Raw genomic sequence first — 1113784 nt, 5'->3', positions numbered from 1 at the left:
AGCTATTTTTTAAAAATTATGTGTCTGTAAATAAAATTTCTAGTAAAAGAGATCTGTAAGAAGTGGCAGTTGACCTCTGGATACAGATGGATGCTGAATCCTAGCTTTCCTGCATACTGTGTGAACTTGTAAGTAACATTTCTGTGGTTGGAACAGTAATGGTACATACCTCATAGCATTGTTATGAAGATGTGATTATGCATTCCCAGTATATGTTGTAGGAAATATATAGAGGGTTACAGAATAGTAGAAAAAGATATGCATAGTCTTGGAACAAAACCTGGAAGGCTGTCAAATGTGGTAGGGCTGGAAAATTAGGTGTTAACCAAATTGGTTTTGGCTGTTTTGGTTTTAAATCACCATATATTGCTTTTATAACTAGAATACTTAAAATTAATTCTTAAGATTGGGCGTTTGAGGCAGTGTTTCATCATTTAACTTCTATAGGAGACAGCCCTATATAAAAGTTGGGAACCAGGAGCCAGAACTGAAGAGCTTGATTTAGGATCAAGACACTACAACTTGAAGCTCCCTTGTAAAGTGGAGGTATACATACAGTGAAGGCCCTGAGATTATCTTGAAACTGACACTGTTGCTGGATTCTTTCCCTACCCCCAGCTGAGCTCCAAAGCTCTTTAAGAGCTTAGCTGCTGTTTACTTCTTGAGACTCCAGTCCTGAGACTGGAGACTGAAAATAAAATAAGTGTCTGCCTTTGAATATTGGCTGGTACTTCAGGTCTGCTTCTGGGTAAGCCACTTAATTCTCATCTGAGTATATTTTCACAGCTTATAAAATGAGAAAAAAGTATCTTTTTAAGGATTACTGTGAAAATTCAAAGATCCAGCTTGTGGAAAAATGACAGAATAGTGGGCTATGTGACTTTCCCTCTCTGAGCCTGTTACCTCACTTTTAAAATGGGGACATTAGTAGCTACCCCATGAGGTTGTTATGATGATTAAATTAGGGAAAACCCCACATTAAGTGTTCAATAAGTGACATTTACTACAGAGCATCTTCCAAGTGCAGGACCACACAACAAATTCAGGCTCCACATGCCAAGAACACCGCCTTTACTCCTAGGAATAGCCAAGGCCATTTCCTTCTCCTAGATGGGAGGTTTCCCAGTGGGCCCCCAAGTCCAGAACTCTACAGAGATGGGTCCAACCATAGGTCTCTGAGGCCTCAGTCTGCACACACTGTTCTTTCAGCTGATGCTCCCACCTTTTGGAAGCCAAAGCTGCCAACTTGGCCTCTTGCAAAACACACATTCCATTCATAAGTGCGTTTGTGCATTTTTCCTCCCACACCCTTCTAGGCAGCCAAGGCAGCTGCTAGAGAAGCAGCTTCTCATTTGGGGGAGAAAAGCAACTCCCAAGGGTTTTTGCACAACTCCTCATTGAAGCTTTGAACATATTACTCCAGTTTTCTGACCTCCTTGCCCATAATGGAATTGTTTAGGTCACTCAGCCATGTTTGTTTTCATTTCCTTTTTTTTTTTTTTCCCCTTTTGTAAATAACCTCTTCCCTATTATAAAGAAAACCAATTAATGGAAACTTTAAAAACCCAGAAACGGTAAAATTGCTTCTAATGCTACCACTCAGGGTCAACCACTGCCACTCTTTCAGTCTTCTTTCATACTTTTTACATCATTCAAAAGCAGCTGTTAATAGCTGCATAATATTCCAACATGCTGTGTGCCATAATTTCTAAAATAGTCCCCTGTTGTTGACAATGAAGTTGCCCCCAACCAATTATATCCTTGCACATACATCTTTGATAAATATTTGTCAAGGAAAAATTTCTAGAAGTGAAATTGGGCTAAAGAGTATGAACGCTAAATGTTGTTCTAACTCCACAGAAGTTTTTACTGTATTAGCTAGCATGGACATGTTCCAAATCTTTGCTAATTTGTTAAGTTAAATGGAAAGTTTTTTTTAATTTCTATTTATTTGAATATCCTGTAGATTGGCATCTATTTTTTTCAGAAGCTTTTTGGCCAACTGTTTTTCCTTAAGGTTTCCTTATGGATTAAGTATAGTGTCCATCTGTTGATTATTGCAAATATGTTTCTAGTTTTTTATTTTAAGGTAGTTTTAGAAGTCTTATGATTTATTCTATTTGCTCTTATACTCAGAAAGTCTTGACTGATCCCAAGATCAATTTAATAGCCACTGGCAAGTATATATGGTTTTGCAGGGTAGGGGTGGGGGGGCTTGTTTTTTAAGTAGGCTCCATGCCCAGCGTGGAGCCCAGCAAGGGGCTTGAACTCACAACTATGCGAACGAGACCTGAGCTGAGATCAAGTGGCATGCTTAACTAAGCAAGCCACCCAGGCACCCCTATTTTTTTTTTAAATAATGTAATTTTTACACTTACACCTTTATTCCTCCTCAAATTCATTTTGGCATATAGCAACTTCTCCCCCAGTATTTAGATTTTTACCTGTTTACCTATCTTTACTTACCCAGTCAAGGAGAATGTGTCCTTTACTATGTAAGTCCATGTATACAAGAGCCTGAGTGTTTTCTTCTGTCTTGTCTTACACTAGGTACCATACCATTTTGTAGCTCTTTATTTTAATATACTAGCAAGTTCGGCAGAACCACCCCAGATAAACACAGGGCCATGGAGAGTCTCCATCGGCATGGATTATAAAACGCTTTGCTCTTGATTGCGCTGCTGCCATATTTCACTAGGACTTTTTCAGCACCCCTAATGCAAGAGAATCAAGGTTGGAACATTACATAGGAAGAACATTAAGCCCAGAAAAGAGTGTCATGGCTTTCGTAAGACAGGGCCTCCTGAAAAAGTCACAACAAAGGAGAGGAAATGGAGAGGTTAGTCTGGCTCTTACCTCTCCTTCCCCAAGACTAACTAGGTCACAACCCAGAGCTAAAATGGGACTTCCAGAGTCAACCCAGCCATGTGCTTTTGGCAACTGGATTTGAGGAAAAAGAAGATGCCAGTACTGAGGTGACTCTGTACTTCTCTGGACCCTCAGGACTACCTTCTTAAACCTTTTTTGCTAGAAAAAGTCCATTCTACATGCAGTTAAGTTCATTTCTGGTGTGAAGACGTTGCTTGCCCCTCACTAATCAGAAATTGGATTTTAGCCATATATAATCTGTACAACACCATATCAACACCTTGAATAGCTCTAGGCTCCATATAAGCACCCAAATCAGTATCTTTAACTTTCTAATTCCCCAAAACTCTATTTGTTAAAGCCCTGGCTGGGCTCAAATCAGAAAGGCCCCAGACCAGAAGACACAAGCCCAAGGGCAACTGGGGAGCAAGTACCTGTTTTGGAGATAGATATTTTAAGTGAGGGAAAAAAAATAAGTTCCCTCCACCCCCACCCCATTTCCTTCCAGCCTCCATCTGATGCTCACCCTGGTAATATGGGAAGAAGAGAAAAGGAAAAAAAAAAAAAATCCAGTTCATTGAGGAAACCTTTTTTAACCTTCTCCCTAGCTAAAGGATGTAGCCATGACTCCCAAGTCCTTTCCAACTGAAAGGAAAAATAAAAGCACATCTAGTCCCACCACTGTACTTACTTATTTTTAGGAGGTACCAACATGAGGCTGGAAATCTTTGGGAAGGTCATTAGGGCCTCCATCAAAGAAGTGAGTAAGATGGCTGGCCAATAGCTTTCCTGAATATAAACAATAACAAGACAGAAAATACAATGAAAGGAAGCTAAGGGTCATAACTGGTCTACCATAATCAGACTTCTAGGATGTAAGAGCCAAATAGAGCCATCAGGGACTATGTTAGTCTAAGCATTCCCGCCCCCCAACTCCACCCCCAATTTGGCACAGAGAGAAATTCAGCCCCCAGGAGGGGCAGTGACCTGAAAGGTCCTGTGTTACCATGCCAACCCCCATCTCTTCCTCTCTGGATTCCTTGCATTACTCACCTGACATCCTTTAGGAAACCTTAAACTTACGTGATTTAGGTGCTTTTTAAAGACTTAAATCCTAACCCTCTGATGGAATTAAGTCTCTTGATTTTATAGATGAGTATAAGGAAACTTGGAATTTCACTAACTTGCCAAAGGTCACACAGCAGTGGCACTTGACAGTTTCAGCTTGTCTCCTTTGCTTTAATCACTGCCAGCCTGATAGATGTAGGAGCCATCCATTAGCACAGTGCTCAAATTCACTTTTTGTTCCTCATGGGAATCCACATCAGTTGCTACCATAAGACTATTTAGGTAGTGGCCCTCTGAGGACTCATTTGCTTTTTGCCTATGAGTATCAGGACCCCAAAGGCCATTAAGCTGGTAAGTGGGAAGTCAACATCCATGTTTGAAGTCTGAGGATCCTGTACCATCTGGATTATTTTCCAAAGCAAAGGAACTGCTATCCAATATCACGTTGGAAGAGGCTCCCGATGGGTAAATCTTGCCCCAGAATAAAGTCACTGGTTTGGTTTTTTGTGGGGGTATTTTTCTCTCTCAGAATTGTCAATAGTCAAGTAAACAAATTTATTAAATCCAACAGCAGGTAACCTTCCAAATAAAAAAAAATCAAAAGAAAAATGTAGACAAAGACAGAACTGTGTGTAACAAGTTAATAAAAATATTCAAGGGGCCATTTGGAGAGTGCAACAGTGCAGAGAATACAAACAAAAGTATTGACCTTTGTCAACAAGTTTGTACATCCTCAAGAAACAGACACACTGGTCACAAACCAAGAGGAATCCACAAAGGTGGAGGGTCACATGAGTAGCAGACTCATCACCTCAGTGGTTAAGGCAGGGTATCTGTAGGACCAACTCATCCAAGTCCCCATTTGCCTATTGTTTCAAGTCCCCCCTCCCCCCGGAAACCTAGAATCATATTCATTAGTGCAACAGGTAAGAACAATTAATTACAGACTCAGGGCTGGGGACCAGAGTCAGAGGGAAGACACTTATCCAGGAATAAAAGGGGGGTGGGGATGGGGAGAGATACAGCATCTGCTGAATGGCTTCCTTTGGCAATATCCAAGAGTATGTCATAGTGAATAGTAAAAAGGGAAGGTGGGTGGTGGAAGAAGGTATCTATGAAAGCAGGCTTAGTTTCCAAGAGGAGTAGGGAGGCCCCAGCACCTGAATCAGAAGCAGAACTTGATGGTTACTCAAAGCTATTTGAATCATCTTGGCTTCTGCAACCACTGCTCAAGCATAACTCTCAATGAGGAAAAACACCTCCAGATCCTCATTAAAACCCAGCCCCCAGTCCAGGTTAAACTGGATGCATGCTATAATTACAGCTAACCATAGAAATAATAAACTCTTTTGAAAAGGGGTAGGTGGGAACCCACTCTAGGATTCAGCAACAGATTATGGAGGAGGAGGATCAATAAGATAGGTCCTCAAATGAGACCCAATTAACACATGTTAATAACTTTTAATAGTCCTTTCAGCTGCTTAAACAAGTTACTGCTAGAGTCCCAGCAAAGGAAGACCTTTGTCAGTTACCAGTATTTTTCAAGTCCCTCCAATGGAAGACCTTTGTCAGTTACCAAGATGTTCAAGTATCACTAAGTAAACATTAAGAGACACAAAAACAGCAAAGCAGGCAGCTAAAACAAAACACACCTAGCAGCAGCTTCTCTCCAGCCTTTGTAATGGTATAATTGGGTCTACTCCTGAGCTTCCCTACACTCAAGACTTCTCTTTTAAATGTGGCAAACCAGTCCTAAATATAGATGTTTTGGTTTTTAAGCTTTTAGACCCAAGTCCTTATCCCAGTAACTTCCCACCGTTGTTCAGTGCAGTTTGGCATAGTACAGCATTTGAGGCCATCACATAAACTATGGAGTTCCACACCCTGCAGGTTCCAGCACTGAAGACTGAATTTTGGCATGAGTCCCTGGGAGAGTAGAACTGTATCAATGATGAACTAAATACTCTGTGGCTTAATCCCTTCTTCCTTTCCAAGAAGGCTAGTTTGTGCCTTCCTTAGGGAAGTTTAATATTGAAAACACTGCCTTGTACATTACATTTCCAGTTGGATTTCTTTGGGCCTCTGGGCGTGGGTTAAATTTGGATCTTTACCCAGCTCTAATTTTTCTTATCAGAAGACTAGTTAGGGGGTCTTGGACCCAACTGGCACAACTTGGACCACAACTGGCACAGATAAGGGAAACTATTGAGGCATCCAGCTAAAGCATAGTAAAGTGTCATTACAGGGGTCGGGTTAATGATACATTCAAATATGGCAGGAATGGGGGAAAAGCATTTCAATGAAGCAACACTTCATCTCATACAGCTTTCTGATCCCTAAAACACCACAAACTCAAAGCCACTTGCCAAAAACCAAGGATTTCCCAATCCATATTGAATTTCTTATAGTCACCTGCAGGTGATTTGCTTATTTTCAAAATGGCATCCACATCCTGCCCCTCTTCACACCACCCTGATGTTACATTGTTAAAGAGCACGCTGGCTTACCTGAGGGGCATGCATCTGGCATCTTCCATACAATTATGGCTCAGTCATTAAACAGCAAACCTATTGCTAGATTAAAAGGAACAGGGACCTTTCATTTCTCGATAGTGTGATTATAAAATCCTACACAAACCCCACCTTCAATCCCTTTGCAAAAAAACTGCTTTTCCTGTGGTCAAGTCAGACACTGGCCCACAGCCACTACAGAAGCTTGGAAATCCTTGCATCAGGAATGCCAACCTGGATAGAACCTGTAAGTCCTTCCCTAACTGCTCCCTCTTCCGGTTTCTCAACTGCATTTCTGTAGCAAACATCATTAAAATATAACCAAAAATAATTTAATGGCTCTTTTTGTGGGGGGTGGGGAGGCTGAACAGTTAACAAAATCCACCCACTCTAGCACACCTCATGCATGGAATGCCACCTTGTAGGCCGGGGAAGGAATCCAGATCCTCCAGAGTCCTCAGGACCCTCAGTGCCAAGCCCTTTTGTGCACTTCTCTCCATATACCCTTGTAATCTAAGAAGAGAGCCTTAACCTGGCTAGACGCAGCCTGCCTTTTCCCTTTTTCAACCTCTACCCAGTCTATAATCAAGAAAAACTGGGGGTTGCAGGACTGGCTAGATGAGAAGGCAGTATAGTATCTTTAAGAATTCAGTCTGGGCACCCTGACTACAGTTGAGCCCACAGAACCTGCTGGGGCCCCTAGAAACTCTATTTATATAAGGAACTTGTGTCAGGCTAGAACAAAGCCAGATATCTGGACTGAGACCCTCTTCAGCTTTCCAGCAGTACTGCTAACTTGCCGTGGCTGATTTTAAGTTTCCCTTCTGCCCTCTAGAAGGGGCAACTGCCAGGTTTAGGATCTTCAAAAAAAAGAAAGAAAAAGAAATCAAACTCCAACCATTTCCTATATCAATGTCAATCTTGGAAAAACATCGACTGCAGAAACTCCCTAAGTAATCGTCTTTGGAAAGATGGGAGCCTAGAGCCATAAGGTTCCTAATAAAGGAATTCAAAATAAGCATCCTGCCCAGGCTGAGAAACATATACCTGGGAGGCAGATGGAAGCAGTTAGGGAAGAAAACTCCAAATGTTTAATAGACAAACTCTCATTACCTCAAGAGTATAAATATTTTATAAGTTTTTTATTTAAAAGATTCCCTTTTCAATCTGTTCCCAAGTGTTGGGAGCTGAACTGTACAAGTTCCTGCCACCCACCCTTCCAGTACAGTTTTTTGAGGACATGTTTTTGTTTTTTTGTTTTTTTTTTTAATGGAAAAATAACAAGAGGCCCCTCTACTGAAACCAGGTAGGACCAGAGTCAGCTCCTGTGTGGCAGTTTGGCCAAAGCTGGCCTTATGGAGCAAGCACGTGGAGGAGTCTGGGGAACCGGGCCTCCCTCTTGTGAGGAAAAGGCTGAGAAAATTCATCCTCTCTTTAGTGAAGATGGTCCAAATTCAGATTCAAAAGCCTCCATTTATGACGTTCCCTGGCACTCTTCTTATGCTTTATGTATTGAAGGCAGCTCCCTCTTTTATGGCCAGTTTTAGCAGGCAAAGAAACAAAGGAATATAGATACATATATGTGTATATATATATTTTATATAGGTAAAATATATACATATCTTATATATGTATATATACATATTTGTGGGTAGGGGAAGGAGAGAAGGGTCATGTAAACCTAAACAGTCATCACATCACCCCAAATGAGCCTGACATTAACAAAGAAGATAATAAATAACTCCTGGGGGTTAAGTGACAACGTGGGTGCAGCAAGAAGGGAAAGGGCACACGTTTAACTATTAAATACACTTCTATATTTGTTTGGCAGAGTTCAGGCCAGTCCCAGGCATCTGCACTTGCCAGACAAGTAAGCTGATGATACTCAAAAAAACTTAAAAAAAAAAAAAAAAATTCAAGCAGAGCTCCATACCACAGTTTTCCTTCAAGTCAGTTGGCCGGCAGGCACAGTTTTCCGACCACCAGGAACAGAAACTTTGGCTCCAAGGCAAATGAAAAAAAAAAAAAAAAGAAAAAAAGTATTTTCACTTACAACATGAAAATACAGAAAATTCATCGAAAAAAGAAAACTATCAAAGTCTACTTCCAGCAAAACTGAGGTAGCACTGCTTTCTCTGCATTCAATGCTTAAGTGGTTCTCAGTACTATGTGTTCTAAAAAAAAACAAAAAACAAAAAAACAAAACAACTGCTCACTTGACTGACAGGTGCAGCATGTTGATGGATAAACTCAACATGAAATGCAATAGGTCAAAGAAGGAATGAGCAAGAAGTGAAGAAAATAAGGGTTTCGGATAAATTAGCTTAAAAGGGGGTTGTCAACCAGACTACAAATGCTCTTGGCTGGCCTCGGCTCTCCAAGAGCTTTAAATCGCCTGGGAATTAATGCAATATGGTTAACAGTTAACACTGCTATTCAATTCTGTGTAAATCTTTTAAAATAATTATTACAACCTAAATTCAACCATGTAAACAGCACTACACACAGTACAGACCTGCCCTGAAAAACAGAATATGCAAAACTGAGATCTGGCACTGTATCATCTTGTAATGTTAATTCAACCTAACCGTCCCATTCCCCCCTCCCTGCTCTACACCCTCCCCCACAAAGAAATCTAATTTGTGCAAGAAATGGCAGGCTTATTCTATCTGAAGGCTTCAAAAAAAAAAAAAAGTACACAACATGTAGCCAGGTTCAAATATTTTGGGGAACCCCCCCCAAAAGAAATAACCAAAATAACCAAAAAGTGAAGAAAGTGCCTAAAACATGATACAGCATTTTAGAGCCCTTTCAGATACAAGGCAGAGAAAGGTGTAAAGTAGAAAATATCTGGATCTTCAGTAATTTCCAGAAAGGTCCAATTCCTCGGTTGGCTGCAGGGCAGCAGGCAGATCCGTGCTGCTGCTGCTGCTCCTGGGACAGAGCCACTAAGTCTGCTCCCCGGGACACAAGCCCTCGGGCCCTGAGCTGAGTGCACCTCTCCCTTCCCCTTCTCTTTTCCTTCGCTCCATTTCCCACTCCACAAAGGTATCGAAGAGACTTGGCCAGGCCTCGTCTTCACTGTAGTTGCTGAGGTCAGGACCAATCACCTGAGTGAAGTTAAGGAACATGTTCCAGGTGTCCCGGGAGATGCCCTTGATCCCCGAGGGGTTCTCAGTTAGGAAGTTTAGCCACTGGTCCAATACTGGAGGATTGTTCTGGGTAAAGACTAGTTTCCACAGGGCAATGGCTATTTCCCGATGCAGTGACCGCTGCCCTTCTTCAGAGTCCAGACCAAACTGAAATGTAAACCGGTAGAGATCCTTAAATTTATCCTCTTGTTTGGCTTCCGTTAAGAGGCTAGGGAACCGTGCACAGATCCCATCAATGCTGTCTGCACTTATTGCTTTGCAGCCATCAAAAAACTCCTTCCTGCAACAGGAAGGAGGGGGCACAATTAATATTTATAAACAATATCATCTGCTGAGAAGCAATATAGCAAAGTAAGAGCATGGCTTTGAGGATGGACGACCTGGCTTTGAATTTCAACTCCTCTACTAATTAGTCCTATTTCTTCATCTGTCAAATGGTAAGAATACCACCTTACTTCACAGGGTTTTGGTGAGGACTTAAAATATGTGTCAACTGCTTCGAACAGTGTCTGGCACACGGTAGGCAGCTGATGGTGTTTGGTTCATTCACTTATCCCGCTGCTCGATGCCCTATCTCCCATTCTGCAACAGAGATTAAGCTGCAGACTCCCCTCCCAGACGGGGAATCTTCCTGCTTTCCTTTTGATTCTCTATGGGTTGTTTGTTTTTGGAATATTTTTGGTGACTGCCAAGAGAGATCTTTGGAGCCAAAGATTCCGGATAAACCTGCCTAACTCTGCCCCAGAGATCAAAGTTCTGTTATTAAAAACCGAAAACTGCGTATGTATTTTTAACATCTACATAACACGTTCAGGTTACAACATGGTCTCTCACTGATGATCATCTCAGAGATGCTGTTTCAGCTGAAGACAGAAGGCATCCGAAATCTGCTGGGCAACCTACCTTGCGGGGCGGGGCTCAAAGTCAATTCTTATTTATAACCCAGTGCTCTGCAAATCACACGTTGGGGTGACCTTGCCACTCCCTCCTCACAAACCACCTCAACAGGGACGCGTGACCACAGCGGTGTGCACAACTACTGCTTGCTCACCAGGGCCAACTGTCCTTGCTGACACAGACACTGGCCGAGGCCCATGCGTGCAGAGCCAGAAGGGGCAAGGGGCTCGGCACCCTGATGGAGGCAGCTCCCCAAAGGCGCTCCCCAGCCCGGCATTCACAGTGCCTGGCACACGAGAGGTGTACAATAAATATCCAGTGGGTGAGGGAGTGAGGGAATGAATAAGCAAAGGGGTGGAAGAAAGATTAAAGGTCCAAAAGGGCAGTGGGGCTGGGCAGCAGTATGTGGCCCCAGGGCATCACATGGGTTACTCCTTAACCTCAGGCAAAGATGGTCCTTGCCTGTTCTTCTAGGGCTGCACCAGCTTTAGAGAAACGGGTCAAAAAAAGAACGCCTTACCCCAAAGCCTAAGAAGCCAACCCAGTTCTCCCCCAGCTGGGCCCCACTGCCCAAGAGTGCACTTGTCCTCCTCGGCTCACCTGGTGACAGGAAGTTTTTGTGACTAACCTGGTGAATTTGCACATGGTAGCGGCCTGGAACTTCCAAGCCAAGAGCAGCACTCGAAATTCCGTGGGGTCAACACATAAGTCATTGCAAAAGCGCTCCATGCCTTCCTCCAAAATTGCATCCTCCCGCTCGTCCTTGTAGCGCCTGAACAATTCTTCCAGCCTCTGCAGGGAAGACTCCTCGGCATTGGACTTGGGCTCCCTCCCAGCATCTCCAGAGGACGTTGGCAACTGGCAGGGCTCGGTGGCAGCCTCTGCCTTCTTGGTCCCATTGACAAGGATATCCCCACCTGGCTTGCCACAGGCTGGTGGCTGTTCCTCACGGTGGCCTGCGCTCCGCCTGCTGTGTGACTTGCTGCCAGGGTCACGGTCTCCGTTCTTGCTGCCCAGGGTTGATGAGGGATTCTTGCACTTGGTGACACACTGGCCCATGGTGCTGATGGCCTGGCCCCTAGAGTGGCCCCCTCTGGATCAGATGCCCTCGCTGCCACTGGCCCATGTGCCTCAACATGCCATCAGCCAGAGGAGCCAGCCAACCTAGAAAAAAATTACAAAGCAGTTACCAAAGGACAGGGAGACGGGCATTCACAAATTCCATTCCCTTCTTCCCCTGCGGGGACTGCAGCCTGGGGCACCACTCTATTTCCGTGAGCCAACCCTGAACCAGGGGAGACGTCCCGAGTTCATCGCCATCCCCCCACCCCGCTGTAAGCTCTATACCTTCACATTGGAAATGCAGGGCTCGGACACATATGGAGAACCAATAAGAAAATTCCTAAAATTCTTAAGGTAACATAGGTTACAAAGAGGTTGATTCATGTGCAGAACGCATCAAGGAAGACTACAGTTTTGCCAGAAATATTCCAGAGGAAATCTGTCTTGCCAACTTGCCATCACATAAGAAAGCTATTTGGTCCTGGGTTAAGCCAGAAGGTGTAAATAAAAAGTTCATCTTCTAGTCTCTCATGTCAAAATCCTCAGATTTTCTTTTTAAGTAGGATGACTAGGGAGAGAAGGTAGCCACATTTAAGACAACTATATGGTTTCACAATGGCCTAAAGATGAGGTAAAGGATTTGTAGAGTCAGGACGACAAGCAGTGTCCCAGCCAAACAGCAAACTAAAATTTGTCTCTGATCTCTTCAGATTCCTTTCTGGGACTCTCCCACAAGGTAGGAGAAATGCCCTTTCTCTACCCTTCCTCTGCCCACCCACAGGAGCCAGACACCAGCCACAGTTCCCGGTCCTCCAGTTTCTTTCTCTCCCCCTACCAGGTCCTCTGGGAGGCTGCATGAAGAGTACAAGCCAAAGCCACAGTAAACAGCAAGGTCCTACAAGGCCTGCAAGCTCAGTCCTCCAAGGGAGTGTCTCCACCTTAAAAGAGGGGCTGATTTATCCAAATGTCTCTAAATGGTAGAATAATTGCTAGATAAAAAAGAGAAATCTGGGGATGCCTGGGTGGCTCAGTTGGTTGGACCACTGCCTTCGGCTCAGGTCATGATCCCGGAGTGCCAGGATCGAGTCCCGCATCGGGCTCCCAGCTCCACAGGGAGTCTGCTTCTCTCTCTGACCTTCTCGTCGTTCATGCTCTCTCACTGTCTCTCTCAAATAAATAAAATATTAAAAAAAAAAGAAAAAAAGAAATCTGCACTGATATATTACAAATTCATCATCGTGGTTTATTTATTACTTATGCTATTTTTTTTTTTTTTTACTTTTTTTTTAACTTATGCTATTTAAAAGTGTTTTTAAAAGAATTGCGAGATATTTCCTAGCCAGGGGTGAGGTGATTTCTCTGCTAACTCTGTCTTCGCAGGACTTTTTTTTTTTTTTTAAGATTTTATTTATTTATCTGACAGACAGAGATCACAATAGGCAGAGAGGCAGGCAGAGAGAGAAGGGGATGCAGGGCTCAATCCCAGAACCTTGGGATCATGACTTGAGCCGAAGGCAGACGCTTAACCCACTGAGCCACCCAGGCGCCCCAGGACTCTTCTTAATTTCAACCACCCCGCGAGAAGATCCAGCTACAACTTAGTAGGAAAAGTCTACCGGCAGTCATAATAGCTGCAGTCACCAAACTCACAATGTTAATTAACTTTAGACCAGAAGTACAGTAGGTAACGGGGACCAAAATCAAGGTCAGTCCCATGCCTCTCCAGCTCCTGGAAGAAGCATTCATGGCCCTTCATGATCCAAATTCAAAGCCTTTAGGAGACAGGCAGTGGGGCAGAGGATGCTTTTTATAGAGGATGGACCTTTCAACTTTACCTAAAGAGCTTTCATTTCCTCCAAATGGTGCCTGGATAAGTTTGGATTATCTTCAAAAGGAATCCTACGGGTAATTTCTGAGTGTAGAAGTTTAAAATGATGACCAAAATCATTCTTATAACTTATTGGAGACTCATCGTTATCAGGGTGTGTCCTATTCTTCACCCTCAAAGAGAATGAATGACAGAGAGACATGCCCATACATGCCCTCTAAAGACTTGCAATTCCACTTAGACTTTAAAAAAAAAAACAAAAAACCCAAACCCAAAAAGAAACACACACAAAAACCACTGAAACCTGAAAGGTTTTTTGGTGTGGAAAGACAGACCCAAGTATGTTTTCTTGAGTCTTTTTATGCTTTAACAGTATAGGGAATAAACCTTAAGCACAACCTATTAAAATTTAAAAGGCAAGGGGTTAATTCTTGGAAGACCAGCATACAAGGAAAGCAACTGTTCGAGCTGAAGTATCTCAAAACAAAAAGGACTGTACCATGTGGAAGGTCTGGTTTCCAGATTTGTGTTTCTAAAGACTACAGTGCTAAAAGAAACAAAAGGCCCAAACTTACACAAACCCCACATGCTCGCAGACTGGCAATTCTAATTCCCAGGCACGCTGACTCACCAGGGTTTGCTGCTGAGCTCCTGCTGAGGGAGGCCCAGGTACCTGGCAGGGTAAGAGGATTTCCTGGCCTCTGTCTGACCCACCTACCCCAGGCCACTTACCTCCACCCCCACAGGACAGATGCTTCATTGTACCAGCTTCCTCCAAATCCTGGCGCCAAGGCCTTCAGGTAGGGACAGAACAGATGGGCCTCCCAAAGAGGCCCTAATCCCATTTACCCAAACGGCCCTCCACATAAGAGCATCTCTGATGACCTGACACAGCAGAACCTGAAGGCTTTTAACATGCCCAGCAGATGAGAAAAAGGAGGGGAAAATCAATTTGAACAGATGATCAATCAGCAAGTACCAGAAGGTCAGATCTCTTTCTTCCATTCTGGTCCCTATCTGTGAAAGGCCCCCACACTGGGTGGGTGAGTGAGGCAAGTGATGATCTCAAGCCAGAAGAAAATATTTTCAGATCTGGTGGTGACTACAGCCCCCTGATTATTCAATGGCCTCCCTTTTGTGTCTACCTCTTTCCCCAGGAAAACAGCTGTGCCCCCAGCGCCTTCCCCAGGCTCAGTCTCACACAAGCCCAGTGTCCCAGGCTGACAGCACTTCAAGTGTTTTAAAGCTGAAAGTCTCCCTGGGCTCGATAGCTGATGGCTAACAGCTAATAATGGCAGTTATCAATTATTGAATACTTGATATCATGTCTGACACTATGCTAATAAGCATTTTATGGACTTAAAACTCATATATCCTCACCACAACCCCATTTAAAGACAGGGAAACTGAGGCACAAAGTAACTCATCCAACATCACACAATGTCTGTCTTGAGAAACACACCTTTAGCACTAGGCTAGATTGCCGAGTCCACCTCCCATCAGAGAACCGAGGAAAAGCCCACCAACATGATCACCAACACGACCAAGGTCCTAAGCTCTGAAGTCACCACAGTGATCCCAGAAGAGCAAGTTTTACCACCAGCCACTGGAAAGAGAACGCACTGTCCATGCCCGGTGTTCAGGAAAGGCATCCTACCCACTGCCCTCTCCCAGAGAGCCCTGCCACCGAGATTCAGGCAGTCATGATGCCCTTGGACTCAGCCTCGCCAAAGATGCCCTCAAGCAGTGCTGTTTTGGTCCATCGGCATGGTTAAAAGCTGTGGCTCGGAAATCAAAGCTCAACTCTGCCAGTGATTATGGCTGACTCTGATCAAAACCTGTATCTGCTCAACCCACAAAATGGTATCTGCCTCAGAGTGTTGAAAGGATTCCATCAGTAGGGGCGCCTGGGTGGCCCAGTCCTTAAGTATCTGCCTTCAGCTCAAGTCCTGGGATCAAGACCCACGTCAGGCTCCCTGCTCCATGGGAAGCCTGTTCTCCCTCTCCCATTCCCCCGGCTTGTGTTCCCTTTCTCACGGTCTTTCTGTCAAAAAACGAAATCTTAACAACAACAACAAAAAAAGACTCCATCAGGAAATGCGGATAAAGGGTACTTGCCACCCAGTGCGCCCGGCCCCCACCAACAATGAGGACAGCCATCGGTCATCATTATTGCCGGCCAAGCTCTCGAACTGCAACACTGATCTTGCTCAAACGCGCCACTGCGCGCCACTGCCCCAAAGCAGGCAGGCTCGGATTCTCCATAGGGTAAGACTTCCTTGTGACTGACGCTGAGTAAAATCAAGCTGGGTATTTGCTTTGCTCTAGGGACACCTTGAACCCAGTAGTTACCCCCTGTCCCTAACCTGGGGCAAGCTTCCAGCTAGTAGTTCCAGACTCCTTTCCCCTTTCTTCTTGGTCCTAGCTCTGTAGATTTGAAAAAGAGAATTTCTAGCTTGAAAATCATTTATACTACTTTAATGGAACTGCCTTTCCAGCTGGTCATCTCAGCTGCCTCTCTGAAGCGGACAGCCTCAGCACCACCTGGGCGCCCCAAAAGCCAAATTTTATCAGCAACAGAGCACCATTATTAAGGAACACCACTCTGCATTTCGTAGTACGTTATAATCACTACACCCAAACGTAGCTCCGCGCAACAGAAAAGAAATGGAGGCACAGCAAGGTCAAGGAGTTATTCACGAAGGGAAAAAACAGGGGCAGAGTAATTAAGAGGAGGAGCTCTTGAAGCAGACAAACCTGGACGAGAATCACGGTGATGCCACCAACATGTGCCTGTCAGCGTTTACTTTAAAACAGGGCAGGTGGACCTCAACGTAAATGAGATAATCCATGTGAGATGCTCTGCCCACAAAAGGACTCACTAAGTGTTAACCTTTATCATAGCTGCTGCTGCTCCTGCCAAGTCGGTGACAGAATCAAGCCTCGTGCTCCTAGAACAGTGTTCTTTCCATTGGCCAGTGCAGCTCTTAGGGGGCAGGGGGCAGCCCCGGTATGCAGGACTCCCCAAGTACCCAAGGCAGTTCCTTGTCTCCCGGTCCTCACAGGGATTCTGCTCTCCTGCTTCCGCTAAGGGGCATAAAAGAGTTCAGTGGAGTCAGGGGCAGGGAGAAAGGAAAGGCAGGAAGAAGAATAAAGAAAACACACATACACACACCCTGGGAAACCTACTTCTAGGCACAAATAGAGAGTTCTGCGGTTTACCTGAAAGATCGATGCCAGTAACTCTGCTCAGTTTATGCTGGATCAGGATCAGCCTCCAGCTTTTCTCCTTCAATCTCGGCTCCAAATGCTTCTGTCCCCCTCCCTCTCGGCACATCAGCCCCAGCCCCAGCCCCTCGCCACCCCGCACCGCGCTGTGCCAGCCCTGGCTGCTACTCTCGGGGATGGGCTTGGCTGTCTGCCTGGCCCCAGGTCTGGAGCTGGCACGGCCGGGCCTGGGGCAATCCCAGAGGCCGTGGTCCCCGTGGATGCTCTGGCTCCAAAGAAGGATCTGGAGCTGATCTATCTCGCGGGCGGTTCCATGAGCGAGAGGCAGACAAGTTCCTGGGTCTCCTGGGCTTATTGTCTACTGCTGAGACAGGTTATGGAAGAGAAGGACCACGAAGGGCTACACCACACAAGGACCCAGGGTGACTGGAGACAGGAAAAGGAGAGAGGGGTGTGAACTGGTGTCATGGAAAGAAAGGTGGAGGTGCTGGGGGAGGAGAAGTCATACGTCCGGAACATGGGGCGGCTTGCTTCCCATGCATCGTCGCCTTCAACCTCACAACCACCTAGCCTGTCAGACCTTTTGCAGATGAGGAAACCAAATTTTCTTAGCTACTAAGCAGGCTCACTAGGAGATAAAACCAGCCTGTCAGACTCCAAAGTCTGCCCTGTGGGAAAGTTTCAGAGAAGTGGCTTTTGTTTGGTCTTTAAATGACTGGAAACACCAAATGGAAAGGAAAGGGTCAAAGGGCCAATCTGGTTGGTCCTGCGGGAAGCTGATTTAAAACATTCAGTAAGAGCAGTATCTTTTAGATTACACCTATGTACGGAGGGGATTCACGTTAACTGTCACACTTAACCCACTACAACCAACCACATGAGGAGGATACTATGTGAGCTTTTTATAGAGAGAACTGAAGAGAGGATAAGGAATTTGGCCTGAAGTCCCACAGCCAGTCTACAAAGGGAAAGTTCTGGATTCACATCCAGGCCATTTGATTCTAACCCCCCCCCCCCCATTCTTCCTTGCTGGCATCACTACTATTCTCTGCTATGACGTGTCCCAAAGACACACACTTCTCCCAAGAGATAATGATGGCCCAAGATGAAAAGGTACACCAGCAACACTTAAACGTACCAGAGATACAGAATCAACTCCCAGGTTTGGTTCTGGTCTGGCACCTCTATGCAGTGTGGGCCCTCGAAAAAGTCACTTAACCTCTCCAAGTCTGTGTGACCCCAACATTAAAGTGAGGGGTCTAGACGAGTCCTTCCGACTTTAATGTTCTGAGACTCCCTTCACTTTTTTGCATCCAACAAGGCTAAAGTCCTAAATGTGCAAGCCTTCTAAAGACTGGCACGTTGCCTGCTCAGGGAACGACTCTCATACGTCTTGCCCAAGCCTATCAGACCCGAGAGAAAATGAGACCAGAAGTCCAAAAGGAGGAGAGAGAAAGCAGGGGCTACTCTTGTCTGAACAAGGGGTGAAAGATTACACTGTTTTTGCAGGCCTGCCTCTCCTTAATCATCCTAGTTTGATCTCTGCAGGGTCAGCAAGAGGCCCTGGCACATGGAAAACAGACCAGAGCGAGCCGGCTCACTACTGCCGCTGGTCAGATCAGGAAGCCGGCTCAGGAATGTGCCCTGGCCGCTGATGGGGAGCCTGTCACCCAAGGAGCAACCTCATGAAATGAGGAGCTAAGAAACAGGAAGCCAACACTGGCACCAAACATCAGTGTCAGCAAGGCACTTGTGATCTACTTGGAGACTTCCTGGAGAGAAGGGACCCATCTCATTCACCCAGCCCATTGTGCTCCCATCTCGTGTCTACTCAGAATCAAAAAACCACTGGCATATACTGGTGTTTCTGCAGAAAGGCAATAAGAAACCACTTTCCAACTTTCATCTGAACAGTCTGCAGAGCTAGCCGGGTGCATGTTTTTATTTACTATATATGCCAGACACCCAAAGGCCAGAGAACATGAGCACATGAATTCATCAGATGGCTTTTCTCCAGCTGCCAGGGGTTAATGCGCCGTCCTGACAGAGGCCACCCCACCTGGAAGTCTCAAAGCAAGACCACAAGAGCCCCCTGAGCCCACCTGGCAGCTAGAGATGCTGAATGGCCTGAGAAAAAGATAGGGAATGAGTAGTGGCCGTTTGTAAACTACTTCCTAGAAAGTAAAGTTACAGAAGTAACAAAGAGGTAAGACTGAGAGAGTACTCGAAATGTTGAGTCGCCTGCTGTCACTTGGAACTTGAGACTTACAAGATCACCTTTGGAGATTAGGTCTCTTACCCAGAGCTGCTTGGGAGGAAAAGCCGTTCCCTCTGCCAAAGCAAACGAGACCCGTCTGCTGCTATTTTCATGCTTTTCAAAGACTTTTTGTCCTAAAATGTACTACAGAAGCAAGCTCAGGAAGCAGTTCCAGTTCGGGTTGGGTAGGAACACATGACTTTCTACATCAACAAATCTCAAAAGCGCAAAAGAAAAGAAAAGAGGGATGCAGGGGCAGCAGGGGTGGGGTGGGGGATAACTTTTTTTTGAGAATTTTTTTTTTTTTTTTTACAAAAATAAACCAACAGGTTTTATTTCTGTAAAATAATCTTAGGTCACATGGCTAAGACCAGCCTTCTTTCCACAGAGTAATTTTCTTTTCTTTTTAAAGTGTTCTTACTTTTCCTCACCTTGCACACTTCAAATAGACCAGAGCAAGAATATATCTCTAGTTGGAGGACTGAGGCCAATGTGGGCTGGCTAGAACCAATACTACTTGCCAAATCCAACCAAGCCAACACACGCAGGTACTTTATAGTTTCCAAATACCAAATAATGAGGCATTTTTGGTCTCTGAGCTCCAGAAATGAGCTATGTTTAATCCCACATGACTCAAAATAACCAGTATCATTTTACTGACCCACACTTGGAATCTTTTTCTTTTTTTTTGCTGTCACTACTGACCAGGACAGGTCAGGCTACCCACTTGTGTGCAAAGCAGACATCATTAAGGGGCACCGGACTACTCTTTTTGTTTCTGCTCGAGCTTTTTCAATTTTCTTCCTTAGGAGGCTTAGGAGCTGAGGGCTGTCCTGGATCTGTGCTCCGCGGTACCAGAATAAAAAGGGCAAGCAAGCCTGCTGCATTCTTCATCTCTGCTTTTATGCTTACTGCTTGTCCTCTTTCTTTAACCCCACTGAGCCACCCAAGCGCCCCTTGCTTGTCCTCTTTCTTAAGAGACAGCTGCCTTAGGCCCTGCTGAAGGTAAACCATGGATGAGGTACTGATTGCTGGCTTCCAGTTGGCATACGGGTACCAGCCCCCTAGAGGCTTACCTGACTGCAGAGGATTAGTCAGTCCTCAAACACCCAATTACCACATCAACTGTTCACTTTTCAATTTCCTTCTGAGCAATTCAGAACTCAGTAGTCACAAAGTGACTGAAAAATAGTTTAACTGGAGATAAGCTTTGGTTTTTTGCCCTTAAGTAAAAGAAAGGCAAGAAAGGAAACTGAAATGAGTAGAGAGATGAGGAAGGAACCCAATACAAAGATGATAAATGACTGCATCCAAATGTCTTAAAGGGGCACCAGAATCACCACAAATGTTTAGATGTGGTTTCTAGAGACATACTTCCTCTAAGAAGGCCTCAGGTTCATCATGTGGTAACTAATCAATCTCTTAAATGTTTGCTAATTCTTTAAAAAAAAAAAATGGAAGAAAGAAAAGAAAAGAAATCCAAATCCATTAAGGCCACATTTATCAGGTTTTTCCTAGAGGCCCATGATGGAAACTAACTGCTAATGCACAGTAGAAGGGAAGAGGGAGAAAAGAGCTGTATAATAAAAGAGTATCTGTTTTCAACCACATCAGTAAACTGATCAGAGAAGTGAGGCCACTAAGTCTTTCTCTCCTGCCGCCAAATTCGGAAGTATTACATAGTTACTCTGTAAAGATTAGAAAACACAGAGAAACATAAAAAGGCCCCCAGTATCCCACTTCTTACAATTAATATTGCAGTATATCCCTCTTAGCCTTTCATAGGAGCACATATGGATTGCACATGTAAAATACATGCATGTCCACATTATGTGTTTGGAACTTTCAAACAAAAGTGGGGTCATATCGTACAATCTATTTTGCAATCTTTCCACTGAACATTTTTTTAATATAAATCTTTTCCTCTCATAAAATGCTTTTAAAGAGCAGCAATTCTGGGGCACCTGGGTGGCTCAGTCAGTTAAGAGTCTGCCTCCAGCTCAGGTCATGATCTCAGGGTCCTGGGATCGGGCTCCCTGCTTAGCAGGGAGCCTGCTTCTCCCTCTCCCTCTGCCTGCCACTCACCAGGCTTGTGCTCCCTCAGTCAAATAAATAAATAAAATCTTTAAAAAAATTTTTTAATATTCAGATAAATCTTCCACTGAATATAGGTACCATACTATATCTGGTCAATTTAGTCTCTTATTGTTGGACATTTAGCTTGCTTCCAGTAGTTCACTATTATAAACATTACTCTGATAAAACAGCACGCACTTAAAACTCAGCACACTTATAATTCTTTCCTGAGAATAAAACCCTCTAAGTGGAACCAACAGATCAAAGAATAGGCAAAAAATTCTATATGTGTGTGTGTGTGTATATATATATATATATATATATATACTCCAATCTGAATTCCAAAGAAGTAACATCAACTTGCACAACGTACTAGGAGTGTATATTTCTCCCAACATCATCTTGTGGTATTTGCCAACTAATTCAACTTCTTGCAAAAAATCCTTACCAAAAGCACATTAAGACATTGTGTTTAAGGGAAAATACCAAACCACCTAAAGAGAAACAGGTGGAAAAAAAGATCACTGGCTTCACTGTAAATCACATCACAAAGGCTGACAAGAGCCAATGATTCTGGCTTCAAGGATTCCAAGTCAGTGTTGTTACATAAAAGGGGTGGGGGGAGAAAAAGATTAGTCATAGGACACCTTTTAATTATATTTAAATTTCCCAATTATTCTTTCAAAAGAAAATCAACCTGTCCCCACCCCCATCAGAAAGCAGTAGTAGTAGCAGAAGCAGCCACCGCCGCTACCATCACCCATCTTAAGGCCTCACAGATTTAGCATCAGGGGTAGAAGGATCTGGCCCATGGAACAGGCAGAACCTGAAGAATCACAACCATATAGGGTGTGAGAGCCTCATTCAAAACGGAACTGCGGGATCCCTGGAAGTGGTTAACAGGCTGTATTTTAGCCTGTAGAGTTATTATATGGGCTTTCTAACTTCAGACTGGAGCAAATGGTATTACTGCATGCAACAAGACTCGTCTGCTTCCTCCGCCCCCAGGCTCTCCCTCAGGTGATTAGCCAGTTTTTACAGAAGTTCCTTTTCCTGAACTCCTGGCCACATAGCTGGGTGGGGCTCAAAATGGACTACGTGACTCCGGCCCACCTGAGTCTCACATGCCCTTGGCTTCGATGACTGGGTTAGGGACATGCAGGTGACCTCAGCAGAGAAGAGTAATTCTTAGCACTGAAAGTAAAGGAAGCTAGAGCTGCTATAGTCATCCCGCCAAAGAAAATAGCTAATGCCTATCCAAGAGTCACTGTGAGGATTCAATGGCCCCTTATCATTCATAAAGGTCTCACTTCAAATGTATGTAGAACCCAAGAATGAAATCACTGCCAAGAGACAAAGATAAAATGAATTCTGAAGGTATTATCTGCATCCAGAATCCAACTGTACTACCTAAAGTCAGACCAAAGCCTGAACTCCAGTTATGGGAGTCAATGAATTCCTCTTCTGCATAAACCAGATGTCAGATTTTCAGTCATGAAAGGTAGAATCCCCACTAACACACTGCTATGTCACTCAGATCTCTTCTACTCACAGAGCAAAGAAATGATGCCTAGGCTGTCTGATTCATCATCCAGGACCAATTTACTAAGCCACAATTTCACTCCTTAGCTGAACACTGGATCAATATTCCCAAACTCGAGTACACTGTAACATTCTATTGTACCGCGCAGACCACCAGGATGCCGTTTAAAAGCTATTATGACTAACGAGAGTAAGAACCTTTCCAACTGCAATTTTTACAAACTTCAGCCTCCTTCAGACAGGCCACAGGGCACTTTCAGCTACTTCCTTCTGTTGTGTACGCACTCTGTCATCTTCACGTTTCTAAGGAGGAACCTCCTCCCAGCACTCAGACACCACGTGAAAAGCTGTAAAGCAAAACTCCTGGAAGTCTTTCTCTGTGCGATAACAACATGATCAATCTTCCAGCTGAAACAGGTATTTGATCTAAACCACATCCTATGAAACTGAAAGGCCAGACCTGACCAGAATCTGGCTACCCTCTTGGTTTCAATTGCTACTGCTGAAACAATTTCGCTCTGGTTTCAAGCACTGAAGAGCCTATTTAGAAAGTACTCAGGTTTTCAAAACTGTAACAGGAAATGCTTGTGTTTGTGTGCCTTTATTGGAAATAAATTCCCTGCAGGGTGAAACCTGAGGCCTCAAGGTTTGGGCTTTACTTTTTTTATTTCAAGCAGTTACTTATTTCACCAACAGGCACTCATATGGCATGAGGCCAAAGGGCTCATTAACACATGTAAAGATAGGCAGATAATTAAATCAAAACAGAACTCTGTACCTGATGGCTGGCAACAAGGACCCAGAGGCTTGGCAAAGACAGACATCTGATGATTCCAGCCCCATTCCTGCCCACTTCCCGCCCACACTGACCTGCCAAAACTGCTGCCATCAGACGGCCATTCCAATGCTGTCTATCGAAACTCTGCCCTAGGGCGCCTGGGTGGCTCAGGTTGTTGGATGTCTGCCTTCAGCTTGGGTCATGATCCCGGGGTTCTAGGATCGAGTCCCACATCGGGCTCCCAGTTCAGCATGTAGCCTGCTTCTCCCTGCTCCTGTCCTCTCTCTCCAATAAATAAATTAAATCTTTAAAAAAACAAAACTCTGCCCTAACAGCTAGGCCCTATTTTCATAAAACCAATTATGAGAAAATCCTAAAATTAAGCAGCAGCACCATAAGCACCTTGGGTCATCAATATCTTTGAAAATCTACGGATAGCTTTGGATGCAGAATAAACTCTGCATACCTGCACACACTCATACACTCAAATTCTGCATTCAATGCCTGGGGTCGATGATATTACATGTTAACTCTTCTGAAATGCATCAGGGTTTTACCTACACCGCAACCCACATTCATTCCCCTCGCTCATAACCCAGCTGAAGACACGGCAGCTCCTGCAGCTGCCCCAGGATCGTCTCACCTCTCCTGAGCAGGGCAGGATGGGCTCGGCACGCAGATGACTGCGTGTGGACAGCTTGGCTCTATGTGCTCCCCTGCGCATACTTCATCACCTGTGCCTCAGTTTCCTCACCTGAAAACTGGGAAAATCAAAGGGTCACAGTGAAGAATAAATGGCCCCTTCACATCACATGGGTCTAAGTTAGAAGGCTGAGAGGCGCCCCGGCCTACAAACCTAAAGTACATCTCACTCGGGTCCAGCACACTATTTCATTTCTTCCCAGCACATTTCACTTTCTGGAATTCTTGTTAACTTCCTTACTGTCTGCTCCCACTCTTAGAAGGAAAGTACCACAGGAGCTGGGATTTTATCTTATTCACCCCCTTTGTCCTGTGCACCTAGCCACCTCACATCACATAAGCAAGTGTTGGATACATAAATGTTGAGTGAATAATAATCACTGTTATTTATTGAGTACTTGTGTACAAGGCACTAGTCTGCGCCCCTGAAATGTATTCACTCATGACTGAATAAATAATAAGTCCAACCTACTTAGTGCTGTCTCTAGCACGAGTTAGTACTCAATAACCGAGAGCCATTTATACCAATTTTAATGATGATGTCACCAAATACTCAACAGTAAAGGGGGTTGAGCCCTAAGGATGTAGAACTTAACTTCACCTTTCCAGAGCGGCTTCCTAAGGTCCAGCTTCCCCTGGACTCCTCTCCTCCCAGCCCTCCTCTAACTTCAGAGAGAAGGGAAAGTAGGAATTGTGTCCTTGTTCCACTTACTCTCTACGTCATCGGTTCTCAGAAAATGTCATACAAACACAGCTTCTCAGCCAGCATACACGACTCCATCTCTCTGCATATGCCACAAGCTAATTTTCACCTCAAACCTGACAAGAGCCAAAGTTAAAGGTGAAATGGGAACACGTTCATCCTGTCGTGCCTCTTTCTGATGTGCACCCCAGTCCCTTGGAAAAATTTCACAGTCATGACGGTATCACTCCAGCCTCTCCTCAGCACGGGAGAAAGTCCAGAGAGTCCGTGCAAGCCGTGGCCACACAGCACTCTAGGCCGCTCCTAGGGTTTTGCCGATCAGGTGAACTCCAATGAAACGCCTCCTAGTGCTGACCCAAAATGCCTCTGCTCTACCTCAATCAATCACACAGTTAAGGTGTTTGGAGACGCAAGGGCAAAACCCAGCAGTTTCTTCTGAATACTGCATATTCTGAATCCAGCATATTTCTGAATACTGCATACCCGAAAGACTCACAGCCAGTATCATATTTCTATTCCACTGTTATATTTTCTAAAATTTAGTCGATGACAGAGTGGCTTTTAACCAAGGGCTGAAGCACAGACCTCATCAAAGATAATATGAGACATGGACCAGAGCCCTCCAACTCGTTGGAACCGCAGGGGGACGGTGGACTATGTTTTATATGACAGGAAGAAAAGGGCAAGAACTAAAGTCCTAGGCAGGGCCTTCAAAGCCAGATGCACTTGCCAAGAAAGCAAAGGGCAGCTTCCACCTCCGCCGGCTGGCAGGCAGACCCACACATTCTGCTTAACCATGTGAAACAGCTAGCTTTTGCTCTCCCCGCCCCCGGGCCCAGTTATGATATTTGGGTAGCAACACTGGCGACTTTTCTAGGAGAGTGTTTTATAAAAATAGAGCTTCCAATTTTAGGTCTAGAATTGAAAAGAAAAATAGCCAGAATTAGAAATTTGTTTTAACACAATACATTGAAAATTACAAGTTTAAGGGCTGGTTGCTGAGGACGGGGATCACACCACCACGTGATTTCTCAGTGAGTCATAAAAAGTAGTACAGGCTTAACAGTGGACATCCACCAGTACTAAGAGTTAAGGAGCCCACTTGAGTCAGATGACCGAAAGCCAACCTGACACCCCTGCGTTTGTTTCAGCTGTGGCAGGACTGACACAAATGAACTGCAGCAGCAATTTATAAGACAGAAACGTTAATGAACGTTTTCTGAGCCTTGTCAAAGAGGAAATGTTTGAAACCCCGAATATGACTCATTTTTCAAAAGTTCAATCAATTTAACAAGAAAAAAAAAGAGCTCTAAATACTAATAAATCAAAACTGAAACATTTCTGGATTTCTAATACCCATTCTTGATTAACATACCTTTGTGTCAAAGCAAAAACCAAGTGCAGCCATGTAACAGCAAGTTGCCACCCTTTCAGTTATAAGAACCGCTCTGGCGGAACTAGATGAGAGCAACGAGAATTAATCTTCAGGCCTAGATGGATACTGTCTTGGTAATAAGACAATAAAGACCTCCCTAAAGGGCTTCTGGGTGCCATAAATTATATAACAAATCCACTTCTGCCAGGCAGCCAGGATTAACTCCTATTCACCCAGAGCACTACTCTTACTCAGTATCACCAACTGGCTTATCGAAATGAAACAGTCATTATCCACAACTGCCCTTCGAAGGCACAGCACGTCTCTCACTGCTCATCAGTCTGCTGACACCAGCTACTCATCCCAGGAGAAGCCAACCTAAGAATTTTTTTTTTTTTTTTTAGATTTTATTTATTTCCAGAGAGGCTGGGGGAAGCAGGCTCCCCACTGAGCAGAGAACCTAATGCGGGGCTCAATCCCAGGACCCTGAGATCATGACCTGAGCTGAAGGCAGAGGCTTAACCCACTGAGACACCCAGGCGCCTCCCAACCTAAGAATCTTGAAGACAACTTTGATACTTGTTTTTAACAGGCCAAAACATTTTTTAAAAACCAGAAGTCAGGGGAGCCTGGGTGGCTCAGTGGGTTAAGTGTCTGCCTTCGGCTCCAGTCGTGATCCCGGGGTCCTGGGATGGAGCCCCATGGTGGCTCCCTGCTCAGCAGGGGCATCTGCTTCTCCCTCTCTCTCTGCTCCCCATGCCGCCCCCCAGCTGTTCACTCACCCTCTCAAATTAAAAAAAAAAAAAAAAAATCTTAAAAATAAATAAGTAAAAATAAAAACCAAAAGTATTTCATTGATTTCTCCCCAGTGAATTCTTCTGACTGAATTTTTAAAGAATTGTCTATTATGACACCTTATCATAACAGACAATTTGTTACTCCTAATATGCATTATATATTTTTTACGCCTCAGGAACATGAACATTCATGGCTCCCAAACAGGTGGTCAAAAATAACAAGTCCATGGGGTGCCTGGGTGGCTCAGTGGGTTAAAGCCTCTGCCTTCGGCTCAGGTCATGATCCCAGGGTCCTGGGATCCAGCCCCGCATTGGGTTCTCTGCTCAGCAGGGAGCCTGCTTCCTCCTCTCTCTCTGCCTGCCTCTCTCTGCCAACTTGTGATCTCTCTCTCTCTGTCAAATAAATAAATGAAACCTTTAAAAATAAATAAAAATAAATAACAAGTCCACAGAAGAGAAAGGACTCTATTATTTCAGTGACCGCATCTTATATTAGGAGTTCCAAGAAGGCAGGGAATGCGTACGGTAACGTGGAAAGGGCTAACTGACAAACCTGACAAGCATCTGACAAACATCTTCTAAAGAAGCAAATGTAGGGATGCCTGGGCAGCTCAATCGGCTAAGTGTCCAACTCTTGATTTCAACTCTTGATTTCAGCTCAGGTCAGATCTCAGGGTCCTGAGATTATCCCACTTTGGGCTCGAGTTCAGCGGGGAGTCTGATGGAGATTTCTCCCTCTCCTTCAGCCTCTCCCCCTGCATTCTCTCTCTCTCAAAGAAATATATCTTTTAAAAAGGAATCTAATGTAAAATAAGCACCTACTATGTACCAAGTGCACTGCACAAATCTACCTACATGCTCGGTATGAGCCACTTTTACACAATAATGTCCACAAATGCTTACATAAGTTTTGCAATGTAATATCCATCAATTTCAAAACATTTTTACACATATGCACTAACCCAACAAACACACCCTATGATGTAAGTATTATCATCACCTGAGAAAACTAAGGCACAGAAAGTACCAGTAACTTGCCTAAGGATGAACAGCTAGCAAGTGACAAAGCTAAAATTCTAACCCATGTTTCTACTCCTTCTCGTAATTAAAGATACTGCTTTTCATATCCACTCTTTTAAAAATATGAAAATTTAGGGGCGCCTGGGTGGCTCAGTGGGTTAAAGCCGCTGCCTTCGGCTCAGGTCATGATCCCAAGGTTCTGGGATCGAGCCCCGCATCGGGCTCTCTGCTCTGCGGACAGCCTGCCTCCTCCTCTCTCTCTCTGCCTGCCTCTCTGCCTACTTGTGATCTCTGTCTGTCAAATAAATAAATAAAATCTTTAAAAAAAAAAAATGAAAATTTAAACTGCCTCTTTCAAAAAAACATATTAAGTAGAGTAGTTCTTTCAGGAGCCTGGCCAGGCATGCAACTCTTGAGCTCGGGGTTGTAAATTCAAATCCCACCCATGCTGGGTGTAGAGATTACTTAAAAATCAAATCTTTAAAAAAAATTTAAGATTTTATTTATTTAAGACAGAGAGCAAGCAAGCAACCATAAGTGGGGTGGGGCAGGCAGAGGGACGGGGCGTTGGGAGAGGGAGAAGTAGACTCCCCACAGAGCAGGAAGCTAGACATGGGGCTCAATCCCAGGACCTGAATGGAAGGCAGATGCTTAACCGTCTAAGAGTTCCACCACCCAGGTGCCCCTCAAATTTTTTTTAAATAAAACATGAGTAGTTTTTTGTTTGGTATGTATAAGGCTTTATATAGCCCAGTGTCTTCCAAACTTTAAGCACAGCCTTCATTGAGAAGTAACACTTCACTTCCCGACCAAAGACACATATGTAAATACAGGTATAACTCAAAAGTTTCAGGAAGCAGCATTTACCCTCATTTCTAAGATTCACTCTAATTTATGCTATTTCTTTCCTTTAGTTTGGTTTTTAATTGTTGTTTATAACCCACTAATTAGATACGACCCATAATAAGAAAATCTCGATCAAGATCAAACTTAAAGGTTCCTTCCAACAGCCCTACTGTGCCAGACACAATACCAGGTGTTACAGAGTCATGACAGCAGTTAATCCCCACATCTACCCTCTGAGGCTGGTACTACTGTTACACTGATGAAGAAATAATCTCAGAAAAAAAACACCTCACTCAAATCCCTACACTGTGGCACAAAGAAGCTCACCAAACAGTCCATCTGCTCCCCCAATTTCCCAGCCTCTTTTCAGTGTGGTGGGGAAATGTATCTATTTCTGGCCAATGAGCTGTAGGCAGATTGTTTCTTCTCATTTCTAAGCCTAAGCACAGAACTGGCACGTGACATCCCAGCCATCTTTCCCCCTGCCACAGTGACCAAGACAACACACAACAGTGGCATCTTGATCAGCCTGGGTCTCTGAGTGACTGTATGGAACAGGGCACCCTTCAGGCCACTGACCCGTGTGGGACATGCAAGCAATCAAGTTTTATCAGACTAAGCCAGACTTTGTAAATTCTTACTCCTGAGTATCTGCCCGTCTTCAGTAATCCTACAGTTCAAGCCCCTGACATCTTCACTGCAGCACGTTCACAAATAGCTTCCCTACTTCTGGGACTGCTCCCTTCAACATCTTTCACACTGTTGCTGACACGATCTTACACACACACACACACACACACCCACCCATGTGAGTATGCCATGTCCCTACTCAAAATTATTAGTTCCCCTTCACCTACGAAAGAATACAAACTCAGCAAGGCATACAAAGAAAGCCCTTCGAAGTTTGTCATTCTCCCCATCCCCTTCACTCTACATCCCCCAGGCATACTGAAACACCTGCCGTTCCCCAAAGCGCCACAGCTTCTCACGCTTCCGTAGTTCTACACATACTGTTACCTCCACTTGGGATGCCATCTCACTCTCTAGTCTGTGTCTTTCAAGGCCAGCTGAGATTTTACCTCCCACAGGACTCCTCTCCTGACTCCTTCAAGCTGACCTAGAATCTCTCTGCCCCACTCCCCACATCTTCATTTACAGCACTGGTATTTTTGGGCGCTGATTTTACCACAGTTTCTAATTGTTCTGATATCTGTTCTCTACCACATTGTAAGGTCCTTAAGAACAAGATCCACAAAAGGCACTCAAATGTATTGGCATGAATAGCTGGCAACCCATAAACACATTTTTCCTGAAACACTGTGTATCCAACCCTAGGGTCAGTCCTTAAGAAAAATTCAGACTACACACACTTCACTTTGAATACAATGGTGAAAGCATCAAATCTGGAGGCCAAATTATCCTAGGTTACAAGACTAGTTTTGGGTTTCAGAAGTTCCCTATGAATGATCCACATTCTGCCTGGGAAAGCTGGTCCCCTGCTCAAATACAACTAATTTGAAAACTACATAGGCTGGTTCCTCTTAGAAAATATCTTGTATCTGTTTGGAATTCAAGAGTCTATTAAAAGCGTGTTTTTAAAAGTTTTGTTCTGTTAAGCTGCTACTGTAATCAAAAGCTCTTTTGCTTAACCAGGCTGAGTCACAAGCACTAAATGTTGGAGACCTGCAGAACTTGGGTGTTGAGTGAGTCAACTTAAGCACTGTATGCAAATAGTAAAGCTACAAATCAGAAAGAGGAGGAACTCTGGCTAAACTACTTAGAGGGAAGGAAAACTGTATCCTTCCAAATGGGGAAAAGGCAACTGGAAAGATTTTTTACCTGTTGCATAGCATTATTCTGGTTCTTTGACTAGGGAGGTTTAAAGTTAAGAGTTAAAGTCTTTGATTGCATATTTGTATTTTTTTACTTGCAGTTACCATGAAAGTTCAAGTTTCCTACAAGATTTAAAATGTTAGTTTATGGGGCGCCTGGGTGGCTCAGTGGGTTAAGCCTCTGCCTTCGGCTCAGGTCATGGTCTCAGGGTCCTGGGATCGAGCTCGGCATCGGGGTCTCTGCTCAGCAGGGAGCCTGCTTCCCCCTTTCTCTCTGCCTGCCTCTCTGCCTACTTGTGATCTCTCTGTATCAAATAAATAAATAAAATCTTTAAAAAAAAAATGTTAGTTTACCATGAGAAGACCACAGTGGTCTTACTCCAGTAAGTGCTGGAAACATGGAAGAATGGCTTGAAAAGGTTTTGAACTCTACCATTATGTTTGTACATCTTTCATTCTGACTCTAAATTACATTTTATCTTTTTAAATGTGTGGTCTTGAATGCTTACACTTCTTTAGAGATTATCCTACCACGGAGATAATTATTTGCCTGACTGAGAAAGAATAGTCTTTCATGGGGCTCTCATCTTTAAAGCCCCAAAGACTCAGCTGCCACAAGAAATCTTAACCAAGACTCAATTGATCCAATGGCAATTTTCCAAGATGAGAAGGAAATAAACAACCCCACTCTAGCTTTGCAAACCCTAGTCTAGAGACCAAGGGCAAATGTCACAAGCCCCCTCCAGCCCCGTTCACAATTTCCCCAGACTCATCAGCAGTTATCTATAAATAATGACTAAACTCTGCACCAAGGGAAATGGACTCCGGAAGATGTCTACTCTGAGTAAGGCAGTCTTGTGAATCTGCACAAAGGATGCATGTCATACATGTCATGAAACAGATTTTAGTGGGAAAAGAGATTTTTTAATACTGCAAAATATAGGCCTGAGTAAAGGCTTCTGCCCTTTCCCAACATGCCAAATACCACAAGTCACCACTTCTCTCAGGAGACAAGACAGTATGAATGACAAAATCAAAACTTACAAAGTATGAGGGCTTGTGGCTTGGAACATTAGATTTCACCTCAGCTGGGAAACATCTGAGAGCTTCTCATTATGAAATCAAGTAGAAACTCTGTATTAAATAAATGAAGGAGGAAAAATAATCTTGGGCTATATTGTTACCACCATTTTGCTCTATTTTAACCTCATCTTGACTAGGTAACACATGGCACAGAAAGATAACAGACATGGAACCATATTTATAACAATTTTTAAAAACTGTAATTTGAAACATTAAACAATTTATTATATGGAGCCATACCAGACACATGGGTCTTTACGCTAAAGTAATTACAGAACAAAATCACTTGCAGAATACAGGCCAACAACCAAAGTATATAATGAAAGATGACAGTGTGAAGATACACAGAAAATGTCAAGGGAACACAGGTAATTAAAGTTAAAAAAAAAAAAAAAACCTCAAGTAACCAAAGACTACATCTGAAAGCAACTTTCTTGGCTCCTCTTACACAATCGAGACTTCAGTTTTATTCTGGGGCTTTACTTAAAAAGAAAGCATCTCCTACAAAAGTTTTGTTTCATTTTTACCACTGCTCATTTAACTTCTCAAGACCCCCACTATACTGAGTTAGAGCAATATGACAGAAAGTGAAAGGAAATTTTGTTTTATTATTTTTTTAAAAGATTTTATTTGTCAGAGAGAGAGAAGGAGCGCACATGCACAAACAGGGGGAGCTGCAGGCAGAAGCAGGCCCCTTTGAGCAAGGATCCCAATGCAGGACTCCTGGATCCCAGGACTCTGGGATCATGACCTGAGCTAAAGGCAGACACTTAACCAACTGGGCCACCCAGGCATCCCATGAAATGAAATTTAAATAGTTTTCCTCAGTGTTTAACTTCACTTTAGGGCACGTGTCACACTGTAGCTTTGAAAAAGTTACCAACTGAAAGTAACATATAAGACATTAAGATATGGCAGAGCCCCTTCCAGAACCCAGAATATATGCACTGACGTGCATTCAAGAAAGAGGGTTGGCCAAAAAAGAGAGAGAATGGATTGGCAATCGCAGGTCAATAGAACAGAATCCTAGCTGCTTCCATGGGGAGTCCCAAACCTAAGAGTGAAAGGGACAAAAGATCAATCCAGGTAACAGGAAAACTGCTTGGGGTGAAAGAGGAAGCAATACAACCTATTTTTCATTCTTTAAAAAAAGCCATCACTACTAATACCTACAATATTTTAAATTCTACACCACTTACTTATGGGTATCTTCACCATGAATGCAGAAATAGAAAGTTGTCAAGTTGCTTGAATGAGGCAAGTCTTTAAATCCACCCATATTTGGACCTGCTCTACTGTCCATCACCACAGGACTTCATGCAGGTGTAGTACTGCAGAATTACTTGACCTCAGAAATTCCAAATTTCAGCCTTTTCTAGACAACCTTTATGATCTTCCATATACATTTACCATTCCAACTATTGTCCCCCCAATATTTTTCTTAAAAGCTTCAAAAAAAAAAAAGAGACCCCTGGGTGGTTCAGTAATTAGGCATCTGCCTTCGGCTCAGGTCATGATCCCAGGATCCTGGGATCAAGCCCCGCATCAGGCTCCCTGCTCAGCGGGGAAGCCTGTTTCTCTCTCTCCCACTCCCCCTGCTTGTATTCCCTCTCTCGCTCACTCTCTGTCAAATAAATAAAATCTTAAAAAAAAAAAAAAATCATATCCACTTTAACATCATCCTAAGCAACACTATCCATGAAGATAAAGGTCTGACATGCTAGTTATGTTTTCATTAATACACATTAAAATACAGAACTAGTAAACAAATACTCATCCATGTACCACTGAAAATCATATGTACCATCAACAGTACAAAAAAACTACTCCTGAATACTCATTTCAGCAGCAGATACAGTAAAAATGTAACCAATGCCACACTTTGAGAAACAGTGATTTTTTTTTTTTTTTTTTTTTTATTCATTTGACAGAGAGAGAGCACAAGCAGGGGGAGCAGCAGGCAGGAGAGGGAGAAGCAGGCTCCCCGCTGAGCAGGGAGACCGATGTGGGGCTCGATCCCAGGACCCCAGGATCACGACCTGAGCCGAAGGCAGATGCTTAACCGACTGAGCCACCCAGGCGCCCCGAGAAACAGTGATTTAGTCTCAAATCCTATGCCACAGTTAAGGAAACAGACTCAAAGAGGGGCTGTAATTTCTCCAAAGACACACAGTAACTGATGGCAGAGGCCTAACTAGGATCTAAACTTAGTCCAGTGGTGGTCCCACCAGAGTACAAGCTCCAGACGGGTGAGTGACAGGAAGAATTAGAGACTGACCTCGGTGAAGTTCACCAACAAGTGAACCTCAAGCAGCCGGTAAGCTCTTTACCAGTATACCTGGGCTTTGCATGGTCCCTAAGAAGCACACACACAACATTGTACTTGCCAGCTGACTCTCACAGGTTTTCTGCACCAGCTAAAATAAATTTGCGGTTTCCTTCCCAAAGTCTCATGTAGTTTTGCCCAACTCAACGAACCTCAAGGTCTACTGTTAAGATAAAAAGTCTCCTGGATCAGTTTCCCATTTTTTGGTTCAACAGTACCTATGCTACAGAGCCCTGGTCCCCACTGCTCGCGCATGCTCTATAGAGTTTCAGGAAAATTTTCCATCTCTTGATTTTAGGCCAGCTCTGGAAACAGGCTGGAAGTTTCCATCACAGAGTCACTCCTATACTTCCCAGATACCCAGAGCAGGTTTTACTTTCAAGTGATAGATAACCTATGTCTTCTGTGTGCCCAGCAATGTTTCACACGCAGCCTCACACATCCCCCTATAAAAGTAAAATGACAAGAGATCCTGGCTCCTCGGGAGTTGCCAACCCAGGTGAGCTTAGCTCTGTATGCATGTAGCTAATAACAGCTCATGTTCTTAGATGTTCATATATATGCCAGGCACTGTGCCATATCCTTCAGATGGACTGTCTTAATGAATCCTCACAACTATTTACCATGATTATCCCCCCTTTATATATGAAGAAGATAAAAACGAGACTTACAGATGTTAAGTAGTTCATCCCAGATCAAATTGTAAGTAGGTGGTAAAGTTCAGACTCAAACCCAGACCGACTAGGCTGATGTTCTTAACCAGTGCACTATCTTTTTAAAGCCACACTGAAAGGAAACATGAATTCTGTATATTTTTTATCTTATAAAGTGAGTTCATTTCTTACCCTAGGGAAATCTAGAGCTAGAGCACCTGTGAAGTATTCAAGAAACAGTAACACATTCTGGGAATGCCATTTCATACTGACTGAGGGACGAATCTGTTCTTTTGTAATCTGAAGCTATTCAGTTTGCATTTTAACCAAAAACTCCATCAAAGTAACAGTAAATGCATACTGTTACTTATCACCTAAATCAATTTTAGGTAGGTTTATTCCATTACTACTTATGCAATACAAAGCTGGAGTACTAATGTGTTAATTAAGAAATACATTTGAAAAAAATAGATAGATACACATATTTGGTCTTTGCCCCCAGTTTGTGCCAGCTCCTAAAACTCCTGGTATATCCTTACTGAAAGACGTGTCCCTTGTTATTCATAAGGATCCCCTGCTGGACCACACTGGGGTTTATGCTAATGAGGTGACTCAGGGAAGCCCCTCAGATAGCTTCAAGACCGAGGCTGGCCACACCAGAAAGACCAGGCACTTGCTTAGAAGGTTGGAACTTTTAGTCCCATCTCCAGACCACCAAAGAGGGAAGAAGAGGGCGGCTGGAGCTCAAACAGCAGGCCAATGATTGGATCAATTACACCTACCTAAAGGGGCCTCAACGGAAACTAAAACCAGGCTAGGGGAGCTCCACGGCTGGTGAACACAGTGATGTGCTGGAAGCCTGGCATGCCCAGAGGGGACAAGGAAGCTGTGCCAATTCATATCTCATCCCATGCATCTCTTCCAATTGGCTGTTCCTGAGTTGTATCTTTTATAATCAAACTATAATCCTAAATACACCTTCCCCAGTTCTGTGAATCATATGTTTTGGTAATTACTGAACTTGGGAGAGGGCGATTGCGAGGAACCCCGGATTTACAGTCTGCCAGGCAGAAGTGCAGGTACCCTGAGGCTACCTGATACTTGTGGCTGGTATCAAGGAGAATCTTATGAGAGTGAGTCATTAACTTGGGGGTATGCACTAACTCCAGGCAGTTTGTATCAGAACTGAATTGCTGGACACTCAGGTGGTGTCAGTTGTTGCTGGAACAACGTAATTAATAACCTCAGAAAAAGAGGCCCACATTAAAACCAATTAAACTGGTAGCTCAGAAGCCACTTCCCTGCTTGATCTAATCATTACATCTACAGCTGTCACCAATTCGGAGCACTGCTTGCCATTTTCAGCGCGAATCGGAAATCTGGCTCTATGGACAGATCCACAAGTATCTGGTAGAATAAAATTTTTTTTAAGAGAAAAGACTTACGAACTAATCTGATCAGCTAAAGAAAACATGGAGTGTTGTAGAAATGTAAAGTAAAAAATGATTACTCTTTAATAATTTTAGTTGTGATTTATTCCACATTTATCATAGTCTCCATGAGAGAACCAGGAATTACTTCAATAGTTTCCATGTAAAACTGTTCCCTTTGGATAGTAGATATTGTTAAATGACAATGACCATCACCCAGTATTTGCTTCATTATGTACTTTTACCCAAATTCTAATGTGCCCAGGGACATCACATTCCCTCTTGTTTACCAGCTTCTGATTCATCAAAAGAGACAGAGATCTCAAAAAACTTAGGCCAGCACTCTGCAAGCAATCTTTAAGACCAATCTGGTCAAACCAGACACTGCATCCCTGCATGCACCCCTCCCCATCAGAAATACACTTTCCAGTAATGGGAAAGAACACTTGTGGTCACAGCCCTGGTTGAGGCCACTGGATTACGGGACTCCACAGGCTCCCTGTCCCCCTCTCTTTGTGAACGGTGTTCCCTGGAGTTGGGCAATCTATGGACCTGCTCCTTCCCTACCCACTCTTCCCCCAGCATGTGCCATTGTTACCATTTTCTACCTTTTCCCAGCTGGACCACCGGTGGGGGCATTTCTCTTTACCCTATACACCAGCCCATAATAACCCCCACTCCCGCTGTCCTACACATCCTCCTCCCCTACAACTCAACCTACCTATCTAAATGCCTTTAGAAGTTTTTAGACTTTTACATAAACTGTTGGGAAACCCCAAGCGAACTTCTCCTTACCATAGATAGGCATCAGCTGTAAACCAACTGTTTTGAGTAAATGACTGAATCAGTGACTCGTTATTACAAAGAAAAACTAATTTACTAGGAGTAAAAGAACCATGGAAACATTCTTAAAAATGGACACAGAGCATTCAATCACTTCTTGCTCTTGAATTCCACTCACTTAGAAGAAAGAAAATGTCACTGAAACAGAAAAATGTCTCCTATGAGGGCCTGGGACTTCCAGCCTGTTCATGACCCTAACACACAGAACCTGCTCTACTAGAGTGCCAGCACCCTCCCTGCAGTGGTACTGCCAACCTTCTTCTGTTTGAAGAGCAGCTGCTAGCGGGGGCGCCTGGGTGGCTCAGTCGGTTAAGAGTTCAACTCTTGGTTTCAGCTCGGGTCATGATCTCATGGGTCCTGAGAATGAGCCAGTGTGCTCAGTGGGGAGTTTCTTGAAGATTCTCTCCCTCTGCCCCTCTTCCCAATTGTGCACACACACATGTATGTGTTTTCTCTCTCAAGTAAATAAATTTTTTTCAAAGCTTTCATTTATTTATTTGACAGAGGGAATAGCGAGAGAGGGAACAAAAGCAGGGGGAGGAGGAGAGTGAGAAGCAGGCTTCACACCAAGCAGGGAGCCCGATGTGGGGCTCGATCCCAGAACCTTGGGATCATGACCTGAGCTGAAGGCAGAAGCTTAACTAACTGAGCCACCCAGGCATCCCAGGATCCAATTCTGGACTGCAGCTCAGGTCATGATCTCAGGGTCATGAACTTGAGCCCCGAGTCTGGCTCTGCATTCAGCAGGGAGTCCAACAGAGACTCTCTGTCTCTCCCTCCCCTTCCCCCAATCCCTCTCTAAAAAATAAATAAATGAAGAGCAGCCACTAGGTAATCATCAAGCAGATATAAATGAAAGTAGATTTAAATGAAAACAAATTTGCTTTACCAAAAAAAATAAAATAAAAGGAGGGGAGAATATAGCCATTATAGTTTTTTCCTGGAGCTATTCTAAAACTGCTATGTCAATGGATATACCCAGGTTTCCCTGTTCAAATTCCAGGGCAGGTCACAGGGTAAAGGAAGTAATCTGTTCAGCATTTTGCATAGGTATTCTCTGTAGCATGTCTGCTAACTTATCTTTAAAAATTAGAGTGATAAAGCCCCAACTCCTATTTGAAAGAACTAGCATCACTTTCAGAAACAGTCTGAGGATATAAGGCCAGCTATTTACTAGTGCCATTACTCATTTATAACCTCGTTTCGCATATGCTTCAAAGGTGGTTATAAGAGTCCTCTCTAAAAGAGCAGCAGTCTGTGACAAAATGTTTGAGAAAAGAACCACAGATATATAAAAAACCAAACAGGGGCGCCTGGGTGGCTCAGTGGGTTAAGCCTCTGCCTTCCACTCATGTCATGATCTCAGGGTCCTGGGATCGAGTGCCCCATCGGGCTCTCTGCTCAGCGGGAAGCCTGCCCCTCCCCCCCGACCCCCCCATCTCTGCCTACTTGTGATCTCTCTCTGTCAAATAAATAAATAAAATCTTTAAAAAATAAAAGATCAAACAACAAGGATTCAAATCAAACCCAAAGTGCCTACAAGGACATGTATGAGGCAGTGTAAATGCGAAAACAAAATTAGTACACGGAAGACCTGATTCTAGTCCTACAGTTGCCAGTACTTGTCTCTGTAACTTTAAGCAACTTTTATTATAACCTTTCTAGATTTCCATTTCCATACTAAATCACTGCTTTTCAACCTGTTTTCAACCTCAGAACATTTTGTTTGATTGAAATCTTCTGGGGAAGCCCAATATAATAGAATATATATATATATATATATATTTTTTTTTTTTTTGACAGAGAGAGAGATCACAAGTAGGCAGAGAAGCAGGCAGAGAGAGAGGAGGAAGCAGGCTCTCTGCTCCCTGCGGAGCAGAGAGCCCGATGCAGGGCTCGATCCCAGGACTCCGGGATCATGACCTGAGCCGAAGGCAGCGGCCCAATCCACTGAGCCACCCAGGCGCCCCTAGAATATATATTTTTATAAGATTTTATTTATTTGACAGACAGATCACAAGTAGGCAAAGAGGCAGGCAGAGAGAGAGAGGAGGAAGCAGGCTCCCTGCTGAGCAGAGAGCCTGATGCAGGTCTCCATCCCAGGACCCTGAGATCATGACCCAAGTCAAAGGCAGAGGCTTTAACCCACTGAGCCACCCAGGCACCCTAATATAACAGAATATTAGAGTTAACTTTCAGAGTGAAGAATAGTGGGGTGAAATGGGCAGAAGACAGCAAAATCCCCGCATCCCACCACAATGTATTCCAGCAATGACCTGCAAGAGGGTTCCATGTAACCCAGTGTGAAAAAACAGCACACCAGATGTTCTAAGGTTCTTTGAGGGTCTTTCTCCTGCTTCTTCCTAAACTGAAGGAAGAGAAATGAGCTGCATCCAATTCAGTAAATGCGAGGACTTGAGTGTTTTTCAGAATCAGAATTACCATCACACACCAACACACCTTAAGTAGCCACAGCAGAGTCCAAACCCTTCATTAACCAACAAGAGCTAAAACTTACAACCAAACTCTAATCCTGATAGGATGGAAGCAATCTATTAATAAAATAGTAAAATAAGGGGCAAGTCTTTCTTGCATACTCTCTCCTGGAATGACAGGCAGAGAATAGGACAGTGGCTACAAAAGACGCTAAACACTCTCCATAAAACGAGAAGTCCTGCAAGGGTTGCTATCCAAGATTCTGTGTCAGTCATCGTATCTGGTTTGGATTTACAGGCCTCAGTGACAGAATTATTTCCGGCCCCTAGATCCTCAGGCTGAGCCTGAGGCAGGGCAGAACAGGAACACGGATGATGTTTCCTAAAGCTCTGTAATCCAAACCTCCAAGCTGCAATTTAGCCCCAAACCCAAAAACACAGCACAGCTCACAGGTCTGTCCGGAACAAAGCCACGCCCTCATCATTAACATAATGCCTACCTTTCCACACACTCAGATTGGTACCAGGGCACTGGCCACAGGTGGCTTATTTTACCACAAGGGCTAATCACCACCTCAAGAAGTGGCGAACCGTAAGAGACTATGGACTCTGAAAAGCAACCTGAGGGTTTTGAAGGGGCGGGGGTGGGAGGTTGGGGGAACCAGGTGATGGGTAATAGGGAGGGCACGTATTGCATGGAGCACTGGGTGTTGTGCAAAAACAATGAATACTGTTACACTGAAAAAAAATAAATTAAAAAAAAAAAAGAAGTGACTTACTGGGTTTCTCTATTCTGATGTATGGTATTTAAAAAAAAGTTTCATTCATGCACATCTTAAAGAAGATTCTTTGGAACTCTCCCCCTCCCTTTTTTTTTTTTTTCCTTCCGGCATATCACGACTTCAAAGAATTAGAGTTTGAGCCACTTCCAACCTTCTCTCTCATCATTTTGCTAAATTAATATGTTGAGTTCTAGTTTGTAATCACTCATTAATTAAATGGTCAGGTGCTATGGTAATCTTGTTTCCCCCAAAAAGAAACAGGACCCTCCAAAACCTAGAAAAACAGACACCAGAACCAGAGAAACTAGATTTGAATTGAAAGACACGAACCAGGGGCACCTGGGTGGCTCAGTGGATTAAGCCGCTGCCTTCGGCTCAGGTCATGATCTCAGGGTTCTGGGATCGAGCCCCGCATCGGGCTCTCTGCTCTGCGGGGAGCCTGTTTCCTCCTCTCTCTCTGCCTACTTGTGATCTCTCTCTCTCTGTCAAATGAATAAATAAAATCTTTAAAAAAAAAAAAAAGAAGAAAGACACGAACCCAAATAACCTGGTCCATAAAAAAACAAAACAACAACAACACACACACACACCCTGGTCCATTGTGCAAAGAGCTTCAGAACATGTGCAACATTTAGGGAGAATTGGTCCTGGTGCACTGGTATCAACATCTGTAAACAGACACAAAGAGGTAATTGTAAGTTATCCAGAGCTGGGGAAATAGGAGTTACCAAGTAATTACCATTGTTTCAATCTGAGTTACCACATCTTCACCTCAAAACAACTGGCAGCTGCTGTACAATTAACTCTCCTTACTGCAGAGCAGACATCAAAACAGTAGCCATATCAGATTAATTTTAAGTCACCTAATGCAATACAGAACACCACAACTTCAAGAGTAAGGTGGCACCAACTGGCTCCCTAGCTTGCCCGTCTTTCAGAGGAGTGTCCCAAACCCCCAAAGTTTAAGAAAGAAATCAACTGGTACTCTATACTAAACGGCTAGCTCAGCTCCAAGACTCCAAATTCATTTAGATTTATGGATTTTTTTCCCCCAAACGCAATCAGCAGCCAACGAAGGAGTCAATGGCTTCTCCCTGTGTTCAAGTCCCCTCCTACCCAACCACCCCCTATCAGAAATTAGAAAGAAGCCACCAGTCTCCAAACTGGCTGATGACATTTCAGCCTACAAGATATTTTCATACTTTTATTATAATAAACCACTGAAATGAAGATGAATAGTGGACACCTTACTAACCCATTGGCTAGAGCATTTGAAGTCCGGCGTTAGCATATGAAGTCCAAAATTGTTTAACCTAGACCAAAGCCCAGTATATATATGTTATATACATTTCACTATCAGTTCTCCATTCCTTTGTGTTACTCTGCAGTATGGAGAGTGGAGTCTATTGTTTGCCTGGTCCTAGCTTTTCACTTTCATCACTAGCTTGCTAACTAAAAGACTTTCCATTTGTATTCAAGTTGGAATTCGGTAATTCAGTACCACGCTGTATCCCACTCCCGTTCATTACGCTCAGGATTGCCCAGCGAGCTCTATTCAAATTAGTTCTCACAATCCATCTACCAATGCTAGTAAAAGTATCAGAACTTAAAACAGGTGATAGTCCTCAATTTCTGATTTTTCTCCAAACACTTAAAGTTTTATTTTGCATTTCTAAAAGGTTTTTATGTATTTATTTGACAGAGCGAGATACAGTGAGAAAGGGAACACAAGCAGGGGGAGTGGGAGAGGGAGAAGCAGGCTCCCCACTGAGCAGAGAGCCAGCCCCATCCCAGGACCCCAGGATCATGACCTGAGTAGAAGGCAGACGCTTAACAACTGAGCCACCCAGGTGCCCCTTATTTAGCATTTCTAATACGGACTTTACTACAAATAGCCCAAGCAACATTTAAGTCTCAACCACATGGCTCAAAGGGCCAATTCACTCAAAGAACACACTAGTCACTGTTGTGGGGTTCAGAAGAAAAAAAAACAGTGTATTCTTTCTGTTTCGGCCCACTGTGACATAGCAAAAGAGGGCCAAATCAAGGAGGAGTCCTGATTGGGCTTTTCAAGTGGACAATCTGGTCAAGGTGAGGCTGAAAAGCAGCTGACTACTGGAGATGAATAGCCCCAACAGAAGGCAAAAGTAGGTTACATCCCCTGGTTACATGCCAGCCCAAAGATGCAGACATAGTGGGATTGAGCCCACAATGGTCATTTATCTAATGTAATCCACTGAGTTAACTTTTAGCACCAACCTATACCTCAGCTGACTGTTATTAGTCACCAGGCAGACCAGACAAGAATGGAAATATTGCAACATAAAACCTCCCTACAAAAAACAACCTGAAACTTATATCCTGATGGACATCTCTGTAGACCAACAGGGGTATGTTTTATCATTTGCACAATCTTCAACCCTCAATTCATAAACGGCTAGAAACTAAGAAGAATTCATATATTAGAACATATGCAGGATGCTTGTTATGCAATTTTAAAGAGCAGCTTCTAAGACAAAATTCTGTAAGGAAAAGTGTGCTCTCAGTTGAACATTCCGTTGAATTCTGAACACAGCTTGACATTTATCTGCCAGAAAAGGCCCAGGTGACCACAGCTGCTTTGCCTCCTCTCCCACATTCAGCACGATGACTTTTTTTTTTTAAATTGCAGTAGTCCAACAGTACCTGCAAAATAATAAGTGATAATACTCTAGGAAAAGAAAGAATTGATCAAAAAGGAGCATCGCTTTCTATTTCCTTCTTCTTACTCTTACTTTGCCTACCTATTCTGAGCCCGGCCTCCACCTTTCTGACCTAGACTTTTTCATTTCCTCTTTGCTCACTAGGCTCTGGCTGTTTCTGCCTCCCCTTTCCCGTTCTCCTTCACCTCCCTACACCCACCCTCTCTACCCCACCCCTTTCTTCCCAAACCCTAGAACTAGCCAAAGTCACCCCTCTCAGTTTCTGCACTAGCTAGTCCCTGAATCTGGAAGGCTCCTCCTCTATACCTGCATGTCTGGCTTCTTTTTATTTAAAGCTCAACTTAAGTGTTACCTCCTCAAAAAGGGCTTCCTTGACTGCATCCCAACCAGACATTTCCTGTCACATCACTCTTACTTCAGCATTTACCAAAATCTGATTTATATGCTTATTTCTTCTGTCCCCACATACTCGGGTGTAAGCTCTATGAGAGCTCAGACCTTATGCTTGCATGCAATTTCGTCCACCCAGAGCCCAAAATAATGGCTAGCACTTATTAGCTGGTCAATAATGCTTGTTGCATGAATGAATTTTGGACTTTTTATTCAATGATTCCAAATCAATTAAGGTGAGAGCAGTAGTCATTCTTCTCTTTTGTTACAGTTCTGTGAAACATCTAAACATGCTGTTACTTGCACAATCAAATCATTAAATATTGTTTTATCAGGCCTGAAAGCCCTGCTGAGTAGGATGGGATCCATTATAATTCTTCTAGCAACACACATAAACTCAGTTATAGAGGGCCAGGATTTATGGACACGCTCTAATCAAAGGATCCCTAAAATTCAGGCACTATCTCTTAAAGTTCTTCAGAAAACACAGTTCCACATTCAACAGATGACTTCCAAAGAAAACATCAATACCAAAATAGGAATCATTACATTTCACTCTAAAATTCCTACAACAAGCTAAAAGAGCACTACTTGATTTTTTTTAAACCGACAGAGTATCAGTAAAGAGATCTTTCTAATCATTCTCTGCTTTCTTCAAATAATTTTTCCGTTATTGGTTTATATTCTTTTTAAAATCAGATCACATTTTCTCATTTAAGTCCATCTATACACAAACAATCAGCTAAATAGACAGAAATCAGCACAAGCCAAATGTGTCACTGAAGACTTGTGTGCCCCACACACAAATAGAGAAAGAGATAAAAGAGCTATTGTCCAATTGCAGAAACAAAAAAGTAATATGGGGTTTTCTGTTCTCTGAAGTGCATCATGAAGTGTGGGTGGAGAGAAACACAGAAATCCAGAATTAGCCTAACATCAAATCATTTTGGAAAGAGTTGACAACATGTAAATTCCTCACACATAAAGTATTTAGAACAAGAGACTTTGATTCCTGGGCTATGATGCCATTAAGGAATCCCTGCAAGGGCTTTGGAATTCCAGTATTCATAGGAGAAAAAGTTCATCTTAATTTGGAGCTACCAAGCATTGAGAGGTGCTCCCAATGTGACACAGCCTGTAACTGAAGTATTACAAAGCTTGCAGTAAGATCTGGGAAAGAGGCTGAACACCAAATTCAAAAGAGGTAACCAAGGTACCAAGTGCCATAAAGGGAAAAACAAAAACAAAAAAACACCATGATTACCACCTAGCCATGGAGAACTGAGGTGGAAACAAGGGGTGTATATGGGGGAAGGTAAGGGGTGAAGGAGAATGGAAAAAAAAAATACATTTGTCACCCCGTCCCACTTCCTATACAGGATACAGGCAAAGCTTCCAGCCCCATTACCTCAGGCACAGATGGTTATCGTTTATAGCCAAGGTGCATAGAAAGGCCTTCAGGTTTGAGCCCCTTAATTCCAAGGCTGTTAATGATTAAAGAGAAAGATGGGGGTGGGGAGGAAAATGAGGGAGGAGGGCGCTGGAGATTCACCCACCACCTCCCGCTTGGACTCCTACCTCACAGCGCTTACCCGGGCCAGAGGACCAGAGCCTGCGACCCTCGCCAGAGCAGCTCCAGCCCCTAGATCCCCAGGCCTGGGGTGAGGGGTGCTGGCGGTAAGGAGCCAGGGACAGTAGGTAAGTTTTCTTGAGCCCTGAGGCTGACACGCCACAGGCTCCCCTCACAGCCTCTTCTTCCAAAGGCACCAGTCCAGACAAGGAGCTGATTTCCACTCCTCCCCTTCCACCCCCTTTGCTCGAAGGTACCCAACCCCCGCCCCTTCATCTCTCAATGCTCCCCGCTTTTCCTTAACCCCCCCCCCCAAACTCACAGCTGCTCCAGAGGTTCCTCCAGTCAAACCCTTTCTGGAAACGACGGCGGCCCGGCGGGTCCAAACCACCTACCATCCCCGCTCGCGTTTCCAGGCTCCCTACCCGCGCCGCCGCCGCCTCTTCTTCCACCAGTGCCGCCGCCTCCTCTTCATCTGCGGCCCACCGGCGGCGGCCGCCCCCAAGCCCCGCCCCCTCCATCGCCTCCTGCATCATCACTTCCGGTAACCCCGCAGGCCGCCCGCTCCAGGAGGGAGAATAGAAGAGGGGCGGGGAGGAACGGGTGGAAGATTGCGTCATGACGTACGCAAAGACGTACGAAGCCGTAGCCAAGTAAGGGCAAAGACCTAGGGACGCTGAGGGAGGGCTAGGAGGAGCTGGACTGGACCATTTTTTTTTTTTTTTTTTGGCTGGAGTAACGGGGAAGGATAACGAAAAGGGTAAAGGGAAACTACGGAAAGGATGAAGTTGGCTATAATGTTGCGTATACGGCGGAAGGTGGGTTAGAGTTTCAGAGAAACTCGAGACTACCTCTGACCTGAAACTAATGCTCCCACAGAGATCCTCCCGGTGGTTTAGTCCGGCCTGGCCTACCGGACCTGCCCGACCATCCTCGGCCGCAGCTCAGCGAAGCTCCCGGCACCGCCTCCTCCTGGCCCGCGGTAGGCTGCGGCACTTCTGTGGGTGGGGGAAGGCGGGACTGACGCAGAGTGAGTGTAGGGGATGGAGGCGCCGACTCCTGGCGCGGGAGACTGGGGGAAGGGGTTGGCTCCCCAGGGCAGGGATGGGGTGGGGGCGGGGGTGAGACGTTGCTGGGCGACGTGCTTGTGTGACCCCAGCCTCGCGAGGGCGGCTCGGTGTCATCGCCACCTGCCGAGGGAAAGTGGCCTGAGGGCCAGGAAGCGGAGGCCTGTTGTGGCGACGCTGAGATGCCGGTTGGGTCCATCTGAGACTTCTGAGTCCTTTGGATCCCTGAATATAAATGGGAGGTTAGTAAGGGCAGTTCCGGGAGCGAGAGGCGTCAGGCCGAGGAAAGGTGACTCAAACGAGGCCCGGTGGAGGCTACAGAGACTTTCTAGGATAGTGTGAACCTGCTTTTTATTTCCTCGGTCCACAAACAAGAACAAGACGGAGGCTTTGCTCCGTGTCTTTTTATTCGAGTCCAGAAGAAAATGTAAATGTAAATCAGTAAGGATATGATTTCAGCAAAGTGAGATATTAGCAGGTGCCACATGCCCCTGAAAACCGTAATACCGGGTGGAGGGGTAGAAGATGGAGGGAGGGTCAGTAACTCGGGTAAGGCTTTTCAGACAAGGCCAGTTTTCACAGAGGTGCGAGAAAAGGGAGAAGGTAGGGAATGGACTTTCTAGGTGGAGAAAAGAACCAACGGGAAGGGTTCTGAGGAAGGAAACGGTGGGAAAGCCAGGTGGCTGGACCTGAAAGAACAAGGGCCAGAGTGGTCTGTGATGGAGAAATGGCAGGGCCTGGTCAAGCATAGCATTTTAGCCCAAGGTAAGGATTTGGCTGTTACGTTACCTGAGGGTTTTGAGAAGGGGAGTCACCTGATTTACAATTTAAAAAAATCCCTTGCCTGCTAGTTAGAGAAGGGTAACCATTGGCAAACCTCTTAGGAGGCTGCTGCAGTAGGCCAAGGGAGAGATGGGTAGTGGCAGTGGAAATGCAAATAATTAAATTCATAATGCATTTTGAAAGTATTGCTTGCAAGACTTGCTGCCGATTGGATGTGAACTGTATGGGAAGAGGAGGAACCAAGGATGACGCCTAAGGGAGAACAGTTTGGGAGGGAATATCCTACATTCTCTTTGAAACATACTAGATTTGCTAAGTCTATTAACCATCCAGGTGAATTTGTCGAGAAGTTAGATATACAAGTCAGGGGGGAAAGCCCTAGAGAAAATAAATAGAGGGGTTTTAGAGGCTACCCAGAGAAGAGAAGCCAGCAGAGACCCTGATACAGATAAGGCCTCAGAGATAAAAGAAGGCTCCCTTAATATCCCACAATAAGGAGACTCACTCTCATAATCACTGAGACTCATCCACCCAGTAGCCAGCTTCTGCTCATTCTCTAAGCCCTGGCTCAAATCCCTTCCTTGCCTTCCACTCCAGCTGTCAGTGCTTTTGAACTTATGGGCAGGTGATTTGTGTCCATTATAGCAAGCCTGACTTTACTTGTTAATTGTTTGTATGTCTGACTCCCCATGGACTAGTTCTTCTTTGTGTCCTGCTGGCTCCTAATAACAGAGCTTTGCCCATAGGGCCAACTATATGGTTATAGCTGGGTAGGGACACTGTTCACTAGTCATGGACTTCAACAGTTCTGGCAAAGGGGCTTTTGTCCCACTGCTGCTGCCACTGCCAATACAATGCAGATATGGTTAATCTCATAAAATCTAGAAAAGAGATCAGGAGAAGTTTCAAAAGGTCTGGGTTTCAGTCTTGTATCTACTACTGACCAGCAGTGATATTGGATAAGGTCTTTTTCTTTGAGCTGGAGGGGTTGCCATAATTAGAGATTAGAGATATTGCATGCAAACATATTGTTCATTCCACAAAATGATTTAAATTTAAATTCTTTTTAAAATTTACTTACAACATTTAAAAATTGGACATCAAAATTCACATTTTCAGCTTCATTTGAAAAATGAGACAATCTGGCAACACTAGCCTGAGGTTTCTACACTGCAACAGTCAACTAGAACCAGTAAGCTTCTCCTCTTCACCCTCTTTATTACCTTCCTCCTCTTCAACTATCTGCCTGACCTGTGGGCATCTGATTGGCAATTCTTGGCTAGGGATGTGCTGTTCCTAAAGAGCCATTAGCTACATGTAGCTATTTATTTATTTTTTTACATGTAGCTATTTAAATAAAAATTTAAATGCCAGTTCCTTCCTCAGTTGTAGTAACCATATTTCAAGTGCTTAGTAGCCACATGTGGCCAGTGGCTAGTTACCCTGTTGAACAGCGCAGTTATAGAATATTTCCGTCATTGAAATACATTCTGTTGGCCAGCGCTGGACTGGAGGAGCTTCAGGATACTCCAGGTGCCAGGTGTTGGACATATATAAGGATGGGCAGTCATTGCTCCTATTCTCAAGGAATTTTATCTAGTAAGGAGCTCTGTTGCCTCTGCCGATGAGAAAAGTTGCTTGGTAGTTGAAGGGTACTTAGAAACTCTTCTGAGGGCAGGGACCCCCAACTCAAGCAAGGTGAGGTTATTCATCAGATGGCTGGATCAAGGCTCAGATGCTAGAAAGCTCCAGCTGTATCTAATGTTCTAACCAAAACTCTTTTGTCAGTTTCCTAATCCATTTCCCCAGGAAATTATCACAAAGGAGGGATTTAAATGTTAATTTAAACCTAAGTGTTTCTTGTTCTGGACTTCCCCAGTTCCTATGAAGGGGTGAAATCCTGGGTAGTTATGAATGAATGACTGGGGTTGATTTTTAGCATTGACCTAGTTTTCATCTATTTCCAGCACACACACACCCCCACACATGTCTAACACCTCCTCCTACTTCTGGTAACTGGTTCTCACTACCTCTGACTGACCCTTCCTTTGTCTTTGTCTCTTAAAATATGCTGATAAGGAAATACTTGCATTTCTTTTGAATTGGGGGTCCAAAGTTTTGTTTCCATTTAGAATTTCTGTCTCTGAGGGGGGAAAAGAGCTTATCTCTCTTGGTTACAAAAGCCTGTTGGAGTTCCCCTTACAAGTATAATCTTGCATGTGCTCCTATGCTGGTATATTTAGAATGAGCATACTTGCCTCCTATGATCTTGTTTGGGATAATTTAGAAGTCTTTCAGACATCAGTATTTTGGGTTTTTCCTTGTGTTCTGGAGATTTCCCATATTACAGGACCTAACCTAATTTCCTTTCCTTTAAGTAAAATGAAACCACAATCCACCTTCTCCCTGCCTCCTATCTCTGACACACCATATTGTCACTTTCTGTGTAGAAGGATGCTGTTTCAGAGAATAGCTGTGGTATGATTAAGTACACCACACAAGCATATCCTGAGATTTGCAAGACAATGTGTGGCTTTACACTTCCCTTTTTGGATTCTAGTAACCAAAAACTGAGCCCAGGACAGGAAACAAGTCCATTGGGTGTGTCTGTGACTGTCTGTCTGTTAATGAAGAGGAGAGAGGATACAGGGGAAAGATGTGTGGGGCACAGATTATGTTGAAGGTTATTCGATTTGGGTGAGGATGGTACTGTATAGGGTATGGGTGTACACCAGGAAGTAGGATACATAACAGATGTAGGAGAAAAACACACCAAAGGATAAGCAGGAGTAAGAGATAAAGAAAAAAAAATAGGAAGGGAAGTCTGGGCATGCTTTCGATGTTGGCACCTGCATTATATTTCCAGTAAGAAGTACGTGCTGTGGTCTGAAGATAAGCGGTGCCTCTGACAGGGTTATTTACTCATACTGAAGAACAATAGCCCTTTACTGTACAGGGATTATTAATGATCAGAGGGAAACAGCTTTAGGAAAATCCATTACTATCACAAAGCAATAAATTCACCAACAGGCCTCGTGCTTCTTTGCCCTCCTCTGCAGACAAAGCTTAGCATGGATAAGAGGCCTCATGATTTCTTCTTTAATTCCTCCTATTCAGGTAATATTTGCCTTTGTTAGCTCCCAATGCTAAGTGATTACATGGATTATCTCATGAATAATCCTTATCGCCACTCTTTGAAGAGGGTTCTGTTGTTACCCTTTTTCATTTTTTAAGAAACTGAGGCTCAGGAAGACTTGACCAATGTAGTCAGAATTCAAACCCAGGTTTGAACATTCCAGAACCCATTTGCTCATTAGTTGCATGGTATCTTCTGTTCCTTGCATATGTGGAAAAACTCTGCCTAAAACCAAGACAGACATTCTCTACTCTGCTTTCTGGGGCAAGAAAAACTGGTTTGGCATTATGAGAGCATTTCAGTTCCCTAGAGGTTTTCCAAATTTCAGAAGCTTTAAATTACAATTTAAGTTATTTTTAATAATAAGGTGATCGTTTGGGTGCAATGGATCTATTCCCCAGAAGAATTTTTTTTCTAAGAAAAAAATGTGTCAGAACCACATTTTTTCTGTATGTTTGGTTCTAAGCTTCATGGAAACACAGTAAATCATTGCAGTCCAGTGCACCAACCATTACTGGCTTTTAAAGAATTTAACTGTGTATCTTAGATGGAACTGAGAAGGCCTCCTCCCCAAATAATAGTCTTAAGTTCCTTATCCTGACCCCCACAGCACCACTCTTAAAAACATCTTTGTGTGGGTTACTTTGTATTTTTAAATAGTGGTCCAAATTACCGCCACGTATAAGAATGAGTGTTACTGGTGACTATTCTGTGTGTGTAAATTTATTCTTCTAATAAGTGTATTTCAAGCTCCAACTTTGTACCAGGCCTATGAGTGTGATGAATGAGGTACAGTCCTAACCTTCTAATTTATCCTTCCCCAAAACACACACAGTGGAGGAAGAAAGGTAAGCCAAACAGAAATTTAGGATAGAATAGGATGAGCAGTATGACACAAGTGCTGGAGGTGCCTGCCCATTTCAGCATGAAGGAGGCACCCTGCAAAAACTAGGGGAAGTTCAAGGATAAGAATCAGCAGCTAGGCAAAGAAAGAATATTTCAGTCCTGTGAATTTGGACCTTCATTTGACAAAGACAGGGGGTGTCAGATCTAAGGAGATGGGACAGCAAGGAGAGGGTCAGGCCAGCATGGGTGCCCAGTGAACACCTGAGACAGTGATTTCATTCAGGTGTTTCACTATCTCTACCACCCCCAGCCACCCAGCCAATCATAAAGTAGTTGGGAGAGAAATTTAACTATATTACATTCATTATGAGGGGGGAAAAAAAATTCCACCTTGGAGCAGATACTGAAAGAATGGAAGGAGTCTTTCCTTCACCCTGGGCTTGAAAAGCAGTTAATTCCCATTGCCTTTTCTGTGCCTTGTTTATGCTGTAACACTTTTTCTTAAGTAGAAGGCAAAGCCTCATGAGAGTCCAACACTGGGAATTTTGACATTCCTGAGACCAGAGTCATACTTCTATAAATTTCATCTGGAGAAGGAATTTTCATCTCTGCTCTTCAACTCCTCAGTGTTGATGCTGTGATGGTCTTTCCAAAGGTGGGGAAAAGGGTGAAGTGGGTAAATTCCCTAATACTAGCATATCTTCGCACAAGCCTCCTGTAACACTAAATCTGGACATGCCACGTGCCTACATGTGCTGTGTAGAGTGGGTTCTTGGAGCATACGCAGACCTTTTACTATTTCCACTTACCATAGAGTAGAAGGGTGAGTGGGTGGTGTGTTTTGTTTTGTATTAGATTGATTATTTCCCCATTACTCCAAAATAAAAATGGGAAAGCTCTTGGTCAGAGAAATAATCATGTAGCTTTATTGGCTCTTAATCCCAATTCTCCTGTCAATTAGATGGCATTAGGCAAGACTTTTTTTTTTTACCATATGCAAGATACAATTTGAAATCCAGCACATTTTAAAAGATGTAAATTAGACCATAGTACTCCAGCTTGCTTAAAATCTGCCAGTGTCTTCCTTTTGTTTTTACACTACAAACCAAACTCTTCCAGGACCTACCCTCCCCACCTGTGCTGGATTCTGCTCACCTGTGGCCTCACCTAGACCAGACAGGTTCTGGCTACACTGATGTTTACCATCTCATAGCCTTTGTTGATTCCCACAAATCTTGCCGAAGCACCTTTCCCTCAACCCTTCCCTTTAATAGGCTCCTTCATGTTATTCAGGACTCAAATGCCACTAACTACCCAAAATAAAATAACCCTGCCCCTGTTCATTTGTTCATCATATTACTGTTTCATTCCTAGAGGGCCCATATCACCACCAGAAATTGTCTTTTTCTTGTATCTTGTCTTCTCTGCCACTAGAATGTAAGCTTCAGGAGGGAAGGGACCATAGCTGCTTGATTGTAAGATTGTTTATCCCTAGGATCTCCTGTGCCTAGTCCCAGTGGGTACTGATGGATGGATGCTTGGGAGGGCCCAGTCAGGCCTGCGGAGTGGGAGCACTATAATGAGCCCTGGTGCCTCTTCTATGACGTTAGCTCCCTGTGGAGTGTCAGGGAACCAAAGAACAGTGCAGTCCCGCCAAGTGCACAGCTTCCTTCAAAGGAGCTGATGTGCAACATAATTATCAAGGAAGGGCAGTTGCCTGGGAGGAAGAAGGGCTGAGCCCGCCAGGCACTCCCTGGCCCCACTCTTAACAGCTGATGTGACCCTGGACTAGTTACTTACCTCTCTGCATCAGGTTCCTCCTTTATAAAGGAGATAATGGTAGTTATCTGCCTTAAAGAACTGTGATGATTTCAGGAGTTAACATATGTTAAGCACCTAGCAAAGCCTCTTGGCACAGAGTAAGTACAAAGCAAAATGTGTTATTATTATCACTATTCTAATGAGCAAAACAGGCCAAGCCCTCCAGGAATTCAGAGGCTAGAGAAGAAGACACAGTGAAATTGCAAAATAGTAATGGTTGGCTGTGATAATAGCAGAGAAAAAGGTTCCCCCAGAAAAGCTTGAGAGCCAGTAGGTGTCTACTAAGGGCAGTGGGGTGGCTAGCAGAAAATAGGCATTTTACTGGGATGGCTCAGCCAGAATAAACACCAAGGCAGGGCAGCCCGGTGCCTTAGAGCAATAGCTTTAAAACTTCTGTTTTTCAGCCTTTGTATCTCAATTTGTAGTATTAATTACTCATATTTTAAACCAGCTTTAAAAACTTTTGTAATATATTTATTTAAAGGAAGCTCTATATTGCTCTGTCAAGATCACTTTAAATTATGGGTTTGATAGACTATAGAATACATTAAAAGAATTACTATAGGAAGATACTTGTACATCCAAAAAAAATAAAATCACCTTCCTAACCAATCTTTGGGACACCTGCTGTAGGGGTAACATCTCATAACTGACCAGAAGCCAAAAACATGCTCGCAGCAACATCTGTCAGTCTTTGCTTAGTGGCACAGGCTGCAGTTGGCAGATGCTTGGTAGTGAATTTTATCTTGGTACTGTGTTTATATGGAGGGTGATTTTAAGAAAAGACCAGTTTTCAGTCCCATTTCCTCCCAGGGACCCTGCATATCTCTTACCTTTCCTCATTCTGGGGTTCTGCTGTTAAGAAAGTAAAATGAAACAGTTTGATGAAATGTTAATCTCATAATAAAAGTTACAAGACTTTAAGAATTCTTTAATAGTTGACTTCTTGGGGCACGTAGGTGATTCAGTTGGTTAAGTGTCTGACTTGGGCTTAGGTCATGATCTTCGGGTCATGGGATCGAGCCCAGTGTCAGTCTCCCCATTCAGCAGAGATCCTGCTTGTCTCTCCCCCTACCCCTTCTCCTGCTTGTTCTCTCTCTCTTTTTAACTCAAATGAATAAATGAAATCTTAAAAAAAAAAAAAAAAAATTCACGAATGGCCTCTTGAGACTGTGGGTCAGTTGTGGTCCTCTAGGGGTGCCTGGGTGGCTCAGTCAGTGAGGCATGTGACTCTCGATGTAGGAGTTGTGAGTTCAAACCCCAGATTGGATATAGAGATTACTTAAAAATAAAATCTTTAAAAAAAAAAAAAAGGGTGGTCCTCTAGACAGTTTGATATTCTTCATGTTGCCTGTGGGAAAATCCCAGCAGACCTCATTGCATCAGATCAACCCTTGAGACTAGTGAAAAAAAGGGGCTGCCTCAGCTTTGCGCCAGTAGTGAGAGATCATTGATAGTTTCAAAAGAATAAATGTTGATTTCAAGCCATTAAATCTATTGGAAGGAAAACTCAGGGAAAAGGCACTTTCTCTGAACAGTTTGGTTCCTAGGAACAATGACAAAAATATAAACCAAAGGAAAAAGAGCTTAAAGAAAAATTTTTTATATGGTCAGTTTTGTTTCCAGAATCCCAAGCTTTCTGTATCATGAGATATTTTCATTTATTCTGCAATGTTTGTTGAATATCAATTATACACCTGGCTAGGTACTCAGAATTGAGCAGTAAATAGGATGGACATGGTTACTGTCCCCATAAACATGAGGATCAATAGGGGGAAGACAGACACTTAACAAACCATTATTACTTAAATGATTAGTGCTACAAACAAGAAATTCAAGGATCCACAGGAAGGTTCAACAGAGACCTGATCCAATGCATGGGGAGAGGGGAGGATTTTCTGAGACATCCATGTTTGGGGAACTGAAGGATGAGTAGGGATTGGTCAGGTAAAAGGAAGGAGGAGGTCAGGAGAGAGCTTTCTAGAAAGGGGGAACAACATGGTTATATACCTGTAAAGTAAGAAGAACATGATTTCCTCAAAGAACTGAAAGAAATCCAATAAGAAAATAACAAAAGAGGCATTTTTCTGTCTTTTCTCTGAAGACTTGAAGTGTAACTAAGCTAGGCTTGCTAATAGTACACAAATGGGGAAGACAGCTTTAGACCCTTGTCTCTGGACATCTTTGGGACTTGGGTTTTCTGGGTCACCTGATGTTGGAGAAGGAGACTTTCCTTATCTCCCTTTCAGGACTAGTTTTCAGAACACTTAAAACATTAAAGTGTTTTGAAAATAGTCCTATTAAGTACCAATTGTTAGTACTACTTGTTACCTTGAGTACTCTAATTGCAGGGCTTGTATATCTGATTATGGTGTATGATCAGTTACAGTTTGAAGCTGTGGTTCTTTGGAGTCGTGGAAGGAAAGGCTTTGGAGACAGTTGCTGCTATTTTAATATGCCCGACCTCCTTCACTTTCAAGTGTCATGCAGTCAAGGAAGTTTCATCTGTTAATGACAGGGAAGTGAAGCAATCATTAATAGAAGTTACAGAATCCCTGCTCCTCACAGGAACTGACTCACGTATTTTCATATGAAACCATGGAGTTTTAGGGAGAACCAGAAACTCAGAAACCTTTTTCCTTACCAGGAAAAGTCATCATCTCATCATCTCCTGGGTTTTTATTACGATTAGCCACAAAGCATGATGTTCTCTCTCGGTTTTTACAAATTTCTTCTAAGCATTTTTTTGGGAGGCATCATGGACGTCAGAATTGGTATTAATTGTAATTTTCACTTTAAACTTTTGAATTGGGTGAAGTAGTGCTTTCAAGCTTTTCAGCAAATGGTTAAGCTGTGATTCATTCTGCGTTGCTCAAGAAGATCACCAGGGTCAGAAAGGGCAATCATATTAGTAATTCTTATAAGGTAAATTCCTTGCAGGTACTTAGAATTTCTGTCTAGATAAATATACCTCTTTCCAGCTTCCATCTGCATTATTCAGCTGCCTAAATTCTCATTAAGCTCAGGACCATCCTAAAGCATACAATCTCCACATGTTACCCCTCCCCCTTGGGTCAGAAATGGATCCTGTTCCAAAGGGCTTACTTCCTGATTCTGATGAGCCTGTTTGAGGAAAGCCCAGTACTCATAATGAGGTGTCCCAGTGCCTGGCCCTTCTGCTCACTTACCAGATCTGTCCTTGTCTTCCCAGCCTACCCATTTGTTAAAGGCAGTACAGTATTCATTCTCTAAAATCTGACTAATCAGGATCTTCTAGTAGTGGGATTTTTTTTTTTTTTCCGTCTTCTTCTAGATGTAGAAGTAAATTGTAAAACAGGCTGAAGTTTTTGCATGAGTAAAAAGGAGAAAAGACAAGTATACTGGGATATCTTCATAACAGTGGACTGAATTACAGTGTTGAGAATATATGACCTAGAGGTACATGTAACAACCTAGATGAACATGGGCAAAAAAAAAGCAAGTTGCAGAAGAACGTAATACCTTAGAGAGAGAGTTGACCCTTGAACAACATGGGTTTGAACTACGCAGGTCTTACCTATAAACAGATTTCTTTTGATAAATACAGAACACTGTAAATGTATTTTCTCTTTCTTGTGATTTTTTTTTCTTTTCTTTTTTTCTTTTTAAGATTTTATTTACTTATTTATTTAACAGAGAGAGACACAGCGAGAGAGGGAACACAAGCAGAGAGAGAGAGGAGAAGCAGGCTTCCCACCACGCGGAGAGCCCGATGCAGGGGTCGTGATACAGAAACATAAGGCGAAGGCATACACTAAACGACTGAGTGACCCAGGTGCCCCTCTTCCTCATGATTTTCTTAATAACGTTTTCCTTTCTCTATTTTACTACATTATTATAAGAATATAGCATATATATACATATACATACATATGTGTTCATTAACTGCTTAGGTATTCCTAAGGCTTCATGTCAACAGTAAGCTATCAGTAAAGCTTTTGGGGAGTCACAAGTCAATCACAGATTTTTGACTGCATGGAGGTCAGTGCTCCTAAGTCCCATCTTGTTCAAGGGTCAATGGTATAAGAGTTGTAAACTTGCTAAGCAATACTGTATAATGTTAAATGTAAAGCTATGTGTGAGAAGATAAATAACAAGTTCAGGATAGTGGTTCATTCTAGGAGAGGGGAAGGGAAATTTGACTAGAAGGGGTATATACAAGTATATATGTAATGTATTCTTTAAGATCCACTGTGAATATATGGCTGTTAGTTGTTCTCTATATCTTTTTGCATATCTGAAATACTTCATAATAAAAATAAAGCTGACAAATTTAATTTTTTTTTCAGGAATTATTCTTTAAAAATGCAATTAGCATTGGGGGATATACTTAGTTCGGAACTCACTTAGCCAAGTCTTCTGAAGTTAAAACTAATGTCAGGGTAAAAACCTGAACAGGCCACAAGCTCTTCAGTCACCAGAAAAGATTTTCAGTTGTACTTACTGTATGGTTCTTATGTGAACAAGGAAGCAGACCAGCAATTTTGAGAGAGATTTTCAATAAGGTTACGATGAACTAAAAGAGAGATTACAACCTGGCAGCCTCTGGGTAGAATAGAGCCTGTAGACCCATTTTATTTGGGCTTCATGGTATGCAAACTTTCAAAAAGAATGAAATAATGGCTTTTTTTTGAGATTTCATATTCTAAAAATGTGAATTGCTACCTATTGTTAAAGTATCAGGAAATCTGGTATTCCTAGGCCCTCATTTCTTTTCTTTTCTTTTTTTTTTTAAGATTTTATTTATTATTTTAGAGGGTGGGGGGAGAGGGAGAGAGAGAATCCCAAGCAAACTCCACACTGAGTTTAGAGCCTGACACAGGGCTCGAACCCACAACCCTTAGATCATGACCCAAGCGGAATCAAGATTCAGATGCCCAACCAACTGAGCCAATTAACATCCTCTCCATTCGGCCACTGTCCCCACCCAACCAGATTCCCTCATTAGGCCCTAGAGGTGCTTGAGTTTTCAACCCCTGCATGAAAGTCAAGTTACTTAACTAGAAAATTTAATTTTTTGAAATGTGCCTTTTCCAGGTCCTCTAGTGAATGCTGTAGTTTTACAAAAATACACACAAAAAACATCATACCTAATATAGTCTGGTAAAGAATTTACTGCTTTAAGGTATAGCACATTTGAATTTTGGTTTACCATGTTTGTACAAATGGCAGTCATGGCATGTATTTCATGTATATACAAGGGATGATATCTAAGGACAGCTGAGAGATCGCTGGTATTCCTACAGCACTGTTCTGGCAATGCTACCAAACAGATCTGTTGAGAAAGAGCAATTATTTCAAGACTAATTAAAGGGCTTGATTAAAAAAAGGTACATCTGCCTAGCTGCCTACTGTCAAATTGAATTTTCATGCAAATTTACCCTCTTCTATTTTGGTGGGTCTGAGGATGACAACAGCAACACGACAAGAAGTTCTTGGCCTCTACCGCAGAATTTTCAGGCTTGCGAGGAAATGGCAGGCGGCATCAGGGCAGATGGAAGACACCATTAAAGAAAAACAGTACATATTAAATGAAGCCAGAACACTGTTCCAGAAAAACAAAAATGTAAGTAGGCCCCAACTGGAGATCGTAAGGAGGAGGGCAGTTTCTTGGGATGTTTTTTTCTTTTTCATCTGAAAATTGAGGGACTGAGCAGTACAGGTCACAGTGGCCGTGTCTGGGGCCAGAAGGGTGCAGAGGCACAGCCCAGCTAGCTTGCTCAACCACTGGGAAGCAGAGCCCAGCCTGGATGTCTCTCTCCATTTGTTTCAGGTCTCAGTCCAGCCCGTAAGTGGCTCAGCGTCCTCGGAAGACCCCACAAGCCAGGTGACACAAGCCAGGCCAGTGAGGGTGTTCGGGGGAGGAGCGGTTCCTTGCCCACTGTGCCTCTTACCACCCCCTCCCACAGGAGGTGTGCAGTTAAACTTTTTTTTTTTTTTTTTTTTTTTTCTTTCAGTTCATAAACTATTCAAGGCCTCCAAATATAAACCCATTCAGAGGGAAGAGAATAGGATTAAGACACAGGGTTCCCTTCATAACTTCACTTTGAACTCGAGCCTCTTTGGCTAGCAGACTGAGTTTGCCCTTTGGGACCACAGAATTGGGTAAGATAGTGCCTCCATTAGCTACTTTAATGGAACTGCCCACCCAGACACCAGGGAGCCAAAGACCATCTGTAAGAGGCTTGATTTGACCCATCCCAACAAACTATAAAGCATTAGCTGTTAGCGCCTTACGAAGACTGCCTGGCACTGAGCTTGGAAAGAGACTTTCAGCTTCTGCCTTTTCTTGCCTCCTTCTTATTGATCTCCCAGTCAGTGCTGTCACTGTTCCCCTCATGAAACCTCCTGATAATCTACTCTCTTTTCCCTCTCTGATCCCCATTTCTCCATCCTTTTTGGCCCTGTCTTCTCCACACACCCTCGGGCCAGCTGTAAGGATCTCCTGAAGGTCAGCCCTCTGCGCTGAGGCCCAGGGATCATGCAGCCACTTTCTGGTTCCAGCTCCCATATCCGAATACCCAACCTCAGCCTCTCACCAGCCACCTGAAGGAGCTCACGACAGGCCTGCTGACCCAAAGCAGAACTCCTCCTTCCGCAAGGACACCTCCCCCTTCCGGTTTGTCTATTTCTGCTCTAGCTGCTGTGGCCACTCTGCAACTGTTTGCTCTCATTCTTTCAGTGAGCAAGTACTGGAGTGCCCATCCTGTGCCAAACGCTGACTAGACATGGAGGATATAAAATGAGCAAAACCAAGACAGGATCCCTCAAAGATGTTTCAGAGTTAGATGGCAAGCAGTGTAAAATTGCAGTTGGGGTAAGCGCTACAAAAGAAACCCTCCCACCCTACAGTACCTTCTCCTTCTCAGAAGCCCTGAGGCCTCCCTGCTTCCTAAAACCAACCTCCTTATGAAGTGTCTCTGCCTTTCTGACCTCCAGCTTCTCCGACTTTTTGTGCCACATACCAGAGTGTATTGAAAATGTCTGTTCTGTGTTTTTTTATGAGCTTATGGGTACATTTAATGAACTTACTAGTATATTTATACGTCAATCTAAGTACATAAGTGGGAGCCATGAGCTCAGAAACTTTCTATTGAAAGTAGTAGATATGGGGCGCCTGGGTGGCTCAGTGGGTTAAGCCTCTGCCTTCCACTCAGGTCATGATCCCAGGGTCCTGGGATCCAGCCCCGCATCGGGCTCTCTGCTCAGCAGGGAGCCTGCTTCTTCCTCTCTCTCTCTCTCTCTCTCTCTCTCTGCCTACTTGTGATCTCTGTCAAATAAATAAATAAAACCTTTAAAAAAAAAGAAAGGAGTAGATAATGAAAAAGTTGGGAGACCACTAATCTGCGCCTACACCTGAGGAGCTGGTCATCCTCTTCTTGTTTCATTTCTGTTGCTGTGGTCTCCTCAACCAGATTGTTGGTTCCTTGAACACACAGTGTCTTATACTTTCTTGTATATCCCGTGGGACCTGCCTTGTGGTTGTCACTAAATTCTTGAGCATTTACAAATACTTTGGCTTGACTTACCTTCTCTAGGAAGTCTTCCTCAACTTCTCTACCTTCACTCAGCCCCCAGCAGAAATCTGTTCTGAATTCCTATGTAGTCGTTTACAGTAGTCACCCTGTTGATTACATGCTTCTGTGCCTTTCCTGGAGCTTCATGCATCAGAGTTGCTCTGCCCAGGTAGTAACCTTGATAGTTTAAGGCAGGGACCATGGCCTCCATGTCTAGCCCAGTGCTGGAGATACCATAGCAGGATGGGCCCAGTAAACCTTTTCAGGCTGACTCATGTGAGCACTGCTCAAGACCCTTGGGTTTTCAGTTACGGCACTAATCAGTCCTTCCTTTGCCTCTGCTTGAACTGGCCCGGTGTGGTGTGAGCCACAGGGAAGTGTATGTGCCGGTGATGCTACATGAGTGAGATTATTTTGTCGTGCCTGGGAAGGAGATATATGGGTTTTTAATTTTAAGATATGTACTTGTTTTGCCATGTATTAGAAAGAAAATAGAATATCAGGTAATATTACAGATACTATGCTTAGGAGGCAGTACCTTTATTTATTTTTGAGACAGTGCATTTAAAGAGAAAGTTTAATATTAGTATAAATGGTGTGTGGATATAGCAGAGTCGTGAAGGCAGACTCTGAACGACTGAATCTGGAGAACCCTAACCCCGACTTGTTCAGAAGGACAGCTGGAGTCCCAGGATCTCTCAGCCCCCATAACCATACATATCTTTTTTTTTTTTTTAAAGATTTTTTTTTTTTTTTTTTTTTTTTTTTTTTGACAGAGAGCACAAGTAGGCAGAGAGGCAGTCAGAGAGAGAGAGAGGGAAGCAGGCTCCCTGCCGAGCAGAGAGCCCGATGCGGGACTCGATCCCAGGACCCTGAGATCATGACCTGAGCCGAAGGCAGCGGCTTAAACCACTGAGCCACCCAGGCGCCCCAACCATACATATCTTTATCAGGAGCTTCTTTCTCCCAAGTTCCTTATGCAGACATAAGTAGTTTCTGGGAACTTCACTTGCTGTAAGAGTTTAATAATAATCCAAAGGTATCTCGTTAATTACTCTGAATCCTAATGGGCAAATAGGAACATGGAAATCTGTTCCCAATGTGGACATTAGAGCAACAGATTCTGAGAAGCACAGAGGTCAGAGAGCTGAGCCTCTGCCCCAAGGGACCCAGCCGTAGTTCTGTGCATTACAGTTCCTAGAACTCTTCTCTGCTCCAGAAGGTACCATAAGACAGGCACGCCTTGGAATTTCCAAGCCTTGCTGGCATAGTCGTCACTGGGTTGTCATCTGGGACTGGTGCAATCCCAGGTCTGCTTTGAGGCCCACTTGCAAACTCTTGGCAGAGCCACGTGTCAGGCCATTTTCCATCCTTGGAATGAAAGAGTTTCTGTCCTTCTACCTGGCATTCTCTTTTTCAGAATGAACTTATAATTCCTTTACTTGAAACTGGACTACCATGATTTGACTATTTGGGAATTTAAAAAGCCATTTCTTCCCCTTACCAGTGAGCAAGGCAGTTTACAGTTCAAAAGAAGATGTGGATCTTTCTCCGATATCTTACTTATGCAGTTTCTAGACAGCACTTGCTGCCACAATTGGATTAATGTTTGATCAACATGGGGAGCATGTGAAGAATCCTCATTCAGTGTTGGTGGGAATATAAGCTGGTACAATCTCTTAGAGAGTCTACTTTGTATCTAGAGGGGATATCTAAGAATTTAAAATGCATGAACAAATACCCTTTGACCCAGCATTCTCGAGGAATTTATCTTTTAGATATATTTGCATGTAAGCCAAAAACAATTTGAGGGATCCATAACAGAATTATTTATAATGGCAAAAGACTGGAAATAACCTAAATGTCCATCAGGAAAAGATTGATTAAATTATAACAACAGCCTTATGTTGGAATTTTTGTGCAGCTATTAAAAAGAATGAGCAGCTGTGTACATCAGAAGGAGCTTCACGTTGTTAGGGGAAAAGGCAAGGTTCAAAACAAAGTGAGCTATCATTTGTATAAGGGGAAAAAACTAAATAAGTACATATTTGCTTTTATCTACATAGAATATCCCTGGAAGGACAAACAAATAATGCCAATAATTGTTGTCCTTGAGAAGGGGAACTATGACAAAGGTAAAAGGGAGACTTCGTTTTTATATTATATCCTTCTGTATTATTTGAATAATGTTTTACTGTGTGCTGGTATTACCTCTTGCGATAACTTTTTAAATGTTTACTCCGCAGTAAATATTATATTAAATTGCTTTTGATTTTTCAGATTCTCAACATTTCATTTACTGGCTGGTGAACTGAGCAAGTTGAAGATGTACCCCTGTACATGAGGAACCTTAGAAAGATGCTAAGAGCCTCACCCATTTTTCTCTTTTAATAGCTCACAGACACAGACCAGATTAAACAGTGCATAGATGAATGCACAGCCAGGATTGAAATTGGACTGCATTACCAGATTCCTTATCCAAGGCCAGTAAGTGTGACTTCAGTTAAGTTGTGGTGGGTACTTATCCTCACCAACCCAGTTATTTCCAAGAATGTGTACCAAGAGGGCTCGTGTTTACCGAGAAGTCCAGAGCTTCTGTGGGAGGCATGTTGGAAGTAAGCTATCCTTGCATGCCGCCAACCCATCACAACAAACTAAAATGTCAGTGAATGCCGGATTTCTCCTACTCGTACAACTTTCCCACATTAGAAGGGAAAGCCAGCTTATATTTATATAGCTTTCTCTTTTTGACTTTCATCTTTTTTATGGAAATATTTTTCTTTTTCTTTTAATGAAAGACAGGTTTGTTGTTAGCATTTTTAAAGAGGAGTACATGAGGGGGGAAGTGAAAATGGTCCAAAATTCTTACCCTGTGGAAGTTACCACTGTAACTGTTAGGTTGGGGCATATGAAATTGCCAGTGTTCTACTCTTGACCTACAAAAACAGTAATTTTATACTGTACTAGCTCAACCTAATAGTTGGGCAACATATCCTTTTTCTTTTTTCTATATTCGTGTACATACATTTTCTCAACATACATGGAATCCTGGGCATACTGTTTGCTGCTTGTTTATTTTACTTCATCTGTTCTGGCCATCTCTGCCTCCCATCTTTTTAAGTGGTTGTCGCTGTATCCTGTTACAAGAATGTGCCATAATTTACCCAGCAGCCATTTAGTAGGCATTTAGATGGGTCCCAGTTTCCCGCTGTGCACAGGACAGCTTTGTACACAAACTGTTTTTCTCGCCTTCTTTGGATTCTCATCTCACCATGTGATGTGGTCATTTTCCCTCCATGCAGGCGATATGACAAAGAAGGGCACAAGCTGTGGAATCAGATCTGGGTTCAAATCCCGATTCTACCAGTTCATGTATATTTAAGCTTCAGCAAGTTATTTAACTTCTGAGCCTCCATTTCTCATCTATAGATACTATCTAATTCCTTGAGATTATTGTAAGGATTAATGTATAAGGATCTTAAGGATTTGTGAGTCAGTGTAGATTTAGAGCTTAGCAAAGAGCACAGGACCTAGTAAATCCTCAGTGGATATAAGCTACTGTAATGATTATAATTCTTAATATTATCATTATTCTTATTCTCCTTATTCAGATTCATCTGCCTCCAATGGGCCTTACCCCACTACGAGGCCGGGGACTTCGAAGCCAGGAAAAACTGAGGAAACTTTCCAAACCAGTATATCTCAAGTCTCATGATGAGATTTCTTAACCCTGAAGAAAATTTGTTTCTCAGAAAGATGAGCCAACTGGGTCTTGAATGTAAACCAGATGACAAAACCCTTCTGTTTGATTAGAGGCAAAAATTAAAGTATCTTCTTAAAAACTTCCAAAATATTGGTATTCACTCCATGATCTGTACTCACACATCCTTACAGTTCATCAGGGTCTCATTGCCTAGATGGATGACACTAACCCTAGAGGTTACACCCTCACTGAAGCTCAATTGGAAACAAGACTAAGGCCTATAGAAGGAAGACAAGGAGGACAAAGCTTTTTCGTGGAAATGTCATTAACCAGCCATGGCTGCTGATATGAAGAAACTGGCCAGTTGCTGGAAGTTCTCATACCTACTATAAAACTGTACACCACCTTCAGAATATTTTTAGGCTTTCCCCCCCAAAGTTTTCACTTAAAAAACGGCTTGCTTGAACGTGTGTTTCTTTGTATATTTTTTTTGTTATCTTTTGACCTTCCCAATGTCCAGATAAATTCCCCTTTAAAAGTGCATCATTGGGGGGGGGGGGCATCTGGGTGGCTCAGTGGGTTAAAGCCTCTGCCTTCAGCTCAGGTCATGATCCCAGGGTCCTGTGATCGAGCCCTGCACCATCCTCTTTTTCTGCCTGCCTTTCTGCCTACTTGGGATCTCTGTCTGTCAAATAAAGTCTTTTAAAAAAAAAAAAAAAGTATATCATTAGGGACACCTGGATGGCTGAGTCAGATAAGCTTCTGCCTCCTGATTTCAGCTCAGGTCCTGATCCCAAATTCTTGGGATCAAGCCCTGTGTTGGGCTTCATTGCTCAGCAGGGAATCTGCTTGAGGATTCTCTCTCCCTTCTCCCACTCCCCCTGTTCGTGCTTTCTCTTTTAAAAAAGGTGCATCATTGGATTTTTTTTTCATGGAACGTTTACATGAGACCCATCCCTGCACCCAACATACACATACCCAAAAGTATTTGTGTTAGATAAATGCATATGTTTACATTACCTTATAGCCTATGAGCACTTAGGATGCACTTAGGATCTGAAAGACTCACGTGAAACCCATACTGCATTCATTATAAGAATTTTATCTTAACATAATTAGTACAAGGGCCAAGCTGGCTTTCAAATTATGTCTAAACAGAAACGGCACAAAGAGAAATCAAAATACAAAGGATTTATACCCCTGCATGTGTGGAGTCCCATGGCAAGTCACGTGTACCTCATCATCATTCCTTCTGACCTCCAAAGAGGATGAGCATCACCGATAAACACAAATCTGTATCAGTTTTGGTCTTTCTCTATTCTTTCCCAAAATGGCTTTGTGACCCTCAGAAGCAGGAGATAACTTCCTGCCCATACGTAGATGTAGGATTCCCTACACAGATCCTCTCATTCAAAGTAAACGTTATGGGGTGACTGGGTGGCTCAGTTGTTTAGTGTCTGCCTTTAGCTCAGGTCACGATCCCATGATCCCAGGGTCCTGAGATCAAGCCCTACACTGAGCCAGGCATTGAGCCCCGCATCCAGCTCCCCGCTCAGTGGAAAGCCTGCTTCTCCCTCTTTCACTCCCCCTGCTTCTGTTCCCTCTCATTGTCTCTCTCTGTCCAACATATTAAATCTTTAAAAAAAGGGGCGCCTGGGTGGCTCAGTGGATTAAGCCACTGCCTTCGGCTCAGGTCGTGATCTCGGGGTCCTGGGATCGAGCCCCACATCGGGCTCTCTGCCCCGCAGGGAGCCTGCTTCCTCCTCTCTCTCTGCCTGCCTCTCTGCCTACTTGTGATCTCTCTCTCTGTCAAATAAATAAATAAAATCTTAAAAAAAAAAAATCTTTAAAAAAAAATTATATTTCAATCCCCAAACCTGCTCCTGTGAGCAGAAGCATACACTTTTCATGCTGAGAGTAAGTACTGCAGAGTTCGTCAATGACCTGGAGAACAAATACATCACTGTAGCAACAGCATGTGCATATTGAACACAATTGCAGCTACGGGGCTTTGGTGAAGAGAGACAAGAGAAATTTAAATGTGCCTGCAGATATGTTGGCCATTGAGGGAGCACAAACCCTAGCCTTACTTGACTTGGGAGATACCAATCTGCTATTTTTTTTTTTTTTAAGATTTTATTTATTTGACAGACAGAGATCACAAGCAGGCAGAGAGGCAGGCAGAGAGAGACGGGGAAGCAGGCTCCCTGCTGAGCAGAGAGCCAATGATGCAGAGATCCCAGGACCCTAGGATCATGACCTGAGCTGAAGGCAGAGGCTTTAACCCACTCAGCAACCCAGGTGTCCCCCAATCTGCTATTCTGTTAGTCACTTTCCTTCTATCTGGTCTCACTGTGGAAGAGGCATCTCCCTGCTCAGAGGTGGTTCTAGTGTTTAAGCATTTTCTCATGCAACACAGAGCCTGTGAAATCAAGTACTTCATCTGACAGTCAACCATTGAAACAGTGATCTGTTCTTGCATTGGAGAAAAAACTGGTTCTGCTAGACCCAAGTGAGGCATGGGTTGCCTGTCTCCTTCCTGGTCCCTTTCTAAGTAACTCAAAGTGATTTCTGACAGTGCAACTTTTGTCTTTAACGCTGCTGAATCTGCAGAAACCACCCTTCCCAGCCTCTTTCAAAATGGAAGTTCATCTAATTGCTAGCTAGCCTCCATAGTATCTTTTGTGTGCCAGGAACCTTACCTAAATGTTCATTTTATATGCCTAGTCTCCTTTGCAAAAATGTATACCCTCATACACAGAAACACAACTGTCAATTTACTACCCAAACTTCCATATAAGTTATGTCTATAATAGCGTTCCCTCTTCCCCCCCCCCCCACCCCCCCAGGCCCTCCATTTTCTCTCAAAGACTATAAGATTTCCATCTTTGGTCTTTTAAAGGCAGAACCTATCTCCTCTATGTCCCCTCTTTCAGTGAAATTTTCTTCCAACACCAACAAGGACTGAAAACTATTTACCCAACAGCTAGATTTTTAAAGAGCAAGGACTAGCTTGGTGACAATGTTCGTCTGATGTTATCTGCTGAACTATTTATAGGCAGGACCTGCTGCTTCTCACTAAGCTGATTTCTGGCCATCTCTGCCCCAGGACTCCAGCCTCTAACTCACCAGGATTTCTGAAGAACATACTGCTCTTTCCCAGGGGGGAGACATTAATTACCACATTTGCCCCAGAAGAAAATGACCTCAAATTTAGGGCACTCTTTCTTCGCAAAGTGGAAGAAATTTTTTAAATTACCAAAATTTAATCCATCGTACAGAAACATTCTGTCCCTTGACCCCTGAGGAATGAAACAGCCAGTCTCTGCTTCCCTCAGCTTTTTGTTGCTGAAGCCGGGGATTAGATAATTAAAATTCAATTGTTTTCTCAGCAACCCCCTCATTGCCTTAAAGCTTACAATATGACTTAACCTAACCATTCCAAGATTCAGGCATTTGGGATCCTGACCATCTTTCCATCTCACATGACTAACAATCTTACTTGGAATGATAATGGCAGTTTCAGCTCTCTGTTCATTCTGATTCTCCTTCCCCCACTGCGGGGAGCGAAGGGGGGTGGGGAACCATCTTTCTCAACAACAACAACAACAAAAACTATTAAGCTACCTGCCATGAGCTGTAAGAGACTGCTCCTCTTCGCTGTTTCTTTATTGCCTCCTGGCCAGATCTGGAGAACTGCCCCTTCGTACTTAATCTCTAGGATCGCTGAGATAATTTGCTGATCTCAGAATTCAGGGTTCTTAATCAGAATTTGATCAATTCCATGTTTCCATGCAAAGGTTTCTGGAAAAGGTTGGTTTGGTTCTCAGAAGCTTCCCACGTTCAGGAAAAATCAAAGACCTTGAGGACATTTCTTCTAGTGAAGAGGCAGAGAAACCAGCAGATGCATTAGGCTCTCGAACAGCCTTATGTCCTTGCTCAACAACGACTGACCAGTGGAATGCCATGAAGGAAGTCACTTAGAGCCAAAGAGCTAAGTGAAGGAATTAGCTGAGGAGTAAATATATCAACAATGTGATTTTCGTATCCCCCAGGATTCTAACTGGCCCTAGGGGAAAACAGTGATAAACTGGAAATTCTTTGGACATGGCTCTGGCAGCTACGCATTTAAGATTCTACATCATAACACAGACAAGTTGTTGGCAGGGAGGCAGCCGGTGGCAGTGAAAAATGCATGGGTTCTAGAGCCAGACAGCCCTTGCCTCAAATCCTCGCTCTGCAATGTGAAAGAGCTGGGTGATCTTAGGCAAGTTACATAATCTCCCTGAACCTCCAGAGAGAGAGAGAGAGAGAGAGACTGTCGTACCTACCACAGGAACAAACGCCTAAAGGCCCAGGCACAACCCATGGCACACAGTAGGCCTGCAACAAATACTGGTTCTCTCATGTCTCCTTTCTTCCTGAAATTTCCACGCATCTGTTGCAGGCTAATAGAGAAGTATTTGCGTCCCAGTTCTACCACCGATGAACTGTGGAAACTTGAGCTCCTTATTTTTCTAAGCCTCCGTTTCTGCATCTCTAAAATGGACATAATAATACCCTACCACATAAGATTGTTGTGAGAAGTGATTTTCAAATATGTCAAAACCTTAAAAAACGAAAGTAGCTCAGTACTCTTTCAACCTGAGGGACCCTGATGTTAGTGCATAGAAACAGAGTTGGAAAGAAGCAATTAAAAGTTCAGTGGTAGAGCAAAAGCAGCAAGAGAAAACCACAGAGGAGCTTAACCAAATGGCTAAAGGTCTAGGTTGAAGAAAGAGTCCCACTGTCAGTGTTCGAACCGCTACTTCAGTAGCTATCTGATTTGGGAGATCTTACCTCCTCTGTGTCATTGTTTCTACAGCCATAAAATGAGGATGATGATAATAACCTACTTTATAGGGGTGCTCTGAAATACTGGCTCACAGCAGGTGTCTATTAACATAACTGCTACCATCATCATCATACCCTGTGCCTCTTAGGAAAGGAAAGTTAGGTTGTGGTCAAGAATGAAATGCCTTTTATTTTCTGCATTGAGACAGATGCCGTTAATTATCCAGCTGGCACAGAGAGGCTACCCCTCGGTTTATCCAGTGCTTCTGGGGCCTGTCTGTTGGTAGTTCAATGGACAGGACGTAGTTGGTGGAGTGGCCCGTGGTGGACAGGATGCCTCTTCGGGCACTTGTTTTGTAGACTGGACACAGGTAAATGTTCTGATGCAGAAACATCGCACTTTCCCCGGGTTTCAGCCAAATAATGGGCAATGGGTCATAGAGGATCTTGGGGAAAGACTCCCCAATCTGCTTTGTTTTCCTGTCCCAGCGGGCACCTTCCAAGAAGAGGCCTTTTATGTAGGCCCCATCTTCTGGGTTACTCTCCATGACCGTTTCTTGGGTGGTTACCTGGAAAAGAGGAAGCTGTAAGTTCTATTACCTGCCATTTCCCTAGAGTGGGGCAGCATTAAGAGATGAGAAAATCTGCTGCAATGTCTGCCTTTCCCAATATGCCTTTCCCAGGACCCTGGGACTTCTGTGATAATACTCCTGCCTTCGCACATGGACCAGGTCTGATTCCTAGTCAGCACAGTGGGCATAGGGAATGTATTAAAGTAGGAGTCGGGTAATGTGAGGGGTTAGACTCACATGCATGCTCATAAAACAGTCCTCTGGTGGGGAGAAATAATGCCTGGATTTGTAGTTTTTGTTAATGTCTATGGTGTAGGTAGTCAGTTTCAGGCTATGAACTATGTAATAAGGAGCTACAACTCTGGTGAGTTGATATGGGCCAGTTCCAGCATACCATTGTTTAGGTTCCAAGGTGGTAAAGTCAAATTTCTTCAGTTAAGCACAGAAAATGGTCTAAGTGCAAGAAGATGAGGAGTGGTGTGGATTATAGTGAACCAGAGATCACAAGCTCCATTTAAATTCATTCAAATTGTAAACTTTTTTTTTTTTTTTACTGTGAATAGGATATTTTTCTTATTTTTACTTCTAAGTACTTACTGCCAGAATAGGAAAAGGTTACTGATTTTTGTATATTTAACCAGGATCCTATTACCTATCAGTATTCTGACAGGTGTGTTTTTAGAGTCTTTAGGATTTCTAGATATGCAATTATTTCAACATCAAAAAAGATGGTTTTATCTTTTTTTCTCAAGTGTTTACCCCAGTTATTTCATTACTTCATTGCATTAATTTCAGATTCACATTGTCTTCAAAGACCATCAGTTTCATTCATAAACTAGATTAAGACCTGGGCAACCAGTCTGCAACCTCTCAACAGATGATCTTACTCTTTTCTCTCCATGTATGGGCAGAGTGATATTTGATTACTGGACATTCCTTTGACTTCACTCCTAGCAAAGGACTACCCAAGACCAAATGAAGAGTCCTTCCAAAGGAAGAGTCCATCATGGTGAATAAACAGTAGGGGAGGGTGTTTTAATTTTTCTTGGTACAACGATGGCAGTTTTCCTCTGGAAAGATTCCTTACATATCTATATACAGAGACAAAGCCTTGGGAATCCTCTGGCTCTGTCAGGAATAACTTGGGAGCTATTTTAAGTTGTGCTAAATACTTGTACCATCTCAGAAACATTTGGGCCTTAACCCATCCAAATGTTTGGACTCCTTAAGAAACAGGCAACACGGCTTTCCCTGGTTGGTCCCATGAGCTGGCCTAACCCAAAGCACTTCTACCTCAAATTCAAATCCGATGTGGTCAATGGGGATGGTGTATTTCCGGGCATAATTCTGAGAGACACCCGTCAAAAAAGACTGTGTGAAGTAGAATCCAGAGATCCAAAAGACCACAGGGGGCCCATGGTCAATCCATTCCTGGAGAGCCACAGAAATAAAAATTCAAAATCAACAACACATAAAGATAGTTCAAAGGCAGATAATGTAAGTGAATCCCATTAAGAAAAATGGTTTTTCTCATTTTTCTTAAAACAGGCAGCCCTCTAAGTTTAGCTGATATTTTCCCACTTGTGAAATGAAGGTACAAAGATACATGTTTCCACTTTAAGGAAAGCATAGGTACAGGCTGGTGTCAGGAATATAATAGAGACTGGCAGGAACTGTAGCAGTGGAAACTAGGTGCCTTGCCTAAACTGAGCAACAGCCACCCATCTCATCATACTTGCCATTCAGGAATGTAGGCCCATTGTTTCAGGTCTTCCCTTTTTTAGTAGGACAAATATCTGGAGTTTTATGTGTAATTCTTCAATGTTTACATGCCAGCGCAAAAAATTTAAATTACCAGGCAGCCAAACCAAATATATCTACTAGTTGAATCTGACCCACGAGCCACCAGTTTGTGACATATATTCTAGTTCCTACTCTTGTCTCTATAGGCTACAATCTTTCCCAAGATTCCGAAAAATCTCCCCCTGCCCCCTCTCCCCACTGCAATGCTGGGAAGATTGTCCCTAGTAGGTGCTCGGTCCATTTCAGAATGTCCCCTCCACCTGAATGAGCATGCCAGGTGCCCAGTGACCCTGATTCCCAGGTACCTGGAAGAAGGCCAGGCGGGCCAGCAGGTCAGCCACATAGCCCCCCAGTGGCTTTAGTGATGGGTAGGACTTGGCCATCCACATGGCTGGCACTTTACCCACGATCATGCTACTGAAGACATCCTCCAGCTCTGAGGACATCAGGACCTGTCCTTTGATGGCTCGGCCAAGATTAATGAGGCTTCTGCGAACCACTTTGGTCAGCCTGCAAGAACAAAGGAGCTCCTCAGCCAGGCTCTCCAGTTTTATGCTACCCAAGTACGCTGATTCCAGGTTTCCTTTCACTTTCCTCCACTCTTTCAAATGTCCTACAAGCGATATACACTCATGATAGATAAATTATAAAGATGAGAAAAAAATTAAATCATCCAGTATCTCATTACCTAAAGATAACTTAGATATTTATTTTCCCATATTTTTCTATATTTAAATGTTCATTTTTTTTGTATCTGTTTTTCTCTCTTCGCATATAGGGAGCATCTTCTCAACTCAATAGAGAACTAAATCATCTTTTATCATGACTGCAAGTTATTTCATTTTATTGAATTATTTCCCTATTGCTAGAACATGTTAGTTCTAGGTTTGTTGTCACTGTAAACAACATTGTTGGGATCATCCATCCATATCAATCCTTGTGGAAACTTTTAATGATTTTCCTAGTAACAGTAGAATTTCTGGGTCAAAAGGTAATACAATTGGGGTGCTGGGTGGCACAGTAGGTTAAGTGTCTGACTCTTGGTTTCAGCTCAGGTCATGATCTCAGGGTCAAGAGATCAAGACCCATGTTGGGCTTTGCACTGGGCATGCAGTCTGCAGTCTCTCTCCCTCTGTCCCTCTACTCCATGCTTTCTCCTTCTATTTCTCTCTCTCTCTCTGAAATAAATAAATTAAAATTTTTTAAGGTAATACAGTTTTAAAGGGTTTGTTCCATATTGTCAAAGTTGTTCTTTTTATGGATTATGAGGTCCATGCCTGAGAAAAGGCAGCTGAAGGGCATCCTGAGAAATGCCAAGATTGCCTGTCTCTCTCTCTCTCTGGCCTCTCTGTTATGAGACCTAGCCAAGCCCAGAGGGAAGGCACCTGAGAGTGCCAAAGAACATGCCACCAGAGAGAACTTGTCACCTCCAAAGACTTTTGGAATGCCTGCCAAATGGATACAAGAATGCTCAAATACAAGAAAGAGATTCCTAGATGTGTAGTCACTAAATATTCATATTAAGAGGAATTTAAGGGTCAGACCTTTGGTGCATGTGCTTTGCTGAGGAGTCAAGGGGGAAAGTGATTATCTGAGGCACGACACTGCAGACCTGTAGCTATTACACCTAACGACCTACTTGCAAGAGATTTTTCTGTTTTTTAACTATGAACTCTGCTAGTTTCAAGGTTTTCATACCCAAGGAGGGAACATTTGCCCCAGAAGACACATTAATGGTTCCCCTGAACTGGAAACTGAACTGTCATCTAATCATCTCGGGCTTCTCATATCACTCAGTGAACAGGTCAAAAAAAAGTACGGGGGGAATGTAAGAGTGTTACTCAATGTGATTAATCCTGACCATCTTTGGAAAATAAGATTGCTGTTACCCTGTTCTCTTCTATTGCAATGACCAGTGGGAAAGGCTAATGAAGACCCCTGCAACTACCAAGAAAGAGCTCCAGTGACCTTAGAAGAGGGAAGCCATGAGGCTTAGTATCTGGATGAATGACAACTCTCCTCCCATCATGCCAAGGTATCTGACTCACAGCAGTGCTGATACATCCTAACTCACAGCCTGTACTTTGCTTGGTTCCCCCATATGGCTAGCTGTCTGTTGACTCTAGAGAGTAATCCTAAGACTGGGAAGACAAGGAATTTTTATTTTTTTAAATTTTTTTATTTTTTAAAGATTTTATTTTATTTATTTGACAGAGAGAGAGATCACAAGTAGGCAGAGAGGTAGGCAGAGAGAGAGGAGGAAGCAGGCTCCTTGCGGAGCAGAGAGCCCGACGCGGGGCTCGATCCCAGGACCCTGAGATCATGACCTGAGCCGAAGGCAGCGGCTTAATCCACTGAGCCACCCAGGCGCCCCGACAAGGAATTTTTAAATTATTTTTTATTTTTTTTTTAAGATTTTATTTATTTATTTGACAGAGAGAGATCACAAGTAGGCAGAGAGGCAGGCAGAGAGAGTGAGAGGGAAGCAGGCTCCCTTCAGAGCAGAGAGCCGGACATGGGACTCGATCCCAGGACCCTGAAATCATGACCCGAGCCGAAGGCAGCAGCTTAAACCACTGAGCCACCCAGGCGCCCCCCGACAAGGAATTTTTATATAACGTTCTTAGAGTTCTCTAGTCCTTCAGAGTCAGGGCTGTCCCTAAAACTGAGCAATGACCAAAGAGGCAAAAGAGAGACAGTTAACAGATGAAGAACTGGGAGCAGTAGGAACGTTGGACTTGAAGGCAGAAGTGATGAGTTTTCTCATTTGGCACAGATGGTCTTTGAGAATCCCTTCAGTTTTATTTAGAAGTCAAATCAAGATATCTATTGGGCTCTATGCTATATACAGTAACTGGAGAAGTGAGGAGGGCTCGAGACCCTTAGTCCCATGGCCAGCCATAACAACCCTTCCCTAACTCTGTGGTTGGGGTAATGGGATAAACTTCTCTCCACCACTTTCTCTGTTCATACTGATTTCACATATTGGCTAAGTACATGGGCTCTGGGATCAGACAGCCTGGGTTCAAAATCAGTTCTGTCACTGAATGACTATGTGACCTTATACTTAACCCTTCTAGGTCTCAGTTTTCTCATCTGTCAGATGGTGGCAGAGGGATTGCCAACTGTGCATATTTCAAAAGACTATTATATGGTTTGAATGCAAACACATGCATGGTGCTTGGAGCCATACTTGGCACTAAGGGCTTAAGAAAAGTGGTTCTAACAGTTACTTTTACTATTAGCCTGCTTGGTATTGGTTTTAACCTGATTTTGCAGGTGTCATATGAATGGATGAGTGAGAATGAATAGAAAAAATGATTTCACAGTAGGTAAACACATGCTGGGATGGTCCTACTTATAGCCCTCCCTATGGGAGGGGCAAACACAGCACAGCAGCCCTTATCAAGTGTACACATCTGTTACTGCCCATTAGATCATACCCTACACTCCAACTCCCAGGATTCAAGTTCTCAGGATCCAAGTAAGACCATCTGGCCCACCTGTTGAATCTGATGAGCTCCTGCCTCAGGACGGTGTTCATGGATTCCTCATAGACCACAGGATACAACTTCGCAACCACTTCCAGGTCAAAGTCATTGGGAAGCTTGGAGAGTATGTCCTGGGCCAGCTCTTCAATCACTTCCTTAAAGCACAGACGGTAGAGAGGTGAATGAGAAACAAGGCCTGTACATTGTGGTTTTGTCTGGGTAAACCTGAACCAATGGGCACTGGTCTTTTTAATCATAGTCTGTATGATCTTCCTGGGAACTTTCCCACAGAAGCCAACTCTGCCTGGCGGAAAGGAGGGCCCTTACCTCTCTACTGGTCTTTGGGAAGGTATCACCTCTTGGCCCAGAAAGCAAAAGAGCAGAGCCATGAGAGCCCTCTTTTCACACCTGAAGCAAGGGCCTGAGGGCTAGGCGGGGATTCCTGCTCTGTCAGGTAGCCTCAGGGCAGAACTGAACCCTGCCAGCTCCTGTCTTTAAGGTCAGCCCTAGGAGAGCATCTCCCACAGCTCCCTCAGCCATTGTCTCAGAACCAGTTCACAGTACAGATGGGATGCTTGCTCAGTGCCAGTGACAGGACAGGACACCTGGGAAGGTAGTAGGCCATTCCTCAGGACTGAGCAAAAATAGTCCAGGGCAATGGAGTTGGCCAAGTGGAGAGGGGACAGGCCTAGAACAAGAAGGAGTAGGACCAGGCTGTGAGAGAGGCAGAGACCTCAGCCATCCGGTGGATCTGAGAGGCTTGGGACATGCACTTCCTTCCCTCTCCTCTCTCCTATGAGGGGAATTTCCATCCCTAAACTGAGACCAAGCAGGCTGCTTTATCTTCCTACCTGTTAGCACTTATGGCACGATGAGCCAAAGCAGAAACCCACAGGTGAGAGGGCTTGAACATGGGTTAGCTCAGAAGGTGGAGAAGGGAAGGAAAGGATAGGAAAGAAGAGGGTGTGGCGGGGTCAGGAGATGGTGGTCCTGGGTCTGGCTCTGCCTGAGTTATGCACGCTATGAAGCAGGTCTCTTCCTTTCACTGGGTTCATTTCACCCTCTTCTGTAGACTGAAGATGAGGGACCAGGTCTCCACTTCAAAAAGTGTGCACTAACTGCAAAAGGCACCCAAAATGACTGATTCTAGGTGTTTCTAGGACATGGAGCAAATCATGTTGAATCACATGATGAGAAAGTCACTCTCTTTCCAAGTTTCAGCCACATTTCACTTTTCATTCTTCTCAAGGACAAAGTCTCAGACCAGTGCTAATTAAATGCTCTGTAACACTGGCCGAGCTTCCCCTTTCCACAAGGAGCCAGCGGGGCCTCAGCAACATCATCTGCAAGGAATCTAGTAACTTTCATTAGCTTTCATTTTCTTCTTTGTGGCTGTCGTGACTTTATGGAAATGACACTGGGTTTCCATTTATGGCACTGATGAGCAGTTTTAAATGAAATGTTTTTCAGCAAATGAGATTTAGTTTTAAATATTACATATATGGAGTATAGATGATATATGGGTATAGCAACGAACCATGAGGGGTATCCGGAAACACTGGTGTTCTTCCAGCTCTGTATCTGAGGACTCTTAGCAGGAAGACTCAAGAACCCATGTCCTCACTCAGGGATCTGCCAGACCTCCCCTCTTCTGCTTCCCTGGTCATCAGCCATAATCCTGTGTGACCACCAGGTGGAAAAACTGCCTGGAGAACAGCATTATGTCTCCTGCCCCACACCTGGTTACCTGAGGGGACTTGCCACTCCCTCCTGACTGCCTAGGGAGGGTCAGCAACACCCCTTGAAACAGCTGGTTGGTTTCCTGGTTGTCCTTGGTGATGTCAGCGTTCTCATGGAGACCAAAGACTTCTGGGTGGGCTGTGATGGGTAGGTTCCTGAGATAGTCGATATACGACTGGAAAGGAAATCTTCAATTGACACAAACCCAGGTTCCCTGGGGTCCCACAGATCACTCAGGGATGGGCTGGACCTAACCCAAGCAAATCACACTGGGTTGGTAGCACGGGTCACACCTTCCCACCACCCCACACACCAACCACCCTCTACACACACACACATGGTAAACACCAAGCTCTTCCTCATACAATTTTCTGGGGTGTGAAAATGAAGGTAGAGGTCTGAGTATCTCCCTTCCCACCCCTAGCTTCTCCTTGTTTCCTCCTCATAGTTCTGGCTTTGCATTCAGACAGAACTGGATTCGGATCCTAGCTCTATTGCGAACCTATTGTGTAAACTTGACCCCCCAGTTTCCTTATTTGTAAATGGGAAGATAAGCGAGGTTACAGAGGAAGGGGCCTTGGCGTATACAAGGTGTTCAGTAAAAGAAAGCCCTTTTCAATCTCTTACAGATTCCATTCTATTCTTCCTGTTCTTATTCTTCCTTCCAGTTTTTCTGTCCTTCTCCTCTGACTACCTTTTGAACCTTTGTTTTCAAGTACCAATTCCCAGCCTATTTACTGCTTAAACCCTCATCTTAGCCATCCTTCCCCTTAAACCCCCAAGATGGACCCCACATTCTGAAAAGACCTTATCCATCAAATGCCCAGTTTCCATTAAACAGTAATAATGTCTCTCTTAGAGGCTTTTTGGAATATTAAAAATAGCTTATGGACCTAAGTCAGAAAGCCCAAGGCTACCTCTGGGCCCTCCTTGCTTACACTGCAGCCCCTAGGCACATGGGGATTGCCGAGCCCCTCACCTGGTAGGGGCCATGAGGAGGGACATAGTAAATGTCCCCAGGAGCGAGACAGTAATGATCCTCTTCAATTTCCTTACAGTAGAACGTGGACAGAAGGGACAGCAGGAGACGCCTGTCTTTGTCATCAGTCACTCTGCCTCCGTAATTACATTCCCCTGGGGACAACCAACAGGAAGATGATGAGCCCAGGGAAGGTCATAATGAACTTGGTCATTAACCTAAAACAGGATTCTTCCAGCCAAGGAGCTCTGCTGAGAAACAGGGTTGCTGAAACCAATGCTCACCTTGGGATGACACCAGGTCTTTTTGTTATTATGTTTGCTACAAAAATAGTACGTATTAACCATATGAAATATCAGGAAGCAGAAATAAACCGAGAGAAAAACAACACAATCACCAATAATTCCACCAGAGGTAACTACGAATGTTTAGGTCTCTTCTTCATGTGTCCGTGTATGTGTGTATACGCACGTGAAAGGCATTACAGAAAGGTGGTTCAGGGCAAGCACTCTGGCACGAGACAGTCCTGGGTTCCAATTCCAGCAATTTCTCATCCATCAAGAAGCAGAGATAATTGCAGTATCCATTATACAAGGTTGTGGTTAATAAAGCTTATAAAACATTTAGTACAATGCTTAGCACACAGAAAGCATTCAATTTATTATAGCTATTACAAATACATATATATATTAGAAAATTGAGATTATCCCATACATCCTGCTTTGGGATACTCCACCCCATTCATTAATATCATTTGCTGAGACTCAGGTTTCTACACTCAGATTTCTACAAAAAGAATTGGGTAATTCTTTGGAAGCCACATCAAATCCTTCTCAGTAACCCCATGACACATTTTCTAGCTGGTCCAGATTCCACAGTATATGGGTGCCACCTGGCATTTCGTAGTTATGGACAACACGCTAGTCTGCAGGGAGGAAACACATCTGTATATATAGTGTGGTGACAGCGGGCTCATTTCCAATTCCAACCATTCCAGGAAGACGCAGGTCTACAGACAGGAAACAGGAAGTAGGCCCAAGTTTGGGGCGAGACGCCTCTTGGTTTTGGAAGGGTCTAAATGTCTGGGAGGAGGACCTGGGTAGTTGATTAGGGGAGAAGTAAAGGTCTAAAGGGAAGTTCATACTTCTTGAGTCATTTGAGCCCTGACAGAAGCTATTTTTTTTTTTTAAGATTTTATTTATTTGACAGACAGAGATCACAGGTAGGCAGAGAGGCAGGCAGAGAGAAAGGAAGGGAAGCAGGCTCCCCGCTGAGCAGAGAGCCCGATGTGGGGCTTGATGCGGGGTTCGATCCCAGGACCCTGGGACCACGACTGGAGCTGAAGGCAGAGTCTTTAACTCACTGAGCCACCCAGGCGCCCCCTGACAGAAGCTATTTTACCTGTGGACTTTTCCAAGCCTTTAGCAAAGCTCAGTTTGAATATTACAGCTTGTCCTGGCTATAAACAAATTTTTAACTCACTGAGCCACCCAGGCGCCCCTATAAACAAGTTTTTGATAGCACTATATTAGATATAATAATCAAAATATGACATTAAATAGACAGTGGTTTTTCCCTCACTGAAGTCAGTGCGGCAGAGCTGAGGGCTCCCAAGAGGGAACCCAACTGAAGGTTAATCTCAGGCACAGAGTCATGGGGCACTTCCTTATCAGTGAAATTTCCTGCAGGCCTTGGGTTTTATGTTTGTTTAGGAAGGTGCATTTCTTGGGGCCTCTGGGTGGCTCAGTTGGATGGGTGTCTGCCTTCAGCTCGGGTCATGATCTCAGGGACCTGGGATCAAGCCCCACGTTGGGCTCCCTGCTCAGCAGGAAGCCTGCTTCTCCCTCTCCCTCTGCCTGTGCACACCCCCCCCCCCCCGCCCCTGCCTGCTTGTGCTTTCTCTATCCCTCTGTCAAATGAATAAATAAAATCTTAAAAAAAAAAAAAAAAAAGGAAGGCGCATTTCTTTGTAGCTACTTATGTGTTTATTCTAGTAACAAGAACGTAAGTTCCCACAGGCACCAGGATGTGTTTTATCTTTTCTAAGGTCTCTAGTCTCCCTGCTCAAGGGCTGGGGGTATCAGATTAAGAATGTATTGACTTTGGGCCTTCTCATTTGATAACCACTAACCAAAAGACGAGATCTGTCTCTTTGAGCACTGTCAGAACAGAGTTGTAATGATCACCTGTATCTGTTTTTTTTTTCTTCTCTACCGCACATATAGGTGGCAGGGTCCCTTGCAGGGGGCAGGGTGTGGGAGACGAGTTCGTGTGCATTTGATTCCTGGCATGAGCTCTTCAGTGCTATCCCTGTGGCCGTGACCACACACGTGTGTCCTGACACATAGCATCAAGAGTCAGCGGAGCTTTGCCCGCTGTGCCCCTGAGAGATAATAGCAATGAGCACAGACCCTTGCCGATTCACACTGGACATGCAAAGAGGGTGAGAAAAGGACCTTTGAAGCCTTACACCCTTGAGATGTGGGGACTGTTGATTATCTTAGCCTAACTAGTCCATCCTGACTGGTACAGGGTGGAAGTGAATATGCTCAAGCCGGCTGACACGGTGGGGGCGGGTCGTCTTACAGCTGCTGACAGTCCCATACCAAGACCTTACCCCAGGGCAAGGACATATTCTTTCTGCTTTCTGAAGAAGAGCCTTGGCATGTGACTCTGAATGGCCTGAAATGATAGGAATATGACTCAGTTCTTTAGAGAATTTCTAATAGTCACTGCCTTTATGCTGTGTGTGTCACTTGGGGTTTTGTTCAGAAGACAGTGTGCTGAGGTAAGGTCTGTGTGACCTTTTACAACTGAACTTGATGATTACCGTGAAGCAAGATTTCTCAGTCCTAGCACTGTGAACATGATGCCCTGGTAGTTCTGTGTGTGTGTGTCGGGTGGGGGGGCTGTTCCATGCTTTATAGGACACTGATGCATGGTTAGCAGCTCCCTTGGCCTCTACCCTGTGGTCCCCTATTTAGTGGCGACAGCTCCAGATGTCGCCAAATGTCCCCTTGGGGGGAAACACTGCCCTTGGTTGAGAACCACTGCCCTCAGGCCTCAGTCTCATCAGGTATAAAACGCGGTAGCTAAAGTGAGGCTCAGAAGTTGCTATGGAGACTAGGTGTGACGACTGCGTATACAGAGCGCTTGGGTATGACTGGAGAAAGGATCCAGCCAAACTCCTGAACATACGGAGCTGAGGAAGGAACTCGTGTGTAATCTTGAAAATGCCCAGGGTTTCCTGCTGAGATGCATTTTGACCTCTGGCCTGGGATTCCACTCACTTCGCCCACCTATAGTTTATCTCCTATCTCTGGGGTTGTGTGATCTGTTCCTTGAAGGAAGCAACCAAGTCTTACACATTTACATTCTTCCATATTATGCACTAGTCTATACTGGGTGACTAATAAAAGGTCACGGATAGACTGTTTTTGTTTTGTTTTTAAAGGTTTTATTTATTTATTTGACACAGAGAGAGATCACAAGTAGGCAGAGAGGCAGGCAGAGAGAGAGGGGGAAGCAGGCTCCCTGCTGAGCAGAGAGCCTGATGCGGGGCTCGATCCCAGGACCCTGAGATCATGACCTGAGCCAAAGGCAGAGGCCTAACCCCTAATCCGAGCCCCTCGGATAGACTGTTTTAATACAAAAGAGCAAGTGCCCTTTTCACCGGAGGGAACCTCTGTTGGGAGTGCTCTCTTTCTTCCTGCTCACTGCCTACCCTACTATATTCTGCCCCTTATGAACTCATTCATCCCTCAAAACTCATCCTTTATGCCTTCAGGAAGTTCTCCATGATCATCCCCTACCCCCTCCCTGAGATTTAATCATTGTGCTACTTTTCTACTTTATAAATATTTCTCTTGTTGAACTTATCACTGTATTGTCTTTTATTTCTTTTTAAAAGCACTTTTTAGTATATGTGCTGCCGAAGCGAGCACTAAAAGCACTTTTTAGAAAAGATTTTATCTATTTACTTGAGAGAGAGAGACAGAGAGAGCCCAAGCGCAGGGAGGGGCAGAAGGAGGGGGAGAAACAGACTCCCTGCTAAGCAGAGAGCCTGATGTGGGGCTCGATTCCAGGACCCCAAGATCATGACCTGAGCCGGAAGCAGAGAGACACCCAACTGACGGAGCCACTCAGGTACCCTGTCATTTATTTCTTTATATATATTTTTTACTTTGCAGATTGTGAGCCACTTGAAGGTAGGAATTGTATCTTAGTTTTTTACAACATCTGGCATGGTGACCAGCATTAGTAAGAGCTCCATGTTTGTTAACTGAATGAATGAGTGAGTAAATAAATGGATAGAGATGGGATCAGAAGAGCAGAAGGGTGGAGTACGATACTGGAGATTTGTCATTGCAAAGCCTCCTCCCATAAGTACCTGTCAGGTAAGTTAGAGCCTCAAACGGCACCTCCTTGTAGTCATTCAGAAACATCTGGATCTGCCGCATACTGATCCTCAGGTCAGACTCGTTGAACTCATAAGGAATATTCCAACCTGCACAAAACACAGAAGAATCGGAGGCTTCAGTGCCGAGAGCTCATAATTTCCATTCCGACATCGAGACGTACAGTTAAGCATCATTACAGATCAGGAGCCTCTTTCAGCCCCGTGAAGATCAAGCACCGGGCGAACTATTAGCCCTGACATCTACTGCCAACGTGGGAGCCATACTGTCTGAGAAAATGTCCATTCTAAAATCAATTTCCTTATGGATCTCCCCATTTGTTAAGGTAGATGTTAATATCGTGGGATTTGTGGAATGAGAATTACTCTCCCTGGCTGGAATACTGTGGTAATGCACAGAAGTCCAAAAATAACACGAAAGCATAGCCAGACAGCAGTATCTATGATTAGGCAACAGAACGAAGTCAGCTTTGAGAATTCCCCTCATTGTGCTCATGGGAAAATGGGATGGCCGGCCTTGAAGAAACTACCGCTTGTATTTTCAAGGGTATAGTGATAAATGTCCAGTGGGTCTCAGAAAGGGGACAAATGCATGAACCAGCTGGGCATGGTGGGAGACAGCAGGGTACAGTCAGATCGGTGCCCAACAGAGACCTTTAATTTCCTCCCAAACATTTACATTCAAATAAAGAAATGTAGCAAAATAATAAAATTCGTGGTCTGGCACAGAAAGCACAACTGGCCAGTTGGTTGCAAGCCAAACCATTACATGGATTTTTGGAACTCTGATGTAGGTGGGAGAACAGTGGTGGGAGAACATGATGTATGAAACGCAGATGCAGGGGGAGTGTCCCCCCCCTCCCTGCAACTGCCTCATCCCTGCACCCCTCAGTGGAAAGGTCAGGATGGTAGAAGGAAAGAAGATGCTCAGAGAGAGTCACCAAGAGGACAGTCTGCCTCCTTATCTAACCCAAAACAACAGCTGAAAATACATTTCAAGGCTATTGAACAAAATCAGAGGCAGCCCAACCTTAAAACCATGTAGATGTCAAATCTGCATTTGGCAGTTTGATGTTCTGCTCTAACAGGGTTGTTAAGTTAATATAAAGTATTAAATTAAGTTAGGCCATGGAGAGGTTACATTAATAATGAAATTTATTTTTATTTTTTCAAGAGGAAGCACAAACGTCCCGGCTGTATTTCTTTCATTCTTAACGCACATGTCTAGAGAACTACTTACAATGTCATAAGTTAGCAGCAGACAACTCCCTGGAAAGTGGCTATCGTGCCTAAGATAGGCAAATGCCCATCAAAGGGAAAGGCCTCCAGTCTTCTCAACAACATATTACTTTGGTAGTTAGGAGACCTCTGATTTTGGAGCATCAGATCTTTCCCTGACATTGATAGTGACCTGGTTGTAGGGACTGCTGGATTTATCAAATAAAAGTATAGGACAGTCCATGAAATTTTAATTTCAGATAAACAAATCATGCTTAGTCTAAGTATGTCCCAAATAGTCTGTGGAATGTACTTATATGGCATTTTACTGGCAATCCTGAGTATGAACTTGAACACGCAGCTACATCTGTGTGTGATCTGCATCCCAGCAGCCCAGGGGCACTGTCACCTCTTACCCAGGGGTCCATAGTTTCTCCTCTCTTGGACAATGGCATGGAAGAAACAAAGGCCGAACAACAGCTTTTGCCACATGACTGCCTTTGTGCAGCTTTGGAAGAACACGGGGTCCGAGATGGGGTCATTGAGGTAGGAGCGCAAAAGGTTGGCCCGGAGCCCTTTGGGGGGTTCGTTGGTCATTTTGATCCCACTTTGGAGGATGCTGACTGGAAATTTCTCCGTTGGATAGCTGGTTAACCAGAGTCTGCAAGAAAAACAGACCTAAGCAGGTAGAGCAATACAAGAAGTTATACTGAAAAACAGTAACAAAAACAACAGCCCCCGTGTATTAAGCATTACTAGATGTCAGACCCCACGCTAAAAATTTAATATATGTCCTTCCTTCACTTCAATCCTCACAGTCACCCTGTGGGAAGGGATTAGCTATCCCCTTGTACCACTGAAGAAATGGAGGCACGCGGAGTTCATGTGGGTTTTTCAAGGACAAAATACCTAGAAGCAACTGACATGGGATGCGACTCCAAAGGCCCTCTCTTAAATGCCATGCCACATTCCCCCTTTGCTAGACTACCTAAGCATCTATGATGGCCAGATACTATCCCTGGAACCCCAGGAGTGGCCAGGGAGGGAGGAAAGAGGCCATAAACATATGGCCTGAGGTCTTACATCAGGAGGCAGTTAAGTGGTGATACCAGGCAAATCAATGCAATGTTAAAGCATAGTTTTGAAGTAGTTGCCAACTTGTGAAAATCGAGGGTTATTTTTTTTTATTCTAGATTTCCACATTCCCTTGAAAATATTAGAAAATCTGATCACAAGGGGCCTGCCTTCCTGTATGACATCAGTCGCTTGGTATTAGGCTTCTGGGTGCCTGGGTGGCTCAGTGGGTTAAAGCCTCTGCCTTCGGCTCAGGTCATGATCTCAGGGTCCTGGGATCGAGTCCCGCATTGAGCTCTCTGCTCGGCGGGGAGCCTGCTTCCTCCTCTCTCTCTCTCTCTGCCTGCCTCTCTGCCTACTTGTGATCTCTCTCTGTCAAATAAATAAATAAAATCTTTAAAGGGCATAGGCTTCTAGTTCACCGCCATCCCCACATCTCTCCATTGATGTCTGAGAGCAAGGATGACAGCCCGTGATGATTGCTAGAGTACTGTGGGAACTGCAAGACTTCTTGTGCCTGTCCTCTCCACTCAGTTATATTCCTGCCTCCCATAGGCACCTGAGGTAAGAACTTTTGAGTTAGGACTGTAATACAGAAGAACTTAATACCAACATGAATAATTTTTGTTCATTGAGTGTGTCATTGATGGTAGTTAGTCAACTCATCATCCTGAACCAGGTAGAATTCCTGAAATTGATGGATTGCCCTCAAAATCTTCCATGAATTTTATATGAGCCTTTCATGAATCCAATAAGCTATGGCCTAATCTGGCTTTGTAAATAACACCAAACACCTTCCTGTGTTCGGGCAGACATGACTAAAATGAAAATTACTAGCAAGCTTTGTGGCCTAGAACAGGAGTTAGGAAACTTTTCCTATAAAAGATCAAAGAGTAAATACTGTAGGCTCTGCAGGCCATGTGGTCTCGGTCATAATGACTTGTACTGTGAAAGCAGTCACAGACAGTATATGAATGAGCACAGCTGTGTTTCAATAAAACTTTATTTGTGGACACTGAAATTTGAACTTCATTCAATTTTCATGTGTCATGAAATATTATTCTTGTTTTGATTTTTTCTTCCACCATCTAAAAACATAGAAAACTCTACTTAGTTACAAGATACACAAGAACAGGTAGCAGGCTGTATTTGGTCCACAAGCCATTGTTTGCTGACCCTTGGCCTGGAATAAGAGAACATTTGAGTTGGAAAGGGCTTTGAAGTCTGGTTTACCTCATCCTTCTGTATATGCAAAAACCAAGGCCCAGTGTTGCTGGGATTAAAGCTCAGAAAAAAACAAGTAGCTGTTTCCAATATTGATTAAAATTCTACAGAGCCCAAGAAATATAGGATAGAGCAGCCTGGACAATGGTGCCCACATTCCAGGTTAAAAAAAAAAACATATATTTAAAAAATCATATTTGCTGACATTGAATCTACCTTCCCAGACATATCTCATAATACATCTCCCAAAAATGTCTCACAGCATATACCCCAGAGTCACAGAATAACATCTCAGTGTTTCCTTCATACACATATTTGCTTTTACAGATCCTGTCCCTTCTGCCTACAGTGTCCTTCCTAGTAAACTCCTATTCATCTTTCAATACCCCAGGCAACTGTCAGGCCTCCAGGCATTCCCCAACTTTCCCTTCCCTTTTCTGTGCTCCATGGTTCTTGTGCAAACAAGTCCGGTAGGTAGTGTATGGCGTCAACATCTCTCATCTGTGGTCTGTCTTCCGCTAGACTAAAAGCTTCTTAAAAGGAGAACTGTGTTCACCTTCGCATGCCCAGCCACCAGCATGACGTCTGCAGCTCAAGAAACAGGCTGTGGGGCCTGGCAGGGAGGACACCTCACCTGAATCTGATGTTGGTGCTTTCAGGAACAATCACCTCCTCACAGATCTTCTCCAGCATGGGCATCCAGCTCGTGGCCAGGTGGCAGTTCTGTAATACCACCCAGGTCCCATCTTTGATGGCAGTGTTGATCATTTTGGCAGCAATGGAGCCTTGGCCTTGGCCAAGGGAGATGGTCTGTGTTCTTGTACCTCCCATGTCAAGATCATCAGCAAACTTCAGTAGGCCTGCGACCAGGAAGAAAAGGGGGCTTTTGAAAAAGGGCAGGCCAACTAAGACCATATTAACAACAACAATGCAGAAGAAAGGGTTTGTATCAAAATTCTGGACATGGAGGGGTGCCTGGGTGGCTCAGTGGGTTAAAGCCTCTGCCTTCAGCTCAGGTCATGGTCCCAGGGTCCTGGGATCAAGCCCCACATCGGGCTCTCTGTTCAGCAGGGAGCCTGCTTCCTCCTCTCTCTCTGCCTGCCTCTCTGCCTACTTGCGATCTCTGTCTGTCAAATAAATAAATAAAATCTTAAAAAAAAAATTCTGGACATGGAAAAAAACTAACTGGCTCCTGTTGACTAAAAAAAAAAAAAGCCTCTCTATGTGGAAGTTTTGGACTTTGGGTAAGAGGCTAAATGAAGCTACTGTTGATTCCTCTTTTGTTCTGAATACATAGACAGTCTTGATTTAAAAAAAAAAAAATTACACATATCGGAAAAAAATTCAGAGTCTGAAAGAAAGAGAAATTCCCAGGTGCCAAAAATGAAGAGGGAACTCAAAACTAGAGAGGTGAGCACACAACCAAAGAACTAGAAACTGGGTTGTTACTAATGTATTTTACTAGAAAAATAGGTGTTTTTAGAGTGAAATTTTAAGTAAGTCTCTTTCACTTCTCTCTTCTTCAGAAGCAGCCAATGTTACTAGCTCTTTGTGAATCCTTCCAGAGATATTTTATACATTTAAATGAATGCATATATATGATTATACTTATGAGAATTGTAGAAAACTACATTTGCTTCTCTCATTTAGATCTTTTCTGCATCAATACAGGCATACCTCAGAGATACTGAGGGTTTGGTTCCAAACCACCACAATAAAGTCAATATTGTAATAAAGCGAACAAGTGATTTTTTTTAGATTCCCAGTGCATTTAAAAGTTATGTATATGATATAGGTTATCCATTAAGGGTGCAATAGCATTATGTCTAAAAAACAATGCATTTTACCTTAACTTTATAATATTTTATTGCTAAAATATGCTAACCATCATGTAGCTTTCAGTAAGCTGTGATCACTGATCACACATCACCATGACAAATAGAGTAATAAAGAAAAAGTTTGAAATATGGTCAAGAATGACCCAAAGGTGACCCAGAAACATGAAGTGAGCAAATGTTGTTTGGAAAATGGCAACGATATTTTTTCTGCCACGCTGGAGCCTGGGGAGTCTGCTAGGAACAGGACTCCCAAATCGACAAATGCATCTGGAAGGCTGTGGTCCAAGACCATTTTTCTTTGGAACCTGTGAGAGCAGACGGCTCTTCTTAAAATTGGAGGTTTTTATGCTCAACATGAAACTGAATTCTGTCTAGGCAAGAGACGTGCTTATGTGTATGAAGCAAAGAACAACATAGTGACTCCTGGTGGCAAACCGAACAAAAATAATGTGAGGAAAAGTAACCCGTGCTCATGGAAACAGTGGTATGGCTTGTGTCAAAATCCAAAGCAACTTTCCTGTTAAGCAACTGGCCACAGCATTGGGTGATGCTATACCCCTTAAGGATTTAAACTGGCTGAAAAGTCGATAAAGATGTAGATTTGTTATCTTATTCTTTTTGTAAAGATTTTATTTATTTATTTGATACAGAGAGAAAGTGCACAAACAGGGAGAGTAGCGGGCAGAGGAAGAAGGAGACTACTCCCTGTGCAAGAAGCATGTGGGGCTTGATCGCAGGACCCTGGGATCATGACCTAAGGCAGATGCTTAACCAACTGAGCCACATCGGTGTTCCAGTTTGCTCTCTTAAGGAAAAAAGAAAAAGAAAAAAAAAAAAAAGAAGGGTGCCTGGGTGGCTTAGTCAGTTAAGTCCTAAGTTAAGTTAAGTCAGTTAAGTCCTAAGGTCCTAGGACCTCAGAATGTGGCTGTATTTGGAGATGGGTTTTGAAAGAGATAATTAAGTTAAAATGAGGTCATTATGCCAGGTCCTAATCCAAAAAGACTGGTGTCCTTAGAAGAGACTGGGACATAGATACACCACTCACAGAGAGAAAACCTTAATATAAAGATGCAGGGAGAAGCAGGCCACAGACAAGCCAACGAAAGAGGTCTCAGAAGAAACTAGCCCTACCAACACCTTGATTTGAGATTTTTAGTCTCCAGAATTTGGAGAAAATAAATTTCTCTTGCTTAAACCACTGAGTCTGTGGTAGTTGTTATAGCAGTCCTAGCAGAGCAATATAATCTCCGTAAAAGACCATGAAAGAAACACAGCTAACAAAATCATTAAAGAAGGACCACAAAGCATAATAAAATTCAGAGTTCTGTGGGAAAAAAGATACACGGATTTGGAATAAAACAAATAAAACTTCTGGAAATGGAAAGCACTGTCACTGAAGATAAAAACTTAAAGCACTTAGTGAAATAAGTCAATCGGAGAAAGACAACTATCATATGATCTCCCTGATATGAGGACGTGGAGATGCAACATGGGGGGTTAGGGGTATAGGAGAAGAATAAATGAAACAAGATGGGATTGGGAGGGAGACAAACCATAAGTGACTCTTAATTTCACAAAACAAACTGAGGGTTGCTGGGGGGAGGGGGGTTGGGAGAGGGGGAGGGGGGTTATGGACATTGGGGAGGGTATGTGCTATGGTGAATGCTGTGAAGTCTGTAAACCTGGCGATTCACAGACCTGTACCCCTGGGGATAAAAATACATTATATGTTCATAAAAAAATAAGAAATAAATAAAAAATTTAAAAAAAAAATACCCTTAAAGCACTGATGAAAAGAATAGGGTAGGCACAGCCAGAAAGAGAATTAGTAAACAGTAAGTTCTGCAATCAATGATCCATCCATTAGGACCCAGACAGTGGTTTCCAAATGCTACGGCCTCTGCGGAAAGAGTCCTTTGAGAAATGCTTATGCAAACTCAGCCTGGCATACGTAGTAATTCTATAAAACAAGGAAGCTATAAAAAAAACTACTGAGATTATGTGAGAACTTTAGGCGTGAAGGAGCCCCCACAGGCTGGGGACTAAATGACTTGAGAATCAGGAAGCTTGATAAATAATAAAACACCGCCATGTTTGAAACACCCACTACGTCAAAATCTATGCGCTCATGGGGTGCCTGGGTGGCTCAATCAGTTGAGCGTCTAACTCTTGATTTCGCCTTGGGTCATGATCTCAGGGCTGTCTGGCTCTGACCTTAGCAGAGTCTGTTTCTCTCCCTCTGCCCCTTTCCATACCGTGTCTCTCTCTCTCTCTCTCTCAAATAAATAAATTTCTTTTTTTTTTTTTTAAATTTTTTTTTAAGATTTTATTTATTTATTTGACAGAGAGAGATCATAAGTAGGCGGAGAGGCAGGCAGAGAGAGTGAGAGGAAAGCAGGCTCCCTGCTGAGCAGAGAGCCCGATGTGGGACTCGATCCCAGGACCCTGAGATCATGACCTGAGCCGAAGGCAGCGGCTTAAACCACTGAGCCACCCAGGCGCCCCTCAAATAAATAAATTTCTTAAAAAAAAAAAATCTCTACGTTCACAATGATGCAAAGAAAATCTTAACAGCTTAAGTAACTTTATTTATTTATTTATTTGTCAGAGAGAGAGAGAACACAAGTAGACAGAGTGGCAGGCAGAGGCAGAGAGAAAAGCAGGTTCTCCACTGAGGAAGGAGCCCGATGTGGGACTCGATCCTAGGACTCCGGGATCATGACCCGAGCTGAAAGCAGTGGCTTAACCGACTGAGCCACCCAGGCATCCCCAGCTTAAGTAACTTTGCAGGTTACCAGGGCACCAATTCACTAACCCGAAAGCTGAGAAATCAAGGGAATGAACTAAACGTCTATTCTGCTGGTCCTTTTTGAACTATAGTCCGAGTAAACCAAAGAGTTGACAAAGGAAAATTCTTTTTAGTAGGAGAGTTCCAGCTAATAAATGTGGAAGGAGTGATAGAATTAAAATACCGTTTTTCAGCCCCTAATGAAATAAGGGATCTGGGGAATGATTTTGTTAAGGCCGCTAAAAATCATCAGGTCAGTTGTTTCCAAAACATACTGGAATCACACGGGAAGCTTATAATGCACAATGCCTGGGCCTCATTCACAAAGATTTTAATTTAATTGGTTGCGGGCATGGCCTGCACCTGGAGCTTTTTTTTAAAGCCCTCCCAGGTGAGCAGCCAAGATTAAGAACCATCATCACATTAAGTGTGAGCCCGATGGGAAGCCTTATGAGGGAAGTGCAATGGGGAGGCAGATCACACTGACAATGCCTGAGTCCCCTGATCAATCTCAATCAGGAAAGAAAAGACAACCAGACAGGTGCTTCCTAGTGTGACACACTGTGACGGACACAGTAGCCACGAGGTCTCCTGGGAAGTTATCCAAGCTGAATCTGATCAGGCCTCTAGCACAGACAGACAGGAATATGCAACATAAGGCTTTGGAGGTAACCGGCTTGTCAACATTTTACAGAACATACCCTGACCTTTCTTTCATTTGTCTTCTTTACCTTGCCTGGTTTCCCTCATTTCTCTTGTTTAAATCTGTCATGTGAGGGACATGGGAAAAAACAAAGCTACTAGAGAGGGGCCATGAATTGATCTTTGACAACAGCATGGTGGTATGGGAAAGGGGAGAGGGTGACAGTTCATTTCAGCTCGCTCCTCTGCCTTCCCCTGTGGGGCAGGGGTGCTGACCCAGGGGTATCTGTGTCAGGACAGGTGTCAAACTCCCCAGCTTCCACAGGAGAATGGCAAGATTTGTCATTTGCATTTCTGGTCCTCTTTCTTCATTTAGCAAGAGACAGAGCTAAAGCTTTGAGACCCAACAGAACAGAAAACGAATTTATTCCTGTCAACAGCTCATACCTATTCATATGCAATAATTGGTTTCTGGAAATATATGCAAACGGGTAATAATGGTTACTTCTGGAAGGAAAATGTACCTTTCACTCTACACAGTGGTTTCTCAACCTCGCACTACTAACACCTGGGGCCATTTGGGGATAATCCTTTGTTCTGGGGGACTGTCCTGTGCGGGAGACGGTTAGCAGCATCCCAGCTTCAATCTACCAGACTGTAGGAGCACCCCCTAGTTGTGACAAAAAAAATGCTTCCCCACTTTGCCAAATGTCCCTTGAGGGGAGAAAATAGCACCGGTTGAGCCACTGGTCTATACTTTTCTGCATTGCTTTTTTTTTCCTCTAAACTATACAAAGTTAGGCACAGTATTAATTATCCAAAAGAATTTACTTTAAAAATCAAAAGAAAAGCCTAGGGGTGCCTGGGTGGCTCAGTGGGTTAAAGCCTCTGCCTTCAGCTCAGGTCATGATCTCAGGGTCCTGGGATCGAGCCCCACATCGGGCTCTCTGCTCAGCAGGGAGCCTGCCTTCTCCCCCTCTCTCTGTCTGCCTCTCTGCCTACTTGTGATTTCTGTCTGTCAAATACATAAATAAAATTAAAAAAAAAAAATAAAAAGAAAAGCCTAACTGGGAGAAGCAATAGTTAGAGAAAATGATTTAAGACAAAGATGAAAAACTCACACCCAGGAGGCTTAAAACTAGCCCCGGTCTGGTCCTCACAATTTTTAGGCAAAAATTTGAATGAGTTATCAAGACGTAAAAATGGGTGATTTCCATATTTCTGATTTCTCTTGAAAAAATCAGATGATCTGGCCATCCTGAGCTCACATTATCAGCACAATGCTTGGGAGCTGAGCAGCTGCTGTTTCCTTTGGGGGTGGGGGGGTGGAGAAATCTTCAGTGGCTTCTTCTAGCCCCACAGGAGCCTGTTAATGGTCTGGCTTTCAAAGCATCTGAGTTTGAGATTCCTGCTATGAGGGACATGTTACTGTTACCTGACCATGCATTCTGGGCCATTTATGTTCTTTATACAACATTCTGCTCTTACCTGCCATTGGGTCTGCACCCGGAGACAACACGAAGATCAATGGTACACAACAACTGGAATCGCTGTAGGACCCCTGGAGATCAAATGTTGGGGACTCGATGTACACGTCACCCATGTGTTCGGCAATGAACTCCCGAATGGCTGGAATGATTTTGTCAGGCCGCAAACATCGTAGGATCACCATCCTCTCCAATCCCTTAAGGAACTTCCAGTTTCCAGGGAAATTCTCCTCGTGGGGCAAAGTGGAGTCATAGATGAGCCTCCACGCCTCAGGGTTTTGTTCTAAATGTTCCTTCAGGCCCTTCATTCTTGGCAGCGCCGAGGCACGAACCACTTCCGCCCATGCCTTCTCAGAAAGCCATTCAGGAGCTGGGTTGGGGAAGGGGTTGTCCAGGGCGACCCCTCCAGTTAGAAGGAAATACCAAACCTCCTCATTAATTTGCTTTTTCTCTTTCATGAGGCCGATGGTCAGGAGGAGGGAAAAAAGGAGCTTGTCCTTCTCAAACAGAGAGCGGCAGACGTTGTTGTAGATGCTGAGGGTAAAATGTCCAATGATGTACTCAATGCGAAGGTCCAGTTCCTCGCTCTTACTGCTGTCTGCCAGGGAATGCACATAGAGGTTTATAAACCAGGTCAGGGAGTACTGGTACATGGGCTCGATGTTGGCCAGGTCGGAGATACAGAAGAAGATGGCGGCAGAGTGGACAGCCACTGGCTTGTAGCCCATCCGAGTCTCATCGATCTGTGTTTCCGTTACTGAAGCAATTTCTTGTTTCTCAGAGATCTCTTCAGACAGCAGTTTGGAGGAGGACAAAATTTTGATGGCAGTCTCGTCCTCGAGGATGTTGCCCTCAGACAGGGAGAGGACCTCTAAGATCTTATCTTCGATTTCTTTTAGCTGCTTCTTGTTCTTGGCACTTTCCACAATCAACTCATTCTTCTTCTCTTCCAGTTCTGGCTTCTCCTTGGCGGCCACGATGCCAAGGAGCTGATCTTGGAGGCCTAGGGGTGTGATCATGAAGTTGAGGAGGCAGACTTTCATGGCAACTTCAGGGAGGTAATGTGGGTTCCTCAAACGGGTTGTGATGTATAACTTAAAATCTCTGGAGTATTCGATGATGTTTTCACCCAGCCTCATGTACTCAACCCCTTGCTGCCTGAACGTGGACTTGAGCAAGATGGGTTCAATAAAGGCATCCAGCTCCTCTCCAACATTTTCTAGTAGGACGGGGGTGCCAAGCTGCAGAGCATTTTCCAGCGTCCTCACATAGGTAGCGTCTGAGAATTTGATGATGGACAGCTTATTTGTCTTCTCCATGTTCTTGATCCACTTATTGGCCTGTCCCTGAGGGTCAATCATTAAGGCCCAGCGTCTGGAATTGGACACAATGATGCCATTGTCGATGGAGAAAGAGTCAACGGGCAGCCCAGCGATGTGCCAGGCACGGATTTTTACAGGATCTCCTAACGTGTTGCTGAGACTGAAGTCACTGGAGCTGGGGATGACCTTTTCTTTACACTGGGCCAACCACTGCTTCTGGCACCGTGCCCGAAAATCCACAGTAAAGGCCCCAAGGTAAGCCACAGTCCCTGAGGATAACAGCACGTCTCCTGTCAGATCAATATACCGGATCTCCAGCCGCCGGGCGGTTTCTGTCCATCTGTCCTTCTCTCCGCCAAGACCACTGATCAGCTTTTCCGCCCTGATCAGCTTTTGGGAGCAGATTTCAATGTTTTCCTCCAGCGTCTTTTTCTTGGTATTCATGTCTTCGAAGTCATCGTTCAGGGCCTGGAGGCGGTCTTCCACCAGCTTCAGTTCTGCTCGCTTCTGGTTCAGTTTCTTCATCTGTGTGCCTAGCTTCCCCTCGGCCTCCCTCAGCCGCTCCCGTTTGGGAGCCACCACTTTGGCCACACGATCGTACACCTCCATGGCCCTCACCCATTTGCATAGACCTTCACAGGCAGATGACACATTTTTAATGACAGCTGGCTGGAAATCTGGGTGATCGATGAATCTTTCCCGGATCCGCTTCATGATCACTGGGGAGATGTTGTCTTTGTCATATGTCTTAAGACTCTCCAAGAATTTCAGATCTCCAAGAATCTTTCTTGAAACTCCCCAGTAGTCTTCTATCATTTTACCTGTTTGGAACAAGAAATGGAGATTGGACTACTAAGACCTTCTGGCCGAGACTTGAAGACTTGCAATGGTTACTCCTATTTGGGGGAAAAATCCAAAGTCCTGACAAGAAGTTTTGGGCAGGGGAATACTCTGTATGATACCATAATGATGGATACATGTCATTATATATCTGCCCAAACCCATGGAATGTGCAATACCAAGGGTGAACTCTAATATACACTATAGACTCAGGATGACAATGTGTCAGTGTAGGTTCATCAACCTTTACAAATGTTCCACTGTGGTACCGTAACAGGAGATGCTATGCATTTGTGTGGGTTAGGGGTATATGAGAAATCTCTGTACCCAGAAGGGTACTCAATTTTGCTGTGACCTTAAAATTGCTCAAAAATATAAAATCTAAATAAAACAAATATAAAAAATATAAATATAATATAAATATAAGATCTAAATAAAATAAAAGAAAGAAAAATCTAAGCTTCTCACAGTGGTCCAGGAGGCCCACTGAAGTCATCTACCTCATCTCTGCCTTGCTTCTTAGGCTTCAGTCAGGAAGAAACTTCCTTTAATTCCTCATTGATCTTAAGTGCTTCCCTAATGAGAGCCCATCACCTAGCCTGTAAATGGCATCTAGATGGTTCCTAACTAGACTTTTCTGGGGTGCCTGGATGGCTCAGTTGGTCTAGCCTCTGACTCTTCGTTTTAGCTCAGGTCATGATCTCATAGGCTATCAGATGGAGCCTTGAGTGGGGCTCCACACTCAGCAGGGAGCAGGGAGCCTGCTTGGGATTTTCTCTCCATCTGGCCCTCCCACTCTTTCTCTCTAATAAATAATTAAGTCTTTAAAAAAGATAAAAATCAATAATAATAAGAAAATAAATTATTAAGTCTTTAAAAAAGATAAAAATCACCTCCACTGAGAGGTTTCCCTAGATTTCGATCATTAAGCTGGGCCACTCTACCCCTCTCCCAGCATTTTCTTTCATCTCAGCTGCTAGAATGTCCATTTCCTTGACCGTGTTTATGCAACCTGTTTATGCAACCTTTTTTGGTTTCGTTTTTGTCAGCCTCTCCCTTAAAACTGTAAGCTTCTGCTCTGTTTACTACAATCTGGCACAGGCCTGATGCTGTTATCAATAAATATGTATTGAATGACTCTTGCCCCTTGTTCTAGTCATAGAGAAGGCAAAGGAGCTGTGAGTTTGTGTTTTGAATATTCCTTTTCAAGTCTGGGAGGTGGATTGGATGGGACTCAAGCAGTCCCCCCTGAGTGAGGCAGTCTCAAGAGAAAGAGAAAGGGTGGGGAAGCAGCATGTAGGCTTGAAACTATAAAGGCTGTCCTTGCCCTACCCAGGAACAAAGCAGGGCCCTTATTCTCCCCAGCACCCATCCTGCTGACTAATGATTGAGTGAGCCTCAATCCCATCCTGGGGCTGTACCCATTTCGTTCACATGCTGGAAATGAGTTGGAAGTCCTTTTGGCTCACAGCACTGTAAACACTTGCCAATCTCAGGCTTATTAAAAAAATTTATACTTGAGAAATCATATTAAGTACAATGGGTCAGATGTGTCCTGTTTCTAATGCAAGCACAGTAACCAAACAAATATTTCCATGAAGGTTTTGTCTGCATTCAGGAAAAGGATCTGTTTCATTTACAATCAAGGTACCCAAAATGAATTCAATTGCTCTTTTGTTCCATCTTCATGTCCTGGCTAAAATTCTGCAGGATCAATGAAGAATAGGCACCATTTGCTTCAACTTTAAAATAAGAAAGGTGAGGGGCGCCTGGGTGGCTCAGTGGTTTGGGCCACTGCCTTCGGCTCAGGTCGTGATCTCAGGGTCCTGGGATCGAGTCTCGCATTGGGCTCTCTGCTTGGCAGGGAGCCTGCTTCCCTCTCTCTCTCTCTGCCTGCCTCTCTGCCTACTTGTGATCTCTCTCTGTCAAATAAATAAATAAAATCTTAAAAAAAAAAAAAAAGAAAGGTGAATGGTGGGCCCTTTGCAGATCATCAATGATCCAAGAAGAGGATGACCTTTTGTGACCTTGGCCATGTTTTGTGTATCTTAGCCGTTCTCCACCCTGGCGGTCCCTTAGATCATTTGGGAGCTTAAGAAAAAATACAGCTCAGGTTATACCCATTGACCAATGGAGTAAGAGTTTCTGGAAGTGGAGGCAAGGGCTTCAGCATTCTTTACATGCCCTGGGCGATTCTAGGGTGCAGCCAGGTGGAGAGGTCCTGGGCTGGCTTATCCTTACTGAGCCGCTTCCCTAAACGGTTCTCCTATGAAGTCCACTTCCTGCTTGTCTGCTCCTGATCACCTCTGCATCTTCTTCTTGTGGTTTTTGGCCTGACACCAATTAGGGAAGAGGAAATGCTAGTCAATGGGAAGCAGAAGCCAGAGGTTTCCGAATGAGAGATCAGGGATTTCCAAGCATTTCAGAAGAAACGGGGGAAGAGCAGAACTGTTCCCAGGACAGGAACATTTAAAAGGCAGGGACTACTACTGAGGCTGGTTTTTAAAGTCCTTGTTCAGGTCTAAGACACTACTATTAATAATACAAAGTCCTAGATCTCATTCTCGTTTTAAGGAGAACGAATACTCTATTTATTAATGCTACTAGGTTCAATTATAGGGGGAGTGTTCCTCCCTGTCCTAATCCTTTCTCCCTATTTCTGATTCCTTGTCTCCCCTCCACCTCAATTTCTACCTCTGCCTCCCTTTGCCCCTGTCTCCCTGCCTCTAAGTCTCCATTTCCAGCTCTTCTGGTCCCTTGGCCTTCCTTCCTCCTGACCTCTTGCTCAGTTCATTATCTGTGTATCCGTCCAGCTGTCTGTCTCTTTCCCTCTCTCTGTAGCTCTTTCTCTCTCCTTCTTCGGTTATCTGTCAGCTTCTCTCTCTCTCTCTCTCTCTCTCTCTGTTTATCTTTCTCTACTAGCTGTTTTTGTTTCTTTCCTCTGCAACCATTCACTCCTCTGCCAGCCCTTTCATACCCATGACCTTCCTTTTTAAAAAAAAAAAAAAAATTATTTATTTGAGAAAGAGCAGCAGAGGTAGAGAAAGAAGCAGACTCTCCCGCTAAGCAGGGAGCCCGATGCGGGACTTGATCCCAAGACCCTGAGATCATGACCTGGGCCAAAGGCAGCTGCTCAATCGGCTGAGCCACCCAGATGCCCTCCACGACCTTCATTTTTGTACTGATTTGCTGTGACTAAGCTCAGCGTCACCTAAAGATGACTGCCCCCCAACCCTGGAACCCCACCCCAGTGACTGAGAGGAGTGAGGAACGTGAAGGCATAGGAGAGAGCTGTGCACCTCCTGGCAACTCTCTGGTTTCCTCGGAGTCTCCAGACCCTGCCCATTGGGGGGTGTGAGAGAGGCTGCAAGTACCCCTCCTGCGAGGGAAGAGCAGCCTGTTAAGGCCACCGGGTGGGGCGGAGGTGGGTGTGTGTGGGCGGGGGCAAAGGGGGTTACCGCTGCCGCTGGAGTCGGGCTTCCTCTCTGGTTTCAGCCCTTTCATGACACAGATGCTTTCCATGACCAGCTTGACGGGGCCGGGCGGGTTCTGCATGGACTTCACCAGTGAGATGTCTGCTGGGTTCAGGGTGTCCAGTGCAGCCAGTGCGGCCTCGAGTGCCGGCATGGCCTCTGCCAGATCCCCCTCACATTCATCCTGCGGGCAGCAAGGGGGTAGAGGGTTGAGTGCCTGGTGCCCAGTGCACCCAACACTCACTTCATAGAGGAAGCTGGAGGAGGCTCTTCCTCCCCTCGCTGTCCTCCCGGCACTGCGCCCCCTGCTGGAGTTCAGCACAGGAGGTGGGCTCTAAGGGCTGAGTGGCAGCAGGGAGGCGTGCACAGACTTTTGGGGCTGTGGTTTTGATGCCTTGAACATTTGAGAATTCACCTGATTTGTGATCTTAAAAAAAAAAAAAATCAAGTTTGGGTTTTAAGCAAATTCCCAAGAGATACATGCAGTGGGTAACTTCAAACCTGCTGGTCAAAATGGGTGGAGAAATGGAAAAGGATGAAGCCCAGGGGTTGAATGACAGCTGGGGAGGGGGTTAGGGCAAGTTCGGGGGAGAAATAAGGCATGGGTGTGGGGGTGGGAGAGGGTCAAGGATGCAGTGAGGGTTGGAATGTATTGTAGCTCAGAGATGAAGCAGGGGTAGAGTCAGGGATAAAGTGAAGCTTGGAGACAGGGTGGAGTTTAAGGCAAGAGTTCAAGGATGAGGAATGGGAACAGAGATTAAATCTGGGTAGTGAGCTCTGGGAAAAGGAGATGGTGCATGTTTTGTCCATTATTCATTCAGAGACAAAATTAATACAATGGAAAATTATTCAGCCATAAAGAGGAATGAAGTATTGATTCATGTGACCACAAGGAAAACATGCTAAGGGAAAGAAGCCAGACACAAAACGCCACCTGCTATATGACTCCATGTACATGAAATGTGCAGAAAAGGAAAACCCATAGAAGCAGAAAGTGAGTTAGTGGTTGCCAAGCGGTGTGGAGGTGGAGCAATGAGGAGTGACTACTCATAGATCTAAGTTTTGGTGGGGTGACAAAAATCATCTAGCATTAGCGGTGATAGGCGTACACCTCTGTGACTGTACCAAACACCTCTGAAATCCAACTTACAAAGGTGATGGTATGTGAATTATATCTTAGTGTTTATTTATTTAAGATATATTTATTTTAGAGAGAGAGGGAAAGAGAGAGAGAGCAGTAGGGAGGGGCAGAGGAGAGGGCAAGAGAATCTCCAGCAGACACCCCACTGAGCGAGGAGCCTGAGGTAGGGCTTGATCCCACGATCCTGAGATCACGACCCCAGCCGAAAGCAAGAATCAGATGCTTAACCGACTGAGTCATCCAGGCACCCCTCAATGTCTTTTAAATTTATTTTTATTTTTTATTTATTTTATTATTATTTTTTTAAATATTTTACTTATTAGACAGAGAGAAATCACAACTAGGCAGAGAGGCAGGCAGAGAGAGAGGAGGAAGCAGGCTCCCTGCGGAGCAGAGAGCCCGATATGGGGCTCGATCCCAGGACCCTGGGACCATGACCTGAGCTGAAGGCAGAGGCTTTAACCCACTGAGCCACCCAGGTGCCCCTATTTTTATTTTTTAAAGATTTTATTTATTTATTTTACAGAGATTACAAGTAGGCAGAGAGGCAGGCAGAGAGAGAGGAGGAAGCAGTCTCCCTGCTGAGCAGAGAGCCTGATGTGGGGCTTGATCCCAGGACCCTGGGATCATGACCTGAGCCGAAGGTAGAGGCTTTAACCCACTGAGCCACCCAGGCGCCACCCCCATGTTTTTTTTTTTTTTTAAAGAAAGTTTAACATTATAGGATTTTTGAACTGGAAGGGACCTTATAGATTATTTAGTAGCCAAATTACCAAATTAAAAAAAAAAAAACAAAATAAAACAAACAAAACACAAGGTCTCAGGAGGCAAAATGACTTAACTCAGGTCACAAAGCTCGTCATAGGTCCCTAGCTCCCACTCCGTGAATTCTCCGTCAGTCACCCAGCCCAACGAGTGGTCACACTCCCATGACTGAAGCAAAGTGTCACAAGGGAACAAGGATTCTTAGACAAAGCAACATGTACCGAAGTCCATATCCCACAGGTTTACAGTAGGGAAGCAAAATAAAGGTAGGTGGCCCTTCCTACATCTGTGTGTACACACGTGTGCCTGGGTGTACACATGTGTACATCATGGATTCTTTATTTCAGGTTTTCTGGTTTTTTTCGGTATTTTAAAGATTTTATTTATTTGTCAGAGAGAGAGAGAGCACAAGGAGGTCACAGCAGGCAGAGGGAGAAGCAGACTCCCCGCTGAGCAAGGAGCCTGATGTGGGACTTGATCCCAGGACACTAAGATCACGACCTGAGCTGAAGGCAGACGCTTAACTGACTGAGCCACCCAGGTGTCCCAGATTTTCTGTTTTTTAAATACACTTGCAGCAATGTTTTGTTTGGATTTATCCCTTTTCTTTCTTTCTTTCTTTTTTTTTAAAAGATATTTATTTATTTATTTGACAGAGAGAGCACAAGCAGGGGGAGTGGTAGGCAGAGGGAGAAGATGAAGCAGGTTCCCCACTGAGCAGGGAGCCCTGGGGTCACGACCTGAGCCTAAGGCAGATGCTTAACCGACTGAGCCACCCAGGGGGTCCCTTGGTTTTATTATATTAAAACACCAGCCCTGCCCCCATGACCCCTGTCATATGTTCCCAATATTAAAATGGAACGCTCTGCCTCAGGTGGTAGAAATGGCTCAGTTCCAGGGGCAACCTGGTTTGCTCCCTCTTCAGTCCTAGGATTGGTGCCAGAGGGCAAGGCAACAGGAAAAGAAGTTACCAAGCTTCCAAAAGCAGCTGTTTCTCACAGCAGCTTCAGATAGATTTTGGTGGCAGAGGCGGCCACAGGTGTTGGCTCAGCCGCAGCTGTGGCTTGGTGGATTTCAGTGGTCCCAGGTACCCACAAGTGCTATCGATAGTTCCATGTTCCTTTCCTACAATGTTGCAGACAACTAGTGGCCCACACATGCTGCTTGTCCTCCAGTGGCCTAGGAGCTCTGCTCTCTTTCTGAAGGAGCACAGCCTGGCTCCCGGCAAGTTTCCTTGTCAAGTGCCTTGAAAAGTCTCTAATTATAATATTATGGGAACAGTGATTTTCAACCCTGCCTCTGCTGCAGAGTCACTGAGGAACATTTAGGGCATCCTCGTGGTCAGACCCCACACCCAGAAATTCTGATTCATGCAGTTTGGGTGAGGTCTGGGCACCCACATATTTCAAACTCCAAAGGTGGTTCTGACACACAGCACTGTTGAGAAACTCCAGCTTAGACACTCAAAACACTGAAAATAGGGCAGGAAGGGATAGACTTCCGTGCCCAGTAGGAGAATGGCTATGTGATGAGAGAAACACTTACTTGATATGGTCATTAAAATGATTATACGACATTTTGGAAAAACATTTGTGATGGGATGTTAAAGAAATACAAAAGCGTGATGCAAATTCCCCTGCTATTATGGTTGCGGTCACATGAAGTTACTCATGTGTATAGACAGGGGCTGGAAGGAAACTTGGGAGATTGAAAAGGTGTTAAATCAGAGTTCTTAAATATTCTTTCATATGTGTTATTAGTGTCATCATTTGTTTCTATGATAAAAAGCATTTTGATTAAAAATGACCCCTGGGGCACGTGAGTGGCTCAGTTGGTTAAGCATCTGACTCTTCGTTTCAACTCAGGTCATGATCTCAGGGTCATGTCAGGCTCCATGCTCAGTGAGGAGTCTGCTTAGGATTCTCTCTCTCCCTGTCCCTCTGCCCCCTCCCCCTCGCTCCCATCTCTCTCCCTCTCTAAAAAAAAAAAAAAAAAAAAAGACCCCTGTTGCTTAGCAATGCAAGAAGCATCAGGGCCTTTTGAAAGGTAGAAAGCACAGTGCCCTCTGATGAAACACAAAAAGTCAACTCTGCAGTGATTCTGGCTTCAGTCATTATCCTCATTAGGGGGAAAAGAAAGGATTCATTAGCTTAAAAAGAAATGAGCTCTCTAAGCAAACTGCTGTACTTGGAAAGCAAGTGCTGGGGGCCTTTTTCTCTGCCAGTCTCCTCCCTGTCTCTGGACGGATCCCGCAAGCCTGGCTGAGCCTCTCTGCTGCGGGAGTCACCACACTGGAGGCTCTCCGAGGATGTCTCATTTCTAGGGGTGGGAGGAGATTGGAGAAAATTATAGTCCTTGTGTGGAGAAGGACTGTAGCTCTGAGAGGTACAGGGAGGGGTTCTGGTCCTCAGGGAAACTCAGAGCAAGCACAGCTTCTTTTTCCTCCCTGGATGCATCTCGTGACTCACCTCCAGGATGTCACCCCTGACACTCAGGGATGAGATGGCAAAACCTTGGACCTCACCCTTGACACCGAAACCCAAGGCGGCATTCACTGCCCAGGAATGGGTGTGGTGGGTCATCTCCATGTCACCTCCAGAGTCCCTCCTGTTCCAGCCAGTCCCTGTTTGCCCCTGCCATTGTGCAGCAGAATCCTGCAGAGCTGATGGTTCCCACACGTGGCAAGAGGCTGCCCTTTTTCAAATGGGCAAGTCCACTTGGTCCAAGGTGAAGAATGACAGTTTTAGAGAATAAATGTGTGCCACTAAACTCTGTGTGTTGGATATACACTTAAAAATTTACATGTTTTTCTCTTGGTATCCCCATTTTATAGATGAGAAAACAGTTTTGAAAGGGGCAGAGCAAATATTGAGCCCCAATTCTAGTATAAAACCATGGAAGAATTGCAAATTCATGCATCTCTTGGGGCCAAGCCTGTGATCTGAGTGTGGGAAGTAGACTGGGTGAGGCTTTGTTGAACTGGAACCTCCATGGGGCAACGTCTAGTCAAAGCTGCTGATGGCTGCAACCCAGGAATGCAGGCCCAGTGCTGCCAGAATGCTTGATTTTCTTCCTAAGAAAAACTGAACATTTAGAATTTTTACTTGAAATCTCTTGATTTTTTTTTTTTTTTTACAAGTGGAGGATTATTTCAGATTTAAAAAAAATACTGTGTGTGTTACAGTGTAAATAGGCACTCCCTCTCTGCAAGTTTGCCACTTCTGGAATAAGAGTCAAATGCAAGGGCTTCAGACTCTGAGAACTCTGGGGCTGAACCCAAACTCCGTCACTCGGTAGCCTCATGACCTTGGAGAAGTCATTACAGTTCTTGTACCATGATTTCCTTATCTGTAAGCTGGGAATGACACCATGTGCTTTGCATGGCTGTTGGAATGATAAAAGGCAGCGTAAATCAAGGACAAGAGAATAGTCTCCATGAGGGAAGGAATTGTGTCTGTCTTGCTCCACTGCCTAGGAAGGGGCCAGCACGCAGCAAGTATTCAATAAATATTTGTTAAATGAAGGATTACAAGAAACCGGGATGGTGCTGATAAGTAGTAGCTATTACTATCATCTTGGCATGGTAAAACACCCCCCTGGATTCTGGTCCCCAGTGGTCAACCTTTTTTTTTTTTTTTTAAAGATTTTATTTATTCATTTGAGACAGAGATCACAAGTAGGCAGAGAGGCAGGCAGAGAGAGGAGGAAGCAGGCTCCTTGCTGAGCAGAGAGCCCGATGCAAGGCTCAATCCCAAGACCCAGGGATCATGACCTGAGTCAAAGGCAGAGGCTTTAACCCACTGAGCCACCCAGGTGCCCAGTCAACATCTTTTATGGTTCCATTGGGCTCCTGGCTGTGCCCCTGGGATGACAGGTGAGCACACATCTCTCTTCTCCAGGGCATTCACTGTGTGACTCTGAGACCTGGGAGGTATTAGAGGCCAGGTCTCAGGACTCACTGGAGAAAAAAGCCAGTCTGGAAAGCCTGCCCTTTTCAAGAAAGTGCCCCATGACTTATTTATCCTAGAAGCCAGACACAAGCAACTTCTCATTCAAGCTTTTCTTTTGAAGAATGGTCAAGGAAGATTTTCTAACTGCTGAGTAGGGACAAGTATCTTGAGCTAAGTGCCAATAGCCTTGGATTCTAAACCCACTGTGGAGCTGTGCAACTCTGAAAAGCTGCTTCGCTATGAAACTTCAGTGTGACTGATACTGTGATTCCTAAGTTCAAGGCAGTCATGATAGTCAAATGGAACTGTGCATCTGAAAGTGCTGAGAAATACACAATATCACATGAATTTCACATGAATAGATTTTCTTCTAATACCAGAATGTTGATGAAGCCCTTCCCAGGGCTATTCTTTGATACACGAATCACCTTCAAGTAGGGTCTTCTAGGTTCAACATTCTGTCATTTGACAATGATTGATTCCACACCTGTAACATGCCAGGTACATCTGAGCAAACACATGTTGGAGGTGAAGGAGACAGGCAGAAAACAGCCAGTGCAAGGGCCCTGGGGTGGGAGAGTGCCTTTGTATTTCTCTGAGGAAGAGTTAGGAGGCTAGTGTGGCCAGAGCAGAGTGAATGAGGAGAAAGTAATGAGATGAAGTTAGATCATGTTTGGTCTTGTAGGCCTTGGCTCTGAGTGAGATGGAGAATATTTGGAAAACAATCATTCTTCCTGGGGAGAGCCACATGTCACAGAGATCTTCTTCATCACTTACTAGCTACATGATACTTGGAAAGTCATCTATCTTTTTTTTTTTTTTTAAAGATTTTATTTATTTATTTGACAGAGAGAGAGATCACAAGTAGGCAGAGAGGCAGGCAGAGAGAGAGGAGGAAGCAGGCTCCTGGTGGAGCAGAGAGCCCAATGCGGGGCTCGATCCCAGGACCCTGAGATCATGACCTGAGCCGAAGGCAGCGGCTTAATCCACTGAGCCACCCAGGCGCCCCAAGTCATCTATCTTTTTGAAGTCTCACTCTTCTCTGCTGCAGGATGGGCCTGACCATACACACCCTGCAGGGCTGTGTTAGGCTCTAATGAGAGAATGGATAAGCCTGAAAAATGCTGCTTCCCTCCCATTTCCTCTTGGCTTTTTATACCTTGATTCCTTGAGCAATGGCAGCGGCAGCATTGGCTTCTTTTTCATCTGCCTGCACCAGAAGTTTCTTGGCATCAGCTTCTCTCGTTTCCTCCTCAATTTTCACCATCATCTTGGCTGTCTCCTCGGATGTCTGGATGAGTTGAGGCTGGAGAGCAGTCAGTTGTACTTGCATTACTGCTACCTAGGATAGGGGTGGGGGGTAGGGGAGTCAGTTATGTCAATGCCGAGAGTGGCACGGTTGGCAGGAGTTGAAACAATTCTCCAAACTGTCATATAGGCAGAAAGTACTAATGATTTTACCATGGTACTGGGTATGCATTTGTTGGCTGGAACTTTCCTCTTTGATCTTTCAGTGCTTAGTTGCTGAGTTCATACTAGGTGTTGTAAATTATCAAGCATGGGGCTAGACACTAGACAGAGAGTGGTAAACTTAAACTTTTTTTTAAAGGTACAGTTTGCTCTGTGCTCTTGAGCCAATACTAAATTTTAGTACTGGGGGCAGGGAGAGATAGAATAAAAGTAAGTTAGGGGAAAAAACTTACTTCTTTTTTTAGTCAGCGAAGAAAACATATACGTCTGAGATACTCGGAATAAGAGGAACTTTCAAGGCCACTTTCCCCAATAGTCTGATGCCCTCTAATGCATTCCTGCTAAGTGGTTTTCCAACCTGTGTTTGAACACCTCTAATGGTGGAGAGTTCATTACCTCTCAGGAGAATTGTGCCATTTTTTTGGACCAACAGCCCTGATTCTACCTTCTAAAGGCAGCTCAGATGCATATTTGAGAAGGGTTTCCTAATCTTGCAACCACTGTCTCCAGCAAGCATTTGAGAGAGGCCCAGCATGCTGGTATGGTTAGGAACACAGGTTCTGGAATTATGCAGAGCTGAGTTTCAGTTTTGGCCTGACCACTTGCACTGCCTAATCATGAGGCTGCATGTACGGTCTCGTCAAATCTTCTGGCCTCTCTGCATCATGTTTTCTTTGTGTGGAACACAGCCCCTTTATACAGAAGACAAAACTGAGGCCCAAGGGGTGAGATAGCACATTCAGGGTTCATCCATGATGAAGAAAATACCAAAATCTTAAAGGAAGACAGAATCTCTTAGGGCTGGGTTGAGGCTGACGCAAGCAAGGTGAGATCTGCAAGTCTAGGAGTAGATGTTGTCTTTACACAGTGACCTCATCGCACCCACCTAATCCTGGACCCCTCTGTCCCCATTCTGTTGCAGCAGTGCTCACCTGTGAAGATGCAAACTCCAGCTTCTGCAGACCTGTCAGGTAACGGTTCCTCATCATATCAACCTCATGCCTCTTGGTATTGAGGAGGGTCTTAAAGGTTAGGATCAATTCGAGGTAGGAGGTGGGGGTGACGTAGTTGTGTCTGCAAAGTGTGTTGTAATAATCAAGTGACAGGTTCTTCACACTCTCCTGGAAATATTTGCACATGGAGATGACCCTACCGAGGACAAGAGGTTGGTGAGGCAGGCGCTGTGTTCTCCAGATAGACCTAGCACAGCTGTGGCTATTCATGTGAGGATCTGAGAAGGTACACATTGACTATGGCCTGATAGAGCCCCAAATCCTCAAAGACAGGTCAATAGAGCTGTGAGAAGTTTTGGAGATGTATATATTCTTACTAGAATGATTTTCAAGGGAGTAATTCCTATTTCTGATCACTTTGGTGAATCACCAGGGCTTAAGCAGGAACTCTTCATCTTTGGCAGTCTGATGAATGATGTTTTAAAATGCATAAAACAAAATACACTGGATTACAAAAGGAACCAATTATGTTGAAATTATTTTCAAAATATTTTAAAAACCAAATTTGTTAGATGCCAGGGATCAGCAAACTTTTTCTGGAAAGGGCCAAATAGTAAAATCAATGGTCCGCATGGGTGAATAATGGTAACTACTGAAGTCTGCTGTTGTGTGGGGGGAAAAATGGCATGGCTGCATTCCAATAATACTTTATTTATAAAAACAGGCTGTGAATTGGACTTGGCCAGTAGATCATGCTTTGCTGACCTCTACATTGAATGATAAGACTGGGCAGCAGATCTAAAACCTGCCACAGGGGCGCCTGGGTGGCTCAGTGTGTTAAGCCGCTACCTTTGGCTCAGGTCATGATCTCAGGGTCCTGGGATCGAGTCCCGCATCAGGCTCTCTGCTCAGCAGGGAGCCTGCTTCCCTCTCTCTCTCTCTGCCTGCCTCTCTGCCTACTTGTGATCTCTCTCTGTCAAATAAATAAATAAAATCTTAAAAAAAAAATAAAACCCGCCACAACTTTGAAGGAAACGATATACTGACATATCTATAATGACTGGGTGAATTATTAAAAAACACACACAATTGTGAGTCCTGTTGGTAACAAGTCCTGCTACTCCTACTGGGATTTACTGTCTACATTCATTATTGAAAGAATTTCAATATACCAGTTAGATGTCCATGAAAATAAACATATAATTTTTCTCCATTCACATTAACTGATCCTCTGAATTCTGTTCATGAGCCTATGGACCCAAGTTAAGGGACTTCTGGCTGAGAGCATAAAGTGCAACGTTCTTAAAATGGAATTTATAGCCATCAATATTCTGACCTTTACGTACTTCTTCATTTTCCATTCATTCATTTAATAAACAGTAACTGAATTACTATGTCCAGGCACCTGCTAAACACTAAATATATAGAGTCAGACAAAGCGGATAACATGACCATTGGCTTCATGGGGCACCCAGGAAGGTCAACATTCCCATATTTGCCGTTACTCTAGTTAAAATTAAGTGCACTTTGTGGGCTGTTTTTGTATATCTGTACTTTACATATAAAAGACTAAGTTTTTTTTTCACCCTCATAATAACCAATTTTCAACTCCTTGACAGTGATGTCACCCCTACTGAGAAGGTATGCTCTGTAACTATTGAAATAGCTATATTATTAGAGCTAGGTTCTCATAGTTATGATAACAGTGCATCTCCAGAACAATTCTGAACAATGAAATTTCATTCTTTTTCAGCAAAGGTGTTTAAGTATCTAACTAAATGTGATTTTCTATGCAGAAATTGAGAAATCTTAAAACAATAATAACAACACAGCCAACATCTGGATTTTCATTCTGGAATATTTGGTTAGGGTACTAAAATGCACTAATGCTTACTCTATCCGAATATTGTCATCCAGCTCCACATCTTCCAGAAATTTGTTGGCTACCAACTCCAGGGCATCCGTGGGCCAGGACTGGAACCAATCAATTGTACAGCAATTGATCAGTGAAGGGAACATCCGCAGCCGGTTCCGGAAGGCGTCCCCAACTGGGCTCATGGCTAATGAAAAACAGACTTGGTTAGTTTCCTTCCTCCAAGGCAAGGAGCCAGGCAGTTCTTTCCAAGGATTCTGGTGGGTAAGGGGTTGGTTTCCTGTAGCTACTCCAGTGGTGTAAATGGGAGTAGTTATGATGAATGCCTGGGAAGCACAGGGGAATCATAGGGTATTTTCACTGAACTTCATGATGGGAATTCAGAATATTATAGTAACCTTCTGACTGGTCTCCCAAGCCCATTGTTCTCCTTTCCAGATATTTTACATCACTTAGCCAGCATTGTTTGTGCCCTTTGATCTTCTTGTTCTATTTGTGTTGACTCAGACATAAGGGAGCCATGGATGCCCCATACATAGTTACTTATGGAAACTGAGTGGGGGCCATCAGCTTGTTTCTGACCCCATCTCCATCCGAGCACAAATTCTGGCTAAATTCCATACATTTTTTATTTAGGCTCAATGTAGTAGGAGGAAGCATGATACACAGGTGGAAATATGAGGAGGTCACTGTGGCTGAAGAACAGAGAGAGAAGGGGAAGCTTGGTTTGAGAGGAGAGTGGAGAGAATAAAGAGGTAAGTATGCAAGGTAGTCTTATAAAACCATAGATTAAGAATTTTAGCATTTATCCTGAAAGAAGGTATATTAAGTGTGTGTATTATGTTTGTGTGTGTGTGTGTGTGTGTGTGTGTACACAGTGATCAAATTTGCAATACATGCAAAAAAAAAAAAAAACCCATGAGTCAGTGGAACAAAAAGGTTTGGAATGGACAAGAGGAGACATAGAGAGAATAGTTAGAAGTTTGCAGAGGTGAGGCTGGGCAAGGTGATGGTAATTTAGCTAATGCAAAGGGGGTGGGGATGGAGATAAACAGGTGGTTGTAAGAAAAAAGGAGGAGGTAAAAATTGACACAACATGGTAACATGAGAGAAAAGTATTAAATACAGCCCCTAGGTTTTTTGGATAGATTGAGGTTGTCATTCAGAGTGAAGAACTTCAGATGTGAGCCACAAGGATAATGCACTAAAAGGAAGGGGAAGGTTCAGAGGAGAATTTAGAGAATTGAGAAGAATATGTGGGGAGGGGCTAGGTGGGTGATAGGTATTAAGGAAGGCACTTGTGATGAGCACTGGGTGTTGTTCTACTTCAGAAACCAATATTGCACTGTATGTTAACTAAGTAAAATTTAAATTAAAAAAAAAAAAAAAGGAGGGGCGCCTGGGTGACTCATTCAGTCATCCAACTCTTTTTTTTTTTAAGATTTTATTTATTTATTTGACAGACAGAGATCATAAGTAGGCAGAGAGGCAGGCAGAGGGTGAGGAGGAAGCAGGCTCCCTACTGAGCAGAGAGCCCAATGTGGGGCCCCATCCCAGGACCCTGAGATCATGACCTGAGCTGAAGGCAGAAGCTTTAACCCACTGAGCCACCCAGGTGCCCCAGTCGTCCAACTCTTGATTTTAGCTCAGGTCATGATCTCAGGGTCAGGAGATTGAGCCTTGTATTGGGCACAATGTTCAGTGCAGAGTCTGCTTGAGATTCTCTCTCTCCTTCTCTCTCTGCCTGTTCTCCTACTCTTTCCCCCTCTCCCTCTCTGTCTCTGAAATGGATAAATAAATCTTAAAAAAAAAAAAAAACTGAGACAAGAGGAACAATTTTCAAATAGTGGTTTAGGGCGCCTGGGTGTCTCAGTTGGCTAAGCGAATGCTTTTGGCTTGGGTCATGATCCTTGAGTACCAGGATCGAGTCCCACATCTGGCTCCCTGCTTGACATGGAGTCTACTTCTCCCACTGACCTCTCTTCTCATGCTCTCTCTCTCTCATTCTCTCTCAAATAATACATAAATGGAATCTTTAAAAAATAATAATAAAATAAAATAGTGGTTTAGGAGAAGGTCATTTTCCACAGGAATTTAGGCACAAACCCCTGGGTGGTTGCCATGGCTAAATTAACCTTTGGACTACTGTAAGAGGACTGAGTTTAGGGCACTCCAGAGAAAAGGGGCAAACTGAGTTTGCTTCTTCTTACCAAGGACAATGTGAAGGTTCTTCTTCACCCTGTCAATAAAGAAGTTATACATAGAAAGAGGAGTGACTTCGATCTTCTCGCCTTCTGTCCTGGCTGCCATTTGCATTTTCTCTACAAGGTCAGCCTTCTCATCAGCCGGGAAGATATTGGGCACATCCCCTGTGTTCAGCAGCATGTTGATGTCCTCGATAAATGATTCATCCTTGATTTGGTTATCAGCAAAGAGGAACACGGTACTCTTGTTGGCTACTCCAACCTGCAGCATGATCTTCTTCAGATCCTCCCGCCAGTCGTGATTTGAGTAGTTCTTGGTGATCTCAATCTGGTATAGCTCATATGAGTTCATGAATGTAGACAGTTTGCTGGCACTCTGTCTCCCGCTGCCCCCGATGCCCACAAGGAGCAAGTGGCCTTTGTCCTGCTTCAGGACCCTGCAGATCCTGGAGATGTGCTCAATGGCAAACCTGAACATGACCAAGGACATGGGGGCCTTGCTGATGTTGTTGAACTCTTCCAGGTAGTACTCCATGACCACTGTGAGCTGTTTCAGGTCAGTGATCTCATCATAGATTTTGCGGTCACTTTGTGGCTTGAAGAAATCTCCAAAGAAGAGGCTACGGATATTATCGTCAACAATCTTTCCAGTGGGTGACAGGTGAATGAGGACCTGTGGGAAAGATAAATCTCAGCCAGGCATTCCACCAGTGGTCCAATCAAAATGGCAGGTATAGAGGGAGGGAACAAGAGATATGCTTGTTTCCTCTTGAACATATTCTCCAAAGTGAGGGTTCATCAATAATTTTTAATAACATTATATTGGGATCTGATGGGTATAAAGACTATGATAAAAGGGCATTAGAGAAAAAAGCATGAAAGTGAGAGTTGATTTGTTTGTCATATTGTTAAAATGTTGGTGGTCAAACTGTGAGATCCCAGTGGATCATCCAAAAGGATAGGCACCAATTTTTTTATGTGCTTGCTCCTTCACCAAAAAAAGGTACAGGTGCTACCCTTGGTCCCCACTCTGTGGCTAGAGTAGGAATATTCTAGATGCTTTCTCTTCCTGATATTAGAACTTGGTAGTGCTTCTGCACTTAGCCTCTGGATGCAACATGAAACACCTGCAATTTTTCTGTGGAGAAATCACATCTTCTTAAAAATAGAGGTACCAAAAAAAAAAAAAATAGAGGTACAACTAGATGATGTAAATGCATAGGCTTAAAACTACTTTTCTTACATCAAAATGGGAAAGAGAAAATATTTACAAATGGGAAACCATGACACTCTTCTACTTGGGCTTTACCAGGGCCTCAAACCGTAAAAATTTCACAGTTCATTTCTCAACTCACAAATTAATTAACCTTAAAATTGTATTTCAAGCTAATTATGAACAATTACATCAGATCATAAACCACTTTGAATGGATACAAATGTATATCATATCAGGGAAGTGAAACAAAGTTGCGCCAAGTTTAATATCAAATCAAGTGACTAGATGACTCAATCCCATTTCCTGAGATTCAGAAAGCAGAGCTATGAGTCTCCACTAGGAAGCAAACTTGAAATCTGAGACTAACATAGTCAAGTATTTGGGACCATTTCTTAGGCCAAATGCTCCTAGGGTCTGGCTTACCTTCTCCATAGTCTGCTTGAAGCAATTGGATGTGGTTTCCTTTACCATGTTGAAGAAGACCTGTCTGTCCTCATGGTCAATCAGACGGTCATAGAATACCCGATAAACCTCATGGATCCACAGCCGGATAAATTTTTCCACATCCTGAAAATCCAGGGTTAATTATTTGTATGAATGGAAGGTGGTAGTTCTCTTTCTAAATCCTGGGGTTGACTGAGCTATATTAAAGAAGATAATGTTTATAAAATACTTAGCACAAGGCCTAGCAGAAATAAATGCTTAATAAAAGTTAGCTATTACTATAATGCTGTTTATTCCATGCAGCCCAGGATACTGCTGAGTGAACTTGATAACAGAAATGATAGTGTCTGACCTGCAGGTGAGTGTGCGGACAGAGCAGTACCCCTTGGATAACTCGTGAAAAGTCCCGTAAGTTAAAGATGTAATGAGACTTGGAGGGGGTTGGCAAGAAGTTCTCCACTGCAGCTTTATAAATTGTCATAGTAGCTTGTACCAGCATCTTTCCATACCTTGGGAGGAAGGGAAAGGCAGATTCATCAAGGAGGAGCCAGAAGTAAGGACAGGGGCCAATATTGTGGAAGACACAGAAACCTCTTACCTTAAGAACATCACGTCAAATCCTTTCCCAAAGTGCCAGTCAGCAATTGAACTGAAAATCTTGGTTAAAATGTCATCCTCAAAGGCGTTGATGGAAAGAATATTTAGGTGGCGAGTGAATCGTCCTGAAAAACACACACACTCACACATACCCTCCTGGGCCTTGGGATCCTGGGATATGAAAGAGTAAGTTTTCCTCTGCCTTATTGTTCTAGAGCTGTGATATCCAATATGGCAGCCTCTAACCACGGATGGCTATTTAATATATTTTTAAAAGATTTTATTTATTTATTTGGCAGACTGAGATCACAAGTAGGCAGAGAGGCAGGCAGAGAGAGAGGAAGGGAAGCAGGCTCCCTGCTGAGCAGAGAGCCCCATGCGGTGCTCGATCCCAGGACCCTGGGACCATGACCCGAGCCAAAGGCAGAGACCCACTGAGCCACCCAGGCACCCCTAAACCTAATTAATATTAAATTAAAAAATAATTTCCTCAGTTTTATTAGCCACATTTCAAGTGCACAAGAGTAACATGTGGCTAGTGCCTGGCTTTTGTATCGCATAAAGCAAATGCAGAACATCTCCGTGATTGCAGAAATCCTATTAACAGCACTAAACTAGTGCTCAAGATTGTTTTTATTTTATTTTATTTTATTTTTTAAAAGATTTTATTTATTTATTTGACAGAGAGAGATCACAGGTAGGCAGAGAGGCAGGCAGAGAGAGTGAGAGGGAAGCAGGCTCCCTTCAGAGCAGAGAGCCGGACATGGGACTCGATCCCAGGACCCTGAGATCATGACCTGAGCTGAAGGCAGCGGCTTAAACCACTGAGCCACCCAGGCGCCCCTCAAGATTGTTTTTAAAAGTGAAGGTAATATGTGATCATTATGAAATAGTCAATTCAGAAATATTTTTATAGAAAGTGAGTGTCATCTTTGACTTACCCCCACATACCAAATCCATTCTTCCCCCAATTAACCACTATTAATTTGGTATCCTTACATATCTACCTATATCTGTATTTACCTATCTGTCTAATATTAGATATCTATATATTTATATTTATATATTTATGTATCAGCTTTACTGAGATATAATTCACACACTATATGATCCACTGATTTAAAGTACACAATTCAATCATTTTTTAATATTTTAGTTGTGAAACCAACATCATGATCAATTTTAGAATATTTTAATCACCTTAGAAAGAAATCTTGTACCCATTAGCAGTCACTTTCCATTTCGCTGGAGCCCTTGGCAACAGACAACCTATTTTCTATTTCTATAAATTTGTCTGCACATCTGTTTTTAAAACGCATTTTATTACATAAAATAAAATGCAGATACTGAAAACCAGACAAAAACAAATATAAAGTTTAGTGAATCATCATAAGGTCTGCACCCTTATGTCTACCATCCAAGTCAAAAAATAAAGCTTCGCCAACCCTTCATAGATGTCCCTCTGTATATTCCATCCCAATCATAGCTTTCTCTCTGTCTCTCTCCAAAGGTTACTATTATCCTGACTTTTAGAATAATTTGCTGTCTTGCGTTTCTTTATGTTTTTATCTCCCAAGTGTTCATTCCTACATGCCAGAGTTTAATGCTCCCAACTAAAAAAAAAAAACTTGATACGTCTTTTAAGTCTCTTTTAATCTATAGGTTCACCTTCCATCCCTTTCTTTCATCTTTTGTCTGATGAGTATCTGGGCTGTTTGATCAGTAGAGTTTCCACAGTTAGGATTTTGTCATTGCATACTCATGGTACAGTTAATTCTGTTCCTCTGTCCTCATATGTATTTCATAGTAATTTGCAGCTGGATCTAGAGATTTGATCAGATTCAGATTCCATTGAGGGCCAGGTGGTAGATGATAGTATATTCTTTCATTAGAGACATAATGATATCTCTCCTTTTGTGACGTTGGTAGCTATGGATGCTCAATGGCTAGATCCACTAATTCACTCATTAGTGTAAATTGGTGATATTCTGATTCTATCATCTCTTTTCCTATATTAGTTGTAATATTTTATAGTTCAATCCTCTAGGATTTGCTTATACCATGGTACATTTTGTATAAGAAAATCAGGATAAATATTTGATTCTTTCCATTTATTGATCAGTTTTCAAGACAATAAATGGGTTCCCTACCATTCTCTGAAAATGAACAACTATCATTGTTATAACAGATGAATGGATTTAAGTATATTTTGATAAATTCCAATCCGTTAAAATTGCAATCATTGTTGAAGCTCAAATTTTCCCATCTTTGGCCAGTGAGGGCCTCCTTATGTTGCCAACTGAGTTCTGTTGACATGACTGTTAAACCTTTAAAAGCTTTCTCATTATCTGGTATATCAAGAAGTTACAAGCTCATTTTGTATATTTTCTGTCCTAGAGATGCAATCGGCCATTTCTCAACAAGCTGTGGTTCCTTTTAGTAGGAAATTGGATTTCAAAACAATCTGGGTGCTAGGCATGTTCAGTGTTAATGAGTTGTTTATTATTTCCCAGACCTAGTACCTCATGAGTTACTGCTGATATTTCTAATTTAGGAAATACAGGGCTTTCACTTAATTTAATCTATATTACATCTTGATCTCTTTCCTTCCATACTGAGACTCCCTGTTCTCAAGGACACAAAGGTCAATGGAAATAGAAAATTTCACAATAACTTGTTTGTATAATCCTACTTTACACAAAGATCTTAGAATAAGAATATAGTACCACTACCAATTATGAGAACTGAAAACAATTTAAAAGTTTTTGTACTTGCTCTCCTAACCTCCCCTCCATTTTCAACTGTTCTGTATCTACACGACTGGGTCTCATAGCCTTTACATATTGTAATCTCTCCCAGGTAGTCTTAGTTCAACAAATAACCATATATTTAATGTTTACTACCAGTTGTTCTATTTCTTTTTTTCAAATAAATTTTGAATATTGAAATACTTTATTTTAAATTAACATATAATGTATTATTTGCCCCAGGGGTACAGGTCTTTGCATCATTAGGCTTACACATTTCACAATACTCACTATAGCACGTCCCTTCCAATGTCCATAACCCAGCCACCCTATCCCTACCCCCACATTCCCCAGCAACCTCAGCTTGCTTCATGAGATTAAGAGTCTCTTATGGTTTGTCTCCCTCCCGATCCCATCTTATTTCATTTTTTCCCTCCCAACCCCCTACGGCCTTCCACCCTGCCTCTTAAATTCCTCATATCAGAGAGATCATATAATTGTCTTTCTTTGATTGACTTATTTCACTCAGCATAATACCTCTAGTTCCATCCACATCATTGCAAATGGCAAGATTTTTGTTTTTTTGATGGGCTGCATAGTGAAATACTTCATTCTTAAAAATTTTTTTCATTATGTTCAGTTAGCCAACATATAGTACTTCTTAAGTTTTTGTTGTAGTGTTCAATGATTCATTAGTTGCGTATAAAACTTATTTCTTTACAGTAATTTTGATCATGTGAAACCCATTTTCTAGTATGTTCCCAAGAAAGGGTTTGTAGACATAAATCTGACTTCTTGCATTCTGATAACAGTTTTCCTTTTATATCTGAAAGTCAGCTTTCCTGGCTATAAAATCCTTGATTCTCATTTCATTTCCTTCTGGCATAAAGCATTGTGGTTGAACAGTTTTAAGATGATCTAATTTTATTTCTCTTAAAAGTCATGTAGTCTTTTGTGCCTAGATGCCCGAAAGACTTTTTCCTTTCCTTTAATGTCCAGTAATTTTACTAGTACATGTCTTGGTAGTGATCATTTTTGAGTCTCTTATTCTTAGGTACACAATGTACCAAATAAGATTATCCTGTTCATTTTCCTTATGAAAAATTTTATAGGTAAGAAAGCTAAATGTCAGAGGGGAGAGTGAGGTCAAGGAATCTTAAGCCTAGAAATGGTATCTAGAATCTTTTTTTAAAAAAAGATTAATTATTTATTTGACAGAAAGAGAGTGCGAGAGAAGGAACACAAGCAGGGGGAATGGGAGAGGGAGAAGCAGGGAGCCCGACGCGGGGCTCGATCCCAGGACGCTGAGATCATGACCTGAGCCAAAGGCAGATGCCCAACGACTGAGCCACCCAGGCACCCCAGTATTAAGGTTTTTAAGCAAGGATATATCTCATAATTAAAATACAGATCCTACAAGAATCCAGTTGCACCTGAAGCAAATGTATTCCTGAACTGTTATAGATGATAAGGGGACTCTTATTATTATTATTATTATTTTGTTTAGGCCACTTTGGATTAGTTGTTCTATCTTTGGCAATCTGAAGAACTGTAAAAAAAACACAACACGTGAATCCATCACCCCACCAAACTTTCCTTTTCATATGGAGAGTTCTTCCAGGGCTTAGCGAAATACTCTCACACTCTCTTTTCAAGTCCATTTCACACAGCTTTCAACATGAAGTCTTCAAATTCCACTCCCTGGAGCTAGCCCAAACCCTTCCAGCTACAGCCCAAATATACTTTTCTCCACCTTCCATCAGGACAGAGTGCCCTGTACCAACCCTCCATCCATGAAGGTGGTCTGGCTCTGCTGGATGATAAAGAGGAAACAACTTTCTCTTTCACATACCAGTGATGTCGTTCCTTCCACCCCCAGGGGGCCCCATGGCTGTCACAAGCAGCACATCCACGATGTCCAGCCTGCTTGTGTCCTTCTTGTCAAACCAGTAACCATGGTCAATCCATTGTCTCAAGAGCTCAATGGGGGGCTGGGCCCCATACACCTCTTTGGCTGGCATGTTGAGGTCATCTGGGGAAAGAAGACATGGCCACATATTTTAAGTCTTTGGGATCCCTTGTTCTCATAGGAGGCAATAGATAACTATTCCCTCCTGGGAGAGTCTGTGCCTACTTGTCCCATTCCCACTCTAGTCAGAGCTCAGCCAGTGGACATTCTGACCATATGAGGAGAGGGTTTCCTAGGTTCTGCATTCTCCTGCCTCATTGAGATCTCTGCCCACTGTGACTTGAAGGATGCATGGATTGGCATCAACAAACAGGTATTTAATTTTTTTATCATTCCATCGACCACAGTATATTGATTCTGTACTATGTGCTAGACATTTTGTTAATTTTGGGGGGATAGGATGGTGAGGAAGACAGTCATAATCCCAACCAACAGGGTATATAATTTGATCATCAAGTAAAAATTGAACCCCAATGGGAGAAATGTTTTGAGCTAGGGTTTTTGAGGAGCAAAATGAGAATGGCAAGGATAGGGACTTTCTCAATGGCAGAGTCTGATTTCCCCCAGTAGCATATTGTGAACAGGTCACTGCACATAGAAGACACTCAATAGATGGAAGCTCTCTAGATTTTTCTCTAGTGAACACTGACTGAATGCCAAGTTTGTGTCAGATAAAATTTCAGGAGTTTTATACATATTATCTCATCTAATCCAAATAATGACTTTATAAGGAAGGTAGTATTACCTTTACATTAGAGGTGAGGAACTAAGGGTCATGGAAGTTAAATCATAATATGCCTAGGGTTAGAAAGTGAGATTTGAACCTAGATCTGTTTGGATGCAAAGATTAAATTGTTTCTGAAAATACCATAGATATAGGAAGGGAGAACAGTTTGGAGGAAAGGGAAAAGGGAAGAAAAGGGAAAACAAAATAAAATTGGATCTCAGCCTTTAAGAAGCTAATGTTAGTGGGCAAGGATATAAATACACATAATACACTATCAATACATGAATTTTAAGGAAAGGACATGAGATAACTCAGAACAGTAGGGCATTATTTTTACTAAATGACAAACTATGAGTTAGCAGTAAGACAGTGGAAAATATGTGTTTGTCATAAAAAAACCTGGGTTTGGGTAATGGCTCCAGAATTTTCTAGGTGTTTGACAGAGAATTTAACCTTCTGGAGCCTCAATTAGCTGATTGATAAAATGGTAATGATGGTTAATAACCTCACAGGGATATTAGGCTCAAATGAAATAAATGAGGAACAGGGTGCCTGGGTAGCTCAGTCGTTAAGCATCTGCCTTCAGCTCAGGTCATGATCCCAGGGTCCTGGGATCGAGCCCCACATTGGGCTCTCTGCTCTGCAGGAAGCCTGCTTCCCCCCTTCCACTCCTCCTGCTTGTGTTCCCTCTCTCGCTGTGTCTCTCTCTGTCAAATGAATAAATAAAATCTTAAAAAAAAAAAAAAAAGGAAAAGAAATAAATGAGGAAGTACTTTGTAAACAGGTAAAATCCTGGGGAAACTCAATGTGCTTATTTCACAAATAATTATTTATCAATTATTAAGTTTCTTCATTTACTGGTAACCTTTATTTGACACAAAATGGAACAAGGGGTTTATCACAAGTGAGTGTTGTTTTTGGAGATGCAAGAGGTTCCTTCTGGAACTAATTCGTACTACAAGGTAACCTTCCCTGATCCAAAGGCTCATCGTCACCTCAGGAGAAACTGGGAGCCTGACTGAGGCAAAAAGACCTGGACTATGTCTTACTTACTGAAAATGTGACATATAGTACTTGATCAACAAATACATGGTAATGAAAGAATGGAAAGACAAAATTAAAGATGAGAGAAAGGGAGGGAAGTGGGGAAGGGGAAAGTGTGGGAGGAAGAAAGGAAGGGAAGGAGGATGGAGAAGAAAAGGAGAGGGAAGGGATACTAAATTACATTAACCAGAAATACATTATCCCTTAGAGAAGAAGGACTGTATGGGGGGAGATTCTGGTTTGCTGCAGCATAGAAGAATCTGGTTATGTTCATATTCAGGCTAATGACTTACCCACAAATACCACTGCTTTCTTCCCTAGGGGAGGCCCAAACAGGCCTTTCCGCCGTCGATCCAGCTTGGACATGATGATATCCTGAGTCTGACTGGCTGAGGTTCGGGCAGAAAAATTGACGAAGTTGGGCAGGTAGGTGCTTTTGGGAAGGTGGAGAAGGAAATTGTTGGTAATGGCTGATTTGCCAGTGCCTGTGGGCCCCACGAACAGCACTGGAATTTCATGGTCCACGTAGGTTTTCAAGAAGAAGGACTGTCTGGCTGTCTCCATTGTGGAGATGATGAGTTCTGAGACCTGTACCACAAAGACATTGGACAGTCTTGTTACTGGCCTAGGGAGGCTGCATCTTGGCATTCAGCTCCATCCCTTACTAACTTTATGATTTTGAGTGAGTATTTAACCTCCCCAGGGGCTTCCGTTTCTTCATCTGTGATACAGGATAATAATGGCACTCAGGTCACTGAGCTGTTTTGAGGATTAAATGAGATCACGCATGTCAAGATGGGCATTATTGGCTCTGTTTTGTAGATGAGGAAACTGAGATCTATAGTTTTCTGCAATTTGCCCAAGTAATATAGCGAGTAAGTGGAAATGCAGGAACTTGAATTCCAGCTTGTCTGATTCCAAAGTCTATATTCTTAACCACAAAACTACCATAGCATAGACACCAATTTCACGAAGGACCGGTCTAAAGCTATCGCCCTCTGAGATCATTGCTCTGAATCAACTCGTCTGCCTCACCCCAGGCAAGGTCCACTTCTCATATGTCATCCTACTTCCTGGCTTGGGAGGGTGGGATGTCATCCTCAGCCCCCATTCCCTGCACTTATTCTTGATCTGCTTTTTCCAACACTGAGATGCTTGGTTCTAGGAGCCATCCCCATTTAAACTTGTTTTCCAATATGGGGATTACGACACTTTTCCTTTATTCAGACCCCAGACAGAATCTAAGGGCTTGGTCTTGGGCTCCTGGAATCCCTATTACTCTGAGTGGAATACTTTACCTTAATTTGGCTCCTCTGAATCTGAACCCTGTCATCAACCATTTGGCGACATTTGGTTCCTCCATGGAAACAGAGGAAGGGAATGGAAGATGTCTATCATATGCTGACATCTCCTTTATATGTCTAGGCTGGAAGGGGCCAGCATGGAACCACTGTTTGCACAAGTCCAGAAAGCATCATTCACACTGTGGTTTATGTAAATGATGCCCTAAAGCAAAGCTAGACCGTAACGTCCATGGTGCCAACTTAGTTTGTGCAACATGGTGGCTCTGTGTATACTGGTAGAAAAAGGCTGGGCTTCTTTTGATAAGTAATTTGCTCAAAGGAAAAGTAACAGACAGAGCAGGAATTGATGTGTAGATGAAGAGAATAGGTGTTGAGCTATGAAGGTTTTCCCTATATTATCCTCGGCAGTTTTACCAGTAATCCTATGAGGCTGGAGAATTATTGGCTCACTTGTCCAAAGCCATGTAGCTGGTAAGGGGATCTGAGTGCAGGATCAGGCACAAGATGCTAAACTTTAAACTACCAAGATGGAGTGTTTTTTTTTTTAAGATTTTATTTATTTATTTGACAGACAGAGATCACAAGTAGGCAGAGCAGCAGGCAGAGAGAGAGGAGGAAGCAGGCTCCCCACTGAGCAGAGAGCCTGACGTGGGGCTCGATCTCAGGACCCTGGGATCATGACCTGAGCCAAAGGCAGAGGCTTTAACCCACTGAGCCACCCAGGCGCCTCCCCAAGATGGAGTTTAAAGCAAATTGGGTTTCAGAGATTTTTATTTTCAGAGACGAGAACACTTGTTTGACAAGGAGAAAATTTTCAGCAGATCTTAAAACCTTCTCTTCATTGAACTCTCTTATTTGCATGAATTCAGCACGATTTCAAACCTCTGGGGTTCAGGTGACAAAGCTCCTTAAGGAGAATTAAAGTTTTGGACCTCTGTGCTTGGGGCTTCTGCACAACACTCAGCCCCCAGAGTGGGTCCTGGATTCAGCACACATCCACCTCTGCTCATCACACCATCTTCAGGAGCAGCTGTGGTCCTGCCAGCTGTCTGACATGATTGTCAATATCCCCACTTTTTCATTCACTCTCCGTCACTCCATTTGGGGCCTGAATGGTCTCCAATCACCCCCAGAAAAAGAAAGTATGTCCACGAGATGCTACGCAGAGGCAAATTTTCCACAGGGAAATGAGCAGGAGTTGTAGCTGACTCATCTACTAACCAGAGAACCCATTAATTGGACCTGTTTCTCTAAGAATTCTCATCAAGGAAACCTTCTCTGGGAATTTTGAAGAAAACGATCTGTTTTGGCTGAGATGTCTGAGAGGTAAGACCAGTGACCACCTGGCATTGACTGCTGACCACACGACAATGCTCATCATCAGAAGAGCAACCAACACGGACCCAGCACATAATGCATGCCATGTGTTCACGTAGAATGCCTTCAATTCTCGCAAACACCCTTCAAGTATTTTTTCTGCTACTGTGTCATTGAGTAAACTGAGGCAGAGAGTGTGAAGGTTGAGTAAGGAATCTGAGGCTCTCTAATTCTAAAGTCCATGCTTTTGAAGGCTGATCCAGCTCAAGTTTGAAACTTTTTCTAAAGAAAGTTCTTATAGGGGCACCTGGGTGGCTCAGTGGGATAAAGCCTCTGCCTTCAGCTCAGGTCATGATCCCAGGGTCCTGGGATCAAGCCCTGCATCAGGCTTTCTGCTCAGCAGGGAGCCTGCTTCCTCCTCTCTCTGCCTGCCTCTCTGCCTACTTGTGATCTCTGTCTGTCCAATAAATAAATAAAATTAAAAAAAGAGAAAGTTCTTATAAATGCTAATAGAGAACTGACATCAATTATTCCACCTTGGAGAAAATTTAGGCAATTTTAGAAACCAAAGCTCCATGGCAACCACCCCCCCTTTTTTTTACCTTTGCATTAGGTGGGATACGTTCCTCCTCTTTGGTAATATAGTCTGTCCATGTGTACCAATGTCCATTACCTTGCTTGAGGAAATAAAAATCATAGATGCTTCCTGGATTAAAAAGACACAGAGCAGGTCATTAGCACGCCAAGGGTTTACATTTCGTACTTCAAGTATTTTGCCACCTCAGCTAGAGGCATCTGAAAATGTGTAACTACCAATACTGACAGAGCTGTGGTGGAACTTACACATTAATGATAACTGTATAAACTGGAAAAATCGCTTTTAAAGAGTAGTAACTTTATTGTATATAACATGATGGGTACTAATTGCACAAATAATTATTTTAATAAGGTAAAACAGGAATTGAGAAGAACAATAAAAGAAGGCAATAAATCAACTCTCACACCCCAAAATAACTTAAAAAAAAAGATTTTTATTTATTTGACAGAGAGAGAGGGATCACAAGTAGGCAGAGAGGCAGGCAGAGAGAGAGAGGGGGAAGCAGGCTCCCTGCTGAGCAGAGAGCCTGGTGAGGGGCTCGATCCCAGGACCCTGAGATGATGACCTGAACCGAAGGCAGAGGCTTAACCCACTAAGCCACTCAGGTACCCCCCCCAAATAACTTTTGATGGCACTCCTTCTGGCTTTCTTTTTTTTTTTTTCCCCATTTTATTTATTTTTTCAGCGTAACAGTATTCATTCTTTTTGCACAACACCCAGTGCTCCATGCAACACGTGCCCTCCCCATTATCCACCACCTGTTCCCCCAACCTCCCACCCCTGACCCTTCAAAACCCTCAGGTTGTTTTTCAGAGTCCATAGTCTCTTATGGTTTGCCTCCCCTTCCAAATTTTTTTTTTTTAATAAACATATAATGTATTTTTATCCCCAGGGGTACAGGTCTGTGAATCGCCAGGTTTACACACTTCACAGCACTCACAATAGCACTTACCCTCCCCAATGTCCATAGCCCCCTCCCCCTCTCCCAATCCCACCTCCCCCCAGCAACCCCCAGTTTGTTTTGTGAGATTAAGAGTCATTTATGGTTTGTCTCCCTCCCAATCCCATCTTGTTTCATTTATTCTTTTTTTTTAATTTAAAGATTTATTTATTTATTTGACAGAGAGAAAGAGAGAGATCATAAGTTGGCAGAGAGGCAGGCAAAGAGAGAAGGGGAAGCAGGCTCCCTGCTGAGCAGAGAGCCTGATGCGGGGCTTGATCCCAGGACCTTGAGATCATGACCTGAGCTGAAGGCAGAGGCTTGACCCACTGAGCCCCCAGGCGCCCCTCTGGCTTTCTTTTTAGGCACACAAACACATTGAACATGGAAGGACAGATGGAAGTAAGGCTTTGGTAAGGATAGGATCACATATATTATATACTTACATATCACATATCAAAATTATTATATATGATATATATATATTATACTATTAAAAAATAAAGATGTTAAATTTCATTACATTTAACTCTAGCAGAAGAAAAGGAGAGTAAAAACTGAAGTAAAACCGAAGGACCTATCGAACTTCAGATAAATCATGATTTACTACAAGAGATATTAGTTCCCAAAAGATGCTCTTTGAAAAAAAAATTGCAGTATGATTGACATATAATAGTTTCAGATGTACAACATAATGATTTGATATTTGTATATTCTGTGAAATGATCACCACAGTAAGTCTCACTAACATTCGTCTCCACATACACTTACAATTTTTTTTTCTTGTGATGAGAACTTTTAAGATCTATTTTCTTAGCAAGACACTTAAAAAAATCTTTATTCAACTTTTAACCATCACCAACAGGCATTAACAAACTTCTTTTTTTTTTTTTTTTAAGAAAAATAATCTTTGGGGCCCCTGGGTGGCTCAGTGGGTTAGGTGTCTCACTCTTGATTTTGTCTCAGGTCATGATCTTAGGGTCTTGAGATTAAGCCCCACGTCAGGCTCTGCGCTGAGCGTGGAGAATGCTTAGGATTCTTGCTCTCCCTCTGCCCCTCCCCCTACTTGTGTTTGCGTGTGTGCATGCTCTTTCTCTCTCTCAGAAAAAAAAAAAAATTTCCACACCCAACATGGAGCTTGAACTCATGACCCCAGGATTGAGAGTTGCATGCTCTACTAACTGAGCAGACCAGGAGCCGCAAGATGCTTCTTCTTTTTTTTTTTTTTACATTTTTTTTTTTATTTGTTTATTTACAGCATAACAGTGTTCATTGTTTTGGCATCACACCCAGTGCTCCATGCAGTACGTGCCCTCCCTATTACCCACCACCTGGTTCCTCAACCTCCCACCACCCCCCCACCCCCCTGCCGCCCCTTCATAACCCTCTGGTTGTTTTTCAGAGTCCATAGTCTCTCATGGTTCATCTCGCCTTCCAGTTTCCCTCAACTCCCTCTTCTCTCCATCTCCCCATGTCCTCCATGTTATTTGTTATGCTCCACAAATAAGTGAGACCATATGATACTTGACTCTCTCTGCTTGACTTATTTCGCTCAGCATAATTTCTTCCAGTCCCGTCCATGTTGCTACAAAAGTTGGGTATTCGTCCTTTCTGATGGAGGCATAATACTCCATTGTGTATATGGACCACATCTTCCTTATCCATTCATCCGTTGAAGGGCATCTTGGTTCTTTCCACAGTTTAGCAACCGTAGCCATTGCTGCAATAAACATTGGGGTACAAATGGCCCTTCTTTTCACTACATCTGTATCTTTGGGGTAAATACCCAGCAGTACAATTGCAGGGTCGTAGGGAAGCTCTATTTTTAATTTCTTCAGGAATCTCCACACTGTTCTCCAAAGTGGCTGCACTAACTTGCATTCCCACCAACAGTGTAAGAGGGTTCCCCTTTCTCCACATCCTCTCCAACACACGTTGTTTCCTGTCTTGCTAATTTTGGCCATTCTAACTGGTGTTAGGTGGTATCTCAATGTGGTTTTAATTTGAATCTCCCTGATGGCTAGTGATGATGAACATTTTTTCATGTGTCTGATAGCCATTTGTATGTCTTCGTTGGAGAAGTGTCTGTTCATATCTTCTGCCCATTTTTTGATATGATTATCTGTTTTGTGTGTGTTGAGTTTGAGAAGTTCTTTATAGATCCTGGATATCAACCTTTTGTCTGTACTGTCATTTGCAAATATCTTCTCCCATTCCGTGGGTTGCCTCTTTGTTTTGTTGACTGTTTCCTTTGCTGTGCAGAAGCTTTTGATCTTGATGAAGTCCCAAAAGTTCATTTTTGCTTTTGTTTCCTTGGTCTTTGGAGACATATCTTGAAAGAAGTTGCTGTGGCTGATATCGAAGAGGTTACTGCCTATGTTCTCCTCTAGGATTCTGATAGATTCCTGTCTCACGTTGAGGTCTTTTATCCATTTCGAGTTTATCTTTGTGTACGGTGTAAGAGAATGGTCGAGTTTCATTCTTCTACATATCGCTGTCCAGTTTTCCCAGCACCATTTATTGAAGAGACTGTCTTTTTTCCATTCAATATTTTTTCCTGTTTTGTCGAAGATTATTTGACCATAGAGTTGAGGGTCCATATCTGGGCTCTCCACTCTGTTCCACTGGTCTATGTGTCTGTTTTTATGCCAGTACCACGCTGTCTTGGTGATCACAGCTTTGTAGTAAAGCTTGAAATCGGGTAACGTGATGCCGCCAGTTTTGTTTTTGTTTTTCAACATTTCCTTAGCAATTCGGGGTCTCTTCTGGCTCCATACAAATTTTAGGATTATTTGCTCCAGCTCTTTGAAAAGTATCGGTGGAATTTTGATCGGAATGGCATTAAAAGTATAGATTGCTCTAGGCAGTATAGACATTTTAACAATGTTTATTCTTCCAATCCAAGAGCATGGAACAGTCTTCCATCTTTTTGTGTCTTCTTCAATTTCTTTCATGAGTGTTCTGTAGTTCCTCGAGTACAGGTCCTTTACTTCTTTGGTTAGGTTTATGCCCAGGTATCTTATGGTTCTTGGTGCTATAGTAAATGGAATCGATTCTCTAATTTCCCTTTCTGTATTTTCATTGTTCGTGTATAAGAAAGCCACTGATTTCTGTACATTGACTTTGTATCCTGCCACGTTACTGAATTGCTGTATGAGTTCTAGTAGTTTGGGGGTGGAGTCTTTGGGGTTTTCCATATAAAGAATCATGTCATCTGTGAAGAGAGAGAGTTTGACTTCTTCCTTGCCAATTTGGATACCTTTTATTTCTCTTTGTTGTCTGATTGCCGTTGCTAGAACTTCTAATACTATGTTGAACAAGAGTGGTGAGAGTGGGCATCCTTGTCGTGTTCCTGATCTCAACGGGAAGGCTGCAAGCTTTTTCCCATTGAGGATGATATTTGCTGTGGGTCTTTCATAGATAGATTTTATGAAGTTCAGGAATGTTCCCTCTATCCCTATACTTTGAAGCGTTTTCATCAGGAACGGATGCTGGATTTTGTCAAATGCTTTTTCTGCATCAATTGAGAGGACCATGTGGTTCTTCTCTCTTCTCTTATTGATGTGTTCTATCACACTGATTGATTTGCAAATGTTGAACCAACCTTGCAACCCAGGGATGAATCCCACCTGGTCATGGTGGATAATCTTTTTAATGTGCTGCTGGATCCTGTTTGCTAGGATCTTGTTGAGAATCTTTGCATCCATATTCATCACTGATATTGGTCTGAAATTCTCCTTTTTGGTAGGGTCTTTGCCTGGTTTGGGGATCGCAAGATGCTTCTTAATTAAAGAATAACTTTAAGTGTAATAGGATTAAAGTTATTATGCTTTTAAAAAATCATTTAGGCCAACTCTATGATTATATATTAACTTTTTTTTTAAGGATTTTATTTATTTATTTGACATAGAGAGATCACAAGTAGGCAGAGAGAGAGAGAGAGAGAAGCAGGCTCCCTGCCAAGCAGAGAGCCCGATGCGGGACTCGATCCCAGGACCCTGAGATCATGACCTGAGCCAAAGGCAGCGGCTTAACCCACTGAGCCACCCAGGCGCCCCATATATTAACTTTTTATCATGCAAAAAATTTACTTTAAAGACACGAAAGTGAGAATAGTATAATAAACTGCCATGTACCCATTATCTGGCTTCAATAATAGCATTTTGCTATTCTTGTCTCATCCGTGTTCCTACCACCAACCACCACCATATTCATTTACCTCCCTCCCTCTCCCTCTCTCACTTCCTCTCCCCCTCCCTTTCCTTTTCTTTTTTCTTTGTCTGAAGTATTTTGAAGCAAATCCTGATATTACATTTCATTTGTAAATTCGAGTGACTCAACATTAGATCAATTTCATTGATTCGGTTATAAGTTATGAGGTGATTAAGTCATTCTTCCTTCCATCTCCCCTCCTCTGGTGCCTTTTGTTGTGGAGGAGAACCATAATTCTCCCATTCCTTATTCTGAGGTCAATATTTCAATAGAGTCAATGCAGAAATTTATGGCTTCTACCACAGACCATTCAACAGTTCTTCATTTTGAATGATTGGTTAGCTGGCTGATTTCTTTTCTTTTCTTTTTTTTTTTTTTCCCAAGAAGGGACCGAGAGGTGCTTCATTCTCTAAGTTCTTGCAAGTTCGGTAATATCAGTCAGCTGATTTTGTTTTTGAACAGTGACTTGGCTGAGAGTGAATTCTCATTTCACATTTTCTTTTCCTCCAACTTTTGACTGTTCTCTTGTGTCTCCCTGTGCATGAAGTTGCTGTGTGGAAGTGTGAGATCCATCCTTCCCCCTTCACTGACTCTGTTTCTTTACCTAGATGTGTGATGCAATCTCTTTTATCTGTAAGCCCAATCGTTTAATCAGCCTATGTTTTTGGTCAATTATTTTGTATCAGTTTTTCTTGAAACAAGGCATGCTCATAATTTGTTAAAGCAGATGTTCATTTTAGGAACAATTTCTCATTTATATTTTTGTATATATTGTCTATTCTATTTACTGGGTTACCTACTTAGGGAATTAGCATTGTTTGGCCTCCATATCAATCATATTATTTATAATCACTTTAATGTATTTGGATTTTCTTCTATAGTAAGTGTAGTACTCTCAATCCTTCCCTGTAAGCCATTTATGAGATGTCTACACTTTATTCCTTGCTATTCCTAATGTATTTATTAGATCATTAATGGTATTGCTTCATTGTCAATTTGTTCCTTTGGTTTTTCTTTATTTTAAATTTATTTTTATTTAAATGCAATTACCATATAGTGTATTAACAGTCTCAGAGGTAGAGTTCAGTAATTCCCCAGTTGTATACAACATCCACTACTCATTACATCACATGCCCTCCTTAATGCCATCATCCATTACCCCATCTCTCCACCTCCCATCCCCCTTCAGGAACCCTGTTTATTTCCTATACTTAAGAGTTTCTTGGGGTGCCTGGGTGACTCAGTGGGTTAAAGCCTCTGCCTTCGGCTCAGGTCACGATCCCAGGACCCTGGGATCAAGCCCTGCGTCGGGATCTCTGCTCAGTGGGGAGCCTGCTTCTCTTCCTCTCTGTCTGCCTCTGCCTGCCTCTCTGCCTACTTGTGATCTCTGTCTGTCAAATAAATAGATAAAATCTTAAAAAAAAAAAAAGAGTTTCTTATGGTTTGTCTCCCTCTCTGATTTTGTCTTTTTTCTTCCCTCCCTCATTGCTGTTTTGTTTCTTAAATTCCACATGAGTGAAATCATATAATTGTCTTTCTCTGCTTGACTTATTTCACTTGACATTATACCCTCTAGTTCTATCCACATCATTACAAATGGTAAGATTTCTTTCTTCTTCTTCTTTTTTTTTTTAGAGAAAGAGGGAGTGTGTGTAACCTAGTGGGGGTGGTGAGAGGGAGGGGCAGAGGGAAAGAAACAGATCGAATCCCAAGCAGGCTCCACACCTAGCATGGAGCCCAATGTGGGGCTCAATCTCATGACCCTGAAATCATGACCTGAGCTGAAATCAAGGGTTGGACACTTAACTGACTCAGCCACCCAGGTGCACCTGTTTCTTTGGTTTTTAATCCCTCTTTTCCTCTAATTCTGTTTTATCACCTCATCTAGAAACTTTGAAAAAACAGTTTTATTGAGATTAAAAGTCACTCATATCAATGATTTACTAAAAAATATATGTATATGTGGTGTACTAATATGCATAGTTGTGCAGCCATTACTATAACCAATTTTAAGATATTTCATTATATGGAAAACATACCCTATATCTTTAGCTGTTATCCCTTATCTCCCCTTCCAATCCCAGCACTAGGCAACCACTGATCTACAGTCTCTATAGATTTGTCTATTCTGGAAATTTCATGTAAATGAAATCATACAATATATGTTAGTTTGTGACCACCTTCTTTTACTCCATGTTCAATCTATCAATCTACCTATCTATATGTTTTTTTAATTTTTTTACTTTATTATTTTTCTAATTGATTAACACATTCACTTATTTTAGGAAGTAGAGTTGAAAGTATCTGTGTGACCAATATTAGGGGCCTCAGCAAATACAAAGCCCCAATATTTACTTACACTGTCTCAATGTCAAACCCGCCTTTTTTTTTTTTTTTTAAGAGTAGACTCCATTCCCAGTGTGGAACCCAGTGTGAGACTTGAACTCACAACCCTGAGAGCAAGACCTGAGCTGAGATCAAGAGTCAGACACTTAACCGATTGAGCCACCCAGGCATCCCTCATAATGATATTTTTAAGGTTCATTCTTAAAATGTTATAGCATGTATTATTATTACTTCACTTCTTTTTATTGTTACAGAATATTCCATTGTATGGATATACTCTATTTTATTCATTCATTCATCTGTTGATGGAAATTTGGATTGTACTTTTTGGCCATTATGAATAATGCTGCTATGAACATTCATGTACAAGTTTTTGTGTGGACAAATGTTTTTGTTTCTCTTGGGCATATACCTAGGAGTGGAACTGCTGGGTCATACAGTAGCTCTGTTTAAGTTTTGAGGAATTATCAAATATTGTTTTCCAACACTGCCATACTATTTACATTTCCCTTACATATGTCAGAGCTCCAATTTTCCCATGTTCTCACCAACACTTGTTGTCTTCCATGTTTTTTTATTATTCTCAGCCTAGCTGTGAAGTGGTATCTGTGTTATTGATTTGCATTTCCCAATGACATTTCCCAGTGACGCAGGGGCTTCATATCCAAGGGTTTCTCTTAGACATTGTTTGCATCAACAGGCACCACTGTAATCCACTTCTCTCCACAGTGGTGATGACCAGTGAGAACTCTCAAGATTTTGTTAACTCACTACCATTCCTCCCAACATCGCTCTTAGGACAGCGTGGTGTAGTGGGTTCTGGGTCGGGGAATGCAGCATACCAGATCTTATGTTTCTCTTCTTGTCCACCACTTTTCAATGTTTAGAGAATCAGGATGTTTATAGAATCAATCATTTTCCCTAGCTATTGCAGGGAAATGCTTAGGCTTAATTGTGTTGTTGTTGATTTTGTTTATTTCATTAGGCATTAAAGGAGGGAGCTCTATTATCCTACATCACTCTGCGGCTTTACCTAGAAGTTAATCTGGCATAACACTTTTAGAAAGCAATCTGGCATTATGCTTACAGAGCTACAAAAATGTTCTGTAGTCTAAGTCAGAAATCCTACTTCTGGGAATTTATCATAAGGAAATAATTCACAATGAAAATAATCTCTATACATGAGTATGCAGCACCATCTGTGATAGCAAAAAATTTGGAAATAATTTACATGTCTCACATTAGGAGACCAGTCAAAATTATGTCTTATGAGATGAATGGATTATTTTGCAAAAAACAAGTATTAACATAAAAAATGCTTTTAAGAAACAATGACAGATCAGGGCACCTGGTGGCTCAGTCAGTTAAGCATCTGCCTTCAGCTCAGGTCATGATCTCAGGGTCCTGAGATGGAGCCCCACTTTGGGCTTCCTGCTCCTTCTCCCTCTCCCTCTGTGCCCCCCTTCCCTGGACTAGTGGTCTCTTCCTCTCTCTCAAACAAAGACAACCTTAAAAACAAAAGAATGACAGATGAAAATAGAATAAAAATATGCCATTATGGTAACTAGAGAGCTGAAATCAGGTGGGCAAGACAGAGAAAATCTTTTGAAAACTGAAACACTTGTGACAGGGTAATATGGACAAAGATACTTTTTGGTCATTTTTACTTAATGGAATTGATTTTTTTTTTTTTTTTTTTTTTTTTTTTAGAATTAAAAAAGGAGACTCTAAAACATGAATCAGAAAAGCATTTGTCTCCCTTCCTTGGCTGATAGGATTTAGCTAGAGCTAGTTTGTGGCTTGATACAGGAACATTAAGGCCAAAGAGAAAAAGTTCAACTGAGTAAAATTAGATTTACTAGCTATGTGACCTTGGCTAAGGTTACCATTTGTATACCTATAATATGGGCCTGATTTCAGATCAAGCTCAGAAAATCACTGTAGAGGGTAATGAGATACACATGTCAAACATACAGCATAGATGGGCACAGATAGGCACTGAGACGATTTAGCTCTAGGTCTCTGGTTCACTCTGCACTGTGATTTTAGCCCAAACTGTGGTGCAGTTATGAGGGCAGAAAGGAGAGAAGAGTAGTAATAGTAGAAATCCAGGTAATTCTATTCCCTCTGACCATGCCCTATTTCACTATGTGTTCCTCTGTGGCACTTGAGAGAATAAGGTAAATTTTCAACAATGAAGTAAGTTTTCAAAGGGCACACAGTAAATGGGCGAATAAAGGGATAGTTAGCACTTTTTTGGACAAATAAATCCCTGGGTTGACAAACAAGGATCCCTGTCAGATTACGTGAACCCAACCTTGAGAGACTCCTCAAAGGCCTGTTTGCTTTCCTTCATATATGCTCCCCCATGTAGTTCCACCAGCATTTGTCTCAGAAGTCCATTTATCCCACATCTCCAGAGCATGAAAAACCTAGAACACAATGTCCTGTAAGGTCAGGGGAGGCCTCCCTGGAGCTCTTACCAGGAGAATTTTAACTTGTGTCCTTGAGGAAAGGCTATAAAGGCATTGTAAGCTTTTTAAGGTGGTAATAAAGAAAGTATACTCAGAGTCAGACATAAGAGATCTCTTACTCCATGATTTCATACATATGAAATACCTGAAGAAAATAAATATACAGAGAGCAGGTGAGTGGTTGTCTGAGGCTAAAAATGGGAACAAGGATGAATTGAAAATGGGCCTGAAGGATTTTACCAGGGTGATGAAAATGTTCTGAAATTGGATTATGGTGACAGTTGCACAACTATGCAAATTTACTAAAAAACCACTGATTTGTACACTTACATGGGATAATTTTATGGTATGTAAATTATACCTCAATAAAGTTGTTATATATAGAAAAGGCATACTTAGTACTTGAAACATGTCTTTTGATTCAAATGGGTTCTGGCTAGGAGCTTTGAAATTTCAAACTAAAATACTTATTAAGGCACAAGAGAAAGAAGTGGAATGATGTTACTGGGGGGGAAAAAAACCTGGAAAAAAAAATCCAAGCAGAATTTACAGCTGGAATGGGAAATCTTACCCCAAAAGATTGCATGAGAAAAGGCAACAGAGGCCACTGAGATGCAGAGTCAGGTTACGACCCACACAGAAAACTGGGTAGCTGTTCCGTTGCCCTGCCAGGTATTAATTTGGGAGGACTGTCTCATTTTCTCCTCACCAGGCCATCTTTCTCTAGCTGTAATGGGCAGCAGGGTCCCAGTCCATAATGAGTAAGGAGGAGTCAGGCAGAGCACCTTAGATTCAGTGAGATATGGCCTTCCAGAGTAAAGAGTCACAGATGGCCCTCTGTTGAGGAACTTTCCTTTTCTAGAATGTTCACAGATGAAACAAATAGAAAAGGCTGCCTCCAACAGATGGCATTAGTTGATCATGTGTGGACATTGGATGTTGGCCATTCGATTGTTCCTTACTCTAGAGCAGAGTTTATAGTATCTGGGGTTGTTTTAAAAGTGTTATAAGGGGGCACCTGGGTCGTGCAGTTGGTTAAGCATCTGACTCTTGGTTTTGGCTCAGGGTCATGAAATGGAGCCCTGTGTTGGTTTCCACGCTCAGAAGGGAGTCTGCTTAAGACTCTCTCTCCCTCTCCATACCCCACCCCTGTGCTCACGCATGCTCTCTCTCCCTTTCTCCCTAAAATAAATGAATAAATCTCTCTAAAAAATAAAAGTGCTATATGAATATTATTTACCCTGATCATGTCCAAAAGCAGTGAGAATTTGGAAAACTAGCAGAAAGAGAGATGTATGTTTACCATGTTGAAAAATGAAGCTTAACTTTCTGTGGAAAATTTGCACTGATCACTTGCAAGGTGTCACTGCAGTCTTATGAATGGCCTTTTCAGGACCAAACTTGCTTAATTTTAAGTAAAGTAGTTGCTGCAAAAGAAGGTATATGAAGAAGCCAATTTGTAGTACATGTGGAAATTACTGTTTTTCTTCTATCGGTTGAGTAGGATGTGGAGTGAGGAACAAGGCCATAACAGCAGACAGATATTACAGGGCAAAGTTACCTAGAAACTGAGTGGGACCTGGACACATCACCAGCCCCCTAGCTGCAGAAGGAAAGGAAAGATGTTGTCACAAAATGGGCCAAGAATTGGCCACAAGTTTACTTTGTGAACCATCTTTATGGACACAAAGCACGAACAGATTGATCTGGAAGGATGATAAAAGTATAAAATAACTGTGAAAAAAATACTGCAATGTAAAGGAATATAATATGGAGATTATACCTGAAGAGTATACCTCTGAACCTTGCTTAATGTAAGACTCAAAACCAAATTTCAGGAAACTGTTTGGAGTCCTAAATAACAAAAAGACACCATTTTAAAAAATTAAACAGCAAAAAAAAAAAAAAAAAAAAAAAAAAGCTATAAGGAGGCTAAGATAAAAATGCAAGATGAGATTTAAAAAAAGGAAGATGGGGGGAGGAGTCAAGATGGCGGAGAAGTAGCAGCCTGAGACTACATCAGGTAGCAGGAGATCAGCTCGATAGCTTATCTAAACATTGCAAACACCCACAAATCCAACAGGAGAGCGAAGAGAAGAAGAACAGCAACTCTAGAAACAGAAAATCAACCACTTTCTGAAAGGTAGGACTGGCGGAGAAGTGAATCTAAAACGACGGGAAGATAGACTGCGGGGGGAGGGGCCGGCTCCCGGCAAGTGGCGGAGCAACGGAGCACAAAATTAGGACTTTTAAAAGTCTGTTCCACTGAGGGACATTGCTCCAGAGGCTAAACCAGGGTGAAGCCCACGCAGGGTCAGCGTGGCCCCAGGCCCCGCAGGGTCACAGAAGGATCGGGGGTGTCAGAGTGTCGGAGAGCTCGCAGGTATTAGAACGGAGAAGCCGGCTGCAGAGACAGAGCCGAGGACTGAACTCTCAGCTCGGGGTTACCTTGAACTGGTCGCGGGCTGGGTGAGCTCGGAGCGCGGCTGGAGGCTGGGGATACGGGAGTGATTGGGTGCTGTCCTCTGGGGGCGCACTGAGGAGTGGGGCCCCAGGCTCTCGGCTCCTCCGGGCCGGAGACTGGGAGGCCGCCATTTTCATTCCCGTCCTCCGGAACTCTACGGAAAGTGTTCAGGGAACAGAAGCTCCCAAAAGCGAACCCGAGCCGATTACTTAGTCCGGCCGCCGGTAAGGGCGGTGCAATCCCGCCTCGGGCAAAGACACTTGAGAGTCACTACAACAGGCCCCTCCCCCAGAAGATCAACAAAACATCCAGCCAGGACGAAGTTCATCTATCAAGGAGAAAGCAGATTCAATTCCTAAGACAGCAGAGCAATTCCAGAGGAGGAGAAAGCAAAGCACGGAACTCATGGCTTTCTCCCCATGATTCTTCAGTCTTGCGGCTACTTCAATTTTTTTTTATTTTTTCAATTTTTTTTTCTTTTTTCAATTTTTTTTTCTTTTTTCTTTTTTCTTCTTCTGCTAAATTTTTTAAAACTTTTACCTTTTCTTTTTTAACGTTTTTTGACTAGTTCATCTAAATATATATATTTTTTCATTTGTTTTATTTTTTAAATTTTTTTCTTTTCTTTTTTTTTTTTTTTTTCAGAACCTGTTTTTTATCCCCTTTCTCCCCCCCACAATTTGGGGTCTCTTCTGATTTGGTTACAGCGCATTTTTCCGGGGTCTTTGCCACCCTTTTAGTAGTTTATTTGCTCCTTCATATCCTCTTATCTGGACAAAATGACAAGGCGGAAAAAATCACCACAAACAAAAGAACAAGAGACAGTACCGAAGGCTAGGGACCTAATCAACACAGACATGGGTAATATGTCAGATCAAGAGTTCAGAATGACGATTCTGAACATTCTAGCCGGGCTTGAAAAAGGCATGGAAGATATTAGAGAAACCCTCTCTGGAGATATTAAAGCCCTTTCTGGAGAAATTAAAGAACTAAAATCTAACCAAGTTGAAATCAAAAAAGCTATTAATGAGGTGCAATCAAAAATGGAGGCTCTCACTGCTAGGATAAATGAGGCAGAAGAAAGAATTAGTGATATAGAAGACCAAATAACAGAGAATAAGGAAGCCGAGCAAAAGAGGGACAAACAGCTACTGGACCATGAGGGGAGAATTCGAGAGATAAGTGACACCATAAGACGAAACAACATTAGAATAATTGGGATTCCAGAAGAAGAAGAAACAGAGAGGGGAGCAGAAGGTCTATTGGAGAGAATCATTGGAGAGAATTTCCCTAATATGGCAAAGGGAACAAGCATCAAAATCCAGGAGATGCAGAGAACCCCCCTCAAAGTCAACAAGAATAGGTCCACACCCCGTCACCTAATAGTAAAATTTACAAGTCTTAGTGACAAAGAGAAAATCCTGAAAGCAGCCCGAGAAAAGAAGTCTGTAACATACAATGGTCAAAATATTAGATTGGCGGCAGACTTATCCACAGAGACCTGGCAGGCCAGAAAGAGCTGGCATGATATATTCAGAGCACTCAACGAGAAAAACATGCAGCCAAGAATACTCTATCCAGCTAGGCTATCTTTGAAAATAGAAGGAGAGATCAAAAGCTTCGAGGACAAACAAAAACTGAAAGAATTTGCAAACACCAAACCAGCTCTACAGGAAATATTGAAAGGGGTCCTCTAAGCAAAGAGAGAGCCTAAAAGTAGTAGATCAGAAAGGTACAGAGACAATATACAGTAACAGTCACCTTACAGGCTAATAATGGCACTAAATTCATATCTCTCAATAGTTACCCTGAATGTTAATGGGCTAAATGCCCCAATCAAAAGACACAGGGTATCAGAATGGATAAAAAAACAAAACCCATCAGTATGTTGCCTACAAGAAACTCATTTTAGACGCGAAGACACCTCCAGATTTAAAGTGAGAGGGTGGAAAACAATTTACCATGCTAATGGGCATCAGAAGAAAGCTGGGGTGGCAATCCTTATATCAGATCAATTAGATTTTAAGCCAAAGACTATAATAAGAGATGAGGAAGGACACTATATCCTACGGAAAGGGTCTGTCCAACAAGAAGATCTAACAATTTTAAATATCTATGCCCCTAATGTGGGAGCAGCCAACTATATCAACCAATTAATAACAAAATCAAAGAAACACATCAATAATAATACAATAATAGTAGGGGACTTGAACACTCCCCTCACTGAAATGGACAGATCATCCAAGCCAAAGATCAACAAGGAAATAAAGGCCTTAAATGACACACTGGACCAGATGGACATCACAGATATATTCAGAACATTTCATCCCAAAGCAACAGAATACACATTCTTCTCTAGTGCACATGGAACCTTCTCCAGAATAGATCACATCCTGGGTCACAAATCAGGTCTCAACCGGTATCAAAAGATTAGGATTATTCCCTGCATATTTTCAGACCACAATGCTCTGAAGCTAGAACTCAATCACAAGAGGAAAGCTGGAAAGAACCCAAATACATGGAGACTAAACAGCATCCTTCTAAAGAATGAATGGGTTAACCAGGAAATTAAAGAAGAATTGAAAAAATTCATGGAAACAAATGATAATGAAAACACAACAGTTCAAAATCTGTGGGACACAGCAAAGGCAGTCCTGAGAGGAAAATATATAGCGGTACAAGCCTTTCTCAAGAAACAAGAAAGGTCTCAAGTACACAACCTAACCCTACGCGTAAAGGAGCTAGAGAAAGAACAAGAAAGAAACCCTAAACCCAGCAGGAGAAGAGAAATCATAAAGATCAGAGCAGAAATCAATGAAATAGAAACCAAAAAAACAATAGAAAAAATCAATGAAACTAGGAGCTGGTTCTTTGAAAGAATCAATAGGATTGATAAACCCCTGGCCAGACTCATCAAAAAGAAAAGAGAAAGGACCCAAATCAATAAAATCATGAATGAAAGAGGAGAGATCACAACTAACACCAAAGAAATACAGACAATTATAAGAACATACTATGAGCAACTCTACGCCAACAAATTGGACAATCTGGAAGAAATGGATGCATTCCTAGAGACATATAAACTACCACAATTGAACCAGGAAGAAATAGAAAACCTGAACAGGCCCATAACCAGTAAGGAGATTGAAACAGTCATCAAAAATCTCCAAACAAACAAAAGCCCAGGGCCAGACGGCTTCCCAGGGGAATTCTACCAAACATTTAAAGAAGAACTCATTCCTATTCTCCTGAAACTGTTCCAAAAAATAGAAATGGAAGGAAAACTTCCAAACTCATTCTATGAGGCCAGCATCACCTTGATCCCCAAACCAGACAAGGATCCCACCAAAAAAGAGAACTACAGACCAATATCCTTGATGAACACAGACGCAAAAATTCTCGCCAAAATACTAGCCAATAGGATTCAACAGTACATTAAAAGGATTATTCACCACGATCAAGTGGGATTTATTCCAGGGCTGCAGGGTTGGTTCAACATCCGCAAATCAATCAATGTGATAGAACACATTAATAAAAGAAAGAACAAGAACCATATGATACTCTCAATAGATGCTGAAAAAGCATTTGACAAAGTACAGCATCCCTTCCTGATCAAAACTCTTCAAAGTGTAGGGATAGAGGGCACATACCTCAATATTATCAAAGCCATCTATGAAAAACCCACCGCAAATATCATTCTCAATGGAGAAAAACTGAAAGCTTTTCCGTTAAGGTCAGGAACACGGCAGGGATGTCCATTATCACCACTGCTATTCAACATAGTATTAGAAGTCCTAGCCTCAGCAATCAGACAACAAAAAGAAATTAAAGGCATCCAAATTGGTAAAGAAGAAGTCAAACTATCACTCTTCGCAGATGATATGATACTATATGTGGAAAACCCAAAAGACTCCACTCCAAAACTGCTAGAACTTGTACAGGAATTCAGTAAAGTGTCAGGATATAAAATCAATGCACAGAAATCAGTTGCATTTCTGTACACCAACAACAAGACTGAAGAAAGAGAAATTAAGGAGTCAATCCCATTTACAATTGTACCCAAAACTATAAGATACCTAGGAATAAACCTAACCAAAGAGACTAAGAATCTATACACAGAAAATTATAAAGTACTCATGAAAGAAATTGAGGAAGACACCAAAAAATGGAAAAATGTTCCATGCTCCTGGATTGGAAGAATAAATATTGTGAAAATGTCTATGCTACCTAAAGCAATCTACACATTTAATGCAATCCCTATCAAAATACCATCCATTTTTTTCAAAGAAATGGAACAAATAATCCTAAAATTTATATGTAACCAGAAAAGACCTGGAATAGCCAAAGGAATATTGAAGAACAAAGCCAAAGTTGGTGGCATCACAATTCCGGACTTCAAGCTCTATTACAAAGCTGTCATCATCAAGACAGCATGGTACTGGCACAAAAACAGACACATAGATCAGTGGAACAGAATAGAGAGCCCAGAAATCGACCCTCAACTCTATGGTCAACTAATCTTCGACAAAGCAGGAAAGAATGTCCAATGGAAAAAAGACAGCCTCTTCAATAAATGGTGCTGGGAAAATTGGACAGCCACATGCAGAAAAATGAAATTGGACCACTTCCTTACACCACACACGAAAATAGACTCCAAATGGATGAAGGACCTCAATGTGAGAAAGGAATCCATCAAAATCCTTGAGGAGAATGCAGGCAGCAACCTCTTCGACCTCAGCCGCAGCAACATCTTCCTAGGAACAACGGCAAAGGCAAGGGAAACAAGGGCAAAAATGAACTATTGGGATTTCATCAAGATCAAAAGCTTTTGCACAGCAAAGGAAACAGTTAACAAAACCAAAAGACAACTGACAGAATGGGAGAAGATATTTGCAAACGACATATCAGATAAAGGGCTAGTATCCAAAATCTATAAGGAACTTAGCAAACTCAACACCCAAAGAACAAACAATCCAATCAAGAAATGGGCAGAGGACATGAACAGACATTTCTGCAAAGAAGACATCCAGATGGCCAACAGACACATGAAAAAGTGCTCCACGTCCCTCGGCATCAGGGAAATACAAATCAAAACCACAATGAGATATCACCTCACACCAGTCAGAATGGCTAAAATTAACAAGTCAGGAAATGACAGATGCTGGAGAGGATGTGGAGAAAGGGGAACCCTCCTCCACTGTTGGTGGGAATGCAAGCTGGTGCAACCACTCTGGAAAACAGCATGGAGGTTCCTCAAAATGTTGAAAATAGAACTACCCTATGACCCAGCAATTGCACTACTGGGTATTTACCCTAAAGATACAAACATAGTGATCCGAAGGGGCACGTGTACCCGAATGTTTATAGCAGCAATGTCTACAATAGCCAGACTATGGAAAGAACCTAGATGTCCATCAACAGATGAATGGATAAAGAAGAAGTGGTATATATACACAATGGAATACTATGCAGCCATCAAAAGAAATGAAATCTTGCCATTTGCGACGACGTGGATGGAACTAGAGCGTATCATGCTTAGTGAAATAAGTCAATCGGAGAAAGACAACTATCATATGATCTCCCTGATATGAGGACATGGAGAAGCAACATGGGGGGGTAGGGGGATAGGAGAAGAATAAATGAAACAAGATGGGATTGGGAGGGAGACAAACCATAAATGACTCTTAATCTCACAAAACAAACTGGGGGTTGCTGGGGGGAAGTGGGATTGGGAGAGGGGGAGCGGGCTATGGACATTGGGGAGGGGAGGTGAACCATAAGAGACTATGGACTCTGAAAAACAACCTGAGGGTTTTGAAGGGTCAGGGGTGGGAGGTTGGGGCAACCTGAGGGTTTTGAAGGGTCAAGGGTGGGAGGTAGGGGGAACAGGTGGTGGGTAATGGGGAGGGCACGTTTTGCATGGAGCACTGGGTGTTGTGCAAAAAGAATGAATACTGTTACGCTGAAAAAAATAAATAAAATGGAAAAAAAAAAAAAGGAAGATGGATGAACTAATAGAGATGAGAATGGTGATGACAATGATGAGAAGACAGCAACAGAAATCGCTAATATTTAACTTTCTATATGTCATGCTTTTATTCTAATGTATCTACATGTGTTAACTCGTTTAGTTTTTAAAGTTTATTTTATTCATTTATTTGAGAGATAGAGAGAGAGTGAGCATGAATGGGGGAAGGACAGAGGGAGAGGATCTCAAAAACAGATTCTACACTGAGTGTGGAGCCCCATGTGGGGTTCAATCTCAACCCCAAGATCATGACTGAGTCAAAAACCAGAGTTGGATGCCTAACCAGTTGAGCCATCCAGGTGCCCCATGAACTCACTTAATTTGCACAAGAACACCATGACTGCATACCATTATTATTGTTCCCATTTTATAATTGAGGAAATTGAGAGGGGACAGGTAACTCCTTAAGGCTGACTAGTAAGTATTGGAGGCAGGATTCAAGCCCTGACAACATGACTTGCTTTTGTTACACTAAGAAAGAACAACAAGGAAACAAGAGAAAACAACAACAGTACTAAAATCATTCAAGGCAGTAAAAGCATAACCGAAGTTGTGGGTGACACTAAAATGAAAAAAAAAAATCTATCTTAAAAAGACAAAAACACATAAATAAGAAAAGAGATTGTATATATGGAACCCAGACAATAAAGCTTTCCCTCGATGACAATGACAAAAAGGACTCATCACAATCCAGGGAAAACAAACAAAAGGGAACCTACATTTAAAGTCTGTTTAAAAAACAAAACAAAACCCTACAACAGAGCATTAAAAAAAAAAGAACACAAACCGATCAGAACATAGGAAAACAAACAGCTGCTATATATATAAAATTCAATCTCACTTATAATTAAAAAGAAGAAATTAAAATTAGAGACTATTTGCATACTACAAATGTGAACAGAACACCAAAATACATAAGGCAAACTGATATGATGGCAAAAATTAATAGAAAAATCGAATATTACAGTTAGAGACTTCAATCTCCCTCTATCTGTAATGGACAGATGGCAGGCAGAAAATGAATGAGGATATAGTTAAACTGAACAGCACCATCACCATCAACTGGACTTCACTGACATTTATAGATTACTTCAACAACAGCAGAATACATTTTTCTCAAGCTCACATGAACAGTCTCCAAGAGAGACCACATTCTGGGCCATAAAACACACTTTAAAAAATTTAAAGAGTAGAAATCATGCAATAGGATGCCTGGGTGGTTTAGTCGGTTAAGCGTCTACCTTTGGCTCAGGTCATGAGCCCAGGGTCCTGGAATCGAGTCCCACATTCAGCTCCCTGCTAAGTGGGGAGTCTGCTTCTCCCTCTATCCCTTCCCCTATTTGTGAAAACACTCTTTCACACCCTCTCTCTCTCAAATAAATAAAATCTTAAAAAAAAAAAAAAAGAAATCATGCAGTATATACTTTCAAACACAATGCAATTAAACTAGGAATCAGGGGCCCCTGGGTGTCTAGTGGGTTAAGCCTCTGCCTTCGGTTCAGGTCATGATCTCAGGGTCCTGGAATCGAGCCCCGCATCAGGCTTTCTGCTCGGGGGGAGTCTGCTTCACCCCTCCCGCCGCCTCTCTGCCTACTTATGATCTCTCTCTTTCTGTGTCAAATAAATAAATAAAATCTTTAAAAATAAAACTAGGAATCAGTAACAAAAAGATAGCTCGAAGATCCTCAAGTACTTTAAGATTAAACAACAAACTTCTAAATAATACATGAATCAAAGAAAAGTCTCAGGAGAAATTTTCATATATTTGAAATAAATGAAAATGAAAACACAACTTTCCAACATCTGTGGGATACAGTCAAAGATGTGCTTAAAGAGAAATTTATAGCATTGAATGCATATGTCGGGAAATAAGAAAGTTCTAAAATCAATAATCTAAACTTCCATCTTATGAAACTAGAAAACAAAGAACAAATTAAATCAAAATAAGTAGAAGAAAATAAATAATAAAAATTAGAGCAGAAATAAAGGAAATTGAAAACAGAAGATCAACAGATTAAAAATCAACCAAACCAAAAGCTGTTTCTTTGAAAAGATTAACAAAATTGACAAACTTCCAGCCAGGCCAACCAAGAAAAAAGAGAGAAGACACAAATTACTAATATCAGAAACAAAAGAGGAACCATCAGGACTGACACCAGGGACATTATGAAGAAAATAAAGGCATATTAGGAATAACTCTATGACCACAAATTTGATAACTTAGATGAAATAAAACAATTCTTCAAAAGACATGATCTGGGGGCGCCTGGGTGACACAGTGGGTTAAAGCCTCTGCCTTCGGCTCAGGTCATGATCCCAAGGGTCCTGGGATCGAGCCCCACATCGGGCTCTCTGCTTGGCAGAGAGGCTGCTTCCTCCTGTTTCTTTGCCTGCTTCTCTGCCTACTTGTGATGTGATCTCTGTCAAATAAATAAATAAAATCTTAAGAGTCTCATGCTCTACCGACTGAGCTAGCTGGGCGCTAATAAAATCTTAAAAAAAAAAAGACATGATCTGTCAAAACTCATATAAATAGAAGTAGATAATTTGGATAGAATGGTCTCTATTTAAGAAATTGAATCAATAATTAATACTCTTTTTTTTAAGATTATTTATTTATTTATTTGACAGAGAGAGATCACAAATAGACAGAGAGGCAGGCAGAGAGAGAGGAGGAAGCAGGCTCCCTGCTGAGCAGAGAGCCCGATGCGGGGCTCGATCCCAGGACCCTGAGATCATGACCTGAGCCGAAGGCAGCGGCTCAACCCACTGAGCCACCCAGGTGCCCCAATAATTAATAATCTTCCAAAAGAGAAAGCATCAGACCCAGATGATGAATTCTACTAAGCATTTAAGGAAAAAAAATTATACTAGTTACCTACAATCTTCTCCACAAAATAAAAGCATATTTACTTTATGAGGTCAGCATAACCTTGATTCCGAAACCAAAAGAAAGGAAGACTATAGTCTCTCTCCTCAAAACAGATGCAAAAATCCTTAACAAAATACTGGCAAATAAAATCCAACAATATATTTAAAAAAAAAACAACTACACACCACAACCAAGCAGGATTTATTCTAGGTATGTAAGGCACAAAATCAATGAACATAATCCATTACAGAAATAGGCTAAAGAAGAAAAATCACAAGACCATATCAATAGATTCAGAAAAAAACATTTGAAAAAAAGCCAACACCCATTCATGACAAAAACTCTCAGTGAACTAGGAATAGAGGGGAACTTCCTGAACCTGATAAAGAAGATCAGCTAACACCTCCAGCTACATCACACTTAGTGGCGGGAACTAGATACTCAGGAGCTAGATAAGGATGCCCCCTCTCATCACTCCTATGCAATATCATACAGCAAGTCCCCTCTTAAGCAATTAGAGTTTTTTTAAAAGGCAATAAAAAGATTGGGAAGGAAGAAATAAAACTGTGTGTGCTGATGGTATGATTATCCATTCAGGAAATCCCAACAGAATCAACCAAACACGACTACTGGAACTTGAAAGTGATTATAGCAAAACTGTAGGATATAAGGCTAATATACAAAAGTCAAGTGCATTCCTAGATAGCAGAAAAGAAAAATAGGCATTTGAATTTAAAACCATGATACCATTTACATTAGCACCAAAAATATGAAATACTTGGTATAAATCTAATAAAAATGTACAAGAGCTATATGAGGAAAACTATAAAATGCTGATGAAGGAAATCAAACAAGATCTACATAAATGGAGATAGAATCCATGCTCATGAATAAGGTGACTCAAAATTGTTCAGATGCTACCCTTTTTCAATTTGATCTATAGCTTCAACGCAATCCCAATAAAAATCCCAGCCAGTTATTCTGTAGATGCTGACAAACTGATTCTATAGTTTAAAAAAATATATATTTTATTTATTTATTTGACAGAAAGATATAGTGGGAGAGAGAACACAAGCAGGGGGAGTGGGAGAGGGAGAGCAGGAAGCCTCTGGGCTTGATCCCAGGGCCCTGGGATCATGACCTGAGCCGAAGGCAGATGCTTAATGACTGAGCCACCCAGGCGCCCTGAATTCTGAAGTTTCTATGGAAAGGTAAAATATCTAGAATAGTCACTTACACTATCTAATTTCAAGACTTAGTGGGAAGCTATAGTAACTAAGACAATAATGGCATTGGTAAAAGAATAGACAGATCAGTAGAACAGACCAGAGAATCCAGAAATATTTTCACACAAATATAGTCAAGTGATTTTTGACAAAGGAGCAAAGACAATTCAATTGAGAATAGTCTTTTCAAAAACTAGCCCTGGAACAAGTAAACATCTATAGACAAGCAAATAAAAAGAACCTAGACACAGATCTTACACCTTTCACAAAAATTAATTTGAAATGGATAGATGTATTTATTATTTTTTTTGTATTTATTATTTTTAAAGAAGATTTTATTTATTTATTTGACAGAGATAGAGCACAAGCAGGGGGAGTGGTAGGCAGAAGGAGAAGCAGGCTCCCCACTAAGCAGAGAGCCTGTTTGTGGGGCTCGATTCCAGGACCCTGAGATCATGACCCAAGCCAAAGGCAGACGCTTGACTGACTGAGCCAGCCAAGAACCCCTGGGTATTGGATTTAAATGCAAAACACAAAACTAAAATACTTCTAGAAGATAACATATGAAAAAGTCTAGGTGACTTTGGGTTTGGTGCTGACTTTCCAGATACAATACAAAAAGCATGACCCATCAAAGAAAAAATTGGTGACTTCATTAAAATTAAAAACTTATGTTCTATGGAAGATATTGTTAAGAGAATGAAAAGACAAGCCATAGTGTGGGAGAAAATATCTATAAAATATGTATCTGATAAAGGACTTACATCCAAAATATACAAAGAACACAATTTGACAATAAGAAAACAATCTAATTTAAAAAGGAGAGAAAGATATGAATAACAACTCCCCAAAGAAGATATACAGGTGGGAAATAAGAATATGAAAAGATGCCCATGGGGCACTGGCTGGCTCACTCAGTGGAATGTGCAACTCTTGATCTCGGGATTATAAATTTGAGGCCTACATTTGGTATAGGGATTATGTTGGTATAGGGATTACGTTAAAATAAAAAATATTAAAAAAAAATATGCTCAGCACTGTATGTCTTTAGGGAGTTGCAAATTAAGACAAGATACCACTACACACCTATTAAAATGGCTAAACTCCAAAACCGATAACACTAAATGCTAACGCAGATGTAGATGAAGAACAACAGAAACTTCCATTCTTTGCTTGTAAGGATGCGAAATGGCACAATCACTTTGGTATACATATTTGACAGTTTCTTACAAAGCTAAACACAGGCTCACCACATGATGCAGTAATCATGCTCCTAGGTATGTACCAGATGAAGTGAAAAGTTATACCCATATAAAAAACCTTTACATGAGTGTTTATACCAGCTGTATTTAAATTTCCCCAAATTGGAATAAGAAAAAGATGACCTTTAATAGATGAATGGATAAATAGCTATACAATGGATTATTATTCAGTGAAATAAGTTATCAAGGCACACAAAGATGTAAAAGGTCTTGGGGCGCCTGGGTGGCTCAGTGGGTTAAAGCCTCTGCCTTCAGCTCAGGTCATGATCTCAGGGTCCTGGGATCGAGCCCCACATCAGGCTCTCTGCTCCGCGGGGAGCCTGCTTCCTCCTCTCTCTCTGCCTGCCTCTCTGTCTAGTTGTGATTTCTCTCTGTCAAATTAAAAAAAAAAAAAAAAAAAAAGGGAAATGATCCCTTCTTAAAAAAAAAAAAGATGTAAAAGGTCTTAAATGCATATGCCTAAGCTAATCTGAAAAGACGACACACTCTATGATTCCAACTAGGTCACATCCTGAAAAGGGTGAAACTATACAGAGAGGAAATCCATCAGTGGTTGCCAGGAGTTAAGGGGGAGGAGAGATGACAGGTGGAGCTAAAGGATTTCTAGGGCAATGTTAAACTCTTCTGTCTGATACTGTCACGGTGAATAGATGATAATATTTGTCAAAACCCTTAAAAGTATACAACACAAAGAGCGAAAATGTAAAATATGGACTTTAGTTAAATAATAATTTATCAATATTGGTTCACCAATTTTAAGAAGTGTACCACACTAATGTGAGATGTTAATTACAGGGAAACTGGAAGGGAGGGGTGGTTTGGGAAAGGGGGATGTGGGAACTCTGTACTTTATGCTTATTTTTTTCTACAAACCTAAAACTGTTCTAAAACTAAAGTCTATTAAAATATTTTTTTTACAAAAAGAAGAAAGCTAAAATGAAATAGCATTTTCACATTTCAAATTGCCCAAGATTTTAAAAAATGGTAACACTCAGGCACAGGGGAAATTTAGCAATCAAATCTTAAAATTTTATTGATCCTTGATTCAGCTATTTTATTTTATTTTATTTAAGATTTTATTTATTTATTTGACAGACAGAGATTTCAAGTAGGCGGAGAGGCAGGCAGAGAGAGAGAGGAGGAAGCAGGCCCCCTGCCGAGCAGAGAACCCGATGCGGGGCTCGATCCCAGGACCCCGGGATCATGACCTGAGCCGAAGGCAGAGGGTTTAACCCACTGAGCCACCCAGGCGCCCCTCAGCTATTTTATTTCTAAGAAATTATCCTAAGAAAATAATCATGGGTTAAGCAAGTAGGTAGCCATCAGAACACTGTTCATCACAGTGTTGTTAATGATTGCAAAAACGAGAAAATAATGAAAACAAGAGAACAATCTCATGTTTGAGAAAATAAATCTAAAGGTACATATATGTCTAAACAGGAAATGTCTAAAAGGGAAATGTCTAAGAGGATAGTTATCAAAATGTTAATAGCGGTTGTCTTTTTTAAAACATATCTTTTTTATTATATGATCTATTCATTGTTTCTAAAAAAATCAAGGGGCACCTGGGTGGCTCAGTGGGTTAAAGTCTCTGCCTTCGGCTTGGGTCACCATCCTGGGGTCCTGGGATCGAGCCCCGCATTGGGCTCTCTGCTTAGCGGGAAGCCTGCTTCCTCCTCTCTCTCTGCCTTCCTCTCTGCCTACTTGTGATTTCTGTCTGTCAAATAAATGAATAAAATCTTAAAAAAAATCAAGAATGCACTTCACACTTAGGGTAGCTGTTATAAGAAGCAAAACAAAACAATACATGAGAATGTGGAGAGATCGGAATTCTTATGCATTGCTGGTGGAAATGTAAAATGGTACAACCACTATGAAAAACACTGTGGCAATTCCTCACAAACTTAAATACAGAATTACCAAATGATCCCTAAATTCCACTTTTGAGCATATAGCCAAAAGAAATGAAAGCAAGAGACTTGAACAAATATTTGTAATGTTTATAGCAGCATTATTCACAATAGCCAAAAGGTGAGAGCAACTCCAGTGTCCATCGACAGATGAACAGAGAAACAAAACGTGGTATATACACACAATGGACTATTATTCAGCCTTAAGAAGGAAGGAAATTCTGACAGGTTACAGCATGGATGAACTCTGAAGATATTACAAAGTGAAATAAACTTGTCAAAGAAGGCCGATACTATATGACTCTACTTACGTGAGGTAACTAGAGTAGTCAAATTTATAGAGACTGAAAGTAGAATAGTTGTTGCCAGGGGGATAGAGGAAGGGGAAAATGCGGAGATGGTGTTCACTGAAAATGAAGTTTTAGTCTGTGAAGATGAAGCAAGTTCTGGAGATTGATGGTGGTGATAATTGTACAACAGTGTATAACATCGCTGAACTGTACACTTAAAAATCGTTGAAATGGTTATTTTTTTCTAAGATTTTATTTGGTTATTTGACACAGAGTTAGAGAGAGAGCACGAGTAAGCAGAGCGGCAGGCAGTGGGAGAGGGAGAAGCAGGCTCCCCGCTGAGCAGAGAGCCTGATGTGGGGCTGGATCCCAGACCCCTCGGATCATGACCTGAGCCAAAGGCAGCTGCTTAACCGACTGAGCCACCCAGGCGCCTCTAAAGTGGTAAATGTTTATGTAATGCATATCTTAGCACAATAAAAAATAATCTTCTAAACCAAAGAACAAGTAAAAGACAAAGGAAAAAGTGGAGGACGAAGAGTAAAAGACAAAAGAAAGAAAAAAGGGGGCACCTGGGTGGAACAGACAGTTGCGCGTCTGACTCCTGGTGTCAGCTCAGGTCATGATCTCAGAGTTATGAGACCGAGCCCTGCTCTGGCTCCATGCTCAGTGCAGTCTGCTTGGGTTTCTTTCTCCCCCTCCCTCTGTGCCACCACCCGGCCCCTGCGCTCTCTCTCAAAAAAGAAAATAAATAAATCTTTTAAAAAAGAAAGAAAAAAAGAATGAATGTACTAGTATCTAAATAAAGGTCCAGGGCCTCTATGCAGTTTATCTGACAGATGACTATATCACATGAAGTTGTCACTTATGCTGAAGAAAGACTGTGTAGAGGACGGTGACACCTACTTATTCACTCATGTATTATGATTATTATGTAAAGTTTTAAAAACAAACACTGAAAACATCATACAGAAAACATTTGTATACGCTCTCCTAGATTTTACCATTAGTTTTCACTTGTTTTTGTTTTGTTTTGTTTTAGTTTTCACTTGTTTTATCATATACCTGTTTACCCTCTACCCACCAATTAAGCCATCTTATTTTTAGGGACAGATTTCAAAGTAAATTGTATACATCTATGCACTTCCTCATAAACTTGAGCATTTATATAATTTACTGTTCAATATTTGTTTACATTTTTTCTTGATATAAAATTTACAATGTAATGCACAAATCTTAAGTGTATATTCACTGAATTTTGACAAATGCAAATATCTAGTGTAAAACAAATATCTCTCCATATATCACTCCAGAAGTTATTTCATGGCCCTTTACATACTATCTAATAATCAAAAAAGTCAAGCTATTTGGAAAGCATTTACAGTATGATGCCCTTTTTAGTACAGAAATATAGAATAAACTGGAAGAAAAAATATTAAAAGTGATTGTTTCCGGGTAATTGGATTATCATTGGTTTTTATTTTCTGTAATTTCTTTCTCTGTATTTTCTATATTATAATGGTGATAAGAAAAAAAAAACAAAGCTATTTAAAAGAAAAAATCTTTTGATCTTTTAGTAAATGATGGCACACATAGAATATTTAGTCATTAAAGTGATCATTTTGAAGATAAGGTATATGGCAAAAATGGAAACATTTCAATATGATATTAGGTTACAATGACAAAATTATAACAGATATTAATGTCATAATCACCATGATATGGTGAAGGTAAACACATAGAACAGGACTAGAAGGGAATAAGAAAAAACATAAATAAACTATATTTCTCATTCTGTCTCCTGGGGCCTGTTTGAGTGATGGAATTATGGGTAATTTTTGAAAAAAAGTTTTTTTCAACTTTTCTGAATGAAAATAATAGTTAAAACATCCCATAAGTGGGCCACCTGGGTGGCTCAGTGGGTTAAACCTCTGCCTTCGGCTCAGGTCATGATCTCAGGGTCCTGGGATTGAGCCCCGCATCCGGCTCTCTGCTCAGCGGGAAGCCTGCTTCCCACTTCTCTCTCTGCTTGCCTCTCTGCCTACTTGTGATCTCTATCAAATAAATAAATAAAATCTTAAAAAAAAAAATCCCATAAGACCCTGACTTCAGGATCACCCATCTCTTATATATGTGGGCAGCTCTGAAGACCTGAACCCTATCAGACAAACTATAAAATCTCCCCCTGCCTTTGTGACGCCCTTACTGGGGCCAAATGTTTTGGTTGGATTTAGAACCATATGATCCAAATTATTAGAGCAAGACAAAACAAATAGGTACTGTTACCTCTTTCTGGAAATATGTTGTTTTTGGTGAGTTTGACGCTTTTGGGCCTTGGATTGTTATCATCCATACCCATGATCAGGTTCCGGAAAAACAGATCAAATTTCTTTCTGCTGTCCGCATTGATGGTGCCTGCCACGGTCCACACCAAGGCAAAGAGGAATAGACCTTGCAGCCAGAGAAAGATCTGTTGACTTGTCAGGCCTTCATGTAATTCTCTTTCCTCCTCATCTATTTTCTTGATTTCATCTAAAAGCAAGAAACAGGAACCTCAGGAGAAGCTGCATATATCTGCTTATATACAGATCTAAACAATGCAAACTGGGTGGTCTTTTCTGCCTAGGGCTCTGGGGAGGGGACTGAGGGTGGCCGAGTGGCCATCACCTGCCAGATCATTTATCCACATATATTATTTCTTAGTTTTTAATAGTTTTCTTTTTTTTTTTCTATTTTTTAAGTAGGCTCCATGCCCAGTCTGGAGCCCAATTTAGGGCTTTAATTCATGACCCTGAGATCAAAACCTGAGCTGAAATCAAGAGTCAGACACTTAGTCAACCAAGCCACCCAGGTGTCCCTTTTCTTATTTTTATTTTTTATGTATTTTATATTTAAACATATTTTAATATATTTTGTATATTTGTATATATATTATAATGTTTTTGTAATTGTGAAAGGACATGGGAACCACTCTGAAGGGGCTCTCAAATGGCTGAAGACATTTGAGGAGCAAAATAATTACAGAATTGGATTATAACCAATAGAATAAAATAAACATCCATGAGCCCATACTTTAATCAGTAAATAACTGAATTAGCAAATAGGGAAGAACAGTCTTTCTTACAGAAGAATTCTAATTAGTGAATGTAAAAGGAATACACATGGAAATGGAAAATTAACATTAGGCAAATGCCACTGTTCTAACTATGGTAGGCAAGGCCCACCGATGGATGTTAAAATCAGTGGGTGAAAATTTGAGGAGAAATAGGATATTTGCATGGTTTTAAATTAGCTTCCCCAAAATACTTATTAATTATGAGGGAAAATCAGAACATTACAGTGGAGAAATGTGGCTCTGGCCAAAGCTAAATTGGACAAAGAGCCTTTACTAGTCAGAAAATCTATCTTCATGTACCCCCTAAACATGCACTGAGAAGGCATCACCACTTTTGTGCTATTCTTACTAAATATGCATAACCCTAATCTAATTATGAGAAAACATGAGGTAAATTTAAATTGAGAGACATGCTATAAAATAACTGGCATCCAGCTGGTTTGGTCCGTGGAGCATGCGATCTTGATCTCAGGGTCATGAGGCCCCTTTGGGGTAGAGTCAAAAAAAAAAAAAAAAGAGAGAGAGAAGAAAAGAAAAGACAAGGAAAGTCTGAAGAACTGTCACAGATTAGAAGAGATGAACAAGATGCAACAATTAAAAAAAAAAAATGTGACCCCCTGGAACAGAAAAAGGACATTTGAGGAAAAATTGGTGAAATTCAAATAAAGTCTGTGGTATAGTTAATAGTATATATTATCAATGTTAATTTTCTTATTCTGATCATCGTGCCTTGGTTATATAAGATGTTAACGTTAAAGAAGGCTACGTGAAGAGCTATGTGACTCAATATAGTCTTTTAGCAATTTTTTTTGCAAGGCTAAAAATGTATTTATTATTCCTTATCTCAAGGCCTTATTGATTATAATTACCATGCTCTTGCACTTTAGCACTGACAGAGTAAAAGTTAGGGCTCTGAAATTAGGTATGTGTGCATTCAAACCCAGTCCCCAGTATTTAGTAGTTGTGTGTCTTTCAGCACACCTGATAAGGACTCATGGCTATATATTTGGGAAGGCAAGAGATTAGGTCACTCAGTGTTGGGGACAATGAGTCCATATTTCATGAGATGCCTTCTTTCCTGGAGGAGAAACAGAGCTTGAGAAAATACTCAAAATTTACAACTAATGATGCAAATATATGGCACCGTATAAAGTTGGTGTGCTTTTGAAAAAATTGCCTGTAATTCCTGTAATTTTAACTTCAGAAAATCACATAATATTTAGCCAAAGAAAATCTCCATTCTACTGTTCACCATGTTGTATTTTTTATCTGCCCCTGTAATGCTTTTGGAAGAAATGAGCTGAGAAAATGTCCATGTAACAGGAATTGCAGGAAGATCCATCTTGAATTTGAATTATGTGCCATCTTGAGAAAGAAATGGCATCCAATAAAAAGTTCTCCAAATTGACACATCTTTGGTCATTTTCTACAGAATTCAACAAAATTTGATTTATATGAGATCATTACAGAGAACTTCTCTAGGTCCATTAAACAAATGGTTCCATGATTTATTGTACTTCTTATGTCCAAAAAAAGGGTCCCTAGTTTAGTATACTGATATCATCTGTTCTTTTAAGAATGTAACCATGTTACACTGTTTTTTGTCAGTTTTCTTTAGCGTGGGAAAATTCGCAGTCTCCTTTTTTGGGGGGATCTTTTTTTGCTCAGACACATTCACATGTATCCTCTAAATTCATTTCCCTCCAGGATATTCTAGTTAGGTAAAGAGGGACAGAAACTGTTATTCCCTTTGTGTGGATGAGGAACCTAACATGAGAAAGGATGGAGTAAAGTGCGTAAAAATACCCAGTAACTCAATCCAAGATTAAGGGTAAAGCCAAAACCCATGGACTCTTTCCACTAAGCTTTGCTATCTAAACTCCAAATGCTTGCTTGTTCTAGACAAAAATTCTGGTCTCATTGTGACTCATGGAGGAGGGGGGAATAGAAGAGATGGGAACAGAAGAAATATCCCGCACCTACCCACCTTCATTTGGCTTAAGAATTGTAGGTAGCACGTACCAAACAGGGAGGAATACAGTCTCATCATTGAGAAGACAAGGTGGATGGGAGATGTTTGGACCACAAATTTACACTGAAGGTGAATAAATTCCAGGCAGGGCTGGACAAGCCACATGAACATGTCATTGACCTGAAGGTAGAAATGAAATTTGAAGAGATGTGATTAAAAAAAAAAATGAGTTTAAGACTAAGGGCTGGGTACACCTCTGGAAGGCTGGAGATGCTGGTACGGTTGCTGGTTATTTTTGACTGTCGGTATATCGGGGAAAAAACAAGGGGCACCGAGGCCTCTGACTCTAGCTTCCTACTTAATGGACTGTGCAGCCCACAGCCAGGCCCATCCCTTCCATTTCACTGCCCAGAGCTGGATATTCAGGGAGGCTTGGAGCTACTGTGGGTCAGCTACAAGATGCACAAAAAATTTTAGGGCCCAGACTGAGTATCTGACTTGCTTGTACAAAAATCCTTAGGAATTCTAAAAGATTTTCAAATGACTGTTGTGCATTTTTGAGGCTGGACTCCTGTATAAAGTGGCCACAGGAAGGGTAGAGCTAAGTTCAGGGATCATTTTCAGTAATTCTCTGTATGTACTTACTTGGGGGTATAATGATTCTTATCTCTGCTCCCTACCCCAGTTACTCTTTTTAGAAAAAAATTCCTTCTTTCTCCTCTTGAGGTTTTTTTTTTTTTTTCATTTTTGTTATACCATATTTGTGGCTGTCACTGAAAATTTATCTTAAGTCATTTTTTTGGAAATAGACAGGTCATCACTAAATAAATACATGAATAGATGTGTATCTATGTGGATGTATATCTGTATTATAAATAGACACATTAATGTGTACAAAAATACACGTGTACATGGATACGGTATATGCATCCAGCCAACAAATATTTATTGAGCATCTGCTAACTGCAGTGTTGTAGGTGCTGAGGATAAACAATTGACAAGATAGATAAGGTCCCTACCCTTGTGGAGATTACTGAGGGGCCAGGGAGACAAATAACTAAACAAGCAAGGAAATAAATAAAATACTTACAAGTCATGTCAAGTACTAGCAGGCAACAAAGGTTTTACAATGGGGAATAACAGGAAGGGTTTAATATGGGAAGTCAGGGAAGGCTTCTTAGAGGAGGAGGCCTTTATGTTGAGACCTGGATGATGAAGGTGAATCATCCCTCACACGGTAAAATAGGAAACATTTTCAGGAAGAGTAAGAAAAGGTGCAAAAGCCTTGAGGTGATGAAACCTGGGGTCTTCCAGGAATGGAACAAAACACAAGGGCTGCAGGGGAATGAGCTGAGGAAGAAGGTAGGAGATGAGGTTGGGAAGGTGAGCAGGGCCAGATTCCAGCCTCAGATGCCCTGATAAGAAGTTAGACTTTAAGGGGCACCTGGGTGGCACAGGTGGGTGGCGTCTGGCTCTTCATTTTGGTTAGGGTTATGATCTTGGCATTGTGGGATGAACCACTCCGTCAGGCTCTGTGCTCAGCAGGGAGTCTGCTTTTTTTTCTTTCTCTCCCTCTGCTCTTTTGAGAGAGAGAGAGAGAGAGCGAGCGAGCAAGCGCATGAGTTGGGGGGAGGAGAAAAGAGGGAGATTCAGACTGTCCACTGACCAAGGAGCCCGACACAGGGCTCCATCCCAGGACCCTGGGATCATGGCCTGAGCTGAAGGCAGATGCGTAATTGACTGAGCCACCCAGGAGTCCCTCAAATAAAATATTTTTTTAAAAAGTTAGACTTTGAGCTAAGGACACTGAGGAGTCCCTGAAGGGTTCCCGTGCAGGTGCATAGATGTCTCTGGATGTGCATATAACTGTATGTGATTATACTCATTGTATATGCATATAAATGGGACAGGAACAGGGCCTTCCTACATAGCTCACCAGAATGTTTCTGCAGTGGGAAGAGAACCCAACTCAACCTTTCTTGGCTTCTTCAATGGGAAACCTTCCTAGAGAACTTTCCTAACCCAGGGAGGACAAGAGGCACCAAAAGCCTGAGTTCTCCCTTCCTGCTTCCCTAGTCTGAGACTGTGCTCAGGTACTCATCTAACCTGAATGTTCACCCCTCCTTTAGGAAGGGAAGAAGGAGATAGACACTCTTAGTAGTTGTAAGACAACTTTTCTAAACTGGTCCCAGCTCCACAGCAATGGGAGATATGGAGTTGAGGTCACTAGATGGGGAGTGGCAGTACAGAGCAGAAGACAGCTCTTTCTAATCTGGCCTACCTCTAGAGCAACTTCTAGAGACATTTCAACGGGGCAACGGGGAAAGGTGTGATATTCCACCCAACATGTAGAATGTTTCTTGAGCATCAGAATTCTCCACTGGGGAGACAGAGAGTGATGGGGAAGGTAGAAGGAGAAATTGATCATACTATCCCATTCCTGCCACAGGGAGAAGAAAGGTGGAAAAATGTCAGGCAGCCAGGAAGGACGATAACTAGAGACAGGCAGGGAATTCCCTGCCCCTTCTTGCATCCTGGAATTAGGAAGGTGAAGATGTACCTAGAAGGCCTTAGTAATGAGGAGTATGGAGACAGAGAGGGAAGGGAAGGAGAGGAACACGATGGTCTCACCAATTCCTTGTGCTCCTCAGTGAGGCTAGCAGGCAGGGTGTCCATGTATGAGTCCTTCAAGGGCTTCCAGCCTAGTTGATGGGGCTCCATGTAGATCATCCCACACCTGGCAGGCACAAAGAAAGGACCAGCTTGGTCCACACCCGAGTTCCCAAGCACACAGGGGTGAGGTAAATGCAGGCAGTCCTGATAAGGTAAGGAGCTGGAGTTTGGGTTGGGGCACAAAACCTCACCAGTTCCAGTCTAAAGGGAAGGTGCCCAGATTTTGTCAGGAAAGAATGGAGACCAGTGATAACAGCTGGGGCTTGGGAGTTAGAGAGACCTGGGTTTAAATCCCAGCCCTAGATTCTACTATCTGAGCACCCTTGGGCAAGGTTTCTTTACTGTCTCTGAAAGTCTACGTCCTTGTCATAAATCAAGAAATATAAAAAACACATAGTTCAGGGTACCTGGGTGGCTCAGTCATTAGGCATCTGCCTTTGGCTGAGGTCATGATCCCAGGGTCCTGGGATCAAGTCCTACATTAGGCTCTTTGCTCAGTGGGGAGCCTGCTTCTCCCACTCCTACTCCCCCGCTTGTGTTCCCTCTCTCTCTCTCTGTCAAATAAATAAAATCTTTAAAAACAGAACAAAAAAAAATGTACAGTTCATAAGGCTATTGTAGTGGTTACAAAAGAAAATGCCAATAAATAATTCAGCACCATTTCTAGGACAGAGAAAACTCTTAATCCATAGAAATTATTAACATTATCATTAGCATACTGATGTTTTACGTGGTACATTTTTCCCCCCATTCTGTTACATCTAGGTGTTCTCTTGTTTGTTACTAATATGGCTGCTATTCGTTGAGCACCTACTGCATGCCAAGCACTATGCTAGGTCCTAATGGCCTTTATCTCTCAATATTCTTCTTAATGGTCAGGTTTTTAGATATGAGGAGTGTGTGGCTCAGAGAAGCTGAGGGACTTGGAAGAGGTAACATAGCTAGATATTGGCAATGGCCAGAGTGGGAGTCCAAGTTGGTCTAACTTGCCAATGCTCTTTCTACTCCTTGACATTGCTTTTTGGAATGTGGACTAATTTTTACTTTTTTTATGAACTTCAGGTGCACAGGATTAGATTAATGACCATCCTTGGCATACCATCATCAGCCCATGTATGGCCTTTCTTAGCTAACTGTTTTCAATAATATAGTGAGTGCCCATAAACTCACCTCCCAGACAGAAGCTAGGATCTTGACAATAACCTTCATCTAACCCTGATGGTCTCCCTTATCCTATACCCCTGTGGCTTTCTCCACAGGGGAAACAGTTATCCTGGATAACAGCGTTATCTTGGATCTGATGGTTACCTGTCTCTTGATTTCTTTCTTTCTTACATAGTTTTATAACATTTCTATTGTTCCTAAGATGTATATACATTTATTTTCGTTGTTTTTAGAGGTTTAAAGGGAGACACTATGTTGTAATGTAATATTGTGGGCTTACTTAATATATAATATTGCTGAGATTTTATACTTAATAATTTAATAAGATTTATCCATAGAATTCCATGTCGGTATGACTCATTTATTTTGAGTGATATATAAATATTACAATTTGCTACAAAACACTCATTCAAAGGGGTATATGCACCCCTATGTTTATTGCAGCATTATTTACAATAGCCATATCATGGAAGCAACCTATAGATAAATGGATAAAGAATGTGATATATTCATACAATGGAATATTACTCTGCCATGAAAAGAATGAAATCCTGCCATTTGCAACAACATGGACGGAGCTAGAGAATATTACATTCAGTGAACTAAGTCAGTCAGAGAAAGACAAAGACAATATGATTTCACTCATATGTGGAATTTAAGAAACAAATGAGCAAAGGAAAAAAGAAAATGCAAGAGAGAGGCAAATCAAGAAACAGACTCTTAACTATAGAGAACAAAGTGATGGTTACCAGAGGGGAGGTGAGGGACAGGTAAGACAGGTGATGGGGATTAGAGAGTATGCTTACTGTGATGAAAATAAAATAGAATAAAATAAAATATAAAAAAAACACAATTTGTGACTGTATTACACATGAATTCACTCCTGTTAATGGGCATTTGGGTTGTTTCCCAGTGTTTGTGATTGTTAACTATGCCAGTCGGAAAATTCTCATATAGGAATTTTGTTGTAGGTGGGCAAAAATTGCTTAGAAGTAGAATCACTGGTCATGAGGCATGTGAAGTTTCAATCTTAGGAAATAATGTTCGATTCCTTTCTGAAGTGCTTGCCTGATTTTAGACTCCTACCAGCACTGTGGACTGCCGACTGGTTTTAGGATAAATTGTAGGGACAACAAATATTGTAGGTGATCTGCTAGGGCTTAATCACATTTGTGGGTTTTTTGGGTCAGTGAGGCCACATGTTCCCTCAGGGTGCCAGGGCAAGACCGACTAACCTGCTCACAGTGGCTGGAGAGGCCTGCTCCAAGTCCGCTGGCTCAAAGATCAGACTCATCTTGGGGCTCATCTGGATAATCTCTCCACTCATTAAACACAGCTGAAAGTGCAAAGCAGAGGTGGGGAGGTCAGGCAAAGTGGTTAAATTCCATCCCCAAGTGAAAGGCCTCAGTGCAGAGAGAGATGGTTCAAATTCATTCAACAAATATTTCTTGAGCACTATGCGTCAGGGGCAGGTGCGGGGAATAAAGCAGACAAAAATCCCCGTGCTCTTGGGATTTACATTCTGCTGGGAGGAAACAGATGACAGATGATAAACAAAACATACAGCATATAAAATGATGAAAGTGCTTTGGAGACAAATTAAATAGAAGAGGAGGCTGGAGAATGCTCAGCCAGGGCTGGGTGAGTTGTGATTTTAAATAGTGGGGGTTGGCAGGCACTTGGATGGTTGAGTCAGCTCGGTGTCTGGTTCTCTCTCTCTTTCTCTTTTTTAAGATTTTATTTATTTGAGAGAGAGAGATAGCAAGAGAGAGCATGAGTGGGAAGGAAAGAGAGTAGTAGAACCACTGAGCAGGGAGCTCAATGTGGGGCTTGATCCCAGGACCCTGGGATCATGACCTGAGCCTGCTAAGCCACCCAGATGACCTAAGCATCTGGTTCTTGACTTCAGCTCAGGTCATGATCTCCACGCTGGGCAAGTAGCCTGCTTGGGATTCTCTCTTTCCCTCTGCACCTCGCATACCTTCTCAAACATGCATGCTCTCTCTCTCTCTCTCGCTCAAAAAAAAAAAAAAAAAAAAAAAAAAAAAGAACAAAACAAAAAAACCACAAAATTAAAAATAAATAAATGGGGAGGTCAGAGAGTCACTGAGTGGCAGCCTTAAATGGAAGATCAGGGTTATCAGACCATGGCAAATCTCATGGTTCTTACTCAGTTTTTCACATAGAACTTAACTGCACTCCTTCTTCCTGTCTTATTTGCTTGTTTCCCATGAGAGACACCTTCTGGAATCCGTCATGGGCTAATGCAGGCCTAGAAGGACAAAAACACCTCCACAAATCCTTTCTGGAATGGAAAGAAAGGCCACCAGAAATCCTAGTGTTTAGTAGGTATGTCCCGATAGAAAGTAGTGCAGGGGCGCCTGGGTGGCTCAGCGGGTTAAAGCCTCTGCCTTCGGCTCAGGTCATGATCCCAGGGTCCTGGGATCGAGCCCCGCATCGGGCTCTCTGCTTGGCTGGGAGCCTGCTTACTCCTCTCTCTCTCTCTGCCTGCCTCTCTGCCTACTTGTAATCTCTATCTGTCAAAAAAAAATAAATCTGAAAGTAGTGCAAATACATGGGGCAGCCTCAGTGTGTGTACAAAGTTAGTGGTACTGCTTCCCATTTGACAACATGGGTTCTAGTGAGATGGTTAAGACATAGGATTGCTTGAAGCTTTAGTCTTCCAGGGGCAAAGAGAAAACGTCATCATTCCCTGCTGCTGCCCAAAGATGTGCTTAAAAATTCCCTTGTACATTACCTGGCCTACATAAAACACACCTGGAAACAGCCACTACACGTGCCTCCGGGAAGGTCATAGCTCTTATGGGGCTGATACCATCATCAGGGTCCACTGAATATCAAGAAAATTAAAAGACACCCATATCTCTGATAGTGGTTTGATTTATACCCAGGAAGAGAAGAGTCATCAGGAAATTCACAGATCATGACTCTTTATACTTATCTCAAGACCAAGTACGTTTGTACAATTAGTTTATATAACACAGCCTGTATCATGTATTAAAACCTTTGTATTTCTGTGTTATGTAATCAAAATCACGCATGTGCTATAATTAGTGTGTGTATGTAATTTGGATAATTAGGCCTTCCATTGTTGAGCATGACTCACTCATAGTCCTGTGAAATTTTAATGCAGTAGGAAAGTATATTTTGATTTGATAATCATGTATATTCAGTGTAGAAACTCTTCCTTAAAATGGTGACAAATTTTATTTTATTTTAGCCTACAGTAAGATAATGCTTGTTCTATGCCAGGTGCCATTGGAAGCAGCTTACGAATATTAACTTATCTCATCTTCCTGATTAGCACTATGATGTAGACACCATTGTCCCCATTTTACAGATGATGGACCTTACTCAGTTTCTCTTACTCTACTCTTACTCAGTTTTTCACATAGAACTTAACTGTGCACCTTCTCTCTGTTTTATTTGCTTGTTTCCCATGAGAGACTCCTTCTGGAATCCGTCATGGACTAGTGCAGGCCTAGAAGAACAAAGACATCTCCACAAATCCTTCTGGAATGGAAGGAAAGGCCATCAGAAGTCCTAGTGTTTAGTAGGTATGTCCCTACAGAAGGTGGTGCAAATACATGGGGCACGTAGCTTGTCTGGGTTCATTCAGCTGGCAAGTGGCAGTGTAGGGGTTGAAACCAGGCTGTCTGGTTCGGGGTCCAAGCTCTTTAGGCACCATACTTATGGTGGCAGAGTGTTTTTTCCAATGACTACTGCAGTGATAACTCCCATCGTGTGTGTGCTTGCCCCACTCCCTCAAGACGTGGAGCCTCTCTCCCCACTCCCTTGAATCTGGGCAGCCCCTGTGACTTCTCCGGCTCATGGAATTGAGAAAAAGTGAGGATATGCTAGTTCCAAGCACAGCTCTCGATTTCCTGCAAGCTGTCACTTCCTGGCTTTTGGAAAAGTTAACCACCATGTAAGAAGTGGACTATTCCAAGATCACTAAGTGAGACACCCAAGCCAACCGGAAAGGCCTAGAAGATGAGATACTATCTGAAGAGAAAGAGACAGAGAGAGATATGCCAATGAGGAATGAGCCTTCAGGCACCGAGGGAGGAAGCCCCCTTAGGTGTGGATCCTCCAGCCATGGCTGCCCTCACTGATACCACAATGATTAGATGAGCCCAGCTAAGCCCTTCCAACGTTTATAATCCACAATATCATCAACAAAGTAAATGGTTGTCTCAAGTCTCTAAGGATGCAGCAATGGATAACCAACATTTATCAGGCACTATGTATGTGCTACTTGGTTAATTGCCAATATCCCTGTTTTATTACTACCTTTTTACAAATGAGGAAATTGAGGTTCAGAGAAGTTATGTGACTTGCCCAATAAACAGCTCAATTCTACAGCAAGTGGTCCAATAAGATGCCAATACCAAGTCTTTTAACCGTGATGCAAACTTATCCCTAAACACACATAGCTTACCCACTACAAGTACAAATGGAAGCATAACTCATAAGCTGTTACTTTCTTGTGGGGCATTTATTCTTTGTTTTATAAATGTATGGATTATATAGTTTTGGTTAATTACTCACTTGAATAAGAGGATTTATACCTTACCTATGTAAAATTGATAGGAGATTCAGTAGTACCTTTTTATTGTCATCCAGAACTGTATTCATATTTTCGATCCAAACAGCATCTACTGGCCCGTCAAATATAATCCACTTGCGTTCATCAGATACTGAAGACGCTTGCTCCCGGAAAGTATTGGCGAGGATACCGTCTGTCCATTCATGGCTCACTTGGTCAAAGCACCCATAGAGCTGCCCCATGGTGATGGCCTTGGGGTTGATGATCTCGTACTCTACAGCAAATTCGTCCATCTGTTTGGCTGGGCAAGAAAGTCCAATATGAATTACAAAGGCTCTGTTGAGACCAGAACATTAAATAAGAGATAATGTTACCTTGAAGACCAACTAACCTTCATGAATATGCCCTCCAAGGAGAGTCCTTATAAAATTCGTACTCAGTCCTTGTAAAGATTACGATGTCTGGGTGGGCAATGACTTAAATTATTAGGTTCTTTTGCCCATTAGTTTCTCACCATATTTTCTTCTGAGTCTCGTTTCAAACAGGGCAAAGGTGCTGGTCAGATCCAAAGAAATCTGCCTGAGCCTAAATGAACTCAAGCAGTAAGGGAGAGAGGTCCATGCTATCAGGTGTCTTTATGTACCTGGTTCTCACAGCTACCCTAAGAAATTTGGCTTTGACTTGTGATGGGAAAAAAGCTGACATTTAAAAGATTCTGGAAACAGAAGAAGAAGAAACAGAGAGGGGAGCAGAAGGTCTATTGGAGAGAATCATTGGAGAGAATTTCCCTAATATGGCAAAGGGAACAAGCATCAAAATCCAGGAGATGCAGAGAACCCCCCTCAAAGTCAACAAGAATAGGTCCACACCCCGTCACCTAATAGTAAAATTTACAAGTCTTAGTGACAAAGAGAAAATCCTGAAAGCAGCCCGAGAAAAGAAGTCTGTAACATACAATGGTAAAAATATTAGATTGGCGGCAGACTTATCCACAGAGACCTGGCAGGCCAGAAAGAGCTGGCATGATATATTCAGAGCACTCAACGAGAAAAACATGCAGCCAAGAATACTCTATCCAGCTAGGCTATCATTGAAAATAGAAGGAGAGATAAAAAGCTTCCAGGACAAACAAAAACTGAAAGAATTTGCAAACACCAAACCAGCTCTACAGGAAATATTGAAAGGGGTCCTCTAAGCAAAGAGAGAGCCTAAAAGTAGTAGATCAGAAAGGTACAGAGACAATATACAGTAACAGTCACCTTACAGGCTAATAATGGCACTAAATTCATATCTCTCAATAGTTACCCTGAATGTTAATGGGCTAAATGCCCCAATCAAAAGACACAGGGTATCAGAATGGATAAAAAAACAAAACCCATCAGTATGTTGCCTACAAGAAACTCATTTTAGACGCGAAGACACCTCCAGATTTAAAGTGAGGGGGTGGAAAACAATTTACCATGCTAATGGGCATCAGAAGAAAGCTGGAGTGGCAATCCTTATATCAGATCAATTAGATTTTAAGCCAAAGACTATAATAAGAGATGAGGAAGGACACTATATCCTACTCAAAGGGTCTGTCCAACAAGAAGATCTAACCATTTTAAATATCTATGCCCCTAACGTGGGAGCAGCCAACTATATCAACCAATTAATAACAAAATCAAAGAAACACATCAATAATAATACAATAATAGTAGGGGACTTGAACACTCCCCTCACTGAAATGGACAGATCATCCAAGCAAAAGATCAACAAGGAAATAAAGGCCTTAAATGACACACTGGACCAGATGGACATCACAGATATATTCAGAACATTTCATCCCAAAGCAACAGAATACACATTCTTCTCTAGTGCACATGGAACCTTCTCCAGAATAGATCACATCCTGGGTCACAAATCAGGTCTCAACCGGTATCAAAAGATTAGGATCATTCCCTGCATATTTTCAGACCACAATGCTCTGAAGCTAGAACTCAATCACAAGAGGAAAGCTGGAAAGAACCCAAATACATGGAGACTAAACAGCATCCTTCTAAAGAATGAATGGGTCAACCAGGAAATTAAAGAAGAACTGAAAAAATTCATGGAAACAAATGATAATGAAAACACAACAGTTCAAAATCTGTGGGACACAACAAAGGCAGTCCTGAGAGGAAAATATATAGCGGTACAAGCCTTTCTCAAGAAACAAGAAAGGTCTCAAGTACACAACCTAACCCTACACGTAAAGGAGCTGGAGAAAGAACAAGAAAGAAACCCTAAACCCAGCAGGAGAAGAGAAATCATAAAGATCAGAGCAGAAATCAATGAAATAGAAACCAAAAAAACAATAGAAAAAATCAATGAAACTAGGAGCTGGTTCTTTGAAAGAATCAATAAGATTGATAAACCCCTGGCCAGACTCATCAAAAAGAAAAGAGAAAGGACCCAAATCAATAAAATCATGAATGAAAGAGGAGAGATCACAACTAACACCAAAGAAATACAGACAATTATAAGAACATACTATGAGCAACTTTACGCCAACAAATTGGACAATCTGGAAGAAATGGATGCATTCCTAGAGACATATAAACTACCACAACTGAACCAGGAAGAAATAGAAAACCTGAACAGGCCCATAACCAGTAAGGAGATTGAAACAGTCATCAAAAATCTCCAAACAAACAAAAGCCCAGGGCCAGACGGCTTCCCAGGGGAATTCTACCAAACATTTAAAGAAGAACTCATTCCTATTCTCCTGAAACTGTTCCAAAAAATAGAAATGGAAGGAAAACTTCCAAACTCATTTTATGAGGCCAGCATCACCTTGATCCCAAAACCAGACAAGGATCCCACCAAAAAAGAGAACTACAGACCAATATCCTTGATGAACACAGACGCAAAAATTCTCGCCAAAATACTAGCCAATAGGATTCAACAGTACATTAAAAGGATTATTCACCACGATCAAGTGGGATTTATTCCAGGGCTGCAGGGTTGGTTCAACATCCGCAAATCAATCAATGTGATAGAACACATTAATAAAAGAAAGAACAAGAACCATATGATACTCTCCATAGATGCTGAAAAAGCATTTGACAAAGTACAGCATCCCTTCCTGATCAAAACTCTTCAAAGTGTGGGGATAGAGGGCACATACCTCAATATTATCAAAGCCATCTATGAAAAACCCACCGCAAATATCATTCTCAATGGAGAAAAACTGAAAGCTTTTCCGTTAAGGTCAGGAACACGGCAGGGATGTCCATTATCACCACTGCTATTCAACATAGTACTAGAAGTCCTAGCCTCAGCAATCAGACAACAAAAAGAAATTAAAGGCATCCAAATTGGTAAAGAAGAAGTCAAACTATCACTCTTCGCAGATGATATGATACTATATGTGGAAAACCCAAAAGACTCCACTCCAAAACTGCTAGAACTTGTTCAGGAATTCAGTAAAGTGTCAGGATATAAAATCAATGCACAGAAATCAGTTGCATTTCTGTACACCAACAACAAGACAGAAGAAAGAGAAATTAAGGAGTCAATCCCATTTACAATTGCACCCAAAACTATAAGATACCTAGGAATAAACCTAACCAAAGAGACTAAGAATCTATACACAGAAAATTATAAAGTACTCATGAAAGAAATTGAGGAAGACACAAAAAAATGGAAAAATGTTCCATGCTCCTGGATTGGAAGAATAAATATTGTGAAAATGTCTATGCTACCTAAAGCAATCTACACATTTAATGCAATCCCTATCAAAATACCATCCATTTTTTTCAAAGAAATGGAACAAATAATCCTAAAATTTATATGGAACCAGAAAAGACCTCGAATAGCCAAAGGAATATTGAAGAACAAAGCCAAAGTTGGTGGCATTACAATTCCGGACTTCAAGCTCTATTACAAAGCTGTCATCATCAAGACAGCATGGTACTGGCACAAAAACAGACACATAGATCAGTGGAACAGAATAGAGAGCCCAGAAATCGACCCTCAACTCTATGGTCAACTAATCTTCGACAAAGCAGGAAAGAATGTCCAATGGAAAAAAGACAGCCTCTTCAATAAATGGTGCTGGGAAAATTGGACAGCCACATGCAGAAAAATGAAATTGGACCACTTCCTTACACCACACACGAAAATAGACTCCAAATGGATGAAGGACCTCAATGTGAGAAAGGAATCTATCCAAATCCTTGAGGAGAATGCAGGCAGCAACCTCTTCGACCTCAGCCGTAGCAACATCTTCCTAGGAACAACGGCAAAGGCAAGGGAAGCAAGGGCAAAAATGAACTGTTGGGATTTCATCAAGATCAAAAGCTTTTGCACAGCAAAGGAAACAGTTAACAAAACCAAAAGACAACTGACAGAATGGGAGAAGATATTTGCAAACGACATATCAGATAAAGGGCTAGTATCCAAAATCTATAAGGAACTTAGCAAACTCAACACCCAAAGAACAAACAATCCAATCAAGAAATGGGCAGAGGACATGAACAGACATTTCTGCAAAGAAGACATCCAGATGGCCAACAGACACATGAAAAAGTGCTCCACGTCCCTCGGCATCAGGGAAATACAAATCAAAACCACAATGAGATATCACCTCACACCAGTCAGAATGGCTAAAATTAACAAGTCAGGAAATGACAGATGCTGGAGAGGATGTGGAGAAAGGGGAACCCTCCTCCACTGTTGGTGGGAATGCAAGCTGGTGCAACCACTCTGGAAAACAGCATGGAGGTTCCTCAAAATGTTGAAAATAGAACTACCCTATGACCCAGCAATTGCACTACTGGGTATTTACCCTAAAGATACAAACATAGTGATCCGAAGGGGCACGTGTACCCGAATGTTTATAGCAGCAATGTCTACAATAGCCAGACTATGGAAAGAACCTAGATGTCCATCAACAGATGAATGGATAAAGAAGATGTGGTATATATACACAATGGAATACTATGCAGCCATCAAAAGAAATGAAATCTTGCCATTTGCGACGACGTGGATGGAACTAGAGCGTATCATGCTTAGTGAAATAAGTCAATCGGAGAAAGACAACTATCATATGATCTCCCTGATATGAGGACATGGAGAAGCAACATGGGGGGGTAGGAGATAGGAGAAGAATAAATGAAACAAGATGGGATTGGGAGGGAGACAAACCATAAATGACTCTTAATCTCACAAAACAAACTGGGGGTTGCTGCGGGGAGGTGGGATTGGGGGAGGGGGAGCGGGCTATGGACATTGGGGAGGGGAAGCGAACCATAAGAGACTATGGACTCTGAAAAACAACCTGAGGGTTTTGAAGGGTCAGGGGTGGGAGGATGGGGCAACCTGAGGGTTTTGAAGGGTCAGGGGTGGGAGGTTGGGGGAACAGGTGGTGGGTAATGGAGAGGGCACGTTTTGCATGGAGCACTGGGTGTTGTGCAAAAAGAATGAATAGTTACGCTGAAAAAAATAAAATGAGGAAAAAAAAAAAATTGACATTACAGAATGGACAGGGTATGTACTGAGCCTCCAGTACTTAATGCCACAGACTACCATGGCAAATGAGGTCCTTGTATCTTTACTTCAGTAAGCCCTAGATCAGTGCCCAACAATAAAAATATGGTAAGCCACTGACGTAATTTTAAATTTTCAAGTAACCACATTTTTTAAAAAGGTAAAACTATTTTAATAATATATTTTACTTAATCTAACATAACCAAACATTACCATTTCAACATGTATTCAATGTTTTTCTAAAACCGAGTATTCAAAATCTGGTGTATATTTAACATATATAGTACATCTTGATTTGGATGCTGAATTCCTCTTGAAAATACTTGATCATAAAATTAGCATTGAAAAAGTAAAGTCACATACTCAAGTTCTCTAATCGTGGATTGGAATATCAATTTTAAAGTTTAAATTAAAATTAATTTAAATTAAACTAAATCCAATTCCTCACTCGTATCACCACATCTCAAGTGGTCTTTAGCCAAATGAGGCTACCGGGTTATGGGAGCTACTATTGCACAGCTCTGGTTATGGGAGCATGATGGTGCCGGGATGTTACACACATGTTCGCCAGAAGTTCTGGTCCATACGCTGGCCCTCCTATGTCCCCAGGAGCCCAAGGAAAGGAGCTGTGTAGCTGAGTCCGAATAAGGCTCACTCCAGTGTGGGCAGGCTGAGAAAGTCTGGCTCTCCTGAGTCTAAATAGATGTCTTAGAAGACCCATGGAGGACCTCATTAGGTGACAAGTGCAAGGCCGGCTCTCAGATGCAAACTCAACTGAGGACATGAGAGCCAGAATCTTAACCTAAAGCTTCCCAAAGCAAGGTTATCCCCATCAAGAGAAAAAATCTAAGCATTCTGGACTCTACACCTCTAGAGCTATTTCCAACTTTGGTTGTAAAACAGTCTCCCAAAGAACATTTTGAAGTTATGCCATCTCTTAAATATGTATATTAACGGGATTAGCAAATTACACTCTATGTCATTTCCTAATACATTTCCAGTTGATTCTGTAGATAGTACATACCTAAACGTCCCAGTGTAATGGTTTGTGCAAATCATAGCAGATGAACACCTATCTGAAAAGATATTGTTATCACTTCTGGGGAGGGAGGTGTGGGTGAAGAGATTAATAAAATTTCAGTTTTTTAAAGAAAGAAAAAAAAAAAAAAGATTCTGGAAAATACTGGTTACTTCTCCTCCATCTGAAGGACTGAAGTATAGCCCTGAAACCTCTTCCTTAGCTGTTCAGCAGTTGACCCCTGAGACATTCACACCATTGTTATCCACAACTGTATTCATATTTTTGATCCAACACAGGCTGACATGAGGCACAGGCTGATAGGTAGCAATCTGGTGCGTGTGATAACAGACCCGAAAATAACCAGACTTTTTAGTGATCCTTTAAAGTAAGGAGAAGTTGGAGTGCCTGAGCCATGAACTAAAGAAAGAACCATTTCTGCAGAATCCCAAGGCAAAACCAATGGGGTAGCCTCTTTTCTCTGTTTAGTTTCCTAAACTGGGTTCAAATGACCAGAATATTAAGTTTGAAATGCCCTAATTAGTTACTAGGGCCAAGTTAGTCTCCAAAACAAAAAACTGCAAAAATTCAACAGTAAATCAACAAATATTAGTAGAAAAAACATGTTAAGATGAAGTACTAGAAGGGAATGTGGAAAGAGAAGGCATTGCTTTTCAAAACCACAGGCTTGTGGGGCACCTGGCTGGCACAGTTGGTTGAGCGTCTGAGCATCTTGGTTTCAACTCAGGTCCTGATCTCAAGGTCTTGAGATCAAGCCCCGCATTAGGCTCAGCACTGAGTCTGCTTGGGGTTCTCTCTCTCTCTGTCTCCTTTCCACTCCCTCTTCCTCTCTCTCAAATAAATAAATAAATAAATCTAAAGAACAAACAAAACAAACAAACAAACAAACAAACACCACAGGCTTGCTTTTTATAAAAGAAAAAACCCCCAAACTGTTTCTCTGGCAATACACGTAGCTTCCATTTGTTGAGCAGGAACTATGCTAGGTTATTTTCCCACATAATCTCATTTAATTCTCACAATGATCCCATTTCACAGATGAGAAAACAGAGGCTAAGAGAGGTTTAGTTATTTGTCCAAGTTCTGGGTCTGATTCGAAAATCTGAGGTTTTATCTTCTACATTAAATGGAAGGAGGGAAGGAAGGGGAGCAGAGGGAGAGAGAGAAGGAAGGGAAGGAGGGAGAAAGGAGGGAAAGAAGGAAGGAAGAGGAGGGAAGGAGGGACAAAAAAGGGAAAGGGAAGGGAAGGAAAGAGAAGGGAAGAAGAGATGAAAAGAAAAAAGAGAAAAAAGAAACCATGCAATGTTGGCTTTCAGAATAATCTGTTCAGGACAGTGGCAGGAGTTTCTCATAGGAAAGCCTTTGGAGAAGCCACTATTCAGCATTTGAGAAATTGAAGAAAATTCCTCCACTTAATGATATGCACATAAAATCCCTGTTAGAAGCTCCCCCACCCCCCACCTTTATTTTCTGCCTGCAGACATCCGTATGCCAGGTTCTATTTCTGGCTCCGACGTCACAATCCAGGGATGGCAGGACTAACGGTCCGGCATTATCTCCACGGAGCCAGACAACGTACTGGGGACTCCTGTGTTCCTGGGAAGCCAGGGATGTGAGATTTACCTTCATATAAATCATCCAAAGCTGCAGCCAGCACCTTATAAGCACAGGTCTTGCCACCCATGGGGTCTCCAACAATCATAAAGCCATGTCTTACCAGCATCATCTCATAGATCTGAGAGAAGACATCATTTTAAGCAGTTAATCCTTGCAAACCTCCCAGAACTGCAAGCTAGTCAGAAGTCAATGATGAATGAGGGACCAAAAGGGGATTCCCACAGTCATTTCTACGTCTGATGGTCTATAGTTTAAATATCTTTTGGATAGGGGCACCTGGATGGGTCGGTTGGTTAAGTGTCTGACTCCTGTTTTTTGGCTCAGGTCAGGATTTCAGGGTCGTGAGCTTGAGCCCCGAGTCTGACCCTGTGCTAGGCTTGGAGACTGCCCAAGATTCTCTCCCTCTGCTCCTCCCCCCTCACTTGCAGGTGCTCTCTCTCAAATAAATAAATAAGTAAATGAATAAGCAAATATCTTTTGGATAAATAAGTGTATGTGTATGTTTCATATTATTTAAGAAATGGGAACTCGTATTTGCTCTGTACCTTCCAATGTGCTAAGTAAGCATCAAGTGACTTACCAAATTATTTCATTTAATCCACTCAGGTATCATTAACCACCTTCTGGGGGTGGGAATACTGAGCCCGAGAGAGGTTAAGTAACTTGTCTGTGCTCCTCAGTGGCGGAGCCAGGATTTGGACACATGGCTGTCTGACTTTACTGCCTCTAATTTTTTCATTAGGCCATTTCTATTTGCTTTTAAAGGGGGAAAGGAAATAGTAGTCATTTTAGCAAATTGCACTTAAATTGGAAACTTCCTTTTTTGACGCCTAAATGCAGTTCTGACTCGATTAGAACTCTCAGCAGATAAAAGGTATTTTCTAAGCTAGGACCCATGCTATCAAATATAAATGATCCTCCCTGTTATCGGTTCCGGGGTGGTCATGCAACTTTACCAGCACAGTTCAAAGCTAATCTTGAGACCTATGCTGAAGCTATTTGGAGAGCAATGCTCTTCTTCCTTCTGGGCTTGAACCTGGGACAATCAAAGACTGAGGCTACTGGGAACCCAACCAAGAATGAAGTTGTAAATCAGAGAGCCCTGAAATGAAGAGAAAGGTTCTCACATCCCGCTGTGTCTAAGGTCAACTTACACCTGGGTTTTCAAGTTAGGTAAGTGAATAGATTCCCTTCTGTTGACTAAGGTGATTTGAGTTGGGTTTGTATCACTGGAAACTGATAAAGTCCTGACTAGTTCAAGACCAATGCCTCAAAAGGTTTTGTTTCATACCCAAATTTATAAAAAAAGAATCCCAAGGGAGACGGTCAGAGGAAAAACAGTGAATTTCAACTTCAGCTCCTGGAAGTGAGATCTGAAGGCACCTCCCACTCTAACCAGGCATCTCTGATTGCCATCATTGAATTCAATCTATCACAATTCCAATTCCTGATTTCTGTGTATAGTCAAACAGGTGCATCCCTATAGGGATGCAGGGAACAAACCTGGATAATTTTCCCAATAAACCAAGGTACTGGTTGGAGCTTCATCTTTTTGATGTTCTCATTCAGCACTTCCATAAAAACTTCATAGTCTGGCTTTGGGAGAACAACTCCAGGAAACAAGTCTGATATAATCCCCTGTTAATAAGAATTTGAGAGAAGGAGGAAAGGATGAATTGTCAGAGGTATGACCTCAACATTTTCTGAAAATGAGATTTACAGATGGCAGAAATCTCTGTAAAATTCCAAACCTCATTTTTTTATGCCAAAACTCATCCGCAATTACAAAGTCCAACACTATCTGTAAGACATGATTTCCATCCCAGATAAATTTACAAGGTGGCAAAGATTTAATAAGTCTGTATTATCTACCAATTAATGTACTAGGAATAAATAAGATAGTCATGATTTCTGTATTTATGGAGCTCCCAGCCTGATTAGGAAGAGAGGCATTAAGATAATTACAAAAGAAAACTACATTTGGTTAAAACAAAAACTTACCCAAACCCAACAGCAGATGTTATTCTATCAGTGATCATTTTTAGTAAAATCAGAAACTAGACAGGGATAATGCTATCACTATGATCAAACATTTGGGAGAGGGTATCTGTTGGTGGCGTTGCTGGCTGGAGATGGAGAGGGTGCCAGAGACACAGTTCATCTTCAGAAAATGAGTCTCAGGACTTGGTCGAGGTTCCAAAACCCTCACCTGAAACAGAGGGACATCTTGAGCCAAGAACTTGGCCAGGTTGACATCAAGCAAAGCCCGAAGCAACAGGACACTCTCATCCTCTTCAGGATACTTGAGCTTCAGGTTGCCAGCAGCAGTGAGCACAGACTTGACTGCCCTCATGCCGTAGTCATAGTGATGCTGTGAAGACAGCTGCTCTGAGCACAGGCGGTAGGTCGCGACAATCTTCTGGGCAAGACTAGGAGGGCAGAGACACCACTGCAGACCACCAGAGAGCACCAGCTTTTGGCCTGCAGACATTCCCAACATCCATGTGCCCTGTCCCTTCAGGAGTGAGGGGGTATAGCTCAGTGGTAGAGCATTTGACTGCAGGAGTTAGGCTTGCTCATGGACTTGATGCAGAAGCCCTATCATCTGAAGTCCTTTTAAGAGTTACCATGATGATGACCCAGCAATTGCACTACTGGGTATTTACCCTAAAGATACAAACATAGTGATCCGAAGGGGCACGTGTACCCGAATGTTTATAGCAGCAATGTCTACAATAGCCAGACTATGGAAAGAACCTAGATGTCCATCAACAGATGAATGGATCAAGAAGATGTGGTATATATACACAATGGAATACTATGCAGCCATCAAAAGAAATGAAATCTTGCCATTTGTGACGACGTGGATGGAACTAGAGCGTATCATGCTTAGTGAAATAAGTCAATCGGAGAAAGACAACTATCATATGATCTCCCTGATATGAGGACATGGAGAAGCAACATGGGGGGGTAGGGGGATAGGAGAAGACTAAATGAAACAAGATGGGATTGGGAGGGAGACAAACCATAAATGACTCTTAATCTCACAAAACAAACTGGGGGTTGCTGGGGGGAAGTGGGATTGGGAGAGGGGGAGCGGGCTATGGACATTGGGGAGGGGAGGCGAACCATAAGAGACTATGGACTCTGAAAAACAACCTGAGGGTTTTGAAGGGTCAGGGGTGGGAGGTTGGGGCAACCTGAGGGTTTTGAAGGGTCAGGGGTGGGAGGTTGGGGGAACAGGTGGTGGGTAATGGGGAGGGCACGTTTTGCATGGAGCACTGGGTGTTGTGCAAAAAAGAATGAATACTGTTATGCTGAAAAAATAAATAAAATGAAAAAAAAAAAAAAAAGAGTTACCATGATGAGCTAAGGAAGCATTCTGACTCTTTCAAGGTTAGGAGGAAAAGAGCAAGCACACACATATATGTATAAAATCTACTGTAGAAGAAATTATGTGTGTAATACTTCTCTGAGTATATGAATGTGAATGTACAAGTACACACATACACACGCATACATTTTGGAAGAAACATCAAACTACTAACAATGTTCATCCCCAGAGTGTGGGACTCACGGTCACTGAGTAGAAACTCCCTTTATTCACTTCTGTGACATGACATTTTTTCCCCATGTTCATGCTTTACTTTTGAAGTCAGTAAATGTTATGATGATAACAATGTTAATTCCAAATTATATTAAAATTTTCCTTTTCAATCTTGGAATAATTTCATGTTTTAAAGTCTTGCTTTAAGCCGTGTGTGTGTGTGTGTGTGTGCGTGTGTGTGTGTGCATGTAGCAGCGCTGGGATAGAAAGGCCAATTTCTTTAAGAGAAGTCCAAGTATACATAAAGAGAGAGGAGGACCTTTCTTGGGAATCTGGGCTATTTCTTGGCCAGGACTGGGGTCAGAACAAAAGCCAGGACTATGTACTTTCAGATCAACTAGGGAATGGAAGTCCATTTCTCAAGTTTCTCTCTTTTCTTCCATTGGGCAACCTACCTTGAATCCAACACACAGAAGGCACTCTTTCAGAGCCTTTAATCTCCTGGAAAGCCAATGTAACATACCTTCTAGAGTCCAGAAACCCCATGGAGTAGAGGGAGATTTCCCCAATGAGGGCATAATCTGGCACCATCATGGCTACTGTCCGGAATAAGGCCTAGAAAAGAAACAGCGATTGAGAACCTGAACACATTCAGCGAGCAATGGGGGGTGGTATGTCTACAGATGCAAAGAGAAGCAGCATGGTTGTTCAGGCCACTCCAGTAAAATGAAGGAAGGGAAAGTGGGAGGAGAAGCCAATGCAGAGGGTCTACCTTTGTTTGACAGATCCATTGTTCAGCCAACTTCCCTATGGATGCTGGCTAGGTACTTATCATCACACTGGGTCCCTCAATGGTTATGTGGAAGGCCCTAGGCACTGGTATTCTAACAACACCTATGCCAAAGGAACATCCTCCAACCATCAGATCCTTCCTGCATTCAACAGGGACATGGGAAGTCAGTTAGGAATGCAGGACCAATATGTATCAGAAGAATCTTGAAGTCAGACAGATCTTGGTTCGCATCATGACTCTGCTACCTAGTGGCTGTGGGCTAGTAATGTAATCCCTCCAGTTATTTCATCTCAAATGGGCCAGCAACCGTACCATTCTCATGAGAACAAATGATATCATATAAGTGAAGTGTTTAGAAGAGTGTGTGGCAAACAGTGAGAGATCAATAAACATCAGCTATTGATATTACCTTAGATCTTAGAGGAGAAGTCAAGCAGTTAGTTAGAGGTACAGCCAGGGCTAGAACCCAGGCTCCCTGACACCAACCCCTGGTGCTTTCTGCTATACCACACTATCTCAAGAAATCTACTTAGGCAGACCTAACAGGCTTGTTGGCTCGGAGGGCTGTGTGTGTGTAGGGGGGAGTGAGTCACAACAGTTGAGTGATAAAAAGAAGAACTGTGGGTCCAAATTCTATGTTGGTACTGGCCTATGCTGGCCTAGAGGGGAGGAGCCATTCCTAAGATTCCCCTGACCCTTTTCCATCTGGAGGGTGGAAAGAAAGTGGATGCATTTCTGTCAGGTTAAGTACTAATGTGGGTTTGTCTACGTCTCTCTTGTGTCTTTGGCTCAATGGGATGGAGCAATGACTTAGAAGAAAATCCATAAAGAAGCAGGCCTGGAAGTCTGTCTCTGGTACCTCTTTTCGTGCAGTGGGGTTGCTAGGGTCTCTTCCCATAGGAGGAGATCAAGCCATCTTGTACTTTGGGGTTTTTCCTCCCATGAGAGCAGCAGGCTAAGGTCATCACAGCCTACTCCCTTGAACATGGCCTTGGTGACTCTCTCTTTTCCCTTTAGAGGTGCCGTCCTTCTCCACTAGCAGCAGGACCAAGGGCTATTGCAATGCTATAACTCGGGCCAGCTAAGCAGTAGGTACTGGAGACATCCATGCTTCCTTATCATCTCTGCAGCTGGTTGGAACAGCCTGCTTTGGTATGGACACCACCTCGGCTTAACTGCAGTAATAAAGGGGAGCTCTATGTGGTTCAGCCTAGGGTTTATTTATTTATTTATTTTTGTTTATTTGTTTAAGATTTTATTCATTTTATTCATTTAGGGTGCCTGGGTGGCTCAGTGGGTTAGGCCTCTGCCTTAGGTTCAGTCATGATCTTAGGGTCCTGGGATTGGGCCCCGCATCGGGCCCTCTGCTCAGCGGGGAGACTGCTTCCCCCTCTCTCTCTCTGCCTGCCTCTCTGCCTACTTGTGATCTCTCTCTCTGTCAAATAAATGAATAAAATCTTTAAGAAAAATATTTTATTCATTTATTTGACAGAGAGAGACAGACAGCACAAGTGGGGAGAGGGGCAGAAGGAGAGGAAGAAGCAGACTCCCCAGTGAGCAGCGAGCCTGACACAGGGTTTGATCCCAGGACCCTGAGATCAAGACCTAAGCCACCCAAGTGCCCCCGGTTCAGCCCAGGTTTCCTAGAGCTCTCTGTGTCTAACTTTGATGCTGTCTTATAATTAGATGCTTTTGTTTGTGGCCTACAGGGACTTTTTCTTTTTTTTTGCATTGAGCCAGGATCACAAAATCAGATGTAGAAATCCAAATTGCTGGTTTTTCCTGGAAAATGATAAGACCTGACAATTCCTGCTGGCAACAGTAGGCTGGGGCTAAGGAGGGCTGCTGCTCTAGAATGGGGCATTTGTCAGAGTCCCTACCATGCCCAGCTGGTTCCTCTCATTTATATTAGCTGTCTGACCCCCCTAGACGAATTGGTGACCCTTATTCCAGTGTCCATTGTTTCCTAATTGCCATGGTTCATCCTGTATATATATACACCCCTCCCCATGACACCTTGTTGGGGGTGTAGTTGTGTTCGGGGGCCTATCTTACCACCATTGTTGCTCCACGACTACTTCTCACGGACAAAAAATGCCACCCACTGTTTGCCTTCTCCGTGAGATCCCTGGTTACTTCCAGAGGTTTCTACACCCTAAAGCACACACAGAGTTTATACATGCTGACGGTTACCTTGAGGTTATCTGGAAGCTCAGCCCTGCCAGCATAGCCGGGGTTCATGGTGATGAAGACAGCACAGGTTGGGTTGAGAGAGAGCTCGGTGCCTTCAAAGATGAATGTCTTCAGCTTCCGGATGATGGCCTGTTGAATGCTGAGGATCTGCTGAGCCACCACAGACAGCACTTCTACCTGGGGTGAGAGTGGCGGGCTGACGCAAGCTCCTGCTGTGACAGTCACCACCCCACGCTGCCCAAGGCCCCCGCACTTGGCAACGACAAAACTCATCTGAGAACCAGACCTTCGCATCAAAATGAGGAGAATGATTTGGGGTTTTGGTAAAGAAAAAGAAAATTGGTGTGTGTGTGTGTGTGTGTGTGTGTGTGTTACTACTTTCCCTAGTATTTTATCTTTGTTCTAGCACCCAGCATAATGTTTGACCCATCGTATGGATTCAAATAGTGTCGATTGGTTCTAATTCCATGTTTACATTTCCTGACCTAAATTCCCCACCCAACTAGAATTAATCACTCCTTCCCTTTTATGATGGCTCCTTTATACCACAACTATAGACTTCTATCATTTTCTATTGGTTTTGCTTAACTTTTATTCGCCTTTGCTAAATTGTATCACTCTTTTCTTACTTAGCTTTGTGTCCTGAACAACTGCGGAGTATCTGACATATATTAGCTGCTCAGTAAATTTTTGAATGAGTGTGTGAATGACTACAATGAGGATGTATATGTACTTCGTCTTCCCGGGACTGTTTTTGTTTAGCTCGTTGAATACTTACTCTGTGCAGGGGTCTTAGAGGACACATAAGGCCCTGTCACTGAGGAGCTGTGAGCCCAGAAAAAGGCCACTGCATGTCCAAACCCTGTTCTGCAGGCCAGTTGCTGCATTACCTCAATCCTGTTGAACTCATCAAAACAGGCCCATGCTCCAGCCTGGGCCAGCCCCTTGAAGAACTTCCCCATGGCTTTGTAATCCAGACCATCTGAGCAGTTGAAGACCACGCACTAGAGAGAGGGAAGATGTGGGCCCCATTAGGGATGGGGTCTCTCCTATCTGAATTACTCTGCACATGAAATACAGGAAGGCCTCCTTTCTTCCCGTTCCACTGCAGGAGCTGGGGCCCCACTTTACCTCTCCCCCTAAACCATATTGAACTTCACACCAACTCTCCTGGACAGGAGTCCATAGGGGAATGGGAAGAGAGTTTTAAGAATAGACTGCATTTCCCTACCTGCTTGGCTAAAGCTTTGGCCAGATCTTTGGTGGTTTCTGTCTTGCCTGTACCAGCTGGTCCCTCTGGAGCTCCCCCAAGGTTCAGCTTCAAAGCCCCCATCAGTGTCCTAAGGGGAAAAAAATAAGAATTTGGTGTCCAGTGGGGTGCCTGGGTGGCTCAGCTGGTTAAGTTAATGACTTGATTTCAGCTCAGGTCATGATCTCAAGGTTGTGAGATCAAGCCCTACATTGGGTTCTATGCTCGATGTGGAGCCTGCTTAAGATTCTCCCCTCCTTCTATACCTCTCCTGACTCTCTTTTCTCTTAAAAAAAAAAAAAAAAAAAGAATTTGGTACCCAAGTTCTAAGACACAGGAAAGAAATGAACTTTTGCTTTATTTTGTTCTGACTCATACAAATAGCTTTCATTTTCTTCTGATTATATGACGAACACATCATTGTTGAAAAAAAAAAAATCTGTTTTACTCAGCACTGTAACCCCAGAGCCTGGTGTGTGGACACCCATAAACACTTGTTTGAATGAATGACTGAATGGGTAAATGAATACATACATAAATGAATCAAATAAGAGTTATAAGTCTTCATAAACTCCAGATTTGAAAGATCACCAGTGCTAATGGAGTGGTGGAAATAAATATATTTCTCTCATTGGATTATGAACTCTTGAGTTCAGGACCTGTATTTCATTCATTTTGGTAAGAGTAGGGCAAAAATAAATGTTAGAAATTAATGATGTGTTCTTCACTTGTGGCTCTACAGCCCTTGTATGAGCCTCTATGGTGTCAGTGAGCACATCATCTTATACTCATCCAACTGCGTCTCTGTTCCCTAATCCCATTAGGTTGAGGGTTTCTTGATGGCATGCATGGTGCACAGAGTGTTTAAGAAATGGCTATTGAATAACAGGTGAAATAAATGCATGAACGAAGACCAAAAATCACAGGACGCAGAAAATAAGTGATTGAGGGCTTTGAATGAAAAGAATTCTCAAGAATTATCTTTATGATTACAAAAAATTCCACTTCAGGGAATATACAAAAATCAAAGAAAGTCCAAGTATCACAAACTTGACACATTCACAGAGGTCAGATTTCTAATGGTATGAGTATGAAGAAAAGTATAAAGCATTTTGCTCGGCATGGAATGACTACGTCTCACCAACAGACTGGCTGGCTGAGCTTGGAGACTCCTTGCCAGAGTCCTTCATCTGGCCCCTTTTCTATCTTTCCTCCATGCGATCTCCAGGCACCATCTTGATTCCTGCCATCAGAGAGCTTTCTATTTAAGTACTGTGGTATTTTTAAGGACAGGCATCAACATTCTGCTTGTTGGTTTGGCCACATTAATTTGCATTAGGACTCCTACTGGGTTCTCATTTCTGGCCTAAGGCCTAATTTCCATGCCCATCTGTGGGACCATGGTAACTAAGGGCAAAATTCTAAAATCTGAGAATATGAAATGTAGATGTAAAAGTCACAAACTCAAGATGCCCCACACCTTCTTCCCCAGAAGCTTTTCCTTCTGGAATTGTTATTCACCCTTTGCTTGGGGGGGTAGGAGGAGGGCAGAGGTTACCTGTAGCAGCGGTCTGTGAGGGGTGTAATCACCAGCCGGGGGGAGTTCCCCAGGTACTCATAGCCATACAAGGCTTCTGTGGTGATCATCTGCACCTGCACGTCCTTTGAATCCCAGTAGTAACGCAGCTGGGAGATCCACTGGAAATCGTTCAGGTCACAGATGTTATTCTCAGATAACTTGGCCACCACATCACGAGCTGTTGGGACAGACGCAGACATGGAAACACACAAATGCAGAGCTGTCAGAATCCTCCTTTGCCCACAGACTGCTCGGAGGAGGTCTGAGGACATCATCCAGGCCAGCAATCACTCTCCAAACAGTTTCAGACTCAACCAGCCTCCCTGCCTACCCCTAACCTGCACATAGCAATTTCTTTCAGAGGCTGGTCTTTGCTTCACCCGAGAAGCCAGGCAGAGAATCTGCTGTGTTGTCTGCGAGCAGTACAGCAGAAGCATCGAAAATGCATACTCTGAAATCAGACTGCTGGGATCCTAATTCTGAATCTGCCATTAACTAGTTACGGGACTTTGGGCAAGTTGCTCAACCTATTGAGCTGCATAATCTGTAAGATGGGAATAACACGGTACCCACATTATAGGGTTATTATAAAAGTTATCAGGAGGATTAACTGTACATACAATTAACCCTCAAACAACACGGAGGTTAGGTGTGCCCACCCATGGTACAGGAAAAAAATCTGCTTTGAACTTTGACTCCCCTCACACTTAATTACTAATAGCTTACTGTTGACTAGAATCCTTACGGGTAATAGCCAATTAACACATCTTTTTTAAGTCATATGTATTATATACTGTGTTCTTACAATAAAGGAAGCTAGAGAAAATATTTAAGAAAATCACAAGGAAGAGAAAATACATTTACAGTATTGTATTTATCAAAAGAAATTCCCATGTAAGTGGACCTGTGCGGTTCAAACCCATGTTGTTCAAGGATCAACTGTATACACACACATATATATACCTACACGTACATATATATGTACATATGCAAATATCTACACATCTACACGTATATAGATAGATGAAAGGAAGAAAAGAAAGATTATATAAATATTAGATACTGTCATCATTCCCAAATTCTTGGGGGACTGACCCTGAGAGCTTCGCAATATGTAGTTACCCCAAATGCTGTCATACCTCCAGTATGACATTTTTGGCCATGTTCTAGGCTTCTAGGATATCTAGGAGAAAACAATCAGCTTGGCCTGATGCAGTTGGCAAGGGAAAGGGTCTCATGAACCTATGGTTAGATATAGTCTTTCCATCTGGGGGCCTGAGAAACCAGATGGGAGATATACTTCTGGGTTTCCTTCTTTCTCTCACAGGATTATGAGCCTAATTTAATCTTCTCACAGTGATGGGAGGCCTTGATGTTGAAGAGTGCACAAAGATTTCTAAGAATCATTAGCAATTTTTAAGGGAACTCTTAGGTGAGAGCTATTGAGATCTCAGAAATAGGACAGTAGGAGCGGCTGGGTGGCTCAGTTGGTTAAGCCTCTAACTCTTGATCTCAGCTCAGGTCTTGATCTCAGAGTCGTGAGTTCAAGCCCCATGCTGAGCACAAAACCTACTTAAAAAAAAAAAAGTAGGACAGCAGCTCTAATTTAGTATCTCAGAAATAAAACTTTGTAAAGGGATGTTTCTGCAAGTCTACTGCCTGTCTGCGAAGAGAAGTCTTTATGACAGTGAAATCCAAAACCCTCCAGAGAAGAGTCCTTTGAGATTACACCAACAGCTCTTCCATCCTTCCTGAGGAATTTAATTCCCCTCCAGGTTCTTGAGGGAAATCACAGAGTGGTAGCAGGAGTAGGGGTCTCCAGGAGGGACCCAAGATGAAGGCAAGTCTCAAGGAACTGACTTGGGGATGCCTGCATGATGCAGTGTGTATGTGCGTGTGCACGTGTGTGAATGCAACCAGCCTGGGCAGTGACCACACCTGCACTTCCAGCCAAATGAAGATCACATTTTTCTTTCTTTCTCCCTGATTTCATGCTAGTCTATCCAAGAGAAATTAGATTGAAATGAGCATCAACCTTAAGGAGAATAAGATGCCACGAAATGCCAGGAGGAAGCTGGGTGTATGTTTCCAGGCAACCAGCTAGTCCAGCCCTAGTTTCCTTGGTGGTGATGGAGTGAGGGTGAGGGGGTGGTTTGTTTTATATAAAGACCCCAGTTCTTCCTCCTCCTCCCCTTCTTCTTCTTTTTTTTTTTTTAAAGGAAAGTGCTGGAAGGCATTCTCTCTCTCTCCTGCTGATTCCCTGCATACACTGCCCATTTCCAGTCTCTTGGGTTTGGAATCATAGAATTACAATTAAATCAATTACATCAAACTATAAAACAACCTCTGCTGCTTAGTAGCTGCTGTATGCCTCTGGATAAGTTATTCACCTCAGCCTCAGGTTCTTAATTTGAGAAGTGTGTATAAAAATGAGATCATGTGTGGGGCACCTGGGTGGCTCAGTGGGTTAAAGCTTCTGCCTTCGGGTCAGGTCATGATCCCAGGGTTCTGAGATCGAGCCCCACATCGGGCTCTCTGCTCAGCCAGGAGCCTGCTTCCCTTCCTCTCTCTCTGCCTGCCTCTCTGCCTACTTGTGATCTCTCTGTCACATAAATAAATAAATAAAATCTTAAAAAAAAAAAGTGAGATCTTGTGTTGTCAAGCACTTAGCACAGAGCCTGGCACCTGGTGAGTATTCAAAAATATTAGCCATGCTCCCTGCTTAGGGGGAAGCCTGCTTCTCTCTCTCCTACTCCCCCTGTTTGTGTTCTCTCTGTTGCTGTGTCTCTCTCTGTCAAATAAATAAATAAACTCTTTTAAAAAATGCTAAAGCAAAAATATTAGCCATGGTCAGCCTCAAGAAATCATTCTAAGATGGTGAATCTCAGAAATGGCTTTGGCTGCCATTGTCTCTGTGAGAGCCCTGCTTGGAGGTTTCCTGGAAACATCGGTGGGGATGGGAGGGGAAAACACACTGGAGAGTCACAGAAGCTCTGGCTTCTCTCCTTACCTCCTCACCTCACTCTCAGTTGGAGAAGCCCCTCCCTAATGGCAAAGGGGACCCTGAATCACTCCAGCCAGGGGAATGGAGAACGGCAAGCTTGGCTGCTATTCTTAGACAGTCAGCAACGCCAGGGAAGCCTCCTTGCTCACCGTGGACATCGATGACCGTGAGGGCCCCGAGGGTGAGTCGAGCCCCACTGCTCAGCTTCCCTCGGACCAGCTGGACAATCTCCGCAATCTGATCGTTGCTCTTTTTCAGAAAATCCTGGCAGGGGCATAGGAGGGGACAACTGGTTAAATTGGGGAATGGCACCCTCTACCACCCCATGGCCCAGGCCTTCCCTCCGGGTGCCTTTCCCTTACCCCTTCATTAATCTCTAGACGCACTGCAAATGCATTATGCTAATTGAAAGAAGCCAAATTTCAAAGGCCAGATACCTTGATTTTATTGTTATGATATCGTGGAAAAGATGAAACTGCAGGAGCAGACAGCAGATTGGTAATTGCCAGAGGCATGGAGCAGGGGAAGGAGTTACCCCAAGGGGCTTGAGGGCATTTTGGGGGGACATGGAACAGTTCTATATCTTGATTGGGATGGTGGTTACACAAAAGGATGTGTTTGTTCAAACTCAGAACTGTACACTAGAAAGGGTAACTTTTACTGTATAGAAATTATGCAATAAATATGAATTAATAAAAAAACCTGAAATTTTTCAGATTAAAGGAGACACAGGGAATGTGAAAACTAAGTGTATGTAAACGATAGTCCTGGAATGGATCCTGGACCACACAAAAAAGACATCAGTGGGGCAAATGGCTAAATTTAGATTAGCCAATTTAAAAGGTCTATGGATTAGATAAAAATGTATCTTGCATCAATGTTGGCTTCCTGATTTAGATAACTGTAATGTGGTTATTTAAGATGTTGATGTTGGGGGATTCTGGATGAAGGGTGCACGAGAATTCTTTGCATTATTTTTGCAACATTATTTGTAAGGCTGGCATTACTTCAAAATAAAGAGTTAAAACACAGAAATAGAGGTGCCTGGGTGGCTCAGTGGATTAAAGCCTCTGCCTTCAGCTCAGGTCATGATCCCAGGGTCCTGGGATCGAGCCCCACATCGGGTCCTCTGCTCCATGGGGAGCCTGCTTTCTCCTCTCTCTCTGCCTGCCTCTCTGCCTGCTTGGGATCTCTGTCTGTCAAGTGAATGAATGGAATCTTAAAAAAACAAAACAAAACAAAAACCCACAGAAATAATTGTAAAAAAGGAAAAAAAAAAAGGAGACCAACTTCATAGGTTCATAGCTCACCTTCCCCACTTCCTAGCTAGGCAGGTCCAGGCAAAAGATATTAACCCTCTGAGTTTCAGTTTCCTGGTCTATCGAGTCTAGATAATTACAACTACCTCTTGAAGCTGTTTTGAAGATTAAATGAGATGGTGAAGCACTTGGCACAATGTGAATAAAGTACGCAGTAAATACTGATGGTTGTTGTTATTAATAAAGTACCTGACATGCAGCAAAAAACAAACAACCTTTTCAGTGCTTTCCCACTGCCCTTGCTGTGGGTCTGGAAAACCCCTGGTGATAGGGCTGCTTCGCACATCTTTCTGAACCACACCCATGCCACAACTATACTGGACCCAAGTGCCTTCAGTTGCTGGAATGTACTATATTTTTCATCTTCAGACTTTTGCACATTCTGGTCTCTCTCTCTGGAACACTCCTTCTCCTGTTCTTTGCTTGGCTAATTCCTATTTATGTTTTATGTCTCTTCTTAGACACCATTTATCTGGGAAATTGTCTCTACTTCTAATGCTTCTCTTATTTCTCTCCTTCCTCCCCATGCTTCCTGGATCCCTGTACTTTCCTTATCACAGTTCTAGCAAAGAGACTTTTTATCTCCCCCAGTAGACTGTAAACCCATGAGGACAGACACCATGTCTCTCTCAACTCTAAATCCCTTTGCCTAGTAGCATCATTCCAGCATGGAGCAGATGTCAAACAAATATTTGTTAAATGAACAATAGATGGATGAATGGATGGATGGATGGATGGATGGATGGCGATCCCATACCAATACCTGCTTCCTTTAGGTATTGGTATGGGATGAGCCATTTTATTCAGCATCCATATCCATCAGGGCAGGGGTGTATGATGGGAAGAAGTCTCCCCTTTTTATAGGTAGGAAAACTGGGGCACAGAGATGCAGTCACAAAAATCAGAATTTTTTAGTGTTTCAAAAATTTGAAACGAAATACATGAAAGCAGTTTGCAAGTGTCAAGTGCAATATGTTTGTAGGAATTATCAACATGGAATGTGTATAAATTTGAACCTTGGTCAAACGCTCATGTTCTAATTTTAAGGTATAAAGTGAAATACAGTAAAGTGAAATATTTTCTGGTCCACAGCCAGTCATCTATGGGGAGAAAGAACAGAAGGTCTGATAAGATCATCATGGGAAATGATACCATGGTGAAAAGTTTGGGAATGAAGTTACCATTCATTTCTCCAGTAAATATTTATTAAGCACTGACTATGTGCTCAGCATTGCAATAACCCCAGGAGATATAATAGTGAGCCAAACAAACATGGACTCTGCCCTGGGGGGTTCATAGCCTGGGCTCTAGTACTGACTAACTTGCCAGCATCTCATTTAACTCCCCCACAATACAATACTATGACATTGTAATACAACGTGGTGTACTGCAGCACATTATGTAGTCAAGGAGACTGAGACTCAGGTTAAGGAACTTGCCCACGGTCACACAGCTAACAAAGGAAAGTATCAGGATTTGAACCCAAGTCCATCCAGGTCTTGAACTCTCAAACACTGGTTTCAATGGCAAGAGTTAACTGGAAATATACAGGCCTGGATCTGAGAACAAGTAGGACTTGAGCACTCTCGGTCTCAAGGGAACATGGAAGGAAGAGCTGTAGGTGGGTTTGTGGTCAGTTGCAGGTGGCAGAAAGTGGGTAATGGTGGAGGAGGAGGGGAAACAGGACCAGGTGATCTTTTGGCCCAGGAAGAAGACCAGAGGTCTCTGTTGGTGGAAATTCTACTAAGTTGACCCCTGGAAGCAAAGACTGATAAAAACTTAAAATACTGCAGCCTAGAATTTCTGCCTGGGAAGGACCAGGAGGGGTACTACACCAGAGAACTCTGCGGGTCATTCCCAATGCCAGATTCTCCATCCCACTGTCCCCATGAAAACCTTAACTTCTCTATGCCATGATTGGATGCTGTGATTTTTTATTGTTGTTTAAAAAACATGGCTACTTTAATTATATGTCATTCAGATCCTCATCAAGCTCGACTCTCCTCCACTAGCTTCATGACATGCTCACTTACTGGTAGGGTCTTTTCCACCAGGGCTTGGGACACCTCCTTGGTCCAAAAGATGGAAGAGACACAGATAACCACTTGGCCAGGCCACTGCAAGACCCACTGATTACGACGTACCTGGGAAAGTGCAGGGAGTGATGTGGTATAGTCAGTTCATCCTGTGGGACCAAAACCCACTTCTGAAAAACATTCCCCACCGCCATATCCCCTCAACAAACACACAACCCTCCCCTATTCTCGGAAGCTACTAGACTTGACATCTTTGGGATTACTGATTTATGTCTTCCTCCCTGAATTTTTTGAAAAAAAAAAAAAAAAATCATCAACAATCTCATCAACTTTTTTTTTTCTTTTTTCCTTAAGCTCCCAATCCAAAGATTTTACATAGTTATCATCAAGGTGTTGTTCACAGAGAGTTTCATAACTACCCTTTCTGAAGGCTACACAATGTTGCAGTGTTGGCCAGTTTTCTTGGCCTTGCCCAGAACCCCAACCCCCCAAACTTGTTTTTAAACTATAGATGCGGCAAACTACACAGAGGGCTGGATGTGGCCTTGCATTTGTTTTTGTAAATAAGGGTGTACTGTAACACAGCCACACCCATTCTTTACCGATCATCCACAGCTGCCTCTGCACTACCAAGGCCAAGATAAATAGTATGTGTAGCCCACAGAGCTGAAGACATGATAATAACATTTGCTTTACAGAAAACGTTTGCCGACTCTTGCTCTGGATGCAATGGCATGAAGTTCTTCCACACAGGTCACCATTTTTCTTTTATTGACATTTAAATTAAATTTTAAATGTAAATTAAATTTTAATTTTAATTTTAAAAAATTTTAAATTGAAATTTAAAAATTCGTAATTTTTATTTAAAATAAATCATAGGACAAAGGACTGGTCTTTTGTTTATAATGCAAATACTTCTAAGAGGGACAGCAGGGTCAGTACCCTGTACTTTACTAGGAAGGTGTTAACTGAATATTCTTCCATTTGATGGAAGTGGTCGTGGGGATGGGGCCCTGAAAAGGGAGAAGAAAAGGCACCCAAAGTCAAGGAGCACAAAGACCTGGTCTGCTTACATTTAACCTTGCTAGGAGCTGGCAGAATTGTGATCACCAACCTTGGTCAGACCTGTTTCCCCTAACACTTGGGGAATTTAATGAATTGTACTGTTCGTGGCACGTGTACTATAAACGAAAAGCCTAGAGGGAGAAACGCTTAATTGGAAGGTGCTCTAAAAAGACCTCCTGCCATCATTTCATTTCACAGAAGGGACTTGCAGCTAGCAACCAGAGGATTCTGGCTAACCATCTTGTCTTGTGCCCCCTGCTTCTAATTGTAAACGTTTCACCAGAAATATGTGCATCACCCCAGGATTCAGAAGGAAAGAAGAGAGAGGCACAGCGGGGTCATGGAATGGTCGGGTGTTACCCAGCAGGATCCGGGTGGGTTTTAGTAGAAGGCAGAGGGGTACTTAGAATTGATCCATTTAATCTTCTCCCCAGTGTTGTTGTTGCTGTACTAACACCCTGGCACCCATACCCCAATTTTCATTTACCTGGACATATGCTTCAATCCCAAGTCTAATAACCTCCTGCATACTGGCAATCATCATTATCTCCACCTGCTGGAGCCACTTCTCCACCATGCCCTATAGGGGTGAGACAAAGCAGCCACAAGTTAGCCAAGCTTGGAGGGAGGGATCATGGACAGACCCAGCTCTCTCTCTGGAGGAAGGCTGGAGGGAGGTCAAAGGTCTGAGACCCCCTCAAGCCAATATTCTTTCATTATGCATTTTATATTTATTTACTTATGTCTATTTTTTTATTCTGAGAAGTATGTGTGTTGTAAAAGGAAAAATAGGGAATACTTAACATGCATTTCATGTCATTCTCTGAAACACAACTTCTTAGGAAGCAAATGATACATCTATGTTTCAGTTCATAAAATAAATTGCTCATTTGAATGAACAGTCCTAATTCTTGCCTTATTCTAGTGGTTTCCAAACTTTGCTGTGCACTGGAATCATTTTGAGATTCTTAAAAAATATGGACACCTGACTTCCGTTCCTAGGCATTCATGCAACCTGGGCATTTGGATTTTTTTTTTTTTAAAGCTCTACAGATAATTCAGATGTGCAGCAAATAATTCAGTTTTAGAATTTCAGGTCACTGTAGCTCTTAACTTCAGGCACCTGTTAGCTAGCTGGAGTCTATATGGTAACGTGACTCCTGGTTATTACAACTTAGATGTGTGGCCGGCAAAATTGCCAGACGAAGTAAAGCCAAGAGTGCTTGTCTATTTCTACTCCACAGTGCTGTCATGTTCAGCAGGAGTGGGAGAAATTTACATTTTACTCATTATATAAGGACACTTTATAAAAACCTGAGTAAAATAGCATTGATTCCATAACTTTTTAAAAAAAGATTTTATTTATTTATTTGACAGAGAGAGAGAGCACAAGTAGACAGAGCAGCAGGCAGAGGGAGAGGGAGAAGCAAGCTCTCCACTGAGCAGGGAGCCCAGTGCAGGGCTCAATCCCAGGACTGTGGGATCATGACCTGAACTGAGGCAGCTGTTTAACCAGCTGAGCCACCCAGGCACTCCAATTCCATAATGTTTTATTGACCTTTAAAAAACAAGTACCCCATGTAAGCCTGATGATTCACAGACCTGTACCCCTGGGGAAAATAATATGTTAATAAAAATAATTAAAAAAAAAAAAAACAAAACACCTACCCCAGCAAGCTGACCAGATCACTTTTTTTTTTTTTTTTTTTGGAGAGAGAGAGACAGAGGCAGACACACATAAGCAGTGGTGGTGGGGGGTGCAGAACAGAGGGAGAGGGAGAGAGAGAATCTTAAGCAGGCTCTATGCTTAGCACAGAACTGACACATGGCTCGATCTCATGACTCTGAGATAATGATCTGAGCCAAAATCAAGAGTTTGACACTTATCCAACTGAGCCACCCAGTTGCCCCTGAAAGCAGATCGATTTTAACTGGACTGTGCTCATGGAGATCTGAACAGCATCTGCTGTTGGGTCTGATGCCAACTATCGCCTCCACATCAGGTTTGGTTGAAATCCTCCCATAAATTTAGTGGGTTGCATGGACTGCAGTATAACCCCCATTGTGGAGATAAGCAAACCGAGACTCAGAAAGATTATGCAATTTCCCAGAGTCACCCAGTCAGTAAGCTGTGAAACCCAGGTGTTCCACACCCAGGCAGTATGGAACTTGAGTCCAAACAAGGGCTTAAACAATCAAGATGCTCTCTGCCTTTCTCTGTATTGCTCTGCCGGGGAGAAAAGAATGAAAATGAGTAAGAGGAGAGTTACTTTGGCTTGAGCTGGGTAGATTTTCTGTTTGAATGGAACAGTTTCTTTTTCTGAGCTGATCATTCCCACAATCGCCAGATTGCTTGCAAATTCTAGCCTGGCAATTCCTTCAAAGCACTTCTTCAAATGTGGTTGCACGCGGAGGGGGTCCTTCGTCTCTGACAAGATCTCCAGCAGCTCATCGTTTGACAGGAAGAAGAACCTATTTCAAAGCAAAGGAAGGTGGCAACTGGAGTCTCTTTTGAGAACTTCTTTTCCCAATGAGGTTATATTCTCTAAAGGGAGAGGAGACCCCAGGAACACCAGCCATGTTCTAGAGTCTTTTTTAAAAAGGCACATTCTTGGGGCGCCTGGGTGGCTCAGTGGGTTAAGGCCTCTGCCTTCGGCTCAGGTCATGATCCCAGGGTCTTGGGATCGAGCCCCGCGTTGTGCTCCCTGCTCAGCGGGGAGCCTGTTTCCTCCTCTCTCTCTGCCTGCCTCTCTGCCTACTTGTGATCTCTGTCTGTCAAATAAATAAAAATAAAAATCTTTAAAAAAAAAAAAAAAAGGCACATTCTTTTTCACCATTTTTCATCTGGGGCATAGAGCGTGGACACAGTTTTGACTCAGAGCAAGAGAAAGTAACAAGCTGGTATATATGAATTCAATATGATTCGGGCGTAGGATACTACCTTTTGGAACAGTGGTTCTGAACTTTGTCTGTACTTTAGAATCACCTGTGAAGCTTATTTAAAAAATTCCAATGCCAAGGTTGCACTGCCCAGAGTTTCTAATATAATTGATTTGGGGTTGGGTCTGGGGATTGACAGATTGATTGATTGATTTGAAAGATTTTATTTATTTATTTGACAGAGACAGACACAGTGAGAGAGGGAACAGAAGCAGGGAGAGTGGGAGAGGGAAGAGCAGGCTTCCTGATGAGCAGGGAGCCCAATGTGGTGCTCGATCCCAGGACCCTGAGCCGAAGGCAGATGCTCAACCACTGAGCCACACAGGCACCTATGGGGATTTATATTTTTAAAATCCCAGGTGATTCTAATATACAGTCAGTACTGAGAAGGAGAGAGAAGACCTCCTTATCTTTCCTTATCTCAAAGTATGATATGTCACAGGTGTGAAATAAGAAGTATGCTATTAATGAACCTATCTGATGTGTACAACAAAGGCAAAAGGAATGTAGGTAGAATTAAATTTCCTTACATTTTATAGCCCACTGACAAATACTTGAGACAGGCAGAGTGTGACATTCCTCCAGGAACTCACAACTGTCTTAATGTTAATGCTTTGCTAAAGGCAAAAAGCAACCTTTGCTTGACAATAGCCAGACCTCCAGGATCCTGTAAGTCTTAACACATGACAATCCTTTTGGAAACTTGCTTTGTCTCTACCCCACCCCCCCAAATTTACAAGAATACAATCAATTGCTCCTCATAATCCTAGGGCAGCTCTTTCTGCCCATGGGTCCTGTCTCTGTGCTTTAATAAAACCACCTTTTTGCACTGAAAACATCTCAAGAATTCTTTCTTGACTGTTTGCTCCTGGACCCCACAACACATCACATCACTATACATGCAGAGGCTCTGACCATGTATTAAGTTAGAAATGATAAGCTCATTCTCTTGCTCAGCTCCTTCAAGCTGCAACCACAAACCATTAGGAAATACTAAAGGTATAAACCTTTACTGTAACCACCAAGCTGAAAGTCCCATAATGGAGGGACCACGCAATTACGGTCTTTACTGATTATGGTGGATTATAAAAATGGCCACAATATTTATGACTCCTCTCTACAAGAAGTAGAGTCTGTTTTCACATGTCTCATACTTGGCCTGGCTCTTTGTCCTGCTTTGGCTGTAGTAAATTGTAGTAAGCATAATAGACCGTAGTAAACATAAACTCATGTAAGTTCCAAGCCTAGATCTAGCTGGCCTTGGGAATCCCACTACCACCACTATGTGAATAAACCCAGGCTAGCTTTCTGGCCCAACCATCCTGTTTGCCCCAGCCAAAAGGAAGCCAACCACTAGACCAGCGACTGAAGCCATCAGCTACCAGCTGGCAAAAGTCATATGAATGAGCCTCATGAGACCTTTGGAACCATCCAGCTGAGATCAAAGGAACCACCTGGCTAGACCAGAAGAACCATCCAGCTGAGCCCAGCCTTATTTGCAAACCCACAGAATTGTGAGCTAAATAAATAGTTGCTGTTTCAAGCTTCTATGTTTTGGGGAGGTTTGTTACACAGCAAAGCAAACTAATGCATTATAGCTGCAGTGTTGAGCAGGTAGGAGGAGCTCAATAATTGTTTGTTGACTGACTAACTTACCAATAGTTAATGATATCCATTTCTCCCACTGCCAAGTAAAATTCAAACAGGTGGTCTCTATGGATTTATCATGTGTGATAAAGCATATGGCTCAATGGCCATAAGAGTCATTATTAAAAAAACTCATATACCCAACATAATATCGTTATTTAGCACTCTGCATTTTCAAGATAAAATTAATTTCAAATATGTGAAATTATTCAATAACATTTTCCAAAGTGTTTTCTCAGAGTGCTTGACTTTATTCTGTAAAAATGCATAAACACACATTAAGAGTGTCTTAATTAAATTAAGAGTATCTTGTCTCTACAAGAGAGTGTGTGTGTATGTGTGTGTGGTGTAACATAGGGAGCAATGAGGCTTAGAGATGTCAGATAACTCCGTATTTTGTATAGACTGCCTGGATTGAATTCTGGCTTGTCCATTTACCAGTCTTATGTTTTCTGGCAAGTTACTATTTCCTTGTTTGTAAAAGGGAGATAATAATAATGTTTTTAACCTCAGAGGATTCTTGTGAGTTTAAATAAGTTAATGCAGGTAAGGCACTTAGGGCAGTGTCCGGACATACGGGAAATGCTGTGACGGTGTTGGCTATTGCTCATATTTTTTTTTTTTTGCTCATATTTTTATAAGGAATAACACTAGTAGGAATAGGACTAAAAGCCCAAATCTCAAGGGTTTCCTCTTCCTAAGTTTTGTGCTTCCAAACTGAAGTTCCTTCCACTATTTGTGCTGTATTCATGTGATCCAATCCTGAAGACATTAGCCATATATGGCTAGCTACATCACAAAATTAATATCAAATGAATAAAAAATTCACTTCCCCAGGCACACCAGGACATTTCTGAATCCTACACAAATCACTTTTTAAAAATTTGTGGTGGGGGCGCCTGGGTGGCTCAGTGGGTTAAAGCCTCTGCCTTCGGCTCAGGTCATGATCTCAGGGTCCTGGAATCGAGCCCCGCATTGAGCTCTCTGCTCAGTGGGGAGCCTGCTTCCTCCTCTCTCTCTGTCTCCTTGTGATCTCTGTCTGTCAAATAAATAAATAAAATCTTTAAAAAATAAATAAATAAAAATTTGTGGTGGAAAGCAAGAAACTAACTTTGTCTCCAAATAAGGGAACACTGAAATTTCCTTTTCTTAAAAGCACATTGGGATCAAACCTATATCCAAATGACATGGAGTGACCATCCATGGTGGGCTAGACATGGACAGATTATCAGGAGCGAGGACCCTCTTTTCTGGAACAAGCCCTCTAAAATGACTTTGACTTTTATGTAGAAGAACACTGGTTCTTGTGGAGAAAAAAGAGTCAAATATTTATAAGCATACCTACCAGAAACTACAACATTTGATGGAAAAGAAATTCAACTGACATTTCTTAAACAGTTTAGAAAGCCAAATGCTTTACATGCATTATTTCACTGATCTACATAAATATATGAGTAAGAGCCATTACTGTATTTCTATTTTACAGTGGAGAACCAAAGGCTCAGAAAGATTTGCTAGGATCTCTATTAATGAGTGCAAGAACTGGGACTCAAACCAAAGTCTGTTTAACTCCAAAGTCTAGGCTCTTAATAATGACTACTGTATCCCTTCAGTTGGGTATTGAACCACGATGGTTGGCCACGATGTGGACTTGGCCCCTACTGGTGTCCATTCAACTTCATTCTAAGTAATGACCATGAAGACATGCCCTCCCCCTGAGAGTGGTCTTGTGGAGAATGGAGAACCAGGAAAGACTATGAAATAGGTTGGTAGAAGCCAACTCTCAAGATGAAAAAAATGTAATTCTACCTATAAATGGGTCAAAAAGGCAACTCTGAACAAAAGAAAAGTACCAAATACCTGGGAAAAAACAGTCTCTTCTTCTCCAAGTAATCATTCAGCCCCTTCTGGATGTCCTCCAACAGAAGGTTGGCTTCTTGAAGCTTCTCAGCCATCCTTGGCTGGTCTGCTGCGACCAGAACCCTGTTATCTTTCACCTAGGTTCCATCAGAAAAAAGTGAGAATCACCATGGGGGTCCCAAATTCTGAGACTGATCATTGCAATGAGTGTACAACCAGTCCAACAAATACTGACTTCCCGGCCCAGCTAACTTAGCCTCCTGACCACGCAAGGGTGAAATGCTCATACAACACGATTCTATTCCTTTGGACGCGTTTGGCTCCTCCTTCTACAAAAAACCTTCCATTTTGTGCAACTCCTCGGAGTGACCTTTTATTTGTTAGATGCGATGCTGCCTGATTTAGGAATTGTTTAATAAAGTCAATTTGCTCCTTAAAGTTTAAAATCAACCAATTTGATCTTTAATAACTAAGATCAGTTGAATTTGTGTTACTTAATATTTGCAACCAAAAAAATCTGAATACAGAGCTGGAAGAAGCAGGATATCATGAATCCTGGCTCCACTTGCTGGGCAATATAAATGCCTACTAGAGCGGATAAATTTTCTTGAAATATGTTCTCTACAAGGGAGCCCCAATGGAGCACATTTGGCTTCAAAAAGGAAAAAGATATCATCTCTTAATAGACACTCCTGATTGCCTCGTATACCCAGTGAACTCACCCATCAAGGCTTGTTTCCAATGTTGCTCCCCTTTGGAGGACTTCCTTGACACTGCCAGGCAACGAAACCACTCTCCTGCGTTCTAAAAGCTGTTTGTATATATACTCCTACAATAGTTCTCCTATTTACCTAAGACTCTCTCCTCACAAGAGAGTGACTAGGCAGAAATCATATTCTAGTCATCTTCAAGTATTTTGACTGTTAATTCAATGCCGAGTACCAAGTAAACATTTGTTAAATAAGTAACTGAATATGGAGGAGAATTTGAGTTCTAAAATGACCCTCAATCTATAAAAGTTTTATTGCATTATCCTGTGACAAAAGTCTCCTACCTTGTTAGGAATGAGAGCTAAATTATACAGACTGCTAACAGTTGCCTTTAGGGAGGTAGGCTTTCAAAAGGTCTCCATTCTCTGTATTACATATTTTTATGTTCAAATGTTTAGTAACAATAAGTTTCAAAATCAGAAAAAAAATGTATAAAAATATTGAATTTGGAAAAAATCTAGTTTACTTATAAATTTCAAGGGATATGGTTATGATGCACAATGGGGAACATCTGTATGAGATCCCACATTCCTGATGGTGCGATGTGCTAGGAAGTTAAAAACTTACCGCTTGGGACATGAGTGATTTCCAGTAACTATCAACGATGGAAAATTTCCTGCCCTCTTCTGGCATCTGGGCTATGATGTCCTCTGAACTGAAGATCGGTTCCAGGTAGAGCCAGGTGGCTTGGCATTTCAACCAGGCATCCAAAATTTCCTGCACACGAACCAGCTTTTCTTCCCACTTCTGTGAATTTAGCATTTCATATCTGAATCATTAATCTGCCACTCTGCAACACAGGCCCACTGACTGAACAAATTGGATGGATTCATTCATTCATTTGCTCATTCACTTGTTTAGCAAATACTTGTTGAGTATTTGCCCCCTATGTTCTGGTCATTGTTCTAGGCATCGTGGATTCAGCAAAGAAAGTAACCAACAAGCATCCTTGGCCTCAAGTAGTTCTTTTTCTAGTGGAATAATAACAATAATAACAGCCATAATACTTCCTCTGTGACCAGAGATGGTCTGAGTGCTTTATGTAAGTGAAACCAATTAATCCAACAGATTTATGAGGAGATATTATTACAAAACTCATTTTACAGATGCAGAAATGGGCATACAACTTGTCCAAGAACCAAGGAACTTGTCCAAGGCCATATAACAAGGGGCGAAGCCAGAATTTGAACCCAGGCAGTCTGGTTCCAGAGTCTGTGCCCTTAGCTTATGCCATTTCTATAAACAGTGAGCAGAGGAGGCCAAACCTGTACCCTTGTGTAGTTTACATTCTAGATTACTCTAGCCCCTAAAATACTTTCCAAATGTATTTTTATTCAGTGCATTAAAATCATCTCCTCTTCTCTTTTGGCAGACTGTTGCAAAGACACAGTGTGCCATATGCTTACTTGGATGGTTATGGCTTTCAGTCTTGTGTTATTTATTTTTTCCGATCAGGAAAGACTGAGCTTCTTTGTTAAATGAACTTAAAAATCTTCTCCCTCCTCCAACAAACCCAGAGCTAATAATGAGACATCACAAACCCTCCACCTCATTTCCTCTTACCCGGCATTCTGCTTCTATTGGTTTGATGAATGGGGAGCCACACATGGTCTGGGTCTTTATCACGTGATCATCAAGTAATAACTGAATGTCATCAACTGCACACAAGATGCTTGTATCCTGCAAAAGAAGATTTCCTGAGCTGTCAAAACCACAAGACCCCCCCAATTTTCATGCTGATCTCCAAAGGCCCCACAGCTCTGCTGTCCACCCAAGTAGGGCAGAAATCTGTCTCACAAAGGATGGAATTTCTATTTTCTTCCTTCAAAGTGTGCGTGTGGTTGTCTTTTTTTTTTTTTTTTAAAGATTTTTATTTATTTTGACAGAGAGAGATCACAAGTAGGCAGAGAGGCAGGCAGAGAGAGTGAGAGGGAAGCAGGCTCCCTGCAGGCCAGAGAGCCCGATGTGGGACTCAATCCCAGGACCCTGAGATCATGACCTGAGCCGAAGGCAGTGGCTTAAACCACTGAGCCACCCAGGCGCCCTCTTTTTTTCTTGTTTTTTTTTTTTTTTTTTTAAGATTTATGAGACAGAGAGAGAGAGAGAGAGAGAGAGCACACAAGTAGGGGTAGGGGTAGAAGGAGAGGGAGAAACAGGATTCCCAATGAACAGAGAGCCCTATATGGGGCTGGATCCCAGGACCCCAGGATCACAGACCTGAGGCAGACACTTAATAATTGACTAAGCCACCCAGACACCCTTCCTGGAAAGTGTTCTTAAAGACATTTATTCTCAACCTCTTTTGCAGAAATCAAACATGATCCCAGCCCGTACCTGTAACTATTATCTGTTGGGGATCGGCAGGGCGGGGGGAAGGGGTGGGGGAGAGCATGTTATTCTATCTTCTCTATGTTCCTACTTCCCTGGCCCCTTGCTTTGCTGGCAAGCTGATCCTCAGATGGGTTCATCTGCTAATCTCAATGGTTGGCCCTTGACCTGTGGTTCCCAAACTGTGTGCTGAGAGGCTGCTGGGCACTGCAGCCAGCTCAGAAATTTCATTCAAAAATGAAATACAAATTTTTTTCTTTCAATTTATATGTATTTTTTAAAAGCAGTTGTGGATAGGATACAACTACTTACTAGAGTTGTTTGAACCTAATTACTTCATAAACAAAGCTGTTAGGAATTTCTTTTGGCCCAGGGAGGGGAACTATGAAAAAAGTACTAAGACACAAAAGGCACCACAAACAGAAAAAAGTTTGGGAACCTCTGCCTATACTCTAGGGGTTTTTGTTATTGTTTTTTAAAGATTTTATTTATTTATTTATTTGACAGACAGAGATCACAAGTGGGCAGAGGGGCAAGCAGAAAGAGGGCAGGGTAGGGGTTGGGGAAGCTCAGCAGAGAGCCTGACGCGGGGCTCGATCCCAGGACCCTGGGATCATGACCTGAACCGAAGGCAGAGGCTTTAACCCATTGAGCCACCCAGGCACCCCTATACTCCAAGTTTTTACTAGTAGTGCAGGTTACTATGCCGTGAAGTTCAGCTCCTATGAATGGCACTCTTTTTCCTGGGCCACCTTGGTGAGCCAAGCTGAGAGGAGTCTGCCCCTCTTCTGGCAGGTCTGGCCTTTCTGGCTCTGATTTCACTTCCTTGAAGCCTACATCTGGATGGCTAAATTGGGGCTAGGATATATTCTCTCATCTACCTTCTACTAGTAGCTCTGCACTGGAAGGTGTGTCTAGCGTTTAATAAAATGATACTGTGACTCCCTTTGCCTGTCGAGCCTTGTCTATTAGCTGCATCACTCAAAAACTCTTAAGATGGGACCAGTGTAACTGAGCTGTTCCCAGGTTCCCCAGCTTAACCCTTCAACCCAGCCCAACAGCCTCCAGCCATATCTAATCCCATCAGAGGGTAGAGCACCAAGCTGCTGACGCCCTCCCGGGCCTGGTCTTGCTGAGAGAGGCCCCGGTTCTTTACCCTTGCATTGGCTCAGCTACAGTTCTTATCCACACGAGATGGAGGCAACGTGACCATTCGAAGTAAAGCAGTGGAGATGTCACAAAAAGCTAACATGCAGCCTGGGGGACAGGGAGATTCTCAACCCACACTGCAAGTTAGAAAAAACAGGGCAGCCTGAAAAGAAATATATTTTGAGATGCTCTAAGGATGCTCCTGAAGGGCAGCGGTGGGTAAGCCCTCCCTGAGGTGCTAATTCAGCAGTCTCGTTCAGTTCCTTTGCACTGAGAAAGCTTGTTGCTCTGAATCAAAAGGCCTTTCTCATTTACAAAATGCAGCCTTCCTGTGGGGCCTGGGAGGAAGAATGACTGGCACATGAAGGCAGATGGGAGGAAACAATCTAATGCACAGGATAGTGATTACAGACAACAAGACCGCATTAAAAACTCCAAAGTTGCTAAGAGACTGATCTTAATTGTTCCCACCACAAAAAAGAAATGATAATTATGTGACATCACAGAGCTGTTCGCTAACACTAGGGTGGTGATCATATCGCAATACATAAATGTATTAAATCAACACTTGTACACCTTCAACTTATACAATGTTGCATGTCAATTATAGCTCAATAAAAATAAATTTTAAAAAAAGATGTTAGGGATCCTTCCTTCCTGAGCTCTGTTGCAATTCTGAATGACTACTCTCAGGAAGCTATAATAAACGGGCTGCTGCCAGGGGGTTGGGTGGTGGGACCAACACTCACAGTGTCTCTGTACTTCACGAAGTTGAATGTCATGTTAACCCAGTCTGACTTCATTTTCTCCAAGTTTTTCTCCAGGGAGTATTCCTTACTGGCGGCTGCACCAATGGGCTCCAGTCTAAAGAGAACACAGCAACAGCAACGTCAACGGGAGAAGGGCAGTGAAAACACGGCAAAGGAGGAATTGCGGTTCACCCTGAAGACAAATTTAAAAGGCCCTTAATTTTACAAAAATGTTTACTATCCAACTCGAAGATGCACCAGCTAGCTCCGATGTTTTGCAGGGTTTCTTACCCTCAACACTAGCAGCCTGTGGGCTATATTATGGGCTGAATGGTACCCCCCAAAATCATGTGTTTAAGTCCTAAACCCCAGTATCCTAGAATGTGAGGTTCCCTATTTGAGATAGCGTCTTTAATGAGGTAGTTCAGTTACTGAGTAACGTATAGCGTTGTTGATCACTATATTGTACACCTGAAACTACTATAACACTGTGTTAACTCTAACGGAAAATTGTTTTATTTCTAAAATTCATTTAAATTCAATTAGCCAACATATAGTACATCGTTCATTTCAGAAGGAGTGTTTGACCAGGTGGTGGGTAATAGGGAGGGCACGTGTTGCATGGAGCACTGGGTGTTGTGCAAAAACAATGAATACTGTTACGCTGAAAAAATAAATAAATAAATTATAAACTGTTAAAAAAAAAAAGGAGCGTTTGAAGATTTATCAGTTGCGTATAACACCCAGTACTCATCACACTGAAATTAAAATTTTAAAAAAGAGGTAGTTCAGTTAAAATGAGGTCATTAGGGTGGCTCCTGATCCAATATGACATGTGTCCTTACAAGAAGGGGAGATTAAGATAGACACACGCAGAGGGAAGACCATGCAAGGATACAGGGAAAAAGTGGCCTTTTGCAAACCAAAAAGAGAGGCCTCAGAAGAAAACAATTCTGCCAACGCCTTGAACTTCCAGTCTTCAGAACTAGCCGAAAATAAGTTTCTGTTGTTTAAGCCACACAGCCTACGGCATTTGTTATAGCAGCCCTAGCAAAGCAATCTAGGGTGGGAGAGGGGGCAGTCCTATACATTGCAGGACGTTTAGCAGCATCCCTGGGCTCTACTCAAAGGTGACTCCAGTAGCAGACTCCCCTGTTCCCCCCTCTTCTCAGTTGCGGCAGCCAAAAATGTCTCCAAATATTGTCAAATGTCTCCTAGTTGGGGGTGAGGGGAGGTGTCCCCAGTTGAAAACTACTCCTTCAAAGCCATTAAAACAAGACCTCCTTTTCCCCCATTTGCATTTACTCCTTACTCCAGAATTATTATTCTGACTTCCTATCTGAATCTTAGAACTTCTGTTAACCTACCTGATGGCTTTGCTCTACTTCTTGTTCCTACTTATTTTTTTTTCTTACATAATCTCTACACCCAATGTGGGGCTTGAACTCACAACCCCAAGATCAAGTCGCGTGCTCTACCAAATGAGCCACACACTTACCCCTGTCCCCACCTTTTTAAAAACCACTGCTATTTTCCTGATATGCTGGGTCCACATCTATAGCCTTTCTGTTCCACGGAAAGAGGGAAGACAAGTTTCTTTCTTCGTGCTTCCACCTGGGGAGATGGGTCCTAAACTCAGGTGTGACCTGGGAATTGGGAAGAACCCAGAAGCCAAGTCCTTGGAAGGAGAAGGAGGGGTTATTCTCTCTGCCTTAGTACTTGTCTTTCATTGCAAGCTGACTGCAGAAGCAACAATCTGGTCTTTCCAGGAAACCGAAGCCCAGATGAAGCAAGTGCTGTGCCCAGAGCCACACATGCAGCTGGGGAATGCCAGAACCAGGTCTAGACACCAGTTCCTCCGGCTTCTAATCTAGTGTTTCTTCCTCCTCCACAATGTATCTTTCCCCCTCTCCTTGTCAGAAGGAGCAAGAGAATTATTCACATGTGGTCAACCAAATAGGACCAGCTGAACAGAGCTGAAAACCCTTGTGCAGCCTCATTCAGGACAGGGGAGGAGGCACATTCCAAAGCATGACTAATCAAGACCTCAGCAGCAGGGTCAGCATCCTAAATGTGGCCTTCTTGGGAGATGACCACAATGAGTGTGCATGTAGGAAATAATTAATAGAAGCAGGTGCCAACCCAGGTGGGTGTGAGACAAGGAGGCTGGCTGCGTGGCCTTGACCAAGTCACTTGACAGTCCTTGGGTCCCCCCATCGGCATACACCCGGGATTGTTGGTATAATTATTAAGTAAAATGTTTGCAACATGCTTTAGGACTTATGATTTTGCAAATAATTGCATAGGGGAAGGATTAATGGGTTTGGGAGTCCTCGGAGCCCATCAAGAGTTTATCTTACGCAAAAGGGCTAAAGAAGCTGGTGAACTCTGTACCACATGTGATAACACTGCATTACCTGTGGGATGGGGTATAGAGGGACGTCCCAGCTCCCTCCCAGGTAGTGGCTGAGAACTTCGATGTTAACTCAGTTCAGGTTACACGCCTTGTCTCCTAAGCCCCACCAAAACTCTAATCACCAGCTACCAGTCTTTTTCCTACTTTACCAAATGAGGAGACTGAGATACAGAGAGGTAAAGGACTTGGCCAAGGTTTTACCACGTTTGGGTTTGTCATAGTGAGCCCACTGGCATGGAAAGCGGCACAGTTACTGTGTGTTCACTTGGTTTTTTGGTCTCCTTAGACGGGTTTGTTCTTTAGGTGGTACAATATGGCTCTGGAGTCAGCCAGTCTGGGGTTAGGTCTTGGTTCTTTCAGTTACTACTATGACCTCTGGCTAGTTACCTAACAACTCGGATCAACTTATTTCCTCATTTGTAAAACAGGGATAATAATAGTAGCTACAACCTTAGGTTCGAGTGATGGAGAAGTTGGTTAATGTTTATTAAATTCTTGGTCCAGCGTAAATATTCAATAGCTGGTATCTCTTAGAAACATCTTCAAGGGGGAAAACGTGGCCTTTTAATGAAATAACTCACACTTGGTAGAAAGGCATGTGTCTCCAGGTTGCTCCTCAAAGACAGCCTGTGATGGTGGTGGGGGGTGGTGTGGAGAGCATCAGAGCATTCAGGTGGCAGAGAGATTTGGGGGCCTGGGAGCACATTAGATTAGACCCATCATCCCCATGGGAATGGAGAGGGGGAGATGGCATGCAGAATCACCTAGAGCAGTGCTGCCCATTTGAGATAAAAGGTGAGTACCCCACTTTAAAGTTTCCAAGAGCCATAATTTTAAAAAGTAAAGAGAGGGGCACCTGGGTGGCTCAGTGGGTTAAAGCCTCTGCCTTCCGCTCAGGTCATGATCCCAGGGTCCTGGGATCGAGCCCCGCATCTGGCTCTCTGCTCAGCGGGGAGCCTGCTTCTCCCTCTCTCTCTGCCTGCCTCTCTGCCTACTTGTGATCTCTGTCTGTCCAATAAATAAATAAAGTCTTTAAAAAAAAAGTAAAGAGAAACGGGGGAAATTAATTTTAATAAATTAACTCGGTATATCCAAAATATTACCATTTCAACATGTGATCAATATTAAAACTTATTATTTTGCTTTTTTCCTTAATTAGCCTTTGAAATAACTGCCAGCACCTCTAATTCAGAATAGTTTCATTTCAAGGGCTCAGAACGATATGTGGCTGGTGGCTCCCACACTGGAAGGTGCTGACCGGAAACACTGGTTAAAACACAGATCGCAGGGTCCACGCCCAGAATTTCTCATTCAGTAGACTGGGATGGGGCCTGAGGATGTGCATTTCTAACACGTTCCCAGGGGATGCTGATGCAGCTGGTCTGGGGACATGCCCGGAGAAGCAAGTGTGTCGAGTTAGACCTGAACCCCACTGTCTAACAGGGATTCTAGTCAACGTAATACAGCACCTCCCATCTTCTGCCCTGAAAGAGGTGCAGACAAATCATCAGAGTCCTCAGAATATCTGCTCCTGAAAATAGCAATTCAAATAGCACCAATTCTTGCAAACAGACTCCAGGGGCATTCGGAGAAAAGGAGAAAGCAAGTGAAGAATTCTATCACTTGACTGTGTTTTTCAGACTCCTAAGGGCTCAGAGAGCCACTCCTGTTTGTTTAAAAGAGGAAACTGAAGCCCATGAAGGTGGAATGGTTTTACTTGAAGTCACTTAGACCTGGGCTTGGAGCTCAGTTTCCAAGAACTTTTTTTTTTTTTTCTCCCTTTGAAATAAAATCTGACTCAATTTTCTAGTCACAATCTGTCATCCACTCGGCAACTGAAAGTGAGTTTCACCAGGAACTTAAGTCACCCTGAACCAGAAGGAGAAAAACAGCCCAGTAGGAGGCCAGTCATATCTTGTGGGGATTCAGATACTTGGACTGAAAAACTTCCTGAAGGGGGGAGGGGGAGTCTTACTTGTCAACGAATTTGCCGAACCCGTATTCCAGCATATTTGAGAGGCAAGTTGTTTCTGTGGGCTTTATTTCATAGCCGACAATCTCACTGATCTGCAGAAAAGAGAGGAAAACAAATGCGTTTTGTCCAAGGTAGTAGCGCTGGCCAGTAGATTTTCCATGACGAGAGACGTGTTCTACTCCCCGCGGTGCCTTATAGTAGCTGCCAGTCACATTTGGCCATTGAGCCCTGGAAATGTGGCCAGTGTGACTGAGGAACTGATTTTTAATTTTTATTTAGTTTTACCTACCTTAAATTTAAACAGCTGTACAGAGCTAGTAGCTATTGAATTGGATGGTGTAGGTCTAAAAAAAGTGGGAGGCAGTCTAGGGCCCACACTGAATTCTATCTGGCTTACTGGGGATCACTGCCTATCAACACTTGCCTAGTGCCAACTTGTGAGTACCCAGAGGGGTGAAACTGGATCCTGGTTTTTGTGCTCCCAGAGCCTAGTGCAAAGCCTGGTCTATGACAAAAGCTACAGTAGGTGTTTGCTGAGTAAAAGGAGAAAGTTATGAGCACATGGGACAGGCAGACCCCTCAGTTCTACAATCTGAGGATGCTGGGAGGGAAGAAGAAACCCCCTCTGCCCAAATATCTTCCTTTCTACCTCAGCATGCTAACTTGCTGGAATGGTTAGCACTCATGCCCATTCCCATGGTGTAAATACTACCCCAATCATGTCTTTTAAGTGAAAATATCCCTGAGAAGGTCTCAAATGAAGTCTCGTAACGGCTTTGAACACTTTTCTCAAGGACTGAGCAATCTGGGAGGATGAGGGTTCCATGTGCTCGAGAGGAGTAGGAGGACCTGAAGGATAATGAGCCTCTAGGAGAAACCTCACCTGCTGCCCTATTTTGTCTCTGTCCAGTCCCAGGAGGATTACAGGATGTCAGAGGGGGAAGGAATATGAGAGCTGGGGCCTGTTGTGTTTTATTTAGCCATGTGTCCCTGAGGCCTGGCATTTAATAAGAATCAGTAAGTGTTTATGGAGTGAAAAGATGCGTGAACCAGCTAATTCAAATGGCTTATCAATTGGGTCCTGAGGACACTTGGAGGACCACCAAGATAATAGAAATCATAGAAGTAATTAACATTTATTGAGGGCTTACTAGGAAGTAGGCAGTGTTTTAAGACCTTTATGCACTTATTTCATTCCCCCAATATGATGAAGAAGATACAAATGTATTATTATTCCTATTTACATGTAAGGACATGGAGACAAAATAAGTATCTTGTCCAGCTAATAAATGGCAGAATTGTGACTTGGACCCAGTTCTGCCTAAAAAGCTCTTCTCTATCACATCTAGTGAGTGTCTCAGGTCGTCTCTGTACAGCTGTGAAAGTTATACACTGCATAACTCTAAAAAGTACAATTCACAGTGTAGTTCATAAAAACCGCTTTTCCCCGAGTTGCGGAGTGCACAACCTGCACAACTGTTCCTGGTGACCCTGGACTTTGATTTACTCTCTAATACTTGAAAGTGCTCTCTCTAGGATTAAATGACATAACTATGTGAAGCACTTGGCATAATACTTGGCCCATAGGAAAGACTCAGAGATTAGTAGTTTTTTAAAAATTCCTTTTGTTAATTACAGAGACTAACAAAGCATCTGTTCTTCTAATTCTAAAAGCCTACAGCTGCCCTGTCCAATAGGGAGCCATCAGCTTCTTGTGGCTATTGAGAACTTGAAATGTGATTAGTCCAAACTGAGATGTGCTCTAAGTGTAAAAGCATACCACATTTCAAGGACTTAGTAGGAAATATGTGGGAGAACACATTTTTATATTGATTACCTATTGAATATTTTGAATATGTTTGGTTAAATAAAATATATTTATAAAATTTGTGCCTTTTTTTTTTAATATGGCTACAAGAAACTCTAAAATTAGACATACAGCTCGTATCATTTCCATTGGGCAGCACTGTCCTAGAGAACCAGCTTTGGTACACATCAGTGTGGTTTCCTCTTAAGGTCAAATGTCACCCTGTTCATCTTGTTTTAAACCACAGTAACGACCGCTTTGCTGATATTTGTGCCCTAACCCAAGGGACTAGCCCTTCCTGCTTAAGTTCTGGGAAATGATCAGAAACCACAGCACAGCCGCCCCACACCCCATGTCCCCAGAAGATCCATCCTGTAGCCTTAAGAACTAGAGGTGGTTTAACCTTCACAGTCCCCTGCCACAGCCAGAATCAGTGCATATAGATCTCCTGCGTTAGGCATCAGGGCAGAGAATGGCTCCCCCAGGTTGGTGGCTATCAATGGGGTGGTGTGTGGTTTGACCTACAGTGCAGGCAGGAAGGGCTCTGTGTGTATTTGGTGATCTGTCTCCTTTCTGAGCTCACTTTTAATTGTTCAGGCCCCTGGGTTTCCACTTTAGGGGCTCATTACTCAGGATCCCCCACCTGGGTCGAATACTCTGCTCTTATCTACAGTTTACTAATCCCTTTAACCTGATATCTCTTGCCCCATTTCCCCCAGGCAAACAGACCTAGATTGCAATTCCCTCTCTCACCACTTACTAGTCTTGTGACAATTTACTTTCTCTCTCTAAGCCTCAGTTTTCTTAAGATCTGTGAAATCAGACGATAGTCCCTGCTTCAGAGGGCTGTTGGGACGATAAAATGAGGGAATCCACACAAAGTATATAACGCAGAACCTAGTTCATTGTTGGTGTTCAATATGTTTGAGCTATTACTGTTACGCTTTTTAATTCCCGAGTTTTTCCAATCTGTCCATCTAAGTGATCTGCAAATGAGAATTGTGAATGTCTAGGAATGGTTGGGATTTTTAACGTGCCCCCATGTGAAAAGAGCATCATTACAGGGAAAGCACCAGGCTGAGGAGTTTCCTGGGATGGTTGTTTAAATGTGCCACTGACGAGGGCACTTTCTGTAGTGTCATCTCATGGAGAGAACCCACCATTACCAAAGGCAACTTGTCTATCCAATCTCCCCAGCCCTCCAAATGGGTCAAAGTTCTATTTGGGCTAGGTCCATGGGGAGAGGCACCCTAGGAGCACCTTTAAGTGGGAGCACTTCTGCTGGGGCAAGAAAAGACCAGAAGTCTGCTCAGATGAACCCTCCCTTGCCCTCCTTTATACCCTTTGCTTAGGTGTTGCATTTCAAGACTTTCTGGGAAATTACAAGCAGTTCCTTTTAACAGAAAACTTCAGGATCTCTCACGTATCAAGATCTCTGTATTCTCAGAGAGATCAAAAGGCTCCCAGCTCAGACTTCATTCTCTGAAAGGTAATGGGTGCGCTGTCAGATTGGGTCCTTCCAGACACCCGACCTCAGTCATGTGCATGGCTCCCAGAGAGGAATTCCAGGCCAAATCATAGAGAAAACTGCCTACAGAAAGCCAGTCTCATCTCCACCTCCACACAGAGCAACTCCTCAGTAGAGGACGTTTCAAGGCCATGGCTAGCCCTTGAACGTGGTGACTATTTTAGAAACACAGCGAGTTTTCTTTTTTCTGCTTAGTGTTCACACCGCACTTATCACCCTCACACTTGGTTGCTTATAAAAGTCCCAACTATTTTTAGGGAGAATATTTATTATTCTCATTTATAGACTCAAAGGACTGAAAGAAGAGTGAAATGTTATTTCTGAACATAGCCTGTTGGACAGTGAGGCTCTACAGTAGAGTCAGCCCAAGCAGAAACCATCCGGCACTGTCAGGAGGCCACCAGAAAAGGTGTGGCTCTCTCTTTTGTCTGTCTTAGGTCAAAGGACAAATCAAGGTCCTTCCCACTGTAATTCAGTGCCCTCGTCACCCTTTAGGACCCTGAGCAGCCATTTGCTGAGGAAGGCAGATAAGGAAAGACTTTGTGGTCACTGGCTGGAGCATACTTAACCATCAGCAACAGGGGTCCCCAAAGAAAAGGGTCGGTGGACCTGTTCATGTGAAGAGGCAGGCATTTCTGCCTGGTCCCTTCCTCTTCCCATTACTGCCCCTTTAGCCTCAAGTAGATTCTCCCCTTCAGAAAGGAGAAGCTTGACCCAGTATTGGTTCCTGCCTTCCAAAGGGCTACCAGGACTAGGTATAGGTTGGGGATGGATTGGGCTGGGTAGGGGTGACAGGGACCTGCTGCCAGTGCCGTTCCTTCATTCCTGGATTGCAGGAGATGCTGAGGATAGGGATGTGCTGCTTGAATTTATCAATCTTGACTTTCACATTCTCGGCTAACCGTCTGGGTGCGGGTACATCAGCTAGGGTCTTGGTCAATTTATATATCGTTCTCCACATATTCCCTATTTCCTCTGAGATCTCCTCAGCATTCAGCAAGAAGAGGGGTCCTGAAATAGAAAACATGGGTTGAGGGAAGGGTCAGACCCATCAAGTGGAGGTTAGTCCTGTGTACTTTTAAGCCCCCAAAGTTAGAATGGTGTCTATGGTATGGATATTGGAACAGGCACAGGCTTTGGAGTTGGGTCTGGATCTGAAACCTCTCCTTAGTTGATAAAATCCTAGGGGTGTTTCCCCGAACTTTTCTTTTCTTTCTTTTTTTTTTTTTAAAGATTTTATTTATTTACCTGACAGACAGAAATCACAAGCAGGCAGAGAGGCAGGCAGAGAGAGAGGAAGGGAAGCAGGCTCCCTGCTAAGCAGAGAGCCCGATGCGGGGCTCGCTGGGATCATGACCTGAGCCGAAGGCAGTGGCTTAACCCACTGAGCCACCCAGGCGCCTCCCCGAACTTTCTAAGCCTCAACAGTGTCACCTATGACACAGGGGTGATAATGGACAGCCTGGCAGGTGATCGTGAGCATTAAGTGAGCTAAGTGGCAAACACAATGCCTGGCACGTATTGCAAGTGCAGTTAGGGAATCGACTATTAGCAGTGGTTACAGATGCTATAGCAGTGGTTACAGATGCTATTATAGAAGCAGTAAAGATGCTCCACAAATCCTGTGAAATATTGACGAGCGGGGGGGGGGTGGAGGAGTTCTTTGTACAGCTCTGGCAATTTTTCTGTAAGCTTGAAATTCTCTTAAGATAATTTTTAAAAAACCATGACCCCTTATTTAAAAAAAGTACTCTAAAATATTAATTTCCTTTTCCTCCTTTTCTTCATAGGGATCTATTTTGATCTAGTCAAAATCCTTCCATAATGCTGCTTTCTTCTCCTTGGGCATTTCAAATCGGCATTAACTCTTGCATCATGATGTTGCAAATTGATTCAGAAACACTTTTCTTTCATGGCTACCGAGACTAAATAAAGCCTGTTAATTTCACATGCTTCATCAGCCTGCCATTTTTAAGGTGAGTATTCAAAAATTAAAATTTTTTGAAAAGAAATAAAGAAATGTAAGTAGTGTCTGGGCAATATATAAAAATAATAATACATCATGTCCAATTTGGGTTTTTCATGGGACTGCAAGGCTGGCTTAATATTTGATAAAATCAAACAATGGAATAAACTATATTAACAGTCTAAAAAAAAGAAAACAATATGACAATATCAATTGATGCGGAAAAAGCACTGGACACAATTCAGTATCCATTCCTGATAAAAACCTCTAAACCGGCTAAGTATATAAAGGAGATTAGTCAACTTGATAAAGGGCATCTATGAAAAGCCTGTATTAATTACCATTATACCTTTGTATACTGGAAATATGCACAGCCTTTTACACATCAATCATACCACAAACCAAACCCAAATAAAACAAATCCCTAATAGTTAATGGTGAAAGATGGAATACTTTTCCCCTAAGATCAGGAACAGGGCAAAGATTTTCACTCTCATAACTCCTAATCAACATCATACTTAAAGTCCTAGACAGTGCGATGAGGCAAGAGAAAGAAATTGGAGGCATACAGACTGGAAAAGAAGAAATAAAATATCTTAGTTTTCTGGATGTCCTGACTGTTTATATAGATGATCCAAGAAATCTAAAGAATAGCAATAATGTGGCACCTGAGCCTCGGACTCTTGATTTCTGCTCAGGACATGACCTTGAGGTCATGGGATTGAGCCCCGTGTTGGGCTCTGCTCTCAGCAGGGAGTTTGCTTGAGGATTCTCTCTCCCTCTCTCTGCTCATCCCTGCTCTCACATGTGCATGCTCTCTATCTCAAATAAATATTTTTAAAAAGCAAAGGACAGTAATAACAAAATCTTTGCAAGGGAACGAACACATTGTAACAGAAATGAGAAGACATCTGAAGGCTCCATTAGTAGACTGGACACAGCTGAGGAAAGAATCTTTGAGCTTGAGGATATATTTTCAGAAACTTCCAAAATTAAAGCAAAAATAAGATAGGGAAAAAATGGAAGAGAATGACTAAGAACTATGGGATAACTACAAAATATGCAACACACAAGTAATGGAAATACCAGAAGGAGAATAAAGAGAAAGAACAAAGAAAATATCTGAAGCAATGACTGAGAATTTCCTGCACATTAACGTCAGATACCAAACCACAGATCCAGGATAAATGCCAAAAACCATATCTAAACATACTATATTCAAACTGTAGGAAATCAAAGTTAAAGAAGAAAACTTGAAAAAAGCCAGAGGGAGGGGGGAAAAGCACCATAACTTTAGAAGAGCAAAGATAAGCCATTACATCCCCCTTCTCCTCAGAAACCACACAAACAAGAAGAGAGCGGGGGCACCTGGGTGGTCTGCCTTCAGCTCAGGTCATGATCCCAGGGTCCTGAGATCCAGCCCCATGTTGGGCTCCCTGCACAGTGGGGAGCCTGCTTCTCCCTCTCCCATTCCCTCTGCTCGTGTTCCCTCTCCCACTCTCTCTCTCTGTCAAATAGATAAGTAAAATCTTAAAAAAAAAAAAAAAGACAGTGGAATGAAATTAAAGTATTGGGAGAAAAAATCCACTGACCTTAAAATTCTCTATCCTGAGAAATTATCCTTCTAAAGTGAAGGAGCAAGAAATACTTTCTCAGACAAACAAACTGAGGGAATTTGTTGCCAGGGGACCTACCTTGAAGAAATGTTAAAAGAAGTTCTTGAAAGAAGGAAAAGGATTTGTCAGAAACTCAGACTTAGGTAAGGAAAGGAACAGCATTAGAGATACTTTAATTTTTCTTATCCTTAGCTGATCTAACAGTGACAGTTTGTTCAAAATAATAATAGCAACAATATATTTGATGATTACAGTTTATATACAGATGAAATAAATACCAGAAATGACACAACAGATGGAAGGGAGGAATTAGGGATGCTTTACTATTACAAGACATTTTTGAAATAAAGTTGTATATAAACCTTAAATAGAGTCCAGCAATCTACTCCTGGGCATCTACCCGAGAGGAATGAAAACTTAATGTCAACATGAAAACTTATGCATGAATGTTTACAGCCACTGTATTCATGACAGCCTAAAACTGGAGATAGCCCAAATATCCACCAATGGGGCATTGGGTAAAAAAACTGGTATAGCCATACAATGGAATACTATCCAGCATAAAAGGGAAGGACCGATGGTTATAACCAATAACTGGGATGGATTTCTAAGTAGTATGCTGTGTGAAGCAAGCACTGTCAAAAAGTTATACACTGTATCATTCCATTTGTATAACAATCTCAAAAAGAGGAAACCATTGTAACAATGAAGAGCCCAACAATGCCAGGCATTCTGGCTGGGGGTAGAGTGTGACTACAAAGTGGGCAGTACAAGGAATTTTACTGAAGTGATGAAACTTCTGCTTTCTGCTTGTGGTGAATCTATATATGTGTTAACATTTATAGAACTGTATGCCAAAAATGTCCTTTCTGCTGTGTATGTATTTAAAATGAAAAAATTAAATGCAAAACAATTTTTAATACAATATCGCTTTCTAATAAAAAGACTTGGTAAACTACAAAATATTTCCCTAATGCCATAAAAATTTTGTATCTCAAACCAAAAAAAGGTTTGTTTTAGCATGTACATGCATGTACATTTAGCATTTGTAAAAGCATGTTTAAAGGAGACACTCTGCAAGAGCTCCCATTAAAATAAAGAGTAAGACGAGGGTGTCCATTAGTACCACTGTTTATTTTGGAAGAGCTAGTCAACACAGAACAGTGAATTTAAAAAGGGGTATACGAATAAATAAATAAGGTCAAATAATATAATTGCATAGATATGGCTGATTACTTGGGAAAATTAAGAGCGCTAGTGAAGAGGGCACGTATTGCATGGAGTAGTGCTGGGTGTGTTGCATAAGCAATGAATCTTGGAACACTGAAAAAATAAAATTAAATTAAAAAAAGAAATAATACAAAAAAAGGCATTAGTTAAAATGAAAAATTTTTAAAAGAAAATTTAAATATCAAATCAGCAAAAAAAAATCAATAAAAATAAATCGGCAAAAACCGTTTTCAAAGCTATTACTCCCAGGTTTGTTAAGGGTGTGAAGAATGGGTACTCTTAGGTACTGCTAGAAGGGCAATAAATTAAAACATAACTTTTCTAGAAGATAGTTAACAACAACAAAAAGTTTTTAAAACCCTAATTAATTTCATCCTGTGATCTTTGATTTAGCCATTTTCAGGAATTTACCCTAAGAAAATGATCATAATTGTACCCATTTCACTGGTGACAAAGATGTTCACCACAGTTGTGCTTATTATAACACTGAAGTGGTGGAAAAAAAACTTCAGGCTCAGCTTTACAGGTCTCAAGAGTTGGTCCTCTGCTCATATACACTCTCTCCAGGAGACATCATTCCTGGCTTTTTTTTTTTTTTTTAAGATTTTATTTATTTATTTGACAGAGAGAGATCACAAGTAGGCAGAGAGGAGGAAGCAGGCTCCCTGCTGAACAGAGAGCCCGATGTGGGACTCGATCCCAGGACCCTGGCATCATGACCTGAGCCGAAGGCAGAGGCTTAAACCACTGAGCCACCCAGGCGCCCCCATTCCTGGCTTTTAATTGTAATCTACACTCAATTATTCCCCAATATAAGTTTCCCCCCAAACATATAACTTAACTTCAGGCCAATATACTCAGTTGCTAATTAAAATTCCCATTTGGGTATTTGCAGACACCTTGAACTTGGTATATTCAAGCTGATGGGTCTTTTTTTCCTAGCAAATTTGTCACTTCTCTTATTCAGTGATGGCAATATCCACCAAATTACCTGGGCCAATAATCTGAAAGTCAGGAAGGTTCTTCCTTCTCCCTCCCGGACACCTGCCCCATATCAGATCAGTTATTAAGTCCTGTTGACTCTACCCCTCCCTCCCCCTGCCCTGCTGCCTCCAACCTCCCCTTCTTTCTAGCCTCCAGGATCTAGAGGGAAAAGGAGTAGTTTACAGATAGGTGTCTCTGGCACTCTGGCCCTTCTTGGAGCATCACAGTGATGGAAATGCTATCTTATTGCTCCCCCCTCTCTACAATCCATGGTCCTGGGGGGCTTCCTCTTCTGTTATACCCTGGCAACAGGTCTGGCTCTTCAATCCCCACTTTCCATCATTATCACATCAGAAAAATTTGACTGTGTGGCTGCATTAAACCATACCTTAAGAATATGATTTTAAAAATCTAGCTTAAATCTGAAGTCTAAACCCTATTCTAGAACTGGCTGGGTTGGACCTATTGCTCCAGCAGCCACCATATCCCAGTAGACTGAGCCCCAGCATACCGTACCGTTCATCCACTCCTCTGACTTGATGCTAAACTCGTATGTCGTCAGCCACAGCTGCTCATAAGGCACTTTGTTGCTGATCAAGGCTTGCAGGAGAGGGAAGGTACTCTTCTCCTTTTCCAACAGTTCTTCCTCCTTATTGATCAACTGCGGGGCCAAAGGGATGCTGTTTACTGGGTGGGTGGTTTTCTGAACCCTAGAAGCCCCCATGGAAAAATCCTCCGTGCTTTGAAAACCAAGTTGAGGAAGATGTTCATTCATTTGGAGAGCGAGAGAGGAAAGCAAGACATGGACTCAAGTCAGAAGGTCCCTCTGCTACCTCTGAGGGCTGTGACCACTAAGATCTAGCAGGATGAAGCTCCAGGATAATTTTCGACTTGCTCCATCATCTTTAATCCTCCTCTACCATATCCATATCCCCATTTTTGCAAGTTTCATATATGTACTTTAGCTGTTTACATGATGCTGTCCCTTCTTATGTTGACTTGCCTCAAAGATAAGAACTTTAATGGTTAAAGAACTTACTAGTTGACCTTCAGGGCAATTTACTCAGCTTCTCCAAGCCTTAGTTCTCTTATTGTAAACAGGGATAAAAGGGGACAATAATAGTACCTACCCCAAAGGTGTGTTAGGTGTATTTAGGGATATATCACACAAGAGGCCCTTTGTACATTGCTGAGCACATAATAAATACTCAGTGTATGTGAGCAATTATTCTATTGTCATTTCTTCTTTGCGTACCCAATGACTAACAAAAAAGCTGGTATAATGTAGGGTTGTAGGAAAACGTAGTTGAAAGCACCAATGAAAGAACTGGTCAATTCACCCATCAACACCATCCACCTGACAGGTGATGTTAGGAAAACAGAAAATCAAGAAGCAGAATCAACAGGGCAGGACAGTCTCCAACCCCAGACCCCAAGACCCCAAACCTCAAATTCCATCAGGGCTTGATCCAGGTTCTTTGAAAGCTCGCTAAGCTTTTCAACATTGTTCTTCATTTCTTCTGTGCTCATCACTTCACGTTTCCTAAACCCATCCAGTTCCTTGTTGTAGTTTTCAAGTCTCACCTCAAATTCTGAGCACCTAAAAGCAAAGGACAGACCAATCACATTTGGACTTTCCACTTTTGATATTCAAAATATCAGCAATTGCTCACCCATATTCAAGCCTGGGGAGAATCGGATCTTTTGATCTTCTATATATCGTATAGACAAATATAATACTACTTAAAATCCAACTTCTCAGAGATGTCTGCTGTGACCTATTGATGATTAAACATTTCCACATATTTACCTGTATGGGTAAATTTATATGTTTGTGTATATATGAAATCTATACAATACTTATCCTATACAAAATGTATATATATACATGTTATTCAGTCATCCATTAGATATTTATTATTAAGGGCTTGATACATTCCAAGGATTGGTCTAGGCATGAGGGATAAATTTATGATATTCGTTATCAAGCTCTCTATCCTCATGGAGCTTGTATTTTAGTGTGGGGAGACCTAGATAAGAAACACATGGATTAATGGATGAGTAGGTGTGGATGGATGGATGGATGAATTTATACATAGATAAAGATAAAATGGGATATTCCTGATAAGCATAAAGACTCTGAAGAAACTAAAACAGGGCAGAGGGCCTCATGGAAGGAAATAGAGGGCTTCTTTAGCTAGAATGATCAGGAAGAAATTTTAGCAACAAAGCAAGTCGTACAGTTACTTCTCCCTTTTTCTAACAGAGTAGAATATATTGCATAGTGTTAAGTTGTAATTGCTAAGCAAACAGTAGTTTCTAAAGTACTTTCATGTCCATAATGTATACATATGTATATATTTCATACAACAGTACAGTCATTAGTAAATAGTAGGCACTCAGGTTGAGTAAATGAGTTGTATTTGTGGGACTACCTGGATTCTAAGGGAGGATAATTTAGGGATTTAAAAATGGTAGATTGGTCAGAATTCTGGCATGAAATGGAATTCACTCCCATGTTCAAAGAGAGAGGCTTTAATGAAGAGACTACCTACACAGGTAAGATATGCATAGCCTCAGAAGGAAGCTATCATGACCCCTAGGGCCAAGAGAACAGTGGGAACTGAAACCATGGAGAAGCAAGAATTGTCATCCAGAAGGGATGAAGCTCCTACCAGAGTGCCAGGGCCAAACAGGGATGGAGAGGGGAAAAGGTGATCACTGCCCAAACTCCTGAGGGCTCTCCCCTGGGGGAACCCTGCCTGGATCCAACAGTCAAGGGAGCCAGTGGCTGGGGGTGTCAGTCAACCAGGCACTGTGTAGACAGAGGAGGAAGAGGTGCAAGAAGGAATTGGGTGGGGTGTGGTGGGGGACAGCAAATGGAAAATAGTGTTGAAGCCAAAAATGAATGTGGGCTTGTAAAATGGGTCAAGTTTCTTAGAGAGGGAATGGGGTTGGTTTCACAGAAGATCAATGAATAAATGAATACTTCTCAGCCCCCCTCACACGCCATTCTCAGGATTAATGCAAAAATGATGGATGTGAGGTTTAAATGTTCACCAAAGAGAAGGCTTTGGGTTATTCTTGGAGTTCCTCCTGTGCTGAATGAATCTGCTGTGGAGAGCCTAGGAACAAGATGGGCTATCAGTGGGGCACCTGGGTGGCTCAGTGGGTTAAAGCCTCTGCCTTTGGCTCAGGTCATGATCCCAGGGTCCTGGGATCGAGCCCTGCATGGGACTCTCTGCTCAGCAGGGAGCCTGCTTCCTTTCCTCTCTCTCTGCCTGCCTCTCTGCCTACTTGTGATCTCTGTCAAATAAATAAATAAAATCTTAAAAAAAAAAAGATGGGCCATCAGTGAGAGTCACCCCTCCAAGAGGGGATGGCCAGTGCCCTTCTCCTCTCATCATAAGTGCCAGTTCTCATTTCTCCCAGGGCCTCTCCTCACTCCTCTGAACTTTAACAGTACTTACGGCCTCTAAGCAGTCTTGCAGCACTGTTCCAAAAGTATGCTTGCAAGGTTGTGGTTTAGAAGTGAAGCATTTTTTTTTCTCCTCAAAGGAGGAAGGAAGTAGACAGATTTTGAATGCCTACCGTGTGCTGGGTACCACTCAGGCATAATCTCAGGTCATCTCCTTTCATCCTTCTGCACAATGATAACCTCTTACATAATGAGATGATTTGAGATGGGCTCTGTTATCCCATTTTCTGGATGAGGACACCGAAGCTCAAAAAGATGAAGAAAAACTTGTTCCTGTTCATCTAACGTACAGATCGGTTCCATGGTGGGGGCTCTTCATAAGGGGACATGGGGTAAATGGGAATGTTGTACTTTCTTAATTTTCCTGTAAATTTTTTTTTAAGATTTTTTAATTTATTGATTTGACAGACAGAGATCACAAGTAGGCATAGAGGCAGGCAGAGAAAGAGGGGGAAACAGGCTCCCTGCCGAGCAGAGAGCCCCAGGCGGGGCTCGATCCCAGGACCCCTGGACCATGACCCTAGCTGAAGGCAGCGGCTTTAACCCACTGAGCCACCCAGGCGCCCCTAATTTTCCTTTAAATTTAAAACTGTTCCAAGAAATGAAGTCTATTAATTAAAAAACACCAGTAGCATCTATTTGGCCTAAAGTTCTGGGTAGAGAGAGAGAAGAAGGCTGCTGGAAGAAAAAAAATTTGTGTGCACGCAATTGTGTACACACACACACACACACACATTTTTGTTGTTGTTACTGTTTTTTCTGGATGGCAGACCTAGGCCATATTCTGAAGGCGGTGAATAGAGGGTTTTCTCCTTCAGCCCAAACTCCAGTTCTGGGTAGAAATCCTGCTTTTATCCATCCTAGCTTTTATCTACTTTTTTCCTTTCTTGTGAGTATTTGCTGGGATTATAGGACCTAAAGCTGGGAGGGGCTGGGGAGGGGGGGAGTGTCTCATGTGTGAAGGGGACAGTAATGGGAATGACTCCATAGTCATAAACCGAGTGTCACAAGCTGGAACGGCCATGCGTGCATGTGTGTCTTCCCCACCCACATGGTACTTGGCCCTCTTCACTTGAACATTGTTTCATTTTTCAGTAGATCTGTATTTTCTCTGCCACTGGACTGAAATCTTTATTTAGCAGCCAAACACACTTACATGTCCAGAATACAGCACAGCACATAGTACACGTCCATAATAAATACTGGTTGTATTGACAAATAATGGATGAATCAATGATACGGCCACATGAGCACTGAACAAAACCAGCTGCCAAACGGGCCATTTCTCAGCCTCCTACCACGCCTCTATTAGCCCCATCTTGCTGTCTCCCAGATCTGCGGTCTGCAGTGTAAGGCTGACGATTTTGCTATTATTATTGCGAGGCCATTCTTCTGTGCCACTATTTTTGTCTTTTTCTCCCCGCACCGCCAAATTCCAATTGTTCGAGGCAGAGAGGGAAGGCACTGGCAGGGTCGCTATAGCGAAGCAGGCTTAAAGAGAGCATCTCTCAGTGGGAAACAAAAGGAAATTCCCTCTCCACCAGTTGTCTTCAGCCTTCACCCACGCCCTGCCGTGGGGGCTCTGAGCAGAACCAGGAACCTGCAGCGTGTTGTCAAGCTGGGTATCGTTTCTGAAACAACCTCACACTCTCTCTGTACCTTTCAATGAGGTCCATCTCGGCCTGATCCCTCTTGTTAAGGAGCAAGTTTCGGCTGTTTTCAAAGATATCTTCAATCTGGTCTGGCCAGAGGAACAGAGTGCTGTTCAATCTGATATCCTCTTCTGCAAAACACATACAGTCTGCTCCAGAACACTGCTCACCACAGGTCAGCATGCGGGGAATTAATTCGGCAGAACGAGAGGTTAACGGAAGTGGGTGAGGGGGTGGCAATGAAATATGGGGCCATTATGGATTAATGATAGCCAACGTTTACTGAGCACTTCCCAAGTGCCAGGCTAGAAGGGCAAGAGTATTAGCAACCTTGTTTTTACAGAAGGGAAAACAAAATTGAGCCAGATAGTCAAGCCAAGTAGTCACCACTAGAAGGCAGCAGAAACAATTTCAGACCCAGCCTAACCAATGCCAAATGTTCTAACCACTATACTTCACTGCTTTCCCAGGCTGGGTCTGAGCAGGGTAGCCTTGGGCTCAAGTTCCGGTTCTCCTCTTTAAAAACTGTCACCTCTTCTGAGTCCCAGTCTCCCTTTTGGTTAAATGTCAGTAATAAAATCAGTGCCAGAGGCCCCACACATCCTAAGGCTCTGGTCAGCTGAAATGTCCTAGGTTCCCCCTGTACCCTTGCGAACTTAGGAAGCAGAGGTCCAGTGTGTGTTCACAAGGTCAAGGGCACAAGCTCATGAATGTGCAGTTTAGGGCACTGTTTTCCACTCCCAGTCTCTATCTCTCCCTCACATCACCCTTGCCCCCAAACACCATGAACACCAGGTAATTCACAGATATTTTGAGATGGAAGAAGGATCTGAAAATTTAGCTTGTGGATAGTGTCTCAGTTTTTCCTTCAGAACCTGATCCCTACAAAACTCTACCAGTAAGCCTTACAGGGCTCTGGCCATTTCTTTCCTTTTAAGATATGCAGGAGCATGAAGGGAAGTGCCCTGGCCTCTCCTCAAAGGCAGGACTGTATTAAGATTATAGATGAATGAAATCTATCCATTTATAAAAGGACTCTGCATTTGGAAGTGAATTTTTCAGAAACACCAGCCACAAGATATCAAGAGAGGCATTTAAGAACTCATCAAATCCCTAGATACTTCTCGTGGTCTAACAATAAGATCCCCCTGGCTTGATTAGAATTCCTGTGGATAAGAGCATGGAATTAGTGCCTCTAACATTCCGGGGATGCTTGAAAAGCAGCTCTCCCAATATTGACATTTAAGTGGTAGGACTGCTAACTCCCCTTCCTAACTGCTTATCTCAAAACATAAAGATATACCTATACGTTCACATATACATCTTTAGGGTGTTGGACTTACGGGGCAAGTCTGCATAGTCCATCAGAAACGCCAACCGTTCGATTGCATCTCTAAGTTGCCTCCTGAGTTTGAACACAGTGACATCACTGGATTTCTTTAAGAATTCAATGAGGGATACCAGCTCCTCCGTGTTGGCAGGAATCTCACTGACTTTGTCTGCGATGGTGTTGTACTGATTACAAATGCTACAGAGAGAGAAACAGTCACTATCACCATTATCCTCTAAAACCACTTTCTTATAAGATCCATTACGCTAAACAGGCATGATTCTTATTTGGAGACGAGAAAAATGGTTTCCAACTTTTCTCTACCTGCAAATCTGTGATGGGTAATATTCACACGCACGCCACTCTTCAAGCAAAAAAAAAAAAGTAATAAAAGAAATAATATCTCATGGGTTTACTATGTGCCATGCCCCATTCTAATCACTGGATATAGATTAGCTCATGAAATCTCCACATCAATTCTAAGGTGTAGGGACTATCGTAACCAACATTTTAGGATGGAAGAAAGTGAGGCTGAGTCACTTTATCCAAAGCAACCTGGTGTGGAGGAGTCAGAGACAAGATGTGAACTTGGTACAATCGATTCCAAAGCTGGTTCTCTTAACAAATGTACCATGGGTAGAATCCAGATTTAGACCACAACACTATGAACACCACCACCACCACCAACAGCGATTCCTTGACTTTTATGCTGAAGTAGAGCACTAAGTTAATTGGTAATCACTACTCTTCAAAGTATGTCAGCAAACTTATCCTGGTGTGCTGGACGTAGTTCCTGGATGGCAAAGAGAAACTGACATTCAGCCACGGGGACCACTAAATCAAACTGCCCACTTCCCAAACAGAAGACTATGAGAAAAGGATGCTACTCTAAGTATAATTCAAACATGCTTCTAATTTATGCAAAAACCAATGAGGAGGGATGCCTGGGGGGCTCAGTTGGTTAAGCACCTGCCTTCAGCTTGGGTCATGATCCCAGGGTCCCTGCCAAGCAGGGAATCTGCTTTTCCTCCCCTTCTGTAGCTCCCCCTATTTATGCTCTGTCTCCCACACTCTCTCAAATAAATAAATAAAATCTTAAAAAATGATGATTTTCATCCGTGTTTTAATTGTAGTTAGGAACAAATGATCTGCAATACATCTATTCCTAACAGAGTGGCCCTCAAGAAATGTCAGCGATAGCTACCACAGTTTTTTTTTTTCTTCATTTATTTTTTCAGCGTAACAGTATTCATTCTTTTTGCACAACACCCAGTGCTCCATGCAAAACGTGCCCTCCCCATTACCCACCACCTGTTCCCCCAGCCTCCCACCCCTGACCCTTCAAAACCCTCAGGTTGTTTTTCAGAGTCCATAGTCTCTTATGGTTCGCCTCTCCTCCCCAATGTCCATAGCCCGCTCCCCCTCTCCCAATCCCACCTCCTCCCAGCAACCCCCAGTTTGTTTTGTGAGATTAAGAGTCATTTATGGTTTGTCTCCCTCCCAATCCCATCTTGTTTCATTTATTCTTCTCCTATCCCCCTACCCCCCCATGTTGCTTCTCCATGTCCTCATATCAGGGAGATCATATGATAGTTGTCTTTCTCCGATTGACTTATTTCACTAAGCATGATACGCTCTAGTTCCATCCACGTCGTCGCAAATGGCAAGATTTCATTTCTTTTGATGGCTGCATAGTATTCCATTGTGTATATATACCACATCTTCTTGATCCATTCATCTGTTGATGGACATCTAGGTTCTTTCCATAGTCTGGCTATTGTAGACATTGCTGCTATAAACATTCGGGTACACGTGCCCCTTCGGATCACTATGTTTGTATCTTTAGGGTAAATACCCAGTAGTGCAATTGCTGGGTCATAGGGTCGTTCTATTTTCAACATTTTGAGGAACCTCCATGCTGTTTTCCAGAGTGGTTGCACCAGCTTGCATTCCCACCAACAGTGGAGGAGGGTTCCCCTTTCTCCACATCCTCTCCAGCATCTGTCATTTCCTGACTTGTTAATTTTAGCCATTCTGACTGGTGTGAGGTGATATCTCATTGTGGTTTTGATTTGTATTTCCCTGATGCCGAGTGACGAGCTACCACAGTTTTTGTTATGAGCCAATGATCAGTACATGTTCACATTCATACATTATAGATAAAAAATACGTCAAAAACTAATGATGTACTGTATGGTGACTAATATAATTAAAAAAACCCAACTTCTCTCAGTATTTTCAGTCCCCAATATTCCTTTTTTTTTTTTTTAAAAGATTTTATTTACTTATTTGACAGACAGAGATCACAAGTAGGCAGAGAGGCGGGCTGAGCAGATAGCCCAACGCGGGGCTCGATCCCAGGACCCTGGGATCCTCACCTGAGCCGAAGGTGGAGGCTTTAACCCACTGAGCCATTCAGGTACCCCTATTTTTTTTTTAAATTTAATTATAAGTGACACTCTATATTCCTTCTTAATGTAAGGAGACGCCCCCATAGTGAAGCTAATTGTATGTATCGAACTGAAGAAAAAAATAATTAAACCATCTTTGCAGATGCTTCCAGGATTTTAGAAATGAATTTTTATGCAACTTAGAAACTTTCTGCAGAGAAACATTATCTACTGCTCTACTACATGGTATTCTCCACTTCAGACCTAGAAGACATGTCCAGGCTCCTTTGTATTTTTAGCTGGATATCTTACTTGTCACCTTGGGCTGCCATAACAAAATATCACAGACTGGGTGGCCTAAACAACAGGAAATTATTTTCTCACAGTTCTGGAGGTGGGGAAGTCCAAGGTCAAGGTACTGACTGATTTGGTTCCCCGTGAGGGCTTTCTTTCTTCCTTGCAGACAGCTGCCTTCTCACTGTGACCTCATGCGGTGGAGAGAGAAACAGCTCTGGTGTCTTTTCCTCTTCTTATTAGGGCACTAGCCCTATTAGATTAGGGATCCATCCTTGTGACCTCATTTAACCTCATCATCTCCTCATAGACCTTGGCTTCAAATGTAGTCACGCACTGGGCACTAGAGTTTTGCTATAGACTGAATGCATGTGCACCTCCAAATTTTTAATGTTAAAACCTAATCCTCAATGTAATGGTGTTTGGTGGTGGCCTCTGGGAGGTAAGTAGCTCATGAGAGATTCCCCTCATAAAGGGGTGTAGAGCTTTCATAAGAGAGACCCCTCACTCATTTTTCCATGTGAGGACACAGTGAGAAGAAGGCCACGTACATAGAACCAGGAAGCAGGCTCTCAATAGATACGAAATCTGCTGGAGACGTTGTCTTGGACTTCATAGCCTCCAGAACTAAGAGACATGAATGAATGAATGAATGTTTTGTTGAGAGAAAGGATTTCTGTTGTTTATAAGCCATTCAGCCTAAGGTAGTCTGTTGTAGTATCCCAAGACAGAATTCAGCACATGAATTTGGAGGAGGGGACAGTTCAGTCCATGGCAGTATGGTCACATGATTGAGTTGCAGTCAGTATGGAATGGGAAGCAGGGATGAGTATCACTTTTAGGGGCAGCACATAAAACTGTCCTTGCATATCCCTTCACACTCTTTCCTCCTTCCAACTGTCTAGCATGTCAGCACTTAGAATGACCCTGAAAGCTACATGTTAAAGATGTAAAGTCACCATCTGCTTGAATTTCTGGGTGTACCATAGTAGGTCACCCCCACCAATCTGGAGCTATCCTCAGAACAAAAAACTTCTAGTATTCAGTCATGACATCTTCAATCTATTTGTTACAGCATCTAGTCTAGTCTAATACAGGAAGGTCCTCTCAGTCTGACAGACTCTTACCTGATGAGAATCTATCCTTCTTCCCTTTTGTATGAGAATTCAGAGGATAAATATTGTGTGGCTACTAGTTATCAGCTTCTTGCAAAGGCCCAGAAGGGTGGTAGCAAACCACTACCTATTAAACTCTCCAAAAAGTCCTTGGTATGGATCATTGATATTATTCATCTGACCAACATAACACTTTACCAATATCCAGGAATAAGGTGAGGACAGAAAACATTGCTTTCTACATAGACAGATGATGTTATTTAATCTAAAAGGCCAGAGGTCCCACAAGCACAGGGCTATTCTCTGGTGTAGGAGATAACATAAGGGAGACCAATTAATCCTGCATCAGTCTGTGGTTTCTATCTGTTGTCATTATTTGGATAAGAGCTCTCACACTGAAGGAAACAAGCAGCTGGACCACAGGATAACTTTATTTATCTCTAGGCTGGTCCTTGAATTTTTCATCAGTATTTCAGGTCTCTGCTTTAGCAGTTTTAAACCAATGTACTTGCAGTGGGTATGAATGGCATACCCACTTTCCTACCAGTGCACTCCAAAGTGACCTCCCTGCCTTTATGCGCAGAGCACCCCCATTCTAGGGTGCACCTAGTCACTGGCAACAGGAAGGCACCCCTCTCCCAGCAATGGCAGGACAATGAAGTGGCAAGGACAGGGTTTGGGATGAGAAGACTCAAATTCAAACCCACTTACTTGGGTAAGTAAGGTTTTCTTCCTGGGCCTCATTTTTTCCTCCATTCAGTAAGGGATCTTACTTGTATCTGTCTTACCTACTCTTGGGGTTGTTGAGAGAGTCCGGTGAGTCAGAGTCACTATTTTTAAGGCAGAAAGAAAGAATCTTAGCCACCACCTTGGGGTTTCTGCATCCTTAGAAATCCTTGGGTTCACAAGGAGAATTTTATTTTCACTTACATCTAAAAGGCCTAATTACACACTTTTTTTTTATTTTGTTTTCTTTAATCGTGTAATTTGATAATGCATTTTGATTTTTATACATTCTTTTTTAAAATTTTTTATTTATTTTTTCCAGTGGCATATGAATTTATTGTAGTGTCCTCATAGTTTTTTTAAAATTTTTTATTTTTTTATAAACATATAATGTATTTTTATCCCCAGGGGTACAGGTCTGTGAATCGCCAGGTTTACACACTTCACAGCACTCACCATAGCACATACCCTCCCCAATGTCCATAACCCCCCTCCCCCTCTCCCAACCCCACCTCCCCCCAGCAACCCCCAGTTTGTTTTGTGAGATTAAAAGTCACTTATGGTTTGTCTCCCTCCCAATCCCATCTTCTTTCATTTATTCTTCTCCTACCCCCCAACCCCCCATGTTGCATCTCAACTTCCTCATATCAGGGAGATCATATGATAGTTGTCTTTCTCCGATTGACTTATTTCACTAAGCATGATACCCTCTAGTTCCAACCACATCGTTGCAAATGGCAAGATTTCATTTCTTTTGATGGCTGCATAGTATTCCATTGAATTACACACTTATTTTGATGAGGATGGATACACTGACCAGCCAAAGTACCATGCTGTCTTGATTTAACATGAACAAATGGATTACTGCTTACAAAATAAATTTTCTTTGATGCTCAAACTTCCCAAAGAAAGCATCCGACTAGTTTGAAGTATTTCTACTGTCCTGGTCCCAAACCTTTATTCTATAGGTAAAGACACTGAAGATCTAGTAGGTAGATCCAGAGGACACACAACTAATATACAGAAGGTCTTAGATTCAAAACCAATACTTCTGACTCCTAAACCAGCAATCTTACCATTTCATCCCTCTGTGAGAAAGCTGAGCGTGGGGAGTGTGGTGATTGACAGCACAGACTTTGGGGTCAAAACAAACTAGGTGAAGTCCTGTATGTGCTACTTGCTAACCTCTGGGGAGTCTCAGTTCCTTCATCAACATCATAGACAGACCAGTGAACAACCTTTTAGGGTTGTTCTAAAGACTTGATTAGATCTATACTGTTCAGAATGCTTACACAGTGCCTGGACTATAACATGGGCTGGAAAAATGGTAGCTTACTATTATCCCAAATTTGCTCATGAGTTTCTGAAATGTATTTTGTAAACTTAAGGTGCTACAGAATGTTAAAATTCTCTCCCCCGCCCCATGTAATAAGAATAATACAACATATAACACTGTTGGTAGTGGTGGTGTTTACTAAATCATCTTAGTCTATAGCTAAAAGCATTCTGAAGAAGAGAGCTAGAAAGACGTGGATTAATCATTTTGTAAGTTTCAAATAGTTCAGCATGGTGTCTGGTTCAGTGCTGCCCAAAAGACCCACGTCGGCCTGGTGTCACACAGGCCAGGAATTTTTGAGGCAACTGGAAAGAGAGAAATCATTTTCCCCTCTGGATGGGAACCTGAGAGGATATAAGCCTGGAGCGTCCGGGCCCACAGACGGGACAGCGCCTGTTAGAAATGAAAACTGAGTAGAGGGAGAGACGCTGCATCCTACCTGCAGGTTTGAGGGCCTAAAGCTAGCAATTCCCGAACTTTTCAATATGTGAGTTCCAAATTCCCTTTTTCATTTTAGCCAGTCTATCTGAGCTTCTATCCCTTAGAAACCAAAACATCTTGACAAATACATAGTCACCAGTGAAACGCAGCTACCGCAGAGAGCTTAAGGCTGATCGACAGAATCCTCAGACCTACAGCGCAGACGCCTGCACAGGAGTGATTCCAGGGGGAGCCAGTAAGCAGCCTCTATCTCTGGATATATGCTAGAAGGCTGGGGACAGGGCCTCTGACCTCAGAGAGCAAAGCCCATGGGGCAGCATATCCCTGAAGATGCCTCCAAGAAAGCCACGGCTGAGGGATCAGAGACTGACAGCTGCAGGAGGCCTCCCACCCTCCTGTTCCAAGCCCCATGTTCACCTTCTAGCCTGAACTTGAATTCCCCGCCACCCTCACTCTGGGGCAAAGATAACTTGAGCCAGAAGTTCTGTCTGGTCATGGCCAGGAGGTGCAAGTTCTGGCCACATTTTCATTCTCCTGTTCACGCCCCATGTTGTTGCTGTCTCTCTGTCCACAATCACAGTACCTGGTATTCATGTTCCGGTTTACGTCCACTTGGAATTGGATCAGACGGTCTTTAAGATTTTGGGCTCGCTCACAGAGGTCATAATTTAGGCTCATGGTGTCAAGGCAGAACATGGCCAAAGGCACGGTGATGTGCATGGATGCAATTTCGTTTCTCCGCCTTTTTATGCTACGGATCCTCTGTAGAAAGGAGCACAGTTGGGAGCTTGATTTGCCTTTAGCCTCTGTGCACCTGACCCCACCCCCCTACTACCAGCCAACCTCGTCCAACGCCGAGCACAATATATACACTAACAAATACACTGACTATGTCTTGGATTGTCTGCAGCACGTGTCGCCAAGATATAAAATATCAAATGATATGTCCTACCATCACAAAATCCTCAATTTCATGGTTTTCTTTCAGGAACGCAGTGATGTTTTGTTCTGCCATGTTATCCAATAAGTCATCGTACTTTTTGTAGACATTTAAGTATCTTCCATAATCGAAGAGCATAGCATCAGACATGCAAATACGGGTCACCAAGTCAGATTAGAAGAGTGGCAAATGAAGACATAAGATCATAAGAATTAGCCCAAGCCGGGAAAGGGAAACAGAATGTGGCGAAAAGTGTAGTGAACAGGGAATTCAGACCGTTGGCTTCAAATTTCAATTTTGCCACTTCCTAGGTGCATGTACTTAGACGAGATATTTCTCTTTTCCAAAGATCAGTGTCTTTAGTTTTAAGTGGAAATGATAACACCTCGTAGGATTGTTTTAAGGCTTACCTATTATAATGTGCATATAAAGCATCTAGTACAATGCCTGATATACAGTGAATATGCAATAAACATTGGTTCCTATCTCTTCTTCCAGATCTAAAATTCTATGTCTAAATTTTAAGATGAAAATTTGGAACTAAGGAACCTAAAATCTATTGGATAAAATTAAGTTCTCCTCTCTTAAAAGATCACGCAAAAATGGCTGCACAGATTTCTCTCAAATTGAAGGCTGTATTCGGGATGCTGTGACTTTAAATTTGAATTAGGGGCACCTCGCTGGCTCGGACAGTGGATCATGTGACTCTCGATCTTGCAGTCATGAGTTCAAGCCCCACGCCGGGTGTGGAGCCTACTTAAAATAATAAAAATAATAAGAAATAAAATAAAATAATAGTGAAATAAAATAAAGATGAAAATGGAGTAAGCAGAATTAGTTTTGTGGGGCCCAGGAGGTGGCCAATACTTCAGAGATTCTAAAGCTGAGATATAATATGAGGACTAGTCAGTCCAAAAAAACAAAAAAACAAACTGTGGGTTAGACTCCAAGAACAGGGAAAAGGTTTCAGACAGATGTCCCCAAATCAAATTCATAAGGACAGAGATTCCAAATTGAGTCTATGATTTTCAGACCAGAAGTATTCTTAACTGGGGGTGATCTGACCACTCAGGGGACATTTGGCCACGTCTGGGGATGGTTTTGATTGTCATGACCACAGGAGGATCCTACTGGCATCTAATAGGTGTAGGTCAGGGATTCGGCTAAACATCCTACCATGCACAAACAGCTCCTCACAGTTCAAAGTTTTCTGGTCTAAAATGTTGACAGAGCCGCAGTCAAGAGCCATGTATCCTGGTTTGCCTGGGAGAGCCCAGATTTACACTTGTTGTCCCACAGCCATTGTTAATAAAGCCCTCTTCACTCTCCAAGTGTCTCCTTTTGGAAGCTGTATTATACAAGCCCCTAAACTAGGGACTGCTCGGGGCACCTGGGTGGCTCAGTGGGTTAAAGCCTCTGCCTTTCGCTCAGGTCATGATCCCAGGGTCCTGGGATCGAGCCCCGCATCGGGCTCTCTGCTTGGCAGGGAGCCTGCTTCCTCCTCCTCTCTCTCTCTGCCTGCCTCTCTCCCTACTTGTGATCTCTACCTGTCAAATAAATAAATAAAATCTTTTTTTTAAGATTTTATTTATTAATTTTGACAGAGAGAGATCACAAGTAGGCAGAGAGGCAGGCAGAGAGAGTGAGAGGGAAGCAGGCTCCCTTCAGTGCAGAGAGCCCAACGTGGGACTCGATCCCAGGACCCTGAGATCATGACCTGAGCCGAAGGCAGCGGCCTAAACCACTGAGCCACCCAGGCGCCCAATAAATAAAATCTTTAAAAAAAAAAAAAAACACTGTCAGTGGAAGTATAAATTGGTACAATTTAAAAAAAAAACAAACGAACTAGGGACTGCTCACATGAGCAACTGTGAGACATTCTACAGTACCATGATTAAAGAGCATTCAGATAACTTGTCCTCAATCTCCTTCCTTTAATTCCGAAATCCAAAAAGCTCTGAAAACAGAAAGCTGCTTCAAAATTTTATTGGATGGCAATAAATAAAAAATTTAAAAAAATTTTATTGGATGGCAAAAGCTGGCCTAAACCAATGTGAGGATACTTGGGGGAATATTCATATTTTTCACTATAGAAACATCGACACATTTCATTAAGGGATGCTTCCTGAGATCCTGCTGAAGCTGCATCATTGTATATGATATAATCATTATGTTACTTTTCTAAAATCCAGAAATTTCTAAAGGCCAAAACCTGTCTGGCCTCATAGCTTTCAGATAATGGAAGTGGACCTGTAAATTGAATTTGAATTCTGGCTCTCCTATTTATTTGCAGTGTAATATTGGGAAAGCTTCCTCATCTGTAAAATGGGGATAAGCCGTAATACCGTTGTAAGCATTGGCTATTATTACTATGCATGTGTTTCTGATGTGTGGGAATAGTGACCATGTATTTGATGACAAGCAAACCAATATGAAAACAGCTAAGTTACAACTGAACCAACTTACTTGTGGGGGCCAACTTGATTTTTCTGATATACCTCAAAGGTTTGATCCACAAAATCAGAAACTAGTTTTTCTTCAGCGTTCACAGTTCCAAGAATCAACTTATAGCCTTTCAGCTCCGGGAACAGGATAGATTCCACCTAAAGAACAGAAACCTCCTCTGATGTCACAGGACATCCACGAGACGCAAGAAGGGAATGGCACCAAAATGTAAAACCTTTTGCAGCAGACACATTTTCAGGGACACCAGATACATTTTTCACTCTTTTTCCTCTTGGATAATGCCAGAACCATCCTCTATCTACTTTCTTCTCCCTGGTTTTGGGTTACTCATCTTTTCCTCATCCTTTCAAGTCTCCGGTCCATGGAGAATCACCCTGGGCCTCCAGATAGGATGTTAGGTTTCCCTGCTTAAGTTTCACATTCTGAACTTTTCCCACTCAGCACAATCATAATTAAAATAATGTATAATGAGCTGCTCTGGGTTTGTCATGGGATTAAATACCATGAAGGCCTGGATCCTATCTGACTTTGTCAGTATTGTGAAAGGTTCGACATGTGCTTGCCACGTAGTAAGTGCTCAATAAACACTGTGTGACTGAATGAATATTACAGCAATGCTCCCCGTCCTCTGCCCACATCAGCTTTTCCTAATGAAAACTACTAGAGACATGAGTTCTAATTCTGATTCTGCCACTAACTAACCATGCGACCTTAGTTAAGCTACTTCTCCTCTTGGAACTTGCATTTTCTCATTTGAGGAAAAGGAGAGATACTAGATGCTTCTCTCAGCTCAGGGGGAAAAAAATCCATGGCTTTATGGTCATGAAGCTAGAACAGTATCTTTTCTGATAACTCAAGTTCTCTAACTTCTTCATGGCATGTGTGTGTCCCTGAGAAATGTTCTCACTTGCATGACTCATGAAGATGGCCAAGTCCCTGCTAGGGAGCCAGTGCCCTCCCTGCTAAGAAAGCTAACAGTGATTGGTCCCCAAAAAGACTGTCAGAGAGCTCTACTTGGTGACAGCCATTATATACAACAGATAGGAACGCACTGATTCAGAAAGGGGGAAAGGCTAGTGCAAATAGTCTGTGTTCCCTCTTTGGACGATCCAAAGGTTTTTAAGCCAGTGGAGGAACAACTTCTTGGCTGTGGCCATACTGAAGACAGCAGTTAAAAGCAAAGGGAGGGAGGATCTGGCATTGGTCAAGCATACAGATGAAATGGTTTAGGGACACACGACTGGCACACCCAGGCCGTGTAAGAGATTACATGCGGCCAGCACAAGGGATTGTTTCTTGGGAAGAAGTCTTCAGTTGAAAGAGGAAGTAACACATTTTATTGCCCTTTAACCTGGGCAGTCTGTAAAACTAAGCTGAGATCAGTGGTGTCTTTTCCAGATAATCATGGTTACCATCTGTTGATCTCCCCGACTCTGGTCCCTGACTTCCTGGTCTCGTGGTCACCCTCAGAGCTTACGCCTACACACCTGTCCAAGTTTGGGATTTCCCTGGCACTTGGAGTGGGAAAATTCTCCCATCAAGAGAGACACTGGCCCAAGCAGACCCTTTCCATAGTAATGTGTGTGTTTGTGTGTGTGTGTGAGTGTGTATTTATGAGTATGAAAGTAATACGTTAACATGGTTGCTAATGTGGATTTAAATTTTTTTAAAAGATTTTATTTATTTATTGGACAAAGAGAGCAGAAGAGGGCACAAGCAGGGGGAGCAGCAAATCGAGAGGGAAAAGCAGGCTTTCTACTGAGCAGGGAGACCCATGCAGGATTCAATCCCTGGGCCCTGGGAATATGAGCTGAGCTGAAGACAGATGTTTAACTGACTGAGCCACCCAGGCGCCCCTGATTTAAATTTTCCTTATTGCATTTTTAGTTTTAGAAAACCCTTCCTTATTTCACCCCACCTCATTTTATTTATGCCTCTCATTCCCCTCTTCATTTCAATCAGTATTATAGCATTTATGTCTCTCTCTTTTTTTTTGCTAAGACAACAATTTTCTAATATTTACTTTGGTTTCCTTTAGTAACCTTCGCATAAATAGGCTTCTCTTCTGCACTTTGAAACTGTTATTTTCAAAACCTCATGCTAACATTTTTTCCAACTTTCAAAATTTATGTTTAGGGGGGCACCTGCCTGGCACATTGGTGGAGCATGGGACTCCTGAGCTCAGGATTGAGTTCGAGCACCACACTGGGCACGGAGATCACTTAAAAATAAAATCTTAAAAAAAAATAAAATAAATAAAGGGGTGCCTGGGTGGCTCAGTTGGTTAAGCATCTGACTTCAGCTCTGGTCATGATCTCAGGGCCCTGTGTTGATGCCTGCATCATGCTCCCTGCTCAGCATGATGTCTGCTTCTCCCTTTCCGTCTCCCTCTGCCCTTACTCCCACTTGTGCTCTCTCCCTCACTCTCTCAAGTAAATAAATAAAATCTTAAAAAATTAATTAAATAAAACAAAATTTACATTTAACCATAAAAAAGGCAAGTCTGGCAAGGGTTGGGGATAATTGTCTACCTGTTGTTGTTCTTAGATCTTTTTATTAGATATTCAACCTGAGGGGCTATTATTTTAAAGTTACAATACCCAGTTCAGAGATAAAATAGTGTGAGGGGTTTGAGGCAGGAGGCAGTGCTGTGGGCATTCTAGATGGAGAATGCTGAACCTGGGATGCTTTTCCTCACAGCCTGATAAAGTCCCATTGGCATTCACCTGGGTCTAGTTTTCAACCCCGGTACACACTTTGACCTGTGACTGTATCTTCTTGCCATGACAATCCACTAAATCTACTACCATCCTTGCTGTGTGTTTGCTGGAGCAGCCACATGAGCCCTGGGCTCTACTAGCCCAGCTGCTCGCAAGCACTGCTAATCAACAGCAGTGAAAGAGAACTTGAGTGGTATGTACTTAATCTGTCCCCAAGCCCCACACTTAAACTTCCAAATTACATGGTCCTCTCTTTCGTTTCCTTCCGAGGAATATGGATGGGTAGGAGAGTTGCCCACTGTTTCTTCCCCCTCCACACACCCAGTTTTCTTGTTAACCAGGCTTGATTGGGCTTGAGACCCCAAATTTAGAGTTATCTGGTGAAATAACTGGAGCATTTGGCATTATGTGTTACCGTATAGCCCCCAACTCTAATCTTGAGCTCTTAGAATCCCCTAAGTACAATGACCGCAAAGAAAAGAGTACTTAAGAGCATCTGAGCATCACACCTAATTCCTGCGGAGGGAGGGTAGGAGAGGAGAGAGAGAGAAAAACACTCCCCAGTTTCCTTCCCCATGTGCGGCTAGACACTGGTCTTGCCACATCAACCACACAGAGGGAAACAGAAGACAGATCACAAAAGAGTCACACTCATGTGGGTGATCCTGCCCAGCTCTAAAAGTCTGCTAAGTGTCTGGAACATGATTAGCAATGCCACCCTGGGAAGGAAACTGGAAGGGGCTTGAACCAGGAAGGGAAGCTTCAATCTTTCCCTTTGATGCCTTTAGTGGTTAAACAAACAAAGAGACAAACACACACATGGAACGTCAAGAACTAAATTAGATATCGTTTAATGAAGGTTCTTGGTGGGTTCATGGCATTGTTCCATTGTGAATCAACCCAAGTTGGATATGACTTGGGACATATCCGCTCCTATGAAGCTGGATCATGGTGGGCTGGACAGGGGTGGTGGGGGGACTCTACTTGCTCACAAAGTAACTCTTAATGCTCTTATCAAAAGCGCAATTCTTGGCACACCTCGGTGACTCAGTTGGTTAAGTGTTTGACTCTTGATTTTGGCTAAGGTCATGATCTCAGGGTCCTGGGATCAAGCCCCATGTCAGACTCCAAGCCAGTGGTGAGTCAATTTGAGATTTTTCTCCCTCTCCCTCTGCCCTCTGCTTGTGTGCACAAGCGTTCTCTCTCTCAACAAATAAATCTTAAAAAAAAAAATAAAAGTAGGAGTGCCTGGGTGGCTCAGTTGTTTAAGCATCTGCCTTTAGCTCAGGTCATGATTTCAGGGTCCTGAAATCGAATCCCATGTTGGGCTCCCTGCTCAGCAAGGAGTCTGCTTTTCCCTCTGCACCTCTCCCTGTCATGTACTCACTATCTCTCTCTCAAATAAATAAAATCTTTAAAGAAATAAAATAAAAAAATAAAAGCACAATTCTCAAATATGTGGACATTTCTTTATGGCCCAAATCTTTATAGGGTTTGAGTTCTTAGAATCTTTAGAAACCAAAGAGGGGCATACTCCCTTTTACTTTGGTATTTATCTCCCAAAGTAAAACTCCCCTAACTGAATACCTTGTACAAATAGCCATTTAAAATTTATTTTATTCAATAAGTAAATAAAAGCATAAACAAATGATTACATTGATACTCTACCTTGGGGATCTCCCTAGAGTTCTTAATAATTTCCAAGAAAGAGTTGTGTATTAATTCCCAGCAGTCATCAAAAGATGGATTAAAGACGATAATGGGATCACTGACTTCAAGTTTAATCATGATTAGCTGAGGCATAAAGAACTCCATCTCTTGGTAGGGCTCCTCAAAATCATTTCCAGCCTTTAGGAGACATAAGATATGGCGGCTGTCACAAGGTAAGGCCTTCCAGAATCAAAGGAGTGAATTTTACACATTCACAGTACAAAACAAACACCAGAAAAGGAAATGCAGAGTCTCACACACTATTCATGTTCAAATAAGGGCTAAGTAAGGCATAGCCCACCCTGAGCTCACCTACTGCCCTTTCCCAAAGCTTTTATTTGGAGTGCTTACTTTGCTTCGAAATTCCTGCATTAGTATTTCCAAATCCTTCCTATCCTTCAAAATTCAGCTCAAAATCCCCTCCTTGAGGAAGCCTCCCTGTTCTTCAGCAAGATACAATCTCTTCCACTTCTTAACTTCTAAATTTCCACTTCCTTCGTGTGACTTTCTCTTTCTCTCTTGCAGATATATATATATATATATATGTACATCTTATCTTCTCTCTCTCTCTCTCTATACGTACATCTTATCTTCTCTACTCTAACCTTGAGGGCAGGATCCGTGTCTGAACCCTGTACTTCCTCCAAAATATCTGAGGCAGCATTCAGCCCATAGTTGGTGCTCAATAAAAATGTGTTGACAGAATCCGAAAGTATAAATAGTTATCTGAATGCCTCAAATGGAGCTTGCTAATGAGTGAATAGTCTATTTTACATACGCAAAATGTCTGCCTTCCTACAACAGAAATATTGGCAGAGAGATATCTAGAATTCCCTATCAGGCTATTAATATAAGTTACCTCTCATAAACCACGCTGCCTAAAGAAATTGTTCATAGTGCAGCTTTCAAAGTACTTGTCTAAGTCAATGGTGTTAGACATTCCCAGATCTGTTTAAGGATGATGATAAACATTTGTTGAATAGCTATCATGCACCAAATACCCACAAATCTCCCCTTCTTTCAGACATACAAAGATTTTACTTTTCCCTTTGTGTGGAATTTTAGAGTAGGATTTGTTCCCACATCTGACTCTCTTCTGCTTAGCAAAGTAGATGATTACAGTGACATCTATAGATGGCTTCTTGTCAGAGAGCTAACATCGCAGTTTAAATTCAGCAGCATTGGCGTCTACATTTTTTTTGAGCAAAAGGTCATCTTGACTTCATTTGGAAAAATACTTAGAATTTAACCTGTTGTAACCAGGCAATTTTATATTTTTATTGCTCTTTTTTTAAGGTAAAATGTGTATGCGGTATGAAATCCAAATGAATCTTCCTTAATCCTGAGGCTATCTAAGTTTAGGGGATGCTATGATGTTTTGAAAATCAGGACACGGTGCTTTTAGCTTTTATTTTGACTTCACTGAAGCAGTTTCATGAAGAAAGTTACTAATTAGGTCAGCAAAGCCTTTTGTTATCAGAGATGCCCCTTTCAAAGATCAAAGAACAAAAAGTCAACATCTGCAACAATACACATAACACTCCCTAAATATCAAGCCAAAGATTTATAATAAAACTTTTTCACTCCTTCCTTTAACAGAGAGGATCAAAAAGTGACCTGTTTCCCTCCTATAAGGGGTATGAATTCCATTCTACTCAAACTTTCCTTAAATATTTTTAACAATTTCTCCACTTCTGGAGAACTTGGCCAATTTAGTAGTAATTATCTCAGGAAAGATTCTGTAATTCACAGAAATCATTTTCATGAGCTGATAATGACCCGATGTGTGTGGCAATCAAGAAATTTTTTACTTTTTGTCCTTGCCTCAAGCTGAGAACCTACGTGATGGAATTCTGATTGTCTCAGTTGTTTCCCCACAAAAGGGCCTACTGCTGATCCCCTACATACCTTGTGTATCATGAAAAAGGAGACCAGGTCCTCGAGAGACTTAATGACCAAGTCCCTCAGCTGGAGGGACATGAAGGAAGCAACAGAAGCAAAATATTCCTCAATGTTATGAGAGGAGTCATAGTCACTTTTGGGAGCAAAATGGACCCACTGCTCCTTCTGTGAGATGAAAAGTTGGGCACAGGTTGGAATCCATCTGTAAAGACAGGAGGGCACCCAAGTTACAAGCTCTTCTGAGCTCGGAGAAGTCGGATCAGACAGTCCCCACTCTCTGTGACTGGGCAGATGGCTCACTTCCTAACTAACCACCTTTCCAAATCGGTATTTTCATATCCCTGGCCACCTAACCTGCCAACATCCCTTTCCAGAGAAGACAGTAGTAAGATCTGAATTGAGAGACTGCTCTTCCAGTGGTAATACCCAAATACACAAGCGATGCTGGTGGTGTGTCCTGCTCTAAGAGTCTCTAATTTCTTCACTATAATCAGAGATTGTGGTGAAGGGGCATAAGGAACTGGAATGTTCCGTCCAACTTCTCTCTCCGGCAACTGCCTGGCCTCTGTTCAGATTTTATAGCGGGAAAGAGAGAAAGAGGAGAAAAAGAAGAAAACCTAAGAAGAGAAACTTCTTCTTTCTGAGCTCCTGCTCAGAAGTTGGGACTAGAAATAAGAAAAGCAAAAGAAGAAATGGATACCTCCTTGTTCTTTCTTCCTACCTCCCCCAGTTTCTAATTCCCAGTGGGAACCATTGGCCTTTTCATCCTATCCCATCTTCTCTCTGATTGCTAGAAAAGTACTCCTCTAATAACCAGAAAAGTCCTAGGAACAGCCATAGTTGTAAAGACAGTAACTAGGATATTTATCAAGCAACTACTATGTGCCAACGGTTGCATATACATTGTCTCTGATAATAAAAACCCTGCGGTAGGTATTACTGCCATCATTTTGCATAAGGTGATTTCTCTGGCTCTGGACACAGTCTTTCATGCATTTGCAAAAGAAAAAGGAATCGTCACCTCCCTAACGGCCAAACTTTGCAGTTGTTTATCTGGGCCACCTGAACACATGTCATTCAAATGCACTGTTGCGTAACCTAGCAAGGCCTAATGGACTTCAGAGGAAGGGAAGAGAAGTGGTACCCCCAGCAAAGAAGAGTGATGAGAATTTCAGAAAGGCAGAGGGAGACCAGGAGCGAGGGTTGAAGAAGAGTGGACACGGGGAGGCACAAAGACCGGTAAGGAACTAGTTTTCTCTCCAGAGTTTATGATACTGTGATGCGGTCCCATTCTGGGGCCAGATACTGACTTGTTGAGAAGAATTTGACGCGCTTCCATGCAGTGTTTCTGGATCACATCCTGATATTCATGAGGCTGCAGAGGCAGTTTCCCTGCCAGTAATTCTGCTGTTCGAACAAACCTGAGGTCTCTAAATCTGCCAAAAGAGAGGGAGAAACGTCCTGGACTGAGAAGACACTTAAAAATGAATTCCGTAGGTTAAGTTCAAAGGGCATATATCTTTACTTTTTTTCAAGGAGAGTAAAACTAATTATAACTGAAAATTTCTGAGAGCCTGAGGAGGGAGGAGAAAGTCCAGAGGAACCTTGCAAAGGGTACATAGATGAGCCAACTCAGCTGGTGTTTGCTGAGCCTTCCTGTGTGTTCTGCTCTGGGTAACCCATCTGGGGAGTGGGGTTTTGGAACCAACGTGGAATTTGCCTGTCTGGGAACTGGAATATCAAATGGACTAATCAACGTTCTTTAGCAGCAAGGACAGAGAAGACAGGTCAAGAGAAGCAACACCTTTGGGTGCCTGGGTGGCTCAGTGGGTTAAGCCTCTGCCTTCCGCTCAGGTCATTATCTCAGGGTCCTGGGATCGAGTCCCACATCGGGCTCTCTGCTCAGCAGGGAGCCTGCTTCCCTTCCCCTCTCTCCCTGCCTGCCTCTCTGCCTACTTGTGATCTCTGTCAAATAAATAAATAAAGTCTTAAAAAAAAAGAGAGAGAAGCAACATCTTCATGATCAAGGGGGTTCCTCTAATCCTCAGTGTGATCCCAGGTGAGCTACTCAAGCAACTTGGAAGACTGCTTTGGTCTAAACAAACACAAAACCTTCTATAGACCTACCCTTGCTTGGCAGGCTCACCAAGACACACACATTATCCCATGGCACAGTGCCTTACACAGTGCGGGCACACAATATGTATCTGTGGAATGAACACATGAAACTCCCTGCACCTTCTCTTATAAGGCTCTTCTCCTATTTCTTTCAGATCAACGGATGTGCTGTCCTTTACCATCTTCCCAGAGGCATCTTTCAGTTCAGAGAGCCACATATCTCTTCCTGACATCTATTCCATCCATTTATAAATCACTCTTTTATTTTTTTTTATTTTTTATTTTTTTTAAGATTTTATTTATTTATTTGATAGCGAGAGAGGGAGATCACAAGTAGGCAGAGAGGCAGGCAGAGAGAGAGAGAGAGGGAAGCAGGCTCCCTGCCGAGCAGAGAGCCCGATGTGGGACTCGATCCCAGGACCCTGAGATCATGACCTGAGCCGAAGGCAGTGGCTTAACCCACTGAGCCACCCAGGCACCCATAAATCACTCTTTTAAATCATCACTGTCTTTCACTTCCCTAGTTAGATCGTTGTTCACTTCCTCAGCTCATCTCATTTCTTGCTTCTCATTTTCGTCATCCACTGGAATGACCTCTTGGGCACTTTTCCTCATCCTTCCTAAATCCCACAGCCTATATTTCTATCCCTTCTTGGTGGAGGTGGTGAACTTGGTCCCCATCTTGTCTGGCCAGCCACAAAGCATTGTTAGGGAAGGAAGGAGAGAAGCCGAGACCTCCCTCACCACACATTTGATATCCAAAGCAAGTGTGGCCCTTGTTACCATGTAGTAATTATGTTCTTCATCTTGAATTCAATCCTTAACAAACGTCCTGCAGTGGCTCTTCAGACCACAACTCTCATTCTGGCCCCTAAGCCCCTTACCTTTCACTGGTCACTAGGTGACTTCTTAGAATTTTTAAAATTAAATCATGCAGGTCACAAAGAAAAGTTGTCTGTATCATTTCCTTAACAAATCTTTCTCGTTGTTTTTTGTTGTTCAACTGACAAAAATCTTCTAAATGGTTTTGGCTCACTTTTGCTTTTGTTGCCTGTATAATCTTTAGGGAACCCCTAAAAGCAAGTGTTAAGGATCCTTTCTTCTCAGAAGCTATAGATTCAATAATTTGCCATCTTTACTACATGATCAAATTAAATGCATCTGCACATCTCCTTGGCAGTGAGTATCTGGCAAATTTTACCATCCCTGAGACTCATCTTTTTTTGTTAATTTCCAGGTTATTTTTTGAGGTCATAAACATGCTTATAGTTAAAGCAGTACCTTCATTTATTGAACAACTACTATATGCCAAAACTGTTCTAAGCAACTCATCAAACAAAACCCATGAGGTGTGTATTATTATTATTTCCATTTTACATATAAATAAATGGTGGCTTAGAGAGATTAGCTTCCCCAAAATCACACCATCTGTTATTGATGAAGCAAGAACCAGAACCTATGCAGTGTAGCCCATTCTATAAATTATTACCGTATACACTTCTGCCTCATTAGAAAGTGATTTTTTTTTTCCCAGTGTCCTGACCGGCACCTCCAATGACTTAGAAAACAGAATTCAGTCCAAAGAAGGGAATGCGCTTATTTCTTACCATTGGTGGGCTCCATGCCAGCTTGACCTCCCCCTCAGTTGTCTTTGGAAAGATAGGTACAACTAAGAATGTGATAAACAAGTGAGTTCTCCAAGTAACAGGTCTCCCTTAAGACTAAACACATTCGAAGCTACAGAGACTCCCCAAAATAAAATATCTGAGTTACTGATAAGGTCAATCAAAATTAAGTAAGCATATTTGCCTCCAGTTTTTCTAATAAAAACTCAGATGGTGGCAACTCATCATGTCATCAGCCTGACCTTTCACTGAACTCTGGTGGCCTCATTCTCCCACCAGGATTTACAACTTCCTTAACGGACTCCCTCTCCCCCATGACAGTCTTACTCTGCAGCTGATGAATGGATAAACTAAACATGGGGCAGCCATGCAGTGGGGTAATATTCGGCTGTAGAATGGAACGAAATACTGATACATCGTTCAATGTCAGATGAACCTTGAAAACATGCACTAAGTAAAAAGCAGCCAGACACGAAAGGTCACATATTGTGTGATTCCATTTATATGAAGTGTCTGGAATAGGTTAAATCTGTAGAGACAGAAAACAGATGAATGTTTGCCAGGGGCTGAGTGGAAGGAAGAAGGGGTGGGAATGGGGGACTGCTAATGGATCCTGCATTTCTTTCTGGGATGAGGAAAATATTTTTGAAGGACAGAGTGGTCAGAGTTGGACAAATATGGCAGTGCACTAAAAACAATGGTGCTGTGCACTTCAGAAGGGCAAATTTTATGGTGCATGGATTATATCTCAATTTAGAAAAAAGTGAAGGAGGGAAAAAAGTGGCTCCTATATTCTCTGAACTCCTTCACTTGCTGTGGCCAATTTAGTCATTGATGAACATAACCAAGACCCCTGCTTGCCATTCCTGGGCTGGCACTGAGTTATCTAAGGAATACGACCCAATCCTCCATATGTCTTGGAGGGTAGAGGGAGTCAGACTAGCACACACACAATTGTAATTCAGGGCAATACATGTCCTCATGGAGGTAATGGCTCATTCACATTGAATGGGTACTTACAGTTTGCTGGGCACTGTTCTAGGTACTTTGAATGTATTAAGTTTTTTATTCCTCCTACCAACCCTATGAAGCAGGAACTCTTATTATCCCAAATTTAGGGGTAAGGAAAGCAAGACACAGAGAGGTGATGTAACACTCCAATGTTACCTAGGAAGCAGCCGGGTTAAGATCTCGGCTCAAGCGGGCTGGCTCCAAGACTGAGCTCTTCACCAGTACAGGCCAGGGCTTAGCGACAGGGTCGGGGTGTCACGGGAGCACAAAGGAGGGTCACTTCACTGCGTGGAGAGCTGTCACTTAGAGTTTCCATGCACTTTGGGTCTAGGATTTTCGTCATTTCGCTTCAAGGGGACGGCTACTCCCACTGTGCCTAGTATAAGATACTGTCTTTTGTGGGCAAACAAGAAGGGAAAGAAAAGGGAGGGGAGGAATGTCTTACTCTTTAAACCACAGTTCTTTCAGGCTGAGCATCATGGGGTTCACCGTGTGCAGGTGCTCCTCATTCCACTTCTTGGCGTTCCTGTAGACGTGGTGCCAGGGCACAGGGGCCCGGATCACTCTTTGAGGAAACATGCGGGGAATGTTCTCGATGAAGAGTCTTTTTCTCTCTGTTGGGTCCATGAGGATGTAATCAACTACAGAACCAACAGAGCAAACCACTTTGTTAATAAGTAGGGACCTTGAACACCCCATGCTCTAAGCTGCAGCTTGGAATGTAAATGAGCCCCTGACCATTTACACTGATGATGTCCATTATGTTGATAATCCCTTGGGCATAACCAAATTGGGGAAGTGCCCCTCTGTTGGTTTGTTTTCTTTTTGAAGATGTTTCACGGGGAAGGAGGAGTGTAACTTCACAGTCCGAGGCTTAGAAACCGGGGGTTGAGCTCTATTTGGATATCTAGCATCAGGTATGACAATGAACTAGTATTTGCTGATGCCTCATTAATCATTAATTGACTTCTCACACCTAAGCAGTCACACAAAAAATTCAACGCAGCAACAAAAAAAAAAAAAAAAAAAAAAAAAAAAAAAAAAAATTCAACGCAACAGATGGCACCAGATACTTAGAAATGGAAATTTAGGGGTGCCTGGGTGGCACAGTCCAGTTAAACACCCGACTCTTGGTTTCAGCTCAGGTCTGACCCCAGGTGGTGAGATCAAGCCCTGTGTTGGGCTCTGTGCTCAGCAGGAAGTCTGCTCAGGGGGTTTCTCTCTCCTTCTTCCTCTGCCCCTCCCTCCTACATTCACGATCACTCTCTCTCCCCCTCCCTCTCTAAAATGAATAACCTTAAAAAAAAAAAAAAGGAAATTTAGAGACCAGCTATTTCACACACTAAGGAAAGAGAGATGGGAAAAGCTTCACAGAGGGAGGGACATTTGAGCTGGACTGGGAAGAATGAGTAGGAATTTGGAGACAGGATAAGAAGGGAAGAAACAGCATGTAATGAAGTACAGTTCTAGGACTTCTGTAAAACATGCTCAAGGTGCCGGGAGTACTTGGGGGCAGAAATATCAGACGAAAGCGGTAGAGTTCAAGGTGATGAGATTGCAGAAGTAGGTTGAAGCTGGAATTTGAAGGACTCTCCATGTTTATCCTTACGAGTTTGGTTCAATCCTAGTGTAGACAAGAGGCCATTGCATTGACAGCATTAGGAAGTTAATTAGGAAATTTAAAATAACTAGGCTTCCTGCTATAGACAGCTGCTGTCCAGATAAAATAGGGAGGCGAGGAACTCATACGATCACCACTCGCCTTTAATATGTTTCTCACATTCCTCACCATCATTAAATATTTCCCAGTGACCTCCTGTGTGTACAAGATGTGGCCCAAAGGATGAAGGGAAGCTAGGCTCAGTAACATGTCCTTCACCATCAGAGAACTGACAGTCTAATAAGGGAGCCAAGACCCGCAAGAAATGAAAAGACAATGCCAGTGTTACATCATAGAAGAGAAATAATGGCCCAGGAGATAATTCCAAAGCGGGGTGAGTTGAAAGCAGAGACAGGAAGTCCTGTGCATGCAGAGGATGGAGGGACCCTTGAGGGCTGCCGAGAGAGAAAAGTACTTAAGAGGCAGGTCTTGAGCTAGATTTTAAAACTTGAGTAGCTCCTTGTTATTCCTAGTGCTGCCCGAGGGTGAGCACTATCCACAGCTTCTGGGAGCTTGTTAGAAACGCAGGCTCTCAGGCCCTACCCCAGATCTGTCTCACTACAATGGTAAGATCCCCAAGTTATGCGAATGCACATCAAAGGGCAGGAAGTGCTGGTGTGGATGTGGGGGAAAGCATCTGAAGGAAAAGGATGTTTTTGGCATTTTCAGAGGAACCAGGGTGGACTGATGGTGAAAGAAAGACGGTGTCCTCCGCGAAGGAGCACCTTGCCCCATTTACCCCCAGCCTTACCAATGCTTTTCATGAGGCTACTGTAGTAGTCATTTTCCTTCTCCTTCACTAGGCTGATCATCAGGGGTTCCAGCGAGGGGCTTGTCAGCAGTGGGTTAGGAATCAGCTTTGAAATCTGATGCATCACTTCATCCTCCTCAGGGGCAATCATGTCTTTTCGGATGCCATTGGTCACATAGTAATAGTACCTCTTCCATAAACAAAGCAACAGCAAGACAATGACTGTGATTGGTTAACGGTGCCCACCTGCCCACACCTGTCAGCCTCCAAGGGGCCCGTTCACACAGCACCCATCCCCACCCTTCACTCGCTGCAGTTGGACTTTCTGGGCCCATCGCCACACACTCATTGCAGTGTGATGGTGGGCAAGTTTTTCCTTGACTCTGGAGGATTCAACCAGAGCCAGAGATTTCGATGGGGTATAAGGACGGACTTGCCAAATGCTATCCAGATAGGAACAGTGGAATGAGTACTAGGCCAGGACTGAGGGAACCTGTCTGGTGAACTTTAAGAAGATGATTAACAAGCTCTTAAATGGACCCAGTGATTCACCCTCTTCAACAACAACAGTACCCTACAAAGTACTTTGATTCTGTGGCTTAAAGCTGCCAGTGAAGGAAAACTCCCCAAAGTCCAAGTGAGACTTACGGTACTTCTAATCTGACTGTGGGTTTCTGAGTTTAGAAAAGCAACACAAATGCACAAGCTGAACAGAAATGGCCGGTGTGACCTGGTGACTTCAGGAAGTTTTGTTTATTTAGGGCACTAAGCTGCCAGATGGCTGAGGCCCTCTAGAAACCAACACTTTGAGACGGATGAGAAGCACAAAATGTAGGAAATTAGGTCTGACCTTTAGTGACTACTGTCTGTGGTCAGAGGAGGCTGAGTTCACCTTGCTCCGATCTTAAATGGAAGCTCCTTAGAGAGAAGAAACTTCCAAACTTCCCTCATTGTAGGAACCGTGTGGGGTGCGAAGAGAGGCTCTTATTAAAATGCAGATCCATGGGACCCCCTTAATCAGTTCGGGATTTTTCAACAAGCACCCCAGGTGATTCTGATCTTCAGGCAAGTGCGAGAAATGCTGTCACAGAGACTTTACGGTCAGCCAGAGCTGATCTAAGTTCTAGTTATGCGTCTCATAGACTGTGTAGCCTTGGTCAAGTTGCTTAATCAGACCTCACCCCAACTGCCACACCTGGACAACAGGAATCGTCATAGTACCCAGGTCTCGCATGGGGTCAAGCATCTAGAGGGTTTTGTGTGGAATCTTGCCAGTAGCACATACTCAGTCGCTATGATTTTTATTATAAATTGGTTTATTACACATACTATAAACTCATAAGGTATTGGCTCTAAAGTTTTGTTCCTCTTCTTTTAAAATAGGTTAGGAACTCAAAAGTCTATCTAGAACCAAGCAGGTAGTTAATTGTTGAAAGTTGGCTGGACATAAGAAAATAATACAGAATACTAGAGACGTGCATAAACTGGAAAATGTACTTTTCATCTAAAGGAAGTAGCTACTTCTCAGCTTCAAATATCTTAATTTTTTCCCAAGAGGTTAGAAATCCAGCTTATGTGAGATTCCCCTCATTTTCAAAACACATCTATAGGCCAAATTCAGCCTGTGGTAGAATTGCCATATAAAATATAGGATGAAGTGAGCCATACTTACACATTTAGTACTTTGGTATAATTTAAAAAAATTATTCATTGTGTATGTAAAATTCCAATTTAACTAGGTGCCCTGTTTTTTGTTTTGTTTTTCAAAATCTGGCAACCCTAGCTTATGAGCACCTTTTTGCAACTTAATTTCTAAGAGACCCAAAGATTTCTAAGACTTACTCAAATCACACACACACACACACACACACACACACACACACACCCCTGTTATTCAGTAGTCTGTTATGGGGTCTGGACTTTGGTCTTTTTAAAACATTCCCTGGGTGATTCTGCTGTTCTCCCCAAATTTTGAATCACTGAGATGCCAAGAATCATACTCAGCAAACTGAGAGAAAGGAAGCAACAAAAACGTACCTCTAAGTCTGATTCAGATGGCTGGGTTTCTTTACTTTTTATTTCCATTTCCCGCTGTAATATCACACTAATCTGTTCTTCTGGACTCATTGGCCTGCTTCCTGGAAGGGTTGAAGACATCACCACCTCCTTCTTTGTGGGTGATGAGTCTGAGATACTGAAGGCCAGCTTGGTCCTGAAAAGTAGACACAGCTCGGCCCTTACTTCTCTGCTCTGCATTGGGTCTACTGTCTCCAAGCTGTGAAGAGTTGTGCTGCAGTGGAAGCCCTTCTCCTCTGTGTCATCTACTAGCATGGGTCCTTCAATGACCACCTCTAACCATGGAACACCCATAGGGATGCTAGCATTGGTTTTACTTGTTGGTTAATTTAGTTTTATTCAGAGCCTTAAAGAATTGGGTTAAGAGGACTATGAGGGAAAAAAAAAGAGTTACCTGGAATCTGAGAATGCTTTGAAATCAAGATACAGAGCGGGGTTTCAATGAGACTACAGGCTTCTGTAGTTCATCTTGGTGTCCTGCAAAGCCCAACACCCACAGGGACACTTACCTGGTGGAATCCTCTTTGCCTCTAGGGGAGAACTTTCTTTTCTTTTTGTTGGGTTCTGAAGAGTAGTTAGTTGCTAGAACAGTGGAGAAGAAACACATCAGGGATGGCTAGTAGCCTTGGGCCAACCTTTGCCCATAGGGACGGGACACTCAGGACAGTCCCAGAGCATACTAAGGGGAGTAGACTTGGCGCAGTGGGATTAGGCCAGATATGGGCTACCTGGCCCCACATGTACCACTAAACACCTGTGTCACTCTGAAGAAGTAATTTCAACATTCCAGGCCTCAGCTTCCCCCAGTGTGAAATGGGGACGCACATAACTTCCATTCATTTATGCAACTGACAAGTATTAAGAACTGCCTACTTGGGGTGCCTACTTGGCTCAGTGGGTTAACGCCTCTGCCTTTGGCTCAGGTCATAATCCTAGGGTCCTGGGATGAAGACCCGCATTGGGCTCTCTGCTCAGCAGGGAGCCTGCTTCCCCTTCTGTCTCCTCTGACTCTCTGCCTACTTGTGATCTGTCAGATAAACAAATAAAAATCTTAAAAAAAAAAAAAGAGAACTGTCTACTTGATTCACTCACTAATCCTATATGCCCTGTTTTCTAAACATTGGAAATTACTCCTTAATGTTTTTCTTTAAATAGGTGCGGACTTTCAAACTTAGTATATTTGTTTTAAAGGAAATACCGTATGATTATTACAAATAAAAAAACCCACTATCATTTGCAATAAATACAAGGTAACTACAAACAAATTTGGTAAGTGATATAAAACTATATTAGTAAACTTTAACTAGATACTGTCACTTGCTTAAGTCTCTAGCCTAAAAAAATTAACAAGTAACATAGAAATGTTAAAGACAGTATTAAATCAACATTTTGACAGAATCAGAGAGAACTGAAGACCCCTAATCTAGATGTATTCTGAGTTCATACTTTGAGCTCCTCAACTGACTCCAAATACAATAATAGACTCTTTAAAAATTAAAAAAAATTACAATATTCAACAAGATGCTTCCTATGTGAACCAGAAACGCACAGAGAATGAAGTAAAAGTTATAAACTTGGCTTCTGTGTCCAAGAGCAGGGAGGAGTTTAGGTATTTGATACTTGGGGGAGTCAGAGAATCCCAAAACACTCCATGATGTAGGAGACTGGCGCTAGGCTCACAGCATAAAGCCAGGACTGAAGCAAGACTGCCCTACCCACGAAGACACAGCAACACTGTCATACAGATAAAGCACAGAGATACTCAATTCATATGACAGCCAGAGATAGCAAGAAAGCCAGATAATAATTGGGCCGAGCCTCACAAGCTCAGGGACCGCATCTACATGATCCAAATATCACCTTACCATGGGAGTCCTAAACCACCCATACAAGGTCTGATACTAATTTGAGGTCCTAAGTGGACAGATGAAGGCAAAAGAATTAAAAAAAAAATCAGATTAAGAAGGATGTGTCAAAAGGGTACACATTGATTACAATTATAAGTGAAAACGAGCAAAACTAATCTACGGTGACAAAAACCAGAAAGCGGTTATGTTGCACCGGGATGGTATTGGGTAGGAGAGAGAACTCATTGGCAGTGAGCACAAGAGAACTTTCTCTAGTGAAGGAAATGCCCCATATCCTGTTTGGGTGGTGGCTATATGGTATAAACAATTGTCAATACTGCTGAACTGGACATCTAAGATCTATGCATCTTTTTTTTTTTTTTTTTTTTTAAGATTTATTTATTTGACAGATAGAGATTACAAGTAGGCAGAGAGGCAGGCAGAGAGAGAGAGAGGAGGAAGCAGGCTCCCAGCCAAGCAGAGAGCCCGATGCGGGGCTCGATCCCAGGACCCTGGGATCATGACCTGAGCTGAAGGCAGAGGCTTTAACCCGCTGAGCCACCCAGGCGCCCCTAAGATCTATGCATCTTATTGTATGTGAATCATACCTCAATAAAAACAATGGGGGGGATCATGTAGCAAGAATGGAAAAAAACCTTTCAACACAAGCCAGCAAACTAAAATCCCAGAAAAAACCCTGATACTAAGAAAGATAGCTAATAAACTCAACAATCAAGGGATAGATGCACAAAGTGAAAATAATACAGCATTATAAACATTGCTCCAAAATAAATGTTTAAGATCCTCCCAGGAATTGAAAGAGCTATGCCCATAAGAATAAAATGAGAAATTGGCAGGGATGACACTATTGAGCAGAACCAATTAGAAAATCTGAAAATGTAAAGATACTGTCATGAAAAAAAAAAAAAAAAAGACATTGACTAGACATGATAAATTCAAGGCTCAACAGAGTTGAAGAGCAAATTACTGAATTAGAAGATACATCTGGGGGCTCCTGGGTGTCTCAGTCCTTAAGTGTCTGTCTTCAGCTCAGGTCATGATCCCAGAGTCCTGGGATCAAGCCCCACATCAGGCTCCTTGCTCCGTGGAAAGCCTGCTTCTCCTTCTCCCACTACCCCTGCTTGTGTTCCCTTTCTCATTGTGTCTCTCTCTGTTAAATACATAAGTAAAATCTTAAAAAAAAAAAAAAAAAAAAAAGATGCATCTGAGGAACTCACCCAGACACAGAAGAGAGAAAAAAGAAAAATATGAAAATAAGTTTGAGACAGAGGGCAGATGAAGTCTCCAATATGCGTGCAGTAAGAATTACTGAAAAATAAGTAGATTGAAGTGTACCTAGTAGTATTAAATAAATTAATAAAGTACCATGGTAAGTAGCTTCCAAGATGGCCCCCAAGGATTCCCCACCTCCTGGTATCAAGTCATTGCGTATGTAGGCTAGACCTACAGACTCACGTCTAACAAACAGAATACAGCCAAAGTAGTAAGATGTCATTTCCAAAATTAATACGTTCCCAAAAGACTGTGGTTTCTGTCTTTTTGGCTCCCTTCTCTCTCTTGTTCTCTCCCTTGTTCCCTCTGAGGGAAGCCAGAAGCCATGTTGTGAGCTGCCCTCATGGAAAGGCTCATGTGGAGGAAACCGATGTCTATGGCCAACAGCCAACAAGAACCTGTGGACCTGGGGTGCCTGGGTGGCTCAGTGGGTTAAAGCCTCTGCCTTCGGCTCGGGTCATGATCCCAGGGTCCTGGGATCGAGCCCCACATGGGGCTTTCTGCTCTGCGGGGAGCCTGCTTCCTCCTTTCTCTCTGCATGCCTCTCTGCCTACTTGTGATTTCTCTCTGTCAAATAAATAAAATATTAAAAAAAAAAAAAAAAGAACCTGTGGACCTGAGTGAGCATGGAAGAGGATCCTTCCCTGGGTGCCGTTAGATGACTGTGGTTCTGGCTGATACCTTGACTGCATGCTTGTGAGAGACTCTGGGCCAGAACCATTTAGTTAAGCCATGCCCAGGTTCTTGTCTCATAGAAACTGTGGGATAATAAATACTGGTTGTTTTAAACCATTAAGTCTTCGGGGTAATTTGTTATGCAGCAATCAAGAACACAAGTGTTTGGTGTGTGGTAAATGTAAGGGACATGGCATATGGTAAACGTAATCTTAGCTGTTACAATCATTCTCGTTTCCCCAACTGAGAGTCTATGAGGTTATCCAAGGTTAGCTGCAGCAAGCAAAGGAAGCAGAAGTAGAACCCAGGACTAAAAATCCCACCCAACACCCCATTCTGAGCTGGTATGGCACATTGCTACACATACCTAATGGCAGCCCCTGAACATTCTTTTCCCTAGGGACATTGATGGTGACCGGCTGGTAGACCTTCAGCAGGTCCTTCAACTTCAGGTCCTGGGCCGTCAAAGAATAGTTGTTGGCAATGGAGTCGCTGGGTCCGCGGAAGTGGTGCTGCTCTTTGAAGGGTGCAGCCAGGGTCCACGATGTGCGTTGCATCAAGGGGGGATAAAAGCTGTGCGACATGACGGTCTACAAGGGAAGATATGCAGAGTATGACGCAGGTAAGCACACCTCTTGGAGAAGCTTAAGCTTCACTCACATGGAGACTTAGGGAGACCCTTGTGCCTTATGAGGTTTCTACCTTCTACAAACTCAGGCAAATGTTTCCTGGATGGTCACCAATCATGCTTCTCTGTCTACTGTGAGCATGATTTCTTTCTTTTTCTTTTTTTTTTTTTTACTGGATCATAGAGTAGCTTTATTTTTTATTTTATTTTTAAAATTTTTTAAATTAAAAAAAATTTTTTTAATTTTTAATTTTTTTAATTTTTTAATTTATTTTCAGTGTAACAGTATTCATTGTTTTTGCACCACACCCAGTGCTCCATGCAACACGTGCCCTCCCTAATACCCACCACCTTGTTCCCCCAACCTCCCACCCCCGCCCCTTCAAGACCCTCAGGTTGTTTTTCAGAGTCCATAGTCTCTCATGGTTCACCACCCCTTCCAATTTCCCTCAACTTCCTTCTCCTCTCCATCTCCCCTTGTCCTCCATGTTATTTGTTATGCTCCCCAAATAAGTGAAACCATATGATAATTGACTCTCTCTGCTTGACTTATTTCGCTCAGCATAATCTCTTCCAGTCCTGTCCATGTTGCTACAAAAGTTGGGTATTCATCCTTTCTGATGGAGGCATAATACTCCATCATGCATATGGACCACATCTTCCTTATCCATTCGTCCGCTGAAGGGCATCTTGATTCTTTCCACAGTTTGGCGACCGTGGCCATTGCTGCTATAAACATTGGGGTACAGATGGCCCTTCTTTTCACTACATCTGTATCTTTGGGGTAAAAACCCAGTAGTGTTAGCATGATTTCTTTTTTTTTTTAAATTTATTTATTTAAGCATGATTTCTGATGTCAAGGATAACAGCTGGCTTTCGATAAACTGTATATTTGTGAGTCAGGTAATTTACTTCTGTTGTCTTTATTCTTTACAGACATGGCTATAAGGTAGAAATAATGGAAGATGCAGAAGTTCAGAAAGGTTCAACAGCACAGAGAAGGGAGAAGGCTGGATCTTAACTCACTTTTGTGCTACAGGATAGCTTTTTTCTCCCACAGAGCTGGAGTCTTTTCTGGCAGCAGAGGTGACCAAAGAGCCATTGATCCCACTTGTCAAATCTGACTGCTTATCCCTCACTGCACACCCCCTCCCGCCCCACCCAGTAACAGTAGAAGACCAGTAGCCAGGTGAACATACCTGATAGAGTTCAGATGGTTCCTCTCCAGCAGAAGCAGGCAGAGGGGGCAGCTCTGGCTGCATCTGGGAGTGGCTCATATGATGTATCGAGTCACTCTTGGTGATCTGTGGGAAATGGGAACAAAGCCACTCTTTAGGAATTAGGAAAGATTCCCAAACCTCTAGGTCTGGCATGGAGTAAAGAGATCCCCAAAAAAGGGGTTAGAGAGAGTTTTGTTCACTAAACGCCCTTCTCACCCCCATCCATCCATTCATCCATCCATCCATGGTATAGGTTTCATTTTTAAATTAGCAACCTGTCTCTCCTCTAGTGTGTTTTCCTTGGGCACCTCTCTATGAGCAAATTAACATATATTTTTCCCCAGGAAGACCCTTAGTTACCCAATCTTTTGTCGTGATTCAAGGGGCTAACTTTAAAAAATGGACTCTTGCATTTCACAAATATACAATTCCAAATAGAAATTTGCTTATGCAGGGGCATTGTGAGTGTAACATACACGTGAGCAACTCTCTGCGCTTCCTGCAAAAAGATAAAAAAATATCACTTAAATGGTATGGGTATCTGAATCCAACAATCCCTTCAGTGAATACGCACTTAGGGTTGACCCTCAGGTAGGGGTGAACTTGTGGCTCCCATGGCCACTCTCAGTTCCCAAGCACCTCTCCTGAGCAGAGCTGAAAGCGAATGCAGTGTTGAGCGATTCTGTGTGTGTTTCTGTCCTAGGACCCAGACCCTACATGCACGACCACTACTTATGTGGGGCTGCAATGGAGAAAGTGAAATGTGTCCCAACATAGAGGAAAACTGCAGGGCTGGGCTTAATCTAAAGATGGTTTAGGGGATTTTCAAGGGCACTTTGGACTCTCCATGATTTTTCATCTTAGGCAATGACTTTGGACTGAACTCTGTAAGATGAGACATTACTGGATTGATTTGATTTACTTGAGTCAGCAAATTATGTCATGCAGGGTAACTGGCAGGGGGTAGCAGACAGGGGATATATGAAGCAGATGTCAGCCACCCTCATGCCCTAACCAACTGCTCACTGATGACTCAACCTCAGAAAATATTAGCAATAATAACAACACTATCATTATTCTGAATTATTTCCTTCTAGGCAACCTAGAACCCTATGAGTTTTTTTATACCCATGTTCAACCTGAAAAAAACTAAAGCTCAGAGAATATAGGTAACACATCCTAGCCACACAGAGGTGCTTTTAAATATACATGACTCTATCCCAACACATTGGAAATGGTAAGTATCACTAACAGGACAAGTTATTTTAGGAAGATGTTAAAATGAAACGAAAACATGCAAACCCATAAACACAGATACGCAGCAAGCCTGAGATCTTTAAAAACATAGAACAGGCCCACTGGTCTGATGGCCTAATCCAGTTATTCTCAAAAATGGTGGCACACCAGACTCACCAACAGAACTTCATTAAAAATCAGGTTGCATGGGATTCAATTTAAACAGGATGAGTTTGAAACCTACAGACCTTGTTTGAAGCTTAGAGAGTTCACTTTGTTGATTTAAATAACTATATCTCTCTCTCTGCTCTTGACCTCAATTTCGAGGACCTAAGAATTATCTCCAAGATGATTTTCTCTACTGAAATCAGTATCAGAGGGTGCCTGGTGGCCAGTGTGTTGAGTATTGGACTCTTGGTTTTGGCTCAGGTCATGATTTCATGGATGGTGAGATCGAACCTTGTGTCACGCTCTGTGCTCAGTGGGGAGTTGACTTGAAGAGTCTCTCCCTCTGCCACTCCCTCCCACTCGTGTGCATGCACGTGTGTGCATGTTCTCTCTCGCAAACAAAATGAATCTTAAAATTAATATCAGATCTGCACCAATCAGTTGAACAAAATGAGAAAACTCTGACATCAGCCTGAAAGGAACCTGGTCATGCAAAGCGGGTACCACACCATCTGGGGCAGATTCTGACAACACACTTCTAGTACCATGAAGTTGTTCATAATTTCCTTCAGGACCCCAGATATACAACATATACTGATTGATAAGTTACAGCTGCCTGTTTTTTGCCTTTTTTTTTAAAAAGATTTTATTTATTTATTTGACAGAGAGAGATCACAAGTAGGCAGAGAGGCAGGCAGAGAGAGTGAGAGGGAAGCAGGCTCCCTGCCGAGCAGAGAGCCCGATGCGGGACTCGATCCCAGGACCCCGATATCATGACCTGAGCCGAAGGCAGCGGCTTAAACCACTGAGCCACCCAGGCACCCCTGTTTTTTGCCTTTGCAAGCAAGGTTTTGTGGTCCGTGGAAATCTTTCCCCTTAGCCTAGCTTTTAAATCTGTTTCAAATGTCTTCATTAAACGAATAACAAGCAAACACTAAAAGTTTCAGACTTCTTGAGTAAGTGACCAGCAACAGTGGTAACGAGTCACTAACCCCCAAACCCTGACCTTTTGCAGTCGAGGAGGATGTTAATATTACTTAGGAGGTGCCTTGACCTTCACGCTTCTGCTCGTGGTAGGAGTAAACATGACATCAACCCTGACATCAGCTGGGAAGTTACTCTTCCTACCAAGAAGTAGAACACAGCCCTAAGTGGACATAACTGGCTCTTCTCCAATTTCAGTCCATGTTATACAATAGGCTGATCTCAGCCCCTGGCTACAGTGAAGGAGATGTAACACAGGTCTGGCCAATCAGGGCACTCCATCCTCCTAGACACAATGATTGCCCAGGGACAGGTATGTGACCTAAGCTGGGCTGATCAGAGTCTTTCCTGATACTTTCACCAGACCTACTGAGAAAGAGGCACTCTCAACACCCATCTTTGCCTGATGCGGGAATAAAGCTCTCCTTAAAATAAAGCCAGCCTAGAAGGAAGCATTAACAACCAGAAGGTGAAAGATGGACTCCCAGTGACGTCAGCTGACTCCGGGATCCAATTTGGACTTCTCAGTTACTTGAGCCCAGAGAGTCCCTTTGGGGTTTGAGCCAGATTGAATTATATTTGTGCTCCTCCATACCGAGAGATGGTCACCCAAGGGGCAGACACAGAAGCAGCTGAATCATCATACAAAGAGATAAACCATGCTTTGGAGAAGAAAGAAAGCAAAACATTTTGCAAGAAAGCCAACGTTAAGAATTTTATAGGAGTAATAGAGCAGAACCTCGGAAGCAGAACCTCTGACTGAAGAACAAATTAAGTTTGAGCTAGTTTATAAGCACAGGCTAAGACTCATACACACAGAGTCATAACTACTCCGAGAGTAGAAAACATCTCAGTGCATGGGGCAGGAAAACCTATACACACAGCATCAGCAGATCTGGAAATCAATTCCGGAACAGAACAAAGATACTTTTCTTTTTTTTTTCCCTTAAGATTATTTATTTATTTATTTGACAGACAGAGATCACAAGTAGGCAGAGGCAGGCAGAGAGAGAGGGGGAAGCAGGCTTCCTGATGAGCAGAGAGCCCCAAGCAGGGCTCAATCCCAGGGATCATGACCTGAGCCGAAGGCAGAGGCTTTAACCCACTGAGCCACCCAGGCGCCCCAAAGATACTTTTCTTGATTGACCATACCTGGCTAAGAACTCTCTGTGGCATCTTCAAGGGGAAAGAGATAGTGATTTTTGTAAGAACTACCCAGTACGCAAAATGGTTTGTTAAAAATGTTAATGCTTAAGTGTTTTCTCTGGTAAACTGTAGGGAGTTTTCATGTCAGGGAGTAGATTCAGCCATTACCAACAAATCCACTTTAATTTCATAAAGTTCCAATTTAAAATGCTCCTTTGGGTATGTTAGTGTATGGCAACCTAGTGGATCTTGGCTTTTTTTTTTTAATCTTTAAATTTTAATTATTTATTTATTTTTAAAAGATTTTATTTATGTATTTGATAGACAGAGATTACAAGTAGTCAGAGAGGCAGGCAGGGAGAGAGGAGGAAGCAGGCTCCCTGCTGAGCAGAGAGTCCAATGTGGGGCTCGATCCCAGGACCCTGAGACCATGACCTGAGCGGAAGGCAGAGGCTTTAACCCACTGAGCCACCCAGGCGCCCCAGGATCTTGGCTTTTAAACTCAAGATTCAGACACCTAGATCAGGAGGAACTTTTACTTTCAGATGGCTGATATCTGACTACACATGTCCTTTGCACATTCTTCTTGGGGGCCATTCCCAAATGCTCACCTGAAGACCTGCTATAAGAGGAACACTCAATTCTTAGTTAAAAATACAGATTTGGGGACCCCACTGCAACCCTTCTGGATCAGAACCTTCGGAAGTGAGGCTAAGTCTCTGTTTTCAAGAGGCTGTCTAGGATATTCTAACGTACACCCAGTGTTGGGAAGTATTGGATGGAACAGATCATCTAATGGCCTTGGAAGGGAAGGGAAAGGAACAAGAGGTGTCTGTTCCTAAAATTTTCACAGAAAAACCTGAGGATGTTCAAAAACCTAATTCAGCAAAGAGCATATTTCAAAGGACACACATAAAAATGTAGCAAACACATTTGCTCAGTCCAGGGGATCTGACATGGCAATTAGTAATTAGTCTATCATTGAAACATCCCCTTCCCGCCCACCCTCCAATTTCCTACATGTTGAAAATACAGGTTAAAAAAAAAAGAAATACACCCTAAAATTTACACCTACCTTCTGAGATGAGCAACCCATGTCACTCGTGTTGTCCATTCTAACTGGACCTATTACAATATGAATAAAGAGCTCTCAGTTTCTTGGGGGACGATCCTCTCCTACCAGTGGCTCTGAAATTCACACTTCCTTATAGCATAATGGGGATGACACAAAAGATGGAATTTTCTAAATGTTCTGAAAGCTCTGTTCACAGGGCTGCCTCTCTGAGGTCATAAAACTTTGGTCCCCCCTGGGGAGCTCCCTGGTAGAAGAAGAAAGGGAAGCGACAGAATGAAGGGACAGCACTGAGGATCTGCTGGGCTTTTCTGCTATGGTTCCCGCACCTCCTGGTCTGGGCAGTCTTCCCTTCCACTGAGCAGCTCCTCTCTTGGAACTTTCCCAGGAACACACCGAGTTTGCTGTAGAAAAACTGAAGCAGGGTTACATATTAATACAGAGAAGAGGGAGGAAAAACCCTACCAAACAATACTCTGGCAGCCTGAGCTCTTCTCTCTCCTCTTCTTTGGGCTGTTTTAACACTGGAGGTGCTTGCTGACACCCAGGCTCTGGGGCTGTAACCAGGCTTTAGCGTCTGTTGCTAAGGAAGGAGGGGCCTCAGCTGTGCCCAGATACAAGACGCTTGACTCAGCTGGTGTCTTCCTTTGCTGGAGGCCTGGCTGGGCAGCAGAAATTGTTGATGACAGAAGGGAGGATGGGAGGGTGTTCAGCAATGATCGAGGCATGTGGAGGTGAGGGGCAATAAAAGACTGTGGCTTTGGTGAAGTCTCAAGGCAAACAGTGTGGTGGTTAAAGTCTTGGGCTGGGCACAGCTAGGTTCAGATTCCGCTCTTCCCATTAATTAGCTAAGCGGCTTGAGCAAGTTGTTAATCTCTCTGAAGTGTCCTTTTTAAACAGAAAATGGCAACCATGTGAGTACCCACCTCATAGGGTAGGTTTAAAGGTTAAGGAGATAATGTCTGTAAAACAATTTGCACATAGCAGGGGGATGACCAGCTTGTCCCAGTTTGCCTGGGATTTTGTTTTTGTTTTTTTTTAAAGGTTTTATTTATTTATTTGATAGACAGATCACAAGTAGACAGAGAGGCAGGTAGAGAGAGAGGAGGAAGCAGGCTCCCTGCCAAGCAGAGAGCCTGACACGGGGCTCGATCCCAGGACCCCGAGATCATGACCTGAGCTGAAGGCAGAGGCTTAACCCACTGAGCCACCCAGGCACCCCAATTTTCTGGGTTTTAACAGTGTAAGTCCTGCATCGTGGGAAACCACTCAATCCTAGGCAAAGGGAGATGGTTTGGTCATCTGATACAGGACGCACTCTGTAGATGTTGAGGCTAATATAATCCTTATTATAAATGCAGAAAAACACACACCTTTGCACAGATGTGTACTTACAGGTTACAATATTAGGGACTGCCCAAACATTCAAAACGCGTGTTCCTTGGTTGCATTCCAAGTTCTCTCAAAACCAGTTTAGACTTACCATATGCCATACATGCATATCTGTTATTTCATTCAATTTTCCTCCCAACTCCATGTTGTTCCTATTTTGTGGATGAGAAAATAAAAATCGAGCAAGATACAGAACATTCCCCAGTTGATGCGAGTCCTAAGAAACACCCATCCAAGTCGAAGCCTGTTCTCACGACCCCAGTCCAGTGCTCTTTCCACAAAGGACCTGCCCAGAACACAAACATTTCTGAGATCCTACCATGAGCACTGCACAGCACCAAGTACTTCCCTTGCTCCTTTTTCTTACTTCTTCCTCAAAGTTGGGCACTCCATACTTTCAAAATAACTCTGTGCTTGCTCATCTCTTGTATTTGTACTCTCTATCATCAGGCAAATAGGTAGAGGCGGGCTTTTAGGTACAGGCTTGAGCAATGGAATGTAGGCGGGGCCCACAGCGACACCCTCGCTGTATACAGACAGGCCCATCAGATGACCCAAAATATCCATAGGCTCTAACTAAACAATGGGCTACTTACAACCAGGCACAGTTACCAAAGAGGGGAGAATTCTGTCTGTCTCCACACCTCCCTCACCTTCCCCCTTTAAAAACAGCCCCCGCCCGGGGCACCTGGGTGGCTCAGTGGGTTAAGCCTCTGCCTTCAGCTCAGGTCATGATCCCGGGGTCCTGGGATCGAGTCCCACATCGGGCTCTCTGCTCGGCAGGGAGCCTGCTTGCTCCTCTCTCTCTCTCTCTCTCTCTCTGCTTGCCTCTCTGCCTACTTGTGATCTCTGTCACATAAATAAAATCTTAAAAAACAAAACAACAAAACCCCCCCAAAAAACAGCCCCCACCCACTGGCTCCTTGTAGACAGCCTCTCCTCTGCCATCCCTGTCCCACCTACCCATCCCTTGCAGTGTATTCAATAAACAGCTATCTCCTTTGCTTCAGGTGAATTCTTTCAATGATTGTGCCAACAGCTTCCACCTGATCCTCACCCCATATCTGGGGGCCCCTATCCAATCAGACACCATAATATATACAGTTTCAAATAGTATCTGGAATAAATGAATTAGTGACAGGGTTTGAAACTTTTTTTTTTTTCCTGATGAAACTTTGGTTTAGACAGAAATGGGGTTATAACCAGGCCTCCTATAATGGGGCATGAACCCAATATCCCACCAAAACCAGCAGCTGTAACTCAACACAGGGAATTAGTAGAAAGGGACTGGTAGGACGCTAATGAGCCTCATGACCCTGTGGGTGAGTAGGAGACATGTCTGCATCTGAAAGTCAGTGTACTTGAAGTCTACCTGTGTTCAAAAATACAAAAACAATGATTATGACTTTCATGTATTTGAGCTACATGTATCTGCTGGCACTGTGCTAAGCACTTAATGAGCATCGTCTTTCCAAACCTACCCAATAACCCAGAAAATAAATAAAATTATTATCCCAAGTTTTATAGCTGAAGAAACTGAAGCACAGAGAGGTTAAGTAACCGGCCCATAGTCACTTAGCTAGGTCGGTGGCAAAGTTGGGATTTGAACCCGACTATGGAATCTGCTCCCCAGCTTTAACCAAAAACATACATATGGTCTGAAGAAAGGTAGAAAATAAATAAAATAGCTACTAAGGAGAATGAAAATGCCATGTCCCCCCACTCCAAACCCTGCGTACCTGATCTGCACCAGAATTGTCTGACTTAACTTTCTGTGTAATGATTCCCTAGAGGGATGCAGGCTTCAAGTTCCTCAATCCCTCAATTCCAAGTATACAGGGTTGTTAGATAAAACACCAGACACCCAGTAAAATTAGAATTTCAGGTAAACAACAATTTTTTAGTGTGAGTATTCAATATTTGGGACATACCTACATTTGAAAAGTTATCTTCACTTTGAATTGGGTGTCCTGGATTTTTATTTGCTAAATCTGGCAATTTGGAGAGAAGAAGTCAGCTAGAGTCTGGGTTGTCCCCATCCCTGTGATATTAACAGATTAGGGTCTCAATGTGTTGCTGGGAAATTTTCATACATTTCTTACTCAGAGCCCAGTGCTCCTGGCAGGTCTCTCCTAAGACCTGAAATGGTTGCTTAGCCAGAGTAAGTAACCTTTGAAAAGTATAGAAGAGGCTGCATATAGCTTCATTTTATTGACCCATCAATGGTTGCCATGAGCCATGTCCTGATGATATGGAGAAAGCTAAGATCCCAGCCATCAGGGACCCCATAATATGGTGGAAAAGGCAGCCAACATAAAAGAAAAAAAGCAAAACCTGGCTGTCCCTGCAATGACAGAGGTGCGCAGTGTTGAGGGGGAGGGAGGGGTGGATAGAGGATTCACAAAGACACCTCTAGATGGCACCCTTGAACAAAAATACCCGGGAAGGCCCCAGTTCACCTTTCTGAAGCAAAGCCCACCAGGTAAGAACAGTGGTAATATTTTGTTCTAAAGGGGAAAAAAAAAACCCACAACATTTTCTTAGGTGGGGTACCCATTATACTGCAGAACAAAATGCATGAAGCCACACAGGACTGTCTGAAACTTAAGAATCTAGGGGCAGGGGCACCTGGGTGGCTCAGTGGGTTAAAGCCTCTGCCTTCGGCTCAGGTCATAATCCCAGGGTCCTGGGATCAAGCCCCACATCGGGCTCTCTGCTCCACGGGAAGCCTGCTTTCTCCTCTCCTTCTGCCTGCTTGTGATCTCTGTCCGTCAAATAAATAAATAAAATCTTAAAAAAAAAAAAAAGAATCTAGGGGCATTAATCCGTCCATATCCTATCCTCACCATTAGCTCTTTTAGTGGCTGTTGTAGAATTAGGATCTCTTAGCTTCTTTTTATTATTATTGTCCTCAAGCTTATTCCTTTATCCACCAGCCTGTTTATTTCTAGAGATATTAGTTGGTAGAAGACTTCACCATTGAATCTTTTTCAGTCCTTCCTATGCTCCAGGTAGGTACTAAGTTCTTTACAGCTATTTTTGCATCCATCCTCTCTAAAACCCTGTGACTGTTTCCCAGGCTGCCATAGTTCACAGAGGAAAGGGAGGTCCACAGAGGTCCCTGGATGAAAAATGCCTGAGAACTATGCAGTAGCAGGCCAATGCTCAGGCAATGCTCAGGTCTGTCATTTTACAGATGAAACCCTGGACCAGAGAGGTGACATATTCAAGGTCACACAGTATCAGTCAGCCCTGAGATCAGGGCCCAGGACTGTTGGAACCTCCCTTCCCCAGCCCACAGTCTATACCAGTGTTTTTTTTTGTTTTGTTGTGTGTGTGTGTGTGTGTGTGTGTGTGTGTGTTTTAGGTTTATTTATTCACGAGAGAGACGGGAAGAGGCAGGGGGAGAGGAAGAAGCAGATAAGCAGACCCCCCCAAACCCCCTGCCCCACCCCCCCCCACCCCCCCCCCACCCCCCCCCCCGCCACAGCCCTCACTGAGCAGGATGCCAGAAGCCAGGCTCAATCCCAGAACCCTGGGATCACTACCAGAGCCAAAGGCAGATACTTAACCAACTGGGGCACGTAGGCGCCCCTATGGCAGTGGTTCTTAATAGGAAGATTGTGTCCTCACAGGACATTTGGCAATGTTTGGGGCCATTTTTGGTTGTCACAACTGGGAGGAAGGGGATGACTCCTGGCATCTAGTGGGTCGAGGCCAGGGACGCTGCTAAACTTTCTACAAAACACAGAGCAGCCCCTTCAATACAAAATTTCCCAGCCCCAAATGTCAATAGCGCTGCCATTGAGAAACTCTGCTCTTTGGGACGGATATGGGGCCAGGGAACATGTGTCGGGCTCTGACGTGGAGCTGAGGGACTTGGATTTAGACTTTTTCAATTATTAAAATGCCAGAGGAAATAACCTAACCCATCTCTAAGGATCTCGCTGGTTCACGTTATCTGTTTGAGAAGTAATGGCTAAAACCTGCCGGTCAAGGCCATACCTCATCCTTGGGTGTCCTGGGCTCCAGGAATGCTTCCAAAACAGGTGGCTCAGGTGTAGGTATTTAGGCAAGGGAAGCCCTGAATCGCTGCGCAAACCCGTGCTCCGAGGCCAGTCCACCTGTCTCGGCGGTGGCCCGGGCACTCTCACTTCAAGCCAGGAGTGTAGGATGGGCCTCAATTTCCTCATCTGTAAACTATTCAGGGCCTGTCAGGGTGGCTTCAAAACGCCGAGGAGGAGAGCTCACTTTGCGGAGCGTGCAGCCGGAGGCCTCGGTGCGCCTTTGCCAGCTCCCCGCAGCGTGGACGGGGAAAGCCGAATCCTGCGCGCGGGTAGGAGACGCCGGGAGCCGAGGGGCGGAGGAAGAGGCGGGGAGTGGGCGGGGGAAGGCGGCAGCCTGGGCGGGGCAGGAAACAGGCTCCGGCTCCCGCCATTGCCCACGAGAGTTCCTTCCTTTTCTTCTTCCTCCTCGTCCCCCCACTCCCGCCTCCCTCCTCTCCGCCTGCAGACCCCGGTCAGCGCGGCCGACTGGACCGGTGAGAGCTCGCCGCTTAGATGCTAGGGTACGGCATGCCCGGGCTGGCTAGACCGCCCCTCGCGTGGAGGGGCAAATGGAGGGGCGCCGGGGCGTGGGTTGAGCGAGCAATGGATGTCCTGAGCTGTGGCCCTCAGCTCGCAGTTTAAAGGGAAGTCTTACCCCTTGGAGTCCCCAATACGGGCTAGGAGCGCACGCCCACAGACGCTCACACACTCCACTAGATTTGGTAAAAGGGTTGCCAGCCCTATTCCATCCCCGAGACCCTGCCCCTTCTTGGAAAACCTGGAGGAGGAATCTTCAAACCGTCTCCCCAGGATTAATGAAAATAGATACCCTCTTTCCCACAGGACCCTCTTCTCTACCGAGGGGCACCCCCTTCTCCGGTCACTGCAAAGAGGGTGCTCCAAGTAACAAAGGTTGACTCTTCTCTCCAAATTAATGACTCCATTCCCGCGTGAACGCCTCTTTCTCAGCCTCCGTGCACTCTCGTGCGGACCCTCTCTCCACAGCCTCCTTTCCTCTTCACCTCTGCCCATGGATACCTGGAAGCTGGGCGTCTGGAGGCTCCCCCTCGCGTCTTCGAAGGCCGAGAGACTGGAAGCAAATGGGGAAGGAGGGGCCTGGGTAGGCCCGAGGCGCCCAGCATTCCTTTCCCCCAACAGGAGGTGCACCCCCTCTCCCTTCCAGCTGGAACGCTCCTGGTGGACGTTAGTTAGCCCCGGGAGGGGCGGGATGGCCAGTGATCTATGGAGTCAGCCTGGAGGGAGCAGAGAAGGCGGGGAACTTGAGGGTTGCCGCCTTGCCTCCAGAGACTTCTCAGTTCCTGGAGAGACCCGTCTGTAGAGTGAGTGACAAAGGGCTCTGGGGTTGGTAGCCAGGTGGTTGCATTTGACGGCTGTGGCCTTGGCATTCTACCTAGATTTGTCCCATCAGACTCTCCAAACCGGTCTGGGTGGCCCTTGGGTTCCCTAGGCCTCTGGAGACCTGTAAGGGGAGCTGGGCTTGTATCTGCTTGCAGCAGAGATGAGATTAGGGGAGCTATGTCCTGGGAACATCCCAAATCCAAGATTTGTGCCAGTTGTAGCTTCAAAGACAATATGGCTATGGCGGGGTTAGTCCTTTCCTGACCAAAGGGTCTTGTTTGACAAACAGGGTTGTAGCAGAGGCTCTCTAGTTGGGGTAATGAAAATGCACTTTAATCTGCATTCTAGACCTTACAGGTGTTAATAAAGTAACTCCTCCCCCTTAACTCACATAATTGTCATGTTGTATAGTCAACATGGTAAACAGATGTCAGCATCACTCAGTTAAATTTTGGCCACTGTGATAGGATCTTTGAGGCTTTTTTACTATCAGTAGTCAGGAGATCCTTTGTAAGGAAGAGACAGTGTCCGGCCCTACAGCTTTTCTGGGAAATAGAAAATAAGAACAAGGGGCACCTGGGTGGTTCAGTGGGTTAAAGCCTCTGACTTCAGCTCAGGTCATGATCCCAGGGTCCGGGGATCGAGCCCTCATCGTGCTCTCTGCTCCGCAGAGAGCCTGTTTCCTCCTCTCTCTCTGCCTGCCTCTCTGCCTACTTGTGATCTCTGTCAAATAAATAAATAAAATCTTAAATAAAGAAAATAAGAACAAATAATTGTTTATATGAAAATCTAACAAGGGTTAGAAAAACAGATACCTTACTGAACAAATTGGTTTTATAATTGCATGAACTTAGGACAGTCCTGGAAATTAAAGGCTGTTGAGTCACAGAGTATGTGTGGCTTGGTCTGCCCTTGAGACACCCCACCCATTAAGAGGCGACTTACAAGTAAATAGAGAATGATTTATGTGGTTGGAAACCAACCTGTACACTGTGGGTAGTAAATAAAGAAATTGGCCACCATCACTGTTTAAGAAAGGCTTTCTGGAGAAAAGGCAATGGGACTTGAAATAGTGTATTCAGCTTTCTACTATATTCTTTGCAGCAGTTTGTCAGGCTAAAAAATAAACATAAGTCCCCAGAGATAGTACCCTTAACATTTTGGTATTAAATCTATATCCTTCTAGGTCTTTTTACTATGGAATATAAACATAAAATATACATGTTCCTGTAACCATATGGGATATCTTATAATTTTTTTCATTTACCTTGTATGTATGTTCATGTCACTAACTAGATGACCACATTATCATTTTAACAACTATGCTGTACTCCATCTTATGAATTTATTATTATTTAACCAATTTCTTGCTAATGGACAGCATCTTTCCAGTGTTTTACTATTTATTTTATACCATACATAGAATTGCACTGCACATCCTTTTTGTATGTTTTGTTATCCCTTTTTGATTATTCCCTTCAGGTTCCTGGAAAGTAAGTTGTTGGGTGAAGGCGTGTGCACTTAGAAATTCTGATAGAATTTGCCACACCACCTTCCTCCTGCACACCCACCATCAATGTGTGAGGATAATGGAAGCTTTTGTTGACCTAGCTGGGTGAATACTACTAACGGTTCAAGATCCTTTTTGTTTCACCAGTGACAGCAAGAGACTGGGTGACATGAGTGATTCGACTGCGCCCTGCCCTGGACAGTTTACCGGTAGAAGAATTAATCCCTAAAGGGACTGGAGTGGATTTCAGGATGGCAAAAGAGGAGCCTCTGAGTACCTCGAAGGACTTGAAGGAGCTGCAGAAGAAGCTATCTTTGTTGATAGAGTCCATCCAGAATAACTCAAAGGTCAGTGTCCGATTAGGCTCTGTAATGGAAAAGTCCCCAAATAACAGCAGCTTAAAGACCCATAGAAGGTTATTTTTCTCTGAAGTAGGAGAAATTTGGAGGTAGGTCAGGAATCTTTGTAATTCACCACCCTGCCCTGGTGTCTAAATTGTGATCTTCAAACTCATTGTCCAAGATGGCTGCTAAAGCATCAGCCATTGTATTCACATTCCAGGCAATAAGGATGGAGGAGAGAAGAGGAGAAAGACTTAAAAGCCACCTCTAATTTAAGATGACTTCCTGCAAGTCACACACACAGCATTTCCAATTATATCTCATAGACTAAAATTTTGTTGTGTGTCTGTCCTCGCATTAAATGCGGTTCTTTAGCTGGTTACAGAGGGTGGGTCTCAGTCTGTGCCACAGATACCAGCCTTGTTTTCTTTTGTTTTGTTGTTAATCTTCCCCTGTTAGCCTGAGACGGAGGGGGCTAAAGCCTACTTTAAAATTTGAGTCCAGTTTTCCACTAGAAACCCAGCATCCAATAGAAGTACATTACGAGCCACATCTGTAATTTAAAATTTTCTTGTAGCCCCATTTAAAATGTAAAAAGCAGATGAAATTAATTTTAATAATGTATTTTATTTAGCCTAATAGATCTAAATATCATTTCAATATGTAATCCTAAAAAATGTTTAATGAAAAAAGTTACTGAGTTGTTCTTTATTCCTTTTTTGTAGTAAGTCTTCAAAATTCCAGTGAGTATTTCACACTTAACAGTATATTTCCATTTGAATTAGCCACTTTTCAGGTGTTCAGTAGCCATTCAGTGACAGTGGGGCTTAAGGTAGTATATTCTGCTTTCTTGAATTTTACCTTTCTTCTATGTGTCATTCAGCATTTCATCAAGGAAAACAGCTCTCAGAGATAATACTAACAGTTTCTTGTATTTCCCTCTAGATGTTTTTTTCCTGTACGGAATACCCATAAAATATATATGTGTATGTAACAAGATGAACTGGTTTGTGATCTGTTTTTTGTATCAGATAGCACGGTTCCGTTCGGGTCTATTTGAAGAGACAGGACTTTGCAGTCTAGAGCAATATACTCCATGGAAATCTTTCCTGGACTCATCCCAAAATGCCTCTGGCCCTCTTTGTGGAGTCAGCAAGCTATTTTTAAATTGGCCAAGCAGCTTTCTAGTCAGCAGGCTGAGACTCTGGTTACTAAAAGTTAGCTTAGTAGGAACGGTCCTCCTGCTCATCTCCTTGTGCATTTGGTTCTCATTAGATGTGTTAGTTATGTTCTCTGAGGTCACCGCAAACAGCAGATTAGCAACTGCTGAACAATTTCTCCTAGGGGAGCCACAGGATTAGGTTCTGGCAAATTTCTGGTCATAGCATTTTCATCAGCTGATAAACATATAAACTGTTGCATGTATATTTCTGTTTAAAGACAACTTATTTAGTATATGTTGTTGATTTATCAACATTAAACTCCTGGCCAATAGCACTCTAGCTCTTGCCTGAACGGAAGCTTACTAACACACATATTTTCTCTTAAGGCAGATCACACCCTTCTTACGGTGAAGAGCATTAGACAGTACTTCTGCCATTTTAAATGGTGAAATTACTAACAAAAAACGTAAGATGTGAGAAGAAGTAGTACTAATATACCTTGGAAAGGACAGTTGTTTAAAGAGCTGAAATAAGAGCACTGCCTAGGGGCACCTGGGTGGCTCAGTGGGTTAAAGCCTCTGTCTTCAGCTCACATCGTGATCCCAGAGTCCTGGGATTGAGCCCCATGTTGGGCTCTCTGCTCGGCAGGGAGCCTGCTTCCCCATCTCTCTCTCTCTCTCTGCCTCTATGTCTACTTGTGATCTCTCTGTCAAATAAATAAATAAAATCTTAAAAAAAAAACAAAAAACACTGCCTAGTTTGACCTTAGCTGGGAACATGTGTGTCAGGTGACTTAAGTTTTCCCATGCTCTGTAAAAGCTCTTGAAAGCACCACAGATACTGATTTTGGGGCTTCATATAAATTTTGGTTAGTAGGTGAATTTGCAAATATAGAATCTGCAAGTAATAGGGATTGATGGTAAATTGATTAACCCTGATTGAGGAGTACTATATGCCAAGCACTGTGTTAGGCATTTGGCACATTTTATTTAATATTTATATCCACATTCTGAAGTAGACATTTCAAAAGCATGTGAACTCCGGCTTCTTGGCATTTCTTTACTTTGTCGTCATAGATTCTCAATTGTGGTCATTGGAACAGATTTGGGCTGGATAACTTCCAGGCCAGCTGACTCCCAGAGTGATGGAACAGATTATCATCTGGCTAAGCCCTGATGTTCTTTGGATAGTCCTAAGGCAGAGCAGTTTCTTTTAAAATTTGTTATTGTGTTAATCGTATTAATATGAGTTGTATTAACTCAGTAGAGTAATATTGAGGAAAAGGGAAAGCAAATCACCTGTAAACCCATCAGTAACAAATCCATTGGTGGTGATTACTATTATTATTAGGCACCTTCAGTATGTAACTTTCATATGTAGTGGTTGTAATTATGACAGATGTAGTCCGATATTTTTATTTTTGCTTGGTATTGCATATTGGTGTTTTTCCATATTGAATCTTAGGTCCTTAGAACAGTTGCTTGGTAATAGAACCTTCCATCAGATTGACCTAACCATAATTTACATAAACATCCCATTGTTTCCACGATATTTAGATGATTTCTTTCCCCCAGATAATTTTTAACCTTTCCTCAGAGTTAACAGGCCCTCATAATTCCAGAAAAGACCAGATGGACTTCCACTTCCAAACACTTCCATGAAGTGTTTGTGAACCAGCTCCAGAATTTATTCTAGGAAGCCTCTGGAATGTCAAGTCTTCATTGACATAGGCTGAGAGAGTCAGAAACCTGCTTGAAATTGCTTAAGCAGATGAATACTGAGAACTGCTGAGACTTTGGAGAAATGGGAGGCTATCTTAGAAGCCAAGGGCTGGAAGTGAATCAGGGTCTGGCAGGTCACCAGGGTAAGATTTACTCTCAACACCCTCTCTTGGGCCATGTTTCTTCTGGTTGTAACTTTCCTTATGCATCATCTTCATTCTCCTCCCTCTACAGCTTGGTTTTCTTGCTCTTCCATTCACATGAGCCATTGTGACTGCCCAGGCTGGCACCTGCAATTCCCTTTGTCTCCCTCAGCTCCCAGCTGAAGCCCTTGAAGGGGCTTACTCTGGCAATGCCTCATTCTTAGATCAAGAAACTCATCGCTTAGTTGTGAGGATAATCTCAGAAGCTGTTTGAGAAGGCTGTAGCACAGAGCTTGGCACACAATGGTGCTCATCTGTCCCAGCCTGGCATTCCTGAGTTCTTCAGCACAGTAACATGCCTGTAACATCCAGGTTGGATGACCTGTGTCTGCTTCCAGAATAGGGATGGAGAATTGCGTTTCATGTTACTGTGTAATAAGCTATCTTCCTTTCTGTCCTTCCATTGTATCCCTCCCTGTTGCCATGAGAATAAGAAGTTAATTGCTATGTTCTGGTTCCCTGGATTTAAATAATTTTTCTCATCACCTGCTTCTGGGCATTGAAGGGAAAAATAAATGAGGCAATACATTGAAAGAACTTGAAACAGTGCTTGGCCCCTGAGTGTTTAATGAATGTTCTGGTTAAGATCAAGTGACTGTTCTCTATTATTAGATGTGACTTCCCTTCTATGTCCTTCCCTTCTATGACAGACTGACCTGAGCAGGGCCCTCCTTCCTGAGGGAGACAGTTTCTATGATTAACTGCATCTTAAGTGCATCTCTCTGCATATCTGAATGACTTTCTATTTTTCAGTTGTAGGGCCCAGACTCAGAAGAGGCTAAGAGAAAAATGGATTTCTTAGGGTCTGGAAGAACAGTTCTGCTTTTCTCCTTTTGGATCCCCGTGCCTAACCCTCCCCAAATCCTATTGATTTTTCTTTTGTCATTACACTTTCATATTGCCATCAGCCTAGATTTCGCCATCAGTATGTCTTCCTGACTTTCTGCAAATCTTCTTAATTGCCTTTTGCATATGATGGCCATGTTTATATTTCTTAAATTAGTCCTCTGATTATATCGTAATCCTCAAATGCCAAGAGTTTGCTGCTTGTTTTTGTCTAGATAAAGGCTAAAGCTTTAGTTAAAATTTAAAAGTTTAAACTTTAGTGCCTTACAGGAAACAATATGCAACCAGTATAGGGAAATTTTAAAATTTGCTAGTAGTCATTAAAAAGCATGAAAAGAAAGAAAAAAAATTAAATTTAGCACTATATTTTATATAACCCAGTATATCCAGAACAATATAATTTCAACCTGTAATACAAAAAGTTAATGATGAGATAGTTTACCTTTTTAAAATATGCTTAGCACAAGTCTCAGTTGAGATACTAAATTTCCATTGATTGAAAATACTTGCTCTCTATTCAGATTTCATAAAATTTACTTTTGAAAAATCTATTTGAAACATTCCTAACTTACTTGAAATGCAATTAAAAATATTCCAGTGACTGAAGCATCCGTCAGTTTTTAAATATAAATTCAGTTGAAAATCAAGTTCATCAGTCACAGTAGCTACACCTCAGGTGTGCAGGGGACACATGTGGCTGCTGTGCTGAGGTGTCTGCGTGTAAACTCACAAGCCTGGCCTTTGAGCGTTCCAGCCTCATCTGCTCCCCACCGTGGTTACTGGGTGTCTTGATTATAACGGATCAGAGAGAACCGTTCAGTCTATCATAGGATGCCTGGGTGGTTTTACTAAGAATATGTGTGGACTAGAGCCGGAAAGCAATCAAGACTTAAGACAGCTCTAGGGACCAGCTTCCCTGCCCTGTACCCTCCCCCGCCCTTCTTCAGCTGCCTTAACAGGAGTTCTCACTGGGTTCTAATGATCTGAGCCAGGCATCCCTAGTATAGCCCCTCTGGCTAGAGAAGCTGAATAGCCAAGTCTGCTAGCTTTTATCGGGTAGGAGTAGCTAGAGGCAGTACAGCCAGCGGACGTCATGCCTTGCCTTTTGTTTATGGCCGGACTGGAAGTGGAATTTGTCATGCCTGGAGATTCTTGTAAGGAGGCAATAGTGAAGCCCCAAGACCGATGGCAGTGGCTTCTTGGAGCGACAGCCTTTTTTAGTTAAGCAGCACGAGCCCTGCACTTTGATCACCATCAACTTGAACCATAATACCCCCTTCCAGCTGGCCCCCAGATTCCCAGCACTGGAGTCGCTAAGAGGCATAACTGTTTTGGATAGTGATACCTGTGATCACTGTAGCTTGAATTTCCTCTTCATCTCAGCTGCAGCCCTCTAAAGCCTTAAGGAACGAGACCTGGGAAGTTTGTGATGGGGAAAAGTTCTGGAATGATGGAACCTTTTAAGAGAACAGGAACTAACATGTCTGTAGTCAGGAGAGAGACAGAATGGGCCTTAAGAAGAGGAGGGGAGCCCATTCTTGTGGATTTTCTGGAGTCAGCTCTGCATTAAAGCAGCCCTCCTCCCACTGAGCCAGATCCAGAAACTCTTGCCTGGTGAAGGAAGACAGCGTGTTCATTACATAAGCTTGCAGTAATCAGGCTGTGGCCCGACTGCGGTATCCATGTTGACGACGTGAAAGCATTTTTTTCCTAACCAGGTGGCAGCCCTTACCAGCATTTGACATTTAGAGTGAAGAGATTCAGCTTTGAATGCCCAGATTTTGCCACTTGGATACTGTGTGACTCTAGGCAAGTCCCATTGCTTCTCAGACTTTCATGTGTGTACAGGTCACCTGGGGATCTCATTAAAAACCAGTACGTGATGTGGCAGGTCTGGGGCAGGGCTTGAGATGTTGCACTTCTAACAAGCTCCCTGGTGATGCCAAGTAGCTAGGACTTAACCTCTCTGTGCCTCAGTGGCCTTGACTCTGAAAGCCCAGCCGTGGAATAGGAGATCAACTGTGTGTACATGACACCCATGCACACTCATGCTGAGGGTCTCTTGAGGGGGTGTGTGAAGTGGTAGAGCCATGACCAGGTCTTTCCTCTTTTCACAAGACTTGAGGTTGGGTGGGACCCTCAAACTTGGCTACCTGTCTACAGCTGCCTTAAGCTGTTGCCGGGGTGACTCATGTCTTAGGAGACTTGTTAGCATTGACTTGTTACTGATGAGCCATCCAACTTCACAGCCTCCGGCTCGACTTCCCGCAGCTCAGGTGGGGTGCCTGGGGTTCAGACATGACATTCAGTCCTGGCTCTTTCTCCCCTGCCCGCAGGTGATTGCCTTGATGAAGTCTCCAGTGGGTCAGTACCTGGACAGGCATCCTTTCATGGCCCTCACCGTGCTGGTGTTTGTGGCTATGTCAGCCATTCCTGTTGGGTTCTTCCTGCTCATCGTGGTGCTTACCTCCCTGGCTGCTTTTGTGGGAGTCATTTTACTGGAAGGTATATTCCTGTTCATCTGTTCACTGCCTCGGAAAATGTTTCAGCTGGGAGCACAGTATTTATTGGGTACCTGCCACTCGTATCAAATGTTCCTGTTCTTGAAAAGATCAACAGTGGCCAAGGCAGATTGTCAGTAGTTACAAGATGGACTTCGGTGTCCGGATTAGAATCCAACCTTCCCCAGTGGGATTTTGGACAATTTATTTACCCTCTCTGAACCTCCAACGCCTCATATATAAAATGAAGAAATAATAATACTGTCTCAAAGTGTTGTGCTAGGGATTGAAGCTTAGAGTCCTATGAAATATTTAGCAGAGCCCGTGGCATAGAGTGACTTGTGCACGAATGGTAACAGAGTCCAATTATTCCACACCTTGGTATTGAACACCCATTGCATGCCAGGTGTCTTGCTAGGCACTAATGTTCCCCCTTCTCCACCCTTCCTCCTGAGGTCATGCTGCCAACTTTCACCTTCTCCCTTTGTTGCTAAGGTAAAATTCTGAGAAGGCAGATCTGATTGGCTCAGATTGCCTTTTCGTATCAGATCCAAATCACAAGACGCTGGCTATAGAGCTGGTTGCCATTGGGTCATTGGTTTCCCAGAGCCAAGAGCACCCAGAGTTGTTTCCTGCTCAGGGGACCATAGATAAGGCAGTTTGCTGCTGAAGGAGAAGGTGGGCATCATCGACGGATGAGTTAAATATAGCCTGGCAGAGTAGCTGTTGAGGAAATAGTCATGGATGAGTGAATGGGTGGAGGAGTGCACGAGTACTGTGGCAAAAGTAGATTTAGAAGAAGGGAACCACTTCTGGTCCCGTCATGCAAAGCTCTACAGAGGACAGGATTTAAAGGCATGTGACAACTTTTGTTTCTTTTGGGGAAGGAAAGACTTACTGAACTGGAGGGACAGCACATCACATACAAAGCCTTTAGAACAGTAGTCTAGAACCTGAGTGTGCGTAAGTCTTACTTGTTTTTTGAAAATGCAGACTTCCAGATGTCATCCAGAGATGGTTATTTAGTAGTTCTGGAGTGGGGTCCAGAAATCAGAATTTTTCACCGGCCTTCCTGAGGCATCTGATTCTGATACACTGGTTGTTGGCCCCACTTTGAAAAACATGGATCCAGGATTTCGTCAATCTTTGTAAAAAAAAAAAAAAAAAAAAAGGGGGCAGCACATCCATCTATAGTCTCTGACTTCCTTCCTTTGCAGGGTCTGTCCCTGAAATTATATCACTGTAGCCATGAGATGGGAGTTCTAAGCTGTTTGACCCCTCCCAAAGCAAGGACAAGGACATTTGCCTTGCAGTGATGCCCACTCGGGTGGTTAGATGACCTCCTTTTTTTTTTTTTTTTTAAAGATTTTATTTATTTACTTGACAGAGCGATCACAAGTAGGCAGAGAAGCAGGCAGAGAGAGAGGGGGCAGCAGGCTCCCTGCTGAGCAGAGAGCCTGATGTGGGGCTCGATCCCAGGACCCTGAGATCATGACCTGAGCCAAAGGCAGAGGCTTAACCCACTGAGCCACCCAGGCAAATTGGGATTTTTAGGAGAAATATCACTTAAAAAAAAATTGCGAGTTAACTGTCATAAACATAGTGGCCTGGGGTCTGGCAGCTTTGTTCGTTTTAGCTGACTTCTTCTAACTACGCTCTCCTCTAGGACTGGTCATCTCTGTGGGCGGCCTCTTACTGCTTTGTGTCCTCTGTGGCTTGAGCTTCGTATCACTCGCCATGTCGGGGACAATCATAGTGTCCTACGTCGTGGTCTCCAGCCTTTTCAACTACTGGTTTCCTCCCAGGTAAATACATGTTAATGCTGTGATTTAATCTTCACCTTTTAGGGGATTTTCACAAATACCACCCTGATCCTAGCTGGATGTCTAGAAGTAAAATTGTGAGAGGCCAGTGTTCTATATAGTTCCCTGTGCACATCAAACATCAAATGAGAATTGACAATGGAGTTTCCAACAAAACGCTGTCATCATTCACCACACACAATTACTCATTTTGTTGTCGTGGCAATGCTATGAAGTAATTGTCACTGATCCCTTTTAAAAGATGCCATTAAATTTACAAAACTTCAAAATAAGGCTTTTTTTTTGCGGGGGGCTACAAGAATAATGAGGCATTATTCCACTCACCATGCACATACCTCAGGATGATACAGGGGCCGTGAAGCTGCTATTGCCAATGTCCATCTTCATCCTCTTTGCTCTTCATAATGTGAGTGTCTCACCACACTTGTGGTGGCGGTTGGATGGTATGGATCTTATTCCTACATTATGGCCCCTCATGCCAGCTACACCTCATCTGGAGCCTCCGCTGAAGGAATAGTGATCTCTTTTAATGCTGGAGGGAAAACCAGCTGTGTTGGAATTACCGTATGACAGTATGTTTGTCTGTAATGGGCTGCCCTCCTAAGGGATTTTCAGAGATGATTTTTTTAATGCTTGATTTTTTATCCTTTTTGTTGGATTTAGAATCTAAGTCTCAAGTAGGATGTAACTCCATTGTGCTTCCTTTAAGCTCTTGCTTAATTGAGGACAGTGGCTAATACCCATCAAGTACTTGCTCTGTGCCAGGGACTCTGTTATGCACTTTCCAGGCCTTATCAGCTCACGGAATCCTCACAACCACCCTGTGAGGGGGGTACTAACTCCATCCTATGGTGAGGAAAATGAAGCCAAGTCCCAAAGCAAAGTGTGGCAGGTCAGTTGACTCCAAAGCCTCTTAACCAAGATTCCAAGTGACTGCAAAACAGGCATCAGCAGACAATTTCTGTAAGGGGCTAGAGGATAAATATTCTAGGCTTTATGGGCCATGTGGTCCATATTGCAGCTCTTCAACTCTGCTGCTGCAGCCAAAAATCAACAGAGACAATAAGAAAACAAGTGAGCATGACTGTGTTCGAATAAAACTTTATTTACAAAAACAGGCAGCCAGCTGCATTTGGCCCAAGGAATTTGCCAACCCTTGCTCTAAAAGAACCAATATCCTGAATTTTGCTTTTCTGTAGAGTAGCCCTTGAACTTCTTACCAAAATGTTATCCTGTGGTTACTTAGGTTAGAAAATAAAATGTGAGGTGGGTATAATTTAAAAATAGCTCAGATACTGTTACGCTGAAAAAAAAAATTAATTAATTAAAATTTAAAAAAAAAATAGCTCAGGGCTGGTTGTCAGAGGATTGCCTGGTTGATATCCCTGGAGTTACATCCAACTTCTTAAAAATTGTTTTGATCACTATCAGTCTTAAAGGAGTTAGAAGAAGAAATATGGGCTTGGGGCGCCTGGGTGGCTCAGTGGGTTAAGCCTCTGCTTTCAGCTCAGGTCATGATCTCAGGGTACTGGGATCGAGCCCCACATGGGGCTCTCTGCTCAGCAGGGAGCCTGCTTCCCCCTCTCTCTCTACTTGCCTCTCTATCTACTTGTGATCTCTCTATATATACCAAATAAATAAAATCTTTAAAAAAAAAAAAAAAAAAAAAAAAAAAAGAAATATGGGCTTAAATTTGGCTTATCAAAGCTGATGCTTCTGAGCCAAAATCTCTCCCTGCCTCTGAACCCTGTTCTGCTGTACCACAGGAGTAACAAAATCTGCATACCACCTGTTTGTCAACGAAGAGGTGAAAAAGATTTCCAAGATTTGTCCTTGATCTTATACTCCCCTCCTCCTCCTCCCAACCAAGGCACCTGGACCCATTGTTTTCACCAGGGCAGTGGTTCTCAAGCATTTTGTTCTCTGGACACATTTTGCTTCTTAAAATTACTGAGTCTTCTCAAGGTTTTGTTCATGTGGTTTTAAACGTATCAGTAATTACTGTAGTAGAAACTAACAACAAATTTGAAAAATACATATTTAAAAAGGGACAGTATTACCTGTTGATAGAAAAACATCTTTATGAAGAGTAACTAGGGGCGCCTGGGTGGCTCAGTCAGTTAAGTGGCTGCTTTCGGCTCAGGTCATGTCCCAGGGTCCTGGGATGGAGACCTGCATCGGGCTCCCTGCTCAGTGGAGAGCCTGCTTCTCCCTCCCCCTCTGCTTGCCACTCTGCCTACTTGTGCTGCGTCTCTCTCTGTCAAATAAATAAATAAAATCTTTAAAAGGAAAAAAAAAAGAAAAAGAACTCTATTTTCCAATACAAAATGAAATGAGTGAGTGGCATTGTTTTACATTTCACAAATATCTTTTTTTTTTTTTTTTTTTTTTTAAAGATTTTATTCCTTTAGTTGAGAGAGAGAGAGAAAGAGTACACATAAGCCTGGGTGCTGGAGGGACAGAGGGAGAGGGAGAAGCTGATTCCCCATTGAGCAGGGATCCTGACTCAGGTCTCAATTCCAGGGCCCTGGGGTCATGACCCGAGCTGAAGGCAGACACTTAACCGAGTGAGCCCCTCAGGCACTCCTATATTTCACAAATATCTTTAATGTCTGCCTTAGCAGATGTCAGCTGGGCTTTGAGGACCTAGCCTTACAAGGGTATGGGTGACAAAGGGCAGAAAAGCTTTTTCAGATAACTATGGATGTTCTTCTCTAATAGTACACCAGAACTCAGTAAGTTGAAGTTTCTTTAAGGTTAATTGAAATGTGACCTTTTTGTACTTTGTTGTTTTAATGTATCCTGGTCTGTCTTGTACTTTTTTTAGATCTTTTACCGTACATGTTTTTGTAACTTCATGCACTGCTCATTTGCAATACCCAAATTAGAATAGGGGGAAGGAGCCAGAATCCCTACCCCTAACCCAGTCACTTTAGCCTCTTATGCCCTCAGTTTCCTCATCTCTAAAATAGGTGTAGCCTTAAATCTGGTGTGGTTGCAAGAAGCAGATAAGCCAACAAAGCAAATAAACCAACAAAGAATGTCATATGTTCAGCGTTGTGCACTCTGCACAGTAAAGCTCTTGAAAGAGGCGCTAGAGCTAACCATTTCTTCTTGTTACCAAACAGACCTCTGACACAACAAAACTCCAGTGGCGACTGTCAGCTGGCTATGAAGTCCGCAGACTTAAAGGGGCTCTACCAGGAATGAACGGCCCAGCGGAGCCAGAGCTTTTCCCAAGCACCTCTCGAAGGCTGTGGATCATACTCAGCCCTTGGGATTATGAGTCAGAAGGGGGTTAGGTGGTCAAGCAATACTCGGCAGTGTCCTCTAGCTTTTTCATATATTCATAGGATCCCACGGGGGCCAGTTTGGGGCTCTTGTTGCTCTTGCAGGAGTCCTGTGGTTCTGTTCCTGGGCCCACCTTCCCAGGAGAATTAGCAGAGACCCGCAGTAGCTCGGCACTTTCTGGCCTGTGCCCCGCCCTCCCTTGTATGCAGACTTGACCTTGGCCCAGGCCTGAGACTCTACAGCCTGGCAGCTCCATCCCAAAGACTCAGATCTTGTGGCTGAGGGCCCAGTTTGGGGCAACTGTGGATTTTTTTTTCTTTTTCTTCTTTCTTTCTTTCTTTCTTTCAGAAATGAGAGATGCTGTTTATATCTCAACTTATTTGAAACCAGGTGGGGACAGAGCAAGCTCTTCTGCCTTATTAGCATTTTATCAGAAAAACCAGCAACATTTGGCAATAATGGCTCCTCAGACAAAGCTGGAAAAGTTAACTATATGGCCAAGGCACTTTTGAAAAAATCTAAAGATATGTTGAGTACTGTTAAGTGCTGTTACTCTTTAAAATACTTGCACTTGATATGTTTGTATTGTCTTGAAGAATGTGGCTTGTTAAGCCATTTCTGTAAAAAATCCTATGAAAATGCTTAAGGACTAAACAAGCTTTTAAAGTCCTGTGGGATTTCTCCTTCAGTGGTCTGCTGTGGCATTTTATTAAATATTTATTTGGATGAGCTTTTTTTCTTTACTCTTTCACCCCCTAGACATCAGATCGCCTTATTACTTCTCGTTGATTTCATGACAAATCCCAGGTAACAGGGCTCATGCACCCAAAGTAGCATTAATGGCCGGGCGGGGGCAAGAAGGGGAGTTCATTTCATTCCACTGAGAAGCCAGGGGGTAGATTTTCAGGCACTGCTGGATCCAGGGGCTCAAGCGGCATCTTGAGGCATCTCTCTCCCGTCATCTGTCAGCACTGCTTTTCTGGTGTGAGCTGCTTTTCCACTTAGGCCATGCACACGTGGAGGTCCCAGCAGCTCTGACCGTACGTCGGCCTCACGGTTACCGCTCCACACCTGCACCAGTGGGGAAGCTGCTCTTGTCCAACAGCACCGGCTGACCATCAGGGTTTGGCCCTGATTGGACAGACTTGGGTCATGTGAGCAATCCTGAACCAGTCACAGGGGTCAGGAGGGTAAACTATGGTGATGGGGCGGGGCGGGGCCATAGGTTCAAGCCGGAACCATGGGTGGTTTACCTAAGCCCCACTGGTTTCACATGGGGTAGGGTGCATACCTCCAAAGGAATATGAGACGGAGAGGAAGTATTTGGTGGGCAGACAAAATATAAAGCCTGCTACTTGTGAGAGTAGGACACAAAAGCCTTAATCTGGAAACTTCTGAATCCCATGACAGCCACGCCTGTCCCTTAAAGGTGGCTTTCCTTCTTAGCGGGAAAAGAAGTGCCTCTTCCTGCCAGCATGTGGAGTACTAGTAATGGGTGTTTATTACATTTTTCTTTTCTTCATGCAATTGTCTGCTCGCATCTGTCTAGTGCTATCTACCCAGCTGGGTAGTAATGAAAAATGAAAAGGTCCCTGGCCTCCAGAAGTTTGCTTTCTAACACAAGAGTCGCTTAACAAGTGTATTAACTGTTTCTGTATAACAGTTTCCCACAAACTATAGACTTAAAAGAAGATATGTTATCTCACATTTTTAGTGTGTTAGTAGTCCTGGCTCAGCCAGGTCCTTTGCAAAACTTACAAGCACACTGTTGCCAGGGCTGGGTTCTCATCTGAGGCTCAAATGGGGAAGGATCCACATCCAAGCCCACATGGTCATTGGCAGCATCCTGTTCTTTGCAGGCTTTATGGGACCTCACACATGGCAGCTTGCATCTTTGAAGCCACCGAGAGAGAGAGTCTCTTAGCAAGGCAGCCATTACATTCTTATGTAGCATAAGCACATATGTGTTATCACATATATCTTGTCACTTTCACCATATTCCATGGGTTAGAAGCAATCGTGGGTCCCAACCACACTCGAGAAGGGAATCACACAAAGGCATGTGTACCGGAGGTCAGGATCATGGACTCTACCCTAGGGGCTACCTGCTGCAACCAGTAAACAAAATAGATTGTGACAAGCATATCAGGAGAAAGTAAAAGGGTGACATAGAGCCAGGGGAAGCCACTTTCATCAGAGCAAGCAAGGATTTCTTCTCTGAACCAAAGAATGAGAAGTTAGGGCCAGCCAAGAGCTGGGGGTGGGTGTTCCCAGCACAGGGATGCAAAGGCCCAAAGACTGGAAAAGAAAAGATGTCAGTGTGGCTGGACCTGGTGAGCAAAGGGTAGATGAAAGAGGGACAGAAGCCCATCATTCAGGGGCCCTTAGAGTAAGAAATTTACTCCAAAGAGCAAAGGGAAGACAATGCACTTTAAAGGGACATAATCAGACTTGGATTTTTAAAGATAGCTCCATGGCCAATGGATGGGGAGATGAAGGCCAGTTACGTGTGTAGGGGATGGTTATGGTGCCACACAAGGATGGAGGTATGGAGACCTTGCTCATTTGGAGAGCCGGCAGCATTTGGTGATTGGTTGCATGTGGGTGATGAAGGAAGGCGGGACATAGGATGGCACCTAAATTTTTAAACTTGAGCCAATGGGTAGATGGGGACGCTATTTTCTGAGATGAGGCTGGGTGAATATTCAAAATCTCCTTTGCTCATATTAAGTCAGGTAGGCCTTTTTAACACTTCTAGGGTGTGTGAAGTAGACAGTTGGCTTAGGGTGTAAGTCTGGGCAGGGGATCTAAGATTTGGAAGTGTTTTTAGTGCCGAGAGCTTTACACAGCCATCTTAAGGAATGCTGTCCCAGAAGTAGCCAAAAGATCGTTCTAAAACATATTTCTGATTACAGAATCAGAATTACTTGCTTCAAACTCTGCAAAGTACAAGGTGCTTTCCCTTTCCCACTGTACTTGGGTAAGACCCATCACAAGCTGCCTCTACTGGCTTCTCATTTTTTATATCCCATCAGCCTCTGGATTTTAGAGGTGAAACTAAGGTTTAGAGCAGAACTGACTAATTCTGCCAGAAAATGTGGCATCTAAATCATGGCTTTGCATTTCAGGCTTTCCATCACATTGGCTAGAGCTCAAGGCCTTTTCTGATCAAACAAAGTAAAATAATGTACAAAACCCAGCAGAACGCCTGCCCCAGAATAGGGCCATAAAGCATAGTTGTCAAAACGCACAGTGCACCATCATTTAAAACTGACTGGAACAGAAATGTGTGAAAGGCTTATTGTCAGCCAGGCTTGGAGGAATTTTAGGACTCCCCGATTATTCAAAAGGTGCCTGCCTTCTAGGCATAGTTCAATGTGTGGCTCATTTGGAAAGGTAATTTATCCTTACAGCGTGAGAACCATGACTTTATACAGCCAGAATGTTAATTTATCAGTTTGTCCAGGTGTCTGTTTTTTTTTCTTCTTTTTAAAGATTTTATTTATTTGACAGTACAAGCAGGGGGAGCAGCAGAGAGAGGAAGAGGCAGGCTCCCGCTGAGCAGAGAGGGCGATGCGGGGCTTGATCCCAGGACCCTGAGATCACAACCTGAGCTGAGTGCGATGCCCAAGGACTGAGCCACCCAGGCGCCCCCAGGTGTCTGTTTTTGCCACTTGTCGGGCGCTATCTTAAACCCTCTACAAATCAATACACATTTTCTGTCAGTCCTCACTACCACCCATCTTAGAGATGAAAATGCTGACAGAATGAGCCATTAAGTTGTCAAGGGCACAAGGAAACAAGTGGGATGCAAGCCCAGTTTACCTGACTGCAAAACCGACCCTTGTCCTCAGCATGTGGTTCAATGTCAACTCCTCCACCTGCCTTTGAGGCCTTCTGAGATTTGGACTCATGCCCTAATATATGCTGTCTCTGACAGCGTCCATAACCTTTGCTGCTGTGTCAAATGACTCCGGGGATCGCTGGTTTCATTAAATGCAATGGGAATGGTTGGCGCCCCCTAGCGTTGTCCCCAAAGAGGTACCATTTCAGCTAGCTCTGGGTGTGGCTTCTGTTTGTTCTGCATAGACCAGAGGATTTAGGGGTGTCTGGCTGGCTCATTCAGTAGAGCATGTGACTCTGGATTTGGGGCTTGTGAGTTCGAGCCCCACATTGGGTGTAGAGATTACTAAAAAAAAAAAAAATAAAAAATAAAATAACAATAATAATAATAAAATGTTAAAAAAAAAAAAAAAGGGAACAGGAGATTCAGCCCAGAAGTTGCAACACTGTGGCAAAGGCATGATCAGGTGTGAGTTGTCACAAGTTTGAGTACTTTCATGTAGGTTTTGCTGTGCTTCCTTGAGCAGGAGAGAAAAGGTGGAGCTAGAGAGAGGGTAGAATTTGAGAATAACCTGCTTTCCCTTACCTATGCCATGGTACTGCCCAAAACATGTACATGCATGCATACGTGTATGGTGAGTGATTCAATAGGCGTGCACACGCATGCGTGCGCGTGCACACACACACGTCTGGAGTGATTGGTAAGAGTTGTGACAATTATGAATTAATGAAGTGCTTTCTTTGCCTTCCTGGGAAAGGTGTGGGGATTACATACAAATCCGGTGGGCCTCTTGGCTGTGTCATTATGGTGGATCGTATCCATCATGTGTGGCCGAAAAGTTGAAAACCAGCGATGCTGGAGCATCCCTCGTCCAAACCTCCCATCTCCAAAGATTTCCACCTTCCACAACCCAGCCCCAGGTTCATATCTCTGTGAAGTCATGTCTTGCTATGTGCACTCTCTTTATACTTACAGCCCTCGTGGAACAGGCCTGGTGAGCAAGTGACAGCTTCTCTATGCATTGACTTTCTCGGTCTGTAAAGAGAACGCCGTCTGACTGGAGTCTTTGGGAAACTGAGGCAGGTGGTCTCTAGATTATAAAAGTGCTACAACACCATCAAACAATTATACCCTTGCTCAACTGACGTGTCTCTGGTTTGCTGCTGTTCTCTTGCATTTGCCCTTCCTCCCTCCTTCCCTACCTGCCCCCCTCCACCAGTGCTCTGGGGATGGAAACAAGGCCTGCATATTCACTTTGGATAGCCTAGAACCTTATACATAGAAACCCCTGGACAACATTTTCCATTGACTAGAAAATACTGAGAGGTGTGAATCTAGAGCCTATATCCCTGGACATTTGACAGCCTGTGGAGGCATTTTTGATTGTCATGACTGTGTGTGTTTGAGAAAAGGGCTGCTCCTGGCATCCTGGTGGGGGATGAGGCCTGGGATGCTGTTAACCAGCCTACAATGCACATGACAGCCCCTTACAGAAAGAATTATTTGGGCACAAACGTCAGTGCCAGGGTTGAGAAATCCTGATGGAGACAAGAATTAAGAACATTAGGCTTCACCATAGCAGAGCTCGTCAGGGATGAGGCTGGAATCGGCCAGGCCTGTACCAGATCTGCCAGTTACAGTAATGGTATCAGGAAAACATCTTCACATTTGTGAGAGGTCTCAGGTTTCCAAAGACCTTTCATACCCATTCCCATTTTTGACCTTTCACAACAGTTTTGCAAGTTCCCTATGTTCCATCTTCCTGCCGTTACTCCTCAACTGGCGGAAGACAAAACTGGGCCAACAGGTAAATAATTTGCCAAATGTCTCAGAGCTGGCTAGTGACTATGCCACGAGAACAGCATCATTGGCTGCCAGCTCAGGCTTGGTTTGCTCCCCTCTCCCTGCTTTTCTGTTAAAGCAGAAATGACAAGGATGAGACATAGGGAAGGTGGACTACTTGGCAGTTGGGAATTAGAGAGCCGTCTAGGTTGGAGAGGACAGTGGTGTCGTTTGGCTTCCCATGGCTTGGGAGGAGACTCAAGGCCCCATACACATGCGCTAGGAGACCTTATGCCCCAACTTTGGTGCTGGAGCTTCAAGCCCCATCTGAAACTCTTAAAAACAAACAAACAAACAAAAAACCAGCAGGTGGGAATGGAACAGAAATGTTTCCCGAAGTCGGTGCTTACTTGTTAAGCCAGAAGAGGGAGCTCACATCTAGCAATCTGAAGCTGGTTCTACAGCGAACAGCCCTGAGAGCGGAAAGAGACTTTGCAGTAGTGTGTCTTAGGCGTTAATGTGCATCTGTACAAGGGGTCCTGCTAAAAGGCAGGACATAAGTGTGTAGGTCTGAGTTTCTGCCAGCTCCCAGGGAAAGACTTCCACAGACCACGCCTTGGGTAGCAAGGCCATAGAAGCCCTCGTCAGTCCTCCTCCTGAAGAGGGCACACCTGAAGCCAGAGAGGGGCCATGGCTCTACCTGTGGCCACTGTAAGTCTGCAGCACCTGGGCTGGGACCCAGGTTTCCTCCATCTGGGGCTTGCTTCACAGCATCTTCCCTGCTCCTCTGACCCTAACAGAATGAAGTGGGGAGGATCCATCCCTAGGTATGGAAGCAAAGAGACCATATTGTCTGCTTTGAATTCTTAACCTCAAAAATACACTGCCAGTTACTTTACCAGCAAAAGAGGTGTTTATTTGGGAATCAAAGAGAATCAAAATCTGGGGCAAACAAACTGCGGCAAAACTGTAGGCAAGTCCAGGGAATAAAGGAGAGGCACACCCATTCATTCATTCATTCATTTATTTGAAAGTGTGAGAGCACACGAGTGGGAGGGGCAGAGGGAGAGAGAGAATCTCAAGCGGACTCCACACTCATCAGTGGAGCCTGACGCAGGGTTTGATCTCACCACCCTGAGATCATGACCTGAGCCAAAACCAAGAATCAGACAACTAACCGACTGCACCACCCAGGTGCCCCAAGGCTCACTTTTATAAGGAGAGAAGGGGGGAGTTGGGAATACCGTTATGAACTGAGAGTCCGTTAGAGAAAACTGGGAGTCGAAAGTATAGTGGCTTCTCATTGGCTGTTGCCTAGAGGGTGGGGGTGAGGAATGAGGAAAGCAGCTCTTCCTCTGGCTGGAGTAGAAGAGTGGTATCTATGTTCACAGTCAAGTCAATCTCTTCCTGTTGGGTCTGCAATTGATTCGGAGTCTGTCAAAACTTCCTGGTTCCATTTAGTGGGGTTTCCCTTTACTAATTTTCCCAGAATCAAGCTTCTTTGTACTATATTTTTGGTCAAATCACTTCCCTCCCATAACAACCACTGGGAATCCAAAGATGAACAGAATAAGACTCTGGTTTCTCTTACGCCTTGGGGGAGCCAAAGCAAAGTAAATTTGTTAACAGAAGGTGTTCTTATTTGTGGTTTATATAAATTTGGGCATTAATCCAAAGGAAACGTTACATGTAACTTGGTGTGTTCTTATAGATGCAAATTGTAGCCATACCTGATCTCCTAGAAGTAATGCTGCTTTAATCCTGAATCATTTTGAATGCTTTTACCTGCAAGAAACAAACTACATCCCTTAAAAAGATAGGAATCCTTAGATCTCTCTAAACATGAAAGATTGTTAAAGAACAAAATTTCAACTGAGTAAACTTGAAGAAAATTGGTTTTATGAAGTGAGTCATGAATCCCACCTAGCATGTAGAGGGGAGCTCTGAGGAGTTGTAGAAAATGGAAGGTTTCTATAGGAAGGAGGGTGGGGCAAAGAAGTTATTAGCTAAAGAAAAGATTGCTTTAGGCAAGGGCACTTTCCCTTAGGGGGAAGGGCTGGGAGTCTTACACAGATGACTCATCTTCCTTTGGGGAATAGAGGGCCCCTGTGACAGATTACCTCATTAGTGCTGACTAGAAAAGTCCTGACTGACCAGTTAAGACTTCATTTCTGGAGAAGGTTAAAACTGTGTGTATGGGCATTACCCCACCAAGCAATTCTCTGGTGCCATTTGGGTGTCCTACAATTCAACTCACTTCTGTCACTACCTACCTGGAGATAGCATTAGATACCACAGGTTAAGGGCTCAGTCCTACAAGAGTGTCCTTACCCACCCTCCCCCACTTCAGATGCCAGTCACAAGTCCAGGTACCTGTGGTCCTCATGGTCTGGCTATAGATGGGAGGTTCTGATAACACCCTGTTGGGTTTGATTGATTTGCTAGAGTGTCCCACAGAACTTAGAAAAACAGTGTACTTACTAGATTACTGGTTTATTATTAAAGGATGTAATACAGGAACAGCCAGATGGAAGAGATGCATAGGGATGGAGAAAGGACAAGGAACTTCCATGTCCTCTCTGAAAACACCATTCTCCCCAAATCTCCACATGTTCTCCAACCTGGAAGCTCTCTAACCCTCTGCTTTGGGTTTTTTGTTTGTTTGTTTGTTTTGTTTTTTTTTTTATTTGACAGAGAGAAATCACAACTAGGCAGAGAGGCAGGCAGAGAGAGAGGAGGAAGCAGGCTCCCCGCCGAGCAGAGAGCCCGATGCGGGGCTCGATCCCAGGACCCCGGGATCATGACCCGAGCCGAAGGCAGAGGCCTTAACCCACTGAGCCACCCAGGCACCCCTGCTTTGGGGTTTTAATGGAAGCTTCATTATATAGGCATGATCAACTGGCCAAGTCCCAGAAATCAAGGAGGTGAGACTGAAAGTTTCTACCCTCTGTTCAAGATTGGTTTCCCTGGCAACCAGCCCCCTTCTCTAAGTTATTTAGGGGCTTTCCCAAAGTCATCTATTAATGTAACAAAAGGCTCCTTAATTGCTCTCAACACTTAAGAAATTCCAAGTGTTTTAGGAGCTCTGTGCTACAGGGGGACAAAGACCAAATATATATTTCTTACTATAAATCACAATATCACAGGAAAAGAAAGGGGGAAGGAAACCTTTTCAGATTAAGCAGCCTACACCACACTATTAGTCGCAGTTCACTCATGAGTTTATTCACAAAGCAAAGTTCCTTGGGTGTTGTGTGATCAAAGGTCAGGGTCAAGGAGAGGTTAGGCAGAATTCTAACCTCTGGCAGGGAAATCTACTCTCAAGAGAGGAAGTGGTACTTAGGCTACCCAAAAACCCAGCCTACACACACAGGAGTCCATTAACTCATCAGGGGGAAGCTGCTATGACCAAGACTACAGATATGCCAGGCACTGTATGTTCTACCTTCTGCTGATCCCCTGTCCTCCAGCAGTGAGGTAGCTTCCCACTCCATGCACCACCACCTTCAAGCCAGAAGCAATGTAACCCCATGGATTTTCTGCTTATTGGCCCAGTAGTGACCACTGTAGAAGGTAATTCTAATTCTGGTACCTCAGTGGGTTACGACTTCAATTCCCATCTCAGGATGGACTTGTGTTCTCAGCAACTCTTCAATTCCAACAGGATGTACTATGGTTTAGAAATGAAGCTGGTTGCAAGTTGAATCTGTCAAGCCCTTGAAACAACAAATTGCTCCCATGTTCTTAGTCCCTGTGTAGGAGCAACAGTGTGAGTTTGTAACATGTTGTCTGTGACGAAGTTTGCTGGCTTCTGCCTTTGTCTAACACAGCGATTCTTACCCAGGGGTGTATGTCAGAATCACTGGAGGAGCTTGTATTAGTTTCTTCTTGCTGCTGTAACAAATTATCACAAGGTTAGTGGCTTAAAAATAACCAATTTATTCTGGAGGTCAGAGGTTTGAAATCAGTTTCCCTGGGCTAGAGTCCAGGTACCAGTGACGCTGTTTCCTTCTAGAGGCTCTAGAGGATAGTCCTTTTCCTGAACTCCTTTAGTTCAGTGTCCATCTGTGGTCCTCAGCTGGTAGCCCCTCCCTTGTTGTCATGGTGCATCACTCCAGTCCCCGCCTCCATCATCACGTTACCTTTCCTGTCGTGAGATCTCACCCTGTCTCCCTCTTATAGGGATCCCTGTGATTGCAGTTAGGGCCTCGCTGGGTGATCCAGAGAATTTCCCTATCCAGGATCCTTAAGTTAATCATGTACAGAAAGTCCCTTTCCCCATGGAAGAGAACATTTACAGGTTTCTGAGATTAGGACGTAGATATTTTGGGGCCATTATTTGGCCTCAGAGCCTAAACATGCTTAGACCCCTCTCTTTAAAGATTCTAGTTTAGTAGGTAGGGCCAGGACATGTATATTTTTCAAAATATGTGCCTGATTAAGAATCTCTCACCTAGCACATAGCTTTATCCAACCCTCAGTTGCTTATAATTTTATCGGTGAGGTTTTATTTAGATGACTCCAGAGCTGACTGGGCAGCTCAGACACCAAGACTTTGACAACTGACTATCTCATTGAACCCTCACATGCTTTCAGAGTAGGTTTTGTTTTTAAGACTGTCTAATCTCTGCACTCAACATGGGTCTCAGACCAACAACCCCAAGATCAAGAGTCACATGTCTTACTGACTGAGCCATCTGCGTGCCCCCAAAGTAAGTTTTTTGTTTTGTTTTTACCAAAACAGGTTTTATTCTCATTTTAATGATGTGGAAATAGGCTCAGAGATTGTTCCACCTGCCTAAGGTCACACAGCAAGAGCGACCTAGATCCAGAACCCAAACACAGCTCTTATTCTAGAACCTGACAAATTTCATGAAACTGCCTAAGTCAGCAGATCGGGGCAGGGAAGGAAAGTTCAGCATGACAGGGGCCTTCCCAAGGCATGCAGGTCCATTTCCAGCCCCTATAACCTCTAGTGTTCAAACTGTTGGGTAGAGTGTTAGAATCCACATACCCCTCATCTACCTCCTGAGACCTGTGTTACAACTATGGCTCATCCCTACTGCATAAGCAAGATTGCAAACACGAGTTTGGTGAGGGAGCAGACTCTCGGGATTTGAGCTTCCTCTCTCCCCACAGCTCAAGGCTGCCTCTCCCACGTACAGTAGGAGGATGTGAACCTTTGGAAGTTGAGAGCATAACTTGAGTCAGTCACTTATTGTACTTGTTCCTGGCTTCCATGGCAACAAGTGTTCATCCCAGCAGCTGCTCCACAGTTGGCTTAGCTTTTCTCCCAAGTTCTGCCCCAGAATTTGTGGCAAACATCAGAACCAAGCCCTGCTATGGGGACAGGCTGGAGGCCAGATCACCGTGATCCAGACTTGTGACCATACACAAACAGACCAACCTGGAGAAGAGAGGCTCCAGGTCCTTCATCAAGATCATATATCTCAGACAAGCTACCCTAGGGCCTATGTGGCTCTTCTGTAAAATGTGTGCATTTCTAGCAAAGTGATGGCTTTAGGGACTCATTAGCGTTTGTATTTATCACCTATTGCTGTTGTAACAAATTCATATAAACTTAGCATCTTGAAATACAGGTTATTTCACAACTCTGGAATTTAGAAGTCCAAAATGGGGCAGTGGAACTGTGTTCCTTGAGGCTCTAGTGAAGACCCATTTCCTTGCTATCCCCAGCTAATATTGGCTCCCCACATTCCATGGATTGTGGCCTCCATCACTCTGATTTCTGTTTCCATTGGGACATCTTCTGACTCTGATCCTTCTGCCCTTTTAATAAGGACCCTTGTGATTGGGTCTTTTGGATAATATCCCAATGTCAGGACTCTTAGGCACATCTGCAAAGTCCATTTGGAACCATGTAAAGAGAATATTCAGATTCTGGGGAATAGGAGGTGGACCTGTTGGGGTGGTCATTACTTAGCCTATCACTAGGGATCAGGAAGCCCCTTAAATGGCCAAATTTAAATGCCATTTTAAGAAGTACAACATATGCAGGTTTTCTGGTTCTAATGTGGAACACTGTGCCTTGTCAGTCACAGAAAAGCTTGACTCCAAGACCATTTATCATGATCAGATTAAGGCTTTATTCCCTTCTAAAGCAATATCCCAAGAATGGCTTTGATGACTAACTTGAACTTTTGACTCTTAGAACTCTAGAAAGACCAGAGCTTTCACACGATGTGAGTAGTTTCCTTCCCCACACCATGGCTGAGTTCTACTGTATAAATGTAATCAAATAATTTAGAATGAAAAGGTGTATTGGAAGAGGAGGCAGAATGTATACCAAAGAGCTACAGTATAGGGCGTCTGGGTGGCTCAGTGGGTTGGGCCTCTGCCTTGGGCTCCAGTCATGATCTCAGGGTCCTGGGATCGAGCCCCGTATCTGGCTCTCTGCTCAGCGGGGAGCCTGCTACCCCTCCCCCTCTGCCTCTCTGCCTACTTGTGATCTCTGTCAAATAAATAAAATCTTAAAAAAGAGGGGCGCCTGGGTGGCTCAGTGGGTTAAGCCGCTGCCTTCGGCTCAGGTCATGATCTCAGGGTCCTGGAATCGAGTCCCGCATTGGGCTCTCTGCTCAGCAGCGAGCCTGCTTCCCTCTCTCTCTCGCTGCCTGCCTCTCTGTCTACTTGTGATCTCTGTCAAATAAATAAATAAAATCTTTAAAAAAAAAATCTTAAAAAAGAAAAAGAGCTACAGTATATCTAATATTCTTCAAATTTTAAAAAGCGAGACTATGACTACTCCCAAAAACGTTCCCAACACCCTGACAACTTTGTTTTTACCTCCTAGCCCCATACAGATATTTTGAGGTTTTTTTCCTAGCCAAAGCTCTCGTGCAATCTACGCTTTTTCTAGGTGAAGGATTCAGGCGAGTTCATTTCTGTGTTATCTTGAAGATAGTCTGTTAAGAGCTACAGTGTAAAGCAAACACTAGTCCTTTTGATATAATTGCAGTGTAGAAGCTGGGGGACCCTGAGGGGGAAAAAACACAGAAGGAAGGAATAATCGAGTGTAGCAGTGGGAAAGCCACTCTGCAGGCTCTGCTAAGGGGCTGGTGTACAGCTGTGGAGTCTTAATGAGACTAGGAATGTTGTAACTGCACCTAAGAAAACCAGAACCTTTATTCATTCCCATTCCCCCAGGGAGATTGCGGGTCTCCAATTGCGTGATGAATACAGGGAACAACGTAACTGAAAACCTTTAAGTTCGCAGGCAAAGTTTCTTTCAAAGAGTAATTTGAGCTAGGAAATATGGAAGCAGAACACTAGATTAATTCCTTGGGAACACCTCCTTACCCTGCCCTTCGAGGGAAGGGAAATCGTGCCCGTGACTAAGGGTGAGCTTTCATCTCCACATCTTGCATATGTGAATGGAGGGGGTGAAAGATGAGTCGCCTGAAGGCAGCCCCAGAGGGGGGCTGTAGCTGAGACCCACTGCTGGTTCAGTTTTCTGGCACTGCCTGCCCGTTTGGGGAGTGGAGGTCAGAGAAAGCTGAATGACAGGAAACAATTAAGTCCTGAATTTCCTTATTCTCATCTACACAGCCAAAGCCCATTAGGATTTTGGAGAGGTTCTACATGCCCTCTGTGAGTGTGACCCCAAGAAGCCATCCTTGAACTCCATGTAAGTTTAATGAGGTAAGAGCAAGCAGCCTGCTTCAACCACTTTATTTGAAAATCCTTAGTGATTTAACATCATGATTCTTTTCTTGCGGAGGTAGCTAATGAGGCCTAGAGTTGCCGCCAGGCCTGCTAAGGCAGCCACAACCACCACGGTCTTAAAAGCAACATATCCGGCAGCCTTGGGCCGTTTCGAGTCCACAGCGTCTGGGAAGGAAGGAGACATTCAAGTCTTCAGATCATTTAAAATCAAAAGGCCTAAGTTAAAGTCTCAGGCTGCCCAGAGAAGTGATATGAAGCCTCACAGGGCTCATTTGGGAAGCTCACAACAAGGTATATAGTCTTACTCTTGGAGCCAACCTCCTCCTTTCTCTGCTCTGCTCCCACGGCTGTTCCCAACTCCTCCTTGCTTCTTTTCCTTCTACAATCGGATGAGCTGACACCCGGAAAAGAACCTTACCGTTTCAGTCTTTTTACCATTATGGCACTAATAGAAATGATCCCAAGTGCATGATTTCTTGCAGGTTGTTGGGGATTTAAGGCCACTTACTTTCAAATTATGGGCCTGTAATTAAGACCACCTGGGATCAAGATATGAGATATTAACAGGAACACAATCTAGTACAGAATGAAGTTTGGCAGGCGTAAGTCACATGCCTTCTGACTTAATAGTTCACTTCTAGAAAGATATCCCAGGGGTGCCTGAGTGTTTCAGTCGGTTAAGTGTCTGACTCTTGCTTTTGGCTCAGGTTGTGATCTCAGGGTCTTGAGTTAGAGCCCCAGGATGGGCTCTGGGCTCAGCTGAAATCTGCTTGACATTCTCTCCCCCTCTCCCTGCCCCTCCAGTTTGTGTTCTAAAATTAATATTTAAAAAAAAAAAGCTATCCTGAATTTGTGTAGTAGGCAAAGATTTAAGAGGAGGATTCTACTGGGGCATTAGTAACAAAATTGGAAATAACATGGACACCCATGAATGAAGAGGACTGTGGCTAAGACAGAGCCGTGTGGATGGAATCCTATATAGCTATTAGCAGTGAGGTAGTTCTCTGTGCAGATTAAATGGTTCAAAACAAGTAAAAAAAAATACAGCAGGTAGGTAGAATATATAATATGATGTTTCCACTTGCATTAAAAGATTTATTTTTTTTTAAGGGGGGTTTTTGGAAGAGTACACAAGAAACTTAGAGTTATGGCTAGGAAGAGAGACTTATTCTTTTATTACTTAGGATTACCATAGGCATGTATTAGTTGTGCGTGGTTAAACTTAACAAAGCCAAGAACTTGAGTCCAGGAAGTGCCCTAGGCTTTAAATCCATACCTCTGATTGAAGAGCCATCTGACAATAGGAGGATGGGTCCCGGGAGACTTACTATCATTTTCTCTTCTTCAGTGGTACCTGTGGCTGGGGACAGATCATTGGCGTTAGTATCTGACCTTGGGAACAGTGACCAATAGAGAGAGAGGTGTGTTGATGAACTTAGACAACATCTCTGCCGAGTTCCCTGCTCTAGGTAGGTTTTGCCCACCTTTGCAGGAGAGGGCATATATTTTACTGTAAAAACAGAATAAACTCTCCAGGAATATCCCCAAGAAGATTAAGTTTCCAGTCTACCCAGACTCCGCAAGAGTAACTTTTCAGAGTCACCTGTGCAAAAGATCAGGCTCCAGTCCATGTGCAAAACCAGACTTGCTCATAGTCTGATCCAGAACTTGCCATCTCAGCCTTATCCTATGGGCAAGGAGTCAGTCCTCCCTGGGGTTTCTTGGAACAAGAAACCTGAGAACATTTCTTAGAACTGATAAAGAGTCCCAATAGAGCCCTCTCCACCTTTTTTTTCATTTTATGGGAATTGTACACTCATTGGTACCCACCAGCAGCCCAAGATCACGAGTTGTAGGCTCTACTGACTGAGGCAATCAGGCTCCCCACAGCCCTCATTCTTAAGGTTTCCAGTTCTGAGAAGATAAGGCTTGCTTTGAGGACTCATGGTAACAAAGACTTCAAGTTTTTACCTCGCCTGTGCCTGAATGACCCAGGGCAAGTCACAGAACACAGAGGGGAGTCTGGAGAGAGTTGATTGCAGATTAACGCGCTGCAGTGGAAGTAGACCTGGAGATAGAAGAGTCCAGTGGAACCGATGCACTCACATTCAGTCTGTCCCAGGAGACTCAATTGCTTACCAGGCTAGAGAGCACTTGGGCCTCGGATACAAAGGCAAAGGTCTTCACATCAAACCTCTGATAGTGATTAGGATAGGTCACAGATGAACCAACTGGATGGAAGGTGGTCCTGTGGTTGTCCAGACTGTATTCACAGCTGGGAGGCACACACCAGGGAAGTACATCAGCAGCGTTATTCCCTCTCCCCCACACCCCAAGTTCGACTCAACATTTGCTCAAATTCAGCCACGTGTATTCTAACACCTTGTGAACTGTTCTACCTTCTACCTGTGCCTTTTATTTAATATACTTTCTGATGTGGTCTACCCAACAGTCATGAGTTGTACATACTAGTTCTATCTTTCTAACATAGTAATACAATTTAAGTACTGATTAGTTGGCCAGGTAAATCTATCAGGAGCCTAAAGTTTTATATGTAGTTTTTACATTGGCTTAATTCTTCCTATGAATCTGAGTGTCTAATCTGTCCCAGGCAGTTAAACTGGTTACTAATGAACACAGATAAAAATCAGGGCCTTTGTGACTGTGCTCTTCTGAAATGCAGGAGGGTTTTATCTCCTCTTCAGTGTTACTTTTTTTTTTTTTAAAGATTTTATTGATTCATTTGACAGACAGAGATCACAAGCAGGCAGAGAGGTAGGCAGAGAAAGAGGAAGGGAAGCAGGCTCCCCGCCGAGCAGAGAGCCCGATGCGGGGCTCGATCCCAGGACCCTGAGATCATGACCCGAGCTGAAGGCAGAGGCTTTAACCCATTGAGCTACCCAGGCGCCCCAAAGATTTTTTTTAAGTAATCACTACCCCCAACATGGGGCTCGAACTCACAACCTAGAGATTAAGAGTCTCATGCTTTATTGACTGAGCCAGGCAGGCTCATTCAACTTTCATTAACTGAGCTACCTCATGGGTGGAGAATACCTACCCATCCATGATAATATTCCACTGGGGAAGTGAGGCTGGGTCCACAGTGGGTGTTGCCCAGCAATCATCTAAGACCAGCTTGATATTGGGGTCCGCCCTATTAAGGACTCTTAGTTCCAGGTAAATTGGTTGGCGGAGGTATCTCACCACAGGGTACTCCTTGTCCCCATAAGGTCGAAGGTAAGATTGGTCTGAAATGGAATAGGAACATCTTCACTACACAAGTTGTTGATGGTTGCAGGAGGAGCTAAAGCATCACTACTATTCCATTAGTCTGGCAGCATCAGAAAGTTCAGGTTGGGGCAGAGTTCTCTGAAAGTATTTAAGCAGGGTTTCTTAGGTTGTGATGGCTCACCTGGGTACGTTTGCATGCTCAAGGCAAGTGGACCTGGCCTCGCGGAGGCCACTGGAGGAGGAAGGCTTTGGACATCAGTGTTTATTAGCAGGTCATCTCTGCTGTAATGGCACCTCACAGTCATTCTGTAATGAATGTGGGGAGGGGCAAAGTGGTAAGAAGAATTTTAGAAGACTGCTTTAACCTAACATGGAGCTTAAGAAGTAGCCATTTCATCACACCTGAATTCACTATCTCTGGAAATTGTGCGTGGAGGGAGATCCGCCCAGAGAGCATGTATTTCATTTTCATAGATGACTTTGTCGTCCTTGAACTTAAAATTAGAGGAAGGTTAGAAGTGGGTGACTAGTGATCTTACAGTCCAGTCTTAACACCTCGAGGTCTGCTGGTACTCACCTTATGTCTTGTTCCGCATCTGCTCAGGGGGATGTGGAACACTGTCAGCCCTTGAGATGGAACCTTGAAAGTAGGTCGGCAGGTTGAGTCCCCCACCCTGAGGGTATCCAAGTTTAGAGCTGGTTTTGTTTGGTGGCTGTAGACCTTGACATCCATAAACCCATCCTGGTTACACAGGTCACCTATAACTAGATGGTGTTAAGGGTTTAAAGAAACATGTCTGCCATATTAATGGTCATCTACCAACCTTCAAGTGCGGATGAAGAGAACTGTGAGAAAACTCTAAGGGGCTAAAGTGAGTTGAGGGTCAGATTATGGCTTCAAGTGTAATGTCTTGTGTCATTATGTACCTTCTTTCAAGTCTCACAAATCGTGAGTGGTTGGAGGAAGAGAATGGGTGGGGGGTGGTTAGTTGATATAGGAACTAATTTTTCCCATTGGCCTGATGGGATATGGTAAATAAGTAAGCACAGGGCTAGAGCCAGTACTGAACAAAACCACCTATTCCACATCCTTAAGCAATTTGTAGGCATTTGGGTGATGTCCTTTAAACTTTAGTAGTCCTTCTAATTATAGGTTGGAATCAATCTTATTTAGATGATGGGCTCAGGCTCCTAATGCAGAATATATCCAGGCTGCTTAAACATGGATCCATTATAGTGAGATCTACCCGTATGTATATTTTGGAGATATTATCTTCTTAGGGCTCTGTTATGGCAGCTACACTGAGGTTTCTGATCTGGTCAGTTTCCTCACAATGTAAGCAATACAGAGTCTGAAACGCTGTATGTTTTCCCCTATACACAAGAGCTGAGGGAGAAGAGATTTCTTACCTACAGAAACCGGTGACTCACAGACACACTCAGGATAAACCACCATCGATACAGTCTCAAGTTTAAAGGTGAACGTCAGCTTGAGTGAAGCTAAGTAGAACTGATGGGGCAGGCATTTTTCAGAGGACTGAAAGGAGACAAGAATGTCGATGAGCAGCTGCGGCCATGGGGCCCAGCAAAGCCCACAGTGAGGCAGGAAGGAAGTACATTGAATACCTGTAGGGCACCCTCCAGAATTAATCGGGTTTCCCTTTAAACCAGAACAAGAGAGAGCCTATCACTTCTCCAGATCAGGATGCTTTCCTAGGCAGGAAATTTATTGCTTTAAACTCATGCCCTGAAATACCCAGCTCTGCATGCTCTTTGTACTAGATACTGAAGCCTGAATTAACAGATCAGATTCCAAAGAGCCGAGTACTCTGCCAAGCCAGGTCTGAGTAAAAAGGACTCTGCAAATGTTGTCAGATGTTACTGCAAACCACCCATACCCCGACACAAGATTACTCTCTGCTCTCCCTGGCAACTGCATCTGCTAAGAATGGCCTCAGTGAGAACAATTGAGGACAGTTTTGTTTGGATCAAGCCACCCTATTAAAAATAGGGCGTAAGAGGGTTATCATTAGCAACTTAAAAGCAGTGCAATGAATGGAGGGGGAAAAAAACCATACACAAGAAAACTTCCATTGCAGTGGTTCAAAGAGGCAGAGTGTTTGAGAGTGAATTTCAGTTATTTAAAAATTCACTTAGGCAAAGTGATCAAATGAGGCCTTCCAGAATTTAAATCCATTATATGGACAATTAAGAAATTATGGTCAGGGCTCCTGGGTGGCTCAGTGGGTTAAGCCTCTGCCTTCAGCTCAGGCATGATCTCAGGGTCCTGGGATCAAGCCCCACGTTGGGCTCTCTGCTCAGCAAGGAGCCTACTTCCCCCCCTCTTTCTCTCCCTGCCTCTCTGCCTACTTGTGATCTCTGTCAAATAAAATCTTAAAAAAAAAAAAAAGAATTTATGGTCAAGCCATCAACTGTATCCTCAAGACTGTGCTTCAAGCTAGGCTTCCATAAAGCTCAGTGGTTCATGCTTGGAACATACTTTGATTTTGAGTAGGGTTTTGCTGAAGTACAATCTCAAGCCCTTGGATTCTTCCTTATGGATCCCATGGTCATGCAGCTGGCTTAGAGCTAAGCTCCTGTTTTCAAAGCTCACAGATGTCAACTTCCAAGGAAACTCTGGTATGGTGACCATCACATGTGTGGCATTACAGTTCACGAGATCTAGAAGGAATGGCCGACACGATGTCTGTGATCAGCTTTAAGGCCCCAGAACAGTGTATCCCACAACTGGAGTTGCCCTTTCCTAGGGCCTTACCTGATATACAAAGCACTCGTGTTGTTAAGATGAGCTTCTGCCCAGTAGATTCTTGTATCAGCTTCAGAGGTGCTGTGTAGAGGTGCCTGTTACCTTGCTGAGGGTGGGGTTTGGGGTAGAAACAGTTTTAAAGACATCTGTTTACTTGAATATCTAACCGATGCTGGAAGAATCGTCAGAGCAAACATATGCTTAAGTATTGGCACTATTTTGGCCCGAGTAGAGTTTAAGCATTTTGTCTAAGGACTGTTCATCAGGTGTTCTAGTTTTAAAATCTTGTATTTCGTAACATCTGGCCAGTTAGTGTTGTCTACTGATAGGACCTATAGGCAGATGTGAGCAAAAGCTGGTTTTATGGTAACACCATTCAGAGAAAGTGTTTGCAGGACTCCACGTGCACATTGATAATCAATGACTAACAGGACTGTTCTTGTTAAGATGGCAGACGCGTAAGTGCTTTCTTAGGTGCCAAGACCTGTTCCAAGTACTTTGGCACATTAACTCCTTAACTTCATGTCTTGATTGCTGGCCCCCAAAGCACCAATTCCTACAGTAGAACCCTATTGTAGGAAAATGATAAAACAGAACACCTTAATTCATAGAAGAATTTAGTAGCACCTCCTATCACATGATAGAGTCAGTTATTCATCTCTTGGAAGAACGATCTGTTCTGTTCACCCTTGCATCTTTAGTTTTCAGTGCAGGGCTTCGCACATTAAGATACCCGTTAAATCAGTTGTATTCTCAGTTCATGTGAACACATGGTTGAGAGGACCCTTGGACTTAGAAATACTGGTCTGTGCTTGGGTGGTGGTACAAGGAGATTCACACCTACCACATAGTTAGTCACTCCGGTGGCATTGAATGACATTTGGATGCTCAGCTTTTGTTTCTCAAAGAAGATACTATATCCTCGGGTCATGGCCTCATGCAAAGTCAGAGTTTGGACTTTTGCACCGTCACCAACCTCTATGATCCATCTCATCAGAGTCTCGGGATCCTAAAGACACAAGTTTCATTTAGAGGGCTGGTGCTCACCTTAACCCCAAGACTGTCTATTTAATGTTTTATTTCATTTTTTATTTTTTAAGGTTTTATTTGTCAGAGAGAGAGAGAGAGAACAAGTATGCACACAAGCAGCAGGAACCGCAGGCAGAGAGAAGCAGGCTCCCCGCTGAGCAAGGAGCCTGATGCGGGACTCAATCCCAGGACCCTGCCATCATGATCTGAGCGAAAGGCAGACACTTAACCGACTGAGCCATCCAGGTGTCCTATACTTAATATTTTAAAATCAGGATTCAAGTTAGGTTACTTTCACTATAAAAGTAAAGTTACTTAGGTAATTTTAAAAGTTACTTTCATACCGAATTTTCATCAGCCATGCCCGGCATAACATTGAAGGTAAACTGGAAAAAAAGAAACCATGATGTGAGGTCTTGATTTAGAGGAGCAAGTTTCTGAAATCACGCTACCTGACAGCATGTTGCAGATGCCCAGAGCAACTGCTATGTAGTTCTTACACCAAGAGGCCTGATAGTGGGTATAGTAAGAAAAGGCACAGGCCCACTCATGAAAACTAGCTGTCCTCTTAGGTATCATTTCATCTCTGAGCTTCTGATCGGAAGCTCCCTTCCAGTTTTAAGTTACGACAGTGGATTCTTAGGTGCACATTTTTTACCTTCATGCATAGGAATCAAGAATTAGGTCAAACCACACAGTTCTATCATTGTTCTAACAAAACATGATTGTATTTTAGTTGTCCATTATCAATATTTGTTAGGTTAGACTATAAACTTCCTAAATAGGTGATTGGAATATTGTGCTTTTTAACTATATCCTATCATCTGGCATAGAACCTATTCCCCTTGATCAATGATTATTAACGTGACTGCAGCTACCAATGGAATCTCTTCTACTACCAGGTATGATGGGCTGAGGACTGTATATACCCTCCCAATTCTTATCGCCACCTTCTGAGATATTATTGCCCCCTCTTTTGGACCTGGAATCAAAGGCTCAGTGTGGTTAAGAAATCAATCCAAAGCCACCCAACAAATTAGTTGAATACAGGATTGTAAGCCTGGTCCTGTTCCTAACCCCAGCTCCGTGTAGACCAGCACATTTCCCCCGCAGTAGCCATGAGAAGCAGTCACCCTGCTTCACTCACAGACATAGAATCCTTTGCGCAGATAGTGGATCCGGCATGCTCCTGGGTTTCTTCTGCTTGCGCAACTGGACATCTAATGTGATATATGAAAGTCGTAGATGGTAAAGCAGTAGTGTTGTCCAGGAGGCCGATGGCAATCAGGTGTTGGCCATGCTGTGTGTAAATGGCACGGTAAGAAGAGTAAGTGCTGGAACCTCCATGGGAAAGCCAAATCGGTGATACCATTGGACCCAGCTGAGTGGCCCAATTCTTGAGGTTGCCAGTACCACAGGTTCTGGGAGGTACCTCATTCCTCTATCAACAGACTCTACAACTACCCCTTTTAGATATCCCAGGAAGAGGCCAGTCTTGGCAGCACATAGCTCCTTGAGCTTCAGGGATTGGAGTCCTATTTTTGAATTCTTGACATTTACCTTTGTCTGAATATCATGGTTCTGGCTAATTTGGAGTCTCTACCCAAGTCATTCTCACATGTATTGAGCACCTACATAGCAGCCATTGCTCTGGGTGCTGGACAGAGCCAACTTTGGTGTTTCCTCTTTAAGGAAGTCATAGTTTCAAGTAAGGGAGAGCCACACTTTTTCTATAAAATATCAGTAAATATTTTAGGCTTCATAGGCCACATATGATTTCTAGCATGTACTTTAAGTCCTTAAAAACCTAACCATTCTTAGCTCAAGTACCATTACACCCATGCACACGTGCATACCATGAGCTAAATGTGGCCATCCCCAGGTTTTGGTTTGCAAACCCTTGATCTACAGGAAAGCAACTCTAAGCTCCCAAGTTGCTAAGGGCTAGTTCAGAAAGGGAAAAAATTACTGAAGATCCTCACCGTATAATTAGATGAAGTGGTCAGTTAAATACGCAGATTTCTACCATGTACCTCAGACCTAGGTCATCAACTAAAGGAACTAAGTCTATACTTTCCCAATTCCCCAAGGGAGTCTTTGCACGCAAGCTTGAGAACTGCTTGATGGGTTTCTTTTACTGCTCCCAATACCCCTGATTAGGCAATACCGTTGCTTGGCAATGGAGAAAACCCTATTGCTCAGCTGCTGTTTGCCTTCCCACACCTGTTTTTATAGCATAGCAGTTCTGTTTGCCAGCACCAAAATAGCCTTCCCTTTCCCATGGAGGTTACAGATCAAAATAGCTCCTTTTGAGCGTTTGTTCTTTCTTGTTGCTGTGCCAAGTTCTTCATCTGCATCTTATCATTCATCTTTAGATACCCTTTGGAGAGGGCACCATGAGCAAGCAAAGAAAGATTAGCTCACTTGCTAGAGATCACAACTAGATAGTGGCAAAGCCAGGACTCACACCAAGGCTCCAACTTCAGGGTTTCTCAACCTCAGCATTATTGGCATTTCAGGCCTGAAATCCCTGTTAGAGGGGGCCCCGTGTGCATTGTGGGCTATTTAGCTGCAACCTCAACCTGTACAGACAGCCCCCCCACTCTAGTTGTGGCAGCCAATAAGGTCTTCAGAATGTCTTCAATCACTGCCAAATATCCCCTGGGCAGACAAAACAGAAAGCAAAAATAAAACAATACAAAACAAAAAACAAACAAACAAAAAACCAACCAACCAATGTCCCAATGCTTAGGGACATTAAGCACCCCTGGTTGAGAATAAAAGCTCTACTCTCAAGCCTATACCCTTAATTAGTAGGGTTACTAGTAGTAACTACTAGGTTACTACTTCCCAAATCACTCTTCAAAGCTATTACTTACCACTCTCTTGGTACAGGTCTTGAATGGGACATTCAGGGTGAGCTTTTCTGAGTCCAGGGTGGAAATGCAGTTCCATGATTTAAAACTAATGGGATCTACAGAAGCCAGAGCAAAGAGCCAAAAAGTACATTTCAGTGGCAAAGTAAACCAAAGCTACATAGCCAGTCCTGCCAATCCATTTCTAAGTTATTTCAAACCACTTCACGTTTTATTGTCCCATCTGGGTGATAGGATCCAAGCTTTGAGAGATGCTGTGATTTGCAACTAAAAAATTCCCAGGGGATTCTGAGATAAGACAAGTTTCTGGGGAAAGAAAAGGTCTTCCACTCTTGGTGGTATCATGCAAATCAGAGATCCCTAGGGCATTGTGGTAATTGGATGCCAGTTGCTCCTGAGGGTGTATTCTGTTCACCTGAAAACTGGGGCTAGCCTTCAGCCCAGGCTTTCCTACTAAGACTAAGAATATACACATTACCTACCCACCACAGATGCATGCCATTTTTCAGCGCCCAGATTGCTTGGAAATTCCACTACCATTCTATTTTCATTGCAAATGACAGTACCTGAAGAGAAAAGGAAACAACTGGAGTATATCTGAGCTGTAGGAGACAGGATTCCTCCAGAAGTATATGGAGGACCTCTTCTCCAATAGGCATCAAGGAAGGGTACCATTTTTGTGAGGCAAAGATTGACCCCCCAGCCCCACCCTCAAGGAGCTCACAGATTGGTGCAAAAGATGTACTTACTGTGCAAGATACTAACTATAAGAAAGATATCAAATGCCTGGGGCTTTCTGGAGTTCTAGCTTAGGTTTAACCATGCATACAGAGACCAGGCTAGAACCTTGACAGCAGAGCTGATGGAGGTGGGGATGGTAGGTCTGTGAAGAACTGGAGAAGAGGGACGCCTGGGTGGCTCAGTTGGTTAAGCAGCTGCCTTCGGCTCAGGTCATGATCCCAGCATCCTGGGATCGAGTCCCACATTGGTTTCCTTGCTCCGCGGGGAGCCTGCTTCTCCCTCTGCCACTCTGTCTGCCTGTGCTCGCTCTTTCTCTCTCTCTCTCTCTCTCTCTGTCAAATAAATAAAATCTTAAAAAAAAAAAATACCCTAATAGAGCACCTGGTTGGCTTGGTCGGAAGAGCATGTGAGACTCTTGATCTTGGGGTGGGAAGTTCGAGCCCCACATTGAGTGTAGAGATTACTTAAGTAAACTTCAAGTAAAATGCCCCATGTAAGCCAAAGGACACTTCTTAAAGGCTAAATTCTTTTTTAGCCTTTTTTTAAAGGCTAAATTCTACGTATAATCTGCTACTCTACATCCTCTCGCTCAGGTGAAAGTTTGAAAAGCTCTTATGAGTGGAACAACTTCAATTTTGTCTGTTATGCTGATGCTTTCCTTAAGTACAAGTTTGGGTTTGAAAATGACTCCTGAAGATGGGCACTTAGCATTGTGTTTCACTGTCCTTTGGATAGATACCATAAATCTTGAGGCAATGAGGAAGTAGAAAGAAGTATGGGTGTTTTGCAAGATCTTTTGTTTAGCTAGTATAGCAAGCCATAGGAGAGCAATGGAAAAATCTATTGACCTGATCAATGTAAGAAAGGGGGTCAGTCGAGATTGTCTGAGCCATATTCAGGTTTCCTAGCTATCTAGTTGCAACCTGTTTTAGAGATGCTAGGAACATTTCCCCTCACCCAACAGGCATACCTGGGAAGACAGGATCTCCCAACTGAAAAGCACCTGTTGAGTTCACTGAAGTCACAAGGATGAAGAATAAAGAAAGTGACCTGTAGGTGTGAAAGGAGGATTGGAGAGGATTAAGGAGGAATGAATTTCAACAGATAAGGCCATCTTGTCCCCTCTCTCTACTCTCAGGATTACTCACCTCCAATCTGCTCTAAACCAGCTTGAGGGGCTCCCACATGCTCCCTTCTGTCTACACGCCATGACCAAATGTATCATCAAATCAGCCAGGTAGGTGGGTGGGCGCCTCCTTTTTTTTTTTTATAGCAGAAAACAGGATGTGACCCTGCCCTCTCCCATTGGAGGCACCTGAGTCTTCTCCAGCCCTCCCAGCTGAGAGGGAGGGATTTGGAACAGGAGAGCCTTTCTGGAAGGCCTGAAAGAAGCATCGTTCTGCCCTTTCTGACACTTGCATTTCCTTTATTCTACCAGGTGCTCTGCCGGCAGCCATGAAACCAGAGCTCCCTGAAATTGGCTCCAGGTGAATGAATTGGTGGTTTTCTCCATAACACTGGGAAAAATTAGTTTCTTTGGGCAAAATATTTACGACTCCAATGTAGAGTGAAAGAAGGAGGTGGGTTTTATTGAGGAATAATCTCTTGTTCATATCACCTTTCCTTTAAGTAATACCCCTAGTCTCCTGGCTATTGGAGATATTACCCTGGTAACTAAACTTTACAGAAAATGGATGATATAAAGGGGTGCCTGGGTGGCTCAGGTCATGATCTCGGGGTCCTGGGATTGAGCCCTGCATGGGGCTCTCTGCTCAGCAGGGAGCCTGTTTCCGCCTTCCCCACCGCCTCCCTCTCTGCCTACTTGTGATCTCTGTCTGTCAAATAAATAAATAAAATCTTTAAAAAGAAAAAAAAGAAAATGGATGATATATTATTTACCTCAAGTATAAAAGTTAAAATCTACTGCAAAAAAATACAGGCAATTATAGAAGGTTACAGAGAAAAGGAAAAAGTCAACTGTAATCTCACCACTGCTAAGATTTCGGTATGTAAATTTATGGACTTTTTTTTTTTTAAAGATTTTATTTATTTATTTATTTATTTGACAGACAGAGATCACAAGGAGGCAGAGAGGCAGGCAGAGAGAGAGGGGAAGCAGGCTCCCTGCTGAGCAGAGAGCCCGACGTGGGACTCGATCCCAGGACCCTGAGATCATGACCTGAGCTGAAGGCAGAGGCTTAACCCACTGAGCCACCCAGGCACCCTGGACTTTTTATACAAACACCATACACACTTAAAACCAACAACCTGGGATCAAAGTTTAAGTTACATTTCATAACCAGCTTTTACTATTTTACATGTGGTGGACATTTTCTATATCAAACATAAAGATTGCCATTACCATTTTTAATGATGCATCATGTTCAATATCTAGATAAATCAGTGTTTAACTGTTCCTAATGATGGACATTAAAAAGCTTCCAATTTTCCAATTCATCCAGGATGAATTCCTAGAGGTAGAAATTCTGGGTCAAAGAGAGTAGTGATCTAAATAAGAGTGTCATCTTGTACCAGTGGGGAGTTTACACATGGGGAAACTGAGGCAAAGCAACTTGCCCCAGCCTGTTGACAACTGAGTGTCAGAGCCTTGTTGAGAACTCAGATTTTCTAAGGCCCAATCAACATATCTTTTCAGCATCTCTCACTACAATTTGAGACAGCTAGATGTCTGCAACCCTTGTTCTATTAATAGGTGATTAATGTACAAATTCTGTGCAAGTTGTGGGGTCACATTTGCAATTATTGATTTATGTGTTGTCTTTGTGGTGTAACTTTAGGAGTAATCTCCACTCCCCATTACGGGTGTCTGAAATGCAATTGTAGGTTAGAGTAGTAGCTCCCCAACCTCCTTGATCAAAACATCACATGCATTTCTCATTAACAGCACAGATTCCTGGGTCTCACCCAAAAGCTGTGGAATCAGGCTTCAGGGGAGCATCCAGAGCGGATGGATGTATTGTTTAACAAGAACCCCAGGTGAGTCTTAAGATCAAGGAAATTTGGCAAATACCTGGAGGGAGGGAGGCAAGAAAATGAGTGGTGGCTAGCAGTTAACTTCTTTATGGGAATTAACACATTCTGTTGTAAGGAATTGGGGAGCCGGAGCAAAAGCCAAGATAAGCAAGTTTCTGGGAGTAGGCATGGTGAAAGGATTTGGATTCCGAGCAGAGGCACAATAGCAACAGTTAATCCTTTCCTCTGAAGTGTATTTTCTGGAAAGTGACACCTGTTTTGCAAATGTGAAGGTATTCTACCATGATGGTTAAGACTATGATAGGAAGGCAGTAGAGGACGGAGCGTGGAGGAACGATTCCAAGAGACTGGTCAGAAGGTGGTCAGAGAGCCAATAGGCTAATGTGTTGCTCTACCTTCTGAGACCCCACTCGCCAGGCTCCTTTCCCCCCTTCCTCGATGCTGTGCTTTCTCTCTAGAGTGTTAGGTCTTGCCTTAGGAAGGGCAGCTCTGGTCTCAGCCCCAAACTCAGGGTCCTGGGAGATAAAAGGGCAGCACAAAAGCCCTAAGCAGGGGGCATGGAGAGAAGGCGGATCCCTGTGGGCGCTGGAGAAGGTGATGAGCCCACTAGAGACTTCTTTCATTAGCACACTTCGCTAATCACTACAAGGCATTCCCTCTCCTCTCTGAATGGGTCTCTCCTGGAGTGTCTTGAGGTGACTTACCGCTTGCTAATCGCCAGGCATTTCTTTTTTTTTTTTTTTTAAAGATTTTATTTATTTATTTGACAGAGAGAGAGATCACAACTAGACAGAGAGGCAGGCAGAGAGAGAGGAGGAAGCAGGCTCCCTGCGGAGCAGACAGCCCGATGCGGGGCTCGATCCCAGGACCCTGAGATCATGACCTGAGCCGAAGGCAGCGGCTTAATCCACTGAGCCACCCAGGCACCCCTCGCCAGGCATTTCTTAAAGGGAATTTTAGGTGGTTATGCATAGGACCAAGGCAGTGTTGTTGCCCCATTTGGGCAGGTGCCCTCCTTACTTCTGAAAACCAGTTCTTATAAACAACAGTTCAAAATTCCTTTTTTAAAAAAGATTATTTATTTATTTATCTGACAGACAGAGATCACAAGTAGGCAGAGAGGCAGGCAGAGAGAGAGGAAGGGAAGCAGGCTCCCTGCATGCGGGGCTCGATCCCAGGACCCCGGGATCATGACCCGAGCTGAAGGCAGAGGCTTTAACCCACTGAGCCACCCAGGCGCCCCAACAGTTTAAAATTCTTAAATTCCAAGCTTGTTGTCTTATTTTCTACAATATGAACATATTAATAGAAGACAACCTAAATGTTATCATCAGGAGATGGTTAGATGAACCATCTTCAAATACTAAGATGGATCTGTGGATTCACGTGATCTGTGGAGGCTGATATTGAAGATGTCCACAATGAAATTGGAGCTTGGAGGTGTATAATTGTTTTCATATTTTACTTTAAAAAAAAAGAAAGACACTGGGGTGCTTGGGTGGCTCAGTGGTTTAAGCCTCTACCTTCGGCTCAGGTCATGATCTCAGGGTCCTGGGATTGAGCCCCGTATCCTGCTCTTTGCTCAGTGGGGAGCCTGTTTCTCCCTCTCTCTCTGCCTGCCTCTCTGACTACTTGTGACCTCTCTCTGTCAAATAAATAAATAAAATATAAAAAAAAAAGAAAGAAACTGTGTGTGTGTCTATACATTTATGTGTCTGTGCGTGGGTATATAAATGTGCATTTGCACTGAAAAGCCAGGAAGGCATTTCCGGAGAGCTGACCGTGTTACCCAGGGAAGGAGACCATGCAGGTCTTCAGGTGGTCCAGTCCAGTCCAGCTATGCTCGCCATTTACAACTATTGTCGGTTCTGATTGGTTTGTGCTCTCATTCTACTACTGGTTATAAATGTATGTACTGTATCATCCGTAGGAATAGGGAGGTGGGAAACTCCTGTTTTCTGACTTTATTTTTTTCTGTATTGATTGAATTGTCTTGTGATAAAATAACAATTAAAATAAACTTTAGGGGCGCCTGGTTGGCTCAGTCATTAAGTGTCTGCCTTTTGCTCAGGTCAGGATCCCAGCATCCTGGGATTGGCCTGGCCTCGGGCTCCCTGCTCAGTGGGAAGCCTGCTTCTCCCTCTCCCACTCCCTCTGCTTGTGTTCCCTCTCTCACTGTGTCTCTCTCTGTCAAATAAATAAATAAAATCTTAAAAAAAAAAAGACCCCAATATTAAAAAAAATAACTTTAAAGTGATAACAGCAGTAACAGTAAATCGGAGTTGTATTTAAGTGAACATTGTAAGCTATAGAATCAAAGGCTCATGGGTTCCAACTTCCTGAAATAAAGGTATAACACCCGAGTGAGTGGATTTGGTTCATGAGGGTTCCAAAGTCCATATCCCTATTGTAAAATGAAGAAATGATGCCCAAGAGGTTTAGTAACTTGCTCAAGATCATATGGAAAATTAGCAGCAGAGCTCCAGTGATAAACTAGGTCTCATTGTCCATTCCCAAGCTCTAATTCATTATGATTTTTCTCTCTCTTTCTCCCTCTGTGTGTGTGCGTGTCTGTGCATGTATGAGGGGGTGTTTTAAAACTCAGTTGCAGTTAGCTTTAGAAGTACAAGATGGCATTAATTAGAATTTAGCAGTATAAGATAAATAAGAAGCCTAGAAACTTCTACCAGCTATGCTAATAGCACTTAAAATAGCTTTCAAATGTCAGATATGAATTTAACTTGGGAAAATAAGTTAGACTATGTCAATGAGAATGTTCATGAACATCATATGGTAGTTCCTTTAACACTGTAACTACATTGTTAATGTCATTTTCCCCTTTGGCTCTTTAGAGAGATCCAAGTTGAATAAGCTTCCTGATAATCATGGGCTCAGAAAGAACTAGGACAAAGGCATATGGAGTTTCAGTGACCTGTAAATATAAGGATAGGGAAGCTTAGGGAAAAGGATGACAGAGATGGCTCAGAAGCTCTAAATAAAAACCCACTTATATACAAGTATTAACACGAATTGCTCCATAGGTAGCTAGGACAGTGGTTACCACAGGAATAGAGTAATGGTTTCCTTGGCAATGCAGTTTATTCCTTTTAGTTGATAGAATATATGTTAAATATTAAAGTTCTGAAGCTGGTGCAGAGATCTGTTGTAAAAGTCACAATCTTCCACCTCTTTCTATACTTCTGTCCCTTATAATATGCTTTGAGGTCAGCTTATTCCCTGTGCCCTTCCTTCCTCCCTTGAATCTGGCTGGTTTGACCAACAGAATGTGGTAGAAATGGCAATATGCCAGTTCTGAGCCTCGCTCGTTGGAGGTCTTTTTATTTAGAGGTAGAACCTCTAATTTAACTTAAAATGAGATCATTAGAGTGGGCCATAATGCAGTATGACTGCTGTCCTTAACAGAAGAGGAAATTTGGGCGCAGACATACACCAAGGGAAGACAATGTGAAGACACAAGGAGAAGATGGCCATCTATAAGCCAAGGACAGAGGCCCAGAACAGTCCCTCACAGCCCTTAGGAGGAGCCAACCCTGCTGACACTTTGATTTCAGATTTCTAACTTCCAGAACTATGAGAAAAAAATTCTGTTGGCTAAGCCACCAAGTTTGAGGGACTTTATTGTGGTAGCCCTAGAAGACAAATACATATTCTCAGATTGAGATACAACTGTGTGTGACTATAAAATATGTTCCCGTTTTACTGTAATATCATAAGGGATAGGACCAAAAAAACCAAGTCCTAGTTGTTGTTGCTTAGGAAAAAATGCAGAGAAGTTTTGAGAAAATGCAGTAATTAGGGGCACCTGAGTGGCTCAGTGGGTTAAACATTTTATTTCTGCTTAGGTCATGGTCTCAGGGTCCTGGGATCTGAGCCCCGTATCCGGCTCTCTGCTCGGCAGGGAGCCTGCTTCCCCCTCTCTCTGCCTGTCTCTCTGCCTACTTGTGATTTCTCTCTGTCAAATAAATAAATAAAATCTTTAAAAAAAGAAAATGCTGTAATTATACATCTATGATTGACCTAAAGAAGGGGGAGAGAGTTCCTACTTTTCTAGTAGTAGTACTTCTGCTTCTATTTCCAGTAGGATGACTACTAATTTACGTTCATTGAGTAATGACTACACACCACACACTGTGTGAAGTATTTTACAAAGACTAATTCTATCTAGTTACTTGCAACAGCCCTGTAAATAATATTACTTGCAATAACTCTGTGGAGTTTTCTCTTCATTTTACTGGCAAGGAAATGAAACTCAGAAGTAATCTATCCAAATGAATGGCAGAATCTAATTTCTGGTTTAGTGTCTGTCAGTCTCTGACCTAAGAATCTGTGTTCTTAACTGTTACTGTGTTAGAACTTTGTTTCAACACAATGCATATTGTTCACATTTGCCTGGTTTCCAGTCCAACTATCAGCTTTGAGAGAATTGAATGGTTTTGATAGTATTTAATGATCTGCTAAACATACCTCCCTTGTGGTAAATTCTGCCATCTTGAAACAAAATGGCAGTGAATATCGGTTTCCCAGGTTTCCCAGTGATCATTGTTCTTGCATTTTTGTTTTTTTAAGAACTTAAGCTTTGGGTAAGGATTCATGTCATATGAGTTTATTGACTGAAGTCCTCAATTCACAGAGCCACTAATTAAGGAGAAAGGGGAAAAGGCAAAAGAAAAAGGAAATTTGTCTAGCTAATAAAGCCAGCTGATTGAAGTGTAGAATTTAAATTCATAGTCCCTGCTTAGACTATCCAGTGTTCACATTTTAAAGAATTTGTTTTTGGAAACCTTTCTAAAACTCTCCACTGTTACAATGTAATGCCATCTGGGATTTAGCATTTATAAAATGTGCAGTTAAGAGATGCCAAGAGATTCCTCATGCAAACCAGATGGTACAATAACAGCTCTGTCTGTTTTTCTGGCAGAGAAATGGGGCTTTGAATGGCTTGAAACTTATGTGAATAAATTAAGCCCAATCAATACTTCAGGGACATTACAATTTCAATAGTCGACTTACCCACCTAAATATTTTCATAAATGTTTTCATTTGGAGAAGAAAAAAAACAAAAGGGCAGACAATGGTTCCTCTGATTGCCTCATGTTTGTATTTAACAATGTTTCTAAGAAAAATACCACCAATGACCTTGAACGTGGGAAAGAATGTTTCTCCGTATTTTAAGAGTGGTATATGTGTTTAAATAAGAAGCAAGGTTTTTCAGGCTCTTTTGAATAGGAAAAATCCACATCAGATAGGTTGAAGAGTTTTATTGCTATACTGAGGAGAAAAAAATTACATGTATAAGTGACATTTTCTGGATAATGGACTTGGAAATGTCTTTAGCTCAACAGGTAGGTTTCTCACAAACCCAAGTTCAGCACATAAAGCCGTGTATTAATGATGCCTTTTATGACCTTGCTTAATTCCTTTAAGTTTTCTGTGTAACAACAGGGCTTTTGTAATCCTTTTAAATTATTTTCACTTTCTGTTTTTCTTTTATTTTCATTAGAATTCATAATAAGATGTTCATTAGATGAAGTAATCTTGTTAAAAGCAAACATTTTGCTTAGATATTTTCTTTTTCCTTATTAGGTGAAAATGTGTCTCCCTACCATACAAGTGAATTTCCTCTGTAATTAGGCATGAATAGCTTTGGAGAACAAATACGGGCTGCTTTTGAAAACCAGATCTCTTGAGGTTTAGGGGGCAATCTCATTAATAAAAATATGTGTTTCTGGATTGCACAAGCCATTGAATTTCTTTCCCAATTAGCAGTGAATGGTTTTTCAGAACAAAGGAGAAGTTTGGTTTCCACTTTGTTGGCATTGGTTTGCCTTGGTGTAGACTGGAGCTGCCAACTACTACTAATTTTTGTTCCCTTCCATCTCTCTCCCTGGGCAAAGAAACACACGGGACTCTGTTTTATAGATAAGACAGAATCCCAGGTAAATTCTCCATCCAAGGGCTACTTCCTTTCAGCCAGGATTGGACTCCAGGGTAGATGGGACAAATGCTTACAACACTCAGCTGTCGTGTAGCTGGGTGGCTGCAGGAGAGGTCAGAAAATGATAAACACAGCAGTAAAGAGTGGACAATGCCTTTGCTTTTTGCATGGAGGAGGAGACCCTTAGTGAGAGACTCTCTTCAAGTGCTTCCCCTGGGGGCCCAATTAACCCTTTTTTTCTGGGTCATTGGCAAAAAAAAGTATTTGGGTCTATGCGCCTCTCAAAAGTGAAATAGTTAAATGCTTAATAGTTAAATGTCAGGTAATAGTGAAGTGAAATAGTTAAAAGTGAAATAGTTAAATGCTTAATAGTTAAATGTCAGGTAATAAGTGAGTTTTTGAGAAAATGAAGGAGGAAAGGAAGCCTACTCCCTTTGAACCTAAGTGGCCGCCAGAGGAACATAGAAGTCCCTAGCTGGATGTTTTTCTAAAGTTATACTAATATGGCAGAATATAGGCAGGTGGGGGAAGGGCAGGTTTTTGTTACAATAGAAGTTTATGAAGGTCTTGCCTTGCTCGGTAATGGAACAATTGGGAGAGGGTCATGGACATTTAAGTCTGACCCTTAAAGTCTCTCCACAGTGTATACGGCAGATATTTTTCTCTGAGCTCCAAAGAGCCCAACAGCATACTGTTGTAACAGTTTCAACTACTTATTTCCGCAAGGCCAATTACCATCAAAATATAAAGTCACAAGCCGCAGTTGCCCCTCAATTACCCAGACCCCTCATGGGCAGTTAGGGTTATATGCAAATCTGTCTTATTTTCATTAATTTCTGCCCTCACCATCTCCTACCAATTTTTTTCCTTTGTACTTTGAGAAGTACAGTAGAAAATAAGAAAAAAAGACCAATTACTAAGTTTTAGTTCCCTGTTCCCTTAGCCACAATCACATGGCTTCTTCCCATTTGTAAAACCATACTTTACAGTTTGTAAGAAATTTTATCTCATTTCACTTTCACTACTATAAGCTTAGATGATGATATCATCAGGAGCAATATTCCCTGACTTTAATATTTTTAATATATTTAATATTTTAATATTTTTTCTTCACAAAAAAATGGAGATTCAAGTAGATGCTGTAATTTCTTCTAGATCATATGGACCTCAGGTCTTCTAGGTCTAAGTTCAACCCCCTTTGAAGAAGTTTTTCCAAGCAGATGCCAAAGGATGCCAGGATATTTACCATTAAAAAAAAAAAACAAAACAAAACTCAGATGTCTTACCGTTTCACAGGAGAGTTTAGGTCCAAGTCATAAATATTGCTGGAGTTGAGAAACTCTTCCTTCTCCTCCATTTTCAACACTTCTTCTCATCTGATGTTTACAGAGGCCTGTACTGGTTCTATTAAGGGGACAACTTTTATAAAAATTTTCTGTTTGCTTGAAAAGAACATGTATTTTCTAAAGAGTATAGATTTCTACATAGGATTGTTAAATCAAGCTTTTTATTTCTATATTTATTTATTTTTTAAATCAAGCTTTTTAACTGTGTTCAGATCTTTTGTATTTTTACTGATCTTAGTCTGATATATAATGTTAAGATGGTATGTTAAAATCTACTGTGATTGTGGATTTGTTCTTTCTCTTCCAATTCTATTAATTTTTTTTTTCTATTTTGGGACTATGTTATCATCTACATACAAGTTTAGGACTATCCTATTTTCTTGATGAATTTTTCCTTTCATCATTACATATTATCTGTCTTTATCCCTAGCAATATTTTTTGGCTTAAACTGTATTTTGTCTGATGTAAATATAGCTATACCATTTTTTGGGTCAGTATTTCCTTTTTATTAAGATTTGACTTATTTATTGAGAAAGAGAGAGAGAGTGCACGTGCATGTGTGTGGCAGGGAAAGGCAGAGGGAGAGAGAGAATTTCAAGCAGACTCCATGTGGGGTGCAGAGTCCAAAGCAGGGCTCTGTCTCACCATCCTGAAATCATGACCTGAGAGGAAATAAAGAGTTGAATGCTTAATCAACTGAGCCACTGAGGTGCCCCTGTCAGCATTTTCTTGATGAAACTTTTCCATTTTTTGTTTTCAATTTTTCTGCAATTTTATATTTTAGCTCTATTAAAAATAAGATATAGCTGGGTCTTCTGACTGATGAACTTGATCCATTTATATATTTTTTAAAGATTTTATTTATTTATTTGACAGAGAGAGATCACAAGCAGGGAGAGAGGCAAGCAGAGAGAAAGAGAGAGAGAGGAGGAAGCAGGCTCCCTGCCTAGCAGAGAGCCCGATGCGGGGCTTGATCCCAGGACCCTGAGATCATGACCTGAGCCGAAGGCATAGGCTTAACCCACTGAGCCAACCAGGCGCCCCTACATTTATTTTTATTACAGATAGATTTGAACAATTTTTTGGTTTCATATTATGCTCTTTATTTATACTAATTTTTCCATTGTTTCTTCCTTTCTTTAGGGTGGAAGTTTAAATTATTGATTTGAGATATTTCTCCTTTTCTGAACCAGTCATAAAGTTGCTGATTTCTTCCCCAAGCTCTGTTTTACGTGCATCCTATAAATTTTGAGATGTTGTGTTCTCATTTTTGTTCAGTTTAAAATAAATCTGGTAAAGAATTTTTGTCCAAAATATATAAGGAACTCTGGGCCACCTGAGTAGCTGAGTTGCTTAAGTGTCTGCCTTCAGCTCAGGTCATGATCCCAGGGTCCTGTGATGGAGCTCTACATCCAGCTCCCTGCTCAGTGGAGAGCCTGCTTCTCCCTCTCCCTTGGCCTGTCCACCCCACTCCCTTCTGCTGCTTGTGTACTCTCTCTTTCTGAAGTAAATAAATAAATAAATAATCTTATTTCAGAAATAATCTTTCTGAAATAAATAAATAATCTCTTTCTGAAATAAATAAATAAATAAATAAATAATCTTTAGAGAACTCTTGTAACTCAATAATATGATAATATCCCAATGAGAAAAATGGGCAAAGAATTTAAATATAAGATGTAAGAATGGCTAGTAAGCACAGTGACAATAAGCTCAACATCATTAATCAGTAGGAAATGCAAGTTAAAACCAGAGTGATACCACTTCACACCCACTAAGGATAGCCATAAACAAAATGAAAATAGAGGCTGCAAGGATACGGAGAAATTTTCACCATCCATTGCTGGTGGGACTGTAAAACAGTCTGGTCACTTTGGAAAACAATTTGGCAATTTCTGAAAAAGTTAAATATAAATTGCCATATAACCCAGCCATTCCACACTTTGGTACAAACATGACAGACAAAATGAGGCATAAAATTATATGTCTACACAGACACGTGTTTGAATGCTCATAGCAGCGTTATTCATAAAACCAAAAAGAGGAAACAATCTAAATGTCCATCAGCTACTGGTTGAATAATGAAAATTTGGTATATTGGTATAATAGACTATTACTCAGCAATAAAAAGGAAGTATTGTTACATGCTAAAAAATGAATGAACCTCAAAAAATTATGTGAAGCTTAAAAAACCTCTGGACAGAAAGACCATATATTTTATGATTTCATTTATATGAAACGCCCGTATAAAGCAAATCTATAGAGACAGAACACAGATTAGTGGTTTCCTGAGGTTAGGCATGGGAATGGGGACGGACTACAGATGAACATGAGGAATATTTTAAGGGTGATAGATATGTTCTAAAATTTGATTATAGTGATCCTTGCACCACTGTAAATTTGCTAACAATCTTTGAATTATACACTTAAAGCAGGTGAATTTCATAGTATATAAATTATACCTCAATAAAAGAGTTTCAAAAAATAGACCCTCCCCTGAGAACTAGACTAGTTCTGAATTGTTTGGGAATTATTTTGTACATTCTGTGCCTAGATGACCAATATTACATTCAAGACTTGCTAATGGACATAAATTAAATGTGACTCACAGCACTAAAGATGAACCCAGCAGGCCTCAACACTCAATGTCCTAGCTATGCCAGAAAGGAAAGGTCCAAGGTCGGGGCCATGAACCTTTCTGGCTGCCTTCCATGGGGGGAGGCTGGAATGAGCTTTGTCCTAGGGTGATGCTCTACCTTGTCACTGATTAACCAGCTTCGTAGGAAGGCTGCTTCACTGACAACCTGCTCTGCCTGGTGAGTGATATCTGGCCAGGCTTTGGCGAGCAGAAAAAATGTCCACTCGCTACCACCAAGCGGCTAGTGATAGCTACCTGGAACTTCTGAAAGAGGCAACTAAGAGAGATCTGAATCTTTCAGATGAAGATGGCATGACTCCCACACTCCTGGCAGCCTACCATGGGAATCTGGAAGCCCTAGAAATAATCTGCAGCCGAGGGTGAGTTCAGCCTAGTAGTTTTGATTGGAGACGGTACTTCTGGTAGGATTTTTGCAGACAACAGCAAGAGACAGGGAAGTCAATGAAAATACTTTGTCCTTGACAGACTGTGTAAATAATTGGCTTTTTAGAGAAAGGGAGAAAACTGCCTGGAGGTGCTCCTTTCACACTAACAACTGGCACCATGGGGATGGCTTATCCCTTATGAGCCAAACACAGAATGATTCTGAGCCCTTAGGCTTTGTTTTCTGCCTTGGGGACAGGACATATATTTTAATTCTGTGCTTTTAAAAATCTTTTCCGTGAAATATAAACAGCTGACTCTTTAAAAATGAATCACTGTTCTACTTGACTTGAAGATGTCAAACTTGATTGGAACAAATGGTGTGTTTTTTATTTTTTATTTATTTATTTTTTGTCTGTGGTATTATGATCCCACAGCCTTTTATTAATATTCAGTCCTAACTCAAGCCCATGATTCTTAGATGAAGTAGTTGGCTTTACAAGCTATTAAAGGGAACCTCAGCCTGTCCAAACTTTACTAGCTATTAGATACATACTCATGACCACACATCACCCTCCAAATTTCTAATGCCAGAATTAGCTAGCTCTTTTCTCCTGCTTGTTACCAGAGGGGCTAGGCAGTGTTGGCAACTGCAACCCAACAGGAGTAAAGAAAGGAAAAAAAGAAAATGTTAATAAAGGCGCTAAGTGAGTTAATTTCAATTTCGTACATATTGATTTATATATATCTGCAATGTACCGGCCATTTTATTGGCCACTGGAGATGCCGGGATGAACAAGAGAGACACCATTCCCCTCCTCATGGTCATCAGATTTAAGAGAGGAAGACAGAAATTAAGTAAGTCATGTTTGATATAGGTTACAAAGGGCGGGGGGCAGCACTAAATCAGTAACACAGGCATCTATCCCAATCCAAGGAGTGTGGATAGGCTTTCCAGAGCTTTGAAGCTGGGACCTGAACGGTGAGAAGAAGCTGGCCAGAAGATGGAAGGAAGAATGTTTCCCGCAAATGAGAACGCTGTGCATTCGAGACACTGAAGCTGAGCATGGCTGGGTGTGGCTTTTACCGGGGGAGGCCAGGTTTTAAGGAGGAAGACCAAATCACAAGAGCCTTGGAAACTCTGTTGGAGAGTTAGTTGAACTTTGTCCCAAAGACACAAGAAGCCATTGTCAGGTTTACTCAGGGTGGCTGACGTGGTAGTTTGTGTTTACAAAACTTGCTTGGGCACCTGTATAGCAGGCATAGAAAATGTTCCAGGGCATTTTAGTGGTTGAGATGAGAGACAAACTGGATGAGAGCAGTGGCCATGAGGATGAGGAAACAGAGATGGATTTGAGTGGCAGTTTGGATGCCGAATCAATTACGGTTGACTGTTGTGGTAGGTGGAGAAAGAGGAAGGTGAGGTCCCATGTTCTGTTGTGTTAAGTTTCCCCGAGGTACACAGGTTGAAAAAAATGTCTTGTCCAGGTTTTCTTAGGTTCCCATACTGACCATAGCTTAGGAGCTGTGTGAGATGAGTTTGCCAATTAGATTTAAGGGGCTTAAAAAGGGAAATAAATTACAAATTGAATTTAGATGTTGATCAGTCATTGGTCATTGACAGTGGCTCACGTGGTAACCATTAATATCCAATATCTGGCTTTGTTAAAAATTGTTTCTTTCTTTTCAAAATTTAAAGATGAAAAGCAGTAATTACATATGTTATCTTACACTTGGAAGATGGCCCCAATTAACAAAATTTCACTTTGCCACAAAGTGTACATGAATTTTTTTTAGTTTTGTTTCTTTTTCTAATGGAAGCAAGTGATATACCTCCCTGATTTTTTTTCCCCAAGATTTTATTTATTTATTTTACAGAGAGAGAGAGAGAGAGTGTGAGCAGGCACAAGGAGGGGGAGCCCAAGGAGGAGAAGCAGGCTCCCTGCTGAGCAAGGGGGCCTATGCAGTTCTCAATCCCAGGGCCCCTGGATCATGACCTGAGCAGAAGTCAGATGTTTAATTAACTGAGCCACCTAAGTGCCCCTTCCTCCCCGATTCTTAGTGGAACACACACTTATTGCAAAATTTTGCATTGTTATTAGAAAGACATATTTAGGGGCGCATGGGTGGCTCAGCTGGTTAAGTGGCTGCCTTCAGCTCATGTCACGATCCCAGGATCCTGGGGCTGAGCCCTGCATCGGACTCCCTGCTCAGTGGAGAGCCTGTTTCTCCCTTTCCCTGCCACTCTGCCTACTTGGTCTTTCTCTCTCTCTCTGTCTCTGTCAAATAAATAAATAAAATCTTAAAAAGAAAGAAAGAAAGAAAGACATTTAATAAAATAAAAATCAAACCAATTTTCACAGTCATTAACATTTGGGCATATATTCTTCCAGACTTTTTCCTTTGTGAACATCTACACACAAGCACATTTTCGCCCCTTATAAAAGGCAATCATGTTATACAAACTATTCTAAAGCCTGATTCTAATTATTTAAGAATAGATTATGGACCATTTGAACTTTTTTTTTTTTCCCGTTTGTAACTTTAAAGGAGAAATCTACTCCACTGTTTTTTAACGACTACATGGTATTCTGTTTTATGGTTTCATCATAATTTATTGAATCAGTTGCTTGTTCATGACATTTAAATTTGAATCCCGTCTTTTAACATATAAATAAGTTGAAATGGACATCCTTGCTTATTCATCTTTGTACAAAGGTCTAATATTTCCTTAGAATAAACTCTTAAAGGCAGAATTGTTGATTCAAGAGAGTGCTATGTTTTAAAAGCTTTTGGCACATATTGTACCAGGAAATTTGAACCACTTTATAATTCCTCCATCAATGTTTATTTGCCAATACTCTTGCCAAAACTGAGTATTACTATTCTTTTTAATCCTTGCTTATCTGATGGGCAGGAAAATGGTAGTACATTTGTTTTCATTTACATTTCTTTGATTATTAGTAAGTCCAAATATTCTTTATGTAGAAAAACCTTTTTGAAAGACTGATATTTTTTTCTGAGAACAGCTTCACACACACACACACACACACACACAAATCAAATTAACTCCAAAAGAAAGAATTGAAAAGGACCAGATGCTCAGAGTAAGTTAATATAAGCCAATTGCCTATTTAGTGACAATATCATTCTAGCTTTAGAAACTAGTGGGACTAGCCTGAAGGGAAACTCCTGAATTATCTTTCCAACAGTTTCATCTATAAATTTGAAATTTTGCATTTGAAATTTTCTTAAAATGAGACCCATCTTTGGGTCATCTCAAGGTTTTCTTCATGTTCTTCTTCTCCTTTTGAAAGGTTCATTTAAGTTCTCTTGAGAAAGGAAAATTCCACTTTACTTGTCTCAAAGCATGTAGATTTAACCTAAATTTCTTAATACACCTAACATCCCCACCATAGCTCATTCCGCTCAGTAATTTCTTTTTTAAGTTATCCAATTCAATAATAATTTCAGCAAATTTAGCCAGTATGTTTTTGTTTAGGTTTATAGTACCATCTTGGGTGTTTTTAACAATCCTTCTTTGATGTCTAGGGTACTTGAGGAGTCTTTTGGATATGGGTGCTTGGTTAAAATAAATAAAAAGAAAAAATATACCTTTGGGGGTGAGGCACTACGTGCCCCGCTAAGGTACACATTTGTGCTAAGGCTGGAAGAGCTTTCCTTTGATCCCAAACAAATCAGGAGTACTGACCAGACCTCTTGGAAGTGACTGCCCAACAGAACTGTCTTATTTAATATTTGCTTTCCTTAGATTAAATTTCATTTTCTTACCTTCCTCTTTGCCTGGATTTCTCTTGCCCCCATCTCCATGCACTCTGGTCACGCTTGAAACGTCCTCCTGGTCCCCCAGATAAGCCATGTTTAACATCACCCATATGGGCATCTGTTCATGCTGTTCTCTGCTCAGAAGGAAGTTGCCAACGGCCAGCTTATGGGCTGGATCTAGTCCACAAATGTGTTTTATTTGGACTTCACAGTATTTTTCTTTTACATTTGAGCCAACATTTCAAAAGAAAAAAAAAAATCCCGCATGAAATTCCTGACTTCTGGCTCTGTTTGGAAAATGGAAGGTCTGGCCATATCGTGTCCACTGGGATTCAAGGTGGCAGTCAGATGGTTCTGAACGACAGCTCTCCTTTTGCATTGGAGCTTGCACTCAGCTATGACTTTTCAGAAAGAAGAAACCCGGCTCCATTCAGCTACCTGCTTGGTTTCTTTGGGTTGAGTCTGAGACTTCTGCTGGGAGATCCCACACAAAGGACAAAAAGACACAGGTGTGGCCCTCCGAGGTCTATTATCTAATTAGGGAGATTGGCATGTAAATGTTGGACAAATTAAGTAAGATTTCAAGTGTTAAAAAGTTGCAGACGCTATTACGGTGCTATTACAGAAATTCATCAGATGGGTGGGAGGAAAAAATAAATATATGAAATTAGGGATTATGAGTTTAGAGACAAGGGAAATTATAATAAAGTTTATTGGAGATTAACTAGGTACCAAGCATGTGTCTAATGCTTTATGTTAACTTTTTCACATAACAACTCCATGAAAATTATCCTCATCCTCATCCAGAGGAGGACACCGAGTCCTATAAAAGTTCAGCTTGAGGCCTTGTAGCTGGGCAGGGAGAACCGAGGTGTGTTAAGGTAAGACTCTATTGTGCTGGAGACCATTCGACTTCAAGACAGGCCTGATCCCAAGTGTGTTGCCTGCATCATACCAGACCAATGAGTTAGGCACTCAGAGCCTTATTTTATCCCTCTGATAACTATCCTGGTCTTTGTCCAAGAAGGAGATGGTGACAGTTTTGGCTGGGATGGCACTGAATGTATAGATGCTCATAACTGAAGACGGGGAGGAGATCAGGGGTTCCCAAGAGGAGTTATAAATCTGATCCATTAAATTACTGGACACCGGTTGGGCTGCATTAACCAGTAGGACTCTTTTCAATCTGCAGTGAGCCTATATATCACCTTGGGATCTTGGGAAACTTCAGATCCTGATTCAGGAAGTCTGGGCAGGGGTCCAAGATTCTGATTTTGTAGAAAACTAGCAGCCGCCGCCGGCACTCTTACTAATGCAGCGACCAAACTTTGAGTAGCACGGAATAGTGGAAGCGCCCCAGAGCGTTGAGGTGGCTGTCATTAAGGGCACAGATCATCTCTCCTCTTTCCACATCCTACTCACCAAGAATGTCAAGAGGCCTTCTCAGGCCCTCTTTCCTGACCTCCCACAGGGCCAGCCTGGGGAAAGTTTAGTGAGGTCCTGATTTGGGGGTCTAGTCCAGGGTGGGGGAAGGTGACCTTTAGTCCCTGTATCATTAGAGTTCTCAGCAGAGATTTGGGCTTAAAGCCAGAGCCATAGTAACTGTAAGTTACTACTATACTTTTTGTTGTGTCTGTTTGTTAACTTACCATCTCATAGGAGGGGTGCAGTTGTAGCCTGGGGCAAGATTCCATTAGGCATTCATTCATCTCACATGTGTTTACTGAGCATTGACCAAGTGCCTGTTTCTGTGCTGGCATGGGGTTTCTGGCCATCTAACAGTGCCCCTAATTCCACCCCAAATTGTTACAGAACTATTCACATAGGGGACACTGTAATTACAGGGAAGTAAGTTGGGGAATCAATGGAAATGTTCTACCCTTTATATGAATACTGGTTATAGTAGACATGCTTAGCTACCAAATATTCATTCCCCTCTTTTTTGCTGGTGGGATCCCAGTTTTGTTCAGTTATTTGTTTTCCTACATGTGACTCTGGTAAGGTAACACTGTTAGAGTGAAAACCTGCTCTTACCAGCTCATGAGAGATGATTCTAAGTTTTCAGAAGTCTGAGAGTCTGTTAAAGAGTCATTACTAAAAATAAAGTATTTAAACTTAAAATTTAACAAACTGTATTTTTAAATACTCAAAACTTAACACTTCCTAATTATTTGAGTACATTTTACTATTATCTATACTCTTAAGATTTTGCATATCTAGGGGCGCCTGGGTGGCTCAGTGGGTTAAGGCGCTGCCTTCGGCTCAGGTCATGATGTCAGGGTCCTGGGATCGAGACCCGCATTGGGCTCTCTGCTCGGCGGCGAGCCTGCTTCCCTCTCTCTCTCTCTGCCTGCCTCTCTGCCTACTTGTGGTCTCTTTCTGTCAAATAAATAAATAAATAAAATCTTTAAAAAAAAAAAGATTTTGTGGGGCGCCTGGGTGGCTCAGTGGTTTAAGCCTCTGCCTTCGGCTCAGGTCATGATCTCAGGGTCCTGGGATCGAGCCCCGCATCAGGCTCTCTGCTCAGTGAGGAGCCTGTTTCTCCCTCTCGCTCTGCCTGCCTCTCTGCCTACTTGTGACCTCTCTCTCTCTGTCAAATAAATAAATAAATATTAAAAAAAAAGATTTTGCATATCTATTATATCTATATGTATGGTGGGATTAATTTATAAAGGTGTGGTACTATACATCTCTTCCCAACTCCATGTCCAGTAATATAACATTAATAGCTTGGATTTTTTTTCGCATTTTTAAAAAATTTCTTTTCAGCGTAACAGAATTCATTGTTTTTGCACCAAGTAGCTTGGATTTTGCCATGGTGGGTGTATTTACAACCAAAAATTGGCACATGCTATAAATCAGAGCTTTGATCTCCCCCCGTAACAGGTTGTTAAACATTTACCAGCACACCGCTGGATAATCTTATCCCTAACTGCGGGGGAAGATTTTAATCAACTTAAGTTAAAAATGGTAGCTCTTTTTCTCTTCCTAGAGAAGAGAAATGGCATGTGACCCAATTGTGGACAAGACATGAAAGTTGCTTTTTTGGGAGAGTTCTTGGAAAGCTTTCCCTGCTTCTAAAAAGGGGATGAAAGGTAGAGATGAGCTCTTTCTGTTTCTGGTCCTATGATGCCTAGATGTGACATAGCTGGACTTTCAGAATGCTAAGGCAGGATTAACATTTTTATTATTTATTTTTATTACCATTACTATTTCTATTTTTTTTTTTTTGGACCTCACATTCTAAGAAAAAACATTTTTTGTATGTATTTTTCATATTTTCTCTTCTAGAGGGGACCCCAATAAATGCGACATCTGGGGAAATACTCCTCTGCATGTTGCAGCCTCCAATGGTCATACCCACTGTGTTTCATTCCTGGTCAACTTTGGTGCCAACATCTTTGCCCTGGACAACAACTTACAGTCTCCCCTGGATGCTGCTGCCAGCAGAGAACAAAATGAATGTGTTGCTCTCCTGGATAAGGCTGCCACTGCCCAGAATATCATGAACCCCAAGAAAGTTATCAGACTGAAGGAGCAAGCTCAGAAGAATGCTAGGAGGCAGATCAAAGAATGCGAGAAGCTCCAAGAGAAGCATGAAAGTAAGATGGCTCGAAACTACAGCAAGGAGGAATCTGGGACTCTTTCCTCCTCCATGTCCTCTGTTTCAAATGCTTCTGCTCATGGTACATTTGGGTCCCTGTCTAAGGGCATTAAAGACACCTTCAAGATAAAGTTCAAGAAGAACAAAGACACAGCAGAGCAGGTAGGAAAGGAGAGCAGACGTGAGCAGAGGAATGTGATGGAAGTGTTCAGAGAAGAGGAAGAAGACAGATTCTCAGGGGATTTCCAAGGCAAGCTCCAGTTCTCAGAAGAGGAGGGCAGTTGTGTGCAACACGAATCCATTCTCAACCGTCCAGGTCTAGGAAATATTGTTTTTAGAAGGAACAAACTATCAAGTGCCGAAGACATCTCAGACAGCAAGAGGGAGTTAGGGTTTAAAATGAGCAGCGAATTGCTGCAGAGACGAGGAGCAGCAGAGGCTGACGAAGCCGAGGCTGGTAGAGAGGAAGAGGACAACAGCCATGAAGACGATCTGCCTTGGGATGAGGATGAAGTGGAATGGGAGGAAGATGTGGTTGATGCTACTCCTCTGGAAGTATTTTTGCAGTCCCATCATCTGGAAGAATTCCTTCCCATTTTCATGAGAGAGCAGATTGATCTAGAAGCTCTGTTGCTTTGCTCTGATGAGGACCTTCAGAGTATACAAATGCAGCTTGGTCCCAGGAAGAAAGTTCTTAGTGCCATAAACAGAAGGAAGCAGGTGCTACAACAGCCTGGGCAACTGGTCGACACCAGCCTCTGATGGAATGTTGGGTCCACAGGGTGAGCCTGCAGCGATGGGGTGATGCTGTGGCCCACTGGAAACACTCAGGCAACACTCCCTCTGCCCAATGCCAGACCACTGGGATTGGTTTCTAGGTTTTCAGAGATACCCTCCTAAATAAAGAAGCCCAAACTGTACTCTGAGAAATACTCTATACCTGTGTACTCTGACCACCAGTGAGCAACTCAGGGAGACCTGGGAATAAGAAAAGGGTGTTTCTCTTCAATTGTCTTTTGATATTTTTGTGTATAGAAATTGTTAAATGGATGACAGAGAAGAGAGAAACTTTCTTTACTTTTCCAACTCTGGACTTAAAAAGTATAATCTCTCATCACTCAAGTGTGGTGCATACTTTCTAATCCTCATAGCCTGGGGACTTCCAACTCCAGTTCTGTTCCTCGCTCTATGACTTTGTCTGTTGGTGGAGACTTGACTTCCTCCACTGGCCTGAGGCTTCACGCCCAACTTGAATGTGTCTAACCCATCAACAGATGTTTGCATGTTTACAAGTAATGGACAAGGGTCTGTAATACTCCTTCCTGGGAACAGAGACAGAGTGGCATGTAGGGAGAGTGAAGAATGAAATAGAATACCAGGTACCTTTTATATAATATGAATTGTATCTCCCCTAAACTCGTATGTTGAAACCTTAAGCCCCAACATAGCTGTATTTGGAGGTAGGACATTTAAAGAGGTGATTAAGGCTAAATGATGTCACCAGGATCATCAGGGACACAAATGGATGGTGTCCTTGTAAGAGGAAGAGACACTGGGGATGCCCATGCACAGAGAAAAGGTCATGTGAGGACACAGCAAGAAGACAGCCCCCTACAAGCCAAAGAGAGAGGCTTCAGGAAAAATCAAACTTTCCAACACCTTGATCTTGCACTTCTAGCCTTCAGAGATGTAAGAAAATAAATTTCTGTTGTTTAAGCCACCCAGTCTGTGGTATTTTGTTACGGCAGTCTTAGCAGTCTAACACAGTGCTGAGGCAAGAGGATAAGAGTGGAGAGAGAAGAAGGATAGTGAAAAAAAAAAAAGTCTGACCTCTTTGATAATTTTCCTGAAGGTAAGTGGCTTCTGAGATTTCAAAAAAGGGGGGGGGGGAGAATCTAGGTCCTTGGAGGAGCAGGCTGATGATAAAAGGAAATTTTACATTTTCATGCTCGTTATGTGCTTATCTTTTATTTACTGTTGTCTGTCACCGTTACCACGTCTGAATACATGTAAATTCTACAATATAAATTGTCAGCATATGGCTGCCGACATTTCTGAATGGCAATCCCAAATTCAAATTGAAGCCCAGCTGAATAGCTCAGTTTCCCTGGATTTTTATAGCCAGGACTTACATCAAGTGGAATTTACCATTGAGGGTGTGTGTAATATAGAAACAGCTGTTCATCTTCAGCATGGTTTCTCTCGCACATCTGTTTGGGCTGCTTCAAGAGGCACCATGGAGAGGATAAGCTTAAGGAGGATACAGATGTTTACATCTGATGGACAATTGGCTCATTCTTCCTCCATGGATTGATTCGGACAGATTGGCAGTCATGGAATAAATATGTTGCCCTAGGGAATGATTATGTTTACAAATACCATATTTTGTCAGTCTGGAACAAACAGAGGTTGCGTTTGTTTTCAAAAAATGTGCACAAAAATGGTTGCCGTATAGAAGACACCCAGAAAAAGTTCGTTGTGTCTGAGCCTGCCAGTATCGTACCTCATTATTTTAGATGCCAGGATCCTCTCTCTGTGTATTCCCCAGAATCTGCCTAATGAGATCTTGGTTCCTAGGATACAGGAGAAGTAGAAGCCACCAGAGGAGTGTTGTTGTTAACAAAAAAGGTGCTTTCTAGTGGTGCTTTGTACAACATTGTCAGAAGTAAAAGTAATATAGAAAGCCTGGTGATGTATTCTAGCAAATGAGAGGCAGCATGAGGTCGTACAAAGAATTTTGAGCTGGAAACCAACATTGCTGTGCGGAGGATAGAATATCACATTATGGAAATGGAAAGATACCTCTTTGGGAGAATGAGAAAAGTCAGGCCAGTGGAAATGTTACCGGATCTTAGATTTTTAAAGGATTTAATTCTAAGTGCTTCGTGGGAGTTCCTCGTTTCTATTTGGAATTTTCCATGCTGTCCTACTGGAGGGGCAGCATTTGGCTCAGAAAATACAGGAAGGGGAAGGTTTATTTGTCCAGTAGAACTGGAGCTCTGACCGCGACCACCCCCTTGGCCTTCATGTCAATTTTGTGCTGAGAGAAAGGGATATGTATTTGAAGGACATGTGGATTGTAAAACATCACCTAAAAATTCCATCAAAAATTCCTGGATTAAAAAGAAGGACCCAAACATAATCCCTTTATGTTATCACAATGAATAATCATAAACCTCTGTGAGGCCAGAATGGGTGGTCAGAGTGGTAATTTTTTTTTTTTCAGCTGCTGAATTTTATTTTCATGAAGGTAACTCAGCTTGTAGGCTCCATTGGCTTCTCTACCATTCCCCCAAACATCTTCTGTTGCTTCATCTAAAGGGTAATTGCCATATCGGCAATAATCGCAAAAATTGTCTCAAAATATATGAGTGAAACAGTGAGAATTACTGCTGTAGCTCCAATACGTGCCAGGTTCCCTAACTGCTCATGCCAACTCAGTGAGGAGTGGTAGCATCTTCCTACTGTTGCTGGCCCTGCCAGTCTTCACCATCCCTTCCTGCTTCCTGTAACTCTCCCCTCTCCTTTCTCAACAGTCCCTCCATTAAAATCTCTCCAGTCACCCCTTTTGAGTGTGGCAATAATTTCCTGCTGGGACCCTGACTGTGTGTTTCTGCAACACTGAGGCATGGTACTGTAATTGTCTTTTTACAGCTCTTTTTTCCTGGACTGTGTGCTTTTGGAGATGAGGACTGTTTTTTTGTTTATGTTTTTGTTTGTGTTTTTATTAACATATACTTGACATACAATATTCCATTAGTTTCAGGTGTCAACATAGTAATTTGACAATTACATACGGTATGAAATGTGCAACCATGATAAATGTAGTCACCCTCTGTCACTGTACAATGTTATCACAATATTATTGACTATGGTTCCTGTGCTGTAGTTTTCCTCTCCATGACTTATTTTTATAACTAGAAGTTTGTACGTCTTAATTACCTTCGTGAGGACTGTTTCTTTTCTGTTGAAGCTTGGTGGCCTAGAATAGAGTTATTGTAGGGGTTCTTTTTTTTTTTTAAAGATTTTATTTATTTATTTGACAGACAGAGATCACAAGTAGGCAGAGAGGCAGAGAGAGAGAGAGGAGGAAGCAGGCTCCCCGCTGAGCAGCGAGCCCGATGCGGGGCTCGATCCCAGGACTCTGGGATCATGACCTGAGCCAAAGGCAGAGGCTTTAACCCACTGAGCCACCCAGGTGCCCCTATTGTAGGGGTTCTTAAAGAAAGAACAAAAGAAGATCTCTATGAATTAAGGCACTTTTTAAAAATTTTAATTTCAGTATAGTTAATGTACAGTGTTATATTAGTTTCAGATACACGATATAGTGATTAAACAATTCTACACAGTACTCAGTGCTCTTCGGGATACGTGTATTTCTTAATCCCCTTCACCCATCCTCTGGCTCTCCTCCCTTCCAGTAACCATCAGTTTGTTTTCTGCAGTTAAGGGTCTGGTTTTTTTGGTTTCTTTCTTTCTTTTTTTTTTAGTTTTGTTCGGTTGTTTCTTAAATTCCACATGTGAGTGAAGTCCTATGGTATTTGTCTTTCTCTGACTGCCTTATTTCACTTAGCATTATATCTTCTAGATCCACCCATGTTGCTGCAAATGGCAAGATTTCATTCTTTTTTATGGTTGAGTGATATTCCATTAAATACACACGCACACACACTTTATCCATTCATCTATCGATGGATACTTGTACTGTTTCCATAATTTGGCTATACTAAATAATGCTGCAATAAACACAGGGGTGCATCTATCTTTTTTGAACTATGGGTTTTTTTTTTAAAAGATTTTATTTATTTGACAGACAGAGATCACAAGTAGGCGGAGAGGCAGGCAGAGAGAGAGAGAGGAGGAAGCAGGCTCCCTGGTGAGCAGAGAGCCCTATGCAGGGCTCGATCCCAGGACCCTGAGATCATGACCCAAGCCAAAGACAGAGGCTTTAACCCACTGAGCCACCCAGGCACCCCTGAATTATGTTTTCATTTTCTTTAAGTCAATACCCAATAATGGAATTACTGGATCATATGGCTGTTCTATTTTTAAGCTTTTTCTATTTTTAGTTCTTTGAGGAACCTCCATACTCTTTCCACAGTGGCTGCACAAATTTGCATTCCCACCAACAGCACATAATAATTCCTTTTTCTCTATATCCTTGCCAGCACTTGTTGCTTCTTGTGGTTTTGATTCTAGCCATTCTGACAGGTGCAAGGTGATAGCTCATTGTGGTTTTGATTTGCATGTCCCTGATGATGAGTGATGTGGAGCATTGTTTCATGTGTCTTTTGGCCATCTGGATGTCATCTTGGGAGAAATGTCTGTTCATGTCTTCTGCCCATTTTTTAAACTGGATTGTTTGTTTTTCTGGTGTTGAGTTATATATATTTTTTATACATTTTGGATACTAACCCTTTATTATATATGTCATTTGCAAATAACTTCTCCCATTCAGTAAGTTGTCTTTTAGTTTTGTTGGTGGTTTCCTTTGCTGTGCAGAAGATTTTTATTTTTATGTGGTCCCAATAGTTTATTCTTGCTTTTGTTTCCCTTGCCTAGGAGACATATCTAGAAACAAGTTGCTATGGCCAATGTCAGAGAAATTACTGTAATTGAGGCAATTTTAATAATCCCATTACCATACACCCTTCTCTACACACCTTTTAGTGTTGTGACCATTAAGGTCCCCAGAAAGGCTTCACAGTCACTTGGGATGTGCAGAAGCAGATCAAATGGACATTTTATTGCTGTGCAAAGGCCCCCATTCAGACAGTCTGGCAACCATGATAAACTAGGGGTTAGGTCACCTAGAATAAGAAAAAAGGACCTATTAGGAAGGGTTTGGGTAGAAAAACAAAGCGAAAGAAAATGCTTTTGTTTGCTGCTGACTTATCTGATAACCAGCCTAGGAATGGGGGTGGATTTGGATGGGGTCTTTGGCAGGCCAAAGGTCACACAACTCTGCTAGTGATTCAGGGGAGCTAGGGAAAGCACACCTTAGTTTTCCTATCTGTAAGTTGGGAAGGTTGGACTAGATGATTCTTAATGACCCTCTCAACTGATACTTCGGTGGACATCTATAGATTTGCCTATCCAATACCCATTTCTCCCTCTTTTTGCTAAGAGACCACTTTCCTTCTATTAGTTCATGTGGTCAGGTGGGCTGAGTCTATTCTGGACTTCAAGGGGGAGCGTGTGACCCAGGCCTGGATAATAGGGACATCAGATTCCCCTGGATGATGTTTTTTTTTAAGATATTTATTTATTAATTTGACAGACAGAGATCACAAGTAGGCAGAGAGGCAGGCAGAGAGAGGAGGAAGCAGGCTCCCTGCCGAGCAGAGAGCCCAATGCGGGACTCGATCCCAGGCCCTGGGATCATGACCTGAGCCGAAAGCAGAGGCTTTAACCCACTGAGCCACCCAGGCGCCCCATCTCCTGGATGATATTTCTTTGGGATAGGCAAATGGCACTGGCCTGGGCCAGAGTGATCCATCTCATTTAGCTAAAATGTTGGGCACAGAAATGGGCACATGACCTACAGGGTCCCTTGAGTCTCAGTTCTGGGATAATCTCCATTTCTGCTAGGGTTGCTAAAGAGGATAGCCCGGGGGAAAACGTACTTAGTAATGGAACCAACACTGAAGAAAACAGAGCTGCGGGATGGGGAGAGCAAAACTGGGTCCTGTGGACACTTGGAGACCTGGATACAGCTGTAGCTTATGACCTGTTACATGCATTCTGCTTAAATACTAGAGCCAATACATTCCACTCCTCTTTCATTCATTCTGCCTAAGGTACTTTGCGTTGTGGTCGCTACCACTTGTGACCAAAGGAGTCTTGACCAATATAGAAGCTCCACTGTTTCTTGAGGTTTAAATTATAAAAAGCCAGAAATGAAAGTCTACATAATGTATGATTCCATTTATGTGAAATGTCCAGAGGAGGCAAGTCCATAAAGATAGAAAGTAGACCAGTGGTTGGCAGGGGCTGGGAAAAAGGGACAAAGGGGAGCGACTGCTATTGAGTACCAGGGTTCTTTTTGGGAGTGCTGAAATGTTCTGGAATTAGAGAGTCTTGATGGTTGCTCCCTGTAAACATGCTAAAAAGCACTGAATTGTGTACTTCACACTGGTACAAGAATTGTATGCTAATTTAAAAAATAGAAATAAATTTAATTATAGTCATTGAAACTCCCCCAGGGAGTGAATGGAAGCAGATGCTCCCCTCACTTTCTTTGCCATGAAACCCAGAAATGACCAAAGCAAGAACAGCAGAATTGGAAATGCTTTATTTCAAGGAATTACAAAATGCAGTGAAATATAGGGGAAAGGGAGTATTACTACCAACAGGTGTAACAGAAGAAATGGCCACCTAGTTTTGCTACACACACAAATGGGGATCTCGTTATTTAAGGTAAAGATATGATAAGCTCAAAACTATAGCTCACTAGGCATGGGGCTCCTTCATTTGATCTCGAAATCGCAAGACAGCTGGTAACAACATCCCTTGAGCCGCAGCTTCTACCTCAATGGAAAGTTCCTTTGTTTTATTTACCAGATGACCAGGAATCATACACTAGCTTGGCTGCAACCATGTCTTCCACCGCCATTCCTGGAACGGACAGAAATATTGTCAGAACAACTTTTCCTGGCACAGCCCAGGCCATGTGACTGGCAGTTTCCCAATACATTATCCGTGCTACTAATGCCCGTCGGGGGAAACATGGACTGATACCCAGAGGTGAGCTTAGGCTTGGGAGGTCTGTGAGGGGATGGGGGGTTGGGGGAGGGGGAGGGGGTCAGGGAAAAGATGCTAAGTGAGCAGTGTCCACTGAACACATTTTAAGGATCCTTCAAAGTTGAGTTCAGGGGCCAGAAAACTTTCTGTAAGGGTACAGATGGTACGTGTGGGCTTTGCAGGCCCTATGATGTCTTGGAATTAAGTCTGCCATTGTACTGCAGAAAGAGTCCTACAGGAGAGGTAAACAAATGAGCCTGGCCATGTTCCAGTAACATTCTCTTTATGGACACTGAAGTTTGAATTTCATATAATTTTCATCTGTCATAAAATAGTCTTCCTTTATTTATTTTTTTTCCCCAGTCATTTCATTAGAAACCCTTCCTAGTTTAAAGGCAGGATAAAAACAGGTGATGGGCTTGGTATGGCCCCCAGGCTATCGTTTGTGGACCCTTGGTCTAGTCCAATCCCTGCATCCTTCAGCAACCCCACTTGTCTTGCTATTTTGGATATGTAACTTCACCTCAAGTGGGTGTATGTTCTCAAAGGACAGGGGCTGATTTTTATTAATTTTCATAGCCACCCCTGCCCCCAGTACAGATTCTAATACATAACAGGTGTTTAATATGCACCTGCTAGATGAAAAGATGTGCCAATAAATCAATCCCCAAAGCAAGAAAACAAGCATTGCTCAAAAAGGGTAGAGCAGGGGCACCTGGGTGGCTCAGTGGGTTAAAGTCTCTGCCTTGGGCTCAGGTCATGATCCCAGGGTCCTGGGATCGAGCCCCGCATCGGGCTCTCTGCTCAGCAGGGAGCCTGCTTCCTCCTCTCTCTCTGCCTGCCTCTCTGCCTACTTGTGATCTGTCAAATAAATAAATAAAATCTTAAAAAAAAAAAGGGGTAGATAGAGCAGACTTCTGTAGTATTGTCTCTTGAAGGAGTTGCTGACTTCTGCTTTGAACTCTGGAACTTTCTTTCACAACTGGATCAGTCTAATGTCTTTGAACCAGGCACTAGGTAAGGTTTATACTGCCTTTGCCTATCTCTCTGTGCATGAAAAGCCGGCAAGGCATGGATGCTGACTGACTGGCATGAACGTTAGGTGGCCAGAGCACTCTTAATGTTCTGCCAAGCATTAAAGCTTTGGGTGCTTGATACTAGGAAATAGGGGAGATCTTGAGAGACGGCAGATGGCATCCCTGAGGGGCTCAGGGCAGCAACTACTTATCAACCAATTTGGGAGTCTTCCAGTATTTTCCGTGTATCAGCTAACTATCAGCTCTGTTACTATGTGTGTCCATTTCCTTAGCTCTGGTGGGGTGGAGTTGCTGCGCTGAGGGGCAGACCAGCCAACTGGGAGCCTGCCCTTGGTTGGGCTTCTGCCTGCACAACTCTGGTGGTAACAAGGCTCCCCATGGAAGCCCTTCTCCAGTCTGCAAGCAGGAAGGTAGGAGGGGAAGGGAAAAAAGGGGTCTCAGGTTATACTTCCAGTGTGAGTCTCTTCCGGTGGGTCTCCCTGCGATTTCTCTTAAGGTCCCTGTCTTGTAACAACTTTATCTCCCACCCCCACCTCTGATGGATACCTTCTTCTGACTTTCATCTATTTTATTATTATTTTTTTGGTTTTATTTAAATTTAAGGTAGTTAACACCCAGTGTATTATAAACTTCAGGAGTAGAGTTTAGTGATTCGTCAGTTGTGTATAACACCCTGTGTTCATTACCTCTCATGTCCTCCTTATGGCCCATCATACCTCTCATGGCCCATCACCCAGTTACCCCATCTCCCCATCCCCTGCCCCTCCAGCAACCCTCAGTTTGTTTCTTATGATTAAGAGTCTCATGGTTTGTCTCCCTCTCTGTTTTTAATTATTTATTTAATTAATTAATTAAATCTGTATTTAATTATTTGATTCTTCTGACTTTCATTTAGATCTAAGTCTAAATGATTTACTGCTGACACTTGCTGTGTGCAAATCGTTGTACATACCCATCACGGAATTCTCATAAACACTAGAGGTAACAAGCAGTGACGAAACCGTGGCTCAGACAGGTGAGGTGAGGTCCCTTGCCCAAGGACGCATGTCCAGGGAGTGGCAGAAAAGGGAAGCCAGCCCAGGACCACCCAGTTTCAGAGTTCACGGGCTTACCTGCTATTCTAAGACATGTAAATAATTGACCCAAGTGACGGATTTTATAACTCAGCTGTGGAGTCAGGTAACTCATTCCGCTTTCCACCAGTGCGCAAATCTGCCTTGTGCTCTGGTTGGATATATGCCCTGGGAGCTAGAGTCCTTACCCAAAGACTTGAACACCGTGGTCTTGTCACAGAGTGCTGGCTTCACTCCCTTCACCACTTCTCCCAGCTCAGCAAAGATCTCAGCCTAGGAAACAAACACACACTGACCTATAGGCCATGGAGCCAACGTCCATTCCAGCCACATTCTGAAGGAGGACAGGGAGGGCAGCCACCACTGGGTAAGGGAGAAACTTGACAAAAAGACCATATGTAAACTGTCTTTCCCCATTAAAAAAATAAGCATGTATCATAAATAAGGATATGTGTGCTTATTTTAAAAAATAATAAATATATATTTAATATTAAAAAATAAATATAAATGTATACATTTAAATAATATATTTAAATATTTAAATATATTAAAATAATAAATATATAAATATATACTTAATATATATGAATAACATTTCAATATATTTAAGTATATATTTTTAAATATATATATAAATATGCTATTTGCGTAGCATCTATCTTTGCGATGAATGTAGAGATTTAAGTTTGTGGCTGGGGGAATGTCTGGCCAAGACAGTGTGTCCGTGAGGAAATCAGCATGTTCTTATCTGAACACTCATTTCGGCAGCCCTCGTCTTACTCCTATGCTCTGTTTACAAAAGAATGAGGCCAGAAAGTGGCCAATCCCAGTCCTGTGTTGTTGGCCACACTGGGAAGGTTTCCGGGCACTTATCTCCCAATCTTACCGCCTTATAGGACAATTCAGTCTGACGTAAAAAAATCCGTCAAGCTGCTCTCTCCAGACAAAGGGGACAGGAAAACACATGTCAACACCATAATTGCCACATTACCCCAGAAGGGGATTAGAAAGGGTTGAGAGATGTTTTAGGAGCTGCCAATTCCCCCCCCTCCCCAACCCCCAAAAGAGGTGGGGGTGACTGAGGTTTGGAGCAGTCCAAATGGAAGGGGAGGTTAATGGCATCCCGGGATCCCTCTGAGGCCTGCCGGACAGCAGCCCCCCAGGAGGAGGGGCTCACCCCCGACAAGAGGACATCTCCGGACTCTTTCAGGGCAGCCTCATGGGAGTCCACGTAAAGCACAGCCTGTTTCATCAGCTCATCATCCAGCTCTCTCCAGTCTGGTCTGCTGGCTCCGATGGCTAAGAGATAGCAAAACAGACCGTGAGCCCATAAACAGTGGCAAAGAACACTACACGTGTCAAAGAACAGAAGAAGGGTGGGGGGAAAGGAGGTGACCCAGGACACATGGGAACATTCAGATTTGGGGTGCCGCCTTTCCCAATGCCAACCCCTCCCAATCAGCAAGAATGAACACTCATCAGTAAAAACGCCTGTCTTTTTTTTTTTTCTTTCTTTCTTTCATTTCATATTATGATCTTTCTTAAAAGATTTTGAAGCAACTTAGCATTCATTTATTGGTTGCCTCCTAGCCGTGGGATGTTTCACACATATTATTTATAGTCCTCACAAGTACGCTTCGTGTCTGATTCTCACTTAAAAGATGCACACACAGAAGTTCAAAGAAGTGAAGGTGCCTGCCATGGTTCTGTCTCTGATAAGTGCACCTAACGACTCAGAGGGAGCCGTGCATTCCACGCCTCTTCCGTTTATCCGGGGCAGCGACTTCTGGACAAAAACCCTGAAACAGAGACATCACCCGCCGCTTATTCACACCCCACGCTCCTCCGTCTTCTGCCGATCTGCTTCCTCCTGAATCATTCTCATTCCTCACCTCTAACCATCTCTCTCTTAACTATGACGAAAGAGCCCAGCACCAGGGTCACGGAGAAGCCCCGATAAAGAGGAAACTGGCTCCATCCTGACCCTGAGATTTCACGTCTTTTGCAGAGAGCCCAGGAGTTTAATGATGAATCCAAGGAATCATGCCTCCTGGCACATAAGACAATGCAGAGGCCACCACCAAATGCCCGCGGGGCTGGTCAGAGGGGCCACACTGGACATGGTGGGGACCTAAGTTCACAGAAGAAAGCCGGCCCGTGTAAAGAGGGCAAGCATCTTTCAGCTTAAGCTAATTGAGGCCATGTGAGAAAGCAGGGCTGCCATTAGTCTCCCCTTCCTCCTTTTTTCCCCTTTTTTCTTAAAAGAGAAGCAGGAAATCTATTTGCATGTGTTATTTCTTGATTTTTAGACCATGCTATGGTCCAAACAAAACACATCTGCTGGCTGGAACCAGCCCATGGCCAACTAGTCTTTGGAAACCACTACAAAGCCTCACGCCAACATATTATGTGTCTTCTCACACTGCGTCCAGTTTTCCCTACTGGCTCCCACTCCTGCTGTGGTCCCTCCCTCTAATTTTCAACGAGAGTGGTGTAAAAATGTCCTTGAAGGTCATTTGTGTGAGGAGTTCTACAGAACAAAAGCACGAACCAAATGAAGCTTGTAAATAAATCATAAGCCGGTGGGAAAAACCCTGGTTTCTCAAGCCATCCCTTCTCATGGCACTTGCGCCTACCCCCAACCCTCCCCTGCCCCAATTCTTCTGAGCAGGGCGAGTTCTCAAAGGGCTGTGTGAGGCCACTTGGGCAGATGGAGGTGGGCCAGGCAGCAAAGGGAGGGGCCTGACTTAGACTGGACCCTGGCCTTGCTTCAGTGAAGCTAGAATGGGTGAGGGTCAGACCCCGGCGCGGGGAGGGGGGCAGTGGTGTGGGGACAGGATGAGCGAAATGCAGACGAGGGTGGAATTGGGCTTATCTCTTAGCCAAGCTGCAAAATAAGTAAAATCTGTTGCTGGTGTTTCCCTGTCAACCGCACTAGTAACATACTCTTCTGAAGTATATCTGATGCCTCTGTAAACACACAAACCAATTTTGTCTTTAGGCTGGGGACGCAGAAGAGATGCCTTGACTCACAACTGAGGCAGCCCTTCCTGGAGATTCACAGCGTGAGAGAGATTCCCTGTTGCTGGCACTGAAAATGGGGCATCCACATTACAGGGAACGTGGGCGGCCTCTAGAAGCTGAGATTCGCCCCCAAGAAACCAGCACTCTTGTCCTACCTGAGCTTGGAACAGGGGTCTGGCCTCTAGATAAGACCGAAGCTTGGACAACACCTTGATTTCCCCCTTGCATGAGCAGAGGACCCAGCTGACCCCTGCCCAGCCTTCTGAAACCACAGAAACTGCAAGGTAATAAGTACATGCTGTTTTAGGCTGGGGGAAAAAAAATCAATTCCATCTTGCTGAAGATTCAGCTCTTGTCCATATCACCAAGAATGGGTTTCTCGTGATTTCCGATGACCTTCCAGAAAAGGGGCTACTGTCCATAAAGCCAGGATTCACCCATCTCTTGTCTACTTATTCCCTGAAGCCACATTCTAACACCAGTCCCACACGGTGTGAGACCTTCACTTCACTTTGGTCCATTCCTCAGACGTGCCACACTTCTGTCTACTCCACAGAAATTAATCTTTAGCTGGAACCATCTATTTGTTTCATCTGTTTGTTTCATCTGTTTGTTATCTATTCCCCCTCCCTAGAATGCAAGCGCCGGGAAGGGAGTGACCTTGAGTGTGGCTTATTCTGGCCTGCCCAGCATCTAGAACAGTGCCTGGCACACGGTAGGAACTCAACACACATTAGGGATAGAATGCGTAATCTTGGCTCCTGCCTGCTCGTCCACCAGTGCATATAGAAATCTCAGCTTCTGGGGTGTCTGGGTGGCTCAGTCTGCTAGGCGTGTGCCTTCGGCTCAGGTCATGATCTCAGGGTCCTGGGATCGAGCCCCGCATCAGGCTCTCTGCTCGGCAGGGAGCCTGCTTCCTTTCCTCTCTCTCTGCCTGCCTCTCTGTCTACTCGTGATCTCTCTCTGTCAAAATAAATAAATAAAATCTTAAAAAAAAAAAAAAAGAAATCTCAGCTTCTGAGTTCACACCATGTGCTTGTCTCTAAAACAGAAAACCAATTACATGTTTAAATCCCTAGTATTTGCCTCCCTATGCACAGACTCCCGTCTTCTTACTGCAAGATAATATAGAACGTAATTTAAGAGCTTGGGCTCTGAGGGTAGATCGCCCCAGTTCAAATCCCAGCTCCACAACTAAGAACCTCTGACTTGGGGCAAGTTATTTAATCTCTCCATGCCTTGGTTTACCCACCTATAAAGTGAGGGTCGTGATAATAACAGCTCCTACTTCAGAAGATTATTGCAAGGACTGAATGATAGAATACAAATAAAGAATTTAGAAAAGCACCTACAATAATAAGTGTCCAATGAGCCCAGTTCTTGCTAGGACCTCCAGAGCCATTTGAGAAACTTCAGAAGCCCCAGGAACTCTTATGTTTGGAGTCCCACCCATTCCAGCACACATGCTAGTGAGCAACCACAAGTCACAAGGAATGTCTTTTGTCTGTAGTAAAAGAAACTTTTTGGGGGCGGGCGGGGGTAATTCTAAGTATTGTTAAGAAAGAATGACTCTTGTGGCTTTTGTGATTTAAATTTCATTACATTCATGAACTTAGCGGTGCCTGACCACCTGCCATAATGTTACCTTTTATAGAACTTTAATTAAATTTGTTATAAGTTTCAGGCCTGTGACTTTTGTTTCGTATTTTTGAGTGAATATTGTTTTTCGGGGCTCACATGTTTCTGAAGACCTTAAAAGGCTTGGTCATTCTGAACGAGTAAGAGAGCTCTGCAAATGCAGGGACACTCTGGCCACCATCTACCCATGCTCACGGAGCCATTCTACTTACCATTGATGTGAGCCCCGGGCTTCACCCATTCACCAAACAAAATGGGCTCTGTTGCCATGGTGACTGTGATGATCACATCCGCTCCTGTCACAGCCTCCTGGACCGATGAACAGACCTCGACCTCTCCTTGAACCGTGTCTGCAAACTTCTCTGCATTTTCTTTGGTGCGGTTCCATATCCTCACCTTCGTTGGGGGGTAACAAGAGGGACACCGGTGTCATGATTGTTTGGCTGTTTAAGTTTCATCCAGCCCAGGAGTACCAAGGGAAAGATGAGCCTCTCTAGGGTAAGGGCTTTGGTTATTTAAATCATCTCCTATGGAGAAAGAACATTTGATCAAGGGCACAGCATTGATTGCAGCAGACACCTGACCAAATATTTGAAAATGACCTTTCTCTACTCCTTTCTTCTTGCAAGAAGCAGGGACAGTCTTTCAATTCTAGCCAGGGATACCCAGCCTCTGTAGCTTAATAGCTAATACATAACCTAATAATTAGCGGAGCAAATTCTGGAGCTAGGAAGGCTTGGAATCAATCCTCACTCTGTCCCATACTGCTCACTCCTGAAATGACTCAACCTCATGCAGCCTAAGTTTTCAGGTCTACAAAACGCACATGATAACTGGGCATGGTCAGCATCCAATTCCCACCTTGTGTTTGAGACTGTAAAGGAGTCAGAGCAGATGTGGGCTTCTAGGACAGCACCGTGTGTGGAATAACTTGATCTCTGAAGGGAATGTAGGGGGGTTGAAAACAAGAAGGGTTTGAGCAGTGAGGAGTGCAGGGGATGAAAATGTCAGGAGTAGTGGCTAGTTACAGTCCTGGCAGATGCTGGTAGGAGCTGGGTCATTCGCCTCACCAGGTGGTGGGGACTTGCCGGCTTGTTTAGCGGACTTCCAAGCGAGGAGTGGGGGTTGTCAACCCTCAACAGAAAACAAGGCCTAAAGAATTCCCCACCCCAGAAAAAAAAAAAAAAAAAGAATCCCCCATAAGGAAAGGCAAGAAATACAGAAGTAAATGTTATGCCTAAGTTCATCAACCAAGGTAAAAAAGAATACAGTATACCCTATCAAAGAAGAATGGTTACCCATAGCATACCTTGTGATAAAAAATGATGCAATGCAATTGGATATAAAAAATGGGTAACCTACAAAGTGATGATGTTAGCACATTTCATGAAAAGACAGGATTTACAACTGGGTATATCTAACGTGATGGACGCTACTTTATGAAAAATAAAGAGAGGATTTGAAAGTGGTAACTGCTTATCTTTGAAAACAAATAAAAGGCATTTTTCTTTGTTCTTCCTTACAGTCGATATTTGCCAAAGCAGGGGTATTATTTTTATCATTAAAAAGTCATATTTTGGGGCATCTGGGTGGCTCAGTGGGTTAAAGCCTCTGCCTTCGGCTCAAGTCATGATTTCAGGTCCTGGGATCGAGCCCCGCATCGGGCTCTCTGCTCAGCAGGGAGCCTGCTTCCACCTCTCTCTGCCTGCCTCTCTGCCTACTTGTGATCTCTCTCTGTCAAATAAATAAATAAAATCTTAAAAAAAAAGTCATATTTTAAGAAATGCCTGGGTGGCTCAATCCATTGAGTGGCCGACTCTTGATTTCAGCTCAGGTCATGATCTCAGGGTTGTGGGATCAAGCCCTGCCTAGGGAATCCTTGCTCAGTGGGGAGTCTGCTTGCTTGATTCGCTCTCTCCCTTTGTCCCTCCCTCTCCCATGTTTTTTCTCTCTCTCTCTATCAAATGAGTAGATAAGTCATTTTTTAAAATGTCGTATTGGGGCACCTGGGTGGCTCAATCTGTTAAGCATCTGCCTTTGGCTCAGGTCCTGATTCCAGGATTCTGGGATGGAGTCCTGCTTGGGGAGTCCTTGCTCAGTGGAGTGTCTGCTTCTCCCTCTTCATCTGCCCCTCCTCCTATCTGTGCTCACTCGCTTTCTCAAATAAATAAAATCTTAAGAAATAAAAAAAATTTTTAAATGCCATATTTTAAATCTGCCCTACCCCTCTCACACATGTGCAAAAAATAAAAGCATAAAATGTTCCCATAAGAAGTGGGAGGCATGACTGGGACAAAGGCAGACCAGCACTGGGACTATGGAGGCAGGGTGCTGTGGTCTCTTGCCCTCCAGGCCTCGTTCCCAGTTTGTGTGTCCATACCCATGAATACCTAAAAACTCCCAGAGTCTCCTTAGAGAAGCACAGAGAGGGACAGAAAGGAAAACTGAATGTATACAATGGATATAACACAATCTTTTAACCAGGTGGGCTTGCTGCGTCCTCTGGCATATCCTAGGAATGGGAAACTGGAGACAGGTGATTCAGGTCTCTTTGCCTCCAACGGGACTTCTGGGCAAGTCATTAAAAGAAATCAGACGCTTGACCTACTCCAGAATAGCCCAGGTCGCAGTGAAGGAGTAGAGAGAAAGGCCCCAACTGCTCCCTCCCCTCTTCTCCCTCAAGCTTCCTGGACTTACCTCCTTAAAGGAGAACTGCTCTGTGAAGACCTCGTAGTGGCTGTAGGCCTGGACTCCAGCCCCAAGGATGCACAGCACTTCACTGCTTGGTGGTTTCAAAAACTATGGGAGAGAAACAAAGTGAAGGTCAAGGGAGAAACAGCAGCCAGAGGAAGAACAGATACAGTTTGAACATCAGGTGCCTTCTGCCCTATCATCTTCCCCCTCACTAGCTCTTGGGCAATGAAGGAGATGGCATTTTGTGTGTCAGTTTCCCCTCTGTGGAGTGTGGAGAGGAGGAAGGAGCCTTCACTGAGCACCCAGTATACACCAATGCTTTATCCTCCTGACCTCATTTAGTCCAGCCAAGGACCCCATGAGCTAGGCACTCCTACTTTTATCTTCCTCTTCCAGATAAAGAAATCGGGGTGTGGAGAGGTTAAGGAACTTGCTCAGAGTCCTACAACTATGAAATGGCACCCTGAGGCTCCAAAACCACATCTTTGATTCTCCAAAACCCACATTTGTTCTCCTGGGCTGCCCTGTCTTGGGGACATGGGAAGCCACGCCCACTTCTCAGAGCCCCGAGTTACTTCGAAGAGCTACCTAGAATCCACGACTCAGCCTCCAGGTAGAGCCAGCCCTGTGGCACATGCTCTGGATGTATGTGTGTCCGTGTTTGGGAGGGGGTTTAGGATACCTCCCACCAAGTGTCACCTCTGCAGTGAAGTCATTCTGACCTCCCTGGGAGAAGTTACCACTTCACAATGCTTATTTGTTTACAGAGTCATTTTCTTGTCCTGGTCCGTGAGCCCATGAGGACAGAAACGGTCTTACGTGCACAGATTTAGCACATACCTACAACTATGCATAAGAAATCAAGTGAGGTTTGGGGCGCCTGGGTGGCTCAGTGGGTTAAGCCGCTGCCTTCCGCTCAGGTCATGATCTCAGGGTCCTGGGATCGAGTCCCGCATCGGGCTCTCTGCTCAGCAGCGAGCCTGCTTCCCTCTCTCTCTCTCTCTGCCTGCCTCTCTGTCTACTTGTGATCTCTCTCTGTCAAATAAATAAATAAATAAAATTAAAAAAAAAAAAGAAATCAAGTGAGGTTGTTAAACCTCAGCACTACTGACATTTAGGCTGGACAATTCCCCGCTGGCTGGGGTGGGGGGCTGGGTTGTCCCATGCTTTACAGGTTGTTCAGCAGCTTCCCTGACTATGCATTAGATGCAGTATCCCCTACCTCCCTTAGTTGTGACAACCAAAAATGTCTCCCACCCCTCAATGTCCTTGGGGCCAGAGGCAAAATCATTTTGTGTTGAGAACTACTGGCATAGAGGATATCACTTGCTCCTCAAACCATCCATATTAAGCAAGACCCTCTTTCGCCGTTTCTCCATCTCATGTAGTAAAATTTTAGTTCCTTGGGCCTGCTCTTTCTTACAACGTTAATTATAGCATTTCTGGAATGTAATCTTAAAAGCGAAAGGCTCTTGAATTATTAATTACTAGCAAAACGGAGTCTCAGAAATACGAGCAGATGTTCATCTCTCCTATATCTGCAGAAGGGGAGATACCATTTTGTGCCACAAAATAGCGTTCAAAGTATCTGATTTGAAATGTTTTTAGAATTACAATATCCACAGAACCCCTCAATCTTATGCTCTTATGCAACGAGGAGAATTAGCTGATTTTTCCTTAACTAAATCAATCATTTTTTCTGTTCTCAGTTAATATGAATCTATTCTAAGAAGTATGCGTGGGTTTCAGAAATTGTTGTAGTGTCCTGTAAAAAAAAAAACTTCTGAAACTAAATCTTTAATTCTGATTGTTGTCTTGATAATTTGTTGCCTTGGTAATAATGTTACAATTGACATCCCTTTCCCTAAATAGTATAACTTTTGTAAGATTTATTTAAAAAAAAAAAGAAGAGAACTAGTGGCACTTCATTCTTTTACCATAGCATGCAGATTAATAAAAAACACATATATGAATCTGGTAGGTTTCTTATGGTAGAGTTTGAAAGTGTGTGTTTCATCGGCATCTGCTAATGAATAGTATTGTGTCCGTCTAGCCTTGCCATCTCTCCAGCCCCGACCTAAGACAGGCTCCCCTGCACTTCCTTTCCTTCAGCCATACCAGCTTCTTTGCAGACTTCCAAGCACATGTGCTTGCATCAACCACAGGGCCTTTGCACAGATTTTCCTCTTCATGGAATACTTTTCTTTCTGTCCCTTAGGAGTAATTCCTACTGAACTTCAAATTTCTGTTCAGATATCCTTTATACAGGAAAAGCCTTCCCAAATTTGACAGACCCTCTGTTATACCCTCTCACAGCATTTCTTCTCTTGCATTCAATGTATTTGTCAGGGTTGTGATTTTACATTTGTTGGTATGATCTTTGGGTTAATATCTGTTTCCCCAAATGGACTCTGTGTTCCATGATGGCAGGTACTGTTTAGCTCACCATTCTATGCTCTATGCTGAGCACTGGGCCTGGACCCTGGTGGGTACTCAAATATTTGTTGAATAGATGCATGCCAGGGATAAACCCTGATATATACTGTCATTTTGAGAAAGCATGTCAGAGTACTCAACTCAGGTTACATGCAACCCACATGCAAAGAATTTACAGTGACTGTCAGGTCCGAAAACTTCCCATACATCTCATCCTCCTCCCGAAAGCCCTAAATGAAAGAGAAGTAGAAAAGAAAACATTCTCTGTTCCAGGGCAAAAAGTATAATAGACCCTTTGTTCCTTATTGAAATAACCCATCTGTACCCCTGGGCATAAAGCTGTGACATTTCAGCCTAAGTTCTGAGCATCAACTCGATGATTCTCAACTCTTGTGGGAGTGCAGATTTTTATCAGTGCAAAAAAGCACAGCGTAACTGGATGCTGCAAGAGTCTGGTTTCCACAGGGCGCCTGGGTGGCTCAGTTGGTTAAGCATCTGCCTCCGGTTCAGGTTATGATCCTGGAGTCCTGGGATTGAGCCCCATGCTGGGCTCCCTGTTCAGTAGGGAGCCTGCTTCCCCCATTGCTCCTTACCTCGTTCATGCTCTCTCTCTCTCAATTATATAAAAAAACTTACAAAAAAAGAAAAAAAGTCTGGTTTCCAAAGCTGGTTGATCATCAGAATTAACCTGAGACTATTGAAAAAAATAACTATTTTCTTGGGCCCCACTCTTAGTGATTTCAGATCTGTGGTTTGGGGAATCTGATTTTTTTTTTTTTTAAGATTTTATTTATTTATTTGACACAGAGAGGTCACAAGTAGGCAGAGAGGCAGGCGGGGGTGGGGGTTGGGGGGGATAAGCAGACTCCCTGCTGAGCAGAGAGCCCGATGCGGGGCTCGATCCCAGGACCCTGAGATCACGACCTGAGCGAAAGGCAGAGGCTTAGCCCACTACGCCACCCAGGCTCCCGGGGATCTGAATTTTTAAAAATATTCCCCAGGTGATGCTGCTGCATAGTTTGGGATGAAAACCGCAGACCTGGGCCAAGAAGACAAGGTGGCCTCAGAAGACCCCGCAGCTACGCGGCATCAGGAAGCCCTAGCCTCCATCTCCTCCCACATCAAATGAGGCCAATAATATCTTCTCCGCTTTCCTCACAGAAACCCAAAGATATGTCAAGACAGTGGGTTGGAAATTATTTTGACAAGACCTTCACACACAAATGTAAGGCAGTATTGTACCAGTGAACACACATGTGTTCCTCAAGGAGTCCCTTGATCATTTCGGTCTGAGTTGGGTCTGGAGATAATTCAAAAAACCAGTTCATCCAAGCTGTGTCCTGTAGCCTGCCCCCTTCCTCCACGGTTACCAGATTAATCCTCACATTCTTCCCTCCCCATCCTGCGTTGAAAAAATCTTAACCATCTCACGATCTGAACACCTGGTGTCTGCTGCTCCCCACATCCCACACTTCCTTTATGCTCAGGCGTCACAAACTAGCGTCAGCAGACCTTGTATTTCTCCATTTCATGTGAAGACACCCGGTTTTCCAAGGCTCCTCTTCTTAACCCTAACCTAACCTCTAAAAATACTGTTTTTCTTGTAGGATGATCTGACACTGCTTGGGAACATCATTGCTTTCCCTTCTGCCTGGAGAGTGTCCCCCTCCCCTCTTCACTCACTTGCTACCTTCAGTCTCTACTCAAATGTCACCTTCTGGGGGAGGGGGGTGAGGTCCTCCCTGGATAATTTGGGAAGTCACCACTCCCAATTGAGAATATTCTCAATTCTGCTTTATTTTGTCCAGCACACTGTTTTCTGCTGGAAGTAGGTTTTTTTTTTTTTAAAGCAATTCCTAGTATATTATATTATACTATATATATAATATAGTATAGTATATAATATAGTATATTATTAAACTCAAAAGGGATTTGTTGTTCGCTAATTATTTTCTTGGCAAATCGAACTTTTCACCTTGTTTATTGTCTAACCAACTGTGTCTCTTCTGCACATTGCCATATCCCTGATGTTTAGAACAGTGCCCGAGACATGGTAGGATCTCCGACAGTACTAGCTAAATGAATACATGAGTCTGCTCAGATCTCTCCAGCTCCCCTCGGCTTCGTGGCTTTGGCCTGTGGGGCAACCACACTGATTCACCAGGAGCAGTGTGGGATGGGGGCCACAAAGCAGTCTTGGGAGCCATAAAAGTCAAATATTAAATTCTTGCTCTGCCACTTAGTAGCTGTGCAATCTTGGGCAACTCACCTAACCTCTCTGAACCACATTCACTAAACCTGGCAAATGAAGATAATCATATCGACTTTGCAAGGTTGATGTGAAGATTGGGAATAATGTATGTAGAGTGCCTAGAATCCAGCAGTGCTCATTAAATGGTAGCTAATAATTTTGTGAATCACTGTGTGCACCTGATGTCCCATACTTGGCATTTGGAGTTCCAGCTATGTCCAGAGGAAAACCAAAATAAGTCCCTCACATCTCCCTTAGGCTTTCAAGCTGGAGACACCCAATCTGACTCTCCAGCAAACCTTAACAGTACAGTCTGGCACTAGTCTTACCTTGGTGGCAATGGCAGAAACTGCAGCTGTTCTCTTTGCAGTTATGATGTTTCCATCCATGACCTTGGAGGAAAGGAGAGACAGTGAGCCAGGGGCACTCCTCACCAGAACTTAAAGCAGAGAGAAGCAGCTCAAAATGAGCAGCCCTAGGAAGCATCATACTATCCTACAGAGAAGCACAGGCTTGCTATCAGATCTGGATCAAATTCTTCCACTTAATGAGAAATGCAACTTTGAAGAAATATCTTACTCGCTAAGGACTGTTTTCCTCACCTGCAAAAACAAAGAAATAATGCCAACCATTCAGAGGATTTTTATGAGGCTTAAAAGCAGTCGCAGAAATGTGAGCATCTCATACATGATGAGCCTTCAAGAATTGCCCATTTTCTTTTCTTGCCCTGGGTTTCTCAAAGCATCAAGTGAAGAAGGAATTTGAGGAATTAGAGTAAGTCACCTGACCTCTGTTCAAGGGCCATGAAATTCTGTCTCAGGGACTCTCCACTCCTGCCACACATGTGGGGAGCTTTGTGAAGTTACAGAGGCCCAGACACATTAACTACTCTGTATCTCTAAGGGAGGGACACAGACTTTCTTGTTTTCAAAAGCTCCCCAGGTGATTCTGAATAATCACCATCCTTGCACTATCCTCCTGTTTTTAAGTTAGCCATCTTGGTTGAAATTTACCAGGTAGTACCAGTGTTCTCGTATTTACAGACAAGGAAGTGAACCACTTACTACTGAGCAGATTCAGGAAGGATCTAAGGTTTTGTCATTTCATTAAAAGCCTGAGGTGGTTCCACTTTGCTAGGGAACCACCACTGGCAGGTAGTATGAATGTCATCTCCTTTGAATGAGTGTAGGTTGGGAAGAGCTAGTCTTTCCAGAGGAGTAATGTACAGCCAGGTTCCTGTACTCAGGGAGCCTGAAATTCAGGGGAGGAGGATTTAAGATCCAGAGGAGGTTTGGGCGGAATAAAGGAGATTGTTCCTGCTAACAACTCAACTGCCTGGTCTCAGAGCCAGCTTGCAGGGTAGAGGGCACAGAGCACATGAGTACAGAGTACAAGTCCCATCATCATACAGGTCTAGCAACGATTCCCTGGGCCTTTCACAAACCAGCTGTGTGACCTCAAGCACAGTGGCTCAACTACTTTGAGCCTCAGGGACTCCAACAGAAATTGTGGTGGGGGGCGGGGGATGTAAATTAAAAACTCCCGGGCCTGGGAATGCAAGCTGATGCAACCACTCTGGAAAATAGCATGGAGGTTCCTCAAAATGTTGAATATAGAACTACCCTATGACCCAGCAATTGCACTACTGGGTATTTACCCCAAAGATACGAACGTAGTGATCCGAAGGGGCACGTGCTCCCGAATGTTTATAGCAGCAATGTCTACAATAGCCAAACTATGGAAAGAAACTAGATGTCCATCAACAGATGAATGGATAAAGAAGATGTGGTATATATACACAATGGAATACTATGCAGCCATCAAAAGAAATGAAATCTTGCCATTTGCGACAACGTGGATGGAACTAGAGGGTATCGTGCTTAGTGAAATAAGTCAATAGGAGAAAGACAACTATCATATGATCTCCCTGATATGAGGATGTGGAGATGCAATATGGGGGTTAGGCGGATAGGAGAAGAATAAATGAAACAAGATGGGATTGGGAGTGAGACAAACTATAAGAGACTCTTAATCTCACAAAACAAACTGGGGGTTGCTGGGGAGAGGTGGGGTTGGGGGAGGGGGCGGGGGGTGATGGACATTGGGGAGGGTATGTGCTATGGTGAGTGCTGTGAAGTGTGTAAACCTGGCGATTCACAGACCTGTACCCCTGGGGATAAAAATACATTATATGTTTATAGAAAAAATAAGAAATAAAAAAAAATTACTAAGATGGTAAAAACAAAACAAAACAAAACTCCCGGGCCTCCTGGGTGGCTCAGATGGCTAAGCGTCTGCCTTTGGCTCAGGTCATGATCTCAGGGTCCTGTAATCGAGCCCTGCATTGAGCTCTCTGCTCAGCAGGAAGCCTGCTTCCCCCTCTGTCAGCCTGCCTCTGCCTACTTGTGATTTCTCTCTGTCAAATAAATAAATAGAATCTTTCAAAAAAAAAAAAAAAACTCCACATATTAAGTCACTGGGAGAAGGCATCTTGTGACAGCGCTCCATTTAATAAGGAATATATCATTAACAGGTACCTGGGTGGCTCAGTGGGTTAAGCCTCTGCCTTCGGCTCAGGTCATGGTGTCAGGGTCCTGGGATCGAACCCTGCATTGGGCTCTCTGCTCAGCAGGGAGCCTGCTTCCCCCTCTCTCTCTGCCTGCCTCTCTGCCTACTTGTGATCTGTCTCTCAGCCAAATAAATAAATAAAATCTTTATTTTATTTTTATTTATTTATTTATTATTTTTATTTATTTTTAATAAAACCCCCTCCCATTGAGGAATATTGTCATAACTGAGATCAATTTCTCTTCCTTAGCACATGGTTAAGCTCTCAGTAAATGGCAGTTAGAAAGGCAGGAGACACAGTCTCCAGAGGATATGGACCATGGACTTACACTGAATAGGTCTGAAGTATAGTTATGTAAACCTGGGTAAGATGGGCATCGTTGCTCTATGACTCAGTTTCCTCATCTGTAAAATGGGGGCAAATACTACTACTTACCTCAGAGTGGTTCTAAGTATTGAGGGAATTAATACAGGTAAAGCGTTCAAAACCATGCCTAGCCAATACAAAGTGCTCAGTAAAAGGCCTACTGCTCTATTTTGATGCTGTCATGAAATGTTAAAACAGGCTACTGTGTATCTCTCAGGAAAGACTCCCCAGGATTTAGGACACTGGTTTTCTTCCACATTACAGAGGTTCACTAAATAAATGTTTCCTTGGCTACTCAGTACGATCAAACTGTATATTGGAGTAACTTGTATAGGACAAGAGCTTCTACAGGAATGAGGAGATTGTTACTTCCACACTGTCTGTCACGCACTTGAAGCAACAGTGGGCTCTGGTGCTGGGCTATATGCACCTTCAGGCAGGCCTAGAAACAGACACACGGTCACAGGTAATCTTCACCGTGGCTAGTATCCAGAGACATCATCATCGCTCAGACAGGGGCATGTGTGGTCACGATCAAAACTCCCCACAGCTCACTCAGAGAACTAATTTCGGAGGCTAGCACTGGGCCCAGGCGCCCTACCTCACCCCAGGGCAGGGAGTTTGCTCACCGCCAGAAGGGAGCCATTGCTGGGCTCAAAGAGCAGCACCGTGGCCTGGTGGGAGGGGACCGTGGAGGAGGTGCTGTGGCCCTCGTAGAAGGTGACCAGCTTGGTGGTCAGGGCATCCTCTGCAGCACTGTAGGCGGGCATGACCCCCAGGAAACTACAAAGAGAGAGGGAGTGAGTAGCTTCAATCCCTTTTTACCAAGACTGGGGTGTCCTATCAAGTCCCCATATACCTTCCTTTGTCATTCCTCAGTCACTGCCCTACTGTCCTCCGTTGCCCCCATTCCTCTGTCCTGCCTTTAGGCAGTACACAGAGTACATTCAACAGTACAGAGCCATCTGGATGAGAAAAACCATTCCAGTTCCGCCACTAACTACCTATGTCACCTTGGGTAAGTCACGTCACCTCTCTGAGTCTCAATTGTCCCCATCAGTAAAATATTATCAGTACCTACCTATATGGATAATGTGTTGAAATTAACAAGATAAATCCCTGTAAAGCGACCACTTGACCGGTGGCTAGCGCCAATATTGGGTGGCAGCTGTTACCAGCAATGATTAGGCAAGCCCTCTCTTTCTTTCTCCCGCTGCTCCCTTAGCATGCCTCCCGTTCCACCTTTCCAGTTTCTCCAGCCCCTAGGCCCCGCCTTCCTCACTCACCCCCTGTGCTTGGCCACCGGCACCACGGTGCGCACCGGCTGCATAACTCCTCCGTCGGGGCCGCTGGAGAAGTTGGCCAGAGCCGCCTCCAGCGGCGGGATGAGGAGGCTGGAGCTGCGGAGGTGCTTTTGCACCTCGTCTGCGCTCAAGAACGCTGGTGCCCGGCTCATCTTGCCACCGACCTCCTAATTTCAGCTAGGGCAAAGCGCTCGGTGCTCCCAGGGGCTGCGCCCTATATGAGCGCACCGCGCGGTGGTGCCGCCTACTGGTCACCGCCCAGCTTCAGGGGCGGAGCAATGCTGGTCTCCGCCCACGTCCCCCCGGCCCCCCCCAACCCGCGCCGGCCTCGGTTGGTTGAGCTGGGTCCCCTCCAGCTACGGATTCCCCAGGATCGCAGTTCAGGCGGTGGGTTGGTAGTTAGTATTCTTGGGTCCGCTTTCACAATTCCTGTGATTAGCTGTAGTCACGTTACTTGCAAAGGGCTTAGGCACCCCCCCCCCCACCCCTCCACCTCCACCCCCACCAGTCGTCCCCTCCGGGAAAGAGGAGGCAGGGGAGATGGAGGGCAAAAGGTGGTGAGGCTCTCTTTTTCTTAAATTATTATCTGCTGCTAGGAGATCTTAGATCAAAGGAGATGGTTATTTAAAAAAAAATCATTTCTTTTCAGTTTTTAGCTTGCTGTGTATTTGAGGCTCTGAGAGGTGAAGGGCTTTGTCCAAGGTCACCCAAGATATCAGTAGGGATTAGATCAGTTGGGATCTGTCAGTCTCCAGAACTCTACTCCTAACGGTTAAGCTACACTGGCAGAAGGAGAGAAAGGGGGCACTTCAGGCTAGGGGAAGCCCATGGGTGGAAGGAATATTGTCTAGTCTTTGGAAACAGTGTCTTGCCAGACAGAACTGGGTTGGAACAGGGTGTGTGTATTGGGGTGGGAGCTGATGTCTGGGGAGCACCAGAAGATGAAACTAGGAAAGCTTCTTGTAATCAGGAGGCTAAGAAGTGTGATTCTTTGAAAAGAGATAACACACTCCCAAAAGCCGACAGTTTAAAAAGATGATTCTTGCACCAATGTGTGGGATGAGGTAGAGGACCAAAAGTGTATTCTGGGAGACAGATCGGGAGGTTGGAGTGCTTGTGTTGTCACTCCTCTACTATTTGGGTTGGGAGCTGTGTAGGGCATTTTTCAGGAAATGGTCACATTGCAATAAAAGACAGTGTGTGGGGGAAGTCTCAAAATATTTACCAAAGAAATAAATTGTATATCATATACTTAGCACAGGTCTTGGCACAATAAATTATATGTCATATACTTAGCACAGGTCTTGGAATTACAGAAACGTTTATGGCCATTACTTGTGCTGTTATTATGTCATATTCATTGGGTTTAAAAAATATAGAAGCATAGCGGTGCCTGGGTGGCTCAGCCTGTTAAGCATCTGCCTTCAGCTCAGGTCATGATCCCGGGGCCCTAGGATGAAGCCGCACATCGGGATCTATGCTGAGTGGGGAGCCTGCTTCTGCCTCTCCCTCTGTGTGCTGCTCCCCCTGCTTGTGCTCTCTCACACTCTCTCAAATGCATAAATTTTTCAGTATATGTGCTGCCGAAGCGAGCAAATACATAAATTTTTAAAAAATATATAGAGGTATAAAGAAAATAAAGAGTTCGGCCTGTTATTCTTGAGGGGAAAAGAAGCAAAACCAAATACTCACTAACTCAAATCATCTTCCTTACAAAGCTTTGGGTATCATCACCCAGGTCCTCAGTAAAGTAGCACTGGGAAAATTGGTCATGATTGAACTAATTCTGTTGTGGCCAGTGACACAGAGTAGTTACTAGTCCCAGTGCTCCAGAAACTTTTTTTTTCTTTTCTTTTTAAAGATTTTATTTATTTATTTGAGAGAGTGCAAGAGAGAGAGAACACACAAGCAGAGGCTGAGCTCCCATTGAGCAAGGAGCCAGTGTGGGGTTCCATCCCAGGACCATGACCTGAGCCAAATGTAGGTGCTTAACCAACTGAGACACCCAAGTGTTCCAACTTCCTATGAAATATATAGGTATAAAAGAATTTCACTCATGTCCTATTAGAGCTATATTCCTCTGGTGTTTAAATTCTACTAGGGGGGCGCCTGGGTGGCTCAGTGGGTTAAGCCTCTGCCTTCAGCTCAGGTCATGGTCTCAGGGTCCTGGGATCGAGCCCCGCATGGGGCTCTCTGCTCAGCAGGGAGCCTACTTCCTCCTGTCTCTCTGCCTCTCTGCCTACTTGTGATCTCTCTCTCTGTCAAATAAATAAATAAAATCTTTTAAAAAAATAAATTTACTAGGTTGTGTGTTTTAGTAAAACACTTTAAATAACTATTTGTATCCCTTGTTTCACGAATTAAGCAATATTCGACTATTTGTAACCCTTGAAAGTTTGGAGCTGGAAGAACTGTTAGAAAATATTTCCTGAGCCGAAGGCAGACACTTAACAGACTGAGCCACCCAGGCACCCCTCCAGAACCTTTTCAAAATGAAAGTAATGCAATATCTCTGGCTGGGATCAGGAGTTGTACCACCTGGCAGGTAGAAGGGAATTTTTAGGTGACCACATATACCAGAAGTCCAACCGCCAAGTTCTGTGGAGTCTCTAACACCTCATGATGTCTCTTTTATAATTTACTTAATATATTTTGTTAAAAATTAAAATACCTTCTTTAGCTTTAGTAGGAGCAAAATTAGCACACGATTTAATGCGCTGTTTTAATCATCAAAATAAATGCATAACTATTTAAAAGACAGGGTCTGGGAATTATCTAAAATCATCTTCCTTACGTGGCTTTGGGTAAGGTCACACAGGTCCTTGGTAAAATTTTAGTTGTCAAACATGAAGTTCTTGTTTGATCACCTTTGGAAGAAGTCCTCATAAAAGTGTAGGGCAGCCTTCTTCCTCCTACGCAGACTGCTGGTAGCAGCAGTGGTTTTAGGGAGGCTGGTTGGCTCTGAATTCCAGGTGCCAGCACAAGTTTGATGTCCAATTATAGAGCATGATTCAGAATCTTCATTAGAAACTGGTTTTGCAGGTAGGGACTGAAAGTAGACCATCCAATCGTACAACAAACACCCCCTTGCCCCAAATATTCCAGAGAGAGGGTCACTGAAGTACCGGTGTCCTATCACTTGGCTGAGATTGTTGGGGATACAACATGCTTTTGGGTGACATAGAAATAAACACCCTTTTATGCCTACTTTAGAAAGAGCTTTCATCTGAAATGGCCGCTACACGTTTTATATACATTTTGGGATTTATAAAAGTAATTACTATCGACCCTTGAACAACATGGTGGTTAGGAGTACCAATATAAACCCTCAAAAGTCTGCACATATCTTTTGACTCCCAAAAGCATAACTACTGTTGACCGGAAGCCTTACCGATAACATAACATACCGATGAATATATAATTTGTATTTTGTATTATATACTGTATTCTTCAGCTAGAGGAAAGGAAATGTTAGTAAGAAAATCATAAGGAAGAGAAAATACACTTACAATACTGGACTGTATTTATTAAAAGAATCTGAAGTGGACTTGGGTACTTAAAACGTGTATTGCTTAAGCACCAACTACATAATGTTTTCCTAGTTTAACTCATTGAGGTGATGCATTGTAACGGATGTCCTCATATCCCAATTTGTTTCCAAGTTTTTATTGGCATTTTAATGCTTTTTCTGGTGAAATCTCCACCAAATCACTCGCAGGTAGAGGGTTAGGAGCTTTTTGATTAGTGATTCCCAAGAAAGGGCTCTGAGGTTAGCTAGTGTGGATTTGGATCCTGCTTCTAACACTTGTGCATTCTGCAGGTACAAGACACTTCACCACCTTGACCCTGTTTCTTTAACTGTAAAATCAGATAATATTAATAATATTGGAACCAAGAATTGCCATGAGGCATAAATGAAATAATTTTGTTGTGTTTGCAGGTTGGTGTCTTATTAACAAGTATTATATTAGTATTATTTGGTGTTATTGATTTTTTTACTTTATTATTATTAAAATGATTATTCTTAGTAATAATGACTTATTAGAATGAATATTAATAAACTTGCTAGTAATGTAGGGGCTGGTAAATAGGTCACAGGTGTAACTCCCCCTTCCCTATCCTTCCCTGAGGCTTTGTCTTGGGACAGGGCAAACCTGCTTCTGGAATTCCGGAAGTTCCCCGCTATCCCCTTCGACCTCCTGCCCCCGCAACCCTGCTCCTTGCACTTTAGATTTTCTGCCACTAGGATACTGAAGGTGACAGCAGGGCAGAGCTGTCACTAGGATGAGGAGAACACAGTTGCTAAGGTAATCACTTTCAGCGCTAAATTAAAGGGACATATTGAGAACTCAAAATACACAGTACTGAAGATTTTTAAAAAACTGTTTTAAGGGATGCCTGGGAGGCTCAGCTGGTTAAGCGTCTGCCTTCCGCTGGGGTCATGATCCTGAGGTCTAGGTATCCAGTCCCGCAGTGGGTGCCTTGTTGGGCTGGGAGTCGTCTTCTCCCTCTCTGCCTGCTTCTTCCCTGCTTGTACACGCTCTCTCGGGCACACACTCTCTCGCTGGCAAATAAATAATTAAAAAAAAAAAAACCTAAATGATGCAATGTTGAAAAAAATTAAAACACCAAAAAAATGCATGACGAACACAATATTAAAATTTTAAATAAAAACAGGATCAGGATTCCTGATTTTTCCCTTTTGCTTTAGCCTCCCATGCAGCACTTCATGGCACTTTTTAAAAAAATATTTTTAAAAGATTTTATTTATTTATTTGACAGACAGATCACAAGTAGGCAGAGAGGTAGGCAGAAAGAGAGGGAGAAGCAGGCTCCCCGCTGAGCAGAGGGCCGGATGTGGGGCTCGATCCCAGGACCCTGGGATCATGACCTGAGCCGAAGGCGGAGGCTTTTAACCCACTGAGCCACCCGGGTGCACCTTTCATGGCACTTTTATATTTAATTTTTTTATTTGGAAATTAAAAATTAATTAAAAAAATTATCTCCAATACTGAGTTGGCGTCCCCTTCTGTCGGCAGCCAAGGCGAGCATCTTACGACTTTCCTAATCTCTGCAGAGAGTTGTCAAACTGCGGGGTGGGCGGGAAGGAGGAAGCAGTGCAAGAGTGATGGGAAATCCGGAGGCGGGGTTGGCCTTCTGCGGGTTGGATGGGTGGTCAGAAGGGACAGGCCCAGGACTCAGGCTCTTGGGCACGTGGGCGCAGGCGCGGCGTGGAGCGCAGACGGCGCGCTCTGTGTGCTTCCGCCGGCGCGTGCGCTAGCGCACCTTTGAGAGGTCGCAAGACACCGAGGCGATAACCTGCTGTGGGGAGGTTGCAGAAGGCGTTGGGTGGTGGTGTCTGAGGACCAAGCGCTCACACTTGAGCAGCAGAGGTGCACTGGAAGGCGCAGGGGGGGCCTGTTTCGAGGCTTGTGTGGTGAGTGTTGGAATCTCTCCGCCCCGGTGCATCCCAGTCCTGGCTTGTCCTCCCCAAGTGCTCGGGCTGAGGCAGAGGGTGCTCCCCGAACTCCCCCATAAGCCAACCCTGCTGTCCACACTAGCACCCCCAAATCCGTACCTCCACACTCCCCCAAAACAAATACAAACACCAAAACCCACTGGAGACTTAGGGTTGAACTTTAACGGTTTTAATTTTTTTTTTTTTTTAAGATTTTACTTATTTATTTGACAGAGAGAGACAGATCACAGGTAGGCAGGGAGGCAGACAGAGAGAGGAGGAAGCAGGCTCTCCGAGGAGCAGAGAGCCAGATGTGGGGCTCGATCCTAGGACCCTGGGATCATGACCTGAGCCAAAGGCAGAGACTTTAACCCACTGAGCCACCCAGGCGCCCCTAACGGTTTTAATTTTTTATGTTGGTTGTAGCTTAGTGGTTAGAAGGTTTTGGCGAACAACAGGGTGGCTCAGTCGGTTGAGCCGCTTAGTCTTGGTTTCCTCCTGGTTGTGGTCTGGGGGTTGTGAGATTGAGCCCCCCTGGGGCTCCAACCTTAGCGAGGAGTCAGCTTGGGATTCTCTCTCTCCCTTGGCCCTGCCCCCGCTGTGTGTGCAGGCGCATTCTCTATCTCTAAAAGAAAGCAATCTTTTCTTAAAAGATTTATTTATTTGAGAGGGAGCGAGAGAGAGGGAGAGAGAAACTTGGGAATATTTCCTGTTGAGCGCCATCTCAGGATCCTGAGATCATGACCTGAGGGGAAGCCAAAAGTCCAAAGCTTAGCGGATTGTGCCTCCTGAGGGTCCCATAAATACATAAATGTGTAAAAAAAAAAAAAAAAAAAAAAAATAGCATAAGGTTTTGGGAGGTGCCCCAGCTTTGGTTTTAATTTGAATTTAGGGAAATGAGTTGACCTTTGCAAATCTCAGCTATAATGTAGGAATATCCTCTTAGCCATCTCATGGGGTTTTTCTTTTTTTACACTGAGGAAAAAAATGATTTCTACCATTTTATTTTATTTTACTTTTTATTAATTTTTCATCTCTACCGTTTAATGTATTAGAACTCCGTGGTTTTGTTACATTCACAGGGTTGTGCCACCATTACCACTACCTAATTCCAGAACATTTTTGTTTGGTTTTGTTTTATTTAGAGCATTTTTTATCATCCTTAAAATAAATCCTGTACTCACTGAACAGTCACTTGCTATTATTGCCTCTTATCTCCACTCCCTGGCTACCACTGATCTATCTCTGTGGATTTGCCAATTCTGGGTATTTCACATAAATAGAATCATAAAATATGTTGCCTTTTGTGTTTGGCTTCTTTTACTTAGCATAATAGTTTCAAGGCACTTGAGTGTTGTTACATACTTCATTCTTCTTTTGGATATACCACACTTGTTTATCATTTCATCAGTTGATTAACTTATGGGTTTCTACTTTTTGACTATCACCAGTAATGCTGCTATGAACTTTAGTATACATGTTTTTGCATGGGCATGTTTTCTGTTCCGTTGGGTATATACCTAGGAGTGGAATTGCAGGGTCATAGGTAACTATATGCTTAACTTTTTCAGGAACTGCCAGACTTTTTTACAGCAGCTATACCATTTTACATTCCTACCAGCTGTGTTTTAGGGTTCCAGTTTTCCAAGTTATTGCCAACAGTTGTTTTTTGCCATTAAAAAAAGTTATTGTTTTGTTTTCTATTATAACCATTCTAGTGCGTAAGTGGTATCTCACTATAATTTCGATTTGTATTTCCCTAATGACTAGTGATGTTGAGCATCTTTTTATGTTCTTCTTGTCCATTTGTGTAATTTCTTTGGAGAAATGTCTTTTTAGATCCTTTGCTCATTAATGAATTGGTTTGTCATTTTGTTGTTGAGTTGTAAGAATGGTTTTTATATATTCAGTATATGAAACCCTTACCAGATATATAATTTGAAAATATTTTATTCCATTCATGAGTTGTTTTTTTGTGTCCTTCAATACTCAAAAGGTTTTGATTTTGATGAAGCCAAACTTACCTACATTTTTATTTGGTGTCCTAAGAATGCATTGCTACATCGAGGTTATGAAGATTTACTCCAGTATTTTCTTCTAAGAGTTTATTGTTTTAGCTCTTACTTTTGGCTATTTGATCCATTTTGAATTAGTGTTTGTATGTGGTACAGGCAAGGGTTCAATTTTATCCTTTTGCAAGTTGCTTAAGCACTATTTGTTTGAAAGACTGTTATTTCCATATTGAGTGAACTTGGCCCCCTTACTGAAAATCAGTTTATTTTCAGTATATAAATAATTTATGTTTATTTATAGACTCCTAATTCTGTTCCCTTGATTTATGTATCTGTGTGCTTATGTAAGTACCATACTGTTTTGATTATTGTCCCTTTGTAGGAACTATTGAAATCAGTAAGTGTGAGACCTCAAACCTTGTTCTTCTTCAGGATTCTTTTGGCTATTCAGGATTCCTTGACATTCCATATAAGTTTTGAATTAGTGTGTTCATGTCTGAAAAAAGGCAGCTGGGGATTGATTGGTTCTAAAGATCAATTTGAGGAGTGCTGCCATCTCAAAATATTAAATCTTTAGTCCATGAACATGGGATGTCTTTTCATTTATTTAGATGTTCTTTAATTTCTTATTTTTTCCAGTTTTAGTGAGATATAATTGATAAATGAAATTATAGTGTATTTAAAGTGTGTGACATGATGATTTGGTGTACATAAACCCTGAAAGAATTCCCTCATTCAAGTTGATTAACACATCAGTCACCTCACATAGTTTTCCCTTTGTGTGAGAGACAACACTTAAGATCTACTGTTATAGCAAACTTCAATTGTATAATACAGTATTATCAAATATAGTCATATTATACATTAGATCCTCAGAATTTGTTCATCGTATAACTGAAAGTTTGTACCCTTTTACCAGTCTCTCCCTACTTCCCTCCACTTCTCAGCCCTTGGCAGCCTGGAGATTACATAGAATCTATAGATGACTTGAGGTAATATGGACATTTTAACAATAAGGAACTCAGGATAACTTTTCTGTTCATTTGTATATTCAATTTCTTTCATCAGTGTCATAGTTTTCAGTGAGTGTATCTTTCATTTCCTTATTTTAAATTTATTTCTAAGTATTTTATTATTTTTGATGCTATTGTGACTAGGGTGGTTTTCTCTCTCTTTGTTGAACTTCTCATTTTTTTTTTTTTTAAGATTTTATTTATTTGACAGATGAGATCACAAATAGGTAGAGAGGCAGGCAGATAGAGAGAGAGGGGAAAGCAGGTTTCCTGCTGAGCAGAGAGCCCAATGTGGGGCTCGATCCCAGGATCCTGGGACCATGACCTGAGCCGAAGGCAGAGGCTTTTACCCACTGAGCCATCCAGGTGCCCCATCATTTTGTTATTTTTAAAAAATTTTGTTCTTATATTGTTTTTCTAATTCATTATATTGTTTATCTGTTTTCTCTGGAAATCTTTGAGCATCTTTGGAACATTTATTTTGAATTCTTCCTTGGGCAATTGAGTTATCTCTGCTTGATAAAAAGTAAACTGAAAGTTTACTTTTTTTCTGTGGTGGTGTCATGTTTCTCCTATTCTTTTTGATTCTAGTAGCCTTGCATTTGTATCTGCGTATTGGAAGAGGCAGTCACCTTTTCCAGACCTTATGGGTCAACTTTGGTAGTGAAAGACCTTCACTTGGTGGGAATATGCTGGAGTGTGTTGTGACACCTGGTCTAGTGATACAGTATTCCAGGTGCATATGGATGCTCTGGGTCTAGGGGAACAGGATGTCTTTTTGGGGATCCACAGCATTGGGGGTCAACACTGCTGGAGTCCACAGCATTGACAACAGTGTAGCCTTTGGTGAGCACCAAGAGGGGTTCACTTTTACTGCAGAGACTGCTAGGGTCCTCAGAGACAATTCCAGATCTGAGGCTATGGTCCAGGACAGGCAGTGGTGGTGGCTGGAGCACATAGTGTATACATTCTTAGCTCTGGCGGCCAGCTGCTGTACCCATGTAGTGGCAGGGGATGGTTGCAGACAGACACACAGTGGTGGGAACCAGAGCCAACTAAGGATACACTGACAGCTCTGGGTGCCCTGAGTGTTGGCATGCCCTCTGTGGCTAGGATCTCATGTCAAGTACTTACTACAGTAGAGGCTGGGGACATAAGTCTGGCTATCTGGGTGCAGATGTACAGCTAGTGGGGCTAGCTTCAGGTAAGCACAGTGGTGCAGGCCAGTGACAGGAGACAAAGCTGGACCTGGGCCCACAAGAAGCTCTGGATGCCCTGGCTGTCAGTGTGCACTATTATGGCTGCAGTCTCCACAGCATTGGAGGCCAGTGTTAAGAGTCAGGCTAGGGATTTGCAGGTGCATAGCTGGAGGGGCTAGCTGCAGATCAACCCAGTAGTGCTGGCCAGTGCCTAGAGATAGGGCCAAATCTGGGCCCACAAGCAGCCTTAGGGGCTTTGGCTGTTGTGTACATTTTGTGGCTGTAGACTATGGGCCACAGGTAGGCACACTTCAGTAGAGTCTGGTGATGGGAAATCAGGCTGGTAGCAGGCAGGTGCACAGCTGGAGGGGCTAGCCTCAAGTGTATGGGGGTGGAGGTCAGTCACAGAGTGCCAGATTGGCATTTTGTACTTGTGCAGCTACCGAAGCCTGGGGCGGCTGCCAGTGTGGATCCTGGGATTTGGTGGGGATAGGGAGCCTGGGAGGGATGCAAGTATCTGGTGTTTACAAGTCCAAATACATGTGGGATGAAAACTAGTGAAATCTGGAGGCTATCTGCAGTTGGTTATGCTGCCCAATGTTTTCTTCAGTGGTGAAAATTCCTTTGCAGAACAGGTACTGAGAACCAGGGTCACTCCCACTACTTGGCTGGTACTGGTAGCCCCTGCCTTTCTTCCTTGTTACTAGCCATCTCTCTATATATCAGCTTTGCTGGTCTCTGGGTGGGGTGAATCATATTCAGGTACTTTGTGTGGTGCACCAAGACTGCAAAAGCCTGTTGCTCAACTTGATCTCCCTTTCCGTAGATGGGAACTCTTTCTAGGTGGGGTACTTCCTCTTGGTACTGAGAAGTGCCAGCCTGGGGGACTAGGATGATGCAGACCAAATGAATCTGTTCTGTCTACTCTTTTTCTGTGATTATTCTCCAGGTTTTGTTCCATTGTGTTCTTGAAGTTTCTTTCATGGACTCAGGGGCAATCCCAGAGCTATTTTTGTTTGTGGAGAGCTGCCTAAATGTTGATATTTGTGAAGGAATGGAGAGGCTGGGGTTTCCTACTTTGCCATCTTGGTGTTGTCGTTCCCTTTTTCCCCTTTTTTTCTAAATGTAGGCATTCGTTACTATCAACTTACTTCTTAGAACTGCTTTTGTTAGCATCCTATAAGTTTTGGTGTGTTGTGTTTCCATTTTAATTTGTTCCAAGATTTTTTTTTTTTTTAAATGTAGGCTCCACACCTGGTTGTGGAGCCCAAAGAGGGACTTGGACTCATGACCCTGAGATCAATACCTGAGCTAAAATCAAGAGTCAGATGCTTAACTGACTGAGCTGCCTAGGTGCCCCTCAAAATTATTTTTTATTTCCCTTTTGATTTCTTCTTTGACTCATTGATATTTCAGGAGCATGTTGTTTAATTTCCACATATTTTAAAATTTCCACTGAATTTTCCAGTTTTCCACTTGTTATGGGTTTCTAGTTTTATACCATGTATTGCTGGAAATGATGCTTGATGTGATTTCAGTGTTCGTACACTTGTTAAGATTTCTTGTGTGGTGTAACATATTATCTCTCCCTGAAAATGCTCTGTGTGTGCTTGAGAAGAGTGTACATTCTTTTTATTTTATTTTATTTTATTTTATTTTATTTATTTTTTAAGATTTTATTTATTTATTTGACAGAGATCACAAGTAGGCAGAGAGGCAGGCAGAGAGAGAGAGAGGGAAGCAGGCTCTCTGTTGAGCACAGAGCCCGATGTGGGGCTTGATCCCAGGACCCTGGGATCATGACCTGAGCGGAAGGCAGAGGCTTTAACCCACTGAGCCACCCAGGTGCCCCTCTTTTTATTTTATTTTTTTAAGCAGGCTCCACACCCAGAATGAAGCCCAGCATGGGGCTGGAACTCAAAACCCTGAGATCAAGACCTGAGCTGAGATAAGAATTGGATGCTTAACTGACAGAGCTACTCAGGCGCCCCTGAGAAGAATGTATATTCTGCTGCTGTTTGGTGTAATATTCTGCGTATGCCCATTAGGTCTGTCTGGTCTAGTGTATAGTTTAAGTCCCATGTTTGTTGGATTTTCTGTCTAGATGATAAATCCCTTGTTAGAAACAGCATATTGAAGTCCCTTCTATTATTATTGTATGCTGACTATTTCTCCCTTCACTTCTTCTAATATTTGCTTTATACATTTAGGTGCTCTGATGTTTGGTGCATAAATATTTACAATTGTTATATCCTCTTAATTCACCCCTTTATTATTATGCAATGACCTTATTTGTCTCTTGCTATAATCCTAGGGCTTAAATTCTACTTTGTTTGCTGTAACTATAGCTACCCCTGCCTTCTTGTGGTCTCCATCTGCATGGAATGTATTTTTTCTTTTTTTAATTTAATTTAATTTATTTATATGATAGACAGAGACCACAAGTGGTCAGAGGCAGACAGAGAGAGAGGAAGGGAAGCAGGCTCTCTGCCAAGCAGAGAGCCCGATGCAGGTCTTGATCCCAGGACCCTGAGATCATGACCTGAGCCGAAGGCAGAGGCTTTAACCCACTAAGCCACCCAGGTGCCCCCATGGAATGTGTTTTTTCTATCACTTTAGTTTGAGCCTATGTGTCTCCTTAAAGCTGAAGTGAGTCTTTTTATCCATTCAGCTACTCTGTGTCTTTTGATTAGAGAATTTAGTACATTTACATTTTAAAATAATTATTGATAAGTGTGGATTTACTCTTGTCATCTTAATAATTTTTTTCCTCTTTTATATTCCTTTGCTCCTTTCTCCCTCTCTTCCTTTATGATTTAATAATTTTCTGTAGTGGTGTGCTTTGATTCCTTTTTTTTTTGGTAAAGATTTTCTTTATTTCTTTGACAGAGATTATCAGTAGGCAGAGAGACAGGCAGAGAGAGAGGAGGAAGCAGGCTCCCCACTAAGCAGAGAGCCTGATGCGGGGCTCGATCCCAGTACCCTGGGATCATGACCCGAGCTGAAGGCAGAGGCTTTAACTGGATGAGCCACCCAGGCACCCCTGATTCCTTTCTTTTTACCTTTTTTGTATCTACTCTAGTTTTTTGTTTTTTCATTAACATGAATCTTACATAAACCATCTTATAACAGTCTAAGCTGGTGACAACTGAGATTTGAATGCACACAAAAGCTCTATTTTTGTGCTATACCTTTCACATTTTGTAATTTTGATGTGTATTGGTATCAGTTTCCATTTTCTTATATTGCGTATCCATTAACAAAATTATTGTGATTGTAGTTCATTTTTAATACTTTTGTGTTTTAACCATTATCCTTGAGTTATAAATGATTTAGACATAACCATTACAATATTAACAATTCAGTATATGCTCTTTATCATGTTCAGGAAGTTCCTTTATATTCCTAGTTCATTTTTTAAAAAAAGATTTTATTTATTTATTTGACAGAGATAGAGATCACAAGTAGGCAGAGAGGCCAGCAGACAGAGAGGGGAAAGCAGGCTCCCCGCGGAGCAGAGAGCCCAATGCGGGGCTCGATCCCAGGACCCCGAGATCATGACCTGAACTGAAGGCAGAGGCTTTAACCCACTGAGCCACCCAGGCGCCCCTTCCTAGTTCATTTTGTCATGAAAGGATGTTGGGTTTTGGCATATGCTTTTTCTGTATCATTTGAGATCCTGTCTGTTTTTTCCTTCATCCTATTAATATGTTGCATTACATTGATTTTTGCATGAAAATCAGCCTTGTATTCTTGAGATAAATCCCACTTGATATCCTTTGAAATTCTATTAGATTCAGTTAGTGTTTTGGTGAGGTTTTTATTTTATCTGTGAGGAATATTGGTCTGTAGTTTTCCTTTCTTGTGATGTCTTTTGCTGACATTGTGTAATGTTGGCCTCATAGAATGAATTAGGAAGAGTTTTCCTTGTGTTTTGGTAGAATTTGAGAAGGTGGGTAAAATAAAAAAATGTATATTGATCTTTATCTCTAGTTCCCGGCACAGAGGTCCCCAAATCCTCAGAATTTCTTGGGCATTAGGAGTATCTTTTGTTCTTCAAAACTATCCCCTTTTGACCATACCTGAGTTTATGCTAATGAGGTGACTCTTTGCAGGCCCTTGCCAACTTTGAAATGGGGTCTAGTCACAGAGGAATCAACTATGTGATTAAAGGGTCAGAAACCCCCAGGAAGGTCGGAGGCGTGGAGAGTAAGTTCACCAATGGACATTGCTCCAGTCAATTATTACTTATTGGTCAATAAAACTCTTGAACAATGAGATTTGGGGAATTGAGTTGATGAAGACATCAATGTGGTGTTGTGTGGCATGCTGGGGAAGGCATGGAAGTACTGTACTTCCAACCTCTTGCCCTATGTACTTCTTTTTTAAAAATTTTTTGTTTTATTTATTTGACAGAGAGAAATCACAACTAGGCAGAGAGGCAGGCAGAGAGAGATGAGGAAGCAGGCTCCCTGTGGAGCAGAGAGCCCGATGTGGAGCTCGATCCCAGGACCCCGGGATCATGACCTGAGCGGAAGGCAGAAGCTTTAACCCACTGAGCCACCCAGGCACCCCTTGCCCTATGTACTTCTTTATCTGGCTATTCATTTGCAATGAACTACACTTTTTTTTTCATTTATTTTTATTTAAAAAATAAATTTTATTTAAAAAAAATTTAATTTTCTTTTTAAAAATTTAATTTCTTTTCAGTGTAACAGAATTCATTGTTCAGGCACCACACCCAGTGCTCCATGCAGTATGTGCCCTCCATAATACCCACCACCAGGCTCCCCCAATTCATTTAATTTAATTTAATTTAATTCAGTTAACATATAAAGTATTATTAGTTTCAGAGGTAGAGGTCATTGATTCATCAGTCTTATATAATACCCAGTGCTCATTGTATCACTTGCCCTCCTTAATGTCCATCTCCCAGTTAACCCATCCCTCCAACCCTTCCTCTCCAACAACCCTTAGTTTTTCCCCTATGTTGAAAGTTTCATGGTTTGTCTCCCTCTCTGATTTCACCTGATTTTTTTTTCCTCTCTTCCCCTGTGCTCCTTTATTTTGTTTCTTAAATTCCCATATAAGTGAGATCATATGATAATTATCTTTTTCTGATTGACTTATTTTGCTTAGCATAATACCCCTAGTTTTATCCATCTCCTTGCAAGTGGTAAGATTTCATTGTTTTGATGGCTGAGTAATATTCCATAGTGTGTGTGTGTGTGTGTGTGTGTGTGTGTGTGTGTGTGTGTATCCATACTACATCTTCTTTATCCATTCATCTGCTGATAGACATCTGGGCTTTTACATAGTTCGGCTGTTGTGGACATTGATGCATGAACACTGGGGTGAAGGTGCCCCTTTGGATCACTGCATTTGTATCTTTGGGGTAAATACCCAGTAGTGCAATTGCTGGGTCATAGGGTAGCTCTATTTTCAACTTTTTGAAAAACCTCTATACTGACCAGTTTTAATTCCCACCAACTATGTAAGAGGGTTCCCCTTTCTCTGCATCCTTGTCAACATCTGTCATTTCCTGACTTGTTAATTTTAGCCATTCTGATTGGTATGAGGTGGTATCTCATTATAGTTTTGATTTGTATTTCCCTGATGCTGAGTGATGTTGAACACTTTTTCATGTGTCTGTTTGCTGTTTGTGTGTCTTTGGAGAAATGTGTGTTCATGTCTTCTGCCCATTTCTTGATAGGATTATTTCTTTGGGTGTTGAGTTTGATAAGTTCTTTATAGATTTTGGATACTAACCCTTTACTTGATACATTTGCAAATATCTTCTCCCATTCTGTCCATTGTCTTTTGGTTTGTTTTTTCCTTTGCTGTGCAAAATTTTTTTAACTTGATAAAATCTCAATAGGTTATTTTTCATTTGTTTCCCTTGCATTTGGAGATGTGTATAGGAAGAAGTTGCTGTGGCTGAGGTCAGAGAGGTTGCTGCCTGTGTTCTCTTAGAAGTCTGATGGAGTCCTCTCTCACATTAAGGTCTTTTATCCATTTTGAATCTATTTTTGTGTATGGTGAAAGGAAATGGTCCAGTTTCCTTGTGCATGTGGCTGTCCAATTTTCCCAGCACCATTTATTGAAGAGACTGTCGTTTTTCCATTGGATATTCTTTTTTTTTTTTTAACATTTTATTTATTTACTTGAGAGAGAGAGAGAAAGTATGAGAAGGGGGAAGGTCAGAGGGAGAAGCAGACTCCCCACTGAATAGGGAGCCTGATGCGGCACTCAATCCCAGGACTCCAGGATCATGACCTGAGCTGAAAGCAGTTGCTTAACCAACTGAGCCACCCAGGCGCCCTCCATTGGATATTCTTTTCTGCTTTGTCAAAGATTGACTGTGGAGCTGAGGGTCTATTTCTGGGCTCTCTATTCTGTTCCATTGATCTATGTGTCTGGTTTTGTGTCAGTACTATATTGTCTTGATGATTACAGCTTTGTAATAGAGCTTGAAGTCTGGAATTGTGATGTCACTAGTTTGGTTTTATTTTTCAATATTCCTTATTTATTTATTTATTTGACAGAGAGATGACAAGTAGGCACAGAGGCAGGCAGAGTGAGAGGGGTGAAGCAGGCTCGCTGCCAAGCAGAGAGCCCAATGCGGGACTCGATCCCAGAACTCCGGGATCATGACCTGAGCCAAAGGCAGAGGCTTTAAACCACTGAGCCACCCAGGCGCCCCTATTTTTTTTCTTGCATGACTGCTAAGGCTAGGACTTTTAGTAGTATTCTGAACAACAGTGGTGATACTAGACATCTGTGCTATGTTCGTGACCTTAGGGGAAAAAGCTCTCAGTTTTTCTCCATTGACAGTGATATTTGCTCTGGGTTTTTTTTTATATATGGCTTTTATGATACTGAGGTATGTTCCTTATCTCCCTACACTGCAGAGAGTTTTAATCAAGAAAGGGTATTGTACTTTATTAAATGTTTTTTCTGCATCTATTCAGAGGATCATATGGTTGTTTTCCTTTCTATTATCAGTGCAGTGTATCACATTGTAGTGTATCACATTTGAAGATGTTGAACCACCCGGGCAGCCCAGGAATAAATCCCAGTTGGTTGTGCTAAATAATCCTTTTAATGTACTGTTGGATCCTATTAGCTAATATCTTGTTGAGGATTTTGGATCCATGTTCATCACGGATATTGGTCTGTAATTCTCCTTTTTGGTGCGGTCTTTGGTTTTGGAATCAAGGTAATGCTGGTCTCATAGAAAGAGTTTGGGAGTTTTCCTTCCATTTTTATTTTTTTTTGGAAACAGCTTCAGAAGAGTTGTTATTAATTCTTAAAGTGTTTTGTAGAATTCTACTGGGAAGCCATCTAGCCCTGGACTCTTGCTTGTTGGAGATTTTTAAAAAAGATATTTATTTATCAGAGAGAGAAAGCGAGCACACGTGGGGAAAGTGGGAGAAGGAGAAGCAGGGCTTGATCCCAGGACCCTGGGAACATGACCTGAGCCAAAGGCAGATGCTGCACTGACTAAGCCACCCAGGTGCCCTTGTTGGGAGATTTTTAATTACTGCTTCAATTTCTTTGCTCGTTATGGGTCTGTTCAGATTTTCTGTTTCTTCCTGTTTCAGTTTTGGTAGTTTATAGGTCTCTAGTATTGCATCAATTTCTTCTTAAATTGCCCAATTTGTTGGCATATAGTTGCTCATGATACGTTCCTAAAATTGTATTTCTTCTGTGTTGGTTGTGATTTCTCCTCTTTCATTCATTATTTTATTTATTTGGGTGCTTTCTCTTTTGTTTTTTAAGTCTGGCCAGAGGTTTATCAATCTTACTAATTCTTTCAAAGAACCAGGTCCTTTTTTTTTTTTTTTTTAATTTGTTCTACTGTTCTTCTGGTGTCTGTTTCATTGATTATTTTCTCTAATCTTTATTGATTCTTTTCTCCTGCTGGGTTTAGGCTTTATTTGCTGTTTTTTTCTCCAGCTCCATTAGGTGTAAGGTTAGGTTATGTATTTGAGACCTTTCTTGTTTCTTGAGAGAGGCCTGTATTGCTATATACTTCCCTCCTAATACCTGCTTTGCTGCATCACAAATGTTCTGAACTGCCCTGTTTCCATTTTCATTTGTTTTCATGATCTTTAAAAATTCTTGTCTAATTTCCTGGTTGAGGCATTCATTCTTTAGTTGGATGCTCCTTAGCCTTCATGTGTTTGACTTCTTTCTAAATTTCGTCTTGTGATTGAGTTCCAGTTTCATAGCATTGTTGTCCAAAAATACGCAGGGAATGATCCCAGTCTTTTGGTACCAGTTGAAAACAGATTTGTGACCCAGTACGTGATCTATTCTGAAGAATGTTCTTTGTGCAGTAGAGATGAATATGTATTCTATTGCTTTAGGATGGAATGCTCTGAATATATCTGTGAAGTCCATCTGGTCCAGTGTGCCACTCAAAGCCCTTGTTTCTTGTTGACCTTCTGCTTGGATGATCTGTCCAGTGCTGTGAGTGGGGTGATAAAGTCTCCTACTATTATTATATTATTATCAATGTATTTCTTTAATTTTGTTATTATTTGTTTTATATATTTGGCTGCTCCCATTTTAGGGGCATAAATATTTACAATTGTTAGATCTTCTTGTTGGACAGACCCTTTGATTATGATACAGTATCCTTCCTCATCTCTTATTACAGCCTTTGGTTTAAAATCTAATTTGTCTGATATAGGAATTGCCACCCCAGCTTTCTTTTGATGTCCATTAGCATGATAAATCATTTTCTACCCCTCACTTTAAATCTAGAGGTGTCTTTGCATCTAAAATGAGTCTCCTGCAGACAGCATATTGATGATTCTTGCTTTTTTATCCAATCAGATACCCTTTGTCTTTTGATTGAGGCATTTTGTCCATTTACATTCAGAGTACCTATTGAAAGATGTGAATTTAGTGCCATTTTATTGCCTGTAAAGACCCTCTTTATATTGTCCCTGATCCTTTTTGGCCTGTGTTACTTTTGGGCTCTCTCTTTGCTTAAAGGATCCTTTTTAATATTTCTTGCAGGGCTGGTTTAATGATCACAAATTTTATTTTCTGTTTGTCCTGGAATCTTTTAATCTCTCTTTCTATTTTGAAATACATCCTAGCTGGATAAAGTATTCCTGCCTGCATAGTTTTCTCATATAGCACCCTGAGTATATCATGCTAATGCTTTCTGGCCTGCCAGGTCTCTGTGGATAATCTGCTGCCAATCTAATGTTTCTACCCTTGTAGGTTGTGGATCTTGTCCTAAGCTGATTTCAGGATTTTTTCTTTGTCTCTGAGATTTGCAACTCTCACTATTCTATGTCAGGATGTTGACCTATTTTTATTGATTTTGAGGGGGATTCTCTGTGACTCCTGGACTTGAATGCCCCTTTCCTTCCCCAGATTAGGAAAGCTCTCTGGTATAATTTGCTCCAGTGTACCTTCTTCCTCTCTCTTTTTCTTTCCTCTTCTTCTGAGATCCCAATTATTCTAATATGGTTTTGCTTTATGGTATAACTTATCTCTCATATTCTCCCCTTGTGTTCCAGTAGTTGTTTATCTCTTTTTTTCAGCTTCTTTATTCTTCATCATTTTGTCTTCTTAGCACTAATTCTCTCTTCTGCCTCATTTATCCTAATAGAGCCTCCACTTTTTTATTACATCTCATTAATAGCCATTTTGATTTTGACCTGATTACATTTTAGTTATTTTATTTCTCCAGAAAGGGATTCTCTAGTGTCTTCTCTGCTTTTTTTAATTTTTAAAAAATTTTTTTTCCAGTGTTCCAAAATTCATTGTTTATGCACCATACCCAGTACTCCATGCAATACGGCCACAGCAACTTCTTTCAAGACATATCTCCAAAGGCAAAGGAAACAAAAGCGGAATGAACTTTTGGGACTTCTTCAAGATCAGAAGCTTCTGCACAGAAAAGGAAACAGTCAACAGAACAAAGAGGCAACCCACAGAATAGGAGACGATACTTGCCAATGACACTACAGAGGGCTAATATCCAAGATCTATAAAGAACTCAAATTCAACACACACAAAACAGATAATCATGTCAAAAATGGGCAGAAGACATGAACAGACACTTCTCCAATGAAGACATACAAATGACTATCAGACACATAAAAAATGTTCATCATCATTAGCCATCAGGGATATTCAAATCAAAACCACATTGAAATACCATCTTCTCTGCTTTTTTTTAAAGCCCAGCTTATATCTTCGTAATCATTATTCTGAACTCTAGTTCTGACATCTTACTTATCTCCCTACTTATTAGGTCCCTGGCAGTTAGTACTGCCTATTGTTCTCTTTTTTGAGGTGAGATTTTCTGTCTTGTTATTTTGAGCAGAGAAGAACAGATGAATGAGAGAACACAATACTAAAATGGCAACAAATACCCCAGAGAAATAGACACTAAACAAATCAGAAGAGACCTGAAATGGAAATAAATAAATAAATAAAGAGAGAGAGAGAGAGAGAGGGAGAATATCATCATATGGGTGAACCGAACAGAGCAATAAACTGGATCCTGTTTGTATTTTGGTGTGTTAGAAAATTAGATCCCAAAATTATAAAGAAAGAAAAGCTTAGATATGTACAAAAATAGAATTATATACAATGAAAGGATAGAATGTAGCCATAAAAATGAAAATTAGAAGAGATGCCTGGGTAGCTCAGTCATTTAGGCATCTGCCTTCAGCTCAGGTCATAATCCCACGGTTCTGGGATCCAGTCCTACATCAGGCCCCTGGCTGAGTGGGGAGCCTGCTTCTCCCTCTGCCTGCTGCTCTCCCTGTTTGTGATCTCTCTCTCTGACAAATACATAAAATCTTAAAAAACAAGAAATTTAAAAGACAATAAAGAAAAAAAGGAAGGGATAGAACAGACAGGTATACAGAACAGAGAAATACACTATTTCCTGAGTGTATTTTGGTTGGTTTGTTAGAAGAAACTCATCTCAAAGTTGTAAAAAAAGAAGAACATATATGTACAAAAATAAAATAAAATACATAGAAAAGATAGAATGTAACTTTAAAGATGAAAATTAAAAAATAACAACAACAAAAAAAGGCGAAGAATGAAAAAATGATCAGATAGGTGAAGAGAACAAAGCCATATACTAGATTATGGGTATATTTTGGTCTCTTTGTTAGAAGAATCTGCATCCTAAAATTGTAAGGAAAGAAAAACTCACATGCATACAAAAATAAAATTAAATTCAATGAAAGGATAGAAGGTATGTATAAAAATGAAAATTTAAAAATTTAAAGAGTTGATAAAATAAGAAATTGGTTGAAAAAAGAAAAAAATGAAAATAGACTAAAGAATCATGGGGGAAAAACATGAATTCTATATACTATTTTCTCAGAGCACTGGAAGTTAGCTGGAGTCTATGATGGGTAAACCTTGTCTTAGCTGGATGTTCTTACTGATGTTTGGAGGGCAGGACCTGTTGCACTGAATCCCAGGTGTCTTTGGGTGGGTTCATATTGCACTGCCCTTGCCAGGGGGCCAGGCTAAGGAAGTGACTCTGGAATGTTCTATGTGGCTTTTTTTCTGTGAAGGCTTTCTGCGCCATTCTAGAGAAGAATGAAAATGGTGACCTACCAATATCAAGCCCCCGATCTGAGAGTTTGGGGCCATTCTCAGTGCACCCTCAGGGGAAAGTATTCAATCACTCCTCTCTCCCTGGTCTCTGGCTATACTCCGTGCTCACCCAGACTGTCACTGAGCATTTGTCTCAGGCACATGACCCCGTTTCAAGTCTTCAAACCCCACAGACTCCTCCACTGTGCCCTCACTTGGCTCCTCCCAGGGAAGGAATGGGGTTCTCACGGGGATTCTGCCTCTTACTGGGCACCAGCTCTGAGAGAAGTCAGCTAACTGTGCTTTGGTTTATGGTATATGGCAACCTGGAGCTGAGATCCTACTCCTGGGCTTGCTAATTGTAACCAGCTTCCCCCATCTGATGCCTAGGAGCTCTGCCACACTCAGGAACCCCTGGTCTTTCTGTGACCCTGAGGGTCCTGACACCACACTGTCCCACCTACGGTTCTGCCCTGCTTCACCACTTTGAGCAACTTTCAGGCAGGGATGTCTGTAACCAGAGCAGACTTTTAACTAAAAGTTCTGATTTTGTGCTCCACTGATTTATCACTTTCTGGTGCTGGTGCTAGCTTACAGAGGCTCCCTCCCCCTGTGGTTTATCTTCCGATTATCACCTCAGGTTCATATCTCTGCACCTTCTGTGTTGCAGAAAGTGGTCACTTTTCTGTTTGTAGAGTTGTAGCTATTTTCATCAATCTCTGATTGAGTTCACGGATGTTCACAATGATTTAATAGCTATGTAGCTGAATTCCTGGGACTAAACAAAACTGAGGTCTGGTACTCCTCTGCCATCTTGGACTATCTTCTCAGTGAACTATAATTTTAAGTATAGCATATTCCTGCATTCTGTGAGTCATTCTAGTAAATCACTGAACTTGAAGAAGATTGTGGAAAACCCTGTGATTGTAGTTAGCCTATATGAGGACCCTGTTTGAGGCTAGTATCTAAAGTACAGGCAGGCAGTCTTGTCAGACTGGGCCCTTAACCTGTGGCTTTGTGCTAACTCTGGGTAATTTAGTGTCAGAACTGAACTGAATTATAGAACACCCATTTGGGGTGTGACTGAATTGGGTAACTGGTGGTTTGAAAACACAAATAGAAGGACTGGGATAAATCAGTTTTTAGATATTTGGTAGAATTCACCATTGAAGTCATCTGATCCTGGCCTTTTCTTTGCTGGCAGATTTTTTTTAAAAAAGATTTTATTTATTTGAGAGAGAGAGAATGAGAGCGAGCATGAGAGGAGGATGATCAGAGGGAGAAGCAGACCCCCTGCTGAGCAAGGAGCCCGATGCGGGACTCGATCCCGGGACTCCAGGATCATGACCTGAGTGGAAGGGCAGTTGCTCAACCAACTGAGCCACTCAGGGGCCCTGCTGGCAGATTTTTGATTACTGATTCAGTCTTTTATTATAAGTCTGTTCATATTTTCTACTTGGGTTGAATTGGTAGTTTTTGTGTTTCGAGGAATTTGTCATTTTATCTAGGTTATCAAATTTATCTATAATTGTTCATAGTATTCTTTTATCATCCTTTCTATTTCTGTAAATTGGTAGTAATATTCTTTCCTTCCTTATTTTAGTAATTTGAGACTTTTTTTCTTATTTTGGTCAGTCAAAAGGAAGGTTTGTTCCTTCTGTAATTCCTGTTTTTATCTGGACTTTAATATTTATAATTTCCTGCCTTTTGTATCTGTGGTTTTATTTTGTTCTTCTTCTTCTAGTTCCTTACATTGAAAGGCTAGGTTATTGATTTGAAATCATTATCAGTTTGAAATGTGGGAGTTAAACTGCTTTCACTGCATCACATAAGTTTTAATATGTTTTATCTTGGTTTTCATTCATCTCAAAGTATTTTCTAATTTCCTTGTGATTTCTTCTTTGACCCATTTGTTGTTTAATAGTGTGTTGTTTATTTTCCACTTATTTCTGAATTTTCCAGATTTCCTTCTTTTACTGATTTCAAATTTCATTTTAGTGTGGTCGTGTTCATGGAAGATTGGAAGATACTTTGTATGATTTCAGCCTTTTAAAATTTATTCATACTTGTTTTTTAGAGAGAGGCAGGGGAGGAACAGAGTGAGAGAGAGAGAGAGAATCTTAAGCACACTCCATGCTCAGTGCAGAGCCGGATACAGGGCTTTATCTTATGACCCTAATATCATGACGTGAGCTGAGATCAAGATCAGTTGCTTAACTGGCTGAGCCACCCAGGCTCCCCTGTTCAGAGTTGTTTTGTGGCCTAATGGTCTGTTCTGGAAAGTGTTCCTTGTGAACTTGAGAACAGTATGTATTCTGTTATTACTGGGTAGATTTTTCTGTATATGTTAATTCCAGATGTTTGTGCTGTTGTTCATGACATTCATTTCATTACTGATTTCTGCCTTGTTGTTCTGTTTGTTATTGAAAGTGGGGCATTGAAGTCTCCAATGATTATTTTTGAGTTCTCTATTTCTCACTTAATTCAGTGCAGTCAGTTTTTGCTTGATATGTTTGGTGGCTCTGTTATTAGGTTCTTTTTTTTTTTTTAAGATTTTGTTTATTTATTTGACAGACAGATCACAAGCAGGCAGAGAGGCAGGCAGAGAGAGAGAGGGGGAAGCAGGCTCCCCACTGAGCAGAGAGCCCGATGTGGGGCTTGATCCCAGGATGCTGGGATCATGACCTGAGCTGAAGGCAGAGGCTTTAACCCACTGAGCCACCCAGGCACCCCTGTTATTAGGTTCTTAAATGCTTCTAATTTTATATTTTGATGAGATGACCTTTTAATTTGCATATAATACACTTCTTTGTCTCTTAACAATTTTTTTCTTAAAGTATGTTTTGTCTTTTAGTAGTACAGTCATTCCTTCTCTTCTTTTGCTTACTGTTTTCATGGAATATCTTTTCCTTTCCTTTAACTTTCAACTAATGTTTGTCTTTGGATCTAAAATGGGTCTTTTTTTTTTTTTTTGCTTTTTTTTTTTTAATTTTATAAAATGGGTCTTTTGTAGACATGCTTTTATATCCATTCTGCCAATCTCTACCTTTTACTTACTTATTTTTACTTAATTTTATCTCTTTAATGTAAATAAAATTTCATTTACCAAGAACTTGAAACTTGCCCTAGATAGGCCAGGAAAATGCTTCCCTGAATAATACAATCTCTGACTTTTAAATGAAGAATTCAGTTCACTTACATTTGATGTAATTAATGATGAGGTAAGATTTCAGACATTTTTCTCTGGTTTCTTTATGCCTTATTTCATTTTTGTTAGTGACTCCATTACTGTCATTTTTGTAACATTTTGATTCCTTTTTTGTTTCTTCTACAATATATATTTTAGTAGTTTTTCTAGTGGTTGTCCTATTGATTATATTTAGCATCTTTGTTTATAATAATCTAGATGAATTAATACTCACTTAATTTTAGTAGTATACAAGAATTTTGCTCCTATTTACCTCTGCTTCCCCCTTTATTTTATTATTGTCACAAATTGTATCTTTTTACATTGTTTGCCAAATAAATATGAACTTACATATTTTTATGCAGTTGTCTTTTAAATCATATGAGAAAAATGAGTGTAAGAGAACATTAATACTGGCTTTATATTTACATTGTAATCCTTGCTGGTTCTTTATTTCTCCATGTGAGTTTAATTTAGTGTCTAGTGTCTTTTCTATTGCATTTTATCTATTACAGTTTTGTATAATGTTTTAGTTGTACTAGAGATTACAAAATATAATCTTGTAGTCTATTTAAAGATTTTATTTATTTATTTGATAGAGATTTCAAGTAGTCAGAGAGACAGGCAGGCAGAGAGGAGGAAGCAGGCTCCCTGCTGAGCAGAGAGCTGAGTGGGGCTTGATCCCAGGACCCTGAGACCATGACCTGAGCTGAAGGCAGAGGCTTTAACTCACTGAGCCACCCAGGCACCCCCTGTAGTCTATTTAGAATCAATATTTTATCAGTTAAATTGGAGTGTAGTTTTATGACCATATTGGTACTCTTACTACTTTTCCCCCTTCATACTGCATTTGTCTTACATTTTCATTTATTGAACTCTTCATCAACTAAGTATATTCTTTATTTTCAACAATCAAATTATTCTAAAGACTCAGGAAGAGAAGAATAACCTGTTTTGATTTGTCCAGGTGTTTACCACTTCTTTTCATTTCCTCTTTCTTCATTTCTTATGTTCCATGTTTCCTTCTATTTTCATTTCTCTTCTCTCTGAAGAGCTTCCTTTTATTATGGATCAGACCAGCTGTCAGTGGAGGCAATTAGTTTTCCTTCATTTGTGAATGTCTTTATTTCAAACCTGCATTTCTGAAGAATTTCTTTGCTAAATATCCAATTATACCTTTTCTCTGCTTTTTAAAAACTTTGGCCACTTCCTTCTGGCTTTACTGATGCCAGGCTGTTTTTCAGATCTTTGTCTCTTTATAGGCAATGTGTTGTTTTCCTTTGACTTTTTTTCAAGAGTTTTTTTTTAATTTGTCTTAAGTGTTTATCATTTTTATTATGATTTGTCTAGACATATCTTGTTTTGGGTTTGCACAGCTTTTTATATCTACAGGCTTGTGTCTTTTGCCACATTTGGGAGTTTGCAACCATTATTTAAATATCTTTTCAAGATGACACTCTTTCTTCTGTCTTCTGAGACTCTGATGTATTGTATGTTAGACTTTATTAATGTTGTTCCACATAATCCTGAGGCTCTGTTCATTTTTTCAATCTCCTCCTCCCCTGTTTTGTTCATACTGGATAATTTCTGTTGCTCTTTTTTCAAGTTCATGGACTCTTTCCTCTGTCATCTTCATTCTGCTATTGAGTCTGTCCAGTGACTGTTTTATTTTGGTTACTTTCAGTTCTAAAATTATCCTTTCATTTTTCCTTATGTTTCTATGTTTTATAATACGTTTCTTTGCTGATAATTTATACTTTAAATTATGTTTCAAGACTGTAATTGTTCTCTTGAGCATTATAACAGTCGTTGCTTTAAAGACTTTTTTTCAGGTAGTTCCAACATCTCTGCCATGTCATCATTGCTATCTGTTGATTTTCTTTTCCTGTGCAACCTGAGACTTGTGGTTTCTTGCATGCTGAATAATTTTGGATTACATTCTGGACGTATGTGTATTAAACTATGAGACTCTGAGTTCTGTTTTTAAATCCTATGGGGAATTGACCTGGCTTTAGGGTTGCCAGATTTAGCAAATAAAATATAGGACACACAAATAAATAAATAAATAAATAAAATATAGGACACCCAGTTAAATATGAATTTCAGATAAAGTATGGATATTTTAGTATAAGTATGTGCCCCCAATATATTTGTTATTTATATGAAATCCAAATTTAACTGAACATCCTGTATTTTATTTGGCAGCCCTACTTGGTTAGGTTTAAGCCACAAGTTCCATCCCATCTCTGTGGACTGTGGTTGCAATGTCAATTCAGTTTTTTTTTTAATTTGTAATTTTTTATTTGAGAAATTGGCAGTCACTTCAGGCACAGGAACAATATAAGTACCATTTTTTAAGGACATGTTAAATCATCATCTTATTTATTTATTTGTTTTTGAAGTATAGTTGACACACAGTGTTAACGTTAGTTTCAGGTGTAAAACATAGTGATTCAGCAACGTTTTATATTATACTATGCTCACTATAAGCGTAGCCATCACCTGTCAGTATACAATACTATTAAAATACCATTGACTGTGTTCCCTATGTTGTACCTTTCATCCCTGTGAGTTATTCATTCCATAACTGGAAACACTCCCCCTCACCCACTTTTGCCCATTTCCCCATCCTTCTCCCCTCTGGGAAGCACCGCTTTGTTCTCCCTTTTTATAGGCCCGTTTCTGCTTTGTTTGTTTGTTGTTTGTTTTTTTTTTTTTCAATTCCACATACAAGTGTGAAGTCACATGGTATTTGTCTTTCTCTGTCTGACACATCTTACTTAGCGTAATTTCCCCTAGGTCCATCCATGTTAATCACTGTCAGTTCAGTTTTTTAAAACTGTGCTGTTCTATCTGGATTTTCCTGGGCCTTAGTCTTACAGCTCACTCACCAAAGTGATTAGTGTGCTAACTGGGATGAGATCAATTTATGTTCAGGCCAAGGCTGAGCTCCTCCTATTCCTCTCTCTCTCCTGTACCTTTAGGTTCTCTGAGGCAGTATTCATCTTGGTCTTCTGGCTAGAAACTGCCTTTACCATGAATGTTTGCCACCAAAAATTCAGAAGCACTTGAGGTGCTTCTCCTTGTTGCAGTCCCTGATACTCTTTCTGGTTCACTCACTGAAAGCATGTGACACCTTTTAGTACTAATGCAATACACACCACATCCTTCTGCCCCTTTAGTATGTCTTGAAGTCCAGTTCTGGTTTTGAAAGCCCTATGAGACTGTTAAAAGTGGTACATTTATGAAGGCAGTTCTGGCACATGGTGCAATATGGATAAACTTTGAAGACATTTTATGCTAAGTGAAATAAGCGAGTCACAAAAGGACAAATACTGTCTCAATGAAGTAATTCCACCTATATGAGGTACCCAAAGGAGTCAAATTCATAGGTACAGAAAGAGGAATGGTGGTTGCCAGTGACCAGGGGGAGGAAGGAATAGAGAGTGATTGTTTAGTGGCCAAGGAGTTTTAGTTTGGGAAGATGAAGAAATTTCTGGGGATAGATAATGGTGATGGTTGCACAACAACGTGAATGTGATTGGTGTCATTGAACTGTACAATTAAGCATGGTTAAAGTGGCAGACGTACGTTCTGTATATTTTATCACAGTTTTTAAAAAGGGCATAGTAACAAATCACTCCAGGGGAATACGTTATAAGGTAAGTACTGTGATTTTTCTGATTTTACAGATGATAAGCAGCTATAGGTTATTTTGCTCAAAATTTTACAGCTTGTGAGAGAGTTAGACTTTGAACTCAAATAGCCCAACTTTAGATCAATTACTGTACTATTCACACCATGAGGAAAGGATCACAATTGTTTTGAATATACTTAATGCCTAGCATAGATATGGCACAGAATAGATATTAAATAGGAAGATTTCAGAATTATAATTTGTAGGAATTTATCTCAGAGCCAATCAGAATAATAATTGACATTCCAAATTTACATCTTTCTTTGTGAATGTGGGGCTGCAACCTATTATATTTTGAATCTCTGTCATCTAATATTTTCATACATATTAGAAGACCATTAGATGTGAATATAATGAACTAATATAAAAATAGGAGCAGACAAGTACTTATTTCAAGATTGATGAAAAAAGAGTAAAGCAATGAAGTAATCCTTTCAGTTGATTAAATTTAACATTTTTGCCAGGTGATGTAAGTTGTTGAAATGTTTACTTCCCGTTGAAACTCCATTCTTTGTGATAAAATGGACTTGTTGTGGCTCAACCAATTTGCAGTCCTCCTCTGGAAAAATTTCGTTTTAAAGGTAAGTGGAGGTGTCTGCAGGAAATGATTGTAAAGGCTAATGAACCTGAAGGGGGAACTTTAAATAGTTTTTTCACTTCGTTTTAGTTTATGGGGCTTTTTTTGGTCCTTTTTGTTCCATGGCTTAATGTAGCAATTCTAATTCTGAAGAGTACTCATAGGATATTTCAATAGAATAGATAGTGAAAATTGGAAAAGGGTGAAAAAGGCTAGAAAGCCATTCATATTGTAGAACGGAGCTGAACAATATGTTTAAATTGTATACACATATAGCACAAGAGTATAGAATCACACATATATACACGTATATAGACTCTTAATTATCACAATCCTTTTGTTTCTTTTGCAGAAAAGGAAGATACTTTCTTTAGTTGTGGAAATCTGCATGACAGTCTTCTTCTCTCTATTGATTTTGCTTTATTGCAGCAATATAAAGAAGACGTTTCAGAATGTCACGGTTTTCCGTCCTATGTTTTTGATGTCCCCGCCTGATTTCATCTTTAATGGGAACTTTGAATATGAATTAGCTTATGTGCCTTCTAAAAGTGATGTGGTAAAAAATATTATTGAGATGGTGAAAAACACATTAAATATCAATTTCACAATTTCACAGTAGAAATTGTGATGTCTAAAATATTTTTTGTGGGAATGCCTGGGTGGCTTAGTTGGTCAAGCATCTGCTTTTGGGTCAGGTCATGATCCCAGGGTCCTGGGATGGAACCCTGCATCTGGCTCCCTGCTCTTCTGGGAGCCTGCTTTTCCCTTTCCCTTTCTTTGCTACCCACCCCCCCCCCCCCAGCTTATGTGCTCTCTCTCTTTCTCTCTCTGTCAAATAAATAAAAATCTTAAAAAAATTTTTTTGGTAGCATAATTATTAGCTTGCTTTTGAAGAGACATACTTTAGTGAGCATAAACTTGTGCATTAATCTCCTGAATATAATAATATGAGCTCTGTCACATAGTATCAGACATATTCTTGTCATAGTCATAAACAAAATATATTTAAAATTAGATGATGGAATTATGTAATTGTAAATCTCTGTCTCTGACTGCATTCTTAAACTAGGGTCAGCACTTAGTAGTGTGCCAAAGAGACACAAAACGTCAGGATGACTTGAGTAGTTTCTTCTTGAATGCATGCATAAACTCTACCTTGAGATTGTTAATTTTACACATTTTAATGAAAATATTACTTAAGTGTGATATATGAATGCATTTGAAAAGAGTAAAACAGTGTAGAATTGTACCGGAACAATCCTCATTGCCTTACAGTCGCCTCCCTCTGCACCTGTTTCTCTTCTCTGTCTCCAGTGTTAAAAACACTGTCAGAATTTTGGTAAGCATCTCTCCCATCTTGTCTCATGATTTTACATGTGTGTGTGAGTTTATTCTGTTACATACTCACACAATTATGTATTTTTTCATTTTAAGGGCAGGGCTTTGAGATGGGAAGGATAGAAACTGTATATTTACTTTGCTATCTTAAAAACCATCTTTAAGGGGCGCCTGGGTGGCTCAGTGGATTAAGCCGCTGCCTTCGGCTCAGGTCATGATCTCAGGGTCCTGGGATCGAGCCCCGCATCAGGGTCTCTGCTCCGTGGGGAGCCTGCTTCCTCCTCTCTCTCTGCCTGCCTCTCTGCCTACTTGTGATCTCTCTCTGTCAAATAAATAAATAAAATCTTAAAAAAAAAACAAAAACCATCTTTAAAAAATAAAGCTTTACATTGTATAACTTAATGCAAAAGTCCCATGGATTTTAAAATTAGAGATGAATCTCCAAAGAACATTAATGCTTGTGATGGGTTTAAAGTTACCTTTTTAACTATCCATTTATGTGAAGGTAGGGAATAGAGAACAGGCTACTGTGCTCTTATGGAAAAGTCTAAGAGTTATTGTTACTCTGTCATAAAGCCTTCATGAGAAAGTGTGTCTGAAGAATGGAGTAGAAGTCGATGCGTTGAAAGTCTGTGGCTGCATTTGTTAATTAATGTCTAAGAGAGTAAAGTGCTAATTTAAAGGGAAGGAAGCTGAGAAATTTTCCTCCTCTTGATTAGGCCAGACACCTTGTTCTAATTTCTGTTGAACCATTTCTAGCACAATAGCTCAGTAGATATGAGAGGATATGTGTAAAAGTCTTCATTTGGAAAACTTACTCAGATTATATATTCAGATTATAATCCACTCTGAAGAATTATAACTTCTTTTTTTTAAATTAACATATAATGTATTATTAGCCCCAGGGTTATAGGTCTGTGAATTGCCAGGTTTACACACTTCACAGCACTCACCATAGCACATAACCTCCCCAGTGTCCATAACCCCACCACCCTCTCCCTACCCACCTCCCTCTGGCAACCCTTGCTTTGTTTGAGATTAAGAGTCTCTTATGGTTTGTCTCCCTCCCGATCCCATCTTGTTTCATTTATTCTTTTCCTACACCCCAAATCTCACCCCCCCATTGCATCTCCACTTTCTCATATCAGGGAGATCATATGACAGTTGTCTTTCTCTGATTGACTTATTTTGCTAAGCACAATACCCTCTAGATCCATCCATGTCATCGCAAATGGCAAGATCTCATTTCTTTTGATAGCTGCATAGTTTTCCATTGTATATATATACCACCTCTTCTTTATCCATTCGTCTGTTGATGGACATCTAGGTTCTTTCCATAGTTTGGCTGTTGTGGACATTGCTGCTATAAACATTCAGGTGCACGTGCCCCTTCGGATCTCTACGTTTGTATCTTTAGGGTAAATACCCAGAGTGCAATTGCTGGGTCATAGGATAGCTCTGTTTTCAACGTTTTGAGGAACCTCCATGCTGTTTTCCAGAGTGGTTGCACCAGCTTGCATTCCCACCAACAGTGTAGGAGGGTTCCCCTTTCTCCGCATCCTCGCCAGCATCTGTCATTTCCTGACTTGTTAATTTTAGCCATTCTGACTGGTGTGAGGTGGTATCTCATTGTGGTTTTGCTTTGTATTTCCCTGATGCCAAGTGATGTGGAGCACTTTTTCATGTGTCTGTTGGCCCTCTGGATGCCTTTGCAGAAATGTCTGTTCATGTCCTCTGCCCATTTCTTGATTGGATTATTTGTTCTTTGGGTGTTGAGTTTGCTAAGCTCTTTATAGATTTTGGATACTAGCCCTTTATCTGATATGTCATTTGCAAATATCTTCTGCCACTCTGTCAGTTGTCTTTTGGTTTTGTTGACTGTTTCCTTTGCTGTGCAAAAGCTTTTGATCTTGTTGAAGTCCCAATAGTTCATTTTTGTCCTTGCTTCGCTTGCCTTTGGCTATATTCCTAGGAAGAAGTTGCTGCGGCTGATGTCGAAGAGGTTGCTGCCTGTGTTCTCCTCAAGGATTTTGATGGATTCCTTTCTCACATTGAGGTCCTTTATCCATTTTGAGTCTGTTTTCATGTGTGGTGTAAGGAAATGGTCCAATTTCATTTTTCTGCATGTGACTGTCCAATTTTCCCAACACCATTAGTTGAAGAGGCTGTCTTTTTTCCATTGGACATTCTTTCCTGCTTTGTCGAAGATTAGTTGACCATAGAGTCGAAGGTCTATTTCTGGGCTCTCTATTCTGTTCCATTGATCTGTGTGTCTGTTTTTGTGCTAGTACCATACTGTCTTGATGATGACAGCTTTGTAATAGAGCTTAAAGTCTGGAATTATAATGCCACCAACTTTGGCTTTCTTTTTCAGTATTCCTTTGGCTATTTGAGGTCTTTTCTTGTTCCATATAAATTTTAGGATTATTTGTTCCATTTCTTTGAAAAAAATGGATGGGATTTTGATAAGGATTGCATTAAATGTGTAGATTGCTTTAGGTAGCATAGACATTTTCACAATATTTATTCTTCCAATTCCTGAGCATGGAACATTTTTCCATTTCTTCGTGTCTTTCTCAGTTTCTTTCATGAGTACTTTATAGTTTTCTGAGTATAGATTCTTTGCCTCTTTGGTTAGGTTTATTCCTAGGGATCTTATGGTTTTGGGTGCACTTGTAAATGGAATTGACTCCTTAATTTCTCTTTCTTATGTCTTGTTCTTGGTGTAAAGAAATGCAACTGATTTCTGTGCATTGATTCTATATCTTGATACTTTACTGAATTCCTGTACAAATCTAGCAGAATTGGAGTGGAGTCTTTTGGGTTTTCCACGTATAGTATCATATCATCTGCAAAGAGTGATAGTTTGACTACTTCTTTGCCGATTTGGATGCATTTAATTTCTTTTTCTCGTCTGATTGCTGAGGCTAGGACTTCTAGTACTGTGTTGAATAGCAGTGGTGATAGTGGACATCATCCCTACCATGTTCCTGACCTTAGCAGAAAAGCTCTCAGTTTTTGTCCATTGAGAATAATATTCATGGTGGGTTTTTCATAGATGGCTTTGATAATATTGAGGTATGTGCCCTCTATCCCTACACTTTGAAGAGTTTTGATCAGGAAGGGATTCTGTACTTTGTCAAATGCTTTTTCAGCATCTATTGAGAGTATCATATGGTTCTTGTTCTTTCTTTTATTAATGTATTGTATCACCTTGATTGATTTGAGGATGTTGAATCAACCTTGCAGCCCTGGAATAAATCGCACTTGGTCGTGGTGAATAATCCTTTTAATGTACTATTGGATCCTTTTGGCTAGTATTTTGGTGAGAACGTTCACATCTGTGTTCATCAAGGATATTGGTCTGTAATTCTCTCTTTTTTTTTAAATTTATTTATTTATTTTTATTTGCTTATTTACAGCATAACAGTGTTCATTGTTTTGGCATCACACCCAGTGCTCCATGCAGTACGTGCCCTCCCTATTACCCACCACCTGGTTCCTCAACCTCCCACCCCCACCCCCTCCTGCCGCCCCTTCATAACCCTCTGGTTGTTTTTCAGAGTCCATAGTCTCTTATGGTTCATCTCCCCTTCCAGTTTCCCTCAACTCCCTCTCCTCTCCATCTCCCCATGTCCTCCATGTTATTTGTTATGCTCCACAAATAAGTGAGACCATATGATACTTGACTCTCTCTGCTTGACTTATTTCGCTCAGCATAATTTCTTCCAGTCCCGTCCATGTTGCTACAAAAGTTGGGTATTCATCCTTTCTGATGGAGGCATAATACTCCATTGTGTATATGGACCACATCTTCCTTATCCATTCATCCGTTGAAGGGCATTTTGGTTCTTTCCACAGTTTGGCGACTGTAGCCATTGCTGCAATAAACATTGGGGTACAAATGGCCCTTCTTTTCACTACATCTGTATCTTTGGGGTAAATACCCAGCAGTGCAATTGCAGGGTCATAGGGAAGCTCTATTTTTAATTTCTTCAGGAATCTCCACACTGTTCTCCAAAGTGGCTGCACTAACTTGCATTCCCACCAACAGTGGAAGAGGGTTCCCCTTTCTCCACATCCTCTCCAGCACACGTTGTTTCCTGTCTTGCTAATTTTGGCCATTCTAACTGGTGTCAGGTGGTATCTCAATGTGGTTTTAATTTGAATCTCCCTGATGGCTAGTGATGATGAACATTTTTTCATGTGTCTGATAGCCATTTGTATGTCTTCGTTGGAGAAGTGTCTGTTCATATCTTCTGCCCATTTTTTGATATGATTATCTGTTTTGTGTGTGTTGAGTTTGAGAAGTTCTTTGTAGATCCTGGATATCAACCTTTTGTCTGTACTGTCATTTACAAATATCTTCTCCCATTCCGTGGGTTGCCTCTTTGTTTTGTTGACTATTTCCTTTGCTGTGCAGAAGCTTTTGATCTTGATGAAGTCCCAAAAGTTCATTTTTGCTTTTGTTTCCTAGGCCTTTGGAGACATATCTTGAAAGAAGTTGCTGTGGCTGATATCGAAGAGGTTACTGCCTATGTTCTCCTCTAGGATTCTGATAGATTCCTGTCTCATGTTGAGGTCTTTTATCCATTTCGAGTTTATCTTTGTGAACGGTGTAAGAGAATGGTCGAGTTTCATTCTTCTACATATCGCTGTCCAGTTTTCCCAGCACCATTTATTGAAGAGACTGTCTTTTTTCCATTGAATATTTTTTCCTGTTTTGTCGAAGATTATTTGACCATAGAGTTGAGGGTCCATATCTGGGCTCTCTACTCTGTTCCACTGGTCTATGTGTCTGTTTTTATGCCAGTACCACGCTGTCTTGGTGATCACAGCTTTGTAGTAAAGCTTGAAATCGGGTAACGTGATGCCGCCAGTTTTGTTTTTGTTTTTCAACATTTCCTTAGCAATTCGGGGTCTCTTCTGGCTCCATACAAATTTTAGGATTATTTGCTCCAGCTCTTTGAAAAATATCGGTGGAATTTTGATCGGAATGGCATTAAAAGTATAGATTGCTCTAGGCAGTATAGACATTTTAACAATGTTTATTCTTCCAATCCAAGAGCATGGAACAGTCTTCCATCTTTTTCTGTCTTCTTCAGTTTTTTTCATGAGTGTTCTGTAGTTCCTCGAGTACAGGTCCTTTACTTCTTTGGTTAGGTTTATGCCCAGGTATCTTATGGTTCTTGGGCTATAGTAAATGGAATCGATTCTCTAATTTCCCTTTCTGTATTTTCATTGTTCGTGTATAAGAAAGCCACTGATTGCTGTACATTGACTTTGTATCCTGCCACGTTACTGAATTGCTGTATGAGTTCTAGTAGTTTGGGGGTGGAGTCTTTGGGGTTTTCCATATAAAGAATCATGTCATCTGCGAAGAGAGAGAGTTTGACTTCTTCCTTGCCAATTTGGATACCTTTTATTTCTCTTTGTTGTCTGATTGCCGTTGCTAGAACTTCTAATACTATGTTGAACAAGAGTGGTGAGAGTGGGCATCCTTGTCGTGTTCCTGATCTCAGCAGGAAGGCTGCAAGCTTTTTCCCATTGAAGATGATATTTGCTCTGGGTCTTTCATAGATAGATTTTATGAAGTTCAGGAATGTTCCCTCTATCCCTATACTTTGAAGCGTTTTCATCAGGAACGGATGCTGGATTTTGTCAAATGCTTTTTCTGCATCAATTGAGAGGACCATGTGGTTCTTCTCTCTTCTCTTATTGATGTGTTCTATCACACTGATTGATTTGCGAATGTTGAACCAACCTTGCAACCCAGGGATGAATCCCACCTGGTCATGGTGGATAATCTTTTGAATGTGCTGCTGGATCCTGTTTGCTAGGATCTTGTTGAGAATCTTTGCATCCATATTCATCAGTGATATTGGTCTGAAATTGTCCTTTTTGGTAGGGTCTTTGCCTGGTTTGGGGATCAGGGTAATGCTGGCTTCATCAAAAGAGTCTGGAAGTTTTTCTTCTGCTTCAATTTTTTGGAACAGCTTCAGGAGAATTGGTGTTATTTCTTCTTTGAAAGTTTGGTAGAATTCCCCAGGGAATCCGCAGGTCCTGGGCTGTTGTTTTTTGGGAGGTTTTTGATCACTGCTTCAATCTCATTACTAGATATCGGTCTATTCAGGTTGTCAATTTCTTCCTGGTTCAATTTTGTGAGTTTGTAGCTTTCCAGGAATGCATCCATTTCATCTAGGTTGCTTAGCTTATTGGCATATAACTGTTGGTAATAGTTTCTGATGATTGTTTCTATTTCCTTGGTGTTAGTTGGGATCTCTCCCTTTTCATTCATAATTTTATTAATTTGGGCTTTCTCTCTTTTCTTTTGGATTAGTGTGGCCAATGGTTTATCGATCTTATTGATTCTCTCAAAAAACCAGCTTCTAGTTTCATTGATACGTTCTACTGTATCTCTCGTTTCTACCTCATTGATCTCTGCTCTAATCTTGATTATTTCCCTTCTTGCATGTGGAGTTGGTTTGATTTGTTGTTGATTCTCCAGTTCTTTAAGGTGTAGAGACAGCTGGTGTATTCTGGATTTTTCAATGTTTTTGAGGGAGGCTTGGATGGCTATGTATTTCCCCCTTAGAACCGCCTTTGCTGTATCCCATAGATTTTGGACTGAGGTGTCTTCATTCTCATTGGTTTCCATGAATTGTTTAAGTTCATCTTTGATCTCCTGGTTGATCCAAGCATTCTTAAGCAAGGTGGTCTTTAGCTTCCAGGTGTTTGAGTTCCTTCTGAACTTTTCCTTGTGATTGAGCTCCAGTTTCAAAGCATTGTGATCGGAGAATATGCAGGGAATAATGTCAGTCTTTTGGTATCGGTTGAGTCCTGCTTTGTGACCCAGTATGTGGTCTATTCTGGAGAAGGTTCCATGTGCACTTGAGAAGAATGAGTATTCTGTTGTTTTAGGGTGGAATGTTCTGTATATGTCTATGAGGTCCATCTGGTCCAATGTTTCATTCAATGCTCTTATTTCTTTATTAATTTTCTGCTTCGATGATCTGTCTATTTTTGAGAGAGGCGTATTAAGATCTCCTACTATTATTGTATTCATATCAATATGGCTCTTTATCTTGATTAATAGTTTTCTTACGTAATTGGGTGCTCCCATATTGGGGGCATAGATATTCACAATTGTTAGATCGTCTTGGCGGATAGTACCTTTAAGAATTATGTAGTGTCCTTCTGTATCTCTGACTACAGTCCTTAGTTTAAAATCTAATTTATCTGATATGAGAATTGCTACTCCGGCCTTCTTTTGAGGCCCATTGGCATGAAAGATGCTTCTCCATCCCTTCACTTTCAGTCTTGGTGTATCCTTAGGTTCAAAATGGGTCTCTTGTAGACAACATATGGATGGGTCCTGTCGTTTTATCCAATCTGCAACCCTGTGTCGTTTTATGGGCGCATTTAGGCCATTCACATTGAGAGTGATTATTGAGAGATAGGTTTTTATTGACATCGTGTTGCCTTTGAAGTCTTTCTGTCAATAGATTGTTTCTATATTTCTGTTCAATGATATTCTTAGGATTTTTTCTCTTTTATAGGACCCCCCTTAATATTTCCTGCAGTGTCGGCTTGGTGGTTGCATAGTCTTTTAAGCCTTGCTGGTCTTGGAAACTCTTTATCTCTCCATCCATTTTAAATGTCAGTCTTGCTGGATAGAGTATTCTTGGTTGCATGTTCTTCTCATTTAGTACTCTGAATATATTTTGCCAGCCCTTCCTGGCTTTCCAGGTCTCTGTGGAAAGGTCTGACGTTATTCTAATGGGCTTTCCTCTGTATGTAAGAAGCTTCTTTGTCCTAGCTGCTTTTAAGAGGGTCTCTCTTGAAACATAATTCCTCATTCTAACTATATGGTGTCGTGAGGACTTTCGAGAATTTAAAATCTTGGGAGGAGATCTCTCTGCCTCTAGTACATGAACGTTGTTTCCATTCGTGAGATTGGGAAAATTTTCATAGACAACTTCTTCCACTATATCTTCTAGACTTCTTTCTTTTTCCTCCCCTTCAGGGATTCCAATAATTCTGACGTTGGAACGTTTCATGGCATCGTTTATTTCCCTGATTCTGTTTTCGTGGCTTCTGAGCTGTTTGTTCCAGGCTTCCTCCTGATCCTTTCTCTCTATCTGTTTGTCCTCCAGATCACTAATTCAGTTACCCTAGCTTTTAGAGAATTTAGATTAGATTGGAACTCATTGAGAGCATTTTGAACATCATCCCTGGTGGCTTTCAGTTCTGCCCTAACATTGTGAACATCATCCCTGGTGGCTTTCAGTTCTGCCCTAATCAATTCTGTTTGGTCATCCATGGCTTTCTCCAACCTAGCTATTGCCTGGATAATTGTTAGTCTGAATTCCTTTTCTGACATATTGTCTATGTCGATAGCCATTAGCTCTGTTGCAGAAGGCCCATCCTCTGTATTTTTCTTCTGTTGGGTATTCCTCCTCCTAGTCATTTTGGTAAGAGATGACTAAACAGATGCAGCTGGACTTATCGATTGTGGTGCAGTCAAGGTGCACCCTGGAACGCTTCTGTGCAATCAGGATTCCCCACCCAAATGAGAGAAAAAAGAAAAGAAAAAGAAATAGAGAAGAAGAAAGAAAAAAAAAGGGGAAAGAAAAAAGGAAGAAAAAAAAAGAGAGAGAGAGATAGGAAAAAAAGGGAAGATACAAGAGAAGGCTCAACCCAAATGGGCCACAAGGTAAGATTTGTGGAGTATACAAACAAAAACAGACAGACAAAAAGAGTGATAAAAGTATATGACAAGAGAAAAAAATATGTATATATAAGCAAAAAAAAGGGAAAAACCTCCTCAGAAAGAACCCCAAGTATAAGATTTATATATTGTCAGGACAGACACAAATTCACAGAAACACTGACAGAAGGAAAAATTGGGAGAATGGTTATAGATTCTCAGTGTGGGTGAGGAAGGTTATTTTGATTCTTCCTGAAGGTATCTTGATGTTTTTGTTAAGGGACTCAACTTTCCTAAGTTACAGGGGGATTAGAAACTGGTTTGCCTATAGGGGTAGCATTGATTGGGGAAAGGGGATTACCTTGAAGTTTAACTCTATATGTATAGTAGAAAATAAAAATTAAAAAAAGAATAAACTAGACTAAACTAAGTTAAAATTAAAAAAGAATTAAAAAAAATAGAAAAAAGAAAAACACGGGTGTATGTATCAAAAATTTCAGGTTAGAAGGTTATTAAAGAATTTGATGTACTGGACATCTCAGTGTGATGGTAAATAGGTTAAAAATTATGTGTATGTATAAAAAAAAAAGAACCAGAATATTGGCAACGAGTTAAAAATAAAAGTTGTATTTATGAAGTAGTGGTCGTTGTTCTCTTGTAGTCTTTTTTTTTTTTTTTCTTCCTTCCTGGTTGGTTTTCTGGGGGAGGGACCTGCCACGTGGGTTTTCAGACAATGATGTTCCCTGAGTTAGGTCCTCCAGCTCCCCTCAAGGGGGTGAGCTCTTTTTTTTTTTCAGGAAACTGTTTTGTTTTTTTTTTTTTTTAGCCTTTTGTTCTCTGGGGGTTTTTATGTTCTTTCATCTGCTTTCTCTCGCCTTGACAGCTTTTGATGGTTTTTGGAGGTTTAGAGGAGAGCAAACAGCACCCCAACCTCCCTCTCAAAGAGATGCCTCAGACTGTTTTGCAAAAGCTGCTGGCAGAGTTGGTTCTGAGTCACTGTCCCTGGGGATGCAGGAGCTCCTCGTTGTGCCCAAAACCAGGGCAGCGGTGGCTGTCTAGGCAGCTCCAGACCGCCAGAGAGGTTCCGAGCAGAGATCGCGCACTGAGATTTTCCCGCTGTCCCGGGCTGGGAATGTCTGTTTTTTCCGGCTGCCAGAGCTCCAGGCTAACGCCTATGAGCACCTATCCCAAGGGAGGGTGTGGGACGCGCGCGTTTCAGGATTGCCGTCAGGCCAGGCTCCCAGCCCCTCACCGGAGCCAGACCCCACTCGTTCTCGGGCGCGCTGGCCTTCAGGTGCACTGGCCGCTCAGGGACGGAGACCTGATTTCTCCGCCGCACTCTCTCTGGCTCCACACCAGGGGAGGCTGTCCTGGGTCCGGGGACTTAGGTCCCTGACCCTAACCGCCCAGGTTCCCACTATTACCCCCCCCCCCCACTGCGATCCTTTGCTGTTTGTTTTTTGAGTGCTTTCAACCAGACTCCAAGTTAATGCTGGTCCCCAGACGCAGAGCACTCTCGTGTTGGGGTGTTACTTTCCAATCGGTCACCTCTGGTGGCTCCCTCCCCCTTTTGTTTATCTTCCGATATCAGTCCGATGCTCCCAGTCTGCTTTACCTGCCACTGGCGTCTTCTGCTCCAGTAGAGATCCAGACGTGTATAATTCTGATCTCAGGCTGATTTCATGGGTGGTCGGAGTTCTTTGGTAGGTAATCAGCTCACTTTGGGGTACAGGTTGAAATGGTGCCTCCTCCTACTTCCCCGCCATCTTGACCCCTCTGTAATTCTCTTTTTGATGGGATCCTTGTCTGGCTTTGGGATCAAGGTAATGCTGGACTCATAAAATGAGTTTGGAAGTTTTCCTTCCATTTCTATTTTTTGGAACAGTTTCAGGAGAATAGGAATTAATTCTTCTTTAAATGTTTGGTAGAATTCCCCTGGGAAGCTGTCTGGCCCCGGGCATTTGTTTGTTTGGAGATTTTTGATGACTGCTTCAATCTCCTTACTGGTTAATGGTCTGTTCAGGTTTTGTATTTCTTCCTGATTCAATTGTGGTAGTTTATATATCTCTAGGAATGTATCCATTTCTTCCAGATTGTTAAATTTGCTGGCATAGAGTTTCTCATAATATCTTCTTATAATTGTTTGTATTTCTTTGGTGTTGGTTGTGATCTCTCCTCTTTCATTCATGATTTTATTTATTTGGGTCCTTTCTCTTTTCTTTTTGGTAAGTCTGGTCGGGGGTTTATCAATCTTATTAACTCTTTCAAAGAACCAGCTTCTAGTTTCTTTGATTTGTTCTATTGTTTTTTTCATTTCTATTTCATTGATTTCTGCTCTGATCTTTATTATTTCTCTTCTCCTGCTGGGTTTAGGCTTTCTTTCTTATTCTTTCTCCAGCTCCTTTAGGTGTAGTGTTAGGTTGTGTATTTGAGACCTTTTTTGTTTCTTGAGAAAGTCTTGTATCGCTTTTCATTATCATTTGTTTCCATGAATTTTTTTCGATTCTTCTTTAATTTTATGGTTGACCCATTCATTCTTTAGAAGGATGCTGTTTAGTTTCCATATATTTGGATTCTTTCCAAATTTTCTCTTGTGATTGAGTTCTAGCTTCAGAGCATTGTGGTCTGAAAATATGCAGGGAATGTTCCCAATACTGGCTGAGACCTGATTTATGACCCAGGATGTGATCTGGAGAATGTTCCATGTGCACTAGAGAAGAATGTGTATTCTGTTGCTTTGGGATGGAATGTTCTATATATATCTGTGATGTCCATCTGGTCCAGTGTGTCTTTTAAGACCTTTATTTCCTTGTTGATCTTTTGCTTGGATGATCTGTCCATTTCAGTGAGGGGAGTGTTCAAGTCCCCTACTATTACTGTATTATTGTTGATGTGTTTCTTTGATTTTGTTATTAATTGGTTTATGTAGTTGGATGTTCCCATGTTAGGGGCATAGATATTTAAAATTCTTATATCTTCTTGTTGGACAGACCCTTTGAGTATGATATAATGTCCTTCCTCATCTCTTATTATAGTCTTTAGCTTAAAGTCTAATTGATCTAAGGATTGCCACCCCAGCTTTCTTCTGATGTCCATTAGCATGGTAAATTGTTTTCCACCCCCTTACTTTAAATCTGGAGGAGTCTTTGGGTCTAAAATGAGTTTCTTGTAGACAGCATATTGATGGGTGTTTTTTTTTTTTTTTTAATCCATTCTGATACCCTGTGTCTTGATTGGGGCATTTAGCCCATTTACATTCAGCGTAACTATTGAGAGATATGAAGTTAGTGCCATTATATTACCTGTAAGGTGACTGTTACTGTATATTGTCTCTATTCTTTTCTGATCTACTACTTTTAGGCTCTCTGCTTAGAAGACCCCTTTCAATATTTTCTATAGAGCTGGTTTGGTGTTTGCAAATTCTTTTAGTTTTTGTTTGTCTTGGAAGCTTTTTATCTCTCCTTCTATTTTCAATGATAGCCTAGCTGGATATAGTATTCTTGGCTGCATGTTTTTCTCGTTTAGTGCTCTGAATATATCATGCCAGTTCTTTCTGGCCTGCCAGGTCTCTGGGGATAAGTCTATTGCCAGTCTAATATTTTTACCATTATATGTTACAAACTTCTTGTCGTGGGCTGCTTTTAGGATTTTCTCTTTGTTGCTAAGACTTGTAAATTTTACTATTAGGTGACAGGGTGTGGACCTATTCTTACTGATTTTGAGGGGTGTTCTCTGTGCCTCCTTGTTTTTGATGCTTGTTCCCTTTGCCATATTAGGGAAATTCTCTCTAATAATTCTTTCCAATATACCTTCTGCTCCCCTCTCTCTTTCTTCTTCTTCTGGAATCCCAGTTATTCTAATGTTGTTTTGTCTTATGGTATCACTTATCTCTCGAATTCTCCTTTCATGGCCCGGTAGTTGTTTGTCTCTCTTTTGCTCAGCTTCTTTATTCTCTGTTATTTTGTCTTCTATATCACTAATTCTCTCTTCTGCCTCACTTATCCTAACAGTAAGAGGCTCCATTTTTGATTGCAGCTCATTAATAGCTTTTTTTATTTCAATTTGGTTAGATTTTAGTTCCTTTATTTCTCCAGAAAGGGCTTTTATTTCTCCAGACAGGGTTTGTCTAATATCTTCCATGCCTTTTTCGAGCCCGGCTAGCACCTTGAGAATTGTCGTTCTGAACTCTAGATCTGACATTATTACCAATGTCCGTATTGATTAGGTCCCTGGTCTTTGGTACTGCCTCTTGTTCTTTTTTTTTTTTTTTTTTTTTTTTTTGTGGTGAGTTTTTCCGCCTTGTCATTTTATCCAGATAAGAATATATGTAGGAGTGAATAAAATACTAAAAGGGTGGCAAAGACCCCAGTAAAATGTGCTTTAACCAAATCAGAGGAGACCCCAAATTGTGGGGGGAAAAAAGGGGGTAAAAAGAAGTTCAGAAGCTGTTCTAAAAAATTGAAGCAGAAGAAAAACTTCCAGACTCTTTTGATGAAGCCAGCATTACCCTGATCCCCAAACCAGGCAAAGACCCTACCAAAAAGGACAATTTCAGACCAATATCACTGATGAATATGGATGCAAAGATTCTCAACAAGATCCTAGCAAACAGGATCCAGCAGCACATTCAAAAGATTATCCACCATGACCAGGTGGGATTCATCCCTGGGTTGCAAGGTTGGTTCAACATTCGCAAATCAATCAGTGTGATAGAACACATCAACAAGAGAAGAGAGAAGAACCACATGGTCCTCTCAATTGATGCAGAAAAAGCATTTGACAAAATCCAGCATCCGTTCCTGATGAAAACGCTTCAAAGTATAGGGATAGAGGGAACATTCCTGAACTTCATAAAATCTATCTATGAAAGACCCACAGCAAATATCATCTTCAATGGGAAAAAGCTTGCAGCCTTCCCGCTGAGATCAGGAACACGACAAGGATGCCCACTCTCACCACTCTTGTTCAACATAGTATTAGAAGTTCTAGCAACGGCAATCAGACAACAAAGAGTAATAAAAGGTATCCAAATTGGCAAGGAAGAAGTCAAACTCTCTCTCTTCGCAGATGACATGATTCTTTATATGGAGAACCCCAAAGACTCCACCCCCAAACTACTAGAACTCATACAGCAATTCAGTAACGTGGCAGGATACAAAGTCAATGTACAGCAATCAGTGGCTTTCTTATACACCAACAATGAAAATACAGAAAGGGAAATTAGAGAATCGATTCCATTTACTATAGCCCAAGAACCATAAGATACCTGGGCATAAACCTAACCAAAGAAGTAAAGGACCTGTACTCGAGGAACTACAGAACACTCATGAAAGAAATTGAAGAAGACACAAAAAGATGGAAGACCGTTTCATGCTCTTGGATTGGAAGAATAAACATTGTTAAAATGTCTATACTGCCTAGAGCAATCTATACTTTTAATGCCATTCCGATCAAAATTCCACCGATATTTTTCAAAGAGCTGGAGCAAATAATCCTAAAATTTGTATGGAATCAGAAGAGACCCTGAATTGCTAAGGAAATGTTGAAAAACAAAAACAAAACTGGCGGCATCACGTTACCCGATTTCAAGCTTTACTACAAAGCTGTGATCACCAAGACAGCATGGTACTGGCATAAAAACAGTCACATAGACCAGTGGAACAGAGTGGAGAGCCCAGATATGGATCCTCAACTCTATGGTCAAATAATCTTCTACAAAACAGGAAAAAATATACAATGGAAAAAAGACAGTCTCTTCAGTAAATGGTGCTGGGAAAACTGGACAGCGATATGTAGAAGAATGAAACTCAACCATTCTCTTACACCGTGCACAAAGATAAACTCAAAATGGATAAAAGACCTCAACGTGAGACAGGAATCTATCAGAATCCTAGAGGAGAACATAGGCAGTAACCTCTTTGATATCAGCCACAGCAACTTCTTTCAAGATATGTCTCCAAAGGCCAAGGAAACAAAAGCAAAAATGAACTTTTGGGACTTCATCAAGATCAAAAGCTTCTGCACAGCAAAGGAAACAGTCAACAAAACAAAGAGGCAACCCACGGAATGGGAGAAGATATTTGCAAATGACAGTACACACAAAAGGTTGATATCCAGGATCTATAAAGAACTTCTCAAACTCAACACACACAAAACAGATAATCATATCAAAAAATGGGCAGAAGATATGAACAGACACTTCTCCAACGAAGACATACAAATGGCTATCAGACACATGAAAAAATGTTCATCATCACTAGCCATCAGGGAGATTCAAATTAAAACCACATTGAGATACCACCTGACACCAGTTAGAATGGCCAAAATTAGCAAGACAGGAAACAACGTGTGTTGGAGAGGTTGTGGAGAAAGGGGAACCCTCTTCCACTGTTGGTGGGAATGCAAGTTAGTGCAGCCACTTTGGAGAACAGTGTGGAGATTCCTGAAGAAATTAAAAATAGAGCTTCCCTATGACCCTGCAATTGCACTGCTGGGTATTTACCCCAAAGATACAGATGTAGTGAAAAGAAGGGCCATCTGTACCCCAATGTTTATTGCAGCAATGGCTACGGTCGCCAAACTGTGGAAAGAACCAAGATGCCCTTCAATGGATGAATGGATAAGGAAGATGTGGTCCATATACACAATGGAGTATTATGCCTCCATCAGAAAGGATGAATACCCAACTTTTGTAGCAACATGGACGGGACTGGAAGAGATTATGCTGAGCGAAATAAGTCAAGCAGAGAGAGTCAAGTTTCATATGGTCTCACTTATTTGTGGAGCATAACAAATAACATGGAGGACATGGGGAGATGGAGAGGAGAGGGAGTTGAGGGAAACTGGAAGGGGAGATGAACCATGAGAGACTATGGACTCTGGAAAACAACCAGAGGGTTTTGAAGGGGCGGGTGGGGGGGGGTGGGAGGTTGAGGAACCAGGAGGTGGGTAATAGGGAGGGCACGTACTGCATGGAGCACTGGGTGTGATGCCAAAACAATGAACACTGTGGAAATAAACAAATAAAAAAAATAAAATTAAAAACACACACACACACAAAAAGATAATCACTAACTTCTAAAACCCTATGTCAGGGGCACCTGGGTAGCTCAGTGGGTTAAGCCGCTGCCTTCGGCTCAGGTCATGATCTCAGGGTCTTGGGATCGAGTCCCGCATAGGGCTCTCTGCTCAACAGGGGGCCTGCTTCCCTCTCTCTCTCTGCCTACCTCTCTGCCTACTTCTCTGCCTACTTGTGATCTCTTTCTGTCAAGTAAATAAATAAAATCTTAAAAAAAAATAAAACCCTATGTCAGTGTTACCTGGTTTTAAACTTAGCTATCCTTTTGTGGTCTGTGTAGTTATAACTCAGCCATTTTCTTTGCTGTGTACTATTACATTTAATGAATATATCACAATTTATCACTCTTCTGTGGATGGATGCATGGTTGTTCAAGTATTGGGCTATTACAGTAAGCTACTGTGAATATTTTAGAGCACATGTGCACATTTTTTTGTTGGGTTTATACCTGGGATTGAGGTTGATGTTTTCAACCCTGTTAAATAAGGCCAAATGTTTTGCCAAAATGTTTTTGCCAGTTTGTTCTCTTAATCAGTATTGTATGGGAGTTAACTCTTGGTCTGTATGTATGCCAACACTTGGTGGTGTTAGTCTTTTTAAAGTTAACCATTCTGGAAGGCATATATTGATATCTCATTGTGGTTTTATTTTATTTTAATATTATATATTTATACATTTATTTATTAAATTTAAGTTCAGATAGCCAAGGTACAGTATAATCATTGTTGTTTTAATTTGATTCTCCTCATTAACTGATGTTGTTGAACATCTTTGCATATACGTATTGGCCACACAGATATCCTCTTGTGAAATATCAGTTCAGAAGTCTTTTCCCCATTTTTCTTTGGGGTTGTGTGTCATTCTTCATCTATTTACAAGCATTCTTTATATATTTTGAATACTAGTTTTTAGTGTGATGTTTATATTGCAAGTATTAACTCCCAGTCTCTAGCTTGTCTTAATGGTGTCTTTGGATTTATAAAAGTTACTAATTTTAATGTAATAAAGTCTTTAACCTTATGATTAGTGCTTTCTGTGTCCAGCGTATGCTGGCTGAGTTCTCCCCAGGTCTTTAGATACTCTTCTTTTCTAATCTTCGTATTTCAGCTTCTAAATTTCCCTCTAGTCATAACTTTAGTTGCAACCTACAAATTTAAGTATAGTGTTTTCTTTATCATATGGTTCAAAGAGTTTCTAATTTTCATTTCGGATTTTTTTCTTTGACCCATAAGATAATTAGAAAAGCATTTAAAAATTTTCAAACATATTAGGAGCCAGTGTTTGAGGTAAACTTTTTGAAATCTTAATGACATTAGCTTTGTGGGCTACTCTGTAGCCAATTTTAGCAAATGTTCCCCATGCACGTGTGCACTAAAACAGTGTGTACTGTGTGTTCCATGGGTGCAGTTTCTCTGCACCTTATAAGTAGTCATGTTGTTCATGTTTTTTTGAGAGAGAGAGAGGAGGTTGGGAGGGACAGAGGAAGAAGGTGACTGAGAATGTTAAGCAGGCCCTAAGCCCATTGCGGAGCCCGATGCAGGGCTGGATCTCACAACCCAGAGATCATGACTTGAAACAAAATCAAGAGCCAGACACTTCACCAACTGAACCACCCAAGCACCCCTGTATTGTTCATATCTTTTTAAAACTTTTTATTATCTTTTTTTTTTAAAGTAATCTCTACACCCCGTGTAGGGATTACTTAAACCCCCAGTGGGGGTTGAACTCACAACCCTGAGGTCAAGAGTCACATCATGCTCTACTGACTTGATCAGACAGGCTTCCTTGTTGTTCATATGTGTTTTTTTTTAAAGATTTTATTTATTTATCTGAGAGAGAGAGAGCATGCACATGTGTCAGGGAGAGGGACAAGTAGATTCCCTGCTATGCAGGGAGCCTGATGCAGGGCTTGATCCTAGCACACCTAGATCGTTACCTGAACTGAATGCAGATGCTTAACTGAGCCACCCAGGTGCCCCTGTTTATATCTTTAACATGGATTTTTATGTTAGTATATCAGTTATGGGGAGAAGTATGTTGAAGGTCTCCCTCTATTTTTATTGATTATTGAGTTGTTGGTGTTCATGATCGATTGTTATTAGAGCACTTTTTTATGATAGCTGCTTTAAAGTCATTATTAGACAATTCTAATATCTGTGTCATCTTGATTTGGCATTTGAGGATTTTCTTTTTGTTTTTAGAGTTTAGATTTTCCTTATCTTGGTTTGTTGAGTAATTTGGGGTTGTATCTTGAATATTTTGAATATTGTGTTATAAATCCCTTGATCATTTTGAAAATTTTCCATTTCAGTTTCTAGCTATCTCTTCGTGTTTAGAATACACATTTTTGCAAATGGCAAAATCCCATTCTTTTTCATGGCCAATTAATATTTCATTATATATATGCTACATCTTGCTGATCCATCTGTTGATAGGCAGTTGGGTTGCTTACATATCTTGGCTACTATAAATAATGCTACAGTAGACATAGGGATGCGTATATCTTTTGGAATTAGTGGTTTCATTTTCCTTTGGGTAAATACGCAATAGTGGAATTAGTAGATCATATGGTAATTCTATTTTTGATTTTCTGAGGAACCTCTACACTGGTTTCCACAGTAGCTACACCCGTTTGCATTCCCACCAACAGTGTGAGAGGGTTCCTTTTTCTTTATATCCTCACCAATGCTTATTTCTTGTCTTTCTGATTCTAGCCATTCTGGCAGATATAAGGTATTATCTCATTGTGATTTTGATTTGCATTTCCTGAGGATTAGTAATGTTGAACATATTTTTATGTCTTGATTATCTGTATGTCTTCTTTGGAAAAATGTCTATTCAGGCCTCTCTCCATTTTTTTAAAATTTTTTTTAAAGATTTATTTATATGACAGAGAGAAATCACAAGAGAGGCAGGCAGAGAGAGAGGAAGGGAAGCAGGCTCTCTGCTGAGCAGAGAGCCCGACGTGGGACTCGATCCCAGGACCCCGAGATCATGACCTGAGCTGAAGGCAGCGGCTTAACCCACTGAGCCACCAATGGATTCCCTGGCCTCTCTCCATTTTTTAAGTAAATTATTTGTTTTTTTGGTGTTGAGTTGTGTAAGTTCTTAATATATTTTGGGATGATAACCCCTTACTGGATATATCATTTATAAATACCTTCTCCCATTCAGTAGCTTGTCTTATTTTTGTTGATTGTTTCCTTTAATGTGCAGAAGCTTTTTATTCTGATGTAGTCCCAATAGTTTATTTTTGTTTTTGTTTCTAGATATATCTAGAAGAATGTCACTATGACTGATGTCAAAGAAGTTACTGACTGTCTTCTCCTCTGGGATTTTAATGGTTTCCTGTCTTATATGTAGGTCTTTAATCCATTTTGAATCTTTGTCTGTGGTATAAGAAGATGGTCCAGTTTCATTCTTTTGCATGTTGCTGTCCGATTTCCCTAGCACCATTTGTTGAAAAGACTATTTCCATTATATGTTCTTCCTTTTTTGTAGAAGATTAATTGACCATATAGTTGTGATTGATTTCTGGATTTTCTGTTCCATTCTGTTGCTCACTGTGTCTGTTTTTGTGCCAGTACCGTACTGTTTCAGTCACTACAGCTTTGTAGTATAACTTGAAATCTGGAATTGTGATACCTCTAGTTTTTTCTTTTCAAGACTACTTTGGTTATTCAGGGTCTTTTGTGGTTTCATATAAATTCTAGGATTGTTCTAGTTCTGTGAAAAATGCTGGTGGTATTTTGATGGGGATTCCATTAAATTTGTAGATTGCTCTGGAAGTGTAGACATTTTAACAATATATGATCTTCTAATCTGTGAGCATGGAATTTCTTTCCATTTGTGTCATCTTTAGTTTCTTTCATTGGTATTTTATAGTTTCAGAGTATGGGTCTGTCAGTTCTTCAGTTAAGTTTATTACTAGGGTTTGTTTTTTTCTCCACATCCTTACCAACACCTGTTGTTTATTATGTTTTTGATTTTAGCCATTCTGATAAGTGTGAGGTGATACCTCATTTGAGTTGCATTTCCCTGATGATAAGTGATGATGAGCATCTTTTCATGTGTCGTGGCTATTTGTATGTCTTCTTTGGAGAAATGTCTGTTCATGTCTTCTGCCCATTTTTTAATCCGATTTTTTGGCTTTTGGGTGTTGAATTTTATAAGTTCTTTCTATATTTTGCATACTATGCTGAATTATGGTTCATGAAGCTCACTTCTAAAACTCCACTTCTAAAATAATCTTGCCCATTATGTTACTTGGATTTTAGTTTTGTAGATGAGGACATTGAGGCACAGAGAGGTCAAAGAGTTTGCTCAAGGTTATATTGCTGGTAAGTGGCAGGAAGAATGAGGATTCAAACTGGGGTATCAGTCTCAGATTTATTGTACCAGGGAAAATTAGCCTCAGAAATGTACAGAGACAGCATGGTGGAAGGGGAGGAGCACAGAACTGGGAGCTCGTTGTGTGCAACTTTGTAGAAGCAACTCACCCTCTTTGAGTCTGGCTTTATGATCTGTAAAATTAGGAGGATTTATGTAAATTAGGGAATGGCAAACTTTACCTGTAAACAAAACCAGATAACACATATTTTAGGCCTTGCAGCCCTTATTACAGCTATCAGCTCTATTGTAGGATGAATGCAGCTCCAGTACAGAAATGAGTGAGCATGGCTTTATGCCAATAAAACTTTAGTTATAAAAGTATGAGGGAGCCTGGATTTAGGCCACAGGCTGTAGTTTGCCTGTCCCTGCTTTAATCTGTAATTGAATTAAAGCTTATATACCTTCCTTTAATATTTCTGGAGGTAGAACATAATAAAAAGAAAGGTGGTCTTATTTTTTGTGTTTAAATTTTTAATTAAGTATTTCTTGTGTTAGAACCACAGTTGGTAAGTTATCAGGGAGAAGATCTGGACTCTGAATTCTGAGTTGGAATTGTAGCCCTGCTGCTCATTAGATGGATGGTTTTGGTCAGATCACTTGACTATTCTGAGACTTGATTTCTCTATAAAATGAGGGTAATAATACTTAGCTTATGTTAAGTTTTTGTGGGAAGTAAGCCAGTTAATATTTATGAATGCATTTTGAAAACTCTGAATTGTTTCTCATGACATTTGATTTGTGTTTACTCTCCTACAGGAGTACCAGCTCATGATAGGACTCAGTAATGCTGTGCTCTGGGTTTCCTATTTTGTCTCATTCTTTCTGATGTTTTTAATTATCATCTGTGTACTGTGCGTGATTTTCTTTGTCAAGGCAAGTAGGTATTTGAATGCAGTATGCTGCATCGAAAGCTCAAGAGGGATAAAATAACTGGGGATGGGCTGAGTGGGTTTTAGGTTACAAAAGAATATATACATTTTTCTTTGAGTCCCCTTGGGAATTCAGAAGCTGCTCAGTTTTATCAGCACACAAAACCACAGACCTAGATGGGCAACCCTTCCCCAAGAAAAGAGTTATTTAGTTAACTTTGCATCTCCCTGAGCAGTGACCTGTTTCACTAGGGCTACTGAAGTGGTAAGGGTATTTTCTTTGGCCTCCCTTGTCTCCCTATGACACCTCTTACAGCAGGACTGAACTGGCATCCCGGTTGTTTTGTTAGATTGCACCTGATGTAGTCATCCAGTACAGTGACCCGTCTCTTGTCTTCGTCTTTTTCCTGCGCTTTGTCATCACCTCTATATCCTTCGGCTTTCTGATTTCCACATTCTTTGATACAGGTGAGTCGAAGACACCCCCCGCCCCCCTTGACAGATTCTCAGCATTTCGGTTGACAAAAGAGGATTTCGTTTGGGAGCTCCTTCCAGACTTCAGCGCCACCTCATATCCAGCCTCTGCTTATTACACTTTTTTTTTAAAGATTTTAATTTTTTTAATTTTTTTATTTGTCAGAGAGAGAGAGAGAGAGAGAGGGAGAGAGGGATCACAGGCAGACAGAGTGGCAGGCAGAGTCAGAGGAAGAAGCAGGCTCCCCGCTGAGCAAGGAGCCCGATGTGGGACTCGATCCCAGGACACTGGGATCATGCCCTGAGCCGAAGGCAGCTGCTTAACCCACTGAGCCACCCAGGCGTCCCTGCTTATTACACTTTAACAAAAAAGACAGATATCATATGCATGTAAAATGATTTGAGAGGAAGGACAAAGATCAGGAAAATCAATACAGCAGAGGATGCCCATAAGAAGAGGATAAAAACCAACATAAGATTACATGTAACAGTAGGGTGTCAACTAAAATAGGGTCCTGTGGAAATATTCATTCACTCACCTGCTCTTTTAAGTCTTTGGATCACTCTTCACATGCCAGGAACCATGTCGAGTATGCAAAGTGCTCCCGAGAATCGACTTCCTGCGCTTCGTGTTCTCACACATGAGAGGGATGTGTAACTGGATAAATTCAGACTGGGCTAAGTTAGGGAATTTGTACAATTACTTCTCCAGTGGTCGTTTTCTGTTACCACTTACTAAAAAAAATAAATATGTCTTCTTTTTCAGACAACAAATATTCACCATTTTCATTTTTATATCTTTCATATATGCTGAATAATTAGAGTATTACTTTCAGTCATTTAAGGTATAAGTACTATAAAACAAATTGCTTTATGGTAAAATTTATATTTCATAGGTATTTTTATTGTTTTCAGCAATAACAGTGCTACCAGTTGGTGCATTCTTACAAAATAGAGAGTCATACCTACCACCTATCATGATGTACAGTAAAACTATGAGTGCAGAGAATCATTATGTCAAAGTTAGGCTGAAGGTGACTTCCTGAAGAGCAGATTAAAGTGGACAAATGCCAAGGAACAACTCATTGGCCAAAACAACTATGATACTGATTAAATAGTTTTAAAATCCCTTCTGTTTATAAAATCCACAATTTAGGTGGAAGGTGATTGAAAACCAAAGATAGCTTTTGTGTTGGGATTTTCTGTTGAGCACCAGAGATTTTGGTGTTTTCTTCTGACAGCAATTCAGGAGCTAAGGTAAGTCCGGAGAACCTGCCAAAAGTGGACTATGTCAGAGGACTCCTCAAATAAAGGTAAAACCTCAAAGAGCCGCTCTTCCTGTGCAGGTGAATGAGAAACAGAGGTGCCACACAGACTGCAAATTCTTGCCTTGCTTAAATTCACCAAGGTCTTAAGATTGTGGTTTATGTGAGGAGGGCATCAGTGAATGCAGTCAGCAGATAAAAATTCCAAGTTTTAATAGCAGAAGATTAGTGAGTTATATAAAGTTTTATATTTTGGAAGTTACAGAAGTGCCTCTTTATGCCTCTTGCAATCTCCTAATATACCTGAAGTTTTTTGGTTGTTTGTTTTTTGTGATTCCAGTTTTATTTGGCTTTTTGACTAAATGAAACTGCATGTACTATGTAGGGAATGATCTATATGTGAAGTGGTATCATTCTGTTATTTTTCTACTGATGCTTTTCCATATGTGTGTTTTTATTATAAGTCCTTTAAGTTTTTTCATGGCATGAAATAGATAACAAATGCAAGAGTGTATATACAGTGTACCTAATAATAAAATGAACACCCAGGTGCTCACCCAAGTACTGAACATACCATACTGAAAAATTGCTAGTATCTAAGGAAAACTTTAGGTGCTCCTTTCTAATAATAACCACCATTCTGACTGACTTTTCTTTACAGCTTTTCCACTTATATGTCTATCACTAGCTAATGTATTGCTAGTTTTATAGTGAAATTATGCCATATGATTTGGATACAACATGGTGTTATGATTTAAGTGTTATCTACATAGTTGTGATTTCATTTTTACTGCTGTATAGTGTTCTCTTGTACAGTTATCAGTTTTATACTTCATAGGTATTTGGATTATTTCTAGTTAGTTTTTGTTATTAACAATATTGATGTGAACATTCTTGTATATGTCAGCTGGTAGAGACGTACAAGATTTTTTCTGGGGCACGTAATTAGGAGTGAAATTTCTTACTCAGGTAGGGTATGTGAGCATGTTACCTTATTAGATTATAGAAAAACTGTTTCCAAAGAGGTTGTACAATTTCAAATTCCTCCTAGCAGTGGGTAAGAATCTTTATTGTTTCTAGCTTTTAAAATTTGTATCATATTTTGAGGTATGAAGGCATCTCGTTGATGCCAATCATATTTTTAGGTTAATAAGAACCATGTGTGTTTTTCTCTATAAAATGCCTGTTTACATCTTTTGACCACATATTTTTATAGCTTTATAAATGTATAATATACATACCATAAAATTCACCCATTGGTAAATTTTTCAAGTTATGCATCCATCACCAAATCTCATTTTAGAAATTTTCCATCACTCCTGAAATTTCCTTTGAGCTAATTTTTGGTCAGTCCTCATTTTTATCTCTCTGGTACAAGGCAACAAGTCAACTGCTTTCTCTCTACATAAATCTGGGTTATCTTGCCATTTGGTATATATGGATGAAGTGTGGAGTCTTCTAAAACATTTAGTTTCTTTTACTTACAATGATTTTGAAATCCATTCATGCTTTGGCATGTATCAGTATTTCCTTTCTGTTAATTGTTGAATAATATTTTCATTATATGGACATACAACATTTTGTTTATACATTCCAGGGTTAAAGGACATTTTAATTGTTCACAGTATTTTTGGCCATTATGAATAACACTGCTATGGATATTTACATACAAGTCTTTGTGTGGACATGTGGAGAAGTTTTCACTTCTCCAGAAAATGGAATTGTTGGATTGTGAGATAAATTTATATTTAACTTTTAGAGAACATCCTCAAATTTTTCCAGTGTGGCTGCATAATTTTATATGTATCCCCATCAGTCATTTAGGTGTGGGGCTCTAGGACCCCTAGGTTGGGGGTTTGATAATAATCCAATAAGGATTTAAGGTGATTGAAAAGGATCTGTTTCTGTTACACCTGTACTTCAGATGGAGCTCTTCAGTGCACTCAGTAAAAGTTTGAGGTATTAATTATGGCTTCTTTTCTTTAGTATGTCTTAATTTCTGTACGCCTTTGACACTGTCAGAAACTCTGCTCAGTCCCTCAGACTCTTTTTTTTAAATTATTATTTTATGTCAGTCACCATACTGTACATTATCAGTTTTTGATGTAGTGTTCCATGATTCATTGTTTGCATGTAACACCCAGTGCTCCATGCAATTCAGGGCCTCCTTAATACCCATCACCCGGTTCAGATAGGCAGTAACCTCTTTGACATCAGCCACAGCAGCTTCTTTCAAGACACACCTCCAAAGACAAGGGAAACAGAAGCAAAAATGAGCTTTTGGGACTTCATTTTGGGACTCTTCTGTGCACAGCAAAGGAAATCTTCAATAAGACAAAGAGGCAACCCACAGGATGGGAGAAGATATTTATAAATGACACTATAGACAAAGGGCTGATATCCAAGATCTGTAAAGAACTTCTCAAACTCAACACCCAAAAACTAAATAATCTAGTTAAAAAAATGGGCAGAAGACATGAGCAGACTCTTCTCCAAAGTCCCTCAGACTCTAAGCCATAGTTTAGATTTTACAAATGCTTCAAGGTGGAAATTAGCACCAAATTTTAGACTGATCGCTCTTGAGTTCTTGTCTTTTACCTTGATTTTGGCCATATAAATTGTCCTTGCTTGGTAGCTTTCTGTCACTCAACATATTTAAAAAGTAATACTTTAACAAGTCAGTCAATCAACAAACAAACGAACGAACATAAAAAAAATTGTCTAGATTTTTCTGTTGTCATTGCAAGAGTTGGTCTGAAATAATGCGTCCCCGTAATACAGAGCATCCTAATCCAGATGCTTCTCTGTTACACTTTCTTCTGTCTTCTTAATGTACTGTTTTACAAAGTATTATGAATAAGTATTCAAAGTAGCATAAATAAGACTGGAAAAATATCTAAAACCACTGTCACCTTTTTCAGTTTTCATCTTCCAAAACTCCAAGATAGATGGAAATAGTGTAGGTGTATTCATACGATGTAATTAGTGGTAGTGTACATCTCGAGATTGTTAGGCTGAGTAGTTGTGAATAAAAATGAAAAAGAATGTTTCTATAAACATAAGGATAAATCCTTTTTTAGATGAGTAAATAACCACAATCATAGCATTAGAAGGACGATAAATTCCAGAAAAGTTTATTCCTTGTATCATTCATTCATTTGAGCAAAAATATTTACTGAGCACCTGTCTATGTTCAGCACTGTTCTAGATGCTTATGAGAGAGTGGTGACCAAGACTGTTTCCCTTCTTTTGTAGGGTCTACATTTTAGAGCTCTTTTAGAATAAGATGAGATTTCTGCATTAAGCTTTTGTAGTTTACTTGAACTGACTCTATATTTTCCTTCTTTCTTTTCAGCTACTTTGGCTGTTTCTGTTGGAGGTTTCCTCTATTTTCTCACCTTCTTTCCATACGTATTCGTGCAAACCATGTATACACAAATGGCCCTCACTGAGAAGCTGGCTTTCTGTCTCCTTTCAAACGTTGCAGTAGCTTTGGGGGTTAATACTATAAGCCAGATGGAAATGAAGCGTGAGTCTTTCCTTTATAAAATTAACTTTGATGATTTGATTCCCAGGAAGAAAAGGCATGTTGTCTGGGTTTGCCAGTAGAATGGATGGGACAGTGGTTGAGAGAGGATTGTAATGTTTCTTAAATATTTTTTCTGGATTGTAACTTTTTTATCATAAAAATGATATCTCTGTACTATATGTATGCATGCACCATATATATGTATACCTATGTACAAGAACATGTATATGCAAATGTGTATTTATGTATGTATTTCCATGTCTTTATATCAGTGGGCTCATCTTGGCGGGCAGTTTTGCCACCTAGGGGATATTGAGAATTCTGGAGATAGATTTGGTGTTTGATTATCATGTCTAGTGAAGGATTGCTACTGATATCTAGTGTGTAGAAGCCAGGGATGCTCTAAATGTCCTACAAAGTATAGGATATTCCCTGAAACAGAAATATACAGGCTCAAATGTCAGTAGTGCCAAGGATGAGACATCCAGCTAATATCCATATTTTAACATCTGTGGGTTCACACTGTTGGATCTAATTCCTATCTAATATCAAGAGTTCTTCCTAGTTTTTCACTATCCCATATATATATATATATATATATATATATATATATATATATATACTTCCCTGTCCAACCATGAGAAATGTTGCCTGCTACCATTATCAGTATAATTACACATTTGTTCAGTTTTGCCCTACTCTGGAAATAGTGAACCACTCATCCATACCACTGTAAACAACAAACATATCAAGTATGGTAATTGTTTGTGATTCTACATTTCTCCTTCAGAATCTCCAGATTCTCTCCAGAATCTTTAGGATTTTCTATACATAAGCTTAAGTCATCTGTGAGTAAGAGTAGTTTTAGTTCCTCCTACCTAATTTGCCTTATCTATTTATTTGGCTTAACTTTTATGGATGTAACTTCACATATGTATAGTGTTGAATAGAAGTGGGAGAGTGAACATGTTTATCTTGTTCCTGATCTTTGGAAGAAAGCTTTCTGTCTTTTACCTTTTTTTTTCTTTTAAAGATTTTTATTTATTTATCTGACAGAGAGAGCTCACAAGTAGGCAGAGAGGTAGGTAGAGAGAGGTGGAAGCAGGCTCCCTGCTAAGCAGAGAGCCCGATGCAGGGCTGGATCCCAGGACCTTGAGATCATGACCTGATCCAAAGGCAGAGGCTTAACCCACTGAGCCACCAAGGTGTCCTGTCTTTTACCTTTTATTATTTAGTTGTGGGTTTTTCATAGGTGACCTTTATCCAATTAAGAAAATGCTTTCTCTTTCCATTTTTAAATGTTTTTTTTTTTTAAAGATTTTATTTATTTATTTGACAGCAAAGATCACAAGTAGGCAGAGAGGCAGGCAGAGAGAGAGAGGAGGAAGCAGGCTGTCTGCAGAGCAGAGAGCCCGATGCGGGGCTCGATCCTAGAACCCTGGGATCATGACTGAGCTGAAGGCAGAGGCTTTAACCCACTGAGCCACCCAGGCGCCCCTCCATTTTTAAATGTTTTATTATTGTTTTTATTATGAAAGAGTATTGATACTGTCAGATATTCTTTCTGCATCAATACGAATGAGCATGTAACTTTTTTCCCTCCTTTTTTTCCAGCTTTACTGAGGTACGACTCATAAAAAATGTATATACTTAGGTTTTCATTGCGATTTTTTAAAGGTGTACAATAATACATGATGATTTAATATATAATATATAGACTGAAATGACGATCAGAATAAAGTTAACACATCTGTTACTTTAGATACTATTTGTGTGTGTGGGTGTGTGTGGGTGTGTGTGTGTGGTAACAACATTTAAGATGGATTTCTTAGCAAATTTCAAGTATACAAAAATTATTATTAACTATAATTACCATATTGTACATCAGATCCACAGAATTTATTCATCTTATAACTGAAAACTTAAACCCTTTGACCAACATCTCACAATTTTACCCAACCCACAGTCCCAGGAAATCATTCTTTTGCTCTCTGGTTCCATGAACTTTTTAAATAAAATATATAAATGAGATCATACATTATTTGTCTTTCTGTGTCTGGCCAATTTCACTTAGTATAATGTATTCCAAATTCATTCATGTTGTTGCAAATGGAATTTCCTTCCTTTTTATAGTCAAATAATATTCCTCTGTGTGTGTGTGTGTGTGTGTGTGTGTACATGTATGTATATATACACATAGTTGACCCTTGAACAATATGGGGGTTAGGGCACTGACTGCCCATACAGTTGAAAATCTGTATATAACTTCTGACTCCCTAAAAACGTACCTACTAATAGTCTAGTGTTGGCTGGAAGTCTTACCAATAATGTAAGCAGTCGCTTAATTCATATTTTCTATGTTATATGTATTATATACTATATTCTTTTAATAAAGTAAGCTGAAAAAAGAAAATGTTATTAAGAAGATCATGAGGAAGGCAAAATACATTTACAGTATTGTACATACATATTTTTCAAGATTTTTATTTATCTGAGAGAGAGCACAAGCATGAGAAGGGGCAGAGCGGGGAGAGAGAGGGAGAGAGAATCTCTCAAGCAGACTATGCACTGAGTGTGGAGCCCAACATGGGGCTCGGTCTCACAGCCTTGAGATCATGACTTCAGCCTAAACCAAGAGTCAGACACTTAACTGACTGAGCCACCCAGGCACCCCTTACATTTATTTATTGGAAAAAAAAGTGTATAAATAGACCCACAGTTCAAACCCATGTTGTTCATGGGTCAAATGTGAATATATCACATACTTTCTTGGATAATGGAATGGGTATTTTCTTTTTCCTTTCATCTGTTGATGGATACTTAGAATGTTTCCATACCTCGGCTGCTGGAATAATGGTGAAGTGAATTTGGGGGTACAGCTATCTTCAAGATCCTGTTTTCATTTCTCTTTTTTTTCTGTTTTCATTTCTTTTGGGTATATACCTAGGAGAGGGATTGCTGAATCATATGTTCTAAATTTTTGAGGAACTTCTACTGCTTTCTGTAGTGGCTGTACCAGTTTACAGTCCCATTAACAGTGCATCTGGGTCAAGAAAAGAAATGTAGGAGAGGGACATTATTTTAACACAAACAGTAAAAGGGACTAAAATGGAAAGTTTGTCTACATTAGAATTCAGTTCATATATCCTGACATAATTAAATCACATAAGTAGGAACGAATAGTTTTATATACATTTCCATTATTTCCCTGGGGGTTCATTCTAAATGCAAGTGTACATAGTGTAAGAATGTATAGAGGCTGCTTCTCTGGTGTCATTGCCTAGTAAAAAAGTAATAGTACCCACCAACAAAATAGTCTAAAAGCTGCATCCAAAATTAACATTAAAGAGGTTCTCAGGGAAATCATTATGTAGTATGTTTGTTTTGTCTTTGACTATGTGTTTAACTATCACATTCAAAAGGAGTTCAAATACAATACAAAAATTAAAAAAAAAAAAACAGAAAAACTCAGACTACCCTACAACACACAGATACAACAAAGTATACAGGGTCAGAGATTCCATAAAGTGTTTAAAGATGCATTTACTTATATTCTATTTTTAGTACCAAAAGTGTTTTGAGTGTCCATTTTTTAGAATATGTATTTTAATCTATATATGGAGTATAGTAGTAACAAATCCTGTATTAAGTTCAATTCAAATTGGATTTTGCAAGTTAGTAACTTAAGTGCTTTGACAAAGTTATAGAAAGTAAATTTTCTTGTTTTCTATTTTCATACAGTATATAATTTTTTGGTGTTTATACCTTTTAAAAGTTAAAGTCAACCAAATATTAAGCAATACGTACCCTAAAAGTTTAGGTGGTAGTTTGTATTTTAAAAGAAGCAATTTCCTTATGATTTGCCTCAAGTAAGTAGCATTAATAATAAAAACTGAGAAAAGCACATTGAAAATACTGATTTAATTTGGCAGCCAATGGTTATTCTTTGGAGACTAATGAAGGTAGACATGACCCATCAAGATGAAGTGGGCTCTTTTAAATACTCAGTAGTCTACATAAAATTTTAAAAAATATTTTTAAAGAAACATCTGTAGCTACTAACAAGGCAATGCCATGTTTATAATAACTTGAAGCAAAACAAATGCTCATAGGGAAAAAAGCTGTGGTTTAATATTATCTAAATACGCATTTAGTTAATAGCCCAGTAACATTTTTCCTTTCAGTGCAATACTCTTTCTGTATAAGGCAGTTCCTGGAAGCCAGCCAGTTTAGATAATGAAGGAGTTAAGTTAGGGAGTAATTGCTTGCAGGTTTGTTTTTTTTTTCAAGATTTTATTTATTTGTCCGCAAGAGAGAGAGAGCGCACAAGCAGGGAGAGCTGCAGGCAGAGGGAGAAGCAGGCCCCCTGCTGAGCAGGGAGCCTACGTCTAGGGCTCAATCCCAGGACCCTGGGATCATGACCTGAGCCAAAGGCAGACGCTTAGCAACTGAGCCACCCAGGTGCACCTACTTGCGGTTTAAATAGCAACTTTTTGCTTTCCACTCAGTGTGCTAATAGTGCCTAACAAAAAAAGCAATTCTTAAAAGGTACCATTTCTGATTTCTTCATTGTATGTAATCTTTGTATATGAAGCATGGGAAACTACAAAATTAGCAAATGTCTTGAGATCCTTATGTACATGATACATTATCCCTAATTTCAAATTCATGTATTTGTGTAGCACTCAACCTTTACAAAGAAAAGCAGCTCCAGGGGGCGCCTGGGTGGCTCAGTGGGTTAAAGCCTCTGCCTTCGGCTCAGGTCATGATCTCAGGGTCCTGGGATCGAGCCCCGCATCGAGCTCTCTGCTCCGCAGGGAGCCTGCTTCCTCCTCTCTCTCTGCCTGCCTCTCTGCCTACTTGTGATCTCTCTCTCTGTCAAATAAATAGATAAAATTAAAAAAAAAAAAAGCAGCTCCAAAGATAGCCTTATACACAAGGAAACTGATCCTTTTTCACTTTGTACCCACCTCACACCCTGATTTTAATTGTCTTGGTCATGGACCTTTCCACGAAGAGATTTTTATATTTCAGTCCCATAGTTGGTTATCAGGAAACCCTCCATTCCTCTCTTGAAGGAGTTAGGTTCTATTGATGTTGGTGTATCTCCTCTAATATTTTCACAGTTTCAGGAAGTATGTCCTCTGGTTCTCTGTCTTCACCTTCATTTAAAGCTGCTGCCACTTATGGGTTTGTGGAGCAAGAATTGGAAGTTTCTTTAATTTGGGTGTACTTGATCCAAGTTGGATGAATACGGATAATTCTTTCTTTGTCATCTGACCCCACACCCAAACTTGGAAGTCTGCAGCTTCTCATTCAGCTGGTCACCTCTCAGCATTGTGACTGGAACGTTCCCCTGTTACTCCATAGGCTGCAGTTAGATGTGGCTTCTTTTACTTCTCTCTCTTACCTTCCTGTCCATCATTGCCGCTGCCCCATCCTCTCCTGCAGCTTTTACACCAAGGACTCTGGCATTTCTTTTTTATTCTTTCTTAGAATTTCCATCTCTCTGCACACATTATCCATCTGGCCTTGCATGTTGTATATTTCTTCCGTTAAAGCACTTACCATGGGGCGCCTGGGTGGCTCATGCGTTAAGCATCTGCCTTCAGCTCAGGTCATGATCTCAGAGTCTTAGGATGGAGCCCCACATCAGGCTCTCTGCTTGACAGGAAGCCTGCTTCTCCCTCTCCCACTCCCCCTGCTTGTATTCCCTCTCTCGCTGTATCTCTCCCTATCAAATAAACAAATAAAATCTTTTAAAAAAAATAAAGCACTTACCATGTTAATCACAGTTTTTAAAAATTCGTGGTCTGATAATCCTAACATCTTTGTTATATCAAAGTCTAATTCAGATGCTTGTTCACTCTCTTCATACTGTGTTCTTTGCCCTTCAGTATGCCTGATAATTTTTTGTTGTAAGATGGATAAGAGGGGCATCTGGGTACTCAGTCAGCTACGTGTCCGACTCTTGATTGCAGCTCAGGTCATGATCTTGGGATCCTGAGACTGAGACCCCCCCTCAGGCTCTGTGCTTAGCAGGGAGTCTGCTTGGGATTCTTTCTCTCCCTCTCCCCCTCCCACTTTTGTTTTCTCTCTCTCTCTCTCAAATTAAATAAATCAAATCAAATCTTAACATAAAAATTAATGAAAGTAAAGTGAATGTCTTATAAGCAGTAAAAAAAAAAAAAAGTGGCTATGGAGTACTGGGTAAAAGGAACCACACAGTAAATAGGTCTTTAGTGATGTAGAGGTAAGGTGTGTAGCCCTATGACTCGGCCTCAGTCACTTGGTAAGTTTGTACCCTTGGACTGTGAACTCCATAAGTGCTTCTCAGTGTTTTTCCCTGCTTAGATGGGGCAGGATGGCTCGAGGGGACTAGAGTTAGGTATTTCCCTTCCCCCTAGGTGAGTTAGGCTCTGGTTAGATAGTTCCTTATGAAGAAAGGCCTGATTAGGAATGAAATGCACAAGCACATTTCCAAATGGCTCTTTCCCTCTCCCTCTTAGGAACATGAGGGGATTTTTCTCTGATATTCACTGTAAGGAACTGGCAGGGCTCCCAGAGGGAAAACTCGCAAAAGCCTCAATGACTTGATTTCCTGAAATATTTAATCCTCAGGCTTGTTTACCCTGGGCTTTGGCAATTCATCAGTTATAGTTTAGGTTTTCCTACCCCAGTTCTTGTTCCCTTGGAGGTTTTGCTCCAAGTTTGTTTCATTAAATTCTCTGTGCCTGCCTGTCTCTCCAATTTTGGGGGCAGTGGTTTGCCCTGTGACCTCATGTCTCTAATAGATCTAAGAAGAATTTCAGTTCACCTTTTTACTTCTTGTTAGGATGGAGTGGTGATTCCTGCATTCCTTACAGGCCAGACTTGAAACTAGAAGCCAAACCTTGTTTTTATATTTATGAATGTATTTCCAAATGTATATATCTTGCTGGTTATTTCGGTGGAGATTCACATGAGAGAGAATGGAGGAATAGGGCCGCCATCACAACTATTAGGTTTGTTTATGGCTTTAACGCTTACTTTATGGACTTTTTGTGACTATTTTTGCTTCAGTCACTACTAACTTTTAGTTGAGTTTGGCTGTAGAAAGAGGCAAATTTTTTCATTACTTACTTTAATTATCCTCTTGGACAGCCTGAATTTCAAAGTATCAGTGAATATAAATAGACAGTACCTGTCTCCAGAGAATACCAGTACTTTCTTATTGTTTAATAATGAAGTAGCTGGATAAGTTTGTTCTAGTCACAGTTGGGCACCTCAAGTAACTGTCTGCTCTTATGTTTCAGAATATGGTGTCCAGTGGGATAACATCCTGTCACCAGTGAGCCCAGATGATGATCTCAGTTTTGTTCATATTATGGGAATGCTTTTATTTGATGCTTCCTTATTTGGCCTTATGGCCTGGTATATGGATGCTGTCTTTCCAGGGAGGTATGGTGTGCCCAAGCCATGGTATTTCTTTGTGCAGGTAAGTTCTAATGATTCTATCATTGAGAGAAACCCCAGTTCTTATGTATTTAGTTCGTTAAACAGTGAACGTTATTACCTTAAACACCCTCTCTGTGGTTCTCCAGTCTTATGATACTAATATAGTTTTTATTCTTTCTGAACTAAAGCCATTACAAGGGGCACCTGGGTGGCTCAGTGGTTTAAGGGGCTGCCTTCGGCTCAGGTCATGATCTCAGGGTCCTGGGATCGAGTTCCACATCGGGCTCTCTGCTTGGTGGGGAGCCTGCTTCCCTCTCACTCTCTCTGCCTGCCTCTCTGCCTACTTGTGATCTCTCTCTGTCAAATAAATAAATAAAATCTTTTTTAAAAAAGCCATTACAGGTTAACTTTGTGACATGTATAGTAGAATCAAATAGCTTTCTACAGGAAAAAAAAATCACCTGTCTGAATGAATATGTGGTGGTCCCCTTAGATCCTAGTGAGGAAGAAATGAATTGTGTCTCATATCTGGTTTATCAGCACCTGCTTTTTTCTACTATTAGCCTAAATTACTTAGAATCAAAGCCACAGCAAAGTAGGAAGCATCTCTATCTTTGTCTGTTTTCAGTCTACTTCTTTATTGTTCTGTGGTTCAAAGTGAGTGGTTCCCAAACTCTTTAGTTTCAGAAATCCTTTGTACTCCTAAAAATTATTGAACACCGCAAAGAGCTGTGATTAATATGGGTTTTATCTATCAATATTAACCATATTTAGAAATTAAAGGAAATTTTAAAAATATTTGTCAACTTGTTTAAATATATTACTAATAAACCCATTGCATGTTGAGGTCAGCATTTGGGGGATAAATAGCTTTTTTTCAAAATTTAAAAATATTTCAAGAGTGGCCTGTTTCATAATTTTTTTCAAATATTTTTTATATTTACTTAATAAAATAACTAGATTCTCATTGGAGAGTTTATTTCTGCATTTAATCTTTTGCATTATTTTTTTTGCTTAAAATATGTGGAGAAAATACAGCCTCGTGCAGATACGTAGTTGAAAAATGAGGAGTATATCAGTAGCCTTTTAAACAAATTTGGGTATTTGGTGTTCACAACTAATGATAATTTTCTAGCAGGTAGTTGAAGATTGGAATCTGAAAACACATTAACAAGCATTTCTTATTCTGTTTCATAGTAATATTCATTGGTTTATCTTGTGATCTGATGGATCTTTAACCATGCATAAATTTGTAACATCATATTTTGGTTATTTGAAAAATATTGGTTCACCAGTACAAATCTTCCAAGTAATGACACATTTCATCATACATTATCAAAGCATCATCTGTTAATATCAACATGATGTTGTTATGATAGTTTTTAAGAATTGTAAATTTGACCAAGCTCCCTGCCCGGTCGTGACTGGAGTGGGGGTGGGGAGGAGGCTTTGCACAAGTCAGGATGGGCCCATTTCACAGCCGGTAAACAGATACCTAGAGAGGGTAAATGATGTCCCCAAGCTCATCGGCTGGCAGGGGTCACTGTGCAAGTTTGCCCATCTCCTGATGCCAAGGCTGGCTGCCTTCCACGGCAGCCACCAGCCTGGGACCGCTCTGGTCCTGGTCCCCGTGCTTCAAGCCTGGGAAAGCACCGCACTCCCTCTCCTTCCTTTCCGGCCCCATGGGCTGCTGTCTTGCAGCTGTGCAGGGTGGGCCTGCCCGCCCGGGCTGATTCAACACAGCTGCCCCACCAGCATCCCCGGGGCTGGCCGAGAATCTGTTCCAGCAACACGTGTGGTTTCTCACTGAACTTTCTCACTGACAGAGTGAAAGTCTCTCTAGCTGGGGGGTCGGGATTTGAGGCCGATCAGCAGGTGACGCGCTGGGGCCGGTTCCTGCCTCCGGGTGTGGAGGTTCTGCTTCGCGGCTTCTCATCGAGACCCAAGCGAGCCGAGATGGTCCTGGCAGGGCAAGCCCTCCCACCGTTCCATCTTTCCCTTGCGGAGACAGAGACCACTTAAAAACAAACAAAACCAGAACCAAATCTTTCTTCCATCATCCAAGGATAGCATGCTCGCTGTTGACCTTCGAAAGAGATGGGTACAGAGGAAGAAGCAGGAACAATTGCCCGACCCAGCTGTGTGCACTCTGGCATCATCTGGGCACTTTCCCTGCTGATTTCTGCAGGTTTTATGCGTAGCCCATCCCCCATACCACTAGTCTGCTCATGTAGGGGCGGGGGCAGTGGGGAGGAGTGCAGGGAAGCACCAGGGGTTGGGAGGGACAGGGGGCAAGAGGAAATGTGGGCGAGAGCCTTTATTAGGGTTTCTGTGGAGGCGTGGGAGAGGCAGGTCAAACAGGCTGAGGTTTGGCTAACTTGAATAATTTCAGGGCTCTGGGGCATAGAGGTGTCCCATGTTGTCTGATACCTGGCCCTGGGCACTTAGGGCACGCAGTGGCCCAGAATGAGAGCTGGATGACGAGGTGGGACAGGGGTGGGCCCTGGACTGGCTGCTTTGCATTGGGAAGGCGGGAGCATTGGGTGACTTATTTACTATCTTCGGAAATCGGCTGGCCCTGGGAAGAGCAGTCCTTCCAGGGTCAGCAAGGCTCCAGATGTCAAAACATCAGAAAACAAAAAACAAAAGACACAGTTAATTCAGGACAGAAGCCGCCTGGAGACAGGGACGCTGCTCCCCAGTACAGTGCTGGCCCCGTTGGGCTCCCTGCCCCCTTTCTCCTGGAGCTCTCTTACAGCTGTAAGCAAAGTAGAAGGGCCAACCTGCACCCTTCTGGTCTGCCCTCCAATGGTAGGGCCTTTGGGCCCTTCCCACCCACAGCCCGCAGAGCCCTGAGTGCAAAGGGCTCTTCTGTGTGTTCCCAGCTTGCAGTCTCAGGACACAGATGGAAATCCATGAGCACACGGACAAAGTGAAGGTCGATAACCCCTCCTCCAGGCCCTTGTCAGTGGCTATGCACAGGTCTTTGCCCTCAGTTCCCTCCCAGGGATGCTTGTCAGAGCTCAATGTACCCACGAGGTCACCAGACTCTCGGCGACGAAAGTGATGCCAACACTGCACACCCCACAAGTTCCCTCCCAGGACCGTCACGGCTGTGGGGCTCGCGCTGCGTGATGCCAGATTCAGAAGTGTGCTTTTTTTACATAACCTCATATCAGAAACACTACCTATGTTGATAAGAATGCTTCATAAAATCAGTTACTTATTTGCAAAAAAAAAAAAAAAGAATTGTAAATTTGCCACACAACAGTAGATATCAGTTTTTCAAAATTCTAGTTTTCACTTGAAAGTTCCAGTTCTATCATTAGCAGCAAGTATTGTCAGTTCTTTTCTTTTAAGTAATATTTCTCCATTAATTTTCTTTTTTTGTGTGGGTAAAGCGATAGAAGTTTAAGTGAAGCTACAGTAAAAGCTCTTTTTTTTTTTTTTTAAAGATTTTATTTATTTATTTGACAGACAGAGATCACAAGTAGATAGAGAGGCAGGCAGAGAGAGAGAGAGAGAGGGAGGGAAGCAGGCTCCCTGCTGAGCAGAGAGCCCGATGCGGGACTCGATCCCAGGACCCTGAGATCATGACCTGAGCCGAAGGCAGCGGCTTAACCCACTGAGCCACCCAGGCGCCCCAGTAGTAAAAGCTCTTAAGAGTGAGAGAGATCCTGACAGGATTGACAACAAGGGCCTTTACAGTTGGTCTTTTATAGAAAGCTAACCAGGGAACTTAAATCCTTTCAACACCTTCAATGGCTGCCTTTCTTTTTAGGGTCTTCATTAATTTTCAAGAAACTATCTGCTAGATATCCAAGTCTAAAGAACCATAATTTTTGTGTCTGTCATTCTTTCAGAAAAGAGTGGTTTCCATGAAAAAAGTGGCTAGTTCACAACTCAAATGACACAAGTAATTTTTCTCAGAGCTTCCATTATATTTTCATTTGCTATAGAAATGCTTTATTCATATTTCCCATTTCATCACACAGAATATTTAAAATATCATATTCAAGGAATGAAACTTAATAACTAATTTTTACTTTTTCATAAAAGACACAAGTGAAATAAATTGATTGATTTATTACTGTGTCTGGTGGTGAAGAAGATGGTGATTGCTTAGTACAGTTTTATGCTACTAATTTGATTAGCATTAAAGCACCAGGCATTTTACGCGACATTGCTTTTATACCACCAATGAAGATATCAATGCAATAGAAAGATGAATAATGTATCTTTAAAAGTATTTTTTTAAAAGATTTTATTTATTTATTTGACAGACAGAAATCATAAGTAGGCAGAGAGGCAGGCAGAGAGAGAGGAGGAAGCAGGCTCCCTGTGGATCAGAAAGCCTGATGTGGAGTTCGATCCCAGGACCCTGGGATCATGACCCACGCCGAAGGCTGAGGCTTTAACCCACTGAGCCACCCAGGCGCTCCTAAAAGTATTTTTGTGAAAAAGAATTTTGAACTCACAGACTCATGAAAATGTGTTAGGAATCTCCAGGTATCTATCTGTATATTGCATATCCAAATAAAGACACTTGACTTAAAGTGATAGAATGCTTTTCACTGAGCCATTTTTTAATAGATTTTATTTTGTTTTTCTTCTTGGACAGTGAGCTTTTATTTTTTTTTATTTTATTTTTTTAAAGATTTTATTTATCTGTTTGACAGACAGAGATCACAAGCAGGCAGAGAGGCAGTCAGAGAGAGAGAGGGGAAGCAGGCTCCCCGCTGAGCAGGGAGCCCGATGTGGGGCTCGATCCCAGGACCCTGAGATCATGACCTGAGCTGAAGGCAGAGGCTTAACCCACTGAGCCACCCAGGCACCCCGACAGTGAGCTTTTAAATAACAGGTTTTGTGCTTATTGTGTAGAAGTTCACATTCTAGGTAGTTTGCTTTCAATTTTGTTTCAATGTATGTGGTTCAAGCCATCTTGAAACCAAAGTGAAATGAGCCAAAGTGTTAAGAGTATTTCATTTTTCACTGACATCCTGATGACTATGGTTTTGGTCTTTTCTTAGAAATCTTACTGGTTTGGTAAAGCTTTAAGCATTAAGTATAAAGAAGATAAACAAATTTTTGACACAATTAGAAGTGATTATTTTGAAGAAGTGCCTGTTGATTTGGTGCCTGGTATTAGGATCCAACATCTATACAAGGTACTGTTTTCTAAGTCTCTTTTCCCCAATGCATGGAAAGTTAGTTTATGGTGTATAGTAGATGTTTTCACTGGCCATGGCCCTACCGCCACCTCACCATAAGATGTTAATGAAAGTTGTATTCAGCACATTAATTATTTGACAAAATAAAAATGAAAGATGTGCAAATAAAGTAAAAATCCATGTATTTTTCATTTCTTCAGAATGGAATCCAGCTTTGTATTATGATAATGGTGTCTTTTACAGTATTCCCACAATAATAGCTAATGTCTATCTGGGACTATGGTGATTTGATATGTAAATATTAATTTATGTTTACAGTTATAGTTTTACTTGTTCTACCAGTTATGCATTAGACTATTTGGCTGAATTCTCTTTTGTCCAAACTTTTGGTGAGGAGGTGTTCCTGGATATATTAGTTTATTTTGATCAATTAAGTGCCCCTATGTAGGCCTTTGTTGCTATAAACTTTGCTCTTAGTACAGCTTTTTATTATATTCATATGAGCAATTACATGCAAAAAATGAAATAGAGGAATCTGGAAGAAATGGAGGCATCCTAGAAACATATAAACTACCAGACTGAACAGGAAGAAATAGACAACCTGAACAGACCCATAACTAACAAAGAAACGGAATCAATAATCAAAAATCTCCAAACAAAAGTCCAGGGCCAGATAGTCTCCCTGTGAAATTCTACAAAACATTTAAAGAATTAGTACATGTTCTTCTGAAGCTGTTTCAAAAAAATAGAAATGGAAGGAATATTTCCAAACACTTTTTTTAAACAACTTTTTAAAAAGATTTTATTGATTTATTTGACAGAGATTACAAGTAGAGAGAGAGGCAGAGAGAGAGGGAAGGGAAGCAGTCTCCCTGCTGAGCAGAGAGCCTGATGCGGGGCTCGATCCCAGGACCCTGGGATCATGACGTGAGCCGAAGGCAGAGGCTTTAACCCACTGAGCCACCCAGGTGCCCCCCAAACACTTTTTATAAGGCCAGAATTACCTTGATCCCAAAACTGGACATAGACCCTACCAAAAAGTAGAATTACAGACCAATATTCTGGATGCAAATTTTCTCAACAAGGTACTAGCTAATAGGATCCAATGGGCAACATTCAAAGGATTATTCATCATGACAAAGGGGGATTTATTCCTGGGCTGCAAGTCTGATTCAACATCCACAAATCAATCAATATGGTACACCACATTAATAAAAGAAAGGGTAAGAACCATATGGTCCTATCAATAGACGCAGAAAAAGCATTTGACAAAATACAGCATCCTTTCTTGATAAAAACTTTCTGCAGTGTAGGGATAGATGGTACATACCTCAGTACCATAAAAACTATATGTGAAAACTCCACAGTGAATATCATCCTCAATGGAGAAAAACTGAGAGCTTTTCCCCTAAGGTCAGGAACATGACAAGGATGTCCACTCTCACCACTGTTGTTCAACATAGTACAGGAAGTCCTAGCCTCAGCAATCAGACGACAAAGAGAAATGAAAGGCATCCAAATTGACAAGAAGTCAGACTCACTCTTTGTAGACAACATGATACTTCGTGTAGAAAACCTAAAAGATTCCACCCCAAAATTGCTAGAACTGATACAGGAATTCAGCAGAGCCACAGGATATAAATCGATGCACAGCAGTTAGCTGCATTTCTATTCACTAACAATGAGGCAGAAGAAAGAGAAATCAAGGAATTGATCCCATTTACATTTGCACAAAAACCAGTAAGATGCCTAGGAATAAACCTAACCAAACAGGTAAAAGATCTGTACTCTAAAAACTGGAGAAGATTTTATTTACTTCTTTAACAAAGAGAGAGAGAGAGAGAGTCAGAGAGAGAGAGAGAGCATAAGCAAGGCAAGTGGCAGGCAGAAGGAGAGGGACAAGCAGACTCCCTGCTGAGCAGGGAGCCTGATGTGGGGCTCAATCCAGGACCTTGGGATCATGACTTGAGCCAAAGACAAACGCTTAACAACTGAGCCACCAGGCACCCCTGGAGAACACTTATGAAAGAAATTGAGGAAGACACAAAAAATGGAAAAGCATTCCATGCTCATAGATTTAAAGAACACATGTTAAAATATCTGTGCTACCCAAAGCAATCTACAAATTCAGTGCAATCCCTATCAAAATACCATCAGCGTTTTTTTCATAGCACTAGAACAAACAGTCCTAAAATTTGTATGGAACTGGAAAGACCCCGAATAGCCAAAGCAATCCTGAAAAAGAAAAGCAAAGCTGAAGGTATGAAATTCTGGACTTCAAGCTGTATTGCAAAGCTGTAACCATCAAGAGAGTATGTAATAGCACAAAAACAGATACATAGATCAATGGAACAGAACAGAGAGCTCAGAAATGGACCTTCAGCTCTATGGCCAACTAATCTTCAACAAAGCAGGAAATGCTATCCAATGGAAAGAAAGCAGTCTTTTCAACAAGTGGTGTTGGGAAAATGGGACACATGCAGAAGAATGAAACTGGAGCACTTCCTACACCATACAAAAGAATAAACTCAAAAAACCTAAATATGAGACAGGAATCCATCAAAATTCTAGAAGAGAATACAGGAAGCAACCTCCTCTCCCTCACCCCAATGACTTTTCATTGGACCTTCCCCTTTTACCAGGAGAACACTTTTCCACTCCTCCTCCTGGCCTGCATTGGCTTGGAGTCTCTGCTGGACCCAGGTGGTGGTGGCTGCCCACAGTCTCTGTCTGCTCTCAGAGGTGATTAGTCTGGGGAATGCATAAAAGCACTCAGAATACTACCTATGCCCAGTATCATACACTCCCACTCCCCTTCCATTTCCCTCCCTCTCCCACTCCTTCCTGCCTGCTGGACACATCTCCAAAGGCAAGGGAAACAAAAGCAAAATGAACTGAACATAATAAAATTTTTTTAAAAATTTACCCCAAAGATACAGATGTAGTGACCAGAAGGGCCATCTGTACTCCAATGTTCATAGCAGCAATGGCCCCAGTTGCCAGACTGTGGAAAGAGCCAAGATGCCCTTCAGCAGATGAATGGATTAAGAAGATATGGTCCATACATACGATAGTGTTTTATGCCTCCATCAGAAAGGATGAATACCCAACTTTTGTGTCAACATAAACAGGACTGGAGGAGATTATGCCGAGTGAAATAAGACAAACAGAGAGAGTCAATTATCATATGGTTTCACTTAACTTGTGGAGCATAAGGAATAACACAGAGGACACTGGGTGAAGGAGAGGAGAAGTGCGTTGGGGGAAATCGGAGGGGGAGATGAAGCATGAGAGACTGTGGACTCTGAGAAACAATCTGAGGGTTTTGGAGGGGAGGAGGGTGAGGGTTGGGAAGGCCTGGTGGTGGGTATTAAGCAGGGCACATATTGCATGGAGCACTGAGTGTGGTGCATAAACATTGAATCTTGGAACACTGAAAGAATAAAAAAAAATTAAAAATAGAGACTTTAAAAAATGAACTATTAGGACTTCATCAGGGTAAAAAGCTTTTGCACAGCCAAGGAAACAGTTAACTAAAAGGCAAAATACATGTGGGGTGTGTGTGTGTGTGTGTGTGTATACACACACAGACACAGACACACACACACACACTGGAATTTTACTCAGCCATGTAAAAGAATGAAATCTTGCCTTTTGCAATGTCTTGGATGAAACTAGAGGGTATTACACTAAGTGAAGTAAGTCAGAGAAAGACAAATACCATATGATGTCATTCATATGTGGAATTTAGGAAACAAAGCAGGTAAACAGAGAGGAAAGGAAGGAAAAATAAAATAGGATGAAAATTGAGAGAGAGGCAAACCAGAAGAGATGCTGAACTCTAGGAAACAAACTGAGGGCTGCTGGAGGGACATGGGTGGGGGGATGGAATAACGGGATAGGGCACTGGATGTAACGAGCAATAGGTGTTACATGCAACAGATGAATCCCTAAATTATACCTCTGAACCTAATCAGGAAAGCTTTATGACTTCAAGGAGCTTTACTTGACTATCTTATACAAAGTAGCACCATCTACCAATGTTACTACAATAGGTAATCATTTACAGGTTTTTGATTTCCATGTGTTTCTTCTACTGGAATTTTTCTGTCGTGAGAGCAGGAGCTATTTTGGTCTTGTTCATTAATGTATTCGTAGTACCTTACACAATGTATGCCACAAAGTATAGGCCCACAATAAATATTTGTTGACCGAAGGGATTGATTAGCAGTGATGTGTTTTAGTAGACGAGGCAGAATGAAGTGTGTAAGGTAAGTCAGTCTCAGGTTTCTGTCTTCGCATCTGCGTGGGTTGTGGTAAGGAATGTGGCATGAGGAATACATTTTCAGGTATGCTAATGAGTCGTGTTTGGAGTACCTCAAGGAAAGTATAATGTGTGTCCACCATGCCGTTCTGGAACTTAGCAGGAAGACCTAGACAAGCAGACTGTGGTGTTATCGGCCTCAAGACAGTAGCTGGACTGACGTGGGACTGGATGAGATGAGGAGTTTTGTAGACTTTTACTTTTAAGGTCTCTGCATATATTGCCTTTAAATATTGTTTATTTTTCACAGTTTTGTCTGTTTTATGCTTTGGCTTTTTCTCCTTTTGAGATTAATGTTCTGTCATTTGTTCCTTTCTGGATAGTTGATAGACATGCCTGCCCTTTATAAGCAATAATAATAAACATAAAGCTAGTACTTTTTAAAAATTTTCACAGGAATTCACAGTGGAGAAGGATACCATCGTAGCAGTAAAAAACTTATCTTTCAATGTATATGAGGGTCAAATCACAGTTCTTCTGGGACCTAATGGAGCAGGAAAGATTCTTACAGGTAAGTTTTTACGGTCACCCTGATCACAGATACCATACATCAAACTCTGAAGCTTCTGTGTACCCTCTTGACATTGACATCATTGTTATTTAAGTTATATGCACAGTTGTTGATTAATTCACACTCTTCTTAAAGTGCAGAACATTTGTTACAAAGTTTAAAAATCAGTATTTGTTTTTGCATCTCACATGCCTTTTCTTCATAATATATTGTTCCCATTGGTGGATGCAAACACCCTTTAACTTTCAATTCTTATTCATTCTTTCCTTTTCTTTTTTCTTACTTTCCCTTTTATTCCCCTGTCCTCTTTGTAGGAAAATCATTCTAATTCAATTTACATAGTTTTCATTGTAAAATATGTGATATATATTCTTATGAATGGATTATTATATATATTAAAAATTTTTCAATCAAATAAACTAAAAGGCAACCTACAGAATGAGAGAAGATATTTGCAAATGACATTACAGATAAAGGGCTGGTATCCAAGATCTATAAAGAACTTCTCAAACTCAACACCCAAAAAACAAATAATCCAGTCAAAAATGGGCAGAAGACATGAACAGACATTTCTCCAGAGAAGACATAAAAGTGGCCAATAGACACATGAAAAAATGCTCCACATCACTAGTCATCAGGGAAATATAAATCAAAACCACAATGAGATACCACCTTATACCAGTTAGAATGGCAAACAAAACCGGAAACAACAAATATTGGCAAGGATATGGAGAAAGGGGAACACTCTTATGCTGTTGGTGGGAATCCAAGCTGGTGCAGCTATTCTGGAAAACAGTATGGATCTTCCTCAAAAAGTTAAAAATAGAGCCACCCTACAACCCTAGCAGTAATGTCCACAATAGCCAAACTGGGGAAGGAGCCAAGATGTCCTTCAATGGATGAATGGATAAAGAAGAAGTGGTACATATATGTACATTGCAATATTATTCAGCCACCAGAAAGGATGAATATCTAGCATTTACATTGACATGGATGGAACTAGAGGATATTATGCTGAGTGAAATAAGTCAGTCAGAGAAAGACAATTATCATACGGTTTCACTCATATGTGAACATAAAGAATAGTGCAGAGGACAATAGGGATGGGGGAAACTGAATGGAATCAGAGAGGGAGACCAACCATATGAGACTCTTGATTCTGAGAAACTAACGGTTGCAGAAAGGGATATAGGTGAGGGGACAGGGTAATTGGGTTATAGCGTTAAGGAGGGTACATGATGTGATGAACACTGGGTGTTATACTGAACTGATGAATCATTGAAAGTTATCTTAAAAACCAATGATGTACTGTACCTTGGTTAATTGAATTTTAAAAATTTCAAACATTGATCCAAGATGAAAAATTTTGCACCCTTACCTACCACCTAGATTCTACTATTTTAGTATTTTGCCACACTTGTCACATGTCTATTGATCCCAATTTTAGGCATCTCAAAATTAATTTTAGATGTTAGTATGCTTCTTACTAAATAATTTTATAATATCATTAACTATAATTTTCTTTTGGTGTAAAACTTTATTATGATGAAACACTTAAATTTTAAGTTGTTTTGTTTTGTTTTGTTTTGTTTTGCTGAATTTTGACATGTGCATACATCTCTGTAATCCAGTTGCCTGTTAAGCTGAAGAAATTCACTACTATCCCAGAAGAGTCTCACTTTTCTCAAGTGATCCACTTGTAATTCATAGCAACTGATACATTGCAGATGAGGCAATGATTTCATTCATCTCATCACTGTATACTAATAAGCCAGGTGTTTGGGTTTTTTAAAAAGGAGTTAAGGTTTATTTATTTATTTATTTATTTTGTCAAATTTTATTTAAATTCCACTTAACCTATAGTGTAATACTAGATTCAAGAGTAGAGTTCAGTGATTCCTTACTTACATATAACACCCAGTGCTCATCACAGAAAATGACCTCCTAATACCCATCACCCATTTAGCATATCCTCAGCCTATCTCCCCTCCAGCAGCCCTCAGTTCATTCTGTGTAGTTAAAGAGTCTCTTAGGGTAGGCTTCCCTCTCTTTTGTTTCCCTTCCCCTATTTTCATCAGTTTTATTTCTTAAATTCCACATAAGTGAAAGCATATACTTGTCTTTCTCTGACTTATTTTACTTAGCAAGATACACACTAGCTCCATCCTGGTCATTACAAATGGCATTCTTTTTGGTGACTGAGTAATATTCTATTGTATATATATGCCACATCATCTATACCCATTCTTCAGTTGATTGCCATTTGGGCTCTTTCCATAGTTTGGCTATTGTTGATAATGCTGCTATAAACATCAGGGTACATGTACTCCTTTAAATAAGTATTTTTGTATCCTTTGGATAAATACCTAGCAAGCAATTGCTGGGTTGTAAGGTAGTTCTATTTTTAACTTTTTTGAGGCACCACTATACTGTTTTCCAGAGTGGCTGCATCAGTTTGCATTCCCACCAACAGTGTAAAAGGGTTCCCCTTTGTCCACATCCTCACCAAAATCAGTTGTTTCTTGTGTTGTTTATTTTAGCCATTTAGACATGTGAGGTGGTATCTCATCGTAGTTTTGATTTGCATTTCCCTGATGCTCAGGTGATGTTGAACATCTTTTCATAGTCTGTTAGCCATCTGGGTGTCCTCTTTGGAAAAGTGTCTATTCATGTCTTCTTCCCATTTCCTAACTGGTTTATTTGTTTTTTGGGTGTTGAATTTGGTAAGTTCTATATAGATTTTGGGTAGTAACCTTTTATCAGATATGTCATTGCAAGTATCTTTTCCCATTCCAAAGGTTGCCTTTTAGTTTTTGTTGGTTATTTCCTTCACTGTGCAGAAGCTTTTTATCCTAATGAAGTTCCAGTAGTTCATTTTTGCTTTTGTTTCCCTTATCTCTGGAGATGTCTCTAGTAAGTTGCTATGGCTAATGTCATAGAGGTTGCTGCCTTTGTTCCTCTAGGATTTTAATGTTTCCTGTCTCACATTTAGGTCTTTCATCCATTTTGAGTTTATTTTTGTGTATGGAGTAAGAAAGTGGTCCAGTTTCATTCTTCTGCATGTTGCTGTCCAGTTTTCCCCACCCCATTTGTTAGACTGTCTTTCTTTCCATTGGTTATCTTTTCCTGCATTGCCAACGATTAGTTGACCATACAGTTGTGAGTTCATTTCTGGGTTCTCTATTCTGTTCCACTGATCTATGTGTCTGTTTTTGTGCCAGTATCATACTGTCTTGATGACTACAGCATTTTAATATAGCTTGAAGTCCAAAATTTGATGCCTCCAGCTTTGCTTTTCTTTTTCAAGATTGCTTTGGCTATTCTGGTCTTTTGTGATTCCATACAAATTTTAGGATTGTTTATTCTAGCTCTGTGAGAAATGCTTATTGTCTTTTGATAGGGACTGCATTAAATATGTAGATTGCTTTGGGTGGTATAGGCATTTCAACAATGGGTAGTCTTTCAATCCATTAGCATGGAATATTATTCCATTTCTTTGTGTCCTCTTTCACAGTACAGATCTTTTCCCTGTTTGGTTAGGTTTATTCTTAGGTATCTTAATTTTTCTGTTGCAGTTGTAAATGGGATTGATTGCTTGATTTCTCCTTCTTCCGCTTCATTATTCAGGTATAGAAATGCAACAGATTTCTGTATGTTGATTTTGTATTGTACGACTTTCCTGAATTCCTGTATCAGTTCTAGCAACTTTTTGGTGTAATATTTTTGTTTTTCTACATAGAGTATCATGGCATCCACAAATAGAGAAAGTTTGACTTCTTCTTTACCAATTTGGATTCCTTTTATTTCTTTCTGTTGTCTGATTGCTGAAGCTAGTACTTCTAGTACTTTGTTAAATAACAGTGGTGAGGACGGACATCCTTATCTTATTCCTGACCACAGAGGAAAAGCTCTGTTTTTCCCCACTGAGGATAATATTTGTTGTGGGTCTTTCATCTATGCCCTTTATGATGTTGAGGTATGTTTCCTCTATTTCTACTTTATTTAAGGTTTTTATCAAGAATGGGTGCTATACTTTGTCAAATGCTTTCTCTGCATCTATTGAGAGGACCATATGGTTCTTATCCTTTCTTTTATTAATGTGTAATATCACTTGATTGATTTGCAAATACTGAACCATGCTTGCGGCTCGGAATAAATCCCACTTGATCATGGTGAATGATTCTTTTAGTGAACTGTTGGATTTGATTTTCTAGTATCTTGTTGAGAATTTTTGCATCTGGGACATTGGCCTGTAATTCTCCTCTTTACTGGGGTCTTTGTCTAGTTTTGGAATCAAGGTAATGCTGACCTCATAAAAAGAGTTTGGAAGTTTTCCTTCCATTCCTGTTTTTGGGAACAGTTTGAGAAGATTAGCTGTTAATTCTTCCTTAAATGTTTGGTAGAACTTCCCAGGAAGCCATCTAGCCCTGGACTTGTTTGCTGGGAGATTTTTTTTAAGTTTATTTTTAACCCAATGTGGGCCTTAAACTCACCACACTGAAAGAAAAGCTGCATGCTCTACTAACTGAGCCAGGCAGGCTTCCCTGTTGGGAGATTTTTGATTATTGATTCAGTTTCTTTGCTGGTTATGGGTCTGTTAAATTTTTCTATTTCTTCCTGTTTCAGTGTTCATAGTTTATATGTTTCTAGGATTGTATCTATTTCTTCCTGGTTGTATGGTTTGTTGGCGTATAATTTTTTTATCATATTCTCTTATGATTGTATTTCTATGGTGTTGCTTGTGATCTCTCTATCATTTGTGATTTTATTCATTTGGGACCTTTCTCTTTTCTTTTTGATAAGTCTGACTAGGGTTTTGTCAGTGTTACTAATTCTTCCAAAGAACCAGCTCCAAGTTTCATTGATCTGTTCTACTGGGCTTTTTTTGTTTGTTTTTGTTTTTGTTTTAAAGATTTCATTTATTTATTTGATGGAGAGAGAGAGAGAGAGAGCAAGTACAAGCAGGGGGAGCAGCAAAGGGGGAGGGAGAAGCAGGCTCTCTGCTGAGCAGTGAGTCCAATGTGGGGCTCAATCCCAGGACCCTGGTTCATGATCTGAGCCAAAGGCAGACACTTAACCTACTAAGCCTCTCAGGTGCCCCTTATTTTTGTTTCTATATCATTTATTTCTGCTCTAATCTTTATTATTTCCCTTCTTCTGCTGGATTTAGGCTTTATTTTTCTAGTCCCTTTGGATGTAAAGTTAGGTTCTGTATTTGAGATTTTTGCTACTTGAGATAGGCCTGTATTGCAATATGCTTCCCTCTTAGGACTGTTTTTGCTGCATCCCAAAGGTTTGAAGTGTCATTTTTTCTTTTTCATTTGTTTCCTTTTATTTTGTTTCTTCTTTAATTTTCTGGCTAACCCATTGTTTAGTAGGATGTTCTTTAAAGTGAACTGTTCTAAATACATCTGTTAAGTCCATCTGGTCCAATATGTCATTCAAAGCCATTGTTTCCTTATTCATTTTCTGTGTAGATGATCTGTCCATTGCTGAAAGTGGGGTGCTAAAATCCCCTGCCTTTACTGTGTTATTATCAGTAAGTTTCTTTATGTTTGTTTTTAAATGATGTGTGCTCAAAAGTTGGGGGCATAGATATTTACAGTTGTTAGATGTTCTTGTTGCCTAGACTCCTTTATTAAAATGTAGTGCCCCTCTTCATGTCTTATTATAGTCTTTGGTTTAAAACCTAGTGTGTCTGATATAAATATAGCTACCCCAGCTTTCTTTTAATATCCATTACCATAATAAATGGTTCTTTATCCCCTCACTTTGTTTTTTTTAAAATATTTTATTTTTGAGAGAAAGAGGAAGAGCATGAGTTGGTGGGGGGCAGAAGAAGAGGGATAAGCAGGCTCCCCACTGATCAGGGAGCTGAATGCAGGTCTCAGTCCCAGGACTCTGGGATCATGACCCAAACAAAGGCATTCACTTAAATGATTGAGCCTTCCAGGTGGCCCTCTGTCCCCTCACTTTCAATCAGCATGTGTATTTAGGTCTAAAATGATTATCTTGTAGCCAGCATATTGGTGGGTCTTGTTATTTTATTCATTCTGATACCCTATGTCTTTTGATTGGGACATTTAGTCCATTTACATTCAATGTGATTATTGATATATATGAATTTAATGTCATTGTATTACTGTGATGCCGTTATTTCTGGAGATTTTTCTGTTCCTTTCTAGTCTTTGTCACTTTTGGTCCTTCTTTTCAACTCACAAGTCCCCTTTAATATTTCTTGCAGAGCTGGTTTATGATCATCTACTCCTTTAGTTATTGTTTGGGTACCCCTTTATCTCTCCTTTTATCTTGAATGACAGCCTTGCTGGATAAAATATTCTTGGCTCCATATTTTTCCCATTCAGCATGTTGGATATATCAGGCTGCTTTCTTCTGGCTTGCCAAGTTTCTGTGGACAGATCAGCTTCTAACTTTATTTGTCTTCCCTTGTAAGTTAAAGATTTTTTTTTCCCTTGCGACTTTTAGGACTTTTTCCCCCTTATTTGTTTTTTTACAAATTTTACCACAATGTGTCTTCATGTCGGCTTATTTTTGTTGATTTTGATTGGAGTTCTCTGTGCCTCCTGGATTTGGATATTTCTTGCCCCAGATTGGGGAAGTTTTCAGTTTTATTTATTTATTTATTTATTTATTATTTATTTATTTGACAGACAGAGATCACAAGCAGGGAGAGAGGCAGGCAGAGAGAGAGAGAGGAGGAAGCAGGCTCTCTGCTTGGCAGGGCTCGATCCCAGGACCCTGGGATCATGACCTGAGCAAAAGGCAGAGGCTTTAACCCACTGAGCCACCCGGGTGCCCCGGGAAGTTTTCAGTTTTAATGTGCTTTTCCCCCCTCTCTTTTCTTCAGGGACTCTTGTGATATGAATGTTATTACACTTTACAGAATTGCTGAATTCCCTAAGTATATATTCACGACCCAGTATTTTTCTTTCCCTCTTCTTTTCAGAATCATTATATTCCATAATTTTATCTTCTTTTTTTTTAAGATTTTATTTATTTATTTGACAGACACAGATCACAGGTAGGCAGGGAGGCCGGCAGAGAGAGAGGAAGGGAAGCAGGCTCCCCACTGAGCAGAGAGCCTGATGTGGGGCTCAATCCCAGAACCCTGGGATCATGACCTGAGACAAAGAGGCCCCAACCCACTGAGCCACCCAGGCACTCTCATAATTTTATCTTCTTATCACTTATTCATTCCTCTGCTTCTTGCATTCTTGTGGTCATTACATCCAGTTGGTTTTAAATTTCAGTTATAGCAGTTTTTATTTTGGGCTGACTAGTTTTAGGTCTTTTATCTCTGCCATAATGGACTGCCTAGGTCTTCTGTGCTTTTCTTAGGCCCAGCTAGTATCCTTATGCTTGTTTTTATATTCTTGATCAGGCATATTACTCCTGTCTATTTTGATTATATCCCTGGCTGTGACATTTTCTTTTTCTTTATTTTGGGATGAGTTCCTTCACCTTGGCATTTTGTCTAGGTCTCCGTCTTCTTCTGTATGTTAGGTAAGCCTATTGTATTTTCTGCTCCTGAGAGTAATGGTTCTGAGATGTCATATATTGTCTAGGGCCTGAGGGTCACATATTGTCTAAGATGCTTCAGGAAGTGTTTCTGGTGTATGTTGTGTGGACTCTACTGCTGTGTTTTGTCTGTGTTAACTGTTCATAGCCTCAGTCATCTTACCCCACTTTATTGTATCAGAGAGTACCTCTATAATTTTCTTGAAATGGATGTGTTAGTGACATTGTGTCAAAATATTGTTACTGTTCCTCTTTCAGACACCATGCATTGAAGTGTGGTAACTCTTTTTATTGTGCATGCTTCTCACATACCTCTAGACAAAATAATGGCAGAAGTCAGATATACAAAGTTAGAGGTATTCCAACCCAGTCCCTGCCCCATCTTATGTTAGTACCGTTAATAATGATACTTTGTTAAAAACGAAAAATCTGGGACAAATGTTAAATGGGTTAGAAGACCTAACAACAAGAGTAAAGGAGGACATTCAATTACCCTAAATGTAATGGACAATCGTGAATACCTTTTTTCTTTTCAGAGTGTTTTAAAAAATTTTTAGATTATTATTTATTTTTTTAGAACATTGTGGGGGAGGGGCAGAGGGAGAAAGAGAATCTCAACGAATTACATGCTGGGTGCAGAGCCCCACAAAGGGCTTAGCCTCACAATCCCGAGATCATGACCTGGGCTGAAATCAAGAGTTGGATGTTTAATTGACATAGCCACCCAGGTCCCCCTCAGAGTGTACTTTTTAAAGTGGAATTATTTTTTTTCAGATCTATTTTATTTATTTTAGAGAGAGAGCATGTGTTGGGAGGAAGAGAGAAACACAAGCAGACTCCATGCTGAGCAGGAAGCCTAGCACAGGGCTCGATCCCATGACCCTGAGATCAGATCTGAGCCAAAACCAAGAGTCCAGCACTCAACCACTTTAAACGCCCCTTAAAGTGGAATTATTGAGCCCTTCAACGGATGGATGGATAAGGAAGATGTGTCCATATACATGATGGAGTATTATGCCTCCATCAGAAAGGATGAATACCCAACTTTTGTAGCAACATGGATGGGACTGGAAGAGATTATGCTGAGTGAAATAAGTCAAGCAGAGAGAGTCAAGTATCATATGGTTTCACTTATTTGTGGAGCATAACAAATAACATGGAGGACATGGGGAGATGGAGAGGAGAGGGAGTTGAGGGAAATTGGAAGGGGAGATGAACCATGAGAGACTATGGACTCTGAAAAATAACCTGAGGGTTTTGAAGGGGCGGGGGGTGGGAGGTTGGGGAACTAGGTGGGTAATAGGGACGGCACATATTGCATGGAGCACTGGGTGTGGTGCAAAAACAATGAATACTGTTACGCTGAAAAGAAATTTTAAAAAGGTGAAAAAAATATTAAAAAAAATATAAAAAATAAATAAATAGTGGAATTATTGAGTTGTGGAACTTAAGGAGTTTTCTAACTATATTTAGTATATTATCAACTGTTTCACCAGAAAACTGGCCCAGTTGCCATCTATGCATAAATGTTATACAAATATTTTTAGACTATTACATGTGATTATGTTTTATCTTCCAACAAAATTTTAACTTCTAGAGGGTAAGGGGTCTACGTTCTGAATTTTTCATTAAAAAAAAATCAACCACAGTTTCATAATGCCATGCTCAGATCATAATGTGGCTCACATATGTTGTCAAATGGCAGACAGCAGTACTAGAATATTGGAACAGCAAATTCTTCAAAGCATTTTATATTATTCAAATAATATTATTTTATACTTATTGAAAATTAGAATATATAGGTAAGCAAAAAATAAAGGAAAAATTATTTCTTTCCCCGTCACCATGGCATTTATATTTACCAGACTGTTTCTTCTGTAGAAGACTCTGATAACTTTTTTTAGTAATCCTTAAGTAGACTGAAGTTTAGGTGCTAATGAACAGTTGTCAGGTTCTCTCACAGAAGCTAAGCTTCTGTGATGTCTTCTGCTTAATTCCAGGTTTGATTCTTCCTTCAAGTGGAAAGGTGTATATTAGTGGATATGATATCTCAAAAGACATGGTTCACGTCAGGAATGACTTGGGCTTTTGCCCCCAGAATGACATATTGTTTTCAGAATTGACAGTATCAGAACATCTCTATTTCTACTGTGTGGTGAGTCAGAGTGATGTTCTTTTCCTCCACTCTTCATATGCTTCAGGCAGTGTGACCAAGGATCAACATCCTTACCATAATATAGTGGAAGGTTTTTTGGCATTGTTCTTTTACCATAAAGGAAAGCAAAAGGAAAAAGAATTGTCTTATATATAGATAACTGTGTAAGAGAAGTTCTGATATAAGAATTTTTTGAAGAATAAAGTTGGATTTTAATGTCATTCCGATCAAAATTCCACTGGTATTTTTCAAAGAGCTGGAGCAAATAATCCTAAAATTTGTATGGAATCAGAGGAGACCCCGAATTGCTAAGGAAATGTTGAAAAACAAAAACAAAACTGGCGGCATCACGTTACCCCGATTTCAAGCTTTACTACAAAGCTGTGATCACCAAGACAGCGTGGTACTGGCATAAAAACAGACACATAGACCAGTGGAACAGAGTGGAGAGCCCAGATATGGACCCTCAACTCTATGGTGAAATAATCTTCGACAAAACAGGAAAAAATATTCAATGGAAAAAAGACAGTCTCTTCAATAAATGGTGCTGGGAAAACTGGACAGCGATATGTAGAAGAATGAAACTCGACCATTCTCTTACACCGTACACAAAGATAAACTCGAAATGGATAAAAGACCTCAACGTGAGACAGGAATCTATCAGAATCCTAGAGGAGAACATAGGCAGCAACCTCTTCGATATCAGCCACAGCAACTTCTTTCAAGATATGTCTCCAAAGGCCAAGGAAACAAAAGCAAAAATGAACTTTTGGGACTTCATCAAGATCAAAAGCTTCTGCACAGCAAAGGAAACAGTCAACAAAACAAAGAGGCAACCCACGGAATGGGAGAAGATATTTGCAAATGACAGTACACACAAAAGGTTGATATCCAGGATCTATAAAGAACTTCTCAAACTCAACACACACAAAACAGATAATCATATCAAAAAATGGGCAGAAGATATGAACAGACACTTCTCCAACGAAGACATACAAATGGCTATCAGACACATGAAAAAATGTTCACCATCACTAGCCATCAGGGAGATTCAAATTAAAACAACATTGAGATACCACCTGACACCAGTTAGAACGGCCAAAATTAGCAAGACAGGAAACAACATGTGTTGGAGAGGATGTGGAGAAAGGGGAACCCTCTTACACTGTTGGTGGGAATGCAAGTTAGTGCAGCCACTTTGGAGAACAGTGTGGAGATTCCTGAAGAAATTAAGAATAGAGCTTCCCTATGACCCTGCAATTGCACTGCTGGGTATTTACCCCAAAGATACAGATGTAGTGAAAAGAAGGGCCATCTGTACCCCAATGTTTATTGCAGCAATGGCCACGGTCGCCAAACTGTGGAAAGAACCAAGATGCCCTTCAATGGATGAATGGATAAAGAAGATGTGGTCCATATACACAATGGAGTATTATGCCTCCATCAGAAAGGATGAATACCCAACTTTTGTAGCAACATGGACGGGACTGGAAGAAATTATGCTGAGCGAAATAAGTCAAGCAGAGAGGGTCAAGTATCATATGGTCTCACTTATTTGTGGAGCATAACAAATAACATGGAGGACATGGGGAGATGGAGAGGAGAGGGAGTTGAGGGAAATTGGAAGGGGAGATGAACTATGAGAGACTATGGACTCTGAAAAACAACCAGAGGGTTTTGAAGGGGTGGTGGGGTGGGAGGTTGAGGAACCAGGTGGTGGGTAATAGGGAGGGCAAGTACTGCATGGAGCACTGGGTGTGATGCCAAAACAATGAACACTGTTATGCTGTAAATAAACAAATAAAAAAAAAATTATGTTCAGTTAGCCAAAAATAAATAAATAAATAAATAAATAAATAAAAAAAACATATAGGAGGCTATCTGAAGAAAAATTGACAAAAGTACTGAACACATAGTCATCATTATATTCATTATGTTGTATTTTGTTTACTCTGTCTATATTTGAAATTTCATGTTATGAATTGTGTAATAAAAATGATTACTGAAAAAAAAAAGAATAAAGTTGGAAGTACCTTGTAATCTCTGGCCCTATCTTTCTAGATAAAAGGAGTACCTCCAGAGATACGTGCCACAGAAGTTAATAATGTGCTGACTTCTTTTGATCTGCTGGAAAAGCATGATGCACTTGCACAGTCACTGAGTGGAGGAATGAAGCGCAAACTATCATTATAGCACTTATAGGAGGCTCCAAGGTAAAGAATGGTTAACTTGAGTCCCTGCTCCACCTTATAAATGAAACTCACCTGACACAAACCTAAAAGCTGATATGAATCTAACTTTCTGAAAGGAACTTCTGAAATGATAATCAGAGGGGGTTCCTATTATTGACCTGGTGGTGTAATGTGATTATGGGTTTTGAGATTACTATTAATTTTGCAGAGTTCTTAATATAATGTAGTTTAAGTTATGTATCTTAAGTATGTGCCCCACAAATAGTAAGTTATCCCATAAGGGACACAGCAGCGATCATGAATTGTTCTTCTGGTCTTCAGGTGGTGATACTTGATGAGCCAACATCTGGCATGGACCCAGTTTCGAGAAGATTCACCTGCAGTGTCCTTCAGCAGTATAGATATGAACGTACCATCTTACTGACCACCCATCACATGGATGAAGCTGATGTCCTGGGTGACGGTATAGCCATCATGGTCAACGGATCCCTTCAGTGTTGTGGCTCTTCAATTTTCCTGAAAAGAACATATGGTCCTCTCTCTGATCATTGTTTTGATGCTAATGGCTTAATAATATATTCTAACATGATTATTACAATTTTTTGTCGCTCTACACAGGTCTTCAAGAGCTTCCTGTGTCCTATTATGTTAGAACTAAACTATTTAAATCAACTCTTTGTAATTTAGACAGTTCCTATCTAGTTGATTACTTCCCATTATTACTTAACAAGTGTATTCTTTTTTTTTTAATTTATTTATTTATTTTTATTTGCTTATTTACAGCATAACAGTGTTCATTGTTTTGGCATCACACCCAGTGCTCCATGCAGTACGTGCCCTCCCTATTACCCACCACCTGGTTCCTCAACGTCCCACCCCACCACCACCACCCCCCCCCCCCGCCGCCCCTTCAAAACCCTCTGGTTGTTTTTCAGAGTCCATAGTCTCTCATGGTTCATCTCCCCTTCCAGTTTCCCTCAACTCCCTCTCTCTCCTCTCCATCTCCCCATGTCCTCCATGTTATTTGTTATGCTCCACAAATAAGTGAGACCATATGATACTTGACTCTCTCTGCTTGACTTATTTCGCTCAGCATAATTTCTTCCAGTCCCGTCCATGTTGCTACAAAAGTTGGGTATTCGTCCTTTCTGATGGAGGCATAATACTCCATTGTGTATATGGACCACATCTTCCTTATCCATTCATCCATTGAAGGGCATCTTGGTTCTTTCCACATTTTGGCGACCGTGGCCATTGCTGCAATAAACATTGGGGTACAGATGGCCCTTCTTTTCACTACATCTGTATCTTTGGGGTAAATACCCAGCAGTGCAATTGCAGGGTCATAGGGAAGCTCTATTCTTAATTTCTTCAGGAATCTCCACACTGTTCTCCAAAGTGGCTGCACTAACTTGCATTCCCACCAACAGTGTAAGAGGGTTCCCCTTTCTCCACATCCTCTCCAGCACACGTTGTTTCCTGTCTTGCTAATTTTGGCCATTCTAACTGGTGTCAGGTGGTATCTCAATGTTGTTTTAATTTGAATCTCCCTGATGGCTAGTGATGATGAACATTTTTTCATGTGTCTGATAGCCATTTGTATGTCTTCGTTGGAGAAGTGTCTGTTCATATCTTCTGCCCATTTTTGATATGATTATCTGTTTTGTGTATGTTGAGTTTGAGAAGTTCTTTATAGATCCTGGATATCAACCTTTTGTGTGTGCTGTCATTTGCAAATATCTTCTCCCATTCCGTGGGTTGCCTCTTTGTTTTGTTGACTGTTTCCTTTGCTGTGCAGAAGCTTTTGATCTTGATGAAGTCCCAAAAGTTCATTTTTGCTTTTGTTTCCTTGGCCTTTGGAGACATATCTTGAAAGAAGTTGCTGTGGCTGATATCGAAGAAGTTACTGCCTATGTTCTCCTCTAGGATTCTGATAGATTCCTGTCTCACGTTGAGGTCTTTTATCCATTTCGAGTTTATCTTTGTGTACGGTGTAAGAGAATGGTCGAGTTTCATTCTTCTACATATCGCTGTCCAGTTTTCCCAGCACCATTTATTGAAGAGACTGTCTTTTTTCCATTGAATATTTTTTCCTGTTTTGTCGAAGATTATTTCACCATAGAGTTGAGGGTCCATATCTGGGCTCTCCACTCTGTTCCACTGGTCTATGTGTCTGTTTTTATGCCAGTACCACGCTGTCTTGGTGATCACAGCTTTGTAGTAAAGCTTGAAATCGGGTAACGTGATGCCGCCAGTTTTGTTTTTGTTTTTCAACATTTCCTTAGCAATTCGGGGTCTCTTCTGACTCCATACAAATTTTAGGATTATTTGCTCCAGCTCTTTGAAAAATATCGGTGGAATTTTGATCGGAATGGCATTAAAAGTATAGATTGCTCTAGGCAGTATAGACATTTTAACAATGTTTATTCTTCCAATCCAAGAGCATGGAACAGTCTTCCATCTTTTTGTGTCTTCTTCAATTTCTTTCATGAGTGTTCTGTAGTTCCTCAAGTACGGTCCTTTACTTCTTTGGTTAAGTTTATGCCCAGGTATCTTATGGTTCTTGGTGCTATAGTAAATGGAATCGATTCTCTAATTTCCCTTTCTGTATTTTCATTTAACAAGTGTATTCTAACTTGGAAAATATTCTTTTTTGACCCCACAAAGGTCATGTTTATTTCTTTCATATAGCTTCTTCTGATGTGTTAATTTGTTGCAGGGGTAAAGTAATACTTCTGAGGGATTTGGTACATAGATTCACAGCTTGGAGAGGAAAAAATCAGTGACTAGATATTTCTTACCCTTTCCAATCAAATCAATATCAAACTCCCAGTGTAATGAGTTAAATACTTTCAAGTTTATTTTCATGAATATTCCCGAGATGTGGCAGTTGATCAATAAGAATTTACTGAACAGAAAATGACTGAACAATGGAATAAAATTGTCTTGACTTTGATAAATATACAGTCTGGTTAGTCAGTGAAACTAGTAAAATTAAAATGAACAATATAAAAACCTATATAACTTGTTCTGAAATTACATGGCTCAAAGCAGTGAGTGCTTCAAAATTGGGAGGAAACAAATTAATGAGAATAGTTAAACATGGTGTTCCATTAATCATAAATTCAGTATTTGAATTCATTCATCCAACTCACATATATTATAGGTAAGTTATTATATTCATATTTACACACATTATCTCATCTAATCTTTATGAAATCACCATTTTTATGAAGCAGAACACTGGAGCTTTTATTAGGTAATGTATTCAAACCATGTGAGTAAGTGGACCTGTGGGTCCCTCTGGCACCAAGACCCATGCTTTGTACTCTCATATGCTACCACTTCCCCGTGAAAGAGGATGTTGGGTTTAAATAGTCAATTTGGTGAATGTCAGAAAGAGAGGGACTCATATTGTTGAATGCTTTTGTACTAACAGACAAGGATATAGAAATTGATGTCCCCATAGTAGGTTAGTTATAGACACAAAACTGTTACTCAAGTATATTGATTATCCATAGAATGTCTTTAGTTGCAGGCTTTATAAAGGCAATGGAGAAAAGAACATGATTTTTAAGGAAGTTGGATAAGTAAATGAAAGCAAGTGACTATATTACCCCTAGAACAATGAGTAAGTCAGCCTGGATCTTAAGGTTTTTTTGGGAGGATCAATAAGAAATTAAGTGTGATGGTCAGGGATAGAAAACAGAAGGACATTGAAAAAAACAAGAGTGGTTTTCATTAGATGTACACATGTATATATAAGAAGTTAGAAATAGTGACTTCAAATCTCCATTCTAGGATTTAACAGTAAGCCACCTTAATGTGATGAATGATAAAATAGTAACAGCAACAAGACCAGAAAGATGAATATGTGTGTATACCTGTACACACACGTGTGCACAAACATGCACATGAACATGAGCGTGTGTATAAAATCCTGAATGTATCAGGCAGACTTGGTGTTAGAAGTCCATATAGCCTGTTTTCATATGACAAAGTGAAGACTTCCTAGTACAGTAAGGTAAAATTTTACAGTTTTGTTCATTAACGTGAATGACATGTGTCTGAAACTTTGACATGTGTCTGAAAAGTGGTGAGTAAGCACTAAGTATTTATAGAATGATGGAAGGAAGAAAAGCCAAATAAAAAAGATATATAACAATAAAACTTCGACAAGTTTAAATTGTGGTCAGAGTAAAAAACCTATATACCCAAAGGTTAAAAAGTCAGGGACTGACTAAGAGGAATGGGTTGAAGGTAATTTGAAATCCATTTCCTCTTTAAAAGTGATAGTTTTAACAGGCAAGAGCCTGTTTTTTTTTGGGGGGGGGGGGATGTTTAATTTGGAAGGTTACCTTTTTTAAATTTTGATTTTTAAATGGTTGTTTTCAGGTGTGGGATACCACATAATTATGGTGAAGGAACCTCATTGTAATGTTGAAGAAATTATTGAAGTGATCGATCAACATATACCTGAGGCCAGATTGGAGAGCAATGTTGCAGCTGAATTATCATTTATCTTACCCAAACAGTACACACACAGGTACGAATCCAGAAAATCTCAGATAAGTGATTTTGGGTTACTAGAAATAACTCTTGCTTTTCCCGATTTTCTTGGGCTTGGCAAGCAGATTATTTCTCATTGCCACTTGACAAGTAATAGTCAATTTACTTTCCAGGGCACCCAATGAGAGAGCCTGTTACTAGTTTCCGGCTTCAGTGGGCCTTGAAGCCCCAGAAATTTCAGCACAGTGAGCTCTGTTGGGGCAGGGTATGAATTGTCAGCCTCTACATTCTGTCCTGATGGGGAGTTTTTCAAGTTATATATGCTGTGAAGGCTGTGAAAATAGTAGTATAGCTATTGGAATCAGATGTAAAGATAGTGTTGTCTTCGGGGTAGAAAAGCTAGTCCTTTCTCTGCTATACAAAGAGGGTTCCAACGAATGACTTTTTTTTTTTTTTAAGATTTTATTTATTATTTTTTGTCAGAGAGAGAGAGAGCGAGAGCTAGCACAGGCAGACAGAGTGGCAGGCAGAGACAGACAGAGAAGCAGACTCCCTGCCGAGCACGGAGCCTGATGTGGGACTCGATCCGAGGACGCTGGGATCATGACCTGAGCCGAAGGCAGCTGCTTAACCAACTGAGCCACTAAGGCGTCCCCCAACGAATGACTTTTTAATCTTGGTCAGCTTTTGGAATGATACTGGCAGGTTTGTCTGCAGATACTCATTCCTTAGCAGACATTGCAAGATAAGAAGCTTCCAACTTTAGATCTAATTTTGGCTATAACTTTCCATTACAGTGTCTTGCAGATAGAGTGGCTATGTATATACATGCATATACACTGTACAGTGCTGTTAGACCTTTTGGTTCTGGCTTCATGTTAGGGTCTTACAGTGTGAATGATGGTGCACAGCTCTACATCAGGAGTTTCATATGGAAATTGGGACTGTGCCATTGCCAAAGCCAGGCAAACAACCAAAGACAGAAACTAAGGGAAGAGGAAACTTATCATAAACTTCCAGGACCAGGCCAACTTCATCTTCTTGCAAGATGTAATTACTAGCTTCATATTCCTTTAAAGCAAGCTTGTTGGCATTCTCAAAAGAAAAGTGAGGGGGAACTTCTTCAACTGGATAAGGAGTATCTACAAAAAGCCTGTAGCTAACACATCATGCTCAATGGCGAGAAACTTGAAGCTTTCCCATTAATAGCAGGAACAAAGCAAGGAAGTCCTCTCTCACCACAGCTCTCAACATCGTGCTGAAAGTCCTAGATAATGTAATAAGAAAAGACAAGGGAATGTATGTAGATTGGGAAAGAAGAAATAAAACTGCCTTTGTTTACAGATGACATGATCATCTTATACAAAATGTCTGAAAGAATTGACCAAAAAACCTCCCCAAACTTCTGGAATTAATAAGTGATTAAAGCAAAGATTCAGTACAGAAAGTTAATATGCAAAAGTAAGTCACTTTCCTATATATATTAGCAATGAATAAGTGTAATTTGAAATTTTAAACACACTAATAAATTTAGCACCTCCAAAAATGAAATGCTTAGGTATAAGTCTAGCAAACATATGCAAGTTCTATATGAGGAAAACTATCAAACTTGGATGAATGAAATAAAAAAACTAAAAAACAAGATATTTTATGTTTATGTATAGAGAGACAATATTGTCAGATGTGTTTTTCCCAACTCGCTCTATAATTCAGTGCAGTCCTTTTTTTTTTTTTTTTTTTAAGTATGCTCCATGCCCAGCGTGGAGCTCAAACTCACAACCCTAAAATCAAATTCTGAGCTGAGATCAAGAGTCAGACCCTCAACTGACTGAGCCACACAGACACTCCTTGATTCAATGCAATCTTAATCAAAATCTCAATAAATTATTTGATATCAACAAATTGATTCTAAAGTTTATGGAGAGGTAAAAGGCAGGCAACACAGTATTGAAGGAGAACAGCTGGAGGACTGACACTAACCAGTTTCAAGACTTGTTATAAATCTGCCATAATCATGACAGCATGATATTAGTGAAAGAATAGAAAAGTAGATCAGTGGAACAGAAGCAACATGTCCAGAAATAGACCAACATCCGTATAGGCAACTGATCTTTGTCAAATAAGCAAAGGCAATGCAGTGGAAAAAAGACAGTCTCTTCAACAAATGGTACTAGAACCACTGGACATCCATATGCAAAAAAATTAATAAGACACATATCTTATACCCTTCACAAAAGTAACTCAAAATGGATCGTAGGTCTAAATGTAAAATGAAAACCTATAAAACTGCTAGAAGTTGGGGCGCCTGAGTGTCTCAGTTGGTTAAACCACTGCCTTCGGCTCAGGTCATGATCCTGGAGTCCCAGGATCAAGTCCCACATTGGGCTCTCAGCTCCACAGGGAGTCTGCTTCTCCCTCTGACCTTCTCCCCTCTCATGCTCTCTCTCTCTCTCTCTCTCTCTCTCTCTCTCAAATAGATAAAATAAAAACTGCTGGAGATCTAGTAGAAAACCTAGATGCCCTTTGGTATGGCAATGAGTTTTTAGATACAACACCAGCAGCATGATCTCTGAAAGAAATCATTGAAAAGCTGGGCTTTATTAAAATGAAAAATTGCTCTGTGATGGGCAATATCCAGAGAATTAGGAATCAAGCCACAGATTGGGAGAAGTATTTGTAGAAGACACATGTGATAAAGGACTGTTATCCAAAATATTCAAAGAACTCTTAGAACACATTAATAAGATGACATACAACTCAATTTAAAAATGGGCACGTATTGCATGGAGCACTGGGTGTAGTGCAAAAACAATGAATACTGTTATGCTGAAAAGAAATTAAAAAAAAGGGCCAAAAACTTTTTAAAAGACTTACTTAATTGTTTTAGAGAGAGAGAAAAAGAGTATGTGAGGGGGAAGGGCAGAGGCAGAGGTAGACAGAGAAACCCGAGCCAACTATGCACTGAGTGCAGAGCCCAACATGGGGCTCAGTCTCATGACCCATGAGATAACAACTTGAGCCAAAACCAAAAGTCTGATGCTTAACTGACTGAGCCACTCATGCACTCCTAAAAATGAGCCAAAGACTTTAACAGACACCTCACCAAAGAAGACATCTGAATGTCAGATAAACATACGAAAAGATGCTTACCTCGTATCAGGTAAATACAAATTAAAACAATAATTAGATACCACCACACACTGATTAGGATGACTGAAATCTGGAGCACTGACAGCACCAAATACTGACGAGGCTGTGGATTCGACAAGGACTCTCATTCATTGCTTCGCAGAATGTAAAATGGCACAACCACTTTGGAAGACAATTTAGTGGTTTCCTACAAAACTAAACATGCTTTTGCCATTTGATTCAGCAATCACATGCCTTGGTGTATATCCAAAGTAGTTAAAAACTTACATACACACAAAAACCTACACATAGATACTTATAGCAACTTTATTCATAATTGCCAATACTTGGGAAGCAAGCAAGATGTCCTCAGTAAGTGAATGGATGAACTGTGGTTCATCCTGACAATGAAATATTACTCAGCATTTCACAGAAATGAGGTATCAAACTGTGAGGAGACATGGGGACCTTAAATGCATATTATTAAGTGGAAGAAGCCAATCTGAAAAGGCTACACACCAGATGATTTCAACTCTCAACATTCTGGAAAAGGTAAACCTGTGGAGACAATGAAAAGATCAGTGGTTGCCAAGGGTGTAGGTGGATGAGATAAGTAGGCACAGATATTTAGGGCAGTGAAAATACTCTGTAATAATACTCTGTAATGTACAAACTTTTGAATATATAGCACAAAGAGTAAACCTTTGAATAAACTGTGGATATTAGGTGAGTATGATAGTCAAAGAAAGCTCATTTTTGGTGAAAAAAAAATGTGACATTCTGGTGAGTGATAGTGGTAGTGGGGGTGGCTATGTTTGTTGGAGCAGGGTTATATAGGAAATCTCTGTACCTTTCTTTCAATTTTATTGTAAACCTAAAACTATTTTAAAAATAAAGTATTAAAAAAGACTCAAGAAAAAATAAAAATCTGATTAGATCTCTAGCAAGTAGAGATTGAATTAGGAATCAGAATCTTTCATAGTGAAAAGACAAGGGTCAGGTGGCTTCAGTGGTGAGTTCTACCAGATGTTTAAGCAAAGATGAATACAGTCTTTTGCAAACTTCATAATAGAAGAGGGAACTAGTTCCATTTTATGAGGCCAGTATAACCATATAATAAAACTAGAAAAATAAAACTATAGAAAATCACTTCTAGAATATTGAGGCAAAAACAAAACAAAAACAAAAACAATTCAACCCAAACACAAAATACTAGCAAAACCAATCCACAGGCATTTAAAAAGGATTATATACTTCGACCTAGTCAGATTTGTCTCAGGAGTACAAGGTTGGTACACATGCAAAAATTATCAATGTAAAATACCATATTAATAGAATAAAGAACAAACTTTAGAAAAATTACATGATTATCTCAAAAAATGAAGTACCTTTGACACAATCCATAGCCATTCATGATTAAAAAAAAAAAAAACCCTCAACAAATTAGGAATAGAAAGCAAGTTTCTCAGCTTGTTAACAGGCATCTGTGAAAAACCCACAACTAGCATCATATTTAGTGGTGAAAGGATAAAAGCTTTCCCTGTAAGATAAAGAACAAACTGAGACATCTTTTGCTATTTGTATTAAACCTTGTCCCAGCAGGCAACTAGAGAAGAAAGATAAGTAAAAGGAATCCAAATCAGAAAGAGGAATGAAACTATCTATATTCATAGATAACATGTTCTTATATAGGGAAAATTATAAAGAACCAACTTTAAAAATGTATTAGGACTAATAAACTATCTCAGTGAAGTTGCAAGGTATAATATTAAAATATTATTTATATTCTCTATATACTAGCAGTGAGCAGTCCAAAAATGAAATTAAGAAAATAATTCCATGTACAGTACCATAGAAACAATAAAATAGCAAAAATTTAACAAAAGAACTGTGTGACATACAACTTTTTGAAAACTATAAAAAAATCTTTGAAAGAAGTTAAAGAAGACCCAAGGAAATGGAATGACGTCCTGTATTCATGGATTGATACTAAGATGGCAGGATTCCCTACATAATCAACATGATGCCTATAAAAAATTCCAACTGTTTCAAGATACAATCTAGGATTCTAACTGTATTTAGTTATCATGTTTCCTTATTCTTCTACATTCTTTGACAGTTGTTCTTTCTTTTTTTTCATGACCTTGGCATTTTTTTTAACATCTTAATTTTATTTTATTTTTTTCAGTGTTCCAAGATACATTGTTTATGCACCACACCCAGTGCTCCATGCAATACGTGCCCTCCTTAATACCCACCACCAGGCTCACCCATCCCCCACCCAAAACCCTCTGTTTCTCAGAGTCCACAGTCTCTCATTCATGGTTCATCTCCCCCTTCTGTTTCCCCGATTCACTTTTCCTTTCCTTCTCCTAATGTCCTCCATGTTGTTCTTATGCTCCATAAGTGAAACCATATGATAATTGACTTTCTCTGCTTGACTTAATGAACCACTGTTAATTTCTTATTTTAGTAGGTGAACTATGTTAATATTAGAGAAATCTGGATGAAGGGTTTACAGGAATTTTCCTTAATATCTTCACAACTCTTTCGTAAAATTACTCCAAAATAAAAAGTCTTAAAAAAATAAAAAATTCCAACTGCCCTTTTTTTTTTTTTGCAGAAATTGACAGACTGATCCTAAAATTAATATGGAATGGAAGGGTTGCTAAATAACCAAACAATCTTGACAAAGAGGAAAGTTTGAGGATTCATATTTGCTGATTTCAAAACTTACTATGAAATGATAGAAATCAAAATATGTGGTACTAGAATAAGGATAGACATGCACAGAAATGAAGTAAATCAGAATTCAAGATAAAAGCTTTACATAAAATTGATTTTCTCAAGCATCCAGAAACAGTTCAGTTGGGGAAATAACAGTCTTTTTAGCAAACGATGCTGGAACATTATTATTATATTTACATGGAAAAGAATAAAGCTGGATCCTTACTCTCACACCATAGACAAAAAATTAGGTTGGGGTGCCTGGGTGTCTCAGTGGGTTAAAGCCTCTGCCTTCGGCTCAGGTCATGATCCCAGGGTCCAGGGATCGAACCCCACATCGGGCTCTCTGCTCTGCAGGGAGCCTGCTTCCTCCCCCCACCCCCCACCTGCCTCTCTGCCTACTTGTGATCTCTGTCTGTCAAATAAATAAATAAAATCTTGTAAAAAATGTCAAATGGAGCAAAGGCCTAATACAAGAATGGAGCTTTTAGGAAAAATATACAGGCATAAATCTTAGTGACCTTGGATTAGGCAATTTTTCTTAGATATGACGTGAAAAAATATAAGCAACCAAGAAATAGAAATAGATTAATTGACTTCATGAAAAATTAAAATGTTTCACCTACAAGTACACTATCAAGAAAGATGCAGCCCAAATAATGGGGAAAAATTGTAAATCACATATATCTGATAAATGACTAGTACACAGAATATGTAAAATATCTTCTCACCTTGCTCTTAAAAGACAAGTCATTTAATTTAGAAATGGGCAAAGAATTTGAATAGATGTTTTTAAAAAAATATAAATGACCAAGATACGTGAGATGATGCTCAATATCATTAGTATTAAAAAAGCAGAAAATAATAACCACAGTGAGATACTGCTGCACATCCAGTAGGATGGGATAATATTTTCTTAAAGAAAATACAAGTTTGAGTTTTGATATGGAGAAGTCAGAACGTTTATACATTGCTGGTAAGCATGTAGAATAGTGTAGCCACTTTGGAAAAGTATTTATGAATTCCTCAAAAAGATTGAGTTACCATTTGATCCAGCAATTCCACATCTCGGTATATACCCGGAAGTTTTGGAAATTTATGTCCACAAAAAAGTTTTTAGTAGCATTATTAGTAATAGTGAAAAAGTAGAAGTTACCCAAATGTCTATTGATTCATGTATGGATAAACAAAATATGGTATATCCATATAATGGAATAAAAAATATTAAAGGAATGAAATGTTATACATGCAACAACTTGGATGAACTTTGAAGTCATTAAGACAAGTGAAGACACAAAAGGCCACATACTGTATAATTCCATTTATATGACATATTCAGAATAGGCAAATCCAAATAGGATTTTTATATGCAATTTTTTTCTTTTCATGATTGCTTGATGTAGACTCACAGTGTTCTTTTTAATCTTAACTGAGATCATGAATCAGAAAATTTCCAAATTTTTAAAATTTATATGGTTCTATATTGTGGAAGGGATACAGGAATGAATAGTAACCATTACTCTGGATGAAGAGAAGAAAGTTGATATGCCTGACATCATATTATTCATTTATTTGTTTATTGTATTGTCTTTTTTTTTTAAGATTTTTTTTTTACTTTTTTAAATTTTTTTTATTTTTTCAGCATAACAGTATTCATTGTTTTTGCACAACACCCAGTGCTCCATGCAAAACGTGCCCTCCCTATTACCCACCACCTGTTCCCCCAGCCTCCCACCCCTGACCCTTCAAAACCCTCAGGTTGTTTTTCAGAGTCCATAGTCTCTTATGGTTCGCCTCCCCTTCCAATTTTTTTTTTTTATATAAACATATAATGTATTTTTATCCCCAGGGGTACAGGTCTGTGAATTGCCAGGTTTACACACTTCACAGCACTCACGATAGCACATACCCTCCCCAATGTCCATAACCCCCTCCCCCTCTCCCAACCCCACCTCCCCCCAGCAACCCCCAGTTTGTTTTGTGAGATTAAGAGTCATTTATGGTTTGTCTCCCTCCCAATCCCATCTTGTTTCATTTATTCTTCTCCTATCGCACTAACCCCCCATGTTGCTTCTCCATGTCCTCATATCAGGGAGATCATATGATAGTTGTCTTTCTCTGATTGACTTATTTCACTAAGCATGGTGCCCTCTAGTTCCATCCACGTCGTCGCAAATGGCAAGATTTCATTTCTTTTGATGGCTGCATAGTATTCCATTGTGTATATATACCACATCTTCTTTATCCATTCATGTGTTGATGGACATCTAGGTTCTTTCCATAGTTTGGCTATTGTAGACATTGCTGCTATAAACATTCGGGTACACGTGCCCCTTCGGATCACTATGTTTGTATCTTTAGGGTAAATACCCAGTAGTGCAATTGCTGGGTCATAGGGTAGTTCTATTTTCAACATTTTGAGGAACCTCCATGCTGTTTTCCAGAGTGGTTGGACCAGCTTGCATTCCCACCAACAGTGGAGGAGGGTTCCCCTTTCTCCGCATCCTCGCCAACATCTGTCATTTCCTGACTTGTTAATTTTAGCCATTCTGACTGGTGTGAGATGGTATCTCATTGTGGTTTTGATTTATTATTTATTTGACAGACAGAGATCACAAGTAGGCAGAGAAGCAGAGAGAGAGGAGGAAGCAGGCTCACTGCCGAGCAGAGAGCCAGATGCGGGACTCCATCCCAGGACCCTGAGATCATGACCTGAGCCGAAGGCAGAGGCTTTACCCACTGAGCCACCCAGGCGCCCCTGTTTATTGTATTGTCTTACACTAAAATGTTATATTAGGGACTTAGTGTTGTTCACTTCTGTGTCTCTTGGACCCAGAACATTTTGTAGCATGTATTTGGCACTACATAAATATTTGATGGAGGGGTAAAATAATCATTAATGAGTCAAAATTATAAAAATTATTTAGGGAAGGGCAAGGTGCTCTTATATTGGAAACATGAGGAAAAGTGAGCGACATGTAAACCAATATTCAAATGATGAATAAAATTTAGGTAGGAGAGGAGGTAGGTTAGAAACAATTTTTGGGAAAAAAATCAGATATAAAGAAGGACAAGTCGGTGTCGGAGCCGCTGCTCCGGATCCAGTCTCATGCGCCGCTGACGCCCGCCCTCCCGACGTGCACTCCCGATTCCTTTTGCTTCTAAGTCCAAAATGGCAACTCTCAAAGATCAGCTGATTCAGAATCTTCTTAAGGAAGAACATGTCCCCCAAAATAAGATTACAGGTGTTGGGGTTGGTGCTGTTGGCATGGCTTGCGCCATCAGTATCTTAATGAAGGACTTGGCAGATGAACTTGCTCTTGTTGATGTCATGGAAGACAAACTGAAGGGAGAGATGATGGATCTCCAGCATGGAAGCCTTTTCTTAGAACACCAAAAATTGTCTCTGGCAAAGACTATAATGTGACTGCAAACTCCAAGCTGGTTATTATCACAGCTGGTGCATGTCAGCAAGAGGGAGAAAGCCTTCTTAATTTGGTCCAGCATAACGTGAACATCTTTAAGTTCATCATTCCCAGTGCCATCAAATACAGCCCAAACTGCAAGTTGCTTGTTGTTTCCAATCCAGTGGATATCTTGACCTCTGTGGCTTGGAAGATAAGTGGCTTTCCCAAAAACCGTGTCATTGGAAGTGGTTGCAATCTGGATTCAGCCCGGTTCCGGTACCTGATGGGAGAAAGGCTGGGAGTTCACCCGTTAAGCTGTCACGGGTGGATCCTCGGGGAGCATGGAGATTCCAGTGTGCCTGTATGGAGTGGAGTAAACATTGCTGGTGTCTCTCTGAAGAATCTGCACCCTGACTTAGGCACTGATGCAGATAAGGAACAGTGGAAAGAGGTTCACAAACAGGTGGTTGACAGTGCTTATGAGGTAATCAAACTGAAAGGCTACACTTCCTGGGCCATTGGACTGTCTGTGGCAGATTTGGCAGAAAGTATAATGAAGAATCTTAGGCAGGTGCATCCAATTTCCACCATGATTAAGGGTCTCTATGGAATAAAAGATGATGTCTTCCTTAGTGTTCCTTGCGTCTTGGGACAGAATGGAATTTCAGATGTTGTGAAGGTGACCCTTGACTCCTGAGGAGGAGGCCCGTTTGAAGAAGAGTGCAGATACACTCTGGGGGATCCAAAAGGAGCTGCAGTTTTAAAGTTTTCTAATGTATCACTTCACTGTCTAGACTACGACAGGGTTTTAGTTGGAGGTTGTGTACTTTGTCCTTATTATCTGATCTGTTACTCAAATAATATCAAAATGGCCTAAGGAAAAAACATCAGTTTCCTAAAGTTCTAAATAGGAATGGTTCAGCAAAGCCTGCAGCTATACCCTAATGCTGGGTGATACCTGCCTTTGTAGTCCTAAATGGGTTCATCTCAGAGGCACCACTGCTGATATTGCGTATGCTGCAGATGCTCTTCCAACCAGATGTGTATTTCCTGTGTGTTCTATGACTTCTGGTTCCTTCACCCAACACCCAACATGCGTAGTCCATCTTTTCCAGTCAGCCACATCCTGGGCTCCAACATATAAATTCATTATTGCATGTATTGTGCATAACTGTTCCAAAGGATCTTACTTCGCGTACCATGTATGTCAGAATATATTGTACATTGCCATATAATGTAAAAAGACCATGCAACCAACTAAGTGTCATACCAACTAAAATACCAAATAAAATTTGAACAGTGACTTTTTTTTTGAAAAAAAAAAAAAAAAAAAAAAAAGGACAAGTCACATTTGAGAGCCTAGACAAAGGCCAGGATGGCTGGAGCATGGAAGGAAAAGTGCACAGACATGACTGTTGTTGAATTGGAATCTTTTTCTGTCCCTTCATTTTAATTTTTTGGCACTCAATTTCTTTTCCTTCCTTCCTCCCCGCCCCCTTCCTTCCTTTTTTTCTTTTGTTTCTTCTCTTCTCTCTTTTCTCTCTCCCTCTCTTTCTTTTTTCCTTCCTTCCTTCCTTCCTTTTTCCACTGCTGAAGAAAATTAATTAGGAAAAAGAAATATTAATTTGAAAATAATCTGTTTTGGTGGTAACTTCTACTCTTCTTCTTCTTATTCTAGGTTTAAAGATGTGCTTACTGATCTGGAAAACAGACAGAAAGAGCTGGGCATTAGTAGCTTTGGTGTCTCAATTACTACCATGGAAGAAGTTTTCCTTAGGTGAGTAATGATGCTTGGAGGGACAGGAGAGAGGAAGAAGCTCTTCCTCTATAATTGGATTTCATTTTGAAATCAAACCCCATAGCTGGAGTCATTGAAGAAATAGTCTTAGATTGTTAGGTTTGGTAATCTTCTATGAATGCCAACAGACCATTGTATGCCCCTTGCTCCTCTGATGGGCTGAGGCTCTTATGAGGCATGGGACTAGGGTGAGAATAGCGATTCATTGAGCTGGAGAGAGAGGATCTTCCCTGCAAATCATGAGGGTGTGGAACCGCAGAAAATAACTAAACCCAGGTACTAAATACCCAGGGTAGTGTAGTATCGGGTGGGAAAGTTATTTATGAAAATTTTGGGTTTGTATTTGGGTGCTTGTGCCTTTCGTGAGCGGGGGATTAGGACTGTCCTAGAGCAAAGAGAATTTATGGGTCACAGCGAAAGTCCAGTATCTAAATTAGAGATCGTAGTGAGGATGACTTTAAAATCTTTAATCTAGTCATGTCTCTGTAACCTACTTAAATTGTCCATGGTTTATGGTCCGAGATTACTTTGCACTGTGTGAAAGCTCGAAGAGAAGGTGCCCAGGGATTTCAGGATGCTGCTAAGAGAAGGCCAACTGGTTAGCAGTAAAAAGATCTCACAAAAAGTCTTTTCTGGACTTTCCTAGACTTCAGTCTCTCAGGCTTAGAAACAGTCTTTTTTTTTTTTTTAAGATTTTATTTATTTATTTGACAGACAGAGATTACAAGTAGGCAGAGAGGCAGACAGAGAGAGAGGAGGAAGCAGGCTCCCCACCAAGCAGAGAGGCTGATGTGGAGCTTGATCCCAGGACCCTGAGATCTTGACCTGAGCCGAAGGCAGAGCCTTTAACCCACTGAGCCACCCAGGCACCCCTAGAAACAGTCTTCACAGCCTCACTGCTTCATGGAGTAGTGACTAAGGGATGTATTTTGCAATACAGGCCTACCTCAAGAAGTAAGAAAAATCTCAAATACATAACCTAACTTACACCTAAAAGAGCTAGAAAAGGAATAATAAATAAAGCCTAAAACCAGAAGAAAAAAGATAGAGGAGAAATAAATGATATATAAACAACAACAAAAATACCAGTAGAACAGATCAATAAAACTAAGAGCTAGTTCTTTGAAAGAATTGGTTTTAAATTGATAAACCCCCATCCAGACTTACCAAAAAGAGAAAGAACCCAAATAAATAAAAACATGAATGAAGGAGGAGAGATCAAAACCAATATCACAAGTACATTAAAAGGATTATTCACCACGATCAAGTGGGATTTATTCCAGGGCTGCAGGGTTGGTTCAACATCCGCAAATCAATCAATGTGATAGAACACATTAATAAAAGAAAGAACAAGAACCATATGATACTCTCAATAGATGCTGAAAAAGCATTTGACAAAGTACAGCATCCCTTCCTGATCAAAACTCTTCAAAGTGTAGGGATAGAGGGCACATACCTCAATATTATCAAAGCCATCTATGAAAAACCCACCGCAAATATCATTCTCAATGGAGAAAAACTGAAAGCTTTTCCATTAAGGTCAGGAACACGGCAGGGATGTCCATTATCACCACTGCTATTCAACATAGTATTAGAAGTCCTAGCCTCAGCAATCAAAACCAATATCACAGAAGTACAATTATAAGAGAATATTATGAAAAACTGTATGTCAACAAATGGGGCAATCTGGAAGAAATGGATAAATTCCTAGAAACCTGCGAATGACCAAAACTGAAACAGGAAGAAATAGAAAATTTGAATAGACCCATAAACGGAAAGAAATTGAATTGCTAATAAAAAATCTCCTAACAAACCAAAGTCCAGGGCCAGATGATTTCCCAGGGGAATTCTACCAGACATTTAAAGAAGAGTTAATATCTCTTCTTCTCAAACTGTTCCAGAAAATAGAAATAGAAGGAAAACTTCCAAACTCACTATGAGACCAGCATCTTTGATTCCAAAACCAGACAGACTCTACTTAAAAGGAGAATTATAGGACAGTGTCCCTGATGAGCATGGATGTAAAAATTATCAACAAGATACTAGCAAATCTAATTTAACAGTATGTTAAAAGAATTATTAATCTTAATCAGGTGGGATTTATTTCTGGGCTGTAGGGGTGGTTCAGTATTCACAAATAAATCAACGTGATAAACCACATTAATAAAAGAAAGGATAAGAACCATATGATCCTCTCAATAGATGCAGTAAAAGCATTTGACAAAGTACAGTATTCATTCTTGATAAAAACCCTCAACAATATAGTGATAGATGGAACATACCTCAACATCATAAAGGCCATATATGAAAGGCTCACAACTGATATCATCCTCACTGGGGAAAAGCTGAAGATGGTCAGGAACAAGACAGGGATGTCCACTCTCACCATTACTGTTTCACATAGTACTAGAAATCCTCGTGACCTTAGCATTCAGACAACAAAAAGGAAATAAAAGGCATCCATACCAGCAAGGAAGAAGTCAAAGTTTAATTATTCACTGATGACATGATACTGTCTTTAGAAAACCTGAAAGTCTCCACCAAAATGACTCCACTGGTAAACAAATTAAGCAAAGTTGCATTTCTATACCAATAATGAAGCAGCAGAAAGAGGAGTCAAGGATTCAGTCCCATTTAAAATTGCACCAAAACACAAGATGCCTGGCTGACTTTGTCAGTGGAGCGTGTGACTCCTTTTTTTTTTTAATTTTTCAATTTTTAAAAAATTTTTATTTATTTATTTGACAGAGAGAGAGATCACAAGTAGGCAGAGAGAGAGGAGGAAGCAGGCTCCCTGCTGAGCAGAGAGCCCAATGCAGGGCTTGATCCCAAGACCCTGGGATCATGACCTGAGCCAAAGGCAGAGGCTTTAACCCACTGAGCCACCCAGGTGCCCCAGCATGTGACTCCTGATCTCAGAGTTTTGAGTTTGAGCCCCATGTTGAATATAGAAATTGCTTAAAAACAAAAGCAAACAAAACCAAAAAACAGTGGTACCAAAACCCTAAGATACCTAGTAATAAACCTAACCAAAGAGATGAAAGAACTGTGCTCTGAATGCTCTAGAACACATATGAAAGAAATTGAAGAGGACACAAAGAAATAGAAAATGGAGGTTTCCATGTTCTTGGATTAGAATAAGAAATAATGTTAAAATGTCTATACTACCCAAAGCAATCTACACATTTAATGTAATCCCTATCAAAATAACAGCAGCATTTTTCACAGAGGTAGAACAATTAATCCTAAGGGGTGCTTCAGTGGCTCACTCAGTTAAGTGTCCAGCTCTTGATTTCTGCTCAGGTCATGATATCGGGGTCCTGGGATTGAGACCCGTGTCAGCCTCTCTGCTCAGCAAACCAGGGAGTCTTCTTGAGGATTCTTTTCCTCTCCCCCTCTCCACCAATTTACATGTGTGCTCTCTCTCTCCCTCTACCTCTCTCTCAAATAAATAAGTCTTCAACAATCCTAAAATTTGTATGGAACCACAAAAGACCCTGCCTGAATAGCCAAAGCAATCTTGAAAAAGAAAAGCAAAGCTGGAGATATCACAATTCCGAATTTCAAGCTATATTACAAAGCTGTAATCATGAGAACAATATGATACTGACATAAAAACTGACACACAGATCAATGGAACAAAATTCGAAAACCCAGAAGAGGCGTACAACTATATGGTCAATTAATCTTTGACAGAGCAGGAAAGAATATCCAATGGAGAAATCACAGTCTTTTCAATATCTGGGGTTGGGAAAATGAGACAGCAATATAGAAGAATGAAGCCGGGCCACTTTCTTACACATACACAAAAATAAATGCAAAATGGATGAGAGACCTTAGTGTGAGACAGCGCCTCCTCTCAGTAGGAGAACAGAAGCAGCAACCTCTTTGACCTTGGCTGCAGCAACTTCTTACTAGACACATCACTGGAGGCAAGGAAGACAAAAGCAAAAATGAACTATTGGCACTTCATCAAGATAAAAAACTTCTGTCCAGGGCACCTGGGTGGCTCAGTTGGTTAAGTAACTGCCTTCAGCTCAGGTCATGATCCCAGAGTCCTGGGATCGAGTCCCGCATCAGGCTCCAGGCTCCATGGGGAGTCTGCTTCTCCCTTTGACCTTCTCCCCTCTCATGCTCTCTGTCTCACTCTCTCTTACTCAAATAAATAGATAAGATCTTAAAAAAAAAAAAAAAAAGCCAACGAAAACCTCTGTCCAGCAAAGGAAGCAATCAACAAAACTAAAAGTCAGCCTATGTAATGGGAGAAGATACTTGCAAATGACATATCTGATAAAGGGTTGGTATGAAAAATCTATAAAGAACTTATCAATCTCAACACCCAAAAAACCAGATAATTCAATTAAGAAATGAGCAGAAGATATTGTTGTAGGATTGCAGGGTTCTTGTCTCATTGAGTTGCAGAATGAATCTCTGGACACAAAAGGGTGAAATGAAGTGTAAGTTTTTTAAGTGAAGGTGAGAGCAGAAAGGAAAGAAAAAGCTCATTGGAGTGAGAGAAGACCTATGAGTTGCCACTGAGTGTTTTAGGACTGGTCTTTTATTGAAAGTTAACCAGAAAGCTGTGGTCTTGAGATTCTTATGCCATCTTGGTTTCAGCAAGGACTATTGATGACATCTTTAATGACTTACTTCTTTGAGGTAAATTTTTAATAATAATAATAATAATAATAGAATAGCTTTAATAGAATAGCTTTATATTTTCAGAAAAGTAGCAAAGATAATGCAGAAATCCTGTATGCCCCTCGTGCAGTTTCCCAGTCGTTAATATCCTTCACTACCACAGTACATTGGTCATGACTAAGAAACCAACATTGGCATATTGCTATTAATTAAACCTACATTTCATTCACATTTCACTAGTTTTTCCACTAATGTCCACTAAAGTCCATTTTCTGCTCCAGGATCCCATCCAGCATATGTTATATTTAGTCATTTCTCTTTAGTCTCAACTGGTTTGTGAGAGTTTCTTATACCTTTCTTGTTTTCATAACCTTGGTCATTCAGATCAGGTGTTTTGTATAATGTTCCTCAATTTGGGTTTGTCTTACATTTTTCTCATGGTTAGAATGGGGTTATGGCTTTTTGGGAAGAATATTGCAAAGATGAAGTGCCCTCTTCCTCTTATCATATGGGGGGGTACATGATAGTAACATGACATATCACTGTGATGGAACTACTACTTTGATCACCTGGCCAAGGTAGTATTACATGAGTCCATACTGATATAAGTAGGGGACCGAATGAATAAATGGAGAAGAGAGAGAAATCTTCCTTGTAGAATTCCAAATAATGTTATAGCTACTGTTACTTCCAGGAGGTGTATGTATTCAGTCCCTTCTCCCCTTGAGTATTGAGTATGATCTGTGTCTGATGACATGCTTCTAAAGAACACAGTACAAAATGGGGAGAAAAGGTAATTTTACAGTGGAGAAATCATATTTTAATATTATTATATATACATTTTTGCATCCATAAACATGTATAAACATGTTTTATGAGCTTAATGTTTTATATAAATGATGTATTTAACATCCCTGAAAAGTGCTTTTTTTCCTCTAAAAGATTAGACATTTTTATCTCTCCATGTTGACATTTGTATAAAGAGAAATTTCATTCATTCCCTCCAATTGATATATATATATATTATTACATAAGTATCATATTTTTTTATTACATCGTATTATTTACTCCAGTATTTTGCTATTACAAACTTTAGTGAATATCTTTGTATCTGTCTTCTGGGCAAATATGTGAGATTTCTCTAGAGTGTATATCTAATAGTGGAATTTCTAAATTGTGGAAGGTGGGTATTTTCAACTCGCTGGATGTTGCTATACATTCACCAATGCATTAGAACTGGCTCACTATATAATTGGCAGGATTTGAGAGTTCTTTCCTTTTCATCAGCACAATACTGGATATGCATTGACAAAGTTATTTTGCCCATCCTAAGTCCTTTTTATTGAGTCAGAAATTTTAGAATCAGCTGATCAGTTGTTACAAAAACTTCTGGCATGCTGGTTTATCTGGCTGGAATTGATCTGATTAGAAACCATAGATCAATTTGGGGAGAATTTATATCTTTAAAATATTGAGTCTTCTAACTTAACTCATATAGTATATCTGCATTTATTTTAATCTTCTTTAATTTTTCTCAGTAATGCTTTACTGTGTAGATTTTATACATCTTTTGTCAGATTCATCCCAAAGTATTTTTCATTTTTAGATGCTATTGAAGATGGAATTTTTTAAAATTTCAATTTCAGTTTGCTCATTACCAGTATATAGAAAATATTTTACTTTTGGATGTTTCATTTTCTTACCCTGCTGCAATGGGTAGGCCTCTAGTAAAGTCTTGAATGGAAGTAGTTAAGAATATCCCTTTCTGAACTCAGAGAAAAAACATTTAGTTTTTCATAAGTAAGTGTGATGTAAGCTGTAGGTTTCTTATAGCCCTTTATAAGTTTGAGAAAGATCTCTTCCATTCCTATATTAATGAGAGTTTTTATCAGGAATAAATGTGGGATTTTGTCAAATTTTTTTCCATATCTAATGAGATGATTAAGTGCCTTTTCTTTTTTAGTTTCATAAAATGGTAAATTTTATGAATTTTTGAATGTTAAAACATTAAATAAACTCTTGTATTATTGTAACAAACCCTTTTAGTTATGATATATCATTAATTTTATTATCATATTGTTAAATTTGATTTAAAATTTTGTTCAGAATTTTTGCACTTATGTTCATGAGATACTGGTTTGTGGGTTTTTTTTTTAACATTGAGTTAGCTTTCTTTCTTCTTCTTTCTGTTTGTATTTAAATTCTATTTAGTTTTTATTTAAATTCTAATTAGTTGAGGTACCTGGTGGCTCAGTCAATTAAGTGTCTGCTCTGAACTTGGGGATGTAAGATTGATTCCAGTGTCAGGTTTTAGGATTCTCTCTCTCCACCTCTTCCTCTGCCCCTCCCCCATACTATTCACACACTCTCTCTCTAAAAGAAAAATCTAGTTACTTAACATGTAGTGTAATATAGGTTTCAGGAGTAGAATTTAGTGGTTCATCACTTACATATAACACCCAGTGCTCATGATAAGAGGGTTCTTCTTTCTCTGCATCCCCATCAGCATCTGTTTTTTCCCGTGTTGTTCATTTTAGCCATTCTGACTGGTGTGAGGTGGTATTTTATAGTGGTTTTGATTTGTATTTCCCTGATGCTGAATGATGTTGAGCATTTTTTCATGTTTCTGTTGGCCATTTTTTGTCTTCTTTGCAGAAATGTCTTTTCATGTCTTCTGTCCATTTCCTTTTTTCCCCCCTAAGATTTTATTTATTTATTTGAGAGAGAGAGAGTGAGAGAGATCATGAGAGGAGAAAAGGTCAGAGGGAGAAGCAGACTCCCCATAGACCAGGGAGCCTGATGGCAGGACTTGATCTCGAGACTCCAGGATCATGACCTGAACCGAAGGCAGTCTCCCAAACAACTGAGCCATCCAGGCACCCTCTTCTGTCCATTTCTTGATGGAATTTTTTTCCGGGGGGGGGGGAGGGGGATGTTAAATTTGTTAAGTTCTTTGTTGGTTTTGGATACTAGCCCTTTATCTGATAAGTCATTTGCAAATATCTTCTCCCATTCCATAGGTTGCCCTTTAGTTTTGTTGACTGTTTCCTGACCTATGCAAAAGCTGTTTATCCTGGTGAAGTCCCAGTAGTTCATTTTTGCTTTTGTTTCCCTTGTCTCTGGAGATGCGTTTAGCAAGTAGTTAATGCGTCTGAGGTCAGAGATGTTGCTGCCTGTGTTCTCTAGGATTCTGATGGATTCCTGTCTCACATTTAGGTCTTTCATCCACTTTGAGTTTATTTTTGTATACGGTGTAAGAAAGTGGTCCACTTTCATTCTTTTGCATGTCGCTGTCCAACACCTAGAATGAATGTAAATAATTTTAGAAGCAAGTTGCGTAACAGTGTATTATAGCATGATCCAAATTTTGTGTTTTGTATGTGTGTATACATACATTCATGCCTGTGCATATGTGGATGTAGAATAGTCATTTGTGTCTGCCTGAGTCGTAAGATCTTGAGTATTTTTTTTTCCTTTGGCTTATTGTAATTTTTACTTAATTGTAACTTTTCTCATTTGACTATGTCTTATAAAATTAATAAAAACCTAATAAAGGAGTTAGAGGAAAAAGGCAAGGTAAAAACTGTACTCATCTTCAGTAGTATCTATCACTGTTGTATCATAGTGACCAGACATAGCATGAATACTACCTTGAATTTAAAACATTATTGTCAGACCAAATCACTATCTGATGTGCTTTTTTTGTGGTCCTGGTCAAAGAAAGGTATTAAAAAGTCTTGCTGGTTCACTGGTTTAGAGTGAAAAATTTATCTCCTCAGATTATGAGATTTCGTCACAGGTTTCAGAATGCCCGTGGATGGACCTCGGATCTCCCATTATAGTATGATTTTTATTATTCCATTTATCATTTTCTCCCATATATTAAAATTAAATAACAATGTCTGTTTCTCCCATAGAGTTGTGAACTCTTGGAGGATAACTGAACTCTGTGGTCATTTGCTCCTAAACCATTACAGATGTTTAGATTGCCTGGAGCAGAACGTTGAGAAAACAAATCTGTTAAACTGGCATACACTTAGAACCATTATAGAAATAAAAGTCTGCTAGAATTAATATCATTCTTTAAAATAAATGTACTAGCTCTCTCTTCTAAAAAAAAGATACTGTCTTATACCTTTAACTTAATTAAGTTCAGTTTATTTTATCCAATATTAATGTTAACATTACATAACTGTGCTTGTTTTTTTAAAAATTTTTGCCATCAACCATGAGAATCTTGCAATGAAATGACTGTTATGGTTAAAATGAATGTTTGCTTGTGTTTAGGGTCAGTAGGGAGGATGATGAAGCTTTCCAGACCCCATCCCTAAAGGAGAAAAACAGAGGAGAAGACATGAACCAGAATATGAATGCTTCCGGAAGTTTTGAGAGATCATACTCTCCTACTGCAAGTGAACACTCTAATATTAGGTTTAATACTGGGGTGAGCATCTTTACTAAGAATGTAATACTAGTGGTATACGTTTGGATGGGATAAAAAGATAAATTTTATTTTAATGTTTGAATTCAAAGGAGACTTCAGAGTTCTTAGCCAGGGAAGGCCAAGTAAGGAAGAGTCTGTAAAACAATCCAATTAATTTTCTAATTCAAAAGTTAAAATATGATAGTTAAAAATCAGATTTTACTCTCAGCATTATTTCTTTTTTTTAAATTTAATTTTATTTTTTTCAGTGTTCCAAGATTCATTGTTTATGCACCACACCCAGTGCTCCATGCAATACGTGCCCTCCTTAATACCCACCACCAGGCTCACACATCCCCCCACCCTCCCCTCAACCAAAACCCTCAGTTTGTTTCTGAGTCCACAGCCTCTCATGGTTCATCTTCCCCTCCGATTTCCCCCAATTCTCTTTTCCTTTCCTTCACCTAATGTCCTCCATGTTATTCCTTATGCTCCTTATTTCTGAGTCACTTATCTCGGTTTTTAAAATCGTTTGTTCATTCAGAGTTGAAAAGGGCCTTAACAAAAGTTATCACTATTTACACATATAAAAGCCATTTAAATTTTTTTTAAATTCTATTAGCCAGCATATAGTATATGCTTAGTTTCATATGTAGTGTTCAATAATTTATCAATTGTGTATAGGAACCAGTGTATGAAAGCCACTTAAATTTATGCCTTGCAATGTATTGGCACTTCCTAATAGACTGTTCCCCAACCATTTCCTCATTAGTATGGGAAAATTCATTGGATTGCAAATAATTTCTCTCGTTGTTCTCCTGATCGTCTTTTCCCTACAGTTTCCCTAATGAAGATTAGGGATTCTGAGATGATCAGCATTTCTCAGAGTTGCCCATAAGCATGCCTTCACTGAGGGACTTATGAGCTAGTTGTGAAGCAGAATGGGTATTGTACAACCATAGTGCAGAATTTTGAGCCAATTGAAACTGGAATTCCTATTCTATCGTTTCCTGTCTCTTTGACTTTGACCAAAATAGTTAACACATTTGTGTTTCAATTTCATTCTCCGTGAGACTGTTTTAATGAGTTAATACTAGTAAAATTTGAGTTTCATGATGTTTGGCATGAATCAGTTACAAAATGTGATTTTTCTTGTCTCCTTGCTTGCTCATTTCTTCTGCTGTATCACTCTTCCCTATTTCCCTCTCTTATGAAGATGCAGATGAAGGAAGATTTGCAGACTCGTCTAGAAAAGTTGATTCTTACATTCATATATTCTTTCACTCTAGAAGTATATTTAATAAGCCATCTTATAAAAGTCAGAAAGCACATTCTACTTCAAAGACAATGTGTGAAAAAAATTTTCCTTCTAAACTTTACCTTATTTTTGGCCAGCGACAATAACCAAATGCTGATATTTTTTCATTCAGATGATATTGATTGATTGATTAGGGATTTTTTTCTTCATGATGAATTGTGGGGTGTCCAAAATGTTGGGAAATACAGGGTGAGCATATTGTTAAACCTTGGTTACGTATTCCAAGTAATACGCTCTCTATGCTTTTCTTTACTATTCAGACTACCTTTTCAGGGTTTGTCTCTATATTTAAAGCAACAGTTTCGGGGCACCTGGGTGGCTCAGTGGGTTAAAGCCTCTGCTTACAGCTCAGGTCATGATCCCAGGGTGCTGGGATCATGCCCCACATTGGGCTCTCCGCTCAGCGGGGGGCCTGCTTCCTCCTCTCTCTCTGCCTGCCTCTCTGCCTACCTCAAATACATAAATAAAGTCTTTAAAAAAAAAAAAGCAACAGTTTCTTGTTGTTAACCTGAAAAAATATATAATCAACTATAGCTGGTCCGAAAAGCTTGAAAAAATAAAGAAAATAGTATATTTAGGTACATTTTTCAAAATAGCAATTAGATATTTGTTTTAAATTTAGATGTTGAAGAAAAAGGGCTGAACACATTATTGCAGATTATTGTTTAAAAATCTTATTTTTAATATTATTTAATATTTAATAATAATATTTAATATTATTAAAATATTGCACATTATTGTTTAAAAATAAATTCATTTTCTGTTTCCTGACTATCCACTATCACATGAATTAAAACCTAACAATAGAAACTTTTACATATGCACATTATGGGAATGCTTTACTTATCAAATAGAGATAGGATTGAAGAATCATGATTTAATATTGATGAAGACTGATGTCATGTTGTTCTGCTCAGAGAGGCTACGACTATGTTAGTGATAAAAATCATCCTTTTGAGTTTTCCAGTGTAATTTGATTAGAAGCTAAGCCTCAACATACTACCCAAGAAGGAGTTTTTGCTTGTTACCTGTGTCCTAACCATGGCTGTGTTCTATTGAAGGATATATTTCTAGAATGTGTACATCTTCTACCATAAGATTCAGAAAATTAATGTCAATGAGTTTCATTAAGGTTCGTAACCATTGTAATGCCATCTTTCTCTCCTCTCGTCAGTGGTCTCTTCACTGCCAGCAGTTCTACGCCATGTTCATAAAGAGGGCTATGTTCTCTTGGCACAACTGGAGTTTGCTGTTGATGCAGATACTGGGACTTCTGGGCGTTGTTTATTTTCTCATGAAAGGAATGGAGATTTCAAGAAATAAAATTGAACCTGCCAGGGAAATGGATTTGGAACAATATGGTCAAACCACTGTGCTATTCTCAGATGATAACCATTCTGATTTTTCTCAGAATTTAACAAAAATTCTTGATATCATGCTAAAGGCTAAGAAACAAAAACTTCAGGAAGTGAAAGGTAAGGCTCTTTCAGAGGGAAGAAGACTGCTGATAGATGAAAACCTGCTTGTATCACACCCAAAGAGAGGCCCTAACTGGAATATCATTGTTCTGTTCTTTCTTGAGACTCACCAATCTCACAAAGGCAGCCCAATCAGAGACAAGGATCATCCTTAAGGAGACTAGCCACAAAAGTTAATTATTAATGGAGGCACTTTGACCATGGGTCATCTGACAGCTATTAGCTACACTTTCTTGGGAATGAATTGAAGTACTAAAATATTTTGTTTTGTAGAATTTAGGACAAAATCTCACATAAAACCAGGCTCACAATGTGGTACTAAGTCCCAAAAGGCTTCGCACAAGTCTCTAGATTAGCTATATTTTAAAACAGGTTAGGCTGAAGACTTTATGGGCAGGCTTACTTATTTGGAAGGCAGTAATAATAATAATTGATTCCATGTACTGAATACTGCCTTTGGCAAGAACTTTTCTAAATATTTCGGTTATCTCAATTTCTATAACAAACATACTTGCTTGAGGCTTAGAGATGTTAACTAAGTTGCCCCAAATAATGTATCTAGTATGTATTATAGGAGGGACTAGATTTTAGGACTGCCTGGTGGGAGTCTGCAATATTAACCCACTCACTACACTAAATCACACCTGTAAGGAGAAAATATCGTCTTTCAAGGCTGATCATTTCCTTACAGGTGTTTGCATTTCCTTCAGCTACTGCCTTGTTGACTATTGGTTTAGGTTAGCATAGAGCCTGTGCAATTTGGCAGGATTTTTCTCTTTTATCCTTTAGGTTCCATTGTCGGAGATGAAAATACTTTCCAAAATGTTGGTTATTACTTCTATCATTATCCTGATTTTACAACATGCACATTATAGGTTGGGTGGCATAAAAGCTGTCATAAATCACATATCCCTTTTCTTCCTCCATGACAGGAGTTCTAGATGAACACTTATTGTCAAAAATCACATAGTTTAGCAGAGAAGAGGGGAGAGAAAAGGGAGAAATTCATTACCGTAATGCATAATGTGGTCCCTTTTCTACTATATTATGTTGTTTTTACAAAAATAGAGACTGTACCTCACAGATATATCAGTAGTAATGTTTCAAATGGCAAGATTGCATTCCTTTTTCATGCTGAGTAATATGCATGTGTGTATCTAACATATACATGTATATATGTGTGTGTATATATCTACTCTTCATCTGCTCGTCTGTCACCGGACACTTAGGTTGCTTCCATAATTTGGCTATTGTAAATAACTTTGCAGTAAACAGAGGGGATTCAAATTAGTGTTTTTGTTTTCCTTGGATCAGTACCCAGTAGTGGAATCACTGGATCATATGGTATTTCTATTTTCAATGTTTTGGGGAACCTCCATACCGTTTTCCACAGTGGCTGTACCAGTTTGTATTCCCACCAACAGTGCACAAGGGTTATCTGTTCTCTACATCCTCATCAAAATCATCCTGACTCTATTAATAGAATAGAGTTCTTGGGTTGGATGGTCAAGATATGTCAGAGCTGTTGTGAGACACTGGAAATAGAAAAAGTATCAGGCAAGTGAAATTATTGGGTCCTCCCTCTCCATACTGCATATTAAGTGATCTCTACTGCATGCTGAGCCTGTGGTCGTTTTTTGTTTTCTCATTCCAGGTGACTTACAGACATACTTGCAGGACAGTCAAGAATGCATTTACTCGTGCATTATCACAATTTCCTTTAGGGATCAAAAGACAGTTACCCTTTGGTTCAACAACATGGCATACCATTCACCACCATTATCCCTGGCAGTATTAGACAATCTTATTTTTATGGCACTTTCCGGCCCTGATGCTTCAATTACGGTCTGTAACAAACCTCAGCCTCAAAATACTGTTTCTAAACAACTTGAGGGAAGGTATGTATGCTTTTTTATTGAGATTGCGCTTGGTATTTAAATATAGCCCTATTTCCCTATCTGAACACATTCTTAATAAAAAGCTAATTTTAAAAGTTAATAAAGTAATAATAAAATACAATTTATAATAAATTAAAAGTTATTTTTAGAAACTAATATTTTCCACTTCATTATCTTACCAATGTGTCCTCTTTATTCATTCCTTTGTAGAAAAATACCAGGACAGCAGGTAGCCTTGAACTTGTTTTTTTGGTATGAGTATTTTTGTCAGTGGCTTTTGTCTTCTGACAGTGACTGAGAGAATCAATAAGGCAAAGCACATCCAGTTTGTGAGTGGGGTCTCTGCTATTAATTTCTGGCTCTCTGCTCTGCTGTGGGACTTCATGATCTACTTCATTGCCTGCTGCTTACTCTTGGTGAGTGTTAAAGTCCTTGTGGGGCTTAGTTTCTGGTACATCCCAGAAAATTCTACTCAGCTAATATTAATTATCCTAATAAATATTAATATCTAAATCTCTCAAGAAAGAAAGAAATACTTTGTCACATTATATCAGGAAATGCATTGTGGAATATGTCCCAGTGAAAATCTTTTCCTTTACATTCTTCTTTTAAAACAAAATGTTCTCGTTTGAAGAAACAACAGCCTTTTAAGATACCTTCCAGACATGCTTGCTCTCGAATATGTATTGGCCCCACAACTGCTACAAATATGGAAGGATTCGACCTGTTATACACCACCAGTCCCATATTAAACAAAGACAAATATTTTTATCAATACCTTTCTCCTCCCTCTAGTCATCTGATTGCACTGCAAGAATAGTAGTGGAATCACTGCATCACATGGTATAAGGACCTATTTAGCCAGAGCACTTCTATCAGTTAAACGATAACTTTGTTGTCTAAAACTTAAACTGTCTCTTCCTCCCTTCCCCCAGGGGACTTAACTTAAAAACAAGTCCTGGAAACCCGCCCCAGGTAACAAAGCCCAAATACAAGGGTGGGTCAGGCCAGATGGAGACATCTGATCAGTGGGGGGGATGCATACCGTCTCCCTAGCTACCAAGGAGTATGGGCCCCACCCTTTGGGCACCTTTTGGGCGCCAATTCTGACCAAGGTGATAGGCTGGTTCAAATGTCCACTATAGGGTAAATCGTAATTCAGTTGGTCACTTACGTGTGATCTAGCATGACTGCACCTTTCTCTGTGTGTTACAATTTCATTGGCCACCTGTGCGTGGCCAGGTCCAACCACATGGCCTTTGCCCTTAAAAGCTAGTCTGTGGAACAGAGAGAGGTCGCCCTCTCTTGTAAGAGGTGCGGCCCCGAACGTTCGGTCTGATTCTTGATGCTTGGCGTGGAATAAAGCTTTGCCTGACCTTCGCTTTATATGTCGTCTCACTCCTTTAATCATGGACCCATTATTGGGGGACCTAGCAATGGTATTTTTTTTCAGCATTTTGGGGAACCTCATACTGTTTTCCACAGTGGCTGCACCAGTTTGCATTCCCACCAGTAGTGCACAAGAGTTATCTGTTCTCCACATCCTCATCAGTAGCTATTTTGACATGTACGAGGTAGTATCTCATTGTGGTTGATTTGTATTTCCTGGTGGACTATATTTTCTCAGTGAAATTAAGCTAAAAGGTGTGAGGTTTGTGTGGATTATTAATAGAACTGAATTAGTTCTTGAGTTGAATGGTTAAAATGTTTGACTTTGTGCCATGGACCATTCAAATTTTATGCATGTGTTCGAGCATTTGAACATTGAATAGATAATGAAGAATTATTGAAGCTCTTATTTTTTAAAAGATTTTATTTATTTTTTTGACCGAGAGAGACTGCGAGAGAGGGAACACAAGCAGGGGGAGTTGGAGAGGGAAAACAGGCTTTCCGGGGAGCAGGGAGCCCCATGTGGGGCTTAATCCCAGGCCACTGGGATCATGACCTGAGCCAAAGGCAGATGCAGAGCCACCCCTGAAGAGTTTCAGGCACCCCTGAAGCTCTTATTATTGAAAGTAAAGTCAGGAGGATGTTTGTGGTCTGTTTATACTTGTCACTTTCCTCATCTTTTCTACAAATGGCATCTCCAGAGCCATCCTTCTATGAGGAAGGCCAGTGAGATACTGCTGTGAAAGTTAAAGCAAATCCAATTGTTTTAAATGAGATGTAGGTCATATAACACCCACTGCTCATGACAACACGTGCCGTCCTTAATACCCATTTCGTTTGGTGTGCTTCCTCCTTGCCTCTGTGAACGAATCATTAAACCCTACATCAGAAACTCGAATGATGTACTATAGAGTGGCTAACTGAACATAGTAAAAAAAAAAAGAATTAAAAGGATAAAATAAATTAAAAAATAAATGAGATGTGGTGCTCGGAGGCCAGTTTCACTCGCTCCCATGCCATTAGAAAACAGGATCATTGTTCATGGTGCTCTAGGGTTGGAAGCTTTTAACTTTTGGTTCTGAGGAGGAGTAAAGCTCCTGTGCAAACTAGAACAGATTTTAAAAAGATTAGAGGCTGGAAGTGGTGGGGAGAGCACTTTATGAATACAGAGAGCTTTTATTTAAAATTTTTAAGGAGACACATGATATGAGCACTGGTGTTACACTGAACTGATGAATCATTGAACATTATATCAAAAACCAGTGATGTACTATACCTTGGCTAATTGGATTGAAATAAAAATAAATAAATAAAAGTAAAATATATATAAAAATTTTTTAAAGACTTTATTTACTTGAGAGAGAGAGAGAGAGAACAAGTGAGAGAGAGACCACCAGTAGGGAAGAGGGGGTAAGGGAGAGGGAAAAGCAAACTCTCTGCTGAGCAGGGGGCCTGACCTGGGGCTCAATCCCAGCATCCCAGGACCATGACCTGAGCCAAAGGCAGATGCTTAAGTGACTGAGCCACCAAGGAACTCCAAACATGCACATTCGATTAATTACTGTCAGTGCAAGTTACGGCTTTTACCGCTTTCCTGAGAGTGCTAAGACCTTACAGCCTTGTCATTCCAATGATGCCCTCCAATTTTTTGATTATGAAAAGTCATTTTAATTTTACATATTTATCATACAAAGTCTGCTGTTATTTTTGTTACAATAAATATTGACTCATAAGTTTTTCCATTGCTTTTGTTTCTTCTCTGAAGTTTTATCTGGGATCATTTGTCTCTTCCTAAAGAACTTCCTATGATATTTCTTTTAGGAAAGTGTGAACTTCCAAGACAAAACATCTTGTAGATTTTGTTTGGAAATAATTTCATTTTTCTTATCCTTTGAAGAATATTTTGCTGGGTTTCCCCCCTGCTCTTTAGTGATGCTTTCCCTTGTCATGGCTTGCTTCATCGTTTTTCAACAAGGAGTCAGCTGTCAGACTTCTTACATTTCCTTGGAAAGTAATGTCTTTTTTGCGCTGTTTTCTTTTACTATTCTTCCTTTGAGGTAGGTTTAGCATTCTTACTGTATTGTGCTTAGCTTTCTTTGCGTTTATCCTGCTGGGTGTATTCAAAGCTTCCTGAGTCTAAAGGTTGGTGTCTGTTATCAGTTTTGTAAATTTCCTGGTAATTCTCTTACTTTGCCTCATCTTCCTTCTCTTTTTGTTCTCTGTTTGCACGTGTATTGTTTCTTTTCACTGTATCATGGATGTCTCAAGCACTGTTCTCTTTATTTCCCTTTTTTTCTTCTCTACTTTGTATTTCTTGGTGTATTTTCTATTGACTTCTTTTCCAATTTATCAATCCTACCTTCTGCCTCCAACTACTCAACTGTTAAACCTATCTAATGAGTTCTTAATTTCAGATTTGTGTTCCTCAGATATAAAACTTCCAGTTAATTCTTTTCTTTTTTTTAAAAAAGATTTTATTTATTTGACAGATATCACAAGTAGGCAGAGAGGCAGGCGGGGGGGGGGGGACCAGTTAATTATTTTCAAAAATTTAAATTATCTTGTGATATTCTTCATCTATAAACCTATGCTCTCTGCCTTTTTATTTTCTTAGACATAGTCAACATAGTTCTTTTAATGTTCTTATGAGTAACTTCATATCTGGATCATATTCAGTGTATAATTCTTTAGCAGTAAGAATAGGACAGTTAAAGAAATAGAAAAAAAAGAGAAAGAGGTTAAAACTGGTGTATCATAAAAGAAGATATCCAAGTGGCCTATAAACATATGGAAAAGCATCAATTGCATTAATTATTGAGAAAATACTTAGCAAAAACATAATGATAAATGTTTTCCACAAGATAGCATAGGAGGAAGTCCCAAGTCCTTTCTCCCCTGTGGAGGAAAAAAGAAAACAAGTGAAATTCAACCAAGTTTATAGGAACTCTAGAAAACAGTCACAGGTCTGTGCCCCAAACAAGAAAATGTCACATTCAAAATGACAGGAATTTCATAGCATATTTATGGGCTCTTGACTCAGCCTGTCCCTAGTGTAGCACAGTCTTGGTCTGGAGGATATAGCCGTCCAGTTGCCAGCTGTCCCCTGAAGTGGAAGAAATAGAACAGACCTTCCTTATTTTCAACATTTTGGCCTGTCCAGAGGCTGCAAGAAGGGCTGCTCTCTTTCTTGTCTAAGATTTTAGGTATGGAAAAGCAATAGTAGATACTGGTTGTGAACCTGCAGGGGTACCACATACCTGAAGATGCCTGGAAGAAAAAATGATGAGTTGAAACACAAAATAGACTGCCTAAGGCTTCAGGGAGAGCCCAGTGTAAGGCCCTGGGAAATTAAGACATTCAAAGCAGCTCTATGTGTAAGGGAGGGAATCAAGAAACAATACGTAGGCCAGGATAGTGCACATGCACACAAAGACCTGAGAATACTTTAATCTTGGTGGTATAGGAATGATCCCTAGTCTCAGAACTGCCCTGACTGTCAGTACAAGGATTGGAAGAGGTGGCTGATATTTTAAATACCCAAGTTTATACAGCAACATCATATGGCTACAAATAAATAAGAAAATATGGTCTATTCAAGGGAAGAAAATGAAAAATTAAATGACAGCAACCATCCCTGAAGTACAAACAGGGGAGCTGCTAGACAAAGACTTAAAACTACTGTCTTAAATAAGTGGAGGAAGTTAATTACCACTGAACGTACCCCACAAGAAATGCTAAAGGATTCCTTCAGGTTGCAATGAAAGAATGCTGGACAGTAATTCAAATAATGTAAAGGTCTCCAGTAAAGGAAATACAAAACTAGTTGTCTTAGTCAGCTCTGACCACTCTAACAAAATAGATATGGTGGGTTACATAGCACAAATTTATTTTCTCACAGTTCCAGAGGCTAAGAAATCCAAGACCAAGGGGCATTTGATTTGGTTTTCCAATGAGGGCTCTCTTTCTGGTTTGCAGATGACTCTCTTCTCAGTGTCACCCATGGCTGAGAGAGGAGAGGAAGAGAGAGAGCAAGAGGGCGAGGGCGAGGGCAAGCCTGCTTTCACCTTTCTCATTATAAGGACACTATCCCATCACAGGGCCCCACCCTCAGGACCTCATCTTAACCTGATTACAGCCTAAAGGCCACACCTCCAGATTCCAGCAGAGTGGAGATTAGGGCTCAAAAATACTAAGTTTCCAGCATTGAAGATAAAGGAAGCTGCCTTGAGCTGAGTGATACAAACAGCCTCTGGAAGCTTCAAAAGGCAAAAAATGGAATTTGTCCTAGAACCTCCAGAAGGAATACAGTCGCGTGGACTTTTTTTATCTTAGTCTAGTGAGAACCATTCCAAAACTATAAGATAACTTTGTGTTGTTTTAGCCACTAATTTGTGAATTTGGTACAACAGCATTAGAAAACAAATACAGAGGCTAATATATACCTATCAGAATAGCTAAAATCTAGAAAGCTAAAATGCCAAATATGGATAAGAATTTAATGCAGTGGAGGGGGCAGTTATGACTGATGGGAACATAAATTGGTCCTGTTACTTTGGTAAACAATTTGGCATTTTCTTCTAAAACTTTGAAGATATATATATATACACACACATATATATATATACACACACACATATACATATGCACACATACAATATGTATATATGGTATATATATATAAAACTTTTAGATATATATATCTAAACTTTATATATATTCTAAAACTTTGAAGATATATATATGATATATATATGATCTCCAATGCCTATGTATGTGCAGCAAGAGACATGTACAAAAAGGTTTTTAAGAATGCTATTCATAATAATAAACAACAAACATGGCAAACAAGTATTTATCAAATATAACAGATGAATAAAAGTGATAGAATAATACCCTAGAATACTAAAGAGCAATGAAAATGAACTGCCACACTAGGCAACAGTGGGGATGAATTTCACAAATACAATGTTAGCAAAAGGAGCCGGGTAGGAAGAAGCACATACTATATAGTTCCATGTATAGTTGAAAAATAGAAGTAGTATTTAGGGATGTTTTTGTTAAAACTGTAAAGAAAAGAAGGAAAGTAGTTATCGTAGAGTTAAGGATAGTGTTGACCTTCACAGGGGAGGGAGATGTTGTGCCTTGAGTTGCATTTGTGTCTTTGGTAATTTTCACAGCAGTGTTTGTTTTGTAATATTTGAGTGATCTGTTCATCTGTATTTTGTACAATTTTGAATGTGTGACATTTCAAAATAAAATTTTCACTTGATAATTATTTTTAGAGACTGTCTACAAAAGTTTTTTTTAAGACCCAAGATAAAATAAATTACAATGCTCATTCTGGCTATTTATATGCCTGATTTAAAAGATAATTCCATGAGGCACCTGGGCGGTTCAGTCAGTTAAGTGTCTGGGTTCAGCCCAGGTCGTTGTCCCAGGGTCCTGGGATCAAGCCCCATATGGGGCTCCCCACTCAGCAGAGAGTCTGCTTCTCCCTCCCTTTCCCCCTGCTTATACTATCTCTCTTTCTCTCTCTCTCAAATAAATAAATAAAATCTGTAAAAAAATAATAAAATATTCAACTGAATATCTTATTGATATTTTTGTTTATAGACTAATTTGGGGAAATAGCTGCTTTCTTACAATGTTGAGTCTTCCTACCTAAAAATGTACATTTTATAATTAGTGAAATCCCTAAACATCATAAATCTATCAACAAAAAAAATACCTAGATCATTCAAAATTCTAAGTAAGTATTTACATTCACTGCATTTCTCTTGAGACTGAAAGTCTGTGATGACAGAAGCAAAGTAGCCATGCCCATAATTCCCAAATATTTTCATCTATGCTATGTTTGTTTACTTATTTTTGATGCTTTTTCTACTACCACTGAGAACCTGCTTTCAATCACTGGTAGCTATTCTCAACTTAATCCTACCATCCACTTCTCAAGTTTCTTGCTACATAAACATTTAATAGCTCAAAATAAATGATTCTGGAATATTTGGAGAAACCACAGGTTTGACAACTTATAAGATGTCGATTTCTGGAGATTTATTTTCTGTAACAACTCTTTAGATTCTCTGTTCCCCTTCTTAGATTCCCTCTACTTTTGAGTTTCCCTGTGTGCTTCTCAACTGAGTGGCTGACATGGGGAAAGGAGGAGTTGGAAAGCAGTAGAGTCAACAGGCAGAATCTAAAAATGAAGAGCCATGAAAGGCAGGTCCTTAGCATTACAGTCTACATCTGCCAGAATGTAAATCTAAAAAAAAAAAAAAAAAAAAGTTTTTTCTCCTAGGTGATCTCATTTCTGGAAATACTGAGAATTTGGTTTACTTGGGGTTAGAGGAAGGAAAAGAAAGAATATACTTTGATCTTGCTCAAGGAGAACAAAATGAAGCTTTCAAGTAGATGAAAACAAGTAGAATGGCAATTAGAGGAGATGGGTTCACTTGAGGGAGAAGCAGAAGAACCTCAACAGCCAGGCTCACAGACAAAATTGTCTGGTTAATAAAATACTTAGTGTTCTAACAAAGGAAGATGTCGCGGCTGGCGCGACAAATCAAATCGACCAGGAAACGTGAAGGTAAGAGGATGGTGAAAAGAAGTTAAAGAGACAAAGAGATGGGGGCAGGAGGAACACTGAGGAGGACGTCCAACAGTGCCCAGTTTATTCAGGCCAGCGAGGCATTATATAGCCAACAGAAATAATTACAAAGAAGTGTCCATCATTAGCTAATTACAAAAGAATTTGTTACATATGCATGAAACCCTCCAGACTTCCCCATTAACTTCTTCTCAAGGTCTAAATGCAGATCTTCCAAGGCCAGTGGTCTTTGTCTTCAGATAATAATTACAAAGAAGTAACAACAAACCCGAGAGTGTTCTTTGAGCTGTGTTGGAACAGCGAGGACCAGTTAAGAATTTATGACCCCACCCAATTTGCTCTCATCTAACTAGTAAACCTGTGGGAAGTCACGTAGGCCCAGCGCACAACACAGAGCACAGACCCTTTCTCAGTGCAACTCAACTTTTCCATCCTAATAAGCCTTTTGTTAGGCTATTCGGACTTTAAAGGAGACACAAGTCAGGGCCTGGTTTAGTCCTCGTCTCAAGCCTTATCGTGGCCTCCCACAGGAAGACTTTTCCCCTTTTCTAAGTTATTAGACTGAATTCTTAGTCATTGCATAGTTTTCTCCACTTCAACTTTACTTGTGTACTCTCTGTCTCAGGTGGTATTCCTGTTATCTGGATTGGATGAACTGACCAAGAATTACCACTTTCTGGACACACTGATCATCTTCATGCTGTTTGGCTGGTCTGTCATTCCCTTCACGTACCTGATAAGTTTCCTTTTTTCTAGTCATACCAGTGCCTGCATCAAGCTTGTGATATTAAACTACTGTGCAGGAGTCTTCGGCATAGTACTGGAGGTAGTAATCACTACAATGTCAGGTAAGGACATCACACCAGTTCCCCCATAAATAAAGAAATTCGGTCTTGAAGATAAGAAAAATACAAAGTTAATTTGTTCTGGATTTCTGGGAAAACTTACACTGCCTGTAAGTTAATAATCTTTTGTTAAGTGTCACAGATGTTATAAGCATTCTGTTGGGGGCAATGCAAGACAAATTAAGACACCGCATTTTCACTAACCCAGTCCTTCAGTCCATTGGCCCAGGCTCAGTACAATATTTATTATTTCCTTTTCCTCCTTTGACTTTAAGACTATGGAGAGATTGATTGGCCTGGCAATGATGGCAAAGAGAAGTTTCTTAGAGCACAAATGCTGCCACTACTTTATTAAGTGACCCTGTGAACATTAATTAGATCTGTTTTAAGTAATTCAGCCATACTCGATCTTGCAAAGACTGAGAGGAAGGGGCTTCTAACCCATTTACTGACCTTGGGCCTTGCCCTCCCACAAAAGAATTCCCTGAGATAGTTGGAAACCTATTTTAATACTCCTCGCACACCTCTTCAATGAGCAATATTAAGCCACATGAAGAAGAACTGATCTCTGAATAATAGACTAAGAAACACGTAGAAGTATTTATACTGTGGTGCTCATTTACCGAGTTAGTCATATTGCTGTCAATTAGTTTCTGTGTTAGTTTTCTATTGCTGCAGTAGCAGGTCACTGCAAGCTTAGTAAATTACACAAATGTATCATCCTACAGCTCTGTAGATGAGAAGAGGGCACATTGGGCTAAAATCAAGTTGGCTGGGCTGCAAGGCAGCATCTCTCTCAGAGGTCTTTTTATTTTTATTTATTTTTATTATGTTCAGTTAGCCACCATATAGTACATCATTAGTTTTTGATACAGTGATTAGTTTTTGATATAGTGATTTGATATATCAAATATATAGATTTGATATAGTAATTTGATCAGTGATTCATTAGTTGCATATAACATCCAGTACTCATCACAACACGTGCTCTTCTTAATACCCATCACCCTGCTACTCCACCCCCAGACCCCCTCCCTTCTGTAACCCTCAGTTTATTTCCCAGAGTCTATAGTCCTTCATGGTTTGTCTCCCTTTCTGATCACCCGCCTTCAGTTTTCCCTCCCTTCCCCAATGGTCCTCTGTGCTATTCTTTATGTTCCACATATTAGTGAAACCGTGTGATGATTATCTTTCTCTGCTTATTTCACTTAGCATAATCCCCTCCACTTCCATCCATATCGATGTGGATGGTGGGTTCTCAACCTTTCTGATGGTTGAGTAATACTCCATTGTATATATGAACCACATCTTTATCCATTCATCTGTTGAAAGGCATCTCAGCTCTTTCCACAGTTTGGCTATTGTGAACATTGCTGCTATGAACAGTGGGGTGCATGTGCTCCTTCTTTCACTACATCTGTATCTTTGGCGTAAATACCTAGTAGTGCAATTTCTGGGTTGTAGGCTAGCTCTATTTTTAACGTCTTGAGGAACCTCCATACTCTTTACCAAAGTAAAGCTTGCATTCCTACCAACAGTGTAAGAGTGTTCCCCTTTAACTACAACCTTGCCAACGTTTGTTTCCTGCCTTGTTAATTTGTGCCATTCTAACTGGTGTAAGGTGGTATATCTCAGTGTGGTTTTTTTTTTTTTTTTCTCATTTTATTTATTTTTTCAGCGTAACAGTATTCATTCTTTTTGCACAACACCCAGTGCTCCATGCAAAACGTGCCCTCCCCATTACCCACCACCTGTTCCCCCAACCTCCCACCCCTGACCCTTCAAAACCCTCAGGTTGCCCCAACCTCCCACCCCTGACCCTTCAAAACCCTCAGGTTGTTTTTCAGAGTCCATAGTCTCTTATGGTTCGCTTCCCCTCCCCAATGTCCATAGCCCGCTCCCCCTCCCCCAATCCCACCTCCCCGCAGCAACCCCCAGTTTGTTTTGTGAGATTAAGAGTCATTTATGGTTTGTCTCCCTCCCAATCCCATCTTGTTTCATTTATTCTTCTCCTATCTCCTACCCCGCCATGTTGCTTCTCCATGTCCTCATATCAGGGAGATCATATGATAGTTGTCTTTCTCCGATTGACTTATTTCACTAAGCATGATACGCTCTAGTTCCATCCACGTCGTCGCAAATGGCAAGATTTCATTTCTTTTGATGGCTGCATAGTATTCCATTGTGTATATATACCACATCTTCTTTATCCATTCATCTGTTGATGGACATCTAGGTTCTTTCCATAGTCTGGCTATTGTAGACATTGCTGCTATAAACATTCGGGTACACGTGCCCCTTCGGATCACTATGTTTGTATCTTTAGGGTAAATACCCAGTAGTGCAATTGCTGGGTCATAGGGTAGTTCTATTTTCAACATTTTGAGGAACCTCCATGCTGTTTTCCAGAGTGGTTGCACCAGCTTGCATTCCCACCAACAGTGGAGGAGGGTTCCCCTTTCTCCACATCCTCGCCAGCATCTGTCATTTCCTGACTTGTTCATTTTAGCCATTCTGACTGGTGTGAGGTGATATCTCATTGTGGTTTTGATTTGTATTTCCCTGATGCCGAGTGACGTGGAGCACTTTTTCATGTGTCTGTTGGCCATCTGGATGTCTTCTTTGCAGAAATGTCTGTTCATGTCCTCTGCCCATTTCTTGATTGGATTGTTTGTTCTTTGGGTGTTGAGTTTGCTAAGTTCCTTATAGATTTTGGATACTAGCCCTTTATCTGATATGTTGTTTGCAAATATCTTCTCCCATTCTGTCAGCTGTCTTTTGGTTTTGTTAACTGTTTCCTTTGCTGTGCAAAAGCTTTTGATCTTGATGAAATCCCAACAGTTCATTTTTGCCCTTGCTTCCCTTGCCGTTGCCGTTGTTCCTAGGAAGATGTTGCTACGGCTGAGGTCGAAGAGGTTGCTGCCTGCATTCTCCTCAAGGATTTTGATGGATTCCTTTCTCACATTGAGGTCCTTCATCCATTTGGAGTCTATTTTCGTGTGTGGTGTAAGGAAGTGGTCCAATTTCATTTTTCTGCATGTGGCTGTCCAATTTTCCCAGCACCATTTATTGAAGAGGCTGTCTTTTTTCCATTGGACATTCTTTCCTGCTTTGTCGAAGATTAGTTGACCATAGAGTTGAGGGTCGATTTCTGGGCTCTCTATTCTGTTCCACTGATCTATGTGTCTGTTTTTGTGCCAGTACCATGCTGTCTTGATGATGACAGCTTTGTAATAGAGCTTGAAGTCCGGAATTGTAATGCCACCAACTTTGGCTTTGTTCTTCAATATTCCTTTGGCTATTCGAGGTCTTTTCTGGTTCCATATAAATTTTAGGATTATTTGTTCCATTTCTTTGAAAAAAATGGATGGTATTTTGATAGGGATTGCATTAAATGTGTAGATTGCTTTAGGTAGCATAGACATTTTCACAATATTTATTCTTCCAATCCAGGAGCATGGAACATTTTTCCATTTTTTGGTGTCTTCCTCAATTTCTTTCATGAGTACTTTATAATTTTCTGTGTATAGATTCTTAGTCTCTTTGGTTAGGTTTATTCCTAGGTATCTTATAGTTTTGGGTACAATTGTAAATGGGATTGACTCCTTAATTTCTCTTTCTTCCGTCTTGTTGTTGGTGTACAGAAATGCAACTGATTTCTGTGCATTGATTTTATATCCTGACACTTTACTGAATTCCTGTACAAGTTCTAGCAGTTTTGGAGTGGAGTCTTTTGGGTTTTCCACATATAGTATCATATCATCTGCGAAGAGTGATAGTTTGACTTCTTCTTTACCGATTTGGATGCCTTTAATTTCTTTTTGTTGTCTGATTGCTGAGGCTAGGACTTCTAGTACTATGTTGAATAGCAGTGGTGATAATGGACATCCCTGCCGTGTTCCTGACCTTAACGGAAAAGCTTTCAGTTTTTCTCCATTGAGAATGATATTTGCGGTGGGTTTTTCATAGATGGCTTTGATAATATTGAGGTATGTGCCCTCTATCCCCACACTTTGAAGAGTTTTGATCAGGAAGGGATGCTGTACTTTGTCAAATGCTTTTTCAGCATCTATGGAGAGTATCATATGGTTCTTGTTCTTTCTTTTATTAATGTGTTCTATCACATTGATTGATTTGCGGATGTTGAACCAACCCTGCAGCCCTGGAATAAATCCCACTTGATCGTGGTGAATAATCCTTTTAATGTACTGTTGGATCCTATTGGCTAGTATTTTGGCGAGAATTTTTGCGTCTGTGTTCATCAAGGATATTGGTCTGTAGTTCTCTTTTTTGGTGGGATCCTTGTCTGGTTTTGGGATCAAGGTGATGCTGGCCTCATAAAATGAGTTTGGAAGTTTTCCTTCCATTTCTATTTTTTGGAACAATTTCAGGAGAATAGGAATGAGTTCTTCTTTAAATGTTTGGTAGAATTCCCCTGGGAAGCCGTCTGGCCCTGGGCTTTTGTTTGTTTGGAGATTTTTGATGACTGTTTCAATCTCCTTACTGGTTATGGGCCTGTTCAGGTTTTCTATTTCTTCCTGGTTCAGTTGTGGTAGTTTATATGTCTCTAGGAATGCATCCATTTCTTCCAGATTGTCCAATTTGTTGGCGTAAAGTTGCTCATAGTATGTTCTTATAATTGTCTGTATTTCTTTGGTGTTAGTTGTGATCTCTCCTCTTTCATTCATGATTTTATTGATTTGGGTCCTTTCTCTTTTCTTTTTGATGAGTCTGGCCAGGGGTTTATCAATCTTATTGATTCTTTCAAAGAACCAGCTCCTAGTTTCATTGATTTTTTCTATTGTTTTTTTTGGTTTCTATTTCATTGATTTCTGCTCTGATCTTTATGATTTCTCTTCTCCTGCTGGGTTTAGGGTTTCTTTCTTGTTCTTTCTCCAGCTCCTTTACGCATAGGGTTAGGTTGTGTACTTGAGACCTTTCTTGTTTCTTGAGAAAGGCTTGTACCGCTATATATTTTCCTCTCAGGACTGCCTTTGCTGTGTCCCACAGATTTTGAACTGTTGTGTTTTCATTATCATTTGTTTCCATGAATTTTTTCAATTCTTCTTTAATTTCCTGGTTAACCCATTCATTCTTTAGAAGGATGCTGTTTAGTCTCCATGTATTTGGGTTCTTTCCAGCTTTCCTCTTGTGATTGAGTTCTAGCTTCAGAGCATTGTGGTCTGAAAATATGCAGGGAATGATCCTAATCTTTTGATACCGGTTGAGACCTGATTTGTGACCCAGGATGTGATCTATTCTGGAGAAGGTTCCATGTGCACTAGAGAAGAATGTGTATTCTGTTGCTTTGGGATGAAATGTTCTGAATATATCTGTGATGTCCATCTGGTCCAGTGTCTCAGTGTGGTTTTGATTTGAATTTCCCTGATGACTAATGATGATGAACACTTTTTCATGTGTCTGTTAGCCATTTGTATGCCTTCTTCTTTTTTTTTAAGATTTTATTTATTTATTTGACCAAGAAATACACAGCAGTGAGAGAGGGAACACAGGCAGGGGGAGTGGGAGAGAGAGAAACAGGCTTCCTGCTGAGCAGGGAACCCGGCATGGGGCTCAATTCCAGGAATCCAGATCATGGATCTGGATCTGGATCAGATCAGATCATGACCTGAGCTGGAGGCAGGTGCTTAAGGACTGAGCCACCCAGGCACCCCACTTCTTTCTTTTTTTTTTAAATTTTTTTTCAGTGTTCCAAGATTCATTGTTTATGTACCATACCCAGTGCTCCATGCAATACATGCCCTCCTTAAAACCCACTACCAGTCTTCTTTGGAGAAGTGTCTGTTCATGTCTTCTGCCCATTTTTTTACTTCATTATCTGTTTGGGGAGTGTTGAATTTGAGAAGTTCTTTATAGATCTTGGATATCAGCCCTTTGTCTATAGTGTCATTTGCAAATATATTCTCCCATTCTGTGTGTTGCCAACATTCCCTTTCAAATCAATGTTACACCTAAGGCCCTAGTCAATGTAGTAATAGGTGAGAATAAAGAATGTGAGATTAGAAAAGAAACTGAACTCATTATTCAGAGATGATAAAATCAGGAAACTATTATCAAAAATATGGAGAATATAGAGAGAGGCAAACCAAAACAGCAGATAGTAATTCTCCTTTTCTCTAAATTGTACAGAGAGAGTTAATTTTTGGTCATTACACACAAAATGGCCACACTGTCTATGATTGTATCCAGTTTGGTTGATTGGTATTCTACTCCTGTTGGTTTGTACACATGCTGATCTGGAAGGTAAGTATTTTTAAACATTATTCATGCATTTACAACCATTTTTTCCTCAGTTTTTGTATCCCTCCACACTCCATTCATATGGTATCCTTCAACAGTTTGTCAGCTAAAGAATCATATTACTTAAAAAAATTTTTTTTTAAATTTTTTATTAATTGCATAAATTGATTTTTGTTTTTGTTATATGACAAAACTGAATCAAACCAGTTATATTAGCATATTACTTTTCTTTATGTAGGTAGATCTTCCTCTATTCCTTAGAAGTAAGAGGATATTTATAGGGGCGCGTGGGTGGCTCAGTCGGTTAAGCTTCAGCTCAGGTCATGATCCCAAGGTCTTGGGATCAAGCCCCACATCAGCCCCCCTATTCAGCAGAAAGCCTGCTTCTCCGTTTACATCTGCCGCTCCCGCTGCTTGTTCTCTCTCTTTCTGTCAAATACATAAATAGATTTTTTTTTTAAAGAAGAAAAGAGAATATTTGTATTCTATGGAGAGAGGCTAAATACTTTATAGCATTAGCTCCTTGTTATTTTTGGCATCTATTCAGGTGGCCAGTCAGTGTCCAAAATTCTTTCTGGATACTAGATTATTTGCATATATGGCCATTGTTACCCTCTTTGAGGTAGGCTTGGTATGACTTTACCACTTAGAAAATTTATATCTTAGGAACTTCACTCATTCTCTGTCCTCCTTGGTTGACCATCTCACTTTTATCAAAGTGTCTTACAAAGATGTTTTTTGCCCAGGCATATCATCTTATATTTATTACCAGCAGTCTGAGCTCAGTCTTGAAGTCCTACAATGACCTTCATTAACTTAACTTGTAATTGTGTTTCCTATTCCTTCATATATAGTCTTCAACTATTATACACATTAAGTTAATATTTAAAGAAACCTCAGTGAGCTTTAAACTTGGTTCTCTGAAGATGTATCTCCTTTCAGCTGATAAAATATTTATCTCCTTCCTACTGTTGTCATATGCTGACTTTCCTACCACAACTTTGTTTCTTTATTCATCCATGATAAGTAAAACAAGATAAGATAAGGTAAGAAAAATGAGAAATCAGTATGCATTTCCTATTCACATCAGGTGATAGAAGACAGGTTATATGGATATCAACTTTGCCGAGGATTTTCCTCATAATTATCAACATAAACTATGCTACAAAACATATACTTAGTGGCAAGAAGTGAGAGTTTTGTGAGGATAATAATATAGCTTTGTAATTTTCTCCATCTAATTCATCGGGGAGATTTTGTTTTCCTGGGGCAATTCATTTTGTATAAAGCATGCTAATGTTATCTTTTTAATCACAAAGGACCTGATTCTAAAAGCCTTCTACTTGATTCCTTGATGGTGTTACCCATACATAACTTTGGGATGAGCATCAGTAAATATTTTGAAAACCAAAATACAAGGCTGCTGTGTTCCTCAAAAGGGGTTCCTGCCTTCATAAATTGTAGTAAAGCAAGTGAGTATCTGGGACTTGTCAGACACCACTGGCCTATTACTTATTTGATATACATAGCTCTACCTTTATTATTTTGAATCTTCACAATGACCATCAAATTATTTGTTGTTATATTCACTTTGAGGAAACTAAAGTTTATATAAAATTGAGTAACTTACTCTGTCACACAATTTGTACAAGTTAGAGCTAAGATTCAAAACTTTAGCATAATGCATTTTCTCATGGGATAGAATCTCCATGGATGAATGGATAAAGAAAATATACATAATTACGCATATATGCATATATTATATACACACATATACACACACATACACACACACTCACACACACACATATATATAAATGAATTTAGAGCCTTGTAATTATTACCTTTTTCTCATAAGCAATTAAAAAATTGTCAGCTGTTTAGCACTTCCAACTTAGTTTAAATGTTAGTATTCCCTTATAGGTAAGAGTGTTTGTATATGTAGCATATTCCAGGTGATTCTACTGTCACTGCTCCACATTTTCAGACCCACCATCTGAAGTAGTTTCAAAGGAAATGTATTTTGGGACAAGGAAAGCCTCTGTTGCTACCCACTACTCTGATTAGTGTGAACAGGCATTCACCCAAAGGTTCTGGCTATATAGTACCATATTGGTAACGGATGCCTAGAACTATAGCGAGACAAAATTCATGGAATTAAAGGATCTTGAAGATATTTTACATGACTTATAAAGTCATCAAACATACCATTAAATATAGTATTTTGTGCTTATTTGATAATCATTCATTTTGATTCTGTAGTACTTCTAGTTTGTTGACTTCTTAGACTTTTTTTTTTTTAAAGATTTATTTATTTAACAGACAGAGATTACAAGTAGGCAGAGAGGCAGGCAGACAGAGAGAGGAGGAAGCAGGCTCCCTGCTGAGCAGAGAACCCGATGTGGGGCTCCATCCCAGGACCCTGGGATCATGACCCGAGCTGAAGGCAGAGGCTTTAACCCACTGAGCCACCCAGGCGCCCCTTCTTAGACTTTTCTTATTGAAATAATTTTTTTAAATAAACCTATATCTTTTTCTATGTCATTGACATCAGTAACTCAGATGAATGTATATGGTTTGGAAAGAGATGCAATAGGAAAATTTGTAATTGCGATGGCTGTTTTGGGATTTATTTTCTTCGTCTTGATTTTCCTTATGGAGACCACCTCATGGAAAGTGAAAACCTTTGTGTTTCGCTATATTTTCTTTGGTATCTACAAGAAATTTAATAAGGTAAGTACCTGGCTATGGATCTTAGGGATATCTCTAAGACCAAAAACATGTCTCCACACATGCCGAATTCCATTATTGAATATAGAAATGTAAATCAGTCTATGTTGATTGAAATCCATGTTAACCAAAGATCTTCATCGTAATTTGAACTTTGTGGTTTCTAAACATTCTGAGCTTTGCCAGTCAAAATATGGTATTTTTTATAGTTTTATTATGATAGAAAGCTTTCCTTTGAACATCTCTTATCAGAGGGCCATTTCCTCCCAAAGTGCTCATGCACCCTAATTTGGTCCCTAGCTATTTAACAAACTCCCAGGTGGTATTGATTCTGCCAGCCTACAGAATGCACATTTGATAGTAAGGCTCTATAGCAGTTGCTCTCAAAATCTGGCATTTACCAGATTCTCCTGGAAGTCTTCTTAAAATACAAGTTGCTGGTCTCTGCCCCATGAGTTGCTGATTTTGTGGACCTTAGGTAGGGCCTGAACTTGCATATGTAATACATTTTCAAGTAGTGCTTCTGCAACTCCTTCATGCTTTGAGAACCACTGTCTGACGTGTTTTCAGAAGAAAGAATATTTTGAGGCAAAAGGAACCTCTCTGTTATCAAAATAGATGAAATTGCATGACTGTCCCATAAGCTTAGACTTCAGTCCAAAGTCTTACTATGCCAATGTGGTCTTTCTTCACATTTCCCAGTACAGGTCTGACTCCATAGGTAATCAAGACACAATGTACATGAGTAAGGTATGAATGATAGCACTAATGGAGGCATAAAAGGCAGGGAGTATCCCAGAATTGCCTCCAGAAGTGGGGAAGATGCTGAGCAAAGGCTCAGCTCTGGTGTCATCAGTAGAGCCAGCGCCTGGTGTCCAGATCTTATGAGTGTCTCCTATTCAGCTGAGCCATTAATCTGCAAGATTACATAGGGAATTTCTCAGTGGGTAGGAAAAACCCAGGAACTGAAGGGTTCGGTCAAGTGAACACGCGAAAAGCTTGTTAGCACCAGCAAAGTCCAACACCCAAGGCTGAGGTCATACATTCCAAAGATATGCCTCAGGTACCTACTATGTACCTGGTATCATACTAGATGTTGGACAGGTCTCAGATTCCTGGGAGAGGTCCAGGAGGAACAAACAGATTCCCAGACTTGGAAGAGAGGGTAAAGGAGACCTTCATAGAGATGCAAAAGAAAGGGTTTCAAGACAGGGACCAAATCAGAGTTCAGACAAATATAATCCAAAAAATAAGTGCTCTAATAAACAGAAACTCAAAATACTGTAAATGCATCTAGGTGTCACAAAACCAAGCTTTGGGCATTGGGTGACACTTGAGAAAGTGAGTCCAAGGCATAGAGGTCAACTTATGAACAGACAAGGAGCTGGAAAACAGTCAAGGAGCTATTATTATGTCTGGAGCCAAGGTGTTGGAAGGCAGGGCAGGATGACTGCAACAAATAATACATTATATGTCCAAAAAAAAAAAAAAAAAAGGTGATGTGTCTGAGCTGGGAAACTGCCTCCAAAGTGCCATGCTAAGGATCTTGAACTTCATTCTGAGGGCAGTCAAGTTGTGGGAATGAGGAATTTAATGGCAAAATTATATGGACTTGGGATTTTCTTTGAGGGAAAGTTTGTAATAAGAGTTTCAAATTATATAACATTGGAGTGTGCAGGTTTTCTATTCTTTTCTCATTTTGCACTTTTCAAGGAATGTGCCAGGGTCATCTAAATCATCAAATGTATTGACAACAGTCTGTTCACAGTGTTCTTCTGTTTTGTTCTTAATATCTGTTAGTAGTTTGTGGTTTTTCTGCTCCCCCAACCTTAATTACTTTTGGTAGGTATTTAACCAATTAATCTCTCCAAAGAACCAACTTTTGAATTTTTTACTTCTCTGTTATATGTTTTGTTTTCTATTTTATTGATTTATTTTCTTACCTTTATTTTTCTGTCTTGCTGTCTTGTGAGGCCATAATAACTTAGAGAATAATAGCTATAAATAATGCTACAAAACAGAAAAATTACAGATGAGTTATGCTTATGGACACAGGTGCAAAAATCCTTCACAAAAATGTTAGTTTGAATTCATTACCTGGTAAGGTTTATTACAGGAATGCAAGCATAGTGTAACACTTTATTTTTTCTTAATTTTTAATTTAAATTCAATTTAACAATGTAACACTTTAAGTCACCATACTAATAAAACATAATTCACTATATTAATAAGAAAAATCAAAAAAAACAATCACAATCCTGAGAGATTCAGAAAAAAGATTTGATAAAATTATATATATATATATATTTAAAGATTTTTATTTATTTGACAGACAGAGATCACAAGTAGGCAGAGAGGCAGGCAGAGAGAGAGAGAGGGGAGGAAGCAGGCTCCCCGCTGAGCAGAGAGCCCAATGCGGGGTTCGATTCCAGGACCCTGAGATCATGACCTGAGCCGAAGCCAGAGGCTTTAACCCACTGAGCCACCCAGGTGCCCCAAAATTATATTTCTTTTTTTTTTCCTAAAGATTCTATTTATTTATTTGACAGACAGAGATCTCAAGTAGGCAGAGAGGCAGGCAGAGAGAGAGGAGGAAGCAGGCTCCCCACTAAGTGAAGAGCCCAACGCGGGGCTCGATCCCAGGACCCTGATATCATGACCCGAGCCAAAGGCAGAGGCTTAACCCACTGAGCCACCCAGGCGCCCCCAAAATTATATTTCTTATGAAATTCTTTAGCAAACCAAAACCAGAAAGGAACTTCCTTAATATGGCAAAAAGTAACCACACAAAAAAATCTACATCAAATAATATGATTATTTTTTTAAGATTTCATTTATTTACGTGACAGAGAGAGAGCACAAGCAGGAGGAGTGGCAGGCAGGGGGAGAGGGAGAAGCAGGCTCTGCACTGAGCAGGGAGCCCACTGCAGAGCTTGATCCCAGGACCCTAGAATCATGACCCAAGTTGAACAATGTTAGATGAGTTTCAAGTGTCAACATAGTAGTTCACAAGTTTATATGTTATGCTATGCTTACCACAAGTGTAGCTACCATCTGTCACCATACAACACTACTGCAATACCATTAACTTATTCCCTATGCTATACCTTTTATTCCCATTTTTAAATTCCATTTTTATCCAATTTATTATAGGTATTAATGCAATAGGGCAAGAAAAAATGATAGGCATAAAATTGTAAAAATTTAAAAATTCATTATTTACAAATGACAGCATTGTGTACATAAAGGAATGAAGTGTTAAAATTAATATTGCTAAATGCAAAGTCTGTATTGAAAAATCAGTTATGTATCCATATATAAGCCCCAAACAAGTGAAATGTAAAATGTTGTTATTCAAATAACATAAAAAGAAAAAATATCTAGGAAAAAGTCTAACAGAATTTATACAAGACCTTTATATGGAAAAGTACAAAACAGTATTGAGAGATTGAAGAAGACCTATAAGTGAAGGAATACCATGTACTTGATTTGGAAAACCCAGTATTGGGAAAATGATAGTTTTTTCCCAAATTGATCTAAAGATTCAAAACAATTCCAATCAAAATACTAGTGGGTATTTTTGTGTGTGCATGTTTGTGTGTGGAAAAATGATCAGCTGATTCTAAAGTTTGCATGGAAATGCAAAATGCCAAGCATAGCCAAGGAAGTGTCGAAGGAGAAAAAAAGTGGTGCACTAATACTACCATATATAAGTATTTTTTATAAACTATAGTCTAAAACAGACAAATAAAACAATGTATTAGAAAAATAATTTTCCTTAAGGCGTGGTTATTTGTAGTAGCTTGGAATTTTTCTTTTTTAGAAATGCAAGTTCTTGGGGGCACCTGGGTGGCTCAGTGGGTTAAAGCCTCTGCCTTCAGCTCATGATCTCAGGGTCCTGGGATCGGGCCCTGTGTTGGGTTCTCTGCTCAGCAGGGAGCCTGCTTCCCCCCCCCCCCCTCTCTGCTTGCCTCTCTGCCTACTTGTGATCTCTGTCTGTCAAATAAAAAAAAAAAAAAGGGGAAATGCAAGTTCTTGGGCCCCACCCCAGACCTACTAAAATCAGAAGATTTTGGTTTTATTTTATGCTTTATAAGCCATCCAGCTGATTCTGACGCATGCTAAAATTCAAGAACAAATGGAATAGAATGTCTAGAAATAGATGCACAAATATGTGGTCACCTGATATATGACAACGTTGACACATAATGCAGTGGAGAAAGGATATTCTTTTCAATTAATGGTGCTGATCCAGTTGGTTATCCACATTGAGAATAATGAAGTTGACTCCTGTCTTACTCCATACAAATCATTTGTAACTTACAACTTTTCTGTAGATCTAAATGTGAAAGGTAAAATAATAAACTTTTAGAACAAAAACATAGCAAATACCTTCATGATAGTGAGGGCATCATTATCAAAAGACATCAAGTGAATGAAAAGGCAAGTCACCAACTGGAAAAAGATTTTTGCATTGTTAATAAGAAAAAGACAGAAAGCCCAATTTAAAGGTGGGCAAAAGACTTGGGACACTGACTTTACAGAAAAGAATATCCAAATATGCAATAAATATATGTAAAAATTCACAACATTAGTAGTCATCAGTAAATGCTAATTAAAGCCACTAAAGGACACCACAGCATACTCATAAAAATAGTAAGTGCTGAGGTTGCAGAATGACTAGAAATCTCAAACACTGGTGTTGGGAATATAAACTGATAACTCTTTAGAAAACTGTCTGGCATTACCTTCTAAAGTATTGTCTTCATATGTTTATGAAAATTAGCCCATAATGAGACCCAGATGCTCCCCTTCTAGGTATAAATCCAACGGAAATGCACACTCACGTTCACCAAAAGACATTTACAAGAATGTTCACACAGCATTATTCATATAGACCCCCTTTAAAAAAGAGAAAGAAGCAGACCATATGTTTGTCAGTCGTATAATGGGCATTAGGGGAAAGAAGGGAAAACTGAAGTGAGGGAGAAATCAGAGGGGGACATGAGCAATGAGTTATTATGGACTCTGGGAAACAATCTGAGGGTTTCAGAGGGGAGACAAGTTGGAGGGGGATGGATTAGCCTCATGATGGTTATTAAGGAGGGCGTGTGTTGTAATGAGCCCTGGGTGTTACACACAAAAATGAATCATGGGATGCTACATCAAAAACTAATGATGTACTGTATGATGACTAACATAACATAACAAAAGAAATGTCTGTTCTCACAATAGAATATAGCAATGAGAAGAATCAGGCTGTAACTAATATGGAACAGCATGGAATAATAACACAACTATAATATTGCCCCCAAAGAAGCCAGACACAGAAAAGTTACAGAAAGTAGAATTCTGTTAAGAGAAAGAGACAGTCAGACCAAGAAACAGACTCTTAACTGTAGAGAACAAACTGACAGTCACCAGAGGGGAGGTTGGTGGGTGGAATGGGTGAAATAGGTGAAGGGGATTAAGAGTACACATCACGCGGGGCGCCTGGGTGGCTCAGTGGGTTAAGCTGCTGCCTTCGGCTCAGGTCATGATCTCAGGGTCCTGGGATCGAACCCCGCATCTGGCTCTCTGCTCAGCAGCAAGCCTGCTTCCCTCTCTCTCTCTCTCTGCCTGCCTCTCTGTCTACTTGTGATCTCTCTCTGTCAAATAAATAAATAAAATCTTTAAAAAAAAAAAAAGAGTACACATCACGGGTGCCTGGTTGGCTCAGTGGGTTAAAGCCTCTGCCTTCAGCTGGGGTCATGATCTCAGGGTCCTGGGATCGAGCCCCCATTGGGCTCTCTGGTCAGCAGGGAGTCTGCTTCCTCCTCTCTCTGCCTGCCTCTCTGCCTACCAGTGATCCCTGTCTGCCAAATAAATAAATAAAATCTTAAAAAAAAAAAGGAGTACACATCACAATGAACATGAGTCATATGTAGAATTGTCGAATCACTATATTGTACACCAAAACTAATTTAAAACTGTGTGTTTACTGGAATTAAACTTAATTTAAAAATTAAAAAATAAAGTAGAATTCCATTCATATAAATTTCAAAAACAGACAAAACTAATATATAATATTTGGAGTTACAAGTCAGGGTTCCAGTTACTGTTGAGGTAATGCTCTGTTTTCTTTATCAGGGGTGGTTACATAAATATGTTCACCTTGTGAAAAATCATTAAGATGTGGATTTATGATTTATGCACTTGTCTGGATAAGTTGTGCTTTTAAAAGTTTAGACTAAAAGTGGCATTAAAATTATTCAGCATATTTTGCACTAAACTACAATAAAATCTGTAGTTCCTAGAATTGAACCAATGTTAATTTCTTTATTTTGATCAGTGTACCGTGACTATGTAAGGTGTTAACATTAGAAGGCTAAAATGCATACTGGAATTATCCTGTGTTTATAATTGTCTATAAATCAAAATTTTTTCAAAACAGGAAGTTAAAAATTAAAGTAGAGTAATGGACAAATCTCAGATTATTCTTTCATACTCTTTCTACCATGTGGAATGCCCTGCCCTTTTTTCTCCCTTCCCATTATAAGTCTCCTAATTAACTCCTATTTATTTTTTTAAATTCAGTTTATTTACCTTGTGAAATGGTCCTTGGATTCCACTCTTCCTCTCAGAAAAGAAAGAGTTAATCTTCCCTATTCTTAGTTCTATTGATATCTTATAAAATAAATGTAATTAACAAATAGATTTGGTTATAATTTATAGTGTGTGTTGTGGTTCCAGTTTTTTTTCAAGATTTTATTTATTTATTTGAGAGAGTGAGAGAGAGAGAACATAAAAAAAGAGAGGTCAGCAGGAGAAGCAGACTCCCTGGTGAGCAGAAAGCCCGATGTGGGACTCGATCCCAGGACTCCAGGATCACGACCTGAACCGAAGGCAGTCACTTAACCAACTGAGCCACCCAGGAGCCCATGGTTCCAGTTTTTTTTTTTTTTCATTTTATTTATTTTTTCAGTGTAACAGTATTCATTCTTTTTGCACAACACCCAGTGCTCCATGCAAAACGTGCCCTCCCCATTACCCATCACTTGTTCCCCCAACCTCCCACCCCTGACCCTTCAAAACCCTCAGGTTGCCCCAACCTCCCACCCCTGACCCTTCAAAACTCTCAGGTTGTTTTTCAGAGTCCATAGTCTCTTATGGTTCGCCTCCCCTCCCCAATGTCCATAGCCCGCTCCCCCTCTCCCAATCCCACCTCCCTCCAGCAACCCCCAGTTTGTTTTGTGACATTAAGAGTCATTTATGGTTTGTCTCCCTCCCAATCCCATCTTGTTTCATTTACTCTTCTCCTATCCCCCTACCCCCCCATGTTGCTTCTCCATGTCCTCATATCAGGGAGATCATATGATAGTTGTCTTTCTCCGATTGACTTATTTCACTAAGCATGATACGCTCTAGTTCCATCCACATCGTCGCAAATGGCATGATTTCATTTCTTTTGATGGCTGCATAGTATTCCATTGTGTATATATACCACATCTTCTTGATCCATTCATCTGTTGATGGACATCTAGGTTCTTTCCATAGTCTGGCTATTGTAGACATTGCTGCTATAAACATTCGGGTACACGTGCCCCTTCGGATCACTATGTTTGTATCTTTAGGGTAAATACCCAGTAGTGCAATTGCTGGGTCATAGGGTAGTTCTATTTTCAACATTTTGAGGAACCTCCATGCTGTTTTCCAGAGTGGTTGCACCAGCTTGCATTCCCACCAACAGTGGAGGAGGGTTCCCCTTTCTCCACATCCTCGCCAGCATCTGTCATTTCCTGACTTGTTCATTTTAGCCATTCTGACTGGTGTGAGGTGATATCTCATTGTGGTTTTGATTTGTATTTCCCTGATGCCAAGTGACGTGGAGCACTTTTTCATGTGTCTGTTGGCCATCTGGATGTCTTCTTTGCAGAAATGTCTGTTCATGTTCTCTGCCCATTTCTTGATCGGATTGTTTGTTCTTTGGGTGTTGAGTTTGCTAAGTTCCTTATAGATTTTGGATACTAGCCCTTTATCTGATATGTCGTTTGCAAATATCTTCTCCCATTCTGTCAGTTGTCTTTTGGTTTTGTTAACGGTTTCCTTTGCTGTGCAAAAGCTTTTGATCTTGATGAAATCCCAACAGTTCATTTTTGCCCTTGCTTCCCTTGCCTTTGCCGTTGTTCCTAGGAAGATGTTGCTACGGCTGAGGTCGAAGAGGTTGCTGCCTGCATTCTCCTCAAGGATTTTGATGGATTCCTTTCTCACATTGAGGTCCTTCATCCATTTGGAGTCTATTTTCATGTGTGGTGTAAGGAAGTGGTCCAATTTCATTTTTCTGCATGTGGCTGTCCAATTTTCCCAGCACCATTTATTGAAGAGGCTGTCTTTTTTCCATTGGACATTCTTTCCTGCTTTGTCGAAGATTAGTTGACCATAGAGTTGAGGGTCGATTTCTGGGCTCTCTATTCTGTTCCACTGATCTATGTGTCTGTTTTTGTGCCAGTACCATGCTGTCTTGATGATGACAGCTTTGTAATAGAGCTTGAAGTCCGGAATTGTGATGCCACCAACTTTGGCTTTGTTCTTCAATATTCCTTTGGCTATTCGAGGTCTTTTCTGGTTCCATATAAATTTTAGGATTATTTGTTCCATTTCTTTGAAAAAAATGGAGGGTATTTTGATAGGGATTGCATTAAATGTGTAGATTGCTTTAGGTAGCATAGACATTTTCACAATATTTATTCTTCCAATCCAGGAGCATGGAACATTTTTCCATTTTTTTGTGTCTACCTCAATTTCTTTCATGAGTACTTTATAATTTTCTGTGTATAGATTCTTAGTCTCTTTGGTTAGGTTTATTCCTAGGTATCTTATAGTTTTGGGTGCAATTGTAAATGGGATTGACTCCTTAATTTCTCTTTCTTCAGTCTTGTTGTTGGTGTACAGAAATGCAACTGATTTCTGTGCATTGATTTTATATCCTGACACTTTACTGAATTCCTGTACAAGTTCTAGCAGTTTTGGAGTGGAGTCTTTTGGGTTTTCCACATATAGTATCATATCATCTGCGAAGAGTGATAGTTTGACTTCTTCTTTACCGATTTGGATGCCTTTAATTTCTTTTTGTTGTCTGATTGCTGAGGCTAGGACTTCTAGTACTATGTTGAATAGCAGTGGTGATAATGGACATCCCTGCCGTGTTCCTGACCTTAACGGAAAAGCTTTCAGTTTTTCTCCATTGAGAATGATATTTGCGGTGGGTTTTTCATAGATGGCTTTGATAATATTGAGGTATGTGCCCTCTATCCCCACACTTTGAAGAGTTTTGATCAGGAAGGGATGCTGTACTTTGTCAAATGCTTTTTCAGCATCTATGGAGAGTATCATATGGTTCTTGTTCTTTCTTTTATTAATGTGTTCTATCACATTGATTGATTTGCGGATGTTGAACCAACCCTGCAGCCCTGGAATAAATCCCACTTGATCGTGGTGAATGATCCTTTTAATGTACTGTTGAATCCTATTGGCTAGTATTTTGGCGAGAATTTTTGCGTCTGTCTTCATCAAGGATATTGGTCTGTAGTTCTCTTTTTTGGTGGGATCCTTGTCTGGTTTTGGGATCAAGGTGATGCTGGCCTCATAGAATGAGTTTGGAAGTTTTCCTTCCATTTCTATTTTTTGGAACAGTTTCAGGAGAATAGGAATGAGTTCTTCTTTAAATGTTTGGTAGAATTCCCCTGGGAAGCCGTCTGGCCCTGGGCTTTTGTTTGTTTGGAGATTTTTGATGACTGTTTCAATCTCCTTACTGGTTATGGGCCTGTTCAGGTTTTCTATTTCTTCCTGGTTCAGTTGTGGTAGTTTATATGTCTCTAGGAATGCATCCATTTCTTCCAGATTGTCCAATTTGTTGGCGTAGAGTTGCTCATAGTATGTTCTTATAATTGTCTGTATTTCTTTGGTGTTAGTTGTGATCTCTCCTCTTTCATTCATGATTTTATTGATTTGGGTCCTTTCTTTTTTCTTTTTGATGAGTCTGGCCAGGGGTTTATCAATCTTATTGATTCTTTCAAAGAACCAGCTCCTAGTTTCATTGATTTTTTTCTATTGTTTTTTTGGTTTCTATTTCATTGATTTCTGCTCTGATCTTTATGATTTCTCTTCTCCTGCTGGGTTTAGGGTTTCTTTCTTGTTCTTTCTCCAGCTCCTTTACGTGTAGGGTTAGGTTGTGTACTTGAGACCTTTCTTGTTCCTTGAGAAAGGCTTGTACCACTATATATTTTCCTCTCAGGACTGCCTTTGCTGTGTCCCACAGATTTTGAACTGTTGTGTTTTCATTATCATTTGTTTCCATGAATTTTTTCAATTCTTCTTTAATTTCCTGGTTAACCCATTCATTCTTTAGAAGGATGCTGTTTAGTCTCCATGTATTTGGGTTCTTTCCAGCTTTCCTCTTGTGATTGAGTTCTAGCTTCAGAGCATTGTGGTCTGAAAATATGCAGGGAATAATCCTAATCTTTTGATACCGGTTGAGACCTGATTTGTGACCCAGGATGTGATCTATTCTGGAGAAGGTTCCATGTGCACTAGAGAAGAATGTGTATTCTGTTGCTTTGGGATGAAATGTTCTGAATAGATCTGTGATGTCCATCTGGTCCAGTGTGTCATTTAAGGCCTTTATTTCCTTGTTGATCTTTTGCTTGGATGATCTGTCCATTTCAGTGAGGGGAGTGTTAAAGTCCCCTACTATTATTGTATTATTATTGATGTGTTTCTTTGATTTTGTTATTAATTGGTTGATATAGTTGGCTGCTCCCATGTTAGGGGCATAGATATTTAAAATTGTTAGATCTTCTTGTTGGACAGACCCTTTGAGTAGGATATAGTGTCCTTCCTCATCTCTTATTATAGTCTTTGGCTTAAAATCTAATTGATCTGATATAAGGATTGCCACCCCAGCTTTCTTCTGATGCCCATTAGCATGGTAAATTGTTTTCCACCCCCTCACTTTAAATCTGGAGGTGTCTTCGCGTCTAAAATGAGTTTCTTGTAGGCAACATACTGATGGGTTTTGTTTTTTTATCCATTCTGATACCCTGTGTCTTTTGATTGGGGCATTTAGCCCATTAACATTCAGGGTAACTATTGAGAGATATGAATTTAGTGCCATTATTAGTCTGTAAGGTGACTGTTACTGTATATTGTCTCTGTACCTTTCTGATCTACTACTTTTAGGCTCTCTCTTTGCTTAGAGGACCCCTTTCAATATTTCCTGTAGAGCTGGTTTGGTGTTTGCAAATTCTTTCAGTTTTTGTTTGTCCTGGAAGCTTTTGATCTCTCCTTCTATTTTCAATGATAGCCTAGCTGGATAGAGTATTCTTGGCTGCATGTTTTTCTCGTTGAGTGCTCTGAATATATCATGCCAGCTCTTTCTGGCCTGCCAGGTCTCTGTGGATAAGTCTGCCGCCAATCTAATATTTTGACCATTGTATGTTACAGACTTCTTTTCTCGGGCTGCTTTCAGGATTTTCTCTTTGTCACTAAGACTTGTAAATTTTACTATTAGGTGACGGGGTGTGGACCTATTCTTGTTGACTTTGAGGGGGGTTCTCTGCATCTCCTGGATTTTGATGCTTGTTCCCTTTGCCATATTAGGGAAATTCTCTCCAATGATTCTCTCCAATAGACCTTCTGCTCCCCTCTCTGTTTCTTCTTCTTCTGGAATCCCAATTATTCTAATGTTGTTTCGTCTTATGGTGTCACTTATCTCTCGAATTCTCCCCTCATGGTCCAGTAGCTGTTTGTCCCTCTTTTGCTCGGCTTCCTTATTCTCTGTCATTTGGTCTTCTATATCACTAATTCTTTCTTCTGCCTCATTTATCCTAGCAGTGAGAGCCTCCATTTTTGATTGCACCTCATTAATAGCTTTTTTGATTTCAACTTGGTTAGATTTTAGTTCTTTAATTTCTCCAGAAAGGGCTTTAATATCTCCAGAGAGGGTTTCTCTAATATCTTCCATGCCTTTTTCGAGCCCGGCTAGAATGTTCAGAATCGTCATTCTGAACTCTTGATCTGACATATTACCCATGTCTGTGTTGATTAGGTCCCTAGCCTTCGGTACTGTCTCTTGTTCTTTTGTTTGTGGTGATTTTTTCCGCCTTGTCATTTTGTCCAGATAAGAGAATATGAAGGAGCAAATAAACTACTAAAAGGGTGGCAAAGACCCCGGAAAAATGCGCTGTAACCAAATCAGAAGAGACCCCAAATTGTGGGGGGGAGAAAGGGGATAAAAACAGCTTCTGAAAAAAAAAGAAAAAAAAAAAAAGAAAGAAAAAAATTTAAAAAATAAAACAAATAAAAAATATAAAAAAGAAAGAAAAAATATATATATTTAGATGAACTAGTCAAAAAATGTTAAAAAAGAAAAGGGTAAAAGTTTAAAAAAAAATTTAGCAGAAGAAGAAAAAAGAAAAAAGAAAAAAAATTGAAAAAAGAAAAAAAAATTGAAGTAGCTGCAAGACTAAAGAATCATGGGGAGAAAGCCATGAGTTCCGTGCTTTGCTTTCTCCTCCTCTGGAATTGCTCTGCTGTCTTAGGAATTGAATCTGCTTTCTCCTTGATAGATGAACTTCGTCCTGGCTGGATATTTTGTTGATCTTCTGGGGGAGGGGCCTGTTGTAGTGACTCTCAAGTGTCTTTGCCCGAGGCGGGATTGCACCGCCCTTACCGGTGGCCGGACTAAGTAATCGGCTCGGGTTCGCTTTTGGGAGCTTCTGTTCCCTGAACGCTTTCCGTAGAGTTCCGGAGGACGGGAATGAAAATGGCGGCCTCCCAGTCTCCGGCCCGGAGGAGCCAAGAGCCTGGGGCCCCACTCCTCAGTGCGCCCCCAGAGGACAGCACCCAATCACTCCCGTATCCCCAGCCTCTAGCCGCGCTCCGAGCTCACCCAGCCCGCGACCAGTTCAAGGTAACCCCGAGCTGAGAGTTTAGTCCTCGGCTCTGTCTCTCCAGCCAGCTTCTCCGTTCTAATACCTGCGAGCTCTCCGACACTCCGACACCCCCGATCCTTCTGTGACCCTGCGGGGCCTGGGGCCACGCTGGCCCCGCGTGGGCTTCACCCCGGTTTAGCCCCTGGAGCAATGTCCCTCAGTGGAACAGACTTTTAAAAGTCCTGATTTTGTGCTCCGTTCCTCCGCTGCTTGCCGGGGTCTATCTTCCCGTCGTTTTAGATTCACTTCTCCGCCAGTCCTACCTTTCAGAAAGTGGTTGATTTTCTGTTTCTAGAGTTGCTGTTCTTCTTCTCTTCGCTCTCCCGTTGGATTTGTAGGTGTTTGCAATGTTTAGATAAGCTATCGAGCTGATCTCCTGCTACCTGATGTAGTCTCAGGCTGCTACTTCTCCGCCATCTTGACTCCTCCCCCATCGTTCCAGTTTTTGATGAAGTGTCCGTTTTGATAGGAACAAGCTACTTGCTCATGGGTAGGAGTATAGTTTTTAAACTTCGGAAATAGGGGATAGGTTTATATATGACAGTGTGACAGGTGTGTAGGAAGTTTTTTGGGAATGATTTGAAATTTCTGTTCTGACATCTTTGAGATTAATCCCCAGTTAAGCCTTCCTGAAGCCAACCAGTTATCTAGACCTGATGTCTAAGAGGTCTCCATTTCTGTGATGCTGTTTTTGAAAATATAGGAAATAGTGTCCACAGAATTATCTGGGGAATCTGAAGATGATGATGTGCAATATGAGAGAAACAGAATCCTGGAGCAACCTCAGGAATCTCTGAATTTCACAGTACTTATTAAGGAACTCACAAAGGTAATATTGTTCAATGGCCAATTTATGATTTCATTCCTATTAAAGATCATGTCATTAGCATCAAGGGCTCACTGTGGTCTTCTGAATCTGTGTGTATTAGTCCAACAGAGTAGGAGAGTTTTTGTGAAGTTGTCTAGGTCCATACTGGTCCATAGGGGTCTGATGTATTTTTTTTAATTTAACCTGTAAATATCCTTTGCTATATTGTGTTTTCTGTATTTTTTAAGATATATTTTACATGTCCAGCTGTTTTGGCTGTCAGAAATATCTCCCTTGGAATCCAAAAGAAGGAATGCTTTGGATTGCTTGGATTAAATGGAACTGGAAAAACTACTACCTTCTCAATATTGACTGGAGAAGAGACTGCTACCTCTGGGCATGTGTTTATTAAGAACTTAAGTATCACCAAAAATCTTCTAGAGGTAAGACACAATTACTATCTGAGATGTGAGTAGAATGATTACTTGGGGGAGAGATAAGAGGAAAGTAGTGGAAAGTGATAGGTAGGAATCATGGCAGGTATTGATATTGATACTGTTGACTCAGCCAGTGGATTTCAAAGGGAGAAATACATTTTTGAGGGAAATAATAGGATAATAAGAGCAGCCTGACTCTGAGAACCTAAGACAAGAGTGTCTTTACTGTTCTTTGAACCTACTGGAGAATGAGATGGTGAAATAGGAGGCTCTTAATTTTCCCTCATTCCATGGATACACTGAATAAATAGTTACACAGAGATCATTTCCTTCTGTGAGAAATCCAGAAATGAATTGGGAGATTCTTACACATCACAAATTTGAGGAAATACTCACATAAAAAAGGATAGGATAAGCTGGAACACATTCTCTCTGTAAACCCCACCTACAACACAGTGTCTTACATTCAGGAGGGAATCCCCAATTCCCAGCTTCTGCCTGAGGACTGAAAAGTTTAAACCATACATGTAGCTTCTCAGTTTTTATGGCTTCCACCCAAGGGACTGGTCCCCAAATTTTCTAGCTCTGGGTCTGACAGGATGGCTCACAACAAAGCAAGTAGGCCAACATACTCAGCTCCCAGTTTCTTGCCAGGAGGGGCTAGACTACATATCTAACATCCCAACAAAAGTTGAACTTCAAATTAATCTGCATCTGGGAACTAATGGGGCAAGCAATTAGTACTCTTCCAGGAACCTGAATGAGCTTGTGGGCACTTCCTCTGCTTGATGGGATTTGAGGCACCCTAATCTCCCAGGGCCACTAACATAAGCAATGGTTTTGACAAGCACAACATTTTAAGAGGTTTGGAGAACCTCTGGCCAGATGATTTCTTCTCCTATGTGAGGCCAACTTATCTAGGCAGGGAGAGTTGGCTTTTTTATTTAATTAATTTATTTAATGCAATATAGAGAGGAAAAATGAAGAGACAGTGAAATATAAACAAAAGAGCAAGGTAAATATCCAGAAAAGACCATAATGAGATAGGTGATTTATCTGCGGGAGAGTTCAAAGCAATGATTTTAAGTACGCTAATCAAGTTCAGGAGACCAAAGCATGATCTAAATGAGAATTTCAACAAAGAGAAGCATAAAAGTATCAAAAATCATATATCTTAAGAATCTAACAACTAAACTGAAAAATTCAATAGAGGAATTCAGCACTGGACTACATCAAACATAAGAAAGGGTAAGATTTCAAAGATAAGTCAGTGGAAATCCTCTGATCAGAGAAAAAGGAAAAGAAATGAAAAAAGTGAAGATAGCATAAGAAACATAAGGGACACTATCAGGAGGACCAATGATATGCATTATGGAAGCTTAAGAAGGAAAAAAGAGATAGGAGTAGAAAGCTTATTCAAAATAAGAAAGATAAAAACTGCAAAACTGGGGAAGGACATAGGCATCAGATCTAGAAGACCAAAGCATTAAAAGAAAAATGTACATCCAAAGAAACCCACACTGAGACACATAATCGAATTATGAAAAGTTAAAGACAAAGAATTTTGCAAATGGCAAGAGGAAAGTGACTTGTTACATACAATAGAACCCACATTAATGTTCAGAAAATTGTTCAGCAGAAACAGGCTAGAAGTGAGTGGGATGATATAGTCAAACAAACAAACAAACAAACAAAAAACAAAAAAAAACCCCAAAGTGCTGAAAGACAAAAATTGCCAACAAAGAGTACTATACCCAGCAAATGTGTACTTCAATATAGGGGAGATAAAGACTTTCTCAGACAAATGAAAGCTGAGGAAGTTTAATACCACTAGAACACTCTTACAAAAACAAAACAAAACAACAACAACAAAACAAAAACAAGACAAAACAAAAAAACTAAATGGAGTTCTTCAAGTTAAAAGGAAGGACAAAAAACAATACGAGAGCCTAACAAAATATGAAGCTCATTGATAAAGATCAAAACCAGAAATGTTTTACTATATTGGCGGTGGGTAAATTGCTTTTAATTATACTGTAAATGTTAAAAAAATATTTAGGGGCACCTGGCAGCTTAGTTGTTAGGTGTCTGCCTTTGGCTCAGGTTGTGATCCCACGATCCTAGGATGGAGCCCGACATTGGTCTCCCTGCTCAGCAGGAAGCCTGTTTTTCTCTCTCCCCACTCCCCCTGCTTTTGTTCATGCTCTTTCTGTGTCTTTCTCTGTCAAATAAATAAAATCTTAGAAAATTAGAAAAGAAAAAAGTATTTAAACAGCTATAACTAAGTTATGTTAATGGATATATAATACAAGATAGGTAGATATAAATTGTGACATAAATAGCATATAATGTGGAGGAAAAAGAGAAAAGCAGAGAATTTAAGTTGTTAAAAAGAGCTTAAAAGAGACTGTTATAAAACATTTTGTGTAAGCCCCTTGGTAACCACAAAGAAAATATCTAAGAAGCTACATTAAAGAAAAGGAAAAGGAATTAACACCTGTCAGTCAGTCAGTCAATCAAAAAGCAACAACGACAAACAAAGGAATACAGCAAGAGAGAAAAAGAGGGACAGAAGAACTATAAGACAAACAAAAAACGGTTAACAAAATGGCAGTGACAAATCCTTCTCTATCAGTAAGTCTCAACAGACTAAACTCCCCCACCCCCACCAAAAAAAAACGAGGCTGAATGGATAAGATTCAACTGTGATCTTATTAATTCTTTCAAAGAACCAGCTTCTAGTTTCACTTATGGTTCTGCTGTTTTTCTGGCTTCTATTCCATTGATTTCTGCTCTAATCTTTATTATTTCTCCTCTCCTGCTTGGCTTAGGCTTTATTTGCTGTTCTTTTTCTAGGTCCTTTAGGTATAAGTTTACCTTGTGCATTTTTACTTTGTTGATAGTGTTTTTTTGATGCACAACATTTTAAAATTTTCATGAAGTCCAATCTTTTCTTTGCCTTTGGTGTCTTATTTAAGAAATCATTGCCAAATCCAATGTTGTGAAGCATTGGACCTTGCCTTCCCCCTCCCCCCCTTAGTCTTTTTAGTTAGAGGTTTGTCAATTTTTTGATCTTTTCAAAGAACCAACTTTTGGTTTCACTGATGTTCTTGATTGTTTTTCTCTTTTCTGTTTCATTTATTTCTGCTGTGCTCTATTACTTCCTGCTTTCTGCTAGCTTTGTGTTTAGTTTCTTCTTTTTATGTTTCCTTGAGTTGTAAACTTAGATTGTGGATTTGAGATGTTATTTTTAGCGTAAGTGTTTAAAGCTACAATTTGGCTCTTAAGCAGTGCTTTCACTGAGCCATAGAAGTTTTGGTACATTCTGCTTTCATTTTCATTCATCTCTACATTTTTTTTCTAACATTCTTTGTGATTTCTTCTTTGATCCCTTGTTTAAAAGGGTGTTCAATTTCTACAAATTTATGAATTTTCTAGTTTTATTTTGTAATTCATTTTTAACTTCTTCACATTGTAGTTAAAAAGTATTTGGGGGACGCCTGGGTGGCTCAGTTGGTTAAGCGGCTGCCTTCGGCTCAGATCATGATCCCAGCGTCCTGGGATCGAGTCCCACATCCGGCTCTGTGCTCCGCAGGGAGCCTGCTTCTCTCTCTGTCTCTGCCTGCCACTCTGTCTGCCTGTGCTCGCTCTTGCTCTCTCTCTCTCTCTGACAAATAAATAAATAAATAAAATCTTAAAAAAAAAGTATTTGGTATGCTATCTGTCTTTTTTAATCCATAGAGACAATTTGTGGCCTAACATATGTCCCATTCTGGAAAATATCACATGTACATGTAACTACATTAAAAACTAATGATGCACTATATATTGGCTAGCTAAACATAGTAGAAAATTAAATTTAAAAAGGAAAGAATGTATATGCTGTTGTTGTTGGGTAGAGTGTTCTCTGTGTTTCCTAATCTATTTGGTTGGTTGTATTTTCACGCCTCAATTTACTTATCTTCTGTCTGGTTTTCTATTAGTTACTAAGAGTGGGTATTGAGGTATCAAACTGTTATTGTACAACTATTTCTCCCTTGAATTCTATCAATTTTCTGCACCATATATTTTATGATATGTTATTAAATGCATAGATATTTATAACTCTTATATTTTTTGCTGCATTGAAATTTTTATTAATATTTCATGTCCTTTTTTTCATATTTTTAAGCCTATTTAGTCTGATATTAGTATAGCTAGCCTACCATTTTGGTTACTATTTGCATAGGATAACTTTTTCCATCCTTTTACTTTCAATGTATTTGTATCCTTGGATCTAAAGTTAGTATCTTGTAGAGAGCCCATAGTTGGATCATGTGTATTTTTTTTAAGAGCAAAAGAGTGAGTGGAGGGAGGAGACAGGGAAAGAGAATGAGAGAATCTTAAGCATTCTCAAGGCTCCATGCCCAGTGTGGAGCCCAATGTGGGGCTCAGTCCCACAACCCTGAGATCATGACCTGAGTAATCTTAGCACTTTGAATATTTTGGCCTACTGCTTTCTTCTTCTTCTTTTTCAAGATTTTATTTATTTATTTATTTACTTGAGGGCAAGAGAGAGCATGAGCAGGGAAGGGCAGAGGGAGAGGGAGAAGCAGACTCCCTGCTGAGCAGGGAACCCGATGCCAAAGGCATCATCAAAGGACCTGAGCCAAAGGCAGACACTTAACCAACTGATCCACCCAGGGCCCACTGCTTTCTGACCTACAAGTTTTCTAATGAGAAATCTTATTGAGGATCTCATGTCTCTTCTTTACGAGTCTCTCTTTGGTTTTGGAAAGTTTGATTTTAATGCATCTTTTTTTTTTTAAAGATTTTATTTATTTGACAGAGAGAAATAACAAGAGAAGCAGGCAGAGAGAGAGGAAGGGAAGCAGGCTCTCCAGTAAGCAGAGAGCCTGATGTAGGACTCATTCCCAGGACCCTGAGATCATGACCTGAGCCGAAGGCAGCGGCTTAACCCACTGAGCCACCCAGGCGCCCATGATTTTAATGCATCTTGATGTGGGTCTCAGAGTTCATCTCGACTGGAGTTCATTGGGCTTCTTGATTATTCATATGCATGCCTTTCACTGAATTTGAGAAGTTTTTAGTCATCATTTCTTCAACTATTCTTTCTATCTCTTTATCACTCTTCTTTTGAGGCCCTAACAACGCATGTTCATCTATTTGATAGTGTTGCACAGGTTTTGTAGGCTTCATCCACTTTTCTTCAATCTTTTTTCTTTCTGTTTGATGGGCTCAGTGATTTCCATTATCCTATCTTTTTGTCTCTTCCTTCTTTCTTCTGCCTACTCAAAATTGCCTTTGTACCCCTCCAGTGAATTTTTCACTTCAGTTATTAAATTTAATAGTTCTAGGACTTCTTTTAGTTTCTCTTTAGATTTTCTACCTCTTTACTGATAATTTCCATTATGTTTACACATTGTTTGCTTGACTTTCTCCATGTCTTCCTTTAGTTCCTTGATCATCTTTAAGAAAGTAGTTTTAAAGTATTTGTGTAACAGATCTATCATCAGGTCTTACTCAGGGACAGTGTCTATTGACTTATTTTCTTCCTTCAAATGGGCTCTACTTTCCTGTTTGTAAAAGAAGCAGCAATAAGCAGTTAGAACCCAGAGGCCCAATATTTGGAGGACAGGATCCCTTTAGGCCAGCTGGCTCCCCCAGCTCTTTGCAAGCTGCTCCAGGAACACATGCACAGATGCTACCATAGTGCTAGGAATAAAGGATGGTAAGTGCTAGTGTGCCAAAAGCTGGAATTGATTAAAATTAACCCCAGTTTGTGGTCTAAATCTTCTTTTGGAATTCCAAAGCTTTCAATATACTCCAGAGTTCCAAAATAGTTCTATCAGTCAGATTCTGCCAGTGTAATACAGTCTAGATGGGGAGATAAATTGGAGCTTCCTACTTTGCCATCTTTCTAGAATCTGCTGAATCTGTGTTTTTTTTAATGTTATGAGTTAACTTCTAAATTATTTTTTTACATTTAAAATATTTTTTATATGTTTACTTAGTCAACATACGGTTTTTGATATAGTGTTCAACAATTCATCAGTTGTGTATAATGCCCAGTGCTCATCACAACACATGCCCTCCTCAGTACCTGTCACCCAGTTACTCCATCCTTCCAGCCCCTCCATTCTGTAACCCTCAGTTTATTTCCCAGTGTTCAGAGTCTCTCATGGTTTGTCTCTCTCTCTGATTTATTCCCATTTAGTTTTCCCCCTCTTCCCCTATGGTCCTCTGCACTATTCCTTATGCTCCACATATGAAAGAAACCATATGATAATAGTCTTTCTCTGTTTGATTTATTTCACTTTGCCTAATACCCTCAAGTTCCATCCATGTCAATGCAAATGGTAGTATTCATCCTTTCTGATGGCTGAGTAATATCCCATTGTATTTATGAACCACATCTTCTTTATCCATTCATCCACTGAAGAACATCTCAGCATCTTCCACAGTTTGGCTATTGTGGACATTGCTGCTATGAACATTGGGGTGCATATGCCCCTTTTCACTACATCTGCATCTTTGGGGCAAATACCTAGTAGTGCAATTGCTGGGTCATAAGGTAGCTTTATTTTTAACATCTTGTGGAAATACTGTTTTCCAGAGTGGCTGTATGAGCTTGCATTCCTACCAACAGTGTAAGAGGGTTCTGCTTTCTCCAAATCCTTGCCAGTACTTGTTGCTTCCTGTTTTGTTAATTTTTGCCATTCTAACTGATGATAAGGTGGTATCTCATTGTAAGCTTTACCCTTAAGGTCAGGAACACGGGGATGCCCACTCTCACCATTATTGTTCAACATAGTACTAGAAGTCCTAGCCTGAGCAATCAGACAACAAAAAGAAATAAAAGACATTCAAATTGTCATAGAGGAAGTCAAAATCTCTCTCTTCGCAGATGACATGATACTTTATGTGGAAAACCAAAAAGACTCCATCCCCAAGTTTCTAGAACTCATACAGCAATTCAGCAACATGGCAGGATACAAAATCAATGCACAGAAATCAGTTGAATTTCTATACACTAAAAATGTAATTCAAGAAAGATAAATTAAGGAATCAATTTCATTTACAATAGCACCAAAAACCATAAGATACCTAGAAATAAACCTAACCAAAGAGGTAAATGATCTATACTCTAGGAACTACAGAACACTTATGAAGGAAATGGAGGAAGACACAAAGTGATTCCGTGCTCACGGATTGGAAGAATAAACATTGTGAAAATGTCTATGCTACCCAGAGCAATCTATGCTTTCAGGGCAATCCTTATGAAAATACCATGACATTTTTCACAGAGTTGAAACAATTCTAAAATTTGTATGGAACCAGAAAAGTCCCCCAAATCACCAGGGGAATACTGAAAAAGAAAACCAAAGCTGGGGGCATCACAATGCCTGACTTCAAGTTATATTATAAAGCTGTGAGCATCAAGACAATATAGTTCTGGCACAAAAACAGACCTATAGGCCAATGGAACAGAATAGAGAGCCCAGAAATGGACCCTCAATTCTATGGTCAACTAATCTTCAACAAACTAGGAGAAAACATCCAATGGAAAAAAGACAGTCTCTTAAATAACTGGTGCTGGAAAAATTGGACAGCCACATGCAGAAGAATGAAACTTGACCATTCTCTTACACCATACACAAAGATAAACTCAAAATGGATGAAAGACCTCAATGTGAGACAGGAATCCATCAAAATCCTAGATGAGAACATAGGCAGTAACCTCTTTGACATCGGCCACAGTGACAAGACAAGACATGTCTCCAAAGGCAAGGGAACAAGAAGCAAAAATGAACTTTTGGGACTTCATCAAGATAAAAAACCTTCTTCACAGCAAAGGAAGCAGTAAACAAAACGAAGAGACAATGCATGGAATGGGAGAAGAAATTTGCAAATGACATTTCAGATAAAGGACTGGTATCCAGGATCTATAAAGAGCTTACCAAACTCCACACCTAAAAAACAAATAATTCAGTCAAAAATGGACAGAAGATATGAACAGACCTTTCCCCAAAAAAGACATATGAATAGCTAACAGACACATGAAAAAATGTTCAACATCACCAGTCATCAGGGAATCACAAATGAATTATTTATTTAATTAATAAGCTTTCATTGCTTAAAGTGGCCTGCTCACTGCATCAAAATATTTTTTGTTCAAAATATTGCAAGATGTATTGAGTTCTAACACCTGAATTGAGTATAGTCTTAGAAATTTGTTTTTTTTTTAAGATTTTATTTATTTATTTGACAGATCATAAGTAGGCAGAGAGACAGGCAGAGAGAGGAGGAAGCAGGCTCCCTGCTGAGCAGAGAGCCCAATGTGGGGTGTGATCCCAGGACCCTGAGATCATGAACCGAGCGGAAAGCAGAGGCTTTAACCCACTGAGCCACCCAGGCGCCCCCCCCCCAGAAATTTGTTTTAAAACTTGTAAATTATAGAGGTTTTTAAAATATTCACTGTTTTTATTACTGATTTTAACTAAAGTTTTAGTCAGATATTTTGTCTAAATATTATAAAATTTTTTATAATACAGTAAGTCTTCCTTTACCATCAATATATGGCTGAAATAAGAGCTGGGATCTTAGTTCTATTCACCTACATTTTAAACGATGGTTATAAAGTCATATAGCACATAAAAGAGCTGCAGAAGACCCTGTTATTGCCCAACTATCTACTGACACTATCAAAAAGTAGGATGTCATTGATCTGAACCTAGATATGATTGTTGAACATCTCCTTCTAGACAGTCTTCAGTTATGATATCCTAGCATCCCTTGAGACTAAACCAATGAAGACTTATAAGAGAAAATAAGGTACCATTATTCAAAAATTTCCACCCAGTTATTAACATTGTACATCACACTGGTTGTTTAGATCTCTTACTTTTTAGGGTCATCAGAATTTCCTCTAGAAAAGTTGAGCCAATGGTAGAGTAACCTCTTTCTAGCTCATTCTGCTTCTCCAGGTGAATATACTTATGTAAATAGATGTACTGTTAATTTAAGATTATTTTCCACTTATTTCATAGATTGATTATGGCATATATATGGAGATAACATCATGGTAGAAAAATCCATAGTTTTGCACACTTGTGTTCCAATATATGACAGTAACCTCCAGATGGAATGATTCTATAATCACTGGAGGAGAAATTCTTTGGAAAAACTCTGTGAGTTCTAACCTTTTTAGAGGCATGAGCTGGAGAACTACAGGTCTTCTATATTATCTGTATTCACTATATGCTCAGTAAGATAGTTGAATTGTGTCCATGGTTATTCTCTTATTTCAGGTAAGGTCAAAAATTGGCTATTGTCCACAGTTTGATACTTTGCTGGATTACATGACTGCCCGGGAAATTATGGTCATGTATGCCAGGTTGTGGGGGGTTCCTGAGACCCAGATTACACAATATGTGAATAAATTGTTGCAGTCACTGAATCTGGAACTCTATGCTGACATGTTTATTTACACTTACAGGTGAGATATTACACTGGTGCTCTCGTTGCAGCTAATATTGATGAGTCTCCTGTGTTTCTGCTCTTTGGAATGGGTGCCGACTGTTTAACCAGAGTTCCACTGACAGACAGAGGCAACTCTGAAGCAATCTCATGCACTGCCAGGGTTTAGATGCCTGCAGTAAAGCAGACCTCAACAGCATCGTATCTTCCCTTTGTAGAGATGGAACTCAAAATATTGGTGCTATTAGAATTGTAGCCATTGAATTACAAAAGAGCCCATTTTTCTACCTCTATAGTTCTGTGTCTTTCAAATAAGGAAAATGTAAGGTTCTTTGTATTAGGCTGGCCACTATGTAGTTTATGTATCTAGGAATCCCAAGGAATCTCAAGAATAAGATTATAAATTGCCCTGATAACCTGACTAAAATTGATGTTGTAAACAAAAGTCACCTTTCTATGTTTCAAATGAAAATGACTTGATTTATACAGGTGGTTTTGGGTCTGGTACCTTGGTTGAGCTGCATGTAATCAGCATTTTTAGTACCACTGCTTGTTCCCTGACTCAGCATTTTGGAAACAGGCCAATTGTTTTCTGTTAATGTGTTAAATAGATGTTTGATGTATTAAATTACTATAACGTAATTTAATCTCTGCTTCTGCTTTCTTGACCATGAAGTGGAGGGAACAAACGTAGACTGAGTAATGCCATTGCCCTAATGGGAAAGCCCTCAGTCATCTTCCTGGATGAGCCATCAACCGGCATGGACCCAGTGGCCCGGCGCCTGCTCTGGAACACAGTAACAAGGGCACGTAAAAGTGGCAAAATCATCATCATTACCTCTCACAGGTGTGGTTTATGGGGAGACTTGATTAAGTATTGGAAATGTTTTCATGGCTATGGGAGGGCATTATCTGGGGATTGTAATATTGGACAGTAAATGTGCCTAAGTATGAGCTCCTACTGAATCCTAGAGAAAGGAATGATTAAGAATTCTCACTGAGAGAAGAGGGCAGAAAGTTTATGATCTGTTCCACTAGAGAATTTGGTTTTCAACTACTTTGCACTTGAAAGTGTCTCCACTTTCCATGATGATGATGGGCAAATGCAACTTCCCATTTTAAAGAGTTACAAAATACTGGAAAGTTGAACTACAAAATATCTTCCAATGGGAGTTGGAAATTTCAGCCTTACATCATTCTGGTGTCTTGTTTTGCTAGCATGGAAGAATGTGATGCCCTCTGTACCAGGCTGGCCATCATGGTGAAGGGAAAATTCATGTGCCTGTAGCCCTCAGCACTTCAAGAACAAGTTTGGCAATGTTTACATTCTGAAGGTTAAGTTCAAGATTGATACAGATGAGAATGCATTAGAGGATTTTAAAACCTACATTGCAACAATTTTCCCAGGTAAATTAGGTTGGTTTGGCTAACTTTGTTAGAGATGTGTTAAATCACATTAGTTGTTTTCACCACCCTGGTGGCATCTCCAATAACTATTTCTTGTGAGATAGTGATACTTATTGATCTTCCATATTGATACCGTTTTTATTTTTAAAAAACTATTTTTAGAGAGAGAGGGTGCACAAACCAGGATGGAGAGGATGGAGAAAGAACATCTTAAGCAGGCACCCATGTTGGGTGTGGAGCCCAATGTGGACCTCGATCTCACAACCTGAGATCATAACCTGAGCCAAAATTATGAGTTGGATGCCTAACCAACTGATCCACCCATGTACCATTGGAGATCCTTTTTAATGTTTGTTCTTATAAAATTCTTTTTTTTAAGATTTTATTTATTTATTTGACAGAGAGAGATCACAAGTAGACAGAGAGGCAGGCAGAGAGAGAGGGAAGCAGGCTCGCTGCTGAGCAGAGAGCCCGATGTGGGACTCGATCCCAGGACCCTGAGACCATGACCTGAGCCGAAGGCAGCGGCTTAACCCGCTGAGCCACCCAGGCACCCATGTTCTTATAAAATTCTTGTGCCTGGTTGTGATAAGAAGTTTTCTCAGAAAAAAACCCACAAACCAATACAGTTGACCCTTGAACAACATGGGTTTGAATGCATGGATCAACTTATACAGGGATTTTTTTTTTTTTAGGTAAGTATGTTACTGTAAATGTATTTTCCTTATAGTTTTCTTAATAGCATTTTCTTTTCTTTTACTGTATTGTAATAATACAGCATATAATACATATGACATACACAACATATGTTAACTGACCATCAGTAAGGCTTCTGGTCAACAGTAGGCTATCAGTAGTTTTGGGGGAGTTGAAAGATGTACACTAATCCCTGTATTGCTCCAATGTCAATAGTATTCACCAACCTTTTATATATTAACTAGTAGGGCAGTTGTAGATTAGGACTGTCTGTATGATTTATATATCTAAAGTCATATGTTTGAGCATAATTCTCAATTATTTCCCCATATAGTCTGTATAAGTCTGCTAGGGATGCTATAATAAAATACCACAGACAAGGAGGCTTAAACAACAGAAATTAATTTTTTCACAGTTCCCTGGATAGAAGTCCAATATCAAGGTTTCAAAAGTCTGGTTTTCCCTGAGACCTCTCTCTTTGGCTTGTTAATGGCTGCCTTCTTGCTGTGTCTTCCCACAGTCTTATCTCTGTGTGCACATCCCTGATGTCTTTTCCTCCTCTTGTAGGGACACCAGTTATAGTGGACTGAGGCGCTATCCTTAAAACCACATTTAGTGTTAACTACTTCCTTAAAGGCCTTTTGTCCAAACACAATCACATTTGGGATTAGGATATGAATTTGGGGGGATACAATTCAGTCCATAATATCATCCATCAAAACTTTAAAGGTTTTTGGGCTGGCCTGGGTGGCTCAGTGGGTTAAGCCTCTGCCTTTGGCTCAGGTCATGATCTCAGGGTCCTGGGATCGAGCCACACACTGGGCTCCCTGTTCAGCGGGGAGTCTTCTTTCCTCTCTCCCTCTGCTCCCCCCCACTTTGCACACTCTCTTGCACATGCTCTCTCTCTTTCAAATAAACAACTAAAATCTTCAAATAAATTAATAAAGTAAACATTTCAGAAATAACCAAGTACCAGGAAAAAAAAGTATAGGACTTGTAAGGGAAATGGGACTGGAATGGAGAAAAAGAGGAAAACATCACACAAAAAGATAAACAAACTTTTGAGAGAAAGCAAGAAAGAAAGAAGGGAATGTTAATACAACACAACCATAAAAGTAGTCTATAATGAAAAAAGTCACAGAATAGAATAACTACTAAATATTATCAAGAAAATTTCCTAAAATAAAAGAAGACCACTGAAAAGGCAATCAGACACCCACCCAAAAAACTGACTGCAAATTATTGCTGCCAGTGAATATTCTAATATAATTATTGCACTCTAATAATAAAGTAAGGGGGGACCTTTGGATCTGCAGACAAAAAGACAAGTAATATATAAAGGAAATAAAATCAGATTGAGCCCAGACTTTATAACAACAGAGTTTGATGCTAGGAGAGTGTGTAAGATATTTAAGATACTCTGTGAAAGAAAAATGCAAGCAAAGTTTTTTCCTGCAACCAAAATGACTTTGAAGATTAAAAGTCACAGTCATGGGGCACCTGGGTGGCTCAGTGGATTAAGCCGCTGCCTTCGGCTCAGGTCATGATCTCAGGGTCCTGGGATCGAGCCCCGCATCGGGCTCTGCTCCGCGGGGAGCCTGCTTCCTCCTCTCTCTCTGCCTGTCTCTCTGCCTACTTGTGATCTCTGTCTGTCAAATAAATAAATAAAATCTTAAAAAAAAAAAAGTCACAGTCATGAACACATAAGAACCAGGGAATATTATTCCCATCAGCCCTTTCTGAGGAAAATACAAACTAAAGTTACATATCGACTAAGGAATGATTAGAGAAGATTCTGCATAAGAACTAATACACATTGAGGGCGCCTGGGTGGCTCAGTGGGTTAAAGCCTCTGCCTTCGGCTCAGGTCATGGTCCTGGGATCGAGCCCCACATCGGGCTCTCCGCTCCGCGGGGAGCCTGCTTTCTCTTCTCTCTCTGCCTGTCTCTCTGCCTAGTTGTGATTTCTCTCTGTCAAATAAATAAAATATTTGAAAAAAAAAAAACTAATACACATTGAAAAAATGTAACTGTAGAACTTGGACTAAATGAAGGGTATTTGTGTGATAAAATATCACATAATTGATATATATTTTAGAAATGTATATGTATATATACAATTTATATTGTATATTGTATATATGTAATACATATATGTTATATATGTATTATTGTATATATTATATATATATACATGGAGGATGAGTATAGCCTCCAGTCCTGCCCAATGGTGAAGTCTGGCCAGAAAACCCAGGAAGCCAATATATTATATATATACATATGCATATATGTATATGTATTATATATAGTATATATTGTATATATATGATTGTATTATATATAATACAATTATCAAAACCAGGAAGAAGGCAAAGAATATATGGGAAGTTAAATATTATTGAATATATACTAGGTATTAGCTGTGAATGATAAAATATTGCTTGAAATTGCATGTTTTTGAAGGAACTAAGAGATTACTAGCACAGAGAATGTTGTTCATAAATGGAAACAAAAGACAGTATTTCTTTTTTTTTTTTGCATTTTAAAAAAGATTTTATTTATTTATTTACTTGACAGAGAGAGACACAGTGAGAGAGGGGACACAAGCAGGGGGAGTAGGAGAGGGAGAAGGAGAGTCCCCGCTGAGCAAGGATCCTGATGTGGGACTCGATCCCAGGATCCTAGGATCATGACCCGAGCTGAAGGCAGACACCCAACAACTGAGCCACCCAGGTGCCCCCAAAAGACAGTACTTCAAAAAGATGGGATTATGGACACTAGTATAAAGATATTAATATGAAGTTATTCATTAGAACAAAAATATAAACCTTGTATATTGCAAATATAACAGGAAGCAGAACCAACTACCTTACTGAGAGTGTGTTCATTTGTGTATGTACATAGATCTGTGCCTTTCCATTTCCATGTAAATAAGGAACAATGTAGGGGAACTGCTACAGAACATATTGGTACTATTAATCAATCAATCAATAAAAAGGCTTAACTCCAAAAAAAAAAAGAAAAAAAAACTTTTTCAGTTTGCCTAACAAGCAAATTCCAACTCTCTGCTGTATATAAAAAAACACTACTAAAGCAAACTGAATAAGAGATATTAAAAGAAAAGAACGGTTTTCATGATTTTATGCTAGCTCCAATATACAACTTTTAACAATATATTAAAATTTTAGCAAAATCTTACTATCTGGTGTCCATCAATGCTTGCCTTCTATAAGCAAATACTTTCATCTTGTTTCTTCCTGCAGGTACCTATCTCTCCCCACATATTTTGTTAGTTGTTTGTCCAGTGTTTGCCTAATCACAGAACTGATAAGTTAAAGAAAAGACATTGCTTTGCAATTTGCCCAAACTTCCCTTTTTCTGTGTAGGAGTGACACCCTTTCCCACTTTTCACACCTCTGAGGTGAAACCAAAGTTGGTACAACCAATTATAAAAAAGAGCAATGCCCCCAAATTCCACCTGTAGGTATATCTTAGATACTTGCATCTACCCGTCCTATGAGAAAAGTAAAATTTAATATTTAAATCAGTGATATTCACAATATTCAGGCTCTAGAAGCACCCCATATGTCTATCAGCATGGAAAATAAATGAATGGAGGGGCGCCTGGGTGGCTCAGTGGGTTAAAGCCTCTGCCTTCGGCTCAGGTCATGATCTCAGGGTCCTGGGATCGAGCCCCACATCGGGCTCTCCGCTTCAGTGGGGAGCCTGCTTCCTCCTCTCTCTCTGCCTGCCTCTCTGCCTGCTTGTGATCTCTGTCTGTCAAATAAATAAATAAAATCTTTTAAAAAAATAAATAAATGACTGGAAATAAATTATGAATTATCATATACCAAATTACTGTACAGAAAGGAAAAATGAGTGAGTCATAACTATATGAAACAGCATGAATGAAACTTATAATATTGAGTGATGTCATCAAGATGACAAGATAGGTCATTCTTGACTTCAGTCCCAGTTACAAGAAGAACAACTAGGAATTATCCATAGGTGAGATACCACTGTGAAAATCCCAAAACCTGGGAATGAGGCTAAAGCAGCCTCCTGGACAGCAGAGACTGAGAAGGACCACATTAGAAGGGTAAGAGGAGCAGCTACATTGTGACCTCATCACTCTTTGCCCCAGGCCGGCACATTGAGAATGCCCTCCCAGGCCTATCATTTCTCCAGTGGGAAAAAGAGAGCCAAAGGTGAACATCAGGTTCTCCAGTATTCCTGTACACTTTCTTGGAGGCCCACTTGGGTCTCCCCTTACAGAGATCACTGAGGAGATTTACCACTGAGCATCGCACTGGAACAGAGAAGGTGGTACTTAAAGCAACCAGCACTCAGATCGTGGCAGAGCACACTGTTAATTGTACTGGCGTGGGAGCAGAGTTCCCAGTCAGTGGCTCTGCTCATCTGCAGAGCTGATCTGGTGTGTGTCTGGCCTGGGAGCTGGAGGGTACTTCTGCCTGATTTGGGTCCCCAGTCAACAATCTGTGCCAGGTGTGGAGCCCATTCTACAGCCTTGCTGCCCAGGGAAGCAAATGCAAATTACTGACCAACTGCTGAGTATAGGCTCCAGTCCTGCCCAATGGTGAAGTCTGGCCAGAGAACCCAGGAAGCCAACGAGGCCACCCTACAGCTGTATTTTTATCATTATCTTGTCAGAGATTCCAGCTGATAGTTCTGCCCAGTTGTGGAGCTGAGCCATTGGCCCTATCTGACCAGTGAACTCAGTGGGCAGCCTGCCTTATATGGGTCCCCAGCCAACAAGCTGTACCAGCTATGAAGCATTTTCTACAGCCCTACCTGGAGAGAGAAGCAAATTTGCAGCCACACTCAACCACTGAGTATAGCCTATGACCGACCTGATCAGGAAGCTTGGACTGGGAACCAAACAAGCAGTCCTGTCCTACTGTTAAGTATAGTCTCTGGCCCCACATAACCAGGGAGCATGCACAGTGATCTTGGACAGCCTTGGAACCTAGCCTGTGGTACTGCTCACAAGCAGATCCTAGATTGTGACCTTGCCCAATTGCTGAACAAAGCCTATGGAGCCCAGCCGTGACCCCACATAGTCATGGAACATACCTGGTGGCCCTATCTGAAGACAGAACCCAGACAGTGACTCTGCCCAACTGTGGAACACAGTCTCTAGCTCCATGTAACCATGGGGTACAGCTGGAGCCCCACCCCCAAAAGTAGCCCAGCCTGTGAGCTTACCCAACAATGAAACACAGCTAGCAGCTTACTAGATCGTAAGGGCCAGCCAGTCATCCTGCCCCTGGTTTGAGACACAGTGATAGCCCCTGCATAATTTTAGAGCACAACCTAGGCCTTATCTGACTCTTAGGACTTTCTGTGGCTCCACTGGAACACAGAGACCAGACGGTAACACCATCCCATTGGGGAGCACAGGCCAAGGCCTCCCCCAAACAAAAGCAATGGTGCTTAGCCCCTAGCCCTACTCCAATTTGGAGTCCAAACACCTACTGGCACCACCCTGGTAAGGAACACAGCCTGTACTTCATCTGCGCAGAAGTGGTTACAGAACCCAGGTAATGCTTGAATGCAAGCTCAGCTGGTAGGATAATCAAACCACAGAACACAGATAGCCACCCCTTTTCTCCCCCCACCTCAGAGCATTGGATCCACCCAAACCAAGACCCTGATAACAAGCATTGCCTGCCCATGGAAGTTACCACATAAATAGTCCAATACCTCAAGCTGATGGGGGAAGGTCTGTCCCTGCTGAAGTGAACCTATAAAGTCTAGGAGACTACTTACTCAAATGTGCAGGACCACAGAGAATCAGGTAAACCAAATACCACCAAAAGAAACTAATAGATCTCCAATAACTGACCCTAAAGCGAGATCTATGAACTATCTGACAAAGAATTTAGAATACTGCATTTAAGGAGGTTTAGCAAACTACAAGAACACCCAGACAACTAAATAAAATTATTTGTACAATCCATGAACAAAATGTGCTTGTGATGGGTATGCAGACAGTGAGTGCATGGAGTGGGTGACCGCCTAAGATAAATGTTCCTCCTATGTCAAGCATTTACTCCCTGGATGAGTCCATTGAGCTGCAACAAGAATCCAGCAGTTTCCAGCCCAGAAACCTTAAAATCATCCAGTTTTCCAGAGACTCCTTTGCATTTCAACTAGTCTTATCCAGGGAGGCATGTGCTTATTAACTATCTAGCCAGGCACTCTGAAGTCCCACAATCTTCAAGCGCAGTGTGAAAGTAGTGAGCCCAAAGGACTCAGCGAATACCTATGTGTGTGTGTTCTTTGCTCCCAGGGCCATTGGACAGGAGGGCACTTTTGGACCCATGTTCTGACACCAGAACTGTTAGAAGATAAACTGGTGCATATTACAATTTTCAAGAGTTTATTAGAGCATATATCAATTTTAATTGGGCAGCACCACGCTAAAGGTGATGAGGAGGACTCCACAACCACGAGCTAAGGGAGAGGTTTACATAGAAAAGACATGTGGGTAAGGAAGGGAATATTTGGTTTGCTATAGCTTAAGCAGTTGTCTAATTTACAAAAATTTAGTTGGCTCTTTGTAGCTGTCTGTTCTTGAGTTTTGTTTTCTGAGATTCAAGTGCATTTTACTCTGGTTTAGGTTTTGATTTGCTTACAGGCTACCAAGATACTGGACCCCCCTCAGCCTCCTGACTTCTTTAATTACTTTAACATATATTTTAAAACAATTATAACCCCAATTAATTGAACTGGTAATAATTTAAAAATGTGCAGTGATAAGTATGAAATGGATAGCCCCCCCTTCCCTCTCTCATTCCACCAGTGGATTCTTATTCACCTGTGAAAGAAATAAGAACACACAACCTGACATCTGGGGATTTATATGTGTGATTTCTTCTTTCACAGGGTGTGTGAAGAGTAGTAAACCTTGCCCTGCTCTACTCCCCAGCAAACACACTCTACATGTATATGTACACAACCAGAATGAAAATCCTGGCAGTTCATAGTCTCAAAACTTGATTTATAGTAACAAGAGCATTTTAGAAGACTCAAGTTTTTTACATTGTGCATATGAGCTAATAATTTTTTTTATGACTGAAGCCTGCTAAAAGAAGTAACCATGCCGTGTATACTAAAGAGGCAGGCTTTTGGATAACGTCCCTCTTTTATTTGCCACGTTTATTCATCCCCTTGTGTATAATTAAGATGATGTTGCAATATTTTAAAACTTTAAAATGAAATCTGTAAGATTATTCATCTATCTTTCCTAGGTAGTGAATTAAAACAGGAGAATCAAGGGATTCTTAACTACTACATTCCCAGAGAGGACAATGGCTGGGGAAAGGTGATTGTAGCAACCACGCTCTTCTAATGTTACTTGTTAAGAAAACACTAATGATGGGAAGTGTTTGGGACTGTCACACAGAATGGGAGCCTAATTTTGTAGAAGGAGCAGAGACTATAAGTTACTTTTCAATGGTTCCTAGAGTTTAATTGCTTCAAATTTCCACCTCCAAATCACAGTTTTTGTCCCCCTCAAGAAAATGGGAACAGAGAACTGCTTCCTCGCAGATTCTCAATGATCTGTCATTTTCTCATCTCCCCTGTCTGTGCCTTTTGAAATCAAACAATAACTTGGTAGGAGTTGGAGGAAGTGGTGGAGAGGCTCACCTGGGTTGGGAGCTGGAAGGGATGGCTACAATGGTAACTGTACTTTTTTATTGCTGTCATTGCTAAAGGTGTTTGGTATTTTGGAGGAAGTTAAAGAGAAATTCAGTTTAGAAGACTATTCCATCAGTCAGATAACGCTGGAACAAGTCTTCCTGAGCTTTGCTAACCCAGAGAACAAAGGAGGTGACTGAAACAAAAAGGTGCAATGAAATTCACTTTTAACTAATAATACTATGTCTTCCTTAGTACTCTACTATACTTGGATACATAGAGGGGCATTTCTGTGTGTATATCATTTCTGTGTGTATATCTTATTTATTTATGTAATAAAGAGTCCCCCAAAGGAGACCATATGTTAATTCTTTGTAGATTTACAGGGATGGCATGTACAAATCTAAAGACACTTGGTAAAATTCCTGTTTTCAATGCCAGGAACATGTAAGAGCAGCATTTATCAGGGTGGGGAAAAGGATTTGTTCCTGAGTATTTTGAATGTTTGAACAGAAACATCCAGAAATGATCAGGCTGTCAGATGGGATAGCCTGAAGAGCAAAAGCTTTATGTTTTAGCAGCTGAATTATATGTAAGAGGATCGTAAGGCCTGGGGGACAAATTATCTTTCCCATGGGTTTCGATGTGCGTGAACACACACACACACACACACATACACACACACCAATTTTAAAACAAAAAGTGTGAAAATCAATGTCAACGTTTATGCAGATAAGTTGACTATTTCCAAAATTCAAAACAAGATTCTACATTTGTCTATATTTATAAGAGAATCTTTGCACCAATAATATTTAGACTCCAAGAAAGGAAGAAAAAACATTCTTTAAAAATAGTATGTTTACTTTTCTACTCTTGCCCAATTCTCTGATTAAGAATGAATGGAGAAATAAGGTATGGAGGGAGACAGAGTTCTTGTGATTCTTGTCTGGGTACATGGAGCCCTCCATAAAAACACATGAGAAATCTAATCACGGGGCGCCTGGGTGGCTCAGCGGGTTAAAGCCTCTGCCTTCAGCTCGGGTCATGATCCCAGGGTCCTGGGATCGAGCCCCACTTCGGGCTCTCTGCTTGGCTGGGAGCCTGCTTCCTCCTCTCTCTCTCTCTGCCTGCCTCTCTGCCTACTTGCCTACTTGTAATCTCTATCTGTCAAATAAATAAATCTTTAAAAAAAAAAAAAAAGAAATCTAATCACTGCTCTAGGTTCATGTGCAGATAAACAGACAAGGAGAATGATCCTCCTGAAATTTCAAGATGGAAAGAGTCACTGAAGCTGTTCTATTTTGGGGTGGTTTGGGGTGATGGTTTTTATATCCTCAATTGGATATTGTAATGAAGTGATATCCAGTTTTTAGCTGTTGTATAACTTTCTGTGGGTTCCAACCAATATTACCCATAGATCTCTGCCACGTGATTACAGTGACTGCGAAATTTATTTCCCAGGTGGCCATCTCTAAAAAAGGAGAGGAAAGTCATTTTATTAATTTAAATTTATTTTATTGATTTTATTTATTTGCAGCTCATCATCAGTAGGCTTTATTAATGATCCTTTAAAAAATTCCTTCAGTCAGGTAGTCTTTTTCACTGTCCGTTTCTCACCCAACCTCTTATCTTCCAGCAAGAAACAACAACCAAAAAATGTGTACATTTCTCTACTAAGCACTTTACATACATTGCATCATTTAATCCTACTACAAACCTCTGGGTTAGGTAGTGCTGCCATTATCCTCACAGTACATGGAGGCTCAGAGGGGTAAAGGGATTTACCCAGGATCACCCAGCAAGCAAGCAGATATATCTGTCAATATCCCCATTAGGAGCCAGGAAACAACACAGCAATTTGAACAGGGAAAGTTAAAGGAATTTATTAACTATAACAGGGAGTTAACCATAAGAAAGTACAGAGAAGGCTCAAGAATACACTATGGCAGAGAGAAAATAGCAAGGAAGAAACAAACTTGGAAGAAGACTCCTCCCCAAGGCTGAGATTCAGATCTTTTTGGAGAAGGTCAAGTTGGGAAATTCCTTGGCCTTGGGTCAAGGCTTTTCCACACCTGCTGAGCAAGCAGAAAGTGCCTCCATGGGGTACAGGCTGCCTAGGCCAGAAACAGGGAACTGGCTGGACCTAGCAAGCAGGGAAGTTTTATGTGGTTGTTGACCGGCTGGTAGTAGGAAGGGGCACCTGCGAGAGTCACTGAGTATCCACTGTTAATGAGGGTGGCCTGTAGGAGGAATGCTGCGAAATGTCCTCCATACCTGCTGCGGACAGCAGCAAGGTGATAACAAGGAGAATCAGAGAAAACACCGGAACCTGCAACAGCAGCCCTTGGTCCTGCAGGGTCCCTGGAGCACCCGCTCCTGACAAAGCTTAACCTGATCGTTCAAGAGCCCAGCTCCATTTAGCGCTGCGAGGCCGGAACCAGATACCTGGTCTAGTAGGGAAGAGATTTGCCCTGAGTTCAGAACCTGGGCTTCCAACCATCAAGCTACAGTGGAGATGCCTGTTGGCGGGGAGGATGCGCCAAGAGAAGCTGCCACCAACGCCTTGGAGCACATGAGAAAGGTGGGGGGCTGAGGCCACGGGCAAAGGCGGCGCGTGCCATCCGGGCGAGGTGAGTGGCGGCGCGCCTTAGATCGGGTCGCTCCTCCTTTGGGCTTTGAGGGGTCCCGGGAGCAGGGTTGTGGGCCCCTGTGCCTGCACCTCCGCAAGTCTTCTCCCACTTCCTGCCACCGGCTACTGACCCTCTGAGGGTGACCATGACACCTGAGGGAGAGGGGAGCCAGCGACAGAGGGAAGCATGGTCGGGTCGTCCAGTGGTGTGCAGAGGCGAAGCGCCTGGGAGCAAGCGAAAGGGCCCGACGTAGGGCCCTCATGGGCCTGGGGCAGCGTGTGAAGTAAGACTTTAGTGAGGTTCACGGTCCGAGGGGTCCCGGGGAGGGTCCGGTGCGCAGGTGGGAGACCGAGACGCCGGCTGGAAAGGCGGTGAAGCCTGAGTGCGCGAGGGCTGCAGGGAGTCGGGGGCGGGGGTGGGGACTGGGCAAGTGCGCGCATGCGCGAGGAAGGCGGCGGGAAGCGCTCAAGCAGCCGGTGCCTGGGCAGTTGGGGTTGGCGTTTCGAGGAGGCTCGGCGCGGTGACGCGAGTCCCTTTGAGGTGGAGGTGGAGGTGTGGCCTTGGCGGTTTCGAGGCCTGAGCGGTGAGTGTGGGATCTCCCTACCCCTCTATCTTCTCCCCAGATTCCCCCGGGGAGGCGGAAGGTGCTCCCCGGACTGCCCTGAAGGCCGATGGAGCGCAGAGCCCGAAAGTGTGAAAAGCACACAACACCCCAAACCCCCAAATACACGAGAACCCTCCACAACCCTCTCGACTCCCCTCCAAAATGATACCCAATTCCCCTTGTGTGTAATATACGTAGTATTACCTATACCTCACTGTCGAATGTCAGGGGCCGCCACACACAGTGTCGACCCTCCACCCTGTTTTGTTGTGTCCCTCCCTGGACCTCACTCCCATCCTTTCCCTCTCCAGGTCCCCCTGCACTGGAGAGTACATCCAGGGCTTCCGGGGGGGGGGGGAAGTATCCTCCCCCTCTAAAACCAAAAACAAGCACAGGAAGTGAAAGCCACTTCTCTGGACCCCGAAACACACAGAGAAGCTAAGCAGAGCAAAGTAAACAAAGTTTGTATTTTGGCTGTGCCAAGTATTTGAAAGCCAGGGCTCTGGAGGCACATATTGTGGGTCTAGGCCTGGGGAGTCCAGAATTTATTTGCTGTGTGACTGTCCAGTCAGCTGGAGCTACCGAGTACTGTAGGCTGGGTGACTTGAACACAACCAATGTACTTCTGACAGTTCTGGAAACTGGGAAGTCTCTGATCAAAGCTCCATGCAGATTCAGTGTGTGGTGAGAGCCTGTTTACTGTTTCAGACAGGCATCTTCTCACTGTGTCGGTCACATGGCCCAGGGAGCAAAGGAGCTCTCAGGCGTGTGTCATAAGGGCACTGATCCCATTCATCAGGGCTCCATCCTCCTGACCTAATCACAAGCCACGTGTCCCTGATGGTGATACCATCACACTGGGGTTAGGATTTCAACCTACCAATTTGGGGAGAAGAGGAAGACACAGACATTCAGATTCTAGCAATGACCTAATAACGTTAATTAGTATCATCGTCTAAAAGAAACTGGATACCACTTGTACCCATCTCTGAGGGTGATTTGAATATTTCAACTGACAGAACCTAGTAAATGTTCCATAAGTAGAGGAAGGGTATGGGAGTTAAGTGCTGCAGGATGCTCGAGTGTCTCCATTCTCCTCTGCCAAAGCAGAAATTGCACTGAACTAAGTTAAACAGCCAAGGAAGACTTTGTGCAAATCTCTAGGAACTGGGAAGAGAGGTCAGAACTCAGTCTGAGGTCATTTCTGCTGAAACAAAGGATGGGAAGGTGTCTGAGGGCTGAATGAGACAGTGGGAATGTGCTGGAGGACTGTAAAGGGGAGGTTGACCAGTAGAACATACTGAGTAACTTCCTGAAGTTTGTTCCTGTGGTTCTCTGTGATTAGGCCATGTGTGTTTTCTATTGGTGCCTGTTAGAGGTGGATGGAGGGATGGGTTAAATAGGTGATGGGGATTAAGGAGTGCAATCGTTGTGATGTGCACTGGGTGTTGTATACAATTGTTGAATCACTATATTGTACAGCTGAAACTAATATTACACTATATGTTAACTAACTGGAATTTAAATTAAAACTTAAAAATTATAAAAATGGAATTACCATAATGATCCAGTAATTCAACTACTGGGTATTTATCCAAAGAAAATGAAAACATTAATTTGAAAAGATATATGCACCCATGCAGCATTATTTACCATAGCCAACCAAACATAGTCCAAGTGTCCATTGATAGGTGAAAGGATAAAGAAGATGTGAGATATATATATGATGGAATATTATATCTTATATATATAAATATATGATGGAATATTACTCAGCCATAGAAAAGAATTAAAATCTGTCCATCTGCAGTGACATGGATAGAGCTAAATAGTATAATGCTAAGTGTAGTCAGTCAGAGAAAGACAAATACCAGATGATTCACTCATATGTGTAATTTAAGAAACAAAACAAATGAATAAAGAAAGAAAGAGATAAACCAGAAAAGACTCTTGACTATAGAGAACAAACTGGTGGTTACCAGAGGGGAGGTGGGTGGGGAGAAAGGTGAAAAAGATAACAGGGGTTAAGAGCACACTTATAACGAGCACTGAGTAATGTAAACAATTGCTGAATCACTATATTGTACACCTGAAACTAAAATAACACTATGTTAATTGAACTGGAATTTAAAAAATAAGTAACAATTTAGAAAAACTGCTGAGGCTTTCCAAAGTGTTTGTATCATTTTCGTACTCCCACCAGTAATTTATGAGGCTTTTTGCTTTGCATCACCTCAAAAATTATGTGTTGTCAATCATTTTAGTGTGTATGTTGAGGTATCTCATTTTGGTTTTATTTGTACTTCACTGATGACTTAAGATGTTGAGAAGTTTTTCCTGTGCTTTTTTGTTAATATTTTACTTCTTTAAGAGCAGTTTTAGGTTCCCAGCAAAATTGAGGAAAGGTGTAGTTGTTTCCTGCATACTGACAACCCATGTGCATGGGTTGCTTCTCTCATACCACTCCCTCACAGGGTGTAATGTTTGTTAAAATTGATGACTCTTACACTTACCTACACATCGCTATCATTCAAAGTCCATGCTTTACATTAGGGTTCAGTTTTGCTGTTACACATTCTGTGGGTTTGGACAAATATCTAATGACGTGTATCCACTGGTGTAGTGTCTATATAAAATAATTTCACTGCCCTAAAAATTCCCTGGGCTCCATCTATTCATTCCTGTTCCCTCTACCCCCCAAGGCCTAGGAACCACTGATCTTTGTGTACTGTGTCCATAGTGTTGCTTTCCTTGAATGTCGTATTGTTGGAATCATAGAATGTAGCCTTTCTAGATTGGCTTCCTTCATTTAGCATTAAGCATTTAAGGTTTTTCCATGTCTTTTCATGGCTTGATGCCTCATTTCTTTTTAGCACTGAATAATATTTTGTTGTCTGGGTATACTATAGTATATTTATCCATTCATCTTCTGAAAGATATCTTGGTTGCTTATAAGTTTTGGAAATTATGAGTAAAGCTTCTATAAGCATCCCTGTGAAAGTTTTTATATGGACATATGTTTTTCAACTACTTTGTGTAAATAAGGACTGTAATTGCTGGACTGTATGGTAAGAGTATGTTGATTTTTGTAGAAAACTGCCCAATTCTTTTCCATTCAAAAGTGGTTACATATTAAAAAAAAAAAGTGGTTACATATTTTGCATTCCCACCAGCAATGAATGAGAGTTTCTTTTGCTCTATATACTTGTCACATTTGGCATCATTAGTGTTATGGATTTTAGTTCTGACAGACGTGTAGTGGTATCTCTTTGTTATTTTAATTTGCATATACTGAATGATATATGTTATAGAACATTTTTTCATATGCTTATTTGTCATCTGTATGCCTTCTATGGTGAGCTGTACATTAAAGACTTTGGTCTATTTTAAAATCAGTTTTCTGTGCTACTTGGCAATATATACATCTTCCCCTCTCCAGATTTAATATATAATTGGCATAAAACATTGTATAAGTTTAAGGTGTACAGTCTGATGATTTGACATATGTTTATATTGTAAATGATTACCACAATAAACTTAGTTAACACATACATCACCTCACATAGTTAGTTTTTTGTGTGTGTTGTGAGAACCGTTAGATTTATTCTCTTAGCAACTTTCAAATATGTAATACAACATTAAGAACCATAGTCACTGTGCTGTACCATACATCCCCAGAATTTACTCATAACTGGAAGTTTTTACTTTTTGACTGTTTTCACCTTTTCACTCACTCCCATCCCTTGTCTAAGCACTCACCAATCTAAATTCTACTTCACTTTTTCATATTTTGCATATAAGTGAGATCATAGAGTATTTGTACTTCTGTCTTTTATTTATTTTACTTACTGTAATGCCCTTGAGTGCATATTTTTGATATTGTTATTGTATTTCCTTTTTATGGCTGAATAATATTCCATTGCATATACATACCGTACTCTCTCTCTCTCTCTCTCTTTCTCTTCTTTTTTTTTTTTTTTGAAGATAGAGTGTTCTTATTTTTATGTATCATATTTTCTTTATCCATTCATCTGTTGATGGACACTTAGGTTGTTTCCATGGCTTTTGGAATCTTGCTGCTATGAGCATGCCAGTATAGATGTGTTTCTGAGATAGTGATTCCATTTCCTTTGGATAAATACCCAAAAGTGATATTGTAGTGTCATAAGGCAGATCTGTTTTTAATTATTTGATAAATTGCCAGACTGTGTTCCATAGTGGCTGAACCAGTTTGCCTCCTTGTATGGATGGGCTCATAGGATAGGCTCCATGGCCTGTAGGCCTCATTGGCTTTGGATCCAAATCAGAACTGTTCACTGGGCTCTCCAGCCAGATGGGGCCACCTGCTAAGGTCAGCCTGGTTCTGGGGTTTTCATAGTGCTGTCTTGACTATGGATAGTTACTAGCTGGTCTTTTTGGAGGACGAATGATGTTGGGAATGACTTAGGTCACTGTCTTGACGCTCTCTCATATATATTATTTTATTTAAATGTCTTTCTTAAAGTCGTTCCAATTTTTAAAGTTTAGGTTGTCATATTTTTTAAAGATTTTTTTTAAAAATTTATTTATTTGACACAGAGAGAGCACAAGTAGGCAGAGAGGCAGGCAGAGAGAGGTGGGAAGCAGGTTCCCTGCGGAGCAGAGAGCTGGATGCGGGGCTCTATCCCAGGACTCTGAGATCGTGATCTGAGCCGAAGGCAGAGGTTTAACCCACTGAGCCACCCAGGCACCCCGTGTTGTCATATTTTTATTTATATTTTTATTATTGGCTTGTAGCAATGCTTTATATATTCTATATATTCTGGATATAAGTCTTTTATTAGATAAATGTGTTAGAAAGATTTTCTCCCCTTCGTTGGCTTTCCTTATTTTCACAATGGTATTTTTTGATGAGCAGATATTTAATTTAATTTAATTTAAATTTTGATGAAGCCCTCTTTTACAGCTTGTAATTTTTTCATTCACTTTAGGAAATTTCTGTGTGTCCAAGGCCCCAGAGATATTCTCCTATCTGTTTTCTTATATTTTATAGTTTAGCTTTTATGCTTAGGTCTAGGAGCCCTTCTTCCTTCACACTTTGAGATCCTAATCTAATGTCCTTTTGTGGAATTTCTAAACCTTCTATGTTTTTTGCCTTGAAAATGGTAAGTGTTGTTATTTTAAATTTTAGTACAGATAACTCCACCCCAGATGTAAGGAGTGCCAGATATTATATGCAGAAAAATTGTTTGGAGGAATAGCTAACTCTATAGGATATTTTTTTCCCCAGAAAGGTTTTATTTTCTTATACCAGGCACCTGTAGGCCTTTGTAATATGGGATACCTTCATCTGGTATCAAAGATTGAAATTTGAAATTGCCCTGCAGTTCCTGGGAAAGCCAGTCTCCTTCACTAATATCATTATTTATAAGGTGAGGTCCTAAAATAATGTCTCCCCTTCCAGGCCCTGAATTTTATCTCTCTCCCTGGTAGCTGCAAGAACTTAAGTCAAGTTTTCAAGATCACACAGATATTAGTAGAGCTGGGAATCAACCTAAACAGTCCAACTTCAGCTCCTGGGTTATTAATAGCCTGCTATGCCACCATACCATGAAGGAAGGGTTTTATTTGTTATGTTTCCCATTATATACCTTCACTTAGCATGTCACTTAATATTCAGCAAATATTCGTGAAGTATAAGAATGACTCTGTTCCCATTAGTAATGTTATTAATGGAGATACTTTCAATCTTGGTAATTGTTGAGTGGCATTTGGGGATTGTAGCTGTGATGTGATTTTACATACCATTTTTAAAAAGATTTTTATTTATTTATTTGACAGAGAGAGATCACAAGCAGGCAGAGAGGCAGGCAGAGAGAGAGGAAGGGAAGCAGGCTCCATGCTGAGCAGAGAGCCAGACAATGCTCAGGGCTCGATCTCAGGACCCCAGGATCAGGACCCTGCTCGGGGCTCCATCTCGGGACCCCGGGATCATGACCCGAGCTGAAGGCAGAGGCCTTAACCCACTAAGCCACCCAGGCGCCCCTGCATACCATTTTGTCTTTTTGCTGATGGTGATGATTTTTTTGTATTATGTCTTAATTAGTGTTTTGGTAATAATTGGGAAAAGTACTGGTCAAATTTACCTGGAAACTTGCATCAATAACTTACTGCACTTTGTTTTGTGCTTGAAGTTTTATAAATATTAGAAACTCAGAAGATACTGAGTAAGGATGTAGGGCTAAAAAGCTTCTCAAATATTTCAAATGTTTATTGTTTCTTTTTGTCATCCTTTAAGCTTGACTAGAAAGTGAAGCAATTCGAATTTAAGTAATTTATTTGTCTAAAATTTATATTTTGTTATGTAATCTCAATTTCTTTTTTGTAAAATCTTTACTCCCTCCATAGAGTTGAAGAATGGATTTTTTATGGTTTTACAAATTTATGGCTCTTCTGTGGAAGAATTTTATTTTAAAGGTAAGTTGAGCTATCTATAGGATTTTTGCAATATCTAAGAGACCATAATGGGAAAATTATTACAACCTGGTCACTGCATTTCAGTTTATATTGTTGTATTTTTGTCAGTTCTATGGCTGGGGGTATTTCTTCCAAATACAAAGAGTCCTCACAGAGTGAAATAATAGCAGAATGACACGTAGAAAGGAGAGGAAAAAATGGTCCAGGAAATTACTGCTATTATAGAGTAAAGCTGTTCTTTTTTTGCCAGCTATGTATCTTCTTTTAAGAAGTGTCTGTTAGTATAAAACAATTAGGCATTCGCAGAGGTAATGAACTCATAGGACTTTAACATAATCTTTTTTTTTTTCCATTTCCTAGAGACGGCAATTGGTGGCATTAATTGTGGAATTCATTCTAACATTGCTATTTGCTAGCACACTTTTGTTAACACGCAAGTCGTTGGTTATAAAGAAGTCTGGGCCTTTCAACTACTCTCTTCAGCCTGTTGATGAGTTGCCTGCATTACTTGAAATGGCCATCACTTTTCCTGGTCAATGGGAACTGGCTTTTGTGCCTTCCAAAAGTGTTGTGGTGAAGAACATCATTGAACTGGTGAAAAGGGATTTACACTATAATTTCTCGGGTTAGAAATTAAAGTTTTTTGAAAAAAATATATTATTTTGTATTTTAAATTGGGTTTCAGTGAAGACACATGTATAATCTTTTAACTGGACATTAATCTCCCAAGTAAAACATTGTAGGATATATCCTTATAACCAGATAGTAACCTCCGAGATATAATATTATACATTTTATTATACTTGAGAGTGAAATTCATATAAAATATTTTCTTCTAGAGCCCAAAACACATAGTAATATTTAAAAATTAGATAGTCAATTTATATTATTTTTAGGTTACTGTCCGATTCTGTGATACTGTCTTCCTTGTATTTTGTGATACTGTTTCTCGTGCATCTTAAGCCTGGTAATTATGACCCCAGGGCTCTATATGATGGTGTGCCAAAGGAACGCACAACATAAGCATGAGCCCTCTTTCTAGATGCACTCCCAGTGGTCAGTTATTTCAAACATTGTTCATGTAAAAATGTTACAGAAGACGTATATGAATGCATTAGAGAAGACTCAGGCTATGTACAATGATCTTAAAAGCCCCCAAGTGAGCTTACCCTCACATTCTCAGTTTTTCTCCTCTTTCTCCCAAGGAGAAGTACAGTCAGAAGTTTGGTGAGCATCTCTCTGGTGCCTCTTCCTTTAAACACACACATGTATTCAGTAGTATATTTTTTCAATTTTTTGTTGTCTGTCAAGGATTTCAGGGTCCTTGAGAGTAGATGCCATCTGATCACATAACTTACTAAAAAAAAAAAACAACAAAAAACAGTGAAGTAGAAGAGTGCAAATATGGATGATTTTTTAAGTATATAACACAAATTTCCCAGTAAATGTAGTGCTGGAGGCCACTTTGGGTTACCCAGAATATTTCGTAATTTCCATCTGATTTCTTCTTTGATGTGTTGGAGTCTTAAAAATGTATTACTTTACTTCAAAATATTTGGAATTTGTTATCTTTCTATTTTTAAAAAATTTCTATTTTAGGGCGCCTGGGTAGCTCAGTGGGTTAAGCCGCTGCTTTCGGCTCAGGTCATGATCTCGGGGTCCTGGGATCGAGTCCCACATCGGGCTCTCTGCTCAGCAGGGAGCCTGCTTCCCTCTCTCTCTCTCTCTCTGCCTGCCTCTCTATCTACTTGTGATCTCTCTCTGTCAAATAAATAAATAAAATCTTTAAAAAAAATTTCTATTTTAATTTCCTTGAATAAATATATTATAGGATTTCAGTTTGAAATTTTGAGAATTTTTTATGCCCACATTAAGGTATATTTTGAAAAATGTACCATGTACATTTGTAAAGACTGTGTATCCTGTCGGTTTTGCTTATAGTGTTATATAAATGCCACCCAGGTAAAGTTGTCAAGTTGGTGAATCATAGTGCTTTTCAAATATGTATTCTTACTATTTTTGTCTGCTTATTCTCTCAGTTATTGAGAGAAATACTAGCATTTCTAGCTAGGTGTTGTTAGCATTAAATAGGTTATGTGTGTTTGTATGTGTGTGTATGTTAAAATTTCTTTTTGCTTACATGTTTTGAAACTTAGGTCATGTGAATTGTTGAATTGTTTTTTAAAGTATTTCTCTGTTCTGGAATTTCCATTTGTCCTGTTTTTAATAGATTTCAGGTCTCTGGAGAAACGTTCTAGCTTTATTAACCCTACTAACCACAGTTACTTTAAAGTCACTACCAGAAAGTTCTGGTATCTAGATTACTTGTGTATATTTTTTTCCCTTCAATCATTGAGTTCTGTTTTATAGCATATTTTGTATATTTTTATTGAATGGCAGGTGTCGTGAATTAAAAATATTAGAGGCTCTTGAGGGTACTTGTTTATCCAGAGAGAGTTTTATTCTGGATGATTGCAAACTGACAGAGCATCTTGATTCCATCGAAGTCTGGTTTTGGGCTTTATAAGGAGTGCTCTATTTCACTTTTGTCTTTACTTGTGCAACTTATCCCTTGTCCTAGGGCATGGCTCTTCCAGGGTGTTAGCTAGAAGCCGGAATATTTATGAAGGCTCCTCTTCCTTTGTGGGGCTTGAACTCTACTGTCTGGTTCATCCACATTGCCTACCTACTGTTATTTTCTTGGTTTCGTGATCTGAATTTAGGCAGCTTCAGTGGGGGGTTGACTGGTGACTTCAGGGGAATTTACAAGCTGATTTTTCACTTCTTTGCTATTTTCTTGGCAGTTTCAACTCTCACCTTTTTTCTTCAGCCCAGTAAGTCTGCAGCTTTCTGCAAATGCTTTCAGGGAAAATACCAGGGTGAATATGGTACTTGTGCATCTCCCTTTTTCAAGCTATGTAAGTCCATAATTATTCATTGCAGCATTATTTACAAGATAGAGGAGCAACCAAAGTGTCTACCAACAGATGGATACATAGAGAAAATGTGATTATTCAGCTACAGAAAAGAAGGAAATCCTGTCATTTGTAACAGTATGTCTGTTTGGAGGATTTTATGCTAAATGAAAGCTGGACACAGACAAATACTATATTATCTCACTTATTTTGTGTTACCTAAAAATGTTGAGCTCACAGAAACAGAGTAGAATCATGGTTTCAGAAGAAAAGAATCATGGTTGCGTTGGAGTTGAGGGTAGGTGGAGAAAATGAGGAGATGTTGGTCGAATTTTATGAACTTCCAGTTATAAAGTTAAATAAGTCCTGGCAATCTAATGTACATGGTGACTATAGTTAACAGTATTGTACAGTGGATATGAAATTTATTCAGAGAGCAGATCTTGCAGTTCTCACAAAAAAAGATAACTATGTAAGGCAATAGGTGTGTTAATTAACCTGGTTTTGGTAATTATTTCACAATGTATGCAGATATTGAAACATCACACTGTTTATCTTAAATTCATGTTATACAACCTATGTATGTACAATTTCAATTTATCAGTGATACCTCAATAACTGGCCAGAAAATTTTGAAAATAAAATAAGTGGTAACTGTGTGGTCATGGATATATTAATGAGCTTGATTTTGGCAGTTATTTCTCAGTGTATACATCATCATCATCATCATGTTTTGCACCTTAAATACACAATTTTTTGTGTGTCATGTGTTTTAATAAAGCTGGGGGAAAAATAAAGCCACCCGGGTAATAAATGAAAATAAATAAGAAATTTCCCTCTAGTTCTGTTCTAGATTTCTGAGAAATCTAGGCAAAGACACGTCTTAGCCTCATAAAGTACTCAAAACTCACTCTCCCTCCCTTTATCTCTCATACTTCTGCTTAAGCAGGTAATACCTTTCTTGAAGCTCAGTTAAATTAATGAAAACAGACCAGTGGATCCCTCCTCAGTCCCTCGTCAACCATGGCCAGCCAGTTACAAAGAACTGTGGCTATTCCCACAACATTCAGTGGTTCAGGCAAAGAGATTGAGAGGTTTCCTGGGACCTAAAGGATGCGCGGGTGAGATGGATGAATTAGGCTTCGATGCGGAAGTAGAGGCTATGTGCCCCCAAGTGTGCCTGACTGCCTGCTTGTACACACTTCACTTTGTTGACAGTGTACTTTCGATATTAGATTCTATTTCCAGCTGTGTTCCTATGTTTTGTTTAACTTAGTGAACTTTATTTTTCCAGTTTTAATCATTTGAATTCTCTGAGGACTTTGTTTCATCTTGCTTCTGGTCACCTTGTGTAGGTGCAAATCTGATTCTGGTCCCTGAGACCTTACTCATACCTTTGGGATTTATAGCGCAGCTGTGCTCACCCTGAGAAAAGTGCAGCATACTTGGCATTTCCCAACTATACAAAAAATAATGATTATGACACATAATAACCTCAAGTATTAAAGTTGTGAAGTTTCATTCTTCAACTTCTGAGTATTTTTCAACAGGTATTATAGATTGCCATCTTCTAAGACTTTGAATAGATTGCATGGATCAATTTTGTAATTTCCTTCCAAGGTGGAAATTTCAAAACACATTGGAAATATCCCTCTTCCTTACCTTATTTCACTGTGCAGTTATTATAGTGATTAGTTATATTTTAAACTTACGATAAAACTTTTAAAACTCTTTTTTTAAAGATTTTATTTATTTATTTGAGGGAGAGTGAGAGCATAAGTGAGAAGAGGGGCAGAGGGAGAGGGAGAAGCAGATTCCCCGCTTAGCAGGGAGTCCAATGTGGGGCTCTATCCCAGGACCCTGCGACCCTGACCTGAGCTGAAGACAGATGCTTAACCGACTAAGCCACCCAGGCACCCAAAATTTGTAAAACTCTTAAAATTTTTTATGCATTCCTAATGTCCATTAGTTTGTTATGCCAATGATTGAGCAGCAGTATTTTGAAATTTATATTTTGATAGTTTTTCATCCATGTAAAGCATTTTCCCATTTTATAGATAGAAAGGGCAGTCAGAGAGTTTGCCTTTATGTGGGCAACTCATGCATTTGATTCTTTTCTCTTTACAGTTCAAGGGTTTTCTTCAGAAAGAGATTTTGAAAAGTATGTTAAGCAAGAGAATAACTCTAAAAAAGTGTTGGTTGCTATCATTTTTGACCATGAATTCCAAAATAGCAACGATCCCCTGCCATTTAAGGTAAGAAGTTTTTAATGTAGGAACATCTTAAGTGTACTTTGCATTTCTGAGGCTTAATGAAGGCGTAATTATTTCATTTATTAAGTGGGGAGACTGCAACTTACCCACAATCATATTGCTTGTACATAGTAGAGTAGAGATTTAAATCCATATCTAATTTTTGTGTCGATGCCTTTATTTAGCCACAGCTTTATGTAGATGGGGGAAGAATTGAATTCACCACATACTAGGTTTTCTCCTTATAAATCATAATCCTGGGAGACATTGACCTTTACCACTGTATCTAATATGGCTGCTGTCTCCAACTCTGTGCGTGATGGTGAAGTACATGCACATTTCCCAGGTCAAAAGACCTGAGGTGCTAAAGCAGATGCATCTTCACCAGGATGGAACACAACATGAAAATGTACCTCTTTCTTTTGACTGAATCTCATCATTTTTCTCCAAAATCTAAATCTGGAACACAGTATTAAGGCTTAGCCAAGCAGAATCAGAATTAGGACATGGGCAGACTCTGAGATTCTGATAGCAACTTTCAAGAAGAGAGATGAGGACTGTGCTTTGAACTTGGCGTCCCTGGTGTTGAGGGAAATAACCAGGTTATGGTAGAGATGTATGCACATTCTACATTTAAGATACAGATGGTTGTCAATGGAATGAAAAAGTAAAGAAAATCTCTGGGTCATAAGTATAGTTGTAGGTATCTTCTGTTCTGTTCCATCATTCTCTCATTCCTTTCATGTTTATAAAATTCCCTCAAGTCACTGATTCAGTGTAAGTGATGCTGTTGTAGGCTCATCAGTGTATATACATAGAGTGCGGTCAAAATGTTTTTGGTACAGCTCAAACCTCACCTTGTACGATCTCCCGACTGTTCCGGCCACTTAGCTGATTCATACCTTTAACATTGCTACTGTGACTCGCTCTGCAGTAGCTCTCCCAACCACACCCACCCCTTTCCTCCTTCATCTTCCCATAAATGCCCTGTACATATTACTATCACTGAATTTGCTATCATGTAAATATATATATATATATATATATATATATAGTCTCAACTAGAATTTGAGCTCCTTGAGGAATAGGTGCTTTATCTTAATCCTTGAACACACAGTAAGTGCCTAAAGCTTTTGTCTTGGTAACTTGAGTGTATTAATATTTACCTAGGTTTATGATATCTGCCTGCCCTTTCTGGTGTTACTGATTTCTCTGGTCTCACCCCTGACTTTAGGCAACTGCTGGACCATTTGCTGTCTTGTAAAGCTACTTAGATCCATCATGATCTACCTTGAAGTTTAGTTCTCTAGAATTAGTATTATCTTTTCATTTAATAATGAAATCATGCAGTATTTCACTTTTATACTTTCACATATCTCATCTGTCTTCATGTGGGATTCTTTCTTAGGTTATAATCACTTTTAGGAAAGGAAGAGATTTTCCTGTTGGAACACTTGGCTGCCATAATGGGAAGAGAAATTAGCAATACCTTTTGGTATGTTTCATTTCAGTATGCATGCCACCTGTCTATTTTGGGAAAGAGACATTGGCAATGGTGTGCAATGTTTGCTTACCACAAACCCCCACTAGCCACACGACAAGTCTGCTCCATTGGCTGATGTTCAGAATCTGCTTAGTGCTCGACACTCTGCCTCAGAATCATACATGTGCAATTTTTCTTTAACTTCCTTTTGTTTCTCATTCTCACTTAATTATTTTTTCACTTACAGATATTGGTTCTTTTTGCTCCTTACAGGTAAAATATTTTCTGCGTTTCAGTAGTTTTCAGAGGAACAAGTATGTGACTTTTTTCAGAACTGACGGCTGGGAAACAGGTGTTCTCTTTCCACCTTTTCCTTCTTTGGGACCCAGAAGTCAAAGTAATTCAAATGGGGGACAGCCTGGTGAGTCTATCTTTAGTTATACTTATTTTAATATCCAAGTAATATAATAAGAATCATCACTTGTTTATACCTTAATTTCTTCAAGCTTGTGATAGAAATTTGTTAATTTTTAACTTTCTATATTGCTGGTGATTTCTTTATTTAAAATTTTCTGTGTCCAAAAGCTTGTGTAAATTTTCTGTACATTGGAACAATGTATTTTTATCCAGGTTCCACTCAACTCAACTAAACTCTTGGAATTTAAATGGTCAGCTCCTCCCTTTAGGTGTATGACAAAGGAGGGGACTAGCATCTTTAAGAAAACAGAACAAACAATTATATACTTTAGTGTCCACTGTTCATTTCACCACAATTTCTGGCACAAGATCCAAAATTATAGGATATGCAAACAAGCAGGAAAATGTTACATAAAATTAAAAGAAAAAAAGAGTCAATATAAGTAAGTGGACAGATAAGCTAGATACTGGAATTGGCAGACAAAGAGTTTAAAATAATTTTGAGTATTGTGATGTCATGTTGTTATTAGCAAATATTCTCTGATACAATGTGACGAAGAGGGCACTTTACCTCTGTAAAACTTGTAACTCTGTTAGTGAAAAAAGATCATGCAAATACAAAATACAGAACGTACTCCAAAATACATGCCCAGTATTCTTGAAAACTCTCAAGGTCGTGAAAAACAAGAAAGGATAATTAAGTTTCATAGATCAGAGGAGACTGTGGAGACGTGACAACTAAATCCAATGTAGTATCCCAGGTGGGAATAGGAAAAAAATGACTCTAGGGGAAGACTGGTGAAACCCAAACAAAGTTTGTATAAACTGGAAATTGTTTTGTGTCAATACTAATTTCTTAGTACCATGTACCATGGTAATATAAGATGTCATATTTGGGAAGCTGGGTGCAGGGTATAAGTAATATTTTTCAGTCTTTTTTTCATTATTGCCCTTGTAGGGAAGCCTTTTGGACATTTTTTCCCTAAGTGTGTCCTCTCATGAAATTTTAATACTGCAGATATACTACAGATCTGTTTCATGTGGCTTTAGGCTCTATAACTCTGTTGAGAATGCATGGTATTTAGGACCCTCTGTATTACTTTTGCATATTTTCTGTAAGACTACATTTTTTTCCAAAATAAAAAGTGTATTTAAAAAACTCTCCAAGCCAAAGTAGCAATAAAAGTAGAAATGCTGAAAATTTCTGAATCTAAGTACATGTGTAAAAAATTTGTATCTTCCTGGTATTGAACATTTCTCCTCTAATAAGGAACAAAATAAAGATGTTTGCTCTCATCAATTCCTTTCAGCATATTACTGGGAATCCTAGCTTGTATCAGAAAAAGGCAGTGAAATAAAAGGTATAGATTTTGGAAAGGAAGGAGTGAAATTATCTTTATGTGAAGTTGACAAAATCATTTTATGTAGGTGATTGTGAGGAGATCCACAAAAAAGTACTACATAAAATGTATTAATTTAGCAATATAATTTAATAATTTAGAATACATATAATTTATACAATATAATTTATAATACATATAATGTATTAATTTACAAGATGTACTATACAATAATAAGTTATAAATCTATACCCAAAACAGCAAAATATTTCTGAGAGAAAATTTTAAACACCTAAACAAGTGATGATATATCTAAATCTCATTGGTTGGGTTACTCAAAATTGTTAGGATGCAGCTTTTCCCTGAATTGAGCTGTACTAGCAATATAGTGAAAGTCAGAATCCCAGCAGTCTTTTTGGAAAAGATGGCAGGCCTAATCTAAAATTTATATGGAAATACAAAGGATCTAGATTAGTTTTTTTAAAAATCTTGAAAAGGAATGTCAGTGTCAAAGAACATTCAGGACTTATTATAAATCTACATAATTAAGACATTGCCATATAGGTGTAATGATGAACAAATACAAATGAAAAGAATGAGGTGTCTGGAAATAGACTCGTATACATATATACATATATACATAAAATAGTTTGATTTTTTTTTTCATGAAGGCACCAGTATAATTCACAAGGAAAACGAAATCTTTTGAACAGATTGTGATGGAATAACATGGTATGTGGATGGAAAGGATGAATCTTGATCACTAACCCATATCTACACCTTAGTTAAATAACATGATGATCATAAACATAAATATAAAAACTGAAATCATAAACTTCCATAACAAAATTTATGAGAGTATCTTCATGAATTTGGGGCCAGCAGTGACTCATTAAGACAGAAAAGGTATTACTATAAAAGAAAAAATTGACAGATTAAACTTCATTAAAATTAAGTATTTCAGCCTATGTGAAGGACTCTATTAAAAGAGTAAGGTGGGACCCAGAAGGGAGAAAATGTGACACAGATTCACATTCAAAATCTATAAGGAAGTTATGTTGATGAACAGAAAATTCAGTTTTTAGATGTCTTAGCATTGCCAAATTTTAATAAAAGTTTTTAAGTGTTTGCTCATTTTTATGCTAAACTTATGTAACGGTAAGTAGCTATTTGCATATTGCCACATATCCAAGGACCACACTGAGTATCTCTGTTTTTTTTTTTTTAAGATTTTATTTATTTGACAGACAGAGATCACAAGTAGGCAGAGAGGCAGGCAGAGAGAGAGTGGGAGGCAGAGACAGAGGGGGAGGCAGGCCTCATGCTGAGCAGAAAGCCCAATGCTGGGCTCGATCCCAAGACCCTGGAATCATGACCTGAGCCCAAGGCAGAGGCTTTAACCCACTGAGCCACCCAAGCGCCCCTGAGTAGCTCTGTTTTAGTGGACATCAGCTCATGTAACTCACTCAGTATGAACTTCACTTAATTTTTCAAATATCAAGGGTACCAAATTAAAGTCTTCTCCTATGGTATAGTTTATTCAGTTCTCATCCAGTTTATTGAAATTGCAGAAAGCAGCTCTGTAATTTCGCACAATATTTTCCTTTCTGGGTAGCTGGGAATTAGGATCCTTTTAAAAAGAATCTAGAAAACCCACAAATGAGCAAAAAAAAGCGGAATCAGACCTACAAATACAGAGAACAAGCTGATGATTGCCAAAGGGAGGGACAGGCAAAGTGGGTGAAGGGGAATGGGCAATACAAGCTTCCAGTTAAGGAATAAACAAGTCATGGGAATAAATGGCAAAACACAAGGAATATAGTCAATTGTATTGTAATAGCATTGTATGGTGACAGATGTTATCCACAGTTGTGGTGAGCACAGCGTAATATATACACATATTGAATCACGACATTGTACACCTGAAACTAATGTAACATTGTGTATCAAACATACTCAAGTAGATAAAAATTTAAATAATAAAAAATATTTAATATTTAATATTTAAAATATTATTAGTTATGGGGAAACTATAATAGCTGTGAAATTTAGACTATTTTAATAAGAGCCTCTTTACGATAATTAACTTTGTTGTTTCTGACATACTTTAGTTACATTTCCCTTTGTTCATTTCAGCTATTTCTGGTTCTGTTGTACTTAGCAATCCTTGTTTTGTCATTTAGGGTACATCACTGAAGGGTTTCTGGCAATGCAGCATGCCGTGGATCAGGCCATCATGAAATATTATAACCACACAGCTACACAAAAGCTATTCCAAGATGTCACCGTCTTTGTTCAAAGATTTCCATATCCAGAATATTCTCATGATTACTTCTTTACCTTTTTTGGTATTTTCATCCCTTTAGTAATCTTATTTATCTTCTCTATGAATTATCTTACCCTCATCCAGTCTATCGTGTGGGAAAAGGAAAAGCGATTGAAGGTAACTCTGCTTTTCTTGTGGTAAATAGAGCTTCTGGAGAGAAAGCTGGATCTGTAGCATAAATTGGAGGCTGGATTATTTCTACCCACTCAGCTCTGGTAGATGGTCATGTTTCAGTAGCAGCCAGAAAGTGAACACTGATTTCTCTTGGCAATTTTCTAGAATTTTGTTTTTATTGGAGTTCTTTGGTTTTATTTCTAGAAGACTATTTCACAAGATTATTGCAAATAGAATTTAAATGCCAAATGCTCTAAAATATCTCTGGAATAGCTGGGTTGCAACTGGGTAATCAACTGGACTAATGGAATTGTCTTGATGAATTTAGATACAAGTAAATTTCAAGATTCTGTAATTCTATGATTAGTTTTCCTGAGTTTTTTTTTTTTTTTTCTAAATGACCTCTTATTGTCCCCTTCAGAATTTGTATGTCTTAGTAGAGACCATGTTGTGTTATGGCCAGAATCTTTGCAGTTCAAAATACAGTCATTTAACTGATGATTAATTTATAATTAATATATGATTATTAGCATATATAATTATAAGTAATATATTATTATTACATATTTAACACCTATGATATACAATACTATTATAGTATAAATAGGGAGAGATGATTTATATAATTATATATAATTGATTTATTGCCTAATTTGTTTAAGGAACTCTGATAAATCATAGATTTGAATCCTATCTCTATTATTTTTTGACTCTGACATGTCATGTAACTTTTCCAGCCTTTTTTCTCAGGTATAAATTGAATATAATAATAACAACTAATTTGGAGGGCTGTCATAATAGTAAGCTAGATATTGTGTAAGAAATTATCACCATCAAAGCAGCTGGGCCTGATGTTGTGAGATGGAAAGGAGGAAACAGCAGCTGAGTGTTTTGTACATCGTCAGATACCTAGTGAGTGTTCAACAGCCGTTAGATGTGGCTGTTAACATCAGTCATCTCTCCATTTCACTTGTCCTCCTTGTGTAGTCTTAAATCATGTCATTTTTCTCTCTTTCCTCTCTTAATGGCTGCACCCTTCACAGGTCAGCCTCACATTGTTTCTCACCATCACCTCTTCTCACTCTGGGCCCTTTTCACACATCTCCTCACCCTTCAGCTTTCCTCTGAATCTACATTGTACATTGTTGCCAGGGTTATTGTCCTATAACACAGATGGCTATAAATAGATTTTAAAGTTGTATTTATCTTTGTTCTCTCCTGAATAAATTCCACTTAAGCATATACATTTTCTAATATTTGGCCTCTGCCTACTCCTTGTTTTGTTGTTATTGTTTACAAATGTAATTTAAATGCCAAATGCTGTCAAACATCTCTGGAATAAGGAGAACTACAGAGAAATAATCTACTGGATTTGTGGAGCTGTGTTAGATACAAATCAATTCCAAGATTCTATGATTCTGTGATTGAAGAAGGAATTTTTTATGGAAGTATTGTTGACACACAGTGTTACATTAGTTTCATCTGTACAGCATTGGACACATTTGCACATTATGCTATGCTTAGGACAGGTGTAACTACCATCTGTCAACATGAAACACTATTACAATACCTCTGACTATATTCCCTATGCTGTACCTCTCGTCCCTATTACTTATTCATTTGATAACCGGAAGCTGGTACCTCCCACTCCCCTTCACTGATTTTGCCCATCCCCCCCCCCCACTCTCCTCTCTGGCAACCATCAGTTCTCTGTATTTATAGAGATGTCTTTGTTTTTGTTGATTTGTTTGTAGTCCATCTATAGATGAATGAATAAAGAAGATGTTGCATATAGCTACAATGGAATATTACTCAGCCATAAAAACGAGATCTCATCATTTGTGACAGCATGGATGTCATTACTTTTTGGTGCCATGTTCAGTGATTCATTAGTTGCATGTTTTTAACTTCTTGAGGAACCTCCATACTGTTTTCCAAAGTGACTCTACCAGCTTGCATTCCCACCAACAGTATAAAAGGTTCTCCTTTCTCCATATCCTTGCCAGTAGTTGTTTCCTGGACTGTTAATTTTGTCCATTCTAACTGGTGTAACGTGATACCTCATTATGGTTTTGAATTGCACTTCCCTGACAGCAAGTGATGTGGAGCATTTTTTCCCATGGGTCAGTTAGCCACATTTCTGTGTCTTCTTTGGAGAAGTGTCTGTTCATGTCTTCTGCCCATTTTTTGACTGGGTTATTTGCTTTTTGAGTGTTGAGTTTGAGAAGTTCTTTATAGATCTTGGATATTAGCCCTTTATCTGTACTGTTGTTTGCAAATATCTTCTCCCATTCCATAGGTTGCCTTTTATTTTTATTGACTGTTTCCTTTGCTCTGCAGAAGCTTTTCATCTTGATGAAGTCCCAAAAGTTCATTTTTTTTGTTTTGGTTCCCTGGCCTCTAAAGATGTGTCTTGGAAGAAGTTGCTGTGGCCAAGGTTGAAGAGGTTACTGCCTATGTTCTCCTCTAGGATTTTGATGGATTCCTGTCTCACATTGAGGTCTTTCATCCATTTTGAGTTTATCTTTGTATATAGTGTAAGAGAATGATGCAGTTTCATTCTTCTGCATGTGGCTGTCCTGTTTTCCCAGCATCATATATTGACGAGACTGTCTTTTCCATTGGATATTCTTTCCTGGTTTGTCAAAGATCAGTTGACCATAGAGTTGAGGGTCAATTTCTGGAGTCTCTATTCTGTTTTATTGGTCTGTGTGTCTGTTTTTGTGCCAGAACCATACTGTCTTGATAATTACAGCTTTGTAATTGAGCTTGAAGTCCAGAATTGTGATGCCTCCAGCTTTGGTTTTCTTTTTCACCATTCCCCTAGCAATTCAGGGTCTTTTCTGGTTCCATAAAAATTTTAGAATTGTTTATTCCAACTCTATGAAAAATATAGATGTTATTTTGATAGGGATTACACTGAATGTATAGATTGCTCTGGGCAGCATAGACATTTTTTTTTATTTCTTTTCAGCACAACGGTGTTCATTGTTTTTGCACCACACCCAGTGTCCATGCAACACGTGCCCTCACTAATACCCACCACCTGGCTCCTCCTACCTCCCACCCTGCCCCTTCAAAACCCTCAGGTTGTTTTTCAGAGTCCATAGTCTCTCATGGTTCACCTCCCCTTCCAGTTTCCCTTAACTCCCTTCTCCTCTCCATCTCCCCATGTCCTCCATGTTATTTGTTATGCTCCACAAATAAGTGAAACCATACAGCATAGATATTTTAACAATGTTTATTCAGCAACATGACAGGATACAAAATTAATGAACAGAAATCAGTCCCATTTCTATACCTTAAATAGTGTGTCTGAAGAAAGAGAAATTAAGGTGCTGATCCCATTTACAATTGCATAAAAACCATAAGATACGTAGGAATAAACCTAATGAAAGAGGTAAAGGATCTGTACTCTAGAAACTACAGAACACTTACATTTCATTTTTAAAATATTTTCATCGAAGTATAACATACGTACACACAGAAAAGTACACAAATCAGAAGTATCTATATTTTAACCCATTAAGGCTACTGTAACAAAAATATCATAAACTATATAACTTGTAAGCAATAGAAACATATTTGCCTCAGTTCTGCGGCCTGGAAAGTCCAAGAGCAAGGCGCCAGTAGATTCAGAATGTCTGATGAGAAACTGCTCTGCGGTTTGTAGATGGCACCTCATCGATCACTGTCTTCCCATGTAACAGAAGAAATGTGAGCTCTCTGGGGTCTCCTTTATAATTCATGAGGATTCATGAGGGCTCAGTCCTCATCACTAATTATCTCTCAGGGGCCCCACCTTAACATGCTGTCACACAGGGGACTAGGTTTTCAACTTAGGAATTTTGAGGAGATATTAGCATTCAAACTTTCATGAAGAAAGTATACCCATTTTATCGTGACCCCCGTAAGAAATAAAATACTGCTAACACTCTAGAAGTCTTCTTGTGAACGCCTCCAAACATTTTCCCCAAAGTACACACTAACCTGATTTCTAATATTATGAGTTAGTTTTGTCTGCCTTGACCTTGATAAATGGAATCGTGCAGTGTATTACATGTGTCTGTGATTCTTTCAGCTAAATATGTAGCTGTAGTTCATTTATATTCATTGAGATATATGAGTTTTAAGAGTCCATAGTATGACTATCACAATTTATCTATTTTCCTTTAGGGTTTGGAGTTAGGATTTTATAAGTAATTCTTCTATGAATATTTTACACATTTTTTTTTGGTGCATGTTAGATTATGCATATTTAACTTCAGCATATAGTGCTAAAGTTTGCCAGTAAAATTTTGCCGATTTTCACATCTGTTAGCAACATATGAAAATTCTGTTTGCTCTACATTTCACCAAAATTTTTTTCTAATTTTTTCTAATTTTTAAAAATTTTATGGGACTGTATTGGCCTCAAAAATGTAGAGATCTTTCACTTTTCATTGTTTTAATTATAAAAGTCTTTCACCTCCTTGGTTGAGTTTATTCCTAAATATTTTACTCTTTTTAAAGATTTTATTTTTTTATTTGAGAGAGAGAGAGAGACCACCAGCAGGGTAAAGAGCAGGGTAAAGAGCAGAGGGATTGGCAGACTCCCTGCTAAGCAGGGAGCCCCATTTGGAACTCGATCCTGAGGACTTGATCCTGGGACTCCTGGATCATGATATGAGTTGAAGGCAGGCACTTAACTGATTGAGCCACTGAGGCACCCCATATTTTTTTAAAAGATTATTTATTTATTTAACAGAGACACAGCAAGAGAGGGATCACAAGCAGGGGGATTGGGAAAGGGAGAAGCAGGCTTCCCCCTGAGCAGGGAGCCCAATGTGGACTCAATCCAAGGACCCCGGGATCATGAACTTAGCCAAAGGCAGACGCTTAACCACCGAGCCACCCAGGCGCCCCAGCACCCCATATTTTACTCATTTTGATGTTCTTGTAAATAGAATTTTTTCTTAATTTCCATTTTAGATTGCTTATTGGTAGTATATAGAAGTTCAACTGATCTTTGTTGACTTTGTATTCTACTTGGAGGAGTCATTTTTTAAATTTTTAAAAAGATTCCACTCTTTTTAAGTGTGGAATCTGGTTTACATGTAACATTGTCTCATCTACTTTGATACCTTATATATATATATTTTTCTAAATTGTCCTTCTCCCATTGTGTATTTTTTACTTCTTTGTCATAAATTAATTGGCCATATATGTGTGAGTTTATCTCTGTGCTCTCTACTCTGTTGCATTGCTCAATGTTTTAATGTCTGTCTTAATGTCTGTTTTAATGACAGTACTGTACTTTTTTGATTACTATAGATTTGTAATATAGTTTGAAATCAGGAATGAAATGTTCCAGCTTTTCTCTTCTTTCGGAAGATTGCTTTGCCTGTTTAGGGTATTTTGTGTTTCCTTATAAATTTTAAGATTGTTAGGGGCACCTGGGTGGCTCAGTGGGTTAAGCCTCGGCCTTTGGCTTAACTCATGATCTCAGGGTCCTAGGATTGAGCCCTGCATCAGGCGCTCTGCTCAGCGGGGAGCCTGCTTCCTCCTCTCTCTCTGCCTGCTTCTCTCCCTATTTGTGATCCCTCTCTCTCTTTCAAATAAAAAAAAAAAATTTTAGGATTGTTCTACTTCTGTGAAAAATGACATTGGAATGTTGATGGGGATTGGATCGAATCTGTCCATTGTTTTGGGTAGTATGGACATTTTACCAATATTTTCCCAATCCACAAGCATGGTATACCTGTTTATTTGTTCGTGTTGTTTTCAGTTTCTTTCTTCAATATCTTAGAGTTTTCAGTGTATAGGTCTTTCACTTCCTTGGTTAAATTTATTCCCAGGTATCTTATTCTTTTTGCTGCATTTGTAAATGGATTTTTAAAAAATTTCTCTTTCTAATATTTCTTTATTAGTGAATAGAACTGCAAAAGATTTTTGTATTTTGGTTTTGTATCCTCCCAACTTTACTGAAATTGTTGATTAATTCTACAAACTTTTTTGGTGAAATTGGTACGATTTCCTATCATGTCATAAGCAAGTAATTCTGTTTTGCCTCCGTTATTTCTTTCTTGCCCAATTGCCCAAACTAGAACCTACAAAAGTATATTGAATTAATGGGTTATTAATGGTGTGTCTTTCCTACAGTTAGGTTTCCTTTAATTGCTCTCAACAGTGTTTCAGTTTTCAGAGTAGAAGTTTTACACTTTTTTAAAAAGATTTATTTATTTATTTTGGAGAGAACAGTGGGAGGGGCAAGAGTACAAAGAGATCCTGAAGCAGATTCCCCACTGGGCAAGGAGCTGGATGTGGGACTCAGTCCCAGGCTCCAATATCATGACCTGAGCTGAAACCAAGAGTTGGCCACCCAAAAGACCGAGCTGCTCAGGCACCCCAGAAATCTTTCTTCTTTTGTTAAATGTAATTTTGTCATTTTCATTGGTTATGAAAACTTGCTAAGTAAGTCTGGCTGTAGCATTGATTGCTAGGAACCATTTTTCCCTATTTCTGTCCCCTGTGCATAATAAAGTGGACCTTTGCCAATTTTTAAGAACTTTGGAAAGTATGCAAATTCCAATGATCTTCACATTCATTCATTTGTACCTTCAGCAAACATTTATTAAACTCTTTGTATGGGCCAGGCAGATATGGATAGGCATAGTCTCTGCCCTCTACACTAGAAGAGCTTAAAGTTACAAAATTTAATATTGGTACATCAGTGAAAGTCAATAGAAATATTTTAAATGACCTGTGAAGGCTCATACCACTCATTTGAATCTTCTTATTGGTTTTCTACACTATATGCTTAGTTGAACTTTTTTATGTTCTTTTGTTAACACTTGAAATAACAATTCTTTGAAGAATATAGTTCATAAAGATTATTTCTAAAACTGAATTTCCCCCTTACTTTTTTTCATGGTTTTAGTGTTTGCTTCTATCTTTTATAATTTAATTAAAATATATTTACATTATTTAATACCTTCTAGAAGAGGGCATGATAAAAAGAAAGGGGATATTAATCTAAACAGTTTATAATCTTATTTAAGAGTTTTTCGTACCTGAGCAATATCAGATAAATTTTTGGTGAGATCATCTGTAGGCTTATAAGCTTCATAGCATTGCCACACACTAGCTGAGTGACTTTAATCAAGTCATTAATCTCCTCCTCTATAAATTGGGCATGATAATATTTCTTATTTAACCAATTTTGATTATGGCAGAAAGAAATCAGATAATCTTTGTGAATACATTTTGTATAATTATATTGTTTTACATGATGTTTGATTTGTGTGAACTCTCCCACAGGAGTATCTGCTCATGATAGGACTCAGTAATTGGATGCTCTGGGCTGCCTATTTCTTCACATTCCTCTCTTTGTATTCAGTTATCATCCTTTTGATGTGCATTATTTTCTTTGCCAAGGCAAATGTCTATTTCACTGTAGTATGATATAGCTAAACTTCAAGAGGAAAAACAAGCAATGTGGTGTGGGCCTAATGGATTCAGGTTGTCAGGAAGTGAACATGTGCCTATTGTTGACACCACTCTGGAAATTCAGAAGCTGTCTAGTCTCTCGGCGTACTAAACTTAATAAACATACTAAGTCTAGATGTGTGGGCCTTTTGTAGTTAATGAATTGTTTACTCATCTCCCTGAGGTTTGTCATTAGTTCCACTAGGACCATTAAAATGTTTAAAGATGTTTCATTTCTCTTCTTTCGTTTTGCTGTGATGCCATATAGAGTATGACTCAACTGGCTTCCTGATTGTTTTGTTAGATAGAACCTGTGCCAGTCATCCAGCACAGTGACCCATCTCTTGTCTTCGTCTTTTTGCTGTGTTTTGCCATCGCCACAATATTCTTCAGCTTCATGGTTAGCACGTTCTTCAACAAAGGTGAGACTGAAACTCCTGGAAAAGCTAATTAGTGAGACAAGGGGGATTATATTTAGAAGCTTCTGAGACCTTCATTTGCTTTCTTATGGAGCCTCTGTTTACATTCTAACTAAACAGATAAGTATTGTAAGCACATGGAGTGATAAAAGGGAGCAGTGAAAATTAATCTAGTATGTATGCATGTGAAAAAGGATGAAAAACAAAATAACGTCATATATGAGTATTCTTTTTAACCTTTACCTGCCGCTTTTCATATGGTATCGATTTAACCATCCAGCAGGAGTGGTAATGATAGGGATGGCTTCTGTATATTCTATTGGAGGGAATAAAGTCTGTCAGTAGCTGATGATGATCTGGAGTATGTAAAGAGAAAGAAAACAAAAAAAAAAAAAATTGCTTGCCTGAAAGAAAGGACCCGTGTACTTCATTAATAGATCATCATTGTGTGTTTGCTGTGTATTTGAAATACAGTGTATGTCCCATACAGCTGACATTGACCTCATGGATGTGCATATCATCTGCCCAAAAAATTATTTGATGACATGCAGAAAGCAATGAAAATGTACGAATCATAGTATATACAGGAAAAAAGGATTAAAATATTCCAACTTCATGTAAGATTGAGATAAACCTAATAAGTCTCCCTATAAAGGTTAGTTTTTAAACATTTTTGAAAGACTAGAAGATTGGAATGGGTTAGGGTTAGGGTTGTACAGGCACAGTATCTAATAAACAAAGGCAATTGAAAGTGAAGGCTCTCATGACAATAGCAGTCAGGACTTTTATTTTTAATTCTATTTCATTTTATTTTTCTCTGTACATTATCATGAGTATTGATAGTTAATGGGCACATGACCGCATGTACAACCTATAAGCAGCCCAGACAGATACAACCAACCAACCCTGGAGGTAAAGAAAAGTGTTGTGTCAATGTAAGGCAGAATGTGATATACCAAAGAGAAAAATGAGATAGTTAGAAAGCAGATACTCTCATTTTCTGTTTCTGGAATTATGACAGACTCGATATTTAGAGCATTTTTATATGTGTCTTTAGTTTATATGTGTTAGACTTTAACTATGGTACATGCGTAGAAAAGGAATTGCTAGGTCATAAGGTTTGTAAATGTCCAACTTGACTACCTGTATCTGACACTTCCAAAGTGGTTCTGTGCATTTACAGTCCCACTGGAAGAAGATGAGAATTCCAATTATTCCATATTATTGCATCCTTATTACATCAAAATTTATTACATCAAACTTTTATTTGTGCCATACTGGAGATATGAAATGCTATCTTACGGCAATTCAAACCTGCATTGTCTCACTTACTGATGAAGCTGTGTTTGTAATATTAATATGGGTCATGTATTTCCTTTTCTCTAAAATCTGTGCATTCATATCTGTTATGATTATTGATTCGCAGGAGTTTATATATATATTCCTGCTACGTAGTTGCAAATGTGTAGCAAAACTTATCCCAGTTTGCAGCTTTCAGCTTGTGTGTGTGTGTGTGTGTGTGTTTTAATAGTTACTAATTTTAATACAACCAAACATTTCCTTTACTGATCTTTTCCTTCATAGTTTGTGATATTAAATATTTCAGTGAAAAAATTCTCTACTCCAACTTCATAAAATTATCTTCCTGTGTTCTTTTGTGTGTGATACGATGTAGCAAATTGACTGTTCTCCCAAGTGCTTAGGCAGTTGTCCCAGCAACATGTGATAAACAGTTTACCTTTTCCTCACTACTCTGCAATACCTACTCTGCTGTATATCAAATTCCCACTTGTGTGCATTTCTTTGGAGGTGATCCTTTCACTGAAAGAGAAATTAAGAAAATGACCCTGTTTACACTTGCCCAGAAATAATAAAATGCGTAGGGATGAATTTAACCACAAGGGTGAAGGACCTATATTCTGTAAACTATAAAACATTGATGAAAGAAATTAAAGAGGATATTTGCAAATGACACTATAGACAAAGGGCTGATATCTAAGATCTATAAAGAACTTCTCAAGTCCAACACCCAAAAAACAGATAATCAAGTAAAAAAATGGGCAGAAGACATGAGCAGACACTTCTCCAAAGAAGACATACAAATTGCTAACAGACACATGGAAAGTGTTCGTTATTATTAGCCATCAGGGAAATTCATATCAAAACCACACTGAGATACCACCTTACACCAGTTAGAATGGCAAAAATCGCAAGGCAAGAAACAACAAATGTTGGAGAAGTTGTGGAGAAAGGGGAGTACTCTTACACTGTTGGTAGGAATGCAAATTGGTGCACCCACTTTGGAAAACATTGTGGAGGTTCCTCAAAAAATTAAAAACAGAGCTACCCTGTGACCCAGCAATTGCACTACTGGGTATTTACCCCAAAGATAGAGATGTAGTGAACAGAAGGGACATATGCACCCCAGTATGCCGCAATGTCAACATAAGCAGCAGTGTCCACAATAGCCAAACTCTGGAAAGAGCCAAGATGCCCTTCAACAGATGAGTGAATAAAGAAGATGTGGTCCATATACACAATGGTATATTTCTCAGCCATCAGAAAGGATGAATACCCAACTTTTGCATCAACATGGATGGGACTGGAGAAGATTACGCTAAGTGAAATAAGTCAAGCAGAGAAATTAAATTATATGATTTCACTTATTTGTGGAACATAATGAATAGCATGAAGGACATTAGGAGAAGGAAGGGAGAGATGAAGGGGGAAATCAAAGTGGGAGATGAACCATGAGAGACTGTGGACTCTAGGAAACAAACAGAGGGTATTTAGAAGGTGGGGGAATGAGTGAGCCTGATGGGTATTAAAGGAGGGCATGGATTGCATGGAGCACTGGGTGTTATATGCAAACAATGAATCATGGAACACTACATCAAAAACTAATGATGTACTGTGTGGTGACTAACAACACAAATAATTTTTTTAAAAAAGAAAAAGAGGGAACAAAGAAATGGAAAACATTCCATGCTCATGGATTGGAAGAACAAATATTGTTAAAATGTCTATGTGACCCAAGGCAATCTACAGATTTAATGCAATCCCTGTTAATATACCAACAGCACATTCACAGAACTAGAACACAAAACCCTGAACCACAAAAGACCCAGAATAGCTGAAGAAGTCTTGTAAAAGAAAAGCAAAGTGAAGGTATCACAATTCCAGACCTCAAGTATATTGCAAAACTATAATAATCAAAACAGTATAGTACTGGCACAAAACTGGACATGTAGATCAATGGAACAGAATAGAAAACCCAGGAATAAACCCACCATTATATGGTAAATAACAAAGGAGGAAAGAATATCCACTGTGAAAAAGTCCCTTGAACAATGATGCTCGGAAAACTGGACAATTACATGCAAAAGAATGAAACTGGACCACTTTCTTATACTATACACAAAATAAACTTAAAATGAATTAAAGGTGTCTGGTCTCTAAGTGTGATGCCTGAAACCATAAAAATCCTAGAAGAGACCACGGACAATAATTTCTTTGACATCAGCCAAAGCAACATATTTTTTGATCTGTCTCCTGAGATAAGGGAAGTAAAAGCAAAAATATTTAACTATTGGGAACACATCAAAATAAAACCTGCACAGTTAAGGAAATAAAGGCAACCTTCAGAATGGGAGAAGATACTTAAAAATGATATACCCGATAAAGAGTTAGTTAATATCCAAAATCTATAAAAAAAAAACTGATATACAACTTAACACCTAAAACACAGATAATCAAATTAAGGAATGGACAGAAGGCATGAAGATACATTTCTTCAGAGGAGACATCCAGATGGCCAGCGGACATGAAAAATGCCCAACATCGCTGACCATCAGGGAAGTGCAAATCGTAACTACAGTGAGATACCACCTCACACCTGTCAATGGTTAAAATCAAAAGCAAAAATATCGAGTGTTCGTGAAGATGTGGAGAAAAAGTTGGTGCTTTTGGTGAGAATGAAACTGGTGTAGCCACTGTGGATAACAATATGGAGGTTCCTCAAAAAATTAAAAATAGAACTACCCTATGATCCAGTAATTCCCCTACTGGTATTTCCCCCCCAAAATACAAAAACACTTAATTCAAAGGGACAAATCCACCCCCATGTTATAGCATTATTAACAATAGCCAAATTATGGAAAAATCCCAAGTGTCCATCAATAGATGAATGGATAAAGAAGAGGTGGTTTATATAGACCATGGAATATGATTCAGCCATAGAAAAGAATGAACTCTGGCCATTTGCAACAACGTGGATGGAGCTAGAGAGAATAATGCTAAGTGAAATAAGTTACTCAAAGACAAATACCATATGATTTTACTCACATGTGGAGTTTAAGACACAAAAAATAGAAAATAGAAAGAGGTAAACCAAAAACAGGCTCTTAACTATAGGGAACTAACTGAAGGTTATCAGAGAGGAGGTGGTTGGGGGATGGATACAATAGGTGAATGGAATTAAGAATACAATTATCATGATGAGCACTGAGTAATGTATAGAATTGTTGAATCAGTGTATGGTAAACCTGAAACTAATGTTAATTATACTGGAATTAAACATTAAAACCTTTTTTTTTTTTAAAGATTTTATTTATTTATTTGACAGAGAGAGATCACAGGTAGATAGAGAGGCAGGCAGAGAGAGAGAGAGGTAAGCAGGCTCCCTGCTGAGCAGAGAGCCCGATGCGGGACTCGATCCCAGGACCTGAGATCATGACCTGAGCCGAAGGCAGCGGCCTAACCCACTGAGCCACCCAGGCGCCCCTAAACATTAAAACCTTAAAGAAATGTTGCTGTATTCAGTTTGCTAGATTTTGTTGATCACTTGCATTTGTAACTCATGAATTTTATTTTCTTTTGATGTCTTTCTCTGACTTTATTACTTGCGTTATTCTGACCTCATAGAATGAGTTATGAAGCATTCCTTGCTCTATATATTTTGGAAAGTCCGAGAGGGATTGGTGTTCATCGTTCTCTAAATTTCCATATAACTTACCAGTGAAACCATTGGGTACTTTGCTTAAAAAAAAAAAAAAAAAGACTTCATTTATTTATTTGAGAGGGAGAGCAAGCATGAGTCGGGGGAGAGGGGCAGAGGAAGAGGGAGAAGCAGCTCCCCACTGAGCAGGGATCTTGACACAGGGCTTTATCCCAGGATCCCAAGATCATGACTCAAGCCAAAGACAGAAGTTTGAGGGCCTGAGCCACCCAGTCATCCCTGGTACTTCACTTTTTTTAATTGGAAAGGTTTTGGGAAGTAATACAATATATTTGCTTGTTAGAGGTTCATTCAGATTTTCTGTATCTACTTGAGTTAGTATTGATAGGTTCTGCATTTCAAAGATTTTGTCCATTGCATCTAGGGTATGTAATTTGTTGGTTATTAATATTTATTATCATTACTTTCAAGTCAGTATGAAAATCCATTGAGTTGTTTGTCTTTTTTTATTTAAATTTTGTTGGTTAATGTATAGTGAAATCTTGGTTGCTGGAGTAGACGTCAGTGATTCATCACAAACAACAGTCGGTGGTCATCACAAGTGCCTGCTTTTTTTTTTTTTTTTAAGATTTTATTTATTTATTTGACAGAGAGAGGCAGAGAGGCAAGCAGAGAGAGAGAGAGGAGAGGAAGCAGGCTCCCCGCTGAGCAGAGAGCCCGATGCTGGGCTCAATCCTAGGACCCTGGGATCATGACCCAAGCCAAAGGCAGGACTTTAACCCACTAGCCTCCCAGGTGCCCCACAAGTGCCCTCTTTAATACCCATCACCCATCTAGCCTATCCTCCACCCACCTGCCTCCATCAATGCTCAGTTTGTTCTCTATCAGTAAGAGTTCCTTATGGCTCGTTTCCCTCCCTCTCACCTTTTTAAAATTTTTTCTTTTCCTGCATTCCACATGTTCGCCTGTTTTCCATCCTAAATTCCACAAATGCGTGAGTTCAAATGGTATTTCTCTTTCTCTGATGACTTACTTCATTTAACATAATACACTGTAGCTCCATCCATATCATTGCAAATGGCAAGAATACATTCTTTTTGATGGCTGAGTTATATGCATGATGTGGCTATCATGGACATTGCTGCTATAAGCAGTGTGCTCTTTTGAATCACTGTTTATATCCTTTGGATAAATACCTAAGAGTGTAATTGCTGGGTCATGGGGTATTTATATTTTTAACTTTTGTGAGGAACCTCCATACTGTTTCCTGAGTGACTGCACCAGCTTGCATTCCCACCAACAATGTAAGAGGGCTCCCCTTCTCCACATCCTCATCAACATCTGTTGTTTCCTGAGTTGCTCATTTTAGTCATTTGACAGGGGTGAGATGGTATCTCATTGTGGTTTTGATTTGTATTTCCATGATGGCCATGAGCATTTTTTCATGTCTTAGCCATCTGTATGTCTTCCTTGCAGAAATGTCTGTTGAAATCTTATGCCCATTTGTAAACTGGAGTTTTTGGTTTTGGGGTGTTGAGTTTAATAAGTTCTTCATAGATTTTGGAAAATAGCTCTTTATCTGACATTTCATTTGTAAAAATCTTTTCCCATTCTCTAGGTTGCCTTTTAGTTTTGTTGATTGTTTCCTTTGCCGTGCAAAGCTTTTTATCCTGATGAAGTCCCAACAGTTCATTTTTGCTTTTGTTTCCCTTGCCTTTGGTGATGTATCTAGCAAGAAGTTGCTGTGGCCAAGGTCGAAGAGGTTTCAGCCTGTGTTCTTCTCTAGGACTGTGATGGATTCCTGTCTCACATTTAGGTCTTTTATCCATTTGAATTTATTTTGTGTAAGGTGCAAGAAAGTGGCTTAGCTTCATTCCAAGGATGTACACCACTGTAGTGGACTTCTGCAAGTTCCAATTCTGTGCTCTGCTGGTTGTAATACTTTGGGGTAGCCTCCTTAAACAGGCTTCCTCCCCTCTGCAGCTATATCACACTGGGTTCAAGTCTCAGAACCTTCTACCTTCCAAATGGTGGTTGCTTTTCTACGTGTAGACTTGCAGCATGTGTTTTCTCAGATCTCGCATTGATTTCTTAGGTGTTCAGAATGATCTGGTAAATATCTAGTTGTATTTGAGGGATGAGAAAAACTTAGGGTCCCTCTATACCGCCACCATCTTAACTTTTCCTCCTCTCTAGCAGATTAATTGAGCCCAAGGAGGAGGTCCTTGGAAACTCTGATCTTTAGTCAGCTGAAGCAAAGTTAATAACCTGGGCTTGTGACTGGCATCTGAAGTTTGGGTGAGGGAAATAGCCAGGTAGGGCTGAATCCTTAAACTGTGGAATCTGGTGCTGTCTTGGAAAAAATAGTGTCAAAATTGAGTTGAACGTTATGAGAAATTTAAAAGTTTCCAGTCAACTATATACTCTAAGAAGTTGTTGGACCTCAATTTTAAAGTGGCTATGTAGGGGTATCGTCCCCACACCATCAAGCAAGTGTCCAGGACATTAGCTTGATGGTGTGGGGACAATCCCCCTACAGAGCCACTTTAAAATTGAGGTCCAACTACAACTTCTTAGAGTATAAAGTTGACTGGAAACTTTTAAATTATATAGGTATATAATTTATCATTTATAAATGATAAATTATAATTTATTCATTTACTGTTCTAAGAATTTTATCTGCACTAAGGATGTAGAATTATATTTAGAATTTTTATTTGCATTTATTGAAATGCTAAAATTATCTTTTTTTCTTAACAATGTACATTATATAAGCTGATTTTTAAGTATACCAATCTCATACTCTTGGAATTTAAATTCGCCAGGATATGTTTTCCTTTTTATTCCTGCTGGATTAATTTTGCTACTTTTTGGTTTAAGGTTTTTACCTTAAATGACCTTACTGTCATTGTTGATTTTGTTATCAAGTTATGGTAGTTTTTTTTTTTTTAAGATTTTATTTATTTATTTGACAGACAGAGATCACAGGTAGGCAGAGAGGCAGGCAGAGAGAGAGGGGAAGCAGGCTCCCTGCTGAGCAGAGAGCCCGATGTGGGACTCGATCCCAGGACCCTGAGATCATGACCTGAGCTGAAGGCAGAGGCTTTAACCCACTGAGCCACCCAGGCGCCCCAAGTTATGGTAGTTTTATAAAAGTATTTGGGAAGGTTGTCCTCTATTTCTGTATCTCTGTCTCTTTCAGAATTTCAACGGAGTGGTCTGGTTATTCTTTGAATATCTGCTACAAGTTGCTGAAAAAGCATTGGGAAAGATTTAAATTATTGATTCAATTTCTTTTTTTTTTTTTTTCTTAAAGATTTTATTTATTTACTTGACAGAGATCACAAGTAGGCAGAGAGGCAGGCAGAGAGAGGAAGGGAAGCAGGCTCCCTGCTGAGCAGAGAACTGATGCAGGGCTCGATCCCAGGACCCTGGGATCATGACCTAAGCCGAAGGCAGAGGCTTTAACCCACTGAGCCACCCAGGCGACCCTATTGATTCAATTTTTTTTATGACCTTAGGACATTCAGGTTTTCTAGTTCTTTCAGTTTTGGTAAGTTGTATTTTCTTTAACTTACATTTTTAGTTTTGAAATTTATTGGTGCAGTATCACTATTTTAATATCTTTTTATGTTCTTAGTGTCTTTACTAATGTCTGTCATGAGATATGCTTTTTTACTTCTTATACTAGTAATTTGTGCCTTTTCTTTTTTTTTTTTTTGATCAGTTTCACAACAGGTTTGGTTGCAGTATTAGTCTCTACAGAGAATCCACTTTTGGCTTTGCTGATCCTCTTACCATTCCATAAATTTTGTATTTATTGCCATTTTTTAAAACTTGTGATAGTGAATGTTTGTCTTATGTCTTTTAATAAATGAATTTAAGGCTAGTTGTTTCCCTTTTAGTACTAGTTTGACTGCATGACACAAATTTTGGTAAATAAGCTTTTCCCTATTGTTACAATGTTTTATAATTGTCCTTATAATTTTCTTTAATTGAGAATTATTCAAAGATGGGTGTCTTAAATTGCTCAATATAAGGGATTTTTTTGGATATCTTCCAAATTGGTTGTTGATTGCCAATTTAATGTAATTCCTTTGAAATTTGTTAAGATTTACTTTATAACCTTGTCAATTCCAGTTTTTAAAAAATCAGTATGTTTGAAAAAGATGTATATTTCGAGGTTGTTTGGGATAGTTGACATGTATTTTCATTAGATCTAGTTTGTTAATTCTGATAAAGATGGTTAAAATCTCTACTATGATTGTACATTTGTATATTAATTCTGTTATTTTTTGCATTGTATATTTTGATGCTATTTTATCAGGTGTGTCTGATATATTTGTTAGCTCTTATTTGTCCCCTTTCATTCTCTTTATAATTTTAATTTTAAAAAAGAATACACATTGATGAGTATGTAAAGTGTTCTAGTGAATATGGTATATAGAGTGAGGTAGAGAGGGAAAGGAAGAATCATTCCTAATAGTGGAATAATACATTGTACTTTATAATACACCATTTTTGCTTAGATGCTGAATTTTAACTCCTGATGATGTTAATTGGTTTATTAAGAGGAATTTTCTTTTTAGTGTTTTATCAGAGTCACATTTTTGGAACTCTTCATATTCTAAACCATATCTGCTTTTTTGAGACCCAATTTTGTATTTCTGTTTATTCAAGTGTCCTTCTTTTCCCTCAGTATCATGACATAGAATGAATCTCATAGTATCTGGAAATACAATCTAGATATTTTCTGATTATGTCAATAATAGTATTTACATTTATATTTTTTATGCTGAATAATAAATATGTAAATTTTCCACTAAGAACTATAATATTCATGGTTACTCTATTACATAATAATAAACTCCAGAAAAATATATTACTGAAATGTTTAATTTCAGGCTTTTATTCATTCAGAAAATACTTTCAAGCACCTCCTAAGTGCCACGCATTTTATAATCGTGAGCAAATGGTGAACAAAAGAAATTTCTATTCTCATTGTGCTTCTTCTATTACACTCTTCCAGTAAGACAAAGATATTTGTAGTTTAGATTCCTGCATGTAGCTTTAATTGACCTTATAATTTCCTTCTTATTTCCAGCACATTTTGCTGTTTCTGTTGGAGGTTTCATTTATTTTGCTACTTACTTTCCATTTGCTACAGTCTCTACAAACTTTGCACAAATGACATTCACCCAGAAGCTGGCTTCCTGTCTCAGCTCAAATATTGCAATGGCACTGGGAACTAAATTCCTAGTCAAGGCAGAAATGGAAAGTGAGTATTTACCTTCTAAATAGGATGATATTCTCATAAGATATTCAGAATTTTAAAATTTATTAATGTTGTTAAACTGTCCTTCAAAAAGTGATATTACTTCATACCACCACATGAGTGCTTCCACATTCTCTCCATAAATTTGCTCAAGTCTGTTTGTATCTTTCCCTACTCACTTGGAGCTCCTGGCTGCTGTTTAGTGCTAGGACAGGAAGCAAAACAGGTTTGCTTTTAGTCTTCCTTTTTTCATCGGGGCAATATCTACATAAAAATTCTTCTAGTCTTCTCTCCTGTAGATAGCATTTATCCCTGCTTTTCAATGATTATGGTTTTCTAAAATTATATTTCCCAGTGAACATTTACTTCATGAGGAGGGGTGGAGAGGAAGGAGTCCGTTTCTTAACCCATAGGTTTGCTTATTTTTCTTAATGTTTATATTCCTGACTTAGTATATTTTATTTTTGTTTCATTCATCTGATTGTTTTCTGGCACACTAGGAAGCCTCTTACACGATTACTTGCTCAGATACCCTAAATTCTAATGGTATAAGAAAGTAACTTGACTATAATAGGAATCTCTGTAGAATATCAATACCTTTTCCTTCACTCTTTAATTATGATGCAGTTGAATAACTGTTTTAGTGTGAGTTGGCACCTAAATTAAATGTCAACTGTTTTCTCTTAGAAATTGGAATTAAATGGAGTAACATCTTCTCATCACCCAAAATAGAGAACTTTGACTTTACCCATGTACTGGGGATGTTTTTATTTGATGCTTTCTTATATGGCCTTGTGGCCTGGTATATAGAAGCAGTCTTTCCAGGGGAGTATGGTGTGCCCAAGCCATGGAACTTTTTCTTGCTGGTGAGTTCTAATGCTTCTGTTGCTGACAGAGGTCACTCCTTAGGAACAAGTATTGTAATTTCTATAAAAGCCACCATGAGCTAATTTTGCACTGTCTGTAATTGATCCAATAGTTTTGGTGCAAGAATAATTTTAATGACTCTGGCCACTCATTGGCCTTTCCTAATACACTTTAAAGCACCCAGTATGTATAACTATAAATAATGTGTAGATCATGGCACATAACTCCAAACTTTAAAAATTCTGAGTATTCCATCACAGTTGCAGACAAGTAGCTCATAAACGATTTGGGCATAAAGAAATTAATATAGTATGGGTCTTTGGGTAGTAAAAGCAGAGGTTTAGTTATGCCCCCTGTCTGGGCACTCACCACCTGTTTCATATCCTTGTTTAGTACAGATGTCTTAGAGTCTGACCCATGCATGGGAATCATGTATATCTTGCCTTCCATTCGCAGTCTTTTCCCTTCTTGTATTGGCTTATGTATTGGTAAGAGAAGATATGACAAGGAGTGATATAATTGTTTTTGTTATGACCTCATTTTAGAGCAATTTTCATTTGTCCCTCCTGGACAGTTATGATTTTAATAGCATAGTCTGCTTTTATGCCTTGGGGGTTCAGATTAAGCCAATTAGCTCCAAAATTTAACCCCAAGAAATTTTCATCAGTCCATCTCAGTACAAAAGGTAACAGACTGAAGTATTTTCTGTTGCGTTATTTTTCAAAAACATTTGCAGTGGTTTCACTTTTATTCCCCCCTTTTCAGCGCTCTCACTGGTTTGGAGAAACACCTGAGGAGAAAAAGGAAACAAGGCAATTTTATGAAACAAATGAAAGCAAGTATTTTGAAGCAGAGCCTACTGATTTGGTGGCAGGTATCCAAATCGAACATTTGTGCAAGGTATTGTGTCAAAAATTTTTTCTTCCTGATGGAACTGAAATTTAGTTTATAGTTCATTGTAAATGATTATTACCAAAAATACCAGGAAAACGATCACATGCTAATAGAAAGTCATGGCCTTTCTTTTAAGAAAGATCAAAATAAATTTTTTTCAGTATGTAATAAAAAGTCACATCTTTCTCCTTCCTCCAGAACAGATTCAGGTTTTCTATAAACTAAATGGTGTCTTCCACAAGTGCTTTCCTTCTAAAAAGTAAAGTCTATCAGAGATGAATTAATTTCTGTTCACAAATGTTTTACATCTGTTATGTAATCTCCCTCTGTCAAGGAATTCATCAAGGGGGGACTTTTGAATCTCTTAATTTATCTTCATCAACTGTAGGCATGCAGGGTGTAAGTAACCTAAGCATTGGCTGGTGTTGCCTCTCACCTAAGCTTCATTTGAGCTCCTAACCCCACAGCCTTGGGAAACCCAGAGCCTCCCTGCCAATACAGCTGATTTTGAAGATGAGAATATAACCATCAACAAAACAAAACAGCCTATAGAATGGGAGAAGATATTTGCAAATGATATAATCTGTTAAGGGGTTAATATTCCAAAATATTTAAAAAACTCATACCAGCCAACACCAAAAAAAGAAACAATCTGATTTAAAAATGGCAGAGGACCTGAATAGACATTTTTCCAAAGCAGATGACCAACAGACACATGAAGAGATGCTCAACATCACTCATTAGGGAAATGCAAATCAAAACCACAAGGAGATTTTACCTCACACTGGTAAGAATGGCTAAAATAAAAAACACAAGAAACAACAGTGTTGGCAAGGATGTGGAGAAAAAGGAACCCTCTTGTACTGTTGGTGGGAATGTAAATTGGTCCAGCCACTGTGGAAAACAGGATGGAGGTTCCTCAAAAAACTAAAAGTAGAGGGCGCCTGGGTGGCTCAGTGGGTTAAAGCCTCTGCCTTGGGCTCAGGTCATGATCCCAGGGTCCTGGGATCGAGGCCCGCATCAGGCTCTCTGCTCAGCAGGGAGCCTGCTTCCCCCCTCTCTCTATCTGCCTCTCTGCCTACTTTTGATTTCTGTCTGACAAAAAAATAAAAATAAAATCTTTAAAAAAAAAACAAAACTAAAAGTAGAATTACCGTATGATCCAATAATTCCACTCTTGGGCATTTACCCAGGGAAAATGAACACACTAAGATATGTGTACCTCAGTGTTTATTGCAACGTTATTTACTGTGGCTAAAACATGGAAGCAACCTAAGTGCCCACCAGTAGATGAATGGATAAGGAAAATGTGTTATATATGCACAATGGAATATTACACAGTCATCAGAAAGCATGAGATTGTGCCGTTTAACACAATATGGGTGGACCTAGAATATATTATGCTATATGAAATAAGTCAAATTGAGAAATACAAATATGTCTCATATTTCACAATATGTCACTCATAAGTGGAGGCTAAAAAGTGAATAAACAAAAAGCAGAACCAGAACTATAAATACAGAGAACAAATTGATGGTTCTAGAGGGCAGGGAGATGGGAGTTTGGGAAAAATAGATGAAGAGGAAAGAAAGATACTGGCCTCCAGTTGTGGCGTGAGTAAGTCAGGGGAATAAAAAGCAGAGCATAAGGAATATAGTCAATGATTTCATAATACTGATGTAATGGAACAGATGGTAGCTATAATTGTGGTGAATACAGCATAATGTATAAACTTGTAAAATCACTAATTTGTAGCCCTGAAACTAATGTAACGTTGTGTGTCAACTATAATCAAAATTTAAAATATTGAGTAAAACCTTTCTTTCAGATGGAGGAATAGCTAAGGTTGTACCTCAGAATGTCGTTTAATCAAACATTAGGGACAATAGTGACTTAGGGCATTATTTGCAGGAACATCAACAGAAGCCAAACATAAAGGATTATCTCAAATATATTTGTGGGAGTGGCTTTTATAGCTTGCATGAGCAAAATTTAAATAAAATTGTGTTACAAGAAATACCCCTAGCTTCTTTAAAAGAACTGATATAGTAAAAAATGAATAGAGGCCTTTGAACTACCAAACTCCTACAAATAGAAAGCAGGCTAGAAAAAACAGCTGAAATCATGGGATGCTTTTCATGGTGAAGGAAGGATGATTGAGAAGTCAGAGTCAAGAACAGAAAGTGGAGGGGTGCCTGGGTGGCTCAGTGGGTTAAAGCCTCTGCTTTCGGCTCAGGTCATGATCCCAGGGTCCTGGGATCAAGCCCCGCATCGGGCTCTCTGCTCAGCGGGGAGCTTGCTTCCTCCTCTCTCTCTGGCTGCCTCTCTGCCTACTTGTGATCTCTGTCTGTCAAATAAATAAATAAAATCTTAAAAAAAAAAAAAAAGAATAGAAAGTGGAGTCAAGTACCTTGGAGAATTATTCTCTGGTCTTGGGTCCTAATCTAAGAACTGCTGATAATGCCAAATAGTAGATTTCAGAATTTCATTTGACTGCTTTATTCTTCTTACCTTCCACTTACTTTACTGAGAGTATGTGTAGTGGTTAAGTTATGCATATCCCACTAGTTTGTGTTGGGTTTGTGGGGAGAGTGGAAGATGGTAGATTTCAAGTCCCTTTTGATCACGTGTCTTCCATTATAGAGTAATTGTGCTCTAAGAAGTAATCTCTAGAAACTAGACCACAAGAGGCTCATCAAAACCTGGACCTGATTTAGATGGCAGGACCCTGGACTTTGAGCTGATGCTGTAAATGGTTGAGACATTTGTAGCACTGAGAGCCAGTGAAGGTGTTTTAATGTGAGAACAAAATGAGTCATTGGGCAGGGGATGGACTGTGGTTGCTGGAAGCTTTCATGATGGCCCCCAGGGATCCTCAGTGATATTCACATTTCTGTGCAGGCCCCTTCTGCAGTGACTAGACTGATCTTGTAACCTGTATAATACTCTGCGAGTGAAGTATGGGACTTCCAAGACTGGTTCATACAAGTCATTATGGCCTTTGCCTTAGTTGTGAATTGCTTGCTCTGGAAATAGCACCGTGTCATTCAAGTTGGTCATATGGACAAGAACTGAATCTTCCCCAGACAATCAGTATGAACTTGAGTCGGCCTAGAAGTGGATATCCTGGTCTCGATCAAGTCTTCAGATGACTTTAGCCCAGGTTGTCACTTGACTGCAACCTTAGAAAGACCCTGGACCAGTTTCACCCAATTAATCTACTACATGACCATGCTTTTGCAGGTGCGCCCAATCGGAGCAATAAGGAAAATACTAGTGAGAGGAACACCAGCATCACTGATAAAGGTTGGCAGTAGGAGATACCTTAACAGACATGGACTCGCTAGTAGAAGTAGAGGTAATGTGAGTCCAATATAATAGAGGGTAGGTGGCCACACAGGCAGGAACAATTTTTCTAATAAATTGTCAAGTATGGAGTGGCAGTCTGGGACACCTGGTCCACAAATGAAGGTTAACAGAGCACAGTTCTCTTGAGGCAACACAGCAGGATAGTTAGTGAGGACATTGCCCAATCTGTACTACCAGGAGAAATAAAAGTTGTATCATCAGGAGCTAAGACAGCACCTGATATATAAATTCATGGTCTCCTCCACAGTTTCCAATTTGCAGAACTCACACTCATTGACAAAAGGAAGGTCTGGTTTGGCTAGGTAGAAGTGTTCTGCAACACCACAGCAAATGTACATGATGATTACCCAAGTCGGACAAAGGGACTTCTAGCAATTTACTTGGGTAACTATACTTGGAGATCCAAAGTACCATCACTATCCTATTGTTAGAGCAAGTCTATGTGCAGGCTAGGTAATAAATGTAATCTTAGCTGTTGATGACTTACAGTAGATACACTGGGACTACAGTACCATCTAGTGGACATTTCTATAGTTGCCAAATGTATAATTAGAAATTTAGGCATCAATTCCATTCACAGTAGCAACAAACCCCATAAGATACCTAGGAATAAACCTAACTAAAGAAGTAAAGGATCTGTACTCTAGAAACTACAGAACACTTATGAAAGAAATTGAGAAAGACACAAAGAGATGGAAAAATATTCCATGCTCATGGATTGGAAGAATAAACATTGTTAAAATGTCTGTGCTGCCCAGAGCAATCTGTACTTTCAACGCCACCCTGATGAAAATACCATTGGCATTTTTCAAAGAGCTGGAACAAAAAATCCTAAAATTTGTGTGGAACAGAAAATACCCCCAAAATGCCAAGGGAGTGATAGTGAAAAAGAAAAACAAAGCTGGGGGCATCATGTTGCCTGATTTCAAGCTGCATTACAAAGCTGCGATCACCAAGACAGCATGGTATTGGCACAAAGATGGAAACGTAGACCAATGGAACAAAATAGAGACTCCAGAAATGGGACCTCAACTCTATGGTCAGCTAATCTTTGACAAATCAGGAAAAATATTCATTGGATAAAAGACAGTCTTTTCAACAAATGGTCCTGGAAAAATTGGACAGCTGCATAGAAGAATGAATCTGGACCATTTTCTTACACCATACACAAAGATAAACTCAAAATGGATGAAAGACCTCAATGTGAGACAGGAATCCATCAAAATCCTAGAGGAGAACGTAGGTAGTAACCTCTTTGACCTTGGACACAGCAACTTCTTTGAAGACATGTCTTCAAAGACAAGGCGATCAAAAGCAAAAATTAACTTTGGGACTTCAACAAGACAAAAAACTTTTGAACACCAAAGGAAACTGTCAACAAAACAAAGAGGCAACCCACAGAATGGGAGAAGATATTTGCAAATGACACTACAGACAAAGGGCTGATATCCAAGATCTATAAAGAACTTCCCAAACTCAACACTCAAAAAACAAATAATCAAGTCAAAAAATGGACAGAAGACCTGAACAGACACTTCTCCAAAGAAGACATACAAATTGTTAAGAGACACATGAAAAAATGTCCAACATCACTAGCCATCAGGGAAATACAAATCAAAACCACAATGATGCATCACCTTATGTCAGTGAGAATGGCAAAAATTAACAAAACAGGAAACAAAAAATGTTGGCAAGGATGTGGAGAAAGGGGAACCCTCTTACACTGTTGGTGGGAATGCAAGTTGGTACAGCCACTCTGGAAAACAGTATGGAGGTTCCGCAATATGTTAAGAATAGAGCTACCCTATGACCCAGCAATTGCACTACTAGGTATTTACCCCAAAGATACAGACATAGTAAAAAAAGAAGGGCCATATGTACCCCCAATATTCATAGCAGCAGTGTCCACAATAACCAAACTATGGAAGGAGCTGAGATGCCCTTCAACAGACAAATAGATAAAGAAGATGTGGTCCATATATACAATGGGATATTACTCAGCCATCAGAAAGGATGAATACCCAACTTTTGCATCAACATGGATGGAACTGGAGGGGATTATGCTAAGTGAAACAAGTCAAGGAGAGAAAGACAATTATATGGTTTCTCTTTCACGTGGAACATAAGGAATAGCACAGAAGACATTAGGAGAAGGAAGGGGAAAATGAAGGGGGGAGTCAGAGAGGGAGAGGAGCCATGAGAGACTATGGACTTTGGGAAACAAACTGAGGGTTTCATAGGGGGAAGGGGGTAGGGAGATGGGTTAGCCCAGTGATGGATATTAAGGAGGGCACGTTTTGCATGGAGCACTGAGTGTTATACACAAAGGATGAATCATGGAACACTATATCAAAAACTAATTATGTTACTATATGGTGGCTAACAAAATTTTAAAAAATGAAAAGAAAAAAAAAAGCAATGACATACTTGATGGTTGGTGTAAACCCTTATCTTGATTCATTGGCCTCTGCGGAAGGGCTCTTCTATTCGAAAAGTCAGGTGAAATCCTTTGAAACTGCCTACCCCCACTGGTCAAGATGGTAAATCAAAGGCAATATCACATTCTTGGGAAAGTGGCAGAGATGAAAGTGGCATGAGTAGTAATTCCCCTTAACCCTATTTACCTTTCCCCTCTGGTCCTTGCAGACCTGCAGAATGACAGTGGATCTATCCCAGGTTCAAAAAAATAGCTCAACTGTTGGCAGTTTTTGTGTCAGATGTGGTAATTTTCACTTATGGCAGATTAATACAGCCTCAGAATGTGGTATAGGGCCACTGATTTGGCAAGTTTGTTTTTCCTGTACCATCAAAATGGGAATCAGAGATCTTTGTATTCATTTGAATGGACAGTAACAGTATATATTTATTTGTCCAGGGTTATAGGCTCTTGAGATCTCTGTCCTAATATAATCTGAAGGGAGCTGGATTAGCTATACGTTTTACAGAGTATCACTGTGGCCCACTATATAGATAATTAGATAATTATCTATAATTATGTAGATAATACAGATAATTGGATAATTGCCAAGAAATGGCAAGTTTGTTGGAGGCCTTGGTCAGACATGTATTCTGAGGAGGGAACAAGTAAAGCCTATGAAGATTCAGGGACTCACTACATTAGTAAAAATTTTAGGAGTTAGTGATCTCATATCTGCCAGTAATTCTTCCCAAAGTAAAGGATAATCTAGTGCATTTTATACCTCCCACTGTAAAAGAGGAAAATGGTGCCTACTGGCTACTTCAGGTTTTGAAGCCAATATGGTCTGTACCTGATAATACTGTTTTTACCTCTATAGTAAATGACACAAAAATACCTGCCAACTTTGAGTGGAGTCTGCAGCAGAAAAGGACACTGCAACAGGTCCAGGAGGTAGTAGAAGCACTCCTGCTGCTTAGTCATCCCAATTCAGCAGACTTTATATCTGTGGGTGTCACACTGGGAAAGTATATCATGTTGATTTTTTTTTTTTTTTATATCATGTTGATTTTATGGTAAACCTCAATGGGAGAGTAACAGTGCAGACGTCGAGGGTTCTGGATCAAGGCCACGCCATCATCAATTGAAGCAGAGAGTTATATTTTTCAAAAAACAGTCCTGACATGCTGTTGAGCCTTGGTAGACACGAAGCAACTGATCATGGGATACCAAGTATCCAGATAGTTGAAAAACTAGGTAGAGATAATTGAAATAGAAAATTCAAACCTTTGAGATTGAAAGGAGCTTCATTTGTTGAGGAACACAGATGAGATTAAAGTTGGAGTGAAGAAAACAAAGAGAAAGAATGACATGAAATGAATTTGGTGATATAGTCACAATATAAACCATGCAGGGGGCTGTGAAGGCCATGATAAAGCTCGGATTCCATTTTGTTTTAATATTAGAAACTAATTGTTGACCTTTATTATTTTTTCTCCCAAGTTTTTATTTAAATTCCAGTGTAACATTAAGTTTCATGTGTAGAATTTAGTGATTCATCACTTAACATACAACACCCAGTGCTCATCACAACAAGTGCCCTCCTTAATATCCACCACCCATTTACCCCATCCCCCCCACCTACCTCCCCTCCTGTGACGGTGTTTGTTCTCTGTAGTTAAGAGGCTTTTCTTATTTGCCTCCCCCCCCCACCCCGTATTCATTTGTTTCTTAAATTGCACATACGAGCAAAATCATATCTTATTTGTCTTTCTCTGACCACTTTGCTTAGCATTACACTCTCTAGCTCCATCCACATCATTGCCTCACACCAGTCAGAATGGCTAAAAGTAACACAGAAAATAACAGGTGTTGGCAAGGATGTGGAGAAAGGGGAGTTCTTGTTGGTAGGAATACAAATGGGTGCAGCTACTCTGGAGAACAATATAAAGGTTCCTCAGAAAGTTAAAAATAGAACTACCCTATGATCCACCAAAGATGAGATATTTACCTATAAGAATACAAAATTACTAATTTGGAGGGATATGTGTACCGCAATGTTTATAGCCAAACCATGGAAGGAGCCCAAATGTACATCAGCCAATACTGGCCTTTATTAAGTAAAGAAACATGATCTAATTTTTCTGTGAGAACACTCTGGCTGCTGTGAGGATTATGAGTGGAAGAAAGAAGACAAATCAGGGGCTTTTATAATAGCTTGGGTAAGATGTGGTGGCAGTGTGGACTGGTCTCATGGAGATAGAAGTATAGGAATTCAGAATATATCTGGGGTTAGAGCTGAAAAGTTTTACTCTCTGGATGTAAAATTGAAGAAAAAGGAGTAAACTAAAGTAGTTGGTTTTGTGCCTTGAGCAATGGATGGTTGGTGGAGCAATTTATGGATATTGGAGATATTGGGGGAGAATTTGAGGTTTTTCATTAGTTGGTTTTAAAGGGAAACTTTAAGAAATTAAGAGCTTCATAAAGTTTTTGTAAAACTTTACACATTCATTTAATTAGAGATTTCAAATAAGCGCTTCATGAACCTGGTAGCTTTGGTCTAAGGAAAAGAAAGGATGAGGACACCTATGGAGAAAACATTTATTGGCATTTGGGGTAAAAGAGAAATAGCTATTTTTGTTACACAAGATGTTTTGCTTTATTCACCATCAATGGGTTATATTGGAAGGAATATATGTTTAAAGTCTGAATGAAATAGACTTGAGTCCCAACTTTTTGATTTATATATTGTGTTTCTTAAAGTATTTTTACTTCATTTGCATTACAAGTTTAACCAAATTTAACTTAATCTTTTTATTAGTTACATAGTACCTTTGTCTCCTCCAGATAAGCAAATACTTATATATCCTCTCTTCTTAAAGGTATCTATTTTTTCTCAAATTCAGGGCTAATTGGTTGCCTGAAAACATCACTAATCTGATGAGTTCAAGAAAATTTATGATTTTTAGATTATTTAAACAAGTTTCTTATTTTCTAGAGTGAGAGTCATGCTCCTTCCATATTTTTGCATCTTTTAAAGGAGAATTTTATTTATTTATTTGTTTGTTTGATTTTGACAGAGTGTGAACAGGAGAGGGAGAGAGAATCTGAAGCAGACTCTGTGCCCAATGCACAGGGCTTGATCTCATGACCAGGAGATCATGACCTGAGGTGAAACCAAGAGTTGAATGCTTAACCACTCAAGCCACTAGGCACCCCTCCATATTTTTGCATCTTAAGCAGGAACACTGCTAAACTCACATAAGAAATCTGAGATGCCTATAAAACATCTATGGTTTAGATGTTCCATCCAGGTTTTTATTGGCAATTCTCCAAACCAGGACAAATGTATGGACTGGAGAATATTACAGCATTATCAGCTTTAGGATGTTAATTGAATCAAGGCATGAATAGATGTTACTGATGGAATATTTATAGATTTACTATGAAATTTTATAGTTCATGTTATGCCTTCAGATATTTTTTCCAGTCACATTTTCAGCCTTCTTAATTTTGGGGATTTTTTTTCCTCATGAGATTGATTATGTGGTATGGTTTCTTGTATAGATAGTTGATATGAGTGCTTGTCCTTCTAAAGTAATAGTGATAAAGTCAATATTTGTGGGTTTTCCTCAACAGGAATTCCGAATGCAAAATACTACTAAGATAGCTATAAAAGACTTGTCTTTGAATTTATATGTGGGACAGATCACTGTTCTTCTAGGACACAATGGGGCAGGAAAATCCACTATCCTATCTATTCTCTCAGGTAAGTGTATAAATCTGTCCAGAGTATCCTCACATAGACACTGTAGATCAAGCCTACAAGACTTGTGTGTATTCTTTTGATATTTACAATTTAGCCAGTTCAGTGATGCATAAAATTGTTCAGTAATCTTTCTTTTTAAATTTTAAATAATCTCATGTGAAAGATAGCAGATAACAGGTTTTGCAAAGATTTTACAAAGTGACCATTATAAATTTGCTCAAAGAACTAAAGGAACCCGTGATTAAAGAAGTAATGGAATGTATGAAAACAGTATGAAATAGAAAGTATCAATGAAAGGATAGAAATTATTAAAAAAAAAAACAGGTGGGGATTCTGGAGTTTGAAAAGTACAATAACCAAAGTGAAAAATTCATTAAAGGGACTCAACAGTAGATGAATTGTCACAAGAGAACACCAGTGAACTTGAAGATAGATTGATAGAGATTATAAATTGTGAATAAAACGAAGGAAGAAGAATGAAGGAAAGTTAACAGTTTGATAGGAATTTTTGATACCTTTAAATGTACCAGCATACGTGTACTGGGATATAAGAGAGGAGAAAGAGAACAAAGCCAAAAAGGTAATGGCTGAAAGCATTAATTTACACATTCAAGAAGCTCCACTACTTCCAATAGGATAAATGTGAAGAGATCTTCACCCATAAATATTACAGTAAAAATTAAGGAGAAAAATCTTGAATGCAGGAAGCCAAAAATAGTCACATTCAGATGCACCCCAACAAGACCAGAAGCTGACTTCTAATTAGAAACAATGGAGGCCAGAAGGCAAAGGGATGTTATTTAATAAAAAGTTAAAAATTTGAAATCATCAGTTACTAATAATGAAATTGAATCAGTAATGAAAAAACTCCCAATGATCAAAAGTCCAGGAACAGAGAGATGTCTTGGCAGGTGAATTTTATTAAACATTTAAAAGATTTAATGTTCATCCTTCTCAAGGTATTCCAAAAAATTAAGAGGAAGGAAAACTTCCAAATTCATTCTGCAAGGTCAGCATTATCCTGATACCAAATCAAGCACCCTACATAAAACTACAGGTCAGTATTTCTGATGAACATATATGTAAATCTCCTCAAGAAAATGCAAACCAAATTAACAGTAGATTAACAGGATTCATCATGATCATGTTGGATTTATGCCACAGATGCAAAGGTGATTCAATCAATGTGGTAATCACATGAACAAGAGGAAGGATAAAACCATATGATCATCTCAGTAGATGCAGAAAAAAAGCATTTGATAAAATGCAACATCCATTCTTGATTCAAAACTCTCAAAGTAAGTTTGGAGGGAACTCCAAAAGTATGTTTGGAGGGAATATATTTCAATATAATTAAGGCCATCTGTGATAAACCTACAGCTAAAATCATACTCAGTGGTGAAAAACTGAAATCTTTTCTTCTGAGATCAATAGCAAGACAAACATGTCTGCCCCTACCACTTTTCTTCAGCATAATAGTGGATGTCATAGTGACAGCAATCAGACAAGAAAAAGAAATAAAAGGCATTAAATTGGTAAGACTTAATACTGTAACTATTAGCAGATGACATAATATATGTAGAAAACCCTAAAGACACCACCAAAAAACTATTAGAACTAATAAATGAATTCCATAAGTTGCAGAACACAAAATTAATATGCAGGGGTAGTTTGGGAAGATGGCAGAGTAGGAGGACCCTGAGCTCACCCTATACCGTGTTTACAACTAGATATCATCCATATGCAAGTAAAGAAAATTGCAAGTGTTCCAAAGATTAGCAGAACAAACTCTACAACTAAATATAGACAAGAAACTGCATCTGAAAGATTAGGAAGATCAGAAAGGCAGAGGGAGGCTGCCTGCAAGAGGGAGGGAGTTGTACACAGAAAGGGCAATAAATGGATCTTTGCTTCAGGGAGCTCACATGGGGAAGACTGATCCCCATGGCTTTTAAAACCAGAAGCGCTGAATTCTGTGAATGTGTATAACCATTGGAACTTAGATCCTGAGGTTTAGAGCCTGAGGTTTTAAAAGTCAGCTGATTCAGCATGGGCAAGCAGGGAGGGCTAATGATACCTTGGTCCCTCCCTTGAAGAGACAGCAGTCTACACAGAGAGGCGACATAAAAACAGCAGTTTCCAGTGCCAGGGGCTAATGGGAGAAGGATCTGTTCATACTGATCTCAGAGCATGTTGCAACTTCTCCAAAACTGAGGGAGCTGGCAGGCACCATTTCCCCCTTTCTCACTCCTACCCCCAATCCTCTGGTCCCAGCATAAACACAGGGTTATCCGCAGGCAGCAGGACTGCACATTCACTTGCTACCTAACCTGCTAGTAATACATAATACCCATGAGTTCTCCTGAAGACTCACCCACTTTAAGCCTGCTAGCCTCAGTCCTGGGCTCAGAACAAATTTTGTTAAAGCCACAACTGCACCCTGTCCTGCCATTAAACACCTGCTGTGCTGCACTCAACCAGCCTTGTGCACCAAAACCAGTCTCTGGCCCCAGCCACTTCAGCACTTTGGGGGATCCAGCATAAGACCAGTGGCCCAGAGCAAGTTTGTTAACACTGCCACCACACTCTCAAGTTCCCCAGCAGGTATACCCCTTCAGAGCTGTCCTGTCTGGGGGTGCTTGGGTGACTGCCTTCAGCTCAGGTCATGATCCCAGGACTGTCTGGGTTAAATGTCTGCCTTCAGCTCAGGTCATGATCCCAGGACTCTGGGCTCCTTGCTCAGTGGGAGTCTGCTTCTCCCTCTCTCTCTGTCCTACTCATTTTCTCTCTCCCTCAATAAATAAATAATAAACAAAATCTTTTTAAAAAGAAAAAAAAATGCTGGCCTGTCTAGATCCTACTAATATCACAGAGAACAATCATGCCCACAAAATTTGGAGAGTCACTGTAGATGACTTCACTGAAAGGAAAAGTGACTCAGACACAACAGTAGGGTATAAACAACACACATTTCTGAAGTGCCAAGTTTTGGTGAACGGGGGGTGCTGCACCGCAGAGCACTCCAGGACCTCTTCTTCATAAAGTCACTACTTTCAAGAGGAGAAGACATAGCTGACTTTGCTAATACACAGACAAACAAAGTGAGGAGACAGAGAAATTTATTCCAAATGTGAAAACAGGAAAGGCCACAGCCAGAGATCTAAGCAAAACAGATAGAAGTGACATGCCTGATAGAGAATTAAAGTAATGATCATAAGGATACTCACTGGAATTGAGAAAAGAGTGGAAGATGTGAATGAGACCCTTAACACAGGAGTAAGGAACAACATAACAGAGACAAAGGGCTCAATAAACAAAATGAGCTATATGCCTGATGGAATGAACTGCAAGATGGGAAAAGCAGAAGAGCGAATTAGTGACCTAGAAGGCAGACTAGAGGAAAGTAATCAAGCTGAACAAAAGAGGGAACAAAGAATTGTGCAAAATTAGAATAGACTTAGGGAACTCTGATTCTATCCAATGCAATAACATTCATATTATATGAATCCCAGAAGAAGAGAGAGAGAAGGGGGCAAATAAATTATTTGAAGAAACAATAGCTAAAAACATCCCTATCTGGGGAAGGAAACCTATCCAGATCCGGGAGGCACAGAGAACCCCCATCAAAATCAGCAGAAGCAGATCCACAATAAGATGTATTGTAATTAAACTGGCAAATATAGTAATAAAGAAAAAAATTTAAAGCAGCAAGACAAAAGGAAACTGTAACCTACAAGGGGAAACCCATAAGACTAGCAGAAGATTTTTCAGCAGAAATTTTGCAAACCAGAAGAGTGGAATAATGTATTAAAAGTGCTGACTGGGAAAAATCTGTAGCCAAGAATACTTCTATCCAGCAAGGCTATCATTCAGAATAGAAGAAATAAAGAGACTCTCAGACACACAAAAAAAACTAAAGGAGTTCATGACCACTAAACCAACCCTGCAAGAAATATTAAAAGGGACTTTAAAGAGTGGAAAGGAAGGACCGAAAATGACAATGTAAAGGTAGGAAACACAAAAGCAATAAAAATGAATATTTCTATTAAAAAATTAGTCAAGGAACTCAGAAAATAAAATAATATAGAAATAACAACATATACCTAAAACATGAGGAGGAGAAGAAAAGAGAATGAGTTCAAATCTGGACAGTCATCGGGGCGCCTGGGTGGCTCAGTGGATTAAGGCCTCTGCCTTCAGCTCAGGTCATGATTCCAGGGTCCTGGGATCGAGCCCCGCAACGGGCTCTCTGCTCAGCAGGGAGCCTGCTTCCTCCTCTCTCTCTGCCTGCCTCTCTGCCTAGTTGTGATTTCTCTCTGTCAAATAAATAAAATATTAAAAAAAAAACAACAAAAAAACAAATCTGGACAGTCATCAACTTAATATAAATTGCTATATGCAGAGTGGTTATATACAAACCTAGTGGTCACCATTTATCAAAACCCACTAATGTGCAGAGAATAAAGAGAAAGAAATCTATATGTGTATCACTGAAAAAGTCAGCAAAACATGAGAGAAAACCTGAATGGGAGAATATATTTGCAAATGATAGGTCCAGTAAGGGGTTAATATCCAGAATGTGTAAAGAACTCATAAAACTCAACACCAAAAATAAACAAAACAAAAAGGACACAATCTGATTAAAAAATGAGCAGAGGACCTGAGTACATATTTTTCCAAAGACATATAGATGGCCAATAGACATATGAAAAGATGCTCAAGGGAAGCCTGGGTGGCTATCAGTTAAGCATCCATCTTTGGCTCAGATCATGATCCCAGGGTCCTGGGATTGAGCCCCATGTTGGGTTCCCTGCTCAGCAGGGAGTCTACTTCTCCCTCTGAGGGGGAGGGAGGGAGAAGCAGACTCTCTGCTCTCACTCAAATAAATTTTTTAAAAATCTCTTTCTTAAAAAGATGCTAAACATCAGTCATCATTAGGTAAATGCAAATCAAAACCACAGTGAAATATCACTTCACACCAGTCAGAATGGTTAGTGTCAAAAGGACAAGAAATAACAAGTGTTGGGGTGAATGTGGAGGAAAGAGAATTCTCATGCACTCTTCGTGGGAATGTAAATTGGTTAAGCCACTGTGGAAAATAGCATGAAATTTCCTCAAAAAGTTAAAAACAGAAATACGATATGATCCAGTAACTTCACTACTGAGAATTTACCCAAAGAAAATGAAAATAGTAATTCAAAAAGATGCATGTACCCCTACATTTACTGCAACATTTTTACAACTAAGAAATAGAAGCAACCCAAGTATCCATCAACACATGAATGGATAAGGAAGATGTGATATAAGTATATATAGTGCACATATATGTAATATGTATATGATGTGGTATATGTATGTTTGTGGTGTATATAATGTGGTGTGTGTGTGTGTTGTCATTTGCAACATGGATGTAACTAGAGGATATTGTGCTAAGTGAAATAAGTCAGACAGAGAAAGGCAAATACATTACAGTATCACTCATAAGTAGACTTGAAGAGACAAAAACAAAGTGGTGGTTGCCAGAGAGAAGGTAAGTAAGGAGATGGGCAAAATCAGTGATGGGGAATAACAGGTAAAAACTTCCAGTTACAAAAAAAAAATTTTTTTAATTTTGAAAGAAAACACTTTTTTAAATTTTCAAATTTTGAAAGAAAAAACTGTCAACTGAGAGACTAATATCTGGGTATCAGAAATTAATATGAAAAAACACATGCCCAGATAAATAAACCTGATAGACTTCATTCCTAACAGACCTGCTTTAAAGTACTTTGGGTGGCACCTAGGTGGTTCAGTCATTAAGTGTCTGCCTTCAGCTCAGGTCCTGATCCCAGGGTCCTGGGATTGAGCCCCGTATCAGGGTCCCTGCTCAGCAAGAAGCCCACTTCTCTCTCTCCCACTCCTCCTGCTTGTATTCCCTCTCTTGCTATCTCTTGCTCTGTCAAATAAATCAATAAAATCTTTTTTTTTTTAAGTGAAGTAAGTCAAATGGAGAGAGTCAGTTATCATATGGTTTTGTTTATTTGTGGAGCATAAGGAATAACATGGAGGACATTGGGAGATGGAGAGGAGAAGGGAGTTGGGGAAAATTGGAGTGGGAGATGAGCCATGAGAGACTGTGGACTCTGAGGAACTAACTGAGGGTTTTGGAGGGGAGGTGGGGGGAAGTTGGGTGAGCCTTGTGGTGGGTATTGTGGAGGGCACGTATTGCATGAAGCACTGGGTGTGGTGCTTACACAGTGAACTCTGGAACACTGAAAAGAAATTAAAAAAATAAAACTAAAGTATTACAGGCAACAAATTAATATTTAAGTTACTATTTTATTAGAAAAAAAAGTTCTTTGGTCTAAAAGCAGTAAACTGAGATGGAAATCTGACTATATGTACACACACATGCAAACACACACACATAAAACACAGCTGACATCAATAAAGTTAATTATGTAATTATTAAAAGACAGTAAGTCAATACATATTTTCCTTTAATTTCAAAAGAAATTCTATAAAAATATTTATATTATTATAATGTTGGGCCTGTAATTCAGAAAAGTAATAAATTAGACAGTAATAGCATGAAGGAGGTGGATGGGAGCCAAGTTGTAATAGAGCAAGGAAGGGATACTAGATGGGAACACAAATCCAAAGGAACAAATGAAGAGAACCAAAAATGCAAAATAAGAAGTAAGTTTAACAAACTATAATTACATGCTTACTCTCCTTTATCCACTTCTGTAATAGGCATAAAATCCTATAACTATTAATTATGACAGTGTATTGTTGGAATGGTAACACATGTAGATGAAATGTGTATAATAGCAGCACAAAAATAGAGAAGAGGGAGCAGCTCTCTAGAATTAAGTTAACATAAATCTGAAGTCGATTCTGATAAATATGTCTAGTAAGCCTCAGAACAACTACTAAGAGAATAATTCAAAAATATATATAGTGGAAAAAATCATTAAAGGAATTTAAATGTTACTAGAAAATAATTGATGCAAAATAAAGCAATAAAAAAGAAATAGAGTAACAAAAATGACACGAGACATCAAAAATGAAAAAGCAAAATGGCTGACTTACACCCAGCTATATCGATAATAATATTGTTAGTAGATTATGCAATCCATAGAAAAGGCTGATTATCAGATGTATTAAAATAAAATCCAGCTCTCTGCTTTGTACAAGAGACACATTTTAGATTCAAAGATACAAATACTTTGAAAGTAAAAGGATGTAAAGAATACATAAAATGCAACCAAAGTAAATCTCCAGTGCTATGCAAATATCAGACTCTGAAACAAAGTGTTAGTAGAAATAGAGAAGGATATTTTGTAATGATAAAGGGGTCAATTTACCATGAAGTTGTAACATTTATAAATATATATGCACCTAAGAACAAAGTTCCAGAATAAGTGAAGCAAAAACTGCCAGAATTTAAGGCAGAAAAAGACAAATGGAAGAGTAATAATTGTAGATTTCAGTATCCCACTTTTAATAAAAGATAGCAAGTAGGCACCATATCAACACATAGATGACTTGAAAAATATTATGTACAAAATAGATTTTATAAATATCTATACACATTTCATCTAACAACAGCAAAATCTATGTTGTTCTCAACCACATGTAGAATATTCTCTATAGTAGACTGAGGCCACCAAAAAGCCTGAATAAATTTAAAAGATTGAAATCACACAACGTGTAGTCACTGATTACATTGGAGTAAAATTATAAATTTACAACAGAAAGAAATGAGAAATTCACATATTTGTGGAAATTAAACAACATACTTCTAAATACTAATGGTGAAAGAAGAAATTACAAAGAAAATGAAGAAATATTTGACATGAATGAAAATGACATAACACCCAAAACTAATGAGATGCAGCTAAAGCAGTGCTTAGAGGGAAATTAATAGCTCTAAATTCCTACATTAAGAAGTTCTCAGTTAAACAATCTGTCCACCTTAAGAGACTTAAAAAAGAATTGCCATCTAAATCCAAATCAAGAAGAAAGAAGGAAATAGACGGCCCCGCGGCACCCCGTTCTTCCCCTCCGCCGCGCTCTCCCTTCGGCTCTGGACGCGCTCTCCGATGGATCCCGTCGTTCCGCAACTCTCCGTCCGACTCAGGACGCGCCCGCACCGCTCTCGGTGCCGCGATCCGGGAGGCCAGGACGCACGAAGCCCACTCTGGCGCTCACACTCGAGTGTGCATGTGACATGGTGGCACTTGGTACACCAAGTGTTAGGGTGAGAAGCTGTTGTACTGATCTCACGCGACCCGAGAGAAATCGTCGTCCGCACCCCCCGCGGCGCGGGGCACGTCGTGGGCGCCCGATAAACGATCCTGGGGTCTCTGTGAGAGAGACACACCGAGACCTCGTTACACCCACCCCCCTGGCTTTCTCGTCAGGAAGCAGCGGTCTGAAGAGGTCACGTTCCTGGGTGGAGTGTCCCAGCAGGGGACACTTCTCTTCTCTTCTACCCGCACTCATTGGAAGCAAATGTTCCTTTATGCCAACAAGGTTCCTCACACCGCTCCTCCAGCCCGCTGGGTCAGCTCCCACTGGCAGGATTCTCTCTGGAGCTGCTGAGAAACTGCCTTCGGGACTGGGGGTTGATAAAGACAGAGCTGGCCTCTCCCTGGGACCAGGCTGTGAAGCTGGCGGGCCTCGTCCTAGCGAATCAGTAGCCGCCTCCGAGGCACTGGCGTGGCCCAGCTATTGTTTGGCTTCAGGACAATAGACCCTGCCTGACTGAGATCCTGTCGGGTTTGCCACTAACTTTCGTGCAGTTTTTCTGTCTCTGGACTTTGACTTACCTGTAAAAGAGTAATTTCCTAGTTACATACTTACCTTTCCTGACTTTTGCAGGACCCAAATTGGTTCTATCGTCTATAGAAATATGTATAAAGTATAAAACCCTACACAGAGGCCCGATGCCACTAGGCCATCAACTTTTTCAAGAATCCGGGCCATCGCTTTATTTTCTAGAATACCTACTGGAGGTTTACCAAAGGCTTGTGGGATTCCGGTATTCTAGTTCCAGATCTGTCACTGGTCGTGAGTGAGAAAACCCACTTGCCTTGGGCACGTTTCCTCTACAGAGTGAAAGACTTCCTCCAGATTGGCATTTCATGACCAAGGGTATTTCAAGGACGGAAAGAATGAAGCACATCTGGGGTCCGATTTTCATTAAGAAAAAAGAGAAAAGACCGAACGGGTGGGGGAGGGGGGAGAATGAAAGACTTCTGCATTTAAAAAATACATGGCTGCATTATTAAATTTTGACAAGATAAAAAAAAAAAAAGAAGGAAATAGTGGAATTAATGAAACCAAAAGTTAGTTCTTTGGAAAGATCAATTAAAGTGACAGACCTTCAGCTATACTGACCAGGAAAAAAAAAAATGAAAAAGCAAAAAACAGAGAAGATTCAAATCACTAAAATCAGAAAAAAACTAAAATCACTAAACTACAGAAATAAGTCAAAGGGGGCTGATCAGCTAAACAGTCTCATTTTGGTGTATCTAAAATTAGATTGCATCGTTAAAAATGAAAACTTCTGGAATAAACATGATGATGGAGGGAAATGCTGCACAACAGGGATAATTTGAGACATGTTGGATGGATATTTCTGAACATATTTATCCTCTTGGTCATGTTTTCCTTTTTTATAATGAAGTATAATTGACATACAATGTTATATTAGTTTCAGGTGTACAACAGAGGGATTTCACAATTCTATACAATACTCGATGCTTACCTCAATAAGTGTAAAGTAGGATTAATGAATTACTGGGTTTAAAATGATATTCTTCTTTAAACTTCACCAATAATTATGAGAGCTATGGATAAAAATTATACAAATATTTTTAAACTATTTTAGGTTATTATGTGTTATCTCCCTTGACTAGAATTTAAATTCTTCAAGGATAACAAGAATATCCTCTTCAAGAATAACAAGGATAATTATCTGAGTTTTCAAGTTTTAATTAAAAGAGTTTACCATAGTGTAGGTCAATGTATGATCCTTTCACAATTACACAATTCATAAATGTCAAGTAGCCGAGGGCAATGCTGTTAAGTTCTAATATAACAAACTCTATTGTTTTTATAGACCTGAGTGACTTGTACTCATTTATATTCATTGACTATTAGAACATGAAGTTAATAAAATAAAAATAAAAATTAAATATTTTTAATCTCATCACCTCAAATAAAATTGGTATTTTATGGAATTTTCTTCTGAGAGATATTGTTAATTCTAATAAATAATCCATATATAGATTTCAAATTTAAGTTTTTAATGAAAAGTTTGTTGTCATGTTCCCTCATAAAAGCTAAGGTATTATTATGTCTTCTGCTTGATCCCTAGGTCTCTATCCTGCTACCAGTGGAGACGCCTATATTAATGGATATGACATCTCACATCAGATGGTACAGATCAGGAAAAGCCTGGGCTTGTGTCCTCAACAAAACTTGTTGTTTAATTACTTGACAGTGTCAGAACACCTTTATTTCTATTGTGTGGTAAGCCAATAAAGATATGTTCCTTTTTCCCCACTCTACTAATGTACTTTAGGTAGATTACCAACTATCAATATCCTTATTTTTAGAAATTTCAAAAACTGATTTTTGATGAATTCTCCTTTAAATGTAAAGACAGGCTAAGGAAAGAAGACACTACAGAAATAATATAAGAAAAGGCTTGTATAAAGTTTTTCTAAGGAAAAAGCTGGACACCATGTAAATTCTGGCTTCTCTTTGTAGGTAAAAGGAATACCTCGAAAGACATGTCTTCTGGAAATTGATCATATGCTGGCTGCTTTTAACCTTCTAGATAAGCGTAATGAATTTTCACGTTCACTGAGTGGAGCAATGAAGCGCAGACTCTCCATGATCATAGCACTTCTAGGGGGCTCCAAGGTGAAAAAAAAAATGGGGGGCGGGTACTAAGAATGGATCCCCACTGAAGCTAGTCTAAAAAATTTAGCCAACAAAAATCTGAGAGCTGATAAAGATCTGACACTCTAAAAGGAACCTTACAAATTAAATCCCATGTAGAATTCACATTATCAAATTATTGTAATAAATTTGTCACAGGTTTGGAATTATTCTAGAATTCCTAATTCAGTTATAGTCTAAACTGTTAGCTCAATTGAACAAGTGACTGAAAAGCAAAACCAGAGTAACCCCCATAAGTGGTAAGATCTTTGTGACAGTAGTACATAATGCTTAATTGTTATGAAATTGTTCTTCTGGTCTTCAGGTGGTGATACTTGATGAGCCAACCTCTGGCATGGACCCAGCCTCAAGGAGGGCCACCTGGGATGTCCTTCAGCAGTATAAACAGGATCGTACCATCTTATTGACCACCCACTACATGGATGAAGCTGACTTCCTGGGTGATCGAATAGCCATCATGGTCAAGGGATCCCTGCGGTGCTGTGGCTCTTCGGTTTTCCTGAAAAAAATATATGGTCTCTTTTCCTTTGATTATTTTTTGGGTATTGCTATCTCAATATTCTTCTAACATATTCTTCATGGATATTGATATCTTAGTCATATTATTTTAATATAATTTCCATAATTTTTTGTCTGTCTCCCCAAAACTTCTCTATGATTTCCTCTGTCTTTTTATGGGCTCAACTATGAGCCCTTTGAAGTAATAATCATAGTTTATTTATCTTTAATATGGAAGTATAATTGACTTGCAGTGTCCTATTATTTTCAGGTGTACCTCATAGTGATTCAGTATTTTATACATTTCAAAGTGATTCTCATGATAAGTCTAGTTATAATCTGTAACCATACAAAGTTATTACAATATTATTGACTGTATTTCCCATGCTGTATATTATATCTGCATCGCTTATTTATTTTGTATCCAGGAATTTACTCCTCTTAATCCCCTTTACTTATTTGCGTGGCCTCCAACCCCTTCTGTTTCTGGTAACTGACAGTTTGTTCCCTGTATCTTTGAGTCTGTTTTGTCTCTGTGGGTTTTTTTTTTTTTTTAGATTCTACATGTAAGTGAAATTGTTTGGTATTTGTCTTTGTCTGATTTATTTCACTTAGCATGATACCATCTAGGTCTAGCCATGTTGTTACAAATGGAAGGATTTCATTTTTTATGGCTATATAATATTCCATTGTGTATATTTACCACATCTCCTTGGTTTGTTCATCAGTGGTGGACACTTAGGTTGCTTCCATAACTCAGCTCTAGTAAATAATGCTGCAATAAACATAGGGGTGCACATATCTTTTTGAATTGGCATGTTTGTGTTCTTTGAGTAAATACCCAGTAGTGGAATTACTGGATCGTATAGTAGTTCTAATTTTAATTTTTTGAGGAATCTTCACAATGTTTTCCACAGTGGTTCCATCAGTTTCCATTTCTGCCAACAGTCCAGAGGGTTCTTTTTTCTCCGCATCCTCACCATCACCTTTTATTTCTTGTATTACAGTTTTTGCCATTCTTTTTTTCATTATTATGTTCAGTTAGCCATAGTATAGTACATCATTAGTTTTTAACGCAATGTTTAATGATTCATTAGTTACGTATAACACCCAGTGCTCATCACAACACATGCCTTCCTTAATACCCATCACCCTGTTACCCCTTCCCCTGACCCCCTCCCCTCTGAAACTCTGTTTGTTTCCCATGGGCATAGTCTCTCATGGTTCATCTCTCTGATTTCTCCTCCTTCAGATTTCCCTCCCTTCCCCTATGCTCCTCTGTGCTATTGCTTATGTTCCACATATGAGTGAAACCATATGATAATTGTCTTTCTCTGCTTGACTTACTTCATTTAGCATAATCCTCTCTAGTTCCATCCATGTTGATGCAAATGGTGAATATTCATCCTTTCTGATGGCTGAATTGTATGTGTGTACTGGAAAGGAACCAGTCAACAAAACTAAGAGGCAAAGGTGCTGGTGGCTCAGGAGTTAAGTGTCTGCCTTTGGCTCAGGTCATGATCCCAGGGTCCTGGGATGGAACCCCATATCAGGCTCCCTGCTCAGTGGAAAGCCTGCTTCTCCCTCTCCCACTCCCCCTGCTTGTCTTCCCTCTCTCACTGTGTCTCTCTCTAATAAATAAATAAAAATCTTAAAAACAACAACAACTAAGAGGAAGCCCACAGAATGGGAGAAGATATTTGCAAAGGACATTATAGATAAAAGACTGGTATCCTTGATCAAAAAAGGGCTTCTCAAACTCAACACCAAAAAACAATCCAGTCAAAATATGGGCAAAAGACATGAACAGACATTTCTCCAGAGAAGACATACAAATGGCTAGCAGACACTTGAAAATGTGTTCAACATTACTAGTCATCAGGGAAATACAAATGAAGACCACAATGAGATACCACCTTACACCAGTTAGAATGGCCAAAATTAACAAGACAGGGAATAACAAATGTTGGCAAGGATATGGAAAGAGGGAAACCCTCTTACACTGTTAGTGGAAATGCAAGCTGGTACAGCCACTCTGGAAAACAATATGGAGCTTCCTCAAGAAGTTAGAAATAGAGCCACCCTATGACCCAGCAATTGCACTTCTAGGTGTCTACCCCAAAGATACAGATATAGTGAAAAGAAGGTAAACATACACTCTAATGTTCATAGCAGCAATGTCAACTATAGTCAAACTGGAAGGAGCCAAGATGCCCTTCAACAAATGAATGGGTAAAGAAGATATGGTTTTAGCCATTCTGACAGGTGTGAAGTGATACCTCCTTGTGGTTCTGATGTGTAATTCCCTGATGATGAGTGATGTTGAGCACAATTTCATGTATCAATTAGCCTTCTATATGTCCTTGGAGAAGTATCTGTTCATGTCTTCTGCCCATTTTTAAATTGGATTATTTGGTCTTTGGTGTTGAGTTGTGTAATTTCTTTGTATATTGTGGATATTAGCCCTTTGTTTGATATCATTTACAAATACCTTCTCCCACTCACAGTGCTGTCTTCTTGTTTCGTTAACAATTTCCTTCCCTGTGCAAAAACTAGGTTTGATGTAGTCTCAATAGTTTAATTTTGCTTTTGTTTTCCTTGCCAGAGGAGACCCAACTGGAAAAATGTTTCTATAGTCAATATCAAAGAGATTACATCCTGTGTTTTCACCTAGGAATTTTTGGTTTGCAAGCATTTTCTTTTATTCTGTAGGTTGCCTTCCATTTTGTTGTTTCCTTTGTCATTCAGAATCTTTTTATTTTTTTAATTTTTAAAAAAGATTTTATTGATCTATTTTAGAGATTGAGAGAGAGAGAGAGAGTGACTGGAGGGAGTGCAGAGGGAGGGAATCTTCAAGCATACTCTCCACTGAGCACAGAGCCTGACTCAGGGCTCAGTCCCACAACCATGAGATCCTGACCTGAGCCAAAGCCAAGAATTGGATACCAAACTGACTGAGCCACCCAGGCACCCCCATAATCTTTTTAGTTTGTTGTGGACACACTTGTCTATTTTTTTTTTTCTTTGCTGTGCTTTTGGTTTCATATCCAAAAAACATCATTGCCAGGACAGATGTCGAGAAGATTTTACACAGTGTTTTCTTGTAGGAGTAGATCTTACTTTTTTCACTTGGAACCTTCTCCAGAATAGATCACATCCTGGGTCACAAATCAGGTCTCAACCGGTATCAAAAGATTAGGATTATTCCCTGCATATTTTCAGACCACAATGCTCTGAAGCTAGAACTCAATCACAAGAGGAAAGCTGGAAAGAACCCAAATACATGGAGACTAAACAGCATCCTTCTAAAGAATGAATGGGTCAACCAGGAAATTAAAGAAGAATTGAAAAAATTCATGGAAACAAATGATAATGAAAACACAACAGTTCAAAATCTGTGGGACACAGCAAAGGCAGTCCTGAGAGGAAAATATATAGCGGTACAAGCCTTTCTCAAGAAACAAGAAAGGTCTCAAGTACACAACCTAACCCTACGCGTAAAGGAGCTGGAGAAAGAACAAGAAAGAAACCCTAAACCCAGCAGGAGAAGAGAAATCATAAAGATCAGAGCAGAAATCAATGAAATAGAAACCAAAAAAACAATAGAAAAAATCAATGAAACTAGGAGCTGGTTCTTTGAAAGAATCAATAGGATTGATAAACCCCTGGCCAGACTCATCAAAAAGAAAAGAGAAAGGACCCAAATCAATAAAATCATGAATGAAAGAGGAGAGATCACAACTAACACCAAAGAATCACTATATTTATTCTTTTGTTCTGTCTTTTGATTGGAGAGTTTAATCTGTTTATATTTAATACAGATTTTGATAGGGAAGTACTACTTTGTTAATTGTGTTCTGTTTGTCTTATAATTCTTCTTATAATGCTGTCTTCATTTCTTTTTTACTGATTTTTTTGTATTGATAGGCTTTGATTTCTTTGTTTTGTGTAATTTCTAGACATATTTTCTTTGGTTATCATGGGACTAACGTAAATATAACTTCATATTATAAGCTGATAACTTAAACTCCATTGCATACAAAAAACTCTTCTCTTTATTTCCCTCACATTTTAGTTATTGATGGCACACATATATATTTGTATTGTGTAATTATGTATTGCATATCTTATTTTTAGTTAACATGTTTTAGTAATAATATTTACTTTTAGTTATAGTTTTTTAATACTTTTAACTTTTATAGTAGGATTAAAAGTAGCTTACCCACCATCATTACAATATACATTATTCTATATTTGTATATTTACCATTATTTGTGAGATTTATGCTTTCATATAAATTTGTATTACTGGTTTGCATCCTTTTTTTTTATTAAGCTTTTCTTTTTAATTTTTTTAATTTGTTTATTTACAGCATAACAGTGTTCATTGTTTTGGCATCACACCCAGTGCTCCATGCAGTACGTGCCCTCCCTATTACCCACCACCTGGTTCCTCAACCTCCCACCCCCCCCCCCCGCCCCTTCAAAACCCTCTGGTTGTTTTTCAGAGTCCATAGTCTCTCATGGTTCATCTCCCCTTCCAGTTTCCCTCAACTCCCTCTCCTCTCCATCTCCCCATATCCTCCATGTTATTTGTTATGCTCCAAAATAAGTGAGACCATATGATACTTGACTCTCTCTGCTTGACTTATTTCGCTCAGCACAATTTCTTCCAGTCCCGTCCATGTTGCTACAAAAGTTGGGTATTCATCCTTTCTGATGGAGGCATAATACTCCATCGTGTATATGGACCACATCTTCTTTATCCATTCATCCGTTGAAGGGCATCTTGGTTCTTTCCACAGTTTGGCGACCGTGGCCATTGCTGCAATAAACATTGGGGTACAGATGGCCCTTCTTTTCACTACATCTGTATCTTTGGGGTAAATACCCAGCAGTGCAATTGCAGGGTCATAGGGAAGCTCTATTCTTAATTTCTTCAGGAGTCTCCACACTGTTCTCCAAAGTGGCTGCACTAACTTGCATTCCCACCAACAGTGTAAGAGGGTTCCCCTTTCTCCACATCCTCTCCAACACACGTTGTTTCCTGTCTTGCTAATTTTGGCCATTCTAACTGGTGTCAGGTGGTATCTCAATGTGGTTTTAATTTGAATCTCCCTGATGGCTAGTGATGATGAGCATTTTTTCATGTGTCTGATAGCCATTTGTATGTCTTCGTTGGAGAAGTGTCTGTTCATATCTTCTGCCCATTTTTTGATATGATTATCTGTTTTGTGTGTGTTGAGTTTGAGAAGTTCTTTATAGATCCTGGATATCAACCTTTTGTGTGTACTGTCATTTGCAAATATCTTCTCCCATTCCGTGGGTTGCCTTTTTGTTTTGTTGACTGTTTCCTTTGCTGTGCAGAAGCTTTTGATCTTGAGGAAGTCCCAAAAGTTCATTTTTGCTTTTGTTTCCTTGGCCTTTGGAGACATATCTTGAAAGATGTTGCTGTGGCTGATATTGAAGAGGTTACTGCCTATGTTCTCCTCTAGGATTCTGAGAGATTCCTGTCTCACGTTGAGGTCTTTTATCCATTTCGAGTTTATCTTTGTGTACGGTGTAAGAGAATGGTCGAGTTTCATTCTTCTACATATCGCTGTCCAGTTTTCCCAGCACCATTTATTGAAGAGACTGTCTTTTTTCCATTGAATATTTTTTCCTGTTTTGTCGAAGATTATTTGACCATAGAGTTGAGGGTCCATATCTGGGCTCTCCACTCTGTTCCACTGGTCTATGTGTCTGTTTTTATGCCAGTACCACACTGTCTTGGTGATCACAGCTTTGTAGTAAAGCTTGAAATCGGGTAACGTGATGCCTCCAGTTTTGTTTTTGTTTTTCAACATTTCCTTAGCAATTCGGGGTCTCTTCTGATTCCATACAAATTTTAGGATTATTTGCTCCAGCTCTTTGAAAAATATCAGTGGAATTTTGATCGGAATGGCATTAAAAGTATAGATTGCTCTAGGCAGTATAGACATTTTAACAATGTTTATTCTTCCAATCCAAGAGCATGGAACAGTCTTCCATCTTTTTGTGTCTTCTTCAATTTCTTTCATGAGTGTTCTGTAGTTCCTCGAGTACAGGTCCTTTACCTCTTTGGTTAGGTTTATTCCCAGGTATCTTATGGTTCTTGGTGCTATAGTAAATGGAATCGATTCTCTAATTTCCCTTTCTGTATTTTCATTGTTAGTGTATAAGAAAGCCACTGATTTCTGTACATTGACTTTGTATCCTGCCACGTTACTGAATTGCTGTATGAGTTCTAGTAGTTTGGGGGTGGAGTCTTTGGGGTTTTCCATATAAAGAATCATGTCATCTGCGAAGAGAGAGAGTTTGACTTCTTCCTTGCCAATTTGGATACATTTTATTTCTCTTTGTTGTCTGATTGCCGTTGCTAGAACTTCTAATACTATGTTGAACAAGAGTGGTGAGAGTGGGCATCCTTGTCGTGTTCCTGATCTCAACGGGAAGGCTGCAAGCTTTTACCCATTGAGGATGATATTTGCTGTGGGTCTTTCATAGACAGATTTTATGAAGTTCAGGAATGTTCCCTCTATCCCTATACTTTGAAGCGTTTTCATCAGGAACGGATGCTGGATTTTGTCAAATGCTTTTTCTGCATCAATTGAGAGGACCATGTTGTTCTTCTCTCTTCTCTTATTGATGTGTTCTATCACACTGATTGATTTGCGAATGTTGAACCAACCTTGCAACCCAGGGATGAATCCCACCTGGTCATGGTGGATAATCTTTTTAATGTGCTGCTGGATCCTGTTTGCTAGGATCTTGTTGAGAATCTTAGCATCCATATTCATCAGTGATATTGGTCTGAAATTGTCCTTTTTGGTAGGGTCTTTGCCTGGTTTGGGGATCAGGGTAATGCTGGCTTCATAAAAAGAGTCTGGAAGTTTTCCTTCTGCTTCAATTTTTTGGAACAGCTTCAGGAGAATTGGTGTTATTTCTTCTTTGAAAGTTTGGTAGAATTCCCCAGGGAATCCGTCAGGTCCTGGGCTCTTGTTTTTGGGGAGGTTTTTGATCACTGCTTCAATCTCATTACTAGATATCGGTCTATTCAGGTTGTCAATTTCTTCCTGGTTCAATTTTGGGAGTTTGTAGCTTTCCAGGAATGCATCCATTTCATCTAGGTTGCTTAGCTTATTGGCATATAACTGTTGGTAATAATTTCTGATGATTGTTTCTATTTCCTTGGTGTTAGTTGTGATCTCTCCCTTTTCATTCGTAATTTTATTAATTTGGGCTTTCTCTCTTTTCTTTTGGATTAGTGTGGCCAATGGTTTATCGATCTTATTCTTTCAAAAAACCAGCTTCTAGTTTCATTGATACGTTCTACTGTATCTCTCGTTTCTACCTCATTGATCTCTGCTCTAATCTTGATTATTTCCCTTCTTGCATGTGGAGTTGGTTTGATTTGTTGTTGATTCTCCAGTTCTTTAAGGTGTAGAGACAGCTGGTGTATTCTGGATTTTTCAATGTTTTTGAGGGAGGCTTGGATGGCTATGTATTTCCCCCTTAGTACCGCCTTTGCTTCCTTTTTTTTTTTTTTTTTTTAAGAATACTTTCCAATTTGAGGATTTGAAGAACTCCCTTTGGCATTTCTTATAATGTAGATCTAGTGGTAATGAATTCTCTCAGCTTTTGTGTATCTAGGAAAGTCTTTCTCCTTCATTTTTGAAAGATAGTTTTGCCATATAGAGTACTCTTGGTTGGTATTTTTTCTTTCAGCACTTTAAATATATCTCGTTATTCCTGCTAGCCTTCAAGATTTCTGCTGAAAAATCAGCTGTCTAATGAGCAGTCCCTTGTATATAACAACTTGCTTTTCCCTTGCTGCTTTTAAAATCTTCTCTTTGTCTTTGACTTTTTACTATTTGATTTATAATGTGTCTTATTGTAGATATCTTTGGATTCATCTTGTTTAGATCCTTTGCATTTGTGACTCTGAATCCCCATTTCGTTTCCTTGGTTGGGAAGTTTTCAGCCATTATTTCTTTGAATAAACATTCTAGCTCCTCCTCTTCCTCCTTCCTCTCTCTCTCCCTCTCTCCATTAATGGGACTCCCATATTGTATATATTGCTCTGCTTAGTGATACCCCAAGTCTCTTGGGCTTTATTTATTCTTTTTCATTTTTTTTCTTTTTGTTCCTCTGAGAACAGTTTCCAGTGACTTGACTTTGAGGTCAGGGTTATCCTTTGAGGTTATCTTTTTGTCCACTTTATGTAGTCCACTTTTGAACCCTTATAATGAATTTTTCATTTTAGTTATTATATTCTTCAGCTCTATGACTTCTTTTTGGTACTTCTTAAACTTACTGTTTCTTTGTTGAAATTCTCGCTTTGTTCATGTGTTGGTATCCTGACCTTGGTGAGCATCTTTATAATGTTATTTTAAACTCTGTCAGGTAAATTATTTAGATCTCCATTTAATAGAGTCATATTCTGGAGATAATATTTTTCCTTTGTTTGGAAAACATTTCTATTTCTTCTTCTCTATTTTTTCCATCACATTTAGGGCTCTATTTTCTAGTTTCCTTTCATGTTTTTTTAATGATTAAATTTGTGACTATAATAATAGTGGGACAGAAGTAATTGATATTTATCCCCAGAAAATGGTATACCCTGGTCTGATAGGCCACTATTATGGAAGACTTAGTCACTATAATCTATATTTGAGCAAATACTGGGATTTATTACACCTTTGTATAGATTCTCTCCATCACTGTCTTCAAATGTTTTAGTAATAGGATCAGGATTTTACTCTTAGCAGAGGTTGGGATCTGTACATGAATGAGATCATGGAGATCTCTTTAAGCTATAGTCCAGTTCCCAGCTTTTTGTATCTAACAAATGCTCTTTGATTTCCATTTCTGCACTATTTTCTTCACCTTAAAGGTTTTCTGTCTACCCTGCTTCCCTCTCTCTAACCTTCAAAGGGCCATTGCAATGAAGGGCTGATGTACCACAGAAGAGTTTCTCTCAGCTCTTTTTCTGCCCTGAGCTGTCAGAATACCATTGCAATGTTTTCCACAAAGTTCTGGAGTGCCCCGGAGACATTTTTTTCTACTTCTTGCCCTTTCTTCCAGCTTTTTAAGACAAGTATAGTGTATCTGGTGGAGGTGGAGAATACTTTGGAAAGATTTCTCAGATATCTGATGGAAGGGACTTTTATCTGATTAATTTACTGCCTTACTTATAATAGGCACCAAATAGATATCTGTTTAATGAATATTAACCTTGTCTTCTCAGATCTCAATGTCAATAGAATAAAAGGCCATATAACAGAGATTTTTTTCCATCTCTGTTCTATCAGTCCCTAAGAAAATTAATGAAATTATGAAAGAAGTACTAATTAGACTTTTTAGACTTAAAGTCATATGATTAACATGCCTTATCTTCTTTTAGCTCACCCAAAACATGGAAAGCCAACTATAGTCTCCCAAGAATATTGGAAATACAAAATTGTTTCATTTGTTCTTCTAAGTGGATTTTCTCAGGTGTGGGATACCACATTGTCATGGTGAAGGAAGCTCAGTGTAATGTTGAAGAAATCTCCAAATTGCTTCAGCATTATATACCAACAGCCACTTTGGAGAAGAATGTTAATAAAGAAGTATCTTTTATTCTACCCAAAGAGTACGCCCACAGGTATGAGTCCAGAGCATGCAAAATGATTAATGTTTAGACAACCAGATATCATTATTGCTTTCCCAGGCCTCTTCAGGCTTAATAAATAGAGTTTATTTAACAAGCCAAAACTCCAGTCATTGCTGTCACTTGCACTGAAAAGAAGGATGCCACATTTGGCTATAGATTACTGGTTTTAATTGGTTATTACTGATCGTATGTTTTGGTGGAGTCAAAATTGTTGAGTGAAGTGAACAGAAATATAAATGAGATGAAAATGATTTAGTGGTTGCTCTTGAAGCCAAGGTGACGGGAACTCAGTGTAAAAAGGCAGTTTGATTGCACTCACTAGCCCAGTTTTTCATCAAAGGTAGTCACAAAGAATATACCTAATATAACCATCCTGATAAAGGGAAATGAAAACTAAGTATACTCATCAGTGACTTTGAGAGTATAATATTTTTCTCTTTTTTTAATATATAAGTAGGTAGTTATAGTATTTCCTCAAGCCAGTTGTCCTATTCCAGAAGAATATGAAGAGTTTTAATGCTCTCTTTTCTAGGAAAAGGAGGAATGTGTCAAAAGTAGGAAAAAAAGGAAAAGGAACTGCATCATGTCAACATTGTTTATTTAGTAAATCTGAAAGTTCTTGAGAAGCAGCAGCATAGAATAGTGTGATCAAGCAGCAGAATGGAACCAAGACTCTATCCATAAGCTGGAATGAGTGAATTAAATATCATGGAGAATTAGAAATAAAATTCTAGATATGTATCTTCAGCGATACATGGTGGTTGACTCATTCAGAAAAGTTGGGAACCAAATGGGTATTTTGGCCCATTGTGATAGTTGTGATCCATGTGAAGCTGCAGAGTCTCTCTGAAGGAGACATAAAGTTAAAGCACTTGCTTAAACTTATCACACTATCTGCCTATCCTCATTCATATGGACAAAAATGACATTCTCAAAGAATGTCTAAAACAGGAAATGAAAGTATTCTGAAGCAGATGATGTCTTTTATCATCATAGTTATAGTATCTTCTTCATATTTTATCATATCTTCATATTTGAAAGCAGAAGATCTTTATCGTCTATTCTTACTAATCATTGGGGCTTAAGAGAACAGGAAAAGGAAGAAGATCCAAGAGGTGAACTATTAATTTTAGATTACTGGGCCATATAATGATGCACTGACTCCAGAATAAACTTGGAAGTCATGAAATGAGGGAAGAATGTGTTTTTCTAACAGGGAGATGTTTTATTTAAAAAAAAACAAACAGTTTTTTAAAAAGTCAGCTCCACATCCAGCATGGACCCCAACACAGGATTTGAACTCACAACCCTGAGATCAAGACCTGAGCTAAGATCAAGAGCTGGACACTTAATTGACTGAGCCAACCAGGTACCCCTAATAGGGAGATATTTTAAACTAAGAAATGGAAAAAAAAATTTAAAGAAGAAGAAATAGCTATGAATCTATTTTTTTCAGAATATAATATAAAAAAATATGAAATGATGGTTGAATTCTTGGTGATCTTCATTCCAGCTAAGATTTTTATAACTGATAGTAATTGAACAGTAACTTTTTTTAAGATATTATTCTAGTATGGAGTTACTTACAAATCTAAATAAATAATAAGGAAGAGAATAAGCATTTTAGTTGCATATACCTGTATTCTGATACATTGAATACTGAAGAAAATGGACTTAAAACATGTGAAGGGCTGTCATGTGGGTAGATTATACCTGTTCTATATAATTAATGGTGTAAGTTTAGAACTAATGTGCAAAACTAAATAGAATTAAGTGGAAAATAATATGTTTGATTATGGAGGAAATTTTGATCTTCCAAAAGAGGGAATTTTGAATTCCTCCAACATTGAGAGTGTGCATACATAGTTTACATGGTCCTCTCTGAGAATATATTTGATGGTTTTTGAAGCCTAGAGGTTTTTGGAAAAGATCATCTTATAAATGTGAAGTACTGTAAATTCTTCCCAGGGAAACTATTCTTTAAACATCTTGATATCTCTACGCTGCCTCTGGCTCAAATTCCATGGTTTTTCTTGACTATTGAATCACTTGATTCTGTCTATGCCTCCCATTTCTGCTGCACCTTCTCCATTGTCTATGCGAGTGACTTTTTTCTCCTGTTAATCTGAATAATCTTTTTAAAAACTTACTGAATAATAAGAACCATAGCATTTATATGTGTGTGATAAGTTAATTCATGTGAGCTAGCTAGTGTTATTAGCATATAGAGTCTCTTGGTAGTTTATTAGAAGACCAAAATTATGTGTTTTCAAGAACTAGTGTGAGAAACAATGCACGAGAGCAGTTTACTTGTTTCTGTATTAATTACCGACGTGAAGAATGAGCTACATTGTCCCCACAGCTGAAGGGAAATCAGTGCAGAATAATGTGAAAATCTTCTGATTTGGTACTAACTTTTATTCCTCCCCTTCTCACTTTTCCTTCCCCTTATTATTTTTTTTTCTATTCATATTCTAGCTTTGAAGCTCTATTTACTGATCTGGAAAAGAAACGATATGACTTAGGCATTGCTAGCTTTGGTGCCTCTATTACTACCATGGAAGAAGTCTTTTTTAGGTGAGCAAGGATGCATAGGGAAAATAAAAACCATTGGGGAGGAAGAACCACATCTTGGTCCCTTTTTTAAACTCACCAAACTCAGAGTCACACAGTAGAAATTTAAGAGGTGTGGAGAGGTAAGAGAACTGACATGATTTTTTTTATGGTAATAACCCTGGAAAAAAACACCACTATCATTTTTTTTTTAAAAGAACAGATATTTTGGTTTACCCGAAGTATGAATTAGACGTTAATCTTTAACTTGAATCAGTTCAACGTAATTAAACATTCAATAGCTTTGCCCTAGTTTTCTTAGCCTTACTATGGTCTGCCAGCAATCCTGTGACTGGTGTTTGGGAACCACTCCTTTACCAGAGTTCCCCTGTGGCCTCCATATAATGCCCCTGCCAAGTCAGTAAGCAAACCCAGGAGCCTTCTGAGTTGAATGTTGTTAACTCACATTCTCCAAACAAGATATTATGAGGGTAGAGTTGAAATTAAATGATTTGTGCTATTTTTTTTTTTTTAATGTAGAGTCAGTAATCTGGAAGATTCACAAACAGGTATCCAAGCTACCCAAACTCCACCTCCCTCTGTGATGAGTGAAGTCTCAATTAAGAACCAGAATTGGAGTATGCCAAGCAATTTTTCTACCACAAATGAAATCCCTGCTATTGTGTTTAATACTGGGGTAAGGGCCTTTGCTAAGAAACCTGACGTATATTTACTTGATTAGGGCACAGGAAGTACATTTTTGTTTACTATTTGAACAAAGGTTCTGTGGAGTTTTTAATCACTGCACCCTACCAGACAGGGAGCACTCTGTACCATAACCTAATTAATTTCCCAATGCAGAAGGAATGAAGTCTAGGCAAAAATTTCAGTTCTCACTCTCACCATTGCTATTCCTCAGTTTTTCTTTATGTCTTAGAATTCTTTTTTTTTTTTTTTTTCCCCAAATTGCTAACCCCAAAATTTGGTAGTTCACTGAAGCTGGAGTGAACTGGAAAGAGCATGATTTTTGGTAATCAAACATGCCCAATATTATAAGTTTTTGCAGTGGGAATTGATAATACATAAGGGATCTTTCCCTAATGAGTGCAGTCCTCTGCACGGGAAGTCCCTATGAGTTGCCCAGCATTTCTTTCCTTCTCCTTCTAATTAGCTCTTCATCCTATAAAGAAGCCTGGTTTTCTCTAGTGTTAGGAGTCTGGGGGAAATCATCCTGTTGCGATTTCAGGTGTGTTATATGAAAAGGCAGACCTTAAACACTATTTAAATACCTTGCAACAGAGGTCAGCAAACTTAACATAAGGGAATAATAGATATGTAAAGTGGGGGTGGCCACGTGGTCTCTCTTGCAATCGCTCTATTCTGTCCTTGTAGCACAAAAACAACCATAGATGACACAGAAATGAATGGGTATAGCTGTGTTCCAGGAAAACTTGATTTACATAAACAGGTCGTAGTTTGTTAACCCCTGCCATATAAGGAAAAGACTGATCATACTCTTATGTAATATCATACTGTGCTTAGATTCTATTCTCAGTTTTATTTAGATAAATTTTATATGTCTTGTACATAAAATTCCAGAGTGTTCATTCATCTTAATGAATTTGATCATGAATGATCTGTTTGGGTCCATGAATTTTGTAATATTATGTTTCTTTCTTCCTTCTTTAGTATTCCCTCTATCACCAGCAGTTCTGTGCCCTGTTCATAAAAAGGGCGATGTTCAGTTGACGGAACTGGAAACTGATTTTGCTACAGATCCTGGCACTTCTAGGTTCCTTTACTTTTCTCTCAAAGGCTGATAAGTTTTTACATAATAATTATGAAAAGCCCAGACAAATGGATTTGGATCAATATGGTCGAACAATTGTGCCTTTTTCTGTTTCTGGTAATTCTAATTTGACCCTGATTTTCCTAAAACATCTTGGGAGTATGCTAGAGTCTCACAAACACATGCTTAAGGAAGTACAAGGTAAGACTCAAGAGGTAAAAAAGACTGCTGCTCTTAGATGAAGATCTGGTTGTATGATTTGCAAAGAAGGTAAAATGTATATTGGTTACAGTATAAATACTTAATGTGATAGCTCCTCTGAATACATTTATTTTTAAGATAGTAATAATAAAAATTTACATTTACTGAGCATTTGTTTTTGGCAAGAACCCATCTAAGTATTCTACCTGTATATCATTTAATCTGAGCAATCACCCCGATTTAGTAGGTATTTTTATTACAGGCATCAGTTAAATGAGGAGCACTGACATTTAAGGAAGCTCAGAAGTTTGCACCAAATCAGACATGTAGTAAATACAGAGACTTGAATTTAACCTGTCCTACCTGATGTCTGCAAATCACTCACTGCATGACATTACCTCTCTGATCATAAAGTCTATTCTCTTTCAAGTCATCATTTCCTCCTAGATTATATATATATATATATATATATATATATTTTTTTTTTTTTTTTTTTTTTTTACTTTTTTTTTAAACTGCCACCTGATGAACAGTGTTCTTCTGAGTTAGCAAACAGCCTGTATTACTGGCAAACCTGTGTGGTTCTTTTTTCCCTCTCATTAAGGTTCTGTTGTGAAAATATATTTTAGAAATTATTGTTCCTTATAATACTGATTCTACAACCTACAAGTAATAGATTGGCTGACTACAAGTAATTGTCCCTATTATTCCTCCACTATAAATAGTACATAAGCATTTGTTAACCAGGGTCACACAAAAGGACAGAGGATAAAGGATAAAATCATTACTTTTTAAAAATTACAGTATACTACTTATTTTAAAAAGTGAAGTGACTAACTGAATATGTTTGTTATATTGATAATGAGACTAAATGCAATAGAATAATACAGTAGCACACTGATATCCATTTTCAATTGTTATTGTTTCATTCATTAGCTAGAAATTATCTAGACACAGGGAGATAATACTTAGGCGTAACTAATCTCACTTTGTTTTAAGAAACTTACATGTACTTTTCTTTTTTTTTTAAGATTTTATTTATTTATTTGACAGAGATCACAAGTAGGCAGAGAGGCAGACAGAGAGAGAGAGAGAGAGAGAGAGAGAAGCAGGCTCCCTGCGGGTCAGTGAGCCCGATGTGGGGCTCAATCCCAGGACCCTGGGATCATGACCTGAGCTGAAGGCAGACACTTAAAGACTGAACCTCCCAGGCACCCCTTAGCTGAGTATTTTCTTTTTCTTTATTTTTTATTTTTTACTAACATATAATGTATTATTTGTTTCAGGCATACAGGTCTGTGATTCATCAGTCTTAAACAATTCACAGCAATCACCATAGTACATACCCTCCCCAATGTCCATCACCCAGCCACCCCATCCCTCCCATCCCCCTCCATTCCAGGAACCCTCAGTTTGAGATTAAGAGTCTCTCTCTCTTTTTTTTAAGATTTTATTTATTTATTTGAGAGTGAGAGAGAGCATGAGAAGGTAGAAGGTCAGAGGGAGAAGCAGACTCCCCATGGAGCTGGGAGCCCGACGCTGGACTTGATCCTGGGACTCTGGGATTATGACCTGAGTTTAAGGCAGTCACTTAACCAACTGAGCCACCCAGGCACCCTAAGAGTCTCTTATGGTTTGTCTCCCTCTCTTGTTTCATTTTTCCCTCTCTTCCCTATGATCCTCTGTCTTATTTCTCAAACTTCTCATGTCAGTGAGATCATATGATAATTGTCTTTCTCTGATTGACTTATTTCGTTTAGCATAATACCCTCTAGTTTTATCAACGCCATTGCAAATGGCCAGATTTTGGGGGGTTTTTTGATGGCTGCATAATATTTCAATATATAGATAGATAGATATTGATATATATATATATTATATATAATATATATAATAGATCTATTATATATATCTATATATATATTATATATATATAAGATCTTATATATAAGATCTATTATATATCTATATTATATATATTAAATATATCTATTATATATATAATAGATATAATACATCTATATACAATAGATCTTATATAAAATCTATATAATAGATCTTATATATAATAGATATATATAAAATATATATAATAGATATATTATATCTAGATAAATTAATATCTAGATAATAGATCTATATAATAGATTTTATATAATAATATATATAATAGATCTTATATATAATATATGTATTAAATATACCTATTATATATATTAAATCTATCATATATAATATATATAATAGATATATCTAGATATGATATATCTATCTAGATATCTATATATATATGTAGATTCTAGATAGATATTGATATATATCGATATCTACCTATCTATAAACACACACACACACACACACACACATACATACATACATACCACATTTTCTTTATCCATTCATCTGTTGATGGACATCTGGGCTCTTTCCATATTTTGGCTATTGTGAACATTGCTGCTATGAACATTAGGGTGCACATGCCCCATCAGGTCATACATTTGTATCTTTAGGATAAATACCCAGTAGTGCGATTGCTGGGTCGTAGGGTAGCTCTATTTTCAACTATTTGAGGAACCTCCGTACTGTTTTCTACAGAGTGGCTACACCAGCTTCCATTCCCACCAATAGTGTAGGAGGGTTCCCCTTTCTCTGTGTCCTTGCCAATACCTATCTTTTCCTGACCTGTTAATTTTACCCATTCTGAATTGTGTGAGGTGGTATCTCACTAGCTGAGTATTTTCTAATTAACCTGTCCACCAGTTTCCTGTCTACTCTTTATTTTTGTCCAACCTGCCATTTCTTAATCATAATTGATTAAGATAATTGATTATATTTTTCAATTCTAACATCAATATTTGGTATTTTCTATGGACTCCAGTTCTCTGGTAAGTATTCTGTCTCTTATATCTACTTTATATGTCGATCTATTTCTATTATTTGTGCTTTTTCTTCGTTCTGTTTTTTGGTATACGTAGTAATTTTTTAATTGAATGCCAGATATATGTATGAAAATTATGTAGACACTACTTGAGATTATCTTCTCCAGAGGAAGTTTAATTTAACTCCTAAAAGGCACTGAGTTTAAGGGAAGATCTAAATCCAATCAGGGATTCAAGTGCTTTGAGACTGGGTTGAAATTTTTATATGAACTGACCTATATCTTACTCACTCTGATAGTATATCCCTTTAGGAGCCCCCACTGAAATCTTGAGGATTTACCAGTGCATTCCATCACTTATAAATCTAAAATGCCTTAAAGAAAAAGAGGGTTTGGAATGTTTGGCTCAATTGGGTGCATTTCAGTCCTTCTCGGGGCTTATCCCCCAAATGATCAACATTTGCTTTTTTAGATATCTAATACTTTCAAAGAGGTGATTTCTTATTTATTCAATCCAGCTTTTTTAAATTTTCATGGTTTTATTTTCTGCTTTAAGCAATAAGATCTATAAGTGGAAATACTTACGGATGTTTTTAAGATAGATTAGGGGAGCCTGGGTGGTTCAGTCAGTTAAGCATCTACCTTTGGCTCAGGTCATGATCCCAGGGTCCTAGGCAGGGAGCCTGCTTCTCCCTCTCCTCCCCATTCATGCTCTCTCCCTCATAGGTAAACAAAATCTTTAAAAACAAAAGATAGATAAGTTAAGAAAATCTATACCATGTTGCCTGTGTTTTCTCAGTGAAGTAGCAATCTAGGTCATAGGCTAGGAAGTAAGAGAGCTTGGAATTTAATGATAAAATGTTTGCAGGGAATAACAAATGTTTGGGAAATAATCATAAGAAACTTGAAAGGGATGAGAATGAAGTAAAATTATTTGTTCCTTTTCCCAACATACATTGTAGATAATTTCTTCATGGGTAACCTGACCAGTGTTATTTCCTCATCCTAGGTGACCTACTGAAATACTTAATGGAAAATGAAGATTGTATTCACTTGTGCATTGTCGCATTTTCCATTGAGGTGAAGACAAATAAAATAATTCTTACTGGTCTTTTCAACTATCAGGCATATCATTCACCATCTCTGACCCTGGCAATATTAGACAATATTCTCCTCATGACAATTGCTGGCTCTAATGCTTCCATAACGGTCTTCAATAAACCTCAGCCACACTTTAAGGATAAAAAACAAAGTGGAACGTAAGTTATTCTTTTTATTAAAATTTGGTATTTCTTTTTTCTTTTTGTGTTTTTCTGTCTGATTTATTTCATTTAAGCATAATGCCCTTGAGGTCCATTTCTGTTGTTGCAAATGATAAGATCTCATTTTTAAGGCTAAATAATATTTCATTGTGTGTGTGTGTGTGTGTGTGTATCTCACATATTTTTTTTCCTTTTTTTCCTTTTTTATTTCTTTTCAGTGTTCCAAAATTCACCATTCCAGAATTCACCAGTATGCACCACACCCAGTGCTCCATGCAATACGTGCCCTCCTTAATACCCACCACCAGGCTCACCCAACCCCCACCCCTCTCCCCTCCAAAACCCTCAGTTTTTTCTCAGTGTCCACAGTCTCTCATGGTTCATCTTCCCCTCCAGTTTTCCCTAAATCCCTTCTCCTCTCCATCTCCCCATGTCCTCCGTGTCATTCCTTATGCTCCACAAGTAAGTGAAACCATATGATAATTGACTCTCTATACTTGACTTATTTTACTCAGCATAATCTCTTCCAGTCCCACCCATGTTAGTACAAAAGTTGGGTATTCATCCTTTCTGATGGAGGCTAATACTCCATAGTTTATGTGGACCATATCTTCTTTACTTATTAAAGATTTATTTATTTATTTGAGAGAGAGAGAGCAAGAGCAGAAGCAAGGGGAAGGGTCAAGGGAGAGGGAGAAGCAGACTCCCCACCTCAAGGCTAGATCCCAAGACCCCAGGATCATGACCTAAGCTGAAGGCAAATGCTTAACCAATTGAGCCACCCAGGTACCCCTAAAATTTGATATTTCAAATGTATCTCTCCTATCTTGCATGATTACATTTACATGATTAAAAATAGCTATTGGTAGAAATTTATGTTTTCTGCTGTATTGATTTCCTGATATATCTACTTTTTTTCCTTCTGTAGATTATCGGATGGAGTCCAGGTGGCCTTATATATACATTTTGGCATGGCTCTTTTAAGCAGTGGCTTTTCTCTCCTGACAGTGACTGAACGAGTGACTAAAGCAAAGCACATCCAACTTTTGGGTGGGGTTTCTGTCCCTGTGTACTGGCTTTCTGCTCTACTGTGGGATTTCATCATCTTCTTCATTACCTGCTGCTTACTACTTGTAAGTGTTAGATACAGTTTGTTGAGGGTTCATTTTCCTTCTGTACCCCCAGAAAATTCCCATTTTCTAAATATGTAACTCAAAATTGGGAAATAGGGCCTTCAAAGAGGTGATAAAGTTAAAATGAAGTAGCTAGGGTATGCCCTAATCCATTCTGACTGGTATGCTTTTTAAGAAGAAGATATTTGAACATACAAAAAGACACAAGGAGTGTGCATGCACATAGTAAAGACCATGTGGGGACACAGCCAAAAGGTGGACATTTGCAAGCCAAGGAAAGAAGCCTTAGAAAAACCAAGCCTAAGAGCAGATGGTGGGGTAGGAGGATGCTAGGCTCATCTACTCCCAAGAACAGAACTGGATAACTATCAAATAATTCTAAATACTCCAGAAATCAAACTGAAGACTGACAGAACAAACTCCACAACTAAAGGGAGAGAAGAGTCACATCATAGAAGGTAGGAAGTGTGGAGACTGGTTTAGGGGAGAAATAGATCACTGATGCTATGAAGGGGAGGGAGCTGTGGTCACAGAGAAGAGTGAGAGAGAGTAGAGCATAAGGCAATGCACAAGGCAAACATTTTCCTAAAGCCACGGCTGGGAAAATGAGAGGGTACGATTTTGGTGAGTTCTTGCAACCATCAAGGCTTAAAGCCTGGATTTTTAGAAGTCAACATGTTTGGCTAAGATAGAGCCATGAAAGCACTATGCTGCTCCTGAAACATAGAAACAATGATCTGAAAAAACACCTGGGGGTGTGGGGGGAGATTATTTGCTCTTCTCAGAGTGCTTCCCTGAGAGGCAACTTTCACAGAAATACCTCCCTGAGAGACAAAGGAACTGGCTGGTACTATTTGACCCCGCTGCCCCTCATCATAAATACACAACCACCTTCAGGAAGCAGCGCAGCACCTACACAAGCAAGCTGCCTAACTTGCTTACAATAAGTCCCAGTGCTGTGATGAGACTGTCCTGCCCAGTCAAGCATGTATCAGTCCCAGTGCAGTGGACACTTTCCCCAGAAGATGAGCAGAAATCCCTGACCACACCACATCTCTCAACCAGAGTGCTGCTGGGCTTCTGTTCTAGTGGAAGTCATATCAGTTCTCATATAATAAGCAGACTAACGCACACCTAGCTAAAACTATCCACATTCTGGCCAAGGACCAAATACTACCAACTGAAGACAGAGTTTCTGCAGATGACTGGTCTGAAGGATAGAGCAAGCAAAACACAATAGCAGAGCACACACAGCACACACCAGAGACTTTGAAGCACCAGGTTCTGGATACTACATGACCTCTTCTTAAAGCCATTTACTTTCAGGAGCAGGACACATATCTGGGTTTTCTAACACAAGAAGGCATGACTTGGACAAAATGCCAAGATAGAGGAATTTATCCCAAATGAAAGAACAAGATAAGAGATCGCAGCCAGATAGCTAAATGAAACTGTTTTAAGTAGCATGCCTGATAGAGAATAGTCTCTTCAATAAATGGTGTTGGGAAAACTGGACAGCCACATGCAGAAGAATGAAACTGAACCATTTCCTTACACCACACACAAAAATAGACTAAAAATGGATGAAAGACCTCAATGTGAGACAGGAATCCATCAAAATCCTAGAGGAAAACACACACAGCAACCTCTGTGACCTGGCCACAGCAACTTCTTGCTAGACACATTTCCAAAGGCAAGAGATAAAAGGCAAAAATGAACTATTGGACCTTCATCAAGATAAAGGATTTTGCACAGCAAAGGAAACAGTCGACAAAACCAAGACAACTGACAGAATGAGAGAAAATATTTGCTAAAGACATATCAGATAAAGGGTTAGTATCCAAAATCTATAAATAACTTATCAAACTCAATGCCCAAAAACCAAATAGTCCTATTACGAAATGGGCAGAGACATGAACAGACCTTTCTGTAAAGAAGACATCCAGATGGCCAACAGACACACGAAAAAGTGCTCCACATCACTCGGCATCAGGGAAATACAAATCAAAACCACAATGAGATACCACCTCACACCAGTCAGAATGGCTAAAATTAATAAATCAGGAAACAAAGGATGTTGGCAAGGATGTAGAGAAAGGGGAACCCTCCTACGTTGTTGGTGGGAATGCAAGCTGGTGCAACCACTCTGGAAAACAGTATGGAGGTTCCTTAAAAAGTTGAAAGTAGAGCTACCCTACAACTCAGTAATTGCACTGCTGGGTATTTACCCCAAAGATGCAAATGTAGTAATCCAAAGGGGCACTTGCACCCCAATGTTCATAGCAGCAATGTCCACAATAGCCAAATTATGGAAATAGTCCAGATGCCCATCGATAGATGAAGAGATAAAGAAGATGTAAGAGATATATAGGATGGAATATTATGCAGCCATCAAAAAGACAAATCTTGCCATTTGCAACAATGTGGCTAGAACTAGAGGGTATTATGCTAAGTGAAATAAGTCAATCAAAGAAATATAATTATCATACGATCTCACTGATATGTGGAATTTAAGAAACAAAACAGAGGACCATAGGGGAAGAGAGGAAAAAAATCAAATAAGACAAAACAAGAAAGAGATGAGCCATAAGAAACTCTTAATCTCAGGAAACAAACTGAGGGTTGCTGGGTGGGAGAAGGAAGAGGGGATGGGGTAATTGGGCTATGGACATTGGGGAGAGCATGTGTTATAATGAGCACTCGGTATTATATAAGACTAATGAATCACAGACCAGTACCCTTAAAACAAATAATATATTATATATTAATTAATTGAATTTAAATTAAATAAATAAATAATTTTTAAAAATGCAGGCCTGTGCTATGATTGCATGTTATTAAATGACATATCTGTGTAAACTGAAAATATTGTAATATATATTGTGAATATGCATCTATCCATTAGATAAAGAATCCATGCATGTGAAGTTTTTATTATTTTTTATTAAAAGATTCTATTTATTTGAGAGATTGAGAGAGAGAGAGCACAAGCAGAGAAACAGACAGAGAGAGAGAGATAAGCAGGCTCTCTGCTGAGCAGGGAGCCTGATGTAGATCCCTATCACAGGGCCCCAAGATCATGACCTGAGCTGAAGGCAGACACTTAACCAACTGATCCACCCAGGTGCTCCTGTGTGAAAATGTTTTAAAAGTTGAATAGCAGGACAAAGAGTTTGTGTTTTAAATAAATTGTGACCACTAAAAAAAAAAATTAAAAAAAAATTAAAAACAATTACTAATACCATAAAAAATAAAACATAATCATAAGGATACTCACTGGGCTTGTGAAAAGAATGGAAGACGTCAGGAATACCCTTACCACAGAAATAATAAAAAAGAGTTAAAAATGAACCCATCAGAAATGAAGAATGCAATAACTGAGATTAGAAACAGGTTCCATGTAATGAATAGTAAGCTGGAAGAAGCAGAAGAATGAATTAGTGATATAGAATGGAATAATTATATATAATTATAGAATAATGGAAAATAATGAAGCTGTACAAAAGAGAGGGAAAAAAAGAATTATGGAACATGAAAATAGACTTAGGTAACTCAGTGACTCCATCAAACATTATAACACCTGTTTTAAGAGTCCCAGAAGACAAACAACTTCTTGGGGGAGTCAAGATGGCGGGGAAGTAGGAGGAGGCACCATTTCAACCTGTACCCTAAAATGAGCTGATTACCTACCAAAGAACTCCGACCACCCATGAAATCAGCCTGAGATCAGAATTATACACGTCTGGATCTCTACAGGAGCAGAAGATGCCAGTGGCAGATAAAGCAGACTGAGAGCGGCGGACTGATATCGGAAGATAAACAAAAGGGGGAGGGAGCCACCAGAGGTGACCAATTGGAAAGTAATACCCCAACACGAGAGTGCTCTGCGTCTGGGGACCAGCATTAACTTGGAGTCTGGTTGAAAGCACTCAAAAAACAAAGAGCAAAGGATTGCGGAGGGTAATAGTGGGAACCTGGGCAGTTAGGGTCAGGGACCTAAGTCCCCCGACCCAGGACAGCCTCCCCTGGCGCGGAGCCAGAGAGAGTGCGGCGGAGAAATCAGGTCTCTGTCCCTGAGCCGCCAGTGCACCTGAACGCCAGCGCGCCCGAGAACGAGTGGGGTCTGGCTCCCATGAGGGGCTGGGAGCCTGGCCAGATGGCAATCCTGAAACGTGCGTGTCCCACACCCTCCCTTGGGATACGTGCTCATAGGCGCTAGCCTGGAGCTCTGGCATCTGGAAAAACCAGACATTCCCAGCCCGGGACAGCGGGAAAATCTCAGTGTGTGATCTCTGCTCGGAACCTCTCTGGCGGTCTGGAGCTGCCTAGACAGCCACCGCTGCCCTGGTTTTGGGTACAACGAGGAGCTCCTGCATCACCAGGGACAGTAACTCAGAACCCACTCAGCCAGCAGCTTTTCCAAAACATTCTGGGGCGTCTCTCTGAGAGGGAGGTCGGGGTGCAGTTTGCTCTCCTCTAAATCTCCAAAAACCATCAAAAGCTGTCAAGGCGAGAGAAAGCAGATGAAAGAACATAAAAACCCCCAGAGAACAAAAGGCTGAAAAAAACAGTTTCCTCAGAGCTGACCCCCTTGAGGGGAGCGGGAGGACCTAACTCAGGGAACATCATTGTCTGAAAACCCACGTGGCAGGCCCCTCCCCCAGAAAACCAACCAGGAAGGAAGAAAAAAAAAAAAAAAAGACTGCAAGAGAACAACCACCACTACTTCATAAATACAACTTTTATTTTTAACTCTTTACCAATATTCTGGTTCTTTTTTTTTATACATACAGATAATTTTTTAACCTATTTACCACCACACTGAGATGTCCAGTACATCAAATTCTTTAATAACCTTCTAACCTGAACTTTTTGATACATACACCCTTGTTTTTCTTTTGCTTTTCTATTTTTTAATTCTTTTTTAATTTTAACTTAGTTTAGTCTAGTTTATTCTTTTTTAATTTTTATTTTCTACTATACATATAAAGTTAAACTTCAAGGTAATCCCCTTTCCCCAATCAATGCTACCCCTATAGGCAAACCAGTTTCTAATCCCCCTATAACTTAGGAAAGTTGAGCCCCTTAATAAAAACATCAAGATACCTTCAGGAAGAATCAAAATAACCTTCCTCACCCACACTGAGAATTTGTAACCACTCTCCCAATTTTTCCTTCTGTCAGTGTTTCTGTGAATTTGTGTTTGTCCTGATAATATATAAATCTTATACTTGGGGTTCTTTCTGATGAGGTTCTTCCCTTTTTTTTTGCTTATATATATACATATTTTTTTCTCTTTTCATATACTTTTATCAGTCTTTTTATTTGTCTGTTTTTGTTTGTATACTTCATAAATCTTACCTTGTGGCCCATTTGGGCTGAGCCTTCTCTTTTATCTTCCCTTTTTTTCCTCTCTCTCTCTCTCTCTCTCTCTCTCTCTCTCTCTTTTTTCTTTCTCCTTTTTCTTTCCCCCTTTTTTTTCTTTCTTCTTCTCTATTTCTTTTTCTTTTCTTTTTTCTCTCATTTGGGTGGGGAATCCTGATTGCACAGAAGCGTTCCAGGGTGCACATTGACTGCACCACAATCGATAAGTCCAGCTGCATCTGTTCAGTCATCTCTTTCCAAAATGACTAGGAGGAGGAATACCCAACAGAAGAAAAATACAGAGGATGGGCCTTCTGCAACAGAGCTAATGGCTATCGACATAGACAATATGTCAGAAAAGGAATTCAGACTAACAATTATCCAGGCAATAGCTAGGTTGGAGAAAGCCATGGATGACCAAACAGAATTGATTAGGGCAGAACTGAAAGCCACCAGGGATGATGTTCACAATGTTAGGGCAGAACTGAAAGCCACCAGGGATGATGTTCAAAATGCTCTCAATGAGTTCCAATCTAATCTAAATTCTCTAAAAGCTAGGGTAACTGAATTAGTGATCTGGAGGACAAACAGATAGAGAGAAAGGATCAGGAGGAAGCCTGGAACAAACAGCTCAGAAGCCACGAAAACAGAATCAGGGAAATAAACGATGCCATGAAACGTTCCAACGTCAGAATTATTGGAATCCCTGAAGGGGAGGAAAAAGAAAGAAGTCTAGAAGATATAGTGGAAGAAGTTGTCTATGAAAATTTTCCCAATCTCACGAATGGAAACAACGTTCATGTACTAGAGGCAGAGAGATCTCCTCCCAAGATTTTAAATTCTCGAAAGTCCTCACGACACCATATAGTTAGAATGAGGAATTATGTTTCAAGAGAGACCCTCTTAAAAGCAGCTAGGACAAAAAAGCTCCTTACGTACAGAGGAAAGCCCATTAGAATAACGTCAGACCTTTCCACAGAGACCTGGCAAGCCAGGAAGGGCTGGCAAAATATATTCAGAGTACTAAATGAGAAGAAAATGCAACCAAGAATACTCTATCCAGCAAGACTGACATTTAAAATGGATGGAGAGATAAAGAGTTTCCAAGACCGGCAAGGCTTAAAAGACTATGCAACCACCAAGCCGACACTGCAGGAAATATTAAGGGGGGTCCTATAAAAGAGAAAAAATCCTAAGAATATCATTGAACAGAAATATAGAAACAATCTACAGACAGAAAGACTTCAAAGGCAACACGATGTCAATAAAAACCTATCTCTAATAATCACTCTCAATGTGAATGGCCTAAATGCACCCATAAAACGACACGGGGTTGCAGATTGGATAAAACGACAGGACCCATCCATATGTTGTCTACAAGAGACCCATTTTGAACCTAAGGATACACCCAGACTGAAAGTGAAGGGATGGAGAAACATCTTTCATGCCAATGGGCCTCAAAAGAAGGCCGGGGTAGCGATTCTCATATCAGATAAATTAGATTTTAAACTAAAGACTGTAGTCAGAGATACAGAAGGACACTACATAATTCTTAAAGGGACTATCCGCCAAGATGATCTAACAATTGTGAATATCTATGCCCCCAATATGGGAGCACCCAATTACATAAGAAAACTATTAATCAAGATAAGGAGTCATATTGATATGAATACAATAATAGTAGGAGATCTTAATACGCCTCTCTCAGAAATAGACAGATCATCGAAGCAGAAAATTAATAAAGAAATAAGAGCATTGAATGAAACATTGGACCAGATGGACCTCATCGACATATACGGAACATTCCACCCTAAAACAACAGAATACTCATTCTTCTCAAGTGCACATGGAACCTTCTCCAGAATAGACCACATACTGGGTCACAAAAAATTGGACTCAACCAATACCAAAAGACTGACATTATTCCCTGCATATTCTCAGATCACAATGCTTTGAAACTGGAACTCAATCACAAGGAAAAGTTCAGAAGGAACTCAAACACCTGGAAGCTAAAGACCACCCCGCTTAAGAATGCTTGGATCAACCAGGAGATCAAAGATGAACTTAAACAATTCATGGAAACCAATGAGAATGAAGACACTTCGGTCCAAAACCTATGGGATACAGCAAAGGCGGTTCTAAGGGGGAAATACATAGCCATCCAAGCCTCCCTCAAAAACATTGAAAAATCCAGAATACACCAGCTGTCTCTACACCTTAAAGAACTGGAGAATCAACAACAAATCAAACCAACTCCACATGCAAGAAGGGAAATAATCAAGATTAGAGCAGAGATCAATGAGGTAGAAACGAGAGATACAGTAGAACGTATCAATGAAACTAGAAGCTGGTTTTTTGAAAGAATAAGATCGATAAACCATTGGCCACACTAATCCAAAAGAAAAGAGAGAAAGCCCAAATTAATAAAATTATGAATGAAAAGGGAGAGATCACAACTAACACCAAGGAAATAGAAACAATCATCAGAAATTATTACCAACAGTTATATGCCAATAAGCTAAGCAACCTAGATGAAATGGATGCATTCCTGGAAAGCTACAAACTCCCAAAATTGAACCAGGAAGAAATTGACAACCTGAATAGACCGATATCTAGTAATGAGATTGAAGCAGTGATCAAAAACCTCCCCAAAAACAAGAGCCCAGGACCTGACGGATTCCCTGGGGAATTCTACCAAACTTTCAAAGAAGAAATAACACCAATTCTCCTGAAGCTGTTCCAAAAAATTGAAGCAGAAGGAAAACTTCCAGACTCTTTTTATGAAGCCAGCATTACCCTGATCCCCAAACCAGGCAAAGACCCTACCAAAAAGGACAATTTCAGACCAATATCACTGATGAATATGGATGCAAAGATTCTCAACAAGATCCTAGCAAACAGGATCCAGCAGCACATTAAAAAGATTATCCACCATGACCAGGTGGGATTCATCCCTGGGTTGCAAGGTTGGTTCAACATTCGCAAATCAATCAGTGTGATAGAACACATCAATAAGAGAAGAGAGAAGAACCACCTGGTCCTCTCAATTGATGCAGAAAAAGCATTTGACAAAATCCAGCATCCGTTCCTGATGAAAATGCTTTAAAGTATAGGGATAGAGGGAACATTCCTGAACTTCATAAAATCTATCTATGAAAGACCCACAGCAAATATCATCCTCAATGGGAAAAAGCTTGCAGCCTTCCCGTTGAGATCAGGAACACGACAAGGATGCCCACTCTCACCACTCTTGTTCAACATAGTATTAGAAGTTCTAGCAACGGCAATCAGACAACAAAGAGGAATAAAAGGTATCCAAATTGTCAAGGAAGAAGTCAAACTCTCTCTCTTCGCAGATGACATGATTCTTTATATGGAAAACCCCAAAGACTCCACCCCCAAACTACTAGAACTCATACAGCAATTCAGTAACGTGGCAGGATACAAAGTCAATGTACAGAAATCAGTGGCTTTCTTATACACTAACAATGAAAATACAGAAAGGGAAATTAGAGAATCGATTCCATTTACTATAGCACCAAGAACCATAAGATACCTGGGAATAAACCTAACCAAAGAAGTAAAGGACCTGTACTCGAGGAACTACAGAACACTCATGAAAGAAATTGAAGAAGACACAAAAAGATGGAAGACTGTTCCATGCTCTTGGATTGGAAGAATAAACATTGTTAAAATGTCTATACTGCCTAGAGCAATCTATACTTTTAATGCCATTCCGATCAAAATTCCACTGATATTTTTCAAAGAGCTGGAGCAAATAATCCTAAAATTTGTATGGAATCAGAAGAGACCCCGAATTACTAAGGAAATGTTGAAAAACAAAAACAAAACTGGAGGCATCACGTTACCCCGATTTCAAGCTTTACTACAAAGCTATGATCACCAAGACAGCGTGGTGCTGGCATAAAAACAGACACATAGACCAGTGGAACAGAGTGGAGAGCCCAGATATGGACCCTCAACTCTATGGTGAAATAATCTTCGACAAAACAGGAAAAAATATTCAATGGAAAAAAGACAGTCTCTTCAATAAATGGTGCTGGGAAGACTGGACAGCGATATGTAGAAGAATGAAGCTTGACCATTCTCTTACACCGTACACAAAGATAAACTCAAAATGGATAAAAGACCTCAACGTGAGACAGGAATCTATCAGAATCCTAGAGGAGAACATAGGTAGTAACCTCTTCGATATCAGCCAAAGCAACTTCTTTCAAGATATGTCTCCAAAGGCCAGGGAAACAAAAGCGAAAATGAACTTTTGGGACTTCATCAAGATTAAAAGTTTCTGCACAGCAAAGGAAACAGTCAACAAAACAAAAAGGCAACCCACGGAATGGGAGAAGATATTTGCAAATGACAGGACAGACAAAAGGTTGATATCCAGGATCTATAAAGAACTTCTCAAACTCAACACACACAAAACAGATAATCATATCCAAAAATGGGCAGAAGATATGAACAGACACTTCTCCAATGAAGACATACAAATGGCTATCAGACACATGAAAAAATGTTCATCATCACTAGCCATCAGGGAGATTCAAATTAAAACCACATTGAGATACCACCTGACACCAGTTAGAATGGCCAAAATTAGCAAGACAGGAAACAACGTGTGTTGGAGAGGATGTGGAGAAAGGGGAACCCTCTTACACTGTTGGTGAGAATGCAAGTTAGTGCAGCCACTTTGGAGAACAGTGTGGAGACTCCTGAAGAAATTAAGAATAGAGCTTCCTTATGACCCTGCAATTGCACTGCTGGGTATTTACCCCAAAGATACAGATGTAGTGAAAAGAAGGGCCATCTGTACCCCAATGTTTATTGCAGCAATGGCCACGGTCGCCAAACTGTGGAAAGAACCAAAATGCCCTTCAACGGATGAATGGATAAGGAAGATGCGGTCCATATACACGATGGAGTATTATGCCTCCATCAGAAAGGATGAATACCCAACTTTTGTAGCAACATGGACGGGACTGGAAGAAATTATGCTGAGTGAAATAAGTCAAGCAGAGAGAGTCAAGTATCATATGGTCTCACTTATTTGTGGAGCATAACAAATAACATGGAGGACATGGGGAGATGGAGAGGAGAGGGAGTTGAGGGAAACTGGAAGGGGAGATGAACCATGAGAGACTATGGACTCTGAAAAACAACCAGAGGGTTTTGAAGGGGCCGCGGGGGTGGGGGGGATGGGTGGGAGGTTGAGGAACCAGGTGGTGGGTGATAGGGAGGGCACGTACTGCATGGAGCACTGGGTGTGATGCCAAAACAATGAACACTGTTATGCTGTAAATAAACAAATAAACGAATGAAAAAAAAAAAAAGAGTCCCAGAAGAAGAAGAGAGAGAAAAGGGGGCAGTAAATTTATGTGAGGAAATAATAGCTGAAATTTTCCCTTACCCAGGGAAGGAAACAGACAGCCAAATCCAGGAGGCACAGAGAACTCCCATGAAGATCAACAAAAGCAGGCCAATAAGATGTTTTGTAATTAAATTTTGAAAATAAAGTGATAAGAAAAAAATCTCAAAAATGCAAGACAAAAGAAGTCCTTAACATACAAGGGAAAACCCACAAGGTTAGCAGATCAGATCATGGCAAGCCAGAAGGAAGTGGCATAATAAATTCAACATCCTGAATGGGAAGAATCTGCAGCCAAGAATAGTCTGTCCAGCAAGACTATCATTCAGAATAGAAGAAAACATAGTTCCCCAGACAAGCAAAAACTAAAGAAGTTTGTGACCACTAAATCAGCTCTATAAGAAATATTAAAGAGGATTCTTTGAATGGAAAGAAAAGACCAAAAAATGACAAAGGCAAGAAAGGACCAGAAAAAATCTCCAAAAACAACCAAACAAATAATAAAATAGCAGTAAATATGTATCCATCAATAATTAAGCCCCAGAGTTTCTTGGGTGGATATGACGGGAGTGGGGAGTAGGGTAGGGAGTAGGAGACTTGGTTCAAAAGTATGATAGGTAGGGTATAACCAGAGATTAAAAAAATCTTTAGCAAAATAGACTCTCTAGAATAATTATCTTTCTGGGAAAGGTGAGAGTTAGCCTTACTGGGGGAAAGTATACTGATTTGTTAATTCAAAAACCATTCTGGGTAGGAAAAAAATAAAGGGAATTATGGTGCTTCTGCTCATTGGACTATCCTCTGGTGAAGTACAGTTAGAAGTATCTTACTTCATGCTCCTACTTTGAAGTATTTTTTTAGAGGTTAAATTTGATTTAACCTCTGATTTAAATTTGATTTTGTAGAGGTTAAAATTGATTTAATTGACAAATACTTCCATGCTAAATAGCAACAAGACTTGCTATCTCCTCTATAAACATTCTGGCTTGCATTATTTTTGACTTGCTCTTCACCTTGCCTTTATCTCTATTCACTCTGTGTTTCAGGGAGCATTCACATTCTGCCAATTGGATATTTACATCACAGATTACCATTTTCTGGACACAATCTTCATGCTATATGGCTGGTCTGCCATTCCCCTTACATACCTGCTGAGCTTCTTGTTTACTAGAAGTACTTCTGCCTACATCAAACTTGTCCTATTCAACTACCTTTCAGGCATTTTCAGTCTCCTCATAGATGTCACACTTCAATTCGGTAAGGGTAAGGGCTTCACAAAGTTTCTCTTTACACAGAAGGCAGCAGTAAATAAAAAGTAGAAAGGGACTAAAGACATTAGTAGACAATTAAGTTCTAGGTTTTGGGAAAATCCTGTACTTAATGTAAGTCCATAAAATTATTTCTGAGTGCCTATAATATCCTGGGTGCTGTGTTAGAGCTGGGATCCTCATCCTGAACTGATGGGGCTGAATGTGACCTACAAGTCCTTCAACAAGTTTACTCTAATAACTCCATCTCCTTTACCACATAACTTCACCACCTCCAGTAACACCATCACATGACTTAAGGAATCTGTTTTGCAACAGATATGGGAAATTTTAGGAACATTTGTCCTGAGACTCATTTGCCAGCAAAAGAGAGCAAAGATAAAAAAGGAGATTTTTTTTTTATTTTATTTTTTTTAGTGGTCTTAATTCCAGAAATCAGGTACCTCCTGAGAATCAGGAATTCTTTTTTTTTATTATTAATTTTTTTTATTTATTTTCTTCAGCGTAACAGTGTTCATTGTTTTTGCACAACACCCAATGCTCCATGCAATACGTGCCCTCCCTATTACCCACCACCTGATTCCCCCAACCTCCCACCCCCGCCCCTTCAAAACCCTCAGGTTGTTTTTCAGAGTCCATAGTCTCTTATGGTTCGCCTCCCCTTCCAATTTCCCTCAACTTCCTTCTCCTCTCCATAGGAGCTTTCTTTTTAAAAGAGCCGGTCTCAGAAAGAATAAATTCTGTCTCAACTATATGAGGCCGTTATCTTTAAAGGTGTTCCACCTTGATGATATGGCAGTTTGTAGTGAGGTGAAGAGAGGGAAGGGTGGAGGGAAATCTTGAGTTTTTGGCAGAGGCTGACAGTTTTGTTTTTTGGAAGAAAAGGTTTTATGGTGTGGTTTTTCTTCCCTAATTCAAAGAAAAGGCACAAGTTTGTGAACGCCCTAACAAGATTTTCCAGGAAGAAAATCTCTATATGCACCTGACATACATATAATTATTTAAGCCCATTTTTTCCTACCTTCCAGGAATGGTTTCTACAGTATTCTTGAATTTGTATTTCCTCCTTTTCCTTCTTTAATTTTAGATTTGGGAAGATCATCACATTGTTGTAAATGGAGTTGGTGATTCCCCCTCTAATGTGCCTTTCAATAGGCCTCAGCACTTTTTCACATTTGTTGTCACTCCACAAACACTGGCTCCTGTCTTGTTCCCTTGGCCCTTCACTGGTCGCAAAAGAATAGCTTGTAATTTCCTTTGAGAATGAATATTTCCCATGCATAAGACTTAAGCTTATGCATAGCTGATGGAAAAACTTGTTAACAGATATGACTTAGCACTCGTTCTCACAAAAGGGTACCCAAATTATGGAAAGCAGATGTTTGTATATTGTTGCACACTTGTCAAAAGAGTGCTACTTCATGACGTGAGGAAGACTCACTTGAAAGCATTTGAGTCTGTGGGCCCTAATCTAAAAGGAAATGATCACTTAAGGGGCTAAAGAGAAATAGTTGTTTCAGAGTAAGACTAGGAATAAATTACTGTTTTAGAAAGTTTTGAAAGAGTTTTTTAGGAGGACTATGTTGCAAAGAGTAATGCAAAGTAGGATGAGAACAAAATGGAAGCCAGTAGATTTGGCAATTAGGAGACTTCCATTTTAAGCAGCAGAACAAATGCTATGATACTGTGCCAAAAATAATGAACTGAGAAGAAAGTATGGAATTGGCAGAGGTCAACAATAAAATGAAAACAAGGGTCCCTGGAAGTAAGCAAGCATCAAAGATAGCTTTGATTTGTGGTTATTGACAGTATCTGTTGACCTTAATTTTCCATTTTAAAAGTCGTGTGGAACTTAGAAGTCAGAATAAAGAGCATAAAGGTATAACAAAGATTTAATATCTTCAAATTAGAAGTCCAAAGGGCTATGTCCTCATTATAAGGATGAACAAAACTAATACCGCAATAGGACACAGAAAGGAAATTTGTAAAGATTGATTTGGCACTGAAATGAAGAATAATAATTTACCTTTGAAAATTTTTTTTTTCTCCTTTGGAATTTTTAAATACATGCAATTATTCATACTGGCTTGTGTCTTGAAATCAGAGAACAAATGTAAGCTGAAAAACATAACCTGATAATTTATTTTAAATAATCTCAGTTGGTTGTGCCCTCAGGTGAATGGCAAAGGGACACATAATTCCTTGACTTCAAAGTATTCCCATAGTTATATTTGCTGGAGAACTTAAGATCGAATAAAGGAACGAAGGAAGGAAAAGAGGAAAAAACCAAGGTCTGAAGAGCAAGTGTTAGTAGAAACCACAAATTGTAGAATCAGAATCAGACCTGCAAAATTAAGATTTGGGATTTTTAGAATGATATAAAATATGTATGCCTAAAATATTTAAATTATAACAGAGTCTTAGGAATATGAGCAAATAATAGAATATAAATAATAGAGCATATAACAAATAATAGAACATGTATCATATATGTTATATATACATACAATATAAATATATGTTTAAATTATTAATATGTGTAATATGTGTGCTTAATAAATTGTAAAAGAGTGTCTCAGGAATATATGTATATAGTATATATATAACATATATCATGGAATACATAATAAATAATAGAAATATATACATTTATGCATATGTTATATATGTACATGTATGTTATATATATGCATTATATATATATATATATATATACACACATACACACACACACACATATATATATATACACACACACATAGAGAACAAGTAGATTTGGAAAAGATCCAAAAAGAATCCTGAGAAATGTTAAGATTTAATAATAATTTAAATTAAGAACTCAATGGATAGAAGTGACACCGTATAGATGGGTATTCTTTTTTTATCCATTCCGTCACCCTGTGTCTTTTGATTGGAGCATTTAGCCCATTTACATTGAAAGGAATTACTGAAAGATATGTATTCATTGCTATTTTATTACTTGCTTTGTGGTTGTTTCTGAAGTCTTCCCCTGATCTTTTCTTGTCTTTCATGTTTTGTTTATTTTCTTTAGGGATATATTTAGAGTTCTTTTCTTCATTCTTTACAGATTTATTTGTGGTTTTTGACTTGTGGTTACCATTAGGTTTGTATATGACATGTCCTGCATATAGCAGTCTATATTAAGTTGATGGTCACTTAAGTTTGAACCCATTCTTTTCTCCTCTCCATGTTTTAGGTGTATATGTTATATTTTATATTTTTTGTGAAATTAAATCCAATTAAAATTTAGTTCCACAGCTACAATGGGCACATTTCAAGTGCTCAGTAGCCTGTTGTGTGTATTGGTACAGCTATAGAGTATTCCATATTCATAAAAAGATAGTGCTGGTTTGTATTGTGCCATTTTTGGTATCTTTAATTGGCTAATATCCTGGATTTTTCAATCTGGGTCAATTACTTGACACTGGACAGAATCACCATGGGTTGGACACTTAAGTTTTGCTGTTGGCCATCTCTCTTTGTCCAAAGTGTCTTATATGAAATTTCTGTTTAGAGTAGATTTTATCTTCTTTGTAAAAAACTGAATTCATGATCAGGATTCCATAATGTCAATTCATAAATTAAGCATGTTCATATTGTCAGGAATTTAGTCTCTAATAATTGTTCATATTAAATAGATTCTTGAACAATAATCACATGATCTCCCTGATAGGAAGGAGAGGCAACATGGGGGGCTTGGGGGTTAGGAAAGGAATAAATGAAACAAGATGGGATTGGGAGGAAGACAAGCCATAAGAGACTCTTAGTCTCGCAAAACAAACTGAGGGTTGTCAGGGAGGAGGGGGAAAAGGGAGAGGTTGGTTGGGTTATGGACGTTGGGGAAGGTATGTGCTATGGTGAGTGCTGTGAAGTGTAAACCTGGTGATTCACAGACCTGTACTCCTGGGGCTAATAATACATTATATGTTAATAAAAAAATTAAAAAAAATACGTTCTTGAGACAGACAGTAATTATCTATCAGCTGGTTTCTTGAAGATTTTTCTACTCTCAAACACGTCATAATTTCCCTAATTGCTCCCTACTATTGAATTATAGACTATATCTCCAACTTCTATTTTATTCCCTTACTTGGTCAATTAGGATTAGAAATATAAAAAATAGTAGTGGTTTCCTATCCATATCAGGTGTCAGGAAGTCTTATCACATGGACACCCACTTCACCAAAGAGACTTTTCAGAACTCTGCGATATCAACACAAAATGTGTCACTGGGTGTCAGTTGAAACAACTTATTGGGAAGTAATTAGTGTTCTTCAAATATAATAATCGTTTTTTTTAATTCCCTGAGCTTGCTCTGACCATCCTTGGTGGATTTGTTGTCCTGGAGAAACTTAATTTCCTATAATGAAATATAATCTTTTCATCTTTTTTAGAAGTTCAACATAAGATGTCAAAAACCACCAGAGCCTTCATACTTAATTCATTACTGTTCTTTCCCAATTACAACCTTGCGAAGTGTATCAGTGACTATTTTACTTTTCACCAGATAAAGAAATGGTGCTCTGGAAATAAACCTCCTATCTACCTTAATTGTAGTAAAGAAAGTAAGTATTATTAACCTTAAACATAAAATTGCCAGTAATTTTTCTAGCAAAAATGGTTTAACTGGAGAATGGCACAGAATTGCAATACAGGACAAGCAAGTTAGAGCAAATCATAGGCAAGTCTCACAAGCATCGTTTTAGAGAGAAACATTCAGGAGGAGGGAGGAAGCTTGGAGAGACGTTTGGGGGGGAAAAAAAGTCCATTGCAGAGAAGCAAGAGTTTAGGGTGATGACTTTCTAGTTGGCTGAGTTGCAGGAGTAGTCAAGTTCTCATAGGAGATACAGTGTACATTTTTGTTGTTGTTGTTGGGGCCTGTCATGGATGATTCTTTCCTATTGAAGAGTCTTCTTTTGGATCTATAATTGATAATTCTTGTCATTAACAAGTGGTAGGTGTGAGAATTCCCCCTGCTGGCCTCCTGACTCCACTTTAGAGAAGCTTCCTTTTATTAATCTTCACAGTATTCTTGGCATCCCTAAGCCTAAGAAATTAGTCTCAGGCTTAACACATGAGACATGTGGGGAATCAGACCTTATTTCAAAGGAGAGAGTCAGGACACACATTCAATACATAGATCATTTTGCAAGACTAGGGGGGAACCTTTGGAAATATAATAAAACCTCAAAAGCAAAGCCAAGGTAAGTTTAAAGTAGTCATCAGATATAAAAATAAGAGCTACTAATAATCAACCGTCTAGTAACTACATACATTATTTTAAATTTTCACAACTTCAAGTTTTTATACTCATTTCGAGGAAGAGGACTATGTGCCCAATGCCACTCAGCTTTTATGGTCCAGAGCTGGGATTCACTGTTTATGTTCCCTCATTGCATAATGCATTTCATCTTTGGAAAAGAACCTCCAGCGGAAGAATTTGTATTGTATTTACTTTTCCTATTTTCCACCACCTTCACCCACACTTACCTGCCCACAACTTACTTGAAGGAATGGATGAAATCCATTCTCCAGTGTTTAATATAGTATCTGCATGTAGAGGAATTCAGCTGTTTTTTGTTTTTGGTTTTTTTTTTTTATTGTTGTTATTGTCATTTTAGACAAATAGGTAAAGTTCAGGATGTGGTAACTTGGGTGATAAAGAGATGTACAGTAAAGAAAAAAAAAACAAAGAAAAGTAAGAGAAAGGCAAACAGTACTGCAGAGTTTTTGAAAAGGGTAAACATTCATGTTAACTTTAGAAATCCTGATGGTGGTGCTGTATCATTTAGTAGGTAATTTTGAAAATACCTTACTTTGGTGAGAGTGGGCAGAAGGAATACTTAGTAAGCCAGATCTTACCTAGAACTGTAGTCAATGACCTCAGAGGGAAGCTCAGTGTTCAGAACTATAAGTTGTATAATAATAAATTTTACGGGATGAAGTGAGGTAGAAAGAAATGGAAGAGAGACATTTCAGGTAAAATATAGTGACATGGAAAGTTAGGTATTATTGAGTCTCCATAGGAGCAGGGAATATTTTGCACAATGTAGAAGTGTTCCAGTTTCTCTGTATCCTCTCCAACAATTGTTATTTTCCATTTTTTAAAAAATTATATAGCCTTTCTAATAGGTATGAAGTTGTATCACAGTATTGTTTCAATTTGCATCTCTCTAATGTTACCAGTGATGTTGAGCATCTTTTTGTTACCTGTATCCATTCATGTATTTTTTTCATAGAAATTCAAGTATATAGTTTTCTTATAACAGAAATTCTATGTCTTTTATTCAACTTTCTTCTCAAAGCTCAAGAAATATCACCAAAGGTCATTTTTACCTTTTAAAGCAAAGTGTTATCTTTTATATGAGAATTTGTGCTTTAAGACTTTCTTCTAATTATTTAAGATTTCACATGTCTGAAAGGATTTGGGGCATATTTTTTATGGCATCCAATAATAATAAGGATATCAGTAAATATATTAATATTTATATGCTTACTTGATTATTATATATTATACTCATGAAATTAACCTTCAAAATTCATTGTCAAAAAGATGTTTGGGTAGTAGGATAACCACTTTTCACACTCCAAATAGTTTACTTGTCCCAATTTAGCCTAATACTTCATTCCATCTTTTATTTCTTCCTTATTGTTTTTTAGTCCTTATTTATGGTGTATTAATATCGCTCTCTTTCAATCCACCTCCCCCCCCCCACCATTCTCAGGAACTGCAAAGAACATTTATTCTTTGGAAGAGAAAATGATTGGAAAGTACATGATTATAATGAGTATCACAGGCTTTATTTGCCTTCTCTTCATTTTCTTTTTGGACACTACTTTGTGGAAGCTAAGAACATTTTTCAATCAATATATTTACTTTGGTATCTATAAGACATTCAGGAAGGTGAGTAATTAGGCACGAGCCTTAACTCCAAGCAGAATCTTTTTTAAAAAATGGGGGGTGGGGGAGGATGCCTGGGTGGCTCAGTTGGTTAAGCCTCTGCCTTTGGCTCAGGTCATGATCTCAGAGTCCTGGTTCAAGCCCCACATAGGGCTTCCTGCTAGTGGAGAGTCTGTTTCTCCCTCTCCCTTTGCCTCTCCCTGGCTTGTGCTCACGTTCTGTCTTGCTCACTGTCTCTCAAATAAATAAATCTTAAAAAAAAAAAAAAGAATAACTCCAAGCAACTGGAACATTAGACCTAAAAATCATGTATAACTATACATGACTATCTCAGTTACTGGTAAAAGAAAAATGTGTGTTCACAGAAATATATTCTCTCCCTTTTTTAAGACTTATTTATTTGTTTGAGAAAGATTGTGTGTGAGTTGGGGATGTGGGGGCAGAGAGAGAATCCTGAAGCACACTCCCTGCTGAGCTCAGAACGTGGAGCCCAGCAGGGGGCTGGCTTTGTCCTTGAGTCTGAGATCATGACCTGAGCTGAAACCAAGAGTGGTTGCTTAACTGACTGAGCCACCCTGGTGCCCCAAAAACATATTTTCTTAAATAAAATCCACTGAGGTTTAGCTTACCTACAGTAAACTGCATTTGTTTTTATTGATTATTTCAAAGAACCAAATTTTGTGTTTACTAATTTTCTTTATTTTTGACTGTTTTCCCTTTCATTGATACTTTTGGGCTTTATTTAAATTTTTTTCTTCCTGCTGCTTGCTTTTGGGTTACTTCCTTCCTACCTTCTTTATGAGAAGACTGAAACTACAGGTCTTTCTTCTGTAATAACATAAACATTTAAAGCAAAACATTTCCCTGCAAGCAGTCCTCTAACTCTATCCTGGAAAAAAAAAATTGATTACTTCTATTTTCATTATCATTCAAATGTTTAAGTATTTTTAAATTTAAATTTTTTATTTTTTTTATAAACATATAATGTATTTTTAGCCCCAGGGGTACAGATCTGTGAATTGCCAGGTTTACACACTTCACAGCACTCACCATAGCACATACCCTCCCCAGTGTCCATCATTGAGCCACCTTATCCCTAACCCCCCACCTCAGCAACCCTCAGTTTGTTTTGTGAGATGAAGAGTCTCATGGTTTGTCTCCCTCCTGATCCCATCTTGTTTCATTGATTCCATCCCTACTCACCATGCTGCCTCTCAAATTCCTAATATCAGAGAGATCATATGATAGTTGTCTTTCTCTGACTTATTTTGCTTAGCGTAATACCCTCTAGTTCCATCCAGTCGTTGCAAATAGCATGATTTCATTTCTTTTGATGGCTGCATAGTATCCCATTGTATATATATACCACCTCTTCTTTATCCATTCATCCGTTGATAGACATCTAGGTTCTTTTCATAGTTTGGCTATTATGGATATTGCTGCTATAAACATTCAGCTGCACGTGCCCCTTCGAATCACTACATTAGTATCTTTAGGGTAAATACCCAGTAGTTCAATGGCTGGGTCATTAGGGTAGCTCTAGTTGCAACTTTTTGAGGAACCTCCATACTGTTTTCCAGCGTGGTTGCACCAGCTTGCATTCCCACCAACAACGTAGGAGGGTTCCCCTTTCTCTGCATCCTCGCCAGCATCTGTCATTTCCTGACTTGTTAATTTTAGCCATTCTGACTGGTGTGAGGTGGTATCTCATTGTGGTTTTGATTTGTATTTCCCTGATGCCGAGTGATGTGGAGCAATTTTTCATGTGTCTGTTGGCCATCTGGATGTCTTCTTTGCAGAAAGTCTGTTCATGTCCTCTGCCCATTTCTTGATTGGTTTATTTGTTCTTTGGGTATTGAGTTTGCTAAGTTCCTTATAGATTTTGGATACTAGCCCTTTATCTGATATGTCGCTTGCAAATATCTTCTCCCATTCTGTCAGTTTTCTTTTGGTTTTGTTAACTGTTTCCTTTGCTGTGCAAAAACTTTTGATCTTGATGAAGTCCCAATAGTTCATTTTTGCCCTTGCATCCCTTGCCTTTGGCAATGTTCCTAGCAAGAAGTTGCTGTGGCTGAGGTCAAAGAGGTTGCTGCCTGTGTTCTCCTCAAGGATTTTGATGGATTCCTTTCTCACGTTAGGTCCTTCATCCATTTTGAGTCTATTTTCATGTGGGGTGTAAGGAAATGGTCCAATTTCATTTTTCTTCATGTGGCTGTCCAATTTTCCCAGCACCATTTGTTGAAGAAGCTGTCTTTTTTCCATTGGACATTCTTTCCTGCTTTGTCAAAGATTAGTTGACCATAGAGTTGAGGGTCCATTTCTGGGCTCTCTATTCTGTTCCATTGATCTATGTGTCTGTTTTGTACCACACTGTCTTGATGATGGCCGCTTTGTAATAGAGCTTGAAGTCCGGAATTGTGATGCCACCAACTTCGGCTTTCTTTTTCAATATTCCTTTGGCTATTCAAGGTCTTTTTTGATTCTATATAAATTTTAGGATTATTTGTTCCATTTCTTTGAAAAAAATGCATGGGATTTTGATAGGGATTGCATCAAATGTACAGATTGCTTTAGGTAGCATAGGCATTTTCACAATATTTGTTCTTCCAATCCCTGAGCATGGAACATTTTTCCATTTCTTTGAGTCTTCCTCAATTTCTTTCATGAGTACTTTATAGTTTTCTGAGTATAGATTCTTTGCCTCTTTGGTTAGGTTTATTCCTAGGTATCTTATGGTTTTGGGTGCAATTGTAAATGGAATTGACTCCTTAATTTCTCTTTCTTATGTCTTGTTGTTGGTGTAAAGAAATGCAACTGATTTCTGTCCATTGATTTTTATATCCTGACACTTTACTGAATTCCTGTAAAAATTCTAGCAGAGTTGGAGTGGAGTCTTTTGGGTTTTCCACGTATAGTATCAAATCATCTGCAAAGAGTGATAGTTTGACTTCTTCTTTGCCGATTTGGATGCATTTAATTTCTTTTTGCTGTCTGACTGCTGAGGCTAGGACTTCTAGTACTGTGTTGAATAGCAGTGGAGATAATGGACATCCCTGCTGTGTTCCTGAACTTAGCAGAAAAGCTTTCAGTTTTTCTCCATTGACAATGATATTTGTGGTGGGTTTTTCATATATTTCTTTGATAATATTGAGGTATGTGCCCTCTATCCCTACATTTTGAAGAGTTTTGATCAGGAAGGGATGCTGTACTTTGTCAAATGCTTTTTCAGCATCTATTGGTAGTATCATATGGTTCTTGTTCTTTCTTTTATTAATGTATCACATTGATTGATTTGCGGATGTTGAACCAAACTTGCAGCCCTGGAATAAATCCCACTTGGTCGTGGTGAATAACCCTTTTAATGTATTGTTGGGTCCTATTGGCTAGTATTTTGGTGAGAATTTTTGCATCTGTGTTCATCAAGGATATTGGTCTCTAATTTTCTTTTTTGATGGGATCCTTGTCTGGTTTTGGGATCAAGGTGATGCTGTCCTCATAAAATGAGTTTGGAAGTTTTCCTTCCATTTCTATTTTTTTGGAACAGTTTCAGGAGAATAGGAATTAAATCTTCTTTAAATGTTTGGTAGAATTCTCCTGTGAAACTGTCTGGCTTTGGGCTTTTGTTTGTTTGGAGACAAATGTTTAAGTATTTTTAAAATTTCCTGTATGATTTCTTTTTTTGATTTATGGATTGCTTAAAAGTTAAATTTTCAAAATATTTGGGAAGTTTCTAGATATATTAATTATTACCGATTTCTAGTTTAATTCCTTCATGGTCAAAAAACACACTCTATAGTCAATCCTTTTAAATTAATTGGTGATTACTGTATGGCTCAGCATGTGATCAATCTTGGTGATATGCTATATGCATGTGAAATAAATGTGTCTTTTGTATTTGTTAGCTATAATGTTCTATAAATATCAATTAGGTTATGATGGTTGATAAGATTGCTTACATCACCTAGTTTCTAACTGATATTTTTGTTAGATTTATCTTTCAATTGCTGGGAAAAGAGTGTAAAATCTCCAATCCTAGTTATAGGTTTGTTTATTTTTCCCTTTAGTTCTGTCATTTTTTTTAAGATTTATTTATTTATTTATTTAGCAGAGAGAGAAATCATAAGTGGGCAGGGGCAGGCAGAGAGAGAGGGAGAAGCAGGCTCCCCGCTAAGCAAGGAGCCGGACATGGCACTGAGATCATGACCCAAGCCGAAGGCAGAGGCTTTAACCCACTGAGCCACCCAGGCACCCCAGTTCTGTCATTTTAAAAAATATGTATTTGAATCTCTATCATTAAGCCAATAAACATTTATTATTGTATGTCTTTCTGATTAATTGAATTATGGAGTATCACTGGTAATGACATACATACATCTCTGATAATATTCTTTGTCTTAAAGTCTATTTCCTGTGACATTAATGGGCACCTTCACTCTTGTACAGTTTCTCATGGTATGTCATTTTACATATTTATTTTCTTTTTTTTAAACATCTTCATTTTATTTTTTTCCCAGTGTTCCAAGATTCATTGTTTATGCACCACACCCAGTGCCCCATGCAATACATGCCCTCTTTAATACACACCACCAGGCTCACTCATCCCCCAACTTCCCTCACCCCTGTAGCCCTCAGTTTGTTTCTCAGAATCTACAGTCTCTCCTCTTTTGTGTCTCCCTCCAATTTACCCCAGTTCACTTTTCCTTTCCTTCTCCCAGTGTTCTCCATTTTATTCCTTATGTTCTACAAGTAAGTGAAACCATATGATAATTTACTTTCTCTGCTTGACTTATTTCACTCAACATAATCTCCTCCAGTCTCATCTACGTTGATACAAAAGTTGGGTATTGGAGTGCCTGCGTGGCTTATTGGGTTTAAAGCCTCTGCCTTCAGCTCAGGTCATGATCCTAGGGTCCTGGGATCATGCCCCAAATTGGGCTCTCTGCTCAGCAGGGAGCCTGCTTCCTCTGTCCCCCCACTCCCTCTCCTCTCTGCCTACTTGTGCTCTCTGTCTGTCAAATAAACAAAATCTTAAAAAAAAAAGTTGGGTATTCATCCTTTCTGATGGCTCTATAATATTCCATTGTATATGTGCACCACATCTTCTTTATCCATTTGTCTGTTGAAGGGCATCTCGGGTCTTCCCAGAGTTTGGTGATTGTAGTCATTGCTGCTATGAACATTGGGGGTACATATGGGCCTTCTTTTTACTAGATCTGTATCTTTGGGGTAAATACCCAGTAGTGCAATTGCAGGGCCATAGGCTAGCTCTATTTTTAATTTTTTGAGGAATCTCCAAACTGTTTTCCAAAGTGCCTGCACCAACTTGCATTCCCACCAACAGTGTAAGAGGGTTGCCCTTTCTCCACATCCTCTCCAACACTTGTTGTTTCCTGTCCTGCTGATTTTTTGCCATTCTAACTGGTATAAGGTGATGTATCTCAATGTGGGTTTTCTTTTTTAAAGATTTTATTTATTTATTTGACAGAGATCACAAGTAGGCAGAGAGGCAGGCAGAGAGAGAGGAAGGGAAGCAGGCTCCCTGCTGAGCAAAGAGCCTGATGTGGGGCTTGATTCCAGGACCCTGGGATCACGACCTGAGTTGAAGGCAGAGGCTTCAACACACTGAGCCACCCAGGCACCCCTCAGTGTGGTTTTGATTTGAATTTCCCTGACTGCTAGTGATGATGAACATTTTTTCATTTGTCTGTTAGCCATTTGTATGTCTTCTTTGGAGAAGTGTCTGTTCATGTCTTCTGCCCATTTTTTGACATGATTATCTGTATTTTGCACATTGAGTTTGAGGAGTTCTTTATAGATCTTGGATATCAGCCTCTTATCTGTAGTGTCATTTGTGAATATCTTTTTTTACAAAAGATTTATTTATTTATTTATTTGACAGAGGTCACAAGTAGGCAGAGAAGCAGGCAGAGAGAGAGGAGGAAGCAGGTCCCCATGGAGCAGAGAGCCCGATTCGGGGCTCGATCCCAGGATGCTGGGATCATGACTTGAACTGAAGGCAGAGGCTTTAACCCACTGAGCCCCCCGGGTGCCCCTGAATATCTTCTTACATACATTTATTTTCAAAATTCTATGTCTTTTTTTTTTTTAAGATTTTACTTATTTATTTGACAGACGGAGATCACAAGTAGGCAGAGAAGCAGGCAGAGAAAGAGGAGGAAGCGGCTCCGTGCTGAGCAGAACCCCAATGTGGGGCTCAATCCCAGGACCTTGGGAACATGACCTGAGCTGAAGGCAGAGGCTTTAACCTACTGAGCCACCCAGGCACCCCTCAAATTCCATGTCTTTACATTTAAACTGGCTCACTGTAAACAGCATGTAATTGGGTCCTAACTTTTTATTCATTCTGACTTTCAAATTTGAGCATTTGGTCCTTTATTGATAAATTTGTATTTGTCAAATAATAAATAACAAATATGTTATTTGTCTTCTATTTGTCCCTTCAGTCTTTTGTTTCACTCTTTTCACATTTCTACCTTAACTTGGGTTAATTGAATATGTTGGAATTCCATTTTAATTTTTCGGTCTTTTGTTTCACTCTTTTCACATTTCTGCCTTAACTTGGGTTAATTGAATATGTTGGAATTCCATTTTAATTTTTTGGTTCACTCTAGCAATACTTATCTTTAATATTTAATATTTATCTTTAGTGGTCAATGCAGGCTTTACAAAATATATAGTTAATTTTCAAGTGTTTTTAGAGTTAATATTGTAAAATGTAAGTATGAAACCATAAATGTCCAATTCTATCCCTTGTTTTTTTTTTTTTAATGCTGCAGTTGGTGTATGTCTTACATCTATACATGTCATTGTTATTAACCATGAAAAATAATATATTATGTATTTCAAGGTAGCCAATAGGAAAATGAGTTTGTATTTATGTAGATACTTAGTGTTTCTGGTGCTATTCATTCTTTCCTGAATATATGAGTATCCCTCTGCTATTGTTTTCCTTTAGACTGAAAACTTACTTAAGGACTTATTTTAATATGACAAAAAGAATATAAAATATTTCAATGTGTTAAAATGACAATGTTTTGGACATATTTGTTTAAACAAAATGTGTTTCCTACCTTTATGCTGTCATTTTCAGTCTTTTCTTTCCTCTCTTTAAAGTCCCCTTTAATATTTCTTGCAGGGATGATTTAGCAGGCATGAGCTGCTTTAGTTTTTGATGTGTCTGGGAATCTCTTTACCTCTCCTTCTATTTTGAATGATAGCCTTGCTGGATAGAAGCATTCTTGGCTGCAGATTTTCCCAGTCAGCACTTTGAATATATCTTGCCACTTTCTTTTGGCTTGCAAAGTTTCTGCTTAAAAATCTCATGCTATCCTTGTGGGTTTTCCCTCACAAGTTATGATTTCCTTTTATCTTCCTGACTAATTTTTTTTCTTTTCACTATATTTTGCCTATTTAATTATAGCATGTCTTGATGTGGGTCTGCTTCTCTGTGCCTCCTGCATCTGAATATCTGTTTCCTTCCCCAGATAGGGATGTTTTTAGCTATTATTTCTTCAAATAAATTTTCTGCCCCCTTTCCTCTCTTTTTCTTCTGGAACTGCTATATGAATGTTACTACATTTGATGGAGTCACTGAGTTTCCCTAAGTCTATTTTCATTTTGCATTAATCTTTTACCTCTCTTTGGTTCAGTTTGGTTGCTTTCTGTTACTCTGTCTTTTAGGTCATTAATTCATTCCTCTGCTTCTTCTATCCTGTCTTTCATTCCATCAAGCATACTTCTCATTTTGTTTATTGAGGCCTTTATCTATGTTATGTTATTTCTTATCTCTGTGTTAAGGATCTCACTCATATTTTTTCATCCTTTCCTTAAGTCCTATGAGTATCCTTATGATCACTGCTTTAAATTCTGTATCAGGCATGTTACTTAAGTCTGTTTCTTTTAGATCTCTGGCTATGGCCTTGTCCTATTCTTCCATTTGGGATAAGTTTCTCAGTCAGCTCTTTCTTCTGCTCTTAAAAGTGGTGACTCTAGGAAGAAGAGGCCCTGTACTGCCATGCAGTGCAGTGTCCTGCTCAACAGGAGCTGACACTTTAGGAGGGTATTCTTTGTGTGTTGCTTATGCCCTGCTGTTGTCTCTGAGTCATTTCAGTGCAGCCATCTGCACTCACTGCCTGTTGTAGGCTATGCTCACTCTCTGTGGTATTTATTAGTGGGATCCAAGCAGGGCCAGGACCTGACACTTTAGGAGGGTATTCTTTGTATGTTGCTTATGCCCTGCCATTGTCTCTGAGTCATTTCATTCATGAGAGTGAGGCAGTGGTGTTAGCAAAATTTTAACTGGGCTACTCGTCCCATACCAGATTCCCTGAAGCACTGCAGCAGCTGAGGGTTGTAGGCCATGGCGGCAGGGGGGTTGAGGCTGAGCCAGCAATGACTGGACACATCTGGGTCTAGTGCATGAAGGTGGCTCTGGGAGCATGGCTCAGTCCCAAGTTGGATGTGTGCAGTGCACTGCCACAACTGTGTACCAGACAGTTGTGTAGGAGCACACATGCCAAAAAAATTTGCCTTGAGCCCAGCGCCAAGGCTAACAGGCTCCAAGTAAGTGAGTCCTCTGGAGAAATCATGGGCTTAGTGCAGTACTAGCCCATTAGTTAGCAAATGTTTGTTCAACACCACCTCCTGCAAGCAGCTTTGTTTATGCTGGGGGTTGGGGGAGGAAAGTGGAATGTGCCAGCTCCCTTGTTTTCAGAGAAGTCCTCCAACACCCTCTGAAATCAGTATGTACAGATCTGTCTCTTGTTTGTCCCTGGTGTTGTGTAAACTGCTGTTTTTCTTTCTTTTTTTTTTAAGATTTTATTTATTTATTTGACAGACAGAGATCACAAGTAGGCAGAGAGGCAGGCAGAGAGAGAGAGGGAGAAGCAGGCTCCCTGCAGAGCAGAGAGCCTGATGTGGGGCTCGATCCCAGGACCCTGGGATCATGACCTGAGCCGAAGGCAGAGGCTTTAACCCACTGAGCCACTCAGGCGTCCCTAAACTGCTATTTTTATATTGCTTCTCCATGCAGACTGCTGTCTCTTTAAGGGCAGCAAACCAGCTATCACTTGCCCTCCTGGCTTATACAGTGCTGAGATTTTTAAAGTTTTAGGCTTCAAGTCCCACCAGTTTTTAAAACTCATGGCATTCAGTCCCTCTCGCTTTTAAAGCCAGATATTAGGGGGATTAGTCTTCCCTGTTTAAGCTCCCTGGTGAAAGGGTCTTTTTCTCTGCCCTTTCTATGGAAAAAAAAAAAAAAAAAAAAGGAGGGAGCTCCTTCCCTCCTGTGGACAGCCTCCCTCTACCTTTCTGACATTCCTAACCTTTCAGATGCAGCTTCTTCTCTATATTTAGCTATGTAGTTTGTTCTGTCAGTCTTCAGGTTGTTCTCTTGTTTATTTACTTGGATGTGAATCATATCTAGTTATAAACATGAGATGAGGAAAGCTCAGAGTCCTCCTACCCCAGATTCTTCCCAAGCTCTGTCCTATATCACTTCTTTATCCATTAATCATCTGTTAATGGATACTTGGGCTGTTTCCATAATTTGGCTATTGTAATAATGCTGCTATAAACATAGGGGTGCATGTATCCCTTTGAATTAGTGTTTTTGCATTTTGGGGTTGTAATACCAAGTCGTAAAATTGCTGGATATAGTGTAGTTCTATTTTTAACTTTTTAGGAATCTCCATACTGATTTCCAGAGTGGCCGCACCAGTTTCCATTCTTACCAACAGTGCATCAAGATTCATTTTTCTCCACACCCTCACCAACACTCATTGTTTCTTGTGTTGTTGGTTTTAGCCATCCTGACAGGTGTGAGGTGATATCTCATTGTAGTTTTGATTTGCATTTCCCTGATGATGAGTGATGTTGAGCATCTTTTCATATGTCTGTTGGCCATCTGGCTGTCTCCTTTCAAAAAATGTCTGTTCACGTCTTCTGCTCATTTTGGATTGGATTATTTGGGTTCTGGGTGTTGAGTTGTGTGAGTTCTTCATATATTTTGGATTCTACCCTTTATTGAATATGTGATTTGCAAATATCTTCTCCCATTTCACAGGTTGCATTTTAGTTTTGTTGATTGTTTCTTTCACTGTACAGAAGTTTTTTTATTTTGATTTAGTCCCAAGAGTTAAATATTTTCACTTTTATTTCCCTTGTCTCAGGAGATATATCTTGGAAAACTTCGTTGTGGCCAGTGTCAAAGAAATTATTGCCTATGTTCTCTTCTAGGAATTTTATGGTTTCAGGTCTCACAATTAGATCTGTAATCCATTTTATATTTATTTTTGTGTATGGTATAAGAAAATGGTCCCGTTTCATTCTTTTGCATGTTTTCTCTAAAGTTTTCCCTACATCATTTGTTGATCTTTCCTCCTTTGTTAAAGATTCACTGACCATATAACTGTGGCTTTATTTCTGGGTTTTCTATTATGTTCTATTGATCTATGTTTCTGTTTTTGTTCCAATACCATATTGTTTTTATTAGTGCAGCTTTGTAATACAACTTGAGGTCTGGGATTGTGATATCCAGTCTTGTTTCATTTCATTTTCTTTTTCTTTTTTTTTTAAGATTTTATTTCTCTCTCTCTCTCTCTCTCTCTCTCTCACACACACACACACACACACACACACACACACACACACACAAACACACAGAGAACACAAGCAGGGGGAGTGCAAGAAGGAGAAGCAGGCTCTCCACCAAGCAGGGAACCTGATGCGGGGCTCAATCCCAGGACCCCAGGATCATGACCTTGAGTCAAAGGCAGACTTAATGACTGAGCCACCCAGGCGCCCCTGATTTCATTTTCAAGATTGTTTTGACTATTCAAGATCTTTGTGGTTCCATACAAATATTGGGATTTTTTGTTCTAGTTCTCTGAAAAAATCTGTTCATAATTTGATAGGGATTGCATTAAAAAATGTGTAGATTGCTTGGGTACAATAGACAGTTTAACAATATTTGTTCTTCTAATTAATGAGCATGGAATGTCTTTCCATTTTTTTTGTGCCATCTTTAATTTTTTCACCAACGTTTTATAGTTTCCATAGTACAGATCTCCCATGATTCAATTCTTTTGTTTTAAAGATTTTATTTATTTATTTGTCAGAGAGAGAGAGCACAAACAAGGGGAGTGGCAGGCAGAGAGAGAAGAAGGCTCCCTGCTGAGCAAAGAGACTGATGTGGGACTTGATCCCAGGACCTGAGCCAAAGGCAGATATTTAACTGATATAGCCATCCAGGCATCCCCATGATTCAATTCTTATAATATTTATAATTCTTAGAGTTGCAGTTAAATACCATAGGTGTTTTTTTCCCCAATATATGTTTACCAATAAATATTATATTTTAGGGGCATCTGGATGGATCAGTTGCTTAAGTGTATAACTCTAGATTTTGGCTCAGATCATGGTCTCAGATCATAGTGCCCTACATCGGCCTCTGCAGATTTTGAGAGTCTCAGTAATCTTTCATCTCCTCATATCTTCAGAACTTATTTTTTTCTTGTTTGGATGGCAATATGTTGGGTTTTTTTTCCTCTTTTGCCTGTAAGTTTTTGTAACTTTACCAACATATGTCATATTGTGTATTTCAGTATCCTTTTTCTTGGGACAGAATTTCTTTAAATTCAAAGTTCATCATCTAAGTTTTACCATCTCTGAATTTTCACAAATATTTATGGGTGCAAAACCATTACAATCTCATCATACTCGAAATATAGAATATTTCCATCATATCAGAAATTGTCCTTTGCAAGGAGCTCTTAGGTTTACCCCTTTAGTATTCTTCTGAGGTTCAGAACATCCATAGTAATGGCCCATTATTTATTCTTCATACTGGTAATTTATTTTTTTTATTGATCAGTTATACTAGAGGTTATTGAATTTTGTAGATATTTTAAATAACCTACTTTTGTTTTCATTGATTTTTCTTCCATTATTTGTTTCCAATATCATTGAGTTCACTCTTGTCATTATAATGTCTTTCTCTTTATGGATTTACTTGTATTATTTGACTTTTATTTCTAGTTTCTTCTGGTAGAAGTTTGGACCACTGAGACTTTATTCTTTTTTTTTTAATTTTATTCTTTTTAATGTAAATATTTAATGATATAAATCTCTCTAATCACTTCTTTAGGTACATCTCATAAGTTTTGAAATATCATGTTTTCATTCTCTTCAAAACATATTCTAATATCTTTTGTGATTCCTTTTTTAATGCATGAATTATTTATGAAGTGTTTAATTTCTAAATATTTCAAAATTTTATAGGTATTGTTCTGTTGATTTCTTTTTTTTTTTTTTTTTTAATTTCTGGAGTACATTTTCTTCTGTCTCCATAAATTTATGAAGAGTTGTTTCATGGCTCAAAATATGTGTACTGGAAAGAATGCATATCTGCACTTATTGGATTCAGTGTTCTTTAACTGTTAACTAGATAAAGTTGTTTAATAATGTTCAATTTTTCTATATTCTTATTTTTTCCTCAACACTTTATACCAATTTTCAAGAGATTAAAGACTCTAAGTATGACAGTGAATTTGCCTATTTCTCCTCCTTTATTTATTTGTTTACTTACTTGCTTACTTATTTTTATTTTTTTGTTTTGGCCTTATCTGTTTATAATCTAAAATATTAGGCGCACATGCACTTAGGATTTTTATATCCTCTTGATGAATTGACCATCAGTCATTATGTAATTACTTTTTGAAAAATCTCTGGTGATATTCCTTGTTCTATAATATATTCCGTCTGATGTTACTCTGCCAATTTTTTCACGTATACATTTTGCATGATGTATCTTTTTTATCATTTGACCTTTAACCAGTATTATTATTATTATATATGAAACGAGTTTCTTTTTTTTAAGATTTTATTTATTTATTTGACAGACAGAGATCACAAGTAGGCAGAGAGGAAGGCACAGAGAGAGAGGAGGAAGCAGGCTCCCTGCTGAGCAGAGAGCCTAATGTGGGGCTCGATCCCAGGATCCTGGGATCATGACCTCAGGCGAAGGCAGAGGCTTTAACCCACTGAGCCACCCAGGCACCCCTGAAATGAGTTTCTTATAGATAGCATAATTTACTTTGTTTTTTTTATTCAATCTGATAATCTCTACATTTTAATAGAATTTAGACTATTTTTTTTAGCTTCAAAATTGAAAAAAGTTTAATGATAGCAAATGTGAATTTAGACTATTTTGAATGTAACTTTTTATATGGTTGGGTTTAAGTTTATCATTTTGCTTTTTATTTTCTTTCACATCTATATTTTATTTTTTTTCTTTTCATGTCTTCTTTTGGATTAGCAGTATCTTGTGATTCATTTGCATCTCCATTACTAATTGATTAGCTGAGCCTCTTGGTTATAACAATATAAATTCTTCCAATCCATGTGCATAGGATATCTTTTCCTTTGTGTCTGTTTTAATTTCTTTAATTGTCTTATAGTTCTCAGTTCACAAGAATTTCACCTCCATGGTTAAATTTATTCTTAGGTATTTTATTCTTTCTAATGTAGTTGTAAATGGGATTGTTTTCATAATTTCCCTTTCTGATAGATCATTATTAGTGTATAGAAATGCAACAAATTTTTGTACATTGATTTTGTAAACTGCAACTTTACTGAATTCATTAGTTCTCCTTCTTATGATTTTATATCCTTTTGAACTTCTCTTTTTTTCATATTTTTTTCCTAATTTCATTAAATTATCTATTTGTATTCTCTTATAGCTCACTGAACTTTTTAAAAAGATTTATTTTGAATTATTTTTCAGGTAGTTTTAAAATCTGTATTTCTTTGGGATAAGTTACATGAAATTCCCTGTGTTCCTTTAGTGGTGTCATGTTTCATGTTCAAAATTTTTTTGTTGTTTCTTGATTTTTGTGTGTGTTCCTTGTAGCCTCATATATACATCTGTGCATTTGTAAGAACAGTCACCTCTTCCGGACTTTATAGACTGGGAAAAGACCAGTCTATAAAGGTGGGAAAAGACCTTTACCTTCATATGAATGTGAGGGCACCAGATGGGTGGAGTCTGGTATCTCTGGCTCTGGTTTCAAGGGGGTACAGCAGCATCTCTGACTCAAGGTGTTGGGGTGAACAGTGGAATAAACTCTGGATTGTTCCATCAGCTGAGTTTAGCATTATTAAAGACTGCAAGTGTTTTGGCAGTGACAACTTTAGTGTCTCTAGTAGCAATGAGGGCTGCTGGTGTACCTCATGACAGTGGCTACTGGGATCCTCTTGCCCTACTTTTCTCTCAAGAAGAGATATTGTGAACAAAGAGATTCTTCTTGGTACCAAGCTGTGCTAAGCTGAGGAATGGGTTGATGTGGGTAAAATGCATCCTCTGGTTTTTTATATGGTCATCCCTGGAGTTTCTACTCCATCAGGTTGCTGCATCCTCTTTAACTGTACTCCAGAACTCTCCCAGGGTTATTTTCTCTGTGGATATTTGTTAAATCATTGATATGGAGGGTGGCAGCAAGCACCAGGGTCTCCTAATCCCCCAGCAAGCTGATATCACTCTCCATTGGTTTTTGTAAAAAGTCAGGTGCTACTCCTATTGGGAATCTCTTATAAGTGATAAGTGTTTATCTCTTGCTTATTTCAAATATAGGGAAAAGTGTCCAAGGAACTATCTGGAGAATCTGATGATGAAGACATACAAAATGAAAGACAGAGAATCCTGGGGCAGCCTCCGGGGTTACTGGATTCCCCAGTGATTATTAAGGAACTCACAAAGGTAATATAATTCACTGGCCAATATATGCTGGCTTCAGTTATCCCCAAGAGCATGGCATCAGTGTCCAGGGCACACTATGGTTTTTGTTTTTGTTTTTAAAGAATATATGTGTACTTCCCCAGTATAATAGAAGAGTTCTTGTGAAACTATCTGAAGTCATGGTCCATAGGGATCTGAGGTATTTATTTGTTTGATCTTCAAATACTCTTTACTGCATTGTGTTTTCTGGATTTTTTTAGATATATTTTAAGTATCCAGTCATTCTGGCTGTGAAAAATATTTCTGTTACAATCCAAAGAGGAGAGTGCTTTGCATTGCTTGGATTCAATGGAGCTGGAAAAACTGCTACCTTCAAAATTTTGACTGGAGAAGAGATGGTTACCTCTGGGGATGTGTTCATTGAGCACTTTAGCATCACTAAAAGTCTACCAAAGGTAAGACACTATTACAATCTAAGATATGAGAAGCTTGGGGCATCTGGGTGGCTCAGTCATTAAGCATCTGTCTTCGGCTCAGGTCCTGATCCCAGGATTCTGGGATCAAGCCCCTCATCTGGCTCCCTGCTCAGCGGTAGCCTGCTTCTGCCTCTCCTGCTCCCCTGCTTGTGTTCCTTCTCTCTCTGTCTCTGTCTCTCTTTCTCCGTCAAATAAATAAATAAATAAATAAATAAATAAAAAAAATCTTAAAGAAAAAAAAAGATTTGAGAAACTTGATGTCTTGGGAGTACAGGTAACAGGCAGACACTGAAGATAATAGATGGCAATCATGGTAGACATTGATACTGACAGTATTAGTCGACTCAGTAGATTCTGGAGAGAGAAAAAAATTTTTGAGGAGAGAGAGGCAACAAGGATAGAATCTAAGACAAGATTATCTTTCGTGTTCTTTGAAACTGCTAGAGTAAAAGGCAAGTTCTCTCAACAATACATCTAACATATGCCAGACAAGATGCTGTAGAGGGAAAGACAGGGTAGAAGATGCAGTTCACTTATAAATGCAGTTTACTTGTAACTGTGGTCTTCGTGCACTTTAGAGCTCTGGAACAGGATGAACTTTCAGAATGGTCCCAAATCAAGGCAAGGTAGCTTTCTTTTATATCTCTGAATCAGCCAGCCATTGGGTGCACATGCTGCTTGGGAGAGAGTGCATAACCTTGGGGAAAGCTAAATGGGAAGAAAAATTCAAGATGAAGAAACTGGTAAATGGTGTCAGATTTCAGGAAATCTCCAGCAATGTAAGACTGAATAGAGTGTATTAGATTTAGCAATCAGAACTTCAGTGATGCAGTTAGCAAGAACTATTGTACTATGGTCAGTTGAGTGGTAGTAATGGGATCCTAAATGGTGTATTTCTTTCCTCTTTAGCTCATCATTATGACATCAGGAAGATGGGGTTGTGGGATCCTGCATGCTCTAGGGTAAACAGTATTCTAGTAACAGAGGTAAAGCTAAGAATTTGGGTTATACTTTGAACAAAGTTAGCTTTGAAACTGAAGGAAACATTAGAATTCACCCAAAGTTGTGAGAATGAGACAGGAGATATTTTATACATTAAACAACTTGACCACATTTATACTATAAGGGGAAAAAATGAAATAGAGGAAGAAATGATGTATGATGAAAGGAGGTGAATGGATTCTTCCAGATGGTTCTTGGGGTTTTCTTTGGGTAAATACACAGTAGTGAAATTTCCAGATTGTATGATATTTCTATTTTTAATTTTTTTGAGGAACTGCCTTCTGGGAATTTTGGATTCTCTGATCCCAAGGATCATGTCTGATGAGATGCAGGGAATAATCTTAATCTTTTACTATTGGTTGAGACCTGATTTGTGACCCAGTATGTGATCTGTTCTGGAGAAAGTTCCATTTGCACTTGAGAAGAATGATCAGTCTGGTGTTTCAGGATGGAATGTTCTATATATATCTACAAAGTCCATCTGGTCATAAATGCGTCATTCAAAGCTCTTGTTTCTTTATTGAGCTTCTGCTTAGATTATCTATCTCTTGCTATAAGTGGAATGTTGAAGTCTCCTACTATTAATTATTATTATCAATAGGATTCTTTATTTTGGTTAATAGTTGGCTTATGTAGTTGGCTGCTCCCATGTTTGGGGTGTAGATATTTACAATTGTTAGATTTTCTTGTTGGATAGACACTTTAAGTATGACATAGTGTCTCTCTACATCTCTTACTACAGTCTTTGGCTTAAAATCTAATTTGTCTGAGATGAAAATCACAACCATAGCTTTCTTTTTTTTCTTTTTTTTTTCATTTTATTTATTTTTTCAGTGTAACAGTATTCATTCTTTTTGCACAACACCCAGTGCTCCATGCAAAATGTGCCCTCCCCATTACCCACCACCTGTTCCCCCAACCTCCCACCCCTGACCCGCCAAAACCCTCAGGTTGTTTTTCAGAGTCCATAGTCTCTTATGGTTCGCCTCCCCTCCCCAATGTCCATAGCCCGCTCCCCCTCTCCCAATCCCACCTCCCCCCAGCAACCCCCAGTTTGTTTTGTGAGATTAAGAGTCATTTATGGTTTGTCTCCCTCCCAATCCCATCTTGTTTCATTTACTCTTCTCCTATCCCCCTACCCCCCCATGTTGCTTCTCCATGTCCTCATATCAGGGAGATCATATGATAGTTGTCTTTCTCCGATTGACTTATTTCACTAAGCATGATACGCTCTAGTTCCATCCACGTCGTCGCAAATGGCATGATTTCATTTCTTTTGATAGCTGCATAGTATTCCATTGTGTATATATACCACATCTTCTTGATCCATTCATCTGTTGATGGACATCTAGGTTCTTTCCATAGTCTGGCTATTGTAGACATTGCTGCTATAAACATTCGGGTACACGTGCCCCTTCAGATCACTATGTTTGTATCTTTAGGGTAAATACCCAGTAGTGCAATTGCTGGGTCATAGGGTAGTTCTATTTTCAACATTTTGAGGAACCTCCATGCTGTTTTCCAGAGTGGTTGCACCAGCTTGCATTCCCACAAACAGTGGAGGAGGGTGCCCCTTTCTCCACATCCTCGCCAGCATCTGTCATTTCCTGACTTGTTAATTTTAGCCATTCTGACTGGTGTGAGGTGATATCTCATTGTGGTTTTGATTTGTATTTCCCTGATGCCGAGTGACGTGGAGCACTTTTTCATGTGTCTGTTGGCCATCTGGATGTCTTCTTTGCAGAAATGTCTGTTCATGTCCTCTGCCCATTTCTTGATTGGATTGTTTGTTCTTTGGGTGTTGAGTTTGCTAAGTTCCTTATAGATTTTGGATACTAGCCCTTTATCTGATATGTCGTTTGCAAATATCTTCTCCCATTCTGTCAGTTGTCTTTTGGTTTTGTTAACTGTTTCCTTTGCTGTGCAAAAGCTTTTGATCTTGATGAAATCCCAATAGTTCATTTTTGCCCTTGCTTCCCTTGCCTTTGCCGTGGTGCCTAGGAAGATGTTGCTACGGCTGAGGTCGAAGAGGTTGCTGCCTGCATTCTCCTCAAGGATTTTGATGGATTCCTTTCTCACATTGAGGTCCTTCATCCATTTGGAGTCTATTTTCGTGTGTGGTGTAAGGAAGTGGTCCAATTTCATTTTTCTGCATGTGGCTGTCCAATTTTCCCAGCACCATTTATTGAAGAGGCTGTCTTTTTTCCATTGGACATTCTTTCCTGCTTTGTCGAAGATGAGTTGACCATAGAGTTGAGGGTCGATTTCTGGGCTCTCTATTCTGTTCCACTGATCTATGTGTCTGTTTTTGTGCCAGTACCATGCTGTCTTGATGATGACAGCTTTGTAATAGAGCTTGAAGTCCGGAATTGTGATGCCACCAACTTTGGCTTTGTTCTTCAATATTCCTTTGGCTATTCGAGGTCTTTTCTGGTTCCATATAAATTTTAGGATTATTTGTTCCATTTCTTTGAAAAAAATGGATGGTATTTTGATAGGGATTGCATTAAATGTGTAGATTGCTTTAGGTAGCATAGACATTTTCACAATATTTATTCTTCCAATCCAGGAGCATGGAACATTTTTCCATTTTTTTGTGTCTTCCTCAATTTCTTTCATGAGTACTTTATAATTTTCTGTGTATAGATTCTTAGTCTCTTTGGTTAGGTTTATTCCTAGGTATCTTATAGTTTTGGGTACAATTATAAATGGGATTGACTCCTTAATTTCTCTTTCTTCCGTCTTGTTGTTGGTGTACAGAAATGCAACTGATTTCTGTGCATTGATTTTATATCCTGACACTTTACTGAATTCCTGGACAAGTTCTAGCAGTTTTGGAGTGGAGTCTTTTGGGTTTTCCACATATAGTATCATATCATCTGCGAAGAGTGATAGTTTGACTTCTTCTTTACCGATTTGGATGCCTTTAATTTCTTTTTGTTGTCTGATTGCTGAGGCTAGGACTTCTAGTACTATGTTGAATAGCAGTGGTGATAATGGACATCCCTGCCGTGTTCCTGACCTTAACGGAAAAGCTTTCAGGTTTTCTCCATTGAGAATGATATTTGCGGTGGGTTTTTCATAGATGGCTTTGATAATATTGAGGTATGTGCCCTCTATCCCCACACTTTGAAGAGTTTTGATCAGGAAGGGATGCTGTACTTTGTCAAATGCTTTTTCAGCATCTATTGAGAGTATCATATGGTTCTTGTTCTTTCTTTTATTAATGTGTTCTATCACATTGATTGATTTGCGGATGTTGAACCAACCCTGCAGCCCTGGAATAAATCCCACTTGATCGTGGTGAATAATCCTTTTAATGTACTGTTGAATCCTATTGGCTAGTATTTTGGCGAGAATTTTTGCGTCTGTGTTCATCAAGGATATTGGTCTGTAGTTCTCTTTTTTGGTGGGATCCTTGTCTGGTTTTGGGATCAAGGTGATGCTGGCCTCATAAAATGAGTTTGGAAGTTTTCCTTCCGTTTCTATTTTTTGGAACAGTTTCAAGAGAATAGGAATTAGTTCTTCTTTAAATGTTTGGTAGAATTCCCCTGGGAAGCCGTCTGGCCCTGGGCTTTTGTTTGTTTGGAGATTTTTGATGACTGTTTCAATCTCCTTACTGGTTATGGGCCTGTTCAGGTTTTCTATTTCTTCCTGGTTCAGTTGTGGTAATTTATATGTCTCTAGGAATGCATCCATTTCTTCCAGATTGTCCAATTTGTTGGCGTAGAGTTGCTCATAGTATGTTCTTATAATTCTCCGTATTTCTTTGGTGTTAGTTGTGATCTCTCCTCTTTCATTCATGATTTTATTGATTTGGGTCCTTTCTCTTTTCTTTTTGATGAGTCTGGCCAGGGGTTTATCAATCTTATTGATTCTTTCAAAGAACCAGCTCCTAGTTTCATTGATTTTTTCTATTGTTTTTTTTTTGGTTTCTATTTCATTGATTTCTGCTCTGATCTTTATGATTTCTCTTCTCCTTCTGGGTTTAGGGTTTCTTTCTTGTTCTTTCTCCAGCTCCTTTAGGTGTAGGGTTAGGTTGTGTACTTGAGACCTTTCTTGTTTCTTGAGAAAGGCTTGTACTGCTATATATTTTCCTCTCAGGACTGCCTTTGCTGTGTCCCACAGATTTTGAACTGTTGTGTTTTCATTATCATTTGTTTCCATGAATTTTTTCAATTCTTCTTTAATTTCCTGGTTAACCCATTCATTCTTTAGAAGGATGCTGTTTAGTCTCCATGTATTTGGGTTCTTTCCAGCTTTCCTCTTGTGATTGAGTTCTAGCTTCAGAGCATTGTGGTCTGAAAATATGCAGGGAATAATCCTAATCTTTTGATACCGGTTGAGACCTGATTTGTGACCCAGGATGTGATCTATTCTGGAGAAGGTTCCATGTGCACTAGAGAAGAATGTGTATTCTGTTGCTTTGGGATGAAATGTTCTGGATAGATCTGTGATGTCCGTCTGGTCCAGTGTGTCATTTAAGGCCTTTATTTCCTTGTTGATCTTTTGCTTGGATGATCTGTCCATTTCAGTGAGGGGAGTGTTAAAGTCCCCTACTATTATTGTATTATTATTGATGTGTTTCTTTGATTTTGTTATTAATTGGTTTATATAGTTGGCTGCTCCCACGTTAGGGGCATAGATATTTAAAATTGTTAGATCTTCTTGTTGGACAGACCCTTTGAGTAGGATATAGTGTCCTTCCTCATCTCTTATTATAGTCTTTGGCTGAAAATCTAATTGATCTGATATAAGGATTGCCACCCCAGCTTTCTTCTGATGCCCATTAGCATGGTAAATTGTTTTCCACCCCCTCACTTTAAATCTGGAGGTGTCTTCGCGTCTAAAATGAGTTTCTTGTAGGCAACATACTGATGGGTTTTGTTTTTTTATCCATTCTGATACCCTGTGTCTTTTGATTGGGGCATTTAGCCCATTAACATTCAGGGTAACTATTGAGAGATATGAATTTAGTGCCATTATTAGTCTGTAAGGTGACTGTTACTGTATATTGTCTCTGTACCTTTCTGATCTACTACTTTTAGGCTCTCTCTTTGCTTAGAGGACCCCTTTCAATATTTCCTGTAGAGCTGGTTTGGTGTTTGCAAATTCTTTCAGTTTTTGTTTGTCCTGGAAGCTTTTGATCTCTCCTTCTATTTTCAATGATAGCCTAGCTGGATAGAGTATTCTTGGCTGCATGTTTTTCTCGTTGAGTGCTCTGAATATATCATGCCAGCTCTTTCTGGCCTGCCAGGTCTCTGTGGATAAGTCTGCCGCCAATCTAATATTTTGACCATTGTATGTTACAGACTTCTTTTCTCGGGCTGCTTTCAGGATTTTCTCTTTGTCACTAAGACTTGTAAATTTTACTATTAGGTGATGGGGTGTGGACCTGTTCTTGTTGACTTTGAGGGGGGTTCTCTGCATCTCCTGGATTTTGATGCTTGTTCCCTTTGCCATATTAGGGAAATTCTCTCCAATGATTCTCTCCAATAGACCTTCTGCTCCCCTCTCTGTTTCTTCTTCTTCTGGAATCCCAATTATTCTAATGTTGTTTCGTCTTATGGTGTCACTTATCTCTCGAATTCTCCCCTCATGGTCCAGTAGCTGTTTGTCCCTCTTTTGCTCGGCTTCCTTATTCTCTGTCATTTGGTCTTCTATATCACTAATTCTTTCTTCTGCCTCATTTATCCTAGCAGTGAGAGCCTCCATTTTTGATTGCACCTCATTAATAGCTTTTTTGATTTCAACTTGGTTAGATTTTAGTTCTTTAATTTCTCCAGAAAGGGCTTTAATATCTCCAGAGAGGGTTTCTCTAATATCTTCCATGCCTTTTTCGAGCCCGGCTAGAATGTTCAGAATCGTCATTCTGAACTCTTGATCTGACATATTACCCATGTCTGTGTTGATTAGGTCCCTAGCCTTCGGTACTGTCTCTTGTTCTTTTGTTTGTGGTGATTTTTTCCGCCTTGTCATTTTGTCCAGATAAGAGAATATGAAGGAGCAAATAAACTACTAAAAGGGTGGCAAAGACCCCGGAAAAATGCGCTGTAACCAAATCAGAAGAGACCCCAAATTGTGGGGGGGAGAAAGGGGATAAAAACAGCTTCTGAAAAAAAAAGAAAAAAAAAAGAAAGAAAGAAAAAAATTTTAAAAATAAAACAAATAAAAAATATAAAAAAGAAAGAAAAAATATATATATTTAGATGAACTAGTCAAAAAATGTTAAAAAAGAAAAGGGTAAAAGTTTAAAAAAAATTTAGCAGAAGAAGAAAAAAGAAAAAGGAAAAAAGAATTGAAAAAAGAAAAAAAAATTGAAGTAGCCGCAAGACTAAAGAATCATGGGGAGAAAGCCATGAGTTCCGTGCTTTGCTTTCTCCTCCTCTGGAATTGCTCTGCTGTCTTAGGAATTGAATCTGCTTTCTCCTTGATAGATGAACTTCGTCCTGGCTGGATATTTTGTTGATCTTCTGGGGGAGGGGCCTGTTGTAGTGACTCTCAAGTGTCTTTGCCCGAGGCGGGATTGCACCGCCCTTACCGGCGGCCGGACTAAGTAATCGGCTCGGGTTCGCTTTTGGGAGCTTCTGTTCCCTGAACGCTTTCCGTAGAGTTCCGGAGGACGGGAATGAAAATGGCGGCCTCCCAGTCTCCGGCCCGGAGGAGCCAAGAGCCTGGGGCCCCACTCCTCAGTGCGCCCCCAGAGGACAGCACCCAATCACTCCCGTATCCCCAGCCTCCAGCCGCGCTCCGAGCTCACCCAGCCCGTGACCAGTTCAAGGTAACCCCGAGCTGAGAGTTTAGTCCTCGGCTCTGTCTCTCCAGCCAGCTTCTCCGTTCTAATACCTGCGAGCTCTCCGACACTCCGACACCCCCGATCATTCCGTGACCCTGCGGGGCCTGGGGCCACGCTGGCTCCGCGTGGGCTTCACCCCGGTTTAGCCCCTGGAGCAATGTCCCTCAGTGGAACAGACTTTTAAAAGTCCTGATTTTGTGCTCCGTTCCTCCGCCGCTTGCCGGGAGCCAGCCCCTCCCCCCGCGGTCTATCTTCCCGTCGTTTTAGATTCACTTCTCCGCCAGTCCTACCTTTCAGAAAGTGGTTGATTTTCTGTTTCTAGAGTTGCTGTTCTTCTTCTCTTCGCTCTCCCGTTGGATTTGTAGGTGTTTGCAATGTTTAGATAAGCTATCGAGCTGATCTCCTGCTACCTGATGTAGTCTCAGGCTGCTACTTCTCCGCCATCTTGACTCCTCCCCTAGCTTTCTTTTGAGGTCTGTTAGCATGAGAAATGATTTTCCATCTCCTTTCTTTCAATCTGGAGGTGTCTTTAGGTTCAGAGTGAGTCTTTTAGACAGCATATGGATGGGTGCTGCTTTCTTATCCAACTTGAAACCTGTGCTGTTTGATGGGAGTATTCAACCTGTTCATGTTGAGAGTAACTATTGAAAGCTATGAATGAAAGGGGAGAAATCACAATGAATAGCAAGGAAATAGAGGCAATTATTATCAGCAGCTAGATGCCAACTTATTACCAGTAGCTATATGCCAACAAAATAGGCAACCTGGAAGAAATGGGTGCATTCCTGGACACATATAAACTACCGAGACTTAAACAGGAAAAAAAAAAGACAATATGAGCAGACCATAGCCAGCAAGGAAATTGAAACAGTAAAGAAAAAGCTCCCAACAAACCAGAGTCCATGGCCAGATGGCTTCTCAGAGGAATCCTACCAAATGTTTAAAGAAGAAATCATAGCTATTCTACTAAAGCTGTTTCAAAAAATAGAAATGGGAAGGAAAATGTCCAGACTTATTCTATGAGACCATAATTACCTTGATCCCAAAACCAGATAAAGACCCCATCCAAAAGGAGAATTACAGACCAATATCCCTGATAACATGGATGCCAAAATACTCAACAAGGTCCTAGCCAATAGGATCCAACAGTAAATTAAAAGAATTATTCACCACCACCAAGTTGAGTTTATTCCTGGAATGCAATGGTGGCTCAACATTTGGGAATCAATCAATGTGATAGATCATATTAACAAAAGAGACAAGAGCCATATAATTCTCTCAATTGATGAAGAAAAAGCATTTTGACAAAATACAGTATTCTTTCCTGATTAAAACCCTTCAAAACACAGAGATTGAGGGGACATACCTCAAGGTAATAAAATCCATCTATGTAAAGCCCACAGCTAATATTATTCTCAATAGGGAAAATCTGAGTTTCTCCCTTAAGGCAAGGAGCATGAGAGGGATGCCCACTCTCAACACTTTTGTTCAACATAGTACTAGAAGTCTTAGCCTCAGCAATCAGGAAATAAAAAGCATTCAAATTGGCAAAGAAATCAAACTCTCTCTTCACAGATTACATGAGTTATGTGGAAAACCCAAAAGACTCCACCTCCAAATTAATAGAACTTATACAACAATTCAGCAAATGTGTCAGAATAAAAAATCAATGCACAGAAATCAGCTGCATTTCTATACACTAACAATGTGACTGAAGAAAGAGAAATGAGGGAATCAATTCCATTTATAATAGGACCAAAAACCATAAGATACCTAGGGATAAATCTAATAAATCTAAAAAAACCTCCAGAATAAACCAAAGAGGTAAGGGATCTATACACTAGAAATGAAAGAACACTTATAAAAGAAATTGAGGAGGATGGAAAGAGATGGATAAACATTCCATGCTCATGGATTGGAAGAATAAACATTTGTAAAAATGTCTATGCTGCCCAGAACAATCTATAAATTCAGTGCAATCCTTATCAAAATATCATTGACATTTTTCACAGAGCTGGAACAAACAATCCTAAAATTTGTATGGAACCAGAAAAGATACCAAATCACCAGGGGAATGTTGAAAAAGAAAACCAAAGCTGGGAGCATCACAATCCCTGACTTCAAGCTATATTACAAAGCTAGGATTATTGAGATAGCATGGTACTAGCACAAAAACAGGCACATAGATCAATGAAGCAGAATAGAGAGCCCATAAATGGACTCTCTCAACTCTATGGTCAACTCGTCTTTACAAAGCAGGAATGAATATCCAATTAAAAAAGACAGTCTCTTCAATAAATGGCACTGGGAAAATTGGACAGCCACATATAGAAGAAAGAAACTGGACCACTTTCTTATGCCATACACAAAGATAAACTCAAAATGGTTGAAAGACCTAAATGTGAGACAGGAATCCATCAAAATCCTTCAGGAGAACATAGGCAGTAACCTCTTCAACATTGACCACAGTGACCCAACTTCTTTCAAGACATGTCTACAAAGGCAAGGGAAACAAAAGCAAAAATGAACTTTGGGGACTTAAGATAAAAGGCTTTTGCACAGCAAAGGAAACAGTCAACAAAACTAAGAGGAAACCCACAGAATGGGAGAAAATATTTGCAATAATCATACAGTTAAAGGGCCATTATCTAAGATCAAAGAACGTCTCAAACTCAACTTCCCCAAAACAAAAAATCCAGTCAAGAAATGGGCAGAAGATATGAATAGACACTTCTCCAAGGAAGACATACAAATGACTAATAGACACATGCAAAAATGTTCAACATCATTCTAGCCATCAGGGCTAAAATCAAAACCACAATGAGATACCACCTTACACCAGTTAGAATGGCAAAAATTAACAAATCAGGAAACAACAAATGTTAGAAAGGATGTGGAGAAAGGTGAACCCTCTTACACTGTTGGTGGGCATGCAAACTGGTACAGACACTCTGGAAAACAGTATGGAGGTTCCTCAGGATGTTCAAAATAGAGCTACCCTACAACCCAGCAATTGCACTACTGGGTATTTACCTCAAAGATGTAGATGTAGTGAAAAGAAGGGGCACATGCACCCCATTGTTCATAGCAGCAATGCTCACAATAGTGAACAACAGCCTAACCTGTAGAAGGAGCCAAGATGTCCTTCAACAGATGAATGGATAAAGAAGATATAGTCCATATATACAATGAAATATTACTCAGCCATCAGAAAGGATGAATACCCACCATTTTCATTGATATGGATGGAAATGGAGGGGATTATGCTAAGTGAAATAAGTCAAGCAGAGAAAGACAGTTATATTACCATATTATCATATGGTTTCACTCATATGTGGAACATAAAGAATAGTGCAAAGGACCACAGGGGAAAGGAGGGAAAAGTGAATGAGAAGAAATCAGAGAAGGAGACAAGCCATGAGAGACTATGGACTGCAGGAAACAAACTGAGGGTTACATAAAGGAGGAGGGTGGGGAGTGGAGTAACAAGGTGATGGGTATTAAGGAGGGCATGTGTGGTGATGAGCACTGGATGTTATATGCCACTAATGAAATATTGAACACCACATCAAAAATGAACAATATATGTTAGCTAATTGAACATAATTTTTAAAATAAACATTAAAAAATTAAAAAAGAAAACAAATGAAAAATGAACAAAGAAAAACAGAAAGAGACTCTAGATACAAAGAACAAACTGAGGGTTTCCAAGAGAGGAGGGGATAAGGGGATAGACAAAATAGGTGAAGGGGATTAAGGGGGTTATTTTATAACTTCCAGTTAAAAAGTAAGTCAGTCATGGAGATAATAAACACAGTATAGGGGATAAAGTCAATAATATTACAATAACATTGTTTAGTGACAAATGGTAACTATACTTATCATGGTGAGCACTGCATACTGTATAAAATTGAATTACTATGTTGTACACCTGAAACTAATATAATATTGCATGCCAACTGTACTTCCATAATAAAATTTAAAGAAAATAAGTAAAAGTATAGTATTGAAGTCTCCAACTCATATTTTTCAGCTGTTTATTTTTCCCTTCAAATCTATTATTCTTTTCTTCATATAATCTGGAGCTCTGATGTTTGGTGCATATATATGTATAACTATTATATCTTCATGGTAAATTGATCCTTTCATCAATATATAATACTGTATTTGTCCTATTATAAGAACATACTATGAGCAACTCTACGCCAACAAATTGGACAATCTGGAAGGAATGGATGCATTCCTAGAGACATATAAACTACCACAACTGAACCAGGAAGAAATAGAAAACCTGAACAGGCCCATAACCAGTAAGGATATTGAAACAGTCATCAAAAACCTCCAAACAAACAAAAGCCCAGGGCCAGACGGCTTCCCAGGGGAATTCTACCAAACATTTAAAGAAGAACTAATTCCTATTCTCTTGAAACAGTTCCAAAAAATAGAAAACTTCCAAACTCATTTTATGAGGCCAGCATCACCTTGATCCCAAAACCAGACAAGGACCCCACCAAAAAAGAGAACTACAGACCAATATCCTTGATGAACACAGACGCAAAAATTCTCGCCAAAATACTAGCCAATAGGATTCAACAGTACATTAAAAGGATTATTCACCACGATCAAGTGGGATTTATTCCAGGGCTGCAGGGTTGGTTCAACATCCGCAAATCAATCAATGTGATAGAACACATTAATAAAAGAAAGAACAAGAACCATATGATACTCTCAATAGATGCTGAAAAAGCATTTGACAAAGTACAGCATCCCTTCCTGATCAAAACTCTTCAAAGTGTGGGGATAGAGGGCACATACCTCAATATTATCAAAGCCATCTATGAAAAACCCACCGCAAATATCATTCTCAATGGAGAAAACCTGAAAGCTTTTCCGTTAAGGTCAGGAACACGGCAGGGATGTCCATTATCACCACTGCTATTCAACATAGTACTAGAAGTCCTAGCCTCAGCAATCAGACAACAAAAAGAAATTAAAGGCATCCAAATCGGTAAAGAAGAAGTCAAACTATCACTCTTCGCAGATGATATGATACTATATGTGGAAAACCCAAAAGACTCCACTCCAAAACTGCTAGAACTTGTCCAGGAATTCAGTAAAGTGTCAGGATATAAAATCAATGCACAGAAATCAGTTGCATTTCTGTACACCAACAACAAGACGGAAGAAAGAGAAATTAAGGAGTCAATCCCATTTACAATTGTACCCAAAACTATAAGATACCTAGGAATAAACCTAACCAAAGAGACTAAGAATCTATACACAGAAAATTATAAAGTACTCATGAAAGAAATTGAGGAAGACACAAAAAAATGGAAAAATGTTCCATGCTCCTGGATTGGAAGAATAAATATTGTGAAAATGTCTATGCTACCTAAAGCAATCTACACATTTAATGCAATCCCTATCAAAATACCATCCATTTTTTTCAAAGAAATGGAACAAATAATCCTAAAATTTATATGGAACCAGAAAAGACCTCGAATAGCCAAAGGAATATTGAAGAACAAAGCCAAAGTTGGTGGCATCACAATTCCGGACTTCAAGCTCTATTACAAAGCTGTCATCATCAAGACAGCATGGTACTGGCACAAAAACAGACACATAGATCAGTGGAACAGAATAGAGAGCCCAGAAATCGACCCTCAACTCTATGGTCAACTCATCTTCGACAAAGCAGGAAAGAATGTCCAATGGAAAAAAGACAGCCTCTTCAATAAATGGTGCTGGGAAAATTGGACAGCCACATGCAGAAAAATGAAATTGGACCACTTCCTTACACCACACACGAAAATAGACTCCAAATGGATGAAGGACCTCAATGTGAGAAAGGAATCCATCAAAATCCTTGAGGAGAATGCAGGCAGCAACCTCTTCGACCTCAGCCGTAGCAACATCTTCCTAGGCACCACGGCAAAGGCAAGGGAAGCAAGGGCAAAAATGAACTATTGGGATTTCATCAAGATCAAAAGCTTTTGCACAGCAAAGGAAACAGTTAACAAAACCAAAAGACAACTGACAGAATGGGAGAAGATATTTGCAAACGACATATCAGATAAAGGGCTAGTATCCAAAATCTATAAGGAACTTAGCAAACTCAACACCCAAAGAACAAACAATCCAATCAAGAAATGGGCAGAGGACATGAACAGACATTTCTGCAAAGAAGACATCCAGATGGCCAACAGACACATGAAAAAGTGCTCCACGTCACTCGGCATCAGGGAAATACAAATCAAAACCACAATGAGATATCACCTCACACCAGTCAGAATGGCTAAAATTAACAAGTCAGGAAATGACAGATGCTGGCGAGGATGTGGAGAAAGGGGCACCCTCCTCCACTGTTTGTGGGAATGCAAGCTGGTGCAACCACTCTGGAAAACAGCATGGAGGTTCCTCAAAATGTTGAAAATAGAACTACCCTATGACCCAGCAATTGCACTACTGGGTATTTACCCTAAAGATACAAACATAGTGATCCGAAGGGGCACGTGTACCCGAATGTTTATAGCAGCAATGTCTACAATAGCCAGACTATGGAAAGAACCTAGATGTCCATCAACAGATGAATGGATCAAGAAGATGTGGTATATATACACAATGGAATACTATGCAGCCATCAAAAGAAATGAAATCTTGCCATTTGCGACGACGTGGATGGAACTAGAGCGTATCATGCTTAGTGAAATAATTCAATCGGAGAAAGACAACTATCATATGATCTCCCTGATATGAGGACATGGAGAAGCAACATGGGGGGGTAGGGGGATAGGAGAAGAATAAATGAAACAAGATGGGATTGGGAGGGAGACAAACCATAAATGACTCTTAATGTCACAAAACAAACTGGGGGTTGCTGGGGGGAGGTGGGATTGGGAGAGGGGGAGCGGGCTATGGACATTGGGGAGGGGAGGCAAACCAAAAGAGACTATGGACTCTGAAAAACAACCTGAGGGTTTTGAAGGGTCAGGGGTGGGAGGTTGGGGCAACCTGAGGGTTTTGAAGGGTCAGGGGTGGGAGGTTGGGGGAACAGGTGGTGGGTAATGGGGAGGGCACGTTTTGCATGGAGCACTGGGTGTTGTGCAAAAAGAATGAATACTGTTATGCTGAAAAAATAAATAAAATGGAAAAAATATATATATATAATACTGTATTTGTCCTTGTCATAGTTAGTGGCCTTATCTATTTTGTCTAATAGTTGTTGAGACCCATCTCTTTGGGACATTATTACATGATATTTTTTCATGTCCTTTAACTCTCATCCTGTTTGTGTCCTTAAACATAAGTCAGTCTGACTAGATAGCAGACATTTGGATCACATTTGCTTTTTTAATTCATTTTGCCAATCTATGCATTTTGATTGGGGAATTAAATCCATTTACATTTAAAGTAATTACTGACAGAGGGACATCTGGGTGACTTAGTTGGTTAAGTGTCTGCCTTTTGCTCAGGTCATGATCCTGGGTCCTGGGATCAAACCCTGCTTAGGCTCCCCTCTCACCAGGGAGTCTGCTTCTCCCTTTCCTGCAGCTCCTCCCCACTGCTCATGCTCTTTCTCTCAAATAAATACATAACATCTTTTTAAAAATAAAGGAATCACTAATAGAGAAGAACTTACTTTCGCCATTTCTTGTTTTAATGTATCTCTTGTGTTTTTTAGCCCTAATTTCCTCCATTACTGCCTTACATTGTGTTTAGCTGATTTTTTTTGTAGTTGGGTGTTTTGATACACTTATTTCCTTTTGTGTATATTATACAGTTATTTTCCTTGTGATTACCATTAGGATTTCATTTAACATATTAAAGTTGTAACTATCTCTTTTGAATTGATATCAACTAAAATTCAATCACACACAAAACTCTACTTCTCTACACCTCTGTTCCCATGTCCACACTTTGTCATTGTTGTCACAAAATACATCTTTATACTTTGTGTACCATTAAATGTTACTTTATGCATTTGCCTTTCAAATACTGTATAAAATAGTTGAATCATAAGTGAAAATTGTAATAATTCTGATTTTAAATGTGCCAATCTATTAGCTTTACCAGAGATCTTTATCTCTTCATACAGCTTTAATTTACTGTCTAGTGTCCTTTAATTTCAGTGTAAAGCATGGTTTTTAGTGTTTATTGTAGGGTAAATCTGATGGTAATAAACTCCCTCATCTTTTATTTATTGGGGAATTTCTTATTTTCTCCCTATTTTTGAAGGACAGTTTTGTTGGTATAGAATTCTTGGCTGATTCTTTTTCTCACTTTAAATATATCATTCCACTCTCTACTTTCTAGCCTCAAAAGATTCTACTGAGAGACTCTTGGGAGGCTTAGTCAGTTAAGAATCCATCTCTTGATTTTGGCTAAGATCATGATCTCAGGGTCCTGGGATAGAGCCCTGGATTGGGGTCCAAGCTCAGTGGAGAGCCTGCTTGAGGATTTTCTCTCTCCCTCTTTCTCTGCCCCTCCCACTGCTCGTGCTCTCTCTCTCAAATAAATAAATAAATCTTTTTAAAATTAAATGAAAATTAAATTATAGATGAATTGAGGAATTAGCTTATCTTTGTGTAAAAATCCTAGAACTTTAAGTGGGATTTTAGAAGATTGACATAGTGAACATAATACATCTTTCCACGTGCTGGATCTCATCAAATGTCTCAGAATAATGGTTTTAAACTGGGGTTTTACACTAAATTTTAGGGATTTTACACTAAAAAGACAATTTAGCTTGTTTGGTTATAAGATCATGAAACAATAGTACTGTGTGTAATTTACTTCTACATATTATGTTTTAACATTAATTTAAGTGATTTTATATTTTATTATATGCTGATTGTCTATTGAGTGCAACTGATTTTTTAAAAGATTTATTTTAATTTTTTATTATTTTTTATTATGTTATGTTAGTCACCATACAGTACATCGTTAGTTTTTGATGTAGTGTTCCAAGATTCACTATTTACATATAATACCCAGTGCTCCATGCAATATGTGCCCTCCTTAATACCCATCACCAGGCCAACAGAGTGCAAGGGGAGGGGCAGAGAAAGAGGGAGAAAAGCTCACTCTCCACACTGAGCACAGAACCCAACAAGGGACTGGATCTCAGGACCCTGAAGTCATGACCTGAGCTGAAATCAAGAACCTGATGCTTAACCAGCTGAGCTACCCAGGCACCCTGAGTGTGACTGATTTTTAAATATTGAAGTTGTATTCAATAAAATTACTAAACTCTCTTAATTCTAATATTTGTCTATAAATTATATTGGAATGTTTACTTTTGGGGGGGAATGTTTACTTTTAAATCATGACAGCTGCAAATAAAAATATTTTCCTTTCCAATCTAACGCTTTTTTTCTAGCCATGGCTAGAACCTCTCCTCAGCACAGAATAGAAATGGCAATTGCAGATTCTCAATCTAAAACTCACAGGCAAACTTTCTTATTCATGTTTTGTTTTTCATCTGTAAATGCCTCCTATTTATCCTCATTGGCAAAAGATATATTCACTGTGTATAGAATTTGAGGTTTGCCATTATTTTTCTTTAGCAAATTGACCTATTTTTTCCCTATCCTCTAGTTCCCATCACTACTTTTGAGAAATTAGCTCAGTCTGATATTCCTTTATAATCTTTCTTTTCTCTGTAGCTTTTATATTTTATCTTTGTTTTACATAAGCTTCAATATGAAATATTTAGATATGAATCTAAAATTTTGTCCTGTTGGAATGTGTTGAATTCTTCAATTTATCGATTGGTGTCTTTAATTGGTTCTGCAACATTTTCACTTAACAATTTCTTCAAATATTTCTCCTGTTCCTTTCTCTCCTTCTGCAACTTTGGTTATCCACATATTTCCAATCTATCTTTCACTTTCACACATCCCCATTTTAAACTTTTCTGCTGCATCCTAGCTGCTTTCTTATTACCTAATCTCCAGGTTAAGTTAATTTCTTCCATTGTCATTAAATTGCTGTCAAATGCATTCACGAAGTTTGTAGCCTGCTTTATTTATGTACTTTATTTATTTATTTATTTTTAGTTTTTAGATGTTATATGTGGTTCATTTCCAAAATATCCAAGTGACTTTATACTTTTCTTCCTCATAAAGATTTTAAAAATTTTATTAAGCTATTAAGTTTTTTATTTTAATTCCAATATGATTAGCAACAGTATAATATTAATTTCAGGTGGACAGTATAGTGATTCAACAATTCCATACATTTTTCGGTGCTCATCATGATAACTATATTTTTCATCACCATCACCTATTTCACCCACTGCCCACCACCTCCCCTATGATAACCATCAATTTGCCCTCTATAATTAAGAGTCTGTTTCTTGGGTTGTCGCTCCCTCATTTCCCTTTTGTTTGTTTCCTTAAGTTCTGCATATAGAATGAAATCATGTCATATTTTTCTTTCTCTGACATTTCACTTAGCTTGATACTCTCTAGATCCATCCATGTGGTTGCAAATGGCAAGTTTTCATTCTTTTTTATGCCAAGTAATATTCCATTGTATATCTATGTATATACCGCTTCTTCTTTATCCATTCATCAGTCAATGGATATTTGGTCTACCTCCATATTTTGGCTATTATAAATAATGCTACAATAAACACTGGGGTGCATTTATCCATCTGAATTGTGGTTTTTCTGTCTTTGGGGTAAATTTCCAATTGTGGAATTACTAGACCTTAGGGTAGTTCTATTTTTAATTTTTTGAGGAAATTCTGTACTGTTTTCCACAGTGGCTGTTCCAGTTTTCATTCTCACCAACAGTGCAGGAGGGTTTTCCTCTCTCCTCACCCTCAGCAACACCTGTTGTTTCTTGTGTGGCTGATTTTAACCATTCTGACATGTGTGAGATGTCAGTATAGTTTTGATTTGCATTTTCCTGTTGATGAGTGATGTTAAGCATCTTTTCATGTGTTTGTTGGCCATCTGGATGTCTTCTTTAGAGAAATTTCTGCTCATGTCTTCTGCCCATTTTTTAATTGGATCATTAAATTAATTTAATTAATTTATTATATAATTAGTTATATAATTATAAATAACAAATATAATAAATTAATTAATTAAAATATAATGAATTAAATATAAATTAATTAAATATAATAAAATAATTAAATATAATTAATTAAATATAATAAATAGATAAATTATATTATTTATAATTAGATTATAAATAAAATAATAAATTAAAGAAATATAATAAATTAATAAAATAAATAAATTAAATTGGGTGTTGAGTTCTTTAAGTTCTTTACATATTTTGTATACTAACCCTTTACTGTATATGTCATTTCCAAATATCTTCTTCCATTCAGTAGGTTGTCTTTTTTTTTTTTATATTGTTTCCTTCACTGTGCAGAAGCTTTCTATTTTAATATGGTCCCAATTATTTATTTTTGTTTTTATTTCCCTTGTCTCGGTAGACATATCTAGAAAAATATTTCTATGGCCAAAGCAGAGAAATTACTACCTATGTTCTCTTTGAGAATTTTATGGTTTCAGATCTCACATTTAGGTCTTTAATCCATTTTGAGTTTATTTGTGTGTGTGGTAAAAGAAAGTAGTCCAGTTTCATTCTTTTGTGGAAGAGACTAGAGACTGTTTTTGTCACATTGCATATTTTTGTCTCTTTTGTCAAAGATTAATTGACCATATAATCATGGGTTTCTTTCTGGGTTTTCTATTCTGTTCCATTTATCTGTGTGTCTGTTTTTGTGCCAGTACCATACTGTTTTGATTACTACAGCCTTGTAGTACAAATTGAAATCTGGAATTGTGATACTTCCAGCTTCATTTTTTTTCATGAATATATTTTAAAGTTTTAAACATTTATTTAAACATAATAAGCACAATCATTTGCACATCTGATCTGATAATTCCAACATCTGAAATCATTTCAAATATGTATCTCATGAGTATTGTTTCTACCCATGGCATTCATGGTATGTTTTTCTTTGTTAATTGAGTTATGGTTGTATGCAGCTCATTTACTTTCAAAAATTATATGGGAGGATAATTTTAAAACTTTAAAATAGAAAGAAAGCGTTTCTTTTATGACCCAGCAATCGCACTACTGGGTATTTGCCCCCAAAGATACAGATGTAGTGAAAAGAAGGAGCACATGCACCCCAGTGTTCATAGCAGCAATGTCCACAATAGCCAAACTGTGGAAAGAGCAGAGATGCCCTTCAACCAATGAATTGATAAAGATGCGGCCCATATATACGATGGAATATTACTCAGCCATCAGAAAGCCTGAATACCCAACTTTTGCTTCAACATGGATAGGACTGGAGGAGATTATGCTAAGTGAAATAAGTCAACCAAATTATCATATGGTTTCACCTATTTGTGGAACATAAGGAATAGCATGGAAGACATTAGGAGAAGGAAAGGAAAATGAAAGGGAGGAAATCAGACAGGGAGACAAACCATGAGAGACTATGGACTCCAGGAAACAAACTGAGCGTTTTAGAGATGAAGGGGGACTGGGGATGGATTAGCTCAGTGATGGGTATTAAGGAGGGGATGTATTGCATGGAGCACTGGGTGTTTTACACAAACAATGAATCATGGAACACCATGTCAAAAACTAATGCTGTACTGTATGGTGACTAATGTAACATAATTTTTTAAAAAATGGGTTTGTTTTGATTCTCCGAAGAGATTAGGGGTGTGAACAATCTGGGATTACTATAAATTAGTAAAATCTTAGAGGAATAGTATGAATTTTAAGTATTTAGAATTATTTTAACTATTTTTAATTTTAATTAATTTTGATAAAATGATATTATTTATCTTTTGTCTATGTGAATCTGAATGCAAATCCATAAAAGGATTAGTTATTGGCAAAACAATAGTCATTGCATTCTCCTTTTGTGGAAGTGGGGAAGGTCTTCGCTTCTGGTTCAGCCTTACTATGAAACAAGATCTACACAGGGCTGTGCAGGTTGTGCAGTGCAAAAAACTTCAGTGATGGCCATGTCCTTTAGAGTTTCTTATTAATGAGGGGAGAATCTTGTATTCTAATACTCCTCCAAATTCAGTGGGCTCTGGGATTTTAACTTTTTCATTGCTAAGGTCTTTAAAAATCAATTGAGGAAGCTGTTATTCCAACTTAATACAATAGGTCCAATAGCCATCGTTGTGTACACTTAAAGAATAAAAATTCTTGGTAGGACTCTTAGAGACATGGTCTGGAGGACTGTGGTCTTCTATCTTATCCAGGGATGACCAGTGGGATAGATAACTTGGGTCCTTATTAAAGCAATTCTTATAATCAGGTGAAGTCAAGAGTTGGCTATTGTCCTCAATATGATGCATTGCTGGAATACATGACTGGTCGGGAAATAATGATCATGTGTGCCAGATTATGGGGAGTCTCTGAGCCCCAGATTCAGCTCTATGTGAATAGATGGTTGCGTTCAATGCAACTGGAAGCCCATGCTGACAAGCTTATCAGAACCTACAGGTGAGTCATTTCATTATGATGATCTTTGTGTTGCTGCCATTAATGTTGACATGCTTCCCTATATTTCTGATGCTTGAAATAAATGAACACAGTTTCACCTAGGTCCCTCTGTCACACAATTATCTAATGGTAAAACTATCTCACAAGTTGCTAGGTTTCAGATAATAGTAATAAGACATATCAGTGTAGTTCCATGTATTTCCTTTGCAGAGATGACACTAAAAATCCTTGTTCTATTTGAACTGTAGCCTCTAAATCTCAAGAGGGATTATATTATTCTTCCTAGTGTGCATATGGTTCTTTGTCTCCCAAGAAAGTAGGAATATAGGCCCTTTGAATTATGGTAGATTTTTATACTTGGAAAATCTGGTACCCTAGGCACAGGTGAATAAATGCCACTGATAGTGTACCTAAAATCAGTTACAGAAGAGTCACTCATCTACATTTCAAATGAAAATTAATTGATATATACCCCTGTCCTGGGCTGGCTAACTTATTGAAGTATAACTAATTAGCATTGTGGAATTCCATATTACATGTTTGTTGATATGTTTATGCTCTTTCCTATAAGTAACTAATTTATATAACCTCTCTTTCCCCTCTTCTCCTATGACCATAAAGTGGAGGAACCAAACGTAGGCTGAGTACTGCTATTGCCCTAATGGGAAAGACCTCAGTCATTTTGCTGGATGAGCCCACAACGGGCATGGACCCTGTAGCCCGACGCCTGCTCTGGAATGCTGTGACATGGACACGTGAAAGTGGCAAAGCCATCATTCTAACTTCCCATAGGTGTGGCTCATTTGGAGGCTTGAATGAGAGTTGGCAAGTATTGTAGTGGCTATAAGTGGGAATTATTTGATGCTAGGAATATTGACAATAAATTTGCTTAGGTATGTGATTTCCTCCTTAATGTTAATGAATGGAATGGCCAAAAATCCTCACTGAGTTAAAGAATTAAGAATGGGGAGATAGCAGGAAGTTCAGGAGATGTGTTTGGGGATATGTACCCTACTACTAATTGTTTAAAAAATTTCACTTTTCAACTATGATCTTTATGATGAGCAAATTCCATTTCACACTGAAAAGAGAGTCATAAAATCCTGGCTCTGTTTGAACTACAGAATGTTCTCCAAAACAGAATTTTTTATGCTATTATGTTTTGCTAGATTGGAGGAATGTGATGCCTTCTGTACCAGGCTGGCCATAATGGTGCAGGGAAAGTTTCTGTGCCTGGGTAGCCCTCAACACCTCAAAAACAAGTTTGGCAACATTTACATCCTGAAGGTCAAGGTCAAGATTGATGCACAAAAGGGTAAACTGGATGGTTTAAAGTATTTCATCACACTGACATTCCCAGGTAAATTAAGTTGAACTAACTTTTATATAGACGTTTTAAAGCATGGGTTTTTCTGTTTCACCCTCCATATGTTTTATGTCTTTAATAACTGTTTCTTATGGTTTATTGATATTTATTGATCTTCCATACTTAATTCCTTCTGGGAATCCTTCTGATAGTTTCTTAGCATAATAAGACATATGTTTCCCACACATACAAAAGTTCTCACTCAGCTCTTTTATCATTTTAATAAGACAGCTTTGGATTCAAGCTGTTAATATAAATTATATCACTAAAGTCATATTTTTTAGTACAATTCTCAATTATTTTCACATATTACCCATGCAAAGTTTTAAGGCTTTTCTCCTCTACCTATGCATGTATCCCCAGTCTTTTGGTATCTCGGGCAGGATGTGGTATAGAAATGCAAACGAGAACCACTAAGCTCTTCCCTTCTCTCAAAACTAGTTCTGCTTTTGCTGCTAAATTCAACAAGCACCTCTCTGCCTACATGGTATAATATCAGAGATAGCAACTATTTTTTTTTCTGTCCTTTACCTCTCTTTCCAAACATAAAGCAGAAACATGGCAACGATTTGAATAATGCTGGTTTTTCATCTTACTTTCCACTTTGTTAGGCTGAGCAAAATATCACAGAAGTTCCTATTGTATGTCAGGTTGAGGAGTTGTAAGTTTATCTTCCAAGCAATGGAAAATAACATGATTGATTGCACAGAGGGAATAGAGATCACAAAACAAATAAGAAATGAATGGAAGAGCAGATGTGAAAAACAGATGTATGGGAAAATGATTACACCAGTGTTGGTCATAGTGATGGTGAGGTCCTATGACAACCTGCAGATGGATGTGTCCATTAAGAAGTTCGGTACTCACTTAATGCATTCATTCAGCATGTATTTTTGAGTACTGATTCTATCAAACTTCTATCTCATGTGATGTCTAAATTACCACAAAAAGAAGCTGTGACCAAAAAAACCTCACTTATTGTGTGCTGTCCTAGCTCTGCTTGAAGGAAGGACACTAAACTCTGACCCAAGACCTTGAGGATGTGGACACAAGAGGTTTAATGAGAATGTGGGTTTGAGACACATTCTCAACTGTAAGGTGGCTATTGCCCCGTTCTTCCTTACATCATCCTGGAGCAAATACCTATTCAAATAAGACAGAATCAAAAAGAAACCTGGCATGGAACCTACACGTAAATGTTGATTTTTAAAAAGAAGAAATAAATATTATAAGCAAAAGTCATCTAGAATGTATACTTTAAAGAGGATTTGCCACAATAACAGGTATTTAGAACAAATTATTCTACATAATCCCAAGGAAATTTAAATGGTGTGAGTTCTTTTTTAAAATGCAAAGATGATTCTATTTCTACAACATGGAAGATTATATATTCTGAAAAGTACTGTTGGTAAAACAAAACTAAAAGTTGATCAAAATTAAAACAAATACATTTTTAATACAATAATTGGCTTACCAAAAAAAAGAGAACAAATTTTAACCTGCAAACAGGAAGGAATAAAAAAAAGAAGAAACAAAAGAAAGGAAATAGTGAGCACTTAGAAAATGCTAATTGTGGAAGCAAATGCCATTGTAGCACTGGGATCACTCTGGATCCTTTTCAGTTGAGAAGCTCATGCTGAGACTGTCATGTAAAGGGGGACCCTCAAGTGGGCGGTCAGGGGCATCCTATGATTCCAAGCAGGAGCAAGCAGAGATCCTCTCTGGAGGAAAGGATCTGAAATTTAAGCTTTGAGTGTGGGGAGAAACAGAGGAGGCAGGTATGAGAGAGTGCCAGAGGAAGATCTATACTGGGAGGCTTTGTTACTTTATACATCCCAGAAGACTCTCAGAAGGAACCGGACTGGACTAAAGCTAAGAAAGATATTCTGTCCCACCTCACCTTCTACATAGGAAACTCCTTCTAAAGCTTTAAGAAAATTAATCTCATTTAAAGATAAATGACTGAATAGATCATAATTGAATCCCACAGAAAAATATCATAAATAAAAGAGGATAAAAGAAAATACCTACAGACATTGAAAGAACAGCAGAGCTATAAGGCCACAAAGCAGATGAAACTATTATCTAACATTACAACATGAGCCTAAAGAATTAAGAAGGGAATGAATGGTATATAAGAAAATCCCAAATTCCAATTGAAAAGATAAAGAGATTAGATGGCTAGCCAACAGGGTGATATGCAGACATTGAAGAGGGTATTTAAGTTAAACATTTCAGAAATACTTTTCAAGAGCAAATAAGCCACATAGAAAGCACAAGGGAAATGGAGATTGGAAAGGAGAAAAACAGAAAACCACTGAACAGAAACACAGGTGAGGTTTCAAAATGAAGTAAGCAAGAGGCAAGGCAAGGACAGTCCAACACAACTATGAAATTAGTCCAAAAGGGGAAAAGCAAAGCCATTATAGAACACATACTAAAAAAACCCAAAAAAACAACAAAAAAAACCCAAAAACTATCATTCAAGAAAATTTCCTAAGATGAGACAAAACTGTTTACTGAAAAGACAACCTGAAAAATTGACCCAATATCAACAACACCAAGGAATTTTCCAATCTAACTGTTGTATTTTAATAAAAAACTGGAATGACCTTTGGATCCCAGATTTAAGAAAACAAGGGGAAGAAGGAAAATTTATAAGGGAAAGAGAATTAGATTGATTTTGGGCTTTGTGACTAGACCTTTTATGCCAAGAAAAATGTAAGCCATAGTTTTCATATAGCCAAAATGATGTTCAAGAATAAAATTCAAAAAGAGTTATAAACAGGTATTCAGAGGATATCACTTCTGATGGCTCTGCCTGAAGACTATGCAGACAAAAATTTCATGTCAGCTGAGGAATGGCTAGAGAGGTGTCTGCATAGGAACTATTGGTGAGCCCTGAATGTTTACGCCAGTATCTTAAAAAGAAGGGATAATTTAACTTTAGAATGAAGTTAACCATTAGAACAAAATAAATACTTTACTCTATCACAAGAATAACAGTAAGAAAAAGAACCAGCCACAAAGTGAAACACATACACACACAGTCATATTTTGTATATTTACATTTGGATTTATATTTATGCATTTACCCGGTATATATGCATATATAACTTTACAAATTATATAGGAAGACTATAACTAAATATATTGTTCCTTTCAATATACGTAAATAGACTTAACTCCTGCATTAAATGAGAAAAAAAATGTCAGCTTGGCTCACAGGCAAAATTCAGTTCTCTGGTAAGAAGTAAGCACTACTAAAAAACACAAAGAGGTTAAAATTTTAAAAATGGGTTTCATAATTCTCTTGCTATCCCATACTTGATGTTCAGCAATTTATTACATTTTTTATTTCAGCTTATGTTATCTGGTTGTGTCTGCCTTGTACCAGCAAATGCTATGGTCCTGATCTTCTCTGTTGATGCCCGTCTCTACCCAGATATGGGTTAGTTGTTTGCCCTGAGTTTGCCCTGTCAGGAAACTGAGGGGTTCAAGAATTGCAATAATTTGCAACTTGTCCAGCTTTCTTGTACTAACAGTGGGAGTGATAGTCTTTCCAAGTCACTGCATCTGACAGGTGAAACCGGACCAATTTTTTAAAAAGCAATGGCCCAATGATTCTACCTACAGCTATATTTTAGACACTTGAATCCACTTATAAAAAGAGATAAGTAAAATATATTTAAGTCGGTAACATTCACAAAGTCAGCAGTAGCCTATGTCTATCAGTAGCCTAATGGAAAATAAATTGCCGAATATTCATATGCCAGTACTATTTAGAGAAGAAAATGAATTATAGCTATACGCAACCGCATGAATGAATCTCACAAACACTGAATGAAAGAAGAAGAAAAGAAAATATACTAGATGTTCCATTCACATAAAGGTCAAAGGTGGGAAAACTCTACCTCAGTTTTTAGAGGTATATGCATGGTAAAACACCTTTGAAAAAGAAATGTCCACAATAACAATGAAGGTATTGGTAATTTTTTTATAGGGAATAGAGGCTGAGAAGTGGGACAAGGGTGTGTCTGGGTTACTATTACTTGGCCTAAATAGGGTGAATTCATGAGGGTTTGTTTTGAATAATTCATTACACTCCATGTTTCAAATTTTTCACACACAAAAAAGAGCTTTATGGCATCACGGAGGCAATACATGCATTAACATTCACATTAAGAAAATCCACTCACCCTTATGAACATGTATTTTTTACTTTAAAACATGTTGACCCCAGTATCCAATTTGCAACAACCTACAAATTGTGCACTGATAAGTGTAAACACATTTATTTGTTTCAATTAGAAGTGGTTACCACTCTCTTCCCTTTTGCTCCACCAGTGGGTTCTTATTCCCAGTGAACAAAACCAGAACTCACAGCCTGACTTTGGTGACTTACATGTATGATTTCCTCTTTCACAGGGCATGTAATAATGAAAAAGCAAGGAGGCCTTGTCCTGCTCTCCTCCCCACCAAGTACACCGCACATGGATACGTAGCCACACAACCAGAGTGAAAATCCGGCCGGCTCATATTCTCAGCACTATGTTCAGGAATAAAGTCTTTGTAATGTTAGAATTTTAGAAGGCTCAGAGTTTTTACATAGGGTATCAGAGCTGACAATTTTATTGTGCTGGAAAGCCTGCACTCAATAATTGCTATGAATGCCACATAATAAGACTATTTCACCAGGAATAAATCCAAAAGGAATTAACCATGCCATATATATCAAAGAGAGCAGGTTATTTGACCATGTTCCTTTTTGTATTAACAATGTCTATTCATCCCTCTATTGTTAATAATTAAGTTGATGTAGCAATATTTTGGAAATTTAAAATGATATCTGCAAAGATTATTCATCTATCCTGTCTTTCATTTCTTAGATAGTATATTAAAGCAGGAGCATCAAGGGATCCTTACCTACTATATTCCCAGCAAGAACAATAGCTGGGGAAAGGTAATGTAGAAACCATGACCTTCAAACATTACGTACTAAGAAAGCACCAATGGTGGGGGGGGGGGGCGGGTATTTGATATCCAGGTATGTGTAATGGGAGCCTGACCTTGTATGAGGAGCAGAAAAGTAACCTAAAGTATGTTATTTTCCAAAAGTCCCTAGAGTTTAATTGATTTGTTCCTTAAATCCCATTGTTAGTCTATGTCCATCAAGAGAACAGGGATAGAACTGCTTCCTTGGAGATTCTCAACTGTGTTTTCTACATTTTCTTATCTCCCCCTTTCGTCCTCCAACATTAACTTGACAGGACTTGGAGGAAGTGCAAGAGAGGCTTATCTAGGTTGGGCACTGGAAGGGAGGACTATAACGGTAACTGCGCTTTTTTATTGCTGTTGTTACTAAAGGTGTTTGGTATTTTGGAGGATGCTAAAGAGCAATTCAATTTAGAAGACTATTCCATCAGTCAGATAACACTGGAACAAATCTTCCTGGCTTTTGCTAGCCCAGAAAACACAGAAGGTGATTATAAACAAAAGGTACCATGAGATTCACTCCCAACCAGTGACACATGTCTTTCTCAGACTACTCTGTCTACACATGGACACACAGAGGGGCATCACTATGTGTGGGCATTTCTTGGTATAAGTATATTTACATAATAAAGAGCCCCCCCTAAAGAAGAACATATGTCACTCTTTTGTAGATTTACATGAGTGGCCTATGCATGCAGCATGTGCAAATCTAAAGACATTTGTCGAAATTCCTGTTCGTTTTCCTAGAAATATAAAAGAGCGCCATTAATCAGGGTAGGGAAAGGACCTATTCCTCAGCATTCTGCAGTCAAATGCTCTACCACTGAGCTATACCCCCTATTCCTCAGCATTCTGAATGTTTAAACAGAAACATCCAGAAATGGCGGTGCTGTCAAATGGAACAGGTTGAAGAGCATGAGGATTATGTGTCAGTACTCGAGTTATGGCTAAGAGGAGCATTAAGCCTGTATCCCATCATCTTTTCCATGAATACACACATAATTTTATACCAAAAAGGATCTAATTAAAATCAATATCAGAGTTTAAGGGGTAGGGTAAGTTGGGTTGTTATTTCCAAAACTCAAACCAAGAGTCTTCATTTGTAAGGGAATCTTTGTACCAAGACATTTAGAGTCCCAAGAACAGAAAGTAAAACAGTTCTTTAAAAATAGTGTGTTTTCTTTCCTATTCTCATCCCACTTCTGATGAAGAGGGAAAGAAGAAATGAAGTGGAGAAGGAGACAGAGAGCTCTTCCTCAAATCTTGTTTGAGCACATGGATTCCCCCATAAGCCACATGAGAAATCTAATCACTCTCAAGATTCATGGGCAGATGAGTAGGGATGACTGTTGTCCAGTTGCAAGACAGAAGGAGTCCATGAAGCTACTCTATTTTGAGATGGTTTGTTTAAGGTTTCTGTATTCTCATTTGGATTTTGTGAGTAATAAAATGATACCCAGAAGCTATTCTGTGTTTTATTGTTTTTAGGTATAACTGTTTAGGTATAACTCCCATACATGCCATATATTACCAGTGATTTCAGTAATTGCAAAATTTGTTTACAAGGCTTGCCACCTTTAAAAGGGGAGAGGGAACTCATTTGATTAAGTTATTACTTGTATCTAGTCTCACAGGTGGAATCATTAATGACTCTTTTTAATATTCCTTTAATGTGGTACTCTCTTTCACTGTCCCTCCCTATCTTCCAATCCACCTCTTATCTCCCAGCAAGAAACAAACAAAAAATTGTAGGCCAGTTCCTCTACTAAGCACTTTGCATGCATTGCACCATTTAATCCTACTACAAAGCTCTGAAGTAAGTAGTGCAGCTATTATTATCCTCATTGTACATGGGAGACACAGAGGGGTGACAGGTCACCCAGCAAGCAAGCAGGAATATCCCTATGTAGCCATTAAGAGCCTGGAAACCACACAGCAATTTGAACAGGGAGTTCCCTTTCTCTATACCTCCTTATAGCTACTTCAGAGGTTTGTAGTAGGATTAAATGATGCAGTGCTTCCAACGTGCTTAAGAGTTCCAAGAACGCTAATGAATACGGCGGGGCGCCTGGATTGCTCAGTGGTCATGGCCCCAGGGTCCTGGGATTGAGCCCCACATCAGGCTCTCTGCTCAGCGAGAAGCCTGCTTCCTCTTCTCTCTTCCTGCTTGTGATCTCTGTCCATCAAATAAATAAAATATTAAAAAAAAAAAAGAATACACTACGGCTGAGGGAAAATACCCAAGGAAGAAACAAACTTGGAAGAAGACTCTTTCCTAAGGCTGGGATGCAGACCTTTTTTTTTTTATTATTTGTTTATTTACAGCATAACAGTGTTCATTGTTTTGGCATCACACCCAGTGCTCCATGCAGTACGTGCCCTCCCTATTACCCACCACCTGGTTCCTCAACCTCCCACCCCCCCCACCCCTTCAAAACCCTCTGGTTGTTTTTCAGAGTCCATAGTCTCTCATGGTTCATCTCCCCTTCCAGTTTCCCTCAACTCCCTCTCCTCTCCATCTCCCCATGTCCTCCATGTTCTTTGTTATGCTCCACAAATAAGTGAGACCGTATGATACTTGACTCTCTCTGCTTGGCTTATTTCACTCAGCATAATTTCTTCCAGTCCCGTCCATGTTGCTACAAAAGTTGGGTATTCATCCTTTCTGATGGAGGCGTAATACTCCATTGTGTATATGTACCACATCTTCCTTATCCATTCATCCATTGAAGGGCATCTTGGCTCTTTCCACAGTTTGGCGACCGTGGCCATCGCTGCAATAAACATTGGGGTACAGATGGCCCTTTTCACTACATCTGTATCTTTGGGGTAAATACCCAGCAGTGCAATTGCAGGGTCATAGGGAAGCTCTATTCTTAATTTCTTCAGGAATCTCCACCCTGTTCTCCAAAGTGGCTGCACTAACGTGCATTCCCACCAACAGTGTAAGAGGGTTCCCTTTTCTCCACATCCTCTCCAACACATGTTGTTTCCTGTCTTGCTGATTTTGGCCATTCTAACTGGTGTCAGGTGGTATCTCAATGTGGTTTTAATTTGAATCTCCCTGATGGCTAGTGATGATGAACATTTTTTCATGTGTCGGATGCAGACCTTCTTAGAGAAGGTGAAGTTGGTGGGAAGTTCCTTGGCCTTGGGTCAAGGCTTTTCCACACCTTCTGAGCAAGCAGGAAGTGTCCCTGTGGGGGTACAGGCTGCCTAGGCCAGCCAAGAGGGAACTGGCTGGACCTAGCAAGCAGGAACCTTTCTGTGGTTGTTGACCGGCTGGTAGTAGGAAGGGGCACCTGCGAGAGTCACTGAGTATCCACTGTTAATGAGGGTGGGCCTGTAGGTGAATGCTGCGAAATGTCCTCCACATCTGCTGCGGACAGTAGCAAGGTGATAGCAAGAAGAATCAGGGAAAACACCTGAACCTGCAACAATAGCCCTTGGTCCTGCAGGGTCCCTCCAGCACCCGCTCCTGACAAAGCTTAACCTGATCGTTCAAGAGCCCAGCTCCATTTAGCGCTGCGAGGCCGGAACCAGATACCTGGTCTAGTAGGGAAGAGATTTGCCCTGAGTTCAGAACCTGGGCTTCCAACCATCAAGCTACAGTGGAGATGCCTGTTGGCGGGGAGGATGCGCCAAGAGAAGCTGCCACCAACGCCTTGGAGCACATGAGAAAGGTGGGGGGCTGAGGCTCACTGAGTGGCAGGTAAGTCAGGGCAGGGCGCGCAGAGGACGCAGTGGTGGGGGGGGGGGGTCTCCACTTGCTGAGCGCCCACGGGCAAAGGCGGCGCGTGCCATCCGAGCGAGGTGAGTGGCGGCGCATCTTAGATCGGGTCGCTCCGCGTCTGGGCTTTGAGGGGCCCCGGGAGCGGGGTTGCGGGCCTCTGTGCCTGCACCTCCGCAAGTTTTCAGTTGACGCCCACAACCTTGGAGGGCGGCGGCCACTGAATCTCCTGCCACTGGCTACTGGGTGACCGTGACACATGAGGGAGAGGGGAGCCAGCGACAAAGGGAAGCATGGTCGGGTCGTCCAGTGGTGTGCAGAGGCGAAGCGCCTGGGAGCAAGCGAAAGGGCCTGACGTAGGGCCCTCATGGGCCTGGGGCCTGGGGCAGCGTGTGAAGTAAGAGTTTAGTGAGGCCTCACGCTCTGAGGGGTCCCAGGGAGGGTCTGGTGCGCAGGTGGGAGACCCAGACGCCAGCTGGAAAGGCGGTGAAGCCTGAGTGCACGAGGGCTGCAGGGAGTCAGGGGCGGGGGTGGGGACTGGGCAAGTGCGCGCATGCGCGAGGAAGGCGGCGGGACGCGCTCAAGCAGCCGGTGGCGGGGCGGTTGGGTTAAGCGTTGTGAGGAGGCGACGCGAGTCCTACGGAGGTGGAGGTGCGGCCTTGTTGGTTTCGAGGCCTGAGCGGTGAGTGTGGGACCTCCCTACCCCTCTGTATGCTCCCCACATTCCCCCGGGGAGGCGGAAGGTGCTCCCCGGACTGCCCTGAAGGCCGATGGAGCGCAAAGCCCGAAAGTGTGAAAAGCACACAACACCCCAAACCCACAAATACACGGGAACCCTCCACAACCCTCTCGACTCCCCTCCAAAATGATACCCAATTCCCCTTGTGTGTAATATACCTAGTATTACCTATACCTCACTGTCGAATGTCAGGGGCCGCCACACACAGTGTCGACCCTCCACCCTGTTTTGTTGTGTCCCTCCCTGGACCTCACTCCCATCCTTTCCCTCTCCAGGTCCCCCTGCACTGGAGAGTACATCCAGGGCTTCCGGGGGGGGGGGGGGGCGGGGAAGTATCCTCCCCCTCTAAAACCAAAAACAAGCACAGGAAGTGAAAGCCACTTCTCTGGACCCCGAAACACACAGAGAAGCTAAGCAGAGCAAAGTAAACAAAGTTTGTATTTTGGCTGTGCCAAGTATTTGAAAGCCAGGGCTCTGGAGGGTCTAGGCCTGGGGAGTCCAGAATTTATTTGCTGTGTGACTGTCCAGTCAGCTGGAGCTACCGAGTACTGTAGGCTGGGTGACTTGAACACAACCAATGTACTTCTGACAGTTCTGGAAACTGGGAAGTCTCTGATCAAAGCTCCATGCAGATTCAGTGTGTGGTGAGAGCCTGTTTACTGTTTCAGACAGGCATCTTCTCACTGTGTCGGTCACATGGCCCAGGGAGCAAAGGAGCTCTCAGGCGTGTGTCATAAGGGCACTGATCCCATTCATCAGGGCTCCATCCTCCTGACCTAATCACAAGCCACGTGTCCCTGATGGTGATACCATCACACTGGGGTTAGGATTTCAACCTACCAATTTGGGGAGAAGAGGAAGGCACAGACATTCAGATTCTAGCAATGACCTAATAACGTTAATTAGTATCATCGTCTAAAAGAAACTGGATACCACTTGTACCCATCTCTGAGGGTGATTTGAATATTTCAACTGACAGAACCTAGTAAATGTTCCATAAGTAGAGGAAGGGTATGGAAGTTAAGTGCTGCAGGAAGCTCGAGTGTCTTAGTTCTCCTCTGTCAAAGTGGAAATTGCGCTCAACTAAGGTTGACCAGTAGAACACATTGAGTAACTTCTTGAAGTTTGTTCCTGTGGTTCTCTGTGATTAGGCCACGTGTGTTTTCTATTGGTGCCTGTTAGAAGCTAGCTCTACACTCCTACAGAGACTGGAATGGGGTGCTATCTTCCGTGAGGATTACATTTCAAAGGATGACTCCCGGGTCCTTCAGAGAGAGAGTTTGGGGTGGTGAAACAGGTAAGAAGCTTGTAAAAAGAGTTACATATATTTTAGACAGACAAAGGATGAATAATTAAAGGTTTTCTAAAGCAGATACCCAGAGAAAAGGGTGATCAGGACCTACAGCCAGGGAGAGTCGTATATATGGTATTAGTCCCGCTCAGAGGAACATCCAAGCCATCTTGGTCACCTCATTTTATGCAAAGTAGGCAGAAGATTTAAAAGGAAAGATACTTTTGTTTTAGCAGAATTAAGAAAACTGCTGTGTTTCATTCAGAACAGCTCAATGCTTTTCAAAAAAGAAAATGAAGTATAGTGAGTATATGTCTCATTCTAAGAATTTAGGACTATAAGGAATATAACGGCTTAATTTTCAGTAACTCCATTTAATTGTTTTTTTAGAGACCACACATCAGTAGGTTGCCTTAAAACTTTTTAGACACACCAGCTTCATGTGCCTTCAACTTCCTCCTCCTTTCCTTCCCACCCCAGGGTTGCATTCAAGTTTGGGGTGGACAGGAGTGGGCGTGCATTTAGTATTTACGGCCAGATTATTATAGATGAACTGGTTCCTAGCCTGGCTCTTGTGGAGTCAGACCTCCTCTGCCTGAAGATTCCCCCAGATCTGTCCCCGGGGTAGTGAAGAAGGTGGGATGACAGGATATTAAGAAGCTTTGCTTTTCCTCTTTGTGCATAATTTCAAATCATTTGTATTACCCTAGAAAGGTTAACTGGAAAGAACTAGATTTTGTCCTTTTAGGCTTAGGTGTTCCTCTCTCTCTTTGAGACCAGAAAAAAAAATTTTTTTGAATGGGGGATGGGACACTAAAATTGTATGAAGTTGGAAACTTACAGTTAATATTTCAAAATATTACCCAGTATAAGAGTAAGAGAAAGAAGTTCTTGGGTCAGTCAGTACATCAGGTAGTTCTTCACAGATTTATAACCCCCAACATCTGAATAAACGACTAGAAAAATGGTACATGTGCATTGTAGAGAATTCAAGTCTTACAGACATAACAAATTGTAGAATGTGTTAATCTATATTTCACTCTTGAGAGACAAATACTCTCAACAAATTAGAATGTATTCTGCCATTCTTCTTCTCTCTACATAAACTAACATATATATGTATAACTTTACAAAAAAGTATATCAAATAGAATGTTTTTCATCTTTTCCCCCTTCACAATATATTATCCTCCCATGAAAATACAGTTTTTGGTTTTTTTTTGAAAATACAGTTTTTATCCTCCTCTTTGAAACAGATGAATAGGATTTTACTGAAGGGATTGCCATTATTTATGTAATCATTCTGTCTGTGTACATTTTATCTTACTAATTCCAGTGTTCTGGTGAATGATGACCTTTCTGTATGAATCTTTGTTTTGCTGTGGTTTTGCTTTAAACGCCTTTATTGTTAATGTAGCAGACACCTACTTAGTGTCTTTTATCTATCACTGAGGGGTAATATTTACCCTTATGTGAAGCCCTACGTTCTAAAGAAAATTCAAGAATGGCATAATTGCACCATTAGAAGACTGTATGAATTATAAATTGATGTTATGCCATTATCATGTAAACAAAACACCTGCATTGCCGTTTTGAATAAGGTTAGTCTTGTATTAATTGAGGTGTTCAGGATTGCAGTCTTTAAATAAATAATGGGCAATGCACTAGGCTTCATGTTGTTTGGGACCCAAAGGAAAATGACACTATCCCCACTATAAGGCTGTCAAAGGTGTCTTGTCACAATCTTAATGTTAAAGATTGTTTTTTAGCCTCTGTGCTTAGTATATAGGAGCTATAATGATATTAAAATTTTTTTCACTTGAAGTATAATTTAAATAATATGGAATGCCCAGGTTTTGAGTGACAGTTTGATCAGTTTTGAAAAATGTATACCTCTGTGAAGACACAGACCATTTGTATCACAACAGAGAATATCCTCCTGCCCCTTTGTTTTCCCACCACCACTCACCCTGGACACCCTAACCCTTGATAGGATTTTGCCTTTTCCGGGTATTCCATATGAATGCAGTCATGTGGGATGTACATTTTGTGCCTGGCTTTTTCTTCTTATACCCTTTCTCACATCCTCCCATACCTAGAGTACTGCTCTGTTTATGTCTCTGTAATTTTGTATGACTTGTATATATATTTTAAATAGGAGATCTTTATCAGATACATGTATTGTGAATATTTTCTTTTTCTGGCTTGCCTTTTGGTTTTCTTAGTGTCTTTTGAAGAGTATAAGTTTTTTTGTATTACTTACATCCAGTTTATTTTTCTTTTGTGTCCTAAGTCAGAAATCTTCACATACCAGATTTTGAGGATTTTCTCCTGTTTTCTTTTGAAAGCTTTAATTTTTAGGCTTTTAATATAGATCTGTGATATTTTTAGGGTTCATTTTTGTGTGTGGTATGAGGTAAGATCAGTGCTCATTTTTTTTTCCATACATATACCCAGTTGTCCTAGCACCATTTTTTGAAGTCTTTTCTTTACCTGTTGAATTTCCTTGGTAATTTGTAGAAAATAATTGACCACAGTTATGTGGATCATAATATATGATTGTATTTCTGGACCCTAACCTGTGTTGTTGATCTGTTTCTGTCTCTCCACCAATACCACACTATTTTTTTTCTATTTTTTGGTGCTTATTTCCCCCTTCCATTTAGAGAGATTAGCCCTTTGCCTATTAGTTGCTAGTTTTCTCAGTTTGTCATTTGTTTCTTTAATTTACTTATGTTAACCGCACAAAACGTACTTTTAAAACATGTTATTTTATGGAACTTGTATTGCTAGTGGATTTTAATTCATGGAGTCTTTTCCCACTCCCACATTTTATCTGTTTCCAGATGACTATTCATTTATTCCAGCAACATTTTTTAAAAAATACATCTTTTACCCAGTGAATTCAATGTTACCTACAACATATCCTGAATTTCTGTATGAACTTTGGTTTATTTCCAGACTTTGTATTTGGTTCCATTTCTCTGGCTTACAATTAGTGTACTAGTAACACTTTTTCTTTTTTTTTTTTTTTTAAACTAGGCTCCACAGGAGCCCAGTGCAGGGCTTAAACTCAGGACCTTGAGATCAAGACCTGTGCTGAGATCAAGCATCAGATGCTTAACCACCTGAGCTACCCAGTTACCCCTACCACCCATTTTTTTAAAAGATTTATTTATTTATTTATTTGACAGAGAGAGAAATCACAAGTAGGCAGAAGTAGGCAGAGAGACAGGCAGATAGAGAGGGAGAAGCAGGCTCCCTGCTGAGCAGAGAGCCTGATGTGGGGCTCAATCCCAGGACCCTGGGATCATGACCTGAGCCGAAGGCAGAGGCTTAACCTACTGAGCCACCCAGGCGTCCCAGCTACCACCCATTTTTTAAAAATTTTATTTTTTTATAAACATATAATGTATTTTTAACCCCAGGGGTACAGGTCTGTGAATCACCAGGTTTACACACTTCACAGCACTCACCATAGCACATACCCTCCCCAATATCCATAACCCCACCTCCCTCTCCCGACCCCCCTTCCCCCAGCAACCCTTAGTTTGTTTTGTGAGATTGAGTCACTTATGGTTTGTCTCCCTCCCAATCCCATCTTGTTTCATTGATTATTTTCCTACACCCCAAACCCCTCATGTTGCATCTCCACTTCCTCATATCAGGGAGATCATATGATAGTTGTCTTTCTCCGATTGACTTATTTCACTAAGCATGATACCCTCTAGTTCCATCCACGTTGTCGCAAATGGCAAGATTTCATTTCTTTTGATGGCTGCATAGTATTCCATTGTGTATATATACCACATCTTCTTTATCCATTCATCTGTTGATGGACATCTAGGTTCTTTCCATAGTTTGGCTATTGTGGACATTGCTGCTATAAACATTCAGGAGCATGTGCCCCTTTGGATCACTACATTTGTATCTTTAGGGTAAATATCCAGTAGTGCAATTGCTGGGTCGTAAGGTAGTTCTATTTTCAACGTTTTAAGGAACCTCCATGCTGTTTTCCAGAGTGGTTGCACCAGCTTGCATTCCCACCAACAGTGTAGGAAGGTTCCCCTTTCTCCGCATCCTCGCCAGCATCTGTCATTTCCTGACTTGTTAATTTTAGCCATTCTGACTGCTACCACCCATAGAGACTTTATAGTATGTTTTAGCATCTGGTAGAGCTAAAGTTCACCTCATTAATCTTATTTTTCAGTATTTTCCTAGCTGTTCTTTATTACCTTTCCAAATAACTTTAGAATGAAAGGATACTTACTGGTTATTATTTTCATTGGGGTAACATTAAATAGATGTGGACTTTGGAGAAAAATGACATATTTATGATTTTGGATCATCCTATTGAAAAAAAAGGAATATTTTTCTAACTGTTCAAATCTATTTCTGAGTTTTACAAGAGAGGTTTATTTATTTTTAAAGATTTTATTTATTTATTTGAGAGAGAGAGACAGAACAGAGCATAGAGGGAGAGTGAGAGGGAGCAGCAGACTCCCCACTGGACAGACTGACTGACGTGGGGCTCAGTCCCAGGACCCAGAGATTGTGTCCTGAGCTGAAGGCAGATGCTTCACTGAATAAGTCACCCAGGCACCCCTATAAGAGGCCTTTAAAGTTTTCTTCATATAAACCTTGCACATTTTTTATTACATTTATTTCTAAGTATTTTGTCTTTTTGTTGCCATTATAAACTGGAGTAGTCTCTTTATGTCTTGTAATGAGTTTTTTGTTTATAAGTTCTGTATATATGAAAGTTACTGGTTTTTATGTTATATATGTCACTATAAGTAAGTAAAGTTTTATATCCTATGAAAATTCAAAAGATTGATTTTTTTTTTAATTTAAGTTTTAGTTAACATGCAATGCAATATTGGTCTCAGGAGTAGAATTCAGTGAATCATCACTTATATACAACACCCAGTGGTCATCACAAGTGTACTCTTTAATACCCATCACCCTTCTAGCCCATTCCCACCTACCTCCCTCCATCAACCCTCAGTTTATTCTCTATCTTTAAGAGTCTCTTATGGTTTATTTCCCTCCCCCCCCACTGTCTACTTCCCATATGTTCATCTGTTTTCTTTCTCTGACTGACTTATTTCACTTAGCATAATACTTTGGAGTTCTATCCACGTCATTACAAATGGGAAGATTTCATTCTTTTTGATGACTGAATAATATTCCATTGTATATTTATACCATATCTTCTTTATCCATTCATCAGTTGATGGACATGTGAACTCTCTCCATCACTTGGCTATTGTTGATAATGCTGCTATAAAGATCAGGGTGCATGTAGACCTTCAAATCTTTATGTTTCTGTCCTTAAAAAGATTGAATTTTTTGTTTTTCACATTGGTTTTCTTGGGTCAAGCAATTATATCTGCAGGTAGAGGGAGTTTTACTCTTGTTTTGTCTGATTTCATTGTCTAAAATCCTTAATACGTCGTTAACCTGTAGTGGGAATAGTAGCCATCATTATTTTTTCTAAAGTGGGGTGTATATATATTTTACTATATTAGGACGTATTCATGAATTCCAATTCGTTTTTAAGTGGTTTTAATCAGGAATAGAAGTTAAATTTTGTCAGAGGCCTTTTTAAGAAGGTAATTATAAGACTTTTCCATGTGAGATATATTAACATGGTGAGTTCCAGGATAGATTTTCTAATAGTGAACCATCTTTTTTTTCCTGGAATAAATGCCACTTGCTTATAGTGTAATTTTTTTAATACTTGGATTATATTTTGTAGTATTTAGAATATCTCATTGATATGTAAGTAGAATTATGTTGTTTCTTTGGGGGGAGTTAGGTTTGCTTCCTAAAAATAATTTGATTGTTTCACTTCTGTGCTCTTGAAAGCTTAAGTAGTGTTGGAATTATCTGATTATCGAAGGTTTGACAGAATTTCCCTATGCTTTGATGGAGCATTTCTTAGATCATCTTTCTGTTTCTTCAGTGAAAATTCATCTGTTTTATATCTCCATGAGGATAAATTTTGGTATAAAAATTGAGGTTCCAGATGACTGTATAAGCTTCTTTCTGTGAGATATCATCGAGCTCTGGCAAGGACAAAGGAGGGCACAAGAATGGTGGTCTCCCCGCTTACATTCCGTAGGGCCACGTGCTTAGCCTCTAAGTGTGTGAAACCTTATGTCTGTCCCTCAGATTGAAACTATAGACTAAGTAAATAGGCCTATTTCAGGAAAACTGAACTTGTTTTGCAGTCTCCTGTCAATGCAGTGCCCTGGCATTGGTGGTCTGCCAAGAATTATCTTTCCACTTGTTACAGCCCCGTGGATTTAGGTTTTTTTTGTATTACAAGTATTTATATTGGTGTATTCATGGATATTTTCCTTATTGCATGTACATATGTGTTTTATTTGGCTAAATATATCATTGTGAAACCATTCACACCATCATTCTGTGAAAGAATTAGGATTCAGCCCTCATACCTTCAGGCACATAACTATTTGGAGAAATGGAACCACATCTTATATTTTAAATGTATTAGAAGTTCATTAGACATCAAGTAAACAAATACAAAAATGGAAACACGATGATTTTATTTCCAATATGTAATTTTTCCTGCTATCAATATTTGAGGCTGATTAAGAAGAAAATTAGGAGAAAGAAGTAATTCTGTTATTTGCTTGATGTTCACGTTATTAGGTGACTTAATATTATAAAACCTTTCCTCTACCCCTGGAGGTGAATTGTAGAGAATGGATTTGTTGACATTCAACCAATTTGCAGTGCTCCTCTGGAAAAATTTTACCTTAAAGGTGGGTAAAGGCATCTGTGTAAAATGTTCATAAATGGCCATTTGTTGCAGTTCAGGGTTGTGTGTGTATGTGTGTATACATACTTTTGAAAAAATCAGTTCCAGAGCTCTAAGGTAGCTCTTCCAAATGTATAAAACTGAGTTAATCAGTAGAATAGTATGGCCTATAAGAAAGTTGGGAACAGGGGGCGCCTGGGTGGCTCAGTGGGTTAAGCCTCTGCCTTTGGCTCAGGTCATGATCTCAGGGTCCTGGGATTGAGCCCTGCATTGGTTGTGGTGGGCGGGGGGGGGGGGGGTCGTCTCTGCTCAGCGGGGAGCCTGCTTCCCTCTCCCCCTCTGCCTGCCTCCCTGCCTACTTTTCATTTCTCTGTCAAATAAATAAAATCTTTATTTAAAAAAAAAAAAGAAAGTTGGGAGGGATGGAGGTGAAGGTGGAACGAGACAGTCTGGGAAGTACTTGGCTGTTCCAGAGTAAAATTGTCAGGCATTTAATATCATAAACTATTCATTTGCATTGAATGTGTGTCCTTAAATTAATTAACACCATCTTCTTGTTTCTCTTCTAGAGGAGGCAGTTCTTTACTTTAACGTTGGAAGTCTTAACAGCACTGGTGTTCCCAGTGATGATTTTGGTATTCCGTACACACATTGCTATAAAAGTTGTTGGACCTTATAGTTATCCTCCTCAGCCCATCAATTCTTTGCCTTCTTTCCTCAAAAATCCTGAAGAGTGGGAATTGACTTATGTGCCTTCTAATATTGATGTGATACAGGAGATCATTGAGAATGTAAAGAGGAATCTGAACACCAGTATAAAAGGTTAGAAATTAAGGTTTTCTGTAGCACTTACAAAATAAATTGTTTTTCAGTGGAGATAAAGCAGTGTTTTTTAAAAGAATAAAAGTAAAGGAGTCACAATTTTAAATTTTAATTTCCTAATTTTGAATTCCCAGTTTTTAAACTTGCAGTGTAACTCTAAAGACAATGTGGTATTGGTGGAGGGATAGACACATAGATAAATGAAACAATACAGGCATACCACAGGTTCAGTTTCAGACCACTGCAGTAAATCTAGTCAAATGCATTTTTCATTTCCCAGTGCATATAAAAGTTATGTTTACACCATACTGTAGTCTGTTAAGTATGCTGTCACATTAGGTCTAAAAAAGCAACTCATACCTGAACTTAAAAATACTTTATTACTAAAAAATACTATCATCTGAGGTTTCATCAAGTCATAATCACTGATCACATATCACCATACAAATATAATAATGATGAAAAAGTTTGAAATATTGCAAAAATTACCAAAATGTGACATATAGATGAAATGAGTTAACGCTGTTGGAAAATGGTATCACTAGACCTGCTTGACTCAGGGTTGCCACAGACCTTCAATTTTTAAAAAACACAGTATCTGCAAAGTGCAATAAAACAAGTTATACCTGTGGAGAATACAGAGGTAGAACTATACAAATATGCCAAAATACTGTTTACAATAGTGGAAGGATAGGTTTTTCAACAAATAGTGCTAAACAATTGGACATCAGTAGCCAAAACAATGAAACCTCACATCAAAATGGATCACAGGTCTAAAAGAATCTACATCACAGATCTAAAAAAAATACATCTGACTTCAGCTCAGGTCATGGTCTCAGGGTCTTGGGATCGAGCCCCATGTCAGGCCCTCTGCTTAGCCGGGACTCTGCTTCTCCCTCTCCCTCTGCCTGCTGCACTGCCTGCTTTTGCTCTCTCTATCTCTCCGTCAAATAAATATATAAAATCTTTAAAAAAATAAAAATAAAAAAAGTAAAATGATAAAAAATTTCGGAGAGAACAGAAAATCTTTGTGACTTCATAAAGAGTTAGTTGAAGGATTCTTAGACACCATTCATGAAAGAAAAAAATGAAAAATTTTAAAATTTTAAAAAAATTTTAAAAAAATAATATATAATATTATTATTTGCTCTTGGGGTTAAAATATGCATGCATAATTTTTCACAATCAACTTAGAACATTTTACTACTTTCTTTTCATATCTACACAAGTGAAAAGTATACCATAAAGTGTTGTGATTTATGAACGTATTTTAAAGAACTTAAGAAAACTGTTTACCCAGATATTTACCATAGCTCTTGTTTGTAACCTCATTTTTTTTATTATGTTCAGTTAGCTACCATATAGTACATTGTTAGTTTTTGATGTAGTGTTCAGTGATTCATCAGTTGCATATAACACCCAGTGCTCATTACAGCATGTGCCCTCCTTAATATCCATTACCAGCGACCTCATCCTTCAACCCCCTCCCCTCTGAAACCTTCAGTTTGTTTCCCGGAGTTCATACTCTCTCATGGTTTGTCTCCCTCTCTGATTTCCCCCCTTCAGTTTTCCCTCCCTTCACCTATAGTCTTCAGTGCTATTCCTTATGTTCCACATATGAGTGAAACCATATGTTAACTGTCTTTCTCTGCTTGACTTATTTTACTTACCATAATCCTCTCCATTTCCTTCCATATTGGTGCAAATGGCTGGTATTCATCCTTTCTGATGGCTGAGTAATATTCCATAGTATATATGGACCATATCTTCTTCATCCATTCATCTGTTGAAGGACATCTTGGCTCCTTCCACTGTTTGGCTATTGTGGACATTGCTGCTATGAACATTGGGGTGCATATGCCCCTTCTTTTCACTACATCTGCATCTTTGAGGTAAATACCCAGTAGTGCAATTGCTAGGTCATAGGGTAGCTCTATTTTGAACATCCTGAAGAACCTCCATACTGTTTTCCAGAGTGCCTATACCAGCTTGCATTTCCACCAACAGTGTAAGAGTGTTCACCTTTCTCCACGTCTTTGCCAACACTTGTTTCCTGTCTTATTAATTTTTGCCATTCTAACTGGTGTAAGGCGGTATCTCAATGTGGTTTTGATTTGAATTACCCTGATGGTTAGTGATGTTGAACACTTTTTAATTTTTTTTTTCTGTTAGCCATTTGTATGTCTTCTTCTTCTTCTTCTTCTTCTGCCCATTTTTTGACTGGATTATTTCTTTTTTATGGGTGTTGAGTTTGAGAAGTTCTTTATAGATCTTGGATACTGGCCCTTTGTCTGTAGTGTCATTTGCAAATATCTTCTCCCATTCTGTGGGTTGCCTCTTAGTTTTGTTGACTGTTTCCTTTGCTGTGCAGAAGCTTTTTATATTGATGAAGTCAATATACAAGTTCATTTTCGGGGCACCTGTGTGGCTCAGTCATTAAGTGTCTACCTGTGGCTCAGGTCATGATCCCAGAGTCCTGGGATCGAGCCCCACATTGGGCTTCCTGCTCCGTGGGAAGCCTGCTTCTCCCTCTCCCATTCCCCCTGCTTGTGTTCCCTCTCTGACTGTCTCTTTCTTTGTCAAAAAATAAAAACTTTTTAAAAAACGTTCATTTTTGCTTTTGTTTCCTTTGCCTTTGGAGACCCATCATAAAAGAAGTTGCTGTGGCCAATTTCAAAGAGGTTACTGCCTATGTTCTCCTCTAAAATTTTGATGGATTCCTGTCTCACAGTGAGGTCTTTCCTCCATTTAGTTTATCCTTATGTATGGTGTAAGAGAATGGTCTAGTTTCATTCTTCTGTATGAGCTGTCCAGTTTTCCCACATGATTTATTGAAGAGACTGTCTTTTTTCCATTGGATATTTTTTCCTGATTTGTCAAAAGATTAGTTGACCATAGAGTTGAGGGTCCATTTCTTGAGGCTCTATTCTGTTCCATTGATCTATGTGTCTGTTTTTGTGCCACTACCATGCTGTCTTGATGATCAGAGCTTTGTAACATGGCATAAAATCAGACAAAGTGATGCCCCCAGCTTTGTTTTTGAATTTCCAAGTTCCAGGTTTCCTCTTCTATCATTTTCCCTCTTTCTGAAGAACTTTAGCAATTTTTTAGAAAAGGTCTACTGAAAATGAATTCCCTTTGTTTTCCTTCATGTAAGAATGTCTTTAATTCATCTTCATTCCTAAAGATTATTTCATTTGGTATAAAATTTGGGGTTGACAGTCCTCTTGACATATTTTAAAAATATTTTTCACCATGTCCTCATATCAGGGAGATCATATGATAGTTGTCTTTCTCCGATTGACTTATTTCACTAAGCATGATACGCTCTAGTTCCATCCACGTCGTCGCAAATGGCAAGATTTCATTTCTTTTGATGGCTGCATAGTATTCCATTGTGTATATATACCACATCTTCTTTATCCATTCATCTGTTGATGGACATCTAGGTTCTTTCCATAGTTTGGCTATTGTAGACATTGCTGCTATAAACATTCGGGTACACGTGCCCCTTCGGATCACTATGTTTGTATAAGAGACTATGGACTCTGAAAAACAACCTGAGGGTTTTGAAGGGTCACGGGTGGGAGATTGGGGGAACAGGTGGTGGGTAATAGGGAGGGCACGTTTTGCATGGAGCACTGGGTGTTGTGCAAAAACAATGAATACTGTTACGCTGAAAAAAATAAATGAAATGGAAAAAAAAATATTTTTCAGTTTCTTCTGACCTCATTGGTTTTTGAAAAGAATCTTGTTTTGAAAAGAATCCTTGTTTTCTTGTAGGTGATGTATCATTTCTCTCTGGCTGCTTTCAAGATATTTTCTGTCCTTATTTGTCAAAACTATGATTATGATATGTCTAAGTATGGATTCTTTTGGTTTATTCTGTTAGGGGTTTACTGAGCATTTTGAATCTATAAGTTTCTGTCTTTCACCAAATTTGGAGAGTTTTCAACAATTATTTCTGAAAGTCATATTGTCCCATAAATAAATCTGGAATTTAAATAAAAACTTTTTTAAAAGGATATAGAAAAAGAATTAAAAACATGGATGCATTAAAACATAAAAATCTAGTCATCAAAAGAAAATCTTATCACCACAAAAAAACTGAAAGGAAAGCCACAAACTGGAGAAATATACCTAGATTCACATTACCCAACCCCACCACCTTTTGGTTCACATTACCCACAATCCACCACCTTTTGGTAGGTAGGTACAGAGACTTGAATTCAGGGAGACAGAGCTGTGGATACAGTGGTGAGGAAGGAGCTGGCTTACAGAGCGAAATGCAAAATCAGAGGTTTTAGAGGTCTGCTACTGTGGGGGATGTGAACTTACTACAATGCTTACTACAAAACTTACTACAATGCTACAGTAATTAAAACAGTGTGGCACAGGCATAAGAACAGGAATAGACCAATGATATAAAATTGAGAGTCTAGAAGTCCACATATTTATGGCCAATTTCTGAAAATGGTGCAAAGTACTACTAAAGATACAAGTGTAGTGATCCAAAGGGGCACATGCACCTGAATGTTTATGGCAGCAATGTCCACAATAATCAAACTATGGAAAGAACCTAAATGTTCCTCAAAAGATGAATGGGTAAAGAAGATGTGAAAATACATGTGTGTGTGTGTGTGTGTGTGTGTGTGTGTGTGTGTGTATTTAAGAATCTGTTTGAGTTTTTTCCCATTTTTTCCCCTCTCTTGTTCCGATTAGGTGATGTCTACTGATCTGTCTTCACTGACTCCTTCCTCTGTTATCTCTGTACAGCTGTTGAGCCATCAAATGTGTTATTTTTTTCAAAAGCACAGTTTGAAGTGATCTCTGCCTCCTGATTTATCTTGTTTTGAGACAGATTTTATGGGTCCCTGGCTGGCTCAGTTGGTAGAGCCTGACTCTTGCTTTCAGGGTTGTGAGTTCAAGCAAGCCCCACATTGGGTGTGGAGCCTGCTTTAAAAAAAAAAAAAAGAAAAGAAAAGAAACCGCTAAACAGCTTTTTGAGATCTAAAACACATACCATATATTCACCCATTTAAAGCATACAATTCAGTGGCTTTTGATATATGCACAGAGTTATGTATCCACTACCACAATCAATTATAGGGCATTTTTGTCACCAAAAATAAACTCTGGAACCTTCAGTCATATTATAAATTATAATTTTCCATCCCAACAGGATTAGGAAAACACTAATCTAAATCTACTTTCAGTCTCTATAGATTTGCCTACCTTTTATGTAAATGGTTTATATATAAAATTTTTATTTAAATTCTATATACATGGAAGTTGTTGTCTTTTGTGACTGGTTTTTTCCACTTATCATAATGTTTTCAAGGTTCATCTATGTTGTAGTTTGTATCAATACTTCATTACTTTTCATTGTCAGGTGGTAGCCCATTGAATGGATATACTGCATTTACTTTGTATATCCTTCATCAGTTGATGGACATTTGGGTTGTTTCCACCTTTTCTTTTGCCTGTTATAAATTGTACTGCTATGAACATTCATCTCTAAGTTTTATATAGACATATGTTTTCATTTCTTTTGGTTATATACATAAGAGTGGAATGAATATGCCCTGTAGTAACGATGTTTAACTTTTTGAGGGGATACCAAAAGTTCTTATCTAAAATTATCTAAAATTGTTTTACTATTTTATACTCTGATCAGCAGTATATGAAGGTTCCAGTTTTTCCATGTTCTCACCAGCAGTTGATCATGAGTCTTTTTAATTATAACTATCTCAGTGGATTTGAATTGGTATTTCATCGTAATTTTGATTTGCATTTCACTTATGACAAATGGCTTGTCTTTATATATATTTTATAGTGATTTTTATTTAAAATTAAAGTAAAAATTGTTTTGAACCCAGTATCCATTAAGTAGTTATGATACCAATATTTGAAAAACAGTGTTTTAAAGTTTATAGTATTAGGATAAGATTTTATCCATGTATTCCCCCTCAGGAGGATATTCCCATTATAATGAACATAATCTTTTCTACAGTTCGAGGGTTTGCTTCAGAAATGGAGCTTGAGAACTACATTAAGCATGACTATGGATCTCATAAAGTACTGGCTGCCATCATTTTTGACTCTCACTTCAGAAGCAGCAGTGACCCTCTGCCACTTCAGGTGAGAATATTATATTAGAGTTTTCTAATACATAGTTTTCTAGTAGTTGTACTTCCAGTTTCTAGGATGACTTTGCTATTACTAACCCAATTTTATGGATGAAGCAACCAATCTCCCCAATATCAAACTATGATAGAACAAGAATGTGAATCCAGATCTGAGTAACTAATTTCTGTGCTGTTAATTGTTGGACTATGATAGGAACTATACACAGAAGGCCTTAGACTCATGGGAAACATTGACTACTCAGGCATTGCTTCTGGTTATATGAAGAGTGATGAAACAAGCTACAGAGCAGATGCATTTTCACTAACAAGGAATGTTAGTGAAAGCATGTAAAAGACAAAAAAATTCTTTTTCTTTGAATGAAACTCATAACTTAAGTCCTTTCATAAATGAACAGAAAAAAGTCTAAGGCTCAGCCACATTGATTCAGAACTAGGATATCCATAAGCACTGAGAAAAGATCTGATTATAGCATAGCCTGTGGAAAGGAGAAAGAAATACAGTGCCTTGAACTTGGTGTCTGCTTATCAGATCTTGTTAGGCATTCTGTCCTGGTGGTGATAGAAATAAATTATCAATCTATAATTTCTAGACATGGAGCCAAGTTCTATGTTTATAATGCAGATGCATGTTAGTAGAAGGTAAAATTAATAAAACTTCTGGAGGGAGACAAACCATAAATGACTCTTAATCTCACAAAACAAACTGGGGGTTGCTGGGGGGAGGTGGGATTGGGAGAGGGGGAGCGGGCTATGGACATTGGGGAGGGGAGGCGAACCATGAGAGACTATGGACTCTGAAAAACAACCTGAGGGTTTTGAAGGGTCAGGGGTGGGAGGTTGGGGCAACCTGAGGGTTTTGAAGGGTCAGGGGTGGGAGGTTGGGGGAACAGGTGGTGGGTAATGGGGAGGGCACGTTTTGCATGGAGCACTGGGTGTTGTGCAAAAAGAATGAATACTGTTATGCTGAAAAAATAAATAAAATGGAAAAAAAAATAAAAAAAAATAAAACTTCTGGTAAGACAATGTATATTCTTTCTGTATGTCCCATCCTTCCCTGACTCCATGCTTCCGTACCAACTTCCTTCCATTTACTAAGTCAGAATTATCCATATGCTGTCTGCAGAAACTTGGCAGGCTAGAAAAGAGTAGAAGGAAATATTCAACATACTGAGTGGGGGAAAGTCTGCAGCCAGGAATACTTTATCTATCAAGGCAGTCATTCAAAACAGAAGGAGAAAGAAAGAGGTTATCAAAACCTGAAGGAGTTCATGACCACTAACCCAGCCCTGTAAGAAATTTTAAGGGGGATTCTTTGAGTAAAGAAGAAAAAAGAACAAAAGCAACAAAGACTAGAAAGGACCAGAGAACATCACAAGAAACACCAACTCTACAGGTTAACGCAATGGTACTTGCATATCTTTCACTAATTGTAGTACATTTGTATCTTTCACTAATTGCTGTGAATGTAGATGGACTAAATGATCCAATTAAAAGGCATAGGGTATCCAAATGGATTTTAAACAAGATCCATCTATATGCTGTGTACAAGAGACTCATTTTAGACCTAAAGACATCTCCATATTGAAAATGAGAAGACAGAGAACCATCTCTCACGCTAATGGATGTCACAAGAAAACAATAGCCATACTTACTTCAGAAAAACTAGGTTTTAAACCAAAGATGTAAGAAGACATAAAGAAGGGATTTATATTATAATTAAGGGGTCTTTTCATCAGGAAGATCTACCTATTGTAAATATGCCCCCAGCTTGGGAGCTTCCAAATATATAAGTTAATTAATAAACATAAGGAAACTCATTGATAATACAATAATTGTAGGAGACTTTAACACCCCACTCACAGCAATGGACAGATCATTGAAGTTCAACAAGAAAACAGTGGCTTTGAATGGCAGATGGACTTAACAGATATACTCTGAACATTTCATCCTAAAGCAGTAGAATACACTTCTTTTCAAGTGCACATGGAACATTCTCCAGAATAGATCATATACTGGGTCACAATTCAGCCCTCAACTTGTACAAAAAGATGAACCCCACAGCACTATGAAACTGGAAGTGAGCCACAGGAAAAATTTGGAAAGACCACATATACATGGAGACTAAAGAATGAATGGGTTACCCAGGAAATTAAAGAAGAATTTAAAAAAATATATGGAAGCAAATGAAAATGAAAACAATTCCAAACCTTTGGAATGTAGCAAAGGCAGTCCTAAGAAGGTAGTATATTGCAATACAGGTCTACCTCAAGAAGCAAGAAAAGTCTGAAATACACAACCTAACCTTACATCTAAAAGAGCTAGAAAAGGAATAGCAATAAAGCCTAATGACAGCAGAAGGGAAATAGCAAAGATTAGAGCAGAAATAAATGATACAGAAACAACAATAAAACAGAACAGATTAATGAAACTAATTAGCTTCTGCTTTGAAAGAATTAATAAAATTGATAAACGCCCAGCAAGACTTAACAAGAACAAAAGAGATGGGGTGCTTGGGCGGCTCAGTCAGTTAAGTGTCTGCCTTCAGCTCAAGTAATGAATCCAGGGTCCTAGGATCGAGTCCCGTGTCAGGCTCTCTGCTCAGCAGGAAGCCTACTTCTTCCTCTCCCTCTGCCTGCCACTCTCTCTGCTTGTGCTTTCTCTCAAGTAAATAAATAAAATTTTTTTAAAAAGAGAGAGGACCCAAATAGACAAAATCATGTATGAAAGAGATCACAACCAAACCCAGAGAAATACAAAGAATTATCAGAGAATACCATGCAAAATGATATGCTAAGAAACTGGGTAGTCTGAAAGAAATGGATAAATTCCTGGAAACCTACAAACTACCAAAACTGAGACAGGGAGAAATAGAAAGTTTGAACAGATGTATAATCAGCAAAAAAAAAAATTGAATCAGTAATCAGAAATCTAAAAAAACCAAAGTCCAAAGCCAGATAGGTTCCCAGGGAAATTCTACCAGACATTTAAAGAAGAGTTAATATCTGTTTTCCTCAAAACAGTTCCAAAAAATAGAAATGGAAGGAAAACTTGCAAACTCATTTTACAAAGCCACCATTACCTTGATTCCAAAATCAAAGACCGTACGAAAAAGAAAAATTACAGGGCAATATCCCCGATAAACATGGATGCCAACATTCTCACCAAGATACGAGCCAATAGCATCCAACAGTACATTAAAAGAATTATTCACCGGGGCACCTGGGTGGCTCAGAGGGTTAAAGCCTCTGCCTTCAGCTCAGGTCATGATCCCAGGGTCCTGGGATCGAGCCCCACATCGGGCTCTCTGCTCAGTGGGGAGCCTGCTTCCTCCTCGATCTCTGCCTGCCTCTCTGCCTACTGTGATCTCTCTGTGTCAAATAAATGGATAAAATCTTTAAAAAAAAAAAAAGAATTATTCACCACGATCAAGTGGGATTTATTCCTGGATTCCAGGGATGGTTCAGTATTTGCAAGTCAATGAACATGATACACCACATTAATGAAAGAATAAAAACCATATGATTCTCAATAGATGCAGAAAAAGCATTTACCTTTTCAGGTTTTCTAGTATGATATATGATTTCGATCTTCTGACTATAGCTTAAACAAATGTATAGCTGTCTGTTGTGTACAGGTTCAACCTTTTGTGCCATCTCCTTTGAGCAAGTAGGTTGATTCCCAGATATTTATACCACAAATAATGTTACAACAAACTTGTTCATGTTTCCTTTATATTGTTGGAGGTTTACAAGTCTGTTCCTGGAAGTAGGATTGCTGAATCAAACCATAAATGCATGTGTAGTTTTATTAAAAATACCATATTCTCCATTATAGTTGTGTCATTTTGCCTCCCACAACCAATGTATTTAAGTTCCTGTTTGTCTACAGCTTCACTGACAGAGCTTGTGATGGGTAAGACATAGCTCTGTAATTTTAATTTGTATTTATTTCATTGTATGACATTGAGAAGCTGTTCATATGTTTATGGGCCATTTGTGTGTGTCTTTTTGTGAACTACCTATATTTTGAAAGGACTTTAGATATTCTTATGATCAGAAGACTTGTGCTTTCAGTCACTGTCATTTCGAAGTGTTCAGAATCACTGACATCAGATGAGTCTCATCTTTCAAACCATGTGTTTTCCCATTTGGACTTAACTTTTCTTTATTTTTAATATGTGCATTTCAGTTTTATATGGTTTTAAGCATGATTTGTTTCCTATTGCTACTTCTAGGTAAAATATCATCTGCGTTTTGTTAGGATACAGAGATCTTTGATGTGGCCAGACAGGCTGGGCTGGAAGACATCCTTACTCTTTCCTGTTCATCCCTCTGTAGGACCCAGGAACGCAGATTATGATGATGGAGGAAGTCCTGGTGCGCAAATCGTTAAACATCCTTATTTCATTATCTCAGTTGCATGTTTACCTACAAATATGGTTATATGTATGTTTTATACATGTATATACCCACTGTATATATGTTCTTAACTTGTAATTTTTAAATTTAATTTATATTTTATCAAAACTACTTTCAATCCTATACATTAGTTGTGGTTTAGTGTTTTGCTTTCCAAATACAAATACCTTCATTTATTTTTTTTTATTTTTTTTAAAGATTTTATTTATTTATTTGACAGAGAGAAATCACAACAAGGCAGAGAGGCAGGCAGAGAGAGAGAGAGAGAGGGAAGCAGGCTCCCTGCTGAGCAGAGAGCCCGATGCGGGACTCGATCCCAGGACCCTGAGATCATGACCTGAGCCGAAGGCAGTGGCTTAACCCACTGAGCCACCCAGGCGCCCCAATACCTTCATTTATTGACATCGCTTGCCTATTCATGTCTATATATAATTTTACTGATTTGATCTAAAAGTTTTAAAATTGTGGTAATTTTTAAAAAGATTTTATTTATTTATTTGACAGACAGAGATCACAAGTAGGCAGAGAGGCAGACAGAGAGGGGGAGGGAAGCAGGCTCCCTGCTGAGCGGAAAGCCTGATGTGGGGCTTGATCCCAGGACCCTGGGATCATGACCGGAGCCAAAGGCAGAGGCTTTAACCCACTGAGCCGCCCAGGTGCTGCAAAATTGTGGTAATTTTTTTTCTTGGTTTTTTTTTTTTTTTTGGAGCCAGGTGGTGGGTATTAAGGAGGGCACGTATTGCGTGGAGCACTGGGTGTGGTGCAAAAACAATGAATTCTGTTATGCTGAAAAGAAAAAAAAATTGTGGTAATTTTTAATTCAGATTTTTATTTTGAAAATTATCTTACATGAAAAACCCTTGATGTAGAATTTTGGATTTACTATCTTGAGATTTTTATCTTTAGCAAGTATTTACAGAAGAAAAAAGCTGTGCACATTCTAGCACAAGGAACAAAAGTTGGAAACAACTTAAAATCAGTAAAAGAATAGATGAGCCTATTAGACAGTCATTAAAAATAATCCTTACAGAGTCTATTCTAAGATTGAATTTAAGTTTAAGGATTAAACTGAGTCAATGCATACATGTATTTAAATAGTTAGTTGGAGATGGGTGGGGATTATTTCAGGCAGTGGAAATAAAATCATGAACACATACAGGACGGGATGCCACATTTGGGGAACTGCATGGCCTTTGTTTTCTTCCTTTCTTTATTAGCTAGAATAGATGGTGCATGTAAGGCTGTTAGAAATGAGGTTAAGGGGCCCCTGGGTAGATCAGTGGGTTAAAGCCTCTGCCTTTGGCTCAGGTGATGATCCCAGGGTCCTGGCATCGAGCCCCACATCATGCTCTCTGCTCGGCAGGAAGCCTGCTTCCCTCTCTCTCTCTCTGCCTTCCTCTCTGCCTACTTGTGATCTCTGTCTTTAAATAAATAAAATTAAAAAAAAAAAAAGAAATGAAGTTAAGAGGCAAAAAGGTCATTAAAGACCTGGCGTGTAAGTGAAGGAATATGAAATTTCTCCTGGAAGTTATGAGAGACACATGTTATAGCAATATTCAGCTTTAATAGGAAAAATGATTTATTATGGTAGTGGATGCATATTTCCAAGTGATAACACTCATAGTTTATCTTTGGTTTTTGTTGTGCTGTTGCTGAACAAATAGCACTGTGGCCTGTGTTTCACAATTTATGTAATAATTATATAAATGATCAAGATATTTCAGAGAATGACTTTTCTCAGATGTTGGGATTTTATTTTGTTACTTCACTTCTCAACTTCAAGTAGCACAATACTTGAGAACAAACGATATATATCCTTAGATTTCCGTAATACCATGCTGTTTGGGGCCCGGGGAATGTTAGAGAAGGAAGGACGAAGGACTGAATGCTAGGTAAACAAAGGAGGACAAAGGTACAAAGACTAAGAAAGATTGTCAGGGAAATGAGTAGAAAATTAAGATAATCTATTACATGAATCAAGGGAGGAGTGTAAAACTGTGCTTAAATTTTCAGTTATATTACCACAAATGAACTTTTGTGATATTTTAAAGCTAAAACAAAAATCCCTCCACACAACACAGTTTCAAATAATGTAACACACATTTTGTTTAGATATCTATTTAAAGATTTATATTTATTTGGGAGTTCCATGTTTTCAGATATATTATTGGTTCCAAATTTTGAAAGTATGTTTTTCCAACTTTTGATTTTTATCTATGCTGTCCTTTATTGAAATAACAGAAATCTTTAATTCGATGTAATTTATCATATTTTGGCCACATGGTCTTTTTCTGAGCTTTTGTTCAAGAAGTCCATCCCTATTTCAAAAATATTCTTCTACTATTTCCTCTTTATGGTTTTTCCTTCTGTAATTTGGTTTTTAATCCATGAGGAAGTAGGTCATGTTTGTATGTAGTTGGGCTAGGGATTCAGTATTGTTTTTTACCACGAGAGGAAAACAGTTTTCCCAAAACTGTTTAAAATAATGTCCTAAAATTCTCTTTTTTTCTATTAGTCTATTCTTTTTTAAAATTTTTTACTATTATTACTATTATTATTATTTGAGAGAGAGAGACAGCAACGGAAATAGCGAGAGAGAGCACAAGCAGGGAGGAGAGGGAGAAGCAGACTCCGCACTGAGCAGGGAGCCCAACATGGAGCACAATCCCAGAAACCTGGGATGGCCACCTGAGCTGAAGGCAGACGCTTAACCAACTGAGCTACCCAGGTGCCCCTAGTCTTTCTACTCTTAAACTAATATAGTATTACTATTAGAGTGGTTTTGTGTACTGAATCTTAATATCAACTGAGACTCCAAAAAAACCCTCCGAATATGGAACTAGCAGATAAGAACTTGTTGTAAGGTGGCTATTATAACTATTCTCAGTCATCAAATTAAAATGTATACAATGAAAGAAGTGGTAAGTCTCAGCAGAGAATTAGAAACCATAAAAAAAGAATAAAACAAAGTCTAGAATTGGAAAATATAGGACAGATTTAATAATGAAGATAACAGAAGAAAGAATAAATGAACTTGGAACAATAAAATGTATTCAGTTTGAAAAACAAAAAAATTGACTTTCATTGAAATGTGGGACAATACCAAAAGTTCTAACATATGTGTAATTAGAGTCCCTGGTGGGTAAAAGAAGAGAGCAGAAAAACGTTTGTGTAGAAAAATGGCTTTAATAGTGGTAAATGTGTAACAAACTGAGGGTTGCTGGGGGGTATGGGTCTAGGGATATGGTGGCTGGATTATGGACACTGGGGAGGGTATGTGCTATGGTGAGTGCTGTGAAATGTGTAAGCCTGATGATTCACAGATCTGTAACCCTGGGGCAAATAATACATTATATGTTAATTTTTAAAAAGTGTCTTAAATGTGATTAAAGATAGTAACCATAAAGTGGCTGGAGCAGGTATACACATATCTGATAAAACAGATTTCAAGACAAAGGATCAATTTGTCAGGAAGATATAACAATTATAAATATGTATATATCTAATAACAGCTTCAAAATACATGAAGCAAAAATTGACAGGATTAAAGGGAGAATTGGGCAATACCACAGTTGTCAATGGAGATATTACTATCCTTCTCTAAATAGTTGACAGAACATCTAAACAAAAAAAAATTGTAAAGAAGTAGATGATATGAAGAATGTTCTCAGTTTCCCTGAATTGAATGACATTTACAGAGCAATTACTCAACAGTGGTAGAATACACATTCTTTTTAAGTGCACATGGCATTTTTACCAGAATAATTCTTATATTGAGTTGTAAAATAAATCTCATTGAAATTAACAAGACTGAAATCATATAGAGTTTCTGATTTCAAGACTGAAATCATATAGAGTTTCTGACAAGTCACAAAGAAATCAGAAAATATTTTAAATTGAATAATAAGAAAACCTGACACGTTAAGATATGGGAGCAAAACTGGAGGATTATAGCTAAAGCCATGCTTAGAAGCTTATAGTTTTAAATGTTCATATTAGAAAAATGGAAAAGTGCAAAATTAATGATCAGAGTTCCAATTTTAGAAAATGGATAAAAACAAATTAAACCCTAAGTTGTCTTTTAGTTGTATGGTTGTTTTTTAGTTGTATGGTTAATGTGGACCAATTTTTCTTGAGGGCCATTCTGCATTACTCTGTAGAATTTATCTGTGATTCTTAGCCTCATTTCTGTATTACTTCATCTCTCTAATATTTAATTAAATCTGCCTTCTTTTTAGAATATAGACTACATTAGCAAGCCTTCCACTGTTATTAAGTATATTTAATTTGGGGAAGATGTGAATCAGATTCAGCTAAAGGTGTATCCCTTATTTCTGTGTCAAAACAATGATATGTTTTCAGGGTAATTATGTGCATTTAGCCTTGACACACAAGTAAATTTGTGTTCTGTAGGTGACAAACTATGACTTACTTGAATTGCCATGTTATTTATGTGTCTGATCAATTCCTTAGTCTGTTTTATTTGACATTGCATTGTTTTCTCTTGCAGGGTACATCAGAGAAGGGTTCTTGGCTGTACAGCATGCCTTAGATAAGGCCATCATGCTGTATCATGAAAGCAGTGCTAGCCAGAAACTGTTTGATAATATCAGTATCTTTATACAGAGATTTCCACACCCAGCTTATTCTCATGATGGATTAATTTGGATTACTAGTTCCTTCCTCCCTTTGATGTTCATCCTGATGTTCTCTCCAACTGTACTTTCCATCATGCGATCCATTGTCTGGGAAAGGGAAAAAAGATTGAAGGTAATCTCAATTTCTTTGTTTCAAGTTCTTATTAAATTCCATTTATTTAAATTTATTTAAATTCCAGTTAGTTAACATATAATGTAGAATTTAGAGATTCATCACTTATATACAACACCTGGGGCCCATCACAAGTGCCCTCTTTAATCCCCATTACCTATTTAAACCATCCCACCACCCACCTCCCCTCCAGCAGCCTCAGTTTGTTTTGCATAGTTAAGAGTCTGTTCTATGGTTTGTCTCTCTCGTTTTTCACCCCAATGTTCATCTGTTTCTGTAAAAATGTTTTTAGGCACGTGGGGCTCTTTTGTGTGGAGAGTTGGATTATTTCTATATATTTGTCATTAGTGGGTAGTTGTTACATCCCAGTAGCAGGAAACGTAAAATAAGAAAAGTGAGTACTGATGCCATTTGTCAGTTTTTCAAGCTGGCAGAATTTCAGAGAGAAACTTGTCTCTTGGGAGCAATGGGAAGAGAAAACCTGAAGGCATGCAGGGGGACAAAAAGGGTCACTGGAGGAATTTAAAGCCTTTAATAATGAGAGTATCAGTGAACAGCTCCTGGCTAAATTAACATAAAACCCCACATCTTAGGCCTTTTTCTTGATATCTGTTACCCTAGATAATGTCTGGGTGTCAACAAAAAAAATTATTAGGCACACCAAAAATTAAGAAAAAAACATAGAGGCAAAGAGGCAAATCAGTTATCAGAATCAGACACAGATAAAACACAAATGTTGGAAATACCAGACAAGGAATTTTAAATTACTATAATTAATAATTTAAAGGCTCTAAGGGAAAGGTAGATGTGTCCAGGATCCTCAAGACAGCCCCTAATTTCTGAAATTCTCTAGAAGGACTAGTAGAACTTGGCATATAGTTAATGCTCACAGCTAGGCTTTATTATAGTGGTATAGTAAGTAAATAAACATAGCTGGCTTAGAAGAGGATATGACACAGGAAAAGCCTGGAGGAATTCACCTGCAGGCTTCTTTAGTTAACCCCACAAGAGGTCACACAGAGCACACTCTTGCCTCAGCAATGAAAATCCAGCAGTACTTTTGTGAAGAAAATCCAGTGGTGTGTTTGTGTGTTTGTGTCCAGGGGAGTCCATTGGAGATTTAGCACCCAAGGTTTTGATGGGGACTTGTCATGTAGACACCCTTTGCCTAGCATTTACCAAAATTCCACACTCCTAGAAAGCAGGTATTCAGCATAAACCATAGTGTTTATACCAACAGTTTTGGCACAGTCACCTACCCTTATCATTTAAGGAAAGTTTTGTATCAGTATAGGGAGCAGTTTACCAACCAAGTTTCCATATACCAGCCAAGGGCCACCTTGTAAATATGCCTTTCTTTTTTTTTTTTCAAATTAATTTATTTTTTATTTAAATTCAATTAACATATAGTATATTATTAGTTTCAGAGATAGAGTTTAGTGATTCATCATTTGTATATAATACCCAGTGCCCATTACATACCTTTCTACGAATAGTAGTCTTGGGCCTCCTTGTTAACTCTTTTCTACACAATAGGTAACATGCAAGATCATATAGGTAATGTTATCAGACAGAGCAAAACTATATGGAGTCAAATAGAATTTCTAAACATAAAAAACATGCTAACAAAAATGAAGAACACTTTTGATGGGCTTATCACTAGACTTGAGGAAAGAATCATAGAATTGAATATGACAGTTGAAATTACACAAACTGAAATGCAAAGACAAAATTGTAAAATATAAAACATAAATGTAAAAAGTAAAAACCCAGAATAAAGCACTTAAAAAGTATAGGACAATATAAATGGTATAACATATACATAATTTAAATCCCCAAAAAGGAGATAAGAGAATAGAGTCAAAGAAATAACAGCAGAGAATTTTCCAAAATTAATGATAGACATTAAATCACAGGTCTAAGAAGCTCAGAGAACACACAGCAGGAAAAACAACATGCACTCACAAATACACACACAGATGTACACACACACACACACACAGAGCATATTCAAACTGTTGAAAATTAAAGACCAAAAGGAAAATCTTGAAAACAACTAGAATGGGGATAAAGACATGTTCCCTAAAAGAAACAAGCATAAGTATAGTCAACTGGATTAAAAAAAAAAAAGACACATTTTTCTTATACTCCAGGAAGTAGAGTATAATAGAATAGAGAGCTTAATATTTCAAAGTTTTAACTTTAGATGTTTTACCTTTTGTTCCATTACAAGGTGTGGTAATGAAGAAAGATCTCTGAAATCAGGAGAAGTATATTTTAATGCCAGCACTGCCCTAATTGACTCTACATAATTTTGAACAGCACACTTTCTGAGACTTGACTTTTCTTATTCATAACATGGAGATATTAACCATTCACATAGTTTTTTATGGAAATTTAAATAAAAAAATATATGTAAGTGGTATGAATTGCTGATACATTTAATATTTGATTTGTGTTGACTTTCCTACAGGAGTACCAGCTTATAATTGGACTTAAGAACTGGATCATCTGGGCTGCCTATTTCTTCACATTCTTCTTTTTTTATATCATTATTATTTCTATGATATGTATTTTATTCTCTGCCAAGGCAAGTGTGTAATTTCATGCTACCCAGTAAAAATACCATGAGTCACATATGTAATACTCGTTTTTTAGTAGCCAGTAGAAATTTGTAAAACCATAAAGAACGGGTGAAATTATGTTAATGCTATTTTAAATTTAACCTAATATGCACAAAATATTTGAATATGCAACCAATTTAAAAATGAAGGGATTTTTTTACACTTTTTTTACATTTTTTAATTTATTTATTTATTTGAAAGAGTGAGAGATTTATTTATTTGAGAGAGAGAGCAAGAGAGAGCATGAGTATGGTGCGGGGGTGGGGGGGGCACGGGGGAAAACAGACTCCCCACTGAACAGGGAGCCTGACACAGGGCTGTTATCCCAGGATCCCAGGATCATGACCTGAGCTGAAGGCAGATTCTTAACCAACTGAGCCACCCAGGCACCCCTACATTTTTTTGTACTGTCTTCCTTCTTCAGGGTATGTTTTATATTTACAGCACATCTGAATTCATATGCTATATTTTCATCAGAAATACTTGACCCGGGGGTGCCTGGGTGGCTCAGTCTGTTGAATGTCTGCCATCGGCTCAGGTCACTATCCCTGGGTCCTGGGATTGAGCCCTACCTCGGGCTCCCTGCTCCGCGGAGAGTCTACTTTTCCCTCTCTCTTTACCTGCTGCTCTGCTACTCGTGCTCTCTCCATCAAATAAGTAAATAAAATCCTTAAAAAAATAAAAGTCTTCTTTAAAAAAAAAAAGAAATACTTGATCTGTATTAGACACTGCCTTAATTTTTCAATTTAAATCAAGATAACTAAAATTAAATGAAAATAAAAATCTAGTTCCTCAGTCACACTAGCTACATTTCAAGTGCTCAATAGCTACATGTGTTTAATGACTTCTGTGTTAGCCATCTTAGTTTTTCCTGATTATAGCCTGCCCCTACTACCCTTTGGGAGGCAAAAGGTAATTATATGGTGAACTGGTTGGTCTTGGGTGCTGGGAGGATGAAATACAGATTTTATTTCTGCTGTGGAAACTTAGAGGCTGCTATATCTCTGAGAAAAACATAAACCCTTCTGTAAGAAATAAGTTACTTAGTTAACTTTCATTTCATTGAGTTTCAGTCACTGAGCAGTAATCTACCACATTAGCACTATCATTTTCTCCCTCTTTTCTTATGTTTACGTGACAGTAATTTATGGTGTACCTTACCTGATGTCATAATTGGTTTTTTGTAGATTTTCAGTGAGCCAATCTTTCGCTTCAGTGACGGTAGTTTCATCTTTGTCTTTCTTATGTGTTACGCCATTGCTTCAATATTCTTTGCCTTTATGGTTAGCACGTTCTTCAATAAAGGTAAGTCTAAGACTCATTCTATAACAGATTTGGGGGGTATTTGTTTACTAAATTCCACTGTAATTAATGTATAGTGTTATATTAGTTTCAGGTATATAATACAGTGATTCAATAATTATGTACATTACTCAGTGCAAATTACATTAAGTGTGCCCTTAATTCCCTTCACCTGTTTCATCCATCCCTTCAAATTTAAAAATAAAACTACTCTATGATTGGGCACCTGGGTGGCTCAGTGGGTTAAAGCCTCTTCCTTTGGCTCAGGTCATGATCCCAGGGTCCTAGGATTGAGCCCCACATTGGGCTCTCTGCTCAGCAGGGAGTCTGTTTCCCCCTCTCTCTCTGCCTACTTGTGATATCTGTCTGTCAAATAAATAAAATCTTTAAAAAATTAAAAAACTATGATTCAGTAATCACACTACTAGGTATCTATCCTAAAATACAAAAACACTAATAAAAAGGGATACATGCACCCCTATGTTTATAACAGCATTATTTATAATAGCCAAGATGTGGAAGCAGCCCAGGTATCCATCAATTGATGAACGAATAAAGAAGATGTGATGTATATATATAATAGAATATTATTCAGCCATAAAAAATGAAGTCTTGCCATTTGCAATAACATGGATGGAGCTAGAAAGTATAATGCTAAGCAAAATAAGTGAGTCAGAGAAAGACATATGCTATATGATTTCACTCATGTGTGAATTTAAGAAACAAAACAAATGACCAAAGGGAGAAAAAGAGAGAGATAAACTAAGAAACAGACTCTTGATTGTGGAGAACAGACTGATGGTTACCAAAGGGGACATGAATGGGGGATGGGGAAAATAGGGGGTTGGGATTAAGGAATACATATATCATGATGGAAAAAAATAAATAATAGATAAATAAAAATGTATAAATAAATAAGTGAAATATCTGCATTGGTGTATTCATTATTCACAATAGCCAAACCACAAAAGCAACCTAAATTGTCCTTCAGTGGGTGAATGGCTAAAAAAAATGTGGTATATACATTCAAAGGGATATTTTTCTGCCTTACAAACAAAGAAAATTCTGCCATTTGTAAAAATACCCTAGAAGACATTAGGTTGTGAACAAGCAAGACACAGAAAATAAGACATGATGCCTCTTATATAAGAAATGTAAAGTAGGGACGCCTGGGTGGCTCAGTGGGTTAAGCCTCTGCCTTTGGCTCATGTCATGATCTCAGGGTCCTGGGATCAAGCCCCACATCGGGTTCTCTGCTCAGCAGGGAGCCTGCTTCCCCTCCCACCCCAACCCTGCCTGCTGCTCTGCCTACTTGTGATCTCTCTCTCTCTCTCTCTCTGTCAATAAATAAAATCTCAAAAAAAAAATTTTAAGTAGTCATACTTCATACACAGTATAGAATGGTGGTTGCCTGGGAGTTGGGGGAAAAGGAAGCAGGGAGGTATTGGTGAAAGGGTACAGAGTTTCATTATGCAAGATGAAGAAGTATCTTAGAGATCTAATAAACAACATAGTGCCTATAAGTAACAATACTGTACTGTACACTTAAAAAACTTGCTAAGAGGTACATTTTATGTTAAGTATTCATATCACCAAAAAGATAATAAGTAAACAGGGCAGAAGGAAACTTTGGGAGGTGATAGATATGTTTATAGCATAGATTACGATGTATTCACAAGTATTCACAGATATATACCTACCTCCAGACTCATCAAGTTGTTTACATTAAGTATGTACAGCTATTTATATGTCTGTTATACCTCAATAAAGTGATTTATAGGAAGAAAGACAGTTGATATCATTGTAATTTGAGTGTTTTTTTGTGTTTGCCTTATTAACTTTATTTTTTTGTTTCAAGTTTTTATTTAAATTCTAGTTAGTTAACATATAGTGTAATACTGGTTTCAGAAGTAGAATTTGGCAATTCATCACTTACATATACCAGCCCTTGCTCATCACAACATGTGCCCCACTTAATACACATCATCCATTTAGCCCATCCACAACCCACCTCCCTCCATCAACCCTTAGTGTGTTCGCTATAGTTAAGAGTCTCTTATGGTTTGCCTTTCTCTTTTTCTTTCCCCCTTCTCCTGTGTTTATCTGTTTTGTTTCTTAATTCCACATATGAGTGAAGTCATATGGTGTTTGTCTTCCTCTGACATTTCATTTACTAGTTCCATCCACATCATGGCATAGGGCAGGATTTCATTCTTTTTGATGGCTGGGTAATATTCCACTGTGGGGTGTGTGTGTGTGTGTGTGTGTGTGTGTGTGTGTGTGTTGTACTACATCTTCTTTATCAGTAAGTAGACCTTTGCACTCTTTCCATAGTTTGGCTATCATTGATAATGCTGCTATGAACATTGGGGTTCATGTACCCCTCTGAATATATAATTTTTATATCCTTTGGGTAAATACTGAGTAGTACAACTGCTGGGTTGTAGGATAGCTCTATTTTTAATTTTTTGAAGAACCTCCACTTGTCTGGAGTGGCTACACCAGTTTTCATTCCCACCAACAGTGTAGGAGTGTTCCTCTTTCTCTATATCCTTGCCAACATCTGTTGTTTCTTGTGCCGTTAATTTTAGCCATTCTGATAGGTCTGAGCTGGTTTCTCATCATGGTTTTGATTTGTATTTCCCTGATCCTGAGTGATGCTGAGCATCTTTTCATGTATCTGTAAGCCATCTGGATGTCATCTTTGGAAAAATGTCTATTTGTGTCTTCTGCCCATTTCTTAACTGGATTATTTGTTTTTCAGGTGTTGAATTTGATAAGTTCTTTATAGATTTTAGATACTAACTCTTTATCAGATATGTTGTTTGCACATATCTTTTCCCATTCCATAGGTTGCCTTTTAGTTTTGTTTCTTCAAATGCAAAAGTCCTAAGAGTTCATTTTAGCTTTTGTTTCCTTTGTCTCCAACAATGTGTCTAGCAAGAAGTTGATATGGCCTGAGTCAAAGAGGTTGCTGCCTGTGTTCTCCTCTAGGATTTCAATGGTTTCCTGTATCACACTGAGGTCTTTGATCCATTCTGAATTTATTTTTGTATATGATTTGAGAAAGTGGTCCAGTTTCATTCTTCTGCATGTGGCTGTCCAGTTTGCCCAATGTCATTTGTTGAAGAGAGTGTCTTTTTTCCATTGGATATTCCTTCCTGCTATGTCAAAGATTAGTTGACCATGATTTGGGTGTTTTTACTTTCTTTAATGTTGATTTTATGTCATCTCAATGGTAATCTTAACAAGAATTCTTTTTCGAGTCTATAGGATCCAGTGTTTATGGACATAATCGTATCCAACTCTCAGTAGTTAGCAATTTATTCAGCTATTCTTTTTTTTAAGATTTTATTTATTTATCTGACAGAGAGAGAGATCACAAGTAGGCAGAGAGGCAGGCAGAGAGAGAGGAGGAAGCAGGGCCCCTGCTGAGCAGAGAGTCCGATGTGGGGCTCGATCCCAGGACCCTGGGATCATGACCCGAACTGAACGCAGAGGCTTTAACCCACTGAGCCACCCAGGCACCCCTATTCAGCTATTCTTTATTTGGGGCATCATGATTGAGATTGGAAGCATATGTTTAAAACTTCATACAGAGTTTTTTATTCTACCCAGTACTTAAGACTCTGGAAACTCTAGCAGTTATTAATAATTATTAATACTGATGGTGTGCATTTATAATTTCTCAAGCCCAGTGCTCATGAATAAATCTTCATTTAAATGACTATAAATATCCTGTACACAAACTATTAATTCATTTATTTAACGCATATTTAGGGAGCACGTACTGTGAGCCTGACGGTGATACAAGGATGAAAAAGAAAGACAAATACTCCTCCCTCATAAAGCTTACATTCTTTTCCCTATAATGTAGTAAAAAAAAATCATTATTTTGCATATTGCTTTAGAGTGACCTTATAATTTTCTTATTTTCAGTCCATTTGGCTGCTTCTGCTGGAAGTCTCCTGTATTTTGCCAGTTTCTTTCCATTTAATACCATTATTCAATTCTACGGACAGATGACCCTTACCAAGAAGGTGGCTGCCTGTCTCAGCTCAAATGTTGCATTGGCACTGGGGATTAGTCGTCTGCTCAAGTTGGAAGTAAGACGTATGTGTTTGCCCTGCAAATTTTTCCTTTGCTGTTTGATTCCTTGAAAGGTGGAATTGAGGCAACATAGGTGGGACAGTGGGTAAGGAAGTAAGAAAATCTTATACAAATTATTTATCCCTAGATTTGTTTACTTATTGTAAAAACAGTTACTTGAACTAAAAAAAAAAAAAAAATCAGAGTTGTGAAAAATTAGAAGTTCCCCATTAGTCCACAATAAGCCTCCAGTTATACTCTCAAATAAAGTAGTTTTAAACCTATTCTGCTACTTGCTTTATTTAACTTAATAATCTGTTAGACCTCTTCTCACATAGAGAAATACTAACTTTTTACACAGTTGTTTAATAGTCCATCCATTGTGACAAGGTACTATAATTGATTAGTTCTCCAGCAATGTATATTTAAGTGGCTTCCAATTTTTTGCTATTAGCATAACAATACACATATATTTGCTCAAACAGTATGCATACTATGAAAAATACTATCTTATAAGATATTCATAGCTCAGCTTTGATTGCTATTGCTGTTGTAATAACTCAGTAAGCGCAGAGTAGATACTTCTGCCGGTTTGAGCTAAGAACCTAATTTTACTTATTTTCCATATGAAAATCAAGCTATTACTATCATTTATTGGATAATTTTTTGATCTCTACTGGTTTCAAATTCCACCTTTGTTTTATGTCAAGTTTCCACATATGCATGTATCTTTCTGGTGATTTTTTCCATTCTTTTGATCTCTTTTATTCTACTTTTGTGTCAGTACTACAATGATTTTCTCATAGCTTTATAACAAGTCTTAATATATTACTCTTATCCCCAGACCTTGTTTTTTATTCTTGTCACTTTGAGGATCACCTTATCAAAATCTATGAAAACTCTTACCGGGATTTAGTGGGAATTTCATTACATTTATTCATTAATGAAGATGATTAAGGACTTAATTTTTTCACCTGTGAACAAAATCCTACTCCCAATGAACAACCAGCCAGAAAAATATACATATGATTTCTGTATGGATACTTGCATTTTTCTTTCTTTATACCTGAAACATTAAAATTTCACTGGTATTTATCTAGATGTGGGATTTTCATTGGCTTAGTCTGCAACAGGCTGTATACTTTTTGGTTTTCTGATTAGTTTTTATTAAGATTTTTACTTATTTATTTGAGAGAGAGAGAGAAAGAGAGTGAGAACATGAGAGGGGAGAAGGTCAGAGGGAGAAGCAGACTCCCCATAGAGCTGGGAGCCCGATGTGGGACTTGATACAGGACTCCAGGATTATGACCTGAGCCGAAGGCAGGCACTTAACCAACTGAGCCACCCAGGCACCCACTTTTTGGTTTTCTAATTGAATTATTTTTTATTGGGTTAGTTTATTTTATTTAGTTATTGTTTTCTATATTTTCTCTTTCACGAACTCCTATTGTGTTCTGGCTGGGAGGATTTCTCAAGGTACAGCAGACTTCCTAAAATTGCATTCTACCTTTGTTGTTGTTGTTTCTAATTTGCTGTTCACTCTCTCTCAAAATGGCTTTCATCTTGATAATTTTTAACTCTACTAAATACTTTTTTTTTTTAAGATTTTTATTTATTTATTTGTCAGAGAGAGAGAGAGAGCGAGAGCGAGCACAGGCAGACAGAGTGGCAGGCAGAGACAGAGAGAGAAGCAGGCTCCCCGCAGAGCACAGAGCCGGATGTGGGACTCGATCCCAGGACACTGGGATCATGACCTGAGCCGAAGGCAGCCACTTAACCAACTGAGCCACCCAGGCGTCCCTACTAAATACTTTTTCTTAAACTATTACTTTTTTATAGCTTTTCAAATACACAGTGCTAATGAATATTCTGATGGCGTTGATCTATAGGAAAGGGAGGCTAAAGCTGAAGAAAGGACATGTTTCACTGACCATATTCATGAAATGTCTTTGAATTAGGAGTTCACTGCAAGCCCCCATGCTTTTTCAGTTATGCTACACTTTGTCCAAAAATAGAAGAAATAGAACAAAGGATAACTTTTTAAATGACTTTCTTTTTCTCTTCTATCAGAACTTTATTTATTAATTGATTTAGAGAGAGTTGTATGTGCCATGTGTGTGAGTGGGGGAGAAAGAGCAGAGGGAGAGGGAAAGAGAGAATCAAGCAAGCTCCACACCCCTATGGAGCCCAGTGCAGGGCTGGATCTTACGACCCTGACATGACCTGAGCCAAAATCAAGAGCTGGACACTTAACCAACTGAGCTACCCAGGTGCCCCAGAACTATATTTAAGCAAAACCTCTTTTTTCTTCTGCTTTGTAGTCAGCATCCATTTCTAGTGCTGTTGAATATTTTTCCAGATTTGTGTACCCTGATGGTAGTTTAAATGTGAATGTAGTATGAAGGGATAGAAAAATAGGATCTAATAGACTTGCTCTTTTCTTGCCATTTTTGTTATTATTGTTTCATTCATTGACTTTGTCTCAGTCATTCCTATTTATTTTTGTAGATTGTAAATCGAGGTCAGAAGAACCCAATATTATTACATACTCTATCATTTTCTTAGAAGACTTAAATAATAAGGGTATTAACATATAGATAATTCACAGCAACAGGATTTAGAGTATCAACTTTTTTCTTTGCTGTTTCACAGAGCTGTCATCCATTATATCTCCTTTTTATTTCAGAAATTGGTATTAGATGGAATAATATTTGGACACCAGTCAACCTTGAGGATAATCTCATGTTTGGCTATATTTTGTTAATGCTTTTACTTGACGCTTTCTTGTATGGCCTTGTGACCTGGTATATAGAAACTGTCTTTCCAGGGCAGTATGGCGTGCCCCAACCATGGTACTTTTTTCTTATGGTGAGTACTAATGCTGTTGTTGTTATAAAAAGTCATAGTCCTTTTGAGCCCATTTCTTTTAACATATATAGGCAAATCAGAAGGTCAGATGCAGAATAATTTTCCTGTGCATGCCAGCCATATGAAAATGCTAGCTATTTCTTGATCTCTTAAAACCTTCCACATATGCAAATGCATATCTGTGGATAAGACACTGAAACCCCATACATTTAAAAATTGTGAGTAATAGAACTCTTCTTCAGCTACATGGTACATAGTAAATTAGATTGAAGGATAAAGAAACCTGAAAGTCTGCAGAATATTTTCCCAGCTAAATAACATGCAATGATTTCTTAGATCCTAGTAAGTAGAGGATTGGGTATTTCCTGTATCTCTGTCCTTACCACCTGTTTACTTTCAAGGAGTAGACCAGTTTACTTAGAGTGGAAGAGTTTCTGCATCTTGCCCTCCACGTTATTCCTGAATAATATACAGTACAAAGAAAGTATTCTGAGTGTGATAAAATGCATTGGCTGTGATTTCATTGTTGAATAATTCCGTTTTCTCTCTTCTTCCTGAACACTAACATTTCAAAACAATTTTTACTTCTAATCCTAGAGATATAAATCATACACAATTTTGCTGCAAAGTTCAATCCCTTGAAGTATGCAATAGCCACAAAGTAACCGAGCCAGTGTTTTTTCAAGTTCTTAGAGTACTTCATTTCTTTTTTCACATTAAAATTTTTAATTCCAATGAAATTCATGTTAAAATTAATAAAATTAACCATTTTGAAGTGGAATAAAACAGTGGAAGTTACAATGTACTTGCACATATCTAGTTCCAAAATATTTATCACCGCCCCCCAAAAATAAAGCCTTATACCCATTAAGAAGTCACATCCCATTTTTCCCTATCCCAAAGCCCCTAGGAGCCACGAATCAGCTTTCTTTTTCTATGGACTTACTATTCTGGATGTCTTGTATAAATAAAATATAATATGTGACTATTCAGCTTCTTTCACTTAACATAATGTTTTTGAAGTTTATCCATGAATATGTATCAGCACTTCATTCTTTCTGATTACTGAATAACATTCCATTGTAAGTATATAGGACAATTCCTTTATCAACCTGTAGTTAGAAATGTAGGACATCGTTTGGCTGTTTGAATCGTGCTGCTAGGAATATTTATCTATAAATATTTGCTTGTGTACCTGTTTCAGTTCTTTTGGGAATATACCTTGGAGTAGAATTGCTAGTACTTAGGATAATTCTGTTTCGTGTTTTCAGTAATCACTAAACTGTTTTCTGCAGTGACTGCACCATTTGTACATTCCCACAAGAAACGTACCAGGGTTCCAATTTCTCCACAGCCTCAAAACACTTTTTTATTCTTTTTCCTTTATTATGGCCATCCTTGTGAGTATAAAATGGTCTCATGGTTTTGATATGCATTTCCCTAATGATTAATCATGTTGAGATATTTTCATGGGCTTGCTTCTTGGCCATTGGATATGTTACTTACAGAAATGTCTATTCAAACTCTGTGACGTTTTTTAATATATATTCTGGACAGTAGAGCCTTCTCAGATACATGATTTACAAATACTTTATTCCATACTCTGGGCTATCTTTTCATTCTCTTTGTAGTACTCTTTCATGCACAATAATTTTTTAATTTTGATTAAAACCAATAAAAAATTGTTGGTTGTGAATTTTGTGTCATATCTAATCCAAAGTCATCAAAATTTATACCTGTGTTCTTCTAAGAATTTGATGGTTTTAAAAAAAGAATTTTATGGTTTTATCTGTTAAATTTAGATTACTGATCAAGTTTGAGTTAATTTTCATATAGTATGAGATAGGGATTCAGCTTCATTGTTTTGGCTGTGGATATCCTTTTGTCCCAATACTATTCTTTGAAAAGATTGTTTTTCCCCATTGAATGGTCTTAGCACCCTTGTTGCAAATAAATTGACCATAAATGTATGGTTTCATTCTTGCATACTTAAATTTATTGCATTGACCTATATACATCTATTTTATGTCAATTCCACACTGTTTCATTACTATAGTTTTATAGTAAGTTTTAAAATCTGAAAATGTCATCCAGCTTTTTCTCTTCTTTTTCAAGATTGTTTTGGCTATTAGAAGGTCCTGGAGTCCATAAGAACTTGAGATCAGTTTCTCTATATCTGTAAAAGTAACCATTAGAATGTTTATAGGAATTACAGTGAATCTGTTGATTGCTTTAAGTAGTAGTGCTGTATTAAAAATGCTATCTCTCACAGGGTTTGAAATTTATTTGGAAGGATCAGAAAGAGGGGAAATGAGACAGGAAAGGAAAGCAGCCAGGAAAGAACATGTCAGCACTGTGGGCCCCTGGAGACCTATGATGCAAAGAACTCTGGGAATCAGTGCAAAGCACACAGTGATGATCTCAGAATCATCCCCCCTCCACACCACCAGAAAAATATTGCCTTTCAGTCTATGAACTAACTTCCTTTTTTAGCTTTCTATTTATATTGTCTTTAAATTCTTTCATTGAGGTGTTATAGTTTCAGTATATGAGTCGTTCACCTCTCTAACTTTGTTCCCAAGTATTTTACTCTTTTGGATGCTATCATAAATAGAATTGTTAGAACAGGATTTTCTTTTCGTATTGTTCATAGTTCGCAACTGATGTATACATGTTGATCTTGTATCTTGCCTCTTTGCTGAATTGTTTATTAGCTCTAATAGTATATATAGGAGAGGATTCTTTAGGCACATCAGTATGTAGAATCACATTATCTTCAAATATAGACAGTTTTACTTCTTTCTTTCCAGTTTGGATATCTCTTATTTCTGTGAATAGCAAGGATGAAATCAGGTATCCTTGTCTTATTCCTGATTTTAGAGGAAAAGCTTAAGTCTTTCACTATTGAAGACTAAGCTGTGGGTTTTTCATAAGTTCCCTGATGAATTTCAAGAAACTGTTCCTTATATTCTAAGTGTTTTTTATCATGAAACACTTTGTCAGAGGCTTTATTTGTATCAGTTGAAATGATCATGTTCCATTTGTTCTATTAGTGTGATATATTTCATTGATTGGTTTTTGTATGTTAAACCAGTCTGAATTCCTAGGATAAATCCTACTTTGCCATGATGAATATTCCTTTTGATATGCTATTAGATTTAGTTTACAAGTATTTTTTGAAGATTTTAAAATCTGTATTGGTAAGGGATATTGGTCTGTAGTTTATTTTCCTTGTGATGTCTGTCTGACTTTGGAGTTTGCTTTTCAAGTAATACTGAGCTCACAGAATGAGTTAGAAAATGTTCCTTTCTCTTACATTTTTGAAAGGCTTAGAGAACAATTTTTGTTAACTCTTGTTTAAATGCTTGGTACCAGTAATGATATCTGGTCCTGGACTTTTCTTTGTAGGCACATTTTGATTACTAACTCAGTCACTTTTTTATTCATTATAGATCTGTTCAGATGAAATGCTTCATTTCTGAAAGTTCATCCTAGTAATTACATTTTGGCTTTCTTTGTAGCACTCCTACTGGTTTGGTGAACCAAAGATTAGAAGGAAAGAAGAAGAGATGAAAAACTGTGGGGAAACTCCAAACCAGTATTTTGAGCCTGAACCTACTACTTTGGTGGCAGGTATCCAGATCAAACATTTGCACAAGGTATTTATTTCAAAGGTCTCTTTTTCCTGCAAAGACTGAAAGCCATATACTATGCCCTGGATTTGTAACTGGCCATTTCTAGAAAATAATATGCTTAATAATGAATGGGTCATAATCAGTATAATTGTAATTTAAGAGATCCATAGAATGCATAGATATATCTTTACAATATAGTATTTACTTCATCATGCTTTTAATCTCCTCTGATGGGCTTGGCAACAAGTGATATTTCAATTTTGTAATAAATTCTGTGAAGAAAATAAGCTAGGTACCATAGTCACATCTGAGTGTAAGTGCGGAGGATGACACTAAATGTAGTTAAAGGGAAATCTCTCTGAGGAGATGACCTTTGAGCTGAGATCTGAAGAATGAGTAGAGCTAATTTTTTTGAAAAGCTAAGTAAGAAAAGAATAATACCCACAGTCAGCAAATAGCAAATTCAATGAACTGAGGTGAGAAATATCTCCATGTATTTGAGGAGCAAAAAGAAGTCAGTATATTTGGAGGCAAAAGAATGATAGTAAATAGCTTCATTGGAAAGCCATTGATTGGTGATCACTAGAGGAATATGATACACGTGTTTTAAAGATCATTTTGGCTACAGTATGGAAAACGGTGTTGAAGGGTGGGGAGTTGAAAAGGAGAAGAATGGGGAAAAGAAGACTGGATGCTACTTTTTATAAGAAATAAGAATTGGATAAGGGTTGTGGAAGTGTATATGAAGACAAATGGACAGATCCAAGAGATTGCCAACAGAACTGAGAATACTGGGGGGTGGGAGGACACTGAAGGAAGAGGAGTAAACTAGAATAATTCCTAGAATGAGAAACTAGACTAGCATGTTAAAAACAGCAAGCATTTACCAAATTGTAGTAGATTTTCTTAAAAAAATGTTTCTTATCTGGCCCTGGGCTCTTGTTTGTTGGGAGATATTTGATTACTGCTTCAATCTCTTTACTGGTTATGTGTCTTTTCAGGTTTTCAGTTTCTTTCTGGTTCTCTTTTGGTAGTTTATATGTCTCTAGGAATGCATCCATTTCTTCCAGATTGTCAAATTTGCTGGCGTAAAGTTGCTCAAAATATGTTCTTATAATTGTTTGTATTTCTTTGGTGTTGGTTGTGATCTCTTCTCTTTTCATTCATGATTTTATTTATTTTGGTCCTTTCTCTTTTCTTTTTGATAAGTCTGGCCAGGGGTTTATCAATCTTATTAATTCTTTCAAAGAACCAGCTCCTGTTCTTTTGGTTTCTATTTCCTTACTCTGATCTTTATTATTTCTCTTCTCCTGCTGGATTTGGGCTTTCTTTGTGTTCTTCCTCCAGCTCTTTAGGTGTAGGGTTAGGTTGTGTACTTGAGACCTTTCTTGTTTCTTGAGAAAGGCTGTATCTCTATATATTTTCCTCTCAGGACCACCTTTGCTCTGTCACACATAATTTTAACAGTTGTTTTTCATTTTCATTTGTTTCCAGGAATTTTTTTTCAATTCTTCTTTAATTTCCTGGTTGGACCATTCATGCTTTAGTAGGATGCTCTTTAGCCTCCATGTATTTGAGTTCTTTCCAACTTTCCTCTTGTGATTGAGTTCTAGTTTCAGAACATTGTGGTCTGAAAATATGCAGGGAATGATCCCAAACTTTTGATATAGGTTGAGACCTGATCTGTGACCCAGGATGTGATCTATTCTGGAGAATGTTCCATGTGCACTAGGGAAGACTGTGTATTCTGTTGCTTTGGGATGGAATGTTCTGAATATATCTGTGATGTCCATCTGGTCCAGTGTGTCTTTTAAGGCCTTTATTTCCTTGTTGATCTTTTGCTTGGATGATCTGTCCATTTCAGTGAGGGGGGTGTTAAAGTCCCCTACTATTATTGTACTATTGTTGATGTGTTTCTTTGATTTTGTTTTTAATTGGTTTATATAGTTGGCTGCTCCCACGTTAGGGGCATAGATATTTAAAATGGTTGGATCTTCTTGTTGGACAGACCCTTTGAGTATGATATAGTGTCCTTCCCCATCTCTTATTATAGTCTTTGGCTTAAGATCTAATTTGTCTGATATAAGGATTGCCACCTCAGCTTTCCTTTGATGTCCATTAGCATGGTAAGTTGTTTTCCACCCCCTCACTTTAAATCTGGAGGTGTCTTTGGATCTAAAATGAGTTTCTTATAGACTGCATATTGATGGGTTTTATTTTTCTATCCATTCTGATACCTTGTGTCTTTTGATTGGGGCACTTAGCCCATTTATATTCCAGGTAACTATTGAAAGATACAGATTTAGTGCCATTGTATTGTCTGTAAATGACTTACTGTATATTGTCTCTGTTCCTTTCTGGTCTACTACTTTTAGGCTCTCTCTTTGCTTAGAGGACCCCTTTCAATATTTCCTGTAGGGCTGCTTTAGTGTTTGCAAATCCTTTTAATTTTTGTTTGTCCTGGAAGCTTTTTATCTCTCCTTCTATTTCAGTGATAACCTAGCTGGATATAGTTCTTGTCTGCATGTCTTTCTCATTTAGTGCTCTGAATATATCATGCCAAGTCATTTCTGGCCTGCCAGGTCTCTGTGGATAAGTCTGCTGCCAATCTAATATTTCTACCATTGTATGTTACAGACTTCTTATACTGAGCTTCTTTCAGGATTTTCCCTTTGTCACTGAGACTTGTAAGTTTTACTTTTAGATGACAAGGTATAGACCTATTTTTATTGGTTTTGAGGGGGCTCTCTGTACCTCCTGGATTTTGATGTTTGTTCCCTTTGCCGTATTAGGGAAATTCTTTACTATAATTCACTCCAATATACCTTCTTCCCCCTCACTCTTTCTTCTTCTTCTGAAATCCCAATTATTCTAATGTTGTTTCATCTTATGGTATCACTTATCTCTCAAATTCTCCCCTCATGGTCCAGTAGTTGTTTGTCTCTCCTTTGCTCAGCTTCTTTATTCTCCATCATTTGGTCTTCTATATCACTAATTCTCTCTTCTGCCTTTTTTATCCCAGCAGTAAGAGCCTCCATTTTTTATTCCACTTCATTAATAGCTTTTTCAGTTTCAACTTGGTTAGATTTTAGTTCTTTTATTTCGCCAGAAAGGGATTTTTTTATTCAGAAAGGTATTCTCTAATATCTTCCATGCCTTTTTCGAGCCCAGCTAGCACCTTGAGAAACATCATTCTAAACTCTAGTTCTGACATATTACCAATGTCCATATTGGTCTGTAGGGACCAAGGTCCCTAGCGGTTGGTACTGCCTCTTGTTTTTATTTTTGTGGTGAGTTTTTCCACCTTGTCATTTTATCCAGATTAGAATATATGAATGACCCCTGGGGCTAATATGTTATATGTTTATAAAAGAATTATTTAAAGAAACCAATAATAATTAAAAATGGGAAAAAAAGAATATATGAATGAGAGAATAAAATACTAAAAGGGTTCCAAAGACCCCAGAAAAATGTATGTTAACCAAATCAGAAGAGACCCAAGACTGGGGGGAGAAGAAAGGGGGGGAAAAAGAAATTAAATATATATATATATATATATATATGTGTGTGTGTGTGTGTGTGTGTGCCACATATATATATGACTGGTGAATAGAACAGAGCCACCCACTTGACTTTGGGTGTATTTTGGTCTCTTAGAAGAAGCTACCTCCCAAAATTTTAAAGAAAGAAAAAAAAAATATATATATATATATTTATGTGTGTGTATGTATATACATATACACATACACGCACACAAATAAGGGTAAATACATTGAAGGGATGGAATATGACTATAAAGATGAAAATTTTAAAAAGATACATATAATGTATTTACCCTTATTTGTGTGTGTGTGTGTGTGTATACACATATATATACACACACACAAAAATAAGGGTAAATACATTGAAGGGAAGGAATATGACTATAAAGGTGAAAAATTTTTAAAAAATTCTAAAAAAGGAATTGATAAGGTAAATTGGTAAAGGAAAAAAAAAGAGGAGCGCATGTGCTCAGGCTGAAGACCAGAACAAAATTCTGTGCTTAATTTAGGGTATATTTTGATCTATTAGAAGAATTTGTATCCCAAAACTTTTTAGAAAATACCTATATGTATACAAAAAATAAGGTTTAATACAATGAAAGGATAAAATAGGACTATAACAATGAAAGTTTAAAAAGACTTTTTTTAAAGAAAGGTATTGTTAAGATAAACTAGTTAAAAAACATTAAAAGAGGAAAGAGGAAAGTTAAAAAAAAATGGAATAAGAAAAATAAAATAAAAAAAATTTAACTTTGCAAGACTAAAGGATCATGGGGGAAAAGCCATGAATTATTTGCATTGCTTTCCCCTTAGCTCTGAAGTTCTGCTGTTCTCCTAGATTGGTGGGTTTGGTCTTGGCTGAATTTTCTTGATAATCTTCTGGGGGGAGGGGCCTGTTGCAGTGATTCTCAAATGTCTTTGCCCCAGGCAGAATTGCACCACCCTTGCCAGGGGCCAGGCTAAGTAATCTGCTTGGGTTTGGTCTCAGGAGCTTTTGTTCCCTGAATGCTTTCCATAAAGCTCTGGAGGACAGGAATGAAAATGGTGGCCTTCTAATCTCCAGTCTGGAAGAGCTGAGAGCTCAGGGTCCCACTCCTCAGTGTGTCCTCAGAGATAAGCCATCAATCACTCCTGTCTCCCTGGTCTCCGGCCACACTCTGTGCTCACCCAGCCTGTAACCGAGTGTTTCTATCTCTGGTGCACAGCCCTGTTTAGAATCTCCAAACCCAGGAGATTCCTGCCACGCTGCTCCTCCCAGAGGAGGAAGGTGAGTCTCCCTGGATTTGTCACTTGTGGGGTCCCTCCTTGAAGAGCAGTGGCCCGACTGTGCCTTGGATCATGGCTTAATGTAACCCCGATCTGAAAGCTCACTCCTCATCTCTGTCTCTGTAGTCGGCTTCCCCACTCTGATACCTGGGAGTTCTGCCACACTCAGATATTCCCGATCTTTCTGTGACCCCGCGGGACCTGAGACCACACTCTCCACGAGGGTTCCACCCCCAATTACCGTCTAGAGTGATGTCTCTCAGTGGAGCAGACTTCTAAATTTTCTGATTTTGTGCTGCGCTGCTCTACTGCTTGCTGGGAACCAGCCCCGCCCCACCGTGGTCTATCTTTCCGTTGCTTTGGATTCACTTCTCCGCACGTCCTACCTTCCGGAAAGTGGTCGATTTTCTGTTCCTAGAATTGCTGCTCTTCTCTTCTATCTCCTGTTGAGTTTGTAGGTGTTCAGAATGGTTTGATAACTATGTAGCTGAACTCCTGAGACATGATGTCGTATCAGTCGGCTACTCCTCCACCATCTTCCCTCTCTCTTTATCTTTTTTCTTTTGCAGCATCTAACCTGCATTTGTAAATATCATCAATTATATTTTCATTTTAGAAATTACAGTTTTTATCACTATAAGTTATGTTTCTTTTTAGTTTTTATCTTCTTTTCTTCTTAACTTAAATTCAGTTAGCCAACAAATAATACATTAGTAGTTTTCTTGTAAAGTTCAATAATATATTAGTTGCATATAACACCCAGTGCTCATCACTTCACATGACCTCCTTACTGCCCATCAACCAGTTACCCCATCCCCCCACTCACCTCCCTTTCCACAACTATCAATTTGTTTCCTGGAGTCAAGAGTCTCATATGGTTTGTCTCCCTCCCTGATTTCTTCCCAATCAGTTTTTTCTCCTTGTCCCTGCAATACTCCTCACTATTCCTTATATTATGCATATGAGTGAAACCATATGATATTGTCTTCCTCTGCTTGACTTATTTCACTTAGCATAATCTCCTGTAGTTCCATCCATATCATTGTAAATGGTAGGTATTCATCCTTTCTGATGGCTGACTAATACTCCATTCTATATATGAACCACATCTTCTTAATCCATTCATCTGTTGAAGGACATCTCAGCTCCTTCCATAGTTTGGCTATTGTGGACATTGCCGCTATGAACATTGGGGTGCATGTGCCCCTTCTTTCACTACATCTGTATTTTTGGGGTAAATACCCAGTAGTGCAATTCCTGAGTCATAGGGTAGCTCTATTTTGAACATCCTGAGGAAACTCCATACTGTTTTCCAGAGTGGCTATACCAGCTTGCATTTCCACCAACAGTGTAAGAGGGGTCACCTTTCTCTACAACCTTTCCAACATTTGTTGTTTCCTGACTTGTTAATTTTTGCCATTCTAACTGGGGTAAGGTGGTATCTCATTGTGGTTTTGATATATATTTTCCTGATGACAAGTAATATGGAGCATTTTTTTCATGTTTTTTCATTTTTTTCATGTTGGCTGTTTGTATGTATTCTTAGAAATGTCTGTTCATGTCTTCTACCCATTCTTTGACTGGATTTTTTGTTTTTCAGATGTTGAGTTTGAGAAGTTCTTTATAGATCTTGGATACCAGTCCTTTATCTGTCCTGTCATTTGTAAATATCTTCTCCCATTCCATAGGTTACCTTTTAGTTTTGTTGACTATGTCCTTTGCTGTGCAGAACTTTTTATCTTGATAAGGTCCAAATAGTTCAGTTTTGCTTTTGTTTCCTTTGCCTTTAGAGATGTGTATTGCAAGAAATTGCTGTGGCTGATGTTGATGAGGTGGCTGCCTGTGTTCTTCTCTAGAATTTTGATGGATTCCTTCCCCATACTGAAGTCTTTCATCCATTTTGAGTTTATCTCTGTATACGATGTAAGAAAGTAGTTCAGTTTCATTCTTCTCTTTGTGGCTGTCCAATTTTTCCAGCCCCACTTATTGAAGAGACTATCTTTTTTCCATTGGATATTCATTCCTGCTTTGTTGAAAATTATTTGAGAGTCCATATCTGGGCTCTCTGTTCTGTTCCATTGATCTATGTGCCTGTTTTGTGCCAGTACCATGCTGTCTTATTGATAACAGCTTTGCAATATAGGATGAAGTCAGGCAATATAGGATGAAGTGATGCTCCCAGTTTTGGTTTTCTTTTTCAACATTCCCCTGGTTATTCGGTATCTTTTCTGGTTCCATATAAATTTTAGGATTGTTTGTCCCAGGTCTGTGAAAAATGCCAATGGAATTTTGATAGGAATTGTACTGAATGTGTAGATTGCTCTGGGCACTATAGACATTTTCACAATGTAATTTTTCCAGTCCATGAGCATGGAGTGCGTTTCCATCTTTTTGTGTCTTCCTCAATTTCTTTCATAAGTGTTCTATAGTTTCTAGAGTATATATCCTTTACTTCTTTGGTTAGGTTTATTCCTAGGTATCTCTTATGAATTTTGCTGCAATTGTAAATGGGATTGATTCCTTCACTTCTGTTTCTTCAATCACATTGTTAGTGTACAGAAATTCTTCTGAAACTGTTACAAAAAGTAGAAATGGAGGGAATACTTCCAATTTCATTCTATGAGGCCAGCATTACCTTGATCCCAAAACCAGAGAAAATCCCCTCTCAAAGGAGAATTACAGACCAATATCCCTGATGAACATGGATGCAAAAATATATTCTTACAATTTCTATGCTTAACATATCTTTTAATAGATAATAAGACTCCATAAATAAGAGGGGGGAAGTCCTATAACAAATTTTTATTTAGGGGAGTAAAAAAGTGGTAGAAAGTTTATAATAATTGCTTCCTAGATTCCTACTTTTTCTAGAAGCCAAAGTCTATTAAAGTTGTAATTAGTTATGGAGCATGAGGAATAACATGGAGGACATTGGGAGATGGAGAGATGTGAGATGGGTGAAATCTGAGGGGGAGTCAAACCATGAGAGACTGTGGACTCTGAGAAACAAACTGAGGGTTTTGGAGGGGAGGAGGGTTGGGGGATGGGTGAACCTGGTGGTGGGTATTGTGGGGGCACATATTGCATGGAGCACTGGGTGTGGTGCATAAACAATGAATTTTGGAACACTGAAAAGAAATAAAATGGAAAAAAAAAGAAATGCAGCTGATTTTTGTGTATCAATTTTTTATCTTGCCATGTTGTTGAAGTGGAGTCTTTAGGATTTTCCAAATGAAGTATCATGCCATCTTCAAAGAGTGAGAGTTTAACTTTTTCTTTGCCAGTTTGCTTTTTATCTCTTCATTGTCTGATTGCTGAGGCTAGGACTTCTAGTATTGTGTTGAACAGCAGTGGTGAGAGTGGGCATCCCTGTCATGTTCCTGACCTTAGGGAAAATCTCTCAGTTGTTCCCCATTGAGAATGATATTCGCTGTGGGCTATTCATGGATGGCTTTTATGATATTAATGTATGTTCCCTCTATCCCTATATTTTGAAGAATTTTAATCAAGAAAGGATGCTGTATTTTGTCAAATGCTTTTTCTACATCAATTGAGAGGATCATATGGTTCTTGTCCTTTCTTTTATTAATGTGGTGTATCATATGGATTGATTTGAAAATGTGAAACTACCCTGGCATCGCAGGAATAATCCCACCTGGTCATGGTGAATAATCTTTTTAATATAGTGTTGGATCCTATTGGTTAGTATCTTAGTGAGAATTTTGGCATCCATGTTTATCAGGAATATTGCTCTATAATTCTCCTTTCTGACAGGGTCTTTGTCTGGTTTTGGTATCAAGGTAATGCTGGCCTCATAGAGTTTGAAAGTGTTCCTTCCATTTCTATTTTTTGAAACAGCTTCAGAAATTAATAAATGTATTAATTCTGCTTAGAATCTCAAGAATTTCTGGGCATGCTCTTGTGAATCACCAAACTTCTGGCTGAAATCAGGGCATCAGTGGCAACTTTTATGAAGTTTCCTAGGTCTTACTACAATTGAGTAAGCCTGTAATTACTATATTACACTCTTCCAACAGAGACTATAGAAAGGCCTCCATTTTTCTTACCAGATCACACCTATTTTGCCTAATATACAAATTCAGTGACCTACAAATGTTGTTCATTGTTCACCTTATCTTTTTTCACAAGTTTGATAGGATAATGTTGCTTTTTTTTACTTCTTTGTTGAAGTATAGTTGACTCATAGTGTTGCATTAGCTTCAGGTGGACAACATAGTTATTTGACTAGTCTGTATGTTATGTTGCACTCACCACCAGCAAGCTACCACCTGTCACCCTACAATGCTACTATAGTATCATTGACCATATCCTCTGTACTATACCTTTCATGCCCATGACTTGCAAAACTGGAAACCTGTACCTCCTACCTTCACCTGTTTTATAATGTTGTTTCTTCTAAGGGTAGAGTATATGAGTGTTTTGTCTTTCATAACTGATAGTGATAGATAACAATTTATTCTTTCTTTTATCTCACAGGAATTTGGTAACAAAGTAGTAGTAAACAACATGTCTTTGAATTTATATAAGGGGCAAATCACTATTCTTCTAGGACAAAATGGGGCAGGAAAAACCACAGTTTTGTCTCTTCTCATAGGTATGTATTTATTTCTGTTTAGAGCAGAAGTCAGGTTCTTTCTAAGGCTTCAAACCAATCAGCACCTTGTGGTATTGAGTATGTTGTTATTTCAGTGTTGCAGTTTTTATTACACTTTAATTATTTACAACCAAGATGCCCTTGGTAATGTAATAAATTGATTCATTTATTCAATGAAAATATTTATATGCCTATCCTTTTCATAGGAATTGGTAATACAGTGGGTAATACAGTGATGATTACAGGGTTGTTACCCTCAATTTTGTACACTGGTGGAGATACAGGAAAGAAACTTGAAACTAACATGATAAGTGTAAAAGGAGATGTTATATGTGGGATGCTGTTAACCTAATGGAATGCAACATAACCTGTCTCGGGGGGGGGGTGAGAAAAAGGGAAGTGTCATCATATCTGAGAGAAATAGGATATCTAAAGGTCCATGAATGGAACCAAAGAATATTATAGACATAAGCAAAGACTAGGAGACTTGAAAGCACGGAACTGACTAGATCAGAGATATAATTTGAATAATAGAAAAAGATAAAGCTAGAGGAATAATCAAGAGGTCAAATCATGCAAGGTTTGAGGGAAGCCATGCTATGAAGAGTAGAATTTATGCTGACCGCAATAAGAAGCCATGGGAGAATATTTTATATAGGTTTATATGTTAGACGCACTGCATTCACCAGAAAGGAAGAATGGATAAGGAGTACTATGGACATTAGAATCATGAATCCCATGTTGTGTGTGAGGTTAGCATAAGTTCTAGAGGCTGGAACAGGGCTGAGCCTAGTAGTTGAAATATAATAACCACTCCTTTGAAACCAAAATGATGCCAAAACTAGCTCAGGAAGGGCAGACACTACCTGCATTCTCTGCTATTTTATATATTTGAACTGATTTCCTCTAGGTCTCTGTTTAACCTCTTCTTAACAACATGACTACCTAGGTAGTATCACAAGGTATGATTTGAATTGTCATTAACTTCATGATAATATATGCATTATATATAGTTGATATGCTTTACATGTTATCTTGGAACACACTCCATGTTCTACACGTAATGACAGAACGCATATAATGCACTTTTCCATCTGTATATGCTCATGCCCTTTCTCTCAATGGGAGTGCCTGAACCATCTGTCCACCTATTGAAATCCTATTCATACACCGAGAGTGAGCTCAGAAGCAACCATTAGGAGAAAATTCTCAGAGATGGTAGCTCCAAGTTCTGGTCCCTTCATAGACAAGATACATATAAACAGGCACAAAATGTCAGAACCAGTTTTGCCAGAACTCGGGAAAGAAGAAAAGACTTACAGCAATTAAACAAGACTAAATGAAGATAGAGGTAACTTAGAAGCAGGAGGTGAGAGTCATATCAGAAATATGGTGAACTTGTAAGCTCCAGACCCTCCTCCCCATAGAGACACTAAGTTAGCAACAATATGCAGACAAACATACCTTTTTAAAAACTCCAGAAACAAGTTTGGATGCAGCAGTATGCAAATGTATGCATGTCCGATACCAAAAAGGACAGGAACTTTATGGCATTTTTCTCACCCCAACCCCTCTCCCAGCATGGCATGGCACAATGAGGAGGAAATGTGCCAATTCCAAGCTCCTTCCTTGGGACAGAAAGAAAAGACTAGAACTTATATCCAATTTTCTGGCTTGTCTAGGGACTGCCCAAGGGACTGGTTTCTGCTTTGCCTAATGGAGAATTAATAGGAGTGGCAATGTGTTATGGATGACAGTTTGGAAGTCACAGAAAAACACAGGCAAATGCTGCAGCACTTTGAAGTATTTTAAGGCATCAGAAACATGCAATTCCCCACTCAGATGCCAAGGAAGCAACAGAATATAGGCAGAGAACTACAAAAGAAACACAATCTCCAAGCTGCTTAAGGAAATTAAGATAGTTTGGAGCAGCCATATATAGCAGAATGAAAACATATGCAAAACCCCAAAGACCCATCCCCAGAAAATATTTTAAGGTCCCAAAACCTCTACCTGGGATGATGGGTGAAGGACTTCCCATGCATGAAGCTAGTCCATAAATACTGTGAGAGATGTCTGTTTTTAAATGTTTAAATCTCAATGAAACATAGGGCATACAAAACACACACACACACACACACACACACACACACACACACGGAAACCTGCCCCAAAGTAACAAAATAAAGCACTAGAACATGACCCTTAAGAAAGACGGATCTCTGAGTTACCTGACAAAAAGTCATTTTAAGATATTCAGTGATCTAAAAGAGAACACAGACAACAAAATGAAATGAGAAAAATTATGCATGAATAAAATACTAACAGTGGTAGAAGTAATTTTTTAAAAACCCACACAAATCCTGAATATGGAAAATGTCAGAACTAATTTGAAAATTGTTATTAGAGGGTTTCAACAGCAGAGTTGAAAAGGTAGGAAAATGAATTAGCGAACTTGAAGATAGGCTATTTGCAATTATTAAGTCAGAGGAGTGAAAGAAAAAAGAATGAAGAAAAGTGAAGAGAGCCTAAATGACTTATGAGATACCAAGTGAGACACTGTATGCATTTGAAAGTCCCAGAAAATAAGCAAGAGAAAGGGACAGAGTATTTATTTGAAAAAATAATGTCTGAAAACTTACCAAATCTGAGGGGGAAAAATGGACATACAAATTCAAGAAAGTCAGCAAATTACAAGTAGAGTAACTGTGAAAGAAACCCATAAATGAGACACAATATAATCACACTAAAAATTCAAAGAATGAAAATCCTGAAAGAAGCAAGAGAAAAGTGACTCTTCAATTGCAGTTGATGCTCTTCAAGACTCAGGATTTGTCAGTGAAATCTTGAAGGCCAGAAAGTAGTAGGATATTACATTCAAAGTGCTAAAAGAAAAAACAACTACAACCAAGAAAACTATATCTGTCAAAACTTTGAAAAGTGAAGGGAAAATTCAGATTTTCCTAATTCAGCAGAAGTTGAAAGAATGAATTACCACGAGACATCTTCTATAAGAACCAATGAAAGGAGTCATTCAAGTTGAAATTCAGGACACTAGATAGGTACAAAGCCATATAAAAATATAAATTTCTCTAATAAAGGTAAATATGTGAGCAAATATAGAAACATGTTATTGAAATTTGGGTGCATAAATTCACTTTTAACTCATGGAACTTAAAAACATAAAAATAATTATAAATCTATGTTAATGAGTACACAGTATATAAAGGTGTAATTTGTGACATCAGAAAATAAAGTGGAAGGACAAGGCTATGAATAAAGTTACTGTCAATTTAAAATTGATCATTATCATTTTAAGATATCTGCATTAATCCCTATGGTAGTCACAAAGAAGATCTATAGAATATACACAAAGGAAGGCAGGCAGTAAAAGCAGTAGTGAGAAGCAAAATGCTACAGACAGAAAGTAATTAATAAAATGGCAATAGTAAGTCCTTCCCTGACAATAATTACTTTTGAAATAAATGGATTAAATTACCCAATCAGGGGTACCTGGGTGGCTCAGTTGGTTAAGTGCCTGCCTTCAGCTCAGATCGTGATTCAAGAGTCCTGGGATCTAGCCCTTTATCGGATTCACTGCTCAGTGGGGAGCCTGCTTCTTCCTCTCCCTCTTTACCTCTCCCTGCTTGTGCTCTCTCGCACTCTCTCTCTCAAATAAATAAAATCTTTAACAATAAATGAATAAATAAATAAATAACCCAATCAAAGGAGATAGATTGACTAAATAGATTTTTTTTAAGGATGCAGATACATGCTGTCTGCAAGAGAATCACTTGAAATCAAAGGACACACATAATCAAGTAAATAGATTAAAAAATATGCAAATGATAATCAGAGTAGGGTGATGATACCAAATCAAACACTCAATGGGAAAATATAACAATTATAAATATATATTTATCAAACATCAGAGTTCTTTCTTTCTTTCTTTCTTTCTTTCTTTCTTTCTTTCTTTCTTTCTTTATTCAACAGAGAGAGATAGCACAAGTAGGCAGAGCAACAGGCAGAGGGAGAGGGAGAAGCAGGCTCTCTGCTGAACAGGGAGCCCAATGCAGGGCTTGATCCCAGGACCCTGGGATCATGACCCAAACCGAACGCAGAGGCTTTAACCCACTGAGCCACCCAGGCATCCCAAGGATTTACTTTATATCTATATCTGAGCTGAAGGCAGACACTTAACCGACAGAGCCACTCAGGCACCCAAACATCAGAGTTCTTTAAAAAATGAAACAAATATTGGAGAAATAAAGAGAGAAGAAGTAGTACAATAATAGTAGGAAACTTTAATACTCCCCTTCAATGATATATAGAATTTGACAAAAGCTCTGTAAGAAAATAGAGATCTTTAACAACAGTTGGACCCAGCAGACATGTACTAAACACTTGACCCAACAACAGCAGAATATACATTATTCACAATAAGACATGGTACATTCTCCAGGAGAGATCACATGTTTGTTTACAAAACAAATCTTAACTAATTTTAAAATAATTAAATTATACAAAGTATCTTTTCCAGTCACAATAGAAACTATAAATCAATTAAGAGAAGGATAATTGGAAGACCCACAAATATGTGGAAATTAAACAACACACCCTTAACCAATGGGTCAAAAGTGGAATCACAAAATAGAAGATATCTTGAGAAAATTTAAAATGAAAACACAACATAAAAAACTTACAGGATGCATCAAAAGCAGTGCAAAAATGGAATTCTAGCATTGTGAACACTTATGTCAAAAAAAGAGGAAAAATCTGATATTAATAACCTAACTGCACACGTTAAAGAACTAGAAAAAGAATAGCAAACTAAAACTAAAGACAGTAGAAGGAAGAATAGAGTAGAAATCACTGTGGCGATAAAATAGAGAATGGGAAGATAAAAGGAAAAAATAAAACTTAAGAACTGGTTTTTGAGGGGCGCCTGGGTAACTCAGTCACTAAGCATGACTTCAGCTCACATCATGATCCCAGGGTCCTGGGATTGAGCCCTGCACTGGGTCTCCCTGCTTGGTGTGGGAAGCCTGCTTCTCCCTCTCCCACTCCCCCTGCTTGTGTTCCCTCTCTCGATGTGTCTCTCTCTGTTAAACAAATAAATAAAATCTTTTAAAAAAGAAAAAGACTTGGTTTTTAAAAAAAAAACACAAAATTGAAAAAATTCAAATAATTAAAATAAAAATGAGATGTGGGATATAAAAGCCTATGCCACAGTAATAAAATGGATCATAAGAAAACACTGTGAACAACTATATATTAGAAAACTTCATAACCTAGAAGAAATTGATAAATTCCTAGAAACATGCAACCCAGCAAGACTGAATCATAAGGAAATAGAAAATTTGAACACACCTATAACTACTAAGAGAATTGAACAGTAATGAAAAACCTCTCAAAAGAAAAGCTTAGGACCAGATGATTTCATTGGAGAATTCTACCAAACATTTAAAGAAAAATTAGTGCCAGTCCTCTTCAAATTCTTTGAAAAGATTAAGGAGGAGGTACACTTATTACATCATTCTATAAGGCCTATTATTACCCTTATACCAAAGTCAGACTAGGACACTACAAGATAAAAAAACTATGGGCCAATATCCCTGATCAACATAGATAGACAACTCAAAACAAAACAAAACTACAAAGCTAAATTCAACAATATATTAAATGGGTCATATACCATGACCAAGTGAGATGAATTCCTGGAATGTAAGGATGGCTTGACATGCAAAATCAATGTAATACGTCATGAATAGAATCAAGGACAAAAACCACATGATCATATCAATGATGCAGAAATTGATTTTTTGAATGTTGATTTTGTATATAGCAACTTAACTGAATCATGCATCACAGAGCACGTGTGTGTGGACTTAAGCTTTTATACAGGTAAGATCACATCATCTGCAAACAGATAATTTTACTTCTTTTTTTCCAGCTTGGATACCTTTTATTTCTCCCCTAATTGCTTTGGCTATGCCCTCCAGTACTAGAAGTGGGACAGGAAGTGTGACAGGAAGTGGTCCAGAAAGTGGAACAGGAAGAACCCTTACTTTGTTTCCAGTTACGGGAAAAGCTTTTAGTTTTCACCATAAAGAATTATGTTAGCTGTGGGCTTTTCATATATGGTCTTTTTATGTTGAGGAAATTTGCTTCTATTTCTAGTCCGTTGAGGAAAATGTCTTATACATTATCAGGAAAGAGAGTTCAATTTTGCCACATGTTTTCTTTGTGTCTGTTGAGATGATCATGTGATTTTAAAAAAATCATTCTGTTAATATGGTGTATCACATCAATTGATTCTTGAATATTGAGTCATCCTTACATCTCATGGGTAAATCCCACTTGGACATGGTATATGATACTTTTAATGTGTTGTTCAATTCAGTTTACTTGTATTTTGTTGAGGACTTTCGAATCCATTTTCATCCGAGTTATTTGCCTTATAGTGTCTTTGTCTGGCTTTGGTGTTAGGGTAATGCTGGCCTCACAAATGAGTTTGGAAGTATTCCCTCATTTTCAGTTTTTGGAAGAGTTTGAGAAGGGCTGGCACTAATTCTTCTCTAAAAGTTTGGTAAAGGGGTGCATGGGTGGCTCAGTCATTGCCTGCCTTTGGCTCAGGTCATGATCCTAGGGCCCTGGGATCGAGCCCTACATTGGGCTCCCTGCAATGTCTTTCCTAATTTTGAGTCTTCTGACTTTTTTTTAGTCTAGTTTAGGTTTGTCAATTATGTTTATCTTTTCAAAAACCAACCTTACTTTCAGTGATTTCTTTCATTATTTTTCTAGTCTCCATTTTGGTTATTTTTGGGTAATCTTTTTTATTTCCTTCCCTCTGCGAACTTTGGAATTATTTTTCTAGTTTTTTGAGGTGTAAAGTTAGGATGTGTATTTTTTACCTTTTTTTTATAATGGACACTTATCAGTATTAACTTCTTTTTTATGCTGTTTTTGCTGTATTCCATAGGTTTTAATATTTTGTATTTTCATTTTTATTTGTCTCAAAATATTTTCTAACTTTCCTTCCCCCCTCCTTTTTTGAACAATTTGTTTTCCAGGAATGTTATGTTCAATTTCCACATTTATGAATTTTTACATTTTTATTCTTTTGCTTCCTGGTTCATCCCATTGTGGTTTGAAAAGATACTCGGTATATGACTTGAGTCTTAAATTTGTTATTTACGACTTAAAATTGTGTATGATACTTTGTGACTTAACATATATATCCTGGAGAATGTTTTATGTGCATTTGAAAAGATGTATATTTTCTGCTGTTAGATAGAACGCTTATTAGGTCCATTTGGTCTCTAGTGTTGTTCACTTCTGTTTCATCATTGATCATCTGTCTAGATGTTTTATCCATTATTGAAAGTGTGATATTGAAGTCTCCATGTAATATAATATTGCTGCTATGTATTCTTCCCTGTAGTTCTGCCAATGTTTACCTACTATATGTTGGTGCTCTAATGTTGGACACATATATTTATAATTGTTATATCTTTCTGTAACTTTAATTATTTGTTATGTGATATATCTGTTACATAATACTATTCTTTCTTTCATGACATATTTTACTTAAAGTCTATTTTGCCTAATAGAAGTATAGCCACCCCTGCTCTCTTTGGTTACCGTTTACATTGAATATCTTTTTTCATGCCTTCCCTTTCTGCCTATATATGTCCTTAAATCTAAAGTTCCTTGAAGAATAACAAGTGATGGTGAGGATTTGGAGAAAGGGGAGACCTCTTACACTGTTGGTGGGAATGCAAGCTGGTACAGCCACTCTAGTAAACAGTATGGAGGTTCCTCAGGTCATTAAAAATAGAGCTACCCTATGGCAGAGAATTGCACTATGACTACTTTGGAATATTTAACCCAAAGATACAGATGTAGTGAGAAGAAGGGGCACTGGTATCCCAATGTTCATAACAGCAATGCCCACAATAGCCAAACTGTGGAAGGAGCTGAGATGTCCTCCAACAGATGAATGGATAAAGAAGATATGGTGTATATATACAGTGGAATATTACTTAGACATCAGGATGAATATCTACCATTTACATTGACATGGATGGAACTAGAGGGGATTATGCTAAGTGAAATAAGTCAATCAGAGAAAGAAAATTATATTTCACTGGTGTGGAACATAAGGAATAATGCAGAGGATGAAAGGGGTGGGGGAGGGGAAACTGGGAAGAAATTAGAGAGGGAGATAAACCATATGAGACTCTTGACTCCAGGAAGAAAACTGAAGGTTGTGGAAAGGGAGGTATATGGAGGGGTGACATAGCTGGGTGATGGGCGTTAAAGAGGGCATGTGGTATGATGAGCACTGGGTGACATACTCAACTAATGAACATTATATCAAAAACTAATGATGTACTACTATACCTTGGCTAATTGAATTTAAATAAAATAAAAAGTAAAGGTCCTTGTAGAGAGCATATAGTTAGGTATTGTTAGTATATCCATTTTGGCCACTCTATATCTTTTTAGGTCTTTTCATTTAAACTTAAAGTAGTTATTGATAAGGAAAGGCTCACCATTGCCATTTTTAAAATTGTCTTTCCTACAGTTCTTTTGTCCTCTACTTTTTTCTTTCATAAATATATATATATCTTATATGACATACTTTGATTTGTTTCTCTTTGTGTTTTGTGTTTATTCTGTAGGTATTTCCTTTATGGTTACCTTGGAACTTACATAAAATATTTTATAGTTATAATATTCTATTTATTTTTTATAATATTCTATTTAAATTAATAACAACTGACCTTCAATCACAAACAGAACTCAATTTTATTTCTTCCACATGAACATGCTTTATGTTAATGTCACAATTTACATCTTTTTATGTTGTATGTTGATGAACATTTTTATGTGTATAGTATTTTAATACTTTTGTCTTTTAACTTTTATACAAAAAATGAGTGATTTACTCACCACTATTTTACATGTATTATACTCACCATAGCATTATAGTGTTCTGTATTTGTCTACATTATTTACCTTTACAATGAGTTTTATGCTTTAATATGCTTTCATATTACCATTTAGCATCCTTATGTTTCATCCTGAAGAACTCTTAACATTTCTTGTAATGGAGGTTTCCTAGTAACGAACTCTCAACTTTTGTTTGCCTGGCAGTCTTAATTGCTCCTTCATTTTTGAAAGACAGTTTTGCTAGGTAATAATGATTCCATTCTCTACATCACTCAGGGCTTATCACAGTAAGTGTAGTCCTTCTTTAATCTTAATTCCATGGTAGTTAACATACAATGCTATATTAGTTTTAGCTGTACAATATAGTGATTCAACAGTCCCATATATTACTCAGTGCTCATCAAGGTCTTCATCTTTTTCTTGATTAACTATTGTGTTGCTGTAAGCCTTTGAATACTTTTCTGAGTTTAGCCTTTTCTGGTAGTTTTTGCCCTTTTTTTTCTTTCTATAGAAAAACAGGTGCTTTTTTACTTCCCTGATCTTCCACTATCATTGTCATTTAAAACACCTTAAAATGTAAGAATTTGAGTAATGATATAAGGAAGGAACCTAATGAAAGTAAAATTCTAAATTTTTCACATCTTTTCAATAAGTCTTTCTTAATTGTTTATAAAATATTAATGTTATTACTATGTAACATGATAGTTTGTGTTCAGTTTTTAAAGAACATAATTTTATATTGAAATTTCCTTGGGGCACCTGGGTGGCTCAGTGGGTTAAGCCTCTGTCTTCAGCTCAGGTCATGATCCCAGGGTCCTGGGATTGAGCCCCACATCCGCTCTCTGCCCAGCAGGGAACCTGCTTCCCTCTCTCTCTCTGCCTGCCTCTCTGCCTGCTTATGATCTCTGTCAAATAAATAAATAAAAAATCTTTTAAAAAAAAATTTCCTTATGTGACATAGTCTGTATATATGTTATTTCCAAGGCCACATTGTATTTTTAGTAGTAACATAGTATTCTTTTTAATAGCCATATAGTAGTCTTTTAAATTAATATGTGGTCGTTAACTTGTCATTTTCTTTTCTTTTTTTTTTAATTGTTTTTTAGTATTTACCATCAATGCTAGATAAGTAGCCTTGTTGAGATGTTTTTGAAAGACTTTTCTACTTTGGAATGTATTTTAAAAAATTTTTTTAGATTTTACTTATTTATTTGCCAGAGATCACAAGTAGGCAGAGAGGCAGGCAGAGAGAGAGAAGGGGAAGTAGGCTCCCTGCTGAGCAGAGAGCCCGATGTGGGGCTCCATCCCAGGACACTGGCATCATGACCTGAGCTAAAGGTAGTGGCCTACCCAACCAAGCCACCCAGGAGTTCTAAGAAAGGGGAAGGGGAAGCAGGTTCCCTGCAGAACAGAGAGCCCGATGTGGGACTCCATCCCAGGACTACAGGATCACAATCCGAGCCGAAGGCAAAGGCTTTAACCCATTGAGCCACCCAGTGCCCCTGGAATATATTTTTAAATATAATTTTCAAAAATATATTTTAAGACTATAAATATTTTAATCACCTCAATAGATGCAGAAAAGCATTTGACAAAATTCTACATCCACTTATAATAAAGACGCTAAACAAACTGGGCATAGAGGGAACATACTTAACATACATAACAAAGGCCATATATGACAAGCCTGCAGCTAACATCATATTCAATAGTAAAAAGCTAAAAGCTTTTCCTCTAAAATCAGGAATAATACAAGGATGCCCACTCTTGCCGTTTTATTTAACACAATTATCAATTAGGCAAGAAAAAGAAATAAAAAGCATCAAAATCAAAAAGAAAAAAATACAGATGACATAATATTATATATAAAAAACTATAAAGATTCCACTAAAAAACTTTTGTAACTATCAATTCAGTAAAGTTGCAGAACGTAAAGTGTGTCTACAAAAATCCATTGTGTTTCTATACACAAATAAACTATCAGAAAGAGATGCGCCTGGGTGGCTCAGTTGGTTAAGCCTCTGACTCTTGATTTCAGTTCAGGTCATGATCTCAGGGTTGTGATATCAAGCCCTGCATTTGGCTTGTACTGAGCATTGAGCCTTTTGGGGATTCTCTTTCCCTCTCCCTCTGCCCCTCCCTCCCTGCTTGTGCTCTCTCTCTCTCAAAAATAAAAGAAAGAAAAAAAGAAAGAACGAAAAAAAGAAAGAGGGAAACACCATATATAATTACATCAAAAAGAATAAAATACCTAGGAGCAAAATTAACCAAGGGGGGTGAAGCACCTGTACACTGAAAACTATAAGACATGAAAAGGAGTGAATAAGACATAAATAAGTGGAAGATATTCCATTAATAACGATTAATATTGTTAAACTGCCCATACTACCCAAAACAATCTACAAGTTCAGTGCAAGTCCCATCAAAATTCTAATGGCATTTTTCACAGAAATAGAACAGACAATCCTAAAATTTGTATGGAACTGCCATAGTCCCTAAATAGTCAAAACAATCTAGAGAAGGTGTAAGCATCAAGCTTCCTTATTTCAAACTATGTTACAAAGCTAGTCATCAAAATAGTATGGTATTGACATAAAAACAGACACAGAACAGTGGAACAGTATAGAGAGCCTAAAAATAAATGCATGTATATATGATCAGTTAATTTACAATAAAGGAGCCAAGGAGCCAAGAATACAATGGAGAAAGACAATCCTGTCAATAAATGGTGTTGGGAGAACTATCACTCTCTTATACCGTATACTAAAATCAACTCAAAATGGGTTACATTAACATGTAAGACTTGAAACCACAAAACTCCTGGATGAAAATACAGGCATACAGTAAGCTCTTTGACCTCAATCTTGGAGATGATTTTGGGAATTTGACACCAAAAACAAGGCAACAAAAGACAATGATAAATAGGTGTGGGGCTACATCAAACTAAAAAGCTTCACAGCAAAGAAAAAATAAAATGAAAAGTAGCCCACTGAATGGGAGAAAATATTTGCAAAATGTCTGATAAGGTGTTACTATCCAAAATATATAAAGAATTCATGTGACTCATAGCAAAAATAAAATCCAACTTAAAAAATGGACAAAGGATTTGAATAGACATTTTTCAAGAGCAGACAGCTAGATGGCTAACAAGTACATGAAAAGAGGCTCAACATCACTTACCATGTGGGAAATATAAATCAGAACCACAATGAGATACCACCTCACACTTGTTAGAATGACTGTTTTCAAAATGCCAAGAAATAACAAGTGTTGAGGAGGATGTGGAGAAGAGGGAACCCTTGTGCACTGTTTGTGGAAATGTTAATTGGTGCAGCCACTATGGAGAACATTATGAAGTTTCCTCAAAAAATTAAACATAGGGGAGCCTGGGTGACTCAGTGGGTTAAAGCCTCTGCCTTCAGCTCAGGTCATGATCCCAGGGTCCTGGGATCGAGCCCCGCATTGGGCTCTCTGCTCAGCAGGGAGCCTGCTTCCTCCTCTCTCTCTCTCTGCCTGCCTCTCTGCCTACTTGTAATTTCTGTCTGTCAAATAAATCAATACAATCTTTAAAAAAAATTAAACATAAAACTACCATATGATTCAGCAGTTCCATTTCTGGGTATTTACTTGAAGGAAATGAAAACACAAAGAGATATCTACTCCCATGTTTGTTTGTGGCATTATTTATAATAACCAAGGTATGGAAGCAACCTAAGTGTCCTTCAGTGGATGAATGGATTTAAAAAAATGTGGAGTTGATCTTCCTACCGACCTGGATTTTTTGCCTTGGGATTATCATATGAATGCAAAATTTCTGTCTTTTTAAAACTTCTTTGTGGCCTCTTTGATAATAGCAGTTTAGCCTTTATCCTAACTCAGTGTCCTCAAAGTCTGGTCCTTTGACTAGCAGCATCATTAATATCACCTGGGAATGTGTTAAAAATGCAAGTTCTCATCGACTAATGGATAGATAAGATGTCTATATATCCAATGGATTATTAGTCAGCCATAAGAATGAACTCTTGTTTGTGACAACATGGATGGACCTTAAGTGCATTATGCTAAGTGAAATAAGTTGGAGAAAGACAAATACTGTATAGTCTCACTTATATGTAGAATTTACAAAGAAAAAAAAAAAACAAATTCACAGATATAAAGAACAGATTGGTGGTTGCCAGAGTCAATAGATGGGGACTGGGCTAAATGAGTGAAGGTGATCAAAAGGTACAAATTTCCAGTTATAAGATAAATAAGTTAAGGGATATAACGTACAGCATGAGGACTATAGTTAATTTTACTGTTTCATATATTTGAAAGTTGCTAAGAGAGTAAATCATAAAAGTCTTCATCACAAGAAAAATATATTTATGTGTGTGATATGCTAACTAGACATTGTATGATCATTTTGTGGTATATGCAAATATCAAATCATGTTGTACACTGGAAACTAATATGTTTTATGTCAACTCTATTTCGTTTTAAAAAGAATATATATTTTTAAACAAGGTAAATGATTTATAGGATTTAAATGGTCTTATAGTTTTTTTTTTTACATGTTATCAAATTGTTGCCCACAAAATTGTTGCCCACGAATCTGGACGGTTTGTTATTAGTATTTAAATTTCTTGAAGACAAAAGTTAAATAATCCTAATCTTATATTTTTCTTTTTCTTAGATGTATTTACTTATCATAGAGAGAGTGAGATTACAGATGCAGGGGGAGGGGTAGAAGGAGACAAGGCAAGAAGACTCCCTGCTGAGTGAGGAGCTCAATATGGGGTCTAAGCTCAGGACCGCAGAATCATGACCTGAGCCAAAATCAAGAATTAGAGACTCAACTGACTGAGCCACCCAGGAGCCTCAATATTATGTCATAACATCTACACAGTACCTATTCTGATCCACAAATACTGTAACAGTCTAATTGTAATGTGAATGTATTAGAATATAGCAAATTATTTGTTTTTATTATCAATATAATCCATATCTATTGTAGAAAATTTGTATACAAAAGCAGAAAAGAAAAAAAAAGATAGCTTATCCCAATATCTAGATGTAATTATTGATATTTTCCTAAACTATTCTGTAGGAGATAGTGCTAATTTTTTTGAGTAATCCACAAGCAGGCTGAATTTAAGATACTAATTTATAATATCTTATAATTCTCTCTCACCAATGCTCAGCTTCTTTTATGTCTTCTGCTTAATCATAGGTTGTTACCCTCCAACTAGAGGAAAAGTTTATATTCATGGATTTGACATCTCAAAGAACATAATTGAGATTCGAAAAAACTTGGGCTTCTGTCCACAACATGACATGTTGTTTAATGACTTGACACTCTCAGAACACCTTTTTTTCTACTCTGTGGTGAGTCAGAAATGTTTTAAAACTATACAGTATATTTACTTTTTTTTTTATATATATAGACATGTGAAGTTTAACATTCAGCTAGCACCACAGAATATTTTCATTACTCCAAAACACTCCCTCATGCTATTCCTACACTTGATCTTAGCCAAAAGGCCAAGAAGCGATTCCCTCATGCTATTCCTTTGTAGTCATCCCTATCCCATCTTGGTAATCACTGGTCTATCCTAATCACTAATGTCTTGTCTTATAGAGAATACCATATAAATGGAATCATATGGTATGTAACCTTAAGAGATTAGCTCCTTAATAAGCATATTGCCTTCAAGATCCATCCATACTTTTATGATCAGTAGTACATTTCTTTTAATTGTTGGGTAGTATTTCATATTTAGATGTAATGCGGTACACCAATTAAAGGACATTTGGGTTGTTTACATTTTGAGTATGAATAAAGCTGCTCTGAATTTCATGTGAAGTTTTTTGTGTGTAAACATAATTTTTCATTTCTCTCGGAATGAGATTACTGGATCATATTATAAGTGTTTATAGTTTCGGTATAGTCACTGGGGTGACTGAACCATTTTGCACCCCCACCAGCAATGCAGGAAGATTTCAATTGCTCCGTATCCTTCCCAGAATTTGGTATTGTAATACTTTTTAACATGTTTTTTTGAAAGGGAGAGAGAGCGCAAGCAGGGATGGGAACAGAAGGAGAGGGAGAGAGAGACTCTCAAGCAGACTCCACACTCAGTGAAGAGCTCGACATAGGGTTCAATTTCATGACCCTGAGGTCATGATCTAATCTGAAATCAAGAGTCAGATGTTTAACCAGCTGAGCCAGAGAGGCACCCCTTTACATCTTAACATTTTAACCATTCTAGTAAATGTATAGATGTATATCCTCCTGGTTTTAATTTGCATTTCATGAATGGCTAATTGTGTTGATTATCTTTCACATGATTATTTCCCATTTATACCCTCTTTGATGAAAGACCCTTTGTACACTTTTAAAATCTGGGTTTGTTTTGTTACTAAATTTTTTATAGTTCTATATGTCCTTTGTTGGATAATGTGCTTTGCAAATACTTTCCCTATTTCTGTAGTTTGTCTTTTCATTTTCTTGGATATGCTTTTTACAGAGCAAAGGTTTTTAATACTGAAATCCAATTTATCACATTTTTATCACATTTTTCTCAAAGGATCCTGCCTTTGCTGTCTTTTCTAGAACTCTGTTCCTAACCCCAAGACACGAAAATTTATTCTGTATTTTCTTCTAATTTTTTTTTATTTTTATGATACACTTAGATCTATGGTCCATTTGTGGGTTAGTCTTTGAACTTAGATCTACATTTTACACCTTTAAGCATTGTCTTACATATAGATGATCAATTGTTCTAAAACCATTTTTCAAAAATACTGTTCTTTCATCTTTGACTTGCTTTTTGCGTTGTCAAAGATCAAATGGTCATATTTCTCTGGACTTATCAACTCTCTTTTAATGTGCTCTTGATCCACAGTGCCCTGATTTGTATAGCTTTATGGTAATTCTTAATATGGGATAATGCTATTCATCCAACTATATTCTTTTTCAAAAGTGTTTTAGCTATTATAGCTGTTTGACCCTTCCAGATAATTTGTGTATTATCTCTTTTGTGTCTACAACAGTTGTGCTGTGAGTTTGGTATTAGATTAAACCTGTATATCACTTCGGAGAAAGTTAATGTTGTTACCATGTTGTGATTTCAAATCCTTGATCATGGTATTTCTCTCTGTTAATTTAAGTCTTTGCTATCATTACCATTTTTAGTTTTCAGTATACATATATATATATATACACTATATATATATATATATATCATATATATATATATCCTTTATATTGTTTCATTATTTGTATTTTTATATTTTTTTCATTATTTTTTCATTATTTGGAGACTTAAAAAGTTTTCTGATTTCCGGTTGTTCATTGCTTGTACATAGAAAAATGATAGATAATTGTATGTTAACCTATTATTCTTTGACCTTACTAAGCTCACTTAATGGGTTTAGGAGGGTTTTTTTTGTAGATTCCTTGGTTTTGTGCATAGATGATCATATTATTGGAGAATGGGGATAGTTTCTTAGTGCCAGTATGTTTACCTTTTATTCCTTTCTTTTTTTTTTTTTTTTTTTTTTGCATGACACACTGGCTAGGAACAGCATAATATGTGGGCATCCTTGACTTGTTTCTGATCTCAAGGGATAGCATTCTGGTTTTGACCATTAAATTTTTTTCTGCAGATACCCTTTATCACTGTGAGAAAGTTCCTTTCCTTATTTTTATAATTTGATTTTAATTCTAATATAGTTAACATACAGTGTTATATTAGTTTCAGGAGTACAACATAGTGATTCAACAATTCTCTGTATTAGGGTAGTGCTCATCACACTAAGTGTACTCTTAATTTCCTTCACCTGTTTCAGCCACCCCTGTTCTAGTTATCATCCATTTATTCTCTGTAGTTATTTAAGAGTCTGTTTTTTGGTTTGTCTCTTTTTTCCTTTAGTCATTTGTTTCATTTCTTAAATTCCATATATGAGTGAAATAATTTGATATTTGTCTTCCTCTGACTGACTTATTTCTCTTGACATCCATCCATGGTTTTGCAAATGGCAAGATTCCATTCCTTTTTATTGCTGAGTAATATTCCTGTGTGTATCACATCTTCTTTATGTGATTCAATGTTATTTAATGCCCTATTCGTGTAGCTTCTAAAATGATCTGCATTCTCTTTCTAATGTAAGCATTTATTGCCATGATTTTTCCCCCTAAGCACTCCTTTGTTGTACCCCACAAATTTTGATACAATTTTTTATATTTTCATTTTTATTCAGTTCAAAATATTTCCTACATTCATTGAGATTATTCTGTGACTCATCATTTGCAAGTACAATCTTTAATGTGTAAGTGATGGGAAATTGTCCTACTTTCTTTCTGTTATGCTTAGTTTAATTCTATTTTGGTCAGAGATCATATTTTGTGTAATTATAAGTGTTTTGAAATTGCTAGGGTTTTATGACTGAGGATATGGTCTGTCTTGCTTACTATTTCATATGTGCTTGAGAAGAATAGGTTTTCTGCTGTTTGGTTGGAATTTTCTGTAAACATCAGTTTGATTTCTTGTTCTTGTTTCATTCTTCTGTATATTTGCTGATTTCTGTCTGGTAATTCTGTTACTTAGGAGTATTTCTGAAATATCCTATTATAGTCATGTATTTTTCTATTATTCATTTTCATTCTATTCATTTTTGTTTCCTGTGTTTTAAGTTCTGTTGTTAGATATATACACATTTAGGGTTATTATGTCTTATTCTCTTATGAACATGCCATGTCCCTCTTTTGTCTCTTGTAATTTTTTTTGTTCTGAAATCAACTTTATCTGATATTAGGATAACCATTCCAGCTTTCTTCTGATTTGTGCTTTTTTTCAATTAAGTTCAATTAGCCAACATATAGTACATTAATGGTTTTTGATGTTGTGTTCAGTGATTCATTAGTTGCATATAATACCCAGTGTTTTGTGTTTTCGTGGTGTATCTTCTTTAAACATGTCACCTTAAACTAACCTATATAATTAAATTTTAAGTGAGCTCATTGTAGACACTGTATAAAAAAGTCATGTTTTGGGCGCCTGGGTGGCTCAGTGGGTTAAGCCGCTGCCTTCGGCTCAGGTCATGATCTCAGGGTCCTGGGATCAAGTCCCACATCAGGCTCTCTGCTCGGCAGGGAGCCTGCTTCCTCTTCTCTCTCTGCCTGCCTCTCTGCCTGCTTGTGATCTCTCTCTGTCAAATAAATAAATAAAATCTTTTAAAAAAAAGTCATGTTTTCTATACAATCTGAAAATTTCTTTTAATTGATGTGTTTAGATAATTTAGTTTTAATGTAACTAGTAAACTTATATTTAAATCTATCCTTTTATTATTCTCACTTTTTTTCTCTGTTTGCCCTTTCCAGTTTTTGGGTTATTGGTTATTTTTTTAGTATTCCATTTCAGTTTGTCAATTGTGATTTTTACTATATCTCATATATACTTCCAGTGATTGCTCTAGACATTGCAAAATACAGCCTTAGCTTTTCACAGTTATTTAGAATCAATATTTTCTGACTTTATTTGGAATGTAGAAACCTTACCAATTACTTGTAGGTTCTTTATCCTCTGCTGTATATGCTATAGTTGTCATATATTACATGTAAAAATACTGAAAACATCAGAAAACACTATAAAAATACTATATTTTTCATTTAAAACTATCTAGTATGTTTAAAGAACCGTAAGAGAATAACAGTTACTACATTTACTGTTTCTTTACCATTCATAATGTTTTGGGTTTTCTATATTGTTTCTCTTCTGTTTGAAAAATATTCTTTATCAGTTCTTTTAGGCCAGTGCTCTTGGTTAGTTTCTCTTAGCTTTCTGTCACTTGAAAGTACCTTTAATTTACTACCATTTCTCCAGAATATTTTTGCTTGACATAGAAATCTGGGTTAACAGTTCTTTTCCTTCAGCAGTTAAAATTGTTACTCCACTGCTTCCTGGATACCATGGTTTCTGATGAAACCTACAAAGTCATCTGAATTGTTTCTCCTATAAAAAATTTGTTTTTTTTCTCTGGGGGCTCTCAACAATTTTTTTAGGATTTGTTTGGTGCAGATTGCTTTGAGTGTATCTGAATGGAGCTTTAGTCAGCTTCTTCAATCTGTAGGATTGAGTCTTATTCCAAACCTCAGAAATTTTCAGTCATTATTTCTTCAAATATTATTTCAGTCTTATATTCTTTCTTCTCTCCTTCTGGAACTTCAGTGACGTGAATGTTTGACATTTTGTTATTGTCCCAAAAGTCCCTTGGGCATTGGTTTTTTTTTTAAGTTTTTATTTAAATTCCAGTTAGTTAACATACAATGTCACAATGGTTTCAGGTGTACAATTTAGTGATTCAACACTTACTCATAACTGTTCATTTTTTAAATCATTTATCTCTCTGTTGTTCAGATTGGATAATTTTTATTGAACCACCTTCAAGTTCATTTACCCTTTATAATTTCTATTCTACTACTGTTGAGTATATCTAATGATCTTTTTGTTTGGGTCACTGGATTTTTTTGTTTTAAGATTTCCATTAATTTTTTTCTTTATTTTGATGATACTTTCTACTTTAATTCCAGCATCTGGAATTAAACATTGATCCTAACATTGATCCATCCTAACATTGATCCTAACATTGATCCATCCTAACATTGATATCTGTTGATAGTCTTTTCCTAAGTGAATTGAGATTTTTATGATTCTTTGTATGCCAAGTAATTTTTGTTTTTATCCTGGATGTTTTTAAAAGTAACTTATGAGACTGCATCTTGTTTATATGTTATCTGTGGGCTATGGTTTTAGTGTCAGCTTTGAAGTCTTAGCAGTGATGATCCAGTTTCTCCTATGTTAGTTCACATCTGGGTAGGGGTTTACTTGTTAGCATAATTTTAAAGTTTAGTATGCTAATGAGGAGTAGATCTGGGTATGTAAATGATGGGGTAAACACATGTGTTCATAAACAACTTTATGGTAATACTTTCCTGCTCCTCTCTCCTGTTTCCTAACCAGTATTTCCTGGTTACTGAAGATTCCTTTCTCAGTCCTCCAGCCAGAAATTGTACACTTCATGATTGTGCCATATCCAAGTGGCTGGAAAACAGAGAAGGTGATAAAAAGCAACTGGGTCTGACCCTGTCCTGTTGGAGCCAGGTTCTACTTAACTGAGAAGTTTCCTCTACCTTGGCATTTTAGCTTTTACAGGATTCCCTTTCCTTTCTACTCTTGCCACCATCCCTGCCACAAGATTCCTAAGGGGTTGGGACACAAAAGGACAGGAAAAAAAAAAAAAGAAAGAAAGAAATTGGCCCATCCACACTCTCTCAGAGCTTTAAGGGTGTTTTCTTTTGCATTCCTCAAGCCAGAACTACAGAGTTTCTCCTTAATCTCAATTCTATCTGCACTATCAGGGTTTGGATACTTTGTGTTCAGGCTAAGAGGATACACGGGGTGAAAAATGATAAACCCAATGCTGGCTCAGTGATACTTCAAAATATTGTGTTCTTTCTGATGCAACTGCTGATGTTTACTTTTTATTGTTCTCCAGGTTTAATAATTGAGTTCAGTTGGAAATGAAACCAGGGGTAAGGGGTGGGAGATGGTTTACTCCATCATACCTAGAAAATAAAGATGTTTCTTTTCTCCTTTTCTGAGCTTCAGGTGTCTATAAATCTGAAAATAAATTCTTTTTTTAGTAATTCTCCTTTAGACTCAAAGAGAGGCAATGGGAAAAAGACACTATGTATCTGTGAGAAAAGAGATCATATAAAATGCTTTAAGGGTGTAGTTGCAAGAAACTTCATTTATCTACATAGATATACAAAGACAGTTATTATCTAAAAACATTCCAAGGATAAAGTTGGATGCACTATGTAAATTCTGCCTCCTCTTTTTAGGTAAAAAGAATATATCAAAACATGTATTGTATGGAAATTGACCATATGCTGTCTACTTTTAACCTGCTAGAAAAGCGTGATACATTTTCAAAGTCACTGAGTGGAGGAATGAAGCGCAAACTCGCCATCATCATAGCACTCATAGGGGGCTCCCAGGTATTAAGGAAAAGAGGATGAAAAGGGGGAGTGAGGAGGCAGGAACCATGGGTTCCTGCCAACTGTTCTAGAAAACTCAGCTGACGAAAACCCTGAGAGTTGGTATGAATCTTAAAGAAATGCTGCCAATGATAATTATAAGGAATTTGCATTCAATTCTCATAATATGATTTGGGACTATCTTTTTTCTGGGTTTTTTATCACTATGTACAGTCTAGATTCTTAGCTTAAATAATAGCAATTATCTCACAAGTAGCCTAGTATCAATTATCAATGGTCAAGGAATTCTTCTGGTTTTTAGGTAGTGATACTTGATGAACCATCATGTGGCTTGGACCCAGTCTCAAGGAGAGCCACCCGGGATCTCCTTCAACAGTATAAACAGGATCGTACGATCTTGGTGGCCACCAACCACATGGATGAAGCTGATCTCCTGGGTGACCGAATTGCCATCATGGTCAAGGGGACACTGCAGTGCTGTGGCTCTTCTGTCTTCCTGAAACAAATATATGGTTCTCTCTCCCTTTGCTCATTCTTGGGATATTGATGCCTTAGTAATATTCTGCTAACATGATTTTAATTATATGTTGTCTACATAGCCAAAATTTCAGTGGCTCCCTCTGTCCTACTAATTAAATCTCAGCAGTTCTAACAGGTTTTTAAGGCCATTTGCAACTTGGATATTCCTTATATATATTTATCATTTGTTCTCCAACATGTACATTCAGACTCACAAAATACCTTTGTCAACCTACAAAGGCCATGCTTATTTCTCCCATTTTGCACTTACAATTTTCTTTTTCTGTAGAATACAGTTGTATCCAAATAGATTTACATTGTTGAATAATTAATTGGTTGATGAGGAAAGGAAATAGAGCAATCAGTCATGTCTGATCCTAATTTCTCATTTGCCAAACAAGTATTAAATCCCCACTGTGATGAGATAATGAGATAACTCTAAAGTATGATAATTGACAGTAAAGATTAGTACAGAATGAAAGCACCATACACCATTCAACTATAGAATAAAATAGTTGTTGACTTTAATTAAAGTAGAGGACTTTTTTAGGAGATAAAACTGATACATCAGTGAATTATTGATGACTAAAATTACAATAGTGGGAATTCAAAATTTGAGGGTATAAACATAAATGTAGATAATAAGAATGAATTGGTTCATCATTCACTTATTCCATATTTGAATTCATTCAACTCACATTATTTACTCTATGCTAGTTTTTGTGTTAATGACTTTATATGTCATATGTAATATTCAAAACAACCACCTCATTTTATAGAATATAAAACTGGGCCCTAGATAAATTTTAAAAAATTATCTAAAGTCATATTTATATGCCCATTTAGGTATTCAAAATTTATGATCACCTTATGGGTGGGAGTTTGTGCAGTTGACTTATAATCCAAAATTATATTCATCTGAATTGGGTGTACCTAAGTTATGAGCCACATCATTTAAACAGTTATGCTTTTGATAAAGAAGTCATTTATAATTTCTAACAGCATTCACTTATGTTACTAATTATTGATAAGATAGTACATAATGCATAAGTAGGTATTTTAAAAGGTCTAATACTTTGGAATATTCCAATCCCTTCTTACATGCTAAACTTTAAATATACTTAAATTGACTTCTTACATCCTAATCAAAAGCCTAGGATTTTTGTTTGCTTCCTTGATGGCATAAGACATTAAATGTTGGTGTTAGCATTCAACTCTCACTAGCCACCTCACTTCTCTCCAAAAGGAGGCATTTTCTATTCAGTTTCAAGAGCATGAGACAATTGTGTCATGATTCCTGAGAAATGAAAAACAATTCACCTATCAATTTGTAAGTAAAGCAAAAGTAGTTTTTAGTTCCAATAGCTAATAAATAATGGATAAATCACTTTATTCTCAGGGTGTAGTTGCCTCTTTGTAAAATGTAATAATGTCTTCCATTCAATAAGCCAAGTAAATAAACCAGACTATCTGATAAGATATATATATATATATATATATATATATATATATACTTAAAAACCTAATATTCACTTTTTTAATCTTAAGAGGAAACAAATGCAAATAGAATGACCATTTAAAAGCATATATTTAAAAATAATGATGGTTTTCTCTACTTCCAGAAACAATTTCTCTGTATAGGGGAAACACTAAGTGTAACAGTTCCTTGATGTCTTTAAAGTCACTAGTCAAAAATCCTATTCTCAGGTCTCTTTCAACACTTGCTATATCCCTTTTCTGATTTATTTTTTCTAACACAGCATATATTTTAACTTATTCCTCTTTATCATTATCTGCCTCCTTTGACTAGAAAGTAGCTCTTAAGAAGACAGAATTTTAATATGCTTTGTTTGCTGCTCTATCCCTCGAGCCCAGTTAATGCTTGATATGCACTGAACAACCAGTAATAATAAATAAATATTTATCAAAATTACATTTCAAGAGTAATAGGTAGCCAGATTATAGGGGACTTTCTTCATACATACATACATACTTTTTTATACATACATACATACTTTTTCATACATCTACTATTTCAATAATAACTAAGTTATTATTGTACACTAAGAAAATTATAAAGGGAGTTGATGTTTATACAATATCTTGGTTCTTGGAGTAGCATTTGAAAGTTTTAGGTGTGAGCTTTCCTTGAGTCATAAAAAAGTATCTCATGACATTCCATGTCTTCTTTGTGGACCTAGGTAACTTGAACCATGAAGAGCCAGGTTTGGAATTACAAGGAGATTAAAAAGAATGAAAATGCTTCATGTGGTCTTTAAATGATTTCTCTCAGGTGCTGGATATCGCATAGTCATGGAGAAGGAATCACATTGTGATGTTGAAAAGATCTCAGAAATAATTCACTCTCATATTCCAGAAGCCACTGTGGAAAACTTTACTGGAGCTGAACTATCAGTTATCCTACCCAAAGAATATACACAGAGGTAAAGAGTCAAAGTTTTATATGGATGATTTGGGTGACCAGAAATCATTTTTAATTTTCTATGTTTAGCAAATTTAGTGAGTAATATTTTGCCAATAATCCAGATGTCCAATTACAGCTGTCTGTTGCTGACTAGATTTGAAAATTTTGTAGCTGAAGACTTCTCTCATTGAACAAAAGGATTTCTTCATAAGTTTAAGTTCACACAAGGCTTATTTGATTTTTTAAGTGTTTATTTAAATTCCAGTTAGTTAACATACAGGGTAGTATTAGTTTCAGGTATATAATATACTGATTCAACACTTACACCTGGTCCTTATCACAAGTGTACTCCTTAAACTCCATCACCTATTTAACCTATCACTCTAACAACATCCCCTCTGGTAGCCATCAGTTTACTTTCTATAGTTAAGAGTCCGTTTCTTGATTTACCTCCTTTTCTTTTTTTTTTTCTTTGCTTATTATTCATTTGTTTCTTCTTTTAAATTCCACATATGCAAGGAATACAAAACATTGACTTCAAGGGATACATCCTCCCCTCCATGTTTATAGCAGCACTATCAACAATAGCCAATTATGGAAACATAATCCACTGACAGATGAATGGATAAAGATGTGGTAAGAGGAGTTAAGATGGCAGAGGAGGAGTGGGACCCTAAGTTTGTCCCATCTTTCAAACACAACTAGATAGTTACATAATTCTGGACACCTGAGAAACCAATTAGAGATCTGAGAAAACAAATGTTGCAAGTCTACAAGTAGAAAAGCAACCATCCTTTGGAAGGTAGAAGTTGCAGAGACTTGAATCCAGTGTGATGTAGCTGAGAATATGGTGCAGGGAAGAAAGCCTTCCTAATGAGGCTACCTCAAAGTTTTACAAGCAGCAGAGTGCAGAATTGGAGCTTTTAGAAGTTTGCTACAGTAAGGGATGTGCATGGCTTAAAGGAGCTCAGGTAGTGAAGCAGGGTGGAATCCCAGGTGTGACGATGTAGTCTGAGGTTCCCTGGGGTAACAAGAAGAACAGATGGTGCCTGAGTGCCACAGACTTACCAGGCATAAGAACATGAAAGCCAACTGAGAACAGTGAGTCTAGGTGCCATCCTTCTGCTCTGTGTTGCCGTAAACTGTGAACTGCTGTGCATTTCTGTGACTGCTTTCCTGAGATGGGTCCAGCAAAAGGCAGAAGCATGGCAAGACCCTCCCCAGGATGAAGAGAATGAAGAATGCAGGTCCACACGGGGGAGTCCTTAAAGTTTAGAGTTTTGAAACTTGCATGCCTGAGATAAAACCCCTCAGTCACAGGCCAGGTGAACAGAGAGTTCTGATGGAAACTGGGGAGATAAGAATGATTGCTTTTCTGTGAAGGCTCACTGAAGAGTTACGGGTGGGGGTGTGTGAATTTTCAGCTCCATATTCACCATTTTTCTTTCTTTCTTCTTTTGGGATCTAGTTTATTGTTACAAACAGACCAAAACACACGCAGTATCCAGTTTGGGTTTTTTTTTTTCTTTTTCTTTATTCTTTTCTAGGCAGAATGACAAGATGAAAAAATTTGCCCTAAAAGTAAGAACAGGGGATGCCTGGGTGGCTCAGTTGGTTAAGCTGCTGCCTTCGGCTCAGGTCATGATCCCAGGGTCCTGCGCCTCTCTCTGCCTCTGCCTGCTGCTCTACCTGCTTGTGTTCTCTCTCTCTCTCTCTCTGACAAATAAATAAATAAATCTTTAGAAAATAATAATAAAAGTAAGAACAGAGAGTAGTACAGCCAGGGATTTAATCAATATAGATATAAATAAGATGTCTGAACTAGAATTTAATGTGATTATGAAGATACTAGCTGAGTTGAAAAAAGCATAGAAGACACTAGGGAATCACTTACTATAGAGATAAAAGAACTAATATCTAGTCAGGCCAAAATTAAAAATGCTATTACCAAGAAGCAGTTCCAAGTGGAGACCATAAAAACAAGATGAACAAATCAGAAGAGTGAATCAGTGATCTAGAAGACAAAATTATGGAAAATAAGGAAGCTGAAAAGAAGAGGGAAAGAAAACTATTAGATTGTGAAGGTAGATTTAAAGAACTTGGCAATTCCATGAAGTGAATATCCATATTGTAGATGAAGAGTAGGAAAGGGGGCTGAAGGTTTATTTACCCAAGTTATAGCTGAGAATGTCTCTAATCTGGGGAAGGAAACAGGAATTCAACTCCAAGAGGCACAAAGAACTCCCCTTAAAATCAACAAAAATACATCAACACTTTGACATACTATAGTGAAAGTTGCAAATTACAAAGATAAAGATAAAATCCTGAAAGCAGTTTGGACAAGAGGTCCTTAACATACAATGGTAGACACATAAGGCTGGCAGCAGGCCTGTTCACAGAGACCTGGCAGGCCAGAAAGGACTGGTATGATATTATCAATGTACTAAATGGGGGAAATATGCACCCAAGAATACTTTAGCCCAGCAAGCCTGTCATTCAGAATAGAAGGAGAGAGAAAGGAATGTTGGAAAAGAAGACCAAAGCTGGAGGCATCACAATTCTAGACTTCAAGCTGTATTACAGAACACCAATCATCGAGACGGTATGGTACTGACACAAAACAGACACATAGATCAATGAAACGGAGAACTCAGAAATAGACCCTCAACTCTCTGGTCAACTAATCTTTGACAAAAAGTAAAGAAAACCCAATGGAAAAAAGACAGTCTCTTCAACAAATGGACAAGTTGGAAAAATTGGACAGCCACACACAGAAGAATGAAACTGGACGACTTTCTTAACACCAGACACAAAAATAAATTCAAAATGGAAATCAAAATCCTAGAGGAGAACACAGGCGGCTACTTCTTTGACCTCAGCTGCAGCAACTTCTTGCATGACACATCTGTGAAGGCAGGGGAAACAAAAGCAAAAATGAACTATTGGGACCTCATGAGGATAAAAACCTTCTACATAGCAAAGGAAACAGTCAACAAAACTAAAAGGCAACCTATGGAATGGGAGAAGATACTCACAAATGAAATAGTACATAAAGGGCTAGTGTCCAAGCTCTATAAAGAACTTGACAAACTCAACATCCAAAAAACCAAATAATCCAGTCAAGAAATGGGCAGAAGATATGAACAAACATTTCTCCATTGAAGACATCCAGATTGTTAACAGACACATGAAGAAAATGCTCATGAAAAAAACGTATGCCCCAGTTATTGTACTACTAGGTATTTATCCAAAGGATAGAAACATAGTGATTCAAAGGGGTATCTGCTCCCCAAAGTTTATAACAGCAATGTCCACAATAGTCAAAATATGAAAAGAGCCCCGGTGTCCACTGACTGATGAATGGATAAAGAAGAGGTGAAGAGGTGGTTGTGTGTGTGTGTGTGTGTGTGTGTGTGTGTGTGTGTGTGTGTTTGTGCATAATGGAATACTGCTTAGCCATAAAAAGAAGGCAATCTTGCCATTTCCAATGAGGTGGATGGAACTAGAGGTTATTATGCTAAGCAAAATAAGTCAGAGAAAAAAAATACTGTATCATTTCACTCACTTGTGAATTTTAAGATACAAAACAGATGAACATAGGAGGGAAACAAAAGAGGGGCAAACCAAGAAACACACTCTTAACTACAGAGAACAAACTGAGGGTTACTGGAGGAGAAGTGGGCAGGAGAATGGGTTAAATCGGTGATGGGTATTAAGGAGTGCACTTGTGATGAATGCTGAGTGTGTATGTAAGTGATAAATCACTAAATCCTGCACATTAAACTAATATTATACCATATGTTAACTAATTGGAATGTAAATAAAAATTTGAAGAATGAACAAAATTTATTGATTAATGAAAAAAAGATTTTATTTCTGTGGTGTTGATTATTTCTCCTCTCTCATTTGTGATTTTATTTATTTGAGTCCCTTCTTTTTTCTTTTTGTTAAGTCTGGCGAGAGTTTTATCAATTTTATTAATTTTTTCATAGAACCAGGAATGGTTTCATCGATCTGTTATTTTTAGCTTCTCTATCATTTATTTCTGCTCTAAGCTTTATTATTTCCCTTCTGCTGTCTTTAGGCTTGGTTTGTTTTTTTCTTTCTCTAACTCCTTTAGGTGTAAAGTTAGGTCATTTATTTGAGATTGTTCTTGTTTCTTGACGTAAACTAGTATTGCTGTATACTTCCCACTTAGCACCGCTTTTGATGCACCCCAAAGGTTTTGGACCATCATGTTTTCATTTTCATGTAATTTTATTTCTTATTTTATTTCGTGGTTGACCCATTCATTGTTTAGTAGCATGTTGTTTAAACTCTATGTATTTGTGCCCTGTCCAGACTATTTTTTTCTTTTCTTTGACTTCCAGTTTCATAGTGTTGTGGTGGAAAATATGCATGGTATGATTTTATCTTTTTGTATTTGTTGAGGCCTGTTTTGTGACCTAATATGTGACTTATTCTGGAGAATGTTTCTTGTGCACTTGAAAAGAATGTGTATTCTGTTTTAGGATAGAATGTTCTGAATATATCTGTTAAGTCTGTCTAGGTCATTCAAAGCTGTTGTTTCCTTGTTTATTTTCTGTTTAGATAATATGGCAATTCATGTATTTGGGGTGTTAAAGTCCTCTATTGTTAATGTATCATTTTTAATTAGTTCCTTTATATTTATTATTAATCATTATATATTTCTCTGCTCCCATGTTGGATACATAAATATTTACAATTATTATATCTTCTTTAGGGATTATCCCCTTTATGATTATATAGTGTGCTTCTTTGTCTCTTGTTATGGTCTTTGTTTTAAAGTCAAGTTATCTGATATAAGTATCATTTTTTAAAATTTTTTATTAGCATATAATGTATAATTAGCCCCAGGGGTACAGGTCTGTGAATCGCCAGGTTTACACACTTCATAGCACTCACCATAACACATACCTTCCCCAGTGTCCATAACCCAACCACCCTCTCCCTATCTACCCACCCCAGCAACCCTCAGTTTCTTTTGTGAGATTAAGAGTCTCTTATGGTTTGTCTCCCTCCCGATCTCATCCTGTTTCAGTTATTCTTTTCTTACCCCCCAAACCTCCACATTGCCTCTCAAACTTCCTCATATCAGGGAGCTCATATGATAGTTGTCTTTCTCTAATTGACTTATTTGACTAAGCATAACACCCTCTAGTTCCATCCACTTGTGGCAAATGGCAAGATTTCATTTCTTTTGATGGCTGCATAGTATTCCATTGTGTATATATACCACCTCTTTATCCATTCATCTGTTGATGGACATCTAGGTTCTTTCCATAGTTTGGCTATTGTGGACATTGCTGCTATAAATATTCGGCTACATGTGCCCCTTCAGATCACTACATTTGTATCTTTAGGGTAAATACCCAGTAGTGCAATTGCTGGGTCATAGGGTAGTTCTATTTTCAACATTTTGAGGAACCTCCATGCTGTTTTCCAGAGTGGTTGCACCAGCTTGCATTGCCACCAATAGTGTAGGAGGGTTCCGCTTTCTCCGCATCCTCACCAGCATCTGTCATTTCCTGACTTGTTAATTTTAGCCATTTTGACTGGTGTGAGGTGGTATCTCATTGTGGTTTTGATTTGTACTTCCCTGATGCCGAGTGATGTGGAGCAATTTTTCATGTGTCTGTTGGCCATCTGGATATCTTCTTTGCAGAAATGTCTGTTCATGTCCTCTGCCCATTTCTTGATTGGATTATTTGTTCTTTGGGTATTGAGTTTGATAAGTTCTTTATAGATTTTGGATACTAGCCCTTTATCTGATATGTCGTTTGCAAATATCTTCTCCCATTCTATCAGTTGTCTTTTGGTTTTGTTAATTGTTTCCTTTGCTGTGCAAAAGCTTTTGATCTTGATGAAGTCCCAGTGGTTGATTTTTGCCCTGCTTCCCTTGCCTTGGGTGGTGTTTCTAGGAAGAAGTTGCTGCAGCTGAGGTCAAAGAGGTTGCTGTCTGTGTTCTCCTCAAGGATTTGTATTGATCCCTTTCTCTCAATGAGGTCTTTCATCCATTTGGAGTCTATTTTTGTGTGTGATGTAAGGAAATGGTCTAGTTTCATTTTTTCTGCATGTGGCTGTCCAATTTTCCCAACACCATTTGTTGAAGAGGCTGTCTTTTTTCCATTGGGCATTCTTTCCTGCTTTGTCAAAGGTTAGCTGACATAGAGTTAATGGTCCATTTCTGGGCTCTCTATTCTGTTCCATTGATCTATGTGTCTGTTTTTGAGCCAGTACCATACTGCCTACATGATTATAGTTTTGTAATAGAGCTTGAAGTCTGGAATTGTGATACCACCAACTTTGGCTTTCCTTTTCAACATTCTTCTGGCTATTGGGTCTTTTCTGATTCCATATAAATTTTAGAATTATTTGTTCTATTTCTTTGAAAAAAAAAGGATGATATTTTGATAGGGATTACATTAAATGTGTAGATTGCTTTAGGTAGCACAGACATTTTCACAATATTTGTTCTTTTAATCCATGAGCATGGAACATTTTTCTATTTCTTTGTGTCTTCCTCAATTTCTTTCATGAGTACTTTATAGTTTTCTGAGTATAGATTCTTTGCCTCTTTGGTTAGGTTGATTCCTAGGTATCTTATGGTTTTGGATACAGTTGTAAATGGGATTGACTCCTTAATTTCTCTTTTTTCTGTCTTGCTGTTGGTATAGAAATGCAACTGATTTCTGTGCATTGATTTTATATCCTGACACTTTACTGAATTCCTGTATGAGTTCTAGCAGTTTTGGATGGAGTCTTTTGGGCTTTCCATGTAAAGTATCATATCAGTGGCAAAGATTGAGAGTTTGACTTCTTTGCCAATTCAGATGCCTTTTATTTCTTTTTGTTGTCTGATTGCTGAAGCTAGGACTTCTAGTACTATGTTGGATAGGAGTGGTGACAGTAGACAGCCCTGCCGTGTTCCTGACCTTAGGGTTAAAAGCACTCAGTTTTTCCCCACCTGCCGTGTTCCTGACCTTAGGGTTAAAAGCGCTCAGTTTTTCCCCATTGAGAATGATATTCGCTGTGGGTTTTTCGTAGATGGCTTTGATGATATTGAGGGATCTACCCTTTATGCCTGCATTGTGAAGAGTTTTGATCAGGAAGTGATGCTGTGCTTTGTCAAATGCTTTTTCAGCATCTATTGAGAGTAACATATGGTTCTTGTTCTTTCTTTTATTAATGTATTGTATCATGTTGATTGATTTGGGAATGTTGAACCAACCTTGCAGCCCCAGAATAAATCCCACTTGGTTGTTGTAAATAATACTTTTAATGACTTGTTGGATCCTATTGGCTAGGATTTTGGTGAGAATTTTTGCATCCATCTTCATCAGGAATATTGGTCTGTAATTCTCCTTTTTGATGGGGTCTTTGTCAGGTTTGGGGATGAAGGTAATGCTGGCCTCATAAAGTGACTTCAAAGGTTTTCCTTCCATTTCTATTTTTTGGAAATAGTTTCGGGAGAGTAGGTATTAATTCTTCTTTAAATGTTTGGTAGAATTCCCCTGGGAATCCTTCTAGCCCTGGGCTCTTGTTTGTTGGGAGATCATTGATGACTGCTTCAATCTCCTGACTGTTTATGGGTCTTTTCAGGTTTTCTGTTTCTTCCTGTTTCAGTTCTGGTACTTTATGTGTCTCTAGGAATGCATCCATTTCTTCCCAGATTGTCAAATTTGCTGGCATATAGTTGCTCAAAATATGTTCTTATAATTGTTTGTATTTCTTTGGTGTTGTGATCTCTCCTCTTTCATTCATGATTTTATTTATTTGGGTCCTTTCTCTTTTCTTTTTGATAAGTCTGGTCAGGGGTTTATCAGTCTTATTCATTCTTTCAAAGAACCAGCTCCACCCTTCATTGATTGTTCTACTGTTCTTTTGGTTTCTATTTCATTGATTTCTGCTCTGATCTTTATTATTTCTCCTCTACTGATGAGTTAGTCTTTCTTTGCTGTTCTTCCTCCAGCTCCTTTACATGAAGGGTTAGGTTGTGTACTTTAGACCTTTCTTGTTTCTTGAGAAAGGCTGTATAACTATATATTTTCTTCTCAGGACCACCTTTGCTCTGTCGCACATAATTTTAACAGTTGTGTTTTCATTTTCATTTGTTTCCAGGAACTTTTTCAATTCTTCTTTAATTTTCTGGTTGGACCATTCATTCTTTAGTAGGATGCTCTTTAGCCTCCATGTATTTGAGTTCTTTCCAACTTTTCTCCTGTGATTGAGTTCTAGTTTCAGAGCATTGTGGTCTGAAAATATGCAGGGAATAATCTCAAACTTTTGATACTGGTTGAGACCTGATCTGTGATCCAGGATGTGATCTATTCTGAAGAATGTTCCGTGTGCACTAGGGAAGACTGTGTTGCTTTGGGATGGAATGTTCTGAATATATCTGTGATGTCCATCTGGTCCAGTGTGTCTTTTAAGGCCTTTATTTCCTTGTTGATCTTTTGCTTGGATGATCTGTCCATTTCAGTGAGGGGGGTGTTAAAGTCCCCTACTATTATTGTACTATTGTTGATGTGTTTCTTTGATTTTGTTATTAATTGGATTATATAGTTGGCTACTCCCATGTTAGGGGCATAGATATTTAAAATGGTTGGATCTTCTTGTTGGACAGACCCTTTGAGTATGATATAATGTCCTTCCCCATCTCTTATTATAGTCTTTGGCTTAAGATCTAATTTGTCTAATATAAGGATTGCCACCTCAGCTTTCCTTTGATGTCCATTAGCATGGTAAGTTGTTTTCTGCCCCCTCACTTTAAATCTGGAGGTGTCTTTGGGTCTAAAATGAATTTCTTGTAGACTGCATATTGATGGGTTTTGTTTTTTTTTTATCCATTCTGATACCTTGTATCTTTTGATTGAGACATTTAGCCCGTTTACATTCAGGGTAACTATTGAAAAATAAGAATTTAGTGCCATTGAAAAAGATGGAAGACTGTTCCATACTCTTGGATTGGAAGAATAAACATTGTTAAAATGTCTATACTGCCTAGAGCAATCTATACTTTTAATGCCATTCCAATCAAAATTCCACCGGTATTTTTCAAAGAGCTGGAGCAAATAATCCTAAAATATTTATGGAATCAGAAGAGACCCCGAATTGCTAAGGAAATGTTGAAAAACAAAAACAAAACTGGCGGCATCACGTTACCCGATTTCAAGCTTTACTACAAAGCTGTGATCACCAAGACAGCGTGGTACTGGCATAAAAACAGACACATTGACCAGTGGAACAGAGTAGAGAGCCTAGATATGGACCCTCAACTCTATGGTCATATAATCTTTGACAAAACAGGAAAAAATATACAATGGAAAAAAGACAGTCTCTTCAATAAATGGTGCTGGGAAGACTGGACAGCGATATGTAGAAGAATGAAACTCGACCATTCTCTTACACCATACACAAGGATAAACTCGAAATGGATAAAAGACTTCAACGTGAGACAGGAATCCATCAGAATCCTAGAGGAGAACATAGGCAGTAACCTCTTCGATATCAGCCAGAGCAACTTCTTTCAAGATATGTCTCCAAAGGCCAGGGAAACAAAAGCGAAAATGAACTTTTGGGACTTCATCAAGATCAAAAGCTTCTGCACAGCAAAGGAAACAGTCAACAAAACAAAGAGGCAACCCACGGAATGGGAGAAGATATTTGCAAATGACAGGACACACAAAAGGTTGATATCCAGGATCTATAAAGAACTCCTCAAACTCAACACACACAAAACAGATAATCATAACCAAAAAAGGGCAGAAGATATGAACAGACACTTCTCCAATGAAGACATACAAATGGCTATCAGACACATGAAAAAATGTTCATTATCACTAGCCATCAGGGAGATTCAAATTAAAACCACATTGAGATACCATCTGACACCAGTTAGAACAGCCAAAATTAGCAATACAGGAAACAACTTGTGTTGGAGAGGATGTGGAGAAAGGGGAACCCTCTTCCACTGTTGGTGGGAATGCAAGTTGGTGCAGCCACAGTGGAAAACAGTGTGGAGATTCCTGAAGAAATTAAGAATAGAGCTTCCCTATGACCCTGCAATTGCACTGCTGGGTATTTACCACAAAGATACAGATGTAGTGAAAAGAAGGGCCATCTGTACCCCAATGTTTATTGCAGCAATGGCCACGGTCGCCAAACTGTGGAAAGAACCAAGATGCCCTTTAATGGATGAATGGATAAGGAAGATGTGGTACATATACACAATGGAGTATTATGCCTCCATCAGAAAGGATGAATACCCAACTTTTGTAGCAACATGGACGGGACTGGAAGAGATTATGCTGAGTGAAATAAGTCAAGCAGAGAGAGTCAAGTATCATATGGTCTCACTTATTTGTGGAGCATAACAAAGAACACGGTGGACATGGGGAGATGGACAGCAGAGGGAGTTGAGGGAAACTGGAAGGGGAGATGAACCATGAGAGACTATGGACTCTGAAAAACAACCAGAGGGTTTTGAAGGGGCAGGGGTGGGTGGGTGGGAGGTTGAGGAACCAGGTGGTGGGTAATAGGGAGGGCACGTACTGCATGGAGCCCTGGGTGTGGTGCAAAAACAATGAACACTGTTACGCTGAAAATAAACAAATTAAAAAAAAAAAAGGATTTAGTGCCATTGAATTGCCTATAAGGTTACTTACTGTTTATTGTCCCTGTTCCTTTCTGATCTACTACTTTTAGACTCTGTGTTTGTTTAGAGGACCCCTTTCAATATTTTCTGTAGAGCTGGTTTGATGTTTGCAAATTCTTTTAATTTTTGTTTGACCTGGAAGATTTTTATCTCTCCTTCTATTTTCAGTGATAGCCTAGCTGGATACAGTATTCTTGTATCCAGGTAGGATACAAGAATATCCTTGTATCTTGTCCTTTATGGCCTGCTAGGTCTCTTTAGATAGGTCTGCTTCCAATCTAATATTTCTAGAGTTGTATGTTACAGACCTCTTGTCCTGACCTGTTTTCAGGATTTTTCTCTTTGTTACTGAGACATGTAAGTTTTACTATTAGATGACAAGGTGTGGACCTATTTTTATTGCTTTTGAGGGGGTTTCTCTGTGCCTCCTGGATTTTAATCCTTTTTCCTTTTGCCAAATTAGGGAAATTCTCTGCCATAATTTGCTCCAATTTACCTTCTGCCCCTCTCTTCTTCTTCTCCTCCTCCTCCTCCTCTTCCTCCTCCTCTTCCTCCTCCTTCTTCTTCTTCTTGGATCCCAATTATTCTAATATTGTTTTGGCTTATGGTATCATTTATCTCTTGAATTGTCCCTTTCATAGTCCAGAAGTTGTTTGTCTCTCTTTTGCTCAGTTTCTTTATATCACTATTTATATCAGTAATTCTCTCTTCTGCCTCATTTTTGAGTAAGAGAAGTAGCAGACTCCATTTTTTATTGCACCTCAGTAATAGCTTTTTTTATTTCAACTTGGTTAGACTTTAGTTCTTTTATTTCTCCAGAAAGGGATTTTATTTCTCCAGAAAGGGATTCTCTAATATCTTCCATACTTTTTTCAAGCCCAGCTAGCACCTTGAGAATCATCATTCTGAACTCTAGTTCTGACATATTACTAATGTCTGTAATGATTAGGTCCCTAGCCATTGGTACTGCCTCTTGTTCTTTTTTTGTGTTGAGCTTTTCTGCCTCATCATTTTATCCAGATAAGAACAGATGAATGAGGGAACAACATACTAAAAAGGTAGCAATGACTCCATAAAAATATACAGTAACCAAATCAGAAGAGACCCAAAACCAAGGGGAGAAGAAAGTGGAAAAAAAGGAAAAATTATATATGTGTATGTATATCTATCTATCTATAGATAGATAGATATAGATATATAGCCTAATATATATCTATATAGATATATATTAGACTGGTGAATAGAACAAGTGGCTGACTCTTGATTTCAGCTCAGGTAATGATCACAGGGTCCCAGGGTGAGCTCTGTGTAGGGCTCCCAGCTTAGCAGGGAGTCTGCTTATTTCCCTCTCCCTCTGCCTCCTACCCCCCTGCTCACTCCTCTTTCTCTCTCTCTCCCTCTCAAATAAATGAATAAATCTTTTTTTTAAAAAAGGTTAAACATAGACTTACCATATAATTCAGCAATTCCACTTCTACGTATATACCAACAAAAATTGAAAGTAAGAACTTGAACATGGGTTTGCACACCATTGCTCATAACAGCATTATTCATAAAATCCAAAGGATAAAAAATACCCAAATGTCCCACAAATAAATGGATAAGCCATATGTTGTGTTATCCATACAATGATTATTATTCAGCCTTATAAAGGAATGAATTCTTATACATTCTACAAGCAATTTGAATTAGAAAGAATTATGCTAAGTGAAATAAGTCAGACACAAAAGGATTCCATTTTATAGGATGCACTTACAGTAGGAAAACTCAAATTGACAGAAAGTAAAAGTGAAGCTTAAGGAAGGAATAGAAAATTACTGTTTAATGGGTACAGAATTTTAGTTTAGGATCTTAGGATAGATCGTTCTGGAAATGGATGGTGGTGATGGTTGTGAATGTGTTTAATGCTGCTTGAATTGATGAAATAATATATGTAATGTTTCTTATATTTTTCACAATAAAAACTTTTACGAGAACAATAGGGAAGAATACATTTGGAAATCAAAGTATTAACTAAAAGTGTTCATATATTTTAAAAATTCAATTTACTAGAATATAAAATGAACAACAGCAGAAAAGAAAATATATCTAGACTGGTGCTAGTTCCTTCTTCTCTTCTTCCTCTCTTTTCAGGTTTGAAGCTCTGATTAATGACCTGGAAAAAAAACAAAAAGAGCTGGGCATTGCCAACTTTGGTGCTTCAATCACTACCATGGAAGAAGTCTTCAATAAGTGAGTTATAATTACCTTTAAAAAACAACAACAACAAATTTCACCCCTAAAATGTCAGTTGGAGAGCAAACTCCACACTCTCTGTATTGGAATGAAATAATCACAGTTATGGATTTTTTTCAACTATGTTACTATTTTGTGTTAATGCATTTTTATATATTCAGCTGAGAGTATGTAAAGATTCTGGGCTTGGGCCTTGATACATGTGTCTTTGTGGTAGATGTTTAAGAGTTAATCAAGAAAAAGAATATCTATGTTGTCAAAGGAGAAGTACTAGTTCAACTTGAAATCTATACTAGAAATTACTTAAAAGTTTTAACCTAACCATGTTTTCATAATTTTGTTTAATTGATGCATGATTTGTTTGGTTTCTTGCAGTGTAAAAAAAAGTTCAAAATGAATATGTCAAGGGAGTTCAGACTGTCACTAGGCAAAATAGGCTGACTGTCTTTCAAAAGATTTCACAAAATGTCCTTTTTCTGGTAAGCTCTATGACAGAGCTATGTCTAAACTTCATTCTCTCAGACTCAGTGTTTTAATATTGTCAGTGTCTCAGAATTGACTTGGTATAATTTATTCACATGATTTGTTTCCAAAAAACTTTTATAAATTAAAATGCCACTTGATTTATGATAAATAAGTTATAATAAGCATAATTTATAATAAGAAATTGCCTCTTGGCTATTCAAGCAAATGTTCTTTTGTTTATTCTAGGCAAGCTACATAGGGAGAAAAGTTATAGTGAGAAACTTCCTTTGTGAATGCAGCTAGAACAAACTCTTTAAGGACAGAGACCAAGTCTGTTTTGTTCGCTGACAATACTTGGTGCTACAAACAGTGTCACAAAATAGATACTCAAAAAAGTTCTCAGATGAATGAATGAATCAATCAATACTATTTAAAGCCATTAACTGCACAATAGGTGCTTTACCTGCCACTGGGAACTACAGTTTAGAACCATAGGCCAACACCATGGTATCTGGGTTGTCTTTCTATTTAGGGCCTCTAACCATTTTTTTTTCTTTCAAATCTTTATTTAAATTTTAATTAACATATAGTGCAATATTGGTTTCTGGAATAATTCAGTGGTTCATGACTTACATAGAACACGCAGTGCTTATAACAAGTGCCCTCTTTAAAACCCACACCCTTCTACCCTATCCCCCACCCACCTCCCTCTATCAGCCCTCAGTTTGTTCTCTATCCTTAAGAGTATTTTATTGTTTATTTCCCTGCCTCTTTTCCTTTATTTTTGTGTGTGGTGTAAGAAAGTGATCCAGTTTCATTTTTCTGCATGTGACTGTCCAGTTTTCCCATTACCATTTGTTGAAGAGACTTTCTTTTTTCAATTGGATGTTCTTTCCTGCTTTGTCAAAGATTGGTTGACCATATAGTCATATGGGCCCATTTATGACTTTTCTATTCTATTCCATTGGTCTATATGTCTGTTTTTGTGCCAGTATCATACTGTGTTGATGACTACAGTTTTAAAATATAGCTTGAATTCTGGAATCATGATGCCTCCAATTTTGTTTTTCTTTTTCACAATCACTTTAACTCTTTGGGCTCTTTTCTGTTTCCATACAAATTTTAGGATGGGTTGTTCTAGCTCTGTGAGACATGCTGGTGGTATTTTAATAGAGATTGCATTAAATGTGTATATTGCTTTGGGTAGTATAGATGTTTTAACAGTGTTTGATCCTCTAATCCATGAGTATGGAACGCTTTTCCATTTCTTTGGGTCCTCTTCAATTTCTTTCACAAGTGTTGCATAGTTTTCAGAGTACAGATCTTTTACTTCTTTTGTTAGGCTTATTACTAAGTATCTTATTCATTTTGGTGCAGTTGTAAACAGGATTTTCTTGTTTTCTTTTATCCTGCTTCATTATTGGTGTATAGAAATGCAACAGATTTCCATTTGTTGACTTTATACCCTGGGACTTTATTGAATTTGTGTATTAGTTCTAGTAATTTTTTGGTGGGGTCTTTTAGGTTTTCTACATAGAGTATCATGACACTAGCTGTAGGTCTTTCATATATGGCCTTTGTGATGTTGAGGTACATTCTTTCTATCCCTACTTTGTTGAGGGTTTTTATCAAGAATGGATACTGTATTTTGTCAAATGCTTTTTCTGCATCTTTTGAGATGATCATCTGATTCTTATCCTTTCTTGTATTAATGTGTTGTAACAGGTCGATTGAATTGTGAATATTGAACCAGCCCTGCTACAAATCTGATTCATCTTCCCTTATAGGCCAAGGACTTTTTTCCCCCATTCTGCTTTCAGAATTCTTTCCTTATCTGTATATTTGTGAATTTGACTATGATATGCCTTGGTGATGGCCATATTTTGTTGAATTTAATGGGAGTTCTCTGTATTTCTTGGATTTTGAGGTCTGTGTCCGTCCCCAGATTAGGGAAGTTTTCAGCTATAATTTTCTCAAATTAACCTTCTCCCCCTTTTTCTCACTTTTCATCTTCTGGGACACCTATGATGTGACTGTTATTCCGTTTTAATAAATCTCTGAGTTCCTGAAGTCTATCTTCATGATCCATTACCTTTGTTTCTCTCTTCTTTTAAACTTCATTTTCTCATAGTTATATCTCCTATAATACTGATTCATTCCTCTGATTCATCCATCCTTGTTTTTATGGCATCCATTTGGGTTTGTATTTTTAATTTAGGCTTGACTGGATTTTAGCTCCTTTATCTCTGTAGTAAAGGATTCTCTGGTGTCTTCTATGCTTTTGAAAGTCCACCTAGTATCCTTATAATTGTTGTTTTAAAATCTATTTCAAACATCTTACTTATATCTATATTGATTAAATCTCTGGCCATCACATCTTCCTGGTCTTTCTTTAGGGGTGAATTCCTCCATCTTGTCATTTTGGAGGTCAGAAAGAAAGAAAGAAAAGAAAAAAAATTTTTTTTCCCATTTTATTTATTTTTTCAGCGTAACAGTATTCATTCTTTTTGCACAACACCCAGTGCTCCATGCAAAACGTGCCCTCCCCATTACCCACCACCTGTTCCCCCAACCTCCCACCCCTGACCCTTCAAAACCCTCAGGTTGCCCCAACCTCCCACCCCTGACCCTTCAAAACCCTCAGGTTGTTTTTCAGAGTCCATAGTCTCTTATGGTTCGCCTCGCCTCCCCAATGTCCATAGCCCGCTCCCCCTCTCCCAATCCCACCTCCCCCCAGCAACCCCCAGTTTGTTTTGTGAGATTAAGAGTCATTTATGGTTTGTCTCCCTCCCAATCCCATCTTGTTTCATTTATTCTTCTCCTATCCCCCTACCCCCCCATGTTGCTTCTCCATGTCCTCATATCAGGGAGATCATATGATAGTTGTCTTTCTCCGATTGACTTATTTCACTAAGCATGATACGCTCTAGCTCCATCCACGTCGTCGCAAATGGCAAGATTTCATTTCTTTTGATGGCTGCATAGTATTCCATTGTGTATATATACCACATCTTCTTTATCCATTCATCTGTTGATGGACATCTAGGTTCTTTCCATAGTCTGGCTATTGTAGACATTGCTGCTATAAACATTCGGGTACACGTGCCCCTTCGGATCACTATGTTTGTATCTTTGGGGTAAATACCCAGTAGTGCAATTGCTGGGTCATAGGGTAGTTCTATTTTCAACATTTTGAGGAACCTCCATGCTGTTTTCCAGAGTGGTTGCACCAGCTTGCATTCCCACCAACAGTGGAGGAGGGTTCCCCTTTCTCCACATCCTCTCCAGCATCTGTCATTTCCTGACTTGTTCATTTTAGCCATTCTGACTGGTGTGAGGTGATATCTCATTGTGGTTTTGATTTGTATTTCCCTGATGCCGAGTGACGTGGAGCACTTTTTCATGTGTCTGTTGGCCATCTGGATGTCTTCTTTGCAGAAATGTCTGTTCATGTCCTCTGCCCATTTCTTGATTGGATTGTTTGTTCTTTGGGTGTTGAGTTTGCTAAGTTCCTTATAGATTTTGGATACTAGCCCTTTATCTGATATGTCGTTTGCAAATATCTTCTCCCATTCTGTCAGTTGTCTTTTGGTTTTGTTAACTGTTTCCTTTGCTGTGCAAAAGCTTTTGATCTTGATGAAATCCCAATAGTTCATTTTTGCCCTTGCTTCCCTTGCCTTTGCCGTTGTTCCTAGGAAGATGTTGCTACAGCTGAGGTCGAAGAGGTTGCTGCCTGCATTCTCCTCAAGGATTTTGATGGATTCCTTTCTCACATTGAGGTCCTTCATCCATTTGGAGTCTATTTTCGTGTGTGGTGTAAGGAAGTGGTCCAATTTCATTTTTCTGCATGTGGCTGTCCAATTTTCCCAGCACCATTTATTGAAGAGGCTGTCTTTTTTCCATTGGACATTCTTTCCTGCTTTGTCAAAGATTAGTTGACCATAGAGTTGAGGGTCGATTTCTGGGCTCTCTATTCTGTTCCACTGATCTATGTGTCTGTTTTTGTGCCAGTACCATGCTGTCTGGATGATGACAGCTTTGTAATAGAGCTTGAAGTCCGGAATTGTGATGCCACCAACTTTGGCTTTGTTCTTCAATATTCCTTTGGCTATTCGTGCCTTTCTCAAGGAACAAGAAAGGTCTCAAGTACACAACCTAACCCTACGCATAAAGGAGCTGGAGAAAGAACAAGAAGTAAACCCTAAACCCAGCAGGAGAAGAGAAATCATAAAGATCAGAGCAGAAATCAATGAAATAGAAACCAAAAAAACAATAGAAAAAAATCAATGAAACTAGGAGCTGGTTCTTTGAAAGAATCAATAAGATTGATAAACCCCTGGCCAGACTCATCAAAAAGAAAAGAGAAAGGACCCAAATCAATAAAATCATGAATGAAAGAGGAGAGATCACAACTAACACCAAAGAAATACAGACAATTATAAGAACATACTATGAGCAACTCTACGCCAACAAATTGGACAATCTGGAAGAAATGGATGCATTCCTAGAGACATATAAACTACCACAACTGAACCAGGAAGAAATAGAAAACCTGAACAGGCCCATAACCAGTAAGGAGATTGGAACAGTCATCAAAAATCTCCAAACAAACAAAAGCCCTGGGCCAGACGGCTTCCCAGGGGAATTCTACCAAACATTTAAAGAAGAACTAATTCCTATTCTCCTGAAACTGTTCCAAAAAATAGAAACGGAAGGAAAACTTCCAAACTCATTTTATGAGGCCAGCATCACCTTGATCCCCAAACCAGACAAGGATCCCACCAAAAAAGAGAACTACAGACCAATATCCTTGATGAACACAGACGCAAAAATTCTCGCCAAAATACTAGCCAATAGGATTCAACAGTACATTAAAAGGATTATTCACCACGATCAAGTGGGATTTATTCCAGGGCTGCAGGGTTGGTTCAACATCCGCAAATCAATCAATGTGATAGAACACATTAATAAAAGAAAGAACAAGAACCATATGATACTCTCAATAGATGCTGAAAAAGCATTTGACAAAGTACAGCATCCCTTCCTGATCAAAACTCTTCAAAGTGTAGGGATAGAGGGCACATACCTCAATATTATCAAAGCCATCTATGAAAAACCCACCGCAAATACCATTCTCAATGGAGAAAAACTGAAAGCTTTTCCGTTAAGGTCAGGAACACGGCAGGGATGTCCATTATCACCACTGCTATTCAACATAGTACTAGAAGTCCTAGCCTCAGCAATCAGACAACAAAAAGAAATTAAAGGCATCCAAATTGGTAAAGAAGAAGTCAAACTATCACTCTTCGCAGATGATATGATACTATATGTGGAAAACCCAAAAGACTCCACTCCAAAACTGCTAGAACTTGTACAGGAATTCAGTAAAGTGTCAGGATATAAAATCAATGCACAGAAATCAGTTGCATTTCTGTACACCAACAACACGACTGAAGAAAGAGAAATTAAGGAGTCAATCCCATTTACAATTGTACCCAAAACTATAAGATACCTAGGAATAAACCTAACCAAAGAGACATTCTTAAGAATCTATACACAGAAAATTATAAAGTACTCATGAAAGAAATTGAGGAAGACACCAAAAAATGGAAAAATGTTCCATGCTCCTGGATTGGAAGAATAAATATTGTGAAAATGTCTATGCTACCTAAAGCAATCTACACATTTAATGCAATCCCTATCAAAATACCATCCATTTTTTTCAAAGAAATGGAACAAATAATCCTAAAATTTATATGGAACCAGAAAAGACCTAGAAAAAATTTTTTAATTAAAAAAATAAAAGAAGCTAGGTATGTTTTGGTCTGCTTGTTGAGACAATCTTGAGAAAAAAAAAAGAAAGAAAAAATAAAAATTAAAAAAATAAAAGGATACAATAAAACAAAATTTAAAAATTGTTCTTTCTGTATCCAAACAAAATAAAACAGAAAATAAACAAAAACCCAAAAGAAGCTAGATCCTGTTTCCCACAAAACTGAAGCTTTGTCACATTCTATAATCAATAGTGTTGGCGCATAGAGAGGTTTGTGCTAGTCTTCTGGGTGAGAGGTCTGCTGCTCCAATTCTTTGGTGAGTTTGTCCTAGTGGAGATGCAACACGAGGGCTCAGCCGGGTGCGGCTTGGTATAGCAGCTCCATTGTCCACTTGGTGGCGCTGTTTAGCAAACTGAGGTTGATCATTGCTGGTGGAAGAGGTCATAAAATGGCTTCTCCCCCCAAAATAAATAAATAGATGGATAATAGATAGATAGATAGATAGATAGATGATAGATAAATGTCTTCGCCCAGATTTCTTGTCTCCCCAGTGGGAAATTCTGCTCACAACTCTTCAGGAAGCCCTCAGAGATGTGCAAAGAGTCACCCTTCCTGTGTCAGATCCCTGCCTTCACCCTGTCCATGACTGAGCTGTCCTCCTGCCAAGTGGTACCGTACTCCTGTGTTTTATCTCAGGGACTTTCTGTTTCAAAACCCCACACTTCAGAAACCCCCTCAACAAGGACAGTGCTGATCCTTGCAGGGAGGGCCTCCCTCCGGTACTGGCTTGTCCCAGAAAATAGTCTGGTAAATTTTAACACACAGTCAGGTTTTGCTACCTTCAGCTGGTGTCTTGTTCCTTTACTGATGAATCCCGCAGCTCAGTGGCGCCCACAGGAGACGTTGCCCATGCAGAGGCCATATCAGCTCTACCAAATGCACTCCAACCAGGGGAATCGCTTCTCCCTGTGCAACTCAGAGGATCCTCAGACCCGGCTGGGGCTCCACCCTCCTTTCCTGCAGGAGGACCACCAGGCACAATCCTGGCTATGGCGCTGACCTCCCAAGCTTCAGACTCCGTGCTGTGCTGTTTTTAAAAACTGGTGGTATTGAAGCCCTCTCCTTTTTCCCATTCACTGGTTTTGGGGAACACTTTTCTTGTGCAGTCTCCTGTGTGTTTTCAGTCTTGTCTTTTCTTTTTTCTTTTTTCCTTCACTCTTTCTCTCTCTCATTCTCTCCTGCTACTACCTCCCTTATCAGGGCTCCCTCCCCTGTGCAGCGCCCATGGTTCTTTTCTCCCATGAATCAATTCTTCACAGTTCCTATCTCCCGCCAGTTGTTTTTACTGTTTACAGAGGTGCAGCTTTGTTTTCTGAGACTTCCAATCGATTTCTTGGATGTCCCCCAACCTCCCACCCCTGACCCTTCAAAACCCTCAGGTTGTTTTTCAGAGTCCATAGTCTCTTATGGTTCGCCTCCCCTCCCCAATGGGATGTTCAGAATAATATAATATTTATCTAGCTATGTTCAAGGGAGGAGGCAAGCTTTGGGTCCCCCTCTCCTCCACCATCTTAACCCTGGGCCCTCCTCATTTTTAATAGGATTACTTTGTTTCCTTGGTGTTGATTTGTTTAAGTTCTTTATATATTTTGGGTATTAAACCCTTATCAGACAAAACATTTGCAATTATCTTCTCCTATTCAGTAGGTTGCCTTTTTGTTTTATTGATTGTTTCCTTTGCTGTACAGAGGTTTTTATTTTGGTTTGTCCCAATAGTTTATTTTTGCTTTTTTTCCCTTGACAGAGGAGACATATCTAGAAAAATGTTCCTAAGACTGATGTCACAGAGATTACTGCCTACATTTTCTTCTAGCAGTTTTACAGTTTCAGGTCTTACATTTAGGTCTTTAGTGCATTTTGAGTTTATTTTTGTTTATGGTGTGAGAAAGTGGTCCAGTTTCATTCTTTTCCATGTAGCTGTCTAGTTTTCCCAGCACCATTGTTCAAGAGACTGTCTTTTCCCCATTGTATATTCTTGCTTCCTTTGTCATAGATGAATTGACCATATGAGAGTGGGTTTATTTCTAAGCTTTCTATTCAGTTCTGTTCTATTCCATTGACCTACATATCTGTTTTTGTGCCAGTACTGTACTGTCTTGATTACTCCAGCTTTTTGGTATATCATGAAATCTAGGATTGTGATACCTCCAACTTTGTTCTTCTTTCTCAAGATTGCTTTTGCTATCTGGGGTCTCTTGTGGTTCCATACAAATTTTAGGATTATTTGTCCTAGTTTTGTGGAAAATGTCATTGGTATTTTGGCAGGGATTTCATTGAAACTGTAGGTTGCTTTGATTAGTATTGACATTTTAATAATATTAATTCTTCCAGTCTGTGAGCATGGAATACCTTTCCATTTGTTTGCATCCTCCTTAATTTTTTTCTTTTATTTTTTTATTATGTTCAATTAACCAACATAGAGTACATCTTTGGTTTTTGATGTAGTGTTTTATATCTTTCAGAGTACAGGTCTTTCACCTCCTTGGCTAAGTTTATTTCTAAGTATTTTATTACTTTGGGTGGAATCATAAATGGGATTGTTTTCTTAATTTCTCTTTCTGCTACCTCATTATTAGTGTAAGGGATATATATAGATCTGTAACATACAGATTTCTGTATATTTTGTATCCTCGGACTTTACTGAATTCATTTATCAGTTCTGATTGTTTTTTGGTGGAGTCTTTAGGGTTTGCTATATATAGTGTTAGGTTATCTGCAAATAACCTAACTCCCTAAAATAAGTTTAAGACTTCCTTACCAATTTGGATGCCTTTTATTTTATTTATTTTTTTTGTTCTCTGACTGATGCAGCTAGAACTGCCAGTCCTATGTTGAATAAAAGTGTGAGAATGAACTTCCTTGTCTTGTTCTTGATCTTAAAGGAAAAGCTGTCCATTTTTCACTGTTGATTATAATGTTAGCTTTGAGTTTTTCATAAATGGCCTTTATGATGTTGAGCTATGTTCCCTCTAAACCCACTTTGTTGAGAGTTTTTGTCATGAAATCATGTTGTATTTTTTCAAATGCTTTTTTCTGCATCTATTGACATGGTCATGTGGTTTTTATTCTCTCTGTTATTGATGTAATGTGTCACATTGATTTGCAAATATTGAACCACACTTGCATCTCTGGAAAAAAATCTTTCTTGATTGTGAAGAATGATTTTTCAATTGCATTGTTGTATTTGGTTTTCTAATATTTTGTTGAGGGTTTTTTCACCTATGTTCATCAGAGATACTGGGCTATACTTTTCTTTTTTTGTAGTGTCTTTCTCTGATGCTGGTATCAGGGTAATGTTGGCCTCATAAAATGAATTGGGGAGTTTTCTGTTCTCTTCTGTTTTTTTGGAATAACTTGAAAAGAATAGGTGTTAACCCGTCTTTAAATGTAAGGCATAATTCACCTGAAAGCCATCTTTTGCTTACTAAGGGTTTTTTGATAACTTACTCAACTTCATTACTAGTAATCTCTCAGTTCAAATGTTTATTTCTTCCTGATTCAGCTTTAGAAGATTATGTTTTTAGGAATTTATCTAGATATTCTTCTAGGTTGTCCTGTTTGTTGGCATACAGTTTTCAAGGTATTCTCATATGCTTTGTATTTGTATGATGTCAGTTGTTAATCTTCTTCCTTTGTTTCTGATTTCATTCATTTGAATGGTGCTCTCTTTTTATCTTGATGAGTCTAGGTAAAGGTTTATCACTTTTCAAAGAATCAGCTTCTGATTTCATTAATCTTTGCCATTTCTTTGAGTCTCTATTTCATTTATTTCTGCTCTAATATTATTTTTTTCTACTAGCTTTGCACTTCAATCTTATTTTTGTAGCTTTCTTAGATACAATGTTAGGTTGTTTATTTGAGATTTTCTTCTTTCTTGAGGTAGACGTGTAATGCTATACACTTCCTTCTTAGAACTGCTTTTGCTGTGTCCCAAAGATTTTGGACTGTTGTGTATTCATTTTTTTTGTCTCCATGTATGTTTAAATTTTCCATTTGATTTCCTGGTTGGCCCATTCATCATTTAGTAGCATGTTGCTTACCCTCCTTTTATTTGTGTTCTTTCCAGATTTTTTCTTGTGATTGATTTCTAACTTCATGCCATTTTGATCAAAGAGGATGCTTGATACGATTTCAGTTTCTTAACTTTATCAGGACTTGATTTATGGCCTAATATGTGATCTGTTCTGGATAATGTTCCATGTGCTTTTAAAAAGAATGTGTATTCCATTGTTTGGGGATGGAATATTCTATATATATCTGTTAGGTCCATCTGATCTAATGTGTCATTCAAAGCTACTATTTCCTTGTTGCTTTTCTGCCTAGATGATCTATCTACCCATTGATGTGAATGGGATATTAAAGTTCCCTAGAATTATTGTATTACTGTCCATTTCTCACTTTATGTCTATCAATAATTGCTTTATATATTTAGATGCTTCTATAATGGGTATATAAATATTTTTAGTCATGATAGACATTTATTTAAAGTAATATATTTGCAGCTCAAATAGTTCCAAATTGTATGTGTCAGGTTTATCCAACTTAATTTTTTTTAACTTTATTTTTTTTCAGTGTTCCAAGATTCATTGTTTATACATCACACCCAGTGCTTCATGCAATACGTGCCCTCCTTAATACCCACCACCAGGCTCACCCAACCCCCACCCTCTTCCCCTCCAAAACCCTCAGTTTGTTTCTCAGAGTCCTCTTGGTTTGTCTCCCCCTATGATTTGCCCAACTCACTTCTCCTCCCCTTCTCCCAATGTCCTCCATGTTATTCCTTATGCTCCACAAGTAAGTGAAACCATATGATAATAGACTCTCTCCACTTGACTTATTTCACTCAGCATAATCTCCTCCAGTCCTGTCCATGTTGATGCAAAAGTTGGGTACTCATCCTTTCTGATGGAAGCATAATATTCCGTTGTATATATGGACCATATCTTCTTTATCCATTCGTCTATTGAAGGGCGTATTGGCTCTTTCTGCAGTTTGGTGACAGTGGTCATTGCTGCTATGAACACTGGGGTACAGATGGCCCTTCTTTTCACTGTATCTGTATCTTTGGGGTAAATACCCAGTAGTGCAATTGCAGGGTTATAGGGTAGCTCTATTTTTAATTTCTTAAGGAATCTCCACACTGTTTTCCACTGTGGCTGCACCAACTTGCATTCCCACCAACAGTGTAATAGGTAGGTCCCCTTTCTCCACATCCTCTCCAACACTTGTTGTTTCCTGTCTTGTTAATTTTGGCCATTCTAACTGGTATAAGGTGGTATCTTGATGTGGTTTTGATTTGAATCTCTCTGATGGCTGATAGGTTTATCCAACTTATTAAATATATTTGAGGACAGCTGCAACCACAGATTTCAACTCCATGATTATTTCTTTGCCCATTCTTCTCTCTCTTTTCTTTCCCAAATAACTCTTTCAGATATGGATCAAGGTAGACTTTGTCTTCCTCATATTTTCTCCAGTGCTCTTTAGGCAAGATACTCTGCTTCATGGTCAGGTCCAGTACTCTCTTAATGTGAAACATCCTGTCATTATAAAGTTCCCAGGAAGCCTTATTAAGGCGTCTTTCATATCTTCATTCTTGTATATTGTATCATCTCACATCGAGACCTGTTTATTGAACCCTGCAGCATTGTAATACCATTTTTTAATATCCTCCAGCCACTGGCTTGATGCTACTATAACAGGACTGCTCACCATTTTGACCTGAAACTGCCAGGTGCATAGATATTTACAACTGTTATATTCTCTTGTTAGATGCTTCCCTTTATCATTATGTAGTCCTCTTTATCTTTTGCTACAGCCTATTTCAAAATCAATGATGTCTGATATAAGTACTACCATTCTGGCTTATTTTTTCTTCCACTTGCATGTTATGTTTTTCTAGCCCTTCACTTTCAGTCTGTATATGTCTTTAGGTCTGAAGTGAGTCTCTTGTAGGCAGCATATAGATCTATTCAGTCACCCTTTGTCTTTTTATTGGAGTATTTTCTCCATTTAATTTAAAGTAACTATTGATACGTATGTATTTATTGCCATTTTATTCATTTTTTTGGTTGCTTTTGTACTTCTCTTCTTCTTTCTTCTTGTTCTTTTCCCTTATGGTTTCTTGGCTTTGTTTAGCCTTATGTTTGGATTTCACTCTCTTTATTTTTTTGTATATCTATTATAGGTCTTTTATTTGTAGTTATCATTGCTGTTACATTCATATATAACATCTTATGTGTGTAGAAGTCTATATTAATTTGATGGTTGGATAAGTTTGAACACATTCAAAAAGCACTAAATTTTTATCCCTCCCTATGTCTTTATGTATGCAATGTGCATATTTTACATTGTTATATTTTGTGTATCCCTTGGACTGATTTTTGTAGACATAATTGGTTACTACTTTTGCGTTTTAAACTCCATACTGGCTTTATAAGTGATTGATCTACTACCTTTATTGTATATTTGATTTTTCCTGTGAATTTTTTTCTTTTTGTAATTTTCTTCTAGTTATGGCCTTTTCTTTCCACTTAAGGAATTCCCTTTAACATTTCTCTTGTAAGGTTTATTTAGTGGTGATGAACTCTTTTAACTTTTTTTTTTTTTTTAACAGCATAACAGTGTTCATTGTTTTGGCATCACACCCAGTGCTCCATGCAGTACGTGCCCTCCCTATTACCCACCACCTGGTTCCTCAACCTCCCACCCCCCCGCCCCTTCAAAACCCTCTGGTTGTTTTTCAGAGTCCATAGTCTCTCATGGTTCATCTCCCCTTCCAGTTTCCCTCAACTCCCTCTCCTCTCCATCTCCCCATGTCCTCCATGTTCTTTGTTATGCTCCACAAATAAGTGAGACCATATGATACTTGACTCTCTCTGCTTGACTTATTTCGCTCAGCATAATCTCTTCCAGTCCCGTCCATGTTGTTACAAAAGTTGGGTATTCATCCTTTCTGATGGAGGCATACTACTCCATTGTGTATATGGACCACATCTTCCTTATCCATTCATCCGTTGAAGGGCATCTTGGTTCTTTCCACAGTTTGGCGACCGTGGCCATTGCTGCAATAAACATTGGGGTACAGATGGCCCTTCTTTTCATTACATCTGTATCTTTTAACTTTTGCTTACTTTTTATCTCTCCTTTTATTCTGAATGATAACCTTGCCAGGTAGAGTATTCTGGGTTGCAGGGTTTTTTCCTTTCAATGCTTTGAATATATCATGCCCCTCCCTTCTGGCCTGCAAGTTTCTGCTAAAAAATCTGCTGATAGCCTTATGGGGTATTTCTTGTATGTAACTGTTTTCATTTTTCTTACTGCTTTTTTTTTTTTTAGAGAGATTTTATTTACTTATTTGACAGCCAGAGATCACAAGTAGGCAGAGAGGCCGGGCGGGGGTTGGGGGGGAAGCAGGCTCCCCGCGGAGCAGAGAGCCCGACTCAGGGCTTGATCCCAGGACCTTGAGATCATGACCTGAGCTGAAGGCAAAGGCCCAACCCACTGAGCCACCCAGGTGCCCCTTTCTTGCCTCTTTTAAAATTCTCTTTATTATGACTTTTTGTCATTTTAATTATGTTGTGTCCTGGTATAGGCCTGCTTGGGTTAATCTTGTTAGGGGATATCTGAACTTCCTCGATCCAGCTGTTTGTCTGCTCCCTTCCTTAGGGAAGTTTTTAGCTATTATTTCTTCAATATCTTTTCTGCCTTCTCGCTCTCTTTTTCTTCTGATATGGTATGAATGTAATTGTGTTTGATGATGTCACCAGAGTCCCCTTAACTTAAACTCATTTTTTTTCTTTAATTTATATATTTTTTCAGCGTAACAGTATTCATTGTTTTTGCACAACACCCAGTGCTCCATGCAAAACGTGCCCTCCCTATTACCCACCACCTGTCCCCCAACCTCCCACCCCTGACCCTTCAAAACCCTCAGGTTGTTTTTCAGAGTCTATAGTCTTTTATGGTTCACCTCCCCTTCCAATTTTTTTTAAAATTCATTTCTTATTTTATGTTTTTCTTTTAGCTGTTTGGCATGGTTGGTCTCCAGGACCCTATCTTTCATCTCACTGATTCATTTTTCTGCATCTTCTAATCTGCTGTTGATTTCCTTTAGTGTATTTTTTATTTCAGTTATGGAATTCTTCATCTCTAACAAGTTCTTTTTTATATGTCTTTCTCTCTGTTGAATTTTTCACTGAGTTCAACTCTTTTCTCAAGTCTGGTGAGTACTTTTATAACCATTACTTTGAATTCTTTATCAGGCATATTGCTTATCTCAGTTTCATTTAGCTCTTTTGCTGTGATTTCATCTTGTTCTTTCATTTGGGACACATTCCTCTGTCTCCTCATTTTGTTTAACTCTCTGTACTTGTTTCTATTAGGGAGATCAGCTACATCTCCTATTTTCGAAAGAACTGGCCTTGTGTAAAAAAGTCTTGTGGTGCCCTGTAGTTCGATGCTTACTGGTATCCAGAACCAGGCACTCCACCTAGGTCTTCTGTTTGGGTGGCAAGTAACCTTCTGCTATAGCTGAGCCACCTTTGCCTTCAGCCCATTTGGTTGAAATGAACTGCTTCACCTGTTTTTTTGCACACTGGGCAGAGTTTGTTCTCTATGCTTTTGAGGGGCTTGTTTGAGGCCACAGTGGGCCCTTAGGTGGGCTGGTTCAGCAGTTAATCTACTTGTCTGCAGTTAGTTTCCCTATCACAGTTTTGGGCACACCAAATGGCAAGATTTCTCCCCATGTGACCAACAAAGTCTTCCATTGTTGGTTAGCCAGAAGTCAGACTAGACATCTATGATTAGTCTTTGGCATACCAAATGGCAGGGCTTTCTTCCTGCATGGCCATCTAAAAAGCTCTGCTGCTGGAACTTGAGGTGTACTGTACATGGGGTTATCTCCCCCACCTCCAGAAGAGGAGTCACTTTATAGTGGTGCCATTCCCTGTTGGGGCTTCTTGTAGACTGTGGTGGGGCAAGAGCTGCTCTTTGGAGAGACATCTGCTGAAGTGAATGGGTTGGACAGGGTACATCAACAAGGAATGCTGGAAAGGCATGTATGGTGTTAGCAAGATAAATGAAGAGGGTTGTCTGGCTCTCAAAATTGTCCAGGTATACAGGCGACAGAGGGAAGAAAAATGTTGCCCACCAAGGCTTTTGTTCTTAAAGAAATCTCTTGAAGATGCTCCCACTTTCCGGGCAAGTTCTGAGATCAGCAAATAAATCTCTTTCATGTACATCTGAGACACGTTTCAATCTGCAGCTTCTGTGCTGTGTCCTAGACTGAGTTATTTACTATGCTGGCTCTTTAGGTTAGGGACTCAGTTTCCTTTTGCCCTCCTATTCTCCCAGAGTTAAATTACCTGGCCTTAAGCCCCACCAATTTTCAAAGCTCCTAAAGTTAAACCCCACTTGTTTTCAAAGCCAGATTTTATAGGATCCCCAGTGCCTTAGGTGCCTGATGGGGGATCTGATCCTCTCACTTTTCCAGGTTTCTCGTGTCCCTCCTATTTGTGTTTAGTCTCTCCAGGGGTTTGCTTCCCAACAGTGTCTCCACCCCCTCTTAACCTCTTCAATGTGGCCTCCTCTCTATGATTAACTGTGGTGAAGCCCAATTTTAACCAAGTCATTTCTTTATCATTACTGAATTTTACAATATTTCTATATATCCTTGATATTAATCCCTTATAAGATACATGATAGGCAAAAATTTTCTCTCTGTTGAATTTTTACTGTTTATGTTGTCTTTTTAAATATATTATTGTAGTTTAACTGACATGTAACATTATGTTAGTTTCAGGTGTATACCATAACAATTCGACAATTCTGTATACTACTCAGTGCTAACCACAATAAGTGTAGTCCTCATCTGTCACCATAAAATGTTATTACAATATTACTTACTATATTCTTTATGATGTTCTTTTCATCTCCATGACTTGTTTATTTTATCACTGGAACTTTGTACATCTTAATCCCCTTCATTTATTTTATCCCCCCACACACCACATTCCTTCTCACAACCACTAGAGGTTCTCTGTATTTAAGAGGCATGGTTTTTTTGTTTGTTCATTTGTTTAGTCTTTTAGATCCCACAAATAAGTGAAATCATATGATATTTATCTTTCTCTGACTTACTTAGTGTTATACTCTCTAGACCAAACCATGTTGTTGCAACTGCAAGACCTCATCCTTTAATTATGGGTAATATTCTTGTGTGTATGTGCAAGTATCAATCTTATTTATCCTCTCTCAGTGAACACTTGGGTTACTCCCATATCTTGGCTTTTGTAAATAATGCTGCAGATATTTTATATATATATGTGTGTGTGTGTGTGTGTATCTCCCTATAACATAGGGTTATATATACATTTTTGAATTATTGTCTCTCTACTAAATACTCAATAGTGGAATTGCTGGATCATATGGTAGTTCCATCTTTAATTTTTTGAGAAACCTCCATACGGTTTTCCACACTGGCTGCACCAGCTTGCATCCCCCCCCCCCCCAAAAAAAAAAAAACAGTGCACAAGCGTTCCTTTTCATCCCCACTCTTATCAACACTTGTTGTTTCTTGTCTTTTTTATTTTAGCCATTCTCACAGGCATAAGGTGATATCTCCTTGTGGTTTTGATTTGCATGTCTTTGATGAGTGATGTTGAGCATCTTCTCATGTGTTTATTGGCCATCTGTACGTCTTCTTTGAAGCAACATCTATTCATGTCATCTGTTTATTCTTTTAATTATGTTGAATTAGCCACCAAATACAACATTTGTTTTTGATGTAGTGCTCAATGACTCAATAGTTGCATATAACACCCAGTGCTCATCACAAGATGTTCCCTCCTTAATACCCATCCTCAGCTACCCCATCCCCTATCCACCTCCTTTTCCACAAACCGTCAGTTTGCTTCCCAGAGTCCATAGTCTCTCATGGTTCATCTCCCTATCTGATTTCCCCCATTTCAGGTTTCCTTCCTTCCTTCCCTATGGTCTATCGTGCTATTCTTTTTTTTTTTAAGATTTTATTTATTTATTTGACAGAGAGAGATCACAAGTAGACAGAGAGGCAGGCAGTGAGAGAGAGAGGGAAGCAGGCTCGCCGCTGAGCAGAGAGCCCGATGCGGGACTAGATCCCAGGACCCTGAGACCACAACCCAAGCCGAAGGCAGCGGCTTAACCCACTGAGCCACCCAAGCGCCCCTATTGTGCTATTCTTTATGTTCCACATATGACTGAAACCATAGAATAATTATCTTTCTCCACTTGACTTATTTCACTTAGCCTAATCCCCTCTAGTTCCATCCATGTCGATCCAAATGCTGGGTATTCATCCTTTCTGATGGCTGAATAATTTTCCATTGTATATATGTACCACATCTCAGAGAGATAGAGAGCACAAGTAGGCAGAGTGGCAGGGAGAGGGAGAGGGAGAAGCAGGCTCTCCACTGAGCAGGGAGCCCAATATGATCATGACCTGATCCAAAGGCAGCTGCGTAGCCAACTGAGGCACCCAGGCACTGATCTGACTAAGTCACCCATTCATCTGTTGAAGAACATCTCAGTCTCTTCCACAGTTTGGCTATTGTGGACATTGCTGCTATGAACATTTGTATGCATCTGCCCCCTTTTTTCACTACATCCATATCTTAATACCTAGTAGTACAATTGCTGGGTTGTAGGACAGTTCTATTTTTAACTTTTTGAGGAACCTCCATACTGTTCTCCAAAGTGCTGTACTAGTTTGCATTCCCACCAATAGTGTAAGAGCGTTCCCCTTTCTCCACATCCTTGCCAGCAGTTGTTGTTTCCTGCTTTGCTAATTGTTGCCATTCTAACTGCTATAAGGTGATATCTCAATGTGGTTTTGATTTAAATTTCCCTTATAGCTAATGGTGAATATTTTTTCATGTGTCTGTTGGCCAATTGTTATGTCTTCTTTGGAGAAGTGTCTGTTCATGTCTTCTTCCCATTTTCTGACTGGATTGTTTTTTTGGGTGTTGAGTTTGAGAAGTTCTTTATAAATATTGGATACCAGCCTTTTATCTGTAATGTCATTTGCAAATATCTTCTCCCATTCTGTGGGTTGCCTCTTACTTTCGTTGATTGTTTCCTTTGCTATGCAAAAGCTTTGTATCTTCACAAAGTCCAAATAATTCATTTTTTGCTTTTTTTTCCCCCTTGCCTTTGGAGATGGGTCTTGAAAGAAGTTGCTGTGGCTGGTGTGAAAGTGGTTACTGTCTATGTTTTCCTCTAGGATTTTGTTGGATTCCTGTCTCACATTAAGGTCTTTCGTTCATTTAGAGTTTGTGTATGATGTAAGAGAATGCTACAACTTCTTTCTTTTGAATGTAGCTGTCCAATTTTCCCAGCACCACTTATTGAAGAGACTGTCTTTTTTTTTCCATTGGATATTCTTTCCTTATTTGTCAAAAGTTAGTTGACCATAGAGCTGAGGGTCCTTTCTGGGCTCTCTATTCTGGTCCATTGATCTATGTGTCTGTTTTTGTGCCAATACCATGTTATTTTGATTATCACAGCTTTGTAATAAGCTTGAAGTCAGGGATTGTGATGCCCCAGTTTTGGTTTTCTTTTACATTCCCTTGGCAATTTGGAGTCTTTTCTTGTTCCCTACAAATTTTAGGATTGTTTGTTCCAGCTCTGTGAAAAATGTCAATGGTATTTTGATAGGGATGGCATTGAAAGTATAGGTTGCTCTAGGCAGCATAGACTTTTTCACAATGTTTATTCTTCCAATTCATGAGAATGGAATGTTTTTCCATCTTTTTGTATCTTCCTCAATTTCTTTCATAAGTGTTTTGTAGTTTCTAGAGTATAGATCCTTTACCTTTTTGGTTTGGTTTATTCCTAGGTATCTTATAGGTTTTGGTGCTATTATAAATGGAGTTGATTCCTTAATGTCCCTTTCTATAGTTATATTGTTAGTGTACAGAAAAGGAACTGATTTATGTGCATTGATTTTTCTATCCTGCCACTTTGCTAAATTGCTGTATGAGTTCTAGTAATTTGGGGATGGAGCCTTTTGGGTTTTCCACATAAAGTATTGTGTCATCTCTGAAGAGAGTTTGTCTTCTTCTTTGCCAATTTGAATGTGTTTTATTTCTTTTTGTTGTCTGATTACTGAGATCAGGACTTCTAGTACTATATTGAACAATAGTGGTGAGAGTAGGCATCCGTGTTGTGCTCCCGATATTAAGATGATATTCACTGTGGGCTTTTCATAGATAGTTTTTATATTGAGGAATGTTCCCTCTATCCCTATACTCTGAAGATTTTTAATCAGAAAAGGATGCTGTGTTTTGTCAAATGCTTTTTCTGCATTAATTGAGAGAATCATATAGTTCTTTTCTTTTATTACTGTGTTCTATCACATTGATTGATTTATAAAAGTTGAACTACCCTTGCATCCCAGGAATTATACCCTGGGATTCCATACCTGGTCCTGATGGATAATCCTTTTAATGTACTGTTATATCCTATTGGCTAACATCTTGTTGAGTATTTTGGCATCCATGTTCATCAGGGATATTGGTCTATAATTCTCCTTTTTGATGGGGTCTTTGCCTGGTTTTTGGATCAAGGTAATCCTGGTCTCATAGAAAGAGTTTGGAGGTTTTCCTTCTGTTCCTATTTTTTGAAATAGCTTCAGAAGAATAGGTATGATTTCTTCTTTAAATGTTTGGTAGAATTATCCTAGGAAGCCATCTGGCCTTGGACTTTTGTTTTTTGGGAGGTTTTTGATTATTGCTTCAATTTTGTTACAGGTTATTTGTCTGTTCAGATTGTCTGTTTCTTCCAGTTCCAGTCTCAGTAGTTTATAAGTTTCCAGGAAGGCATCCACTTCTTCCAGGTTGCTTAATTTATTGGCATATAGTTGCTGTTAATAATTTCTAATGATTGTTTCAATTTCTTTGGTGTTAGTCTTGATCTCTCCCTTTTCATTCATGATTTTATTAATTTGGGTCCTTTCTCCTTTCTTTTGGATAAGTCCAGCCAGAGACTTGTTGATCTTATTAATACTTTCAGAGAACCAGCTTATAGTTTTGTGGATCTGCTCTACTATTTTTCTGGTTTCTATTTCACTGATCTCTACTCTAATCTTTATTATTTCTCTTCTCCTGCTTGGTTTAGGTTGTATTTCCTGCTCTTTCGCCAGTTCCTTTAGGTGTAAGGTTAGCTTGTGCATTTGGGATTTTTCTACTATTTTGAGAGAGGCTTGGATGGTTATGTATTTTCCCCATACAGCTGCCTTTGCAGTATCCCATAGGTTTTGGACTGATGTGTTTTCATTCTCATTGATTTCCATGAATTGTTTAAGTTCTTTAATTTTCTGGTTGATCCAATCATTCTTTAGCAGGATGGTCTTTAACTTCCAAGTGTTTCAATTCCTTCCAAATTTTTTCTTGTGATTATGTGTCAGTTTCAAAGCATTGTTGTCTGATGACATGCAGGAAATAATCTTAATCTTTTTTAATATCGGTTGAGACCCAGTTTGTGGTCTGTTCTGAAAAAAGTTCCTTATGCACGTGAGAAGAATGAGTATTCTGTTTTTTTAGAGTGGAATGTTCTGTATACATCTATGAAGCCCATCTGGTCCAATGTGCCATTCAAAACTCTTGTTTCTTTGTTGTTCTTCCGCTTAGTTGATCTTTCCATTACTGAGAGTGGAGTGTTGAGATCTCCTGCTATTAATGTGTTATTATCAATATGATTCTTAATTTTGGTTAGCAGTTGGCTTATGTAGTTGTCTGCTCCCATGTTGGGGGCATAGATATTTACAACTGTTAGATTTTTTTTGTTGGATAGACCCTTTAAATATGATATAGTGTCCCTCTACATCTCTTACTACAGTCTTTGGTTTAAAATTTGTCTGAGATGAGAATTGCTACCCCACCTTTCTTTTCAGGTCCGTTAGCATGATAAATGGTTCTCCAGCCCCTTGCTTTCAATCTGGAGGTGTCTTCAGGTTCAAAATGAGTCTCTTGTAGACCGCAAAAGGATGGGTCCTATCAATCTGCAACCCTGTGCCATTTCATGGGAGAATTTAGACTGTTCACATTGAGGGTAACTCTTGAAAGATATGAATTTAGTGCCACCATATTTATTGCCTGTGAATTCCCTGTTCTATAGATTGTCTCTGTAAATTTCTGGACCAGTGTTACTCTTGGCATCTTTCTTCTTTATAGAATCCCCCTTAAAAATTCTTGCAGGCCTGGGGCGACTGGGTGGCTCAGGGTTAAATATTCTGTCTTTGGCTTGGATCATGATCCCAGGGTCCTGGGATCAAGCCCTGCATCGGGCTCTCTGCTCCAGGGAGCCTGCTTCCTCCTCTCTCTCTGCCTGCCTCTCTGCCTACTTGTGATCTCTGTCTGTCAAATAAATAAATATTTTTTAAAAATTCTTGCAGGCCTGACTTGGTGGACACATGTTCTTTCAGTTTCTGCTGGTCCTAGAAACTCTGTCTCTCCATCCATTCTGAATGACAGCTTTGCTGGATACAGTATCCTTGACTGCATGTTCATCTCATTTAATACCCTGAATATGTCTTGCCAGCCCTTTCTGGCTTGCCAGTTCTCTATGGATGGGCGTGACATATTCTGGTGTTCCTCCCTACATATTTAAGAAACATTTTCCCCTTAGCTGCTCTCAGGATGGCTTCTTTGGCTCTAAGATTTGCAAGTTTTACTATTACATGCCACGGCGTTGGTTTGTTCTTACTAATCTTAGGAGGGGTCCTGTCTGCCTCTAGGACATGAATGCTTGTTTCCTTTCCCAGACTAGAGAAGTTCTCAGTTATGATTTGCTCAAATATGCCTTCTAGTACTCTCTTTGTCTCCACCCCCTCAAGGATCCTAATAATTGTGATGTTGGAACATTTCATGGCATCATTGATCTCTCTCAGTCTGATCTCATGGGCTTCTAGCTGTTTATCCCATCCCTATCAGCCTCAGCTTCCTTCCTTTCTGTCATCTTATCTTCTAGATCACTGATTCATTCTACTGCCTCATTTACCCTGACTGTTAAGGTATCCAGTTTAGATACTGATGAGTATCTAAAGTACTATCTAAAGTACTGATGAGTATCTAGATGAGTTGACCAATATCATTCATAGCATTTTTAATTTCAGCCTGGTTAGATCTCATTTCTGCCCTCAGAGATTGCCACTGATGGTTTTTTCAAGCCTAGCTATTGACTTCATAATTGCTACCCTGAAGTCTGTCTCTGACATCTTGCTTATCTTCATATCCATTAGGTCTGTGGCAGAGGCCATTGTCTCTGGTTCTTTTCTTTGTTGGGAGTTCCTCCTCCTAGTCATTCTGTTGAGGGATGGTTGAGGGAATGAACTAAGTTCAAATATCAACCATAGCCCAAGCAAGTTGTACCCTAGGAAAATCCATACTGGTCCACCACTGAAAAGATAAAGCCAAAATGAAACACAAGAATAATATTTATAAAATTATTTTTAATTAGAAAAAAAACAAAAATTTTTTAAAAAGAGGAGGTGTATTTCAGAAAGGATGAATACACAACCTTTGTAGCAACATGGACAAGACTGGAAGAGATTATGCTGAGTGAAATAAGTCAAGCAGAGAGAGTCAAGTATCATATGGTTTCACTTATTTGTGGAGCATAACAAATAACACAGAGGACATGGGGAGATGGAGAGGAGAAGGGAGTTGAGGGAAATTGGAGGGGGAGATGAACCATGAGAGACTATGGGCTCTGAAAAACAACCTGAGGGTTTTGAAGGGGCAGGGGTGAGAGGTTGAGGGAGCCAGGTGGTGGGTATTATGGAGGGCACACATTGCATGGAGAACTGGGTGTGGTGCAAAAACAATGAATTCTGTTATGCTGGAAAGAAATTAAAAAAAAAAACTAAAAAAAAAAAAAAAGGAGGGGGTGTGAGGGGAAGAGTGGGCTATAATCTCAGTGTGGACAAAGTAGGGTGTTTCATTTGTTCCTGAATATATTTTGTTCTGTTTGTTAGAGGACACTTCTTCCCAAAATTATAGGGAAAGTAAAACTTGTATGTATATAAAGGTAATATTGAATAGAGAAAAAAGGACTATATTGAAGCATATATCTATAAAAAAGTTATGAAAAAGTACAAGTTAAAAAGCTATTATGAAATATGATATATTAAACATCTAGTTGAAATGAGAAAAAGGTAAAAAGTAAAAACATAGAAGAAACATAAGGGAAAAAAGAAAAAGAGAGTTGTATCTGAAAAATAAATAAGCCCTGAAACAATGACTGGAATTCAATATACTATTGTCCCCTGATGTTGGGATTTCACAGTTTTATGGGGACCCTAGGGTTGTTGTCCTCTTATTCTTCCAGTGTGTCTTCTAGGGGAGGGGCCTGCCACACTGTTTCTCAGGCAACCCTGCCCAAGCTTGGGCAGGGTTGCCCTGCCCCCTGTTAGAGGGCTGGGCTCCATGGAAACTGGTTTTTTGAGCTTTTGTTCTCTGGTGGCTTTTCTTGCCTCTTCTGAGGGTCAAAGCAAAAATGGCTGCACCCAGACCCCTGTCCCAGAGCAGAGAAATTGCAGTCCATTTTCTTCACTAAACCCTCCAGAACATAGTCTCTGTTTCTGTATGCACCTCTGAAAACCACAGCCACCCCTGGTGCTACCCATAGCAACTCTCTCAGGAATCAACCCAGGGACTGGTGTGTGTCCCTGCCCTTGGTACTTTAAAAACCACAAGTGGCCCCATGCTCATGGGGGCTTGCATGTGTGCACCCACAGGTCCTGGATTCTGTCTAGGGCACTGCTCTACTTTCCCTGCCACTACTGCTCTGCAAATTTTTGCCTCCTCCTGGCACAAGACACTTTTGCCCTCTGGTTTTATATCACTTTTCAAGTGCCAACTTATGGAGACTCCCTCCCCCTTCTGTTTTTCTTCCACTATCTCCCCACAGATTCATGACTCCGCCTTTCCTACCTTAAGACAGGTAGTGTTTTTCTGTTTGTAGAGATCCAGATATATAGTCTTACATTTCAGGCTGATTTCTTGGGTATTCAGAGTGGTTTAGTAGATATCCAGCTAAATTCAAGGGATCAGTTGAAACAAGGTTCCCTACTCCTCTGCTATCTTGCCTCTTCTCTCATCTGTTTATTTTTTTTAAGATTTTATTTATTTATTTGGAAGAGAGAGAGAGATCACGAGTAGGCAGAGAGGTAGGCAGAGAGGCAGGCAGAGAGAAGAGGGGAAGCAGGCTCCCTGCTGAGCAGAGAGCCCGATGTGGGACTCAGTCTTAGGACCTTGAGATCATGACTTGAGCCAAAGGTAGAGGCTTAACCCACTGAACCACCCAGGTTCCCCTCATCTGTTTGTTTTTTAATCTCTGTGTGTGTGCGTGCGTGTGTGCATATTGAGTTTTGTAAGTTCTTTATGTATTTTCCATATTAAAGACTTAATAAATTTGTCATTTGCAATTATCTTTTCCCATTCACTAGGTTGCCTTTTTGTTGTGTTGATGGCTTCCTTTGCTGTGCAGAAGCTTTTTATTTTTTTTTAGTACCAACAATTTATTTTTGGTTTTGTTTTCCTGGCCTCAGGAGATATATCCACAATTATGTTCTAAGGCCAATGTCCAAGTGATGACTGCCTGTTTTATTTTATGGTTTCAGGTCTCAAATTTAGGTCTTTAATCAATTTTGAGTTTATTTTTGTGTATGGTATAAGAAAGTGGTCCAGTTGCGTTCTTTGTATGTAGCTATCTGGTTTTCCCGACACCATTTATTGAAAAGACAGAATATATTGTATATTCTTGTCTCCTTTATTGAAGGTTAATTAACCAGATAAGTGTGTGTTTATTTCTGGGCCCTCTGGAGGACATTAGGCTAAGTGAAATAAGCCAGACAGAGAAAGATGAAAACTGCATAATCTTACTTCTATATGGAGTCTTAAAAAAGTTGAACAAAGAATAGAGTGGTGGTTACTAGGTGCAAGGAGGAGGGAAAGTGAGAAAAGTTCGTCAAAGGATACAAACTTTCAGTTATGAGTTTTGGAGTTTTGGAGACCTACTGGTCACCACAGTACTGCATGGTGACTATATTTAATAATACATTGTAAATTTGAAATTTAATAAAAGAGTAAATCTCGAGTGTTCCTACCACAAAAAAAGTTAGTATGTGCAATGATGGATATGTTAATTTGCTTGATTATGGTAATCATTTTATAATATATACATAGCGAAGTATCGTGTTCTATACCTTAAGCATATAATTTTTATTTCTCAATCATACTTCAAAAACCTGGGGTAAAATCTGGAAAGTAAGAAGATAAAAAAGAAAACAAATGGATTAAGCATAATCCATTTGCCACTTTTAAGAGAGTGTATGTTTGGGGGATAGGAGAAGAATAAATGAAACAAGATGGGATTGGGAGGGAGACAAACCATAAATGACTTTTAATCTCACAAAACAAACTGGGGGTTGCTGGGGGGAGGTGGGGTTGGGAGAGGGGGGGGTTATGGACATTGGGGAGGGTATGTGCTATCGTGAGTGCTGTGAAGTGTGTAAACCTGGCGATTCATAGACCTGTACCCCTGGGGATAAAAATACATTATATGTTTATAAAAAAAAAATTGGAAGGGGAGGCGAACCATAAGAGACTATGGACTCTGAAAAACAACCTGAGGGTTTTGAAAGGTCGGGGGTAGGAGGTTGTGGGAACCAGGTGGTGGGTAATAGGGAGGGCACGTATTGCATGGAGCACTGGGTGTTGTGCAAAAACAATGAATACTGTTATGCTGAAAAAAAATAAATAAATTAGAAGTAAAAAAAAAAAGAGTGTATGTTTGTCCCTTTTTATAATATGTGGAAAATATCAGTATTATCTCTAGGTCATAGGAATATTTTGCCTTGCACTTATTATATTCTCTAATGTTTTCCTAATGGAAATTTATTACCAATAAATAAAATGTAAAAAGAAAACTTAAAGATGAAAGAAAAAATATTTGATTATATTTTAAAAGTACAGTAGTCCTCAGACTTTTAGTATCAAACTAAAAACATGCTACAAGAATATCTTAAAGCAGGTTTTTAATATGTATTTAATGCACTTTTTTTTAAAAATTTGTTTATTTACAGCATAACAGTGTTCATTGTTTTGGCATCACACCCAGTGCTCCATGCAGTACGTGCCCTCCCTATTACCCACCACCTGGTTTCTCAACCTCCCACCCCCCACCCCTTCAAAACCCTCAGGTTGTTTTTCAGAGTCCATAGTCTCTCATGGTTCACCTCCCCTTCCAGTTTCCCTCAACTCCCTCTCCTCTCCATCTCCCCATGTCCTCCATGTTATTTGTTATGCTCCACAAATAAATGAGACCATATGATACTTGACTCTCTCTGCTTGACTTATTTCGCTCAGCATAATCTCTTCCAGTCCCGTCCATGTTGCTACAAAAGTTGGGTGTTCATCCTTTCTGATGGAGGCATAATACTCCATTGTGTATATGTACCACATCTTCCTTATCCATTCATCCGTTGAAGGGCATCTTGGTTCTTTCCACAGAATGCACTTTTTTTAAGGTATAGAAGTCTTATTGATCTGCTCATTGCTTTTCGTTGTTATAGTTCAGAATTTGTTGATGTTCTTTTTCATACAAATGCTAACAGGGAGGTATTAAAAAGATTTTGATAATTCTGTGGTTTAGAAAAACACACCTGGGCACCTGAGCCTTCAACTCAGGTCATGATCCCAGGGTCCTGGGATTGAGTCACACATTGGGCTCCTTGCCTGCTTCTCCTTCTGCCCCTTCTCCTGCTCATGTGTGCACTCTCTCTTTCTCTCTCTCTCACACACACACAGACACACAAACACAGACACACACAGACACCCACAAATAAATAAAAATCTTTTTTAAAAAGGAAAAGAAAAAATACACCTTTCAAATCATATATTTTCTACTAACGGTTTTACTACTTGACCAAGGTAGTTAATCTTTCCTGTCTCTCAATATACTGTGATATGTTTTTCTTCCATTTTTTTCTTAGAATTTTTCTCCTTAGATTATAATTATTCCTTTATAGCTCTTCACCTCTTTGAAGTATCCATACACAAAGAGCCAGTTTTAGACATAGGCAGTAGTAGGAAATGTAAGGACTTAAAAAAACAACAACAACCAACCCTGCTATTATATAAACGTCTCTGTTATTTCACAAAACAAAGAACATTTTAACCCCAAAGGAAAGTTATTATCTTTGAATAGAGGTAAGTTTTAAATTAAATTCAGCTTATGAAATATACAATATTGTAATTGCTTTTCTCATGTTGTCTCAGAATGATATAAACTTTGCTGTGGAATTTCAGCAGTCCTCTAGTTTATTGGTTTATCATACTGCCTCTATACAATACACCTTACAATCAATGAGAAAGATCAAGAAGTCTTCCAAATTTGGGACCTTGTTTGACTTGCCCTAAATAAAATAGATTGAGACTATAGTCAAAATGAAATGTTTTGTGCTTTTTGTTGTCTATGTGTGTTTGTAGGGTCAATAACCTGGCAGGTTCCCATGTGGATATTCAGGATACCCATGCTACTTCCTTAAAGGGCCAAAAAATAAGACAAGACATGAAGTGGAATATGCATATGTCCAGATATCATGAGAGAGCTGTTTTTTCTAGATTGAATGAAATTGCTACTATTAAATTTAATACTGGGGTGAGCAAATTCACTAAGAATGTAAACCTAGTATGTTTGGCTTGGGTATAATATGTGTAATTTTTAAAATATTTGAACTTAAAAGATATTTGGAGTTTAGACATGGAAGATCAAGCCAGATAGAGACCAGTGTGTGTTACAGCCCCCAATAATTTTCTGATGCAGGAGAAATGAGTTCTGGATAAAGATCACAGATGCTACTTTCACCATTAATTCTCAGAATCACTTTGAAAAGTTCTCTTTTATTTCCCCTTTAAAGATTTTATTTATTTATTTGACAGAGATCAAAAAGGGGCAGAGAAGCAAAACAAATAGAGAGAAGGGGAAGCAGGCTCCCTGCTGAGCAGAGAGCCTGGTTCGGGGCTCAGTCCCAGGACTCTGAGATCATGACCTGAGCCAAAGGCAGACATTTAACCCACTGAGCCACCCAGGCACCCCTCAATTACTTTCTTATAAATTTCCCCTTTGTTCAGTTCTAAGACAAGACCCAAAATTATGACTGTTACAATCAGAAGATATTGGTTGACCGGACTAAGGGCATTTTCTCATGATCAACCATAGTTTGTATATCAAATCTTAACAAACTATAGTAGTTACATACAAATTTCATGGGGATATTTGCCTTTATTTTTTTTTAAGATTTTATTTATTTATTTGACAAAGATCACAAGTAGGCAGAGAAGCAGGCAGAGAGAGAGGGGGGAAGCAGGCTCCCTGCCAAGCAGAGAGCCCGATGTGGGGCTCGATCTCAGGACCCTGAGATCAACCTGAGCTGAAGGCAGAGGCTTTAACCACTGAGCCACCCAGGCGCCCCGGGGATATTTGCCTTTAAAACTGACAAATAGATTATTGTTTAATATCAAATAAAAGAAATACAATTTTGTTTTTTTGATCAGAAAGACTACAAGTATATTAATGAATAAAATAAACTTGATAAGATTTTCAATGTAGTTAGATCAGAAACTAGATATGAATCCTTTCCCTTAATACTTTACACAAATAAAATTTTATACCATGTTATTTATTTTTTTGGGTTAAAGGATATATTTGTATTATATGTGTGTATCTAGTGTGATAAAAATTTGGAGCATTTATATTAATGGGTTTCGCTATGAATTTCCTACTTGGGTCACTACCCATTGTAATGATATGTTTCTCTCCTCTTTTTAGTTTTCACTTTACTGCCAGCAATTTTATTCCATGTTTATAAAGAGAGCACTGTTCACTTGGCGCAATTGGAAGCTGATGTTGCTACAGATATTAGTAATTTTGGTTTTCACTACATATCTCTTAAGAACTGCATATTCGCATTATGACCTTCCCACGAGAGAACTGGACTTGAGTCAATATGGTCAAACAATTGTGCCTTACTCAGTTTCAGGGAATTCTGATTTGGCTCTGAATTTCATAAATAATCTTAAGATTTTTCTAAAGCGTAGCAATCAAGAACTTTGGGAAGTGCAAGGTAAGACCCATAGGGGAAAAAAAAGAGACTGCTGCTATATGAAGACCCATTTGTATTACTTGCAAAGAAGGAACTTAACTATGCTATTTAGCTACCCATTTCTTTCTTTTCCTACTAATTACCAGTATCTTAGAGGCAGCTAAATCAGAAGCAAGAAACAAAAAAGTACACTTCAAGACAACTGGCCACAAAAGTTAATAACTAATGGAGACATTTGGCTCTAGGTTGTCTTTCAGCTAATTGCATCATCTTTCAGAGGATGAGTTAAAGAGCCACAACATTGTGAGAAATTTGCACACAATTTTTTTTTGGTATTTTTTGGTATTATTTATTTATTTATTTTCAGCGTAACAGTACTCATTGTTTTTGCACCACACCCAGTGCTCCATGCAATACGTGCCCTCTCTATTACCTTCCACCTGGTTCCCCAACCTCCCACCTCCCACCCCTTCAAAACCCTCAGATTCTTTTTCAGAGTCCATAGTCTCTGATGGTTCATCTCCCCTTCCAATTTCCCTCAACTCCTTTCTCCTCTCCATCTCCCCATGTCCTCCATGTTCTTTGTTATGCTCCACAAATAAGTGAAACCATATGATACTTGACTCTCTCTGCTTGACTTATTTCGCTCAGCATAATCTCTTCCAGTCCCGTCCATGTTGCTACAAAAGTTGGGTATTCATCCTTTCTGATGGAGGCATAATACTCCATCGTGTATATGGACCACATCTTCCTTATCCATTCGTCTGTTGAAGGGCATCTTGGTTCTTTCCACAGTTTGGCGACAGTGGCCATCGCTGCTATAAACATTGGGGTACAGATGGCTCTTTTTTTCACTACATCTGTATCTTTGGGGTAAATACCTAGCAGTAGCACACAATTTTTATTCTGATCAAGATACAAAAATGTTTCTCTAGGCTCTCAAAGTGAAATGATTCCATGATCTGAAGTTTGCCCTTCTGTCTACTATGTTCATTTTTGAAAGGCAAAGGGCAGAATACTTAATAGATTGTCTCCTCAGAACTAATTTTTAGAGAGTAGTATAAATAGTTATATTTAATTTGTTCAATGCTTAGCTTTGGTAAAAACCATACTAAACACCTTCTCTGCATTATCTTTCTTAGTGATAAAAGCAACCCTTTTATGTAGCTTATTTGTATCTATTCCTTTGTAGAAAATTACTCAAAAACCTAGTGAATGGAAATTTTGAATCTTTTGGTATGATGGAATGAACTCCTTCTCTCACAAAAGCAACAAAGATAACTTCAAAAACGGTTTTATAAATCAGCTAATTAAGAACACTGGAAATTAACCAAAACACAGAACAAACTAAAGTGTGTCTATTCTAAAAACAGTTAACAAAACCAAAAGACAACTGACAGAATGGGAGAAGATATTTGCAAACGACATATCAGATAAAGGGCTAGTATCCAAAATCTATAAGGAACTTAGCAAACTCAACACCCAAAGAACAAACAATCCAATCAAGAAATGGGCAGAGGACATGAACAGACATTTCTGCAAAGAAGACATCCAGATGGCCAACAGACACATGAAAAAGTGCTCCACGTCACTTGGCATCAGGGAAATACAAATCAAAACCACAATGAGATATCACCTCACACCAGTCAGAATGGCTAAAATTAACAAGTCAGGAAATGACAGATGCTGGAGAGGATGTGGAGAAAGGGGAACCCTCCTCCACTGTTGGTGGGAATGCAAGCTGGTGCAACCACTCTGGAAAACAGCATGGAGTTTCCTCAAAATGTTGAAAATAGAACTACCCTATGACCCAGCAATTGCACTACTGGGTATTTACCCCAAAGATACAAACATAGTGATCCGAAGGGGCACGTGTACCCGAATGTTTATAGCAGCAATGTCTACAATAGCCAGACTATGGAAAGAACCTAGATGTCCATCAACAGATGAATGGATAAAGAAGATGTGGTATATATACACAATGGAATACTATGCAGCCATCAAAAGAAATGAAATCTTGCCATTTGCGACGACGTGGATGGAGCTAGAGCGTATCATGCTTAGTGAAATAAGTCAATCGGAGAAAGACAACTATCATATGATCTCCCTGATATGAGGACATGGAGAAGCAACATGGGGGGGTAGGGGGATAGGAGAAGAATAAATGAAACAAGATGGGATTGGGAGGGAGACAAACCATAAATGACTCTTAATCTCACAAAACAAACTGGGGGTTGCTGGGGGGAGGTGGGATTGGGAGAGGGGGAGCGGGCTATGGACATTGGGGAGGCGAGGCGAACCATAAGAGACTATGGACTCTGAAAAACAACCTGAGGGTTTTGAAGGGTCAGGGGTGGGAGGTTGGGGCAACCTGAGGGTTTTGAAGGGTCAGGGGTGGGAGGTTGGGGGAACAGGTGGTGGGTAATGGGGAGGGCACGTTTTGCATGGAGCACTGGGTGTTGTGCAAAAAGAATGAATACTGTTACGCTGAAAAAATAAATAAAATGGAAAAAAAATAAAAAAATAAAAACAAAAAACAAACAAAAAACAACCACAAGAACAACAACAAAACTACCAAACCTCTTTAAAAAGAGTAAGGTCTGTGGCATTTTAACTTAGAACTATTTCTATCACTCTCCTTCCTCAACTCAATGAAGTGGTAGCCACGAAAAGCCTTGAAGTTGATTGAAAGAGCTGATCTGTTTAGAGCGGTGTTAAAAGCCCCATCTCTAGAGCACTGTCAGTAATTTAACTAAAATAAGAAGTCCTGAAAAAAAAACTTCATTCCCAGGGAATTGTTCCTATTGGATTTGAATCAGGGCTCAGCTTTTTGGGAAAAAGCCCTATCCACAGAGCATTAATAAAAACAGTAACAGTCTGCTGGTAACATCATCACAGTTGACTAAGGCTGATTTTAGTTGAGCAACAAGAGCCTGGCCAAAAATTAACTTTGAAGGAATCCCTGGAGAGCTAGAGAACCAAAATGAACTTTTAAAAGTTCTGATATTCCTGAGGATATAGAAGGCTCAGAATGGTAGTGTGTATGACCAGAAATGACCTAGGAAAGAAGAGTCCAGTCAGAAAACTCTAATTTGATGTTGAGACCTGGTCAAGCAAGAAGTAAAAGTTGAGGCTGACTTGTAAACTGTCTTAAATTTGAAGTGTGCCTTTATACACAGATCCCTTTGGCAAACAATGGAGGACTTACTGGTTCTAGGCATTAAAAGAAATCTTTTAATTGATTACTAAATTAAACTGACCCAAGATGACTTCTAGGAACTTGTTTTAAAAAAAAAAAAAAGCCAGAATTTTTAAAGTCTGTCAGAGAAGTGAGTGACTGCACACTATACGGTACAGAATCGATAGAATTAGTCCACAAAAGTTACTAACCAAATGAGCAGCAACAAGTTAAAAAAAATAAAAGGCAATAACAGCAAACAAGAGATGGGAGTCATCAGAGTTTTTACATCAGAGTTGTTACACTACTTGTCTTAAATGTCCAGTTTCCACAACAATAATAACAGAGAAAGGAAAGAACTATGGGCTGAATTGTGTTCCTTCAAAATTCATAAATTGAAGTCCTACCCCCAGTATCTCAGAATGTGACTATATTTGGATATAGTTTCTTTAAAGAAGTAATCAAGTATAAGACTTACTGAGGGTAGGCCCTAATCCAGTATGATTGGTATCCTTATAACAGATGCAGATTAGGAACGGACATGCATACTCAGAAGAAAGACCATGTGAAGACACAGTGAAAAGAGGCCTTCAGACGAAACCAACCCTGCCAACACCTTGACTTGGACTTCTAGCCTCTAGAACTGAGGGCAAATAAATTTCTGTTATTTAAGCCACTCATTATGTGGTACTTTCTTATGGAAGTCCCAGAAAACTAATACACAAAGAAACAACCATATGACCCATGGTGGGGAAGGGTGCTAAAGCCACTAGCTTTCCTTGAGGGAGGCCAGGTGTTGAATTTAATAGACAAAGACTTTAAATCAGCTACTACAAATATTTTCAAAATACTAAAGGAAATATGTTTAAAGAATTAAAGAAAAGTATAGTCACTATATCTCCACAAAGAGAATATTTATAAATAATTTTTTAAAAAATAGTAGTTGAAAAGCATGACTGAGAGAAAAAAAAAAGTGGAGGAAAGATGGCAGAGTATGAGTACCCCATCCCACATTTTCAGCTAGACATTGTCCACAACCAAGTCAACGAACCAAGGAGCAATCCAAAGACTGACAGAACAAACTGCACAAGTAAATATAAAGAAGCTGCAACTGAAGGGTTAGAAAGATCGGAAAGGCAGAGGGAGGCTGCCTGCAACAGAAAGGGAGCTATATGGGCAGAGAAGTCAGAGAACCTCACAGCAGGGAGCTCACATGGGGAAGACTCCTCCCATAACATTGGGCTTTAAAAGCCAGAGGGGCTGAATTCCATAAGTTTATGAAAACAGTGGTCCTTGGAGTGGTACTTTAAAAGTCTGTTGACTAAGCACTGGGTGAGCTAGAAGGTTGAGTCATACCTTGGTCACCACCCTTAAAGAGATAGCAACCTGCATGAAGGGGCAACATAAAAATGTCAGTTTACATGGCATTTAATACTGATTTTGGAGTGTTGGAGAACTTAAAAAATGAAGGAACTGACAGGCACTGTTTTCTCCCCTGCCCTCCAGCATGAACACAGAGCCACCTGAAAGCATCAGGGGGCTGCAAAGACACTTGCTACCCTACCTGCTAGCAGTGCATCATACCCTGAGTTCTCCTGAAGACTAGTCTACTCCAAGCTTCCTAGCCTAAGCCCTGAGCTCAAGGTAAATTTTGTTAAAACCATACATGCACTCCAACCAGCTGCTGAGTACACAGCTGATGCAGCGTGCCATACACATCTGTAACAGTGCCCAGCCATGTGCCTCCAGCCACAGGCACATGCCACATACTTACAACTGCCAGAACTTGCCAGGTCCAGTCTTGCCCAACCTCAGCCCCAGCAGCCCTGGTATGCAGCCTCCAGCTGCCCTAGTGCTTCAGGAGATCCAGCATAGAACTAGTGGCCCAGCACTAATTTTCCTAATGCCATCTCTTTGCTCCCAAATTCCCCAGCTGGCATACCCCCTCAGAGCTGACCTCCTTGAAGCCCACTAACACCACAGAGAATAAGCACAGCCCATAGCAGGTAGAGAGTCCATGCTGATGACTGCACTGAAAGGAAAAGTGACTCAAACACAACAGTAGGGTGTAAGCAAAACACATAGATACATTTTTAAAGCGCTAGTTTCTGGTGAACAGAAGACACTGCACTGCAAGCCACTCCAGGACCTCTTCTTCATAAAGTGACTGATTTCAAGAGCAGAAGACACAGCTGACTTTCTTAACACAAAGAAAGAGACACAGATAGGCAGACAAAAGGAAGAGACAGAGAAATGTATCCCAAATGAAAGAATAGGACAAAGCCATAACCATAGATATAAATAAAACAGATATAAGTATCATGCCTCATAGAGAATTTAAAGCAATGATCATAAGGATACTCACTGGACTTGAGAAAAGACTGGAATAAAAAAATAATGAAATCTCGGGGCACCTGGGTGGCTCAGGGGGTTAAAGCCTCTGCCTTCAGCTCAGGTCATGATCTCAGGGTCCTGGGATTGGGCCCCACATCAGGCTCCCTGCTCAGTGGGGAGCCTACTTCCCCCCTCTTTCTTTCTGCCTGCCTCTCTGCCTACTTGTGATCTCTGTCTGTCAAATAAATAAAATCTTTAAAAAAAATAATGAAATCTTGACATTTGCAACAACATGGATGAAGCTAGTGTATAATGCTAAGTCAAATAAGTCAGAGAAAGAGAAATACCATGTGATTTCACTCATATATGGAATTTAAGAAAACGAATGAACTTAGGGGGAAAAAGGAAAACCAAGAAACAGACTCTTTTTTAAAAATTCAGTTTAATTAACGTATAGTGTATTAATAGTTTCAGAGATAGAGTTTAGTGGTTCATTGGTTTCATATAACACCCAGTGCTTATTCCATCAAGTGCCCTCCTTAATGTCCATCACCTAATTACCCTATACCTCTTCCCTCCTCCTCTCCAGCAATCCTGTTTGTTTCCTATAGTTAAGAATCTCTTATAGTTTGTCCCACTCTCTGTTTTCTTCTTATTTTCCCTTCCCCTGTGTTCATCCATTTTGTTTCTTAAGTTCCACATATGAGTGAAATCACACATGAGTGATATTTCTCTGACTGACTTATTTCACTTAGCATAACACTCTCTAGTTCCATCCACATTGCTGTAAATGGCAAGTTTTCATTCTTTTTAATGGCTGGGTAATAGTCCACATCTTCTTTATCCATTATCTGTCAGTGGACTTCTGGGATCTCAGGAGGCAGACTCTTTTTAACTGCAGAAAACAAAACTGGTGGTTACCAGAAGGGATGTGGGTAGGTGTATGGGTTAAATAAGTGGTGAAAATAGAGTGCTCTTGTTGTGATGAGCACCATCACATGTTGTATGGAAGTGCTAAATCACTGTACACCTAAAACTAGTATTACACTGTATGTTAACTAGCAGCAATTTAAATAAAAACTTTAAAAATTCAAATAACCCTTGTATGACCTTGAACTTACAGGGCAATCATCTGTTCAGTGAGAGAAATCTTTAGCTGTAAACTTCTCAGATTTAGTCAGGAATTGACACCAGTCACTGGACAAGGATTGTTGGCAAAATACTACTCATTAAACTTCCTAAACATAGAAAATTAAAAGATTTCTGATCACCTAAAGCACTAAACCCCAGCTGTAGCCAAGAAGTTTCAAGAGGCAGAGAAACACTGGAAGAAGTAAATCAGTTGGCCTATATAAACACTGACCTCGTTTTGGAGAAGAACAAAGACAATGTATATTTTCAGAAAAAAAGAGCATCCAAACCATGCAAGGTTTATTACAAAAGTAATGAGATAGCATCCACAGAATGCAAAATTCTGTAACAACCACACAGAAAGTGTACAGATGGGAGCTCAAGGTCTAGGAGAAATACATCCAGCTAGAACAAACCTCACCAAGTATTATACTTTGAAAGCAGCTGACCTAGAAGTTTTCATGAGGGATAACATACAAACCAACGATGTCTAACAGAAGGCTCCAGATCTGTTAAAGTAGCAGGTGGTTATCAATGCCATATGATGGTCCAGTTTAATTGACATGATAGCCTTGAGTCTTTGAAGTGAAAGAACATAGTTGAAGTGTAACAAATAACCCAGTCATGGTACATCTTTTTTTTTTTTTTTTTAGATTTTATTTATTTGACAGAGATCACAGGCAGGCAGAGAGGCAAGCAGAGAGAGAGGGGGATGCAGGCTCCCCGCTGAGCAGGGAGCCCAATGCGGGGCTCGATCCTAGGACCCTGAAATCATGACCTGAGCCGAAGGCAGAGGCTTTAACCCACTGAGCCACCCAGGCGCCCCCATATGGTACATCTTAAAAGCAGAATTCTCCTAGGCACTCAGTGAACACGTAAAAGGTTCCTGTCTTAACTGAGAAAATTGAAAACCTGATGATGGTTTGTTTAGCTCCCTTTTCTTTCCCCTCTTATGGAAAGAGGAACTGGGACTGTGATGAGCAGAATGGAGCAAAAAAGAAGAGAAGATGAAAAAGAGAAAAAACTTAAATGCATATATGTATACATACTCAGCCATGAACCATTCAGAGATGTGTGCTCACATTCTTTGTGCAACCACTGTTTTCATAGCCCTCTCAGGGCAGGCTTATTCTATCCACTGCTGACATATGTTCCATGTTTCCTCCCTATAATGTTCAATTGCTATCTCAACTGCTCTCTCCATAGTTCATTATTTTAACTTTTGGACAGCAAACATGTTTGGAAAGGAGGGATGTTTGGCTTTTTTTATTTGTGGAGCATAACAAATAACATGGAGGACATGGGGAGATGGAGAGGAGAAGGGAGCTGAGGGAAATTGGAAGGGGAGGTGAACCATGAGAGACTGTGGACTCTGAAAAACAACCTGAGGGTTTTGAAGGGGCAGGGTGGGAGGTAGGAGGAGCCAGGTGGTGGGTATTAGGGAGAGCACGTATTGCATGGAGCACTGGGTATGGTGCAAAAACAATGAATACTGTTATGCTGAAAAGAAATTTTTAAAAAATATATATAAAAAAGAAATATATAGCTTTCAACAAAAAAGAAAGAAAGAATTCTCAGCCAAGAATATTATACCAAGCACATTTCTCCCTCAAAATGAATATGGACATTCCCAGATAAACAAAGACCAGGTGAATTCATCACCATTAGATCTTCCTTATAAGAAATACTAAAGGGATTTCTTCATACTGAAACAGAAGGACACTAGACAGTAACTTCAACCTATACAAAGAAATAAGAGCTCTGGCAAAGATAGTTACATAAGTAAATATGAAAGAAGTATAAACATATATATTAACTCCTTTTTTCTAATTTATTTAAAAGACAATTACGTAAAATCGTTATAAAACTGTTAATGGGCTTATAATGTATAAAAGTATAACATGATAATAGCACAAAGGGGGGAAGAGGGAAGGGAAATATGTGGAGCAAATTTTTTGTACACTATCAGAAGTACATTGGTGTCTATCTGAGCTAGTTAAATTGGGATTTATTTTGTAATCCCCAGAACAACCACTGGGAAAATAAACTTTAAAAAAACAGTAAAACAACAACAAAGGAACTTAACTGGTACAGTACAAAATATGTTTGACATTAAATAGCAGTAGTAGGGAAATAACAAAAAAGAGGTATAAGATACGTAGCAATACTTTGGCTAATTGAACATAATTAAAAGAAAAAAGTGCAAAGGAAAGAAAGAAAATAGCAAAATGGCAGATATAAATCCTAGCATACAGTAATTACATTTAATGTAAATGGAGCAAACACTCCAATAAAAAGGCAGAACTTTTCAAACTGGAATTTTTAAAATCCAGCTTAGGTAAAATGGACACAATCCTATGGGGGAAAACACAAATCACCACAACTCATAATAGCACTAAAAATAATAAGACTGGAGGCTCCTGGGTGGCTCAGTTGGTGAAGCATCTACCTTCAGCTTTGGCCATGATCCCAGGGTCCTGTGATGAGGCCCCTTGTCAGGCCTGCTTCTCCTTCTCCCTCTGCCTCTCCTGCTCCCTTTGCCCCTCCGTCCCCACTCATTCTCTCTTTGTCTCTCAATCTCAAATAAATTAATAAATTCTTTTTTTTTAAAGAATAAGACTGAATATTATTAGGATAGCAATATTCTTTACAATAAATTTTAACAGACTTTTGTCTTAAAAATCGTCAGAATTCGGGATGCCTGGTGGCTCAGTTGATTAAGCATCTGCCTTCAGCTCAGGTCATGATCCCAGCGTCCCGGGATGGAGTCCCACATCGGGCTCCTTGCTCGGCAGGGAGCCTGATTCTCCCTCTGCCTCAGCGTGCCACTCTGTCTGCCTGTGCTCGCTCTCGCTCAGTTCTCTCTCTGACAAATAAATAAAATCTTTAAAAAAAAAATAGCCAGAATTCAACTTTGTGACTTACACATAAAATATACAAAAAGTACCACAATTTGTGGTTAAGGCAATGAAAAGACAGAAAAAAATTAGAATTACTCTCTCCAAAGTGATAAACTATAGATTCAGTGCAATTTTTTCTTTTTAATTATTTTTATTAACGTATAATGTATTATTTGCCCCAGGGGCATAGGTCTGTGAGTCATCAGGTTTACACATTTCATAGCACTCACCATAGCACATACCCTCCCCAATGTCCATAACCTTACCCCTCCACCCCTCCTTACACCCCCCCCACCCCTCAGCAACCTTCAGTTTGTTTTGTGAGATTAAGATCCTCTTATGGTTTGTCTCCCTTTAATCAAAATACCAAAAGACTTTTTGCAGAAATGGCAAGCCAATTCTAAAATGTGTATGAAAATGCAAATGACGTAGAGTAACCAAAATAACTTCGAGAAAAGAATAAGCCATGTTTGTTTTATTTTTTCCCTGTACAAACAAATTTATTAAACTAATTGGTAGTACTGTAACTATAAAGTCAAGATGCATTTTTAATTCAAAATTAGATTCACTTTAATCGTAAACAATGTCTCCAGCAAAATACATATGTCTTAGTTACATTTTGAACATAAGTCATCATAAACCTCTCCCTGAAATAGTGTTTCCAGGTTTTTAGAATTAGTAAACACTCTTTAGAAGAGGTTTAGAGTAACAAAAATGTTGAACGGACAATACAGAAAGTTTCCATATCCCAACCCTCCAGTTTCCCCTATTAATAACAAATGACATGAGTCTAGTGCATTTCTTTTTTTTTTAAGTGCATTTCTTTAAATGAATGAAACAACATTGATACTTTTATTAACTGAAAGTCCACAGTTTACATTAAAATTCTTTTTGTGCTTTGACATTCTTTGAGTATTGACAAACGCATAATGTCATACATCCCCATGTCTTTTGTAGACAAGAACTAGACATTCTTAGTAACTTACTGTTTTTTCAAGTTATAGTCTATGTGGTGAGATTATTATACAGATTAGTGATGGAGTGGAATTCTTGAGGAGAAACAAAGATTTGAAATAACCATTGTGGGAAGCTGGAAAGGGAAGAGATACAAGGAAAAATATTTTTTTCCTCTCCAACTTAAGTAGTAGGTGATTTATTACATATTGACTTACTGATCAATTTCTTCCTTTATCCTAGGTAAGGTAACAAAACATATAATGGAAAACAAAGAGTTTCGTGACTTCTCCATTATTGCACTTTCCATTGAGGTTGAAAAAAACAAAATGATACTTACTATTTTGTTCAATAATGAGGCATACCATTCAGCTGCAACATCATTGGCAGTGTTGGACAACGTTCTTTTTATGTCACTTTCTGGCCTCAATGCTTCCATCAGCGCCTCCAACAAGCCTCAACCTCTCCCACTTTATGGTCATATAATAATGTATGTATGATTTTCCTTTTACTGTAATTGATCCTTAATATATCCCTTGCTATCTGGTCATATGCATTTTAAAATAGATATTAGATCCTCATTTTCTACTTATATTTCATAATTTCTTTCATCCTCTGTAGACCTACAAATGGATTACAAATAGTAATATGTTTGGCTTTTGGCATGGCTGTTGTGGTTGGTAACTTTGGCCTTCAGACAGTGACAGAGAGAACCACTAGAGCAAAACACATCCAGTTTGTGAGTGGGGTATCTGTACTTACTTATTGGCTCTCTGCTTTTCTGTGGGATCTCATCTGCTTCTGCATTCTCTGCTGCTTACTACTGGTGAGTGTTACTGATGTTGGATGAAGGCTTATTGTCCTATGTCAACCTAGGAAATTCCTATCAATAATTTGTATCCTAAAATAAAATTGTAAAGAAATTTGAAACTACTTTGGCTTATTATGCCAGAGAATATATTGTGGAAACCTCATTATGGAAATGTTCTCCTTCATATTTTTTAAACTGGAGAAAACATATTTCTTTGAAAAGTCTCTCTTGAATTATCTTCCCATGTAACTGTTCAGCATGTCCCAGCCTTGTCCCAAAACCCAAGCTGGCTGGGTCTGCAAAACAGAGCTAGTTTTTACTTAGAGATCCAATTTTAGATCCTGAGGATATGCTATAAAGAGCAAGCAAGGATGGTATAACATCTTTTAATGTAATGATTTTGCTCATTGGTGAACTTTCCAAGTTCTTCTGTTTTGATGCATATTTGAGGGTGAGGGAGAGAGAAAGCTATATAGTTTCAAGGGGTGAACACATGAATAAAAGAGGTAAATTTCTGGAGTACCTGGGTAGCCCCATCAGTTAAGCATCTGCCTTCAGCTCAGATCATGATCTCTGAGTCTTGGGAAGGAGCCCTGACTCCAGCTCCCTGCTCAGTGGGGAACCTGCTTCTCCCTCTCCCTCTGCCCCTCCACACCCCCACTCTTGCGCATGTGTACTCTCTCTCCTATAAATCGTCTTTTTTAAAAAACAGATAAAGTTTCTTTATGTAAAAGAGGTACTGGGAAGAAATAGTTTACTTCAGGCTCATAAGCTAAGGTTTTTCTTTTTTAAATGGGTTAAGTGATTGAAGTCATGAATAGTTCTATCTTCTAATGAAGGCAGGGCTTGCTGTTTTTTCTAGGTTTTCTGGCTTGACTTATTGCACACTGTCCTTCACCTTGCACTTACCTCTGCCCTCTGTGTCTCAGGGAGTGTTCAAATACTGCGGATTGGATGCATTTGTTGAAAATTACAACTTTCTGGACACAATGATGATCTTTATGCTGTATGGTTGGTCTGTTGTACCTCTCATGTATCTTGGAAGCTTCCTGTTTTCTAGTAGTACTGCTGCCTACATCAAGCTCACCCTCTTTAACTACTTTTCAACTATTTTCAGTATCAGCATTTATGTCATAAGACAACAATATGGTAAGGATTTCACAAAATTTTCCCTTTCTTCAAGAAATACATTAAATAAATCAGGATGAAAGAGCTTGAGGATAAAAATATTAAGTGCTAAACACTTACTTTCCAAGAATCTAAAAATGTGTGATTTTGGAAATTTGGGTATGTGAGAGAGAGAGTTTGAATGAAAGAATGAGGGAGAGAAGAAATGGGGAAGAGAAATGAAGAAAGAAAAAGAGATAATTTAAGTCTTTAAGGGATCTGGACTCAATATCACTCTAGCCTCATGAAAGAATGAGAAGAGAAAGAGGTTGCGAGTATGCTGATCCCATCCACCCCTACCTCCACTTAGAACATGGTTCTTCAGTTTTTATCATCATTAGTACTTTGGAGCAAGGTGTGGAGATGAGAGTGGAAGGTTTTCTGGTATGACTCTTCCCTAATTTAATGAAGCACAAAATCTTGACCCTCCTAAGGAGAATTTTCTTCAGAAAGAAATAATAAATTATGCAACAAATGAGTCATCATTAAATCAGTTTATTCCTTTCAGGCATGAGAGGAATTTCCCATATTCCTTCTCTGATTATGAATTTTTTTAATTTATTTATCTGATTATGAAATTTAAAGAAAGTCAGATTCCACTGGTGATTATCAGAAATGGGATTTGTTTGTTTTTAGAAGATTCTATTTTTAATTTCTTGTAAACAGGAATTTTGAACTGTATTCATCCATTCAACCCTGCCTTAAGTGGCAGAACCCCACCAAAAGAGGCTTCCAGACTCATTCCCTAATTTTATGCCTTGGCCTTCCACAAAATGAAATTTAGTGAATGAACCAGAAATAGCTTTCTTATTCTTTTGCACAGCTCTCCAAAGAGTAGTAGTATTCCATATGGGGAAGACTTGAGCTCATTCTCTGAAATAGTACTACTGTCAATCACTTTTATACTACCTATAGATTCTACCAGTAGTCTGTCCTATTAAAGGATCTTTTACCCATTGTGTCTTGCATGTATTTCATTTCTAAATATTTCCTCTACTAGTAAATTAAACTTTGGACTCTCGCACCAAGATCAACTTGAAATTTTCCCTGACACCAGGTGGAACTGAAGGCTATTTCTCCTAGCAGGTTGTCCACTCACCTTCCCTTCCACAAACCCTCAATTTGTTTTCCAGAGTTGAGAGTCTCTCATGGCTTGTCTCCCTCTCTGATTTCTTCCCATTCAGTTTTTCCTCCCTTTCCATTTGTTTCTCTACCCAATTTCTTATATTCCACATATAAGTAAAACCACATGATAATTGTCATTTTCTGATTGACTTATTTCATTTAGCACAATATCCTCCAGTTCCATCCATGTCGAAGTAAATGGTAGGAATCCATCCTTTCTGATGGCTGAGTAATATTCCTTTGTATATATATAAGCCACATCTTCTTTATCCATTCATCCGTTGAAGGACATCTTGGCTCTTTCCACAGGTTGTCTATTGTGGACATTGCTGCTATGAACATTAGGATGCAGGTACCCCTTCATTTCACTACATTTGTATCTATGGGATAAATACCCAGGAGTACAATTGGTAGGTCATAAACTCTATTTTTAACTTCTAGAGGAACCTCCATGCAGTTCTCTAGAGTGGCTGTACTAGATTACATTCCCCCTTTTGCCACATCCTTACCAACATTTGTTGTTCTCTGTGTTGTTAATTTTAGCCATTCTAACTGGTGTAAGGTGGTATCTCATTGTGGATTTGATTTGTATTTCCCTGATGACAAGTGATGTGGAGCATTTTTCATGTGTCTCTTGGCCATTTGTATGTCTTTGGAAAAATGTCTGTTCATATCTTTTTTTTTTAAATAAATTATTTATTTTCAGCGTAACAGTACTCATTGTTTTTGCACCACACCCAGTGCTCCATGCAATACGTGCCCTCTCTATTACCCTCCACCTGGTTCCCCAACTTCCCACCCCCCGCCCCTTCAAAACCTTCAGGTTGTTTTTCAGAGTCCACAGTCTCTCATGGTTCATCTCCCCTTCCAATTTCCCACAACTCCCTTCTCCTCTCCATCTCCCTATGTCCTCCATGTTTTTTGTAATGCTCCACAAATAAGTGAAACCATATGATACTTGACTCTCTTTGCTTGACTTATTTCGCTCAGCATAATCTCTTCCAGTCCCGTCCATGTGTCTGTTCATATCTTCTGCCTATTCCTTGACTGGATTATTTGTTTTTTGGGCGTTGAGTTTGAGAAGTTCTTTATAGATTTTGGATACAAGCCCTTTATCTGCAATGTCATTTGCAAATATCTTGTCCCATTCGTGGGTTACCTTTTAGCTTTGTTCACTGTTTCCTTGTTGTGCAGAAGTTTTTATCTTGATGAGGTCCAAATAGTTCAGTTTTGGCTTTGTTTCATTTGTCTTTGGAGGTGAGTCTTGAAAGAAGTTGCTGCAGCCAAGTTAGAAGACATTGCTGCCTGTGTCTTCCTCTAGGATTTTGATAGATTCCTGTCTCACACTGAGGTCTTTCATTCATTTAGAGTTTATCTCTGTTTATGGTGTAAGAAAGTAGTCCAGCTTCATTCTTCTGTATATAGCTGTCTAATTTCCCCCAGCACCATTTATTGAAGAGGCTGTCTTTTTTCCATAGGATATTATTCCCTGCTTTGTCAAAGATTAGTTGATCATAGAGTTGAGGGTCCATTTCTGGGCTCTCTGTTCTGTTTCATTGAATTATGTGTCTTTTTGTGCCTATACGAGGCTATCTTGATGATCACAACTTTGTAATAAGCTTGAAGTCAGGGATTGTGATGCCCCCAGTTTTGGTTTTCTTTTCAACATTCCCTTGTCAATTCAGGGTCTTTTTCTGTTTCCCTACAAATTTTAGGATTGTTTGTTCCAGCTCTGTGAAAAATGTCAATGGTATTTTGATAGGGATGGCATTGAAAGTGTATGTTGCTCTAGGAAGCATAGACTTTTTCACAATGTTTATTCTTCCAATTCATGAGCATGGAATGTTTTTCCATCTTTTTGTGTCTTCCTCGATTTCTTTCATAAATGTTCTGTAGTTTTTAGAGTGTAGATCCTTTACCTCTGGTTAGGTTTATTCCTAGGTATCCTATGGACTTTGGTGCTATTATAAATGGAGTTGATTCCTTAATTTCCCTTTCTAAGTTACATTGTTAGTGTATAGAAATGCAGCTGATTTCTGTGCATAGATTTTGTATCCTGCCACCTTGCTGAGTTGCTGTTTGAGTTCTACCAAATTTTTCGTGGTGTTTTTTGGGTTTTCCACATGGAGTATCATGTCATCTGTGAAGAATGAATTTTACTTCCTCTTTGCCAATCTGAATGCCTTTTATTTCTTTTTGTCGTCTTGTTGCTGAAGCTAGGATTTCTAATACTATGTTGAACAGCAGTGGTGAGAGTGGGCATCCCTGTCATGTTCCTGACCTTAAGAAAAAAGCTCTCAGTTTTTTCCCATTGAGAATGATATTCACTGTGGGCTTTTCATACAGTTTTTATGATATTGAGATATGTTCCCTCTAGCTCTAGACTTTGAAGAGTTTTAATCAAGAAAGGATGGTGTATTTTGTCAAATGCTTTTTCTGCATCAGTTGAGAAGATCATATGGTTCTTGTCTTTTCTTTTATTAATGTGCTCCAGCATGTTGATTGATTTGCAAATGTTGCACCACCTTTGCATCCCAGGAATAAATGCCACTTGGTCATGGTGAATAATCTTTTTATTCTTTTTCTTAAAAAAATAATCCTTATAATGTAGTGTCAGATCCTATTGGCTCTTATCTTGGTGAGAATTTTGGCGTCCATGTTCATCAGGGTTATTGGTCTGTAATTCTCCTTTTGGATGGGATCTTTGTCTGGTTTGGGATCAAGGTAATTCTGGCCTCATAGAGTTTGGAAGTTTTCTATTTTGTTGAATAGAAAATCCATTTCTATTTTTTGAAACAACTTCAGTAGAATACGTATTATTTTTTCTTTAAATGGTAGAATTTCCCTGGGAAGCAATCTGGCACTGGACTCTTATTTTTTGGGAGGTTTTTGATTACTGATTCAATTTCTTTGCTGGTTATTGGTCTGTTCAGATTCTCTATTTCTTCCAGTTTCAGTTGGCAGTTTATAAATTTCTAGAAATGCATCCATTTCTTCCAGATTGCCTAATTTTTTGGCATATAGTTGCTCATAATATGTTCTTAAAATTGTTGGCATTTCTTTGATGTTGGTCGTGATCCCTCCCCTTTCATTCATGATTTTATTGAGTCCTTTCTCTTTTCTTTTGGATAAATTTGGCTACAGGTTTATTGATCTTATTAATTTTTTGAAAGAACCAGCTTCTAGTTTTGTTTATCTATTCTGTCCTTCTGGTTTCTATTTCATTGATTTCTGCTCTAAACTTTATTATTTCTCTTCTCCTGTTTGGTTTAGGTCTTATTTGTTGTGCTTTCTCCAGCTCCTTTAGGTGTAAAGTTAGCTTGTGTATTTGGGATTTTTCTAATTTTTTGAGAGGCTTGTATAGCAATGTATTTCCCTCTTAGGACCGCCTTTGCTGTATCCAAAAGGTTTTGAACAGATGTCTTTTCATTCTCATTAGTTTCCATGAATTTTTAAAATTCTTCTTTAATTTCCTGGTTGACCCATTCATTCTTTAGTATGATGCTCTTTAGCCTTTATGTATTTGAATTCTTTCCAAATTTCCTCTTGTGATTGAGCTCCAGTTTCAAAGAATTGTGGTCTGAAAATATTCAGGTAATAATCCCATTCTTTTGGTATCAGTTAAAACCTGATTTGTGATCCAGTACGTGATCTATCCTGGAGAAAGTTCCATGTGCACCCAAAAAGAATGAATATTCTGTTGTTTTAGGATGGAATGTTTGTATATATCTGTGAAATCCATCTGGGTCGTGTGTCATTCAAAGCGCTTGTTTCTTTGTTGATCTGCTTAGAAGACCTGTCAGTTGCTCTGAGTGTGATAATGAAGTCCCCTACTATTAATGTATTATTATCAATGTGTTTCTTTACTTTGATTATTAATTGGTTTATATAGTTGGCTGCTCCCATGTTGAGGGCACAAATATTTACAATTGTTAGATCTTCTTGTTGGGTAGAACCTTTAAGTATGATATGGTGTCTCTCTTCATCTATTATTACAGTCTTTGGTTTAAAATCTAATTTGTCTGATATAAGGATTTTTAACCAGTCTTTCTTTTGAGGTCCATTAGTGTGGTAAATGGTTCTCTACCCCCTCACTTTCAGTCTGGAGATGTCTTTAGGTCTAAAATGAGTCTCTTGCAGAGAGAATATTGGTGAGTCTTGCTTTTTTATCCAACCTGATACCATGAGTCTTTTGGTTGGAGCATTTAGTCCATTCATGTTCAGAGTAACTATTGAAAGATAGGAATTTAGTGTCATTGTATTGCTTGTAAAGCCCTTGTTTATGTAGACTGTTTCTGTTTCTTTCTGGTCTGTTACTCTTGGGCTCTCTCTTCACTTACAGGATTCCCCCTTAATATTTTTTGCAAGGCTGGTTTGGTGGTCATATATTCATTCAGTTTCTGTCTGTCCTGGAAGCTCTTTATCTCTTCTTCCATTCTGAATTACACCCTTGCTGGATAAAGTATTCTTGGCTGCATTTTCTTCTCATTTAGTACCCTGAATATATATCATGCCAGCCCTTTCTGCCCTTCCAGGTTTCTGTGGATAGGTCTCATGTTAGTCTGATGTTCTTCCCTCTGTAAGTAAGGAGACTCATGTCTTGAGATGTTCTCAAGATTCTCTTTTTCTCTAAAATTTGGAAGCTTCACTATTATATGTCAGGGTGTTGATCTATTTTTATTGACTTTGAGAGGGGTCTTCTCTACTTCTTGGACATGAATGCCTGTTTCCTTCCCAAGATTAGGGAAGTCCTCAACTATGATTTGCTCAAATATAACTTCTGGCCCCCCCTCTCTCTCTCCCACCTCAGGTACCCCAATAATTCTGCCATTGGTATATTTCATTAATTTCTCAAAGCCTTTGTTCATGGGCTATTAGTTGCTTTTCTCTTTTCCTCAACTTCCTTCTTTTCCATCAGCCTGTCTTCCAGATGACTTACTGTCTCTTCTGCCTCATTCACTCTAGCTGTTACATCATCCAATTTAGACTGCATCTCAGTTACAGCATTTTTAACTTTGGCTTGATATCATTTCTGCACTAAGAGATTCTCTGTCTTTTATGCTTTTTCAAGCCCAGCTGTTAACTTTATAATTGTTAATCCTGCATTCCATCTGGACATTTTACTTATATCCATAAGATCTGTGGCAGAGAACATTACCTCTGGTTCTTTCTTTTGTTTTGAATTCATCCTTTCAGTCATTTTGCCCAGAGAAGAATGGGTTAGCAAGTGAGCGGAATCAAAAATATCAACAGTGACCCAAGCAAAATACACACTAGACAAATCCAAAGTGGTTGGAATCCAAAACAGAAAAGCAAATGAAACAAAAAAGAAAGAGAAAAAAGATGGGGAGAAGAGAGAATATAATCTCACAGGGTAGACGAAGCAAGGTGATCCACTTGTTCCCGGGTGAATTTTTGTCTCTATGTTAGAAGACACTAAATCCCAAAATTGCAAAGAAAGCAAAACTTTATATATATATATATACACAAAGATAAAATGGAATAGAGTGAAAAAAGGCCAAAAATGAAGTATATGTCTATAAAATGTAGATGTAAAAAACAAAAGTTGAAAAGCTACTTAAAAACAAAGAGTTGATAAGAAACTAGTCAAAATGGGAAAAAAGAAAATAAAGGAAATGTAAAATTTTAGACTGAAAGTTTCAATAAATGAATGGTGAGAAAAATTCCTCGGGTTCTATATACTATTTTTCCCTAGCGTTGGAGTTTTACAGTCTTCTGGGATCTATAAAGCAGTTGTGTACCTGTTCTTTCCATTGGTCTTGGGGGAGGGGCCCACTATGCTCCTTCTCAGGTGTCTTTGCCTGGGTGGGGTGGCACCCTCTGTGTGGCTTTTGTTCCATGAAGGCTTTCTGCACCTCTTTAGAGGAGTAGAATAAAAATGGCTATGCCCCAATCTTCAGCCCTAGAGCCAAAAGATCATGACCCCCCCCCCACTTGAGTAAACCCTCTGGAACAAACAGTCCCCACTTTTATGTGTTCCATACTCCACAGACTCCTGTGGTGTGTGCCCACAGCAGTCCTCTTGCAGGGGAGTCCAAGGGACCCACGTTATTGCCCTTTGTGTGCCCTGGGGCTGAGAGCAGTTGCAGGCTCGTTGGCATACCTGTTCCGCCACTCCCAGGGGATGGCTGAGTGTCACCCTACTGTCCTTTCCTGGGCCACTTCCCTGAGAGCTGTTGCATGGTCATGGATGCACCCATTTGCACCCTTCCCCATGAGATGGCAGATGGTCTGCACATTCCAGTCCTTTTCAGGGTGCTCAGGTAGAAAGCAGTCACCCGATATGTCTGGCTTGTGGTATATGGTGACCAAAACTGAGAGCCCCTCCTGGGCTCACCATAACCAGTCTCCCAGTTCCACTGCTTGAGCACTCTATTGGCTCAGGCTCCCCTGTTAGTTCTGTCACTCCCGGAATCCTGAGACCACATGGACCTACCTAAAATTCTGCCCTTTTCATCTCCTGAGCCCCCTTCAGGCAGGGATGTCTCTCACTAGAGCAGATTTCTAAGGGTTCTGATTTTGCCCATTGGGGCTGTATCACTTTCTGGTAGCCAACTAAGGAGGCTCCCTCCCCCCTCCATTTATCTTGCAATATCTCCCCTCAGATTCATGTATCTGCACCTCCTACCTTGCAAAAAGCAAACACATTTCTACTCGTAGAGTTCCAGATATATTTTCATATATCTCAGGCTGAATTCATGGATATTCAGAATGGTTTCATAATTATCCTGCTAAGATGAAATGAGGTCCCCTACACTTCTACCATCTTGCATCCTCCTAAAAATAAAATCTTTAAAAAAAATAAAATTTGTCTGCAAGAGATACTGAGTTTAAAAATCAATTCCATTCCCATAGTTGAAAAAAAAATATCTGATTACCATTCTATCCTTGTCGTTTGTTGTGGTAGTGTTTCCTGTCTTCTTTCTAATAGTCAAGTTCTCCCACCAGTCTTCTCCTTTCTAGGATCCCATTATTCCCACTGATATCAAGGAAAGCAAATTCCATTGCAACATATGTTACCATCATCTTACCTTACAGAAGACAATCAACACAGAGCTCTTCAATAATATTTATTTTTACTTTTTACTGAAGTATAGCTTGCATAAAGTACAGAGACCATAAATGCACAGCTTGAAATTTTTTCACAAAGTGGGCATAGTAGTGAAACATCCCTCTTCCCAACCAGCACTTCCCATGAGTCTAGACCAACCAGAAGCCAGGAAGCAAAGAAGTCCCTTAATTTAGTTTACACAGATAATCTTCCCAGGACAGAAAATGTAATGGAGAAGGGTAGAGTACTGGTTTGAAGGGACAAACAGAAGAAATGTGACACAGATACTATTGGATTTGGCAATGAGAAATTCAGTGTAGACTTCTATGTTCAGAAGGATGAAGGAATGAAAATTGTGAATTGCCCTCACACTTAAACCACAATATACATTGGATTAAAAATTGTTGGGTTTTTTTTTTTAAGATTTTTTTTTTTTGACGACAGAGAGAGAGAGAGAGATCACAAGTAAGCAGAGAGGCAGGCAGAGAGAGGGGGGGAAGCAGGCTCCCTGCTGATCAGAGAGCCTGATGCGGGGCTCGATCCCAGGACCCTGAGACCGTGACCTGAGCCGAAGGCAGAGGCTTAAGACACTGAGCCACCCAGGTGCCCTGGGGTTTGGTTTTTGTTTTTGTTTTTGTTTTTTGGCAAGCATTTCTATTTTTTTGTTTCAGTTGTAGAATTTAGTGATTCATCACTTTCATACAAAACCCAGTGCCCTCCTTAATACCCATCACCCATTTAGCCCATACTCCCTGCCCATCTCCCCTCCAGCAACCCTCAGTGTGTTCTATATAGTTAAGAGTCTGTTTTATGGTTTGCTTCTCTCTTTTCCCTCCATGTTCATCTGTTTCATTTCTTAAATTCCACACAAGTAAAATCACATGGTATTTATCTTTCTCTGACTATTCACTTAGCATAATACTCTGTAGCTCCATCCAAGTTGTTGCAAATTTCATTCTTTTTTATGGTAATATTCCATATTACCACATACATGTATATGGAATATCACATTTTCTTTATCCATCCATCAGCTGATGAATGTTTGCACTCTTCCCATAATTTGGCTATTGTTGATAATGCCCCTATAAACACTGGGGTATAAAAATTGTTTAAATGTTTCAAATACCTTTGGAGACATATCTTGAAAGAAGTTGCTCTGGCTGATATCGAAGAGGTTACTGCCTATGTTCTCTAGGATTCTGATGGATTCCTGTCTCATGTTGAGGTCTTTTATCCATTTCAAGTTTATCTTTGTGTACAGTGTAAGAGAATGGTCGAGTTTCATTCTTCTACATATAGCTGTCCAGTTTCCCAGCACCATTTATTGAAGAGACTGTCTTTTTTCCACTGTATATTTTTTCCTGCTTTGTCGAAGATTATTTGACCATAGAGTTGAGGGTCCATATCTGGGCTCTCTACTCTGTTCCACTGGTCTATGTGTCTGTTTTTATGCCAGTACCATGCCGTCTTGCTGATCATAGCTTTGTAGTAAAGCTTAAAATCAGGTAACGTGATGCCCCCAGTTTTGTTTTTCTTTTTCAACATTTCCTTAGCAATTCGGGGTGTCTTCTGATTCCATACAAATTTTAGGATTATTTGCTCCAGCTCTTTGAAGAATACCGGTGGGATTTTGATCGGAATGGCATTACAAGTATAGATTGCTCTAGGCAGTATAGACATTTTAACAATGTTTATTCTACCAATCCAAGAGCATGGAATGGTCTTCCATCTTTTTGTGTCTTCTTCAATTTCACTCATGAGTGTTCTGTAGTTCCTCGAGTACAGATCCTTTACCTCTTTGGTTAGGTTTATTCCCAGGTATCTTATGGTTCTTGGTGCTATAGTAAATGGAATCAATTCTCTAATTTCCCTTTCTGTATTTTCATTGTTACTGTGTAAGAAAACAACTGATTTCTATACATTGACTTTGTATCCTGGCACATTACTGAATTGCTGTATGAGTTCTAGTAGTTTGGGGGTGGAGTCTTTTGGGTTTTCCATGTATCATGTAATCTGTGAAGAGAAACAGTTTGACTTCTTCATTGTCAATTTGGATACTGTTTATTTCTCTTTGTTGTCTGATTGCTGTTGCTAGGACTTCTAATACTATGTTGAACAAGAGTGGTGAGAGTGGGCATCCTTGTCGTGTTCCTGATCTCAAGGGAAGGCTGCAAGCTTTTTCCCATTGAGGATGATATTTGCTGTGGGTCTTTCATAGATAGATTTTATGAAGTTCAGGAATGTTCCCTCTATTCCTATACTTTGAAGCGTTTTAGTCAGGAATGGATGCTGGATTTTGTCAAATGCTTTTTCTGCATCAATCGAGAGGACCATGTGGTTCTTTTCTTTTCTTCTATTGATTTGTTCTATCACATTGATTGATTTGCGAATGTTGAACTATCCTTGTAGCCCAGGGATGAATCCCACCTGGTCATGGTGGATAATCTTTTTAATGTGCTGCTGGATCCTATTTGCTAGGATCTTGTTGAGAATCTTAGCATCCATATTCATCAGTGATATTGGTCTGAAATTCTCTTTTTTGGTGGGGTCTTTGCCTGGTTTGGGGATCAGGGTAATGCTGGATTCATAAAAAGAGTCTGGAAGTTTTCCTTCTGTTTCAATTTTTTGGAACAGCTTCAGGAGAATTGGTGTTATTTCTTCTTTGAAAGTTTGGTAGAATTCCCCAGGGAATCCGTCAGGTCCTGGGCTCTTGTGTTTTGGGAGGTTTTTGATCACTGCTTCAATCTCGTTACTAGATACCAGTCTATTCAGGTTGTCAATTTCTTCCTGGTTCAATTTTGGGAGTTTATAGTTTTCCAGGAATACATCCATTTCATCAAGGTTGCTTAACTTATTGGCATATAACTGTTGATAATAATTTCTGATGATTGTTTCTATTTCCTTGTGTTAGTTGTGATCTCTCCCTTTTCATTCATAATTTTATTAATCTGAGCCTTCTCTCTTTTGGATTAGTGTGGCCAATGGTTTATTGATCTTATTGATTCTTTTAAATACCTCACTCATCTAGCAAGAAATTTTAGAATGCAGAAGCCAAAAATAAAGTGGGATTCAGAATCCCATCCTTTTCTGTTTTGTAACCTGGATGGAGAACACAGAAGAGTAGAAAGACTTAGAGCCAAGAGATGGGGATTTTAATAGCAGACCCACACATAAAGAGGGAAGAAAACAGATCCTAGTTCCCTAGCATTAGCAAAAGCCTCCTCTTGAACTCTGTAACTGACAAATCCAAGCCACAAGCTATCAAGGTGAACAAGTTTAGTGACTTACTAACTAATGTTTTCTCAAGGATAATGTGTTAGATTGGTAATTCTCTGGCTTACAAAATGAATGGTTTAGTCATCTTGGGGAAGTAATAGGAAGTTCTTTATTATAATTAAAAAGCTAATCTATCATTTTTTAAATCATAGGTCTTGAGTTTCCTCACTATGCCACAACCCTCATAGATAGTATCTTAGTGATGCTTCCTAGTTACAACTTTGCAATGTGTATCAGCAAATTCTTTGATGACTATGAGATGAAAAATCTGTGTGCCAGGCAAATTCCAAGTATACTTGCAAAGTGCAATAAAATGTGTGAGTATCTCAGGATCCATGGGTCCTTAAAAGAAATCTATTCCTTTCCAGGTTTTCACATTTACCATTATTGTGGAAGATAAACCTGTCCTTACTCCAATGAAGATAGGCTTGCTGTTTTGAGTGCCTTTCTGTACCAAAGTTTTTCTGTACCAAAATTATTTTCATAGACTGTGGGGATAAAGAGAAGCCTCAAAATAAAATCTAAGATAAATTTCATCAAGTCACCACCAGATTTAGAATGAGTTACTCCTAGTAACTCACATACTATGTGAAAATAGCTTTATATACATTGTTTTAAGCTCTCAGAACACCCTACAAGTTAGCCATTATTATCTCAGTTTTATAAATGAGGAAACTGAACTTGTTACTAAACTGAACATTAAATGAGTTCTCTGGGCCATTTACCTGTGTCACACAGGTAAAGAAAGGTAAATTCACAGCCATATCAAAATCAGGAAAAAATACATTCTACTAAATTATCTAATTTCATATTTTAAATTGATTTTTAAAATTGAGAAATAGCAAGCATATTTACTCTGAATGTGCGTGTATATGTGTGTGTGTGTGATTCATTCTTAAACCAAATAATTTATATGTTGCCACAGAAAGAAAAATGTACTCATATTTGCCTAAATAAGAAATATCAAATGGATTATATTTTCAGGGTACCTGGGTGGCTCAGTCAGTTAAGCATCTGCTTTTGGCTCAGGTCATGGTCCTAGGGTCCTGGGATTGAGCACCACATTGGGCTCCCTGCTCAGCGAGGAATCTGCTTCTCCCTCTTTCCCCTGGTCATGCTCTTTTTCTCTCTCTCTCTCAAATAAAAAAATAAAATCTTAAAAAAAAACCCAAATGGATTATATTTTTTTATAATCTCTGAATAAGAAAAACTATATCACATTTTAGTTTATATCATATTTTGACCATAAATTCCTCTCTCTGATTTTTAAGAATAACTCTGTTCAGTTATTATTTATGTACCAGTCACTAGTTTTAATTAATTTATTTTACTTATTATTTTTAAGAATCTTATAAAGCTGTACAACCATTACCACAAACCAATGTCAGAATATTTCCATATCTGAAAAAAATCCCTCAGGCCTGTTTACAGTTAATTTTCATTACCACATACAGTCCAGATATCCTCTGCCTCTATAGGTTTAATATTTCTGGATATTTCATATAAATAGAATCAGTTGCATTTATAAGTACAAGTGCATGTATCCCTTTGAATCAGTATTTTTGTATCCTTGGTTAAATACCTAGTAGTGCAATTGCATTCTATGTAAACTAAATTTAAATGTAAAGAAAAACTTGGGAGGAAAATCATTCACCACAATCAAATGGGATGTATTCCTGGTTTGCAAGGGTGGTTCAATATTTGTAAATCAATCAACATGATACACCATGTTAATAAAAGAAAGGATAAGAATGTTATGATCATTTCCCTGAATGCAGAAAAAGCATCTTACAAAATACAACATTGATTCCTGATAAAAACCCTTAACAAAGTAGGATTACAGGGAACATAGCTCAACATAATAAAGGCTATATATGGAAAACCCACACCTAATATCCTCAATAGGGAAAAACTGAGAACTTTTCCTCTATGGTCAGGAAGAAGACAAGGATTCCACTCTTTTTTTTCTTCCAAGATTTTATTTCAAGTTAGTTAACATATATAGTGTTAGTTTCAGGAGTAGAATTTAGTGATTCATCACTTACATATAACACCCAGTGCTCATCACAACACATGCCTTCCTTAATGACCATCATTTAGTTCATGCTTCCACCCACCTTCCCTCCAGCAACTCTGTTTGTTCTGTAATTAAGAGTCTCTTATTGTTTGCCTTCCTCTCTGTTTTTCTTTTTTTATTTTTCTTTCCCTTCCCTTATATTCATGTTTTGTTTCTTACATTCCACATATAAGTTGAACCATGTGGTGTTTTTCTTTGTCTGGCTTATTTCATTTAGCCTAATACACTCTAGTTCCGTGCATGTTATTGCAAATGACAAGCTTTCATTCTTTATGATAGCTGAGTAATATTCCATTCTATAGATAGACCACATCTTCGTGTGTGTGTGTGTTTAAGAGACTCACTGTAGATTTATTTATTGTGTTATGTTAGTCACCACACAATACATCATTAGTTTTTGATGTAGTGTTCCAAGATTCATTTTTTTTTTTTAAGATTTTATTTATTTGACAGACAGAAATGACAAGTAGGCAGAGAGGCAGGCAGAGAGAGAGGAGGAAGCAGGCTCCCTGCTGAGTAGAGAGCCCAATGCGGGACTTGATCCCAGGACCCTGAGATCATGACCTGAGCTGAAGGCAGCAGCTTAACCCACTGAGCCACTCAGGCACGCCCAAGATTCATTTTTAACGTATAACACCCAGTGCTTCATGCAATACGTGATAAATGGGATTGAGATATACCACATCTTCTGTATCCATTCATCAGTTGGATATTTAAGCTCTTTCCATAGTTTGACTATTGTTGATAGTGCTGCTATAAACATTTGATTGCATGTGCCCCTTTGCATCCGTTTTTTGTAAAGGATGTCCACTCTTAGTCAACATAGTACTGGAAGTCCTAGCCACACCAATCAGACAACAAATAGAAATAAAAGGCATCCAAATTGGCAAGGAAGAAGTAACGTTTTCACTATTTGCAGATGACATGAGATTGTACTCTAAAAGACCACTGAAAAACTACATGAATTCAGAAAAGTTGTGGGATACAAAATCAGTGTACAGAAACATTTTGCATATATAGACCAATAACGAAGCAATGGAAAGAGAAATTAAGGAATCAATTCCATTTATAATTGCACAAGAAACAATAAGATGCCTAGGAATAAACCTAATCAAAGAGGTGAAAGGCTTGTACTCTGAAATCTATAAAACACTGATGAAAGAAATTGAAGATGACAGAAAGAAATGGGAAGACATTCCATATTCAAGGACTAGAAGAACAAATACTGTTTAAATGTCCATACTACCCAAAGCAATATCCATATTTAACACAACCCCTATCAAAATACCACCAGCACTTTTCACAAAACTAGAACAAATAATCCTAAAATATGTATGGAGCCACAAAAGTTCCCAAATAGCCAAAACAACCTTGACATTGTTTTCTTAATTTTATTTTCTGCTACTCACTGCTCATATATGGAAATCCAAATGATTTTTTGTATGTACTTAAAATACTATGACTTTTTGGTCTTATATCCTGTGCAATGAATTGACTCGTTTATTAGTTTTAATAGTTTCTTGTTGATTCCTTAAGATTTTTCCCATATGGAGGGTTATGTTGTTTGTGAATACCCTTACTTCTTCCTTCCAAAATTAAGGAAGGAATAATCTTTTTTTTTTTCAGCGTAACAGTATTCATTGTTTTTGCACCACACCCAGTGCTCCACGCAATACGTGCCCTCCCCACCTCCCTACCCACCACCTGGTTCCCCAACCTCCCACCCTCCGCCCCCTCAAAACCCTCAGGTTGTTTTTCAGAGTCCATAGTCTCATGGTTCATCTCCCCTTCCAATTTCCCTCAACTCCCTTCTCCTCTCCATCTCCCCATGTCCTCCATTTTCTTTGTTATGCTCCACAAATAAGTGAAACCATATGATACTTGACTCTCTCTGCTTGACTTATTTCACTCAGCATAATCTCTTTCAGTCCTGTCCATGTTGCTACAAAAGTTGGGTATTCATCCAGGAAGGAATAATCTTTTATTTTTTCTTTCTTTTTTTTTTTATTATTTATGTTAGTTAGCATACAGTACGTCATTAGTTTTTGATGCAGTGTTCTATGATTCATTATTTGCATATAGTGCTCATTACAACCTGTGTCCTCCTTAATACCCATCGCCATTCTACCCTAACTCCCTCCCCTCTGAAACCCTCAGATTTTTTCCCAGAGTCCATAGCCTCTCATGGTTCATGTCCCCCTCTGATTTCCACCCCTTCAGTTTTCCTATTCTTGCCCTAATGTCCTCTGTGCTATTCCTCATGTTCTGCATGAGTGAAACCCTATAATTGTCTTTCTCTGCTTGACTTATTTCACTTACCTTAATCCCCTCCAGTTCCACCCATATCTATGTAAATGGTGGGTATTCATCCTTTCTGATGGCTGAGCAGTATTCCATTGTATATTTGTACCCATCTTCTTTATCCATTCATCTGCTGAAAGGCATCTTGGCTCCTTCCATGTTTGGCTATTGTGGACATTGCTGCTATGAACATTGGGATGCATGTGCCCCTTCTTTTCACTACATCTGTATCTATGGGGTAAATACCCAGTAGTGCAATTGCTGGGTCATAGGGTAGCTCTATTTTTAAATTTCTGAGGAACCTCTATACTGTTTTCCAAAGTGGCTGTACCAACCTGCACTCCCACCAACAGTGTAAGGGGGGTTCCCCTTTTTCTACATCCTCTCCAACATTTGTTGTTTCCTGTTTTGTTAACTTTTGCCATTCTAACTGGTGCAAAGTGGTATCTTATTGTGGTTTTGATTTGAATTTCCCTGATGGCTAATGATGGTGAACATTTTTTCATTTGTCTGTTAGTCATTTGTATGTTTTCTTTGGAGAAGTGTCTGTTCATGTTGTCTGCCCATTTTTTGGCTGGATTATTTGGTTTTCGGGTGTTGAGTTTGAGAAGTGCTTCATAGATATTGGATACCAGCCTATTTGAAAATATCTTCTCCCATTCTGTGGGTTGCCTCTTAATTTTGTTGACTGTTTCCTTTGATGTGCAGAAGCTTTTTACCTTGATGAGGTCCCAAAAGATCATTTTTGCTTTTGTTTTCCTTGCCTTTGGAGACAGGTCTTGAGAGAAGTTGCTTGCCTGATGTTGAAGACATGTTCTCCTCTAGGATTTTGTTGGATTCCTGTCTCACACTGAGGTCTTTCACCCAGTTTGAGTTTATCTTTGTGTATGGTGTAAGAGAATGGTCCAACTTCATTCTTCTGTATATAACTGTCTAATTTTCCCAGCACCATTTACTGAAGAGACTCTCTTTTTCCATTGGATATTTTTTCCTGATTTGCTGAAAATTAGTTGACCATGGAGTTGAGGGCCCATTTCTGGAGACTCTATTCTGTTCCATTGAACTATGTGTCTGTTTTTTTTGCTAATACCATGCTGTCTTGGTGATCACAGCTTTATAATATAGCATGAAATCAGGCAACATGATGTCCCCAGGTTGGTTTCTCTTTTTCAACATTTCCTTGGACATTCAGGGTCTTTTCTATATTTTATTTTACTGACTAGAACTTCCAGTACAGTGTTGAATAGATGTGATGGAAATAAACATCCTCGCCTTGTTCCCAGTCTTAAGAGAAAAGCAATCCAGTCATTCATCATTAAGTATGATTTTTAGCTGGAGGTTTTTCATAGATTCTCTTTATAAGTTTGAGAAGATCCATTCTATTCCTAGTTTATTAAGAGTTTTTGCCTTCAGTGAGATCAAGTGCTTTTTCTGTGTCTTTGAGATCATATGGGGGTTTGGTGCTTTATTCTTTTAATATAATGTCTTAAGTTAATTGATTTTTCTGATGTTAAACCATATTGTTTAGGAGGACTCTGATGTTAATTTTATTTTATTTCCTTTTGCAGATAGCCTCTGAAAACTTCTATCTTCAGAAAATCATTATCTTTGATGTTGTGAAATTGTATCATGAACTGTCCAGACATCAATTTTCCCCCTTAATTTTGTTTAGCATTTGATGGCAATTTCAACCCAAAGGCTCTAGTCCTCATTAAGTGCTAGGAGACAATCTATAATCTCATTTATCACGTTTCCTCCATCCCTTCTGTTTTCTCTTTCTTGAACTCTTACTATTGCTGTACCTTGTATTCTAATACTGAGGAAGACAGGTCTCTGGTTTCACAAGGCTTTTAGTGTAAGGGTTGCGACAGGTGGGAAAAAATTAAAAGGTTAGTAAATAAAAGCAGTGGTTACATGTAGAAATAAAACAACAAGAGGGATAAATGAGGTAATTGGATAGAGTGACACAGGCACCTGGGTGGCTCTGTCAGTTAAGTATCTGCCTTCAGCTCAGGTCATAATCCCCAGGATCCTGGGATTGAGCCCTGTGTCAAGCTCCCTGCTCAGTGGGGAGCCTGCCTCTCCATCTACCTCTTCTCTTTCCCCTGCTGTCTCCCTTCTTCACATTCACTCTCTCTCCCAAAAATATAAAATCTTTCTTAAAAAGTAATTTAGGCTACTCCAGATAGAACATTTACAGAGGACATCTCTGCAGAGTAGTATTGGATCTGATGACTAAAAGAATGAGATTGAACTAGCCAGTGAAGAGCTGGAGGAATGATATTCCAGACTGATGAAAGAGAAAGAACAAATGCTTCAAATTAGGGAAAGACCATATGTGTTTAAAGAACAGAATGGAGGCTTGTATGGCTGGTATAAGGTAGAAATAAAGCTGTACAACACCTTTATTAAATACCCTAAATACTGTTTCACAAGACCATAACAGAAGTGTTTCATTTAGAGCTTCTCTGGGATTTTGTCTCTTAGAACCCAGCTTTTTTTCTTCTGTGGTTTATGCATGACTACCCACTGAGACATCGTTCCCTCTTACAAAAAGTCAATAAAATTTCAAGTTATCTGTTTCCCATTATTTCCCCCAGTTCTATTCTCCATGTTTTTATAGATTTATACATTTTTGTATATCTTTAATGACAGTTGAAAGATTTTAGGGAAGGAAAAAAGCAAATATGTGTGCTCAACTGACCATTTGAATGTGGGAAATCTGAAATTTTTCAGGTAACATAGGAATTATTTGATTTTTGATATGGCTAAGCTTATGAAGCTGTCTAAATTTGTCATATTTTTCCTGGGAGAGTTTTACCAACTTCTTCAGTTATTGGTCTATTTTTTCTATTGTTCAATTCACATGAGTATGGCAACTTATTAACAAAAATTATTGAGGGGCGCCTGGGTGGCTCAGCGGGTTAAAGCCTCTGCCTTTGGCTCAGGTCATGATCTCAGGGTCCTGGGATCGAGCCCCGCATCGGGCTCTCTGCTCAGCGGGGAGCCTGCTTCCTCCTCTCTCTCTGCCTGCCTCTCTGCATACTTGTGATCTCTGTCTGTCAAATAAATAAATCTTAAAAAAAACTATTGATTCTGAACTCATGACTAGTGACCAATTAATCTCTGACAAAGCAGGAAAGAATATCCAATGGGACAAAGACTTTTCAACAAATGGTGTTAGGAAAACTGGACAGCAACATGCAAAAGAATGAAACCTGGCCACTTTCTTACACCAGATACAAAGATAAACCCAAAATGGACTAAAGACCAAAATGTGAGACTTGAAATCATAAAAATCTGATGAGAGAATACAGGCAGTAATCTCTTTGACACCAGCCATAGCAGCCTCCTTCTAGATATGTCTCCTAAGGCAAGGGAAACAAAAGCAAAAATAAACTATTAGGACTTCATTAAAGTAAAAAGCTTCTGCACAGGGGTGCTTGGGTGGCTATATCTGTTAAGCATCCAACTTTTGATCTCAACTCAGATCCTGATCTCAGGGTCATAAGTTCAAGCACTTGATTTAAGCCTACTTTAAAAAAAAGAAAAAGAAAACTTCTGCACAGTGAAGGAAACAATCAATAAAACTAAAAGGCAAACTACGGAGTGGGAGAAGATATTTGCAAATGACAAACCAGATAAAGGGTTAGTATTTTAAATACACAAAGAACTTATAAAACTCAACACCTGAAAAAAGAATGACCCAATTAAAAATGCACAGAAAACATGAATAGACGTTTTTCCAAAGAGGACATCTAGAGGGCCAACAGATATGAAAAGATACTCGATATCACTAATTATCAGGGAAATGCAAATCAAAACCATAGTAAGCTATCACCTCACACCTATCAGAATGGCTAAAATCAACCACACAATCAACAAGTGTTGGTGAGGATGTGGAGATAGGGGAACCCTCTTGCACTGTTGGTGGGAATCCAAACTGCTGAAACCACTCTCAAGAACAGTATAGAGGTTCCTCAAAAAATTAAATAGACCTACCCTATGATCCAGCAATGGCATTACTAGTTATTTACCCAAAGAATACAAAAATACTGATTTGATGGGATACATGCGCCTCAGTATTTATAGCAGCATTATCTACAATAGCCAAACTATGTAAAGAGCCCAAATGTCCATTGAGTGATGAATGGATAAGGAAGATATGGTGTATATATATATATATGGCTGAGTTATATATATGAAACTTCGCCATTTGCAGTGACATGGATGGAGCTAAATAGTAGTATGCTAAGCAAAATAAGTCAGCCAGAGAAAGGCAAATGCCACAGGATTTCATAAATACGTGGAATTTAAGAAACAAAACAAAAGAGCATGGGGGCAGGGACAAGAGAGGCAGAGACAAACCAAGAAACAGAGTATTAACTATAAAGAACAAAGTGATGGTTACCAGAGGGAAGGTGATGGAGGAACGGGTAATGTAGGTGAGGGAGATTAAGAAGTGCAGTTGTGATAAGCACCAGGTGTTGTATGGAAGTGTTGAATCACTATATTGTAGACCTGAAACTAATATTATACTGTATGATAACTAACTGGAATTTTTAAAAATCTATATTTTCTTTTTCAAATGTTGCTATAAAATATGAGTTTTGAAAAAAAATTATTCTGATTTCCAGTCACTGACATAAAATTGAATATAGTTATTTTATTCTCTTCTGTACGTCCTTTCTACTTTCCCCTTGCTAATATAGTATACTTGGGGGGAGGGGTTCCCATATATTTTATTACTTCCTCACCAAGGGCTAATATAAATATACATCATTTTCAGGAATCAGCCTTCATTTTTATTCTCCCTTTTCAACTCTTTTTAATTTCCATTTTGTTGATTGCAACATTTTAAATTTTCTTGTCCTCTTTCAAATTTCTAAGAAAATATTTACCTCTCCTTCTTTTTAGAATAAAGTCTTAACAAAGGTATATATCAAATTAGGTTCTTTATATGTAATTTAATATTATAGTTTAAATTTAAGTTTTTAAAAATTTCTATGTTGTTCATTTCAGATATTCTTTGTATAATTTGCTTCTGCCCTTGATTTACTTAGTGTTACTGCATATGGTCACAGTATTTGGCAATTATACTATAAAACTATATCACAAAATGAAAAAATAACCCAGAAAATGGGAGAAAATGTTTGCAAACCATATATCACATAACAGGTTAATATTCAAAATAGATAAGGAATGCAGTCAACTTAATAACAAAAATGATCCAGTTTAAAAATGGGCATAGAACCATAGGGGAAGGGAGGGAAAACTGAATGGGAAAAAATCAGAGAGGAAAACAAACCATGAAAGACTCTGGACTCCGGGAAACAAACTGAGAGCTGCAGAAGGGAGGGGTGGGGGATGGGGTGACTGGGTAATGGGTATTAAGGAAGGCATATATTGTGATGAGCACTGGATGTTGTGCACAACTAATGAATCTTTGTACACTACATGGAAAACTAATGATGTACTAGTATATGTTGGTTAATTGAACATAATTGAAAAAAATTTTTTAAATGGGCAGAAGAACTAAATAGACATCTTTGTAAAAAGGACATCAAAATGGCCAACAGGCACATGAGTATATACTCAATATCAATAGTCATCAACAAAATGCAAATCAAAATCACAATGAGCTATCACTTCCTATTAGATATCTATACTTATTAGAATACCTATCTAGATATCTAATACCTATTGAATGGCTGATATCAAGAAGACAGTAGATGGTAGGTGCTGACAAGGATGTGGTGAAAAGGGAACTTTTATCCAATTTTGGTGGAAATTTAAAATACCCCAACCACTATGGAAAACAATATGCAGTTTCCTCGAAAAGCTAGAAATAGATCTATCTACCACATGATCCAGCAATTCCTATTCGGTGGGTGCCCAAAGGAAATGAAAACAGGCTTTTGACAAGATATATCCACTGCCATGCATATATCACAGCATTATTCATAATAGCCAAGATACGGAAATAACCCAAATGCCCAGCAGTGGATGAATGGGTAGAAAAACAATATGGTACGTAAACACAATGGAATGTTATTCAGTCATGGAAACAGAAGATGCTCTTCCATTTGAGACAACATGGGTGAAACAAGCAAATTATGCTAAACAAGATTAGTCAGACTGAAAGAAGTATTGTATGGTATCACTTATATCTAGAATCTAAGAAACTTAAACCTGTAAAAAACAGGATAAAATTTTGGTTAACTGGGAGTGGAGGACAGTTGTTAAGAGTGATGATGTTTAAAGTTACAAACTTATAATGAGTACTAAATAAGCCATAGAGCTCTAATGCACAATATAATATAGATAATAATATTGTACTATAATTATGTAATGTAATCAATATTACTACATTGGCAATCACATTCCAATACATAAATTTTTTGAAGTAGCATGCTATAACGCCTTAAACTTACACAATGTTAAATGTCAAATATATTCAATAAGAAATGCATAGTAGGACATCACTCCTTACCCACATGGATGGCCATAATCAAAAAATGAAAAATATCACAATATTTATTCTTCCAATCCAGGAGCATGGAACATTTTTCCATTTTTTTGTGTCTTCCTCAATTTCTTTCATGAGTACTTTATAATTTTCTGTGTATAGATTCTTAGTCTCTTTGGTTAGGTTTATTCCTAGGTATCTTATAGTTTTGGGTACAATTGTGAATGGGATTGACTCCTTAATTTCTCTTTCTTCAGTCTTGTTGTTGGTGTACAGAAATGCAACTGATTTCTGTGCATTGATTTTATATCCTGACACTTTACTGAATTCCTGTACAAGTTCTAGCAGTTTTGGAGTGGAGTCTTTTGGGTTTTCCACATATAGTATCATATCATCTGCGAAGAGTGATAGTTTGACTTCTTCTTTACCAATTTGGATGCCTTTAATTTCTTTTTGTTGTCTGATTGCTGAGGCTAGGACTTCTAATACTATGTTGAATAGCAGTGGTGATAATGGACATCCCTGCCGTGTTCCTGACCTTAATGGAAAAGCTTTCAGTTTTTCTCCATTGAGAATGATATTTGCGGTGGGTTTTTCATAGATGGCTTTGATAATATTGAGGTATGTGCCCTCTATCCCTACACTTTGAAGAGTTTTGATCAGGAAGGGATGCTGTACTTTGTCAAATGCTTTTTCAGCATCTATTGAGAGTATCATATGGTTCTTGTTCTTTCTTTTATTAATGTGTTCTATCACATTGATTGATTTGCGGATGTTGAACCAACCCTGCAGCCCTGGAATAAATCCCACTTGATCGTGGTGAATAATCCTTTTAATGTACTGTTGAATCCTATTGGCTAGTATTTTGGCGAGAATTTTTGCGTCTGTGTTCATCAAGGATATTGGTCTGTAGTTCTCTTTTTTGGTGGGATCCTTGTCTGGTTTTGGGATCAAGGTGATGCTGGCCTCATAGAATGAGTTTGGAAGTTTTCCTTCCATTTCTATTTTTTGGAACAGTTTCAGGAGAATAGGAATGAGTTCTTCTTTAAATGTTTGGTAGAATTCCCCTGGGAAGCCATCTGGCCCTGGGCTTTTGCTACCTAAAGCAATCTACACATTTAATGCAATCCCTATCAAAATACCATCCATTTTTTTCAAAGAAATGGAACAAATAATCCTAAAATTTATATGGAACCAGAAAAGACCTCGAATAGCCAAAGGAATATTGAAGAACAAAGCCAAAGTTGGTGGCATCACAATTCCGGACTTCAAGCTCTATTACAAAGCTGTCATCATCAAGACAGCATGGTACTGGCACAAAAACAGACACATAGATCAGTGGAACAGAATAGAGAGCCCAGAAATCGACCCTCAACTCTATGGCCAACTCATCTTCGACAAAGCAGGAAAGAATGTCCAATGGAAAAAAGACAACCTCTTCAATAAATGGTGCTGGGAAAATTGGACAGCCACATGCAGAAAAATGAAATTGGACCACTTCCTTACACCACACACGAAAATAGACTCCAAATGGATGAAGGACCTCAATGTGAGAAAGGAATCCATCAAAATCCTTGAGGAGAATGCAGGCAGCAACCTCTTCGACCTCAGCCGCAGCAACATCTTCCTAGGAACAACGGCAAAGGCAAGGGAAGCAAGGGCAAAAATGAACTATTGGGATTTCATCAAGATCAAAAGCTTTTGCACAGCAAAGGAAACAGTTAACAAAACCAAAAGACAGCTGACAGAATGGGAGAAGATATTTGCAAACGACATATCAGATAAAGGGCTAGTATCCAAAATCTATAAGGAACTTAGCAAACTCAACACCCAAAGAACAAACAATCCAATCAAGAAATGGGCAGAGGACATGAACAGACATTTCTGCAAAGAAGACATCCAGATGGCCAACAGACACATGAAAAAGTGCTCCACGTCACTCGGCATCAGGGAAATACAAATCAAAACCACAATGAGATATCACCTCACAACCAGTCAGAATGGCTAAAATTAACAAGTCAGGAAATGACAGATGCTGGAGAGGATGTGGAGAAAGGGGAACCCTCCTCCACTGTTGGTGGGAATGCAAGCTGGTGCAACCACTCTGGAAAACAGCATGGAGGTTCCTCAAAATGTTGAAAATAGAACTACCCTATGACCCAGCAATTGCACTACTGGGTATTTACCCTAAAGATACAAACATAGTGATCCGAAGGGGCACGTGTACCCGAATGTTTATAGCAGCAATGTCTACAATAGCCAGACTATGGAAAGAACCTAGATGTCCATCAACAGATGAATGGATCAAGAAGATGTGGTATATATACACAATGGAATACTATGCAGCCATCAAAAGAAATGAAATCTTGCCATTTGCGACGACGTGGATGGAACTAGAGCGTATCATGCTTAGTGAAATAAGTCAATCGGAGAAAGACAACTATCATATGATCTCCCTGATATGAGGACATGGAGAAGCAACATGGGGGGGTAGGGGGATAGGAGAAGAATAAATGAAACAAGATGGGATTGGGAGGGAGACAAACCATAAATGACTCTTAATCTCACAAAACAAACTGGGGGTTGCTGGGGGGAGGTGGGATTGGGAGAGGGGGAGCGGGCTATGGACATTGGGGAGGGGAGGCGAACCATAAGAGACTATGGACTCTGAAAAACAACCTGAGGGTTTTGAAGGGTCAGGGGTGGGAGGTTGGGGGAACAGGTGGTGGGTAATGGGGAGGGCACGTTTTGCATGGAGCACTGGGTGTTGTGCAAAAAGAATGAATACTGTTATGCTGAAAAAATAAATAAAATGGAAAAAAAAATGAAAAATATCAAAGGTTTGGTGAGAATGTGGAGAAATTCTTACTCTCATATATTGCTGGTATGAATGTAAAATGTTGCAACTGCTGTTGAAAACAGTTTGGTGGTCCCTCAGAAAGTTAAACATAGAATTACCATATGACCCAACAATTCCACCCCTGAATATATATCCAAAAGAACTGAAAAGAAGTATTTAAACAAGAACTTCTACACAAATACTCAGAGCAGCATTATTCATAATGGTTTTTTCCCAGAAAAATTGGAAGCAATCCAGATGTCCATGCTCTGATAACAAAATGTGGTATATCCATACAATGGAGTAATACTCAACAATAAAGAGAAATGAATTACAGGCAGGTGTTCAACATGGGTGAGCCTTCAAAATATTATGCTAAGTGAAAAGAGCCAGATACAAAAGGCCACTTACTCTATGATTCCATTTATATTTAATGTTCAAAATAGGTAAATCCATAGAGACAGATTAGTGGTTACCAGTGGTTAGGGGGAGAGGGTTAATAATGACTGTTTCATAGATAATGGGTTTTCTTTTGGGGTAATGAAAATGTTATGGATCTAGGTAGTGGTAATTGCTACACAACATTGTGAATATATTAAGTGCCATTGAATTATACACTTTAAAAAGGTAAGTTTTATGTGTATTTTGTTACAATAAAACAAATTGCATTTCTGCATATTGGCAAATCAGAAAACACAATTCTGATAAAAAGAGTAATTTATCTCACATCTCAGAGATGTCTGCTCTTTGAACATGTAGAATTTAGCTGTTTATATTAGCTAATTTTCTCTGTAGTAAGGCCAAAAACTATAAGCTATTGTCCATTTACATTTCAACTATTTGTTGTTTTCTTCCTTATGATTATTGCCATCATATTCTTTTTTTACTTAAAATTTTTACCTATTTATAGAATAAAGGTTTTTCTCACCTTAAAGGACTTTAATTGTTTGGCATGACCTAGATATGCCACAAATGCCTTTATGTTGTTTGCTTTCTTTAATTACTAAGCATTGTTTTCATGGAGGCTCGACCTTTAAAATTCATTGAGTATGTGGGTATGTTGTCCTCGTAAAAACTAGAGGGAAAAAAATCATTGGCAGAAGAACTTTTATAAAAACCATAAACATTAAGAAAGATAAATTAATAAAATATTAAGATAATTATTTCCCATATTCTATACTTCCTTAAATCTAATTTAACATTCATTTGACCCTATATTTCTTAACTTAGGTGGCATCACCTTAGATTTTGTATCAGTTTTTAAAGTAAGGCTATTTGTCTTTTATCATCCTCAGCTACTGAGAAGAGTGTCTATAATTTTGGAACACATGGGATTGCAAGGTATTTGACTGCATTGGCTGTCTTGGGCTTATTTTATCTCCTTTTGCTTTTGTGTGTGGAGACTACATCCTGGAGCCTGCAAAACTTTATCTCTCATAAAATTTTATCTAATGTCCACAACCTATTCACAAAAGGCATGAAGGTGAGTAACTAACATAGACTTTAGATACAATTCAAAGAAAGCTCATTATTAGGCCAAAATGTATGTATCTACATATGTACAAATGTATGTACAAACATAAAAACATACAAATGTATGTATCTACATATTCTTACCTCTATTACTTGATAATGAAAATATCACACAGTTATGTCAAGATCTAACTGGAACTAATTTGAATTATAAGCCTCATTTTAGTTGGTTGACTATGATAGAAAGCACTGCCTTGTACACTCACTGTCTTTGAGATGTATTTGGTTATAATTATGGAAATGATTTTTTAAAAGCTATGTAGTGGTGGGTATTAAGGATAGCATGTTTTGGGATGAGCACTGGGTGTTATAGGCAGCTAATGAATTGCTGAACACTACAACAAAAACTTAGGTTGTATGATATGATGGCTAACTGAAATATATATATATATATATATGTTCTCTCTCTAAAATAAGTAAATAAAATTTAAAAGACTCTCTCTCTCTGCCCCTCCCCTCTTTGCACACACACACTCTCTGAAAAAAATATTTCATTTTCATTTCACTTCATCTCTTCTCCCACTCCATGGTCTGCCTTTTAGTTTTGCTGATTGTTTCCTTCACTGTGCAGAAGTTTTTATTTTTTTTTCCATTTTATTTATTTTTTCAGCGTAACAGTATTCATTCTTTTTGCACAACACCCAGTGCTCCATGCAAAACGTGCCCTCCCCATTACCCACCACCTGTTCCCCCAACCTCCCACCCCTGACCCTTCAAAACCCTCAGGTTGTTTTTCAGAGTCCATAGTCTCTTATGGTTCGCCTCCCCTCCCCAATGTCCATAGCCCGCTCCCCCTCTCCCAATCCCACCTCCCCCCAGCAACCCCCACAAACAAAAGAACAAGAGACAGTACCGAAGGCTAGGGACCTAATCAACACAGACATTGGTACTATGTCAGATCAAGAGTTCAGAATGACGATTCTGAACATTCTAGCCGGGCTCGAAAAAGGCATGGAAGATATTAGAGAAACCCTTTCTGGAGATATTAAAGCCCTTTCTGGAGAAATTAAAGAACTAAAATCTAACCAAGTTGAAATCAAAAAAGCTATTAATGAGGTGCAATCAAAAATGGAGGCTCTCACTGCTAGGATAAATGAGGCAGAAGAAAGAATTAGTGATATAGAAGACCAAATGACAGAGAATAAGGAAGCCGAGCAAAAGAGGGAAGTTTTTATTTTGATGAAGTTCTTTTTTTTTTATTTTGATGAAGTTCTAATAGTTTATCTTTGCTTTTGTTTCCCTTGCCTCAGGAAACATATCTAGAAGGAAGTTACTACGGCCAATGTCAAAGAGGTTACTCCCTGTATTCTCCCCTAGGATTTTTTTTTTCATTTTTTTAAAATTTATTTATTTTTTCAGCGTAACAGTATTCATTGTTTTTGCACAACACCCAGTGCTCCATGCAAAACGTGCCCTCCCTATTACCCACCACCTGTTCCCCCAACCTCCCACCTCTGACCCTTCAAAGCCCTCAGGTTGTTTTTCAGAGTCCGTAGTCTCTTATGGTTCGCCTCCCCTTCCAATTTTTTTTTTATAAACATATATTGTATTTTTATCCCAAGGGGTACAGGTCTGTGAATCGCCAGGTTTACACACTTCAAAACTGCTAGAACTTGTACAGGAATTCAGTAAAGTGTCAGGATATAAAATCAATGCACAGAAATCAGTTGCATTTCGTACACCAACAACAAGACAGAAGAAAGAGAAATTAAGGAGTCAATCCCATTTACAATTGCACCCAAAACTATAAGATACCTAGGAATAAACCGAACCAAAGAGGCTAAGAATCTATATGCAGAAAACTATAAAGTACTCATGAAAGAAATTGAGGAAGACACAAAGAAATGGAAAAATGTTCCATGCTCCTGGATTGGAAGAATAAATATTGTGAAAATGTCCATGCTACCTAAAGCAATCTACACATTTAATGCAATCCCTATCAAAATACCATCCATTTTTTTCAAAGAAATGAAACAAATAATGCTCAAATTTATATGGAACCAGAAAAGACCTCGAATAGCCAAAGGAATATTGAAGAACAAAGCCAAAGTTGGTGGCATCACAATTCCAGACTTCAAGCTCTATTACAAAGCTGTCATCATCAAGACAGCATGGTACTGGCACAAAAACAGACACATAGATCAATGGAACAGAATAGAGAGCCCAGAAATAGACCCTCAACTCTATGGTCAACTCATCTTTGACAAAGCAGGAAAGAATGTCCAATGGAAAAAAGACAGCCTCTTCAATAAATGGTGCTGGGAAAATTGGACAGCCACATGCAGAAAAATGAAATTGGACCACTTCCTTACACCACACACGAAAATAGACTCCAAATGGATGAAGGACCTCAATGTGAGAAAGGAATCCATCAAAATCCTTGAGGAGAATGCAGGCAGCAACCTCTTCGACCTCAGCCGCAGCAACATCTTCCTAGGAACAACGGCAAAGGCAAGGGAAGCAAGGGCAAAAATGAACTATTGGGATTTCATCAAGATCAAAAGCTTTTGCACAGCAAAGGAAACAGTTAACAAAACCAAAAGACAGCTGACAGAATGGGAGAAGATATTTGCAAACGACATATCAGATAAAGGGCTAGTATCCAAAATCTATAAGGAACTTAGCAAACTCAACACCCAAAGAACAAACAATCCAATCAAGAAATGGGCAGAGGACATGAACAGACATTTCTGCAAAGAAGACATCCAGATGGCCAACAGACACATGAAAAAGTGCTCCACGTCACTCGGCATCAGGGAAATACAAATCAAAACCACAATGAGATATCACCTCACACCAGTCAGAATGGCTAAAATTAACAAGTCAGGAAACGACAGATGCTGGCGAGGATGCGGAGAAAGGGGAACCCTCCTCCACTGTTGGTGGGAATGCAAGCTGGTGCAACCGCTCTGGAAAACAGCATGGAGGTTCCTCAAAATGTTGAAAATAGAACTACCCTACGACCCAGCAATTGCACTACTGGGTATTTACCCTAAAGATACAAACATAGTGATCCGAAGGGGCACGTGTACCCGAATATTTATAGCAGCAATGTCTACAATAGCCAAGCTATGGAAAGAACCTAGTTGTCCATCAACAGATGAATGGATAAAGAGAATGCACTGATTAATGTGTATATCAGAGAGTCAAGAAATATGGGGAAAATAGCACACATTAGAACAATGGAATTGTGAGACTATTGCTAATCTCTTTGGTTTAGGAAATAAAAGGCCAGGAGTTACTAGTAGGAGACTGAAAGCCTCCTTTCTCACTTTCACTGTGAAAGTGAAAGGGCTTCCTTGATCACATATAATGGACCCCTTATTTCCTTCAGTGGAAGTGCAAAGTGAGTACTGGGATCAATGTTCAATTTTCAGATTTGATGAGCTCCAGGAACAACGAACTCTCAATCAAGGCAGATCTGTTATGCCGAGATCACAACTCTTGTTAGAAAGGAAGGGGACCCTGATATTTGGAATAGGGACATCTGAGTTAATGACCCAAAAATCTTAAATTCCCAGATTTCCCTAAACAATCTGAGTCTAAAGAAGTGACACACTCCTCTCTGTTAAGAATTCATATTCCCTTTTCAGGCAAAGAAAATTTGGAGTTCTCCCCTGCAAAACAGCATGTTCTCATTCACAGCTTTCATAATCTACCAAATACTCCCTCACTAATCAGTAGAACACAAAGACAGAAAATCAGTGAAGAACTGTAAGACACTATCTACCAAATAAATCTAATTGGCATTTATAGAACATAGCCCATAATAAGAGTAGTACATATGGAACCATCAACCAAAATACATCAGTCACAATTTTAAAATAATAGAAATGCAGTGTTTTCTGATCATCATTAAATTTGACTATAAATGAATAACAGACATATAATGGGAAAACCTCTATAAACATTGGGAAATTAAGCAACATACATTTCTGGAACCCATTCATCAAAGAGGAAATTGTAGAGGAAATTAGGAAATATTTTGAACTGAATGAAAATGAAAATACAACATACCAAAATTTGTGGGATGTGATTAAAGCAGTGTTTTAATAGAAATTTAAAGTATTTTTTAAAGATATTATTTATTGATTTGACAAATATTACAAGTAGGTAGAGAGGCAGGCAGAGAGAGAGAGGGAAGCAGGCTCCCTGCTGAGCAGAGAGCTCTATGCGGGGCTTGATTCCTGGACCCTGAAATCATGACCTGAGCCAAAGGCAGAGGTTTAACCCACCTAGCCACCCAGGTGCCCCTAGAAATTTATTAAGTATTAAATGCTTATATTATTCATGAAAAAATGTCCCATTTTATTTTATTTTTTCTTCCCTTCTCCTATGTTCATCTATTTTGTTTCTGAAATTCCACATACAAGGGAAATAATAAGGTATTTGTCTTCTTGACTGACTTGTTTCACTTAGTATAATACCCTCTAGTTCCATTCACATCGTTGCAAATGGCAAGATTTCATGTTTTTTGATGGCTGCATAGTATTCCATTACATATATCATATTTTCTTTATATATATGTATATATATAAAGAACGCTACCACCAGCAGTGGGAGCCTACATCACATTTTGATGGCTGCGTAGTATTCTATTATATATATATATATATATATAAAACACTGCCATCAGCAGTGGGAGCTCATATATATATATATATATATATATATATATATATATATATATCTTTATATATAAAGATAGATATAATACATGTGATATATCTGCTGATGGATATCTGGGCTTCTTCCATATTTTGACTATTATGAACATTGCTGGTATAAACATTGGGGTGCAGGTGTCCCTTCAAATCATTGTATCCTCTGGATAAATACCTAGTAGTGCAATAGTGGGGTCATAGGGTAGCTCTATTTTTAAGTTTTTGAGGAACCTCCATACTCTCTTCAAGAGTGGCTGCAACAGTTTGCATTCCCCCAAACAGTGTAAGAAGGTTCCACTTTCTCCACATCCTCGTCAATATCTGTTGTTTCCTGGGTAGTTAATTTTAGCCATTCTGAAAGAGAGTTAACCCGTAAGAGATGCTGAATTCTAAGAAATAGATTGAGGATGGCTGAAGGGGAGGTGGTTGGAGAGAAGGGATAATTGGGTGATGGGCATTAAGGAGGGCACTTGATGAAATGAGCACTGGGTGTTACATGCACAGGTAACACAGGTGTTACATGTAGCACCCAGTTACACACTGGGTGTTACAGTACATATTTGTTACTGACAACTAACTGAATTCTACCTCTGAAACTAAAAAGAAAAAAAAAGTCCCAGGTTAATAATTGAAACTTCCACCTCAATAAATTAGAAAAAGAAGCAAAATATACTTAGAGCAGGAAGAAGTAAATAAAAATAAAAGAAATAAAACTGAAAACAGAAGAGTAATTGAGAAAAACTAATGAATGCAACCAAAAACTAATTTTTAAAAATGATTATAATTGATAAATTTATAGCCAGAGCAATCATGAAATAGAAACATATTATCAGTATGAGGACAAATGAAAGGATTTCACTATGGATACCACAGAAATTAAAATCCAGCCTATGTCATAAATTTGTTACCTTAGATAAAATAGAACAATTCCTAGAAAGACCCAACCTTATCAAAACTCACTCAAGAATAAAGAAACTAAATAGTTTTACTTCAATTAAAGACATTATATGCATGGTATAAAACCTTCAAAAAAGAAAATGAAAATTTCAAGAAAATGCTAATTTCACTTACAAATTCTATCAAAAAAAATTAAAGAAATAGCATCAATTCTACATTCTTTCCTCCAGAAAGAAGAAGTGAGAACATTTTCCAACTCATTTTATGAAACCATCATTACTCTAATACCAAAATGGAGAAATTAGGAAAAACCAATATCCCTCAAGAACACAGACACATAAATTCTCAACAAAATATTCACAATCTATAAGGAACTTAGCAAACTCAACACCCAAAGAACAAACAATCCAATCAAGAAATGGGCAGAGGACATGAACAGACATTTCTGCAAAGAAGACATCCAGATGGCCAACAGACACATGAAAAAGTGCTCCACGTCACTTGGCATCAGGGAAATACAAATCAAAACCACAATGAGATACCACCTCACACCAGTCAGAATGGCTAAAATTAACAAGTCAGGAAACGACAGATGCTGGCGAGGATGCGGAGAAAGGGGAACCCTCCTCCACTGTTGGTGGGAATGCAAGCTGGTGCAACCACTCTGGAAAACAGCATGGAGGTTCCTCAAAATGTTGAAAATAGAACTACCCTATGACCCAGCAATTGCACTACTGGGTATTTACCCTAAAGATACAAACATACAAACATAGTGATCCGAAGGGGCATGTGTACCCGAATGTTTATAGCAGCAATGTCTACAATAGCCAGACTATGGAAAGAACCTAGATGTCCATCAACAGATGAATGGATAAAGAAGATGTGGTATATATACACAATGGAATACTATGCAGCCATCAAAAGAAATGAAATCTTGCCATTTGCAACGACGTGGATGGAGCTAGAGGGCATCATGCTTAGTGAAATAAGTCAATCGGAGAAAGACAACTATCATATGATCTCCTTGATATGAGGACATGGAGAAGCAACATGGGGGGTTAGTGCGATAGGAGAAGAATAAATGAAACAAGATGGGATTGGGAGGGAGACAAACCATAAATGACTCTTAATCTCACAAAACAAACTGGGGGTTGCGGGGGGGAGGTGGGGTTGGGAGAAGGGGAGTGGGGTTATGGACATTGGGGAGGGTATGTGCTATCGTGAGTGCTGTGAAGTGTGTAAACCTGGCGATTCACAGACCTGTACCCCTGGGGATAAAAATACATTATATGTTTATAAAAAAAAAATTGGAAGGGGAGGTGAACCATAAGAGACTATGGACTTTGAAAAACAACCTGAGGGTTTTGAAGGGTCAGGGGTGGGAGGTTGGGAGAACAGGTGGTGGGTAATAGGGAGGGCACGTTTTGCATGGAGCACTGGGTGTTGTGCAAAAACAATGAATACTGTTATGCTGAAAAATAAATAAATAAATAAATAAATAAATAAATAAATAAATAAATAAATAAAAATATTCACAATAGAACCCAAGAATATATGGAAGGAAGAATAAACTGTGAACAAATGGGGTTGATTCCATGAATGTAAAGCTAGCTTAATATTTGAAAATGAATATTAGCCACAAGGTTGATAGTCTCAAGAAGAAAAACCACGTGTTCATACCAATTATTGCACAAAAAGTATTTGACAACATTCAACATCCATCTGTGATTTTTCAGAAAACTGCTAACCAAGGAAAGAAAGGAAACATTTCAACCTGATAAGTGGGGTCCACTCAGATAGTCTACAGCAAACATGATGATGAAAGAGTGAGTGTTCCCCCCCGCCAAGATCAAAAGCAAAGCAAGGATGTTCATTTTTACTGCTCCTATACATCCAGTTTTTAGACTGGAAAAGAAAAAAAAAAAACATTTAAAGCAGCTCTCTAGTCACTCTTCTGACTAGCATGTTTACTGAGCTAAATATATTCTCCTGCTCCATTCTTCCTTAATGGAGTACCATCAAATGAGCACTTGAGCAAAAATAGACAATTCAACAACAACAACAACAAAGTTGTGCTCAAATACTACAAACTACTATTCACCAAACATGCTCTGTTGGTTCATTGCTACTTCTCTCTCACAGCTCCCATTGCTGATGGCAGCGTTCTTTCTTCCCCACCCCATCTTCACTCCTTCAATGAATCCCTACTTATTCAAGCTCTGACCTCACCTATAGAGGGTATTTCCTTATAAAAAATTCATTATTTTTTAAAAATTGGATCTCATGGTGTCTTCAACATATTTTATTTGTAACAAATCACACTAAACAACATTAGTACCAGTGTGGCTTTTGTTTTCCATGAAGTACCCATGTTATTGGCAAGAACATACTACTTACTCACAGCTCTAGAAACACTTGGTCTTGAAATCTAAGCAAGTCAAGAATAAACTTAGTGCATGAGAGTTCAGGAAATTGGTAAGAATGTTCTTGGAAATCAAACAAACATTTTCTGACATCTCTGATATTACTTCCTTGGGCCAGCATTCAGAAGGTCTTTCGTTTAAACCAGATACTTAAAGTGTATTCTTATCTGTGATTTTTGTCTTAAAAATATAGGCTGTAGTGTCCTGTCAAGTGGTCAAGGACTATGAGGATGAAGACGTAAAAAATGAAGAAAACAGAGCCCTGACACTGCCTCCCGAGTTAAAGAATATCCCACTGGTTTTGAAAGAACTTACAAAGGTAATGTCATTCAATAATCAACATTGTCCTGAACTGTAGCCCACCATCCCTGGCAAGTATTTATTGGTAGTACTACTAATCTATTAGTAGAGTACTACTAATCTAATCTACTAATCTCTTAGTTCTATGGGATCTGTATATGTCTGGTAAAATAGAAGGCTGAGAGTGGAAGAGTGAAACTGTCACAGGTACCAGTCTATAGGGATTTGAGGTTATGGTTGTAGTTGGCCCATAATCAGTGCTCCAGTACACTATGGATTTTTTCCCTTATTTTCTCAGGTTTATTATAAGTGTCCAGTTGTAAAGGCTGTAAGAAATATCTCCCTTGTAGTCCAGAAATCCGAGTCCTTTGGATTACTTGGATTAAGTGGAGCTGGGAAAACCACTACCTTCAAAATATTGACTGGAGAGGAGACCACAACATCTGGAGCTGTGTTGATTGATGGCTTTAACATTACCAAAAATATCAGAAAGGTATTTCTGTTACTAATCACTGAGTTGGTACCCTAAAGGAGGAGGCAACTGGGCAAGTAGGTGGGAGACATGAAAGGGAACTTAGAAGTGCGTATATATATACATATATATATGTGTCTGTGTGTGTATGTGTGTGTGTGTGTATACTCTTTTCTCAAAAGTAACAGAATCCAGGGACAGCAATAGTCATGATAACATATTGAGTTTGGGGAAAGGCAAATATTCTTTCTGTTTGAGACAAAGTATGAGTATCTTTAACAGGCCAAATTAGAAACAGGAAGAGCAGTTGTTTCACTTAAACTACTATGACACAATTAAGATTTTGGTATGAAAAAATTATTAGAAAAAGTAATTGCGGAAGATGTTAAAGAATTCAAATTGACAGGGTTTGGTCTCCATTTGGATGTGGGTTGTAAGGAAAACAAATTATCTTAAGCTGTGGCCCAGATTTCTATCATGATCCAGTGAATAGGTAAAAGTTCCACTTACCAATATAGTAAACACAGGAACTGAGTGTGTTTGAAAGAGGATATGTTGAGTATAAGATACCTATGACACATCCAAATGAGAGAACAACCAACAGGCAGTTGGAATCTATGAACTGATATAGAGATATAAATTCAGGATTCATCAAAGTACAAGTGAAATTTGAAATGGATAGATAAGATAATCTATTGGGAGTATGTATAATAATGAGAAGAGAGGGGATGAATCCTGAGGACTAACAACATTTCTAAGATAGAGAATAACTGAAGAAAATATTGGGTGGGATTAGTGAAATAGGAGGAAAATCTGGATAAAGTTTTATTGCACAATCTGCATGAAAAGAAGATGTCAAGAAGGAAATAAAACAGAAATGTCAGGCAGGTAGACCTGAATAGTATATACTGGACATCATTGAAACATGAAGCTGTGCGTTGACACACAGGTGAGGATGGGGAAATACTGAATGTGGACAAAACATAAAAGAAAGGCAGCTGTCAGAAGAGGAAAAAGAGTGACACCCAGAGTTTTAGAAAATGACAAAGCATCTTAATTTCTAATAACTAGTAACTAAAGCATGTTTATATAAATGGGGGGAAAGCACTAAGAAGTTTAAAATATATAGCAACAGGAGCTCTCTGAGAAAAGAAGGTTTTCCTTCAAATGAACCATAAATCAAAACAATATAAAAAGGTATACAAATAAGTTTAATTCCCTTTCCTACCCACCTTTCTTTCATCCCTTCCCACAGAAAAAGATAACCACTTTTATCACACTACACACACTTTATGCATATTCAATAAAATATAATCTATTTTCTGTTTCATTACACAAAATGTATCATATTACACACAATCTTATGGATCTTGCCAAAATGCTTTCCATTTATGGTTATACAAATTTGTACTACACAAGCAATTTTTGCAAATGCCTATTTCTCTAAACCAACCACGACGGAGTATATGATCAACTCTTGGGGATTTTTGCCAGTCTGGTAGATTTTTTTCAAATGGCACTTTGGGGGCGCCTGGGTGGCTCAGTGGGTTGGGCCGCTGCCTTCAGCTCAGGTCATGATCTCGGGATCCTGGGATCGAGTCCCACGTCGGGCTCTCCGCTCAGCGGAGAGCCTGCTTCCCTTCCTCTCTCTCTGCCTGCCTCTCTTGTGATTTCTCTCTGTCAAATAAATAAATAAAATCTTTAAAAAAAAAAAAAACAAAAAAACAAAAAAAAAAAAACAAATGGCACTTTGGTGTAGCTTTAATTTTCTCTTATTATAAGTGAGGTTGCATAACTTTTTAAAGAAAAATTTTATATAATAAAGGTGTACAACATGATGGTATATATATATATATATATATATATATATATATATATATATATAGTTACTTTAGGCAAACTAATCAACACATCTTCTCTTTATTGAAGAGACTGCCTTTTTTCCATTGGGTGTTTTTTCCTGCTTTGTCAAAGATTTGTTGACCAGAGAATTGAGGGTCCATTTCTGGGTTCTCTATTCTGTTCCGTTGATTTGTTTGTTTGTTTGTTTGTTTTTTAAGATTTTTATTTATTTATTTGACACACAGAGAAAGATCACAAGTAGGCGGAGAGGCAGGCGGAGGGGGCAGGCTCCCCACTGAGTAGAGAGCCCAATGTGGGGCTCAATCCCAGGACCCTGAGATCATGAACTGAGCTGAAGGAGGAGGCTTAACCTACTGAGTCACCCAGGCAACCCCTGTATGTTTGTTTTTGTGCCAGTACCATACTGTCTTGATGATCACAGCTATGTAATGCAGCTTGAAGTCCAGAATTGTAATGCCTCCAGCTTTGGTTTTCTTTTTCAACATTCCTTTGGCTATTCAGGGTTTTTTCTGCTTCCATATAATTATATTAGGATTGTTCGTTACAGCTCTGTGAAAAATGTTGATGGTATTGATAGGAATTGCATTGAATGTGTAGATTGCTTTGGGTAGCATAGACATTTTAACAATATTTGTTCTTCCAGCCCATGTGCATGGAACATTTTTCCTTTTCTTTGTGTCTTCCTCAATTTCTTTCATAAGTGTTCTATAGTTTTCAGAGTACAGATCCTTTACTTCTTTGAATTTATTCCTAGGTATCTTATAGATTTTGGTACAATTATAAATAATATCAGTTTCTTAATTTCTCTTTCTTCAGTGATATTGTTAGTGTATAGAAATGCAACTGATTTCTGTGCATTGTTTTTATATCCTGCTACATTGCTGAATTCCTGTATGAGATCCAGCAATTTTTGAGCAGAGTATCATGCCATCTTTGAAGAATGACAGTTTGCCTTCTTTGCCAATTTGGATGCCTTTTCTTTCTTTCTGTTCTCTGGTTGCTGACGATAGGACTTCTAGTGCTATGTTGAACAGTGGTGGTGAGAGTGGACATCCCTGTCACCTCCCTGACCTTAGGGGAAAATCCTCAGAGGCAAGAGCAAACTTCGGCTCAGCTTGTTGGCCAGTATTCCTAGAGTGTAAGACACTGACATCAGCCAGGTGTTCAGTGGCAGCAATGGCGTGAGCTATCAGCAGGAACATCTCAGGTTCTCTTCAGATTTATGATATAGATGCTATCACTTTTCTTTTTTTTTTTTTTTTTTTTTTTTCTCATTTTATTTATTTTTTCAGCGTAACAGTATTCATTCTTTTTGCACAACACCCAGTGCTCCATGCAAAACGTGCCCTCCCCATTACCCACCACCTGTTCCCCCAACCTCCCACCCCTGACCTCATATCACTTTTCTTTTGTAGATGTTCCACTCCATTTGGAAATCAAGGTTGGTGCTGCACCCTCTTTCTTCATTTGAAGGACATCAAGGGCTCCAAGAATTATGAAATTTTTCCTTTAAATTATGACCATATCTCCTCTTTGGCTTGCATAGAAAGGCTAGCCATTATTTTCTTGAGTAAACTTTCTGTCCTTTTTCTCTCTTTTTGTTTTCTCAGACTCCCATAGTGCAAATATTGGTGCACTTCGTTGTATCCCATAAATCCTTTAAATTATCATTCCTCTTTTTTTTAAAGATTTTATTTATTTATTTGAGAGAGAGAGAGAGGTACAATGAGAGAGAGCATGAGTGAGGAGAAGGTGAGAGAGAGAAGCAGACTCCCTGTGGAGTTGGGAGCCCGATGCGGGACCAGGACTCGATCCCAAGACTCCAGGATCATGACCTGAGCCGAAGACAGTTGCTTAACTGACTGAGCCACCCAGGCGCCCTATCATTCCTCTTTTTCATTCCTTTTTTTTTTTCCTCTGGATGATTTCACCTGGCTTGTCCTTGAGTTCACTGATCCTTTCTTGCATTTCATTTGGTCTGATGTTGATCTCTGTAATTGAATTTTCAGTTCAATTATTGGATTCTTCACCTCTGTGATTTATGTTTCATACTTTTTAATATTTTCTCTGTTGAAATTCTCACTTTTTTCATGAACTGCTCTCCTCACCTCAGTAAGCATCTTTATGACCATTATTTTGAATTCTTTGTCAGGTAAATCATTTCTCTGCATCCCATTAGAGTCAGTTTCCAGAGATTTATCTTGTTCTTTGTTTGTTCTTTTATTTCATGTTCTTCATTTTCCTTGGTTCTTTGAAGTGTTTTCTATGCATTACATTAAAACAGCTATCTCTCCTAGTCTTAACAGACTGAACTTATAGAAGCTAGTAGGCGATAACCCTTGCCAATCAGCCCATCTAAAGATATGGGTGCCTCTCCAAACTTTGTGCTTGTCTAAACTACCGTGTTTGTTCTTAGTGGGCCCTGAGAGATTAGGTTATACCAAGTTTCATCAGTGCTCTGAAGGCAGAGGAGAAGTGCACACACCTGTTCAGGCTCTTGGCGTACTACAAAGTGCCTGCCCCATCAGCTCCTAGATGCAAGATAATTAGAATCCTAACTTGCAGGCAGCAGCTGGGAAAGTTGGAATGTTAGATACACAGTCTAGCCCCTTTTAGGAAGAAACTAGTAAGTGGGTGCTTTTGTCTGCTCACTGTCCCTAGCCAAGGGAAGAGCTGCTGGGAGTGCTGTGTGCCTATTTAAAGCCTCTCTTTGTTCTCTGTGGTCCTGGGGGACTAACAAATGCTGAAGACCATCAGCTCCCAGAGTTACGTGATTTAGAAGCCAGTCCCACAGGTGACAGCTGTAAAAGTTGGGGTGCTGAAATAAATTACAGTTGTTCCTAAGGCATTATGTTTCAGGAGTTTACATTACTGAATTTCTATACAGTTATTTTTTTAGGAGCTTACATCAATATTCAGAAATGAGATCAGACTTTTATATCCAGTAAAAAATACCTTTTAAAAGTAAACAGGGGCACCTGGGTGGCTCAGATGTTAAGTGTCTGCCTTTGGTTCAGGTCAGAGCCCCATGTCTGGCTCCCTGCTCAGCAGGAAGCCTGCTTCTCCCTCTCCCACTTATCCTCTTGTGTTCTCTCTCTCTCTCTGTCAAATAAATAAATGAAATGTTTTTTAAAATTTTTTTTAAAAAGTAAAGGTAGTTTTGGGGCACCTGGTTGGCTCAGTCAGTTGGGTGTCCAACTCTTTCACCTCAGGTCATGATCTTGAGTCATGAGCTTGAGCCCCACATCAGGCTCTGCACCAGGCATGAAGCCCACTTAGGATTCTCTTTCTTTCCCTCTCATAAAATAAAAATAAAAACTAAATTCACACATACATAAAAATAAACATAAATAAATAAGTAAATTCACATATATAAGTGATGATTTTCAGAATGAAAGAATTCAGTGTTACAGTTAAAGGGTAAAGATTGACATTTGGATAAAAATAAACAAAATTTAAACTATATCCTCCTTATAATGGGCATATTTTAAAACAAAGTTTGAAAGTAAATGGAGAGAAAAAGATATTCTGTGCTTATACTAATCAAAAGAGCAGGGATAGCTGTACTAATATTAGGTAAAACTTTATAGTAGAAATCATTACTAGTATTAGAAAAGTATAAATACATAATTTTTATCAAAAAGCCAGTTAAAAATTTTAAGTGTCTAAAAATATGGTCTCAAAATACATAAACATAAAAAGGAGGACTTTGAGGAGAAACAAACATTCATTGTCATGGTAGCTAATTTTATTTTTTTTGTTTTATTTTTCTGTTCTTCTGTGTTTTTTTTATTTTTTATTTTTATTTATTTTTTATTTTTTATAAACATATAATGCATTTTTATCCCCAGGGATACAGGTCTGTGAATCTCCAGGTTTACATACTTCACAGCACTCACCATAGCACATACCCTCCCCAATGTCTATAACCCCACTCCCCTTCTCCCAAACCCCCTCCCCCCAGCAACCCTCAGTTTGTTTTGTGAGATTAAGAGTCACTTATGGTTTGTCTCCCTCCCAATCCCATCTTGTTTCATTTATTTTTCTCCTATCCCCGTAACCCCCCATGTTGCATCTCCACTTCTTCATATCAGGGAGATCATATGATAGTTGTCTTTCTCCGATTGACTTATTTCACTAAGCATGATACCCTCAAGTTCCATCCATGTCGTCGCAAATGGCAAGATTTCATTTTGTGATGGCTGCATAGTATTCCATTGTATATATATACCACTTCTTTTTTATCCATTCATCTGTTGATGGACATCTAGGTTCTTTCCATAGTTTAGCTATTGTAGACATTGCTGCTATAAACATTCGGGTGCTTGTGCCCCTTCGGATCACTATGTTTGTATCTTTAGGGTAAATACCCAGTAGTGCAATTGCTGGGTCATAGGGTAGTTCTATTTTCAACATTTTGAGGAACCTCCATGCTGTTTTCCAGAGTGGTTGCACCAGCTTGCATTCCCACCAACAGTGGAGGAGGGTTCCCCTTTCTCCGCATCCTCGCCAGCATCTGTCGTTTCCTGACTTGTTAATTTTAGCCATTCTGAATGGTGTGAGGTGGTATCTCATTGTGGTTTTGATTTGTATTTCCCTGATGCCAAGTGATGTGGAGCACTTTTTCATGTGTCTGTTGGCCCTCTGGATGTCTTCTTTGCAGAAATGTCTGTTCATGTCCTCTGCCCATTTCTTGATTGGATTATTTGTTCTTTGGGTGTTGAGTTTGCTAAGTTCCTTATAGATTTTGGACACTAGCCCTTTATCTGATATGTCGTTTGCAAATATCTTCTCTCATTCTGTCAGTTGTCTTTTGGTTTTGTTAACTGTTTCCTTTGCTGTGCAAAAGCTTTTGATCTTGATGAAGTCCCAATAGTTCACTTTTGCCCTTGCTTCCCTTGCCTTTGGCGATGTTCCTAGGAAGATGTTGCTGCGGCTGAGGTCAAAAAGGTTGCTGCCTGCGTTCTCCTCAGGGATTTTGATGGATTCCTTTCTCACATTGAGATCCTTCATCCATTTGGAGTCTATTTTCATGTGTGGTGTAAGGAAGTGGTCCAATTTCATTTTTCTGCATGTGGCTGTCCAATTTTCCCAGCACCATTTATTGAAGAGGTTGTCTTTTTTCCATTGGACATTCTTTCCTGCTTTGTCGAAGATTAGTTGACCATAGAGTTGAGGGTCTATTTCTGGGCTCTCTATTCTGTTCCATTGATCTATGTGTCTGTTTTTGTGCCAGTACCATGCTGTCTTGATGATGACAGCTTTGTAATAGAGCTTGAAGTCCAGAATTGTGATGCCGCCAACTTTGGCTTTCTTTCTTTTTCAATATTCCTTTGGCTATTCGAGGTCTTTTCTGGTTCCATATAAATTTTAGGATTATTTGTTCCATTTCTTTGAAAAAAATGGATGGTATTTTGATAGGGATTGCATTAAATGTGTAGATTACTGTAGGTAGCATAGACATTTTCACAATATTTATTCTTCCAATCCAGGAGCATGGAACATTTTTCCATTTTTTGGTGTCTTCCTCAATTTCTTTCATGAGTACTTTATAGTTTTCTGCATATAGATTCTTAGCCTCTTTGGTTCGGTTTATTCCTAGGTATCTTATAGTTTTGGGAGAAATTATAAATGGGATTGACTCCTTAATTTCTCTTTCTTTGGTCTTGTTGTTGGTGTAGAGAAATGCAACTGAACCTGCAAGTTCTAGCAGGTTTGGAATGGAGTCTTTTGGGATTTCCACATATAGTATCATATCACCTGTGAAGAGTGATAGTTTGACTTCTTCTTTGCTGATTTGGATGCCTTTAATTTCCTTTTGTTGTCTGATTGCTGAGGCTAGGACTTCTAGTACTATGTTGAATAGCAGTGGTGATAATGGACATCCCTGCCGTGTTCCTGACCTTAGCGGAAAAGCTTTCAGTTTTTCTCCATTGACAATGATATTTGCAGTGGGTATAGATGGCTTTGATAATATTGAGGTATGTGTCCTCTGTCCCTACACTTTGAAGAGTTTTGATCAGGAAGGGATGTTGTACTTTGTCAAATGCTTTTTCAGCGTCTATTGAGAGTATCATATGGTTCTTGTTCTTTCTTTTATTAATGTATCACATTGATTGATTTGTGGATGTTGAACCAAACTTGCAGCCCTGGAATAAATCCCACTTGGTCTTGGTGAATAATCCTTTTAAGGTACTGTTGAATCCTATTGGCTAGTATTTTGGTGAGAATTTTTGCACCTGTGTTCATCAAGGATATTGGTCTGTAGTTCTCTTTTTTGGTGGGATCCTTGTCTGGTTTTGGGAACAAGGTGATGTTGGCCTTATAAAATGAGTTTGGAAGTTTTCCTTCCATTCCTATTTTTTGGAACAGTTTCAGGAGAATAGGAATTAAATCTTCTTTAAATGTTTGGTAGAATTCCCCTGGGAAGCCGTCTGGCCCTGGGCTTTTGTTTGTTTGGAGATTTTTGATGACTGTTTCAATCTCCTTACTGGTTATGGGCCTGCTCAGGTTTTCTATTTCTTCCTGGTTCAGTTGTGGTAGTTTATATGTCTCTAGGAATGCATCCATTTCTTCCAGATTGTCCAATTTGTTGGCGTAGAGTTGCTCATAGTATGTTCTTATAATTGTCGGTATTTCTTTGGTGTTAGTTGTGATCTCTCCTTTTTCATTCATGATTTTATTTATTTATGTCCTTTCTCTTTTCTTTTTGATAAGTCTGGCCAGGGGCTTATCAATCTTATTAATTCTTTCAAAGAACCAGCTCCTAGTTTCATTGATTTTTTTCTATTGTTTTTTTGGTTTCTATTTCATTGATTTCTGCTCTGATCTTATGATTTCTCTTCTCCTGCTTGGTTTAGGGTCTCTTTCTTGAACGCATCCATTTCTTCCAGATTGTCAAATTTGTTAGCGTAGAGTTGCTCGTAGTATGTTCTTATAATTGTCTGTATTTCTTTGGTGTTAGTTGTGATCTCTCCTCTTTCATTCATGATTTTGTTTATTTGTGTCCTTTCTCTTTTCTTTTTGATAAGTCTGGCCAGGGGCTTATCAATCTTATTAATTCTTTCAAAGAACCAGCTCCTAGTTTCATTGATTTTTTCTATTGTTTTTTTGGTTTCTATTTCATTGATTTCTACTCTGATCTTATGATTTCTCTTCTCCTGCTGGGTTTAGGGTCTCTTTCTTGTACTTTCTCCAGCTCCTTTAGGTGTAGGGTTAGGTTGTGTACTTGAGAACTGTCTTGTTTCTTGAGAAAGGCTTGTACCGCTATATATTTTCCTCTCAGGACTGCCTTCGCTGTGTCCCACAGATTTTGAACCGTTGTGTTTTCATTATCATTTGTTTCCATGAATTTTTTCAATTCAATTCTGGTTGACCCATTCATTCTTTAGAAGGATGCTGTTTAGTCTCCATGTATTTCCAAATTTCCTCTTGTGATTGAGTTCTAGCTTCAGAGCATGGTGGTCTGAAAATATGCAGGGAATGATCCCAAACTTTTGATACCGGTTGAGACCTGATTTAGGACCCAGGATGTGATCTATTCTGGAGAATGTTCCATGTGCACTAGAGAAGAATATGTATTCTGTTGCTTTGGGATGAAATGTTCTGAATAGATCTGTGATGTCCATCTGGTCCAGTGTGTCATTTAAGGCCTTTATTTCCTTGTTGATATTTTGCTTGGATGATCTGTCCATTTCAGTGAGGGGAGTGTTAAAGTCCCCTACTATTATTGTATTATTATTGATGTGTTTCTTTGATTTTATTAATTGGTTGATCTAGTTGGCTGCTCCCACATTAGGGGCATAGATATTTAAAATTGTTAGATCTTCTTGTTGGACAGACCCTTTGAGTAGGATATAGTGTCCTTCCTCATCTCTTATTATAGTCTTTGGCTTAAAATCTAATTGATCTGATATAAGGATTGCCACCCCAGCTTTCTTCTGATGCCCATTAGCATGGTAAATTGTTTTCCACCCCCTCACTTTAAATCTGGAGGTGTCTTCAGGTCTAAAATGAGTTTCTTGTAGGCAACACATAGATGGGTTTTGTTTTTTTATCCATTCTGATACCCTGTGTCTTTTGACTGGGGCATTTAGCCCATTAACATTCAGGGTAACTATTGAGAGATATGAATTTAGTGCCATTGTATTGCCTGTAAGGTGACTGATACTGTATGTTGTCTCTGTTCCTTTCTGGTCTACTGCTTTTAGGCTCTCTCTTTGCTTAGAGGACCCCTTTCAATATTTCCTGTAGAGCTGGTTTGGTGTTTGCAAATTCTTTCAGTTTTTGTTTGTCCTGGAGGCTTTTTATCTCTCCTTCTATTTTCAATGATAGCCTAGCTGGATAGAGTATTCTTGGCTGCATGTTTTTCTCGTTTAGTGCTCTGAATATATCATGCCAGCTCTTTCTGGCCTGCAAGGTCTCTGTGGATAAGTCTGCTGCCAATCTAATATTTTTACCATTGTATGTTACAGACTTCTTTTCCCAGGCTGCTTTCAGGATTTTCTCTTTGTCACTAAGACTTATAAATTTTACTATTAGGTGACGAGGTGTGGACCTATTCTTGTTGATTTTGAGGGGGGTTTTCTGCACTTTCTGGATTTTGATGCTTGTTCCCTTTGCCATATTAGGGAAATTCTCTCCAATAATTCTCTCCAATATGCCTTCTGCTCCCCTCTCTGTTTCTTCTTCTTCTGGAATCCCAATTATTCTAATGTTGTTTCATCTTATGATGTCACTTATCTCTCGAATTCTCCCCTCATGGTCCAGTAGCTGTTTGTCCCTCTTTTGCTCAGCTTCTTTATTCTCTGTCATTTGGTCTTCTATATCACTAATTCTTTCTTCTGCCTCATTGATCCTAGCAGTGAGAGCCTCCATTTTTTATTACACCTCATTAATAGCTTTTTTGATTTCAACTTGGTTAGATTTTAGTTCTTTTATTTCTCCAGAAAGGGCTTTTATATCTCCAGAGAGGGTTTCTCTAATATCTTCCATGCCTTTTTCAAGCCCAGCTAGAACCTTGAGAATCGTCATTCTGAACTCTAGATCTGACATATTACCAATGTCTGTATTGATTAGGTCCCTAGCCTTTGGTACTGCCTCTTGTTCTTTTCTTTGTGGTGAATTTTTCTGCCTTGTCATTTTGTCCAGATAAGAGTATATGAAGGAGCAAGTGAAATACTAAAAGGGTGGCAAAGACCCCAGAAAAATGTGCTTTAACCAAATCAGAAGAGACCCCAAATCGTGGGGGGGAGAGAGGGGATAAAAAGATGTTCAGAAAAAAAAAGAAAAAATTTTAAAAAGAAAACAAAGAAAAAATATAAAAAAGAAAGAAAAAATATATATAATATTAGATAAACTAGTTTGAAAACGTTAAAAAAGAAAAGAGTAAAAGTTTAAAAATTTAGCAGAAGAAGAAAAAAAAAATTGAAAAAAAAATTAAATAAGCCACAAGTCTAAAGAATCATGGGGACAAAGTCATGAGTTCTGTGCTTTGCTTTCTCCTCCTCTGGAATTCCACGGCTGTCTTTGGTATTGAACCTGCTTTCCTTGGTAGGTGAACTTTGTCATGGCTGGATTTTTTGTTGATCTTCTTGGGGAGGGGCCTGTTGTAGTGACTCTCAAGTGTCTTTGCCCAAGGCGGAATTGCACCACCCTTACCAGGGGCCGGACTAAGTAATCCACTTGGGTTCATGTTAGGGAGCTTTTGTTCCCTGAACACTTTCCATAGAGTTCCAGAGGATGGGAATGAAAATGGCGGCCTCCCAGTCTCCGTCCCAGAGGAGCCAAGAGCCCTGGGCCCCACGCCTCAGTGCGCCCCCAGAGAACAGTGCCCAATCACTCGTGCATCCCCGGCCTCCAGCCATGCTCCAAGCTCACCCAGCCTATGACCGGTTCAAGGTAACCCCGAGCTGAGAGCTCACTCCTGGCCTCTGTCTCTGTAGCTGGCTTCCCCGTTCTAATACCTGCAACTCTGCGACACTCCGACACCCCTGATCCTTCTGTGACCCTGCGGGACCTGGGGCCACACTGACCCGGCATGGGCTTCACCCCGGTTTAGCCTCTGGAGCAATGTCCCTCAGTGGAACAGACTTTTAAAAGTCCTGATTTTGCACTCCGTTGCTCTGCCGCTTGCTGGGAGCCGGCCCCTCCCCCCGTGGTCTATCTTCCCATCGTTTTGGATTCACTTCTGCGCAAGTCCTACCTTTCAGAAAGTGGTTGATTTTCTGTTTCTAGAATTGCTGTTCTTCTTCTCTTCGATCTCCTGTTGGATTTGTAGGTGTTTGCAATGTTTAGATAAGCTATCTAGCTGATCTCCTGCTACCTGATGCAGTCTCAGCTTGCTACTTCTCTGCCATCTTGACTCCTCCCTCCATGGTAACTAATTTTAACATACATCTCTCTCATTGTGATAGAAAAATGACATTAAAAATCATTAACACTATATAATATCTGAATAAAACAATTAGACTAAATCTAAAGAAATAGATAAAGCATTGTACTCAAAAATGAAAGAATGATACTATTTTTTCATATACACAGGAATATTTATTTAGAAGAACTTATCATATGTTGGATTAAGGCAAGTCAATAAATTCCAAAGATATAAAAAGATATACAAATAGATATTTATAAAAAATACCATCAGAACAATACAAACCTTTGTAAATATCAGAAGAAAAAAAAGGAAATAACCCCCAGTCATATCAATAAATATAAATAGATCTAAACCACGCATTGTTAAAAAAAAAAAGACTTTAAAATTGCATTTCCAAGTAAAAGCCAAATCCATGTTAACCTGAAGACACTCCTTATGCAATGATTCAGAAATGTTGAAAATAAAATGGAAAGAGTATGAAAATAGGAGTCTCAGCCTTAGTATAAAGAAGGTGGAATTCAAACTTAAGAGCATCAAAAGTTACCAAAAAGGGCATTAATACTAAAATGTAACATTTATAATGGAGATAGAAAAGTTATGAATATTTTTGTACCAAATGATAGGCAACCTCTGTAAGGCAGAAATTATAGGAGATATGAGAAAAAAAATCTAATACATGAGATGTTTGACTTTCTTCTTTTAGTCCAAGATAGATTATGTCAGTAAAGAATAGATACAAGGAATATGTAAGTGATAAAGTCAATTTTGTAAGCATGGTCAATATCTGTCTAATTCTATATCCCTCAAAAATACTTCATTAATGAATATGACCATTTTTGCATACATTTTAAAAATACATATATATTCTTCAATTGTAACTGAATTAAACAAGAAAAAACAAAATCAGAATATGAAAACTCCCTTTCTGAAAAATTTTTTAAAGATTATTTTTTTCTTTGTAATTAATCTCTATACCCAACATGGGTCTTAAATGCACAACCCTGAGATCAAGAGTCACACACTCCATCAACTAAGCCAGCCGGGTCCCCTTTTCCCCTTTTGAAATTTAAAAAATCATTTTAGGTGATTCTTGCTTTTACTCAAGAATTACAAAAATTTCTAGAAAATAATGAAAATATTATATATCAGAAACTATGAGATGCAATAAACAACTACAAGGAGAGTAATGTATATACACATTATGCACTCATTTCAAGAAAAAAGAAAAAAGAAGGGGTGTCTGTGTGTGTCAGTCAGCTAAGCATCTGCCTTTGGCTCAGGTCATGATCTCAGCATCCTGAGATAGAGCCCTGAGTCAGGCTTCCTGTTCATCAAGGAGCCTGCTTCTCCTTCTCTGTCTTCCTGCCACTCCCCCACCTTGTGCTCTCTCTCTATCACATAAATAAATAAAATATTTAAAAAAAAGAAAGATGAAGAAAAAGAAATAACTGAAACACATGACTCACTGAAAAATGAGTGGAAGGAAAACATAAAAATGTACACAAGTACATAAATTAATAATTAAAAATATAAAGTCAGCTAATAACAATTAAGTCAAGACACTAGAACTTTGTAAAAATAAAGAAATGGGTAAACCTGCACCCCCAAAAGGAGATGTAAATACATTTAAAGAAATGATAAGTTAATGCTGCTATAAACATTGGAGTCCATGTATCCCTTTGAAATAGTATTTTTGTATTCTTTTTGTAAATACCTAGTAGTGCAATTGCTGGATCATATTTTTACCTTTTTGAGGAACTTCCATACTGTTTACCAGAGTGGCTGCAACTGTTTGTATTCCCACTGGCAGTGCAAGAGGGTTCCCCTTTCTCCACATCTTTGCCAATACCTGTGGTTTCCTCTGCTGTTGATTTTAGCCATTCAGACAGGTGTGACATGATATCTCATTGTGATTTTGATTTGTATTTCTCTGATGATCAGGGATGTCATAGTAACATTATCTACAATAACCAAATTATGGAAACAGCTCAAGTGTCCATCAAATGGTGAATAGCTAAAGATGTAGGTTATCAACTTTTATATCAACATGGACAGGACTAGAGGAGATTATGCTGAGTAAAATGAGTCAAGCAGAGAGAGTCAATTATTATATGGTTTCACTTACTTGTGGAGCATAAGGAATAACATGGAAGTCATTGGGAGAAGGAAAGGAAAAGTGAGTTGGGGGAAATCGGAGGGGGAGATGAACCATGAGGGACTGTGGACTCTGAGAAACAAACTGAGGTTTTTGGAGGGGAGAGGGTGGGGGTTTGGGTGAGCCTGGTGGTGGGTATTAAGGAGGGCATGTACTGCATAAGAGCAGTGGGTGTGGTGCATAAACAGTGAATTTTGAAACACACATACACACAAAAATTAAAAAAAGAAGATGTGGGGGGGGTGTGTGTGTGTAATGGAATATTACTCAGACATAAAAATGAAATACATTTACAACATTTGCAACAACATGGGTGGAGCTAGAGAGTATTGTACTAAGCAAAAAGTCAATCAGAGAAAGACAAATACTGTATGATTGCATTTGTATGAGGAATTTAAGAAACAAAATAAATGAACAAAGAGGGAAAAAAGAGAGACACAAACCAAGAGACAGATTCTTACCTATAGAGAACAAATTGATGGTTACCAGAAGAGAGGTGGGTGGGGGAATGGCTGATGGGGATTAAGGAGTGTGCTTGTGATGAGCACTGGGTATTGTATGGAAGTGCTGAATCACTATATTGTACACTTGAAACTAATATTACACTGTATGTTAACTAACTGGAATTTAAATAAAAACTTCTTTAAAAAGAAATAAGAGATACAACATACCAAAAAAAAAAAAAAAAAGAAGAAGAAAGAAACACAAAGTACTTGAATTCCATGGAAATAAAACTTAAAATTTTTTAAAGATTTTATTTAATTTTTTATTTGAGAGAGAGAGAGAGCACATGGAGGAGCAGAGGGAGAGGGACAAACAGACTCCACAATGAACATAGTGCCTGGTGTGGGGCTTGCCCTCATGATCCTCAGATCATGTCCCAAGCCAAAACCAAGAGTCAGACGCTCAACCAATTGAGCCACCCAGGTGCACCAATAAAATTTAAATTTTTAAAGGAACTCAAAACTTTCTAACTACAAACAAATTATTAAAACTGATGTCAGAAGAAATAGAAAATAGAAAATTTAAACTTTCACAATTTTTATAAAAATAAACTTGTCAAAGATTTACTCTTCAATGAGATAAGATGAAGTCCCAGATGGCTTCACAGGGGCTCTTCCATAAGCTTTTTTTTTTTTCCATTTTATTTATTTTTTCAGCATAACAGTATTCATTCTTTTTGCACAACACCCAGTGCTCCATGCAAAACGTGCCCTCCCCATTACCCACCACCTGTTCCCCCAACCTCCCACCCCTGACCCTTCAAAACTCTCAGGTTGCCCCAACCTCCCACCCCTGACCCTTCAAAACCCTCAGGTTGCTTTTCAGAGTCCATAGTCTCTTATGGTTCGCCTCCCCTCCCCAATGTCCATAGCCCGCTCCCCCTCTCCCAATCCCACCTCCCCCCAGCAACCCCCAGTTTGTTTTGTGAGATTAAGAGTCATTTATGGTTTGTCTCCCTCCCAATCCCATCTTGTTTCATTTATTCTTCTCCTATCCCCCTACCCCCCCATGTTGCTTCTCCATGTCCTCATATCAGGGAGATCATATGATAGTTGTCTTTCTCCGATTGACTTATTTCACTAAGCATGATACCCTCAAGTTCCATCCACGTCGTCGCAAATGGCATGATTTCATTTCTTTTGATGGCTGCATAGTATTCCATTGTGTATATATACCACATCTTCTTTATCCATTCATCTGTTGATGGACATCTAGGTTCTTTCCATAGTTTGGCTATTGTAGACATTGCTGCTATAAACATTCGGATACACGTGCCCCTTCGGATCACTATGTTAGTATCTTTAGGGTAAATACCCAGTAGTGCAACTGCTGGGTCACAGGGTAGTTCTATTTTCAACATTTTGAGGAACCTCCATGCTGTTTTCCAGACTGGTTGCACCAGCTTGCATTCCCACCAACAGTGGAGGAGGGTTCCCCTTTCTCCGCATCCTCGCCAGCATCTGTCATTTCCTGACTTGTTAATTTTAGCCATTCTGACTGGTGTGAGGTGATATCTCATTGTGGTTTTGATTTGTATTTCCCTGATGCCGAGTGACGTGGAGCACTTTTTCATGTGTCTGTTGGCCATCTGGATGTCTTCTTTGCAGAAATGTCTGTTCATGTCCTCTGCCCATTTCTTGATTGGATTGTTTGTTCTTTGGGTGTTGAGTTTGCTAAGTTCCTTACAGATTTTGGATACTAGCCCTTTATCTGATATGTCGTTTGCAAATATCTTCTCCCATTCTGTCAGTTGTCTTTTGGTTTTGTTAACTGTTTCCCTTGCTGTGCAAAAGCTTTTGATCTTGATGAAATCCCAACAGTTCATTTTTGCCCTTGCTTCCCTTGCCTTTGGCGATGTTCCTAGGAAGATGTTGCTACGGCTGAGGTCGAAGAGGTTGCTGCCTGCATTCTCCTCAAGGATTTTGATGGATTCCTTTCTCACATTGAGGTCCTTCATCCATTTGGAGTCTATTTTCGTGTGTGGTGTAAGGAAGTGGTCCAATTTCATTTTTCTGCATGTGGCTGTCCAATTTTCCCAGCACCATTTATTGAAGAGGCTGTCTTTTTTCCATTGGACATTCTTTCCTGCTTTGTCGAAGATTAGTTGACCATAGAGTTGAGGGTCGATTTCTGGGCTCTCTATTCTGTTCCACTGATCTATGTGTCTGTTTTTGTGCCAGTACCATGCTGTCTTGATGATGACAGCTTTGTAATAGAGCTTGAAGTCCGGAATTGTGATGCCACCAACTTTGGCTTTCTTTTTCAATATTCCTTTGGCTATTCGAGGTCTTTTCTGGTTCCATATAAATTTTAGGATTATTTGTTCCATTTCTTTGAAAAAAATGGATGGTATTTTGATAGGGATTGCATTAAATGTGTAGATTGCTTTAGGTAGCATGGACATTTTCACAATATTTATTCTTCCAATCCAGGAGCATGGAACATTTTTCCATTTTTTGGTGTCTTCCTCAATTTCTTTCATGAGTACTTTATAATTTTCTGTGTATAGATTCTTAGTCTCTTTGGTTAGGTTTATTCCTAGGTATCTTATAGTTTTGGGTACAATTGTAAATGGGATTGACTCCTTAATTTCTCTTTCTTCCGTCTTGTTGTTGGTGTACAGAAATGCAACTGATTTCTGTGCATTGATTTTATATCCTGACACTTTACTGAATTCCTGTACAAGTTCTAGCAGTTTTGGAGTGGAGTCTTTTGGGTTTTCCACATATAGTATCATATCATCTGCGAAGAGTGATAGTTTGACTTCTTCTTTACCAATTTGGATGCCTTTAATTTCTTTTTGTTGTCTGATTGCTGAGGCTAGGACTTCTAGTACTATGTTGAATAGCAGTGGTGATAATGGACATCCCTGCCGTGTTCCTGACCTTAACGGAAAAGCTTTCAGTTTTTCTCCATTGAGAATGATATTTGCGGTGGGTTTTTCATAGATGGCTTTGATAATATTGAGGTATGTGCCCTCTATCCCCACACTTTGAAGAGTTTTGATCAGGAAGGGATGCTGTATTTTGTCAAATGCTTTTTCAGCGTCTATTGAGAGTATCATATGGTTCTTGTTCTTTCTTTTATTAATGTGTTCTATCACATACATTGATTTGTGGATGTTGAACCAACCCTGCAGCCCTGGAATAAATCCCACTTGATCGTGGTGAATAATCCTTTTAATGTACTGTTGAATCCTATTGGCTAGTATTTTGGCAAGAATTTTTGCGTCTGTGTTCATCAAGGATATTGGTCTGTACTTCTCTTTTTTGGTGGGATCCTTGTCTGGTTTTGGGATCAAGGTGATGCTGGCCTCATAAAATGAGTTTGGAAGTTTTCCTTCCATTTCTATTTTTTGGAACAGTTTCAGGAGAATAGGAATTAGTTCTTCTTTAAATGTTTGGTAGAATTCCCCTGGGAAGCCGTCTGGCCCTGGGTTTTTGTTTGTTTGGAGGTTTTTGATGACTGTTTCAATCTCCTTACTGGTTATGGGCCTGTTCAGGTTTTCTATTTCTTCCTGGTTCAGTTGTGGTAGTTTATATGTCTGTAGGAATGCATCCATTTCTTCCAGATTGTCCAATTTGTTGGCGTAGAGTTGCTCATAGTATGTTCTTATAATTGTCGGTATTTCTTTGGTGTTAGTTGTGATCTCTCCTCTTTCATTCATGATTTTATTGATTTGGGTCCTTTCTCTTTTCTTTTTGATGAGTCTGGCCAGGGGTTTATCAATCTTATTGATTCTTTCAAAGAACCAGCTCCTAGTTTCATTGATTTTTTCTATTGTTTTTTTTTTTGGTTTCTATTTCATTGATTTCTGCTCTGATCTTTATGATTTCTCTTCTCCTGCTGGGTTTAGGGTTTCTTTCTTGTTCTTTCTCCAGCTCCTTTACGCATAGGGTTAGGTTGTGTACTTGAGACCTTTCTTGTTTCTTGAGAAAGGCTTGTACCGCTATATATTTTCCTCTCAGGACTGCCTTTGCTGTGTCCCACAGATTTTGAACTGTTGTGTTTTCATTATCATTTGTTTCCATGAATTTTTTCAATTCTTCTTTAATTTCCTGGTTAACCCATTCATTCTTTAGAAGGATGCTGTTTAGTCTCCATGTATTTGGGTTCTTTCCAGCTTTCCTCTTGTGATTGAGTTCTAGCTTCAGAGCATTGTGGTCTGAAAATATGCAGGGAATAATCCTAATCTTTTGATACCGGTTGAGACCTGATTTGTGACCCAGGATGTGATCTATTCTGGAGAAGGTTCCATGTGCACTAGAGAAGAATGTGTATTCTGTTGCTTTGGGATGAAATGTTCTGAATATATCTGTGATGTCCATCTGGTCCAGTGTGTCATTTAAGGCCTTTATTTCCTTGTTGATCTTTTGCTTGGATGATCTGTCCATTTCAGTGAGGGGAGTGTTAAAGTCCCCTACTATTATTGTATTATTATTGATGTGTTTCTTTGATTTTGTTATTAATTGGTTGATCTAGTTGGCTGCTCCCACGTTAGGGGCATAGATATTTAAAATTGTTAGATCTTCTTGTTGGACAGACCCTTTGAGTAGGATATAGTGTCCTTCCTCATCTCTTATTATAGTCTTTGGCTTAAAATCTAATTGATCTGGGGCGCCTGGGTGGCTCAGTGGGTTAAGCCGCTGCCTTCAGCTCAGGTCATGATCTCAGGATCCTGGGATCGAGTCCCGCATCGGGCTCTCTGCTCAGCGGAGAGCCTGCTTCCCTTCCTCTCTCTCTGCCTGCCTCTCTTGTGATTTCTCTCTGTCAAATAAATAAATAAAATCTTTAAAAAAAACTCTATAAAAAAAATCTAATTGATCTGATATAAGGATTGCCACCCCAGCTTTCTTCTGATGCCCATTAGCATGGTAAATTGTTTTCCACCCCCTCACTTTAAATCTGGAGGTGTCTTCAGGTCTAAAATGAGTTTCTTGTAGGCAACATACTGATGGGTTTTGTTTTTTTATCCATTCTGATACCCTGTGTCTTTTGATTGGGGCATTTAGCCCATTAACATTCAGGGTAACTATTGAGAGATATGAATTTAGTGCCATTATTAGCCTGTAAGGTGACTGTTACTGTATATTGTCTCTGTACCTTTCTGATCTACTACTTTTAGGCTCTCTCTTTGCTTAGAGGACCCCTTTCAATATTTCCTGTAGAGCTGGTTTGGTGTTTGCAAATCCTTTCAGTTTTTGTTTGTCCTGGAAGCTTTTTATCTCTCCTTCTATTTTCAATGATAGCCTAGCTGGATAGAGTATTCTTGGCTGCATGTTTTTCTAGTTTAGTGCTCTGAATATATCATGCCAGCTCTTTCTGGCCTGCCAGGTCTCTGTAGGTAAGTCTGCCGCCAATCTAATATTTTTACCATTGTATGTTACAGAGTTCTTTTCTCGGGCTGCTTTCAGGATTTTCTCTTTGTCACTAAGACTTGTAAATTTTACTATTAGGTGACGGGGTGTGGACCTATTCTTGTTGACTTTGAGGGGGGTTCTCTGCATCTCCTGGATTTTAATGCTTGTTCCCTTTGCCATATTAGGGAAATTCTCTCCAGTGATTCTCTCCAATATGCCTTCTGCTCCCCTCTCTGTTTCTTCTTCTTCTGGAATCCCAATTATTCTAATGTTGTTTCATCTTATGGTGTCACTTATCTCTCGAATTCTCCCCTCATGGTCCAGTAGCTGTTTGTCCCTCTTTTGCTCGGCTTCCTTATTCTCTGTCATTTGGTCTTCTATATCACTAATTCTTTCTTCTGCCTCATTTATCCTAGCAGTGAGAGCCTCCATTTTTGATTGCACCTCATTAATAGCTTTTTTGATTTCAACTTGGTTAGATTTTAGTTCTTTAATTTCTCCAGAAAGGGCTTTAATATCTCCAGAGAGGGTTTCTCTAATATCTTCCATGCCTTTTTCAAGCCCGGCTAGAATGTTCAGAATCGTCATTCTGAACTCTTGATCTGACATATTACCAATGTCTGTGTTGATTAGGTCCCTAGCCTTCGGTACTGTCTCTTGTTCTTTTGTTTGTGGTGATTTTTTTCCGCCTTGTCATTTTGTCCAGATAAGAGGATATGAAGGAGCAAATAAACTACTAAAAGGGTGGCAAAGACCCCAGAAAAATGCGCTGTAACCAAATCAGAAGAGACCCCAAATTGTGGGGGGGGAGAAAGGGGATAAAAACAGGTTCTGAAAAAAAAAAAAGAAAGAAAAAAATTTAAAAAATAAAACAAATAAAAAAATATAAAAAAGAAAGAAAAAATATATATATGTAGATGAACTAGTCAAAAAACGTTAAAAAAGAAAAGGGTAAAAGTTTTAAAAAATTTAGCAGAAGAAGAAAAAAGAAAAAAGAAAAAAAAATTGAAAAAAGAAAAAAAAATTGAAAAAAGAAAAAAAAATTGAAGTAGCCGCAAGACTAAAGAATCATGGGGAGAAAGCCATGAGTTCCGTGCTTTGCTTTCTCCTCCTCTGGAATTGCTCTGCTGTCTTAGGCATTGAACCTGCTTTCTCCTTGATAGATGAACTTCGTCCTGGCTGGTTATTTTATTGATCTTCTGGGGGAGGGGCTTGTTGTAGTGACTCTCAAGTGTCTTTGCCCGAGGCGGGATTGCACCGCCCTTACCGGCGGCCGGACTAAGTAATCGGCTCGGGTTCGCTTTTGGGAGCTTCTGTTCCCTGAACGCTTTCCGTAGAGTTCCGGAGGATGGGAATGAAAATGGCGGCCTCCCAGTCTCCGGCCCGGAGGAGCCGAGAGCCTGGGGCCCCACTCCTCAGTGCGCCCCCAGAGGACAGCACCCAATCACTCCCGTATCCCCAGCTTCTAGCCGCGCTCCGAGCTCACCCAGCCCGCGACCAGTTCAAGGTAACCCTGAGCTGAGAGTTCAGTCCTCGGCTCTGTCTCTGCAGCTGGCTTCTCCGTTCTAATACCTGCGAGCTCTGCGACACTCCGACACCCCCGATCCTTCTGTGACCCTGCGGGACCTGGGGCCACGCTGACCCCGCGTGGGCTTTACCCTGGTTTAGCCTCTGGAGCAATGTCCCTCAGTGGAACAGACTTTTAAAAGTCCTGATTTTGTGCTCCGTTCCTCCGCCGCTTGCCGGGAGCCGGCCCCTCCCCCCGCGGTCTATCTTCCCGTCGTTTTAGATTCACTTCTCCGCCAGTCCTACCTTTCAGAAAGTGGTTGATTTTCTGTTTCTAGAGTTGCTGTTCTTCTTCTCTTCACTCTCCCGTTGGATTTGTAGGTGTTTGCAATGTTTAGATAAGCTATCAAGCTGATCTCCTGCTACCTGATGTAGTCTCAGGCTGCTACTTCTCCGCCATCTTGACTCCTCCCCCCTTCCATAAGCTTTTTAAAGAGCAGAAAAGAACAATGGTATTTAAATGTTCAGACCCTAGAAAAATTAAAACTTAACAATATAAAATAAAAATGTACTTAAAAATGAAGTTTACATATAAGTGAAATCATTTTGTGTCTTTCTCTGTCTGACTAATTTCATGTAGCATAATGCCCTTAAGGTCCATCCATGTTGTCACAAATGTCAGGACTTCCATATTTTTATGGCTGAATAGTATTTCATTGTATAGATATACCATATTTTCCTTATCCATTCACCCATCATTAGATTCAGGTTTCCATGTCTTGGCTATTGTAAATAATGCTGCAATGAATAGCAGGTACTTTTTTTTAGTTAGTGTGGATAACTTTTTGAGTTAGTGTTTGTGTTTCCTCCAGGTATGGAATTAATGAAGCATATGGTAGTTCTATGTTTAATCTTTAGAGGAAACTCCAAACTGTTTTCCTGCACCAGCAGTGCAGAGATTTCCCTTTTCTCCACATCCTCACCAACATTTGTTATCTCTTGTCTTTTTGGTAATGGCCAATCTAACAGGTGTGAGGTGATATGTCATTATGGTTTCCATTTGTATTTCACTGATTATTAGTGATACTAAGCACCTTTTCATGTACCTTTTGGTCATCTGGATGTCTTCTTTGGGAAGAAATATCTGTTCAGATCCACTTTTTAAAGATTTTATTTATTTGAGAGAGAATGAGAAAGAGAAAAAGCATGAGAGGGGGGAGATCAGAGGGAGAACCAGACTCTCTGCCAAGCAGGGAGCCCAATGTGGGGCTCTATGCTGAGACTCCAGGATCATGATCTGAGCTGAAGGCAGTTGCTTAACCAACTGAGCCATCTAGGTGCCCCCATATCCATTTTTCAATCAGATTGTTTGCTTTTGAGTTGTATAAGTTTTTTTTTATGTATTTTGGATATTAACCCCTTATCAGAGATATCATTTGCAAATATTCTTTCCCTTTCAGTAGGTTACCCTTTCATTTTATTCATGGTTTCCATTGCAGTGCAGAAGCTTTTTAGTTTGATGTTATATGATTGTTTATTTTTGTATTTTTATGTATATAAAGACATGTATTATATATATCATATAATTCTTATCTATGAGTGTTGGCCTAGTAGAAGTTGCTTGACCATTACTAGAAATAAAATCCTATACATTACGTTAATAGATTTAATAGAAGAGTTCTTTCCAAATGATATTTATTTTTTTTATTTTTTTAAATTTCTTTTCAGCATAACAGTATTCATTGTTTTTGTACCAAACCCAGTGCTCCATGCAATACGTGCCCTCCCTATTACCTACCACCTGGTTCCCCCAACCTCCCACCCCCCGCTCCTTCAAAACCCTCAGGTTGTTTTTCAGAGTCCATAGTCTCTCATGGTTCATCTCCCCTTCCAATTTCCCTCAACTCCCTAATGATATTTAAATAGGCAACTTCCTCTAACAAAATTCTGTCTTGGGTACCTAGCAGTGCACAGTGAATATATGTTGAAAATTCCAGTTAGAGATGTTAGTATTCCATCTTACTGGGTTCCAACCAGAAATGTAATAATCCTTGTTGGGAGCTATTTTGGGGGGATCAAACCTTTTTAGCAACTTGGGCTAGAAAACCGGGTTTTCTATCTCATCCTTATAACTATATACTCAATTAAATAGTTGACTTGGGTCTATTCTTATGATTACTCTCTTGATTCAGATTAGGTCAAGGATTGGCTACTGTCCTCAAAATGACCCCATTCTCAACCACATGACAGGTCAGGAAATGCTGATGATGTATGCCAGGCTGCGAGGGGTCCCTGAACCAGACATTTGCAAGTATGTGGAAACCTTTTTGTATGCAATGCACCTGGAAACAAATGCTGATGAGTTTGTCCACATATACAGGTCAGACATAGTGCTGTTGCAATTAAGCTGCCTACTTGTGTTTCTACTGTTTAGAATGAATACCTGCAAACTCAATCTGGTCCATCTGTCACACAGGGGCAATGGCTGTGAAATAGCCCAAGGTCCTGTCAGGGTTCAGAGGTCAGGAATAAGGCAGATCCCACCTATATGAATTTAACCTTTTGCAGACTTGAGCTGTAGACTTCACATTTTATTTTTAAAAAGTACCTTCATCCTTATCTCTGTATTGTTTTTTCTTTCCCTAAAACAAAAATATTTTACCAATAATGATGCTGAAATAAATTACCCAGAAAAGTCATTTCAATGAAAATGAATTGATACATACATTTGGACTTGGGCCCGCTGCTTTGTGAGTCATATCAAATCAGCATTATGTATATACATGAGCTAATTCCTATGAATTAATGACATGTGTACCCTTATCTTCTTTCTCCTCTACTTTCTCCTTTGACAATAAAGTGAAGGAAACAGACGTAGACTGAACACTGCTATTGCCCTAATGGGAAAATCCTCAGTTGTCTTCCTGGATGAGCCATCTACTGGCTTAGATCCAGCATCCAGGTGCCTGCTATGGGACACAATTACATGGATGTGTAAAAGAGGCAAATCTATTGTTGTAACTTCCCACAGGTATGACACATTGGGAAGCTTGGTTGAGAGTTAGAAGAGTATAGGAGGGAATTAGGTGGAGCCAGAAATAAAGGCAGTGAATTCTTAAGTATATGAGCTACATAGGAGGGATTGTGGATAGAGGCTGATTCTTCGCTGATGCCAGAAATCCTCAGTTGAATTCAGTAATCCAGAAATTGACAGGATAAGAAGTTAAGGAACTGTTCCTATTGTTATTTAGGAATCGACTGCTTTGAATCTTAAGATTTCCTCTTCCCAAATATGGTCTTAGTGGTGATTATCTGCATTACTGAGCTTTCCTATAGCAACTGTTACTTTGTAATCCTAGCTCTGTTTTGAGATATGGAATTTGCCTGCTGAAAGGCAATCTCTTCAACCATATTTCCTTTGTCTCCCTAGCATGGAAGAATGTGAGGCCCTCTGTACCAGACTAGCCATCATGGTAAAGGGGAGGTTCAAGTGCCTGGGCAGCCCTCAGCACTTAAAGAACAAGTTTGGTAATGCATACACTCTAACAGCAAAGATTAAGTTTGAAAACAATGAAGATAAACTAGAGAAGTTCAAAGAATTCATGAGAGCAACTTTCCCAGGTAATGTAGGCAGGACCTCTTTGTGATGACTGTGTTAAGTTTTTACATTGTTCTGCTTCATATCTTCAATAATTAACCTTTCCTGCAAGTTATTTTTACTGAGCTTTTTAGTGTATGTTTGTGTGTATGTGTGTGTATAATTGGAATAATTTCTCTATATTATCCATGATCTCTTAGCACGTACTTTCTCAAAACAGTAGAGGCTCTCACCAGTCTATTATGGGAATCAACCAGAGAGACAAACCTCTTCATATGTATTCATCTAGAATTAAGTTATTGAGATTGTCTGTTTTTTACCCTTGATAACTTTTTTAAAGATTTTATTTATTTATTTATTTATTTATTTGAGGGAGAGAGGACAAGAGAGAGAGAGCGCAAGCAGTGGGGCATGGTAGAGGGAGAGGAAGAAGCAGACTCCCAGTTGAACAGGGGGCCTAATGCAGGACTAGATCCTAAGACCCTGGAATGGTGACCTGAGCCAAAGGCAAATGTTTAACCAGCTGAGCCACCCAGGTGCCCTCCCTTGATAATTCATGGTTTCCTCTTGACCATGTATCTTCTGCCTTTCCTTGGTCCCTAAGACAAGCAATGCTTATGAAATGCAAACTAGGAAAATAAACTTCCTTTACTCCTTTCAAGGAGATAATCTAGATGTGTAACACATAAAAATCAATCATTCTGCTTTTGTGGCTAAACTCAGTAAGTGCTTCTCTGTGCTCATGGTACAGAGTCATTGACAGCCAACTCTATTTACTTCTATTCCCACTACTTTCATCATTAAGCAGTGACATGGTAAACCTTTTAAGAATTTTTATTTCCTTAGTCTCCAGCTTGAGTGATCACTCTGTCAACAATGTCAGGATACAAGATTAAAAACATGGAGGCTACAATGATGAAAAAGCAGTAAATGGTATTGTATTGCACTAAGGAAGTCACAGTAATAAAAGAAAGGAGTATATGATAGGAAATGGATATGATAGGATACACAAGCGTGCATGCTCAATTAAGGGGAAAACCACTATATGGGAAAGATCATTAATTCAGTATTAACTATATTAACTATACCTAGATATCCAGATAAATATGTCTGTTGGGCAGTTGAATATTCATTTAGTCATTCATTCATATGATAAAGATTTATGGAGTGCTTACTGCCTGCAGTGCTCAAGTTATGGAATTAACTACACAGTATCATATATGCTCTTTCAAATGTATATTTCTTTCTTTTCTCCTTTTCTGGATAATCTTTAGGTATGTTATTCAGAATAGGGGAAAAGAAAGAAAATAGTGGCTCTTTCTATAGCATGGCAGATTGTACTCTCAAAAAGATTCTTCTATTACATACTGGAAACATAAAGTAGAATTGCATTTTAATTATTTGCTTAGACTGATAAGGAAAATGAGAAAATTCAAAAAACCAAAACAGAACAGAAAAAAAAATCAAGCTGAAACTTGATAGTAAAAATTTAAAAATTCAAAAGCTGATTTGTCTGAAGCAAATTCCAATACCAGTACTGAGATAGCAGGTGAAACTTTGGCCTCATGGCAATGTTGGACAGATTAACCTAAGATTCCCATAGTAAGCAAGGACCTTCAAAAATGAACAGATGCTCTGGTTTCAAGCCCAGCATGTAAGAAATTTGGAAATTGCTACTCTGTCCTAACAACTAAAAAGCTGAACAAACTGTTTCCTTTGCTGTGCAGAAGCTTTTGATCTTGATGAAGTCCCAAAAATTCATTTTCGCTTTTGTTTCCTTTGCCTTTGGAGACATATCTTGAAAGAAGTTGCTGTGGCTGATATCGAAGAGGTTACTACCTATGTTCTCCTCTAGGATTCTGATGGATTCCTGTCTCACATTGAGGTCTTTTATCCATTTCGAGTTTATCTTTGTGTACAGTGTAAGAGAATGGTCGAGTTTCATTCTTCTACATATAGCTGTCCAGTGTTCCCAGCACCATTTATTGAAGAGACTGTCTTTTTTCCACTGTATATTTTTTCCTGTTTTGTTGAAGATTATTTGACCATAGAGTTGAGCGTCCATACCTGGGCTCTTTACTCTGTTCCACTGGTCTATGTGTCTGTTTTTATGCCAGTACCATGCTGTCTTTGTGATCACAACTTTGTAGTAAAGCTTTGAAATCAAGTAACGTGATGCCCCCAGTTTTGTTTTTGTTTTTCAACATTTCCTTAGCAATTCAGGGTCTCTTCTGATTCCATACAAATTTTAGGATTATTTGCTCCAGCTCTTTGAAAAATACCGGTGGAATTTTGATCGGAATGGCATTACAAGTATAGATTGCTCTAGGCAGTATAGACATTTTAACAATGTTTATTCTTCCAATCCAAGAGCATGCAAGATCAAAAGCTTCTGCACAGCAAAGGAAACAGTCAGCAAAACAAAGAGGCAACCCATGGAATGGGAGAAGATATTTGCAAATGACAGTACAGACAAAAGGTTGATATCTGGGATATATAAAGAACTCCTCAAACTCAACATACACAAAACAGATAATCATAACCAAAAAAGGGCAGAAGATATGAACAGACACTTCTCCAATGAAGACATACAAATGGCTATCAGACACATGAAAAAATGTTCATCATCACTAGCCATCAGGGAGATTCAAATTAAAACCACACTGAGATACCATCTTACACCAGTTAGAACAGCCAAAATTAGCAAGACAGGAAACAACATGTGTTGGAGAGGATGTGGAGAAAGGGGAACCCTCTTATGCTGTTGGTGGGAATGCAAGTTGGTGCAGCCACTTTGGAGAACAGTGTGGAGATTCCTGAAGAAATTAAGAATAGAGCTTCCCTATGACCCTGCAATTGCACTGCTGGGTATTTACCCCAAAGATACAGATGTAGTGAAAAGAAGAGCCATCTGTACCCCAATGTTCATAGCAGCAATGGCCATGGTCGCCAAACTGTGGAAAGAACCAAGATGCCCTTCAACGGATGAATGGATAAGGAAGATGTGGTCCATATACACTATGGAGTATTATGCCTCCATCAGAAAGGATGAATACCCAACTTTTGTAGCAACATGGACTGGACTGGAAGAGATTATGCTGAGCGAAATAAGTCAAGCAGAGAGAGACAAGTATCATATGGTTTCACTTATTTGTGGAGCATAACAAAGAACATGGAGGACATGGGGAGATGGAGAGGAGAAGGGAGTTGAGGGAAATTGGAAGGGGAGATGAACCATGAGAGACTATGGACTCTGGAAAACAACCTGAGGATTTTGAGGGGGCGGGGGGTGAGAGGTTGGGGGAACCAGGTGGTGGGTAATAGGGAGGGCACATATTGCATGGAGCACATGGTGCAAAAACAATGAATACTGTCACACTGAAAAGAAATTTTTTTCCCATTTTATTTATTTTTTCAGTGTAACAGTATTCATTCTTTTTGCACAACACCCAGTGCTCCGTGCAAAGGAATTTTAAAAAAATAATGTGATCATTAAAAAAAAATACTGAACAAACTGAAAAATCAACAAACTCTTCTAGACTCTAAAAGAGAAATGATGAAACAGGGCAAACCACTGCAGCCAAGATTGGAAAGACAGGCAAATACAGGAAGTCCTGGTTTACCAAAGCAGAGACTTAAAAGAAGAAAGCACATTGATAACCAGGGCCAGGGTAAGAAACCCTGAACTTAACTGAATTGCTAGGTGTGCTGTGTGGCTAATTCTGAGAGGTAACAATGCCAGGGAAGGCAAACATGGGTATTTCTACAACCAGATTGCCACAGTAAATATCAGACAAAAAAACCCTGCATATTTCCCACAGGGAGAAGGGAAGAGGAATCATTTTGAAATATACCAGACAGCTCTTTGTAACAAGGCCTGTTCTCAGGAGGAAACTAGTTAAACTAAACCAAACTGAATAGAGTATAACCAGAGCCTGATCTTGAAGAAGGGTGATACCCAATTCTAGCTATCTTTTTCCACGTTAGGGAGGAGGAACAAAAAAAGAGAGAAACTTGTGAACTTTATAATCCAGAGGCATAGGCTCAGTAAAAGTGTGAGAGTTACATAGGCTTCTCCCCAGCACCACACCACCAGATTACTAATGGCCTAATTACAGCCGTTCGTTTTTCCCAAGAAGTCTGGCTATCAGGAAAAAATTACAAAGCATGCAAAAAGCAAAAAACACAATTTGAAGAGACAGAACAAACATTAGACCAGACATGGCAAGGATGTTGGAATTATCAGACCAGTAACTGAAAACAACTATGATTAACATGCTCAAGGCTATAATGAATACAGTAGATAGCAAATAAGAACAGATGGGCAATATAAGCAGATTGAGGGAAATCCTATCTAAGAACAAAAAGTAATGCTTGAGATAAAAAAAACTATTATAGAAATGAAGAATACATTTTATGGACTTATTATTAGACTGGACTTGGCTGAGGAAAGAATCTCTGAGCTAGAGGACATATCAATAGAATCACAAAAAACCAAAAAGCAAAGAAAACAAAGACAAAAAAAAAACAGAATATGCAGACTGTAGGACAACTACAAAATGTGTAATGTATGTATGTATAATGGGAATACAGAAGAAAAAAAGAGAAAGGAACAGAAGAAATATTTGAAACCATAATGACTGAGATCTCCCCCAAATTAATGTCAACACCAAACCACAGATCAAGGAAGTTCAGAGAACATCAACAGGATAAAAGTAAAACAAACAAACAAAAAACCACACCCAGGCATATAATTTTTCAAATACCAAAAATCATAGAAAAAGAAAAAATCTTGAAAGAAACCAGAGGAAAAATACACCTCATCTTCAAGGAACAAAGATAACAGTCACATCCAACTCCTCAAAAACCATGAAAGTAGGGGTGCCTGGGTGCTCAGTTAGTTAAGCATGTACATTTGGCTCAGGTCCTGATCTCAGGGTTGTGGGATTGAGCCCCATGTCAGGCTCTCTGCTCAGTGGGAAGTCTGCTTCTCCCTCTCCCTCTTCCCCTCCCCCATTCATGCTGGCTCTCTCTCTCTCTCTCTGAAATAAATAAATAAAATTAAAAAAATAATAATAACATGCAAGTAAAGAGTGAAGTGAAATATTTAAAGTGCTGAGAGAATAAAACTACCAACATAGAATTCTGTACCTAGAGAAATTACCCTTCATTGTGAAGGAGAAATAAAGACTTTGCCAGGTAAGAAAAGAAAAAAATTGAGGGAATGTTTTGCCAGTAGATGTGCCTTGCAAGGTATGTTAAAAGCAGTTCTTTAGGGAGAAGGGAAATGATGCAGGTCAGAAAACTCATATCTATGTAAACAAAGGAAGAGTATCAGAGAAGGAATAAGTAAAGATAAAAATGAAAACTTTTATTTTTTTCTTATTCTCAACTGACCTAAAAGATAAAAATTTGTTCAAAGTAATAAGAGAGTGATGTAATCAAAATGACCAAATATGAGTTTTCTACTATCTTCTCTACAAAGAACACCCACATGCATAAAGCCCCTTTGTGGAAGTTGGAGAGTCCAGTAGAGAAATTCTAGCACATCAGTAAGCAGAAATTCCAAGATTGTTCATTTTGATGAGGGGAAGAGAAACAATTTCACTTTACCAGTGTCACCCTGACCACAATGTGACACAGCTCAGTGCCAAGAGAAACCTTCTTTACCTTCAGTTCCTCCCATGAAGTAAAGTAAGAATGAATGAGTAAACACTTGGCTTCCCAAGTTGTGAGGGACACTGGCAAAGAGATACACTTTTGTCTTGCTCCAACCAGAATACTGAGATGCACTGCATGACTGGAGCAAGGACAATCTGGGAGAACAGCAGCAGCCAAGACTCTCAGAAGTCATTGAAGAGAGGCAGATCCTACAAATCACTTTGAAGACCCCATCAAAAAGTCTGCCCATGAGCAGCTGTTAACACCTTGACTACAATTCCCACAAATGGTCCACAAACACCAGTTATGCTTCATGCAAGTCACCCACATGAATATCCTGTGGCTGGCTTCCTATGTGCAACCCCAAGGGTGTCAAGAGTGAGACTTTGCAAATGACTGGTGTGCACACAGAGGGAGCTGGTCCAAATCTATGGGATTGGAAGAAGGTACACAAATTTAAGCATTCAGCATCATGCTATGGAAAACAAAGAATATACTCTTATCACCTAGACTAGCATAGCAGAATTGACAGGATTGTCTTAAAAATTCACTTCCAAGAGGGAACAAGTAGACTTCCCACTGAGCAGGGAGCCCAACACAGGGCTCGATCCAAGGACCCCAAGATCATGACCTAAGCTGAAAGCAGATTCTTAACCAACTGAGCCACCCAGGCACCCCTCAGCATTATCTTAACACCAAAACAGGGCAGGAGTGCCTGGGTGGCTCAGTTGGTTAAGCATCCATCTTTTGATCTCAGCTGAGGTCTTGATCTTGGGGTCAAAATTTCAAGCCCAGCTTTGGGCTCCATACTGGGAAGCCTACTAAAAAAGAAGAAGGAGGAGGAGAAGGAGAAGAAGAAAGAAAGAAAAGGAAAAAAAAAACCAGACATACCACAATCATCCAGTGTGATTTATCCCATGGTTACAAGGCTGATTCAGCATTCGAAACAGATCTAATAAAATCCAACACATCAATAGGCTAAAGAAGAAAAATTCCATGACTCTATCAATAAATGTAGAAAAAGCATTTGACAAACTTCAACACCTACTTACGGTTTTTTAAATTTGCAGTATACTAGTAACAGATAGGAATATGCTTAATGAGATAATGAATGTCTACGAAAACCTATAGCTACCAACATAGTTAAATGTGAGAAACTTGAAGCTTTCCTACTAGAGCCAGGAATAAGGCAAGGATGCCCCATCTAACCACTGCTCTTCAACACTGTACTTGAGAACTCGGCTAAAGACAAGAAAAGGAATAAAAGACATACAGATTAAGAAGGAAGGAATGTGTTTTTTTTTTCCCATTGATGACAAGATTGACACATTAGAAAATCTGAAAGATGGGGGCGCCTCGGTGGCTCAATGGGTTAAAGCCTCTGCCTTTGGCTCAGGTCATGATCCCAGGGTCCTGGGATCAAGTCCCGCATTGGGCTATCTGCTCAGCGGGGAGCCTGCTTTCCTTCTCTCTCTCTCTCTCTCTGCCTCTCTGCCTACTTGTGATCTCTGTCAAATAAATAAAATCTTAAAAAAGAAAGAAAATCTGAAAGATGGACCAAAACCTCTGGGAATTAATAAGTGGTTAAAGCAAGGCTGTAGGATACAAGCTTAATATACAAAAGTCAATGACTTTCCTGCATACAATCAATGAACAAGTAGAGTTATAATTTGAAAAAACAGTGCCATATACATTAGCACCCCCCCAAAATGGTATACATAGGTATAAATCTAACAAAATATATAGAAGATCCACATGAGAAATACTACAGAACTGTGATGAAGGAAGTTGAAGAAGAACCAAATAAAGGTAGAGATATTCCATGGTCATGGATAGGATAAGTATCTTTGTGGCTATCAATAAACTGATTCTAAAGTTTATATGGAGAAGCAAAAGTTCCAAAATAGTCAATATGATCGAAAAAGAAGAAGTTGTAGGACTGACAGTACCTGACTTCAATACGTAATTAAGGTACTACAATCAAGGCAAAAGTCACACTCTTGTTTCTGCAGTGAATAGGTCAGCCCTATTCACTAGGAAGAGGACTAGACAGTTTGGTGAAAACTAGGAGGTAGGGATCATTTGGGGGCCATTTAGAAGGCTGGATACCATACCATATATCCACCAACAACAGAGGTGTAGTCATACACTGACAACTCTATAGTAATGAACACAAATGAAGGACAGTTATACACAGCAACACTGATGAATCTTAAAAATATAATGATTGAGAGAAGCCAGATACGAATAATACAGACTGTGTTATTGCACTCGTGTGAAGTACAAAAAAGGCAAAATCAAATTATAGTATTTATGTTTCCATACTTAGCTAAAGCTAATAAAACCATAAAGAACAGGAAAATAAATGCTTACATAGAGAAGAAGTGAGTCACTAGTGGCACATAGCTGACTTCTGGGTTGCTGAGTTTCAGTCACGTTTGTTAGCTTTATTATAATTCACTGAGGTGTACATTTATGTTCCATACGTATTACATAGTTTATATGTTTGATGTATTTCCCAATTTGAAAAGTTTTTTGAAATATTACTTCATGTAATTTATTTAGGGACTCATGACAAGATAAAATCAGTATTATTGATATGTACATTTAAAAATATATTAATTTCAATTAATTCCATTTGCAATAATGTCCAGTTGTGTGATAATACATAAAAGTGCATCCTATTAGTTAGGAATGGCTACAGTATTACTACCAGATTTTCAAAATCCTATTTCTCCAGTGACTGCCTTCACATTTATGTTTTATTATTATGATTTTTAAAATGTTTACAGTATTATTACCAGATTTTCAAAAATCCCATTTCTCCAGTGAATGCCTTCACATTTATGTTTTATTATTATGATTTTTAAAATTTCCTTTAGGATGAAGACTGCCTAGTCATTAGAATATTATAGAGATCCTAAACATACACACACACACACATGTGCACACACATACCCATATACACACACACCTGGAGAAAGAAACCACACCCAAATTTTATGAGCAGTTTCAGGACAATGGAACATTAGGATTCATGTAAGTCAGGTTTGGCAAAGTAAGTGTATGAGCCTGCTGTGATTATCTGACCCTCTGTAATTTTTATAAACTATAGATATTAAGACCATACTTTACATGGATGTAAATCTATTGAAATATTTAACAAAGTGGCAATATACTAAAAAAGAATGGGCTTTGGGATTATATTGTCTTTTATGTTAACATATATTCTCTCTTCCATTGGTGTGGACATTTGGGATGGTATTTATTTAGGAATTTTGGAAAACTCTTATCACATATGGGGCCCCTTCTGTTACTTTCCTTTCTTAGGTAACATCAAACACCAGGAGCATCAAGGGATTATTAGCTACTATATTCCCAAAGAGGAAATCTGCTGGGGAAAGGTGATTGTAGAAATCATACTCTTCTAACATTATGTGTAACAGGACTGATAGAAGGAGGCATTGCGATTCAAACATAAGGAATGGGAGCCTGACATTGGCAGAAGAGAACATTTGTTGCTTTTCAAAAGCACCTATAGTTTGAGATTTCTGACCCTAAATTCTATTATTCTATACCATCAAAAGAATGAAAATGGAAAACTGCCTCCTCTCTATTTTTCAGCCCTCTTTTCCTTCTACTTTCTAGCTTCCCCCTTCTGTGTCTTTTTGTCCCTAAGCATATGCCTGGCAGGAATTGGGGAACGATGGGGTGGGGGGAAAGGGTCACTGGAGATATTACAATAGTAATACCATCTTTTTCTTTCTTCCCCTGTTGAAGGTGTTTAATATTTTGGAGGAAGCCAAAGTGCTATTCAATCTAGAAGACTATTCTGTCAGTCAAATAACACTGGAGCAAGTCTTCCTGACCATTGCTAATATTGATAAAACGGAAAATATTTGAGAAATAAAAGTGCTATGAGATTCAGTTCCAACCAGTGACCATTATGTCTTGTCTAGATTGTTGCATGCAAGTAGATACAGAGGGAAAAATTTGTAATCTTTGGAGATTAAGATAATGACCTGTTGTAAAGAACTGAACTGTAAAGGGTCTGAGATTTTACCCTAAGTGAAAGTTACCGCTTTGGCGTGCCACAGTTTCACAAATACTGGCAGAAGACATTGGAATCTTGGGTCAAAGACACAGGAATTTGAAATCAATGAGAGATAGGCTTTGTTTACACATGGAAGATATGACATCATTGAGATTTCTGTTTTCCATGATTTGATTCATGCAAACAATGCAATCCCAGTCAAACTCCTAGCCATCTTTTTCCTCTTTTTTAGAAAAAATGAACAAGTCGATTTCAAAATGTATATGGAAATGTGAATGTCCTAGAATAACCAAAAAAATCTTCAAAAGAACACAGTTGAAGAACCCACACTGATTATTCCTGCTCAATATTAAGACTTATAGTAAAACCATGGTAATCAAAGTCTTTGGCTTAAAGATAGATCAGTGAAACAGAATCAAGAGTCCAAAAATAGACCAATCACAACAGGTACTGTCAATTGATTTTTGCCCAGAGTGTCAAGTCAGTCCAGTGGGGAAAAGGAAGTCATTTTATTTTGTTTTTTTAAAGATTTATTTATTTATTGGAGAGAAAGTGAGAGATCATGAGCAGGGTGGAAGGGGAGAGGGAGAAGCAGACTCCCTGCTGAGCAGGATGCCCGATGTGGGGCTGGATCCCAAGACCCAGGGATCATGACCTGAGCTGAGGACCATGCCCAACAGAGTGAACAAGCCAGGTGACCCAGGGGAGTCTTTGTAGTGAATAATTCTGGGCGAATTGGATATTGAAGTGGAAACAAAACAGACCTTGACCCCTACCTCATTCTTTACACACACACATAAATTTGGGAAGGATCATGACCCTAAATATAAAAGACTTAACCAACTTCTGTCAGTCATCCTTTCTCTTTCATTCTGTTCAGTTACATCTGAGGGCGTTTTCATCAGCACAAAATCAAAAAATAAAATTCTAAGCAATAGGAAAAACACTGACCAACTGAAAGTGTTACTTTTCCTTTTTCAGTCTTATATTTGATGGTGTCTTAGAATGAAATATGGCATATGGGTAGTGTAAAAAAATTTTAAAATAGAAAGAAATTAAAACACACACACACACACACTTAAGAGACCCCAGAAATCTGAGGTTTCTCCTGTTTCTCTGCTGTTCTTCAGCCTCCCTGCCTACCTTCTACTACTGGAACATTCCAAGATGCTTCCTGCCCAGAACATTTCTATCTGCTACTCGTCCTGTCCGGAGAGCCTTTTGCACAGCTTTCTCCAATTCTGTGGGAGTCCACGCAGCCCTCCCCTTTTCAGAGAGGCCTTCCCTTTGACCTTGTCTGATGAAGGTCCTTCATCCCCCATGCTGTTGTCCTTCATCTGGCATAAGCTCTTACTTTGTCTCTGTCTCTTCCCAGGTTCCCCACTGTATCCCCAATGTCTAGTACTTTGCAGACACTCAACAAGTATTGTTTGTCTGGATCAATAGTGTGAGGCTGAGGGCGAATATAGAAGCTGCTCCTTGTCATGCAGGAGAGGGCAGTAGGAAGTCCAGGGAGGAGCTAGAGGAAGGCAGCTTGGTCAGCTTTTCAGCAGGTAGAGCTGCTCAGCGGTGGAGCGAGTGCTTTCTTTGTAGGGCGTGCTCAGGCGGTGGCTTGGTGTTGTTGAAGGGTTCTTGCCCTGGGTGTCAGAGTTGACCAGGTCGTTTGGAAGGCCCCTTCCAACCAGACAGCCATGCTTGAGAACTATTCTGTCTGGTTCTTTCTCAACTGCAGATATGGCTCTTACCACTAGAGGGCACTAGATGATGCCTTTGAGGACAGTGCTCTTCAAACCACCAACAGTGAGAACACAATTTTCTCTTTAAATTATTGAAATACAGTTTGATCTATACAATGTTATGTCAGTTTCAGGTGTGCAGCATTACTGACTTGACACGTCTGTACATTATTCAGCACTCACCACGATTATGTGTATTCACTGTCTGTCACAGTACATTATTATGATATTGTTGATGATATTCCTGAGGTACTTTTCATTTTTGTGAGTTATTTATATAAGCAGAAGTATGTACCTCTTAATCCCCATCACCAGTTTCGCTACACCCTCTCCCCCGCTACCCTCTGGCAATCACCATTCTGTGTTAAGTCTATTTGGTTTTGTTGGTTTGGAGAACAAACTTCCCAAAAACAATCTTTAACTCTTACAGTATGTAATGTATGCTGATATTTTCTGTTTAACTCTTGTCATCAGCATTTTCTAAGCTGGGGATTTGCAGACTATTACATTGATTTTGTGAACATGTATGGGTCACAATTCATTGTTTGAAAAGCACTGTTTTAGATAACGGAGTGTGTTCACCCTTGTAAAACTCTGTGGGCCAGTTTTCCTTGACAGTCTGGGCTTGCAGGTAATTGTGTCCCTTAGTGCGTACTTAGTGTGTTTCTGTGCTGAGTTGCTGCCTTGAGTAGACGAAGGTGTTTGCTTCCTTACGGGTGCCTGCTGAGGTGGGCACATGGCCGTCTGTGGAAAACTGGTGGGGACATGTACGGGATTAGCACAGACCATAGTCACGGCAGCAGTAAGACTTGTCAGTGGATATGAAGAGAACATATGTTATCTATCTGAGATGGATATCTGAGAACTTAGAACCTAGCTGGGTGAAACACACACACACACACACACACACACACACACACACACACACACAGTCGCATGTGTCCTACCCCTTTCAGCTTACTGATCAGGCAAATGGAAATGAGGTAACGTACTCAGGATAGCACTTAGGATGTTTCATGGTGTAAGTAACAGAAGACCAACTCCATTTGATTAATTTATTACTTTTTTATAAGATTTATTTGAGTGAGAAAGAGTAGTAGGTGGAAGGGCAGAGGGAGAGAGAATCCTGAAGCAGACTCCCCACTGAAGATGAAGTCTCGTGCTGGGCTGGATGCCAGAACTCGGAGATCGTGACCTGAGCCAAAACCAAGAGCTGGCTGTGCAACCCCATTTGGTTTAAATGGTAAAGATGTTTATTAATTCCCAAGATACCCATTGAAGGACAAGGGCCAAAATGGCTTCACATGGCCTTAAGGATCCAGGCTCCTTCCACTACTTCTTGTTTTCCTAAGGCTGGTTCCTTACAGTTGGCAGAAGACCTCCACTGGTAAGCTGGGCTTTAGCTCCTGGTTTAGAACACTAAACCTTTGCTTCCTTGTAATATAGACCGGTTAGAGTTTAGGCTACCATTGCATTTTCCAGGTTGTGTAGACCAGAGTTCAGGCTACTGCAGCATTTTCTAGGTTGTAACTGTTGTGTTTATCAGTTCTTGGTTTTCCCACTATGGCCTGCCTGAGGGATGTGGAAAGACTGATACCTAATACAGAGCCGGGGGAAAGGCTTAGGTAGTCATTCATGAGTTTTAGGAAACAGTCTCTGATCTCCCTTCCTGTAGACACAGAACTTGTGGCCGAGCAGAGTTGTCTGACTGGCTCTTGCCAGTGAGTTTGCTGAGGGAATAAATGGTGGCAGGTCTTGTAGGTAAGGTATGAGGTGAGGTGCTGTGCTCTGTAGGGTCCTTGGTAGGAAGTTAGGCACATGAGCAAAGAGAGAGAAGAAATGGTCACTGGGGAAGTGAGGGTGGTGATGAGAGGCTGTGTATGTGAGCACCAAGACGGATGGATGAGTCTCCTGACATTTGTCATGGAACATGAAACTTGCCTCTGTTGGCTGTTGGAGGTAGCTGATTGTCCTCCTTGACCTGGTTCCTGAGAACTGGGCCAGAACCTACTGACCTTGCCTCACCTGCCTCCTTTCTTCCCTTTTAGGTCTGCAGTAAGCCTTGGCTACTGGCTTGACCCTTCCATCCAGCATTTTATAAGACTGTCTAAGGAGAGGAAGGCCCCCAGAATTAACAGAAGCAAGTGACTCCCTCCCTCCCAACTTCCCCTCATCAGACCAGAGGCCCGAGGTTTTAGGGATTCCTTCTTCAAAAGAGAGTGTTCACTCTCTCCAGTGGCATATGAAAGTGCTCATTTCCCAACATCCTCAACAACACAGGAAACTTTTCATTGTGGTTAATCTGAAAAATGGTATCTTACAGTAAATTTATTTTATTTTATTCCTCTTATTTTGGGGCTGAAGTTAAGGATCATTTTATATGTTTAAGAGCCATTTCTAGTATCTTTTACTGTGAACTGTCCAAGTAAGGAATCACCTTTTTTGCCTTATTAAAGTGATAGTAACACTATTAGGCTCTGCAAGCCCTTTCCATCAAGGCAGTGAAAGGATTTGAGAGGGGAGGGTGACTCATTCCCAATCAGATTGAGAAATTAGCCAAATGATCCCAGTCCTTGGGCATGCAGGGAATCCTGGCCCTAAACATGGAGCTTGTGGATAGATTCTGAAAGAAATGCAAAGAAAGTTTAAAGTGGTGGTCCCTGACAGTAAGGACATGGACTTTACTTTGAGCTGAAGATGAACCCAGGTTTTAGGAAGATGGGGCCAGGCCTGCCTAAGAGGCCTGAAGCTTCCCTCCTGGGCCCCTGAGGCAGCTTTCCTAACCAGAGGCAGGGACCCACCTTGGAGCCCTGGGGAGCTGGGTGCCCCCAGGCAGCATGTCAGCGGCCTGCCTTCCTTCTTTCTCTGCTTGGGCTGGCATGTCCAGGCTGAAGCACACTGTAGAGTGCTGCCCAAATAGGGTGTGGTGAGCATCTTTAAAGTTTTTGTCTCAATATCCAGTCTGTTGTGGATGGTATTCTATAACATACAATAAAAATGAATTCCTAGAAACATAAAATGCAAGATAACCTGTAAAGTACAAGCTCAAATTATTTTTTAGGAGAATCAATACACATAGAACTCCTGTATCACATTGCAGTACCTTTCTAAATGCTACTCAAATTTTGTTATGCTTTAAGCAACAGGACTTTAGAACACAGATTTTATCTTCCTTTCCCGCTCTTTATTTCCCATCTCCTTTATGCAAGCTCCCCACCCTGGAGCTGAAAAAGTCCATTTGGGGGGCAATTTTGCTCATGCCTTCCTCTCCCACAGTTGGTCTGTGAGGTCAATTTATAAGCATAGAGGCATTTACCCACACAGGATGGAGATGAAAGGAACATTGTAAGGAATATGGCTTTATTTTATTTCATTTCATTTCATTTTGCTTGGCCATTTATCTGCCCCATATTCTGACCGCAAAATATTATTTCATCATGATCTCGCATTTTGAGGTTTAGCTGAGTTCTAAGTAGTTTGTACCTGGCCACAAAAAAAGCATGTTTCATAGAGGAACATTAAGATCTGATGTTTTGATGTAAAACACTTGTCTTTCCTAAGTATAATCATGGGACATTTTATTTTAATTTTGAAAGATTTTATTTCTTTATTTATTGGAAAGGGAGAGCATGAGTGGAAGGACCAGAGGGAGAGGGAAAAGCAGGCTCTCAGCTGAGCAGGGAGCCCGATGCGGGGCTTAATCCCAGGACCCTGAGATCCTGACCTGAGCCAAAGGCAGACGCTTACATGACTGAGCCACCCAGGTGCCACAAGGAACATTTTATTTCTACTTTAATTCCACCATTAAATTATTAAACAGATTGTACCTACTTTGGTTCCAGCAGCTTTAAGTTCAAAAAAAGAGAGAGAGAATGTGAAAGTCCTGATTTCTCCCATAAGTCCTATAAATCACTGACCCCAAAGAAGAGCAGCAGAATTCTCATTTGCTCTTCTCCTGGGGCGGGCTCTGCAGGGATGCTTTCCGACCTCACTTAGGGATACCTTGTCTCTGTGTCTCTCTCTCTTAGGATATTTTGCTCGAGTCCATGGTGTCAGTCAGCTGATAAAGGCATTTCTACAGAAGACATTGTCAAATTCTAAATCTTGGAACTGGGATGGAGACCACCTTCTGGAGATTAAAGGTAAATGAACATTCGCCCTCTTCTTTCCCCAATTGTTTCATTTGTGAAGGTGCCTGCCTGGTTCAAAATGTTAAAAATAATCTCAGAGGGAATACCGTGACTAAATGTCTCACACCCCTGTCCCCAGCTGATTGCGCCTGCTGCCGCCATCAGCCACATACTTCATGTCACCAGGGCCCTGGTGAAGGATGGGTGCCTGGCTTCTCCTACTTTTCTGTTACAAACAGGGCTTCTGATTAAAAAAAAAAAAAAAAAAAAAAAAAAAAAACACAAAACAAAACAAAACAAAAGGGGGGAGGAGTCAAGATGGCGGAGAAGTAGCAGCCTGAGACTACATCAGGTAACAGGAGATCAGCTCGATAGCTTATCTAAACATTGCAAACACCTACAAATCCAACGGGAGAGCGAAGAGAAGAAGAACAGCAACTCTAGAAACAGAAAATCAACCACTTTCTGAAAGGTAGGACTGGCGGAGAAGTGAATCTAAAACGACGGGAAGATAGACCGCGGGGGGAGGGGCCGGCTCCCGGCAAGCGGCGGAGGAACGGAGCACAAAATCAGGACTTTTAAAAGTCTGTTCCACTGAGGGACATTGCTCCAGGGGCTAAACCGGGGTGAAGCCCACGCGGGGCCAGCGTGGCCCCAGGCCCCGCAAGGTCACAGAAGGATCGGGGGTGTCAGAGTGTCGGAGAGCTCGCAGGTATTAGAACGGAGAAACCGGCTGCAAAGACAGAGCCGAGGACTGAACTCTCAGCTCGGGGTTACCTTGAACTGGTCGCGGGCTGGGTGAGCTCGGAGCGCGGCTAGAGGCTGGGGATACGGGAGTGATTGGGTGCTGTCCCCTGGGGGCGCACTGAGGAGTGGGGCCCCAGGCTCTCGGCTCCTCCGGGCCGGAGACTGGGAGGCCGCCATTTTCATTCCCGTCCTCCGGAACTCTACGGAAAGCGTTCAGGGAACAGAAGCTCCCAAAAGCGAACCCGAGCCGATTACTTAGTCCGGCCGCCGGTAAGGGCGGTGCAATCCCGCCTCGGGCAAAGACACTTGAGAGTCACTACAACAGGCCCCTCCCCCAGAAGATCAACAAAATATCCAGCCAGGACGAAGTTCATCTATCAAGGAGAAAGCAGATTCAATTCCTAAGACAGCAGAGCAATTCCAGAGGAGGAGAAAGCAAAGCACGGAACTCATGGCTTTCTCCCCATGATTCTTTAGTCTTGCGGCTACTTCAATTTTTTTTTCTTTTTTCAATTTTTTATTTTTTTTTTCTTTTTTCAATTTTTTTTCTTTTTTCTTTTTTCTTCTTCTGCTAAATTTTTTTAAAAACTTTTACCCTTTTCTTTTTTAACGTTTTTTGACTAGTTCATAAATATATATACTTTTTCTTTCTTTTTTATATTTTTTTATTTGTTTTATTTTTTAAATTTTTTTCTTTTTTTTTTCTTTTTTTTTCAGAACCTGTTTTTTATCCCCTTCCCCCCCCCCCCACAATTTGGGGTCTCTTCTGATTTGGTTACAGTGCATTTTTCCGGGGTCTTTGCCACCCTATTAGTAGTTTATTTGCTCCTTCATATTCTCTTATCTGGACAAAATGACAAGGCGGAAAAAATCACCACAAACAAAAGAACAAGAGACAGTACCGAAGGCTAGGGACCTAATCAACACAGACATTGGCACTATGTCAGATCAAGAGTTCAGAATGACGATTCTGAACATTCTAGCCGGGCTCGAAAAAGGCATGGAAGATATTAGAGAAACCCTCTCTGGAGATATTAAAGCCCTTTCTAGAGAAATTAAAGAACTAAAGTCTAACCAAGTTGAAATCAAAAAAGCTATTAATGAGGTGCAATCAAAAATGGAGGCTCTCACTGCTAGGATCAATGAGGCAGAAGAAAGAATTAGTGATATAGAAGACCAAATGACAGAGAATAAGGAAGCCGAGCAAAAGAGGGACAAACAGCTACTGGACCATGAGGGGAGAATTCGAGAGATAAGTGACACCATAAGACGAAACAACATTAGAATAATTGGGATTCCAGAAGAAGAAGAAACAGAGAGGGGAGCAGAGGGTCTATTGGAGAGAATCATTGGAGAGAATTTCCCTAATATGGCAAAGGGAACAAGCATTAAAATCCAGGAGATGCAGAGAACCCCCCTCAAAGTCAACAAGAATAGGTCCACACCCCGTCACCTAATAGTAAAATTTACAAGTCTTAGTGACAAAGAGAAAATCCTGAAAGCAGCCCGAGAAAAGAAATCAGTAACATACAATGGTAAAAATATTAGATTGGCGGCAGACTTATCCACAGAGACCTGGCAGGCCAGAAAGAGCTGGCATGATATATTCAGAGCACTAAACGAGAAAAACATGCAGCCAAGAATACTCTATCCAGCTAGGCTATCATTGAAAATAGAAGGAGAGATAAAAAGCTTCCAGGACAAACAAAAACTGAAAGAATTTGCAAACACCAAACCAGCTCTCCAGGAAATATTGAAAGGGGTCCTCTAAGCAAAGAGAGAGCCTAAAAGTAGTAGATCAGAAAGGTACAGAGACAATATACAGTAACAGTCACCTTACAGGCTACTAATGGCACTAAATTCATATCTCTCAATAGTTACCCTGAATGTTAATGGGCTAAATGCCCCAATCAAAAGACACAGGGTATCAGAATGGATAAAAAAACAAAACCCATCAGTATGTTGCCTACAAGAAACTCATTTTAGACGCGAAGACACCTCCAGATTTAAAGTGAGGGGGTGGAAAACAATTTACCATGCTAATGGGCATCAGAAGAAAGCTGGGGTGGCAATCCTTATATCAGATCAATTAGATTTCAAGCCAAAGACTATAATAAGAGATGAGGAAGGACACTATATCCTACTCAAAGGGTCTGTCCAACAAGAAGATCTAACAATTTTAAATATCTATGCCCCTAACGTGGGAGCAGCCAATAATATCAACCAATTAATAACAAAATCAAAGAAACACATCAATAATAATACAATAATAGTAGGGGACTTTAACACTCCCCTCACTGAAATGGACAGATCATCCAAGCCAAAGATCAACAAGGAAATAAAGGCCTTAAATGACACACTGGACCAGATGGACATCACAGATATATTCAGAACATTTCATCCCAAAGCAGCAGAATACACATTCCTCTCTAGTGCACATGGAACCTTCTCCAGAATAGATCACATCCTGGGTCACAAATCAGGTCTCAACCGGTATCAAAAGATTAGGATTATTCCCTGCATATTTTCAGACCACAAAGCTCTGAAGCTAGAACTCAGTCACAACAGGAAAGCTGGAAAGAACCCAAATACATGGAGACTAAACAGCATCCTTCTAAAGAATGAATGGGTTAACCAGGAAATTAAAGAAGAATTGAAAAAATTCATGGAAACAAATGATAATGAAAACACAACAGTTCAAAATCTGTGGGACACAGCAAAGGCAGTCCTGAGAGGAAAATATATAGCGGTACAAGCCTTTCTCAAGAAACAAGAAAGGTCTCAAGTACACAACCTAACCCTACGCGTAAAGGAGCTGGAGAAAGAACAAGAAAGAAACCCTAAACCCAGCAGGAGAAGAGAAATCATAAAGATCAGAGCAGAAATCAATGAAATAGAAACCAAAAAAACAATAGAAAAAATCAATGAAACTAGGAGCTGGTTCTTTGAAAGAATCAATAGGATTGATAAACCCCTGGCCAGACTCATCAAAAAGAAAAGAGAAAGGACCCAAATCAATAAAATCATGAATGAAAGAGGAGAGATCACAACTAACACCAAAGAAATACAGACAATTATAAGAACATACTATGAGCAACTCTACGCCAACAAATTGGACAATCTGGAAGAAATGGATGCATTCCTAGAGACATATAAACTACCACAACTGAACCAGGAAGAAATAGAAAACCTGAACAGGCCCATAACCAGTAAGGAGATTGAAACAGTCATCAAAAATCTCCAAACAAACAAAAGCCCAGGGCCAGACGGCTTCCCAGGGGAATTCTACCAAACATTTAAAGAAGAACTCATTCCTATTCTCCAAAAACTGTTCCAAAAAATAGAAATGGAAGGAAAACTTCCAAACTCATTCTATAAGGCCAGCATCACCTTGATCCCAAAACCAGACAAGGATCCCACCAAAAAAGAGAACTACAGACCAATATCCTTGATGAACACAGACGCAAAAATTCTCGCCAAAATACTAGCCAATAGGATTCAACAGTACATTAAAAGGATTATTCACCACGATCAAGTGGGATTTATTCCAGGGCTGCAGGGTTGGTTCAACATCCGCAAATCAATCAATGTGATAGAACACATTAATAAAAGAAAGAACAAGAACCATATGATACTCTCAATAGATGCTGAAAAAGCATTTGACAAAGTACAGCATCCCTTCCTGATCAAAACTCTTCAAAGTGTGGGGATAGAGGGCACATACCTCAATATTATCAAAGCCATCTATGAAAAACCCACCGCAAATATCATTCTCAATGGAGAAAAACTGAAAGCTTTTCCATTAAGGTCAGGAACACGGCAGGGATGTCCATTATCACCACTGCTATTCAACATAGTATTAGAAGTCCTAGCCTCAGCAATCAGACAACAAAAAGAAATTAAAGGCATCCAAATTGGTAAAGAAGAAGTCAAACTATCACTCTTCGCAGATGATATGATACTATATGTGGAAAACCCAAAAGACTCCACTCCAAAACTGCTAGAACTTGTACAGGAATTCAGTAAAGTGTCAGGATATAAAATCAATGCACAGAAATCAGTTGCATTTCTGTACACCAACAACAAGACTGAAGAAAGAGAAATTAAGGAGTCAATCCCATTCACAATTGTACCCAAAACTATAAGATACCTAGGAATAAACCTAACCAAAGAGACTAAGAATCTATACACAGAAAATTATAAAGTACTCATGAAAGAAATTGAGGAAGACACAAAAAAATGGAAAAATGTTCCATGCTCCTGGATTGGAAGAATAAATATTGTGAAAATGTCTATGCTACCTAAAGCAATCTACACATTTAATGCAATCCCTATCAAAATACCATCCATTTTTTTCAAAGAAATGGAACAAATAATCCTCAAATTTATATGGAACCAGAAAAGACCTCGAATAGCCAAAGGAATGTTGAAGAACAAAGCCAAAGTTGGTGGCATCACAATTCCGGACTTCAAGCTCTATTACAAAGCTGTCATCATCAAGACAGCATGGTACTGGCACAAAAACAGACACATAGACCAGTGGAACAGAATAGAGAGCCCAGAAATTGACCCTCAACTCTATGGTCAACTAATCTTCGACAAAGCAGGAAAGAATGTCCAATGGAAAAAAGACAGCCTCTTCAATAAATGGTGCTGGGAAAATTGGACAGCCACATGCAGAAAAATGAAATTGGACCACTTCCTTACACCACACACGAAAATAGACTCCAAATGGATGAAGGACCTCAATGTGAGAAAGGAATCCATCAAAATCCTTGAGGAGAACGCAGACAGCAACCTCTTCGACCTCAGCCGCAGCAACATCTTCCTAGGAACAACGGCAAAGGCAAGGGAAGCAAGGGCAAAAATGAACTATTGGGATTTCATCAAGATCAAAAGCTTTTGCACAGCAAAGGAAACAGTTAACAAAACCAAAAGACAGCTGACAGAATGGGAGAAGATATTTGCAAACGACATATCAGATAAAGGGCTAGTATCCAAAATCTGTAAGGAACTTAGCAAACTCAACACCCAAAGAACAAACAATCCAATCAAGAAATGGGCAGAGGACATGAACAGACATTTCTGCAAAGAAGACATCCAGATGGCCAACAGACACATGAAAAAGTGCTCCACGTCACTCGGCATCAGGGAAATACAAATCAAAACCACAATGAGATATCACCTCACACCAGTCAGAATGGCTAAAATTAACAAGTCAGGAAATGACAGATGCTGGAGAGGATGTGGAGAAAGGGGAACCCTCCTCCACTGTTGGTGGGAATGCAAGCTGGTGCAACCACTCTGGAAAACAGCATGGAGGTTCCTCAAAATGTTGAAAATAGAACTACCCTATGACCCAGCAATTGCACTACTGGGTATTTACCCTAAAGATACAAACATAGTGATCCGAAGGGGCACGTGTACCCGAATGTTTATAGCAGCAATGTCTACAATAGCCAGACTATGGAAAGAACCTAGATGTCCATCAACAGATGAATGGATAAAGAAGATGTGGTATATATACACAATGGAATACTATGCAGCCATCAAAAGAAATGAAATCTTGCCATTTGCGACGACGTGGATGGAACTAGAGCGTATCATGCTTAGTGAAATAAGTCAATCGGAGAAAGACAACTATCATATGATCTCCCTGATATGAGGACATGGAGAAGCAACATGGGGGGGGGGGGGGTAGAGGGATAGGAGAAGAATAAATGAAACAAGATGGGATTGGGAGGGAGACAAACCATAAATGACTCTTAATCTCACAAAACAAACTGGGGGTTGCTGGGGGGAGGTGGGATTGGGAGAGGGGGAGCGGGCTATGGACATTGGGGAGGGGAGGCGAACCATAAGAGACTATGGACTCTGAAAAACAACCTGAGGGTTTTGAAGGGTCAGGGGTGGGAGGTTGGGGGAACAGGTGGTGGGTGATGGGGGGGGCACGTTTTGCATGGAGCACTGGGTGTTGTGCAAAAAGAATGAATACTGTTACGCTGAAAAAATTAATAAAAAGGGAAAAAAAAAAAAACCCTTGTAGACATGTCCTCTGCATGTGTGGAAGACACTGCCAGTGGGATTGTGAGCCCCAGAGCCCCGTGTCTGCCGTATTGATGATCACAAAGATTTTATTGTCATCGTGATAGTGTCTACCGTACAGTTTAGAGATGTGCAAGGCTGGATGATAGTGATATGACACAAAGGCTGTTTGTAGCTACTCCCTGATTTGATTCCTCAACTGCTCTTTTAACAGGTATAACGACTCTCAAGGGAAACAAGGCAAGTCCAGTTAGTGGCAGAACCAGGACTGAATAGACTGCAGGTCCTACAAATCCAGGTTGCTTCCCTGTTCTCTGTATAGAGCCTTGTGCTTGCTCAGCGGGGTCATTGTGGTCCATCAGTCAGTGGTGTGTCTGTACCTCAGTGACCATGGTGTGGTGGAAGGAGCTGGAGCAGAATGCAGGGGCAGAACGTGTGCACGTGAGCAGAAGCCACTGGAGAAATGCCTCCTCGCGGCCCCACACCCTTTCGAATTGGTTCCGGGGTTTGTGTTGTCCTTCGTATCATGTAGTTGGGTTGATAAGGAATAAATCTGACATTTTAATTTCTGGTCCAGGTACACCGAGACTTAGGTACCCCTTCCAAGAAAAGGTAATAGCACAGGGTAGGAAAGATTTAGAGGAGGTATTTTGGATTGGTCCAAAGGGTTGTTTTGTTTTTTTTTTTAAATCTAGTCTCCTTGGGAAAAAAAAAAAAAAAAAAAAGAATGCCTGTTTGGACTTTGGAGCCCAGGCTGAAAGGGCCAATTTTCACCTACCCACCTGTCTTTGTAAATAAAGTTTTATTGCAACACAGCCACTCCCATTTACTTAAGTCCATTTACTTAAGTCTCTGTGGCTGCTTTACCTGCACAACGGGGGAGTTGAGTAGTTTGAGGAGCAGCTGTCTGGCCTGCAGAGGATAAAATACTTTCTGGTCATTTGCAACAAGTTTGCTAATCCCTGAATTGAGAGATCTGTGCTTCTAGACAGTGTGGAGCAAATTTTGTCTGCCAGTCTCATGGTCTCATGCACCTTCCACCCGGGATGGTCCCCCGGCTGCACCAGCAGAGGCTTAGCAGCGGGTCACAGGCTTTCTGCTTCCACCACAGTGGAAGCTCATTCTGTATGATCTCAGGCCCAAGACTATGGGGACAGGCTCCCACCTTCTGGCAGCGAGCAGCAGTAGGGCCCAGGAAAGCCAGTACCATCACAGATAAAGAATCATGGGGTAGTGAAACCTTGGTTTCTCTGTGTCTCCCAACTTCTATTTCCACACAACCCAAGGATCAAGGGTGCAAGGGATGGGTATCACCTTGGGCAGCCTGTGCTGCGGTCAGCCCTGTGGGATCCCCTTTGAATCCGAGGGCTGTCCTTCCTCACAGCTGTCCCTGGCTGCTGTCCGGGAGCAAGGCCTCATCCTGCGTATCCTCCACACCTCCTGTGACATGCCAGCTCCTGATGAATAGAGTGTCAGATGGGCTTAGGGATCCCAGAATCAAAAGTGGAAGTGTCACATGCCACAGCCGTTTTGCTCCATTGCCAAAGCCCAGAAAGTAGATGTCTGTTCCTTAGAGGCTCCAGGTGTGCCTCTGGATAGCTTCCCCTCCACAGTGACTCCTCATTAAAAATTCTTCTGAGGGCCAAGTATCTGATGCATGGGAAAACTCCTTTTTTTTTAAAGATATATTTATTTATTTATTTATTTATTTATTTGAGAGAGAGGGAGGGAGAATGAGCAAGGAGGGGCAGAGGCAAAAGGAAACAGAGAATCCAGAAGCAGACTCCCCACCGAGCATTGAACCCAACTGAAGACTCAATCCCATGACCCTGAGATCGTGACCTGAACCAAAATCAAGAGTTGGCCGCTCACTCGACTGAGCCACCCAGACACCCCAAGGGAAAGCTCCTTACAATAAAATAAGAAGTCCAACACAAGGTATAGGAGTGTATGCTGTCCTTCATTTGCTTTCAATCATTATCATTGTCTTAGAATTTTAGACTCTCCTTAACCTTTCTCCTTAACCTGGGAGTAACATTCTGGAAGGGTGTTGTGGGGTATCCTAGCAGAAGTTATGTCCTCATCTGCTCTAAACATTCTTAGTTAGTTAAATTCTTAGTTAACCTAAAACTTTTCAGCGTTTCCTTCAAAGATGTCTAATTCTCAACATCTGGAAGAAGTTTTTTAGTATGAGGCTATTTTACTATATCCTATAAAAACCAGGTTTTCACCATTTCCAAATAGAAGATTCTGTTACAGTAAATATGCTTTTTAGTTGCCGCCTGGCATCTGAGATTGTGTATCTGCAGAGGAGGATCCGGCTTGGTGAGCTCGCAACACTCTGCTCACCTCTAAGCCTTTTGAACCCAGGGAAACCTCTTCCAGAATGTTCCATCATTTTCAGTCTGTGTCTGACAGAATAGTTCAAGGGACTTCTTAATAATTGCTGTCAGGAGCCATGCCCAGAGAGGATGGCCTTTGTGGTTGGTGGACACAGATGACACAGGAACCGTCAGACAACCAGACAGGCCTCTGTGCAACCACAGTGCCATACTCCTGCTCCTAGTGAAGAAACTCCCCCAGAAAATAATATCTCCCCCATCCTTTTTTTCCCTCCTATGAATTGTAAGTAGATCCTCTGTAGGCCTTGCCATTTCCTGGCCTAGATGTTTTCTCCACACTGTAGCTGTCACAGTTCTCTGCATATTGGGTGAATACTTGGGTCAGGATGATTACCAATAATGAAAGAACCAACACTTCGCATTAGCTTTGATCCATCAGTGCAGGAATGTATGAAGTAGAAAGTAAACACGCTCCATCATCTCTCCCCCCACCAAGAGAAGCAGCGTTCAGGGTGTTTTCTCCTGTGGATGAAGAGCACACCTAGAGATGAATAAATATCACACATGAGAAAACACACAGAAAGAGAATCCAGTGCCTGGCATGTAGAGGGTTCCATAAATTTTTGTTGAGAGACCATCTATACACATTGAATGAATACGTAGGTTGTAGTTCAGTATATATCTGTTGAATGAGTGAATCTGTATTTCTCAAAATGAGTAAACTCAGGTGTCCTTTTAATAACGTGAATCATTTATACATCCTGCTTTGTAGCTAGCTCGCTCTTTCTGCAACCTAGTGACCAGTGACTATCTTTGTGTCGTCATATATAGGTCTGCCTCATTTTTGATGGCTTTCTAGTTCTCCTCAGCGTGCAAATTCCATTTTCCTTAATGTACTCAGTACCGATCGTCCTTTAGACAGCTGCGTGTTTTATGGTGTTCTCTTAAGCGGTGCCGTAGAAAGCACAGGTGCACGTGGGTATGTGCAGGAATTGCTGGCTCAAGGCATTGTCCCTGGTGAATTCTAATAGCTACTGCCAGATCGTTCTTTGAGACCCTCTTTACTGATTTGTATTTTCATGAGAGTAGATGAGGGTTCACTTTCCGTACACCCTAACGCTGGCTGTTATCATTTAAAAAATTCTGCCAAACTGCCAAGCCTATTAATTTCCAAGACCGGCAAGGCTTAAAAGACTATGAAACCACCAAGCCGACACTGCAGGAAATATTAAGGGGGGTCCTATAAAAGAGAAAAAATCCTAAGAATATCATTGAACAGAAATATAGAAACAATCTACAGACAGAAAGACTTCAAAGGCAACACGATGTCAATAAAAACCTATCTCTAATAATCACTCTCAATGTGAATGGCCTAAATGCACCCATAAAACGACACAGGGTTGCAGATTGGATAAAACGACAGGACCCATCCATATGTTGTCTACAAGAGACCCATTTTGAACCTAAGGATACACCCAGACTGAAAGTGAAGGGATGGAGAAACATCTTTCATGCCAATGGGCCTCAAAAGAAGGCCGGGGTAGCGATTCTCATATCAGATAAATTAGATTTTAAACTAAAGACTGTAGTCAGAGATACAGAAGGACACTACATAATTCTTAAAGGGACTATCCGCCAAGATGATCTAACAATTGTGAATATCTATGCCCCCAATATGGGAGCACCCAATTACATAAGAAAACTATTAATCAAGATAAAGAGTCATATTGATATGAATACAATAATAGTAGGAGATCTTAATACGCCTCTCTCAGAAATAGACAGATCATCGAAGCAGAAAATCAATAAAGAAATAAGAGCATTGAATGAAACATTGGACCAGATGGACCTCATCGACATATACAGAACATTCCACCCTAAAACAACAGAATACTCATTCTTCTCAAGTGCACATGGAACCTTCTCCAGAATAGACCACATACTGCGTCACAAAGCAGGACTCAACCGATACCAAAAGACTGACATTATTCCCTGCATATTCTCCGATCACAATGCTTTGAAACTGGAACTCAATCACAAGGAAAAGTTCCGAAGGAACTCAAACACCTGGAAGCTAAAGACCACCTTGCTTAAGAATGCTTGGATCAACCAGGAGATCAAAGATGAACTTAAACAATTCATGGAGACCAATGAGAATGAAGACACTTCGGTCCAAAACCTATGGGATACAGCAAAGGCGGTCCTAAGGGGGAAATACAAAGCCATCCAAGCCTCCCTCAAAAAAATTGAAAAATCCAGAATACACCAGCTGTCTCTACACCTTAAAGAACTGGAGAATCAACAACAAATCAAACCAACTCCACATGCAAGAAGGGAAATAATCAAGATTAGAGCAGAGATCAATGAGGTAGAAACGAGAGATACAGTAGAACGTATCAATGAAACTATTAATTTAAAACTTTTTAAAGAACCTTGTGCTAATGAGCTGGAGTATCCTTCCTTCCTTTTACTGGCCTGCTGGATTTCTTTGTAAATGTCCATCGGAAATGTTGCAGTTTCATTTTCTTTTCAGTTTCTGGGAATCCTTTAGATCATAAAGATATATTCTTTGATCAAAGTCCCTCATCAGCCTGTTTAGGGAGGATTTTTTCTTCACGTTTTCTTGCTTGCTTTTGAACTGTGTGTTTGTATCTTCTTTAGGCACATTTTCTGGTCCTGCCCCTTAGAGTTTCTGATTTTGCCATCATAGTGCCCGGAGCTCATGACCAAGAAAGAATTCTTGAGCTGTCTCTGGTGCTGCAAAAAGGTGATTTTATTATAAAACGGGGACAGAACCTATAGGCAAAAAGGGCTGCCATGGGGTTATGAGGGGTGGCCTATTATATACTTCCAAGTCTGAGGGGGTTGGGGATAGTGTAAGTCTCCAGGGAATTCTGGAAGGAAGGTTTCCAGGACCATGAGGGGCTAGCTGTAGTTGACACAAGGTCATTTATTACGGTCTAATTAATAAAGCCTTAGTCATGAGACCCTTCAGGCCTAGATCTGTGGGCCTTATGCTTGAGGGATGATTGCAAACATGTATCTTGGAGGTTAGAGATAAAGGAAATTTCCAAATAAGTTTTATATGTTAAAGTAGGCTTCCAAGATCCTGGGAGGGGGATTTGGGCTAGGATTGCCTTTGCCCTTCGCAGGGTGTCAACACAGAGACAGTTGAGTCCCTAGAGGAATGTCCCTTGCCTGTTTCAAGGAGTTGTCAATGGGCTGCAGGTAGTAAGGACATTTCAAAATTGCTCTTCAGCCTTCATTTCCACATCACATTTCACCTCAGTGAGGAAAATACTGTTGCGTGAAAAGCACAGGCAGCGGGAGTTTGTGTAGTGTGATACCACTTCGGGGGAAAGTCGAGGGCCAGGTGTGTTTTCTGTGGGCAGGCATAAGGGCAGGCAGGTGGGAGCATGCACTCGGGGCCCATCTGGGATAGCCACCAAGGCAGGGGGAGAAGGGGAAGAGCCCCAGCTGTGGTGTGGGAAGTCGTGGGGATGAGCTGCTGGGACCAGGACCAGTGGCCAGAGCCGCTCTACTGAAGGGCCCTGGTCTCAGCCTTCAGTAGATTCTGTAGGCCTCCCTCAGGCAGGAGTCCTGGGACACTTGGCAGGGTAGTCCACTATGCTGGACGCTTTTCCACAGCGGACCAGGTCAGTTTTATGACCCGTAGGGATGTTCTCCTGGGTTGGTGGCCGGGGCTCTGGCCTAGGCCATTCCCTGGGCGGAGTGGATGGCAGTGAGACTTCCTTCAGGGGCCACACCTTCAGTTTCTCCGGAGATGTGCTGGACTTTGCTGATGTCATCTGGGTACAGCAAAAATCAACAGCCTCTCCAACTGCGATCCTAACACTGAGGGCGGAAGTGACACAGTGGAAGAACTTGTCCCAGTCTGCATCGCAGGGACTGAAGAGCTCAGACTCAGCTGCAGTCTGGAAACTGAAGAACACTGTCAGGGACAGAACAGCATTGGGTGAGGGAGATGGACGACCACATCAGCTTGGAGTGGCGGTATTACAGAATATCCCTCGGAGCTTCCCCAGGAAAAGCGTTTGGATGTTGGGAGCATAACCGCCACACCCTTCATAGCTCGGTAGTCGCCTCGACCTCTGCTGGCATCGAGCAATAAAGAAACACAGTCGGAGGTCAGCACCAGAGTCCCCATTGACTCTATCCAGTTTTCATTTTCTCATACTTGGGCTCACCCTGCCAGGGCGATCTGGTAAGAACTAGATTTACCCTTCACTTGACAATCTTTATGGAGTTTCTACCAACGCTAGGCACCACAGCAGGCGCTGGAGAAAGATGACAAGGGCTCTCTTAAGGCCTTTCGTTAACTGGAGAACAAGAACAAGTAAATATTATTGCTTGTAAATAGGCCACTGCATCATAGAAAACTGGGTGCTATGTGGACTTATGAAAGTTCCCCAGATTGGGGCCCTCCAGTCTCTGTTGGAGCATCAGTAGCATCAGCGAAGGCCTTTTAGAGGCAGAGACCTTTGCCTGGAGAGCTGAAGAATGAGTAGGCGGCAGCTACAGGGCTTGTGTGGTGAAAGGAGCTCCGGAGAATTCCAGGGAGAGGTGAGCAGGTAGGAATCCTCAGCCCGCTCTGGAATCTAAAAGCAGGGCATCTATGGCTGAAATGGAAGTGTGAAGAGAGAAGCTGTTGCAGAGGAAGCTGGGCCAAGGAGAGCCTGACCAGCTTGGGAGCTTGAAAGGGCTCAGAATGGGTGTGCCTGGGTAGCTCAGTTGGTTCAGCATTTGCCTCCGCTCTGGTCATGATCCCAGGGAACTGGGAGAAGGGCCCCAGGTCAAGCTGCCTGCTCGGTGGGAAGCCTACTTCCTCCTCTCCCACTGCTTGTGTTCTCGCTCTGTCAAATAAATAAAGAGAATAAATAATAGCCTCAGAACTTTGTGCCAAAAGAGCAAACACCCCTTTCCTGATACAGTGTATAAACAGGCCAGAATGACAATGTGACAAATCTGTCTTGACCCTCACCGAATATGGATTTCATAAGACATGTTACTAAGACTCCCAAGGAATTATCTTAGAATTCATTTACAGATTCTCCATTAAAACATTAGCCCCCACACCGGATGAGGGAGCAGAAGGCTAGTTGAGGTCAGGGCAGAAGCTGACACCCTGCACTCACCCTCCCCCACGCCTTGGTGTGGCCTGTGTGACCTTCCTCCAGGAAACTCCCAACCATCTTCATGTCCATTCCTTGCTGGAAGATAAAACCACCTCATTTGACCATGGCAAGGTCTCCAGTATCTTGTAGGTCCTCTTTAGCAAAGGAACGTGCTTTTGAAACCCTTCCCTTTCCTTTCCTTACCTCCCCCACCTTCCAAGTGTGTATCTGTTGCCCCCCACAACCCTGATGCAGCTCTTTCTGCCCACGGATCCTGTCCCCATGCTTTAACAAAACCACCGTTTTGCACCAAAGAGGTCTCAAGAATTCTTTCTCAGTCATCGGCTCTGGACCTCACCCCAACAAATGTCACCTACCTTCCAAAACTCTGTGACTACACCCCTGTCTACCTGCCGCTTGGCATTACTTCTATCATTTCCTACAAATGACAGAAAAGTAGGCACCGCTAGGCTTTAGGGGACAGGCATCAACTCTGGAAACAGGATCAATGCACACCAAGATCATAGGGTAGGGTAGCAACCAAATTAAACAATAAAACAAAGCGAGTAAGCAAAAAGTTCTGGGGGAGGGACCCCAAACCCTCAGTAGCAAGTTTCGAAAACGCGAGGGGAAGGAAAAGCATTTTGGGACAAACACACCAGAAGAACTGTCACATGTGCTTTGGCCAAACCACACTCCCCCTTTGACCCAGGTGTTGGGGGGGGGGGAAGCTGTGGAAAACTCACACTTTGGTGTCTTATCCCAGAACAAAGTCAGTAGGTCCGGTACAGTCAACAGTCCTTAAAGACCTTGAAAGCTGTGCCCCGGATAACGTGACCGTCACCTTCAGGAAGTCTCAAAACCACCCGTCATTCCAACAGCCAGATAGTCTACAAACCCCGGTCTCTGATGACATTTCATGATGGATAATGTTTCCTGTCAGGCATTAAAGCAGAGCCAAAGAAACCTGGAGAAAGATCTGCTCCCAAACCCAAAGGGAGAAAGGCTTTTTAAAAAGCTCTTAAAAAAATAAAAGTTGGGGCACCTGGGTGGCTCAGTGGGTTAAGGCCTCTGCCTTCGCCTCAGGTCGTGATCCCAGGGTCCTGGGATGGAGCCCCACATCAGGTTCTCCGCTCCGCGGGGAGCCTGCGTTCTCCTCTCTCTCTGCCTGCCTCTCTGCCTACTTGTGATCTCTCTCAAAAAAAATAAATAAAATCTTAAAAAAATAAAAAAAAAAAAGTCAGCTAAGGCGTTTCCACCAATCTTTCCTCCCAGTTGCCCATTTCTCCATGTCAAGAACTTGGCCAGTTCGGTCCACAGGGCCCCGGTTTGGAGGCAGCAGCGCCTCTACAGTCCCTCCATGGACACCAGGAACTCCGGAGGCGAATCCTGTGGACTCTGCTGGTCCCTTAATTATTTCCTGCCCTCAGGCACGTGGAGGCAGAGGGTCTGCAGAGGTGGGGCGCCCCCTGAAAGGCAGAGAACACAGCCTCCAGAACCCAGCGACAACCAGGTCTCCAGCACATCCGTGACCGGAGTTTTCACCCAGGGCAAACCCCGGGGGAGGGCAGGGGAAGGCTCAGGTGCAGTCCCCCCAGGGCGATGCTGGGCAGGGCCAGGACAGAGGGCGGTGGGGACCCGCGCAAGGGGCATCTCTCACCAAGCAGCTCCTCTGGGACTGTTGCGGCACCCCGAGCTGGGCTCCAGTCTGTGGCAAGGTGCAGTCCCAGGCCAGAATCCCCGGTGCCTGATTTCTGTTGGTGGCAGGGGACGGGAGCACACCACCAAGGGAGCAGCCAGCCCTCCTGTTCCCGCCCCGGCCCCCAACCTGCGCAATCACAGTGGACCCAAATCGGCACATTCGCCTGCCCAGGGTCTGGTTGGCTGCCTGCTTCATGCGGTAGAATTGCTGGTGGCAGCAGCTGGCAGGGCTCCAGCAGGGCAGCTGTGGGGACGGTTCCTAACCATAACCGGGGGACTAGCGCCAGGCCGGGACCTTGGGGTAGACTCGGGCCTCTGCCGACCCACACCTGGGCCACTCTGTGCAGATCAGAGGACCCGAGGAACAGGCACCTCCACCGGCCTGCGCAACCGCCTGCCTGGTCTAGCAGCACCGCCACAGGAGGCCACAGAGGCGAGCACAGGTGGTGGCCAGTGAAATGCCAAACCAAGGCGCGGGCCCAGGTGTCTCTGCAGGACTGATGCGGCAAGGAGGGATGGGGCACTCTGGAGCCTCTGGAGGCTGGAAATACCTGAAGTCTCCATGAGGGCCGTTCTCTGCGCCGGTGTAGACATCTGTGAAATGCACTTTGGAGCCTCTCTCTTAACTGGATGGATACGTGTGACTGTGTACACTTCACCTCACTGAAAAATACTATTGCGTGGAAAGCGCACACCACAGGATTTTGTGTACTGTGATCCCACTTAGGGGGAAGTCGAGGGAGAGGTGAATTTTCTGGGGACAGGCACCTGGGGACAGTCAGGCAGGAGCATGCTCTAGGGGCCCACCCAGGATAGCCACCAAAGCAGGGGAAGGAGGGCAAGGGGCCCAGGCCTGGCATAGAAGTCCTGGGGATGAGTAGCGTGGACCAGGATCAGTGGCCAGAGGGCCTTGGCTGTTTGGAGCTACCTGGCCAGCAGTGGCGCAGGGGAGCACGGGAGTGCACATAGCGGGGGGGGGGGGGGGGGGGGCGGTGTGGAGGGGCACACAGGTGTTGCCTGGAAATGCCTGTTGGCTTTTGATTCTTAACCTCTGGCAGGCAGGGGTTCTGGGACAGTTGGCAGGGTAGTCTGACTAGGCTGGACGCTTTACCATCGTGGACCAGGGCACTTGTATGACCATCAGATGTCCTCCTGGGCTGGTGGCCTGGGCTCTGGCCTAGGCCATTCCCGAGGGGCCGTGGACAGCTCGAGATCTCTTTGACCAGAGACAAATATCTCCCATATTAACAGACACAGGCTGGGGAAAGGGACTTGCCCTGGGGACACCATGGATTTGGTGGATGTCATCTCATCCCAGATACAGGTCAATAGACTCCTTCAAAACACTGGAGGCTTAACTGACTCATTGGAAGAAGTTGTGGCCATGTTCCATCCAGGGACCAAATACCATCGACCCAGAAACAGTGCGGAAACTGAAGAGCCACATCAGAGACCTAGAGCAGTGGCGGATGCGGGAGATGGACGGACATCAGCTGGAAGTGGTGGTGTTGCAAAACATACACCAGCAGAAGCTAGCAGACCTCACTGACCGGCACCGCAAACAACTAATGGACTATCAATGATGGATGGAAGACTTGAAAAACCAAGACTCTGCTGGGAATGTGAAAGATGACTTACTTCAGGAAAGGGAAACTGAGCTCAGAAGGTTGAAGCAACAACTTAACACAAATGCAGCAGGTGAATGACAGTTTGAACAACATTGCTTCGGATATCCGAGCAGAAAAGCAAAAGTTGGTCCTCGAGCTCCAAGATGCAAGACATCAACTGGAGGAATCTGTTCTGCACAATAACGAGGATTCTCCAGAAAACAATATTGCTGTGAGGGCTTTAAAATAGAGAAAGGGTGGTTAGTGGTAAAATTGTGTTGGGCAAAATTGTGTTTGGAAGAGACAGACAAGTCTGGGCAAAGTCTCAAAGAATCGTCACCTGTAGAGCATGCGCATTTCATTCAACTCGGTCAAGAGAAAGACCTGGAAATACTACATCTCCAAAAGAGGATCGAGCAGATGGACGCCGGCCATCAAGAAATGAAGGAACTGCTGTCCTTTGCTTTGGAGGAGCAGAAGCAATTGACACAATGCATCAGAGAGCAAGACGTGTACATTAAAGGGCTTAGAGAAAGTCCAGAGCTTCAGGAGGAATTTGGTAAGTCTACTGGAACCTTAAGAAGCAATGACATTTTACAGCCATCCGTGGAGAACAAAGATATGCATCTCCCATCCATGACAGATGAACAACCTCATGTGGAGGGAGACCTGGAGCGCCTAACACAACAGAGTGGTGCTGTCCCTCTGGTTGACCCTAAAATCCTAGAGGAGATGGTAGAACTAGAAGGTGAGGTCTTTCAGCTCAACAAGTTGAAAGACGATCTCAAGGAGGAAATAAAAGAACAACAGAAGATCATTCACAACCAGCAGCAGGGGAAGAGAGCACTGCTTCAGTCCTTACAGGAGCAGAAGGAGAAAGTGGACCATCTTCAACACTGGCAGGAGGAGATGAACACTGAACATGCTCAGCTCCTTGCAGTGAAGACGAGGTGATTTGGAATTTGCAAGTCCCATTAGAAGAGCTGAAAGCCCAGCTGCCTGACAAAAGTCCACAAATTCCAAGAGAACCCTGTGAGGATGAGGAAGAGTGAGCAAGCCAGCCTCTTCCCAGAGAGAACAGAAGTGAAGAGCATGATCCATCTAAAGCCGAAATTCGAAGATTAGTCCAAGGAATCAAAGAACAGGAACTGGAGATGAAGCTTCTCACTGAACAGAACATCCGACTGACTGAGCAGGTGGATCGGCTCTCCAAAGAGGAGATTAGGAAACTCATTCAGATTGTCCAGCAAAAGGATTTGGAGATTCAGGGTCTTTCCAGCAGAATCTCTGCGTCTTCTCACAGCCAGAATGGGCACATGAAACTACTTCAGCGCCAATTTTGAGAGTGTGCTTTGAAAAGCAAACAGGTGTTGGTCATCCTAAATGAGAAGAAGGAGGTAGAGGTAGAGAAAAGGAAGGTAGAGGGAGAAGCAGACTGTCTCCTTGCCCAGCAGGGAGCTTGACATGGGGCTCTATCCCAGAATCCCGGGATCAATATCTGAGCTGAAGTCAGATGACTTAACCATGTGAGCCAGCCTTGTAAATTTTGGATTTACAATTGGGTCAAATTTTGAACCTATGTTGAATTAGTCGGGGGTGGGGGGGTCTGCCTCCTGTATTCAGATTTCTCTCTTCCACTCCTCCTTTCCTTGGGTTTGTGTCTTCCTGGATATGCATGTGGTGTGGCGGAGTGCCTTTTTACCCTGTTCCTCTTCCTCATTTTTTTCTTCCAGAGAGTCTCAAATCAACATCATCAGCCTTGGAGTTTCTGTCATGGCAATGATTGTATGGTTTCAAGTCTCCTGGCGTAAGTCAAGGTGTGAATTGATCCCCTCACTGTGCCATGGGGGTCCCCCATATATTTCCTCCTCAACCCTGAGGATCAGGATCTTGTGCCAAACAGGTTTAGGCAATTGAGTGGTCAGTGGAAGAGCACAGGACCCACAGCCTAGTCGTTGATGAAACAAAACCATCTTCTGCTACATCCCTACCTTCTCTCAATGTGGACTGTTTCCCCTGCCCCCTTTCCCACTCTACAGATTCCCTCAGGATAGATTTTCATTTCTAATCACATAAAGTCATGTGGTTTTGTTTTTTTTTTTAAGATTTTATTTATTTATTTATTTGACAGCAAGAGATCACAAGTAGGCAGAGAGGCAAGCAGAGAGAGAGGAAGGGAAGCAGGCTCCCCACAGAGCAGAGATCCTGATGTGGGGCTTGATCCCATGACCCTGGGATCATGACCTGAGCTGAAGGCAGAGGCTTTAACCCACTGAGCCACCCAGGCACCCCGATGCCACTTGTTTTAATCACCTTCTCCTCAGGTCCCTGATGAGAGAGAGATTTCTGCTCCAGACTTGTGGGGATCCCCTGACACCTGACACATGTGATTGACAAGAGTTTAATAGTCACATATACTCACACTTCAGGGGAGGAGGATACTACACACTGTGAAGGGCTGCACAGAGATTGCACTTGGGAGCAGAAAGAACAAGCAGGGCCTTGGAAGGCAATACTTGGTTGAAACAAGAGGGTGTGGCAAGTCCTGGTTCCCATGGGAGGGTACGAGTGACTTGCTTGAAGAATTCAGTGGGCTTCTAGGGAACTGAACGCTGCTCCCCAAAAGCCAGTAGGCATTATATCTAGTCCCTGTGATGAGAAGGGTGTTTGGTTAAGAGATCTTCCCCATGAGGGAAGTGGGAAAGAAGAACATGCATTATGCCATTTGAATCCCTCTTTGATTTTCCAGGTGTCAGGACAGCCCTTACTACGGAATCTTAATTTCAGGCCTTATGCCACAAGAGGGTATGACAAAGTAATTCTTCTGAGAACCAATAATGGAATTTCACAGCGAAACAGTATACAGAATAAACATGTAAATGTAAGTTGTATTGCTATACGTAGCAATGAATATGTGGGCTCCACAATCAAACATATATTCCCAATTACTGGTACAAAGAAACTATTTTGGGATAAATCTAATAGTGCAGGGCGCCTGGGTGGCTCAGTGGTTTAAGCTGCTGCCTTCAGCTCAGGTCATGATCTCAGGGTTCTGGGATCGAGTCCCACATCGGGCTCTCTGCTCAGCGGGGAGCCTGCTTCCCTCTCACTCTCTGCTTGCCTCTCTGCCTACTTATGATCTCTCTCTGTCAAATAAATAAATAAAATCTTTTTTAAAAAAATCTAATAGTGCATATCCAGGAGCTGCATGCTGAAAGCTATTTAGCACTGATAAAGGAAATCAAAGATATAAATAAATGGAGAGATACACCATATTCGTGATTTGGAAGACTAAGCATCGTCATGATGTCAATTCTCCCCATATTGACAGAGAGATTTAATGCCATTCCTATCAAAATCCTGTCAGCTTTGTTTTTGTAGAGATGAGAAAAATATTCTAAAATGTATGTAGAAAGACAAAGGAATTAGAGCAGTTTCAAAAAGAATTTTGAAAATAATACTAATGGGGGAACATAGTCTACAGAGTTTCTGAACTTAGTAGTAGTTATAATAAGGAAGACTGTGTGGTATTTGCAGGAGAGACACATAGAACAGAACAAAGAACCCAGAAATAGTCCCCACAAATATGCCCAACTGCATTTTGAAAAGGGTGCTAAAGCAATTCCATGGGAGAAAGCTGGGTTTTGTACTGACTACAACCATCTAAAGCTTGTGATGAACTCAGAGAGGCCAAACTCAGAAAACAGCAGCAGCAGAGAAGGAGGACGGTGGTGGGACTGAGGGCCTACCAGGTGGGAATGCAAAAGGAGAGAGTGTGTGCGCCCAGGGTTGTGTGGGCAGGGCCCAAAGAGCTGTCCAATGATGCTTTCCAAAGGCCGAGGGAGCGGGGAAACTGTCCAATCAGCGTGTGGGCACAGGCGCCAATGAGCGGGAAGTTTGTTAGTGGGCAGGTCACTGAGACGCCTCAGCTGAGTGGGGGAGGAGCTGACTCCCATTTTGCAGCCATCTGTGAGACTTGTTTCTTGCCTGGCATCTCCAGATCCTGCTTCCTTGCCTGGGTAGATGCAACACCTCAGAATCTCCAGGCCCATGGCCACGGGCTTGAGGATGTCCTTTTCACCTCTTGTACTTCCTCCTCAAGGTCGACGCAGAGGACAAGGGAGTGAACAGCCCTTGGGAAGATGCTTCTCTTTGCAGAGGTATCTGTGGGGCATGGTGTCAGGGCCTTGTGTCCCTGGGGGGCTGGGGCCTCGCTGGGAGGCGAGCCTGTGTCTCAGGAATACACTGGTTTGCCAAAAGGTCGCTGTCAGCTCGTGCGCCCCTTGTTTCACACCTGTGAAGAGCCTGGAGTGGGGCTTCATTATGGAGCTGCTAATTATCTCACCTGTGCTGTGCATCAGGCCTGGGGTTAGCGGGAGTGGGAATGCAGCCTGAAGCAGGCAGATGGGGTTTCAGCCTTTTGGGGGCTCAAGTCCAGCTAGAAGACTGACGTGAAGGGAGTCAGTGTAGTGTTAATGGGGGAGAAGTTCTCTTCAATAGTTACATTCCACTAAGGGTTGTCAGGATCCCCATTGTGCACCTGAGATCAGGCCATTCTGGGGTGTGTGTGTGTGTGTGTGTGTGTGTGTGTGTGTAGGGGGAATGACCTTCCTTTTGGGTGGGTGGTGGGTATTTGATAATTGGAATACATGATAAATAGGACTGACAGGATGTGTGAGGTACTCACCCCCTGGTTGGAAAAGACAGGAAGGAAATGGCCCATGAAATTCATTACTGTTTTGCATTGAGTGTTGAGAAATACAGGGTGCATTAGTTTGTTTCAATTAGCAATAATCGCGCCTCGGATAAACCTCATTGGCTACGATACTGCCACTGCGCAAAGCTATGGGTGCATTAGAGTTTGTAATCTACTGAGTAATGTGTAAGCTGAGACTAGAAGGCTAAGAAATCAAGGCAGATGTGGGAAGGTGTTCAGTTAGAGCAGGGAAGGAGTGTGAACTGTTAAAGGAATTGAGAAAATGTCCTTGAAACTCGGGCCTTGTGGGGACTGTAGGGTGGGGAAAACCAAGGTTTGGGGTGAAGACTTGGACTTTTTGTAGGGTCTTGGAAACTAATCATAGTGATTTAAAACATGGGGTCCAGACCCAAGCAGATCCTAGCTCTGCCTCTTATGAGCCGTGTTGCTAAACCATTGTATGTCTCAGTTTCCTGCTGTTGGAAATGGGGATGATGATAATCCCACTTCATAGATGATTGTAAAGATGAAATGATATTTAACATTAATAAAACACTTAGAGCCATGTCTGACATGTAGTAGGTTTCAGTGGTGGTTGGTTCAAGAAATAAATAGGGGCATCTGGGTGGCTCAGTGGGTTAAAGCTCTGCCTTTGGCTCAGGTCATGATCCCAGGGTCCTGATACCGAGCCCCGCATCGGGTTCTCTGCTCAGCAGGAGCCTGCTTCCCCCGCTTCTCTGCCTGCCTCTCCACCTACTTGTGATCTCTGTCAGGTAAATAAATAAAATCTTTTTAAAAAGTTAAAAAAAGAAATACATATATACATAAGTTTTGAAGACCTGGAGGCAGTCTGTGGTGACATTTGTGAACTTAAATGGATTCCACTGAACTTCATTTCTTCTGCAGCTTTCAGGTGCTGTTGACCACATGTGTCACACTGTTAAATTAGAAACAATTTTTCTCAAGAGGGGGAGTCAAGATGGAGGAGAAGTAGGAGGAGGCGCCATCTCAACCTGTACCCTAAAGTGAGCTGATTACCTACCAAAGAACTCTGATCACCCATGAAATCAGCCTGAGATCAGAATTATACACGTCTGGATCTCTACGGGAGCAGAAGACGCCAGTGGGCAGGTAAAGCGGAGTGGGAAGGTCGGACTGATATCAGAAGATAAACAAAATGGGGAGGGAGCCACCAGAGGCGACCAATTGGAAAGTAATACCCCAATACAAGAGTGCCCTGCGTCTGGGGACCAGCATTAACTTGGAGTCTGGTTGAAAGCACTCAAAAAAAGAGCAAAGGAGGGCGCCTGGGTGGCTCAGTGGGTTAAAGCCTCTGCCTTCGGCTCAGGTCATGATCCCAGGGTCCTGGGATTGAGCCCCACATCGGGCTCTCTGCTCTGCGGGGAGCCTGCTTCCTCCTCTCTCTCCCTCTCTCTGCCTACTTGTGATCTCTGTCTGTCAAATAAATAAATAAATTCTTTAAAAAAAAAAAAAAGAGCAAAGGATCGTGGGTGGAAATTGTGGGAATCGGGGAGGTTAGGGACAGGGGCTTAAGTCCCCGGACCCAGGACAGCCTCCCCTGTCGCTGAGCCAGAGAGGGTGCAGCAGAGAAACCAGGTCTTGGTCCCTGAGCTGCCAGCGCGCCCGAGAACGTGTGGGGTCCAGCTCCTGTGAGGGGCTGGGAGCCTCGCCAGACAGCGTTCCTGAGACGCGTGTGCCCCACACCCTCCCTGAGAGAGGTGCAGGCAGGCATTAGCCTGGCGCTCTTAGACCCCCACCAAGGGGTCAGAGCCTGAGACGCATGTGCCCCACACCCTCCCCTGGGAAAGGTGCTCACAGGTGCTAGCCAGGAGCTCTGGGACCCGGAAAAACCAGGCACTCCCAGTCCAGGCCAGTGGGAAAATCTCAGTGTGTGATCGCTGCTTGGAACCTCTCTGGTGGTCTGGAGCTGCCCAGACAGCCGCCGCTGCCGTGGTTTTGGGTACAAGGAGGAGCTCCTGCAACCCCAGGGACCGTGACTCAGAACCTACTCTGCCAGCAGCTCTGCAGAACATTCTGAGGCTTCTCTCTGAGAGGGACGTCGGGGTGCAGTTTGCTCTCCTTTAAACCTCCAAAAGCCAACAAAAGCTGTCAAGGCAAGAGAAAACAGCTGAACAAACATAAAAACCTCCAGAGAACAAAAGCCTGAAAAAACGGTTTCCTCAGAGCCCACCCCCTTGAGGGGGGCAGGAGGAATTAACTCAGGGAACATCATTGACTGAAAACCCACATGTCAGGCCCCTCCCCAAGAAAACCAACCAGGAAGGAAGGAGGAAAAAAAAAGATGACAAGAGAACAACCACCACTACTTCATAAATACAACTTTTATTTTTAACTCATTACCACTATTCTGGTTCATTTTATATATACATATAGATATTTTTTTAACCTATTTACCATCACAGTGAGATATCCCGTACATTAAATTCCTTAATAACCTTCTAACCTGAACTTTTTGATACATACACCTGTGTTTTTCTTTTGCTTTTTTAAATTTTAGTTTAATTTAGTCTAGTTCTTTTTAATTTTTATTTTCTAATACACATATAGAGTTAAACTTCAAGGTAATCCCCTTTCCCCAATCAATGCTATCCCTATAGGTAAACCAATTTTTAATCCTCCTTTATCTTAGGAAAGTTGAGTCCTTTAACAAAGACATCAAGATACATCCAGGAAGAATCAAAATAACCTTCCTCACCCACACTGAGAATTTATAACCACTCTCCCATCTTTTCCTTCCACCAGTGTTTCTGTGTATTTGTGTTTGTCCTGATAGTATATAAATCTTATACTTGGGGTTCTTTTTGACGAGGTTCTTCCTTTTTCTGCTTTTATATATATACTTTTTTTCTCTTGTCATATACTTTTATCAGCCTTTTTGTTTGTCTGTTTTTGTTTATATGCTTCATAAACCTTACCTTGGGGCCCATTTGGGCTGAGCCTTCTCTTTTATCTTCCCTTTTTTTCCTGTTTCTCTCTCTCTCTCTCTCTCTCTTTTTTCTTTTCTTTTTTCTCTCTTTTGGGTGGGGAATCCTGATTGCGCAGAAGCGTTCCAGGGTGCACCTTGACTGCACCACAGTCGATACATCCAACTGCATCTGTTCAGTCATCTCTTACCAAAATGGCTAGGAGGAGGAATGCCCAACAGAAGAAAAATACAGAGGATGGACCTTCTGCAACAGAGCTAATGGCTATCAACATAGACAATATGTCAGAAAAGGAATTCAGGCTAACAATTATCCAGGCAATAGCTAGGTTGGAGAAAGCCATGGATGACCAGAATTGATTAGGGCAGAACTGAAAGCCACCAGGGATGATGTTCAAAATGCTCTCAATGAATTCCAATCTAATCTAAATTCTCTAAAAGCTAGGGTAATTGAGACAGAAGATAGAATTAGCGATCTGGAGGACAAACAGAGAGAAAGGATCAGGAGGAAGGCTGGAACAAACAGTTCAGAAGCCACAAAAACAGAATTAGGGAAATAAATGATGCCATGAAACATTCCAACGTCAGAATTATTGGAATCCCTGAAGGGGAGGAAAAAGAAAGAAGTCTAGAAGATATAGTGGAACAAGTTGTCTATGAAAATTTTCCCAATCTCACATATGGAAACAGCGTTCATGTACTAGAGGCAGAATGGTCCCTCCCCCCCCCCCCCCCCCGCCCAAGATTTTAGAATCTCGAAAGTCCTTGCGACACCTGATAGTTAGAATAAAGAATTACAATTGTAGGCAGACCCTCTTGAAAGCAGCTAGGACAAAGAAGCTCCTTAAATACAGAGGAAAGCCCATTAGCATAATGTCAGACCAGTCCACAGAGACCTGGCAAGCCAGGAAGGGCTGGCAAAATATATTCAGAGTACTAAATGAGAAGAATATGCAGCCAAGAATACTTTATCCAGCAAGACTGACATTCAAAATGGATGGAGAGATAAAGAGTTTCCAAGACCAGCAAGGCTTAAAAGACTATGCAACCACCAAGCCGACACTGCAGGAAATATTAAGGGGGGGTTCTATAAAAGAGAAAAAATCCTAAGAAAATCATTGAACAGAAATATAGAGACAATCTACAGACAGAAAGACTTCAAAGGTAACACGATGTCAATAAAAACGTATCTATCAATAATCACTCTCAATGTGAATGGCCTAAATGCACCCATAAAACGACACAGGGTTGCAGATTGGATAAAATGATAGGACCCATCCATATGTTGTCTACAAGAGACCCATTTTGAACCTAAGGATACACTCAGATTGAAAGTGAAGGGATGGAGAAGCATCTTTCATGCCAATGGGCCTCAAAAGAAGGCCAGGGTAGCGATTCTCATATCAGATAAATTAGATTTTAAACTAAAGACTGTTGTCAGAGATACAGAAGGACACTACATAATTCTTAAAGGGACTATCCACCAAGATGATCTAACAATTGTAAATATCTACGCCCCTAATATGGGAGCAGCCAATTCCATAAGAAAACTATTAATCAAGATAAAGAGTCATATTGATATGAATATATTAATAGTAGGAGATCTTAACACACCTCTCCCAGTAATAGACAGATCATCGAAGCAGAAAATCAATAAAGAAATAAGAGCATTGAATGAAACATTGGACCAGATGGACCTCATAGACATATACGGAACATTCCACCCTAAAACAACAGAATACTCATTCTTCTCAAGTGCACATGGAACCTTCTCCAGAATAGACCACATACTGCGTCACAAAGCAGGACTCAACCGATACCAAAAGACTGACATTATTCCCTGCATATTCTCCGATCACAATGCTTTGAAACTGGAGCTCAATCACAAGGAAAAGTTCAGAAGGAACTCAAACACCTGGAAGCTAAAGACCACCTTGCTTAAGAATGCTTGGATCAACCAGCAGATCAAAGATGAACTTAAACAATTCATGGAGACCAATGAGAATGAAGACACTTCGGTCCAAAACCTATGGGATACAGCAAAGCGGTTCTAAGGGGGAAATACATAGCCATCCAAGCCTCCCTCAAAAAGAATTGAAAAATCCAGAATACACCAGCTGTCTCTTCACCTTAAAGAACTGGAGAATCAACAACAAATCAAACCAACTCCACACGCAAGAAGGGAAATAATCAAGATTAGAGCAGAGATCAATGAGGCAGAAACCAGAGATATAGTAGAACGTGTCAATGAAACTAGAAGCTGGTTTTTTGAAAGAATCAATAAGATCCATAAACCATTGGCCACACTAATCCAAAAGAAAAGAGACAAAGCCCAAATTAATAAAATTACGAATGAAAAGGGAGAGATCACAACTAACACCAAGGAAATAGAAACAATCATCAGAAATTATTACCAACAGTTATATGCCAATAAGCTGAGCAACCTAGATGAAATGGATGCATTCCTGGAAAACTGCAAACTCCCAAATTTGAACCAGGAAGAAATTGACAACCTGATTAGACCGATATCTAGTAACAAGATTGAAGCAGTGATCAAAAACCTCCCAAAAAACAAGAGCCTAGGACCTAACGGATTCCCTGGGGAATTCTACCAAACTTTCAAAGAAGAAATAACACCAATTCTCCTGAAGCTGTTTCAAAAAATTGAAGCAGAAGGAAGACTTCCAGACTCTTTTTATGAATCCAGCATTACCCTGATCCCCAAACCAGGCAAATACCCTACCAAAAAGGACAATTTCAGACCAATATCACTGATGAATATGGATGCTAAGATTCTCAACAAGATCCTAGCAAACAGGATCCAGCAGCACATTAAAAAGATTATCCACCATGACCAGGTGGGATTCATCCCTGGGTTACAAGGATGGTTCAACATTCGCAAATCAATCAATGTGATAGAACAAATCAATAAGAGAAGAGAGAAGAACCACATGGTCCTCTCAATTGACGCAGAAAAAGCATTTGACAAAATCCAGCATCCGTTCCTGATTAAAATTCTTCAAAGTATAGGGATAGAGGGAATATTCCCGAACTTCATAAAATCTATCTATGAAAGACCCACAGCAAATATCACCCTCAATGGGAAAAAGCTCACAGTCTTCCCGTTGAGATCAGGAACACGACAAGGATGCCCACTCTCACCACTCTTGTTCAACATAGTATTAGAAGTCCTAGCAACAGCAATCAGACAAGAAAGAGAAATAAAAGGTATCCAAATTGGCAATGAAGAAGTCAAACTCTCTCTCTTCACAGATGACATGATTCTTTATATGGAAAACCCCAAAGACTCCACCCCCGAACTACTAGAACTCATATAGCAATTCAGTAATGCAGCAGGATACAAAGTCAATGTTTTGCTTTCTGTAGGCATTTCATGTCTATCATGAGACTTACTTCCAGCCAGTTTGGTTTTTTTTTTGTTGTTGTTTTTATTTTTTAAACAGGCTCCATACCCACCATGGAGCCCAATATAGAGCCCAAATCAAGGTCTGAACTCACAATCCTGAGTTCAAGACCTGAGCTGAGATCAAAAGTCAGATGATTCGGGGCACCTGGGTGGCTCAGTGGATTAAGCCGCTGCCTTCGGCTCAGGTCATGATCTCAGGGTCTTGGGATCGAGCCCCGCATCGGGTTCTCTGCTCCGCGGTGAGCCTGCTTCCTCCTCTCTCTCTGTCTGCCTCTCTACCTACTTGTGATCTCTCTCTCTGTCAAATAAATAAATAAAAATCTTTAAAAAAAAAAAAGTCAGATGATTCATCAACTGAGCCACCCAGTCACATAACCACTTTATGTCTTAGATGCTACTGTAAAATATTTTAAATTTTAATTATCCTATCCATGTACATTTATCATGCATCTGTCTGACAAAGAATTCCTATCGAGAATACATAATAAACTCTAATATGTCAAAATCAAAACCAACATTAACAACAACAATGGGCAAAAGACAAATAGACAGTCCCCAAAAGATGTAGTAATGCCCACTAAACACACGAAAAGGTGCCTAACTCAGATCATTCATCACCAGGAAAATGCAATGTGAAACCATAATGAGATGCTATTTCACCCTCGCTGACAACAGAATGTTAACGAGGATGCTGAGTAACTGGAGTGTCACTATATTGCTGGTGGGAAGTGTAAACTGATCAACCACTTTGGAAACTAGGCTAGCACTTCAATATATCCCCACCCTGTGACTAAGCAATCCCACTAACAATTTCAAGAGAAATTGAAGACTTCTGTAAGAATGTTTATTGTAGCCTATTTACAATGACCAAAAACTCAGATACAACGAAATGTCTAATCATCAGATGAACAGATGAACAAATCGTGGTATATGCACACTACATACAAAGGAGAAAACTAATTTACACAGACAAAGACTCTTTCCTTGACCAAACCCTAGCCAGACTGCTCTGGGCCCTCTTCTCAAACCTGGCTTATCATATACCAACTCGAAAAAACATTAACATAGTTTCTAACAGCTCCAGTTCCCAATCCTGCAATACCAGTCCCCCTTAGTACCTGCCTGAGCAAACTCAAGGCATCTACTATTTGTTCAATCGACACTGAAAAGTTGGGCCCCAGTGAGCAAATACAGGTCATTTCATATAGACAAATACCTATTCTACTTTTTGTCATCTGTTCCTCCCCTGACTTTACTCATCCCTGGCCTTAATTCTTCATTCTCTCTTCAAAATGTCCTCTATCAAATCAAGGTGGAGTTTCATTCATGTGGGACTTTTTTCCTGATTCCAACAGTTATTACTGATTAAAGTCTGTCCTCTCCACTTTAACCAGCATCAGGGTTTGTTTACCTTTGGAAGTGCATACAACATGGATAAATCTCAAAGAACGCGCTGAGTGAAAGAAGACAAAGGAATTAAATATGACAAGATTCCATTCACACGTTGTTCAAGACTGGGCAAATCTAACCTACCAAAGATCCTGAAATCAGAAAATGACCAGCTGTGGTAAGGAGACTAACTACAAAGAGATAAGAAGGCAACTTCTGGAGCTTCAGATACACTTATGTCTTGTGTTTGGGGCTGGGACACAGATACACAGTTGACCCTTCAACAACACAGTGGTTAGGGGTACCCATTCCCGTGTAATCAAAAATCTGCATGTAAATTTCATCTCCCCCAAAATTTTACTACTGCTTGCCTACTGTTGACCAGAAGCACTACTGGTAATAGAAACAGTTGATTAAAGGTATTTTGTATGCCATATGTATTATACATTTTATACTTTCACTAAAGTATGCTACAGAAAATCATGAAGAAAATACATTTGCATTACTGTGCTATATTTATCCCAAAAATCCACATACAAGTGGACTCATGCAATTCAAACCCATGTTGTTCAAGAGCCAACTGTGTACATTTCTTAATGCTCATCCAGCTGAACACTGAAGACTGAGCATTTTCTTTTATAAATTATCTCCTCTCCCCTGCTCACCCACCTCCAGTCTCTTTCTTCCTCTCCCCTTCTGTCTCTTAGGAATACCTGGGGAAATCCCTGTTTTCTTTTTTTTCTCTTTTAGGAACTCTCGGTGCCCAGCATGGAATGCAGCATGGGGCTTGAACTCACAACCCTGAGATTGAGACCCAAGCTGAGATCAAGACTCACATGCTCAACCCAACTAAGTTACCCAGGCACCCCTACCTGGGAAAATTCTAAAGAAAAACAAAAACAAAAAATGATGAGAGATGTGCCTGACCCTCCAAGTTCCCCTTTCAACATCCACCTGTCCCTTCTTCCTTAGTAAGAGGACCCCAATTTTATTCAAGGTATCAATCTGCCCTGTGAGAAATTCTCCCCTCCCACACATTCCTGCAGCTAGGAGTAGGGCCACATGCCCAGTTTTGGCCAATGACATGTAGGTTGAAGTCTACACAATACAGCTTCCTGAAAATCTATTGCTCTCACAGACTTAGACATGTGCGTTTTGTCAGTGTCTCTTTTTTCTCTTCCTTCCTGGAATCCAGCTGCTCAAATGAACTAAGTAAGTGGTGCTATTCCCTGGCACAAACCTATTCTTACTCTGAGAAGCAAGCTATGGGACCTCTCAATCAATTCACAACTAAGTTTCATCACAAGTCAAAATGTATAGGCATCAAAATGAAAAAAAACAAGTCCAACTGGAAGTGAGGAAGGATATACACATGGCTGTGTTAAAGCATATATAAGAATTTGGTATCTAAGTTATGTTTCAAATCCAAGGGGGATACAGACCATTGCTAGATGGTGTAGGGACAAAAAGGGCTACTTCATACCATACAAAATAATAAGGTTAGATAAATGGTCTAACCAATAGAAGCCAAAACCACAAAAGTCTAAAATAAAATGTAGTACTGGCTGAAAAGCGTCCTTTAAAGCATCGTCTCAAAGCCATGAAGTCAGACTGCCAAATTTGGCACCATAAAGATACAGAATGAAATGTATCATGAAATGTATGGTACAAGCTAAACTCAAAGACAAAAGTTTGGGACAAAAAACTACAAGTACAGAAGCCAAGGACTACCACTCTACATATAAAAATTCTTACAAATCAAAATCAAAATCAAAATAAAGGCACCTGAGTAGCTCGGCCTTTGGCTCAGGTCATGATCCCAGGGTCCTGGGATCCAGCCTTGTTTCAGGGTCTCTGCTCTGGAGGGGGCTTGCTTCTCCCTCTCCCTCTGCCTGTCACCCTGCCTACTTGTGTGCTGGCTCTCTCTCTGCTCCCCTTGCTTATGTTCGCACACACTCTCTCTGTCAAATAAACGAACAAAAACTCAAGAAAAAAATCCAAAAATAAAAAAATCAATAACAAAAACATAAAAAAACAAAGAGAAAATCCAGTGGGAAAATGCTAAGGAGAGAGGGCTCATATAAAAAACTATCAGTGACAGTGACCAACTAAAAATTCTCAGTCTTCCTACTGATTATAAAAATATAAACTTAAGGGGTACCTGGGTGACTCAATAGGTTGAGCATCTGACTCTTGATTTTGGCTCAGGTCATGGTCTCAGGGTTGTGGGATCCGGCCCCACTCAAGCTTTGTGCTCAGTGGGAAATGTGCTGCAGATTCTCTCTCTCCCTCTCCTTTTGCCCCTTTCCCATTCTCTCTCTCTCTCTTAATACAAAGAAATCTTTTTCTACTTCCCAGCTCACAATTTAAGAGACTAAGATTATTCTGTGATAGCATCTCATTTACCACAGGTGAGAACAGAAATTGATGTAACCTCTTTTGAGGACCATTATGCAGACGCTTCTCCCCTGAAATCCATCTCATTGAAAAATTCAAACACACATGCAAAAATGTTTAACACAGCCCTAAGAGCCACCCAAATGATGAACAGAAGTGTTGTCACATGAAGTACAACCACACTATGGAATACCATTCGGCCAATTAAAAAAAAAAAAAGAGGCAATAAATTATATGCCCAATTTATTCAAATTAGATTACCGAGCGGGGGAAATGTATTCACTTTTGTCATTGAAAACGTTAATCCTGAAGGGGCACCTTGCTGGCTAGCTGGAAGAGCTGGTGATTCTGATCTGGGAGCTATGAATTCAGGCCCATGTTAGGTAGAGATTCCCTAATAACAAAATCTTTAAAAAAAATAACTTTAAAGGAAAAGTAATTAGTATTCTAGATCTGAGGCCAGTGTTTTCCATACATATTTTCCAAATTTAATTTCTTACCTTTTGGAAAAAATGGGCGGGGGCAGTGGCAAAAATCCAGAAAAGCCATGATTTATTCGACTTTCTTGATGAGCAAGTCTGGCAGCTAATTGACCCTGACCAGAATATCCTCATTCTAGAGTGACCTGTCTTCTCTGGGGAGGGAAAGCAGCCGCCCCCACCTTCAGAATGTGTCACGTCAAAATCTCAACCCTGCTCTCCGGGCTGAGCTGTGTAGATGCCAACACCGTGCTGGGAAGGAAGGCCTAGGCCTCCGGAAAATGCCGCCTGTGCCAAGACGTGATCCTGTGACCCACTTGCACGTCAACAGTGACACTTTTCAATGCAGGTGACAGCAGATTAATTTTTTCACAATGGAATTTCAGTCTTAACAGCCTTTAGCCTGGTTTCTAAAACACACAGACTACTCAAAACCAGTGAAATCGAACATGGTAGTTTTGAGACCTCATCAGGAAATAGAGCCTTGAGCATCTACATTCAGTTCCTTGTCACTCTGCTGGCTGAGAAATACTTGCTAGGAGTCTACATGGCATGGGACACTGAGACATATGTGGTCCCTCTCAGCACCATTATTCTCATGGTGCAGGGGGAAGGACAAACATTAAATGAGACTCTGCATTGAGACAGGACTGACTGCCATGAAGGACATGCACAGAGAAGAGATAGTAGGCTGGACCGTGTCTGCAGGTGTCAGGGGCCTCTAGAGGGAGCCGCATCTGACATGAGACGGCAGAGCCAGAGGCTGGGCACCTTCCTGACTCATGGCATCACCCACATCCGATCTGTCAGCACATCCCATCAGCTCCTCCTTCAACATGTACCCAGACTCGGGTCGATTAACAGCACTTCCACCCCTACCACCCTGATACAAGCCGACAGTATCTCTTGTCTTGGAATATTCTAGTAGCCTCCAAACTGATCTGACTGATTTCACCTTCGCTGTTCTCAACAGAGAAGCTGAAGTGATCCATTAAAATCCAACTCAGGGCACCTCATTCTTCACTTCAAAATCCGCCCCCACCCACCCCTGCCTGACCTCCAGTGGCTCCCACCCTAGGTCCCTAAGACCCCATCTGCTACTATCCCCCTTCTCCCTCACTCTGCCCTTGTCATTCTTGGGACAAGTCAGCCCAGCTCTCTCCACAGAGACCTTCCTACTCCCCCTTCACTCTACCAGGGACACGGTTCCCACAGACATGCACAGGGCTCACTCCCTCACCTCCTACAAGGCTTTCTCCACCTTTGTCCTCCGGGGGGACATCCCAGCTCAGATGACAGCCTCTTCCAACCCTTCTACAGCATCCAGCACCCCCTGACATGCCAGATTCCTTGACTCTGTTTTCTGGCTGCTTCTCTCCCTGGAAGAAAGGCTCACTAACTCTTCCACCCTGGTCTGTTTGGGTCATGTCTGGAACTACGTGAGAACCGTGCCTCCGGCAATTGAGTGGCCATTCAATAGAGATTGTGGAGTCACTGCATTCATCTGAGGAGAGATGACAGCTCATGAGGTGAGGGGGGATTAAGGAGAAAGTGTCTTGGGCAGAGGGCGCGGCCAAGCTGCCCCAAGGCCAGTGGGCACAGAGCACATTGGAAGGACTGACTGGATCCTGTAGTGCAGCAAAGGTGATCAGGAAGCAGGACTGGAGGAGGAAGATGAACCAGGTGTGCAGACACTGAAGGAACACTTGGGTCCATCTCCAACAGCTACGGGAAGCCAGGAAACTGGGGCACCTGGATGGCTCAGTCATTAAGCATCTGCCTTCAGCCAGGGTCCTGGGATTGAGCCCCCAATTGGGCTCCCCACTCAGCAGGAAGCCTGCTTCTCCCTCTCCCACTTCCCCAGGTTGTGTTCCCTCTCTCACTGTGTCTCTCTCTGTCAAATAAATAAATACAATCTTAAGGAGGAAAAAAAAAAAGAGGAAGAAGCCAGGAAACAAGAAACGAGGCAGTGATGTGAATCATGGGGCTTCCACAAATCTCTGGATTCCAGGGGAGATAGTCCTTGGGGGAGAGTGATGCACCTGGAAGCTCACTGATCACACCAGCACCATGGATCACACCACAAATGACCATAAATCGGGCTGAGAGGGTAGGAGAGGTAGAGAAAAGGAGGTAGATCCCAGAAATAATTAGCAGACAAAATCACACGTCTGAGTGAATGATCACAGAAGGGGGAAAGGAAGTCAAAGCAGAGTTATAAAATGACCCTTCCCTTTTGCACATGGGAGCTGAAGGGCACACTGGTCCCAGTTATGGAGTTCAGAGGGTAGGGCTGGCAAGGAGGAAAAAACAGGGGATCTCAAAGCATTTTTGGAAGGACTGGATTTGAGATAACTCTGAGACATTCAAATGCAGATTTCCAGTTGGCAGCAGGAGACCAAGGGCACCGTGGGAGGATCACGAAAAGCAAAAGGGAGTCACACCACACAGTGCAGATTCCACCCTGTAGCTGATCGAGAATCAAAAGGTTTCCAGTAACATAGTAACAGGAGAAGATGTGGGAGTCCAAAAAGATCACCTTGGCCAGATCAGGAGACCTGGGTGGGAGAAGGAGCTGCATGAAGCAGGCAGGCAGGAAGGAGGAAGTATTGCAACAGAGCAGGTAGGAGAAAGGACCTGAGCCAGGGATGTGGCCACAGGGAAGAAAAAGAGAAGAGACTTGCCCTTTGTCACCAGTGCAGCTCTCATGTGGCTCCTGGAGATGGTCAGAAACCCAGAGCACATCATCTCCCCGACTTGAAACCTCTCGGCCCTCCCGAATTTCACTCTCTGACAGCCTCTCCAGAACGCTCTCTTGCTACCCGCTCCCTGACACAAGGTCAGGTGCCGCTGACACAGCCCCGGGCTTCAGTGTCCAGGCTTGTTTCCCCTGTCTGGCAAACACCTGTTTGTCTTTTGAAGACTTCCCTCCCCCACTGGGCAAGAAGGAAGAGCAGGGCTGACATCGAGGAGGTGGCCTGGCACCATGAGCAAGGCTGCACGGCTGGGAGCGCACACAGAGAGGCCATGTGGTTCCCGTTGGACACACGCGATCTCGAAGAATTGCAGCACGAGGTGACCTGGCCGTGGTGACGAAGGGAGACAAAATAGGCCCACTTCTCTCTTGTCCAAATTGACAAAACCAGGTTGTCATGCCCATCACAAAATACTAATCATCCTCTCTCCCAGCTCATAGGGGCGAGTGCCTTCCTTTTGAATTGACACTGTTTGTCTCACTACTCACACATCCTTCTAGAAAGACCAATGGAGCTACCCAGTCCCAGAACTGTCTCACCTCCCAACAGCACCCAGTCCAAAGCATACCCCTTCTTCCTTGAATCCTCCCCAAAACATCCACCCAAAGCCCAGATCCTGTATGTTCTAACACCCTCTTTCTTACTGATCAGCCCCACAATTCCCATGATGTGGGTTCTCCCCCACAATGAGTAATAGAACCCACTGTTTTTAAGGACAGGTGTGCTCCCAGTGGCCTCTGGGGAGGATGCTGACCACTGTCACAGGACGAAAGGACGGTTCCCTTTCTGGGAGGGACATTCATGGAGTTCCAATCTGAAGTTTCCTATCTTCTCTGTGAAGCAGTATGCATCCCTTGGCCCATGTTATGCAGAGAATGAAGGAGAGTAGCATCAATCACAGGGTTGAGGAGAGTGGGGAAGTCTGCTGGAAGGATTCTGGAGAGTGGGAAAGGGAGCTGCCCAGAGAACCTCAGAATGGGGGAGCTCCATGAGGACACAGGTGAGGCTGGTTGGCAAGACCTCACAGTCATTCTGAGCTGCCCTGCTGTATGATTCCCACCATCAGGATTCAAGGTGAACATGGATGCTTTGGTTCACCCATGCCTTGGGGTTTACTCAGATGAAAGGCAAGAGTGGTAGAAGCATTGCTAGGACAACCGCTGAATCATGGCTGGGAACTTCAAGCTCAGGTGAGAGAAGAGCGCCTTGAGGGAGCATCTAAAGGACAGAGAAATCCAAGGAGGTCCTCAGGAAGAGCACACAGATGGCAGAGCAGAAATGACAGAAGGAACATGCTGGAAAGAAGAGATCGGGGTTGAAAGGAGCTGCACTGCTCATCTTCGAGGTGGTGCAGCCCCAGGGTGGAAATCCAGGGCACCACAGTGATAGTGGTGGCAGAGGTGATCACACCAAAGTAGGCATTTGAGAAAATGAGTGCCCTGTTGGAGGCTGGGCCCTCGATACGCACACTGAGGCCACCCCGGCTAACGACAAGAATCAAGACAGAGAAGGGAACCCTTCCCTTGGGCCTGGAACCCAAGTCTTCAATGAATTAGGTGAATAACCATGGGGAAGAGAGAAAACAGTAATGACGAGGAGGTCAGGATGCTCTCCCTGGGGACCACAGATCTCAAAGAAATGGCATGGGGACAAAGAAGAGGGAGGACACCATCTTGAACCCCCCCAATCCTGAATAATGTGGGGTATGAGAACACAGGCAGCACCTTAGGAGGTTTCAGGAACGGATGTCCCCCCAAGAACGGCCAGGGTCCAAGCAAAGGGAGGAAATGGCTAATGGACTAATTTCCCAGGATACAGGGAGGGGTTGGGGGCACAGGTCACGGGAAAAAAAAGAGGGAACTGCCTTAAGGGAACAGCAGGATGGGAAGATAACGAGAGAGGGATCGGGAGTCAGGAGAGTTGGTGATCACGGTAAGTGCTCGAAAGATTCCTATCGAATCAAATGGAATTATTAGGATATAATAACATATAAGCCCGATAGGTCCAACAGGAGAGTTCTAACTGCAGGATGGTAGGAGTGAGAGCACCAGTCCACGATGAAGGTCATGACACTGATGACGGTGACATGGTGCTGACACTCATGGCCAGTCTTGAACACCTGCTGTGTGCCCGGCTCGGGGGAGGGGGGGTGGGAACACTCCATATCTGGTCCTCCCCGTGGTCTTCTCAGGCAAAAATCGTTGCATGGCTATCCCCACGAGGACTCTGCACTGAAGGCGGGAACATCAAAACAGAGGCATCCTAGGACTCTTGGGAGGCTAACTGGCTTTCTTAACCTGGCGGTAACCCAGGGAGGTAGGAACCAGCCTGATGCACAGTAGGACATAGTAATTGCAACCAAGTAATATTTAGATGGAGGGAAACTAAGGGGTTCATGGGGGGCCTAGTTCGTTGGGCGTCCGACTCTTCATTTCGGTTCAGGTCATGACCTGAGGGTCGTGACAGCCATCGCCACATCGGTCTCACAGCCACTGTGGATTCCTGCTTGAGATTCTTTCCCCTCCCCTCCCCTCCTCCTCTCCCTGCCTGCCCTACCCACCCCTGCCACAGGTGCCTGTACTCCTTCTCTAAAATAAATGAATAAATCATATCTACAAAGAAAAAAAAGAATGGAGGGAAACGAAAGTAGTAATAATAATTTGTGGAAGGCTTCACTCTGTGCTAGATCCTGTGCTCACTGTCTTGGATCTATTTCTCATTGAATCCTTCCATCCCAAAGGCCGGTTACCATTCTTATCCCCATTCCAAAGAGAGGACTGAGGCAGAAAGTGATTTGTCAATGATTCTTGCAAGGAATCCCTGTGTTATCAATAACATGACTTTCTGACAAGGTTTAAGGATTTAACACACCACGGTGAAGATGCAGATCACGAAATCACGGAACTTGAAGGACAGAGCCCTGCAAAATGGTTTCAAACATGAACTTGTGGATTCTCCCAATCTTCTTACAAGCTGCTCCAATGAAGGAAAACCCACTGCAAAAAAAAAAAAAAAAAAAAATCTGTCATGAAACACATCCACATGGCAAACATACCTGGTCTTTACAGCCCGGGATCTATCCCAGAAGATTCTGTCTCAGTGAGTCTAGAGGAAGATCTAAGAATCCTCCTCCTTTTTCTTTAAAAAGCCCCACAGACTTGGGGTGCCTGGGTGGCTCAGTGGGTTAAGTCTCTGCCTTCAGCTCAGGTCATGATCTCAGGGTCCTGGTATCGAGCCCCACATCGGGTTCTCAGCTCAGTGGGGAGCCTGCTTCCCCCTTTCTCTGTCTGCCTCTCTGCCTCTCTCTCTGATCTCTCTGTCAAATAAATGAATAAATTTTTAAAAAGCCCCACAGGCTCTGCTGATGTACCCTTTGGGCTGGATACAATTGCTTTAGAGTCCCTGCAATTCCAAACCCAAACTTCCCCTACAATGTATAGCTGTCTGTGGACACAGCGGGGCATTGGAAACTGAGGCAGAGAAGAACAGAGAAATTATAAAAGCTTTCCCATAGAGAGACAAGAAGAGGTAAGCTGTAGTTTTGCTAATTCTCTCTCCTTTTGTTGTATCTGAATTACTCTACAGTTTACTTTTTTTTTAACTACAAGTTTGCACAAACTGTTACCAACAAATATTAAATAAATCCATATTAACAACTTTTCAATAAACATAATCATGCTATTGAAAAGTATTTTCTTTCTCTCTGATCATTTCAATGGTACATCGGATTCTCTTAGCTAACAGCAGTTGATACGAGAAAAATTATTTCTTTTTTTTAGATTTTATTTATTTGACAGAGATCACAAGTAGGCAGAGAGGCAGGCAGAGAGAGAGGGAGGAAGCAGGCTCCCCGCTGAGCAGAGAGCCCGATGCGAGGCTTGATCCCAGGACCCTGAGATCATGACCTGAGCCGAAGGCAGAGGCTTTAACCCACTAAGATACCCAGGTGCCCCGAGAAAAATTATTTCTAATTCAACAGTGCTACACATGTGGTCAACAGCACCTACAAACTGGAGAAGAAATGAAGTTGGGTCAAAGCCATTTAAGTTCACAAATGTCACTGCAGACTGCCTCCAAGTCTTCAAAACTTATGTATTTATCTATTTATTGAATCAACCACCACTAACACCTATTACATGTCATACATGGCTCTAAGTTTTTTATTAATGTTAAGTATCATTTCATCTTTACAATCATCTATGAAGTAGGATTATTATCATCCCCATTTCTCCCATCAGGAAACTGAGATAAAGAGTGCTTTAGTAACACAGCTCTTAAGTGGCCATTTGTTTTGCTTGGTTTGAAAGTCATAAAAATGTTCTATTCCCTTCTTTCACTCCATAGTATGGTTCTGAAATTCAGCCACTGAGGCTTGTAACTGGCAGCTCTAGTTCGCTTTCACGTTCCTACAGTTTTGCATTGTACCGGTTTTCCACACATTCCTTCCTCCACATCTGAAAGGGATTCTGGGAGCAAAGCCCTTACTTAGGACAACTCCTGGCGCAGTCTGCGCTCCATGAACTTTTGTTCAGTGGTTAAAACTGAGCTCGGACTAACTGTAACGCTAACACTTGTTTCCTCCCGCTGGATTTTCTGCGCTTCGCGCCAACGCTGAGAATCCTGGCACCTCTTCGCCGCTGTGAATGAGTCTAAAATGCTCTAACCTGCTAGAAGAAAGCCGGTTTTCGCCTGGCGCATCCATGACTACCATTCCCAGAAAGCATTTCGGTGTTCTTTAGGCGTCTATTTCAATTTCCCCCGCCCCCTCGGCAAGCTTCCGGGTTGTGTGGGTGGGAACGAAAGAATTATCCAATGACCTGAAAGCCCGGCCAATAAGCGTCTGGATTGACGCGCCAATGAGCAGGACGGTTTCTCGGGGGGGGGGGGGGGGGGGGGGGGTCTGACGTGAGTGACGTCATTGAGCCGCGCCAGCTGAGAGCGGTGGAACCCAGCCCATTTCTCCTGTCTTTCGACGTTTGGCTGGTTCCCTCCGTGTCTTGGACGCCTTCCATTGTCCTCGGTGGGCACAGCATCCCGGAACCTGCACGCCCATGGCCACTAGCTTGAGATCGCCCTCTTTCACCTCCTTTACTTCCTCCTTGACAGACACAGACGACGAGGATGTGCGCGGCCCTTGTGAAGATGCTTCTATGCGCAGAGGTAAGGGGGGGGGGGTGGCCTTCCGTTTTTTTCCGATTTGTTTGCTCCTGGATATACTTGTCGGGTGAAGGTGTGTCTTTTTACGTTGCTCGTCTTTCTCCGTTTTTTTTCAGCTGGGACGGTCTTTTTGTTCTTGACTGGATTGGGAGCCTCAAGCCCCTGGATGATGAGATGAGTCCTTTGACGAGATGGGGAGCAGCATCACTAAGAGAAAGGCAAGTGTGCTGCTGAGGGTTTCCCACTGGGAGAGAAGTGGAACACCAAACGCCCCTCCCTCCACTTTTCTGTTTTTCATCAGCTCATGGGCCCTGGGCTGCCATGGATGTGCACCTCAAAACCCAGGAGGGCTCAGGAGGACGCGGTAACAGGGAGAGGAGCGGCAGCTCGGGTGACGGACAAGGCCAATCCCATCGCCTGAACCACAGTGACTCAGGAGGCAGCCAGGGAGCCGTTCTTACATTTCCCTGGGATCGCGGCCTCCCTCCTTTCCACCCACAACACAGAGGGTCACCCCCAGGACTGTGCTTGGGGTGTGCTTTCCCCCATAGGATCTGTTCGTCAGCATCAAGCACTGGTCCAACACCCAGTCCCTGGAACTCAAGCACACCAGGCAGCATGTCCTTTGGTTGCCAACCTCAGGGGGGAGCCTTGGAGACCAATACAGGCCACATGCAGGTTACATAGGTGACACCTCTCCCTAAGGTACTGTCAATTCTCATTCATTCTCACCTTGTTGGCAAGGATGGGACATTAGTTTGGAAATGGATGGTGACCTCCATGTGAGATGACAGAACACGAGCCAACACAAGCTGGCCAACAATTGCCAGTTCCCTCCCATATCATGATTGTCACCTCTGGGGTCATGACCTGAGCTGAAGGCAGACACTTAACTAACTGAGCCACCAAGGAGTCCCTATAGTCCCTCCTATTTTAAGCCTACAGTGCCCATTTCCCTTTGGGTCTGTTGAAGAAACCTAAACCCCCATCCCTCATTTCTCCCTCAGCCATAGGTACCATCTTTGAACAACTCTTTAAACAATGCTTAATGTCTTCCATTCTCCAAAGGCCCTGTTGCCTTTGTCTCTATTTTTCCATCTTCAGCTATATCTCAGGGGTTTAGGTGAATTCAGGGAACGATGATTGCTGGATGGGAAACTTAGCCAACTGGCTTTCAGGGAGTTGCTTGTTGTTCAGTTGGTGTTTGGTGTGCTGGTTTGTCTGGGTATTGGCCTGATTGTGTATCTCTTAGCTCATCAACTCTTGGTCTTTGTCCTTTGGAAGGAAGGAAAGAAGAAAAGAAAGGAAGAAGAACAAAAAGAAAAGAAAAAAAGGAAGGAAAGAAGTAGGAAGAAAGGAAGGACCATCATCCCTGAGGTAAAACTAATTAACTGACTTAGCTGAGCTCCAGCGTAAAAAGGTGTCATATGGACATAGACCATTCCTGACACATCAAAAATCTCGGCTCTTGTGCTCAGGAGAACAGTTTCTACCAGTTCATTCTTCCTTTTTCCTTTGCTTTGCCACTGTCCATATCCAACTGCCAGACCAAAATGTGCTTTGAAAGTGCTGAGTCTCTGAGAAAAACTGGTGGTGGACATATGTTCTTAGATTTTTCCTTCACCACAAGCCAAGAAATTCAAGTATCCGCAAAATACTTCACAAAGAATTAGAATGGGAAGGACTCAGTGATAATGATGATAATGGTGGTGGTGGTAGTCTTGATATCAAATTATATTAAACAACTTTTTTTTAAGATTTTTTATGTATTTGGCAGAGAGATCACAAGTAGGCATAGAGGCAGGCAGAGAGAGGGGGAAGCAGGCTCCCTACCAAGCAGAGAGCCCATTGTGGGGCTCTACCCTGGACCTCAGATCATGACCTGAGCTGAAGGCAGAGGTTTTAACCCACTGAGCCACCCAGCAGCCCCTTAACAACTCTTTATAGACCTCCAGTCATGAACCAGTCTGTATGCTCAGCTCTGTGGGTCCAGAATTGTGTAATAACAATACAGTTTATTTATTTTTACTGAGATATATTTGACATAGAACATTGTGTCAGTTTAAGGTGACTTGATACTTTTGTATTGCAATACAGTTGTCATTGTACTGTTAGCTAACACCTCTATCATGTTACGTAATTCTTATTTCTTCTAGTTTTGGGAGCAATAAGATCTAGTCTCTCAGCAAGTTTAATGTTTCTTGATATCATTGTTGTCTATAATCACCATACTGTGTATTAGGTCTCCAGGACTTATTTAACCTTCAATTACACTATGTGCCTTCGACAACACCTCTCCCATTTCCCTGCCCCCAGCCCTTGGTAACCACCACTTTATTCTGTTTTTACAAATTTGGGGTTTTTTTAGATGCCACATAGAAGGATATGGTTTAGAAGCACCCGGGTGGCTCAGTCAGTTAAGCTTCTACCTTTTGATTTCAGCTCAGGTCATGATCTCGGGGTCATGAGATCAAGCCCTGTATTCACCTCCAAGCTCAAGCTGGAGTTCGCTTGAGATTCTCTCTCTCTCTCTCTCTCTCTCTTCCTTCCCTTCCCCTTCCCCGACTTGCATATGTGTTCTTTCTCTCTTTTTCTCTTTCTGTCTCTAAGTAAATAAATAAAATCTTTTTTTTTAAGAAAAAAAAAGAGGTACCGTACGTTATTTGTCTTTCTCCGACTTATCTTAGCACGATGTCCTCAAGATCTGTCCTTGTTGTTGTAAATGGCAGACTTTCCCTGACTGAATCATAGTCCATTGTAGCTATCTACTACATCTTTATTCATTCATCTGTGATAGACACGGTTGGTTTCCATATCTTGGCTCTTGTGATCGTGCTGCCACAACCTTGGGAGTACCTATGTCTGTCTGGTCGTTCACTAAGTACTTAGTACCGCAAGGACTGTTTTACACATTGTACTTGGATTAAGTCACTTGATTTCCCAAGCATGCCAGCAGGAGCCACTATGATCATCCCCCAGAGCATGAGGCCAAGAGCAGCCCAGTAGCTGCACACAGTCACACAGCTAGCAAGTAGGAGAGCAGCTTTGCAAAACCAGTGGCCCAAGTCCAGAGCCAGTCTCCTGAGCACCGCCCTGTCCTGCCCCTTCTCAGCTCCTCCAGAGCCTGCGTTCTAACCTGGGGTGGCAGTTTGGATGGCCAGGCTGAGTGGTGAGGAGTGTGAGGAGCCACAGTGAAGGGGGACTGTCTAAGTCCTTCTCTCAGAATCACCATGTCTAAGCAAGATCTTGAGACATCACTAGACCGAACTGTGTCTCCCCAGATTCCACTTGCTTAGCCTCCACCCAGGATGGTACCATGAAGGCGGGGCTTGTGGTCTCCGCGGGACCATCGGTTTGTCTCCATTAGGCTTTATGTGTCTTCCTGGAAAACTCCAGCAAAAGGTCATGAGGGTGGAGCCCTTATGAATGGGATTAGTGCTCTTAGAAAAGAGAGCCCAGAGATCTACCTAGCCCCTTCCACCCTGTGAGAAAACAAGGAGAAGTCTGTGCCTCCGAAGATGGCCCTCACTCGACCATACCGGTGCCCTGATCTTGGACATCCGGTCTCCAGAACTGTGAGAAGTAGATTTCTGTTGTTTCTAAGTCACCAAGTCTGGTATTTTGTTACAAGAGCTCAAATGGACTAAGACACCCTCCTAAGCAGTTTGTACTTCTTATTTATACTACTGAGGTAACGACTAATTATTATTATTATTATTTTTGAAGATTTTATTTGTTAGAGAGAGTGAGAGAGCACAAGCAGGGGGGAGGGTCAGAGGGAGAGGGAGAAGCAGGTTCCCCCTGAGCAGGGTGCCCCTGCAGGGCTCAGTCCCAGGACCCTGGGATCATGACCTGAGCCGAAGGCAGACACTTAAGTGACCGAGTCCCGCAGGCACCCCGGTAGTGACTACTTAGTGTGCACGTAGTGATTGAGGATGTCTGCCATCCAGCTAGACCGCAGCCCTCCTACGCGCAGCACCCTTCTCTGGTGATGCACTGCCATCTCTCTCTCTCTCATGCCTGGCCCAGTGCCTGCCGGAGAGTAGATACTGAATAAATACGTAGTGAATGGATGTTGAAGACGAGGCTCAGTTATTTCAAAACCTCTTGATTTTCAAACCCTCTGGGAAGAGTTGGGAAGGAATTTAAACAACCTTCCTCAGAGAAGGACAGGTTGTGGAAAGCCGTGCAGACAAGCCACTGAGATCATGGGTTTGGAGAGTTTTGCTTTCCACCTGGGAATTCTGGGGGATGGGTGCTTTCCCCTAAGCTGGTCATGTTTGAGACCACTCAGTCCCGCTGGAAGCCCACTGTCACCTCTTCCTCCACTCTGGCTCTGATGGTAAGCTCTCTAGGCTCAGGCAGCTGTTAAAAGGTAGCAATTAAGTGCAACCAAACTGCTCTTTAAGTACCATAAAAGAGTCAACAGGAGAGCTTTCCTCTGCCAAACAGAATGAATTCCCAAAGCTGGATGAATGCTCCGAGCTTGACCCAAAGAGAGTGGAGCTCAGAGTCAAGTGTGAGCCTACCCACAGCCCTTGGAAGTGATGAAGAAGGCTGTGAACTCAAAGGGTCTGTGGGGTACCTCACCTGTGTTTCTTGTCCCTGAAGCTCTTTGAAGTCTCCTGTGGTCCCAGTGATGCCATCAAATCTGTGAAACAACAAAAATTCACCTGAGTCCATTTAAACTTAATCAAAGTGACTTTACTCAACAATTCAGGCGACAGGCAGCATCCCTTCTAGCAAATAGAAAGGAGCTCTGCTGAGCTGTGGGAAAGGAGAGGTTTATAAAGATGGAAAGGGGGTGGAAAAGGAAATGATTACCAAAGAATGCCTTGTCTTAGAGGAGGTCACCTTCCTAAACAGAATAGAAGGAGTCAAATGGGTGAATCATCTCGTTAGTACTGACCTTCTAATTCCATGGTGACTGGTTAAGGTTTGCATTCCTGGGGGGTTGAAATGGCGGTTAGGTTAGGTGTTCAATCTTGGTTTGCTGATGTTGGGGTTTAGTACAAGTGACCCACTTTGGGGCATCCCATCTCTTTTTAAACACAGTGTACAAGTCTTTCACCTTCTTGGTTAAGTTTATTCCTAAATATTTTATTCTTCTTGATATGATTGTAAGTGGAATTGTTTCTGAATTTCCTCTTCAGATTGTTCATTGCTAGTGCAAAGGAATGCTAGTGATTTCTGTGTATTGATTTTGTATCCTGAAACTTGGCCAAATTAAGTGTAACACGTTAGTTGGTGTGTGTGTGTGTGTGTGTGTGTGTGTGTGTGTGTGTACTGGAATCTTCAGGGCATTCTACATATAAGATTATGTCACATGCAAGCAGGAATGATTTTTCTTCTTCCTTTCCAATTTGAATGTCGTTTATTTCTTTTTCCTGCCTAATTGCTCTGGCTAGAATTTCCGATCCTGTGTTGAGTAGGAGTGATAAAAGTGGCATCTTTGTCTTGTTTCTGATCTTAGGGGGAAAGCATTTTGTCTTTCATCATTGAGTTTTATGTTAATCAATGTTTTTTCAGAGATGACCTTTATAGTGTTAAAGTGACCAATGGATTTTGTATTGCTATGACCGTCTCTAAGGTGGGGTTGGACATAGAGACTTAACAGCCATTGCTGTTTGCAGATTTTGTTTTTATTGGCATAAAAAAATTCCTAGAGGGTGGGACATGTCCATTCTTCCTCTGTGAGATTATTTTAGAAGGTACATTCTATCAGCATTTAAAGAACACCAAGTCCCACTCTTCGATGCGCAGGATTTTATTTCTCCCACAAAATCCTTTTCCAGTTCCTCTGAAGATAGCATCGAGGGTGTCTCAGTCTGGAGCTACTGTATTTTTAACAGTTATCTAACACTAAGTGATTTTTAAATTTATTTATGAAGAGCGAGCAGATTTTAGTTTCAGTGCCTTTAGCAAACAGTATCTATTTAGAGTTTAACAATGTTACGTTACTTGTATTTTTTGGCCTTCTTTTTCTAATAAGTGGTATAGATTTCCAATTATTTAGAGCTGTGAAATAACTATAGATTAGAAGGATAAGGTTTTATTTTAAAAATAAGTGTATTCAAGTAATATCCAAGAGTTGACCCTTGAAAGGTCATGTCAGTGCATAGTGTGATTAAGGACTACCTTTCTGGTGCCCACAGAGGAGTTGGAAGCAGGTTTTCTTACCAAGCAAATGGGCTTTGCGTGGGGACTGCAGATCTGTGAGGTATAAATTAAATATACGTGAACTTTAATGATACTCCAACTTCCCTAAACCCACTGAGGAAGAAGATCCCTGGCCAAAGGGGGCAGTAGAGAGCTATAATTTTTATCTTCAGACTGACCATTCTAACACATCCAGTCCCCAATGAAGCTTGTGACTTTTCTTGTCCAGTCAGTGAAGATCAGACTTTGTATCAGTGGGCCTCAGTGTGAGAGAACACTGTGTAGTAGTGGAAAGAACTGGGTGGGCATCCCAGTGTTTCTGGCTGCCCTGAAGTACTGGCCATCAGAGTGTACCTAACCTTAATTAACGGAGGCTACGGTTCCCAGGGTGAGGTTGGCCAGGCTTAGAAACTAAGAGCAATTCTTGGGGCACCTGGGTGGCTTGGTTGGTTGAGAGACTACTTTCAGCTCAGGTCATGGTCCTGGAGTCCGTGGCTACCAGTCCCTCATCGGGCTCCCTGCTTAGCAGGAAGTCTGTTTCTCTCTCTAACCCTCCCCACTCTCATGCACTCTCTCTGTCTCTCTTCCCCTCTCTCTCTCAAATAAATAATAAAAATAAAAATCTTTTAAAAAGGAGCAATCCTGAACATTACATAATTCTGAGAGGCAAGCACCCGCTTACATTTCAATACAACTGGTATCTCCCCTCAAGCATCATACGATTAAAATACATTGCAAACCAGTTTTATATTTAAGGAAGACCTTTAAGCTTCAACCGTGTTAGGAACTATCTCGTGACAAGTGAAAAAAAAAAACCTCTTGATAGAAAGAAGTATTAGTGTGGAGGCTCCTAGCCCCACCCCCAAAGGGATTGTCCAGGACCCCTGTACGGAGCTAGTCAGCAATAGTACCAGTGGGCGTAGCACAGAGTCACAGAACTGTCCCCGAGTGAGGCGGAAGCAGTATGAGGCCAGGCCATCTGTTACTCTAAGATGGATGCATCAGTCCATCTTCTCTTGGTGCTGCTGAGACTCGATTCACCCAAGTCCTGCAGCTCTGAGTGGCTGATTGTCACGTGTCCTTTGAATGTTACTTGGCTGTTGACAGGGAGAGAAAGTGCTGCTTGTGTGGAGTTAGAGGATCCTAACCCATATGATGAGGATTTTGCACTGAAACCCTATTTAATGAACTTTTTTGCTTTAAATATTGATCTTGAGAACTTGAGTCATGCGAACATGCAACTGAAAACAGGTCCCTTGTTAGTAAAATCAGGGATTCCATCTGCAAAGCTGAGGTTGATCTGGGGACTGCAGGGTAAGCATCGAGGTGACCCCTGGCTTACGGCGGGCCTCTAGAGGGAGCAGCCAGGATTGTGATGTCCCCATGGCGAAGCTCTCTGAAGGAGCAGCTGATCCCGGGCCAAAGGAGGGATTCAGTTTGTGCCACGCAGCTTGTCATTTAAGGAACTGCTCATGTGCCCTAGTCCCCCTCTTCCAGAAAACAAATAATGAACTCAGTATAAGGAATGATGAATATGTAATGATTGAGAATAGTTCTGTGATTTTGGCAGACTGAAGAAGGGTGAGCAGTTCCATGAGGGTGGAAATTGATTCATCTGGCTTTCTTCGGTTCTAGATAATTTTCTATTTGTAATATAGACGTTGCGTTAAACAACCTTCAAGGCATTCCTGTCCTCCACTCTGCCTACTCCAACCCTCCCCTCGTGTCTTCTTTGTCTTTCTCTGACTTCCACAGGTATTTACTGAGTACCTGCTTTGTGCCATCTCTTGTGCTGGGGGCAAAGGATGAACCCTGCAGGTAGCCACTAGCCTCTTGGATCTCACAGCCCCATGGCGGGGGGGGGGGGGGGGGGTTGATACAAGTTAGTAGTCCTACGAGTCATCGCCAGTGTTTATTGAACAAGTTCTGCATCCCACCTGCTATTCCAATGCATGAATGAACTCACTTAGCCCTCATAGGAACACTATGAGAAAGGGATTCTTAGTATTATTGTATAGATGAGGAAACCAAAGTGCAAAGAGGTTAAGTAACTTGCCTGGTGTCACACAGCTGGTAAATGGAGAATCAAGAATTGGCATCCAGGGGCGCCTGGGTGGCTCAGTGGGTTAAGCCGCTGCCTTCAGCTCAGGTCATGATCTCGGGGTCCTGGGATCGAGTCCCACATCGGGCTCTCTGCTCAGCGGAGAGCCTGCTTCCCTTCCTCTCTCTCTGCCTGCCTCTCTTGTGATTTCTCTCTGTCAAATAAATAAATCTTTAAAAAAAAAAAAAAAAGAATTGGCATCCAACAGTCTGGTTGTTGAATCCACATTCCTTTTTTTTTTTTAAGATTTTATTTATTTATTTGACAGACAGAGATCACAAGTAGGCAGAGAGGCAGGCAGAGAGAGAGGGGGAAGCAGGCTCCCTCCTGAGCAGAGAACCTGATGCAGGGCTTATCCCAGGATCCTGAGATCATGACCTGAGCCAAAGGCAGAGGCTTCAGCTCACTGAGCCACCCAGGTGCCCCTTGAATCCACATTCATCAACATCTGGCATATACAGAATGAGAAGGAGTGGAAGAGAAGAAATGCAAGGGTGCCGGGGACTCCTGGAAGAGAGGCACTGGGTGTTGTAATGGAGGTGACGTTGGTGGGTTAGGAGAAGAGGAAGCCAGATGTTGTGAGTAAAGGATACAGTATCTTACAGAACAAGAAAAATTCCATACAGGATGTGTAGCTCCCAGGTTCTCACAAAGGCACCCACCAATGATACTGCCCGAGCAGAGACTGGATCCCTTCAGGTCCTCAAGGAAACCTCCTTTGGTCCTCATCATGGACATCCTGTTCCCTCTTTCCATTTGGGGAGAAGCTGACCCTTTGGCTGCCTGCCCACCCAGGATGCTCCCTGGCAACACCTAGCACATTCTTGTGTATTGACGGTGGGGTGAGGTGAACCAAAGGGCAGTTTCCCAGTACTGTCATCGCCCAAAAGGACCAAGCCTCATGCCTGCATGGAGATTCTTCTTGTAGACCTTAGCGGAAAAGCTTTCAGTTTTTCTCCATTGACAATGATATTTGCGGTGGCTTTTTCATAGATGGCTTTGATAATATTGAGGTATGTGCCCTCTGTCCCTACACTTTGAAGAGTTTTGATCAGGAAAGGATGCTGCACTTTGTCAAATGCTTTTTCAGCATCTATTGAGAGTATCATATGGTTCTTGTTCTTTCTTTTATTAATGTGTTGTATCACATTGATTGATTTGCAGATGTTGAACCAAACTTGCAGCCCCGGAATAAATCCCACTTGGTCGTGGTGAATAATCCTTTTAATGTACTGTTGAATCCTATTGGCTAGTATTTTGGTGAGAATTTTTGCATCTGTGTTCATCAAGGATATTGGTCTGTAGTTCTCTTTTTTGGTGGGATCCTTGTCTGGTTTTGGGATCAAGGTGATCCTTGCCTCATAAAATGAGTTTGGAAGTTTTCCTTCCATTTCTATTTTTTGGAACAGTTTCAGGAGAATAGGAATTAGTTCTTCTGTAAATGTTTGGTAGAATTCCCCTGGGAAGACATCTGGCACTGGCTTTTGTTTGTTTGGAGATTTTTGATGACTGTTTCAATCTCCTTACTGGTTATGGGTCTGTTTAGGTTTTCTATTTCTTCCTGGTTCAGTTGTGATAGTTTATATGTCTTTAGGAACGCATCCATTTCTTCCAGATTGTCAAATTTGTTGGTGTAGAGTTGCTCACAGTATGTTCTTATAATTATAATTGTTTGTATTTCTTTGGTGTTAGTTGTGATCTCTCCTCTTTCATTCATGATTTTATTTATTTGTGTCCTTTCTCTTTTCTTTTTTGATAAGTCTGACCAGGGGTTTATCAATCTTATTAATTCTTTCAAAGAACAAGCTCCTAGTTTTGTTGATTTGTTCTATTGGGTTTTTTTGTTTGTTTGTTTCTATTTCATTGATTTCTGTTCTGATCTTTATTTTTTTTTTAAGATTTTTATTTTTTTTTCCATTTTATTTATTTTTTCAGCGTAACAGTATTCATTCTTTTTGCACAACACCCAGTGCTCCATGCAAAACGTGCCCTCCCCATTACCCACCACCTGTTCCCCCAACCTCCCACCCCTGACCCTTCAAAACCCTCAGGTTGTTTTTCAGAGTCCATAGTCTCTTATGGTTCGCCTCCCCTCCCCAATGTCCATAGCCCTGTTCTGATCTTTATGATTTCTCTTCTCCTGCTGGGTTTAAGATTTCTTTCTTTTTCTTTCTCCAGCTCCTTTAGGTGTAGGGTTAGGTTGTGTACTTGAGACCTTTCTTGTTTCTTGAGAAAGGCTTGTATTGCTATATATTTTCCTCTCAGGACTGCCTTTGCTGTGTCCCACAGATTTTGAACCGTGGTGTTTTCATTATCATTTGTTTGCATGAATTTTTTCAATTCTTCTTTAGTTTCCTGGTTTACCCATTCATTCTTTAGAAGGATGCTGTTTAGTCTCCATGTATTTGGGTTCTTTCCAAATTTCCTCTTGTGATTGAGTTCTAGCTTCAGAGCATTGTGGTCTGAAAATATGCAAGGAATGATCCCAATCTTTTGATACCAGTTGAGACCTGATTTAGGACCCAGGATGAGATCTATTCTGGAGAATGTTCTATGTGCACTAGAGAAGAATGTGTATTCTGTTGCTTTGGGATGAAATGTTCTGAATAGATCTGTGATGTCCATCTGGTCCAGAGTATCATTTAAGGCCTTTATTTTCTTGTTGACCTTTTGCTTGGATGATCTGTCCATTTCAGTGAGGGGAGTGTTAACGTCCCCTACTGTTACTGTATTATTGTTGATGCATTCCTTTGATTTTGTTGTTAATTGATTTATATAGTTGGCTGCTCCCACGTTAGGGGCATAGATATTTAAAATAGTTAGATCTTCTTGTTGGACAGACCCATTGAGTATGATACAGTGTCCTTTCTCATCTCTTATTATAGTCTTTAGCTTAAAATCTAATTGATCTGATGTAAGGATTGCCAACACAGCTTTCTTCTGATGTCCATTAGCATGGTAAAATGTTTTCCAACCCCTCACTTTAAATCCAAAGGTGTCTTCAGGTCTAAAATGAGTTCCTTGTAGGAAACATATTGATGGGTTTTGTTTTTTTATCCATTCTGATACCCTGTGTCTTTTGATTAGGGCATTTAGCCCATTAACATTCAGGGTAACTATTGAGAGATACGAATTTAGTGCCATTGTATTGCCTGTAAGGTGACTGTTACTGTATATTGTCTCTGTTCCTTTCTGATCTGCTACTTTTAGGCTCTCTCTTTGCTTAGAGGACCCCTTTCAATATTTTCTGTAGAGCTGGTTTGGTGTTTGCAAATTCTTTCAGTTTTTGTTTGCCCTGGAAGCTTTTTATCTCTCCTTCTATTTTCAATGATAGTCTAGCTGGATATAGTATTCTTGGCTGCATGTTTTTCTCGTTTAGTGCTCTGAATATATCATGCCAGCTCTTTCTGGCCTGCCAGGTCTCTGTGGATAAGTCTGCTGCCAATCTAATATTTTTACCATTGTATGTTACAGACTTCTTTTCCTGGGCTGCTTTTAGGATTTTCTCTTTGTCACTAAGACTTATAAATTTTACTATTAGGTGACGGGGTGTGGACCTATTGTTGATTTTGAGGGAGATTCTCTGCACCTCCTGGATTTTAATGATTGTTCCCTTTGCCATATTAGGGAAATTCTCTACAATAATTCTCTCCAATATAACTTCTGCTCCTCTCCTCTTTCTTCTTCTTCTGGAATCCCAATTATTCTAATGTTGTTTCATCTTATGGTGTCACTTATCTCTCAAATTCTCCCCTCATGGTCCAGTAGCTATTTGTCCCTCTTTTGCTCAGCTTCTTTATTCTCTGTCATTTGGTCTTCTATATCACTAATTCTTTCTTCTGCCTCATTGATCCTAGCAGTGAGAGCCTCCATTTTTTATTGCACCTCATTAATAGCTTTTTTGATTTCAACTTGGTTCGATTTTAGTTCTTTTATTTCTCCAGAAAGGGCCTTTATCTCTCCAGAGAGGGTTTCTCTAATATCTTCCATGCCTTTTTCAAGACCGGCTAGAACCTTGAGAATTGTCATTCTGAACTCTAGATCTGACATATTACCAATGTCTGTATTGATTAGGTCCCTAGCCTTTGGTACTGCCTCTTGTTCTTTTTTTTTTTTTTGGTGGTGAGTTTTTCTGCCTTGTCATTTTGTCCAGATAAGAATATATGAAAGAGCAGGTAAATTACTAAAAAGGTGGCAAAGACCCCAGGAAAATTCACTTTAACCAAATCAGAAGGGACCCCAAATCATGGCGGGGGTGGGGGGGAGAAAGAGGATAAAAAGAAGTTCAGAAAAAAAAATTAATAAAAGAAAACAAATAAAGAAAAAATATAAAAAAGAAAAAATATATATACATTAGATAAACTATTTAAAAAACGTTAAAAAAAGAAAAGGGTAAAAGTTAAAAAAATTTAGCAGAAGGAAAAAAAAATAAAATTTAAAAAAATTTTAAATTAACCGCAAGTCTAACGAATCATGGGGAGAGAGCCATGAGTTCCCTGCTTTGCTTTCTCCTCCTCTGGAATTCTGCTGCTGTCCTTGGTAGGTGAACTTGTTCTTGGCTGGATTTCTTGTTGATCTTCTGGGGGAAGGGCCTGTTGTAGTGATTCTCAAGTGTCTTTGCCTGAGGCGGAATTGCACAGCCCTTACTAGGGGCTGGACTAAGTAATCTGCTCAGGTTCGCTTTCAGGAGCTTTTGTTCCCTGAACGCTTTCTGTAGAGTTCCGGAGGATGGGAATGAAAATGGCGGCTTCCCAATTTCCGGCCCGGAGGAACCGAGAGCTCCGGGCCCCACTCCTCAGAGCGTCCTCAGAGAAAAGCGCCCAGTCACTCCCATCTCCCTGGCCTCCGGCGGTGCTCTGAGCTCACCCAGCCTGCGACCGGTTCAAGGTAACCCGGAGCTGAGAGCTCACTCCTCAGCTCTGTGTCTGTAGCCGGCTTCCCCGGTCTAATACCTGAGGGCTCTGTGACACTCAGACATTCCCGATCCTTCTGTGACCCTGCGGGACCTGGGGCCACGCAGACCCCACGTGGGCTTCACCCTGGTTTAGCCTCTGGAGCAGTGTCCCTCTGTTGGGTCCCCCCAAAAATGGGTACCCCAATAATGGGTCCATGATTAAAGGAGCGAGACTGATACAAAGCAAAGGTTAAGCAAAGCTTTATTTCGCACCAAGCATCAAGAATCAGACTGACCATCAAACAGACTGGTCGTGGTGGCCCCTACAGAGAGGACATCCCCTCCCTGCTTTCCAGACTAACTTTTATAGAGCAGAGGCCATGTGGTTGGGCCTGGCCACACACAGGTGGCTAATTGCATTACAATTCACCCCACAGTAGCTATGGAAATTAGCCCATCACCTTGGTAGCTAGGAGACAGTATGTGCCCCCACTGATTGAATACCTCCACCTGGCCTGACCCACCCTTGCACTTGGACTTTGTTACCTGGGACTGGTTTTCGGGACTTATTTTTAAGTAAGTTCCCCTGGGGGGGGGCAAAGTCAATTTAAGTTTTACAACAAAATGGCAGTTCAATCGGGGTGGGGCTGCTCTGACTGAATAGGCCCTTACACCTCAATGGAGCAGACTTTTGAAAGTCCTGATTTTGTGCTCCATTGCTCTGCCGCTTGCTAAGAGCCGGTCCCTCCCCCTCGTGGTCTATCTTCCCGTCGCTTTGGATTCACTTCTCTGCTGGTCCTACCTTTCAGAAAGCAGTCGATTTTCTGTTTCTAGAATGGCTGTTCTTCTTCTCTTTGATCTCCCATTGGATTTGTAGGTGTTTGCAACGGTTTGAAAAGCTATCTAGCTGATCTCCTGCTACCTGATGTAGTCTCAGCCTGCTACTTCTCCGCCATCTTGACTCCTCCTCCCCGAGAAGGTGACTTTTGAGCAAAACTGGGAAAGAGGGCTTCCCCTTACTGTAAGAGTTTTGGTGGTGAGAGACAAAGTGGGTCTCCAACTATAGAAACTCACCAGGTGAGATGCTCAGTTTCCCAGCATGCCTTACAGCTAGACTGAGGGTGAGGGATCTAGAATAACCAAATCCATGGACCCCGGGAAACAAACTGAGGGTTTCAGAATGGAGATGGGTGTGGGGATGAGGTAACGGGGTGATGGGTACTAATGGGGTCATGCGTTGTGACGAGCACTGGGTGTTTTACACAACTAATGAATCATTGAACACTACATGAAAAGATAATGATGTACTACTATATGGGCTAACAGAACTTAATTAAAAAAACAAAAAAACTGAGCAAAAAATAGAATAAGTGAATCCAAAGACTTTGCTTTGGGATCTGGCAAGATAAAGAGTGAGAGAAGCCATCCTGTCATAGCTGCTGGCTCCAGGGCCGTGGGAGAAGAGGAGTCCAGTGCAGCTTACAGTGTCAGTGCTGGGGTAGTGCTGTTTAACTGACATGGCCAGTGGTCCCTGAGCAGGGCTGCAGAGTCTTCACCATGGTCGTTTTGAGACTGGAGTACTAGCTGCACTGAGCCTCTGTCTTTCTGCCTGTTTCCTGAGCCTTGTTCTTCAGGCTCTCTGGTGCTTCTGTGGGCTCCCTGGGGATATGTCCAGTAAATTTCTTTCCTGCTTTAATAAGCCAAAATTGGTTTCTGTTACTTGCAGCCAGTAGCTCTGACTGGCACATCCCTATTCCATCCTGCGCTTGCCACCTTTAGTGCTTCTCTCTCAACATGCTGCAGTGCCTTGTTTATGTGTGTATCTCCTGTTTACCACAGGCTGTTGAGAGGAGAGAACACATACTTTTTTTTTTTTTCCATTTTATTTATTTTTTCAGCGTAACAGTATTCATTCTTTTTGCACAACACCCAGTGCTCCATGCAAAACGTGCCCTCCCCATTACCCACCACCTGTTCCCCCAACCTCCCACCCCTGACCCTTCAAAACCCTCAGGTTGTTTTTCAGAGTCCATAGTCTCTTATGGTTCGCCTCCCCTCCCCAGTGTCCATAGCCCACTCCCCCTCTCCCAATCCCACCTCCCCCCAGCAACCCCCAGTTTGTTTTGTGAGATTAAGAGTCATTTATGGTTTGTCTCCCTCCCAATCCCATCTACCCTATGACCCAGCAATTGCACTACTGGGTATTTACCCTAAAGATACAAACATAGTGATCCGAAGGGGCACGTGTACCCGAATGTTTATAGCAGCAATGTCTACAATAGCCAGACTATGGAAAGAACCTAGATGTCCGTCAACAGATGAATGGATAAAGAAGATGTGGTATATATACACAATGGAATACTATGCAGCCATCAAAAGAAATGAAATCTTGCCATTTGCGACGACGTGGATGGAACTAGAGCGTATCATGCTTAGTGAAATAAGTCAATTGGAGAAAGACAACTATCATATGATCTCCCTGATATGAGGACATGGAGAAGCAACATGGGGGGGTAGGGGGATAGGAGAAGAATAAATGAAACGAGAACACATACTTTTTATTCATCCTCATGCGTCCAGTGTCTAGCCCGGTGGTTGGCACACAGTAGGAGGTCAGTATGCTTTTGTTAATTCTGTGAATGAATAAGAAAAAGAAAGAATAAATGGAACTTCATGAGTCCATGCTTTTCTTCACAGCATCCTTCCTTTCAAATAAAATCCAGAAGCCACATGCAACCATGCCAAGGCACCTTGTCACTCAGGTCTAGAGCCCATCTCTTGCAGTGAAACATGCAGATCAAAGGTGAATGCTTTTCCATTGCTGTCTAAAGCTGGTTTCCACCAGGATGCCACTGCAGAACGCATTGCTTTGAGGAAGAGACAAACATGGAAAAATTAGTCCTCAATTTCAGTTCAAAAAAGGGCAACTGAAGATCTCTTGCACGCAGAATGGAACAGGACATCTAGACCCTGCTGAGGAACTGATGATCTTGGGTATATCACTGACATTGGCCCCAGTTTCTTCTTCTGAAAAATGGGGAGATGAACTTAGATCAAGTGTCCCAGTAGGTATGGTCTCGGCATTCTGCTCTGGATAAATCTTGTTGTGGAAGCTGTTCTGTGCATCGCGGAATGCCTAGAAGTATCCCTGGCCTTGACTCAGTAGACGCCAATAGTATTTCCCTCACTGTGATCAAAGGTATCCCTAGACATTGCCAGATATCCCATGGACATAAAATCACCCTGATGGGGAACCACTGAATTAGATGATATCAAATGATAAACAGTTTACAAGTTTCCAGGCTGGAGCGAGACTCGGGGCTCTGCTATCTCCTGGCACCTAGCTCTGTGTGTGGCATTGTGGCTAGCATTCATTACAAGCTGAATGAGAGAACTGAAATACACAGTTCCTTCCAGTTAGATCAGTTCTTTGGCAGGAGGAGAATCATGTAGGTGGTGATGATCCTATTAGCCATATGACTTCCCCTATTTGGGTACTGTTTTACATTCCTGGATAGAAATGCACTAAAAATACAGTCCAGCCCTATGAAGAAATAGGTCTATCTGGCAGTTTAGCAATAAGTAGTAACTATAATTATCAAGGAGGGTCCACTCAATTCTGACAGTGATCTCAAATTGTGTCCCCTGAAAGTTAACTCTGAATTTTATGAATATGACAAAAAGTTTAGTGTAGAAAAATGTGTCCAGATATGCAAGGCAGAGCCCATGCCCCCAGGGACATACAGCTGGCCCTGCACCAAGACTCCCACAGCACCAGGAACAATGGGCTGACCACACAACTGTCTCTTAGAACCTGGGCTTGGGCTTCTGGCAGTTCTGGTCAAGCTGGCTTTCACGGGGTGCTGTTCCACTCTGATAATCTCCAGATGTGTCAGAGTGACACTCCAAACGTCAACCCCTCTGCTGTGAATGACCTGCTGTTAAACCATTTAACAATTAAGTTAACTAGAGGCTTGCTCATTCATTAACAGTCCAGTCCATGCAGAGAAGCTACGTCTGTGCAGTTACAAACAACTCTCCCACGGGACCCTCACATCACACCAAAGGGCTTTCCAAGGAGGACTTCCTTGCAACAGGACACACCTTTTCACACCTTGCACGGGTTTGGGCTTAAACAGAGAGTTCACAAGAGTTTCCCCCGTGCATAGACTCATCCCACAATTCTCAGACTTTCTGGTCTTTGGACTCATTTTACAAGAACCCCGAAGAGCTCCCCTTTATGTGGGTTCTAGCTACGGCAACTTACAGAATTAGACATTTAAATGAGGAAGCAATTTAAAACATGCATTAATTATGTAAAAGTAACAGTAACAAATCCATTGCATGTTAAATAATGGGTTTTTGGGTTTGGTTTTGTTTTGTTGTGTTTTGGCAATGAAAAGCCACCATCTTCCTGAAAGATTTAGTGAGAAGGGTGACATTGTTCCACATATTTGCAAAGCTCTGGAATGTCTGGTTTAATAGGAGACAGCTGGATTCTCACATCTGCTCCAGCATTCAGTCCCTGGTGATATCTCCTGGAAAACTCCACCAGAGTTCAGGAAATAATGAGAAAAGAAAGAAAAGTGACATCTTAGTAGTGCAAGGAACATTATAGGAGGACCTGAGTGGCTCAGTTGGTTAAGGGTCAGACTCTTGGTTTCAGCTCAGGTCATGATATCAGGGTCCTGGGATGGGCTCTACACTCAGGGAAGTCTGCTTCCTCTCTCTGCTCCCCCAACCCCCCAGTGCTCATGCACTCTCTCCCTCAGATACATAAATAAATCTTTTAAAAAATACAAAGAACATTATAGGTATTATCTCATTCAGCCTTCCCAATAAAATAGCTCAGTAATAATGATGAGTCCCTCCTTTTCCAAGGAGAGAATGTGGGCATTTGATTTATTTATACCAGAACACAGACCAAGAGTCCCCCCCACTCCCCCCTCAGTCATGAAGCCACTGGCAGATGGAAGGCCACCCAGGTTTTTGAGAACTGTGACCTGGAGAACAACGAAACAAAACAAAACAAAACAAAGAGAAAGAAAGAGAGGAGAAAAAAATGTACAATTTTTCCTTATTGGATCCGTCATAAAGAAAAAGGCTTGAGATTCTCAGTGATAGCTAAATGCAAAGCAGGCCGCTAACCCTCAGGGTTTAACTCCAGGGTGAGGTGGGGAGGGAAAGTAGCCCCCACCCTTCTGAGTGGGTCCAAAAGTCACCTCATTAGCATAACAAAAGTCACCTTACTCTCTCTTATCTGCCCCAAAAACTCAGAGGGTTTTTGGGAGTTCTGTGCCAGAAATGAAGACAAATAAAGATGAAGACCACATATCTGTTATTATAAATCACACCATCAGTATCACACAGGGTTACAAAGGACAATATTTTAACTTTTTTCTTTTAGTATCAAATTACTTGCTGAAGTTTATACATCAGGAGGCTTCACATAAAACCCAGATTTACTTTGGGATTTCTCTGAAAAAATCAGGCACGTTGGCAATATTGGGACTGCATTCTCCAGTGGAGACAGTAGGCTGGGACTAGCTCCTGGGAGGTAATATTTGGGCAAGGACCACAGCCTCTACCACCAGAGAAGCATGGACTGACTGCATTTGCACAACTCCTTGTTGGTATATTCTCTCCTGGTTTTTTGCTTTTTTTTTTTTTTTAAGATTTTATTCATTTGAGAGGAAGAGAGCTCATATGCAAGCAGGATCTGGGGGGATGGGGAACAGAGGGAGAAGCAGACTCTCCACCAAGCAGGAGCTCAATGCAGTATTCGATTCCAGGACCCTGAGATCATGATCTGAGCTGAGGGCAGATGCTTAACTGACTGAGCCACCCGGGTGCCCCTCTCTTGTTTTTTTGTTTTGTTTTTAATTTTTATTTATTTATTATTTTTAAAGATTTTATTTATTTGACAGACAGAGATTACAAGTAGGCTGATGGGCAGACAGAGAGAGAGGAGGAAGCAGGCTCCCTGCCAAGCAGAGAGCCCGATTTGGGACTCCATCCCAGGACCCTGGGATCATGACCTGAGCCAAAGGCAGAGGCTTTAACCCACCGAGCCACCCAGATGCCCCTTGTTTTTGTTTTTTGTTTTGTTTTGGTTTTTTTTTGAGCTATAATTCTCATGCAGTCAAATGTACAGATACCCCCCACACACCAAGTTAAATTGTCATATTTATTGTGGTATTTCTATAACTCTTTGTCATTTAACTGTGTATAAAACTGTGCTACTATTTTAATTTGGTTCTTATCTTTCTTTGTGTCTCTGCAGTTGTAGTGATGCCCATAAAATTCCCACCTAAGCAAAAATACAGAAATTGCCATTGTTCCAGGAAGTGCCCCCCTTCCAGTCATTTCCTGACTCACTCCCACCCTCTGGCTTCTATCAGCATTTATTCATCCTTTCTGTTCTTTTTTTTCTTTTCTTTTTTTAAAAAGATTTTATTTATTTGTCAGAGAGAGAGCACGTATAAGCAGGGGGAGCAGCAGAGGCAAAGGGAGAAGCAGGCTCTCTGCTGAGCAGGGCCTCTCCCTCCCCCCACAATGTGGGACTCAGTCTCAGGACCCCAGGATCATGACTGAGCTGAAGGCAGATGCTTAACCAACTGAGCCACCCACCCCTGCGCCCATTTTTCCAGTTCTTGAACTTCATAGAAATGGAATCAAAAGAGGACTTCAACAACCTCCATTTTCACCTCAAGCTTTCACCCTGATTAAGTTCTTGGGCACCTGGTGGCTCAGTCATTTTAAGCAGCTGCCTTTGGCTCAGGTCATGATCTCAGGGTCCTGGAATCAAGCCCCACGTTGGGTTCTCTGCTCCGCAGGAAGTCTGCTTCTCCCCCTGCCTGCCGCTGCCTCTCTGCCAACTTGTGATCTCTCTCTGCCAAATAAATAAATAAAATCTTAAAAAAAAATAATACATTAAGTTCATTCCAGCATATCTCTTAACTCAGGCAAAAGCCTGGGCAGGGAAAGCATCTTGGGTCCGACCTGAAACTACCCCCTCCAGCAATAAGGACCCCCCTGAGCCAGCAAGACCCCAAAGGTGATTGACTCTAAGACACTGATGACCTGACCTTCACTGCCCACCTTTGTCTCACATTTCCTTCTATAAACCTGGAATTATTGTCAGCACTTTGGAGGAAGTTTCTCTGCCTTTGGATTCTGTCAGTGGCTAGCAGCCGAACCCGATGTGTATGGGGTCCCCGGAGCCACACCCCTGCGCCCCCGCTTCAGAATCATAAGGTATGTGTATTCTTCAGGTCTGTCTCAGCTTCTGAGGTCCATCCGGGGTGGTGCCTGTCAGTAGCTTGTCCCTGTGGAACCCCAACCCAGTCTTCCTCATCCCTTCACCCATGGATGAACCCTGGGCCTCTCATGAGCAAGACCACTGTATAGGTTTGTGGACAAGTGGGAACATCTCTTTTCATTTCTCCAGATAAACACCTGAGAGGGGAATTGCTGAGCCATAGAGTAGCGTGTGTTCACCTTGGAAGTAAGAAACTTCCAAAAAGTCCTCCCAACTGGTTGTACCATTATCCTCACCTGGTCTTCACAGCGCCAAGAGAGGGTAGAAAATCAGGGAAACGGTCAGAGAGGATGAGCCAGTGTGGCCCACACAGATGAACAATCATGTCACTATACAAAATTCTGGACTTACTTTTTTAGAACAACCAGAAGGTCTGGGCCCATTGGGCCTGGGTTCTCCACATTAGAGCCGGGTCATGACTCTCCATGTTGGCTGAGACACATGCTCTCCAGTGGGTCACAGCCCCACCTCACCAGCCCAGCTCACTCACATGCCTCCTCCATAAGAACTGGAACCCTGAAACATGCCTGTGGCCCCCCACGCATGCCCAAGTGGTCAGAGCCGGGCGCCAGGCTAGGGGAGAAATGCACCTTCCACAGTACCCACCATCTTCCTGGTATTGTGGCCTGTGACCCCAGATCACAGGTGCAGGCCGCCTGTTCCCTGGTCTTCTGTCTGTCCCCCTCTTCCAGTCCCAGCTGTCCCCTCTGTAAACCTGTTCCTCCAAGACATACCTCTTCTCCCCTACTCCTGTAAGACTCTGGGTTCAGGTGCAAATGCTGTTGTTAGCTGGGTGACCCCGGGCGAGTTACTGGCCTCTTTTCTTTAAAAAATGTTTTATTTGAGGGGCACCTGGGTGGCTCAGTGGGTTAAAGCCTCTGCCTTCAGCTCAGGTCATGATCTCGGGGTCCTGGGATCGAGTCCCGCGTCGGGCTCTCTGCTCAGCAGGGAGCCTGCTTCTCTCTCTCTCTCTCTCTCTCTCTCTCTGCCTGCCTCTCTATCTACTTGTGATCTCTCTCTGTCAAATAAATAAATACAATCTTTAAAAAAAAAAAATGTTTTATTTGAGAGAGTCAAGGGTGCCTTTTCTTGCGAATGGGGTGGGAAGGGGCAAAGGGAGAGGAAAGAGAATCTCAAGCAGATTCCACACTGAGCACAGAGCCTGACCCAGACAGGGATCAATCTCAAGACCCTGAGATCATGACCTGAGCTGAAATTAAGTGTCAGACGCTTAACTGACTGAGCCACCCAGGCACCCCATTACTGGCCTGCTGTTTCAGGATTTCTTTTCCTTCGGTGCCTGGGATTCTTGGTCACCCCTTTTTGAAGAGTGAAGAGGTAGACCAAAGAGTGGTGGGCAACAAAGCAAAGGTTATTGGGTGATAGCACGAAACTCCTGAAATGGGAGGGGACCCGAGAGGGTTGCCATTGGAGTTCCTCAGTCTAGGGACTTTTTAGGAGGTTGTGGGCAGGCTGTTTAATGTGCTTCACCCGCCATGCACCAATCACGTTTATGTCCACATGCTTATCTACTTATCAGGTAGTGGGGGTGGGGGGTTGGGGGGGGCTCCTTTTGGGGCGGTGTTTCATAGCCTCAGGACAAAGAGGGCAGCCACCACCCTGGCCAAACCTGCCCTAAGGCCTGACAGCCTCCTGTCATCAGATTAAGCTCTTTGTTTAAATATCCCACTGGCTGTTGAGCTGACCCCCAGGGCTTGGGTTAGGATTCCAAGGCCATTCCCTTTCTAGAAAGCCTAGAACAGGATGGGGGGCTTTTTCCTTTTAAGGGTGGTTTCCTCCTAGGACGGGGACCCTAGCTCCTTCCTACCTATCTTCCGGCTCTCTCCTATTACTGCCGTTCCCTCTCCTTCCTCATCAGGGAAAGGGAGATAGACACCTGTCAAAGGTTCGTTGCAAAGATCAAGTGAGCAAAGACTGGAAAGCAAGCCCTTGGAGGGAACGAAGCCTGGGGAGCTGTCAGCCTCACTCGTCTTTCTGAATCACACAGCGCTGGGGGGTGGGGGTGGGGGGTCCCAGAGCCCAGTTGGGGCTCCTGAGAGAGACAGGTTGGCTGGAGGTGGGGTCTGTGGCAACAGAGGGGGACCACGACTCTGCTCTAGCCAGTGGCTGTCTTGTGACTATGTGGACCTGGTGTGGCCAGATCCCAAGAATGTCTTATGAATGTGGGAAATCAGAGCCTTGTTTCAAGTCTCCCGGTTTGTAAATGTTAGTACCCATTTTTTATTTTTTTATTTTTTGAATGCCCCCGTGAAAGCCTTCTGCTGTCCTCCATTGCCTGTCCTGGTGTCTTGGGGCCTTGGCTGTGGCTTGATCACTCCTGACAGCTCCCCAGGGCTCCAGACGCCTGTCTTTTTTTCCCCAGCCTTGGTCTGGAGTGCACCCGCGAAAAGGGGCTGAACAAAGTGTGGGCACTGCCCCTGTGGCTGCGGTGGTGGGGCTGTGGCTGCAAGGGCCCTCCTGGGATTTTTCCACTGTCCCCTGCCTCCCCGGCCAGCCTCTCTCCTCCCCCTTCCCCCAGCCCGTCCCAAGCCCGCCTGTCCCCAGCATGGAGGCGGGCCAGTCGGGGAGTGGGTGAGTGAAGCAGGACAGTGCAGGGCTCCTGTGGTTCCCCTACCCCTCCCTGTGATGGGCCCCCCTCCAGGTGAGGGCCCGGATGAAGACTGCAGGGGCGGAGCTCCAGGCATGCCATCCTCCCCACACAGGCCTGCTCAGAGTTCAAGTTCAAGGGTTCAGGGCTGGGCCCACCCTCTCCTTCGCTTGGGAAGATGATTTTCTTCCTCTGATTCCCCACTGCAGTGAGGCTGGAATTTGGAGTTTGACCCGCAAGGAGGCTCTCGGCGTAGGCGGTGCAGGAGAGGGTGGCCACTGTCCTCTCAAGCTCTGGCTGTGAGGGGAGAGGAGCCCAGGTGTCCCCACTTCTTGCAGCCACCTTTGCCTCAGAAGCCACGGACGGGCCCCCAGGCAGGTGAGCCTGGCCTCTGGAGGAAGGTAAGATTCCCTGCCTGCACCAGGCCCAACCTGACAGGCATTCTCCAAACTGGGGAGGTTGGTGTGGGAACAGGAGGCTGCCCTGGCCTAGAGGACTCCAGCTGGAAGCGGAGGGTGCGGGCACAGGTCCTCTCCTTGGAGAAGGCTCATCCCATACCAGGCGAGTGGAGTGCTTTTCGGGGTGAGTGGGGTGGGGACAGCTGGTGGCACCAGGCACAGGTCCCTGTTACTCTGCATCCCAAGTTTAGACACTCAGCTCCGGGAGTCTCAGAATCTTATCTGTTAAATGGGATTGTAAACCGCAGCCCAGCCCAGCCTTGCCCAGCCTAGCCCAGTCCAGATTATAGGTGTGGTGTCTCTCAAGGACCCAAAGAGAAATGCAGGTGGAAATATCTCTGTAAACAACAGAAGGGTGGAGGGATGTGGTGCAAATTTGAGTTTCACTGAAATGTGCTGGGCGTGTGCAGAGAGCTTCCCTTCCTGGGCCTGGCCTCACTGGACAGTTACCCCTGAGGACACAGCCACCTGAACTCACAGACAAATGGAGAGCCATTAAGAACCATACCTGAGTTTACACAAATCGTGAGTGGCAAAGCTGAGACCCAACCCTCCCAGCCACAAGCTGACCCACAAGGTCTGGTTTTTCTGACAGTGTTTTTGGCTGGATGATTCTGGGGACGCAGAGGAGAGAGGTGCCCTCCCCAGGTCCTGGGGATAGCACTTTGGAGAAGAGGGGCCACAACATGCAGGGGTATATAGTAAAAGCTCTGAAAACTGGCTTCAGGGACACCAAGTGAGTAAGACACACACAGTCCTTGCCTTCAAAGAGCCTCTGGTGTCACAGGCACGGGCAGCAATGACCTGTACAAACCAGATACGGTGTTTGATTGACAGTGAGGAAATGTCTTAAGGACTCAATTTAGATTGAGGCTAGGGAAAGCTCTTCTGGGAATCGGACCATAGGGTGAAATCTGAGGGACGGGGAGGAGCTGGTCAAGCCGAGGCTGTAAGGAAGAGCGTTCTAGGCAGGGGGAACAGAATAGCAAAGACCCTGAGGCCAGAAGTCACAGCTAAGGAAGAGGGCCAGTGTGCGGGGAGGGTGGGCCACAGAAGAGCTGGTAAGTGGCTGCACTCATCTGTTGATGACTGTGTCTGGCAGCCCTGTGAGGGGCGGATTGGAAGGAGGGGAGGTGGAAGGTCCTGGCTTGCGCTAGTATAGATGAAAGCTCTGGAAGTGAAGGTGAGGGAAATGCATGGATTCAGCCATGCTAGGGGAGAAGAATGGAATGAATTAGGGGCCATTAGATTCTGGGAGTTGAGAAAGAGACACTGTAAGTGCTTTCGTGCTGTGTTGGCATGCTGTGGCCGCTGCTTGTCCTCAGGCACATGACAGGTGCTCACGGACTACTGCCAGATGAGTCAATGAGTGAATGCATGACTTTAGTTTCTCCAGTGACCCATGTGAGCATCAGGGTGGGCGATGTGACCCTGTGTGAGCATGGTCTCTGAATCAGATGCGTTTCATTGGAAAGGCCATGTTGTCATTTGGATGCTCTGTTCTCTAGGAAATCATGAGACAAGGTCATCACTGAAGGTTATCACCCCTGGAATTTTCCCTGCCAAAGGTCCACGTGCCAAGCAGTGGTTCTGAGCTCAGGGGTTAAGCCTGGGCTGGACCGGGGTTCAGTCATTTACCAGCACTGTGACCTTGGGCCTGGAGCCTTGGCTTGGTTTTCCTCACCTGTTAAATGGGGTTAATCCAAGAGCTGACCTCTTGGGGTGCTGTGCATTTAAAATGAGATTCACACACACACGTAGGTGGTCAGGATCTGCTGGTGTGTGTGTGTGTGTGTAACAAGGACAGAGACAGACCCAAGTATTCTAGACCTAATCATGTTATATAATGAACTTGCCTAATGCTCTTATCAAACCTGTGACAGGTCTGATTACTGTCTCCATTTTTTTTAAAGTAGGGGCTTTGTAATTTTTTTTTTAAGATTCTTGTTAATTTGTCAGAGAGAGAGGGCACAAGCAGGGGGAGGGCAGAGGCAGAGGGAGAAGCAGACTCCCACCAAGCAAGGAGCCCAATGGGGACTCGATCTCAGGATGCGAGAGCAAGAGCAAGCGCACAAGCAGACAGAGTGGCAGGCAGAGGCAGAGAGAGAAGGAGGAAGGAGCAAGGAGCCCGATGCAGGACTTGATCCCAGGACCCTGGGATCATGACCTGAGCTGAAGGCAGATACTTAACCAAATGAGGCACCCAGGTGCCCCAAGTAGGGGCTTTCTTTAACTTGGATCTTGAACTCACAGCTCTGAGATGAAGACCTGAGCTGAGGCCAAGAGTCAGACGCTTAACTGACTGAGCCACCCAGGTGCCACTCTATCCGCATTTTATAGATGGGGAAACTGAGCCTCAGAGAGCTGCTTGACCCAGTATCACGGAGCTAGTAAGAGGTAGATCTGGGATTTGAACCAGGCAATGCAGTTCTTACATCTTTACATTTTCTCAGAGCACATCTCTTTTCCAGGGAGTTTTTGTCTATAATTAAAACTTGTAGGGACACCTGGGAGGTTTTGTCTATAATTAAAACTTGTGGGACACCTGGGTGGCTCAGTGGGTTAAGCCTCTGCCTTTGGCTCAGGTCATGATCCCAGGGTCCTGGGATCAAGTCCTGCATCGGGCTCCTTGCTCCTTCCTCCTTCTCTCTCTGCCTCTGCCTGCCACTCTGTCTGCTTGTGCGCTCGCTCTCGCTCGTGCGCTCGCTCTCGCGCTCTCTCTCGCTCTCGCGCTCTCTGTGACAAATAATAAATAAATAAGATCTTAAAAAAATACAAAAAACTTAAAATGAGCTGTCATCTCTGGTCCCTGCAGGGCCTCTCCCTACTATCTCTTTCTCATTCTCTGTCCCCACTGATGTGTTTGACATTTTTCGGCAAATAATGCCCACATCCTGACAAAATACTTCCCAGCTATTTAGTGTCTTGGAATGTATTTAATATATGTAGATTTTTTTGTGCTGTAAAATTTGTTCTGTTTCTTTTCTTTTGTGATGAGATGTTTCAAGACACACAAACGTTAAAGAATAATGTTGGAACCCACCCCCTGTCTGTGGACACACACAGGGGAGCCAACATGCAGAACCAAATGGCCCACAACCCTACCTGCAACCACATCTCCCAGTCTTGTCCTTCCACTGGGGTATGGAAAATTTCCACATCTGCTATGGCAAATTATGTAAGGGCTACAACGCAAAGGGTGAGCAGCCGTCCCTGGGTGCTGAGCTTCCTTTGTTCTCTGGCCTATCGGTGACTGTGAGGCCAGGGTGTTCTTGCGAACAAAGCAATGTCACAACGCCGGCTTTGTCCAAAGCCACACTCCCCTTAACCCAGCCCTCCCTCCCACACAGAGGGTCCCTCACAGGAGGTGAAGCTGGAGCCCACCCAGCTTGGCCATCCTGGCCATCCTGGAGCAGTGCGAAGGTCTCTCATGCACAGGGCTGTAAGGGGCTGGCAGAGGAACCCACCAGGACGGGTACCAAGGCTGCCTTGCTCACTGCTCTGTCTTCTCTGTCTAGCAGAGAGCCTGGCACCCGGCTCGCGCCTTATAAATGTGTGAAAAAACAGAAGGATGGAAGGAAGAAGTGAAAGAGGAGAACAGACAGGAGAAAGGAAGGGGATAAAGATAGAGCAGCCAGTATTGGGTAATGCCAGCTCCTGCAGTTTAGGACCTGGGTTCGAATCACACCTCTACCATTTCCTGTGCCCTAGAAGCAAGGGGTAGGACCCAAACTTCCACGTCTTCATGCTTCCCTTTCGTACCTGTAAGGGGACTGGTAACCGTGTCTGCCTGGCAGGGCTGACCAGATGCAATAAGAGGACAGCTGTGAAGTGGGTCCCATGCCCCACACTTGCACAGTGCTCACGGGTTTGCCAAGAAGGGGTGCATTAGCCTCTGAGCCTGTGGCCAAAGCAGCAGCACTGGGGTTCCCAGCTTCTCTGGTCCCTGCTCCTGTTCCTGCCGTGCAGAAGGGCCAGGCCCTCCCAGCCCCTGGCAAGGCCCCCACCTCCCTGGGACTCAGGAAGAGCCTGGAGTCGGTGCCAGCCTGCCCAGGGCTGAGATGAATAAGTTGTTTATCCGCTCCCACCACCCTCGGTGCCTGGCGGGCAGAGGCCTGCAAGGGGCAGCTGGGGGAGGGCCTGGTCCCACGGTTGTCCCAGTGCCCGCCCCTCCTTCCTCCCTTTCAAACCTGGTGGTTCTAGAATAATCTACCCTACCACCCAGTTCAGCAATTAGTCTCCACCTTGAACTGCTTGCCAAGCTCCTAGCCGTCACCTTCCCCAAATCCCCTAGATTTGGAAGCTAGAGGTTGAAGTGTTTAAAACACAGGCTGTGAAACTATACAGTTGTGGGTTCAAGTCCTGACTTTGGACATGATGCTCAACCTCCCAGAGCCACAAGTTCCTTGCCTCGCCTGTGATGTACAATCACACTACCTAATAGGGATTTTACCCCTGAGATAACCTGACAGACCATCTAGCCCCCTTCTCCCCAAGCCTCCAGAATGTGCCTCTCCCTCCTTAATTATTATTATTTTTAAAGATTTTCTTTCAGAGAGTGTGAGTGGGGAAGAGACTGAAGGCGAGAGAGAGAGAATTTCAAGCAGACTCTGCATGGAGTGCTGAGCCTTTTGCAGGGCTTGATCTCTTGACCCCAGAATCACGACCTGAGCCAAAACCAAGAGTCAGACACTCAAACGACTGAGCCACCCAGACTCCCCTTTCCCTTATGGGCTTCTGTTCCCACCCTAGAAATTGCAGCCTCCCTCCCACTTCCTTGCACAAAGGCTTTGCGAGTATCTGGTTTAGTTGGGTTCGTCCAGAGCACGTTATTATCCCATTTCACAAATGACAATGGTCATAAAATCTAGACTGAGGGGTGAGGGGAATCCTGGCTTCTGCTACTTCCTTCCCCCCACATTAGGGCACAGTAAGTGTCTGAGCTGGGCAAGCCCAATCGTGGCTGTCTTCCCTCTCTCCTTCCTCTTCCTCTCTGCCATCTTTCCTCTCTATCGGTGCAGCGGATCCCTGGTTGCTTGGGTCCTTCCTTCCCGGGAGAGGGCCACCACATCCAAGGTCTGAGCAGCCATGAGGATGTTTCCAACAGAACAAAGCAAGGGGCAGCCCCAGGGAGAAGTCTAGAGCGATCCTTGGCATGGGAAGGGAACTTAAGATCCTGGAGCGCCCCCTTGAGGCATCTTGTCTAAGTGATGCCTCAAGTGATGCCTCATTAGGGCAAAGCAGCTTGGTTGTTAAACAGCTGACAATGCACAGGATAGCCTTCCCACCCCGTAACAGAATTATCCCGCCCAAAATGTCAATAGTTTTTGAAGTTGAGGGAATTTCCTCTAGAAACAAGGACCATCCTGCTGGTAATCAGGTTGTTCTGTTTGTGGGCAGCTCTGATCAGAAGCATGAAAGTACTCCCCAGTCCTGATTACCCTGTCAACTAATCACCAAACCCTATTGATTTTAACCCCAAATTACTTCTCCTCTCTCGCCCCTCTCTCTACTTCATCTCAAGTCTGAGTCATTACACAGTGACATTCCTCCTCCCCTTCTTGCTTCTGCACAAGCCTCCCCTACCCCTATCTGAGCACATGACTCCCTGGTCCCTTATCCTAGAGCGCAGGTGTGCAGCAGACACATTGCTGCCTGTCAGGAGATGCAGTGAACATTTATGGGAGCACTTTGGGTTGTGACCATGATTTGAGGGTACCACGGAGGCCAGAGATGCTAGATTCCCTGAAATATACGGAACTGCCCCATGGGAACATGAACTTTCAGAATAGTCTACCAGACCTTCATGTGGGTGAACAGCATGCTTATAACTGAGACTAGAACCTACCTCCAGTTTACAAGAAAAACAATATGTTGGCTTTTTTTTTCTTTTTTTCTTTTTTTTTTTTTTTTTGACAGATAGAGATCACAAGTAGGGAGAGAGGCAGGCAGAGAGAGAGAGGAGGAAGCAGGCTCTCTGCCAAGCAGAGAGCCCGATGCAGAGCTCGATCCCAGGACCCTGGGATCATGACCTGAGCGAAAGGCAGAGGCTTTAACCCTCTGAGCCACCCAGGCACCCCATATGTTGGCTTTTTAAAACAAAATTTTTAAAGCAAAGAGTGTGCTTGCTTTTATCGTCACAACATTGTCTCAAATATTTTTTAGAGTGCTTGGTCTTAAAAAGATAGCAGGCATATCGTGGTAATTTCTTGAACTTTTTTTTAAAGATTTATTTATTTGAGATCGCATGATGGGGGGAGGGACAGAGGACAGCAAACTCCCTGCTGACCAGGGAGCCTAATGCAGGACTCGATCCCAGCCCCCTGGGATCATGACCTGAGCCGAAGGCAGGTGTTTAACTCACTGAGCCACCCAGGCACCTTGGACTTTTTCGTAACATTTAAAATCATAGGGGCACTTGGATGGCTCAGTCAGTAGAGCATCTGGTTCTTGATCTCAGGGTCATGAATTCAAGCCCCCCGTTGGACATGGAACCTCCTTAAAAAATAATGGAATCACAAAGTATGCTTACAAATTTAAGCATTTTGGTGTATATACACTCAAACACACTTGAACAATATGGGTTTCAACTGCATGGGTCCACTTAACACATGGATTTTTTTCTTGATAAATACAGTGCAGATTTATAAATCTATTTTCTCTTATTTTAAAATATTTTATTTTTTCTCTATATTGTAAGAGTACAGTATATAGTACATACACAAAATATGTGCTAATCAACCGTTATTGGTGAGACTCCTGGTAGGCTGTTTGTACTGAAATTTGGGGAGATCAAAAGCTACCTCTGGATTTTTGGTTGCACTGGGGGTCGGTGCCCTTCACCCCCATGTTGTTGAACTGAGTTTCTGTGTTGCTGTTCCTTCGCAGATTTACTTTTTATTCTGAGTTTGGGGAGTAAAATGGCTTCTGACTTTCATATTTCTCTTAAAATCGAAACTTATTCAGCATCGTAGGTGCAAGTGTCTGACGGCCTCTTAGGGTCTGCCCACGGATATTGCATGTTGATGCATTCATCATTTTATCATTAATTGCTTTCCTTTTATTTCTCTTGGAGTTAGAGCATCGACTTTTTAAAACTTATTTACTTATTTACTTAAATTTTTAAAAGATTTTATTTATTTATTTAATTGGCAGAAAGAGAGAGGGAACACAAGTAGAGGGAGTAGGGGGACGAACAAGTCTGGGTTGGAGCCCCGCATCCCAGGACCCTGGGATCACAACCTGAGCTGAAGGCAGAGGCTTAATGACTGAGCCACCCAGATGTCCCTACTTATTTATTTAATTTTGGGGGAAGATTTGATTTATTTATTTGAGAGAGAGAGATTGAGAGAATGAGTGGGAGGAGGGGCAGAGGGAGAAGCAGAACCCCTGCTGAGCAGGGAGCCCGATACAGGGCTCAAACCCAGAACATGACCTGAGCCAAAATCACGAGTTAGACGCTTAACCGACGGAACCACCAGGCACCCCAGAATCTGGTGGTTTCTTAACTGTGGCATGCTTGTTCACACCTCAGTGTGTAGATGCTATTGTCTTTGCCTGGAATGTCCCCAGGCCCTGCTTACACATCCAGAACCACTGACTCATTCTTCAAAACCCAGCTTATATGCTCCTGTTTGGATCTCTCCATTGACAATGAGGTGGTCCGTATTGTCACCCACTGCATCTTGTAGAAAATCCTATTAATCGTCATAATAATAATGGCCAGAATTTATGGGGCATGACTGTGTAAGCAGTGCACCTAGCCCTTCGTAGGCATGAGCTCACCACAGTCCCTCAATATACACTCTCATTGCCCATTTAGAGAACTTGTCCCAGTTCTCAGGACTTCTCAGTGGTGGGGCCAGCTCTGTGGCTTCTAAGCTCAAATCCTTAACACATCTGCCACTAAGCACCTCCCCTATATGGAATGTCTTTGTGCTGTTATCTCATGAGTGAGTTTCCCCATTACTGGGCTGCCCATCGTAGGGGTCAGGGACTGAGTCTTTTCATTCCCAAACCCCCAGAGTAGAGTCACACATTAACACGGGTATAAGTCAGTGCCCAAATCACTTATGGTCAAAAAATCACCCTTTGAAATTTTATTAGTTGCCAGTTACCAGCAATGTAGCAACTTGAAGCAACACAGGGTTATTGTTGGGGCCCATTCCACGTTAAAACCTGTTAAACCCCTAGGGCCTGCCTGGGCCTACTTAGCCATAGTGAATCCATGTTGCCTAGGTAGCCATTTTGTTGTTTAATAAAAGCCTCAGCAGTTACTGATACCAGTTCCAGGTAACCGTTGCTAAAACACATACCTAAAACAAGGCCATTTTGTTGAATAAACGCCTCAACAGTTATTGATATCAGTTCCAGGTAACTGTTACTAAAACACACACCTAAAACAAGGCCAGACAGGTGGAAACATCCAATCAGCCAAAGCCACATTTGTAGATGTCTGCGGTTGTGCCCTCTAAAACTAGCCTGGAAGACCAAGGTGTGGTCACTGTCTTCGGAGGTGGCCCTGGCCGGTCAGTCTGACTTCTAATGCTTGGCATAGAATAAAGCTTTGCATAACTTTCACTTTGTCTCAGTCTCGTTCCCCTGGCCGGTCAGTGTAACTTTTTTTTTTTTTTTTTAATCAGCTCAAAACTCATCTTCCTAAATGACTCAACCTGATTCTTTTTTTTTTTTTAAGATTCATTTATTTATTTCACAGACAGATCACAAGTAGGCAGAGAGGTAGGCAGAGAGAAAGAGGAGGAAGCAGGCTCCCCACTGAGCAGAGAGCCCGATGCAGGGCTTGATCCCAGGACCCTGAGATCATGACCTGAGCTGAAGGCAGAGGCTTTAACCCACTGAGCCACCCAGGTGCCCCCAGTCAGTCTAACTTCTAATGCTTGGCATAGAATAAGGCTTTGCATAACTTTCACTTTGTCTCAATCTCGTTCCTTTTGATAACGGACCCAACAGTTATTATCTTAGGGTTCTGCAAGTCAGAAGTTCTAAGTGGGTCTCCCTGGGCTGACATCAAGGTGACAGCTGGGTTGAATTCTTTTTCGATGCTCTAGGGTGGAATGCATTAATTTGTGTTTCCAGTTTCTAGAAGCCGCCTGAGTTCCCTGGTTTGTGGTCCCTATTTTTCCATCTTCAAAGCCAGCAACATTTGGTCAAATCCTTCTCGCGCTGTCATCTCTGGTTCTCTCTTCTGATTTCCCTTCACTTTTAAGGACTCTTGTGGTTGCTTTGGGCTCACGCAGATAATCCAGGAAAAATCTGCAAATTTAGCTATCCTCTAGCCATGTAACTTAACATATTCACAGGGTCTAGGATTAGAATGACACATCCTTGAGGGGGACATTTATCTGCCACCACAGAAATCCCTTAAATTGCACACAAGTGCAGGATATTGGGTAACAGCTTAGGATAGTTGTTCAAAATATGGATTCTGGAGCAAGATCATTTGCCTTCAAATCCCAGCTCTGCCACTTGAGCCATCTTACCTTAAGCAGGTAAGTTAACTTCCCCGTGCCTCAATTTTACCATCTGTAAAATGGGGATCATGACAGTAGTGCTCACTAATATTAAACACTTAGAATGATGCCCAGCATGCAGGAGATGCTACATATATCACTAAATATGTGCACTTTCACGGGCCATCCATCATTCAAAGGAATAAGATTGTAGTGTCTAGCTGACCCTCAGACAAAGTTGTCAGCTTGACCTACGCCCAGCTCAGAGGTTCCTCAGAAATGGGGAGTAACTCAGGTGTCTTGCTTTACTCACACTCCTGGAGTAGGAAACCATCTGTGCTTGGTTTATTCTTTTTAATATTTTTGCCAATTGGCTGAATTGCTAAACTATCAGCGGGTGATTTGATGTGCCTTCACTGAATCTGCTGAATGAATGAGTGAGCAGATGGACAGACAGATGGGTAGGTGGCTCTGCCTTCTTGGAGGATGTGTCCCCACACACATCCCTCCATGGTTGTCCTCTCATCTGGTGCTCCGAGGAGGTAGCTGTGGAAGCGGGTGAGAAAAGCACCTCTGGTTCTGGCATCTGACAGGCATTTGCACTTCCCGCAGGATTGAGCATTTGCTCAGAACCATGGAGAGCAGCTCCAGCAGCCCTCAGCCCACCCAGTCCGATCCCCTGGAGGCTTTTCCCCAGAGGAACCTGGAGCCAGGTGACATCGCAGTGCTCGTTCTGTACTTCCTCTTTGTCCTGGCTGTGGGACTATGGGTAAGCCAGACCAGGGGAGGAAGGGGAAGAAACTCACCCAAGGTCATCAAGTAATCTGAAGTTTATGCTTGTAAAAATGGACTGAGTGTGGATCATGGGTCAGGTGCTGTCTTGGGCACTTATGTTTGTGTTACCCCATGTACTTGCACAGATGTCTACAAAGAAGACACTACTACTGTACCCATTTTATAGGTAAGAAACTGAAGCTCAAAAATCTACGCTCCTTATATGTTAGTAAGTTCGCAGAGTTGTAGTTAGAATCCATATTTCCTTCACTTCGAAGGCCATGTTTTTTCTTTCACTTTTAAATGAGGGTTTTGTTTTGTTTTGTTTTAAAGACAATAAAGCCTCATGGTTCCAAAATAAAAGCTACTTGAAATGACATACAGTGAGAAGTCTCACTACTGCCTTTCCCTCCTCAGGTAACTACTGTTGTTAAGCTGTTCGCACATTAGTTTGAGTTTCCTTCTGGAAATCCAAGCAAATGTTATCATTGTATTTACCTCTTTCTTAAATAGGAGGTAACTTATTATACACATTGGGTTTTTTTTACCTTGCTATTTTTCACCTATCACGGTCCCTTGGCTGTCTTTTCATATCAGCACATAGATGCTTCCTCACCTTCTGAAAAGTTGCACGGGTTCCATAAGACACTTGTACTGCATCATTTGGATAGAGGGTCATTTGGACTGCTCCCTGTCTCTTACTGTTACAAATTATGTTGCAGTCAGCAAATCTTGTGCACTCATTATTTTGGATGTGTGCAACTATAATGTGGGATAAATTCCTACAACAGATAAGGTTGTCAGACCAAAGGATGTATGAGTCTGTAATCATTCAGACCTGGGTCTGAATTCCTAGCCCTTCTGCTATCTAGAAATATGGCACAAGATAGGTAACTTTGAGCCTCTGACAGGTAAGTTCTGAGCCTCAGTGTCTTCTGTTAGATTGGTCTAATGACACCAATTTCATAGGAGATGGTAGGAATTACCATGAAATGATGCTCTAGTGTCTGTGTGCTGAGCTACTGTGTCTCTACAAACATTCAGTAAATGGTACCCCTCATGAGCTCTCCTGGATAAGCCATGGGTTGAGAACTCAAACACATAGTTGAGCAGAGCAGGGAGTGGCAGGGGTTGGATCGGCCTGAAGAATTTACGTCTCTTCTAAAGCATTCAAATTAAAATCTTCTTAAACCATGGGTTTAAAAAAAACTCAAACTATATTTGATGTCCAAATATGGCCTGCTGGATTTGCAGCAGGTAATCCATGGTTCAGGCGCTCTGGGATGCCTCTGATTATTTCCTACCTTCTTCTCTGTTTCAGTCCACAGTGAAGACCAAGAGAGACACAGTGAAAGGCTACTTCCTAGCTGGAGGGGATATGGTGTGGTGGCCAGTAAGTGATCTTTGGTTCAATTAAAGTCATTTCTGAAAGATTTTTCGAGGGCTGATGTTCTGTTAGGCTTTGGTCTCACAGGACACTGGTTGTATGTTTTGTGGAAGTCATGGTCCAGAGAAGGCTTAGCTCTGGTGCAAATGTATTTGAACAGAAAGAATTTATCAGCTCACCCAAGGGAGAAATCTAATTAGACTGGTTTCAGGGATGGCTGAGGGCAGAGGTTCAAGCGATGTCACTAGGACCTGGTTTCCTTCCCCATGCCCATCCCTTTTTTCCTTCTTTTCTTCCTTCCATCTGTCCATATCAACTTCTCTTCTTCTGGACAGGCATTATTCCCAAACAGAGTTGGCTTCATGGCAATAAGATGGCAGACACTGCTCCAGACTTTTCATCTTCTCAAGCTCAGTCCAGTGTGGGAAGAGCACCTGCCTCCATGGCAGCATCCCTGGGAGAACCTCAGCTCTGGTTGGGTCCCATGCCCACCTCTGCGCCAGTCGCTGTGACCAGGGTAGTTTGATCTGCTAACTGGCTTAAGCCTGGGTCACACAGTCAATGCCTGAGCTGGGTGGGGGAGCCTGGAACCTTCCCCCCGAAGCATATGTGATTAGATATGAGAAGAGGCTAGAGGCCATTACTGAGACAAGATAGAATAGATGTTGAGGACACAATTGACAAACACAGTAGTCGAATTAGTATTTTCTTTTCTTTTTTTTTAACTTTTTAAAAATATTTTATTTATTTATTTGACACACAGATATCACAAATAGGCAGAGAAGCAGGCAGAGAGAGAGGAGGAAGCAGGCTCCCCGCTGAGCAGAGAGCCCGATGTGGGGCTCGATCCCAGAACCCTGAAGGCAGAGGCTTTATCCCACTGATACACCCAGGCGCCCCAGTATTTTCTTTTCAAGCAGACCTAGGGGCATTGCCAAATACATATAGAAACATGCGTACATGCACACATACACATACGTGCGCACACACACGTGCACTCGTATGCACACAGGTGTCTACTTCATGGGCCCTGAGTAGGTGGTCCGGGATAATAGTTTGCTTATAATCGCCTAAAATAAGGATGAAATCTTTGAACTAAGAAGAGGGAGGACATCTCCCATTTGCAGTGAAGCCATTCACTGCAAATCCACTCAATACTCATTACAAAACATATTTTCCCTGGGGCACCCAGGGTGACTCAATTGGTTAAGCGTCCAGCTCAGTTTCAGCTCAGGTTGTGATCTCAGGGTTGAGAGATCCAGCCACATGCCGGGCTCCTCACTGGGCATGGAGCCTGCTTGGGATTTTCTCTCTCTCCCCTCCATCCCTCCCTTTCTCTCTCTTTCCCTTTCCCTCTCCCTCTCTAATATATATATTCTCTGAGAAGTATGTCTGTTACTATGTCCAACACTGGACACATCAGTGAGCTGGTCTTCACCCTCAAGGAGCTCTTATAATCTAGTGTTTCCCGAATTATGAATAACAGTTGCCCAAAGATTTCTTTAATGCTGACACAGCATTAAATATCATCAAATGACCTAGTGTGAACATACTCCCTTTCCTATTCTCTGTCAATCCTCTTGACTGTACAAAAGAAAAAGTCACAGTTTGGTACTAAGGTATCTTCAGCTTTCTGTCTCTGGCTAATCTCTATGTTTAACCAAGAGAATGCAGGCCTCAGTGAGAGAAACTAGCTAGGATGTAGTAACAGAGATGGTGTCCCAGTTCGATTCCCAGAAGAGAAAATGTAATTGACCCGGCTTGGGCAGGTGCTCAAGTCTGTCTGGTCCAGTCCATTGAGACCAGGGATTGGGGTCATTGAGTATATGCTTGGCCACTTACTGTTCTACCAGAAAGAGGGCTATCTACTTTGCTAAGTTAGAAGCAGAACTGGAATAGAACACAGGCTTTCTGATTCTCATCTTGAAGCACCTTCCACAAGACCCTGTCATCCTTTACCTAGGGACACTGGATACAGTTGTTCATGGCATGCACTGCACAACCGTATGGCACACAATTCATATTTTAGCCATCACGAATATGCATATTTATTATGACAGTATCTGATAGATGGAAGTAAAAGAGTCTTGAGGAAGAAGAATCTTTTTCTAATTTGAAGAAAGAAAAAGATGCCACATAGGCTAGGGATGGCCCTGCCTTCTCTACTTCTTCTGCCTTGGTCCCTCTGGAGCATGAGAAAAACCGGGGTTGGGGAAAAGGTACCATAAACCATCCCTCCAAGATCTGACTTGTCCATCTGTCCACAGGTGGGCGCATCCTTGTTTGCCAGCAATGTGGGAAGTGGACATTTTGTTGGCCTGGCAGGGTCAGGCGCTGCTGTGGGCCTCTCTGTCACTGCTTATGAATTGAATGTAAGTATTTTACCAGCACGCATACAGCTCACCCTTTGCCTACCAGAGAGTCCTGGGGGACAATGTGAATTCCCTGTACTTTCATTTATTTATTTTTGCTAAAGATTTTATTTATTTATTTTAGAGAGAGAACACGAGAGAGGAGCACGAGCAGGGGGAGGGGCAGAAGGAGAGAATCCCAAGTAGTCTCCATTGCTGAGGGTGGAGCCCAAGGTGGGCCCCGATTCCTGAACCCCCTGAGATCATGACCTGAGCTGAAACCAAGAGTCGGAGACTCAACTAACCAAGCCACCCAAGCACCCCCTACCCTGTACTTTTTAAAACTACAGTTGTACTTCATGAGAAAGCAAGCAAGCACCAAAGGCAGACTTGGTCAGCAAAAATCAGCTGGTTCTGCAAGCTTTGGGCTTATCTGGATTTGCTTGACCCCGGCCCAGAAGGCTGAAACCCAAAAAGCCAATGTGTGGGAGAAGAGGGCTTAGAACCTCTCCCTTGTGGATGCAGAAGATAGATGCCAGGGGACCTGAGGGTATATCTGTGTATTAGATCCAGCTGGCCACCACAAAGATGCAGTGTATGGTTCAGTGCTTCTCGACCTTCTCCCACCCCACAGAGACTCCAGAGATAGGACATATTATCCTGGGTAGCAGGGTTCATGCAGGGTATGATTTTCACTGAGGGGGCGGGCGTGCACTCTTAGTAGTGAGTTTCATCTTCACAGTGACTAACAAATTTTTTTTAAACAAGCTTCATTTATTTATTTATTTATTTATTTATTTATTTTTACGTTGTCTCCACGCCCAGGGTAGGGCTTGAACTCACCACCCTGAGATCGAGAGTGACTCGCTCCACCCACTGAGCCAGCCAGGTATCCCCTCAGTGACTAACATTTTTACAGTGCTCATTTTGTGCTGCAGACTTAGTACCCTATGCACAGTACCCTATGATAGGGTTCACTTAGCAAGCCCATCCTGGATCAACGAGGGAGGGCCACCCCTGGATGGCGGGGGATGACACGAGGTTTCGGGGGACACTTTGTGAGGAGTCACGGGAAAGCTGCTATTTCCATGCTTCCCTCCTTCATCCCCTTCTCCCATTTCAACATGGAAATATGATGGTCCAGGGAGGATGAGCTACTGAACCCGAGAAGGAGCCAGGCCAGGTGACTGCCAAGTGCAGAGGGAAATCCAAACCAGCACCTCGATGTGCCTGACTCTGTTTTCTTGGGCAGGGCCTGTTCTCTGTGTTGATGTTGGCCTGGATCTTCCTGCCCATCTACATCGCTGGTCAGGTGAGTTGGGGTGCTCTGGGATGGGAAGACCCTTTGGGAGGGTCACCCTTGTGTTCCCTCCCTCCCACCTGAGGACACCCATTAGCCAGTCCCTGGGAACTCCCCACATGGTGAGGGACACTGCCCAGGTGAGACCGGGGAGCCCCCTCCTTTGCAGCTCCCACCTGCTGCCCCGTGAGAGAGATGCACAGAGGCTTTTCAGAAGCAACAAGGGCTCAAAAACTTTTTTTTTCTCAATGCCAAGACACAGACACGAGACTCACAGTGTCTTTTAAATGTTTAAGCCATAAAGGGTTACTGCTTTTCTTCCTTTGCGCAGAAAACTATACAAACGGATTTATTTCTGGTAGATGGGAAAGGTCAACATTTTTGTTCCCAAATGACAGTGCTTTAGACTTTTTGAAAAGGAAGTTTACAAAATTGTTTCTGATCCGACAGCTTTACATCAGTCCTCCTGCCTAGACTTCTTCTGTTTTAGGGATCCTACCACACAGGCAAGATCGTACTGTCCCATCGTGGTTTTAATGATGCAAGAACTGATTTTCACTTTTTACTGTGGCAGTTTAAAAAATACACAAGTAGGGAGACCTGCTGAATGATAAAAGGAATCATTTGAAAAATTACGTTGTACCAGATGTAGTGTGATCCTGTGTAAAGGGCAAGGGTACATGGATGAATAACCTTGGAGATAATACGGAGTCTGAATAAGATAAGCAGGGCCTTAATGGGTGGCTGTCAGGGGGCTCCCCACCTCCACATGGGACTAGCTCCCATGTGGGCAAAACATCTGGGGTATAACAACACTGGGCTGGGACCGAGGGTCTCTGGGCCAAAGCATCAATAATTATGTATCAACACCTCCTGTGGAAAGGGGTAAAGGTCGGTGGAGATGCAGGTTATTTCCCAGGTAGGGCAGCCAGACGTTCTTGGTCACTTTCTCTGGCAAGAAAAGGTAATGTCATCTGCTGAGAGTGAGGAAGGAATTCGGGGGCTGGAGGTTGAGAGGAGGCAGGAAGACTTGAAATGGTAGCTGTGGTTGCTTCTAATAGGAAAATGTGGGAGCTGGGACTCCTGGGTGGCTCAATCAGTTAAACTGACTAACTCACTCATTCACTCTGTCAAATAAAAATCATTTTATAAAATAAAAACAGTGAGTAATTCATAGTACAACTGGGATGGGAGTGATAGATGCATATATCCCCCTGCACAGAACCTCAATTTCTCCATCCCTCCAAGATCTGACTTTTGTCATCCCTCTGTCCCCATTTTCTCCTTTTTTTTTTTAAAGATTTTATTTATTTGAGAGAGAGAGTGAGTGAGCACAAGCAGGGGGAGAGGGAGAAGCAGATTCCCCACTGAGCAGGGAGCCCGACTTGGGACTCGATCCCAGGACCCTAGGATCCTGACCTGAGCTGAAGGCAGACACTTAACTAGTGAGCCACCCTCCTAACCCCATTTTCTTCTCCCCTCTTAAGTCTATGATTAAGAAGACCATCAGTGCTTCCTTCAGGAAGGGGGGAGGGGAGGGGGAAGGGCCAGTGCCAGGAGGCCATGTGCCCCAAATCAGGTGGGTGGTGACAGCTCAGCTCTGGCCACCAGGTCACCACGATGCCAGAATACCTAAGGAAACGCTTTGGCGGCAACAGGATCCCCGTCATCCTGGCTGTGCTCTACCTGTTCATCTACATCTTCACCAAGATCTCGGTAAGGTGGGGACCCAGCCTGGCCACGTCCCTACAGCATGGTGAGAAGACCAAATACAGCCATTGGTGGTGTGCCCTGCCCATGCATTTCCTCTCCTTGGGCAGGCTTCAGGGGGCTTGGAGGATGGGAGGGGTTGGGGAAGAGGGTAAGCTCAGGGAGAGGAAGTTGCGAGAAAAGGTGGAGGGAAGGACAGCTCTTGGGAGCTGTTCTCTTCCTCCTGGGATCAGGCAGTCATCAGGTATTCATCAGGTGTGCAGAGGCCCATGGAGACTGCCCCACCCTGGCCTTTGGTTGGATGGGCAGATTTCGAGAAAGAGGCCAAGAGCAGACCTGACTCATGCTGATGCTATCTCTGCTTCCAGCTGGGGCTGGGGAGAGCCTACCCCAGGTGCAGAGAGTGGGAGTGGGTGCAGTGCAGAGGAATTCCATTCAATCCAAACAATAATTGATTCTATGCCAGCTGCAGGCTTGAAAGATAGACATTAGATGACTACATTCTTCAGAACTCTCCTCTCGGTCTGGGAAGCTACAGATGTAGGAAGCCTTCATAAGGGAAGTTTTAACCAAGGATGATTACCAGCTAGGGAAAGGGGACCTGGCATTCTGGATGGATAGAAAGGGCTTGTTAAGGGAAGCAGGGAATGTGAAGAGAATGAGGGAAACGAGGTCAAGGGGCAAGCAGACCATGAAGCCTGAAATGCAACTTTAATGTTTTTATGTTGATATTAGTTTGGGGTTCATGGGGGCAGAGCCACTGAAGAATACTAATGGGCAGGAGAAGGATGACATGATCATGGCAGAATTTGATAAAGGTTGCAGTGTCGAGGATGGAGAGCAGAAGACCAAGAGTAGAAGCAGGAAGACCACTGAGGAGGTTGTTGTATTAGCCCGGTGAATGGGTGTCAAATGTAATGACCCCCACGGCTCCAGTTTGAGACCCCCGATCTGGGAAGAGGTGGCTGAAGATAGGGCAGTAGAGAACTCTTCTGTATTTGCCAGAATCCAGGCTTAGGGGAGCCTGTACTGAAAATGTCCCTCCATTCATTCATCCATCAATTTCATGTCTCCCCAGGTGGACATGTATGCAGGCGCCATCTTTATTCAGCAGTCTCTGCACCTCGATCTCTACCTGGCCATAGTCGGGCTGCTCGCCATCACGGCTCTGTACACTGTTGCAGGTGTGTCTGAATAAGGGTGATGCTTGAGAGCCTGTGGCCTGCCGCCCATCTTTTCCTGGCCCATCTTCTGATGTTCCCGTGTGTTAAAACCATTCATTCATTACACCTCACTCCACGCCCCCAGATGAGATGATTTCTCTTGGCCATTGTCCAAAGGAAGAGGGTTCCCTTTTAGAAAGAGGATTTAAAAACACACCCAAACTGCATCAAGCTATTTCCTATTTATTTATTGAAGAACTATTTATTGAGAACTGTCAGAGCTGAGCATGTTTCTCCACACACACTCTGGAAAGCTAGTTGGTAAGCAACTCTAATTCTGGAGGCTGAGGTTGGATGGTCTCCTCTTTCCCCATCAGACCAGCATCATAGGAGAGAGACCAGCCTCTAGCAGGCCCCAGACAAGTATTTGGTTGGAATATTTGCCTTCTTATCCTCACATTCTGCTCCAGCTTCACCCCACTCTGCCCCCTCTTGGTGTAATATAATTCATTTCACAAATATATCTATGTATTACCTAGCATGTGCAAGACATCTTGCTAGGAAATGGGGCATGGCAGTAAACAAAACAGACAAATTCTTTACCCAAAAGGACCTTATATTCTAATGGGGATGGGGAGACAGTCAGCATGAAAACCAAGAAATAATATCAGGACATATTATTATAATCTGATAAGTGCGCTGAAGGAAGTTTAAGCAGGATGAGATGGGGAGTGATGGGATAAGGAGGTTTGTTGTTGTTGGGTTTTTTCCCACAAAGAATGTTCAGGGAAGGCCTTTATAAGACCTTCTTGAACCACATTTAAATGATACGAAGGAAGCTCTCAAGAGAAGCTCAGGGGAAGAGAAGTCCAGGCAGAGGGTGGTCACATGTAAAGACTCTTAGGATAAGAACATGCTTGCTTGGGGAACAAAAGGGTGGTCAGTGTGGCTAAGGCTGAGTGAGGAAATGGTTGTTCGAGTGCATCCTCCTCGGCTCTGGGGGGCCATTCCCACGAACCAGAGAGGGATGTATCCCCGACCCTCTGTGGCACAGCATCCCTAACGATGGGCAAAAGGCCAGCCATTGGCGCTTCGCAGGAGACAAAATGCACCTGGGTTTTATTCCAAGTGCCGTGCATCTCCAGTGGAGGCTCTAAGTGGAAAAGCAACCAAATGGAACGTATGCAGAGGCCCCTAAAGGATCTCAGGGGGTTCCGCACTCATGGAGGCCATGTGCCGGGAGCCCCAGGAAAGAGAAAGGCTAACGGCCATAGTCGGTTTATCTTGGCATTTCCTTGTTTGGGGAGTCTGTGTCCCCATTACGCTGATCTCTCTCAGGACAGGGGACATGCAGTTTTGTTTGCCTCTCTGTCCCTACCACAAAGAGCTTGGCAGGGTGCTCACAAGAGATTTGGGGAAGGATTGAATAAGACACTGCACCCAGTGCCTGGCACATGGTAACTGCTCAGTAATCATCACTATGGGAACGATGCCAGCTTCTAGTGGCAGGATCTCAGGCTGGATAATTACAACAGAGGGTCAGGGCCAGAATGGAGGCCGGATCTCTCTCCACGTTTGTGACGGGGGCCTTATTCATGCTGGCAAGGAGGGAGGAATCCGAGTGGAACACCACAGCTCTGTGCACACTTTTTGCACACTGACACTGCCCACGAACAAACGTGCTCACATGAGAGAAGCATCTCTTTCTCCTTTGGGAAGAAGGAAGCGGGAAGTATGGTACAGGGAAGAGACTGGGAAGATCACCCTGTCCAGATGCTGATGGACTTGCTGCCATTATATGGTCATGATCAGCTGGTCTCACCTGGCTCAGTGGAGAAGGGGAGGTCGATGACATCTGGAATAGCTGGCTGGGGCAAGGCGGCCTCCCTCATGCGGCTGGTGGTCGGTGTGGGCTCTCAGCTGGGCTTCCCCTGTGTGAGCCATCACCCTCAGGTAGATGAGGGTGGGCTTCTCCAGCATGGAGGTCTCAGGGTAACAGGAGAACAAGAGCAGAAGCTTCCGGGGCCTTGAGGCCTAGGCTTCGAGCTGCACAATATCACTCCCGCCATATTCTGCAGATCAAAGCAACCCATTTGGCCAAGCCTCTCATTAAGAGGTTGAGAAATCAGCTTTACCTCAACGTGGAAGGAACAGCAAAGCCACACTGCCCAATGGGCATGCGCTCAGGAAGGAGACACTGTGGCCATCTTTGTGCACGCCACTGAGTAGTCTCCTCAGGCAGGTCTTGAAATTGCAGGTTCTGTCTGCTCCCCAGGGTAACTCCTCTCTACCACCATACCTGACACTCACCTCGTGCTTATCCCCACCCCTACCCTCAGGTGGCCTAGCCGCTGTGATCTACACAGATGCCCTGCAGACTCTGATCATGCTTATAGGAGCACTCATCCTGATGGGCTACAGTAAGTGGGACCCCTGGGTCACTTGGGTGGATGACAACTGCTCTCTTGGTGACATCTGCCTTCATCACTGTGATCAGCAAGCCCAGGGTCAAAAGCATACCACAGGGCATTCCTGTCATGGGGAACTTCCTTCAGGCATGGATATTTTAGCTGGAAAAGAACTCGGCTTATGGAAACTTCCTGTCTTGGTTTTGTTTTTGTTTTTGTTTTAATATTTATTTATTTTAGAGGGGGGTGAGGAGAGGGCATAAGAAGAGTGAATCTCCAGCAGACATTCCCCCCCATACTGAGCAAGGAGCCCCAGGAGGGGCTCCATCCCACAACCCCAAGATCATGACCTGAGCTGAAATCAAGGGTCAGCTTCTTAACCAGCTGAACTACCCAGGTGCCTTGACATTTATTGTTTTTTAAGTAAAAATGAATAGTTCTTCCAATGTTGATATGGAAAAGTGATTAATAAATAAGAGGGGTTGAGGTGCCTGGGTGGCTCAGTGGGTTAAAGCCTCTGCCTTCAGCTCGGGTCATGATCTCAGGGTCCTGGGATTGAGCCCTGCATCGGGCTTTCTGCTCAGCAGGGAGCCTGCCTCCCTGATTCTCTCTCTGCCTGCCTCTGCCTACTTGTGATCTCTATCAAATAAATAAAACCTTTCAAATAAATAAATAAGAGGGCCAAAGGCACAGCTCTTCCTTACAGAAGAATTCCAGTGAATAAATACAGACAGAGGGAGAGCTAGAAAATCACCATGAGGACATCACAGTGATCTGCAGGCAAGATCAAATGATAAATTCTCAAGTTGGCAGGTGAAAGTTCACGAAGACACAGGATCTTTGCAGGGCCTCAATTATCATGCCCAAAATATTAATTGCAAAGGGAAAAATAGCCACTCTCCAAGGGAGCAACCTAGCTCACACCACTGTAGCTAAATGATCACCAGGAATTAGGCATTGATATCGTGTAACTCCTGATATGGGGAGGAGGGTACAATGTATCCTCTGTGCTATGTTTGTCAACAAGACATAACCTCAGCTTCACCAAAAGAACCATCAGAAGTCCAGATTGAGAGACATTTTACATAGCCTAACCTCATAAGTACTAAAGGCATGTAAAATAAAGACAGACTCAGGAATTGCCTAGGAACAGGGGTAGAGGGATATAAACAAGAGTTTTACCTTAAAATGGTGTCTTTCTGCACGGTTTCCATTTTATTTCTGTTCTGTTCATCTTTACAATAAGACTTCAGAGTAATCATGGAATAATTGTTTCACAACACGGACAGAAAAGGCTTATTATTGACTTTACCAAAAAGTGTTTCAGACCCTTAGAAGAAGAAAAACTTCACTGGTGTCCTGTGTGTAAAGAAGAAATACAGATGAGTAATAAATACGTGAAATGTCGCTGTCCTAAATACCACAAATTTGAGCCTTCCAGGGCCACACAAGCTACTTAAAACAGGTTTTCAGAGGCAAGAGAGAACCAAAATAGATCTGCCCAGGGTCTATTATTCTTAGCCAGACCTCTAGATCTTTCTCCATGAAAGGATGGGTTCTAGACGCAGAAGTTCCATTACTTAGTTCATTATGGTCAGGCAGGAAGGAGTTTGTAGACCAGCCCCCAGTAATCCTCACCAATCTGCTGTATCTATTAGATGTTTACCGTCTAATTGACCATACATGTGTGGGGTTATTTCTGTGCCCTCAGTTCTGTCCCATTCATCTGTGTGTCTTTTTATGCCAACACCATACTGTTTTGATTTCTACAGCTTTATAGTATAGTTTGAAATCAGGAAGTGTGAGGCCTTCCACTTTGTTTTTCTTCCTCAGTGTGGTTCTGGCTATTTGGAGCTTTTGTGTTTCCAGATGAATTTTAGAATGATTTTTTTTCTGTTTCTGTAAAAAATGTCATTGGAATTTAATAGGGGTTGCACTGAATCTATAGATTGTGGGGCATCTGGCTGGCTCAGTCCCTGGAGGATGTGACTCTTAATCTCAGGGGGATGAGTTCAAGCCTTACTTTGAGCACGGCGCTTACTTGGAAAAAAAAAATCCATAGATCACATTGAGTAGTGCGGATATTTTAACAATATTCTTCCAACCTATGAACACAGAATACCTGCCCATTTATTTGTGCTTTCTTCAATTTCTTTCATCCATGTTTTATAGTTTTCATTCCTAAGTATTTTAGCCTTTTTGATGCAATCATAAGTATGATTGTTTATTTTAAATGTCTCCTTCCAAACATATGTTCGTGTATAGAAATGTAACTGATTTTTGTATATTGATTTTGTACCTGCAACTTTACTGAATTTGTTTATTGCTTCTAATAATTTTTGGTGGAGTCTTCAAGGTTTTCTCTATGTAATTCCTGTGTTCCACAAACAGAGACAATTCTCAAGTACTTGGAGATTTTTCAGGTATATTTCTGTTATTGATTTTTATTTAATTCTACTTCAGCCATAGAATATATTTTATATGATTTTGTTTCTTGTGAATTTGTTGAGGTTTGTTTTGTGGCCCCGAGACCTCGCCTGACTTAATGAACATTCCATATGTCCTTGAAAAGAATATGCTGCTATTGGCTATACTGTGTTATCATTCCCAGCTAGGTCAAGAGGGTTGACAATGTTCAATATTCTATCTTTATTACTTTTTTCATCTATTTTCTCTATCAATGATTACAAAAGGGGTACGGAAGTTTCCAATGATAGTTGTTGATTTGTCCACTAGGTTTTGCATCATTTACTTTGAAGCTCTACTGTTAGGTGAATATGCATTTAGGAGTTATACATTCTTAGTAATTCAATTTCTTTATCATTATGTGATGTCCCTCTTTATCCCTGGTTGTATTCTTTATTCCAGAGTCTCCTTTGCCTGGTATTAATTTAGCCTCTCCAGCTTTTTCTTTTTCTTTTCTTTCTTTCTTTTTTTTTTTTTTTTTTTTGATTCGAATCCCCAAACTTTCTTTCTTTTATTTATTTATTTCTTTTTTTTATTTTCTAACTTTTTCAGTGTTCCAAGATTCATTGTGCACCACACCCAATGCTCCATGCGACACGTGCCCTCCTTAATATCCACCACCAGGCTCACCCATCCTCCCACTCCCCTCCTTCCAAAACCCTCAGTTTGTTTCTCAGAGTCCATAGTCTCTCCGGCTTCGTCCCCCTGCAGATTTACCCCAATTCACTTTTCCTTTCCGTCTCCTAATGTCTGCCATGTTATTCCTTATGCTCCATAAATAAGTGAAACCATATGATAACTGACTTTCTCTGCTTGACTTATTTCACTCGGCATAATCTCCTCCAGTCCCATCCATGTTGATACAAATGTTGGGTGTTCATCCTTTCTGATGGAGGCATAATACTCCATTGTATATATGGATTATATCTTCTTTATCCATTCATCTGTTGAAGGGCATCTTGGCTCTTTCCACAGTTCGGCGACTGTGGCCATTGCTGCTATGAAAATTGTGGTACGGATGGCCCTTCTTTTCACTACATCTGTATCTTTGGATAAATAACCAGTGCAATTGCAGGGTCATAGGGGAGCTCTATTTTTAATTTTTTGAGGAATCTCCACATTGTTTTCCAAAGTGGCTGCACCAACTTGCATTCCCACCAACAGTGTAAGAGGGTTCCCCTTTCTCCACATCCTCTCTAACACTAGTTGTTCCTGTCCTGTTAATTTTGGCCATTCTAACTGATGTAAGGTAGTATCTCAATGAGGTTTTGATTTGAATCTCCCTGCTAATGATGATGAAACGTTTTTTCATGTGTCTGTTAGCCATTTGTATGTCTTCTTTGGAGAAGTGTCTGTTCATGTCTTCTGCGCATTTTTTGATGTGATTATCTGTTTTTGGGTTGTTGAGTTTAAGGAGTTTTTTATAGGTCTTGGAGATTAGCCCTTTGTCTGTAGTATCATTTGGGAATATCTTCTCCCATTCCATGGGTTGCATCTTTGTTTTGTTGACTGTTTCCTTTGCTGTGTAGAAGCTTTTGATCTTGATGAAGTCCCAAAAGTTAATTTTCACTTTTGTTTCCTTTGCCTTTGGAGACATGTCTTGAAAGAAGTTGCTGGGTCCAATGTCAAGAGGTTACTGCCTATGTTCTCCTCTAGGATTTTGATAGGTTCTTGCCTCATGTTGAGGTCTTTCATCCATTCTGAGTTTATCTTTGTGTATGGTGTGAGAGAATGGTCTAGTTTCATTCTTCCGTACATAGCTATCCAATTTGCCCAGCACCATTTATTGAAGAGACTGTCTTTTTTCTTGATTATCAGTGTTTGAATAGTATGTATTTCTTTTTTTTTAAATTTTATTTATTTATTTGAGAGAGAGAGAGAGCACAAGTGGGGAGGCAGGAATGAGGGGCACTTGAGTGGCTCAGTTGTTACATGTCTGCTTTGAGCTCAGGCTGTGATCCTAGGGTTCTGGGATGGAGCCCTGCATCATGCTCCCTGTTCAGTGGGGAGCCTGCTTCTCCCTCTCCTGCCTGCCACTCCCTCTGCTTGTGCTCTCTTTCATATCTCTGTGTGTGTGTGTGAAATAAATTAGCAAAAATCTTTTTTAAAAAATTGTTATTACAGGGGAGCCTTGCTGGCGCGGACAGTGTAGTGTGTGATACTTGATCTCAACTTTGTGAGTTTGAGCCCCATGTTGGGCACAGAGATTACTTAAAAATAAATAAATAGTTACTAGACCTACTGCTAGGTCTTACTGTTTAAAGGAGCAAATAACTACTAAACCACAGTTTTAATGTTTCGTGACTGCCTTAATAGGTATGGTTTCCTTTATAATCCTATGTATTTTGTATTATGCATTGGTTATTGATATTCTGAGAAGCGATACATAGTCACTACCAAAGGCATCAAAAGAAGGTGACTAACTTTCCTTGTCAGCTCTGCTCTGTGTAGGATGTCACCCATCCAGCCATCCCCTTACCCTTGCTGTGGATTGCTCTGAGTTTCTGGCAAATTTGGGCTTCCTCTGCATTTTAGGTTTTGCTGCAGTTGGCGGGATGGAAGGACTGAAGGAGAAGTACTTCTTAGCCGTGGCTAGCAACCGGAGTGAAAATAACAGCTGTGGGCTGCCCCGAGAAGATGCCTTCCATATTTTCCGAGACCCTCTGACATCTGACCTCCCATGGCCTGGGATCCTACTTGGAATGTCCATCCCGTCCCTCTGGTACTGGTGCACGGATCAGGTACGGGGCATCTGATGAGGGAGCCCCCTCCAGGATGCTTCTTTCTTTGTGGGGCTAGAGGCTGGGCTGGTTTCCTCCATCTGTTCTCTTGTTGGTATTCCCCTTCCCTCTCCCCCCGACCAAGCTCAACTACTCCTTCCTTTCTACTATTCTACATTATTTTACTTCTTGAACTTGTTCATGTAATGGCAAATCCAGGGCTACTAATATTTGCAAAGGGGAACTGTTTTTTGTTTGTTTTTAAGGATTTACTTATTTATTTAGAAAGGGAGAGAGAGAGAACAGGGGGTGTGGTGCGGAGGGAGACATTCACAAGCAGACTCTGTGCTCAGTGCAGAGCCTGACGTTGAGGCTTGATCTCAACATCCTGAGATCATGACCTAAGCTGAAAAGCAAGAGTTCGATGCTTAACTGACTGAGCCACCCAGGCGCCCCTGCAAAGGGGAATTCTTTTTTTTTTTTTTTAAGATTTTTTATTTATTTATTTGACAGAGAGAAATCACAAGAGAGGCAGGCAGAGAGAGAGGAAAGGAAGCAGGCTCTCCACTGAGCAGAGAGCCCGATGTGAGACTCGATCCCAGGATCCTGAGATCATGACCTGAGCTGAAGGCAGCGGCTTAACCCACTGAGCCACCCAGGCGCCCAAGATGATACATTTTACATGGAGATTAAAATTGATATCTGGTATCATTTACTCAACAAATACTCGCTAGGTATCCTCTTTGTACCAGACACTTGGAAATCATGAGTAAACAAATCAGACAGGGCTCTTGTCTCCCTTGGAGCTCACCTTCTTCTAGTGGGGGGTAGACAGACAGTAAGAAAATTATATGGAATATTTAAAGGTGATAAATGTCATTTTTTAAAAATCAGGGTAAGGAAAGAGGGGTTGAGAAGGTGGGAATGCAGCTTAAAAATAGGGTGGCGGGGTCCAGGGCTGGCTTAGTCAGTGGAGCATGCAACTCTTGATCTTGGGATTGTGAGTTCGAGCCCCACTTTGGGTGAAGAGATTACATAAATAAAATATATAAAGCATTTTGAAAAATAAATAAAATAGGGTGGCAAGGGGAGGTGGGACTGAGGAGTGACCCTTGGAAAAACAGGCCTCAAAAAAGGAAAGGGATCCTTGTGATGGTTGGGGAACATTTACAATGGAGGCAATAGCCAACATGTATAATGAGCCCTTTTGTGTTAAGGGGGGAAGGATAGAATCAATATTTGCATTTCATATATCTGTGTGAAGCAGCTCCGGGTCGATGCAGGTAAAACAAAGAGTGGATACTCTGGGCAGGGAGATAAGTGTCACTTTTTTAAAGATTTTATTTATTTATTTGACAGACCAAGATCACAAGGAGGCAGAGAGGCAGGCAGAGAGAGAGAGGGAAGAAGGCTCCCTGCTGAGCAGAGAGCCCACTGCGGGGCTCCATCTCAGGACCCTGGATCGTGACCTGAGCCAAAGGCAGAGGCTTAACCCACTGAGCCACCCAGGCGCCCCAAAAGGTGTCATTTTGTTGCATACCTGTTTATACTAGGTCAGGTCTCAAATCCAGTGAATATATCACCTGTTGAAATGTGTGAGGCTGAAAAGATAAGTTAACAACGGACAATCGTGATAGCACTTAAACGTTTGCTGCTGCTGTACTGTGACCAGTCCCTGGTCTAACCATTCTACATGAATTAATTCTTTTTCATACCATCCCTCTTGAACTGTGGTTCCTTTACTTGGGCCATGGGGTTGTCCTACAGGGGGACCCCTTCCTCCTCGGGTTCGTGGGTTTTCAAGGGGCACAGATCTCTTCAAACTTCCTCAGCTGCCTCTTTTTGGTCACAGTTTTGGATCTCCAGTAGAAAGGGCTTTGTTTTCCAAAGCTGTAAATGCTTTCCTCTCTGCTCCAGAGGGGAGGGCTAGGGTTGAAGCCTGCATGCCTCTTTGAGCACCTTACTAAAGCAACAAGACTTATTCTATAGACCCTGATATCCTCACATTCTACTACCACATTCTAAAGTGTTCTAGAAAGCCTTAGTAGGTAAATGGAGTTCTGAGAAATAACATGTAACAGTTAAACTGACTTCTATAAATTTTTTAAAAATTTACTTATGTATTTGTGAGGGAGAGAGAGAGAACAAGCATGGGGTGGTGAGGGGCAGAGAGAGAGGGAGAGAGAGAAACTCTAGCAGACGCCACGCTGAGCTGGGAGCCCAATGCAGGGCTTGATCTTACAACCCGAGCCAAAACCAAGAGTTAGAGGCTCAACCAACTGTGCCACTCTCAGGTGCCCCATTAAACCAACCTCTAAACAAGGATGCCTAACTTCTCAGTTCCATGCTCCCCACCTTTCCTCACATAAGCCAATCTTGCATTTTAGAGTCTTTCACTTATGGCATCCAAACAAATATAATTGTGCCTGTCAGGGTACACTTGGTCGCAAGTGACAGACAAAAAAAAAAAAAAAAAACAAACTACCTCAGGGAAAGGGTGGGGGATGTATTAACTCAGGGAATACAAACAGCAGGAAGTTGAATGAGCCTTCAGAAACTGCTGGAACATACTCTGGTTTCCCTCTCCATCAGCCGTCTTTACACCTGTAACTTCATTGTCTCAATGCAGACTAACAGGAAAGATGCTGGCAACTCCCCAAGACCCAATCCAAAAATCCTGTAGAAGGGTCTTGTATGGGTCAGGTGCCAACCTCTGGATCAGGCAGCTATGCCCAAGATGATAGCGTAGCTGTGTGGACAGGGTGTGGGTTTCAAAAGAAGGAGCAGGACACTCTAGGAAAACTAGTGTCCACTGTCAAAAAAAAAAATGGAAAGAGTCCCAGCTTTGTCCTTGTCAAAGCTTGTCACAGGGCCTCTGTATCTTCTCCAGATGCTTCAATACTCAAAGCCCAAGAAAATAGAGAAAGTTCTGGGCTCATGTAGATGCAGTTGGAAGGCTGGAGGAGGATTTGGGGGGATCTACTCAGAAAACACTCTGGAACAAGTTATTCCTTTTGAGTAGATAATTTTTTTTAAATTCGATACATATTTTTAAAGATTTAATTTGAGAGAGAGAGCATGAGTGGGGGAGGGGCAGAGAGAGAGGGAGAAGCAGACTCCCCACTGAGCAGGGAGCCTTGATGTGGGGCTTGATCCCAGGATCCCAGGATCATGAACTGAGCTGAAGGGAGATGCTCAAACGACTGAGCCATCCAGGCATCCCAAGAGGACTTCAATTTTCAGTGATCTTTCCCAGTATAGTGGCGGAGATGCAGCCAGTGTTCTAAGCTCCTCTCACAGTTGGCAATTCTAATGGAGGCTATTGGTGTGAAGGTGCTTCTTTCCTTTGCCTCTTCTAGGAAGAAGTTCCATGGAAAGTTGTAATTGACCCATCTTGGATTCATACTTTTCCTCAACTGGTCATGGTAGCCAGAGAAGCAGAGAAACTCTACGCAGAAATCAAATTGGCCAAGGCCAACTCCAGGATAAAGGAGTAGGGAGGGGATGGAACTGGGTTCTTAGCTTCCTCAACTGGAGCACAGGGATTGGGAATAAGAAAGTGATGTTTCCTCGAAGAGAAGCTAGACAAACCAGGATCCTAAGTCCATGATGCCTACTAACAAGCTTTTCACACTTAGCTACTTCATCCTCCAACCACCCCCACTGTTTTCCAGGTGATCGTTCAGCGGTCTCTGGCGGCCAAGAACCTGTCCCATGCCAAAGGAGGCTCTCTCCTGGCTGCCTACCTGAAGGTGCTGCCTCTTTTCATGATGGTGTTCCCTGGAATGGTCAGTCGTGTCCTCTTCCCAGGTGAGAAGACAGTGGGGAGAAGAGATCATCTGTCTTTGAGTCGTAGACCCTGTGAAGTATTCTAAACAAATGATGGCCGTCAGAGATTGGGACTGGAGTCCCGCACTGTGATTTGGCTGAGGTACCTCCATCCAGACATCTGACTCTGTACTGTTTCCCAAAGGGGTTCAACAGGAATGTCTAGTAGATGTCCCAGGTCAGTAGAGGGGAGACCCAGCTGGGACCTTGCCTGAAATGTATTTTTGGAGCCACAAACTACAGGCTAAGATCTTGTGGTTCCAGATGTCAGTTTCCTGAAGACTAATATGAAGGTTCCTCTTATGCTTTGTAGTACTTCATTTCAGCTCAAGTTGTTTGGTTATTTTGGCCCAGTGGAACCCCTTTGGGGGTACTTAACAAAAACCAGGGATGTCAAAGCCTCTAGAATATTTACCTTAGAATTTTTAGTGTGGTAAAGTGATGAGATTTGCACTGTGCGGGTAAACAGGACTGGAGGACGGGTATTATTGGGAGTCCCTGTGATGTCAGGAACTGCTGATCTATATGGAAGAAAGCTCCTCTTTTTCTGAATCAGTGAGCTTTCCTCCCATATCCACCAAGGCTGTTATTTATTTTTTTAGATTTTATTTATTTATTTGACAGAGGGATAGATAACACAAGTAGGCAGAGCAGGAGGGAGAGAGTGAAGCAGGCTCCCCGCTGAGCAGGGAGCCCAATGTGGGGCTCGATCCCCGGACTCTGGGATCATGACCTGAGCTGAAGGCAGCTGCTTAATCACTTAATCGACTGCGCCACCCAGGCACCCACCACCAATGCTGTTATTAACTCAAAGGGGAGTGTAAGGTAGAGTGCTCCCTCCCCTGCACTTTATGCTACATGATGTCATACTCAGGTAAAGAAAGGATAGGATGGCCTAGAAGTTTTGACAAAATAATTTTGTTTTGACAAAATAATTGCTTATTAAACAATAAGCCCTAGGAGAAAAGAATTAGGGGAGGAAAACGGGGGGAGCTGTGCTGTGTACTAGACTCTGCGCTTCCCCCTTCTCCAGCCCAGAGGGCATGAAGAACCCAGAGTCACTGGTCCTGCTTCCAGGAAAGGTGCACAAGACTTGAGAAAAGCCAGGTCAGAGTGAGAACTGGGATTTGGGATTTGTGCTGACTTAATGGAAAATATACAGCTTTGGGTGAGGCTTGACATATGAACAAAGAACTAGCTTTAAACAACCTACCTTCATCAGGACAAGAGTCTTACAGTGTGGTATTTCTGAATATGGACTCTGGTTTGAATGCTGCAGCCAGAATTCTGGCTCTGCCACTTCCTAGCCGTGTCACCTTGGAAAGCCACTTGCCACTGTTCCCTCACTCATAAAATGGGAATAATCCTTCATAAGGCTTAAAGCAGTTCTTGGCTTGAAGTAAGCACTATAGAAGTGTTTATTCTTATTTTATGTATTATCTTATTTATTCTTCAAAACAACCTTATAAGGTAGGTAGTGTTAGGGCTCTTTTCATTTACAGATGAGGAAACTGAACTTCATCCAATCATTTATTCTCCCATGTGTCCATTGAATTATTTGAGAGCCAGTGAACTACCAGGCCTTAATCTGGAAGACCTGGGGATCCTTAATACAAACAGTATCCCTGCTGTTGTGGGTCTCACATTCTAGTGGAGAGGAGACACACAAAGAGAAAAAATAAGTAAATGTGACGTCCATTGATTGTGAGGCAACAGTTGATCCGTATGGGGGATTTCTTTGTTTCTTTTGGTGGGGAGGGGCAGAGGGAAAGAGAACGAGTCTTTTTTTTTTTTTTTTTTTTTTTTTTTTTTTTAAAGATTTTATTTATTTATTTGACACAGAGAGAGATCACAAGGAGACAGACAGGCAGGCAGAGAGAGAGGAGGAAGCAGGCTCCCCGCGGAGCAGAGAGCCCGATGTGGGGCTCGATCCCAGGACCCTGAGATCATGACCCGAGCCGAAGGCAGCGGCTTAATCCACTGAGCCACCCAGGCGCCCCAAGAGAACGAGTCTTAAACAGACTCCATGCCTAGCAGAGAGCCTGGTGTGGGGCTAGATCTCATGACCTTGAGTTCATGACCCGAGCTGAAATAAGGAGTCAGACGCTTAGCCAACTGAGTCCCCCAGGCGCCCTGGGTGGTTTCAAAGTACATTTCAGAGTGGATACAACAAGATTAATGATGGGTAGGATGTTGGGGATAAAGAGGAGCAATCTAGACCCCTCCTAGGTTAAGTGACTTGCCGAAAGTTAACCTGGTTGGTGCTCGGTGGGGTGGGATTGGAACCCAGCTACATCTGCCTCCAAAGCCCAGCTCTTAATCATGCTATTGTCTGCCTTAGTAAATTACACCTTAAGCTTTGGGTCAGTGTCTGGAAAATCAAAGATCCATCACAGCACCTTGACCATCATTCTTCGTTTGTTTTTAAGATTTAATTAATTTATTTATTATAGAGAAAGAATGCACCAGCAGAGGGAGGGGCAGAGGGAGAAGGAGAAGCAGACTCCCCACTGAGCAGGGACCCCGACGTGGGGCTCGATCCTAGGACCCCAGGATCATGACCAAAGCTGAAGGCAGATGTTGAACCTACTGAGCCACCTAGGTGCCCCCTTGATCATCATTCTTAATAGCCCGTCAATCAGCAATCATGATAAGTGAAACAATGCCATGTTCTATGTCTCTAAGGACTTTTGAATGTAACAGATGAGTCTGGTACTCATGAAGAAGCAAGATAAGATATAAATCAAAACACTCTAGCATATAGTACTAACAATAAGTGAAAGGAATTTGAGAGTGAAGTAGGTTGGAGAGGGTGAGGTCGGCATGGTATGTTTGAAGACCTGGGCAAGTCCTTCTCAAAGTGTATTCTCCAGCCCAGCAGCACGATGTTACCTTAGAACTTGTTAGAAATGCCAACTTTCAGGCCCTGTCCAAGACCTCCTGAATCGGAATCTCCTGAGGTTTGGGCCCAGTGGTCTGTTTTTGACAAGCTCCCCAGAAGACTGAGAAGCCCTTGCCTAAAGTGCCAGCCTCCAGGCCAAGCCACTCTACCTTCCTATTTCCATGTCTCCCTCTGTGTCTGCTCTTCCAGCTCCCCCCTGAATCTTCAATTGGGTCCAGAAGCCACCCAAAAGGATGCTCCAATCCTGAGATGTAATGAGCCTGAAGAACACCTTCTTCCACTTATCCATCTGAGAAATGGCACACACTTTGAAAGGAACCATAGTGAAAATTAAGAGAGAAGCAAAACCACCCTCAAACAATAAAATGCAAGTCTAGAAGTGTACCCATTTACAAACCCAATCATCGCCATCTGAGCTCTGGAATACACTCAGGGTATGAGACCTAGCCATGATATTTACTAGCCATTTGATTTGGGGAAGTGTTTTCGCCTCTCTGGGCCTAATTTACTTGTCCTTAAAATAGGCATAATACCATCTCTTCCCCCTGGAGTTGTGAAGAATACAATGAGATGTATATGGATAGTCGTTATTTGTCATGGTGAGCCCTCAGTGAATATTAGCATTTGGAAATAGAAGACTTCGTGTTGTTTGGATGGGACCTTGCCAGAAGCATCCTTTATGTCAACTATCAGAGGGACTGATATGAGAACCCACACCATATATGAAATGGTTGATTAATTAACCCAAGACAGATGGGTGGTTGTTACCCAATGGTGGGTTAATGACCGATAAGGCTGTTGGTTTCAGTTGTAGCTTAACTGATCCAACTAATATCCTTAGGATGAATATATTCTTTTTTTTTTTTTTAAATAAGCTCCATGCCCAGCATGGAGCGCAGTGTGGGGCTTGAACTCACAACCTTGAGATCAAGACCTGAGCTGACATCAAGAATTGGATGCTTACCAGATATGGACCCTCAACTCTATGGTCAAATAATCTTCGACAAAACAGGAAAAAATATACAATGGAAAAAAGACAGTCTCTTCAATAAATGGTGCTGGGAAAACTGGACAGCGATATGTAGAAGAATGAAACTCGATCATTCTCTTACACCATACACAAAGATAAACTCGAAATGGATAAAAGACCTCAACGTGAGACAAGAATCCATCAGAATACTAGAGGAGAACATAGGCAGTAACCTCTACGATATCAGCCACAGCAACTTCTTTCAAGATATGTCTCCAAAGGTAAAGGAAACAAAAGCGAAAATGAACTTTTGGGACTTCATCAAGATCAAAAGCTTCTGCACAGCAAAGGAAACAGTCAACAAAACAAAGAGGCAACCCACGGAATGGGAGAAGATATTTGCAAATGACAGTACAGACAAAAGGTTGATATCCAGGATCTATAAAGAACTCCTCAAACTTAACACACTCAAAACAGATAATCATATCAAAAAATGGGCAGAAGATATGAACAGACACTTCTCCAACGAAGACATACAAATGGCTATCAGACACATGAAAAAATGTTCATCATCACTAGCCATCAGAGAGATTGAAATTAAAACTACATTGAGATACCACCTGACACCAGTTAGAATGGCCAAAAATGTGTGTTGGAGAGGATGTGGAGAAAGGGGAACCCTCTTCCACTGTTGGTGGGAATGCAAGTTGGTGCAGCCACTTTGGAGAACAGGGTGGAGATTCCTCAAGAAATTAAGAATAGAGCTTCCCTATGACCCTGCAATTGCACTGCGGGTATTTACCCCAAAGATACAGATGTAGTGAAAAGAAGAGCCATCTGTACTCCAATGTTTATTGCAGCGATGGCCACGGTCGCCAAACTGTGGAAAGAACCAAGATGCCCTTCAACGGATGAATGGATAAGGAAGATGTGGTCCATATACACGATGGAGTATTATGCCTCCATCAGAAAGGATGAATACCCAACTTTTGTAGCAACATGGACTGGACTGGAAGAGATTATGCTGAGCGAAATAAGTCAAGCAGAGAGAGTCAAGTATCATATGGTCTCACTTATTTGTCGAGCATAACAAAGAACACGGAGGACATGGGGATATGGAGAGGAGAGGAAGTTGAGGGAAACTGGAAGGGGAGATGAACTATGAGAGACTATGGACTCTGAAAAACAACCAGAGGGTTTTGAAGGGGCGGGGTGGGGGGTGGGAGGTTGAGGAACCAGGTGGTGGGTAATAGGGAGGGCACGTACTGCATGGAGCACTGGGTGTGGTGCAAAAACAATGAACACTGTTACGCTGAAAATAAACAAAAAAGATAATAATAATAATAAAAAAGAATCGGATGCTTAACAGACTGAGCCACCCTGGCACCCTGAATGAATATATTCTTTAAGCTGAACAGACAAGGACAACTGCCACAAACATGCTTTGTAAACTCTGTCTGTCACATTTCATGGCTGAAGGGTGCATGTCTGGAAGGTTAACCAACCTAAACTTAACAACCAAAGGTTAAACTATGTAGTTAATTAAATATCCCAGGGAGAGTCTTGCTCCTTCTCAGTGTACCTTGAAGAGGGGAGCTTTTGGGGGTGCCTGGGTGGCTCAACCGTTTGGGCGACTAACTCTTGGTTTCAGGTCATGGTCTCAGGGTCCGGGGATCGACCTCTGTCTCTAAAGTAAATAAATCTTAAAAAGGAGCCTTTGGACAAAAAGAGGTAAAGCCCATATAATCTGAATGTGAATAAGACCTTTGCCTGACTAGGGGGCTCCTTACAACATTCTAAGCATGGGGATGAAACTCTTCCCTTATCTTCTTTTAAGGCTTCTCAGAAGAGCCATAAAAAGCCAGGCACTTTGACCTGTCAGAAGCATTTTTCTCAAGATTGTTTCTGCTCAGGACTTCTCTTCAAATTCCACTTTTGGTCTACAGTCTTAATTTTGTCTGAGCTTTGAACCAGAGCTTTGGGGCATTTACCTCTGTTCTGCAGCAACTGTATTATTAATTGTGGCCACAGCACCCATTGGTGGATGTTAGTGAGACGAGGGGTCCCAGCCTTTGAGAAGACATAACGATACCTGGAGGAATTTTATGACGACCGGTTTGCCGGTGGACTTCCCAGTGGTTGAAAGGGCCCAGGGCTGTATCCATTGCTTAGGTCTTCCATTATATTAAAAAGAAAATGAAGATAGAACAATATTGCATTTTAAAATTGTGGTGTCCTTTAAGTGTTTACATTTATTAAATTAGCAGGTAAAAATACAGAGACTAAGTATACAAGCTCATGTGGAGATACTGTCAAACATCCACATTTGAGGTCTCAGTTAAATGGTCTCTGTGCCATTGATATTGCACTGGAACTGGGCAGGAAGTTAGCATGAGCAGCGGAGGGGTTCACATTCACTTGTGAGCTGAAGTTCAAGATGGGTGGACAGACAGCCCATCACCCTTCAAAATGAGGAGCAAGGACTGAAGCCTTTGGATTGAGCAGATGGGGCCCTGGAGGGATTTATGGGAGTTATTTCTCAGTCCACCTGGTGGAGGAGACTTGAGAGGTAATCATTGACCCAGTTGGGGTGAGTGGTATTGGGTAGGCATTGGGGTGTTGGTGAGGAGCGCTGTTAGCTCAGATACCAGGAGCTGAAGAAGTCAGAAGGTGACGAGAATGGTATCGTTCAGACACAGGGGCCAAACCTTTGAGACCATACAGAGTTTTGGTTTTTTCTTTTAAAGATTTTATTTATTTATTTGACAGACAGAGATCACAAGTGGGCAGAGAGGTAGGCAGAGAGAGAGGGGAGGAAGCAGGCTCCCTGCTGAGCAGAGAACCCGACGCGGGACTCGATCCCAGGACCCTGGGATCATGACCTGAGCCGAAGGCAGAGGTTTTATTTAACCCACTGAGCCACCCAGGCGCCCCGAGACCATACAGAGTTTTGAAGGTCCCAGTGGCCAGGATGAATCCTTGGGTGGGGTGCCTGCCTGACTCATTACAGAAAAGCAGGTGCTCTCTTGGTATTCTCTCTGAAAAATTGGATTGGGAGTCAGGAGACCTGGGTTTCAACTCTGCCTCTGACTTGACTTTGCTGGATATTTATACTCAGGTCCCACATCCTGGTTCTTTGTCTGTGCAACATGAAAGTGATCTCTTCCCTCATTCAGGAGCGCAGTGACAGCTAGCCTCTGTCCCTCAGAAATTTGTTGAGCACCTGCTCTGTGACACACTCTGGACTCCAAGTAGGAGGCCTAGGCCTGTATGCTTGGGATGTGTTCGTCATCATAGTAGGAGGAGATGAAGAACTCCAGGTGCCAGGAAGGCTGGGTGGTTTTACGCCAGAACATCAGAATGCTGTTCAGGAGAGCAAAGACCCGATACAGAAATGCAGGAAGAGGAAGACAGGAACATCCAGTCGGCACAGCTGGGTTGTTAGGAGCCTAAAAGGAGAACAGCTCTGGAGGAGCTAGAGGAGAGAGGGATTTGGAAAATAATCATCCTATGTGGGGGAAATGGCATTCTCCAGTGCACCCCTGAGGAACTGTAGGCAAGATGTGAATGGCATGTGTCCCCTTGGGGGGGTCAGGGGATGCATCCTGATGAGGGACACTGTAGAGAATGGCCACGAGGTGTCTCAGCTTTATTAGGGTGACAGTCATAACAGCTGAATTGTACTCAGTGCTTCCTACCTAGCGGCTTCTGGGCCAAGCACGTTACGTATGTCATCTCAGCCAACCCCCAGGATAATCGTACCAAGTAGACTTACGTTGCTGTCCCATTTTACAGATAGGGCAAGGCTAAGTAAGAAGGTAATGGTTTGTAAAGTCTAGGCTCCTTTTTTATTTCACCGAGCTGTACACATATAGACAGTCATCCTGTCTCCTGGCGTGGGCCTGCATCAGGCCGTGTTGTGGCTTGGCCTGGGCTCAGAGGTCTGTCTGCTCACTCTGCACCTTGTCTCTTCCCACAGATCAAGTGGCTTGTGCAGATCCAGACACCTGCCTGAAGGTCTGTAGCAACCCCTCCGGCTGCTCTGACATCGCATATCCCAAACTTGTGCTGGAACTCCTGCCCACAGGTAATGTCCACTCACCCCTAGATGGAGTCCCCTGGAGTGCCCAGAAAGGAAGACCTTGGCTGGGCCCTGATCTGAGGGAAGGACAGGATGGGAAGGCAGCAGGAGGAAATGAGCTCTGGGCTGAGGGACTGAGCCCCAGAGCCAGAGGCCTCAGATAAGACCCAGGTCCTGATTATGGCCCCCCTCCAGCCCCGGTCCCTCCTTATAGCTCCCACCCCAAGTTCTGCCTCCTCCCAGTGGCACCTACTGGGATCAGTTGGCACCATGGGCCTGGGGTACCAGGGTCATGAGCGAGGCAGGGGCAGTTAGCAGGAAAAGCCTGAGGCCCATAGACCTCCCTTTTGCCCCCAGGGCTCCGTGGGCTCATGATGGCTGTGATGGTGGCGGCGCTCATGTCCTCCCTCACCTCCATCTTTAATAGTGCCAGCACCATCTTCACCATGGACCTCTGGAAGTGCATCCGGCCTCGGGCATCAGAGAAAGAGCTCATGATTGTAGGCAGGTAAGGTTGCACTGAGTGGGACTGGGGAAGGAGAGTGAGAAGTTTAGAAACCCAGGGAGGAGGAAGCTGAGCCCACTCAGAGGCAAACACTGATGAGCCACTCATCCTGGAGGCTCGGCCTCCTCTGATGGCAAAGGTGAGGTTCATTAGCACTCTGTGTACTCATTCAAGAGATGTTCACTGAGCACCTACTATGTGCCGGGTGGCTGGACACAGAGCAGGGGAAAGCAAAGATTCAGTTTCTGCTTTCACAAAGCTGAAGATAATTAGGATAATTAAACAGAAACTACAACCCGAGTGAGTGCTGTGAGGAGAAGTCAGGAGATGTAGAGATTCAGAGGAGTCCCCAGCCTGCAGTGGGTGGGACCTGAGGGATGAATAGGAGTTAGCCAGGTAAAAGGGAGGAAGAGGTTCTGGGGACTGGGCGGGGTTGTGGGGTGCGGGGGGTTTTCCTACCAAGGCTTCTGTAAGGTCTTGAAATCTAATGTGGGGAACGAAAGGGACCAAAATGGATGGTATGCAAAACTTACGTAAAATACATGCTAATAAGCATCTTGGGGCCCCCAAGGACTGTCTGTCTCAGCTTTGAGTTAGGGAAAGAGTTCTTGGGTCTGACAGCATGAACATAACTTATAAAGGAAAAGAAACAAATGCATTAGACTTCATCAAAAGCTAAAACTTTTTCACTTCAAAAGATACCATTAAGGAAATGAGAAGATAAGCCACAGATAAGGAGAAACTATTTCCAAGCCACATAGCTTACAAAGACTTGTGATATAAAATGATCTACAAAATGAGATTGCAATCCTAGAAAACTATAAGGAGATACCATGACATGCCCACTAGAATGGATATAATCAGAAAGAGAGACAAGGAGATAGAGAAGTTGGAACCTTCCCAACTCTGTGGGTGGGAATGTAAAATGGCTCAACCATTCAAAACAGTTTGGCAGCTTTTAAAAAAAATTAAACATACAGCTTATCATATGACCGAGCAGTTGCATTCCCAGAAACAAAAACATATGTCTACATAAAGATTGCATTCCCAGAAATACATAAAAATTCGAACACAAGGATTCACAGTAGCTTTTGTTTATAAGAGGAGAAAAGTAGAAACAACTCAAGTATCCACTGATCACTGCAGGATAAACAGTGGCGTGTCATGGTAGATCCATTCAATGGAGTGTTTTTCAACAATAAAAACGAATGACATACCGTGATTACATATGATGCGTGGATGAACCCCAAAAGCATGCCACATGGAGGAAACCGGCTGCCAAAGACCACATGTTGTTGAATCCTGTTTCTATGAAATGTCCAGAAAAGGCAAACCCATAGAAACAGGAGTAGATAAGGGATAAATTGTAAATGGAAGCAAAGGAACTTGTTTGGAATAATGGATGTTATCAAACCTGATTGTGTTGCCTGGTTATGGGATTCTGCTCTTAGAATTGGTGAACTTGTGGTATGTAAATTCTACCTCAATAAAGCTGTAAAGAGAGAGAGAGAGCAGGAAGTATTTCCGGGGGCGATATGCTAACAAGGGACTCTCTCCACCTGGCACTAGGGTGTTTGTGTTGCTGCTGGTGCTGGTCTCCATCCTCTGGATCCCCGTCGTCCAGGCCAGCCAGGGAGGCCAGCTCTTCATTTACATCCAATCCATTAGCTCCTACCTCCAGCCGCCCGTCGCCGTGGTCTTCATCATGGGATGTTTCTGGAAACGGACCAATGAAAAGGTAGCTCTGGATAAGCACCGCCCATGAGGATGTCTTAATGACATGGGTGGTGTTCCAGAGGATGAGTTCTAGGGATGGAGGTGTGGGAAGGGGGCCAGCTGGCCTTTGAAGAGCAACCACGGGGGTTCTGTTTGGATGCATTGTGTCATGAAGCAGGGAAGCTAAATTTACAAGGAATGAGTATATTACACATGAATATTTAGTTATGTGTGAAAGATAAACAGATAAGGGGCTCCAATCCTTTTTAAATTACTGACCCCTACATCAACCATCCCTAGAAAGGCAAACTCTTGGAAATGGCTTGTCGAGGTCTGCAGAGGCCCAGGCTGGCTGCCCTGTAACCCTGGACATCTCTAAGATGGCCTTGCTCTGATTTGCAGGGGGCCTTCTCAGGTCTGATCTTGGGCCTTCTCCTAGGCTTGATTCGGCTGGTCCTGGACTTCATTTACCCGCAGCCTCGGTGTGACCAGCCAGATGACCGCCCCGCTGTGGTGAAGGATGTCCACTACCTCTATTTCTCCATGGTTCTGTCTGCAGTGACTCTGATCACCGTGTCCATTGTGAGCTGGTTCACAGAGTCGCCCTCCAAGGAGATGGTACGTTTGGGTTTGATACTGTATAACCACTGAGACCCTTGGCTGCAAGCAACAGAAAACTGACCCAAACTGGCCTCAATGAAGAGGGTTTGATTGTTCAAGAAGATGGAATGTCCAGGATTAGGCTTTAAGGGACAGCTTGATTTGGGACAGAGGACCATCCAAATCCATCCTTCATTTCTGCCTCAATTTTAGGTGCCATGCAGGACTGGCAGTTTCCAGGGATTTTATCTTATACTCATCAAGCAAAAGCAGAAACACGTTTGTCCCAGCATTTCCAGAAGGGTTCCCGATTCCTGTTGATGCAGTTAGCTTGACACATGTTTACCCATAAACCAGTTCAGTCTCCGTGGCTAGAGAAATGCACGTGCTGAATGGCTGATGGGGGAGGGGGGTGGTCCACCAAAAGCCCCAGGCTAGGGTTAAGCTCTAGGGGGCCAGAATGAAGGAAGGTGAGATCCCAACAGAATTAGCGTTGCTGAAGAAAGCAAGCCAGGGGAATGTCCATTTCGTGGGGGAAATGTCCATTGACTGTGCAGAGCGCAGGGAGCTGGAGCTTACTGGACGTACAGTAACACGGCAGGCATTCTCACACGTGAGGCTCAACATGGGGTGGAGCAGGGGACCCTAATCTGATCCATCTTTGCTCCTTAGGTAAGCCGCCTGACCTGGTTTACTCGTCATGACCCCATGGTCCAGAAGGAGCAGGTGCCACCACCAACTCCCCGGCCTCTTACTGTCTCTCAGAATGGGACACCAGAGGCCAGCATCACAAACATCCAGTTGGAGATTGTTCAAGAAAACATATCCAAACCCCCCAGCTGTGAGTTGCCTCTCCTCGGTTACAGTAGAAACCCAAGAAGCATTAGGTGTTTAAGGGGAGATATTTCTACCAAATCACAATCCAGAAGAGGAGTGTACTTGGAATGTTAGCATCCCCTGACTCCCTGTGTCTGTTCTAACTTTCAACAGAAGCTCAGTGGAGAGCAGTAACAGCAAGTGGGTGTTGAGTGGCTTGCTGAAACACGGCTCCCTTAGTCCCCATGAGATCCCGCCAGGCAGGCTGGAATGCTATTGGCTTTCTCTAAAATGCTGGTTTCAAACTGGCAGCCTGTAGACATACTGTGGTGTAGTCCACCTGCCATTTCAATAAAAGGTGAGCTGACATTGAAAACTTGGGAGATTTCACATAAAATGCCAGATTTCCATCTCCTTTTGAAACATGGGAAGATGTAACAACTCTAGGCCCCCATGTCTGCATGACTAATGTTGTCTAGAGCTTGGAAAGCCGGCCCCTCAGACTGGGCTGTGCCCTTCAGTGAGCCAAGGTCCCCACCCATCCCTATTGCACCATGACCCTGCAGCCATGGGCTGTCATTTACCATCACATGTGGCCTTTTACATCTGTCAATATACATGTACAAACGTTCTGTGGCTATGAATCCATGTCAACCTAATGATGGAAATCCAAGGACAGACCCAGAAGGCCATGTGTTTAAGAAAAATGAGAGAATCTTTTCTGGTTCATATTTTGACAAGTTTAATAAGCAAAGTGGTTTGCCCTGACCGTGTGACTGGCCCTAAAGGCCGTGGAGCTTGCAGCCCCGGCTCTAAAAGGGGAAATAGTTTGCCACAAGAGTGCCCTTCCCTGCCTTGGGCCTCCAGGCAGACAGTGTGATAGAGAGGAGGCAATCAGACAGATGTGGCTTCTAAACCCACCTCTGCCACTGCTTACCAGCTGCGAGGCTTCACCCCAGTTAGTCAGATGAGGCTCCGTCTTCTCATCTGAAAACGATGACGAGTCTGAGAAGAGCACTCTTCCAGATTAAGGTGCTCATGAATCCTTCCCAGAACAGGTATGGAAAATGTTTCTCACTGGGCACGGAACACAGCTGGTCGGCCCCTCTGCTCCCTTCTGACCTTCATTTGGGTTCTTTTAGGTGACACGACCCCAAAGCAGTCCAAAGTGATGCGAGCCATCTTGTGGCTCTGTGGAATGGAGAGCCTGGGCAAGGAGCCCCCAAGCACGGTGGAACCGGTCATAGTTTCCTTGGAAGAAAACCCCCTCGTAAAAACCCTTCTGGACATCAACCTCATCGTCTGCGTTAGCTGCGCTATTTTTCTCTGGGGCTACTTTGCTTAATGTGGGGGTGACCCCAGGGGTCCAGTCTGTTGTCCGAGCCTTGTTTTTGTAATGAAAGGGAATAAATAATAAAGCTTTGTTTGTTTACCGTGAGGCTTCAAAGGAGTTCACGGGCCATTTTCAACGTGACATTTAGCTCTTTTCCTCTTAAAAGGGAATGAGGGGTAGAAGGTGGGGGAGAAAAGTGTCAAAGCTGCCTCTTCTCAAAAGGCTGTTCAGTCTTCTTGTCTGTCATGCAACACCAAGGGGGAATTCAGAGGGATAAACAAGTGAAGAGACCCACTAGACCTCCCAGCCTGGCAGCAGGCCCCTCGCCAGGGCCGAGCGCGCTGGCATTTGAACTTGCCCGACTCACCCTCAATGTACAGGGAATGGGACCCACAGGCCACCACTCGCCTTCCACTCCTGCTGACTTTGGGTGAAGGAGTGGCTTCATCTCAGGAATGGAATCACGGGCCAAGGTGCAGGGCCACCCCAAGGATGGCATCAGGGCTGGCTCTGTGGGCCTGCCCTTGATCTTAGCCGTGCACGTGGCAGACACAGCCCGTGCGGGTCATTCTGGCAGACCCCAACAGAGCCCAGAATGGAGAAAGGAGGATGGCTGGGACTGCATGGAACAGGGCTGGCCACTCTTCAGATCCAAAGGCCCACAGTCCCTCGGCCAGTAGAGATTTGCTGTGGAATGGCCCATCCTTCTGGCCACTTGTTTGAGGGGAAGCAGCCTTGTGGGAATTTGAAGCAGAGAAACAGTCAATGCCAGCACTTGGGAATTACACAGTTTTCCGTGATTTTCTTTTTTCTTATTTATTTTTATTTTTTTATTTATTTGACAGAGAGAGACCACAAGTAGGCAGAGAGGCAGGCAGAGAGAGTGAGAGGGAAGCAGGCTCCCTTCAGAGCAGAGCGCCGGACGTGGGACTCGATCCCAGGACCCTGAGATCATGACCTGAGCCGAAGGCAGCAGCTTAAACCACTGAGCCACCCAGGCGTCCCTTTCCGTGATTTTCTTAAAGCACAAGATTCTAGGGCACCCCCTCTGGTCTACTTCCCAGATACCAGAACGAGAAGCAAGTGCCACAGTGAGGAAAGCTCTGAGGGACCAGACACTCAGCAGCAACTTCCTGGACATCAGCACCCTCCTGCTGAGCAGGGATGGCCACTTCGAGTTTACATTATAAAACCTCTCCTCTCTGATGGTGTCTGTGCCAAAAGGGGACAGTGAGGTGGTGACTGTCCAAGCAGGGGTAATCACCTCTCTGCAGGACCTTGGAGATGCTTCTACCATGATGCGGTTATGGCTCTGAACACAAGCCGACCCCCATGCGCCACTCTGGGCCTCGCCCATTCAAGAAGATGGGCAGTAGGGGCTCCTGGGTGGCCCAGTGGTTTGGGCCTCTGCCTTCGGCTCGGGTCATGATCCCAGAGTCCTGGGATCGAGCCCCGCATCAGGCTCTCTGCTCAGTGAGGAGCCTGTTTCTCCCTCTCTCTCTGCCTGCCTCTCTGCCTGCCTCTCTGCCTACTTGTGACCTCTCTCTCTGTCAAATAAATAAATAAAATATTAAAAAAAAAAAAAGATGGGCAGTAGCCTTGGTTTGGTATTTACCTTTGACACGCAGACAAAAATCAAATGATTATCATTTTTCTTTAGATTGGAGCTGTTGAAGTTGGGAGATTTTAATAAATGAAGGAGAATGAAAACTGAAACATTCTTCAAATAGAGAGGGTCTGTGTTGTGTTTTGGAGCCAGCAATAACAAAACACGTGTGCCACTCGGGGGAGAATGTCCAGCACGGACCTTCCTCGTCCCCAGGCACCCACACCATCTCCTTGGCAAGCATGGCATCTTGCTTTCCTCCTGAGCACCAGAGCTGTAAAGGGAGCACGTCCAAGGTGCCACAGAACTGCCTGACTGTGGGCAGTGGCCTCCCTGGAGACGGGGCTCAAGGCCAATGAGCAACCGACACCAACACCCTTGGTCTCTACAGGGAGCCCGATCTACAGCCTGGGGCAGGGGGATGGCGTCTGAGGAGGAAGAGAGTCAGCCTTCGGCAAAGATAAATTTAAGGTACGGGGGAAATAGGTTTATAGGTATATATTTTCAATGACATTATTAAGTGCAAGAAGCACTTTGGGGGCACAGGGATCTTTGATGTCTCAGCCAAATTCTGTTTGGTGAGATGACATGCGCGCGCACAAACACACACACACACAAGCCACAGTTTTGCTTCCGAGAATTATAAAGTTTTCATATAAACCACAGAATATATTTAATTCAAATTAAACATGAAACTAGAATAATGTTCAGGTCCTTATCAAGTAGCAATTACATTGTTTAAAAAAAAAAAAAAAGAACAGTACATTTCCTTCTACATTCTGGCGATCCAACAAGGCACAAGTCACATCCAGCTTGCTGAGGTGACGGATCCAGCAGTCACCATCAATGCTCGCGGTTTGGAGGGGTTTGGGGAGGCACGACCATACTTCATACAAAACGATTCTGCAGCAATGGTGAAGGGGAAGAACCTCCCTCCTAATATGTAAGAATGAAAGTCCAAGTAGCAGGAAGTAGGCGATTTGCATAATGCATGTATTTTATTAAATAGATTGTTCACGCACTACTTCTTCTTCATTCCAAATTGCCTTTTGTGCCGCCTGCCTCAACGGCAGTGACAAAGCTTCCTATGCACGTCTCGGCAGTAATACTCCTTCCATTCCAGGTACTTCTTTTTTCTTTTTTTCTTTCTTTTTAAAATGTTTTTAAAATTTTTTTTGGCATGATTTCTTTCCCGTGTAAAGAAGGCCAACTTCTTCAAGACACAGATCATTCAGCTTCAAGTGTCAGCCTCCACCTTCTCCTGAGGCTGTGGGAAGGCAAAGGCCTGCATGCCAGACCTTCTTTTTCCCTTCACTGAAAGCTCTTCACTGTTTGGTCTGCGGAGAGAACCATGCACCTGCCCGGTTCCAGGCTCCAAAGTGGAAGGGGGCTGGGTAGGGGGCGGGGCTTTCTTCACAGGGCGGTGCTTTCTGTATCGTTGTCTATATCCAACAGAATGCGTCCAGGCAGGTCTTTGCTGGCTGAGTCTGAATGCATGTCGGGAAAGGTGCTGCGAAGCGGCTCTGAAACTCTAGAACTGGTGTCTGGATAAAAACAGGAGACATGCTGTCAGCGTATGGTAATGCCACGAGGCCGCCCGACGGTGCTCTAGAAGAGAAGCTGGACAGTCCGAGTCAGCCCATGCACACACACTTTCGCTCACTACAGGCACCGTCAGCCCCTGGAAGTTGAGTCAAGCCTCTCAGACCCCAGGGCAGCGAGTGGCACAGCCCTACTACCTCCTGGTTCTGGTGGCCCTTCCCCAGAGCCCTCAGACATGCAGCCCTTGCAGGGGGCGCTCGTTCTGCCCGATGAGAGGAAACCTCATTCTTTGCATCAAGCCTCTCACACACTAACTAAAACCTCTTCACAAATCAGGGCTGCCGGGATAGGTGCGCCTCACTGGACAGAGCCCCCTCCTCTGGGGCCCAGGAGTCCGTCCTCCTGTTATTCATGCTATGTCAACCTCAGCGCCAGTGACATTTTGGGCTGGGTCAGTCGGGGCTGGGGGACTGTCCTGTGCCCTGTGGGATGTGTGGCAGCCGGCCTGCCCTTCATGCATGAGATGTCAGTGGCAGCCAGCCCTCTCACCCTCACTGTGACAAAGGTGTCTCCAGACATGGCCAGATGTCCCCTGTCAACCCCTGGGTGACAATCACTGAGGTAGATCACCAGCCTCTCACAAATACCGATTTTCTCTTCTCCTGCTAAGACTTAGACTCCAGTTTCTTTTTCATGTCTTATGTTGGCGGGAATTCCTCTAGTGAGAGGGCAACCAGAATCCTCAAGCCGTCAGTCCCTCACTCCTCAAAACCCACAAGAGACATCTTCACCTGTCATGGCCGTCCTCCTCGTGAGGCCGGAGAGGCTCAGATGCATTCATTCATGAATAAGTACTTTCTGAGTGTCTACCTGAGACGGCACAACAGTGAACAAGCCAGACCCAGCTTTAATGAAGTCGGGGGGTTCAGTGGGGGAGATGGCCCCGGATCAAGACAGAAGCATTTGTTTCCCCAGCAGGTGTGTGTTTGAGCAAATTGTGAGGGCCTGGTTAGAGGTTTTAGGACGGGTGCAGGAGAGAAGGGAGAGGTTCAGATTCGCTGTAGTTTCACGGTGCCGGGCTAGAGTGTGCTGGGAGTCTCCCCAGTATGTTTAAGAATTACTCATAATTTCTCTTTCACTTGTTCCTTCTCCATGCAGGCTGGGGGCACACACATGTGCGTTTGGCAGGCGGGGGGCGGGGGGGGGCTCACTGCTTTGAGACTGTTTCCTGCTCGTGCACAACCCTACAGTTCTGAGCCGCAAGATCTATCTACTACCTTTTCTCACAAGGGCTCCTGGGTTGGCGGCCCCAGCTCTTCAGGTTTCCTGTGCACCACAACTCAAGAGAAATTTCTAGATGTGTGGAGGTGCCAAGGCGTGAGAGGGTTCAAGTGCTGAATGCACTTGACAATTCCAGTCTTACAATCACTGTAAAACCGACTGAACTGTGCTGCGTTGCGGTGTCCAGCGGTGCAGTCGAGGGTGGACTGTGCGCACAGAATAGGGATCCAAATGTCTCGGACTTGACCTCAGCAGAAAGGAAGTCACGAGAGCAGGGACTGTGTCTGTCTAGCTCAGGGCATCCCCGGTGCCTAGAACAGTAGCTGCTTAATAGCTGAATCTCAATAAACGTTGTGGCTGGCCAGTTGGACCGGTAAATGACGAAGGGACCTCCAGCTCAACCATCTTTCCACTCCTCCCCTCCTACAGCCTCAGGCAGAGTAGTCAGGTCTCCAAGACAAGACTGGTACGAGAAATCCATTGCAAATTCAATCCCTAACCCAACAAGACAGATGGTGCAACCAGTCAGCGTCTCTTTTTAGCCCAAAGAGTTTATCAGAGACTATGGAACTGCCATGCCTGGTGGGGGACGCGTGACGCAAAGGTTCTGTACGTGCTGATTAGATTTCTACTTGTTAATATGTGGATTTCCATGCAAACCAACACCAATCAGCCACAGACCCTTTTCAGAGGACAGATCCTTTTCCTTCCTTCCTTTCCACTGCATATAATTTCTGGATTTGTACTTTCCTGACATTCTCTATTTATGATGAATACACACAAATTCTACACCGGGAGGGGGACAAACATGTGGTGGGAGCATAAGGCCTCCTGCCAGCTTCCCTGGTTTGCCTGAGGTTGGCAGGTACATTATTTCCCAGCCCTACCCCCCTGCCCCTTACGTGAACCATTTTTATTTTTTATTTTTTTAAAGGCAGCTGAGTTTATTTTTATTTATGATTTTATTATAATTTTAAAGTTTTGGGGCACCTGGGTGGCTTAGTGGCTTAAGACTCTGCCTTCGGCTCAAGTCATGATCTCAGGGTCCTAGGATCGAGCCCCACATTGGGCTCTCTGCTCAGCAGGGAGCCTGCTTCCCTTCCTCTCTCTCTCTCTCTCTGCCTGCCTCTCTGCCTACTTGTGATCGCTCTCTGTCAAATAAATAAAATCTTAAAAAATAAAGTTTTAAGTAGGTTCCATGCCCTGAACTCACGACCCTGAGATCAAGAGTTACCAGCTCTACCCACTGAGCAAGCCAGGCTGCCTGAACCATGTTTAAAAAGAAGACAGCAAATCTGTTCACACACAAGAAGTAGGAAGAATCAGCGTGTGTGCAGAGCCACTTTCAGAAGGAGACGACTCTTCGTCACGACGGTGGCACCACTGAGCAGCTACCACACACCAGACATGGTCCCAGGGGCTACACACGCAGCATCGTGTCAGCTCACTGGCCCTCTGTGCAATGACCCCAAAGCAGCACTAGTATAACCAGGGTAGACGTAAGAAAGGGGGACGCTGAGAGACTCAGCTCCTCACACAGGATCAGAGCCAGATGGGCTGGACCCTGGAGCCCGGTTTTCACTGGCATAGTGCGTTCCCTCCGACCCACAGGACTCTGCGTCCGCGGGTAAGCGTCCTGACAGAGCAGCAGCTTCTGAGGAAATAACGCAGGAGTCTGAAACACTCTGGTTCATTGCAGCAAAAAGGGGGGAAAGGTTATTTTACAAAGATTCTAATATTTACCTTGACATGATGCTGATGTCTAGTTGTTAAAAATAAACTGCAAGTAGAAGCAGAAGCCACTGAAATGTCCAACTCTGAGCAAAAATCCGTCTGCTGGGGGCGCCTGGGTGGCTCAGTGGGTTAAAGCCTCTGCCTTCGGCTTGGGTCATGATCCCAGGGTTCTGGGATCGAGCCCCGCATCAGGTTCTCTGCTCAGCAGGGAGCCTGCTTCCCCTTCTCTCTCTGCCTGCCTCTCTGCCTACTTGTGATCTCTGTCCTTCTCTCAAATAAATGAATAAAATCTCTAAAAAAAAAAATCCATCTGCTTCACGTTAGACATTCATTGGAAAAGATGGGTTGTCAAAACTCCATCAGAACACGGAAAGGAGCATAGAATGTAAGGTAAAACCAAAAAATGCAAGATCGAATCTATATATGCAAAATAGTTAGAATCATACACTCCCTGGACTTGTAGGGGGGAAAAAACTAGAGTAGAGAAACAAATAGAATACAAATAGTGCCTTCTTATTTCTAGTTTCCAAATCTCCTTCAATATCTATGGTTAGTTTTTTTAAATGCATGTCTTTCAGGATATAAAAAGAGGTTAATTTTTAAAAAAGAACACCGTGAGAACTAGTGAAGTGTTGAGTTTGTTTAAGGACAATCCCGAGAGCGATACGGCGTACCATTGTGCAGAGGATGGGGGCCTCATGGATATTCTCAGACTCATGGAATATCACAAAATATTAAGAAATGTCTTTTACTCCTGAGCATTGTCTTTTTAACCCACAAAAGAACTGATATGGGGAAAACCAAACAGTGCATCAGAATCTAAATAGGGATGACGGGGCCCCAGCCCTAGAAGGCTGTGTCTGGGCATATGAATTTTCAAAGCGTTGATATATGACTCTAATACGTAACTCTCAGCACTTATTTTTTTCCCCAAGATAAAAATGATCATAAATGGCTACCGTTTACTTAAGACTCCATGTATATTAAGAACTGAAAAATGTTCTCTTATTTTATCTGATTTCACCCCTTCAGGAGAAATTCTCACAAACATCACCCTCTCACTCATCAGCCAGGTCGTGCCTGGTCTGACATTACACAGAGCTGCGATTCTAATTCAGGCACATCCGAGTCTACAAGGTCCTCTTTCTATTACATCTCACGCCTGCCCGGTATAGACAAGAACAGGAGTGAGAGAAGTAACAGGGCCAGCCCTGTGAGCGCCTGGCACACACTGTGGACACGCTTTGTACTCAGGGTGATTGACCGCAAGCATGAACGAAGCCAGCCTCCGTTAGTACATGCACTATTAGCAGGGATGCAAGCAGGCGGGGGGGGGGGGGGGGGGGGCGTGCCCGGTTAGTAACAGGCGTTAGTGCACAAACATGATCATCAAGTAGCACAAATGCTTTGGCCAATCAGGTGCCTTTTCCTTACCATTAAATATTCCAATTTCAGTTCTTACTGAATATGGCAGGTCATACATCTAAATTATTTAATAAAATGTTGAAATTAGAACACTCTTGGCTAGAATCTATTACTTTAAAAACAGCAAGATGTAAACTCTTTTACTTTCACAGCTAAAAGCCAGGTCGTATTTTCTACGGTAATGACCCAGAAGAGGTTCCAGTGACATCAGAGTCCCTTCGTTCTCCCCAGGCTGCGGCTGAGCTGGCCCAGGTTCGCTGCCAGAGGTGTCTGGCAGCAAGAGTCACCCCCAAGAGTTTATCTTAAGCCCCGGGCTTAATTCAATTCTACTTTTGGGCGATTAATTGCTCTAAACAAATAACCTGTTTCTAGGAATCTGTCCGTGGTTTTCCATGTAAAAACATGATGTCGTCATAAAGAACCACCTTCCTCGGAAGTTATGTTGAAATACCCAATGGCCGTATCCATTCATCGTTAATAATAGATTCATGAGCCCTAAATGCTGACCTTCTGTGTGTTCCCGGGGGCAGTCCAGGCGATTTTAAGCAATTGAAAGTGAATTCTGCAATACAGAGGTCATTGTGGTGACCAGGAATTTGAGTGTAGGGAGTTCATAACATAGATTGGTTTTTAAATACTTCGCTAATATCTTAAAGAAAAGTAGTTTTCATATAAAATTTCCCTGACCTGATAATTATAAAGTACAGAGCCTTATGGGGTTGTACTGGATCAGTAAGATGACTTTCTGGAAGAAATACACCTGAGCTGAGAATGGTATTAAACAAAAGACATGATTCTGGTTTATAGTTTTCTGTCAAAAAGAGGGAAAGATCTAGGTGGAAAGGGGAAGTTTGGTGTGTCCCAAGTACTGACATGTTGATTAGGGCTTAGTCACTTCACTCTTATACAGGACTTCCACACCCTGTTGGGCAACCCCAGGCTTCTCTGGGTTATAGGGAGTGGGGAGGGGGACTCACCCCCGTGCCCGCCTCTGTGTCCTAAAGGTCGCACTCTAGTTTCCCTTTCTGGTTTCTCCAGAAAGTCTTACTCAGACCAAAGCTGTGAATACTCTGTCGAAGTAGCCCGCCATAGGTTTAAGGCTCAGCTCAGCGTTTGAGAGCAACGGTACCCATAAAGAGAGCCTCATGGTGTCCAAATGCAGACCCAAAGGCAGGATTTAGACGAGCCTCACAGTGCCCTTGGAAAAGCTCATATGGTTTAAGAAAGCAAAATGTAAGCATGCTGGAATGCAAAGGAATTTAGTGGGATCTTTGGAGGAAGATTTTTTTTTTTTTTGGTCCTCAGAATTTCAAACATCAAATTAAGAAGCTCCATGCGGTTAACTTGCACTTAAGATATACAATTTAAAAAATTAAAGTTCAAGACACAGGGAACACAATTTTCTGGGCTGACTGTACCCGCATCCTCTTTGGTTGGAAGTGATGAGCCCATCGATGAGAGGTAAATCCCTGAGAAGAGCAGGACCCTTTAGGAAAGGCTTACCAACAAGAAAGAACACACTCCTCATATCTTACGAGAGTTGCTGGAAATCAGGTTCTCAACCTACGGACATCTACCTCTTGAACTGCAAACACTGCAGCTCAGCGTAAGGAATGCCTAACGCTACAGAACGGTGGCAGGGGCCTCAAGGAGCTGCTCCTGGGCACAGAGTCACAAGCACAAATGCAAAACACGGCTAAGCAGGAGCATTTGGGGCTGTGGAGCGAGCTGCTTGGGGGGAGTTACAGACCTTAGTCCTGGGAACCTTCCCCACCTGTGAGGGCATCTATTGGGAAACAAACAAACAAACACACCAATATGGCTTTGTTTTTTCCAAAGTAAAAGCTGGAGTGTCATCAGAAATTATTAATCGTTTATAATAGTGCATTTATGCAGTATATTCCTGAAAAAAAAATAGGGTTATCAAAAGATAGACTAATTGGTTAACCCTCATCATTTGGGGTACCAGTCTGGGGGATACCATTGGCTCGTTTCAGCAGAGAAGACATGTGGTACAGCTGGTCAGCCCAGAGGTATGTTTCAACTTCTTCTCTAAAATTAGCTCCACGTAGGATATTTAAAACTAAGCTGTCGTGATTCAAAGCTCCTAACTGCCATTTTTGAAAACACATTAAACGCCCCCCCCCATCCACCCCATCCTTAAATCAAATAGCGTATTAGAGCCCTAAGGGTGGAACTTTTAAAAGAAATCATAATTAAATAAAATGATCATGTTCTAGACTGCCTGTACAAAAAAAAAATACAGCCCATTAGGTAGCCCACAGAAATGTATACAATCATCACTACCCGAAACAGGTTTCCACAGGAATTATGGGAAATTCTTGATCCTTCCCTCCCTCAACACTCAAGACTGGCACTCTGATGTGCTCGCATCCAAGACCTTCCTTCCTGGAGCATCCAAATGAGCACAGATCATGTTTTTTAAAGTTGTATCTGAAATGTTTCATTTACTAGGAACATTTTTAGCTTTAGAAGGAAAGTAAGTATCTTAATGGGGAATTCGCTAAGAAATGAATTTCATGCTCAAGTTGTACAATACCTTCCACCTGGATTAGGTCATTATATTTGGAGAAAGGTAAATGTAGATAGGTCTTCAACACATATGAATACTATATGTCAGAGGCCAGCCAACTTCAAAGGCCAGGTATTAAATATTTTCAGGCTCTGTGAGCCAAATACTCTCTGAAAGGACCATACCACCGTTACATTAGCACAAAAGCAGCCAAAGGCAGTTTGTTAACAAATTAGAGTGGCTCTGTCCCAATAAAACTTTATTTACAAAAATGGGCTATGGGCTGGATCTGGCCAGTGGGTATAGTCTGCTGCCCCCTGCTGAAAACCAAGGCCTAAATAAAAGGGGAGAGTCTGGTTGCAATGTAGTGTGGAAGGGGGGAAAGGTCTGAGCTGATTTCTCACTTACCCGTGACTATTTTGGAGGCAGTGGGAGCAGCGTTGGTGAGGGTGCCATCCCCAGCCGAGTGGGCACCAGGAGGATGTGGGGGTGGAGGCATGCTGGGTCGGTTCCTCGGCTTTGGTACTGGTCTCGGCCTTGGTAAGGTTCCGGCGTGTGGCTGCACCGTCTCGGGATTACTCACCGCCTGGGTCTGAGAAGCTGGCAGGCTGGGGTTCTGTTTTCCTAAAGGTGGAGTACTGGGGGGTGTTGGAGTCTGGGGAGGGGTGTGAAGCGGCTGCTCAAGTCCAGGCTCACTGGGCAAAGACACGGGAGCGGGCGGGCCTTGGCTAGTCGGTTTGCTGTGCCCCAGCAGCGCGGCCTGCGTCGGGGGCTGCGGTGGTGGGTGATTGGGAGCTTGTATCGGGGACTGGCTGCTCGAGTACCTCCGGGGTGCAGAAGGCTGCGAGGTGGTGCAGGGTTGGCCGGGGGCCTGGCCCACATGCTGGGCGGGAGGAGAAGGGCTTCGCGTGGTTGGCTTTGGTGACAGGCTGGGTAGGTGCTGAGATGCTCCTGGAGAACTCTGGCCCCCGGGATGGCCAGGAGGTGGGTTTCCTGGTTTCGGGGGTGCAGGAGCAGGTTTTTTAACAGCTGCACAAAGGGGGAAAACATCTTTCAGTGAGTAAAGCCAGCACCGCCTTCATCAGGTGAATCTCACGACGGCTGATACCGAGCTCCCCGTGGAAGGATGCGAGCAGGAGGGCATTCACCTCTGTGGTCTGCCTCCTCCAAGGCCCCCGGCCCAGTCTAACCAGGAGAACAGCTGCTGACAAACGTGAATTGAGGACATCCTTCAAAATGCCTGACTGGCCCTCCCCGAAAGCTGACAAGGCCATGAAAACGCAAGGGAGGACAGAAATTGTCCACAGCCCAGAGGAGACTCAGGAGAAGAGGCGGCTGCATGCACCGTGGTCTCCTGGATGGGAGCGGGCCTGGGAGAGAACACGGACCCTGGTGGGACAACTGGTGAAATCTGAACAAAATATGGAGTTTTGTCCATAGTAAAGCAGGAGGGCCGGTTTCTGGGCGGTGATAAATGCACCTTGGGGACCTGGGTCATTAACAGTCGGAGAAGTGGGTGAGGGGCATTTGGGAACAACCAGTGCTGCCTCTGCAACTTCTCTGGAAATCTAAAATTATGCTCAAACAAGAGGTTTACGGTTCAAAAAAAAAAAAAAAAAAGTACCTTATATACATGCCGACCTTTAGATCTTTAAAGACCCATTGTTTATTTTTTTTATTTTAAAATTTTTTAATAATCTCTACACGCAATATGGGGCTTGAACTCACGACCCTGAGATCAAGAGTTGTACGCTCTGCTGATGGAACCAGCCAGGTACCCCAAGCTCTGTCATTTGAAAAGTTTAATACGAAGAGAACTAAATGAAGGGGGCCACCTCCCTAGAAGGAATCGATGCTTTAAGGCCACCGAGCTGCCCACTTGTCAGTGTCCTGCCTGCCCAAAGAATTGGGGAGAGCAAGAAGAGCTAGAAGAGGGGGACCCCCAAGCATGACTGATCTGCCTATACATGCACCATGACCCCTTGCCCTAAGCCGGCTTCTAGAGGGCTTAATTTTTTTTTTTTTTTTTTTAACAACAGAAATTCTACCAATACTGGAATCCTGTGAATTAACAGATATGCTCTGGATAGAAGTACAAGTTAAGTCTGGCAGAGTTGCCTTAGCTAGATTTCCCTAAGAGGGGATGAAGCAAACCACCACCCTCTCCATACCAGCTGAGATCGGCGTCACTAAGGGGGCAAGGGGGCAAGAGGGCAGAATTTGGTACTGCGGAGGGTGAAATCAAAAACATGGAGACCTGGTTTTGGGCTGGGAGAGGTGGGCGGAAAGGAGAGACATTAGCATTTTTCAAAATGTACTGAGATCCTACTAATCTTCCCCAAAAGCGATAGGGAAATTAAGTCCCATTTAAGCCTCATTTAAGTCCCACTAGCTCCCTGCAAGACAGGCATTGTTATACCCATATCACAGTAGAGAAAACTGAGGCTCAGAGAAGTTAAGTATTTGCAAAAGATCACACAGCCAGTAACTGGCAGAAGAGAGGCTCAAAACCATGCTCTATGGACTCCTTGGACTCTTTTTCAGCTCCTTCCTTCTTCCTACACTGGCTGGCTCTCCACTTACAGGGCTCAGAATTCAAGAATGAAAAGGGTATAAAGTCTGCTCTGCTCTGCTGACCTAGAACTTTTGACCTCGGACCCTGGAAGACCTTTTCCCACAGAAATAACTGTGCAGCCGACAAAGAAAGGACTCTATGGAATAGTAGCCATACTCTGGTTACCATAAGCAACTTAAAAAGAAAAATGTCTAACTTTCTATTCTGAGTGGTATTAACTGTAAATTCACACTGAATAAAAGACCATTCCTGGCATGAAAGGGTACCAAGGGAATGAGGAGAGGAGGCAGGGGAGTCGGGTGCCAGGGCCATGGGAGAATGGTGGACCTTGCCCAAGACAAAGCAACAGGGTAAAAAATTAAATTTAAAAATTTCAGATCAAGGGGGAAATGCCCTGAAAGAGAGCGATGTCACAGAAGAAGACTTGGTGAGTCATGGAGATGGGGCTGGGTATTAGAGTGGGACAACAGGGAGGGCTCAAGGGGTGGGCAACCTCTGAGCTGTGACCTGAAGGCTAAGGAACCATGTGTGGAACAGAGTAGAGAGCCCAGAAATCAGTCCATGCATATGCGGCCTGCTGATCTTGGACAGGGCACTGAGGTTACACAATAGGGAAAGGATGGTTTCTTCAACAGGTGGTGTTGGGAAAAGTGGATATCCACAGGCAAAAGAATAAAACTGGACCCTTATCTTACACCATAAATTAAGAGTCAACTCAAAATGGATTAAAGACTTAAACATAGGAGGGGCGCCTGGTGGCTCAGTTGGTTAAGCATATGCTTCCGGCTCAGGTCATGATCCTGGGGTCCTGGGACTGAGTCCCGCATTGGGCTCCCGGCTCAGCGGGGAGCCTGCTTCTCCCTCCCCCTTTGCCTGCCACTCCCTCTGCTTGTGCTCTCTCTCTCTGACAAACTTAAAAAAAGAAAAAGGAAGAGGGAATGCGCTTAGTGCATCCCAGGAACAGAGAGCAGACCAGTAATGCTGAAGCTTGGGGAAAGAGGTACGTGATAAGTGCAGGGCCCAAAAGCAGGTCCCACCACACACGGGGGAGGTCTGCATGGAAGCCACTGGAGGGAGAGTTTCAACAGAGAGAGGACATGATCTGCCGTGTTTTAGCACAACCCCCCTAATTGCTGAGGGGAGGACGGTAGGGATATGGGCGGGAACGATTCAGATCACACAGCACTCAGGACTCAGAAAGCCCTGGCCTCAATCTAGAGGTTACAGTGGCTTGCAGATCCGCAGAACCTGGCTACGACAGAGGCTGGGGTGGTTTCCAAGCAGAGGGAGGGGCTGGAATACCAGATTCCTGGAAAACTGGGAGCACTGTTTATGAGAAACAACTTTTTGTTTGTTAGGCTTTGTGGCTTAAACACATTCTTAAATGCCTGCCTTTCAGCTATTAGTTCATTTCTTTTTAATGATTTTGCTCTTAAATGACTGATTTTTCTGCTTGCCATTTTTTTTTTTTTTTAAAGTAATCTCTACACCCATTGTGGGGCTTGAACTTGAGACTCCAAGATCAAGAGTCATGTGTTCCTCCGACGAAGCCAGCCAGGTGCCCCTCTCCTTGCCATTTTGTAACAGACATGGAGATGCTCTCTGGGAAAGCCTTGCACCATGAATCCCTGCGCTAACCCAAGGACGTCTGCACATCCCTCCGTAAGGGGAAGGAGTGAAGGTGGCTACTCACCTCGGCGCAGAGTGTGCGGGCTAGGGCCTGCGGAATTGTGTCCTGGGCCGACAGAGAGCTGATGGGAGCCAGCCGTGGTCTGGGCCTGGTTCTGGCCAGTGGTCATCTGATTGCTGTTTCTCGCTGGGGCAGGGGCAGGTGCGGGGTCCTTGGGTTTTGGTGGACTACGGAGAGCAGAAGTCAGGTTAGAAGTCAGGTACTCCCCGCGAAAGTCGGTCAGCATGCTATCAAAACACCAGATTCCACCAGAGTTTTCACCTCCGCAGGCAAGGAGGGCATCAGAATTTTCAACAGTTTGCACTGGGTCTGCCAAACCACTGTTTATTTGGGGCCACACAGAGCTAAATATTTTAGGAGATTCACTGCCTCAATTGTCTTCTAGCTATTCTGGTACTCGAATATCATGAGACACGCCATTTGATAGAGGCCAACGAGGAATTTCTAGTTTGCTTGTACTTAAATTGGGCAGTATTAAAAAAACATGAAAGGGCTTCTTGACTTCCAAAGAACGAGATATGACGCACGCAGTGCACAAAACAAAGCAAAGCTGTGGCAAGATCCCAACAGTCTAAACTATAAAGTGTTTGGTTATTATCAATCGTTTGCACTCTAGGAAAGAGTAACTCTTGAGACTCAGCGATGGCTCCCAGCCCAGAGCTGGTTAGCAGCAGGGTGGACCGAGATCACAACACGGGCCAGTTCCCAGCTCAGAACTTCATACACTAAGCTTTACAGCTGCATTTTGTCAGGGTCACCAAAGAGTGAACGCCATTCGGTAAGGTACACAAAAATACCCACAGGGCACAAAAAGCAAAAGCAAATTGAGGACCGACATTCCATTTGTCCTTTTGCAGGGCATTCTAGTTATTGTCTTAATGCATTTAGCCTTGATTAAGCAAACTGAAGGCTACAGGTAAATGAAAAATGTTTGAGTCTGCAAATACTTTTTTTTCCTCAAACAAAAAAATTAGAGCTGAAACAGAGACGTGTGTGGAGCGGCAGTTTCGACAAGACAACAGGGAGCTCAGGATGTGCCTAGGAAGCCTGGGGAGGTGGAAGACTTCGTGATTTTTAACCAAAACGTGAACTTCAGCTAATTCTGTGAGTAAAAAGGAGCTCAGGAATATACAGGGCAACCTGGATTCGGCTGTGAGGCTGGAACTAGATTCTTATCTCCTAAGCAGCTGGCGTCACACCCCACCAGGCACTCCCTCCCCATCCAGAGAAGCTGGATCCTTGTTCCATGCACTTATTTTACTTTATATGTGGTGATTTAGTGCTTTCTAGAGGGCCACGGTAGAGAAAAGGACCAGAAAAATCGGAGCACGTACTCCGTAGAGGGGCTCATCTTTTATAGCACTCCTAGTCCTGAACTCTCTGGCACACCACCTGAAGTGGCCTCTGGTGGGGAAGTGAATTCAGGCAGATTAGATGAAAATCTCAAGTTCAAAGGCACTCTTCCTTAAAGCTGTACCTTGTACCCCATTCCAGGTGGCTAATCAAAAGGTTAAGCAACAAAAGGGCCTCTTAAGAAAGTCCGTCATCATATTTTCTACCTTGTATTTGCCAATCAATTTACCTGTAAGACTGAAGGCTAGGGGTGGGGGAGGGCTCAGTCACCAACTGTGCCTGGTACGGCACCCAGCACACAGTTACTCAGAAAATCTGATTGGACGGGTGGATGGGTGGATGGATGGACGGACGGATGGATGGGTGGACGAAGGGACGGATGGACAGACGGATGGATGCGTGGGTAGGTAGATGGACAGATGGACGGATGGATGGGTGGGTGGACGGATGGACAGACGGATGGATGGGTGAGTGGGTGGACGGATGGACAGACGGATGGATGGATGGGTGAGTGGGTAGACGGATGGACGAACAGATGGATGGATGGGTGGGTGGACAGATGGACAGACAGATGGATGGATGGGTGGGTGGGTGGACGGATGGACAGATGGATGGATGGATGAATAGGTGGATGAAGGGAAGGATGGATGGATGGATGGGTGCATGGGTGAATGAATGGATACCAGCAATGCTCTAATCTAAGTAACTCATTATATTCAAGTGTTAATTACTTAGTGTACAAGATGACAAAAGCAAATGGCAAATGAACACTGAGTACACATCAAACAGGGAAAAGAGGTTTATAATACAGATAGCCACCTATTGGCTTCCAGCACCAAAGCAGGATGGTAAAGAATGCAAACAAGTGTTGCTTCTTTTGGAAAACGGGAAAGAGAGCAAAGCAATTTACAGTCTCTTTTCCCATCCTTTGCCAACCAGAAGAGGGAAGGCAGATCTGGTTCACTCCACACCGAGCAATTCTGCGGGCATGGAGGCTATGAACGCAGGTCAGCACCTGCAAGAAGGTTGGGGCATTGAGCACCCACTGCCAGCAGAAGCTGGTCTTCTTACCTGTCGCCCGAGCTTGGCCCCTGCTCCAGTGTGCCCGCAGAGGAGGGGACCGTCCCACCCCCTGCGCTGCCTTCAGCCCTAGAGCTCTGGGGAGGGGGCTCTGGGCCTGCAGGAGCCAAGGTGCTGCCATCTGTGGGCGGGAGTGGTGGCTGGAAAGCTGGGGCTATGTGCTTTCTAGTTAGAGTGCCACCCCGCCGGTGGGCCTGGAAGTCCATAAGCTTCACACCAAAGCTACACAGAAAGAAGAAACAGTCAACACAGCATGCAAGCCGACTAGTGAGACAGAAGTCCATCACTCCACACGTGTTACAACCCGCACACGGCAAGAGCCACCCGACTTGCCCCGCATGCAGTGAGGCAGCAAGGACCAGACAAATGGTCATTGCTATTACCGAGGCAAGCAGCCTGCCTTGGCTTTAAACCTGAGCAAGCAACAGACCTGGTACTGATCAATGTCCTGTCTCAGTTCGGGTGTGAACAGCTGAAAGCCCGTGGACAGGCCTTGTCTGGAGTGGGCGACGTCACGTCAGCACTACCCAGTGGCTGCCTCGCATCCGGGTGTTTGGCGGATGGGGCGGCAGCCGAGGGCAGCATCAGGACGTCACACCACACTGCTTCCTTGGCTGAGGTGTACGAGCACTAGGGCGGGTGCATGTGAAGAACAGATCTGAGAGGATTCGTGATCCCGGGGGGAAAAAAATCACTGCTTTTGGGAAGGAGACGGTGGTGGGAGGACGGGGAGAAGGAAGATTCACTTTTCACGTAAGCGAACTTACGTGATGGAGGAACTCTCAGGCTTTTCAGTTTGAAAAATAAAGACGTGTGGCTCCCTGAGCTCGCGTGTGCTGGGTCAGTTGGCAGGAAGAACCTACCCCGGGAGATAACCGAGAACCGCACGTGCCAACCACGGCCACGATGCTGCGTTTTGTGACTTCATACACGAAGGCTAACTGTACGGTGGCCGGTGTGTTATCAGGAAGCAGGACCTACTGTGTGATTGGGGCTTCAGAGAAGTAAAACTTCTGCACACAAGAAATGTGGGTTTCAGAGGGACAGATGGGAACGTAAAGTATTGGCCTTTGCCTGGACAAAACAACAACAACAAAGCAAAAGGAAACAAAAAATCAAAGCTCACTATAAGATCGGGCAATGAAAAGAAACTATGACATCTGGTTGTGAATCTGTTTACTGGTTTAGTTGTAAAACTGTGTCCGGTGATGCTATTCCGTGAGCGTGCGCAAAGCACGTCACTCCGCGGGCCTAACTTGACCTTTCGGGTGAATACAGTGGCATTTTATCATACGGACTTCATGGTTGGCCTCTGCAGGCACAAAACATAAACAGCCTCATTAAGCATTGAAAACCCCACTAAACTCGCCCGTGGAGCATAGAACAGAGACTGGCGTCTCTCCCTAATGCCATTGCAGCCGTCTTTTCTCTTCCACGGTCGGCAAATAGAGAAGCACCTCCAGCTGAACACCAGATTCAGCGGCTGGCTGCCACGAAGGGCCAAGTTATACCCGAAATAGGTCTCTTTTAAACACCAAATCCGACAACTCACTGTGCGAAGTGGGTTATTCTCCCATCTGTCCACAACATTTAAATTTCCTCCCACTTTTCCTCTCCTTTTCCCCCATCAAGTACATTTAAGTGTCTTCGTAGCATGTGTATGATGCTTATCACAGACAAGGTGAAGCCTGGACGCATAAGGAACAGATGTGTACTGACAACCTACGTGTCTGCCTTGGGGGGGTCACGTTAAATGTTTGGAACGAACTAAAGCAGAATTCCTGAAATATCTGGACCTAAAGATCATGGGTGCACCACAGACCACTCTCATCCCACAGGTCCACTGAGGCAGTACCAGATCCTGAGGGTTTAATAATTCTACACGACATCTGCTGCTGGAGAAAAGTGAACAGCTATACACACCTCTCCTTCTTCACCAAGTCCCCTTCCATGACCGCCATGCTGGCAGGCCGCTTCCTCTCGAGGGTCCCTGAGTCAGAGTCATTTCCAGTGTGAGATGAGTGATTGGAATTTGGGGTGACAAGAGGCACAAATGCTTCCGATACGTTAAATTCCACCTCTGCAAGGAGAAAAAGAAACCAATGTGCAGATGCAGCTCAGAGACGATGCAGGTTTGGTGCAGACCACTGAAATAAGGTGAGTATCGCAGTGAAGTGAGTATCGCAATAAAGCGAGTGTGATGATAAAGCAAATATCATGACGAATGAACAATCCAATAAAGTGAGTATCACGATAGAGCAAGCCAAACGGCTCTTCTGGTCCCCCGGTGCGCATCAGAGTTCCGTGTGTTCTATGCTGCCATGTGTAAGAGCATTATGTCTACAAACACAGGGCACACACCTTAATTCAAAAATACTTTATTGCTAAGAAATGCTAACCATCGGGGCACCTGGGTGGCTTAGTGGGTTAAAGCCTCTGCCCTCGGCTCGGGTCATGGTCTCAGGGTCCTGGGATCGAGCCCCGCATCGGGCCCTCTGCTCAGCAAGGAGCCTGCTTCCCCCCCCCCTCTCTCTCTGCCTGCCTCTCTGTCTACTTGTGATCTCTGTCAAATAAATAAATAAAATCTTAAAAAAAAAAAAAAAGGAAATGCTAACCATCATCTGAACTTCCAGCAAGTTATAATCACTGATCATGGATCACTATAACCAATATAATGAGAATGAAAAAGTTGGAAATACTGCAAGAATTACCAAAATGGGACAGAGAGATGAAATGAGCAAATGCTTTTGAAAAAATGGCAGCAAAGGCGGGGTCGCCACCAACCTTCAACTTGTAAAATAATGCAACATCTAGGAAGCATGGTAAAGTGAAGCGCCATCAAACGAGGTCGGCCAGCACATAAGGTGCACAGCATATGGGCACACGAGGCTTTAAAGCTTCCCAGCCCTCCCTGTTTCACAAGTGCAACCCCCTGCCCCCTCATCTTCTCAACGGTTTGCCAAGCCAGGGGGAGGAGGTAAATTGAGATAAGAAGAGGGTATGATTCAGAATATAAGTTACACAATTCCTCTGCTTTCTTCTTTGTAAAAAAAAAAATTTAAAAATAAAATTTAGAAAATCATGGGATATGGAAGAGGACAATAAGCATGGATTACTTAAAAAAAGAAAGGTATTTACAGTTTGATATAAAATGCAAATAAAAGGCAACAGCAACTCCATACTGCCTATAGCAGTTTTTCTAAGACTTGTTTTCCCAGAGAAATCTTGGGCAAAATGCCAGTATTCATCCATGCATCATGTAATTGTTGAGAACCTCCATGAGTGTGGTGTGATTCTCAATGGTGAGGAGACCCTGGGAAAGGAGAAACGAGCTCGCCTTGGTGTCACGGAGCTCACACTCCAGGGGAGGTCACAGCAGGGCCACTCTGGGCAAAGTACGGGGCAGGAGGTCTGGACTCACAAAGCTTGCCCTAGCCGTGTCCCCGAAGGGGTTCATGGAACCTCTGAAGATCCCAGGACTACAACAAACATAGTTTGAAAACCTGTCACCTGTTGCCTGAAATCCTCTTTCTCTGACACAGTCAACTCCCACCTTCACAAAAGACTCCCATCAACCTACCCAGCTCCATCTTCCACCTTTACAAAAACCCGGCTCTCCGGCCGCAGGAGCAAAAAGCCGTCTTCCAAGTGGAAAATTGCATTATCTGGTGTCACCCCTTCTAGAAAGCAGGCCTGGTTCTTTGTGCCCAACATCCACCCTTCCTTCTAACACGCGGGATAGTATCCGCTTCTTCTCCGATGGCAGACAGCGTACCCCACCAGCAGACATGGTGCCGGGGGGCTAAGTGCACACTGGCTGAGTGGACACCCCCGGGGTGAAGTGAAACAAAGCGAAACACAAAATAATGTGGACGCCAGGATGTCAAAGATGGACGCGAGGGGGTCTAAAAATAAACGTGAGCCAGTCACGGAATCGCAAAGGGGTTACTGAAGCATTTTCTTCTTTAAAGAATTTTTTATACCATCATTGTGCTGTTCGGGCAGTCCGTGAAGTTGAAAGGGTACGTTACCTTCTGGGAAGAACCAGTCGGCGTGCTGGATAATGGGTTCGATGACCGCAACCACATGGACAGAGGTGGCCGCTGCCATTTCGGCCAGAGTTCTGCGAAGGACATTCACAGTTAGACCGCTTTCTGCAGGCAGCCTCTAATTTCTGCAGGTTGTGTCAGAGCAATTTAATTATTTTGGTTTTGTTTTTTTTTTTGAAGATTATTTATTTGAGAGAGAGCGAGCAAGCGCGTATGAGTGGGAGGGGCAGAGGGAGGGAGAATCTCAACCAGATTCCTTGCCAAGCTGGAGCCTGACAAGGGGTTCGATCCCAGGACCTAGAGATCATGACCTGAGCCGAAACCAAGACTCCAATGCTTAACTGACTGCACCACCCAGGCGCCCCCAATTAAGTTACTTTAAACAAGAAAATATTTACGCACAAATGCAAAAACTAGATCCATGGGGCTCTGGCCTCAGCGTGTGGTGGTGACACCCCAGAAGGAAAAATCGCCCTGACTCGGCTGTCACTCCTTAGTCTGCATGCGCTGGGTTAATGGTGTGTCCAAATGCTGATTTTATGTTGGTTTGGAACAGGGTTGCAACCAGGCATTTTCCCGTTGGAGGAGTGTTGCCCAAGGTAGTCATCTCAAACGACCCAAGACCCCACCAACAACTTTGCCCACAATATAAGCCAGAGTGCGCACTGTTTCGGTGTGCATGTTACATCAGAGAACCTGAGCCCCCGTGTCTACACAAACTAACTAAAGCTGTCACATCTGTGGACTGGTCCCAAGATGCAGGTTTGGAAGTTGAGGGTGTGAATGCCAAGGTTCAAAAGGAAGAAAACAGGTAAGAATCGTTATCCCTAGTGTCAAGGAGCTCACACTCCAGTTCAGAGTCAGAATATCACAGAAGCCAAAAAGCTGCAAAGGCCTGAAATTTATGGAGCGCCCAACCATGGGGGTCGCAGGAGCGTGAGGAAGGTTCAGGACACAGACTGTGGGTCCCGCCACCTCCCTGCTGTGCAACTTTAAGCAAGTTCCTTGTCCTCACCTGTAAAAATGAGGACAGAAGCACCTACTTCAAAAAGGTGAGGATTAAAGGAGGTCATCATAATACCACCAAACAGAGTAAATACCAAGGTTGGTGATTCCCCAGGAGCTCTCTACCCGGGCTCCCAGACCCCTCTCTTCTATTCAATCTGCATTTCTCGATGCCAACAAAAAAGAGAGCACAGGCAGGGGGCAGGAGCAATGGAAGAGAGAGAAGCAGACTCCCCGCTGAGCAGGGAGTCCGACATGGGACTTGATCCTAGGACCCCAGGATCATGACCTGAGCCAAAAAGCAGATGCTTAACCTACTGAGCTGCCCAGGTGTCCGCAAATAATCTTTTTAAATACAGTTTGATCAACTCATTCTTCTGCTTAGAAACCTTAATGCCAGACACCTGGATGGCTCAGTTGGTTGAGCCTTCGGCTATAGGTCATGACCCTAAAGTCCTGGGATCGAGTCCCACATCGGGCTCCCTGCTCGGCAGGGAGTCTGCTTCTCCTGCTGACCTCTCTTCTCTCATGCGCTCTCTCTCTCTCTCTCTCTCTCTCGTTCTCTCTTTCCTTCCCAAATAAATAAAATCTTAAAAAAAAAAAAAAAGAAGGAGGAGAAGAAGAGAAAAAGAAACTCTGATGCCTCCCTGACCATTTATGACCCAACATAAGTTCCAAAACCTCCATCAGATATATAAGGCCCTTCAGAACCTGGCTCAGGCTTCATATTCCTCGGGCACAGTCTCCTGGCCCCAATGCTCGGGTCATACAAGACCATGTGACACCACCCCCACCACCAGGCCCTTCCACACACACGATGCCTTTGCCCAAATGAGCAGGAAGCTATTTGTTCGTCCAAGTACAACCCAAGTGCTTTTCCTCTGCAGGGCTCTCCCTGCACTTCTCGCCCTGAGCTGTGCTCCTCTGATATGCACTGTGGCCGTCGTGCTTGTCTATGGCAGCCCCGGTGCCACGGCCATTCAGCTGCCTGCCTGCCCAACAGCACGGCCCTCTGAGGACTGCGCACATGACCCGCATCTGGGATGGGACCCAGCTCACGTCAGTGTTCCAAGAATGTCGGCTATGTGGAGAGACCAGGTTCATAAGCGCAAGTCTGGAAGCGCATCTTACCCTAGAACAGGGTCTGTCCCCCTGCGGCACAAAGACGAGATTAAAATACCGTGATGTGGGGAGAGGTCACTTACCCTTCAGTTTTGGCCCATAATAAGTTAGGGCCTAACACAATTGCAATGTTGCTGGGAGTCATTTTATTGACGTCGCTGGTCTGAGCAAGCTTTGCAAGGAACTTGATTAAATACCTGGGGGAGAAAAGAGAAGAAAATATTTGCAGGAACAGCATCCTCCAGCCCCGGGCTGCTCAGGTGCTAAGTGCAGAGTGGAGCTGAATCAGAATCTGGCTCAGGTCCTGTATCTTACAAAGTCCTGTGCTCTCTGTTTCAGACGACAGACTCCGTTAGGGCTTGGAAGAGGAAAACGGCTCACAAGAAGACCTCCACAATTCAATCCCTATTTGCTGTGTATTTCCCACCATTTCTCCTTTATGCCCTATCAACCCCTCAGTAAATTACAATCTAGTTAACAGGTGGCTTGATATGTTTTAATGTAGACATGAAAAGATACAAGTAGAGGGACATTGCTTAGAGGAAGCTGTATTTGAAAATATCTTACGTGGTAATTATGAAAATCTCCAATTTATCATATAGTTATAGTCTCTCCTATACAAGCCCAGCACTATAAAAACAAAAAATTAAGAATAACCCCACTATCTATTAATAGGGGGCTAATTAAATAAAGTAAGATATATCCATACAGCTTAGTTTAGTGGTAGAACCCAGGACTGAAATTAAAGGTCAGAAACATGCCACAAATTTCACTGGTAGAATATCATTTCGGACCAAGTCCTCTTTTACCATTTTCTTTGGTTTTCAATACTGTGGGCTACCTTTTATCCTTCTTCTCCTTACACTTCTTCAAAGTCACATTTTTAGGTCAAAAGGAAAATGGAGATGAAATTCTAGAAACGTATTCCATGGTAAATTTTCTTAGAAACAGTAATTCCACAAAGCAATACATAATTTTCAGTTCTAGACATTTCATCTAATAGGATGATTTATGCTCTATTAAAAATAAATTCTATAGCATATATAAAAGCTACTGCAGAAAAAAGAATTGTTGATTAATTTTTGCCTTTTACATATTGGATGGTTTTTTGTTTTTTTTTTTTAATTTATTTAAGTAAGTTCTAAGCCCAATGTATGGCTTGAGCTCACGACCCTGAGATCAAAGAGTTGTAGGCTCTACTGACTGAGCTGGGTCCAAATCCAGTACACAGTCAAACCAACTTTCCAGGAGAACTTTCTCCTAGTAGCTGCAGTGGTAAGCTGACCAGGGGACTTAGCTGTCACTGCAGACCTGATGCAGATACGTCACACGGTGAAATGCTTCACAATAACATACATCAAATCCCACTGCCAGCAACCCCCAGCTCCTCTCCGAAGCACTTGCTCAGTGTGCTTGGACTGAGTGACCTCTGCTGCAGATGGCACCTCTCTTCACTCCAGAGTCACTGTGGCTTGCTGGCTTAATTTGCAGGATGCCAATCATACATACCTAAAGTTAACAAAATTTTGTGGTGGCAACTTTTGACATGTTCTCCACAAATCCTGAAGCTTTTTGTCTTGATCCTGCACACTGGGGAAAAAAAAAAAAAAGCAAACCGTATTCATAACCCTTCATTAGGACACATCGTTAGCAACCCCTGAGTTAATAACAGGCTACGTGAACAGCGATGCCCTCGCTGACAGAGAAAAGCACAGCTGGAACACAGGGCGGGTTTGGAAATGAATACATACGGAGTCAAATACTTCACTCTGAGCCGTGAGTTAGCCTCGCCAAGACTCGGTCTCCTGATGTGCCCGCCTGCAGATAAGAATGTTGATTCTGCCCAGTGACGGGGAGGTTCTAGAGGTATAACCCGCAAAAGCATCTGCGCCCACGCCTGGCACACAGGAGACAAGACACCGCTGAAAACTCTGTCCCAGGGGCGCCTGGGTGGCTCAGTGGGTTAGGCCTCTGCCTTCGGCTCGGGTCATGATCTCAGGGTCCTGGGATCGAGCCCCGCATCGGGCTCTCTGCTCAGTGGGGAGCCTGCTTCCCCCTCTCTCTCTGCCTGCCTCTCTGCCTACTTGTGATCTCTCTCTGTCAAATAAATAAATAAAATCTTTAAAAAAAAAACACCTCTGTCCCAGAAGGCGCCTAGCTCCATGAGCAGCTTCCTGGAGTCCAGATCTCTTGCTGGCCCAGCCACAGGTGGGCTTGCCAAGCTCCCAGGCATCCAAACCCCCGCACCTCTTCCTGCCCTTAACTCCGCCGCGAGGCTCCAGGCCCAGCAGCCCTGTCCTATCGTGAAGCGGTCGCAGGAGCTCTTCCACTCTGCGGTTTCCACGTGCAAACTTCCATCGACACAAAAGAGGGCTGGAGAGGGTGTTAGCCGTTGCCCACACAATGTACCTTTGGACCTAAAATGTCCTCCACAACTGGACCAATCTGGACCGGCAGGTCGCGGGTAAACGTAACTGTATCTTAGAGGCTAGTCGTTGTGCTAGTCGTTGTGTCACCGGGATGCTGACCTTTCTCACATATGGAGGATCCATACACCCAGAAACAGATACCTGCTTCGAAAAGCGTACTTTGTCATGGGAACCACGTTGGGAGTCTTGGAACCGAGAGAAGACTCAGGCGCAGGAGCAGTGGAGCAGGCTACCCAGCAGAGGAGACCCCAGAACGCTCTCCTACTCGACACTGCTGTTGGGGCCCATTTATTCAGTCCCACAAAAATGGACATTGACAATGGGCTGGGCCACACGCAGGTTCCAAGGATATGACCGTGACTATGAGCTTACTCTGATATATATATATATATATATATATATTTTTTTTTTTAGACTGTATTTTATTTGTCAGAGAGAGAAAGTGAGAGAGACAGCACAAGCAGAGGAAGCAGCAGGCAGAGGGAGAAGCAGGCTCCATGCCGAGCAAGGAGCCCGATGCGGGACTTGATCCCGCAACCTTGGGATCATGACCTGAGCAGAAGGGGCAGACACCTAACCAACTGAGCCACCCAGGTGTCCCTGACTTTTTCTTTTTTAAAAGATTGTATTTATTTAATTGTCAGAAAGAGACAGAGCACAAGCAGGGGAGGGGGTGGGGGAGCAGCAGGCAGAAGGAGGAGAAACAGGCTCCCCACTGAGCTGGGAGCTCAATGCGGAGCTCAATCCCAGAACCCCAGGATCATGACCCGAGCCAAAGGCAGACACTTCACTGACTGAGGCACCCAGGTGTTCCTTACTCTGACTTTAAAAACCTTAACAAGGGGCACCTGGGTGGCTCAGTGGGTTAAGCAGCTGCCTTCGGCTCAGGTCATGATCTCAGGGTCCTAGGATCAAGTCCCGCATCGGGCTCTCTGCTCAACGGAGAGCCTGCTTCCCTTCCTCTCTCTCTCTCTGCCTGCCTCTCTGCCTACTTGTGATCTCTCGCTGTCAAATAAATAAATAAAACTTTAAAAAAAAAAAAAAATAAAAAAATAAAGACCTTAACAATAGGGGTAGAACCACTGCCACTGAACACTAAATGATCAGCCCCAGCTGCCCATCTGCTGGGAACGGGTGACAGTGGCTAAAGACAGGGGAAGGGGAGTATGGAAAGGCGATCTGTTCCTTCTCCCTTAAGTTGAGGAATGAGGCCCCTATGGGAGGAAGTGAGTCAGAACCACAAGGCACAGGCCAACAAGGAGGCAGCCTGGCCGGCCAGAGAGGAGCCTCTGGGGCTTTTAGGACAAGGCCGCCAACAGCTCCTGGCACAGAAGCTGGGCATGGGGGAGAAGGAGCAAAGGACAGGGATACAGTCTTTGGGGCAGACAGGTCTGGGTCTGAATTCCCACTCTGCCAGTTACTTGCTGTTCCCTGGGCTCCGTGCCTCCCTCTGCCTCAGTTTCTGCAAACCACATCCGTCTTTTATGTCGCTGATGATGGATGACAGCAGGTAATGGGTGTTAAGATTAGGAGGTACTAAGCACACAGTAAGTGTTAACTACCATTACTAGTACTGTCGACACTGTACTACTGCACAACTGAGTTTCCCCACGGCTTGCCAGGCACACTGCCGCTGGCCAGTATGACACCTGTCCCCATGACAGGGCTTCCCTCCCTCTAAAAGGGGTTTGAGACCAGCTGCTCTAGTAACACGGGTCCCACTACATGTCTTCATCCATATACATCATGCAAATTGAAGCCAGCGCGTAAGTGCTCACGTTCCCACACTAATAATAATACTCAGTATTTTCACTCAACACATAAGAACTGAGGCACATATTATTTAACACATGTGCTATTTTAATGTTATTTTATGACCCCTGAGAGTAAGATGATTCACAAGGGGAATATAATATCCTGTCATTTCCTTCAACTTTGAAAACTCTTTGTTCTTTAAACTTACCTTGCAACTTGTGTCCATTCTTCATACAGATTAAAAGTCATCAAAGGTTCAGGCAGTTCCCGTAAATAGGACTTTAAAGCACCTGAAATTGTTAACATTCAAGGGATAAGCCTGGGAATCTCGGGATGTATTATTTTTGCAAATTGAAATGATCTCAGTTACAGCCTGCCGAGAATATCTGAAACACGCCATGAATCAGTTACAGAGCATGGGGTGTTCCTAAAACAAATCCTGGCCCTTGCAAAATAGATCTGAGGGGTCAGTAGAAAATAAAATTAGCTTCAGAATAACCTTCTAATGGACATCATTTCCCAGGCAGATCTAGACTACGAAGGAGAAAGAAGGGAAGGAAATAGAAGCAGGTCTCTAAATATTTGGGTTAGAAGCTACCTTCTTCACCTTAATAATCAGGAAAACAAAGAAACCCCCCAAAACAGGAAAAGGTGTGGGGGGGGGTGTGGGTGTGTGTGTGTGTGTATCCTTATTCAGTTGTATTTGTCATTTCAGCTTGTCCAATTAAACCTACATAGGGAGACCATTTCAATTTTATCAGAATCTGAAAAACGAACACTGGATTTTTAAGGTGCTGTGTCTGAGATGGGACCCCTCCTCCCCCCGTGAGGGCGACTCCTCATAGCTCACCTGCAACAGCATGGGGGTCAGAGTAGAACTCATCCAGGTGAGAAGTAGAACAGTCTAAAGCAGCTTTCAGTTTCTTTAACTTGGAGGCCCCGGCCCCAATTCGGAAAAGGCCCTAAAGACAAAAAGCCATGAGCGGCAAGTTCAAGTTGTGGGCTTTACGCTGAGCAGCAGTATACATTTGATGAAGAGCTTTCCACCCCGACCCCGACTCCCACACACCTCATCTGTGAGGGCGGGGATGCTGCCTGCCTTGCAGGGTGACCGGGAAGGACGATGGGACCAATCACAGGCAGGCAGAAGGGCAGACAGATAGGCAGAGAGCAAATCATTCCTGCTCGGTGCTAGCTCTCGCCCTGCCCCATTGCTGTGCCTATTAGAAATCTATTTAAATGCAATATTTTAGGGGCACCTGGGTGGCTCAGTCAGTCCTGGCATCAAGCCCCGCACTGGGCTCCCTGCTCAGCAGGCAGCATGCTTCTCCCTCTGCCTGCTGCTCCCCCTGCTTGTACTTTCTCTCTCTGTGTGTCAAATAAATAAATAAATAAAATCTTGAAAACAAAATAAATGCAATATTTTAAACTTCCACAAGGTGGACTGCTACAGATTTTTTAAATTTAGGATTTTTTTTTTTAATTGACATCTCATGAGAAGTTGCTAGACTAGGCTGCTTGTCGCTTTCACTGCCCTAAAAGTTACTTAGAGAAAAATATATGAAGGTCAACCAAGAAAGGCAGGACTATGAAGACACTGGTCCAGGTGTTATAAGATGTGGGTTTTAAGCAAAATTAATCTAGGCAAGGTTTCTCAATCAGTAGTACTGACATTCCAGTCTAGGTAATTCTTTGTTGTGGGGGGCTGTCCTGCACATTGTGAGACATTTTAGCAGCAGCCTAAGTCTCTACCCACTAGAGCCAGCGGCAAATCCACTTTTAAAATTGTGACCATCAAAACTGTCTCCAGACTTTGCCAAGTATCTCCCAAAGTGGACAAAATTGGCCCCAGCTGAGCAGCTCAGATCTCGGCGACTAGAAGTTGGGTTCCCATCAGTGGGGGAGGGGGCAGGAAGTGGAAGCAAACACAAGGGTGGCTTCTGGAGTGTCCCTTAATCTGGGTGCTGATCACATGCATGGGTTCAGTTTGTGGAAACTTACCAAACTGTTTACTTATGCATACATTTTCTATGTACAAAATACTTTAATAAGGTTTTTAAAAGGGAAAAAAAGAAGATTTGGCATCTGATTTTGATTCCCCCCTATCATGAACTCACTCACCAGGAAGAGGAGTACCAAGACCTGCCCTGCTTGGTTCATGGGATTCTGGGGGATAAGGATTCCATAAAATAAGAATATAAATACCCCCACCAAAATGCATAGTACTACCCAAATGCAATATTCTGTTTTAAGCAAACTAAAGCTCATGGAAGCTCTGGTCCATTTAGTGCATCATGAAATTCAATGTCACATGAGCATGTGGGTGGCTCAGTCAGTTAAGCGTCTGCCTTCGCTCAGGTCATGATCTCAGGGTCCTGGAATTGAGTCCCACATCAGGCTCTCTGTTCAGTGGAGAGTCTGCTTCTCCCTCTCACTCTCCCTCTGTGCTCTCCTTCTCTTGCTCTTTCTCTCTCAAACAAATAAATAAAATCTTTTAAAAAATTAAGGGGCATTAGGGTGCCTGGGTGGCTCAATTGGTTGAGCATCTGCCCTCAGCTCAGGTTGTGATCTGAGGGCCCTGGGATCAAGTCCTGTATCTGGCTCCCTGCTCCACAGGGAGCCTGCTTCTCCCTCTGCCTCGGCCTCCCTCTCTCTCTCTCTCTCACATGAATACATAAATAAAATCTTGTAAAAATTTTTCTTAAAAAATGAAATTCAATGTCACAAATCACAACCAGAGTCGAAAATGAAACAATCAAGTGGGGAAAAAGAAAGTCAGAGTGTACCACACGCAGAAAAGGGAAATGTTCTGTGAAACTCGTTTCATTCACAGTGTCTGTTCCAGGTAAAATGTGCAGGGTCCCCGTTTAAAATATGGGTCATGGCAACCGAAGCTGGAAAGCCGTCAGTCTGTGCAGAGTAGGTGGCGGCAGGCCGGGCTGCCGAGCACCGCTCACCTCCTCCTTCATGCCCGTCTCCAGGAGCAGCATGACGCAGGCTTCGATGGGCAGGGCAATCTCACGGCCACTCCGCTTCAGGTGTTCCTCCAAGGGCGTCCCAAAGGCTGGCTTTTCCGCCCACTTATCTAGAGCAGCAAACCATCCAGTAAGACACTCAGCGATCTCACGGCATCAGTAGGGAGGTTTTTTCCCTCCCCAAATCACCAAAGGGGAATTTTTTTTTTTTTTTTTTTTTTTTTTTTAGCAGACTGGTAGTTGAGGCTTGGGAAAAGGGGAAGCATCTGTTCTGTTTACTTTGGTTATTTACCATGTGCTAGAACAAGAATAGGTCCCAGGCTGGGGGGTTACTTTCAGAACAGAGCCCTGAATGCCCTGCAGGGAGAGCTGCTGAGCAGAAGGCGTGAGGGGGCTCCTGCTCGGGACAGGTGGGCTGCCTCTCTGGCGCTAACCCGAGGATTCATCCGAGCAGACGGATTTCACTGGAAGGAAATTTACTCTCACCATGCAAAGCAGCACTGGCCTTCTATCTCGAGGACAAGAAACAGACTCCTTCAATGTGAAAGAGGAAATAACTTCTTAAGATTTTAAACACAAGCCAAGCGTCATCACACAGGACCAGAAGACGGCCGATGTGAACTCATATTAAACGCAGGATGTCCAGGGCATGCAGGGCGTCCGAGTGCCATCGCCCAGGCAGGTCCCGAACATTCCGAGTAGGAAACCACGCGGTATCTGCAGCCCCAAAGCAGCCGAGGCTGAAGCCTGCGTCAGCAGTAAAGCGATCATTTCTACTATTTTGGGGTCACCTTCTCTGCTTCATTCCACAAGAGGTGTGAGGCAGCTTAGCAGGAGTACGCACAGTAGAGCAGTGAAACAGAAACAAGAATTTTGTGAACGGACATATTCCATTAGAACGAGAGGCGTTTTGACTGGGTTTGGCCCGCCGGTGGGTGCGTACGGATCCCCCGCTGCCTGCGACGCACACAGACACAGAAGAGGGGAAACCAGCCCGTGGAAACTACTTTGCTGAGCAACACTTGGTTCCTTCCAGAGACGGGAAGGGTTCACGTCCTTCTCGGCACTGTTAATGGACAACTGTCATGCGGCCACTTTGCTGTTCGAACCTGGGTTCAAAGCAGGCAGTAGGACGCTGATGTGCCCCTTACCCTCAGCTACGTGGAAGAGCGGGACGGGCCCCATCACGTGATCCGCACACAGGGGAAGGAAGAAGAGGGAACCCCCAGGTCCACGACCCGAAAGCTTTTACAAAGTTAAAAATCGATGGAAAGAGCAAGTGGGCTCCGGGTGGAAGAGGGGTGAGGACAAGGGAGGTGGGCGTCCTCCTCATCTCTGGCCCTGGCCCCGGCCCTGGCCAGTGTAATTCCTGGTAGCAAGAGCATCCGGGGGTCTGGCCCTTCTCAGAAGACAGAACTCTGTGACAGTCCTCTCAGAGGCCAGTCCTTCCCCTGCACTTTTGTCCCTTTTAACTAAATGATTCTAAACACAAGCAGAAAACGGCTACGAGACCCCTCCCCTGGGGGGAACATCAGAACCCCCAGGGCAGTTTTGCAAATGGCACCTGCCATCATTGCCACCGCACGCCTGACCCCATTCTCCGAACACCTGCTGGAACTTTCTGGGAAACGCTCTACAGTGTGCCCCACCCCCAACCTTGGTGTAACATTGGCAGAGGGAGGACGTGAGAACCAGTTACCTAGACAACTCCCGAGCCAAACTGCCGGAAGGGGCTGGCCTCTCCAACAGTGGACACACCACATTCCCAGAGACTCCCCACCCTTCTAACTGGGAAGACAAGACGAGACATACACATAAACATACAAGTCATTAAAAAGACAAGACATGTTTGCTAAGTCATGGCCGGAAAATGGTACAGATCAGGGTCGCAGATATGGATGCCCACAGGGGCCAAGGAGGCCCCCGAGGTGCTGAGTCAGGCTGGGGGCGTGGGGTCCACTGAAAGGCAGCCCTGAACACCCCCTTAGTGCCTGAAGACCTGTGTCACCAGACTTCCAGGACTTTCAAGAGAAGTCAGAAATTGGATTGTTATGTGAAGGTGTCTGGTGTTTAAATGATGGCAAAATTTTTTGAAAAATGACATACAGCCGTTTGCGACTTCTAGCGCAGACCACAGACACTAGAACGACTCGGGAGACAAAGTGTTTGCTGTTGGCTTCAAGGGGGAGCTGGGGGCTCTGAATGAAACAGACCAGGAAGAAGGGCTGAGAAAAGACCAGGGATCTTGAGTCTCAGAATTTACATTTGATTCCATAGCTCTTGCTCAAGGTGACAAGGACCCAGAGAAGGGGGGACGGTGTGAGCAGAGCGGACGGCCCAGCAGAGGGCAGAAAAGACGGACCCCAGCTACAGAAGGAAGAACAAGATGGCTCCAAGGTCAAGCCTGCATGGTTTGGAGGGAGGTGGCACCCAGGAGACACAGAGGAGAAAAGGACAGCTGGTTCTGGGGGAGGAATCAGCTTGCTTTCTGGGATGCACTGGAGTTTCTGGGGACAGCCAGAGGAGTCTCAGAGGGAACCAGCACTGAGGTAGCTATGAGGGTGAAGACACAGGGGACATGGGGGCTGTCACCATGAGGGAACTCTGGGGACAAAGGGATGAGGAAGGGACATACACAGCCCTAACAATGGAAGAGACAATCAGGTGCAATGAGGGGCACACATTCCATCAAGGGAGAGACAGCCCAAGCCACATCAGATGCCAGAATCCAACACTTAAGAGCCTGGTCCACTGGGAACTGCAGTATTTTTTACTCTTAATAGAAGGGTAACTGGGAGTAGAAGCAAGACTGCACAGTGTGAAGGGCTGGCTGGTGGAAACGAGACATTCAGAGAGCCTACCAGAAGAACGGAATACGATGAGATTGAACAGGGCACTGTGTTGTGGACAGGCAGGTACCAAGTAAGGTTGGCTGACAGTGCATGTGAGATTGGGGTGCACAGGGGTCCAGTGCTGTGGGGTCAAGGTGGTTTTTTTTTTCCTACTGTAAGGATGTTCTGAGTCTTTCTGAAAACAGAAGAAGAAAAAGAAAGAGGAAGATAGGAACTAAGACAATAGGGAGATGGGAGGACAAGCAGAAGTGGAAGGGGTTGAATCCCAAGGCTTGGCAACCTTGGAGAGAAAGATGGATCATGTTTCCTTTGTTGGGTTTCTGCCCCGCACACCTGCTCCTTGTTCCACTCTCAGCCTCTCCCCTGCCCTCTTCCTGTTCCCTGTCACTTGCTGACATACTTCTCTAGGGAAAACAGACTTGGAGGGAAAAATTGTTTAAAAAAAAAAAAAAAAACAAAAACCTTGGGGAAAAAATTCGTTAAAAAAAAGTTTACAGGGGTGCCTGGGTGGCTCAGTCAGTTAAGCATCTGCCTTCAGCTCGGGTTTTGATCTCAGGGTCCTGGGATTGAGCCCTGCATTGGACTCCCTGCTCGGGGGGAGTCAGATTCTCCTCCCTCTGCCCCTCTCCCCTCTCATGCTCTCTCTCAAATAAATCAATAAAGTCTTAGGGGGGAAAAAAAGTCCTGCTCAGGAAACCCAATTTTCTCTTTTTTAATGCTTGTCAGTCAGCTCCAAACCAGACTTTAATGCATTCAAAGGCTAAGACGATGATGCTTCCTATTCTGTCCTACACAGGGCCAGGCACAGGGTAGGTAACCCCATAGATACACGCTCTTGGCATTTGGAACTTGCCCCACTAGAGCCTGCCCCTTGCAAGGCTGAATGTTTGCCAGCAGCTTCACTCCTTCGCACTGCAACTCAACCGCATCGTCCCCCAACAAGGATATTAGATCACTTAGGAAAGCAAGGGCAGCTCGTCCTACGAAGAGTCAATCAGATGCATTTACTCAAGATGGCTGAAGACCTGACTATGCAGGTGGTCAAGATAGAATTTTCGAATTCTGTCATCCAAAACCTTTCAGGCACAAAGCCAGAAGCTGTGGGGACCCTCCTCAAACTAGGAGAAGTGACAGCCTCGAGGATGCCAGTGAGTGTGCACACCCCCAACACAAACATCCCACCCATACACCTGCTGACTCGCTTCCCAGATCACACAGTCACCACACTCAGCACCTGGCTTGATCCTCTTCAGCTCAAGACCAAAGGTTCTGCAGGGGGAACCTAAGCGCCCAACGTGTGGTCTACGCAAGCAAGATAGTACGAGATAGCCAAAGAAGACAGGGCAACTTCTGCCTCAGCTGTGTCTAATGATCTCTGCGGGGAGACGCTCTGATGGCAAATCAGAGAATTAAGAGTCAAAAGCTTTAATGTGCAGGTAAAACTGAGCATCAGGAGAAAGCTCAGTCCACTCATGACTTGTGTGGGTGAAGTCGGCTGAGAGCCTGAGTACAGTGGGCAGGATGTGAGTGCTAAGAACCAGAGCCTTGTGGGATCACAAGGAAGAGGGGGAAGGAAGGGTCACGGCCCGATGATTCAGTGACGCCGATGATGGGCCCCCCAGTACTGGCTTCTAAAATTCCTTTCAGAAGGTCCACAGTATCTTCCCCAGAATGTATGCTCTTGGAATCACAGGGTCATAATTGAACCCAATGGACTGAATAACGGACTTGGAAGAGGGTAAGACCAGAAGACCCATGCAGGCAGCCATCCCCAAAGGGTCCAGCTTTCTCTTCAACTAAAGATGTCAGAACCACTGCGAATGTCCCATTAGTAGGTTAATCTAGGTTTGGAAGAAATTAGAGAATGTGGCGAGGAAAGATGAAATTATGCTGGGAGATAGTACTCTCCTAGGCAGAGAGGCGTCACCCAGAGGAGAGGCATGCAAAGGAGTCAGGGGGAAGAAGAACAGAGGCGGAAGTGGCAGAGGCTTAGGAAAGGGGGCATCAGCCAGCACGCAGGTTACATTACCTTGATGGGCTCGCATTTCGGGAAGGGCCTTTTCTAAGACTGCTAATGCTTTTCTATGGTAATCTGCTTGGGCTTCTAATAACTGAGAACAGACCCACATTCAAAAACAAAAGTAACGTTAGCATCGGATGGACACACACACAATGGCTGAGCAAAACCAAAAATGAAATCTTTTGCAAAAAAAGCTAAAATGACTCAATTTTTACAATGCTTTCATATTTCAGCAAGGCGAGGTACTTACCGTAACAAAGAATTTGCCATACTCCCCTTCTTTGGCCATAAAGTTGTACATATCTGCGGCAAGTTGATCCTGGTGAGTGGAAGGGAAGACAGGTCACTGAAGAAAATGGCATCTCAGAATTAGTATTCACGGACTCTTAGAGCAAAATGTCACAGAAAGAACCAGGGATTAAATGTCCATCAACTGGTGGGGCACCTGGATGGCTCAGCTGGTTAAGCATTGGCCTTCAGGTCAGGTTATGATCCTGGGTCCTGGGATCGAGCCCTGTGTAGGGATCCCTGCTCAGTGGGGAGTCTGCTTCTCCCTCTTCCTCTGCCCCTCCCCCCATTCATGCTTGCTCTCTCTCTCAAATAAATAAATTAAATCTTAAAAAAAAACAAATGTCCATCAACTGGGATGACAAAAAAATAAATAAATAAGGAAGCTTATTAGAGGAATGATAGGGGATGATCCCCAAGATATATGACTAATATTCCTTATCAAGAGTGAAGTATAGAGCATGATGTATGCTATGTTCCCATCTGCATAAAAATAGGAGAGAAGGGGCACCTGGGTGGCTCAGTGGGTTAAGCCACTGCCTTCAGCTCAGGTCATGATCTCAGGGTCCTGGGATCGAGTCCCACATCGGGCTCTCTGCTCAGCAGGGAGCCTGCTTCCCTCTCTCTCTCTGCCTGCCTCTCTGCTACTTGTGATCTCTCCCTGTCAAATAAATAAATAAAATCTTTAAAAAAAAAAAATAGGAGAGAAAGAAATGTTATATTTTTACTGCCACATGTGTATAAAATAAATATGTAAATAAAAACTTGAAAAATGAATTAAGAAAAAAAAAAAGGCCTGGCATAAGTGGAGATCAGTAGTGTACGGAAAGACTAGAGTATCTGTGTTTTGCATGGGGCTCTGGGTCTAGGAAAGTAATAATGTTACCCTGGATTTTGTAAACACGGATCTGCCTTCATGAGGCTCCGAAGTTTGAGTTTACTGTATGTGTGGTCCAGGGACCCTCAAACTGAGAAAATTTAGTTAAGAATGGCCTCAAATGGCACCTAGGTGGCTCAGTCGGTTAACCGTCTGATTTCAGCTCAGATCATGATCTGGAGGTCCCAGGATTGAGCTCTGCATTGGGCTTCAGCTTGCCGGGGAGTCTGCTTTTCCCTCTCCCTCTGCCCCTCCCCCCTGCTCATTTTCTCTCCCTCTCTCAAATAAAAAAAAATCTTTAAAAAAAATGATCTCAAACTGGTAACACTCTCTAGGGAGAATCACTGCCAATACCTAAGGATCCCACAAAGTCTTCAAATGAGCTCAAAATACAAAATTGTAAAACATACAATACAAAATTGCAAAACACAGGAGGCAACAATCCACCATGAAGCAAAAGCCCACCGCTCTCACAGAGGAAACAGAATTACCCAAGACTGTTATGATAAGTATATATAAAATGATTAAACATTAAAGCAAAAACAACAATCCACCATCAAAGAAGGCTGACTTTGAAGAATTAGAACTGAAAAACACAGTAAATGAAATTCAAAACTCGATGTTAATTAATTATACAGTAGATGAGACGTAGCTAAAGAGAAAATCAGTAAAAAAAAGAACTTAAATCTCAGGAAATTACCCAGAAGTTAGCATAAAGAGAGACAGAAACTATTTCCACAATTTTTCACCATTTGAAATGAGAAGGTATGGCGTGGAAGTTGAGAGAAGACACATCATCCAATAACACACCAGTTCAGACTCCTAAGACCTCTGCCAAATTCATGTCCGATAAGTACCCGATAGCTGAGATCCAGGTTAGACTGGATCTGAGGAAAGCTATGTAATTACATTAGTGAAGTTATGACTCTTCTGAACAAGAATAAGCCACTATGAGACTATTTTATCAGCAGCATTTATCTGAATATCATCTTTTTAAATACAAAGGCTATGTATGACATGACTTTGTGAGTTCAGGTTTTTTTGGTTTTGTTTTTTTATATTTTATTTATTTGACAGAGAGAAATCACAACTAGGCAGAGAGAGAGGAGGAAGCAGGCTCCCTGCAGAGCAGAGAGCCTGATCGGGGCTCGATCCCAGGACCCTGGGATCATGACCCAAGCCGAAGACAGAGGCTTTAACCCACTGAGCCACCCAGGCGCCCCTGTGAGTTCAGTTTTAATTCCAGCCACTATATTACTTTTATTCATTTTATTATTAATATTTAATTAGTTAATTGATTAATTAAAATAATAATTATTATTATTCATTTTGCTGCAGTTAACTGATCTTTTTTTAAAATTATTTATTTATTTATTTATTTATTTATTTGATAGAGATCACAGGTAGGCAGAGAGGCAGGCGGGTGGGTGGGGAGCAGACTCCCTGCTAAGCAGAGAGCCCGATGTGGGGCTCGATCCCAGGACCCTGAGATCATGACCTGAACCAAAGGCAGAGGCTTAACCCACTGAGCCACCCAGGCACCCCTCTGTAGTTAACTGATCTTAAAGTTCACTATCTTGAAGAATGAATTATAGTATGACCTGAACAAACTAAAATATTATATTCCTAACACTATCTGAAAGAATAGACTCCATTTTCAGAAAACGATGAATAAAAAGAGGAAGAAAAACGCAGATCTTAAGATTCACCAAAGCCTGTTTCTTTACCACCACAAATAACATTGAGAATAAAGATCTGTCTTCATAGATAGGTGTAGTCACTTAACCATCTAATCTGGAATTTATTTTAGGAGATAAAAAATTATATTTCTCCCCATTACAAACCAATTGCCCTAGCAACATTTAAAAATAATCCTTTCCTTCTCTGTGGATATATCATGACCCCTTTTACTAGACATTCAATTGTTTAAAATAATAGCATTGGTTCTAGAAAACCTATGCTATTCCACAGATTATTTTTGTGGCTCTTATGCTTTTTTTTTCTTCTTGTGCATTTTTTTAAAAGATTTTATTTGGGGGGGGGTGCCTGGGTAGCTCAGTCCATTGCGTGTTTGACTCTTGGATTTGACTTAGGTCATGATCTCAGGGTGGTGAGATCAAGTCCCAAAAAGGGCTCTGTGCTCAGTGGGGAGTCTGTTTGAGATTCCTCTCTCCCTCCTCCTCTGCCCCTCTCCTGGCTAGTGTGTGCGTGCGCGCGCTCTCTCTCTCTATAAATAAATAAATAAATAAAATCTTGACCAAAAAAAGTTTAAAAATGTATTTTTATTTTTTTTTAAAGATTTTATTTATTTATTTGACAGAGAGAGATCACAAGTAGACAGAGAGGCAGGCAGAGAGAGTGAGAGGGAAGCAGGCTCCCTGCCGAGCAGAGAGCCTGATGCGGGACTCGATCCCAGGACCCTGAGATCATGACCTGAGCCGAAGGCAGTGGCTTAAACCACTGAGCCACCCAGGCGCCCTAAAAATGTATTTTTAAATAATCTCTACACTCAGTGTGGGGCTCAAATTCACAACCTCAAGACATCCTGGGATCACACACTCCGCTGACTGAACCAGCCAGGCACCCCTATTGTGCACTGTTTTAATTGGTGTAACTTTATATGTTTTGCTATGGTTTTCTCCCACCCATTTTTTTTTCATCTATTCTTTATTTTATTTTTAAATAAAATATTTATTTATTTTTGTTATTTTAGAAAATATCCTACTCGAATTTATTTTATTTTTTAAAAAATTTTTAAAGATTTTATTTATTTATTTGAGAGAGAGAGAGAGAGGGAGAGAGAGCGTAAGTGTGGTGGGGAGGGACAGAGAGAGAAGCAGGATCTCTGCTGAGCAGGGAGCCTGATGCGGGGCTTGATCCCAAGACTCTGGGACCATGACCTAAGCCAGAGACAGATGCTTAACCAACTGAGCCACCCAGGTGCCCCTGCTTCCATTTTTTTTGAAGAGCGTCTTATTCTCATTATAAAGTAACACAGGGTCTTAGAAAATAAAGAGGAAACTAAAACCCACCTTTCCTATCATGCAGAGTATTCTGATAGGACTTGTGTGAAACACTAAATAATCTACAGTATTTACCCTTTCATCTGTCATTTGCAAGAACCAGGCTGATGCAACTATTATTTATCAGGGAAGTCTCGTACCTTGCACAGTTCTACTTTATTTCCAGCTTCATCCATCTCTTCCTTTAGGGTATCTATTTTTGACGGAAGCCCCTGGAAGTTGGTTCCTGAAGATTTGTGAGCCTGGTTCCACCTGCAAAACATGGGGGCAACCAGCATCTGAAAAGCAGCTGCACATTCTCGACCTTATAGAGTCAGGGCCCTCAGGGAGCCAGACTTTCTCCAAAAAATACAGCATACATCGGATGCCAGCCTCTCTTGAGCTTATCCTCCAGGAATGGAAGCAAGCATGACAGGACTCTTGCAAAGCTATCTGCTTGGAGTATAATCTACCACATCTTGTCTCATACATGCCCCACTGCTGGAAATCACGTCACAAAACCCCTTTCTGGTGGTGTCCAGTCATGGCATCCTTGCAGTGAAACACCCCTGCACTTTCCTGCCTTGACCTGGAATGTTCCTGTGCCACTGGGAGTCAGTCCTCCTCTTGGGCTCCTATGACTCTTCCTGCTACCGTCCTCAGTTGTGATTACTGCCAGCATGTAAAACCCAGAACTTCAGTCAAGCAGCTAGCAATTCATAGGTAGCAAAGCACTTGCAGGACAAAAAACAGTTGTTAGAATTAATATACTAAAGACCAAATTTTCAACAAATCTGAACCGTAATGCAGAATATTCGCATTCCCTTCACAGTAGGTGAGAAGCACTGAAAAAAGGAAGAATTATACCATAGCAAGAGGAGGCGAGTGCAGGGGGAATGGTAATCTAAAACCATCTCCGTGTGGTTTTCAAGTACGCTTTGACCTTCTGTTTGAGTCTGGATTATGTGTGCTATTCTGGAAAGTGCCAGCAATTTCAATGTAAACATGGATATTATAGAGATGAAAAGCCATGCTAGCAATTCATCAAGCTTTCCAGCTGCTGCCCTGCCCGCCCCCGCCCTCCCACAACAGCATGCTCTTCCTTCTCTCCAGTTCCTGGCGTGAGGCACTTCCCCACAGTGGAGCTTCAACGAGTCTGCCAAGCTCAGCTTGGTGATGCTGTATAGTGAGCGCACAGAGCCTGGACTTCGGAGTCAGACATGCTCAAGTTTGAAGCCTGGCTCTCCCGCCACTAGCTGTGTGACCTTGGGCAATGACTTAACCTCTCTGTGCCTCAGTAAACTCATCTATAACACGAAGATAGCCAACAGCATCTGCCTGGCAGCACCATCATACGGAATCAGGGAGAGAGCAAATACATATACATATGCATGCATAAGTGTGTGCGGATAATATCTGCCATATAACAGATTCCTGCTTAGAAAATAAGCGGTAAGTAGTCATTAGCTAGGATCATTTTCCTCCGGGGAAGAGCCACAGGAAGAAGTAAAGAAACTCCACTGTCTATTTCTCTGATAACTGCTTTGATTGGTTAAGTGGACAAGACCATGAATGCAGATCAAGAATCTGTGTAGCCATAGATCAGTGGAACAGAATAGAGAGCCCAGAAATCGACCCTCAACTCTATGGTCAACTCATCTTCGACAAAGCAGGAAAGAATGTCCAATGGAAAAAAGACAGCCTCTTCAATAAATGGTGCTGGGAAAATTGGACAGCCACATGCAGAAAAATGAAATTGGACCACTTCCTTACACCACACACGAAAATAGACTCCAAATGGATGAAGGACCTCAATGTGAGAAAGGAATCCATCAAAATCCTTGAGGAGAATGCAGGCAGCAACCTCTTCGACCTCAGCCGCAGCAACATCTTCCTAGGAACAACGGCAAAGGCAAGGGAAGCAAGGGCGAAAATGAACTATTGGGATTTCATCAAGATCAAAAGCTTTTGCACAGCAAAGGAAACAGTTAACAAAACCAAAAGACAACTGACAGAATGGGAGAAGATATTTGCAAACGACATATCAGATAAAGGGCTAGTATCCAAAATCTATAAGGAACTTAGCAAACTCAACACCCAAAGAATAAACAATCAAGAAATGGGCAGAGGACATGAACAGACATTTCTGCAAAGAAGACATCCAGATGGCCAACAGACACATGAAAAAGTGCTCCACGTCACTCGGCATCAGGGAAATACAAATCAAAACCACAATGAGATATCACCTCACACCAGTCAGAATGGCTAAAATTAACAAGTCAGGAAATGACAGATGCTGGAGAGGATGTGGAGAAAGGGGAACCCTCCTCCACTGTTGGTGGGAATGCAAGCTGGTGCAACCACTCTGGAAAACAGCATGGAGGTTCCTCAAAATGTTGAAAATAGAACGACCCTATGACCCAGCAATTGCACTACTGGGTATTTACCCTAAAGATACAAACATAGTGATCCGAAGGGGCACGTGTACCCGAATGTTTATAGCAGCAATGTCTACAATAGCCAGACTATGGAAAGAACCTAGATGTCCATCAACAGATGAATGGATAAAGAAGATGTGGTATATATACACAATGGAATACTATGCAGCCATCAAAAGAAATGAAATCTTGCCATTTGCGACGACGTGGATGGAACTAGAGCGTATCATGCTTAGTGAAATAAGTCAATCGGAGAAAGACAATTATCATATGATCTCCCTGATATGAGGACATGGAGAAGCAACATGGGGGGGTAGGGGGATAGGAGAAGAATAAATGAAACAAGATGGGATTGGGAGGGAGACAAACCATAAATGACTGGGGGTCACAAAACAAACTGGGGGTTGCTGGGGGGAGGTGGGATTGGGAGAGGGGGAGCGGGCTATGGACATTGGGGAGGCGAGGCGAACCATAAGAGACTATGGACTCTGAAAAACAACCTGAGGGTTTTGAAGGGTCAGGGGTGGGAGGTTGGGGCAACCTGAGGGTTTTGAAGGGTCAGGGGTGGGAAGTTGGGGGAACAGGTGGTGGGTAATGGGGAGGGCACGTTTTGCATGGAGCACTGGGTGTTGTGCAAAAAGAATGAATACTGTTACGCTGAAAAAATAAATAAAATGGAAAAAAAAAAAAAGAATCTGTGTAGAAATCCCCTCCAGGATACATGTACCGTACATGTGAAGCTTCCAGCAGATAAGCATCTATAATGTCACTCAGCCAACTCTAGTGAGGGAGCATTCACGGCCTCATTTAATTAACCATTAGAACATGCTTCCTTATCTGTGGCCAAAAAAAAAAAAAAAAAAAAAAAAAAAAATCAACCTCAGGGTGGCCTCCACTCCCAGTACTGGCCCAGATGATTCTAATCACAGGTGTCCGTGTGACAAGGAGACAAGACGGTGGACTTTAAGCCAAGGACCTAGCTCAGACGTTTATCTTCTCTGAGGCATGAAGCAAGTCATGTGGGTACTCTGTGCAGGCCCCTCCCTGATCGATAAAAGAAGTCTCTTTTGCACCCAACTGAGATCTGTCGAAAACATGAATGAGCAGAATGAGAGGAACTGGAGGAAGAATCAAGTGAGCTGACAGACCATGCACGGAGCTCAGGGCCTCACACGTGCCAAGTGTCCGGTAAGTGGTGGCAATTATTTTTACCATGATCATTACCTTGTATGAGCTCAACGTTTCTTCAATCAGGACAAGTGATTTGTACATTGAATGGAGTGGCGTTTCTCCCCCCGACCCCGTCCCTCAAAAAAGTAGGTATTAAATCAGTGGTGCATTGATACTCAGTGGTATTTTAGAAACGAGGAAAGGTTGCCTTGTAGAATTGCTACCCATGTTCTAAATCTGCAATAAAAAAACATGTCACAGGTGGAAGCTCAGGAAACGATGGCTGTCTCTCCACATATTTGCCAGAGAGAAATAATCGTATCCACTTCACAGGACTGCAATGAGAACGCAGTTACCAAGTAAGTAAGTTACAGAGGTGAAGAGCCCAGCATAGGCGGTACAGCCGAGAACACTGTAGTAACGCTGCACAGGGACAGATGGGGGCGACACTTACGCTGGTGAACACTGAGCGACGTGGAGAATTGTCAAATCAGTGTTGTGCACTTAATACAACATTGTGTGCCAATTATTCTTCAATAACAACAACAAAAAAGCAAACAAAAACAGAGAGCTAACAAAGCCACTTTTTTTTTAAATAAAGTTTTATTGGAAGACAGCCACACTTTCATTTACTTATGATCCAGAGCTGTTCCTGTGCTACAACAGCAGAGTTCAATAACTGTGAGAGGGACCACATGGGTTGCAAAGCTGAAAATACTTTACAGAAAGTTTAGCAACCTTTGTGATAAAGTCTGAGAAAGGACAGGGCCAGGGGTGGCTGCCTCCATGATTTCCCACTCTCGTCCAAGAAGAAAGCCACGTAAGTCACTCATGGACAGAGCTAGGCTGGAGTCCTGCCACGAGGCTCTAGAGATCGTCATCATGCATCAACCCACAAGTCAGCAGCCCTCTGGGATGGTTACTTAGTTCTATGGGAGTTGCTCCCTCTTGAGAGCAGCATTTGATCATGAAAGTATCATAACTACACGGAGTCTGGACATGGCAGGACCCTCAGAACTGCTAAGATCACAGATCTATTTATTCCTACGATCCCCTATCCAAGCAACGAACACTCGTAGAACAGCCTGCCCCTGACCCCTCTCCCCTTAAAACATTTATCTAGGTTTCTTTTTTCCTTCTTTTTTTCCCCCCTGTCTCTTTTTACTGCTGATTCACTAAGAACAGGATGTTCTAACATTATCCCCACTGCCACGCTTGGGAGAATGAGCCCTAAAAAGCAGGTGGAAGTGGGTGTGACTTGGTCTACAGGTCAAGTGCCTGAGTCTGGAAACCTGCATCTTGTCCACCAACTGGCCTCTCTCTCATCTGTGTTGGGGACGAGACGGTTGCTGAGGGAGGGACAATAATCCTGCATTACTGGTTATTTTTACAGCTCTGCCTTACCTGGCTCTGACCGAATCCCAGTCTAACACCAATTTAGCGAGCTGTTTCCTCTGTTTTTGGATGTTGGGAATCTCCACCTAGGAAGAACATACCACATATCGGATGGGATAAGCTTTGGGGTTTTAAACTTAACATTTGAAAGGGCAATACTTATTTACTTCTATTTTTCTCGTAGGCATAGGATTTTGTACCCTCAATTTATTCCCCTTCTTTCCAAAAAGAAGCGTATATCAATGCCACTGGTTACTGTTAAAATCATAGACACAAGCAAACCATTCACCACGCAGCCCACGCTAGTCTCAGCTTTTCTGTGCCTCCCGGCAAAGTACCCACCTCTGCTATGCCGCACAGAGGCTCCACAATCTCTCTCTCAACAAAGACTTCATGCTGCGTGAGTTCTAGAGCCAGCTGATTCTCGGCATCACCACACGTCTCCAGCATCTTCCTTTAAAAACACAAGACACCCCCACAAGCATCAGGCACCTCATTACTGTATTGGGCCAGTTCTGCTCTCTACATGATGGGAACGCTTCAGGGGGCCACACCGTAGAACCTCAAAAACGTTACATGTTTTGGGCATTGCCTAAAATGTGAGTCTACAGATTTATGCTTTAGGATGAAAAAGGCTGTTAACACATGTATGCTATCAATGTGTCTTATGCCTCTAGGGAGTTGATAACTGTCTTGCAAGGTTGACATTTCATGTTATCGTACAAAATATTAAATTTAGGTAGCCAAAGAATCTGCATTTTATTATTTTTATTTTTCTATTTTTTTCTAACATTTTATTTATTTATTTGAGAGAAAGAGCAGAAGACAGAGAGCATGAGTGGGGGAGGGGGCAGAAGGATGGGGAGATGCAGACTCCCGGCTGAGCAGGGAGCCTGATGTGAGGCTTGATCCCAGGACCCTGGGATCATGACCTGGGCCGAAGGCAGATGCTTAACCAACTGAGCCACCCAGGTACCCCTGTTTGTGTGTGTGTGTGTGTGTGTGTGTGTGTGTGTGTGTGTGTGTGTTTAAGATTTTATTTATTTGAGAGAGAGAGAAAGCATGAGAGAAAGAGGGAGCAGGAGCAGCAGAGGGGAAGGGAGAAGCAGACTCCCCGCTGAGCAGGGAGCCTGACGTGGGGCTCAATCCCAAGACTCTGGGATCATGACATGAGCCAAAGGCGGATGTTTAACCAACTAAGCCACCAAGGTGACCCCTAGGAAGTGACTCTTAAGGACCAGAAGGGACTGGTCAGAGTCTGTAAACCTGAGTCAACAGCCGGAACAGGAAAGAGATCCATTCTTTACACCCAGGCTCAGGGAAATAAATATGGATCCTACTGATCACTTTTGCTCGCAGCCCTTTCAACCTGTCTCCAGCCCTGCTCCTACTAAATGGAAGATTCTCTACCATCCCAGTGGCCCGGACCCCACTTTTTCCCCACAGAGACTGCACCATTCTCCTGGTGGACGAGCCACGCCGTCGCGCTCACGGTCCCCGTCACACAGACGGCTGCCCCACACACCACCGACCCACCCACCCCCGCTTGACCCACGGGACTCCGGGCTCTCTCCCTGCAGGCAGCCGTCTCTTACCCCAGCAGAGACTCTTCCAGTTGAGTTGATGCTTCTTGCATGTTCTGAGCGAGAGCGGTCAGCGGGAGTTTTTTCTGGAAGGCAGAAGACAATGTGTTGGTTTCACTATTATTGATACCCATTCTCGATGACCTGCTTCAGGTCACCCTTTAGTAATTTCTCCTCCAGGCAAACCGCACAGGTAAGAGACAGCCTGTCTGGATTCAGGTTCTGATCTCGAAGGCAGAAGCTATGGGAGCTCTATGTCCATGTCCTCATGCCTGGGTGATACAGAGGCGTGGTAACAACGCAGGTGTCCTAGGGCTGTCCCGTCTATGGTGACATTCAGCGTCAAGTGCCCAGCACGTGGTAACTGCTCAGTACGTGCTGACTGCTAGTATCATTGTTGTGGTTGCTGTTAGCTGTCATTTTTAATTAATCAAGGGCATACTGTGTCCCAGACACTGGGAATAGAAGACACAGACTTTGCTCTCTGATGATCATAACAAATACGTAACATAAAATGTTAATTTCAAAAACTTTTGCTAAAATATTCATTCTTTCTTAAGACTTATTTATTTCTTTTGAGAGAGAGAGAGAGAGAGAGAGAGAGAGCAGGGAGGAGCAGAGAGAGAGGGAGAGTCTTAAGCAGACTCCGTGCTGAGCCTGACACAGGGCTCGATCTCACAACCCTGAGATCATGACCTGAGCCAAGACCAAGAGTTGGTCATTTAGACAACATTGCCACCTAGGTGCCCTGAGAATATTCATTCTTAAATTGGCTCTTAATTTGGCTGTAATCATAACGAAATAGCTTCAGTTAAGTATCGAAAAATATCTGGCTGAGTATCTGAAAAAGGTTTTTTTATGGTATTTAAGCCCAAAGCCTATTAGTGATTCATTGTTCAGCTGGAAATGACCATAAGGATCCTCTAATTACTGTTCTAATTGTCCAGCCAAGGGACCTGAAGCCCGGGGAAGTCAGGTGGACTGGCCAGGCACCCCAGTTAGGGTCCACAGAGCCAGAACCCCGTGCCCATGGCCTGATCCCCGGGTCAGGGCCTTGCCACCACTGGCTGACAGCTCATCTCAGAATATGGGTCGAAGGGGCCTGGAAAGTACCAGGGGCTGGCGATAACACAATCTGCTAACAAAAAAACCCGCATTCAGTACTGCAGGGCTCCACACAGCTTTGCCTTCCCAGTATAAAGGGCCCTCATGGCAAAGATGCAGGGTCCATCCTGCCATGGCACTGTTGAGCCTTGACCTGTCGCATGTCACCTGCCTTCCCTGTTTTCAGAGGGCTCCATGCACCACATTTGCTTGCATAGTAGAGAATGTCTCTGGAGGGCTACACAAGAAACTACCAGTGCTGGTCATTCCGGAGAGGGCAGCAGGGTGCCTGGGGAACAGGACTGGGACAGCCCTCGCTTTACCTTCTCCTGTACATACTGGATTTTCACCACGTAACTATGGTGAAATATACTATATAAAAATATACTATTTATACTAAATATACTATAAATACACTATTCAAAACAGTATATTGAAATGCCAAGATAAACAACAAGAACTGTATTTACCCATCTCTTGTCTTCTCAAGTTGTTTTCAAGTAAGTAAATAGCAGGCCTCACCTGCCCCACAAGGAGACATTCCCAGATTCTACAATTCCAGACCAGGAAAACAGGAGAAAACAGGCAGCGTGCCTTGAACATAGTGAGCATAATTCAGACATTTTCGTAATGCTGCCTGCCTTTTTCTTTCTTTTTAAGATTTATTCATTTTATTTGAGAGAGAGAGAGAGAGTGAGCACGTAGGCAGGGGTGGGGAGGGACAGAAGGAGAGGGAGAGGAAGAGAGGATCTCAAGCAGACTCTATGCTGAGCACGGAGCCCAACATGGGGTCTGATCTCATGACCCCAAGACCATGACCTGAGCCAAAACCAAGAGCTGGACGCGCACCACTACACCCAGGCACCCAGTAATGCTGAATTTCTGAGGGAATTTAAATCTAGGATAAATGCAATAATCAGGAGAAATATACTTTGTGCAACTCTGGAGCTCTGGACCAAAAAAAAAAAATCATAAAAAGAGGAGTCTCCTTTGCAAGTATCAGAGAGCCTGTGGTTTGCAGGCTCTGACCCCAAAGCTGCGACAATCCTGTTTCCTGATGTACACAAATAAGGACATTGCGCGTACGTAACCCTGTGCTCCTTGATGAAGCTGCTATCGACCACCGCCATGCTCCTCCACGATCACAGCTGCACACTGCCGAGGCACGGACAGCTTTTTTATCACCAGGGATTCATTGAAAAAGTTCTAAAGTCATAATTTATAAAATGCATGCCAACTGCACAAAAAGCAGTCACTCCAGGTCTCACAGGACGCACAGCATGAGCTCTGCCGTGGCCAGGTCTTAGGCTGAGAAGACCACCGCCTCTGAGTCTTGTCTCTTCACACACGTGCAAGCCTCTGAGAGGCTCCTCCGTGTATTCTAGGGCCCTAGAGGCTGCTGCTGTTTTCTCCGCATTGTACGACCTCTGTGGTCACCTATCTTCTATCGTTTCTATGGTGACTGCTCCTCCCACGTGCGCAGTGTAGACAGCCTCAGAGCTCTGTCTTTGGCTCTTCTATCTGAGGCTGGAAAAGAAAGCCTCTGGCATTAGGTTTTAGAAATGAGGGTCGGGCACCTTTGCCCCTGTTGCCTAGCATATGCCCATCGCCTGCCGTTCATTGCCCTCCTTTATTGCGGGGCTACCACCTCCTCCAGGAAGCCTCGCCTGACTACCTCTCTCGTCCCATGATGCCCCATTCTTGGTTCTCCCATGATACCCTGTGCACACTTTCTTACGCACATCATTTTATAATGATCCCTTTGTGTGTCTCTCCCCACCGGGCTGTGAGCGCCTTTAAGGTGGAGACTACCTCTTCTTCATTTTCTGTCTCTAGCATTTGTATACTGTAGGCATTTGATAAATACTCGTTTGTTTGTTTTTAAGGAGTATATGGGACACCCAGGTTGTGTCTTCAAGCAGTCAGAGGGAACATGAAGGACAAGGCACCCAGTACAAATGGGAGGAAGCGGGAGACACCGGGACTGTCAGGGGAAATGGGGTCAGATTACAAAGGGCTTGTCATGCTGAAGAGCTTGGACTATTAATCCCACCACCGGGAAGCAGCCAGCACCCCCTTGAAAGAGGCACCATGGGCATTAGGGGCCACTTCCGGTGTGGAATTACCCCTCCAGGCACTGCAGAATGTTTGGCATCTTGGTCCCCTCCCTCCAAACACCAGTTCCTACAGCAACCCAAAATGTCTCTACATTTTCCCAAATCTCCCCAGGGGTGTACTTGTAGTCCTTCTTGAGAACCATGAAGCTAAGTTGTTTTTTTTTTTTTTTCAGGCAGAAAGATGACACTTCAGAACATTCTGGTGATCTGGCTGGAGACAGGCTGGAAAACAAGGGAACCGGAGGCAGGAACTGAAGTTGAGGGAATGACCTCACCGTCCAGGTGAGAGGTAATCAGGTTTTGCTTTAAGGCAAAGGTGGCAGAGATGGGAGCCGAGGTGAGGGATTCAAAAGATATTCCCAATCACAGGACTTGCTAATCAAGCAGCTATGGGAGGGTGAGGATAAAAGGAAAGGGGACCTAAAGTAACCCTACAGTTTCTGGCTTGCATAACAGGGTGGGTGGAACTCGAGAGTCAACACAGAGGAAGAACTGGTCACGCACGCTGAAACAGACATGGGGGAAGGAAGTGTTTCTGCTTGGTTGAGATGGTTTAGAAGTCGCTGGCATAAACACATGAGCCAGAAGCCATGAGAACAGAGGAGGTGGCCCAAGGAATGTGGCTGGGAGAATAAGGAGGAGGACAGAGCCTTAGGGTACCGTGTGAAAAGAATCAGTAGAACAGAAGCCATGGCAAGCGGGGAAGAGGCGTGGGGACAGGACGAGGGAACTGGCTCTGGTTCTGTGGGACTGGACCTGCGGCCGGCATTCCTACGATCGTGGGTGTGTGCAAAGTTCCACTCGTTGGTCTATACCTACTGCAGCCAAGCAAGTATTGCACAAGAGAGGAATAACCCTGTTGGCTCGATGTCCCATAGATGTCTGTAGGAAAAATCAAAGGGTGACACAGACCACCCGCATGCCAGTTCTTCCTTTTGTGACAGCCGGTGACAGACAAAACACGGCGGCAAATCACAGCTTCCCAGGATGCCCCTGAAACTATCACCTTAATGGTATATGGGCTTCCAAGGGTTAGCATATGCAGCTGAGCCCGGATCTCGTAAACCCAAGGATGGGGCGGCCCCATGACCACTGCTGCCAGGGGCACAGGAGGAACTGGATGGACACATTGGACGGTTCTCCTGGAGTTCAGCCCTCTTCCTCTCTATGACAGCATCCTGACTTCTCTTAGGGATTCACCCGGGGCTCAATAAAGCCTGGGAGCTGGAGGTGGCTTTGCAGCCCACACTCTAGGGCTGGGCCCCAATTAGCTTAAGCCAACCAGCACACCCCAGCTCCTCTCCAACCTCACCCCTGACCACAGTAACCAGGGTGGAATGGGAATGTTCGGGAATGGGAAATATGGCTCCATATGGACCAATGCAATGGGAGGTGGTTTCCACCTGCCGAAGACCTGGAAAAAGAAGATTTCCCACTCCATTAAGAAAACTACTGAAAAAAAAAAAAAAAAGGAAAAAAAAAAAAAAGAAAACTACTGAAGCACGCTTTCTATTCCTGCCAGGCATGCACAAGGAAGCAAGTAGCTCATGGAAGCTGCTGGTGACCAACCTGGGACCACTGAGAGGTGCCCATGTAGGGATAAAGCCGACACTGAAGAAGACAGAAGGGACAGAAGGAAAGAAAGTGGGGTTCTGGTCAAACCACGGAAATGCTAGCCCAAGTTTTACCTCAAGTCCACCCCAGCTTTTGGACGTTTCAGTTAGTAAGCCAATAAATTATGTCCATTTTCCAAGTCCATTTAAGACAGCCTTTCAGCTTTTTTGCCATCAAAGCATTCCTAACAGACATCTGTCTTATCAATGACAGATGGCTCACTAAGTCTTTAAAAGCACCTGGAGAAAATTCAGTGTGAGCAGGGCTTTTGGCTCAGCAATGTTTCGGTTTTTTGTGCTTTTAAGATTTTATTTATTTATTTGGCAGATAGAGATAATAAGTAGGCAGAGAGGCAGGCAGAGAGAGAGGGGGGAAGCAGGCTCCCCGCTGAGCAGAGAGCCCGATGTGGGGCTCTATCCCAGGACCCTGAGATCATGACCTGAGCCGAAGGTAGAGGCTTTAACCCACTGAGCCACCCAGGCACCCCTGGCTCAGCAACATCTTTTTTTTTTAAAGATTTAATTTACTTAGCTCAGCAACATCTTAAGCACAAAAGAACGTTCTGGTCAGGCAAGTGGCATGAGAGTAAATGGCAATACAAGGTATAAATCAGCAAGGCAACGCTGCTGCTCCTGCTTGAGGAAAACCAATGGGCTGCAGCATGCAAAGCCTCACAGAGACACAAGGACCACGGCCGCGAGTCACATCCGCTACTCACGTATCTCCTCTCAGCGTCGGTGCCGTGCTGGCCCTGGAAACATGCCATCAGACGCTTGTGCGAATGGTGACACATTGACCGAACCGTGTCCAGGCGCCGCTCGATCTGACAAAACAGAGACAAATGAGCCGTTTGCAAGGGGCTGAAGAACACATCCAGCCTCTCCTCGGTGGTGCCGGCACGCAGGCAGGAAAAGCATCCCGTGGTCTAAGTGTTCAGCTCTTGGGTGGACGTGGAAATGGTTCCCATTCACTTACACCAGCGGTTCTCACTACTGATATTTGGGGCCAAATAATTCCGGGTGTGGGAGGGGTTTCCATCTCTCAAGGGCTAAGTCTGCACGCAGGGAGAAAGCAGAGTCTGGGCCAAAACCTGCCATCAGAAAGAGTGGTGGAAGCCCGGTTACACACCACAGCACCCGCAAAGCCTGGGCTCCAGCCTGCGGGAGTGCAGGTGCACGTGGGCCCAGCCCCACGGCCAAGCGGAAACAACCATCGGGACATTCAGAAGTGACCCCCCCGCAGATGGCGACCATGCCCTCCACGGACAGGACATCAGGCTGAGAGACCAGAATCAAAGTTCTGCAATTTCCACGCAAGGTCAGTGTCTTCAAAATGACTCCTTATTGGGTTTAGGATGGGTTTTTGGCTTGGTTTTTGTTTTGTTTTGAATAAACTTCTAAAGCAGAAGGGATAGCCAACGGTAAGAAATATTGACTAAGGGGACCCACGCATCACGATTTAGCTTCCCAAAATATTATTGCTGGGATATGGCTGTTTATGGCAAAGAGAGCTGCTTTTCACGGGAAGGAATGCCAAAAATGTGTATTCTGATGACTCATGAAGACCGAGTGCAGGCCCTTAGGGATGCTTTCTATTTTAAAGAAAAAATCAACAAATTCAAAACAGAATGCATTTTTACCCAACAATGTTTTACCCAGTGATATGGTTCTGTGCTTCTTCCTTGAAGGTCCTCACTGCCCCAGCAGCTTTTCTTCAGAGCCAAGGCCCGACCACCAGGACCCTGATCTGGCAGGCATATAAGTAAGGAGCAGATGCCATATCACCTCCCCCCGATCTTATAATGACCAGATTTTAAAACACTGGAAAAATAATACACACTCTTTATTTGCCAAGAAAACAGGCAAAATCAAAACCAAAACCAAACAAGAGCACCCCATCATTTCACTTTGATTCTGATTGCCACGAGAAAACTGTCAAGTTCACAGGGACAGGGGCCTCAGTGTCTTTTGCTCACTGACTTCTGCCAAGTGCCTGGAATGCTATCTGATTCGCAAATACCAGGTGTTCATTTAATATCTGTTGAAAGGACAAGTATGTATCACGTCCCTGGGCTATAGTAGAAAAACAACCGTAAATAAGTTGAGGTTCTCACCCTCCGGGATTCACAGCCTCCCAGGGAATTGCCACACAAACAAAATGAACTTACGAGTGAAAAACGAGAGGCAAAACAGAGCCTCCTGAACTGATCTAAGAGGCAGGGGGACACAGAGCAAATTCAGGGACGTTTCACACCAGAAACAAACAAACAAATCTCTGTGGCTTGGGATCCACCCTTCCTGCTCTCCTGTTTAACCCATTAACTCCTGCTAATAACCTTATGGGGTGGATATAGCCATTATCTTCATTTTAGAGAAGTGGAAACTGGGGCACAGGGAGGTTCAAGAAATCTCTGAGGCCACAGAGCGAGTCAAGGACAGACCTGGGTAGGAAGGCTCCACACTTTTACCCATTCCTCTCTTTCTTTATAGTCAAAGAAGGGGGAAACCATCTGTAGCAATGATGGCAGATGTGGAGTAAGTATCCGTGTCATGAAATGAGGTGTTCCTAGAAACTGGCACACTCTTGGGTCCCCAGTGGATGTTCGGGCAAAGAGACAAGCACAGACAGTTGCCGCCTGCCTGCCATGGGAACTCTGCCATCCTTGAACTGCCTGAGAGGCCCTCCGGCCGCATCTTGAGACTTCGAGGATTCAATGAGATCGTGTGTTTACTGATGCAGGATGTGGGAGACAGAACACGGACATGAAAACCCAGTCAAGTTAAAGGTTAACTAATACCAAACAAATTGCTGGAAGTCTGAAAATGAAGTTGAAATACATGGTAAAAGCCAGCGAGGAAATATTATTAAGAACATGCTTGTCTAATAAATCGGGGGGGGGGGGGGGAACCTTCTAATCCTTAATAAAAACTTCTGTCCTTTAAAATAAAGGGGGGGGGAGGGGTGCTCTTAAAATCTTGTACCTGTGGCTGGCTGTCATAATTGAGAAGGATGTTCTGACACGGGGTGGTACAAGCCACATTCTTCTAAACTATGCCAGCTCCTTCTCTCCCTAGGGAGAGAGGGAGAGTCACCTGGGAGCAGATCTGTGGTCTTCTGGGGTCAAGTGCACACACGTACTGTGGGTTATGGAAATGACATGAGCAAGAACCTCAGTGCAGGAGGGGCTCTGTCCTTCCCAGTGTGCTCTGGGGTGGGCGGGGGAGGGAGGGGGGCTGAGGTAGAGCGAAGGCATGTGTATAAAGGGAGAAACTCCGAGCCCCAGAGTTCAGGAAGCCTGTTGAGAGATGAAGTGCAGGAGCCCTGGCTGAGGTCCCCACAGGAAACACCCCTGCCCTAGAGGCAGACCACCTCGGGGCCTCAGAGCAATTGTGCCAGATCTGGTCACTGTCACTGAGACTCTAAATCCCTCGGGACCCAGCTCAGCCCAGAACTGGGGAACAACAGTGTGAAAGGAAGGAGAAGTGGAAACTCTAGGTTGGAGCCAGTGGGGCCCTCCGCCACAGCTGGCAGGGCCTGTCCCATCTAGGACACCATCCCGGCAGCAAACAACAGTCCCTCCGCCTGCCCAGGACCCGTGACCAGGCCGCAGTGCCAGTGAACTGGCCCATATACCCCACCCCAACACCTGGCACTTGAAAGCAGGACTAGCCCCATCTGAACTTCATAACATGAAACCAAAGTTTCAGATCCCCTTTCCATGCAGCCCAACTGCTCTTCTTAAGGATCAGAACCACGCTGATCCATTTTATTTTATTCTGTTTCGTCGGAGAATACACACATACACACATACGTCCGTCCATCCATCCACTTCCATTCTCACCTATGAGATTTGGTTTGGTTTGGTTTGGTTTTCCTCTTTAAACAAAGCACCTGAAAAAGATTTTTATTACCTGTAACAGATCTTCACTGAGGACTTCTGTTTTCTCGGCTCTGTGGGGTGGGGGGGAATCAGAAGTTCAGAATTAGGAATCCAGAAATGCAAAGCAACTCAGGAAATTCAGTAATAATCATCCTGGAGCTTAAAACAAAACGGGCAGGAATGAATGATAACGTGGGGAGAAATTCCACCGATGTTTACATCAGAGGGCTGCTTAAGCAAAACCAAAGAAAACCAAAGTTTGCAGACAATGGCAACCCCAAACAAGAGCCAAGGATTGAGACCAGTGGCTCCCCTACGTGGGCTGTACAGAATCCCTGGCAGGGGGGCAGGGGGAGTGTGCTGACATAAAATGCCAGTTTCCAGGTTCCACCTCTATTCTAATTTAGCAGGTCCAGGACAAGACCCTGCTGCATTCTGAAGAAGCCCCTCCTGCCCAGAATTCCATGGCCCCAGACCCACAGACCACCCTTTGGGAAAAGCCTGCTTCGAGAAGATTAAACTTCATTTCTTAAAATGATCATTTCTGAGTTTCATGGCCTTACTGAAACAGGTTTGTCACAAATCCAGGAACAGGATTCAACAATACCCACTCAAGATGGTAACAACTGAGCATTCTCTTTCCAGTATCTCGTCTTGCCTTTAAAAAGAAACCATATTTTCAGCTTTCCTCCAACTATGTCTTCCAACTACCATTCACCACATTAACCCCACAGACCTTTCCAGAAAAGCCCACCTGCCGCCCCGCAATCAGCACAGGGGCATTCAGAGCTGCTCGAGCCTCAGTTGCCAGATTACAGTACTTTCTTTATTTTTTAAGGTTTTTTTTTTATTTATGTATTTGACACAGAGAGAGAAAGAGAGCACAAGTAGGGGAGCCGCAGGCAGATGGAGACAGAGAAGCACGGTCCTCACTGAGTTGGAAGCCCAGTGCGGGGCTCAATCCCAGGACCCTGGGATCATGACCTAAGCTGAAGGCGGATGCTTAACAGACTGAGCCCCCCAGGCACCTCGATCACTGTACTTTCTTAAGAAGACCTTCCTCTGCAGTCCAATAGGACAGCGCCTTTGCTGTACATAAACCCAGAATGACAGCAATCGAGGTGCCCTGTTGGGACTTCTGGTTTAAACAGTGATTGAAGCCAAGCCAATGAACATCCCTACCTAACTCCCACTGAAATGAACAAGGAAACTTTTAAAGGGAAAAGAAACAGTCTGTTTCAGCCCTGAATGTTGGCAGAGTTGGGGAAAGGGGAAGACCATCAATGAACCAGAATTCTGAAGCCTTTTAATAAGATTTACTGCAGAATGGAAGGCTGCATGATCTTCCCCGTGAACGAATCTAATGCAAGAGAAGGAAAAGCCGTTTGGCCAGAAAGTGGATGGGACCCCCTGAGACTGACCTCAAAACACTGCTAAGCTTAGTTCAATACAAGCCAGCGGCTTGTGGTGTGGTGGTGCACACGTCCAGCCCGCAGGATGATGGCAGATCAAGTAAAAGCTGGCACAGCTACAAAGGATTCCAAGACCAGTTGTCGCCGCTGTGCCCTAGCTAACGCGGAGATGCCAACAGCAGGGCTCCCACACCAGTTCCTGCAGGAAACCAGAACTCTGCGCTCCCAGGTTACCTGAACCTGAGATACCAGAACTCAGATACCTCCCAGGTCCACAGGAGCAGAGCCTGGAGATGAGGTCAAAGCCCCAGCTTTCAGAGGAGGCCAACTGTCAACTCTGAACAAGTTCTGCAAGCACTGGACCAAATTATGCCATCCCAGACCTTGCTTGGCATGCATGGTGCCAGGCATTGCAGAAGCGCCAAACATAAGCAAGCATGCCAGTTAGGGAAGTGGGGCAGGGCCCCAGCTGACTAGGAGCTCAAGCAACCAGCCTCAAAAAGAACCCTGATGGCCAGCCTCGCAGGGACATACCTGGCATGAGACCACCATAGCTTCACCATGACTCCTGTTCTCCAATAGCCTTGTCCCTCCTCTAGCAACATAGCAGCACTAGATTGTGTAACTCTGGCCTCATCGTCTCTGGCCAGGGCCCTGTATGCCTGGGACAGAACTATGAAATCTCTTCCTTCTGTAAGTGTTAAGTATACACAGACCAAAGTCCCCAAGGCCTATTGAAACATTCAGAGTTCAAAAGAAGAGATTCAGAACCAGTAAGTCCTTTGATGAGACAAAATTATTTTAAAAATATAACAGAAGAAGAGGAAAACTTAATTTTAAAGTCCCAGTGTGGACCATTAGCAGGTATGAGAAAGTTACGAATAGCTGAGAACCAACTGTATGCATCTTTTCCCAGCAACTTGTTCAGAGGTCTCACACTGGTAATTTGAAATGAAAAATCAAACACAATACAAACAAATGCAACCAATACAATTCAGGGCTTTTGTTGGGGGGGGGGGGGTGTCAAACATCTATGAGCACAGCACTGCAACAGCCACAAAGAAAATAAAGCAAACGTAAAAACAAACCAAGTATTAACTTCAAGAGGAAACAAAGGGGCGCCTGGGTGGCTCAGTGGGTTAAAGCCTCTGCCTTCGGCTCAGGTCATGATCTCAGGGTCCTGGGATCGAGCCCCGCATCGGGCTCTCTGCTCAGCGGGGAGCCATTTCCGCCTCTCTCTCTGCCTGCCTCTCTGCCTACTTGTGATCTCTGCCTGTCAAATAAATAAATAAAATCTTTAAAAAAAAAAAAAGAGGAAACAAAAAGTCCATCAGAAAGAGTCACAGGACACTACTATGCTTAGCTGCAAATAGTTGATTGCACATAATAATGTAAATATCAAACAGCAGTATATCCAAAAATTGTTAATATAACTGTATTGGAAGGATAAGGGAACAGATGTGAGGAGAAAGTCACATGAGAGCATGAAAACCTCGTTATCATGACAGTAAGCCAATATATATTTGCAAATTTGCAAAGTAATAACTAAAATTGCAAATTGCAAAGTAATAACTAAAACTTCCTAACTTGAAGGATAGCAGTTTACATATTTGTCTATAAATGTATATATGAGTAAATGCCAGAATGAACAGAAATTTGAAAATAGCTTCCTCTGGGGCTGGGGACTCTCACCTGGGAGAATGAGGTTAGTAGAGAGAGAACCCACTGTGGTAAGTCTTTTACCATTACTTGACTTTTTAAACCACCTGTATAGATAGTTTCAAATTTTAAAAAATAATAGATCAGTTACATTTTTCAGGGACATGCTTGATATGGTTTCAAGTGATGTGTAACCTCAAGTGAAGCGTAACTCTAACTTAAAACAATGGGTCCAACTGCTAATCCGCACAAAAGTATACAGAGTGTCCAGACTATAAAACAAATTTGTATATTTAATGTCCTTCTTTTCAAATTAACAACCAAGCCCTTTGCTTTAAATTCAGAGGTACTTTACCAAAAAAGCTATTTGGAGGTGGAGACATCCATGGAACATATAAGAGGAAAATGTTAACATCTTGCTTAAAAATAAATTTATCCTATGTTTCCTGACCCTGTGGACACTCTATATTAATTGATAAAATTAGTTTTATTTTTTTATTTAAAAAAATTTTTAAGATTTTATTTATTTATTTGACAGAAAGAAAGAGAGAGCACAAGCAGGGAGAGTGGCAGGCAGAGGGAGAAGGAGAAGCAAGCGCCCCCAGCTGAGCAGGGGGCCCCATATGGAACTCAGTCCCAGGACCTTGGGATCATGACCTGAGTCAAAGGCAGGTGCTTAACCGACTGAGCTACCCAGGCACTGTGATAAAATTAATTTGAGAGAGAAATCCAATTTCTCTAAAGACTTATTTATTTGAGAGAGAACACACATGTATGCGCAGGGGGAGGGCAGAGGGAGAGGGAGAGAATCTCAGGCAGACTCCCCACTGAGTGTGGGGTTCGATCTCATGACCTGAGCCCAAATCAAGAGGGTGCTTAACCGACTAAGCCACCCAGGTATCCCCCAAATGTATCTTTTTAACTAGATTTTTTTAATTCACTGAAATTATTAAAAATTACCTATTATCAGAAATGATTACTTTACTGAGCTTTACCAGCCTTACTGACCTAAAATTGACAAATAAAACTATACTTATGTATATTATATATATAAAGTATATAATGTGACAATTCAGCTTGCATATATATTGTGAAATGATGACCCTAATCAGGTTAATGAACATATCCATCAGCTTCCACAGTTCCCTTTTTTGTAACAGTAGTTGTGAGAATGCTTAAGATGTACTCTCTTAGCAATTTTTAAGTATATAATATGGTATTACTATAATCCCCAGAGCTTATTCTTTTTCATTTTATTTATTTATTTATTTGACAGAAAGAGAAAGAGAGATCACAGGCAGGCAGAAAGGTACACATAGGGGGAGGGGGAAGCAGGCTTCCTGCCGAGCAGAGAGCCTGATGTGGGGGGCTCCATCCCAGGACCCTGAGATCATGACCTCAGCCGCAGCAGAGGCTTAACCCACTGAGGCACCCAGGTGTGCCCCGCCCCCCAGAGCTTATTCTTTTTATAACTGAAGGCTTGTACCCCTTGACTAGCTGACTAGCATCTTCCCGCCCTTAGCCCCTGGTGACTGTCATTCTACACTGTTTCTATAGATGTGACCTTTTTTTTTTTTTCAGATTCCACATATAAGTGAGATCATACAGTATTTGTCTTTCTCTATCTGGCTTATTTTGGTCAACACAATATCTTTCAGGTTCATTCATGTAGTTGCAAATGGCAGACTTTCCTTCTTTTTCATGGCTGAATAATATTCCCGTGTGTGTGTGTGATGTGTGTGTGTACATACACATAGACACATACATGTACGTATCACACTCACACCCCCCTACATCTTCTTTATCCATCCGTCAACCAACACTTAGGTTGTTTCTGTACCTTACGCTGTGAATAACGATGCGGTGAATACAGGAGTGCAGATATCTTTTTGAGATGCTGACTTCATTTTCTTCAGATACATACTCAGCAAGTGGGTTTGCTGCATTATAGGGTAGCTCTATTTTTAATTTTCTGTGGAACCTCTATACTGTTTTCCATGATGACTGTGTTCTCATCAAAGTACACCTGGGTCCCAATTTCTCCATATTGTCACCAACATTTGCTATCTCTCACCTCTTTTCTAACAGCCATTCTTACAGGTAGGAGGTGATATCTCATTACGGTTTTGATTTGCACTTCCCTGATTATTAGTGATGTTCCGCACCTATTCATGTACCTGTCGGCCATATGTATTTCTTCTTTGGAAAAATGTCTAGTTAGGTCTTTTGCCCATTTTTAAACCAGGTCATTTTGGTTTTGTTTTTGTTTTTTTAACCACTGAGTTGTATGAATTCATTATGTATTTGGGGTATTAGCCCCATATTTATAATCTGCAAATATATTTTCCCATTCTGCAGGTTGCTTTTGTATTTTCATTGCGTCCTTGCTGTGCAGAAGCTTTTTAGTTTATGTAGTCCCACCTATTTATTGTTGCTTTTGTTGACAGCGCCTTTGGTGTTATATCCAAAAAATCAATGCCAAGGTAGATGTCAAGGAACTTTTTCCCTATATTTTCTTCTAGGAGATTTGTGGTTCCTAATATTATATTTAATTCTCTAATTCATTTTGAGTTAAGTTTTTTAGAGTGGTACAAGGTAGGGGTCCGGTTTACCTTCTTTTTCAAATTATTCATTAAAGAGATTGTCTTTTCCCCATTGTGCACTCTCCATGCCCTTGTCAAAAATTAGATGACTATATACATGTGGATTTATTTCTGGGCTCCCAAATCTTCCACTGATTTGTGTTTTGTTTGTTTGTTTGTTTGTTTATGCCAAGACTGTACCGTTTTGATTACTACAGCTTTGTAACAGGTAAACCCTTGGACAACACAGGAGTTAGATGTATTAACCCCTTTGCAGCCAAAAATCAGCATATAGATTTTAAATCCCAGAAAGCTTAACTACTAATAGCCCTACTGTTGACCAGAAGCCTCACTGATTAACATCTTCATATGCTACGTGCCTTATTTACTGCATTCTTACAATAAATTAAGTTAGAGGGAAAAAATGTGATTAAACAAATTGTAAGGAAGAGAAAATACATTTACTTTACTGGACTGTAAAAACTCTGTATATAAGCTATTCAAACCCATGTTGTTTGTTCAAGGGTCAAGTAGTTTGGAATCAGGAAGTCTGATGGCTCCAGCCTTGTTCTTTTTGCTCAGGATTGTTTTGGCTATTTGGGCCTATTGTGGTTGCATGTGGATTTTAGAAGTATTTTTCGCCTTCTGTGAAAAATGGCATTGGAATTTCTTTTTCAGATTTTATTTATTTATTTGACAGAGAGACAGAGAGCACAAGTAGGCAGAGGGGCAGGCAAAGGGAGAGGGAGAAGCAAACTCCCCACCAAGCAGGGAGCTTGATGTGGAACTCAATTCCAGGACCGTGGGATCATGACCTAAGCCAAAGGCAGCCGTTAACCAACTAAGCCACCCAGGCACCCCAATGCCATTGGAATTTTGATAGAAACTGTGCTGAATGTGTAGACAACTTTAGGTATATGGACATTTTAATAATACTAAATCTTCCAATCCATGAATACAGGATATCTGGGAAAGATGACTTTTAAGTGACAAATCATGATTCTGGAATATAATATACAAATTGGGGTGGCTCCTTCACACAATGATACTCCCGCTGGCCTATGCTATCCCTACCTTGATTTTAGGGAGCCACCACTGCCCCTACCTCCCCCAATATGTGGCCCAAATGACTTGATCTTCCTCATCACTGCGACTGGTCCAAGTCTCAGTCCTTTGTATCTTGAATTGTTCTGAAGTGTTCATCTTTACCAGAGACCTAGAATTTTTACCCAAGGCAAGTCCAGCAATTATTCGGAATACTGGCTAAGGTGCCCATTTAAAGGATTTATAAGCCCCTTGGTTTTTACTGCAATGTGTTTTTTTTTTAAAAAGGATTTTATTTATTTATTTACTTGAGAGAGAACAAGAGTGAGAGAGCACAAGCAGGGGGAGCAGCAGGCAGAGGAAGAAGGAGGCTCTCTGCTGAGCAGGGAGCCCGATGCAGGACTCGATCCCAAGGCCCTGGGATCACGACCTGAGCTGAAGGCAGACGTTAACTGACTGAGCCACCCAGGCGCCCCATCTGAGATGTGATTTTTTTTAATCAGATTTTAAAAATCCATTAATAAAGCAAACAGGGGAGAAACATATTAAACTTATCAAGGCACCTTAAATCCAAAATTTTTAAAATACTACTTGCTAAATCAGATTATTTTAAATCAGACATTTTGCTACAGATACAAACTTTTTGTTATATGGGCCTTTTTTCTGCTTTGTCAGAGCCGTCTTTGTGCACAATGTTCTGTGCTTGAAAACACACTTGAATGTTTCCTGTCCGTAACTGGGAAAACAATACAAAGCAGGAAAGCACTTCCCGCCCGCCATTTTACTCTGGGGTTTGTTTTTTCCTATGCACGCCACTGTGCAATTTCACAAGTCATTCAAACAAGGCTTACAGCAGGCAGCAGTTGTCATTTCTTGATTACTTTTTGGTAAAGTATAACCTTTTTCCTTTTAATTCCCAAAGCCTTACAGCAGCAGGGCTGTGCAGACCTCGATACCCCCCACCCCCTTCTCCCTTGACTGGTTGTAGTAATAGCCCACCTTGCAGTTGAGGCTAACCGAAGTCTCACTCAGCCCCCTTCCCAGGCCATGAGAAAATGTAAATGCATCCAATCCAAAGTCATTCAGCTCACCAAAAAAGACAAAGATGCTTCAACTAGGACACAGGGCCAAAGGAGAATCTCCAGTTGGCCCAACAACTTCCAACTCTAATGGCAGACTGATTTCTGGAAAGGTTTCTGCCATGGCTATGTTCAAATGCCTGACACCATGATTGTGAACCGCCATCTTGTTTCCCAGGATATCACCTACCACACTCGGGCCACATACACCTACGGGAGGCAAGTATTCCGAGCGCCACAGAAATCAGCGCTTGAGGCCACATCTCCAATGCGTGCTGTGATCTTCCAAGCACTGCATATTACACTAACCTCTCCCCTGCCAGCAGAGAGCTCCGTAGGGGCAGAGACCAAGTCTATTGTAGCCATCGCTCCCCAGGCTCCAGCACCCTTCTTACCACCTGCCTGCCACACAGTAGATGCTTCATAAAAATACACCAAATGAATCAGTGGAAAAGTAAATGGCTATCCCAACAATAGAGTAATGACTTGAAAAAGGATCTTTCTCGATTTCAAAAGAGGTAGCAAGAAAAAAAAATTCAGTAGCAGTAGGCAGGAAAGCAGACGTATGCACAGAATTGCCTTCCACAATAAAATGCACAATGACTAAAATTCAAAGGTGACAGTGTCTTCCCAAGTTAATGTTTTTTTTAATGAAAATTTTAATGAGGGGCGCCTGGGTGGCTCAGTGGATTAAGCTGCTGCCTTCGGCTCAGGTCATGATCTCAGGGTCCTGGGATCGAGCCCCGCATCGGGCTCTCTGCTCCGCAGGGAGCCTGCTTCCTCCTCTCTCTCTGCCTGCTTCTCTGTCTACTTGTGATCTCTCTCTGTGTCAAATAAATAAATAAAATCTTTAAAAAAAAATTTTTTTAATGAAAATACAGAACGTAAACTATCCACATTACCAGGGGTCAGCAAACAATGGCCTACAGGTGCAATCTGGCTCACTGCCTATTTTTGTATGACCAGTAAGGTAAGAATAATTTTTACTTTAAAATGGTTGGGGGAGGGGCGCCTGTGTGGCTCAGTGGGTTAAAGCCTTCAGCTCAGGTCATGATCTCGGGGTCTTGGGATCAAGCCCCGCATCGGGTTCTCTGCTCAGCAGGGAGCCTGCTTCCCCTCTCTCTCTGCCTGCCTCTCTGCCTACTTGTGATCTCTCTCTGTCAAATAAATAAATAAAATCTTTAAAAAATAATAAAATAGGGCACCTGGGTGGCTCAGTGGGTTAAGCCGCTGCCTTCGGCTCGGGTCATGATCTCGGGGTCCTGGGATCGAGTCCCGCGTCTGACTCTCTGCTCAGCAGGGAGCCTGCTTCCCTCTCTCTATCTACTTGTTATCTCTCTCTGTCAAATAAATAAATAAAATCTTTAAAAAATAATAATAATGATAATAATAAAATAAAATAAAAATAAAATGGTTGGGGGAGGGGCGCCTGGGTGGCTCAATCAGTTAAGCATCTGCTTTTGGCTCGTGATTCTGCTTCTCCCTCTGCCTCTGCTCCTTCCCCCTGATTGTGCTCTATTATTCTGTGTCTCTAAAATAAATAAATCTTTAAAAAAAAAAAAAAGCTGGGGGGAAAAAAACTCAAAAGAGGAATACATAGTACAATGCACCAGAATTACCTGACATTCAAGTTTCCATGTGCACAAATAAAGTTTTATTGGAACACAGTGAGGCTGACTGGTCGATGTATTATCAATGGCTGCTTTCATGCTACAACAGCAGAGCTGAGTTGTTCTAACAGAGGCCATATGGCCTGTGGAGCTCAAAGTATTTACTATCTGGCTGTTTGTCAGCCAGGGTGCCAACCCCAGGTCAACACCAGTGACTCTCAGAGGGTGTGGTGCAAACCTCACTAAGGAGGGTTTCAGGAATCGCTCTGAGGACTGGTATGTGAGGCTGGTCTGGAGGTGTATTTCGTCTTCTTAGACATTCCACCTCATGTCAGAGAAGCTGCTGCCAGAATGAATGGGGGTGGCTGACTGTTAATATGGCCCAAATGTGAGGCACAGCCCAGGGCTGGTGATGCTGGGGACAGGGTGGGATCAGAAATTATGTCTCTCCTCCACCCACTCACCTCCCCTCGGACCACTGAAATATTGTAACTATTGTTTTCTTCCTGATTCCTACTCATAAACATACTTCAGGACAAGATCTCAATAAATACAACTGCCTGGGTCAGGCGTCAGCCAGCTTTTTCTGGAAAGGCCAAATAATAAATATTTCAGGCTTGCAGGCCACACCATTGCTGCTGTTATCACTGAGATCTGCCGTTGTAACACAAAGGTCACCACAGACAACACAGACTGAATGGACCTGGCGATGTTCCAATAAACTTGACTTATGGCCACTGCCATGTGAATTTGCAGAGGGTTTTTTTTTTTTCCCCTTCTAAGTAGGCTCCACGTCTAGCATGGAGCCCAACACGGGGCTTGAACTCATGATCCTGAGACCAAGACCTGAGCTGAGATCAAGAGTCAGATGCTTAACTGACAGCCACCCAGGTGCCCCATGAATTCACATAATTTTCATAGGCACAAGATATTCTTCTTTTGATTCCTTTTTTTAACCATTAAAAAATGGAAAAACTCTTCTGAGCCGACTGGGGCTAGATCTGGCCCATAGGCCACAGTCTGCTGACCCCTGATCTGTGTACAAGGGAAGTGTGCTTTCCCATGAAGCTTCGAGCCTTTCTAATCACTTCCAAATTCTTCTAACTTTGAAGGGGATTTCTGTGCTTTCCCAATTCGCTCTTCTGAAGGCACGAGACGCTAGCTTTTTTTTTTTTTTTAATATTTTATTTATTTGACAGAGAGAAATCACAACTAGGCAGAGAGGCAGGCAGAGAGAGAGGAGGAAGCAGGCTCCCTGCGGAGCAGAGAGCCTGATGCGGGGCTCGATCCCAGGACCCTGGGATCATGACCTGAGCCGAAGGCAGAGGCTTTAACCCACTAAGCCACCCAGGTGCCCCGAGACGCTAGCTTTTCAAGACTTCACCAAGATTGCTCCTTTCAACCCCTGCAGGCATTCTGAGCCCCTGAGAGCAGCGGCTCAGTCACCTCTTCCCACTCAGTCCATCTCTACCCACCGATGGCTAACAGTTGGCCCAAGAGCCAACACTAACTTCAAACATCTGTGTCTTCCCGTTGCCCCAAGATCACAGTTCTGATGGTTTGGGTTGACAAATCCACACGAGAGATGATAAATCTGTGGGGTTTTCACTTAAATAATGACTTCGATATATCAATTGAAAGGAAAGAAAGGGGGGGCATGGGAAGAAACTTTAAAGTGATTTGAAATTCTGGTTACCTGCAAAGATCTAAGCGCATGTTTGCTAAGTGATAGAAACTGGGACCAAGCAGTCGAGGAATCTTAATACTGTCTATGGGGCAACAACACACATGGTCACTGTCTGCAGTGAAATTCATATTTACAGGGAAATTACAGGGGCCAGCCCCACAGCTAAGTGGTGTATTTCATCCTGCCGGGAACCAGATTTTGTGCAACGCCGTCTCCTCCTGGTACAAGTGTTTACAAAATCCACTTGAGCCTCTGTGCTGAGTTGGGACACACTCGTCTGGTTTCACAGCGAGCCAGGGGACGGCTGGGTGAGTTTTTCCTGTTCTATCTCATTAGATTAGCTGTCTTCTTAAATTTCTGGGCAGGTATCTGAAGGCTACTTAATTGGATTTTAAAAATAAAGGAACCCTCTGACACTTTATAAATGCAACGACTTGTTACGCATTCCACAAAGGAGTTTAAAAAGTCTCACAAGAGGGTTTGTAGCACTCTAAAGAGAAAGTATGGGAAAAGAAAAACAAAAGATTCCCATGCGTAACACTGAAAAGAAAAAGGATATTTATCAGCAGGAAAATGATCAAACAGAAAGTATTCTGGTAATAACATGGGTGAAATACACCTAATACGTCTACACTCTACGCTCTGAATTATTTCCCCAAATGATGAAAGTCTGGCCACATATTTACAGCTTTTCTGAGATAACATTCATTTCTTACTTGAAACAGCAATAACAAAACCCTTATCAATCTTAACTGACTCTCCACAATATTATTTGAATTCTAATCCAGGACTAAGATGAACTATTATATTTTTTAAAATCAACTGAATTGAGGTTTTTTTTTTTTCTTCCTACACATGTAAGCTTACACGGCAGCTTTTTGTTTGGTCACTTGGCCTTTTTCCTCCCTCTCTGGCACACGAAATGGAATCTCTTTGCTGTCCCGGCTGTAACCACGTGCTAAGTCTGAAAGCTCCACCAACAATTTCTGCTTATGGCAAAGTGGGAAGGAAGCTCCCTGCCACCGGCACACTCTGCAGACTCTGCCTTCAACACTCTCCTGCCTCAGGCTGCTCAAGTCAATTACAGCACTGGCTTGGACCTGGAGGTAGCCGAGTCTGAGATTTCAAAATGTATTCAAGCAGGCAGAAATACAAGCGATTTGCAAGGATCTCACTGTGGACAATGCACGTGGAGCTAAACCCTGTGGGGTGGGGGAGATCCGGGAGGGGGTCCAGTTCACTGGCACCCCAATGCAAAAAGGCCAGGCCAGGTGGAGCTGGACGGCCACACACAAAAATTGGAAGCAGAAGTGCCAGAGGCAAGGCCACACAAATTCGAGGGCTCGGCTCTGACTCAGTGCTCCGGCCATTGGCCGGGAGGCCCTCTGCATCTTAAGACAGGTTGTGCAAGCCCTCTCCCAAATGCTTCTTCCTGAGTCAGCGCATTTGGACTTTCAAGAACATGTTCCCATAAAAAGGAGGTTACAAACGATCATTAAGTTCTCAGGCCAGGATCCACTTAGCTTATAGCTTATCTGAGGGACCCATTACACTTGCAACTTATCTAGAAGACAGCCCTAGTAGGCGCCTACTGATTTCTCGGAGCCACAGTGATTCAGGGAACAGTAGTAAAAAAAAAAAAAAAAGGTCTGAGATAATAGTGATTCTCAACCATGGCTATGCATTATACCCCAGGGCCTTTAAAAATAATACAGATAATTCCATTTTTTAAGAAAAGGCCAGAAAAAGCAAATCTAGGGGGGCCTGGGTGGCTCAGCTGGTTGAGCCTCTCTGCCTTCAGCTTCGATCATGATCTTGGGGTCCTGGGATCAAGCCCCCGCATCTGATGCTCTCTCTCATTCTGCTCTCTCTCCTCTCTCAAATAAATAAATAAATATCTTTAAAAGAAAAAGAAAATCTATAGAGGCAGAAAGTAGAGTAGGGCTAGCTGGAAGGGAAGGATGGGCTAGACAGGGGCATGAGGAATCTTACTGGGGTGATTCAGTGGTTGTCCAATCGGATGGTGGTAATAGTTACACAACGCTTTCAGTTCACTTTAAAAAAAAAAAAAATCACTGAACTGTAAACTTAAAATGGGTGAATTTTATGACATATAAATAAAGTTGTTTTAAAAATAATACCTGGAACTCTGAAAAACAACCTGAGGGTTTTGAAGGGGCGGGGGTGGGAGGTTGGGGGAACCAGGTGGTGGGTAATGGGGAGGGCACGTATTGCATGGAGCACTGGGTGTTGTGCAAAAACAATGAATACTGTTTTGTTGAAAAAATAAATTAATTAATTTAAAAAAAATAATAATAATAATACCTGGACCCCAACCCAGAATGACTGAATAGGAACCCCATGGCAGAGGGGAGGGGAGGGGGCGCCTGGCGTTTTGTTTTAAAGCTTCCCAAGCCATTCCAAGGTGAGGCGAGGGTTGAGAACCCCTGTGTCAGAAGGGTCAGGGTACCAAGCCAGCGGGTAGTGGAGTCACTACCAGGACAGGACAGAAAGAGGGTCCAGTAGTCAGTGGTTGGCAGTAGCAAAAACAGTCAGAAGTGTCCCTCTAGCACCGGCCCCAGACGAGCTCTTGCTATGCCAAGACTGCCTGGTACGTGGCCTGATGTACAGGGCTCGTCACTGAGTTCACTCCCCGACCTTCGCAGGGAGGGTGAGCTGAGTGGTAAGAAGCCGGCGGACGGCAGATTTTAAGTTGTACTGTAGGCAAAGGAGGAGACAGAATGTGGTACGAGCTGAGTTAGGGCTCTGGGGTCAGGCAGACCCGGCAATGAATCCCAGTGCTTGGGCTCCACCACTGTGAGTGTCCGTGTCCTCCCCAGTAAGATGGGAATCATGGGAATAATAATACCACCACCCCAGGGATTGTTTTAGAAACACCATGATCTCCTTTCTCTCACTGCCGTGGTCCCTGGCGCCCCGTGAAGCACCTGGGGCATGAGCCATTCTGGGCATCGTGACCCACCACCACCACCTTCAGAGAGCTCCCAAGCTACGTCATCTCTGGGAGAGACTTTTCTGCAGTGACCAGGCTGTTCTGGCTTCTCCCAGAAGTTACACAAAGACACAGAGCGGCATCGAACCTCCAGTGGGAGGAGGGCAGCCTGTTCCATCACAACAAAGGGTTGGTGGTGGTGACCCCGCGTGGGCTGGAGGCCACCGAAGAGAATCATGGGCACAGAATGCACGGAAACGTGGAGACTGGGTGTGTGGTGAGTTAGCAAAAAAACCCTTCACCACAGGTTCACTGTCTTAGCCCTCTGCACCCCACAGCGCTGGTCCTGAGCCTGCAGAAGTCCCAGCCGCAGCCGTCCTCAGTGCCGCGTTCACGGAGGGCGGGAGAGCTCTCTGCATCTTAGCGCAGCCTCACTACGAGATACTCGGTCCTCATTCACTCAGCCGGGATTCACGGGTCCTCTCTAAATGTCAAGGAGGACTGAAGGAGGGACATGAGCCACAGTCCCCGCCCTTGGCAGCTAATAGGAAAGACAGCACTATAAACAACCAACTTCAGTCAACGTTTCTAGGAGCCGAGAGGGAGGCCAGGAAAGGCTTCACAGCGAAACAGCCTAAGCAGCTCGCAGATAAGACAGAACACCCAAAGAGCACGGGCGAGGGAATGGAGAGAGAGTCCTGCACCTGGACCCAGAATCTGGGCTGAAAAGAATCAGGAAGCAGGGGGCCATGGGGAGCCATGGCCAGTTTCTCCCCAGTGGAGTGGCATCCGATTTGAGTTTTCAGAATGCGAATTCTGACAGCACAATACAGACTAACGGTAGAGAAATCTGGAGGGCCTCTGCCGTGATTCAAGGAATGAATAAGAACAAAGGCACGAAGCCCTACCAGTCTGATGCTGGCCAATGATATGCTGCTATTTTAACAGAAATGGCATGGCTGAATCACTGACTGTAAACCATCAACTTGAAAAACACTTGAAAAAGTTCAAGAAAAACCCATAAAACATGGACGTCTTTCTGATCAAGAAATGAATCAGACACAGAAACTAGAATTCATGGGCCCTAAGTGAGCTGATCACCAGATTTCCAATACTAGCTTAAGTCTGCATTTGTACATTTTTTTCTTTTATGGAAGCACTTCTGCATATATGATTTCATTTTATTATGACATGTACCCTCATGGGGCAATTTGCACCTCTAGTTCATGGGTGTGGAAACTGGGCAGACACCCATTAAATAAATTACACATGAACCAAAGTCTTTGGACCCTCAGAAAGAGAGCAATTTTGAGGTCACTGACCAAAGTTGACTCTCTTAATTTGTTTTCATGCTAGACCCTAGTCTAGGCCCACAGCAAACTAACCATATGCTCTAAAAATACAACCCCTGACCTTCCTGTACCTCACTTTATTTATATTTGCACCAACCATCTCACACAACTTTTAAGAGACTATAATAGAACAGAATATTTGAGAGAAAAGAAACTATTTGAAACCTTCAAAACTGTGCTTTGCAAAAGCAGGGCTGTATCTCTATAAACAACAAGAAACGTTACATATTTTTAAAAGGCATGCAATGCTGAGAATTTGGAGTAATTGTGGGTCCTCTAAGTTTCTACAAGGAATACACATCACAGAGGTAGCCCAGAAATTTCTATGATTAGCATGGTGCACAAAATGAAGGGGAAAAAAATGTTCACCTGGAAAAATGGGGTGAGGCTGCTTTTAATGAATGATGGATAGATTCTGGGTGGAGAACACCATAAATCTTCATTTGCCCTTTTTTAAAGGTCAAAGAAAAGAGTGTTCCAACACCACAGCCTGATGGATGGAAGGACGCTGTTGATGACTCAGAACAGAATATCGATTTTTTTTTTTAAATGAGGTCTTTTTCTCAAAAGGATATTCAGAATAATAAAATGTTCTCTGAGTGAAGCTATGTGGCCCGTCACTGCATTCAGCCACAGACGGGTGTCATGCATGATTTGCCAATAACCTTTTCATCGGGTTAGTCACTGAACAAATATTTGTTGGGTTCCCTTCCGTGAGCCATCATGAGTAAGAGACATGGCCCCTATTCTGACAGGGCTCGATGACTGTCGAGGAAAACCAGCAATTAGAGTCCAGTGTGATGAGTGCGGTGCCTGGGGAAGCCCAGGGCCTCGGAGGGTACAGGCCAGTCATCACTATCACAGCTGATGTTTAGGGAGCTCATACCCTGTGCTTGGTAAGAATTAATCCCCTTGATGTTCACAAGAACCCCAGGGGGTAAGTATCGTTGCCTCCATGTTATAGATGAAGAAACTGAGCCCGAGAACAGTGAACAGACTTGCTCAAGCTTTCATAGGCAGGCTCTGAACCCAGGCAATTCTGTTCCCCAAGAACCTGTTCTTAACTTCTGGGTTCCAGGTGCTTTACATGTAGTAATTCATTGAATCCTCGAGATAACTGTGTGATCCATGCTATTACTGTGCCCTTTCTGGAGATGAGAAACCTGGGCATTGAGAAGTCATTAACGTGCCAGAGGTTCGAAAACATGGGAGGGCATCTGATGCCGACTTCAGATACCAGGAAAGTTTTTGAAACCGGTGATGGCTTTTGAGACCCAATAACTGAGTTGGAGCTGGACGCTTGGATGTTGGATAGCAGACGGGTATGTTAAGGCCGTGAGGACAGAGGTAAGAAGGAGAACACAAGAAGGACACACACAAGATGATACAGCTCTGGGAGAACACTTGCCCCCACTCCCCGGCCCCCTTAGGCTTGGGTGCATGGGGCCTGCTGAAGTCTGAGGGCCAAGTTGGAGAACTAAAAGGAAACTTCCGATACTGAGCCACCTACACGCCCCAGAAGTTTCCAAATTTAATGAACAATGAACAATCCACTGATCTAAACTCAGAGAACTCCAAGGAGGATAAACACACACACACACACACACACACACACACACACAAACACACCTAAAAAGATCAAGGGCAAACTGTGGAAAAAGAGAAAATCTTGAAAGCAGACAGAACAAAAAAAGGTACTTAACAGGCAGGGGAGCAACGTAAGAATGATGGCTAACTCATCATCAGAAACGTATGACCAAATGACCACAGAATGACACTCTAAAGTCCTGAAAGAAAAAAAGTCAACCTATAACTGTACATCAAATGCAAATATTTCAAAGATGAAGGCAAAATCACAAGATCTCTGTGCCCGACATGGAGCTCCAACTCCCGACCCGAGATCAAGGGCCATCTGTTCTTCCCACTGAGCTAGCGAGGAAACCCTGAAATAAGGACATCGTTCAGAGACAAAGGCTAAAGAGATTTCACCTCCTGAAGACCTCACCACAGCACTGTCATAGGGAGGGGGAAGGATAGAGAGGTGGAGAGGGAAAGAGTTTAGGCATTTGACATCTGCCCTGGACCAGTCCAGGGAGAGGAAATTTCTTAGGGAAGGTGGCAAGGGCTCTTCCTTAACATGCCAACGCTGATTAGTCATGGCTGTCTGCAGCCCTAGTCTAAGGAGAACTGGAAGGCGGCACCCGTGCTCCCTGGGAAAGAGAACCAGAGAGACTGACGATGATGACAGAAAGATGTACCAATCGTTCCAACGACAGATGTTCCCCCCTGCCAGGCTAAATATCAGTCTTGATGTCACACCTTCCGTTTCACTGTGCAGCAGATTAGGAACAAGAAATGTTAGAGATTTTATCTACTTTCTAGTAAAGTATTAGGCTAGTTTAACATAAGGAGACTGCCAATTTTTAGCGTACAGCTTTTAACTTCTTAGGTCTCTAATGTCTTGGGAGATTAAGAAGCAGTTCTGGTTGCAAGTGGCTGGGCAATTTCGAGTTAACTCTTTCTCCACCTTAGCACTTTCAACATTTTGGTCTAAATAATTCCTTCTTGGGGGGCTGCCCAGAGCACTGTAGAATGTTCACAGCACCCCTGGTTCCTGCGTGCTCAGAAGCCAGTGGCAACATGCCTCCCTCTCCCCAGAAGTGACAACGAAAGACATGTGGAAATATTGCCAAATGGGGGGGGGGGGGACTATTTCCAGTTAAGAACCATGTGGATAATAATAATAATAATAATAATAAATCTTTACAGTTGCCAGAAAGGCAAAAAGATAGCAGTCTTTCTGTGTGAAAATCAACATAACTTGGTCACATTAACAGGATGGGAGGTTTGCAGGAAGAGGAAGGATGGGCCTCTGATTCTATAATGACCTAGTAAATAACTCTTCTTTGGTTTATCAGTGCTATTCCTGATGATGTACCTTTGGGGGAGTCCTATATCCTGAAAAATGAAAGAACACAGAAACTTGCTTTACTTCCTTTCTAAAGGCTGTTTCTTTTTTTAGTTCCCTGGGACTTTTAAATGAATTAGTGACAGATATTTTTTTTTTTAAGATTTTATTTCTTTATTTGACAGAGAGAGCACAAGCAAGGAGAGGTGCTGAGGGAGAGGGAGAAGCAGGTTTCCTGCTGAGCAGGAAACCCAGTGTGGGACTTGATCCCAGGACCCTGGGATCATGACCTAAACCGAAGGCAGATGCTTAACTGACTGAGTCACCCAGACACCCTGTAACAGATTTTTTAATTTCCAAGAACTCTGTGTCTTTTTCTCAGTAGCCTACTTTTTTTTTTTTTTAATGGATGTAATAGCCTTTCTGAGGATTTTCTTACATCCTATTGTCCCGTCTTGGACAATGAATGAACAAATAAAACAGCACTTGCTATAGTCAGCCACAGACCTACTTAATCAGTCATCTGGAACTTTTTCTGAATGGCTTTCAGTATCACGTTTTTTAATTCCCAAGAATTTAAAAAAAAAAAATACCTTTCCTAGCATTTCAATGGATTTCAAAGATTTACCTATTTATTTGAGAGGGGGAAGGAGGTTGTTATTGTGATGACATAAATGGTTAAGAGCAGAGACTCTGGAGACGGACTTCCTAGTTCTGTGACCTCAAACAAGTTATCGAATGTCTCTGTGCCTCTGTTTTCTCACCTGCAAGAGGGGATAATACCATACTGATTTGGGTATTAAATGAGTAGATACATGACTAGCACTTGGAATAGCACCTGGTACACAGCAAGCATCCAAATAAATGTAAGCTATCAGTATTACAATTACTTTTTTTGGAAGGATCTTTCTGGCAACAGTGTGGAAGAGCGTGGAAGGGGAGGGAAGACACACTGGTGGGCAGGGAAACTGAGGAGGTGAGTGTTAAGAGACCCGAGTATATGAGACCAAGTGGCACAAGGGAGGGTCCACCCTAGAGCAGGGAGTAAGGAGAGGAGGGGACTGAGAGCTGTTACAACGACACAATAAGCAGGACTTCGTGACGTGGCGTGGATGGGAAGGGAGAAGGAATCCCCTAGAATGATCACCATGTACCTATCTTGAGTGACTGGCTAGATAGCGAGGTTTTTCAATGGGAGGGCTCTGAAGGTGAGGTCAACAAGGTCAGCTCCGGAAATGCTGGGTTTAAGGGATCTGTTGAACGTGCAGGTGGAGATGTCCCGTGTGAGTTTTTGCTCTGTGGTTCTGAAGCACAGAAGATGCATCTGCAGAGAAAATTCCCGAGCGCGCTGCCAGCAGGAGTGGCAAACAATGCCTTGGGGTGGGGGGTTCGCTCGGAGTGCAGCTCTGCATAAAATAGGAAGGCTGAGCACAGAAGCCTGATGAGGAACACAGTGGAAGGGCAGGTGGAGCAGGGAACCGCAAAGCAGTGCCCAGGGAGGGCAGAGAAGAAGCCGGGTGTGTGGTGCCCAGGAAGCAAGGATGGAGGGCTGGCTGAAACTGGCAGAGGGGACAGGAATGCTCCCTGAGAGCCAGCGTGCAGGGCGCTGATGGCAGACGGAGCAGCAAAGCCCTGCACGGGAAGGAGAGAACTGGAAACAACAGCCTGAACATCACAAATGGCTGGGAAGAGCCCGGGGAGAGAGGGAAGCTGGAAATGCAGAGTGGACAGGGTAAGCTCCCCTCAACCCCCACGCTGGGGAGAGAAGCTCATGGGGGTTGTGCGGCAATGACCACTTAGACTGATTACTTTGAGCCTGAGGGACCTGGATGGGGTGGCAGTAGCCAGTTTTCTCTGGAAACAGGGAGGCAGGTCATCCAAGGGGAGTGGGTGTGTCTGGAGTCGGGTGGAGTGGGTCTGAGAAAAGTCAAAGTCTGGCAAAAGCACTTAGGAAAACGGGATAGGAAACTGAGCCAAGGGCAGGGAGGCAGTCTTCAGAGCCCAGCTGAGCTTAAAGGCCAGAACATCTTGGCCGCCCTGCCCTGGAAAGTGGGATGAACTTTCTGGACCACGCCCTGCATCCCAGGTATAGGCACCAAGAGATGACCACGTAGGTCTGTCCGGCTGCAGAACGGGTGAAGGAAAAAGGCCGGCTGGACAGAGTGCTGGAAGTGTGTGGTCAGAGACCAACCTATGACTGACTGAGGTCAGAAGAGGATGGGACTTAAGAAAGCACAGAGGGGGGGCGCCTGGGTGGCTCAGTGGGTTAAAGCATTCAACTTTTTTTTTTTTTAATATTTTATTTATTTGACAGAGAGAAATCACAACTAGGCAGAGAGGCAGGCAGAGAGAGAGGAGGAAGAAGGCTCCCTACGGAGTAGAGAGCCGGACGTGGGGCTCGATCCCAGGACCCTGGGATCATGACCTGAGTGGAAGGCAGAGGCTTTAACCCACTGAGCCACCCAGGCACCCCGCTCAGTGGGTTAGAGCCTCTGCCTTCCGCTCAGGTCATGATCCCAGAGTCCTGGGATCTCTGCTCAGCAGGGAGCCTGCTTCCCCCTCTCTCTCTGCCTGCCTTTCTGACTACTTGTGATCTCTCTCTGTCAAAGAAATAAATAAAATCTTAAAAAAAAAAAAGAAAGCACAGAGGGGGACTCTTTGGGAAAGGGATCCAGAAGGATAAGAGACTGGAGGACACGGTGGACGATTCAGGTTCCAATCTCAGAAATGGTTCTTAAAATGCAATGGCAAATTTCCTTCTGGAAAAGAATGCCTGTTTATATTCCCACCTGAGTATGACTGGATAAACACAGCCCTTGTTGGCTCTCCCAAGACAGTAACGTGTCATTATTTTGAGCTTTGCCAATTTGGTAAGTGAGAAATGTTGTCTCGAAGCTTTGTGCTTCTTCAATTAGCTGTAATTTTGAAACAAGTCTCATACACTTATTGGTTCTGTTGACGGCACTTGCTCATTAGGGAGCACTTCTTTAAACTGATTGATAAGAGAGCTTTACACACGAAGGACATTAACCCTCCACTGTGGCTGCTCTCAGTTGTCTCCAACTAGTCATCTGTCATCATCTTAACTATGATATATGACAGACAGAAGTTTAATTATTGGGTGGCTGTGAATCTATCAGTTACCTTTTATTATTCCTTCTCTGCACTCTTATGCCAGAGCATGAAGAAGTTTCCATCTTTTCCTCTATTTTATGGTTCGTTTTTTTACTTGAAACCCTTAATCCATCTGGAATTTATTTTGGTCCCTGGTGGTGAGGTGAAATCTAACCTGCCTATTCTTTCCAGTACTAACCTGCTGTCTCCTGCTTCCTCGCTGTCTTATGATGCCTCCCTACCTCGTGCCAACTTCTTAAACCTATCAGGGCTGGTCCCTGCACGGTATCAGGAGCCCTGTCTAACCAGCGTGGGAGCGCAGCAGGAGGCTCGGGCAGCCAAGGTCAGAGAGACAGCTGGTGGACAGCATAGACTCATGTCCAGCTCACTTTTGACTATACTCCAGCTGCCCTAGAGTGGTTTTAGGTTTTCAAAGTCTTCATCTAAAAGCTTTGAAAACACTCTGGAATGAAGTCACTGCCAAAGAAATCGATTATTCAGGGAAAGTACTTTTTAAGGTGATCGCCACATCTCATCATCCAGAATATCCCATTTTGGCTTTTCTGGGGGAGGCTCCCACATAGAGGTCAAGTGTGTGTTCTGGAGAACATGTGAGACGTCTACCTGTCATAGGGCGGGAACTGGCTACACGATTCTCCAGGAGCTAATAGGATTCTTTAGTCCTGGGATTCTTGGCCCTGGGCCAAGAGGTCGGTGAAGTCCGGGAAATTATATGCAAATCTATGAATGTGAATGATTTTTTTTTTTTCAGGTAGAGGGCTGCTAGAACCTCCATCTAAATCAAAGTGTAGCAAGGTTTCTGCTCCTCAAGACTGCTCCAAAAGTCAAAGTCTGCAATTCAGTCTACCGCCCCATGACGTGCCGACCATTTCTTTAGAAGTTATATTAACCTATTTCCGCATCGGCTCCATTTCAAATTTCTTTTTTTTTTAGGATTCTGTAAATGTAGATTGCTTTTTTTTTAATCTCTTTTCAGTGTAACAGATTTCATTGTTTATGCACCACAGCCAGTGCTCCATCCATTTCAAATTTCTCTTCCAGTTCCTTCCTCAGTCCAAGTGTACTGCAGGTGTTTTCTCTGTATGGATGGACAACCACGAATTCAGTGTTCTGCCTTTAAGCCACATACCTGCCAATCTTATGACTAAGCTCAAACGTCACACATACTAGAAGGTGGTGTGGCTCCAAGAAGACAGGAAAAGGCTTATAGATTTCCATCAGGAGCCACTCAGATTAGGACATTTGCATTTAAACAAGACCAGTTCTTGTCACGTTTTTGGAATGCCTAATAGAGGTGAAATCACACGCCCTTTATACAATATTGCTGCAAACAATTACACAGCTACACATTATTTTGGAGTCTAACCCATTAAATGAGAGATGAAAGAAAAATCACTGAAATAAATAATAGGAAAAGAAGAAAAAAACATGACGGATAATATTGTATACATGGAAATTCAAAGAAGTAACAAAATGACCAGCTGCAATTAGTTTAGTAAAGTAAATATATATACAAACATGAACATCACTCATGTTTACCAACTAAACTAATCAGGCACTATTTCCAACAATAACAAAATACTTATTAGGAAGCACATAAAAGCTTTGTATAGAAAGAGTTATGCCATGCTCATGCTGAAAAGACATCAACCTTCCCCAAGGTTTAGTTCACAGATATGCTAGACCATAAATACCTAGGATGTATTTGCTTTTATATCCTCAGGACCTACACCATTGCAGGTACCCAATAAATATTATGTGGATGAATGAGCGCTAGACCAATCAAAATCATAAGTGAATTTTTCTAGGAGCTAGAAACGAAGGGATACCAAAATTCATTTCTATACAGAAAGAGGAGAGTAGAAAAAAAGCTGAAGAAGACCAGCTTCGCCAGATTTAAAACACGTTACTCATTGGTAGTTATTATTAGCACAGTGTGGTGTCCACACACACAAACACACACACACACAAAGGCATAAGTCAGTGAATGAAAAGAAAGCCAACAAAAAGTCAAAGCCGGCATGAGAATTACATGTTTAAAGAAAGGGAAGCATTAGAAATGAATGGAAGTGAAGAATCGCTGTGTGATTTATTTCAGTAAATAACATCCAGCCATGACCCGAGTCACTTCAACCCTTCAGTTTCTCCCTTCCTCACCCCAAACACCGTGGTGCTAAACATTTGCAAGTCAGTCAGCACACCATGGTCCTACTCCCCCTTAGCCTGTTCCAACAGTTTCTTACACTTTCCCCCCCAACCATCCCTTTCTTCCACAGCCCGAAGTCACCTGCCACCAGAGTGGTCCTCCTAGAGCACCCACTTGGCTTTCTCAACCTTCTGCATACACAGGCTTCCCAATTCTACTGCAGTGGTCCTCAACCATGATCCCCCAAAACTGGCATGGAAGCTTTTCTACCCATGGTCTTCCACAGATGAGAACAAAAGCCAGTCAACACTGACGGTCTCTAAAATTTGGTGTCCACAGTCATACGTGCTCGTGTGTTTTAGTCCTCCCATCTTGGGGTTGTTTGGGGACCATCACGCATCCTAGCGGGTCCAAGAATGCAAAAGCAATAAGAGTACTGAAAAGGTTGTAAAAGGGGATGACCGAGTATGATGAAAACTAAAGAAATTAAAAGTGACACTGAGAAATGATGCCACCACAGAGTTTCAATATACAACAAAATTGTCTCCTTTGGGGAAAGATGGCCATCAGTTTTTATTAGGCAAAGGAAGTAAGAGTATGCTGCTTTCACAGCTTTTTAAAACTTTGTAAAGAACCAACTTGCTCCATCTATTGGAGGGGGCTGCATCCAGAGACTTGTGAATTTCAACACCACAGTCACTCTGGGCCTTAGTACATACGGATCTACAAAAAAAGTTAGTTCACTACCTAATTTGAAAATAAGAGCTGGACAGAGTTTTCCCACTGCTAGCAATCAGATATAGCCAATTTATAGACAAAAAATACTGAGTTAAGGTATAGATTTAAAAAACAAAAATTAGGGGCGCCTGGTGGCTCAGTGGGTTAATGCCTCTGCCTTCGGCTCGGGTCATGATCCCAGAGTCCTGGGATCCAGTCCCACGTCGGGCTCTCTGCTCCATGGGGAGCCTGCTTCCTTCTCTCTCTCTGCCTGCCTCTCTGCCTAGTTGTGATTTCTCTCTGTCAAATAAATAAAAATATATATTAAAAAAAATTAAGGTAAAGGATCAAACTGTCAGTGGGTTAGGTTTCCTGAGAATTTTTCTTCCTTCTGGGAGTTCTCCATCACCCGTCATCTCTACCTCCTATTATCAAGATTGCTCAAGTGTCGCGTGTCAGAGAAATTTCGCAGAAACCCAAGCCAGTGTCCATGCACCAACTATCCTAGCACCCACAAGAGCTAGTGAAGTAGAAATGCTTTGGTGTTATTTCCCCAAGGTACAGATGGGCATGGGTTCAGCTGGCCAGTCCAGCCCACATATCTCAAAGTATCCAGTGACCATGTGAAACACAAACTGGTAGACTTAGAAATGTTCGCACTGACAGGTCACGGGTAGCTGGTCATTGCTCAGAATTTCTGGGCAGTTCTGAACACTGATTTATTAAAACTTTAATATTCACTTGAGTACCTATTTACTTAGTCTACCACTTATGATTTAAATTCTTTATTTAGGGGGCATAAATGTGGCTAACTGGCTTAGAAATGATAGAAGACATGCTAATAAAACATTTAACGAGGGATTAAGTGGACTACTAGAACAAAGTATCTTTGATAAGGAAGACACCTAAAAGGAACTGTGGGAAAGGACAGTCCAAGAAAAATATCTTCAGACTAATCAAAAGGAAGCAGCTTATGCAAATCATTAATAAGCTGTAATTAACAGGAAATAGCAAGACATTAGAGACAAGTCTTACAGCCTGCAGAGCTTAAGATGAACTTAGCATTGTTTTCACATCACTGGCTACAGTATGTTATACTTATTCAAAAGCAGTGTCTTTGGGGGGCCGGGTGACTCAGCAGGTTAAGCGTCTGCCTTTGGCTCAGGTTGTGGGATCGTGGCCACATTGGGCTTCCTGCTCAGTGGGGAGTCTGCTTCTCCCTTTTTCTCTCCCTCTTCCTCCCCCAACTTGTGTCCTCTCTCTCTCACTCTTTCTCAAATAAGTAAATATCTTTTAAAAATTTTTTTAAAAAGCAATGTGTTCTGTAAATCTCAAGGTCAGGTTTTCAACAGAATCTGCTTTATCTTCTGAAACTTGTATCAAATATGTACATGGTCATGAACGGATTCCCTCAAGGTACCATCCCTGCAGTTATTATACAGTATACCCAAGGATAAGAATGTTAACTCGTTTATATTGAATAGATGAATAAGTCGAGATATGGCGTTAATATTTCCTTACTAACACCCAAGAGCTGCTAGAATAGATACAACCGGCTGTCCTCAAATTATCTGCTTGCAGGTCTGTCTCCCGACTCCAGTTCCAAGGAATCAGTGATCTTTTTAACCAGCCTCTGACAGGTTCTCAGTAGATGTCTGCTGAACCAAACTAGTAACAGAACAAAGACATCAACAACTGGACGTTAATTCCACGGCAATTAAATGAACAAATGACACAGACAGAAAACTCCTACAGAAATACAAATACATTTCATTCACTTCAACCTGAGTGGAAAAAAAGGTAAATAGGTTGCGATTTCTAGGGCGACACCGAATGCTACTAGCATAACAGTGAAATAGGGCACTCACCACAGCTTGCACAATGACGTGCATTCCAGGGGCCATCCTTTGCTGCACTAAAACTGAAGGACAGCCCTATCATGTAGAAAGCAATTTAGCAATACTGTGACCACATCAATATTAATCCCCTACCAATGTCATGATTCTGGACTCCAGAGAATTCATCAGAAGAAAATCATTGAGAGAGGAGTGGCTATGGTAAAATTGTGACTAGCCATGCCAGACCAGAGTGGAGGCCTAGATGTCCCACAGAAGGGATAAAATCCAGTTCAAGCTAGTTAAGCCAGCTGGAAGACAATTTCGTGTCCAGGTTTTAAAAAAAAAAAAAAAACTTGAACTAAGGCCGTCAAGAGGCAGAGACCAACTCAAAGATTGTTCAGAGGCAGAACTGCCAGGACAGGGGGACAGCCTGGATATAAAGAACACAGAGGAGAAAGAGGGGGACCCCGAGATGATGTGGCATTCGAAGTGCCAGGACAGGGGTCTGCAAACATGTCCTGTTCAGGGCCAGACAGTAAACAGCATGGGCTCTGCAGGCCGTACGGTCACTCTTAACTGCTCAGCTCTGCTGGGACAGTGCGGGCCTGGGTTTCAATAAAACTTTTTTTTTTTTCCCCCACAAAACAGGCAGTGGTAGGGCGCCTGGGTGGCTCAGTCATTAAGCGTCTAACTACAGCTCCGGTCATGATCCTGGGGTCCTAGGATCAAGCCCAGCATCAGGCTCCCTGCTCCGCGGGAGGTCTGTTTTCCCTCTCCCACTCCCCCCGCTTGTGTTCCCTCTCTCACTGTGTGTGTGTCTCTCTCTCTGTCAAATAAATAAATAAACCTTTAAACAAACAAACAAACAAACAGGCAGTGGGCAGGATTTGGCTTCCAGGCCAAAGTTTGCCGACCCATAGACTAAGGAATACAGGGAAGGAAAGCTAATTTGAGGATGTAGTTCAAGTAGAGAAGTTCAAGTAGAGAAGTTCAAGAGGAAGATCAACGGAGGCATGAACAGATGCCAGGGCTAAAAACATAAAGCTGAAAGCCATCAGCTGTGAGGTGGTAGGTCCAGGGGTGCTGAATCACCCAGGGGAATGGTCAGAGAAGACAGAAAAGAAGGGACATGTCTCTATCCAAATACAAGGACAGCTATGCAATGGCCCTTCAGATCACTGGGGCCCTGGAAAGATAGGAACATCACAGACTAACCTGCCTTAACTCAATCCTTTTAAAAAGATGCTCCTATTTTAACACAGAGACAAAGCAGATAGGAGTGTAATAATACTTTAAATGGATTTATACCTGATTACTTACTGCGGCATCTACCTACATTTGAGAAACAGATATAGAATGATATATGCCAAACTTCTACAGTCTGACAAGAATGTATGGTGCAGGGGCCCCTGGGTGACTCAGTGGGTTAAGCCTCTGCCTTCGGCTCAGGTTGTGATCCCAGGGTGCTGGGATAGAGCCCCACATGGGGTTCTCTTGCTCAGCGGGGAGCCTGCTTCCCCTCCTCTCTTTCTGCCTGCCTCTCTGTCTACTCGTGATCTCTGTCTGTCAAATAAATAAATAACATCTTTAAAAAAAAAAAAAAGAATGCATGGTGCACATACTAATTCTGGGACCCTACACCAGAATGTCAGGTCCCTGGGGTCAGGGGATGGGCTGGGAGGGTCTGCCGCAGACATACTGGGAACCACTAACACAGAGATCATTTCAGATGAGAATAACATGCTGCCTTCACAGGTAACCTGATGCCACAGGGCCACATCTGTTTAGGGTTCCTTTTTGTTTCAGCAAACAATGGGTTTTCACTAAACCTATAAATACTCTATTTGATATTCCAGGATTTCACAATATGTGCAGTGTATAACAAGGCCATGCAAGAGAAGTTGCGAGGATAACAGATTTCTTTCCTCCTCTGCTCTATGCAGACTCTGGATGGGATCCACTCAGACTGAAGCAAACAGAGCATCATTATCTCTGTTTTCTCAGAAACCCTGTTCCAAGCTCCCCTAGAAAAGGCAGAGGAAATCAGTGTGTGGAATAGGTGAGGGACGTAGAAGGTTCCTGCTGACAAAGGGAAGGATATGGTTTATGATGTTGAATACAAAAAGGGCTGATTCTTTGTGGCACCGTAGGACTGCCTTGGGATGCCCAGGCAGAGATGCATTTTGAGTCACTGTGAGAAGCTGTGTTGTCCCTAACACAGCGGGCTACCTCATGAAGCAGTGAGCCTTTTGCTCCTGGGGAAGGTCATTAGATTTCTGTGATTAGGGAAGGGTGTGCCAGGAACCTAACACAGGAAAACAAGCCAGTAGGGAGTGGGGCAAATGGACAGTTGACACCTGACACAGAGGGGACAGCAGCTACTCAGCCACGACTCCTGGTGCGAGGGAACAACACTAGTCGTTGCTAGGCCTTCATGATGGTGGAAGAACCGCTAATGCAGGTTTTCATGGGAAGACACCAAAGCTTTAAATATGGGCCAATGACTGTAATAAACACTTACATACTTGAGAAATCAACCAAACAGAACACATCGATACCCCGCAAGCAAACAGTGTAGATCTTTGGTTTTGGCCATTCATATATCGAGAATGTAAAAGGACTAGACGAGGGTTTCCCAACCTCAGCATTCTTGACCTTTGGGACCACATCGTTCTGTGTGGTGAGGCTGTCCTGTGCACAGTAGGATGGTCAGCAGCATCCCTGGCCTCTCTCAGCGGATACCAGGAGCACCCCACCACCACCAACCAAGTCCTGACCAACAACCATGTCTCCAGACACTGCCACATGCCCCCCAGGGGACCATCCCTGGTAGGATGAGCAAAAGCCAACTCTTAGTTTCCAGCATTTTATGAAAGCATCGTGCATGACTCCAATACAGGCTTCCTCCAAGAAGAGTTGCCCACGTGAAGTCTGGACTTACAGCTGCTTTGGAATCCCAGACCTGGTTTCTGGCTCATGACAGCTCTATCAGTGACTAGCCTGATGACCTCTTTTGAGTCCTCCCTTCCTCATCATTCAACCAGGAATAAATAACATCACCTCTGGGATTTCCTATGGAGAAGGTGGTGAATCATTTATGCAAAGCCTCTAGCCCAGCAGCTCAGCCAGCACCAAAAGCACTGAATCCACACCAACCCTTCCCCGGTGAATCAGATGAAAAGGCAGCCAGGCCAGGGTATGTCATCAGAAACAGTGGGATCCAGAGTCAGAAGCCCTGGCCCTGAGTTCTGCCCCAAGAGCCAAGCCAGGTGCTTTGGGGCAGCACTTGGGAAGCAAACCCACTAGATAAGTATTGATGAATATGACTATCAGATCTTTGAAAGCTTTTGGAAAAGGAAAGAACAAGCACTTCCAAAAATCCAGGAACTTAGAGTGCAGTCATGTCACGGTAAGGTACAGGAAAGAAAAGGAAAATTGGAACAGGAATCGTTAACCTCCTGGTCCTTTTACACATGCCACTGCCAACTGGTGACCCACACACAGACCAAGTCTGACCAGGGACAGATTCTGTTGAGCCCCACATCATGTCATGGTGGTGGTTTAATTTGCATTCAGTAACCACCTGATTTTCATGAAAATCCAGATTTTAATCCTTTCTCAAAAACTCCAAAGGTCGGGCCACACTGGGCCCATGTTCCCACATGCCCCTCTGGTGAGACAAACACCAGTGAGGTCCCCCACAGCCCTCGCCTATTCTAAGTCACTCTAGAGTGACTTAGAGGGCTAGAGGCTTTGCATAGAGCTGTCATGAGCTGGAGTCTGTACCCTTGACTGCTCTAAAGGCTATCTAGGAAAGCATTTGGACCTGCAGGGAGTACTTCAGCCTTGGCACAAACCGACCCCAAAGAGACACTCCCTTCCAGAGCCTCTCCTAGGTCATCAACTCTCCTAGGTCAGACTCAAAAGAGTTCAGACTCTTTTGCTCCTTGACCCTTCTACCTCATAACTCAGCGTTCCTTGAGTTCCTCATGCTGGTGTATGCCTTCCTCCACTCAGGCTCTCACCTGCCAAAAAGTACCACCTGCATCTCTGATGAATTATCTATCCACCCTGGAGATTGTCAAAATACATTTTTTTCTTTTTAGAGCAGGACTACAAAAGACACGACATGATACTTACTGTATCCTCACCAGCACTCCTTCTCCCCTCCTTCTGGGAACAGCACCCAGTGCTCTCTGGGGGGCCAGTGCTCTCCCATTCCCAGTCCCTGTGGTTTGGGTGGGGCTGGCTCCATTCCCATTTCCAGGGCAAGGCATGGGACCCAGCCAGACACATTCAGAGTCAATCCTGGCCTCTGGCCACAGTGAAAAGCATTCTCTGCCCTCTGGGACTTGAACTAAGGAAGAAGGAAAACTGGGTTGGGGCTGGGGTGTCTCCTGGTGGACACAGCCTATCTAGAGAGCAGAAACCCTGGATCCAGCCCTGGCTGCACCCACACTACTTTTGGACTCTCTGGGTCACACAGGAGCCAATGAAATTCCCATCTTGGCTTAAGGCAATTCGAGTCGGGTTCTCTCACAAGCAAAAGAGTCCTAATCAATAGGAGAGAAAATGGAAAGAAGTGGTTACAGATGAGGGGAAAGGCTCTGCTCTACTTTTCTCCCAGTTTGTCTGTCTGGTTTTGGTCCCTCTCTCCATCCACTGAGAGTGGAGTGTTGCTCACTACATTAGCTGTCCCTCTTTAAACAGTTACCTAATGGTCTATAATTATTTCTTGTTTGTCCATCTCTTCCACAAAGCTACTGAGCCCCTTCAGGGCAGAAGCTGGGTTGTGTTCACTTTTGATTCTTTAATACCTTGAGCAGTGGCACACAGTGTGAGCTCAGGAAGTGCTCCTTAGTGAATCAACCATCCTAATTCTCTTTTTTGGGACACCCTGTCCTGAGACCACAAAATCAGCCTGGCACGTGTGCTATGCAAACCATCTTCTGAAACACACTCCAGCTCCCATTGGAGACACACACATCATGAGAACTCCCTTGTTTCGGCCATTCCTGACTCTCCCCCAAGAGGTCCCATGGAACCTCACTGTGGGGTTCCTCACGAGGCCCGCGTTCTTGGGTAGAGAACATGGCCTTGCAAGGCTCTATGAATGGATAACATGCATGATGGGCATGCACCATCCACCCACATGACTTCACTCGTGGGTGCAGGAGACCTTTCCTTTCTAGCCTTCCTCTTGAGTTGAATGCACCCAGAATCCCGCTTCTGATGTCTACCAACAACACGGTAACACACAATCACAATTCTAGGCTCTTTTCTGCCTCTGTGTTTCCTCCTGAGACTTTTACAATAACTTGAGTGGAAGAAATATAAATATATCAAGGAAATGGGCAGCAGTGAAGCTGAAGCTTCCCCAGAAAAAGTTTGGATTTTGGGACCATAACTGCCACACCCTTCATAGCTCTGTAGTTGCCTCAGCCTCCACTGGCCTCCACTGGCATCGAGCAATAAAGATTTTCAAACAGAGTCAAAGGTCAGGGCCAGAATTACAGTCCCAGCATGAATCACCATTGACTCTATCCAGTTTTCATTTTCCCATACTTGGGCTCACACCGCCAGGGTGAACTGGTAAGAACTAGATTTACCCCTGATTTGACAATCTTTGTGGAGTTTCCGCCCCATGCTAGGCACCATAGCAGAGGCTCAAAATGAAAGAGAAAGGCAGCAAGGGCTCTCTCAAGGCATTTCACTTACTGGAAAACAAGAACAAGTAAAAAGGCCACTCCATGATAGAAAACCAGGTGTTGTGTGGAGTTATCAAAGTTCGCTGGGATGAGGCCCTCCAGTCTCTGCGGGAGCAATAGCAAAGTCCTTTTAGAGGCAGAGGTCTTTGCCTGGAGAGCTGAAGAATGAGTAGGAGGCAGCTACAGGGCTGGTGTGGTGAAAGGAGCTCCGGAGAATTCCAGGGAGAGGCGAACAGGTAAGAATGCTCAGCCTGCTCTGGAATCTAAAAGCAGGGCATCTATGGCCGAAATGCAAGTGTGAAGAGAGAAGCTGCTGCAGAGGAAGCTGGGGCCAAAGGGACCCTGACTGGCTTGGGAGCTTGAAAAGGCTCAGAAGGTTGCACAAAACAAGCAACACCACTTTCCTGATACAGTGTAAAAACAGGTCAGAATGACAATGTGACTAATCTGTCTTGACCCTCACTGAATATGGATTTCACAAGGTATTTTACTAAAAATGCAAAGGGGAGACTAAGAAAACTCAAAAGGAATTATCTTATAATTCATTTACAGATTCTTGGTTGAAACACTGCCCCCACTATGACTCTTTCTACCTCCCTCTCGGCATTATTTCTATCATTTCCTGCAAATGAGACAGAAAAATAGGCACCGCTAGGCTTTAGGGAAGAGGCATGAACTCTGGAAACAGGATCAATGCACACTAAGATCATAGGGTGGGGTAGCAACCAAATTAAACAATAAAACTAAGCCACTAAGCAAAAAGTCAGGCGGTGGGGAGGACGGGGAACTGAAACAGTAAAAGGCAAATTTAGAAAACGGGAGGGGAAGTAAAAGCATTTTGGTACACACACACAAAAAAGAACTATCACGTGTGCTTTGACCAAACCACACTCTCCCTTTGACTCAACTGTTGGGGAAAAAAAAAGAAAAGAAGCAAAAGTTGGGGAAAACTCACACTTTCATATCTCATCCCAGAATAAACAGTCAAGTAGATCCAGTACAGCCAACTGCCCTAAAAGACCTTGAAAGCTGTGCCCCGGATAACTGGGCACATGACCGTCACCTCCGGGAGCTCTCAAAACCACCAGTGGTTCCCGCTCCAACAGCCCGATCGTCTACAAACCCCGGTCTCTGCTGTCATTTCATAATGGGTAATGTTTCCTGTCAGGCATTAAAGCAGAAACCAAAGAAACCTGGAGAAGGATCTGCTTCCAAACCCAGAGGGAGCAACGCTTTTTAGAAAGCTCTTTAAAAAATAAAATAAAAGTCAGCTAAGGCGTTTCCACCATCCTTTCCTCCCAGTTGCTCATTTCTCCATGTCAAGAACTTGGGCAGTTCGGTCCACAGGGGCCCCGGTTTGGAGGCAGCAGCACCTCTAGAGTCCCTCCTTGGACGCCAGAAACTCCCAAGGCAGATCCGATGGGCTCTGATCGCCCCTTAATTATTTCCTGCCATTAGGCAGGAGGCGGAGGGTCTGAGGCTGCGGGGAGACACGGAAAGCCTGAGAACACCGCCCCCAGAGCACAGCGTCCGCCGGGCCTACGGCACATCCGTGAGGGGAGTTTTCGCAGGGCAAACCCCGGGGGAGGGCAGGGGAAGGCTTGAGTCCAGTCCCCCCAGGGCGATGCTCGGTGGGGCCTGAACAATGGGCGGCGGGGACCTGCTCCGGGGGCGTCTGGGAAGGCCAACCCCATCCGTGGCTGCCCGGGAGCTCGGGCGGCGGCTCGGAGCTGGGCTCCAGGCCGCAGCGCGGCGCAGCCCTAACCCGGACCCCCTGCGCCGGGTGCGGGGTGCGGCAGCAGACGGGAGCGCGCGGCCAGAGGAGCCCCCGGACCGCCCCCGCCCAGCCCCTTCGCGGGATCCGGCCTTCGGCCCCTTACGCAGCTCCCCACCCGACGCGCCCCCGGCCCCCACCCGGCGCAATCCCCGCCGGCCCAAATCGGCGCACTCGCCTGCCCACGGTCTGGTTGGCCAGCTGCTTCATGCGGTTGAACTGCTTCTTCATGGTGGCGGCGGCGGCCGGCGGGGCTAGGGCCGGGCAGCTGGGGGGACGGCCTGGCGCGGCTACATCGTTTCCCGGCCCAGGCAGCAGCGGCGGCGGCGGCGGCGGCTCTCCGGCCCGCGCCCCGCCCTCGCCGCGTCACTTCCACCGGCGCCGCCCGCCGGGGCAGTGCGGGGCCCGCCAGTCACTAGCGCCAGGCGGAGGACGCCGGGCGGACTCGGACCTCTGCCGCCAGAGACCTGGGCCACACTGTGCAGAGCGGAGGACCCGCGGACCAGGCACCTCCAATGTCCTCCGCAGCCCCCTGCCTGGTCTAGGCTCACAGCTGCGGGAGGAGACGAAGGCGCAGCGCATTCATTCACCCACCGGCGAACCACCAAACCTAGGCAAGGGACGCGCTGTCCGCGCAGGACTGACGGGCCAGGAAGGGACAGGGCGCTCTGGAGCCTCTGGAGGCTGGAAATACCCAAAGTCTCCGTGAGGGCCGTCCTCTGCGCGAGTATAAGCATCTGTGAAATGCACCGAGGAGCCTCTCTCCTAGCTGGACGGATGCGTGTGACTGTGTACATTTCACCTCAATTAAAAAGATACTGTTGCGTGGAAAGCTCACGCTACAGGACTTTGTGTACTGTGATCCCACTTAGGGGGAAGTCGAGGGCCAGGTGCATTTTCTGGGGGCAGGCACCTTGGGGCAGTCAGGCAGGAGCGAGCTCTAGGGGCCCCCCCAGGACAGCCACCGAGGCAGGGGAAGGAACGCATGGGGCCTGGCGTGGGAAGTCGTGGGGATGAGCGGTGGGGACTGGGACCAGTGGCCAGAGGGTCATGGCTTTTCCTAGCTGCCTTACCACCAGGCGCTGGGGTGAGGAAGGGGCACGCAGGCGTTGTCTGGAAAGGACAGTTGGCTTTTGATTCTTAGCCTAGCGCAGGCAGGGGTTCTGGGACACTTGGTGGGGTATTTCTACTGGGCTGGACCTTTCCCATCGCGGACCAGGGCAGTTGTATGACCGTCACATGTTCTCCTGGGCTGGTGGCCTGGGCTCTGGCCTAGGCCATTCCCTAGGGGCCGTGGACAGCAGTCAGACCTCTTTGACCAGGGACATTTCCGATATTAACAGACATGTGCTGGGGAAAGGGACTTTCCCTGGGGACACCATGGATTTGCCTGATGTCATCTCAGCCAGACACAGATCAATAGACGCCTCCGTGAGATCGAAACACTGGAGGCTGAAGTGACTCACTGGAAGAAGATGTGCCCATGTTCCACTCAGGGACCAAATACCATCGACCCAAAAACTGTGTGGAAACTGAAGAGCCACATCAGAGACCTAGAGCAGCGGCTGATGCGGGAGATGGACGAACATCACCTGGAAGTAGCGGTGTTGCAAAACGTCCAACAGCAGAAGCTAGCAGACCTCACTGACCGGCACCGCCAACAACTAATGGACTATCAACGACAACTGGAAGACCTGCAGAACCGAGACGCTGCCGGGAACGTGAACGATGACCTTCTTCAGAAAAGGGAAATGGAGCTCAGAAGTTTGAAGCAACAACTTACACAGATGCAGCGAATGAACGACAGTTTGAACAACCTTGCTTCGGATCTCCGAGCAGAAAAGCGAAAGTTGGTCTGGGAGCTCCAAGATGTAAGACATCAGCTGGAGGAATCTATTCTGCACAACAACAAGGATTCTCTGGAAAACAACATTGCTGTGAGGGCTTTAAAAATAGAGAAAGGACGGTTAGTGCCAAAATTATGTTGGGCCAAAAAGAAGCTGTTGGAAGAGACAAACAAGTCTGAGCGAAGTCTCAAAGAATTGTCACCGGCAGATAATGCACATTTCATTCAACTCGGTCAAGAGAAAGACCTGGAGATACTATACCTCCAAAAGAGGATCGAGCAGATGGACGCTGACCATCAGGAAACGAAGGAACTGCTGTCCTTTGCTATGGAGGAGCAGAAGCAATTGACAGAATGCGTCAGAGAGCAAGAGGTATACATTGAAGAGCTTAGAGAAAGGCCAGAGCTTCGGGGGGAATTCGGTGAGTCGACCAAAACCTTAAGAAGCCGTGACATTTTACCCCCATCCGTGGAGGACAAAGACATGTGTCTCCCATCCATGACAGACCAACATCCTCATGTGGACGAAGACCTGGAGCGCCTAACACAACAGAGTCGCGCTGTCCCTCTGGTTGACCCTAAAATCCTAGAGGAGATGGTAGAACTAGAAGGTGAGGTCTTCCAGCTCAACAGGTTAAAAGATGATCTCCAGGAGGAAATAAAAGAACAACAGAAGATCATTCACAACCAGCAGCAGGGGAAGAGAGCACTGCTTCAGTCCTTACAGGAGCAGAAGGAGAAAGTGGACCGTCTCCAACACCGGCAGGAGGAGATGAACACTGAACACGCTCAGCTCCTTGCAGCGAAAGACGGGGCGATTCGGAATCTGCAAGTCACGCTAGAAGAGCTGAAAGCCCAGTTGCCCGACAAAAGTCTGCAAATTCCAAGAGAACCCTGTGAGGATGAGGAAGTGCGAGCAAGCCAGCCTCTTCCCAGAGAGAATGGAAGGGAAGAGCATGATTCACCTAAAGCCGAAATTCAAAAATTAGTCCAAGGAATCAAAGAACAGGAACTAGAGATGAAGCTTTTCACTGAACAGAACATCAGACTGACTGAGCAGATGGATCAGCTCTCCAAAGAGGAGACTGGGAAACTCACTCAGGTTATCCAGCAAAAGGATTTGGAGATTCAGGGTCTTTTCAGCAGAATCTCTGTGGCTTCTCACAGCCAGAACGGGCACGTGGAACAACTTCAGCGGCAATTGCAAGGGTGTGCTTTGAAAGCGAACAGGTCTTGGCTGTCCTAAATGAGAAGACAAGGGAGATTAGCAATCTGAAAAGGGACTATCACGCAATGACCGATCAACTAGCTGCCAAAGAAGCAGACCTCCAGAGGATGCAAGAGGAAAATCAAAAACTGTCCACAAAAATTGAAAGCAGTGGCCAGGAAGTATATAGAGAAACGATTTGTCTCATATTATTCGAGAACAAGACCTGGAAGTGGATGCGTTAAGTCAGAAATGCCAGACTTTAGTGACGATCCTGCAAACACCCAGCACTGGTCATGAGGTTCGAGGAGTTCGTTATCAATCAGTTCCAATAGCTTCTACAGGAACGGAACACATTAACACAGTGAGTGAAGATCATGGAGGAGTGGAAAGGGCAGATGCTGACCACGGTCCAAAATATGAAGCATGAGTGACCCCAGCTTCAGAGGATCTGCGACAACTCCAGGCGTGGGCTTTCACCAACAGCAAAAAGGTTTTGAAATTCCAGACGACCTCTCGTGACCAGACCCAAACTTACCAAGGACATGAAATAAACTTACAAGAGCTAGAAAAGGAACGGGCACAACTTCAGCTCCGCATCAGGGAGCTTTGCAATGCCAAGGACCTCCTTTCAAGGAACCTCCAGCAACTCCGTAGAGTCTGCCAACTCCCTGAAGGCCATGAAATCTGACCTAGTGAGTGAGTCTTCTCAAGGGCTCCAAGAGGAGGTAGAAGAGCTCCGAAAATCAGGGCGAGGAAAAGAGACAATGATTCGAACCCTCCAGGAAGATCAGCAGAGATGGATTGCTGCCGGGGCTGCCACGGGGGAAGGAGAAGGCAAACCACAGGAACACAGCAATTCCAATTCCCACATGGAGCAGCTGAAGGAGAAACAGGCTGTTCTACAAAACTTCCTTCAGGCTGAGGAGTTCCAAATCCAAGCGAAAAGTGAGGAGCTGCTTTCTTTACAGGAGAAGTTCAGTGGCCAGCTGAGTGAGAATGAGCTGCTGAGGCAGGCAGTCACCAATCTGAAGGAGAGCATAGCAGGTTTCGAAATGGATGTGTGTCGGCTGAAAGAAGAAAATGCCAAGATCGTGGAAAGATCTAGAGAAAAGGAAATGGAAAATCAGGCGTTGCAGGAGACAAATCGGCTGCTTTCTGGGATGCGGAGAGAGGAGGCATCCCAGCACGCTGCGATGAAAGAGAAGGCACTGGCGCTGGAGCAACTGTTGCAGGAGAAAGAAGAGGGCGAGACCGGGGAATTGAAGCGGCTCACCGACGCCGTTCGGTCAATGCAGGAAAAGGCAGCTGTGTGTCAACGGGAGAGAGATGAGGTGGTGTTGGCCCTGACACAGAAAGAAACGGAAACCTGTGCCCTCCAGAAGGAGGTTCACCAGTTACGTGAGAGAGAATTGTTCCTAATCCAGGAGCTGGAGAGCGGGCAGCACCTCACTGCAGAAGCCAAAGATTCTCATCGCAGGGAAGCTTTGGCCTCAGAAGACCAAGTTGCTCAGCTAAGAGAGGAAGTGACAAAACTTGTTTTGTCTTCCACTGCCATGGAAGAGGCCAGCCACAGAGCCAGTCTGCAGGCAGAGTCGCTGCAGGAGAAGTTGCACGTGGTCACCCAGCAGAAGGAGGAAGCTGAGCTGCGGCTTGCTGCCTCCCAGGAAGAGAGAAGGCGCTATGAGCGAAGACTAGCAAACCTGAAGCTGGAACTGGCCGAATGGATGGAAAAGGCAGACGCCCTCGAAGGAAAACTGAAGTCGTTACAGGGACGATTGCACCAAACAAATGCCGACTTGGAGGTGAAGGAAGACCAACTCCAAGAGTTCAAGAAACAGAATGAGGTCCAGCAGGAAATACTGGAGGACACACAGAAGAAACTGATGACCTTAGTAAGTCAGTCCGAAGGAATGGTGGACAAAACCCTCCTAAGGAGACTCTTCGTGGGATCTTTCCAGGCAGCTGATGCGGAACGGCAGGAAGCGTTGAGGTTGATGGCAAGCACGCTGGGGATCTGAGAAGACCAGCTGCGACAGCTGCACAGCCAGGAGCGGGTGTGCCCAGCGGGTGTGCCCAGCGGGGTGACTGGGGCCTGGATCCAAAAGCGCCCCCAACACACCTGCGAAGCCAAATCACCAAGCTGTGGCCAATCATTCTTTTTCAGAACTTTTTGTGCAGTTTCTAGAAGCGGAATCTCATTCAGCTTTTCCACCACCAAAACCATCTGGTTGTGACGTGAAGCCCCTAGATTCAGGAGGAAGGGGAAAACTGGCTAAGAAACAAGGCCCACCACGACTGAACGCTACCTTGGGATCCATACCCCCCAAAAAAGATGTCAAGCCCCGCACCACAGCTGTGTCTCTTATTAACCCACCGGGACCGGAAATGGGTGGATCGCAGCACCTTCTTCTGAGTGCTGTCCCTGATGCTTTACCCACGTACACACCGCATATCCTGTCACCGGCCAGGAAGGTTGGAAAGGCGGCCGAAGACCTCTCAACGAAATAGACGATTGTCAAGCCAGAGACGAGACCACGCTTTGAAGATCGCAAGTCACTCTGTGTGTCTACCTTATCCCCTAATGTCCTTTTTCAAAATGTCCAATGTTCGTTTTGTTTTCAGCTTAGGAAACATATTCTTTTATGACAACAAAAAAGGGGTAATGACTGCAGAAGTATTCGCCAAAGTGAAAACAGTGGTGACTTCTTTTTTTTAAAATATTTTATTTATTTTTTGACAGAAATTGAGCGCACGCAGCAGGGGGAGTAGCAGAAGGAGAGAAGCATGCTCCCCGCTGAGCAGGGATCCTGACATGTGGCCTGATCCCAGGACCCCAGGATCTCGACCTGAGCCAAAGGCAGACTTAACTGATTGAACCACCCAGATGCCACAACAGTGGTGACTATTTTTATAAGAGTTGACATTGGGGGGTTGGAGGCTGTGGTCAAAGGAATCTTCTAATAATGTTTGTAATGCTTTAATGTTTTCACAAGGGTCAGGTGTCTACATTCACCTTGGATAAGGAACACATCAATTTATTTTAGTCTTCCAAATTTACAAATATACCAGCACACACTCCTTGTATGAGAAACGAGGTGAATAGCACGAAAGTGCAGGATGAATATAATTACAAAAATGCAAGTTTGCTTTTCCCAGCTAAGTCCCATTTCCCTTTCTTTCCTATTTTTTTACCTTCTTTTTTTTTTAGTTTACTTATTTGACAGCGCAAGAGAGAGACAGTGAGAGAGGGAACACAAGCAGGGGGTATGCCGTGCAGGGAGCCTGATGCTGGGCTCTATTCCAGGATCCTGGGATAATGACCTAAGCCAAAGCAGACGCTTAAGCCTGAGCCACCCAGGCACCCGTTTCCTATTTTTTTTTTAATCATTTCCTTTTCTGTTGTCTAGGAAATCACTGTGTGGGTAACCTGATTTCTCTTGGGCCTTTTAGAAATACATGTGTATTTGTCTATTTGGGAGTATTGTATTCTCTGATTTTTTTTTTTTTAACCACTCTGCCTTAGAGATCCTCTGAAATGGGAATGAATTCCATCTTATTCTTTAAATGAAAATCCACGGTTTATGGTTTTATTCTAAATTATGTAACTAGCTCCTATTGATTAGGATTTAAGTGGTTTTTACCCCAAATGTCCATGGTCAACTCCTTTGTTTATTTCCTCAAAAGCCCCTCCAAATCTTCTTTTGCCCTTCGAGGAGAATTTCTCCATTGTACCTTGGAAAGGATCCACTGAGATTTCTTTAAACACCTCATTCCATTAATTTTCCATTCTGCTGTCTCTTCAGCCTGCCAAATACGGTAATTCCTTCCCTGCCTTCCTGTTGTCAGTGCTCAGATTCACCCACTCCTGTCTCAGACTGGTGCAGTCGACTCCCTACCGATCTTGCTGGTTCCACTCTTGGCCTCCCTTGAATCCATTGTGCCCACGGCTGTCAGGGTGAACTGAGATGACAATGTGATGTTCCTTCCCTGCTGTAATTACTGGAGGGTTCCCCCACTGTAGTTTGACCTTTAAGAGACCATCCAAGCCCTTGCCTTTGCAGCCTTCCTTCCTCTTCATCAGTCACATAAAGACTGCCGTTCAGCCCCAGGTGAATTCTTGCAAGCCCCAATTAGATTACTATCCAAATCACTTCAAGCCCAAGAGCCTTATCATTGTGCCTTGACAAAGGTACAAGTAAGAAAGATTTCATTCTTCTCTTCTTCACCCATTGGCGAAGGGAGGGACTCCCACCCTAAAGTTATGGGATGTCCGGATGCTGCACAGCTGAGCTCCACAGTAATTTATTACCCACCTATATTCATGGCCGAGGGAAGGAGGACACACACACCCATGCAGGGCCACGGGGGACGTTGCACTCGGGAACAGAATGAACAAGGGCTGTGGGTGCCTTGTAGTAACTATGTAGTAACAGGAGAGCGAAGGTGAGTCCTACTTCCTGCAGGAGGGAATGATTGGCTTGCTGGATCATTGCACAGGCTGTCAGGGAACTGGAGCTTACTTGGGGAGAAACTGTGCCTGGTCCCTGTGCTAAGGAGGGCTTGTTGGCCAAGGGATCTGATCCATGGGAGCAGAGGGGGAAGAGAACTGGAAATGAGGCTATTTGCAGCCCTCTAACATTACCTGATGCCAAGACAACACTTCCTATTGAATCTTAATCTCAGGCTTTCCATCACAGTGGACTCTGATATTTGGACATAAATTTCAACCTGGGACTGAGACTTTTAAGGCATAGGACAGGTGCTTCTCAAGAAAGTGAAGTTGTAACGTGATCAGGAGGGAGACGTGGTCATCAAAATCAAAATGTAATGACTCCCATTGATGTCCCCGCAGTTGATCCCAAGGGAATCCCTGAGTGGCCAATGGGTAGAAGGAAGAGCTGACGTCCTCCAGCACCATGGAGTCTGGCAGTGACTGTGGACAGAAGCCGCCACCTCCACCTGCAGGTAGGATGTGCAGACTTTGGCTTCAGCCTGTAGCAAGAAGGTCTTGGTAACTATATTAGGCTGGTGGGGGTGCCATGACCCAGAGAATAATAGACAGCTGGATATGAAGGCTCAGAGTCTGTGAGAGACTGTGTTTCCAGAAGAGCCCTGAGCTTGGCCAGCAATTGCTGCTTTCATGGTCTCTACCCAGGGCCGAGGAGGGCCGTTTCTTGCATTGGGAGCCCATGGACAATTGACAGATAGCATGGGTGGTCCCGGGACTCCAGGAAGTGGGAGAGGAGACTGCTACAGCTTTTTCACCTGGGCACTAACAGGTGATTTTTTTTTAATTTTTATTTATTTGACAGAGAGAGATCACAAGTAGATAGAGAGGCAGGGAGAGAGAGAGAGAGGGAAGCAGGCCCCTGCTGAGCAGAGAGCCCGATGCGGGACTTGATCCCAGGACCCCGAGATCATGACCTGAGCCGAAGGCAGAGGCTTAACCCACTGAGCCACCCAGGCGCCCTAACAGGTGATTTTTTAAAAAGCTTTTATTTATGTAGTTCAGAGAGAGCTCTGGCTGGAAGAGGGGGTGAAAGGGAGAGGGAGAAGCAGGCTCCCCACCGAGCAGGGAACCCCCTGCCAGGCTCAATCTTAGGATCCTGAGATCAGGACCTGAGACAAAGGCAGACACTTCACCAACTGAGCCACCCAGTCACCCCCAACAATAATTTTTGCTTGCACAGATCCTAGAGCCTTTTGTTGAGGGGAGACCCACCAAAGCAGACTCATTGAGAAGTAACAGCATAAAAGAGCTTCAGAAAATTTATAAAGAAGGAATACGTCAGAACACAAAAAGTACTGAACAATGTTGGACTTCCATATCCCTTTTTCCTTAAAAAAAATTTATTTAGGGACTCCTGGATGGCTAAGTTGGTGGGGCATCTGACTTCGGCTCTGGTCATGATCCCAGAGTCCTGGGATCAAGTCCCGCGTAGGGCTTCTTTCTCGGCCGGGAGGCTGCTTCTTGCTCTGCCTGTTCTCCCTGCAGCTCTCTGTGCGCCTGCTCTCTCTGACAAATACATAAATTAAAAATCTTTAAAACAAATCTTATTTAGTTACTTGAGAGAAAGAATACACAAGGGGTCGGTAAGGGCAGAGAGAGAGGGAGATGGAGACTTCCTGCTGAACAGGATGCCCAATGCAGGGCTTTTTCCCAGGACCCTGAAATCAGGACCTGAGGCGAAGGCAGACGCTTAATGATCATAACCACCCAGAGCCCTTGGACTTGTATGTCCTTCATAAGTTTGTCAAACAAATGTCCTCACAGTAGGATGTCACAAATATGATGTCACACCTATATTCCTGGAGAAAGCTGGGTGCAGTAAGGTCCTGCCTACAAAGTTTGCCTGCGATAGCAGAGCGGTTTGGGTGCCCTGTGCATAACGAGGTAAAACGTGTCTCCTTCTAGGTCAAGACACATGTGACTGAGAGGATGTTGAAAGAGGAGTTTATAATAATAAAATATTCACCATCGTTAAATCTGTTGGGATCCTGGGTGGTTTGTTTTTATTAAGATTTTATTTATTTTAAAGAGAGACATAGAAGGACAGCAAGAACTAGTGGGGGCAGGGATGGAGGGAGAGAGAATTCCAAGGGGACTTCACCGTGAGAACAGAACCGAACATGGGGCTCAAGCCCGTGACCCTGAGATTATGACCTGAGCCAAAAGCTTAACCCACTGAGCCCCCCCCCCAGGTGTCTCAGATGTTTTAAGGGGACCAGAGTTTATTTTAATCAGGTATGGTAAGACAGGCTGCCCAGGGAAGCACCAGGGTCAGTCAGGAGAAAGAGGGAGTGAAGAGACAATGTGGGCAAGACCCTTTATTGTGGTTTCCATAGGAAGGGACAGGTGAGTCCCGGGAAGTGGGTTTAAGACTGCCTAGTTTGTGTCATTTCAGTGGGTTCTGGGCCACAGTGGTGTCTGGAGTAGTATGTCCCTGCCCCTGGGGTGATCAGGGCAGGGGATAGTGGCCCAGAGTACAAGGGTGTCTTAGAGGAGGTGGTTGGGAGTAAAGATTCTGAATTGGCTGGTTTACCTGTGAAAGGTTTGCTGGCAGGCAAGCTGTTGTTTGTCTTTGGAAATCAGCCAGACCTGCCAGGGACAGTCCCTCCAATGTCAGCAAGGCCTGAGATGTCAAACCATTAAATACAGAAAGCTGCAAAATATGGTCACTTTACCAGGTATCACCATAATTTGAGCCCTTGTGTTAAAGCTATGAAGGTTAGCCAACTGGTGCTGCTTAGCAGACATTAAAGTTAATTCAGAACCTATGTTGTAGAGGCACAGAAGCCAGTCGGCCTCCTTTTATCCTTTGCCATATAAATTATTTTAATAAATTTTGGATTTCCATTGGGCCAAATTGTGAACCTATGTTGAATTAATCTGGGTTGGGGTAGGGTTTTTCCTCCTGTATCCAGTTTTCTTTCTTTCATTCCACCTTTTTTTTTTTTTTTTACTTGTTTCTTCCTGGATATACTTGTGGGGTGGAGGAGTGTCTTTTTACCCTGCTCATCTTTCTTTGCATTATTATTATTATTATTATTATTATTATTATTATTATTATCATTATTTTTGTGCTAGGATGATAATTTTGTCCATAACTGGGTTGGGAGCCTCAAGTGGCTGGATCACCAGATGAGTCCTATGACAAGCTGGGGAGCAACAACACTAAGAGAAAGCCAAGTGTGCTGGTGAGGAGTTTGGCACTGGGAGAGAAGTGGAACACCAAACGCCCCTCCTCCACTTTCCTGTTTTTCATCAGCTCATGGGCCCTGGGCTGCCATGGATGCGCACCTCAAAGTCCCAAGGGCTTAGGAAGACACATGGTAACCGGGAGAGGAGCGGCAGCTCGGGAGCCGGGCAAGGCCACTCCCACTGCCTGAACCAGAGTGACTCAGGAGGAAGCCAGGGAGCCATTCTTACATTTCCCTGGGGTCGGGGCCTCCCTCCTTTCCACCCACAACACAGAGGGTCACCCCCAGGACTGTGCTTGGGGTGTGCTTTCCCCCATAGGATCTGGACGTCAGCGTCAAGCACTGGCCCAACACCCAGTCCCTGGAACTCAAGCACACCAGGCAGCATGTCCTGCGGTTGCCAACCTCAGGGGGGAGCCTTGGAGACCAATACAGGCCACATGCAGGTCACATAGGTGACTCCTCCCTCCTAGATACTGTCAATTCTCATTCATTCTCACCCTGTTGGCAAGGATGGGACATTAGTTTGGAAATGGATGACAACCTTCGTGTGAGATAACAGAACACGAGCCAACACACAAGCTGGCCAGGGATTGCCAGTTCCCTCCCAGATCGTGACTCTCACCTCTGAAGCCAGTTAGTTAGTGAAGGAGGAGGTCAAGCTGACCCTGTGCCCTCATATAATGTGGGGACACTCTGTTTGTGATGCCACTTGTTTTAATCACCTTCTCCTCAGTTCCCTGATGAGAGAGATTCTTGCTCCTGACTTATGGGGATCCCCTGACACCTGACGCGTGTGATTGACAACAGTTTACTAGTCACATACACTCACACTTCAGGGGAGGAGGATACTACACACCGTGCAGGGCTGCACCGAGATTGCGCTTGCGAACAGAGAGAACCAGCAGGGTCTTGGAAGGCAAGACTTGGTTGAAACAAGAGGGTGTGGCAAGTCCTGGTTCCCATGGGAGGGTGTGAGTGGCTTGCTTGAAGAATTCAGTGGGCTTCTGGGGAACAGAATGCTGCTCCCCAAAAACCAATAGGCACTATGGCTAGTCCCAATGATGAGAAGGGTGTTTGGTTAAGAGACCTCCCCTGTGAGGGAAGCGGGAGAGGAGAGCATGCATGATGCCATTTGAGTCCCTCCTTGATTTTCCAGGTGTCAAGACAGCCCTTAATATGGAATCTTAATTTCAGGCCTTATGCCACAAGAGAGTATGACAAAGTAATTCTTCTTAGAACTAATAATGGAATTTCACAGTGAAACAGTATACAGGATAAACGCGTAAAGGTAAGTTGTATTGCTCTATGCTAGCGATGAATATATAGGCTCCACAATCAAACACACATTCACAATTACTTATACAAGGAAACTACTTCGGGATAAATCTAACAGTGCCTGTCCAGGAGCCGCATGCTGAAAGCTATTTAGCACCAATAAAGGAAATCAAAGATATAAATAAATGGAGAGATACACCATGTTCGTGAATTGGAAGACTATGTATAATAACGATCTTCATTCTCCCCAGACTGACAGAGATTTTTTTTTTTTTTTTTTTTGTAAAGACAGAAATATTTAAAAATGTATGTGGAAAGACAGAAGAGGGCGCCTGGGTAGCTCAGTGGGTGAAGCCTCTGCCTTCGGCTCAGGTCATGATATCAGGTCCTGAGATGGAGCCCCACATTGGGCTCTCTGCTCCGCGGGGAGCCTGCTTTCTCCTCTCTCTCTGCCTGCTCCTCTGCCTACTTGTGATCTCTGTCAAATAAATAAAAATCTTAAAAAAAAAAAAAGACAGAAGAATTAGAGTACCTTCAAAAACAGTTTTGAAAAAGAGTAATTAAGTGGGAACATGCATTCTACCCAGTTTCAAAACTTAGATAGTTATAATAAGGAAGACTGTGGTATTTAGGACAGAAACATAGATCAATAGAACAGAACAAAGAACTCATAGTTTCTGTAAGTATACCCAACTGAGGTTTTTTTTTTTTAAGATTTTATTTATTTGACAGATATCACAAGTAGGCAGAGAGGCAGGCGGGGTGGTGGGGGGAGGGGAGGAAGCAGGCTCCCTGCTGAGCAGAGAGCCCAATGTGGGGCTCAATCCCAGGACCCTGGGATCATGACCTGAGCTGAAAGCAGAGGCTTTAACCCACTGAGCCACCCAGGTGCCTCCCGCAACTGAGTTTTTATAAAGGGTGAAAAAATAATTCTATGGGGGATAGCAGGCTTTCCACCTGACTATAGCCATTTAAAGCTTGTGATGAAATCACAGGCCCCAGACTCAGAAAACAGCAGCAGCAGAGAAGGAAGATGTTAGTTTGACTGAGGTCCTACCAAATGATAATGGGAAAGGAGGGGTAGTTTGTGCCCAGCTCATGATGCAATCTCCAAGCACTGGATGACAGTTTCTTTCATTTTTCTAAGTCAAGGTACTCCTGAACCATCATTTTCACAGGATCTGGGGATTTTCCCATTAGCTCCCACACTGCAAACTGAGGTCACCCCTAACTGAGCATCCAGTGCTCCTTCCCATTAGCATTATTGTCAGCCTATATAAGGTGTTCATTAAATAAATAAAGATGTTTTCTAAGAAGTCCAGTACAAAATATATGTAGGGAACATCTAAAGTATGCATAATAATGAAACACAGGTGAACCACCAGAACTTGAGAAATGATTGAAGTGCGTCGTAATCCTTCCCCTCCAGGATTCTACCCATCCCCTCCCTGCAGGTCACAAATATGGTGATTCTTGTTTCCCCCTCCCCCATTCCTTTCTTCTTCTGTATAGTATTTTATCATATATGTGCATTTCTCTGAACATTCGTTTTCCTTGGTATGAACTTTATAAAAATGTTCTGTTCCCTTCCTTCACTCAATAGTATGTTCCTTAACTTCAGCCATTGATGCTTGTAACTGGGAGTTGTAGTTCGCTTTCACGTTCACATGATTTTGCATTGTACCAGTTTTCCACACATTCCTTGTCCACATTTGAAAAGGATACATGCGCAAAGCCCATACTTAGCACAACTCCTGGCCCACAGTCAGCGCTCCATGAACAGTTGCTCAGTCATTGAGACTGAATCCCAACTAACTTGTTTCCTCCGGCTAGATTCTCTGTGCTTCGCCCTAAAGCTGAGGATCTTGCAGCTCTTTCCCCCTTTGAATGACAGAAAATGATCTGAGCAGCAAGAAAAAAACCTAGCGCACTTCCCGCGCACCCGTGACTACAACTCCCAGAAAGCATTACGGTGCTCCGTGGTGTCCCTTTCTGTTTACTCCACAGCCCGCTCACCCCTCCACGAGAGCTTCCGGGTTGTGTGGGCTGGGCTACATTTTTTCTATTCAATGAGTCCTTCCGCCGGCGGAGGGGAGGAGAAATTATCCAACGAGCCTCTGGGCAGAGGCTGCAATGAGCGGGAGTGTTGTTACACGAGCCGACGTGGGGAAGGGGGTCGCCGAGTCGATTTGCCTGAACGCCGTGGAACCACCGCTTCTCAGCTGTGTCTGGGAGGCTGGCGGTTCCCCTTGGCTTGTGTGGACCTCCGCTTCCATGTCCCCGGTGGACACAGCATCCCGGGACCTCCACGCCCGTGGCCACTAGCTTGAGGACGTCCGCTTTCACCTCATGTTCTTCGGCCTCGACAGACACAGACGACGAGGGAGTGCGCGGCGCTTGTGAAGATGCTTCTATGTGCAAGAGGTACCTGCGGGGCGCGGGGTCAGGGGCCGGTGTCCCCGCGGGTTGGGGACTCGGTGGGAGGCGGGCCTGTGTCTCAGGAACACGCTCGTTCGCCAAAAGGTGGCCGTCACCTCGTGCGCCCCTCGTTTCCACCTGTGAAGAGCCCGGAGCGGGGCTTCATTTCTGGAGCGGCTAATTATCTCACCCGTGCTGTGAGCCGCGCCTGGAGATAGCGGGACTGGGGGTGCGGCCGGAACCAGGCAGACGGGGTGTCGGCCTTCTTGGGGCTAAGGTCTTGGTGGAAGACCGGCGTGAAGGGAGTAAGTGTCGTGTTGACGGGGGAGAAGTTTGTGTTCTCCCTGTTGAGTAGATTACATCCCACTGGGGGTTGTCAGGATCCCCGTTGTGCAGCTTCGATCAGGCCAATCAAGGCCGGGGGGTCGGAGGGATGCGGGCCGAGGACCGGGTAATACTGGTGCACAGAGCCCGTACTTTCCAGAGCTCTTGGGTGGAAGTCCCGGGAGTCTACACTCTCAGGGGTGAAGTGGGGGCAGCGTTGTGAGCACAGATGTGTGCCACATATTGGCAAGCACGAGGCTGGAGTGTAGCTCGCTCAGCAGAAATTGTTGAGAGTGTACTTTGTGGTGGGCCCCTCATTCTCTGTGTAACATGGGCGATGGGATGGGTCCTGCTTCACAGAGAAGATGGGAACCTTTAGATTGGAACTCCATGAATGTCCCTCCGAGAAAAGGAACAGTTCTTTCCTCCCGTGACGGGTCAGTGTCCTCCCCAGAGACCACTGGGAGCACACCTGTCCTTAAACATAGTGGGTTCCTTACCCATCATGAGAGCTGTGAGGCTTAGAAAGAGGGTGTTAGAAAAAACTTACAGGATTTGAGATTTGGGCGGATGTTTTGGGGAGTGTTCAAGGAAGCAGGGGTGTGCTCTGGACTGAGTGCTGATGGGAGGTGAGACAGTTCTGGGACTGAGTAGCTCTATCAGTCTTTTCTAGAGGGAGGTGTGAGTAGTGAGACAAAGGGTGCAGAAGGAAGGCACTCGCTTGTATGAGCCGGGAGAGGGGATGATTGGTATTTTGTAGTGGGCACGACAACTTGGTTTTGTGTGTTTGGACAAGAGAGGAAGTGGGCCTATTTTGTCTCCCTTCGTCACCACGGCCAGGTCACCTTGTGCTGCTGTTCTGCGAGGTCGTTTGTGTCCAACAGGGGAACCACATGCCTCTCTGTGTGCGCTACCAGCCGAGCAGCCTTGCTCATGGTGCCAGGCCGCCTCCTCGATGTCAGCCCTGCTCTTCCTTCTTGCCCAGTGGAGGAGGGAAGTCTTCAAAAGACAAACAGGTGTTTGCCAGACAGGGGAAACGAGCCTGGACACTGAAGCCCGGGGCTGTGTCAGCGGCACCTGACCTTGTGTCGGGGAGCGGGTAGCAAGAGGGCATTCTGGAGAGATTTTCAGAGCATGAAATGCAGGAGGACCCAGGGGTTTCAAGTCGGGGAGATGACGTGCTCTGGGTTTCTGACCATCTCCAGGAGCCACATGAGAGCTGCACTGGTGACAAAGGGCAAGTCTGTTCTCTTTTCCTTCCCTGTGGCCACACCCCTGGCTCAGGTCCTTTCTCCTACCTGCTCTGTTGCAATACTTCCTCCTTGTTCTGCCTGCTTCATGCAGCTCGTTCTCCCACCCAGGTGCTCCTGATCTGGCCAAGGTGATCTTTTTTGGAATCCCACATCTTCTGTTACTGGAAACCTTTTGATTCACCATAGGCAACAAGGTGAGACTCTGCATTGCATGGCGTGACTCACTTTGCTTTTCGTGATCCTCTCACAGTACCATGGGTCTTCCGCTACTGACTGGAAATCTGCATTTTGATGTCTCAGAATTATTGCAGATCCGTTCTTTCTAAAACTGTGCTCGAGATCCGCTTCCTGTATTTTCCTTCTTGCCACCCCAATCCCCCAACTCTGTGAATGGGGCCACTGTGTCCTTCCTCTCCCATGTGCAAAAGGGAGTCATCATCTCAGAACTCTGCTTTTACTTTCGTTTCCCCTTATAGATCATTCACCAAGACCTGTGATTTTATCTGCTAAATATTTCTGGAATCTACCTCCTTTTCTCCACCTTTGCTTCTGCCCTCTTTGTCCCAGTTAAGATCATTTGTGCCCAGAGCCATGGCCCTAGTGTGCTTAGTGAGCTTTGAGGCTCTACTATCTCCTCCAAGTCCCTATCTCCCTGGATGCCAGAGCTTTCAGGAAGGCCCATTCAATCATATCACTGCCTAGTTTCCTGGTTTCTTGCTATTGGAGATGGACGCAAACTTTCCTTCTGTGTCTGCACGGCTGCTCTGTCTTCCTTCTTCTGTCTTGTTTCCCACTCGCCTTCTCTGCCTTACAATATCTGTTCAGTCCTTCCAATGTGCCCTGTGCCTGCTGGCCTTGGGGCAGCTTGGCCACTCCCTCTGCCCGAGATGCTTTCTCCCCCACCCCCCCTGGCCTCATGAGCTCTCATCTCCCCTCAGATGAATGCAGTCACTCCACATTCTTTATTGAATGCCTGCTCAGTTGTCAGAGGCTTGGTTCTCCCGCAGTTCCAGACATGACCCAAACAGACAGGGATGGAGCAGTTAGTGAGCCTTTCTTTCAGGGAGAGAAGCAGCCAGGAGATAGAGAGGCAAGGAATCAGGTATGTCAGCTGGATGCTGTAGGAGGGTTGGAAGGGACTGTCATCTGAGCTGGGATGGCCAGGGAAGGTCCCCTGAGGACTAAGGTGGGGAGAGCCTTGCAGGAGGTGAGGGAGTGAGCCCTGTGCATGTCTGTGGGCACAGTGTCCCTGGCAGAGGGAAGGGGGAGTAGGAAGGCCTCCGTGGAGAGAGCTGGGCTGACTCGTTCCAGGAATGACAAGGCCAGAGTGAGGGAGAAGGAGATGTTAGGGACGGGGGTAGGAGCCACTGACAGGGGGGATTTTGAAGCAAAGAATGAGGTGACCTGACTTGGATTTTATTGGGATCACTTCAGCTTCTCTGCTGAGAACAGTGGGGGGGTGGGGGGGTGGAAGCAGGAAGATCACTTAGGATAATACATATACCATAGAAAATACCTTTAATCAACTGTTTCTATTACCAGTAGTGCTTCTGGTCAACAGTAGGCAAGTAGTAGTGAAATTTTGGGGGAGATGAAGTGTACATGCAGATTTTTGACTGCACGGGAATGGGTACCCCTAACCACCGTGTTGTTGAAGGGTCAACTGTGTATCTGTTTCCCAGCCCCAAACACCAACATAAGTGTATCTGAAGCTCCAGAAGTTACCCCGTATCTCTTTGTAGTTAGTCTCCTTACCCCCGCTGGTCATTTTCTGATTTCAGGATCTGTGGTAGGTTAGATTTGCTGGGTCTTGAACAACGTGTGAATGGAATCTTGCCGTATGTAATTCCTTTGTCTTCTTTCCCTCGGCGCGTTCCTTGAGATTTATTCATGCTGTGTGCACTTATCAAAGATAAAGAAAGCCTGATGCTGGTTAAAGTGGAGAGGAGGGATTTTAATCAGTAATAGCTTGCAACCAGGAAGAGTCCCGCATGAATGAAACTCCACCTCGGTTTGTCCAGAGGGCATTTTAAAGAGAGAATGAAGAAGGAAGGCCAGGGATGAGTAAAGTCAGAGGAGGAACAGATGACCAAAAGTAGAATAGGTATTGACCCATATGAAACCACCTGTATTTGCTCACTGGGAGACAAGGGCCTGACTTTTCAGTGTTGATTGAACAAACAGTAGATGCCTTGAGTTTGCTCAGGCAGGCACTAAGGGGGACTGGTGTCGCAGGGTGGGACCTGGAGCTGTTAGAAACTATGTTAATGTCTGTTTGAGTTTGTATATGATAAGCCAGGTTTGAGAAGAGGGCTCAGAGCGGTCTGGCTAGAGTTTGGTCAAGGAAAGAGTCTTCGTCAGTGTAAAGTAGTTTCCTCCTTTGTATGTAGTGTGCATGTACCACGATTGGTTCATCTGTTCATCTGATGATGAGACATTTCGTTGTACCTGAGTTTTTGGTCATTGTGAATAGGCTACAATAAACTTTCTTACAGAAGTCTTCAATTTCTCTTGAAATTGTTAGTGGGATTGCTTAGTCACAGGGTGGGGATATAGCGAAGTGCTAGCCTAGTTTCCAAAGTGGTTGATCAGTTTACACTTGTCCCCAGCAATGTAGTGACACTCCAGTTGCTCAGCATCCTCGTTAACATTCTGTGTTGTCAGTGAGGGTGAAATAGCAGCTCATTATGGTTTCACATTGCATTTCCCTGGTGACGAATGATCTGAGTTAGGCACCTTTTCGTGTGTTTAGTGGGCATTCCTACGTCTTTTGGGGACTCTCTGTTCATCTTTTTTTTTTTTTTTAAAGATTTTATTTATTTGACAGACAGAGATCACAAGTAGGCAGAGACGCAGGCAGAGAGAGAGAGAGGGTGAAGCAGGCTCCCTGCCGAGCAGAGAGCCCGATGCGGGGCTCGATCCCAGGACCCTGAGATCACGACCTGAGCCGAAGGCAGAGGCTTAACCCACTGAGCCACCCAGGCGCCCCTCTCTGTTCATCTTTTGCCCATTGTTGTTGTCAATGTTGTTTTTGGTTTTGACTTTTTGGAGTTTATTACGTATTCTGGTTAGGAATTCTTTGTCAGACAGATGCATGATAAATGTACATGGATAGGAGAATGAAAATTTAAAATATTTTACAGGAGCATCTAAGACATAAACTGGTTGGGGTGACTGGGTGACTCAGTTGATGACTCATCTGACTTTTGATCTCAGCTCAGGTCTTGAACTCAGGCTTGTGAGTTCATGCCCTGCTTTGGGCTCTCTACTGGACTCCATGCTGGGCATGGAGCCTACTTACAAAACAAAAACAACAGGGAAGCAAACAGGCTAGGAATAAGTATCATGACAAACATGAAATACCTTTACACAGAACACAAAAAAACATTGTTGAGAGGAGTTCAAGAAGACTGAAATAAAGTGGGGCTATGTTTTGTTTATGCATTAGAAAATACGACGTTGTCAAGATTTCTGTTTTTCATGATATGATTCATGCACACAATGCAATCCCAGGCAAAATCCTAGCCTTCTTTTTATTCTATTTTAGAGGAAATGACCAAGGTGATTCCAAAATGTACATGGAAGTGCCAAGGGCCTCGTTAGCCAAAAAGTGTTTAAAATAATACAGTTGAAGAACCTACACTGCTTATTCCTGCTCAATTTTAAGACTAATTTCAAAACCACAGTAATCAAAGTCTTTGGGATAAAGATAGATCAATGAAACAGAACACAGAGTACAAAATAGACCAATTGCAACAAGTACTGTTGCTTGATTTTGGCCCAGAGTGTCAAGTCAGTTCAGTGGGAGTAAGGGAAGTCATTTTAATTTTTTTTTTTTTAGATTTATTTATTTATTTGAGATAGAGTGAGAGATCATGGCTAGGGAGGAGGGGGAGAAGGAGAAGCAGACTCCCCGCTGAGCAGGGTGCCTGATGTGGGGCGTAATCCCAGGACCCAGGGATGCTCCCAGTGGAGCGAACCACTTATGTGCCCCAGGGGAATCTTTATAGTGAATAATTCTGGGTCAACTGGACATTGAAGGGGAAACCAAACGGACCTTGTCCCCTACCTCTTTCTACATAGAGACATAAATTTGGGAAGGATCATAAACCTAAATATAAAAGATTTAACCAACTCGTGTCACTCATTTTTACCCTTTCATTCTGTTCAAATAAGTCTCAAAGGGATTTTTCACCAGCACAAAATTAAAATTAAATTAAAATTCTAAACAATAGGAAAAACACTAACTGGAAGTGTTTCTTCATTCTTTTATTTAGTCTCATAACTGAGGGTGTCTTAGAATGAAATATGGCATATGGGTAGTGTAGGAAAGTATTAAAAGAGAGAGAAATTAAAACACACAAACACACACCCCAGAAATCTCTGACGTTTCTCCTATTTCTCTGCTCTTTTTTAGCCTCCCTGCCTGCCTTCTGCTACTGGAACATTCCAAGGCACTTCCTGCCCAGAGCATTTCTATCTGCTATTTGTCCTTCTTAGAGTAAGAATAGGTTTGTACCAGGGAACAGCACCGGAGTACCTTTTGCACAGCTTTCTACAATTCAGTGGGACTCCACACAGCCTTCCCCTTTTCAGAGAGGCCTGCCCTTTGATCTTGTCTGATGACGGTCCTTCCATCTGCTATACTATTGCCGTTCATCTGGCATAAGCTCTTACTTCTCTTTGTCTCTTCCCGGGTTCCCCACTGTATCCCCAATGCCTGGTACTTTGCAGGCATTGTTTGTCTGGATCAATAGTGTTAGCTGAGGGCGAATACAGAAGCTGCTTCGTGTCATCCAGGAGAGGGCAGTAGGAAGTCCAGGGAGGAGCTCCTAGAGGAAGGCAGCTTGGTCAGCTTTTCAGCAGGTAGAGCTGCTCAGCGGTGGAGCGAGTGCTTTCTTTGTAGGGCGTGCTCAGGCGGTGGCTTGGTGCTGTTGAAGGGTTCTTGCCCTGCATGTCAGGGTTGACCAGGTCATTTGGAAGGCCCCTTCCAACCTGACATCCGTGTTTGAGGACTATTCTCGCTTGTCTATGGGTCTTTCTCAACTGCAGATCTGGCATTTACCACTAGATGGCACTACATGATGCCTTTGAGGAGGGGCTCCTCAAACCTCTGACAGTGAGAACAGTTTTAATTATTCAAGTATCATTGATCTGCAAAATATGTCAGTTTCAGGTGTGCAACATAGTGATTTGTCACGTCTGTATATTTCTCAGTGCTCACCACCATGAAGTATAACCACCGTCTATCACAGTACAACATTATTTTTATCTTGACATACTTTTCATCATTGTGAGTTATTTATATAAGTGGAAGTATGTACTTCTTTTTTTTTTTAAAGATTTTATTTATTTATTTGACAGAGAGAGATCACAAGTAGATAGAGAGGCAGGCAGAGAGAGAGAGAGGGAAGCAGGCTCCCTGCTGAGCAGAGAGCCCGATGCGGGACTCCATCCCAGGACCCTGAGATCATGACCTGAGCCGAAGGCAGCGGCTTAACCCACTGAGCCACCCAGGCGCCCGGAAGTATGTACTTCTTAATCCTCTTCACCAATTTCTCCCCCTGCCTTTTCTTCTGGCAACCATCAGTTTGCTTTCTGTGTTGAAGAGTCTACTTGGTTTCATTTGTTGAAGAACTGAGTTTTCATGGCACTAATACCCGGAACATGCAGTTCAACGACAGCTTCACAAAACAATCTTTAACTCTTACAGTTGTGATGCATACTGATATTTTCTGTTTTATTGTTTCTATTTTCTAAGCCAGGGATTCGCAGACTATTACACTGATTTTATGACATGGGTGGGTCACAATTCATTGTTTGAAAAGCACTGTTTTAGACAACAGAGCCTGTTCACCCTTGTAAAACTCTGTGGGTCAGATTTCCTTGACAGTCTGGGTTGGTAGGTAATTGTGTCCCTTAGTGTGTACTCAACTGTGTGTTGAGTTGCTCCCTTGAGCTGAAGGTATTTGCTTCCTTATGGGGTGTCTGCTGCTGTGGGACAGGTAGGGAGAGAGAAGGCCAAAAAAGGACAGAGAAAAAGTCTGCTTCCTGGCATATCAGAAGACACAGGCTCAGTCATTCCAGTCTTCAGTCTCAGAGCTGCCACACATGTCTGACTGTGTGCAGAATGTGGCCATGGACGAGTGAGGTGAGGCTACAGGGAAGAAATGTTTAGGGCTGATGAGAATGTAACTTCTGCTAGGAAACCCCAAAACACCCTTCCAGAATGTTACCCCATGAAAAGAAAGGTTAAGGAGAGTCTAAAATTCCTGAAGATAATGAGAATAATTGAAAGCAAATGAAGGACAGCCTAAACACTTATATGTTGTGTAGGACTGTATTATAAGGAGCTTTTCCCTCAGGGCATCTGGTGGCTCAGTCGAGTGAGTGGCCAACTCTCGATTTCAGTTCAGGTCACAATCTCAGGGTCGTGGGATCAAGTCATGTGTTGGGTTCAGTGCTTGGTGGGAAGTCTGCTTCTGAATTCACTGTCTCCTTTTGTCTCTGCCCTCCTTGACCATTCTCCCTCGCTTTCTCTCAAATAAATAAATCTCTCTCTTTTTTTTTTAAGGGGTTTGCCATGCATCAGATACTTGACCCTCAGAAGAATTCTGAGTAAGGGGTCACTGTGGAGGGGAAGCTATCCAGAGGCACACCTGGAGCCTCTAAGGAACAGACATCTACTTTCTGGGCTTTGGGAAAGGAGCAAAACGGCTGCGGCACATGACACTTACACTTCTGATTCTGGGATCCCTAAGCCCGTCTGACACTCTATTCCTCAGGAGCTGGCATGTCACAGGAGGTGTGGAGGACACCCAAGACTGGGCCTCGCTCCTGGACAGCAGCCAGGAACAGCCATGAGGAAGGACAGCCCTCGGATTCAAAGGGGATCCCGCAGGGCCAACCGTGGCACAGGCTGCCCAAGGTGACACCCATCCCCTGTGTCATTGATCCTTGGGTTGTGTGGAAATAAATGTCGGGAGACACAGAGAAGCCAAGGTTCCTTAAAGGGGTTCACTACCCCATGACTCTTTATCTGTGGTGGTACTGGCTTTCCCGGGCCCTACTGCTGCTCGCTGCCTCAAGGCAGAGCTTTCAACTGTCCCCAAAGTCTTGGGCCTCAGATCATACAGAACGAGCTCCCACCATGGTGCATGCGGAAAGCCTGTGACCCACTGCTAAGCCTCTGCTGGTACAGACTGAGGACATCCAGGGTGGAAGGTGCATGAGAACATGAGACTGGCAGACAAAATTTGCTCCACACTGTCTAGAAGCACAGATCTGTCCATTCAGGGATTAGCAAACTTGCTGCAAATGACCAGAAAGTATTTTAGCCTTTGCAGGCCAGAAGGCCTCTCCTCGAACTACTCAACTCCGCTGTCATGCTGGTAAAGCAGCCATAGAGAAGACTTAAGTAAATGGGAGTGGCTGTGTTGCAATAAAACTTTATTTACAAAGACAGGCGAGTAGGCGAAATCTGGCCCTTTCAGCCTGGGCTCCAAAGTCCAACAGACATTCTTTTTTTTCAAGGAGACTAGAGTTTTTTAAAAACACACACACCACACACACACATCCCACACAGTTACGTGTGCCCTACCCCTTTCAGCTTACTGATCAAGGAAATCGAAATGAGGTAATGTGCTCAGATATCACTTAAGGTCCTTCAGGCTGTAACAGAAGACCAACTCCATTTGATTACTTTTTTTTTTTTTTTAAAGATTTTATTTATTTATTTGACAGACAGAGATCACAAGTAGGCAGAGAGGCAGGCAGAGAGAGAGGGGAAGCAGGCTTCCTGCTGAGCAGAGAGCCCGATGCGGGGCTTGATCCCAGGGCCCTGAGATCATGACCCGAGCCGAAGGCAGAGGCTTTAGCCCACTGAGCCACCCAGGCGCCCCTGATTTATTACTTTTTAAAAAAGGTTTATTTATTTCAGTGAGAGAGAGTAGTGGGGGAAGGGCAGAGGGAGAGAGAATCCTGAAGCAGACTCCCCACTGAGGATGAAGTCTGATGCTCGGCTGGATGCCAAGACCCTGAGATCACGACCTGAGCCAAAACCAAGAGTTGGCCACTAAACTGACAGAGCCACCAGGAGTCCTGCCATTTGGTTTAAATGGTAAAGACATTTATTAATTCCCAAGATATACATTGAGGGCAAAGGTCAAAATGGCTTCACATGGCCAGAGGCAAGTGACTCCCTCCCACACAACATCCCCTCATCATCCCAGAGGCCTGAGGTTTTAGGGATTCATTGTTCCGAGGAGAGAGTTCCAATGTTCACTCTCTCCAGTAGGAGAAAAATGAAAGTGCTTATTTCCCAACATTCTCACCAACACAGTGTATTAGGAACCTTTTCATTGTGGTTAATCTGATAACTAAAAAATTGTATCTTACAGTAATTTTATGTTATTCCTCGTTTGGGGGGCTGAAGTTAAGGATCATTGTTATATGATTAAGAGCCATTTATATTATCTTTTACTGTGTACTGTTCATGTAAAGAATTACTTTTTTGTCTTTTTTAAAGTGATAGTAACACTATTAGGCTTTGCAAGTCCTTTCTATCAAGTCCGTGAAAGGATTTGAGATGGGAGGGTGACTCAGTCTCAACCAGATTTAGAAATTGGCCAGATGACTCCAGTCCTTGGGCTTGTAGGGAATCCTGGCCCTAAAGATGGATCCCATGGCTAGATTCTGTAAGAAATGCAAAGAAAGTTTAAAGGGGTGGTCTCTGACAATTAACGACATGGACCTTACTTTGAGCTGAGGGTGAACCCAGGCTTTAGGAAGATGGGAGCCAGGCCTGCCTAGAGGTCTGAAGCCTCCCTCCCAGGCTCCTGAGGCAGCTTTCCTAACCAGTGTTGCAGAGGCAGGAACCCACCTTGGACTCCTGGGAGCTGGGTGCCCCAGGCAGCATGTCAGCGGCCTGCCTTCCTTCTTCCTCTGCCTGGGCTGGCATCTCCAGACTGCAGCACACTAAGACAGTGCTTCCCAAATAGGGTGTGGTGAGCATCTTTAAAGTTCTTGTTTCAATATCCAGTCTGTTGTGGACGATATTCTGTAACATACAATAAAAATGATTTCCTGGAAACATAAAATGCAAGATAACCTGTAAACTACAAGCTGAAATTATTTATTAGGAGAATCAATAGACATAGAACTCCTATATCACATTGCAGTACGTTTCTAAATGCTACTCAAATTTCGTTAAGATAGTTATGCTTTAAGCAGCAAGGCTTTAGAACACAGATTTTATCTTCCTTTCCCCCTCTTATTTCCTATCTCCCTTACTCAAGCTCTTCCCACCCTGGAACTGAGTAAGTCCATTTTGGGGGCAGTGTTTGCTCATGCCTTCCTCTCCCATAGATGGTCTGTGACACCAATTTGTAAACATAGAAGCTTTTACCCACATATGATGGAGATGATGGGAACATGGTAAGAAATACAGCTTTATTTTATTTTGTTTTGCTTTGCCATTTATCTGCCCCGTTTTCTGAGCGCAAAATATTATTTCATCATAATCTCGCATTTAGAGTTTTAGTTGAGTCCTAAGTGTCTTGTACCTGGCCACAAAAAAAGCGTATTTAGAAGAGGAACATTTAGATCTGATGTTTTGATGTAAAATACTTGTCTTTCCTATGTAAAATAATGAGACATTTTATTTTAATTTTTAAACATTTTACTTATTTATTGGAGAGGTAGAGCATACGCGGGAGGGGTAGACAGGTAGGGAAAAGTAGGCTCCCAGCTGAGAGGGAACCCATCGGGGCCTAATCCAAGGATCCTGAGTACCTGACCTGAGCCAAAGGCAGATGCTTAACCGAATGAGCCACCCAAGTGCCCCAAGGGATATTTTATTTCTAAGATCTTTAATTCTACCATTAAATCATTAAATAGGTTATACTTACTTTGGTTCCAGCAGCTTTAAGTTAGAAACAAAAACAAAAAACAAAAAAACAAAAAAAAAGGAAGAAAATGAAAGTCCTGATTTCTCCCATGAAGTCCTCGGATAAATCACTGACCCCAAAGAAGAGCAGCAAAATCCTCCTTTGCTCTTCTCCTGGGGACGCCTCTGCAGGGATGATTTCTGACCTCACTAAGCGATAGCTTGTCTCTGTGTCTCTCTCTCTCAGGATATTTTGCTCGAGTCCATGGCATCTCTCAGTTGATAAAAGCATTTCTACAGAAGAAAGAATGTCATTGTCAAATTCACGTGGTGACAAGGTGACAGCAGACTCTCCCATTCCAGATGCAGAGACTCTTTCTTCCCGGGGTATCAGGGTTAGTTGTAGAACTCGCTTTAGCCAAGGGAACAGTAGCAGACATAACGCAAGCAGAAGCTTGAAAATCACTTGCACAGGGGCCCTCGCTCTCTCGCCTGGAAACCTAAACCACCATGGGAATGAACCCAAGCTGGCTTGCAACTGGAGGGGAGGCCCTGTGCAATAAAATGAGGCATCCTATCCTCCTGCTGTCCACATATAGTGAACCTGAGGGGATATCAGCTATACCTGGCCCCAGCAGAAGTTCCAACCAGCTAAGCCCAGCCCAAACTCTCCACTCACAGAATCTTGAGCAACTTGTGTGTCTAGATTGTGAGCTGTTCTAAAGTAGAAGCTTTCCAAAGCACTGAGTTGGAGAGACTCTTACACATTAAAAACCGACTGACAAATGCAGAAATAGTGATACTCGTTTAACCAAATCCAATTCTCATATGTCTTTACCATCAAGAATTGACAAGAACATGAACAATCTTCAGGAAATTACATTGGTTAGTATGCACTCTGATTCAACAGACCCGAAGTAATGAACAAATTATGAAATGAGAAAAGCAATAAACTCCTAGAAAAATCTCTAAAACCCTTAATTCTTTTTTTTTTTTTAAGATTGTATTTATTTATTTGACAGAGAGAGACACAGCAAGAGAGGGAACACAGCAGGAGGAGTGGGAGAGGGAGAAGCAGGCTTCCCACCAAGTAGGAAGCCCAGTGTGGGGCTTGATCCCAGGACCCCAGGATCATGACCTGAGCCGAAGGCAGACGCTTAACGACTGAGCCATCCAGGTGCCCCTAAAACCCTTAATTCTTAAAAAGGAACACAGCCTCGGGGCGCCTGGGTGGCTCAGTGGGTTAGAGCTACTGCCTTCAGCTCAGGTCATGATCCCAGGGCCCTGGGATCGAGCCCCACGTCGGGCTCTCTGCTCCGTGGAGAGCCTGCTTCCTTCTCTCTCTCTGCCTGCCTCTCTGCCTACTTGTGATCTCTATCTGTCAAATAAATAAATAAAATCTTTAAAAAAAAAAAAAAAAAAAGGAACACAGCCTCAAACTATGTGAGCTCCGCTGGTTTATTCCTGGATCCTTTACTGCTCCTTCTCTCACTCCTTTACTGTATCCTCTTTCTTTCTCTGTCCCTAAATATGGCTATTCCTCATGGCTGGTTGCTATTTTTCTCACAAAGCAGGTGGGTTACTTTAAAAAAAAATTTTTTTTTTAAGATTTTATTTATTTACTCGACAGAGAGAGATCACAAGTAGGGAGAGAGGCAGGCAGTGGCGGCGGCAGGGGGCCGGGGGAAGCAGGCTTCCCACTGAGCAGAGACCACTACCACGCCCCCCCCACGTGGGGCTTGATCCCAGGACCCTGGGATCATGAACTGAGCTGAAGGCAGAGGCTTTAACCCACTAAGCCATCTAGGCTCCCCTAAAAAAAATTTTTTAAAGATTTATTTATTTATTTTAGAGAGAAAGCGTGTGCACAGGGGATGGGGGAGGGACAGAGGGAGAAGGAGAGAGAGCATCTCAAGAGGCTCCCACTGAGTACAGAGCCCACCATGGGGTCTGATCCCAAGACCCTGAGATCACGACTTGAGCCATAATCAAGAGTCAGATGCTCGGGGTGCCTGGGTGGCTCAATTGTTGGGTGTCTGCCTTCAGCTCTGGTAATGATCCCAGGTCTCCGGGATCAAGCCCCACATCGGGCTCCCTGTTCGGGAGCAGCCTGCTTCTCCCTCTCCCACTCCCCCTGCTTGTGTTCCCCCTCTCACTGTCTCTCTCTGTCAAATCAATAAATAAAATCTTTAAAAAAAAAAAAAAAAGTCAGATGCTGAACCAACTGGGCCACCCAGGCATGCCGCAAGAGGGTTATATTTGTCTATTTTTACTGGTGGGGGTTCTCAAAACAAGTAAGTTGTCTGAACTCGAATACCCAAGAAAGCAGTTGAAAAGCACATGGTATATGTTAGTGTCAAAATGGAAGCTGTACACCTGGGCTCAGGGTGTAGACTCTATTACTAGAAAGACTCCCCACCAAAAAAGTGCGGGCTCTGACCTAATCACAGAACAAACTATCCATCATTACTGTTCATGGGTTTCCTTCTTTCCTTTTTTTTTTTTGACCATGAAATGGTATATAATTCAAGTTATTCGAGAATGTATATCCAAATGCTCTCTGTACCCAACTGGATCACAGTATAAAGAAACAGAGGGTACTAAATCCAGAGGAAAGTCAATGAAGTCTGAGTTGCAAACAAAGTTGAAAATCAGAAAGAAAAATATTAAAAATAGTTTTTTAAAATTGGCAACAACCTAAGTTTTAAAACCCCAGATTATATCAACAGAAATGATTAGAAAAAGCGAATGAGTGGGGAGAAAGTTCTAAGACCCCAATTAACAGGTTGATAATTAGAGAACTACAGCTCCAATAACCTTTTTAATGCAAAAGTGTCCTTAAGACACTATCACATGGGGAAGCCAGGTAAAGAAGGCTGTGTGGGAATTTTCTGTATGATTTTTGCAACGTTTTTGTAGATTTGAATTATTTGAAAATGAAAAGTTTAACATTTTTCAGTGTAGTTTTAGGACATAGCCACTGGCAATATTAAAAATCGGATTAATACTTTTCAAAATACAAGTGAAAGCAAAGCAAAGACAGTCGTAAAGGAAAATACGGAGCACAAACAAAGCCCTGGAGAATTATATACGTAATTCTAACACTTGTCCCAGCAACTGCTCTTCATCATTTTGTAGATGTCCAAAGGTGAGGCAAACTTCCCTTCCAAGAGCTAGCCTGATTTGTCACTGATTATTTCCTGATCTTTTAGCAGATTGCTCCTGTGGTGGGTCACTACAGTGGCAGTAGGTGGCAGCTGGTTACCATGGTGACCGCAGTAATCTACAGGAGACTAGTCTATTTGTCAATTCTGTTCAACCACTTTTGCAGCAGACTTAACTTAATCTTCAGGACCATCTTGTGGAGTAGTTTTTACCCCAGTTGACAAATGAAATTAAGGCTCAATGAGGCTTTTTTGGGGAGGGGGGTTGTTTGTTTAAGAAAAAAACTGCCCCTACTAAATACTTGTAAGCAGGAGAGGTCACTTGGAGCCCAGGATGAGATTCCGACACTCGGGCTTGCTTCATTCTGAGAGGGCTCCAGGTTGAGCACCGTCAGCTGGAAGCAGCCTACTGATCACTCATTAATATGCCCCCAAGAAAACCAGTGGTGTCCTTGAACACTGAGACTTCCCTTTCGCTGAAAGAACGCTCTGCTCGCTACCAACTAGGAACCATCTAAAGGGTTCCACAAAGGAAAAAAGAGGCATATTATGTACAGTGCATTGGCCCTGCTCTCTGAACACTCAGTGAGACAGACAAACAGACGATAAGCACCAGGTGTGTGAGCGCCATCCCCAACATCTGCAACTGTGGAAATACACATCTCGACAACGACAACCTGGTTTTCGATTCTAGGCTAAACACGTAAACAAGAACTTCAAAGCCCAGAGGTGACAGCCATCACCACTTTAACAAAAGATGGACCCGGAAGGTCAAGCTTCAACTCCCTACACTCCCTCCCCTGCATCAGCCCAAACTCACCTGTATTTGCACCTGTCCTCACCCGCCTTCCTCTCTTCCTGGAAGAAGGACAGCTCTCCCTTCCCTCCAAGGCTCTGGTCCTCTGTCCACTCTACAGCCTCTTCTCTACCAGTGATTTCCCGAACAGCTACTCTCTGATCACTGGCCACTGACTCTTTGCCTTCAATTTATTTTTTAAGTAACTGTTTCTCCTACCTTCCCCTCAAACCTCTCTCTTGAGTTACTGACCTCCAATATTGTTGAAAGTGTCATCCTCACTAACAGTAAGCTTTCTAGACACGTCTTTACTCTCCACTACTCCTAAAATTCCAATCTCATTTTGACCAGTATCAGTGTGCTAAAACCACATATCTCACTCCCCTCCACTGTTCCTGAAATGTACCTGCTCCCAAGAATTTGATGTGAACCCTTCTGGTCCATTTTTAAAATACTTTTGTGATACACAGATGTAATCATGGAAGTACTGTATTTTGAGGGTTTGATACACATTTGGTATCATCACACTGTATTTATTATTCTGCAACTTGACTTTTTTATTTTCATGCAACATTTTGTTTTTGAGCTCTCTCCATGCTGATCTAGGTCATGCCTTTTACATACTGCTCACTCACTCTTCCCGTGATGGATAGTTAGAATGGTTCCATTTTTCTGTTACTGAAAACAGTGCCCATGATGAACGTCCTCCTTGCACAGGCAGACCTTTCTGAGGTGCACACAACCAAAGTGGAATGAACTACTATACAACATGGCACACAAGCCTGCAATTTTCGTAGATACTTCCAGACTGTTGCTCATAATGACTGTCCCAAATTCACTTGCATCGGTTGTGCAGGACCGTTCTTGTTCTCATACAACCTTCCAGCACCTGATAATGTCAGACTTTTATATTTATGCTGACGTGGCTGGAGTAAAATAGAGTTCCATCTGATTACTACTGAGGTTCAGTAACTTTTCATATAATATTCACTTCCTTCTTTGAGGTGTCTTGTCATCTGTCTTTTGCCTGTTTTCCTATGGGACTTACTTTTTTTAATAGTAGTTTTTCTTTATATATTCCGCAATCTAATCCTTTGTATATTGCAATTACACGTTTCTATGCATATAATTATCTTCTCTCAAGCTTTATGATGTTAGGCATCAGTATGTTACAAAAGCAATGCACATTATTCTGATGGGAAAATGGGCTTGATTGAAAACTTTGCTTCTAAAAATACTACAGAAAACCACTCTCAGTAGCAATGAGATAATATCTCAGAATAAAAAATGGACAGAAGTATCATGCTGCAGTTTCAGCTGGCCTTATCTCCTATTAGCAAGAAGTCACAAATGCATTAAGAAGTTAAAAAAAAATCTCACTGTGGATTCATGTTACATTTATTTAGTTTCTCTTCCAGTTCAGGTAAATCTTGGAGATCTGCTCCAATAACAGCATATCTCTTTGAATCCAACAGGTATCCACCTGCAAATCCAAGAAGAGATGATCATTTCAACAAAAATTCATCAAGAAATTATAATTTCAATGGAGATGCTTTTTTCAAAATTAAAGTAAATTTATTGTATTTCTCCATTATAAAAATACATGCTCTGTAACAAATAACATGGAGGACATGGGGAGATGGAGAGAAGGGAGTTGAGGGAAATTGGACCATGAGAGACTATGGACTCTGAAAAACAACCTGAGGGTTTTGAAGGGGCGGGGGGGGGCGGGGGTTGGGAGGTTGGGGGAGCCAGGTGGTGCGTATTAAGGAGGGCATGTATTGCGTGGACCACTGGGTGTGGTGCAAAAACAATGAATTCTGTTACGCTGAAAAGAAATAAAAAAAATAAATAAAAGGCAAAAAAAAAAATTCATGCTCTGTTGTGGGGGGAAAAAATCAGGAATGAAGAGGGTAGAAATGAACTAAAACCACATCTTCCAGAGATAACTATTAGTATTTTTGTGTAGAACATCCTGGTCCTTTTTTCTATGTGCCTAAACTCATACATACAACATAAACACATTCTCACACAAACATACATACACACCTCACACAGAAAAAAACAAACAGGCCAATTCTTCTTTTGGAAACTGCTTTCCTTATTTAACGGTAATAGCAATGACATCATTCTCTGCAATGATTTCCTAGCATTCCAGAATGGATAAAACAACTTACTCAACCAATCTCTCACTATCAGACATATGGTATTTCCAAGTGTTCTCCCTCTGAAGCACTGCAGTGAACATCTTTATATAAACATTATGAAGCAACTGTCAAGTAGGTCTCTATGAGTGGAATTAGGAGGTTAAAGGAGAAGCCTATGGAAACAATGGTACCAATTGGCTGGCTGCTTCTAAACGTTGTGCCAATCTGTGAGATATTGTGATTAAAGGAATAGTGTTTCCATACCGAAGTAAAATAAAATAACATTTGCTTTAAAATACTCCAGCAGAGATCAGATGAAATGGTCTATATAGTGGTTCTCAAGCTTTGGCAGCCATCAGTATCACCCTTCAGGTTCTACCCCCCTGAGTTTCTGATTCAGCAGTTCAAAAGTAGAAATTTTTTCAAATTCTTTCAAAAGTTAGAAACCTGTATCTCAGGGTGCCTGGGTGGCTCAGTGGGTTAAAGCCTCTGCCTTCAGCTCGGGTCATGATCCTGGGGTCTTGGGATCGAGCCCCACATCGGGCTCCCTGCTCAGTGGGGAGCCTGCTTCCTCCTCTCTCTCTGCCTACTTGTGATCTCTGTCTGTCAAATAAATAAACAAAATCTTTAAAAAAAAAAAAAGAAAGAAACCTGTATCTCTGACAAATGCTCAGGCAGTGTTGATGCCTCTAGTTTAGGACTACACTTTTAGAACCACTGGTATAGGAAGTTGGTCATAGTTAAAGTTAGGTGTTGCATACATAGAGATTCACAGGTTTATTTTTATATATGCCAAAAAACATCGTCAATTAAAAGTTTTAAAAATGGATTGCAACAACAACAAAAAAAAAGAAAACTGCTTGGTGGTATACCCGAGGTACTGCTTGCTCAGCTTCCTCAAGGGTACAGACCATGGAAGGAACTGGAATATCCAACAGCCATCCTATACTGTTGCCAATAGCTCAGGTTCTCTCGGCTCTGAGCGGTCACAGTAGAAAAAGGTAAAGAGGCTAAACCATAGTGCGTCTGAACACCCTCATGATGCAGATAACCCCATTTAGCTGACTCAAATACACTGAGCTACACACCACGAGCTAAAAGACATACCTCCTAGGAGCCTGCTACGTAGCAGGGAAGCAGGGAAACCCAAAGTCAGAGCTCCAGGTGCCACAATCCCCAAGTGAGAAAAGGAATATGCAGACTCTGAAGGCATATCTGCCCTATTATGAGATCAAATGATTCCCAAACACTTGTGCACCTTCTTGCAAATAATGTACATGCTGCTAAATAGCGTGCATGGAATAAGTGATTCCCTCTCTCATTCAGAAAAAAAAAAAGAGTTGAGATGTACTACAAAAATACCAACACATTCGTTCGTTTAGCCATTCAGGTGTGTATTTATTCAATCAACAATCTCTGCATGCCAGGCACTGTTCCAGGTGCTGGGGACACAGTGATGAACAGGAGACAGACAGGTCACTACCTCTCATGAGGCTTACCTGCCCCAGACAAGGGAGAGAGACAATGAATCATTAAAGAAGGGAAGAATTAGGAGAATACCAGAGTATTAAGTGCTATGAAGCAAATAAAAGGTGATGGAAAAAAAAAGAGTAGGAGGGACAGGGTTCAGTCTTTCACCTGGTGGTCATGGAGAGCTTCTCAGAGGAGGCAGCAGCTAAGCTAAGACAGAGGTTATCAATAGGAGACTGGCAAGCAAAATTAGGGGAAAAGAGTTCCAGGCCATGGTAGAAGGAAGTGGAAGATCCGAAGGTGACGGTAAGCGTGGCATGGTCAGGCTGCGGCACGACAATGTGGCCAGCTCAGAATGACTGCAGTCAAGAGTCAAGTCAGGAGGCAGACAGAGACCTGCTTAACCATGTGGATCCCAACCAGCAGGAGGATTTAAGGAGCAGAGTAAGAAAACGTGATTTACTCCTTCTGATTTTTCACTGTGTGCCTATTTATATACTTGGAATTTTCCACCCATGCATAATTCAGCTTAACAAAAGTGTCAATTCCAAGATGCATATTTTTTTTCTACTTTAACATTCCCGAAATCAGGATGCATCGAACAGTCAAGCACATGCCAGTTTACCAACACTTTGCCTTTCCTAATCATAAAGAAATAATGGTGGATCTTACAGTCACAGCCTCATGGGTCAGATGATGCAGGGTAGTATTTCGATGACATTTGTGCCAGCTTTATGATCACCTATGATTTTTCTCAGGTCTTCACTCATATTTATATGTCCCTTATTTTTATTCGAATTCTCCTTTCCCGTATGACGGCAAGATCAAAAACTACAAAGCAAAGGACGAGAAAATGTGTCTACATGAGACACAAACACACAGTTCAAAAGCAAGGAGAAGACTAAGAAAAAAATCTGCCCAAAAAAGGCTGATGAGGGACTTTGATCAAAGAATATATCTTTGGGGCACCTGGGTGACTCAGTGGGTTAAAGCCTCTGCCTTCGGCTCAGGTCATGATCCCAGGGTCCTGGAATCGAGCCCTGCACCCAGCTCTCTGCTTCGGCAGGGAACCTGCTTCCCCCCGCCCCAACCCTGTCTCTGCCTGCCTCTCTGCCTAATTGTGATCTCTGTCTGTCAAATAAATAAATACAATCTTAAAAAAAAAAAGAATATATTATGTTCTAAAGGATTCCCAGAAACTGAAAAGAAAATGAAACTTCAACATTTCTGATGGACATTTACAAAGAAATCCAGCAGGTCAGTAAAAGGAAGGAAGGATACTCCATCTCATCAGCACAAAGTTCTTTAAAAGTTTTTAAATTAATAGGTTTGGCAGTTTGGCAGAATTTTTTAAATGATAACAGCCAGCGTTAGGGTGTACGGAAAGGGAACCCTCATCTACTCTCGTGAAAATACAAATCAGTAAACAGGGTCTCGAAGAACGGTTTGGCAGTAGCTATTAGAATTCACCAGGGACAATGCCTTGAGCCAGCAATTCCTGCACATGCACCTGTGCTTTCTACGGCACCGCTTAAGAGAACACCATAAAACACGCAGCTGTCTAAAGGACGATCGGTACTGAGTACATTAAGGAAAATGGCATTTGCACGCTGAGGAGAACTAGAAAGCCATCAGAAATGAGGCAGACCTATATATGACAACACGAAGATAGTCACGGGTCACTAGGTTGCAGAAAGAGTGAGATAGCTACAAAGCAGGGTGTATAAATGATTCACTTTATTAAAAGACACCTGAATTTACTGATTTTGAGAAATACAGATTCACTCATTCAACAGATATATACTGAACTACAACCTACGTAGTCATTCAATGTGTATATATGGTCTCTCAACAACAATTTATGGAACCCTCTACGTGCCAGGCACTGGATTATCTTTCTGTGTGTTTTTTCTCATGTGTGATATTTTCCATCTCTAGGTGTGCTCTTCATCCACGGGAGGAAACACCCTGCACGCTGCTTCTCTTGGTGGGGGGAGAGATGATGGAGCGTGTTTACTTTCTACTTCATACATTCCTGCACTGATGGATCAAAGCTAATGCAAAGTGTTGGTTCTTTCATTATTGGTAATCATCCTGACCCAAGTATTTACCCAATATGCAAGAATTGTGACAGCTACAGTGTGGAGAAAACAGGCCAGGAAACGGCAAAGCCTGCAGAGGATCTACTTACAATTCGTAGGAGGGAAACAAGGGATGGGGGAGATGTTCTTTTCTGGGGAAGCTTCTTCACTAGGAGCAGGAGTATGGCACTGTGGTTGCATAGAGGCCTGTGTCATCTGTGTCCACCAACCACAAAGGCCATCCTCGCTGGGCATGGCTCCTGACAGCAATTATTAAGAAGTCCCTTGAACTACTCCGTCAGACACAGACTGAAAATGATGGAACATTCTGGAAGAGGTTTCCCTGGGTTCAAAAGGCTTAGAGGTGAGCAGAGTGTTGCTGGCAACACTCATAATTCAAACGTGAGGGCGAAAACCCGAGCAGAGGGAACAAGGAGGAGACATGGGCAGCGCAGGTCAGGTACAGACAGCGGGGAGCGGTGGGGGTGGGACTGAGGGTCTGATAGTGCCGCAATGGATGCTCCCAAGGAAAACTGGAAATGGAGATCTTCGGAAAAAATCTATTTTGGCATCTTTTGCAAATCACTGAGAAACATTTTATAAAGATTGAAGAACAGGGACCTATGCACATCTGTTTTAAATTCCTTCACTGTGTAAATGTATCACAGAAGTATACACCTGTGACATCATGGGCGCACACACGCAGGCTCAGACTCAGACACACACACACACACACACACACACACACACACACACACACACACACCTTTTAAAAAGAAAAGGGGAAAGAAAGCAAAGAGAGTTCTACAGCCCATACTGTAACACGTAGGTGAAGGGTACTTGCCGATTTGAAGTGGGTCCTCTGAATGTCATTCTATGATGGGTTGTGATAAGAAAGGCTTGACTCTGTGGGAAGATGGGAAAGACAGAAATGAGACGAGAAGCTCAGATTCAGCAAAACTGCAAACAGCCTTTCCAGAAACGGCAAACACATCCTGGTCCTGTTCAAAGCAAGGGCCGCTCACTGCACAGGGCCTTCTGCTCCGTGGCATCTGGCCCTGGGCACATGCAGTCACACTTCAGCAGATCGGGGTCAGGGGAGGTCACTAAGCAGGACACTCAGAATCGGATGTCTACTCTCAATCTCATCAGGAAATACTCAACACTCAGAAATCACTCAGAATTTGCCCGATGTTACAGTGTTTTTCCAAGTTGTCTCTCGTTTCCTGCCTCTTCTCCAACAAAATGTATAACCCAGTGCTTACTGCTCACAGTTATCTGGAAAACAGACTCCTATGCAGACCTGAAGTCAGTAACACTTATGTGACGAATCCTCTCCTCCAGGATATGCCAAAAATCAGACCTGGGAGACCTGAATCCTCTATCACAACAACCACATACAAAGGCCAATGCCTTTTCCAGCCCAGAAGCCACCTCTGGGCTTAAGGGAGAGCCCACGTACTCTTATTTCACGCGGGGTTCTACCAAGCCGGATCCTCCTCTGCAGATACACAGTCTCAGATGCCAGGCGGCAACTAAAAAGCATATTTACTGTAACAGAATCTTGCATTTGGAAAGAGTGAAAACCTTGTTCCATAGGATAAACTAAAACACTCTCATACTTGAAAACTATTTCCAAATGATGAGAACTAGACATCTTTGAAGGACAAGCTGAAACTTTCAGGTTTATTAATTTTTTTTTTAAAATGTAAGACTTGGCATTTTATTTAAATCGCTTAGAAAGAAGGAAGGGAGCACAAGTTAAAACCACCAGGAAGCCCTGACCTTGGGCTTGAGGCCAGGGTTTAAATCTCAGCTCCACCCCTTCCTCCACGGGTGCCCTGAGGGAAATTCACTTCACTGCTTTGAGCCTTGGTTTCCCCACTGGGATTCACGAGGCTACTCTGAACACTGAACGGTCCCATTCAGTGACCCCTGATCCATTCCACATGGTGTCACAAAAGCTCCCAGCACAGACAACTGGGTGACTCAGTTGGTTAAGCGACTGACTTCGACTCAGGTCATGATCCCGGGGTCCTGGGAATGAGTCCTGCCTTGGGCTCCTGCTCAGCAGGGAGCCTGCTTCTCCCTCTTCCACTCTCCCTGCTTCTGCTCTGTCGAATAAATAAAATATTTAAAAAACAAACAAACAAACAAAAAAAAGCTCCCAGAAGAGAGTCACAGACTCGTCCTCGACAGTTCTGCAAACTTCTTAAAACCTGACCTCAGGGTGGCACCCAGAATATCTCACATGCAGTAAATGCCTAAGTTTAGCCTCCTTGTCACTCACTCGAACAATATTTACTATCCATCCCTCTAGGCTGGGCACCTTTCTACGCCCTGGAGATAACAAAGAAGACACAACACACAGAACAATTCAGAGGATCAAACTACTGTAGGTCATTTCTTTTCAAGGTTCAGACAAATGACACTCACGGACAGAACTGTCGCCAATGGAGGGTGACTGCATTTGGAAGACTGCTCCACAGGTTGGAATGAGGATGCCGGGGCCAGCCAGAAAGTGGGGAGGGGGTCCAAGAGAAGAGCCCCTAAAATGAGGTCCCCAGCATGCAGACCGGTCCCCTTCTAACCACTGCCTCTGAATCTACCCGGCTCTGTTGTCTGGTCCAAACCACACTTACTTGATGCTGTGTAGCTTTCTCGTGACTATGACCGGAAAGTCAACCTCAAAATATTTTCTTGGGAGAAGATCTTCATCCTCAGGGAAAATACACAGTAAGTTTCCTAATTCTATATTCCCTCAGACATTTACTGACCATCTTCATGCACCAAGTACTAAGCCCCAAACAGCAACAGAGTATTTCAGGGCCCAAATCAGGAACGATATGGGGGAAAATGCATGTTTCAGGTGGCTTCGGTCTCCGTGTGGAGAACGGACGGAGGATGAAGGTTAGGAGGTGCTCACAGCCATCCAGGAAGAAGGTCCCGGGAGGAAGTCATGGGGAGCCGGAACTGGGGGAACAGCCACTGGGATGGAGACAGGGAGGCACTGAGAGGCCCTGGGGATGTAGGACCTAACAGACTTTGCCAAAAAGCAGACTGAGACAGATCAGGGAGGGTCAGGAAACCGATGTGGGGGTGGGGCCAGCATGTGGGGGATCAAACAGGATACAACAGCAAACATCACAAAGCACCCGCCACGGTGAGGGCAAGCACTGTTTTGTGCTACATTTACTTTTTCCCATGAGAGGAGAGTGTGGTGGGGGGAAAGGGCAGGCACTCTGGAGCCGGGGAATGGGGTTCAGATCCCAGCTCAGCCACTTGTCTGCTACGAGGTGCTGGGAAGTCACTCAACTCCCTGGGCCAAGCTTTCCACATCCACACAGTAGAGAAGGGACAGCACCTCACGGGGCTGTGAGGACTCCTGTAGAAAGAAATACTCCGGCGACACTCACAGCAGAACCTGCCAGAGTAAGCGGCATGGGTGAGACTTTATGATGTCTACTGTGGGCTGCAGTAAAGCAAGTGTGAAAGCCACACACACAGACAAACGGAAACACACAAACACATACACTGAGTCAAAGAAACACATCTACACAGACCCACACACAGGGACATGCAGAGACACACAGACCCCACACAGAGACACACAGAGACAAAGACACTGGGAAACACATGCAAAGACACACAGACACACACATGGAGGTACACACACCCACACAGAGACACAGACACACACACTCACGGCCCCGCTCCCCCATCTGTGTCCCAGCCTGGTCACGCCCCGGCCATCTTAGCACTTTCTCTCCATGTCTGCCATGTCCAGTCACAGCCCTGATGACTATTCTTGAACGCGTTCTCTCCTCAACCCCCAGCGGCACAGACACCCCTTTCTGGCCTCTTCCAACCACACCCTGTCTGTCGCCTGCAGCAGCTCCTCACGACCCTACGGCCTAGCAAGAAACAAGGTGCTCCGTAACTGCTGACTTGCTTGGCATCGCCCCCCCCCCCCATGTATTCTTTGAACACCGTGTCCACCCGTACTTCTATTCCAGAAATACAGAGCCAGTTTGTTCAAGGGGAAAAGACAAAAGGAAAGACAGGTGTCGGTATCCAGAATCTGGTCGCGGTGTCGCTATTGCAGGCTGGGATGACACCCACGTTTCTGACGTGAGCCACCGCACAGGCAAGAGCACCGTGTGTGCAGACAGTCACCCGCGATGAGAAGCAGAGACTTCAGGGTCACTGACCCCGGGTCAGCATGATGGGGACAGAAATCACGAGCAAGCATTTCCTAATAGGAGGGGACTCTGAAGAGTGAGTGTCAGAATTGTAGGTCCAGCTACCACCCACCCTTGTGGAAAATCTCAGGGGGTCTGGTTTGCGGGAGAGGCAGGGAGAGAGAGAGGGAGACAGGAGGACAGAGAAAAAGACCGCTTCCTGGGATATCAGAAGACACAGGCTCAGCCATCCCAACTGTTCACACTCACAGCTGCCACGCATGTCTGGTTTTGTGCAGAACGCAGCGATGGATGAGCCGGCTGAGGCTACTGGGAAGAAATGTTTAGGGAAGATGAGGACATAACTTCTGCTAGGATACCCCACCACACCCTTCCACAATGTTACTCCCACAATAGGAAAGGTTAAGGAGAGTCTAAAATCCAAGACAAGGGTGCCTGGGTGGCTCAGTGGATTAAGCCTCTGCCTTCTGCTCGGGTCGTGGTCTCAGGGTCCTGGGATTGAGCCCTGTGTCAGGCTCTCTGCTCAGCGGGGAGCCTGCTTCCCTCTCTCTCTCTGCCTGCCTCTCTACCTACTTGTGATCCCTTTTTATGTCAAATAAATAAATAAAATCTTTAAAAAATAAAAGAAAATTCCAAGACAAATGAGTATGATTGAAAGCAAATGAAGGACAGCATACACTCCTATGCCTTGTGTTGGACTTCTTACTTTATGATAAGGAGCTTTCCCTCGGGGTGTCTGGGTGGCTCAGTCGAGCGAGTGGCCAACTCTTGATTTCGGTTCAGGTCATGATCTCAGGGTCATGGGATCGAGTCACGTATCAGGTCCCCAGGCATCAGATACTTGACCCTCAGAAGAATTCTGAGTAAGGGGTCACTGTGGAGGGGAAGCTATCCAGAGGCACACCTGGGGCCTCTAAGGAACAGACATCTACTTTCTGGGCTTTGGGAAAGGAACAAAATGGCTGCGGCACATGACACTTCCAGTTTGGGTTCTGGGATCCCTAAGTGCTTCTGACACCTATTTGTCAGGTGCTGGCAAGTCACAGGAGGTGTGGAGGACACCCAGGACGGGGCCTCGGTCCCAGATAGCTCCAGGGAGAGCCGTGAGGAAGGACAGCCCTCGGATTCAAAGGGGATCCCGCAGGGCCGACCGCAGCACAGGCTGCCCAAGGTGACACCCATCCCCTGTGTCATTGATCCTTGGGTTGTGTGGAAATAGAAGTTGGGAGACACAGAGAAGCCAAGGTTCCTTAAAGGTGTTCACTACCCCATGACTCTTTATCTGTGGTGGTACTGGCTTTCCCGGACCCTACTGATGCTCACTGCTGGAAGGCGGGAGCCTTCAACTTTCCCCACAGACTTGGGCCCGAGATCATACAGAATGAGCTCCTACCATGGTGGAAGCAGAAAGCCTGTGACCCACTGCTAAGCCTCTGCTGGTGCAGCCGGGGGACCATCCCGGGTGGAAGGTGCATGAGACCGTGAGACTGGCAGACAAAATTTGCTCCACACTGTCTAGAAGCACAGATCTCTCCATTCAGGGATTAGCAAATTTAGCTGCAAATGACCAGGAAGTATTTTAGCCTTGGCAGGCCAGACAGCCTCTCCTCGAAGAACTCAACTGCGCCGTTGTGCTGGTAAAGCAGCCATAGAGAAGACTTAAGTAAATGGGAGTGGCCGTGTTGCAATGAAACTGTATTTACAAAGACAGGTGAGTAGCCAAAATCAGGCCCTTTCCGCCTAGGCTCCGAAGCACAAACAAGCATTATTTTTTTAAAGAAACTTAGATTAAAAAGAAAATAAACCCTTTGAGCAATACGATTATCAAACGAAACACCTCCACAGTATCTTTCCTACCCTGTGCTATTTGCTTTCCTCACTCCTGACAGATAGCCATTTTCTTGGAAGGGGTACCTAAGTCTCAAGTACCTTGACAGGAAAGAAAAACGTCAGATTTATTCATTATTAACCCATTATCGACACAGGGAGAAACCAAACCCCGGAACCAATTCGAAAGGGTGTGGGGCCGCGAGGAGGCATTTCTCCAGTGGCTTCTGCTCACGTGCACACGTTCTGCCCCTGCATTCTGCTCCAGCTCCTTCCACCACACCACGTCACTGAGGTAGAGATGCACCACCGACTGGCGGACCGCAAAGACACCCTGAGCAAGCACAAGGCTCTGGACAGAGAACAGGGAAGCAACCGGGGCTTGCGGGACCTGCAGTCTATTTGCTCCTGGATCTGCCACTAACCGGACCCGTCTCATTTCCTGTGAGAGGAGTTATACCTGTGCTTGCTCGTTAACAGAGCAGGTGAGGGATCACATCAGGGAATTGCTATGAAAGGCCTCTGTGTCCTATCACTATCACCCAGCCTTGCACATCTCTAAACTGTACTGTACACACTGTCACGATGACGATAAAATCTTCGTGATCATCAATACGGCAGACACAGGGGCTCTTGGGCTCACGATCCCACTGGCAGGGTCTTCCACACATGCAGAGGACACGTCTACAAGGGTTTTGATCAGAAGCTCTGTTTGTAACAGGAAAGGATGAGAAGCCAGGCACCCATCCTTCACCAGGGCCCCGGTGACATCAAGTACGTGTCTAAAGGCAGCAGCAGACGCAAGCAGCTGGGGACGGGGTGTGAGACAGGCAGTCACTGTGTTCCCTCTGAATATATTTTTAACATTTTGAACCAGGTGGGCATCTTCACAAATGAAACAATTCGGGAAAGAAGAGGGCGAATGTTCGTTTACCTTTAACATCCAGAAGGTGGTCTCCATCCCAGCCCCAAGATTTATAATTTGACAGTGACATTCTGTCTTCCACAGATATGCCTTTCCAGCTGACAGATGCCATGGACTTGAGCAAAATATCCTAAGAGAGAGAGACACAGAGACAAGCTATCACTCAGTGAGGTCGGAAAGCATCCCTGCAGAGCCTGCCCCAGGAGAAGAGCAAAGGAGGATTCTGCTGTTCTTCTTTGGGGTCAGTGATTTTTATGTAGACTCATGGGAGAAATCAGGACTTTCACATTCTCTCTTTCTTTTTAATTTAAAGTGGCAAGAACCAAAGTAAGTACAATCTATTTAGTGGTGTAAGTAACTATCTTAAAAATAAAATGTCCCTTAAATTTATATATGAGAGACAACCATATTACATCAAAACATTGGATCTGGGAAATGTGCTTTTTTGCAGCTAGGTGAAAGCCACTCAAGAGCCTGCAAAATGTCAAAATTCCAAGATCGTTATGAAAATAATATTTTGAGGACAGGAACTGGGATGGACAAATGACAGAGAAAAAAAAAAGTCTTTATTTCTTACTGTGTTTCCGCAATCTCCATCCTGTGTGGGTAGAGCCTCTGTTTAGAAAATGGCCTCACAGGGGCACCTGGGTGGCTCAGTCAGTTAACAGTCAGTCCTCAGCTCAGGTCATGATCCCAGGGTAAAGGGATAGAGCCCCCCTTGGGCTCCTTGTTCAGTGGGGAGTCTGCTTCTCCTGCTCCCTCTGCCTGCCATTCCCCCTGCTTTGCAACTCTCTCTCTCTTTCTCTCTCTCAAATAAATAAAATCTTTAAAACACATAACAAAAATAAATAAAACAGCCTGACAGACCACTTGGGAGAAGGGAAAGCACAAGTAAATGTTGCCAAATAAACAGACTTGCTCAGCTACAGAGTGGTGAGCTGGAGGAAAGGCAGTGAGAAATAAAAGAGGGAAAGGAAGATAAAATCTGTGTTCCAAAACCCTGCTGCTTAAGTGTAACTATTGTAAGAACAAAATTTGAGTAGCATTTACAAATGTTCCACAATGTTAAAAAATAATATTGGGGAGCCTGGGTGGCTCAGTGGGTTAAAGCGTCTGCCTTTGGCTCAGGTCATGATCTCAGGGTCCTGGGATCGAGCCCCACGTCAGGCTCTCTGCTTGGCGGGGAGCCTGCTTCCTCCCTCTCTGCCTGCCTCTCTGCCTACTTGTGATCTCTTCTGTCAAATAAATAAATAAAGTCTTAAAAAAAAAAAAAAGAAAAAGAAATGTTCCTCACTGTGATACAGGAATTCTAGGTCTATTGATTCTCTCAATAAATAATTTGAGCTTGTATTTTAGGTGTCTCTTGTATTTTATGTTTCTAGGAAATCATTTTTAATGTATGTTACAGAGTATCATCCACAACAGACTGGATATTGAAACAAAAACTAAAAATGTTCACCACGGGCGCCTGGGTGGCTCAGTGGGTTAAGCCGCTGCCTTCGGCTCAGGTCATGATCTCAGGGTCCTGGGATCGAGTCCCGCATCAGGCTCTCTGCTCAGCAGGGAGCCTGCTTCCCTCTCTCTCTCTCTGCCTGCCTCTCTGTCTACTTGTGATCTCTCTCTGTCAAATAAATAAAATCTTAAAAAAAAAAAAATGTTCACCACACCCTATTTGGGCCGCAGTGTGGAGATGCCAGCCCAGGCAGAGGAAGAAGGAACACAGGCCACTGACACGCTGCCTGGGGCACCCAGCTCCCGGGGCTCCAAGGTGGGTCCCTACCTCTGGTTGGGAAAGCTGCCTCAGGAGCCTGGGACGGAGGCTTTTGGCCTCTTAGGCAGGACTGGCTCCATTTTCCTAAAGCCTGGGGTCACCCTCAGCTCAAAGTAAGGTGCATGTCCTTACTGTCAGGGACCACCACTTTAAACTTTCTTTGCATTTCCTACAGAATCTACCCAGAGGCTCCATCTTTAGGGCCAGGATTCCCTGCATGCCCGAGCACTTGGGGTCATTTGGCTAATTTCTCAATCTGATTGGGAATGAGTCACCCTCCCCTCTCAAATCCTTTCACTGCCTTGATAGAAAGGGCTTGCAGAGCCTAATAGTGTTACTATCACTTTAATAAGGCCAAAAAAGTATTTCCTTGCTTGAACAGTCTGCAGTAAAAGATAACGTAAATGGCCTGAAACATATAAAAATGATTTTCAACTTTACTCCTAAAATAAGAGGAATATAAAATAAAACTACTTAAGATACAATTTTTCATGAATCAGATTTTCACAAATCAATGAAAAGGTTCCTAATACACTGTGCTGGTGAGGAAGTTGGGAAATGAGCACTTTCATATGCCCCTGGAGAGAGTGAACACTGGAACCCTCGATTTTGAAGAATGAATCCCTAAAACCTCAGGCCTCTGGGCTGATGAGGGGACGTTGGGAGGGAGGGGGTCACTTGCCTCTGTTAATTTTGGGGGCCTTCCTCTCCTTAGACAGTCTTACAAAGTGCTGAATGTATGGATCATACCAGCAGCCAAGGCTTACCACAAACCTAGAAGGGAAGAAAGGAGGCAGGTGAGTCGAGGTCAGTAGGTTCTAGCCCAATTCTCAGGAACCAGGTCAAGGACACTCAGCTACCTCCAAAGACCAACACAGGCACGTTTCATGCTCCATTACAAATCTCAGCAGACTCAGCCATCTGTCTTGGTGCTCACATACACAGCCCCTCCTCGCCCACCCCTCCCCAGTGGCCATTTCTTCTCTGTCTTTGCTCACGTACCTAACTCCTTTCCCAGGACCCTACAGAGCACAGCACCTCACCTCATACCTCACCTACAAGACCTGCCACCATTTATTCCCTCAGCAAACTCACTGGCAAGAGCCAGTCAGACAACTCTGCTCGACCACAAGTTCTGTGTCCATAGGAAAGGAGATCCAAGATTGTTTCCTAAAACTCACAAATGATTACTTAAGCCTTTCCCCCCACTCTGTATTAGGTGCCAGTCCTTCCACATCCCTCTGGCAGGTCATAGTGGGAAAACCAGGAACCAATCAACACAACAGCTACAACCTAGAAAATGGTGCACTCGCCTGAACTCTGGTCTACACAACCTGGAAAATGCAATGGTAGCCTAAACTCTAACCGGTCTATATTACAAGGAACCAAAGGTTTAGTGTTCTCAACCAGGAGCTAAAGACCAGCTTACCGGTGGAGGACTTCTGCCAACTGTAAGGAACCAGCCTTAGGAAAACAAGAAGTAGTGGAAGGGGCCTGAATCCCTAAGGCCATGTGAAGCCATTTGGCCCTTGCCCTCAATGGATATCTGGGAATTAATAAGTGTCTTTATCACTGAAACCAAATGGAGGGGCTCCTGCGTGGCTCAGCCAGTTGAGCGGCCAACTCTTGGTTTTGGCTCAACTCATGTCTCGGGGTCCTGGCATCGAGCCCAGCATCAGACTCCATCCTCAGTGGAGAAACTGCTTCAGGATTCTCTCTCCGTCTGCCCAATACTCTTTCTATCAAATAAATAAATCTTTTCTTAAATGTAATAAATCAATCAAATGCAGTTGGCCTTCTGTTACTTACAGCCTCAAACATCCTAGGTGCTATCCTGAGCACATTACCTCATTTCCATCTGCTTGATGAGTAAGATGAAAGGAGTAGGGTGTGTGTGCAGATGTGTGTGTGTGTTTTCACCCAACTATGTTCTGAGTTCCCAGAAGCAGAGAGACATCATATGTTCTCATCATATACACTGACAAGGGTTACTCCTGCCCTGACTGTGGTCTGTGCTAATCCTGTACATGTCCCTACCAGTCTTCCACAGACGGCCATGTGCCCACTGCAGCAAATACCCACAGGAAGCACGTACCTTAGGCTACACAAGGCAGCAACTCAACACAGAAACACACCAAGTGCGCACGAAGGGACACAATTACCTACAAGCCCAGACTGTCAAAGCAAACTGACCCACAGAGTTTACAAGGGTGAACACACTCCGTTGTCTGAAACGGTGCTTTTCAAACAATGGATTGTGACCCACCCATGTCATAAAATCAATGTAATAGTCTGCGAATCCCCGGCTTTGAAAATGCAGATGACAAGAGTTAAACAGAAAGTATCAGTATGCATTAAGAGTTAAAGACTGTTTTGTGAAGCTGTCGTTGGAATATGTGTTCGTGGTATAAGTGCCATGAAAAATCTGTTCTCCAACCAAACAAAACAAAATAGACTCTTCGACACACAAAGCAAACTGGAGATTGCTAGAGGGAAAGTGGGGGGAGCGAAACTGGTGATGGGGAATAAGAGATACATATTTCCGCGTATATAAATAACTCACAAAGATGAAAAGCATGTTAGGAATAGCGTCAGTAATATAATAAATAAATAACACTGTACTGTGACAGACGGTGACTATATGTAATCATAGTGAGTGCTGAGCAACGTATACACGTGTCAAATTACTCTGCTGCACACCTGAAATTGACACAATGTTGTACAGATCAACCATACTCCAATAATTAAAAGAGAAAAATGGTGTTCTCACTGTTGGTGGTTTGAAGAGCACTGTCCTCAAAGGCATCATCTAGTGCCCTCTAGTGGTAAAAGCCAGATCTGCAGTTGAGAAAGACCCACAGACCAATGACAAGAATAGTCCTCAAACATGGATGTCAGGTTCGAAGGGGCCTTCCAAATGACCTGGTCAACCCTGACATGCAGGGCAAGAACCCTTCAACAACACCAAGCCACGGCATGGGCACACCCTACAAAGAAAGCACTTGCTCCACCGTTGAGCAGCTCTACATGCTGAAAAGCTGACCAAGCTGCCTTCCTCTAGGAGCTCCTCCCTGGACTTCCTACTGCCCTCTCCTGGATGACACGGAGCAGCTTCTGTATTTGCCCTCAGCTAACACTATTGATCCAGACAAACAATGCCTGCAAAGTACCAGGCATTGGGGATACAGTGGGGAACCCGGGAAGAGACAAAGAGAAGTAAGAGCTTATGGCAGATGAAGGACAACAGCATGGGGGATGAAGGACCTGCGTCAGACAAGGTTAAAGGGCAGGTCTCTCTGAAAAGGGGAGGGCTGGGTGGAGTCCCACAGAATTGGAGAAAGCTGTGCAAAAGGCACTCTGGACGGGATAAGTAGCAGATAGAAATGCTCCGGGCAGGAAGCGCCTTGGAATGTTCCAGTAGCAGAAGGTAGGCAGGGAGGCTGAAGAACAGCAGAGAAATAGGAGAAGCCTCAGAGATATCTCATGTGTATGTGTGTGTATGTGTGTGTGTGTGTATTTTAATTAGTTTTAAAATTTTTCTACACTACCCATATGCTACATTTCATTCTAAGACACCATCAGTTGTAAGACTGAAAAAGGAAAAACTACCAGTTTGTTAATGCTTTTCTTATTGTTTAGAATATTAGTTATCTGCTTATGAAAAAGCTGTTTTAGACTTATTTGAAAAGAATAAAAGGCTTCAGATGATTGGTAAGAGTGGGTTAAATCCTCCCTTTCCGTTGGTTTAAGTCTTTCCCTTTCAACATGATTGATAAGAGTTGGTGAAGCCTTCCCTTTCCACACAACATTGACCTTCATGCTGCCAAGGGCACTGGCCAGGCTGCGTTTCTCAAGAGATGGCTATCATCGCCTCTGAGATTTCTTCCCACGCTCCGGAGCCACCAGACGTAGGCTGTGTTACTGAGTCTTTCAATGGATGGTTCTCGAATTGCAATCAGGATTTGTGCTCCTTCTTCAAATGGCCCATAAATGTATGTGGACTGAACCAGCCAGGGGCTGCAGGTGCAGGGGTCCAGCCACACCACAAGGAAGACTGGCCACATCCACATGCAAGGATAATGACAACTCTAACACGATGTGCCAGTGACTGCAGGACACAAAAAGAATGAATTACGGGTGCCTGGGTGGCACAGACTGTTGGTCCACCAACTCCTGGCTGTGGCTCAGGTTGTGATCTCAGAGTCTTGACATTGAGTCCCACGTCTGGCTCCACACTAGGCAAGGGGCCTGCTCCATGCCTTCTCTCTCCCCTCCCCTCCCTACGACCTCTCACGGGTTGTCTCTCTGTCTCTCTCTCAAAAAGTTAAAATAAATAAATCCCAAAGAACCAAAAATCTCAGATTTAGAAAGACCTTTCTCAGTCTTCATTGAATCAACTATTGCTTTTATAATGTTCATGACGTTCACACACCACCTGCTCCATTTAACATTCCTTTTGTAACTCACTCTCTACGTAATATTTTCTTCTAACACACCCTGTAATAAATACCTTCTAAAACGTAAAGCATCTATCTGGGTGCCACCTAAAGTCATCTCACATTCCTCCCGTGCGAAGCACTGATCCGCTCCAGCCACCTGTCCACTCAAGCAGCGCTGCCTGACGTTCCCCTATTGGCAGGAGTGTCACCTGCAACAGTGGGAGCTTGCCAGGAAACCTGTGATCTGTCCTCCACCGGTATTTCTTCATCTGAGGGAAGGAGAAGGGGCCCTCCTCGCTCTCCCAGCCAGTGAGGGGCGAGGTGGGGGCTCCTTCATTTCACTTCTAAGTAGCACTCATATGTGCTGGCTACAACGCAGACATTATTCCACATGCTGGACAAACAGGGAACACGTACCACCCTCAGAAGCCCCCAGGTGGAAGGCACCGCTTTACAGACAGAGGTCAAGGTCATTTCCTCAAGCTGTGCACCTTGGATGAAACTTAATTCTATTGCCTTTCAAACCAATTTACCCACTTGGACTGTGATCCTCCCCCAACACTTCAGTTGCTGAAATGATGTCTGTGTGTATGCATGTGTGTACATGTGTATTTGTAATCAATGTATGAACATACACATGTACCTACAATATTTACACCTGCCAGTACAAACATCAATCCAATAGTCTTAGCATCAGTTACTGAGTTTGGAATTTTAACTGCAAGCTGCATACTGGCCTTTAAGATACTGCTCTACCTCTCATTTTTAATTTTATCTTTGTTCTTTTGCACGGACTAGTCTCATTTTTTGATTTCTATTTCCCATTGGTTTTATTCTCAGTTATAAATGGGAGGCAGGAAGCAAAGTCTTAAGGGCAGTAGACTTTGCACCTGCAGACTTTGAGTCTGTTTCCCTTCTTATGAGCTCTGTTGCTTTCCTCAGCAGATCCGCAAGGCCTTAAGTGTTGAATCACATAAGGAAAACAAAACAAAACAAAACAAACCCCATGAAAAACAGGGGCGCCTGGGTGACTCAGGCATTTAAGTGTGACTCTTGATTCGGCTCAGGTCATGATCTCAGGGTCGTGAGACAGAGCCCTGCATTCAGGCTCCACACTCAGCTCAGAGTCTGCTTCCTCCTCTCCCTCTGCCCTCCCCTCCCCTCACTCTCACTCTCTTAAATAAATAAATAAAATATTTTAAAAACCAAAAAACAACAGTGGGTCTCAATGAACTAAGACCCATGAGCTATCATCTCCTCTCAAAGGAAGCTACTGGTATTGTCTTCCAGCTTCATCTAACAGCCAACTACTCCACAACGATTAATAGGATCTAAGATCAACTTTCTCTGTTGCAAGGAGTCCCTGAATAGTCTGGGCAAGACCTTAACTGAAAAGGAATCAACATTTACGACAGAGTGAATAAGAAGGAGAAGCCAATCAGAGACTTCCCCTGGTACATTGTCACGTATCTGACTTAAACAAACAATAAAAACAAGTTAGCATAGGATAGAATAATGGGATGCCATGGATATGAATAATGCTAACATACTTCAGAAAAAATTAAACATTTAAGAACATGTATTCTGAATATTTTCTCCCAGTCTGCCTTGCCTGTTAATTTTCTTAGTGCATCTATTTTTCTATTGTAATTAGTGTTTCTGGCGTTCTGCATATGAAAGATTTACCTACCTCAAGGTTGTCAAGATATTCTCCCATGTTTTCATACAAATGCCTTCTGGTTCTAGCTTTTTTTCTTTTTAAATACATTTGCATTACTGTACTATATATACCGGAAAATCTGAGCTGAGATCAACACTCATACGCATATAAGTGGACTCATGCAATTCAAACCCATGTTGTTCAAGAGCCAACTGTGTACATTTCTTAAAGCTCATCAAACTGAACACTGAAGACTGAGCATTTTCTTTTACACATTATCTCCTCTCCCCTGCTCTCCTACCTCCAGTCTCTTTCTTCCTTCCCCTCCCCTTCTGTCTCTTAGGAATACCTGGGGAAATTATTTTCTTTTTTTTCTTATTTTCTTTTTTTCTCTTAAGAAGGCTACGAGCTGGGGCGCCTGGGTGGCTCAGTGGATTAAGCCGCTGCCTTCGGCTCAGGTCATGATCTCAGGGTCCTGGGATCGAGCCCCGCATTGGGCTCTCTCCTCCGCGGGGAGCCTGCTTCCTCCTCTCTCTCTGTCTGCCTCTCTGCCTACTTGTGATCTCTCTCTCTGTCAAATAAATAAATAAAATCTTTAAAAAAAAAAAAGAAGGCTACGAGCCCACATGGAAAGCAACATGGGATTTGAACTCACACCCTGAGATTCTGACCTAAGCTGAGATCAAGACTCACACGCTCAACCTGACTACATCACCCACACACCCCTACCTGGGGAAATTCTAAAGGAGGAAAAAAAAGAAGATGAGAGATGTGGCTGACCCTCCAAGTTCCCCTTTCAATATGCACCTACCTGTACTTCCTTAGCAAGGGGAGTGGCTGAGAGAGAGAGAGAGAAAGAGGACAAGTAGGCAGAGTGACAGGCAGAGGAGAGGGAGAGGGAGAAGCAGGCTACCCCAGAGCAGGGAGCCCAAAATACTCCCTGACTTCCTCATATCAGGGAGAGCATATGATCGTTGTCTTTCTCTGATTGACTTATTCGCTAAGCGTAATACCCTCTAGTTCCATCCACGTCGTCGCAAATGGTTGCCATGGGGAGGGGGTTAGTACATTATATGTTAATTAAAAAAAAAAAAGAAATGTATCATGAAATGTTTGGTACAAGCGAAACTCAAAGACAAGAACAGTTTGGGACAAAATATTGCACCAAGTACAGAGGCAAAGGACCACCATCCTACATATACAAAGTTCTTCCAAATCAATAAAAGGGGCACCTGGGTGGCTCAGCCTTTGGCTCGGGTCATGATCCCAGGGTCCTGGGATCCAGCCTTACTTCGCGCTCCCTGCTCTGGGGAAGCCTGCTTCTCCCTCTCCCTGTCACTCTGCCTACGTATCCTCTCTCTCTCTCTCTCCCCTTGCTTGTGTCCATGTGCTCTCTCTCTGTCAAATAAATAAATAAAGTCTTCAGGAAAAAAAAAAAACAAAAATTAAAAAAAAAAGTCAATAATAAAAATATAAATAACCAAAAAGACAAACCAGTGGGAAAATGCTAAGGAGAGAGGGTTCATATAAAAAACGATCAGTGACAGAGACCAACTAAAAATACTCAGTCTTACGACTGATTATAAAAATATAAACTTAAGGGGCACCTGGGTGGCTCAACAGGGTGAGCATCTGACTCTTGATTTTGGCTCAGGTCATGGTCTCAGGGTTGTAGGATCTGGCCCTACAGAGGCTGTGTACTCAGCAGGGACAGATTCTCTTTCTCCCTTTCCTTCTGCCCCTTCCCCATTCTGCCCCTCTCTCAAAATACAAAGAAATCTTTTTCTACCTGCCAGCTGACAATTTAAGAGACTAACATGATTCTGTGAGAACATCTCACTTACCCTGGGTGAGAACAGAAACTGATGTAACCTTTTGAGGACCATTTTGTAGAAGCTTCCTCCTTGAAATCCATCTCACTGGGAAATTCAAACACACATGCAAAAATGTTCATCACAGCCCGAATAGCCACCCAAATGATGAACACAAATATCATCACATAAGTACAACCACACTGTGGAATACCACTCAGCCAATTAAGAAAGAAAAAAGAAAAAAAAAAAAAGGAGGCAAGAACTTATATGCCCCCTTTATCTAAATTAGGTTACTGGGTGGGGGAAATGTATTCACTTTTCTCACTGAAAAAGTTAATCCTGAAGGGGCACCTTGCTGGCTAGTTGGAAGAGGAGGTGATTCCTGATCTGGGGGTTTTGGGACAGGGATTCTTTAAAAATAAATTCTTTAAAAATAAAATCTTTTTAAAAAAATTAACTGTAAGAAGAAAGTAATTAGTATTCTAGATGTGAGACCATTGTTTTTCATGATTTTTTCCCAAAATTTAATTAATTACCTTGTGGACAAAATGGGGGGAAGGTGGCAAAAATCCAGAAAAGCCATGATTTATTCAATTTTCTTGATGGGCAAGTTTGGCAGCTAATTGACCCTCACCAGAATATCCTCATTCTAGAGTGACCTGTCTTCTCTGGGGAGGGAAAGCAGCCGCCCCCACCTTCAGAATGTGTCACGTCAAAATCTCAACCCTGCTCTCCGGGCTGAGCTGTGTAGATGCCAACACCGTGCTGGGAAGGAAGGCCTAGGCCTCCGGAAAATGCCGCCTGTGCCAAGACGTGATCCTGTGACCCACTTGCATGTCAACAGTGACATTTTTTTTCAATGTGGTTGACATCAGATTAACTTCTGCAATTCTCACAACAGAATTTCAGTCTTACAGCCCCTGGCCTGCTTTTAAAAACACACAGACCACTAAAGACCAGTGAAACCGAACATGACAATTTGGAGACCTCATCAGGAAACAGAATCTTCAGCATCTACATTCAGTTCCTCTCACTCTGCCGGCTGAGAAGTACTTACTGGGGTCTACAGGGCACGAGGCCCTGAGACACACATAGTCCCTCTGGGCACCATTATTCCCACGGGGTAGACAATCATTAAACAAGATGTCTGTGTTGCCTCGGGACTGACTGCCACATGCACAGAGAAGAGATAGTGGGCTGGACCGTGTCTGCAGGTGTCAGGGGCCTCCAGAGGGAGCCGCATCAGACATGAGCTGAAAGAGCCAGAGGCTGGGCACCTTCTTGACCCATGGCCTCACCCACATCTGATCTGTCAGCACATCCCATCAGCTCCTCCTTCAACATGTACCCAGACTCGGGCCGATTAGCAGCACTTCCACCGCTACCACTCCAATCCAATCCGACAGCATCTCTTCTCTTGGAATATTCCAGGAGCCTCCTAAGTGATCTTCCTGCTTCCACCCCCCCACCCCCCCACTGTTCTCAGCAGAGAAGCTGAAGTGATCCCAATAAAACCCAAGTCAGGTCACCTCATTCTTCGCTTCAAAATCCCCCGTGACAGTTGCTCCCACCCCAGGTCCCTAACTTCTCCTTCTCCCTCACTCTGGCCTTGTCATTCCCGGAACAAGTCAGCCCAGCTCTCTCCACGGAGGCCTTCCTACTCCCCCTTCCCTCTGCCAGGGACACTGTGCCCACAGACATGCACAGGGCTCACTCCCTTGCCTCCTGCAAGGCTTTCCCACCTTAGTCCTCAGAGGACCTTCCCTGGCCATCCCAGCTCAGATGACAGTCCCTTCCAACCCTCCTACAGCATCCAGCACCCCCTGACACACCAGATTCCTTACCTCTCTGTTTCCCGGCTGCTTCTCTCCCTGGAAGAAGGGCTTGCTAACTGCTCCACCCCCGTCTATTTGGGTCCCATTCGGAACTGCAGGAGGACCGTGCCACCGGCAACTGAGCAGGCATTCAACAGAGAATGTGGAGTCACTGCATTCATCTGAGGGGAGATGAGAGCTCCTGAGGGTTGGGGAGAACCTAGGAGGAAGCAAGACTGAAGAGGGAGGACGGAGCAGCCGTGCAGACACAGAAGGAACGTTTGCAGCCACCTCCAATGGCAACAAGAAGCCATGACCCTAGGCAGGGTATGAATGAATGGGGCTTCCACCAATCTCTGGATTCCGGGGGAGATGTCCTTGGGGGAGGTAGGAGCATCAGGAAGCTCACCGATCACACTAGCACCATGGCTCAGACCACAAACAACCATAAATCGGGCTGAGAGGGCAGACGGAGAGGTGGAGAAAAGGAGGTAGATCCCAGAAATATTTAGCAGATAAAATCACAGATCTGCGTGAATGATCGCAGAAGAGGGAAAGGAAGTAAAAGCAGAGTTCCAAGATAACTCTTCCCTTTTGCACGTGGGAGAAGAAGGACACAGTGGTCCCATTCACGGAGTTCGGAGGGGGTGGTGGTGAAAGGGATCTCGAGTATAGTTTTGGAAAAATTGGATTTGGGATAACTCTGAGACATCCAAATGCAGATCACCAGTCCGCAGCAGGAGACCCAGGGTACCGTGGCAGGATCACGAAAAGCAAAGAGAGTCATACCACGCAGTGCAGATTCCACCTTGGAGCTGATGGGGAATCAAAAGGTTTCCAGGAATACAGTAACAAGAGAAGATGTGGGATTCCAAAAAGATCACCCTGGCCAGAGCAGGAGCATGTGGTTGGGAGAGGGAGCTGGACGAGAAGCAGGCAGGATGAGGTGGACGTGTTGCAACAGAGCAGGCAGGAGAAGGGACCTGAGCCGGGGGTGTGGCCACAGGGAAGGAAAAGAGAACAGACTTGCCCTTTGTCACCAGTGCAGTTCCCACACCGCTCCTGGGGATGGTCGAAAACCCAGAGCACGTCAACTCCCCGACTTGAAACCTCTCGGTCCTCCCGCATTTCACTCTCTGACGGCCTCTCCAGAACACTCTCTTGCTACCCGCTCCCCGACACAAGGTCAGGTGCCGCTGACACAGCCCCGGGCTTCAGTGTCCAGGCTCGTTTCCCCTGTCTGGCAAACACCTGTTTGTCTTTTGAAGACTTCCCTCCTCCACTGGGCAAGAAGGAAGAGCAGGGCTGACATCGAGGAGGCGGCCTGGCACCATGAGCAAGGCTGCACGGCTGGGAGGAGCGGGCCCGGCACGTGCAGAGAGGCCATGTGGTTCTACTGTTTGACACAAACGACCTCGCAGAACAGCAGCACGAGGTGACCTGGCCGTGGTGAAGAAGGGAGACCAAATAGGCCCACTTCCTCTCTTCTCCAAATACACAAAACCAGGTTGTCGTGCCCACCACAAAATATCAATCATCCTGCTTCCCGGCTCATACTAGTGAGTGACTTCCTTCTGAATGACACTGTTCATCACGCTACTCACACTCCTTCTAGAAAAGACTGATAGAGCTACCTAATCTACCGTTTCCCCACCCTACAGTCCCCACGTGGCTCCGGCCTCAACGACATTCAATTCTTTGAACAGTTCACACTCCTGCCCTGTTCTAATGGAACACCCTCCCACATCTACCATTTGTCTTAGACTGCCGGTCTCAGCTGAAACATGATTTCCAAACTACAAAACGCAAAACACCCTGTATTTCTCAGCACTCAAGGAAAAACTGTAATTATGTATTTCACGGGTAATTATTTGCTTCCTCTTTGTCCAAACAGGTGGTGAGTACCTCAGACACCCGTCAGACCTATTGATCATGTGTCCCCAATCACCACCCACTACCCACCCAAAAGGAAGGGCCCACCACAAAGGGCCCCACTACAACCCTGAGAATGTAGACTCCAGGGGCCTCCACCCAAGAGCTCTGGAAAGTACTGGCTCTGTGCACGAATACTACGCGGTCCTGGGCCCGCATCCCTCTGAACCACCCCCTTCCCGCCTTCATTGGCCTGACCTCAGGTTCACAATGGGGATCCAGACAACCCCCAGTGGGATGTAATCTACTCAAGAGGGAGAACCCGAACTTTTCCCCCGTCAACACGACACTTACTCCCTTCACGCCGGTCTTCCACCAAGACTTTCGCCAAAGAAGACTGACACCCCGTCTGCCTGGTTCGGGCCGCGTCCCCAATCCCGCTATCCCCAGGTGCGGCGCACAGCACGGGTGAGATAATTAGCCGCTCCTTATACGAAGCCCCGCTCTGGGCTCTTCACGGCTGCGAAAGCAGGGGCGCACGAGGTGACGGCTACCTTTTGGCGAACGAGCGTGTTCCTGAGACACGGGCCCGCCTGCCACCGAGGCCCCAGCCCCCAGAGGACGCCGGCCCCTGAGCCCTCACCCCGCAGGTACCTCTGAGCAAAGAAGCATCTTCACAAGCGCCGCGCACTCCCTCGTCGTCTGTACCGAGGAGAAAAGCAGGAAGCGAAAGAGGGCGTCCTCAGGCCACTGTCCTTGGACGCGGGGGTTCCGGGATGCTGTGCCCCGCGGAGAGACGCAAGCGGGTCCACAAATACCGAGGGGAACCGCCAGCCTCGGAGACGCAGGGCAGAAGGGCTGGCTCCGCGGACTCAGGGACGCCGCTGCCGTCAGCTCCGCTAACAGCCTTCCTGCTCATTGGCGCGATTGCTGAGTCGCTGATTGGACAATTTCACCTACTGCCTGAGCGAGCGTCCGTGTTGTGTGGCTGGGAACGAAAGAATTATCCAAAGACTCGAAAGCCGGGACAAGGAGGCCCAAAAAACCCGGGCCAGTACCGTCTGGACTGACGCGCCAATGAGCAGGAATGTTTCTCGGCGAGTCTGACGTCAGTGACGTCATTGAGCCGCGCCGGCTGAGAGCGGGGGAAGCCAGCCCATTTCTCCCGTCTTTTCGGCGTTTGGCCGGTTCCCTCCGCGTCTGTGGACCTCCGCTTCCATGTCCCCGGTGGACACAGCATCCCGGAACCTCCACGCCCGTGGCCACTAGCTTGAGGACGTCCGCTTTCACCTCATGTTCTTCGGCCTCGACAGACACAGACGACCAGGGAGTGCGCGGCACTTGTGAAGATGCTTCTATGTGCAAGAGGTACCTGCGGGGCGCGGGGTCAGGGGCCGGTGTCCCCGCGGGTTGGGGCCTTGGTGGGAGGCGGGCCTGTGTCTCAGGAACACGCTCGTTCGCCAAAAGGTGGCCGTCACCTCGTGCGCCCCTCGTTTCCAACCTGTGAAGAGCCCGGAGCGGGGCTTCATTTCTGGAGCGGCTAATTATCTCACCCGTGCTGTGAGCCGCGCCTGGAGATAGCGGGACTGGGGGTGCGGCCGGAACCAGGCAGACGGGGTGTCGGCCTTCTTGGGGCTAAGGTCTTGGTGGAAGACCGGCGTGAAGGGAGTAAGTGTCGTGTTGACGGGGGAGAAGTTTGTGTTCTCCCTCTTGAGTAGATTACATCCCACTGGGGGTTGTCAGGATCCCCATTGTGCAGCTTCGATCAGGCCAATCAAGGCCGGGGGGTCGGAGGGATGCGGGCCGAGGACCGGGTAATACTGGTGCAC

At 41.3% G+C, this 1113784-nt stretch overlaps 12 protein-coding genes, 5 long non-coding RNA genes, 1 other non-coding gene and 3 pseudogenes across 65 annotated transcripts; 11 read left to right on the top strand and 10 right to left on the bottom strand.

The window, feature by feature from the left end:
• Positions 1-8027: 8027 nt before the first annotated feature.
• DCUN1D3 (defective in cullin neddylation 1 domain containing 3) lies at positions 8028-45271 on the bottom strand. Of its 5 annotated transcripts, none has more exons than XM_045992670.1 (4): positions 45078-45198; positions 23910-24027; positions 11124-11659; positions 8028-9878 (listed from the first exon to the last, which is right to left on the bottom strand). In XM_045992670.1, the coding sequence occupies exons 3-4, from the start codon at positions 11552-11554 to the stop codon at positions 9395-9397; spliced, it is 915 nt and encodes a 304-aa protein (XP_045848626.1). In that variant the 5' UTR covers positions 11555-11659; positions 23910-24027; positions 45078-45198; the 3' UTR covers positions 8028-9394. The 5 variants fall into 5 exon arrangements, with proteins under 5 accessions (XP_045848626.1, XP_045848628.1, XP_045848629.1 ...); XM_045992672.1 differs by lacking the exon at positions 45078-45198 and adding an exon at positions 24681-24762; XM_045992673.1 differs by lacking the exon at positions 23910-24027 and having other exon boundaries at positions 45181-45271.
• On the top strand, positions 44736-64133 carry LYRM1 (LYR motif containing 1). Of its 27 annotated transcripts, none has more exons than XM_045992683.1 (8): positions 44736-44883; positions 45635-45737; positions 51097-51242; positions 56086-56222; positions 57854-58013; positions 58221-58274; positions 62359-62451; positions 63576-64133. In XM_045992683.1, the coding sequence occupies exons 5-8, from the start codon at positions 57855-57857 to the stop codon at positions 63690-63692; spliced, it is 423 nt and encodes a 140-aa protein (XP_045848639.1). In that variant the 5' UTR covers positions 44736-44883; positions 45635-45737; positions 51097-51242; positions 56086-56222; position 57854; the 3' UTR covers positions 63693-64133. The 27 variants fall into 27 exon arrangements, 21 of the variants coding, with proteins under 21 accessions (XP_045848639.1, XP_045848637.1, XP_045848642.1 ...); XR_006816612.1 differs by lacking the exons at positions 44736-44883; positions 51097-51242 and adding exons at positions 45305-45408; positions 59130-59264 and having other exon boundaries at positions 56084-56222; positions 57865-58013; positions 63576-63624; XR_006816607.1 differs by lacking the exons at positions 44736-44883; positions 51097-51242 and adding exons at positions 45305-45408; positions 59130-59264 and having other exon boundaries at positions 56084-56222; positions 57865-58013; positions 58221-58359; positions 63576-63624.
• Positions 64134-68715: 4582 nt separating this feature from the next.
• DNAH3 (dynein axonemal heavy chain 3) lies at positions 68716-253214 on the bottom strand. Its single transcript, XM_045992949.1, has 61 exons — positions 253176-253214; positions 248546-248650; positions 247086-247308; positions 243413-243485; positions 242865-243039; positions 240828-241017; positions 238862-239057; positions 234973-235098; positions 233669-233864; positions 231719-231898; positions 227331-227467; positions 224877-224982; positions 224508-224686; positions 217636-217820; positions 216300-216423; positions 212609-212762; positions 211679-211823; positions 206166-206377; positions 202032-202123; positions 197641-197755; positions 194978-195094; positions 193982-194161; positions 192645-192781; positions 188468-188669; positions 186685-186777; positions 185130-185240; positions 181927-182041; positions 178753-178951; positions 177177-177285; positions 176836-176949; positions 175946-176122; positions 173483-173574; positions 171622-171841; positions 170916-171050; positions 169419-169530; positions 161305-161546; positions 157911-158011; positions 155470-155575; positions 152889-153018; positions 150038-150283; positions 121732-121835; positions 118802-119096; positions 116621-116800; positions 112023-112146; positions 111777-111933; positions 111404-111547; positions 109771-110437; positions 107582-107747; positions 105667-105883; positions 104424-104606; positions 97394-97592; positions 91775-93916; positions 85653-85878; positions 83137-83381; positions 81476-81592; positions 77086-77240; positions 76114-76281; positions 74379-74521; positions 71181-71385; positions 70366-70503; positions 68716-69069 (listed from the first exon to the last, which is right to left on the bottom strand). Exons 1-61 carry the CDS (start codon positions 253212-253214, stop codon positions 68716-68718), a joined length of 12219 nt encoding a protein of 4072 aa, XP_045848905.1.
• A 5774-nt stretch (positions 253215-258988) lies between these two features.
• On the top strand, positions 258989-274094 carry LDAF1 (lipid droplet assembly factor 1). 4 transcript variants are annotated; one of them, XM_045992526.1, is made up of 6 exons: positions 258989-259104; positions 259454-259950; positions 261627-261826; positions 268090-268258; positions 269921-270059; positions 273717-274094. In XM_045992526.1, the coding sequence occupies exons 3-6, from the start codon at positions 261731-261733 to the stop codon at positions 274012-274014; spliced, it is 702 nt and encodes a 233-aa protein (XP_045848482.1). In that variant the 5' UTR covers positions 258989-259104; positions 259454-259950; positions 261627-261730; the 3' UTR covers positions 274015-274094. The 4 variants fall into 4 exon arrangements, with proteins under 4 accessions (XP_045848482.1, XP_045848481.1, XP_045848480.1 ...); XM_045992525.1 differs by lacking the exon at positions 259454-259950 and having other exon boundaries at positions 258997-259104; XM_045992524.1 differs by lacking the exon at positions 259454-259950 and having other exon boundaries at positions 259010-259131.
• A 12602-nt stretch (positions 274095-286696) lies between these two features.
• ZP2 (zona pellucida glycoprotein 2) lies at positions 286697-298531 on the bottom strand. Its single transcript, XM_045993877.1, has 18 exons — positions 298470-298531; positions 298292-298380; positions 297063-297146; positions 296584-296678; positions 294852-295004; positions 294049-294090; positions 293520-293684; positions 292685-292781; positions 292409-292590; positions 291319-291445; positions 290486-290673; positions 290311-290402; positions 290090-290214; positions 289736-289925; positions 288817-288952; positions 288649-288745; positions 287954-288037; positions 286697-286842 (listed from the first exon to the last, which is right to left on the bottom strand). Exons 1-18 carry the CDS (start codon positions 298529-298531, stop codon positions 286697-286699), a joined length of 2154 nt encoding a protein of 717 aa, XP_045849833.1.
• An 11894-nt stretch (positions 298532-310425) lies between these two features.
• Positions 310426-318950, top strand: ANKS4B (ankyrin repeat and sterile alpha motif domain containing 4B). The gene is made up of 2 exons (XM_045994320.1): positions 310426-310636; positions 317718-318950. Exons 1-2 carry the CDS (start codon positions 310473-310475, stop codon positions 318790-318792), a joined length of 1239 nt encoding a protein of 412 aa, XP_045850276.1. The 5' UTR covers positions 310426-310472; the 3' UTR covers positions 318793-318950.
• Positions 318951-325302: 6352 nt separating this feature from the next.
• CRYM (crystallin mu) lies at positions 325303-344385 on the bottom strand. Its single transcript, XM_045994205.1, has 8 exons — positions 344148-344385; positions 343491-343644; positions 340256-340318; positions 335243-335344; positions 332758-332941; positions 329061-329182; positions 328072-328156; positions 325303-325647 (listed from the first exon to the last, which is right to left on the bottom strand). The coding sequence occupies exons 1-8, from the start codon at positions 344315-344317 to the stop codon at positions 325583-325585; spliced, it is 945 nt and encodes a 314-aa protein (XP_045850161.1). The 5' UTR covers positions 344318-344385; the 3' UTR covers positions 325303-325582.
• Positions 344386-372195: 27810 nt separating this feature from the next.
• Positions 372196-510707, top strand: LOC123933608 (phospholipid-transporting ATPase ABCA3-like). Its single transcript, XM_045992948.1, is given in 33 exon segments — positions 372196-372288; positions 372788-372792; positions 373330-373456; positions 395175-395291; positions 395638-395755; positions 400382-400555; positions 407851-408032; positions 413023-413160; positions 417884-417998; positions 424017-424031; positions 427538-427692; positions 429754-429871; positions 429874-429905; positions 430206-430416; positions 434280-434430; positions 445335-445433; positions 454383-454539; positions 457011-457311; positions 458969-459212; positions 459423-459456; positions 459458-459628; positions 467834-468056; positions 475375-475380; positions 475634-475786; positions 476869-477047; positions 490719-490844; positions 491072-491266; positions 500572-500759; positions 501417-501587; positions 501959-502024; positions 502026-502147; positions 510117-510190; positions 510585-510707. Coding segments are annotated over 33 exon segments (4383 nt in total).
• On the top strand, positions 434575-435383 carry LOC123934131 (annotated as a pseudogene).
• On the top strand, positions 443368-444654 carry LOC123933854 (annotated as a pseudogene).
• Positions 510708-520137: 9430 nt separating the features above from the next.
• On the top strand, positions 520138-653771 carry LOC123933949 (phospholipid-transporting ATPase ABCA3-like). Its single transcript, XM_045993739.1, is given in 30 exon segments — positions 520138-520197; positions 520558-520822; positions 525240-525367; positions 527121-527268; positions 530788-531047; positions 538344-538460; positions 538816-538933; positions 548992-549165; positions 549850-550028; positions 550795-550929; positions 560348-560477; positions 570847-571001; positions 571242-571397; positions 571741-571951; positions 581450-581600; positions 584088-584186; positions 584703-584859; positions 585852-586152; positions 590040-590289; positions 591221-591425; positions 603222-603432; positions 607859-608029; positions 610190-610368; positions 625016-625141; positions 625381-625575; positions 646710-646897; positions 647519-647689; positions 648067-648257; positions 653153-653226; positions 653631-653771. Coding segments are annotated over 30 exon segments (5046 nt in total).
• An 11980-nt stretch (positions 653772-665751) lies between these two features.
• LOC123933607 (phospholipid-transporting ATPase ABCA3-like) lies at positions 665752-855058 on the top strand. Its single transcript, XM_045992947.1, has 30 exons — positions 665752-665811; positions 666377-666629; positions 672643-672770; positions 677013-677154; positions 681707-681966; positions 684440-684550; positions 685778-685895; positions 689832-690005; positions 692668-692849; positions 696371-696508; positions 705790-705907; positions 720078-720232; positions 726753-726908; positions 727210-727420; positions 729721-729871; positions 742664-742762; positions 770592-770763; positions 771934-772228; positions 782948-783194; positions 783326-783530; positions 784445-784664; positions 796308-796472; positions 811137-811324; positions 819552-819677; positions 819957-820151; positions 844089-844276; positions 844757-844927; positions 845327-845517; positions 854486-854559; positions 854936-855058. The coding sequence occupies exons 1-30, from the start codon at positions 665752-665754 to the stop codon at positions 855056-855058; spliced, it is 5016 nt and encodes a 1671-aa protein (XP_045848903.1).
• Positions 754446-754779, bottom strand: LOC123934061 (annotated as a pseudogene).
• Positions 855059-883361: 28303 nt separating the features above from the next.
• On the bottom strand, positions 883362-883497 carry LOC123934293. The gene has a single exon (XR_006816771.1). It is a non-coding gene; the product is annotated as a U4 spliceosomal RNA (small nuclear RNA).
• An 18212-nt stretch (positions 883498-901709) lies between these two features.
• LOC123933669 lies at positions 901710-915059 on the top strand. The gene is made up of 3 exons (XR_006816649.1): positions 901710-901921; positions 902035-903295; positions 914896-915059. It is a non-coding gene; the product is annotated as an uncharacterized LOC123933669 (long non-coding RNA).
• A 2591-nt stretch (positions 915060-917650) lies between these two features.
• On the top strand, positions 917651-968059 carry SLC5A11 (solute carrier family 5 member 11). 4 transcript variants are annotated; one of them, XM_045993082.1, is made up of 19 exons: positions 917651-917684; positions 917770-917875; positions 922217-922329; positions 925211-925402; positions 935542-935698; positions 937025-937096; positions 939358-939462; positions 940694-940753; positions 942353-942457; positions 943530-943635; positions 945954-946034; positions 951024-951229; positions 954883-955018; positions 962888-962995; positions 963347-963497; positions 965064-965232; positions 965613-965828; positions 966483-966651; positions 967769-968059. In XM_045993082.1, the coding sequence occupies exons 5-19, from the start codon at positions 935564-935566 to the stop codon at positions 967969-967971; spliced, it is 2022 nt and encodes a 673-aa protein (XP_045849038.1). In that variant the 5' UTR covers positions 917651-917684; positions 917770-917875; positions 922217-922329; positions 925211-925402; positions 935542-935563; the 3' UTR covers positions 967972-968059. The 4 variants fall into 4 exon arrangements, with proteins under 4 accessions (XP_045849038.1, XP_045849039.1, XP_045849042.1 ...); XM_045993083.1 differs by lacking the exons at positions 917651-917684; positions 917770-917875 and having other exon boundaries at positions 922125-922329; XM_045993086.1 differs by lacking the exons at positions 917651-917684; positions 917770-917875; positions 966483-966651 and having other exon boundaries at positions 967769-967948.
• A 2162-nt stretch (positions 968060-970221) lies between these two features.
• On the bottom strand, positions 970222-1056407 carry ARHGAP17 (Rho GTPase activating protein 17). 7 transcript variants are annotated; one of them, XR_006816745.1, is made up of 22 exons: positions 1056236-1056407; positions 1022485-1022524; positions 1019292-1019396; positions 1013751-1013824; positions 1012498-1012609; positions 1012165-1012241; positions 1007314-1007425; positions 1003236-1003304; positions 1002995-1003076; positions 998096-998223; positions 995989-996100; positions 995347-995428; positions 992464-992544; positions 991038-991151; positions 988810-988901; positions 986702-986858; positions 984770-985000; positions 982349-982512; positions 978489-979109; positions 977298-977333; positions 975557-975605; positions 971013-971109 (listed from the first exon to the last, which is right to left on the bottom strand). XR_006816745.1 is itself a non-coding variant. In XM_045994199.1 (22 exons), the coding sequence occupies exons 1-21, from the start codon at positions 1056286-1056288 to the stop codon at positions 975598-975600; spliced, it is 2526 nt and encodes an 841-aa protein (XP_045850155.1). In that variant the 5' UTR covers positions 1056289-1056407; the 3' UTR covers positions 971013-971109; positions 975557-975597. The 7 variants fall into 7 exon arrangements, 6 of the variants coding, with proteins under 6 accessions (XP_045850153.1, XP_045850157.1, XP_045850158.1 ...); XM_045994199.1 differs by having other exon boundaries at positions 977322-977333; XM_045994198.1 differs by lacking the exon at positions 975557-975605.
• A 13757-nt stretch (positions 1056408-1070164) lies between these two features.
• LOC123933531 lies at positions 1070165-1087543 on the top strand. Of its 4 annotated transcripts, none has more exons than XR_006816628.1 (6): positions 1070165-1070516; positions 1072196-1072281; positions 1078662-1079015; positions 1080027-1081522; positions 1082221-1082311; positions 1087409-1087543. It is a non-coding gene; the product is annotated as an uncharacterized LOC123933531 (long non-coding RNA). The 4 variants fall into 4 exon arrangements; XR_006816630.1 differs by having other exon boundaries at positions 1078873-1079015; positions 1082221-1082368; positions 1087409-1087503; XR_006816627.1 differs by having other exon boundaries at positions 1082221-1082368; positions 1087409-1087503.
• On the bottom strand, positions 1080194-1090377 carry LOC123933532. 2 transcript variants are annotated; one of them, XR_006816632.1, is made up of 4 exons: positions 1090223-1090377; positions 1087314-1087416; positions 1081996-1082267; positions 1080194-1081145 (listed from the first exon to the last, which is right to left on the bottom strand). It is a non-coding gene; the product is annotated as an uncharacterized LOC123933532 (long non-coding RNA). The 2 variants fall into 2 exon arrangements; XR_006816631.1 differs by lacking the exon at positions 1090223-1090377 and having other exon boundaries at positions 1087330-1087409.
• A 2097-nt stretch (positions 1090378-1092474) lies between these two features.
• On the bottom strand, positions 1092475-1099329 carry LOC123933534. The gene is made up of 3 exons (XR_006816635.1): positions 1098595-1099329; positions 1094274-1094350; positions 1092475-1092537 (listed from the first exon to the last, which is right to left on the bottom strand). It is a non-coding gene; the product is annotated as an uncharacterized LOC123933534 (long non-coding RNA).
• A 1708-nt stretch (positions 1099330-1101037) lies between these two features.
• On the bottom strand, positions 1101038-1113320 carry LOC123933533. Of its 2 annotated transcripts, XR_006816634.1 has the most exons (6): positions 1112610-1113320; positions 1112310-1112475; positions 1110114-1110265; positions 1109568-1109763; positions 1108300-1108374; positions 1101038-1101130 (listed from the first exon to the last, which is right to left on the bottom strand). It is a non-coding gene; the product is annotated as an uncharacterized LOC123933533 (long non-coding RNA). The 2 variants fall into 2 exon arrangements; XR_006816633.1 differs by lacking the exons at positions 1101038-1101130; positions 1108300-1108374 and having other exon boundaries at positions 1108393-1109763.
• Positions 1113321-1113784: the final 464 nt, after the last annotated feature.

The sequence above is a fragment of the Meles meles genome, chromosome 21 (assembly GCF_922984935.1).
Source record: "Meles meles chromosome 21, mMelMel3.1 paternal haplotype, whole genome shotgun sequence".
NCBI classification, from domain to species: Eukaryota; Metazoa; Chordata; class Mammalia; order Carnivora; family Mustelidae; genus Meles; species Meles meles.
This window is presented reverse-complemented; position numbering and strand designations above follow the sequence as displayed.

Excerpts from the sequence above, each read along its gene's own strand:
- ZP2 (XM_045993877.1), bottom strand. The coding sequence starts at position 298,531 with ATGGCGTGTAGACAGAAGGGAGCATGTGGGAGCCCCTCAAGCTGGTTT. Across the intron at positions 298,381-298,469 it reads TGGTTTAGAGCAGATTGGAG|CACCTACAGGTCACTTTCTT; the intron begins GTGAGTAATCCT and ends ATCCTCCTTTCA. Across the intron at positions 286,843-287,953 it reads AGATGGCTCTTCAATCAGAG|ACGCTGTGGACTCGAAACGG; the intron begins GTATGGATTTAA and ends CTTCCTTCCCAG.
- SLC5A11 (XM_045993082.1), top strand. The coding sequence starts at position 935,564 with ATGGAGAGCAGCTCCAGCAGCCCTCAGCCCACCCAGTCCGATCCCCTG. Across the intron at positions 946,035-951,023 it reads ACTCATCCTGATGGGCTACA|GTTTTGCTGCAGTTGGCGGG; the intron begins GTAAGTGGGACC and ends TCTGCATTTTAG. Across the intron at positions 966,652-967,768 it reads CATATCCAAACCCCCCAGCT|GTGACACGACCCCAAAGCAG; the intron begins GTGAGTTGCCTC and ends GGGTTCTTTTAG.
- LOC123933607 (XM_045992947.1), top strand. The coding sequence starts at position 665,752 with ATGGATTTGTTGACATTCAACCAATTTGCAGTGCTCCTCTGGAAAAAT. Across the intron at positions 727,421-729,720 it reads CTTCCTGAAACAAATATATG|GTGCTGGATATCGCATAGTC; the intron begins GTTCTCTCTCCC and ends GATTTCTCTCAG. Across the intron at positions 811,325-819,551 it reads TATTCACAAAAGGCATGAAG|GCTGTAGTGTCCTGTCAAGT; the intron begins GTGAGTAACTAA and ends TTAAAAATATAG.
- DNAH3 (XM_045992949.1), bottom strand. The coding sequence starts at position 253,214 with ATGGACAACACGAGTGACATGGGTTGCTCATCTCAGAAG. Across the intron at positions 161,547-169,418 it reads TTTGGATGATTTATATGAAG|CCAAACAGATGGACGAATTT; the intron begins GTAAATCTCACA and ends TTTCTTGCCCAG. Across the intron at positions 93,917-97,393 it reads GCCCGACTCCAGCGGCAGCG|GTAAAATGATAGAAGACTAC; the intron begins GTAACCCCCTTT and ends TGTTCCAAACAG.
- ARHGAP17 (XM_045994197.1), bottom strand. The coding sequence starts at position 1,056,288 with ATGAAGAAGCAGTTCAACCGCATGAAGCAGCTGGCCAACCAGACCGTG. Across the intron at positions 1,019,397-1,022,484 it reads TCAGTGAAGATCTGTTACAG|ATCGAGCGGCGCCTGGACAC; the intron begins GTAATAAAAATC and ends CTGTTTTGTCAG. Across the intron at positions 1,012,242-1,012,497 it reads CTCTGTGCGGCATAGCAGAG|GTGGAGATTCCCAACATCCA; the intron begins GTGGGTACTTTG and ends TGTTCTTCCTAG.
- LDAF1 (XM_045992526.1), top strand. The coding sequence starts at position 261,731 with ATGGCAAAAGAGGAGCCTCTGAGTACCTCGAAGGACTTGAAGGAGCTG. Across the intron at positions 268,259-269,920 it reads GGGAGTCATTTTACTGGAAG|GACTGGTCATCTCTGTGGGC; the intron begins GTATATTCCTGT and ends GCTCTCCTCTAG. Across the intron at positions 270,060-273,716 it reads AACTACTGGTTTCCTCCCAG|AAATGAGAGATGCTGTTTAT; the intron begins GTAAATACATGT and ends TCTTTCTTTCAG.
- ANKS4B (XM_045994320.1), top strand. The coding sequence starts at position 310,473 with ATGTCCACTCGCTACCACCAAGCGGCTAGTGATAGCTACCTGGAACTT. Across the intron at positions 310,637-317,717 it reads GAAATAATCTGCAGCCGAGG|AGGGGACCCCAATAAATGCG; the intron begins GTGAGTTCAGCC and ends TTTCTCTTCTAG.
- CRYM (XM_045994205.1), bottom strand. The coding sequence starts at position 344,317 with ATGAGCCGGGCACCAGCGTTCTTGAGCGCAGACGAGGTGCAAAAGCAC. Across the intron at positions 343,645-344,147 it reads CCGGTGGCCAAGCACAGGGG|TTTCCTGGGGGTCATGCCCG; the intron begins GTGAGTGAGGAA and ends CTCTCTTTGTAG. Across the intron at positions 325,648-328,071 it reads CACGGTGTTCAAGTCTTTGG|GAATGGCGGTGGAAGACATG; the intron begins GTAAGGACTCTA and ends TGTCCGTTCCAG.
- DCUN1D3 (XM_045992673.1), bottom strand. The coding sequence starts at position 11,554 with ATGGGCCAGTGTGTCACCAAGTGCAAGAATCCCTCATCAACCCTGGGC. Across the intron at positions 9,879-11,123 it reads ACCATGTGCAAATTCACCAG|GAAGGAGTTTTTTGATGGCT; the intron begins GTTAGTCACAAA and ends TTCCTGTTGCAG.
- LYRM1 (XM_045992674.1), top strand. The coding sequence starts at position 45,374 with ATGACGTACGCAAAGACGTACGAAGCCGTAGCCAA. Across the intron at positions 45,409-45,634 it reads ACGTACGAAGCCGTAGCCAA|AGATCCTCCCGGTGGTTTAG; the intron begins GTAAGGGCAAAG and ends ATGCTCCCACAG. Across the intron at positions 58,275-62,358 it reads CGGAAGACCCCACAAGCCAG|CTCACAGACACAGACCAGAT; the intron begins GTGACACAAGCC and ends CTCTTTTAATAG.